The 1153433-nt window shown below is 43.4% G+C and overlaps 4 protein-coding genes and 1 pseudogene across 5 annotated transcripts; 2 read left to right on the forward strand and 3 right to left on the reverse strand.

The window, feature by feature from the left end:
- Positions 1-261280: 261280 nt before the first annotated feature.
- Positions 261281-815848, reverse strand: SPOCK1 (SPARC (osteonectin), cwcv and kazal like domains proteoglycan 1). The gene is made up of 11 exons (XM_022588868.2): positions 814624-815848; positions 813839-814024; positions 554421-554466; positions 434499-434613; positions 406099-406225; positions 355697-355811; positions 283286-283402; positions 279222-279443; positions 274748-274810; positions 265574-265711; positions 261281-265117 (listed from the first exon to the last, which is right to left on the reverse strand). The coding sequence occupies exons 2-11, from the start codon at positions 814022-814024 to the stop codon at positions 264927-264929; spliced, it is 1320 nt and encodes a 439-aa protein (XP_022444576.1). The 5' UTR covers positions 814624-815848; the 3' UTR covers positions 261281-264926.
- Positions 815849-927176: 111328 nt separating this feature from the next.
- KLHL3 (kelch like family member 3) lies at positions 927177-1038905 on the reverse strand. 2 transcript variants are annotated; one of them, XM_089909356.1, is made up of 16 exons: positions 1036597-1038905; positions 1024872-1024991; positions 1008895-1009001; positions 996812-996933; positions 987802-987964; positions 973829-973938; positions 961486-961602; positions 957636-957785; positions 944832-944949; positions 944210-944407; positions 942613-942714; positions 939307-939435; positions 935848-935988; positions 933595-933738; positions 931896-932006; positions 928628-931795 (listed from the first exon to the last, which is right to left on the reverse strand). In XM_089909356.1, exons 1-16 carry the CDS (start codon positions 1036650-1036652, stop codon positions 931488-931490), a joined length of 2196 nt encoding a protein of 731 aa, XP_089765482.1. In that variant the 5' UTR covers positions 1036653-1038905; the 3' UTR covers positions 928628-931487. The 2 variants fall into 2 exon arrangements, with proteins under 2 accessions (XP_089765483.1, XP_089765482.1); XM_089909357.1 differs by lacking the exons at positions 928628-931795; positions 931896-932006 and adding an exon at positions 927177-928618 and having other exon boundaries at positions 1024872-1031028; positions 1036597-1038899.
- A 17865-nt stretch (positions 1038906-1056770) lies between these two features.
- On the reverse strand, positions 1056771-1058496 carry HNRNPA0 (heterogeneous nuclear ribonucleoprotein A0). Its single transcript, XM_022588870.3, has one exon. The coding sequence runs from the start codon at positions 1058194-1058196 to the stop codon at positions 1057288-1057290; it is 909 nt and encodes a 302-aa protein (XP_022444578.1). The 5' UTR covers positions 1058197-1058496; the 3' UTR covers positions 1056771-1057287.
- Positions 1058497-1106009: 47513 nt separating this feature from the next.
- On the forward strand, positions 1106010-1108335 carry LOC111182352 (neuropeptide Y receptor type 6-like). Its single transcript, XM_022588660.3, is given in 2 exon segments — positions 1106010-1106572; positions 1106574-1108335. Coding segments are annotated over 2 exon segments (1119 nt in total). The 5' UTR covers positions 1106010-1106482; the 3' UTR covers positions 1107603-1108335.
- Positions 1108336-1131261: 22926 nt separating this feature from the next.
- LOC111182353 (sorting nexin-5 pseudogene) lies at positions 1131262-1132700 on the forward strand (annotated as a pseudogene).
- The last annotated feature ends 20733 nt before the right edge of the window (positions 1132701-1153433 follow it).

Genomic DNA, 1153433 nt, shown 5'->3' on the forward strand with positions numbered 1-1153433 from the left:
TTGGGATCTGAGAATCCAGACAGAAAGGCTGACTGAAGGTAGGGATGGATGAGGCAGGAGGATGGGAGAGGGCAAAGTTAATGGTCCCAGGGAGTACTCTGTTGAGATGGCTGTCTGTGAAATGACTTAGACAAGAGGGTGTGTGCATGTGTGGGTGGGGGAGAGGGACATAGAATAGATGCTAGGAAACTGACATGAAGCCAAAGGAGTAATGAACTGAGGAAATTGAGCAAGTCAGGTGATTAGAAGGCAAGATAAAGTCCCCAACTATTTACCCAAGAGGTCTCTTCTTCAAGCAGCTGTGGATCCAATGGCTTGTAAAGGCTCCTTAGTGGAAAGTGGAAACATACCCTTGTGTTATGCTGACTGGATTCTAACAGTGTGATACTTGTAGAAATGAAACCACGTCCAGAGGAGGAGAGCCATGGTAATCTCAGCATCACTCTCAATGTAAATACCTTCCTCTAAAAAATTTTAGGAGGGAAGAAAAATGCATGGTTGAGAATCTTAACAGCATAGGAAATATAGAGTTGAGAGGACCAACGTCACAGAAACCCTATGAACACCCTTATAAAACTTTCACATTCATCACTACAAAATAAATCCAACTCAGTCCAATTAAAAGAATATCAGCTTTGTTTCATACATTTAAAAATAACGTTAAAAAAATAAAAATAACGTTAGCTAGTACTATACAATTAATTTATGTGTCATGGAAAATTTTAATATTACCCTTCCTTGAGGCTTCAGAAGAATACCTGGAAATTCATTTTGCTTTGTCATAGACATATTTTTTGCTATTTGATTTTCAATCTAAATGTATAATTCCTTTTTGATGAGGTGACTCAGACTTTTTGACTCCCATCCCCCTGGTCTTATTGTGGTCCCAGGGACTGAGCCCTAAGTACAAGCACATCCATCAGTATCCTCCTAGAGATTCGTGCAACTCAGCTCTCCCTTCCAAACACATGTCAGAATGTAGCTGTGAGCCCTGGTTGACCTCCTTTAGCTTTTTCTACTCTCTCCCGAGTCTTCACCATAGAAAACCTCCATTCTACTTTGTTCTTTTCTATTCTCAAGCCCTGATTTCTGCTTTTTATGTTAACAGCTAATAGAAGTGACTCATATGCTGTCACTGAAGTTCTTATGGATGTATAAAAGCTGATGCAAGGGAAGCTCTGTACTCTAGTATTTTCAGCACAGGATATGCATGTGGTTTGGGAAGGATTACAACCTAGTGCTTCAGAATCAGAATCAAAAGTATTTTCATATTGTTCCCTGGCAAAAAGTTTCTTTCCAAATTCAGATTTAGGCGTATCCAGTGAACTCTCCCTCAGATAAAGCCATGAAGGTCATTTCTATCCAGTTGTCTTTCTGTGGAGCCTCACAAAGACCAAAAACAACCTCTTCATTAGAACTGTGTATGGCATGGTACTGTTAACACACCCAAAAGATGGAAAGAGCATTTCAGAAATGTCATTTAGTGCCAATTGAGGCAATGAGAATGGATGTTAGCCTGAATATTAACTAAAACTGTTTTGGTGACGACCAGCGTTGGCAAGAGTGTATTAAAACGGGCACTGATACACAGCCAGTGAGATCATAAGTTGGTATGTACCACCCTCCTGAAAAGAGACTTGGCGATATGTTCTAAGAGCTTTTAGTGTTAGATTTCATATCCACAGCAACTTCTAACTTAATTTTAGATTCTTATGTTTATCTCTTTTGGGGAGAGACAGCACTGGCATTGGCATGGCCTATAGAGAGTGATTTTTTTTTTTTTTAACCATAAAATTGGCCCTGTGAGTCTACTTCAGTCTGTGAGAGCTGGAATGATGTGAGTCTGTCCTAAGAGGCAGCTCTCCTTCGGAGAGTCCAGCAAAATCAGGCACCTGGACCTATGAGACTGAAGGCCAGCCCCTGGACTGTGGTTAATTGAACAGACTGAGTTCCCTGGGGAGACCTCTTGACAGCGATGCCATTGACAATTCTCTGCAACGCCTTGACCAGCTACTTCCTGGTCATGCAAACTGTGACAGAGAACATAGATATAATTTACTCTGAGAAGAAACTCAGAGGATGATGTGCCTCAGTGCTAGAATGGGAAGAAATGGTCCCAGAGAGCAAAACAGAAGTATGAGCAAAGGGGAAGGGCAGCAGTAGACATCAAATGCATTTTAATGTCATTGATAGTTTTGAGCCTTGAATGAATAACTTAGGTACAGGTGACAATAGAAGTGACTCAAGAATCCTAAGGCAGTCAACCTGTTGAAATAAGGACGATTTTAGAAAAACGAATTGTGACAGGTTTTGGAATCACTTCTTGTCCATTACTGAGGTTGGGGTTGTGAGGAACAAAAGAAGACAGCAGTAGATATTAGTGAAAAAGGAAGAAACTTCAAGGACACATGAGGTAGAGTCTCCTGGTTGTCAGGGGCTATAACCCTAGAACTGGATGCTGCTGAGGCAAGGATTCCTATCACTGGCAATTTTCAGGGAGGAAACCGATACACCGCCTTTCCTATCTAGTTTAGCCAGACAGGGGCCTGGATTTCATAACCCCTGAGGCATCTGAACCAAGTCTTAAAGGTTCAACTGTGATTATAGGGAAAGCTATTTGCTTTCCTGCCTCCTTCAGGTCATCTCTAGTCTTCAGCTCCCTATTTCTGTCCCAGATTATGTGGGAGCTGTTTGCATTTTACAGAAACAAGTTAAGGGAAGTTGATCGTTAGGTTCACAGTGAATTGCTTAAATCTCTCACAATATGCAGTCTTTCAGTGAGTGTATTTACAGAAACAACGATGAAGCCTACTTTCTCTAGATTACTTTTTAAGTGGAAAATAGAGATGCTAGTATTTTTTCAGAAAGCAAATAAATGGTTTTTGTCATTTCAGTGAGTATTAAAGTGTGTAGTATTTTGAGTTACTAATAAAAATGACAATTGGTGTATTACTTATTCAAAATCCAAAAGGATGGTGTGTGAAATAAACTATGAACACTATACCAAGCATTATCAAGATGTATAGAAATGCATATGCTTTCAAATCTACAAGTTATAAAGCAATCTTATCATCATAAACGTTATAGCAATGAAATAATGGCTCTAATTTAGCTAAACCTATTGAGTGAATATTGTAAAATTCCTAAATGGTATAGTTTGAAGAAAACAAGCTGACAGGAACCTTGATATATTGAATCTAAACCACATAATTTATCAGTTAAGATGATTTTAAATGCAGGAAATAGTAACTCAACTCCAGCTGGCTTTTAAAATAAGAGAAATGCTGCTCTTGCATAAAAGCAAGTCAAGAGGCAAGGCAGGATTTGGGGCTGATGGAGTTGGGGGTTCAGCCATATCATGGTGGAGCCATGGGGTTTTCATCTGTCTGGACTGCCATGCACAGCATCAACTTCATCCTAAAGCCCCAGAAAAATGTTTTCAACTCTACAGCTTGTTTTCTTGTTTGTAATACCACAGTTGTAACACTTTGCATTTTCTTGCTCAGGCAGGTCTTTCTGCTTCGAGATGAACTCGAAGAGAACTCCAGGCCTTTGATCTCCCAGGACGCAGGTCCAGATTGCAGCTCCCACAGCAGCCAATTCAACCTTGGCACCTCCAGTGCCTGCGTCCCCACCACTTTTGACCTGGGGTAAGGGTCATGGCCAGGTGGTGGTGAATTCTCGGTTGTCTTGGCCTCCAAGCAAGGAGCAGAGCAGCCTCTCAGCCTGTCAATCACGTAGTTCTCTTTTGGGTTAAAGGTAGGCTCTTGTATTGTAAATAGAACCAATAGGATGTGTGTACATATATGGAGGGAGAGAGATTAATTTTAACCAGTCTTCTCACGCAGCTGTGGAGGCTCCAAGTGGAAAATCTGCAGGGTAGACTGGCAGGCTGGAGACTCGGGAAGGAGCTGATACTGGATTTTGGAGCCTGAAGCAGTCCGGAGGCAGGATTTTCTCTTCCTCAGGGGACCTCCTTCTTTTTTCTCCTAAAGCCTTCGACTAATTGTATCAGACCCACCCACATTATCTTAGGTAAGCTGCTTTACTCAGTCTGCTGGTTTCAGTGTTAACCTCATCTAAAAATACCTTCAGAGCAACATTTAGACTAATGTTTGATCAGTATCTATGTATCATGGCCTAGGCAAGTTGACACACACAATTAACCATCACAGCTCCCATGCTGAAAAGTGGTCCAGCAGAGGCAAGGTGTTCCTGGGGGCCAGGCAGATAAAGGGGTAGAGCTGGTAGTCCACTGACCCCGCCTGAAACATCAGGATCACACCTGGCTACAGAGAGTAAAACCCCAGACTGGACAGCACTCCATGCCTCCAGCTGCTGTGTCTTATCTCTCCCATGACACCAAGAACACACTGAGCCTTGGAAGGAGCCCATGCAAGTGAGGATCCTTGGTGCCGAAATTTCATTATCTTCACGGTAAGTGTATTTCTGCCTTTGGCTAAGAGACAATTATGTTTTTGAATTCCCAAGCCAAACCATTATTAATAGTAAAGAAGGAATGGGTTAATAATCATAACACTTTCTATTTAGAAAAGAGAAAATGAAAACATTGTGCAATGGTCCCCAGTATTGGTGTATCCTGCTGCTCGACAGAACTGGTAGGAACCTTCTGCCCTGGGAATAGAATGAATCTTTGGCCAGCCAACTTGACGTTCCTTGATTCTACTACCTGGTATGGTACTTCTCTTGTTCCAGTTTCCTCCATGGCTACTCCTGACATGTGTGCTGGGGGATGATTTGTGCTCCTCTGGGGGATGCATAGTTTCTGCAGTCCACTTCCCAATATGACAAATTCCAAGGTCAAGGGGTTGCTTAGAAATTAGGTTTGTAGGCTATGGTCAGCCAGACTGGGGCTTTCTTTAGCCATATTGGTCCCTTCTAAACTCAGCAGTTTCCAGTCTATTTGGTTCTAGGAACATAGAAGACTAGGCCAAGCTGGAGGTGTCTGTGGTCTAACATAAGGCTCTGTGCTGTGTACTTATATCGATGAGGATGTTTTGGCTGCAAGTAACAACAAACAGTGAAGGTGGCTTAAATCTGTAAGGATATTTCTTGTTTACAAAAAACTACAAGAAATCTGGAGATAAGTGATTCCAGGGTTGATTCAGAGGACTAGCAATGTCAGGGCTCTGGGTCTACACCCTGCAATGAATGCTCTTGGCCTTTCGCTAAGAGTAACAGGGTGATTACTGAAGCTTTAAGTAACATATTCTTAAGTAATATTCCAGGCAGGCTGTAGGGCAGGGATAGCAAAGGGGACCTTCCTCTTACAATATTCTTTCTTTTATTATGAAGGAGAAGGCCCCCCAACAGATGTCCCCTTAGTCTCACTGGCCACATTGGGTCACATACCCCCATCCAGTGCAATCCCTGATGGAGGTGACTGGCATTACCTGGCCAGCTTAAACCGCTCACCCCGGGGGAGGTGAAAATGCCAGTCTTCCCTGAGGCCACTGCTGCCTACCTGCTGCCTACAGGATAAGGAAGATAAGGGGTGGCTGAGGGAAGGGCGTCTGCCACAGATCTGTAGAAAGAGAAACACCTGAAGACTGGAGAAGGTGGTGCCCAGAAAATGTCGAGTATTTGTGGAATCCTTTTGGAGACATACTAAGGAAGGTTGTAAGACCTGCATGAAGTTTCTTCTCCACTGGTTCAGGGGCCATAGCATGAGATACAGACAACAGAGAACAAAAACAACCCAGCACAACAGGGGAAGGGTAGAGCAAAGGAATGGAGAATCGAGGAGTGAAAATGGCAAAGGAAAGGGGAAATTGGAGAGCACAGAGAGGCAGAAAGGAGCCTTTTTTTTTTTTTTTTTTTAAAGATTTTCGTAGTGAAAAGGTTGTGAAGGTTTCCAGCATTTTCTTCTGGGAAAGAGAGGGTACATGGAAAAAGACTCATGCTGTGGACAAGGGTCAGTCCAGGTCTTAGGGGATCTGAACCTTATACAATTTGAAGGGTCTTCTTTAAGAAAAAGAAAAAATTCTAAGTATAAAATTAGCTAAAAAGTGAATATTTATTTAGAATGAGGAAAGAGATCTAAATAAACTACAAATTTAGAAAACATGACAAAACCTAGAAAATGACATTATTTTTATTAACTGGCTGACACACCTCTTGAATAATTTTTCCTTCCGTTTTTGCCTGTATGTACCTCTTCACACTGCTGATGATTTTGTAATATATTTCATAGCTAGCTTAGGAAGGTAATTCAGTCTTCTAGCATAGTTGGTTAAAAAAAGATTTTTTTTTATTATAGTTAGAATACGTAAAACATGTGACATCACACACAGATGTCCTCATTGCTTGTTGCACTGCTTCAGGCTGGTGCCCTACAAACGCAGGCATTCAGTTAAATTCTGTTTCTCACGATTCCGTGCAGAAAAGGGAAAAATGTGTACCGTGTAACTGTCATTGCATTCCTGACCGTTTCGACAAGGTGTCGATGAGAACCAAACTCTCCACTTAGAATTTTACACATCTAATGAAGCTTCCCTGACTTGGCTTCTGGCTCTGTATTTTAAACTTTGTTCCTCCTCCCTATTCACATACTTGCAGTGCCAGGCCCTTGAAGCATGTGTCTGGGCTGGCAGCCTCACCTTCGCTGTCATGGGACCAGGTGAGTGAGCAGAGCAGCAGTGTACCTGGATAGTATTCTTCCAGGTATGGGAGGTGGCTAGCAGTGACTACGCACCTCCCATAAACATATCCCACTAGACCCAAACTAAATGTGTTCAGAAGTCCACTTCCCCTGAGCCAGATCCCAAAGAAATTGTCACAGCTACTCCAGCACCATCCGACAAGAGGAAAGTGACAGAAGGAAAGTTGGCATGGGAAGGGATAGTAGTCTCAACCATCTATGGTTCAAATAGCTGATTTTTCAAATTTCACAGAAACATATGACAATGTGTAGAGATTACTAGATCCCTCCCAGGACCTAAATCATAAGCTTCCTTTGATTTGGGTAAAACTACCTCTGTCTGGAGGGAACAGAGGGTATTGATAGGAAGATGGGGGTCACTAATAAATAATTTCATCTTCTTAGTGTTTATTCCATGGCCCACCATGCAAGTCTTGCCACCAGATTCCTGACTCAAGTGCCCCTCTGTGACCAAGGCAAGATACCAGGCTGCTGACCTTTGTTGTCACCTCAGGATAAAATGTGTTCCTTCTTCACACATGTGGTAAACTCACCCTTCAAGGCTGCAATTCCAACTCCATGAAGTGTTTCCTGATGTCCAGAGCAAAGTTGATTTCTCTTCCCTTCCTTTAATTCATCACTGTACCCCTTCCAGCCTCTCCTAAAACACTTTTGGAAATCATTCACATAGACTTTGGGCTCCTTCACTTTCACAAGGTATTTGAAGGCATCACTACATCCCAGTGCTTAGTCTGGTACCCAGCATAGTAGAGGCAGCCCTGGAGATATGTTTTGAAAACAAGTTTGGAGAGTGCACTGATGTTAATATAAATAATAATATCTTCATCATTAATAACATCAATAATAATAGCAGATAGGAATTTTGAGCATTTACAATGTGGTAAGTGGTAATACCACTTCATATAGTTATTTTCCCATTTACACAATAGCCCTATAGAGTAGGTACACTTATCATTCCTACTTGATAGAGCTCAGAAAATTGAGGTAGTCACACAGCTGGTAAGAAGCCAGAATTCCAACCTAGGTTTGTATCACTCACCAAGCCCATAAATAACAAATTCACCTTCTGTTTGGATATCACAAGGCTGACCCCATAAAGATTATATGGTGCAGGATAGTCAAATCTATTCTCTTCTAGTCATAGCTGATGGAGATGATCAGGACACTTTTGTCATCGACTTTGGAAGTAATGTCTGCATCCATTTCCAGGAACTACTCTCATATCACTGGAGGAGGGATGAGAGCTGAAACCTACTTTTCTCCCTGCATCTACTCCATCCCCTCAGTTGAGAGGAGAGGTAGGCATTGCAGAGAGGGGAGGGCACTTGCTCAGGTTTACAAAAGGAACTTGTCTGGGTCAACGACCTCCACCTTCCATTCAGTGGTCTTTGATCTACAACATGACCACTAACCTCATATCTGGTAATCGATTCTTTGTCTTGGGATATGACTCCTTAAAAGAAATTCCCAGTGAGTTAGTATGATTTAGACAAGCTATCACAGCTGATTGAGGAGTTAGGTCTTTCTGTAGAGAGCTACATGCAGCATTTCTTCCAAGGGCCTTTTTACCCTACAATTCATCTAAATATGTTATACATATCCCTAGTAGATATAACTGTACAAACATATCAACTCTGAATTATAATTTGGCCTCTTGCTCTTTCCTTTTTCAATTTGATGGTGATTCATACTCAGCCAGTCACGTTAGATCTACCAGTGGCAGAAACTAATATATTATGAGTGTTGAAAACTGAACTTGGAAGACAGAATTTGCTTCCCAGAGTTCTCCAACCTAATTTACATCAGAAAAAATATCAAATCAATTTTGGCCAGAATGGAATGAAAAACACCTAACCTGAACTGATGTGTAATAAATGCCTCTCTGGAGCCTCAAGTTGTCTGTCACTAGAAATGAAAATGTGCGTGAGCAAACTCAAAAGTCAAGCCATGGTGGCAGCCTTCACTGCACCTGTGCCTTTAAGGCTGGCCTTCCTCCCAGTTCCCTGAGTGACTCCATAAGACCTCTTTGGGCACTGCTTGCTCACCACCCCACTGAACCCTGCTGCTACCCCCAAGATTCTAGTCTTTCCTTTTTCAGACTCAAGCAAGTCACCTTTTCTCTATCACTGAGTTCATATTTCACAGTTCTCTTACTCTTCTCATCTCAAGGCATTTTCCATTCCTCCATCACATCCTAAGAGGCCCATTGAGAGGGTACTTACAACCCAAGAAGTGAGGTTAGAAGCAGTCACACAGGCTAGATGAAAGACCACTGGGTAGAGAGTAGACACTTGAGTCCTTGACCTAGACCTACGATGAATTCCTTTGGTAATGCTAAGCAAGTCCCCTTGCTAGTCCCTTAAAATTATCAAGATAAGTGTTCTTTCAGAATCTCCTGCGTGCAAATAACATGTTAGCAAACAGAGAGTCAATCAGGTTTCAGAAATTCACACTCTATTTGAAGCCCACATGTTGCCTGTAGATCTGAGGAGCCCTCCAGCCTCAAATTTGCACATCCCACCTTTGAGCTCTAGACCTTTCTATTGCCAAATCCTAATGCCTCCATCCCTTCTTCTCTGAACGCTGATTCCTCCTGGTTCTTGTCAGCAGGTACTAATGTCTTACTTCTGCCTAATAACAAAGTTGCATTCAGTAGGGGCCTTTAGTTCACTTCAGTGCAGCCTGCATTTGAGGTCCTTAAAGGCCACAGTGTGACCCTGGCCAATGAGAAAGATATTCTGAGACTAGTTTGGTAACACAGCAGGTATCAACAAGTGTTGGGTGAGCTGAACTGAATTGCATGGTGTGTCTTTTAGTACCTTCCGAGTCAGTCTTTGGCTATTCCACCATCCTGCTGCAGATGGGAAGATAAGATATAGAACAAAAAGCAGACGATGCCTAGACATCACCTCAGGAAGGCAACAAGCCCCTCCCTCTGATCTATGGAATCCGCGGCAAGGGAAAGCATTATAACATGTATTCTGCACCTACCACTTTCCAGAAAGTGCTAAGTGCTTTCCAGTGCTGATCGTGCTCAGCTTTCTAATAGGACAGACCATCCTGTGGATTCCAGTGATACCACTGATTCGCAGGTGAAGGTGAGGCTTTGACCTCTTATGTAGCAGTGGAGACTCACAAAATCATCCGCTTCTCGCCCTCCTCCCTGTGCTGCTTTAGTTTGTTTATCCATCCGTCTATTGAAGGGCATCTTGCTTCCTGCTTTGTGCTTATGAATGAAGCTGCCGTAGATATTCATTTGCAGGCTTTTGTGTGGACGTGCAATTTTTTTTTTAAACATCTTTATTGGAGTATAATTGCGTTACATCGTTGTGTTAGTTTCCACTGTATAACAAAGTGAATCAACTATACGTATACATATATCTCCATATCCCCTCCCTCTTGCATCTCCCTCCCACCCTCCCTATCCCATCCCTCTGGGTGGTCACAAAGTATGGAGCTGATCTCCCTGAGCTATGCAGCTGCTTCCCACTAGCTATCTGTTTTGCATTTGGTAGTGTATATATGTCAGTGCCACTCTATCACTTCGTCCCAGCTTACCATTCCCCCTCCCTGTGTCCTCAAGTCCATTCTCTACATCTGTGTCTTTATTCCTGGCCTGTCCCTAGGTTCTTCAGAACCATTTTTTTTTTAATCCATATATGTGTGTTAGCGTACGGTATTCGTTTTTCTCTTTCTGACCTACTTCACTCTGTATGACAGACTCTTGGTCCATCCACCTCACTATAAATAACTCAATTACATTTCTTTTAATGGTTGAGTAATATTCCATTGTATATATGTGCCACATCTTTATCCATTCATCAGTCAATGGACACTTAGGTTGCTTCCATATCCTGGCAATTGTAAATAGAGCTGAAATGAACATTGTGGTACATGACTCTTTTTGAACTACAGTTTTCTCAGGGTATATGCCCAGTAGTGGGATTGCTGGGTCGTATGGTAGTTCTATTTTTAGTTTTTTAAGAAACCTCCATACTGTTCTCCATAGTGGCTGTACCAATTTACATTCCCACCAACAGTGCAAGAGGTTCCCTTTTCTCTGCACCCTCTCCAGCATTTATTGTTTGTAGATTTTTTGATGATGGCCCTTATGATCGGTGTGAGATGATACAAGATTGTAGTTTTGATTTGCATTACTCTAATGATTAGTGATGTTGAGCATCCTTTCATGTGTTTGCTGGCAATCTATATATCTTCTTTGGAGAAATATCTATTTAGGTCTTCTGCCCATTTTTGGATTGGGTTGTTTGTTTTTTTGATATTGAGCTATATGAGCTGCTTGTATATTTTGGAGATTAATCCTTTGTCAGTTGCTTCATTTGCAAATATTTTCTCCCATTCTGAGGGTTGTCTTTTCGTCTTGTTTATGGTTTCCTTTGCTGTGCAAAAGCTTTTAAGTTTCTTAGGTCCCACTTGCTTATTTTTACTTTTATTTCCGTTTTTCTAGGAGGTGAGTCAAAAAGGATCTTGCTGTGATTTATGTCATAGAGTGTTCTGCCTATGTTTTCCTCTGATAGTTTTATAGTGTCTGGCCTTACATTTAGGCCTCTAATCCATTTTGAGTTTATTTTTGTGTATGGTATTAAGGAGTGTTCTAATTTCATTCTTTTACATGCAGCTGTCCAGTTTTCCCAGCACCACTTATTGAAGAGGCTGTCTTTTCTCCATTTATATTCTTGCCTCCTTTATCAAAAATAAGGTGACCATATGTTCATGGGTTTATCTCTGGGCTTTCTATCCTGTTCCATTGATCTATATTTCTGTTTTAGTGCCAGTACCATACTGTCTTGATTACTGTAGCTTTGTAGTATAGTCCGAAGTCAGGGAGCCTGATTCCTCCAGCCCCATTTTTCTTTCTCAAGATTTCTTTGGCTATTCAGGGTCTTTTGTGTTTCCATACAAATTGTGAAATTTTTTGTTCTAGTTCTGTGAAAAATGCCATGATAGTTTGATAGGGATTGCATTGAAACTGTAGATTGGGTAGTATAGTCATTTTCACAATGTTGATTTTTCCAATCCAAGAACATGGTACATCGCTCCATCTGTTTGTATCATCATTAACATCTTTCATCAGTGTCTTATAGTTTTATGCATACAGGTCTTTTGTCTCCTTAGGTAGGTTTATTCCTAGGTATTTTGTTCTTTTTGTTGTAATGGTAAATGGGAGTGTTTCCTTAATTTCTCTTTCAGATTTTTCATCATTAGTGTACAGGAATGCAAGAGATTTCTGTGCATTAATTTTATATCCTACTACTTTACCAAATTTATTGATTAGCTCTGGTAGTTTTCTGGTACCATCTTTAGGATTCTTTATGTATAGTGTCACGTCATCTGCAAACAGTGACAGTTTTACTTCTTCTTTTCCGATTTGGATTCCTTTTATTTCTTTTACATCTCTGATGGTTGTGACTAAAACTTCCAGAGTTATGTTGAATAATAGTGGTGAGAGTGGGCAACCTTGTCTTATACCTGATCTTAGTGGAGATGGTTTCAGTTCTTCACCATTGAGAACGATGTTGGCTGTGGGTTTGTGATATATGGCCTTTATTATGTTGAGGTAAGTTCCCACTATGCCTACTTTCTAGAGGTTTTATATCATAAATTGGTGTTGAATTTTGTTGAAAGCTTTTTCTACATCTATTGAGATGATCATATTGTTTTTATCCTTCAGCTTGTTAATATGGTGTGTCACATTGATTGATTTGCGTATATTGAAGAATCCTTGCATTCCTGGGATAAACCCCACTTGACCATGGTGTATGATCCTTTTAATGTACTGTTGGATTCTGTTTGCTTGTATTTTGTTAAGGAGTTTTGCATCCATTTTCATCAGAGATATCAGTGTGTAGTTTTCTTTCTTTGTGACATCTTTGTCTGGTTTTGGTATCAGGGTGATGGTGGCCTCGTAAAATGAGTTTGGGGGTGTTCCTCCCTGTGCTGTATTTCGGAATAGTTTGAGAAGGATAGGTGTTAGCTCTTCGCTAAATGTTTGATTGAATTTGCCTGTGATGCCATCTGGTCCTGGGCTTTTGTTTGTTGGAAGATTTTTAATCACCGTTTCAATTTCAGTGCTTGTGACTGGTCTGTTTATATTTTCTGTTTCTTCCTGGTTCAGTCTTGGAAGGTCATGCTTTTCTTAGAATGTGTCCATTTCTTCCAGGTTGTCCATTTTATTGGCATATAGTTGCTTGTAGGAATCTCTCATGATCCTTTGTATTTCTGCAGTGTCAGTTGTTACTTCTTTTTCATTTCTAATTCTATTGATTTGAGTTTTCTCCCTTTTTTTCTTGATGAGTCTGGCTAATGGTTTCTCAATTTTGTTTATCTTCTCAAAGAACCAGCTTTTAGTTTCATTGATCTTTGCTATTGTTTCCTTCATCTCTTTTTCATTTATTTCTGATCTGATCTTTATGATTTCTTTCCTTCTTCTAACTTTGGGGGCTTTTTTGTTCTTCTTTCTCTATTGCTTTAGGTGTAAGGTTAAGTTGTTTATTTAAGATGTTTCTTGTTACTTGAGATAGGATTGTATTTCTATAAACTTCTCTCTTAGAACTGCTTTTGCTGCATCCCATAGTTTTTGGATCGTCGAGTTTTCATTGTCATTTGTTTCTAGGTCTTTTTTGATTTCCTCTTTGATTTCTTCAGTGATCTCTTGGTTATTTAGTAGTATATTGTTTAGCCTCCATGTGTTTGTATTTTTTACAGTTCTTTTCCTGTAATTGATATCTAGTATCATAGCATTGTGGTCAGAAGAGATACTTGATACGATTTCAATTTTCTTAAATTTACCAAGGCTTGATTTGTGACCCAAGGTATGATCTATCCTGGAGAATGGTCCATGAGCACTTGAGAAGAAAGTGTATTCTGTTGCTTTTGGATGGAATGTGCTATAAATATCTATTAAGTCCATTTTGTTTAATGTGTCATTTAAAGCTTGTGTTTTCGTACTTATTTTCATTATTGTTGATTTGTCCATTGGTGAAAGTGGGGTGTTAAAGTCCCTTACTATTATTGTGTTACTGTCAATTTCCCCTTTATGGCTGTTAGCATTTGTCTTATGTATTGAGGTGCTCCTATGTTGGGTGCATAAATATTTACAATTGTTATATCTTCTTGGATTGATGTAGTGTCCTTCTTTGTCTCTTGTAATAGTCTTCATTTTGAAGTCTATTTTGTCTGATATGAGAATTGCTACTCTAGCTTTCTTTTGATTTCCATTTGCATGGAATATCTTTTTCCATCCCCTCACTTTCAGTCTGTATGTGTCCCTAGGTCTGAAGTGGGTCTCTTGTAGACAGCATATATGGGTCTTCTTTTTATATCCATTCAGCCAGTCTATGTCTTTTGGTTGGAACATTTAATCCATTTGCTTTTAAGGTAATTTTCTATATGTATGTTCCTATTACCATTTTCTTAATTCTTTTGGGTTTGTTATTATAGGTCTTTTCCTTCTCTTGTGTTTCCTGCCTAGAGAAGTTCCTTTAGCATTTGTTGCAAAGCTGGTTGGTGGTGCTGAATTCTCTTAGCTTTTGCTTGTCTGTAAAGATTTTAATTTCTGCATCGTATCTGAATGAGATCCTTGCTGGGTTGAGTAATCTTGGTTGTAGATTTTTCCCTTTCATCACTTTAAACATGTCCTGCCAGTCCCTTCTGGCTTGCAGAGTTTCTGCTGAAAGATCAGCTGTTAACCTTATGGGGATTCCCTTGTATGTCATTTGTTGCTTTTCCCTTGCTGCTTGTAATATTTTTTCTTTGTATTTAATTTTTGATCATTTGATTAATATGTGTCTTAAGGTGTTTCTCCTTGGATTTATCCTGTATGGGACTCTCTGTGCTTCCTGGATTTAATTGACTATTTCCTTTCCCATATTAGGGAAGTTTTCAACTGTAATCTCTTCAAGTATTTTCTCAGTCCCTTTCTTTTTCTCTTCTTCTTCTGGGACCCTTATAATTTGAATGTTAGTGCCTTTAATGTTGTCCCAGAGGTCTCTGAAACTGTCCTCAATTCTTTTCATTCTTTTTTCTTTATTCTTGTCTGCAGTAGTTATTTCCAGTATTTTATCTTCCAGGTCACTTATCTGTTCTTCTGCCTCAGTTATTCTGCTGTTGATTCCTTCTCGAGAATTTTTAATTTCATTTATTGTGTTGTTCGTCATTGTTTGTTTGCTCTTTAGTTCTTCTAGTTCCTTGTTAAACATTTCTTGTATTTTCTCCATTCTATTTCCAAGATTTTGGATCACCTTTACTATCATTTCTCTGAATTCTTTTTCAGGTAGGCTGCCTATTTCCTCTTCATTTGTTTTGTCTTGTGGGTTTTTACCTTGCTCTTCCATCTGCTGTGTATTTCTCTGTCTTCTCATTTTGCTTAACTTACTGTGTTTGGGGTCTCTTTTTTGCAGGCTGCAGGTTTGTAGTTTCTGTTGTCTTTGATGTCTGCCCCCAGTGGTTATGTTTGTTTCAGTGGGTTCTGTAGGCTTCCTGGTGGAGGGGACTGGTGCCTGTGTTCTGGTGGATGAGGCTGGACCTTGTCTTTCTTATGGGCAGGACTGAATCCGCTGGTGTGTTTTGGGGTGTCTGTGAACTTATTATGATTTTAGGCAGCCTCTCTGCTAATGTTGTGTTCCTGTCTTACTAGTTGTTTGGCATGGGGTGTCTGGCACTGGAGCTTACTGGTCATTGAGTGGAGCTCGGTCTTAGCGTTGAGACAGAGATCTCTCGGGGAGCTCTCACCACGTGATATTACATGGGGCTGGGAGGTCTCTGGCGGTCAATGTCTTGAACTCGGTCGTTCCACCTCTGAGGCTCAGGCCTAACACCTGGCTGGAGCTCCAAGACCCTGTCAGCCACATGGCTCAGAAGAAAAGGGAGAAAAAAGAAAGAAAGAAAATAATAAAATAAAATAAAGTTATTAAAATTAAAAATTAAAAAATATATTTTTAAAATAAAAAATTTTAAAAGTACTAAAAAAAAAAGTAGAGAGCAACCAAACCAATAAACAAATCCACCAATAATAACAAGTGCTAAAAACTAAACTAAGATAAACATGTAAATCAGAAACTAGTCAGTCGCATATAGCAAATCCCAAATCTGCAGTTGCTTCCAAAGTCCACCGCCTCAATTTTGGGATGATTCATTGTCCCTTCAGGTATTCCACAGGTGCAGCGTACATCAAGTTGATTGTGGAGATTTAATCCACTACTTCTGAGGTACAGGGAGAAAATTCCCTTTCTCTTCTGTGTTCGCACAGCTCTTGGGTTCAGCTTTGGTTTTGGCCCCGCCTCTGCGTGTAGGTTGCCATGTGGCGTCTGTTGTTCACCCAGACAGGACGGGGTTAAAGGAGCGGCTGATTAGGGGGCGCTCGCTCACTCAGGCCAGGGGGAGGGAGGGGTATGGAATGCGGGGCGAGCCTGCGGTGGCAGAGGCCAGCGAGACGTTGCAACAGCCTGAGGCGTGCCATGCGTTCTCCCAGGGAAGTTGTCTCTGGATCATGGGACCCTGGCAGTGGTGGGCTGCACAGGCTCCCAGGAGGCGAGGTGTGGATAGTAACCTGTGCTTGCACATAGGCTTATTAGTAGCCACAGCAGCAGCATTAGCATTTCGTGCCTGTCTCTGGTGTCCACGCTAATAGCCATGGCTCGCACCCCTCTCCGAAGCTCGTTTAGGAGGTGCTCTGAATCTCCTCTCCTCGCACGCCCTGAAACAACGGTCTCTTGCCTCTTAGGCAGTTCCAGACTTTTGCCCAGACTCCCTCCCAGCTAGCTGTGGCGCACTAGCCCCCTTCAGTCTGTGTTCATGCAGCCAACACCAGTCCTCTCCCTGGGATCTGACCTCTGAAGCCCGAGCCTCAGCTCCCAGCCCCCACCTGCCCCAGTGGGTGAGCAGACAACCCTCTCAGGCTGGTGAGTGCTGTTCGGCACCAATCCTCTGTGTGGGAATCTCTCTGCTTTGCCCTCTGCACCCCTGTTGCTGCACTCTCCTCCGTGGCTCCGAAGCTTCCCCCCCACCACCCACCCCCCATCTCCACCAGTGAAGGGGCTTCCTAGTGTGTTGAAACATTTCCTCCTTCACAGCTCCCTCCCAGAGGTGCAGGTCCCATCCCTATTCTTTAGTCTCTGTTTTTTCTTTTTTCTTTTGCCCTACCCAAGTACGTGGCAAGTTTCTTGCCTTTTGGGAAGTCTGAGGTCTTCTGCCAGCATTCAGTACGTGTTCTGTAGGAGTTGTTCCACATGTAGATGTACTTTTGATGTATTTGTGGAGAGGAAGGTGATCTCCATGTCTTACCCCTCCGCCATCATGAAGGTCCTCCTCCTGTGGACATGCGTGTTGAACTCAGTTGAGTAAGTACCTAGGAACATGATGATTGCTGATTCTTATGTTTAGTTTTGTAAGAAGCTGCCAAAGTGCCTTCCCAAGTGGCTGTACCGTTTGTATTCCCACCAACACTGAATGCATTCCTGTTGCTCCTGACTAGCATTTGATGCTGTCAATTTTTTGGATTTTAGCCATTCTATTAGGTGTGTAGTGATACTTCATTATTGTTTTCATTTGCAATTCCCTTGTGACATATGGTGTTGAGCATCTTTTCTTATGCCTATTTTTTAAGTTGAAGTATAGTTGAGTTACAGTGTTGTGTTAGTTTCAGGTGTACAGTAATGTAATTCAGTTTTATATATATATATTTTTTCAGACTTTTTTCCATTATAGGTTATTACAAGATATTGAATATAGTTCCCTGGCTATACAGTAGGTCCTTGTTGTTTATCTACTTTATATACAGTAGCGTGTATCTGTTAATCCATACTCCTAATTTACCCCTCCCCCTGCTTCCCTTTGGTAACCATAAGTTTGTTTTCTGTGTCTGTGAGTCTGTTTTGTAAATAAGTTCATTTGTATCATATTTTTTAGATTCCACATATAAGTGATATCATAGATATTTTTAATCTGTCTCACTTACTTCACTTAGTATGATAAACTCTAGGTTCATCCACATTGCTGCAAATGGCATTATATCATTTTTTATGGCTGAGTAATATTCCATATATGTATATATGTGTGTGTGTGTGTGTGTGTACACACACACACACACACACACACCCCACATCTTCTTTATCCACTCATCTGTTGATGGACACTTACGTTATTTCCATGTCTTGGCTATTGTAAATAGTACTGCTATGAACATTGCGGTGCATGTATCTTTTTCAATTAGAGTTTTTGCCTTTTCTGGATACAAGCCCAGGAGTGGGATTGCTGGACCATATGGTAGCTCTATTTTTATTTTTTTAAGGAACCTCCGTACTGTTCTCCATAGTGGCTGCACCGATTTACATTCCCACCAATAGTGTAGGAGGGTTCCCTTTTCTCCACACCCTCTCCAGCATTTGTCATTTATAGAATTTTTGATGATGGCCATCCTGACTGGGGTGAGGTGATACCTCGTTGCAGTTTTGATTTGCATTTCCCTGATAATTAGCGATGTTGAGCATCATTTCATGTGCCTGTTGGCCACCTGTAAGTGAGAGGTGCCTATTTAAGTCTTCTGCCCATTTTTTTAATGGGGTTTTGTATATTTTGGAAATTAAGCCCTGGTCTGTTGCATCATTTGCAAGCATTTTCTCCCATTCCGTATGTTGTCTTTTTCTTTTGTTTATGGTTTCATTTGCTGTGCAAAAGCTTTTAAGTTTGATTAGATCCCATTTGTTTATTTTTACTTTTCTTTCTATTGCCTTGGGAGACTCACCTAAGAAAACATTGCTACGATTTATGTCAGAGAATGTTTTGCTTATGTTCTCTTCTAGGAGTTTTATGGTGTGATGTCTTATATTTAAGTCTTTAAGCCAGTTTGAGTTTATTTTTGTGTATGGTATGAGGGTGTGTTCTAACTTCATTGATTTACAAGAGGCTGTCCAGCTTTCCCAGCACCACTTGCTGAAGAGACTGTCGTTTTCCCATTTTATATTCTTGCCTCCTTTGTTGAAGACTAATTGACTTTAGGTATGTGGGTTTATTTCTGGGCTCTCTATTCTGTTCCATTTATGTGTTCTGTTCTGATTTATGTGTCCATTTTTCTGCCAATACCATGCTGTTTTGATTACTGTAGCTTTGCAGTATTGTCTGAAGTCTGAAAGGTTATGCCTCCAGCTTTGTTCTGTTTCCTCAGGATTGCTTTGGCAATTCTGGGTCTGTTTTGATTCCATATAAATTTTAGGATTATTTGTTCTAGTTCTGTGAAAAATATTGTATCTAGTTCTGTGAAAAATATCATGGGTTTCTTATGCCTATTTGCATCTTCTTTGGTAAGGTGTCTGTTCAGATATTTTGTTTGTTTTTCCATTGGATTATTTGTGTTCATAATGTTGAGTTTTAAGAGTTTTTTTGTATATTTTGGACTCAAGTCAGAAGTGTTTTGCTAAATATTTTCTGTCAGTCATTGGGTCCTCTATATGATTTTCTGTCAGTCATTGGGTCCTCTATATGATTATTGCATGATTCTAACTAAATAACATTATGGAGAAGTTCAAGCTACAGAGATGGAAAACAGATCAGTGGTTACCAGGAGTTGGAGGAAGGCAGATGGATGAATAGTTTATGCACAGGGCCTTTTTAGTGTGGTAAACTATTCTGTAGGATACTTGTGATGGTTAATTTTATGTATCAACTTGACTAGGCTATGGGGTGCCCAGATATTTGGCCAAATATTATTCTGTGTGTGTCTGTGAAGATGCTTTGGATGGGATGAACAATTGAGTTGGGTAGACTGAGTAAAGCAGATGCCTTCCCTTATATGGGTGGGCCTCTTCCAGTCAGTTGAAGGCCTGAGTATAACAAAAAGGCCAATCCTCCCTTGAGTAAGAGGGAATTTGCTCCTGTCTGACTGCCTTGAACTAGGACATCAGTTTTTTCCTGTCTTTAGACTGAAACTGAAACATCAGCTCTTGAGTCTTGAACCTGGAGGCCTTTGGACTCAGACTGGAGCAATACAATCAACTTTTCTGAGTCTCAGCCTTGCTGGCTGAAGATATTGGGATTTGTTGGCCTCCATAATTGCATGAGCCAACTTCTTATTTTAAGTATGTATGTATATATAAAATAACATTTTAATTAAGTAATATTTAATATTAATAATATAAATTAAAATATATTTTATTGGTTCTGTTGAACCTATACCTATATACTTACTGGTTCTGTTGAACCCTGAGTCATACAATACTATAATGGTGGGTACATGCTATCATGCATATAGAACTGTACAACACAAAGACTGAATCATGATATAAACTAGTTCATAGTATAAAGTATTTCATAATAATGTGTCAGTATGTGTTAATTACTTATAACAAATGCATCACATTCATCCAAGATGTTAATAGGGAAGCTATGTGTAAGGGAGAGGGCGGATATGGGAACTCTATACTATCTGCTCAATTTTTTATGAATCTATAACTGTTCTACAACGTAAAGCCCATTAATTAAAAGAAAGGAGAGTATGCAGATCTTGGTGGTATTTGAGGGAAGTAAGACTGACATGCAGTGGATTTATGGTTGCTGCTGTGAGATGCCAGAAGCAAACTGATAGTTAATTCAGAGAGTAAGAGTGTTTAAGTAGAGGTAGCCAGGTGCAGTGCAGTGCTTCCCAGGAATTTCCAGATGAATTGGTTGGTGATGGTGGAGCTGGTAGTGGAAGTTGTGAGTTTACTATTACATGTGGGTTTGGCATCTGAACCAATTTAAAGTAAAAGTTAAAGGATTAAGTGACTTAAATGGTATTGTGTAACCCCTCAGTCTATCTGAAAGTTTGAAAATGACAGGTAGGTACCCCATCACCAAAAAGAAAAGTAGATTAAGCACACTGAATTCAGATGGTGGTGCGAAATATTTCTTGACTTTCCCCGATTCACTTGCAGTATAAATAAAGTCTGCCTTGGAGGGCTGTCCAGGGAACTCCTTTCTCCCTGTGTTCTCCAGTCACCCTGCCCTTGAGTCTTTCTGTCTTTATATCCTGTTGAGCCAAGGCTCAGTTCTCTCCTCAGGACCTTCATCTTCATCCAGGAGGAGGGCTGCAAATGCTCCGTGGTCACTCTGAGCCTCCTCTTGGCCGTCTACGGTGGGTCTTTAGATGCTGCAGTGTGGATGCCTCTCGGGACTTGGGATACTTTCAGCAAAGCCTCAGTCTCTCTACACTGTCTTATCACAGATACCCTCTTCACTAGGGAGGAGAAGGGGAGAGAAGGAAGACATGAGGATGGAAGGAAACCCTGTCTTGCCGCGTTAGGTAATATTATTATTATCGTTATAATTGGTATTGCTGGCACCTAGAACTGTCTGCTGCTTGACTGCTTTTCTGTCTCTGCTCCAGACCCTGGATATCCCAACACTAAACCCTTTTTTTCCTTTGAAGTAGCATGAGTGAGCCTCTGGCCAGGATATCAGCTGTTCTCCAAACCCCCTGATCTTCACACTGTGGGGCAGGGGCTGCTTATGCTGCAGCAGATGAGAAAGAAGCACCATCCAGGTGCAGTTGTGTCCACAGGAGGCAAAAAAAATGGAGAGTTTGATACCCAACATGTCCGATCTCATCTTTTAATGAGAAATACATAAGGAAGAAGGCAGCTTTGACAGGCCCCTGCAGGGAAGGACCTGGCTGATGGCATGCGGTGTAATTATTAGGAGCATGCGCAGAACTGACTCGGCAGCTCTGACTGCTGCTGCATCTCTCATCTCCCCCTGCTCCTGCCGTTTCTGCTCCATTCCCAGGCTGAAGGTTAGCCCCCTTCATGAGCAGAGGTCTGGCCAAAAGGCTGGGGCCAGCCGGCCCTTCCAGCATCCCATTTAGACACACCAACCTTGCACATCAAAGGAGGATGAGCAATTTCACTTTCTGCCCTGAAGGCCAAAATAAACAGACGTTGTAATGCTAGCCCTTAGGGAGAGAGGGCAGAATCAGGAGCCTTTTAATCCAATTCCTCCATATCAACATTTCAGATCCAGAGGGTCGGACGCCTTTGTTCATAAAAGGTCACAAGAAGAGCATGTTGACTCCAGTAAGCAGTCTCCTGGGTCAGACCATTCCGGAAGGGTCTGTCTTTGGAGCCATACTACACAATGACAAGAAACACAGAAAGGGCAAAGAGTTCTCACAGCTCAAAATTCTTTGTCTAATTATCCAGTGCCCAGTGTGCTCCGCCAGAATGGGTTCTGAGCTCTGGTCCTGTTTCTGTCTCATACCTGGTAGGTGAGTCCACTCTCTGGGCCCTCAGTTTCCTCATTCTACAAAGTGTGAGGATGGACTGCACCAGAACAACCACCTACAACTCTGGGTCCACTTTGGAAGAACATGGCAAGCTTTTTTTTTTTTTTTAATTGGAGTATAGTTGATTTACAATGTTGTGCTGGTTTCAGGTGTACAGCAAAGTGAATCTGTTATACATATACATATACCCACTCTTTTTTAGATTCTTTTCCCATTTAGGGCCCCTCAGAATATTGAGTAGAGTTCCCTATGCTATACAGTTAGTCCTTGTTAGTTAATCTATTTTATATATAGTTGTGTATATATGTCAATCCCAGTCTTCCAATTTATTCTTACCCCCCCTCACCCCCTGGTAACCATAAGTTTATTTTCTACATCTGTAACTCTATTTCTGTTTTGTAGACAAGTTCATTTGTACCCCTTTTTTTTAGATCCCACGTATAAGTTATATCATATATTTGTCTTTCTCTCTCTGACTTACTTCACTCAGTATGACAATCTCTAGGTCCATCCATGTTGCTGAATATGGCATTATTTCGTTCTTTTTTATGGCTGAGTAATATTCCATTGTATATATGTACCTCATCTTCTTTATCCATTCCTCTCTTGATGGACATTTAGGTTGCTTCCATGTCCTGGCTATTGTAAATAGTGCTGCAATGAACATTGGGGTGCCTGTATCTTTTCTAATTATGGTTTTCTCCAGATATATGAGTGGGCTTTCTATTTTTGGCTTAATGAACGCAGATTCCTGGGTCCAATGCCAGGCTTGCTATGTAAAGATGTCTAGGGCTGTGGCCTAGATCCTTGCATATTTAATAAGCTTCCCTGGAGATGCTGAGGCAGCCAGCTGGGTACTCAGAAGAAAACATGCTTCGCAGCCACTGAACTAAATGATCCTTAAGGGCCCTTTCTCAGTTGATTATTTTTAAATATTTAACTATATTTTAATAACATAAAATATAGGCACTTTTCAGAAAAGTGGAGAAAATAGAATTTTTCAATGATAATCATTCTACCAGGCAGAGATCTCTATGTCATTATTTGTCCTTATACAGAGTTTTCTGGGTTTTTCACTTTTGTTGGTTTGCATAATTATAACCACACTACAGATACAAATCTGCATCTTGCTTTTTCTTTTAACATTACCTTATAAACATTTTCCCGTGTTTTATCTGTGTTTTGTAACTAACATTTTTAAAAGTAAATGACATAATCTGAGAGCATGGTCCCTGGCTTACTTTCTCACTCCCTTCTACTTGGAATTTTCAGCTCCATGAATTTGAATCACTTGCTCTGTTGCAGAACTCCTCCTCTGAGGGATATGAGAGCACTGGGTGGGCTGTCTACCCTCCTTCCCTGGCTTGGCAGAAACCTAACAACCCATGTTCTGCCCACAGAGCGCCCTACTTTGGCATTTGTGCCAGATGAGGACCAATTCACTGAGTCAGATGCTGCTAAGTGAAACCAGCATGGATGCCTCTCCATTGCTCTGTGACTCCTCTCCTGAGAATCCTGTATCATTGCTGCTGATGGAACAAATTAATGGAGAAACTGATGGATCTGACCCAGAAAACATCACCTGATCACTCCCAGTCAGTTTTCATTTGCTATGGTCTGTTTGAGCACTTAAGGGCTGCAGTGAACTTCAGTCTTAATTGGTGAAATCTCAGGTTTGGGAAGCTCATTCATCGACCCAATCATGAGCCCCCTCAGACTAAGAAACAAGCAGAAAACTCAGGGCTAGGCTCTGGGCAGAGAGGATGCTTAATATCTGCTGGCTCGGGGCATCACTATTCTCAGTAAGCTTCTCTTCATAGACGCCAGAAGCCAGAGAATCCAGCTACACCACACGTTATTCAAGCAGGAAGCTGAGACTTTTCCTGGGGAAGGGACCTATTTAGGGTCTCACAGTGAGTATGTGGCAGAGCCTGTAAGCAGGATTGGCTGCCTGCCCTTGACACCAGGCTGAGGTGCTGATACAAGGTGTCTGTGCCTGCTCCTCCTTCAGGATGTCCCAAGAGCTCAGGTTGGCTTTGTCACTCCACCATATTCCCCAACCAACTACTTTGCCTCGAGCCCATGTCAGTATAATGTCCTTATGGTCCTTGCCTTCCCTTCTCTTCCCTTCCCTTCTTTGCTTCTTCCCTCCCTCCCTCCCTTCCTCTTTTCCTTCCACAAAGTTTTTGTTTGTTTGTTTTTCTTTTTTTTTTTACGCGGGCCTCTCACTGTTGTGGCCTCTCCCGTTGCAGAGCACAGGCTCAGGACGCGCAGGCTCAGCAGCCATGGCTCACAGGCCCAGCCGCTCCGCGGCATGTGGGATCTTCCCGGACCGGGGCACGAACCCGTGTCCCCTGCATCAGCAGGCAGACTCCCAACCACTGCACCACCAGGGAAGCCCCACAAAGTTTTTTGAATATTAAGCAAATGTCAAGTACTGTACTGGAGACTCTGTAGGTTCACCAGCTGTTGGGAGTGACAGACTGGTTCACCTGTATGGCACTTTCACCCCCAGTGTGATACTGTGATGGGGCTGTGGAAGCATAGGGAAGGGCTCCGATCCCAGACTTTAGAGGGGAGGGGCTCCCTGGAGCAGGTGACCTCTAAGTCAAATCCTGAAGACTGACTGGGAATGAGCAGAGAGAAGTGTGAGGATGATCATTCACTCTTGGGGCTATGTGTAAGAAAGCACATGACCCACGTGAGGGAGTGCAAGTCATTCTGCATTTAGGGCCCACAGGGTTTGGAGTGATGGAACATGACCTTCTGTGCGAGTGGTGTGCCGTATGCCACTGGTGGAGCCTTGTAAGCAGTAGGTTTCCACTCCAACAGGGGAGAGCTATGGCTCTGTGTGCTTGGGGAAGCGGAAGGGTCTACCTGAGTCCTGAGAGGGAAGGAAGTCTCCTTTGGTTGAATAATACTGAAGGCTTCTGTAAAGTGCAGAGGTGACCAGGAAGAGGCTGTCGTATTCAGCAGTTCTCACTGGCTGACCTTGCCGCTCTTCCTGTGCTCAATTAGGTGGGCACCCAGCCAGACACTGAACTGATAGAACCTAGGAGTGATGGGCTTTGTGGGGAAGAAAGCTTTGCCTTGTCCTGTATCAGCTCTATCCTGAAAGCTGACAGCATCCTTAACTCTGGGCTCAGAGCATCTAGTTTGTTTAAAAGCCAGTGCCATGGGTTTTCTTTCTCATAGCATCTAATTTATTAAAACTCAAGCACCATGGACAAGTCTTTGTTTGTTTGTTTGTTTTATCATGACAAATGGTGGTCCAAGCCTTTTATAGGAGTAATCTTCTACTGGAGGAGTTTGGATTTAAGTCTTTATAAAATCCTCTTCACTTGAGGCATGGGCTAATTCTGGATGATCTCAGCTCTCACTGACCTCCAAAAATCAGATCGCTGGACATTATCTATTAGTTTTTGCTTTTAAATCTACATTTGTTACTAAACATCTCATAGAACCATTTCGCAGGCATGCAGTCCAGCTGGTGTCTGTTCTCAGGATAACTTGGGAACAGTTAAGAGACAGGCAGCCCAGAATAAACAGGAAGCAGAGAAGAGACCTGCAGTTACTAAGTGGCTCTTTCATGAATTTTATTTAATCTTCCCCACAAGTCTGGGAGATGGGTTTATTTATCCAATTTTCTGGTAGGGAAACTGACATTCAAAAGGGGCTAATGTAGCCTGAGGAGCTGGGGTGAGCAGAAAGCTAAGATGAACCCACTGAACCTTGCCCTTGTGTGAAATAATTCCTTTCCCTTGAATGTAGACAGAACCTGTGGATGTGATGGGTCAAAAGGACTGTGCGTATGTAACTAAGATTACTTATCAGCTGACTTTGAGTTAATCAGAGGGGAAACGTGCAGGGGGGCCTGACGAATCACGTGACCCTTTAAATCTGTGTGGAGAGGTCAGAGACAGAGAAAATCAGAGATTGGAAGAACGAGAGAGGCTAGACATGGAGGACACTCTCCATTGCTGGCTGTGAAGTTGGAGAAGGCCATGTGAGAAGGAACACAGGTAGCCTTAGGGGCTGACACATTCCCAGCTGACAGCCAACAATAGAATGGGGCCCATCCTACAACCTCAAGGAACTGAATTCTGCCAACAACCACTTGCGCTTGAAAGCCCTGAGCCCCAGAAAAGAACTCAACTCAGCTGACGCCTGGACTGCCACCCTGTGAAGCTTTGAGCAGAGAACCCAGCTCAGCTGTGTCTGGACTCCTGGCCTACAGAAGCCAGGAGATAATAAACAGCTGTTGTTTAAAACCACCTAGCTTGTGTTCATTGGTTGCACAGCCATAGAAAACTAACAGAGAAGGTGATGGACCAGAATTTAAAGTCAAGGCTGTTAGGACTAAGGCCGGGCTTGTCCCACTGCAGCAGCTACCTCCTCTGCCCTCTACTCCATCGTGGGGAGAAAGTGAGAAGGGCTTATTGGACAATTAAACTCTACAAGTGTTCACTGAGAGGCTTTAGGTGCATAGCCCTGGATTAGGCAGTGGGTTTATAAGATGATTAAGACTCAACGGCATCCCTCAAGGGGCTCACTGTGTAGCGTTAAAGGCAAACCAGAGGCAGATGGTGGAAGTGATGTGGGAGAGCCTATGGCAGACAAGCAGCAATGCACTGTGAGAGTTGGACTCAGAGAAGGCTCCAAAGGAAAGGACGCTTTGAGCTTGGACTTGAAGACTGTGTTGGAGGCCACAGCAGACAAAGTGGGAAGTGCATATGTGAAACATGTCAAAGCCAACTGCACACCGAGTGAAACAAAGCAGAAAGGTGAGGTTATCACGAGGGTTTCAGTCCACAAGCCAGGAAACTCAAGGCTGCAAGAGGCAATGAGTTCTGAATTGTTCACAGACTAAGGGATTTTCAAGGGGTAAATGCCAAAGTTCGTGCTTTTTCAGCTGATGGGTCACCTGGTGGTCTTCTTCCTTGTTTGCATCAGGTAGCTGAGTCGGGGGAGCAAGGAAGTCCAGAGATGGTGTGGACAGACTTGGCGTTTGGGGATTGGCTGGCTTCCTCTGCTGATCTCTGAGAAGAGCTGTAAATTCCTACAGCTTATGTTAGGTAAGGTTGAGTTTCATTTTCTTAATGTGCCTGCGTTGGTCTACCGCATTTTGTCCCTGACATAGTGACTCCATTTTAGTTTGGTTCTACAAAGGGTGACAAGATGGGCAAAAGCAGAGACAGGACACACAATCTATATGAATTCGAATAAGCGGTCCGTGGTGTCTGGACCGTCAGGTGCGTGCAGGGCAGGTGGGGGCTGCAGCTGGGAGTGTGGGTTAGACCAGAGAGGGGCCTTTCGTCCTGTGATACAGCGTTCTGGCCATTTCCTCTAGGCGGTTAGAATAGTTCCTCCGCCAGCCCTGCCTGCCCAGAGATCTCATAAAAATCAAAAGGCAATTTACTAGATGACATTCTAGGCTGCCTTAATATGCATTAAATATCAAAATCTATGACCTCAAATGGCTGCCATTTCTTTGGTCAACTCCTTTTCACTTAATTTAATCTGGGATTCATTCCACAAACATTTCCTGTGCAGCAACTCTTGCTGGACACTGTATGGGCCCCCGAGGGCACAGCAGGGAACCTCAGGAGGCCCTCCCCTCAGGGAGCTGCACTGACCAAGCCTGTGGGGGGGGTGAGGGAGGAGTGACAAGGATTAAGAAAGTGTGTCCAGAAGGAGAAGGGAATTTGACTCCTGGGAAGTGAGGGAAGGAAGAGGCCAGAAAGCATCAAAGGCTTCCTTTTTCAAGACACTCTGGAATTCTGTATTCTCCGAGAACCTGTTGCTTCTGAGGAATAGCTGTCAAGCTTTGGCTGGAAAGTTTATACAGGTTACCAGAACCAGTTCAGAGCTGGTGACTGCGTGCAGCCTCATTGGATGCTCAGGGCTGAATTACCGTGAATTCTTTGCCTTAATTGCATAATGGCTTCTTTTGTTTGTTAAAATTTGACATAATGATATCATAGGCAACAAAATATTTCAAGGGGCATTTTGGAAAGGATTATGTTTGTTTTTTTTTTTCCTACAGCAGATTTCTCTTTCCTAGTCTCAAGTTTAAAGTTTTTCAGTCTGTTGTAAAAGGAGTAAAAAATTGGGGTAGGTGGATATAATTGTTTTGTGTCCTGACTGTAGTGGTGGTGCTTTCATGAGTGTCTTAGCTCGGGCTGCCATAACAAAATACCATGGATTGGGCAGCTTAAACAACAGAAATTTACTTTCTCACAGTTCTGGAGGCTGGAAGTCTGAGATCAGGGTGCCAGTACGGTCAGGTTCTGGTGTGTGCTCTCTTCCTGGCTTGTAGATGGTCACCTTCCCACTGTGTGCTTGCATGTCAGAGGGAGAGAGAGGAAGAGAGACAGAGAGGCAGAGACATAGAGAGTGACAGATGGAGGCAGAGAGACAGACCAAGACAGAGAGACAGAGACAGAGACACACAGAGACACACAGAGAGAGACAGAAACACAGAGAGAGACACACAGAGAGAGACAGCTAGAGAGAAAGAGAGGGACTGAGACAGAGAGATGCAGAGAGACAGAGAGAGAGAGAGACAAGTAGAGCAAATAAAGAGAGACAAATAGAGACAGAGACAGAGAGATACAAAGAGAGAGAGACAGAGAGAGAGATGAAGAGAGAAAGACAGAAGGAAAAAGAGAGTGCTCTGCTCTCTCTTTCTTTTCTTATGAGGAGAATAATCTTATTGTGTCAGGTACTTCATTTAACCTTAATTATCTCCTTGTAGGCCTCATCTCCAAATACAGCCACATTGAGGGGTTAGGGCTTCAACATATGAATTTTGGGTGGACACAATTCAGTCCATAGCAGTCGCTGTATAAATCTGTCAAAACTCATCAATTTCTATGCTTTAATTAAGTACAGTTTATTGTAGATAAACTAAACCTCCATGAAGTTGTTTTAAAATGTATATATAGAAGAAGAAGCTGGAAACAACCGGAACGTGGCCTTTTAGATTTAATACAGACCGTAAATGTCAAGTTAGTCCTTGCTCTAGGATTGAATGACTAAGTCGCTTGCTATTCAGGAGAATTGGAGCAGGAGCCCCCCACTTCCCCAAACCGCCATCCCCTTGGCTTACACCTGCCCCTCTGTGACAGAGGACAGGACTGGGTGCTGCCTTTGGGCCCACTGAGCACAAGCTGGTTCCTCCTCTTCCTCAGGCAGCATTGGGCACTGGTAACCCCCTCACTTGGCTTGGGGGCTCTCAGAACCCAGATGAAAGACCAACCTGCCCCTGCTTTTGAGGAGCAGGTCCATTTTCCACCTATCTTTGAGCATAAGGTATTTCCAAAGGGCCCTGGAAGAGCTGTGCAGTGGATGAAGGGTCTCAACCAGTGCTGTCCCCACTACACCAGGACACCCACCAAGGCTGGTCCCTTCTAGAGGGCGTCATGCTCCAGCATCTTCTGCCCTTTCTGGGGATCCCCTCATGACACATGCTCTCTGTCTCAGGATCTGCAGACTCAGTGTTCAGATAATGTACTGGTGGATGGTAATGGCTTGCGTGACCCAGGGTTGCCTCTGAAGGTAACAGAAGCATTCTGGAGACAGCGTCTGAACCCCAAAGAGTCTTGATGCTTTTTTTCTACCCCTGTCTGAACTCTAGCCCATCTCCCCTACCATGTCAGGGGGATTCTTCTAAAACGCTAAATGGATCACACACTTGGCTGATTATAGTCCTTCATTATTCATTCCTTTATCCTTCCAGAAATTATATATCAAGTTTCTGTTGTTCTCAGCATTGGGCATACAGGAGTGAATAAGACATAGTTCCTACCCTCTAGAAAATCACTGTCTAGCAAAGGCAGATAGACTTGTGAATAGATAAATGTCACAAAGGGCTGTAGGTGCTTTGGAAGAACTGAATATGGGATTTAGCAGAACCCAAAGGAGGGAGATGTCATTTCTTCCTGGGAAGCAAGAGGGTGTCAAGTAAGGAAAGCTTCAAAGAAAGAGTGACCCCGAGCAAGGTTTTGAAATGAGCGAGTCAAGACATTTCTAAAGAGGAAACTGCATGGAGCAAAGGCATGAAGCAGTGTGTAGACATACTTATCCCCATTTTACATATAAACGTTGAGGCTCAGACAGGTTAAAAGTTTGCTTATAACTGTACTGTTCAAATTGCTAGAAAGAGCTTCTACCACACATTGTTATAGGGGCTGGGAATACAGCGGAAAACAAATTCAAATGCAAGTACAGGGCTCTCTCCACCACTTAACACTGCAACTCATCTTTTCAAGTTAACAATTCTATCAAGCATCCCTCCTATGCACAAGGCACATTGGGGAACCTGGAAATGAGCTCTGCAATGCTGCCCTCAGAATATAAATGTTATATAGGAAAGGACATGATATACAGGCATAAATAATTACGTGGTCCTTTCAACTTTGTAATTTTATCTTGAAAAAAAATCATTGTTTTGTTTTGCTTGTTTTATTTTCCTGATGCCAAAGTGCAAACATTACAACAAAACAAAAGTATTATTGACCTGGTACTTAGCACTTGACCAAGGTTTCAATTAATATGTTCTTATGAACAAAATAAAATGAGCTCTGACCCAAAGGCAATTGGGAACTGTTCTATTTGTACTCACGCTTAGGCCATGTAACATGAGTTGTCATTCTAAGAAAGGTCAGTCTTTGTAGTTAAGCTGTTGGGTCTGCCATGTAGACTCCTTGTCCTATCTCCTGGAGGGACCTCCGAATCCATAAATGAGAATCAATACTCAATCTACTTTAATGCCGAGAAGCTTTTCACATGGATGCTTGAGCATCTATTTCTGGCTGTCAGAGGGAAAAGCAATGATTAGATCCAGACAGATAATGTCACCATCCCCCACATGACACTTGGGTGTTAAGTGAAGGTGAATCATGTCACCTCAACTCAAGTCTTTACGTTCCCCTAGGCCCTCCTGGCCTGGGCCAGTGGCATCCAGGATTAATGATGTCCTGGACCATAGCACAAGAAACTTGAACATCACTTCTCTGTATGGGAGAGAGGGCAGGAGACTGGGAATGATTCTTGCTCACTGAAGCCCACCCAAAAGTGTAACCCCTGTCCGAATCCTCAAGTAACCAACAAGACTTCTGGAAGCCCTACCTGACCCTACAAGGGATTTAGGTCCCAAATTCCAAAAAGATCTGCATATAAAACATAGGGCATCAGGCTTCCCTGGTGGCGCAGTGGTTGAGGGTCTGCCTGCGGATGCAGGGGACACGGGTTCGTGCCCCGGTCCGGGAAGATCCCACATGCTGCGGAGCGGCTGGGCCTGTGAGCCATGGCCACTGAGCCTGCGCGTCCGGAGCCTGTGCTCCACAACGGGAGAGGCCACAACAGTGAGAGGCCCGCGTACAAAAAAAAAAAAAAAAAAAAATGGGGCATCAAGGGTAGATTCTGTTAGAGTTTTTTCAGGGCCAAGAGGTCCAGGAACACTGCCTGCTCATAATGTATTACTTTCCGTATGAATCCCCAAGAGAAGTAATGTACAGGACAAAGGTAAAAGACAGGCTCAGTTTAGTGTTAGCTGGGCCTTTGACCCTAAAGCCCAATATAAGAATGACAGTAAATTAGACTGGGCCACATTAGTTGTGCCCACTCTCTAACCCTGTGCCCGTGGCAGACATCACTCATCAATAATGGTACTCTACTATAGCTCCCACGCTTAGCCTCAGACTTCTTTTCAATAGAAAGTTTCAAGAAGCCATTCCTAATTCATAAAATTAGTACAAAGATTAAGCCCTTTTGCTTTTTTTTTTTTTTTTTCTAATTTGGACCAGAAGATGAGTGAAGCTGCTCTGTACTGTCCCTGTCTTGCTGCTTCCTACTAGGATCTCCTGCTGTTCTAAGCTTGGCTGTGTACCCACAGATTTCATGCTATTAAGAAGGACGTCACATTCTTGGATTTGGGTCACTAAAGCCCTGCCATGTATCTCCTCTCCTTCCTTAACTCCTACCAGCCAATGATAAGAGAGCGTTGTTTTCTATTGATCTTCCTCCATTTGTGTTTTTCCCTCATTCTGAGTTGAGTCACAGCCCTCTGCTTGGGTTGTAATTTTTTCGTCCTCTCCCTGCCAGCTCATATTCTCTAATGGTTTTCATAAAAATCATATCTTGGAAAGTTTAAACAAAGTCATTTAAACTTTCTCTTTCATTGTTAATAACACAGCGAGTCTTATGTGCCAAATGAGCTGGTACCTCTGACTCCAGTGTCTCTTATTTTGTAAGTGAAAATGCTGTCACCCGCTGTCTCGGGAGTATTTTATGTCCCACTGTCTCATGTTGTCTCTGAGGCTCTTCTTAAATAGTATTACTCTCAGTGAAGCCTGAAACCTTCCTGCCTCTTTTAGAAAACTTTCTCTGCTTGATCTTATCTTCCCTTGGCTTCCCAGGCTGGGCCTAAATCTCCCTCTAGTGCCCTTGCACGAAGGCAGGGGAAGATGCTACTGCATAGGCATAAGCGGCCTCAGTTACTCGTAAGCCCAAAGGCTCTTAAGAATGGATAATTTCTTATTTTCTTAATAATTTCTGCTTCCTATAGAGGATGGAATTCAAATCTGTGTTTCCCTCTAACTCCATTGATTTCACTCTCAGGGAGGTATTAATCTGATCGTTCAGATTCCAATAAGTGACAAGTCTTAAGGGCATAAACAAGCCCTAGTGGACAGACACATTCTCTGTGATTTCATCCCCCTTTTAGCTGGTGAATGTCTATTTTGCCTGATAATAATAAGATTCTCAAGACTTGGGTGCGGGAGCAGTGGTAGGTGGGGAATAGGCAGAATGTCCTCATGGCATCTTTTATCTAAAATTACTTCAGTTCAACTCAGTCCTCACAAGTGTCCAGAGACAAAAAGTATCCTCACTGTCCTTTATCAGGACTGTTAAAATTACTCTTCAGATGTCTCTAATTCTCCAGCCTTGTCTTCTTCTGATCCATCCTGCATCCTGAAGCCATCATGATTTTATGCAATGTGAATCTGATCATATCTCTGCTCTTGGAAGGAGGAAACACATTCAGAGCTCAGGAACAAGGACCAGAAAGTGATCTTGCTTAAGGAAGAGTGGCCCCTGCATGCCCACAAGTCATGGCTTATTAGAGAATTCAGGTTCTGATAAAGGGCCGCATATACCTTAGCCTCTCCAGGGAAGGCTATTATGGTGAGAAGAAAAATGAAAAGGAACTAGAAAACAATTTTTAAAAATTAAAAAATCTAAGGGTTTTGCAAAATAGGCAAACCCTTGTAGGATGCTACATTCTGATTTTTTTTTAGTAAGTGCGTAAGGGGTCTCCTCCCAAGCAGAGAATTCTGGGTCTACTTTATTTTTTTTAAAATTATTTATTTATTTATTTTGGCTGTGCTGGGTCTCCGTTTCTGCGCGAGGGCCCTCTCCAGTTGCGGTGAGTGGGGGCCACTCTTCATCACGGTGCGCGGGCCTCTCACTGTCGCGGCCTCCCTTGTCGCAGAGCACAGGCTCCAGACACGCAGGCTCAGTAGTTGTGGCTCACGGGCCTAGTTGCTCTGTGGCATGTGGGATCTTCCCAGACCAGGGCTCGAACCCGTGTCCCCTGCACTGGCAGGCAGACCCCCAACCACTGCGCCACCAGGGAAGCCCTTGGGTCTACTTTTATACAGGATTATGGGGCTGTAGGCCCCAGCAGTGCAGGCTGGCCTGTTCCCATTTCTGGGTGAAGCCAAAAGCACAGCTTGGCTTCCCTTTTTCCCCTTCTAGGACTCTGCGCCTGATTAAGAAGCAACTCAGATGTACCCAGGTGGGAAGGAGCCTCTGTTCCTTAGCAGTTCATTTGGAAGCAGTCGCAGCCAGCTGTCAGGACTGAGGCAGGAGAAGCCAATGCGGGGAGCTGAGGTCAGGTGTAGGGGAGTGTGGCCAGTGTCAGACTTGGGAGTGTGAAATGAGGCCAAGCTGGGGCAGGGAGGATGGAGGGGCTGGAGTCTGAGGCTGGGTCAGCTCTTCAGGAGACATCTAATCTGAGCAGTGTGTGAAAATTGGAATTTGGAGTCAGATTCAAGGGCAAACAGAGCTTGTTAGAACGGCAGGACCAGCCTTCAGATCAAATCCTTGGCCAGCTGAAAAAAAAAATCACTTCTGGGGATAAGAGACCAGAGAGGCCAAGCCTGTCTACAATCTCCCCACTGTTCTGAGAGTTTCTACCACCTCTGGTCTTAAAGGTACAGTCATCCAAAACAAGTATCTGCTACAGGTTGAGGTGCCAGCCCCCATTATGCAATCAAGACATCAGTGTTGTTTGGGGAACCCAGGGTTGTCCACATCTTAGCAGAGGAAGAAAACCTGTGATCATTACCTTGTTGTGTGGGGCTGACTATTCATTAGTTTGTGGTACAGGCATAAGCTGGACAGCCCAGCCCTTCTTTGGGTCATAGGCCTATATATTGGCAAGTGCCTTTTATTTCAAAACATTTTAACTTTTCTGTGATGAATTTTGAAATAGTTGTTCATCCTGAGGCATCGTAAAGCTAAAACGGAAAAAGCCACAAACATGGTAGCTTTGCTATGGACCAGTGCCACATGCCATCTCTTACCTTCCTCCTGTCCCCTGTAAGTACTTACTGAGCACCTCTCTGTGCCAGGATGCCCTTCCCCCAGTGGAGCACACACTCTAAACTTCTCAAAACACACTGGCAATCTCTGCTCAGTCTCCCACCTCTCCAAAGACCTAGAGTGCTGACTGATTTTTTCATACTCATTTTCTAAGTTAAGAGCAAAAGCCATAAAATGGCCTTATTCTTTTTTAAGTCAAAACAGTGGTCAAAAAGAAGATAAAGCATCTGTATAACTCAGGAATGCTGGATAAGCGTAATGTTTAGATTTTTCTTTTTCTCTCCATGATGTCTCTTTGCCTGGAGGAGAACTTTCAAACAATTCTCACATTAAATTATATGTAATTCAACAGGAAAAAGTGGTGGGCAGTCTAGCCTCCCACTGAGCGCTCTGACTCATAATTTTAATGGCCTTGATTTGCAATGCCCTGTACCTGACCTTGAACGTCGATAGAAGGGATGCTCTGATCAGTCAGTGTTTGCAGCCTAACCTTGGAACCATCAGATGATCATAGAGGAAATCCCCATTTCTGATGCTGGGACTGTCGAGGGTGTTGATTAAAGGAATACGTGTCTTCATTTTGTGCAGATATCCTCCCTGAAGTATCCGTTCCTAGCCCTGTGCCATCGCCTGCAAGGAGCATCATGAGGCTGAGGCCAGGTGCTACTCAACCCTGCTTGCCTCCCTGATCTCCACTGAGTCCTCACATGCATGCTGAGTGCAGCCTCATTCAGGCCAGCAATCATCCCCTCTGAGAACCACCTGCAGCCCCACACCAGTGGTTTTTTGCTGGGAGGCAGCTGGTACACTGGGAAGAGTAGTTTTTGGCAACAGAATCACTCAGAATGGAATCCTACTGCTGATATACTTGCTAGATGTGTGGCTTTAGACACAAGACCCTCATCGCTGATATACTTGCTAGATGTGTGGCTTTAGACACAAGACGCTGTGTTAGAAAGAAGAAATGAGACGACAAAAAGAACGCCCCTGTCGTAAAACGGAATTTGAAAACCGTGAATGTGCATAACGGTAGCTTTGAGGATAAAAAGAACGGGGCCCTACCCTGCGCAGCCTCTTTGCTTCCTTCTTTTCTCCACTAGCACTTCCTGAGCGCCTCTCAGTGCCCAAAGCTGAGCTAAATGCTAAGGGTGCAGCCATCACCAAGAAAAACATGACCTTTGCCCCAGAGCTGATACCTGGAGGCAAGCATCTCACAAATCATTCTGCCCCTCCCTTGTTTTGGTCTTCTGCAGCCAAAGAGAGAGCAAGAATCATTGTTCTTTTCTCTGTAATTAGTACAGTGTTCCCAGTAAGAGTTCAATAAAATGTTCCTCACTTAACTAACTAGCAAAACTCAACTTCCAGGCGGGATTTTTCAGAACAGCCTACGGTGGCAAGAGTGGCATATTGAAAATGACCTCTCACACTTTGAGCTCTAGGTCGAGACCGAAAAGGGAAAAAGAAGAAAAAGTATTTGCCCTTCTATAGTTGGCTGGGTGAGGCAGTGGGCCCCACAGAGTAATCCAGGCAAACTCATATAAACAGGTCACCCACCACCAGTGGGGAGGGACACAGACGCAAAGACAAATGTAGCTTTGCTGGGTCTTACTAACACCTTATGTTTACTTTGCCCATTTTACTACTAGGAGAAGCAACCACATAAGGGTGTTTGAGGAAAAAAAGTAAATACGCACATAAAATATATTTGTTACTCAGCGTGGCATAATGTAGGTGATTTTAACAGCAGGCAAAAATAAGCTCCTTCAGTAAATTAATTCGATTGTGGTGACAAAGCACCCTGAAGTCAGAGAGGCTGCCCCGGGCAAAGCCTCGGTTCCTTGGCAGCGGTGCTGAAACCCTACGTTATGTAATTAAAACAGGGGAAGCTTCTTTCTGGGAGAAGGAGCCAGGAAAACCAAATAAAATAGCAGCTTCTTAAAATGAATTTTCTTTTCCTTACTCTTCAAGAAAACACTGATCAAATGAGCAGAAGAAGTTAGTTTTGTTTCTAAAATAAGAAGGCTGATGTCTCTGACAGTGGAAGTTATGCCTCAGGCCCTATTCTGTTGAAAGGGAGCTCTTACATGTCCTCCTGTCACAGACCCCCAACCAAGGCCCTCCTCACCATAAAACCAGTGCAGCAAAACCACACCAGATTCACTGTGGTTCTGACTATCAGAAATGTGATGCTAAGGAAAATCCGGAAAACCAAATAGGAAGAACTTCAGATAGTTTCTAGCTACATTTGTTTTTCTTATTTATAAATCTCATCCATGTGGACATACACATCACACAGTTGATTTTAGTTTTGTTGAAAATGTTAGACAATCATTTGGTAAATGAGAGCTAAATAAACTGTGTGACTGGTGCACCCACTGTGGCCCAGGGCTGGGGGAGATTCCAGCAGAACCCTGCTTACGTTCCTCGGTAGCCTCTCCTCACCGGAAGCAGGCCTCCAATATCTGGCCCTTGCCAACCTCTCCAGCCTCATCCTCATTCTGCTCATTTTGAAATGATCTCGCTCAGCTGTTTCCTAGCCCCATGCTTTGTACCAGCCCTCCTCTCTGCTAGAATGTCTCCTCCCTTCTCCATCTCCTTCTCCCTGGTGCAACTGAGAAATCCCCACACATCCCTCAGACCTGGCTGCAGAGCTTCTCTTCTAGGAATCCTCCCATGACTGTCCTCCCCTTCCTGCCAGCCAGCCTGGCCCAACTTTACCCCCAGGGCCTTGCCCACACCTGGCATGGCTCTCTTTACAGGCATGATCTTAGCTTATCGGTTTCCTTGTAGTTGGTTTACCTGTCTATCACTACTCCTGAACGCAGCTTCTCAAGGGCAGGGGCTATGTTAACACTGGTTTCAATCTCCCACACTGCCGAAGTGCCTGGAACACCGTAATTGAGCCACTGGCGGTGGAAGGGAGGAAGGGAAAGGGAAAGGGATGGTGGACAGAATAAAACAGTTACCTGAGAAGGTCTGGGGCAGAGCATGAAGGAGGCACCAGTGCTGCTAGGGAGAGGCCAACACAGCCAAGGAATCAGAGGAAATTATGAAGCTTCACAGAGGAAATGGAGGGTCTACCTTGCTTACAGAGATGATAACTGGAATGAAAGAGGGAATCCTGGGCAAATAAAGGTAGATGGTCCCAGAGTCCCTTTCTTAGGTGTACAGAAGCCTTACATAAAAAGGCCCGGCTTTGTTTGTGTTTTAGTCAGGGACCTCCAGAGAAACAGAACCAGTAGGATGCATGTATACATAGAAAGAGATTTATAATCAGGAATCAGCTCATGTGTCCATGGAGGCTGACAAGTCCCAAGATCTGTAGGGAATGTCGGCAAGCTGGAGAGCCAGGAGAACCACTGGTGTCGTTCTGATCCAAAGATAGGCAGGTTTGAGACCAAGGAAGAGGTGAGTGTTCAAAATAATTTTATAATAACGTGCTTTTGAAAGAGAATGAACAGAAGAAAAGGCTTCTGCTAGTTTGAAGACTCCCACACATACCCAGGTCACAGGTTTGTCTCAGCAAGGTGATTTCTCATTAGCATACATACCTGATATCAGATTTGGGTGAATATTCTCACCCTATTGCCCCACTCCTTGCAACTTTATTATTTTTTTCATTTTTTTTGCAAATTATAGTCCATTATAGGTTATTACAAGATATTGGGTATAATTCCCTGTGCTATACAGTAAATCCTTTTTGCTTATCTGTGTTGTGTATAATAGTTGTATCTGTTAATCTCATACTCCTGATTTGTCCCTCTTCCCCCTCTCTCCCCTTTGGTAACCAAAAGTTTGTTTTCTATCTCTGTGAGGCTGTTTCTGTTTTGTATAGTTTGATTTGTATTATTTTCTAGATTCCACATTGAAGTGATATTATATAGCATTTGTCTTTCTCTGCCTGACTTTTTCCCTAAGCATTATATTCTCTAGGTCCATCCATGTTGCTGCAAAAGGCAATATTTCATTCTTTTTTATGTCTGAGTAATATTCCATTGTATCTATCTATCTATCTATCTATCTATATATATATATATATATATATATACCACATCTTAAGCCAGTCCTCTTTTGATGGGCAGTTGGGTTGCTACCATGTGTTGGCTATTATAGATAGGGATGCAGTGAACATTGGGGTGGATGTATCGTTTCAAATAAGAGTTTTCTTTTTTCTGAATATATACCCAGGAGTGAAATTGCTGGATCATATGGTAGTTCTATTTTTAGTTTTCTTAAGGAACCTACACACTGTTTTTCATAGTTGCTATACCAATTTACATTCCCACCAAGAGTGTATGAGAGTTCCCTTTTCTCCATATCCTCTCCATCATTTATTACTTGTAGACTTTGAAAAATTATTTATTTATTTATTTATTTTGGCTGTACCAGGTCTTAGTTGTGGCATGTGGGATCTTCGTTGCAACATGCAGGATCTTTAGTGTGGAGTGTGGGCTTCTTAGTTGTGGCATGCAGACTTCTTAGTTGTGGCATGCATGCGGATCTAGTTCCCTGATCGGGGGTTGAACCCAGGTTCCCTGCACTGGGAGCACTGAGTCTTACCCACTGGATCACCAGGGAAGTCCCACTTGTAGACTTTTTGATGATGGCCATTCTGACTGGTGTGAGGTGATACCTCATTGTGGTTTGATTTGCATTTCTCTAATAATTAATGATGTTGAGCATCATTTCATGTGCCTGTTAGCCATCTGTATGTCTTCTTTGGAAAAATGTCTATTTAGGTCTTCTGCCTATTTTTTGATTGGATTGTTCCTTTTTTTGATATTGAGTTGTATGAGCTGTTTGTATATTTTGGATATTAACGCCTTGTCAGTCCCATCATTTGCAAATATTTTCTACCATTCTGTAGGTTGTCTTTTTGTTTTGTTGATGGTTTCCTTTGCTGTGCAGAAGCTTTTAAGTTGGATTAGATCCCATTTGTTTATTTTTGCTTTTATTTCTTTTGCCTTGGGAGACTGATCTAATAAAATCTTGGTATGATTTATGTCAGAAAATATATTCCCTATGTTCTCTTCTAGGAGTTTTATGGTGTCATGTCTTACATTTAGGTCTTTAAACCATTTTGAGTTTATTTTTGTATATGGTATGTGGGAATGTTCTGATTTCATTGTTTTACATGTAACTTTCCAGCTTTCGCAACATCATGTGATGAAGAGGCTGTCTTTTCTCCATTGTATATTCTTGCCTCCTTTGCCAAAGATTAATTGACCATATGAGCATGGGTTTATTTCTGGGCTTTCTATTCTGTTTCATTGATTTTTGTGTCTAGTTTTGTGCCAATACCATGTTGTTGTGATTACTGTAGCTTTGTAGTTTAGTCTAAAGTCTGGAAGGGATATGCCTCCAGCTTTGTTCTTTTTTCTCACGATTGCTTTGGCAATTCTGGGTCTTTTTTGGTTCCATATAAATTTTAGGACTATTTCTCCGAGTTCTTTGAAAAATGTCCTGGGTATTTTGATAGGGATTGCATTAAATCTACAGATTGCTTTGGGTACTATAACCATTTTAACAATATTAATTCTTCCAATCCAAAAGCACAGAATATCTTTCCACTTCTTTGTATCATCTTCAGTTTCCTCCATCACTGTTTTATAGTTTTCAGAGTATAGGTCTTTCACCTCTTTGGTTAAGTTTATTCCTAGGTATTTTATTCTTTTTGATGTGATTTTAAACAGAATTGGTTTTTTACTTTCTCATTCTGATATTTCATTATTAGTGTGTAGAAATGCAACAGATTTCCTTATATTAATCTTGTACCCTGCTTCCTTGCTGAAATCATTTATTAGTTCTAAGAGTTTTTGTGTGGAGACTTTAGGGTTCTCTATATAGAGTAGCATGTCATGTGCAAAGAGTGACAGTTTTGCCTCTCCCCTTTCAACTTGGATACCTTTTATTTCTTTTTCTTCTCTGATTGCTGTGGCTAGGACTTCCAATACTGTGCTAAATAGAATCTGTGTGAGTAGGCATCCTTGTCTTGTTCCTGAATTTTGGAGGAATGCTTTTCAGCTTTTCACTGTTGAGTGTTATGATGGCTGTGGGTTTGTTGTAAATGGCCTTTGTTATGTTGAGATATGTTCCCTTTATACCCACTTTGATGAGAGTCTTTATCATGAATGGATATTGAATTTTGTCAAATGCTTCCTCTGTGCCTATTGAGATAATCACGTCTTCCCCTTTGTTAATGTGGTGTATCACATTGATTGATTTGCGTATGTGGAACCGTTCTTGTGACGCTGGAATGAATTCAGCTTGATCGTGGTGTATGATCCTTTTTATGTATTGTTGGATTTGGTTTGCTAATAGTTTGTTGAGGTTTTTGCATCTATATTCATCGAAGATATTGGCCTGTGATTTTATTTTTTTGTAGTGCCTTTGTCTAGTTTTGGTATCAGTGTAATGGGGGACGCATAGAATGAATTTGGGAATGTGCCCTCTTCTTCAATTTTTTGGAATAGTTGAGGAGGGCAGGTATAAGTTCTTCTTTATTTGTTTGGTAGAATTCCCCAGTGAAGCTTCTAGATTGCTTTTTATCTTGGAAATTGAATTATCTATTTTTGATTGATTCATCATTATAGTTTTAGTTCCTTATTACAGTGGTCTGCATTTATATTGATAATCTTTATTAATTCAGTTAGCATTTTTATTACCAGTTTTTTGAACTCAGAATCTGGTAGACTGGTGAGCTCTATTTCATTTTTTTTTTCCTTAGGGGATTTCTCTTAATCTTTTAATTGGAAGTAGTTCCTCTGCTTTTTCATTTTACTTAACTTTCTCTGTGTCTATAAATATAAGAGAAACAGTTATGTAGTGTGGTCTTGAAGAAGTGTTTTTATGTGGGAGCATCCCTGTGTAGACCGTATGTCTGATGTCTTTGGTGAGAAGGCTGGTTTTGCTATGAATGCCAGCCACATTTTTCCTCAGGATGTGTTGGCTGCTCTCACCTTGATATAGGTGTACTTAGTGTTGGAGGCTCTAAAGCCTGTGCAGGGTGTGAGGCGGGACTTCCTTTCTGCTCTGTGGCTGTTGCTGCCCTATCAGGAGCAGGATCTGCTCCCCAGTTGTTGGAGTGGGAGCCCTGGGGGTTGGGCTTGATTAGGTTCCACGCCTCTTGAGTGTATGCCCTGCCCTAAAGGAGGGGAGTGCTGAAGCAAGCCAGGCCTGTGCAGTCACAGAGCACCAGTAAACCACCTGTGTAGGCATCCATGGCTCCACTTAGATGCTGTCCAGGGTCATGTCTTTACCCCATTGCGGTCATCCCTGATCTAGTACAGGGCTGTGGTGTGGAGTGGGCAGGGCTGGAGCATCTGCTAGGCTGGGACTGGGGGTCGGGGTGTTGTGCCTGTAGGAACTGAGGTGGCCATGCTGCCGCCAGACATCTGGGCTTCCTCTGTGCCTCTCTCCTCCCAGGACCTGTCTGCCCCAGATCCAGCACCAAGTTGTGGCATGCAGTGGGCAGAGCCAGAACACTGGCTTGGCTGGGAGATGGACCAGGCATGTGAGATGAGGTATGTCTTATAGCACTGCCCAAGTAAGTTCTGACAATGGCCGCTGCAGCCCCACCGGGACCACACCCCAAGTCCCTGGGCTGTCTGTGCAAAACTAGACCAGAGTCTTTTCCCAGGGCTCAGCTGGCCCAGATCTTGTGCCAAGCTGGGGTGTGGAGTGAGCAGGGCTGTGGTGTGTGCCCTTTTCATATTGGGAAGTGCAGTGACGTGGCAGCCACAAGTGCAAGGCTCTCTCCACCCTGATTGTTGGCAAGCCAGCATGCATGCACTCCCCACAAGTAGAGACTAGGCTTCTCTAGCCCTTCTATCTGTCCTGGTGTAGTGGGGGACAGCACTAGTTGAGCAGGTGGGTACCTGGGACCTTTCATCCACTGCACAGCTCTTCCAGGGCCCTTTGGAGATACCCTATGCTCAAGGGTAGGTGGTAAAATGGATCTGTTTCTCAAAAGCAGGGAAAGGTCAGTCTTTTATTTGGGTCCTGAGAGCCCCCAAAGCCAAGTGAGGTGCAAGGGGTTACCAGTGCCCAGTACTGCCTGGGGAAGAGGAGGAACCAGCTTGTGCTCAGCCGGCACAAAGGCAGCATCAAGTCCTGTCCTCTGGGGCTCAGTCACAGAGGGCAGATGTAAGCCCAAGAGGATGTGGGGTTTCGGGAAGGGAGTGGTTCTCCCAGCAGCCAAGGGGGCTTGTCTCTTCCATGTAGGACCTCAGGCTGGGACACTCAGTCTGTGGCTCCACCTGCTCACTACCCAGGGTGAGAGTCTGCCTATGCAGACCTTCTCTTCCTTTCAGATCCCTCCAGGGGGCACAGATCCCAACCTTATGCCTTTATTCCATCCTTCCTGATTATGTGGAAATCTATCTTTCAGCTTTGGTTGTATAGGAGTTCTTCTGCCAGTTTCTAGTTTTCTGTGAGATTTGTTCCTCATGTAGGTGCACTTTTGATGCGTTTGTGGGGGTAGGTGAGCACCATCCTACTCTGCCAACTTGATCCAACCTCTCGGGCACTTTAAAAATTACCCATATTTTTCTTTAGGCAGCAGGATGATTTGTGGGACCCAGGGGGTGTTCCATCTCAGTGGGGCCTAATTGTCAGGTTGGGAGAGAGTCACTATTTAGGAGATCCTCTGGATAGCTGGACTAGAGGCCTAACAGGAACTAGGGAATAAACAGGACCCTCTGGGGTCTTGAACGGAGGGAGGAGTCTCCCCCCAAAATAGAGCCAGATTGGCTGGGTTCCAGGCTGATTTCTCCATGTATCAGTTTTATGATTTGGGGCAAATTCTGTAACTCAGTGCCACTGTTTCCTGGAGAGATGACATCTCTCTTAGAACTTCATGAAAATAAAAAAAAGAGGTACATAGCCCAGCAGAGCTGTGTGGTCCACAGAAGGCACCAAACATTTCTTCTTTCTCTCTTCTTTGGCATCCTTCCCATCTTGGAAGGGTTAATCCCATCAGAATATCCCAGTACTCAACTCTATGGCCATGGGATTTTTGCTTTACAAATGATTTTGGTCTAAGTACCAGGGAAGGAGAGATGGCATATTCCAAGGCTTTAGTCAAGAACAGATGATTTTGTGCAGTCCTTATTCCAAATGGAAAGACAGACACTGAACTGGAGTCAGGAGAATTGGGCTATCGCAGATTCTCTCACTTTCTCCATGGTTAGAAGGAAGCACGCCTATAGTCTCTTATAGCAGTAAGATAATATAATTTTAAGAATAGAGGAATGTAAAATAGTTAGAAATAAGGATAACTATAAGAAAAAGTTTTCATCATTATTATTCCATATACACGGTCACCATATGGGTTTATGGCCTTATTCTTATTTACACTGTCATCATGAAATATGAATATGGGAACCATAATTAGTATGGTTCTTATTTGATGAATATTATTCAAAAACAAGGCACAAAGTGAGCTCTATTATTTTTTCTAAGTACTCAGAGACCTATATAGGCCTTTTCCCTAACTGTGGGTGATGAAGTAGCAGAGGCCCAGGTGTATTAATTTCCCAGGTTCCCTTAGCTAATAGCAAGAACATTCTGTCTAGTACATTTAGTAAACAGTTTGTACTCTGATTTGAATTCTCAAATTTAAAGGTTGTTGAAGGGAGAAACTACCTGAAAATAGCTTTTTACAGTTTGTTCAGGTCACCATGATTGAGCTTTAGGTTATTGAAAATTGTCATTTCCTTCCCTGTTTCGGAATAATAATTGTCCATATGGACAACCATTGTTTGCTTGTTAAAGCAGGACAGCCAGCTGATAAGTCTTAGGAAGATTTTCAACCCCGCAGGTTGAAATTAAAAGCTTCTATGGCTAAAACAGAGTTAACCAGAAAATTCAGTTCAGAAAATACTACATTCACTGATATTCCTGGTGACTCAACATTTTGTTATATTTTGCATTAAAAAGGAAGATCAATCATGCCCTGCTTGATGAAATGCTGCCTGGTGTAATAGTGTGGGCGGAAACAAAGCCACTCAGCTTTGTTTTTGCTCTGCTGTGAATTAGTCTGGTGGTTTAGGGGAACTGTGTAACCTCTCTGAGGCTCAGAGTGCCGACCTGGAAAATTAAGGATCAAATTAGAGACAGTTTGAAACCCTGTAGTTCTTGGTACCTACCTTGTACCAAATCATCTACCAAGTACTACAGGTGAAGCCAGAGGCATCAAACAAGAGTTATCTTCAAGAGGTTCAAGTGTGATATTATTAATCCCCTCCCCCAAACTGTCAACCTATCTCCCAATCCCTATTGAACAAAGTTCTGAGAATAACATTGAAATATTTTTATCTCTGAGGATAAAGGAAAGGGACTGTCTTTGCACCCCGGATCTGTAGGTGAGAAATAAAGTCACTTGCACCATTGTACTTTCTAACATAGCAATTTCTGCTAAGCCAGCAGTTCAACAGAGGGATGGGAGGTTTTAAACAGACATGACCTCTCCCTTCTAGGGACCCCCCAGGGTCAGTGTCAGTGAGGACTGAATGAATTCTGGGACTCTGGGTCCTGAAAGCTGTGGCAGAGACTCACTAGCTGGTTACCAAGGCCATTTCCCTCTCCTGGGAACACAGCTGGATTAAGTATCCCAGCCTCCCTTGCAGGTAGGTGTGACTTTGCTCCTGAGCTCTGTCCTATGGAATATGGATAGAAGATACCTTTTCTAGTGTGATTCATGAAAACTTCTCACCTGATCCTCAAGTCTCTCTCTCTACCCATCTGTCAGCTGAGTACCCATGCCCAGGGCAACTTTGAAAGAAGTCACACATTGAAAGATGGAAACCTGTAGCCTGGGTTCCTGAATGAATGTCTCCACTACCGATTGGACTTTGCAAGAATAAGAAGTAAACTTTTGTGTTCACCTGCAGAAAATTTGGAGTTTATTTGTTACAGCAGCTAGCTGCATATAAAAATGCCTGCCTACGTACAAAAATGGTATTTGCATTATTGATTATTTCATGGCATACAGTCAGTTAAATGGCAGCTTTTAGGGTTTCACCTAATTAAGTCAATAAACCATCCACTATGGTCCTGAGGTCTTAATGAATGAATATTGAATAAATCATCAGATATATAAACAATGGATACATAAACATTGGATAAATAAATAAACAGCACTGTCAGGAGTGGGTAAGATGGCAAAAATATCTTTTTCCCTGTGTCTTCCTAGCTATAGCAGCTTAGAGCCACCGCTGATTTACTCTTGGAGAAGTGAGACGTAAATTGTGATGCAGCCACAGGACTCTCTGAGGCAGTTAACAAGAGACCCAGAAAGAGACTGACTAACCTACAGGTGCTGCCCAGCTCTGATAGGGATGAGGGAGAGAGACAGATATGCGGAAGTGCCATTAAATCAGAAGCCAGGGCAAATGCACTCCTGGAACTGGGAAAGCAAGAGAGGCTGTTTCCCCGTTTTCCATCCTGCAAGGGAAGCTGTGTACAATTATAATTTTCAAACATTTAAAAGCAATAACTCTCTTGTAATATAGAATGAATATGTGTCAAAGATTCTAAACTAAAGGAATGAGGGAGCTGGTATGATGGTAAAGCTGGTTCAAAGAGCATTTTGAAGAGCAAGGGTTATATGGTCTATCAGAAAAGGCATTCTGATATAAATTTGCTGAGTTAGACACAAAGCCGGAATATCCTACAGTCAAAACATAACCTCTAGGGTTATCTTTTTCACCTGACAGAAATCTACATGGTAAATTCATTGGGTCTAATCCCTTAATAGCAGAGCCAAATACAGGCATATTCCCCTAGATAGGTAATTAACCCCTACATAAGGCTGTGAAACAATTCTCCAAAATAACATTAAAGAGACATGTTGCCCCCTCTTTGCCTTAGGATAGGGAGGGTGGGAGGGAGGGAGACGCAAGAGGGAAGAGATATGGGAACATATGTATATGTATAACTGACTCACTTTGTTATAAAGCAGCAACTAACACACAATTGTAAAACAATTATACTCCAATAAAGATGTTAAAAAATAAATAAAACAGGGGTAATAATTCCTAACTCAAAAAAAAAGATTATTCCTAACAGCCCCCCTAATTTGATAATAAATAATATGCAAAAATTATTCCTGATCACAAAAAATGGCTGGTCTCATTATCTGTTAGCTTGATTATTTACAGAGGTGAAGCAAGAGGTATTAATTAACTATATAATCCTCCCTGAGCATATAGAATTGAGCAAATACTTAGACCAGAGAATTAACTTCTATCTGGAAATTTCATTAAGAAATCTCCTGAGGGGTGGGCTATTCAAAAGGCTTGATTATTTGCTCTTCTATTTTGAGGCTAGAAACTAGGCCCAGGAACCCCCACCAGACTTCATATCAATCAATACTGGTGAGTTCTTCTCTCTTCTAGATTCTCCAAATTTTATTAAGGTCACTGGCATGCCAGAAAGTGCCCGTCCACGCCTCCCGTGAGTCTGGGATCCTGTAAGCCCCAAACACGTCTCAGGACAGATGTCCTAAGTGGGCTTTGTAAACATGGGCACCACATGTTAAGTGTACCTTTTTAAAGGTGAGCTTGTCATGCTTGATTAAATGAGGTCAGTTTTCAACATGGAACTCCAGATACGGCCTTGGTTGCACAACTGATTTATCAAAGCACATCTTGGTAAAAAAGGAGACCAAATTCTCACTGAGCAGATGCAAACAACAATACTGATGTGTAAAATGAAGAAACTCAGTATTAGTTTTTGAGTTCTGAGGTATCAGTGAGAAACAGATACCATTACAAGTGTAATATTTCAGTTTGCCAAAGCCTCGTCTACTAAACTAGAAATAGATTAAAAGGAAAGAAAAAATATTTCCTCATATACCTGTCAAAACTAGAATATTAAAAAATGGTAACAATATTCAAAGTAAATAAGTATAATTATATTCCTCTCATCAGTTAATTCAGTCCTATGTAATTAAGTTTATTTCACTGGGTCTTGAGTCAGCAACTGCTTTCCTGAAATTGTCTGCTTCTTAACCAAAGAATTCTGGATATTCTGACCAGACCCCCAGATACAGCCTGACAGTTGTCTAAGTAATGTCAGCTTTACACTGTGGAGCTTGTACCCATGAGTCTAGTCCTTGAAACATCAGTAGTCATTGGTACCTGGTACAGTCCTTTCCTCAAGACTCTGAGTCTCTTCTTCTTTGTTGAAGATACAGATTCTAGCCTGTGGGCCTTCAGGAAAATATCAGAGGAAAGTGGAAGCCACCTGTAGATGAGACCATATGTTTGTGGTTCACTTTTTAGTGAATAATATCAGAATAGAGGACAAATAAATTCTCTGTTGGGATATAATATATGACTTTTTCCTGAGAAGTGAATGTCCCTCTTGGACAAGATCATGTTATAGACAATGAGAGTGCTGGAAAATCTCTAGCACCTGCCATTCCCCTCTGTAAAGTATACACCTCTGGAACATTATTATTAATAACATTTTACCTATATGTACAAAACTATTTGATTTGACAGATCAGTTTTCATCATTCAACTCTTACAACTGTGCTGAGCAGACTAAGAAATATGCAAAACAAACCTAATTATTTGAACCATCCCCCTTTTTATAAAACTAAAGAATATATCTTTATGAGTTCCCAGCGGAACTTTGGAACATCACAAAGATGTTTATGTGTAAAAAAAAAAAAGCTAATTTTTTATAAGTTATAGTCCGATTTGGGGGTGGCAAAATCAAGAATGATTAGAGGAAATTTGGGCACCTGATTAAGATAGAAATAATAGCTTGGTTACCCATTAATCAAAGTGGCAATACAGTATTTTAAATAAACAGAGAGGAAGGTGACACAGTTTCATGGAACCTGAGCGCCTTGAGAATCAAGGGCATAAAAAAGCACAAAGCACGGAAAACTGTTCCAATGAGAATTGTAATCGTTGCTATCCAGGCAGATGACAGAATGTAAAGAATAAGCTTTTATTCCCCTTTTAAGAGCAGACTAAATGCTCTAAGATCAATTTACCTTTTAACAGAGAAAAAGCAGATTCCAGCTGTTTGTTCATATCAGATTTGACAGAATTCTCTAGCTCCTCCCACTCCATTTATTAAACTTATCTTACGAATAAGCCCATCAACACTGAACACAGTTTTCCAAAATTTTAGCACACTTCTTTCCTTCTTGCAGAATCATTATTTTGCAGGTGCTATAAACCAAGGTAAATGAAATTTCATTTCTACAAACCCTCTACAATTTTCTGTATCCAAGTTTTGTCTTTAATTATTCTTTTCCACATTCAAGAACAGCCAGATACTATACTTTAGTTCAAATCTAACCTTTTTTTCCCTTGAGAGACACATTCCATTATCTTGCAAGTAGTTGAATTTCCTTGCCATTACTCCTAGTATAGTCTTAACCATTCATATTGGTTAAAACTTTTAACTGAAGTAACCAAATTCTATTTTAAAGAAAGAACTGCAAGGTAGGTAAGTAGCTGAGAATTACCCATCATACACAAGGACTTCAGCAGACCAAAAAGCTCACAGAACACATACTGTGACTCCCAACAGCTACCCACATGCCTTTATACCCTCCAAATGACAAAAAGGAACACATTCATTAATAAGACGCAAAGACATAGCTGTTCTATGACATATGAAAATAAGAAGCAAAAGTACATATATTTATTTATATAATAAGACTATACTCTGTAACCAAGATTTCTGTATTCTCTTTCACCTAGAAATTATCCAAGTATCTAAAAATTATTAATTAACTCAATTTAATATTAGCCTATGGTTTTAAAGTTAGCTAAGAGTGTTGGGAATTATGTTCAAACTGGCAAACTACAATCGTAATTGCTGTTGATATAAAAGGTTTGTCAGAATTATAATTCATTTTAGTTGTAATTTTTCACAATCCTAAATATTATGTAGGAGTAACTTTAGATTATCTGATCAGTAAATAGTCTGAAAAGTTTAGGAAGTTCATATTAACTAGTCTCTTCATGAAAACATAACAAAACCTTACTTTTTAAAAAATCTTGCATGATACCTCATAGTGATAAAACCAGAGAAAACATAGATAACTATGGTTAAGCTAAAATTTTTAAATCAATCTGATTTGACCAAGGATTCACCTTGATTACCTGATTTTTTCTTTTTTTTTCATTTTTATTTCATATTGGATTTTAGTCTAACAATATTATGTTAGTTTTAGGTGTACAGCAAAGTGATTCAGTTATACATATACACGTATCTATTCTTTTTCAAATTCTTTCCCCAGTTAGGTTATTACAGAATACTGAGCAGAATTCCCTGTGTTATACAGTAGGTCTTATGGGTTATCTATTTTAAATATAGCAGTGTGTACCTCTTAATCCCAAACTCCCAATTTATCACACAACCCCACCTTTCCCCTTTGGTAAGTTTGTTTTCTGTCTGTGAGTCTATTTCTGTTTTGTAAATAAGATCATTTATATCATTAATTTTTAGATTCCTCATATAAGCAATATCATATGATATTTATCTTTCTCTGTCTGACTTACTTCCCTTAGTATGATAATCTCCAGGTCCATCCATGTTACTGCAAATGGCATTGTTTCATTCTTTTTAATGGCTGAGTAATATTCCATTGTATATATGAACCACATCTTCTTTATCCATTCTTCTGTCGACGGACATTTAGCTTGCTTCCATGTCTTGGTTTTTGTAAACAGTGCTGCAATGAACATTGGAGCGCACATATCCTTTCAAACCATGGTTTCCTCCAGATATATGCCCTGGAGTGGGATTGCTGGATCACATGGTAGCTCTATTTTTAGTTTTATAAGTAGACTCCATACTGTTCTCCAAAGTAGCTGTACCAATTTACATTCCCACAAAGAGTGCAAGAGGGTTCTCTTTTCTCCACACCCTCTCCAGCATTTATTGTTTATAGACTTTTTGATGATGGCTATTCTGACTGGTGTGAGGTGATACCTCATTGTAAAATAGTTTTGATTTGCATTTCTGTAATATAGCAGTGTTGAGCGTCTTTTCATGGGCCACTTGGCCATCTGTGTGTCTTCTTTGGAGAAATGTCTGTTTAGGTCCTCTGCCCATTTCTTGTTTGGGTTTTTGTTTGTTTGTTTGTTTTTTGATATTGAGCTGTATGAGCTGTCTGTAGATATTGGAGATTAATCCCTTGTTGGTAGCATCATTTGCAAATATTTTCTCCCCTTCTGTGGTTTGTCTTTTTGTTTTGTTTATGGTTTCCTTTGCTGTGCCAAAGCTTTTGAGTTTAATTAGGTTCCATTTGTTTATTTTTGTTTTTATTTTCATTACTCCAGGGGACAGATTGAAAAAGATCTTGCTGTGATTTATGTCAAAGAGTGTTCTTCCTATGTTTTCCTCTAAGAGTTTCAGAGTATCCAGTCTTATATTTATGTCTTTAATCCATTTTGAGTTTATTTTTGTGTATGGTGTTCAAGAATATTTTAATTTCATTCTTTTACATGTAACTGTCCAGTTGTCCCAGCACCATTTTATTAAAGAGACTGTCTTTTCTCCATTGTATAGTCTTGCCTCATTTGTCATAGACTGGTTGACCATAGGTGTGTGGGTTTATCTCTGGGCTTTCTATCCTGTTCCATTGATCTATATTTCTGTTTTTGTGCCAGTACCATACTGTTTTGATGACTGTAGCTTTGTACTATAGTCTGAAGTCAGGGAGCCTGATTCCTCCAGCTCCGTTTCTCTTTCTTAAGATTGCCTTGGGGACTTCCCTGGTGCTGCAGTGGTTAAGAATCTGCCTGCCAATGCAGGGGACACGGGTTCAATCCCTGGTCCAGGAAGTTCCCACATGCCATGGAATAACTAAGCCCATGCACCACAACTACTGAGCCTGCTCTCTAGAGCCTGTGAGCCACAACTACTGAGCCCACATGCTGCAACTATGGAAGCCTGCGTGCCTTGAGCCTGTGCTCCTCAACAAGAGAAGCCACCGCAATGAGAAGCCCACGCAGTGCAACGAAGAGTAGCCCCAGCTCGTCACAACTAGAGAAAGCCTGCGCAGCAGCAAAGACCCAACACAGCCAAATAAATAAATAAATAAATCTTTAAAAAAAAAAAAAAAAAAGATTGCTTTGGCTATTCAGGGTCTTTTGTGTTTCCATACAAATTTAAAAGTTGTTTGTTCTAGTTCTGTGAAAAATGCCATTGGTAATTTATAGGGATTTCATTGAATCTGTAGATTGCCTTGGGTAGTATACGCATGTTGACAATATTGATTCTTCCCATCCAAGAATATGGTATACCTTTCCATCTATTTGCATCATCTTTGATTTCTTTCACCACTGTCTTACAGTTTTCAGAATACAGGTCTTTTGCCTCCTTAGGTAGGTTTAGTCCTAGGTATTTTGTTATTTTTGATGCGATAGTAAATGGGATTGTTTCTTTAATTTCTCTTTCTGATCTTTCATTGCTAGTGTTTAGAAATGCGACAGATTTCTGTGTATTAATTTTGCATTCTGCAACTTTACTGAATTCATTGATGAGCTCTAATAGTTTTCTGGTAGCATCTTTAGGATTTTCTATATATACTATCATGTCATCTGCAAACAGTGACAGTTTTACTACTTTTTTTTTCAATTTGGATTCCTTTTATTTCTTTTTCTTCTCTGATTGCCATGGCTAGGACTTCCAAAACTATGTGGAATAAAATTGCTGAGAGTGGACATCCTTGGCTTATTCCTGGTCTTAGAGGAAATGCTTTCAGCTTTTCACCATTGAGTATGATGTGTGCTGTAGTGTCATATATGGCCTTTATTATGTTGAGGTATGTTTCCTCTTTGCCCACTTTCTGGAGAGTTTTCATCATAAATGGGTGTTGAATTTTGTCAAAAGCTTTTTCTGTGTCTATTGAGATGATCATATGGGTTTTATTCTTCAGTTTGTTGATGTGGTGTATCACACTGATTGATTTGTGGATATTGAAAAATTCTTGCATCCCTGGGATAAATCCCATTCGATCATAGTGTATAATCCTTTTAATGTATTGTTAGATTCTGTTTGCTAGTATTTTGTTGAGGATTTTTACATCTATGTTCATCAGTGATACTGACCTGTAACTTTCTTTTTTGTGGTATCTTTGTCTGGTTTTGGTATCAGGGTGATGGTGGCCTCATAGGATGAGTTTGGGAGTGTTCCTTCCTCTGCAATTTTCTGAAATAGTTTCAGAAGGATAGATGTTAACTCTTCTCTAAATGTTTGATAGAATTCACCTGTGAAGCCATTTGGCCCTGGACTTTTGTTTGTTAGGAATTTTTAAATCACAGTGTCAGTTTCAGTACTTGTGATTGGTCTGTTCATATTTTCTATTTCTTCCTGGTTCAATCTTGGGAGATTGTACCTTTCTGAGAATTTGTCCATTTCTTCTAGGTTGTCCACTTTATTGGCATATAGTTGCTTGTAGTAGTCTCTTATGATTGTTTGTATTTCTGTGGTGTTCATTATAACTTATCCTTTTTCATTACTAATTTTATTGATTTGAGCCCTCTCACTTTTTTTCTTGATGAGTCTGGCTAAGGGTTTATCAATTTTTTCATCTTTTCAAAGAATCAGCTTTTAGTTTCATTGATCTTTTCAATTGTTTTCTTCATCTTTATTTCATTTATTTCTGCTCTGATCTTTGTGATTTCTTTCCTTCTACTAACTTCGGGTTTTGTTTGTTCTTCCTCTAATTGCTTTAGGTGTAAGGTTAGGTTGTTTATTTGAGATTTTTCTTGTTTCCTGAGGTAAGATTGTATTGCTATGAACTTCCCTCTTAGAACTGTTTTTTCCACATTCCATAGGTTTCGGATTGCCGTGCTTTCATTTTCATTTGTCTCTAGGTATTTTTTGATTTCCTCTTTGATTTCTTCAGTGATCCATTGGTTGTTTAGCAGCATATTGTTTAGCCTCTATGTGTTTTTGTTTTTTACAGGTTTTTTTCTTGTAGTTGAGTTCTAATTTCACAGCATTGTTGTTGGAAAAGACACTTGATATGATTTCAGTTTTCTTAGATTTACTGAGGCTTGCTTTGTGGCCCAGCATGTGATCAATCCTGGAGAATGTTCCATGTGCACTTGAAAAGAATGGGTATTCTGCTGCTTTTGTATGGAATGCTGTATAAATATCAATTAAGTCCATCTTGTTTAATGTGTCATTTATGGCCTGTATTTACTTATTGATTTTCTCTCTGGATGATCTGTCCATTGGGGTGTTAAAGTTCCCCACTGTTATTGTGTTACTGTCAATTTCTCCCTTTATGACTCTTAGTACTTGCCTTATATATTGAGGTGCTCCTATGTTGGGTGCATATATATTTACAACTGTTATACCTTCTTCTTGGATTGACCCCTTGATCATTATATACTGCCCCTCTTTATCTCTTGTAACAGTCTTTATTTTAAAGTCTATTTTGTTTAATGTGAGTGTTGCTACTCCAGCTTTCTTTTGATTTCCATTTGCATGGAATACCTTTTTTCATCCCCTTACTTTCAGTCTGTATGTGTCCCTAGATCTGAACTGGGTCTCTTGTAGACAGCATATATATGGGTTTTATTTTTGTATCTGTTCAGCCAGTCTGTGATTTTTTGTTGGATCATTTAATCCATTACATTTAAGGTAGTTATCAATATGTATGTTCTTACTGCCATTTTGTGAATTGCTTTGCATTTGTTTCTGTAGGTCTTTTTTCTTTCCTTCCTCTTTTGTTCTCTTCTCTTGTGATGTGATGACTAACTTTAGTGTTGTGTTTGGATTCCTTTTTCCTTTTTGTGTGTGTGTCTACTGTGGATTTTAGGTTTGCAGTTACCATGAGGTTTTGATCTAGCAGTCTATATATAAACAAGATTGTTTTAAGTTGCTGGTCTTTTAATTTCAAATGCATTTCCAATATCCTGCATTTGTACTCTCCTCTTCTCATGATTGCTGGTTTTGATATCATATTTGTGTGTGGATGATTTCCTACCTTTACCATATGTTTGCCTGTACTGGTGAGCTTTTCCATTCATAATTTTCTTGTTTCTAGTTGTGGCCTTTTCTTTCCTGCCTGGAGAAGTTCCTTTAGTGTTTGTTGCAAAGCTGATCTGGTGGTGCTGAATTCTCTTAGCTTTTGCTTGTCTGTAAATCTTTTGATTTCTCCATTGAATCTGAAAGAGAGCCTTGCTGGGTAGAGTATTCTTGGTTGTAGGTTCTCCCCTTTCTTCACTTTAAACATATCATGCCACTCCCTTCTGGCCTGCAGAATTTCTGCTGAGAAATCAGCTGATAACCTTATGGGACTTCCTTTGTATGTTATTTGTTGCTCTTTGCTTGTTGCTTTTAAATCTTTTCTTTGATTTAATTTTTGTCAATTTGATTACTATGTGTCTCGGCATGTTTCTCCTTGGGTTTATCCTGCCTGGGACTCTCTGCGCCTCCTGGACTTGGGTGACCATTTCATTTTCCATGTTAGGGATGTTTTCAGCTATTATCTCTTCAAATATTTTCTCAGGTTCTTTGTCTCCCTCTTCTCTTTCTGGGTCCTTTATAATGCAAATGTTGGTTTGTTTAATGTTGTCCCAAAGATGTCTTAGACCGTCTTCATTTCTTTTCATTCTTTTTTCTTTATTCTGTTCCACAGCAGTGATTTCCACCATTCTGTCTTATAGTTCACTTATCTGTTCTTCTTCCTCACTTATTTTGCTATTGATTCCTTCTAGTGAATTTTTTATTTCAGTTATTATATAGTTCATCTCTGTTTGTTTGTTCTTTAGTACTTCTAGGTCTTTGTTAAACATTTCTTTTATCTTCTGGATCTGTGCCTCCATTCTTTTTCTGAGATCTTGGATCATCTTTACTCTCGTTACTCTGAATTCTTTTATAGGTAGATTGCCTATCTCCACTTCACTTAGTTGTTCTTCTGGGGTTTTATCTTGTTCCTTCATCTGGGACATATTCCTCTGCCATCTCATTTTGTCTAACGTTCTGTGATTGCAGTTTCTGTTCCACAGCCTGCAGGGTTGTCATTCTTCTGCTGTCTGCCCCCTGGTGAATGAAGCTATTTAAGAGGCTTGCGCAGGTTTCCTGTGGGAGGGGCTGGTTCCTGCCCACTGGTGGGTGGAGCTGAATCTTGTACCTGTAGTGGGCAGGGCCATGTCACATGGTGTGTTTAGCAGGCAGCTGGGTGGTCAGGAAGACTTTAAGCAGCCTGTCTGCTGATGTGTGGGGCTGTGTTCCTTCCCTATTGGTTGTTTGGCTTGAGGTGTTCCAGCATTGGAGCCTACAGGCTGTTGGGTGGGGCCAAGACTTGGTGAGAAAATGGTGGCCTCCGGAAGGGCTCATGCCAATGAGTACTTGACAGAGCTGTTGCTGCCAGTGTCTTTGTCCCCATAGTGAGCCATAGCCATCCCCGCCCTCTGCAGGACACCCTCCAATACCAGCAGATAGGTCTGACCCAGACTCTTACGAGGTCACTGCTTTGTCCCCTGGGTTCTGGTGTGCGTGTGACCTTGTGTGGGCCCTCCAAGAGTGGAGTTTCTGCTTCCTGCAACCCTGTGGAATTCCTGAGATCAAACCCCGCTGACCTTCAGAGCCAGATTCTCTGGGGGCTCCTCCTCATGTTGCCACACCCCCATGCTGGGGAGCCTGACATGGAGCTCAGAACTTTCACTCCTGTGGGAGGACCTCTGTGGTATAATTATTTTTCAGTTTGTGGGTCGCCCACCCAGTGGGTATGGGATTTGATTTAACCGCAGTTGCACCCCTCCTACCGTCTCGTTGGGACTTCTTCTTTGACTTTGGATGTAGGACATCTTTTTTGTAGGTTCCAGTGTTGTTGTTGTTGTTGTTGTTGTTGTTGATTGTTGTTCAACAGTTAGCTGTGATTTTGCTGTTTTTGTAAGAAGAGGTGTGGTCATGTCCTTTTGCTCCACCGTCTTCAGATTTTTGATTCTTTATAAAGATGCCTCTTAGCTAGGATTTTCTGTAAGAAAGGATATTTGTAAGCCAGCCCATTTAAAATATTAGAAGTTCAGCTTTTTTATTTTTGGGGAATTCTGGCAATATTATTTGTGTAAGTGTTTAAAATTTCTATGAACCAATTAATTAACTGAATTTAACGGGCATTGTATTCTAATTTATTAATGCCCTTTGGGAGAAGGAAAATATTTCATGCCCTCATAATAAGAAGAATGAGGACTAAAACTGGTCAAGGACCAGAAGTAAAAAGAAAAACACAGAGTTATATTAGAGAGAGAGAGTGTATCAGGGAAGATGAAGTTTTATTACCATTTGGGATCTATCCCAGGAGCCAATATAGCATGCTAGGCTGAACGTGAGGTGCACCTCCCTGCACCACAGCTGAATTGGCCCTGATAGGTTAGTCCACTTGGCAATCTCACTGAAATCTCCCAAACTGACAATTATAATTATTACAATTTTCAAAAAGTTAAGAACATATAACTATAGAAGGAACATGTGTCAAAGATTTACTGACTTATCAGTAAGAGAACCAGTAAGATAGTAAAGCTAGTTAAAATTGCATTTTGAGGGACAGAGGTTATATAGTTTACCGCCCCCTCCCCCCAAAGCATTCTTAAATAATGATGGTTCTTACAATGTGGTAAGCTGAAAAATGATTCCTCAAAGATGTCAACTCTCTACTCCCCTGAACCTGTGAATGTTATCTTAATGGCAAAAAAGATTTTGAAGATGTGATTTAGGCTAAGGATCTTGAGATGGAGAGATCATCCAGTATTATCTGAATGGGCTCAGTTTAATCACACGAGTCTTTAAAAGTAGAAGAGGAAAGCAGAAGGGTGGGTCAGAATGATGCTATGTGAGAAGGACCTGCTACCGCTGGCTTTGAAGGTGGAGGAAGGGGGCCATGAGCCAGGAAACATGGCAGCTTCTACAAGCGGGGCATGGGCCTCAACTTCTAGTTAGCAAGAACACAGGGACCTCTGTCCTACACCTGAGAGGGACTGAGTTCTTCTAACGACTGGAATGAGCAGTAAAAGCATTCTCCTCCAGAGCCTCCAGAAAGGAACACAATCTGCCTACCACTTGATTTTAGTCACATGAGACCTGTGCTGAACTCCTGACCTCCAAATATGTAAAATAATAAGTTTGTGTTGTCTGAAGCCACTAAGTTTGTAATAATTTGCTATGGCAACGGTAGAAAACTAACACAGTGAGGCAGAGATAAAATTTGTTAATATCCTATGGGCCAATAAAATGATAAGCTTTGAGGTTATCTTTTCTACCGGGTAGATCCCTACATGGTACATTTAACTTCACAAGAATCTAATTTCATAGCTAATAGTAAACAGCCAAGTCAAACACGGGTACATTACTCTAGATAATTAAATAATCTTTGAGTAAATATGTTAAACAATACCCCAGTTGACATTGAAAGAACATGCCATTCACCTTTTTGCCTTATTTCCAAGTTTAATTAATTTTTTCTCAACAGGCGAGACAGGAAATATCATTTCAGTTTACAAGCAATAAGTTCCATGAGGGCATCACCTTATTTATATCAATTAATGTTGTCTTATCACAATGACACCTAGCAAGTTTGTTGAATGGATAAAGAAACCCCTGCAACCTCATCTCTAAATATTTCCTCCTATGAAATCTATGATTCAACCACACCAATTTCCTTCTTTTCTTTAAATATAAACAAGACATGTTCTCTCTCACCATGAGACTTGCATTTGCTTTTCCTTCTGTCTAGAATCCACACCCCCATTCAGCTTGGCTAACAAGCAGTCATACGTTAGATCTCAGCTTAGACGTGACATTCTCTGGGAAGTAGTGTCTGGTCACTTCATCTTCTCACATCTGACTCTTTCTGCTCTTATAGCTTCTGTAATTAATGCCACAACACTTAATACATTAAACTTGCCTTATACAGACCCCCGTTGGTGGTCTAATGCAGCAAACTGTAATAGTTTAAGCATCAACTCTAGAGTCAGACTGCCTGGATTCAAATCCTGGCCCTGCAGCTAACTAGCTGTATTATTTTAGGTAAGTTAACTGATCTTTTTGTGAATCAGTTTTCTCATCTAAAAATGGGGATAATATTAATATAATCACTACATAGAGTTGTGGTGGGGATTAAATGTTAAGGGCTTAGGAAAGGGCCTGGTATATGGCTAGAACGTGGGAAGCTGTTATTGTTTGGTAGGTTCCTTGAAATCAGAACCACCATCTTGTTCACCATTTGTCCTCAGTTTCTGATGCAGAATGCCTAACGTTAAGTGCTCAGTATCTTTTGGTGACTTGAGTAGACTTGTGACCCATCCTTTTCTCAGACCAGAATTGGAGATAAAAGAGCAACGTCTTGATAGTGAGATAAGCTACCCAGAGAGACTTAACCCTAAAGCCAGGAGAGACCTTCCCCCTGAAATATCTGGAAGTGAAAGTACTGGACCTAGTGCTCCCTGAAGGAGGCTGTTGACTTGAGCCTTCTGCAACATGGGCCTCATTACATCACAGGTGCAATTAGCCTAGTCCCAAAAGGACCATGGGTTCTCAGTAATGGCAAACCCTTCTCTCTCTCTCTCTCTCTCTCTCTCTCACACACACACACACACACACACACACACACACACACACACCATTCTTCCTGGACCAGGAAATTCTTCAGCAGCCTTGAGACCCATTACACTGACCCCAGGGATCAGCCTCTCAGTTTCCTAACAAGGTGAGTTTCCAAGCTTTTGCTCAGGATATCCCTTGGAGGAATATAAAAGAGATTGCTCTGGCTGAGAGAATGTAATGCCACTCTTTTCCTTGTTCGTTATTGGTGTTACTAGCTGAGCCATCACACTCTTTTTGATACACAAACTGAGAACTGTCCTCCTTCAGCCCTTCTTCCCAGGGGGATCTGGAAGCACCAGCCCAGTCAGGAACAGAGCCACCCACACAGTCTACAGCCTGCAACGACTTAATCAAACTCAGACTCCTGCAGGCATCCGCGTTCAGCCCCCACGGAGTGAAGAGAGGACATAAATTATGGGAAAGGCACAGTCATTTTGCAGAAATTAACACGAGCCAGCGTGGAATTTGTACATGGACAGAAACTATGAGATTTAGTATGAATTTTTAAAGGCCTGGTCTTATTACATGCTGAAATGGCTGTTTGGGCTGCATCTAAATGAGCTATGAGGAAGCCTCACTGATGATTGTCTACACCCTCCTGGTTTCCATCTGTTATTGAAGAAGGTTTTATAATCATTACCTTTGCGATTCTCATTTTCATGCTTTTATTTCCCCTAACACTAAGGAACTTGAAAACACTACACAAATACAAGGATTAAACAATGAAATAAAACTGAATGGCATCCCCCTGGATAATAATTATTATTTTGCCTTTGAGAAAGGTGAGTCAGAAGAAAGTTACATAAAATTTCTCATATAGCATGATAGCTACAGAGACCAGACTACTGGATTCCAGATTTCTAGAAACATTACCCCGTCGAATTCTCATTCTACGAGTTGGGTGTTGTTATTCCACCATTATACAGCTAAGGAAGCACTCTCTTGAATGAGATGAGACTGTATTCTGAGAGTAGATATTTAATGAAAAAACAGAATTTTGCATACTTGGATGACTGAGAAAATTTTAGCTGTAAATAAAGGCATTCAAAAAGCTTAGCAGTGGTGGCAAGGGGAATTCCGAATCCCATGCCCAGGCTGACTTTCTTCCCCTCATCTCTCTAGGACAGTGGTTTGTTGACGTTTGAAGGTTTATGTTCCCAGAAGGCAGCTTGCCTGGGCCCATGGCACTGCCAGAAATCCTAAGACCATGCTGAAAAGACACAAAGAAGTTCCCCCTTTGGCTCTAGACACCTCCTGGCTTGAATAAAAGATAGCATTTTAGCAACACTGTACTGCCATTTCAGAGAATAGGTTGGCATCAACCCTTTGAAAAATACCATCTTGAGTCCATGTTAGGAAAGAATGGGAAGTAGGATTGTTTTCAAACCTAATCCCCTTCTAGCACTTCCGTCCTCTGCAGCTCTCCCAGATAGGTGGGTTGAAGGGGAAACACTAATGCTGCAAAAGGGTCAAGGCCACCCCTTGATAAACAAGGAGAAGAATCTGACTTTCCAGAGGCCTCCTCCCAAGCTTTCGCCTATAGTTACGCATTGTTCCCTCTCTGCCCCCAGGAAGGCCTTGCTGGGCAGAGCCCCATCTGCTCCTCTTTTGCCATCTTTGCCGTCTCCCTCCCAACCTTCACTCCTGAAAAAGACCCACCCTGGCTCTGTCTCCAAAGAATCTTGAAGCAGCTTCCTGGTGAGTATTTGAGCTACTTTCTCCCTAACTGGTATTGGTTAATGTGTTCTACCTACCAGATGATATATTCCTGTTTTAACAAGGGCTTCTTGAGACAGCTGAGACAACATCTTTTTTTAAGAAAAATTATTTGCCTTTTGAAACTAAGTACATGTCTTACTTTGATTAAGAGAGAAGTTATGTAAAAGAAGAAAATCATTGAGGTTTTACACATTAGTTTTCCCCTCTGTAAATCAAATAATCCCAGTTCTAAAACAATTCCTTTTGAATAAGTCATTTTCCAGTTTTTATTCTTTGATGTGAATGATTCTTCTCTGTGAATTCCCCCAAAAGTCTCAATGTAACCAAAATACTTCCCAAAGGACCCTAAAATATATGTGATCTGATATATACTTCTCTTTTTAAATTTTTGTCTTTACCACATTTTTCTTGGCATTTATCACTTATAAAATCATGTAATTGCTACTATTTTATTTTTTAATTTTTATTTTTATTCACTTTTATTGAGGTATAACATTGACATATGTTTTATTAGTTTCAGTTGTACCACATTCGATACATGTATATACTGTGAAATGATCACTGCAATACAGTTAACATCCATCACCACACATAGTTACAGAATTTTTTTTCTTGTGATGAGAACTTTTAAGATTTACTCTTCTGGCAACTTTCAAATATGTAACATAGTAGTATTAAGTGTGGTTGCCATGATATACCTTACATCCCCATGATTTTTTCATTTTATAACTGAAAGTCTGTATCTTTTTCTTCCTTCACCCATTTGGCCCACTTCCACCCCCACCCCTGACAACCTCCAGCCTGTTCTCTGTACCTATGAAGGTTTTTTGGTTTGTTTGTTTTTTTTAGATTCCACATATAAGTGAGATCTTAACAGTATTTGTCTTTCTCTGACTTATTTCACTCTGCACGATGCCATCAAGGTCAATTCTTATTATCACAGATGGCCAAATTTCATTGTTATAATGGCTAAATAATATTCCATTGAATATATATACAGTTCGCCCTCTGTATCTGCAGTCTCCGCATTCTTGGATTCAATTAACCACGGATTGAAGATATTTGAGAAAAACTTCTGGAGAGTTCCTAAAAGCAAAACTCAAATTTTCTGCATGTCAATGACTATTTATATAGCATTTACATGACTATTTATATAGCATTTACATAGTGTTAAGTATTATAAGCAATCTAGAGTTGATTTAAAGTATACAGAGGATGTGCATAGGTTATATGCAAATACTATTCCATTTTATATAAGGGACTTGAGCATCTAAGGATTTTGATATATGGCACGGGGTCCTGGAACCAATCCCTCATGGATACTGAGGGATGACTGTTCAACATTTACTTTATCCATTCTTCCCTGCACAGACACTTAGGTTGTTTCCACATCTTGGCCATTGTAAATAACATTGTAAATAATGCTTCAGTGAACCTGGGGGGTGCATACATCTTTTTGAATTAGTGTTTTCATTTTCACCAATAAGTACCAAGAAGTGGAATTGCTGGATCATATGGTAGTTCTATTTTTAATTTTTTGAGGAATCTCCATATTGTTTTCCATAGTGGTTGCACCAATTTACATGCCCACCAACAAAGCACAAGCTTTCTTTTTCTCCACATCCTCATGTTACCTTTTGATAATAGCCATTCTTACAGGTGTGAGGTGATATCTCACTGTGGGTTTGATTTGCATTTCACTGGTAATTAATGACGTTGAGCATCTTTTCATGTACCTGTTGGCCATCTGTATGTCTTCTTTGGAAAAAAGTCTAGTCATCCCCTCTGCCCATTTCATAATTGAATTGTTCGTTTTTTTGATGTTGAGTTGTATGAGTTCCTTATTTATTTTGGATATTAACACCCTCATCAGATATGTGCTTTGCAGATATGTTTGCACATTTGGTAGGTTGCTTTTTCATTTTATTGATGGTTTCCTTTTTCTTGCAGAAGCTTTTTAGTTAGATATAGTCCCACTTGTTTATTTTTGCTTTTGTTACCTTTGCTTTTGGTGTCAAATTTTTAAAAAATCATCACCAAAACCAGTGTCAAGGAGCTTGCTGATTACGTTTTCTTCTAGGAATTTTATGATTTCAGGTTTTTCATTCAAGTTTTTAATCCATTTTGAGTTAATTTTTGTGTATGGTGTAATATGGTGGTCTAGTTTCATTCTTTTGCATGTGTGACTGTCCAGTTTTCCCAAAACCATTTGTTGAAGAGACTGTCCTTTTCCCATTGTGTATTCTTGGCTCCTTTTTTTGTAAATTAGTTGACCGTATATGCATAGGTTTATTTCTGGACTCTCTATTTTGTTTGATAGTGTTTTTATTACTGTAGCTTTGTTATATAGTTTGAAATCAGGGAGTGTGATGCTTCCAATTTTGTTCTTCTTTCTGAAGATTGCTTTGTCTATTGGGGTCTTTTGTGGTTCCATACAAATTTTAGGATTATTTGTTCTAGTTCTATGGAAAAATGCCATTGGTATTTTGATAGGGATTGTGTGGAATCTATAGATCGCTATAGGGTAGTATGGGCATTTTAATAATATTAATTTTTCCAATCTGTGAGTACAGAATATCTTTTTATTTACTTGTGTCTTCTTAAATTTCTTTCATTATTGTCTTATAATTTTCAGTGTAAAGGTCCTTCACCTCCTTAGTTAAATTTATTCCTAGGTATTTTATTCTTTTTGATGCAATTATAAATGGGATTGTTTTCTTATTTTTTCTTTCTGATAGTTCATTATTAGTGTATAGAAATACAACGATTTTCTGTATATTGATTTTGTATCCTGAAAATTTACTGAATTCATTTATTAGTTCTAACAGTTTTTTGGTGGAGTCTTTTCTATTTATAATATCATGTCATCTGCACATAGTGATGGTTTTACTTCTTATTTTCCATTGTGGATGCCTTTTGTTTCTTCTTGTCTAATTGCTCTTGATAGGACTTCCAGTCCTGTGTTGAATAAAAGTGGTGAGTATGGGCATCCTTGTCTTGCTCCTGATTTTCAAGAAAAAGCTTTCAGCTTTTCACTGCTGAGTGTGATGTTAGCTGTGGTCTTGTCCTATATGGCCTTTATTATGTTGAGGTGCATTCCCTCTATACTCACTTTATTGAGAGTTTTTACTGTAAATGATGTTCAGCTTTGTCACATATTTTTTCTGCATCTGTTGAACTGACCATACGATTTTTATCCTTCATTTTGTTCATATGCTGTATCACACGAATTGATTTGTGGATGTTGAACGTTTGCATCCCTGGGATAAATCCCACTTGATCATGGTGTCTGATACTGTTAGTGTATTATTGAATTTGGTTTGCTAATATTTTGTTGAGGATTTTTGCAACTATCTACATCAGGGATATTGGCCTATAATTTTTCTTTCTCGTGGTGTTGTTTTCTGGTTTTGGTATCAGGGTAATCCTGGCCTCATAGACTGAATTTGGAAGTGTTCTCTTCTCTTTTCATTTTTGGAAGAGTTTGAGAAGGATTGCTATTAATTCTTTTTTTGAATGTTTGGTAGAATTTACCAGTGAAATCATCTATTCCTGGACATTTGCTTTTTAGGAGGTTTTTGATTACTGATTAAATCTCCCTACTGGTGATTAGTCTGTTTAGATTTTCTGCTTCTTAGTGATTCTGTCTTAGAAGGCTGTATATTCCTAGGAATTTATCTGTTTCTTTTAGGTTGTCCATTGACACAGTATTCCAATTTAAAAGTGTTGTGGTAACCAGAGGGAAGATTGCCTGGGGGTTCTTGAACGAACTTCAGATAGGCAATGGCTAACAGTAACTTTCTCTAGCATTTTTTTGTTATTGTTGTTGTTGTTTTATTGAAGTATAGTTGATTTACAATGTTGTGTTAATTACAGCAAAGTGACTCAGTTATACATATATATGCATTCTTTTTCATATTCTTTTCCATTATGGTTTATCACAGGATATTGAATATAGTTCCCAGTGCTTTACAGTAGGACCTTGTTGTTTATCCCTTCTATATATACCAGTTTGCATCTGCTAGTCCCAAACTCCCAATCCATACCTCTTCCACCCTCCTCCCCCTTGGCAACCAGCAGTCTATTCTCTATGTCCGTGATTACGTTTGTGTTTCATAGATAGGTTCCCTTGTTCTCTGGCATTTGTTAATTGCGACGGCCCCTCCCCTTACCCCAGTGCCTGCCTGGCTCCTCTAGATAGGGCCAGGAGAAGGCAACAGGTCTCAAATGGCAGTGTATATCAAAGCCTGGCTCACCAGCAATGCCTGCTTCTGCCCAAGCAGGTAGGAAGGGTTCCAAGGAACCTCTCAGAAGCTCCGTATCTCCTAGCCTGTTATCCCAGGTGGTCACTGGCAGGTATAGACAGAGCATATCCACACATGAGTCTTGACTACAGAGGAAGGGGAATGATTAAGAATATTAGTAACTCTGGGAAAGAAAGAAGAAAAGTCAAACTATGAGCCATGAACTCTCAGGATTTTTATGACACAGAGCAGCAGAAAATGAAGACTTGAAAACACAGTGGCTGTTTATGGTGAAAAGAATCTGGGAACTTAACAAACAATGAAAAATCACATGACCAAGTGAGTGTTGCTCTTCAAAGTAGTCTTCTTGGCAGACTTGATACTTATTCTAAAAATGCTTCTTTGCTCAAAATGTTTGGCCAACTCCAGCTTCAAAATTACTTCCCAAGCTTGTGACACATTCTTTTGATATCTCCTTAATGATGCCAAGTCTTTGTCTTTTGAGGATGAATTTAAATTTTGTAAAACAGACAAAGGTCATTAAGAGCCTCATCGGGCTTCCCTGGTGGCGCAGTGGTTGAGAGTCCGCCTGCCGATGCAGGGGACACGGGTTCGTGCCCCGGTCCAGGAAGATCCCACGTGCCGCAGAGCGGCTGGGCCCGTGAGCCATGGCCACTGAGCCTGCGCGTCTGGAGCCTGTACTCTGCAACGGGAGAGGCCACAGCAGTGAGAGGCCCACATACCGCAAAAAAAATAAAAATAAAAAAAAAATAAGAGTCTCATCTGTTGGGTAAGTTGAATTATACCATCCCATCACTTCCGCTGATCCTCTGCAAAGTGATTGTGAGTTAATGAGGCTAAATTTCTTGCACAGTTTGTAAAATGACCCTAAGAACTATCTTAAAAGAAGAATAGAAGAGTTACTGAAAGGTCTGTTTGGAGCAACCAAAGCATCTTTGGAATAAGTATACAACCTTTCAGAGTTGTTACGTAGAAATGGGTAACGCTCACTAGGGTGCACAGGTCTGAGGAAGATTCCTTAAAAAAATACAGTGTGCGTCTATCAGAGCCACAATCAAAAACACATAATATTTTGCCTTATCTCCATTTCTGAAAACTTAAATAAGGGAAACAAACTCCTTAAACTTCCAGAACCCCCTCCTCTCTTTACCTCCTGCCATGTACACAAGACAGCAAGAGACTGAGAATGAGCATGAGATCATGTGGATATGAGAAAGCAAAACAGTGAATTTTGCCAGTGGCTTCTGCCGGTTTCCTTTTCCTCCAGTTGGAGCTGTTTCTTCTCTTGATAATTCACTAATTCACTGTAGAAAGGCTGAGTATTGGGTCTCTTGTCTCTGAGCTCTTTAGCCCAAATGTGTAAATTCTATCAGTGCACGCATTTAAATCGAAGGTGATTATAAACACAAAATATAATTTGTAGAACGCATACACACAGATCGAGTGTGTAAAAACAATTCACGTTTAGTATTCACAAAGGCCATGTTACTGAGTTTAGAAACCAGATGCCAAGAGAATAGAAGTGTTGAATACTATAACCCCACTGTTCTGAGCTGAGCAGAAGTAAATTTATTTGAATAGTTTGAGTAGATCTTTTAGACCCTATTCTGCCTGTCACTAGAGCACAGCCAGTCCTGTGAGACCTCGCTCACTGCTAGATTGCCCACTGACCAGAGGTTGAGTGTGGTACATTGGAATTTGGATCGATCGGAAACCTCCCCATCCGAGTGCCACCTTGCCAAAAGGAAGCAGCAGAAGTGCGTCGACGGTGAGAGGGTGCTCACCATGCTGAGGCTGAGGCAATGTGGTCTGATGGAAGACTGGAATCTTGGGTTCCCCTTCAGTCTTCCCTCATGTGACTGCCTGCAGTGTCTCACATCCACCATGGGGACGAGACTCAGAACAGGGGGCTTCGGAAAGAACCTAGATGGCTGGGCGTGTGTCCAGCTCCCCGGACAAAGTGTGCTGCCTGAAACCAGTAATGGTGTCCCTCAGTTCCCCTCCCTGTGACCGCAAGTCTGCAGCAGAGCCAGACCCCCTCCCCACTTCTCTCAAGGCTGCTCTGAGCTCATGGGCAGAGGGCCCAGCTGTCACTGAAGAGGGGAAGACCTGAGAAAGAAGGTGGAGCCGAGATCAAGCCCTGGACCCTCAGGGAATTGCATGACCTGCACAGCTCCCCCAGATCCCAAGGATGACCCAGGTGGGCCCTGGAAGTTCCCCCACTCCCATCCCTGCCCAGGACACTCATCTCTCCCAGCCCTTCTGACCTTCGAGGGAACTAAGAGTCTTAACCCTGAGCACAGCTGAGGCAGGATGATACAAATAGTGCGGCCAAGACCAGGAAGGCACAGGCACTCTCCTCTCCCTGCAAAAGGAACAGTGGTGATGATGATACAGAACGTGGGAGAGCAAATACCATGTGCCAGCCGTTTTACAGACTTCATTGTGGTAATATCCAAAGAAACTTTATAAAGAGGCAATGGGGAAACACAGCTTGGACTAGATGAGTCACCTTCCCCAGAGTCTTCATTATTTCTGCTTGCTTTTCTTTTGGGGCATGACCCAGATGCCTCCTCCTGTGGAAAAGCTTCCCTGCCCTTCCTCCCTCCCCCATAACAGGGTAAGCATCTTCCCCTGTGCCCCCATAGGTTCCTGGGTTTCTCTCTGTCAGACCACTCCTCCCCCCCCTCCGCCCCCTGCACTGGGATTGTCTGTTAAACGTACCTGTCTCCCTCTTTTAGGCTGTGAGTCGCAAGAGACTGGCTTGCGTGGGAAAAATATGGAGGTTTCTTAAAAAACTAAAAATAGAGTTACCGTATGATCTAGCAATCCCAGTCCTGGGCATATATCCAGAGAAAACTCTAATCCATGCACTCCAATGTTCATAACAGCACTATTTACAGTAGCCAAGACATGGAAGCAACCTCACTGCCCATTGACAGAGGACAGGATAAAGAAGATGTGGTATACAGTTGCAATGGAAATCACTCAGCCAAAAAAAAAAAAAAAAAAAAAAAAAAGAAATAATGCCATTTGCAACAAGATGGACGCAACTAGAGATTATCATACTAAGTGAAGTAAGCCAGACAAAGACAAATATATGATCTCACTTACACGTGGAATCTAAAAAAGTGAACAACTGAACTTATTTACAAAACAGAAACAGACTCACAGACATAAAAAACAAACTTATGGTTACCAAAGGGGAAAGGGGAGGGGGAGGGATGAATGAGGAGTTTGGAATTAACAGATACATACTACTATATATAAAGTAGATAATCAGCAATGTCCTATTGTATAGCACAGAGAATTATATTCAATATCTTGTAATATCCTATAATGGAAAAGAATCTGAAAAAAAAAAGAGACTGGCTTTATTTATCTCTGTTAAGTTCAACCCAGCCCAACAGAGGATGTACTCAGCAAATGGTTGTCACATACATGGATGGATGGATAAAAACACACACAATGCTTATAAAACACATATTGAATACCTTTTATGTGCCAGGCATTTTGTTAGTGCTAAGAGTTCAACAGTCACCAGACAGTCAGGGTTCTTGCCTTAAAGGAGCTTCTAGCTGCGTTTATGAGCCCCAACTCCCTTCCTTCTCCCCACCTGGGGAAACCCGCCTCAGAGTCTCTTTCTCAGTGTTTGGGATGTGCAGCCAGCCTCCCCTGTGTGTAGAGGACAGAGTAGGGGTCTGGGCCACATTCCCAGTCTCCCCTGGAGAAAGGATCATGTAAAATAGATGGCAGTGGTGGGAAAGAAGCATATGTTTCTGTCTTTTGCTTCGCTATCCAGAGGCTCCTACTGCCTGTGACAGTTGCTCTCAAGGCCACACTGCAGCTATTCACACTTCCAGGTGCCGCCTCTCCTGCTGACCTCCTCGGTCATGATCTAGATGCCAGAACTTTCCATCTCTCCACACTGAGTGCACATCACATAGTATCAAGTAAGACCGACCCCAGCAACGCTCACCTTTGTTCCCTGCCCTTGGGGAGAGGAAATGATAACAGCCTGCTTTTGAGCACGTGCTGTATCTCAGGCAATTACTTTTCTAAGCCCTCAACCCAACTGCAAGATAAGCATCGCAGATAAGCGAACGGAAGTTCTCAGAAGTTGTGCAGACTTACTCAAGACCACACAGGACTTGAACTCAGGTCTTGGTAGATCCATAGCAGGTGTTCATCCCACTACATCAGACTTTATGGAACAAAATGAAGGGCTCCAGTTTGGAAAACCAGTTGGGGCCATTTGCTGAAATGAAAGACCGAGATTCTTTGCAGTCTTACCGACGGCTGTGGTATTTCTCTGTGGAACTGTAGCCTTTCCTCTTACAACCTAAAGAAGAAACTAATATTTGCCCATGGAACAGAACTGCCAGGAAGGAGGCCAGGAGGGCTTACCAGGGTACTGTTAAATCGCCGGTGAGCCAGAGAGCTACGGCAAATGCTTCACTCATGAACAACTTTATAATCCAGCTGGGGGGCGCGGCACGCTGCCTGCCATGCAGATGAGATTCCAGGAAGATGGGCTGAGGTCAGGGAAAATTCGGACTTATTTCCAGAGGATATTGTAAGCTGACTTCTGGGGTGCTGTTGAGACCCCAGTGTGTGATGGCGGGTTTCAATCGTGGTAGCTAACGCGTGGCAGGCACTACCTCTGCGCCAGGCTGTGGGCTGGGCTAAGTTTTCAGCTATGATACTGGCAGTGCCCAGGGGTTGGTGAAGTGGCAGTCACACGAATAAAGGTCGCGCAGCGTGAGAAGTGCTAAAGTGGGGGTAGCTCCTTTTCGCGCCTCTGCAAGTGTGAATAACAGCTCCTCGCTGCCCTCCAGAGCTTACGGCTGCTGTGACCTGCATAAGACAAGGGCACAAATACCTGACAGCACGTAGCACTCCTCCATTCACTGAGCACCTGTAGACCAGTGAGAGGACAAGGCTAGTTAGACACAGCCCTTAATCGCAAGTTGCCTGTCTTTTCACCATCATTCCACACATTTTATAAAAGAGAAAAAATACTTCCAGAAGGCTTGTTAATTTGCCTGGGGTCATGGAGCTGGCGTGTGGCAGATGTAGGACTAGAACACTAGACTATCTGACCACAAAGCCTAGATCTATCTTTGCATGACACAACAGATGCTGAAATGACTCTGAAATGGCCCTCTAAGTGAATTTCACATTACCTGCCTCCATCTGTAAGCATTCTCAGGAGTGTGAAGAGATGTGCTGATACAAAGCCAGGGGCTTGTTCATGAGCCCAATCAGGCCAGTTAGCTCAGAGACCTAGAAGGAGCCAAGCTGTTGCAGAAACTCTTCCTGGGAGCCAGTTCATATCACAGAGGTGGGGACTGTAGGCGTCGCCTGAGCAGCCCACAGCAATTAGATACTCTCCACGGAAGACACAGAGAAGCACCACCCCGATCCCTTCAGGCAAGGACTTGCTGTCCAGCTGGGGGAGTGCAGGCAACAGATACCCCACGCTGTCAGCCCCAGCTGCAGGGGGCCATCACACCTGGGGCCACACCCTCTGGGGCAGCCGTGTTCAGTGGTGCAAGGCTCAACATGGGATGGGTGATGCTGGCTCCCAGGCTCCCCACCGGGTTGGCCAAGGCTTTGCGGAGCCTCCATCATGATTCTAGTTTTTCCTCTGCCCAACGCTGCTTTCTCCCATTCCTTTCGTGGGCTCATCCCTCATAAACATCTTGTACTCCACCATGTATCTCAGCACCTGCTCTGGGAGACTCCAGTCTGCAACAGTATTGAAGCCTGTAGGGGTATGTGTGTAAGGGGTGGGTGGGGGAGAGGGATACAGAGACACAGCACAGCCCTTGCTCGGAAGATGCTCATCATTGGGCGCGAGGGGAGAAATATGGGTAGCTCAGCTGAAACTCCCATCTGCAGATGAGCTCAGAGTAGAGTCCTCCTGCCTCTGCCCAAGAGCCAGCACAGTGAGGCCATCCTTGGTCCCAGGCTGCAGAGGGATAGTCACAGAGGGCTGGGGCCACATGAGGGTCCTTCTGTCCGCAGACACCAGCTTCGTCCCGACTGATCCACCAATTATTTCTCACAGCCTTCCCTTTGTATCCATGGACACCATTATGGTCCAATCCACCAGGCTCTTTTCTGGGCTATTCTGCCATCTCCATCTCTAGCCCCCTGCTTCTGATCATTCTCCACAGCCACAATAAACCCAAAATACAAGGCACAGCACTTCCTTCGCTACTTAAAGCTTTCCAATGGCTTCTTACTGCTTTTAGAATAAAATCTATACCGCTTAAATGGTCTGTGATATTCTCCATGGTCTGGCCCTGCCTATGTGTCTGACCTCAACTAATATTTTTTTGAGGGTCTGCCACATGCCAAGCACTGTGCTAGGTGCTGGAGATAACAGCAGCGAACAAAGCAAAGTTCCATCATAGTGGGGAGTGACAGGCAACAAGCAAACAAACAAACAAATGTGTCAGATAGTGCCAAGTGTCATGGAGGGAAAAAAAGAAAGTGCCTGGGGTGAGTGAGGGGGGCAGCAGGAGGGGAAGGAGACAGAGTGTCCATAATAAATTGACATTTTAGCAGAGACATAAAGGACTTTAAGAGAGGGAGCCATGTGGATATCCGGTATGTGTGGGTGGGGCAGGGCGGGGCAGGGCATGCACCAGCAGAGGAAGGAGCAAGCGCAAAGGCCCTGAGGTGGGTGCGTGCTCGGTGTGTTTCAGGGAAGCAGGGTGGCTACTGGAGCAGAGTGAGTGAGGAGGAATGGTAGCAGAAGAGTTCAGGAGCGTGTGGGGTCTTATGGGTGACCACACGAGCTTTAAATTACACGCTGAATGAGATGGGAGCTGTGAGAGGGTTTGAGCAGAGCAGTGCCTTATCTGACTTACCATTTAAAAGGGTGCGTCTGGCTGCTCGGGTAGGTGGGGAGTGAGAGGGGAAGCAGGAGACCAGGTAGGCATACTCCAGGTCAGGGTGCCCCCCCCCACCAGATTTCTGGTCATTTCCAGGTCAGGGTGGACTAGGGTGGCAGCAGCAGAGGTGGGAGGAGGCAGTCAGAAGCTACACGCACAGTGGAGTTGACTGGACTTGGCCGTAGTTGGCTACAGGGTGTGAGAGAAGATCAAGGATAACTTGGGACCTGTACAGTATAAGGATAGCTTTTCGTTTTACTGAGATGGGGAAAACAATGGAGGAGGGGCAGGGTTTGTAGGGGAACTAGGAGTTCCGCTTGGGCATGTCAAGTTCAGCATTTCATCTCTTACCACTCGCCCTGAACTCACTGCACTGTCACACTGGCCGTCGGTCAGCTTCTAGAAAATCAAGCTCCTTTAACCTCAGGGCCTTTGCACTTGCTGCTCCCTTGGCCGGCTGCTCCCTGACTCCGCTTAGGCAGCGGGGAGCAGCTGTCTGCTAGACAGGACTCTGACCTTCCCGCACCTTCTTCCTGCAGATCTCAATACGGCTGTCACTTCCTGCGCATGTGTTGAAAGAAGCTCCCGACCCCTCCCAGTCACATAAGTTGGTGTTTTGCTTTTTTTTTTTTTTTGGTAGCATTTATCACTACACACAGCTTTTCTATTCCTTTGTTTATCTGCTAGTCTGTTAGTTCCATGAGAGTCGGGACCGTGGCTCTCTTGCTCCTTAGCTCTTAGCCCAGTGCCTGGCACATTGTGGCTGCTCAATAAACATTTGTTAAATTAATTTAACAAAGAACAGGAACCATCGCCCTGTACTCCAGGGGCTCACAGCCCAGGAAAGGAGGAGATGTCCCTAAATATTAGTCAAATGTAAGAAAGAATCTGCCACAAAGCCCTTCCAAAAGCTCCTTCTCCAGGTGGCAGAGGGACATGCAGGGACCATAAATCAGAATTAATTGCAGCTGTCATGCAGAGGGTAGTTCCCCTTATAGACACCAGAGGAAAGAAACCCCACTGGGTTCAGCCATCAGTACCCGTCCATTGTGTGTTCTAGCCCCACATGCCCCTGCTTGACCCCTGCAACTGCAATCAAACTTCTTTGCTGACAAGACCTGTCCTCAAAAACCCTTGCCTTGAACACGGTTGGAAAGTAGCCCTCCTGCCAAGGACAAGGCCTAAAGGAAACACAGCTGCTAAAAATACTGAAACACTCTCTGTGCTTCATACCCCACCCACCCCCTTGGACCCTCCCCTCCCCAGCCCAGAAGGTTTCTAGGAGGCTGTCTGTGGGTGAGGCCCTGGGGAGCAACGTTTCCACATCACCAGCAGAGGGAGGCAGGTTGTGTCAGCTCAGAGCAGAGAGCAGGGGCCAGTGGTGGGGCAGGACAGCTGTGCTGGGGACTCCAGCAGGGATAGAGCCAGTCTGGCCGGTTTCCTGGCAACTCTTGGTGCTGGCTGTGTTTAGCAGCAGCTTTCAGAGCAAAGCTTGCTTGAGCCCATGGATTCCTCTGTTCTGGGGTATTTTTCTTGGCTTCCTGAGGCCTTAGTGTGGTCTCTCTTCCCCATGACTCTGGCTGGGGTCTGTACCAGGGTTAAGCTGTCTTCCCTGAAGGACAGGCCCACACTGCATCAACACTGTGTCTGGCACAAAGGGGGAATACTCAAATGGAAGAAATGCCCCCCTACCAGATTTCTGGGCACCCCAGTGTCAGCCGCAGGCACTTCTGGGGTTATAGGGGGCATGCCTACAAGTGTGGGAAGATTGGAAGGCCCTGGCTCTGGGTCATTTCCTCTCCTGGGTTTTTCACCCTCCTCCGAATCTTGTTGGAGGGCTCTCTCTGGGTCATCCTCTCTGGTTGTGCTGTGACGATGACACTGTTACCTGAATACCCACCTGGGTTCCTGTCCAGAGGCCCCAGACACGGTCACAGTCTTGTCCTCCACTGCCCCCCAGTGTCTGACTAGGCTCACTACACCCTGACTGCTGAGCCTTCCCTTAATTCCCTTAAACTTTAGACACTGCGTTCCTGCCATACACCTAACCCTCTCCCTAGGGCTGTAAGAGATGCAGTGCTTGCCCTAAAAAGAATAAAAACTCCCCAGGAGGTGAAGGCATACACACAAGGGGACACTGAAGCCAAATAAGGCAGCGTGTACTCTCAGAAAAGTGTGAGATTATTATTTACAGTAAGAAGTATATATTTGGCCTTTGTCCAGTGTTCCTGGCACAGAGCTCTAAAACCCTTGGCACTTATTAATTGATGAGAGTAGTAAAGGTGTCTTATGTTAGGTTAATGAGGTGACTTTTCGAATGCACCCAAGGTTGGGGCTGGTTTCCCGGAGAACCAATCGTGTGATTAAGAGAGTTGAAACTTTTCAGTCCCATCAGTCCTCCAGGGTGGCCCCATACCTCTGTCCTCCAGGGTGAGACGAGAGGCTGGAGGTTGAATTAATCACCAGTGACCAATGATTTAATCAATCATGGCTAAGTAATGAAACCTCCATAAAACCCGAAAGGACTGGTTTGGATACCTTCCAGGTTGGTGAACACGTGGAGGTTCAGGGAGAGAGGTGCACCTGGAGAGGGTATGGAAGCTCCTCACCCTTTCCCCATACATTTCCCTGTGCATCTCTTCCATATAGCTGTTCCTGAGTGTATCCTTTTATAATAAACTGCTGATCTAATAAGTAACATGTTTCTATGAGTTCTATGAACTGCTCTAGCAAATTATTTGAACTCAAGGAAGGGGTCCCTGGAACTTCCCATCTATAGCTTGTCAGTCAGAAGTGCAGGTCACACCTGGGCTTGTGACTGACATCTGAAGTTGGGGGGCAGCAGTCTAAGGCCGAGCCCTTAACCTATGTGATTTGATGCCATCTCTGGGTCGCTAGTGTCAGGATTGAGTTGAACTGCAGGACACTCAGTTGGAGTCTGAGAATTGCTTGATGGTATAGAGGAAACCACCCCTCTCCCCCAACACACATATAGGCACTGGGTTCCAGAACCCTTTCAGTTGGTGTCAGGAGTGGGATTTGCTAGATCGTCCCTGGCTCACAGAAACATGGTTTGGGAAGAAAGGATGAAACAGTGAGGAATGAAGAACCTTTGATTCTTGGGCCACATGGTCACCTGTGGCATGGAGCAGCAGCGGTGCTGCAGTCAGTTACTGAAGGTAAAAGTTACCAGTAGAATTTAGAGATGGGTCCAGATCCTGGGGCATGGAATCACTGGATATATAAGGAAACACAAAATGATAAGCATGCTCAAGATATAGCCGCTTGATTATTGTTATCTGTAATAGCTAAAACAAAAGTAGAAGAAAGTGCTGGGGTGGACCTTGATGCTAAACCAGGCTCAGATTTGGATCCATCTGAGCTTTGGCCACTAGCCTCCAAATTGCCTAGGCAGGGGCAACAGAAAGTACCTCCAAGACCTCTGGTTACCAAGAAAGTAGTCAGTGTAGGGGGAGGACAAAACCAAGAAACTCCCGAAACCAAGAAGTATAATGGTAAGGAACTGTCTCATTTTGTATCAGTACCATCAGCTTCCTGAGGAGCCCTTGCTGAAATGGACTATGACAGTAGCTAATTTAGGAGCCTTGTCTTTGGTTTTGAGTGCTGCAGAGTGGAAGGGCATGTTTGGGTTGACACAGAACCCACAGCTCACTATGGAACAATCACAGATGTCTGTACATGAGCTGGACCTATAGGAGGTTACTCCCAAAGGGAACTCTGTAAGGTCTATTTACCCTGAGAAAGGGGGACTGTCCATCTCCCCCTATGAATGCCAAGTGGAAACCCCAGAGGAAGAAGCTGATATGCTTTCCATGCAAGCCACGAGGGACTGATTTTAAGTTGACTGGTATATTCACCTGCCGAATATGCCTCTTACCCAGGTCAGGGTAAATGTTGTGGTTGAGGGGGACCCTTTCACATGGGCACCCCATTGTTGAAAAACCAAAGGATAGTTTGGGAAGCTTTATCTGCCACTGGAGAGGGGCACAGTGACCCTGGCTGAGTCTTCTAGCATAGGGAACATCTTGAAGGCCAGAGGAAAGGAGTTTTTCCCCTTCAAATCTCAGGAATCTCAAAACAGATGCAAGATGAATCTGACAGCTAAGCATGGCGTTGGTAAACTCAACAGGCTCCAGGAGTAATAAGCATAAAGGGAGCCCTTCAGAGATCCAGCCTGCCCCCGCCTCCTTGAAGTAGCTCATCCATGGAGGAGCAGAGGTACTAACACCCAAGAAGGCCTGAATGTGCCTGATCCATGTGAGGTGTCTTATCACCTGCTGGCTTAGTTAAACCTCACAGTGGTCTTGTGTGGGGGGCATGTAAAATTGTCCCCACTTCACAGACGGGCAAACTGAGGCTCAAAGAGGTCAAGTAGGAGGTCACACAGCTGGTAAGTGGCCAAGCAGGGCTTCAAACACCTCTGAGATTCCACAACTGGCTGCCCCTTAATAACAACAACAACTAACCCTGCGTGTGAATTCACGATCTGCGTGGTACTCTCATATGTTGTAAACTTAATCCTCATGTCAACCCCATGAAGCTGGAGGTGGTGTTTCCATTTTACAGGTAAGAAAATAAAATCCCGAAGAAATAACATACCCATGACTCATTGTGTAATGGGTGGCTGAGCTATGATTTAAAATTTAAGCAGTCCTTTATGACATCACAAGGTTCTGGTATGTATCCCTCTTGCCATTAAAATCTGGCGACTGAGAGTTTTCCTGGAAAAGTTGTTCTGCTGGCTCCCAGCCGAAGCTGGCTATCACCTGAGCCCCCTCCCCATCCGTAAACATCTGCCCTGTCACAGGCAGTCAAGAGCACGTGCCCTCCGAGGAAGTCGAGTGCCACACCCAGTCCCCACCCCCATCAGCAGGCCTGGCTGATTATTGTCAGTTTTGTCCCTGCTCCCCTGAGCATCTCCACTGCCAAGTCCTGTGACAGGGCACGGTTAGGAACAAATGTCCCTGAGATCTCTGCTAGGAGCCCTCAGCATGTCCTGTTGAAAATCACCCCTGCCATCTCCCTTGAGAACCCTTTTCCCCTGGAGCTGAACATTTACGGGCATTCCCTTCATTTTGACGGCTTGCCTTTGGGGGAGAAATAACTCAGCAGCAGGTCAGGCACACAGCCAGAGATGGGACGGCGATGATCTCCACTCCCTGAGCGTGGGCCCAGGATGACTGAGTAACAGAAACACAAGAGGCAGTGCAAAGCCAGCATTCAAGCAACTCAGGGTCAAAACCAGGGCTCATGCTTACTAGGATTTTACCTGCTAAGTACTGGATGTGCTCCACTCCAATATAAACATCATCACAACCCAGTGAGGGCAGAATTGTCATATTCCTGATTTACAGTGAGAAAAGGGAGACTTAGTAAGCTTAGGTAATTTGCTCAAGGGCTCATAAACTGGTCAGTTTGATTCCTTCCTCTCTGTTCATAATCACTTTGATACAGTACCTAAAGCAGTGGCTCTCAGAATCACCTGGAAGGCCCTATCCACAGAATTTTTGATTGAATAGGTCTGGGGTAGGCTTGAGAATTTGCATCTTTTAAATTGAAGTATAGCTGACTTACAGTGTTATGTTAGTTTCAGGTGTACAGCAAAGTGATTCAGTTGTACATATACATATATATGTGTGTATATCTATCTATATCTATCTATCTATGTATCTATATATCTGTTCTTTTCAGTTTCTTTTCCCTTGTAGGTTACAAAATATTGAGTAGAGTGCCCTGTGCTATACAGTAGATCCTTGTTGGTTATCTATTTTATATATAGTAGTGTGTACGTGTTAATCCCAAACTCCTAATTTATCCCTCCCCTGTCCCTTTCCCCTTTGGGAACCATAAATTTGTTTCCTATGTCTGTGGGTCTATTTCTGTTTTGTATATAAGTTCATTTGTATCATTTTTTTAGATTCCACATAAAAGTGATATCATACAGTATGTGTCTTTCTTTTACTTCACTTAGTATGATGCTCTCTTGGTCCATCCACGTTGCTGCAGATGGCATTATTTCATTGTTTTTTATGGCTGGGTAGTATTCCATTGTATAAATATACCACACCTTCTTTATCCATTCGTCAGTCGGTGGTCATTTCCATTTTTATCAAGTTCCCTGGTGACCTCGGAACTTTAAGAACCACTGCTCTGGAGGCTGGATGGATTAATGAAGAGTTTACTCAAAACCAACCCAAGTGCACGGCAAAAGGGATTTGTTTCCTTCAATATGTATCATCTGGTGATGCCAGAGGGCTTCTTGAGCTGTAACAGCAGCCGACCCTGAACTTAATCCTCACTCTCAGGGCTGGCTCCCGTGGAGAGGACAGGGAGATGGGCTCTGCACTGTTGAGCATTTAAGGAGCCCAAACAGGGACTCCAGCTGGCTAACCCATCAGACGAGGACAGCACCACAGTGGTGGCCTTAAGGGTCTCTGTCTGGCCAGTGGGTGCTGAGCCAAGGGAGACCTCACCAGCCCTGAGCATGACCAGGGCAGCCAAACTCTACTCCTCGTTTTATCCAGACCACAAAAGTCTGAGTCCCTGGGGGTTTGGTTTCAGTGTCTCAGGATCAAGAAGCAAAGCATGCTTGCTCTGCCTGCAGCTCTGAGGTCAGGCAGCCTTCTCCCCACCCCTGCCCACCAGGAGACAATGACAGTTGGCAGGAGGAAGAAAGGGAGGGGGAAAGAGGTAGCTAGGTTGGGGGCAGGTGCTGAACGTGGGAGCTCAGAAGACCTGACGCCTTCTTATCTGAGGCACTGCCTGGCCAAGGTCAAGTTGCAGGTGGTGGCAAGAGATTTAAATGCACAGTAAAAGATCAGTAACCATCCTGTTTACTGTGTGGCTGTTTCTCTGTGCTCTGCTTCAGGCCGGGCTGACCCTGGGCTCTTCATGTGGACAGACAGTCCAAATGCAGCTATACTGTGTGTGCAAGGAGTCATCCGGCTGGCAGACACACTTTCCTATGCCTCCACACTTTGGATCTTCCTTATGGGAGCAGTGCAAAATCAAGGAAGCAGGTAGGAGCTCTTTGTAGGAGCTCTGTCTAAAAGCCTGTGTTGAAAATTCATTGCTCTGCCGCAGCTACATGGTACTCTTCTGGGGTCACATGTCAGCAGAGGGATGGGGGACATTGGTGGGTCACATGGCAATATCCAATGGGAAGATAGAAACGGTTTTCAGAAAAAAGGTCTTAGTATATGGAACATGACCTTACAGGAAGCTGGCCACGTAGATTAGGAAGCAGAAGTCAGAGTTCCATTTGTTTTGTGTCTATTTAAGATTCCCCAAATTTTTAAAATCAAGGTAAATACAAAGCAAAACAAAACAAAAAAGAATGAAAATCAAAAGAAAAGGAGGAAAACTATTGGGTTGGCCAAGAATTTTGTTCGCGTTTTTCCATAAGATGTTACAGAAAAACCTGAACAAACTTTTTGCCCAACCCGATGTACGTGTACGTGTGTGTGTGTGTGTGTGTTTCTGTCTGTCTGTGGAGTTGCACCTCTAGCTGCTCAGATCGTGCACAGCATGTGATTACCCAGATGAAGAGAAACGCTTGTGAAGAAGGACAAAGACACAGTTTTAAATCTACAGAAAGCGAAAGAGAGGTCAGGGCCCTACAACAGGAGACATCAGCACCCACACCGAGTTCTCCCTGTCCGGCTTGGCGTGAGCCCAGGGGAAAAGCTAGAGTCTGGATTTCCTAGGCTGCCAAGAGATTGTGAAGGAGCAAAAAGATACTACCAGTTCACTGCCCTGATCGACTTCTTTGATTAATAGTTCTCAGTCTTAACTGAATATCAGAATTATCTGAGGAGCATTTAAAAATCTTAATGTCAGGCCACACCCCAGACCAGTTAAGTTAATGTTGCTGAGAACCTCGCATCAAAGATTTAAAAAACCTGAGTGATTCCATGGGCAGCCAAGGCTGATCATCCCTGCTCTGGAACACTCTTGTTGACTTTGAATTTCTTAGGTCATTGGCAGATTTTGATAATCTGCTTTAATCTGATTTATGCTCATCATGCATGCAGCCAGTTAAGACCTGGCTCCAAATTCTTCTCATTGCCTGTCTTTGATACTCTGTATCCTTATTTACTTGCATTGATTTAAAGATGAACATGAACTGGAGACAAGTAATTAATTCATACTTAAAAAATAAAGAGCGAACAAAATTGTGAAAGTATTTCCCAGCGCTCCCACATCCTATCTGACTTCTTGAGCCACAAATGCCTTTGCAAAATAAAACTTCAGTCCTAAAAAACCCAGCAAGCCAAATGTTTCTTTTCCCGTTTTCAGTCAGTTCCTTGATTTTCTCTCTAGCCAAAAAAAACCAAAAAAACAAAGCACCTTTTTGGAAGATCTGCTACCTCTTCAAGTAACTTTTTTTTGGTACATGTGATAATGTGGTAATTCTGAACTTTTTCTAAGAAAACTTATACGAGACAGACAGGTCTTAGATAATTTTCCCCACTTCACCACCATTCTCTTGTCCTGTTTTTTAAAAAGTTCTTTTAGCAGTGCCTCTTCCAATCAAAGGTCGGCCATTTATTTCAAGATCTATAAATAGCTTTGGTTTTCTTAAGATTCTTCTAGCATATTGTATTCCTCTGCTCTCTGCAGTGTTCAATTTCTTCCCAGTTTTTTTATACCTACACAGCCTGAAAAATATTTCCCTGTGGGGAAAGTTATGACAAGTGCCCTAAAACAAAAGCGACCATGCCAAATGCTCAGAGAATGCTTAATAATTAATGAATGAATGGGAAAATAGCAAAGTGTCTTTCTAGCCCAGGTATAGATTTCAGCACTGGGAATCACCACACATTCCTAGGGAAATATATATGTCACAGTTCTGGAGAAATACCTAGAGAAAACTGTGCTGTTAGAAACTTTGCCAGCGGCTACTACCATAAGCCATTAGATAGACTGACTGTCCAATCTCCGCTTTCATCTCTGCTCTGAATCTCTAATGCACCTTGGGGAAAACCTGCTTGGATTCAGAACAAAAGGAAAAGAACTGAGATCATTTGGTGACTTAGGGACTTCGTTTATTGCCACTTGAGATGATCAAATTACCTTTATTTTTATCTCAATCAATTCATCTAATTTCTGCGTTCATGTTTTTGTCTTGTTCCTATCTTTTAAACCATGCATCCTTCAGTATGACACACTTAGCCATGCTTCCAGGTTGTCAACCACCTAATCTTTAGGAGTAGCTAATGATTGAGCAAAACGTTTTGTTTCAGGATTTAAATCAAATATGTCTAAAAGATATGTTTCGTATGTCTAAAAGAAAATCGACCACCAGGAATCACGCTCAAATCTTTAGTGGACACAGCTTGTCTCCTCCCCAGTCCAGGGTTTGACGGTCCGTGGAAAAGACCCTAGATTTTGGGAAGACTTGTTTTTCGGTCTGTTCTCTGCTCTTTCCAAAGGTGCATTACTTTTTGAAAGAGGAGTAAAAGTGCATTGTTAGGAAATTTAGTTCTTGTTTTGGCTAATAGGGTGGGGTTGGTTATTTATCTGGTTGTATTAGTTGTTGACCTGCCCCATGATGACCAGTGTTAAGGAGACTAATCGGTTTGGAGAGAACACAGATAAAAACAGACGCGAGATTCACCAGCCCCCTCTCAGCCAGACTGTCCCAATACGCTGCTCTTTCACAAGCCCTGTATTTCCATACCAGAATTCCTTAATGGTGTTTCTCCACCAGTTTTCTGAATTCCCAATTCTGAGAACAGTGGATCAAGAAGTCAGGAAAAGGGGAAACAAGTATTAGAAATCTCCTCTGAGAATTAAAGCTTAACAAGTTGTAGAGACTTTACTGGTCGGAAGGAATCCACTGACTTCAAGTTGAAAGCGAGAGCAGAGAAGCTGACAAGGGGAGTGAAAGGTTGAGGGGGACATTTCTGGGAACCTAGTCGTTCACAATCTAATCCATTCCCCTTGTAGCTTTTGCCATGCTTGTAAGTGGGTGGCCATGCTTGTAAGTGGGTGACCCTGCACCTGTCTGCTGCTAATGGTGAGTCATTCTTGCAAATAAAATAAATATTAATAAGATTATGCACATAGTATACTTTCTACAAATCCTGTGAGTGATGTTCCAAGAAGTAATAAGTTTTGCAAACAAATGAGGTCCTTAAATTGGCAATTTTAACATGTGATTCTGTGTCGTGTCATTACTCTTCCTGGGAGATCTGAATGCTACATTATTGGAACGCTATCTTATAATGTTTGCTTGTGTTTATCCAGAATGTGAAGATTGCTATAAGCTACAGTTCTTCGTAGTGACATTAAACTTAAAATTTCTTATTCTTCTTATTTATTCTTGTATATCAAACAAATTTTCAGATTACCATAATATGGATTGAGTATAAAGAGTCTTAGGAGTGTTTTAAGAAAAACTTATGATTTCAGAAATTCCAGAGAATTCCCGAGAATTCTTCCTTGCCCTCAACTATATCTCCTAAATTTCTCTTAGAGTCTGGTGCCGTATCTATGCCCCTGACCTGAGCTGCCATCCCCTTTGGAGAGACCTCATAGAAACGCAAGTGTGTCCATTTCATCCCCTCACATAAGACATTTTAATGGCTGCCCACATTAAAAGGTACTCAATCTCTTTAGCAACCTGAGAAATGAAAATTGCAACCACAATTAGAGTACATACCTATTGTCATGGCACAAAATGAAAAGTCACAGCTCCATGAGGCAGCAACAGTATTTGTTTTTGCTCACCATTTTATTTATAAGTTTAGCACAGTGCCAGACATATGGCTCAGTGCCCCTCTGTAGATGGATGAACTGGTGGATAAATGAATGAGAATGGACACACCAGAGCTTCATGCTATATATCGCACACGGCATCACCCAGACACCTGGCCAGATAGAAGGTCCTTTGGGTATTGCCCCAAGTGGCTTTTTTCTGTGAGGCTGACAGTCAAGGTCCCTTCATTTATCCATAATGCTTTCTCCTATCACAGTGGAGAAATTGATTCTTTTGAGCCCAAGTTTTCCCATCTTGAACACAGGCCTGGTATTTCCTTCCTTCTGAAAATGTATCAAGCTGTATCAAATTATATAAAAATCCACTCAAACATAGCCTAACATCAGCGACGCCGTTTCCTCATGTTTTGCCGAATTATGGTGAGAAACAAATGAGGTAATGCACATAAAATTCCTCCATAAAGCACAAGGCATCATGCAGAATTAGTATCCAGCATGATTAAGTCAACTTGCTTCCAGTCACAACCCTGTCCACCGAGCTTACACCACAGGGCCTGGGCTTAGCCTTGAGCCCACCTGGAGAGATCCTCTGTCTATCTGGAAACCCCTTCTTTTCTGGCTCTCTCTAACCTGCTTTGGGTGCCTAATATTCCAGAACCTAACTTCATTAATCAAGGTCCTCATTCTCTCTGGACAAAAATGGATTGTAGAATGAAACCCACTTGGCTTTGGGGCTTAGAATTTCCTTGACCCTTGACCAGTTTCTTAACATTTCTGAACCTCAGTTTCTACATCTGTAAAATGGGAATGATAATCTCGCCTTAACAAGGATGTTTTTGAGAACTGAATAAAGCTGTGTGCTCAAAGTAGCATTCTTACTGTCTGGTTCACAGTGAGTGTAAGATATACATTAGTTCACCTCCTTTTCCCTCTGAGTGATCTCAACTAATTGAAAAGCTCATCTTCACTAATAGAAGAGGACAAAAATGCAGGGTTTGGTATGACAAAAGGTGGAAATATCAGGTTGGGTAAGGTAGCTTTCAGTTCCTTAATAAAGCAGAGGGTGAGAGATTTCATCACACAGAAGCCCTCCAGCCTCTCCTAGTGGTCACTGAACCGTCTGGGTGATGGGAGGACTGGAATACATAAGAGCTCACCTGCTGAGCAAAGACTTTTGTCTGAAAGTGTGTTTTAGAAGCATGATGGTTTTATAGATCTCAAAATCATGGCTAGCTGGAACTTGCCCATCCCAAGTTTGAGTGGGCCACTTCAACACATTCTGGGAACCATGCCAGCAACAACTGAATACCAGTTGGTCGCCCCCAAATCACTTACTCCCTAAACCTGGACTTTTAGTCTAAGGAATTATTATCTTAGACCAAGACTTGCAATAGGATGCCCTTGTCATTGGCTTGTAGTCATTTAAGACCACCCCTTGCTGCTCCCTCCTCTGTGCACCTATGCACTGTGTAGGCTGGGTCTGCACAAAGGACCCTCCCCAGTCTTGTACTCTGTCAGTCAATAGTGTAAACCTTTGCACATGGAAACTTATACCTCAGGATCAGGGAATGTTTCCCTTGGTTTTGAATCAAAATAATTCCTGCTGTATTTGAAGTATGTTTTTGTTGTTGTTGTTTTAAACAGAGAGGGAAGAGCTTTTCACTGTTACCAGCTCCCAGAACCATCTTTCCTCTGGCTTCTGATTTCTTGCTGCCCACTCACACTGAGGTTCCCAGCCTCAGCTCTGTGACAACCAGGGTGCTGGCTGTCGGCACCATGGATGTCGCGTCATCCCTGAAATGCTTTGGTTCTGTGTCCTTTCTCCGTTGCTTTCACACAGACAAGGATTTGGCGCACAATATGCAAGTTTGCCTATTTCCACTCTGACTCAATACATGCATTGAACCTGAAGGGACTCTAATCAGACACAAAAGGCTCTTAAATATGAGCACCTCATGTCAGGGATCCCCTAGCAGAGTCCCGACTTCAAGTATTCCATTCTATTTCCCAGTCAGGAGTTTTAAATTTCTCTTGTGAAGACAGTCACTTCGGTGAAGATTAAGAGCAGGAAAATGGTTGTGAAGTTGACCTGTCAGACATGTAAGTGATGAGGAGAGCCCATGTGTAGTAGTCAGGGCAGAATCAACCTAGGCAAGGAGAAAGTATGCATTTTAGCAAGAGCCTTTTTTCACTGTGGGAACCCACAGCAACAGGATGTGCATTTTTAATTGAGTGTGGTTTTACTGCCCTCCAGTGTCTCAGAGTGTTAAGGCCTTATTGAACCTACAAATGCCTTCTCACCACTGGCTATGGATTTTATAGTCACTGGAAAAATATTAGAACTCAGTGAAAAAACCATTAGAGATAGTCTAGTGAACATGATCAGCCTTTGTATAGGTGGAAAACTGGGGGCCAGAGAGGAAAGGCAGGCTCAACCTGCCAAAATAAGAGGCAGCATAGCAAGGATTAATCATCTCATTCATTCATTTGTTCATTCATGCATTCATTCACTTGTAGCACGTGTTCCTTTTCTTGTATAATATTGGAAAAAATAAATTGTATTCTTTGTTCCCTACATTATATCACTTTCTCTGAAGTCCCGGAGGACTCCAGAGCCAGAGTTCTTAATTCAAACTTTGTCCCTCCACTCCTTTATATACCTTAGGAGAGAGGAAAGCCTGGGTCCTTGTCACTCACAACTCTGTTCCAAGTACTTTACAGAGTTTGGCACATGTTAGGTGTTAGATCAGTATTCATTGAAGCAGTCAACCAACTAATGAATGGAAGGATAACTTGTTGCAATATAAATTGTGGTGTTTTTGTTGTCGTTCTCATTGCTATAAGTATGTAAGCATTTCATTGAAAGAGCAGAATTTAACAGGATACCAGCACAAAATAAAACTCTCTCCCAGTTACTGTACTTTTATACCTGCTTGGTGGGCTAGTTTTTGTTTTTTTTTTTTTCCCTTCACACATTGCTTAAATTTAGGTTGGGTCTTACGATGTTTGTGGTAACTTTCAGATATAAAAATGACCTCTGGTCACTTTTAAACACAGTGATTTAATTTTCCAATCACTTGAAGGTGGACTTCTCCACTGTTCTAGCACTAACCTTAGATGTGGGGAGAGGATCATGATGAGAGACCACTTATGCTCTCAAACTGACAAAGATAAAAGCGTGTTGTAGTGGGGCTTCCCTGGTGGCGCAGTGGTTGAGAGTCCGCCTGCCGATGCAGGGGACACGGGTTCGTGCCCCGGTCGGGGAAGATCCCACATGCGGCGGAGCGGCTGGGCCCGTGAGCCATGGCCGCTGAGCCTGCGCGTCCGGAGCCTGTGCTCCGCAACGGGAGAGGCCACAGCAGTGAGAGACCCGTGTAACGCCCCCCCCCCACACACACACAAAAAAAAGGCAAAGTGTCTGGGAACAGTGTCAAAAAAAGTATGCACAAATAAATTGTGATAGATTCACACTATGGAATGTTATACAGCAGTAGGGATGAACAATTTATAATTACTTGCAAGAACATTTTAAAATCTCTAAGCATAACACTGAGCAAAGAAGACAGACACAAAAGGGCATACATATATATATATTTTTTTAAATAAATTTATTTATTTATCTTTGGCTGTGTTGGGTCTTTGTTGCTGCACGTGGGCTTTCTCTAGTTGCGGTGAGCGGGGGCTACTCTTCATTGGGGTGTGTGGGCTTCTCATTGCGGTGGCTTCTCTTTGTTGAGGAGCACAGGCTTTAGGCGCATGGGCTTCAGTAGTTGTGGCATGAGGGCTCAGTAGTTGTGGCTCAACAGGCTCTAGAGCACAGGCTCAGTAGTTGTGGCACACGGGCTTCGTTGCTCTGTAGCATGTGGGATCTTCCCGGACGAGGGCTTGAACCCATGTCTTCTGCACTGGCAGGTGGATTCTTAACCACTGTGCCACCAGGGAAGTCCCCAAATGGCATATATTTTTGAGTCCATAAAAATCTTAAAGTATAAAAAAGAAACAAAATCAGCATAGATTTATAGTGAATGAAATCGGAACAGAGGTTAACTTCGGAGGGATAATAGTAATGGGAGTATGAGAGGTAAAATGTGGTTCAGTCTATAAAAAGGCTTCAATAAGCTATAATCATAATACTGTCTTGTGATATTTAAATATATGTGACTATACAGACCCTCTTATATATGTATGCATATTTATTAAAATATTTTAATATGTAAAACATATTAGAAAATTATAATGCATGCATATTAAAGTAAACAACAATAATATCCAATAGGCAGGACAGAGTTAACTGGAGATTAAATATTCTAAGGTCTTTGTATTGTCCAAGAAGTATAAAAAATAACCGATCTGTATAAAAAAAATACCAAGCTATGTTTTAATATTTAGAATGATAAATAAAAGACTAGTAAAAAAATATATGGCTAATAAGCAAATGGAGGAGAAAAATAAAATAAAAAGAATTATCCTAAAGAGAAACTAAGACAAAAGAGAAAAAAAAAAGATTGTAGAACAGATGGAATAAATAGACAACACAGAAAGATAGCAGATTTAAATCCAAGTATGTCAGCAATCATGTTAAATATGAATAAACTAAATATGTCAATTAAATGACAAAGATTGTCAGACTGGGTGAAAAATTTTTTTAAAACTATTTGTCACTTACATGAGACACACTTTAATATATGAGGATAAAGAAAGATTCAAAGTAAAAAGATGAAAAAAGAAAGACTGTAAGCAGTATTACTATGGTCTGAATGTTTGTGGCCCTCAAAATTGATAGGTTGAAATCCTAACTCCCAAAGGTGATGGTACAAGGAGGTGGGAGCCTTTGGGAGGTGATTAGGTCAGGAGGGTGGAGTCCTCATGAATGAGATTAGTGACCTTATAAATGAGGATCCAGAAAGATCCCTCACCCCTTCAACCATGTGAGGTCACAGTGACCTTGAGAAGTCTGTGACCTGGAAGAGAACCCTCGTTCAACCCTGCTGGCTCCCCAATCTCAGACTTTAGCCTCCAGAACTATAAGCAGTAAATTTCTGCTGTTTTTAAGCCATCCAGTCTGTGATATTTTGTTATAGAAGCCTGAATGCAGTAAGGCAAGTGTGCAGAAGAAAAGCTTGTATACCAATACTAATATCAGACAAATTAGATTTTAAGGCAAAAAGCACTGCTAAAGATCAAGAGATATAGTGATAAAAGTTTCAATTAACTAGGAAGGTTGTGATGGTTAATTTTTATGTGTCACCTTGACTAGGTACAGTACCCAGATATTTATTCAAACATTATTCTAGATGTTTCTGTAAAGGTAATTTTTAGATGAGAGTAACCATTAAATCAGTAGCTTTTGAGTAAAGCAGATTACCCCTCATAATGTGAGTGGGCCTTGTCCAATCAGTTGAAGGCCCTAATAGAAGACTGACCTCCCCAGAAGAACAGGGGATTTCTGCCAGTAGAGAACCTTTGGACTCTTCCCTGGGTCTCCAGCTGCTAGCCTACCCTGCAGATTTTGGACCTGCCAGCCTCTACAGTCATATATATGTATATATGTCAGAGACGATCAAATATATACGCATGTAAAACTGCTTACTGAGTTTGTACCTTGATCGAGCCCCCAAGATATCCTTTTACTACCTTGTAAGGTTGGTAGTTAGGATATTCCCATTTATAGGCACAAAAATAGTACTAAATGGTTACATAACTTGCTGAAGGACATACACCTACTAATTATTAGGACCAGATCAGAACCCACATCTTGCTGACACCGAACTCATTTTCTCTTCCCATTGATTCATCTCCTCTTTTCAATAATCTTACTAATTTAGTCTGGCCTGTTCCCCCATTTTGAAGAGGGAGATGATGACTTGATTTTCTAGCCTGATAGACCCATAGCACAGCACCCATGGAGCTCGCTGGGGGGCCCCTGTCTTTCCACACAGGCTGCCCTGCTGACTCCCTGCCTTTGCTCGCAGTTCTCTCTGCCAAGTGCACACGTAACGCTTTCAGGGCACTATCACTCTCCAAGTGACAGATCTTAATGCTCCTAATTGTCACCCATTATATCATCATTACTTTTTCTGTGGAATTAAAATCCTTTTCATGAAAGGGCAAAAAAAGTTCATCTGCCTTACAGCATATCCCAAACTTCTCTATTGGAATAGTTAGTTCTTTAAAATTTCCAGCTCCGGCTCCAGAGTGACTTTCATTATCTTTCCCCGTGGCAGTCTGTGGGAAGGATGTTGCAGTCACACAGTAACCTCTCCTGTCAGTGTCTTCCTTTTAAAATGAAAGCTGCTAAACAGTGAGTCCTAGAGGGTAGAGGCTATATCTTAGTACCCTCCATGTGCCTGGCGCCGTGCCTGACACGTATATCATAGGTGATCATTACATGCTTACCAAATAAGTTATTGGAACTTCATCATTCCTTTTTTCAAGCACATTTGAATCCTCTGCCTTCAAATCTGTGGGGTGGTCCTCAAGCTTGTTAGAACTAGAGCAAACAAATTTAAAAAGATATAGGTGGGAATTTTATGTCCCATTTTACAGGTGGTGAAACTGAGGCATGAGAAACTGAGATGCTGAAGCCAAGAGCTACACAGCAGAACCACAGCAGAGGCAAAGCCAGTCGGAGATGATCAAATACCTTTCCTCTCTGCATCCTTCTGCCTGGACCCCTCCCAGTCTCTTGGGTTGGTTCACTCTTCCTTTTCTTTTTTCTGTTGTTACCGTTGCAGAAGTTCCCCCTCTCTTAAACCAGTGTAGAAATTACTGGCAGCATAGGGGCAGTGAGGTATAAACCCTTCTTCGTCAACATCAGAGCAGGGGCCAAAGGCAAGCACTGTGAAATTCCTTCCCATCTAAGCTTCCAAGGCAGCATCTTTGACCCATGGGTCAAAAGAGAGTGGCTCACGTCACATTCTGTGGCCATTGTCTGCTGGCCTGTTAGTTTCCCCATGGAGTGGCTGGAGGCTCCTGGAGAGACAGTGAGGGGTCATCAGGGGGAGAGTTCAGACCCTGGAGTTACAGCCCAGCTCTGGGGCCTTGGCTATGCGCTCATTCAGTAAACACTGACTGACAGGCACCATGCTGCCACTGGGGGATGTTATGGTAACAAGATAAGCATGGTCCCTGCTTCATGGAGCCTTCAGGGTTACATCTAGAAGATAGGCATTTGACGCATGAATGAAAGCATGGCTAATATTTATGAGTGCTTACTATGTGCCAGACAGTGTGCAGTTTCATGCACTATTTGAAGAGGAGCCAGTAGGCAGCAGAGCTAAAGATTCAAACCACATCCATTTCTGTCTGGCTCTAAGGCCCAAACTGATGAAAAGAGAGGATATAGAAAATACTGAGTAAAATGTCTAGCACTTAGTGAGCATCGTGGTAGAATGGAATGAATCTGGATTTGAGTCGGAAGGTTAGGGCTTGTATCCTGCATCTGCCCCCTCTGTGATGATGGACCGCAGGGGTGAGGCCACATCAAGGGAGATGAAGCTCCCCGAGGCAGGACCAAGCAGGTTCACTACCTTGCCCTTAGCAGCTGGCACAGAGAAGGTGCTAGGGTTCAATTACATTGGCCTGACTTAAAATATCTTGGGATGCGACAACATGGATGAACCTTGAAAACATTGTGCTAAATAAAATAAAGCAGACACAAAAGGACAAATATTGTGTGACTCCACTTAGATGAGGTACTTAGAATAGTCACATACATAAAGAAAACAAAGTAGGATAGAGATTACTAGGGGGTGGGGAGGAGGTTTAGTCTTTAATGGTTACGGAGTTTCTGTTTGGGATGATTAAGAAACTCTGGGCGTAGATAGTGGTGATGGTTGCACCTTGTGAACGTACTTAACGCCAGTGAATTGTTCCCTTTAAAAATGGTTTAAAATGGTAAGTTTTCTGGTATGTATATTTACCACAATAAAAAGTAATATTTTTTAAATTAAAAAAGTAAATATCCTGGGAAACCAAGCAATGTCACAAGAGCTTAGAAAATAGTCAGAGGGGACAGACCTGCAAGGTACAAATGGAGGAATCATTTCTTGATGATATGCTGTGGCTGATTGCTTACTGATACTGATTCTCGGCACTAGTCATACCTTCCCGTGGACTCCTCTACCACCAGAATAGAAGCGATTATTTCTGTTTTGCACAGAAGAGGAGAGCTTAAGTGCTTTCCTGTCAGCTTCACACTGATAGAGTCTGGCCTTGAACTTAGGTCCTTGAACTCGGATTAAGCACCCCAGCAGGCTCCTCCTCGGGAAAGCAGCCTCAGTCCAAGCAGACCCTGATTGGGGTGGACTAACAGCTGTCATTTGAAGATGAGTTTTAATGAGATTCCAAGGTTTCCTGGACCTGGAGACTGAGTTTACTTTGGAAGCAGTCACAATTAAGGTAACAGGAAAGCTCTAACCAAATCCATATGCTCTCAGATCTTCTGCTAACGAGAACTCTATACAAATAATGGTGCACATGAAATGGGATTTCTTTTGACCTAAGGAGGAAGACTAGCTTTCCTCCAGGGGTCTAGTCCTCAGCTGTACCTTCTCCATCCCAGGGGAGTGGATGAGTGCGTGAGGCTAGGCAGTTGTCCTTCCTTCTAATGCAGCATCTGACCATTGCCCTAATATAGCGCTTCTCCAGAAGTGGCCATATGTCCTCGAGGGGCAAATTTTCCCCTGGTTGAGAACCACTGCCCTAAGGGAAGACCTCTATGGGGAGGGATTGATTCATTCAGGTCCTCAGCCCTCCTTGGTGTGCTAGTCTTTTGTCCTGCCCCTGCCTACTCAGTGCTGCAGAGCCTATAATTCAGGAATGGTGCATGCTGAATTAAAGAAGGGAGCAATTCCAATCCCGGACTCGCCCCACATCTCCCTGTTATTGTATGTGGTAGGCCCCGTGGGAGCTGTAAGACATTTGCAGTGTGTTATTCAGTGATGTAAATGAATGAAGAAATTAAATAGATGTTACAAGTGGTTGGTGAGGGCCCAGGCCCCAGATAGGCCACTAAAGGGAATCTTGTGGTCCCAGCTCTTGGATAACCTACCAGAAATGTCCCAGTGAAGGGACTTGGCAGGTGTGTCTCAGTGCAGCTGGCTACACACGTGATGGAATGCCTCATCCGTGGGAAACGACTTTGCAGACTCCCATACTGGGGATGCTCCAGCCTGTCCTTGGGGGTTGGTGTGTATGAGAGTCACCTCAACGCATCAGAAAGCCACCCTGCCCACCCCCCCACACAACCCCCCCAGCCCCATGAGGACAAAACAGTAGAGCTGTTAACAGCAGGTCACAGCAAAGTCACAGGCAGAGAGAGCAAGACAGTGTTTAGCCCATTATGAACTTTCAGTAACTGCTCGTCAGGACTTTTCTTCTGGATAATACAAAGGAGGCAGCAGGTTCTCTGCCAGATAAGAGAGGACCTACTCCCTGTTAGTCACAGTCTCATAAAACAAAGGTCAGCAATTTCTGAACAAATTCGATTTTAGAGTAACATTTTCTTTTTACTGGTTTTGTTCATTTTAGACTTTTAAAATGAATGATAAATGTAATATTTATTACAGAAAAAGTAACTATATACAAAGAAGTGCAATAGCACAGAAGATAATTCATAATAATCCTACTGCCAAAGAGAGCAAACAATTTTGACATTTTTATCATAATTTTGTCAAGGCTTTTTTTCTTCCATGATTTTTATTTATTTTATTATAAATTTATTTATTTATTTTTGGCTGCATCGGGTCTTCATTGCTGCGCACCGGCTTTCTCTAGTTGTGGCGAGCGGGGGCTACTCTTCATTGCGGTGCACGGGCTTCTCATGGCAGTGGCTTCTCTTGTTGCAGAGCATGGGCTGTAGGCATGCGGGCTTCAGTCATTGTGGTGCGTGGGCTTAGTTGCTCCGCGGCATGTGGGATCTTCCCGGACCAGGGCTCGAACCCGTACCCCCTGCATTGGCAGGTGGATTCTTAACCACTGCGCCACCGGGGAAGTCCTATTTTTATTTTTAGAAGTGATGTGTCGTATTACAGTCCCAGCAAAAAATAAGTGATGCTTGAAGAGAGTTTAGTAAAGTTACTGTTAATGAGGGAGTGGGCAGGGTGTAAGGAAACCACAAGAGATGGTGCAGCACCCACCCCGGCGTGTAGTGACAGGGAGGTGCCATCCCCACCCCCAGCCTAAAGAGGATGGGGGAGAAACAGTGATCACACCCAAGACAGAGAGTGAGCTGGCAGGCTGCATCGGGGGAGGACCCCTTGAGAAGAAGAGGGGTGATGGGGCATCACAGGAAGAGAGTAAATACCTTGTCCTCCAGCTTCTGCCTCCCTGCAGGGGCCCCAGAAACCAGTCAGCATGGTTGCAGAAGCACATGCCAGGGTGGGCAAGGGTAGAGGGCCAATCTGGAGGAGCAGACAGACATCCAGCCCGAACAGGAGCACGTTCCTGTGGTCTAATATTCAAACATTATGGATAAAGCTACCCCTCTCCACAAAGAGGTGACCATTGGTTTAAGTGTGGTCCAGATCCTTCAGACATTTTTCTAGGTAGTTAACTGTATACTATATGCCATCATAAAATGTGCAGTTTTGTTCTGTGTATATGTGGGGTGGGGGTTATAAATGGTATGATGCTGGTATTGTTAGACGACCTGCCTTTTCACTCAACAGTATATCCTGGACTCTTTCTGTGTCAGCTCGTGTAGAACTAACATGTTATTTTAACCTGCTGCAAGGTGTTCCCCAATGTGGTCCATGGGAAGACTGTTTCCCAATATCGTGCTTCTTGCTCTCGACTTTTGGGGCCATGGCAAGATTGCAGTTCCCTTCTCTATTAAACTCAGGTGTGCCAGTGCAGTTTCCTTCAGGGAAGGACATATAAACCAAAGTCCCATGTGTTATTTCCAGGGACAAGCTGTAAGAGCCAACAAAAGCTTCCCCATCTCTCTCTTTTCCTCTGCCACCAGGACTAGGAATGTATCAGACCAGTGATGTCCAATAAAAATGTAATACAAGCTGCTCTGTAATTTGAAATGTCCTAGAAGCCACATTTTAAACATTTTTTAATAGATAAAATTAATTTTGATTATATGTTATTTATCCTATATATTCAAACTATTATCATTTCACCATGCAATCGAGATTGAACATTATTGAGATACTTTACTTTTTTTTTATACAGAGCCTTTGAAATCCAGTGTGTATTTTACACTCAGTGCCGATCAGCCACATTGCCAGGGCTCAGTAGGCACTCGCAATAGCCTCAGTAGATAGCAGCTTCCATATGGGACAGCACAGTCCTACCTGGATTTCAGGATGACACAGAGCTGAGCTCACAGCCAAAGCATGATAGGCATACGGTGTGACTGAGAAATAAATCTCTTCTGCTGTTTTAAGGCATCAAGGTTTGGATGTTGTTTGTTCCTACAGCATCACCTGGTCTATCCAGACAGGCACATATCCTAACTCATGTAATCATTTTCCTATGGATGGACATATAAGTTGTTTCAGGTTTTTCACTGTCATAAAAATGTGTTAATAAACATCCTTATGTGCATTTCTGATGCTCATATGCAAGTTTTTCTCTGGAGTAATTACCCAAGAATAAAATTATATGAGCACATTTTAACACATATGTCTAAAAAGTTGTCCAGATGGACTTTACAAATTTTCACTTCCATCAGCAGTATCTGAAGGTAACTGTTTTTTCCATATCCTTACCAATAGTTGATATCATCAAATTTTTCATTTAATAGTTTTTTTTTTGTATTTACCTTTTGATATTATACTTGACAAAATAGGTAGCTGTTCTTTTTAACATCATAATTTTTTTTTTTTTTTTTTTTTTTTTTGCTGTACGCGGGCCTCTCACTGTTGTGGCCTCTCCTGTTGCGGAGCACAAGCTCCGGACGCGCAGGCTCAGCGGCCATGGCTCACGGGCCCAGCCGCTCCACGGCACGTGGGATCCTCCCGGACTGGGGCACGAACCTGCATCCCCTGCATCGGCAGGCGGACCCCCAACCACTGCGCCACCAGGGAAGCCCCGTCATAAATATTTTAATCTAATTAAAAACTTTTATAAACCTTGATTTTTAAGTGGCAGCATAAAAACATGGTACAGATATGCAAAGTTTATCTAGCCATTTCCTTAGTTTATTTGACATTTGGATTGTTTATAACTCAGGTTATACATAACATAATGAACATCTTTGTACATTCAACTTTTTCCACAGTTCAATTATTTTTCCTTAGGAAAAATTCTAAAAGTGTAAGTTTTGGGTCAAAGACCCATAAGCTTTGTTTTAGGTTTCTTGATATTTGCTAACAGGTTTTTTTTTTTTCTCCAAAATAATTGTATCAATTATACTCCTATAGGGAAATTTCAGATTTTTATATAAGATATATTGGGCATTGAGCATGTGCAGATGCCCTCAGATGCATTATTGCACTTAGTGCTCACGAGGGGGAGCAAAGGGGAAATGACCTGTCCAGGTTCACATGGTAGGTAAGGGGCAATGCTGACCCTTGAACCCAGCTTTGGACCACAAGTTTAGGCTTTTTGTTTGTTTTGTTTAACGCTTCAGCTGTCTCCTTTACACTGCTGTTGAAAAATAGCCTTCTACTCGATCTTTATTCCAGCCACCACTCGTCCCATTAATTAATTAATGTCTCCAAGTAGAGAGAAGTAGTATTAACAATGGCTTCTTTCTGTGGGAAAAACCTCCTCAGTGTTTGAAAAAGGGCATGTCAAGCTATAACTTCAAGATGCCAGGAGAGGGCACTGCTGGCCCATAATATGCTTTAGAAATAAACAGAAAAGCTCTCAAGAGGAGGCTGACAGTTTTTGTGATGGTTTCCCTAGGAGAGGGAGAGACCTTCTACTGAAGGAAATTAAGCTGTTGTTTGGCATACAGAGCTGTTTTCCAGTGAGACTCATCGGGGTTCTTTATTCAGGTGATTTAACCACACAAACAAACCACCTTGTTTCAAAATGAAACGGGAGTCACCATAAGGTGTTTTAAGTGGAAACCATCACAGATATTTCTTAGTATAGTTCTCACCATCGCAGACAACAGTGAAATGCAAATGGAGAAGCAGGGCTAAATGCAAAATTTCCTTTTAGCATGCAGTAGAGTTGAGTGTGTCAGAAAAGATCAGAAACCATCTCTGGACATTTTCCCATTTTGTTCTTTGGACAACTGTTGATGTTCTGTAAATGTTAGCTGAAAGCAGGGTTGTGCTCTCTGAGGATGTACAGAGCCATCTCTTTTCTGCTGCAATCTGAGTTCTATTCTTGCCTGGACCGTGGCCATAGTTTTCCTGATTGGTTTTCCTTCCCCCACTGCCACATCCTCAGCCCCACTCTTGTCCCACACTGTGGCCTTGAATGGACTCTCTAAGAAAGACTTGGATCCCATCACCTCTGTCCTGAAAACCCCGTAGTCATTCCCCACTACCTTTCAGATAAAAGTCTTTGCATGTCTTACCCTACTTTCAAAATCAAGCCCCCCCCCACTTTCCCAACCCCATTTTATGCCACTCTTCCTGCACCCCTCCTACTACTGTGTTCCAGCCACAGTGAACTTCTTGCCTTCCCCCCCAACATGCTTTGCCCTTTAACATCTCCATGCTTCACACCTCTATTCCCTCTGCCTGGGAAGTTCTGCACCATTTTTTTTCAACCTCTCAATTTCAAACTCATTCTTCAAAACCCAGCTAACAAGTCACTTCTTCCTGATGTTCTCTCCAAATCTCCAGACACAGTCACTTCTCTGTTGGCACTCTCATGGGTGATTGTAGGTCTACGTTGTACTGCTGTTTCTAATTTTGTTTGCCCATCAATACCTCTGTACAGAGAGCTCTTACAGGAAAGGGACCGTATTTCATACATCATTTCATCTAAGCTTAGCTAAGCTTATGCCTGGCATGTAATAGATCCTCAATCAACTATTATTATTTGCATTTGCATTTGGATAGAGAGGCTTCCCATAAACTTCAGTAATCTGGCAACATGCCATATATATATCATTATAAAATATTTTAGAGGTTCTAAACTGTCATTATTCATAATTTTATAATTTCATACTTGAGATGGAAATGTTTGTTTATACTTACTTTTATGTCTTTCTTCTGGATGAGTTTATTTGGAAAGAGGATACCTGAGACTAGAATTTGGACCAAGACCGGCATAAGTTTCTTGACAGAGATGTAATTTCAATGAAAGGAGAGTTTCTAGTGGGTAAGAAGGGAAACTCGCTCCAAGTATTTAACAGAAGAAAACAGAAAGATTAAAGTGGAGAGGGAAGCAAGGATCCTTGAGAGCTGGTTTGTCACACTCTAGGGAAGGGGAGATGGGAGATAACAAGAGTGAGTTAGGAAGGAGAGAGAAGGGTGAGTATGGGCATTTATTCCTCCTCCTACAGCTTCTATTTTTGCTCCCAGTGGCAGGAATTAACATTGGTAAAAGTCAATTGCCAAGTTTCTACCAACTCCCTGTATTCTTGCAGATGGTAATGAGTTCTGAAGGATCATTACATCTTGAAATGTAGAAGGTCACTAAAGGGAACATTATTCACTCAGAGATCTATGGAGCTTGTCACTTCACAATGTACACTATTTTAATGAGTCTTGAAACTCTTTGTACTGGTCCTATATGCACACAGAGAGTTATAACTAATAGCCTGTATAAGCACATGCCTGCACGTGCACGCACTTGCAGACACGGGGCTTCACACATCCACCGTCCCACATGGGGCATGACTCCATTTTCCTATTGATGGATAGAGTTCTTAGCTTGAGATGAACCATCTGTCTACCAAATGGCATTTCTACTGCTTCAATCACATCTCCAGTAATCACTTCCCCTAAATACATTAGTGGGAAATGATGTAAAAAATAATTAAATGTAACTGTCCATTCCATTAGAAATTGATGATATCTGTGTTTTATAAGTTAGAGACGTGTAGGAGAAAATGATTATTCTTACAACTCATTGCTACAGAAAGCTCTCTTCATTGTCGCATAAAATTTATCCTAGTAAGAGGAATATTTGAAAACTTGGTGGTTCAAAGGAAAGAAGTAAAGACTTTAAATCAAAGAGATACTTGGAAAAATAGAGGAGACAGAGCTACTAGGAGCTGATGATAATGGCAGGTAGAAAAAGGGGTTATGCCAGTGAAACTTGCTTTTCAGCTTAGGGAAATTAAATACAGTCTAGAATTGATTAGCATAGCCTCTATGACCCATGAAAATCAGGTAGACATTTTGGTTGTTAGAATGTTGGCTTCTGACTTAGCCAGACACAGTGTTTCTTGAATTTCCATTAACCCACCTATGAAAAAGCCCTTCTCATCCTAAAGGAAGTAGATAGAATCTTTGGTCATCACCGTCTACCTGGTTCAAAACACAACAAAGAAAAGGGGGCACTCCCTTTTAGTTGTTTGGATGTTGTTTTTGGGGCAGACGAAATATTGCTCCTTTATTTCTTCAGTGCACTATTCACACAAACACACACACACTTTTTTCAGCAAATTTTATACTATTCAGGGACATAAACTCTGAGAAAACAACTAAAGAAAATGTGTGTTAGGAGGGGAATGTGTATGGTGTGAACAACTCTCTCTTTGTATGTACAAGCATGTTTTCCTCGAGTGGTTTTTTTTGGGGGGGGCTTTGTTTTTAATTCTCAATCATAAGTAAAATTATTCAGATACACATGAAAGAGGTATTCTGGTAATAAGGCATATTTGGAGTCATAGCTTGTCACATTCTCCATTCATTCAAAATGTAAGAAGTCCAGGAAGGCAAATAGATGCTTTCTCAGACTAAATAAGGACAGTGCCTCATGGAAACAAGCAACTGGGCTGGCAGCTCGGCAGATCATTTTGCTCTTTGGTTATAAAATAAAGAAAGAAAAGTTGACTGGTGTTCAAAGGGACCAGAGATGGATAACACATATAGCACTATTTAGCTCTGGGTAAAGCTCACTTATTCAAGCACATGAGAGAAAAAAACACTATGGGGTTTATGAGAATAGTCTCTAGGATTGGTGAAAGGTATATTATTCTGAAGGTACAGAGGAATAGCAAACCTTTGAAGATAAATTACTATAGGAATCAGAAAAAAAGTTTAGAAAATTATTAGACTACCTTATAAGATGCCAGGAGATATGGCCTCTGTGAAACAGAAGCAGAAATCCTCGAGGTTGGGATAAGCTAAAATGAAAATACAACATAAACAAAATTAGGATTTCAGCTACGATAGAGAAAATAAAGATAGAAAGAGGTTTCAGGTAAACTAAAAATGCAGAATTAAATCTACATTGGAGACATAAATAATCAGAAATTGCAAAAAAATATCAATATACTTTAAAACATGTTTGATAATTAGAAGAATGGAACAAATATTAAAATGGGAGTGATAATATATAGAGAAAAAACAGACAGTAGACATCCCACTTAACAATGATAAAAATCTCTGAGGAAAAATCCAGAATAATTGGTATTGAATTGTTAATCAAGAACATAAGCAAAGAAAATACTGCAGTTTTTTTTTTTTTTTTAAAGAAGGTATTTTAATAGGAAGATCTCACAGGGTAGGGGGAGACAGAAGTTACCACATTCCCACATAGAATCAATGAAAATGACTATACCTAAATATAAACCTGAAATTAACTATTTTATTTATTGTATTTATAAATAAAAAGAACACAATTCTGCAAGCATCCTTTCAGATGACACACAAATGACCCACAAAGAAACATATGTCTGGCTGGCCCCAAATTTTCTTCTGTTTTTCTGATACTAAATAACAGAGGATAAGAGAACAAAAATTTTGAGGGGAAAACAGTGAGCTCCAGTAATCCATAAGTGAAAGCAATAGGAAAATACTCTAAGACACACTGATGTTAAGTAAGTGTACCACTCACAAAGCCATCCCATAAAAACAACCCCACAACTTGAAGATATAGCTTCAATTGGTAAAAAGAGTCTCATAACTCAAGAATTAGGACAACATGTATAAAAGCACTGTAATTTCTGCTGCATTTGAAGTTTCTGTTCTAAGGAAATAATTTTATATTCGACATTTTATTGTTCAGAGATATTAATTGAAGCATTATTTCTTTAAGCAAAAGTCGTAAACAAGCTAAATGTTTAACATCATAAAACTATCCAAATAATGGATCATTATTCATTCACTAAAAGTGATATTTAGGAAGAATTTTAAGGATGTGAGAAAATATTTATGACACAAAGTTTAATGAAGAAAACATGGTAGGAGTTTGTGTAGAATAACCTTTATGATGTAAAAAACACCAAAGAAGATAGATTAGATGAAAATATAATGAATGTCAACTGTGGATGCCCCTAAGGAGGGGGATTAGGATTGAGCTTTATACTTTTGTGCAGTTTCTAAATTTTCTAGGAAGACCTTGAAGGTCAGGATGGAGAAGGCAGAAAGAATTATAAAATTTTAGAACTCGAAAGGACTTTAGTGATTGCCTACTGTTGTAATTCCCAACCATGAGCCCATTTTAGAACTCCTCAAGCAAGTTGTAGGGCTTCAAGTAATGACAAACTGCCTTTATTACACATTGGTTGTGTGCTAGTCACTATAATTTCTTTAAATATAATCCCTCCAAGTTTAAAAAGTGTCATACATTTATTTATTCATCAAAATGTCAAGAAACTGTATCTCAGGTTTTCTAGCAACGGTCTAATAGCCTTTCTAATTCTCCACACTTTGCATGACCTGGAGTGTTCTCACAGGACTGATGGTTGGGACACTTAGCTTTCACTGGAGTAGATCGTACTCTACTCGGGAGATGAGAATATGTGGCATATTTTTGCAGAAGGAGACTTGTCGTGCAAACTGCTTGGAGTCTGACAGAGTTGGCTTTCACATATGACTCAGCAACTTAAAAGCTGGATGATTTTAGGTAAGTCAATTAACCTTTCTGACTCTCTGTATCCTCACACAAGTGTTCTGAGAATTTAATTAGATGAGGCATATGGAGCGCCAGGCACATTTCCCAGCATATAGATCCCGCTTATGCCTACTGGCTCTCTCTACCCTGTCACAGAATCTTCAGCAAACACATTGATGGTCCGTTCGACACGCTGACCTCTTAATCTGAAACGGGCAGCACTCTGTGCCCTGTTTTCAAACATAATGGGACCGGCTCCCTTTGCCCTGTAACCTGCTCCAAGCGCCCCTTTTTATTGCGCTTTCTAACTGGATACTGAACACTGCAGTCCCTCTCAGCAGGAGTTCTCAGTGGCGTCCTGCTCCCTGCAGATCTGCCTCTGATCCGACCTGTTTTCTTCGCCTCTCACAGTGGCAGCACTAGCCCCTGTGGAGACCTCAGCCAGGCTGGCTAAACCACAGGGAGCGGGCAGCTACCTCACATGCAGGACAGACATCTCTGTTCAGACCCCAAGGCAATGGCGAAGGAGGAAGGTTGAGTTTGAGCCGTAGCTGGCCCCAGACTACTGCTTCACCCCTGTCCTCCTCTCGTCTTCTCACTGACTGGCATAGACCACCCTGCCCTCCCTTCTGGAGCATTCTTACATCCCCTTGTAGCTCTCCAGGTGGTAGCCATCCTTAGTCCTCGTTCTGATCTCACCCTCTGAGGAATCTCGCTCTCCGTGGCCCAGCCCACCTCATTCCCTGCCTCCCGTCAACAGCTGTGGCACTAGTTTCCCCCCCTTACTCAGTTGTGTTTGAGAATTAGGACACTGGTGCCAGACAGAATAGATCTGAGTATTGGCTCTTATTAGCTGTGTGATCTAGAGAAAGTGACTGATCTTTTCTAAGGAAGAGTTTCCTCACTTGTAAAGTAGGGATACTAATAGTACACACCCCGTAGAAGTGCTAGGAAGATTAAATTAAAGAACAGAAAAGTGCCTTGCACATAGCTAAGCGTTTAGTAAACTTAAATCTTTTAAGTTGCTTACGTTTTTCAAAGTAAGCTCCTATGTGACAAGATTGATCATCTATCCATCCACTCATCCATCTATCCATTACTTGGGACCCAGAGGCAAACCAGACCCAATCTTCGCCCTCAGGAGCTGGCAGTCTCACTAGGGAGACAGAAATGTGAGCACACTGATTATGATGTGATATACCTGAAAGGCTTAGGACCTGCCAACTTCCCCATTGATGCCGCAGCTAAGACAGAGCATTCTCATTCGGCTGCAGTGTGCTCTCTGCCCATTGCTCCTGGCTGCTCACTGAAGCCTCTTGGTCCCAGAGAAAAAGCTGGAAGCTATGGCTACACTGAGGTCTGGAGGGACCTGTGCTCCATCCTGATTTCAAGGCCGCAGTAACCTCCTCTTTTACTGTGTGGGAAATGGAAAAACTTTTCACCATAGCCTGCTGGAGCTTCTAGGACCTTGACCAGGATTTTAATCCATCCAAACCAGTTCTTCCAAGCTGAGGGTCAGTGGGCCAACTCTGGACTTGATCCTAGAGTCAGACAGCAAAGCTTGGCAGTCACCTGATACCCTCTCAACATCTTCCACCCAGCAGATCTGTCTGAACCACCCCCAACAAGGAATAAATCCTATCTCTGGAAGATTTTCAGGGGAGTCAGTTCACGGATGCCCCTTCCAGTATGAGATTATTCATAAAGCCTCTGAATCATCATACAAAGGTGTGAGAGCACACAAATATAGAAATAGTGTTCAATTAGCCCAGAGGATTACAAAAGCCTGTGAGCCTGGCCTTGGTCAGGGCTGTGATTCCCACACGAGCCAGCTGGCCTCTCTCTGATGCCTGCAGACCTAATGCTGACTGGGCAACATGTGGTCTTCAGGGAGCAGGAGAGAGCATGGGCAGCTCTGCAGAGTCCCCATGACCCCAAATCAAAGGCTACATCCTGAATGACCTCTGTGCCTTTGCCCATAATGTTCTTTACAATTGGTGCCCTACCTGGCAAGATCCCTGCCATTCTAGAAAAACATAGCTTATGTGTCCTCCCTTCTGTGAGGTTTTCCCTAATGGACCGTCCACCACCTGATGCTTCTAGTTCTGCTCAACAGGCATTTATGAGGTTCTCTTTTTATTCCAATGTGCATGTGTCACTGCATTTGATGATGTGTGTGCATGTCTCTGTGAGACTTGAACTATCCAGAAGCAATGTCGTGTCCTGTCTATCCCGATGCTCAGCATGGAGTTGGAATTAGATGTGAATAGATAGGACCAAGTGACGAGAGAAGAGATCCTATTTCCAACCACACCAGTGGGGGAGGCACAGAGTAGCCATCAGCAAAGAGCTGAGAGGAATGGAGCCTCTGATAGTCTCCAGGTGAGAGGAGCTGAAATGGGCAGTTTCTGAGCTGAGATGGAAGAAAGCAACTCAGCCCCTTATTGGCTGTTTTCCCACAATGCTTAGCAACTCTTTTACCTCCTTGCTACCTGGCTTTGCTTTTTTCCTAATTATTTTACTACACTTTACTATTATTTAATCTCTCAAGCTTATGTACATCTACTGTATCTGTAGGTGAAAATACTATATAATGGTACACCATGGAGATACAGTAGATGTAAATAACCTTAAAAGCAAAGATAATAGTAAAATGCAGCAAAATAACTATAAAGTGATGTTTTGACTATATATTACTTTTGTTTTAACGTACTTTATTTAATCATAAATTTATATAACTTAATATTTAACATGGCTGTGTTTAACAACCAGCTTGGAAAATTCCTAAAAATGTCAACAATCAGCACCTGTGAGGGGGCGTGGGCCAGCTGCAGCCTCATTGTCAGGATAACTAACCCTGATCACTGCCAGGACCACCCCTCCAGGACTCCGCCCACCAACGGGAACGCTTGGTAGGAGAATCCACACTCCCAGAACTAGAGACTTGAGCCTCAAACTAGCTCAGATACACAGAAAAGCGAAGAAAGTCTGGGCGTCTGGAGAACTGCCACTCTGCCGTCAGAGAGATTGGAGACCGCAGAGGCTACAAACAGGTCTGTCCTTTCCTCCACTTGCTAGAGGTTGGGTTGCTGGAGGTCAGGGTGTTTCTGAAACAGAGATTTGTGTTTATTGGGGAGTGCCGTTGGGAACACCACCTGGGAGGGAGTGAAGGCCGCAGGACCGGGCAGAGAGAAGTTGAACTGTGATGCAGGTGCAGTGAGGGCCCCAGCTGATCCCCTGGGGAGCCCCAGCACTGGGTGGGCTCTTCAGGGCTGTTTTGCTCTGAGGCACAGGGCCAGGACTTTGCAGGCCGCGTCACCCCGGTCACGGGCTGTGGGCTGTCCCTGGAACAGAGGTAGTGTTGGACAGGCAGCTTCCTCTGCCAAGGGCAGTGCCTGAGGAGGCGCGTGGCTGTAAGCCACCCAGCAGGCAACACTCATGGCAGCCGGGGTGGGAAATGAATGCTTGGTCTTACAGGGAGGGGTCTGGCCTGCACGCCAACCCTCCCTTACACCGGAGTGGGCCCCAGAGCAGCATCAGCTGGGAACTTGTTAGAAATGCAAGTTTTTAAGGCCTCAGGGGATGGGGCCTAGCAATCTGTTTGAACAGGTTTCCCAGGTGATTCTGTTGCAGCCTGGTGTCTGACAGTAACTGTCTCACACCAGCAATTCTCAAACTCTGGTCTCAGAAACACCTGATTGTCTTAAAACTTACCTAGGACCCCAAAGAGCTTTTGTTTATGTGGGTAATATCTACCTATATTTACCACACTAGAAATTAAAACTAAGAGACTTTTAAAAAATAGTCTATTGGTTTGTTAAAATAACAATAAAAGCCTATAATTTTATGAAAAAAACTAGATTTTCAAGATTAGAAAAAAATTAGTAAGAAAAGTGGCATTGTTTTCCATTTTTGTGAAATTTTTCAATGTCTGGCTTAGTAGAAGGCGGCTGGATTCTCATATCTACTTTCATATTCAATCTGTCTTAACATCACATGTCATGTAGCTTCTGGAAAACTACTGTACACTTGAAAGAGAATGAGAAAGAAGCAAGGCTCCTAATGTCTTTGCATCATGATAAAAATAGTTTCAACACTGTAGCCCTTAAAAGGGTGTCAGGGACCCTCAGTTTGAGAACTGCTGCCCCTCGCTTCTCTCCTGGAGCAGGAGGTCAGGCCTCTAGGTCAGATGCTGGTAGGTTTCCGTGTGTGGAGTAGTTTGGGATTGTGCCTTGGACCTTGTGAATGTCACGTTGAGGAGACTCTGGGTTATGTTATATCCTAAGAGGAATGCTTTCTGTTTTCGTTTTTGTTCACCAGTAGACAATGCACTTGGTTGGGCTCAAAAGGCAAGCTCTGTCTCTGGGGCAGCAGCTCAGTGCATTCCTGCAGTCTGTCCTGTGTATGTGTGTGGTTCAGGGCTCAGCCGGAGACTTGGGCAGAATTTAGACATAGAATTTGGGGCTTTCTCCTTTCTGGGTACCCTGCTCACTTTTCAGCAGCTATGGTTGTCCCATACTCAGCTGTCTGGTTTCCACTGGAGTTTTCATGCCCGCCCCACCCCCGGCAAACACAGAATGCAGATTCCCACTGGCCATCAGGCCAAAAATCCCCTTAAAAGCCTCGACCGCATGATGCCGTTCCTTTGTTCTGAGTGTCATGTCCCTTCCAGAATCTCCCTGATTTTGTTCGCTCTCCAGTGCTTTTGGATCATTGCTTTTTGGTATTTTGTTAGGTCTAGTTGTTATTTGCAGGAAGGTAGCGTCATCAGGAGCTATCCAGTCACAGGGGAGAGGAAGGGACATGGGACATTGGAGGGGACATTCTCAAGCCTCCTCCTTCCCTCGTCCTCACTTCCCTCTGGGGTCCTACCAAGAAGGAATAATACTAATATAGTTTCCAGGACCCTGTGAGTAGAACTGCTGAGTTAACACTTGGCGCATGGGCATGATTCTCTTTTTAGCTGCTTCCCTTCCTGTGGCAAAGGGCCCGGCAGACACAGGTCCGCTCCCTCCAGCTCAGTCAGCCAATATCTGTTTTTCCCGGGATGGTCTTCTTTCTCCCACTAGGCGGTGGGCCCAGGACATCTGCCTCAGCTGAGGACCAGAATGGCTCAATGCTAAGGACCCTTTTCTTCTGCTACCACTTCTCTCTGGCAGCATTCCTCTTATTGATGGGTTTGTACTGGATCAGACTCTGGTCTGCAGTTCTTTAGGCCTGACTGGCTCAGCAAAAAGGTATTTACCAGGTTGCTAGAGTTCTCTGTTTTGGGGTTTGAGGCAGAACCCACAGCTAATAATATATTGTTTTGTTGTATTCGCTGTATTTTATTTTTGCCAGGCATTTTTCCCATATTTCTCTCTCTCTCTCTGAGACCTCAGAGGGAGGAAGATGGATTGGCAGGGCAGGGTTAAGGAGTCCCCAAAAGTGCTTCCTTCTTTCATGCTGCGTCCCAGAACCACGGGATCTGAAGGCAGAGTCCAGAGTCTGTAGACATGGGAGACCTTGATCTGGGACAGAAAGCACCCAGGACTCGAGGCTAACCCAAGTCACACATCTTTCAGGGCACCTACCAGGCTGGGGGCACAGTTACAGTGTGTGACATACTGGGCTGTAGGTGTCTTTCAGTCTTGTCTCCCCTGCTAGAATAGGAGCTCATCTCTTTTTCCTTTTACCCCTGGCAACCTCATGGCACTCATTATTCTATTTCTGTTCTCAGACTCAACATGCTCAGAAGTCAGACAGATTCGTTCTATTTCAGTTCCTTCCACAGAACGTGAAAGGGGCTGGCAGCGCCATTCAGCATGACCCCTACTCCAGCCCAGAGGACCTCCTCCCCATCCAGCCCTGCAGCACCTCTCTGACCTTCTCTACCTACCACAGACCCCACTGCCACCCTCAGCCCCCTCTTTCAGGGATGCTCACGGGCCTGCTTCACTGACAGTCCCTCCTCTTCTCTGTCTAAAGCTTTCTGTGTTCTCTGTACCAGTCAGGGTTCCAACAGGGAGCAATAACATATTACAAGCTGGATAATTTAGGAAGAATTTGATAAAGGGATGTTTTACAAAGGTACAGTCAGGGTATAAAGAAAAATCAAGGGATGGTACAGTCGTCTGGGACTGGAGACAGAGGCGAATGTTCCTGGCACCTGGAGAGGGGGCTCTGCAGTGAGGATGGGAACTGGCCTGTGGTAAAGGGACACAGGCAACCTGTGGGCCACCCACCAGAGACAGAGGCAAGGAAAGCTGCCCCAACATCCCTCTCCTCCTTTCTTCTGATCTCCTGCCTTGGCTTCCACCGCCACATATCAGTGCAGTGATTTTCCACTGCAGGTGACATCAACCAGAGGCCAGATGGTAAGAGAGCCTGTTGAGGCAATACTTAGAGGTCCAACCCCTGTGCACAGGGCAGAGTGGTGATGGGAGATGGGGGCTGGGTCTGGAGGAGCAAGGAGAAGACGGTCCAAGAATAGAGAGACTATTTTATCCCATTGAAGGTAGCACGGTATAATGGATGGACATTTTTGTTTTAATTTTACCTGCTATATGATCTTGAGCAAACCGCTTCATCTGTGTGCACCTCAGTTTTCACTTCTGCAAAATGATGATAGTACAGGGTTTTTATGAGGCTGTTGTGGGTATAAAGTCCATAGGCTGAGGCCTGTCACATAGGAAGCCTTAGTAAATGGCATATATCCTTACCAGGTCAGTCTTTTCTTGTGTGCCCTTAATCATGTCGATATTCCCTCTCGCTTTTGCAACTTCATTCTCTCCAAGGGATTCTTCCCTTTCGTCTGCAGATATGTCTGGCTAGCTCTTTTCCTCACTCAACTTTAGTTTGGTTTACAGAGATAAGTGCAGTGATGGGCATTCTCAGAGAGCTGGACACTTCTGGAGGGCCAGAAAGCTGGTCTGGTGCACAGCCTTGGGCCAGCAGCATGCCCTTCATTTGTGGCCAACCCAGGGGCCACGGCCGGCAAATTATCTTAACTATCTTGACTCAGACTGCAGGAATCCAGGTGAAGGATGATGTTTGTCAGCAAAGGCAGTACCAAAATTGGGCAGCCAATCCAATTAGGAATGGTCGTGTTGAGTTTTCTACAGAGAAGGAGCAAAAGACAAATCTGAAAAAGACTGCCTGTTTTGGGGTGTGATTAGTTATGAAGTGTGCATGTTTTTGGTTCATTGACCTCTTCCAGTTGTGTCCTGAGTGTAAACAATCCTCAGGCCCTAAGGGTCAGGAGAGGTTCCTTATTGGTGATGTGATAAAGTCACAGCTCTTAAGTAAAGTCTAACTACCATCAGGGTTAGCAGCAAGTAAATGATATAAACTATCGATACCCAGATGCCCTGTGCATTAGTTTTCTAGGGTTGCCATAGCAGAGCACTACATATTGGGTGCGTTAAGCAATAGAAATGTATTGTCTTGCAGTTGTTCTGGTGCTAGAAGTCTAAAGCCTGTGTGTCAGAGGGTTGGTTCTTTCTTGGGGCTGTGAGGGAAGGATCTGGTCCAGGCCTCTCTCCTTTGTTTGTAGCTGGCCATCTTCCCCCTGTGTCTCTACATTTTCTTCCCTCTATGTGTGTCTCTGAGTCCAAATTTCTCCTTTTTATGAGCACACCAGTTGTATTGGATTAGAGGTCAGCCTAATGACCTCATTTAACTTGATTATTTCTGTAAAGACCCTTTCTTCAAATAAGGTCACCTTCTCAGGTCCTAGGGTCTGGGCTTTCAACATGTGAATTTGTGGGGGGGGGTTCACAGTTCAACCCATAACACCCTCTAATGGCTCTTGAATCAATGGAGACTCATAAAAATCAATATATCTAGAAGATTCTCAAGTTGGTCACATCTCCATAGTTTATTTTCTGAACAACCGTTTTCTTGTGAAGGGAAACCTTCTTTCCCATCGTCCTTTGCAATTTTGGGGGGTAGTGCCTATGTATGCCAAATGGGTTAAAGAATTCACACACAGTGCAGGGAAGTTGACCACACTGGCCTCTTCCTTTTGCACCAATCAGGTCAGGTCCCTGGGTCTCCTCAAATGAACTAACTGGCAGAGAAGTCAGACTTTCAGCCTGAACCTGTTTACCTGAGTCTGCCTCTGTCACATCCTTGGGTAATACTGTATGAAAGCCATTATTTGTCTTGTCAACACAGACCAGGAGAAAAAAACATTAAAACCGAGCTCTACCAACCTTGTCTTTTCCGCATCTTGTCTTATACATCGTGTCCAGAATCCCAGGGAGTGCCTGGCACCCACCCTCAGGGCAACATGAGGAAAAGGCTTTCTCTCTCCAGGGCTTTAAATGTTCAGACTGATTCCTCCGGCTTCAGGCCGCTGAGTCCACAGATGTTCTGCTGCAGAAAGCTAATGTTTATCCAGGGTTCAGAGGTGGTGGAGAGACGGTGGGCTTTTGGTTCCCACATCCAGTCTCTGAAGAGAACTATGCCCTGGGAGCTGAGCAAAGCACAGGGGAGGGGGAGCTCTGCCCTCGGGGGCCTTAGAGTGACTCTGAGAGACTTAGGTAGACAGTGAGGAGATTCAGGCTGAGGGGAGCGGGCTGGAAACATATTGACCTGGGTTTGTGGCCCTGCCTGGACTGGACTGTTTGGGGATGCATCTCACAGGTTTGTCTTGAGACTGAATAACCCAGACTCTGGGGTTTATTGATGTTGGTCTCTTGTATGGTTTTCGTCTTAGGCCCTTAGGATCAGACTGGTGATGGAGGGAATCCCGAAGGGATGGAAACCATGCGCTGCTCATCATCTAGGGCAGGAGGTGATTGGGAAGGCAGGCTGCAGGTTGGCGTCAGGCAAAATTCCCCCCACCCCAGGGTCCATCTGAACCAACTCTGAGGCATGGAGGGGTCCTGATTGAGGGGTAGATAGAGGGGAGATGAGCTTAACCTGCCAAAAGGAAGCCATTCACTTGTGAGTAAAAGAAGCAGTGGGATGAGAATCCCCAAGGATGGGGCTTGCTGCCATGCCATTGAGTGCTATTCCTCTGTATTACGCATCTCTGTCATCGTTCTTGAAACTGCTAAAATTTCAAAGTTACACCTGGTCCATGCCCTACTATACAGGTAGTGAAGGGAAGGGCAGGTCCCCTGTCATGGGGAAGCAGACAAGACTGGGGCAGAGAGTCCTCTGAGGCCGTGTGGTAATAGAAGCTGGGGTAGGAGGCATGAAGGCTCTGTCAGACACGAGCCCTTGTGAGGGGGCCCCTGAGGAATCGGGGGACAGGTGGAAGAGGGCATTTCCTGACAGAAGAGCTGGTGGAATACGTGTCCCTGTGATTCAAGTTACACACATAAGCAATCAGTTGAAATTCAGCCCGATAAATCTTGTGGGACAGGTCAGCACAGATGTGAGGAGAAACCCCAAGTGGTGTAGACAGTGGCTCAGAGCCTGGGAGTTTGACTACATAGTTAGAGAGGCTCAGAGCTTGGCTTCAGACAGCTGGGTTTGAGGGCCATTGGCACCATTTGCTGGCCGTGTGATTGTGGGTAAGTTAATTTTGCTAAGCCTTGGTTTCCTCATGTAATATGGAGGTGATAATCGTACCTTGTGGGATTCCTATAGGATGCAGCGAGGTAGGTAATCCATGTAGAGTACTTAGCATCGTTCATTCGTTCATTCATAATTCAAGTGTATATTGATCACTTGCAATGTGCCAGGCCCTGTTCTAAGCACCGGTATACATCAGGGAATCAAAGCAGAGAAAAATCACGCTCCCCTCTGCACCGCCACTGAGTTTATATTCATGTGGCGTTGAGGGTGAGCCCACAAAAACAGCAATGTGATCTTTCTTATATGAGGGATCTATACATGAATGAACGAGTGAAATCAAGCTCATAGATACAGAGAACAGATTGGTAGTTGTCAGAGGCAGGGGCTGGGGGTAGGAGAAATGGGTGAACTTTTTTTTTTTTAAGTTTAAATAAATTGGATAAAAATCAATAAAATTTATAAACCAAGACAGTAAGCTGCCAGGTAAAATGTCTTTCTACCTTACAAATATACTTTTATAAGGAAAAAAAAGTGTCAATAATTGTCTATATACCTTAGGTTAGTGAATAATACACTGAAATATTGCTAACTGCTGTAATATTAGAAATTCAGTATGGTATTCAGTGATTCTCTTATTCTTAGTCATCAAAAAACAATACAATATGTAAGATGAAAGTAAATTGGAAAATTAGAAAGGGAGGGACGCTTATAATTCTGCTTAAATATTATTGGCTAGTTCATAACCAGGTACAGAGTGAGAAAGTGAAATGGTTGTGGTATGAGTTATACACAGTGGATACTTCTGTGGAAAACAAACAAAAGCAAAAGTCTCTTATGAGAGAAGCTAAGTGACTATGAATAAAAGGGTAAAGGAGAAAGAATTTTTACATCTTGGGCAAGTAATCAAGATTAAAAACTCCAATTCTGTAGTCATAGAGAAATAATTCAGTTATTCAGCAATCTAAAGGTATCACTTGTGATTAAACTACTGAATAGATACGTACCATTTCCTTACAGTTTTGAATATGTACCAAGGTGGAAAGATGGGGATACTTTAAGGTGTTTCAATGGTCTGTTCCAGCTGTGAACCATCATTAGACTCTAAAGATGTCGATTAGAATCAACTTTTCAGAAGCTGGTTGTCCAGTTAATCTATTTCCATGTCCTTTTTCTCAATATTTGTCTTCTCTTTTCCATTGTTAGCAAAAAGGAGAGACAAATGGCCTTGGGAGCAAAATTAGTTGATTTTGTGTAAAATGATAACCTGAATTTTAGGTATAGTTGGGGATTAAGAAAAGCCCTTAATTTAAATAAAGATTGGGTATCCCTTAAAGATTTCACTTATTCGTGTATTTTATTCCTGAACAAAGTACTTTCAATATGTCTGTGTATTTATACCTTGCAATAAGGTGCTGTCAAACAATGCCGTAAATACACTGAAAAAATACATTTTCTTTTCAATAAATATGTGAGTATGTAATGGATAAATGATTTTTTGATACTTTACACATTAAATTATTATTTCTACTGTTAAACAGTAAAGTATTTCCAATTTAAATCAACAAATTGTTACCTAATAATAGACTTCGGGTTTTGTTTTTTTCCTCAGAGATATTTATTTTGTATAATCCATGCCAGAGCTGCCTCATTTTCTTGCTCTATATCTAACTATGGATTGGTTAATACTATCTGAACAGGAATGAAAATGTTCTCCTGATTCGCTCCCTAATTTTCCAATTTACTGTGTAGGTAAAATCTCATTATATTTTAAAATATTTTTGTATTGATGATAAGGCTTTGCTAGTATTCCCATCAATAAAAGGTAACTTTGAAAATAATGGAAAAAAATAAAGATTTTTATTCCTCAGGTAGCATTTGAGAGAGAAATTAAAGGGTGAGTGAGGAAATGGGAAAGCAGAAGGGAGGTGAGGTAAAGGCATTCCAGTGGAACCATCAGCACAGGCAAACCTGGAGGTGACATAAGGTGCATATGAATTGGGATTTCAGTGTCCATTAGGCGTTTAAATCCTCAACATGCTTCCCTGTGAGCAGCCATGTCAAGGCAGCCCCCTGAGTTGGAGAGCATCTCACCAACTTTGTAGTTGAGATTTCCCATTTTCGATCCTAGGGATTGCTATAACTCACTGAGTGCACTTTCAGATGGCCTGCACCACGCAGACTGGCTGAACTGGAGCGGACGGGAGAATCTTGCCTCCTTTTCAAATTCCGGTAGCACTGTGGCAACCTTCCAGTTATTTTACAGGGTCGAATGAAAAGAGCAATTAGACAACGAGAAAATTATATAGGACTTCAGCCTGAGAGAGCATAGACATTAACAATTCATTATTGGAATGGAAAATGTGACAGAGGGATTTTGAGAGTGGTGATAACCTGGCTGAGACAGGGAGCCGGTAGAAGATTCTGGTAACACTGTAAAAAAACCATCTCCTAGTTCAACTGAACTAAAGGCTCTCGCTGCTTAGAAAAATGTGCAGCATTCTTTCCCTCTCATCGCAGGTCCCCTGCCATTCCGAGCAAGCAAGTGTGCATGTGATGTTTGCAGGGCTTATTTGCAGCGAATCTCCATTTGTTTCTAGTTTCATCAGTTCTCTGAGTGCTGTAAACCAGTCACCACCTCTGATCCCTGTGGGCTGTTTGCAGTGTGTGCTGTGCAGGAACACTTAATGGGATCCTAACGCCTGCCTGGATCGCAATGCAGCCTTGACAGAAGAGCCAGGCGTAGGATGTTAGCCATCGGCATCATTACGTTCTGGGGGCCAAACTTGAGTCTTATGACCTGTTCAGAAGTGATAATTATAGAAGAAGAATAGCTAACATTAATTATGGAATAATAACCACTAACCAGAGTACTTACTATGAATAAGGCAGTACCATTCTAAGCATACTGCCTGTGCTATGTTAATCTTCACAAGACCTCTTAGATAGGTATGATTATTTTTTAATTTTTAGTTGATTTTATTGCAGTATAGTTGATTTACAATGTTGTGTTAGTTTCGGGTGTATAGCAAAGTGATTCAGTGTACATGTATATATATATAGTCGTTTACATTTGCTAATCTCAAACTCCCAACCCATCCCTCCCCGCCGGCCCTGCCACCTTGGTACCACAAGTCTGTTCTCTATGTCTGAGAGTCTGTTTCTGTTCTGTAGATTGTTCATTTGTGTCATATTTTAGATTCCACATATAAGTGATATCATATGGCATTTATCTTTGACTTACTTCATTTAGTATGATAATCTCTAGGTCCATCCATGTTGCTGCAAATGGCACTATTTCATTATTTTTTATGGCTGAGTAGTATGCCATTGTATATATGTGCCACATCTTCTTATCCATTCATCTCTCAATGGACATTTAGGTTGCTTCCATGTCTTGTCTATTGTAAATAGTGCTGCAATGAACACTGGAGTGCATGTGCCTTTTTGAATTATGGTTTTGTCCGGATATATGCCCAGGAGCGGGATTGCTGGGTCATATCTGGTTCTATCTTTAGTTTTTTGAGGAACCTCCATACTGTTTTCCATAGTGGCTGCACCCTCTTACATTCCCACCGACAGTGTAGAAGTGTTCCCTTTTCTCCACACCCTCTCCAGCATTTGTTATCTGTAGACTTTTTAATGATGGCCATTCTGACCGGTGTGAGGTGGTACCTCATTGCAGTTTTTTTTTTCTTAACATCTTTATTGGAGTATAATTGCTTTACAATGGTGTGTTTGTGCTTTACAACAAAATGAATCAGTTATATATATACATATATTCCCATATCTCTTCCCTCTTGCGTCTCCCTCCCTCCCACCCCTCCAGGCGGTCACAAAGCACCGAGCTGATCTCCCTGTGCTATGCGGATACTTCCCACTAGCTATCTACCTTACGTTTGCATTTCTCTAATAATTAGCAATGTTGAGCATCTTTTCATGTGCCTATTGGCCATCCATCTGTCTTCTTTGGAGAAATATCTATTTAGTTCTTCTGCCCATTTTTTAATTTTTTCTTGCAAATTGAGTTAAGCATCAACAAGATAACACTCTTCTCTGTGAATTTGTGAAGCAGTGGTCACCATCTAAAGTCACTGGGCATCGAGAGGCCAAAGTGCAATGTCTCCAGCAGCCCCTGTTTCCTTGGATAGCTCCAGAGACCTGCACAGAGGGTATCATGGCACTTTGGCTTCGGTCTAATGGGGTAGCTCTTTCCTGTCTCTTCTCCAGGGGGAAGGGATGATTTCTATCAGACTGGGAGATGTTTCCCTATCTCTAAGCCAGAGAGCAGAAGGATGCTGGGCCCACGGGGGCAAGGCAGTCACACAAGGTGCAGACCCCACCCCCAGTATATTCCCCTTAGAGAACCACAGCTGCCTCCTTCTCAAGGATAGAGAGCCAGGACTAAGATGCACAATGTCCCTGTATACAAAGATCCAGTGTTGTTAAAATGTCAACACTCCCTGAATTCCAAATCAAAATCCCAACAGATATTTCATAGAAGCTGTCAAAATGACTATAAAGTTTATATGGAAGAGAAGCTGTTTAGAAAAAGAGAAATAAAGAACAATTGAAAGAGACCAGCAAGAGATTACTTGACTTAACATTTATCAAAATATACAACAAAGGCAGTAACTAAAATAGGAGAAATTAAATGAGTAGGTCATTGGAATAAAACAAAATACAGAAATGGTTCCATGTATATAGAGGAATTTAGATTGTGGGAAAGATGGAATTTCACATGGGTAGAAAGAGGATGAATTATTTCCTGTCAAATTGAGAGCTAGTTATCCCAGTATCATTGGTTCAGTCAAGCTAGACGTGCCCCAAATCACCACTCCCAGTGCCAGTGAGATGGGCTAAAGAGCTCTTTATTCAAAGCAATAATAATATTAGGTGAAAATGAATGAGAATATTTTGATAACCCTAGAGTAAGTTAGAGCTTCTACGTAGGATGCAAAATGCCAGAAGTTAAAAAAAAAAAAAACCACTTTTAACAGGTTGTGAAATAAATTTAAACTCTGTATACAAAAAGCATCATAAGGGAAGTTAAAAGAAATAAGCAACATTGTTTCAAGTTGCTGAATGTTTGAAATTTTTCATAATAAAATTTTGGGAAAACAGTAAGCAACAGACTAGGAGAAAATGTTTATGACACAAATTACAGGCAGGATTAATATTCAGAATATATAAAAGCACCAATAAATGCCAAAAGATGAAAAATTGACAAAGAATACATATAGGCAATTAAGAAATGCCAACAGATTATAAACATAAGAAAAGTAGTTCAAATTGACTAGTAATCAGGGAAATGAAAATTAAATCAACAATTACCTAACATTTCTTATCCGTTAGATTGGAAATAATTAAACATATTGATCATATTCTGTGTTGTTAAGGAAATAGACACTCTCATCCTCCTTGTTTGAACTGTTCATATCAAAGCCTTTGGGAGGGCAACCTGGCAGTATTAACATTTTAAATGTGCACACCCCTTAATCCAGAAATTCTGTATCTCGAAATTTATTCCAAAGAAAGACACATTTGCTTCAAGATTCATGTATAAACATTGGGGGAAATGCCCATTGTTAGAGGAATAAACTGTTGATACACATAAACTATAGTCACTAGGAAGAATGCGGTAAATACATATGTATTGACACAAAAATTTTTCCAAGGCATTTTTCTTTGTTAGTGAGAAAGGCCAGTCAGTAAACGATTCATAGGGCATGATTTGCATTATATAAAGGGAAAAGAAAAATACTTGTTTTTCATGGATCCATGAGTGGAAGAATGGCTATCACATTTCCCTCTCTCTCTCAAAGCTAACAATTCCCCCATCTCTCCCTAACCCCTTCACAAAAATAAAAGCACGCGTGCGCACACACACACATGCACATGCACACACCACTTACAACATTACATCCAAATTAGGTTCTAAGCTTCTTTCCCTACTCTGTGTTCTCATAGCACCCTGTACTTCCACTTCCCCCGTCTATATCATAATTGTTGATTCAAACTCTCTTTTTAACACTAGCTTCCAGAAGAGAGGGACAATGCATGAAATGCTGGTGTGTTACATATTTGGGATAATTATATGCTAGCCCTAAGGCCCAGCACTGTGCTTGGCACACAGCAGGAACTCAATATTTGTCAAATGATAAATAACTCCTTTGTAAAAAGGCAACATTGAAATACATCAATACATTAGTAATTAATAAATAAAATGACCAATAAATTCACATCCCCTCTATCAAATGACTGCTTAGAGGAGAATAAGAAATTTGCAGGTGAAGAGTGGGGGGCTGTTTCATAAGCACTCCCTCTTGCAAGGATACGTGCAGCATTGTTTTCTCTCGTTTGCAATGAGAAGAGGTCAGCTGCTTGTCCTCACTTTGTATGGATATGAGCCTAGACTTCACCTGGCATCCTCTCTGTGCATTTGGTATGTGAAATCTCAAAGGAGAAGTGATAAGACAGTGGATAGAAGAAGTTTTTTTGTTGTTTTTTGTTTTTTTACAGTTTATCAGGGGAATACTGGCACCTCAATTTTTATTAAAGATAAAGAAAGCAAGCAAGCAAAGATAACGTGGAATTTGGGTTCCAAAAACTGGATAAATGATGGAGGAAACATGGTTTTCCTGTAAATACAGATAATATATTATGACCAGAGAAACCCCATATCTCACGGGTGGAATAGATCTGAGAGGATATCCATTCCAGTGAAATTACATTTGGTATAACATAAAAATCTTCAGTAGATAAGTTATCACTACGTGTAAGTTTTCAGAGAGGGATAAAGCTGTATGTGGGTGTTGGGAGGAGGAATGCCATGTGGTAAGGACAGATGGAACTTGTAAGAAAACTGGGTAAAATGAACCCTCTTGTCTTTGTCTTAATCTTCAAGCCTGCTTCTGGTCACGTTTGAATGTATTTCTAGCAGGTAATGCATCTGTGGGCTTTGTGAAAGCCCTGTGAGAGAAATGAGATGAAATCACCAGGCAAATGTATAATATCATGCTCACTCCTTGAGCTGGAATTCCCTGTGCACCTGCCTGTCACATCAATCCGCGGGAATCTGTTAACTGCCTAGTTCTCCAGTCCAGGTGTAGCCGGGATGTAGTAGGCAATCCGAAGAAGTTTATTGAATTAATAATATTAGATGCTTTTTTTTTTTTAACATGGAAAGCGTGAGGTGGTTCTTTATTTGAAAATGATACATGGCTTTGGAAGATGGGAAAAAAGACAAAACGTTTTTTATCTCTGAAATATTCTTTAGGATTTGGTATATGATTTTTGCCCTATTTGGTAAATAACATTGGAGACCTAGGGGCTCAATAGAAAGTAAGTCTTAGGCTCATTATTACTCCACTCTTACAGGGTTATTGTCTATCAGTAGTTCCCCTTTGAGAGGGGATGGGTAGACCAGAAAGTAGGGAAGCAAAAAAGTGATTCCAAGTTTTTCTGTTGTGCACATTGTATTTTTCTCAATAAGCTTTCTTGAATTTTGTGGTTCTGCCCACAGCCCTATTCTCTAGGAATTCCCTCCATCCATAGCTAGCCTGTTGAAAGGGCAGGCCTGGGCAGTGAGCGGAGGCAGCCAGGCTGAGTGAGAGTCTGTGGTGGGTGAGAGACAGGAGAAAAAAAATCAAGATATTCAAACACACAGACTCCAAAGCTATGTATAATGACCTGCCAATGGGCAACTGGGAGATTGCCTCCGGGTGATGAATGCCCTAAAAGGGGCCCTAATTTAGGTGGATGTCTATTCCTTGCTATCAGTAATCTCTGACTAAGACGTTTTTGTTTGATGAAAGTAAGCCATCTTTTGAGTAATACTTGCTGGTGCGGGGTGTTTGTGTGTAGTGCCTGTATGTGTACACGCTCTCGCCTCCACCTCCAGCCTCTGAGAGCTCCGCTCATAGTCTATCCAGGCTTCTGCGTGTTCTCCACCAGTGAAGACACATACCCATTACCAGATGTTAACAATTTTAAATGGAAGAGTTGGTCTCTAGAAACTGAGCTCCCTAAGTATATGTTTAATAGGGTTTATTAATACACAAGATTTTAGGGATGTTCTATCTAAAACAAGGTCCCGTTGAATACAGGTCCCATTCTCACCTGTCTTTCTCTGGCCAGCAGCATTGTTGCCTTTGCCTTGCAGCATCTTTACACTATAAGGGACCTAAACTGTTACAACCCTTTGCTTTACAGATGAAGAAACTGAGGCCCAAAGAGTTCAAGTGACCTACTTACCCAGGGTCACAAAGTGATGTAGGACAAAGCTAGACTGGACGTCAGGTGTCCTGAAATGTCAAGCCCCATGACACTCCCCTTTCCTCGGGTAGTCTCCTTATCTTGCCAGTGCTCACTCCATCCCGGGCTGTGACAGGCCTCTCTTGGCTGGCTGGATCTAAACTTAGACATCCTTTCTTTCTTTTCCAGTGAAGTTTTTCCATATGGTTCTTTATATAATTGGTCCTCAGCTAGAAAAGAAAATGTATGCTGGTGTCAGGAGGTAAACCCTCTAACTGTTCCAAAGTTAGCTTTCTGCCCGCTACACTTTTCAGTTACAGAGCCAAGTAAATCTAGGACAAATGCTGCCATGAATCACTGATGGGGTCTGTAAAGAAGGATGTTTCCAGGCCCTCAGAGACCTAGCTTGAGAAATGCAAGTAGTTTTAGAAAAAGAGAAAGGCTGCCACTTTTCAAACCACTGCTTTGTCCACCTTCTGAGTCTCTGACCCGCCAGCACAGTATTAGCTCAAACAGACGTGATCCATTCAGCTTCACCCGGCTTGTCATCTCAAATCCCCAACCACATTTGAGGAGCAGCCCTGTTTGGAGGCAAAAGACTACAAAAGAACTAGAATAACAAGCCCAGGAGAAGCAAGAGAGTCAAGAGGGAGAGACCCTTGGCAATGGCCAGAAGCACTGGAGCTGGTGAGCAAAAAGTTAAACAGCATCAGGAAATCTCATTTCCCTGCCATGTTGCTGCCCAGAGCACAGGTATTTGCTACTGCTAGTGTAAGTAGGTGGAAAGCACCAAAAGGGAGGAAATGAAGGCATGCACACAGCTTGTAAATCCTTGGGATGAAGGAAGCAAGGCTTCAGAAACAGAAACTAATCAACCGTGAGAGAAATACAGGACCAGCCTTTAAGCATGTGCTTTGAGCCTGAGCTGGGCCCTTCTAAGGACCAAGCACTTCCTGAGGGGGAAAGGGGGAGGGTTGTCCCAAATCCTCCCAGCTCTGTTGCACACTGCTTGGTACAAATAGTAAGAAACACTTGGCATTTCCCCTAGTGCTATCCTGGGCACTCTTTCCAAGTATTAGGCATTCATTTAATCTTCTCCCAAAGTCTGTTATTATCCACATTTTCCAAATGAAGAAGCAAACTGCAAAGTGAATAATCTTCCCCAATTTACATATTTGTCATGGAGAAAAGCCAAGATTAAAACCAAAGTTTCTGTGACTCTAGCACCCACAGTCTAAATCATTAGGCTAATTATCTCTTGCAATGTGCTTGCCATACGAGAACTTGCTGACCCTCTTGCTAACCATGCTTAGATGCGGCCAGGGTCATTCAGAGGGCCCAGGATTTCTGATCAACTTAAAAGGAATCTACGCTGTTCTGGAATGCCCCATTTTCCCCCTCCTTCTCTCTCTCCTTTTCTCTTTCTCTTCTCATTCTTTTTTCGTTTCCTTCTACATCTCTATTGAAGCTCCCCTTGCCCCGAACGATATTGTTGAAGCCAATATTTGGTTCTGTGTGTCAAAAAGTTTTCTATTTGTGGCCGAAAGTCACACTCTTTCTTTTCCTTTTGTAATTTCCAACTCTTCGTTTATCAGAACTTACTTTCAAGAGTCTAACATTTGCAATAAAGTATAAGGGGTTGACAAGTCTCATAAAGGAGGTGCCAAGAGCTACCCATAAAGAAATATCACCCAGAGGCCAAGAACCACAGAAGAAATTAGATCAAAATGGAGATTAAGTCACCAAGGAAAGGAATCAGTCACAAAGAAAAATTGAAGGTGTCATCAAGGCCAGATGGGCGTGTGGGGAGAAGAGATGGCTAGTAGACTGAGTATATGAACCTCCTTAGTTGACTTTCATACCACCAGCTGGCAGTGGTCCTTCTCCCAAGGCTGCCTCCCTACAGCCCAGCCCAGGAAATGGCCAAGCTGTCTTCTCTCCACCCAGCTCTTGCCATCCTTCTTTAGCTGACCCAGAATCCTGATGCATGTCCTGACCAGCATGCGTCTCAAGGTAGCGCAGTACCTCCTATCCTGTAGCGTGACTGATTTATCCGGGTCCTGGACGAGGAGTCTTTCATGAACACCATCCCTCCCTCCCTCCACCTTCCTCACCACAAGAAAGTGTATGTGGGGATCACACCTAGAAAAGAACATTCCCAGAGATATTCTCAGAAATTGCAGCTTCTCACTGCTGAGATGAACAGAGAGGCTAAGGGAACTGCTATTCCAAGCCATGGAATTACAAAAACAGCCAACATCACTGAGGACCATCTCTCCCTGTTCCTGTGTTTCATTAGCTCAGCATCAACCGAACTTAACTAGAACAGACAAAGCCTCATTAAAATATCATGTTGGACGAGATGTAATTCTCAGAATAATGTTAACATCAAACAAGCAATTGGGAGACAGCATTGCTCTGGCCCTGCGAGGGAGTGGGTATTTTGCAAGGTAAGCACTCTTCTTGCCAGTGGGGTTTGGATGCTGGGTGGAGGGAAAATGATTATGGATGAAGAGGCTGTTGCTGTGAGGGTAGAAACTCTATGTTGACTACACCAAGCCCTATTCTCTGAATATTTGGCTTCTCAAAATGTAATTCTTTTCTAAACCCAAGTGCAGTAATGACATCTCTAAACTGACTATTCAGCAATTCTTCCTTACAAGTGAACCAACTGTCCACTTTTAAGAGAAGCTGTCAGATTAACTCTCGAGTTTGCTAGTCATCTTCCCCATAGAGAGGCTCAGTCAGGTGTGAGGCATTGTGGGAAATATCCCTAAGGCAAAGGAATTTCAGAGGTAGCTTGTTTGGTATAATATAAAGAACATTGCCTTGAGTTAGATCTCACTTTTAGCACTAGCTCAGTCACTGTACTGGGTTGAAGGGTGTGCCCCCCAAATTTATGTCTACCCAGAACCTCCAAATGTGACCTTAGTTTGAAATAGGGTTTTTTTTATTGTTTTGTATGGTTTTGTATACATATAATTAATTAAGTTAAGATGAGGTCATTCTGGATTAGGGTGGGCCACACTAATGACGGGTATCCTTATAAGAAGAGGAAAGGCACACAGAGACACACAGAGGGAAGACGACCGTGTGAAGACAGGGGCAGAGATTGGGATGGTAAAGCTACAAACCAAGGAGTGCCAAGGACTGCCAGAGCCACCAAAAGTAAGGAAGAAGCAAGAAGGGTTCAGAGTGAGTGTGGCCCTACTAACATCTTGTTTTAGGACTTCTAGTGTCCAGAGTTGTGAGAGAATAAATTTCTATAGTTTTAAGCCATCCAGTTTGTGGTAATTTGTTGTGGCACTTTTAGAAAATGAATGCAGTCATTAATTAGCTGAGTAAACGTGAACTAGTTATTTATTCTCTCTGAGCCTCGGTTTCTTTGTCTAGACCAGAGTTTAGATCTATGACTTTGGTAAGTTATTTAATCAATTTTCTCATCTTAAAATGAGGTACTATAACTTAGTATTTTGATAAAGAGAATTAGAGTTAACACGTGTAGGGCACTTAGTACATAATAAACATTAATAGGCGTCTCACTAAATATTTGTCACCTCTTTCTATATCCTGCCTTGGTCTGAAAAGAAACTGAGATGGCTTAACAAATTCTTGTGATAAAGCATGATGCACTTGCACAGAATTTAATGCTAAGCTTTCCAACATCCAATGCAAAAAGGGAATAATGGAATTTTATATAACTCACATAACCACGGGGCAAATTATCACAATTTTTAAAATTTAATTTTTATTTTATATTGGGGCACAGTTGATTCACAATGTTGTGTTAGTTTCAGGTGTACAGCAAAGTGGTTCAGTTATACATGTGTGTGTGTATATATATATATATATATATATATATATATACATCCATTCTTTTTCAGATTCTTTTCCCATATAGATCATCACAGAATATTGAATAGAGTTTCCTGTGCTATATGGTAGATTCTTGTTGATCATCTATTCTATATATAGTAGTGTGTATATGTTAATCCCAAACTCCTAATTTATCCCTCCCCCAACCTTTCCCCTTTGGTAACCATAAGTTTGTTTTCGAAGTCTGTGAGTTTCTTTCTGTTTTGTAAATAAGTTCATGGTATCATCCTTTTCGATGCCATGTATAAGTGACATCGTATGATATTTGTCTTTTTCTGTCTGATTTACTTCACTTAGTATGATAATCTCTAGATAATCTCTTAGTATGATAATCCATGTTGCTGCAAATGGCATTATTTCATTCTTTTTCATGGCTGAGTAATATTCCGTTGAGTGTGTGTGTGTGTGTACACACACACACACTACATCTTCTTTATCCATTCCTCTGTCATGGACTTTTAGGTTGCTTCTATGTCTTGGTTATTGTAAATAGAGCTGCAGTGAACATTGGTGTGCATGTATTTTTTCGGATTATGGTTTTCTCCGGATATATGCCCAGGAGTGGGATGGCTGGGTCATATAGAAGTTCCGTTTTTAGTTTTTTAAGGAACCTCCATAGTGTTTTCCATAGTGGTTGTACGAATTTACATTCACACCAACAGTGTAGGAGGGTTCCCTTTTCTCCACACCCTTTCCAGCATTTATTGTTTGTGGAATTTTTGATGATGGCCATTCTGACTGATGTGAAGTGATACTTGATTGTAGTTTTGACTTGCATTTCTTTAATAATTAGTGATGCTGAGCATCCTTTCATGTGCTTTTTGGCCATCCGAATGTCAAATTATCACAATTTTATCCTGGCAGTCTTAGGGGAGATACTGGTGGGCCAAACTGTACACTCCCATGGACGCAGAGTTTTCCTGTATATGTTTCCAGATTTGATTTAGCCTCACATGTTATTAAATTTCTACTCTGTGTAAGACTCACAGTAGCAGAAATAAGGAAGGACCCAATTTCTGTCCATAAAGAGCTTTTAGGCCAGTAGTGGGGTAGTGAGTGGAGGGCAGTCAGATACGTCTACAAGAAACTGATGTGAGGCATGATAGGATCCTGTCCTCATTCTTTGAAGGTTGAAAAGAGAGATAAATCAGTAACATTCTGAAACAGCACAAACCTATGTCTTATCTTACAGCCAGGGAACACGTTTCTTACCAAGTAGTGGTAAGGTCATTTCACCTCCTGTCCCCAGCCTAGTGCCCTTACAGGGCAGTTTGGAGGATAAAGGACTTCATTTTCCTGAAAAGCCTACTCTGAAGATTGCCATTTCCAAGAAAGTTAAAAGTCTAGAAACTGAAGCATAAAACAGCATGCTCAGTGCTGGGAATATACTGGTGAGAAAAACAGTCGAGATCCTTGCCCTGGTAAGGTTTTATTCTCACAGGGGAGACAGACATCAACTGATCATCACTAAATTGAAGGTGAAAATGTTTTGTACTAAGAGAATAGCTAATAGAGAGAATTTTTCTAGCTGGGGAGGTCAGGGAGGTTGTCCTGAAGAAGTGATGTCTGAGGTGAGATTTGAATTTATCTCGGTGAATAGGGGAGAAAGGAGCATTCCAGACAGCATGGGTAGCATGTGCAAAGGCCCTGAGATGAGCAGGGCTTGACTAGTAGAAAGGATAGAGTCGAACTCAGTACCAGTGCTCTGGAAGAGCCAAGGCAAGGCACAGAGGGCGGAGGAGCCTGCTGAGTGAGACGGCAGCAAGACCATGAAGGGCCTTGTCAGCCATGTTAAGTTTGGTCCTTATCCCAAGAGAAATGTGAAGCCACTTGCAAGCTGAGAAGTTTGCCGCACGGTGTGGTTCATGGATCAACAACACGGGCGTCACAGGGGGAGCAAGTTAGAAAAGCAGAGCTCAGGCCCAACCCACACCTACTGCTGAAACAGAATCTCTTCCCCACTTGATTGGCTTGCATATTAACGTTTGAGGAACACCAGCTTAGAACGTTTTCAGGTCGTGTAGGAATTGCACAGTGTGGAACATCTACCCGAAACATTTGTGTTATTTAGTATGTGTGCGTGCGTGTGTGTGTGTGTGTGTGTGTGTGTTAGGCAGGGATGATAATAAATCCCAACAAAGACACCTGGTTAATGGTAGCGTGTGTCCTGTTGTCCTGTGAACGCTTTCCTTGAGAGCGTTTTCTACTGTGTCAGAGCTCCTCTGTGCACTTGGGACAGTGCTGGGTATGTTTAGTATGCTCCATAATCATTGTGTGGCCCAAGGAAGCCTCTCTCCATGGTGGCACATCGCTCAGGCATCTTGGTGGGGCCGGCTGTCAGACACCTCTAATTGATCAGCCTTCTTTTTACCCTGCGTTTAGACATGGCCTGAGACTCTCTCCACACAGTTCACCTGTGCGTACCAGTTCATCTAAATTGCAAGATTAGATCAATTTCCCACCCTCAATTTCTTTGGGCAAGGCATGAGAATGAATTTCTGCAACAATCAACATTTCTGAAGCTTCAAATGTATTTGCCCAGGATCCTTTAGGCTTGCAAGCCTAATTTCTAGGAATACCTTTCCAGGAGGGGAGCAGAGTCGCAGCCCCTTGGAGCTTGGCCACGAGGGGCCGTGAGGGTCACACGGTAGGCTCCCCAGCCAGAAAAGGAGGAAGAGATACCAGCTCAGGGAGCCTGCTTCTCGCAAAGGCACCGACAGCTCAGGGAGGAACAGCAGAGACTTCTGCAAGAAAGCATTTGTCTTTTTGAACCATCAGAGCTGCCTCTGGGTCTGCAAAGAAGGATGACTGGAAGCTGTTCAGAAGGACAACTTAGGAGCTGGGCAGCTTCAGCTGCCACAAGCTTAGACAGAGGTGGATAGGTTGTCAAACACCAAAAATTAATCCTGAGTCTCTGACCCAAGCAAGATTCCCAGCAGCATGAGTGTCCAGCTTCATTCCCCCCCACCAAATTATTTATAAAAGAAGAAACTAATCTTTCTCTCCCCCCAACACATGCATAGAGGTGAATGATAAAACTGGATTTGCCACTGACTGTCCCAAATCCAGTATTTGGTCAGTGCTTTCAAGAACAAGCATTTTTCTGCACACTCAGATACAGGACTGTGATCAAATGAGATTGATTGTGTCTGAATAGATCAACTTTATTATTCTGGAGTTATGTGGACTTGGCCTAGATCAGCATTTAGTTTGTATCCACTTGGTAGATCCAAAAAGACCTCTGGACACTCCCATATTTGAGTTTCCTTTGAAGCCTAGTGGTAAGAGGGACAAGCAAGAAACTCAGGACACAGCTCCAGTCCTCAACATCATTAAGTGACGTTATATCCATGTGATATCAGCAGAGGCAAACACATGGCAGACTAATAAACAGAGTTAACATCGACTGACCAAACAGAAGGATTTGGGTAGTGAGGAAAAACCAGCGAGGCATAGTTAACGATGCAGTACATAACACTACAGTACAATGGGATATAGAGTAACAGTATAGCACGGCATTGCTAACCAAGGCTGCAGGCTCAAAGGAAGAGGGGGAGACATAAGCTGAATGCTAGGAGTTGAAATTTTAAAAGTTGAGCTGTTGAGCAGGTCATCCAGTGGCTTCCTTGAGCACGTTCAGAAATTCTGAGTTGACACAATACACCTTACATCTAGAACAGTCTTCCCTAGGAGACAGTCAAGGATGCCTCAGATTGGCAGATCTTGAAAGGATGATCATTGAAACAGGTAGACATTTTCAAGTTACTTCTCTGCAATGTTCAGAAAGGCTTACTCTGAAACACAAAATGTAAGCAGCTAATTCCAGCTTTCATATCTGAGTACTATAATTTCTATATTCCCCTGGGAGTTATTCCATCATAGTTTTATTTCATTACTGTGTTCAGTTCTATGCACGGCATGAAAAGCTAACTTTGAGCCACCAAATTCCATAATGCTGATTCAATATTTTTTTATACTTTAGCTAACTCCTCTGGGGAAAGTACTTTTGAGATGTATTCCCGTTTGAGAGAGCTATGATTGTGCTAATGTACACAAAGCACACTGCTGAGCAAAAGACATGGATCTGAGTGTGTTCATCGTGCATCCTTGGCATGAGTGTAAGGCTCTCTGTACAATGAGGAAAGTGTCTATTATTTATTAAAATGGTAACTTTATGTTTTCCAACTTTATCAAGAAATAATTGATGTGTAACATTCTGTAAGTTTAAGGTACACAACTCTGTTAATTTGCTACACCTACATGTTGCAAAATGATTACCACAGTAGGGTTAGTTAAAACCTACGTCACCTCACATAACCGCCACTTCGTTTTTGGATGAAGGGAGAGAGAAATGTGTATTTTTGGCAGGGTCCCGCATAACTGGGGAGGCTGGGTACTCTCTCGCATGATTTCACTTTCCCTTGAGAGGAAATCATACTCTGAGAAAGTCTCTCTTGGCCCTGAGCTATGCTGTCTTAGGGGAGGGGTGATGCAGAAAAAGTTTCCAATGTGTCCAAACTCCTTTTTTTTTTTTCCTTTTGTTGCTCCATTGGTGTGCTAGGACTTCTCCACTGGAAACCTTGACTCCCGCAAATGCTTTCTTGTCTGTGGGTGATTGCTTAAGCCAGTGTTTTCCGGGGTCTCCTGGACCACACCCGACAGGGGCTGGAGCTGGATCGTGAGCCACTGTAGGGTCCGCTACTGGGACCAGAGGTCTTGTCTGCCTATTACCTGATGCATGCGCGGGCGAGGCTGCTCTCGGGTCCCACGGCATATGGTGCTGGATACCAAAATTCTCACAATGACACTTTTGTCTATGGATGGATGCCAAATTGTTATTGTTGGGAGAGGGACATGACAGGGTATGCCGTATTCAGTCGAGTTGCTGATGTAAGCTGTCAGTTCATTTAAAAAGTTGGTCAAAGCAGTTGATTTCAAACAGAACATCTGCATGAGGTATGGAATTTAAATGAATTGTTTGAAATTCATTAATGCAGTGGTTTTAATGAGGAGTGAGAGGATATATAAAGGAGCCTTAATGTTATTTAGCTCACTTGCTTGAAATGGAGATCTAAAACCAGAGTGACATAGACTTTAAGCAGTAAATAAAAGTAATTACAACCCAAGAAATAACATTCTGCTCAATTCTGATCAGATACAATGGGAAAAAATGCATTTAGATCTGGGCTCCTCTTCTTAACAAACATAAATTTTCACGGAAAAGTGTCCAGGGTGGTGAAGTATTTAGAAACTGCATCATGTGAGGAACGAAAGAGGCTGCCTAGCCTAATTTTAATCCGGGGAGGAAGCCTTCAGAAAAAGTGTCTTTTTTTTTTTTTTTGGTGGTACGCAGGCCTCTCACTGCTGTAGCCTCTCCCGCCGCGGAGCACAGGTTCCGGGCCCACAGGCCCAGCCGCTCCGTGGCATGTGGGATCCTCCCAGACCGGGGCACGAACCCATGTCCCCTGCATCGGCAGGCGGACTCTCAACCACTGCGCCACCAGGGAAGCCCAGAAAAAGTGTCTTTGAATGACTGAAAAACTCCTGTGTGGAAGTAAATTCCTCTTGTGTTGTTCTAGGGGGGCAGAAGCCATAAAGAAGTAAAGCACAATGACAGAATTTCCAAGCTATCAGAACTGCCCAGTGACTGAATCGGGGTGGCAGCAGCAGAACAAGATGTGACATAGCAGCTGAAAGACCCATTTGGGACAAAAAAGAAAAAAGAGAGCTAGGTCAAAGGGTGAGGAACTGAGTTCTTTTTCCTGATTCAAATTCTCTATAAAAAAGGAACCAGAACAAGGAGAGGTTTTTTTAAAACAAACAAACAAAAATAAACTTTAAGAACAGTTTTAGATGTACCAAAGAATTAAGATAGTACAGAGAGCTCCCATATACCCCACACCCAATTTCCCCTATTATTGTAGTAGCTTACATTAGTATGGTACGTTTATTACAATTAGTAAACTAATATTGACACAATATTGTTAGCTTACTTAAGTCCATACTTTATTCAAATTTCCTTAGTTTTACCGAATGCCTTTTCAGGATCCCATCCAGGATGCCACATTTCACTTAGGTGTCATGTCTCCTTAGGCTCCTCTTGGCTGCAGAAGTTTCTCGTGCTTTCCTTGTTTTGGATGAGCTTACCAGTTTTGAGAAGTACTGGTCAAATATTTTGTAGGATGCCCCTCAAAGGGATTTGTCTGATGTTTTCTCATAATTAGACTAGGATTATGGGTTTGGCGGAGGAAAACCACTGAGATAAAGTACCATTTTTATCACCTCACGTCAAGGGTTCATATGATATGTAGTTTATCACTGTTGTTGTTGACCTCGATCACCTGACTGGGATAGTGTTTATCAGGTTTTCCCCTGTAAAGTCACTTTTCCCCACTTTTCCTTGCTGTCCTCTTTGGAAGGAAGTCACTGTGTGGATCCCACTCTTAATGAGTGGGATTTATGCTCTCTTCCCATCCCCTGAGAGTGGAGTATCTACATAATTCATGTGGAAGTCCTCTGCAAGGGAAATTTGTCTCTTCATCAATTATTTATTTATTCAATTATTTATTTATATCAGCAAGGACTCACAGATATTCATTTTATACTTTGGGTTATAATCCAATACTACTTTGTTTTGTTGCTCAAATTCTTCTGGCTTTGACCCCTGCGAGTTCTTTCAGTTGGCTCCTGTGCTCTTTCAACATAACTCATCAATGTAGGTTTTGTTTTGTTTTTGAGCACTTCCTTCCTTTTAGGCACTTGAAGAGGCTCCAGGCTCATCTTGTATATTTACTGCCCCAGTATTAGCATCAGCCATTTCTCCAGGGAATCCTGGCTCCTTTTAATGGAAGATGGTATTATAGACCAAGATCTGGGTGCTAGATGTGTTCATTGCTGCTGGGTTCTTCTTGCTTTTGCACCATCTCTGCTGACAAAACAAGGACACGTGTGTATATTAAACCACTTATATACATTTATCCATAAATATTTCCATATGTAGCTATCTGTAGGTATATTAATACTGAGTTCATACTGATGCCTTCAACTCTCATCTATTACCACATGGACTATTCCAGCCTTCTCCCCTTGCTTAACTGTGATCCCCACTTGAACAGTAAGAAACCTGGCTCCCACAGTCCACCATCCATTTACTTAATTGTTCAATTCCAGTGTCTGAATTGTTCATCTGAACCCCCATAGGAAACAATTTTTTCAGCTAGTGTACAGTGTTTATGTGTGGCTCCTTTTGCCTTTAGTCTTGCAGACTCCAAAGTTACATAGGTCAGCACCTTTCCTCTCACCCCTTTAATGAGGTAGTTTCATTTATTTTTGAATCAGTTAGATTCTCTTGTCACGGTCTGAATTCTTTCCTGGAATTCCTTGACCTCATTTGTTTGTTTTTGTTTTAAAATTTGCCTTCATTAAGATTCACTCTTCTGTAAAATTCTGCGGGTTTTGAAAATAATATCATGTACCTCCAATTAAAGAATCATACAAAATAGTTGCCCTATATTCCCTGTGCTTCCCCTATACAACCCTTTATTTCTCCCCTGAAAACCCAGGCAACCACTGATCTGTTTTCCATCTCTATAGTTTTGTCTTTTTCAGAATGTCATATAACCAGAATCATTCAGTTTGTAGCCTTTACAGGCTGGCTTCTTTCACTTAGTAATGTGCATTTAAGGTTCATCCATTCTTCCCGTGGCTTGAGAGCTCATCTTTTTTTACCAGTGAATAATATTCCATTGGGAACAAACCACAATTTGTTAATCCATTCATCTATTGAACAACATCTTGGTGGCTTCCAGTTTTTGTCAATTATGAATAAAGTTGCCATAAAACATTCACTTGCAGATTTTTCTGTGGACATAAGTTTTCAGTTAAGTTGCGTAAATACTTAGAAGTGTGATTCCTAGATTGTAAGGTAAGAATATGTTTCGTTTTATTAAAAAAACGCCAAACTGTCTTCCAAAGTGACAGTACTATTTTTCATTTCCACCAGCAATAAAAAAGAGTTCTTATTGTTTTGCTTCCTTGCCAACATTTGGTATTGTCAGGTTGATTTTCGTTTTGTTTTCTTGGCCATTTTAATAGGTATGTGGTAGTGTCTCATTGTTTTAATTTGAAATTCCTTAATGATAGATATTGTTGAAAATCATTTCGTATGGTTATTTTCCACCTGCTTATCTTCTCTGATGAGAGGTATGTTCAGATCTTTTGCCCATTTTTTTTTTTTTTTTTTTTTTTTTGCGGTACGCGGGCCTCTCACTGTTGTGGCCTCTCCCATTGCGGAGCACAGGCTCCGGACGTGCAGGCTCAGCGCCCATGGCTCACGGGCCTAGCCGCTCCGCGGCATGTGGGATCTTCCCGGACCAGGGCACGAACCCATGTCCCCTGCATCGGCAGGTGGACTCTCAACCACTGCGCCACCAGGGAAGCCCTGCCCAATTTTTAATTGGGTTGATTGTTTTCCTTTTGTTGAGCTTTGAAAGTATTTGCATTTTGGATATAAGTCCTTAATCAGATACATGTTTTGCAAATGTTTTCTCTCAGTCTGGGGCAGTCTTTTCATTCTTTTAATAGTGTTTTTCACAGACCAGAATGGTTTAATTTTAATAAAGCCCAATTTATCAATTTTTTTCATGAATCATATTTTTTGTGTTGCATCAAAAAAACCTCATCATCAAATCCAAGGCCACCTAGATTTTCCCTTATATTTTCTTCTAGAAGTTTTATAGTTTTGCATTTTACATTTAGATCTAGAATCCATTTTGGACATCCAATTGTCCAAAAATTTGTCCAAAAATAGTACATACAGTAGTATTTGCTAAAAAGACTATCTTTTCTCTATTCAGTAGCCTTTGATCCACTGATGTGTTAACTCTCTTTGTATGGATTTATTTCTGGGCTTTCTATTCTGTACCACTGATCAATGTGTCTTTTTCACCCCCACCAATACCATACTGTAGCTTTGTAGAAAGTCTTGACATCCTATCATGTCAGTCCTCCAACTTTGTTCTTCAGTGTTTTGTTATTTGCAGTCTTTTGCCTTTCCATATAAACATTAGAATAAGATTATCGATATCTATAAAATAGTTTGCCTGGATTTTGACTGGTATTGAATTGAATCTTTAGAAGAAGGCTTGGGAAGAATTGACATCTTAAAAATATTGAGTCTTCCTATTGATGAACACAGAATCTCTCTCCATTTATTTTGATCTTCTTTTATTTTTCTTATCTGTTTTATAGTTTTCTGCATACAGACCTTGTACATATTTTGTTAAATACATAACTAGGTATTTCATTTTTGTTCTACTGTAAATGGTGTTGTGTTTTTAAATTTTAAAATTCCAGTTGTTCATTGGAATTGAGAGATTACATTGGTGTATGAAAGAGAGGGGGATTTGGGAGAGGAAGAGAGAGAGGAAGGAGGAGAGGGAGAGGGAGAGAGAGAGACAGGGAGAATTGGCTCACAGGATTCTAGTGGGGCCGGCAAGTCCAAAATTTGTAGGTCAAGCTGGTAGGCTGGAAATTCAGGTAAGAGCTGATGTTGCAGTCTTAAGTCCAACATTTTCAGGGCAAGGAAGGCAGGCTGGAAACTCTGGGAGGTTTTCTGTGTTGCAGTCTTGGGGCTAAATTCCTCCTTCTGTGGGAAACCTTAGTCTTTATTCTTAAGGCCTTCACTTGATTCCATGAAGTCTCCCCATGTTATGGAGGGTAATCTGCTTTATTCAAAGTCTAATGATTTAAATGTTAATCGCATCTAAAAAAATCTTCATAGCAATATCTAGACTAGTGTTTGACCAAGCAACTGGTCATGATAGTCTAGCCAAGTTGACACATAAAATTAACAATCACATTAGTGTACCCTCTGATTCTATATAATTTCTGGAAGAGATTTGGTATTATTTTACTCTTAAATGGTTGATAGAATCTACCAATGAAATAATGTAGGCCTGGTGCTTTATTTTTGTAGCATTATTAATTATTGGCTGCATTTCAATATAGACCTTTTCAGATTGTCTGTTTCTCCATGAGTGAGTTTTAATAGTTTGTGTCTGTCAAAGCATCGGTCCATTTCATCTCAGTTCTCATATTTATGAGCATAGAGTTGTTCATAGTATTCTTTTATTATTCTTTTAATGTCCAAGAGAGCTGTAGTGATGACCCCTCTTTCATATCTGATATAGTAATTTCTGTTTCTCCTTTTTTTCCTTGGTTAGCCAAATAATCATTTTCCCTCACTCTGTACAATTTCATTGATTTCTGCTCTAGTTTTTATTTTCTCCTTCTTGCCTTAGGCTTGATTTATTATACTATCTCTGTTTTTTAAGTGGAATTTTTAGATTATTGATTTTACATCTTTCATCTTTCCATACATATATACGTGCATATATATATATATATATATATATATATATGCATTTTAGTACTATGTATTTCCCTCAAGTACTGCTTTGCTGCATCCCACAAATTTTTTTTTTTTTGTGGTACATGGGCCTCTCATTGCTGTGGCCTCTCCTGCTGCGGAGCACAGGCTCCGGACACACAGGCTCAGTGGCCATGGCTCATGGGCCCAGCCGCTCTGCAGCATGTGGGATCTTCCCAGACCGGGGCACGAACCCGTGTCCCCTGCATCGGCAGGCGGACTCTCAACCACTGTGTCACCAGGGAAGCCCCCATCCCACAAATTTTGATATTATATTTTCATTTTCGTTTAGTTTAAAATTTCTTTGAGGTGCCTTCTTTGGTATATTTGTTGTTTAGAATTGTTGTTTAATCTCCAAATATTTGGGGATTATCCAGCTGTCATTTTATTATTGATATGTAGTTTAATCTCACTGTGGTCTGAAAACACACTTCGTATGATTTTAGTTCTTTTAAATTTGTCAGGTTATGTTTTATGACCCAGAATGTGGTCTGTCTTGGTGAATGTTCCATATGAGCTTGATGAGAATATGTATTCTCCTGATATTGGATAAAGTATTCTATTAACGCTAATTAGGTCCAGTTGATTGATGATACTGCTTAGTTCAACTATCTTAGTGATTTTTGCTTGGTAGATCTGTCAACTACTGATAAAGGGTTATTGAATTTCCGACTATAATAGTAGATTTGTCTATTTCTCCTTGTAGTTCTATCAATTTTTGCCTCATGTATTTTGATGCTCTGTTCTCAGATGCATATACATTAAGGGTTATATCTTTTTGAAGAATTGAGCCCTTTATTATTATGTAATGACCCTCTTTAGCCCTGATAATGTCCCTTTCTCTGAAATACGCTTTGTCTGAAATTAATATAGCAACTCCAGATTCTTTTTCAAATTAGTATTAGTATGGTATATCTTTCTCCAATCCTTTATGTTTAATTTATCTGTCTTTATGTTTGAAGTGGGTTCTTCATAGACTACATGTAGTCTATGATGTTGGATTTTTATCTGATATTACAGTTTCTGTCTTTTAATTGACGTACTTAAACCATTTTACATTTAAAGTGATTATTGATCTAGTTGGATAATACTTACTATGGTTATAACTATTTCCTCTTCATTGTATTTCTTTATTTCTTCCTTTTCCCCCCTTTTCTGATTTTAATTGAGCACTTTATATGCTTACATTTTCTCTCATCTCTTACCATATCAGTTATATTTCTTTTGAAAAAATTTTAGTGGTTTCCCTATAGTTTGCAATATACATTTACAACTAGTCTAAGTCCACTTTCAAATAAAACTATACTGCTTCCCAGATGGTGCAAAAACTTTGTAACAGAGTATTCCTAATCCTTCCCTTCCATTTCTTATAAAAATGCTGTCATTCATTTTACTTATATATATAAGGTATAATCACATAATACGTCTTGAACAGTTATCTATGATACCAATTTAGAATAAGTAAAAAAAAAAAGGTTTTTAACCTACATCTATTCCTTCTCTGATGCTTTTCCTTCTTTATGCAGGTCCCTTTGTCTGAGCTATATCATTTTTCTTATCCCTGAAGAACTTCTTTTAACGTTTCTTGCAAGGCTGGTTTGCTGGCAATGAATTAGCTCTGTGTTTGTTTGTTTGTGAAAGTTTTATTTTCCTCACTTTTGAAGGTTTATTTCAATGGATACAGAATTCTCGGGTGGTGAAGTTTTCTTCCTTTCAACACTTTAAATATTTTACTCCACACACTTAACTTCTTAAATGGTTTGTTATGAGAAGTCTGTTATAATTTTTATTCTTTTTCCTCTAATGATAAGGTGTTTTTCCCCCTGGCTTCTTCCAACATTTTCTCTTTGTCTTTGGTTTTCTGAAATTTGAATATGATATGCCTTGGTGTAGAATTTTTATTTTTATTTTGCTTGGTGTCCTCTCAGCTTGCTGAATCTGTGGTTTGGTGTTATTGATTGAGAGTTCTCAGTAATTTTTATTTCTGTATTTATTCTGCTTCATTTGTTTTTTCCCAATTAAGTATAGGTTATATACCTTTTTAAGTTATCTTGTAGGTCTTGGGTATTATTTTCCGACTTATTTTCATTCCTTTTTTCTCTTTGTATTTCAGTGTGGGAAGTTACTAACGTACCTTTAGACTCACTGATTGTTTTTCTTCTGCTGTGTCTAAAACCGTTTATTAAAGGCATTCTATATCTGTTACAGTGTTATTTCAGCATTTCCTTTTAATTCTTAAAGTTTCCATCTCTACACTTACATTACCCATCTGCTCTTGCATGTTGTGTACTTTTTCCATTAGAGGATTTAACAGATTAATCATAAATGTTTTAAGTTCTCAGTCTAATAATTCCAAAATCTGTGTCATATTTGAGTCTCATTCTGATGCTTACTTTGTCTCTTTAGACTCTTTTTTTCTTGCCTTTTAGCATGACTTGTAATTTTTGTTGAAAGCTGGACATGATATATTGGGCAATAGAAACTGAGGTAAATTGGCCTTCAGTGTGAGGTTTTATATTAATCTATCTATGACTCAAGTTGTGTTTAATGTTTGATGTAGCTGTGGGTGCAAAGGCTTCAAATTCCTCTCTAGTGTCTTTGGTTTTCCCCACTGTTGTCTTTGGGTTTCCCTAAGTACTCCTTCTTAAATAGAGTCTGTGCCTTGCAACTCTTCTAGTTGCATTGCACTGTTATTGTACTGGAGCACTGGTGATGTGGTGGTAAGGCACAGGGAAGAGAAAATGTTCTATGATCCTACAATTAGGTCTCAGTTTTTTAGCGGGCCTTTCTCCCTGGGCTAACACCCTCACAAGTGTTTCTTAGCTTTACCTTCTATTTCTTTAGGTGAGACAGAAAGACTACAGGGGGCTGAGGTTGGGTAATTGCCCTTCTACCATCTGCCTTGGTAAGATAAGGTGCTGATAAATTCTTTTTCATTGGAGAGTAGGCCTTTGTTGTAGAGAATGCTCAGAGTACATTTCAAAGTGTTTACTTTTCCCCTCCTCCTGCCAGAACCATGAGGTGATTTTTTTTTTTTTTTGGCTCTTCATCATGAGAACCTGGTGGGTACCTGAATTTAAAAACCACAAAAGTTTAGCCCACTCAAGAAACAGCCCCCAGGGGTTTCTCACTGTCAAGTTACCCACATTCCACCTCCAGCAATTCATCAAAATTGCCATTTAAATATTCCTACCAGTTTATGACACCAAGGACTTTCACACTAGGGAAGCAGAATCCCCTGGGTTCCTAAAGAATCCCCTGGCCATGATTTTCTGTATTTTGGGATGGTGATTTGTCCTGCAACCTCAATTATCTGATAAGCCCAAGAAAAGTTGTTGATTTTCAGTTTGTTAAGCTTCTTTTGTTGTTATTGTTTTAAGTATGGGAGTGATGATTACCAAGCTTTTTTTTTTTTTTTTTCCCCAAGCTTTTTACATGATGTAACTGAAACCAGAAAACTTTGGGAGAATGAGGCAAGGAAATAAATTACAAGACAGGTGCAGATTTATAACTTTATATTTTTAGTCTCAAAAAAGATTTTCAGCTGTGTCCTACTTTTTCTCCCATCAAATGAAGGAGTCTGTGAGTGTACAGCAAAAGATGTTGATTTTCAGCCATAGAGATGGTGAGACATCCATTCAACCAATTTGAGGTAACTAAAACTCAGAGAAGGCAGATTTCTTAGGCTTTCATCTGATGTGGCATGGAGGGAGGGCATGAACTGCTCATGATATCTGTGTCATATTATGCCTGGGTGCTCTAGCAGATGGCCCAAAGCTGGAAAAATACTGTTCTCATTTGCTAGCATTTTTCTTTTTTTTTTCTTTTATTAAGGCAGAAATTTATTAACTCATTGTTAATGTTTGTATTATTTGCTTAATCATCCACTATATATAGACAGATCCTTTTTTGTCTGAACTATTTGTTAATTGCAGACTTCTTAATGCTTCTCTCTATATATCTCCTAAGAATAGGAATTCTCCTCAATAACTACAATATAATAATCACACTCAGAAAATTTAATATAGACTCAATATGATTATCTAATATCCAATTCATTTAAAATTTCCCAAATTCTTCCCAAGGGATTATTTATTGCAATGTTTTGATCCATTATTCAGTCAAAGATAATGACTTGATTTAATTGGCATGTATCTTAAGTTTTCTTTCATCTAGAATAGTTGCCCAAACTTTTTTTCAGGGGTTCTTTTATGACATTAACAATTATTAAGAATCCAGAATATTTTTCAGAGTGTCCCTATGTTTGTGTTTGTCTTATTGTTTTCTGATGACTTGATTCAGGTTGAACATCTCAGGCAGGGATTCTACATTGGTTATTTTGTGTTCTTTTAAGGAATCACTTCAGGGGACACAGGACATCAGGTTTTACCTCCATTGGTGACATTACATTTGATCACCTGTTTAAAGTGATCCACCAGAATTTTCTATTATGCTGGAACCTTTTCACATTTGTAATTAATAAGTAATTTGTGGGGAGGCATTTTGAGATGTTGTGAATCTTTGTTTCCCCAGAATTCTTTTCCTCAGTAGTTTAAACATCATCAATGTTTCCTTCCTGAACCAATTTTTAGTCCTTAGCTATAGAATAGTGGTAAATTTTCTGTCATTTCCCATATATATATATATATATATATATATACGTATATATATATATATATATATTTTTTTTTTTTTTTTTGGCGGTATGTGGGCCTCTCACTGTTATGGCCTCTCCCATTGTGGAACACAGGCTCCGGACGCGCAGGTTCAGCAGCCATGGCTCACGGGCCTAGCTGCTCCATGGCATGTGGGATCTTCCTGGACCAGGTCACGAACCCATGTCCCCTGCATCAGCAGACGGACTCTCAACCACTGCGCCACCAGGGAAGCCCTCCTCTATATTTATTACTTGGCATTCTTCTGTAAAATAGAGCTTCATACCTCCTCTCTATTTTTTAATACTAGTAAGAATGCATGTATATATGTATGTATGTGTGTATACATACTGGGCATTAAAGAAATTTGAAGCCCCTAGCACCTACAGCTATAGATAATATCAGCATGAGCTCCTGGGATCCTTTTTATTTAGTGTATCATAATACCTTCCTGTTATTTTTATTTTTATACTCAGTTATACCCTAATTTGTCCAGTGATTACCTCTTAAAACTGGCTGTGGAATCCTTTTGACACGTTCCCTTTAGTCTTTGAACAAGTTCTTATTTTCTGTTACAACTAGATATTCCACGTTTGCTTTATTCCTTCTATTTGGCAGACCTAGAGTCAATCATTTCTCAAAGAGCCCACATTACTTTTAGTGGGAAACAGTATTTAGAAATCAAAATCTGGGCACTAAGTGTGCTCATTGTTACTGGGGTGCCATTGCTCCTGTCCCCTTTTGGTTGACAAAGCTAGAACATATTTTTGAACTCCTATCCATACTAATATCTTTAATTCAATCCAGTATCACAGAATTCTTCATCTTTTTCCTGCATTTCATATTTGTATCTTCTCCCATTGTGAAAACCAATATTGTACAAATAGGCATAGTAATAACTCTGGTTCCCAGCATCAATATATTTACTCATTTGCTCAAATCTACAATACACAAAAATAAATAGTTTCAGAGTTGCTACATCAATACCACTACTGACAACAAATCTAAATAAATTTCAAGATTTCTTTGCTGTTCTTTTTGTCTTTAGAATAAATCTCAATGAAGGTATCTGGAGTAGTGTGTTCAAAACTTAACTTGAACAAATCCTATTTATCTTTTGTGTAATTTTGATGTCTGTTTGTTATAAAGAAAATATAAATTGCCTGTTCATATTAAATTTTATCCTTCTTCCCATCTTTGTCAATATATTTTGATTGTTTGAGTGTGTAAACCTAGAATCAAAGGAAAAACTAAAAAAAAAGATATGCTCAGAGATGTACTGATTCTTTCTCTTTCTCTGGCACCCTATTCCCACCCATCCCCTCTGGGTTATTAATTAGGTAGCTAATTTCATTAGTTTCTGGCTTATTTATCCTTCTAGTATTTCTTTTTGCAAAAATAGTAGACATTTTCTTATTCTCTGATTTTTTTACATAAAGAGTAAAATACTATATATAATCTTTTGCACATTGCTTCTTTCCCCTGAAAGACACATATCCTGAAGATCACTCCATATCAGTTCATAAATAGCCTCCTCGTTTATTTTTACGGATGTATAGTACCTCATTATGTGAATGTATAATAGTTTATTCAGCCAAACTTCTAAGGATAGGCATTTAGTTCGTTTCCAGTATTTTGCTACAATAAATAATGCCTCAGTGAATAATCTTGCTCATGTGCTGTTTGTTTCTTTTTGATATTATTGCAGATAAATCTTCAGGGTAAGTTCCTAGAAGTTGAAACAAAAGATTTTTCAGGGTTTTGTTTTTTGTTTTTTTTTTACTTGCCATGAACAATTAGACTCAATTTTGAAAGCAGATTTTATTATTTTTTTGTATTGTGGAGGTGTGGGGAAGCAGATAAGAATATTTTGGTCATGTAAAAGTACCAAAACTGAGACAATGAGGAATCAAACTCTTGAGTGTAATAATAATTTAAAAGTTAAACTTAACTGTTGCAGATCTCCATCAGGAGGCAGGCCTAAAATTGGAAGTAATGAGGAAACAAGATTTATTCTCACTCTGGACCTCAAAATAAACAAAAGAGCTGGGAACCAGCATGGTTGCCATACTGCCAACTCCATGGGTGCTGTGTTTGTGGAATAGATATTGAATAGTGTTCCCCAGGAGTTATGGCATGTGACAGCCCTGGGAACTTGGACTACAGAGAGGGATAGAGCTATTCAGATCATTGACATTGGGCACCAAAAAGAAGGGTGTCACTATGGACTGGAGAAATCAGGAGTATCTGGACAGCATCAACAACAAAAATCTGTTTTGGAGCAATTGGATGGATTCGACTCCATTCAACGCACATTTATTTGGCACACACTGTATACAAAGTTCTGCAGGAACTTGGAAAGCAAACTCTCCACGTGTACCTATTATATGCCATAGACTATACTGTTCATTATTTCAGTTATCATTAACAGGTTTGTAGTGAGGTAATATCAATATCCCCATTATATAGATGGGGAAGCTGAGGTTCTGGGTGGTTCAGGTATATGTCAGATCAACCTATTTCAAATTGCAGTTCAGCTCCTTACTAGCTGTGTGATCTTGGCTAATTCAGATAACCGGAGACTCAGTCTTCTCATCTGTAAAAAGGGGAGGATAATAGGAAAATTGGCAACACAATCTAGAGCAGCCTGGTGCCATCAGCATCTGTGTCACCTGGCAACGTTTTAGAAATGCCTACTCTCAGGTTCCACCTCAGAACCAGAGTCTCAGAGAGTGGGTTTAGCAGTCTGTGTTTTCACAAGCCCTCCAGGTGATTCTGATTTTTGGAGTTGGAAAACCAGTTGTGTAGAGGTTAAGAGCATGGATTCTGGATCCTGACTCCATGGGTTGGAATCCTGGCAAGACTGTACTTTTTAGCTGTGTGATACAAGTTACTTAATCTGAGTTCACTCCTTTGAAAGTGGATATAATGATAGTACCTACCTCGTTGAGATTGCTCCGAGGATTTAATGTACATAAAACAAAACAGTGCCTGGCACATAGGGAGTATTACAGTGAGTATTTTAAAGCTTTTTGTTAAACAGAATAGATAAAAATAAAGGTTGCTGGGGGGTTTTAGATAGTGTGTATAAATTGTGCTTGGCATATAGTAAGCCTCAACACATGTTAACAGTTATTATTGTTAGTAGTGATAATGCCGTAAAAACTTGCTGTAAAGCCCCAGAGCCAGTAAGGGAAAGCACTAGGACTGGAATGAACTCTGTCCATTTCTAATGTCTGTACCCTCCCTATACATTACACTGTACCCCACATGAACAGCCTCTGCTTTCAGGGGGAGATAAATATAAAAAGTCCACACTAAGCAGGTGGACATCGTGGCAGAGATCAACCTAGGAGCTGTGGACAGATGCATGCAGACAGAGCCGCAAGAAACAGAAACGCTGTTGGCCTCAGAGGGAGGAGGATATCGGTATTGGGGAAGTGGTGGAGGGAAGAAGTTGATGACCTGCTGGGTAAGAATTGAAAGGGACACATCATTTCAGCTGGAAACACTCAAAACATCATTATTTCGAAATTGCTGAGCAAATTCAATGGCTGGTATTCCTGTGCTAATGTGTTAATAATAATTCTGCAGTTAGGGACAAGCCTGAGCTTTTAGCATTCAAGGCCACTTAAATTTTAAAGAGTCATCTTATGGAAAGTTTTAATTAGCTCTGGATTGTAACTAACATTCTCTTTAAAACTGTGGTGGGCGTTTGATTAGGTCTGGTTTCCAGTGGATGGAAATTAAAGCTGCATTTTACTCATTGCTCTGCCTTTGGGGCCAAGGCAGTTCATCTTCTCTGTGGCTCAGCTTGAGCTCCACGTAGCAAGGCATTGTGCCCGCCAGAGGATTCAGGCCTGCGTGTCCCCTTGTCCTCTGTGCAAAAGGAGAAGGGTAGCAGGGCCACTCAAGGATGAAGGTTGGTCTGACCTCTGACTACAGCCCCTGCCTCTCCTCCCTCAGCTTATACTCCTCCTCCTAACGCCTAGATGTCCTGCCTGGTTTTCAGGACAGTCTCCTGGGTACAGATGCACATTCCAGCTTCATGCTGTGCCTTCACCTGCCTTCTAAAACTCCACTGAGATGTTCAGGCCCAGCTCTGTCCGCCCTTTTGTTGCAGCATGGTATGGTGGGACCAACATGAACAGGGTGCTAGTGGACCTACGTCTGTAAGCTGACTTTGCCATACATAAACTGTATACTTGAGGCTTTTTCATCTCTCACACTCAGTTTTCTCATCAGTAAAATGGAGATAAAATACCTTTACTGTGAGGATTGGAGATAATCCAATGGTTGGCCCATAGTAAATATTCAAGGAGCGATTATTTCTATCATCATCCCATCACTTCCAACCATTCTCACATTTAGTTCTCTTCTGCCTGTGTCCTTCTCGAATTACTTTATGGAGTCTTCCCTTCAAACCCTGAGGGCTGACTTCTTTGAAGTCCCTTTTACTGCTCCCCCGCCCTAGTTCCCCCGTGGTGATCACATTTTTGCGTTGACTGGAAGCCCCACAGCAAATGAGCACCCTTGTTACTGGTGGGAACGGGCGTCTTGCAAGTATCCGGGCTCATGATGGAGGAGTATAAACTGGCTCCAATGGTGTAGCACTTAACCAGAAAGAAAAATAACCAAGTTTAAGATCTGGAACTTTAAGAACCATGCTGAGCTTGGCAGTACAGGAAGCCCAGGTCTGAGGACTGATTGGTGCAGTTCCGGGACCTGCTCACAGGAAGTCCAGAGATTGAGAGGGGTAAAGTGAATCTCACCTACACCTATGACCGGGCAGCACGGAGCGGAGTCAAGCAGGGGAAATCAGCCAACAGGGAATGGCGTGTCTTCAGGCCGCTGCCCCAAAGGGGATCCCAGAGCTTCGCATAGCAGAGTAGAAGGGGGAAAACCAGAAAGGGACCAGAGAGTGTGCAATGACCATCCTTGAGTTTCTTCCAGGTGGTGGACCACTTCATACCTCATGACTATCTTCCTACCTCTTTCTGGCCATGTGCCTGTTTCAAATGTGACTGTGAGTTAGTTCCTTGGGACGTAGAGCTCTGATTTTTAGACCCTGAAGTTTGGGTTCCTGGCCTGCACCTCTCACCACATCAGAGAAGCTAAGTGGAAATATGCAGACAGTGGTGTCTTTGGAATTAATCAGATCCGAGTTTGAAGTCAGGCTGTAGAACCTACCAACCTCTTTATATTGGACAAGCCTCTTCATATCTTGGCAAAATAAGGCTTATCTTTCGGCTATGAGGTTTCTTTGCTAAGGCACACGTAGCCTGTCGCCCGCTCAATGAATGGTAGCTATTTGGTGCTTAATCCCATTGGTGGCTCTGATGACGTCTTGGCCTAGAAGATTCGGTGAGTTGTTCAGGGGATGACAAACTAACCCCAAGTGTCTAAGGCTCTTCTTTTCTTCAGCTAATGTAGTCCAACCATCTTTAGCTAATTCAATCATTTCTCATTCACCAGTGCATAAATTATCCTCATCATAGTCTTAACCATGCAGCTAATATGGTTTGGAGAGAGATTGATTAACAAATCCCTAATTGAAGCTCAATAAATGAGATAAATCTGAAAGTCTGTAAGATCAAGCAGCAGTCCGCAGATGACTACTGGCAATATTCAGTTATCCAATTCATCTAGCAATACTTCAACAAGTACTTATTGTGTGTCTACTTTATGCATGTCAAGCCTAGGACTATCTCCTTTGTCAAAGATGGATATTAAGGGAATGCCAACTCAGCCACGGTCAGTCTGAGTAGACTGTAATTAGGAAAGATGACCACTGTGGGGGTCAGAGCTAGGGCAGGAAGTTTAAGGCAAGTCAGGAGATGGAGACAAGCTGAGAAAGGGACCAGAAGGTGAGGCCAAGAGACCATAAGAAGGCAACTGAAAGGTCCAGAGGTAGTTGTCATCTACCGGAGGTGAGGAGCAGAGCAGAAATTGGTGGCGCGGGGATCCGGGAGTGGGCATGCTGAGACCAGGGTCTGTGCATGTGGTAGGTGGGTGAGGGCTGGGACTGGAAGGTGAAAGAGTTGAACACAGATTTCTTTTATACTCTGGCGGGGAAAGGTGTATTGGTGCATGCATGGGTGAGTTCACGTGACTTATAGGGACCAAAGAGACCACAGGTTTGTTAGAATCCATGTGAAACGCTACATGCTCAAGGCGAATATGAGCTGTTGGCTTTACAGTTGTGAGCCTATTGGTTCTTCCCCCGGAGAGCAGGTAACTGCACAGATAGGCGAGTATGTGTCTCTTTCCCTTGACTTTAATTGTGGTCTCAGCACTGAGCCCGTGTCGTCTAAACTTCCTTCACATTGTATTTTCTGAGTTGTGCCATCTCACACACCTGGCTCAGCTTTCCGAGGTCGGATTCCCAGGCACTGGGTTTGTGCCTTTTCCAGTCTTCACAAAAACACTGTGTAGGCTAGTAGAAGTCTTGACCCGGTGTCCACTTTATTGTTCAATTCAAATTGGGCTTATCACCCTTTTCCTGATAGAAGTGTTTGCCAGTCTTCACCCTCATCCTGGTACCTCTGTCCCCTCTGGGAGCTATGGCTAAAAACAGAGATGGAGTGAGAGACTCTGCATCTTCCTGGACACTTTTAAACAGATCCTTGATCACCCCGTCCACCTCCATGCAAACCTAGCTCAGGCAAGGAGTGTTTGAACTTACGTGCATTTTCTTCCCTCTTCTGTAATGAGCTGATGTTCTCCTGTTTCAGCCTTTGAGTGGATTTGCTCCACATGTTAGCTCACAGAGCCTATTTCATCTACCTAGGGTCTTTATTTCTCGGGTTCTTTGTCCTGCCTCAGAAGGATGTGTGCTGTTGAAAGAAAATAGTGTATTGTGTGATATGAAATTTCTCTCTGTCTGCAGTTCTGGAAACCAAGGTTCCAAAAAAGGTATCAGTTTAGGGAAGTGTCAACAAACATTCCATGCGCAAAAAAAACTGTTCTCTAGTGACGTGTCTCAGTATCACATTAGCCCCTGAATATGCCCTGAATTTCTTCTGATGTTTGACTTGGTTATAGTTAGTTGGAAACGTCGTTGCTCAGGGATTATATCCTCACTGAAACGCTGACTGTGCTCAGAGAGCTGTGGGACCCTAGGAAAAGGCTTAGAAGGCCTAGAGCTCTCTAACCCTTCATACTCTTTCTGAGCTTCTCTTTCTTTATGTAAAAGGAGAGATAACTTCACTTCTTGAGTCCCATTTTAGAAATGCAACCTGTAACAGAAAGCTTTTCTAATAGCAGATCAGTTTCCCACCTAATTGGGGGTGAAAGAGAGATCATTAATTTGCAGGGAAATCAGTGTCATCCTTATCTAGCTTCAGCTCTGAAGGTTACACAGGCTCGAAAGAACCTTGTTTACAGGAACACTCGTATGCTCCCATCGCAGATGTTAGACATCAGCCACGGTGCTTAATGCCACCTATGTAATATTCTGAAACGAGTGTGGGCTTACTCTTCTATGTCATCTGTCATGGGGAACTTGAGGAATAGAAAAACTTGCAGCAGGATGCTTTCCTTGGGTTCTAACTAGTGGCTGGGCATTTGGAATTCTCTGGCCTGCACCTTAACCCCTTTGCTTGGAGTTAGAGGGCCTTTCCTTGCACAGAGCATGTATTGACTTCTATTGTTAATTTTTTTTTTTTTTTTTTTGTGCGGTAACCGGGCCTCTCACTGCTGTGGCCTCTCCTGTTGCGGAGCACAGGCTCCGGACGCGCAGGCTCAGCGGCCATGGCTCACAGGCCCAGCCGCTCTGCGGCATGTGGGATCTTCCCGGACCGGGGCACGAACCCATGTCCCCTGCATAGGCAGGCGGACTCTCAACCACTGCGCCACCAGGGGAGCTCTATTGTTAATTATTTAAGTAGGCCCCATGACTCTCCCCTCTCAGTGGCTGGAAACCACTCCTACATTCCTGTTTCTCAGCTCCTCTACTTCTAATCTAAATTCTTCAAATGTATTTTTAGAACAAGTATGCTTAGAAGTACGTTTTTGACATTTTCAAATATTAGAATTGGAGCATATTCTTCTCTGTATCAAATGCACAATGGCAGAATGTACCCTTAATTTCAAGAAGACTCATTAAAAACTTCCATCTTGATACATAATTATCAGGAGTCAAAGTGGTCATGATTAGTCAAGCCTCACAATTAAAATCCTCTGTTTGATGGACTTTTGAAATAAAATGCCATTATTATCTAAAACCTCAATCACCTATGATAATAAGGTTCTCAATGACTTCTTTTGTTCTTCACAAAAAGATTAATAATGCTAGTTCATATATTTTTTTAAGTATCAACATGGGCAAGAGGCATAAACCATATGTAGCTAATCTCTTCCAAAGGGAACAAGAAACAGCTTGAGGCATATGTTTTATGGACAGCTAATATTGCCCTACAGCAATAGTTCATGCTAATTATCTTTCTTGAATTGATTATGTTTGCAATAAATTATTATCTTTATGATTATTGCTAGTTTCAGGAAAATGTTCAAGAAATAATTGGTGGTTAGTATAAATGACCTTGCACTGAGTTACTGTTCAGATAAATGTCACATTAAGTAGATAATTGTTGGGATCTGATTCTTACCCTTAACAGCTCCTTCTGGTCCAGCTGCTGCATTAGAAATCTTGAGCACCCAGGTGGAATTCTACAAGTATTAAGAATACATTTGAACCTCCTAGATAAGTCCTTAAGTTTATGTGGAATATTGTCCTGGACATTATCACGACTTTAACCTAGGTGGCCATTTGTGACTATAGTGATGACCTTTGCTTGTTCCGAGGTAGTGATCCATCATGAAAGCCAAGGATAGATTGAGTCTTCATTTATCAATACAACCCATGGCCTCAAATGCGATAGACTAAGGCAATATTTGATCATCTCCCTATACAAACTCTCCCAGTGTTCATAGTCTTCATGATCAACAAGTTCTTCCTTTATAATTGAAATTTATTTTTCATCATGTGTTATCCTTGGTTGCAAAGATAACTAGGAACTAGGTGCTCAAACTTCATTAATTTTTTTTTGAATTTTATTTATTTTTTTTTATACAGCAGGTTCTTATTAGGTATCCATTTTATACACATCAGTGTATATATGTCAATCCCAATCTCCCAGGTCATCCCACTACCACCCCACCCCACCCTGCCACTTTCCCCCCTTGTTGTCCATATGTTTGTTCCCTACATCTGTGTCTCTATTTCTGCCCTGCAAACCGGTTCATCTGTACCATTTTTCTAGGTTCCATATCTATGCATTAATATATTTGTTTTTATCTTCTGACTTACTTCACTCTGTATGACAGTCTCTAGATCCACCCACATCTCTACAAATGACCCAATTTCATTCCTTTTTATGGCTGAGTAATATTCCATTGTATATATGTACCACATCTTCTTTATCCATTCATCTGTCGATGGGCATTTAGGTTGCTTCCATGACCTGGCTATTGTAAATAGTGCTGCAGTGAACATTGGGGTGCATGTGACTTTTTGAATTATGGTTTTCTCTGGGTATATGCCCAGTAGTGGTATTGCTGGATCACATGATAATTCTATTTTTAGTTTTTTAAGGAACCTCCATACTGTTCTCCATAGTGGCTGTATCAATTTACATTCCCACCAACAGTGCAAGAGGGTTCCCTTTTCTCCGCACCCTCTCCAGCATTTGTTGATTGTAGATTTTCTGATGAAGCCCATTCTGACTGGTGTGAGGTGATACCTCATTGTAGTTTTGATTTGCATTTCTCTAATAATTAGTGACGTTGAGCAGCTTTTCATGTGCTTCTTCGCCATCTGTATGTCTTCTTTGGAGAAATGTCTATGTAGGTCTTCTGCCCATATTTTGATTGGGTTGTTAAACTTCATTAATAATTGGTAGGCCATTGAGAGAGTAACTATTTATAGAGAAGTATGATTCACGTAGCTAACAGCAAATATTGATTACCTACTGCATGCAGGTCCTTGCATGTTTTTGTTAGGGAAACAACTCAGGAAGTAATCAAGTACAAATGGGGTTCAAGCTAAATGTCTAGATTTACCTTCAGCAAAATGAGCTGAGGATCCTAATATTTCTAGGTCTTACTTTTTATCCCTAATATACCACCAGCACAACAATATTCAACAAATACGTGAGCCATTCTTCTTTTTTTTTTAAATTATTTTTATTTATTTATTTTTGGCTGTGTTGGGTCTTTGTTGCTGTGGGCGGGCTTTCTGTAGTTGCGGCGAGCAGGGGCCACTCTTCGTCGCGGTGCATGGGCTTCTCACTGCAGTGGCTTCTTTTGTTGCAGAGCACGGGCTCTAGGCATGCGGGCTTCAGTAGTTGTGGCACGTGGGCTCAGTAGTTGTGGCTGGTGGCTTCTGGAGAGCAGGCTCAGTAGTTGTGGCACACAGGCTTAGTTGCTCCACGGCATGTGGGATCTTCCCAGACCAGGGCTTGAACCCGTGTCCCCTGCATTGACAGGCAGACTCTCAACCACTGCGCCGCCAGGGAAGCCCCATGAGCCATTCTTATACTGGATCCTGCAGAGCATTGCTGTGGATAAGACATTCATTTCCCCTGAGCAGTCTTCTGAGGGATATGAAATAGGTAATGGCAAAAAATAAGGTCATGACAATACAGGGTTATGGTGTGATTAGGGTATGGGAGGTCCGTGGAACTGGAGGATCACAGAGAGGTGCACCTAGTCTAGCAGGGGAGACAGAAGATGTCTGGTAGAAGTGGCATCAAAGTCAAGTTCTAAACGATGAACAGGAGTTAAGAGAATTCGAGTTGAGCTGGGCGAGGACTGGGGCGGCACACAGAGAGTGAGTTCTGGCTTCTTGACAATGGGAACACATATATAAGTTCCGAAGGCCAGGAAGAGTGCGGCACACTTTGAGAACGATAATGGAAGTTAGTTCAGGATGGCTAGAACATAAAGTGCAGCTAGTAGCTGAGCCTGTAGGTAGAAGTTTGGCTTTTGCACTGAAGGTAAAGGAGAGCCATTACAGTGTTGGGAGGGGAGGGACATGCTCAGATAGGCAGGTTAGCAAACACACCGTGATAGCAGCCTGGACTACCATTGAAGGAGGGCAGGGGAGACCCATAAAGATGCTGGAAATATAATCTAGGACAAAGAATGGCCCCCTCCAAACACTCTTGCTTTTCCATGTTCCCTGCAAGTAAAAGCCCATTTGGGAACCAAGTTAACAGTTGAACGGTGTTTTTCAGTTATTCTGGGGCAGTACTATAATCTACTTCCTATGAGAAGAATGCTGTTTGCCATGGCTGAAAAATGCTCAATTGGTAGCTCTCTGGGAGAAACTACTCAATTTGCTAAAATTTAAATACCCACAGAGTAAAAACAAAAGAACCTAATAAGAAATGTCTCACTGAAATTGAACAGAAGCTAGAAAAGTCCCATTTCTTGTTTTGTTTTATCTTTTCAAAAGCTTGGCTCCACAGCAATTTACCCACGTTATCGTTCATCCTTTGTATCATTAGCATTTGGGAAAATGCCTGAAACTGTCACCATGAGACAGGAAACATGCAGAAACTAGAAATGTGGCTTGAAGAAATTAGAAAATAAAACTCTTAAGGAGGAGGGATGAACGTTTCATTAAATATAAAGATGATGCTAAAGAAAATCCTTCCTGACTTTGAGTTGCTGGCTACTGAAATGTCATCATGAATTCAGTCTTTTCTGCATGCTCTGTGGTACAAAACCAATTGTCCTGACGGTCCCTGTCCTCGGAACACAGAGACCACTGATGTGGGCAGACAAAGCAAGGGACAGTTTTGAGCCAAACATATATTAAAGCAGATACTAGTTTTTAAAAGAAAGGCATTGGTATTTATTCATTCATTTATTCATTCATGCCAGTACATATCATACATAAGGCAGGGGGCCCAATGGAGGTGAGCAGTTCCAGGAGAACTGGATGTGGGCCACGCCCGTGGTAGGCTTAGTTATAGTCGAGTAGAAGTGTTAAGTCATGGCCTTAAATGGCAAAAACAAAGTGGAAAGTAGTAAGTTAAGTGTCAATAGAAAGTGTGCTTTCAGTAAAAGTGGGTAAGGAAAACAGTGGGGGGTAGTGAGTAGAAGGAAGAGGGAAAATACAGCAATTAACATTTTCCTGAACCAGGAAATGGATATCATGTGGTACGGACTGTAATTACTCATCTTTTAACACAAGGGAACTAAGACTTAGAAAGAGTCTATAGTTTACTAGCTCTGGAATTTTGGCTCCTGTTAGCACTGGGGATCACCCTGGTACCTGTTGAACTTCACGGTACATCATTTTATTTCTAGTATACTCTGGAGTTGAGGTCTCAGGGTAATGAAGAGATTATGACTTTGGTTTCAAGATTTTGCAGACTTCACTAGGTCAAGGAACCATGAGAATTCCATGTATATTCTTCAAAGAGTAAGACAGAGGACAAAAAGTATGGAGCTGATGTGTTATAGGGTCTCTTCTGGTATGGTACCAGCATAGGGAGTTCAGATAATGAGAATCTCGGTATGCCAAGGAAGGCTTCTTAGAAGAGGTGAAGGCATAGCTGGACCTTTGAAAGTAGGACCTGGACAAAAAGGAGAACAAGGGAATCTTCCAGAAGGAAGAGAGCTGAGGAAATAAAACCAATCCTGCACCCACTGGAAGGGTAACATTGATGCCAGTTGAGATGACTGAGAAAAGACCTCTCTCTACTAGTGTCTGACTTGAGGTGAGGAGACCAAGAAATAATACCATGAAGGTTGTACACCAGGTATGATCTGGGCTTTTGGCGTTGGGAAGAGACATGATTTAGAGAGGCGGCCGGTGGTAGACAGGAAAAGCTGAGCAGCTCCCTTGGTCTCCACTTGCCCCTCTCCATTTTTGGATATGCACAGTGGACATTCTCCTAGTTTTGACAAATGCAGTTTTAAACCTTCCTCTCGTCTCACCTGGCTTCCAAGTAGAATGTATTTCTGTGCCCCTCTTACAGCCAACACTTCAGAGAAGGATGAGTTAGAAGGAAGAGGGTTGGGGATATTAGAGTGTACCACTGATTCTCTGGCTGTCATTGTCTCCGTCTACTTTTTTTTTTTTTCTGCGGTACGCGGGCCTCTCACTGTTGTGGCCTCTCCCGTTGCGGAGCACAGGCTCTGGACGCGCAGGCTCAGTGACCATGGCTCACAGGCCCAGCCGCTCCGCGGCATGTGGGATCTTCCCGGACCGGGGCACGAATCCGTGTCCCCTGCATCGGCAGGCGGACTCTCAACCACTGCGCCACCAGGGAAGCCCTCCATCTACTTTTTAGATTTATTTATCTGGTTTGTAGTTTTCCTCCCATCACTGGCTGAGCATACCAATAAATACATTCAGTGTTGGAGAGTTTCCTTTCTGTCTGAACATGGCATACTCTGGTAAGGGTTAGGGCAGTGGGAGAGAGGGCCAGTTGCTGAAGGTAGGACATAGGATTTGGAGACCTTGAATACAGTCTGGACATTGGGCTCAGTCATAGCTGAGACATAGGAACAAGTTTGTTTTTATGAGATCTGGGGTATGTCCTACACAAATCAGAGAAGTGTGGGCTGGAAGGAAGAGGGAAGAGTGGCATTTTCTTAATGGCACTCTACTTCTCCATTTGAAGTTTGGCTCTGTGATACATGGCTTGGATGTCATAGGCGGATGACCAAAAAATGCACTGAATTCTAAAGAGCTCAGCTCTGCCTGTAATGGTGGTAACTCTCTTGAGTCACTCTTGGAGTTCACAGGTGGAGTGAACTATGGAGGCTGAGGATCACTGACATAATTTAGAGGAATAGTATACATTCAAAAGGAGCATACATATAGCCTCAGGGAAGCAGTCTTCCTGGGTCACAGTTTGGTAGCACATTTCAAATTTGGGTCTTTTGACCCAGAAATTTTACACCTAAGTATTTACCCTATAGAATAATAAAAAAATTAGCTTATAGCTAATACCTACTGTACATTTACTATGTTCAAGGCCCTCTGCCAAGCAATTTTCCTGCTTTATCTATTTAATCTTCCCGACAATACTGTGAGACAGGGACCGTTAGGTACTATTATTTCTTCGTCTGGGGAAAGAAAAGGTCACCCAACTAGTAGGCAGTTAGAAAATAAAATAGTTGCTTCCTGTTAAGCATTGTTTTAATTATGAAAAACAACTGAGGCAGCTTAAAATTCTAATACAGGAATTTGTTAAATTATGTCTCAGTTATTCAATGGAATTCAGCCATCTTGACATTGAAAGTAATGGTGTAGAATATTTTTAACATACACAGATGTCTCTGCTGTATTAAGTGTGAGAAATAGGTTACAAAAGAGTATATACAATATCTCATTTTTGTCTAAAAAATGGCATCTGTATATTTTCCTGTGTATATACAGACATCTTTATAAGTCTCAAAATCTATACATCAAACTATTAATAGAATTTATATCGGGAGGGTGGGCTTGTGCCTGGCATTTACTTTGTTCTTTTTGTTGATTGCTTCTTATTTTTTTTCTACATTGAACACATTTTTACTTGTTTAAAATAAAAGGTTGCTCCCCACCCTGAAGTCTTTGAAAAACAGAGCAAAGTCAGTCCATAGTTGTTCATTTTTATCTCAAGTGGAAAATAAAAGATCCAAGGGCAGTGTGCTCAGTGGACAATAAAACAAAGCAGGCTGAAGAGAAGTAGGTTTCAGTTGAACTCTCTAAAGATTTTCTTGACTAGTAGTGAGTAAAAACTGAAGTAGTCAGCAGGGGTAGATTTAGAGCTACATGGCTTTATACAGAGCAAGAAGGAGGTTCTCTGAAGCTCAAGTGCTCAGTCATTTCCCCAAGTGCTCCAATCTAAAACAGAGATTCTAAACTTGGGTCTCAGTGGGTCCCTGGATAGAATCAGGGATGTCCATGAACTTGGGTAGAAGGAAACTGTATCTTAATCTTCTTAACTGTCCAGCTACACATTAGAATTTCCTTCCAAAACTACTGTGTGACACCTATGACTTTGTCACTAATAGAAAGCCCATGTATTTTCATGTCATGTTACAGAGTTTTCTTATTTTAGTTTTTGGCCCCACCCCACGGCATGTGGGATCTTAGCTCCCTGACCAGGGATCGAACCTGTGTCTCCTGCATTGGAAGGCAGAGTCTTAACTAGTGGACCATCGGGGAAGTCCCCAGATGTTTTTATGTTTATTATTACTTTGAAATTATCATAGATACTTCACAGATCTGTTCCTTAGTCTTATTATTTAATGCAGTAATAAAGAAGCATACACACTGCCGTATCTTTTTTTTTTTTTTTTTTTTTTTTTTAGCTAACCATGTTTCAATATCATGGTTTCCTTTTGGAATCCTGTGTCTCTTAGTCTTATGTGTATAAAAACATGCCCCTGAACAGGGGTCAGTAGACTTAACTGGAGTGCCAAAAGAGTCCATGGCACATGATAGGCTAAGTGCCTCTGATGCAAAATCTGTAGATCAGACAGCTCTGGCCATTCGGAAGACATCTCAGCTCCTCTAAGTTCCTCCATGAGGTGTCTTGCCTTGAGGTTGAAAGATGGGTCACAGAGCTTCTAGTTACAAGAGTGTGAGCACAGCAGCTGGCACGCAGTAGGCATTTTAATATAGGTGTGTACGCTTCTCTTTCTATTCCTTACCTGCCTCTTTGAGTGGCCAACAGCTATCCCTGTCTACAAGCCAGTTAAAAAATAAAAAGCAATTAACTATTTTTTAAATGGCCGTCTCTTTCGCTGTATTGAATGGGGCTTTATCCAGCTGACATCTGTATAAACAGATCATCCATTCAGGCGTCTGCTGAGCATACTTCAGGTACAAAGGCCCACAGTGCACTTCTTGGAGGCACAAACTGTTGGCCCTCTGTCCTCCAGGAGAGCATCGTCTGACAGAGGAGAAATGAGGTACATGCAAACCGTTTTCACAGGAGGTGGAAGGAGCAGCTGAGCTTGATTCTGGGGTGCGGTGGCACACTTATTTCTGGAACTCTGTGCTTGCCTACATTTTTCTTTATGGAAGTATGGTTTAGTTTTGTGTTGTTCTTGTGAAAAAGGGACACAAACAAAAAAATACTAACCACCTTTCTCACCTCCTATTTGAGTTTATTTTTCTATCCCTTTCACTGTTATGTCCCTACACTTGCCCCTGAGCAACACGTGATAGGCATCCGATTGTTATTTGCTGATGGATGAAGGTAGCATGCATCCTGGTTTACAAGACACCTTCACATCCATTGACTTAAACCAGTGTTTCTTAAAGTGCGATCTGAGAAACAGAGAGATTGTTAAAAGTAGATTCCTGAGGCTGACCCCAACCGTCTGTGTCAGAAACTCTGAGCTTAGGCTATAGAAACCTGAGCTATAAAGAAGTTCTCTCTCTTCCCGTTCTGGTCCACTTCTGTGGTGATTCTTATGCACATGAAAATCAGAGAACTACTATCTTACATGATCCTCCAAAAAATCCTATAAATTAGGTAGGGCCAGCACCATCAGCCCATACCAGAAATTAGGCAAATGAACAGAGGAGAAGTTAAGTAGTTTTACAGAAGACGATACATTTATAATGTGGCAGCTGGTTAAGGTATTATTCAGAGAGAAGGAGCTCGACAGGTAGAGGGAAGAGAATTTTACAGCCAGAACCTGTAAATCCAGTCCCGGAGAATGGAGTGTAAGGTGGACGTGGAAAGTCTGAAGCTCAGGCAGAAAGACTGCGCAGAAAAGTTCTTCCAGGCAAGGGGAAGTGGAGGCTTCAGCCAGGGCAAGAGTGCTGGGTACGAGAAGGAGAAAGTACAGCCGGTTCTCGTCATTCGCGCATTCCGTATTTGCAGTTTCACCTGCTAGCTGAGATGGATCTGTAACCTGCAAATCAATACGCAAGGTGCTTTCGCTGATAGTCACAGACTTGCACACAGTGGTGAAGAAATCCAGGTGCCCAGCGTGCATGTTCCCAGCTGAGGCGGAGCAAGGCAATTGCTGTTTTAGCTCTCAGGCTATAAATACATGTCCTTTTCGTGGTCTACTTAGTAGTGCCATGTTTTTTGCATTTCTGTGCTTTTTGCTGGTGGTTTCTCTGTTTAAAATAACCCCCAAGTGTAGCAGTGAGGCGCTGTCTAGGTTCCTAAGCACAAGAAGGCTGCGATGTGCCTTAGGGAAAAAATACGTGTCAGATAAACTTCATTCAGGCAATAATGATAGTGTGGGTGGGCATGAGTTCAATGTTAAAGAATCAACCGTGCATATCAAATAAGGTGTCTTAAAACAGAAACAAGCATAAACAAGGTTATGTATTGATCAGTTGATGAGAATGTTGTGATGAGAGGCTGGTGGGAAGCTAACCCTGGATTTCCCCAGGAGCTGTGGCTCAGTGTTCACTAATTCAGTGTTCCTGGTGACATCATAGAGCACATTTATCAGGAAGAATAAGACTCAGCTGTAATTAACTGTCAGGAAAAATGACTCAACTGTAATTCTTTTTTTTTTTAACATCTTTATTGGGGTATAATTGCTTTACAGTGGTGTGTTAGTTTCTGCTTTATAACAAAGTGAATCAGTTATACATATACATATGTTCCCATATCTCTTCCCTCTTGCGTCTCCCTCCCTCCCACCCTCCCTATCCCACCCCTCCAGGTGGTCACAAAGCACCGAGCTGATCTCCCTGTGCTATGCGGCTGCTTTCCACTAGCTATCTACCTTACGTTTGGTAGCGTATATATGTCCATGCCTGTAATTCTTGTAGCAATGGCACCTGGAAGTATCTACCATGCCCCAGTCCCTCTGTGTTTTAGTGTCAGGGCTAGGAACCCTTACAGCACTGCAGTGTGTTTGCTATGATCTATGTGCAAGGGTTGGGAAACTGAAGCTCAGAATTGTGAAGTTGATCTGATGTCACTCAGCAAAGAAATGCCAAATGCTAGTTTGCCATAGACATTGCAGTCATTACCAACAGGGCTTTACTTACTCTTGGGGTGAGTGGGCAAGAAAGAAGGGAGAGTTGTAAAAATAATCTCAAGATGTCAAGCCCAGGAACCAGGAAGGTGATGGTGCCACTAGGAAGAAGAGCAAGGTAAGATTTTAGTAGCAAAGCAAGACTTGATTTTAGCTCTCGATCTGGAAGTCACCCACAAAGATGCATTTATAGTCAGAAGAAAGAGAATTTGGGGAAAAAAAAGTTTGTATTTAAAGAAATAGAGGGAGAAAAGGGAAGCCAAGAAAGAGAACAGAAACCTTAACCAGATGTAGGGAAAGAATAGAAGACTACAGGGTAATGGAAGCAAAAATGGATTTTCCAAAGAAGTGGAGAAGAGATGGCCTACAGTGTGAGACACTCAGAAAGGTCGAGCAGGACGAAGAATGAGAAAAGGTCACTGCATTTGCCGATGGGCTGTCACTGGTGACCTTTGGGAGAGTGGCTTCTGTGACGGTGGGGATGGAAGACAGAGAAGGAAGGAGTGAGTAGGTCTGAGCCGTGGAGGCTGCAGGTATGGGTGGCTCTTCTCCCAGCTGCAGATCTCCAGAGGGGTGAGATGGGAGGGTAGCTTTAAGAGGAGACAGGAGCAGCCCTGGAGACAAGGAAATGGAGTCCAGGAAAAATGAAAAGGCCAGAGAAAATGTCATTTTGAAGACCCAGAAGGGGCTAAGAGGGAAGGAACACGCAGATTTGTCCTTTGGGAAGAGAAGGAGGTGTTTTTGCTCCTTGAGGCAGTGTAAGGTTTGCATCTGCTGGGGCCTGGAGAGACAGAGGAATCTGAAGTTTTCAAGCTAAGACCCAAACCAGGACTATGGTCATCCTAAAAGACGGAGATGAATGAACAGCAGGAAAGATGGAGACACCCACTAGGTTCACATTTTCAGTCTCAGAGAGGTGATATTGACATCATCAACTCTGATTGCAGAATATCTAGTCATTTTGGGAAATAGCCTTGTTGGAGACATAGACTGTTATTTCAGAGCAGTTAGAGTTGCTTGGCTACTTCTAAAAAGTTATGACCTAGAAATCTTGCTGAATCTGGATTTGCCATTAATAACAACTATTGAGGAGCTGGCATTTTCGGGCAGACACCTTGCTTAAGTTCTTCACAAATAAAAGAAGTCACTTAAAACTCTCAAGTAGGTTAAACGTTTTCCGTCTTCACTTGTCTGTTTTCCTTATTCATCAAGAAATCTGGCAAGCCTTTTATCTACAGATGTTGTAGAGGCGCACTTCAGCCAGGCTTATGTGAAATTGTCACAAAACCCCAAATTAATGAGACCTGACTACCTACCACCGCGCTCCAGCTGGACCTGAGTGCCCCTAATAGCCCTGCCCATGAGAGTAGGAAAGTGAGCTCGGCGGTGTTACTGCGTCTCGGTTAAGACTCTTCAATGATAAAATGCTTCCAGGTATAGAATGTTCCCAACAGCCTGTTCCCTGGGAAATGCTGTGTAGAAGCTGATGGGTAATAGCGGCTCGCTCAGCCGAGTCCAGCCTTGAGAATTGAGATATTAAAGTTTGATATGCGAGGGAAGCAGTTCTAACCCTGAGTCCAGCTCACAGCTCTTACTACCTCTGCCCCACCACCGGGCTCGGGAGGAAACTGCTCGCCATCTCACCTGATGCCCTTGTTCCGTAGCCTCCAGCTTGACCTCTTGGTATGGGGCAGCCCTCCAGCTGCATCCTTCCCCAAGGCTTCTGCAGTAGACCAGACCTGGGTTCAAGTCACCTATGTCCCTTACCAGTGGAGCATTTCTGAGTCTGAAAATGGAAGCATAGGGGTTGTCATACGATGCAAACAGTAAGAAGTGTGCAAATCTTTCTTTTTTCCTTCCTTCCCTTCCACCACCTCACACGCCCTTCCAGAAAGTATCCATTGCTAAGTCCTGTGGATACCCCTCACACCCTTCTCTCAGTTCATACTGACACATTCATAAATATCAGGGACTTCCCCCCCCTAAGTGTGTATGTGGGTTTCTGTGGTTTTTTGTAAAAATGGGATCATACGGTGCTCAGACTTACTCTTTCTGATGTCACAAATGTTTCTCTAGGTCAGTATTCCAAATAAACATATTCTTTGGAAGAGCCACGTGTTACCCTAAACAGCTTATTAATAATATAATCTGTGCATAATATATTGCTACTGTAATTGCCTCAACCAGCCTCCTATTGATGGAGAGTCAGGCTATTTATAGTTTTGTTTCTCTAGCATAAATATTATCATTATTATTTCATCATGGGCATAAAACTGGGCCTCCTGTAATATCACAGTTTAGATGGGAAAACCAGAATCCATAATTAAGTCTCCTATTCTGCATGATTCTTTCTTCCACTCTACCTTATCTGCCTTCAATTCTCCTGTCTCCCTGCTCTCCCCCTCCATCTCTTTCCACCTCTCCTCCCTCTATCAAACCCCACCATCTTTCTTCTCTCCATACAATTGCTTCTCACATCCCTGATAAACCTGGGAGCAAGGGGAGATTGAAGGTTTGTTTTATTTCTGCATTTTATTGGATCTGGCCTTCAGGGAGCCTGTAGTCATTTTTATGACAAAGCATTACATGTAAGAGGACTTTGCAGTCTCTAAGCAAATGAATGTAAATGAATTCCTAGGCTGTGCCCTACCTGCCCAGTGGGCACCCTGTTGGGTTCATTTTGTTCCATTAGTATCCTCAGGAAAATTAGAAATATGAGATTCTTTTAAGCAGAGGAGAGCTCTTATTTCACTCTGGAGAAGCCATGTTGGAAATTTTGGACACTTTTTGCTACGAGCTGCATTTTTAGATCTGCAGAATTAAATGCATAAACCGCTCCTGAAAGTTTAGTTTGTTCGCTTCTCCCCATATCCTCAGCCTCTGGCACATGTAGAGACTGGGCTTATTTTGAAGCCAGAGACCCAAAGCCTTGGCCCATCTTGATACAGTGGTGGTACCCACAGGTGGCTAGGCCAGTGCTGGCAGAGAGGGATGGGGCTGGTCCCTGGTAGGGGACAAATTCTGGCTTCTAGGGCAGGAAGAGACCAGTTCAGGCAAGCCCTCATGCTTCTGTTTGGCAAAGAGAAATTCCGTTTAGCCTAATCCACTATATTCAGTCCAACCTATAGTGTTTTAATCAATTGTAGTTTAAAAGCCTTGCCGAGGTATTGAGTCAAATTTACATTCTGTCATTATTCAGGAACTTTTCTCAATTGAGAGCTCTCCCTCCAGGTTTTACACACACACACACACACACACACACACAATTGATTCCAAGCTTCTTTTTTTTTTCCTTTTGGAAGTTCTTTTATATATATATATCTTTATTGGACTATAATTACTTTACAATGGTGTGTTAGTTTCTGTTGTATAACAAAGTGAATCAGCTATATGAATACATATATCCCCATATCTCCTCCCTCTTGTTGCTCCCTCCCACCCTCCCTCTCCCACCCCTCCCTCTCCCACCCCTCTAGGTGGTCACAAAGCACCGAGCTGATCTCCCTGTGCTATGCGGCTGCTTCCCACTAGCTATCTACCTTACATTGGGTAGTGTATATATGTCCATGCTACTCTCACTTCGTCCCAGCTTCCCCTTCCCCACCTGTGTCCTCAAATCCACTCTCTACATCTGCGTCTTAATTCCTGCCCTGCCCCTAGGTACGTCAGTACCGTTCTTTTAGATTCCATATATGTGCATTAGCACCTGATATTTGTCTTTCTCTTTCTGACTTACTTCACTCTGTATGACAGACTCTAGGTCCATCCGCCTCATCACAGGTAACTCATTTTCATTCCTTTTTATGGCTGAGTAATAGTCCATTGTATATATGTGCCACATCTTCTTTATCCATTCATCTGTCGATGGACACTTAGGTTACTCCCATGTCCTGGCTATTGTAAATAGTGCTGCAGTGAACATGACTCCTTCTGAATTATGGTTTTCTCAGGGTATATGCCCAGTAGTGGGATTGCTGGGTCATATGGTAGTTCTACTTTTAGTTTTTTAAGGAACCTGCATACTGTTCTCCATAGTGGCTGTATCAGTTTACATTCCCACCAACAGTGCAGGAGGGTTCCCTTTTCTCCACACCCTCTCCAGCATTTATTGTTTGTAGATTTTTGATGATGGCCGTTCTGACTGGTGTGAGGTGATACCTCATTGTGGTTTTGATTTGCATTTCTCTAATGATTAGTGATGTTGAGCATCTTTTCATGTGTTTGTTGGCAATCTGTATAAGACCTCACACCATTAGAAAGACCAGAAAGGAGGAGGAGGGGTCTACCTATGGGTGCCTCTCTGGGTCCTCCTGGAACTGGAGGTGTGGAAGTGTCCACCAGCCTTTGTTATGCTCTCTGGCTTGGTCTTGCCCTGCTGAGTGACCTTGGTGCTGCCTGCTACACTGGCCTATGTGTCCCTGTTACCTCCTTGCCCACTCCAGGCCCACAGGAATCTGCTGGGCCAGATCGGGCTTGCAGGTTAGGGACCAAGCTTTGCCACCTTCTTCCCTCACTCTGCCAACCTACTATCATTGCTGTTTTGTTCATTTCCCCACAGGGATTCCGCTCAGGAAATACCAGTTGAGAAGCAAGTACCAGACCCTATGTTCATAGTCACCCCCGAGGTACCGAGAACATTCTCTTGAGGTCACCCAGAGAGGAGAGGTCAGCCCAGAGATGTAGTTTGTCCTCCTTGTCAATTTTCCCCAAAGCCCCTCTCCTCTCTTTCCCAGTCTTTTTTTTTTTTTTTTGGTAATATTTATTTATTCATTCATTCATTCTGTGCCAGGTCTTAGTTGCGGCATGCGGGATCCTTTGTTGTAGGACGTGGGATCTTTAGTTGTGGCATGCATGCAGGATCAAGTTCCCCGACCAGGGATTGAACCCGGGCCTGCATTGGTAGCACCAAGTCTTACCCATTGGACCACCAGGGAAGTCCCCCCAGTCTTTCTTTTTAACCTCTGTCTTGGTGGCAAAAACCTCCAAATCATTTGTGTTTTATTTTCTACTTGGTACAGATTGGGAGAGTCTGGCCCTAGGAAGTATATCTCTTGTCATTTAGGAGATGAAGGATTTAACCTCTCTGGTTATCAGCTATGAGCTTGCTCTTCTATAATGGGGTATTTGGTTGGAGGAAGGGACTAGTGGATAACAGGATAGAGAAGGGAAGGCATCTTTCAGGTGACACTTTACGTCATCTTGTCCCAGCATTCCATAATCAACTATGTAACCATTTGCTTTGTGGCTGTGTTTCTGTGGTGGCGGTGATTGTACTGTTATATCCCCAACACTCTCCACTCTGTCACAGGTGCTCAGCTGACATTTGCTGAATGAATGAAGGAGCCATTCACACCAGTGCCCAAGATCAGAACATGCCTGCCCACAAAGGTGAGCTCTGTCAACCCAGGAGGGCTGACTGGCACACCTTCTAGCCCTCATCCATGCGCCAGAATTGGTGAGAGAAGCTGGGGAAACCTGGATGAGCAGTTGGGAGAAGAGGGGTGAGGATGTGGGGAAGGAGGTATGACCTCACGAAAGGAGGAGATGGAATACCTACTATCTATATAGCAGTCTCTTGATCTGAGATGCCAAGGGCTTCTGTCTGAGTATTAAGGACAAGATGCTTTGTCTGCCAGTGCAAGATCCCAGCTGTCATCAATGGCCATTTTCTTTTTTTTTTGTCTTGTTATCTCATTTTACTTATCTTTTAGAACTCTTCCAAATATTAGAGGAAAGAAATCAATTTTCACCTGTCACGTTCCACACTTCAATTATTAATGAATGTCAAATTTTATTTTAGCATCTTTTTTTTAACATCTTTATTGGGGTATAATTGCTTTACAGTGGTGTGTTAGTTTCTGCTTTATAACAAAGTGAATCAGTTATACATATACATATGTTCCCATATCTCTTCCCTCTTGCGTCTCCCTCCCTCCCACCCTCCCTGTCCCACCCCTCCAGGCGGTCACAAACCACCTAGCTGATCTCCGTGTGCTACGCGGCTGCTTCCCACTAGCTATCCACTTTACACTTGGTAGTGTATATATGTCCATGCCACTCTCTCACCTCATCACAGCCTACCCCTCCCCTTCCCCATAGCCTCAAGTCCATGCTCTAGTAGGTCTGTGTCTTTATTCCCGTCTTACCCCTAGGTTCTTCTGTGCCTTAACTTGGGTTGAACTCGTAAAGGAAGGGAAGAAAGGAATCGAAATCCCATCCACTTCACTCTTTGATTTGAAAGGGCTTTGTCTGTGTGCCTGGGTGTACGTGACTGAAATTCACAAGTGTGGTGCTCTCCCTTCATTCTTGTACCAGCATTTGTTATTCCTGATTTATGTGGGGGGCAGAATAATACAGTGTTTCAAAGGGTTTGGAATCCAAATTCTGCTACTTGTTAGCTCTGTGACCTGTTAGTAAACTCGCTAAGCCTCAGTTTCTTTATCAGCAAAGCAAGGGAACGTGCTTGCAATAAACATACAATAAATGTTAGCTTACCTATCGGGGAGAAAAAAACGCCCCTCCCACACTTACCTCTGTTGTCCAGTTAGTCTCACAAACATTATGCAAACTTAATTTCATTCATTCTTTTATAAACTCATTCATCTGACACATCTTTTTTTGAGCCACTGCAGTGTAGTTGCTGAGACCATAGACTTTGAAGGTCAACTATCTGGGCTTAAATTCTTGTTTAGATGTTTGCTGGCTGGGTCACCTTGAGCAGGTTACTTAACCTCTCTATTCCTCAAACTCCCATCTGCAAAGAGAGTGTCCCAGTGGTATTTATCTCATAGGTGATTATGAGGATTAAATTAATGGGTTAAAAAGGTGGAAAGTATCCAACAAATATTAACTGTTGTTATGATTATGAGCCAGGTACTGTGCTAGGGTGTGGAATATGGTGGTGAGTAAAAATACATCCCTGACCTAACAAAGCTTACCACCCAGCAGAGAGGATGGTCTACAAGTAATTATACAAATATAATTATCATTGTAGTGAGTGCTAAGAAGGCAGTGGAAAGGGAACAACAGTAGGCCAGTGGAGCAGGGACTTGAAATGGGTAGAGAAAGGCTTGAGGGAAGATCCCCCAGTGAAGTGACAGTCAAACCAGGTTGTGAGGATTAAGATGTGTTGACCAGGCCAAAGGCAGAATCTGAGCTAGAGGTACAAAGGCCCTCGTTGAGCAATGAATGGTGTTGTGGTGGGGAAGACAGAGGGTGACCAAGCAGGAGATGTATGCAGACTTTGGAGGCGAGGCAAGAATGTTAGTCTTGATTCAGAGAGCATCGGAAGACACCAAGGGTTTTAAAACAGGGGGGCGATATGGCCACTTTCTCACTGCCTTGTTCTATCTTTGGAGCTACAAGGTGAGATTAGCACACGGCCCTCTGGCCACTGGGTCATCCTGATGTTTTCCTTCTGCATATCTTCATTAGCTGATCCATCTCAGCAGTCTCAAAGCCAGGAACGCATGTGAGAAAACTCTAGGGGCTGGACATTCAGGGCCTCAACCATTCTGTCTGGCATTCCCCCGTACGAGGACATTCTCTGGAGGAAAATGATGACACATCCTTGTCCTTCTCGAATCCCACCCTCAGTGCCTCACACAGTGTGAGCTGTGATATGAAGTGGTCCATCCATGAAGGGTGGTGGTTCGGAGCCATCACCACGATGACGTCATCAGGAGCTCATCAGGCCATGGCCAGCTCACCTTTCACTCTGGTCTTTGTGGCTCCGGCAGGTGGGACTGGGGCAGAGGGCCTGCCCATGGGGTTTCTGCCCTGCAGCCCTGGCACAGCCTGCGTCAGATTTATTTCTGATTTTAGGAAACTGTGAGGTTCACAGGGGCAAGATGCTGTGACACAGCTTTTAGTTTTATTTCTGCATGTTGCTCTCAGCAGCCATTTGTTCCCTCCTCTTATACCTCTTTGCAAAGCTCCGGATTCCCTAAGAAGGACTGAAGCCATTTGAATTACGATACATTGTGTTCCCAGCCAAGGTGTGTTGTGCTGGTGAAACCTTCCCTTGATCAAAGGCTACAACTACTGTTGCGCATTTGGAACAGCATGGCGCTTTCTTTACTGTGCCTGAGGAGTGTATTTCAAGGAGAAAACATTGCATTCTCAGAGTAACAAATCATACCTGTCAGGTAGGCTGCCCATCTCTGGGAGCATTAAGCACAAGACCAAACTCTCTGCTCTCTTCCCTGAACCACAGCTGATTTCTCGAACACTGATTAAACGGCAAATGCAAAGTCTGTACAGACAAATATAGGTCATCTTCCCCTTTGATGGCTGAATTGCTAGCGTGCAGCTGGAGCCGCTACATGTCAGATCCCTGACAGGGTTTTGTTTTACATTCCAGACACAAGCAGGCTCCTGGAATCTTCTGCCACCCACATACGCTCCGTCTCTTAAGCTCCCCCTGCACAAACACGGCCCTCTGCTCCTTCTGCAATCCGAGGACTTGAACGAAATGAAATAACAGTACAATTCAATTCAGATTCAATTTAGGGAATATTTTGATTTTCTGGTTGAATAAGTCTAGAAAAGATACAGGTTTAGTCCTGAATCCAACTGGCTTATTGGATGTATGTATTTAAAAACAGCTTTGATTCGCTTCATAGCTCACTTTAAAATAAGCTGGGCTTCATCTGATTCTGGAAACGAGCGTGACCTCGCCTCACTTTCTGCCCAGTGTTCGGTTGGAGACCCCAAGGCCCCACACATGAAGCGACATGAAGCTCAGTTCTGAAAAATAAATCTTTCAGGGTCCTCGTCTGACTGTGCTTGGGATCCAAGGAGAGTTGAAAAGGCCCAAGAAGCCCATTTTAAGCAGAGCTGGCTTACAGCCAGTTTTAATAAAGCACCTTCACTTTGGGGCAGTGAATGTGAGACCGGCATCCATAGCACAAGAGAAGCCCACAGGGTAGCGACTGGACATTTCGCAGCTAATCTAAGCTCTTCCAGGAAATAGAGAATTGACTGTAGTGCAGTTCAAATCATAATGGGCTAAAGGCTTCTCTGTGATCTCCTATTGTGTGTCTCACTTTTTCTTGATCCCCTGTAGTCTGTAAGTTCATTATTCTTCTTGCTGTCCCCGGAAGTAAGCAGTGGGCCTGATGTCTAATAGGTGTTTGCCATGTGTGAGTTGAATTGAACCCAAATCTTATCTTGTAGAAGTTAGGATTAGGTTTGACTGCAAGGAACAGAGATCCCCTCAGTGGTGACTTAAACAAGATTGGGGTTGGTTTATCTGTTGGGTGAAAGGAGTTCAGAGGTAGGCAATCCAGGACTGACGTGGTGTCTCCACAGTGGCCAGAAGCCCTATATTCCCTCTGCTGTCTGTACTGAGTAGCCCTCCTCCTCCATCAGGGAAGGAAGGAAGAAGCCCGCCCATTCACTCTTTTTTTTTAAATTTTTTACTTACTCATTATGAAATATAACACACATGTAGAAAAAGGTAAAGAAAATATATACAACTCAATACATTATCATAAGACAGGCAAACATATAATCAATATCCAGGTCAAGAAATTGGGCTTCCCTGGTGGCGCAGTGGTTGAGAGTCCATCTGCCGATGCAGGGGACACGGGTTCGTGCCCCGGTCTGGGAAGATCCCACATGCCGCGGAGCGGCTGGGCCCGTGAGCCATGGCCGCTGAGCCTGCGCGTCCGTAGCCTGTGCTCCACAACGGGAGAGGCCACAACAGTGAGAGGCCCGCGTACTGCAAAAAAAAAGAAAAAGAAAAAAAAAGAAATAGAACATTGCCAGCATCCCCAAAGTTCCCTTTCAGGTTCCTGCCTAATCTCTCTCCTCACCACCACACACCCCCCGCCCCAAAAGAAAACCACCATCCTGACTTTGATAGTTGTTAGTTCATTACTTTTCTGTATAGTTTTATCAATTCAGTTTATCCCAGTTCACTATAGTTTCGTAATGTCTATTTTAAAGTTTTTTTAATAAATGGAATCATCTAGCATGTGCTGTTGTACAGCTGATTCCTTTTGCTCAACAGTATGTTTGTGAGATTCAGCCATATTGTTGTGTGGAGAATGTGTTTGTTTTCATTGTTGTGTACATTCTGGTGAGTAAACAGTGGTATCTCCTTGTGCTGCTAATTAGCATTTTCCTGATTACTAATGTTGTTAAGCGCTTTTTCATGTGGATTTTAGCTATTGAGATAACTTCTTTTGTGAATCACCTGCTCAAATCTTTCTTTTTTTTAAAATTTGCATTATCTATTTTATTTATTTGTAAGGACTCTTTGTGTATCCTGGATATAGTTTGTTATTTACTGTGTTCCAAATACTTTCTCTTACTCCATAGCTTGCCATTGCATCCCCATAGGAGTGTCTCTTTAGAAGTCCTTACTTTTAAGGCAGTCAGAATTATCATTCTTTTTTTTACAATGGTGAGTGTTTTTGGTGTCTGGCTAAGAAATCTTTCTGTACTTTGAGGTCACAAAGAAATTCTCCTGTTATTTTCTAGAAGCTTTATTATTTTGCCTTTCATACTTAGATCTACAGTTTAAATTGGGATTGCTTTTTATGTATGTGTGAGGTAAGGTTTAGGGTCCCCTCACCACTGGATATCCAGTGATTCCAGGATTAAAAAGCCCATCATTTCGCCTGCTGCTCTGCAATGTTACCCTTTACCTTAATCAAGTGTCTATATACACATGGGTCTCTTTTTGAGCTCTCTATTCTATTCCATCAAGTTATTTGTCTCTCCTAGATTCAATACCACATTGTAAAAATTACTGTGGTAATTTTATAATTGTAACTTTACAGCAGATCTTGATATCAAGTAGACCCTGTCTTTTCATTTTCTTCTTCAAGTTTCTTAGCTTTTCTTTTTTAAAATTTCTGTATACATTTCAGAATCAGTTTGTCAAGTTATACACACACACACACACACACACACACCTGTTGGGGTCTTGGAATTTCATTAAATTTATAGATGAAGTTGGGAGAGAACTGATTTCTGTACAATACTGAGTTTTCAAATCCAGGAACATGACACATCTCTTTTTCTAGTTAGGTCTTCTTTAATTTCTCTCAGTAATGTTTACAGTTTTTTATGTGAAGCTTTTACACATAAGTTATTCATAGATAGTTGATACTTTTAACATTACTGTAAATTGTTTCTTTTACAATTTCACTTTTTAACTAATACATAGAAATGTAATTAATGTTTATGTTCTGATCTTATAACCAACAGTTTTTCTAAACTCAATTATTATTCTAATTATTTCTCTGTGGGTTATTTTGGGTCTTTTACATATATAATTATGTCTATAAATTATCTTATGTAGTTTAGGTCTGTTCAAGTTTTCTATTTTTTCTTGGGTCTATTATTATTAACTTCTTTTGTTTTTATTTCATTCTGTCTGCTTGCTTTGTGTTTCATTTGCTCTTCTTTTTCTAGTTTTTTAAGATGGAAGTTTAGATCATCGATTTGAATCCTTTCTTTACTAATATAGCCTTTTAAACTAATAACATTCCTCTAAGCATTGCTTTAGCTGCATCCCAAGATTTTTGATGTTTGTATTTTTATTATCATTCAGTTCAATATTATCTAATTTCTCGTGTGATTTCTTTTTTGAACCAAAGGTTATTTATACTTATGTTGTTTAACTTCTAAATACTAGGGATTTTCTTGGTTACTTTATTGTTATTGTTTACTTCAAATATATTTTTTTGCACCTTGACACTCTCTTCTCCTGTCACATTTCAAGTATATGTGTGTTTCTGCCTTGATATCTAATAGGTCCATAGGGTTCTGTTAATTTCTTTTTCAATCTTTCTTCTTCATCTTGTATAATTTCAATTAATCTGTCTTCAAGTTCACTTACTCCTTGCTCTGTCATGTCCATTTGGCTATTAAGTCCATCCCATGAATTTCTTTTTAATTTTGGAAATTGAATATTTCAGTTCTAGAATTTCCATTTCTTTTTTATTATTTTCTCTGCTGAGGTGTTCCTTTATTGAAACATGTTTTGTTTTGCTTCATTGAGAATAGTTATTTAGTGCTTTAAAATCCTTTTATATTGGTTTCAACATTTAGCTCATCTTAGATTTGGACTCAATTGACTTTTGAGAATATGCTCCATTTTCTTGGTTCTTTGAAAGTCATGTACTTTCAGATTTATCCTGAACATTATGAATGTTAAGTTATGAGAATCTTGGAATCTATTATTTTTACCCAATTTTTGTTTCTTCTTTTGTTTTAGTGAGTAATTTTCTTGGCTGGGTTTGAATTGCAAATTCTGTTTTTGGAGGCAGCAGTTTTGGTCTTGATGCAGACTTTTTGTTTTTAGCTTAGGTGCTCTGAATCTGTTATGTGCCTGAGTCATTCAGGGGTTATACAGAGATAGGGGTAAACAGAGCTTAGAGATCCCCCATCTGGCTCTTTCCCTTTTGAGGGTCCTTCACTCTCTTTAGCACCTGTGAGTGCCAAGGCTCACTTTTCTGGTTCCCCAGGCCAGAAAAACTATAGGGTTTTTTGTTTGTTTGTTTGTTTCATGCAACCCTACCTGCTCTGTGTATGCAGCTTAGCCCCACGCTAAAAGCCTTGGAGGTGGGAGTTTATTTGTATAGCTCTCTGGCTCCCTTCTCCAAGCTAGCATGCACTCCTCACCAGTCAGTCTGCTTCTGTTCATTTTCCAGCACCTTCAGGCAGTTGGCTTTTCATTTACATCCAGAATTAGTAGTTGTTTTCTGCAGGAGAAGGGGAATGTCTTAGTCAGACATACCCAGAAGTGGAAGTCCTCTTTCAGAATTCCATCAGGACAGTGAGGAGAAGAGGAATCCAATGGCAGTGAGTCAGGCTCCAGACTGGCCTATTGCTCCATTTGATATAAATTCACCAGTAAATTTCCTTGCTTCTAACACAAGGATAAGGGCAATAGGCTCAGATCACTTCTCTTTCTATCCAAAATGCCCAGACACACTGGCCTTCTGAACAGGTGGCCTCAAAGTGACATGCCTACAATAACTATGTGGAAAGTTTTTGGCTTTCAGATATGTTTAGTAGGATGTGAGTTAAGTCTGGAAATCAGAATCTCTTGTTTCATGAGTAAGGCACTTCCCTGACTCTTGTCACCAGTATTTTCCAGTAAGGATAGTATATATGGTACTGTAGAACTCAAACACAGGAGAATTAATCAGGAAGGGCTGGAAGCTGGAGGAAGACAGGAAGGACCCACCATGAAATTCAAATAGGGAAATAGAAACATAAAAAGTACTAAACATAAAAATAAAGGAGTTTATTATTATTGGCTTACTGAACCATCTGGCAAGTAAAGTCAGGAGCAAGTTATGGGCAGACAAAGGGATGCTCAATAGGTCCATCTGGGACATGTGTTCCGGGGGTGGGGACAGGTAGGTATTGGGTGCCCACAATGTTCTGGGGCTGCCACAACTGCCTTATGGCCCCTCTTTGGCAGAGAAAGAAATTGAACCTCAGACAGCTTTTATCACCTGCCCAGTATTTCATGGCTAGGGAGTGGCAGATTCAGTCTGAATCATGGTCTGCTGGGGTCCAGAAGAGAGAGAACTTTGACCCATTCTCCAAATCAGAGGTTCTCAATCTTTACTGTAGTATAAGTAAGACAGATAGTGGATATTTGTCACCCATTAAAGAAAGCAAATTGAAAGGCAAATGAGCAAGACTGCCATTGCTAAAAAAATTAACCATGAATCTCAATTTATTTAAGAAAAGAAAAAAAAAGTCATTTGCACATTGCAGTATCTTGATCATTATTCATAACAAATTACTAGAGCCACCACTTTATAACTTATCCCCACACATTGCATCAGGGTGAAAGCACTCAAGGGCTAGAGAACATTAACCTGGAGAAAGGGAAATGGCCCACATTTGGATGCAGGGACTCAGCGAGAAAGAGGCTGAAGCAGACAGTTTCCTCCAGCCCCTTATAGCTGAGCAGCAAGAGGCAACCAACCAGAAGCCTGGTTTCTCCCATCCACTCCCAGGCCCTCTCCACCGCTTCGGCTCACTCCTGCCTGCAATCAGTCTAGACTCTTAGAGCTATTGACCGGCTGCCTCACAGTCATTGCCCAAATTCCATCTCCTGTAAAATCCATTTTCCCTGCCTCAGAGAGAGCCATTGGATTTCTCAATTATCAAATTGTACAGTCATGAGCTTACATACTTCTAAGAGGTAATACGGTGTAAAGTTTCTTTTCCGTGGAAATGTCATATTGGTTCCTCTGGGGAGTGAACGGAATATTTAAAATATTCTTTCAGTCTCAATAGCCCATTAAGAGGGATGCAAAGGTGAAATGTGACTTTGCTTAGGCTGGAATAGAAATGTGTGTTCTTTGAGAAGCTCTGAGGCAGTTTGCTCACTGATAGCATCACTGCCTAATTTTATTATCTGTCTCGCTTTCTACTTTTTGGATTAAAAAGTACCTAAGTGGGCAAATGAAATTTCTCTGCTGACACACACCTTTGATAAACATAATTTTTGGCATGTAGTTATATGCACATTTACAGTTAATTCAATCAGCGTTGCTTGTTTATTTTTTAAAATAATAAATACCGCTACCGTTTGTTGGATGTGTACTTTGTGCCAGGCAATACTTAGGCACTGTACAAGTGCTATATAATTTTATAAACTAATTTTTTGGCTATAAAAATAATATATAATTACATTCTCCTTATAAAAATTCAAATAATTTAAATAACACTGAAGTCCAGTTTGATCTCAGTCCCTATCCTCACCCAAGATTCTGCTGTCCTACCAAAAGGTAACAGCTTTTTCACCTTTTTGTGTCCTTCCAGAATTTTCTATGTACTTACATACATATGTTCCTGTAAAATAGATATAGGAGTGTGGTTTTGTGTGCATGTTTGTTTTGTAAATAGAATCATCACTGTGTTTCATGCTGCAATTTGCTTTTCACACTCAACAATATGTCTTGAATATTTCCCTGTGTTGCTAAGACAGTTCTGGCTCCCTTCTTTTAAACTCCTATTTCATTGTCCATAACAGCATAGCACCAAATTTCACTTAGTTATTCCCTACTAAAGCAGAATTAGGTTGTTTTCTTTTTTCCTCTTGCTATTACACACAAGGGTAAATTTCTATAATTGGGGTATTTAGCGTTTATTAGCTTCCTTGTTAGCAATAAGAGGGTGCCAATAGTCAGCCAAGCGTAGTGTGTAGCTCACACAGACAGATTTCAAAACCTCAGTTCCAGTACTAGAGTACAGACAGGATTATCTGCATTTTATTTTGAGAGTGGTAGGGGAAGGGAGGAAAAAAAGAAGCTAAAAATACAAATGATAACTATTGAGATATCACATCTGGGATCAGTTACATATTTTTCAGACATTAAAAAAGGACATCCAAACCATAGGAAACACATAGTTATTTTCAGTTTGGCTTTTTTGTGTTTTTAATTGGCAACCAGCAGAAATCTCCTAGACAGATGAGGAAAACAAACTCTTAATTAGGAAGCAGGTATTAGGTATGTGGAGAGCCTGTTTCTTTCCAGACACTCCATGTAAATGCTACTTCCTGTACTCCCCACAAGCTCTTGAAGGGAAGCAGAGTATGCCACCCCAAAATATGCCACTTTGATATGTGGATTGTTAGGAGCTGAAGGCAATCAGGACCCCAAAGACTCAGGAAAAACTTTTACCTCTCCCTTAACTACCTAAAAGAATTTAGACAGGGGTCCTACACCAGAAGAGAGCTATTGGCAGAGAGAACTTTTCTAATCTGAAAGACCTCTCTACGTGGAAGAGCAAACTTCTAATTACCAGTCATCTGCTCTTAACATCCTGTGAGTGACGCTCCTCCCCTTTGAAGCCCCAGGCCCCTTTCACATTCCTTAGTTCGGGATGGCATATAAATCTCAATCGCCCTACTTGCTCTTGGGGCTCAGCATATCTTTGGAGAGCCCATACATATAAAATTCAATTTGTTTTTCTCCTGTTAATCTGTCTTGTATCAATGTAATTGTTAGAGCAGTGAAAGAACCTAGAAGGGAAGAAGGGGAAATTTTTCCACCCCTGCACTCTGATTACGCTGCTGTGCTCATGGCTCCTGATGTCAAGTAGCTACACTTCAATCCTGCAACCTTCAGAAGAACAAAACACAAACGTTTGCATTTGTTTATCTTTCCAAAATTAGTAGTGTTGTTGAGGAGGTTTTATTATAAATCTGACTTATTCTTATATGAGATAGTCAAGCATATGGAGATGTTTAAAGAAGAAATTTTTTAAAATCTCCCCCAATGTCTCGATCCCAATATTAATTAACATTTTGGTAAACATCTTCCAGATAGTGCATTTTCTATCTTTTCTGAGAAATATAATTTTCTATAAATGTGATTCTAACACTCACGCATTTTTATAGCTAACTCTTTTTTTCAGTCAACAACATATTCTATAAATCTTTAACAATGCTAATAGATGTGATCACTCCTTGATATTGACTAAATCATAGTCAATCACGTGGTGGTGTGGTACATTTGACCCTTCATTCATTCCCTTGGTCCCTCATCCATTTATCCCCCAAATCTTTGTTTTGTGGCTTATTGTAAGTCAGGCATCATGCTAAGCACTGAGCATACAATGGTGGGCAATACAGGTACAGTCTGAGGGCCTTAGGAGTTTAGGCCTGGTAGGAAAAACAAATAAGCAATTGTTTATCATGTGATAAACCCTATGGGACTTGGTTTAGAAGGTGTGATTAAGAAAGGCTCCTTGGAGGAAGTAATAGCCATGCTGCAGAATCACAGAGGATGAGTGGGAGTTTGTAAGACAATGGAGGCGGGTGCGTGGTGGGGGTGGCAGGGGTGTTTAAGCAGGGGGAACAGCATTTGCAAAGACTTGGAAATGAGAGAGATCTGGCCCTTCTGTAGAAACCAGGCTGCTGCTTTGTCTTTATTATGGACTGTTGACACTGCCTAGCTGAGATCAGTGATCTCTAGGGCTGGTGGTGGTTGGCAATGGTGGTGGTTGGCAATTGTGGTGGCACCCACCCTGATGTTTCTTCATGGCTTTGGTACTTGGCTAGAAAGAGAAGGTATAAGTAGGAAGCAAGAGCACTTCCTCTGCCAGCTTCAGCAGGGAGAGGATAAGAAACCACAGAGAAGGGGCTTTCCCCAGACCCCCAAAGCTCTTCCTGGATAGAGTTCCAACAGGCTCCCAGCAGCCTGGGTCCTCGCAGGGTCAGAGTGAACCTGCTGAGGAGTGAGGGGCCCACTGAACATGGATCAGTGTCAGAATTGCTGGCTTTGAAAGACCAAGGGACAATTAGCAAGTTTCTGACCTCAAAGATGGGGATAAAGGAGCTAACACAGGCAGTCTGAAATTAAACAATAACTTATAATTTTTGCCGTTTGAAGGTAGTGTCATTTCCTCAAATGTGGCTTTGAATTGACATTTTTATACCCCCACCAAGGGAAATTCTGATAAATGTAAGTAAAGCCATGGTCCTCCTTGCTTTCCAAATTGTAATTCCCCGAGCTTTCTGGATAAAATATCCATTTTTTTCTCTGTGTTGAATAAAAGTGTTGAGTGCCTTGCAGGACACTAAGGTAAGTTAGGAACTGTCCAAGTATCAAAGGAAAAAATACATTTGATCACCTTTGGACCCCAATAGTCAGGTTGGAAGCACATCATCCCCAGACAGTGGGAAAGGATTTGCAAATGACTTAAATTCCTGTGAGTGACAATGCAGGTAGCTGCACACTCCAGGGAAATGTTTATTGACTACCTATTACACTGAGAAATAGAAAAGATAAATATTTGCACTTCCATTGAGATACATTTAAAATTCCCAAACAGCCGTCATATAATCTGCTAAGCAATTTACCCAATTGTTTTACTTTTTTTTTTTTACTGAACAGGTGATTATAATGATATTTATTCTAGTCTGTGTAGATTTGTTATTGGTGATTACTTGTAATTGTTATGCATCTGATACTGAGGTCTTTTTCTTTTGAGGGGGTGGTAACAAATTAATAGAAATCACATATAAGGTACAATGATAAATCTCTTCTGATTTTAAAAATCAGAATCAACTTGGTATCTCCACTGACAAAATGTACAAATCCACAATCTTCAAAATTGCTTGCGGTACAAAATTATTAATTAGGTAGCATAAACTCTGCTTTAGGACTTATGGAACTGGGCTTCCTGGCTCTTCAAATACACTGGCTATTAAAATGTTACCACACATACAATACAATTAGAATACAATAAAATGCCTATCACTAAACTGGATCAAACTGGTATTTTTCTTTGATGTTAAGTAGGAACCTCAAGATCTTAGAATGCCTTGAGGGGGTCACCATTCATTATTCCTTACTATATAGAAGATCTGTGGAAATAAAATGCATTAGAGAGCTCTCATTATCCAAATGCTGAATAGCAAGGGTTCACCATTCATTTTGCTCGTTTCCCATTTTCATATTCAGAGATTGCTTGTTCAGAAGACTAAATGGGATGAAATATTTTAGGAATACTCACCTGGCAAGTACATATATGATAGAAAGGATTAAGAGGAAATGGGAGTGGTAAAAGACCAGTAATGAGGTTACAGGATCAACCCATGCAAGAAGTGAAGAGGGTCTCGAGGAACAGGGCAGCAGAAGCAAGAGGAAAGAATAAAAGTTGGCCAGGAAAGAAGCCAAAGAGTAGGGAAAAGGAATCAAATATGTTCAAGTTTTAAGGCAGCAGGAATATGTGGGTTTAGGGGAAAATAGGCGTTTGGCTTATTACTTACAGAGACTGCAGTCATCCAAGGCACTCCATGCTCCTTTGGGTCATATTGGCATTCTGTATTTGTGAGAGCTTTTTTGGTAGGATTTAGTTAACGCAAGAACTTTCCCTTTGTATTATAATTGCCTTTTGCCATTCTCGTTCCCCAAACCATGAACTCTTTGATGGCAAGATCTTTATCTTTCATCTTTGTATTCCTAAAGCACCTAGCAACATACAGGGCACATAATAGATACTTAGTAAATGTTTGAAAAAGGAGGCATGTGGTGAAGAAATCAAAGGAAGTGAGGGACTAAGTGGAAACAGGGCAAATGTCATTTGATATTTGTCTTAAAATTTAATATCCCAAAGGAACAAATTCTAGAGCAACATCCTTAATTTACCACATGGTAAACTGAGGCCCAGGCAAAGGAAGCAAGTTGTCCAATCAAGGTCAGTCAAGCAGTTAGAGGCAGAGGTAAGGTCAGAAACTTGGTTTGCACTGCACACTGCTCACAGTACTCACACAGGTGAGTACTCCTGCCCCCTCAGAGAAAGTGGTGCCTGTTTTATTTTATTTTTTCTTTATTGAAGTATACAGTGTTGTGCTAATTTCTGCTGTACAGCAGAGTGACTCAGTTATACACTTATATGCACTTTTTTTAATATTCTTTTCCATTATGGTTTATTCCAGGAGATTGGCTATAGTTCCCTGTGCTATATAGTAGGATCTTGTTGTTTATCCATTCTAAATGGAATAGTTTGCATCTACTAACCCCAAACTCCCAGGCCATCCCTCTCCCTCCCCACCTTCCCCTTGACAACAACAGGTCTATTCTCTGTGTCCATGAGTCTGTTTCTGTTTTGTAGATAGGTTCATTTGTGCCATATTTTAGATTCTACGTATAAATGATATCTGTGGTGTTTGTCTTTCTCCTTCTGACTTCACTTAGTGTGATAATCTCTAGGTCCATCCATGTTGTTGCAAGTGGCATTATTTCTCTCTTTTTTATGGCTGAGTAGTATTCCATTGTATATATGTACCACATCTTCTTTATCCGTTCCCCTGTTGACGGACATTTAGGTCACTTCCATGTCTTGGCTGTTGTAAATAGTGCTGCAGTGGACAGTGAGGTGCATGTATCTTTTCGAATTAGAGTTTTCTCCAGATATGTGACTAGGAGTGGGATTGCTGGATCAAATGGCATTTCTACTTTTAGATTTTTGAGGACCCTCCATACTGTTTTCCGTAGTACCTGCACCAATTTACATTCCCACCAACAGTGTAAGAGGGTTCTCTTTTCTCCACACCCTCTCCAGCATCTATTGTTTGTAGAATTTTTGATAATGGCCATTCTGACTGGTGTGAGGTGATACCTCATTGTACTTTTGATTTGCATTTCTCTAATTATTAGCAATGTTGAGCATCTTTCCATGTGCCTATTGGCCATCTGTATGTCTTCTTTGGAGAAATGTCTGTTTAGATCTTCTGCCCATTTTTCAATTGGGTTGTTTGTTTTTTTCGTTGTTGAGTTGTAGGAGCTGTTTGTGCATTTTGGAGATTAAGCCCTGGTCAGTTACATTGTTTGCAAATGTTTTCTTTAATTCTGTAGGGTTTTGTTTGTTTGTTTGTTTGTTTTAATGATTTCCTTTGCTGTGCGAAAGCTTGTATGCTTGATTAGGTCCCATTTGTTTATTTTTGCTTTTATTTCTGTTGCATTGAGAGACTGACCTAAGAAAACATTAGTATGATTTGTGTCAGAAAATGTTTTGCCTGTGTTCTCTTCTAGGAGTTTTATGGTGTCATATCTTAACGTTTAAGTCTTCAAGCCATTTTGAGTTATTTTTGTGTATGGTCTGAGGGTGTGTTCTAACTTCATTGATTTACATGCAGCTGTCCAACTTTTCCAGCACCACTTGCTGAAGAGACAAGCAGTGCCTGTTTTAGTTCTCTCCAAGTGACCAAGGATTGGGACACAAAGAAGCACCTCCATGAAAAATATCTTTTAATAAGCAGAGATGACCCTGATGACCCTGACAGAGCTAGGTTCAAGCCCATAAGACTGACCACAAAATACAGAAGTATTTTCCAGAAAATTGAATTTTAAAAATTATTACCTGATTAATTTTTGCTGGGTAATACAATCGCATTATTTGAAACCTTAAAAGAATAAAGAGGTATAGATGTTGAGAAGTCTCTTTCCCTTGCCTGTCCCCCACCAGGCCAGTTACCACCCACCATATAGGTATGTACTTTTTTAGTTTCTTACGTATCTTCCACAGTTTCTGTACAGTTATATAAGCCAAATGTGAATAAATATTCTTCTTTACTTACTTTTTGGGTAAACAAAATGTAGCATATTACAGACACTCAACTGCACCTTGCTTTTTCTTTAACTTAAAATTGATCTTGGAGAATTCTCATACCAATACAAAAAGAACTACCTTTACTAAGCTATTACAAAGTAGTCTATAGAACGGATGTAACAATTTAATTAAATGCCCCCATGTTTGTGTATATTGGGGTTATTTCTAATCTCTGGATATTAGAAAAAATCCTTTAATGGCTAATATTGTATGTACACCAAGGGTTTGTGCATTTGTAATTTTGATATATTGTCAATTACCCTCCTAGTGGTTGTACCAGTTTACATTGAGTTGGCAGTTTGAGAGTACCCGAGTCTTAACAGCTTCTACATCCGAGTTTGTTATCAAACTTTAGGATGTTAGCCAACCTGATGGGTGAAAAATGCCATTTCAGGGTAGTTTAGTTTGCATTTGTCTTAGGAGTGAGGTTGCACATCTTTAAAATGCTAGAAAATGGAAATAGAAAAACCAAAACAGGATTTCCTCCACTTACCAAGATCAATAACCAGCACACAGTTGGCCCTAAAGAAGGAGACCACTGGCACCTCTGAGAGGCATTTGAAGCCAACTACCCCTCGGTGCCGGCACTTCACATGGATTATCTCATTCAGATTCACAAGCCCTTGAATAGTAGGCGCTGTATTCCCATTGTACAGATGGGGAAACTGGGGTTAACAGAGAGTAACCTTCCCAAGATCTGGCAAGTAACCGACCAGGGGCTTGAACTTCAGTCTGGAGTACTCCAGGACCCTGGACCAGCCACTCTCCTGCACTGTAGAGGATGCTGTCTTTCTGCAGAGGGTTTGAATGAGGTCATTTGTATGTCGTTCTACTCCCATTGGATTTATGCTCTTCTCCCTGGTCTAGCCATCTCCTTACCCTGCGCCTGGTTTGGAAGGATATATGTTTTCTTTAATGTAGCTGTGGTTCATTGCTTTTCCCTGTAGGATTTTGAGATGCAGCAGGTTTACTCTTGGGCAGTCTCTCCCTCTCTGCACTTTACCCTTTTCTGCTGCTGTCTTTATACAAGCCACTGTGTGTTTGTAGCAAATTATAAATATCGATCTGTTTTCTCTCACCTTTTATATAAACATGGGAGTTTGGGCATTGGGCTGTGTAATGAAGAAAAACGTTAAAAAAAAAGTAGTTGGGAAAATTTATTATTTTCTTGGTTATATATGAGGAATGAACTCAGCGTAATCATGTGAGAGCAAAATAAATTAAGACTGTCAACTTCTAAGCTAACCACAACTGGACTTTTCCAAAACTACCTGAGAAAGGCTAGCTCTCCCCAAGTAGAACTATTACTTGGAAAGGGGTAGGGAGTTTACAGTGGCACCCATCCTGTTAGAACTGGATTGTTAGCCCCACCAGCTGCAGCTGTCTATCTAGAAAGCTAGGAAATAACCAAGGTAAGGTGTGCTTGCCTCTCTCCTCTCCATATCTGTTTGCAAACTTTTCCAGGTTCCTTTGATCTAATTATTGCCTGTAGGCATATGCCCCCTCTCCTGGTAGTCAAATTAAGAATCCCTTCTGTAGGTATGCAGAGCAGCACTTCTAGAAAGCACTTCTGCCTTCTCAGTCTGGCCATCTCAGTTTTTCCTCCTATCCTAAAGCCTCAGCATGCCTGCTGAAGGAAGGTAGGCTTTATGGAAGCCAGGTCCCATTCCCATGAACCCTGCACCACCACCAACTGAGTGTGACAGTCTTGGGTCATAGATGTCCTGGAAACCAAGGACCAGATTAAGGCTGTTTCCAGGGGCAGGACAGGAATAAAGACTCAGATGTAGAGAATGGAATTGAGGACAACGGGAGGGGGAAGGGTAAGCTGGGACGAAGTGAGATAGTGGCATGGACTTATATATACTACCGAATGTAAAATAGTTAGCTAGTGGGAAGCAGCCGCATAGCACAGGGAGATCAGCTCAGTGCTTTGTGACCACCTAGAGGGGTGGGATAGGGAGGGTGGGAGGGAGGCACAAGAGGGAGGGGATATGGGGATATATGTATACATATAGCTGATTCACTTTGTTATAAAGCAGAAACTAACACACACCATTGTAAAGCAATTATACTCCAATAAAGATGTTAAAAAAATAAAATAAAAATTAAAAAAAGAAATGATTGAGAAACAGTGTAAAAAAAAAACAGGCTGTTTCCAATCAAAATTAAATCACTTGAAAATGGCTATGAAATGCACTTTTCAAGTGCCTGACAGGCACTTCAGTTGACTGACAAAGGGATCAAAGGGATCTAGAGAACTGCCAAGCCATGCATTGCCATGTACCTCATCCGTTTTTCAGGCTGTTGCTTTCTGTCCTGGGGAGTCAGGAAGAAGGGCTTAGCAGGAAGAGAGGGAAGAGGAACCAAGACACAAATACTACTATTTTTCTTTTCTCTGCCCCTGCTGTGAACAGCCTCCTTTTACTTTATTTTTTATTATTATTATTTTTTAACATCTTCATTGGAGTATAGCTGCTTTACAATGGTGTGTTAGTTTCTGCTTTATAACAAAGTGAATGAGTTATATATATACATATGTTCCCATATCTCTTCCCTCTTGTGTCTCCCTCCCTCCCACCCTCCCTATCCCACCCCTCTAGGTGGTCACAAACCACCTAGCTGATCTCCCTGTGCTATGTGGCTGCTTCCCACTAGCTATCTATTCTACATTTGGTGGTGTATATATGTCCATGCCACTCTCTCACTTTATCACAGCTTACCCTTCCCACTCCACATATCCTCAAGTTCATTGTCCAGTAGGTCTGTGTCTTTATTCCCATCTTACCCCTAGGTTCTTCATGACCTTTTTTTTTTTCTTAGATTGCATATATATGTGTTAGCATACGGTATTTGTTTTTCTTTTTCTGACTTACTTCACTCTGTATGACGGACTCTAAGTCCATCCATCTCACTACAAATAACTCAATTTCATTTCTTTTTATGGCTGAGTAATATTCCATTGTATATATGTGCCACATCTTCTTTATCCATTCATCTGTTGATGGACACTTAGGTTGCTTCCATGTCCTGGCTATTGTAAACAGAGCTGCAATGAACATTTTGGTACATGACTCTTCTTGAATTATGGTTTTCTCAGGGTATATGCCCAGTAGTGGGATTGCTGGGTCGTATGGTAGATCTAATTGTAGTATTTTAAGGAACCTCCATACTGTTCCCCATAGTGGGTGTATCAATTTACATTCCCACCAACAGTGCAAGAGTGTTCCCTTTTCTCCACACCATCTCCAGAAATTTATTGTTTCTAGATTTTTTGATGATGGCCATTCTGACTGGTGTGAGATGATATCTCATTGTAGTTTTGATTTGCATTTCTCTAATGATTAATGATGTTGAGCATTCTTTCATGTGTTTGTTGGCAATCTGTATATCTTCAGAGAAATGTCTATTTAGGTCTTCTGCCCATTTTTGGATTGGGTTGTTTGATTTTTTCTTATTGAGCTGCATGAGCTGCTTGTAAATTTTGGAGATTAATCCTTTGTCAGTTGCTTCATTTGTAAATATTTTCTCCCATTCTGAGAGTTGTCTTTTGGTCTTGTTTATGGTATCCTTTGCTGTGCAAAAGCGTTTAAGTTTCATTAGGTCCCATTTGTTTATTTTTGTTTTTATTTCCATTTCTCTAAGAGGTGGGTCAAAAAGGATCTTGCTGTGATTTATGTCATAGAGTGTTTGCCTATGTTTTCCTCTAAGAGTTTGATAGTGTCTGGCCTTACATTTAGGTCTTTAATCCATTTTGAGTTTATTTTTGTGTATGGTGTTATAGAGTGTTCTAATTTCATTCTTTTACATGTAGCTGTCCAGTTTTCCCAGCACCACTTATTGAAGAGGCTGTCTTTTCTCCACTATATATTCTTGCCTCCTTTATCAAAGATAAGGTGACCATATGTGCGTGGGTTTATCTCTGGGCTTTCTATCCTGTTCCATTGATCTATATTTCTGTTTTTGTGCCAGTACCATACTGTCTTGATTACTGTAGCTTTGTAGTATAGTCTGAAGTCAGGGAGCCTGATTCCTCCAGCTCCGTTTTTTGTTCTCAAGATTGCTTTGGTTATGCAGAGTCTTTTGTGTTTCCATACAAATTGTGAAATTTTTGTTCTAGTTCTGTGAAAAATGCCAGTGGTAGTTTAATAGGGATTGCACTGAATCTGTAGATTGTGGGTAGTACAGTCATTTTCAAAATGTTGATTCTTCCAATCCAAGAACATGGTATATCTCTCCATCTATTTGTATCATCTTTAATTTCTTTCATCAGTGTCTTATAATTTTCTGCATACAGGTCTTTTGTCTCCTTAGGTAGTTTTATTCCTAGATATTTTATTCTTTTTGTTGCAATGGTAAATGGGGTGCTTTCTTAATTTCACTTTCAGATTTTTCATCTTTAGTGTATAGGAATGCAAGAGATTTCTGTGCATTAATTTTGTATCCTGCTGCTTTACCAGATTCATTGATTAGCTCTAGTAGTTTTCTGGTAGCATCTTTAGGATTCTCTATGTATATTATCATGGCATCTGCAAAGAGTGACAGCATTACTTCTTCTTTTCCAATTTGGATTCCTTTTATTTCTTTTTCTTCTCTGATTGCTGTGGCTAAAACTTCCAAAACTATGTTGAATAAGAGTGGTGAGAGTGGGCAACCTTGTCTTGTTCCTGATCTTAGTGGAAATGCTTTCAGTTTTTCACCATTGAGGACGATAGTGGCTGTGGGTTTGTCATATATGGCCTTTATTATGTTGAGGAAAGTTCCCTCTATGCCTACTTTATGCAGGGTTTTTATCATTAATGCGTGTTGAATTTTGTCAAAAGCTTTCTCTGCATCTATTGAGATGATCATATGTTTTTTCTCTTTCAATTTGTGAATATGGTGTATCATGTTGATTGATTTGCGTATATTGAAGAATCCTTGGATTCCTGGAATAAACCCCAGTTGATCATGGTGTATGATCCTTTTAATGTGCTGTTGGATTCTGTTTGCTAGCATTTTGTTGAGGATTTTTGCATCTATGTTCATCAGTGACATTGGCCTGTAGTTTTCTTTCTTTGTGACATTTTTGTCTGCTTTTGGAATCAGGGTGATGGTGGCCTCATAGAATGAGTTTGGGAGTGTTCCTCCCTCTGTTATATTTTGAAAGAGTTTGAGAAGGATAGGTGTTAGCTCTTCTCTAAATGTTTGATAGAATTAGCCTGTGAAGCCATCTGGTCCTGGGCTTTTGTTTGTTGGAAAATTTTTAATCACAGTTTCAATTTCAGTGCTTGTGATTGGTCTGTTCATATTTTCTATTTCTTCCTGATTCAGTCTCGGCAGGTTGTGCATTTCTAAGAATGTGTCCATTTCTTCCAGATTGTCCATTTTATTGGCATAGAGTTGCTTGTAGTAATCTCTCATGATCCTTTGTATTTCTGCAGTGTGAGTTGTACTTCTCCTTTTTCATTTCTAATTCTATTGATTTGAACCTTCTCCCTTCTTTTCTTGATGAGTCTGGCTAATGGTTTGGCAATTTTGTTTATCTTCTCAAAGAACCAGCTTTTAGTTTTATTGATCTTTGCTACTGTTTCCTTCATTTCTTTTTCATTTATTTCTGATCTGATGTTTGTGATTTCTTTCCTTCTGCTAATTTTGGGGGTTTTTTGTTCTTTCTCTAATTGCTTTAGGTGCAAAGTTAGGTTGTTTATTTGCGATGTTTCCTGTTTCTTAAGGTAGGACTGTATTGCTCTAAGCTTCCCTCTTAGAACTGCTTTTGCTGCATCCCATAGGTTTTGGGTCTTCGCTTCTCCACTGTCATTTGTTTCTAGGTATTTTTTGATTTCCTCTTTGATTTCTTCACTGATCACTTGGTTATTAAGTAGTGTATTGTTTAGCCTCCATGTGTTTGTAATTTTTACAGATCTTTTCCTGTAATTGATATCTAGTCTCATAGCATTGTGGTCGGAAAAGATACTTGATACGATTTCAGTTTTCTTAAATTTAACATGCTTGATTTGTGACCAAAGATATGATCTATCCTGGAGAATGTTCCATGAGCACTTGAGAAAAATGTGTATTCTGTTGGTTTTGGATGGAATGTCCTATAAATATCAATTAAGCCATCTTGTTTATTGTATCATTTAAATCTTGTGTTTCCTTATTTATTTTCATTTTGGATGATCTGTCCATTGGTGAAAGTGGGATGTTAAAGTCCCCTACTATGATTGTGTTACTGTCGATTTCCCCTTTTATGGCTGTTAGTATTTGCCTTATGTACTGAGGTGCTCCTACGTTGGGTGCATAAATATTTACAATTGTTATACCTTCTTCTTGGATCTATCCCTTGATCATTATGTACTGTCCTTCTTTGTCTCTTGTAATAGTCTTTATTTTAAAGTCTATTTTGTCTGATATGAGAATTGCTGCTCCAGCTTTCTTTTGATTTCCATGTGTATGGAATATCTTTTTCCATCCCCTCACTTTCAGTCTGTATGTGTCTCTAGGTCTGAAGTGGGTCTCTTGTAGACAGCATATGTACGGGTCTTGTTTTTGTATCCATTCAGCCAGTTTGTGTCTTTTGATGGGAGCATTTAATCCATTTACATTTAAGGTAATTATTGATATGTATGTTCCTATTCCCATTTTCTTAATTGTTTTGTGTTTGTTATTGTAGGTCTTTTCTTTCTCTTGTGTTTCTTGCCTAGAGAAGTTCCTTTAGCATTTGTTGTAAAGCTGGTTTGGTGGTGCTGAACTCTGTCAGCTTTTGCTTGTCTGTAAAGGTTTTAATTTCTCCATCAAATCTGAAAGAGATCCTTGCTGGGTAGAGTAGTAATCTTGGTTGAAGGTTTTTCTCCTTCATCACTTTAAATATGCCCTGCCAGTCCCTTCTGGCTTACAGGGTTTCTGCTGAGAGATCAGCTGTTAACCTTATGGGGATTCCCTTGTGTGTTATTTGTATTTTTCCCTTGCTGCTTTTAATATGTTTTCTTTGTGTATTTAATTTTTGATAGTTTGATTAATATGTGTCTTGGTGTTTTTCTCCTTGTGTTTATCCTGTATGGGACTCTCTGTGCTTCCTGGACTTGATTAACTGTTTCTTTTCCCATATTAGGAAAGTTTTCAACTATAATCTCTTCAAATATTTTCTCAGTCCCTTTCTTTTTCTCTTCTTCTTCTGGGACCCCTATAATTTGAATGTTGGTGTATTTAATATTGTCCCAGTGGTCTCTGAGACTGTCTTCAGTTCTTTTCATTCTTTTTTCTTTATTCTGCTCTGCAGTAGTTATTTCTACTGTTTTATCTTCCAGGTCACTTATCCGTTCTTCTCCCTCAGTTATTCTGCTATTGATCCCTTCTATAGTATTTTTAATTTCATTTATTGTGTTGTTCATCGTTGCTTGTTTCCTCTTCAGTTCTTCTAGGTCCTTGTTAAATGTTTCTTGCATTTTGCCTATTCTATTTCCAAGATTTTGGATCATCTTTACTATCATTATTTTGAATTCGTTTTCAGGTAGACTGCCTATTTTCTCTTCATTTGTTAGGTCTGGTGGGTTTTTACCTTGCTCCTTCAACTGCTGTGTGTTTTTCTGTCTTCTCATTTTGCTTATCTTACTGTGTTTGGGGTCTCTTTTTTGTAGGCTGCAGGTTCGTAGTTCCTGTTGTTTTTGGTGTCTGTCCCCAGTGGCTAAGGTAGGTTCAGTGGGTTGTGTAGGATTCCTGGTAGAGGGGACTAGTGCCTGTGTTCCGGTGGATTAGGCTGGATCTTGTCTTTCTGGTGGGCAGGTCCACGTCTGGTGGTGTGCTTTGGGGTGTCTGTGGCCTTATTATGATTTTAGGCAGCCTCTCTGCTAATGGATGGGGCTGTGTTCCTGTCTTGCTAGTTGTTTGGCATAGGGTGTCTAGCATTGTAGCTTGTTGGTCATTGAGTAAAGCTGGCTGCTGGTGTTGAGATGGAGATCTCTGGGAGATTTTTGCCATTTGATATTACGTGAAGATGGGAGGTCTCTTGTGGACGAGTGTCGTGAACTTGGCTCTCCCACCTCAGAGGCACAGCACTGACTCCTGGCTGCAGCACCAAGAGCCTTTCATCCACACAGCTCAGAATAAAAGTGAGAAAAAATAGAAAGAAAGAAAGAGAGAGAGAGAATAAAATAAAGTTATCAAAATAAATAATTATTAAGAAAAAACTTTAAATAGTAAAAAAACACAAAACAAAAAAATGGATGGACAGAACCCTAGGACAAATGGTGAAAGCAAAGCTATACAGACAAAATCTCACACAGAAGCATACACACACACACTCCCAAAAAGAGGAAAAGGGGAAAAAATCATAAATCTTGCTCTCAAAGTCCACCTCCTCAATTTGGGATGATTTGCTGTCTATTCAGGTATTCCACAGATGCAGGGTACATCAAGTTGATCGTGGAGCTTTAATCCGCTGCTCCTGAGGCTGGGAGAAATTTCCCTTTCTCTTCTGTGTTCGCACAGCTCCCTGAGCACAGCTTTGGATTTGGACCCGCCTCTGCGTGTAGGTCGCCGGAGGGCATCTGTTCTTCGCTCAGACGGGACGGGGTTAAAGGAGCAGCTGACTCAGGGGCTCTGGCTCACTCAGGCCGGGGTGAGGGAGGGGTGCAGAGTGCGGGGTGAGCCTGCGGCAGCAGAGGCCAGCGTGACGTTGCACCAGCCTGAGGCACGCCGTGTGTTCTCCCGGGGAAGTTGTTCCTGGATCACGGGACCCTGGCAGTGGCGGGCTGCACAGTCTCCCTGGAGGGGAGGTGTGGAGAGTGACCTGTGCTCGCACACAGGCTTCTTGGCGATGCAGCAGCGGCCTTAGCGTCTCATGCCCGTCTCTGGGGTCCGCGCTGATAGCCGCAGCTCGCGCCCGTTTCTGGAGCTCCTTTAAGTGGTGCTCTGAATCCCCTCTCCTCACTCACCCCGACACAATGGTCTCTTGCCTCTTAGGCAGGTCCCGACATTTTCTTGGACTCCCTGCCGGCTAGCCGTGGCGCACTAGCCCTCTTCAGGCTGTGTTCACGCCGCCAACCCCAGTCCTCTCCCTGCGATCTAACCGAAGCCCGAGCCTCAGCTCCCAGCCCCGCCCGCCCCGGCAGGTGAGCACACAAGCCTCTCGGGCTGGTGAGTGCCGGTTGGCACCGATCCTCTGTGCGGGAATCTCTCCGCTTTGCCCTGCACACCCCTGTTGCTGTGCTCTCCTCCACAGCGCTGAAGCTTCCCCCGTCTGCCACCCGCAGTCTCCGCCCGTGAAGGGGCTTCTAGCGTGTGGAAACCTTTCCTCCTTCACAGCTCCGTCCCACTGGTGCAGGTCCCGTCCCTATTCTTTTGTCTCTGTTTATTCGTTTTTCTTTTGCCCTACCCAGGTACGTGGGGAGTTTCTTGCCTTTTGGGAAGTCTGTGGTCTTCTGCCAGTGTTCAGTAGGTGTTCTATAGGGGCAGTTCCACGTGTAGATGTATTTCTGATGTATCTGTGGGTCGGAAGGTGATATCCGCGTCTTACTCTTCTGCCATCTTCTCCTGGCACTAGGTGGCCATCCCTGGTTTCACATCAACATGATCTCAGGCACAAACCTCCTTGTTTTTCCATTTTGTCTTTAAGTTACTTGTTGAAACAACCAGCCAGCCATCTCCACGACTGTCACAGCTTCGGCCGCTGGAGCCCCTCCAGAGCCGGCAGCCTCAGTGAGGTCACCCTCCCCTTGGGTTCCGGGGCAGTTCCGTGACAGCGGAGGGAAGAGACCCCGAGCCGGGAGTTCCCTCCTTTTACATTAAATGGTGGTTCTCAACCTTGGATGCACATTGGAATTACCTGGAGAGTTTTAAAAAATACTGATGTCTGGATCCTATCCAGAGATCCCTAGACTATTTGGATAGTCTAGGTGCAACCTGGACACTGAGTTGTTTTAACACTCCCTGGAGGTTACACCCATGTTCATAATAGCACTATTCACAATAGCCAAAAGGTAGAAGCACCCCAAGTGTACATCAGCGGATGAATGGATAAACAAAATGTGGCATATCCATATAATGGAATATTAGCCACTCTGCATGCTACCACATGGATGAAACTTGAGGACATTTTGTTAAGTGAAATAAGTCATACATGAAAAGACAATTACTGTATGATTCTATTTATATGAGGTACCTAGAGTAGGTGTGGACTTTGGTCTCCCATCATGGACATCGGTAGTAGCCCATGACAGTCTCCAGATTAGCTCTGTGAGAAACTCCAGGGGCCTCTAGTTTCTTTCCGAAGATTATAGTCAGAATTTTAATTGTTGGGGCTTGGGTCTATGAATTTTTATAATCTCCCCAAGTGATTTCTGATATGCTGCAAGGATTGGAAATCACTGCATGTCATAAAATCCAAACTCGTTGATTTCACCTGAAGGTCTTGGGCAATCTGGCTCTAGCATGCTTTTCCACCCTTACTGCTTATCTTCGCTATGTCCCTCAGACAGAACTTTTATCCTCGTCGTAACACCCTGCGCTTTCATGATGCCCTGGTTCAGAATTTTCTTTCTGCCTGGTGCGATCTTCTGCTACTTCTTTGCCTATTACAATCCTCCTCAACCTTTGAGACTTGGACTGACTCTTACCCCTTCCACAGAACTTTTCTGGATTCCTTTCCCATCTTCATGCCTTCTCTCTCCTCTCCCTCACCACTGGTTACCATAGTTTTGAGCTTTAGGGTCCTTTCCATTGTACGTGAGTATTTTACTCTCAGCATTTCCAACATATGGTCTTATGCTTGAGACTGATTCTCTGGGAAGACAAGGTCCTAGCATGATGCTTGGCTCAGAATATGTGTTCAGTGTTTATCACATGAAATTTAATTTCACTTTCCAACCCTGACCTTACTTCTAAGCTCCAGATAAATATATCCAATGGTCCACATGATGTCTCAAGCTTTTCAATCAAAACACAGTCAAAACAAGGTTTTCATTTAGCTCTGCACATTTTCCCTCCCCTCCGTGTCCTGCTTCTCAACAGTGGCATCTCCAGCAACCTGATTGGTTGTTCAGCTCAAAATGTTGAACATCACCTTTTATACCTCTCCATTTCTCACCTCCTACATCCAGTCAGCCATCAGGATGTGACAATTCCATCTTCAAGATAGAACGTAACCTTTCTCTTTTCTCTCCATCTCTGCTGTCAACCACCAGACACCAGTTCTCTGTCTACACTGAAGAGCCAACTGGTCTCAAACATTACCCCTCACTCCGCACCTCTTCCAGTTGGTTCTCTTGGCTGCAGTCAGACTGGAGTGAGTAGCATGTCTGGCTATGTCACTCCATTGTTCAAGCCCTTTCATAGATGTCTGCTGATCCTGGCAGTCACAGGATTTCATAGAATCTACAAGGCTCTGTGTCTCCTGCCACTTACCCTGTTTTTACTTCCTGTTCTCCCAACACCAGTCCCCTCTCTTCTTTATTTTGGCCTTATGTCTTTCCTCCATCAGAAAATTTGTTCACAAGGTTATTTCTGCCTAGGATGCTATTACTGTGTCCCAAACCCTATGACTGGCCACCTACTACCCTTCTTTCCGACTTTACTCTAAATGTCACTGCCCCAGGGAGACCTATCCTCAGCCCAAGTGTAGTAGCTTACCTTCTCAGAGCACCCATGATTTTTCCATCTTAGTGTGTAACACAAGTGTGCTTATAAAAATTTTTGGATATTCACTTCATTGGGTTTCATCCCTGATTGTATGCCTGTATTCAAGCACCTACAAATTGTTCAATAAATATTTACTGCACGAATCAGCTCCATACAGTCTGCCTGACTACGTAGACCGTACTCATTTTCTGGGCGCCACTCCCAAAGGAGTAAAAATCATTAATATTTCTGCCACAGAATTGCTTCTTTCTTGAGCTGATCCAAGCTAATCATTGAAACGCAAAGTGGTGGCAGTCAGGGGTGGGTGCTGGCTTAGGAGGGAGAAATGCAGGAGTGGGTCCCTAATCACCATCATATGGAAACACTCAAGTCCTCCAGCCCATCCCCTCTGAGCTCCCATCACAGCTGGCAACACAATTCTGTAGCCTCTGGTCCCCTACCCACCAGACTCCCTACCTAGAGCTGCAGGGTGGGAGGGAGGAAGACCCCACCCCTTTCTCTCTCCCACTCTGGGTACATTATCATGAACAAAGAAGGGAGGGGAGGATTATTTTCTTGTGATGAATGCTGCATTTTAAACAATGTTCCCTAGGCATTTAAACAGTCACATTTATTCTACATGCAACAATAGTTTCATTATATATAGTGAAAATCCTTCTAAATGTTAATGTAACATGGCCCAAGAACCTCACATTTGGAATAAATAAACCAAGAAATGGCCTCACATTAGTGAAAACTTATTGAGCCCAGTTTTCTCTCTGCTGCAACACGTTTTAGGGAGAAAACAGTTTCTCATAGTTGTAAAGAATACAGCCTTTGAAGTCGGAAAGATGTGGGTTCAAATCCTAGGTTACTAACTGGGTGACTTTAAGAAAATTATTTACTATTACTGAGCCTACTTTAAAGGGTTTTTGAAAAGATCACATGAGAACATATATCAACTAATGAGTACAGAATGCTGTTAGTATGTTGTTTATAGTATATATTTATAATATATAGTATAGATAGTATATAGTCAGTACTCAGTAAATGGTAATTAGTAGTAGTTACTAATATACAAATTCTCTGTCTTCTAGCTCAGTAGTAAAGCTTACCTTGGGTCAAATGGAAAGTTGCCTAATACCCATAATTTATCCAATAAATATTTCTTAAGCCCCTACTATGCTCAGGCAGTGTGCTTGGTACTGGATAATATTTGAGTGAATAAAATGGGCATTTTTAAAAGATTGAAGTATAATTGATTTATAATGTGTTAGTTCCAGGTGTACAGGAAAGTGAGACAGTTACATATACATATATATCTATTTTTTTCAGATTATTTTCCCTTACAGTTTATTACAAAATATTGAGTATAGTTCCCTGGGTTATACATTAGATCCTTGTTGGCTATCTGTTTTATATATAGTGTGTGTATATGTTAATCCCAAACTCCTAATTTATCCTCCCCCATCCTTTCCCCTTTGATAATCTTAAGTTTGTTTACTATATCTGTGGGTCTATTTCTGTTTTGTATATAAGTTCATTTGTATCTTTTTTTTTTAAGATTCCATATATAGATGATTATCATATGATATTTGTCTTTCTCTGTCTGGCTTACTTCATGTAGTATGATAATCTCTAGGTCCCTCCATGTTGCTGCAAATGGCATTATTTCATTTTTTTTATGGCTGAGTAGTATTTTATTGTATAAATATACCACATCTTTGAGAACAGTATGGAGGTTCCTTAAACAAACTAAAAATAGAGCTACCATATGATCCTGCAATCCCACTCCTGGGCGTATATCCAGAGAAAATCATAATTTGCAAAGATCCACGCAGCCAGTATTCATTGTGGCACTATTCACAATAGCCAAGACATAAAAGCAACCTAAGTGTCCATCGGCAGAGAAATGGTCATGGTTTTGCCCTCATTGAGCTTAAAGTTCAATGAGAGACAGTAAAACAAATAAGCAAACCAATTAATATATAGCTATAAAATGTGCTGAGCTGCACAGGGGAATGAGCTGCATGGTCTGAGAGGAAATGAGGGAGAAGGGCTACATAGATAAGGAAATCAGAGGAGTGCCAAATGAGTAGCTGACTGGCTAGGTCCACAGGCTTATTCCTGTTCCCACCCCAACACAGAATCAAGAGAGACTTGGTCAAACACTTTGTTTATCCATCGTGATACTTTTCAAATTTCCTGATACATTTTACAAAGCTGCCCTAACTGATGCTCTTATCTGACCAAAACTGATGAGTGTGGAACAAACATCCAACCTACAGGCGAGCACATGAAAAAACAAAATCCTTAAATAAAATGCTAGCAAATTTAATCCAGCAGCATTTGAAAAGGGACAAACTCCAAAGGTAGACTGATACAAAGAAATCTGCTAATATCATTTATCCTATCAGTTGGTCAAAGGAGAAAGACTGTATCCTCATATCCCACAAGTAGAAAAATCCTTTCATTGTATTCAACATTCAGAATAAGGGTTTCCTTTACTAATCATTGCTGTGGTTGGTTTGTCTGAAATTCTAATGCTACCAAATATCATGAAAAAGAAAAAAAAAGCATGTGTGTATGTGTAGAGGGGGTGTAAACTGGCCATCTCTACCAGGTTAGTTTAGGTAACATCAGTATTCGTAAGACTTCAAACCAATATAAGCACCATTCCTGCCCAATCCGAGCAGTCTGTTCAGCCCAACAACTTCGACAGAAGCAACAGAAACAAACCCCCAAAGGCTGTGGCTGCTCACTAGTGACATGGTTTATGCCAGCATGTAACTGACAGCCTCCATTTTTGAAATTAATTACTTTTCTTCTGGAGTTAAATTTGCTGATGGTGCTTCTCACAAAAATATGGGTCTTTACATAGCAAATGCTCTAATTAAATAAGAATAAAGGCAGAAAACTTCCAGACCTAAATGAGATACATTTATTCTGTGCATGTGCTTGAATCTTTAATGATTCGAAATGTAACAGTCTCTTCCCTCCTGGGATAGCAATGATATCTTGCTCTTTCCTAAACTTGCATCCGGCTCCTTTCTAATGTTTATTTATGACTGTGGCAAAGAGGATAGGTGCATTCATTTTGTTCTTTCCCTGCCATCCCCTGCCCAGTCTCGCAACCCCCAGTGCAGTAGACTGAATTGTGTCTCCACAAAATTCATATGTCGAAGCACTAACCCCCAATGTGACTGTATTTGGTGATATGGCTTTTAGAAGATAATTAAGGTTAAATGAGGTCATGAGTGTGGGGTCCTAATCCAATAGAACTGGTAACCTGTAAGAAGAGGAAGAGCTTTCTCTCCCTCCCTCCCTCCCTCCCTCCCTCCCTCCCTCCCTCCCTCCCTCTCTCTCTCTCTCTCTCTCTCTCTCTCTCTCTCTCTCTCTCTCTTTCTCTCTCTCTCTCTCTCTCTCATCCCATATCTTCCTTATCCCATCTAAACACCCTGCATTAGGGACCACAGACATTATTGTTGTCTGAGAATCAATATCCCTTTTCTGCATTCCTCCTCCTCTCCTCTACTCTCTTCACATGAAGGTGCATGGAAGAAACAGTGAGGACACTATGTGTCAGATACTGGGCCAAGCACCACAGCCCAAGATTAGCCCCTTTAATCCTCATATCCGCTGCATCAGGAGAAACACAACAAAGGAGTCCCCATGCCATACCTCCTGAAGCCATTGCTCTTGGCACAGTTCTGTACCCACTTTGTGGTGCTCTTAAGAGCCAATAATCAGAGGAGCCACTGCTGGCCAAGAACGGGTATAATGCAGAGATGAAGTTGATTTCCAAATGGCCTGGCTACTGTCAACTTCTACTTTCCCACGCCTCCCTGGTCTCCCTTACACCAGACCTGGATCCATTAGACAAAGGGGACAGAGAAATCCCAGCACTCCATGCCCTCAGAGCTCCCTAAGGTTACTCTTTGCTGTATTGGAGGAGGGGGAAGCCAAAGAAAGAGAAGATATCAAATCAGAATCTTTGAGTTGCAAGCTAACTTGGGAAGGGGGTGGGGAGAAATTTAATAAAAGAAGAGTGCTATCCCACACAACCCAAGAGCAGAAAAGTGTCTGGGCCTTGGGAAGAGAACTAGAAGAACTAGGATCTAGAAACTGGACAGAATGCCTTCTGTCTCTTGTTCTTTGCCCTTCACTGCTTAACTGCTTCATTCTCTGCTCTTCCCATATGACAGTTGCTTTGTCCAGTCTGCAAGGTGGAATATGGTTGCCTCACAGAGTCAAGGTTATATATTCTTATCTCAGATGTCCAGAAACTTTTGGAATATCTTTTAGTTACATTTAACCCTAGGAGAGAGGACCTGATTGACCCAGCTTGGATGAGCATTCCACCCCTGTCCATGTTGCTGTGGCTCAGGTAGGCATGATCACAGAATAAGCTAGTAAGCAAGGCAATGGGCTAGGGATAAAGAGGCCTCCCCTGAACCCCTGCAAAAGTGTATACCACAGGAAAAGGAGAGGAAGGAGGACAGAGGTGGAACGCTGCTGGCCAGCTTTTGATGAGTTCCTGTGGGATATCTTACATGTATTCTAGACGCCCTGATGAATGCCTAGGGAATAAACCATGATCCTCTAAGGGCCTAGCTGGGGAGACCAGGAATACCTAGAAGAGACAATTCCTGAGCAATATGAACAGTGTTACTCAAGAGCTAAATTATAGGGCCCAGGTGCAGTCCTCAGAAGTTCAGAGGGTGATTAGGGTCTGTACTGGTGAGAAGGAAACTCATGTTTACCGTGACAAGCATCTGTTAGATGTGGTTACATGCTTTGCCTGATTCCAGCCTCTCAACAACCCTGTAAGATAAATGCTATCTGAGAAAACTTCCTAGAGGATGCAAGGAAAGGGCATTCTACTGGAGCTCATGGCATGAGCAAAGCCTTGACAGTAGGAAAGACCGTGGTTTGTACAGGGAAGTGGCAGGTGACCACTCTAACTGAAGCAGAAAAATGTTTTGGAAATGGTGGGATTTGTGAAAAAGAATCTCAATAAAGGCACAAACTAATGAAATTACCACCATTCATTCATTCAGTTTACTTCTTGATCCCTATGATGGTATGGCAGGCTCAGGAACTTGGCACTGGAGATGAAGAGACGAGTGAGGTGCAGCTCAAACTGAGAATTCTACAGTCTAGCAGACAGAGAAGTAAGTGATGGAAACAACAGGCACGCTCTTCACACATTTCAGAGATGGAAACATCACCTGTGGATTTTGGCTTCTCAGCCATGTTTTGCCATGGCAAAGAGGGAAAGCAGAGAATTAAATCCAGAACATCACTACTGCAGTTCCCCTATGTCTCTATCATTTTAAAGGACCCTGAAGGAGATTTTTAAAAAGAGATCTAATCATCAAATAGCCAAAACTTTGGGGATTTTTAGGGTGACCTGGTATCCAAAACAACAGGTTGAAGACATTAATCTGATGCATAATTTTCCAAAAAAGTTGATGCCATACCATTGGGCAGCAACTTTGCTGTGCTGTTCATATAGAATAAATCTCATTTTTAATAAAAATGTATCTTTAAGATATACACAACGATTACCCTAGAAATAGATTGGACTGTCTATTATATTGATATATACACAATCTCGGAAATTTGTCTCTAGTGCCTGGTTTACTATACACCAACAAAATTTAGAGCTCAATAAAAATACTTTATAGCATTCAGGCAGCAGTGTTCCTATTTCTTATGCGGATACACTGGAAATGTGGTCAGGGCTGTCATTCATCCCTGGCACTTAAATGTTTTCCACAAATAGTTGCTGCCTTAGGAAAGCATCACCAAATAAAATGTTTTTATTTGGTTCTTCAATGATACATCAATAGACATTAAATTAAAAACTTCCTTGTACTGAGGCGCTATACCTCCCTTCAGAATGTTTTCAAGGGGAGCTGGAGGGTCTCTAAGGACCCATCAAGGGGGATGCGGAGGCAGAGCTGGGGGGTTATTACCTCTTAAAAGGATGGCTTTGCTATTGGCCACTTCAGCTTTATTGGGAAGGAGGGAGCATATTTAGAATTTTATTAAGATGTACCCTCACCTGTCCAGAGGGGATCACCATATCCCTGTGCCTCGTGTCTCTGCAGCACAGGAGAGGGGACCTGCAGATCACATGTGTCCTTCTTTCCAGACACCAAAGTATGAAGGTTTCCCTTTCTTCAAGCAAACTCAGTCCATGGTAGTATTTTTACCCACTGGATGTGGCTGAAGAGGAGGATGATATGTAGACTTTGCCAAATGATTCATCTATAATCTGTTTAAATAAGGAGGTTTGATAGGACATTGAAAATAGACTTTTGCATTCATAAGTTACACCTGCCTGCCCAGTTGTATTACAGTCAGTTCCCCATCCACAGACCAACTGCAGATCAAAAAGTATTTGAAAAAACAATCCAGAAAGTTCCAAAAGACAAAACTTGAATTTGCTGTACGCAGGCAACTATTTACATAGCATTTCCATCATGTTAGGTGTTATAAGTAATCTAGAGACGATTTAAAGTTTCCAGGAGAAAATGTACAGGTTAATATACAAATACTATGCCGTTTTATATAAGGAACTTGAGCATCCGTGGATTTGGTATCCAAGATGGTTCTGAAACCAATCCCCTGAGGATACCAAAGAATGACTGTACTTGGAGTGGGTCACATAAATATAATAATAATAGTAGTATTACTACAAATAACAGTAGCACTCCCATAAAGCCCCCTTCCTTGCCTTAGTTTTCTCCGTAAAACTTATCATATTTACCATTTATTTTATTATTTATTATTTATCCTCCTTCACCAGAATATATATCCTATACAGGAAATGATTCTGTCTTTTTTTTTTTCTTCTTCCACTACCCCACACTTCAGTGCATGGAACAATTCTGGCTCAAAGCATGTTCTCATTAAATATTTTTTGACCAATTGAACTTTATTATCTTTTATTTAATATTAATCTTTATTAAGTTGATTATATTTTTATCTCATTTAATTAGTATAATACTATAAATAATACAATTTATTATTCCCATATCTTTAACTTAAAAGAATGAATGAATGCATTTTTCTTTTTTATTGAATTTTATTTTATTTATTATTGTATACAGCAGGTTCTTATTAGTTATCTATTTTATACATATTAGAGTATATATATCAATCCCAATATCCCAGTTCATCCCACCACCACCACCCCCTCCGGCTTTCCCCCCTTGGTGTCCATATGTTTGTTCTCTACCTCTGTGTCTCTATTTCTGCCTGGCAAACCAGTTCAACTGTACCATTTTTCTGGATTCCACATATATGCATTAATATAATATTTGTTTTTCTCTTTATGACTTACTTCAGTCTGATTTACTGTCACTCTGTATGACAGTCTCTAGGTCCATCCATGTCTCTACAAATGACCCAATTTCATTCCTTTTTATGGCTGAGTAATATTCCATTGTATATATGTACCACCTCTTCTTTATCCATTCATCTGTCGATGGGCATTTAGGTTGCTTCCATGACCTGGCTATTGTAAATAGTGCTGCAATGAACATTGGGGTGCATGTGTCTTTTTGAATTATGGTTTTCTGAGGGTATATGCCCAGTAGTGGGATTGCTGGGTCATATGGTAATTCTATTTTTAGTTTTTTAAGGAACCTCCATACTGTTCTCCATAGTGGTTGTATCAATTTACATTCCCACCAACAGTGCAAGAGGGTTCCCTTTTCTCCACACCCTCCCCAGCATTTGTTGTTTGTAGATTTTCTGATGACTCCCATTCTAACTGGTGTGAGGTGATACCTCATTGTAGTTTTGATTTGCATTTCTCTAATAATTAGTGATGTTGAGCAGCTTTTCATGTGCTTCTTGGCCATCTGTATGTCTCCTTTGGACCTTTTTTAGGTCTTCTGCCCATTTATGGATTGGGTTGTTTGTTTTTATAATATTGAGCTGTTTGAGCTGCAGAGCTGTTTATATATTTTGGAGATTAATCCTTAGTCCATTGATTTGTTTGCAAATATTTTCTCCTATTCTGAGGGTTGTCTTTTTGTCTTGTTTATAGTTTCCTTTTATGTACAAAAGCTTTTAAATTTCATTAGGTCCCATTTGTTTACTTTTGTTTTTATTTTGTTTATTTCCATTACTCTGGAAGGTGGGTCAAAAAAGATCTTGCTATGATTTATGTCAAAGAGTATTCTTCCTATGTTTTCCTCTAAAAGTTTTATAGTGTCCAGTCTTACATTTCGGTCTCTAATCCATTTTGAGTTTATTTTTGTGTATGGTGTTAGGGAGTGTTCTAATTTCATTCTTTTACATGTAGCTGTCCAGTTTTCCCAGCACCACTTATTGAAGAGACTGTCTTTTCTCCATTGTATATCCTTACCTCCTTTGTCATAGATTAGTGGACCAAAGGTGTGTGGGTTTACCTCTGCATTTTCTATCCTGTTCCATTGATTTATATTTCTGTTTTTGTGCCAGTACCATATTGTCTTGATAACTATAGCTTTCTAGTATAGTTTGAAGTCAGGGAGTCTGATTCCTCCAGCTCCATTTTTTTCCCCTCAAGATTGCTTTGGCTATTTGGCATCTTTTGTGTCTCTGTATAAATTTTAAGATTTTTTGTTTTAGTTCTGTAAAAAAAATACCATTGTTAGTTTGATACGAATTGCATTGAATCTGTAGATTGCTTTGGGTAGTATAGTCATTTTCACAATATTGATTCTTCCAACCCAAGAACATGGTATATCTCTCCATCTGTTTGTATCATCTTTAATTTCTTTCTTCAGTGTCTTATAGTTTTCTGCATACAGGTCTTTTGTCTCCCTAGGTAGGTTTATTCCTAGGTATTTTATTCTTTTTGTTGCAGTGGTAAATGGAAGTGTTTCCTTAATTTCTCTTTCAGATTTTTCATCATTAGTGTATAGGAATGCAAGAGATTTCTGTGCATTAATTTTATATCCTGCAACTTTACCAAATTCATTGTTTAGCTCTAGTAGTTTTCTGGTGGCATCTTTAGGATTCTCTATGTATAGTATCATGTAATCTGTAAACAGTGACAGTTTTACTTCTTCTTTTTCAATTTGGATTCCTTTTATTTCTTTTTCTTCTCTGATTGCCATGGCTAGCACTTCCAAAACTATGTTGAATAATAGTGGTGAGAGTGCACATCCTTGTCTTGTTCCTGATCTTAGAGGAAATGCTTTCAGTTTTTCACCATTGAGAATGATGTTTGCTGTGGGTATGTCATATATGGCCTTTATTATGTTGAGGTAGGTTCCCTCTATGCCCACTTTCTGGAGAGTTTTTATCATAAATGGGTTTTGAATTTTGTCAAAAGCTTTTTCAGCATCTATTGAGATGATCATATGATTTTTATTCTTCAATTTGTTAATATGGTGTATCACATTGATTGATTTGCATATATTGAAAAATCCTTGCATCCCTGGGATAAATCCCACTTGATCATGGTGTATGATCCTTTTAATGTGTTGTTGGATTCTGTTTGCTAGTATTTTGAGGATTTTTGCATCAGTGATATTGGTTTGTAATTTTCTTTTTTGGTAATATCTTTGTCTGGTTTTGGTATCAGGGTGATGGTGGCCTCATAGAATGAGTTTGGGAGTGTTCCTTCCTCTGCAATTTTTTGGAAGAGTTTGAGAAGAATGGGTGTGAGCTCTTCTCTAAATGTTTGATAGAATTCACCTGTGAAGCCATCTGGTCCTAGACTTTTGTTGGAAGATTTTTAATCACAGTTTCAATTTCATTACTTGTGATCAGTCTGTTCATGTTTTCTGTTTCTTCCTGGTTCAGTCTTGGAAGGTTATACCTTTCTAAGAGTTTGTCCATTTCTTCCAAGTTGTCCATTTTACTGGCATAGAGTTGCTTGTAGCAGTCTCTAGGATGCTTTGTGTTTCTGCAGTGTCCATTGTAACTTCTCCTTTTTCATTTCTAATTTTATTGATTTGAGTCCTCTCCCTCTTTTTCTTGATGAGTCTGGCTAAAGGTGTATCAATTTTATCTTCTCAAAGAACCAGATTCTGGTTTCATTGAGCTTTGCTATTATTTTCTTTGTTTCTCTTTCATTTATTTCTGCTCTGATCTTTATGATTTCTTTCCTTCTGCTAGCTTTGGGTTTTGTTTGTTCTTCTTTCTCTAGTTCCTTTAGGTGTAAGTTAGATTGCTTATTTGAGATGTTTCTTGAGGTAGGATTGCATTGCTGTAAACTTCCCTCTTAGAACTGCTTTTGTTGCATCCCATAGGTTTTGGATCATCCTGTTTTCATTGTCATTTATCTGTAGGTATTTTTTGATTTCCTCTTTGATTTCTTCAGTGACCTCTTGATTATTTAGTAATGTATTGTTTAGCCTCCATGTGTTTGTGTTTTTTACGGTTTTTTTCCCCACTGATTTATTTCTAATCTCATAGCATTGTGGTCAGAAAAGATGCTTGATATGATTTCAGTTTTCTTAAATTTACCGAGACTTGATTTGTGAGCACTTGAGAAGAGACTGTAATCTGCTGTTTTTGGATGGAATGTCTTGTAAATATCAGTTAAATCTCTCTGGTCTGTTGTGTCATTTAACGCTTGTGTTTCCTTATTAATTTTCTGTCTGGATGATCTGTCCATTGGTGTAAGTGAGGTATTAAAGTCTCCCACTATTATTGTGTTATTGTAGATTTCCTCTTTAATACCTATTAGCATTTGCCTTATGTATTGTGCTGCTCCTATGTTGGGTGCATATATATTTATAATTGTAAAATGTTCTTCTTGGATTGATCCCTTGATCATTATGTAGTGTCCTTCCTTGTACCATTCTTTATTTTAAAGTCTATTTTATCTGATAAGAGTATTGCTACTCCGGCTTTCTTTTGATTTCCATTTGCCTGAAATATTTTTTCCATCCTCTCACTTTCAGTCTCTGTCCCTAGGTCTGAAGTGGGTCTCTTGTAGACAGCATATATATGAGTCTTGTTTTTGTATTCATTCAGTGAGCCTTTGTCTTTTGGTTGGCGCATTTAATCCATCCACATTTAAGGTAATTATTGATATGTATGTTCCTAGTACCATTTTCTTTTTTTAAATTTATTTTTTATTTATTTTATTTTTGACTGCATTGCATCTTAATTGCTGCGCACGGATTTTCTCTAGTTGTGGCAAGTGGGGGCTACTCTTCGTTTCTGTGTGCGGGCTTCTCATTGCGATGGCTTCTCTTTCTGCGGAGCTCAGGCTCTAGGCATGCAGGCTTCAGTAGTTGTGGCATGTGGGCTCAGTCATTGTGGCTCTTGGGCTCTAGAGCACAGGCTTAGTAGTTGTGGCACATGGGCTTAGTTGCTCCGAGCATTTGGGATCTTCCCAGACCAGGGCTTGAACCTTTGTCCCTTGCATTGGCAAGTGGATTCTTAACCACTGCACCACCAGAGAAGCCCACTAGTACCATTTTATTAATTGTTTTGGGTTTGTTTTTGTAGGTCCTTTTCTTCTCTTGTGTTTCCCACTTAGAGAAGTTCCTTTAGCATTTGTTGTAAAGCTGGTTTGGTGGTGCTGAATTCTCTTAGCTTTTGCTTGTCTGTAAAGCTTTTGATTTCTCCGTTAAATGTGCATGAGAATCTTCCTGAGTAGAGTAAACTTGGTTGTAGCTTCTTCCAGTTTATCACTTTAAATATATCATGCCACTCCCTTCTGGCTTGTACAGTCTCTGCTGAGGAATCAGCTGTTAACCTTATGGAAGTTCCCTTGTATGTTATTTGTCATTTTTCCCTTGTGGCTTTTAATAATTTGTCTTTGTCTTTGACAATTTGATTACTGTGTGTCTTGACATGTTTCTCCTTGGGATTATTCTGCCTGGGACTCTCTGTGCTTTCTGGACTTGGGTGGCTATTTCCTTTCCATGTTTCCGAAAATAATCTCTTCAAATATTTTCTCAGATCCTTTCTCTCTCTTTTCTTCTTCTGGGACCCCAATAATGAGAATGTTGGTGCATTTAATGTTTTCCCAGAGCTCTCTTAGGCTGTCTTCATTTCTTTTCATTCTTTTTTCCTTATTCTGTTCTGCAGCAGTGATTTCCACCATTCTGTCTTCCAAGTAACTTATCCATTCTTCTACCTCAGTTATTCTGCTATTGATTCCTTCTAGTGTATTTTTCATTTCAGTTACTGTATTGTTTATATGTTTGTTCTTTAATTCTTCTAGGTGTTTGTTCTCTAATTCTTCTGGGTCTTTGTGAAACATTTCTTGCATCTTCTCAGTCTTTGCCTCCATTCTTTTTCTGAGGTCCTGGATCATCTTCACTATCCTTATTCTGAATTCTTTTTCTGGAAGGTCGCTTATCTTCACTTCATTAGTTGTTTTTCTGGGGTTTTATCTTGTTCCTTCGTCTGGTACAAAGTCCTTTGCTGTTTCATTTTGTCTACCTTTCTGTGAATGTGGTTTTCATTCCACAGGCTGCAGGACTGTAGTTCTTTTTGCTTCTACTGTCTGCCCTCTGGTGGATGAAGCTATCTGAGATGCTTGTGCAAGCTTCCTGATGGGCAGGACTGGTGGTGGGTAGAGCTGGCTGTTGCTCTGGTGGGCAGAGCTCAGTAAAACTTTAATCCTCTCGTCTGCTGATGGTGGGGCTGAGTTCCCTCCCTCTTGGGTGTTTGGCCTGAGATGACCCAGCTCTGCGCCTACAGGCTCTTTGGTGGAGCTAATGGCGTACTCTAGGAGGGCTCACGCCAAGGAGTACTTCCCAGAACTTCTGCTGCCACTGCCCTTGTGCCCGCGGTGAGGCTCAGCTGACCCCCTGCCTCTGCAGGAGACCCTCCAACCCTAGCAGGTAGGTCTGGTTCAGTCTGGAGTCACTGCTCCTTCCCTGGGTCCTGATGCACACACTACTTTGTGTGTGCCCTCCAAGAGTGGAGTGTCTGTTTCCCCCAGTCCTGTCGAAGTCCTGCAGTCAAATCCCGCTAGCCTTCAAAGGCTGATTCTCTAGGAATTCCTCCTCCCACTGCAGGAACCCCAGGTTGGGAAGCCTGATGTGGGGCTCAGAACCTTCAGTCCAGTGGGTGGACTTCTGTGGTATGAGTGTTCTCCAGTTTGTGGGTCACCAACCCAGCAGTTATGGGATTTACTTTTATTGTGATTGCGCCCCCCTACCGTCTCATTGCGGCTCCTCCTTTGTCTTTGGATGTGGGGTATCTTTTTGGTGAGTTCCTGTGTCTTCCTGTCGATGACTGTTCAGCAGTTAGTTGTGATGCCGGTGCTCTCGCCAGTGGGAATGAGCACACGTCCCTCTACTCTGCCATTACTGTCCACTTCCCTTGGTGGCACAGCCACCTCCTCATCCACGTTGGTGGCTGTTCACCTGGACGCTACTCCTGACTCTTACTCCTTCCCTCTCACTTCTCCCGAATGTATTTTTCATATAAAGTGTTAAAGTACCACTGGAGCCTAGATTATGGTCTTAAAATACCATTTCCCAGGAAAAGAAACAAGGTGTCCTAGAGGAGTGGCTGATTCCAGATCTGGGGTGGGAAGTGCACAGGATGAGGCTGGAACATCTTGCCAAACAGAGAACAAGGAAGCTGTCAAACACTACTTGACTTGTTTCAAAAGGTCTAAGAGGCCAACTTGAAGGGGCTCCCACTGGGCAAAGATGTGGAAATTTAAGAATAAAAAGAATAATTGCAATAGCATGAAAACCTGAAAGCCTTCAAATCCATTAGTTCATAATGGTAGTTTTTAAAAAGTCCTGATTGGTTACCTGAAAGTAGTAAATAGAAGAATCATGACTTCCTGTTTTGCCTCAGAGATCTAGAGAGCTGGCAGCACTGCTGTTCCCACACTTACAGCAGGAAAAACCTGGATAAATGCAAATGAGTGTCTTTTCTTGAACTTATAGTGAGCTGAGGCCACAGGGCGAATAACTAATCTGAGATCTGGTGTCAAAGACATAAAGCATCAGACCATTAAGGAGATGATTTTATTCAGACTACTGCAATAGGGCCGCACCCAGATTCAGAGATCAAGACCTCTCAGTGGTGGTTTTGCCTTAGACTTTTATAGGGAGCAGTAGACAGGTTACAGGTGGGGAATTTAGAGGTGGGATTGTTTTGCAGTCAGGGACAGTCTCAGCTGAAGTGGAAATGTTTATTTCTGTGTCTGGCTGGTTTCAGGGGGGACTAACAGTTCTAACTTTAGCTATTCCCTCAGGAGACAAAAAACGGGGAGTCAGCCTGAGGTGAAAGGGCTGGTTTTGTCAGCAGGTTCAGGCAAAAGGGGGAAAAGTCTGTGTTTGGGCCCCTGTCAGGTAAATATGGGAGTCACCTTGAGTGTTATACCAGTCATGACAAAGAGTAAACAGCAAGTCTTATCTGAGTCATATGGGGAAGGGTGGTTCTTTATGGTAAGCCGTTTCCTGGAACAAAGAATGGTAGGGGGATTTCTTACTGTCACTGTTTGATGGGAGCACAGGGTGAGGTAAAGTTCAACGTTGTCACTGGAGCGACAGGTGGCTAAGGGTGTCTAACAGTCTGCAGCTGCTTTCCAGGGACAGACTACCAGCTACCAGAGAAGTGCACAGGAGATCCAGGCAGAAACTTAAACAAATTCCTAAAGGCTGCTGGTGGGCTGTGTTCAAGAGTGTGAATCCCAGACACAGGGAGGTTTGCAAAGTCTTAAAGGTGCGTCTCTCAAGAACTGCACCAGGCGTTCAGCTCGGTGCTGGCTGGGGGAGGTGGATGGCAGCCCTGCTGAAACTCCACTGAGACCTATCTCCCCATGAAACAAATGCCTTAATCTTGCCGAGGAACAGGAGACTGGAGCCAATCCTTTGCAGCTGGATATGGGGAAAGGGAGAGAAAAAGCTCTACTCCAGGGAGAGGGGCAGGCATAGTGTAAAGCCCAGCACTAGGTCTGGAGGAGGGGCCAGATCCCTCGTGAGACCATGTCCCCAGCCTGAGGGGTACAGTGATCGCCCACGGCTGAGCCTCAGTCAGTCGAGGGTCAGAGGGTCAGAGGACATCTCCGTCCCTGCATCTCTCAGCACCACACTAATGAGTATCAAGGAAAAATAGCAATGGAATATGCACGCAAGAAGCGCAGGAGAGAGGTTTTCTCTGGGAAGCAGGGCAAAGGGAAGACTGGGAAGATGAAATACCAGGCAGGGAGCAGACTCTGAGAAACACACCCCAAAACAAGGTAGGACTACTTATGAATGAAATGGGTTTGTAGTTGGTTTTTCTTTAATCAGCATAAAATATTTCATCCTTTTTTGCCTTCTTTTCTACCTCATCATATATTAGCAATTGACTTTCTGGTTATTAATGCTTGCTTTCATGTTTTTGCATTCCTTTATTTTCAATCTTCCTATGTCACTTTATTTCAGATGTTCTCCTTGTCAAAGCACATCTCTGCTTTTGTTGATCCTTATTGGTATTTGTTGTGTTGATATTTTATAATGGCCTTTTTGATTCTCACCAGAGAGGTGTATCCTTTGAAGGTTTAGATGGGATCCTAACCTTGGTTAAATAACTTGTTTGGCATAATGATTGCAGAGCATTTGCTTTAACTTTTAGCTCTTTTTACATGGGCTCAACCCTTATGATAGCCACCTCTCTAGAAAGTAGGAGTGCACCTAAAAGTTCCTTAACTTGCTGTTCATGTTTGATGGGGGTTCCATCAAACCCCCTTTGTTTCCAAAGCATCCCAAAGCCATGTACTACTCCAAAGGCATACCTACGATGTGTACGTACGCTTACTCTCTGGTCTTTGGCTAGTTGACAAGCTCTTGTGAGCACGGTAAGTTTTGCCATCTGGGCTGGTTTTACCTCAGGTAGAGGACTGTACAGTATTCTAGGGGAAAGCTTGGATTAGTGGTAGCATATCCTGCTGGATATCCTCCAGTTTCACTTTTGAGGTCTGGTCCATCAGCAAATAACATTAGGCCGAGGTCCTCAATAGAAGCCTTTACTAAACCTAAGCAAGGTACAGAGAGTTTCCTAATGGAGGTGCAACAGTGTTGACGCTCCCCTTCTCGTAGGGGCAGGATTCAGGGTGTTGCAGTGGTGAGTGGTAAAGTGAGAGGGAGAGAGTAATAGAATTTCCTAAGAGGTTAATCAGTTGGCTGAAAAGTGCCGTGGGTTCTCAGTCAGCTGTAATGTCTGTATACTGCGTGTGGACCCATGAGGTCAAGCGGGGAGCCTAGAACTGGTTCCGGCAGAAACATCATTGTGATGTGGCAGCTGTTACCCTAAGACAAGGGGGATAAGTCTTTGCAGCTGGGTCAAGGATAAGGCTATATTAAGAGACGGGTTTTCGATGTTTGCCGTGGAGCTCAGTTAAAACCCCAAGAGCTTGTTTAGATGGCTCACACACAAATGGATGAAACAGCTTTTTGTGGTTAGGGATGCCTGGGGAAGAAGGTTGTTGAGGAGCCTCCTCCAGATTATATACAGCTGGTTCTTGTTGGAACTCTCAGAGCAGAGAGCTTCTTACCAAGGACTTGGTCAATTCATAAAAAGCGTTGCAATTTCAGAAAAATCTGGCACCCCGTGTTTGCAGTATCCAGTGAAACCTCAATTGTTGTTTGTTAGGGTCTAAGATATATTCGAACAGCCTTCGGTCCATTAGGAGAGAGTGATTTTCCCTTTTAAATAGGTCATGCCCTAACTAATAAACTGTTTGGAAGAATTTAAATTTTTTTTTGAACCTTTATGTCCCTTTTCTGCTAAGACTGAGAACGAGTATATGGCATCCTTTTCTTAGGCTTCTTTGTTCTCTGAATAAAATAGATCATTTACATATTGTATCAGAACTGAAAAACATGGGGGAATTTAGGTCTTTTAAGCCATGATTGAGGATCTGGGAAATGTAGGAGGGGGGCTTCAGTGAACCCCGGGGTCATGACTGTCCAGATAAACTATTGTGCTCCCCAGGTGAAAACAAAGAGAGGAATTGATAGTCCTGGTCTAGAGGTATCCTAAAAACAGACAGAGCAAAGACCCACTATGGTGAAGCAAGTGGCTCCAGGAAGAATTGATGACAGGATTGTATTTGGCCTAGGTGCTATAGGGAAGCAAGGGATAATAATTTTGCTTATGGCCCTGAGGTCTTAAACAAATGGATATTGTCATCCACTTAGTTTCCTTGCTGGCAGGATGGAAGTGTTACAAGGACTAATGTAGGGTATGAGAAGACCTTCGGATATAAGGCTTCCAAATGGATTTGATGCCTCTTCTTTGCTTCTGGTGTCAAGGAATATTGTGGAAGTTTAGATGATGGTGTGGTTGGATGTATCTGAACTTTTAGAGATTCTATTCCAATTTTTTTGCCTATGTATGTGAAATTTTTAGCCCGTAGAGTGTCAGGTACAATGTCAAGATCCCTGTTTGTAGTATGCACTAAATATAATGAAGGAAGCAAAGGTATCTCCAGAGCAGACACAACTTAATTATGAATAGATAAGTCCTCTAGAACCTCAAGAAATAGTCCTTCTGGTGTACATTTGATTTTACAATTCCATTGGCAAAGTAAGTGTCTCCTTATTAAATTTGAAAGGGTGATATCACAGAGCAGGAAGAAGTTTTTATCAGTTAAGGGCATGCTCATATGGAAATCTGTTGGCTTATTTGAAATACGTACCATCGTGTGATATGTTACTCTGAGGAAAAGGTTGAGCAAAAGTGGCAGGATTTAGTGCAGACACCCATATCTCCTTGAATATGAGTGGCAGGAATTGGTGAGAAAGACTTTGTATTTACAGTTAATTCGCCTTGAGTGTTTAAGGATATGTGTCCAGCGTTTAACAAAACCACTGCATAATATTGCTGCCACGGCATTTGTTTTGTGTGGCCAAGTGGCCTACAGGGGCCTTGAACTGACAGTAGCCCCTCCCTGGAGTGCATGCCTGAGATGAGAGCCTGAAGGGGCACAAGTCAAGGTAACTTCCTGATATGATTCCCCCACCTCCCAGGGCCTTGGCCTTATAACTCCATGGGTAAGAAGACTCCCTCAGTGATCCTAAACGAGGGATCTTCCTTTGTCTTGGTTTTCTTTCATAAGCTGGGGCAATCTTTCCTCCATGTTCTTCTGTGAACAATATCTACAAGTGTCCTTGTGAGTAGGTGGTTGGTTGGGTTGTGAGCCACCTAGGTGTTTGATCTGCAGGGCTAAGTTTACTTTGTTAAAGTCTTGTTTCATTTTTGTTCTAAAGCCCTATCAAAATATTCTGCTAGGTGTTACAGGTTAGCTCAAGTACCTATTTTCCATTCTGTTTTTGAATTAGATCTCCCATTTCATGTTTAACTCCATCATCAAAATGAGATAGGAGAGCTGCTGTTACATCAGCACCTTCTTTAACTCACAAGTGTTGTCAGGAGTTATTTTCTAGTCAACCCTGAAAATCTCCTATGGTTTCGTCTTGTTTGCATACCTGAATTATGGTTCAGTCAACTTTGGAGGGGGAAATGCTTCAGGTATGGCTTTTAGGAGATGAATTTCTTTTCTGGCACTATATTTTCTTTTTAAGTTTATTGTGGTTTATGGTGGAAAACGGGGCCTGTAGGTCCCTTTCCAGATAAATCCAATCAGCTTTTGCCACCCAGGATTTAGCATCTGAAGTTCCAGCCAACATGTGTACAAGTTGACATGTCAGGTAATCCTAGGTCATATGTACCCAAAGAATTTTAAATTCTTCTGTGAATATTTGTGATCTGGTTTGGATTTAAGGAAATCTTTAATTATAGCTCTTAATTCAGCTCAGGTCCAAAGCTTAAATTCTATAGTTGCTTGTACACCTGGTTCATGGGAGGGATGGATCCTTACAGGCATCTGGTATTTTGAGGTTTTAGGTAAGTGGTTGGGAAAAGGTAGGGAGTCTGGACAACGGGAGGAGGGAGGAGGAAGTGTGGAAGGAGAGAGGGCAGAAGGACAGAAGGAAGAGGGAGGGCTGGATGGAGAAAGGCGGCCAGGGGACAAAGAGGGCAGGATTTATTAGGGAACAAATTCTCCTTCGTTCTTGCAAGTTTGTCAAATTTTCCTTAGCTTTGGGCAAAGAGTCTTTTAGTGAAGTAATTGCTTATTCAGAATTTCATTTGGAGGCCTCTGCATACCAATCAAAAATTGATGCTCGATGGGATTGTGAAATCTTATTCCCTTTCTTTTCTAAGGCACCTCTCAAATGAGCAGTTTTGTTCAAATCGAATGTTCCCAAGAGACGCCACTGAAGGCCCAAATCATCCTTCGTGAGGCTATGCCACTTAGAAAGTTAGACACAAGAATTATGATATTAATCAGAGTACATATAAGAATCAGTAGTTTTTCTAGGTAGTAGAGAGGATTTAGACTTAGATGACCCCAGGAGAGCTGGAGATGGTTGGCAGGAATGTAATACTTATATTCCTTGTGTCTTGGGCACCAACCTGAGAGCTGGCCACCTCCTAATGCAGACCCAATAATCTGTGCCCCCGGCTGGTGGAAAACCAAAGAGAATGCTCTCTTTAGATCAAAGCCAACCTTTTAGGACACAATATAGAAGGGAAACCTTATCCGGTTCTGTTGGTGACCCACAGCAAAGTTTATTCAGTGGATGCCAATCTGGTGAGAACTGAAAACTCAAAGGTCTGTGATGCCAACTCAAATAACAGGCATTCTGCTCTATGAGTCTCCTTCATAGGACAAAAAACACTTTTAGACAACACAACACCAAACAGTAACACAAAAGAGATGTAAAAGAATGGTCTCATTCAACCAAGGAGGCCAACAAATATAAACCAATAACAAAGCCTATGTACCACGCAGAGAATAAATAGCTGAGCAACTCAACACAAAGAGAGAAGAGCTCAGACCTGGTGATGGGTCATAGACTAGACCAGCAGCAAGGCACGAGGGGACCCTATGGGTACCACACATGGTTGAAGGTAACTATGGAAATACAACCAAATGAGAATAAGCTAATGTTATTTATTCAGAGGTTGCTATAGAAGCAGACAGAGGAGTGAGAAAGCTTTATAGTGGAAAAAAGGGGAAGGCTTTTGTGCCCTGATTGGAGGCTGCTGGTGCAGAGAAGTTGTAGGCAGGCTAACTGGAAGTGGGACATCCTATGTGGTTGGTTAGGGGTACATATTTTGCTTTCTCTGGTTGGTTCTTAGTTGGAAACAGGGACAAAATTAGGGAAGCTATCAGTTGTTAATAAAGTCCTGGTCGTTTGGGGATGACTACGACAAAAGTTATTGTTTGGCTTCCCACAAGTCTGACTTACAGAAAGCAGTCTGCCTTCCTAGCGTACATACTGTAGATCACGGATTGGCTTCCTGGGCTGGTTGCTGCAGATCGCGGGCGAGAGTCGTAGTTATGTATAGTCTGCCGAGTACTGTCTGTATATTCAGTCTCCCACGTCAATCTGTTTATTCATGTATAGGTATTTATTCTGAGTTTCCTAGCAGATTTTAGAGTTTTACACGCGTGCTTGGTATTATCTTGCTTGACGCTCAGTGGTTTCTTTCACGAGGAGGACTCATCGGTGTCCGTCTGCAGTTTTGGGCTATTCTTCCTTATCTTATTGCCATCTCTCCATTATCAGTTCTCATCCTCTCCAGAATTTCCCTTAGAAACTTTTTGGTTTCTGGATTTGTCTTTCACATTTTTTAACTTACCTGTCCTCTTTTTTATCTTATCCCTTTGGCTTCATTCTGAAAGAATTCTTTAACTCAGTCTTCCAGCTCACTAATTCTTTCTATGTGTTTATTTGGCTTTTTAATCCATCTGTTGTTAATACTCCGGAACCCTATCAATTATATTTGTCACTTGAAAGAGTTAGTAAGCAATGTGTTTTGTTTTAAAGTTTCTGAGTACAGTAATTATCTTTTCTTAAAAAGTCCTGTTCTGAATGCAATATTCATTCTTTGTCTCCAGATATAAATTCTGCCATTGGTTGAGTTTGTTGCCTCTTTCAATTTGGGGTGATTTTCCTGTATTTCCTCCAGTATTGGATGATTTTTGGTTGTGTTTATCTCAGTGATTGACATTTCCTGTTAAATTATCTGTTTTCTCTGTGCTCTGGGGCCTTAGCAAGTGTACTGTTTTGAATGAATTGTGTATGGTTAGAATGGGTGAGTGTGGCTTGATGGCTGGGTGGAGTATTTGTCATTCTGTGTTTGAGCAGCTGGTTTCTCCTGGCACCAGAAATTCTGTCTAGCCTCTCTGATCCTGGCTCCCATCTATAGACAGATACCCCTCGTTGCTGCTGCCTGGTCTCTGAAGAAGACAGGAATGATGCACAAGGTTTTATCTGCCTGGAGTGCCTCAACTTAGCTAGCTCCCAGTTAATTGTTTCTGGGTCACCTTCAGGTTTTGAATTCCATCATGTCAATGCATGGACTTTTTAATGCTTGAATGCTCCTTCAATGAATCCCCCCCACCCCATTCTTTTATTTTTTTTAATTTTTATTGGGGTATAGTTGATTTACAATGTTGTGTTAGTTTCAGGTGTACAGTAAAGTGAATCTGTTATCCACTCTTTTTTAGGTTCTTTCCCCATGTAGGCCATTACAGAGTCTTGAGTAGAGTTCCCTGTGCTATACAGTAGGTCCTTATTAGTTATCTGTTTTATATATAGTAGTGTGTATATGTCAGTCCCAAACTTGCAATTTATCCCTACCCCCAGTTCTGTCATGTTCTGTTTTTTAAGCCCAGCCATACATTTTTTATTTTAACATATTTTCTGTAATTCAGTTTGGTGTAGGAAACAGAAGATCGCTACATGTGTTCACTTTGCAATCTCGAAACTGGAAACTTTTTAGTCTAGGGCTTGTTAAAGTATGGTCCAAGGATCCTGGGTGGGGGCGTCCCTGAGACCTTTTCCGGATTCCACAAAGCCCTTCCTTTTCCAGCTTTGTATTTGTGTGAAGCTGGATTCTCTTCACATAGTTCAACCGAAACAACATATTGCAATAGATTGAATGCTGAAGCAGCTATGAGAATTCAGCTGTCTTCTAAGTCAGATATTAAAGAGATTTGCATAAATGTGGAATAGTGCTACTCTTCTAATTAATTATTTTTTGTTTTAGATTATATATTTTTCTTTTTTTAATATTTATTTATTTGGTTGCACTGGGTCTTAGTTGTGGGAGGTGGGCTCCTTAGTTGCAGCAGGCAAGCTCCCCAATTGCAGCTCCAGGGCTCCTTAGTTGTGGCTTGCCAGCTCCGTAGTTGCAGCATGCAGGTTCCTTAGCCATGGCATGCGAACTCTTAGTTGCAGCATGCATGTGGGATCTAGTTCCCTGACCAGGGATACAACCCGGGCCCCCTGCATTGGGAGCATGGAGTCTTATCTACTGCGCCACCAGGGAAGTCCCAGAATATATGTTTTTCATAAAATATATTATTGATATCAACATGCAATAGGTTTCTTATTGTTATTTGATTAATGAAGAAACAGAAAACATTGATAGATATAATGACCCATATAAACAATACATCTTTGAGGTCCTTAATAATAAAAGGGTCTTGAGACCAAAACATTTGAGAACTGCTATATTAGTCCCATTTCACATGTGAGACTTCTTGCCCCAGGGTCTCACCTAGAGGACGATGGCACTAAGGGCCACACCCATGGAGTCTGACTGCAGAGCCGTGTACAGAACCACCATGCATACCGTTTTTCTGTATTGCAGCCATCTCTCTATTATCTGCAAGTGTTTATTTTTATTTAACTGATCATATCAGAGAAACTACAAGTGTTCTCTTGCCAAAGTAGGGCAGGTGTTTATGGTGTGTGTGCGCACACATTAGTCTATCCCCATTGTAAAGTGAATAGAAATTGTTTATTGCTGTGTTATTAATGCCTTCCTGTAGGGGACTTTGGAATTGGAACTTAATTGCACTAATATCGTATTTTCATCGATTCCATAGTCTTTCACATGCCCTCTTTTTTCCCCAGAAGCTTTCTTTCCCTATAAGCTATGTTGTTTTAATTAGATATCAAATACATACAAAGACTGTATCATAAACATAAAGTAAAAAATAGTTAAACTGGATGGTAGGTACACAAACATCAAAGAGTATCAGTCCCCTAAGTTTATTTTCTGATCTATGTCCCACCTTCTACCACCCTGAGGTAACTACTTTCCTGAATATAGTATTTATCATTTTCTTGCTTCTCTTCATAATTTTACCACGTATGGATGCATTCTTCACCAGAATATTTCCTGAAGTTTGACCCATATGAACCATACATAGAATACATTATATTAATTTTTCTGCAAATTTTTTTCCCACAATTAGAATTTTTTGGAAATTGACCTATGCTGATATATGAAGCTGTAAATTTTTCATTTTCCTGCTGTAGTTTTCTGGTGCCTAAATATATCATGATCTATTAATTCATTCTCCTACCAAAATGACATCTAGATTGTACACAAGATTTTTTCACTATTAAAAATTTTTTTCTGAGACTTCCCTGGCGGTCCATTGGTTAAGACTCCGTGCTTCCACTGCAGGGCGCACGGGTTCAACCCCTGGTCAGGAAACTAAGATCCCACTTGCCACGGAGTGTGGCCAAAAAAAAGTTTTTTCTATGAACATTTTAAAAACTTTTTGAGATTATTTTACATTCACATGCAATTGTAAGAAATCATACAAAGAGATCTCTATGGACGTCTTCCAGCTTCTCCCAATAGCAACATCTTGCATAACTATAGCACAATATCACAGCCAGGAAACTGACATTAATACAGTCCATTTACCTTATTCAGATTTGACTAGTTCTCATGAACTCACGTGTGTGTATGTGTGCGTGTGTGTTTAGTTCCACGAAATTTCATTACACAGTCAATATACAGAAAAGTTCCATTATAATACTCTTTTATGCTACTCTTTGATGGCCATAGCCACCTCCCTCTCTTTCTTCTTCCCTCACCCCTGGCAACCAATTTGTTCTCCATCCCCATAATTCTGTCATTGGAAACCTGCTATATGAATGGGAACTCACAATATGCAACCTTTAGAAATGGCTTTTTTTTTTTTCAGGCATCATATTTCCTTGAGATCCATCCACGTTGTTGCATGCACCAACAGTTTTTTCCTTTTTAACTGAGTAGTATTCCATGGCATAGATGTACCACAGTTTAACATTCACCTGTGAAGGACATTGGGGTTGTTTCCAGGGTGAGGCTAGTTCACAAAGCTGCTATGAACATTTGTGTATTGGATTTTGTGTGAACGTAGTTTTCATTTCTCTGCGATAAATGCCTAAGAGTGTGATAACTGGGTTGTATGGTAAGCACACGTTGAGTTTTGTAGGAAACTGCGAAACTGTTTTCCAAAGTGGCTGTGTCATTCTACATTCCTGTCTACTACCATTTTTATATGTCCATTTTGTGTACACACCTGAATACATCCTAGGTATACACCCAAGGATGGGTTTGTTTTCTTTTTTTTTTTTTAAAGAAGATGTTGGGGGTAGGAGTTTATTAATTAATTAATTTATTTTTTCTGTGTTGGGTCTTCATTTCTGTGCGAGGGCTTTCTCTAGTTGCGGCGAGCGGGGGCCACTCTTCACCACAGTGTGCGGGCCTCTCACTATCGCAGCCTTTCTTGTTGCGGAGCACAGGCTCTAGAGCGCAGGCTCAGTAGTTGCGGCTCACGGGCCTAGTTGCTCTGCAGCATGTGGGATCCTCCCAGACCAGGGCTCAAACCCCTGTCCCCTGCATTAGCAGGCAGATTCTCAACCACTGCGCCACCAGGGAAGCCCGAGGGGTTTGTTTTCTAAAGTGCGTGCACTAATGTATTCTTCAGTATAAACAAGCTCTGTTTACTCCTTGTCCTCAGTGACACTGGATGATGTCTAACATTTTCATTTCCTCTGTTTGCGGGAAGTATAGGCTATCTTGTGGGATTAATTCACACTTCCCTAAACATTTTTCTTATGTTTATTACCATTTAGTTTTCCTCTTCAACGATAATCCTGTCCTACTCCCTTATCCTTGTTTTTCTTGGGTTGCTTGTCCTCTGCCTAGTGATTCCAACAGCCAGGATACTAAAATTTTGTCAGATATAAACATAACAAATATCTCATGTTTGTGGTTTGGGTTTTCATGGCCTTTCTGAAACCTTTTTAGGAATAAAATTATTAATTTTAATACAGTCAAATATTTTTCTTTTATAGTTGATGTTCTTGTGTATGTTTTCCTATATTCTAAAAGTTTTATAGGCTTATCTCCTCTATTTAATCCACTTGGAATTTATTTTAAAGCATAGTGTGAGGTGGGAATCCGAATTCACTTTTGTCCATAAAAGTACCCGGTTGTTCCTGTATACTTTCCTGCATTCCATACTCCTTTCTCAATCACTTGCAATGTCAGTTTTGTCATATGTCAGTTTTGTCATATGTCCGTTTAAGTGTGGCTCTGCTTTAGGGCTCTCTGTTCTGTTATCAATCACTGTACTAATTACACAGTGCCCTCCATATAGTATTCCTATAATTGTATTCTAAATTTTGATATCTTGTTGAGTAAGTCTACCCTCCTGCCCCCAGCCTGGTTCTTTATTCCCAGGAGCGTTTGTCCATTCTTCCCCCTTTGCTCTTCCGTGTAAACATTTTGAAATGACTTGTCAAATTTCATCAAAGTTTGGAAGGATTGGAGTTAAATTGAAACCATGGAACAATCTAAGGAGAAATGCATCTTTATGGTTATAGTTTTTCAACCTCTACATGTGGAATCATTCCATGTATTAGATCCTCTATGAATGTCTTTCAACAGAGTTTTCTAATATACTCCAAAAAAGTCTTGCACGCCTTTTATTTACTTTTATATAAGAAACATATATTTGGTTGCTATTACAAATGATGTCTTTCTTTATTACATCTTTTAAGAAGTTGCTGGTATATAGAAATGCAATTAGGTTGCTAAACCATTCTCTTTTCACATTATCCCGAGAGCTTGTCCTTTTTCCCACTTGAGCTTTTTCTGTAGTTATCATTTTCTAATATACTGTATAATTTTCTTCCTCATTTTGTTTATTGTACATTTTCCTTCACCAGAATGTAAGCTACATTGGGGCAGGTAGTTTTTCTATTTTGTATACTACTTTTCCTCCAGTATCAAGAGTAGTATTCTGCTTATAGTAGGCATTCAATAAATATTTGTTAAATAAGTGGATAAGCTCTTATTAATTTTAATAATTTATTGTACATATTTTGGGGGGACACTGTGCAGTTCAATTATGTCATATGCAACTAATGACAATTTAATTTCTTCCTTTTGGCCCATGTCTTTTTTTGTTGTCTAGTTGCTCAGGTTACTTCCCTTCATATAACATTGGATACAGTTGATGACATTGGAGAGGGTGGTATTCTTTTCTTGCTACAGATTTTAAAAGTAAAACTTCTAGTATTTCTCTGTTACATATGATGTGTGTACACGTACATTTTTTATGAGGGGGAGATTTTCTTTATCAGCTTAATAAAATTTCTTTTTACTCCTAGTTTGCTAATTTAAAATATATATTAACAAAACTGGATATTAATTCATTGATGTTTTATTTGTATCTGTTGATAAAGTCCTATGGGTTTTCATCTCTAATTAATTAGTATGGTGAAATGGATGAACAATTTCTAGTATTAAACCAATCTTGGTCCTGCTTTGGTTACTTGAGGTAAATCTGAGTTTTAATACTTAATACTTGGTGTCATATTATTTTCTTACATTGCTTTATTTGGTTTGCTAGCATTTTTTAAAAATGAATTTTATGTCTACTTCTTGTGTAAAGTTGATCTTCAATTTTTTATTTCCTGTAATATCCTTCTCTAGGTTTGGTGTCAAGATTTTGCTAACTTGATAAAAAGGATTGGGAAGAAGTCTTCTTTCCTAGTCTTGAAAAAATTTGCCTAACATTATACTCTGTTTCTTCAGTGTTTCATAGAATGCTTGTATAAAATTATCTGAGCCTGGGTATTCTTAAAGGAAGTTGTTATTTTTAAAGTTAATTATTCAATTTTTAAAAATAGTTTTAAAGTTTTGAGTCAACTATTATAGTTTATGTTTTTTCCAAGTAGTGTTCCTTTTCATTTAGGTTGTAAAATTAGTTGGCATAAGGTTCATAATTATTTTTATTACTTATATAGGAGCTTTTAAATCTCTGCTCCATCAGTGGTTATGTCCCATTTTCATTCCTAATAGTATGTATTTGTAATTTTTCCTTCTTCCTTTGTTCTTACTAATTTGTCAAATTTATATATTTTAGAAGAATCACTATTAATTCATCTTTATTCAGTTTCACATTTTCTATTGTATCTTTTTTCTCTATTATTCCTAAATTCCAAACAAATGAATTTTTTTCTATTTACTTTTTAGTTATTGATTTCTAACTTTGAGCTCAGAATGAAGTCTGTCTGATAATTATTGCTTGAAATTTATTTTTGTTTTTTATGTTTAAATATTTTTAAATTGAAGTATAGTTGATTTACAGTGTTGTGCCAGTCTCTGCTATACAGCAAAGTGACTCAGTTATACACACACATATATATATATATATATATATATATATATATATATATATAATTCTTTTTTAATATTCTTTTCCATTATGGTTTATCCCAGGAGATTGGATATAGTTCCCTGCGCTATACAGTAGGACCTTGTTGTTTATCCATTCTAAATGAAATAGTTTGCATCTACCAACCCCAAATTCCCAGTTCATCCCTCTCCCTCTCTCCTTCCCCCTTGGCAACCACAAGTCTAATCTCTATGTCTGTGAGTCTGTTTCTGTTTTGCAGATAGGTTCATTTGTGCCCTATTTTAGATTCCACATATACGTGATATCATATGGTATTTGTCTTTCTCTTTCTGACTTACTTCACTTAATATGATAATCTCTAGTTATGTTGCTGCAAATGCATTATCTCTTTTTTATGGCTGCAAATGGCATTATTTGCTGCAAATGGCATTATTTCTTTTTTATGGCTGAGTAGTATTCCATTGTATATATGTACCACTTTATCCATTCATCTGTTAACCTAAACAAACATTTAAGTTGTTTCCCTATTTTGGCTATTGTGAATAGTGCTGCTGTGAACATAGGGGTGTGCATATCTTTTTGAATTAGAGTTTTGTCCTGGTATATGCCCAAGAGTGGGATTGCTGGGTCATATGGTAATTCTGTTTTTAGTTTTCTGAGGAACCTCCATACTCTTTTCCATAGTGGCTGTACCACCTTACATTCCTACCAACAATGTAGGAGGGTTCCCTTTTCTCCATACCCTCTCCAGTATATGTTATTTGTAGACTTTTTAATGATGGCCCATTCTGACCAGTGTGAAGTGGTACCTCATTGTAGTTTTTTTTTTTTTTTTTTTTTTGCTGTATGCGGGCCTCTCACTGTTGTGGCCTCTCCCGTTGCGGAGCACAGGTTCTGGATGTACAGGCCCAGTGGCCATAGCTCACAGGCCTAGCCCCTCCGCGGCATGTGGGATGTTCCTGGACCGGGGCACGAACCCGTGTCCCCTGCATCGGCAGGCGGACTCTCAACCACTGCGCCACCAGGGAAGCCCTCATCGTAGTTTTGATTTGCATTTCTCTAATAATTAGTGACATTGAGCATCTTTTCATGTGCCTGCTGGCCATCTATATGTCTTCTTTGGAGGAATGTCTATTAAGGTCTTATGCCCATTTTTCAATTTGGTTGTTTCTTTTTTTGTTGTTGAGTTGTATGAGCTGTTTGTATATTTTGGAGATTAAGCCCTTGTCGGTCTCATCATTTGCAAATATTTTCTCCCATTTCATAGGTTGTCTTTGCTTTTGTGTGTGTGTGTGTGTGTGGTTTCCTTTGCTGTGCAGAAGCTTATATGTTTGATTAGGTCCCATTTGTTTATTTTTGCTTCTATTTCTATTGCCTTGAGAGACTGACCTAAGAAAACATTGGTACGATTTATGTCAGAGAATGTTTTTCCTATGCTCTTTTCTAGGAGTTTTATGGTGTTGTGTCTTATGTTTAAGTCTTTAAGCCATTTTGAGTTTATTTTTGTGCGTGGTGTGAGGGTGTGCTCTAAGTTCATTGATTTACATGCAGCTGTCCAACTTACCCAGTACCATTTGCTGAAGACTTTTTCCCGTTTTATATTCTTGCCTCCTTTGTCAGAGATTAATTGACTGTAGGTGTGTGGGTTTATTCCTGGGCTCTCTATTCTGTTCCATTGATCCATATGTCTGTTTTTGTACCAATACCACAGTGTTTTGATTACTGTAGCTTTGTTTGTATTGTCTGAAGTCTGGGAGAGTTATGACTCCTGCTTTTTTTTTTTTTTTTTTCCCCTTCAGGATTGCTTTGGCAATTCTGGTTCTTTTATGGTTCCATATAAAGTTTTGGATTATTTGTTCTAATTCTGTGAAAAGTGTCATTGGTAATTTGATAGGGAGCACATTAAATGTGTAGGTTACTTTGGGTAGTATTGCCATTTTAACAATATTAATTCTTCCAATCCAAGAGCATGGGATATCTTTCCATTTCTTTGAATCCTCTTTAATTTCCTTTATTAATGTTTTATAGTTCTCAGCATATAAGTTTTTCACCTCCTTGGTCAGGTTTATTCCTAGGTTGTTTTTTTTTTGGTGTGATTTTAAAGGACTTTTTTTTTTTACATTCTCTTTCTGATATATCATTGTTAGTGTAAAGAAATGCAACCGATTTCTGAATTTTTAATCTTGTATCCTGCTACTTTGCTGAATTCATTTATTAGATCTAGTAGTTTTTGTGTGGAGTCCTTAGAGTTTTCTACATATAGTATCATGTCATCTGCATATAGTGACAATTTTACCTCTTCCCTTCCAATTTGGATACCTTTTATTTCTTTCTCTTGTCTGCTTGCTGTGGCTAGGACTTCAATACTATGTTGAATAGAAGTGGTGAGAGTGGGCATCATTGTCTTGTTCCAGGTTTTCTCGGGAAGGCTTCCAGCTTTTCATTGTTGAGTATTATATTGGCTGTGGGTTTTTGCATCTATTATATATTCATCAAAGATATTGGCCTGTAATTTTCATTTTTGGTGGTGTCTTTGTCTAGTTTTGGTATCAGAGTGCTGGTGGCTTCACTGAATGTCTTTGGGAGTGTTCCCTCTTCTTCAGTCTTTTGGAAGAGTTTGAGGAGAATCACTGTAAGTCATTCTTTGTATGTTTGGTAGAGTTCACCTGTGAAGACATCTGGTCCTGGACTTTGGTTTGTAGGAAAATTTTTTTTTAATTTACGGATTCTATTTCACTTCTATTGATCAGTCTGTTCAAATTATCTACTTCTTCTTGATTCAAATTTGGTGGACTGTGTGTTTCTAGAAAGTTGTCCATTTCTTCTAAGTTGTCAAATTTGTTGGCCTATAATTGTTCATAGTATTCTCTTATGCTTTTCTTGTATTTCTGCAGTATCAGTTGAGATCTCTCCTTCTCATTTCTTATTTTGTTTATTTGGGTTCTCTCTCTTTTCTTCTTGGTGAGCCTGACCAGAGGTTTGTCAATTTTGTTTACCTGTTCAAAGAACCAGCTCTCGGTTTTATTGATTTTTTTCTATTTTTTTAAATCTCTATTTTATTTATTTCCTCACTGATCTTTAGTATTTCCCTCCTTCTGCTGACTCTAGGTTTTGTTTGGTCTCCTTTTCCTAATTATTTTAGGTGGTAGGTTAGGTTGTTTATTTGAGATTGTTCTTGTTTTTTGAGGAAGGCCTGTATCACTATGAACTTCCCTCTAAGATCTGCTCTTGCTGAATCCCATAGATTTTGTATGGTTGTGTTTTCATTGTCAATTGTCTCAAGGTATTTTTTGATTTCCTCATTGAACCATTGCTTTTTTAGAGGTATGTTGTTTAGTCTCCTAGTCTCCGTGTAATCTTTTTTTTTTTTTTTTTTTTTTTCTCATTTCTCTTCCTCGGGTTGATTTCTAGTTTCATGCTGTTGTGGTCAGAGAAGATGCTTGAAATAATTTCTACACTCTTAAATTTGTTGATGTTAGTTTTGTGCCCTCATATGTGGTCAGTCCTAGAGAATGTTCCATATGCACTTGAAAAGAATGTATATTCTGGGTTTTCTTGGATATAATGTCCTGAAAATATCAATTAAGTCTAACTGTTCTGTTGTATCATTTAGGATCTCTGTTGCCTTACTGATTTTCTGTCTTGAAGATCTATCTGTCCATTGATGTGAGTGGGGTGTTAAAGTCTCCTACTATTATTGTACTCCCATCAATTTCTCCCTTTATGCCTGTTAGTATTTGTTTTATGTATTTGGGTGCTCCTATATTAGGTGCATATATGTTGACAAGCGTAAAATCCTCTTCTTGTATTGATCCTTTTGTCATTATGTAGTGTCCTTTTTTATCTTTCTTTATAGCCTTTGCTTTAAAGTCTATTTTGTCTGATGAGTATTGCAACTCCTGCTTTCTTGTCATTTCTGTTCTCATGAAATATCTTTTTCCATTCTCTCACTTTCAATCTATGTGTGCCCTTTGCCCTAAGGTGGGTTTCTTGTAGGCAGCATATTGTAGGCTCTTTTATTTTTATCCAGTCTGCCACTCTGTGTTTTTTTATTGGAGCATTCAGTCCATTGACATTTAAGGTAATTACTAATACATATGTATTTATTGCCATTTTAAACCTTGTTTTCTAGTTGATTCTTTGTTTCTTCTTTGTTCCTTTTTCTTTTTGTGGTTTGATGATTTCCTTTCATTTTATGCTTGTGTTCTCTTCTTTTTGGTTTCTGTGAATCAATTGTATGTTTTTGATTTGTGGTTGCCCTGTATGTTAACCCCTTCCTGGATCTGCTTGCTTTAGACTAAGAGTCATTTAGGCTCAAACACATTCTAAAAAAAAAAAAGAAGCTACATATTCTTACTCTCCTTCCCCATATCTATGATTTGATGTCCTTTTTTACATCTTCATATTTATCCTTTAGCTGTTCTTTATGTTGATCATTGCTTTCACAAATAGGTTTTTTGTTTACTTGTTTGTTTTGTTTTTTTTTCATCTGTATACTGGCTAATTTAAGTGATTTACTTTTGAAATGTGATTTCCTTTTTCCTGTATCTTCTTGCTTCTTTTCTATTTAGAGAAGGCATTTCAATATTTCTTTTAGGATAGGTTTAGTATTGCTGTATTCTTTTAGCTTCTGCTTGTCTAAGAAATTCTTTAATTCTCCTCCTATTCTAAAGATAATCTTGCTGGGTAGTGTATTCTAAGTTACAGATTTTTCCCTTTTAAAAATTTGAATTTATTTTGTCACCCCCTTCTGGCCTGTAGTGTTTGGGTTTTTTTCTTTTAATATTTATTTATTTTATTTATTTTCTTTTATTTATTTTTTTGGCTGCATCGGGTCTTAGTTGCTGCATGCAGGATCTTTCGTTACAGCATGGGCTCTTCATTGCAGCATGCAGGCTCTTCGTTGAGGTGCACAGGCTTCTCTCTAGTTGTGGCATGCAGGCTCCAGAGCACGTGGGCTCTGTAGTTTGTAGGATGCGGGCTCTCTCACTGAGGCGTGCAAGCTTGGTAGTTGTGGCACAAGGGCTTAGTTGCCCCCACGGCATGTGGGATCTTAGTTCCCCGACCAGGGATCGAACCCACGTCCCCTGCATTGGAAGGTGGATTCTTTACCACTGGACCACCAGAGAAGTCCCCTGGCCTGTAGTGTTTCTGTAGAGAAATCAGCTGAGAGCTTTATGGGGGTTCCCTTTTCATTAACTCTTTCTTTTTCTCTTGCTACCTTTAGAATCCTCTCTTTATCTTTAACTTTTGCCATTTTTATTATAATATGTCTTGGTGTAGGTCTGTTTGTGTTCATCTTGATTTGGACTCTCTGTGCTTCCTGTACCTGGATACCTGTTTCCTTCTTTAGGTTTGGGAAATTTTCAGCCATAATTTCTTCAAATACATTTTCAATCCCCTTTTCTCTTTCTTTTCCTTCTGGAATCCCTATTATGTATAGACTGGCATCCTTTATATTATCCCATAGGTCTCTTATATTGCTTTCATTTGGCTTTCTGTCTGCTGTTTTGATTGGGTAATTTCCATTATTCTATCTTTCAGATTACTTATTTTTTCTTCTGTATTATTCATTCTGCTATTCATTACCTTTAGCTCAGCTTTCATCTCAGCAAATGAATTTTCTAAGTTTTTTGGCTCTTCCTTATGGTTTCTAGTTCCTTTTTACAGTAATCTGCATTTCTGTTAATTGCCTTTCTTAATTCCTTCAGTATTTTCATTACCTCCATTTTGAAATTGGTGTCTGTTAGACTGAAGAGGTCTGTTTCATTGTTTCTTCAGGAGAATTCCCTTGGTCTTTTAACTGGGAGTGGTTCCTCTGCTTCTTCATTTTGCTTATATTTCTCTTACTCTGTGCGGGTAGGAGAGACACTTATCTACTGTAGTCTTGGAGGGCTGTTTATGTGTGGGAGCATCCGTGCATAGCTTGTGTGGTTTAATATTTTTTTGGCGTGAGGGCTGTTTTAGGTTTGCACACTTGCCATCTCTTTCCTCAGTGTGTGCTGGCAGTTATGCCCTTGATAGGGGGTATGCAGGTGCCCAGCCCACACATGCTCCCAGGAAGGCAGGGGCAGCAGTTGGCTCCCGGTTGAGGGACCCTCGGCTGCAGTGGCAGCTGGCTGTACTCACTTCCAATGAGGTGGGGGCAGCTGCTTGAAATTTATTTAGCTCTCCTTTATGGCCTGGCTTATGTATTTTTTTTTCGCACGCAGGATTTAGTTATATACCTGTCTATTAAACCAGCTGTTAATTATAGCACACGATTCTGTTATCGCCTAACCCTTTCTCCCCATGTTTGATTTATCAGAGAGGTGTGTTTTTTTAACTCTCATATTATTATGATGAATTTGTGAATTTTATCTTGTAGTTCATTGATTTTTTTTTCTTTTGCTTTTTTAGGGTTAGAAGTATGTCATGAGGTATATACAAACCTAGAATTTTAAATACACTTCTTGTGAGTTTCTTAATTTTGTTTACTGCTGTATACCTCGTGGCTAAAATAATGCTTAGCACATAGTAAACTATAAAAAATGTTTATTGAGTGGATAAATTGGTATTTTTATCTATCTATCTATCTATCTATCTATGATCCTGTAAAACTCAGTAAATTCTTTTTTGTAAAGTGCGTTTGGTCTGAAAGTAATGAAGTTTTTTTTATTATTTATTTTATTTTGGCTGCATTGGATCTTCGTCTCTGCATGTGGGCTTTCTCTAGTGGAGGTGAGAGGGGTCTACTCTTCATTGCAGTACATAAGCTTCTCATTGGGGTGGCTTCTCTTGTTGTGGAGCACGGGCTGTAGGCACATGGGCTTCAGGTGTTGTGGCACATGAACTCTAGAGCACAGGCTCAGTAGTTGTGGCGCATGGGCTTAGTGGCTCCGTGGCATGTGGGATCTTCCTGGACCAGGACTCAAACCCATGTCCCCTGCATTGGCAGGTGGATTCTTAACCACTGTGCCACCAGGGAAGCCCAGTAATGAAGTTCTTAGTAACAAAATTTTGGTTTGTATTTGCTTCATACAGTTTTTACTATCGTTCTCCTTTCAACTATTCTACATCCTTGTGTTTTAGCTGTTTCTTGTATACAGCAGGTGCCTGAGTCTTAATTTTTATCCAATCAGGCAGTCTATATTTTAACTGGAGAGTTTAGTCCATGTATACTGACTATAATTATTGATATGTTTGCATTCTTTTCTACTATTTTTTTTCATTTTTGTAAATACCCTTGTATTATATTTTTTATTTTCATTTCATTCTATACTTTCCCTTCTACTGATTTTGTTAGTATATATTCTATTACTGTTCTTATAGTGAATATACTGGACATTTTAAATTTATATTTAAATTTTTAAGTCTAAATTTAATAAAAATATATTATTTATCCTCAAGTAAAATAATGATCTTAGAGATAGCCTCATCCACCAGAGGGCAGACAGCAGGAGCAAAAAGAACTACAGTCCTGCAACCTGTGGAATGAAAACCACATTCACAGAAAGACAGACAAAATGAAAAGGCAGAGGACTGTATACCAGATGAAGGAACAAGGTGAAACCCCAGAAAAACAACTAAATGAAGTGGAGATAGGCAACCTTCTAGAAAAGAAATTCAGAATAAGGATAGTGAAGATGATCCAGGATCTCAGAAAAAGAATGGAGGCAAAGATCGAGAAGATGCAATAAATGTTTCACAAACACCTAGAAGAATTAAAGAACAAACAAACAAAGATGAACAATACAGTAATGAAATGAAAAATACACTACAAGGAATCAACAACTGAATAACTGAGGCAGAAGAACGGATAAGTGACCTGGAAGACAGAATGGTGGAATTCACTGCCACAGAACAGGGTAAAGAAAAAAGACTGAAAAGAAATGAACAGCCCAGGAGACTTCTGGGACAACATTAAACGCAACAACATTCACATTATTGGGGTCCCAGAAGGAGAAGAGAGAGAGAAAGGACCTGAGAAAATATTTGAAGAGATTATAGTCGAAAACTTCCCTAACACGGCAAAGGAAATAGCCACCTAAGTCCAGGAAGCACAGAGAGTCCCAGGCAGGAGAAACACGCCAAAACACATAGTAACCAAATTGGCAAAAATTAAAGACAAATTATTAAAAACAATAAGGGAAAAATGACAACATACAAGGGAACTCCCATAAGGTTAACAGCTGATTTCTCAGCAGAAACTCTACAAGCCACAAGGGAGTGGCATGATATATTTAAAATGGTGAAAGGGAAGAATCTACAACCAAGATTACTCTAGCCAGCAAGGATCTCATTCAGATTCGATGGAGAAATCAAAAGCGTTACAGACAAGCAAAAGCTAAGAGAATTCAGCACCACCAAACCAGCTGTACAACAAATGCTAAAGGAACTTCTCTAAGTGGGAAACACAAGAGAAGAAAAGGACCTACAAAAACAAACCCAAAACAATTAAGACAATGGTAATAGGAGCATGCATATCAATAATCACCTTAAATGTGAATGGATTAAATGCTCCAACCAGAAGACACAGGCTCACTGAATGGATACAAAAACAAGACCCATATATATGCTGTCTACAAGAAATGCACTTCAGACCTAGGGACACATACAGACTGAAAGTGAAGGGATGGAAAAAGATTTTCCATGCAAATGGAAATCCAAAGAAAGCTGGATTAGCAATACTCTTATCAGATAAAATAGACTTTAAAATAAAGAATGTTACAAGAGACAAGGAAGGACACTACATAATGATTAAGGGATCGATCCAAGTAGAAGATATAATAATTATAAATATATATGCACTCAATATAGGAGCACCTCAATACATAAGGTAACTGCTAACAGCTATAAAAGAGGAAATCTACAATAACACAATAATAGTGGGGGACTTTAACACCTCACTTACACCAATGGACAGATTATCCAGACAGAAATTAATAAGGAAACACAAGCTTTAAATGACACAATAGAACGGATAGATTTAATTGATATTTATAGGACATTTCATCGAAACACAGCAGATTACATTTTCTTCTCAAGTGCATACGAACATTCTCCAGGATAGATCACATCCTGAGTCACAAGTCAAGCCTCGGTAAATTTAAGAAAACTGAAATCATATCAAGCATCTTTTCCAACTGTAACGCTATGGGGTTAGAAATAAATCACAGGGGAAAACATGTAAAAAACACAAACACATGGAAGCCAAACAATACATTACTAAATAACCAAGATACTAAATAACCAAGAGATCACTGAAGAAATCAAAGAGGAAATTAAAAAATAACTAGAGAAAAATGACAATGAAAACAGGACGATTGAAAACCTATGGGATGTACCCAAAGCAGCTCCAAGAGGGAAGTTTACAGCAATACAATCCTACCTCAAGAAACAAGAAAAATCTCAAATAAGCAATCGAACCTTACACCTAAAGGAACTAGAGGAAGAAGAACAAACAAAACTCAAAGTGAGTAGAAGGAAAGAAATCATAAAGATCAGAGGAGAACAAATGAAATAGAAACAAAGAAAATAATAGCAAAGATCAATAAAACTAAAAGCTGGTTCTTTGAGAAGATAAACAAAATTGATAAACCTTTAGCCAGACTCATCAAGAAAAAGAGGGAGAGGACTCAAATCTAAAAATTAGAAATGAAAAGAAGTTACAATGGACACTAAATCATCATAAGAGACTACTACAAGCAACTCTATGCCAATAAAATAGACAACCTGGAAGAAATGAATGAATTCTTCAAAAGGTGTAGCCTCCCAAGACTGAACCAGGAAGAAACAGAAAATATGAACAGACCAATCACAAGAAATGAAATTGAAACTGTGATTAAAAATCTTCCAACAAATGTCCAGGACCAGATGGTTTCACAGGTGAATTCTATCAAACATTTAGAGAAGAGCTAACACCTATCCTTCTCAAACTCTTCCAAAATATAGCAGAGGAATGAACACTTCCAAACTCATTCTATGATGCCACCATCACCCTGATACCAAAACCAGACAAAGATGTCACAAAGAAAGAAAACTATAGGCCAATATCAGTGATGAACATAGATGCAAAAATCCTCAGTGAAATACTAGCAAACAGAATCCAACAACACATTAAAAGGATCATACACCATGATCAAGTGGGATTTATCCCAGGGATGCAAGGATTCTTCAATATACACAAATCAATCAATGTGATACAGCATATTAAGAAATTGAAGAATAAAAACCATATGATCATCTCAATAGATGCTGAAAAAGCTTTTGACAAAATCCAACACCCATTTATGATAAAAGCTCCAGAAACTGGGCATAGAGGGAACCTACCTCAACATAATAAAGGCCATATATGACAGACCCACAGCAAACATCATTCCCAATGGTGAAAAACTGAAAGCATTTCCTCTAAGATCAGGAACAAGACAAGGATGTGCACTCTCACCACTATTATTCAACATAGTTTTGGAAGTCCCTGCCATGGCAATCAGAGAGGAAAAAGAAATAAAAGGAATCCAAATTGGAAAAGAAGAAGTAAAACTGTCACTGTTTACAGATGACATGATACTATACATAGAGAATCCTAAAGATGCCACCAGAAAACTACTAGAGCTAATGAATGACTTTGGTAAGGTTGCAGGATATAAAATTAATACACAGAAATCTATATCTTTCATAATTCTAGAATACACTAACGATGAAGGATCAAAAGAGAAATTAAGGAAGCAGTCCCATTCACCACTGCAACTAAAAGAACAATAACCTAAGAATAGACCTACCTAAAGAGGTAAAAGACCTGTACTCAGAAAAGTTTAAGACACTGATGAAAGAAATCAAAGATGACACAGACAGATGGAGAGATATACCGTCTTCTTGGATTGGAAGAATTAAAATTGCGAAAATGACTATGATACCCAAAGCAATCTACATATTCAATGCAATCCCTATCAAATTACCAGTGGCATTTTTTACAGAACAAGAACAAAAAATCTTAAAATTTGTATGGAGACACAAAAGACCCCAAATAGCCAAAGCAATCTTGAGGGAAAAAAATGAAGCTGGAGGAATCAGACTCCCTGACTTCAGACTATGCTAGAAAGCCACAGTAATCAAGACAATATGGTACTGGCACAAAAACAGAAATATAGATCAATGGAACAGGATAGAAAGCCCAGAGATAAACCCATTCTCCTATAAAGGAGGCAAGAATATACAATGGAGAAAAGACAGCATCTTCAATAAGTGGTGCTGGGAAAACTGGACAGCTACATGTAAAAGAATGAAATTAGAACACTCCCTAACACCGTACACAAAAATAAACTCAAAATGGATTAGAGACCTAAATGTAAGACAGGGCACTATAAAACTCTTAGAGGAAAACATAGGAAGAACACTCTTTGACATAAATCATAGCAAGATCTTTTTTGATCCACCTCCTAGAGTAATGGAAATAAAACCAAAAATAAACAGATGGGACCTAATGAAACTTCAAAGCTTTTGCACAGCAAAGGAGACCATAAACAAGATGAAAAGACAACCCTCAAAATGGGAGAAAATATTTGCAAAGGAATCAATGGACGAAGGATTAATCTCCAAATATATAAATAGCTCATGCAGCTCAATATTAAACAAACAACCCAATCAACAAATGGGCAGAAGACCTGAAGAGACATTTCTCCAAAGAGCACATACAGATGGCCAAGAGGCATGTGAAAAGCCACTCGACATCACTATTATTAGAGAAATGCAAATCAAAACTACAATGAGGTATCACCTCACACCGGTTTGAATGGGCATCATCAGAAAATCTACAAACAACAAATGCTGGAGAGGGTATGGAGAAAAGGGAACCCTCTTGCACTCTTGGTGGGAATATAAATTGGTACAGCCACTATGGAGAACAGTATGGAGGTTCCTTAAAAAACTAAAAATAGAATTATATGATCCAGCAATCCCACTACTAGGCATATACTCAGAGAAAACCATAATTCAAAAAGACACATGCACCCCAATGTTCCTTGCAGCACTATTTACGATAGCCAGGTCATGGAAGCAACCTAAATGCCCACTGGCAGACAAATAGATTAAGAAGATGTGGTACATATATACAATGGAATATTACTCAGCCATAAAAAGGAATGAAATTGGGTCATTTGTAGAGATGTGGATGGACCTAGAGACTGTCATACAGAGAGAAGTAAGTCAGAAAGAGAAAAACAAATATTGTATATTAACACATATATGTGGAGCCAGAAAAATGGTACACATGAACCGGTTTGCAAGGCAGAAATAGAGACACCAATGTAGAGAACAAACGAATGGATACCAAGGGGGAAGTTGGGGGTGGGATGAATTGGGAGATTGGGATTGACATATATACACTAATATGTATAAAATAGATAACTGGTAACCTGCTGTATAAAAATAAATTAAAAATAAGGATCTTAGAATGTTTTAAATCTGATCATTCCAATTTTGTATGCTTTTTTATTCTTGGATACTACTTCTAAATTAACTTTTGTAGCCCTACAGACTAGAGGGTAATATTTTTGTTTTGCACAATTAATGTTGGCTTAAATTAATGTTGGTACACGTTTACCACTTTCTGTACTTCCACACTCTTTCTTCCATCTCAGACCTTCCTTCCAGGATAATTTTTCTTCTAAAATCACATATTTTAGAAGTCATTTCAGTGAAAGTCTATTGGTAATAAACTGTCACTTTTTGTTTGTCTAACAATATCTTTATTTTGCACTTGCTCTTGAAGGATAATTTTCCAGTTCCAGGTTAACAATGATGTTTCTCTTCGTGCTTTACAGATATGGTTCTAGTTTCTTTTGTCTGACACTTTTGCTCTTTATAATGCAAGTATCAGTCTAATTCAGTGGTTTTCGAAGGGTGGCTCCTACACCAGTAGCATTTGTATCACCTTAAAGCTTATTAGATATGCATTTTTTCAAACTATTCCAGACCTACTGAATCCACACCCTGTGGTTGGAACATAGGAATATGTATTTTAAAAAATCCTCCAGGTGATTTTGATGTATCCTGATGTTTGAGAGCCATTGATATAATGTTATTCCTTTGAAGGGGAAAGTAATCTTTTATTTCTGGCTGCTTTTAAGATTTTTTATTTGTCTTTGGTGCTCTATAGATTATGATGAGTATAAGAATTTCTAAAAATTTATCTTGGTTAAGATTTCTTGGGCTTCCTGAATCTTAAGGATTTGCGGCTTCAATTAATACCAGAAGACTGTAACCCATTACCTCTTTAAATATTTCTTTTACCCATTTCCCTCTACTGTATTCTTCTGGAACTTCATCAGACTTACATTGGACCCTCTTACTTCATAGTGCTTATTTTTAACTATTTACCCATATTTTATACGTCTTTGTTATCGTTATTATATTTGGGGTCATTTTGCCAATTATCCCCCAAAGATGATTTATATTTGCTTCTGCTTGGGGCACATTAAATTTGATTTACATCTTGGGGTTTTGGACCACATAAGAGATATGAATTCTACCCTCAAACCCATATGAATTCAGATTGTGTTACATATTCTCATGGGAATGTTTTCTTTCTTTCTCATTCTGCTCTAAAGTGAGCCAAGGCTAAGACTTGGATGCTCAGCTCCCTCCCTTAATTTCCTAATTTTTAAAAAACAAATTAATTCCCTGAGGTCATTGCCTTTTGAAGGTCTTGGCTTCCCTGGTGTTTCTGAGCTTAACCCCATCCTGCTGAGGCCTAGTCTTTGTCTTGTATCTCCTGTACCTATGAACTATTAAAACACAGCTAGAGACCGCCAAAAGGTAAACAAAAGCTAGCTCTAATATTAGGTTAAACCTGTGGATTTTTGCTTTTTTGTTTTTGTTTTTTCTTGCCAATTAAGGAATTAGTGTATTGATCAATAACTGATCAAGGATGGCTTGATGGCTGAGCTATCAGGAAGGTAAATGAATTTTATTCAGTATTTTGGGAAATACTGTGTCAGGAGTAATTTCTCTGAACACCTTGTCAGCCCTATTGCCAAAGTTGAGATCACTTGAATTTTATTCTAACCCCTCCTATCAGTATCCATACTCCTCATCGAGCATCCTGGAACTAGTGACCATGCTGGCCCTAGCACTCAGTGGATAGATTGGAGAATTCACTTGCTCATAGGCTAGGGAGATGGGGTGGTAGGCACGTTCAAATGCCTTGGGTGGCCTGTAGGTATTTTGTCCAAAAGAGCCCAAGCTTCACCCTAGCTTCCCCAAAGTGTCCTGACCCAAGATAACCTGACAGCCAACTTGAAGGAGGTGGCCTTTTGGGGTCATACCCGCTGAAAATTTTCCTTCTATCTCAGCTCAGCAGGGTCAGGCCCAAATATGTCAGGGAAGCACAAACAAGAAGGCCGCAGGTCAGAAGCCATAGAGTAGAGGCAACAGTACACTGAGTATCTTAGATCTAGACTGCAGTCCTGCAGATGTGGCCCCAGAGTGTGGACATTCCCTCTGCTCTGAGTGTCATAGATCCTAGGGTGGAAAAAAAGAACCCATCAACTAATACAGTACAAAATAGGAGCACAAAAAATATTTGTCGAATGGATGAATTTGCAGAGATGTCTCTGAGCCTTGGAATATTACCAGATGTTCTAGTCCATGATGGGCCCTGGTTTATTACCATTTCTTTGTTCTTTCAAGACGTTTGTATTGAGCAACATGTACTATACCTTGTTCTGTGCAAACCACATAAAAATAAACTTGATATTTGCTATATTCAGTTCAGAAAATGGTCCCTAAGCATACAGCAGCCAAAAGGCCCAGGGCTATGTTTTTGTGGAGCAATAGAGAATTGGCACCTTCTGATGGTTGAGGGGAACCATAACAGGTGGTTAGACCATCACCTGAAAGATGTCAGGGATGAGGCATGGGCTTCAGTCAAGCACAAAGATGGTAAGAAGTGAGAATATTCCAGAAACAAAGAAAACTACTGTAGGATACAGGTAAAGCATGTTGAGGGGAAGGATTAAGATGGTAAAGGAAGTCAGGGCCCATAGTGTTAGTACATTGAAGAGAAGTTGTGGAATTTATATATTATTTACGTAGCAAAAGGAAACTCTGGACTTCTGATCAAAAACGGCCCAGGATATTTTCATGTTAACAGAGGTGTTTGAACCCAGGCCATACACAGGCCAGACATTTTACATTGGGGTAGAACGGTTTCAGGGTGTCTCTAGAGTTGCCCTCCGAGTGACTGGTACAGTGGGTTTCAGGTGAGAAGGGACTGTCTGGTGTCAGGAATGGATGGCCAGCTGGCTGTGACATTAAGTAGTGTCATTACACTCTGTGATTCTGGAATGTGGCTTTATTTCTATCAGTTAATGTTAGGCAGCTCCTAAATCCTGGCTTGGTGCTCATGCAAAGTGCTAAGATCCTTTCTTGGAGAACTATTTGTTAAAGTATAAAACAACTCAGAATTCCTCTGCACGCACGAAATGTCAAGTGGCAGAATAAATAACCATACCCCTCATTGATCTCTATGGGCAGCATATGTTTGAGAGCTTGGCTTTTCTATAATGAAAATATGCCAACCTTGAATATACATTTGCACTATTGAGACATGTATACGCTATCAAATGCAAAATAGATAGCTAGTGGGAAGCAGCCACATAGCACAGGGAGATCAGCTCGGTGCTTTGTGACCACCTAGAGGGATGGGATAGGGAGGGTGGGAGGGAGACGCAAGAAGGAGGAGATAGGGGGATGTGTGTATACGTATACCTGATTCACTTTGTTATACGGCAGAAACTAACACACCATTGTAAAGCAATTATACTCCAATAAAGATGTTTAAAAAAAAACTTGTTTTAAAGAAATAGGGCAGTTTGTGGTGAATGAGGCACCCAGTGCAGTGAAGTTGAGATCGAACTTGGAGAAACCACAGGGAGGCTGAGATCAAGCCAGAGAGGGGAGGGCAGCGTGTGCTGAAAGTGAAAAGCAATACCAAGGAAAATTCATCTTTATCTGTGCCCATTTTTAAGAGAAAGCTATGCTACGTAATGTAGCTGGGTGTTTAAGAAATATGGGAGGCTTTGTGGTCCTCGAAGCTGTGGAAATCAGCAGAAGCTCTGCAGTCAGGGCTTGATGTGCAGAGATGGTGTTAACACAGGAAGCAAAGACCACAGGCTGCAGTGAGTGCAGAATCATAGGGGCTCAGAGACCGGCGCACCCAGCCTATTCATTTCACAGGCAAGAAAGCTGAGGCCTAGGAAGGGAAGGGACTTGCCTAAGGAATCACAGGGGGTCAGTGCAATTCTTAATTCACGATGGCCTATGCTCAGGGTAGCCTCTGCAGTCGACAGTGAACCCAGGCTGTGTCTGTCTGTCCTCTGCTCTAGCACAGACATCTGGAATTCTTTGAGGACAAGGTCTGATTGCCTCAGCAGACAGTGCAAGGTACATGGTAGGTGATAAATGTTGTGAATTGATGTATTGCCAGACCTTTTCCCAAGGTCCAGGGTATCTCTTTTGTGTGTGTGTGTGTGTATGTGTGTGGGGCTATCTTTTATTTCACTTACTATCTATATTTCATTTTTTTAAGTCAGCAAACAGCCCCACAGTGTAATTTAATAGTGAAGAACATGGGCTTTGGAGACAGCCCATCCTGGTTCAAATCCTCACTCTGCCATTTACTAGCTGTGTGACTTCAGACAAGTTGCTTAACCTCTCTGTAAAAGAGGAAGAGCAATCATACCTATGTACAGAACTGTTGTGAGACTTGTAGGAGATAATATAGATAAAAGTAAGCAGCCTACAGTCAGCCTTGGCATCTAGGGATGGTTGTTACATTATTTCCTTCTCATCCTGACTCACTCCCGTACCAGTTTTGCCATGACAAGTTAGAGGTGCAGAGGTTGAACTGCGTCCATTTGAGACACAACATTCTCTGGCTGCCTGTCACAGCATTGCTGCTCTTCCTGGCTCGCAATGACGGCTCCAGGCAGTGTTGTCCTCAGTGGGGGAAGAGTGGAGCCACTGAGTAGAATTGATGTTTTCAATGGTTTTTGAAAATGAGCGCAGATGACCAGGAGGTAATAAAGGTTGCCTAGGATCCCAGGTCCACAAGACACGGGAACAGTGTCATCTGGTCCCTATTTTAAGAACTGGCCACAATTTTGAGAAGAGCTAAGTTATAGATTTTAATGAGTTTCATTGTTTCTTTTGACAGAATATGATTAGTACTACCACTTTTAAAAATCAAGCTTAGATTTATATGAATAGAGTTCAAATTTGTGAAAAAAAAGTGGGAAGAAATTCTTCTGTATAATCACACAATCTCTAAGTCCTTAAAAAAGAAAAGGAAAAGAGTTAATAGTGAAACTAGAAATAGTAGGGCAGAATAGTAAAAAACATCAGGAATGTCAGGAAACGAGGATGGCTCTCCAACTTTGGAGAACATGTGTTATCAGCTTTGTTAACAACATGTGTTAACAGACCCCCCTCTTAAAGAGACTTGCAAATTATTATTTGGCACCAGGATGGCCATCGAATTTGTAACCTTTAAACTTGTGAGTAATAGAACTCATTGGGATGGTGCATTTGTCATTAAGAGTACTACAAAGAGCCCACGTGTTATAGGATTGCCTCTATATGAAATGTTCAGAAAAGGCAAGTCTATAAGAGGCAGAAAGTAATTTGGTGATTGCCTGGGGTTCAGGATGGGAAAAAGGAAGAACTATAGCTGGGCATGAAGTTGCTTTTTTTGTTTTTATAGTTAACTTTTTTATTTTTAAACATCTTTGTTGGAGTATAATTGCTTTAGAGTGTTGTATTATTTCTGCTGTATAACAAGGTGAATCAGCTATATGCATAGGTATATCCTCATATCCTCTCGCTCTTGTGTCTCCCTCCCACCCTCCCTCTCCCACCCCTCTAGGTAGTCGCAAAGCACTGAGCTGCTCTCCCTGTGTCATGCAGCTACTTCCCACTAGCTATCTATTTTACATTTGGTAGTGTATATATGTCCATATCGCTCTCTCACTTGGTCCCAGCTTACCCTTCCCCCTCCCTGTGTCCTCAAGTCCATTCTCTACGTCTGCGTCTTTATTACTGTCCTGCCCCTAGGTTCATCAGAACCATTTTTTTTTTCAGATTCCATATATATGTGTTAGCATACAGTATTTGTCTTTCTCTTTCTGACTTACTTCACTCTGTATGACAGACTCTATGTCCATCCACCTCATTACAAATAACTCAATTTCGTTTCTTTTTATGGCTGAGTGATATTCCATAGTATATATGTGCCACATCTTTTTTTTTTTTTTTGCGGTACGCAGGCCTCTCACTGTTGTGGCCTCTCCCGTTGCGGAGCACAGGCTCCGGATGCGCAGGCTCAGCGGCCATGGCTCACGGGCCCAGCTGCTCCGCAGCATGGGGGATCTTCCCGGACTGGGGCACGAACCCACGTCCCCTGCATCAGCAGGCGGACTCTCAACCACTGGGCCACCGGAGAAGCCCTGCCACATCTTCTTTATCCATTCATCTGTCGATGGACACTTAGGTTGCTTCCATGTCCTGGCTATCATAAATAGTGCTGCAATGAACATTGTGGTACATGACTCTTTTTGAATTATGGTTTTTTCAGGGTATATGCCCAGGGTATAGAGGGGTTGCTGGGTCATATGCTGGTTCTATTTTTAGTTTTTTAAGGAACCTCCATACTGTTCTCTATAGTGGCTGTATCAATTTACATTCCCACCAACAGTGCAAGAGTGTTCCCTTTTCTCCACACCCTCTCCAGCATTTATTGTTTGTAGATTTTTTGATGATGGCCATTCTGACCAGTGTGAGGAGATATATCATTGTAGATTCGATATGCATTTCCCTAATGATTAGTGATGTTGAGCATCTTTTCATGTGTTTCTTGGCAATCTGTGTATCTTCTTTGGAGAAATGTCTACATAGGTCTTCTGCCTATTTTTGGATTGGGTTGTTTGTTTTATTGATATTGAGCAGCATGAGCTGCTTGTATTTTTTTGGAGATTAATCCTTTGTCAGTTGCTTCATTTGCAAATATTTTCTCCCATTCTGAGGGTTGTCTTTTGGTCTTGTTTATGGTTTTCTTTGCTGTGCAAAAGCTTTTAAGTTTCATTAGGTCCTATTTGTTTTTGTTTTTATTTCCATTTCTCTAGGAGGTGGGTCAAAAAGGATCTTGCTGTGATTTATGTCATAGAGTGTTCTGCCTATGATTTCCTCTAAGAGTTTGATAGTGTCTGGCCTTACATTTAGGTCTTTAATCCATTTGGAGTTTACTTTTGTGTATGGTGTTAGAGAGTGTTCTAATTTCATTCTTTTACATGTAGCTGTCCAGTTTTCCCAGCACCACTTATTGAAGAGACAGTCTTTTCTCCACTGTATATTCTTGCCTCTTTTATCAGAGATTAGGTGACCATATGTACGTGGGTTTATCTCTGGGCTTTCTATCCTGTTCCATTGATCTATATTTCTGTTTTTGTGTGAGTACCATACTGTCTTGAATACTGTAGCTTTGTAGTATAGTCTGAAGTCAGGGAGCTTCTTTCCTCCAGCTTCGTTTTTCTTTCTCAAGATTTTTTTGGCTGTTTGGGGTCCTTTGTGTTTCCATACAAATTGTGCAATTTTTTGTTCTAGTTCTGTGAAAAATGCTATTTGTAGTTTCATAGGGATTGTATTGAATCTGTAGATTGTTTTGGATAGTATAGTCATTTTCACAGTGTTGATTCTTCCAATCCAAGAACATAGTGTATCTCTCCATCTGTTTGCATCATCTTTAATTTCTTTCATCAGTGTCTTGTAGTTTTCTGCATACAGGTCTTTTGTCTCCTTAAGTGGGTTTATTCCTAGGTATTTTATTCTTTTTGTTGCAGTGGTAAATGGGAGTATTTCCTTAATTTCTCTTTCAGATTTTTCATCATCATTAGTGTATAGGAATGCAAGACATTTCTGTGCATTAATTTTATATCCTGCTACTCTACCAAATTCATTGATTAGCTCTAGTAGTTTTCTGGTGGCATCTTTAGGATTCTCTAAATACAGAATCATATCATCTGCAAACAGTGACAGCTTTACTTCTTCTTTTCCTATTTGTATCCCTTTTTTTTCTTTTTCTTCTCTGTGTGCTGTGGCTAAAACTTCCAAAACTGTGTTGAATAGTAGTGGTGAGAGTGGGCAACCTTGTCTTGTTCCTGATCTTAGAGGAAGTTGTTTCAGTTTTTCACCATTGAGAATGATGTTGGCTGTGGGTTTGTGATATATGGCCTTTATTATGTTGATGTAGGTTCCCTCTATGCCTACTTTCTGGAGAGTTTTTATCACAAATGGGGGTTGAATTTTCTTGAAAGCTTTTTCTGCATCTACTGAAATGATCATATGGTTTTTATCCTTCAGTTTGTGAATACGGTGTATCACATTTATTGACTTGCATATATTGAAGAATCCTTGCATTCCTGGGATAAACCCCCCTTGATCATGGTGTATGATCCTTGTAATGTGCGGTTAGATTCTGTTTGCTAGTATTTTGTTGAGGATTTTTGCATCTATGTTCATCAGAGATATTGGTTGGCCTGTAGTTCTCTTTTTTTGTGACATCTTTGTCTGGTTTTGATATCAGGGTGATGGTGGCCTCATGGAATGAGTTTGGGAGTGTTCCTCCCTCTGCTATATTTTGGAAGAGTTTGAGAAGGATAGGTGTTAGCTCTTCTTTAAATGTTTGATAGAATTCACCTGTGAAGCCTTCTGGTCCTAGACTTTTGTTTGTTGGAAGATTTTTAATCACAGTTTCAATTTCAGTGCTTGTGATTGTTCTGTTTATTGTTTCTATTTCTTCCTGGTTCAGTCTTGGAAGGTCATGCTTTTCTAAGAATTTGTCCATTTCTTCCAGGTTGTCCATATTTTTGGCATAGAGTTGCTTATAGTAATCACTCATGATCCTTTGTATTACTGAAGTGTCAGTTGTTACTTCTCCTTTTTAATTTCTAATTCTGTTGATTTGAGTGTTCTTCCTTTTTGTCTTGATGAATGTGGCTAAAGGTTTATCAATTTTGTTTATCTTCTCAAAGAACCAGCTTTTAGTTTTATTGATCTTTGCTATTGTTTCATTCATTTCTTTTTCATTTATTTCTGATCTGATCTTTATGATTTCTTTCCTTCTGCTAACTTTGGTTTTTTTCTGTTCTTCTTTCTCTAATTGCTTTAGGTGTAAGGTTAGGTTTTTAGGTTGTTTCTTTGAGATTTTTCTTGCATCTTGAGGTAGGATTGTATTGGTATAAACTTCCCTCTTAGACCTGCTTTTGCCACATCCCATAGGTTTTGGGTCGTCATGTTTTCATTTTCATTTGTTTCCAGATATTTTTTGATTTCCTCTTTGATTTCTTCAGTGATCTCTTGGTTATTAAGTAGTGTATTGTTTAGCCTCCATGTGTTTGTATTTTTATGGGTTTTTTTCCTGTAATTTACATCTAGTCTCATAGCGTTGTGTTCGGAATAGATACTTGATACGATTTCAAGTTTCTTACGTTTACCAAGGCTTGATTTGTGACTCAAGGTATGATCTATCCTAGAGAATGTTCCATGAACACTTGAGAAGAACGTGTATTCTGTTGTTTTTGGATGGAATGTCCTATAAATAGCAGTTAAGTCCATCTTGTTTAATGTGTCATTTAAAGCTTGTGTTTCCTTATTTATTTTCATTTTGGATGATCTGTCCATTGGTGAAAGTAGGGTGCTTAAGTCCCCTACTATTACTGTGTTACTGTTGATTTCCCCTTTTATGTCTGTTAGCATTTGCCTTATGTATTGAGGTGCTCCTATCTTGGGTGCATAAATATTTACAATTGCTATATCTTCTTCTTGGATTGATTCCCTGATCATTATTTAGTGTCCTTCTTTGTCTCTTGTAATAGTCTTTATTTTAAAGTCTGTTTTCTCTGATATGAGAATTGCTACTCCAGCTTTCTTTTGATTTCCATTTGCATGGAATACCTTTTTCCCTCTCCTCACTTTCAGTCTGTATGTGTCCCTGGGTCTTAGTGGGTCTGTTGTAGACAGCATATATACGGGTCTTCTTTTTTTATCAATTCAGTGAGCCTGTGTCTTCTGTTTGGAGCATTTAATCCATTTACATTTAAGGTAGTTATCAATATGTATGTTCCTATTACCATTTTCTCAATTGTTTTCGGTTTGTTTTTGTAGGTCCGTTTCTTTTCTTGTGTTTCCTGCCTAGAGAATTTTCTTTAGCATTTTGTTGTGAAGCTGGTTTGGTGGTGCTGAATTCTCTTAACTTTTGCTTATCTCTAAAGCTTTTAATTTCTCCATCGAATCTGAATGAGATCCTTGCTGAGTGGAGTAATCTTGGTTGTAGGTTTTTCCCTTTCATCACTTTAAATATGTCCTGCCACTCCCTGCTGGATTGCGGAGTAACTGTATGGGGATTTCCTTGTATGTTATTTGTTGCTTTTCCCTTGCTGCTTTTAATATTTGTTCTTTGTATTTAATTTTTGATAGTTTGATTAATGTATCTCGGCATGTTTCTCTTTGGGTTTATCCTGTATGAGACTCTCTGTGCTTCCTGGACTTGATTGACTATTTCCTTTGCCATGTTAGGGAAGTTTTTGACTGTAATCTCTTCAAATATTTTCTCAGACCCTTTCTTTTTCTCTTTTTCCTCTGGGACCCCTATAATTTGAATGTTGGTGCATTTAATGTTGTCCCAGAGGTCTCTGAGACTGTCCTCAATTCTTTTCATTCTTTTTTCTTTATTCTGCTCCCTGACATTTATTTCCACCATTTTGTCTTCCAGGTCACTTATCCGTTCTTCTGCCTCAGTTTCTCTGTTATTGATTCCTTCTAGAGTATTTTTAATTTAACTTATTGTGTTGTTCATCACTGTTTGTTTGCTCTTTAGTTCTTCTAAATTCTCATTAAATGTTTCTTGTATTTTCTCCATTTTCTTTCTGAGATTTTGGGTAATCTTTACTATCATTACTCGGAATTCTTTTTCAGGTTGGTTGCCTATTTCATCTTCATTTATTTGGTCTTATAGGTTTCTACCTTGATCTTTCATCTGTAACAAATTTTTTGTCGATTCTTTTTTTTTTTTTTAATTGATGGTGCTGCTTTCCTTTCTCACTGGTTGTTTGGTCTGAGACATCCAGCACTGGAGTTTGAAGACAGTTAGATAGAGCTGGGTCTTGGTGCTGAGATGAGGACCTCTGGGAGGCCTCACTCCAATTGACATTCCCTGGGGTATGATGTTCTCTGTTAGTCCAGAGGTTTGGACTTGGAGCTCCCACCACAGGAGCTTGGGCCTGACTTCTGCCCTGGGAACAAAGATCCCGCAAGCTTCGTGGCACAGTAAAGAAATTAAAAAAAAAAAAAAAAAAGAAAAGGAAGAAAGAAAGAAAAGGAGCAGTACAATATCAAAGAATAAAAAACAAAATAAAATTAGAAAGATAAAAAATATATTAGGAAAAATAAAACTATATTTAAAACAACTGGTCGCTGGGGGTTCCTCCAGTCCCTTTAGGTGTCCATGGTCCCCCACTGGTGCCTGGTAGGTGCCGTAGTTGTGAGGAGATGTGAATTCTGTGTCCTCCTAGTATGCCATCTTGACTCTGTCTCTCTGAAGTTTCTTTATAATGTCATAAAATTAGATGTGATGTGGTTGACAACTCTATACATTTAATAAATGTCACAGTTAAAATTGATAGATTTTATACTAAGTAAATTATACCTCAGTAAAGCTGTTTAAAAAATCCAACCTTGTGTGAATTGATGGAAAAATCCAACCTGTGTGAAGGTATTGATCAAATGTCATCCTTTCTATGAGGTCTATTTAGAAAAAAATCTTTCCAGGTGAAATTAACTTGTCAGTCTTTTTTTGGTTCCCATTACTCTTTGCTTGTATTCAGTACTCATCCAATAGATAGTAAATGATAACGGTGTATTGGGCACTGAGGAATGAGAAAGAGCAAGATAGAACGGCATCTCTTGCTTTTTTCCCCCCTTTTTTACTGTGGTAAAATATATGTAAGTTACAATTTTAACCATTTTTAGGTGTTCAGTTCTTTGGGACTGAGTTCATTCATATTGTTGTGCAATCATCACCACTGTCTCAGGACGTTTTTCATCATCCCACACTGAAACTCTGTACCTGTTAAACACTAATTCCCCTTCCCCCATCCCCAGGCCCTGGTAACCTCTAGTCTTCTCTGTCTCTGTGAATTGGACTATTCTAGGTACCTCATATAAGTGGAATCACACAGTATTTGTCCTTTTGTGTTTGGTTTATTTCATTTAGTATAATATTTTCAAGGTCCATCTAAGTTGTAGCATGTATCAGAATTTGCACATTTTCTTTACCCATTCATCCACTGATGGACATTTGGATTGTTATCTTTTGGCTATTGTGAATAATGCTGCAGTGAAGATTGTTGTACAAGTAGTTGTTCAAGTTCTTGTTTTCAGTTCTTTGGGGTATATACCTAGGAGTGAAATTGCTGGATCACATGGTAATTCTGTGTTTAATTTTCTAAGGAACTGCCATTGTATCTTCCACAGTGGTTGCAACATTTTACAATCCCACCAGCAATACATGAGGATTTCCATTTCTCTACATCTTTCCTAACTCTTTAATAACTCTTGTTATTTTTTTTCTCTAAAGCACTGCATTTTTTTTGAATTTTATTTTATTTACTTTTTTATATAGCAGGTTCTTATTAGTTATCCATTTTATACATATTAGTATATATATGTCAATCCCAATCTCCCAATTCATCACACCACCACCACTACCACCCGCCGCTTTCCCCCCTTCGTGTCCATACATTTGTTCTCTACATTTGTGTCTCAATTTCTGCCCTGCAAACTGATTCATCTGTACCATATTCCTAGGTTCCACATATATGTGTTGATATATGATATTTGTTTTTCTCTTTCTGACTTACTTCACTCTGTATGACAGTCTCTAGATGCATCCACGTCTCTACAAATGACCTGATTTCATTCCTTCTTATGGCTGAGTAATATTCCATTGTATGTATGTACCACATTTTCTTAATCCATTTGTCTGCCAATGGGCATTTAGGTTGCTTCCATGACCTGGCTATTGTAAATAGTGCTGCAAGGAACATTGGGGTGCATGTGTCTTTTTTGAATTATGGTTTTCGCTGGGTACACGCCCAGTAGTGGAATCGCTGTGTCATGTGGTAATTCTATTTTTAGTTTTTTAAGGAACCTCCATACTGTTCTCCATAGTGACTGTATCAATTTACATTCCCACCAACAGTGCAAGAGTGTTCCCTTTTCTCCACACCCTCTCCAGCATTTCTTGTTCGTAGATTTTCTGATGATGCCCATTCTAACTAGTGTGAGGTGATACCTCACTGTAGTTTTGATTTGTATTTCTCTAATAATTAGTGATGTTGAGCAGCTTTTCATGTGCTTCTTGGCCATCTGTATGTGTTCTTTGGAGAAATGTCTATTTAGGTCTTCTGCCCATTTTTGGATTGGATTGTTTGTTTTTTTAATATTGAGCTGTGTGAGCTGTTTATATAGAGATTAATCATTTGTCCGCTGATTCGTTTGCAAATATTTTCTCCCATTTGAGGGTTGTCTTTTGGCCTTGTTTGTAGTTTCCTTTGCTTTGCAAAAGCCTTGAAGTTTCATTAGGTCCCATTTGTTTATTTTTGTGTTTATTTCCATTACTCTAGGAGGTGGATCAAAAAGGATCTTGCTGTGATTTATGTCAAAGAATGTTCTTCTTATGTTTTCCTCTAAGAGTTTTATAGTGCCCTGTCTTACATTTAGGTCTCTAATCCATTTTGAGTTTATTTTTGTGTATGGTGTTAGGGAGTGTTCTAATTTCATTCTTTTACACGTAGCTGTCCAGTTTTCCCAGCACCACTTATTGAAGATGCTGTCTTTTCTCCATTGTATATTCTTGCCTCCTTTATAGGAGAATGGGTTTATCTCTGGGCTTTCTATCCTGTTCCATTGACCTATATTTCTGTTTTTGTACCAGTACCGTATTGTCTTGATTACTGTAGCTTTGTAGTATAGTCTGAGGTCAGGGAGTCTCAGTCATCCAGCTCCGTTTTTTTCCCCTCAAAACTTCTTTGGCTATTCGGGGTCTTTTGTGTCTCCATACAAATTTTAAGATTTTTTGTTCTAGTTCTGTAAAAAATGCCATTTGTAATTTGATAGGGATTGCATTGAATCTGTAGATTGCTTTGGATAGTAGAGTCATTTTCACAATATTGATTCTTCCAATCCAAGAACATGGTATATCTCTCCATCTGTTTGTATCATCTTTAATTTCTTTCATAAGTGTCATAGTTTTCTGCATACAAGTCTGTTGTCTCTCTAGGTAGGTTTATTCCTAGGTATTTTACTCTTTTTGTTGCAGTGGTAAAGGGGAGTGTTTCCTTAATTTTTCTTTCATATTTTTCATCATTAGTGTATAGGAATGCAAGAGATTTCTGTGCATTAATTTTGTATCCTGCAACTTTCCCAAATTCATTGATTAGCTCTAGTAGTTTTCTTGTGGCATCTTTAGGGTTCTGTATGTATAGTATCATGTCATCTGCAAACAGTGACAGTTTTACCTCTTCTTTTCCAATTTTTATTCCTTTCATTTCTTTTTCTTCTCTGACTGCCATGGCTAGGACTTCCAAAACTATGTTGAATAATAGTGGCAAGAGTCGACATCCTTTTCTTCTTCCTGATCTTAAAGGAAATGCTTTCATTTTTTCACCATTGAGAATGATGTTTGCTGTGGGTTTGCCATATATGGCCTTTATTCTGTTGAGGTAGGTTCCCTTGATGGCCAATTTCTGTAGAGTTTTTATCATAAATGTGTGTTGAATTTTGTCAAAAGCTTTTTCTGCATCTATTAAGATGATCATATGCTTTTTATTCAATTTTTTAATATGCTGTATCACATTGCTTGATTTGCATATATTGAAGAATCCTTGCATCGTTGGGATAAATCCCACTTGATCGTGGTGTAAGATCCTTTTAATGTGTTGTTGGATTCTGTTTGCTAGTATTTTGTTAAGGATTTTTGCATCTATATTCATCAGTGATATTCGTCTGTAATTTTCTTTTTTTGTAGTATCTTTGTCTGGTTTTGGTATCAGGGTGATGGTGGCCTCATAGAATGAGTTTGGGAGTGTTCCTTCCTCTGCACGTTTTCAGAAGACTTTGACAAGGATGTGTGTTCGCTCTTGTCTAAATGTTTGATAGAATTCATCTGTGAAGCCACCTGGTCCTGGACTTTTGTTTGTTGGAAGATGTTTAATCACAGTTTCAATTTCATTTCTTGTGATTGGTCTGTTCGTATTTTCTATTTCTTCCTGGTTCAGTCTTGGAAGGTTATACCTTTCTAAGAATTTCTCCATTTCTTCCAGGTTGTCCATTTTATTGGCATAGAGTTGCTTGTAGTAGTCTCTTAGGATGCTTTGTATTTCTGCGGTGTCTCTTGTAACTTCTCCTTTTTCATTTCTAATTGTATTGATTTGAGTGCTCTCCCTGTTTCTCTTAATGAGTCTGGCTGATGGTTTATCACTTTTGTTTATCTTCTCAAAGAACCAGCTTTTAGTTTTATTGATCTTTGCTATTGTTTTCTTTGTTTCTATTTCATTTATTTCTGCTTTGATCTTTATGATTTCTTTCCTTCTGCTAACTTTGGGTTTTGTTTGTTCTTCTTTCTCTAGTTCCTTTAGGTGTAATGTTAGATTGTTTATTTGAGATGTTTCTTGTTTCTTGAGGTAGGCTTGTATTGCTATAAACTTCCCTCTTAGAACTGCTTTTGCTGCATACCATAGGTTTAGGATCATTGTGTTTTCATTGTCATTTGTCTCTAGGTATTTTTTGATTTCTTCAGTGATCTCTTGGTTATTTAGCAACGTATTGTTTAGCCTCCATGTGTTTTTGTTTTTTACATTTTTTTCCCTGTAATTGATTTCTAATCTCATAGCGTTGTGGTCAGAAAAGATGCTTGATATGATTTCAATTTTCTTAAATTTACTGAGGCTTGATTTTTGACCCAGGATGTGATCTATCCTGGAGAATGTTCCGTGCGCACTTGAGAAGAAAGTGTAATCTGCTGTTTTTGGATGGAATGTCCTATAAATATCAATTAAATGTATCTGGTCTATTGTGTCATTTAAAGCTTGTGTTTCCTTATTAATTTTCTGTTTGGATGATTTGTCCATTGGTGTAAGCGAGGTGTTAACGTCCCTCACTATTATTGTGTTACTGTCGATTTCCTCTTTTAAGCTGTTAGCACTTGCCTTATGTATTGAAGTGTTCCTATGTTGGGTGCATATGTATTTATAATTGTTATATCTTCTTCTTAGATTGATCCCTTGATCATTATGTAGTGTCCTTCCTTGTCTCTTGTAACAGTCTTTATTTTAAAGTTTATTTTATCTGATATGAGTATTGCTACTCCAGCTTTCTTTTGATTTCCATTTGCCTGGAATATCTTTTTCCATCCCCTCACTTTCAGTCTGTATGTGTCCCTAGGTCTGAAGTGCGTTTCTTGTAGACAGCATATATATGGGTCTTGTTTTTGTATCCATTCAGCGAGACTGTGTCTTTTGGTTGGAGCATTTAATCCATTCACGTTTAAGGTAATTATTGATATGTATGTTCCTATGACCATTTTCTTAATTGTTTTGGGTTTGTTATTGTAGGTCCTTTTCTTCTCTTGTGTTTCCCACTTAGAGAAGTTCCTTTAGCATTTGCTGTAGAGCTGGTTTGGTGGTGCTGAATACTCTTAGGTTTTTTTTGTCTGTAAAGCTTTTGATTTCTCCATCAAATCTGAATGAGATCCTTGCTGGCTAGAGTAATCTTGGTTGTAGGTTCTTCCCTTTCATCACTTTAAATATGTCATGCCACTCCCTTGTGGCTTGTAGAGTTTCTGCTGAGAAATCAACTGTTAACCTTATGGGAGTTCCCTTGTATGTTGTCATTTTTCCCTTGCTGCTTTCAATAATTTTTCTTTGTCTTTAATGTTTGCAAATTTGATTACTATGTGTCTCGCATATTTCTCCTTGGGTTTATCGTGTATGGGACTCTGTGCACTTCCTGGACCTGGGTGGCTATTTCCTTTCCCATGTTAGGGAAGTTTTCGACTGTAATCTCTTCCAATATTTTCCGGGTCCTTTCTCTCTCTCTTTTCCTTCTGGGACCCCTATAATGCGAATGTTGTTGTGTTTAATGTTGTCGCAGAGGTCTCTCAGCTGTCCTCATTTCTTTTCATTCTTTTTTCTTTATTCTGTTCCGCAGCATTGAATTCCACCATTCTGTCTTCCAGGTCACTTATCCGTTCTTCTGCCTCAGTTATTCTGCTATTGATTCCTTACAGTGTATTTTTCATTTAGTTATTGTCTTGTTCATCTCTGTTTGTTTGTTCTTTAATTCTTCTAGGTCTTTGTTAATCATTTCTTGCATTTTCTCGATCTTTGCCTCCATTCTTTTTCCGAGGTCCTGGATCATCTTCACTATGATTATTCTGAATTCTTTTTCTGGAAGGTTGCCTATCACCACTTCATTTAGTTGTTTTTATGGGGTTTTATCTTGTTCCTTCATCTTGTACATAGCCCTCTGCCTTTTCATCTTGTCTATCTTTCTGTGAATGTGGTTTCGTTCCACAGGCTGCACGATTATAGTTCTTCTTGCTTCTGCTGTCTGCCCTCTGCTATCATTTTTTGATAATAGCCATCCAAATGGTGTAACGTGCTATCTCATTGTGGTTTTGATTTGCACTGCTCTAATCATTAGTAATGTTGAGCCCCTTTTCATGGACTTAACGGTCATTTGTATATATTCTTTGGAAAATGTCTGTTCAAGTCCTTTGCTCCTTTTTAATTTGGGTTGTTTGTTCTTTTGTTGTTGACTTATAGGCCTTCTTTATTTATTCTGTATATTTATCTCTCATCAGATATATGATTGGATGTATTTTCTCTGATTCATTTTCTTGATAGTGTTCTTTGATGCATAAATCTTTAAGTTTTGGTGAAGTCCAATTTTTTTTTTTCTTGTGGCCTGTGCTTTTTGGTGTTATATCTAAGAAATCATTGCCAAATTCAGTGTCGTGAAGCTATCTTTCTATGTCTTTTGCTAAAAGTTTTGTAGTTTTAGCTCTTACATTTAGGCCTTTGATCTACTTTGAGTTAATTTTTGTATATGGTGTAAATAAAGGGCTTATTTTCATTATTTTGCATGTGGATATCCAGTTTTCCCAGCATCATTTGTTGAAAATACTGTCCTTTACTCATTCAGTGATATTGGCACCCTCATTGAAAGTCATTTGACTATATATGCAAGGATTTATTTCCAGTCTCTCTATTCTATTCCATTAGTCTAAATGTCTGTCTTTATGCCAGTACCTCATAATTTTTATTACCATAGCTTTGTAATAAGGTTTGAAATCAGGAAGTCTAAATTTTGCAGCTTTGTTCTTTTTAAAGACTGTTTTGGCTATCCAGGGCCTCTTGAGATTTCATATAAATTTGGGGTTGGATTTTTCTTTTCCTTCAATAAACATCAGTGGGATGCTGATAGGGAGTGTGTTGAATCTGTAGATCACTTTGGCTAATAGTGATAACTTAACAATATTAACTCTTCCAATCTGTGGACACCAGATGTCTTTCCATTTATTTATATCTTCATCAGTTTCTTTCAGCAAAGTTTTGTAGTTTCCAGTCCATAGTTATTACACCTACTCTTTTAAATTAATTCTTAAGTATTTTATTCTTTGTGCTGCTATTGTAAATTGAATTATTGTCTTAATTCTCTTTCAGATAGTTCACTTTTAGTGTATAGAAGCACAGCTGATTTTTGTGTGTTGATTTTGTATCTTACAATTTTGTTGAATTCATTTATTAGCTCTAAATTTTTTTGTCGGATCTTAGGGTTTTCTACATATAAGATTATGTCATCTGCAAACAGAGACAATTTTACTTTTTCCTTTCTTATTTGGATGCCTGTAGTTAATTTTTCTAATTGCCCTGGCTAGTACTTCCTATACCATGTTGAATAGGAGTGGTGAAAGCAGACATTCTCATCTTGTTCATGAACATAGAGGAAAAGTTTTTTAGTCTTTTACCTTGGAGTATGCTGTTACCTGTGGGATTTTCATATATGGACTTGATTATGTTCGGGTAGTTTCCTTCTATCTCTAGTTTATTGGGCTTTTTTCATGAAAAGGTATTGAATTTTGTCAAATGCTTTTTATGTATCAACTGAGATGGTTACTTGTTCTTTTTCCCTTCATTCTGTTAATGTGATGTATTACACTGATTGATTTTCATATGTTGAACCCCATCTTGCATTCAGGGGATAAATGGTTTGGTCCTGGTTTATAAACTTTTTAATATATTGCCAAACTTGGTTTGCTAATATTCTGTTGAGGATTTTTCCATGAATAATCATAAGGCATATTGGTCTGTAGTTTTATTTTCTTGTAGTTTATTTGTCGGGCTTTGGTATCAGTGTAATACTGGTCAAATAGAATGAGTTAGGAAGTGTTCCATCCTCTTAAATTTGTTGAGAAGAGTTTGACAAGAACTGGTGTTAATCCTTCCTTAAATGTTTGGTAGAATTCTCCAGTGCAGCCCTCTGGCTCAGAGACTTTCTTTGTTGGGAGATTTTTCATTACTGATTTAATCAAAATTTCTATTTCTTCATAATTCAACCTTGGTTGGTGGTGTCTTTGTAGGAATTTTGTTTATTTCATCTAAGTTATCCAAATTGTCATACAATTGTTCACAACATTCTCTTATAATCCTTTTTATTTCTTTTTTTTTAACATCTTTATTGGGGTATAATTGCTTTACAATGGTGTGTTAGTTTCTGCTTTATAACAAAGTGAGTCAGTTATACATATACATATGTTCCCATATCTCTTCCCTCTTGCATCTCCCTCCTTCCTACCCTCCCTATCCCACCCCTCTTGGTGGTCACAAAGGACTGAGCTGATCTCCCTGTGCTATGCGGCTGCTTCCCACTAGCTATCTAGTTTACGTTTGGTAGTGTATATATGTCCATGCCACTCTTTCACTTTGTCACAGCTTACCCTTCCCCCTCCCCGTATCCTCAAGTCCATGCTCTAGTAGGTCTGTGTCTTTATTCCCGTCTTACCCCTAGGTTCTTCATGACTTTTTTTTTTCTTAGATTCCATATATATGTGTTAGCATACAGTATTTGTTTTTCTCTTTCTGACTTACTTCACTCTATATGACAGACTCTAGGTCCATCCACATCACTACAAATAACTCAATTTTGTTTCTTTTTATTGCTGAGTAATATTCCATTGTATATATGTGCCACATCTTCTTTATCCATTCATCTGTTGATGGACACTTAGGTTGCTTCCATGTCCTGGCTATTGTAAATAGAGCTGCAATGAACATTTTGGTACATGAATCTTTTTGAATTATGGTTTTCTCAAGGTATATGACCAGTAGTGGGATTGCTGGGTCATATGGTAGTTCTATTTGTAGTTTTTTAAGGAACCTCCATACTGTTCTTCATAGTGGCTGTATCAGTCACATTCCCACCAACAGTGTAAGAGTGTTCCCTTTTCTCCACACCCTGTCCAGCATTTATTGTTTCTAAATTTTTTGATGATGGCCATTATGACCGGTGTGAGATGATATCTCATTGTAGTTTTGATTTGCATTTCTCTAATGATTAATGATGTTGAGCATTCTTTCATGTGTTTGTTGGCAATCTGTATATCTTCTTTGGAGAAATGTCTACTTAGGCCTTCTGCCCATTTTTGGATTGGGTGGGTTTTGTTTTTTTTATTGAGCTGCATGAGATGCTTGTAAATTTTGGAGATTAATCCTTTGTTAGTTGCTTCATTTGCAAATATTTTCTCCCATTCTCAGGGTTATCTTTTGGTCCTGTTTATGGTATCCTTTGCTGTGCAAAAGCTTTTAGGTTTCATTAGGTCCCATTTGTTTATTTTTGTTTTTATTTCCATTTCTGTAGGAGGTGGGTCAAAAAGGATCTTGCTGTGATTTATGTCATAGAGTGTTCTGCCTATGTTTTCCTCTAAGAGTTTGACAGTGTCTGGCCTTACATTTAGGTCTTTAATCCATTTTGAGTTTATTATTGTGTACGGTGTTAGGGAGTGTTCTAATTTCATACTTTTACATGTACCTGTCCAGTTTTCCCAGCACCACTTATTGAAGAGGCTAGCTTTTCTTCCCTATATATTCTTGCCTCCTTTATCAAAGATAAGGTGACCATATGTGTGTGGGTTTATCTCTGGGCTTTCTATCCTGTTCCATTGATCTATCTTTCTGTTTTTGTGCCAGTACCATACTGTCTTGATTACTGTAGCTTTGTGGTATAGTCTATAGTCAGGGAGCCTGATTCATCCAGCTCCATTTTTTGTTCTCAAAATTGCTTTGGCTATTCGGGGTCTTTTGTGTTTCCATACAAATTGTGCAATTTTTTGTTCTAGTTCTGTGAAAAATGCCAGTGGTAGTTTGATAGGGATTGCATTGAATATGTAGATTGCTTTGGGTAGTAGAGTCATTTTCACAATGTTGATTCTTCCAATCCAAGAACATGGTGTATCTCTCCATCTATTTGTATCATCTTTAATTTCTTTCATCAGTGCCTTATACTTTTCTGCATACAGGTCTTTTGTCTCCTTAGGTAGGTTTATTCCTAGGTATTTTATTCTTTTTGTTGCAGTGGTAAGTGGGAGTGTTTTCTTAATTTCACTTTCAGATTTTTCATCATTAGTGTATAAGAATGCCAGAGATTTCTGTGCATTAATTTTATATCCTGCAACTTTCCCAAATTCATTGTTTAGCTCTAGTAGTTTTCTGGTGGCATCTTTAGGATTCTCTATGTATAGTATCATGTCATCTGTAAACAGTGACAGTTTTACTTCTTCTTTTCCAATTTGGATTCCTTTTATTTCTTTTCCTTCTCTGATTGCCATGGCTAGGACTTCCAAAACTATGTTGAATAATAGTGGTGAGGGTCAACATCCTTGTCTTGTTCCTCATCTTAGAGGAAATGCTTTTAGTTTTTCACCATTGAGAATGATGTTTGCTGTGGGTTTGTCATATATGGCCTTTATTATGTTGAGGTAGTTTCCCTCTATGCCCACTTTCTGGAGAGTTTTTATCATAAATGGATTTAGAATTTTGTCAAAAGCTTTTTCAGCATCTATTGCGATGATCATATGATTTTTATTATTCAATTTGTTAATATGGTGTATCACATTGACTGATTTGGTATATTGAAAAATCCTTGCATCCCTGGGATAAATCCCACTTGATCATGGTGTATGATCCTTTTAATGTGTTGTTGGATTCTGTTTGCTAGTATTTTGTTGAGGATTTTTGAATCAGTGATATTGGTCTGTAATTTTCTTTTTTTGTAGTTTCTTTGTCTGGTTTTGGTATCAGGGTGATGGTGGCCTCATAGAATGAGTTTGGGAGTGTTCCATCCTCTGCAGTTTTTTGGAAGAGTTTGAGAAGAATGGGTGTGAGCTCTTCTCTAAATGTTTGATAGAATTCTCCTGTGAAGCCATCTGGTCCTAGACTTTTGTTTGTTGGAAGATTTTTAATCACAGCTTCAATTTCATTACTTGTGATCAGTCTGTTCATGTTTTCTGTTTCTTCCTGGTTCATTCTTGGAAGGTTACACCTTTTAAGAGTTTGTCCATTTCTTCCAGGTGCACCATTTTATTGGCATAAGGTTGCTTGTAGTAGTCTCTAGGATGCTTTGTGTTTCTGCAGTGTCCATTGTAACTTCTCCTTTTTCATTTCTAATTTTATTGATTTGAGTCCTCTCCCTCTTTTTCTTGATGAGTCTGGCTGAAGGTTTATCAATTTTGTTTATCATCTCAAAGAACCAGCTTTTAGTTTTATTGATCTTTGCTATCGTTTCCTTCATTTCTTTTTCATTTGTTTCTGATCTGATCTTTATGATTTCTTTCCTTCTGCTAACTTTGGGGTTTTTCTGTTCTTCTTTCTCTAATTGCTTTAGGTGCAAGTTTAGGTTGTTTGTTTGAGCTCTTTCCTGTTTCTTAAGATAGGATTGTATTGCTATAGACATCTCTCTTAGAACTGCTTTTGTTGCATCCCATAGGTTTTGGGTCATCGTGTCTCCATTGTTATTTGTTTCTAGGTGTTTTTTGATTTCCTCTTTGATTTCTTCAGTGATCACTTTGTTAAGTAGTGTATTGTTTAGCCTCCATGTGTTTGTATTTTTTACAGATCTTTTCCTGTAATTGATATCTAGTCTCATAGCATTATGGCTGGAAAAGTTACTTGATATGATTTCAGTTTTCTTAAATTTACCAAGGCTTGACTTGTGACCCAAGATATGATCTATCCTGGAGAATGATCCATGAGCACTTGCTAAAAATGTGTATTCTGTTGTTTTTGGATGGAATGTCCTATAAATATAAATTAAGTCCATCTTGTTTAATATATGATTTAAACCTTGTGTTTCCTTTTTTATTTTCATTTTGGATGATATGTTCATTGGTGAAAGTGGGGTGTTAAAGTCCCCTACTATGATTGTGTTACTGTTGATTTCCCCTTTTATGGCTGTTAGTATTTGCCTTATGTATTGAGGTGCTCCTATGTTGGGTGCATAAATATTTACAATTGTTATACCTTCTTCTTGGATCTATCCCTTGATCGTTATGTACTGTCCTTCTTTGTCTCTTGTAATAGTCTTTATTTTAAAGTCTATTTTGTCTGATATGAGAATTGCTGCTCCAGCTTTCTTTTGATTTCCATGTGTATGGAATATCTTTTTCCATTCCCTCACTTTCAGTCTGTATGTGTCACTAGGTCTGAAGTGGGTCTCTTGTAGACAGCATATATATGGGTCTTGTTTTTGTATCCATTCAGCCAGTTTGTGTCTTTTCTTGGGAGCATTTAATCCATTTACATTTAAGGTAATTATCGATATGTATGTTCCTATTTCCATTTTCTTTATTGTTTTGGGTTTGTTATTGTAGGTCTTTTCCTTCTCTTGTGTTTCTTGCCCAGGGAGGCTCCTTTAGCATTTGTTGTCAAGCTGGTTTGGTGGTGCTGAACTCTCTCAGCTTTTGCTTGTCTGTAAAGGTTTTAATTTCTCCATCAAATCTGAAAGAGATCCTTGCTGGGTAGAGTAATCCTGGTTGTATGTTTTCCTCCTTCATCACTTTAAATATGTCCTGCCACTCCCTTCTGGCTTGCAGAGTTTCTCCTGAAAGATCAGCTGTTAACCTTATGGGGATTCCCTTGTGTATTATTTGTTGTTTTTCCCTTGCTGCTTTTAATATGTTTTCTTCATATTTAATTTTTGATAGTTTGATTAATATGTGTCTTGGCATGTTTCTCCTTGGATTTATCCTGTATGGGACTCTCTGTGCTTCCTGGACTTGATTAACTGTTTCTTTTCCCATATTAGGGAAGTTTTCAACTATCATCTCTTCAATTATTTTCTCAGTCCCTTTCTTTTTCTCTTCTTCTTCTGGGATCCCTTTAATTGAAATGTTGTTGCGTTTAATGTTGTCCCAGAGGTCTCTGAGACTGTCCTCAGTTGTTTTCATTCTTTTTTCTTTATTCTGCTCTGCAGTAGTTATTTCCACTATTTTATCTTCCAGGTCACTTATCCGTTCTTCTGCCTCAGTTATTCTGCTATTGATCCCTTCTAGAGTATTTTTAATTTCATTTATTGTGTTGTTTATTGTTGCTTGTTTCCTCTTTAGTTCTTCTAGGTCCTTGTTAAATGTTTCTTGCATTTTCTCTATTCTATTTCCAAGATTTTCGATCATCTTTACTATCATTTTTTGGAATTCTTTTTCAGATAAGGTGCCGATTTCCTCTTCATTTGTTAGGTCTGGTGGGTTTTTACCTTACTCTTTCATCTGCTGTGTGTTTTTCTGTCTTCCCATTTTGCTTATCTTACTGTGTTTGGGGTCTCCTTTTCGCAGGCTGCTGGTTTGTAGTTCCCGTTGTTTTTGGTGTCTGTCCCTGGTGGCTAAAGTTGGTTCAGTGGGTTGTGTAGGCTTCCTGGTGGAGGGGACTAGTGCCTGTGTTCTGGTGGATGAGGCTGGATCTTGTCTTTGTGGTGGGCAGGTCCACGTCTGGTGGTGTGCTTTGGGGTGTCTGTGGCCTTATTATGATTTTAGGCCACCTCTCTGCTAATGGGTGGGGTTGTGTTCCTGCCTTGCTAGTTGTTTGGCATAGGGTGTCCAGCACTGTAGCTTGCTAGTTGTTGAGTGATTCTGGGTGTTGGTGTTGAGATGGAGATCTCTGGGAGATTTTCACCATTTGATATTACGTGGAGCTGGGAGGTCTCTTGTGGCCCAGTGTCCTGAAGTTGTTTCTCCCACCTCAGAGGCACAGCACTGACTCCTGGCTGGAGCACCATGAGCCTTTCATCCACATGGCTCACAATAAATGGGAAAAAAAGTAGAAAGAAAGAGGATAAAATGAAATAAAATGAAGTAAGATAAAATAAAGTTATTAAAATAAAAAATAATTATTAAGAAAAAAAATTTTTTTAAAGTAAAAAAAAATCGGACAGACAGAACCCTAGGACAAATGGTGAAAACAAAGCTATACAGACAAAATCTCACACAGAAGCATACACATACACTCTCACAAAAAGAAGACAAGGGGAAAAAATAATAAATCTTGCTCCCAAAATCCACCTCCTTAATTTGGGATGATTCGTTGTCTATTCAGGTGTTCCACAGATGCAGGGTACGTCAAGTTGATTGTGGAGATTTAATCTGCTGCTCCTGAGGCTGCTGGGAGAAATTTCCCTTTCTCTTCTTTGTTCGCACAGCTCCCGTGGTTTAGCTTTGGATTTGGCCCCGCCTCTGCATGTAGGTCACTTGAGGGCGTCTGTTCTTTGCTTAGACAGAACGGGGTTAAAGGAGCTGCTGATCTGCGGGCTCTGGCTCACTCAGGCCAGGGGCAGGGAGTGGTATGGATGCAGGGCGAGCCTGCGGTGGCAGAGGCTGGCGTGATGTTGCACCAGCCTGAGGCGCGCCGTGCGTTCTTCTGGGAAGTTGTCCCTGGATCACGGGACACTGGCAGTGGCGGGCTGCATAGGCTTCCGGAGGGGAGATGTGGATAGTGACCTGTGCTCGCACACAGGCTTCTTAGTGGCTGCAGCAGTAGCCTTAGTATCTCATGCCCGTCTCTGGGGTCCATGCTGTTAGCCACGGCTCACACCCGTCTATGGAGCTCCTTTACGCAGTGCTCTTAATCCCCTCTCCTCATGCACCAGGAAACAAAGAGGGGAGAAAAAGTCTCTTCCCTCTTCGGCAGGTCCAGACTTTTTCCCAGACTCCCTCCCAGCTAGCCGTGGCACACTAGCCCCCTTCAGGCTGTGTTAACACTGCCAACCCCAGTCCTTTCCTTATGATCCGACCGAAGCCCGAGTCTCAGCTCCCAGCTCCTACCTGCTCCGGCAGGTGAGCAGACAAGCCTCTCGGGCTGGTGAGTGCTGGTTGGCACCGATCCTCTGTGCGGGAATCTCTGCACTTTGCCCTCCGCACCCCTGTTGCTGCGCTCTCCTCCATGGCTCCAAAGCTTCCCCGCTCCACCACCCGCAGTCTCCGCCCACAAAGGGGCTTCCTAGTGTGTGGAAACCTTTCCTCCTTCACAGCTTCCTCCCACTGGTGCAGGTCCCGTCCCTATTCTTTTGTCTCTGTTTTTTCTTTTTCTTTTGCCCTACCCAGGTACATGGGGGAGTTTCTTGCCTTTTGGGAGGTCTTTGGTCTTCTGCCAGCGTTCAGTGGGTGTCCTATAGGAGCAGTTCCACGTGTAGATGTATTTCTGATGTATCTGTGGGGAGGAAGCTGATCTCTGCGTCTTACTCTTCCACCAACTTCTTCAACTCCCCTCCTTTTCATTTCTATAAAATGAGTAGTGGGCTTCCCTGGTGGCGCAGTGGTTGAGAATCTGCCTGCTAATGCAGGGGACATGGGTTCGAGCCCTGGTCTGGGAAGATCTCACATGCTGTGGAGCAACTAGGCCCATGAACCATAACCACTCAGCCTGCGCCTCTGGAGCCTGTGCTCTGCAACAAGAGAGGCCGCAAGAGTGAGAGGCCTGCGCACCGTGATGATGAATGGCCCCTGCTTGCCACAACTAGAGAAAGCCCTTGCACAGAAACGAAGACCCAACACAGCAAAAATAAATTAATTAATTAATAAACTCCTACCCCCAACATCTTCTTAAAAAAAAAAATGAGTAGTAATGTCCCCACTTCCATTTCTAACTTTAGTAATTGAGTCTCCTTTTTTTCTTAATCTAGCTAAACTTTGCTAGTCAATTTTGTTAATCTTTTTGAAAACCAACCTTGGTTTTGCTTATTTTTTCTTTTTTTCTATTCTATTATCTCTGCTCTAATCTTTATTTCCTTCCTTCTGCTACCTTTGGGTTTATTTTGTTCTTCTTTTTCTAGTTATTTAAGATGCAAAGTTAGATTTTTGATTTGAGATTTTTTAAATGTAAGCATTTAGAGTTATAAATTTCCCTCTTAGCACTGCTGTTGTTGCACCCTGTAAGTTTTGGTATGTTGTGTTTTCATTTGCATTTGTTTCAGGATACTTTATAATTTCCTTTGTGATTTCTTCTTTGACCCATTGGTCATTTAGGAGTGTGCTGTTTAATTTCCAACCATTTGTAAATTTTCTGGTTTTTCTTTTCTTATTGGCTTCCAGTTTCATTCCACTGTGATCAGAAAAGATACTGTATGCTTTTAATCTTTTTTAATTTATACATTGTAAAATATTAAAACAATGAGACAAGTTTTTGGCCTAACACATGGTCTATCCTGGAGAATGTTCAGGTCCACATGTAAGAGAAGTGTATTTTGCTGTTGTTGGACAGAGTGCTCTGTATATGTCTCTTAGGTCCTATTGGTTTATACTGTTAAGTCCTTTCTCTCCTTATTGATTTTCTGTATAATTCTATCAATTATTTTTATTTTTTGCAGTATGCGGACCTCTCACTGTTGTGGCCTCTCCCATTGCGGATCAAAGGCTCCAGATGCACAGGCTCAGTGGCCATGGATCACGAGCCCAGCCGCTCTGCAGCATGTGGGATCTTCCCAGACCGGGGCACGAACCCCTGTCCCCTGCATCGGCAGGCGGACTCTCAAGCACTGCACCACCAGGAATCCCTCTATCAGTTATTGAAAGTAAGCTATTGAAGTCTCTACTTATTATTGTAGGGCTATCTATTTCTCTTTTCAAGTCCATCAACATTTTTGTCACATATTTTGTAGGTGTAATTTTTGTTGCATATATGTCTTTAATTGTTACATCTCTTTGGTGAATTGACCCTTTTATCATTATATAATGCTATTCTTTGTCTCTTGTAAGAGTTTTTGACTTAAAGTCAATTTTGTCTGATACCTGTTTAGCCACCCTTTCTCTTTTGAATACTGTTTTCATGAAATACCTTTCCCATCCTTTCAATTTCAACTTATATTTGCCCTTTTATCTAATGTGAGTCTCTTGTAGACAACATATAGATGATGTTTTGGTTTTGCTTTTTAAATCCATTCTGCTAATCTATGCATTTTGGCTGAGAAATTTAATCCATTTACACTTAGTTAATTATTGATAGAGAAAGTCTTACCTTTGACATTTTGTTGTGTTCTGCATGTATTACAGCTTTTTTTTATGTCCCTTTTTTCTTCTGCTATTGCCTTCTTTGGGTTTAGTTTCTTGTTTTGTCATTTTCTCTTTTGAATATCTATAAATATTTTATTTTTGGTTACCATGGGGATTACATATAACATCCTAAAATTATAAAAATTATTTTAAATCGGTAACAACTGAAATTCACTTGCATACAAAACTCTACCCTTTTATAGCTTCTTACCTCTCCTTTATCTATTCTTGTCCCAAATTACATCCTTTTATATTGTGTACCCATTAACATAGATTTATAATGATTTTTATACATTTGTCTTTTAAATACTGTTGAAAATAAAAATGTTAAAAGCCAAAATTACAACAATACTTTTAAAAAATATTTGACCATGTATTTAGCTTTACCAGAGAATTTTATACCTTCATATGGTTTTGAGTTACCATCTAGCTTCCTTTCATTTTAACCTGAAGGACTCCATTTAACATTTCTTATAGGACAGGTCTAGTGGTAATGAATTCCTTCAGCTTTTGTTTATCTGACAGTGTCTTAATTTTTTTTGAAAGATATTTTAACTAGTTATAGAATTCTTTGTTGCTATGTTTCTTTCTTTTTTCTTGTTACTTTAAATAATTTCATTCCACTGTCTTCTGGCCTCCAAGGTTTCTTGGTGGTAAATTGGCTGGTAATCTTACTGAGAATCCCTTGTATGTGATGAATCACTTTTCTCTTGTTGCTTTCAAGATTCTCTCTCTTTCAGTAGTTTGATTATGATGTGTCTTGGTGTGTGTCTCTTTGGATTTACCCCACTTCCAGTCTATTGAGCTGCTTGGATGTGCAAATTCATGTCTTTCCTCAAATTTGGCACATTTTCAGCCATTATTTTTTCAAATAATCTCTCTACTCCTTCCTCTCTTATCCTTTTGGGATTTTTATAATGTATATACTGGTCTACTTCATGGCATTTCATAAGTTCCTTAAGCTCTGTTCACTTTTCTTCATTTTTTTTTCCTGCTTCTCAGACTTGATGATGTCATATGTCCTAATTTGATTTTTTTCACCAATTTTTTTTCATATGCCTGCTCAAATCTGCTGTCAAACCAGTGCACTGAAATTTTCTATTCAGTTCTACTTTTCAGCTCAAGAATTTCTATTTGTTTTTTTTATATATATAATTTCTATCTTTGTTTATATTCTCATTTTGTTCATGTATCATTTTCCTTGTTTCCATTAGTCTTTTGTTCATGTTTTCTTTTAGCATTTTGAGCATATTTATGACAGTTGTTTTAAATTCCATTGCCTTTGCTTCTTCAGGGATTATTTCTGCCACTCTATTTTCTTCCTTTGAATGGGCCATGTTTTCCTGATAGTTTGTGTACCTTGTGAAAAATAGGGCATTTGAAAAAAACATCCACCTTTCTCAGACTTTGCATACCAGTTCTGTACCAGGGAAGTCCTTCACTAATTAACTGGTCATATCTGAGGCTTGGGATCAGTCCAAGGTGAAGATGTAAGGTTTTCTCATGTGTCTTAGCTGAGCATGCATTTTGCCTGGGCCTGTGGGCAGCATTTTTTGATTCTCCTATGTACACAGTTGCTTTTAAATGTCCCAAAGGGTTTACTTCACTTTACCCATACTCTGCTGTCTCAGGTATCTGCAGGTCTCTAGTACCTTGCAGCTTTCATGAGCAGTGCTACCTGTTTCTCCCTGCCTGATCTTTGAGTTAGGCATCACAAACTCCTGTCCTTTAGGAAGCCCCAAGATAGGTTAGAATATTGCAGAAAAGGTCTTTTTTGTTCCCTCTGGTTCATGGGATAGAATTAGGAACTCTGCTGCCACCTCCTCTAGATCAAGACCATTATGCACTGGGGAAGCAGTGGTTCAGGGCAAGTAAAACACCATGGAATTTACTACCATTTTGAATATGGCTTTTTATTGCTTGGGTGTTCACTTGGTTGTTGTAGACTTTAACCACTTAATAGCGTTCCTATAAGGTTATCTTAGCCAGTTTTGGGTTATTTTTCATGTCTCTCTGGGGGAATGATGGCTTAGAGCTTCCTAGTTTGTCATTTTGCTTTATCTCTGGCTTTTGAAAGATTCATATTTGATGAGAGAATTGGACATGGCAGTTACCAAGCACTGGTTTGGAGTTACAGGATTCTAGAGAAAAGGGTAGGAGTGCTTGGTAATTCTCAGAGTAATTGAAAAGGGTTCCTAGAGGAATAATAATTGGAGCTGGTACTCCTCGGCTGTTTTGATAAAGGAACTATCAGGAACACAGGCAGAAGCTTGAGAAGGGTGGAGGTGCTTGGGAAAAAGATTAGAATTTGAGATGTGAGGAATGCAAGGAGACAAAGAGGTAGAAAGGGATCAATTACAAAGCAGTGTATTTGCCAAGCCAAGTAACTTAGATTTGGTCGTGACAGTGATGAGAAACCTTGAAAATTTAGTAGGGCAGTGACATGATCAGATTTGCCTTTGAGAATAAATTACTTTGGCAGAAGCAGCATGTAAGATGTATTGGAGCTGGGCAAGAATAAAGCAGGGTCACTGGTTAAAAAATTCCCAAGACAATTGAGAGAGAGGATGGTGGTCAGAACCATGACAGCAGTGGTGAGACAGAGAGGAAGAGATATTTAGAAAGAAGAATTGAAAGAATTCGGTGACTTATTACCATTTGGGAGTTGGAGAGAGAGGGGTAGATGGTGGTGCTATTCCTGAAGTCAAGGAGTGTATCAGGAGAAGTCTTGAAGAGGAAGCTAATGAATTATTTTGAAATCATACAAGACATGGTGTATTGCTTTCATGATAATAAGCAAAAGTGAAACATAGAGATGAGGCTGATCAGACCAAGTCCCAGTCCTTTCCTCAGAGGTCACCACTGCTACCAGCTTTGTGTGTGTCCTTTCAGACCTTGTTTTGTGTATTTCCATATTTACTCAGAGAAAGTGGATTGTATAGCCTTTTATATATCTAACTTACATATTTCATACTCTGTATCACTTGATTGTTTTCTTCATACAACTGACGTTTTAGAAGTTTTGGTAAGTCAGTGCATATGAAATTACTTCATTATTTTTGACTACTGCATAGTATTCCAGAGCGTAGAGTTGCCCGTTGTGCCCACTGATGGATACTTAGTTTTGTACCAAATTTCCTGTTCTAACAAGTGATGGTACAATGGATATACATTTTACATATATCTTTGTAAATTAGTGTGATTTTTTTCCTCTAGGAGTAATTACTGAGAAGTGAAATTATTCAGTCCTAGGGTATTTACTCTTACTTATATAGTTATTACCAAACTGCCCTCCAATGGCTGATTGGACTGTACAGTGTGTAAGAGTGTTCCTTATACTACACTCTCAACAACACTTGACATGATCATGATTTTTTTCTGAGTGAAACTGAGGGATCATTGCTTAATTTGTGTTTCTCTGATCATGAGTGAGGTTAGGCATGGTTTCTTTGCCATCTGTGTGTCTTCCATGGCTCGCTTGTTTTTATCTTTCCCCATTAGTCTGTTGAATTCTATTTTTCTTATGGATTTGTAGGAGTTTAAAAATTTTATATCCTAATCCTTCATCTGTTTTATGTCCTCATTATCTTCTTTAGTCTCTCGTTTATCTTTTAAATTTGTTCATGACATGCTATTAATTTTGATGGAGGAAAATTTATTAATCTATTCCTTTATGGCTCACATTTGCTAGGAATTGTTTTTAAAGAAGCCTTGCTGACTCCTGTTTTCATAGGCATATTCACTCTATATTTCATTCTATCATTTTGATGTTTTAAGGTTTAAAATTGAGGTGGTAATGGGAAATTTGAGTAGAATTATCTAAATGTCAGGTGACTTTTTCAGAATGGAATCAAAACCTGCACTTGAAACATAGACCGGGGCTTCTTCAAGTGGAGGAGTTGGTTGAAATCACTGATGTAGATAAGCTTGTCTAGAGAAAGCATGTAAAATTAAAGAGGAATGGGCCAGGGACACAGATCTGAGGAACACCTGTATGAACAGAACTGGGTGAACAAACGGAAATACAGGAGACCTAAAAGGAATAGCCAGAGAGGTAGGATGAAAATCAGTGAATGATGGATATGAGAAATCAGGAAAGGTGAGCTTTAAACAAGGCTGCAGTAGCTGTTGGTGTCAACTATGATATCCACCAACCCTTACTGTAACAGTTATTTGTCTTTTTCAAGGAGATAACTTTACAGAGCAGGACCCCCTAGGTCTTATTCACTTTTCTTGATATATTCCTAGCACTGAATATGGTGCCTGCCCATAGTGGCATTCATCCATCCATCATATATTAATCTATATAGCTACAAATCTTCTAATTAACCTTAAAGTCTTGTTGAATGAATAAATTTTGAAATCGTCCTCTTTCCTTGAATCAGTTTGTCAAAGCAAATCTGAAAACTGATCCAGAATTTTGAGAGGTGCTGGGACCTTTTTACTCACGCTGTATAACTAAGATTCCTTTGGTCCTGGCCTTTAACGGACAGAGGTGGCTTCCATGAAGACACAACTTGAGGAGACATGTGGGGTTTGACTGTAAATCTGATGATTTAAGAGGAATTTTGGGAGTGTCCACAAATGCCAGCTGCTCTTTAAGGTACCCTGTACCTACCCTGGAGGCTTCATATTGGCCACTGTTCTTCTGACCTTAGTTATTTTGTGGATTTATGAAGCATCTTTCCTTGAACTGTCAATCTGTAAATTGTCTGTAAGATGCAGTCCATTGGGTAAAGAATTAGAATTATTCATAAGATAGTTTCTACCTCGGTTGGTGGTGAAATTACTCACTCAGGGTATAATTAAGTCATAGATACCCTGGCTTTAATGTGGATAAAGGTGGAAAGGAAATAATTCCTGTTACAATTTGGGTGTTTTCTGATGTTTGACAAGCATCTGGTGTGTTCAGCCATAAACTGAGGACATCTCAGAGTCCCTGTAAAGGAGTTTTTTCTGTTTTTTGTTTTTCCCAAGAGAATTGGAGAATAACTGACTGGGGAGGGAAGGAAGAAGAAGAATTGAAAAAGCTTAAGGTTGCAAATAGGATGACAACAGTGAAACCTGATGGATAAGGACTAAGTAAGCAAGTTGTGGCTTGAGAGGGGAGAACGTGGCAGAAAGAGGGGTCGGGTGAGAAGGTTCTAGGCTGAGGGGGCACAGGGCATGGATGTGCCAGGGTGTGCTGAGAGGGGTCAGGACAGGCTGGAGCACCAGCAGGTTGGCCTCACAGAGGGCCCTGTGTTGGTGATCCCCTTGAACGGCCCATACTCTTCTCCAGAGGTCATGTGTGGACATGGCCTGGCGAGTGCATGTGCAAGCTAACAAAAGACACACACTCAGATGTTGCAGACAAATTAAAATTTACTGGGACAGACAGAAATGCACCTACTCAGGACTACAGTTAAGCATTTACTATTAACCAAAGAGTTGTGTTCACATTCCAGATAAGTCTATGTGGGAAAGCATTCAGAATTTACTAGGTTGTTCTACTTCACTATTTCATCTACAATAGGGACAACAAACTGACACTCAGGATTTGGAGGGCTCTCATTACAGTACTACACATTGAACAGAGACAAACATCAGTGACTTTGAGAAAAAGGTATAAAAAGACCAAAACCACCCACTGTATAAAGGGCTCTTGGATGTTACTGTACAGTGTGGTCAAGGTAAAAACTAAACGAAACTGTAGATGGCATCCCGTGAAGAGGAGAGGGGCAGACCTGGACAGACACGCTGTCATTCACTGCTGGGCATGGGAAAATGGGCATAAAGGAGGAGGACCTGATATAATATCTCGAATTCAGTGTGAAGGTATTCCCATGCCTAGAATGTTCACGGAAACAAAAAGACAGTAATATGTTAGACAACTAACCATTGTGGAAGAAAATTCTGGGGCTTAACTTAGATGCCAAGGAAATGGTATCAAATAAAAGAACCATTTATGGAATAAGAATATAACTATTTACTAAGGAGGTTCCAAAAATGAGCCAGTGAAGTTTCAACTCCATATCTGTCTCCAACAAGGGAATGATTATCACAGTACTATTTTTTTTTAATCAAGATTTTTATGTATACTCCATCACTAGCTAAAGGACTCCTGCCAAAAAAGAGGAAAGCAAAATTTCTTCTTCTAAGGATGAGGTAACTAAAATATCAAATCTTTACTACTTATGCAAAGTACCTTTAAAAAAATCTAATGCTGTCTTGCCAAAGCGAGGCATGAAAAGTGGCGTTAATGTTGCTCCATTGATTTGGGGTTCCAGTCTTAGGAGGGCTTTTTATTTAATATTTTAATGATTCAAAATACCTTCTCGGAATGTCTCTGAAAATGAGCATCTCATTACCTTCCTGGGAATTGACTAGTGAGCGCTCTTCTCCATCATTAAGTTAATGCTAAGGATCTTTAAGTGTCATCTTAATTTGACACTTGTCATAAGATAATTAGGCAAATTAAGATCAGTGTGGTTCACTCTGTTCCTAGAAGTTTCTCTAAGTGAAATCGATTTGTCGATTTTAATTTGTTCTCTTGTGCATTTTTCCAAGCTCAGAGGAGATAGTAACGATGGTTTTCTTTGATGGTCTAAACTGAGATTTTAAAACTACGTCTCGATTCTTTTATACATTCGATTGTAATTTAGCTGCAATTAAGCACCTGTTTTCTAAATTATCATCTCAGAGTTTTGTTCAAGTGAGAAAAAAACAACAAAAACTGAAACAGAGGTGAAGGAGTTGAGATCCCAATACAGAGCTTGCCTATGGTCACCCGATACCTAGGGTCCTGGCTGTGCTCATTCTATCAGGCCAAATGAGTTTGCCATATCAAGTAAGTTCATGTCCCATCTTAGCCAAGTCCAGGGGTAATGCCACTGGGTCTGGCCAATGCAGGGATTGGAAAATACTAGTTTGAGGTGGGCTGGTAAAGTATAAACAAATGGTCAGTTTGGAGCGGGGGGTGGTCAGCTGCCGCTGTAATCATGGTTTGGCTGGGTATATTTTTCGCCTGAGTTTTTGCGGTCTCCTTGTGGACTAGCTGGAGTGCAGGAAGGGAAGGAAAACAAATGTGGGCAAGAGATCCTTGCCGGCTGGCTGATGAGGGCGTCCTTGTGGGTGGAAACTGGGTGGGGCAGGAGCTTAAGGCCCTGTACTGAGCTAAATGGGGGCCACTTTGAAGACTACTCTTTGGTACTTGTACGGGGGCCAGCCTGATAGGGGGAGAAATCCTAAAGACTATAGAGATGATGACCCTACCAAATTTGGAGATAGACTCTAATCATGAGTTAACTTAGGGAAAAGAAACGCAATGGTAAAGGGCTTTCTTCATTAGTACCTTGACACTTGTGTCGGGGAGGGGATAAGGGCAGGACTAGCTCTTAAAAATCTAGCCCTAGCTTCCCATGTGCCGTCATGGAGTTCTTTCTAGGCCTCCATCTGAGACTCTTTACAAATGATGAGCGATCAAAAATCTGTAGAGCTTTTCTAGCCTCATCATGATGTGTGGCTAGAGAGCGGCAAAACTGAAACATTGAGTTAAGAATGCTGAATTTTCTTCTGCTAAGGAGCAGCGAGGGACTGTCTTCTCAGAGAGCAGAGGGTATGTGTACATGCCTTAGAAAAAGCCCTTGAGTAGGTAGGAAGGGAGGGGCCTGCCGCACACAGGACTGCTGCAAGCCCCAGGGGCGCTTGAGCTGAAATGAGAGAGATGGCTTGTGAAGCTGCCCGCGTGGGAGTCGCATGGCTTCTGCGAGGAAAGCAATTTAGGCAGACAGAGGCTTATCCAAATCAAAGAGGCTTCCAATAACTCTGCTGCCGCAGACAGAAGCAGCCTCCTCAGTCTGCAGGCTACAAGTGCCAACTGTTAGTGCAAAAAAGGACTTTGATACACATTTCCTATTCCAGAAATGATGATCCAGGTCTGATCAAGCTGACAAATGTGTAATTGTTTTTCAAATGAGTTTTTAATAGATACCCAAACCCTTTTTTTCTGAGAGGTGTGTATAGTCTCTTCTGTACGTACTTCCATGTTTATGTACGTACAGAGAGAAGCATCCAGACACCTTTTCTAATAAAGGAGATCAGTTCCCCAAAGGGACTCTTGACTGAATTAAGGCTGTTGTTTGTAGGAAGCCAGATCGAGTAATGTGAAAAACTGATTTGTAGTAATAGACACCAGGGGTGGTGGGGGGCAGTGGGAACAAGGTACAGTGCAGTGTGTTTTCCACAACATCTACAGGACACAAGAAAAGCACTTAGACACGGTAAGGCCGGGAACCATGCTGTACTAACCACCGGTGTCGGTGATCGCAAAGGGTCTTTGACGTTTGAGGGTAGGGGCTCCCTGCACTGTCAGAATCCCACATAAATCACATGCTTGTTGCAAAAAACTCACGGGAGGGAAGGAGGCTCTAATTCAGCCAGCCTTCCCCTGTCTAAAAAACAAAACACAACACCCTTTTTCCCACACGCCGTATGCAAAATCAGAATGCTCCGGGAACAAGGAGTTGTCTTCCGAACCTTAGGTTGGGTAGAGAGGGCAACAATGGAGAAGAGGCCATGTGCCGTGGAGTCTTAGATACAAATGCAGGAACAGGAAGTGACTTGCAGTGTTGTGCGAACCTCGTGTCCTCCTCCCCGTGGGAACTACCATATGTACCCAACCTCGTCCTCTTTCTCGTCGCCCTCGTCCTCATCGTCCTCCGTCACTGCCCGGGCGTGCCCCCGCAGCTTCCCCGCTTTGTCCTTTGGTCCCAGCTCCCATTCGTCCTCTAGGTCATCCAGCAGGACCACAGAGCCGCCACTGCCAAAATCCCCTGAAGTTTCCTGCTCCTCTTCTGAAACATTAAGAAGGAAGAAAAGATCTGAGCTTAGGTTCTGCTTATGCGTCACGACTTCCTTAACTGTAGGGCAAAATCATGCAATTTACCTTCTGAACGTGAGAGCATCCCTGTCTACCTGGCATGGACCACAAGCCTTATTCTGATATGAGCCCCAGAATTCTTGAGATGTTTCTACCTTTTTGGGAGGTCTATCTGAGTCACTCTTTGCCTGCAACCGTTTCTGACTGTCAAAAACTGTTGTCCAGTTCATTGGCCATAGTGAGCTCCTGGCACTCGGAAAACTAGCTATGCATTATCTCATGTGATTTCAGGGTTACTTTATCTCCATTGTAAACTCACTCGCTGTAGACCATAACGACCTCTACAAATTCTTCTGCCCAGATCCTCATACAGTGAGTACCTCTAAGTCACCAGAGGTCATTGGGGGCTGATGCAGCAGGCCTTACTCACCACAGCTCACAGCACCCTGTTTCCTGGAGCCAGCTAGCTCGTTGCCGTATTTATCCACACACCAGCACTGCCCTGTGCCACCGTGGCACTGTGTGGCTTTGTAATAGCCCTCCTCATTACACCGAGGTATGAGTGCTCCTGGGAGAACGAAAGGTCCAACTTGAATCAGAGAAGTGCACAGATACTCAGAGTTAATGCCCTCAAAAACAGACAAGAGGGCACACACATCAGACAGGGTATTTACTGCAAAGCCAGCAAGAAAGAAAGGCATGCTTGGTTATTACCTAATCAAAATTACAGGGCCCTAGGACTTGCTCAAGGTTAGATAGGATTCCTTCTTGGATGAGTTCTCTTTTTCCCTGTGGTTCTACTCTTATTAATAACTTTTTATTTCAGAAGTTTTTCCAGTTTTATTGAAATGTAATTGACATATAATCGACACACAGCACTGGATAAGTTTAAGGTGTATAGCACAATGATTTGACTTATATATTGTGAAATGATTACCACAGTAAATTTAGTTTACATCCATCATCTCATATAGAAAAAAAAAAAGTCTTTTTCCTTGGGAGAAGAACTCTCAGGATTTACTCTTAGCAACTTTCACATCTACCATACAGCAGTGTTAACTATAGATATCACGTTGTATGTTATATCCCAGTACTTATTTATCTTATAACTGGAAGTTTGTACCTTTGGACCACCTTCATCCAATTTTCCCACTGCCCATACTCTGCCTGTGTTTACCACCAGTCTCAAAGTTTGTTTTTAGATTATACATACAAGTGATCATACCGTATTTTCTTTCTCTGTCTGACTTACTTCACTTAGGATAATGCCCTCAAAGTCCATCCATGTCATCACAATTGGCAGGATTTCCTTCTTTCTTCTGGCTGAATGATGTTCTGTTCATATATATATATATAAACATATATGAACTTCTTTAGCCATTCATCCGTTGATGAACACTTAGGTTGTTTCCACATCTTGGCTAATGTAAATGATGCTGCCATGAATATGGGTGTGCAGATATCTCTTTGACATAGTATATTCATTTCCTTCAGATATATTCCCAGAAGCAGAATTTCTGGATCATATGGTAGTTCTATCTTTAATTTTTTGAGGAACCTCCATACTGTTTTCCATAGGGCTGCACCAATTTATAATCCCAGCAACAGTGCACAAGGGTTCTCCTTTTTCCACATCCTTGCCAACATTTGTTATCCCTTGTCTTTTTCATGATAGCCGTTCTAACAGGCAGGACCTGATATCTTATTGTGGTTTTGATTTGCACTTCCCTGATGATTAGTGAGGCTGAGCACCTTTTCATGTACCTGTTGACCATCTGAATATCTTCTTTGGAAAAAATGTCTATTCAGCTCCTTTGTCCATTTGTCAAATTGAATTATTTGTGGAATTTTTGGTTTGTTTTGTTTTTGCTATTGAGTTGTATGAGTTCTTTACATATATTGATATGAACCCCTATCTGATATATGGTTTGCAAATATTTCTTCTCATTCCATAGGTTGTCTTTTCGTTTTTTTGATTGTTTTGCTGCACAGAAGCTTTTAAGTTTGGTGTAGTCCCACATATTTTTGATCTTGTTGCTTGTGTTTTAGGTGTCATATGCAAAAACTCACTGCCAAGGCCCATGTCAAGAGCTTTTTTCCTATGTGTTTTTCTAGCAGTTTTATTGTTTCCAGTCTTACATTTAGGTCTTTGATCAATTTCAAGTTAATTTTTGTGAGTGGTGTAAGGTAGGGGTCTAGTTTCATTCTTTTACATGTGAATATCCAATTTTCCCAGCACCACTTATTGAAGAGACTGTCTTTTGAATATATTAGTTGATTGTATATGTATGGGTTTATTTCTGGGCTCTCAATTATGTTCTGTTACTCTATGTGTCTATTTTTATGCCAGTACAACCTTGTTTGTTGACTATAGCTTTATAATACAGCTGGAAATCAGGAAGTGTTCTTCTTTGTTCTTTCTTAGAGTTGCTTTGGCTATTTGGGGGTTTTGTGCTTTCATATAAATTTTAGGATTGTGTTTCTATTTCCGTAAAAATGCTACTGGGATCTTTATAGAAATTGCTTTGAATCTATACATGACTTTGGGTAATATAGACATTTTAACAATATTAATTCTTCTAATCCATGAATATGGGATTCCTTTCATCAATGTCTTAACAGTTTTCAGCATAGAGATCTTTCACCTCCTTGGTTAAATTGTATCTGCAAACAAAGAAACTTTTACATCTTCCTTTCCTTTAATGTGCTGCTAGAGAATTTTTGCATCTATATTCATCTGGGATATTGGCTTGTAGTTTTCTTTTCTTGTAGTGTTTTTTTCTGGCTTTAGTATCAAGGTAATGCTGGCTTCATAAAATGAGTTTGGGAGTGTTCTCTCCTCTGAAGTTTTTTGGGAAGAGCTGGAGAAGGATTGGTGTTAATTCTTCTTTAAATATTTGGTCAAATTCACCAGTGAAGCTGTCTGCTCTTGGTCTTTGCTTTCTTGGGAGATTTTTGATTATTGATTCAATCTCCTCACTAGTAACCGGTCTGTTCAGAGTTTCTATTCCTTCCTGATTCAATAACATTAATACTTGAGAGAATCATAGGATTTTTTTATCCTTTATGTGCTTTTAATGAGTGGCACAATTTTTAAAAATATATCTTTGCTTTCCTGGAATAGATACTACTTGGTCATGATATATTGGATTCAATTTTCTGATCCTTTTGCATCTATGTTACTAAGTGATAGAGGCATATAGTTTTGTTTCTTCAATTTCTGTATCAAAGCAACTAATTTGTAAAATGATTCAGGTATTTTTCTTTTTCTGTACTCCAGATGTTTTGTATCAAATGAGAATGATCTCTTCCATGGATTCACCCATAAAAATATTTTGGGCCTGGTGCCTATTTTAGGAGGTGACAGTAGTATTTTGATTTAAAATTAATGTTTTGTTTTTTTTTTAAGCCTGTTGGGTCTTCTTTTTCTTCGTGACCCATACTCAGAGTATCCTTTTCAACTCGGTTTTTGTAATTGCTGTAAGTTGGTTTATAGCAATGGTTTCCAAAGTGTGGGCCCAGGACCAGCAGCTGCATCATCAGTGGGAAGCAAACTGCTTAGAAAAGCAAATTCTTGACCCCACCTCAAACCTACTGAATTAAAGACTTTGAGAGTGGGGCCCAACAAACTATGCTTTAATAAACTCTCCAGGGGTTTCTGTAGTTCTCAAATTGTGAAGTTTGAGAACTACAGATTTATACTATTCATCTATATCTGAGGTTACAGCCCATTTTTAAATTCACGAGACTATTTGAGGCTTTCACATTGTCAAAGTTTTGTCTATTTGATTTCTTTTTGCTTTAGTCTTAACTGTGTTGTCCTTATAGCTTTTGGATTTGAAATTTTAGTTGTTTTTTTTTTTTTTTTCCAGAAATGCATTTGAAGCTATGAATGTTCCTCTAAGTTTCATTTTAGTTGCTTCTCTGTTTTTGGCACATAGTGCTTTCATTTTCATTCAGGTCTAAATGTTTTGTAGTTTTACTTTATTTCATCTTTGACTAATTATTTAAAAAATAAAAACCAGACATATAAGGTTGTGTAACCTCATTTTTTACTTCTGTTTGTATTGTGTTGTAGAGAATATCATCTATGATACTTTTTTGAGGTGTTTAGTTTTAGTTTTCTTTTGTGTAGTCCATGACAAATGTCATGTGTGTTTGAACAGACTGTCTATTCTATGCCTATGTACATATACAGGAATACATATATAAAAATGCTATAAAAATACATATATATAAAAATGCTAATGAATAGGAATACATATATAAAAATGCTAATGAATTATGTTGTTCACTTCTTCTTTTGTATACTTGAACTGTAAGTTTTCAAGAAGAGGTATATTATTAGAGTCTCTGATTAGGCTATAGATATGACAACTCCTCCTTGCAGTTCTGTTACTTTGTGTGTGTGTGTGTTCTTTTTTAAAAAATTTTATTTTATATTGGACTATGGTTGATTTACAATGTTGTGTAAGTTTCAGGTGTACAGCAGAGTGATTCAGTTATTCATATACACGTATCTATTTTTCAAATTCTCTTTCCATTTATGTTATTACAGAATATTGAGCAGTGTTCCCTGTGCTACACAGCAGACCCTTGTTGGTTATCTATTTTAAATGTAGTAGTGTGTACATGTCCATCCCAAACTCCCAGTTTATCCCTCCCCACCTCCACCTTTCCCCTTTGGTAATCATAAGTTTTTCTGTGTCTGTGAGTCTCCTTCTGTTTTGTAAATAAGTTCGTTTGTATCATTTTTTTTGGTTCTGCATATAAGTGATATATGGAAACAATGGAATGTTACTCAGCCATTGAAAAGCAACATGGATGGACCTGGAGATTATCATACTAAGTGAAGTCAGACAGAGAAAGACAAGTATCATATGATATTGCTTTCTATTGCAGAATCCAAAAAAAACCTATACAAATGAACTTATTTAGAAAGCAAACAGACTCACAGAATTAGAGAATGAACTTATGGTTACCAGGGGGAGTGGGGGAGGGATAGACTGGGAGTTTGGGATTGACATGATCATATGGTTTTTATTCTTCACTTTGTTAGCATGGTGTATCACACTGAATGATTTGTGGATATTGAAAAATCCTTGTGTCCCTGGGATAAACTCCACTTTACCATGGCATATGATCCTTTTAATGTATTGCTGGATTCAGTTTGCTAGTATTTTGTTGAGGATTTTTGCATCTATATTCATCAGTGATATTGGCCTGTAATTTTCCTTTTTGTGGTATCTTTGTCTGGTTTTGGTACCTGGGTGACAGTAGCCTCATAGAATGTGTTTGGGAGTGTTCCTTCCTCTGCAAGTTTTTGGAAGAGTTTGAGAAGGATGGGTGTTAGCTCTTCTTTAAATGTTTGATAGAATTCACCTGTGAAGCCATCTGGTCCTGGACTCGTTTGTTGGGAATTTTTTAATCACACTTTCAATTTCAGTGCTTGTGATTGGTCTGTTCATATTTTCTATTTCTTCCTGGTTCAGTCTTAGAGGCTTCCATTCTTTTTAAGATTTTGTCCATTTCTTCTAGGTTGTCCACTTTAGTGGCATATAATTGCTTGTAGTAGTCTTTTAAGGTCCTTTGTATTTCTGTGGTGTCAGTTGTAACTTTTCCATTTCTAATTTTTTTGATTTGCATCCTCTCCACTTTTTTCTTGATGAGTCAAAGGGTTTATCCATTTTGTTTATCTTCTCAAAGAACCAGCTTTTAGTTTTATTGATCTTTGCTGTTGTTTTCTTTGTTTCTGTTTCATTTATTTATGCTCTGATCTTTATGATTTCTTTCCTTACTACTAACTTTGGGTTTTGTTTGTTCTTCTTTCTCTAGTTGCTTCAGGCGTAAGGTCAGGTTGTTTATTTGGGACTTTTCTTGCTTCCTGCGGTAAGATTGTATTGCTATAAACTTCCCTCTTAGAACTGCTTTTGCATCATCCTGTTTTCATTGTCATTTGTCTCTAGGCATTTTTTGATTTCTTCAGTGATCCATTGGTTGTTTAGACTCCACATGTTTGTGCTTTTTTCCAGTGTTTATCTTATAGTTGATTTCTAATCTCACAGCACTGTGGTCAGAAAAGATGCTTGATATTGACTGCAATTTTCTTAACTTTACTAAGGCTTGCTTTGTGACCTAAGATGTGATCAATCCTGGAGAATGTTCCATGTGCACTTGAAAAGACTGTGTATTCTGCTGCTTTTGGATGGAATGCTGTATAAATATCATTTAAGGCCTGTGTTTCCTTATTGATTTTCTATCTAGATGATCTGTCCATTGATGAAAGTGGGGTGAAGTCCCCCACTGTTATTGTGTCACTGTCAATTTCTCCTTTTATGTCTGTTAGTATTTGCCTTATATATTGAGTGCTCTTATGTTGGTTACATCTATAGTTACAATTGTTATAATGTGACATTTTGTTTTAAAGTTATGGGTATACCAATTGATGACATGTAACATTTCAGCAAGATAATAATACCTCTTTCTCTTAAGAACTGAAAACAAAGTATTTGCTCTTGTCAGATTTTCTCAGTCTCTGTCTCATAATAAATGAGTTTCGCCCAGTCACATTTATGGTGATTACAGATATGTGTGTTTTTATATCTACCACTGTATTTTGTGTTTGCTGTCTTCCCCCTTTCCTGCTTTCTGTTGAAATGATCAAGTTTTCTTTATTCTATGGTTGTCTTCCATAGGTTTAAAAACTATATATTTTCTTTTATTCCTGAATAAACCAGACACATTTTTATCACATTTTTATCACTGACCCCCAACAGTCTGAAATTTTAATTCTACCTTGATATCAAAACATTTTTGTAGTTCATATTTGTTTAGATTTAGCAGCATGCCTTCTTTTCCATATTGTATCTCAATAATTCCTTCTGGTATTGTTTGTCTTCTGCATATTAAAACCTTTAGTAAGTCTACGGTTAGTAAGCTTACCGAATCTGTGGTTTGAGAATATGTCTGTCATCACACTTGGATGATCACTGAGATACATTTAACATCCTAGGTTCAAAGTGATTTCCTCTCAGCACCCTGAAGATAATATTTTCTCTTCTAACACTCAGCTGTAGGTAATATTTATGACAGTTTTTAGTTTTCATTTTTCTTAGGGGGCGTGTGTGTGTGTTTGATGATTGTGTGCTCGTCTACTATGGGACGATTCTCAGTGTAACATGAGTAGTAACATTAATCAGCCATGTGAAGATGGAGGTTTCTGCTTACCGCTGGCTTCTACTGCCTAATTTTATTTGTGATTTTTTGAGAGTGACTGTGTTTTTAAATTGACCTTTTATTTTATTTCATAGAAAAGATCTGGAAAGAAGAGTGGCATGGCAGACAGTAACCTCAGATCCAGCTGATTCTAGCAACTGCTCACCAAGCTATTCCAAGATGACCACGTTCTCAAAGATCACAGCTAGGAAGTTGCCCCCAGAAAAATCCCTCCTAAGTGACAGGTAAGTCTGCTGGTGCTGCAATTAGAAGTAGTGCCCATACTCTTAGTTGCTCAGCCAGTGCACAGCACCCCTGGTCTTCAGGGAACAGAAGGAAGGACAAAAAAAAAAAAAAAGCAGATGTTTTCTTTTGAGAGCAAGTAGAAAGGTGAGGAAATGCTGATCCTCCTCCTTGAGCTGCAGTTGGAAAACAAGAGCAGTTAATAGATGCCCCGCCCCAAAAAAATATATATCCTGGCTTGAGGCCCCAGGTTGGTAGGAAGCAGGTGCTGCTCTATATCTATAAGGTAATAGAATCACCGTTTTTTTCTAAGTAGGCAGTAATTATAACTGACTGTAATTTGTTATTGCTTGTCTCTGCTAGGAATCTGAATGCCCCTGAATACACATGTGTTATATTAGGAGATTTCCCCCTGCAAAAAATAATTTGTAAGCAGATAAATGGTATTTTTATGAGTCGGCTGGAATAATATCCCTATGTGGGGAGATGTGGTAAAGTGAGCTTTAAAACTAGGTGGGATTCACAGTAGGAAAAAGATAGGCCTTTCATTCCTATGAACTGGGGAAAATAAAAGATGAGACATTTTATCTGAGGCCACATACTTTAAAAATAATATCTCATTATCAATGAAGCAGTAAGAAGATATCCATGCATCCAAAAATAGCACTCTCTATTAGTTCTCTTAAGCACATCACTCAAACCCAAAATGACCTCGCACATGGAAGAATCAGATCATCGAGCACAAGTCCTTGCACTGGAGGAAAGCCCAATGGAAGAGGGATCCAGAAAGATGCTTTTATGTCTTCAACACTGGAGAAGAACCTACACTCAGGTCCAGATCACAACAACTTTGGAGTTCTTGGTGAGCTGAAAAGGGTGTTATCAGAAGTGGGAAGTCTAAGGCAAGCCAGTGAAATAAGTAATTTTCAAAAGTAGAAGGGGGCTTCCCTGGTGGCGCAGTGGTTGAGAGTCCACCTGCCATGCAGGGGACAAGGGTTCGTGCCCCGGTCCAGGAAGATCCCACATGCCGCGGAGCGGCTGGGCCCGTGGGCGATGGCCGTTGAACCTGTGCGTCCAGAGCCTGTGCCCTGCGATGGGAGAGGCCGCAACGGTGAGAGGCCCATGTACCACAAAATAAATAAATAAAAATTAAAAAAAAAAAAAAAAAAAGTAGAAGGAAGGAGATAAGATGCACTTTGAGTGGCACAAACATCAGATGAAGAGAAATGGCTAGAGTTCACAGACCAATCTGCAAAAAACTTGCCCGTTTCCTTCAAGAAAATAGATAAATGGCAGGCTGTTTAGGGGGTGAACCTGCTTCTGAATGTTTAACAAGAATAATTCGTGTTGTAGCTGTCAGCTCTCTTTTTAAAACGCAAGGGAAGCAGTGCAGGCTCTTTTTTGGGCAAACAAATGAGGTGTCTCTGATGTCTCAGCAATGGCCTGTTCTGCGTGCTGCAGAAAGGAGGGTATGGAGCTAAAGGGAACCTTCAACAGCCAGCATTTGTTACCTTGGCCACAGATTTGCATGTCAGGGAAAAAACACACTCGCACAACCCACTTGCTTCCACCTCAACATCTGGACAAAAGATAAGAGGAGAAACGTAGAGACAGGGTCCAGTGATCATGCACATGAAACAGAAATGTGTTTAAGCGCACTCGAGTCCTTGGACCCTGTCTGATAAATTCAGAAGGGACTCAGCTCATCATCCTCCTTGAATGGACAAGTTGATCTGCAGAATGTAGGAAATTCTATAATTTATAGATCTTATCATTTTAACTTGGAAGGAACCCTTGAGAGCTCCGTTTAATGGCCATACCTGAAAGAAGGAAAAGCCAAGATCAGGGAGGGGTTAGCTCGATTTCAGCCTGGTGACCTGCCCACTGGTCATGGGCTGACCTTTGACGTCTCCTCCTGCTGATGGAGCATGCCGCGTTTCTCAGCCAGCTAACTGAGCCTCAGAGTATGTCCTGTGGACTACCGCATAGTACCAGCTTCCTGGAAGAGCCCTGTCTCGGGTAATATGAGGCAGTTCTTTCACAAAACACTGGTCCCTAATTGAATAAGCATGGCTGTGCTCAATATTACAAGAGACACGGGTGGTTTAATTAGTTGTTTAAATGAGTGGCAAGAAATGGTACTTACCCAACAGGCTTTTCCCCTTGTTCAGCTTCTGAATCCTGTTCATTTCATTCTGGCAAGGGAGACCTAAAAATAATTTATGAAAGTCAGTTTCCAGATGGTAAGGGATATGATTGCTAATGACTGGTTTCACTTTTGACATGAAATGGAGACAATGACACACCTGGGAGTGGAATTACTTCATCTGCTGTTACTATGCAGCAAAACAAATTCAGGCCATTAGTGGCACTAATTTTAAAAAAACAACATTTTATACCACTAGGTACTTAAAATAGTATTCGGGGGCTACTTGCACTGTATAGGAATCTTTCTTCCCACCAACCAGTCAAGCAAATACCAAGTGTCTAGTCAGTGATTTCATTATTTACTTCCTTATATAAAGAAAAAAAGTCTCTTATCAGCCAAGACTTCTATGAGCTGAGAACCAGGATAAAAGGTTACTAGTGGGTACGTGTGTTGAATCCACAGACTGGGACAAATACTTAATCTACCTCAGGTCTTACTGCAGGATAGAAAGACGATTAGAATGGCTACTTCCGACCTCATGGCTCACTACCCCAGGAAAGTAAAACACAGGCCTCAAGGGACAACTATGAAGATACAGAAGAGATCTAGAGGGACAGAAGGGTGACACCTTAACTCTGGGCTTTGCCACCTCCTAGGCAAGTACTTTGGGCCTGTCTCTTTCTCCCTCTCAGCCTCCAAGTCTTCAGTGATAAAACATGTGTTATTACAAACGAGCTCAAAACTGTCCATTCTCAAGTGAAGGGCTGATACAGTGGGAGCCACAGGGCTAAAGTAGGGCATATGAAAGTGTGTGGTACCCTTTTGACTTCCACTCCATGCAAAAAGAAAGGCGACCTCACTAATCTTAATTTTACTATGACCGGCCTTTGCAGATGCTGTGGCTCTGCTATTTGCTCATGGTTCTCTAGCAAAGACCATGACATTTGGATTCTCAGAGCACTTACCCTACCTCTGTAAGTACAAGTGTGGAGTCTGCAGAAGGTACCTGAGTGCCTGTTTACATCTGTTACCCTTCGGATTTCACAATGCCACCTGGTCTTGCTTCTCATTTCTTGAGAGAAACTATCAAGTACATGTTTTTGACTTCTGGGTTTAAGATGATTTCGGAGTACAGGAGAAAGATACCACCTGAAACCAACAAAAAAGAGACCAAACTCCATCTTTCTTTGATGATTAAAAGTAGCATCTAGGGCTTCCCTGGTGGTGCAGTGGTTGAGAGTCCACCTGCCGATGCAGGGGACACGGGTTCGTGCCCCGGTCCGGGAGGATCCCACATGCTGCAGAGCGGCTGGGCCCGTGAGCCATGGCCGCTGAGCCTGCGCTCCGCAACGGGAGAGGCCACAACAGTGAGAGGCCCACGTACCGCAAAAAAAAAAAAAAAAAAAAAAAAAAAAGTAGCATCTACAGCAAATAATGAACATTCACTGAATTCTCAGAATGCACCAGCTAATGTTTTGGAACTTTCTCCTAATTAATTTAATCTTTACAGTCACCATATGAGGTAGGTACCAATGGAAATGCTCATCTCCCTATGAAGAAATACAGAGAAAAAAATCTTTAGGCATTTAGAAGACGGCTCCTGAAGGAGCAGCACAATCATAAACACTGCCAGTTTCCCAGGAAGAACGTTTCTAATTGTCAGGCCCCTTTCTCAAACGGTCTTTAAAAACTCTACTTATAAGTAGAAATGAATCAAGACTGAGACCTACTAAAAATGCTGCAAGAAAAAGAGAGGAACGAACAAGAACAAACTTCAGATGAAAAACTTGTGACAGAAAATGTATGCTGCTGAGAAGAAAATATTTACCAAAGATTCTAATGAAAAAAGACCGTCTACAGGTATTTTAATGCACAGATACAAAAGCTCAAGGATATAAATGACATAAAGAGGAAAACTAAGCCGTTAAAGAAAGGAAGGCTATATCTGAAGCAACAAAACTGATGTGAAACGTCCATGTGACTGATGAGAAGAGACTAAACACGTGGGACAAAACACGTGGGACAAAAAAATTTTAATTCTAGAGCTCGAGAGAGCATAACATGTCTCAGGAAAAAGTGATTGATGTAGCCTGAGCAAAACTAAAACATGTCCAAGGAAGTTCATAGCCGTGAAAGGTAAAGAATCGTTTTGACTTCCAGGCAAAATGGGTACATCACCCCCAAAAGGGAGAAAAATTCGTATGGGTTCACTCTTTCAGTAACTACATCCAGGGCTAGGAGAATAACATTAAAGTATCAAGAGAGCAAACTATGATTCCAGGAAGTTTATACTTAGCATCTTTGCTTCTGTATAAAGGAAATTTATATATTTTCAAACATTCAAAGACTAATTCCCATGAGAACTTCTGAAAAAACTTCTAAAACTTGGCAATAAAGAAAAGAATGATCTCAGTCAGCACGAAGAGTTTAAAAAGTGCTCTTTCAAAGCTTTATTGGGCCAAAGAGGTACCCAGATCCTTAATTGTAGAATATCTACAAATTAACCATAATAAAAATACAAACTATGAATACCTATGGCCTATAGCTAAAGGAGTACTTTGGAGGAAAACTTTACCCTCAAGTACGTACATTAAAAATATAGGAAATAATAAAGAAAGGTGAGGGTAAATAGAACTCCCAAAGTTGGTTCTGGGTCAGGAAGGGAGGTGGTAGGAACTTTATCAAAAAAATAAAGGAACTAACTTAAGAAAATGGGAGAAGTACACAAAATAAGAAACAAAGAACGACACCAAATTCTTCTGCTCAACTCCTCCTAGATGCCGTTCTTTTCCATAGGTGGGTCCTGGCTCCCTCCCACGGTTGCTGAAAGGGCAGCCTATCTGGAGACATCGCATGTGGCCAGGGGCTCAGCTGTGTCTCGTGGTTAAGGCAGTTACTTCCCTCTCGGGGCCCTGGCATTACCCCTCCAGGTGAAGTATTAGCAATGAGGCTTCGCTTCATTCAGCCTCAACCTGGAGCTAAAGCCACATGAATTTGTATGAACTCGAGCCCAAAGCTATCATGAAGCTTAATGCTGAACCACCACAAGCATTCCTATTGAAGTAAAAAGCATGGCTATTATGTAACGTCGATTTGGAAGAACTAGCTGATGTGATTAGAAAGAAATGAGGTACAAAAATTGAGAAGAGAAAACGCTATCACTATTTGCAGATAATATGAGTGCACACCTGAAAAATTCAAGGAAACCAACCAGAATAACCATCATAAATAAAGTGAGGATTTAGTATGGTGGCCGGGAACAAATTTAATAGTGAAGCAATCACCAGTGAGGAAATATAATGGGAAAAAATGGATTTCGTCTATACTGGCAACAACAATAAACACAAGGGAAGTATAACATCTGTGAAAACAAAACTTGTAGCTTGCTGGTTAACAGACAAACCCTGTTCTAGGATAAAAGGGTTCAATATTATATAGCTGTCAACTCTCTAGATTAATCTAATTTTGCCTAATTCTAAAAAAAATACCAGTAAGTTTTTTTTTAATTGAATGAACTGATTATAAGATTCTAAAATTCAAAGAGTTCAAACATATAGGACATATAACGATATTCTGAAAAAAGGTTAATGGTAGGAGAGAGTGGTCCGCTAAATAATAAAACATGTCAATTAGTAGGACAGAGCACCCAGGAATAGACAGATATACATAGAGCATATAGGAGTTTTATATATGATAGAGGAAGCATTTCAAACTAGTGGGAGAAAGATGGGTTAGTCAATTAATGACAAATGGGCAAGTGGACAACCATCTCAAGGGATCGGGACTGGGACCCTACTTGACTGCACACACACAAAAAACTAAAGTGATAAAAGATTTCCGTAAACAAACAAAGCCCCACAAAGGTACTAAAGAAAAGAAGAGAGTTGCTTTACTATCTCACAGTGGGAAATGCCTTTCTAAGCTTAAAGTAAGCCTTATGGCTTCTAAGAAGCCCCAAAATAAAAGATGGAGAAATCTAACTATCTTAAAATTTTAAATTTCACCCTAGCGAAAACGCACATAGTCCAGTTTGGGGAAAAAAACTATTTGCAATACCTATGATGAGACCAATTCTAATGTCTTAGTGTAGAGAGAGTTCCTACTGAAACCAAACAGAAACACCTAAGAACCTAATCTGAAGAAAATGTACAAAAAACAAAGACATGAAGGATCTTACACTGACTTTGGGAATTATGTAGCAAAGGTTTCTACGCCCATCTTACAGATGGAAAAGCTGAGGCACAACAGTTAAAAGATTTTCCTAAAAGGAGGAGTGGAATAACACACTCCTTAATTATGCTCCTGGGTTTTCCCTACCATGCTGAAAGTGGAGGTCAATGAGGAGAAAAAGAGCGTTTGCTTTATTCTCTAGCTGTGACTTTCTGCTTGCTGATCCTTGTCTCTCTCCCCAGGACATGATAGGGGGCCCGTCCCTGCACAGCATGGTGGCCCTACCTCCCTCCTGCCTTACCTCCAGGCTTCTGGAAGCAGTAGCACCACTCATTGTTAGAGAGCTTGCCATCCTTGAAGGAGTCACAGGAATTGAAGAGAGGCTTGATACAGGGCTCATACTTATCCAGGTAGATGGCGTTGATCTCTGAGTGGTCAAGCAGGAGGTCATAGTTCATGTCCAACTTGTTGAACATCCAGCCCAGGGAGTCCTTGCAGATGGGAAGGATGCTGGTGTCAAACCCTGTAGAGGGAAGGACATGTCTCAGCTGCCACCAAGCCCGCTCTCTCGTGTCCTGCTTGCTCCCCAGCTTTCTGCCCCCAGAGGAGCCCCAGGGCCCACCCTCTCCACCTCCTCCCCTGGTGCTTTACCCCTCCACGGGTACAGTCTCAGTAGCCTTCTACCAGAACATGTGGTGGTGGTTGGTTGGTTTTTAAATGAAACAGTCTAAAATGTGCTAAAACAGAAGTCAGCATTTCAGGAGAATATATTCTAAAGGGAATAAATCCCCAATCCTAATTTATCTGTGATGTAAATAGGGATTTTCATTTACCAGACTTGCTTAAAACAGGGGATGCCTGAAAAAGGAAGAGTACAAACATGGTGAGTAAGAGGACTAACGGATAATACTGCAAACTATGCTTTTATATTGAGGAAAAAAAACTACTTGAAAAACCAAAACAAAAGAACTATCGTAAAAGGATGGCAGTGAGATGAAACTATGTGGTACAATCCAGAAGCAGTGATTATATCCCAAAGGACTGTTCAATCCAAGCAGTCTGAACATTAATGGGAAAACAAGCCAGGGTACCTGCCTCTGTTCCCCATTTTTCTTTTCTGCAATCCCCTCAAGAGATACATGACATGGAATCATGTATGACTCAGAAAATTATTTCTTTTTATTTCCCGGGGTGCGGGGAGGAGGGTTGGTTTTCTTAGAGGATTATTTGTTTCTACAGTGGAAACTGTATGCGCTCGAATAATAACACTTGGCTTAACACTCGGGATACTGAGTGTACTGTAGACAAACCCCAGAGAAGGCATACCCCACATGTAAAACTCGTCTTTCTTTCGGAATCAAAGCACCAGGCAATGTTAAATTATTCCATAATCTGGATTTCTAGGACTGGTTTTCTTTTCCCCAGAAAACGATGAAGAATTCACTTTTGTGTTACTGAAGGCACTCTTCTCAGCATTTTATAATTATCTCACTGAATCCTTCTAACAGCCCTAAGAGATGATGCTTTGTCTTCCCTATGGATTACAGAAAAGAAGCTCAAGATTTAAGTTACTTGCTCAAGGTCATACAATTGTGGGGCTGGAATTCAAGCCCAGGTGGCCCAACCCTCAGTCTACATTCTCAGTCCCTCCTCTCCCAGGGCTGCCTCTGCTTCGCATGACACAGGAGCCTCCTACGCTGAGGACATCCAGTTGGCTTGGGCGCCAAGTTTAGGGATGAGCAATGCAAGGGCTGCCACAGTGACTGTCACGGAGGATCCTGATGGGATCGATTGACCCTCTAGGGTTGTAACCTACAGCCTGCTCATCAGGCTCTATGTGCCTCACCAGGAACCTCTGCTTAGTCAGCAGGATATAAGACAGAGCAAAGCGTGCCCACCCTTTAAAGTAGCATCTTTACAACAGGGTCTTGGCTGTCCAGAAGCCAGTACAGGCACACAGGAAGTGCTCAACAGAAGAACTTGTTGAGAGAAGTTTTCTAGCTACTGCAAAGTTTAACTTACCTGTTCCAACATACAAAAATCTTTCCATTTTTAAATTTATACCTTTTGATATCTTAAAGCACATCTTAGGAAAGATCCTGATTTTCAAGAAGAGAGACTATGGAACATCATCTGGCCTCCTCTTTGACTGAAGGTCATGACTGAACAATCTCTGTGATGATGATGTCCTCAGGGGCGACTGAATAAAGCAAGATAATTGACTCTGACACTAAATGGCTCCACACTTTTCTACAACTAAATGGCTCCACACTTTTCTACAGAATATTTTATGTAGTATGCATCAATGTTGTAGGATATTACCATTTTAATACACAGGAAAGAGAAATTTTAATACTGCTGACTGACCACTGAAAAGAAGTGCCAAATTTGGAAGGCTCTAGAAAAGGGGCACCTGCATCTGATATCCAGGGGAACAGAGCAGCCCTTCTGGTTGGCCCTGAGCTCATGGCACTTCTAGGGTTCCGTGGTTTTCCCCTTCAGAACTCCTGGACTGACAAAAATGTCTCTCCCTCCTGTGCCTCGTGGGCTAACCAAGTGTCATTCCTTTATATCCCTTGGCTCCAGTTGCTTCAGGACATCCAACCTAAAAACCTCTTCAGGGACTTGATTTGCCTGTGGCCAAGGGCAGGCCTTTTGCAGGCTCCCTGGGAGGCAGAAGGGGCCTCCCACGACTGGAGGCTGCGAGGAGCAGCTCTTTCACGTCAATCTGCTCTTCATTGAAAGGTCGTTCAGAAAGCCGAGGGCCTCAGTGGCTCCTGGAAGACCCCTGGGAAAAGCTTCTAGAGACTACCTGTGAATTAACTGTCCACAAACTCCCAAGGAAACCTTTGGCAGGGATGGAAAGAAAGACTCTTTCTTACATCCCCCTTCCCACAGATACTACAACCCCAGGACCCACTCTTTGGACACTTAGCATTTGCTTCCCAGAATCTACCTTTCCCTAAAGGTAAAAAAGTTCCAAACTGGTGAAAGAATTGTCCCCTAGGATCAACATTCTCTACTAGTATCTCTAGATGGCTATGAACAGCAAAGGATAAACCCGAAATTAAGATCATTCTAATTTGGCCTGAAGACCAGATGCTGGTTAAACTCTGGGTCCCACCAATTACCAGTATCACTTCTTACCTACTTAGTTCAACCCAGGAGCATTACGTTCAGAAATCCTGTCCACACAAGCGTGGCATCGGGGATGGGGTGAGATGCTCTCTGCTTGAAATAACGTGTGTTTTTATATTTTGACAAATCAATATAAAAATCTCTACACAGAAGAGGCTGTGGCAAAGCTCTGCGCGGCTCGACAACTGTATCGTTGACTAAGCCGTTCTGTGCCAATCGGCCACAGTGTGCAGGAGCTCTCCCCTAATGGCCTTTGCGTTAAAGGCACTGAGAGGCTCTGTCAAGGTACAAACAGGCAGACCTACTCTGAGTCTTCTCTCCAGCTTCTGGAGAGGCTCTGGGTATGGTCTCTGCCAGTTCAGTGATGGCGGAGGGAACACTTGTCTGGGAGTTTATCTATGGAAAACAAAATGCAATCTGATTAACGTCCATAGAGCTAAGTTATCAAAGATGTTTGCTACCGTGTTGCTTATAATAGCTGAACATTAGGAACAACTTCAAAGCTCCCAAATAAAGGTCTAATTACATAAATTATGTTGTATCTACACATAGAGATTCTAGATAGTGATTACAAGGCAGAATACCACTCAACTGCCTAGAGAGATAGTGTATTGCTGGGTGATAAAAGAAGGCCATAAGATAGTCTGTAAAGTGTGTGTGAGTGCATATACATACACACACAGACATAAATATTTTTTTCTACGTGGCAAGGGAACGTTTGAAGTATATGCCACGCCACGACGTGCTTAGTTATTAAAACGCTGTGTTTCTATACATTTTTTAATTGAAGTATGGTTGATGTACAATATTGTGTCAGTTTCAGGTGTACAGCGTAGTGATTCAGTATTTTTGCAGGCTATTACAAGACAATGGCTATAATTCCCTATGTTATATAGTATATTGTTGCTTATCTATTTTCTACACAGTAGTTTGTTATCTTGGTATCTTTCCTTAAATGCATTTTCCAAAAGGACTGTACTAAGCACGTGATAATTTTGCAAGCAGACTTTAAAAAACGTTAAGGTGTAGTGTTTTCTTGATTCTAAGGCATTTCCCTCTCCTCCGATATTTCTGAAACTGGGGCATACTTCAAGTCAGTGTCTACATTTAACTTAGTGTTTCTTTTAACAACAGCATCTTAGGGCGGTCAATCAACAACATCCAATAACTGAGGAGGGAATGTGGTGTTTAAAATGAGGTAAATTAGCGAGAGTAAAGCGGTCTTACTGCCTTGGGCTGTGTCGGAGCTGGTGGGCTTGACGACCCTGTTTGCATCCTCATGGAGGGCTCCAAACCAGTCTTTGAGCCGGGAAGCGAGGTTCCTCAACTCCTTGTCCGTGCAGGCTGGAGAAAAGAAGATGGAAGAAACAGTGAGTCCGTGGGCCTTCTCCTCGTTTGAACTCTCTGCTCTCAACATGTGATGCTCCTAACAGACCTCCCTCTCCAACCAGGATATGGCTCCTTATGCCACTGTGAAAATGCCACTGTGAAAATGCCCCAAAGATGCTGCTCTCACAGGTAAAGAGTATGACAAAGTGAGAGCCGAGACGCCCATGGCAAGCAGCGCCATGCACAACCGAACTTGGACTGCCTTGGCACTCTGAAAGCAAGCCGGGATGGCCTCGCCATCATGCACCAGCCTCCAAAGACCGTCACGGGTCCCTTTTGCTAACCCGATCAAACTTGCTATTGCAGTTGCCAGAGAAGATGTTTTCCACTGAACTCATGGCAAGAGATTAACATTTAGGAACAGCTAATGCTCTTCGGGAAAGGCTGCCTGGGACACCAAAAGATCCCAGTGAGAGCGACTCTCGATTTCGCTTTAGCCCACGTTTGGGTTTGTGGATGTGGCTTATGTTGCCGGCCTTTGAACAGACTGACTTGACTTTTCCCTATGGACAGATGGATGCCTTGTCCCTGGAAGAGTCCTTTCTATATGCAGCCCATCTTTAGCATTCCGGCTTATCTTTTACGGTATGACAGAGCAAGGCCAACGAATACTCCTGAGAACAAGAAGAAAATCCAGATGGGTGGATGGGTAGGTGGGTGCGGGCTATTTGACAGTCTCATAGAGAGCTAAGACTGGAGGAGAGAAATCCCCAAAGGAGGGACAATGGTGCAGAGGAGGGAGCTGACTTTCCCTAGCTGCCTGATTTTACCCTAATTCTGGGTGCTGAGAATTCTGACAAAGGGTCCAGGCAGTGGGCCGCTCCCAAGAGGCAGAAAAACCAGCAATGCATTTAGCGGTTGTTCGCATCCGGAGGGACAGGAATTAGAGACCTGAGGAGGTAAAGCCTCAGTAAATAGGAAGTGAACCCCACAACTGTCAGTTTTCCCAAATTCTAAAGCTGCAGGAGTCAGGCTGTGAAGCCAAGCAAGCCACATTACAATGCAGAGCCAGGTTCTGAACGTCTCATGGTGCTGACAAGATGTAGATTAAGGCTAGAACCTATCAGTGCGGAGAGACCCCAGTGGAAGGCACGGGGGTAGTGACGAATGAGCAGAGGGTCTCGCTCAAACCCCCATCCAGCCTTCACTAAGTGCAGCGTCTCACTCAACTGAGGCGACCAGCCCCCATCTGAGCTGCAAAGGGATGAAGCCCCTCCAGAAGACAATACTTTGCAGAGCCTCTCCTCATTTTTATAGTTCATGTCTGCTTGCAGGAAAGCCCATCTTTCCTGAGCCTGGGGCTTGGTCCTTGATGGAGAACACGAGCCAAACCTCCCAGCCCTCAGGCAGGAAAGGACTCTCTTGCCCTCCATCTGAGGGGAGGTGGTGAGCAGACCCAGACTGGGTCTGTGCAACCTCAGTGCACATGTATAGCTGCTTCCTTCCTTCCAGCCGGGAGCCAGAGGTAAACTCTGTAAAGCATGGAGTGTGTGGGCATTGTTTATACGCAGGTTGCTAATGACCTCAAGACAGTACCTGGCGTTCAACAAGCAGGACACGACTGTATCTTAAAACACCAGGCAGGCAACGGCACTGAGGTCTGTCGGGAGAGCTCTGGGGTCTCACTGCCTGCTGTGAATCCCAGCTTGACCGCTGGCTGGCTGGCTGGGTGACTCAAGTTTCGTCATCCGTAAACTCAGGGTATCATTATGTGACTATAAATGAGATGAGGTGTGTTAGAGGGCTTAGCAAAGCACATGGTATATAGTAATTACTCAGCATGTGCCAGCTATGAGTTTTATTACCTCTACGATTGTTTTTATACAACTTATCAGTAAGTTTGGAGCAAATAGAACAGCATTCAGAAAACCAGTAAGACAAAGATACCTAAACACAACTGGCTTTGGCCACACAGGAAACGGGTGAACACAGATACCTGTGCTATCCAACAGAGTTACCGTGAGCCATATGTGGCTATTTTCATTTAAATTAACTAAAATGAAATAAAAGTCAACATTTCGTTCCTCAGTTGCACCCACCCCGTTCCAAGTACTCAGCAGTCACACGCGGCTAGCGAATGACTGCATCTGGGAGAGCGCAGATACAGACTACTTCCATCACGGCGGCCGAACATTGTATGGCGAGCGCTGGATGAAGTTAGCTATCCCTTTGGGATTTCCAACTTTCGGAGGTCCATCATGATATCCTGACAGGCAAGCCTGTGCCTCCAGTCCTTCCCTCCAATCTGAACAGATTAGCCGAGGAAGGAGACCACAAACTCGCTCAAGCTGGGAACCCGCATCTCATGCTGAGCCATAGGAGGAGGAGGAACAGAGCGCCACACGGCTCTGCCAGGTACCAGGACTGGCCCCCGGGCGCAGGCCCCCACTAACGTGCTTATCGGCCCCAACTCAGACCCTCTGGGGACTAGAAGGCCCTCTTTTCTGAGTTTTCAGACAGTGCACAGCTCTAAACGGGAGAGGAGGTGGTCTGTTTTTCCGAGGAGAATGGGATATGGGCTGTATAGTCAATCTCACATTTGAAAAATGGAAAATTAATAGTATCTATTTCTTCCTGATTGCCATGCACACCATCTATTCTAAATGTTCTTTGAGCAGAGAAAATTGCCAAGTCAACTTGCAAAGGAAATGAATCCCCATCTCACACTGCAGGATAAATTAGTCAGTCATGTTTAACTAAACCCTGACAGATGTGCAGTTAATCTATATCTTTAGAAGACGGCTGAATTTCCCGCCGACTTCCCAAAGTACACAGGCTTTGGATGGCTGATGGAACCAGGGACTGGAGTCTCGAAGGAGCAAATCTGTCGCTCAGGGAGAAGTCCTCAAGCAGGACACCACTGGCCTGGGTAGAGAGAGATCAGAAAGCTGAATCGGAGATAGGAGGCACTCAATTACTGGGCCCTGTTCACTCACAGTGTCCTCAACCGAATGGTCCTTACAAGGAGAAAGTCAGGCACAGTCTGCCTGGAGCCAGATATATCCCAGAGGAAAAAAATAATCAAAGACGACAGCACACAGAGAGCTATTTGCTCAGATTTGGTATTCTAGCCACAACAGGCTGGCAATGGGAGAAAAGCGCTTGCCTTTTAAGATGCCTATCATAGCCCCTGATAAAGGTCGGAAAGGAGGACTAACGCTTTGAGAAAGAGGGGACCCGAAGGGTACCTCTCACACACTCGGTTCCTTCCTGGGGAAAAAGTAATTTCTGTGTGGAGGAAACCATAAGACCACGTCCACCTGCCATCTCACGCCCTGCCTGGAGGCGGGCAACTCCTGTGATTTCTAGAGGGGGTGTCTGATGGCCTCTCCACTCCTCCTGGTGAGAGAAACAAGGTCCTCAGGCAACCAGCATCAGATCATCAGAGGGAAAGATGCTTCTGTCTTGGGAAGGGATCTGGCTCAGTCACAGACGCCGGGGCGGGATCCCTGTCCCCTACTTTACCTTCCCAAGTGGTGGGCGCAGTCAGTGCCCTGCCCTCCTACTCTCCATTCTCTTCCCTCTCGCCCCCAGCCCTGGCTTCAGCTCAGTTTTAATTGCTATCATCCTCCCAGTCGTCTCTGCCCAGCATCCTCTTCCTCAGTCTTTCCATATCTGCCTTCCTGTTCCTACAGGTTACTCTCCATCTTCCTTCCATGATCTCAGTCTGCCGAGCATGGCTGGTGTGTTGGTGGCGTCTTGGAGATCCACTGACCCCAATTGCCACCTCCTCCCGTAGTCAGAGAATGGCCCTCAGAGCCTCAGGGCAAACACCTGGGCCTGGTGTCCTGGACTCCCGCGCAAAGTTGCCTGCTTCTTGCTAGCCCACTGCCAGCGCATGGTGCCACCATGACCTCCCACCATCAAGACAATGGTAACAGGCTCCTAATCGGTCTCCCCTCCGCCGAACAGCCGCCAAAGTGATCTTTCTAAAATGCAGATTTGATCAAGTCGCTTCCCCACTTAGCTACTCCAGAGGCTCCCAACTGCTCACCCAAACTCCTCAATGTGAGATCCATCTCTAGTCTCTCCTCCTCGGCCTCCAGGCTCTGCCCTTACTGTCCTTTCCACGCACCTGTTCCCCCTGGAGCACATCTCTTCTCTTTGTCTTGCTAATGCCTACTCTCCATCAGATCTCTGCTTTAAAGGTATTTTCTCTCTGATTCTCTAACCCGAGAACCAGGTGAGTTTTCCCTGTTATAATGCTTTCGAAGTCTTGCTCCTCAGATGGCACTCAGCACACCTGTAACTTCTGGCTCAGCGTCCATCTCCCCCTCTAGATCATAGCAACACAAAACATGCCCCGGCTCAGGCCTTGGGGCCCAGCACCTTATGCGCTCAGCTCCTGGCATAAAGAATGGGATCTCCCTGGTGGCCCAGTAGTTAAGAATCCGCCTCCCACTGCAGGGGACACGGGTTCGAGCCCTGGTCCTGGAAGATCCCATATGCCACGGAGCAACTAAGCCTGTGCACCACTGCTACTGAGCCTGAGCTCTAGAGCCTGTGAGCCGCAACTACTGAGCCCATGTGCCACAACTACTGAAGCCCGCACGCCACCACAATGAGAAGCCCACACACCGCAACGAGGAGTAGCCGCCGCTCGCCGAAACTAGAGTAAAGCCTGTGTGCAGCAACAAAGGCCCAACACAGGCAAAAATAAACAAACAAGTAAATAAGTAAAAAAGAATGCTCTCAACGCATACTTATTAACTGGGCATAACAGTGCTCTTGCTGCCTTTTGTAAACTTCAATCCGTCCATCTGCACAATGGCGTAATAAAGCTTAGCTCATAGCATCACTGCATGGAGTAAGATGAGACACTATCAATAAAACATAGCTCAGGGCTTCCCTGGTGGTGCAGTGGTTGAGAGTCCGCCTGCCGATGCAGGGGACACGGGTTCGTGCCCCGGTCCGGGAAGATCCCACAGGAAGATCCCACATGCTGCGGAGCAGCTGGGCCCGTGAGCCATGGCCGCTGAGCCTGTGCGTCCGGAGCCTGTGCTCCGCAATGGGAGAGGCCACAACAGTGAGAGGCCCGCGTACCGCAGAAACAAAACAAACAAACAAACAAACAAAACATAGCTCACAGTTACTGGCATACAGCAGGGACTTGATAAATTTATGTTCCCCTTCCCATTTCCCAATTGTCTGCATAATATGTTAGAATTTTATTCCTACGCTTTTTTAAAAAAAAAGCCTGAGGAGACGCCTGGGATATAAAGAATGACATCTCTCCTCTCCTTATTTTGTAGGTGGGTCAGTACAAGTCCAAGAGATTCAGGTTATAATTTATATCTGCCTTCCTCAAGGTGGAAAAAGCTCCATGATGGGAGGGCTTGGTCTGATTTCCCCACACCTGATATTCCCAGCACTTACCATAAGGATGGATACATAATTGTTGCTCAAAATATATGTATTGAAAGAAAACATGAACACAGTGGTTATAAAATCCCCAAGTCAAACAGCTATCAGGTGGCAGAGACAGGATTTGGATCTCGGCTATTATCTTGCTGGGCTGCCCCTGGGTCCTGGACCAGCTTTTTGGATTGATTGGGCTTGTGGGTAGCCAGTACTAACTGAGGCAATTAATATACTTGGTCCATGATGTTCTGGGTTGAAAAAAATCGAAACATCAGGCCCTCACAGGTAAAGGAAGCTCTGCCAGCAGAGGAAGCTAGCTGAGTATCAGAGGATGGAGGGAGCATGTAGGCTCCCACCTTCATTAGCTTTGGTGTGGATCTTTGCAAGGACTGCGTCCAGCCTGCTGCCTTCCTGTTACGCTCCCAGAAGCATGTATCACCTGTGCAGCCACTGGGGCTTTAGTAGAGAAAAGTACAGGGCCACTGCATTACTCCAAATGTGCAGGAAGACAGTTCCCTCCCCAAGGAAAGCACAGCACTCGGGCAGAGAAGGGCCCAGGTAAGGTGGTGCTCTCCCAGTGGGCTTTCCCTGTTTGGAAAATATGAACAGAATGCAATAAGCAAGTGTAAATAAGGCACATGCAGCCTCTGTGGAAGGTATAAAGCCCTGGAAAGAAAATGTAGAAATCACTTTTTCTACCCGGGCACTCTCTCCTCTCTCCACAAGGCCTGAAGCTTTAAGGGGTATTAGGCACAAGGCCTGAAGCTTTAAGGGGTATTTATTAGGCACGATGGGCTCTGAATGCAGACAGTGTTGAAACAAAGGCTGGAGTGCATCATGAGTGGCCCAGCTGACGGGAGGGAGAAGGATACACTGTGGCCAACATCATAGGGTAGAAAGCGGTGACAAGGTCACTGCAGCCCTGGTGGGGTCATGAGAGAGGAGGGGGGCACTCTGATCTATGAGTATTTGCCTATGGAGAAGTTAGCCCAGGTAAGCAGTGCTGGGGGGAGAGAGTGGATTGCTCCTTCACCGAACGAGCGTCAGTAGCCTGGCTCTGCCTGCCCCCATCACCCCTTCTTCCCTGCCTCCTCTGTCTTCCTTCAGACAAAGCCAAGGGTTAGTGAGGAAGTTTCAAAATAGGTAAAGCCTTTGGAAGGGGAGAGATAGGAGCTGGGAAACCTGTGCTCCTTTGAAAAGTGCTCCCAAGGGCGATGACTGGTGTTCCAAGCTGATCTCGGCTTATTGCTGACTTTGGGGGCTGAATGACATGCTGCAAAGCCCTCTTAGAGGATTAGAAAGGGGGAAGGTAAGGAGACAATCCGAGGTATAAAAATATGTCAGAGATGAGGTAAAAAATAGAAGCGGGGCCAGACCGTAGACATTCTGCATTTAGAGCTACAGTGTTAATATCTAACAGAGAGAGCAAGTGTGAGTGTGTCTGTGCGTTACAAATCCTGACGGAAGCCACATTTGAACACCCAATTGGGGATGTTTGAAAATGGCAAATCCGACACGCAAGCATTATAGGATATCTGTAAGCCTCTGCTAGGGAACCAATTACCGGTACACTCTGGAAACTCATGAAATCTTGCAACTAAAGAGCCAAACGAGAAAACCACCTGCCCGTCACATGGACCCTCCCTCCCCAACCGTAGCCTCACCAGTGCTTAGCTCAGGACTCGGGCAGAAGCTAATATGAAAACAATAAGAATGTAACTTAAACTTTAGTGCCTCTGAAGGTAATTAAAGAGTTGGGCCAGACTGGAGTTTTCTCTGAAGCAGGCCGGGAGGCCTCTCAGAAATGACGACCTGGTGCTGGTCCTTTCAAACTAATCTCCTTCAGCCCTTCTAGGTGCTGTTGTGCATAATTAGTTAATCAGAGCAGCAGTGGATCGATGCACTCAGAGTGTTTGCAATTAGCATCTTCTGTAAAAGGTCCAGCTGAGCCTCCTTCAGGGCCAAAATAGGTGCTGGGCAGAGCCTGGACTGGATCGACTCAAGGATGTCTTCCTGAACTGCCTTGCCTAGGGTCCAGCCTCTTCTTTCTACCCTGGCATCCTCATGCTGCTGGGAGGCTTCGGCTGCCTCTTCCCAAGAGGGACTGGGTCCCTCGTGCCGCTGAATATCTAGCACACAGCAAGTGCCCCAGTGCTGGTGGGGGGAGTGTGCAGGAATGCTCAGCAGGGGGTGCTACACTCCACGGGAGCTTGAAAGACAGGGAGGACAGCAAGGCTACAGCTCCCTTGGGAACGTGGGCGCTAATCGGCTGGAACTCAGAGAGGTAAGAGTTGGTTGATTCTGCTTAGCATGGTTTTTAAGGGCAATAACCAGCCATACTGCTTTAAAAGAATCCCAGGGAGGCAGGAGAGAGTATCTAGGCTCTGGAGAAACACAGAGCTGAGCTCTGAAGCCAGCTCTGCCATCCTAGCTGAGACTGGACAGGTGACTTTTCCAATCGTCAGTTTCCACATCTGCAGCATGGAGGTGATGACAGAACAAGCTCGCAGCATCATGGGAGGACTGGACTAGAACAGACTTAAGTGTTCAGCACTCGGTAACCACTGGCTCTGAGATTATTTGTGTTTGTGGATCCACCAAGTGGAAAAGTATGGGAATCCAGAGCATGCGTGTGGTATTTTTCACATGAAACAACCCCTGAAGCCAGCTAGTAGGATACGATACTCCCCTGCTGTTTCTCAGAGGTGAGGCAAAATTGCCAAGGTCCTACAGATGGTCAACAGTAAAACAGACATTCAAACCCAGTTCTCCTGATTTGACATTCACTTGATCTGCTCACACACCATGATGCCTGGTGCCTGCACCTCTACTCTGGCCCCATAAGCAAGGGAGACCCTCTTCCACAAGTTAAAGACCACGCACTTGACCACAGGGGTCAGAACCCCACTCCCTGCCCTGAATACAAACGGGTTTGGCATTGCATTAAGAGTTCAAGCTTCTACATACAGATGGCCAATAGGCACATGAAAAGATGCTCAACACCGCTAATTATTAGAGAAATGCACATCAAAACTACAACGAGGTACCACCTCACGCCGTTCAGAATGGCCGTCATTAAAAAGTCTACAAGTAACAAATGCTGGAGAGGGTGTGGAGAAAAAGGAACCCTCTTACACTGTTGGTGGGAATGTAAATTGGTGCAGCCACTACAGAGAACAGTATGGAGGTTCCTTAAAAAACTAAAAACAGAATTACCACATGATTCAGCAATTCCACTCCTGGGCATATACCCAGGCAAAACTATAGTTCGAAAAGATACACGCATCCCTATGTTCATAGCAGCACTATTTACAATAGCCAAGACATGGAAACAACCTAAATGTCCATCAGCAGGTGAATGGATAAAGAAAATGTATGTACACACACATATACATACACACACACACACAATGCAACATTACTCGGTCATCAGAAAGGATGAAATAATGCCATCTGCAGCAACATGGATGAACCTAGAGATTATCAATACTAAGTGAAGTCAGAAAGAAAGACAAATACCGTATGGTATCACTTATGTGTGGAATCTAAAATACAACACAAATCAACATATCTACAAAATGAAAAGAGACTCAGCAGATATAGAGAAAAGACTTGTGGCTGCCAACGGGGAGACGGGGGGGTATGGGAGGGAAGGACTGGGAGTTTGGGATTAGCAGAGGCAAACTATTATATATAGGATGGATAAACAATAAGGTCCTATTGTAGAGTACAGGGACCTATAGTCAATATGCTGTGATATTTTCCCTAATGGAAAAGAATATGAAAAAGAACATATATGTATAACTGAGTCACTTTGCTGTACAGAAGAAATTAACACAACACTGTAAATCAACTATACTTCAATAAATTTTTTTTAAAAATTAAAAGAAATAAAAAAAGAGTTCAAGCTTCTGGGTCTGACAGCCCTGGGTTTGAACACCAGCTCCCAGTGTACAAGTGGTTGGTTTTCACATAAGTCACTGCTCTTCTCCGAGAGTCAGGTTTTTCATCTGTAAAGTGGTGACATTAACAGTCTCAAACTCATGGGGTTGTGGTAGGGATTTACTGTGAAGATGAAGCTTTAAGAAACCAGCAGGCAGCCACCACCATCTTCTCCTCTGAGGAACGTCAAGGGCTGGTAGCACTTACCCTTGGGAGGCTGAGAGATATGCTCCCAGCCATAGCAGTTTTAGTGGCAGAAAACACAATCAGGACTTCCTGACGGGATTTTTAAGGCACATGCAAGGTGAATCCCCACTTCTAATTGGAGGTCGTCTAACAGAGATTTGAGCCAGGTTGTGCCTGCTCAAATTAAATTGCATTATTATATGTAATTCCCGTTTTTACTTTTCAGCGCCTAAAACATCAATATATATGCGTGTTCTCTTACCCTTAGAGAGTGCATCGTTTTGTGTAAGGACAGGCATGAGCAAAGGAATTAGGGCCCCATTATTCAGGAGCTCACTAATAAAATCCGTATTAAAAAGCAACCTTAGAAAGAGCTTAAGATACTGGCATTAAACTGGGAGGAAAATGAGTTAAACTAATTAATGGTACAAGCTACAAGAAAGGACAGATTATAGAAGATGGCAGAAGAGTAAGACGTGGAGATCACCTTCCTCCCCACAGATACACCAGAAATACATCTACACGTGGAACAACTACTACAGAACACCTACTGAAAGCTGGCAAAACCTCAGACCTCCCAAAAGGCAAGAAACTCCCCACATACCTGGGTAGGGCAAAAGAAAAAAGAATAAACAGAGACAAAAGAATAGGGACGGGACCTGCACCAGTGGGAGGGAGCTGTGAAGGAGGAAAGGTTTCCACACACTAGAAGCCCCTTCACGGGCAGAGTCTGCGGGTGGTGGAGGCGGGAAGCTTCAAAGCCGTGGAGGAGAGCGCAGCAACACGGGGGCGGAGGGCAGAGCAGAGAGATTTCCGCACAGAGGATCGGTGCCGACTGGCACTCACCAGCCTGAGAGGCTTGTGTGCTCACCCGCCGGGGCAGGCGGGGCTGGGAGCTGAGGCTCGGGCTTTGGTCTGAGCACAGGGAGAGGACTGGCGGCGTGAACACAGCCTGAAGGGGCTAGTGCACCACGGCTAGCCGGGAGGGAGTCCAGGGAAAAGTCTGGACCTGCCAAAGAGGCAAGAGACTTTTTCTTCCCTCTTTGTTTCCTGGTGCGCGAGGAGAGGGGATTAAGAGCGCTGCTTAAAGGAGCTCCAGAGACGGGCGCGAGCCGTGGCTATCAGAGCGGACCTAGAGACAGGCATGAGACGCTAAGGCTGCTGCTGCCGCCACCAAGAAGCCTGTGTGCGAGCACAGGTCACTTTGCACACCTCCCCTCCCGGGAGCCTGTGCAGCCCGCCACTGCCAGGGTACCATGATCCAGGGACAACTTCCCCCGGAGAACGCACAGGCGCGCCTCAGGCTGGTGCAACGTCACGTTGGCCTCTGCCGCCGCAGGCTCGCCCCACACTCTGTACCCCTCTCTCCCCCTAGCCTGAGTGAGCCAGAGCCCCCGAATCAGCGGCTCCTTTAACCCCGTCCTGTCTGAGCTAAGAACAAACGCCCTCCAGTGACCTCCATGCAGAGGCGGGGCCAAATCCAAAGCTGAGACGCAGGAGCTGTGCGAACAAAGAAAAGAAAGGGAAATCTCTCCCAGCAGCCTGAGGAGCAGCAGATTAAATCTCCAAAATCAACTTGATGTACCCTGCATCTGTGGAATACCTGAATAGAAAACAAATCATCCCAAATTGAGGGGGCGGACTTTGAGAGTAAGATTTATTATTTTTTCCCCTTTTCCTCTTTTTGCAAGTGTGTATGTGTATGCTTCTGTGTGAGATTTTGTCTGTATAGCTTTGCTTTCACCATTTGTCCTAGAGTTCTATCCGTCCGTTTTTTTTTTAATTTTTCTTAATAATTATTTTTTATTTTAATAACTATTTTATTTTATCTTACTTTATTTTATTTTACCCTCTTTCTTTCTTTCTACTTTTTCTCCCTTTTATTCTGAGCCATGTGGATGAAAGGCTCTTGGTGCTCCAGCCAGGAGTCAGTGCTGTGCCTCTGAGGTGGGAGAGCCAACTTCAGGACACTGGGCCACAAGAGACCTCCCAGCTTCACATAATATCAAAAGGCAAAAATCTCCCAGAGATCTCCATCTCAAAACCAGCCCCCGGCTTCACTCAACGACCAGCAAGCTACAGTGCTGGACACCCTATTTCAAACAACTAGCAAGACAGGAACACAACCCCACCCATTAGCAGAGAGGCTGCCTAAAATCATAATAAGTCCACAGACACCCCAAAACACACCACCAGACGTGAACCTGCCCACCAGAAAGAGAAGATCCAACCTCATCCACCAGAACACAGGCAGTAGTCTCCTCCACCAGGAAGCATACACAACCCACTGAACCAACTTGCCACTGGGGACAGACACCAAAAACAACGGGAAGTACGAACCTGCAGCCTGCAAAAAGGAGACCCCAAACACAGTAAGATAAGCAAAATGAGAAGACAGAAAAACACATAGCAGATGAAGGAGCAAGATAAAAACCCACCAGACCTAACAAATGAAGAGGAAATAGGCAGTCTACCTGAAAAAGAATTCAGAATAATGAGAGCAAAGATGATCCAAAATCATGGAAATAGAATAGAGAAAATGCAAGAAACGTTTAACAAGGACCTAGAAGAACTAAAGATGAAGCAAGCAATGATGAACAACACAATAAATGAAATTAAAAATACTCTAGATGGGATCAATAGCAGAATAACTGAGGCAGAAGAACGGATAAGGGACCTGGAAGATAAAATAGTGGAAATAACTGCTGCAGAGTAGAATAAAGAAAAAAGAATGAAAAGAATTGAGGACAGTTTCAGAGATCTCTGGGACAAAATTAAATGCACCAACATTTGAATTATAGGGGTCCCAGAAGAAGAAGAGAAAAAGAAGGGGACTGAGAAAATATTTGAAGAGATTATAGTTGAAAACTTCCCTAATATGGGAAAGGAAATAGTTAATCAAGTCCAGGAAGCACAGAGAGTCCCATACAGGATAAATCCAAGGAGAAACACGCCAAGACACATATTAATCAAACTATCAAAAATTAAATACAAAGAAAACATATTAAAAGCAGCAAGGGAAAAACAACAAATAACAGACAAGGGAATCCCCATAAGGTTAAGAGCTGATCTTTCAGCAGAAACTCTGCAAGCCAGAAGGGACTGGCAGGACATATTTAAAGTGATGAAACAGAAAAACCTACAACCAAGATTACTCTACCCAGCAAGGATCTCATTCAGATTTGATGGAGAAATTAAAACCTTTACAGACAAGCAAAAGCTGAGAGAGTTCAGCACCACCAAACCAGCTTGACAACAAATGCTAGAGGAACTTCTCTAGGCAAGAAATACAAGAGAAGGAAAAGACCTACAATAACGAACCCAAAACAATTAAGAAAATGGGAATAGGAACATACTTATCGATAATTACCTTAAATGTAAATGGATTAAATGATCCCACCAAAAGACACAGACTGGCTGAATGGATACAAAAACAAGACCCATATATATGCTGTCTACAAGAGACCCACTTCAGACCTAGAGACACATACAGACTGAAAGTAAGGGGATGGAAAAAGATATTCCATGCAAGTAGAAACCAAAAGAAAGCTGGAGTAGCAATTCTCATATCAGACAAAATTGACTTTAAAATAAAGACTATTACAAGAGACAAAGAAGGACACTACGTAATGATCAAGGGATTGATCCGAGAAGAAGATATAACAATTGTAAATATTTATGCACCCAACATAGGAGCACCTCAATACATAAGGCAAATACTAACAGCCATAAAAGGGGAAATCGACAGTAACACAATCATAGTAGGGGACTTTAACACCCCACTTTCACCAATGGACAGATCATCCAAAATGAAAATAAATAAAGAAACACAAGCTTTAAATGATACATTAAACAAGATGGACTTAATTGATATTTATAGGAAATTCCATCCAAAAACAACAGAATACACATTTTTCTCAAGTGTTCATGGAACATTCTCAGGATAGATCATATCTTGGGTCACAAATCAAGCCTTGATAAATTTAAGAAAATTGAAATTGTATCAAGTATCTTTTCTGACCACAACGCTATGAAACTAGATATCAATTACAGGAAAAGATCTGTAAAAAGTACAAACACATGGAGGCTAAATGATACACTATTTAATAACGAAGTGATCACTGAAGAAATCAAAGAGGAAATCAAAAAATACCTAGAAACAAATGACAATGGAGACACGATGACCCAAAACCTATGGGATGCAGCAAAAGCAGTTCTAAGAGGGAAGTTTATAGTAATACAATCCTACCTTAAGAACCAGGAAACATCTCAAATAAACAACCTAACCTTGCACCTAAAGCAATTAGAGAAAGAAGAACAAAAATACCCCAAAGGTAGCAGAAGGAAAGAAATCATGAATATCAGATCAGAAATAAATGAAAAAGAAATGAAGGAAATGATAGCAAAGATCAATAAAACTAAAAGCTGGTTCTCTGAGAAGATAAACAAAATTGATAAACCATTAGCCAGACTCATCAAGAAAAAAAGGGAGAAGACAAATCAATAGAATTAGAAATGAAAAAGGAGAAGTAACAACTGACACTGCAGAAATACAAAGGATCATGAGAGATTACTACAAGCAACTCTATGCCAATAAAATGGACAACCCAGAAGAAATGGACACATTCTTAGAAATGCACAACCTGCCAAGACTGAATCAGGAAGATATAGAAAATATGAACAGACCAATCACAAGCACTGAAATTGAAACTGTGATTAAAAATCTTCCAACAAACAAAAGCCCAGGACCAGATGGCTTCACAGGCGAATTCTATCAAACATTTAGAGAAGATCTAACACCTATCCTTCTCAAACTCTTCCAAAATATAGCAGAGGGAGGAACACTCTGAAACTCATTCTATGAGGCCACCATCACCCAGATACCAAAACCAGACAAGGCCAATATCACTGATGAACACAGATGCAAAAATCCTCAACAAAATACTAGCAAACAGAATCCAACAACACATTAAAAGGATCATACACCATGATCAAGTGGGGTTTATTCCAGCAATGCAAGGATTCTCCAATATATGCAAATCAATCAATGTGATACACCATATTAACAAATTGAAATAGAAAAACCATATGATCATCTCAATAGATGCAGAGAAAGCTTTCGACAAAATTCAACACCCATTTATGATAAAAACCCTGCAGAAAGTAGGCATAGAGGGAACTTTCCTCAACATAATAAAGGCCATATATGACAAACCCACAGCCAACATCGTCCTCAATGGTGAAAAACTGAAAGCATTTCCACTAAGATCAGGAACAAGACAAGGTTGCCCACTCTCACCACCCTTATTCAACATAGTTTTAGAAGTTTTAGCCACAGCAATCAGAGAAGAAAAGGAAATAAAAGGAATCCAAATCGGAAAAGAAGAAGTGAAGCTGTCACTGTTTGCAGATGACATGATACTATACATAGAGAATCCTAAAGATGCTACTAGAAAACTACTAGAGCTAATCAATGAATTTGGTAAAGTAGCAGGATACAAAATTAATGCACAGAAATCTCTGGCATTCCTATACACTAATAATGAAAAATCTGAAAGTCAAATTAAGAAAACGCCCCATTTACCATTGCAACAAAAAGAATAAAATATCTAGGAATAAACCTACCTAAGGAGACAAAAGACCTGTATGCAGAAAATTATAAGACACTGATGAAAGAAATTAAAGATGATACAAATAGATGGAGAGATATACCATGTTCTTGGATTGGAAGAATCAACACTGTGAAAATGACTTGACTACCCAAAGCAATCTACAGATTCAATGCAATCCCTATCAAACTGCCACTGGCATTTTTCACAGAACTAGAACAAAAAATTTCACAATTTGTATGGAAACACAAAAGACCCCAAATAGCCAAAGCAATCTTGAGAACAAAAAACAGAGCTGGAGGAATCAGGCTCCCTGACTTCAGGCTATACTACAAAGCTACAGTAATCAAGACAGTATGGTACTAGCACAGAAACAGAAATATAGATCAATGGAACAGGATAGAAAGCCTAGAGATAAACCCATGCACATATGGTCACCTTATCTTTGATAAAGGAGGCAGGAATGTACAGTGGAGAAAGGACAGCCTCTTCAATAATTGGTGCTGGGAAAACTGGACAGGTACATGTAAAAGTACGATATTAGAACAATCCCTAACACCATACACAAAAATAAGCTCAAAATGGATTAAAGACCTAAATATAAGGCCAGACACTATCAAACTCTTCGAGGAAAACATAGAACACTCTATGACATAAATCACAGCAAGATCCTTTTTGACCCGCCTCCTACAGAAATGGAAATAAGAACAAAAATAAACAAATGGGACCTAATGAAACTTCAAGGCTTTTGCACAGCAAAGGAAACCATAAACAAGACCAAAAGACAGCCCTCAGAATGGGAGAAAATATTTGCAAATGAAGCAACTGACAAAGGATTAATCTCCAAAATTTATAAGCAGCTCATGCAGCTCAATAAGAAAAAAACAAACAACCCAATCCAAAAATGGGCAGAAGACCTAAATAGACATTTCTCCCAAGAAGATATACAGATTGCCAACAAACACATGAAAGAATGCTCAACATCATTAATCATTAGAGGAATGCAAATCAAAACTACAATGAGATATCATCTCACACTAGTCAGAATGGCCATCATCAAAAAATCTAGAAATAATAAATGCTGGAGAGGGTGTGGAGAAAAGGGAACACTCTTGCACTGCTGGTGAGAATGTGAATTGGTACAGTCACTATGGAGAACAGTATGGAGGTTCCTTAAAAAACTACAAATAGAACTACCATATGACCCAGCAATTCCACTACTGGGCATATACCCTGAGAAAACCATAATTCAAAAAGAGTCATGTACCACAATGTTCATTGCAGCTCTATTTACAATAGCCAGGACATGGAAGCAACCTAAGTGTCCATCATCGGATGAATGGATAAAGAAGATGTGGCACATATATACAATGGAATATTACTCAGCCATAAAAAGAAATGAAATTGAGTTATTTGTAGTGAGGTGGATGGACCTAGAGTCTGTCATATAGAGTGAAGTAAGTCATAAAGAGAAAGACAAATACCGTATGCTAACACATATATATGGAATCTAAGAAAAAAAAATGTCATGAAGAACCTAGGGGTAAGACGGGAATAAAGACACAGACCTACTAGAGAATGGACTTGAGGATACAGGGAGCAGGAAGGGTAAGCTGTGACAAAGTGAGAGAGTGCCATGGACATATATACACTACCGAACGTAAAATAGATAGCTAGTGGGAAGCAGCCGCATAGCACAGAGAGATCAGCTCGGTGCTTTGTGACCACCTGGATGGGTGGGATAGGGAGGGTGGGAGGGAGGGAGACGCAAGAGGGAGGAGATATGGGAACATATATGTATAACTGATTCACTTTGTTATAAAGCAGAAACTAACACACCATTGTAAAGTAATTATACTCCAATAAAGATGTAAAAAAAAAAAAAAAGACAGATTTCCCTGTTAAACCCATTAAGACTATTCTTAGTAACCAGATTTGAGGAGCTTTTAATGGTTCTCCTGATTCTAATGATAATTCTTCATCTGGAAAAAGAAATACATTTAGAAGTTACACAATGTTTGTAAATGTGCATTATTGGAGTAGCACTTATTTTTTCCCCCTGAATAATCTAGAGCAGGGAGGTTAGCTCAATGAAATAAGCTTTTAAAGCTTCTGATAAGATCCACAGATTTTTCCACACTCTAGGGCAAAACAAAATGTTGAATATGCAAAATATTGGTTAAAAATGCCAACTCTGGCTTTGTGTTTCCCAGGCAGTGGGTAGGCATTTCCCTACATGGGAAATTTTGACTAGATGAGCAGTACTGCAGAAAACAGCAGTTTTACTGAAGGATTTCATAGCCAACCAGATTCCCTAGGTCCTCAACTAATAAAGACTAAGCTGGAAATAATGACATCAGTTCTCACCTAAAATCATCAGTGGCAGATGCTTCAGGACAAGGTGTGAGATGCAGCATCCACCTGGACTTCTGAGAGCAGTGGGAGTGGGCAGAGCCCTGGGAAAGGGGCAGGGATGGGGAGGGTCAGTCCCTGCCTGGGCCATCCCACCGCAGAGAGGCAGACTCAGGGTCTGCAAATCACTTTGTGTTTGTTAATGTATGAGCTCAAATGGCTGGTGACAGTCAGGGAAGACTTTCAAGAGGAGGCGGGACCTCAGCTGAGGCTCATGTGCGGGGAGGACTTTGAAAAGGAGAAGACATTCCAGGCAGGTCTTAGAAATAATGAGGAAGCCAGCTGAAATTAAGTGACTGATTTTTACAGCTGATTTATATTTAAATTAGCTCTGCTCGAATTAAACACAACAACTTTAGGGCTTCCCTGGTACCGCAGTGGTTAAGAGTCTGCCTGCCGATGCAGGGGACACGGGTTCGTGCCCCGGTCCGGGAAGATCCCACATGCCGCAGAGCGGCTGGGCCCGTGAGCCATGGCCGCTGAGCCTGCGCATCCGTAGCCTGTGCTCCGCAACGGGAGAGGCCACAACAGTGAGAGGCCCGCATACTGGAAAAAAAAAAAAAAAAAAAAAATATATATATATATATATATATATATAAATCAAAGATATAAATGTTTGTGTATATATAAAATCTGTGTATCTGCTCAAAGATATTCCATTATTTCACACATTATATAAATGCTTACGTGCATTCCAAGGACCATTTTCTGACCAGGTAACACTTACTATTCCAGGACTGACACTAGCCTGTATCTGCAGGAGGTTTTACTATCAGAAACATATTTTTAAGGTACATAAAAGAAGAATCTCCATTCCTAACTGGCAATTTGTGTCCAGTGTAATCTGTTCAAATTCAACATGCAAATCTGGGCATTTTTAAACATAATTTGAGTTTCCGTGTTTTTTAATACCTAAAGAACCAATACATGCGTGTATGTTTTTACCCTTAAACATGGCATAAGCTTTGTTATTTAATGGGACAGGAAGCCACAAAGGATTGGCAGAAGACCATGACTGCCAAGCTTGGGATGGAGATCTGATGCGAATGGCCTGGGATGTGTAAGGAACCTGAGATGGCCTCTTTAATTTGTGGGTGAGAGGGGGACGTCAGATTAGGTGGGGACCAGGAGAAGATTTAGCCCCAATACAGAAAACCACAAGTTCCTCTTAGTCCTTCCCCAGAACTCCTCCCCTTCCTGGTCTAGAGTGGATGGTGACATGGGTATATGGGCTGATTGGAAGATTGGTAGCACCATCCTCTTCCTGTGACAGAGGTCAAGCAGTACCTCCAGGGGTACTGGAGTTGGAGTCTAGGGTAAGAGGGTAGAGGTGGGAGCTGGAACTGAAAACTCCCAATTGGAACTGAGGCCAGGATAGAATGATCCTGGAGATGCCTGGAGCAGACGCCTCCTGGCATCTTCACTCTCATGCTTCTAGTGGACAAACTGATAGAGGACCAGGATAAATAAGGCAATGTCTAAGGAAGAGCTGCCTTCTGAAACCATAACGGGAGTCTTAAGCTATTCCAAATCTTGCCAGGTTCAGTGTCTGACTCACTATTCTTTTCACTCTTCAGGTTATGCAACTCACTCTAAATTTGTCTCCACCTTACCCTGGAAGACTTAGGGCACAAATGGGTATAGTGACTTGACATGATAAGAGGACGGTATCCAAGCCTCAAGGGACCTCCTCTGGACTCACAGAGGACCTTGTGACTGGCACAAAGATGAAATAGTAGCTATTATTATTTCTATTTTTAGAAACACTTCTATATTTGATCACAATTGCCTGTTTAGACATCTAGTATCTAACAAGGCAGCATGACACAGCTAGCAATTTCCCTGTTCCCCTCCTAAATATCATATATAATCAACAATGTAAACAGAAGAAATACCATAAATTCCATTTTCAGTAAAACTAGAAAAGAGATATAATCCTTAGCTTTGAACAATATTTCAGAAGCCACCCAGATGGAAGTATAATGTCCAGATAGGCCAGTAAAAAATTATCAAAAATATGTTTCTGATAAGTGAAGGACTCCTCCTGAAGTGATAGATCAGCATTTCCTGTTCAGCAAAATCTACGGGATCTGAAGAAAGGACAGGGCACAGATCAAGCAGAAGCTATACACGTAGAAAAAAGCCAATAAGAAAGCAAGAAAAGAGTGTAGTGGCCTAGAGGCAGCAGGTCCCAGAAAATGCTCACAGCGTTGTTCTTCCTGTTGGCAAGAGGCACTCCAAAGTGCAAGAGCAACAGAGACAGCTGATGAGAGAAACCCTCTTGGGGCTGATCTGTTTCATAGAAACAGAAACACAGAGGAGCCATTTTAGCAGGAAGCCATCTGTCACTGGTGACACTAAAGCAGAGTGCTTTGGGATTGTGAAGGCTACAAAAATATAAGGGTACCCCCCCTTTCATCCATAGGACTCCCTTTTGAATAGGTAGGCCATTAAAGTCTAACTTATTCCAATATTTTTTTTTTTTTTTTTTGCAGTACGCAGGCCTCTCACTGCTGTGGCCTCTCCCATTGCGGAACACAGGCTCCGGACGCGCAGGCTCATCGGCCATGGCTCATGGGCCCAGCCGCTCCATGGCATGTGGGATCTTGCTGGACAGGGGCACGAACCCGTGTCCCCTGCATCGGCAGGCGGACTCTCAACCACTGCGCCACCAGGGAAGCCCTCCAATATTTTTTAAAAGATGCTTTCATGTTGAGATTTTATATATACGTATGTAGTTTCCATATGTATGTATGAAAATTATGGAAAAGAGCAGCAAAACAAAACTTACCACAGAACACTCAGCAGAAAAACGGAAAAGGTGAAAATGTGTACAGAGTATGACACCATGAATTAAAACAATCACTTTTATGAAGAAAGACAATGAAACAGTATACAAGAACTCAGAGAAGAGATGAAGAGACCACAGAGGAGATGGCATGTGAACATTTAGGTCCCAGGAGAGAAGGAGAAAGAAAAACCCAAATCATCATAAAAATGAAGCCAAATTGGAAGAAGCACCAGGGAGGACACTGTGGGAAACTCACTAAGAGAGAAGGATGCCGGAAATGAGAGGAGTGAACAACATGGAAAGGAAATAAGGGATTACAAAGGATTAGAGAGCAAAAGACAGCTATAGAGAGGAGGCAAAGGACATACTACAGGTGCATAGCTGGAGCCTGTGAAGACACAAAAGAAAACAATGGAACGGGACATATGTTTAAAATGCAATTCATTAGACCATTCCTAAAATAAAAGAAGAACTGAATCTACATATTGAAAAGGCACAGCATTAGCCAGGGAAAATCAACCTAGAATAGTTGATACTAAGATCAACTTAGTATCAACCAAGTTGTCTTTTTAACCCAAAGGGGAAAAATAATCCCTAAACACAGATTTTTAATTTTATTATTATTTTTTTTTCTGTATGCGGGCCTCTCACTGCTGTGGCCTCTCCCATTGCGGAGCACAGGCTCTGGACGCGCAGGCTCAGCGGCCATGGCTCACGGGCCCAGCCGCTCCACGGCATGTGGGATCTTCCCAGACCGGGACACGAACCCGTGTCCCCTGCATCGGCAGGCGGACTCTCAACCACTGTGCCACCAGGGAAGCCCTAAACACAGATTTTTTAATCAACATGATCTGTGTGCTGTTCTCCATCCTGCCTTGTGACCTTGGGCAGGTCTAAATTCAATTTCAGCACTCCCTGAGTCAGACGTGCGGGGGATGCAGAGATGATTAGGACATGGCCCTTGCCTGGTGGTCAGTCTCCCCTCTCCTTATTTGTAAAAGGACAACGTTTTCCATTCACTGTATCTGTGGAATTTTAATGACAAAGACCTTTCTCCCAGAATGTTCTTTGCTGGAGAACCAAGGCTCAGTTCCAATATATGTTCATCTGTGGAATCCTCTCAATACCCACCCAGGAAGGTTCGACCGCCCCTTCATGGGGTGTCCCCAGAGCCCTACACTAAAAGAATTCCACTTTTATGTGCTATGTCACAACCTGTCATCCCTCCTGGACTCTGAGCCAACGCAGCAAGGATTCTGCAACAGTCACATCTGTGCTCACCCGCAGTTCCCAGCAGAGTGTCTGGTCAAAGGTAGGCATATATGCAGAAGGCACAACGGACATAATCTGAATATTCTGAGCTAAGTGAAAACACTGTTCCCATTACCATAAAAGTACCAGGAATAAACACGGTGAAGAGGTCAAATAAGAAAGTGCCGGTGTGTGCATCTGAGGATGAGGGAGGGAGTTATAACTACCACCAAGACAAATAACTTCCAGCCAGAAGATGACTGGACTTGGGTGGGGGAAGAGGCGGGAGAGATACATGGGTGCCTGAGTCTATGACGCTAACTATATACAAAGACACACACATTGTCTTAGTGAAGCCTCAGGAAGTCCTGGGAGGGTGATCCTATGACCTCCACTTCGCATTTGAGAATACCAAGGTCTAGACAGGTTGGGGCCTTGCCCATTCTCACCTCGTCTCCCTGCCACACACATGTAAAGGCCAAAGCTGGCATTTGAACCCAGGACCAAATGATTCTAGTCCGTGCTCTTTACCCCACCCACGCCGACTCGCTTATGGGAAGGAAGGGCTTATTCTTCTATCGCAGATGTCATACTGATTCCCCCTACCCAAGGAAAGAAATTACCAGAAAGCCTGGCAACTCTGAGCTCAGGGTTCCACAGGCTGAAGTCTGGCTCACGGGCTTACAGATTAGTGCTAACCCACCCTGCTAACACCTCAGCCGGCCTGGCAGCATCCAGGGGTCCCTGGGATCTCCTTGTCCTATTTATTTGCATATTGTGATGGAAGGATGCAAGAAGGACTCCACACACTTGGCTAGTTTCAGCACTGGCTTCTCATTCCTGCCTGGATAGTTACCACTAATTTAGTTTATCTGTGTCTCCGTGAGCTTATTTGGAAAACATGGAACACTGCTTACGGAAAATTAAGCTTCATTTTCTTTACGCATTCAGCCAATGGTGCAGGAAATGGTGATTTGGAGGTAACTGGCTTATGCATATGTAAACATGATACATTTAGCAAATTATGTAGACTTCACACTTCAGAGCACTGAAGAAAACAAAGGTACCTTCCAAGAAAGCTTTAGTGCAATAGAGCCATTCTGAAAGGAACAGAATTATTGGTTTGTAAGAATAGTTGAACTCAGATACAAATGGAAAATAATGATTTACACTGTGGAGCAGGGGGTGGGCATAAGCAGAATTTGAACAGGTCTAATTTGAAGTGGTGTTAAGGTGTCTCTAAGGACTTCAGAAGAATTATAGCCCATGGCGTGCTTTGAGATTGAATTCATGGTATGATGAGGTCGTGCATTTCAAACTCAGTTCCACTGTGACTCCTCACGTTTCACACAATCTCCCAGCATATGTTTTTCTCTTTGAACCTACAGAGAGAATTCTAGGTGTACCTTTAGGTCAAAAAGAATTGCAAGAGTTAAAGCATCCCTCAAACCGATTATCTTTTCTATTCTCCACTAAGACCTATTGCCTAAGTCCCTTCTAGTATCTCATCAGTAATTAATTGCACTGAAAATTTAACGTATCACTCCACACAGGGCAACCTTACAAGCCAGCACTGCGGATTTCAGAACTCCTAAACAGGGCAGGTTAGAGTGCCTGAACTTGAGGGTTTCCAACCTGCAGACCAAAGTGGAGGTGCTGCATGTGTCTTCAGGCACTGCCTCCAAGGGACCCACTAACTTGCAGGGCCCAAACAGCCCACCATTGACTGTAAGAGACAAAGTTACCAGGGCAGCTTGGCTGCGTTGCTTTCATCAATACTAACACCAGTAGTGATACTAATGTCCCAAGAGCTGCCATATATTAAATACCTACTATTGCCGAGAACCATAAGAGCACCTTGCCTTCATTTAATCCTGGTGATAACTCATCAAAATCGTTACTATTACTTCTCTCTTACTGATAGAAATAGGTTAGGGAGGTTAAGTGACTTCTTTTCTGGCTGCCACTGAGTGCTTAGGATATGACAGGTGCTATACACACAAACATGACCTCACTGAATCATCACCCCAACTCTCTACGAGGTGGGGAGTTTCATTAATATCCATTTCCCAAGCTGTGAACCAGAAGGAAGTTACATTACATGTCTCAAGTCAAGCTAACAAAGGGTAGAGCCAGCAATCACATTCAGGTCACAGCCACAGCCATGTCTGTCCCACTGTGTGCTGCATTCTTACCATTTGAAGAGTTCCCCATTGCCGGAAAAGGAGGAAGAGCGGGTGAAGGAGCATCTTGAGCTTGCGGAAGTCATGCTGGTCTCTGGTACCCCATGCTCCCCCTCCCATCCTCTCCCCCGACCCCTGACAACATGCTCCCAAACACACATACCCCATCCCCATTCCAAGTGATAGACTTGTAAATCTCTGCAAGAACCCTTTGAGGAAGGCACTATTATCATTACCATTTTATAGCTGTAGAGACTGAGGCTTGAAGAAGTTACATAAACGCCACAAAGCCAGTGACACGTTAGGCAGCAGGGTCAGGGTCTGCACCAAGGCTGTCTGACTCTGATCCTGTACCCTCAGCCAGGAGGCCACAAAAAAGTCAATCTAATCATTAGAGACATGGTATGGATGGCCCAAGAGTCAGTTCTAACTAGGGTTCTGGCTCAGGAGGAAGAACGCACACTGAAAATTATGACCCTTTAGCAGATTTTATATGAGACTTAAGCAAGCACAGATGGCTACAAAGATTTCGTTGTATTCTTACCAACAACTACAGTGGTTACAACACACACACAACCTAGAAACAAATGTCCAATAATAGGGATTAAGTTATGGTTCACAAATATGCTAGAAAACTGAGAAGCCATTAAAAAATATGACAAAGAAGGATATTATGACGTACAAAATGTTTACAATATATTAAGTGAAATAAAAGCAGAATACTAAGGTATTTATGGACTGATCCCACTATTGTAACACAAAATGGGTAGTGTAGTGAGTCATGTAGAGAGTCAGAGAGACAGACAGAGACAGTCAGAGATGGGAAAATATAAAATAAAAGACTAAAAATGGGTCTGTTATGTGGGAGGTTTCTCTATTGTGTTTCTGTCTTTTGCCTGTTGATGTTGTCTAATTGTTTACAATCAACAAATGTCCATTATTTTGTGATTTTTTTAAAGTTTTTTAGGCCTAAGATAAATACAGTCCATTGAGGCTCCAAAAAGATTGCTGGAGACCAGAGCACCACTTTCCAGAGTTTGGAGTGCATGGATGTTCCCAGAAAAGAGTGTCATGGAGAAATTCATTTGGCAAACATTCTATTTATCGTTGGTGATTTGCAGTGCAGGGTCTCATGTTAAGGAGCTGGAGGAATCAGGCTCCCTGACTTCAGACTGTACTACAAAGCTGCAGTAATCAAAACAATATGGTACTGGCGCAAAACAGAAATATAGATCAATGGAACAGGATAGAAAGCCCAGAGATAAACCCAAGCACCTATGGTCGCCTAATCTATGACAAAGGAGGCAAGAATATACAATGGAGAAAAGCCATTCTCCTCAATAAGTGGTGCTGGGAAAACTGGACAGCTACATGTAAAAGAATGAAATTAGGACACTCCCTAACACCATACACAAAAATAAACTCAAAATGGATTAAAGACCTAAATGTAAGTTTGGATACTATAAAGCTCTTAGAGGGAAATATAGGGAGGACACTCTTTGACATAAATCACAGCAAGATCTTTTTTGATCCACCTCCTAGAGTAATGAAAATTAAAACAAAAATAAACAAATGGGACCTAATGAAACTTAGAAGCTTTTGCACAGCAAAGGAAACCATAAACAAGACGAAAAGACAACCCACAGAGTGGGAGAAAATATTTGCCAACAAAGCAACTGACAAGGGATTAATCTCCAAAATATACAAGCAGCTCATGCAGCTCAATATCAAAAAAACAAACAACCCAATCAAAACATGGGTGGAAGATCTAAATAGCCATTTCTCCAAAGAAGACATACAGATGGCTAAAAAGCACATGAAAAGATGTTCAACATCACTTATCATTAGAGAAATGCTAATCAAAACTACAATGAGGTATCACCTCACACCGGCCAGAATGGACATCATCAAAAAATCTACAAATAGTAAATGCTGGAGAAGGTGTGGAGAGAAGGGAACTGTCCTACACTGTCCGTGGGAATGTAAATTGGTAAAGCTGCTATGGAGAACAGTATGTAAGTTCCTTAAAAAAACTAAAAATAGAGCTACCATATGATCCAGCAATCCCACTCCTGGGCATATATCCGGAGAAAACCATACTTCGAAAAGACACATGCACCCCAATGTTCATTGCAGCACTATTTATAATAGCCAGGGCATGGAAGCAACCTAAATGTCCATCAACAGAGGAATGGATCAAGAAGGTGTGGTACATATATACAATGGACCATTACTCAGCCATGAAAAAGAACAAAATAATGCCATTTGCAGCAACATGGATGGACCTAGAGATTGTCACACTGAGTTAAGTAAGTCAGACAGAGAAAGACAAATACCGCATGATATCGCTTACATGTGGAATCTAAAAAAAAGGGTACAAATGAACTTATCTACCAAGCAGAAATAGAATTACAGATGTAGATAACAAACTTATGGTTACCAGTGGGTGAGGGGAGGGGAGGAATAAATTAGGAGATGGGGATTGACATATACACACTACTATGTTTAAAATAGATAACCAACAAGGACCTACTGTGCAGCACAGGGAACTCTGCTCAATACTCTGTAATGACCTATATGGGAAAAGAATCTAAAAAAGAGTGGATACATGTATTTGTATAACTGATTCACTTTGCTGTACACCTGACACTAACACAACACTGTAAATCAACTACACTCCAATAAAATTTCTTTTTTAAATAAAGAGAGTTTATTTAAATTTAGCCTGGAAGTTCCTCAATTCTTCTGGCCACAGAACACTTCTTTTTGTGTGCAGGACACCATTACTATCTAGCAGCTCAGAGGAACACAGTTTGGAAAATGTTTGCCTACGATTGTTATTTACTCATCTCTACAACCTAGTCATGGTCCAGATATCAGCCTCCCCATCCCAGGCATCCCCTTTCTCTAACACCTGTGACACTAATGGACGTTTTCCTTTAAGTGTCCCCCATACTTTCAGAATTTAAGTGAAAAAAGAAGAAATATTCTAATTTCCTTAAGACATGGGACACCTGGACCTGTAGACATTATCTGAAGTCAAAATATTTTGGGATGCATGAAATGCTGTTTTTTTTTGTTTTGTTTTGTTTTAATGCTGCTGCTGTTAACACCAGTGTTATCACTGAGTATATACTTGTTTTGGAGGACTTGTTTGGAGCCGTATCAGCAAGCTTTCGTACCCTTCAGAGGAGATCGGCAGGTGGCTGAGACAGCAGTGGCCAGATCCGGGGGCACAGCGTGCAGCAGGGTGGGAGTGATGGCTCTGATCATAAGGCTTCCTTGTTGAACCAAGTTTTCCTTGGCCTCGTGGTGCCCAGTGGTGGTGTGGCCTAAGGACATTCCTCATACTCCATGCGTGTGGGTCTCAGGGCATCAGTATTTGGGGACTTATTGGAAATGTGGCCTCAGACATAATTTACCAGCTAGTGAAGCCTGCAGTGTCAAGATTATAAGTGCCCAAGATAGAGAGAGAGGAGAGAGATCCTCTTAGCTCCCTGAACTCTACTGGAAAGGTGACGTTCTGTGTCAATACGCCTAAGCCCATCACCCATAATGAAATATGTACATAGCTAAGACTCATTAATCCCATTTTCTATCTCAAGGGATATAAAAATCTTGAGAGGAACAAATTCCTGAGAGGGTCAGGATACATCCTCTTTTATTTAGCTTGTTTTCCTTTTTAAATCCTGTGTAATGATATGAAAACCCCCAATGACTGTGACAGAAACCACCCATTTCTCTGACTGACAGGAGTTATTCTGGAGGCGGCGAGGGTCTCTCCCAAGACAGCTTGGCAGAGGGAAGAGGCAAAGGCCAAATCGTTTGGAGGTGACTTCCCCAAGACAGATGGTTGTGATGCTGGGAAATTAGGCTGGGGCTGATTCAAAAAGTCTTTTGGGGTAAAAGTCAATTCTAAAAGACTCAATTTTCCACTTTCACCAAGGGGCGGCTTAAGTACCTGTGGAGAAGAGTTTATAGTGTGGTTATCACGTTCGTCTTGGGAAAGACATCAGTGTGCTTTTTTTTTTTTTTAACATCTTTATTGGAGTATAATTGTTTACAATGGTGTGTTAATTTCTGCTTTATAACAAAATGAATCAGCTATACGTATACATATGTCCCCATATCTCCTCCCTCTTGCGTCTCCCTCCCTCCCACCCTCCCTATCCCACCCCTCTAGGTGGTCACAAAGCACGGAGCTGATCTCCCTGTGCTATGCGGCTGCTTCCCCCTAGCTATCTGTTTTACGTTTGGTAGTGTATATATAAGTCCATGCCACTCTCTCACTCTGTCCCAGCTTACCCTTCTCCCTCCCTGTGTCCTCAAGTCCATTCTCTACGTCTGCATCTTCATCGCTGTCCTGCCCCTAGGTTCTTCAGAACCATTTTTAGAGCAGGGATTCAGGGGCTAGTATCGGTAACGCTCACATTCACGTCAGGGCCCCTTTCCCTCCGAGAGTCTCCCCTCCCAAACAGAAGGCTCAAGGAGCCCAAGGACCTGCTGGGAAGAACAGTCGGAGCCCGAAGAGATCCTGCTTCTGATGCCGTCACCCCCTTGCCGGGTCTCAATGGGGAGGGCAAAGGGGGTCTGCTTAGCTGTGTGCAGACATGTGAACGTAACAGACCACAGAGGGGCAGAGTCCCAGTTTATCCTCCCTCAGTCACACACCCACGAGTTGCCAGATTTATTCTGGGCCACGGGTGTGGTCCAGGCCTCTGGAGGCATAGGGGGAGAAGGAGACCCACAGTGGAACTGTTTCTTCATGCTACCAGGTCAGGACAGCATTTCAGAAGGGCCTGGCACTGGAGCACATGACGCTGAGCCTGCGAACACAAGCCTTGAAGGGAATCCCACCAGGTCGGGGGGTGTGGAGAGAAGGAGACAAAGCACGCACATCCTGGACTCAAGATTTGGAGTCTGAAGGATACTCTGAACGAAATGGCTAGAGTCCAGCAGGCCAAGGCTGCTGCTCAAAGGGAGGGAAGCTGGGGTGGGTGAGGGTATGGACTCAGGACACAGGTGCCCCTCTGCACCAACGCCACTCTGCTCTGCACAACCAGACCACTAACCAACACTTGTGTGTCTGTCCTGGGTCCTCTGCAGACATGAGCGTCACTAAGGAGCTGCTGTGCTCCTCCATGGGTTCTGAGACAGCACTCACGTGGACACCAGCAAAATGCTGTTTCCACCTCACACTCTGTCATAAAGAGGAAATGAAGGTCCCACAAAGCCTCAAGCATGAGCACAGCACGCGGCGGGTGTTGAAGACGTCAGGTATTTCCCAGATCACTCGCTCTCAGGCTCGCTCACTTAGGGCTCTTCACAAGCAAGGAGTCAAATAGCTGATACATTCTGAAGTTCAAATTCAAATGTATGTCTAAGATAAGCAGATTTAGAAATCAGTAGGAAACAGACTCATACCCAAAAGGCAGAACCCAGATTATAAAGCCTTGGAAAAATCATATAGGTCAGCTTAATACCCACTAGTGTCTACTGGCTGTAATAGGAAGGAGTTACCTAGTTCTCATGTAGTTCTGACCACAGGGGTCTGGTATGTTTTTCTAGACTTCTGGAAGGAAGCTAACTAACCAACCTTAGGGTTAAAAGTCAGGTCAAGGGGCTTCCCTGGTGGCGCAGTGGTTGAGAGTCCGCCTGCCGATGCAGGGGACACGGGTTCGTTTCCCTATCCGGGAAGATCCCACATGCCGCGGAGGGGCTGGGCCCGTGAGCCATGGCCGCTGAGCCTGCGCATCCGGAGCCTGTGCTCCACAGTGGGAGAGGCCACAGCAGTGGGAGGCCCGCGGACCACAAAAAAAAAAAAGTTAGGTCAAGGAAAGCTTGCTCAGGAACACAATGAAGCTGCCTAGGACCCAAACCATTTGTGATATTTTAAAAGGACAAAAGACCCAGAAGTACCATCCCAATAGAGCCCCATGTAGACAGTATTGTGAGACTACCCCTGGGGAGGGCCAAGGGGGAGATCAAGAATGAGGGGGCTTAGTTCTGGGTCCAAGATTTGAACCAACTGTATGTGCTCAAGCACATCTTGGGTGCTGGAGAGCTGGGGCTTCTCCTGCCGACTCTCGCAAGCCCATCAGGCCATAAATCATGCTGTGGCAGACACAGTGTCCCTCCCAGGTCCTCTTGGTTGGCATCACTGACTGGAGGAAGGAAGGACTGAGAAAAGAAGCCTCACAGCCAGAGGCTCTGCCTGAGCTGGCCTGTGATGGGCGCTCTTGAGTCTACCTGCTGTTCATGTGAAGGAAAGCTCGTCTCCACCAGGGTGAGGGTGACACAGAGTGAAAATGGCCAGAGGAGACTTCACTGTGGAGGCCGTCTCCCTGCCGGACCACAAGACCTTAGCGGCTCCAGGCAGCGTTATATTTCTGTCCCTCCCATGGCGCAACCTTGTTGCGGGAGGAGCTTAAGATACAGTTGCTACTGGTGACCCACTGAGGGAAGCCCAGGCTGCCATTGTTGTTTCTTTTCTGAGTCAAATTCCAAGGGAAACATTGAAAAAATCACAAAACTAGGATCAAATTTTCACATTAGGTTATTCCCAACACCTAGCTCTGTGTGTGTGTGTGTGTGTGTGTGTGTGTAAACAAATAATGTGTAAGGAGCTTCTTCACTCTAATAATTTTTTAAAAATGCATGATAAATATTGCAAGAATCTTTAGACAGAACCAAGAAACAGAATACATGACTGTGAAAACAGAATCTATTGACTGTGAAAACAGAATCTATTGACTATGAAAACAGTATCTATTCACTCTTTGTCTTAAGGAACACCATAACGGAATTACTCAACCAATGGCATCATCACATTTGTTACTTTGAAAGAAAAACAACAAAAAGTTAAGCCTCACCTCCCAATACACATCAATGTAAGTTTCATATGGATTAAAGGCTTAAGGTAAAAACAATTAACAGTACCAATTATTGCACAATAAATAAAGAAGGACTCTGCATATATCAAAGCAACAAAAGACTTTACAAAAGTGTTAATAAAGTGGAGGATAAAAATAAAAGGTTTCTGTTCATGAAAAGACTCACCATAGGCCCACACTATGGAAGAGAAACCTGTGGACAGCCAGCCTCAATCCTATCAAATTGGCATCAAAACAAGTTGAGCCTAAAACCTCTGCAAATTACAACTCAACTTAAAGGCCCCCAAAGCCTAGAAGGAAACCTCGAGCTTTCACTGGCCTGTGTCAGCTTCAACTTAAAGGTCTCCAGGGCCAATTTTACCCTCCAGGGGACATCTGGTAAAATCTGGAGACACTTTTGGTTGTCACAACTGCAAAAGTACTACTAGCATCTAGTGGGCAGAGGCCAGGGATGCTGTTAACATCCTAAAATGCACAGACGGCCCCACAACAAAGAATTAATCTGACCCAAAACATCAGTAGCAACAAGGTTAAGAAGCCCTGGCCCAGAAGAGAAAAGGGAAGTACCTTGTGGTTTTCATGACTGACAGCAATGACTGCTCAGATGATATACAGGAAGAAATGGATACAGGTCCAAACCTCAGGACAATCAGTAGAAAATGGAAAAATCACAGGGTGAATTCCTACTCTGAAGTGCGTAAACCTTTATCTTGCAGTTTGCTTCTGCCTTTATTTCCTCTCACTTTATCCACTCCTTAGTGTACTTTATAGGGATCATGAATAACCACAACCCTTAGAAGGGTATAATGATAGCCTATTAAATATGTAGATATAATATATGGATCTGTACATCCAGAAAGGGCAAATAATGAGACAAGTCACCACCATTCTTCTGTCAATTAAAAACTCTAAGGGAATACTCTGTCTTCTCTCCCCACTGGTAACCACTAGTTTGTTCTCTATGTCTGTGAGTCTGCTTCTTTTTAGATATATTCACTAGTTTGTTGTAGTTTTTAGATTCCACATATAAGTGATATCGTACAGTATTTGTCTTTGTCTAACTTATTTCACTTAGCATAATACCCTCCAAGACCATCCATGTTATTGCAAACGGCAAAATTTCATTCTTTTTTATGGCTGAGTAGTATTCCATTGTATATCTTCTTTATCCATTCATCAATTGATGGACACTTAGGTTGCTTCCATATCTTGGCAATTGTAAATAATGCTTGGGGTGCATTATTTACATTGGGGTGCATGTATCTTTTCGAATTAGTGTTTTGAGGTTTTTTTCGGATGTATACCCAGGAGTGGAATTGCTAGATCATATGGTAGTTCTATTTTTAGTTTTTTTGAGAAACCTCCACAATGTTTTCCACAGTGGCTGCACCAATTTATATTCCCACTAACAGTGTACAAGGGTTCCCTTTTATTAGAATCTTTTTTGAATGTATATTTCACCTTACTCATAATTATTCCCCTTCTTTTTTCAAAATGTATACCTGAGTCATTTTAAAAATGAAATATTAAAAGAACCAAGTTTTTATAAGTGATATTTAAAAGACAAGTTGGCAAGCACTCTGAAAAAAGGCAGGGTCAATATTCTTAATATATAAAGATTTCTTTCAAATCAATAGGAAAGCCATTAAGAATGTAATTGAAAAATCGACAAAGGGTTATGAACAAATGCTCTAGTGAAAGAAGAAATACAAATGGCCAATAAGCACACACAAAAAAAGCATTCTACTTCAATACTCATAAAAAATGTAAATGGAAATAACAGTGAAATACTAGAGTATACTTATAAAATTGGCAAACATTAAAAATATAATTGCTACTCCTACACTGCTGGGGTGGAATGTGAGTGTAAATGATCCAATCTTGCAAATCATTTTGATTATGGGTAATTTTTAAAAGAAATAACTGGTTTCTAATTATAAATACTATGTAGATGGTCCCCAACTTACAATGGTTCGACTTAACGACTTTTCAACTTTATGATGGTACGAAAGCAGTACACGTTCAGTAGAAACCATATGTCAACGTTTGAGTTTTGATCTTCTCCAGGGCAAGTTATCTGTGGTATGATACCCTCTCACGATACTGGGCAGCGGCAGCGAGGCGCAGCTCCCAGTTAGCCACGTGATTATGGGGGTAAACAACCCATAAACTTACAACCATTCTGCACCCTTACAACCACTGTGTTTCTCACTTTAAGTACAGTATTCAATAAATTACATAGGGGGCTTCCCTGGTGGCACAGTGGTTGAGAGTCCGCCTGCCAATGCAGGCGACACGGGTTCATGCCCCGGTCCGGGAAGATCCCACGTGCCACAGAGCGGCTAGGCCCGTGAGCCATGGCCGCTGAGCCTGTGCGTCCGGAGCCTGTGCTCCGCAGCGGGAGAGGCCACAACAGTGAGAGGCCCGCGTACCGCAAAAAAAAAATTCTGAAGTGCAAAGAGGGGTGATGGGCAAAGAAAAAGGCAAATATGTGGGTAAAAGTAAATAACTATTAACTGTATAAAACAATGATAACATCTTGGAAGTACAAAGAATGTAGAACTCAAACACATACCAACAATAGCAAATAAGTTGGAGTAGAAATACCCTAAGGTTCTTCCTAGTATTGCCTGGGAGGGGGGCAAAGATACTGATCAACATCATAAAGTTTGATGTCAAAATTTCTGGATTAATCACTAAACGAATAGAAACAGAGTGACTAGCTTCAAAACCAATGGACCAAATAAAAAAATAGAATTAGAAAAAAATAATCCAAAAGAAGACAAAGGGGAAAAAGAAAAAGAATCATGGAAAAGGCAAAATTAAAAGCAGAAAATATTAAAGAGAATTGAACTATTGTAAATATATGTGCTTTGAATGCTTTAGTTAAGATAAAGGTTGTAACACAAAGTGAAAAATAAAACCCAGCTGTCTGCTGTTAACAGACAACTAAGACCAAAAGACAAAGAATGGCTGAATGCAAAAGGACCAAAAAAGGTATCCTGGGCTCATACTAACTCAGAGAGCTTATGTAACTACAGCATTAGAATTGTTGGAATCCTGACATCAGAATTCTTAAATTATCAAAATTTAAAGCAGAAGGACTACTGAAAATTGAGTCAAAACACAATGATAAGAGTTTCACATCACTAGGAAAGCAGTCTTCCTAAACATGCCTGCAGCTAATATTACAAAAGGCAATCCAGGTGTACTGAACACTAAAGTATCAAAGAAAACACGGCGAAGCATTCAGAAGAAACTATAAGAGAATAAAAGCATTCAGAAGAAACTATAAGAGAATATATTTATTTACAACCTCAAGGTCGGGAAGGATTTTTTAGGATAAGACACAAAAGTGCAAACAACAGGAAAAGTTAAAAAAAATTGACAGTTTTAAATGAACAATTTCTATGTATTAAAAAACACCACAAAGAAAGTTAGAAGAAGCAGCCCACAACCTGGGAAGAGGATATTTGGAGCACATAAGTGAAAAAAGGTTAGTGTCCAGAAAAGAATAGAATAATAATACTCCTATAAGTAAGAAAAAGACACCTCAGTACAAAAATCAACAAAAAGCTTGAACAGGAAGTTAATAAGAAAACTAGAATGAACAATAAATATAAGAAAAGATATTCATACACGCCAAAGAAAACCACAAAACGACACCACTTCATACCCATCAGGTTGACAAATGTTTAAAACACACACACACACACAGAACCAGAACTTTCATATGCTGACAGTACAAATGTAAACAGAACAATCACTGTGGAACAAAATTTGGCATTTCTAATAAAGTTGAAAGCAAGCATTTGTTATACCTCAAAATTTCATTCCTAGGTATATACCCTGGGGAATGTTTGCACATGTATACCTGGAGACGTGTAAGAATGTTAATATTAGCATTGTTTATGATAGAAAAAGTGGAAAATGACATGTCCATCAAACGATAGACTATGTTACTGTTCACAATGTTGAATACTATATAACAGTGAATGTGACCGAAATCCAGCTATTTGCAACAACACAGATAAGTCTCAAGAACAGGGACTTCCCTGGTGGCGCAGTGGTTAAGAATCTGCCTGCCAAGGCAGGGGACACAGGTTCGAGCCCTGGTCTGGGAAGATCCCACATGCTTGGAGCAACTAAGCCCATGTGCCAGAACTACTGAGTCTGTGCTCGAGAGCCCAAGTGCCACAACTACTGAAGCCCAAGTGCCTAGAGCCTGTGCTCCACAACAAAGAGAAGCCACCGTGATGAGAAGCCTGTGCACCGCAATGAAGAGTAGCCCCCGCTCGCTGCAACTAGAGAAAGCCAGCGCGCAGCAACAAAGACCCAACGTAGCCAAAAATAAATAAATTAAAAAAAAAAATCTCAAGAACACAGCATTTCGTGAAAGTATATAGTATGATTCCGACTATGAAAACGTTCTGAAGCAAGCAAAACTAGTGAAACAAAATGTCATTAAGGGATGCAAATATGGGCCAAACTATAAAGAAACAATGTAGCAATAAACACAGAAGTCAGGATAATGGTTACCTTAAAGTGGGGAGGGAAGGGGATGTCATGGGTGACTTGAAAGTTAAGGGCAATGATTTATTGCTCACTGTTGCTGTCTTTGTATTGTTACCATTTATCCTTTTATGTGTTTCATAGATTAAAAATGATTATCTATTTTATATTAAATAAAAATAATTCTAAAATGAAAAATAGTAAGTATGCTAGTTTAAAATGTTTATTCATTAAGGGAGGTCTGGCCTAACCCTATTCACAACAATATGGTAACCATGAGAGAACATCCGTCTGTGAACTAGAAAATACCAAAATGGAACATGACATGGCCCCCTGCAGTGGCATCTTGAAAAGAAACTCCGGTAGCCATTGCTCAAGAGCCACTAGGGACAGATTTGGGGGCCGGACGTGATCGGCCAAGAGCTGCTGTACTTCTAAAGTCTGCAACAGACAATGTGTGCCCCGAAATAATCGACATGAAAAGTGTGACTCACATACCAGACAGTGCCTAGAAGAATAGTTTAGAAAATGAGAAGGTGTGCTACCGACAGAGAAAAGGCACAATGAGGAAGACATCCTGTCATCCGCAATGCAGTGCCCAGACATGTTCAATACCCTAATTATAACACAGGAGAAAAAAGGCTAATTCTTTGTCATCCTAAGGGATGTTCATCCCCTGTCTGTCCCTTCACCCTGTCTGCTCTCACAGAAATGAAGGAGAACAAGGCTGATTTGGCTATTTTAAAAGATGGCTCCCAAAATACACTGAGTATCGTAAGCAGGAAATGCTTCTATAGAACGATGCAAATACAGGTAGTAAAATTCACATAACCAGGGCTTCCCTGGTGGTGCAGTGGTTAAGAATCCGCCTGCCAATGAAGGGGACATGGGTTCAAGCCCTGGTCCGGGAAGATCCCAAATGCCACAGGGCAACTAAGCCCGTGCGCCACAACTACTGAGCCTGCGCTCTAGAGCCTGCAAGTCACAACTACTGAGCCCGCAAGCCTAGAGCCCGTGCTCCGCAACAAGAGAAGCCACCATAATGAGAAACCTGTGCACTGCAACGAAGAGTAGCCCCTGCTCATCGCAACTACAGAAAGCCCATGCACAGCAATGAAGACCCAACTCAGCCAGAAATAAATAAATAAAATAAATTAGAAAATAAAATAAAATTCACACAACCATAGCAGGCTACATGGTGAAATTGTATCTAATTAGCAAATGTCAATATACTACCCCTTGCTAACTCTAACACTTGCATCCTTGGCTATTTCAGGAAGTCTACAGAAGATTCCGTCAGACATGCGACCCAACAGCGTGTATTTCCTATTAAGTCTCTTTATATTAATAAGGTAGCTTCTCTCTGAAATTCAAGGGGCAGGAAACTCCTTAAATGACAGGAAAGCAAACTTTGGCTTTTGAGCAGCAAAATTCAACAGCATAGCCAGCGTTACTCTGATAAGACTAGCATAGAATGAGGGAAGGTGACGAGGGTGACAGGTGTAATTAAAATTATGTTCAGCTGCTGATCTGCCAGACAGATAAATTTCGTAAGCACTAAATTGCATCAGTTTACTGAAAAAAGTTACAAGTGACTGCTCGTTTTTGTTGAATACAACATTGATTTAAAGCTGGGATCCTGGAACTTCACTGTGATTAATGAAATCTCACCAGGTCTTTGGAATAAAAACAGCACCAACCTTTGACCCACAGAAATGTTTAAGGTATTAATGCAAATCATGTGAGAAAAATGCCCTGGTTATTGCTGTCCACTCCACTGTTACTCTACAATTTGGACACCTTAATCATGAAAGCTAATCTCCTCTTTTAGTATAAAGCAATTCCTAGGAAGGGGGCCACCTGGCATGTAAGAAAAGTAGGAGAACCAGAAAGCTAGGCAGGGAAAAGAAAAAGATTGAATAGCCAGTGACGTCATGATATGTCAGTCATCCCTACTATGCAGGTGATGTAAGACTAGAGGCAACAGAGGTGAGATAGCCTGGAAGCAGGATCTAACAAGCCCAACAGTAGTGGGAAAGAAACCTACACTTACAGTATTTGCTACATACTAATACCCCTGCTCACATCACTCCCTTTCAATTCATTCATTCAACAATTAATCAACAGATATTTCATGACCATCTATTATATTCTAGTGACTGTTCTATGTACACAATACACAGTCCCTGTCCTCAAATACAAGAAGAACAATCAGATGAAGAGGAAATTCCAAAACTGAATAAAAAGTGCTACAAAGGGTACCATGAGACAACTATTCTCCCATTTTACCGATAATAAAACTGAGGTTCAGAGAGGTTAGCCCTGGTCAGCAATAGAACCTAGGTTGCAATCCACATCTGTCTAGCTCCAAACCTGTGATATTCCCACTCTATCATGAGCTTCCTTCTAGGTGCAGGAGGGGAGGCAGAAGAAACTGTTGAAGGCAGCTGGGGAGATGGTACCCCTACTTGGGGCTACATGGCCAATGAAAACTGGGCTCAAGGAATCATCTATAAAAAATAGGTGAGGAAGCTGGCTTGAGAAATGGTAAAACAATTGCTAAACAGAAAATGTGCAGAGACACATATATGAAAGAGGTGCATTTCTACATGCCTGAGGTAATCTAGCTCCCATGCTGGACATCAAAGGGAGCAGGAATGGCCTGAGCACAGAACCACGTAAGAAGGAACATCCATACTCAGTGTGGTAGGGACCAGGACAGGAGCAACTCCACCAAGTGGAGGGAAGATGAGACTATTGTGATGGTCAACTCTATGTGTCAACTTGGCTAGGCCATGGCATGCAGATATCTGGTCAAATATTACACTAGATGCTTCTGTGAAGGTACTTTTCTAGATGAATTAACATGTAAATCAGTAGACTTTGAGTAAAGCAGATTACCCTCTGTAACGTGGGTGGGGCTCATCCAATTAGTTGAAGGCCTGACCAGAGCAAAGACTGACCTTCTCTGAAAAAGAAGAGGAATTCTGCCAGCAAACTGTCTTTGGACTTGAACCACTGTATCAACTCTTCCTGAGTGTCCAGCCTACCTGTCTACCTTGCAGATTTTGGCCTTGTCCACCTCTGCAATTGCATGAGCCAATTCCTTAAAATCCATCCATCCATCAATCTCTCCCTAGATATATGCACACACACACACACACACACACACACACACACACACACACACACACACACAATCCATCCTGTCTGTTTCTCTGGACAACCCTAATACAATCACATTAAATTATGGAACTAGGAAACCAGCTCCACGGCCCAGAGAATCTCACCACACCACGCCTGGTACAGGATAACTCTGCCTCCCAGGTGCTGGTCTGAGTAGCTGGGCCTATTACCCCCACAAAATTCATGGGAAGCAAAGAGAATCAGCAGACTGAAGGGCTCAGTGGACTTTTTCAAGGTGAATAATTTATTCATTCATTTGATAGATATTTATTGAATGCCTACTATGTGCCATGCTCTGTGTTAGGGGCTGGAGAATCTGGGCTCTGACTGGTACACAGTAGGCACTCAATAAAGACCTACTGAATAAGTAAAACCTTCACTCTAAAAAAATTAAACTTACTTTTTTTTTTTTTTTTTTGCGGTCCACGGGCCTCCCACTGCTGTGGCCTCTCCCACTGCAAAGCACAGGCTCCGGATGCGCAGGCTCAGCGGCCATGGATCACGGGCCCAGCCACTCTGCGGCATGTGGGATCTTCCCGGACCGGGGCACGAACCCATGTCCCCTGCATCGGCAGGCGGACTCCCAACCACTGCGGCGCCAGGGAAGCCCTAAACTTACTTATTTTTATGATTGTCACATTTTAAAAAGAACTCCAAACCCAGGTGACTAAATCCAGAACTCAGGTCAAGATACCACGAGGGCAAGGATCCAGTACAGGCTAGGGTGACAGTGGCAAGAATTCGTAATGAGAGGAGAAGTGTTCTGGGACCCTCCTTCACAATCTGGAGGTTTTCTCCTTGAGCACTTTTTATCTTTCAAACTTGATTCTATAATTACTGGAAATGTGTGTGTGTCAGAGAGACTATGCCTTTAGAGACAAATGGGCCCCAATTTACACAAATAATGTACTTATCAAAAGCTCTAAGGCCAGTCTTATATAAATTCAACGCTCATAAAAATGTTCTAGGTTAAAGGACCCCCCCAAGGTTGATTCTTTTGCAGAGCCAACCATCACTTCCTAGAGTGGTACTAATAGAACTTTCTGTGGCAACAGAAATGTTCTATAGGACTTCCCTGGTGGCACAGTGGTTAAGAATCCGCCTGCCAATGCAGGGGACATGGGTTCGAGCCCTGGTCCGGGAAGATCCCACATGCCACAGAGTAACTAAGCCCGGGCACCACAACTACCGAGCCAGTGAGCCACAACTACTGAAGCCTGTGCACCTAGAGCCCGTGCTCCGCAACAAGAGAAGCCACCGCAATGAGAAGCCTGTGCACCGCAACGAAGAGTAGCCCCCGCTCACCATGACTAGAGAAAGCCTGCACGCAGGAACGAAGAAACAATGTAGCCGAAAAAAAAAAAAGATAAATTAAAACAAAAAAACTTCTGTATCATAGTATCCAATATGGTAGCCACTTGTCAAGTGGATCGCTGGAAATGTGGCTAATGTGACCAAGCAATCAAACTTCTAGTACTGAATTTAAATTCATTTTAATAGCCATATGTGGATGGTAGCTATCATATTGGACAGCACAGCCCCAGACTATCAGGAGAAAGCTGTTACAGGGTATTTTAACAGATAATAGGGCTATCCAGGCATGGGGACACCTCTTCCATCAACCCTATTACTGCCAGACTGGCTCCTCAGTAGTCTGGCTGTGATCTCCCCTCCGGCCCTGGTACCCACCACTGCTCTGTGGCCCTCATTCTCTTCTGCACGTGAGCAGGCATGGAGCTAAACCTCAACGGAATCCTGTGGCTGCCCCCTACTGAAAAGCCTGCTGAGCAAGGAACTGATAAGGGTGACGGGAGGGACCACAGGGTCGATGACGGGAGAGTGATGTCTATGAAGCTCTATGGTCGGAATAAACGTATCACCCTAAACGCCTGTCTCCTTCCGATTGTAGGAAGTCAACTTTCCCATTTTCCCCAAAATGCGATGGCGGAAGGGGAGGGGATTTTTCTACCTCAGGGTACCCACACCCCCTTCGCTCCTCTCTTTAAGTCAGGATGACTCTGACACATCAGAGGGTCCAGTTGTCAAAGGAGACTTGTCCCCATTTCAGAGCTGTGAGTCTCCTCCGTGGGAGGCAAGCTGCCTTCCCAGGAACAGAGGTGACAGGCTGAGTGAGTGGCAATTACAGGGAGAGGACGCGTGTTCTCTGACCATGTGAAACAGAGTAGAAAAATAATCTCAGCCAGACTCTCACTGGGCAAAATGCTATGTCCCAGAGGAAATGTAATTCATACCACTACCACTTGCTGACTCTAAATGACGGCAAACGTGACCTAGCAGAGAATGTTCACACAGCCGGCGTGGCAGCACGGGGCTGGTGGTTTTCAGTGTGGTCACAAACATAGTCAGGGGCACCTTTGAGCAGCGGGAGGCCCTTGAGGTTTCTCCCAGCTTTCTGGGGACACCAAGAGATAATGTATGTGTCAGTGGGGATGTAATACCTGGGGGTGGGTTTCATATCCAATACCACTGCTTAAGGTAGCAAGTCTGCAGAAGGGTCACAGGGTAGGAAGGACAGTGAGGTACGTGCCTCACACCTACCCACCCACGCAAGGGCTCTCTAGAAATGAAACTGACCTCAGAGAGGTGAATGACAGAATCGATGCCCAAGGGAACACACGCAAAACCTCCTCCAGAGACTCAACTCTAGAATGAAAGACTCAGTGGTAATTCGTAACTGATTTAAAGACAGTGACACAGCCAGACAGGCGATGTGTCATTCAGCAAAAGAAATGGTCAGTGGAGAACCAAGAAGAGAATAAGAGTTTGAGAGGCAAGTATGGGCAGTGCCCACTGAAACTCTCCCTGAAGGATCCATGGTACATGGATGGTCATGTAAGACTAATCCTATAAGAAGAGCTAAGAATCCATCAAGGTATCTTAGCTGGAGTGTGGGTGGGGACGTTGGCTTCTTACCATCAACTAAATCCCGTTCCTCCCATTCCGTGCTCAATTCACAAGCACTGATTATAATCTGGCTCTCAGAGAGCTCTCCTAGAGGGAGAGAAGGGCTGACCTGGGGTGTGCGTATCCCAGTCCCCACGTACCTGACAATGGGCTGGACGTGATAAGCTATCTTGTTTGGGGTTTATACAATGGTCTCTTGGGAATTTGGTTAATGTGCTCTCATACCACTCTCAAAGAGAAAACGAAATCTAGTTTCAGATCTGTGAAACCAAGGTCCAAACAGATCCAGAACGTGGCCAGTGTGTTGAAGTAAAAGCCAACTTGCACGATCTTTGGTCATAACCAACCATAGGTTTCCTTAACGGTAAACGTATATGACTGTACCGTAATGATAATAGCTGTTATTTAGTATCTACTCTGCACCAGATACTTTAAATCATCACCTTGACTGATCCTTAAAACAGCACTGATGAAATAAGGTTTATTTCCCAACTTTATATGCTAGGAAACGGAGACCCAGAGAAGATGAGTCATGAGCCCGAGAGCTGGGATTAGGCTGTGGGTCTAGCTGACTCCAAAGCCCTTGCACACCTGACTCCAGCAGTGATTTTCAAGCTTACTTTGGCACAGAGGTCAGAGATCACGCTAAAGGGGCAAAAGGTGGAGACCAAGAAGAGACCACATTTATTAGCTTCCACAAAAAAACGCGCTAAAGGAAGTCTGGTTTTTTTTTCTCCAAGCTGAATTGACCTGTTTGGTGCTGAAATTTGCCTCTCAGAGGAAGCAGTTAAGAAGAGAAGGGGGGCTTCCCTGGTGGCGCAGTGGTTGAGAGTCCGCCTGCCGATGCAGGGGACACGGGTTCGTGCCCCGGTCCGGGAGGATCCCACATGCCGCGGAGCGGCTGGGCCCGTGAGCCATGGCCGCTGAGCCTGCGCGTCCGGAGCCTGTGCTCCGCAACGGGAGAGACCACAGCAGTGAAAGGCCCGCGTACCGCAAAAAAAAAAAAAAATGAAGAGAAGGGGCACACATCCTCTAAAATAAGGTGCGCTAAGAAACTTCTGCCTGTTCATGAAAACATGTGCACTTACTAGGGGTCAAACACATCCTCTTTAAGATGGACTTGTATTCTGAAGGGTTTCCTTTAGTGAATTAACACACTGTATAGTAAACACCTCTCCTTTAGATTAAAGCTCTGGAAAGCAGGAACTAAAAGCCTAAAGCACAGCCTAGGACACTTAAAAAAGCATATGGGGCAGAGCGGTGGGTGAGTGGAGAAGGAGGGGAAGTAATGTCCTGCCACTCCTGGGGAGAGCAACCGAGAGCTCTTGGCCCTATGGCCATCCACCTACCACATTATGATTCCACAAACATTGATGGTTAGACAAATGACCAGTTTAAAGATCTGATCCAAGATGATTCAGCACAGCTTAATGAACCATTAGTGACTATGCCTCAGCAATTCAGTGCAAGAACAAAGATGTTTAACACAGCCTCTAAATACAAAGGACACCAACAGCAGTTCACACAAGAAGAACTATAGATCACCAAATGAAAAAGAAAAAGGGTGCAACCTCGCTAGTGATCAAAGGAATACCAACTAAAGTAAGAACTGATTTTGGGGGTGTCTGGCAAATAGGCCACATTAAAAAAAAATTGTTTGTGTCTTTTAAAGCAATATTCAAGACTGGAAAGGATGTTAGCAAATGGCCAGTATGACAGACTATATGTTGGTACAGCATTTTGGGGTGGGTAAGTTGGGAGTATGGATCAAAAGACCTAAAATTATCTGTATCTTTGAATTTGTATTTTTATTATAACCATTTATCCTATCAAAGATGTGTATGAAAACATATGTATAAAGATGTTTATTCAGAATAGCACCAAAAAAACAAAGAACGAAAAAAAGGAGCCAACAGCTCAAACCAAGGGACTGGTTAGATACAGCATTTAACAATGCTACACGGCCATCAATAACCAACTCCTCAAGAAGTTGATTTGGGAGATGTTTGTAACATACTTCAAAGTGACAAAAGCAGGCTTCAAAGCACTACCTAGAAAATCATTTGCGTTTTGTTAACAAAAATCCACATTTTCTCTATTTTTATCTATATTTTCTCTTCTCTATGTTCAAGTGTATATAGACTTATAAGATAAAATTTTATAGTTTTATTTTGAAAATAGCATAAGTCTCACAAATCAAACCAGCGGTAACCTCTGACGCTTACGTGGGACCTCATCCTGTCTCCGTGCTCTCTGTTCATCCCCCACGGTAGCCCTGGTTTGGAAAGAGATGAAATGACTTGTCCATGCTTTCTACTAACTAAACCCCAGAGCTGGCCTCACACTCAACTCCCTCGCTTCAAGAGTACAATTCTCTTCATGACACTAGAGCTGGATTTACCCTTAACCGGTACCAATTTCCAAAATTCATCAGATCTCACAGTGAGCTTCTCAGAGTTCACATAACCCAACTGCATTTGAAAATGGCAAATGTAATTATGCCATGTGCCTAGACGTAAGTATTCCCCAATGGGAGAACCTAGCAGCTACCATATGTTTTAAATTCTAATTCTCCCCAAAGAATTTTTTTAAAATTATAACATGTTCCGTAATGAAGAGTTTTGTTTCGTAAGCGTTTTCCCCAGAATCATAAAAGCACATTCTTCCTTGTAAATTATACATGGCATAATTACAAAAAGATGGGCCATGCTTTGGGTCTCACTTCAAAGTGATTCCATTTTAAAGCGTTCCCTTTAATAAACACAAAACACAGCCTCCACTATGGAACTGTCCAGAATTAGTGAACTCTATTTTTAAAGGGTAGATACTAACCCTGGGATTAATATCAAGTCTTCAAAGCCTTGCTTTATTCTATAAAAATTCTTTTTATCATAATTATAAGATCAGGAATTAAGAGGGTTGTAAAAATGACAGTGGCAAGAACAATTAACAACTAGATAGCATACAGACCTAGCTTGTGGGTGAACTGTCAAAGAGGAGTTTAGACTGTATCAATATATACCATAATTTCTCCGGAGGAGAAATGATTTCTCTAGCTTTCTCTACATCTGTCCATCTCCGCACATACACTAAACATTTCTGGATGGCCTGATACATGGTAAGAGCTCGACAAATGTTTGCTGGCTCGCTGTGAACACCAATGAGAAAACCCCCCCCTCCCCTCACCCCCAGAAAAGTTTTATCCCAGATAGGCTAGGGTAGCTTCATGGGTTGAGAAGGGAAGAGAGTATTGCAAGGCTTGGGAACAAGATAAGTGAGAGTGAGAAACCAAGTTCAGGGGAAAGTGAGTTAATGAACTCGATTATACCAAAAGGGAGGGCCAGATGTTCCCCAAGGAGTGGTTTTAAGAGATTGGTCTGGAGGTGGGGTACGGCAGGGTGGGAAGGAGAAAAGCAGCAGCAGGACACCCTGTGAGCAGACACTGCAGTGAGGGAGGTGGGAGGGGATGCAGACCAAGGTGAAGTCAGTGGAAAAATGTGAAAAGATGTCAAATGAATAGAAGATGCGGACTAGCTAAACGTGGAGAAGATGGTACCGGTGAGAAAACCAAGGAAGGAGAGACCAGCACAATTCATGGAGAAGCCCAGCATTCCACTAAGGAGAAAGGAGAAGGGAGAAGAGTTTTCAGAAGGAAGAAGGCATGGAGGAGGGAGAGCCCAGGATTTAGCATCAGGACTGCTGCTGTGGGCCTGAGGACCAAACAGCAGGATTCGGAAGGGGTGAGTGGTGAGACAAGGAATGTGGTAAGTGTACTCTACACAATGAAAGAGGAAGATGGAGGGGCATCAGGAATGAAGGAATTCTCCTCCCGTTCCTGAGGAGGAGGGATGGGTGGGCACCCAAAGAATCAAAAAGCTCAGGGCTTCCCTGGTGGCGCAGTGGTTGAGAGTCCGCCTGCCGATGCAGGGGACATGGGTTCGTGCCCCGGTCCGGGAAGATCCCACATGCCGCAGAGCGGCTGGGCCCGTGAGCCATGGCCACTGAGCCTGCGCGTCCGGAGCCTGTGCTCCGCAACGGGAGAGGCCACAGCAGTGAGAGGCCCGCGTGCCGTAAAAAGAAAAAACGCTCAGCTCTCACAGCCTCAGGGCAGCAACCTCAGGAGGCAGTCCACCTGGTAAAGGGACAGGGCAGGTAGAGAGGCAGGGCTGCAGCTGGGCTGACAGAAAAGGAGAGGAAGTGCCTTCTCCTCACTGCTCCTCCTGCGGGTGAAATCCGTTCTTCCTTCATTCTGGGGACTCACCGTGCACGCTGTCCTAGAGCCCCTCAGATGCGTGAAGGTGCTCCCCACCAGCCGCTCAGCGGACGCTTCTCCCTGGGCCTCACTGGCACGTGCTAATCCCTCCAGCCTCGGGTCAGGTGCCACTCCCGATGGAGGCCTCCGCCCCTGAGCACACGCAGCAGGGCCAGCTCCGCCCTCCTCCCTGCCAGGCACCCGGCACCTGACCTTCGGCGCTTCCCTTACACAGTTCCCACCCTCCCAACCAGTGATGTGTTCGACGGTCCTATCATGACTGTCCTCTCTCACATGAAGCTCCACGACAGCAGAGAGAGCTGTTCTTCTTTGCTCACTGTTACACCCTAGCGCCTAGCACAGTGGCTGGCCCCGAGTGGGCACTCAGGAAGCCCTTGTCAGGTAAACAACAGGGGAGATGGCTGGACTCCGATTGTTTATGTGCTACACTCTCTCCCACACAGGGGAGCACCGTCTCAGGTACCTGTGGTTCCCCAGGGCCCGGCCCCCGGGAGGTCCTCCCTAAGTGCTCGTCTGCTGATCGACTGCCTGTCTGGCTGGGGAGGGTGGTAACCCCCACGCAGGGCCTCAGTTCCCTGTTTGGCATCAGAACAGCTGGAGACCCTGAGTCCTCGGACCCTGTGATGATAAGGGACCTGTGAGAACAGAGTTCTTCCCAGGCTCAGCACCTTCTCCTAAGGGCCGGGCCCCACCGCGGGTGCAGGGAGACCGGGGAGAGTGAGACAGCTCCTGCCCTCAAGGAACTCTGGGCCTCGGGGGGGAGACACATGGAAACAGGGTGAAGAGTACCGCGAGAGTGTGTACAGCACCAACGCTGAGGGGGGACCGCTTCTGCTTAGGGAGAACTTCGCAGGTGCCGACCTCGCTGGAAGCGCTTCACAAAGACGGCCTCGTGCAGTTCCGTGCAGTACCCCTAAGAGAGCCAAGAGATGAGGGTCTCCACGGTGGGCTGTTAAAGCCCCTACAGGCAGCTGTTATAACAACGGCGACAGCAGATGGCATGACTGAGCATTTACTAGGGTCCAGGCCCGTATGAAGTATTTTACAGGCAGCATCTCATGGTTTTGTCACACTCCCATGAGCTAAGCATGATCATCACATACATTTTACAGCGGAGAGAGGTTAAAAGATTTGTCCAGGCTCAAAGCTCGGATGTCACAGAACTGGGGATGAAATCCAGGTGGGTGGGACTCCAGAGTGAACTATTCATCTGTAGTTAAGGAAGCATGCAGCCCCTGGAGGAACCACACGGTGATGACAGATCGATAGTTGAGAAAGGGCACTGCAGACCTGGCATCCAGGGCAGGACTGGCACAGATGATGGGCATGGATGACGGGCAGCTGTCTTTTCCAGCTGACAAAGCTTAAGGACAATCAGGCAGCACAAAAAAGTTAAGAGCAGGTGTCCAGAGAGGTCCAGGTGCAGGCCTGCACAGCCTCCTCTGTGGGGATGGGAAAGGGCAGAGACGGCTGCAGGTGGCTGGCCACCGTGAGTCCTTCCATATATGGCCTCTTTCCCTACAAGTCAGATCATAAGCAGCTCCTCAGACCCTGGGCCTGGCGTACAGAAGACTGCACACTTTAGCACCTGAATTTAAATCAGGCCAATTTCGTGCTATTCCTGCAGGTGTCTGTGCTGCAGCTTCTTTTTTCTCTCCCTCTGCCTACTGGAGAGGGAGAAAATGAGCAGCCCAGCAGCACCACTGCGTCAAGACCAGAGTCGGCTGCCGGCAGGGCAGCTCCCCCGGCCAGCGTGCTGTTAGCCTGAATCAGAGAAGACCTGGGGAAGACATGAGATCTTCACACTACCCAGAAAGCCACTTGCAAGCAGAGAAAGGGCACAGGTGCAGATACCTCTGCAAGGTGGCTGCCTTTCCAGAAGGAACGGGCAGATGGGGGAAAGGATGGCAAAACTGGAGCAGGGCAAATGTAGCTAGGAGGGGAAGGGGGTGAAGAGCCATGACCAGAGAGAACGCTCACCTGGGCCCTCCGCTCTCGGGAGCCTCTAGCCACTGCCCTACACGGCTGGCCTGTCTTGTTTACCACGCCCTAGGGGTGGGGCATCCAGCACCTGTGACTAGATGGCAGGGAAGCGCCCTGGCCCTCCCTTGTCACATGAATGAATCTTAACCAAGCCTTGCTGGTGAAAGCAGCTCTTTTGCCCCTTTCCTGTTTGCCCATTTCTGTTCCCCTCTAACCTTAAAAGAACCTAATTATAGGAATGAGATCACTAGGCAGTTTCACCTAACTCCTGACTTATGCTCTCCTGAATGCACACCATGCCTTGCCTAACCTGTTGATTCTATTCCTAGATTAAAAGAAGTGAATATGAAGGATTAAGGAGTTAAAGAATGACTAGCTCTCTACCCCCATCGGCCCCCTTAGCAAACCTGCAGGAAGATCACGCGGGCAAGATGACACCTGAAGAAAGAGTCAGCCAGTCTGCATGCAATGGAGGCTGGTGCAGAATCCAACCTCCTGCCTCGATGAGTCACTGAGCTTCTTTCCCCTTTTTCCCTTTAGAAACTGTCATGGCGGAGCGGACTCTTCGGAGTTGGTCTCAGGACATGAGTCTATCTTCTCCCTAGACTGCCGGCTTTTCTGATTAAAGCAACCTCCCTCTACTGATACTTGCCTCTTGATTACTGGCTTTTGAGTGGCAAGCAGCCGAACCTGAAGTTTGTTAACGCTGGGACCATGCCTCACTCAAGCTGGGATGTTAGGGTGGGCCATGTGTCTGCGGGCACCTCAACCACAGTGCCTGGGTGACCACCCAATTCACCTTCCCTCTTTGGCTAAGCTCTACGAGGGTGGTAAGGACCATTCAGAACGGAAAGACCAATTGCTAGGGTGGGAGCAGGGCTGCACTTTCTCTCTGCTTGGATGCCCTGTATGTGTCAGATGCTGCTCTGTGCTGGGAATTAACCAGGGAACGAGACATGTGGAGCTTGCCCCAGGAAGCGCCCCCGCCAAGGATAAGGATGCAGAGCCTGGCAAGAAAGGAGGCCACCATGAGAATGCACCTGGGGGCAGGGCAGCGGGGGAGAGAAAGTTGGGCTTATGTAAGAAATCTTGTGCCCCGGCAGCAGCAAAGGGCCAAGCCGTACTGGGGAGCAGAGTCTGGGGAAGAGTCTATCCATTTTCCTGAAGGGAAGGGACCTATACCCACTGGGCCCTAGCTCTCATCTACATCACTTTATTTTCTATCAATTCGTGTCCACCAAGTAACCTGAGCAGGGGCTGATCAGATAGTCCCGGGTTTCTGTGCTTGCCACACCCTGACCAATGACTTTCGCCACACTCAGGAGTTCTGGAGCAAAGGAGTAAGGGGTAGTCAGTGACAGGAAATCCGAAGACTTCCTCCTCTCTGATGACCCCCCTCCCTCCTTCCCCCCAGGCTCCTTCTCTGTGCTCCCCCAGCCTCTCTGCCTCTCTTCCATCAGGACACAAATGACACAACTATTATGACTGATCTGTCTGTCTCCCTCCAACAGGAAGCTCTTTGACGGCCAGGGTGGTGTGCCCAGCTATCAGCACAGAGCTCAGAAGATGTATCCTTGTCAGTGAATGAATACTGCCACTCCTTCTTACCTCCCAAGCGGGCCGATTCGAGTCGCAGCTCAAAGAGCCCAGGCCACTCAGGAGCCAGGCAAGAATGGGGTGGGAGTGAGGCCCGCCCTTCAACCTTAGCAGCTTTTCCTGCTCCAGTCCCCAGGGAATCTGCTTCATAAACACTTACTTAGCAAGACATTTAAGACGCTATTGATTTCTCCCCTCAAAAGCAGAGGTGAGACAGTGATAGACACGGTGAGCAGCCAGCAACAATGAGTCCCCTCCACCCCTGTGCAGAAGTTATTTCCCTTTCAGATCACCAGCCTGGCAGCCTGGAGTGAGATGCAACATGCTAATGGAGGTGGCCACTAGAACCAGTAGCAATTAGAGGCTTAAGCTCCCTTTCCCGTGAGATGAGGGAAAATAAAGCTGACTGCAGACGGTGTACTTGCTTGCAAGGCATCTTTCTCTCCTATTAAGGAAGAAAGATAGGAGGCCTCACCTCTCCAGGAGCCAGGATCAATGTCAGGCCACCATGGACAACATTTTCAAACCCATACTAGGTGCTGGACACATAAATGTATGGCAATAGGTAGCAGGGACATGAAGGTCCCTGCATAAAAACAGAGCCCTTGTCCTTGAATAGAGCTAGATGATGCCCCCCTAAAATATCAGCTCCATGACAGCAAACCTTCCTCTCTATTCTCTGTTGTTGGGATCTGTTATGGACTGAATGTCTGTGTCCCTCCAAAATTCATATGTTGAAGCCCTAACCCTCAATGTGATGGTATTTGGAGGTGAGGCTTTGGGGGAGGTCATGAAGTTTAGATGAGGTCGTGAGGGTGGAGCCTCCATGATGGGATCAGTGCCCTTATAAGAAGAGGAGGAGACAAGAGCCCCATCTCTTTCCACCATCATGTGAAGATACAGAGAGAAGGTGGCAGTCTGTGGGCCAGGAAGAAGGCCCTCACCAAGAATAGAATCTACTGGTACCTGGATCATGGACTTCTACCCTCCAGACTACGAGAAACAAATGTCCATTGTTTAAGCCACCCTGTCGGTGGTACTTCGTTACAGCAATCCTGAGCTAAGGCAGGGTCCCAGAACTTAGCACGATGCCTGTCTCATATCAGGTGCTCCACAAACATTCTTTGAATTAATTTATGCATGAGTTAGGGTAATGGTAGCTGCTGCAACAGATCATTCCCAACATCTAAGTGGTTTAATATAAAAAATATATAATCATTCACTGTCCCCTCCAACTAAGACAAGGGAGTTAGTTGCAAGATCATCATGCACATAAACTCTTGGCCTCATTTACTGAGGTGGGCTCTGCCCCTTAAACTCACAGTCTCCTGATATGTAAACATGCATTGGAAATAATAAACACAGAAATGCAGTTTCAGAAACCCCAGTCAACTATACCTGGTATTTGAGGGCCAAGGCACAGCTGAGCAGGGAGAGGTAACCCAGAGGTGCTGGCCTCAGTCACGGGTGGAGCACTGCCAGTGGCTGCATTTACATATTTTAATGATCACATGAATGGGGGTTTGTGGAAGAGGAAACATCAGATTTGTCACAGAATAGAAAAATGCCTTTGGGAAATGAGGCATTAGGGACCAGCTGAGATGTATGCTCTTGCCTGAGGGTGGAGCCATCTCTCCAACTGGCCTGTTATTATAGGGAACGTTGCGCAGAAGCCCTCAGGAGTGGTTTAAAGAAAGAAAATGCACTGAATTTATTCTCTCTCTCTCTCTCCCCTTGACTTGGAGAGGGCGAGACAGTTGAAGCAGCTATTCTAAATCCACACTTCTGGACACCAAACTCTGGGACTCATGAGTGATTTCACCGGATGCCAGATTACTCTGTCTCAGGGGAAATCTGCACCTCTGGGGACCCCACGGAACCTCCCAGGATACAGGAAGCTTGTACCTGGCAGGGAAGCAGCAGGTAGATGACAACACCCAGAAGCAAGCCCGGGAAGAGGGGAAGATCACAACAGACATGATCTGCATCTTACCTTCTCCTCCCAAAGAAATTTTTAGAGCACCAAGGTTTCAAATGCCTGTGTGGTCTGAGAGTGAAGAAAGGGCAGGTGGAATCGGGGGGGGGGGGGGGGGGGATTCAGGAGGGAGAGACGGAAGAAGACAGAGAAGGGGAAAGGGAATATCTATTTGGTGGTGAAACAAAAGAATCGTGAGGAGCTTTGTGGTGGCTGTGATTTGCTTCTCTGTACTCTCTGGGTCTCCCTGACCCTTCATGGCAGCAGTATTTTTGTGACCCAGATTGACAGTGATACGAACCAAGGAAAGACCTTGCGGGTCAGGGCTGTTGGTAAACAAGCTACCACCATTACGTTGGCTTTCCAAGCAATTAGTAACCACATATGGCATTGCTTATTTTTATACTTCCCATTGAAATGTAATAAATGTATGAACTTTCACCGCCAGAAGGTATAAGTTCTACGACAGCAGAAACTGAAGCTGCAGGTACCTGTCTGTATTCCTGAATACAGTAGGAATCAAGAAGGGTTTTACGATTTTGATTTAACGCAAGGTGCTAACGACAGAGCATGAAAAGGTTGCTGTTCAATGGACCTTCCTATTAGCAATCATAACGTAGCTGATGACTGTGATGGTGATGACAGTGGTGGTAATGTGTGAGGTGATATACCAGGCCCCACTGCAAGAGCTTCACACTGATTATTCCATTTAAACCTCAAAACAACTCCATGAGGACGCATGCTTATCCGCATCGCCATTCCTCCAATGAAGACATGAATTCAAACTGGTTAAAGTATTTGCCAGAAGTCATCCAAAGTGGAGGTTCCTGGACTGAACACAGATCTGTCTGAATCTAGAAGCAGCATTTTTCACCACTCTGCTTTTCTGTCTGTCATGCCATGACTTTTACAGCAAGGACATTCTGCTCACACCAGGAGCTCTGGGAGGACAGCGGGAAACCCAAGACATGTGCAGACAAAAGAAACTGTGAGGGCTTCCCTGGTGGCGCAGTGGTTGAGAGTCTGCCTGCCGATGCAGGGGACACGGGTTCGTGCCCCGGTCCGGGAAGATCCCACATGCCTCGGAGCGGCTGGGCCCATGAGCCATGGCCGCTGAGCCTGTGCATCCGGAGCCTGTGCTCCGAAACGGGAGAGGCCACAACAGTGAGAGGCCCGCGTACCGCAAAAAAAAAAAAAAAAAAAAAGAAACTGTTAACCTTGATCCTGGAGGACCCCTCAGTGCCCAGGTCCACGCTGATGGTCTGATAGATGCTCGAATTTGTTAGTACTTCTCTGCAATGTCATCCCACCCTTCATGCTGCCTTGCAGAAGACTGGAGTTGGAAGATGCAAATTCAGATTATAAATCCTCATTTGCCATCCTTCTGACTCCCCCGCAAACCCAGGGCACCCTTGCACCAGGGCCCATAGGTTCAGCGGGCACGACTTGATAACCATAGACCAGAGAGAGGCATGGTCTTGGCATCAGGGCCCTGAGTAGGGTTTAGGCTATCTACCCTCTGCTGCTGGTAGCTACTACTGAGCCATGGCACTGGGCAGGCCCTGCAGGAGGAGAACAGAGCACTCAAAGGGAATGCTGGCTCCTGCCTTCCAGGCACGCAGGACAATGCTGCACATTCACAGGTGTACAGGTGTCTGGCTGGTCACCTGAACGACAGCCTCCTGCCCATGTCAGGATTCCTCAGGTTATGGTTGGATCAAATTCCCCCCAAAAGTAACCCATTCACTGTTCAGGTTTGAAAAGTAATAAACCCAGCTGCTGGCTTGGGTCTGCCAGGGAGTGCTTCTCCGGAGGTTAACATGGTGCTGTCATGCACAGCGAGCTTTCCGCTAGGGCTTCTGTTGTTCTTCGTGCCCTTGTCTCCCTGCCCCGGCTCTGTCCAGCAGCTGCCCAGTGCCTGCTGGCCACTGGTGCCAGCAGAGACTGGGCTCTGAGCCTGGAGCAAAAGGGCTGTCAGTACTGATTGGCTTCCTGCTGAAGTGGGCCTGCCCCACAATCCAAAGAGGCAGGAAAGACAGTGTTAAAAGCAGGCTAGCACTTCACGAGGGCTTGGACAACTGTTCTAATGCATCCTGATGAGCTCCATCTGCTGCCAATCTACACTGGGCATATGTCTCCTCGCCCCAGCACTGCATTTTGGCTGGAAAATTCATCACAAAGTATGTATCTGCCTTACAGAGAGGAGACAAGTGCTGGAGATGGTCTTCAAGCATATCTGGGAGCAAAGGAAGGCAGGTGGGGGAGAACATTCTGCAAAGATAGATCCACAAAATGCCTAAGGGATGGATACTTCCTGAAACATTCACCAACACCCAAACTGCCAGACAACACCAGAGCATAAAAGTGACCTACACAAGTCTTTACCTTGGCTGCAGCCTTAGCTGAAACCATTCCATGAACTGCTTTTCTTGCTTCTGTTTGGTGTGGCCACAGCTCTCATTCTCACTCGGTTCTGAGCTCCAGTTTACCTCACATCTCTAGTTTTTTATTAAGAACCATTATTTCACAAACCTCTTCACATCTCTTCATATTAATGATCCTCACTAGAAATCAGTTTTCTTTTGGGAACCGTGAGTGTTTATCACCTCGTGAAAGATGCTGAGACGCAAGAGCCCACTGAGATGACCATGCCTGACCATCTGCTGAACTCACACACTAGCCAAGGGAACTGTCCCCCATGCTTTCCTTCTCCCAGTCAGCAACTGGTAAACGAGGGCCTACTATGTGCTTGGCCAGCACTGCACTACCAGGACAAAGTACATGTTTCAGCCAAGAAGGCTGAGAACCAAACATATTTCCTTTTTAAAAAATATTTTATATTACAAAATATAAAAAGAATATTGTAATACTGAAGAAAAAAAGCAAAGTAGGAATGCTTATACCACCAGATTTCAAGACTTACTATAAAGCCGCAGCCTTATAACTAGACAGTATGGTAATGGTTAAAAAAAAAAAAGAAAGAAATAGACAAATTGATCAATGGCATAAAATAGAGGACTGAGATGTAGACCCACATAAACAGAGTCAACTGATTTTTGAAAAAGGAGCAAAAGCCAGTGGATTCCATTCAATGGAGAAAGGATAGTCTTCAATAAATGGTGCTGGAACAACTAGATGTCCAAATACAAAAGAATGAACCTAGACAGAGACCCTACACCTTACGCAAAAATTAACTCAAAATGAATGACAAGCTTAAATGTATATACATTGGAAAACTACAAAAATGCTAGAAGAAAATGCAGGATAAAATCTATGTATCCTTGGGTTTGGTGATGAATTTTTAGATATAACACCAAAAGCAGGATTCATGAAAACAAATAGATAAGTTGGACCTTATTAAAATAAAAAACTTCTGCCCTGTGAATGACACTATAAAGAGACATAACACACAAGCCACAGCCCAAGAGAAAAGATTTGTAAATGTATATGTGACAAAGGACTTGCATCCAAAATGGAATGCTCTTAAAACTGAACAACAGGAAAATAAACAACCCAATTAAAAAATACACAAAAGATCTGTACAGATAACTCACCAAATAAGATGGAAACCAACCATATGAAAAGATTCTCAACCTGAGTTGTCATTAGGGAAATGCTAATTAAAACAACAGTGGCATACCACCACACACCTAGGAGGGAAATGTGAGGGGGAAGAAACCAAAAAAACCACAAATACCAATTGCTGACAAGGATGTGAAGCAACAGATACTCTCACTATTGCTGTAGGAATAAAATGGTATAGCCACTTTGGAGGACAGTTTGGCAATTTTTTTTATAGCTAAACATCTTACCATATGATCCAGCAATAGCATTCCTAGGTGTTTACCCAACTGATTTGAAAACTTGTGGTAACGCAAGAAGCTGCAGTCAAATGTTTGTATCAGCTTTATTCATAATTGCACAAACTGGAAGCAACCAGGATGTCCTTTAAAAGGTGAATGTATGAACAAATTATGAAACATCCATACAGTGGAATACTAGTCATTGATAAAAAGGAATGAACTATCAAGCTACACAAAAACGTGGATGAATCTTAAATGAATTGCTAAGTGAAAAAAGTACAAAAAGCTACCTGCTGTATGGTTCCATTTATAGGACATTCTAGAAGAGGCAAAACTGTAGAGATAGTTTGCTATAGTTTGCATTCGCTCTGCCAGTGGTTCCCAGGGATCTGAGGTGGGTGAGGGGAGTGGTTGAAAAGTAAAGCACAGGGAATTTTCTAGAGCAGTGAAACTATTCTTTATGATAATCTAAGAGAGGCTATATGACTGTATGAATTTGTCAAAAGCCATAGAACATTACAGCGCAAAGAGTGAACCTTGATGTATGAAAATTAAAAAAAAAATCATTTAGGAGGTTGGGAGCTCCCAGGATGAAAAGCAGAATGTGACAAAACAGTCTAAGTGTATTACAGAGGTGCTGACCTGAGTAGCTTTGGAAATGAGTAGAGCCTATAAGACGAAAGGCCAAAGGATTATACATAAACGCTGTGCTCTAGTTGATAAAGTCATTTCCCACAGAGGTAGGGATCAGCAATTTGATACCACTGTATGTACATGCATACCATAATTGCAGAATTAAGTAAATGGATGGTGGACGCTGAGAGCCAAGTTTCTCACTGCTGGAGTGGGAGATTATAGACAAGCAATGGAGGAGGCTATAATGATCCATGTGGTGATGGGTCACAGTTGCAGACATTAGTATGAACTCATATTCAGCTTAACATAGATTCAGATGGATACACACAGAAGAATTTACAATATATACGTGTGTTAGTATGCACACATATATTTCCTTGTTCTGTTAGCTGAGAGGGCAGGCGAGTGACACTGCAGTGGTAGTGAGCACACCTAGTGCCCAGACACCCAGATCCTGGCCTCTAATGCTGCTCTCCAATAAAAGTAACCAGGGCTGCCTGGAGAAACGGCTGATTCTATGGCTGGGATAAGGGATCTGCAAGATGAGCCTGGAGCATCTTGTAGTGCCAGAAAGTAAAGAAGTACTCAAATGTAAGTAAATAAAATAAACCACAATGAGAGTATATCAAAGGGACACAGGAGCCACCAAAAAGAGCTCCCTATGTCCAAAGCTGGAACAATGTGAACAACAAAACTTTAGCACTGGATTAATCTAATAGTGTTAGATTATAACCTCAGGTCCCAAATAAATGTCTATGAACCATAAATTCATGTTTGATTGATCAAATGAATGAATACATAAATAAATAATTAAACAGGAAGAAGAAACAAATCTTTGGTGCAGAAGAATTGCAAATAATTCGTGTAGATGCTCCATTCTCAAGGAGATTGAGCATTAACTCTCCACTCCTTAAATGTGGATCGTGCATAGTTACCTTCACCCAAAGAGTACACTATGAAAAGAGGGAAAAAGAGTAACATTACAGTGGAGAAACCTGATATTAGGGGAAAATGGCTGTGGGGCATATGGGAACTCTCTGTACCTATGTTTGCAATATTTCTGTAAATCTAAAACTTTCCTAAAATAAAAAGTTTATGTAAAAAACAACAACAACACTGAATTAAAGGTATTGGGAAATAGAATTTTGTTGGATATCAATTGCTGAAAAAAAGAGGTACACAGTGCTCTAAGCATGAAGAATGGCCAAGGATTGACGAAGCCAAGGAAGCAAGGAAGGGGCCCTCTACAGGCGATGCATGAGGAGACCAGTCACAGAGGGACAAAGAGTGCCAAAGCCTTCACAAGCCCTGATTCACACTGGTGCCCCAGCAGAACTTCAAAATGCCACACCACGGGCATCTTAGTAAACAAGTACCTTATTTACTCCATTCTGGAAGTTTTATCCAGATCACTGAGACACAAAAAGAAGTGTGACATACTTACAGGCAGTGGAGTGAAGTACTTAGAAGCGGGGGCCTAGAAGTCAGACTGATCTGGGTTCAAATCCTAGCTCTGCCATTTGCTAGATGTGTGACCTTGAGCAGTTGGAATGAACAAAGGTCTATTTTCTCAGTTTTAAATGGAGATAACAGTACCTCCCATCACTGGGCTTTCAGGATGATTATATGGAAACATACACACGACACACAGTGTTTAGCAATAGTCAGTAATCCCCAAATGGCAGCTTTTCCTTAAAATTTACATTGGAGAGGAAGATAAAACGCCCATTATCTGTGGATGAGATAGTCTTCTATAGAAGATCCAAGATGATAAAATAAAAAACTATCAGAATCAAGATTTCCTGTTGGAAAGAAATAATCATTTTAACAAAAAATAAAAAACAGTTTTCATTCACAAAAAGCAATCACAAACATCAACTCTCTAGTCATAGGTGTAATGAGGAATACAGGAGCCCATATGAAAGGAAACTGCAGACATTTCCTGAGGAGACTGGGAAGAACTGTGCCATGTTTCCAGATGGAACAACTTAAGTGTAAAGTTATCAATTCGTCTCAAATTACTTTGTAAATCCAATCTAAATTTCATCTCCTGCAAGTTTTCAAAATGATTTTTAATATCATCTGGGAGAACACGCAAGAAGGGCCATGAAAAATGTGAGAAAGAGGACAGCTTTTTGTTAGACGAAAGATGAATTACAGAGTAAAAATCATTAAGAAAACTGGCTATTTAAGAAAGAAAAAAGAACCCTTATAGTTCCATTTCTCACAGTGTACCCCAGAATAAGTATTAGATTGATTAAAATAGTACTTTTTTCAACTAGTAGTCACAATGCATGAGTGGGTGATGAATGTAACTTTCTAAAATATGAAGTATAATGGCAGAGAATAGAAAATAGCACATATTATACAGAGTAAGAGTGAGCATTGCTTGGTGGAAGCTTTAAGTGCTGGCTCACAATATAAACTATTTCTTCCTGTTTTAATGCCATTGGCCTAATGCGTCAAATATGAAAAATTCAAGCCGTGAAAGAACAAAATGAAAACACAGGTGAAATTTTTATCTGGTCTCAGAGTAGGGGAGATTTCTAAACATACATCAAAGCCAGGAACTCCCACAGGAAAAAAAAAAAAAAAAAGATGGACGTAACTGGATAAAAACATCAAAATCTTAGTCTATCAGAACACACCATTAAAGGCAAGCAAAAAATTAGAAAAAAAAATTGTGAAATATACATGATGGGTTCATACCCTTAATACGTAAAAGAATTGCCTTATAAATTATTGAGAAAAATACTGTGAAAGGTAAAGAATAGAGTATATGAGGCAATTCATAAAGAAGAATTACAAATATTATATATATATATATATATGTGTGTGTGTGTGTGTGTATATCCACATATATATATGGAAAAAAATGTTAAACCTGCAGTGTAGTCAAAGAAGTAAAAAAAATCAAACTTTGACAGAGCCAAGTAATTGTCTCCCAGGATCCATTCTTCCTGCTTTTTTTTCATTGATAAGAACTCTGATTTTTAGCTGCCTTCCAGCTTAAAACTCTACATTCCCCAGCATCTAGGTAGACCATGTGACTAGACTCAAATTAAATTCAGACTAAGTTGACCACTGAGATGTAAAGTGAATTATATCCAAATTCACAAGGGTCTGCTTGAAAGAAAATAGTGTGCCCTTCTTTGCTCCTTCCCTTTTCCTGTTGACTGGACTACAGATGGAATGGCTGGAGCTCTAGCAGACATGCTGGACCATGAGGCTGCACCAAGGTCATCAGAGCAACAAAACAAAAAGGTTCTTGATGGACTTGAGATGTTCCATACCAGCCCTGGACTTCTTACCATTTGACTTATATGAAAATGAAATAAACACTCTTTTGCTTAAACCACTGTTATTTGAGCACCAGATTGTTGATTATGTACTGCTGAGCCAAATCCTAACTAATAAAAGTACCTTTTAAAAGACTCACACCATAGAAACATTCTTTAAAAATTATAGTATCCAAAGTTGATAAGTGTCTTCTGATAGGCATTCTCGTACATTGCTTATGATATACATTTTCCGGAAGAAATTCTGCCAGTATGTAACAAAAGACGTACAATATGCATGCCCTTTTACCCAGAAATTCTACTGCTAGGACTGTTTCCTATGAAAATAATTAAGACGTGCAAAATTAATATCCAATGATGTTCAAAGAAGCAGTGTTTATAATAACGAAAAATTAGCGAGAAGCTAAGTGCTCGATAGAGGACTAGCTATAAAAATTATAGTGCATTTATAAAATCAGACACCAGGCAGCCATTAAAAATCAAGTTTTAAAAGGATAATTGATGATATGGGAATATTATTAAGTAGTATTAAGCTAATAATAATGATTTTAAAGTAGTATGTGATTATACTCAGATTGGGAGACTATGGGTAATTTTAAAACTTTCTTCCTGTATTTTAAAATTTTTTTTAAATGTTCTGTAACAAACATGTAAAACTTCTATTTTTTAAAAAAATGCTACTTAAAAATTTGCATGTGTCTACTGCCTTTTACCACATACCTGTCTTTTCCAGTTGGGCAGTTCCTTCCACTCACCTTCACGTACACTGTGTTCTAGTCCAACATGCCTCACTCATTTGTAACAAGAAATATCCTTTCCGCTCCCTTATCAGAAGTCTTTGCAAGAGATTGCAGAACCCCTGATACACAAACATACTTTACTCACAGATCAGATGCTCCCACTCCAGACCAATCCAAGTCCTAGTTGGACTGGTGCCTAGTTCTGGGAACTACATGCTCTCCTGACACTGAGTGATGCTCCTGAGACCACCTCGGGTCTCCCCTGCCCTAGATACCAAGATACCATTGGCCCTGACTCCCTGGGGGCTCCTGGCGTCACACAAGCATGGCCCGTCTCTAGGCAAATGTTCTTTAAAAGGAAGGTGTTCTGTATCAGTTAGAAAATGTATTTAGCTTCAAATAACAGAAAGCTTGATGAACAATGGCATAAGCCCTTGGAGGTTCACCTTGTGACATAAGTTAGGAGAGAGGCAGGGAATCAGAGTCACAACTGCCCACTTTCTAAGCTCCTGCCCACTCATCCTTAATGGGAATCCTTGGGTTTGTCACCTTGTAGTCACAAAATGGTTGCCACAGCTCCACTCAAACCTCTGATTTTCATGAAAGCAGGAGCCTTCTCAGAAATCTCCAGAAGACTTTACTTGCATTCCGTTGACCAGGACTGATTCCCCAGGCCACACTGCCAGCTGGAAGAGAGACTGAGAGACTAAGAATTCTGGTTTTCCTTAAAGAAAACCAGAATTGAATGGGTACGGGATCGACAACTGACAGTACCTGCTAGTGCTGGCAAGACTGATTCTAGAATGCAAAGGTGTTTCAGAAGGCAGTGTGTTACCAAACTGCACAAACAGCAGACCAGGTTACTCGTGTGTGTGTGTGTGTGTGTGTGTGTGTGTTACATCTATTCACTGAGCATCCTTCAGAACCAGCAGCTTTCATAATTATCTCATTGAGTTTATTTCATTCTTATAATAATCTCTTAAGATAGGCCTTATTCTCTTTGTTTTTACAGATGTGGAAACGGACACTCAGAGAAGTAGCTTGCCCAAAGCCACACAGCCAGGGAGCTTTGGGGCTGGACTTCAATCACACAGCTGTCTAATCCCCCAGCCCCTGCGTCTGCTAGTTTACAACACTAGCCTCCTGGCAAGTTCCATCATATGTAACCTGGAGGGCAAATAAGGGGACTTATAAATGTGTTTGCATCAGAACTTGAAGATGCACACAAAGACCCATGGGAGGTCAGATGGGGAGCGCCCTTCTGTGGGCAACGGGTATGCTAGTGACCTTGACCGGGATCTCTCCCCTAACTGCTGCTCATGGACAAGGAGGCAACAAACCATGTACACAGGACCCCAAAGAGCCAAGTATTCAGGATGGTTATCACAGAAAAGACTCGGTAAAACAATGCAGACGTTTTAGACCCAAATCAGAAGTTTGAGAGGAAACTGAGGAGGAGATGTGTCTCCACGGTACATAGAAAGAATAATAACTCACAACAGACAGGAAGGAGAAAGGCACCAAACTGAACCTGGATATTTATTTATTTAAATACTGCTCTAATTAAATAGGTAACAGATATGGTACACATTTATATTTATACTTAGTTGTGTCCACTCATGCCACAGAACCCTATGCTAGGGATATAAAGACAAATAAATTAGACATAATCCTTGCTTTCAAGGTTATGACACTCTAGTGGATAGATGATATTTAAGTTAGATTAGTTTCCTTGTCTCAACCATGTGAGGTGAAGTCTAGCTCTTCTGACCACTGGGACTGCAACAGCAGGTCTAAATTCTAACAAAGCTCTTGGAAAATAATTTTTAAAAAAGCCTTTGGAGTCCCAGACTTATAAAATGGGATGGAAAATAGCTCAGCCCTATAGACAGTTGTTACCTTGGGACAGAAGTGAGCTCCCTGTGCAGATACTGAAATAACAAATTATTGATATGTTTGGTGTTGATTTCTTCTCATCTGCTTACAGGAGGGACAGCACAGGACCTGGGCACAGAATAGGTATTTAATAAATGCTGGCTGGCTGGATGGATGATGGATGGACAGATAAACAGACAGACGGATGCTGGGTGGATGAAGACACGTTGCTCACCACTACCTCCAGACTCAATCACTGCCCTCAGTTTTAGGAAAAAAACAAACCAAAACAAAACAGCTGTCAGAGTGTTGCCTTAAGCTTTACATTTTAATTTTTTTTTTTTTTTTTTTTTTTGTGGTACGCGGGCCTCACTGTTGTGGCCTCTCCCGTTGCGGAGCACAGGCTCCGGACGCGCAGGCTCAGCGGCCATGGCTCACGGGCCCAGCCGCTCCGCGGCATATGGGATCTTCCCGGACCGGGGCATGAACCCGTGTCCCCTGCATCGGCAGGCGGACTCTCAACCACTGCGCTACCAGCGAAGCCCAAAGGGGCTATTTAAAAAAAAAAAACAAAAACAAACTTGGTTTCAAGTAATGTTTTGAAAATCTTTTTTTTTTGGAGTATTACTTGGCCTTGTGCATTGGTACGTGATCACAATTCTGATCAAACCCCCTGTCAGCACTAATTTTCTGCTCTTTGACATTCATCTTCTAAATCTGCTTTCATAGCATGAGTGCCCCTTGCCTAGGTGATTGTAGAAGCTGGAGCTACACTCAACATCCCTTGCTAGGGTAGAACACAGAGGACTCACTGGGGTGTTAGCCACACTCCACCTCCAACACATGACATAATGGAAAGGGCCATTTAGAAGATTCAAGCTTGGACAAAGCATAACCAGGCCAAGGATGCCAAAATAAATGGATACTTCATAGGATGAGATGGGAGGAAAAAGGCCCATGCAAATGCCTTCTTGATATTCCCAGGCGGACATGTAACAGGACAGCTGCACTGGTTCCTTACACAGAGCCTTCTACATGGTGAAGTTTAGTCAAATATGAAGGACTTGCCCCCCAAACGACCTGCTATTGCATCACCGGGAAATCTGAAAGCAGCAATTTTTACATTCTATGGACCCATGACCATGCTCATCATCGCCTCGGCCCCAACGTCATGGTGCCTCCTCCACCTCTCGGAACTGCCCCTAAATTGTGCTGAAACTATTTCTTCTGTTAGCTCACTCTAGGTCTTGAAATAATGAGAAACACAAGCAGAACCTCCGCTGTATAAGGAGATCTACTGTCTCTCCCTGCAAAGCTCCTTCTTTTCAAGCAGGACAGAGGGGCCCCGGGACTAGAAGTGGAACACGAGATCTCGCCATCATGACACCACCATGATCTGGAAGCGTCTCTCAGATCTCTCTTCTCTTTTGGTCTCCACAGGCTGAAGAGAGCTGGCTCGCTGTTTTCGCTGTGGCTATGCTCCCGAGCGATCTGAATATCTATTACCATATATTCAAACAACTGCTTATTCTGAGCTTTATCTGGTGTCATTATACATTCCTCAAGTTCAATAGTCAAAGTGACATCCTGCACCCTTTACGTCTAAGTGCCATTTGAGTTTTTAAACAGAGAACCATGATCAAGATGGTGATGATTATGGTGGTGATGACACAGCTGTATTTTTTGAACTCTACATCTACAGTTGAAATTGAGCTCATTTACTTCTCACTGCACCTGCGAGGAAGGTGTTGCCCCTTCCTCTGCCAAGGCCCAGGTGCCCACTACAACCCTTGGCGCTAGGAAGGACGAGACCTACCGAGATTTTACTAAGCAGCTGGCTTGGTGACGGGGCAGCCACTTGCTCTCTTTCGATTACAATTTCCATTTATTTTGTATTGTGATGCTGTCTTTTCTTCTCACAGCAATTAGATAGAAGGGCAATGAAAGAACAGTCGACTTCAGGACAGATTACAAATGAATTTTTATCTTTAAGAAGCTAGGTTGGAAACTCGTGGCTATCAGGAAAGCGTACTACGCAGTGGTGAGCTCAGGCTCATGCCAGGGTTCTGATAAACTTCAGAGAGCAAGGCGCGTTACAGAAAGAAAGAGGAGAAAATGAGTGAGGACACCTTGGAAAAATCCCATCAGAGAGGGCTATGATATCAATGACGGAGCGCATTCTCTGAGCACTGAAAGCACAGGGAAATTTAGTTTAAAATGTGTGAATGTGTGTGTGTGTGTGTGTGTGCGTGTGCGTGTGTGTGTGTGTGTGTGTTTCTTTTTCCAAAGGAAGTCTTCCCTTTCAATGGATATTCAATTTAGGTTAAAAACACAGTATAACGTGAGCATAAGAGCACACGTTCTAGGAAAGACTTCAAATCCCTGCTCTTTCATTTATTAGCTGGGTGGCCTTAGGCAAGGTGCCGAAAAGCTCCAAATCTCAAGTTTTCTCACCAGCACTACAGATGACATTTTTTGGTTGTTAGAAGAATTAAACATATACACCAAGGGCTTAATACACGTATTTATTAAGCACCTTCTACAAATGATCTCTTGTCACAGTAAATCTTTTTTTTTTTTTTTGCCATTTTAAACATTATAATCTATGGTAAATCTATATAATGGACAATGCTTTAAAAATAATGAGGTAGAATCATTCAACATTTGACCAATAACTGTTGGAAATCCAGACAGAAAGCCCTCATATAACTTCCATTCTAGTTGGGCAAGTCAGACAATAAACAGAACAGGTAAACAAATTATCTAATATATTGGAAGGTGATAAATGGTATGGAGACAAATAAAGGAGGAAAGAGAGATGGGAAGTGCCGGGGAGGGTTTCCTGAGAAGGCCACGTATGTGCAGAGATTGAAGGGTGGCTGATGGAAGGAGCCATGTAGATGTCTGGAAAGACAGTCCGGGCTGAGACGGGATATGATGGCACATTTGAGAAACCCACTGGGACCTGATCAGGGCCTTGATCATGCTTGGCCTTGCAGGTCACTGAAAGGATTTTCTCTTTTCCTCTTAACAAGATGGGAAGTCAGTGGAGTGCCCTGAACAGGGAATTATACAGTCTGACATACAGTTTACAGAATGTTTAACTCCTATGTTCAAAAGAGAATGTAGGGGCCAGGAAATTAATTAGGAAGCTATCGAAATAAAAGATGAGGATGTCTTGGACCACCAGGGTGGTAACCGTGGAGGTGGTAAGAAGTGCTCATATTTGAAAATCTATTTGAAAGTAGACTCAAATGATGATTATAATGTGGCACATGAGAGGAAGAAGGGTTATTTTTGTTTGCTTTTACTTCAGCAGATTGAAATATGAAGCTGCCGTTAATTAAGATGGCAAATACTACAGGAAGAAGGAACAGATTTGGGGGGAGATCCGGAGTTTCATTTTGGACATGCTAAGTTTGACATGCCTATGGGCGTCCAAACAGAAATGTGGAGCAGTCATTACATATTTAAGTCTGGAGTACAAGGGAGCAGAGCTGGCAGGTTGGCTAGAAAGAGACCAAGGTGGGGGCAGGGGGCTTGGGCAGGAGCAGAGAGACAGACAGACAGATAGATGTGACCCTCCATGAAAACGTACGTATGACACACAAGAAAGGCAGGGTGCAAAATATCGTAGAATGTGATCTTGATTTTGGACGGGTACAGTTTTAAAAGTATATTAGTATATGTTTACAAAAAATAATTGGAAGCATATGCAACAGAAAGCTAATAGAACTGGGAATATGAGACACTTTTTCCATAATACTTGGATTTTATATAAGAATGGGTATTAATTTATAAATAAAAAATAAGGGCAGGAGAAGAGTGCCATCTGAGTGAATTATCAAAGCCATTAATTTCTAACACCAACCTCTATCTCCTTCTCTGGACTCCAGCTATGACGCTGGCCACCCTCTCCCTCAGTTTACCCTTCTCTCCCTTTTCACCTTTAGCTTTCTCCAATCAGTTGTTACCAAGGAAGCTTCAGAATGACCAGGAGAACCTGTGGTCTACTTTCCCAGGGCTGAACTCACAGAAGAAGAATCTGAGTTCAAAGCCAAAGTCGGCATTTACCTCCAGAGTCCTGACAAATACGTTTTTCTTCTTGGATGCAGTTGCTAATTTAACCCCCAATTGTTTTTTCTTTAAAGCTCATGACATTTCTATTAACAAGGCCCTAAAACTGAAATGTTCCTTTATATGTTTAATTTTTGACCATAATGTAGTACTGAATAATCAGTGAGCGAAGTTGAATGGGTATGGAAAAGGTTAATATAAACCGCTTTTAAATTGCAAGTTTGCAAGCCCCAGGCCTTCGCCCTGTTACACAACAGGCATTAAAGAAAAATGTTCTTTCTGTGGTTGCAAAGATAAACCTTCATTTTGCTGGGAGCCTCTGCAGCAGGACCCTTTTAGGATTTTTCCATTGAGACATCACAGCGAGGAAGAACTTTTCATCCCGTCTCTTTGGCACCACCTCCTGTTCCCGTTTAAACACATTTCCCCAGCTCGACTTGTGATAAGTAATGGAATTAGACAACCGTCTGTCAGCCCAGGACTTTTTCCCCCAGAATCTAGCCCTCAGGTTGAAATCACCATTGGAGAAAAGAAAATCATTGTAGACTATTTTTCTACTGTTCCCAAGAGCTCAGCTGGAGGGAAGTCGTTATTTGCTCTTTAGCATGCCCTGCGGGAAGGATCTGTGGAACTTCCTTCCCCACCTCCCAGCACAGTCAGGCCAGGAAGTTACAGCTTCATGGACACGGCTGGCTGTCTCCAGAACACCTGAGGCCGACTGGCTGGGCCCCCATCCCTCCTCCAAAAGCTAACCTGTGACAACAGAAGCAAAGAAGGAGCTGGCCTTAGAGACAGTGCTGTTCGCTCTACTCTCTCCTCCAAAGGCGGAGGAGGAGGGGGCGGGAGAGACTCTGCCGGATGCCTTCCAAACACTGCTACTTGTGGGAACACAGGGACACTCTCTGCCTGATGGTTCACACTTCAGGATCCAGGCAAGCGACGTCAGACCCCGGAGAAATAAATCTAACTCCCACCCAACTCAGCTACAGACCCTCGACCATCTTTAGGCGGAGGACCTGGCTGGCTGTGACCTAAGGGAGTACACACGGCGGACAAGGGCACTAGCCCAGGCGTCGAGAGGCCCAGGCTCTGACCCTGCCCCACACCTGCCCACTGTCTGACCTGAGGAGAGATGCCTTCTCTCCATAGACCTCCAGTTTTCTCTTGGGGTAAATGGGAACTGAACAATGGCTCCCTGGTGCCAAACTCCTTTCCTACAGATGTGATCGGAGGTGGTAAAGCATAAAGATGGAGCCACTCTAGGGGAGGTCGGAGGCCCGGCCCACTCGGCCTTCCCCTGGTCCCCGTGGGGAAACCCGAGGCGCCTTCGAGGAACACAAGGGTCCCCTCGTGCATGGTATGGAGGAAGACAGGGGAGATCTTTCCTGACCTGATACCCTACAACTACAGAGTTTTCACCTCAGCCATGAGGGAGCTCCGAGTCCCTCCTTCAGAGGGAACAAGGCTGCGGAGCCCAGGCCAAGGGGAGAGGTCTGTCTCTGTGAACGGGCAGAGGGGAGGGGAGTCAGGGTGGGGAGAGCAGCAGGTATGGGGCGGGCTAGTTTAAAAATGTATATTCAAGACCCTAACAGTCCTCTATTTTACCCCTAAAATTTCAACCACTGTAAAGAAATCAAGAAACAAGTGCTTCAGACATTCCTCATATTCTTTACTGAGGACTGAAGAAAAAGCAGCAGCAAAACCCAGAACCAAAGGGTTAACATTACATGTGAGAGGTGACTTCCTAACTGGGCTGGCTCTTGGGTACTGGAAAATACCAAGAGAAACTGGGGAGGGACCTTTCCTAGGAGACTCTTAGAAAAGGTACTGAAACCCAGGCTTAATGTGTAGACCTCAGTCTCCCTCTTTTTTTTTTTTTTAACTTTTTATTTTATATTGGAGTATAGCCAGTTAACAATGTAATAGTTTCAGGTGCAAAGCAAAGTGACTCAGCCATGTATCCATTCTCCCCCAGACTCAATCTCCTTCTTTTTAATTTTCCCCTTCCTTTGGACAATCATTAGGCTATACTCTTGAGGATGGTCTGGTATCCGAGAGATGAGAGAGAAAGCAATTCAGTAACTTGTCCAAGGTCATGAGTAACTGAGAGCTGTGAGAGGAAATACTCAGAGGTATTAAAGGATGACTCCACCCTCCACCATCTCCCCAGGGGCCACAACAAAGGAGAGATGCCAGAGAAAAACAAAGAGAACACACACAAAAAATCAACCATTTGTCTCTGACTTCCTAAAAATGATCTCAAAACCAAAGCTGAGACAAGAGACTTTTGATTTCCAAGAACCGAGTTTGCTGTAACTCAAATGGCCAAAGGCTGGAAGAAGCAGAGTGAGATCAGAAAGAGAGCTAGTTAGACCCTGGCCTCACACACCTTGGACACTCACATCCAGTACTGATCACAGTTGGGGCTACAAAAGGAAGGCGAACAGGCAGAGGCCGGTGAGTCCCTAGGAAACGTTCTGCTCACCACAGCTTTTGGGTCTACAAACTCAGCTCTGGGGCCTGGGCAGGAAGAGGCACTCCTGAAACTCCAGACAGCTGGAGGTCCCGCAGCAAAGAGGACCTGTGTCTTTCTACCAATATGAAGCCCATTTTGAGGTAAGTCTCACAAAGATGTCCTCTGCGTGCAAGAGAAATGGCTGCTGGGCAGATCCAAGGAGAGACGGCTTGAGAGAGCAAACTCACCGCAGTCTTTCTTGACACCAGAAGGTCACAGAAGTTATGTGTGGCCCTGAAGGGGGCCAAGGAGGGGCAGTGAGAGGATGTGTAAACTCAGAAGAGTAGGCTTAGAAGAAAGAGGACTCGGGGGACTTCCCTGGTGGCACAGTGGTTGGGAATCCGCCTGCCAATGTGGGGGACACGGGTTCGAGCCCTGGTCTGGGAGGATCCCACATGCCACGGAGCAACTAAGCCTATGCGCCACAACTACTGAGCCTGTGCTCTACAGCCCAAGAGCCACAACTACTGAGCCCGTGTGCCACAACTACTGAAGCCCGTGCGCCTAGAGCCGCAGCTAGAGAAAGTCCGCATGCAGCAACGAAGACCCAGTGCAGCCAAAAATAAATAAATTTAAAAAAACGATTTAAAAAAGAAAAAAAAGAAAGAGGACTCGGTATGAGTGAGCAGAGGTCACGGGCAGGATCTTAAACATCTCTCCTTGGCTGCACTCAGGAGGAAACATTGCTGGACAGCTAATTAAAAACTGCAAAGCCCCATAGAGGTAGATTCCAAAGAAAGAGACACACCAGGAGCCACCTGACACCAATATGGTAGCTCATAAGCCCTCATCCCACCCCTACTTCCTAGAATTTAGATATAATCCCGAATTGACAGAACTGACCTGGAAATGACTTCACTAATGTTTGTATTAACCAGAAGGAACCACGGTTCAAAATAGACGTAAGGTTGAAGGTAAAATGTCATCATCAACAACAGTAATGTCACATTTTTGACACACCTGCATTTGTGAGACTGTCAAATGTCATTTCTGTAATAGGCACAGACACAAGCCTGCTCTGGATACCGTTCAGAGCCACGGTGTGTCTCATGGATGGCGTCTGCCCGTAGACGCCACTCCCACCGCAGCTTCAGAGAGGGGCGGCTGCCAGGTAAGGAGGGGGTGTGGACTGGTGGGCACTCCTCCTCCGCCTTTCACCCAACAGCCAAGTGGCCAGATGAAAGCTGCCCTTCATTTCACCTCCAACCCCTCTTGTGCATCCATCCCCTCCTCACCCCAACTGCCACAACCTCAGTGCAGCGCTCACTGCCTGGCGCAAACTATCGCGAGAGCTGCGTGGAAAGAATCGTCTAATTAAAGGAAAAAGTCAGCCTTCCCTTGACTGATTCTGTCCAGGTAAAATGTTCCTCATTTAAAAGTTTCATTTCACATAATGACCCTGGGGATCTATCAGTGCCCTCACTGCCCGTAATATGCCCTTATCCTCCAGGGAAACACTGATCAAATCCGTATTAAATAGTGAAGCATCCTATCCTGAGAGAGGATTATACTCTCCTTCATTAGGACGTTGTTGGATATGTAATAAATTAACTACATTCAGTCTTATCACCAACAGGTAGTTCCTGCTTCCCCTCATGCTTATGTAAAATATTTGCTTTACGTCACAGCAGAAATTGGGTCTTTAACGAAAAAGGACAATCTCAGAGCCTCATGGAAAGAAGTGTACCAAGTTGGATGGATACTTCAAATAACAGATGCCTTGTTACAGGCTTCCAAGGTGATATTTCTTAGATAATTGCCAGATGATACCAGAGACAGAGTGTGGAGTTCCAGGACTCTGATGACTTCATAAAAGCAGACAGCTGACCCAAGAGCCAGTGGAACAAAAAATAATTAGACAGGACTGCAGGAACTAATGACGGAAACATAATTTTGATCACTGGTTTGAGAATATTGCTGGTATTCTTTTTCATTGTTCTCATTTCTGATAGGCATATAATGAAGCCCTTTTGCTTTCTTCCTGACCTATCTCTCACTACTAACTTAGCGGTCTGTGCTTTTACAAACATTCAGAAATGAAACCCTTTCAAGTGGTAATCTTGTTCTCACTAACCTCTCAGAATTCTGGAACGACACTTTTTTTCTGAGTCTTTTTACTTTCAATGCCAATGTGGTTACTCTCGCACAGGCTCGATAAGAATTTGTTCTAGTTTTCACCAGTAAGTAACTGAACAAATAGATGGTACAGCCCAGGCCATACCTGGAGAGTCATATTTGAGAGTGAATCTCATTTAATCAGATGTGACAAACCCACCATGAAGAAACAAGGGTTGTACTTTGTTTAAAGAACCATGAAGCCCTCCCAGAAAACTACAGGCAAAATGGTAGAAATGGCTTTCTTGGATTGGTTTCCTTGTCTCAGAACAGAAGACTAAATGAAAGCAGTAAAGAATATACTTGGAATAAGAGAGGCTATTGAGACTTCCTAAGAAGATTCTTAAGAAATCTCCAGGGCTTCCCTGGTGGCGCAGTGGTTGAGAGTCCGCCTGCCGATGCAGGGGACACGGGTTCATGCCCCGGTCCGGGAGGATCCCACATGCCGTGGAGCGGCTGGGCCCATGAGCCATGGCCGCTGAGCCTGCGCGTCCGGAGCCTGTGCTCCGCAACAGGAGAGGCCTCAACAGTGAGAGGCCTGCGTACCGCAAAAAAAGAAATCTCCAGACAGAAGTTAATTTTGTGGGCTTTGTAGTTGCTTACCACGGCACGGCTTTAGGTTTTCTGACCAAAGTACAAGGAGGCTTGTGTAGATTAGTTAACATTTCTTTTTTTAAAAAAATTAATTAATTAATTATTATTTTTTTGGCTGTGTTGGGTCTTTGTTGCTGTGCACAGGCTTTCTCTAGTTGTGGCGAGTGGGGGCTATTCTTCGTTGCGGTGCATGGGCTTCTCATTGCAGTGGCTTCTCTTGTTGCAGAGCACGGGCTCTAGGCGCACAGGCTTCAGTAGTTGTGGCTCGTGGGCTCTACAGTGCAGGCTCAGTAGTTGTGGTGCACGGGCTTAGTTGCACTGCAGCATGTGGGATCTTCCCGGACCAGGGCTCAACCCCGTGTCCCCTGCATTGGCAGGCAGATTCTTAATCACTGTGCCACCAGGGAAGTCCCTAGTTAACATTTCTTACTAGAGTTATATAGATGATCAGTCCAAAAGGCAATGAGATCAGCTTTTTGGTAACCAAGAGTAATCTATGGAGATTATTTGTGACCCCAGTGCTTTACAGTTTACAATGTCCTTCCACATCCTGGATTAAACCTCCCAAAGAGCCTTCTAACACAACATTCCAGCAATCACCATGAACAAATTTACACTTGAACATCTCCATCTATGTGCCTTGGTAAAGACAAAACAGCTTAGGAAGAGGTAAGTGGATAAACACTTACACCCTATTCATTCTCCTCCATCGCAAATACCTGCAGGCTTTAGAAGACAAGCGTGTGCACGCACGCACACACACTCACACACAGATGTCCAACATTTTCCATGGGACAGCCCCCTACAGCTGAGAAAGCCCAGCTCCACAGAAGGCCAACGCAAACTTCTATCTTGGGTCTCATTACGGAAGGCTTGTAGGGGGCTGAGACCAGTGGGCCGACATTACCTTCCCCATCATGAAAACATCCAGATAAGCCCGACCTTTGCCGCCCTGTCGGCCATGGAAGAGAAACCGCAGCGCCTGGGGAGTTCTTCTTCTTCCATCCACCCCCGGCTCTGTGTCGCATGCCAGGCAGAGGCAGAACATATTAGTAGAGAACTGCTTTTGCACAGGGATACTGTCCATCATCGTGACATCTCTGCACTCTATGTTTTGAAATCTGGCCTTTCAAAGGATTTAGAGATTAGAGTTCAAGGATGTCCAAGGCGCACCCCAGGGCAGGCCTGGTCTTAACGCTGAAACCCTGCCCTTCCTACACCATAGCCAATTTGACCTCTGGAAGAACCTAGTGCATATCTTGGTCTAACAGAATTATTTTCAAAGACTCTCAGCTCTTCTTTTTCTATTTAATGGCAGCTGAAGGCGGTTCAGTTTGGCGTCCCTAAATGACTAGGGTACTTGCCGAGCATAACGGTCTCCCCAGCCCGAGCTAGAATGCCTCTGTTAAGGGCTTAGGGCCAGGTTCCTGGCGTCTGGGGAGGGAGGGCCTTGGCCATGTCAGGCCGCCCTGACCACACAGCCCCCCTTCAGGGGGTGTCCTGCGACGCCCACTCACCATTCTTCTCTGCCTTGTGTTTTGGTGGCTTGGGCTCCGGGAGACATGGACAGGGCCCGTCGCAGAGGGTGGTGAGACTTTTGCCAGTAGAACAAGCATGGAACTCCAACTTGCACTGCAAAAGACAGACAGAACAAGCCTTAAGAATACTGTCATGTAGACCCCTCCCCAGCTTCCTTAGGAGACTGCCAGTGCCCTTCTAACCACAGTTAGGCTCACAGAAGCAAAGACAGAGAGAAGAGGAGTTCATTTCTGTTAAAGGTCTGAATTACAGGATGCTAACTAAGAAATGGCCTTCTATGTTTTCCCAAATGCACAGAATAACATCTAAAAACACTGCACAGGGAGGCTTAGTTTAGTAAGTGGTAAACTCAACCGTAATTGTTTATGCAAGTATCAGGATGAAACTTAACATCTGTGGAGTCCCAGAGGGTCCACAAAGACAAAAGGCTGAAGGCTGCTCCAACTCGTTCCCTTACCCCCACTAGCGAGGCTCTGCCAGTGTAGCCCTCCTGGTCACGCTCAGCTGCTCACCCGCTCACCCTCTTCCTGGGGAGGAAGGGTAACAATCTACTTAGTAAGATTGGATGGTGTGTGAGGCCCAGCCCTTTCCCCGGGAGCAAGCGAGGAGTGAATGCTTTGGCCTCAACCGTCCAAAACCCAAGCTTGACACAGTCTTTCCCCCCAGAGGATGCCTGTGGTTGTCTAAGTAGCCTGGGACTGGGGGGAAACGTCCACTGAATCCTAGGATTCAAAATTAGAAGCCCCAAAGCCATACAACGTCCTGTCAACCCCTTCATATTTTGGCCGCTGTCTCCAGTTCTTTACCCTTAAGTCTCAACTGATTCGGAACCCAAGCAGGAGAGAAGGAGGTTCTTTACAGATGCAAAAGACCACAACGATTAACAGCATTTTATTATTACTACATTATGGAATAAGAAATGGAGACTCAGAGGCTAAATAACTCGTGAAAGCTCAGGACATGCACAATCCAGGATTCCAAACCCCCTCCGACCGACTCCAGGGCCAAGCACTTAACCGTCCGCATCACTGTGTCTGTCTTGTGGAGGGACTGAGAGAATAGATGGCCTGCACTGGACTCCACGTGTGGCTAATTATGCGGCTGGGCTACTGGCCTGGGTCGGAGTTGTCTGAGAGTTCCCTCCCTCTTTGACCTGCAAAATTCTCTAGATCAAGGCCTGTGTGCAATCAATCAGGCTTCTGCAAAGGCCCACGGGCCCAGAACCACGCTGGTATCTGCTGAAGGTTCAAAGGAAGGGGAGACGGGCAGAAGGGACGGAGCACCCACGGTGCATGCAGCTCTTATCAGGTGCCACGCGGAATCTTTCAAAGGGAAGAAAAGGGGAGATATGGTCCTTGCCCTCGGAAAGCACAAATGCATACCTTTGAAAAGGCCTCCAGCATTTGCAAAGCAACACGTGAGTGCAGATGAATCCCGGCTCCTTGTGAGACGACGGGGTATTCAGTCCCCACACTGATTAAACCCCGAGCATAGGGAGAGCGGGCTTTCAACCTACACGTGCTGGAGTCACTCGTGTAATTCCTACCGTCGGCCACGCAGTCACCTGCGACCCTTGCAGAGAGGGCATGGCAGATGAGCCAACGGGGAGCTGGCTTCCTCTCGATGCAAAACTCCCTTTTGTGCACGCTGCTGGGTGTCTGGTGTGGCCCAGTGTGGAGGCAGGCGTGCTGGGGGTCGTATGAAAGGAAGCCACGGCCCAGATCGCAAACGTCGATTGACGGACGTAGTGAGGAAACAAAAAATGTGTGACCACGTGGATGTGACGATGAGGAGAGGAGGGATATATGTGTATGTAGGGATGCAGCACAAAAGAGACCCCAGGTATGGGCCATACCTGCAGATGGTCCAAACGGACAGAAGATGCACCAAGGAGAACGCTGGAAGGCGGCAGGTGGGTCCCCAGTGTAAGAAGCTTCTTTTCAACTAGCACAGCCTGTGTGCACGTGCCCAGGGCTAGAGGGGAGACTACTGCTACTGGGCTTAGCTCTCTGGAACAATCCTCAGGTTCAGGCTAGTGATTCTCATACTATTTTCTCAACAGAATCCCTAAAGCTAATTTAGAGGGGGAAATACACTTCGTTTTTTACATGTCAACTTATTGTATGAAGTCAAAATTAGTACAGAGACTTGCTCTAAAGCCTTACCATACTGTGACTGCAATTGCCTGCTTGTGTCTGTGATAGACAGTAACCCTCTCCCCAAACGTTCTCTGGCCTCCCCGGAAGAGGAATCTACACTTTGCTCAGGGCCGTGTGTCGTGAGATCTGATGTCCCCTCTGTGGTGACAGCAGTCTTGACCACATGACTCGCTCTGGCCAGCAGATGGTGAGTAGGAATGATCCAAGCCAGGTTTGTGTGACATTTGAAAACCCACTGCTTGGTTTTCCCCTCTTGCTTTTTCCCTCTGTTCTGGAAACGGCACGTGTCCCATAAGGGCCGCTCCTTCTGCCTGGGACGCAGACGGCAGAGGACACGGAACAGAGCTGAAGCGAACCCACAGCCAGCATGCAACATGAACAAGGAACTAATGCTTGCTGTCACAAGCCACTGATGTTTGGGGATCCCTTGCTACCACAGTATACTTTTTAGCAAAAGGTGACTTCCTACTAGACCCTAAAGTACTTAATGGCAGGGAAAAGTCTTAGTCGCGGTCTTATCCCTGGCATGATATGATACACATATAGCCCTGGCACACAGTAGGTGTGCAGTCAATAGATGCTGAATGATAAAGGCAGGAGGATGGGGGTCCCTGTTCGCTCTGCAGCTCTGAACCTCTGTTCCGGCCACCAGGAGCCACCAGTCTGCCTGCGCAAGGAGCGTAGGTGCCAGAGCTCAACATGTGAGATGCTTGTCGTGAACCATCCTTGACTCACAGCGCTCCCTGGTCCTGTCTCTGAGCTCCACATTTAACGCTCTGCCTTTCAGCCTCCCTGCTCACCCGAGTCTATCACTGGAGTCGGAATCCAGCCCATCTGCTTCCCAGGTACCCAGAACAACCGCCTCTTGGGTGGCCTCGCCTGGCCTAGGGACTCCTGCGCACTGTGATTCTAGTAACACAGCTTCCGTGGCTGGCCCCGGCACCCCTCTCCTGCACAGTCGCTGTCTCAGTCTGTGGCGGCAGCCAGGCCTCTTTCCTGACTCCAGGAAGGGGCCACCAGAGAAAACAATATTTAGCTGCAGTGGTGAAAATGCATGTTTCAAGGACACAGATCTGCCTTTTATCTTCCAGAACAATATGTGGCATTTAAATGAAGCTCAAAAGGCTATAATTTCATTTTTTTATAAAACTCAAAATGTGCTATTTAGAGATAAACACGTATGTGGTAAAAGCTACTTTAAAGAAGCCGGGGGCGGGGGGGGGCGTTGACAGACACCATCAAGATAGAGGTCACCTCCAGAGAGGAGGCAGGGGACGGCGTCATACAGGGGCCCACAGAGGCATGGTGAAAATTGGGAATGGTTTATTTCATAAGTTGGGTGTTAGATTCTGAGGCTTTTGTTTTGTTAGTAGCTTTGGCAACATATGAATAACACATATATGTTTACGTGTCAAGTACTTTACGATCAAACATAAAACACAGTTTATAGGCTTCTATCCAGGTAAGGACCAATTATCACCACATCTCCCGAGGAAGCTGGTTAGGAGGAGTGAGAGCACGTGTGTGGGGACGCCCCTGGGAAGGGTGGCGAACCCTGAATATCTCTGGGCAGAGGCATCTAAGGGCCTACAACCCAGGCATCTCACACATGTTCCCTTCCTACAGCTCTTCTCCAAGTCGCACCGGTGGAGTTACCTACCAGTCTCTTACCCCATCCCCTCTTCCCCAGGTCCTTGCTGGGCAAGAACAGATATAGAAGCCAAAAGGTGGTCACTGCACCAGCTTTATCCAGAGAGGACACAAAACCCTTACAGTACGGGGCACAAAACCCTCACAGTACAGGGCTTCCCATTAGACCGGGCTGTACAGCGTGCCTCGGACCTTCACACCTCCAACTGCCTCTCCCAACCTGCGGGGAATGGAGGCCTAGGAAAGCCCTGGTCCACTTACCACCAATCACAGGCAGAGACAACACACAGACCTGGGTGGACCTGGCAGGAGTGTGCCCGGGTCTGTGCACACAGAGATTTTGGAAACATAAGGCAGGTATGCTACCCCTTGAGTACAGACCCACCAAGAGAAAAAGAGGTGCCCACATTACCTGGCCAACGCAGGGATGCTGCTCCTGGCTGTGACTATGAACCTGATCTAAGAGATGCCGGGCTCCCACCCAACAGGACATAGGCAGCTTTCCTGGGAACGGGGCAGCGGGGAGCAGAGAGCAAGGGAGTGAAAGGGTCCTCCCAGGGAGATATGGGGAGGGAGAAATAAGTGTCCCCCAACACCACAGGAACATCACTAGCTCCCACCCTACCTCAGGACCAAATGACAAGCCTTCAGAACTCCCACACCTTCACCCTCACAGTGTTCTCAAAACAGGAGTTGAAAACTGGCAAAATTATGGATGGTGATTTCTTGGCATTTAGGACTTGCTCAGAAAGCATGTGTCTGCTTCCTCCACGTGTGCCCTGCAGGTCCTGAGGTTCCAGGTAGCTCGCACCCCACCCTGCCCTGCCCCACCTGGGCTTGTTGTCCTGCGTCAGAACAGGGTCTGCAGAGCTCCAAGTTAAACAGGGTGGCCTGTGAGCCTACCTCTTAAAGAGTCTGTAGCCTGGAGGTGGACTCTAAATACAAACTGAAAAATGACATTCTTGGGAAGTGACACCCATAACTCCTCATTTTAGGAAAAAAATTGGGGTTGGGGGATAGAGGAGGAACAAACAGGTACAAAGTATATGGGTTTGGAGTGGAGAGCCATTCAATCTACAAAGTTCACAAAGAGCCAAAGGCAGAGGTGCTCCCTGGAGCTTGCCCATCACAAGCAGAAAGAGTCACAGCTCAATAAATGTAGAGTTACCACTAGAAGGTCACCGTGGCCCATGGGGGAGAACCCTTCTAGCCCTGGCCAACACTGGAAGCTGGTCTAAAAAGAGATGAATCACTACTGTCCTGCCCACCTGCTCACCCTCTGGGAGGGAAAGATTTACACCTTGTGCTATGGGTTGAATTACATCCCTCATGTTGGGAGTCCTAACCCTCAGTATCTCAGAGTGTGGCTTATCTAGAAATAGGGTCTTGACAGAGATAATCACGTTAAAATAAAGTCATCAGAGAGGCCTCAAATCCAATATGACCGGCGTGCTTATAAGAAGGGGAAATTCGGACACAGAGACAGACACACACAGAGGGAAGATGATGTGAAGAGTCATGGGGGGAAGAGGACCATCCACGAGAAATGGCTGAGGCTGCCAGAAGCTGGAAGAAGCAAGAGACAGCTTCTCCCTGGCAGTCCCAGAAGGAACCAACCTTGCCCACACCTTCATTTCGGACTTACACCTCTGGGACCGTGAGATGATAAACCTCTCCTGTTTAAACCACCCAGCTCATGGTACTTTGTTACAGCAGCCCTAGCAAACTAATACACCTTCTGTTTTTAAAAAGAGAGCCTCTAAGGGATGGATCACCTTGTCTTAGGTTCATAAAGCACAGATCTTGTGCCAAGATGGCTCAATTCTCCTAAAAAGAAAGAAGATAACATGAAACGGCAGCCTCAGGATATGGGGCAGCTGGACATGAAGAACTTGGCCAACGTATAGGCTGAGACTCATGCCCGGAAGAGAGGAAATATGAAAAACTCAAGGCTTTATATTGATTTTATGATAAAGCAGTTAAATAAATAATTAGCCAGAACTATTGAAAGGAGGAGAGTTGAAGAAGTGGGAAATAAGTTAAGGACTTTACATACAGTACTGGAATCCATATTCATATAAACACAAATCTAAAAATAAATACAAGCCACTGAAGCTTCTAGACCCCTTGACCTCCTGGGACAGAAACGCCTTCCCCAATCATCACAGAAGCAGAGGAGACAGAAGAAGAGCCAGAGATTTCACAAATTGGCAGAAATATTCAAAATGTTGACCTACTTAAAAATAAACGGCCAGCAGATTTTCCAACCAATCTCCCCTTCCATTTCGCATAACATGCCAACACGTTGGAATGAGTGAATGTTTTCCCGCGAATGGCCAGTAAATCTCTCTCCTCTGTGATTTGTAAAGCAAAGCTAATAACCTCTCTCTGGGTCAGTGCTCACGCAGGTCTCCGCTGCTCACATTCTCCACCGCACCGCACTTTTCCTGTTGCCTCGCCCCCTTTGGGTATTATTTTTAACATTTTATTTAAATTGCTTTCTCCACTGTATTTCATCAACCTCTCGTCTATTTTTAAACCAGACTGTTGACAGTTCACAGTTGACAATTTTGTTCACAGTTGATGAATTCTGATTTGTTTTTATTCCCCAAAAATCATGTCAAGGAAGGTGGAGGCGGCGGGGGGCAGCTAATTTCCCGACTCTGCAGGCTTTCACAACTGGGCGCCAAGCTAGCGGTTGCTGACGGCACACGTTATCCCGGGGCTGAGGAACAGCTGTCCTGTCTACCCAGGGCTGGAGGGTCTCTGCGGTCATCTGGAGGGAGCAGCGAGGAGAAACAAGGGAAGGGGCTCTGGTCTCATTCAGAGCTTTACCAAACATGCATGCACGTGTGTGTTCCTTCTTGCATTCAACAAATATTTATGGGCCTATGGTAAGCCAGCGTCCATTCTAGGCTCTGAACCAATGGGACGAGGGGCCTGCTCTCATGAAGTGTATGGGGCAGGTGCTGATGAGGGCTGTGGAGGATACACCATGGACAGTAAGAGACAGAGAGTAATGGGGAGGGGCTGGTACATTATATGGGTGACCAGGAAATCTTCTGACCAGATGACGTCTGGGCAGGGAACAGAATAAAGTGAGCCATACGGCTATCGGGAGAAGGGGGTTCCAGGCAAAGGGAAGTGCAAAGGCCCTGAGGTGGAGGATGCTGACTGCACTTGAGAAATAGCCAGGAAGCCAGTGAAGCTGGAGAGGAGTGAGCAGGCAGGAGAGTGGAAGGGACCAGCTCAACTGGGCTGATGGTGGGCCTTCTCAAGAAGGCTTGTGTGTGTCGGGGCTCAGCCTTTAGATCTCATTCTGTCTCTGTCTCTCTCTCTCATACATGCACACACACTCCTTCTCACATTCTCTCTCTCACACACACTTTCCTTTTCTGAATTAAGAGTTCCAAAGAAGGCAGAACCTTAAACTTTAAAACCAAGTTGCTAAAAATGTGAAAGAAAAGCTCTTCTTTACAGAAGAATGCCAGCTAAATAAATTTAGAAGGAATACTGGAATTAGAAAACTATTATTTTGCTACCCCCACACACACAACGTAATAATTGAGTCAGGAAGGAATCATTTGATGTTTACTAAAAATATTGGGTGAAAGTCACTGGGGAATAGGACATTCACACAGTCTCCAAGTGTCACCCCATAGAATACCTAATTAAAAGAGGAAATGTACATTTTTCAATAAACATTTGGCAGTCACCTCTTAACAAAGGGACAAAGGGGCCGATTTAGTGCCACCAGCAGTGGGACCACCTGGCATGTCCCTCCTGATGTGCCTCAAAAGGAAGTAATAACAGTGCCTTTGAAGTTCCAGTGCCCAAAATCCTTAACTTGGATCTATTCATGACAAACCAAATCCAAAATTGAGGCTATTTTATAAGATGACTGCCTAAACGCTCAAAAAATAAAACAAACAAAAAACCCCTGAAGTGAGTAGGTCCTTGTTCTAGAAGAAATTAAACAGTTGAAACAAAAGCAATGAGCGAGACTTGATTGGTTCTTGAATAATAATAATTATTATACAAAGCTATAAAAGGCATTCTGGGAAAATGTTGTGATTGTAATACGGATTATATGCTAGGTGATGCTGAATTATTGCTCTCGTAGGTGTAATAATACCTACTAAGGGGCTCGTATAGGAAAATGCCTGTTAATTTTCTTAGGGGTGAGATGTCACGAAGTCTACAAATTATTTCTAAATGGTCCAGGGGGAAATTGCACATGTGTACAGAGAGAGGAAATGGGGCAAAATGTTAATAACTGTCAAACCTTGGCGATGGGTATACAGTATTCATCCCAACATTCTTTAAACTCTTCCATATGTTTCGTGATTATTAAACCAATCGCTAGGGGAAAGTAAATGTTGCTTTGCCCGGCGGTGCTAGAATTCTTCGCAGAAACCACTCCTATCTCCTCCCCTGAACTGCTCCCTCCCTCAGTACTGCGCTGAGTTTTTCTCCTTCGCCTGCGCACTAGGGGGCGAGCTCTGGGCGGGGGTTTGGGGGGGGCGGGGCAGAGAGGATCCTGCACCGCCGCCTACAGGACCTGCCTGGGATTGCAAAGAGCAAGGCTTCAACAGGGATTGGTGAGACCAAGGATGGATTGAGGTTTTCCTAAAGCACACATTCTCTTCACTGATGTACACAGGCACCAGTACAGTGAGAAGACTCGACACAAGCACCATGAATTGCAGCATCTGAGGTCTTGCAAAGACTCTCTTTCATGTTGCAGATGGGGAAACTGAGGCTGGAAGAAGTCATGCATCTCGTGGGAGGTCATTCTCTTACGTAGCTTTCCTCACCTGCTCCCGACCTGGCTCATCTTGTCAACGAGTTAGCAAACCCTTTTGAGCAAATGAGGATTCCTGTAAAGAATGTCCCAGGTCTGTTTTAAGGGGCAAGGCTGAATAAAGCTCCTTTAACTCGCATAACAAAGCCAGTGGAAGGTCCTGCACCGAAACGCCAAAGGGACAAGATACCCTGAGGGGGCCTGAGAAAAAGATGTCCTCTTCCCAAAGCCTGAGAAAAAGATACCCTCTCCCTAAAGGCAGCCAACTCCTACAGCCTTTGACTTGGGGAGCCCTCCAGGGGCTGCATCCCACCTCCCTGACCAGACCCTGGTGAGGCGAGTGCCCCCCGCAGGTGTCACCTGTGTCAGTCCCACGTCACACGCCCTCAGCCTCATCTCCACTACTCCCTGCCCCTGGTCCACGCTTTTTGGTCCCAGACATCACACCTCTGGGGCTTCACGGCCTCACCTCCACTGCTTCTCCCCTCTGAGTCATTCTCCTGGTGTCTGCTCTGCGTGGGATCCTCTTAAGGCCAGATACTATTTAAAAACGTCAAATTCCTTTGGGATTTTTCCTCTATCTGGGATTTGGGGAAGACAGAGCAGATGAGGAAGGAGTTGGAGGCCCTGCTTCCTGTCGGCTTCGTGGGAGATACCTGGGAGGAAGGACCGCCAGGTATGCACCAAAAGAGATGCGACCACACACAGCCTGGCCAAGCATGGCCCGGAAGCAGCAGGGAGCCCCAGACCCATAGGGGCCCTGGAGACAGGGACGGTTAAGGGCCCCTCCCTGCATCCCCTCATCTTCTTGAGGCCTTTGCTCAAATGTCACCCTCTCACTGAAGCCTTCTCTCAGTACCCTTTTAAAACGACAACCTGGCATTCTGATCCCCTAACATCGTTCTACTTTGCCTTTTTAAAATATGAGATCTATCATTTTGTAAATACACTGCTTAAATTACTCATTTGCTGCTTTCTGTTTGTCTTGCTAGAATGTGAGTTCCATGAGGACAGGGGTCTTTGATTTATTCATTGTTATGTCCAAAGCTCCTGGAACAGCACCTGGCACATAGTAGGTGCTCAATGAAAATAAGCTGCATAAAGGAATGAGGGAAGAAAAGCAAGGGTCTCTGTGTAGGGGTGACGGGCAGAGCAGCACCTCCACCCCAGCCTAGCGTCTGACTCCGAGTAAGAGCTCAGACCCTTGACAGGATCCAGGAAGGAGGCAAAACTCATAAAACGACTGAGGTCAGGTTTCCCCCCAGCCCTGTAGGAAAGGGGCTCCAAGTAGAAATGAAAACAGTTTAATAAAAAAAAGAAGAGGCATGCCACTCCCAACACCTAAGCATGAGAGCAGAGACTCAGACCTTCCCTCTTGCTTGCCGGGCTCCACGCCCCCTCCAGGCAGGCCTCCGTGGGCTCCTGCCTGAGTGCCCAGTGCTGTTCTCCTTGCTGCCCTGACCGCAGGCACCTCGGCTACCTGTCCATAGGGCTGCGTCCTGAAGGAAATGTGCCCCTGCGTCTCAGCCCCAGCACACAGCAAGTACTTACGACGGACCTGTTGATTTATGTGATGCACCTCACATAACACTGGGTGAGAGCTGGTGTTGGTTTTATAGACGAAAACACTGCAAGCTTGAGAAAGCAAACGATGGCCTCAAGGTCACAAAGCTGTTGATGGCAGCTTCACTTTGAATCCAGATCATTCCACCTCCCCCTAGTCCACTGCTGTGTGGTGCCTCACAGACTCCTCCACTGCCAGGGGTCTGGCCAAGCCTTGCCAGGTATCCCAGGAGGGCTGGATGAAGAGGGAGAGGTCAAGAGGAGGGGAATGATCCAGAGCTGGGGAGATGCAGGAAGGAGGCTGCCACGACGCTGAGCTCTAGTGGGGAAATGAACTGCCGGCCACACCTCCCGAGACCACGCCGAACGGAACCCTTGCTTGTCAGCTGCGCTACTGATAGTGACGTTATTCAAAGTCACTGTGAATTGTTGTAATTAGCTAAGAGAGCTCACAGAAGTCAAGCTGGTTAGCCAACAGAGCTGGACAAGATGACATGGCCACCTTTCCTCTGCGTTCCGGAAGCTGAAAGCACCCAGACTCACCTCCCCTGGAGGAGTAAGGGCCTGAAGCTATTCCAGGCTAACAGAGTAACTGTCGGAGCACACAGGGCCTCTCCCCAGCAAAGCGCTTTCAGAGGCTGGCAGTCCAGAGTGGCCCAGCCGGGGCCTCAAGCAAGCGATTAGGCCTCTGAACTTGACTCTCACCTGGCGGGAAGCTCCTTGAGAGTAAGAACTGGACGCTGCTTGTACTCGCACCCCCCAGGGCCGGACAGAGCCCGACACTTGGAAAGTGGGTGGAAAGGGCTTGCTGAAATAGTGAACTAGTCATCTTCCCAGGAACCCTAGGAGGTCAGGGACCACCATTCCCATCTTACAGATGAGGAGAAACACAGGTCAGGAAGGAGATGACACAAATCAGAATGAAAGGGGAGAGGAAGAAAAGACGACAGTGGAGAAGGCACGGCAGAAGGAGACGCGGGAAGCACACTGAGGAGAAATACAAGGAAGAGGATGGGGGCAATGCTGCAAGCGTAGGAGAAGCAGAAACATTCTGGGAGGTGCGAGGGGCGGGCGAGAGCAGGGGCCCGTTCAGGCGTCTCAGGCGGGCTCAGGCAGCTCCAGGAGAAAGGAAGAGGGCGTTCCGAGGTGCTGGCACCTGCTTAAAATAAAATGTTTCCACTGCTAGAAATGCCCTTGGGATGCCTGTCTCTCCCTCTGTCCCGGCTTCCTTGGAGGCCCTGCCTGTTCTCAGCCACCATTCCCACTCGAGGGGCCCTGACACCTCTGGGGCAGAGTCTCCCACACAGGACTCACAGGAGGCGGCAGGCAAGTCGAGTCGAGGTGGCACCTGATTTCTCCGAAACTCTCACCTCTGCAGCTGTGATGACAGAAGGCCACAGGCTTCTGCCCCCTGCCCCGCCTGCAGCTCTCAGGGTTAACCAGAAGGAAACCTGACACTCCGGGCTCTGACTGCTTACTAGAGGCAGAACCGAGAACCGTGTAACCTGTCCAAGCCTCCCCTCCCTATCACTAAACAAAAGGAATCCTCCTCCCGCAGCTGTCAGGAGAGTGCAAAGGACAGCTCAGGGATCCTCTGCGCGGGCAGCTCGGGCAGCTCTCCCGTTCCTCGGGTCCTCCCAGCGCTGCCTTCACCCCTCCCCGCCTCCAAGGGCTTCTCCACACCTGAGCGAGTTCTGTCAAATGCAAATATGTTTGTGATGCCCCACCCGTGCACACCCATTCCTTGTTCCCTGTCATCCTCAGATGGAAATAAAGATTTGAGCCTGGCAGGAAAGGGCCCCTCCTTCTCAACACCTTGCTCTGTCCGCAGCCCCCCACAGAGCCTGTAGCAGGTGTCCCCAAAGGCTCCCAGCCCCTGTGCCCGCCTCAACCCCAACGCCGGCCCGGCCCTCTACTGCCATGACTGCTTTCTTGCCGGTTTCTCTCATGAGCTCCATAAACTGGAGGTTTTCATGCACTTGTTTAGCCCCAGTGCCCAGCAGAGCATCTAAGAAATAGTAGGTGCTAAATTAACAGTGGATGGACAAACAGCTGCTTGGACAGATGAAGGGATGGGTGGTGGTCCCACCCACCTCACTGCCCGCTGAGCGATTCCACATGGCTCTGGGTCATCGTGTCCGGTCAGGCTGCCCAAACGATGTCATCTCTCACCGCACAACTCCAGGCCTTGATGCTCCTTGGCCCCGTGAATGACATCCGGGCTCTCAGAGTCTACCAGATGCAAAGCTTGGACAGTCCTCTCTACTACCCAGTGTGATTCTCCCTGCTTACTGGGGACTCAGACCGAAGACCCCCCAAATGCTGACATTTTCCCCACAGGCCCGGGTTAAACTCAAGCCCTTCTTTCTGAGGCCCGTCACCTCTGGTCCTGATGTTGCTTCTCCAGCAACAGTGCCCCATTCCTTCAACATCTGTTCTCCACCCCACTCCCCAGTCCTTGCGTCGCTCGGACGTTCCTCTCACCTGAACGCCTTCACCTTTGGCTTCCCAGCCTCCCCGCTCAGACTAGAGCTCCCCAAACACATCCGGGCCTCTCCTGCTCCAGCAGAAACCCTGCTCCAGGCACATTTCCAGCCTCCACGACCCAACCTCCAGGCCCCCGGCCTGCTCCTCTTCTTGCCTCTGTCTCCCTAATGAGTTCTCCCCGTTTATCATTTAGCTGCCGGACAGCAAGGCTTTTCTGTAATACACCTGAGCATCCTTCAGAGTAAAGCTACGAACACAAAGTATATTTGTATCCTCCCCAACGCTGGTAGAAAGGGATTATAAAGTCTTAATAATATATATAATGTTCACTGCAGTTAGTCACGGAACCCCAGGCATTGGGCTACAAGCTTTACCTACACTTCCTTCTTTCATTTTCACCCCAGCACCTACGAGGTAAGAACTATTAGAATAGCCATATAGGCTCAGAAATGTTGTTTGCCCAGGGAAAGCCAGCTCTAAGTTGCAGAGCCAGAATTCAAGCCCAGGCCATCTGACTCTAAAGACTGTGTTCTTAAGAGTTTAATTACATGGTCTCATGTCTAGGCGTTTACCAAGTTCAGTGCTGAGCTCACTACAGTCCATCTCGTCAGCCCACTCGTGGCGCCTGCAGGAACCACTCTCAGTCACACACCTGGGAGACACTCTCTGTGAACGGTACCAAGGCAGCACATCTTCAGGGTTACAATGTTCTGCATCTGAAAAGGCAAACAGGTGGTGTCCCTCCAAAGTATGTCTGCGGGGCTCTTGTCATGATCCCACTGGACCCTGGGCTCCAGGAGGGCAGGGATCTTCGACCTTATCTTCCCTGCTGCATCTCAGGCACCTAAAGGTGTGCCCAGTACATACTAGGAACCCTTATTTGTTCAATGAAGGAAGAAATGAATGACAACAGATAGCAAGCACCTCCTCCGCCTCCCACAAGCCCCGCCAGACCTTTATTACCAAAGAAGAAATGAGTTTCTCAGAAAAATGAGGGAAGAAAACCACAGACATCTGAAGTGGCTACAGCGGAGAGAGCACTTCGCAGTCAGCAAAAGACTGGGAGGACCATGTCACCCATGAGAAGGAAGGTCAGAGTGAGAAGTGTGTATCAGATCCACAGCCTCTGCCAAGCAGCCCAGCGAAGGCCTCTTCTGTGGCTTCAAACAAATTTTCTCCTGTTCTAAACTCCTGAGAATGCAGGCTTCGTAGGGACTTAATCGTTTGGGGCTCAGAAAACGGTGAAGTCACCTTTCTGCTCTGGTCCCCGCAGCAGGAGGACGTGTGGCCTCCTGCCCCAGAGCATCTCTGAGGGGCAGTCCCAGGGCGCCTGCTACACGTTGTCTTTATTTCTGTCATCACGAACACACTGTAGAGACAGGTTTCTGAAGCAATGACTTCTCATAGGGCCTCTTCATAAAAACCCCTCCCCTCACTTAGAAACAGAGACTTCACAGATGAGGGAGAAGAAATACAGACAGAGAAAGAGAAGCAGCAGATTTCTAGAGTGATAAAGCATCCAGGTCGCATCCCCAGCAGCCCCTGACATTTTTGTTTTTAATTTATTTATTTTGGCTGTGTTGGGTCTTTGTTGCTGCGTGAACTTTCTTCTAGTTGCGGCGAGCAGGGGCTACTATTCATTGCTGTGCGTGGGCTTCTCATTGCGGTGGCTTCTCTCGTTGCAGAGCACGGTCTCTAGGAGCATAGGCTTCAGTAGTTGTGGCACACGTGCTCAGTAGTTGTGGCTCGCGGGCTCTAGAGCGCAGGCTCAGTAGCTGCGGCTCACGGGCTTAGCTGCTCTGCGGCACGTGGGAGCTTCCCGGACCAGGGCTCGAACCCGTGTCCCCTGCATTGGCAGGCGGATTATTAACCACTGTGCCACCAGGGAAACCTGCCCCTGACGTTCTGAAGAATGAGAAAACAGATGCCAGCTAAGCATATCCACCAACTCCTTTCCCAAAGCTAACACTTGCCAAGGTCAAAAAAAGCCATTAACATCTCACAGTGGCCTCACATAAGATTACCATCACCAGCCATGCAGCCTCACTTTACGTCTCCTCTTTAGCCCAATTTCTTCCTCCCTCCCCCTTTGCTTGCTGGAGAAAATAAACCCCAAATGCCTTTCTGAATAAAACCTGCATATGTTCATAAGAGCCAACAAAATAAAGCTATAGATAAAGGTGACCAAAAATGCCAAAGCAGACTTTGACCAAGTGCAAAAGATTAAGGTGATATTTTAAAAATGAAACAGTAACTTAAACTCTGAATTACTGCCTGAGTTTACTGCTTAGAGATGAAAGGTCCTGCAGTGCTGAACTTTTTCGTTCCGTGTAACTCCAAGAGGATTTTCTTTGCTCAGTATCACCTCTGTGAGAAATACATTTAAGTAATAAAACAACCTTGCAAGAGTGCATTCTCTGAAACTGGTGAGGGCTGGACAAAGTCTGTCATTTTCCCTTTCTTTTGATTACACAGTTTTCCCCCAACAAGTCTCATCTCATTTCTCCAAAACCTGAGAAAAGGGGATCCAGTCAGACCAGGAGCCTCCATGAGGTGACCCTTGCCCCCATCCTGCCCTGTGAGGCAAGCACGAGCTGATGATTCCTACTGCTCATCCCATGGCCACAAATGTCTAAGTCCCATCAGTCATGGGGACCCCCTCTCCTTTTGTACTTTTTCTTGAGGCTGTAGATCCTGAGATGGCCATGACAACACAGGCAAACTTACAAGGGTAGGTGAGGTGTAGGCATCGGATACTGAAATGTAGGTACCTGCCTAATTCCTTGGGCTACACAAAGAGGGGCAGATCTGAAAGTAGAAGGTCAGCCCTGGGCACAAAGGGGAGCAGAGATATGCCTGGCACTTACAAAAGGCACAGTCTTGTGATGAGATGCCAGGACCCAACCAGGCAGGGGGGACGGTCATGTAGGTAGATCCAAGGGGTGAGCAACTGACACGGATCCAGGCAGGAGGGGCAGGAATAGGGACCCAGCTATAAGGAGGCGGGCTTGGAAGCAAGAAGCCATTGCAAGTCCTCGTGAAGATGGCAGGGTATGGGGAGTTTAGATGAGGATGCATGACAGTTATCCAGGTGCTGAGGGAACGGCGCGCGGGAGAAGCAGCTGGTACAGCTTTTGAGGGGCAATCAGCCTTAGATCCCCCCACCCCCGGCTGTGTGTCCTTGGGTACGGAATGGGGCCAAGAAGCGCCTGGAGTCTGGGCTGGGCCTCAAGTCTACAGAGGTCTGAGCAAAGCGGTGCAGCTTCAAAGATCTGGGAACTCATCACACACTCAGTCCTCAGCTCCAGCCTTCACACAAGCCTTTCCTTCCCCTGACTGCAAAGTTAGAAAGCTCACCCTAGTCTTCTCCCACCACTACCAAGTTTCTACTTGCATATTTTGATGTCAATACAGAACCTGTGTTAATCGGGCCAAAATTCATTAACGAAGGCCAACTGTGACCTCCAGGAAGCTAGCTGCTCTCCATCTAGTATAATTTGTGTGTCATACAGCCGAGGGATTTTTCAAACACTGTAACACCGAGCTCCAGGGGGGACCCCCGCGAAACAAATTGGGATAGCTCCCGTTGTAGTAGGCTCCCTCCCATTTCGAGGAATTCTGCACCGCCAAACAATAAGGAGCACTCCCGTTGTGGCACCGTCATCATGTCATTGTCACAGATAATTAAGCTCATCAATTATCTCCTTCCCTCTGCTGCGTTAAGATGATGCTACTTGTGAGGCTCACAGGAAGCCCATCTATCAGCCACTCAAACCCTCAGGAACTGCGCTGCTGACTTCTCAGAAGAGCTGGCTGGTTAAAGCAGAAGCTCTAGAATGAACCACTCTGGGTTCCAATCCTCTCTGGCTCTAGAGCTATGGGAAAATTAGTTAACCCTCTTGTGGCTTATTTTCCTAATACGTAAAATGGGGGTAATAATCATACATGCCTCAGTGGGCTGCCCTTCTCCATTCTTTCAACTAAAGTTTGTCGGGCACCTACTGTGTGCTTGGCAGTGTTCTAGGTGCCAGGGATACAGCAGGGAACAAAACAGGCATAGCTGCTGTCCTCTCAAAGCTTACATTCTAGAGTAGGAAGCCACATACTGGAAAAAAATTAATATGAAATGAAAGAATGTATATAAAATATAAAGTGCTAAGCCCAATGCCAGACACAGAGCGTGGGCCCACAAGCACACTGAAACACTGGCTACATTTGGGTACACATCTCCCCTGCCATGCCTGCCCACAGAGCCTCGTGGGGCTTGCATCTCTCCAGTGTGACAGGGGTGAACAATGATACAGTAAGAATCCTACCGCGGACAGGAGTGAGGCAGTGTCGTGGAGAGGAATGAATTTGGAGGCAGACAAACTCAGACTCAAATCCCAGCTCTCACTTCCTCAGCCCACAACCTTGAGCATGTCACTTAACCCGCCGAGGCTCAGTTTCTGCCTCTGTGAAGTGGGGGTGACAGTGGCACCTGCACTCCGGCCTTGTGAGAGGATCGGCCAGGGCTACGGTCAGGGCTCAGCCCAGTGCCTGGCACCGGGTCAGGGCTCACCCCCTCTGCCATCCCCGCCCCACCCCGTGTGGACGCGAGCAGCTGCGGCTGTTACGCTGCCCCCGTTCCACTGCTGAGAATGCGCCCAGGGTGCCTGAATCACTTCACTTTGTCATCCATAAGAATGCCATAAATTACATCCCTGCCAGATGGCTTTGCCCCCTTCTACTTGTAACAACAGCGCTGAGCACACAGGTGCGCCTCGAAGCTACAGAGGGGCCTGGGGACTGTGAAGCGGGGGCAGCCTGGAGCCTCAGCAGATGACTACCCTCCTCTCCCCGCCAGGCTGTGAGCTCCTGCAGGGCAGTGGCCTGAGCATCCCTCCTGGTGCCCAGATGTGGCAGGGGCACGGAAAATACCTGAGGGCTGAAAGCAGCTGGAGCAGAAGCAGTCCAGGGGGACAATGGAGAAGCCACTGTTAGAGGGGGACTTGCCACTCCAATTCCCCCACAGTAAGTCCTCTGTAAGAAGCACTAGTGCAAACGAACATTCTGCTCCAGACTCTGTAGGGCCACAGAGGAGAAAGTTGTATCGCGGGTCCCTAAACCTCAAGCAAGAGAAAATCTCTATTAGATTCTTCGGTCTCCTCCAGAAGCTCGTCTTCAGCTGCCACGGACCCAGTCTCTGCTTCAGCTCTCCAGGCCAGCCCCCAATCCACTGGTTCCTCGTATTCATATCCCGCTAAGGAAGCAAAGAGCCCATTTAGGGACCCACCATCTGCAGAAGGCAGGGGATTTAGACAAAGCCCATAACTGTCCACAGTCACACAAATATTCTGCATTTCTGATAATTCTAATCAGAACAAAGCAGTAAAACTGGTATTAAGAAAAATCAAATTTCCTTGTGTCTAGAAGACAATCAAATATGTGATTCTAACAGAAGGGACCTTCGGCAACCAAAGTGACAAACCACAAAAGGAGGTCACACATTGGAGGGTTCCCTAAGTAGCACCCCCGAGACCATCCAGAACTGCCCCCATGTGACCCTCAGCCCCGCCCCCTACACACCCACAGGGCAGGCGACCAAGGACAGCACCTGTGAAGCAGACCTAATGGTAGCTGTCAGAAAGAACCCAGAAGTTACTAAAAAGGAAAAAACAAGATTTAAATTTAGGGCCGTGACAAACCACAGCTCTGAGGCATTTGGGAGGCAAGAGCAGGAAAGTGACATTTCCCCAAGCAGAAGCTCAGCTCCAGCAAGACGATCCCACTCGCCATCTGTAACGGGTGTCAAACTGCTTCCCCTCCCGGCTTTCCCACCCCAGAAGGAGGGAGGGGGCTGCTGACAGACAGGGCAGGGAGAGGTGGTCTTAGAGAGAGAGGTCAGGGTCTGAGTGAACACTAAGAGCACCTTTGCTGTCTACACTGGGGAGGAAGAACCTTACCTGTCACATGGGAGCAAAGAAAGACAAAGCCAGGTGCACACCCATACAGAAGAAATGGCCCCCTTCACTGCTGCTCAACCATGACGAAAGTGAATGTCCAATGATGAGGACAATGGCAGAAACATGAAAACAGTAACTGCTGGAAGTAGAGCTTTGCACCCACGAGCTCATTTGAACCTCACCATAAACCTCCAAGGTAAGCAGGCTTGGTTCTTAAAATATCTGCCGATCTGATGAGTGAAAAGTTGCATCTCGCGATCGTTTCACCAACGTAAACCCCTCCCTTCCTGTTTCCACAGGGTAGTGCCATTCAGGGCTGGGGGCAAGGGCTCCACAGTCAGACAGCCCTCGCCCTAATCCCAGGTCAGCCACGCTCCAGTGAAGTCCGGTTCTCCCATCTGCAGGCAACGATGTACCTGCTTCAAAGGGTGCTCACTTTGAGGCAAATGAAATAAAAATGCTCACAGAACGTTTAGCACGGGAACTCCTCATCTGGACTTCTTCCCTTTTCCTCACCAAGAAGGCCTCTGCATCTTCCTGTCCCGCTCCCTAGGTCAACCTGCTTCCCAGCAGCTGACGACACGTGAGCCCCACTAAGGACCCAGAGACGATCCCCCTGGCCCCGACTCCTTCCTTCTGCTCCGCCATCCCTCCCCACAAGCCACACTCTGTCCCACCACAAGGTGTCTTGTTAGGGACAAAATAAGCCACCCCAAAGGTTCTAGGATGTCAAGGGCTCATCGTCCCTCAATCCACCCCCACCTAAGTGCAGAAACTGAGCAAGGACACTAACAGTGCCTCTGGCATCATTAGCTTTCTCTCAGAGATGAGGAAATTGAGACTCAGAGATCATGTGATCCGTCCGAGGTTACCAGGAGAATATGAAGTAAAGCGAGACTTGACTAATGTTTCCTGAGTCCTCATCAGATACTCTTATTATGTAACAAGTTGTCATTTCCCCAGCAGCTGGGGAAGTCCTTGCAGGTATTTGCTGAAATGAATTAAATCAAAACAATAAGGATACACCAGGAAAAGCTTCCTAAAGAGAATGATGAAGACAGCAGTGCACAGCCTGCTCTTCTTTCCCTCCCAACTGATTAACTGCAGCAGGACCAGAGGGCAGAAGGGTCACTGAGCGACCTCCTTTCTTAAGGTGACAGCCGCACCCACAGGCTGCATCTAAAAGGGCTGAGGGCTAGAGGTCTCCACCCCTCGGACCTCTGCTCTGCCCAAGAGGCCCAGGGTAGGTCAGGTGTGTCCTGGACGCATGAATTCAGACAAGTCACCTCAGCTCTTTGAGCTTCCACATCTTCCTCTGGAAGACAGGGATAGTACCACTGACCTTTTTGGGTTATGTACTAAGTGAGATAATACAGGTCAAGTTCTTGGCATGGTACAGCATTCAATAAACAGTAGCTACTTCATCTCCAACATCATCGTCGTCATCATCATTATTGATATTGTTATCCATGTCCTCAAGTTCATCTGAAAGAGCTACCTCCTCAAGATCTCTCGCCCTCAAAACCCCTGCATCCTTAGGTCTCGGTACGGCAGGGAGGGCTGGAGATTCTGCTTCTCTGTGAAGCAGTAGAGCCAGTATCGTCTCTCCCACTGAATGGTACAGGATGTGTGTCAGGGCGCGGGACCCAGGGAGCACTGTGACCGTGACATGCAGTAGAGGCTGGCGACAGAAGCACAGCATCCGTCAGATCTTTCAGGGGGCCCAGAGAGGGCTCCCCAGGCCACACGGGAGGAAGAACACGGAAGAGCCTCCCAAAGGAGGTCAGGAAATGGGCAGAAAAAGAGAAAAAAACATGTGAACCAGGGGAAATGCGCGGGTAGCTCTATTTAACTGGAGCCCCCCCACCCAGGATTTCTTCTGAGGCTGGTGACACTACGTGCTTCTCTAAGCTAACTGGTGTCCAGAAGCATCTACCACCCTCCCATGGAAAGCTCTCAGTTGGGAGTCAGGTGACTCAGGTTCTTGTTTCCACTCGGAATAATCTGACTTCTCGGGTCTCAGTTCCCACATCTGTAAACATTGTTGCAGGGCGGGAGTGGGGACCGGGGGGGGGGCTGGACTAGTTGGGTTCTAGGCTTTCCTCCAACTCAGATACACTGCGCCTTCATGAACCAACAGAACACCCTACCTCAAGAGTGATGTGGATTCCCCTCCAGGGAGGGGCTCCTTCTTCTACTCCTACAAACCTCCCAGGGCATGTGACTGAAGTCCCGAGCAGCATTAGGAATCTGAAGCCACATCCCTGCCTCCTGCATATTCATTAGGAAAGTTTAACTTCATAACCCCACTGGTTCTATCAGTGCGAGCTGGTTGCATGTTTTTCATTTCCTCAGCAATCTCTCATGGATTTGCAAGACGAGGAGTATCTGTCTCCCAAATGGCCTTGTTCCTACTTTGGGATACGAGTCGCCGGATCAGCTTCCTCCAAGGCATTTGTAAAGAAAGATAAAAATAATGGTGTCAGGATGTCAAACCTATCATCCTCTTAGAGCAAGTTTGCTAATCCTCCTGCCTCTCTTCTCATCCACCATCACCCCCACTCTTCTGGCTATCCTTAGCCTGTCACGCCAGTCACTTTTGCTTTGGTAGAGACTACATGTTGAGAGATACACAAAGAAGTGGCAAGGTCACGGTCCCTGTCCTCAGAGAGTTTCCAGACTGGCCGCCAGACTGGCCGCCATTACATGGTGGACCATGGCAAGTGACCTTGAGCACTGCAGGGTTTGAGAGATGGAAAACAGTAGTGGGGAGATGTCTTCGGGGTGACCTTGCAACTTGGTGCAAAGTTCTGAGGATTTGGAAAGAATGCGGCACGTGGGAGACCAGGAGCAAAGACACAGATTAGGAAAGAGGCTTCGAATTCAAATTGGATTCTGGTCCAAAGTAGGAGCAGGAAGCAGCTACTGCATTTGCTCGAGGAGAGGAGAAGCACAGTCCATGTGTCAGGAGAGGAGGCCAGGAAGAGCACTCGGAACGTGGCCAAGAGGATGCACTGGAGAACTGGGGAGGGACAGAAACAGGGAGGGAGCACAGCCATGCAGGCACAGGGAGGGGAGGAGAGGGTCTGTTCCTGACAGGGCCAAGGCACTGCCACCCCTCCCTGGCCTCCCATCCCTCCCCCTGTCCCATCATAGTCTTTGATACTCCCTCTGAATTAAAGTGGAAGAAGACAAAACCAAAAACCTTCAAAGCCACCCTATCTCAATAGCATCTTCTAATTCTCTGGTTAGCTGGGGAAAGCAAGTAGAGATGGCTTTCAGCTTCCAGACTCAAAACTGTACTGACAGCTCCTATCTCACACTGAATGCACTAACCCCAGAAGCCGACACGTTAATTCCCCAGATGTGGCCTCCCTCTTCTTTATCTGACACCTGCCACAACGTGACAGCTGAGGGCCTCAGTACCAGCGACCAGGGCAGTGGGACACCAACAAGGTCATCTTCACTTCCAGGACCTGGAGGACTGTGCGGCTCCCTCTCAGTGCCTCCTCAGGGACCTCGCCCAGCCAGACCTGCTTGTGACTTGAGTCACCCAGAAAAGCAGGGGCTGACTTTAGGAAGCCATGCAAAGTGGACGAGGCTTTACAAAGGAAGTATTCTCCCCGGAGCTTGCATGTCCGCTCAACCTCAAAGTTCATCAGATGTATCATGTCATACTGAGACAAAAACATCCAAATGTACACTAATTTTTAGTAACGAGATAAGCACAGAAATTGAGAGTAAGCTTTAAAAAACGTATGTTTCTAAACACGCTTTCTGAAGCCCTGAGTTAGAGGGCTTTGTACCTACAAAGGAGAGCTCCACGGTGTGAGCTGAAAGGAGGAAAAGGAGGGGAAAATACACCCCAGTGGTGAGACAGGAATGAGACAGAGGCCACCAGCTGGCTGGAGACTTCCACTCCCCAAATAATCAGCCGGGGTATAAGAACACACTCTGACACCTGGACACTGGACATTTTTTGCTCACTGACTTAGCTGGGAATCCGTGGAGAAATGGAATCAACGTGGAGATGGCCCATCGTTCAGAACAACAGAAATGGAAGCAATACTTTCTAGAACAAAACGTGCAACTCCCACTCGAGATGCTAGTTTGAAGGTTCTATCTCAATAAGCAAGGGTTGAGCTTGCCACAAGAACAAAACCATTTTTTGGCAAAACAGCAATTTGAAGTTCATCCCTTTGTCAACAAAATTGCTGTGTCATTTCCAAACTTCTCACAGAGAAGCAATCAGCCAACAAACACCTCCATGAGTCATGACACAGTGGAAGAAAGAGAAGAATCCCTGTTCTGTTCTCCACCCCACAGCGCCTCTCTCATGCTGGTCTGGAAGACAGCATTTCACCCCTGGGCTCTGCCTCTGGTCATATCCAGACCTTCCCGCTCTGCGCACGGCAGGCATCTGGCACACCGATATAGACAGCTTGGGAGCCCTTGAACTTCCATTTCACTGCTGTTCACAGAGTACAGATGGCATAAGTAAGCAGAAGCTAATATTGAAGATTGCCAACTCTTCGAGGGCAGGCACCATGTCCAGCCCATCTCCATCCTCCCAACGGCAGCCCAAGCACGGGGACCAGAACTCAGCAAGCCCTGTTGCCGACTGAAGTTAACGAAATAGCAGAATCAGTCCAGTTCGGTTGCCATGTAGTTTCGTCTTGAAAGTATGAAACAACTCTCAGATACTCCATAGTCCCCAAGCTGGGAGAGAAGAAGGGTCATCGCCCAAACAGAATAGGGAGATTTTGTGAAAGGAAAATCCATTTGTTCCCCCGGGCTTTTAAGTCAGGAGCCTTGACAAGATGCAACATGATTCTCCTGAGACTCAGGCACCTGTCGTCACGAAGCAGTTTCCTTTCTTATGGTCCTCGCTGGCTCAGTTTCAGATTCCAGCCGCCCTCCATCCCTCCCCCACCTCCTTATGTACTTATACAGCCGTGGAACTGAGCCAAGATCCAGGGGAAAAAGGCAACACAAGAACAATGAAAATTGGGTCGCAGGTTCCCTTTCCCCCGCCTGTGTTTAGGGGCCGAGAGGCACAGGGGAGCAGATGGGTACAAAGGGAGAGGCACGGTGAAGATGGCCAAATGGGATGCAAAGATATATCTCACAAATCTGCCTCTTTATGAGCGTGGGGACAGTGTCTTCAAACTTGGCAACGTCATCTCCTCCATCTTCCCAAGGACTATCTCTTCTCTACTCCATCCTTTCTTTCTACCAGAATTTACTAAGCATACTAGCTGTTAGGCACAGGAGTAGGTTGCCAGGGATATAAAGTAACAGCTCTAGCAAAACAGGGCCTGGACAAGATGAGAAGAGACTCCCAAGGGTGACACTAAACTGAAATGATAAAACCTCCGCCTCAGCTGAAGCTGAGAAACAACCCCTTCATAAAAAAGCATCAATACCAGGCAGCTAAATGCCCTGGGCTGTACTTGGAAAAGGCCTGTGCACATTTCCATTGAGAGACATGCCCACCGGCAGCCTTTACGTTTAGGCTTGGTTTCTGGGTAAGGACAAATAAAAATAACAGGTCTGGACAGCCACGTTTAATTTAACTGCTGGTCCTCCTTGGCTCCTGGGTTCTCTGAGCTTCCCTCCGCCTCAGAAGTCCAAGTTTGCTCACTGTTGGAGGATCGCAGGTTGGCCCTGCCCTCCCAGTGGAGAGGCAGGGGTCTTCAGTTGTTCCTGTCTGTCACCCCCAGGGCTTGGCGTGAAGTCTGGCACGACGGTACGTGTATGCCGATGGTGAAGTTCATTAACCCTTTTCCCCAGAATTGAAAGCTATTTGCATATGGGAGTTCATTTGTCCTTAGAGATTCTTTATTTCATTGGCTCACAAAACTATTCCATCCACCGAGACATAAAAAAGACTCCCCAAGGCACTCAATCACGTTGGTTCACATAGACGTGATAAACTCATGTTTCCGTTATTTTCCTGTCAAGTGCCTCAGGGGCCACACAGAGACCTTCATGACCCGCCCTGATCACCTCTCCTGCCTCATCCTCGTCCCTACCCACCTGCCTTTCGATACCTAAGTGTCTACTGAGTCATTTCTCTGTGCCAGACATTGTGCAAGCTGCTGGGTATAAAATAGCTGGCCAAAAATATATATAGTTCCTATTCCAAGGTGCTCCTAGTTTACTGGAGGAGAGAGAGGTTAATTAAATCATTTTTCAAATATAAAATTAGACAATATCTGTGGTGAAAGCCAAGAATAAAAGGTATGTGGTGCTGCTGACAGGCCCTGGCCAGCTCCAGGGCATCAGGGAAGGCATTCCTGAGGGAGTGACCTAGGAGCTGAGGCCTGCAGGATGAGTGGAGTTCGCTACAGGTGTGTGAAGCAGGAGGGGGCAACCAGGGCTCACTCCTACCTCCGTGCTTTTGCCCACGCTGCTCTCTGTGCCAGGCACCCTTCACGCTTCTCTGACGCAGCTCAGCCATCACCTCCTCAGGAGGCCCTCCACTCCTGATTGCCCAGGCGAGGTCAGATGCCCTCCTCTGTACATGCCTACCTTTATCAGGTCACTTAACATGACTGGTCCATCTCTCCTTCAGAACTGGGGATTCTATAATGGCAGGGACTTTGCCTAATACATTTTTACTTCTCTAGGGCCTAGAGAGGAACAAGCACCCAGATCATTCCTGCTGAATGGAGATGGATGGATGGATGGATGGATGGGTGATGCAAGGAAGGAAGGATGGATGGATGGATGGAAGGAAGGAACGAACGAAGGAAGGATGGATGAACGTAGCGTTGGTCACACCCATTCCCCTCTCCTGCCTCTTTTGGGCAGGGTGTGTGCACACATCAGTATCTGGGCAGTCACTAGCATCTCTGTATTCAGTGTCATGATTCTCTTTTCTCCCTGGACTCCCAGAAGGACAATCAGAAGAGCCTGCCATCCTCCTCACTGGGCAGAAGAACAGGATCTTCCCACAGCCGCCAAGAGACTTTGGACAAAAAGAAGCCCAAAGCTCCACCCAGCAGCTACTCTGGCACATTCTGAGAATCCTTTACTCCATTTGATCATTCACTCTCTCACTCACAAATATCCATCACGTGTTAGATACTATTCTGGAAACTCAGCAGGGAACATGACGGACACAGTCACTGCCTTCAGGGAGCAAAGTATTGCGTAGCAATTAAGAAAAGATGACATCAGATCCCAATAATCGGTCTGAAGAAAGCAGAGCAATGGACTAGAAAGTAACTGAGGCTGAGGTCGGCTCTGTTGTGTGGTATCAGGGGGAACCTTTCAACTGAGACTCAAAGGATGAGAAGGAGCCAGTCATGTAAAGTTCTGGGAGAAGAACATTCAGCAGAGAAAGGCCATACACACAGAATCCCTGATGTGGAACCAGCTCGGAATGCTGGAGGGAGAAAAGCACACTGGGGTGGCCAGATAGAGTGGTGGAGAGAGAGATGTGGTTAAGATATGGTAAGACAGAGGCCAGGTCATGAAGGACGTGGGGGAGCTGGGTAAGGGTTCAGATGTCATTCTTCAAGTGATGGGAAGCAAATGCGGTGTTTCAGCTGCTCACTGAGCTGTCCTGGGAGGAGTGCAGGTGGAAACTGAGGGAGCAGTGAGGGGGCCAGGAGTGGCCCAGGTGCAGGACAACGGTGGTTTGCATCGCTGTTGGGGGAGGAGCAATGGTGGCAAGAGGTCACATCAGGATACAGTTTGGAGGGAAAAAAGACAAGACTTTTTATCCATTCATCTGTTGATGGGCATTTGCATGCTTTCCATATCTTGGCTACTGTGAACCATGCTGCCACAAACACGGCAGTGCTTATATCCCATCCAATTCCTGTTTTCATTTCCTTTGGGTATATTCCCAGAAGTGGAATTGCTGGATGGTATGGTGGGTCTACGGGAAGGAAGGATATCCTGCCATGTGTGACAACATGGATGTACCCTGAGCATATTATGCTGTGACATAAGCCAGACAGAAAGACAAGTGTGGTATGATATCAGCTATACGTGGAATCTAAAAAAAATCAAACATGTGGGGGGGGGGAAAAACAGAGTAAAATGATGGTTACCAGGGGATGGAAGGTGGGGGGTAAGACTGATGATATTTAAGGGTACAAACTGTGACGAGTAGTAAAATAGCCATAGAGGTTTAACGCACAGCCTATTGGACATAGACAATAATATTGTACTCTATGTATGTAATGTGATAAATATCATTGACAACAACCATATTACAAAATATAAATGCATCAAAGTAATGCGATATACGCCTTAAATTTACACGTCACCGTCAAATTTGTCCAATTAAAAAAAGAGAGAGAGGGCTTCCCTGGTGGCGCAGTGGTTGAGAGTCCGCCTGCCGATGTAGGGGACACGTGAGCCATGGCCGCTGAGCCTGCGCGTCCAGAGCCTGTGCTCCACAAAGGGAGAGGCCACAACAGTGAGAGGCCCGCGTACTGCACAAAAAAAAAAAAAAAAAAAGAGAGAGAGAGACAAGGCTTGCTAATGGACTGGCTGGAGGGGATGACAGAAGATGAGGAGTCAAAGATGCCTCTGTGGTTTGGGGCCTGGCCACCGGGTAGGGGTAGAGTGTGGCCAAAGGGGGAGGTCCTGGGGGATGAGGACGATCAGAAGCCTGACGTGAGACACCGATCAGAGAGGAGTTCTAACCAGCCATTCAAAGCCGCCCTATCCATGCACCGTGCTCCTGCGATCCACTGCCATTAACCAGCTACGTTTAGAACTTCACACACTTCAAGTACTGACGAAAAAAAAACCGTGTGGTTTCGGCTAAATCTACACTCAGATCCACCCGTGACTTTAGGCTGTGCCATCTCAGGTAGGGAACAATCGTTCTGTGTCCCTTTACTTTATCTGTAAAAGTGAGGACAAACTGTTTCACCCCAGGGCTGGGAGGGCAGACTCCACCCAGGGCAGGGGAGGCCACTGTAGGCAGGCTGATCACCAGGTCCTGAGGGCCAGGCCCTGCCCACCGGCAAGAGCCTGGGTGGAGTTGGCTGTGGCTCTCCATTCTTCTCATTATTTATGATTCTCCCTCGGTTGATGGAAACTTTATGAAGGAAAAAAGCCCGAGCAATTCCAAAGCAATACGGTCATACCGTCTTGAGTGACTGAAAAAGCAGGTCAAGAAAAATGACAGCTCTAGGGATAAAAATGTGGATCTACAAAACATGCAATCAAGAAAATCTGTGAGCTGTGAAAACCAAGTAACCTCAGGAACCCTCCCTGGCTCCCCATAGGACCAGCTCCCAAGAGTACAGAGAAATCTGGGTGGGTGGGCAGGAGGGAGGGGGAGAGGAGTCACCCAGGAGGAGATTAGACTCAGGGAGCTGTCAGTGCCGTCAGCACCCAGGGTGTGCGACAGAAGCCCTTTGTTTATACGACACAGTAATGGGGTGGTATGGACAGGGCCCTCCCTGAGGGCGCCCTAGGCCTGCCCCATCCTCAGCCTCCAACTCTCTGCTGTGGCCCCTGAAATGGCTCAGTCACAAGCTCTGCTCCGCAGCTCATCTTCCATGGGTGGGCACTTCACTCTTCCCACGTGGAGTGGGAAATATATATGAATAATAAAGCAATATATATAATAAAATATATATAAATAATAAAGCAATGATCGCTGCCCAAGACAAAAAGCAAACAAGAAAACAGGTTTCCACAACAAGCACTTCTGAGCAAGGTACTTGGGATGGCGCCACACAGAAGCAGCGCCAGTGGGACCAGCTGTGGTCCACCGAGACCCAGCGTCCTCCACACCCCACCAACACCCAGCACCTGTTCAGGGTGCTGTGAAACTCCATCCTGGGCTGGGCCCAGGGTCACCAATAACCAGTTTGGGAAAGAAACAGTCTGCTGACGGGGAGGAATTAATGCAGACACAACCACGAAAGGAACATTTCAAATACTCAGGAAAAGGGGCTGCTCGTGATACTTGAAAACAAATCATCAGAGCAGCACAGTTGTATCTAAGAAATTGATGAGCCAGCCCAAGCCATTATCTGTAAGCATTTGCCAAGGCAGGATTAATAGCCCTTCAGGCTGCAGCCATACTACTTCTTGAGAGTTAAAGAAAAAACTCTTTAGAAATATGATTAAGATCCATTTTTCTTGCCAATTCTAACTGAATTCAACACCTCCTAGATGAGTCTGAATTGGGCAAGTTCTGTTGTACTGACTTTAGCAGTGTGGGAATTATGTCTGTCTGGACATGGCAAGTTGTCAGGGTGATGTTGTGGGAAAGCCTGGCTCCTCATTTAGTTGCTGAGGGACGACAGGAGTGTTAATAGCTTGAGTCTGACCTGCTTCATTATATGAATAAGGGGTTAAACACTAAGGCCCACCTCATAGGATGGGTGTGAGAATTCAGCAAGATCACAGCATGTTCACGCAGCACAGGGGGTGACACAGGACAGACACTCGATGTGGTATGGACACCGGTGTTTGTGTGATAAGCAGTGCACATGGGGGGCTGGGGTGTGACGCCCAGGGCAGGAGACATGAAGCTGGTCCCCGGAGAGGGGTTCTGGAGCAGATCCTGGCCTCTGGTCTTGTGAGCAGAGGGACTGCCTTTGCTTCATTCCTTAAAGTGGGGGGCTTTCTAGGCAGGGGCAGGCCTGAGCCCAGTTATTTACTCCCCTTGCACATCTGGAAGACTTGGCTAGGGTCACATTTCTGTCCGTCCCTTCCAGCAAAGGAATGGTGAGGCCAGCAATGAAAGCTGCTGGTCACTTAGACCTCCAGCAAGGCCCTGTCTCAGAGATACATAAACCCCAGCTCAGAAATCCCAGCAAAGCTACTCCAGCTCTAGAAAATGCAGGCAGCTCAGCCCACCCACGTCAGAGATCTGTACACATGCCGAGCAGAGGAGAAGGTCTCAGCAAGCGACGGATGGATGGATGGATGGATGAATGGATGAATGGATGGATGAATGGATGAATGGATGGATGGATGGATGGATGGATGGATGGATGGATGGATGGATGGATGGATGAATGGATGAATGGATGAATGGATGGATGGATGAATGGATGGATGGATGGATGGATGGATGGATGGATGGATGGATGGATGGATGAATGGATGGATGGATGGATGGATGGATGGATGGATGGATGGATGGATGGATGGATGGATGAATGGATGGATGGATGGATGGATGAGTAGTGGGGTGCGAATGAGGTGACATCAGGGCAAGTCAGGTAAAGGGGTGAGTGTGCAAAAAACATTCCCACCTGCCATACTGTGCAGGCCTTTGTCTACTTCCTACTGCCTCCTCACCATCTCCTTAAGACCACTCTGAACTCAGGCCCACCCTGATTTCACCAGTAGAAACTCAGCCACCCCTGAACCTGCTCAGCCGCACGCTCACTACAGGTGCACAGAATGAATGGAGATGGACCTCAGCACAACAGCTGGAGCATCTACCATGGTGGGTGCTGCTGCCACGGGACCAAGAGTGAGCGAGAGAGTCCTTGTGCTGGCCAGTGCCTGCTACAGAGTATGCCTTCAACAAAAGGTGCCTCTGTCATCATCCCCATCACCACCTCCACAGCTCAGAATATGAAGCAATCCCACCTACTTGGGAGAAAGAGGCAGAAAAGACCTCGGGGAGAAAATGGAAAGTATGATATAAAAGCTGGGCTGTGGGGACACAGGAAGGAGTGGCTTTCTAGAAGAGGTCCTTCAGATTTCCTTGGGGTGAGGGCAATTAATATATACAGATGGCTTTTCTATGTGCCAGAGACTGTTCTAGGAATGTAATACGTGACAACTAATGTAAACTTCGTAAAACCTCTGAGGTAGGCATCACCATCCTCACTTTGTAGACAAGGGAATTGGAGCACCAAGGGGCTTCATGACTCGTTCAAGGCCACAGAGCTACCAAGTCAAACTGGGATTTGAGCCTATGCCATCCAGCCCCACTGAACAAGCTCTTAACCCTGACAGTGATGTGTCAACCCTTCCCCTGTCCTCCCACGAGGCACCTCCCCCAGTGATACCTCTACCACACCCCTCACCTGTTGACTTGTGAACTATCTATGTTTACACGCCTGTCCTCTCCGGAACCAGGGGACAACCTGGGGACAGGACCAGGGTCTGGCATGGACCTGGTACACGGTGGGCATGTCTGATGACTCTCGAGGGGCCACCCTGGAAGAGGGTCCCAAAGCAGGCACCAGGAACGTTGCAGCCTTTTCCAACTCTGCAGACTTGGAGGCCTGAGATGGGAATCTGAGAATGAACTGAACACTTGCAGAGTCAGATGAAGCAGCCCCTCCCACCCATGTGGCGGGCAGAGGTGCCATCTCCCTTGCTCCCCTGTCACCTACAGGACTAATGGCCTTGTCACATCAGTCACAGGGACCACGTCAAGCATGTTGCTCTTCCCTTACCTGCACTGACCACAGATTCTGGTCTCCCAGGCGTTTATACACTGAGCAGTTTCTTCTGGCCACACAGTGACCCTGAACCATCCCTCTCACCCAAGTAGCCACGGGGACCAAAGGGTCCTCAGGTCCCACAGGGCCACTCCAGGAGACCTGCCCCCCACCATCCCAGTCATGCCCTGGGTGGCTCTTCTGGCCACTGCTCAGTGCCCCAAGACCTCTGCTTCTCAAAGAAGGGGTAGCAGGGCAATGCCAACAAATGAAAACTGGGCTCTGTACCCAAAGGGATGTAAAAATCCAGGACAGAGAATTCTCCAGAAGGAAGAATCCAAAGTGACTGGGTGTTCAGGCTAACCTGCATCTTTTTCATCTTTTGAGTTTTCACTAGAAAAATGTTTGAAAACTGTCAACTCTATCTTCTGACGTTGCTCATCCTAGATGAGGCTACAGATGGGATGTTTCTGAATGATGGAGGTTACCAGTGTCAAAAAAGAGAAACATGGAAACGAATGTGGGTATTTGGAAGAATGTGCTAATCTTGAGACACACTCCACAGATCTGATCAGCTTTTGAAAAACTGTGTAAACAGCTGTATTGAGGTATAGTTGGCCTTCGGTAAACTACACATAATTAAAGTGTACAACTTGGTCAATAAAAATATACACACACTTAAGAAACCATCACTATAACCAAAATAATTACCGTATCTATCATCCCCCAAAGTTTCTTCATGCCCGTCCTATCCTTCCCCCCCACCACAGGAAACCAGTGATCTGCTTTCTCACACTACAGATTAGCATGAATTTTCTGAAGGTTTATATCAATGTCATCAAATAGTATGCACTATTATTTATCTGGCTTTCATGCAGCATAATTATTTTAATGTTCCATCATGATGTTACATGCATTAGCAGTTCATTCCTTTTTATTTCTGGGGAGTATCCAATTGTACGGATAAACCACATTTGTTCATTCATTCACTTGATAGACACGTGGGTTGTTTGGAGTTTTTGGTTATTACAAATAAAGTTGCTATGAGCATTTATGAACAAGTATTCCTATGGACATATTCTTTCCTTTCCTTGGATAAAGATCCAGAAATAGAATGGCTAGATCACATGGTAGGTTCTTTTTTTTTTAAAGAAACTTCCAAACTGTTTTCCAAAAGCGGGTTGCCCATTTTACACTCCCACCAGCAGTGTATGAGAGTTCCAGTTTCTCCACATGATGGCCAACACTTCATATGACCAGTCTCTTTAACATTCAACATTCTCATGTAGTGGTATCTCACTGTGGTTGTAATTTGTATCTTCTCAATGATAAATAATGTTGATCTTTTTTATGTACTTATTTACCACCTGTATACCTTCTTTGGTGAAATGCCTGCTCAAATCTTTGCCCACTGTTATTGGGCTGTTTCTTCACTTATTGAATTTAGAGAGTTCTATATATATTCTGGACACAAGTCCTGTATTGCATACATGATTTTCAAATATGTTGCCCTTAGGCCGTGGCTTCATTTTTCATTCTCTTCACAGTGACCCTCAAAGGCAGAATTTTTTTTGAAGTATCATTTTTTTATTTTATGCTTCATGCTTTTGGTTTTTTATCTAAGAAATATTTGCCTAATCCAAGGTCACACAGATGTTTCTATGTTTTTCCTAGAAGTACACAATTTTAGGTTTTATATTTATATATATGAGGTATGTATTTTTTATACTTTTACAAATTTATCACTTTTGCTTCTCCTAAAACCATCCTGCAAATATAATTTCCTTTCTTCCACTCATGTTCATTTTCAGCATTCAACACTGGAGATAGTAAGATTAGCAGGAGGTACTTTCTCCCCTCAAAGACTGTACTTTTTTTTATTTAGGAAAAATTTTGAACATATGCCAAAGTAGAGAAATTAGTACAATGAATCTCCATAATGCCAACTAAACACTGTCGCTCGCCACCTGGTTCTATAAGAATGAAGTCAATAGCCACTGCAGTCACTGACTTTCAACACACCCTGAAAGGGGTTCAGGGTGGAGATCAGGAATGAGGCCCTCTGTGCTCTGGGAAACACTGGCAGAAAAGGCCTTTAGATAGTCAGATATTTTCAGGAGAAGATTTTATGAGCCCAATTTCTTGCATCTTCTCATAACTAGAAAAGCACTAAAATCATTAATGGACATCTGCTCCTTGTGACTAGCAGCAATCTTCTGCCAAAATGTGTGCTTGATTGCCTGTATCCTCCTTCACCAAACCCACATATATACTGACTTCCCTCACTTACCTCTTCAGAGCGGTTCCTCAGTGCTGAGAGGCTGTCTCCCAGGCTTATAGTTTTCATTTTGCCCCAAATAAAACTTTAACTCACAACTCCCACGTTTTGCATTTTTTTCAGTTGGCAATAACCTCCGTTCAATAATTTTCAAGATTTTGCCACATTTGCTTGACCTTACCTAAATTATCTTAAGTTATCTTAAAGCAAATCCTCTATGTTCTTCACAATGTATCTCTTAAAAAAAAACATGTTTTCCTTATTCAACTACAATGCTATCAACACATCTAACTTTCAGTCCATAATCAATTTCCTTTAAAGTCCCCAAAACATCTTTTTATTTTAAAGTTTTTGTTGGCTTTTTTCGCTTTGGGTTCAACCAGTGTTCAAAAAACATTTGGTAGCCATGTCTCCCACTCCACCTTTTTTCATGCAGAAACTGGATCCATTTTTTCCACACACCCCCAACATACGTCATATTCTGAATTTGTCTGTTTGCCTCTGCGTGGCCTCCTTTAACACATTCCTCAACCCCTGCACGTTCTGTTAACGGAAGTCAGCACTGTAGGCTTGACTAGATTTAGGTTTAATTATTTTTGGCAAAAATACTTCACATGCCTATGAAGCACACATATGACTGTGACACCAGAAGACACCACATGACACCAGAGGACAAACAATGCCAGCTGCTCACTGAAGTGATTCTATGATTCATCCAGTGACTCAGGTGGTAAAAGCACGAAGTTAATCATCAACCTTTGTCTAATGGTTTCACCCGTGCTTGACTGTTGCCCACATCAGCTATATCTTTAGGGGCTGAAAATGGCGATTTTCTAATTCTAGTGTTACTTCTGCATTTATTAGCTATACTCCTTCTGTAAATAATTTTCCCTTATTGAATAGAGCTTTAGGGTTACTCTGAAATATGATTTGTACAGAAACAGTATGGATTTAATTACTTTTTCACTGCAAAATTTAGAATAAGGAGCTGGAATCCTAGTTTTGTTCCCATAGTGAAGGAGTTTACATGTGTGTTTTCATCACTAAAATGTACTTTTAAAGATAATAAAAATAGATAAACCTTTAGCCAGACTCATCAAGAAAAAAAGAGGGCCCAAAATAAATAAAAGTAGACATAAAAGAGAAGTTACAACTGATACCACAGAAATACAATCATAAGGGCATACTATGAACAATTATATGCCAACAAATTGGCAAATGTAGGAGAAATGGATAAATTCCTAGAAACATACAATCTTCTAAGACTGAATCAAGAAGAAATAGAAGATCTACACAGAGCAACTACTAGTAAAGAAACTGAATAAGTAATCAAAAAATTTCTGACAAACAAAAGTCCAGGACCAGATTTACAGATTAATTCAACCAAACATTCAAAGAAGAGTTAATATCTATACTTCTCAAACTATTTCAAGTAACTAAAGAAGAAGGAACACTTCCAGACTCATTCTATGAGGTCAGCATTACCCTGGCATCAAAACCAGGCAAAGACATGACAAAAAGATTATAGACCAATATTCCCGATGAACGTACGAGCAAAAATCCTCAACAAAATATTAGCAAACTGAATTCAACAATACATTAAAAGGATCATATATCATGATTAAGTGGGATGTATTCCAGGCATGCAAGAATGGTTAAACATCCACAAATCAACCAATGTGATACACCACATTAATAAAATGAAGGATAAAAATCACATGATCAACTCAAAGGATGTAGAAAAAGCTTTTGACAAAATGTAACATCTATTCATGACAAAAACTCTCAAGTTGGTAGACAGTGAACATACTTCAACATAATAAAGGCCATTTATGACAAATCCACAGCTAACATTATACTCAACAGTGAAAAACTGAAAGCTTTTCCTCTAAGATTAGGAATAAGACAAGGATGCCTTGTCTCGCCACTGTTATTTAACATTGTTTTGATAGCCCCAGCCACAGCAATCAGACAAGAAAAAGAAATAAAAGGAATCCAGATTGGAGGGGAAGATATAAAACTGTCACTATGTGCAGATGACATGATACTATATATATGTATATCCTTAAAGTATATATATGATACTATATATATACTATATATGTATATATAGTATATACATATATATATATATATATCCCTAAAGACTACACCAAAAAACTATTAGAAATAATAAATGAATTCAGTAAAGTTGCAGGATACAAGATCAATATACAGAAATCTGTTGTATTTCTATACACTAATAATGAACTATCAGAAAAAGAAATCAAGAAAACAATCCCATTTACAATCACATCAAAAAGAATATAATACCTAGGAATAAATTTAACCAAGGAGGTGAAACCTGTACTTGGAAAACTATAAGACACTGATGAAAGAAATGGAAGACAACACAAGTAAAATGAAATATATTCCATGTTTATGGATTAGAAGAATTAATCATGTTAAAATGTCCATACTACTCAAAGCAATCTACAGACTTAATGCATCTCTATCAAAATACCAATGGCATTTTTCACAGAAACAGAAATAATCCTAAAATTTGTATGGAACCACAAAAGACCTCAAATAGCCAAAGCAATCTTGAGAAGGAAGAACAAAGCTGGCGGTATCACACTCTCTGTTTTCAAACAGTACTGCAAAGCTACAGTAATCAAAAACAGTATGGTAATGGCACAAAAATTGACACATAGATCAATGAAACAGAATAGGGAGCCCAGAAATAAACCCATGCACTTATGGTCAATTAATCTATGACAAAGGAGACAAGAATATACAATGGGGAAAAGACAGTCACTTTAATAAGTGGTGTTGAGAAAAGTAGCCAGCTACATGTAAAAGAATGAAACCAGATCATTTTCTCACACCATATAAAAAAATAAACTCAAAATGGACTAAGACCTGAAACCATAAAACTCCTAGAAGAAAACATAGGCAATATGCTCTTTGGCATTGGTTTTAGCAGGGTTTTCTTTTCTGTTTTGGATGTGTCTCCTCAGACGAGTGCAACAAAAGCAAAAATAAACAAAAAGGACCACATCAAACTAAAAAGCTTTTGCACATTGAAGGAAACCATCAACCAAGCAAAAAGGTAACCTATTGAACGGGAAAAGATATTTGTAGATGTTATGTCTGGTAAGGGGTTAATATCCAAAATATATAAAGAGATCATACAACTCAAGTAAAAAAAATCTGATTAAAAAGTGGCAGAGGGGGCTTCCCTGGTGGTGCAGTGTTTGAGAGTCCGCCTGCTGATGCAGGGGACACGGGTTCGTGCCCCGGTCTGGGAACTTCCCACATGCCGCGGAGCGGCTGGGCCCGTGAGCCATGGCCGCTGAGCCTGCGCGTCCCGAGCCTGTGCTCCGCAACGGGAGAGGCCACAACAGTGAGAGGCCCGCGTACCGCAAAAAAAAAAAAAGTGGCAGAGGACCTGAATAGGCATCTTTCCAAAGAAGACATACAAATGGCCAACAGGCACATGAAAAGATGCTCAACATCGCTAATTATCAGGGAAATGCAAATCAAAACCACAATGAGACAGCGCTCACACCTGTCAGAATGGCTACTTTCAAAAAGACAACAAATAACAAGGGTTGGTGAGAATGTGGAGAAAAGGGAACCCTGGTGCCCTGTTGGTGGGAATGTAAACTGGTGCAGCCACTATGGAAAGCAGTATGTAGGTATCTCAAAAAATTAAAAATAGAACTACCGTACAATCCAGCCGTTCCACTCCTGGATATTTATGCAAAGATAAATGAACCTGAGTGACCACTGATAGATGAACGGATGAAGAAGATCTCTCCCTCCCTCCCTCCCTCCCTCCCTCCCTCCCTCCCTCCCTCCCTCTCTCTCTCTCTCTCTCTCTCTCTCTCTCTCTCTCTCTCTCTCTCACACACACACACACACACACACACAGAGGAATAATATTACTCAGCCATAAAAAAGAATGATATCTTGTCGTTTGCAGCATCACGAGTGAAAGTGGAAGGTACTATGCTTAGTGAAACAAGTCAGAGAAAGACAAATATTTTATGTTTTCACTTATATGTGGAATCTAAAAAACAAAACAAATGAACAAATATAACAAAACAGAAACAAACTCACACGTACAGAGAACAAACTAGGGGTTGTCAGAGGGGAAGTGGGTAGACGGACGGGTGAAATAGATGAGAAGGATTATAAACTCCCAGTTATAAAATAAATAAACAAGTCATAGGGATGTTATGTACAGCACAGGGAATATAGTCAGTAATATTATAATAACTTCATATGGTACATAATCTATAAAAGTACTGAATTACCATGTAAAAAAATACCATGAGGAAATTAATTTCTTATGACTTCAGACAGGGTATTAAATTACCTTGGAAAACTCTACTAAATATACAACATTAATTGCTTTGAGCCTACCATGAAATAAAATCTAAATATTTGAAAAAATAATAAATTAATTAAATAAATAATTATTAAATAATTTAATTATTATTATATTTATTATTATAATCATTACATTATTTACTATTATATTTATTTTTAAATATAAATATATTAAATATTTATTAAATAAATAAATTAATTAACTAATTAAATGTGTTTTTAATGATTGTATTTCTCGCTTCTAGAAGTTTCAAAATGATCTGGTATGTTTTGCTGAAGTTTTGAATCACCTTTTTTATTTAAACATTTTGAACAACTGATTTTACATTCTGTACCTGAAAAATCCATCTCTCAAAGTTTTGGAGGGTCTAATTCTGCTACTTTTTATCTGTGCTGCCTCTTGCTCATGGTGGCTTATTTCCTTCTATGCTTTAAAGAATTATGAGTTATGTTTGGCACTTTGAGGGAATCCTGTAAAGCCTGAGTTGATGGTCCTGTCCTCCAGAGAGGACTTACACATGCTTCTTCCAGGAGCCCTTGAGCATCCCATAGCCAGGGCCACTTTAAGTCAATTTACAATTCAGGTTTCCAACACAAAGAGGGTAAACTGGAACCACACACTTGGGCTGCTATTCACAGAGTAAGCAACAGGACACCTTAACAGCAGTTACCTGTTCTGATTGGTTTACATCTGTGTCCTATATCAGTCATCAAAGGTTTTGTGTACCACCGTTGCCTTATCTGAATAAATGCAGGTTCTTTGTTAAAAAGTTTCGCAGGTCATCTTTTCCCTCTCTAACCAGAGCCCAGGCCGAAGTTGAGAAGTGTTATTGTCTCACTTTACTAACAGGCATATTTAATTTTTTAAAAACAATCGAGCCCACCCTTTAACTCGAGGTGAATGCTATTGTTTTAAAAACCAAGCCCACCCTTCAACTCAGGGCAAGCATGCTGAAAGTTATGGATTTATGTGTGGGATCTCAGCTGCAATTTCCCACCTTGTAAGCATTTAAGGCACTATCTCCAGTCTGCAGGCAGCAGTAACCCCAAAACCTCTTGGTTAGATCAGCTGCCCTTTACCTCCCCACCCACAGGGAAGCGGTCAGTATCCACTCTGGTTTTCCTTCTCCCTACCCCCCAACCAGGGATTTCTCTTACATCCGACAAGCTCATCTATTTTAAAGGATAGATTTAGGATCTCTAGCTCACCATATGGATGGATATACACACTTATCTACAGACAGTTCTAGTGTGCTACAATGAATGTTCCAGCAGAACTATGCACATGGTGCTGCTGTAGCTCAGAGGAAAGAAATGGCTTATCCTAGCACCAAGAGCTCAAGGATGCTTCACTGAGGAGATGGTGCTTAGGCAGAGCCTTGGAGTTGAAATCCCGGGAAGGCGTTTACGCCATTTCTGGCAGAGGTGGGTGTGGGTAAGGGAGGCTCAACCCATTCTATCCCGTTACGTGCATTAAAGTTCAACAGAAACGACTGATGAATCCTCTCTACTCCACCTCTATTTTGCTTGGTTTGGTGCCAGGGAACTGGGTCATGTGGTGGTGTGCTACTACTACGGGCCAGGTGGCTGCTCTGGAGAGCTCCCAGCAGGAAACAGTGGAAGGCATGAGAGATGTCGCAGATCTTGCTCAGAGCCACCTTTGGGGAGTCCCACCCCACTTATACCCAATAGCATCTTTTGGTCTCTCTACTAGGAGAGGAGAAAGTAAATAAACCCTTAAAAGGAGCTTCATCTGATCAATCTGGTCAGGGTCCCTGGGTTCCGGTTTCATCTGATCTCTTGCCTGGCCGACACTGCATAGCCTGCCTTTGGGGAGGTTTGCATCCCAAAGCAATCCCCAGTGCCTTTCAATAAGAACTTGGGGAAAACTGTTCTTTTGGACACAGGGTCTTCCCTGCTGCGGAAGGTCTGCTGTTCTGAGCACCTCACTGGACAGAACCCAGCATCGCAGGAAGGTGCCACCCTTGGCCAAAGGATGAAGCATTTCTATCTCATGCACTGTATATAAAGATGCAAAAATGTTTCAGTTGGGGCTTCCCTGGTGGCGCAGTGGTTGAGAGTATGCCTGCCGATGCAGGGGACACGGGTTCATGCCCCGGTCCGGGAAGATCCCACATGCCACGGAGCTGCTGGGCCCATGAGCCATGGCCGTTGAGTCTGCACGCCCGGAGCCTGTGCTCCGCAATGGGATAGGCCACAACAGTGAGAGGCCCACGTACCGCAAAAAAAAAAAAAAAAAAAGTTTCATTTGTTTTAGAATGGGAAAAAACCACAACTTGCTACGGTAAAAGGGAGAGCATCATTTAAGTCTTATCTCTCAATAGGCAGTTATGGTATCAATTCATGGTAAATTCTAACCCAGCTAAATATTCCCTCATTCTCTGACATAACATACAGTCCTAGCCCAAGGCATAGAAAGTGAGATCAGCTTCTACGAGCATTACCCATATCTAGCACTGAAATGTTCTCTTGGAAAAAATGTCATAAATAAGTCTGACTATACTCATTTGAGCAGTATGCCAACAGGGAATGTTTTGTTTGTTTGTTTGTTTAAGAAAAACAAAAGCAACATGAACCTGAACTTCATTAAAAGTTTTTGTAATGATTTAATTAGATTTATAGCACTGTGCCTATTCATTCTGGCCAGGGACCCCTCTCTCTTCTAAAGGATTTGTTGGCAGAGATCTCATGTGCTTTGCAATTTTTTCCTAATCCTTCGTTTCATCTCCTGATTAGGTGAGGATGAGCATTATCATGTTCAGGTAATTGCTTTATCAAATGGTTTAATTATGCATTCAACAGAACTGACAACAAGAAGGTTATTCTTCCTAACGTGCTTTTAACAAAAGCGCTAACTAATTACATGGCATTCTACTCAGGGCATTTGAGAAGAAGACATGAAAACCTATTCTTCAAATATTGGTTAAACACATGTTTGTGTATACAACATAGAAATAAGTGGTAAAATACTTAGTTGAATTGCTTCCTTCTGCTGTAACTTCATAACTAATCTGCATGTTGACACAGACCATGTAAATTCTGAGGATGCATTTCACCGTGGATGGTGTTTGAACATCTGTGCTTTCTGAAAATGTCACAATAACCATTTTACCTGAAAGTTTATCCTCGGGAGCCAAAAAAACTGTGTTATCTTGGCATGTTCCAAAAAGAAAGAAATGCTTAACAGAACTGAGGACAGATGTGTCTCATGATTAGAAGGAAGTATTACAACATTAGGCCAAATGGTTGAAAAGATTTCTGAATTAAAGTGGTGCTGAATCTACTTTATTTTGCATGAACTTCCTTTTCTCTTTAACTAGATCACTAACACGTCTGGTGTGGGCCTGTATTATATGCTCCTTTTTGCCTACCACTCCTAGAAACACAGTACACCTTAATACATTCTTACAGGCTCCAAAGCTAGTGGCATTCAGCTGAAGCCTTTAATGACACAAATACTTAATAATATTTGATATTTTAAAAGGTGATTATGCAGTACACTACTTTAAAATTTTTATTCAGTCCAGTAAATACTCTTTCCCTCTCCTTCTGGTAAAAAATACTACCCTTGATCATAGTGAAGGGTGGGGGTAAAGAGGGTCATGTTACCATAGTATTTGATTAAAGGATGGGCACATGATTCAAAAACAGCCAATTGGAATCCTTCCCTGGGATTGAAACACAGCTACTGACAAGTTCCTTTGCAGTTTCTAGGCTAGAAGCAAATGAATCAGGGGCTGTCAAAATCCATATTCCCCGCCAAGGGGAGAGAGCCTCTTGGCAGAATGAAGCCAAGCAGAGATGGGCAAAGATGAGAAAGAATTTCCACACTGAATTTCCCCTTCTTTCTCTGAGGTCTGCCCACCCCAGTATACTTTCTAGCCTTCTGTGCCAGTAAATCTTCATTTTCTGATGAAGCCAAGTTTGAGTTCTGTTTCTGTCACTTGAAATCAAAAGCATCCTGATGATACAGCTGGTATTTTATATTACTTTTCAGATGGCATTTCCCTCGTAGAAGTAAAGACTGTCACTCGAGAACCAGACAGACCAGGGTTCCAATATCTACTCTGCTGCTAAGAGCTGTGTTGACCTTGGACAAAGTTTTGCAGCTTCTGCTTTCTCCTCTTTGAGACTACTCATAGCCCCTACCTCAAAGGTTCACTGTGAGAATTAGATGGAACAATCGAGGAAGTAAAATAATACTGCGGCACTTAGTATGATATCACAGTACCTAATACATGTTCAACAATGGAGTACTATTTTTTTCATCTTATTGTCACTGTCATTATTTAAAATATTACTATGGTAGACACGGCTAGATTACTCCAATATTCACTCTATCCTTCTTAATAACAACACAACTCTCAAATTTTAGCTGGATACGAAGCTACCCAGAATAAGCCCACATTTCCCAGCCTCCCTTGCAGCTCTGCGTAGCCCTGTGACTAAGTTGTGGCCAGTAGGATGTGAGCAGAAATGGCACACGACTTCCAGACTGTGCCTCTTCCCTCGCCTCCTTCCTACTGGCTGGGGCACAGCAGCCATCTTGGACCAAGAGGCAGAAGCTCAACAGTTCCAACTGTCAGGATGACAGAGCAACAAGGTAAAGGATGCTGGTCACTGACAGTCTGGAGGCAGCATATCAGCCCCAGGCTGCTTATCTTTAGAATGTCTACGTGAGAGAGAAATAAAACTGTATCCCGTTCAAGCCTCTGTCCCGTTTGAATTTTTGCTAGAGCAGCCAGAACTAATACACAGTAAACATCTTAAATATTATTTATACTTGTTCCTTCCAAAAACCCTGTGAAAGAGAAAAGGGGATAACAACCAAACAAGGGCAAGTACTCTATTTAAACTGATAGTGGAGGGTCTTCGTACTATGAACACTAGCTTCTCATTATCCAGTGATGTTTGGCTACCGCAGACTGAAGAAAGGACAATGAAAATGAACAAGGCCTCAGGGGGCAAAGCAAAGTTGGGGCATCTGCCATGGGGAATTTGTCCCCTTACCTCCAACTGTTTAATGTATAAAACAAACTTGCTTAGAGTGGGTTAGACGCCACTGAGTACGTCTCCAACGTCATAGCACCTCTTGTGTTAGCTTTTTCTAAGCAACAGAAAATCAAAATAGTGAAGTCTAAGACCCGACTCCCGCCTCAGACCGTTGGTGTCCATGTGGTCTATGGGCACACGACCCGACCTTTTTCTCCCCTGCTACCACCTGAGAGCATGCAGGATGGGGGCGGGGTATTTACTACTTCTTGGCCCTCCACGGGGCTGCCCAGGTGGCAGTATCCAATGCCTTGCCTAATTGCTGCTACCCCTCTTGTTCCTGGGGCCATGACCATGGCCATCGGGCTCCAGTTTCCTGATGCACAAAATGTGCAAATGCAAGCCTTCCACCTCAGTGTCCAATCGTCTTCTCTTCTGCTTAGTCAGAAGTGAGGCCCTTGCCAATGAGCCATTTGCAAGTGAAGACAATTCTCACCCAGCAGGCTCTATGGAGGCAGGGCTATCTAAAAATGTCCCTGAGAACACCGACAGCCTCAACTCAGCCAGAAAGCAAAGACGAGGAGCCGCACATAAAAACCACCCACGCCTGTCATGGATGCAGGGCCATAAAAGTCTGGGGAGACTAAGAAGACATACCGAGCTCGACGCTGTCTTAAGAAGGCTTAACAAATCCATGCCCTGGATTGGCTCTGACCCTCAGAACAGCCTGTTTGCGGGAAATGCCGGCCAACAGAGTCTCCATTTGCCAAGAACTTCAAACATGACCTTTACTTGGTGGCAATTGTTCGAAACTATTAAGACGACTCTGAAAATAATATAATCCGCAGCAACAATGTGCTGAAAGAAATGCCAACACTGTAAGGCGAGCTCTCTCTCCCCCTCCCTCGCGTGTGCGCACTCAGAACAGAGGGGAGCCATCCTCCTTCACAGCGCTTCTTAACTCTGCATCTCTCTTCTGCCTCTAGACAGAAATGAGCCATTTGCTAATTGTTTAACAGCTGTTAATGAACTAAACGTCGTGGGAGGAGGGGCAGAGCAGACGGGTGTTTGCCGGCTTGTTTGTCCATTCCCAACAGCCGGGCTGATGCCAGCGAGCAAGGTGAGCAGGGCTCCCAGGGCCACTCCAAGGACCCTCCCCTCAGAGGTCAGGCCGCGCAGCTTCTGCCTGGACAAGAGCAGTCCCAGCCCTGACGTCTGAGCTCTGGTCAGGTGGGTGCAGGGGGAGAGATGTCAAGGAAGTCCTATTAAAAGAGGCCCAGCCAGGAGACACCCACCAGGGCCAGAACCTGGAGCAGCGGGGACCTCCACTCCTGTCACCTTCTGAGTTTCCAGGTCCCCAGCACCACTCCAGATCTGCTCACAGTTTTCCCAAACCGCTCTCCCCTCCAAAGGGAGAGAAAGCTGAGACTGCCCACCGGAAGCCTGGGCTGGCCAGATTCCATCAGCCACGGTGACGCTTCCCTTCTTACAGGCAAAATTAGAAATTGGCAGCCAGGCCCCCAGGAGCCTTCATCTTTCTACGCGGATAACAGCAGAGAAAGGAAAGGCACTCACAAACGACGGGGTCCCTCTGGTTTAGGCTGAGGCCACAAAGCTGCTGGCAAGAGCAACTGCAAGTCCCATTGGGATCCAGATGGTGAAGATGTCCCTCTGCTGAGCTCAAAGCTAAAATGACTCTCTGTATTTGAAATTGAGACAGTCACCAAGTCCAGCTATGACTTCCTGAATGCCACTTCAGATTGCTTCCTATCCATCTCTGCAACCACAATACGAGCCCCAGGCTTCCAGGCTTGCCCAACCACTCCCATCCTGCAGCCAGTGTAAGCCAGTGGAAAAAAATAAAAGTCCTTAATAAGACCCCCAGTGTTCTTAGGGTAAAGTGCAACCCCCTCATTTGGCCTTCAAAGCCCCGGAAAAGTGGCCCCTGACACTTTTCTAGCCTCATTTCTGTGTCTAGTTAACCCCCTGTCCCCAATCTCCATGAGACACTGCCACAGTGACACATTCACCGGTTCCTTCAAGAGGGTCTGTGCTTTGTTTCATCTCTTCGGCCCCCTCTTTCCTCTGATGAATGAACTTTCTATACTTTCCACCTCCATTCGTACTCCAGGCGACTCCTTCCAGCCTTAAGATCTCAATGAACCATCGCTTCCTCTAAGAAGACTAGTCACACCTCCAAACTGGCTGAGGAGGCCCTGTTCTGGGTCCTGTAGCACCCCGAACATCCCTTACCTGAACACCTATTTTAATGAAAGGACACTGCTTTGTAATCTGTCTACCTTCCTTGTAAGTTCCGTGAAAACTGGGGCTTCGTCTTCTGTCGTATCCCCAGGACTTAGCACAATGCGTGACACAGAGTAAGAAAGAATTCAATAAACACTTGCTGAATTTCTGGACTCCTTCAGTTTTCCTGGCCAGGAGAATGTGACATCAGGGCAAGTTAAACGATAAGGGTGATCCTTATCCTTCTACTAGTAGAAGGGTGATCCTTCTACTACTACCTAGAAGCCACGTCGAGGGGCAGGGTCTCTACCACATTCTCAAACCAGCTGCGGTGCTGGCCTCCACTTGCCTCTTCCCAGAGGGGAGTTTTCTGTTCCTTATCTTTTGTGAGTTATGCTTTGTAGAGTCTGAATATAGAGTCATTTACTGCCATGTAACATCTTATATCCCTTCATCTCAAGACGCTGTGCGTTCCTGCGGATTTTATCTTTGATCTGGGGGAGTCACAGAGCTCTGAGTGGTGTCCCTGGTGCCAGGACACTGGAAGAGTCCTGCTACAGAGACAGAGACTTCTAAATACATCCCCACCCCCATTCTAGGAGCTTCTGATTGTTCAGGGCCCAGAAGCAGAAAGCAAGCTTTGTTTGATGGAAGCCAAAGACAAACACTGGGCATCTAGGACAGAGCTGATACCCACGCTCCTTCCTCCCCCTGCTGCTGTCAGTGCTCCGCACAGGCTTCAGATCCACCTGTGAAAGGGTGAACACTTCCCCTGGAGGACGCTGATTATTTATTACAGATTTCCTTGATGATGATGGGACTGGGCTGCAATATATTTTTGCCAAAACTGATTTTTGTGAACGTGATTTATGACATCAAATCACTTCCAGTTGTACATGCATCCTGGTTTCACCTGTCCTTTGTTTCTTGACCCCAATGACCCAAAAAAGGCCATAACTCCAGGGAATGGGAAGTCACTTTTTCACTAACAGTTAACTCATTCACTCTATTAACTGCCCATCTACTGGTGGTCCTGTGACAGCTTTGTCTGAGACTAAAATGTGCCCTTGAACCTGAATAAAGAAGTGGCCATATGTTTAGGGGCAATAGCTAAATCACTCCAATACTGAACCCGACCAGTCTGAAATATCCCCCTTGGAAGGAAGTCTCATTGCACATCACGAGGGTTTAGAATTGGTCTTGGCTTCAGAGGTCTTGAGCAGTCAGCATATGCCTTCAGCATGAGTCATTTGATTCATTTCTTTAGGAAAAAGAGGATGCCAGCTTTCTAAAAGTGGGTAGAAAGCTAGGAGATTAATGTCAAAAACCAACACACACACCATCTTCCACTGCACTGCTGCCCCTCCACCAGCCTCTGCCCTTTGTTTTAACTGGAAGCAGGTGATCACAGATATCCGGGCAAGAGACTCTGAGTGTCAAATTCTGCCACTGCCCTTGACTCTTTGGGCCTCAGTCTACCCCACGTGGAGGATGGGGAGAAAGGCACTACAAGTTCCGATAAGAAGGCATTAGGTCTCTTTTTTTGCTCCAAGAAAAGACAGCTGACCAGGTCTGGGAAACTCAGGACTGAGGCAGGTACAGGAATTCACGGGCACTAGAGGAATAACAGGCTGGGGCAGACTTTGGGGCTCTGCCCAGCAGTACCTGGAAGCCATTCCTCTTTTGAAAAATCATTGCAAAGGAGCCTTCCAAATCCTGATCCTGCCTCTTAAACAAGCTAGTTACCACTACCTGTAAGCAGGCAACCTTCCCTAACCCAAAAGGCCAACTTTCCTGCTCAAACTGCAGGGGAGCCCTGACCAGCAAACATTTGCAGAGACGTTCCCTGGGCAGCTGACAGCATTTCAAGCCACATCTGACAGGTTACGACTGCTCCTTGTAGCTCGGGGGTCAGGGCGACCTGGCATTTGAAGCTCCTTCTGCTAACGAGAGACAGGCGAGCGGGCAGGCTGTTACTGGAGTTTGATGTGCAACGTGCCACTTGCCCAAACAGCCCTGATCACTCACTGACATTTCATGGCTCGTCTCTAATCGCAGGCTCCAGGATCAGACAGTTCACTCCAGAGCTGGAGGGAATAACTGAACAGCACAAACTGGATCTTCACAAAGACAGAATCATTGCAAAGAGCCTCTCTCTGCCAGGGCTCCAGGCTGGGTGTTTAGCTAAGCAACTTGGCCCAGGCTGGGGATGGCTTATTTCTCTCAATCACTAAGCTCTCTGCAACCCCTTCACTCAAATCCCGGAAGGGTTGCACAGACTGGAATCTCACCATTCCTTCTCAGCTGGAGTCCTCAGAGGCTCTTGTCTCTTATCCGTGATGCTGAGCACCCACTGTGTGTCCTGTGCCTGGTGAAGGTAGACAGGCATTGTTTCTACCTCTAGGACCACGCACACTCTTAAGTCTGCCACTTAAGGTGGACACGGGCAAGAAGGCACTTACAGTAGCAAATGTCCTGCAAGCCTGGCATTGCCTGACCACCTGCTTACTTTCCAAGCTTTGGCTGAATGTCTCCTCTTGGACTGTCCTCACATCTGCCCTCTCCTCCTCGTCTCCTGCGCCTCTCCCCTCACTGTCACAGCCACCAGTAGGGCAACCTCTTAGTTCTTCAAACTCATCATCCTGCCTTAGAGCCTCGGCCTATGCTATTTCCTCTATCTAGAACATTCTACCAATGCCCCCTCTCAGAGTTTAAAGGACACCTCCTCAGAAAGGCCTTCTCAGCAGGCAACCTTCTCTTACACAAAAAGCCAACTTTCCTGCTCAAACTGCAGGGGGGCCCTGACCAGCAAACATTTGCAGAGACATTCCCTGGGCAACTGGCAGCATCTCAAGCCACATCTGACAGGTTACGACTGCTCCTTGTAGCTCAGGCGTCAGGGGTAGCTGGCATTTGAAGCTGTAAAGCACTCTGTCTCTCTTTCAGAGCACCACAGGTATTTCCTTGGTACCAGTTACCAAAATTTGAAGTTACCTATTTATTTGTTTGGTCAGTTATTTCTGTCTGTCTCCCCTACCAGAGTGTAACCTCCAAGTGAGCAGGGATGGCGTCGGGCTGGTTCCCCACTGCCCTTCCATGCTCTGCACAGTGCCTAGAACAATGACAAGTGTCCAAGAGATAGTTGCTGGACAAACGAATGAAGGATCTGTCTAGAGTAGGTGATTACGGAGACAGACTCTGGGGGGCTTTGCTGTTGATGGTGAAGGGTCTCAGCTTAGTTGCGACTGCAAGAGGAGAGCTATCCATACATTTTAAGTGGGGGGGGGGATGTACAAACAGACTTTTAATGCAGAATGACCCTCACCGCTTATGTCATGTGGAAATGGATTTGGGGGGCTGGCGAAAGGCAGACGGGAGGTAAAGAGTCCCGTTAGGAGGTGTCTATAAAAACCAAAGTCCTCACTACTCAAAGTGTGGTCCGTGGACCAGCAGCACGGACGTCACCTGGGAACTTGTTAGAAATGCAGAATCTCAGGCGCCACATCAGACCTGCTCTGTCATAATCTGCATTTTAACAGAATCTCCAGGCAGTTGTTCACATACCTAGAAGCTGGGCTTTAGCTGAAAGACAATGATGGCCTGATCTGCCTTTGGGGAGTGGGGGACAGATCTGAGTCATCAAAGTTATTATAGATGCACTAGTCCAGACAGTGCAGGGCGTTAGAAGCAAGCCTGCGGTTCCTTCGGGGTCAGGGAGAGACGCGAAGCGGGGATGGTAGGCACACTCAGCGAAGCTGGGCTGAGCGACTGAGCCAGGACGTTCTGGCTGCGACCCTGGGCAGAGACGCTGTAATTCACACTGCAGGTCTGACGTTGGGGAGGTATGGCTTACTGACTCTGGCCGTGAAGAAGAGCCAGCTTTTTTATTTCCACTATATCATAAGTTTCCCCAGCACCTGGCACAGGGCCTGGTGCATAAGAAGGGCTCTAGTGATACCTGTTGAAAGAACAAAGGAACTACAAAGCAGTAATTATGATACTGATATCCTAAAGCAGCTTACACGGGTCTGGGTGCAAGTTAGATGAACCTTCTGGCTTCCCGTTTTGTTACATATATTCCCTTTGGTTAGAAAACTGTGAAAATCCGAGAGAATAAAAACCTACTTTCAGTGAGTAAAAGTACATGACTCAGGCTTTCGGTGAATAATAACACATAATTATTATTATTACTTGTAATAATCCTAGTAAGCTTCTGAGGACAGCAGGCAGTGAGGGACCCCCAGGCCTATGCAATCTCCACGGTGTAAAGGTCAGGACGGTGAGGGGATGCAGAGAACGGAAGCTATGTGTGCAGTGGGGGAGGGACAGAGGTGGGACCAGCGTAAAGGCCCAAGCCCAAGGACCACAAGGCAACGTGGCCACAAGTGACCAGGGAGTCACCAGTTATAGCTCTCATCAGCCCCCGACTCCCTTCTGCAAATGATCCCTACAGAGAAAACAAGAAGAGAGATAAAAGCGGTGCAGCTCTGGCTGGAGGGGATGGGAGGGTCAGAGACCCACTCCTCGCCCCCCACCCTGTCTCAGACACACACACACAACTCTCCATGCCTCGCACTAAGCGTGTGGGAGCGGGTGCTGATTTATATTTGTTGAATAAGAGAATAAGCAAACCCTTGTCGATTCTGTAGTTTCTTTTGTTCATTATCCCACCGAAATGTACCCATTCCCAAACATAAATGGACAACCTTAGCCCGAGGACACTGTCTGTAGTTCCAAGAACAAATGGTCACCTCCTTCCTCCACCCTAGTGAGCCCTGCTTCCCTGCCTGCAATTCCTTTTATTACAGCCCAGATGAAATGCTCCTCCTCTGTGAAACTTCTCCTCCTTGCTCCAGTAAGAATAAACAGACCCACTTTATGTCTAGTCCCTTTTTCTATGAAACCATTTTCTCTTCACTGGTTTGAGTTAAAATGACCTGTCACCATACTAGCAACCCTGCCCCCCCACATTAGACTGTAAGCCCTGAAGTCCCCAGAGAAAGGAACAGCAGCCTCTCTAGCCCCAGGTCCTGGTGTCGTGCTGGATACATTCTAGATACACAATAAATGCAGCTTAAATGTGTGCCGACATCATACACCTCCCTATCACCATGCTGTCTGTAAGGCAGGCATCCTGGGCTTCCCTCATGTCTTTGCTCCCCATCAGCTGAGCTTTGGAACAGCTTACTTCCTCACCTCCTCCAGGAAGCTGGCCTAGATTCACTTCAGGATCACACACCACTCTCAGAATCACACTTCCCCTAAGGCCTTGGTCACTCCAGTTACATAGGAGAGAATACTTTTATCTTGTCTCTTAGGCCAAAGAGTCTGTTCATGTGGCAGCTTCTCAAGGGCAAGCCCCGAAGTCCACCGAGATTCACAGGCCCCAGTTTTGGCCGAGAGCCTTGTCAGAACAAACAGACACAGAGTACTTTTTGATGACAAAAAAGAGAACAAAGAAGACCGACCTTGGACGTATAGGTGTGGCCGTCGGAGCCGCAGATCATGGCTGACTGTGCCGTGGGACAGGGCTTGCACTTGACCAGATTCGAAGGTCCAGCCCAGTGTCTGTGGGCTACATTCCCCTTCTTTTGCCTGAGGATGAAAAAAAGAGGGCATAAGGTAACTGAAGCTCCAGTCTCCATGGTCTTTCCTCCTAGCCAGGCACATCCTGAAGGCCCCTGGCCAGCACCCCGATTTGTTCCAACTTGCTGACAGTGGGCAGGAGGCAGTTCCAAAAGCCTAGGTTCAACCCACCAGACGGATGGAGGGAAGCAATGTGGCCATGAAAAATGTTGTAAACACATGGCTTATTGCCATGAAGAGACATTCACAACACACTAAAAAGACAATGAGAGAATGACTCCGTCAGCTTCCCCAGCGCCCCATCTGGGGTGTGGCAGATCACAGGTGCCCCCAAACAGCACCCAGAGCCTCAGACGCCTCCAGGGCCGACCAGCAGCCTCCGAGTGGGAGGGTGCAGAGACAACTCAGAGAACAGTCTAGATAGAAATGCATCTCCAAACACAACCAAATGACTTTATCACAGCTGTGGAAAACCATCTCTGGATACGTTTTAAAGCAATTTCAGTCCGGCTTTCAATTTGCCATTCGATAGCCCGGTTCTGAGGTGATGTCACTTTCAACTGCTAAAATCATCATAATTCTACTCTTTCATTCCAGCTCCAGTCTCCCCCTATCCTAACCTTTGTCATAATGATAAATGGTGCTATTAGGATGGCTTATGTCGACAGAAGGAACCCCATCACCATATCATAAACCACCGAAATAAAGGCCTGCAGTTACGGCCTCCCTTTCTCTCTTAGTTGAGGCTGCTTTCCCAGCAAACCACTGAGAGCCACTCTCCCAGCTGAGGGGCGAGTTCTGGGTGGAGGACAAGTGAGTGTGAGCTGCCCATCAATCAGGCGGGTACTGTGCCCTTGAAGTGCTTTGCTCTGGCAGTCCTGCAAGGTGTTTATTCGGGTGCCAGAGTCAGAAAACACAGGTTCAAAAGTCAGCTCTGCCTCTTACGGTGTGATTGCAGCAGGATATCTCACCCTGTAAATCTCAGTTTCCTTATCCGTAAAATGGGGCTGGGGGGGGGTGGCTGGGAATAGTATCTCCTTCAAGGGGATGGTATGAGGATTGAAATGAGCTGATGTATGTAAACGACTCAGTATAATGCCTGGAAGATAGGAAGCAATAAAACTGGTACCTGCTGTTATCATTATCATTTGGCCCAAAAGATGGAGGTGTAAGTACCGTTGCCATAGAAATATGACTTAATTTTAAAGCCCTAGGTCTGGAATGGTGCTGAACTCCCCAGAACTCATGGGCCCCAAGGAGGACATCTTTTCTGCCAGGTGTGGAATGGATCTCCAGCTCCTCAGGAATTGGGGTTTGGCATCTGACATAACCTACCCTCTTCCAAATGAAGGAAAGTGAGAAAGAAACGGCACCCACCAACTTGGTTCTTATCCTACCTCAAACCTGCCCCAGCGATGTGGGGGAGGCAGTAAGAGCAGGAAGGTCTGTTTGGGGAACTGCCTTGGAGGCTGACATCGAGAGGAGGACCACGTGCCCACAGCACAACACTTGGAGCCATCAGGGATCGCAGGCTGGACGGGTTGTAGGGCTGAGCCTGTCTGACCAATGAACTGGTAGAGGAAGTTCTACGAGGGCACTTGGAGATGGCCTGGTCCAGATGACTCATTTTCCTAACGTTAGCAACAAAAGCCAAGTTGGCAAAGAGCCTTGCCCACAGTGATGGAGACAACGGGAGGCTAGGTGCGTGGTAACATTCACACAGCTGCAGTGTGTCCAGGGATGACTCCTCCTCAATCCATCTCAGTCCCACCTAGATGAGTAGCCTGAACATTTGCTGGGGCACCTGCACGTTTGTCACTGGGGCTCCTCTCTCCAACATCTCCCCGCTTCCAGAGCAGCTACCCACCTTGTCCCTGCCTCTCTGTCTGGAATAAAAACATCTACTGTTTGCATTTCTAAATCACATGGACATGAGGTCTCCTGTTATCCTTAACCAAACACACTTTCTTCTTTCAAGGTGTGTCCTGGACTACTGAAAAGGGGATTGTAGGGGAGGGGATGCCATGCAGCGGACAAGCCGGCTGTTGGCACAGGGTTAATCTCAGAGGACGTGATTCCTTCAGAAGAACACCACACATTTATCATCATTCGCAGAGCAGACTGTCTGATGCCGATAATGAAAGAGCAAATACAGGCAGCACTTCTGGCGTCCGGCAGCCCTTCTCCTGGGTCAGTCCCCAGCGTGAGTTGCCACAACTGGAGCAATTCTTGTTTTGAGTTCTCAGAAAGCGGCAATGAAGTCCAAAGAGGGGGCAGCTTTGCTGGAGCAGGCATAACCGTGTGCAGTGATGCCCCAGAGGAAGGAAGCCTGAAGGAGCTCAGCCAAAGGCAGACAAGGGAGAAGTGAGCACTGAGCCACTGGCTTTGAGGAAAAGATAGAGAACTACCTATTAATCACCAGCGAGTGGTGGGTTATCCCCGTCTCTGGACCTGAACTTCACTATCAAGCGCGTTAAGGGCAGGCAAAGAGGTGAAGCTGGCCAGTGCTTCCTAGTGGGCCTGGTGCATCAAGGATGCTCAATATATCCTTATTGGGTAAGTGGGTGGTACCCTGCGTGCTGACCACTGCAGCGGTTACTAGCAGTTAATCACAGACTATCTGAGCCAGAAAATACCTCAAAATGAATCTAGTCTAAGAACTTTATTTTATAAATGAGGAATTGGACACACATAGCAGAAGTGAACTGCCCAGTGTCACAAAGAAATATGGCCAAGTTCCTCCATATATATCCGTCAGGTTGAAGTTTTCCTGAAAATGACTGCATTGCTCTAGGACCATTTTAATTCCCCTATTTTGGCATCTGTATTTTCACCATCAGGGCTCAGTTTTATAAATAAAATCCCCATGAAACACTGTCCTTGACTCTGCACCTGCAGTGGAGAAAGCTCTCTCTCATACCTGATGCCAGGTGGTCATGGATTATGCCCAGGAGGAATCACGTCTGACTTCTCCTGGGATGCCTTGGGGACTAGAGGTACAAAGGCCAAGCCATTCTGAGTTTTCCCAATTCTAATGAGACAAACATACCTATTATATCCAGGCAAACCCAGGTGTTCCTTACCCCACTAGGACCCTAGCGGAGACGGCACCCAAACCTATAGTCTCTGTCCAGAGGCCAAATTACACAAAATAATGTACAAGTATATGTGAGCCTAAGGAGGTATAACTTCCCTGGTTATTGTGTGTATATTTCAATCCCCACAATTCAGTGCAAACCATAAAAAAATAACCAACCCAGTCGAGGCAAGGGACTAAGCTTTCTGGCTCTAAGATATTTCACTTCTTGAGTCAATGAAGAGTGAAATCCGATGAAGGTGTCTTGATGGGATTGCTACTCCCAATGTCAGAGACATTCATCAACTGGGGCGACACAAGCAATTTAGTCCAGGAGGCAGGTCCTGCCAGCCTTCCCTTTGGCCACAGAGCCCTAACTCCATCCCAGCCTGGCTGGTACTGGGGGCAGCCACACCTCCTACCCTACACACAGCACGGCACAGAAAATCCCAACCGACAAGATGGAGAGAAGAAAGACAATCGGAAGATCACCGGCACTGCTTACTCTCTTTCGCTCAGTTGCTTATTCTTGATCTTTTTTTTTTAAGTTTATCAAAATTCCCAGCATGTATGTTTTTGAAGCAGAGTGATGACTCTTAGGTCTAAATCTGGTGATGCGACTCCCATGCTTTAATTCTCCATCTTCTCCCCACCTCCTAGGGCATCGTCTGAATGCCTAGTTTTGCTGTTAAACTGACTGAGCCTGTCTTCACTGGGTCACTGTCTGTCTGCTTCCCTCTCCAACCTCCCTGCCACACACACATCCATGTATACACACACATACCTATGCATGCACATACACACATACCCCATGTACACACCCCCCATGCGCACTCACACCTATGCACGTGCATACACACATACATCATGCACACACACACACCCCATGCACGCGCACTGTGCATGCATATACACACCCATGCACACACCCCCGTGCATACAATGTACACACACACACTGACCACCAATGTCAAATATTTTTTCTCCAGCCACCCTTTGCTACTTCCCAGAGGCCACCAAAGGGCTCTGTACCCCTGTGCCAACGTGTGAGTTTTTCCCAGATCTGAAACACCTTCATTCCTACCCACGTTTCTCCCCTCCAACCCTCTCTGCCTCATAAGGCCTCCTTCAAGGCTCAGTTCAAAAATCCCCTCCCCCAGGAAGTCTCCGGGGGCCCTTCCACAGGCAGGCAGGCTACACTCTCAGCCCAGCATGGTCCTGTGATCACTTCTGCTCAGGCTCCCCTACTAGTCTCCAAGCAAGCACCTTGATTTGACTGGACCGAATGTTAAGACGCTACTATGATTCAGACAGGACCTGGCATACACCCAAGCTAAAAGCCTTGGAGCCCATCCTGGACACCTCCCTTCCCTGCCCTCACCACTTCTCCCCATCACTCAGGTCCTACTGATTCTATCTCCAGCCAGCCATATCAGCCCCTTACATGTGCCATGCAAACTCAAATCTGTATTGACTTGGTAAACGCCTTCTACCTACAGAGCAAGTATCTGCCCCTTGTCTAAGCTGCAATTCGACTGCTTTCCATGAAGTTTCTCCTCCCCCTGGGAACCCTACCCCAAGCAGAATTAACCATGACATTATTTGTCCCAACACACACCTCGTTCAGACCCAACTGTGACTGTCACCACAGCACAAAGCAGTTCATTTTGTTTCTATCTTCCTCAATAGACTGTATATTCTTCAAGCGTAGTGACTGCGTCTTAACCATATTTGTGCTCCTGGTGCTTGGAAACATGGTTGACCCTTAACACATGGGTGTGCTCAGTGAATTTATTAATTTGGACTTTTAGAACTTTCTCCTTTTATTTCTGGAAATTATTAGCACTAACCAGAAGACAAAAATTGCATGTTGTTTAAAGAATTCGACCGACTAAGAAATCCTAATTCAGACTTGCAAAAAAACAATTAGCAAATATGTCTGAAGACAGCAGAAAAGTGGGTAGGGAGGACTCTCCTGTGCTTCTGAGGGCTGAGGGACCCCCATCCTCTTGAAGTGAGATTGTCTCCAAAGCTGGGGGAGGACCTCCGAGACAGAGCTTCCAAATTCCCAACTGAGAGTAATTTTCAAACTCGGGAACGAGAAATGAGAATTCTCAAGAACTCTCGAGAACTGCTGAAATAATAAGTTTTTCTGTCTTCTTCTCAATACTATATTTACGCGTTATTTTTAAAACAAATAGGAAATATTAAGTTTAGTAGTATTCATAAGGAAATGTAGCTTAAAGTGAAAAATTCAAATACTAGAAATTACCAGCAAACATGATTGGGTAGTATTCAAGTAATGTGTTATTTGCATCTTCCAGCAAGTTAACAGCACTGCACAGAATCACATGTTGATACTTGTTCTAAAACTACTTTTTGGAACACCACTCAGAGGATTTCTATAAGGTACACTATGCAAATACACTTATTAATATTCATTTTATTTACAAGAGCAACTCACCACTGGCAGCATGGTGGATGACAACCACATTCTTATAAGATGGCAATAGCTACAGGCAAGACAGACCAGATCATGACTGCTCTTTCCTGTCCTACTTCCTGGAAACGTCAACCTTAACCCTCAAGTCCACACGTCAGCATTTCCTGCTCTTGCTTCCCACTGGCCCCTGCCACTCTTCACTCAGAGATCCCTACCCTCACCAATCAAGACAAGTCCCAAACCCTGCCACTTCCCCAGCTGACGAGCAAGGGAATCTTTGATGACATGAGTTGTGACCCAGTATTTCACATGAGCATGGGCAGAGGTAGGGCCATAATCAGGGCCCACAGTAAAAGTGTCAGAACAAAGACTTCTAGAGAACTTTTTTCCAGCAATCAATAAAAATGCAGGTGTAAATTTCCTGATATCAATCCCACAGGATGAAATTCAACAAAGTGTATCAAAAATATTTGAATGATGCAGTGGGGGAAGGAGCTGCAGCTGTATAGAACTGCTGACAGTTTTTTCAAAATTTTTAAAAATTTTATCTATTTATTTTTGGCTGCTTTGGGTCTTTGTTGCAGTGCACGGGCTTCTCACTGCGGTGGCTTCTCTTGTTGTGGAGCACAGGCCCTAGGCACACAGGCTTCAGTAGTTGTGGCTTGTGGGCTCAGTAGCTGTGGCGCCCGGGCTTAGTTGCTCTGCGGCATGTGGGATCTTCCCGGACTAGGGCTTGAACCCGTGTCCCCTGCCTTGGCAGGTGGATTCTTAACCACTGCGCCACCAGGGAAGTCCTTTCTTCAGTTATTGAAGAAGACAAGGCCTCTTCATTTTATTTAATACACTGTGCATTCTAACGTGTTTGCATAACTTTTGACAGAACTGTCTTACTCTGTATATGAACAGCTGGCAAGAGAGAAAAGCAATTCCAGGCCACAAATAGTAGAGGCAGCATTCCAGTTCTTTCCTGTGACTGCTCCACTCCAGTCTAAATGCCCTGAACACATCTCCCTGACTCCTCGCCCACAACAACACCCTGGCAGTAGATGCTGCCATTACTCCATTTAATGGAAGGAGAAAACAGAGGCCTACATAACCAGTCACAGTCCCTTCTTCTCTGTCCTGTCTCTGCTCTCTCGTCAAATCTCTACGGCAGACTTGTCAGCTCAGAGGCCTGCAGAACCCACCGAGGAACCAACCCTTTCCTTTAATCACAGTGTCTGTTTGCTGGCAGCCAGCATTACTGCAGTTTACTTTCACGTTAACGTCAAACTGCCCATTGGAAACCGAGATTGAATTTGTTTGCAAAATCAGAACTAATTGCTTCTGAAACAAGGATGGAAGATACTCAGATAGTTGATATGGTGGCTACTTTGAACCAGAGACAAAATAATGAATGTTAATTGGAACAAAAACATGTTAACCACTGAAATAATCTGTCCTGTAAAATAACGCTATAATTCCTCCATTGTTAGGGTTATCTGAGTCATTATACTAAGTCATGAAATTACACAGGAGGAGCATAATGGCCTGTGTCATTTACAAAAGCTGTTTTGTGAGAGAGAAAGGCTCCCACATGAGACTTGCTCCATCCTGGTGCCCGTGGGCTCAGGAGTCTCCTTCTTTTTCCAAATGAAGAAGGTCCCAGACACAAGATCCCGTCCAAAGAGAGTCCAAGTTTCCTAATAAACAGATGTCTATTAGAGAACTGTGGAAAGAACGCCCAGCCTCTGTGGAGTAACTATTGTGCATCTCGGAGTGTTCTAAGGGCTACCGGGCACTCACATGGTATAAACACATGCTGCTTACAGAAGCTTGAAATTTTTAAGGGCAAATGTATAATAAGGATAATAGCAGCTAAACATTTACTGAGGACTTATGATTCTGCTGATACTACTGTTATTACGACCAGCAACAATAAGGACCATGTTCTGAGCTCTCGCAATGTTCCAGGCCCTTTACGTGAATTGTCACATTCACTCCTCCCGGCAGCTCCAAGAAGGAGGGGAGTGATAGTGCAACATGGGAAGAACATGGGAAGTGTTGGGAGTGAGTACAAGTCGAGGAGACTTCGTGAGCAAAGCAGACTTATGGAAGGACCCAGACTCACAAGGTGGGCCCTGGTCATCAGGGTGGAGCATCTACTGATGCACTGATTCAAGCCGGCATGTCACTCACAGGGAAGCCAGCACCCTTGTGTGTCTTCACTCCATCTGACTTGGCCCAGGTGAGGAGGCTGAGGGTTTGACATACGCCAGGTCGAGGCTCCAATCCATCAGAAGAGAGAAGCAGGTGCCAGAATTAGCAGAGAGCCATCAGCCCCCAGGCATGCTTCCAAACCACCAACAAGCCAGCTTTCTAAAGCACCTTCAAACCCATAGGAAAAGTACGTATTTTTTACGTTTTTAGAGCAGAACCAGGGCCACCAAACAGATATGTGCCTGGTATGGATGCAATTCCAAAAGCTGGAACGTCTCTCTGGGTGTATGTCAACGGCAACCTCTGGACTGCAGTTCATTTCAACTTGAGCCTCCATGACCTGCCTTTCACCTGAGCTGTGTAATGGCCCAGGCAGCTGAAAAGCCTCTAATCTTCATAGATGACAAGATTCAATAGCCAGAGGAGAGCTTCCAACAGCACTGTACGTGCATGTGTGAAAGAGCTGAAAACGTTTAAGAGGGAACACACCACAGGAAACACTCCCTTAGCCAGGAGGGACTGAGGGTGTGAGAAAGGGAACCTCCACTTTGTTATTCTATATGTCTAGTATTTGACTCTCTTACAGCCACATATTGCTGGTTTAATCTGTTCAAAATCTAAAGAAGGAATGCATTTTCAGAATTTTTTAAGAAATGCATGTTGTCAAGCCTACCCCTGTCTGCCAACACTCCACTTCTCCAGTAGTGTTTTAAAATGTCAAGGTGATGGAAACAGAAGAAAGATCTTCCAGGTGCAGGAGGGAGGGCTGAAAAAAGGGAGTTTATCTATGTAAAAGCCTCCTGACCAGTCCTCAAAGGCTTCAGTGAAGAACAAGGGGTCAGATCTATCTGAACTAAGTTTCTACATTACTGCATTTTGAGGGCCTGTTTAAGCAAAGCCATCAAAACTGAAGGTATAAGTATTCCAAAGGTGGTTAGGATCCGAGAGACAGTCTACTTTTTCAGTAAACATTTATTATATACCTACTATGTGCCAGAAATTGGGCAAAGAATTCAAAGATAATGCTAGATTTGTGTTAAACGTACTTCCTATAACACACATCACATGTAACAATTATTAATTAGCATAATGATATTTAATTACTCTGGATGGCTGAATTTATTTGGGGTAGGTGTTACTTTAACTGTTTTTATTCCTACATCCTGAAAAGGTAAAGATTCTCTGGGAATGCTAACTTATCCAAGAAAATTTCTACGTGCTATTAATTTCAGGACCCCCATCACCATTCGACATTTAAGAGCGTCAGAGGCAATTTGTGTGACCAGTGGGCAAAAGGCAAGAAGGAAAGGAACTTGCTGAATTACAGACCCAGATCTCCGGTGTTCCTCACATTTCTGGACATTACTTGAATCAAGGTTTCCTTGTACTTGAAACCAAATAGGTATGTCCAGGGATCCTAACTCAGCCCAGTTCTCACCTAAACTCACAGTGCCCTCAGCGCGCCCACATCAAATCATGAAGATTAGCAGGCTGACGCGATCATGCAAATTCCACTAAGTGGCCTGAGACTCTGTGTCTGCAGTCACCTTCCATTGAGGCAACGACAGGACACAGCCACTGGCACCGAGGAGCTCTATGAGGCAGCGAGGGTGCAGTTTTAACTCAAAGTTCAGCTTGTTAAAGAGCTCGGGCACTGGGGCCTGCAGGCAAAACCCACACGCGTACACATACACTTACAGGCCCCAGTGTAACTGCTTTGTTAATGAAAAGTGCCAAGCCAGCAGTGTAACAGCAGCTATTAGGGAAATGTAAGTGAACGGCTGGGCTTTCTTTATTCCCTTAGGATAATGGATAGCGGAGTACTGTTGTAAAATTCCTTTTCTTCCTAAAAGGGGGCAGGAGAGGAACTGTTCCAATTACCCACTGGCCTTTGGCGTTCCCATTTGATTTCTTGTTTACTGATTGTCTTTGTTTGCTGGTCCAAGAAAGCAAGGGCCCTTTCTAGCCCTGAGACCTTAGAGGAAATCTTTAGCAATGGATACGCTCATTAGAAAACAATCAAATGAAAGCCCAGGGCCAAGAATTTCCTTTGCCTCCCTCTCTGAGTGTCCATAATCCTGCCTCTTCTTGGGAGGGGCCAGAAGTACTGAGGGTTTTGCTACCACGACTTCCAGCTAAGTGTGTGTGAGCTCAGGTGTGCACAAGAGGGTGAGTGGAATTCTAACATGGGCTCTGCTGTTATCATCTCAGAAAATACGTGCTTGCGTTCCTGAGGGGCAGTTAATTATAATGGGACATGCGTATGAGAGAAAAAATAGCCACGTTTGTTTTCTAGTCACCAGCAGCAAAGCAACCCCATCCTAGGAGGGCTGCATATGATCCACTTTAGGAAGAACAAGTCGGCAAAATGAAGCAGAGGTGGGTAGATGGCATCGGGGATACCGCCTTTGCAGGACAGGCCCAGAGACAGGCTGGAAGCTGACAGAGACACGGATCCAAGGAGATCCAGCTGAACACCATGATCTGCAAACCATCCACGTGGCACCACTCACCACCACCAGTGCCGCAGAACACAGGCGTGGCCACATCTGCATCATAACTTTCTCCTGCTCTGAAAGTTTTCTTCACAGTCAAGGTCAGAGGAGAGAAGCTAGAGCCCTTGACAAGTTCCTTCTCGCCTCTGTGGCCTTCACTGGTAGGGAATTTTCTGGGTGGGCGGCCAAGAATGAAGCCTAGCTCCCTTGGTCTTGTGTTTTCTCCAACACTTACCTTCTCCGGCCAGGTTCCTCCCATCCTTTCCCAAGGGCCAGCTCCAAGGCTACTCCTCGCAGAAGATGTCTCAGACAGCCCCGCCCCTTCCCTGAAGCATGTCTGTCCTACTTTCCCAGTCCCTTGTTTGTGCCCTGCAGCTCTTTATCATTGGCTACTTTGGACTATGCTCATTCAGGTACCCAGCTGCTCCTATGCACAGACAAGATACTCAAGAATGTGTTGGCACAGGAAGCAGTAACCCTGTGCCCTAATGCTATTCCAGAGTAGAACCTGGACCAATGTCTAGAAGTTACCAAGAGAAAACCTTCTGAGTCAGCATAAGGGAGGTCTCTCAACACAGTGAGAGCTGTCCCAGGACAGAGGTTCCATCTCAGGAGGTTGGGGAGGAGGCTGCCAATACCGCAAGAGTTAATGCAGAGGTCATCTAGAGGAAGGGGATTCTACAGAAAGCACACTCTGGTGTGTGTAAGCATTCTTCTATGATGGACCATGAGGAGCTTGTTTCTATTTCTTTAACACTGTAGTCAAGGGCACTGAACATCCAAATGGAATTAGGGGGCCAATGAGGCCAAAATACCCACCAGAAGTGCTGTAATGTGAATACCTGCAGAGTGCCGAGACCTGGAGTTATACTCCAGACGGAACTAGGTATTACAAGTAAGTGGGATGAGCATGATCGGGGTGGGGGGTGGGATGTGCTCTGTGGCAGGGAACTCACTAGATGTGAGCTCACGTGAGCTGGCAAGGGTCATCACCCCACCTGATGGTTCCTTGAGCAACTGGAGGCTCAGATAGGAGACTACCTTTCACTGGACACCTACTATGTTCCAGCATTACTTTAAAGTCATCCTCTGATAAGAAAATGCAGATTCCATGTAGGAAAGTGTCTGGAAGGCAAAGTGGCCCTTACACAGAAGATGGGCTTCGGGCAGCCTTGCCCTGGTCCCCCATCTCTGCCACATAAAGGCTGTGCAGGATTGAGCAAGTCACACACCGTCTGAGCCAGAGTCCTTACATGCTCTTAAACTACTAGGGATACTAGTAAATACCACTGGTCCACACTGCCCCTTCCCTGCCTTCTACCCATGGCCCAGCCCCAACTACAGGGGGAAGTGGCTGCTGCTTTCTTGGAGTTTTAACTTTAGTTCATGGGACTTTTGACTTCCTAGCCTAGACTGTAGGCACCTGTGTCCCTAGTCCCCTCCACTAGGCTACCAGCTCCAATGAGGGGAGCTTTAGGATCGTCCTGTGAGCACATGTGTGCATGAACGTGCGTGAACGTGCGTGCGCGTGCACACACACACACACACACTCACACCCAGAGTCCTCCAGCTCCTCTCACATAGCACACAATCTGGTTTTAAGAAAAAGAATTCAAGAAAATTCGGTCCACATTTTCTTGTCGATTATATTATAAAAAACTCTTACCAGATCTTTAACAGTGGTCATTTTAAATCTTCTTCAATTCATGGACAATTGTTTTATTCTGATGCTTTCTTAAAAGCTTTTGCAATAAACTATAATCCAAAAGTAATAAAAAAAATTCAGTTCATCCTAAGCCACACTTTTATGTCACTCTCTGGCTTAAAGCCACATAAAACTTCCTTTCACACCTGGCCTGAGAGCCGACCCCGTCCGTGGCCTTCAAGACTGTACGGTTGGGCCCTGCCTCCCTCTCTGGCCTCATGCAGCCAGGTCCCCTCCATCACTGCCCTTCTGCAGCTCAGGCCTCTCTCCTCTAACTTCCTTTAGGACACCAAGGCCCTTTCCCTTCCCTGAACCAGGGCCTTTGCAAAGGCTGTTCCCCAGGTCCAAGAACACTTCTCCCTACTCTGTACCTTCTCCCCAGCTGGCACTGTTGGTGGGAATGTAAATTGATACCGCCACTATGGAGAACAGTACGGAGGTTCCTTAAAAAACTAAAACTAGAACTACCATACGACCCAGCAACCCCACTACTGGGCATATATCCTGAGAAAACCATAATTCAAGAAGAGTCATGTACCACAATGTTCACTGCAGCTCTATTTACAATAGCCAGGACATGGAAGCAACCTAAGTGTCCATCGACAGATGAATGGATAAAGAAGATGTGGCACATATATACAATGGAATATTACTCAGCCATAAAAAGAAACGAAATTGAGTTATTTGTAGTGAGGTGGATGGAACTAGAGTCTGTCACACAGAGTGAAGTAAGACAGAAAGAGAAAAACAAATACCATATGCTAACGCATATATATGGAATCTAAAAAAAAAAAAAGGTTCTGATGAACCTACTTGGAGAGCAGGAATAAAGAGGCAGACATAGGAGATGGACTTGAGGACATGGGGTGGGAGGGCGAAGTGAGAGTAGCAGCCACCGTATACACACTACCGAGTGTAAAATAGTCGGCTGGTGGGAAGCAGCTGCATAGCACAGGGAGATCAGCTCGGTGGTTGGCGATGACCTAGAGGGGTGGGATAGGAGGGAGGCTCAAGAGGGAGGGGATATGGGGACGTGTGTATCCATATGGCTGATTTGCTTTGTTGTGCAACAGAAACTAACACAGTATTGTGAAGCAATTATACTCCAATAAAGATTAAAAAAAAAAACAAAAAACCACTTCTCCCTACTCTGTACCTTCTCCCCAGCTGGCACCTTTCACCTTTCACCCCCTTCAACCAACCTAAAGTGACCCTCTCTTATGGCACCCTGCTCTTATCCTACTTAACGCATAGCACAATTTATATGATACTTTCTTTATACCCGTCTTTTCCAACAGACTTTAATCTCCACAAGGGTAGACTGTGTCCATTCATCACAGAATTCCAAACACACAGCAGTGTCTGGCAAGTGGAAAGCACCATAAATACTTGTTTAAGAAATGATCGCAGACTCCAACTTCGTGGAATCTGAATGAATGACATTTAACCCACCATCACCAGTGCATGGGAGCCCCTTTCTGAGAACCAGTCCTGCCAATGTGATGACAGGATGGACTCAAGCCCAAAAGCCCTTCATCACCATCACCTTCACAGATGGCCTCCCTGGTACCCGCCAAGAGAAGGACACTAGTTCCAGGCCGGAGGGGAGCCCCGACACTTTGCCCTCCACTTGGGAATCCTCATAGCCATGGAGGTTTGAGCCAGAGCCTCCTCTCTCATGTCAGGTAAATGGGAAGCAGGACACCCCAGCACCCCAGCTGCAGCAGGACCATGGAAAAGACAGTCTGGAAGAGGGGCCTTTCACTCTTCAGTAAGACAGCCACATTCATTTCAGTGTGTACCCATGAACAACATCACTTAAGAGTGCGCCTTGGAAAGGTACCAAGGTCCCCAGACTAATTAACTTTCATCTCTCCTGTCCCTCTGTTCATGGAAGGCCTTGCCGGCTGCCCATCCCCTCTGTGAGGAACATTAAAGACAGGATATTAGCTTGAGAACATTCTATTTAAAACAAAAGTACACCTAAAGATAGCCTCGGATGCCCATCTAAATCATTCCGAGTCCATTTTCTGGCCCCAGAACCCTCATGGTCAGTGCCCCAGATAGGCCCTACTCTGGCGCCTGATATCCATAAAGAATGTCTTTCACGGTTCATTGGTTGAATTAATCTGATGCAAAATGTCTAAACTGGAAACCTGTGAGTTGGGATCTTGATGAGTTTCGGCAGAGCAGCAAGCGAGCCACAGTAGATTTATTAATAACAAAGGTGAAGGAAAGAAGTTTAAGAAAATTAAAACAGAAGTAAGTGAAAGGGGAAAAATCAATCAGATCACTTCTGTAAAAGAAGATGATGTGTCCCGAGGCCACACCGGCCTTGCTCCCCTGGACACCAGGACACTGCTCTCCCTGGATCCTGGAAAGTGGCCCAGAACGTGCAGGCAACACACAACTTCGGTGAGTTGCAGGGGGTCTTGAGCTTGTCTGCTTCCTTATGTTTAAGGGCAAGTGTGCTAATACGACGATTCACACCTGTGCGCCACCCAGCAAGCCTTGAGCCCTGGTGGAAATCATGCCTCACAATGACCTCTCCAAAACCTGCACACACCCCTTAACCTCCTCTTTCTAATCCATTTCAATCTGATGCATAAAACATGCCACTCCGTGCATTCCTTAACATGCAGGGGCACCAGGAAGCACAGCAACTGCAACCCAGTGATCTGGGGCAGAACCACAGAGCAGGGTGGTACACTTAATGCTTTCTAACAGAGACGGGGAGGAAATGAGAGCGGCGTTCGATCAGTCCCTGGCCCTGTCAACAGCCACTCCCATCTCCACAGACGCTTGGCTCACTAGCCCTCCAGCAGCTTCGCATCTGGGCACAGGCACCTTCTGAGAATTCCGCCACAAAACATTCTCCATCTCCTCCAGATAGTACCTGGTTCAAAAAAAAAAAAGACAAGGATCCAGTGCTTTGGGGTCCATCAGAAACTGAACTGCCCCCTCTGGAAGGAGGCCCCGCTCCAGCAGCGCAGCCCAGGAGGCAGAGATGGCAGACTGACGGAGGACGCTGGAAAGGATGCTAGCAGGGCAGAGGCTCTGATCCTAGAGAGACTCACCCAGAAACTGCCCAGCCAGGCAGAAGGCCACGAGACAGACCAGGAGGCCTCGCCAGGTAACCCTGCCCTCATCCACACTTGTCTTCAGACGTAACACTGCTTTGGCACCGGAAGTGTGGTATTAAAAAAAAAAAAAGGGAAAAGGAAACCAAGGCAGGGCAAGATATGAGTCTGGGACATTTCACTGGCAGTCGTGATTTTAATATATTTTAAATGCATTTATAAAACTTGCCTAGTGAATTTGCCTTCCAATGTAAGATCTGCCTCTCACTCCTCTCCCCTGCTCCAGGGGACTACAAATTCCACACAATTATTCACATCTCCGTTATGAATTGTTTTCTACTCTCTGCTGCTTTGGTCCTCAAGCTCGTCTAATCAACACCCTCGGCTTCAGAGAGGAAAATAAAGGCAGAGAGTAGGTAACTGGCTTGCTTGAGCTGTGAAACCTTGCTCAGTGAAGGCCTCAGAAGCAGCTGGGTCCTCATGGGCAGAGGCATAGAGTCCTTCTGTTCTTTAAAAAAAAAAAATGGCTGCGGTTTAAAGTAATTAAATATCTCTATGTTTAAGTGACACGTGGTTTGAATGACTGCTTTTGGAAAAACCACAAAGGGAAAAAATGCATCCAGAATTATTGCTTTTGGCACAGAAAGGAAGAAATGGGGTTAATACCCGGGCCCTCACCGATCGCTCTGTAAGGGGCAAGAGTTAGGAGAGACGGTCCCAGGCCTATGTGTCACGGGCATCTAGGATCAGGAACAGATTGGCTGGTGGGCTGGTGCAGCACTGCAGGCAAAAGCAGCCAGTGAGAGCTCATACCCATAGCTCCGCAGCAGAGGAGGCTGTATGGCATCCCTCCATCCTGGTTCCAAACCTACCCCTTACGGCCCTGTGCAACCAAGGGAATTCCTTATGGAACCTCAATAGTCCCATCTGTACAATGGGGATCATAATACAGACCTACAGACTGCTGTGGGAAATCAGCAAGGATGCTTCTGCTAAGTGAGCCTAACATGGTAGGTGGTCAGTGAGTGGCAGCTCTGGAACCAACCACTCTCCCTATGTTTTCCTCAGTGCCCAGTGGTAGGTATTCGCAATACAACAGACCACAGTGGTGGTTTCTCTGTTTAGAAAGGTGACTGACTCAGAAGTTGGCCCAAACTGAAAACTCAGCTGCACTAATTCCACAAATAGCCTAGAAATAGCATCAAGCCCTCATTAGCACGTTACCCAGAGAAGATGGCAAACGAAGATCCCTCGAGGTTAGCACAGAATGCAAGGCAATTCAAAGGCCCCTTGGAGAAAGGGTATGAGCTATACAAATATAAAATCGTAGCAAGGGATGTGCGCATTATCACATTTTGCTTGGTAATTGGAAACAACACCTTGAATTGCGAAGCACCAGAAAGCCTAGGACTCACCCACCTTCCACGTGGCCATGTGTCTCCCAAACTGAGACAGGTGTATGTGTATAATCGACCTGTTCAAAGCCTCTGTAGCAGGAGGCAGTGCTTTGTTGTAAAACAAAACTGAGATGAAATAACCGTCATCCTTTCAAATATCCTCTGAGAGTTTCGTATTTGAGGCACATTCTGTGATGTAATTCTCTCTGACCTCAGACACTTTGATTCCTTTTTTCACGTTCACAAAAAAGACTGAGAGCTCTCCGACTGGTCTACTGCACTGCCAGCCTCGACTGGATCTGAATTCTTCACTGGTGCAGAGAATTCGTTGTTATTCCAGATAATTAGGAAGTAGAGATAAAGGGCCATTACGTTAGAAGGCCTGGCCCATTGGGAAGACCAGCTGTTGGCTCCTTATTTAAAAACAGATTAGTTCCCACTGCTCCCAGAAGGCTTCCAAGGGCACACTCAGACACCGAAAGTCCCATCCTGACGTCCTTTCCTCCCAGTCACAATGCACGTGCAGAATTTGAGAATGTAGGTTATCTGGAAGGCTTAAAACAAATGCTTCAATTTTCCATTCTCCAAATGAAAATCAATGGCAACAGAGAGGTAAAATCGATGTTCAGCGCTCTGTAGGGAGAAGCCCTCCCCATCTCTCGCCCACCCAGAACAATAAATCAGAACGAGCCATCCCACCGGCAGCGAATTCCTAAGAGCAGATCTCTCTGCAGGTAGTGTGAGCTTCTGTCCATTTTTTCCATGAATCACCCCCTAAGAGGGTATTTTCTTTAAGAAGAGCTAAGAGAATATTTTTAAAACTTAAGTCAGAAAGAGTAACACATTGCTGCATTAAAAACTCTTCTTCCCCAAACAAAGCCATTTGCCAATAGGACCTTTGGCATCTAAGAGCAGAGTCTGACTTAACTGTTACCCCAAGGTCCATTTTGTAATATCAAGCATTAAAGAATGCTCAGGCACCCCAATGACCTGCTCCCCGAGACAATGATCTGTTTTCTGTCACCATAGGTTAGCTTATACCCACTAAAATTTCATGTAAATGAAACTCATACAATATACATTTTTGTCTTCTTTCACTCAGCATAATTATTATAAGATTCGTCCATGTTACAGCATGTATCAATAGCTTATTCTTTTTTAACTGTTGAGTATTAATCCATTGCAATGAATATACCACAACTTGCTATCTGTTCACCTGTTGATGGACATTTGTGTTGTTTCCAGCCTCCAGTTATTACAAGTAAAGCTGCTATGAACATTTGTGCGTGAGTCTTTATATAGACATATGCTTTCATTACATATTCTAGAAACAAACCTTTTGTTGGGCATATGTTTTGCAAATATTTTCTCCCAGTGTGGCCTGTCCTTTTATTAGTCTAACAGTGTCTTTTGAAGATCAAAGTTTTTACTTTTGGTTTTTTTTTTTTTTTTTGGTATGCGGGCCTCTCACTATTGTGGCCTCTCCTGTTGCGGAGCACAGGCTCCGGACGCGCAGGCTCAGCGGCCATGGCTCGCGGGCCTAGCCGCTCTGCTGCATGTGGGATCTTCCCAGACCGGGGCACGAACCCGTGTCCCCTGCATCGGCAGGCGGACTTTCAACCACTGCGCCACCAGGGAAGCCTGTGCTGGAATATTTTAATTCCTGTTTTTAGATTACGTGACCATCGCCTATTTTCCTGTTTCTTTTTGCTTGTCTATGCTCTCAGTGTTTTCTGTAACGAGCATCAACTACTCTGATATCAACAATAAATTAGAATATTAAGAAAAAGTCATTTGAGAGAAGGCTTCGTGACTCCAGGCCGCCTTCACACGGCTCTTAAGTGTATAAGTGGCCCCCTTGGAGCACCTAAAAGACGAACAAGCTTCCAAGAATTTACCCTCTCCCAACCCTGCTCAATACTGCTCAACAGCAGGAAAAGATGAAACAGAGAACGTCCAAAGAGAATCCTCCAAAGGGACTGTGAGTTTAGTTGAAGCCTCTCAGTGAAACCAACTACAAACCCAAATGCCATTCTAATAAAGGGGAAGCGTTCCAGCAGGGGTTGGGGGGAGGTGCCCCACACGGTCCCCCAATGAAGTTGCTTGTCCAGCCGCCCTGACACTGTGTAGCCACAGACCCACGTGTCAAACCGCTTCTCCACTCACTCCACCTCCGAGGGTGAAGAAAGCTAATGAAATTCTCTCGCGGATGCGCTTACTGTCCTCCTGTCTCAGTCCGCTTGCAAAGACAGCCCAAATCTGTAGCCTCACAAGCAGCCCCAGGCCGACCCCGCTGCCTCTCCATGTGTGTGCACTCCTGACTGTCTGGCGGGCGGGATTTACCTCTTGAGCTGCTGCAGAGGCCAGACTGGCTGATGGGATTGCTTGCAGATGTTTCACAGAGAGAAACATTACTTCCCTGATGGATGAATAAATAGAATTGTCAACATGGCCTCCCTGGTCAGAGGCGACCCCTAAAGTATAATGAGGAAGGACAGATGTTTCATCTGGGAAGGGGTCCAGGACTCTAAGAAGAGGTGTGCACTGGGCTGGTACGGGCTGAGTAATTCGGCCTCCCAGAGGGAGGGAGGGGGAAGGCTAGACCCACAACTACAGCCACCACCATTGTAGAGCCTCTCGCTGGTGCAGGCCACCGCCCAAATCCTGATGACGGAGTGGGCATGCCCCTCAGTCAAAGCCTCCTCTTTGAGCTGTTTTTCCAGTGAATGAAGGGTACCTATCATCAGGAATGTCATCTTCTTCCAAGTCCTCACGTGCTGTGAATCACAAAGCGGGCAGCAGGCTTCCTCGGGAAGAAACTCCAAAGGGCAGAACAAGAAAGTGGGCAGGGCCCCTGGAGTGAGCTACTTTTTCTCAGGAGCATGCAAATTGAGGGTTTTCTGGCTGACCTTCCAGAATAAATCAGACAATAATATACCTCTTACCATAATTGTTCTAGTAATTGTAAGGCTGGTTGTCATTATGTGACATTGGACTACGTACCTTACACCCCTCCATCTTACTGGCCTCTCACAAAATGAAATACACACAAAATGTCCTAAGCAAAGGATTAGCAAAACTTAACCACTGGTAAACCCTCTCTGCAAGAATTACTAATGGATGTATCCCAGCAAATGGTAAAAAGGAAAGGGGTAAGTACTTTCATTAAACCCATTTTACAGCTAAGGAAGCCCAGATTCAGAAAGGTCAAGTAACTTGCCAAGGTCACATAGCTAGAAAGTAGCCAACCCGGAAATGAGCTTAGAATGCTGTCATTCCCAAATCTATGCTCTTAACCACTGTAATTCTGTGGCCACCAGGAGATGCAGGAGATGAGAATTACACTTCCAACACAAGCAAAAAAGTGGTGGTGCTTCCAACACAGAAACAAGGCATGCCCAGAGAAACACCACTGACACCTGGATATGCCCAAATACCAGTGAGGTTGCTGCCTCTGTCTCAAACAGATTTGAGCTTATAAATAAAAATCTCTTGTCTGGGACTTATAGAAAGGGCTGTATTCTAGGAGGAAACAGGCAATGGACTATCCGTGTTATACACACACACACACACACACACACACACACACAAAACCACATGGCTGAACAATACAGCACTTTTCCAAAGAGTATGTGGTATTTGCTGCAAAAGAGGCCACATCTTCCCTCCTTCAGAGAAGGAAGAAGTCATGTGTGGCAGGAGAATCTAGGAGTTTTTTCAGAGTATGCATGCCTTAAAAGTATTTTTGAATAACAACAACAACAAAAAAAGTTTTTCACATCCCACTCTGCAGTGAACTTGATTTTTCTTGAGGGTAGGAATAGGGTCTCTTGTTTACCTCTGTAGCCTCAGGGCCTAACACAGGCCTGGCACATAGTAGGTACTCAGTACCTTTTTGTTAAATGACAAGGAATGAATGGATAGAATGACGAGGCCAAAACATGGTACTGACAAAAAACATAAGCTTTGGAGCTCGACGGTCCTGGGTTTGAATCATGGCTGCCACTTACTAGATATACAAGCAAAATGACTGACTCCTCTCTCTGCCTCAGTTCTCTCATTTTTAGAATGAAGACAAAAATAAGTACCAATTTGGCAAAATGGATGAAGGAATTCAAGGATGCAGGTTCTGAGCACAATGCCTGGCATATGCTAGGTTTCAGGGGTGAGATCTATCTTTGCTTCCAGGGAGAACACTCCAGCCTGGGGGAAGAGCAAAGCACATTACAATACCTCGAATCTCATTTTTATGGAGACAAAGCTTGACTATGTTTAGGTGACCACAGAGACTAGGTCTGTTGCTGCAGTGCCAGGTTTGCAGGGGCAGAGTGGGCAGGGGCTCTGCTCCATGCTGTCAGGCTACTCCCCAGGTGCTGATTCTCTGCTGGACCACAATGTCAAGGATGGGAGCTCCCCACACACGTTCTGTGGAAACCATGGACATGACTGAGGTATATTAAAGTGTGTCCCAAGAGGGGCAGCCAAACGGGCAAGAACTGCTCAGACGTCAAGAACTAAGAGGTGGTTGGGACTTCCCTGGTGGCGCAGTGGTTAAGAATCTGCCTGCCAATGCAGGGGACGCGGATTCAAGCCCTGGTCCGGGAAGATCCCACATGCTGTGGAGCAGCTAAGCCCGTGCACCACAACTACTGCACTGCACGCTAGAACCCGCGAGCCACAACTACTGAGCCCACGTGCCACAACTACTGAAGCCCGCACGCCTAGAGCCTGTGCTCCACAACAAGAGAAGCCGCCACAATGAGAAGCCCGCGCACCACAATGAAGAGTAGCTCCCACCCGATGCAACTAGAGAAAAGCCCGCATGCAGCAACAAAGACCCAACAGAGCCAAAAATAAATAAATAAATAAATAAATTTGTTTTTAAAAAATAAAATAAAATAAAGAACTAAGAGGTGGGACAGCACCCATTCTGCATGGTCCCAGGATCAAACTGGAACCAAAGAGCAAGTTATAGGGAGGCAGATTTCAGTGGGAATTGAGTTCCAGAAAGGCTGCTTTCTTTGCCTAAGGTTATGGTGCAGTGCAGGTGAATAGCAGAGAAAGTCGCCAGATCTAAGTGTGTGTAACTCTAATGCCCATCGCAACACCTCTCCATCATACAGGTAGTAAAGGGAGAAGGGCGAAAATGACACTAAAATCTCCTTTCTCCCACCCCCACCCCACCCAACTCCATTCTTAAAGCAAGCCTAGAGTCCAGGACTCTCCAAAAAAGAAGCGTCAGCAAATCCAAAAGGAGCTTCGAGGAGGGGTGGGGAACCATGCAGCTAACAGGGTCTTGGTGCTCCGGCCGGGTGTCAGGCCTGTGCCTTTGAGGTGGGAGAGCCGAGTTCAGGACACTGGTCCACCAGAAACCTCCCAGCTCAGCATAATATCAAAAGGTAAAAGCTCTCCCAGAGATCTCCATCTCAATGCTAAGACCCAGCTCCACTCAACAACCAGCAAGCTACAGTACTGGACACCCTATGCCAAACAACTAGCAAGACAGGAACACAACCCCATGCATTAGCAGAGATGCTGCCTAAAATCATAACAAGGTCACACACACCCCAAAACACACCACCGTATGTGGTAGTGCCCACCAGAAACACAAGATCCAGCCTAATCCACCAGAACAGAGGCACAACTCCCCTCCACCAGGAAGCCTACACAACCCACTGAAACAAACTTAGCAACTGGGGGCAGACAACAAAAACAATGGGAACTACAAACCTGCAGCCTGTGAAAAGGAGACCCCAAACACAGTAAGTTAAGCAAAATGAGAAGACAGAGGAACACACAGCAGATGAAGGAGCAAGGCCAAACCCCACCAGAACAAACAACTGAAGAGGAAACAGGCAGTCTACCTGAAAAAGAATTCAGAATAATGATAGTAAAGATGATCCAAAATCTTGGAAATAGAATGGAGAAAATACAAGAAACGTTAAACAAGGACCTCAAAGAACTAAAGAGCAAACAAACAATGATGAACAACACAATAAATTACATTAAATATTCTCTAGAAGGAATCAATAGCAGAATAACTGAGGCAGAAGAACGGATAACTGACCTGGAAGACAAAATAGTGGAAAAAACTACTGCGGAGCAGAATAAAGAAAAAAGAATGAAAAGAATTGAGGACAGTCTTAGAGACCTCTGGGACAACATTAAATGCACCAACATTCAAATTGATAAGGGTCCCAAAAGAAAAAGAGAAAAAGAAAGGGACTAAGAAAACATCTGAAGAGATTATAGTTGAAAACTTCTCTAATATGGGAAAGGAAATAATCAATCAAGTCCAGGAAGCACAGAGAGTCCTGTAGAGGATAAATCCAAGGAGAAACACACCAAGACACATATTAATCAAACTATCAAAAATTAAATACAAAGAAAAAATATTAAAAGCAGCAAGGGAAAAGCAACAAATAATATACAAGCGAATCCACATAAGCTTAACAGCTGATCTTTCAGCAAAAACTCTGCGAGCCAGAAGGGAGTGGTAGAACATATTTAAAGTGATGAAAGGGAAGAACCTACAACCAACATTACTCTACCCAGCAAGGATCTCATTCAGTTTCGATGGAGAAATGAAAACCTTTATGGACAAGCAAAAGCTAAGAGAATTCAGCACCACCAAACAAGCTTTACAACAAATGCTAAAGGAACTTCTCTAGGCAGGAAACACAACAGAAGGAAAAGACCTAGAATAACAAACCCAAAACAATTAAGAAAATGGTAATAGGAACATACATATCGATAATTACCTTAAATATAACTGGATTAAATTCTCCAACCAAAAGACACAGACTGGCTGAATGGACACAGAAACAAGACCCATATTTATGCTGTGTACAAGAGACCCACTTCAGACCTAGGGACACATACAGACTAAAAGTGAGGGGAGGGAAAAAGATATCCCATGCAAATGAACATCAAAAGAAAGCTGGAGTAGCAATTCTCGTATCAGAGAAAATTGACTTTAAAATAAAGGCTATTACAAGAGACAAAGAAGGACACTACATAACGATCAAGGGTTCAGTCCATGAAGAAGATACAATTGTAAATCTTTATGCACCCAACATAGGAGCATCTCAATACATAAGGCAAATACTAGCAGCCATAAAGGGGAAATCGACAGTAACACAATCATAGTAGGAGACTTTAACACCCCACTTCCACCAATGGGCAGATTATCCAAAATGAAAATATATAATGAAACACAAGCTTTAAATGATACATTAAACAAGATGGACTTAATTGATATTTATAGGATATTCCATACCCAAACAACAGAATACACTTTCTTCTCAAGTGCTCATGGGACATTCTCCAGGATAGATCATATCTTGGGTCACAAATCAAGCCTTGGCAAATTTAAGAAAATTGAAAACGTATCAAGTATGTTTTCTGACCACAACGCTATGAGACTGGATATCAATTACAGGAAAAAGTCTGTGGAAAATACAAACACATGGAGGCTAAACAATACACTACTAAATAACCAGGAGAGCACTGAAGAAATCAAAGAGGAAATCAAAAAATACCTAGAAACAAATGACAATGAAAACACGACAACCCAAAACATATGGGATGCAGCAAAAGCAGTTCTAAGGGGGAAGTTTATACCAATACAATCCTACCTCAAAAAACAAGAAACATCTCAAATAAACAACCTAACCTTACACCTAAAGCAATTAGAGAAAGAAGAACAAAAAACCCCACAAAGTTAGCAGAAGGAAAGATATCATAAAGATCAGATCAGAAATAAATGAAAAAGAAATGAATGAAACAACAGCAAAGATCAATAAAAGTAAAAGCTGGTTCTTTGAGAAGATAAACAAAATTGATAAACCATTAGCCAGACTCACCAAGAAGAAAAGGGAGAAGACTCAAATCAACAGAATTAGAAATGAAAAAGGAGAATTAACAACTGACACTGCAGAAATACAAAGGATCATGAGAGATTCCTACAAGCAACTACATGCCAATAAAACGGACAACCTGGAAGAAATGGACACATTCTTAGGAAAGCACAACCTTCTGAGACTGAACCAGGAAGAAACAGAAAATATGAACAGACCAATCTCAAGCACTGAAATTGAGACTGTAATTAAAAATCTTCCAACACACAAAAACCCAGGACCAGATGGCTTCACAGGAGAATTCTATCAAACATTTAGAGAAGAGCTAACACCTACCCTTCTCAAACTTTTCCAAAAAATTGCAGAGGGAGGAACACTCCCAAACTCATTCTATGAGGCCACCATCACCCTGATACCAAAACCAGACAAAGATGTCACAAAGAAAGAAAACTACAGGTAAATATCACTGATGAACATAGGTGCAAAAATCCTCAACAAAACACTAGCAAACAGAAGCCAACAGCACATTAAACGGATCATACACCATGCTCGAGTGGGGTTTATCCGAGAAATTCAAGGATTCTTCAATATACGCAAATCAATCAATGTGATACACCATATTAACAAATTGAAGGATGAAAACCACATGATCATCTCAACAGATGCAGAAAAAGCTTTCAACAAAATTCAACACCCATTTATGATAAAAACCCTCCAGAAAGTAGGCAGAGAGGGAGCTTACCTCAACATAATAAAGGCCATATATGACAAGCCCAGAGCCAACATCATTCTCAAGGATGAAAAACTGAAACCATTTCCACTAAGATCAGGAACAAGACAAGGTTGCCCACTCTCACCCTATTATTCAACATAGTTTTGGAAGTTTTAGCCATAGCAATCAGAGAAGAAAAAGAAATAAAAGGAATCCAAATCGGAAAAGAAGAAGTAAAGCTGTCACTGTTTGCAGATGACATGATACTATACATAGAGAATCCTAAAGATGCTACCAGAAAACTACTAGAGTTAATCAATGAATTTGGTAGAGTAGCAGGATACAAAATTAATGCACAGAAATCTCTTGCATTCCTATACACTAAAGATGAAAAATCTGAAAGAGAAATTAAGGAAACACTCCCATTTACCACTGCAACAAAAGGAATAAAATACCTAGGAATAAACCTACCTCAGGAGACAAAAGACCTGTATGCAGAAAATTATAAGACACTGATGAAAGTAATTAAATATGATACAAACAGAATGAGAGATATACCATGTTCTTGGATTGGAAGAATCAACATTGTGAAAATGACTATGCTACCCAAAGCAATCTACAGATGCAATGCAATCCTTGTCAAACTACCAATGGCATTTTTCACAGAACTAGAACAAAAAATTGCACAATTTGTATGAGAACACAAAAGACCTCGAATAGCCAAAGCAATCTTGAGAAAGATAAACAGAGCTGGAGGAATCAGGCTCCCTGACTTCAGACTATACTACAAAGCTACAGTAATCAAGACAGTATGGTACTGGCACAAAAGGAGAACTATATATCAATGGAACAGGATAGAAAGCCCAGAGATAAACCCATGCATGTATGGTCGCCTTATTTTTGATAAAGGAGGCAAGAATATACAATGGAGAAAAAACAGCCTCTTCAATAAGTGGTGCTGGCGGAACTGGACAGCTGCATGTAAAAGAATGAAATTAGAACACTCCCTAACACCATACACGAAAATAAACTCAAAATGGATTAAAGACCTAAATATAAGGCCAGACACCATAGAACTCTTAGAGGAAAACATAGGCAGACATTCTATGACATAAATCACAGCAAGATCCTTTTTGACCCACCTCTTCAGAGTAATGGAAATAAAAACAAAAATAAACAAATGGGACCTAATGAAACATAAAAGCTTTCACACAGCAAAGGAAACCATAAACAAGAGGGAAAGACAACCCTCAGAATGGGAGAAAATATTTGCAAATGAAGTGACAGAGTATTAATCACCAAAATTTATAAGCAGCTCATGCAGCTCAATATCAAAAAAACAAACAGCCCAATCCAAAAATGGGCAGAAGACCTAAGTAGACATTTTTCCAAAGAAGATGTACAGATTGCCTGAAAACACATGAAAGGATGCTCAACATGACTAATCATTAGAGAAATGCAAATCAAAACTACAGTGAGGTATCACCTCACACCAGTCAGAATGGCCATCATCAAAAAATCTAAAAACAGGGCTTCCCTGGTGGCGCAGTGGTTGAGAGTCCACCTGCCGATGCAGGAGACACGGGTTCGTGCCCCAGTCCGGGAAGATCCCACATGCCGCGGAGCGGCTGGGCCCGTGAGCCATGGCTGCTGAGCCCGCGCGTCCAGAGCCTGACCTCCGCAATGGGAGAGGCCACAACAGTGAGAGGCCCGCGTACAAAAAAAAAAAAAAATCTACAAACAATAAATGCTGGAGAGGGTGTGAAGAAAAGGGAACCCTCTTGCACTGTTGGTGGGAATGTAAATTGATACCGCCACTATGGAGAACAGTATCGAGGTTCCTTAAAAAACTAAAAGTAGAACTACCATACGACCCAGCAATCCCACTACTGGGTATATACCCTGAGAAAACCATAATTCAAAAAGAGTCATGTAGCACAACGTTCACTGCAGCATTATTTACAATAGCCAGGACATGCAAGCAACCTAAATGTCCATCGACTAATGATTGCATAAAGAAGATGTGGCACATATATACAATGGAATATTACTCAGCCATAAGAAGAAATGAAATTGAGTTATTTGTAGTGAGGTGGATGGACCTAGAGTCTGTCATACAGAGTGAAGTAAGCCAGAAAGAGAAAACAAGTACCATATGCTAACACATATATATGGAATCAAAAAAAAAAAATGGTTCTGAAGAACCTAGGGGCAGGACAGGAATAAAGACACAGACGCAGAGAATAGACTTGAGGACACGGGGACGGGGAAGGGTAAGCTGGGATGAAGTGAGAGAGTGGCATGGACTTATATATACTACCAAATGTAAAATAGATAGCTAGTGGGAAGCAGCCCCATAGCACAGGGAGATCAGCTCGGGGCTTTGTGACCACCTAGAGGGGTGGGATAGGGAGGGTGGGAGGGAGACGAAAGAGGGAAGAGAGATGAGGATATATGTATATGTATAACTGATTCACTTTGTTATAAAGCAGAAACCAACACACCATTGTAAAGCAATTATACTCCAATAAAGATGTTAAAAAGAAAAAAGAAAAAAGCAAGCCTATTGGGGGGCTGTGTGTGTGTGTGTGTGTGTGTGTGTGTGTTCTTGCTTTACGTATTTCTGCAGGACTGAAGGCAGATGTAGCCTGAATTCAAAGGCTCCTTCTGTCATCTGTAAAATCCTAAGCCCACTGAATGCTGGGAATGGGTGGGGAGTAAGGGACAAAGGCTTTAACAACCCTGAAGAGGAGGGGAGAGACTCCCCCTGGGCTGGAGAAATAGAAAGACACACTCTCGGAAGGAACGGTGGCCTAGTGGTCTTGAGGCAGCAGAACCCCACACCAGTACTCTCGGCCTGGCAAAGACACCCACGCCCCACGGAGCATGGAAGCAGACAACCCCCAGCCCCGCCAACCTCAAGGAACCTCCAAGGATTATCGTAGGGAGGATGTCAGTGGCAACCAGAAGACTAAAGGTACAGCCCCTGTCTTCTTAGCTAGAAGCTTCCTGGATCCTGAGGTCACCCCAGGAGGAGGAAGGGCCACCATAATCACCAGGAAGGGATTTTCTGTTCATCTGCTCAGATGAGGACTCAGAGTCAAATAAAGTTGATTCAAAGGAAACTAAGATATTAACTCTCTTTGCAAATATGTGTTTGAGAACTGAGATTCATACCACAGCAAGAGTTCTTACACCACGTACCATATAAGACACAGATACAAACACCTGCTCCCCCTCTCTCCCTTGTCCCCCAGTCAGAGATCAGGTACCCCAGATCTGCTGGCTGGAGAGGACCTCACAGCCTGCGGCTTACCTGGGGAGCAGGTGCTTACGGCTGACACACAGGGCAGTCTGGTAGTCCTGGGTCACACACACCTTGTGAGGGCTGCATTTCACCTTTAGGCAGGGGTCTTTGGATGGGTCCAGAGCTGAGGCAAAAAGAACATGAAAAGAGGAGTTAGGACCTCCAGGGAAATCTAATTTCTATTTCTACTCAAATATACAAGAGGGAAATAAACAGACCACGTGTTTGCACCCTGCACTGTTTACTTAGGCTGGCGGGGATTGGAATGAAAACCCACACCGGGGGCGAATTCTGTGTCTATTCCACGCGGTTTTCTTCAACGTCACGAGAGTGATTCTTTTGTGCTTTGGGGAGTTTCCGTATCTTCATCTTGGCCAGGAATTACTTTTAAAAATCCTTTAGAACCTTGTGTGTTCAGAGGACCAAAAGCCACATTTCCCTCTTTGGTTATTTGTCTGCTATTGCTTTTTATGACTTTGTGCCCAATTTTACTTATTTCCTACAATAGAAAGTCCCAGAGGACGGAGTTTTTTGGCTTCAGCTGCATCAACACGGACTGTGAGCACAAAGAAGCCATTTTAAGTTTTGTGAAGAACTTCAGGATGAACAAGACAGTTTTGAGCCACACAAACTTATGACATAAACGGGTGGGGGGAAAGGCTGACACATAAATATTTATTGTGCAAAGGAGAATTAGATAAGGGTCATGATAGGCATATAAAATGATAACAGAGGTTGAGAGAAAAAGAGAGATCAATTTCTGGGGCAAGGATTAATGAGGCATTAATATGTGAATTGGATCTTAAGGGATGGGCAGGATTTTAGAAAGCAAAGCTAGAAAAGGCAATCTAGGGAGGGCGGCCAGCACACTCCAAGGTAGACAGGCGTGGCTGGGCAATCCTAAGATATTTAGTCTGACTAGAAAGTGGGCTTTGTGGGTGGAAATAATGAGGGCGGGGGTTGATTCGACCAAGTCACTGGAGAAGGGTCTCCAAAGCCAGCAGATCATACCCTGCAGCATTTCCTAGAACAGGCAGGGCAGCGGGCCCCTGGCTAAGCAACACTCCACAGGTTGAGGTGTACACGCTCATCAGGGCAGACAAGAGGCCACAGGAAATCCTCTGCCAAACAAAAACAACGGTGCCATCTCCCAGCTCTGCGTCCTAGAGCCGATCAGGTGGTCAATCTGTCATAACTGCTCTCCACAGCCAGGCGAGGTCATGCTCCCCACGCAAACGTTCAGTTAAACAAATCGGCGTCCCAAGCAGGGACAGCAAAACTGCTACAAGAAATGGGAGGACTCCCATCAAACCCTGGGCCCCTCAGCAACCATGATCCCCCTGCACTTAGAGGAAGTCAGGATTCCTGTCATACCGCCCAGGCCCAGAATCGCAATGCCATTTTCTTCCCACGGCTGCTGGGAATTCCTCAAGGGACCTGAACACACTACACCCGAAGGTATTTCTTTCTGGGGCTTGAACCGCTCAGGGCGGCTCCCTCCACTGAAGCAGCTTCAGCCTCCGCAAACAGAAACCAGGGTGTATTCTCAGGCCGGTCAGGTGAGCAACGAGACCCAGGCCATGGTCCCAGGGGAGTCACCTGGCAGAGCTTACTCCCCAGAGGACGTGCCCGGCTGCCTGGTGCTTAGCAGCAGGAGACGGGCTGCAAGAGAGAGAGGCTAAAGCCCCAGGGACAGGGTGCTCACTCCGAGCTCCTAAGCTAAGGGCTTCGCCTCTGGAAAGTGAGTAGCTGGGGGCCTGTGTCTGCCCTCAGAGCCCTCCGAGGCTGGGCCTTCCAGAAGCTTGCAGCAGGAACTTCCTGGTCCCAGGTGGAGCTCTCTTGCCTCCTGAGACGTCCTCACGAGAAGCCAGGAGGCTGGTGCGTCTCAGGCCAGTGGCCTTCTCCTTGTGCTTTGCCCTCCACCTTCGCCCCAGGGCAGCAGTCCAGCCAGCTGTGACTTGCTTTCCAGGACTCAAGCAGCACCGAGCTAACAATGAATGGCCATGAGATGGCTGCTGAGGAAGACCATGCTGGCCCTTCACTGCCCCTTCTCACACTTCTGGCCACCACAGGATGAAGACATCCCTGGCAGCCCGGGCCACAGGTACCAAGTGAGGCATTTCCTGACAGGTGTCAAGCGCTGTAGAACGCTTGGGATTTTCACTGGAGTGGATCTCAGAGATGGCAAACACCAGGCTGGCCTAGGGTCTCAAAATCTGCAGGACCATATGACAAGATTTGTTGCCAAATTTGAGCTTCTTCTTGCTTTTGCAGCCAACTTCACAGACATGCAATGTCCACACTGGGATCCAGATGGCCTCAAGGGGCAGTGCAATCTCAAGGAGAGTAAGTCAGCTGAGCACAGCAGGGAGGAGCCCAGTGATCAAGGTGAATTCTGCCTTCACTGCTTCCTGACCTTCTATACCTCAATTTTCTCTTCTGTGAAATGGGATAATAGCAGTCCCTACTATCACTTTTGGTTATCAAGAGGATGACATGAATTCATCATTGTAAGTGCTGAGAACAGACCTGAAACATGTGAAGCACCTCACAGGTGTTTGTTATTTGTTGTGTGCCTGGATTTTGTTCGCAGAGTGAACAGTAAGCCTCAAAAATAACCAGAACAATAGCTCACACGCATCCAGTGCTTTTGACATGCAGGCAGTGAACGAAGCCCTCTAACTGGATTACCGCACTTAATTCTCGCAAACACCCGAGGCAGCGGCTGCCATTCCTGTGCCCGTTGTACAAAGAAGATGAGAGGGGCGGACGGTATGTGACATCTGGTCGGTTGACTCCAGAACCCAAACTCCTCACCACGATACACCAGCGGCATGAAAATCACCTAGAGTCTCCTTTAAAAGGTGGATGTGGGGTCCCACCTTACACCAAGTATTGAGCCCAGATGTGCCATGCTCCTGAGAGGCCTTCAGGGCAGGCTGAGACTTAAGGAGTAAAAGTAAAGGGAAGCCAGGCGGTCTGGCTGGCTGGGCCACACAGGATGCCCCGATGCACCATACACGGCCCCAGTGCCCCCCGGAAGGTGGGGATGCCAACCCTGGGCAGTTGTGCCCTCTGCCCACCCCCTCTAAAGTGCAGCAACCCCCCAAAGGAGTCACCTGACCAGTGGCTGTCAATTTTTTTTCTGCAACCTTGCTACATCTGTCACCCTACCATTAGGCTAATACTATAGATCACCCTCCTCCAATTCTTAAGGCTAACGTTTCTTAAAAAAACAAAAAAAAAAACTCCAACCAGAAATACTAATAAATAAAAATCATCAGCTATTTAACTTCATACACATACTTACTTAACAATTTGCATATAGAAATCAAGTCTGCTAAAAATTAATTACCAGGGTCTGAATACTTCCAACATGCATGGGAATTATTTAGAGTAAATGAACTTCACAGCACAACAAAACAGTAACAAATCAAGCTGTCAGCGTTTACTTAATCACCAGGACGCATCTTGTTTTTGAAAAACAGCAGTACTGGAATTGAAAGGGGATGAGGATGGTAAAGGAGCGTGCCACTTCCATGTAAATGCTGCCTCTCAAATACACTTCTCCCAGCAGCCCCGAGGCTCGCGGTGACTGAAAGGCACCCACACCTGTACTGGGCAGGGCTGCGCGGCTCCACTTTCTAGAGGAAATGATAGAAGATCAGAATAATAAGTGGCATTTGAGAGGCCCTTTAATAAGGTGCAGGGAAATTGTGCAGGTGAGGAGGTAGGGAGAGAGGGCTGAGAGTTCATGATAACCTTTACCAGGGGTAGAAGCTTCCTCGTCAAGGTGCTAATGATTTCTGGAAACTGCGCTCCAAGCTCCTCTCTTCCCCAGCGCATGCTTGATGATAGGACGCATCACTCCCCACAAGATGCCAAAGCCCTGCGTCCCCTCTACCTCTTCTACCATAATACCTGCAGGACTCATGTGGACTCAAACAAGAGACTAGGGCTTCCCTGGTGGTGCAGTGGTTGAGAGTCCGCCTGCCGATGCAGGGGACACGGGTTCGTGTCCCGGTCCGGGGGGATCCCACATGCCGTGGAGCGGCTGGGCCCGTGAGCCATGGCCGCTGAGCCTGCGCTTCCGGAGCCTGTGCTCCGCAACGGGAGAGGCCGCAACAGTGAGAGGACGGCATACCGCAAAAAAAAAAAGAAGAGACTATGCCTAACACAGAGCAGATACCCACGGGAGGTTAATTTCATCTTTCCCGCCCACATACAAAAACCAATCAAGTGTCAACTAGCATAGGATACATGTCCAATTAATTTTTTCAATAATTTTTACAAAAACTTTTTTCAAAGGGAAAAAGAAAACAAGAATGAATTAATTTAAACAGAAATTTGTCAAGCTGAAAAACATCAAATTCAAAAGCCAGTTAATTACAATCTTCATGTAAGCTTTTTTTGAAAGTAATTTTATTTTTTAAACTCACTGCTTGGTCTCAATTAAGGCACTGATATTTTAATTATCGTAATTGTTTCTGAACTTGTTTTTCAGTATGAGTTAATTTTTAATTAGCTACGTTGATTTGAAAATTCTGAATCAAGACTTTTTGCTGTCTTTGGGCACATCCTACAAGCTCACTGTCAAACAGTCATAATACCTGGAACAGCAGAGCAGGGTACCACCTCAGAGATGCTAAGATGAGAGAATGTTCCATTTTGTGGGCTGACCGAAGGGTCCCTGAGAGTCACCTGGGCGTGTGACATATGCTTGGGTTTATCCCATTAATATTTGCAGAGCATCAGTTCTGTGCAGGCCCATTTTTTCAGGCTGGAGGCTGGCACTTCTAGAGTGAACGAGATGTCATTCCTGCCCTCCAGAAGCTCACAGCTCAACAGAGGAGACACGCAATATGAGGGTAAGTTCTGTATGTTATGGGAGATGGGGGAGGTACCTCATCCAGCCTTTCAGTGGGTTAGGTGAGACTTCCTGGACAGACTGCTATCTATGGAAAAGTGGGTTTAACCCAGGTAATAGGATGAGGAAGAACATTCTGGGTAAAAAGAAGCTCCCATTCTAGATGTAAGAGAAATTGTGGCAAGTCTGGGGAATGGCAACGTTTCATCAGGCCGGCAGCAGGCTGCAGCAGGGGTGGTGTGAGACACGACTACAGAGAGAGACTACAGAGAGTGGCAGCATGATCATGGGGGGCCTTGAAACCACAATGAGGACTCTGGGGAGGGGGGGCCGTGGCCACCAACTCCCACAGTGACGTCAAATATGGCACACCCTCCCATGCTGAAGTTGGTGGAGAGGGGGTAGGAAGAGAGAACGCTTTATACACATTTTACATGGAAACTGGTCCTTTGATAAGAACAGACAAACTCTACACCACTCGTACCCTCCAAATGAGAGGGGGTGTCGAGTGGAGGGCCCAGTAGTCAACTCTTCGTGCCCCCTTTCCTCCTTTGAGGAACCTCCATGACCCCTTTTCCTGGGGATATTAAGCTACCTGGTGAGACCAAGGAGCAAAGATTTAATCCAAAAACACCATGTGAACTTGTGGTCCACTCCTGTGACTTGTGGAAACTTCCTCTGACAAAAGGTCACTCAATTTTCAAAGAGTTGACAAATTAATGACTGCTTGTTGTCTCCTTCTTCCTTTTAACGTTGCTCTCTGCCCGAATCGTGCTCATGTGAGGTTCATCTGAAGAGCGAAAACGCTCCCAGTGATTCATTAGGAGCGGCTTAATGGAAGACTGACAAAGAAATTACTCCAAACTGCTAAAACCTTGTCAAGCTAAGATCCCAAACATTTATGACTGTTCGTCTGTCCCCATGGTAACCCGTGCATGCATCTTGCTTCCCCCCACCCCCTCCAGAGGGGCTTGTTTACTAGCTGATGACAGAGCCTCACAGAGCACAAACCAGAAGATTCCACCCAAAGGATTTTGCTGGAACCATAGAAGAATGGCAGCTTGGAAATCTTCCATCACTGATCTCAGCTTTCAAATCAGGGGGTTGGCCATGTTCTCTGAAGCCAAACAAAGGGGCCTATTGGCCATGCGTCTAAATAGGACAGATAGGTGAGTGATATAGAAGGCTGAATGTGTGTGTCCAAGGACTGGGAGATGGGAGTGGGTGGGGACATAGGACAGACAAGGACAAAGGGATAAAAAGATGCATCTGACCAAAAATACCCTCCTGGGAAGAGACCTTTTCTTCCCCCTTCAAACCAAGGGTCTGAAGACTCATTTCTTTCTGTTAAAACTAAAAGCATCCTCTCTCTTATATTTGTGTGTGTGTGTGTGTGTGTGTGCGCGCGCGTGTGTGTGTGTTTGCAAGGGGTGGTATAAACTATGAAGAGCCCTTTTGGAGGGCAGTTTTTCAACCATGTCCTTAAATGATAATAACCATTAAGCATAGGTAAATAGGTATTTATTATATCGTTCCCTCAACTTTTTTATATATATGAAAATTTTAATAATAAATGGAAAGAATGGAAAAAAGGAACATCCTATGACCTAGCAGGTGAATGTGTTAAGCAAAAACATGTATCTTAATGATCTACAATAAGGGGAAATTATAAACAACTTGAGGGTCCATCTATATCCATCTGCTCAGACTGCCACAAAATACCAGAGATTGAGTGGCTTGAATAACAGAAACCTATCTTCTCACAGTTCTGGAGGCTGGAAGGCTGAGATCAGGGTGCCAATATGGTCAGTTTCTGGTGAGTGCTCTCTTCCTGACTTGCAGACGACCACCTTCTGTGTCTTCACATGGGTTTCTCTAGGTATACTCAGAGTGACTAAGCTCTCTGACACCTCTTCTTATAATGATACCTATCCTACTGTATCAGGGTCCCACCCTTAAGACCTCATTTAACCTTAATTACTTCCTTAAAGGCTCCATCTCCAGAAACAGCCATAGTGAGGATTATGGCTTCAACACAAGCATTCATTCCATCACACCATCTACAGGGAAATGGTTACCTTAACTACAAGATGTCCATTTATGAGATACTGTCCACCTACTATAAAGGAAGAAGTAGGTTTATATGTATTAACATAGGTAGATGTTCATGGTGCATTAAGTGAAAAAGGAAGGTAAAGATGAGAAAACTGATTTGAAAAAGATAAGTAACTTTCTGACAATACACGGCTAATAAATGGCAAAGCCAGTACTCAAAACCAGGTCTGTCTACATCAAAGGAGATGTCCTTTCCCTTTCCTATCGTGCTTCCCTTGAAAAGAAGCACCAGCCCCAACCTCCACCCATTCACACAGAGGACATCCTCCTGAATGTCCCCTATCTCCTGGGGCCATCCCTGCAACAAGCTGTGAATCAATTCAGATGCCCTATGGCTGCGGGCCACCACCACTGCAGCCTGTCACTGAGTAGTCTAGAAACATTACCCACAAAAGGCAGAGTCTCCTGCTTCCTGGAGAATCTCTACAGCAGGGAGACAATGACAAGTCACAACCATCGCTGGAGGCAAGAGCAAGTGTCCAGCCTTGTGAGAGTATGGCACTTCTGCCTCTGAGATGTAAGAGTTAAGGATGCCCTATGCTGGGCTAGAAGTAATAGCAGCGGCAGGGAAGAGCTTTAATCCCCTGCTCATGTGCAAAGCGAGACATTATAAGCAACCACCGATAAGTCCCACATGGCTAATTTACACATCCTGATCATTAGAAACGAACGTGTTCAGAGGGGTCTACTAGGGCAGCCGTGACAGTAGGCGCCATAATATCACAGGCCACAAAATGTTATTAGCCTGGCCAGTCAATGCTCTCTCTCAAAGCTCTCATCCCACACCTTCTCCCGTTCCCCCAGCTGCTCTGGGATGGTGAAAGCAAGGACGCTCGCTCTGCGTTTTCACCAAGAAACTGATTTCCCTTCAAAAGTGGGATGGAGGAGAGGAAGAAAAAGGAGAGGAGAGGAGAAGAATTAAGTGGAGAAAAGGGAAGAAAAGAGCATTTTATTACATAAAGCGTCACCTCGTCAGGGGCCTGACAGAGACAGTAACATCCACCGACCTGTAAAATAATGTACTATTATTCTAATTCACCATTGAGGTAACTGATATACAGATCAGTTTAATATGAATTTACTAATAAGGAAATTGCCACAGGGATGTTAAGTAACTTGTCTGTGGTCACACAGCTGCTAAGTCTGGATTTCAATCTAGGTGAGTCTCACACCAGAGATGATACTTGGAGCCACTACACCACTCACAGAAACAGCTTATGATGGGGGTAAAAGTCAGGACTACAGTGCCAAGCAGTAGCATATGGAACCCCTCTGTCCACCTCCCCCAAGAATCATGTCACCCATAGGATCCCCAAGAGAACTTCTCACTGTGAAGAAAACATTGTACCAACTGAAGTCAAAGCCAACTGCTTGGATGTGTAAATAAACTTATATGATTTTTATAATGAATACAAAAGTCAACGTTTCTTTCCAAGGCAATGCTGATGTCCAGTGAACTTAACACTCTCTCTCTCTGACATAAGAAACAACATGGAACAAGTGAACCTCGTCGTTCCTTCTGTGAGTGGGTTTTGTGAAGCATCTATATGGTCCATGTCACTGGGGAAACGCAGGATGGCTGGTGGTGACATGGGACAGGACCAGGCAGCATGATCAATGGGACCTGAGAGTAGTCAAAACTCTCAGTAGAGGGACAAGACACCATGCACAGAGAAGTCTTAATGTTCTCATCCATCAAAATGGCCAGAATTTATTAAAATGTTGTAATAGTTGAAGCGCTTGGGTTCTATTTCATTGTAATTGACAGAAATTATTCATAAGACATTTATGAACAAAGGAGACTGAATTACTTAAGACCAGTTCCATAACCTAAGAAAATAAGAGGATACAAAAAGCACAATAAAAATCAAATATTTCCAGGAAAAAGGCATACTTAAAAGAGTGCTATAGCTCATAAAGTCTATCTTTTGTACCTGCTCCTCACTTCAATGCAATTAAAATTCCTGTAAAACACATAGCTTTCCTCAGAGAACTAACTCCTTTGGTGCTAGTGAGCATGATTCTGCCATTATTCTGCAGCCGTCGTAAGAATGTGGAGATTCAGAAACTCCACTAATTTCCAAAAAAAAAAAAATTAGTGCACCTAGAAGATTGCCCAAGGGTTTGGATCAGAGAGGTGTGGGTTTGAGAGGAGAGACACAGCTGGCTACTTCCTGCTGATGTGATCTTGACGGGTCACTCACCTCTTTAGGATTCAGTTGCAGACCAACAAATCTACCTCACTGGGGTGTCATGAGGATCTGACAAGATATCAAAGAAAGGTGCTGAGCACAGGGCCTGGAATATGGTGTATGTTTTCATCCTCGCCACCAGCTCTTCAGATAAAGAAAGGGGATGTACACCAAGGGCAAGTGACCCCAGGTATTTCAGAGACTCAAGATCCTGGAGCTATGATGCTGTTCAGCCTTTCCAATCCCAAATATTAGACTCATCTCCACAGGAAAAAACATTAAAATTTCTTTTTGAACATCAAGCTCAGGGCCCAGTTTACCCAGAACACTTCTGCTGATCAACCAGATCTTCACCACTGCTGAAGCCAGAGTATGACAACTAAGGCATTCATATATCTCTAGTAGGGCTGTGCTCCGCTTTATCTCATCTCAGAGATTGTAAGGTCTAGAAATGAAGAATAAAAACCTTTCCTTCCCCTAAATTATGTCCACCAAGAGTACAACCTACATGGTCATACTCTTTTTTTTTTTTCTCTCTCTTTTTCAAGAGAAGGTCTTTGGGCTTTGAAAAGTTTCTACTGGAGAGTCAAGGAGTTTGAGTCTTAAGGTATCCTAAGGGCCTACATTCAAGAGCCACTGGTAAAAGGCTAGAAAAAGAGGGAATAATTAAGGGAAGAGAATCTGGCAGACACTGTTGATCCCAGCAGCCAAGGGCTTGAGTCCAGGAAGGTTGGTAACATGTGGTAGGCTGGGGATAAATGGGCAGCAAGGTTCATCCAGGCAGGTTTGGTGGACAAAGATGGTGCTTTCCAATCCTCAGCCAGAGGATGTCCACCTACCTGGCCTGTTTCTGCCTTGCCGTAGAGAGGCTGGCAGGAACAGGTGTTAACTGAAACCAGAACAGTAAAGTCTCCAGGGAAAGCCTGCCTCAGCTTGGAGATCAAGATGCTCAAGTGACCTCTCAGGGCCTTGCGTAGTGTGGCATCATTCTGAGGGGCAGAACCTCGGTGCAGAGCTCTAGTTAAGTAACATGGTGTTCACTCACTGGACACCCCCCACAAGTCTAAAAATCAGTGGAAGGTGGGGAAACAGGCAGTCACACACCATATGTATCTATCACAGCCTGGTCTCCTTTCCCTGTTTTCCACAATCTAATCTAGTCCTTGCTTCTCAGACTGTGGTGGGCCAAGGAGGATGCACATTCACAGTGACTCTGCCTGCAACATCTATGTTACCAGATGGTAGATAATTTTAAACATTTTTTATTATTAAGTCAGTCACTGGTCTACTATGGAATAAGATGCAAAACTGGATCAAACAGGCTTCAAAAATGTATGGGCTCGGGCTTCCCTGGTGGCGCAGTGGTTGAGAGTCCGCCTGCCAATGCAGGGGACACGCGTTCGTGCCCCGGTCCGGGAAGATCCCACATGCCGCAGAGCGGCTGGGCCCGTGAGCCATGGCCGCTGAGCCTGCGCGTCCAGAGCCTGTGCTCCGCAGCGGGAGAGGCCACAACAGTGAGAGGCCCGCGTACCGCAAAAAAAAAAAAAAAAAAAAAATGTATGGGCTCACAGTGGATTCTGCCCCCTAAACCTCAGAGTAGGTATTTGCTCTCACTTGCCCTTAGGGGTGTTTTAGTAGAAAAGTTTAGTAGAAAAGTTTGAGAAGTGTTTAAAGGGTTTACCGAGTTTAAAGGGTCCTAGGATGAAGCAGAGAGCTCTCCAGGGTAGTGACATCTAAGATGAAAAATCAGTAGCAGTATAAGTACATACAAAGAACCTTCATAAGCAAATTGTTCATTCTTGCAAAGACCAGAAAGCAGCTCCAGGTAAAGCTGGTCTATCCCATGCCCCCTAGAACAGACCCCCTCCTCACCCAACGCCATCTGTCCCAGGGCTCTATCACAGTCCCACTGGTGAAAGGCCCCAAGGTTTTTTTAGAGAACTAAACCTGCAAAATCCAAAGCTTTTTTGAGAGCTTTCAAATGTGTCAAGCGTTGGGTGAGGTTTACAAACGAGCTACAAAGCATTTGCGGCTCTCCAGGTATAACTATGAAAATTAAAGCTGTTATTACTTTCATCCTTCCCACTGTTTTCAGAAACTCTTGGCTCCAGATTTCAAAAGGGGTAATCGGAGACTATTCATTTCTAAATCCTTTCTTTCTCCAATTAGGGCAGATTCATTTCTGCTTTCTTGGGATGGTTCCCAAGGTTATTAAATTCCAGTCCTTAACTGTTAACATTGAAGCAATCGTGACAGAGTTAGCGCTGATTGGAGCTGAGGTTTCTTGGAGCACCTTCTAAGCCGTTAGAAACCCCCTCAAGCTGAGAGGAGAATGCTTGCATCTCCCACCGTAGGTTTCAGTGAGTGCCGTATCATTTAAATCTTGTGTATTCTTGGTCCTCTGGTTTTTGTCTCCCACAACATTCAATCATTTCGAAATACAATTTTCCACATGCATCCAAATAAGCTGAGCAATTCACAGTTCCAACCTCGCTCACAACTGTCTCTCTTTCCTGCCTGTCTCTTCACAAATGTGCCACTCAAGGGCCAATTCCCCACCCCCGCTTGCATCACTAAGCTAAGGCTGGTAGTGCTAATATAAAATATAAATCAGGTCTAAACTGCACATGGAAGACAGATGCAATAATAAATTATGGGCAACTACCTATGAGGTTTCCTTAAGGCAAATGTGGATTAAACACAAGGAGTAAAATATTTCATTTTCATTCTTTAGCAATAAATACTGGGTCCCCAGCAGGTAAGACAGAGTAGGGAGACAATCATCTTTAGATACTATAATGGCTGCGAAGTTTTTTGGTTTTTTTTTTCCCCCACTAAAGGAGGGGAATTGATGTTCTTGTTTTTGTTAAAGTTATGGATTCTAAATTTTTAAAAATATTCTTTTAAGAAAGAGCTTCAGGACTCTCTCTTCCACAGTCTGGCCTCAAACTTCCTCTCCAAAATTTAGTTCCCATTCCCTGCCCATTCTCTCCTCTTCCTCCAATATTTACCCTGCCCTCAGTTACAGTAGACAACTCATAAGCCCTCAAACACCTGTTGTTCTTTCATGCCTCTGGAGTCCAGACTGCAACATCCGATACAAAGAGCCCTTCCATTCTTACAATTACCTTATAAGGCCAGTATTTTCTCCACCTGATGAGAAAAAAATATCAGAACTTGCCTAAGGTCATGCAACTAGTAAGTGGCAAAGCTGGGATGTGACTCTTAAGTCTGTCAAAAATCTAGTAGAAGCCTCAGGAGACCACAGACAATATCTTTCCTCCTCACTCCTGCTTGCCCCTCACCTCCACACAGTCTGGAATATCATGGGGATACTAACGGTTGTTGAATGAGCGCATGAATGGCCCCCAGCCCATGGACTTAATCACTCCTTTGTCTTACTCTGTGAGGCCAGGGCCAAGTCTGGCTCATCATTTCTGAACTCCAAGTCCCCTGACATTATGTCTGCTCCAAGGGATATATTCAGTTAAGGCTGAATAAACTGTCTGTGCCAGGAGTATCTTTCCATAAATCTTTTATTTCTAGGTCACAAAGATTCAGAGCTAGAGGTGTCCCTGGAGCATCTACCTCTAGACAAACATGATTGTATTTAGCACAGGAAAGACTTTAGCCCATCAATTCTGCAAACATTTATGAAACTCATTTTACATGCCAAGTACCGTCCTAAGCACTGGGCATTTGGAGATGGGCAAGACAAAAGAAGCCCTTGCTCTTAAGGAACTGACATTCTCAAAGAGGAATAACAAGAAAGAGAAGGAAGGAAGGAAGGGAAGAAGGGAAAAAGGAAGGGAGGGAGGGAGGGTACGTTAGATAGTACTGAAAGCTAAGCAGCTCATTTTGAAAGAGTGAGGCAAAAGAGAGCTCCTGAGTAGCTCCGATGGATTAAGGAGTCAGGGAACTTGGGTCCATCTTCATGACCACCAAGACATGGCAGGCCAGGGACTGTGCTTCAGTGCAGGGCTCTTGATTGGCTGTTGCTCATGTTGTTGAAGCTAAAGGTGAACAGACTGCAGAGAACCCAAATCTCAGGCTTCCTGGACACGTCTTCGCTCATACAAGCAAATCACCAATACGTGTGTTATGGATGATACGGTGAGGTCAAAGGAGCACGAACTATGGGCTCCAGAAAGATCCCGTTACACATACGAGTTCAGCTCCTTGGGTGCTGTGCGACCCTGGGCAAGTTATGCAGCCTCTCTGAGCTGTAAAGGGGAGGGGTAACATCCCCCTCACATGGTGCTTAGGAGGGCCGCAGGAGACAACTATCAAAAGCTTAACATTACTCTCAGCAAGTAATCAACACATGTTAGTTTCAACTCTTTCCCACAGGATTCCTCTTAAACATTCCTTACAGTGGCACCAGCCCAAACTGGACCCATTTTCCTCTCTAGATTTCTCTACTGGGTCATCTTTAAGCCAAGTGCAGCCTTGAAGTCATCGTGCCTCTATTCTCCACTTCCCAGGGGACCTCCGGAGAGCCACCTCCACTGTCATCCTGGTCTTGCTCTCTGCAGCAGCTCCCGCCTGTGACTGTCTCCCCAGCCCACACCCCTCATCCCCCCTCCCCACACCCCTCATCCCCCCTCCCCCCTCGCCACCCGCTGCGTCAGAAACCTGCTCGCTCCACTCAGCATCCATCACCAACCAGGCAGCCAACGTGGGGAAGGTCACTGGAAGGTTTCCCCCCGCCCCCGCTCCTCTCAGTGAGGTCAAGCTGGAAACGCATACGTGGCACTCCGGAAATACACGGAACAGAGTGAAACGAGAAGACAAATGATGAAAAGAAAGAGATTCCCTTTGTCCTGAACACTGCTTCCCTAAGCAAATGTGTAACAGAGATTTTCTGGCACCAGATCCCAGTGGCTGGGGCTAAATCAGCCATCAGGCCTTTTGTGATCCTGAAAAAGCTAATGAGAAGATGTGTTTCTCTGTAATCCAAACCGTATCCATTTCATGCCCAACTGTTTTTTAAAATGGGCAACAAATCTCTCTGGTGTGTTCCTTCCTCCGACAAACAAAAACTCTGTCTGTTCTCTTTGTGGGCCCTGTCCAACCAAAGGGCCACAGGCCCTGATGCCAATTCAAAGTCGCTGTCACAAAGGCAGCCCCACTGGGCCATCTCACTCCCTCCTAATGAGTTACCCTCACTGGAAGCCAAGCCCAAATCCCAGATTTTGAACTCAGACTGATGACGCAGCCCAGTGATTTTTAACTCATTTCAAAATTGCAAGCTGACAACATTTCAGACTGAATTCACTCCTGTGTCAGGCAATGGCATTAAACAAGATGGAGTATGACAAAGCTTCAACATATACAGGAGAAATTCCCAGAACCACAGAATAAGGGACCTCAGGAGTACCTTCAGGGGGAAGCAGAAGTGCCTTTGCGTCCTGAGAAGTGGGGAGGGACGGTGGTAGGATGACCACCAAGTCTTGCTGCAGAAACGAAGCGACACGTTGGACATGGTCTGATGTACCCCACTGGCATCCGCTACTGTACGTTTCCCATGTCAGAAGTACTGCCTCAACCCATCCCTTCCCCCACCAAGAGCTTCCATATTCATCTCTTAGGGGATAATTCCTTATGGGAACACCTCTCCTTAGCAACCTCTTCCCTATGCGTTCAAGAAGAAATCAATAGGAGAACACAGTTTACTCTAAAGGAGTTTGATATCTAATGATTCACCTACTGATTAAGCACAGACCCTCACTGAGTCCTACTATGTGCCAGCCATCATTCCAGGTGCTGAACAAGAGACAGCCTCTCCCCATGCTTGTGGCACTGCCAGGCCCCTGAGTGATGCCAGGTACCTGCCACATCTGATCTCACAGAATCCCCACAGCAACTCCATGAGACAGGTGGTACCATCGTGCTAGTTTTACAGCTAAGGTAACAGAGGACTTTGTAAAGAAAGGATGCAGAACTTGCTCAGGCATCTAGGGCCAGAAGAGACAGAGCAAGAAATCAGACAGAAGTGGATCCAGAGCCACCTTGCTCCAGAGGCTCCAGAGAGCAGGTCCACATCCCACCGGTGTGCTTTGACCAGCCCAGACAGTGCTTTTAAAGTTTGAATACGTTGTTAGCAGTAATGAATTAGAGGATAACGTAGAGAACTCCAGCACACATTTCTGGGTTACTTTTTAGTAGGAGAGCTGGCCACTTGGGCTTGCATTCCCACGTGGCTGCCTGCTCCACCGTATCTTCTGTGCCCCCTTTACACTCGCTTTCACCTCGGTCCCTTCCTTTCTCCTTCTCTCCTACAGGACTCGCCCGGCTGGTCCTGAAGCCACTAGTGTTTGCATCACCCATGGCTTCATAAGAACATGCCTCGGGCTTCCCTGGTGGCACAATTACTGAGCCTGCGCGTCTGGAGCCTGCGCTCCGCAACAGCAGAGGCCGCGATAGTGAGAGGCCCGCGCACCGCGATGAAGAGTGGCCCCCGCTCGCCGCGACCAGAGAAAGCCCTCGCACAGAAACGAAGACCCAACGCAGCCATAAATAAATAAATAAATAAGAACATGCCTTTTCTTTACAAAATGAACCGCAGCACGATGCAAGTTCTATACTTCCCTCTCTTAGCAAAGGTTCCCAAGACAATCAGGATGAAGTGTTCCTGAAGGGTTCGTCTTCTTTACTTGGAAAGCACGTCATCATTTGCCAAAACAACATGATAATTTTTTTTTTTTTTTTTTTTTAGCTTTAACAGACTAATTTTTCTTCCTTTGAATTTTCGCATCTGTGTAATTAATTTAGCAATCCTGCGTCCTGCAGACTTCTTCCCTCCTAACAGGCTTTACTCTGCTTTTTCTTCTTAGAGTCTTGACCGTGCTGAACAACACTCTTAGTGCTGTCAGGTCCCAGAGGTGACTCTCTGGCAGGGGAGCAACCAAGGGGCCTCATCCCCCCGATATTTTCCTTGAGGTGGGGCATTCACCATCGATGTATCCCCAAGTGGCAGACAAGGACATCTTCTACGTGGCTTCCCACCCTGTATAGGTTTCTGCTATTCGCGTGGCCTGCAATTAACATCCTCTCCACATCACAACCCACAGAAATCCCATTCCCGGGGCACTAATGTCTGGAATGATATGACCAAACAGAAATTCCTTTGGACGAAAGGTTATTAACCAGGGGTCTGTGGACAGGCTTCAGGGGGCCTAAAACCTGCACCCCAAATTTTATGGACATTTTTGTGATGCAAGGGACCCAGCGTGGATGTTTACCTTGAGTCCTTCAATCCCCCTCTTCCTAGCAGCATCCTGTTTTCCTTTACATAGAATCACCTCTCCCCATTGAGTACGGGCTAGGTGGGACAGTGGTTCAAATTGCCTCCTTCCCACTAAAAAGACAGGAGTGATGGGTGCCGTCTGATCCTTGCTCCCCCTGCCCTGGTTCATTCAATCCCAGTGACCTTCCTATGACTCGGCAAGGTGAAGGGGGTCCCCAGGGCAGAGGGGACATTGGGGATCATTAGTCTGTGGTTCCCACTGCCCGACCCTCTGGTGCTGCTTTAGTCCTCTCCAATTTCCAAACCAGGGTTTTCCCACCCGGCCTCTCGCAGCCTCTGTGAGTCTTAGATATTCTTCTCGAGATATCTGAGCCAGGCTGTGCTCCTACCATCCAGAGAACCCTTAAGCAATACAGATTCATGGTCTGTAGAGAACATCACAGGCCCTGTGGTTAGAAACCACAGTTTCAGGGTGTTGAGCAGTCCTTGTTAGTAGAAATGCAGACACATCTGGAAAGTTAATGCACTGAACCATCACTGCTGTGAAGGTGCAGAGTAATTGGGGTGAGCAGACCCTTCTCAACATTATAGCTCTCAGAAGCTGCTCCCTGGAGATGAAAAATACTGTGCGTATCATGGGAATGTGGGTGGTGAGATTTCCGCAGAACACTCCCATGAAGGTCAGCAGGGGAGGGGTTGCTGGCTGTGCCTTAGAAGGGCAGGAGTCCTTGGGGGCACTGTGACGAGGGAGGGTCCTTTAAGAGAGGATAGGCTGGGCTGTGAGAAGACCCCCAGGGCAAACCCCATTCTCCACGGGGTGGGCCTGTGATGACCGGGTCAGGGTACCGGTGACCCGTATACCCAGGATCTCGTTCAGAGAAGGTGAACCATCAACTTGTCAGGTGGTTTTTCAGGCTTCACAGGGGAGAGGTGGCTGCACCGACTCCCAGATTCACAGGCACGGTTCCAGTCATGTGCCTCTTAGTCCTAAGTCGAAAGTTTCAGGCCAGAATCAGGTCCAGCTGAAATAAGGTGTCCACCTTGACCCAGTCACCTACAGCCTGGGATGAGGGGTCTGTTATCAGAAAGCAAGCATGGCTACCAGAAGCCCACCCATGGGAATTTCTCTTCTTCTTTTTGGATGGAGACACAATATTCCTAGAGAATGGGTAATTCTGAGTTGGGAAGATACCTCAAAGGATATCAGCCTCAGGAAGCACTTGAGGCAAGAAAAGACGTGCCTTTTAAAATGGGCTCACCTCTGTCTTGAATAGTCTAAGCCACTGTAACACACTAGAGTTGACCCTTGACATCAAGAGTACGTTGTCTCACCAGTCACCACAGAGAGCTCATTAGGATCATAATCAACTCCCCGATGCTCGAGACAAAGTCCTTCAGGGTATCCCGTGTTCCTCGGGAACCTCTAAACTCTCTCCCCGGGTAAGGCTCGCCTCTGTTCCTGTCAACCTGAGCTCACATTTGTATCTCTTTGGGCTCCGATGGCAATCACTGCTTACGCTGTAAAACCATTACTGCTTTCACCTACACGTTTAGTGATGGTTTGAATTTCCACCAACTTTTATCTTGTGTCACCTACTAGATTGTGAGCTCCTGTCTTATCAACAGGTTTGAGTTGCCTCAGAGCAGCCAGTATCATACTTCCATTGACAAAGTGTTACCACCCAGTTTACAATAAACACATAACACATTGTTTATAATATCCTGGCACCACTGAAAATGTTTTGTCCAAATTGCTTCTGTATTCAAAAATCTCTAGGATGTTCCTACGTCTAAGATGTGAGCAAGATGGAAGATTTTAGAAACCTATCTTTTTCATCAAGTATTCAGTGCCACCACTATCCAATTTCCATGATGTAAGAATAAGATGCAGTAGCTGTCACAGTCTGGGTAAGATCTAAGACTTGTCATTCTCTGTTCTCGTCTTTGGTGATGTATTATACGTGGAATTACCTTGGTGTGAATCCAGAGCCCCGGCACAATATTTGGGCTAGTTTTATATTTCTACTTTTAAGCGGGTAAGAAAGTTGTTTTCTTCTTCTTTTCTTTTCCTCTATCCCCCGGGGGAAAAGAAACCTCTGATCAATACACTCTGCCTATTTGCTCTAGTCTCCTGAGAAAATCGTCTGTCTTCTTACAACACCATCTGAAATAAGCCTAGGGAAGAATTTGGGCTTCCGTCAGGGATTATTTACAGACGACCCCAGCTCAGCACCACCCCTACCCCCGCAAGAGACATTTGACAACGTCTGGAGACAGTGCACGTGTCACAGCTGGGGTTGGGGGGGTGGGGAGCTGGGGAGGATGCTACTGGCATTTAGTGGGTACAGGTCAGGGATGGTGCTAAACATTCTACAATCTATAGGGCAGCCCCTCACAACAAAGAATCATCTGGCCCCAGACGTCCATAGTTCTGAGATTGAGACAGCCTAGCTTAGACAGGCAAGGTGGGTTGGTAGGAGCTATTGTTGGAAACATCCTTTGGGTCTAGATTCATGTCTATGTGGAGGATGAGAAGTGAGCCTGGCAGGAAAAGGAGGCATGAAAAAGAGGGAGCAGGAAAGTGGGGTTTGTCCTTAAAAAGAACCTTCAGAGAACATCTCTGCCCAACATCAGCACTGGAAGGTCATTCATAAATTAATAAACCAAATTCCAGATGACACAATTAAGGAAGTGATGTCCAGAGAGGGGAGGCTAACTTGTCCGAGGTTCCTAAGCCAGCTGCCTGCAGAGCTGAAACTAGAACCTGGTCTCATACTCCCAGCCCACTGCTCCATCTACTCTGTCATGCTGATCCCCAGAAAAAGAGAAAAGGAAATATAGTTCCAAAACTACCGCTGGCCTTTAAATTCATTAAGAGAGATGGGAAGTAAGAAGAGACCTTTCTGACCCAGGAAGGAACCAGACATACAATATGAAGATTGAAAGGCCATGGATTTATTCAACACAAAATATGTATAGCACCTACTATATGCCAGGCTCTGGTTCAGGTGCTGGAAGCACACCAGTGAGTGAAGAGACAAAGCGCCTGCAGTCACGTGACGGACTTTCTGGTGATACGTGCGAGAGTGGCAGGCATGGCCGCCAGGGAAAGGCAGGAAGGCTAAGGCCAAAGATAAATAGAAGGTTAAGGTAAGTCTGGTACCTAATATCCCCTCCAGGGCTCAAAGACCTATCAAAAGGCAAACTCCCTAAGTACCTTTAAAAAGGATGTCATAGGCTGATGCAACATTTTGTTTCAAGCTCTAAAGCTTTCACAGGTCACTAACTATTCCATTACTTAGTACTTACCTAGCAATGCACTACTAGGTAATGCAATAGTAGTAGTAGTAATAATGGCCAGCATTTCCTGGACACGGATATACGTGCAGAGCACTGTGCTCTGCACTTTACATACACCATCCATCTCATTAAATCCTCCTAACAACCCTGTGATGGAGGTATCAGTGCCCTAACTGCTAGATGCAGAAACTGGGGTCAGTGATGTCAAATAACTAGTCCACGGTCACAGAGCTAAAGGAGCTCACACCCTGGTCTGTCTGCCTCCAAGACCTAATGATGAGGCTGGATGACATCACGACTTTCTAAGCTTTCAGCCTAAGACCTACAGTCAGCATGGCGGCCACTCTGCACCAGTGTGGGACTCTCAATTTTCCTGTCCCTCCTACATGGGCCAAACGGCATACCTGCAGTTTATCCATAAGGTCTTATACCAAACAAACAACCATCTTTGTTAAAATACATTGTATTTCTGTCTGTTCAATGTGGCTTCTCAGAAAATTTAAGTTGTCAGCAGACCACCTATGTCAAAGTCAGGTATTTCACACAGACCATAAAAAGGACACATCAGCATGAGGACCACCTTGTATGAAATGTAAATGCTCGCACGCTGTTAAACTCTGAAAAGCAGGGAGGTTAGATGAAGTATTCATTTGCACTTTTGAACACCATCAGGCAAGACAGATTGCTTGCTGCCCCATAAATTTTCATCACCAGATTAAATTTTGTTAATGGGACCAAGAACGTTCAAAATAACCCATTTTTCTATGTGAATATTGGATCTAAATCATTACTCCCCTACCAAATTAAGTTTTGTTTTTGTTTTTTTAATCCCTCTCAAGAATCTCCTCAAAGGGCTACATGCCCAGGCTCACACCTGCTGGGTCTCAAAGAGCAGGAGAGTCCAGGCAACACGGGAGTTAAGACCACAAGCTGACTGACTTCTGCCAGCTCTAGGAATGCCTCATGGATAAATGTGTGAGAACCTCATCCTGCCAACGTTTAGAGAACACCCGCTATGTATCAGAAAATACAGGTGCATTCACACAGGTTGTCTCATTTAAGCCTCCCCAGAAGTCTGGGAAATCAAGAGTTCTCCCATCTCACTGATCAGAAAAACAATGAGGCTCAGAGAGGTTCAGTCACTGCCCTGCGGCACACAGCCAGGACATGGCCAGGCCAAGAGCAAATCTATTGTTCTAAATCCAAGTTCTTGCTCTCCTTTCACAGGTGTTTCCATTACACCAGTCTCTTAAGTGGGGTCAGAATCTAGCTCATGATGGGTGCTCTGTAAAAGTTTGCTGAATAGAGGAAAACGCACTCATGGGTTTTAAGTAACTGAGAGTTACCTGTATTTACATTAAGACAGCTTTCACTTATTCCTGGATCAAAATAGCTGTCATAAAACATTACAAATGACAAAAAGCAAAAAAAAAAAAAAAAAAAAAATGGCAAGAGAGGATAGCCCATGCTGGCACACAGTAGGCATCCAACGGTGTTCCTTGGCCTGCTGAACTCATCGGCTAACAATTCCTACCAAGAGAAACTCACGCTGGAGTCTGAAGTGCCATTCACGTCTGAGAGGGCAGCATGACAACGACCGTACCTTTCTACTAAACATATGTTATCTGTGTGCCTCCAATTATAAAGGTTACTGTGACTTAAATTTCCAGTCAGAGAACCAGAGCAGCTGCTCAAGTGCACCATGCACGTCTTGTATATTAAATCACCAGGGACAGTCTGCCTCTCTGGCCAGAGAATGGCCTGAGCATCTGGGCTTTGAATTGTACGTTTTCCTCCTTCGCTTCCGCAGAACAGCCTTCTCGAGGAATTCAGTGATGACTGCACTGAAACCCTCAGCATTACAGAATGCGGCCCCGGCCTGCAACATCAACAGTTCTCAAGGTTCAAGATGGATTTTAAAAAGTAATAATTCTCCACCAATCTGTAAAAAGGTGGTCAGAATGGCCCTCAGACTGAACCCACAAGAAGTGTCTGATCCTGCAAGCTGATTTCTATGGAAACGTCGATACTTTGCTGTGCCCTTCCATTCATTTTGCTGCCTCGGTGAGGGCAGGATAATGAGGATTTGGAGAATAAGACTCACCTGGTCCATCCCTCCACTAATAGATAGGGGGATAGTAACAGTATACCCGAGCTAGCTTAGTTGCTATGTAGAAAAACCAATTATCCAGCGGTCCCTCTCCCCCGAAGGAGGACGAGCTCTCTGTGCATCAATGTTTCATGCCCTGTCATCTGTGCATTATTTAATAAAGCGATTGAGGGGACGAGGTTTTTTTTTTTTATTTTTCAACCTCCCCACCAGAGACCCAGGCCTACAGTACACGATGCTGGAACTCAGCTGGCAGTCAGAGAGATGTATTTGCAGATTTTTTTGAGACCAAGGGGCTGTTTCTAGCCTTAACTACACACTCCCAGTGTCTGACCCCAGGGACACCCAGGCGTCGTCTGTTCCCACTGCCTGAGGTGAACTAACTTCAGAATCCAATCAACAGTGATGCAATCGATCACCAGATCACCAGACACTTACTGAGTGCCACGCTGGGGGATACAAAGCTTATCAACCAGGATGCCTGCCCTCGTGGAACCTAGAGACTCCCTGTGGAAACAGGATGGAAATACACGGGCAGGCAAATGATGGAGGCTGCAAACCAGCTAAGCACATGACTAGCTTATCACGTGGGTGGTGCACAGGGCCCGGCAATGAATATGACGTGTAGATATCTGCCACCTTCTTTCCATCCAATGTTTCACTCCCTTCCTTCCAGCACGCGGGCTCCCGTTTGTGCGTAGCATTCATGGGAATGTGCTTTCCACTGATGCTTGCCTTTCACCCCTCAGTGAAGCAACCAGATCCTTCTTTTTCCTGAGGCCTGATACAGTGGACAAGCAGGCGGTCTGAGGCCAGCCCCAGACCTCTTTCAGACTCTTCAGAAAATCCGAAGATTACATTCATCACAGCCAAGGAGAGGGCACTTGGACTTGATGGCTTCCAATGTACGGCCTTCAGCAGGGCTCTCAGTTTCTGCCCTATGTTCAAGCCCACCCCCAACCCCAGCTGTTCTTTGAGCTCCTGTCATCCTTCCCACAAGTCACCTGTTTCTGAAGCTTTCTTCAGCCAAGAGACTTGGCTTCTGTTTCTTGCACCCAAGATGCTTCCTGATCAAGAACTGTTCGTTGAGCAAAAGTGGGAAGCTGCACTCCATCTCACCACCAGTCCGGATTAGCCAGCCATCAGACTCAGCATGTGCTTAGGGTACAAAAGTATGTTTTATGAGACTCTGGTATTTCAAAAACAACTCAGCACCATCGAGCTGTGGACTAGAATCAGGGTGAGTGTGAGAACCGTGTTGGTCTTTCTTGAATTTATTCTGTAGTTTCGCATGGTTTTCTTTTGGTTTTCACTTTGACTTGCCTATGGGGTCAGAGCTTAGGGATCTGAACAATCGTAGTCTGGCTCTGCTCGCTGAACACACATCTCTGCATTTATCACATCTCCTAAATCAGGGTACCGCCTCCTTCAGGGTAAAGACTGGATGTTTCTTGTCCTGAATATTTAGCTACTATATATTTAGTACTACCACCGTGTTAGGTAGTTACTATATTCTGTGTATACCTGTTAGCATTTAATCCTCGCAACAATGCCACAAAGTGCGCATTATTATTTCCATTTTGTAGTAAAGGGGAGAGATGCCCAGAGAAGGTAACTTGCCCGAATTTATACAGCTGGTAGAAGGCACAGCCAAGAGCTTTGGGTCTAACCTCACTACCAAATTACGTCACTTACCACTCGCAGGCACCTATGACGGTGCCTTTCACAGTCAAATCCAATGACCAAGTCCTGGAGGCTAAAAAAACGTTGAGCTATAACTAAGCCAGTCCCCAGTTTCTGCCTAAGCTTTTCCTCTAGAAAGAGGGACACCTTCTGCAACTTTGATGTGAGCAGTCTTGAAATGGCTTGTGCCAGCAGGGAACTATCCCACATTTAGCGGAAACCCTTGCTCTTCAAGTTTAAACATACTTTTCTCTCCTCTCCATGGGAAAGAGACAGGCTGACCTGACTCGGTGGTATAATTCGCTTTCATATGCTTGAAGACAATTACTAGGTCTCCCTGCAGGCTTCTTTTCCTGAGGCTACAATTCCTAATTATTTTTCATACATGCCCTAATTTCCAACTCCACAATCAAATCTGTTGCTCTCCTTTGAACCGTGTCCTAGCTGTCCTTTGTGGTTAGTGGTCCTGACACATGGCATCACGCCCTGGTGCCCGGTTTTGTCCATCTTCTTATGCCTGACTTAGGTATCTGTATCAGACGGGCAGAGGTAAAAAGGTTCATGCCCAAGATGGGTGATGGCCTCCACTCCAAAAGGGAGCATGTGCCTTGATCAGAGATTCTGTTCCAAAGCTGGTTCATCGGCAGGTCCAAGCATCCAGGCGTTGGTATTAGATAGGGAAGAAACACCATCCGGGCTTGGCATCAGGGAAGTCCTGGCCCTTGACCAGCCCCGGTGTCCTCTGATGAGTAACAGACACAGCCAGAAAAGAGGGGTCCAGCACATGTCCATGGAAAGGAGTGAAAGGAGAAGGGGTACAATGTGCCCCATGGAGAGGGCATCACCAAGGAATGATACCTTGCCAGGGACAGGGCCACCATCACCTTCTTACACATGCTATGTCTCAAACAACACAGGTTCCTCCACACGCCAACACAGACCCCCCCACACACACACACCCTTAGGCAGATCTAATTCCTACTCATTTTTTCAGATGTCTACAATTCAGGTGGTCCCTGCCCTCGAGGAGTTTACATAATTACATAACAAAAGGTGCGAGGTGTCCAAGAGAGAAAAAATGACAGACTACCATGGGAATGAGAGTCATGGAGAGAGAGAATTGTGACCTACAGCAGGCACAAAGAAGGCTTATAGAAAGGGAGCAACGGAATTGGGGACATTGGAGGTAGGCTCTGAAAAATGGGTAGTCCAAGACATGAAGAAATTGTGGGTAGGGAAAACAAGTGATCAGAGGCAACAATAAAAGCACTGGTAGATTGGCTTGGTGGGTGGGTGGGGACCGAGGCCTATGAGCAAAATCATGATATAAGTGGAACTGCACATGACTTACAATTAAATGCAACATCTTCACAAAGCGCAAATGTTTGATCTCTATAATTCCCATGTAAGCCGCTTGGAGCAGAGTAACGTTGCACCAGTGAAAAAGGACAGTAGGAGATTGATCACTGTGTGTTATGGTTTGGTCTATCCACTACAGGGAATTGCTGGATTGTTCTATTAAGTGTTACTGTCAGTCAATATAGTGTAGTGATTAAGAACTTAGGCTCCAGGTTCTAATCCCAGCTTTACCGTTCACTTGACCCTGGACCAGTTACTTAACTTTTCTTGACCTCAATTTCTTTATCTTTGAAGTGGAAAAATAATTACAGCTACTGCATAGAATTGTCAAGTAATAAGGCAGGCAATCCATATAAAGTGCTTCGCAGCGAACCAGGCATATGACAGTGTACCAAAAAGCTGCTAAACCACCCCCTGAAGCCCCAGCAATGTCCCTAAGACCATCCATTTGGATGAGCATGATTTAGATCTGTGTATTATAATAGATATACCTCAACACACACATATCTGTTTATGACAAGCAATAAGCAGTGACTCCTTTAGAAAAGACACATATTTGTTCAAAACGCACAATAAAATTAAAATGCATTTGCAATAAGAGTAAAGGCAGAAGGCTTGCGCTACCCACATCTATTTTTGACTACACTGATGCTAATTCTACTGCTATAAAAAGAGGGCTCTAGACCTGGGTAGCAACCCCAGGGGGCTGCCAACACCGTTAAATTTTTACCCAATCTTCCTAATGATTGAATTAACCTAAGGCAACAACCATCAAAATCAGTAACCCATCTTGCTTTATAAGCTCCTACAATGAAAAGTACACAGCAAATCCCACAACGTGTTTTACTTGTCTTCAAGGGAGAAAAAGCCCATTCCTTAATCACACAAATGGCCAGTTTGTCCTCAATTCTTTTACGCGTTTGCCATCAAGGTTATCTTGAATGGGCTCAGAGTGAGGGCTCTCTTCAGGCCTCCCAAAACTCCTGGAAGAAGCAGCCCTGCTCCCTCCTTGGCTGTGGACACAGTAACAAGTGGGCTGGTGACACGACTTAGCACATGCTAAGCTGGGCAGATCTGTGTATGTCTCCAGGGACATTTAGACTCTGGTAAAATGAACCTGAAATATTGTTACTGAAAGGCTCAGAATTCTGACAGGCTTCCCGTGATTACAAAAATCTCCCTCACCTCAATCTACCGTGTGTTTTCGTGTGTGTGTATATGTGTACATGTATACAGACACACACACTTTATTCAACAATAATTAAAACTGATAAGAACCCACCACCTGTTGAGTCCTCAGAAAGATCAGAGAAGGCAATAACCCTAAAGGCAATAATGATATTCTCGTCAATAAAAATCAGCCATAGGTGCAGGGCAGGCCGAAGACTAGTGTGGATAAAAAAGAAAAATGATGCTAGTAAACTGCATAGGGTTAATCAAGTACAATGACAGTTGATGCAATGCCAACAAAATCCTGAGGATTCCACGTCCCCTTTTATGACCTTCTCCTAAAGGGCATTCCTGGTGGTAGAGGAGGTGGTGGTGATGGTGATGGTGGCCAGGGGTGGGCAGAAGGGTGGTGACCGGGTCTGACAACATAAGAGCATAACCACAACTCCCTCTGCTTTCCTTTTTTGCAAGTTCTGATTATGTTCTCCTCTGCCAGAATATTTTAGCAGCACCCAACGTCTGGAATTGCAACTTATAGAAGGGAGTCAATCCCCAGAGACTAGAGGAATTAATTAACATAAGGCTGGACACAGTGTGCTCAGGGAACAGAGAATGGTCAGCCTGTAGAGCAGGGTCTGCCCCTCAATAATGGAATGTGGGGTGCACATTTCTCTTAGTATCTGCAGAAATTCCTCCCAGAGAAAATCCACCATGTGGAGCTAAAGACAACATTTGCTTTCTTTGAAATCAGGGCAACCTCAGCCAACGGGCAAAGCAGATGTCCCATGCACAGGTGTGTCAAGAGCCATTCCACATTATCGAAGGCATTTTCAAAGGGATCCGGGGTGGGAGGGAGTCCAGAGGCCCCTTCACTGGGAAAACAGCCCTGGGCGGCAGCTGGGTTAAGAAGCTCGGGGGCGGGCACCCAGTTTGGACAAGAGTGAGGATAAGAGAGAACCAGGGAGCAACACATGACAGGGAGAGGCAAGAATCAAGAGGGAGTGACAAAGGGGAAAGAAGAAAAACAGATAAGGAAAGAAAAGGCAAAAATACTTCAGGAAAAGAGGCTTAAGGAGGCTGAGAGGGGGGAAATGTAGGGGTTTGGGAAGGAGGGGCATGAAAATGGAGAGTTTGTAAGATAACCAAGTTTAAAACTCCCTCTCACAGTAATGCAAGGATTCTTCAATATACGCAAATCAATCAACATGATACACCATACTAACAAATTGAAGGAGAAAAAGCATATGATCATCTCAATAGTTGCAGAGAAAGCTTTCGACAAACTTCAACACATTTATGATAAAAACCCTGCAGAAAGTAGGCAGAGAGGGAACTTACCTCAACATAATAAAGGCCATATATGACAAACCCACAGCCAACATTGTCCTCAATGGTGAAAAACTGAAACCATTTCCACTAAGATCAGGAACAAGACAAGGTTGCCCACTCTCACCGCTGTCATTCAACATAGTTTTGGAAGTTTTAGCCACAGCAATCAGAGAAGAAAAAGAAATAAAAGGAATCCAAATCAGAAAAGAAGAAGTAAAGCTGTCACTGTTTGCAGATGGCATGATACTATACATAGAGAATCCTAAAGATGCTACCAGAAAACTACTAGAGCTAATTAATGAATTTGGTAAAGTAACAGGATACAAAATTAATGTACAGAAATCTCTTGCATTCCTATACACTAATGATGAAAACTCTGAAAGTGAAATTAAGAAAACACTCCCATTTACCACTGCAACAAAAAGAATAAAATACCTAGGAATAAACCTACCTCAGGAGACAAAAGACCTGCATGCAGAAAATTATAAGACACTGATGAAAGAAATTAAAGATGATACAAATAGATGGAGCGATATACCATGTTCTTGGACTGGAAGAATCAACATTGTGAAAATGACTCTACTACCCAAAGCCATCTACAGATTCAATGCAATCCCTATCAAACTACCAATGGCATTTTTCACAGAACTAGAACAAAAAATTTCACAATTTGTATGGAAACACAAAAGACCCTGAATAGCCAAAGCAATCTTGAGAAAGAAAAACGGAGCTGGAGGAATCAGGCTCCTGGTCTTCAGACTATACTGCAAAGCTACAGTAATCAAGACAGTATGGCACTGGCACAAAAACAGAACGATAGATCAATGGAACAGGACAGAAAGCCCAGAGATAAACCCATGCACATATGGTCACCTTATCTTTGATGAAGGAGGCAAGAATATACAATGGAGAAAAGACAGCCTCTTCAATAAGTGGTGCTGGGAAAACTGGACAGCTGCATGTAAAAGAATGAAATTAAAACACTCCCTAACACCATACACCAAAATAAGACCAGACACTATAAAACTCCTGGAGGAAACCATAGGCAGAACACTCTATGACGTAAATCACAGCAAGATCCTTTTTGACCCACCTTCTAGAGAAATGGAAATAAAAACAAAAATAAACAAATGGGACCTAATGAAACTTAAACGCTTTTGCACAGCAAAGGAAACCATAAACAAAACGAAAAGACAAGCCTCAGAATGGGAGAAAATATTTGCAAATGAAGCAACGGACAAAGGATTCATCTCCAAAATTTACAAGCAGCTCATGCAGCTCAATATCAAAAAAACAAACAACCCAATGCAAAAATGGGCAGAAGACCTAAACAGAAATTTCTCCAAAGAAGATATACAGATTGCCAACAAACCCATGAAAGAATGCTCACTACACATTCTCTAATAATCATTAGAGAAATGCAAATCAAAACTACAATGCGATATCATCTCACACCAGTCAGAATGACCATCATCAAAAAATCTACAAACAATAAATGCTGGAGAGGGTGTGGAGAAAAGGGAACCGTCATACACTGTTGGTGGGAATGTAAATTGATACCGCCACTATGGAGAACAGTATCGAGGTTCCTTAAAAAACTAAAAGTAGAACTACCATATGAAACAGCAATCCCACTACTGGGCATATACCCTGAGAAAACCATAATTCAAAAACAGTCATGTAGCACAATGTTCATTGCAGCTCTATTTATAATAGCCAGGACATGGAAGCAACCTAAGTGTCCATCGACAGATGAATGGATAAAGAAGATGTGGCACAGATATACAATGGAATATTACTCAGCCATAAAAAGGAAAGAAACTGAGTTATTTGTAGTGAGGTGGATGGACCTAGAGTCTGTCACACAGAGTGAAGTAAGTCAGAAAGAGAAAAACAAATACTGTATGCTAACACATATATATGGAATCTAAAAAAAAAAAGGTCATGAAGAACCTAGGGGCAAGACAGGAATAAAGACACAGGCTCTACTAGAAAATGGACTTGAGGACATGGGGAGGGGGAAGGGTAAGCTGGGACAAAGTGAGAGAGTGGCATGGACATATATACACTACCAAATGTAAAATAGATAGCTAGTGGGAAGCAGCCGCATAGCACAGGGAGATCAGCTCGGTGCTTTGTGACCAGCTAGAAGAGTGGGACAGGGAGGGTGGGAGGGAGGGAGACACAAGAGGGAAGAGATACGGGGATATATATATATATATATATATATATATATATGTATGTGTGTGTGTGTGTGTGTGTGTGTAACTGATTCACTTTGGTATAAAGCAGAAACTAACACACGACTGTAAAGCAATTATACTCCAATAAAAACGTTAAAAAAATTTTTAAATAAAATAAAATAAAACTCCTTTTCACACGAATGCACGTTGAAAAAAATTCTTTCACCAAAATGTTGTCAGACTCAAAGATAAGAGGAAGGGTAGCCGCACGCATTCACTTTGAAGAGTCTTTTTAAGACGTCTTTGGGGTCAGCCAGTGAGAGAAAGGAGTTTGCGGGGAGGTAGATCTCTGATGGAGCGTGGGACAGGGGTGGAGACAGGGAGTGGAGAGTTATATGCAAAGCCTCCCGGATGGGGGCTTAGAGAAACAAATCCTATGGCCTCTGGTCCTATGTGGAGCCAGTCCAGGTAAGAGAAGGTGTGGCCATTAGGCCAAGGAAAGGGAAGGATCTCCAGGGCCACAGGTTGGGAGGGAGATGCGCCTGCTCTGTGGCCACCTTCCAGAAATCACCTCCACACCCACAGAGGAGAGGAAGGGCAGCGGCTTTGGAGAGATGAATCCCTGGGGCCATTTCACACACACACACACACACCCGCGCCCCCCAGAACCGTCAGCCCATCTCACTGCCCAGTTCACAGCCAGGGCCACCTCATCAAAGACGCATCCTGACCGTCCAGCGCCTTCACACCAAACTGCCCAGAAATGGCCTCATCTGTCTGTTTGATTATTGACCACTGATTCCTCCGCTAGAACACAAGATCCATGAGAACAGGAATGTGTCTATCTGTTTACCTCTCAAACCCCTGTGGGGTTTAACACATGGTAAACACGTATTTGTGGAAGAAGCCAACGAATTTCTCCACTCGTCCAGCTGCTACTCACAGAAGTGTACTGCTGCGGGTACCACCTTGTTAGGGGCTGAAGAGGGGAACGGTCGTGCTGGGCCTGTTCGTGAAGTCTGTTAAGCACCAGGCATCTGACCGCAAGCCGTCCCTACAGCTTCCCAGAGGAAAGCATCCTAGGCACATCTCACGATAAAGAGACTGAAGCTCAGAGAGGCCAAGAAACTTGACTTTTTGCATACCTGGATAGCAGAGCAAGAAATCAAGTTCAGAAGCCCAAGGTCCTTCTCTACAGAGTTTGGGGGATGACAGAGTCTAGTGGCAGCCCAGCCATCTTGTCTTGCCCTGAGAGAGCCCAGCTGCAGCCACCCTCATCGTGGTCCCGCACCCTCAGGGTGGGAAGGGGGCAGAGATAAACAGCGTGATTTGTTCAGACCCAGCTTTGTGCTGGCCCAACACTGACAACACCTCTGCCTCCGGATTCCCAGCTCCAGTGGATGCAGGGATCAATTCTGGAATCACAGCAAGTGTCAGAGAAGCTTCTGGGGGCACACGAGTAGCATTTAGTGTTCCTTGGCTAGAGAGGGAAAGAAGCTGCCCTGGGCTTCTGTGAGGACACTGGGCCCCAGCTCTGCGGCTCCAGGCTTGACCTCTCCCGAGGGCCCACCTGTGACATTAACTGCCCATCTGACACCTCCACGTGTCTGCTCAGAGCCCACACTTCATGTCCAAAAACAACATTCCTTTTTTTTTAATTGAAGTACAGTTGATTTACAATGTTGTACCAGTCTCTGCTGTACGGCAAAGCGATTCAGTTACATACATACATACCTTCTTTTTTAATACGCTTTTCCATTATGGTTTGTCACAGGATACTAATATAGTTCCCCGTGCTATACATTAGGACCTTGTTGTTTATCCATTCTAAATGTAATAGTTTATATCTACCAACCCCAAACTCCCAGTCCATCCCTCTCGCTCCCCCACTCCCCTTTGGCAACCACAAGTCTGTTCCCTATGTCTGCGACTCTGCTTCTGTTTTGAAGATAGGCTCATTTGTGCCCTATTTTAGATTCCCCATCTAAGTGATATCATATGGTATTTGTCTTTCTCTTTCTGACTTATCTCACTTAGTGTGATAATCTCTAGTTGCATCCATGTTGCTGCAAATGGCATTATTTTGTTCTTTTTTATGGCTGAGTAATATTCCATTGTATATATGTACCACATCTTTATCCATTCATCTGTCGATGGACATTTAGGTTGTTTCCATGTTTTGGCTACTGTGAATAGTGTTGCTATGAACATAGGGGTACATGTATCCAAAAACAACATTCTTGATTCTGCAAAACGTGTTTGTCCAGTCTTTTCCATCTCAATGAGAGCACCGCTGACTCTGCCCTGAAGCCGGACACTCAGGAGGTCACCTCGATTCCTATGTCCGTCCATCCATCAGTCTCACTGGCCCTCCTCTTAAACATACCCTGCAAGTGGGCCTCTTCTCTCCATCCTCCTAGCCTCTCTGGACACCTGCAGAAGCCTCCTAACTGGACTCCCTCTCCTCCCCTAGGGCCCTGTGGTCTCCCTTCCATGCAGCATCCAGAGTCATCGTTCAGAAATGTGAATCCCATTAGCACTTGAATCCTGCTTGAAATCTGTCCCCGTGACTCAGAAAGCCTCTCCCATGGCCTATCACATCCTACACGATGTGGATCCTGCCCACCTCTCTGCCTTCCTCCCTGGCCCCCCTCACCCTCTGGTCCAGCCACAATGGCAGCTCACCTTCCTTCTGATGCTCTGCCAGGAAGCTAGTTCTAGCCTCAGAGCCTTCACTATGCCTGGAATGGTCCTCCCCAGGTCACCGCCTGGTGGCTCCTTTGGTCACTTACATTCTGTGTGTCTCCTAAGGACCCTCTTAGACCACCCCTCTGAAGAAGCCGCCTCTGTCATATCCCGACTTTTCTTTGCAGCATTTAGCAGTCTTTGATATTTTATTGTTTATCTCTCCCAGCAGAATGCATGCCCATGAGAGCAGTGATCTTTTCTGTTGTGTATCCCCGGATCTAGAAAAATGCCTAGAACATGGCAGGAGCTCAGTGTAAACTTAACAAGGGGCTAAAGGTCTCTCTGCATCACACCTGGCCCAGAAAAGGAGGTGCCCAGAAACATGAAGACATGTTTGGTAGAGGATGGCAGCTTTCGTTTCCACACCAGCTAATAAGTGACTGGTTATGGAGCATTTCTAAGGCCATTCGGGTTATTCAAACTCTGGTATTATTTTCCTCCAGTATGAAAAATAGGCTTTGATTACAAAAGTGGGACTGTGCAGAAAAGGCCAACTCCATCCTAAGTCTGCTAAGAACCACACTCATAATGGGTTAAAAAAAAATTAAAGGGACCAGTTTTCTATCTATACCCAGTGAAAAAGCAAGATATCTGTCCCCTTTTCCCCACCTGATCTAAAAATAAAGGCCCTGCTCTGAGTCCCTGAGAGAGAGTCTAAGTTCTGATTCTGTGTGAGGGAAGGCTCAGCCATTTGCTCACCCTCAATAGGGCATAATGTCACCAATTAGTTAACTGACCCATTTAAGTCGTCACACAGGGTGAATTATAGGCTCCCAGAGCTGGCAGACCTTCAGGGGTCCTCCTGTCTCCTCTCTGCTTTGCTGGGGTGTCTTGAAGCCCTAAGAAGTATTCCTGTCTTTAAGGGAGGGACACCTTCTCATGACACCTATTTTTCCAACCACTTTTACAGCCCAAAATTCCTCCAAGCAGCAGCCTAAGTCCCGCACAGCACTAATTCCAACAGACTGTCCGCCTTGCTCTTTCCCCAGCAGAGATGGACCAAAGTTCATTCCCAGGTTGGGTAGCAAGAGTGGGAGGAAGCAGAGCTGCTCCAAGCCCCAGCTCAGCCACTTGCCAGTGGTGACATGTGTGGCAGGGCCCTGACTTTATGGAGAAGGATGGACTTACAGCACTGGGTCTTTCTCACGCTTAGGGCTTTTGTGAGGAGTCAGCCTAAGTGAGGCCACCTCCCCCTTGGCCCATGCCTCCCTCCAATAAGGCCCCTCACTCGTGGACTGTGCCCTCACTAGACGCCAGACACCAGAGCTTGACAGGAACCATCTCCTTTCCTGCCCGGAATAACTCCACAAAGGGCCTGTCAGTGTCCTGAGTTTACGGTGAAGAAACTTAGACTCAGAAAGGTTACATCATCTGCCAAGGTCACACCATCAACAAGTGGCTGAGCTGGGGGCCACTGGAATCCTGCAGCGGCGACAGCCCCAGCTTTACCCCGCCCCCCCCCCCCCCACACACACAGCTGGCCCGGAACACCGGGCACCCGGGACCTGCCAGCACTTACTGAGATGAGCTTAACACATTTTGCAAAGCAAGCAAGGAAGATGCGACTGTAAGATGCTGCTGTTCACTTACATTCCCTTTTGCAATGATAATGCTTATAAGTCTCCCCTGAGCCACCTAAATAAAGGGGTGAGGTGGGAAAGGAAGAAGAATTTGAACCTCTGGAGCACCAGGCTCCTTACCTGAATTATCACATCTTATTCCTCCGTGACCCTGGGTTATACATTATGATCCTCATTTTATAGGGTAGAACGTCAAACTCAAAGAAATCTCCAGCTTCCTGAGCCTGAAGCCAGTGGGTTTTATTTCCCACAGACCCTGCTGTAAGATTCTCAGGGATTACAGTCACCACTCCCGGGGCTGTCTGATTCCCCGGCACCATGCTCTTGGCCACCTCCAGCTATGACCCCCACTCAGATGCTTGGCTGAAAGAAAACCAGGAGAGCTCGTGGCTCCAGAATACCCAGGTCAGAGCTGTGAGGAGGCCTCGCTTCCCCTCCTTCCCACACTCTGATGAGCACAGTCTCAAAACAGAAAGCCCCAGAGTTCAGGCACTGGGATGACAGAAACACACAGAAAGGCCATGAATGAGACGCTCACTCTCCTCGTCCTCAAAACAGAAAACTGAATGTGTTATCGAGTAGATGGCTTGCTTAGATTTGACTTGGAACAGAATCCAATGCTACCTACATGTGAGGTCTTGGACTGGGCACTGGGGGATGACGTGGGTCGTAAAGGTGACCTCGGGCTCATGAGTTCAAAGATCTCCCATCTTAGAGCGCGACCCTCACAAGCAACCCTAATTCAGGGCCGAAAACACAGAGGGGAAACACGGATGCCCCCTAGCAGAAAGGGAAAGGCTCAGGGGAGGACCAGTATGACGCTGGGCACTGAGAAGCAGATGCGATTTCCAGCAGGAATGAGGCACCCTGGGTAGAAGCAGCAGCAAGAGTGAACACAGGAAGAAAGGAAACTGAAGATGTGGAGTGGAATGTTCTAGTCTGGATGCGTGTGAGGGTGGTCCAGGCCGGAAGGAGACCAGAAGAACCATTAAGCCCTGCACTAGTCAGTTTGGACTTTCTTCCACAGTCAGTGCAAGCCCCACTGTCAGTTTCTGGGGGGAGAGTGACACCAAGGGATGTGCTTTAGGGTCCTTCACTCCATCAGCCATGGGGATTGCTGTGAACTAGAAGGACCCATCAACAGGGGACAGTGGTGACCGTGGTTCTACTGACAACACGGGGCTCTCTCAAATTCCAGCCTTAGAAATGAAACTTCTGAGCTGGATTGAGAGAATGAGAGAAACAGTCACAGGGGCCCCAAGGCTAGCTTCCCAATGCTCGAAGCTTCCAACTTGCCATCAGCTTTGTCCCTCTCTTTTGCTGCATTCGAATGAAGCATTAAACGGAGCTGGAAGTGTGGTCCCCACGGAAGCTAGAAACTTAGGAGCATTAGTTGACAAACAGGCTCACTGCTGTGTAAACTCCCAGGGCAAATGCAAAGTGTGAGCTAATCTTGCCATCATTACAAGTTCTCTGAGCTGAGGATAATGTATGGTAATCTAAATCTGGCCTGGCAAACGCCTGCCTGGGAAATCTGATTGGGATTTGTTAGCTGATTCCCTTCCATCCTCCAGGAGATTGCAGGACATGGCACACCAAGACCTAGTCACGAAGCTGACACGTCCCTAGTGCTCCAGTCCCCAAGGCACTCATCTGCTGGACCTCCACCGCTGGCTAAAAGGGACATGAGGATAACAATAATCTGAAAATAATTCTGCAGCAGTGGGTCCGTAGGAAGAAACCTACAGCTTCATCAGTGCATGGTTAAAGAGTTCAGAGTGCCCCTCTGTATACAGACCATATGTAAAGCTCAATTGTGCCCCTCTCCTCCTTTGCTTAACATCTTCTGGAAGATTCCATCAATTCTTTTTTTTTTTTTTGCGGTACGTGGGCCTCCCACTGTTGTGGCCTCTCCCGTTGCGGAGCACAGGCTCCGGACGCGCAGGCTCATCGGCCATGGCTCACGGGCCCAGCCGCTCCGCGGCATGTGGGATCTTCCCGGACCGGGGCACAAACCCGTGTCCCCTGCATCGGCAGGCGGACTCTCAACCACTGAGCCACCAGGGAAGCCCCAGATTCCATCAATTCTGAAACAAAGTGTAAAATGCACTGTCGGGCACATCTGTCCAGCCCTCGCCACCTGTGGCTCCCCACCACCTAAAACTCCAAACCCCTTAATAAACGAGCAGCCTGCAGCTCCCCTCACAAAACACACACATCTCCACACCCTGGCTTTGACAGTTCCCTCCACCTATGCTGCCCCTCTTCTCCTGGCTACATTTTACTTGTTTTTCAAAACACAACTCAGACATCTCCTTCTCTGGGAAGTTTCCTGAACAGTTTTCAGCTCTCAGTTATTCAGCCAGTACCTGTCAGCGTTTACTGTACGTATACGAAGTATTATTACAATCCCTGCTTTACACTGAGGGAGGTCAGAGAGGTTAACTTGCTGGAGGTCACAGAAACATAGTCTGGATTCACTCCCCACTCCAGTCTGGATTTGGGAGCCATGGTCTGAATGACTGTGCTGTTCACACTTAACCTCTGCACCAACATTTCTCTGTCTTAATCTGTCTTTTCCACCAGATGGTCAAGTCCCTGAAGGCAGAGATGGCCCAACCCATCTCTCTGGCCAGCACAGGGATACTGGCCTGCTGCAGGGGCTCAGTCAAGAGCCCCAGAGCCGGGACTTCCCTGGTGGCACAGTGGTTAAGAATCAGCCTGCCAAGTCAGGACATGGAAGCAACCTAAGTGTCCATCGACGGATGAATGGATAAAGAAGGTGTGGCACATATATACAATGGACTATAACTCAGCCATAAAAAGAAACGAAATTGAGTTATTTGTAGTGAGATGGATGGACCTAGAGTCTGTCATACAGAGTGAAGTAAGAAAGAGAAAAAAACAAATACCGTATGCTAATGCCTATATATGGAATCTAAAAAGAAAAAAAAAAGGTTCTGAAGAACCTAGGGGCAGGACAGGAATAAAAACACAGACGTAGAGAATGGACCTGAGGACACGGGGAGGGGGAAGGGGAAGCTGGGATGAAGTGAGAGAGTGGCATGGACTTATATATACATTACCAAATGTAAAACCGAATGCTAGTGGGAAGCAGCCCCATAGCACAGGGAGATCAGCTCAGTGCTTTGTGACCACCTAGAGGGGTGGGATAGGGAGGGTGGGAGGGAGATGCAAGAGGGAGGAGATATGGGGATATATGTATATGTATAGCTGATTCACTTTGTTATAAAGCAGAAACTAACACACCACTGTAAAGCAATTATACTCCAATAAAGATGTTATAAAAAAGAATCCGCCTGCCAATGCAGGGGACACGGGTTCAAGCCCTGGTCTGGGAAGATCCCACATGCCGCGGAGCAACTAAGCCCGTGCGCCACAACTACTGAGCCTGTGCTCTAGAGCCCGCGAGCCACAACTACTGAAGCCCGCAAGCCTAGAGCCCGTGCTCTGCAACGAGAAGCCACTGCAATGAGAAGCCTGTGCACCGCAACAAAGAGTAGCCCCCGCTCGTCACAACTAGAGAAAGCCCGCGCACAGCAACAAAGACCCAATGCAGCCAAAAATTAAAAAAAATAAATAAATTTATTTATTTAAAAAAGAAAAAAAAAGGGTCCCAGAGCCAGCAGTCCCACAGCGCCATCAGGCTAAGCTCCTCTACTCTGGATGCTCTCCTCTCTAGACCCACACACCCTGGACTCTGGCCAGCCAACTTCTAGGCCCACGTCGTCAATTTTCAGGGAGACTTGATGAAGAAACGTGAATGGTTTAGTAGAGAGACACTCCAGTTCAGAAACAACTCCTAGTGTACTTGTTAGGGACAAGGTACCAGCACTGGTGTTCTTGGCATGAAGGGGATAAGAACCCCCAGTCTTGACCAAGAAAGAACGTGTAACTCTGTGTGTAAACACATGACATTTCATTATGTATTGCATAAATATATCCCTTTCAAACACCCCTTACTCCCACAAATCTTTACACAGTGCTCACTACGTGGCAGAGACTATGCATAAAAAGATGAATAAGAGCCAGTACCACAGAGCCCCTGGTGAGACAGAGACCTGCCTGGGGATGCAAATGGAGGACCGGCCAATTCTGGAACGATGAAAGTTGGGAAAAGGTCAGGAAAAGGGACATGGAAGACATCCTGGCCTGCAAACCATTATTCATAGTTGTTAGTATCTGGGTCCATGTTCTAAACCCAGCTGCACAACCAAATATGGATTCCTGAATCTCACCTCCTAAAATCAAAACCTGGGTGGCAGGGCCCAAGATTCTGCACTTTTAAGTTCCCCAGGTGACTCTTGCACAGACTGTTTCGCACAGGTCTAGGGATGGGGTCCTGGAGCCACTGCTCCAGGATACAGGGATCCCGAGAACACTGAGGGGGCTGCAGGTGGTTCAGGGAAGGCTGAAGAGCCTCAGACTCTAAGCAAAAAGACTGGTGTTTACATTCACCCTCCAGCTCTTGCTAGTTGTGTAGACAAGGGCAAGTCACTCAGCCTCTCGGAACCCCTGTCCTCACCGGCAGGCTGGAAGGTACAAAGGTTCAGAGTCAGACTGCCTGGATGGAAATCCCAGCTCCACTGTTTCCCCGTGCGGTGACTTTGGGCAAGTCACTCGTGCCCTCTCTGGGATGGAGCTTTCCTTCCTTATAACACTGAGCTATGAATATTATCCACTCAGAGGAGATGATCCACATAATGCACTTAGCACAGCGGCTGATACCCGGCAATCGTGAACTGCTTATCTGCCATTATGATCACCATCCTCACCGTGGGATGGTGGTGTGACCTTAGGATTTAGCCCAGTGCCCACCAACAGAAGGAGGGTTCCCCAGGACAGGAACAAACTTTATCAGAGTTTTAAAGCATAGCTTTGATTTCTTTAATTACTAGGTAAAGTAGGCGTTCTCCAGTGAGCATTTGGGGTTGAGCTTTCTCCCAAGGATCCACAGCTGTTGAAGAGGCTAGCAGAATCAGCTCCTGAGTGGATGTGACTCAGACACCCAGAGCTAAAGGAAGCTGCTGAAGTAGGCAGCAGCCTGGCACAGGAGCAGTTCAGCCAGTCCCCTCGACTGACCCCAGCGCCCAGCCACACAAAGCCCTTCTCTTTCCCAGCCCCACACGAGTCACTCCTGACCCAGACATCCACCCCTTTCCTTGACCCAGAATGTCCCATCATCTCCTGGCATCTGCTACCCACCTCAACCCACACTCCTGTCATTTGGGGAAAAGGTTGAAGAACTCCCCAGGCTGGAGCTCCGCAGGGTTTCAAGTAAAATCAACACCCATGTCCATACACCGATGAAATCAAACAAGAGGTCTCCTGCCCTTCACGGCCCAGAGCAGAGAACATTAGGGCAGCCACTTAGCACCCAGTTCGAGGCATGAGCACGAGCATGGAAGGCCTATAGCACTAAGACAAGGGGCTTCTCCAAGAGAAACGAGAAGTAGGTGGACTGGCACCAGCCTCTCTCCGACCTCCTCGACCACCCTTCTGGCCTCCCTCCCCATCTCACCCTCAATGCCCCTTTCGGTTTCTAGAGGATTCCAAGCTCTGTCCTGCTCAGAGGCCTAGAGATTGCTGCTTCCTCTCAGAGCCCTGTCCCTTAGGATAATCTTATCCTCCAGGCCTCATCTTCGATGGCTCCATCTCAGAGAGGCCACCCCTGACGACCCCATCCCTTTTATTCTCTCACCGGAACCTGCACGTTCCCTCCAGAGAACTTCACCATGCTTGCGATTATTCCGCTTTGTGCTTATCTTGCCGACCATTGCATCTCCAGCACCCAGCGGAGCAGACAGCACAGACTGAGTGAATGAAAGGACCAACAAAGGGAGGGGGCAGGGGTGAAATCAAGGTCGGAGGAGGAGGAAACAGGCTCAGTTGGGAGAGGGAGGGAAGAGAAGAAATAGCGAGGCCAAAACAGAACAGAAGACAAAGTGCCTTTCTTGGGTCCTGGGTGGCCAGGGGTAGTTTTATTTCTTGTTCTTTGCTTGGAGGCACTACACAGGTTCCCACTCCATCTGTATCAAGTTGACTTGCTCCAGCGCTGAGGCCCCCTTCTCTGAAGCCACTACCATCACTGGCTGCCCCCCGACTGCCCAGCTGCCCTCTAGGAAGAAACCTATGGGTTCTGAGCCGGGGCAGGATCCTGAAATTTCTCAAGCAGGTGGCACCGGCTTCCAGCACTGAAGGAGACCTGGTGATTATTTTAATTTGTTGTGTTTCTCTTTTGAATTCAGGAAATAGATGCAGGCAAACTAGCTACAAGCTATACTTGCATGACTTCAATACCTGACAGTCTTGTGGCAATCTCCTTTTCAACCCAGGGCCCTCTAAGTCTTCATGAAATAAAGAAAGAAAGAAAATCTTCAGGGAGGAAGGAGGTGAACACAGTGGGGGCTGCTGTGTGATTAGGTGATGGACTACAGTGGTGCCAGGGTGCCCAGAGGAGGCCATCTCACTGAGGGGACAGAAAAGAGATGTGAGCCAGGATGGCATCTAAGGAGGATCCTGCAGGACCACAGAGCAATACCACACAGGGAAGATGCAAGCTGTGTGTCCGCTAGATAAGGCCCTTCAAGGTACAGCCTGGTAATTGAAAACAAAATGAATGTGGGATTGCTACAAGACAGGCAGTAACAAAATACAGTGCTCCATCTTGGTAAGTCACGAGAAGTGAAGTCTTCTTAAGGGGCTGAAGTGGGGATGGCAGCATGTGGAAGCCAATTCCCTCTGAGACCAAATTTATCTGCACCGCAGAGCAAAGGTGATGACCGGGCATCCAACGAGTCTCTGTCCTCGCGGGCATGATGCCTCCCTGAGTCGGGACCTGCGCGTGTGCCAGCTGGACAGGCTGAGCCACCCCCACCTTGAACCGAACACCTCTGGGCCCGTGGCCCCCTTCAGCTGCTTTCCTCTTGCTTACCTTTCACAGCCAACCTTCTCAAAGGAGTCTGTGGAGCGGTAACACGGATGGCCATAAGGAGGCCAGTAAACCAGGCCCTTCCCCGGGCTCCTCCTGGTGGAAAGAGCTACATAATAGCTATGGCTCTTGTTCCAGCTATCTGTTTGGATTGCACCTGTTGTCATCAATGTTGTCCTGGAAGGACTCAATTTCACTCCACGAAAACACCTGCAAAGCTCCGGACCAAGCTGGACAAGCTAGCTTCGGTAACTTTCTCCTAGCCCCAGAAGACATCAGGAAAGGGACAGAAGGAATGGGGGTTGGGAGGTTGCAACTGTTACTATAAACTTCACGGAGGCTCGCCAGCTGGGTCAGGCTTAAACGAGGGCACAACTGACACACGTGAAGCCACCAAGATTCCCAGTCTGTGAGCTAAGTGTTCCCCATATCCCTTGCATTATCTCAGAATCCTCAGGTGTCCAGCTTGGGGAGGGATGAGGCAGTGAGCCAGGTGTTCATCTGCATCTGGTCTAGTCCTGCTGTCTCCAGTGCCCTGGACCCCACCTGGCCTTCCTTCTGTATCATTTCACTCCACTCTTCCCAGGAGACCAACAACCTCCAGGTTCCTAACTCCAAAGGCCACATCTGCATCCTTAGCTGGGTTGGCTCTCAGCTCCTTTCGGTCCCCTGACCACACCTTCCTTCCCGAATGCGTCCCTCCCTGTGGTTCCCATGACACTCTGGCTATGCCGATCCCAGTCAACTTCCTGCCTTTCTGGCACCTCCTCTGTCACCTGTGAGCACTCCTCCTGCTTTTTATCCCTTCTATATTGTTGTTCCTTGGGGTTCTCTCCTAATTCTCTCTCTCACCCAGTCTGCTCTCCCTGAAAGAGCACAGCAACCATCTACCCTGCTCCATGGCTTCAAATACCTCCTTTGTGCTGATGGCTCCCAAATGTTTCTTCAGGCCCAACCTCACCACTGAGCTCCAAGCCCATCTGTCCAGTTACCTGCTGGTCTTCGTTCCAGGGACAATCCACAGGCAATATAACAGCGACCCAGGCCCTACACTTACCTCACCCTTTTTCTTCCCAAACCATCTCTTCTTTCCATGTTCCTGTCTAGTCACCCTGTAACTCTAGGAAGTTCATCACCTATAACTCCTTCTTTTCTCTGTCCCCCTACATCCAAACTCACCCTTCTCTCTACCCTCCAGTACCTGCCTTTCCTGTCCCCCTCCCCACCAACCCATCCTAGTTTCTCCTCTGATCTACAGCAACTACCTCCTTACTGAGATCTTGCTGGGTTCAAGCTTAATCTCCCTCTGACCCACCTTCCAAACTGTCATCCTTATCTATAACTCGTACATGCATTGAGCACCCACTGTGTTCTGGGCACTACAAAAAAAAAAAAAATACTTTCACTCTGGGCATGTTCCTGGTGGCTGTAAATTCTAGAAAAGACATAAATAGACCACTAAAGTTAAATATGTTAAAACAGGAGTTATGTGGAGTGCTGTGAGAGTGTGGAAAGGAGACTGAAAAAGCCAATCGTGTCACTTCCTATCAACAACCTTCAGGGACTCCCCTGTAGACGCCCTCAACAGAGCTGCCAGTGGTGGTGTCATGACACACAGGAGAGGGGGACCCATTATGAGGTATCCCAAGTAATTAGTTAGCCTATATTAGTGAAAACAATTAGGGCCCAAGAACGGGAGTTTTCAGACCACTATCTTTCTATACAGTAGAACAGATACAAGGCTCCCTGATAATAATAGCCCTGTTCCTTAGTTGCAATCTGAAGCAGAGGAAATACAATCCTATAAGGTGAGCAACATCCCAGACAAGTCCACAGGACATCCTGGGTCAGGCAGTCACTGTAGGAGAAGGGAAGGGAGCCGCTGGCCTTTCAGATACTCTCGCTATGGTGTCTAAGGGCCACATAACATGTCCAGCCCAGGCCCATCCATCTCACACCTGTCCCCAACTGGCTCCTTGTTCCAGCCATACCTGATCACTATATTCTGACTATACTCTGCTCCCAAGACTTTGGAACCTTTCTTAGATTGTTATGCCCTGCCTGAAATGCTGTTTCCACCATGTCTACCATCCTTCAGGTCACAGATTACAGCCCAGGAACAAATGACCAACTGCTTCCCTCCTCAGGGCCTCCAGAGCCCCATTTGTCCGTGGTCTTCCTCCCCCATCCTCCATGATATCCAGAACATGGTGGGGCAGGGCTGGAGCCTGATCCTGCCCTGTCTACCCAGGGCTTACTTTAGCCTCTGGCAATGCATACAGCCCCACATGTATTTCCTGGGCAAACTAAGAACTCATTGTGGGGTCCACCTGCTGCAGAGCCAGGAGAAGCAAGTCTGCACAGGGTGAGAAGGGAGCTTTGAAAGGGCTTCCTGTGTGTGTCCCCACTTTGCACCTAAGGACAGAATGTTCTAGGGTGTTTTTTAATCCTCTTCTCTCTTAGTTCCTCTGTTTTATCTTCCCACTTAGAAGCTGCAAAGGGCCAGGACCTGGCAGACGCAGAAGAAAGACTCCAACTCTTCCCGGCTATGTGACCTTGAGCAAGTTCTTTAACCTCTCTGAGCACTTCCGCTTCCGTAAATGAGAAACATTAAACATCCCACAAACGGGTTGGAAGAAGAAGAAGTTACCCTGTGCCTTATAAAGCACATAGTGAGCCCTTAGTTAATGTGACATGCCCTTCCCTCCATCCCTTTGTTCTGCAATCCTCACTATGCAAAGGGACTGAGTGGGGGGAATGAGTCTTGTAGGAGAGCCTGGCACATGTGAAAGCTCATCAGAAGAGTATAAACAGAGCTCCCCAGACCTGAAGACCAGGGCATCGGAGTCCAATGCGATCTATTATTCACCCACCACGAGCAGCCAGTGCCAGGTGAGAATAAAGAGAAGCCTACAGTTAGCCTAAGTTAGAGGGTTTCTCCCATTCCCCTAGCTTGGGCACAGCCAAATAAGGCCACGCGGGCTGGGACAGCTGGCTGTCAGGGCACTGAAGGGCTTAAGCAAGGAAGAAACACAATCTGACTTACACTTTGAAAACATGCCTCAGTATCCATCAACAGAAGAATGAACAAATAAACTGTGTACACAACAGACCGCCACCCAGAAGCTAAAGTGAATGAGCTAGAACTACATGAATCAACATGGATAAACCTCAAAGAAATGTTGAGATGAAAAAGCACAGTGTGATACTGTAACGTGAGGTTTAGAACACACAAAAACGTTAGTACACATGTTTACTTATGGATACCTATGTAGTAAAAACATACACATACAATGCAAAACATACAATGAGAAATTCAGTTACCTCTCGCGAGAAAAGAAGGGCATACTGAGGTCTTTACTAACAAATCTATGATTTTTTTTCTTTAAGTAAATGATCTGAAGCTGACACAGCTGTATTAAAGCTGGTAGGCAGACAGAGACATACATTTTTAAAAACTATGTTAGTTATAAAGAAGAAAGTGTCACTCTGATGGCTATGGGGCAAAGGGACTGGAGGGGGCAAGACAGGAAGCAGATGGACCAACCAGGAGGTTACTGCCACAGTTCAGACAAGAGATGATGGGGGTGGAGAGCAGTGGAAATAACGTAAAATGGGCAGACTCAGCGCACGTGTTGGCAGTGATCCAACAGGCTTTGGGTATTGATGGGATGTTTAGGGTAGCTGGAGGTTGATGGATGGCGGGGAGGCATCGTGATGTCCAGTTTCCTGGTTAAGCACATGGATGGTAGAAACACTGAAGTTGGCAGAAAGCAATGGAGGAGAAACATCTGGTCAACCCAGGGACAGATCCAGAACCAATGGCCCCCAGCACCACTTCCCAGCAAATGAAGTGAGACAGACATCTCCCCAGACTCATAATGGTCTGTCACCATAGAATATCATGAGAATTCTTTTATAAGCTATGCCTGGCACCTGGCTTTGATGAAATAACCCAATTAAGAAAGGGATGGGAAGGACAGAGCTGAAGCCCCCAGTAAAATAAAGCAGCCGGTGCTTCATTCTGCCCTCAAACCTCTGGGTACAACCAGCAGAGAAAACTGGGAGGTCTGGATGGTGTCCATGAATACTTGATAGCTCAATATAGCTTTGGGGGTGCCAAACACTATGAAATATGGACAGCGCCTGGCTGCCCCTGAGAAGTTACATTAGCGGTAATAACATAGTAGGCTATAGGTACAGGGTGCTGGTAATTTATTTCCCCTTTAAGGATATGTTAGAAAAGGCAGATTTAATAGTGTGGAAATGAGAATGGGTGAGAGATGACATTGCAATTGTGTAGATAACCCATCAGACTACCCCAGCCCCCAGACGGCCCTAGGTCTGCTCTCCTTTCTCATAGGCACCTCTGAGGCCCCCTGAAAAGCTTCCTCCTCCACCCCCACCCCACCCCCAAAGGCACACCCCATTCTGTTAGGCTGAATAGGAAAGTGCGTAATTGCTCATTTAATTCGCAAGCCGCCCAGGGTCTTGGTTTTTGTGTATCTGATACACCAATGTGCCTGCTTCAGACTGAACATTCCTAGAAGCAGGGCTAGTGCCGAGGCCAGCCACTCTGACCAGTAACACCCACAGATGAAAAAAGAGATGGCTGCAACAGCAACTTCTTTTCCCACATGTTTTAGCATCAATAACCCTTCTTTCATCAGCAAAGGGAGAGAAGTGGCATTGAAGACTTGGTCATTCATATTCGTTAAAAAAGGCATTAAGTATTGATTATACTGGGCACTGTGCCCAGCTCTCAGGGGGCTCTTGGTGCAGGGGACAGACAGACAAGTGAGTAGACAACAAAGAACTGTGGGAGAAGGGCGACAGCACAGGGAGACACAGGGTGTCTAGGGGAGTCCACTTCACAGCTGGGGAGGCTTCCCAACAGAAGCTGAGACATGAAGGACCAGAGAGCGTTATCCAAATGAAGGGAGTGGAAGAGTGTTTCAGGCAGAGGGAACAGCATGTGCAAGGCCCCAGGCATAAGAGAACACGTGGCCTGTCAGCAGAACTGCAGCGATTCAGTCTTATCGGAGCAGAGAGTGGCGGGTGGCACGTGCAGAGATGAGAGTGGCAGGGTGAGCAAAGGCACTGTCTTTGCTTTCCCCAGACTCAGCCCCAGGCCACCCTGTGCTGGGCAGAGAGAGACTTGTGGACGGCCCCGCCCTTCCTCCCCTCTCCCTCCTGGCTCCTGTCTTTCTTCCCACAGCCTCCCCTTCCCCCGGACCCTGCTCCCTACACTGGGCCCCACTTGATTTCCCTCCAGGAAGGTGGTTCTCACCCCTCTGCCATAGAGCCTCTGCTGACCACTATCCGCCCAGGCCCAGGGAAAAACCAGGACTCAGCAGAAAGTTTCCATCTGATCCCTCCACAAACACCACCTCTTGGGCCAGCAGTTACAGCCGCGTTTCCGGTCAGAGCCTTCTGTAAAGGATGCTGACACTGCGTACAGCAGCACAAGGGTCCCCAGTCCTGCCTGGTCAGGGTCAGCAAGTCTAACCATAATGAAAACAAAATGCTAAGAGCAGCCTGCCCCCACACGATCCGGACTCCCTCCACATCCAGCGTGTAATTAGGAAGACAGAACAGCCTGGCAGCAGTCCGTTATTAAATTCACCATGCAGCAAAGGGGTCATCCATCACTTCTTTTGTTTTCTTCTCGCTTTAACAATGTAAAATGACCCTCTTAAAAAACTGAAGTGAATAACCTGATCTGGCCTCTCCTTCACTGAAAGCATACCCACTGCCTGTGCACAGGTTTCCAATACCCGTCTCTGAGTTTTAACTATACGTCTTTCCAACCGTAATAATTCTCTGTCTACTCAGTGGTGTGGGTTCCACGGAAGGTGATCTTCACAGGTACCACCCTGTCAAAGCTGCCTGATACAGGCAATTAGCAATTCACCTGAATTTCACAGACACTTAAAACGGTAACTGTGCAGAGCTCTGGTTTTGTCTAACATCATTTAAAAAAAAAAAAAGATATCTTAACAAAGCACATGGGTGACTGTGAAATTAGCTGAGATCCAGCCCAAACATCACTATCACCCTCACAGGGCAGGAAGCAGAGAAGATGTGGGAGCTGGGGCAGTGGATGAAGGATGGGGCCCAGGCATGGTGGCCACCTTATTTGGCCACAGGCTATAGCAGGCCAGCCTTGAGACTGGACAGCTGCCAGTGGGTGTGGCATGACACGGGGGTGGCCCACATTTCCAGATGTGTCACCCAAACTATCCACTCCAAGGAAGGTGACTCAGCGCAGCCAGGTTCACCGCCCCCTAGAGTTGGAAATAAGACAGAGTTATGAGTACATACTGGTTGGAAGCAGCAGGGGTAACATCTCTCCAGAGATGGCTGGTGTAGGCTATTCCAAGCCAAGGATGCAGATATAGTACTCTGGGTGGCAGTGAATGTGCAGGATCATGTGTACCCCCCGTGATATTGTGATTTATAATAAGAAATAGGGTAGTTCTTACTCAACCCCATTCCTGGCACAGAGCTCCTAAAACCCTTGGATCTTCCTAAGTAATGAGAACAACAAAGGTGTCTTTGTTATATTAAGGAGGTGACTTTTGGAAAACACCCTGGTTGCCCAGGGAACCAACTTTCAGTTCCCATCCCTGGAACTCCAGGGAGGGGGCGGGGTGGGGCTGGGCAGGGCACAGACTGAGTTCAATCACACATGGTCAACGGCTTAATCACTCATGCCCATGTAATGAAGCTTCTCTAAAAACCCAAAAGGACGGGGATGTGGAGGGTTCCTGGGCTGGTGAACACAGGGATGTGCAGGGTGAGTGGCGCTCATGGAGAGGAGCCTGCAAGCTCCTCTGCCTCCCCCCACAGCTTGCGCTGTGCATCTCTTCCATCTTGCTGTTCCTGAGTTACAGCCTTTTATAACAAATCGGTAATCTAGTAAGCAAAAAGTTTCTGAGTTCTGTGGGTCACTCTAGCAAAGCAATTGAACCCAAGTTGGGGCCCATGGGAACCTCCAATCTATAGCTGGCTGATTAGAAGCCCAGGTGACAACACGGACCTTAGTTACCTTAAGGTAACTAAGATGCCCCATGCCTGGGAAGTGGAAACGGTTCCTGAAGGAAGAGAATTACTCTTTCAGGCCATCCAAGGGCCCCTGAGTCCATCAAATTAACAAAATTAACATTTACTGTGTGTCCAGCATAATACTAAGCGCTGTGAAGGATACTAAGAAATAGGAGTCTCAGAAACTCTCCTTTCCTCCCCATTATCTCATCAATCACGGCCTCAGTCCCTCCCACCTCCTCCCCACACTGAGTCCATCTCCCTGCAGGCAATCCCTCCTAGCCCAGCCTAAGGCTGGGAGAAACAATCTCCCACCTGCAGACCCCAAACCCCAGCCCTTCCTATCCAGCCAGTGGGCACTTTTCAGATCGCAAATCTGTCATCCAACCCTCCACATCCAGCTGAAAACCTTTCAGTGGGTTCCCACTGCTGCTAGGGTAGTGACAACACTCCTTAAGGTGCCCTGCATGGCCCTGTGGGGTCTGGCCCCAGCCAGATCTCTCTTCCTCATCTTCTGCCCCGACCCCTTGCTCTCTGCACCCTGGCCTTCCTTTAAACCCTCTTGCTTACCCCACTATCTGTGATGAGAGGGCATTTAAACATGCTGTTCCCTCTGGCTGCAATGCTTTTCCTCTCTGCTTTACTTATTCGGCTCCCTCAAGTCGCAGCTCCAATGCAACATCCACAGGGAAGCCTCCCCAGATCATTTCTAACTATGTCAAATCTTCCCTTTATAACCTGCTGGAGCTCTGTGTACCTAATTGGAACTTATCACTGTTTAAACACTACACTGACTTATGTGATCATTTGATGACTACTATGTGTCCTCCCTGAACTATAAGCTCCAGGAGAGCAAGAGCCATGCTTGATTTTGTCATCATTGTGTGGCCAGTACTCAACAGGGTGTCCCACATACACTATGAGTTTGGTGTATATTCACTGAGTTAAAGAATCTTGGCCCCCAGGGGCTTGCAAAAGCTGTCTAGCTCACGAGGTGACCCACAACTAGCTTTGTGAAAACTGACATCCAGCAATGAAAATAACACAGCCACCCAAAAAAGCTGGAGGACCTGGGTGATGAGTATGACTCAAGCTGCCCTGTGACCTAAAGAGAATGTTTCAGGCAAGATACCCATGAGAGGACGATCACCTCCATCTTGACAACACAGTCAGGATCTTGGGTGCTTTGGACCACTTTGGGAAGCTCACTGATTCTGCAAAGCCCTCCGAACTCACTTAGGCATGTGTCTCTCCAATCGCACAACCAAAACTTACTCTGGTCCCTGTACATGCTGGAGTTCCAAGGCCCACGGGCATCAACAGGAGAGACTCTTGAGCGAGATACTGATGTCAGCTTGATTTTGGTCCACTAAAAAAAAAAAATGTTGCTCAACAAACACAGAAAGACCACGATACCCTGGAGGATGAGGCATGAGGGTTCCTGCTTAGAAAGGAAGCAGAATCACTTTGAATCCCGGCTCTGCTATGCACGACAAGCCACACACAAGCCACTGTGCCACTCCAGGTCAGTTTTCTCATGCATAGAGTCAGGATAAGAATCACGGTACCTACTGTCCAAGGCCGTTCTGAGGATTAACTAAGATAATATATGCAGCATGCCTGGCACAAAGTAGATACTCAAATTCCAGATTCCACTATAAGAGAAAAATCCTGATACTACTTCTCTACAAAAATAGACAAGCTTAAAAATAAAATTTGGGAACACATTGTATTCTTTAAAAAAAATTTTTAAGATTCTTCTTTTCTGGTTATCACAGCAATGCATTTTCATTGAGAGGTAATACGCAGGAGATGAGGACCCATTAAATGGATTCAAGTCTAGCACCAGTTCCTCACAGCTGTTTGGCCTTGGGCAAGCTACGTAACTTCCCAGAGTTCAGTCTCTACATCCATGAAAATGGAGATGGCGGTATCCTCCAGTTTATAGCCTAGTTGCAGCAATTAAATGAGATAATCTATGTGAAGTTCTTGATATAACACCTGACCCATGGAGAGGACTCAGTAAACACTATTTCAATCACCATCATCATCACTATGGTTGAGGCTTTTTTAAGTCAGAAAGATACAAAATATGGGAAAGGTAAGATAATTTGAAATGCCACCATCCATAAATAAACATTTTAACATTTTAGTGTTCTTCTAATAATCACATCACTATTTTAATTTTACAAAATTTGGCTCATACAATATAAACTTTATTGTATTCTGATGTTTTCTGTCTCCTTATGTCCTAATTATTAAGAACATGACGTTAAAGTTTCTGTACTATTCCATCGTGTGGTAGGACCAAAATTAATCCATCATAAAGTTTAAACCAAATGTTGGTCTTATAAATAATGCTGCAATAAATGTCATTTATACATATGCATTTGTCCTCATTTCAAATTATTTCTTTCGGACATACTCTTAAAGGATGAATTACTGTTTAACAGAGTAATTTTTTTTTCTATTCTCAGTACTGTGTATGATTAATTGCTTTCCAGAATTCATATGGTGCCTAGCAGAATACTTAACCCACTGAAGGGCTGGACAAAGAGCTGTCAAAAGGAGAGAAAAGAATAAGCATTGTCTTTTTAAAAAATATAGTCTAACAACCGAAGAAAGACTGTATCTTTATTTTATATTTCTTTGAATGCCAATGAAGTTAAACATTTTTTCATGCTGTGTATATTTCTTCTATGAAACTTTATATTGATGTATTTGTCCATCTTGTAAAGTTTTAGCATTTTTATTAATTTGTAAGTGCTTTTTATATATTAAAGCTATCATCTCTTTGACTTACTTGTGGTAATATTTTTCTTAATTTGCTTTGTTTTTGACCCAGATCATATTTTAACTTTAGTGTAGTCAAAATTTCTGGTTTTACTTTTAAGGTCTAGGGTTCTTAGGTTAGATGCGAATTCAACCATGACTTCGTTTTTTATGTGTTCTCATTTTTTTATACATAACTCTTCTGAATAAATACTTAACAATATGACTAAATGTGTTTGAGTGATTTATATGTGAGAACTACCTATCTTAAAGTATTTTGCAAAATCTCCCAGCACCATCAGTAAAATAATCCTTTTTTTTTTTTTTTTTTTGCTGTACACGGGCCTCTCACTGTTGTGGCTTCTCCCGTTGTGGAGCACAGGCTCCAGACGCGCAGGCTCAGCGGCCACGGCTCACGGGCCCAGCCGCTCCGCAGCATGTGGGATCTTCCCGGACCGGGGCACGAACCCGTGTCCCCTGCATCGGCAGGCGGACTCTCAACCACTGCGCCACCAGGGAAGCCCTAAATAATCCTTTTTGTACTGTTGCTGTAATCATACACCAAAGACCTTCCGATGACTACGAGGGTTTATTTTTGACTTGGGAATTCCAGTCCACCGTTCTGTCCACTGATTTTTACATCATTCACACTGAACTCTTAAGGGGGAAAAAAAACTCATCTTCCTCAGAGCCTGAGTCGGTGGATCCTGTGAGATGATGACCCAGAGGACCTGAGTTGCTGCCGTCTTCCTTCAGACAACCGCCACCTGTCACAGAACCAGCCTGGGCATAGTATGAAGACCCCGTGCTGTGGAAAAATGTGTGTCAGCCTGACACATGTCTCTGCTTTGTTAATATCATTCAGGCTCAGCACCTCCCCTCACAGATTCTCTTCCAAGCCATGATTTGTTTTGTCCTGTGTATATTATCTCAAGTGCAGACTGGTCAGGAAAGAACCTGCTGGTTGCCTGAGTCAACACAGAGCCATCATCAAGAGAAAAGTCGATGATGTCAAGGATGGTTCTCAGCTATCTGTGGCCGCTACCTAACCCCCATCAGTCCTAAGTCCTTATTTTACTTGCTCCATCAGCCACTTTACCCAGTTGATCTCCCCCTCTCCCTTGAATACCTTCTCCACTTGGCTTCCAGGATGTCACACTCTCCTGGTTTTCCTCCCTGTCTCGAGAAGTTTCCTCTCAGCCTCTTCTAGTGTTTCCTCCTCATTTTCCCAATTTCTGAACACTGGGGACTGAGTCACGGGTCTTAGTCATCAGGCCTCTTTGTTTTTCTGCCTACGCTCACTCCCACGGTGATCTCATCCAATATCATGGTTCTTAAAGCCAAGGACAGGCTGATGATGCCCAGAACCTTTACATAGCCAACTTGGGTCCCTTCCTGACATTCAGACCAATATTTCCAACAATCAACAAGAGAAATTCTAACATGTCCCAAAGTGAATTCCTGACCTACCCGAGGCAAACCAGCTCCTCCCAGAGTCTTCTCCCATCCCAGTCCATCAGCACATCTACCAAAAGACAGTGAGAATTCAACTGCATCTTACTGCCCTCACTACCACCACCCTGGCCCAAGCCACCATCACCCCAGCCTATGTCAGAACAAGTCTCCTAAGTGGTCTCCCTGCCTTTGCCCTTTGACCCTCTTCAGAGTAAAGTCAGAGTCTTACTATATTTACACGGCCCATCACCTCTCTGTTCTCATTTCCCAATACTCACCCCTCTGTTCACTCTCCCCCAGATGCTCCCGCGATCCCTCAGACCAGCCAGGCTCACCTCCTCTACTGGGCCTTTGTACCCCCGCTCCTCCCTCACCACAGTGCTCCCTTCATCTGACTCTTCACTTCCTCTGGTCTTTGCTCACTGTCACCCTCTCAGTGAGGCCGTCCCCAGCCCCATCCAAAATGTCAGCCACCCCACCCCCCCAAAATAAAAAGTATCAGCTCTCCACTTCATATCTCCTTTCCCTGCTTTACTTTTTCTCCTTGGTACTTGTACTAACAGATTCTAGATTTTACCTACCTAGCTTGACTGCCGACTGTCTCCCTCACCAGAATCTAAGCTCCACGAAGGCAGGCATTTCTGTCTACTGCCATAGGTGTAGTAGCCTAGTATCAGAGCACCGCTTGGCACATAATAGGTGCTCAGTGAATGGATGGATGCATAGATGGACGGATTTATGAATCCCTCTTTTACAAACAAGGAAGTGGAGGCTTCGGGTAATTAGAAAGCCTCCCTGGGCTGGAACTTGAGCCCAGAACTGATTCTATAAGGAGGCCTCTGCTCATAACACTGTGAATGTGAATTGAGGGGTTGAGACGGTGACACCGTGAATAGAAACGGGATCTATTTAGCAAGTTCACTCTGCTTTGCAATGCAGTAGGCAAGTTTTCCACTGACAGCTTTAGCATGTCATTTTCTCAGGGAAAAAAAAAATTAAAAGGAACAATGTAGACACAGGGGAACTGTCCTCTTGAGTTGGCCCAGGAAGAAAAAAAGGCATCAGCAAGACAATGCCCAACACGAGTGAGAGAGAGGGTGAAGGACCTGATTGACAGAAAAGGAGAGGAATTAATTCATCAGAACAAAAAGAGACAAGAAGGCCTGGACCAACAGAGAAGCCTGATACACATGTAGGGGCTCCATGAATGGAATGGTGATTACCAAACAAAACAGTACTAATAAGATTACAGCTGATAATGAATCTGCTACACAACTCTGGAATGATGTTAGGATTTTAATAAGCATCCCCCAAAGAGCATTCAGTGAATTTCACAAATACCCATTCTCATCACTTAATTCTAAGGGGGGAGGAAGACCGCTCTACCCAGCTGCTTCTAAATTAACAATGCACTTCATTCCTGTCATGCCTCAGAAACAAAGCCACTGTAACATTTCAAGCTGTTTTGGGGAGAACTTTAATATTCTCCCTGCTAATATAAATAGAATCTTATTAAGTGGGTCCCAGAGATGTGACATTTGGGATGTAATCTAAGCCCTGGTGCCAATTCCAGTGTTAACCTTAGAAAATACGTCATGTAAACACTTCATTTGAACCAGTAAGGCAATATAAGCTTTCCCCCAGAAAAAGGAAAAGGAAAAGAAAATTCAGTACCCCAATGAAAAAGGCTGTTTAATCCCAATTTTGACAAAGACTACAGTGAATGGTACATTCTGTCTCTTTCTCTGCATCTTTTTCACAACATCCACTGTCCCTCAGTGCTAAAGAATCTGTATTATAAATATAGCCAGTTCCACTCCATAGAGGGGAAAATAAGAAGAGAAAACCCGTGTGACTTTTTGCAACAGAGCAGGCCACGCAACTCCCAACCCAGTCGAGGCCCAGATGTGGCACCCATGCCTCGGCCCCCTGCCCAGCAGCCTCCCAGGGTGAAGATGAATGCTCCATCGCACAGGGATGCCCAGGGCTTCAAGGCACAGTGTGCTGTCAACCCTGTGAGCAGAACCCGGCCCTGCGTCATTGGATACAATCATGTCCAAACAATCCCGATCCCATTCTCACGACTCAGTCTCTAATGACAGCCCAGCCTCCTGTAGCCACAGCAAGTCCTCAGGACTTCCAATCCCAAGGCAGGGAAAACAAGTAATAGAATAGTGTAAAGGAGAAAGTGAAATGATAAATAAAAGGAGGAGGAGGAGGAGGTTCTGTCGCCTGCTTGTTCATAATCTGGACGAAACGCTTGTCATGGGAACATACTGCTAGTATACATATACATATTTTAATGTCCTCCTTGTATTGGAAATAAAAGGGAAAACCGGAAGGCATCGTGCAACAGGACAAACCAGAGAAGCCAGACTAAAGCCCGGGACAAGCCGGTATGCAGCTCCCCTTGAGACCTGATTTATGCACCCTGATATAGACGTACACAGGAACATACACACACAAACGCATGTGACATATCAATTTCTCGGTGCTTCCAGCATGCATACATGCCTCCAGGAGCAATAATGAGCAACAGTGGTGCTGAACAGCACTTGGAGGCTTTATTTGAGCTCAAAACTTGTTTCCTCCATTTGTAAATGAGTTAGATGTTCACAGCCTGAGACATCTCCTTCATTCTGAGGCGCTCAGAGTTTGAAGAGGAAAATAACAGCAAAGCATTCTTTTCCTGGAATTGAAAATCAGGTCACAGTTAACTCAAAAATAACTTTGTTAAGGCTAAGGATGGGAATAGAGGAGTTCTATAAATAATCACTAACATCCATATTCATTGTGAGCCTTTGAAACTCACTGGACAAGTAGACATGTTACTTGAAGAGCGTCATCCATATTCACGTCCTGGATGCGCTCTAATCAACAAATCAAAGTGCTCGACTAATTAAATGCTGATTGCTTGTTGCACAAGGGTGAAAGTCAACCATATTAGCCGAGGTTGGAGTTATTCTAAGAAATGATGACAGTTAAGCTTTTTCAAGCCATTTTATGCCTAATGAGTACATTACCCTTAATGAAACTTCATTTAGGCTAATGATCACCTTGGTTTAACAAACAACTAACTGATAACTTTCTGTCTTTTAATGCCCTAAATTTGGTAACTGTCACTGTGGACATGGCTGATACACTTTGAACACTTTTCTGGGCTTGGCCACTGACAAGTCAAAGGATGGTGATCTGGTCTTCCCACCCCACAAAGCGACTGCTCAGCCTCACGATAGAGGGAGAGTGGTGCCTGACCTGACACCTTCGATGATGAGGCTCATGAGGGGTTCAGTATCACTATCCACTTGGGATGAGGCCGTTTCCCCAAATCAAGGCTAAAGCATGAGATGACTCCCTCTCAGTAAAAAGGGCAACGCAGGGATTCCAGGCCCGAGCATCTTCTCGTTACCTCCCTAGGGAAATCCCAAGAGCTGCTTCTAATTACTGATGTTCAGTGTATGATTTCCTTATCATTACTGCTATTTACCCCTTTTTCCTTAGGATGGCATTACCATGTTCACCTGAAGGGTAATGCGTGCTTTAGCTAAATGAGAAAATCATTCTGTCTCTCTAAGCCTTAAGAATTTTGTATACGATACTGCGTAAATCAATTTAAAGTATCTCACCAAGTCGTCAACAAAAATGATTTACTCTACCTGGCTTACAACATTTTGATTTGTAGCGTGCTTCCTAACGTTGCACGTGTAAACAAGAAACTATTTAGATGAGGAGTGATGTCACTCATGCATAACTGTCTCTCCTTCATAAATTAATCAGGCTGGTGAGAGGGACATCAGAGAAAATCCCTCTTAAGTAATGTGGATGAATGACATGCTGCCACTTCCAAAAGGAGGGGGAAAGTAGAATTCTTCCAAAAGATGGGATATTGTCAACATGAGGAATACCTCCGGCTAGTGGGTAAGAGCTTAGGCTCTAGATTCTGACAGATCTGGATTTCAATCCGTGCTATATATTTGTTTGGCAGCCTTGGGCTGGTTCAATAAATCGGCTCAAGCCTTGGTTTGCTCCTCTGTAAAATGGAAATCATTACCCCTAACTCTTGCTTTGTTATGAGGCATCAATTAATATCATGCCTACAAAGTCCTCAGCACTGGCTTGAGAAACACAGATGCTAATGTTATTTTTAATTTTATTCTTAATATTATTAAGAATGTCCAGCCAGCAGCACAACAGTTTTCAAAAGAGCAGAGGTTTTTGTAAACTTGATCAAACAAAACCTAGAGAGCTGCATGCATCCCCCCACTGTGTCTGGGAGAAATCACTGCCCTGCCAGATCTGGCTCAGCTCTGATGCAGAAGCAAGGCGGCAGGCTGACAAAAGGGAAACATATTGATTGGTTTCTAAGAGTCATCAATAAATAGCATCACCCCCCCACCCCACCTCACGGTCGAGGTAGAAATCTAAGAGTCAGCCTTCATTTCACCTCCTTTCTCTGATTCCCTTTGTTCAACACATCGCGCTGTCCCATACGTTCTGCCTTTAAATCACATCCCCAATTCCCCACTCCTCCCTTGCTCGTACTTCCGGCCCTTGACCCCGGGTGTCACCTATCTGCTCACCTGCAATATTGCAACTAGCCTTGCCCTAGCCCCCACTTCTCATCTCACGTCGCCTGCAGCCCCACCAAATCCAGTCTCCATCCAACTGCCAGGCTCATCAGCTTAAAACCCTTCCATGGCCGCCCATCACCTTTGAGGTCAGGTCCAGCTCTCAAACAGGCCTCTGCTGACCCTGCAATCTCACATCCCGCCACGGTCCCCTCCCCCGTGCACTCCGGGGGCACCACCTCCGCTCCCCGAATACATCGGCCCGCTCCCACCCCTGGGCCGTGCACAGGTGGCTTCCTCTGCATGACAGGCGACTCCCTCGCCCTTTGCTCAGCAGGCTCCCTCCTTGTCATCAGGATGCAGCTGAAACATTTCCTCCTGAGAAGTGAGAATCCCAGTGACTCCTAAGAAGATGATTTATTCCCTGTCACAGTCCCCCGTCTGTTTCTTTACAACAGTCTTCTCCAATTGAATGCCACTTTTGCTTGTTTACCTGTATCTCTCCACGAGACCGCAGGCTTTGCAAGAGCGACCGGGGCCCGCCTTTCATTTACTGTTGTGTTGCCTGCACTTAGCAAAGTATTTGGCAAACACTAGTAATTTGATAAAAAATGAGTGAGTCTGGTGTTGTCATAGGGTCAAGTAAGATTCAGACTTTATTCTGCATGGTTTCAGGGTAAAGAGAAAACTCACAAGCAGAAGTTACGAGGCAGCCGACACATCTAAGGGAAAGGAAGGCTTCCGTGTTGCAAAACACCTGCCTTCCCTCTGAGTAGTGAGGTTCCTGTCCCTTAGAGTATTCAAGCAGAGACTAGTCAACAGTTCACCGGAAAGGACTGATTGGACCATACAATCTGGCAGGTGGCTTTCACCTCCAAGACTCTAGGAGATGAAAAAGCTCAGGCCTTGGCAGCGATGAGTCCTCGCAGCAGGGTGGCGGAAAGTAGACGGCAGGACTATGCACTGGGATCCAGCAGTTCTACCAGCTTCGGCTGTGACTACAAGCGTCCCAGTGTCCTCAGATCCTGAAACGGCTTCCTGGCCTCAGTTTTAGAGAAATGCACAGTCAAGTCCAGCTACTGGTGAAGGCAAAACGACACCTCTCACTGCTCGGCAAACACAGACAGAGGTCAGTGTCTGTGGCAGGCTGGCCCAGGCTAGTCTCCGGAAAGAGCGACAGTTAAGTGAGAAGAAAAACAAACGACTAACAAAGCTTTACAGAGCGCTTACAGGTGCCTGGCAAGGTTCTAAGCGCTCTGCACGAGTTAACTCACCAGAGCCCTAGGAGAAAAGTACTATCACTGCCACTGCCACGACGGGATGAAGAGCTGACATGAAGATGCCAAGAGAGGGCAACACACAAGGCCCAAGGTCAAACATTCTGTAAGTGGGTAAAGCCGTGATGAGGACCTGGGCAGACAGACCAGAAAACACACTCATAACCCTAACACTATCCTGTAGCACAGAAACTCGAAAGGCAAGATTCACTATGTATCATCTTTTTCAATTGCTCTAGAAGAGCCATCAGTGGTGTTCAAAAACCCACTGAACACACTTGTTAAGGCTGACAGGCTAGAATGGATTCCAAGAAGCCAACTGGAACCCCTAAGTCAGAGCACACTGAAGGGTGGGTTCAAGGAAGGGGTTCCCAAGAATGCAAACACAGAGCCCTGGAGCGATTGAGAACTCCAGTCAAGTGCCTGCAGCTTATGTACCAAGGTGTTTGGGCCTCCCAGATGGCCTGCACTGAGCCCACCTGCACGCCCCCCACAAGGGCTTCTCCAAACACACGGAGACAGGTGTGAGTCCCTGCCAGCTGGAAAAGCCAGACAAGGGGAAATTCTTTTAGAGAGGCTCACAGAAGAAAGGGAGAAGCCCAGGCAACCACTCAGCTGAATTCCTGGCCCTTCTCTTTACCACTTGGGCATGTAAGACAAATGACTTGCCCTTCTGGGTCTCTGTTTCCTCTGTTTCCTCACCTGTGTTACCCAACTGCTTCTTAGGGCTGTTATGATACAAGTTAACAGACATATTTAGGAAATGTTAATATAGTCCTACAAACTGAAGTTGCTTTTAATCTGTTACAACCAGAGTAATTAATATAAACAGGAAAAACTGCATATAAATATCATAATAGCTGACATTTATTAAACATTAACTACGTGCCAGACAATGTCTTATGCAATCTACTTGGGTTGTTTTATTTAATTCTCAAATGCTCCATAAAGATAGGACAATTAACCCCATTTCACAAGTGAGGAAACTGAGAACCAGAAATTAAAGAACTTGCCAAAGGGACACAATGCCGAATAAGTATCAGAGCCCAGAGACGAACACAGCCATGTGACGGCAGAGGGCACACGCCAAACCAGAACCACACCAGCCTCTCTGGAATAGGAGAGTACAGCACACTTTCACTGAACACATTTTTTTTTTTTAACAAGTATAGTCCTTTGTCCTAAGTGACACAGATTTTCTCAGGTCCAGTTTCAACTCAGGTCGCTGGAGTCTCCTTTTGTCCAGGTTCTCCGGTATCCAGCCTGGGGTCTCTGAATGGCCTGTTGACAAGTCCTGTCCACTCCTATCAGAGGCCAGCACAGCTGTCCTTCCGTCTGGGTTGCTGACATCCCGCACTGACCACGAAGGGCACCTGCGGGCTCAGAGCAGGCCCACCAGCAGAGAGCCTTTCCTGTGGGGTCTATTGTAAGTTGGAACCAAAATATCAGGACAAGCATTCTCCTGATCTATTATTATGTGTAAGGGATGGTGAATAAGTGACTTATAGATGCACATATACTTCCTTCATGATCTTCTCAATCAAACTTTTTTTTCTTTTTTAACTATCAGGAAAGAGGTCTAGGCTTCAGTTACAGCAATTCACTGAAGACTGGCCCTGGGTTTGCATCACCTTTTCCTCCAGATTACAACAGGCCACCTAGGTTCCTACTCTCCCAGCGTGAGATGGTAAACGGGGCACCACCAGGGGCCGAATTAAAGGCAGGTGGCAGCAGGAGTGGGGCAATGGAGGAAGTGGCCACCCTGCATTATGACTGAGGGACAAAGGAACATTTCCTGAGCATAGGAGATATGCTGGGCCCTGTGCTGGATGCTTCCTAGGTTGTTTGAGGATTACATGAGATGAAGCATGGGAAGGGCTCAGCCCACACTCCACACACGCCGATAGTACTTTCTGTGGTTTACTATCATGATTATTCTTTTTAAACATCATCCCCTATGAATCCCAAATCCTACATGGCTTAAAATCAGAGCACATGGGCTTCCCTGGTGGCGCAGTGGTTGAGAGTCTGCCTGACGATGCGGGGGACACGGGTTCGTGCCCCGGTCCGGGAGGATCCCACATGCCGCGGAGCAGCTGGACCTGTGAGCCATGGCCGCTGAGCCTGCGCGTCCAGAGCCTGTGCTCCGCAACGGGAGAGGCCACAACAGTGAGAGGCCCGTGTACCGCAAAAAAAAGAAAAAAAAAAATCAGAGCACAGCTTATTCATTTAACTTAAAAAATGAATTCCATTCTTTAATAGCTCTGAAAAGCATGTGAAAAGGATGGAAATACAGAGTCCCCAGCCACAGTGATCCACATCCCATCCTCCCCCCACTACCCCCAGAAGAGCCTGGCCTCACCACACACTCTCCACCAAAATCCCTCATCCTCTCCCAATCGAATGTCTTTTTGTCTTTGGCCCTAATTATTTTGACTGGCTTAGCCTCTCTCCCAACCAGAGAGACTTTTTTTTTTTGCCCTATTTACAAGGAAGGAGGAGAGAAAAAATGGGGTTGGCAATTCCAGGATTCTCTTTGGTGGCTGACAGAGCAGGGAGCCCCATGGACACGCCCATATTAATAATTTTGTCCAATCCTGGTATCTATTATTAATAAGGACAACCATGTGAACTTGGGGATAGTGTCCCCATTTTTATAGATGAGGAGATGAAACCTTGAAGGGGTTAAGAAAACTGCCCAGGCCACACGCCCATACATGGGAGAGACTGAGGTTTTCACAACTCCATTCAGCCTCCCTAAAAGAGGCTGTGCCATCCAAACACCTTTTCTATATCTGAAATAAAACCACAAAGAACTCTATCCGTGGAGCAAAAAGAATGCAGATGTGAGAGAGCTGCCCGAGTGTGAAGCCCTGTCTCATCCCTTCCCGATGGTGTGAGCATCGATCCACGTTCCCTGACCCCTCTCACCTCCATTTCCTCATTCACGAACCTGGGATAATAATTCTTGTTTCATAGGGTTGCTGTGAGAATTCAAAGAGCACACTCAGTAAAGGTTATTTCCTCCCTTTCACCTGATGAGCCAGCTTAAAAAAAAAAAAAGATACATTCTATTTGTCGTCTCCTGAATGTGGCAGCAACGACGTTTTCTCCCTTTCACTATCAAATCCCACACCATGGTAAGAATTACTCACAAAGAGTGTTTACTATTTCCTATTTCCAAAATGTATTTTCCATTAGGTAATTCAAAGCTGTTAAGGCTCCCAATGCCCTAAAGAACCAGGCCACACTGGAGCCAGCACTGCATATGACCCTCCGGCTATAAGCAAATTAGCTCTAACCCTAAGTAGATATGGAGGGTACTTGATGTTGTTGCGATATGACTCAGACTGATAGAAACACTGTAAATATCCTTCCCAAAGTTGGAAGCAGGCAGCAAATGTGAAACCATTTTCATAATAATTTGTTGAGCCAAGAACCACAAGAGAGGTTCATGCGACAGATAAGAAGAAGCCAAACTTGATTAAATCAGACCAACCATGAAATGCTTGACTGTTCTGTACTTCCATTCTGGGCCCCTGGTCAGTCAAATCCGACACAAAACAAAACCCAACTTTCCAGCCAGAGAATGGCCAGGAAAGTTATGTTATGTTAGGAGGCGGAAAATTGACTCATATGGTCAATGAGCACATAGTTACTGGGATCAAGTTTAAAAAGATTCATATACCACCCTTCGTACCCAAATATAAAACCACAAGAAAAGCAGGGAAATATAAACTCTTCCGAAAACTAAATGTAATAAATCCATATTTTATGTTCTTGGGCATTAAGACTCAAGGACTTTTCGTGCTTTCAATGTTCCACTGTAGCCTTTTCGAGCCTGTGTCTTTGCCAGCACAACTACATTTGATATTGATTTTTTTGTTACAAAGCCAGGAACTGAAACAGCTTGGGACCAAATATATGATCCAGGATAGCTGATTTTCCTCCTTGTATTTCCAATTCTACAGAATTTCAGGGTGACATTTTCACCCTGTTATACACAGGACAATGAGGCAAAGTGAAGGGAGATGTCAGTTGTATAATAACAGTTAAGCGACTTTCTATTTCCCTTCTTTTTGTACACATACACACATGCTCACACATACACCCCCCACCACCACGCATCACATAACAGGCAAAAGAAAGTGGGCCAAGTTTTGTACGAATTCATCTCAAAGAAACACTGAAAATGGAATGATCAAAGAACAGAGAGCTCCCTTACTTTCTTGTTACTTCTCAGGCTAGGACTGAGTAAAGTACTTAACTTGGTAGGGGAGTCAAAGCAATATCACATCTTCGTCTGTGGAGAATTAAGACTGAACCATGTGCACTTGTGTCTGAAATGCTTGCCAATGATCAGTTTTGTTCAAGAGTCATGTCATTCTATTCCTTAGAACCTCTGAGCAACCCTGTTTATTAACTCAGGGTAGTACAGGAGAGAACACAGAATACAAGATACAATTATAACACAGGTTGAGCACCCAGTCCAGGTTGAGGGGTCATCTGGAGAGGGAAAGAAAGCCTTTACCCAGTAAGTCATCACTGCGAGTCCCAGAGCTTTCACATTCAATGTTAAGCCATCCATCAGGTAAGGTGTGCAGGAGTGGCTGGGGTGAGGGGAAGGTTTTCCCGGGGGTCCATGTTACAGCTTTCATATTCTAATTGTCTAACTGCATTCCTCCAGTCCTGTTTTGTGCCAGTTAAGGACCCAGAACTGCCAATAAGCCTGGCCTGCATGATGTGACGAGAGTTTGCAAGCTTACCTCATCCCGCTTAGCAGTCTGTCCACAAGACAGTGAGCTATGATTCCTGCCAATGAGCCAAAACAATATGCAAACACAGTCCCCCTCTGCTCAGTAGCTGGAACATCATTGCTGGGAGACGAGCTTGGGGTAACACTCAGCCCTATGCACACCTGATGCCCACAGAGCAAGAAGACCAAGAATGACAGCTCTGGAAGGAGCCTCCCAAGCCCCACTCTGGTGTTACTTCTTTAAAGATGAGGAAACTAAGGCTCAGGGAGGTAAGGGACTACAATCCTTCACTTCAGTCCCCATTACCCTGGGTCACGTTTTTAGCGTAATAGTTAAGAGCAAGATCTTCAATGTCAAACACAGCTCAGATTTCCACCTCAGCTACTCCTTAGCTGTGCGACCTTGAGCAAGTAAGTCCCTAAGCATCTGAGGTTCAGGTCCCACAACTATAAAATGAGGGGCCTAGTGGCACCTACTTCAATAGGGGTGTTGCTAAGAATCCACGATGATTTGCATAAAATGTTTAGTGCGATGCCTGGTGTGTAATAAGCAATGCAATACATTGTAGCTAACCTGATGATGACGGTGTAATTCCTTGGTATTCCTTCAAACCGCGGCAGGAATCTCTCCTCAACCTTGGCCTGAATTGTTTGCAGGCTGCCTGGTTAACAATCTCATCTTGGTCAGGTGAGGAGGACACCAGGTGGTTACCTGTTTAGTCCATGACTGACCTAAAAGCCCAGGGCCAGCGGCAAGGAGTCTTAGCCCTTTCAGGCTGAATTTCCAAAATTTCCTGAACTTGTGTTCTGTGCATTGGCAGATTTGCTTCCCCTGCCACGGAGCTCCTTTGCAGTAGACAAGGTCAGAGGCTCAGCGTCTTACACACGGATAACAGCTCCAGGCGGTGGCGGGACCAAAGATTCTGGGTTGTCTGCTGAAGGAGACATCCACAGCCCCAGGCTCTGCCTCTGACCTCCCAGACTCCAGCTGCTGGCTGCCTGGGAGAGGTCAAGGGAATGAGACCTGGTTTCAGTGCACTGCAGCAGCCTCTGCACCTCACTGAGGACCCTTTCAGGAAGGCAAGAGCCAGCTACTGCAGCAGCTAGAGATGACAAAAGGCCCAGGTCTGAGGCCCACAGTCATGGGTTTCATTCTGGATGAGGGGGAAAGAGCGGAGAGGCAAAGCAAAATCACCAGCATCATCGCCATCGTAGTGGTAACTAACATTTGCAGAGCACTTGCAACTGCGTGTGTTAATTGGCACTGTCCCCATTTCACTCATGAGGACACTGAGGCTTAGCAAGGATCAGTGACTAACCCAAGGTCACACAGCAAGTAAGCTGCAGAAACAGACTTCACACCCAGGGGGGGTCTCAGAGATTCTCCGCACAGCTATACCGACAAGAGTACTCCCAACGGCTGATACTCACAGACTCAGGAGCCAAGCTCCGTGCAGGGCCATCACATCATCTCCACCAAACCTCTAGCAATGAGTGCTATTTCCCACTGTACAGAAGAGGAAACTGAAGCTCAAAGTGGCTGCCGAGGCTGGCGTCCGACTCTAAACCCTGAGTCTCCAAAGCACCGGGAAAGGACTAGCTTAGGAATCAGGAAACCCGGTGCTGGTCCCCACTCTGCCACTCACTGACCGCACATCCTCAGCTAAGTCGGTCATCTGGATGGGCCCTTGGTGCCATCTGTGAAACAGGGTAGCAATCCCTGCTCCCTGGAGTTCTAGCAAGGCTCCAGGGAAGGGGGCAACACACACACCTGGGAGAGCAGATATCACTGTGATGGCAATGACCTTCCTCCTGACCCAGGTTGCTGCTTGATGCAGCAGGGTCCCAGACCAGACCAAAATACTGTCCTGGTGCTACCATTTTCATTCATTCTATTCCTAAAGCAAGAAGGGTAGCAACAGAATATGCCACCCAAAAAATGCCACAAATCTAATGTGCATCCAGTCATGTCTGCATTCAATTTATATCAGCACTAGGAAACTTTAGACCAAAGAAAACTGCTACCAAAAGTCTTTAAGGGTAAGGAGCTTTGTCACCACATACACACAGACCCCAATACTTGGCATAGCATGTAGCCCAGGATCTATCACACAACAGAAGCTCAAATATTTCTAAATTATACTGAATAGTTAACCAATTACTATTATTTGCTAAGAGCCAGGTGCTGTCTTATCTCAATTACAGTAAGTCCCCTACATACGAACGTTCAAGTTGCCAACTTTCAAAGATGCGAACATGCGTTCCATCAATGTCAGGCGTGAGGATAACTGCAGCTTGCCCTCCGTCTCCTATTGCTGACGATCCTTCAGCTCTACCACCTCCCACCTCCTCTCCCTCTTCCAGTCAGTAACTCTTCTTGCCTGTTCACTCGATGCCAGCCCCTGTATGCCAGCTGTTGTACTGTAGTACTGTACTTGTCAAGGGACTGTACTGTAAGATTAAAAATGTTTTTTTATTTCTTGCGTTTCTTGTGTTATTTGTGTGAAAAATATTATAAACCTATTACAGTACAGCACTGTATAGCCGATTGTGTTAGTTGCATACCTAGGCTAACTTTGTTGGACTTAGGAACAAATTGGACTTACGAACGCACTCTCAGAATGGAACTCATTCGTATGTAGGGGACTTACTATAATCTTCCCAACCTGTGAAAGAGATATTATTCTTATTCCTATTTTATAAATGAAAACACTGAAGCTGAGAGAGGAGAAATAAGTCGGCCACGGTCACAGAGCTGGTAAGTGGTGCAACCAGACCAACCCAGGCCTGTCTGATTCAAACCCAGAGCCCTTCTATGTAGCATGTACTGCCAGCTCAATCTATGTAGCATGTACTGCCAGTACAATCAGAACCATTCAGACACCAGAAAGTTATGTCACTTCTCGAGGACCAGTGTGCTCTCACAGGGGCAGTGATTTCATTTTTCATTCAGAAAGAAGGGATCAGGTTTATCTAGTTCACCATTATTTCCCTACAGCACACTTCTGGCACATGGCAATTACTCAACAACTACAAAATATTCAGTGACTGAATAAGCGCTTCTTGATAGCTGTGGTCTACGCCCTCAAGCCAATTAGGATCAATAATGAGACAAAGGCTTAATAAAACAAACAAAACCAATGCCTCACACACCAAGTGCCAGTTTCAGGACACACATGATCGGGGCTAATAACAGGGCTGGGGGGAGAGATTGGTGGGGCCTGAGGAGGCCTCCCGAGGAGGAATGTGCCCTTGAGCTCATTTTGAAGGAAGTTAATATCTGAATTAGAGATAATGGGAGGCAGAATTCACAGCGCATTAAATCATGATAATTTTGTTGTAGAAATATTCCATTCCTACGCAAATATATGTTTTAATTAGCAAGTTCTATCCCAATTTTTTTAAAAACCTCAATGTTTCCATTCCAAGGAAAAAATTAATATTTGCTCCTTAATTAGGTGCAGACCAAATGAATACCGTGTACTAAATAAACGTGCACAAGCACCATGACTCAGGCAAATGAAAGATAAACCCTTGCCCAGTGAGGGATAAACACGAGCCGGGGTTGATGGGTAGCAGGGTATGTAATTTCAGTGGGAGAAAACGTTTTGAACATTTATTACCTGCCAAGAACCAAGCTTTGCCTAGGCTTTCTCATCTAGGACCTGAGAGGAGGCTGGTTTTGCCCCTATAGGAAACAGGTATATTCCTTCTAAGAAATGTCAAAAATCCAGCTTCCACCTAGGCAAAGAGGTAAGCAGCCTCAACCCCTTAGAGAACTCACACTCCACCAAGGTATGGCCTTTGAGCCAGCAAAAGGAGAACCGCGCTCTGTAGGGCCCCTCAGATTAGACTCCCCTCATTCACCTAGAGAAGACACATCAACTAAGCTCCTGGGACAAGAGAGGAAGCTGGAGCGCCACCATATCTAATGTACAAAGGAAACCAGAGTAGCTATGATGATAGCACCTTCCTGGAATATAAATTTTAGTGGGTGGCAATTTTGCACATTTTCATACCACAGTAAACACAGACATTGAGGAATATAATTCAAAATGTGCATGAATTTTTAAAGATGAAACCTAAGATTTCAAAGGAATTTAAGGTCTGTGGAAGACTGCTTCAGGCCACACCCCAAACTTCTCAGCGGTCTGGCTCATGTTCCTCTACCTGGGTATTTGTGCTAGAAAGTTCCATAAGGCCCTGGGTTCGTCAAATGTTGTAGTTTCCAGGCAGATCTGGAAACCACAGAGTATCTTTGCGGTGACTGCTTGGTTCTGATCTGATGCATGAGGGTTCACTGTGGAGGGGAATCCCCAGACACTAGGCTAGCTACAAGTGCGTGGGAACATATAACTCCCTATTCTAGAGATAAAGTAGCTGAGATCTAAAGAGGTCAGTAACTGGACCAAGGTCAAAAAGTGGCAGAGCTGGGGGTCAATCCAGGTTCAAAATCAAAATACGAAAATACGGTCTCTCTCTTATAGGAGTAAATGATTCAGGTGGCACAGTGAAATGAAAAGGTGACTCCTCACAAAATGTTCCCTATCAAACGAGTGGTGATCACAGGGCGATCCAAGGCATGGCAGGGGGATGGGGCACTAAAGCAAACCCTAAAAGGCACAAAGGAATCAGACAGGTGAGAATGGGCGATGCATTTGGTAGGTGAAGACCGTCTTGGACAAAGATTGATCGCCATGCATGACTTTCATTCACCATAGCATAAGGAGTAGGGGAGCTGAAATCTCATATCCTGCATTCAAATCCTTACTCCATCACTTACTAGCCTATGCCTTGTAGACAACTTATTCTCTTTGTCCTTTTTTCTCAGTTCTCAAGTGGGGATCCTAATTGACACTACCACACAAGAATCTCCAGATAATCAGGTGAGATATTTGTACATGGCCAAGCATTAGCTATTATGGTTCATTCAGTCATTCAAACATTTATTAAATATTTGCTCCAGGAAAGCCACTGTAATAGTAAATAGTGGATAAAGAATTGTATAACATAACATTATTTCCATTAAGGATCATGCAACATATTAGTAAGATAAATAAGTATGAACTGAGAGCAGAGAGTAAAGGTGAGCAAATCCCCACTCAATTTTGCCTGGACGGGCCCAGGTTGGGGGTGGTTTGTGAAGCCATCAGTGGGGAAGGCTTAAGAGAGGTGACACTTGCCTATCTTTCAGATTAAATAGGAAATCACAAGGAAAGGAGTGGGGGAAAGGCACGAAGGAGAGAGGAAGGCATGGGCCGAGGCCAGAGCCTGGAGGATGCAGCTTGGTGGGGCTGTGTTGGGGGCGGGGCTGTGTTGGGGGCAGGGGTGCTGGAGGCCACAAGGGGCCAAGTTTTAAGCAGAGGCAAGATGTGCTCAGATGTGCATTTTTAAAATAGGCATCAGGCAGGAGTCTGGGGGCTTAAGGGCATCGAGAGGGAATCCAGAGGGTGGGAGGTGGGTTAGGAGGCGAGATTCTAAACGTGCCCTTCTGCAGAAGGGGCAGGAGAGTCGAGACTTGACGCTGCAAACAGAGAGAAGACAGGGGGGCCTGGGGAAACCATGCAGACTCAAGACAAACGGACAGAGAAAATAAAATTCAGTTGACTGAATCATTTCTTTCCAGTACTGGAGGCTCTTCTCAAACATGAATAAATAATATGCTTCCAATGACTACAAAGCAGCACTTTGCTTCCCTTTAAATCGCTCCCCAGAGCCAGTCCTAGGAGCCCTGAGTGACACCCAGCACACGGAGCTGAGCCCCCTCCTCTCCCTGCAGGGGCCACTTAACCAGGCAGCTCGAAGCAGAGGGCAGAGAGGGTAGAGTTCAGGAAAAGGGCCCACCTTGCCTATACCTCACCTGGTGACCTTGGACAAGACCCTCCCCACCCCAGCCTCAAGTTTAACGTCCCACCTGGAAAACAGGGCCCCTGTGACCCCTTGTAGCTCATACGCTCCCTGATTGTAAAGATGGGAATTTCCTTTCTAGGTTTGGCCATGACACCCCTGTACTTCTCTGAAGTCATCATACACACCCACAATATGGACCAATCCACTACGGTTTAGAAATGAAGACTGCCTGAGGGAATTCCCTGGTGGTCCAGTGGTTAGGACTCTGTGCTTTCACTGCTGAGGGCGCTGGTTCAATCCCTGGTTAGGGAACTAAGATCCCACATGCCGCGCGGCATGGCTAAAACATTTTTAAATTTTTGTAAAAAAAAGAAATGAACACTGCCTGGCAGTCAGCCATTGTTACCGGAGGAGGTACTGAGCACGCGCCTTACACAGCTCAATCACATTTGTATTGATCACCTACTATGCAAAGGTCTTAAAAATGCCTGACTCAACCCCCGTGCCATTCTCATGAGGTAAGGACTACAGCATTCTCCTTTTGCTCAAGAGGAGACGGCAGCTTAGAGAGGATAAGTAACTCATCCAAGGTAGCCTAGCTAGTAAGTGATGGAGTTGGGACAGAAATCAGTCCATATGGCTCCAACCACACTCCCATCCCCTACGCCGTACTATCTCACTTGCACAAGCCCACCTCTCTGACGTTTCTATACAGGTAGAGAACATCAGAAACAGGAGGGGCTTTGGCATTACCTGGCTCAGGGATGCCACCCCTCACCCTCTCCTTACCTGTGGCAGACATGGCTAATCAATCACAGAATTTTCCCCAACTGACTTATGACCACAGATCCATTTCCAACTGGTCAGAATTCAAGATGAAACCTGATCCTTTGTCTTCATCTTTGCCAGAGAAAACTGAATCCTGTTAGAGGGATGTGATGTGTTTAAGGTAACACAGCTGGTTCATGAGAGCTGGGACTAGCATCTTCATCTCTTGACTCCCAGTTTAGCAGGCTGAGGGGGAGACCTCCCTATGCAAAGGACAGAGCCTCTTCTAATGGAGTAGAGATAAACAGGAGAAGAGATACACCTAAGGTGGCCACAGCGTCAAGTTCCGGAAGGAGAGTGTCCCATGTCTAGCCCTAACATGTGGTTCTCAGATACTGTAAGTCCTCCAACTAACGGCCCACTACAGAACAGCATTTCTGCTTACTTCTGATTGAAACACACAGTTCATACAGCTGAGAGATTAAGTTGTTTTCAAGCTAATGAATATTTAAAATGGGAATCCCCATGAATTAAACAAAAGAACAATAATGCTACTTATTTAGCTCCTTCTGGAGAGACTAGATTTTCTTCAAGCTTTACAGGGAAAATTGACAAGTTAAGCGACTCAGCTACCTGCACCCAAAGGAGGAGCTATCTATCCCATTCCCAGGACATGGCAGAAGCAAGCTCCCAGAATCAAGTCCTTAGGAACCAGCCAGACTCCTCCCCCACCCCTGAGCCATACAGGACAGGTGGTCCCAGACATGCCCAGAAGGAGTTCTTCCTCATCAGATACCATGTCAGGAGAGGGGGTAGGGGAGCCCAGACAGCACCACCAAAAGTCAGGAACAGGTAACCAAGCTGCTGGGCACGTAGACAGAGGCAGGCACGGAAATAGGAAGGAAGATCATTAGCAAGTAAGAAAGCAGCGCCCAGGCTGCCTCCAAAGGGCAATCAGAAAACTCAGGGTTCCCTCCAAGGTACTCCTCTTTGCAATCTCTGGGTGTGGGGCGAGGAGGGTCTTAAGCAGGCACATCAGAAGAAACCTGTTTGATACAAAGCTTTCTTCCCTGGAAGCATACCTGGAACCTCTCCAGATAGATGACTCCTGACAACTTTGCACCTAGGAAATGCTCTCATCACCAGATCAACCTGTCCAGTAGCCTGTTTCCACAAATACACTGCGTTCTTTGTGTGAACAGGAATAATGATACTAAGATTATAAAAATCACTCATCCAAAATTATCTGCAGAGTGGTAAGCAAGCAGGGTTCTGACGGTGAAAGTCTCAAAGGTCCATTCATTAAATATTAACTCTTACTTGTGAGAGGGAGAGCTGGCTGGGGGTAGCAGAGAATGGAAAATGGAAGACTGTCCTCAAACTTGACAGGGCCTGCTCCAGGGACAGTCATGTGTCTGCAGGGTTAGAACAGGTCTAATGAGCCAGGAATTGGCATTTCTGCAAATAAGTTTCCTTCTAAAAAGGGAACTCATTATTCTCAGAATCACATTTCTGAATTCATGAAGGTAAAATTACAGCAATTAAGAATCATGCCTTTTCTTTGCCAAATGAATAGAAGCTCAAAATACTGCCAGACAAAATCCCAGGTCAAATTCCACGAGCACGCATACCATATTACCAGAAACGCACACAGATGTGGAGAAACACTAACTGGCACAGGGCCTCTACTTAACGTCCTGTATCTCATCACAATCAAAGGACTCATTCATCCCTCATCCATTCTTTCAGTCCACAAATGTCGGCCAAGCATGGGGCCCTGTGTTAAGTGCTTAGGAAGAGAGGTCTCAGTCCCAGCCTAGTTTACTGAAGATAAATTTTTCCAGGAGTGATGCGATGATTTTATAGGGTTCTAGTCCTGGCTTTTAGAGATGCTTTGCCTTCGAAAAGTGAGGAGGTCCTGTAGAAGCCACTTTTTAAAAAGGTGAACCTTTACAGAGCCACGGCCTGCAAGATTCTCTGGCTCTAGAGTCTGGGGTAAGAGACCCAGCTCTGTTTGCCTCAGCAGCAGATCCTGAAAGAGTCTGAATCTTGAAAGAGTCTGAATTCATGAAGGTAAAATTCATGAATTTTATCCCAGTAGAGGGCCCTCCTCTACTGGGGTCACCTGCATCTCCTGACCCTGGAGGCTGGTGTTTCTGGGCAGAGCATTGGGGGTGGGGCAGGAGGAAGAAGAGGGGAACAAAGAGCAGTGAAGAACAAAATCAAACAACTTCCAAGTCACATCCTACACATCCTGTGCTGACCATCCCTCATTCCCACCAAAGCACTATATTGGTAAGTGCTGTGGAAAAAGAAAATGCCCTTCCCATGTTTTTCTATAGGCACACAAGTGATTCTGTCACTTGAGTTGCCCTGCCTGGTGGCATGTACCTGGATGTGTGGTGAGTCCCTCTCCACAGGACCGGTCTGTCCATCTGTCGAATGGATCATCACCTTCTGGGCATTACCAGGTGCCCAGCACTATACTTTGTATGGATCTAGATCATTTAATTCTCAAGGAATCCTGTAAGGTTGGTCCTCTTTTTGACCCCGCTTTGAAGATGAACAAACTAAGCCTCAGAGGATATAAGGCATTTGGCCGAGGTCACACGGGGCTGACACCTAAATCTAGTCTCCTAACCACTGAACTCCACTGCGTCCTACTGTAACCACTGGACTACATGACAGTCTCCACTCTACTGTGAGGACACTGAACGCCAGGACTGAGTCAGATTCTTCTCTGCCTCCCCAGCAACTCTCAGAGGGACCAGCACACAGTGGGCACTTAGCAAATGGCCACCAAGGAGATGTGTGAGCGAGTAAGTGAGTGAGCCAATTGGTGAACGTTGCTGGTCTCCATGCTGAATCCTCGGCCATCTAAGACAGTTCCAGAGTAGAAACATGCAACGTTCAAATGAAATTCAGGTGAAAAAGTCCCTCAACTTTATTAAGATGTCTGACTTAATGTCCATGCTTTCAAAGTTTTTTGTAATAATTCTCTTTTAAAATGACCCACTTAAATTAACATCCCCCTACAGTAAAACAACAGCCACAGAAGCAGGGCCAACAGAAATACAACTGCTTAGACAAGTATGTGTCACTTTAAGAAAAACTGAGATACAAATCCCAAGTATCTATGTAGAAACCTATATAAGGAGAGGCATTTTATTATAAAAAGTATTCACCATAAGTTTCCTCCAAATAGCCCACTGCCTTGGAAATTCTGGTTTTAAATGTCTGACTTCAACACCTTCCAATAAACACATCTTTTGAGCTATGTCCATCCTAAGGAAAATGACCAATTAGTTATACTTATTAAGAAGAGTACAAGGCTTCATGTCATAAAAGTCCAAGCCAATATCAGAAACTTTTAGGGACATCTGTCTGTGACAAAGCTCCAGAAGATGTAACAACATTCCTAACCCCACCAAAACGAGAATTCTTACAAGGCAGTTATTATATGACACACTTAGGTCTTGTTGAAAGGAATCTGCCCCAACAAAGCAAATAAAAAATTCAAAGTCTTTTCACTTTCAGTCAATGACTAAGATGACAACAGATCCCAATTTTAGGAATTTAACTTCATTATTACGCCATGAGGGTCAGACGATCAGAACCATTCATTATGATAATTGCTTAGCCTGTAATTAGATTCATTTTCTTGACATGAATATTCATATTTTCCTGTAATTGTTGGTATAAAAGTAAGTGAGAATGTTGGCCTTCTCTTCTAAGGGAATTAGCTTTTGAAATATTTCTCGGGAGAAACAAGCTACCTAAAATGATGAATGAACACTTCCCTTCCTGGGAAAGCACACAACCAGTTATCTCTCCCAAGGCCTCTCAAGGAAAGCAGAATCCACACCTGCACAAGGCTTCAGGCACTGAGTTTGTGTCAGATGGGAAAGCCTTGGTCAGACTTAGTCTGAGAGGGTCTTCCTGGTCTCTGGCATCTTAAAAGACACACACCAATTATCTTGCTTTTATTACTATTCCCAACACACACGGGACAGCACGAAGCCTCAAGTTTTCTCATTTTGTTTAATGCAAGAGGAATCGATGGCTTTTATCACGCCACATATATAGGCCATCAGGAAGGAGGACAGAGAAGCTGCAGATTATCAAGGGACCTGGAAACATGCAAGGTGCCTGGGTAAGTCCACAGCATACTAAGAAGCTTTCCGAAGTGCCTCTGGTCCCCACCCTCATTCTGGGGTGGGTAAGGCCACCATTGGGGGAGGGGGGCTCTGTCATCAAACAGGTCAGTTTCAGGACCACAGCTTAGGTGGTAACAAAGGGTAATAATGCCAGTAGTTAGAGCAGTTAGTAGATTTGTGCGCTGGCTTTTTGATCATGCATCAACCGTCAAGGATGATGACAGGTTTAAATAAGACCATCTATCAAAGTATTCCCTTTACTGGTTGATCACAGACTCATAAGAAGAATGAGGACTTCACACACTGTTGGAAGGATCCCTTCACATACCTAACAAGTGGTGAGCCAACATTTGTTTGGCTGCTACTGAAAAAAAAAAAAAAAAGATGAAATTTTAGAAATAGACACATGTAAACTACTATTGAGCGCCTGCTATGCCCCAGGCACCCTTGTTGGCAGTAGGTCTAGAATGTGCATTCTCAAAGGGGCACCACTGCTCCTCGAGGGGTTTTTGAGGGATGAAGAAATTCTTACTCCTTTCATATACAAAGTACAGATATAGTACATAAACAGATGTATGGTATATGCGTGACAATAAAATTTCATGGAGGGGGGCAATTAGCAAAACAAAACAAAACAAAATCTGAAAAGTCTCCATAGGAGAGTGATAATGTGGGGAAAAAGTTGAAAAACACTGGTCTAGAGTAATGAACACACAGAAATTCTTCCCTTCGTGGAGCTAATACTCTATTGGTATCAGACAGACGATCAACAAGTAGAATGTGGTTTATTAAGAATAAGCGCTGTGGAGGAAAATGAAGCAGAGAAAGGAAGTAAAGGCTGGCCAGGGAGGGACAGAAAGGAGGGAAATAGGAGAAAACTACCATTTCTATGATGATTCATTAATTTTCCTCCCAATTGTGGCTGCTAATGTAACTTCCATGTGAGAAAAATTAAAATCTCCATGACAAACTAAAAGGGTAGTCCCTATAACTCAGCACAGCTCCGTTATATAATACATAATGTGCTATAATACAGAAAAACAGTAAGAAGTATTATGGTCAAATAAGAGATTTATACGTGGCAGGGGTAGTCTCAAGTACTGAAAAACAGCATGAAATTCCTAATGACACCATCTTAAACACCATCTTTGATGACATATTTTCAGCAGTTCATATGAGTCCTTTAATATTCTCTTTCCTCACAATTGAATACCCAGTTGACTACCTTAATTCCAATGTCCACCCATTTAAGACTAATGATTTGCTATTTGGGCCATGTTTAATGATTCCCAATGTTATCTTCACATTTATGAGACCCAAGCTTCAACACCATTATTCTCATTTTATCACACATGTTTATGAAATAATGAGGAAAAATGCACTGAAAGTTCAAAGAATTGCTGGAACACGTAAGGCTACACAAGCAGAGATGATGCTCTTGCCAATAACATGAACTCTTGGCTGTCAGGCTCTGCCAGAGCTCAGAATGTCTGTCTGCCAGGGCACACCTGAACAGTGACACAAAACTAGCAAACGTAAAGATGTACAGGGGCATCAATTCATAATGTACTAAAATGAAGTTTACGCAAAAGTTGAATCTGAAAATGTCAGGACCACCTTAGTGCATCCCCTATTAGATCATAAGAGAAGTTTCAAGAGTCACTTCGGGAAGTTTACTCCAGAGGTAGTTTTCTCCTAACTAATAATGCCACAAAGTTTCCAGTTTCCCATAACACTGGAACATCTTTACAGATGCTAGGCAAAGTTATTCTCCAGGGGAGCAGTTTATGATTTGAAAGGAAGAACAGCATAGTTCAGCGCTGTTTGTAAGCTAAGTTCAGCCCCCCTGTAGCTTTGCCACATCTTTTCTATGGGGAAATTAACAAGAAAAGCTCTCGGCTTAATATATTATTGGAACTTGGCTACAAGCTAATTGGGAAAGAGAGATCATGGGGAAATGCTGTTTACTGCTGATGTCTCCAATACAAATCTAGAAAATGGTAAGGCACTTAGTGGACAGAAGACTGCTTACCAGGTAGGCAGGATATATGGGTACATGTGACTTACTGTGCGTTTAGCCAAATTCTTCCTTGGAATAAGTGACATGCTTTCAAGGAGCAGATTGCAAAATCATGATCCATAAGGAGGAAACAGCCAAAGAGAAATCCTTAAAGAATGTAAGCTGGGAAGGGAAGCTGGTATAACTCAAAAGGCCAGTTTATACCCAGGTCCCAAAGCACCCACCTTCCTACAGATTTCAGGGACAGCTAGAAACTTGAAAAAGCATCAGAGATCACCCTGGAAGCAGCAAGCTGAGATTCAGAAACTGTCTCTGCTAAGCCTAATAAAGGAGTAAACTCACACACATGCCTTCATGACGATTTCTAAATCTCAGCCCACTCTTTTTTTTTTCCTCCCCTTAAATAAAATAAAATTGTTATTGCTGCCTGTTTAATAACAAGAGGAAAGTGCATGGAGAGACGTGCAGGCAGCATGAGGCCCACGTCCCTCTCGCAGGCTGGTCCAACCACCTGGGAAAACAATTAACCAGCCAGCCCCGCAGTTCGGCTCCTTATTTTAAGGGCCTCAATCACTGGAGACTGGGAGCTTGGGCCCAGTCCACTTTCATAGGCACTCGATTGCACGTGGTGCATTTCAAGTGTGAAACAGTTCAGCTGGTTTTCTTGCTTCTTGTTTGTGCTTCTAATAGTACTTATTTGTGGAGAGGAGATGAAGTACCATTCTCCCCCCCACAGCATGAAAGCCCTCAATACTCAGTGCTTTCACAGGGCTCTGTACTGAAACATGTCCACCACGCCAGCTCAAGGGCCCCCCAGGGAACCCAGGCAGTGCTGAGACTGGCCATGCCCAGAAGTACCGGTACCTGAACAGAGCAAGAGGAAGGCCAGGCTGCAGCTCCGGGAGCGCAGGCTTTGGACACAGCACAGACCTGTGCTTGGGTTCCCTCTCTGCCACCTTCTAGTGGGACGATCCTGAGCAAGTTAGTTACCTGCTATAAGCCTCACTCTGACTCATTATAAGTTGGGGATCGTAAAACTACCTCATAGAGGTATCGTGAAAATAAAATAACACGCACAATGCTTGGCACAGTGACTGGCACACTCCACGCTCAACAGCTGTTAGCTATCGTCATCAACATCACTATTAGGTACCAAGAGGTATGAAAGATCTCTCCATCGTCACTCAGCCCCTACCCAGGTGCCTCCTATAGTCACGTCCCTGCACAGAACCTTTCTTAAGCGGTTCAGACATCTGCACCCACACCCCAACACAAACTCTGACCTTCCACACATGTGCCTGCTAAGGCATGGAGCATGATGCCCCAGTGCACACACACTGCTAAAGCAGGGGTTTCCCCCTGCAAAGGAATCACCTGGAAAGCTTGTTAAAACACAGGTTTCTGGGCCCCATCCTCAAAGATGCCGATGCAGCATGTCTTAGGTGGGACTTAAGAACTGGCCTATCTGATGCGCTGGTCCAAGGATCACATTTTGAGAACCACTGCGCTAAAGGAAGGAGAAATAGGAGACAAGCTCAAGAACTGAGAAAGGGAAATGTGCAAACAGAAGTTACCTTCAAAAAGCTCAGAACCAGCTGGAGTCCAGCCCTTGACAAAACCAGGAGGGGACCCCACGTGAGCATCCAGAAAGGCTGCAGGCAGGCATCCTCCCTCTCGAGGCACCTCGCCACACTCCTGCAACTTGCACTGTGGGGCTGACCCAAGGCCACCGCGCTACAGGGACATCCAGACCACAGCTGGGCCCTGAAGAGAGGGGGTTTCTGGAAACAAGACCACCAGTGAGCTGTACATCATCCTGCTCCGTGATCGCCTCCTCCTCCGCGTACCTACAATGCCACAGCCTAATGCGTCTTCACAGGGAGACCGATGGGCACATTTCATGCTAATTTTTTCTGGAGTTAGGAAGCTTTTAGTTTCTTCATGTCAAGGAGAAAATGATGGCAGACATTTCCAGTAGAAATGCCACTGCATTCTTTATGATGTCATTCGGCTACTGCCAGAATTAAACTATTGACCAAATTACTCTGTTTGCCACAAAAATTGTGGCTTGATCTTCTTGCCCTGAGGGCTGAAGTGTCATGCTGCAGAGGTGTCTACATTTATTCTCAGTAAGTAATGCTGGGCCATGAAGTGCCCCGTACACAGGCAGGGGCCTTGATGCTAAGAAAGCGACAAGGATCCAGGGTCACTGTGACCCACCATGCTTCACCACATCCCTCAGGGTTATACCAAACCCTCTAGCACGGTGTGAGTCCAAAGGCTCAGACTCTCATCTACTCCCACAGCATTCATGTCTTCTCTTCCCATTCCCTGTGCTCTAGGCATCGTAGCAATGGCTCAGGACTCACCCATCTCTGCGCCTGTGCACAGACTGCCCTCTCCTCACTTCTCTGTGTGTTTAACTCCTACTCATCCTTCTGGTATTAGTGTATCACTACTATGTACCTCAGTAGTGCCTGTTATGGACTGAATTGTGTCCCCCACCAAAAAAAAAAAAAGAGTCCTAATCTCCAACATGACGGTATTTGGAGACTGGGCCTTTGGGAGATAATTAGGGTTAGATGAGGTCATGAGGCTAGGGCACCCATGGTGGGATTTGTGCCCTTATAAGAAAAGGAAAAGACACCAGAGCTCTGTATCTGCCAAGTGAGGACATGGCAAGAAGGCTGCCACCCACAAGCCAGGAAGCAAAGCAGCCAACATCCTCACCTTGGACTTCCAGCCTCTAGAACTATGAGAAATAAATGGCTATTATTTAAGCCACCCAGTCTACGGTATTTTGTTATAGCAGCCCAAACCAACTTGTACGTCCCCACCATAGCATTCCTGTTTCTGATAATTATTTGTATCCAGATTATAAACTGTGTGAATCCAAGGACACTTACTGGCCAGGGTATCTCCAGAACATAATAAAGCAAATATTTATCAATGAATGAACAAACCAACAAACGAATGAATGAATGGGTAACTCTGAGCACCTTCCCACCCCTTTCAGAGCCTCCCTTTATCCATCTGAAAAGTGAGCCATTTTGACTGAGGATTTCTAACGAAATTTGTGACCAAGGGGTACAGCAGAGGCTCCATAGCAGCTGCAATGCCTCAAGTTCAGAGCATACAGGGGATCAGAAGACCCTACCCCACGCTAATTGTGTACTATGTGAGCTGCCCAGACCTCAGCATTTAAGGCAGTGCAGAAGGACTCAGAAAGCCAGCAGCCCACAAAGGAAGGACCCTCAAACCCTGAGCATCCAAGAAAGTGCCTCAGGATCTACTGTAGTAGGCTCAAGGCTAGGCTAGCCTTAGGAATTCTTAATCAGTTGTACGTACTAGGCCCTAGGTGCAATTTTATTTGACAGAAAAATAGATTTTTCTGCTTAGCAGAAAACAATTAAATTTAAAAGTGGTAGTTGGGGGGAGGGATGAATTGGGAGACTGGGATTGACATATATACACTACTACATATAAAATAGATAACTAATAAGGACCTACTGTAGAACACAGGGAATTCTACTCAATACTCTGTAAGGACTTATATGGGAAAAGAATCTAAAAAAGAGGTGATATATGTAAAACTGATTCACTTTCCTGTATGGCAGAAACTAACACAACATTGTAAATCAACTCTATTCCAATAAAAATTAGAAGAAAAAAAAAAAGAACATGGTGGTTGTTTTCTAAAGCTTCAATCCCACCAGCTGGCATTACTCATGAAGAAGAACTTTCTAAGGATAGCAAGTTGAATTATTTGCCATATTATGACTTAAGCCAACCATTTCATAGGGTCTTGAAATCCTGATGACCCTCTGGCTCTGGCAGAATCAAAATAAAACAAGAATCTTTGAGAGCTTGGCATCTATCGCCCACCTCAGTGCCAGGCACTGACATTTGCAAAGGAGCCTGAGGTCCTTCCATTTTGGTTTAAAGAACAAGCCAACTCGCGCATCAGTGTCTGTAGGACGAGGGAACAGAGGCAATGACCTGAACCAGGGATTCTCTTGGAAGAAAGGCCTATGGCTTCAGAACAGACCCCTGGGCTTCGCAAACAGAGATCAGGCACGTTATCATAAGGCTTGGAGAAGCAAAGCAACAACAGCCGATACAGCCATTAATTATAGACTACAGACTACCTAAGCAGGTTTGTGACATACCAGCAAGTCTCTCAGACACTTCCATCCCCTGGATCTTTGCTGTCCTATTCCCTGGGGGCTTCCGTGGTTAATAGGGGCTGTTGCGAGGCTGATATACCTATGAACAGGAATGCAAAACTCTGAGACCTAGACATTTCCCCATCAATGTCCAACACAGAAAAAGTGTAAATTCCATTTCTTTAACAAAGCTGACAAGACCAAAAAGCAATGATGAGCAAACCAAGCCTGTTTTCTTCTCATGCCCCCCTCTCCACTTACCAGCAGAGAGGAATGTGAGGCTTCTCATTGCTGCCAGTTGACCTGAGAAGCCCTGAATGAGTCAAACAAGCTTGGGGACTTACAAATGGCACATCACTGGTGCAAGAGCAGGAAGGGCTCTGGCCAAACTCCAGGACGAGGAGGCTGCAGTGGCCCACCCTCCATAGAGGTGGCTCCCAGGCCATCAGAGTGAGACTCAGATTGCACACACCACGGAAGCAAGACCCCACCCAACACTACCCAACAGGATAGAAACACTAGTCATCTTCAGAACACTGCTTGCATGTTGCTCCACTGGAATTGCAGTACCAAAGTGCAAAGATTTAAAAAAATCACCTCTATGAATATTTTAAATATGTTTTGCTGAGGGGCAGAAAGCATCTACAAATATAATATCTTCAGTTTAATTACTATGTAGCAGCCCTTGCCCAGATAATGGATTTACCTCCAAGCAATGTCAGAATTTAGGAACAATCTAAATATACCTCTGCAATCACTCATCGGTCTTGATACATGAATTCGCTAGGACTGGGTGATGACTTCGGTCTCTTCAGCAACAAGATGAGCACATACACTGCAAAAAAAAGGCACTCGGAGCAGCCTGAGCTGCTCCAGGCCTTTTTAGTTCTGATTGTGGGTGGATTCTTTTTTTTTTTTTTTTTTTTTTTTCCTTTCCTGCAGTACACGGGCCTCTCGCTGTTGTGGCCTCTCCTGTTGCGGAGCACAGGCTCCGGAAGCACAGGCTCAGCGGCCATGGCTCACGGGCCCAGCCACTCCGTGGCATGTGGGATCTTCCCGGACCGGGGCACGAACCCGTGTCCCCTGCATCGGCAGGCGGACTCCCAACCACTGCGCCACCAGGGAAGCCCTGGGTGGATACTTAATGAGACTGGAGCCGCTCTTGCAGAAGCAACTGGTCCTCGCTAGACACACAAAGGGAATCGTCATCTGATCTTGTCTGGGACACGGCAGGAAACTTAAAGAACAGAATAAAACGAGATACTTATTTTGGCCTCTCCTTCTATGGCTAAGAACAGGAAGATGTAGGGAAGAACTGAGAAAGAAAATAATGAATTTCGATGTTACAGAGAGTATGAGTCAGGACACTTGAACACACGTGAAGGAAATTCAACATGAACTAGCTAAGCCAAGGAACACACTTCACTAGCTTTTGTAAACAGCCAGCTCAAAGGGTGGCTAGTCTTAGGGGTGACTGGTACCAGGGGCTGCTTCATCACTAGGTCAGGGAAGCATGGAAGCGCTCAGAGCCCTAGCATCATCAGGGGCACAGATTCTATGGGAAGATGATACTCTCATTTGAATCACAGGGTTACAGAGAAGGAAAGGCACATCTCCTAGAAAGGTAGACGAGACGGCTACTGGTCTGGGCAGACAAAACGACAGAGGTCCAGGACAGGGGGCTCAGAGAGGAGAGGAATTACACTGAGAGCAGCCTTGTCATTGCTATAGGGTGATGGGCAACAAAGATAGCCCTTTGCCTCTGAAAGAAAAGCAAACCAAGACTCCGTAGCACTCTGCTCCTTAGATGCAAGAGAGAAGCCCTTATAACAAAAGGGGCTCATCACATACAGGATTACATACTCCGGACCCTAAACTTTCCCCATCTTTCTTTATATACAGACATCCACTGACACCCCTTGAGTTACCACCTACTATCAGCTCAGAGCTGCTAAGGGCATGGAGGAAGGCTGGTTTTATCTTGTGAGCAGCTAGCTTCTGAAATGTTATGCAAGAGCCTTGTCTCAAATCAAGAGCATCCCTGAAGACACACTAGTTCAGTGGACAAACACCTTCACACCCAAGGACTTGGGGACTCTCCTTGGAAAGGAAAGGTCGCCTCGCCCACCCATGATGAAAGGAGCAGTAAGAGGAACCAGGGAGAGCAAAAGACCACAGGACCACCGCCTGATGCCTATTAAAAACAAACACACGTGGGCTTCCCTGGTGGCACAGTGGTTGAGAGTCCGCCTGACGATGCAGGGGACACGGGTTCGTGCCCCGGTCCGGGAGGATCCCACATGCCGCGGAGCAGCTGGGCCCGTGAGCCATGGCCGCTGAGCCTGCACGTCCGGAGCCTGTGCTCCGCAACGGGAGAGGCCACAACAGTGAGAGGCCCGTGTACCACACACACACAAAAAAAAACACACGCAAGTGATGTCTATTTTATTCTTTGGGCTTACTTGAAAATTCCAAATACAATGAATCTTTAGTACTTTTGTAAGAAGAAAAATAAAAGTTGCTTCATTTAGAAAAATATATTGAAGCATTAGATCAGAATAAAATGGATACATATTAATTTCTGTTAATCTATCAATTTAGGGATAGGAATTTTAGATGGCATACTGCTCATTCCTTTTCTATATACTTTTATCAAAATTTCATAGGACTATGAAATGTTTTCACAAGATATTAAATGCTTTTGAAATGCTTTCAAAAATATATTAAACCTGATTCCATCACATCATATATCTTTTTTCACTGAAATTTTTATTGAAATCATTGTAGATTCATAAACAACTGTAAGAAATAATCCAGAGAGATCCCACATACCTTTCTCTAGTCTCATCTTATGGTAACTTCTGGCAAGATTATGGTACAGAATCACAACTAGGATATTTGCATTGATACATTCCATCCATCTTACTCGGATTTCTCCCAATTTTACTTGCACTGTGTAAAGTTTACCTCTATATAATTTCATCCCATGTAGATTTCTGTATCCACCATCACAGTCAAAATACGAGACAGTCCCATCACCACAAGGATCCCAGGCATCACCATTTTATAACCACACCCTTTTCCTCTGACCTCTCTTAGTCATCCCTAACCACTGGCAATGACTACTTTTTCTTCCATTTCTAAAATTTTGGCATTTTGAAAATTTTATCTATAAATGGACTCACTGAAGGACCTCTGGCCTGATTCCAGGTTTTAGCTATTACAGGTAGAGCTGCCATAAACATTCATGTGCACACCTTAAACTTGCACTATATCAATTCTATCTCAATAAAGCTGGGGAGGGCAGCGAATAACAGGGAAAAAAAGTGGTAGGACTCATCTGGCCATTTGGAAACTGGTATATTTTTCTATATGTGAGCTGTATAATATATTTTTTCTACGCTTTTAAAGTCAGTGGTTACAAAATTCATTTGATTTGGATTATCTCCTATACACTCAGTCTTGGCCATTCATATAAAACAATCTTACGTTAAAAAATTAAGTGCAAGTTTTCATATGAACACAAGTTTCCATTTCTCTGGGATAAATGTCCAAGAGTGCATTGGATGGCACATGCATTTTAGAGCAACTATACCATTTTACATTCCTGTCAGCAACTGCGAGTAACTTTTGTCTCCACACCCCCTCCAGCATTTGGTGTTGCCACTATTTTTTTCATCTTAGCCATCCTGCTAGGTGTGTAGTGGTATCTCATGGTTATTTTCATTTGCATTTCCCTGATGGCTACTGATGCGGAAAACCACTTCATGTGGTTATGTGCCATCTGTGTACCCCCCTTGGTAAAAGGTCTCTTCATGACTTGCCCATTTTCTAATTGGCTTGCCAGCTTTTTGACTCTTGACTTTTGAGAGTTCTTTATACAGGGCCAGGGGCTAATCCTTTGTTGGATGTGTGTGCTGCAAGTATTTCCAGTATATAGCTTGTCTTTTCATCTTTCTAACAAGGTCTTTCACAGACTACAAGTTGTTGATATTTTGATGAAGTCCAATTTAACAAATTTGCCTTTTATGGATCATGATTTTGTTCTCCAATCTGAGAATTCTTTGTCTAGTCCTAGATCCCGAAGATTTTCTCTTATTTTTTTTCTCCTATAAAATTTGTATGGCTTTACATTTTACATTTAAGTCCATGATCCATTTTGAGTGAACTTTTGTGTTAGGCATGAGGTTTAGGATTTTTCCTCATGGATGACCATGGCTCTAGCATCATTTGTTGAAAAGGCTGTGTTTCCTCCACTGAAATCCTTTTGTGCCTTTGTCAAAAATCACTTGAGCATATTTGTCTGGTTATATTTCTGGGTTTTCTATTCCGTTCCACAAATCTATCCCTCTGGCAATACCACACTGACTAATTACTATAGCTATATAATTAGTAAGCTTTAATATAAAATAGAGGGATTCCTCCTATTCTTCTTTGTCAAGATCATTTTAGCTATTTGGGGCCTATACCTGTCCATATAAATTTTAGAATAAACTTATCTACATCTACAAAAATCCTTGCTGGAATTTTAATAGAAATTTCTTTAAACCTGTGTGCCAATCTGGGGCAAATGGATATCTTTACTCTGCTGAGGTCCCCAAGTCATGAACATGATATGCCTATTTGTTTAGGTATTCTTTGATTGCTTTCATCGGTATTTTGTAATATTCAGAACACAGATCCTATGCGTGATTTAAGCGTATATATAAAGATTTCATTTCTTTGGAGTCAACATAAATGGTATTGTGTTTTCAGTTTCAATATTCATTGTTACTATACAGAAACATGACTGACTTCTGTGCATTCGTCTTATATACTGTTATCTTTGTGAGCTTACCTATTGGTTCTAGGAGGCTTTTTTTGAAAAAGTATTCCTTGAGGTTTTCTACATAGAACCCCATGTCATCTACAAACAGGCACAGTTTTATTTCTTGCTTACCAATGTCTTTTCTTTTTCCTACCTTATTGCAAGGGCTAGAACTTCCAGTTCTATGATGAATAAGAGTGGTGAGAGCAGACTTCCTTGCCTCACTCCTCAAAGCAAGGGGTTCCCCAGTCCAAGCCACTGGTGTCTCTTGGTTGAGAAGGAGAGTCTTGGGCCATGAGGATAAAGAGGTGTCCCTGAGTGCTTGTTGTAGAGGGCATCCTCCAGCCATCCAGGGGTCTCTGGGTAGGGGAGGGGAGAACAAAGAAGCCTTCCCAAGCCAGGCCACATGTTGTGGAAGGGCCTCTTTTGCTGGTGGCCCCCCAGCCACTCTTGTATCCCTCAGTGAGAAACAAAAGTTTCAGGCACCAGCAGGGAAGGACACTTCCCGTGGCCACCATTGTCGGTGGAGCCAAGGTACTGGGTTCACTGAATGTTGAAGGTACTCTTATTGTATTGAGGGAGGGATGTGCCGACCTGGGCTACTTTCTGGTGCTAAGCTGTAGGTCAGGAAAGGCTGTAAGACACTCTGCCACTGTGCTGTTCCTCCAGTCCTGGGCCGCAAGCCAACACCTTCCTCTTACCACCTTTCAGATTCTCCTCTGGTTGCCTCTTAATGCTTTATCCAGGGTTTACTGTCACTCTTAGTAGGGAGGAGCAGGGATAAACACATCTATGCCGTTTCATCCAGACCCAGACGTTGCACCAAATACCTTCATATGTTTTTAAAAGTGAGAGGGAGTGAAGTCTTTCTTTCAGCAGAATTCCAAATAATATGTGTAGATACTGCTCCTTCCAGGAGGTGGGGCTTAACTCCTGCCCTCCCCGTTTGAGGGTGGGCCAGAAGTAGTGACTTGCTGCCAAAGAAGAGTGTGAAGAAAGGGGAAAATAGCTTTACAGAAGAGAGCACTGGAAAACACTGCTTTTACCAAGCGATGAAAGTCTGGAGTTAAGCTAACAGTCATGTACCAATGCCAGTGTCTTAGTTTTGACAAGTGTACCATGGTTATATGAGATGGTATCAACGGGTGAAACTGAGTGATGGGTATACACAAACTCTGTGTATCTTTGCAGATACAAGTCAGACTTACCTTTCTGTAAATCTAAAAGCATTCCAGCATAAAGTTCATTTTTACAAAGTTAAGTCAAATGATATAGAATCCTACTACTGAATACCAAACATATTTCCAACAAAATGTCCCATCACACAGTTGGACATCTTTTACTTTAAGGCAGACAAGACACCGACGTGAAAGGGCTTTGGCCCAAGTACTGCCGACCTGAAAGTGCTTCACTAAGCCCACATTGTTCCATCACAGAGACGGTGCTGCGATGGAAGCGACTAGAAAGAGTGAGCTATTTGCATCTGCCTCGGAGGCAGTGACCCGGAGATGAGATTTTTGGAGCTGTATCTTTGGCTAAGTGGGAGCTGAGGCCACGGGAACACCTGGGGTCGCTCAGTCTCCCCTGCATGAGTTTCTCTGTGTCAAGGGAGAAAGGATGTGGGATGCTGTAAGGAATCCTGAGTGCTGCTCCTAAAATACCCAGACAAGGGAGCCAGGGCCAAATGCTCTGCCCTGCTGGATGACACACGACAACCTTCAGCAGGACTGCGCCACCAACAGAAACACAGCAGACGTGTGGGTGTTTGTGTCTGGATTACCCAGCGGTCATCAGTAAATGCAACACGTTCAGTTTTCATTGTCTGCTGATGAGTCGTAAGTAGAATCTCAATAAAAATAACCGCTCCTGGGCTTCCCTGGTGGCGCAGTGGTTGAGAGTCCGCCTGCCGATGCGGGGGGCACGGGTTCGTGCCCCGGTCTGGGAGGATCTCACATGCCATGGAGCGGCTGGGCCCGTGAGCCACGGCCGCTGAGCCTGCGCATCCGGAGCCTGTGCTCCGCAGATGGAGAGGCCACAACGGTGAGAGGCCCACGTACCGCAAAAAAAAAAAAAAAAAAAAAAAAATAACCGCTTCTAAAATCCTGAAGCCTTACTTTAGCTTGCAAGCCTCAACCTGATCCTTGATGACACTGATGATGACTGGTGACAAGAGAAACGTGCCAGATGAAGTGGGGCTACATGTCAGAGAGGTGAGTATGGGCAGAAAGAGGCCTAGATTTGGGGACATGTGGACAGGCAAAATGTTTGTGGGCGTGCATACGTGTGTGAGGCTAAGAGATACACGTGTCTGTGCATAAAGATTGATGACAGGTGTGTGGGTACCACAGTAAAGCAGACAAGTGACAGTTGCTGAGTGTGTGTATGTATATGTAAGAGTAGCACGGATACATCTGCTGGGAGTGTGTCAAAGTGTGTGTGTGTGAGGCTAGAACGCACAAGGACCATGTGAGGCTCACACAGGAGGTTCTGTGCACCATCACAGGATGTGAACATCTGTGGGGCGGGGTGTGCATGAATACACAAGCCTGTGTTTAAGGCCTCTCCCTTGATTGAGGCCCTGGATAAATGAAATCTTACTAACATTTCACAAGTTCACTTAGACCCAGTTAGACCAGGCAGAGGGAGACCTGCCTCTGGCCCTCATCTGGAAGCCAGGCCTCCCCAGAACTCATGCTCCCCCTTCTGGGCCATGTCCTTGTTCCCTAGAATAAGAATTTCCTGCGAAAATAGGCCTGAGCCAACTTCCAGGGCCTTTTCTCCAAGGTGCACTGACACCTTGACAGGTGGCCTGAGCTACCAGTGAGGGCCCCTTAAGCCTAAGAGGGGTCCACAATGAGGAGGGGGCTTAAGATCAGAGTTTGGACGAGAAGGCTGGGTGCCTGCAAGCAGGCACGCAAGGCCCTTCACGGAGCAGGAGGACGCCGAGGGGGGGATGAGAAGGGGCTCTTTGTTCACATAGCCACATCCAGGTTATTATGAAGGTGCCTTTGTCAAGGTAGGAGGACAGAGCATATGTTGTCGCTTGAGAGTCTGTCGGTCTGCTTATACTATAACTTGGCTCTTTAGACGTCAGGTAATATGAGTCTCTGTTTAGACTCTTGTCACAGGTCCCCGCAGTCATTAGACCCAGCCTGTGCGCAGACTCGCATGTATGCAGGCTCCCCAGCTTCCCTGCGTCCTGCCAACCCCAGTCTCCAGCCCGCTGAGGGTGGGTCACTTCTGTCCCGGATGCTGGGCGGTGTGGTTTAATTAGAGTCAGCTCACACAGGGACACACAACTTGCAGTCCCTGGGAAGTGGTTCATTTAACACATCAATCCTAACCCATCATATGTACACACACACACCCCCTCATACATGCACATGCACACATGTAAACAGATGCACACACCCACCAGGAAAACATTCACTAAGCACAGAAATACGTCAGTCTGCAAACTCCTAGAACTGGACAAGATACCTGAATATAATTAAAAACTAGTTTCAGCAAACTGTACTTGGTGGCTGGTAAACCCATAGCACCCTCAGAGCCCCGAGCTGACACCACTCTGATCTAATTACTCTGGGGGTGACAAATAATGCAGGGACGAGAGGCACGTTATCGGAAACCACTTTAGCAGCACTCCTACTCACAGCCACGCTGCCCTCTGTACTGACTTCACCCAATTAGCTTGCGAGCAGACTGCCTTTTGTAAATCAGTGATGCCAATGAAATGAATTCTGCACCCAGAAGAGAAGGGCAAGCAACTGTCAATTGCATGGAAATCATTAATTGGCATGAGCCTTTTAGGTTAAGTGAATTATCATTATTTCCTCAGTCTGGTGGCACTGCGAGGAGATGAGGTCTAGTGGGCAGACTGCCAGCATTTCACCTTCCTCCTGGCATTTACTCATTGAGGGGAACAGAACAAAGTCTTCGTGAGCCTGTCAGAGGCAGAGACCTGAGGCTGCTGGGTTCCTGCCCTCACAGCCCCTTTCCTACATAAACGGAGTCCCAGCAAAGTACATCCTGCATTGGGGCCATAGGCAGAAAACATGCAAATCTTCAAACTGCTCACACTCCTAAAATGAAGTCTAATTAGTTTACTTAGGACCTCTGCTTGGACTGAGGCTGTGAGTAAATGATGCTCTATTGACATTTCACAAGAATGTTTAATTTTCACAAGTTTCCTAGGGAGCTAGGCTCGGCAAATACTCCCTTTTGTGAGCAAGCCATAAGGTGTTACACAAATGATTAGCCTTTATTTCTGAAGAGTACATGGAGAAAATAAAGAATATCTGCCCTATTCATAGAGTTAACACGTTAACAACTCCTAAAATTCAGACTGCAGAAAGGAAGAGTAGTCTGAAGTTCCTAAAGCAGCGGTTCCCAAACTTCAGTGTATGGAGATTAGCATCACCCGGAGGCCTTATTAAAACACAGATTGTTGGGCCTCGTCCCTGAGTTTCTGCTTCAGATCCGGGTGAGGGCTTGAGAATTTGCATTTCTAACAAGTTCCCAGGTGATGTAGATGCTGCTGGCCTGGAGATCCCACTTTGAGGCCACTGCTTAAGGAAATGGTCTTCTTACTTCCAATTACATATAACAACTCAATTTATTTAAAAAACAATTCATCGTGGAGGTTAGGCATATGTATGCCAGGTCAAATAGATCTAGGTTTAAAGTGTGATTCCATCCCTTACTGGCTGTGTGATCTTGGCCGAGTCATGCTCACCTTTTCAAAGTCAGTTTTCTCTTCCGTAAGTTAAAAGAAATTCCTCTTTTAAGGATTACGGAAGATTAAAATGGGCTAATACATGTAAAGCCAACCTACCACGTATTAAACTAATTAATTTAGTTAACTAATGATTGACTTTATTAGTTCTTATTAGTACCAATAAAATACTAATGCATTATTTTCCATACTTTGCCTCCCCAAAGAGACAAAGCTTACCTTCATTAAGTTTAAACTGGCACCCACATACATGAACATACTTGTAAGTAGCCCTAGAAACTACTGGTTCCCTTAGGTCAAATATGTTTCCTAAACTCTTGTTCACAGTACAAACTTGTTCAGAAAACCCTCCTTCACACAAAAAAGTAAGTTTTTAAACAAAGTAAGTAAAAACCTCACAACTATAAGGTATCAAAGAAAACTCAAGACCTATTTCATCCATGAATATCAATACAAAAAAATTAACACATGGTATCAAGAAGCACATTACATCATGACCAAGTGGGATTTATACAAGCAAAGATTGCTCAATACTATACTAGTCAATCCATCAAACTAGTTCATCATATTAATAGAACTCTAGTGTAAAATCATGTAACCATCCCCGAGACAGAGAATAAGGGATGAATTTGGGCAAAATTGAATTGGGGCAAAATTCAACAATCATTCTTAACAACAATGAATCAATCAATCAAACAGGAATAAAATGTACACTTCTTTGACATGATAAAATATATTTAACACAAACCCAAAGCTAGGATCATACTTAATGAGGCAACACTAGAATACGAGCCAGTAAGAATCAGGGCCAAGTACATATATACAATGGAATATTACTCAGCCATAAAAAAGGAATGAAATTGGGTCATCTGCAGAGAGGTGGATGGGCCTAGAGACTGTCATACAGAGTGAAGTAAGTCAGAAGGAGAAAAACAAGTATTGTATATTAACACATATATGTGGAATCTAGAAGAATGGTACAGGTGAACCTGTTTACAAGGCAGAAATAGAGACACAGACATAGAGAACAAACGTATGGACACCAAGGGGGGAAAGGGAGATTGGGATTGAGATTTATACACTACTACATATAAAATAGATAACTAATGAGAAACTGCTGTATAGCACAGGGAACTCTACTTAATGCTCTGTGGTGACCTAAATGGGATAGAAATCCAAAAAAGAGGGGATATATGTATACATATAGCTGATTCACTTCGCTGTACAGCAGAAACTAACACAACGTTGTAAAGAACTATACCTCAATAAAAATTTTTTTTAAATTAAAAAAAAAAGAGGAATCAGGGCCAAGACAGGACCAAGACAAGGGTGCTCACTATCACTGCTATTATTTCACATCATATGAGGGGAAACCTGGGACCTTAAGAAGTATAAGAATTGGAAAAGAGTAGATAAAACTAGGACTGTTTAAAGACAAGTTACATATACTCTTGGAAAGCCAAAAAAAAGACCAACTAAAAACCCTCAGACAATTCAAAAAGCTAGCAAGATACAAAAATTAACTTGAAGATACCCGTAATTTCCTTCCATACAAACCTCCACCAATTAGGACATCTGTCCAAGAAAAAATTCCTTTTATTGTAGCACACATGGAATAAACTATCAAGAAACTGACTAAATAATAAATGTACAAACCTATGAAAGAAAACTTTATAGCCCTTCTAAAGGACACAAAAGAAGACTTGCACGAATAAGAAGATACACACTTTTCCTGGACAGGAAGACAAACTTACGGAGATGTCCATTTTTTCTTGAGGGTAATTTATAAACCTAATGCTCTTCTAATGAAAACACTGTTTTCAGTTTGGGAATTACACAAGTTTACCTTTAAGCATGTTTTGAAAAATAAATATGTAAGACTATCAAGAAAAGAAAAAATATACAAGATTGAAAAAAGAGGAATAAATAAAGGCAGCCCTAACATATTATAAAGCCATAATGTTAAAACAGCATGGTACTGGTAGTGGAATATGACTATAAAGACAAACACATGGATCAGAATGCAAAGTCCAAAGTCAATCCAAATACAAACTGAGAACACAGTAAAGGTGGGCGTCTCATATCAGTGGGGAAAAATATATATATTCAACTAGTGATGTAAGGACAACTGAATAGCACCTGAAGGAAAAAGTGGCTTCTGTATCTTACAGCGTACACCAAAATAAATGCCAAATGTGTAAAAACATGGTGGGAGAAAAAATGAGAAAATTCCTTATTAACTTTGAAGTGGAAAAGGCCTTTTGAGTCTCACCTAAAAATCCAGATGTTACAAGAGTCAAGGTCAATAAATATGAACACATAAAAATGAAGCTTTGACCTCGGAACATACCATAAGTAAAATTGAAAGGCAAACATCACCACTGGGAATCTCGTATTTGCATTCAAATTAGAGGCAAAGGGCTAATCTCTCTGATATATGAAGATCTCCCAGAACTTAACAAGTAAAAAACCAAGGACCTACTAGAAAAATGGGCAAAGGACTTGAATAGACATATCTATTGGCAAGGCTGTTTGGAAACAGTGTCAAATACTTACCATTACTGGGGGGGAGAGCAATTTGATAACAGTCATCGAAATTATAAATGCATTTATCTTCTGATCCACTAATTTCTTTTCTGAGGATTCAGCATACTGAAGACCTTGCACTTGATGTGTGAAATGACACAGATACAGGGTTATTCATTCTAGCACTGCTTTTGATAGTAAAACACTAGAAACAACCTGAATGCCCACCAATAGGGGATTGATTAAATAAATTATGGTACACTTCTACATTGGACTACCACATAGTAGAGGAGAAGAAAAAAGACAACAATGGTGTCTGTGTACCTAACTAGAAAGATCTCCAAGATACATTCATACTTGTAAAAAAAAAAAAAATGCAGGTGCAGAACACTGCCTATAACATCCTTTTATGTTTTTCAAAAAAAAAGAAAGAAAAAGAATATACATGCACACACAAATTAATAAATGCTTAAATTTATCTCCAGAAGGATACACAAGAACCTAATAACAGTAGTTACCAGCTGAGAAAACTGGGCACAAAGAGACTTTTTCCTGTCTTCCTTCCTATTTATTTCTGAACCATCTGAATGTATCCCCTACTTAAAAATCTTAATTAAAGAACAAAGAAAATAAAAATGAATGTGATCATCCTTTGTAGGGTGACTTTTTTAGAAACTGTTATCCAAGTACACCCCAGGAGGTGCCTCATCCAACTTACAACTGAGCCTCTGATGTTCCCCTTGGCTCTCTCTTGAGCCCCTGCTCCCTTTTTCATCACAGCTAGCATCTAGGGAAGAACACACTGAGGTCTTAGGGTACCACATAATTGGGAGTTATTTTATATCTCTCAAAATTACGCTAAAACTCCACAAAATGTCAAAGGCAGGCTAGAGCCTGCCTTTTAAATGCAGCACTAGAGCCTTTCTGTTTCCTTGGGTTTTCAGTCTCATTTTCCTAGGATCAAAGATGTCATCAAGAAGGTGATTTTCCGAAATTGATAGAAAAATGGTTAGTATCTAATCGCGGACTGGCAGATCTGTATGTGGGTACCAACCAGAACAAACTGGTTTGGAGTCTCTGAGATAATGGAGGACTTATTCATGGAGAAAACTTCCTATCTTGCTATGTTACCAAGGACCCTAAACTAACCTGCATAAGAAATGCTTCTTTCCAAATCTACTATTACACTTTTTTACAGGAATTCTGCAGGAAAATGCCATAATTTAATGCACTGATGGCGCTGCTGATTCAATTTTCTGCTTGCATAAATACCTGCTAAACCCCTTATTATGAATGAACACGGCTGGCCTCAGGTATGAGACCTCCAGTTCTAATCACTGCAGCCACCAGAACTGATGATTCTCTAATGACTTGAAACAGATCAACTAGCTGGCCAGCCTCACCCACCACACTGTTCTGAGGACTTTGCATTCACAGCACTGACAAGGAGAGTCAGAATCTATGGGCGATGAACAGGGATTAAAGGATTATCTAACGAGATAAAAGCAATGAGAATGAAGCCATTTCTAATAAGGCGGCAACAGCACTCTTTGCAAACAGTGGCAGCAATCTCAGTAAATATTCGAGAGAAGGCAGCTTATGTTATTATTGATGAAAGATATAACTCTAATAAAAATGCAGTGCATATAAAAATGTCAGAGACGGTTTCATTTCATGTGTGATAAAGTAAGGCACATAAAAATAACATGTTGGCTATAAAGAAACTATATTGCATTCGATACAGGTACACAAACACACACAGCAGGGGATTTAAAGAGACTGCTAGTGGCACAGGGATCCACAGAAAATGACAGGGATCCACAGAAAATGAACCTCCACAGTTTAACATGTACAAAATTCAGATTGAAGCTGGGACTAGGACGCCATGCTGGGAAACACACTGTCCTTCAGGTAACTGAGCCTGAAGCTTCCACGACCGACTGGATTTACAAAATGAAGGACATTCGGAGAAAAGGCACAAAAGAGAGCTGGAAAAAAAAATTTTTTTGAAGGTATTTGAAAGGAATCAGCAAAACCAGGGCTGATTTCTAGGTGTCTTCCCAAAGCCATGGCACCAAAATGGAAAAATTGATTTCTGAGAGAAGAACTAAAAAATGGAGGTAGCATTCTTGAGCTGAAAAACAGTAGAACATCAAGTCTGTGGCTCTCAACTTCGGAGTGTCCTGTCAAAAGATGGAATCCCACCTGACCCTGGTCCTCAAGGTTTTATTCCACCCTCAAAGGAAGGTTCTCACACCCAGAGGAAAGGAACTGGGGCTGCCAGACCTGCATTTATGACGGCCAGTGACTCCACTGGACAAGGCTCTACATGACTGCTGGCTCCTGGCGGGCTTCTTGCCACCAGAAGCTCTGTGGTGCCAGCACCTGTCACCTTCACCTAGTGTCCTCCAGCATGGGAACTAAAGATCAAACCCCCTATAGAGTGGGGAAGCCAGATTATCAACAAAGACCTTTGATAAATTATTTTTTAAGCACTAATGTGACAACTTACCAATGTCCAGGACAAAGTTTACCTGCATCTATCAGGAGAAAATAACTCACAAAAATGGATAAAAAATTTAAAGGTCTGATTTTAAACTCTGAGTAACAGAAAATAATCCTCTAAGGATTTAAATAAAAAGATATTCACTCTCTCTTTCCAACCGCCACAAAGTTGAGGATATTAGTGAACACGACCACTTGTCCCAGCAGAACTAGAAAATAAACATCATTGGCATTATGCTACCAGGTGAGAGCTAACATAATTAATTGTAAACACATCATGTTTCATTAGGATTCTCCTTGATGCTAGTATTAAAAAAAAATCAATGATCTTTTCAACTTAATAGCCAATCTGAAAAGCAATTTTAGAAAAATAATTGGTTTCAGTAATGAAAAAAAAAATGGTCGAAAGCATCTTTCCATTACTTTCTGGAGCTTTTCAAGGCCATTCCCAGGACTCATATAACATTTATAAGAAATAATTATACTTCCAATGATTATTATACCAATTGTTGGTTCTAATCAATAGTTAAGGACATAAGCAGGAAAGGGAATTAATTACACATTCAATATTGCTCCTTAAAAATGAAAACAAAATTGAGGGCAACACAAGCCTCAAGAACTTGTGGGAGTGAAAAAAACACAAGTTCTGTAAAATATCACCCAGGCATGGAGGGCTCATGCGTTGCAAAGCCCACCAGCTGGTTATGAAATCGGAATTACAGTGACATCAGCAACATCAAAGGATCTGTGGTCACATGGCCCAATCATGTAATCTCTGAAGTGTGAACTCTCACAGCTTCATCTGTATTAAAAAACAAAAACAAAAACAAAAACTTCTAAGGAACTCTAACTGCTCTGAGATACTCTTCAAGAATGGAATCCATGATCAACTAAGTTTGGGAATCACCATCTATGACGCTGTCTTCAGAGAACCACAATGTGCATTAGTGTATTAAAGGCTCTGAGAAGTCTAGCGGTAAAACACCTAATTAACATCGTTTAAATCAGTGTCACCCCAATATACATACATATATAACTATTAATACCTATTAACAGTACAAGGAACTTCTTGTTCAAGTGATGTAGGTCTCCCCGTCCTACATCACTAAGTCAGTGGTGAGCTCTCAGCACCCCACGAGCACCCTACATCATTACAGACAACTCTAACTATCAAGAGGAAACAACACAGGGGACACACTTCAGGTTTTAAAGTGAATCTGATCAATACTTGAATTCTCACTAACCATTTAATCACTGTATAATCTTGGCAACCTTTTTAATTACTTCTGAGACCCGGCTCCATTATCCATCTAGTAGGGTAATAGTAACTATTCACAGTGATGCTGTAAATATCAAGAGACACTACATATAAAGTGACCAGTTTCCTAGCATCTATTACAACTGTCATTATGATGTAACATTTCCCTCATACTGAGCTCAAGTCGACCTGCAAGTTGACTAGCTCTACCTCTCAGAATCAGATAGAACATACCCTATCTCACTTCCATCCCCCATGGTGGCTTTTTCCTAAACACCTTCAGGTCTTCCAGCTCTTCCCCATGGCTTCCAGACCCTTCACTGTCACCTCCACATCTCACTGCTTCTCTTATCTGCGAGTTTGTTATCCACTTTTGTTGGACTCTCTAAATCTGATGGATGGCCCAGGCGTGATCCAGGTGAGGACAGTGTGATTTGAGGGGATCTTCACACCCGGAGTCTGCCATGAATGACCACACTCACTCACCACTCTGGATCTTATTCTGCCCCACACGTCCTGCCCTGAAATTGTCCAAGCAACCTTGCCCAACCTTTGGTCGAGGCAGATGGGGCAGTTGGAAGCAAGAAGTCAGGGAGAAGCAGCTAAAGGCCGGAGTGCATTTCTAGCAGCTGCTTTCAGCCACACGTCTGGAGCTCCTGCTTCATCAGTTCTCAGGTGGGTCCCTGAAACACCTAAATCAGCACCGTAGACCTATTCAATACTAACCTCTGTGGATGGAGTCCAGGATCTGTGTTTTAACAAGCCCTCTAGTGACTGAAGCTGGAGGACCACTACCCCACAGTTTGGAGGACATTTGAAGCTGGACTCGACTCAATGAAGAACCAGTAGAGCTATCTGAAGGATGAAGAGGCATTAACCAGATCAAAGAAGAGACCATGGAGGGAAGGGGGAACACGGCAGGCAAAGGCGGAGTATGGCCAAGACACGATGCAAGGCCAGGTGGCAAAGTGTGGAAAGGGTGGGGCAGGGCTCCATGAGGTGGAGGCGGTGCCTGCCCAGGAAAGACCTGGCATGGAGCAAGCTCAGCTCTCCCACTAAGGCCTGGAGGAGCCGCTGGAGGTCTCACAGTTCCTGTGCAAGCCAGTGGCAAGCCACCTGGGTTACACCCATGCCTGATTTAGGTGCCACCAGCCACCCAGAAATTCTGTTTCTGATTTGATTAGGACCCACACCACCCTACGGTGTAGAATTAATGCAACTGCATATTTTCTTTGCAATATCCCTTCTGCTTCTTTGTCCGTAACAATCCCGAGTGCAGAAAGCAAAGCAGATACACCTCTTCTGGACCCCAGCTACACAACCAGTCGTCATCATAGAAGTTCACAAGATACACACACATGCGTGCGGAATGTTTCTTTACCAGAAAAAAAGGGCTTGTATTATTAAGTCTTGTCTATTTTCCTACATATAACTTGCAGGCTAAAAGTTAGCTACCAAGCAAAGGTTTAACATACTAAAAATAAAATTCACTATTTTTTTGGTTTCATTCATAGGTGAGGAAATATAGGGAAGTATATGTTTGTCTAGCCTTTTTTTCCCCTTAAAAACCTGTTAACATCTTACTCTCTATACCCTACTACTCAGCCCCTAATCATACCAAGGCTTAAAGGGGTCTCTCATTACTTCATATGGATTTGCCTAATTCATTCATTCATTCAACATTTCCTGAGCACCCTTCCACGCTAGGGTCACAAGTATAAATGACATACCATCCTGTCCTTGGAACTCACAGTCTAGTAAAAAAGCCTGTTCCCACCACGAGCTGTGATGCCAAAGGCAGAAGCAGCACCTACTTCTATGGGCTCCCCCATAATTACTGATTGATCAATTTCTATCACAGAGCACAAGATACTTCGACAATTTTTAGACAACTAATGATAGACAACGGTGTGCTTGGTGGTCAAGAATGGGAGTTGTGGAGTTAGACCTGGGTTCAAAGCCTGGCCCTACTACTTACTTGCTATGTGGGTCTCTCTGAACCTGAGTTTCCTCATCTGAACAGAGAGATGAGAAGAGTTCCAGCCTTCTGGGGTCACTGTGCACATTCAAGGAGGTAACTCATAGAAAGGGCTTAGTACAGAAGCTGGCACAGAGGCAATACTCAAAATTACTAGGGTTAATTGATGTATAAGCTATTAACAATCCTCCCTTAGGCCTCAAGAAAAATTCATGGAGATTAGCTACAGTTTTCACAAACCACTGTTGCTTCATCAGAGAACTCTGGCCAGGCAGGCCACAACACATTTTGTATGTTCTTAAAAAAAAGGTGACTGTTCTTTAAATAGAAGTCAAAGATCACGATAAGATCCAGAGCCCAAAGCCTCAGTGTCACCATGTACAGATTCTCCACGAACCGTTTTGAAGATGTAACATGACCTATTTTCTCACCAAACAAAAAAACAGATAACTGGAAATATTACAGGAGGCAGGAGGGAGACAATTTCCCAGCAGCAATGCTGTTCTTTGTAGACATTCTTGGCTCCAGGGAATAACTTGTTTGAAATTTCATGTAAGAAAAACATTAACTAGGGTATCAAAAAAGCACATCTCCTTTGATGCAGAGGCTTCACTTCCAGGAACTTATCCTACAGAAATACTTATAGAAGCATGACACACTGACTTACAGCAAAATTCGTTGAACCATTTTTGGTAATAACTAAAAAACTGGAAATGACTCAAATCCAAATATGGGAACATGGTTAAATAAATAGCAGTACTTCACAAGTTACATATACAGGAGAATATTATGCATCCACTAAAAATAATGTATCAGTGGAGGAATTGATAAGGAGAGCTCTCCAAGATGTAGTACGTGAAAAAGAAAGTATGCAAAGAGAAATGAATATGCATACACACACTGCTGTAGTCACCTAGTCAACTTCTAGAAGGATGCCCAAGAACCTGTTCACGGTGTTGGTTATCTATGGCAAGAGGAATTACATAACAAAAGGGAACAAGGGAGTAAAAGAACTTTACTTTTCATTTTATACACTTCTGACATGAATGTTTTATACCACGTCCATGTTTGTTTCACTTTTTATAACTTTACAATTTCAAACTGTCAGTTCCAAGGTCAAAATGCATCTCCCAGTTATAATGAACACTGAGCTAAGAATAAGTTCAGAGGGAATTAAAACCAGATCTCCCTTGAAAAACTTGACAAACTCCATGATTAAGGCAAATAGTACTTTTAGTGCAGGAATTTTTGTTTCTTTGTTTTTGGAAACAAGTAAGTTGACAATCATCTACCTCTCCTTACTATACACAGCACAGCGTAGTGGAGATTAAATCCTCATTGTGGAGACACACCTGGATTTGAACCCTGACTCCAGATGACTCTAGACCAGGGGTCAAAACCTACTGCCCCGGGGGCTACACTCAGGACTAATCTGGCCTGCCACCAGTTTCTACATAGCCTGAGAGTTAAGAATAATTTTTACCTAGTTAAACAGTTGAAAATTAAAGCTAATGTTTGATGACACACAAAACTTCGATGAAATACAAATATCAGTGCCCATAAATAAAGTTTTATTGGAAGACAGCCACACCCATCATTCGCACGTCATCTGTGGCTGCCTTCACACTGCAAGGCAGGATTGCATCGTGGCGAAAGAAACCACACAGAGCCTAAAATACTCATTACCTGACCCTTTACAGAAAAAGTTTGCCAAATCCCTAATTCTACACAACGGACTCAAATGAGTCTCTTTCTTACCTGTAAAGTAGGTACAGTAATAGCACTAATGTCACAGGGTAGTTGTGAAGACTGAACATAATAATGTGTGAATAGTACTCAGCACTTACTGTTTTTTATATAGTTTTTCATATTTTAACAGTGAAATCAGGATTTTTTTTTTTTTTTGGCCACACCACGCAGCGTGCAGGATCTTAGTTCCCCGACCAGGGATCAAACCTGTGCACCCTTCAGTGGAAGTGCAGAGTCTTAACCACTGGACCACTGGGGAAGTCCCAGGATTTTTTTAAAAAACAATCAATGCTATGCCAGTTTGGTTCGTATTGGGTATTTTTTGTTTGCTTTTTTAGTGGTACTAACGTATCTTCAAACCGTGGTGTCTGAGATTAGATGAAAGCAAGCTGAACCTACCACATGTTGGTTGCCTGATACTTCTGACCATAATTGAGATGACCACTACCCTCACCATAATCCTACACAGGTTATGATCACCTGTCTCTTGCTGTGACTCCCCTCCTTGCTCAGAGCCAATCTCCCCAGGTCGTTTGCATGGTCCATGCACAGACCTAGCTCAGTTTCACAGCACAGCTCTCCTGTCTGCTGTATTTTCTGTTCTACAGACAACGAAACTGAGGCCCAGAGAAGTCATGTGACACGTCCCAGGTCCCAGCTAATGGAAAGGCAACATGGGAAAGCAAAGTCCCATCGTCTTTCCCTCTCACCAGTGGTTCTCACACTTGAGTATGCATCAGAATCACCCAGGGGGCTATGTTAAGGTGACACAGATTGCTAGGTCCCATTCCCAAAGTCTCCCATTCAGCAGGTGTGTGAGGTGAGGCTGGATGATTTTCATTCTAACAGGCTCTCCAGCGAAGGCATGCTGCTCGCCTGAGGGCCACACTTTGAGAACCGCCAAACACTACTGAGTCACGGGAGAGCAAAGTCCTCACCCCTCATCATCACCTCCACATCCTGCCCCCTGAACCAGGTCCTGTGCAACCTCACCCACACAAGAAGAAGGTTTTCTTGTCTATTTGTCTCTTTGTCTTTAAGAAAAAGATCTCTCGGGCTTCCCTGGTGGCACAGTGGTTGAGAGTCCGCCTGCCGATGCGGGGGACGGGGGTTCGTGCCCCGGTCCGGGAAGATCCCACATGCCGCCGAGCGGCTGGGCCCGTGAGCCATGGCCGCTGAGCCTGCGCGTCCGGAGCCTGTGCTCCGCAACGGGAGAGGCCGCAACAGTGAGAGGGCTGCGTACCGCAAAAAAAGAAATCTCCAGACGGAGATTAGTTACAAAGCCTGAGGAACTGAATAGACATTTTTCCAAAGAAAACATCTAAATACCCAACAGGTTCATGAAAAGATGCTCAACAACAGTAATCATCAGGGAAATGCAAATCAAAACCATAGTGAGATATTACTGCACACCTGTTAGAGTGGCTATTATCCAAAAAAAATAAAAAAAAGATCTCTCTTTTCCTCCCATTGTTGTCTTAGGGCTGATGGCAACACCAGGAGCCAGGGGTCAGCAGTCCAGTCCTGACTGGCCAGTAACTAGCTGGGTGGTTTGAGGCATTCTTTCCCCTCTGTGGCCTCCGTTTCCCCTCTGTGATGTGAGAAGTTCAAATGGGATGATTCCCAAGAACCCTCCCAGCAGAACAACAAGGTTGATGCGAGGATTCTGGCAGAGTACCCTCTTCTCCCTCAGCTCTCACTATGAATCCGCGCAGCTCCTAGAGGGGTCCTCGCTTAAGGAAAGGCCCGACGGATGAGACCTCACCATGCGGGCACCAGCAGAACGGCGCTCCTGATTGGCTTCTGGACGCCAGCAAGACGCCTGATCTCAGGTAGCACATAGCCTTGTAAATCACTAAAGGAGGAGATGGGGATCATCATCCCTCCTAAAGGAACTCTCAGTTTCCCCTCAGGCTGTGCTAAGGCACACAGAGGCTCCCACCCACCCTGCACCTCCTCCAGACCCTCTCTCTCTCCTAGCGATCACCTCCCTAAAAGCCCAATTACCATCTGTCTGTCTCCAGCGCTCTTTTAAAAAGCTCTCTTTTAAAAACCACCGATACGTGGTTTAACTTCTACTGTTTCCACTGGGCACCGAAATTACCTTCTGCTACCAGGGCTCATTAGGCCAGTGCCGGGCATCCCCTGGCCACATGGCCGATGTTCCTGTGGGGCTTAGCCGGGCACCGAGTTCACCAGAATCAGGATAGGACAGGACGCCATTCTGGAACAAGCGTCCTCAGTCTCAGCACTATTGACCTCTTGGGGTGGATAACTGGGTGGGGATCGGGGGCTGTCCTTTGCAGTGCAGGATGTTAGCAGCATCCCTGGCCTCAACCCACAGATGCCAGGAGCACCTGCCCCCCCCCACCCCCCGCAGTGTAAAAATCAAAACTGTCTACAGACACGGCCAAACGTTCTCTGGGGGGTATTGAAACTACTGTTGCAGACACATCAAAGGTATCGGGAACAGAACCCAGGCTACAGAGCCAGATGGGCTGGGGTTCAAATCCCCACTCAGCCACCAAACCACCTACGTGGACTTAGGCAAGGCGTCTTCTTTCTCTTACTATTTATTCAAAAAGAGAGGCTGACAATAAAAATTTTTAGATGACAGTATATGAAAAACTGCAAAGTAAAATTGCTCATGCCCCTTCCAGCCCGTTCCTCAGAGATAAATGGTTACAATTTGGTGTTAAGGTATTTTGTACGCAAATACAAGCACATTCACCAGTTATATACGTATATAAACACTTTGTTTCACATAAGTAAAATCATATTAGGTACAGTTTTGCTTTTTCACATTTATATCATGAATACGTTTCCAGATGACTACTTATGAATTTCCTGAACCCTTTTAAAACCTGAATATTCTACTCTCAAGATTTGAACCCAGTTTTCCAGGTGTAAATGGGAAGAACCTGTTTTCTTTATAGAGTTGTCAGTATTAATGGTTATATGCCTGTGCACACATATTTTTTAAAGAGGACTAGATAGCACTGGCATACAATAGGTGCTCAATAAACAGAAATTACTTTTTCCGACAAGTATTAACTCAGCACTTACTTTGTGCCCAGTCCTATACCAGGACCTGGAGATACAGAAGTACACAAGACATATAAGCCTTGTCCCGAAGAGATCACAGTTTACCAGGGATACAAACAGTAAATAATTCTGAAAATTTATTAAACTACAGCTGTGTAACAATGCAAAGCATAGGCTATTAGGAGAGTGTGATCTAATCTACTCTAGGGTCAACGACAGGAGGTTTCCTTGAGTAAGTGACATAAACTGAGACCTCAGGGATGTGTTGGACAGGGGGCCAGAAATATGCTAAGCAGAGGGCACAGAACGTGCAAAGGCCCTGGTGCAAACTATTTGCAAATTATTATAATATTATAGTATTAATATTAATACTTAAAGGAATAGTCAAATAGCCAAGAGATGAAATAACTAAAATTTGCTCTTAGTTACAATTCGCCTATCTCCCTCCATACTATCTGAAAAGTTATACCACCCAGATAACTTTCCATTTTGTACATTTAAAGAATCACACTTATATAGGAAAACACGGTTCTCTAAGAAAAATGGAAAACATACCAAGAAGAAAATATAAACCACAGAGTTATGAACATACCAACAGCTAAGAATATTCTACAGAAAAGCTCCTATAGCACGATTAACTAGACGACTGGCACTATCATTTCTTTTTGGGGAGGAGTGGGGTAGGATAAGTCTTGGTGATTTCCATAATGGTATATAAATGATGTCCTTGCAAAAAATGTCTATCTGTCAAATCCCCAAGGAGTCAAATACTGGTGTTCCAGCTCAGAACTCACTTCTGTGTGCAGTTCTGGAGGAGAACATCCCAGTCACCTCCCCCGCTGTGCCAGGTCAATTGTGAAACTCCCTGGAGTGCACCTCCCAGCATCTTGGCTTTGCCATGGGCACTCAGCTCCACTGATACTCAGCACATCAACTAGAGAGAAGGGATCTAACATGTCCTGAGCTCCTGCCATGGGCAGGCACCAAAGTGGAACCTTCATATACATTTTGCTCAATTAATCTCTGACTGCAACCAAATAAGGTAGCTTTAGCCTTCTCCAATTTACAGACTGAAGTCAGGGATGTTAAGCAACCTCCCCAAGGTCATAAAGTGGACTCACAGTTTAGATCTAGGATAGGATGACTCCGTCTTGGATCCATGCTGACGCTAAGCAGACCAATCTCACCTGGTTTCCCATCCAAGAACTCCCGGTCTGATCCCTGCTTACCTCCTGAGACCAGACCAAGTAGGCAGGGTTTCATGGCTATAATGACCTGTTGCTGGGGGCACAGCATGAATGCAAATATGCAAATGTTTCTACTCCAACTTTGCGTTCACTGATGTAATCCTTTTCCTTTGGGTCACCAAGCTCTCCCCTTCTAACCTGTTCCTGCTCTTGAATCACTGTGTCGGTCCCTGGTCTCTTGCACCTGAACTCCTTACATTTGATAAACGGGCCCTTCATAACTCGCCTGATTCCTCTGTTCATGTAAGGCTCATTGCCCTGATACCAAAACAAGACAAGGACAACACACAAAAAAGAAAAATCACAGGCCCAAATCATTAATGAACATAGATACAAAAATTCCTCAATAAAAAATGAGCAAATCGAATACAGCAACACATTAAAAGGATCGTACAACATGATCAAATGAGATTTATTCCCGGGATGCAAGGGTCGTTCAACCTGCAAATCAGTCAACATGATACACCACATTAACAAAATGAAGGATAAAAAAAAAATCACCTGATCATTTCAATTGATGCAGAAAAGCATGTGACAAGTTTCAACATTCATTTATGATAAAAATTCAGTAAAATGAGTATAGAAGGAATATACCTCAACATAATAAAGGCCATTATGACAAACCCACAGGTTAACCTCATATTCAACCAGAAGTGTCTTAACTGGGACGATGAATGTAAAATTTTTAGCAAAATGCCTGATGGCCAGCACGCAATAAACACCAGCTGTAAATATTATCATGACTGCTACTGTAATAACAGCTACTACTAAAGAAAGTCTGAGATAAGGGAAGGCCACCAATCATGGTGTGTTCTCCTCCCTTTAAAGTCTCCCTAACATTTGTTAAGTACTTTATATGTGCTAGGTCCTTTCTGTACTCTATTTCATTATATAAGCAGAAAAATCTATGAAGTGATTTTACTATAGTGTAGGAACCTGGAATTAGATAGGCCTGAGTTTAAATTCTAGGTCTGCCTTATTCTCGTTCTCTAATATATTTAGACAAGTGCTTTACTAGTCCCAAGCCTCCAAGTGTATGGCTTTTTCTATCATCACTCTACCAAAGCAGTTTGGTAAAAGTAAAGACTAGTTACACGATGAGTCTGCTTTCCGGATAAGCAACAGCACAGTGGGGACGCACCAGGCCCCTCTCTGGAGGACTTTTTGGGCTTCACTTTGGCTCAAGGCAACTCTGCTCGTTCAACGAAAAGGTGTAGAATGCAATTTAGTGAGTCTGTGTTCTCCATGGGACAGCATAAAGAAGGAGGTGGACCCCCTGAAGACAATAATTTTGACTTTCAATGTGCTAGCCCTTGATTTTCCCAAGCGTTTCCTAGGGAAAGCAAGGCTTGGGCATTATCATTTCTGACTGATACCCCACCTCCCTCCCCTGACCTGATGGTTCAGCTTGAATGGCATTAGAGGCAGGGATGGTCCCTCCCGTTTCTCCTCCAGAGCAGACCCACTCAGGGTTGACCGCTCAGTGTTGACACTAGGCACATACTTTCCCAACACACAATAATCCATCTTTTTGTTGTTGCTGTTGTTAGTTTCTGCGTTATCTTTATCTGAGAGTTGCAGGGTCTCTCCCTTGGTGTCTGAGGTAGCACAAGGTTCTAAATATCTCGAGAGTCATCATTTGATATGCTAACAAAACCACATTTAATCCTGCCTGCACTGCAGATTTCTCCAACAACATAAGCTCAGTGAGATGACAGGCGTTTGTCAAAGCATGCCTTTGGGGCTGTGGGAGGGGATCCAGGGATGTGGCGCTAGACTCTGAAACTGGACAACAGCCCAGGGCAGGTTCTAGGCTTTCCTGGAGGACAGAGACCAGCCTAATCTATTCCTCCAGGCCCTCCCTGGCTTCTCTGTGAAGAAGAAGCCTTCCCCAGACCCACTTTATTCACTCCTCCTTGCTCCATCATCTCAATGTAAGACAAAAACATTTCTTTCTCCACAGAGGACACCAATCTCTCTACGTGAGTCTCACACTGATAAATCACAGTGTGTTTGGAAATTTATGCCTGTATCTATGGCTCTGGCAAAATAAAACATAGCACCAGGGCCGTTTATTCCCCAGCCATTCTTGCCAAAGACAGCAGAATCTATTCAAATGCACTGTGCAGGAATGCAGGAACCGAAGCCTTCAACTGACTAGATATATTACTTTCCTTTACTAGGAACACCCAGTAAGCCACCCACTTTACTTTCTCAGTCCCTTGTCTTTGCAGTGAATGAGGCTTCAATCACCTCTGATCAACCCCACCTACTGATCAGGAATCCATACACAGCTGCACAGACATAGCTTTGGTAAACTGAATCCACCTCAGATGTACCAATCAGGCAAGTTGTTTGAGAAAACCCTAAAGGGGATAATTTCTATTATAAAATAAATGATCGCTTCTCAACAGACCTGCCTTATCTTAGAACTGCATCAACTCAAAGTCAGAAGCCATGTCAATGGTAAGTACCCCTGCCCCCATCCAGAGTTTGGTTCCCTCAACCGGGTGGTTGGCCAGTCTTAGGTGTGCACATCCCAGCAATGGTGACTTTACCCCCCCCTACCCCGAGGTGGCCCGTCCCATCCCCACACAGCTTGGGCTGTAAAACAGCCAAACTTGAACTCAGCCAAAGTCTGTCACTTTGCAACTCCCACCCACTGCTTCCAGGGCTGTCCTGTGGAGCCAGACAGAGTCCCTCAACTCCCTCTCCACAAGCAACCCAACAAGTATCCAAGTGCAGCTATTATACCAGAAGGAGTTCAAGATGCCATGCACTGTGCTGGCTTAATATGGTGACTGGCCCACATCTCTGTGTCTTATCACCCCACTCCTACTTTCAAAACTATACATAAAGCACTTGAAACCTTTCCTGGGTGAAGAAATCTACACCTTGCTGAGACGACAGAATGATGAATGTTCACCCCTAATCTGGGAGTGTAATTGTGTCATCACTAACTGGGACTTTCTCCTCCAGGCCCATCACTAACAGAAAGGACTGACCTCTCTAAAAGTGAAAATCATCATTATTAGCAGATGCCTGCCGACGCTTATATGGCCCACACCCCCAAACTGTATTTTTTCCTAAGGGAAAAATATATATCTTTATTTTTCAAATAATGTATCTTAGCGGTACTGCTGAGAAGAGACACGGCTGAAAATTAGGCATTCTGTGAGTTTCTACTGAGTGCTTCACAACACTTGTTTGAAAATATTCCAGAATAAAATTCCTGTGTCTATGTGCTGTGGCAATATGCCCAAATCCTTCTACCATGAAGACCCCTTTTCAACTGTCAAAAAACACCTGTAAACGGCACCCTCCCCTTCACCCTCCAAAGGTAGCTATCATGTTAGTAGTTCTGTTGATGGCTGAGAATTTCATAACAACTAAATCTAATAGGAATTTGCTAATACTTTTTTTTAAACTTTTTATTTTATATTGGAGTATAGTTGATACTCCAATGTTGTGTTAATTCAGGTGTACAACAAAGTGATCCAGACATGTATCTATTCTTTTTCAAATTCTTTTCCCACTTAGGTTGTTACGTAATATTGAGCAGAGTTGCCTGTGCTGTACAGTAGGTCTCTGCTGGTTATCCATTTTAAATACAGCAGTGTGTACATGTCCATCCCAAACTCCCTAACTATCCCTCCCCCGCTCCATCCTTCCGCCCTGGTAACCGTAAGTTCCATAAAGGTAACCATAAAGGTAATACCTCTAAATAAAATGTTAATTTTATTGAGCACATCAGCACCTGCCCACATTTGAGAAACAGGGGTGTAAATATACAAGTGTGTGCGAGGAAAGTGTTTCCCATCCTCGTAAAGCCTAAATCGCGTTATAAAGCTCCCATGTGACATCTTTGTGACCCCCTGCGGTTCCAGCGGTATGTAGGGCACAAGGCTCATGTTCATAATCATCCACTGTCTGTGGGTCTGAATTTACCTACAGGCTTGGCGTGCAGGAAGGTGACTCTGCGTTCAGGTATCATAGTTCTGGGTTGGATTCTGCATGTCTGACTGAGGACATTGGCTCTACCCAGCACTTGGCTGATGAAGGAGACCCATTTGCTTCCACTAATTAGCAGCACAGATGATCTGAACTCCCTGTTTCTGCCAGGAAGAGCCCAGAACTCTCTGTTCCCAATGCTAATCAGTTACCAGAAACAAAACAATCGGAGTATTCTCTGATGGAGACAGGCCATCCATTCTTCCGGATGTTGTCAATTTTATCCATGTATCAAGCCAGGCCTTTAGAAGACTGTGTACTCTTTATTAGCCCGGCTTATCATCGAATTACCTTATAGAACTGCACATTGGCACTATGCCATTGGCATACACCGAGAGATCCTGGAGGAAGCAATGGTAAAAACTTACTGTGGTATTTACTGTCAGACACTGTCAAGAAAGTGGTCCATGCCCACACAACTCCCTTTTTGAGAACTCACTGAAGGAAGGCATCTCTGGTCCCCATACCAGGAACACCTTGTATTTCTCATGAAAAGCTGCCTTTTTTCATCTCATGGGCACATAAGGCCGTGTGCTTCCTTCCTTCCTTTGGTTATTAGGAAGCCCCAGGGCCCACTCCAGAAGTGCACAGAAATGTACTGTGTGTGTGTTTTGAGTACTACCCTTGCTGCAGCTTTATTTAATTCACTCACATCTTTTCCTTAGATCCAAATACTGTCATCTATTTATTTATTACCTGATATTATAAATTCCTGAAAGTTATCTTTTCATGAATAAGACAGAAAAAACATATTTTTAAGAAAAGACAGAAATGTCAGGTTATCATCATTTGGTTACAAATCTGAGGACAGCTGAGTGACATTTCAAGTAAGTTTCTGCACGGAAACTGAGCATTTACAGACCTGAAGTGAATGTAGCAGGAGAACTCAAGTGCATTTATCTCCACATTTTGAAGTGAGAGGGAATGACAGGGGCTGGAGTAGAGGCCAGGGCTCGTGGGTGGCACAAACCCTGGGCCACTTCGGGGCTAGAATGCCGGCTCAGAAGGACCACCCTCCACCTAACTGGGGTCTTCTCCTCTTGGCATTCAGTGCATCTGACATTTCCCACCTTTCTGATCCCTTTCTACCAATATTTTTTGGCCAATGAAGAGCCGGAGCAGCACAGGGCCAACTGCTGTACACAGCATTCATCTCCTGCTGAGGGCTCCTCGGGGATGCCACTGCCCACAGCACTGCCCCAAGCTGCCCCACAGCGAGGAGACTCGGTGCCTCACACAATCACCGCAAGATCAAAGGGACTTGGCTCCGGCTCTCTGGGACATGGTTTGTGTTTCTAAATCCCCCTAGCACCTTATTTCGTGTGAGTTGTGTGAGTGCTTGAATGCATGTGAGAGGGCAGGGGTGTGTTTCCCTCTTCTCGAGATTAAAACAATCCATCTGCAAGTGGTGCGGGAGGCCTCAGAGAAACAGCAGTAATAACCCAGAGGTCGGCCCAGCATTCGGGCTCCCCTGCTCATGACACGTGGCTGCAGGCCTCCTGGCATCTAATCGTAGCCTGGCAACAATGACTCCATCGAGGCCGCGTGCCCCTGCTCTGCCAGACACTGCCTCTACCCTCGGGCCACCCTGCTGTTCCAGGTCAGAGGCACCTCAAGGACCCATCAGCCTCCAGAGCCTACACACCACAGGCAAGAGACGAGGTCTGACAACGAGATCCTCAGCTCTCCTCTAGGAGAATCCACAGACAGTCCAAGGACATATTTACCCTCTTCTCGTTTTTTTTTTTAAATAATGGATTTATTTGCTAATACTGATGAATAAGGAGTTTTTACCCACGTACAAAGACTTCTTCATTTCTCGATCCTCTGCAGCAAGCAGAAGTCCTGGCGATGCTGGGCCCCAGCATCCTCAGGACCACCCTCAGCAACAGCTGGGTCACGGTCACTCTCTGGAGGTGGAGTAGGTGCTGGCTTGTCCCAGACCCCACGCCCCACCCACAGTGTTCCTGCACCAGACCTACCTCACTGTCTGCAGCCCCCACTCTAGGGGTATTTCAACATCAGAAGGATCTGGAGAGATAACTGGCGACAGAGGGAAGCAGCCTACTGAAGTCATGACTTACATTTTCTTCCTCTCTCTTAATAAATGTATTTTTTTAAAGCATCCTATCAAACTTCACTTCTTTGGTAACCGAAGTCTCACCCATCAGGAAACGTTTCTTTCCATCAGATGCTGTCCCTCCAGCTCACCTCCCAGCACCTACCCATCCTTAGAAAGGCTCTGGGTCACTTTCTCCACCATCCTTCTCCTGACTCCCACCCAGGAAGGGCTGGCTGTCCCATCCCCCGAGCGCCCCCATCTGCAAGACTCTGTCTGGGAGCCCCAAGCACACACCCTGGATTATTGTATTTCACATGTCTCTCTGTCTCTCTCTCGGCTACACAGACTACAAGCGCCCCGAAGAAAGCTGCCGTCACATTCCTCACCATGTTCCTGCATGAAACCAACTCAGCACCTACTAAGTGATCAGTGAACGATTCACTGATCAATTAGCTCACACACCAAAAGGGAGATGCAGACACATCGAAACCCCTAAGAACTTCTCACACTGAGAACCCAGAACAAAACACCAACCCTCCTCCTTTTACCAAAGCCTTATTGCCTTTCTCATGTATGTGATAATAAGACTGGATCAGGCACCACATCCAGAGTTTTACAGACCCTTCATGTCACAGCTGTGAAAAACATCATAATTTCTATTTTACAGATAAGGAAATTGAGGCCCAGAGAAGTGAAGCATTTGCCTAGGTACACACAGTTATTAGAGGGAACAGCTGGAGCTGAACTCAATCTTTGAGACTGCAACGCCCAGGGTCCTCCCAATACATCACACTGCCTTTCATCATACACGGTTATCAGGGCAGGACAAACATTTGATAGGCCTCCAGCAATGAAGTGTTACATAACACACACTGAAGAACTTTAACAAAAGCAAACTCTGGACCTTAGGCAGAAGAGCTATGGGGCACAGGTGATACTGGCGAGTGTTTCTCCAGGCAGCCATCTCCCATTGGGAAAATGCTCTCATCCACTCTGTGGTCTCCAGTGAGGAAATTTACCCAGCATTACTGATCCATTTAAAAATTCAACTGACAGGGCTTCCCTGGTGGTGCAGTGGTTGAGAGTCCGCCTGCTGATGCAGGGGACACGGGTTCGTGCCCCGGTCCGGGAAGATCCCACATGCCGCGGAGCGGCTGGGCCCATGAGCCATGGCCGCTGAGCGTGCGAGTCCAGAGTCTGTGCTCCGCAACGGGAGAGGCCACAACAGTGAGAGGCCCGCGTACCGCAAAAAAAAAAAAAAAAAAAAATTCAACTGACAGTTTTTCCCCTATTGAAAATTTCCCCAAACCAAGGTTGTTTCATTAGGACTCAACAAATACTATGTAATTAATTCAGGGGCTGTTGTTCTAGCAGATGGAATAGGCGAAGGTCTGGGTTTGCTTCTTTTTTTTTTCTTCTCTTTTTATAAAACTAACACTACGTTTTATGAGTTTGGGGAAAGGTGATAAACATGTCTTTTAAATGGATCTGTTCGTGCTAAAAGAACCTCTTAAACACAGTAATAGAAAGCCACAAGCGCCCCATAATTGCACTGGAAATTTTACTAGCCTTCATGATTCCATCCAAAGGGTGGAACACAACCCAGAATGGCTTTGGCTCCTTGGAGCTGCCAGGCTACTGGCAGCTGCTAGAGGAGCCAGAGGAAGCCGGGAACTTAACACCCACAGCGGCCGGCTCCTATGAGGAGATGGAGCTTGCACAGGGGTCCCCAGCAAGGCTGAGCTGAGAAGAAACTGAGCTTTCCTGGGCACACGCCACATACCAACTCCCCGGCTCTCTGCAATCATGAGCTCGCACAGTCATCACAAATGTCCACCAGATGGATATCGTTAGCCTAGATAAGTCACATGCCTCAAGTGGATGTCCCACATTCACGGGGGAGCTGAGATTTGAACACGAGCCTTCTAAACCCTGGCTCTTTCCTCCACCTCTTGCAGTGCCCACAGGGCTCTGTGAGAAAACAAAGTACCTCCTACTCTGGTCCTTTTTGCTTTTTATTCTGAGCCTCCCTCCTCACCCCTGATGGTTAAAAGGCCCATTTAATTCCATTGGTTTTATTGAAGCGATATTCATACCTCATTGGTTAAACTGTAACCTTTGAAATAAGAGCATCAGACTTCAAATTTTTCATTTTTCCTTCCTTCGTGAGGAAAACATACACAGATTCTACATTGCCTGAAACCATGACAGCTTGGCTATCAGAAGGAAAGGACTTCAGGGGCCACCTGGCCCACCCGTTTTATCGCAGAGATGGGCAAGCAGAAGTCAAGAAAGGCCAGTGAACCCCAATAAAGATGTTAAAAAAAAAAAAAGAAAGGCCAGTGATTTGCCTGAAGTCGCACATTTTAAGAGTGGCAGAGTCCTGTCCCACCTCGGCCTCCCTTGGGGGACACCACACTCTCCAGGCCAAGGGACTGGATGGACGAATCAGTCAGCATGTGTTAGAAATGCTAAGAGAAAGCAGCTCCAACAGTAAAGCAAATGAGGTAACATAAATGTCCACCAACGGGGGAACCAGTGGATAAACTGGAGCATATTAGTACCACAGAACATCACAATATAAAGGAATTAACTGTATCGACAGCTAACCAATCGAAAACAATTTTCAGTGAAATAAACAGGTTAGAGGAGAAAACATTCATTTCTATATGTATAACAGTGTTTGTAGACATGCACGTATGACATAAAAGGACAAGAACATGGAAAGAAAAGCATGTTAACGACACGGTCACCTTTAAAGAAAAGAAAATGGGAAAGAGGACCAAGGAGGGGCCCCTGGGGGATTTCAGTCTTATATCTGATGTTTTATTTCCTTAAAATAAGCAGACAGGTAAAGGTGGCCAGAGATGAAAGATAAAACATTCAACTTGATCTAACTTCAAAGCAGATAGGCTGAGTTAAAGGAGGAGCAAACCAATATTTGAATTAGCAGTTTTCTGCTTCTTCTCTGGCAGAATTGACTTGGAAAATTTAAAGATCAACACTTGAAATTTTTAAAAATAGTAACTATTGTATCGTCATAATCAAGAAAGAGAAGGAGAGATGGCAGGAGGTGAGAGGCGGAGGTGTCTGGAGTGAGGTGTGAATGTCTGGGGCAGGAATCGGTTATTTTAAATAACAGGAGCTATTTCTGTTAAGGGGAGAGAATGGTCCTTAACTTATGTGCAAAGGCAAAGGCGAGAGGGAGGAACCAACCAGACCAAACATGAGGGAACCCGGAGAAAATGAAGATGCTTCCCACAAAGCAGGCCAGCTGTCTCTGAGAATCAGTAGCCCGAAGGATCAGATAGGATGAACAGATCTTTAAACACAGAAAATTTTTCAAGGCCCGACGAATGCAACTCAGAGGCTCCTTCTGGGGCGAGGTTAAATTCCACATCAAGAGGAAAGCTATGGGGATTTAAGATTTCTATAAAGCCTATCATGTAAAATTTCAGATTAATCTAGAGGGAAAGAAATCGCCTTCTAAAGAAAAATTTTAGAAATAAGCAACCTTGGCTCTGCCAGGAGCTCTTTAAAACTTGGACAAAACATGTTGCTGTGATAGTCCACGGGGCCCTGGCTCCAGAAACACGGCTGGAACACAGGAAGAACTCTCTCCTTTCGAGTTTTAGAATTTTCGCCTGAAAACAGTTCAGGGCTTTGGTGAGGATTTGAGCTTATCAGGATCTTGGTATAATAGATTGGAGGTCAAAGGGCAAGGTTTTTCTTCTTTTATTCTACTCAAGTGAACAGCATGAGTGAAAGGGGACCCTGACTTCCAGAGCTTTATTTTTATCTGGAGATCAATTTCTACAAGTTCATATTCTGCTCTGAAGATCACCAGCATCATCTGAGATTTAGTCACAGCCAGGCCGCTCTGGAGGAAAAATGATTAATATTCACTCCAGAAGGAAAAACGTTATCCTTTAAACCAACACCTCCACACTTTACCTAAAACATTCATTTATTCCACATTAAAGGAACCCACTCGTCTCAGAAAAAGTTCCATGATAAAATCCCCTTCAGCCATTTTTCCCAAAATGGTTTGTCCCATCAAGTGGAACTTCTTACCCAAATACACCAGTAGGTTCTTTCCTGAGCGGACCATGGCTGCAGTATGGAACCTAGATTAATTTGCATTCCATCACTGCAGGACATTTTCAGGTAATCAGAGTTTTATATTAAAGTGATGCAATGGTTTTATACACAAATTACCTTCTCAACCCCGCAATACAACAACAACAATAAAAACCTTTCACTTGGCAAAAGCATTATGAATAAGCTCCAATTTTCTTTTTCAAAAAGGACTGGTCTAGGGCTTCCCTGGTGGCGCAGTGGTTGAGAGTCCGCCTGCCGATGTAGGGGATGCGGGTTCGTGCCCCGGTCCGGGAGGATCCCACATGCCGCGGAGCAGCTAGGCCCGTGAGCCATGGCCGCTGAGCCTGCGCGGCCGGAGCCTGTGCTCCGCAATGGGAGAGACCGCAACAGTGAGAAGCCCGTGTACCGGCTAGAATTCACTTTGCTCCTTGTTCATCCGTTCCCTCAGTGAATCCCCAAAGCAACACCTTTTATTTTTGTACCACAGTATTGTGGTTCAACCAATTCTCTCTTTCCCCTCCAGGCCCTTCCTCATCAGCCACCGGACTCCAAGGAAAAAGAGGATCTGTGAGACTGCACCCTCAGCGTCACACCAAAGGGAATGGTGATCAGCTAAGGCTGGGGGTGCCCTGATCCACAGTCAACAGACACAGACTGAGTGAGGCCAATCGGTAGCAAAAACTGTCATCCCAACTAAAACTGCCCTGTGTCACTAGGGTAAAGAGTTGACATCATATGAGTTTCCCAGGTCAATACTTTTCGCTTCCCCACCCTGTCACCCCCAGTACAGACACACACTCCGTGCTAGTGTAAGAACTTGGACAGATGACTAATGATTTATAATCCCGAGGGGCCCAAGAAAGACCTTCTTTAGTGTAGTCCCTACTATCTAGCATAGGGGGTTTAGACATCAGCATTCGGTACCTGTTGAATGAATGAATGAATGAGCATTAAGAGCCTGAACCTTTTCAGCCCCAATAATGAGGATGTGGAGGTGCAACGGCAATGACTCACCTAGCATAAGACAGGCCACCTCTAATTTAGCCCGGGAGCTCCAGAGCATTACAACTGTGAGCGCTCCCATGAGGGAATACAAGAAGAAAGAAAGAAAACCTGCGTGGGAAGGGAGAGAAGCAACACGGAAAGGCAGCTAGACAGGAAGAGGAGGGAGCAAAAAAGATCAATTGCTGGCTAAAACAACACTTAACAGAGCGCTTGCTATCTGCCAGACACATTATCTCATTTAATCCTCTAGGTGCTCTTATTGTTACCATGTCCAGATGGGAAGGCTTAGAATCAGAGAGGTTAAGCAACTTGCCTAGAATCACACAGCTAATAACTGGCAGAGTCAAGTTCCAAATTTAGAGGATCTGACTACAAACCCCGGGACCCCATACTGCACTCACCAAAGTGTATCCCACAGAAGATACCACTTTTGCTGGGGACATGACAGGTATGGTGTGAAAAAAATAACAGCAAAAGCACGTGGTCAAATGCACATTTAGCACATGGTAAGTTAAATGGGCTTCTTTACTAAAAGACTTCTTAGAGCTTTTAAATTGCTAACAAACACTGTGAATCTCCACGAGATGAACAGAGCATATGTGTGTCCCAAACTTGTTTGCGCAGGGACTGTTTTCTGGGGGAAGCATCTTGCTGGACCAGATGCCACTTTCAGAAGCATAAAACTCGTGTCTGCTCAACACCCACTCTGTGCTCCAGGTTTGCTAGGGGCCAGCGTAGGGAAGGTGCCAAAGGCAAAAGCGGCAGAGGCCACCCAAAACTCTGGAATCACTCCAGAGCCCTCCAGGCTCGGCCAGCCTCCTGCAGAGGGCCACTCTGAGGGCCCCAGTCCTCCTGCCTATATAAGCCAGGAAGCCGTCTGCATCTGCCAGTTGCCCTCTTGAACTATACAGCTTGTCCAACTCCCGCCAGGGCATCTATCTTTGTGGACTTCACAAAGGAAATTTCTCACCTGAGTTAATAATTGTTGCCTTCAATTCTGAACTCCCTTCTGTCCCTCCTGTGAGGAGATTTGGCATTAAGTCATCACAATCAAAAAGGATAGACTACTTTATCCAAATCTCAGAAAGAATTCTTAGAAAAGCCTCAAGGTGACAGCTATTATACTCCACTGACAGAAGCATTAATGATCCTCTTAAAGATAACACGTTAAAGACGTTTTCAGCCTTGTGGAAGGACACCTCCAGTGAGGCGCTTTTCTTCTAACTACCTTGGAGTCATTACATGATAAGTGCTTGCTCTATGAAGCCCTATTGTTCAAAGTTCAGTAACTATCCTTCAGCAGAAAGAGCAATTACAGGGAAGTAACTATTTCTTGAATACTATGTGTGTCCTTACTATTCACACCAGTACTTGAGACAGTCAGGAGCTACAGGGCATTTCAGAGGTCAAGCTACAGAGCTGAATGGTTAAGTCTGACCATCTGTGACCAAAGCCCAGGGATGCAAGGCAATGAATGATGCAATGGAGAAGTTACCTAAGAGTCCGGTAGGAGGGGCAGCATTTAGCAGGGGTGTCTTGGGTTCCGAATCACTGCTGTTGAGCCACCAAACTAGGTCCTCTAAAGTATTGCCTTCAACCTGGCACTCCTCTGCTCAAAAACTTTCTATGGGTCCCCACTGCCAAGAAAACAAAGTTTAAACTTCATAGATTGGTATGAAATGCCCTTCACAGCCTGCCTCAAATCCACCTATCTGGCTGCTCTCTACCAGAATCCCCCGTGCACGGCCTTCCTTCCCCTTTTCTCCCCCTGCATTTCAAGCCCATTCCACACCCACCTCTATCATGAAGCCACTTCCACCTCCATCTCAGAACATGCTTGTCATCTGGCCCTCTAAAATGCTTTCCAGCAAGTTCCATTTCTATAAACTGAAAGTCATCCCCAACCACAAAACTGCCTGAACCACGTCGGATTCTTTTTTAGCTCAGGAGGGGAAACGACTTCCCTCTGCAGCTGACAATCTCCACTGGAGCTCGGCAGTCCTCCTATTTGCTGGAAGATGAAATGCCCGATCTCTTCCATGCCTGTGGTTTATATTGCGCCAGGCTGTGTCAGCGCTGATATAGTAACCTCCCATTTTTATTGAGCGGCACCCAGTGTAATTGATGACATCTGCTGGAGCCGATATTTTAAGTGAAGGCTATTCTCAGCCCTGCCTGCTCTCCCCCCAGCTCGGGATATAAATAGCCAACAGCAGCTACACCTGAGGTACAAAGTGGGGCTTCTCAGCTAAGGTCCTCGATTATACCCCAGAAAGTCATGAGGTTTTCTGCAAGGATTTATCTCAGCAGATCGAGTTTTCAAGCCTGCAGAGCTCAGAAAAGAGGGAGCAGGGGCAGGACGCTGCTGGATATGGTTGCTAACATTCCTTGGAGAGAAAAATCCTTGTTTGGACTTTGTGGTTAGACAGATTTAAATAGCATGTTCAAAGGAAGCTATCATTTATATCATATATGTAGATATATCATTTACATATATGAAGTGACAAATGATGCCCACCTTCGGGTATAACCTTTCCCAATGCGAATTAGTAAAACTCAAAATGTTCCTTGGTAAAGTTTTAGTATTTGTTGGCAGGCCCTGGGGAAGAGTAAATCTGGCATTTATTTAGGCAACATTTGATCCTTACAGGACTAGAACCTAAATCTTTTTCTGGACTGGAAAGCGTCAGTTCGTGGTCACGATCACCTGCGGTAGCTCCGTAAGAAAGATCCTGGTAGGGGTGTTTGCAGAAGGGCTCATTTACCAGGTACACACAGGGAACATGTTGCTCTACATCTGAGTGTTCTTCCAACATGAAGGTGTAGCCTTTTGAGAAATTTTTAGAAATTTTGATCATTTTTGATGGAAAATTTCTGAATTACAAATACTTTCATATGTTTTACTGTGATGATTCAGTCACTGTTAAAGTTGTTAGTTCTCCAAAGAAGACATCAAGATGGCAAACAGGAACATGAAAAGATCCTCGTCATTGCTGATTATTAGAGAAATGCAACTTAAAACTACAATGAGGTATCACCTCACACCAGTCAGAATGGCCGTCATCAAAAAGTCTACAAATAACAAATGCTGGAGAGGGTGTGGAGAAAAGGAAACCCTCCTACACTGTTGGTGGGAAGGTAAATTGGTGCACTATGAACAGTACGGAGGTTCCTTAAACAACTAAAAATAGAACTAACATATGGTCCAGCAATCGCACTCCTGGGCATATAATCCAGAAAACACGAAACTAATTCAAAAAGATACATGCACCCCAACGTTCATAGCAGCACTATTTACAATAGCCAAGACATGGAAGCAAGCTAAGTGTCCATCAATGGATGAACGGATAAAGAAGATGTGGTATATATACACAATGGAATACTACTCAGCCATAAAAAAGAATGAAACAGTGCCATTTGCAGCAACATGGATGGACCTAGAGATTATCATACTGAGTGAAATAAGTCAGACAGAGAAAGACAAATATTATATGATACCACTTATATGTGGAATCTAAAAAATAATACAAATGAACTTATTTACAAAACAGAAACAGACTCGTGGACATAGAAAACAAACATGGTTACCAAAGGGGAAAGGGTGAGGAAGGGATAAATTAGTAGGAGTATGGGATTCACAGATGCACGCCACTGTATATAAAATAGATAAACAACAAGGATTTACTGTATAGCACAGGGAACTATATTCAATATCTTGTAATAACCTATAATGGAAAAGAACTGGAAAAAATATTTATACCTATGTATAACTTCATCACTTTGCTGTACACCTGAAACTAACACAATATTGTAAATCAACTATATTTCAATTAAAAATTTTTTAAAATTTTTTTAAAGTTGCTGAAGTGTGAGGCCCTTGGAGCCCACTGGCATAGGTATAGCCCAGACGGGGCCTCCAAAAGAAAGCCTCCCCTAGCACCTGCCCACAACACACACATGCATGCCCACTAAGTCTCCCACCTATAGTCTCACCTGCACACACCTGCATCATAGCCATTAACACATCTTCCACCGCAATTGTTCACTGAGCTATTTCCCCATTCCCCACTCTGAGCTCCTCCTGGATGGGCACCACAGGTTTTCTGTTTTATCCCCAGGACCTGGCTTGTTCCAGAGTGCTAGGTCAATAAATGTTTGAGAATGAATGAATGCATGCACGTATGAATGAACAAAGTGTTGCACTACTTGAGGGCATACGCTAAATGTCTATGCGAAAATTTTAATGCCAATTTTGCTTACAAGAAAACCAGAGTCCGGTTGGAGTGACCCATTAAAGTGACAAAGGAGAGAGCGGAAAGGGGCGCCTTCTATCGTGTTACACGTCAATGCTTTCCTTGACTTCTTTGTGTCAAGTTGACCATCGTGACCACATCAAATACTCAATCTACAGAACTGAAGCTGATTCTCAGAAGCGTGAACCTTTGAGACTCGGTGGGTAACATTTTCCCTCTGAGTTGCAGCATTAATTGCATATACGTACTTGAAGTACAATCTGCCACCATTTCAGCAGCAGGGTCTGTGCCAACAGCAGCCCCACATGGAACAATAGAAACAGGGATGTGATTCACAGCAGGTCCTCGCTGTGTCTTAAATAGCTCACAGGAGGACAGAGATTTACAATGGCCTTCAGGAGCCTGGCTTTGTGCTTGCTGGTGTGAGTGGAAAGAGCCCTCTGAGGACCAAGCTAAAACCCAAGCGGTCAGTGAGCTGCCCCTGAAACAAGCTTCTATTTAGAAACATGATGAGGTTATTTAACAAACGAAATATCAGCGCCCCTGAAAGCCTCCCGGGATTAGCCTATTTCTAGACAAGAAAGTTTCATTTTTGTGGCTCATGTGAATTGGACAGCGTCTCCAGGCACAGTGTGTTCCATGAATGAAATCACTGGAGTCAGCCCAACAATCCACCAGGTTAGTCTGATAAGCATTTTACTATTTTGTTTCTTTATGTGTTTGTTCTCTAACAAAACCAACCAATGATTATAGTGGTCAATTCAATAAAAACATTTTTTAATCTCTTAGACAATCTCAGACAAATAACCAATTTGATAAAAATAGTTTCTATCACCCCAGTCAATTCAGTCCACAAAAGTCAGTAAAATAAGACAGCTAGCTGGCCTTTAAGAGAAGAGTAAATCAGCATTCAAGGAAGGAAAAATGAGATAGCATTTCCCATGGAATATACAGCAAGAAAAAGTGCATCCTTTACCTTGGTCAAAAGGCTTGTTGGGATTCCAGTTTCTGAAATAATCATCCTATATGAGGAAAAAAAAACAGAAAACAAAGGTCAGATTTCAAGAAGCTTCTCACATAAATGCATAAAAAGCTGCCTTTCCTCCCACCTCCCAAAACACAAAGGAAAACACTAAGGGCTTAGAAATCTTTCCAAGGCATTCACGTGCAATCAAAAATATCAATTGACTTTTTAAATTCTTGTCTTTCGAACTGTATGGATTATACACTAGGAAGAGTTAATACATTTCAGCCTAATATGGAAACAGCACTGCTCTTCCTGGTTTGACAGATAAACGGAGACACCTTCTAAGTGCAAGACTTATTTGCTATCAATTATACCGCTAGTGGTGATGCCTAGCTGTTCTCACTTGGGATTAAGCCTCTGTGTTTGTAACCACTGATAATTCAACTGTCAACATTTCTCCTACACGAAGACATGTAATTCTGGCCCACAATTCCAGTTTTCTAACTCCCCAAACCTAAAAACAGAGGGCCATTCAAATGTGAGAATTAACCACAGGCATATATTCAGCTTAATACCATGTGTCCCAGGTGTGTAAAGATAAAAACACAAAGGCTGGCCAATCTGGTTCGTTCATAACCATGTCCTTCTTGCATGAAGCTTGCCTCGATTTATGCTCCGAGGCTAGACACTTCATTACTTTGAAAGTGCAAGGGTCCAGGTCCCTCACTTCTCTATCGCCACATTAACCTCTTCCCCACTGCTAATAACCCTTCCCTTCCAAACCTCCACTGCCCACTCTTTCTCCTCCCTGTAAGTGCTCACCCACCCCACTGCGGCCGAGCACACCCACTCTTGTCAGCTCAGCTCAACTGTCTGCAACATGCAGAGGCCTCACCCGTGGAAAACACCTCCACAACCATTTTTAGGGCATGTGCCCCCATGCAGTTAATTTCCTCCTGCATATACTCAAATGATCTGCTGGATGTGTTTTCGGCTGGTACCCTGCAGGCTGCAGTTCCAGAAAGCTGTCCAAAATGAGGCCTCGACGCCTCTTCTAGAGAAGTTCATTTAGATCAAAGTGCACAATTAGTTTCAACTATGGTCCATGCCATGCCCTCTCCTGCGCCGTTTATCTCCGACACCATCTCCTGTGAATTTTATCGGCCTCTGTGTCATTCAATTACCTGGCTTTATTAGATCCTGGTTGCATTCACCTAAGCCCTTAAATAGATTTTAGGAAACTGGATTTAGAGTAAAATCAGAACATTGCTCCTTGGGCAGTGATTCCATTTTTCCAGAGCATGAATAAACATGAACGGGTTCCTCCGGATCCTGGGGATTCAGCATTAAATCATTTTTAACTCTGAGGAATTGGCCCACTTTGCTCTGGCTTTAAATTTATGGCATAACTGGTCTTCTCACCCATCTGGTTAGGAAGTCTCTGAGGTCTACACCATGAAATATCACTGAGAAAGTTTAAAAGAATCCCTCTGCCACATCTCTCTCCATTTATTATTTTAAATATAATCCTAGTCTCTTGAATTATGTGGCAGCCAGAGTTAATGATTCTAAGTTAAGAGCCGGATGATGGGTGGGAAATTTACCACTTGATTTCTCAGCTTTGATGGCCAATATACTCAGCACTAAATACAAGCAAGTGACTCAGACATTCTGCTGTTCACAAGGGCAAGAGAAGAGATAACCCAGGAGGACCTCACCCTCACCACTGGAGAAAAAACAACAAAACCTCTGTCCTTCCAGCTGTGGTTCATCAGTGCCCTCTGCACATCCAGAGGATGGCACCACCCAACCGCAATCTAAAATCATGGGAACTATTTTCTACTTGAACATGCTGTTCTAATACATGGAAGTCCTTGGAAGCTTAAGATGTGTGTCTAACAAGGAAGGACTGGAGCCAAAGACAAGTTCCTTTGCTTTAATTTCACATGTCACATTCTCTTTGATATCCAAGTGAGGTTTGAGCCGGTCTCAAGAACTGAATATTCCCTAGTGATTTCAACATACGTTATAACTTGGATGGAATGTGAAGCATTCTTCTGGACCTTGCCACATTTCCAGGCTAACTATAACTGCCATTTTTACATATTTCTTGAGGAAAATCATGGTTTTAAATATAAAACCTCTAAAAGTGGCTATCTGCATGAGAATATTTAAAAACTCATTGCACATGTAATAATTCTGCCTAACTGCTGCCCACATGTGAAGGTACACCTGAGTCAAAGCTCATTGTGCAAAATGAGTCCTTCAAACAGCCTCTAGCCCAGCAAGGCCAAGTGGGGAAGGAAAATGATTTCCCTGCATCTGATTGCTTTTGACCTGCCTTAGGAAAGCGGGTGCCAAAGCAGAACCTAATGAGCTAGCAGCCCAGACAACCTTGGGTGTGACCGCTGTGGCTACAGCTGAGAAAGAGGAACCAGAGCCCACTTGGGGGATGGCCACTGAGCACGGGCCATTTAGCGGTCACTGCGGCAGCGAGGTCCAAATATGAGCGGCCGGAGTTCACGGATCAGCCTTCCACACTGGACCAGCCAGGTCTGCAGACATGGGCAGTCCAAGCAGCTGGGCCTGTGCCAATCAATCCACTCTGCCTCTGGGGCAACGTCTGGTAAGGACCATAGTTGATACCATCCAAACTCGCGCGGAAAAAGCCAAAGCTAGAAGAACGCCCTTCTAGAGCTTCACCTCACCCCTGAGTCCCACTTAACAGTCAGTGCTCAAGGGACAAAGGACGACTGGCTGGTCATTTCTCCAGCGCTTAACATCCACGGGCACCAGCCCAGATCTTCCTTTATCTTATTTTCTATCTAAAATTTTTAAATATAGCATATATTTTAGGCTATCCTAAAACAGACCCAGGACTTGCTGTGCCGTTGACGCTTCTCCCTCCTTTCTCACAGTGGCAAATCCCACCGTGGGAAGCAGTGTGCCAGCCCCACACCACCCAGGTGCTGCCCGGTACCTAAGTGCATTATGCTGCGTGGACCCCAGAGCCTGGTCCAGAGGCCAGAAAAGCACAGGACTTGAAAAGCCCTCACCTCTGATCTTCCTTCTGGCCCAATAAAGATGTGGCCTGTTAAAATTCAGACTATGGTGGAAGGCATGGTGGACATACTAGATCACACTCGCCAGGCGAGGTGTATCTGTCTGTGTTGGCCTCTTAACGGGTAATTTTATCTCTACTGATGAAGCTTTTAAAAATGACTTGCAAGGACCTCAGCAACAGTTAATTCTTAAAACATACACCTAAATAGAAGTTCGCAGACCTAGATACAGTTATTTATTAAATTCACTAACTCCTATTAGTGCATTCTACAGGCTGAAGGGTGAAGGGTGGCAGTGTTACCATGCATGTATATTTTATTGGCTACACTGCACAGGATAATTATATCAGGCCTCTGCTGGACAGGGGAGAGAACAGTCTTCCTCTAAATTCTCACCATACGAGGAAGGGCGTATTCCATTTCATGATACCACTTCGAAAGTGAAAATCACCTAACTCTTTAGGGACTGTTAAAACCCGGAAGAACCTATAAATTTAAAAAGACTCTCAAATTTGAGCATACTGAGTTATGTCCAAAATCATGAAACATTCCAGGTGAGCATACAGTCATAGTAAAAACACATCAAAAGTCATTATACCTAAATGTCCATCAACAGAGGAATGGATAAAGAAGAGGTAGTACATATATATACAATGGAATATTACTCAGCCATAAAAAGGAATGAAATTGGGTCATTTGTACAGACGTGGATAGAGAGTGTCATACAGAGTGAAGTAAGTCAGAAAGAGAAAAGCAAATATTGTATAATAACACATATATGTGGAATCTAGAAAAATGGTATAGATGATCTTATTTGCAAAGCAGAAATAGAGACACAGACGTAGAGAACAAATGTATGGATATCAAGGGGGAAAGGGGTGGGGTGGGAGGAATTGGGAGACTGGGATTGACACATATACATTATTGATACTATGTATAAAATAGACAACTGATGGGAACATACTGTATAGCATAGGGAGCTCTACTTAATGCACTGTGGTAACCTAAATGGGAGGAAGTCCAAAAGGGAGGGGATGTCTGTATGTGTATGGCTGATCTGCTTTGTTGTGCAGTGGAGGCTAACACAACCTTGTAAAGCAACCATACTTCAAAAAAATTATAAAAAAAAAAAGCATACAGGTGACAGTAAGAAAGCAACAAATGATAACGTCTAGAATGACGAAGAAGGGAGTGGTGCTGGTGGTGGAGGGAGAGTCGTGGGAGTGATCATGGCCCCAATTATTTTTTTAAACCCTCCACCGCTGATCAAAAGAGGTAAAACCATATTCATTTCACTAAATAAATATCCCACTCAACACAATACTGGATCCTGTGAAATTACTGGCACCCAGTGGCTGGTGCAAAGGAATTTAACTCTGGTTTTTCAACTACTTTAGAGATACCCTGCTTTGATATACATTCATGGGAAGCGAAATCTTTTTAAAATATATACATATATAACACATATTAAATAGTATATATATATAAAAGATATTAATAAGGATATATTTATCAGGACATGTTAATAAAATACGTATATATACATACATAACAAAGGACATTCTGATCTATAATGCATCTTCCAAGAAAACTTTTAAGCCTCCCTACCATGAAATGATGCAAAAATATTCCTGCCATAATTTTAGTGATTAAGTCTCCTCATCATGGATGTCATAACGAATTGGAAAGTCTCTGGGTTTAGCCCATTTTGATTGGGAACCTGAATTTCTCTTCCCCTGTCCCACAGCCCCCACATGGCCGATGCAATTTAGCTCAACTATTCCCCAGGGGGTTGCCTTTCCAGAGATGCTGATTTCAGCTCCAAAGAATGTCAAAGCAACTCTGAGGAAGAGATGAAGTGGCACAATCAAATGGAAACCACTTTTGAGATCCAACTGCTTTACTCCCACTTACGAAGATGATGATGTAATTTATATAGACCTTACAGCTTTAGCAACTACAGATCAAAGACACTTCGCTCTCATGGAACAGATCATTTCTCCTTCACACATATTTTAGCTAAGTTGTTTGAACACTGAAGTATCATCTGAAGATTACCTGAGGTAATAAAAATTACCAGCCTAGAAAATAAATGGAAGCCTCATTTGTCTCGACCAGGAGTGAGCAGTGGAGACATGTACAGAAGGAAGTAAGGTGAATTGAGGGCAGGCAGCCTCTTGGGGTCATCTGAAGACCCCCTGCAGGTAAATACGAAATAGGAGAAGCATTGCCCTGCAGGGCCAGGTGGACTAAAGCCAGGTTTATAGATCCTAGATGGAGGTTAATCCCACTTTATCAAACCCCAAACATTTACAAAGAGATTAGTTAAGGAGCTATAGGCAAACTGCTCTCCAAAGGACTCAGTGCAAACTAGTTATTTTCCACACTAACTGACTGGGGAGAACAGGAAGGAGGGGTGGCTGGCAGGTGGGAAAAGCATCTCTGAAATGATAATAGAAGTCATTGGAAATGTGAGATTTCCAGATGACATTATGTAAGTGCATCAGCTGAATAATGTGAAATTTTCCTGTCATTTCAATTTGTGTGCAGTGGAAACCCCTACTAATCACGCTGTTGAGAAATACAAAACATTCCATCTATTGGGAAGGAACTAGCTTCCCAGACACCACCTTACCTCTGAGCTATTTCCAGTCACATCTCTGGGCAAGCAATGTGCTATCGGTCTCCTCTCCATCAGGCCTGTCCTGCCCACCCCTGGTGAAGAGCCCCAGTGACAATCCTTCTGAATGAAGCGATCGACCAACCAGCCCAGCTTGGACAGTGACTTGAGGTCCCCCGCCCACCCCCCATCACTCCACAGACCCCACTCATGCGAACTCTGTACACCAGGGACTGGAAGCTGGGCCATTAATACATCTTCCATTGGCACATAGCACACACACACACCTGGGCCCAGGCTACTTCTGAACAGGGATGGGTCTTACTCACCTGCACATTCCCCCAGGGCAACACTCAACAGTGCACAGTTAAGTCCTGGCCGAACTGTATATAATTTAAGTGAGCTGTTCCAGCTTTAACATCTCCGTATCCCTGTGAAATGCCCATAACTGTTCCTGGTGTGCACGTAAGGACAGGTGGGTGTAGGTTTATACAGACACTCTAAATCACTTTCTTCCTGAATAGAGTGATTCTTTGATAAATTGGTCTGACATTTGGTATAAAGTCCTGCAGGCCTCAGACAAAATGATTTAGAAAATAACAATGTCAGTTGCTCTGCTCTTTCAATAAATAACCCACCAGTAAAACACAGATAATAACTGACAATCATACTTGTACTGTAACTAATGAGAAAAGATAAAGCAGTAAATGGACTGTTTCTATGCATTTGATAAATTGCACCCCCTGGATAAACCCATGAAAAATAAATGTGTGTGCTCCTGTTTCACTGAACTCAAACAAATATTTACCACTGAGATTTAGGATTTAGAGTGAAATTTACATTTTACTTGGCAACTATTTTGATGCTATGTCTACACACAGTAGAAAAATCAAAAACCTACCTCAACTTCCTGAGTACGAAAGCATTATAAATGAGAAAAAAATAAAAGAATCACATCAAACGATAGGAAGGAATGTAAACATTTTCGATAATTGCATCAAAATTTCAAATTATCATAACATTAGAAAGGTCACAGGCAGACATTTTCCCGACCATCACTCCCTTGAAAAGGTCCCCTTGTTCACTAAGTTCATGAAAAGAACATTAGGTTCTCAGTAGATTAAGTGAAGCGCAGGGAAATCAGAGGGTCCTCTGGTGATCTGTGTCATTACTGTAGGACAAATAGCAAAATCATGATTAAACCCAAATACGCAGGCATGATTATTATCTTTGAGAATTTCAAATGATTAATTTCCTATGACACTGGTCCAAAGGGTGAAATTCAATAAAAGTCCCGATATGACATCAGACAGCAAGAATAAAAGACCTTCTACATTTCTGCAAAGAAATTCTTTTGCCTTGCAGCTCCAAAATAGCTTGAAGGGGTCTAAAACCTGAGAAAGACGTGGATTTATGGTCTTGGGATGTGAAATGAATAGGACTGTCATGGCCGCTCGGGTGATTAAAGGATTATAACTGCCACAAAGTCCCCTTCCTCAGGACTGTCTGCCTGTCCATTTCTGTCCATCCAAGCTGGGGTCAGGGGGAGTGACGGCTGATTTGGGCTTTTCTCAAAGAGAAAAGCTGAGTCTGAGGTCCATTCCAGAAAGTGTGCCCTATATCTGGCTGCTTCTTCTGGGAATACAAATGGACCTACGATGCTGCATTTGTACTCTGACCAAGACAAAGGGCGTCTCCCCAGACGCAAAGCCACCCACACCCTTGACCTCGTTAGCAAAATGATCAAAATACCTGAGCTAGCCAGGAGCAGGCTTCTGAATGTCAGATGGGAGTGAAGCAGGCAGGGGCTATGGTGTCAAAGACAGAGGAGACACTATGAACAGGACAGGCTCTGAAGCAGATACAGGTTCAAATCCTGCCTTGAACACTCACCAGCCAGCTGGCCTTGCACAAACCCCTTAGCTTCTGAGATGCAGTCCCTTGATCCACAAAGCAAGACCACTGCACCTGCCTTGGAGGCTGGGTCACCATGATTCACAACAATGTGGCAAAGTGACTGGCATATTACCAGGCACAAAGAAGGACTCAATAAATAAAAATGTACACTTTTGTGTCCATGTCCAGAGGTTTATAATATTGAGATGTCTCAAAAACATTGAGAGAAACAGGCTTTATAGAAACAATGACATGCTTAAAATTTCAGTAATGTGACACTTGTGCATTTGAATCTCACCAAATAGGCCCAAATGAAGGGAGATCAATTGTACTTGGGAACAATAATTATGAAATATTTCAAACGCATGCAATTTTATTAGTCTTATGAATGAAGAGTGACTTAGAAAAAATGCAATGAAATATGAAAGCATGAGTTGCAAGCACATCGCTGTTTAAAGGTCAGGCACCCATTCTCTAAGATTCAGTGACCCTGTCTATTAAAAAAAGATATTACTTACACCATACAGCTGTTCTGTATAACCAGTGAGGTGTTTTGAACCATTGTTAGCAATTACACATCATACAGTTCTAAGTCAATTTAAGTTTCAATTTTGACTCACTATATCCCGTTAAGTGGACTGGACCTGCTCTGAACAGGTAAAATTTCTGCATAATCATTAACTGACACGTAGAAAACAGAGGAAGGAACCGTGAAAAGGTCCACCTCATTGACACACCAAGTAAGACCCTTGCCGTCCTGGAGCATGTAAACCTTTACTTTACAGAAAATACAAACTGTACTTGCCTAAGGCCCAGCCCTGTCCGAGTATCACGAACTCCAAATTCATTAGGTCCCTCTATCTTTCTGAGAATGCCACTCTTACCACCCCCGAGGCTGGCAGGCCTCCATCAACATCCAGATGCTGCCTTTTGGAGTATACAACACTGGCTATGAACTATCACCACACCCCTTCCTCCCCACCCACCCTGCACGGGAGGTGCCAACCGCAGGCACTGGAAAGCAGTGGTTCTCATCCTTGACTGACCACTGGGGTCACGGAGGACCTTTCTAGACACTGATGCCTGGCACCACCTAGGAGATGCTGATTCGGTGGTCTGCGCCATGGCCTCCACAATGGGACATTTAAAGTTCCTCAGAGGATTCTGATGAGTAGCCCCCATTGGCTAAAGGAAGCCACACACTGATTCAATCACAGTGACTGAAAGGTGACCAGGGGACGATCAGGTCCACCACAAACAGCAAACCCGGTGCGGCCCATCAGAGGCCTCCCTTCCCCCAGCTTCCAGAGCTTTCCAGAGTTAAATTCACCTTCCACTGTCAGGTCTGGCCTCAACACCTCTGGGGCTCAGTACACGGTACCTCTGGGCGCTCTGCTGGCCAGGCCAGGATCCAGGCTGGACTGGTCCCTCTTCCCTCCCTCTTCCCTCCCTCTGCCATTCAGGCATCAACCAGGCCGCCTCCCTCCCTGGATCTGTCACACCTCCCACTCTCTGCAACCACAGCCTCTCCCTCAGTCGGGCCCCCCAGCTGCCCCTCGGGTCACCACCATGTGCCCAGCCAGCCTCCACTCCCTGTACCCTGCTCAGGCTGTTCTCCATGCTGCTCCCACGGGGACCCTCTGAAGGGACGCCTGCCCTCATCAGCCCCCAGTATCAAATACTCGAGTTGCTCCCCACAGCTCCCAGGCAAAGGCCAAGCCCGGGAGCAGCTTACAGGGCCCTGCAAGGCACAGTCCCTGCTGAATCCTCCAGTCCCCCTGCAGCCACACCCCAGCCCACACGCTTTGCTCCAGCCCCACAAGAACCACTTCTTGGTTCTGCAACAGCCATACTTACTTCGAGCTCTGAAATTCTGCACATGCTGCTCCTTTTGTGCCTGAAATACCCTTCCTCGCCCTTCTCTGATGAACATTTGCTGCTCTATCAAATCCCAGTTTAGACTAGACGACGCTCCTTGTGCGCAAACCTCCCCGTCCCCAATCCCTGCACATCAGAGACGTCTCAGCCGTGTGGTCTACACAGAGCACTGACGCAACCGCTCTGCAGTGGCCGACCACTCTCCTGCCACTTAACCACACAGCCAGCAGTCCCCACGGCCAGGGGCGGGACATCTTCACCTCCACACCTCCAGAGCCCAGCACATGCCTATCTTGCAACAGGTACTCAATGAGCACCTCCTATGAAGACAGAACCATTCAACCTCTGTTGCTTCTTTTACACCAGAGTCTTGGGCTGCAACTCCCCAATTAATTCCCCGTTGACTCAGAACTTCAGGCTCCGTGACCTGGAGGTTTCCAAGGAAAGTGAAATGGGCAACTCCCTTTGTGTAACTTAAACTGGGGCAGTAACGGGAACCTGGCACCAGCAGGGATGACGGCAGAAGACCTTGGAGGGATCGACCAAGGAGGACAGGTGGACCCCTGCCCGACAGCCTCGCCCCACATCTGCTAACACGCCGAGTCACCGCAAGGAACACACAGATTTCATGACTTGGCTCACCACGGCTGGCAGAAATCGGATGCAAGATTCAGGACCTGCATCAAGGTGAAGTTGAAATGAAAAAGTTGAAATCCAGTCCAAAATATCCAAGTGATACTGATAGCAACGTTAACCTTCATCATATAGGAATAACAGCAGCTACCATTTTCTGAGTGTTCCCCACGCGCCAGGCGCCGTCCAAGCCAGCTGTGTTCTAGCTCACTGAACTCATATGATAACCGTGTGAGGCAGGCACAATCAGCACCCCGATGACATGGCTGGGAAAGCAAGCTTCGAGAGATCGCATTTCTATATAAGGTCACACAGCTAGCGAGAAGCAGGAGGATTTGAACTCAGTTTTGCCCGACTCGAAGATCATGCTCTAACCGCTCCACACCGCGTTAATGGCACCATGTGAAGGGAGGACCAGTGAGGTATGTGAAGACTGGAGACCCTGGGAGACAACACGGGGCTCGTTCCCTATTGGAGATGGAACACGATGGTTGCAGGAGATGCCAAGGGACGGAGATGAGCACAGAGGCCTGAGGCCTCCCAAGAGGCTCCCTCTACCACTGCATTGACCCTTAGTACATCTGAGCCTGAGCTTCCCCGTCTGTGAAAGGGGAGATTCAAACACCTGCCTCACGGTTCTTTGTGAGCTTGGACAGCAGGTCCATCTGTCCTGTGCCTGGCCCCAAGAAAGCAGTCAGGACATCGGATGTCCTGACCACCCCGTACCCCAGATGGTTCCCTGGGCTTCAGAATCGTGGCCAGCAGTACTGATGACAGCAGCCTCAGGAACAAGCCCCCCTGAGGAGCACTTTGTGGGCTCTGGACCAAGCACTGCCACCACACCTGTCTGCCACCACACTCTCTGGGGCCCACTTCAAAGTGGAGCATTCAATGCCGACATCAAGCCACTGCACAGAGGACGTGGTGGCTTCGGCACCACCCATCTCTCTGAGAAGCCATGACCACAGACTGCGTGAAATTTTCATTAGCTGCACAGCAAGGCCTGCTGCGGTTCCTCCCAGCCCTACCATTCAGCCTCTTCTCTTGGAAGGAACATTTGGGAAAGTTAGCAATAAAAACTCCCTCACTGTGCCCCTAAAAGCATCCTAGCAGCCTCCCTGCCTGCCCTCCTCTGCATCCTGAGGCTCTGGCCCTTGGACCATGTACACAGCCGATGCTCCTTACCAAAGCCCCAGAAATAAATCTGGTCAAGGTCTTTTGTCCACTTCAAAGCAATGATGTCACCATCAGAATCTGAGAGGGTTCATTTGAAATCTGCAACTTCTGAACTTCTTTCCCCCGTGGTAAGAGGTCACCAGAGTAGACAAGCCTGCCAAATAGACCCACACTCCCAAGCCACAATTTCCCTCTGTGATCACTGGCAAAGCTTCCACAGAGAAGGCGGAGTGTGCCCTGTCTGAGGTACAGCCACTGCTATAACTAGGGCTTGCCATGAGGGTAGAACGATCCTCTCACACTGACTGAAAACCCTCCATAGGACCCACACTCCCAAAGTCTGCTGGGTCCAACCAATCCTGGACCATGCAGATGGGCTAATTTTCCTCTCACTCAACAAGCACTCTATTATGCAACTCTATGATGGGTGTAACCCAGTCTCTCACGCCCAGCACTGCCAAATAGATGATGTCTGGTAGACTCAGGAGACTTAGAGAAACAATCCCAAAGTACTTCAGCCAGGCTCCACACTTGGGAACTTGCTCACCTGGCCACTCAGACAGGCAGATGATGTACTTACGTCGTATGACAAGACGGAGAGTCCAGAGAAGCTGTAAGAGAACTGTCCTCATACCAAGATCAGTGTGCATGAGTCCCTGACTAATGGGGATCTGTGTACTCTGTGAACATCTAGCTGTCCTGTTGCCCTCCAGGGCTGTTTCCATAATCTGTCCATGTTCAGTGAGGGCCTGCGGCACCCACAGAGACAGAGCAAGGTCGAAGCTGCAAGGAAGTTGGGGGCGGAGGCTCGAGGACCTCCGTGCCTGAAGAGATATCCACGCCTAATCTCCAGGCACTAAGGAGCCACTTGGAGGTGGGCAGACTTGAAGGTGGATCCCATCACACCAGTACTTTCCAAAGGAGCCCAACTGAAAGCAAGGACACCAATGAAGAAGTTCATTCTACGTGAGCACAATTATCACCTACAGCATTTGCTGCACATCTGCCTTTGTGCCAGAAAACAGACACGAAGAACACCCAGCCCTTACCCTCAGAAGCCCACAGTCTGGCCAGGGGAAAGGGAACCAGAAATGTCAGCAGATGAAGGCATAATACTACCAGGCAATGTGCTCATTATGAAAAGAAAATAGCTACAGAACACAGAGGAAGAAGCCACCAACAATTCCAGGGAACCAGGACTGACTCTACTGAAGCACTGGGACTTACGCTGGGTCTGGACGGACAAGGAGTTTTCCAGGCAGGGAACGTGGAGTAGGTGGGACAAGGAGCCAGCAGTTGCAATGAGCAGGACTCTTTGCTGCAGCAGCCCTCAGCTCAGGCAACAGGAGAGGAAGCCTGAGCCCAGGTGCAGCCACAGAGACAGGACAATGGGAGACATCTGCCGGCTCTGCCCAGGGTCTCCAACCCACCACGGCCACACCACTAGGTCTGCCATCTGCTCTGCAACCAGAAATCCTGTAGCTGCTGTGGCCGGTCACTGGCATCACTGTGATCCGTCCACTCCAGCTGGAAGGCTGAGCAATGACACTATGTCTAGAGAAGACGCACTGACCCATGGCATGCCACCCCAGGGACAAGAGCCAGCTCACATCCTGGCCCTTCCAAGCAGCAAGCGTCCCCATGCCACCTGTTACGAACATGTGTAAGTCATATGGGCCACAACTGCAACCAACTAGTCTCTGTGCCTGTCGCTCTCTCTGTCCTGCAGAGACACACTGCCAGCTTGCTCCACCTTCCTTTATTAAATAAACATCTCTCCCTTTGGAGGTGAGATCCCTGAGAACAAAGGCCATGCCACGTGACCATGCTCTGGGAACCAAGACCCTGGAGGTGCCCCCTCCCCACCCGCAGTCAGTGATAACAATTAAGGGCCTCTTGCTCTCACCGAGCCTTTGAATGGTTCCACTCTTGTTTGCAGGGGACAGTGGTAGGGAACCAGGGTTCCCTTTTACCCATCTTTTAAAGTCAAAACGCTCCAGGGCAAAATTATCAGGTTACACCATTTATATGGTAACAAAACACACATCAATAAGGACATATTTATTTCTTGTGGAAGAGTACTCAGCCAGCAGAAGCCATGTAATATTTTTATTTTTATGCTTTCTTTTAATTTATTATTTGGAAAATAAGAGGAATGTTAATAACAATGCAGGCCCCTTCCAGCCCTAAAATTCAATGATTCTAAATATGTCAGATAATAAATCAAATACGCCTGACAGCTCTGTGTAAATAAAGTGGAAGCAATTTTCAGACTAGCAAGGACTACCATGTACTGGAAGAATCCAAGGAAGACCAAAGCAAGAAGCTGCTTTGTCTTTGAGTTTTACTTCTGCTTCCAAATTTTAAGAGCCCAGCAAGAACACAAACAGTAGTTATGCCCTAGATCTTTAAAATCCCTTTCCTATTAAATAACTTATGAGCGTTAAAGAAAGAGTCCAGTTGGGTTTTTTCACATGATGCTACTCAGAGAGAACTTTTGAAAAAAATTTCCAAGATCTAATTCTTTAGCTAAATTACCTTCTTGTGAAAGGTGGAGACTCCTAGAAAGTCACATACAAAAACATGGGAAGAAAGAAACCAAGAAGCAATAAAAAGGACCAACGATGCAATGTAACTATCTCTTCCACTCGATAACCACACCCTCCCCATGCCCAGAGCCCACCCCTCAGAGGCCTGGGAAGAAAGAAGGGGCAGCCACGACCACCAACAAGCATGAAGCAGCGCTGGGTCCCGCTCATTAAAATCGATCTTCTCATTTAGCCAGTTGCATGGTCACATTTTCTAGGTATCTCAACTGTCCTTAAAGAGTGCCCATGATTCACCATAAGAAGAAAGAAACACAAAAAAAGAACTAGAGAAAAGTCAAAATGGTAACAATTGTTATCAATGGCTGGAGGAATATAAGAGTTTTCTTCCTGCTTCTACTTTATTATTTTTCAATTAAAAAATAACCTGTACCACATCTTCTTTATCCATTCATCTGATGATGGACACACATATATACAATGGAATATTACTCAGCCATAAAAAGAAACAAAATTGAGCTATTTGTAATGAGGTGGATAGACCTAGAGTCTGTCATACAGAGTGAAGTAAGTCAGGCAGAGAGAGGCAAATACCGTATGCTAACACATATATATGGAATTTAAGAAAAAAAATGTCATGAAGAACCTAGGGGTAAGACAGGAATAAAGACACAGACCTACTAGAGAATGGACTTGAGGATATGGGGATGGGGAAGGGTAAGCTGTGACAAAGCGAGAGAGAGGCATGGACATATATACACTACCAAACATAAAATAGATAGCTAGTGGGAAGCAGCCGTATAGCACAGGGAGATCAGCTGGGTGCTTTGTGACCACCTAGAGGGGTGGGATAGGGAGGGTGGGAGGGAGGGAGACGCAAGAGGGAAGAGATATGGGAACATATGTATATGTATAACTGATTCACTTTGTTATAAAGCAGAAACTAACACACCATTGTAAAGCAATTATACTCCAATAAAGATGTAAAAAATAAATAACCTGTATTACTTCATGTGTTTGTATGTTGTCTCCTCATTCATCCATTTACCCATTCTTCATTCATTCATTCATTCAAAGTTCTATGGGATAGGGAAAATGAAGACAGCATTACCCTAACATCACGGTTGGGGCAACTCTAGCCAGAGAGGTAAAATCATTTCTAAATGAATTCACACAGCACTATAAGATCTACGTGCACCAAAAGATTAGACTGAGAGCTGTACTCACAGCCCAGACATGGGGAATAAGAAGGAAGAACCGCTTGGGCCATGACCTAGAACAATGACTAGGAACCTTTCCAGGCAGCTGAATGGAATCACAAGCCCTTCTAATTACCCTGTCTCTGGGCTGGCACATAGGGTAAGCATTCATTTATTCCTTTTGTCCTGGCACCCTATTAAGGAACGAAAGATCTGGAATAAGCAGGGTGTGACCTTCAGCTCACTCACCAGCACACAGCCCATGGCCCCTGCCAAAAACAGGTAGGAGAAGGACCCAGAGCTCACAGTAGAAATCATACATTTACCCACAAGGCGGTGACAGCTCCTGCAACAAACCCAAACTGTGGCTCAATTTAATAAGGCATCCGATGCTCAGATGCCTCATCTGATTTACCAGCAGGATACGTAAATCACAGCTAGAATAGGAGGTACCTTGTCAGGGCTGCCTGCTGGAATTATGTGGGAAAAACACTGCATGGGTTATTTTGGTGTTGCCCATCAAAGCCTCATATGTCTGTTTCACACACCTCTCTTTTAACAAAACTCGGCTCTTAACCCAGCTTGGAGCTGAAATCAATAGTTCTGCTTCTGGATCTGAAACATGAACAAACATAAAAGTCTATGGCAGTTTCTTAACTGGTAACTCCTCTTGATGTCCACTGTCACTGCCTAAGTGATTCTGGGTAAACATTCCAACCTTTTCGAGCTTCAGTTTCTTCATCTGTAAAATGAAGGCTATGGTGCCCACTCTACTAGGATTACTGGGAGGATTACTTGGGACATAGATGCAAAATGCCCAGCATGTAGTATGCACCAAATATCCAAACATGGTCACTGCTAACTATCTATCTATCTATCTATTTATTTATTTATGGCTGTGTTGGGTCTTCGTTGCAGCGTGCAGGCTTTCTCTAGTTGCGGCGAGCGGGGGCCACTCTTCGTTGCGGTGTACGGTCTTCTCATTGCTGTGGCTTCTCTTGCTGAGCACGGACTCTAGGCACGCGGGCTTCAGTAGTTGTGGCTCGCAGGCTCTAGAGCGCAGGCTCAGTAGTTATGGTACACGGGCTTATTAGTTGCTCCGTGGCATGTGGCATCTTCCCGGACCAGGGCTCGAACCCATGTCCCCTGCAGTAGCAGGCAGATTCTTAACCACTGCGCCACCAGGGAAGACGGGTCACTGCTTTTTTTAACTGACCTCAGTACATCCGCTGCTGTAAGCTGATAAAAGAATTTAAATAAATAAATAACACTAGTTTCCTCTGGATTAGTATATTTGTGATACTGCCATCCTGACCCTACAGAAATTTTTAAGAAATCAAATCTGGGTAATGGCTACTTTGGAAAAGCAGCAGCCACTGCTCTGTGCAAAGGTGTAAATAAAATGCCACTTAAGTAATCACATTACTCATAGCTTAATGCATGTGATCCAGAGCTACAAGCAAGCATGTCTGTGATGGATTTCTCATCTGTGGCTGCCACTGCAGCCCATCCAAGGGTCTGCAGGCATCCTGACTGGGAACGTCTACATTAGCTCCTGATGGGACCCACACTCCCGCTATCAATGGGAACACACTCAGCAGGAAGGAGGCGATGCCTTCATAATAAGGTCATAATACAAACAGAAACGTTTGCTTGGGGAAGGCATGCTGGGTTCTAGGTCGGCCATTAAGTGTCCCTTCCTCAGTTCTCAGGGGCTCCCAAAGCAGTCTGGGATCCCTACCTGAATCTTCCCAGCCCCTGCCAGGTAGGGATGGAGCCTCCTCAGATGCCGTGATACGGCCTACTTTTGACTCAGCACTGCTGAGTACCAGACTAAACACCAAAGGAGACAACCGGCAATGCTGGACTAAATCTACCTTCTTTCTGAGAAGGGGCTCTGAAATCTCAGCATTTTCCATTTAACCAGAGCTTCCCTCAAGGGTGCCAAGCACTAACTGGGGATATTTGGTCCTTAGACCATTTACACTCTGGATAAATGCAGAACGTCTAGAAAAGCCAATTCAGAATCCAACCACAAGCATGCTCTAAAGATGTGGGTGGGAGGAGCTTCAAGATGGCGGAAGAGTAAGACGCGGAGATCACCTTCCTCCCCACAAATACATCAGAAATACATGCACACGTGGAACAACTCCTACAGAACACCTACTGACGCTGGCAGAAGACCTCAGACCTCCCAAAACGCAAGAAACTCCCCACGTACCTGGGTAGGGCAAAAGAAAAAACAGAGACAAAAGAATAGGGACGGGACCTGCACCAGTGGGAGGGAGCCGTGAAGGAGGAAAGGTTTCCACACACTAGAAGCCCCTTCGCAGGCGGAGGCTGCGGGTGATGGGGAAGCTTCGAAGCCACGGAGGAGAGCACAGCAACAGGGGTGCAGAGGGCAAAGCGGAGAGATTTCCGCACAGAGGATCGGTGCCGACCAGCACTCACCAGCCCGAGAGGCTTGTCTGCTCGCCCGCCGGGGCGGGCGGGGCTGCGAGCTGAGGCTCGGGCTTTGGTGGGAGCGCGGGGAGAGCACTGGGGTTGGCGGCGTGAACACAGCCTGCAGGGGTTAGTGCACCACAGCTAGCCAGGAGGGAGTCCGGGAAAAGGTCTGGAGCTGCCGAAGAGGCAAGAGACTTTTTCTTCCCTCTTTGTTTCCTGGTGCGCGAGGAGAGGGGATTAAGAGCACTGCTTAAAGGAGCTCCAGAGACGGGCATGAGCCGCGGCTATCAGCGCAGACCCCAGATATGGGCATGAGACGCTAAGGCCGCTGCTGCCGCCACCAAGAAGCCTGTGCGCGAGCACAGATAACTGTTCACACCTCCCCTCCCAGGAGCCTGTGCAGCCCGCCACTGCCAGGGTCCCGTGATCCAGGGACAACTTCCCCGGGAGAACGCACGGCGTGCTTCAGGCTGGTGCAACGTCACGCCGGCCAAAGCCGCTGCAGGCTCGCCCCACACTGTACCCCTCCCTCCCCTCCGGCCTGAGTGAGCCAGAGCCCCCAGATCAGCGGCTCTTTTAACCTCATCCTGTCTGTGCGAAGAACAGACGCCCTTCCGCAACCTACACACAGAGGCGGGGCCAAATCCAAAGCTGAACCCTGGGAGCTGTGCAAACAAAGAGAAAGGGAAATTTCACCCAGCAGCATCCGGACCAGTGGATTAAATGCCCACAATCAACTTGATGTACCCTGAATAGTTGGAATACCTGAATAGATAACGAATCATCCCAAATTGAGGAGGTGGACTTTGGGAGCAATGATATATATATATATATTTTCCCTTTTCTCTTTTTGTGAGTGTATATGTGTATGCTTCTGTGTGTGATTTTGTCTGTACAGCTTTGCTTTTACCATTTGTCCTAGGTTCTGTCTGTCCATGTATTTTTTTGTTGTTGTTTGCTTTTTTAGTATAGTTTTTAGCATTTAGCATAGTTTATAGCACTTGTTATCATTGGTTGATTTATTTTTTTGTTTGGTTGCTCTCTTCTTTCTTTCTTTTACTTTTTTAATTTAATTTTTTTTTATTTTTAATAATTATTTTTTATTTTAATAACTTCTATTTTATTTTATTTTATTGTTCTTTCTATTTTTCTCCCTTTTATTCTGAGCTGTGTGGATGACAGGGTCTTGGTTCTCCGGCCGGACATCAGGGCTGTGCCTCTGAGGTGAGAGAGCTGACTTCAGGACACTGGTCCACCAGAGACCTCCGAGCTCCATGTAATATTGAATGGCAAAAAACTCCCAGAGATCTCCATCTCAACGCCAAGACCCAGTTCAACACAATGACCAGCAAGCTAGCATGCTGGACACCCTATGCCAAACAACTAGCAAGACAGGAACACAACCCCACCCATTCCCAGAGAGGCTGCCTAAAATCATAAGGCCACAGACACCCCAAAACACACCACCAGACGCAGACCTGCCCACCAGAAAGACAAGATCCAACCTCATCCACCAGAACACAGGCACTAGTCCCCTCCACTAGAAAGCCTACACAACCCACTGAACCAACCTTAGCCACTGGGGGCAGACAACAAAAACAAGGGGAACTATGTACCTGCAGCCTGCAAAACGGAGACCCCAAACACAGTAAGTTAAGCAAAATGAGAAGACAGAGAAACACACAGCAGATGAAGGAGCAAGGTGAAAACCCAAAAGACCAAACAAACGAAGAGGAAATAGGCAGTCTACCCGAAAAAGAATTCAGAATAATGATAGTAAAGATGACCCAAAATGTTGGAAATAGAATGGAGAAAATACAAGAAACATTTAACAAGAACCTAGAAGAACTAAAGAACAAACAAACAATGATGAACAACACAATAAATGAAATTAAAATTTCTCTAGAAGGAATCAACAGCAGAATAACTGAGGCAGAAGAATAAATAAGTGACCTGGAAGATAAAATAGTGGAAATAATGACTGCAAAGCAGAATAAAGAAAAAAGAATGAAAAGAATTGAGGACACTCTCAGAGACCTCTGGGACAACATTAAACGCACCAACACTCGAATTAGACAGGTCCCAGAAGAAGAAGACAAAAAGAAAGGGACTGAGAAAATATTTCAAGAGATTATAGTTGAAAACTTCCCTAATATGGGAAATGAAATAGTTAATCAAGTCCAGGAAGCACACAGAGTCCCACACAGGATAAATCCAAAGAGAAACATGCCAAGACACATATTAATCAAACTATCAAAAATTAAATACAAGGAAAAAATATTAAAAGCACAAAGGGGAAAAAAACCAAATAACATACAAAGGAATCCCCATAAGGTTAACAGCTGATCTTTCAGCAGAAACTCTGCAAGCCAGAAGGGAGTGGCAGGACATATTTATTTAAAGTGATGAACCGGAAAAACCTACAACCAAGATTACTCTACCCAGCAAGGATCTCATTCAGATTTGATGGAGAAATTAAACCCTTTACAGACAAGCAAAAGCTAAGAGAAATCAGCACCACCACACCAGCTATAGAACAAAGGCTAAAGGAACTTCTCCAGACAGGAAACACAAGAGAAGGAAAAGACCTACAATAACAAACCCAAAACAATTAGGAAAATGGTAATAGGAACATACATATCGATAATTACCTTAAATGTAAATGGATTAAATGCTCCAACCAAAAGACACAGCCTGGCTGAATGGATACACAAACAAGACCCATATATATGCTGTCTACAAGAGACCCACTTCAGACATAGGGACATATACAGACTGTAAGTGAGAGGATTGGAAAAGATATTCCATGCAAATTGAAATCAAAAGAAAGCTGGAATAGCAATTCACATATCAGACAAAACAGACTTTAAAACAAAGACCATTACAAGAGACAAAGAAGGACACTACATAATGATCAAGGGATCAATCCAAGAAGAAGATATAACAATTGTAAATATTTCTGCACCCAACATAGGAGCACCTCAAAACATAAGGCAAATGCTAACAGCCATAAACGGGGAAATCGGCAGTAACACAATCAAAGTAGGGAACTTTAACACTCCACTTTCACCAGTGGACAGGTCATCCAAAATGAAAATAAATAATGAAACACAAGCTTTAAATGACATATTAAACAAGATGGACTTAATTGATATTTATAGGACATTCCATTCAAAAACAACAGAATACACTTTCTTCTCAAGTGCTCATGGAACATTCTCCAGGATAGAACATATCTTGGGTCACAAATCAAGATTTGGTAAATTTAAGAAAACTGAAATCGTATCAAGTAGCTTTTCCAACCACAACACTATGAGACTAGATATCAATTACAGAAAAAATCTGTAAAAACTAGAGACACATGGAGGCTAAACCATACACAACTTAACGAATAGACCACTGAAGAAGTCAAAGAGGAAATCAAAAAATACCTAGAAACAAATGAGTGAAAACACAACCACCCGAAACCCATGGGATGCAGCAAAAGCAGTTCTAAGAGGGAAGTTTATAGCAATACAATCCTACCTTAAGAAACATGAAACATCTCAAATAAACAACCTAACCTTACACCTAAAGCAATTAGAGAAAGAAGAACAAAAAACCCCCGAAGTTAGGAGAAGGAAAGAAATCATGAAGATCAGATCAGAAAGAAATGAAAAAGAAATGAAGGAAACGATAGCAAAGATCAATAAAACTAAAACCTGGTTCTTTGAGAAGATAAACAAAATTGATAACCCATTAGCCAGATTCATCAAGAAAAAAAGGGAGAAGACTCAAATCAACAGAATTAGAAATGAAAAAGAAGAAGTAACAACTGACACTGCAGAAATACAAAGGATCACGAGAGATTACTACAAGCAACTGTATGCCAAGAAAATGGACAAACTGGAAGAAATGGACAAATTCTTAGAAAAGCACAGCTGTCCGAGACTGAACCAGGAAGAAATAGAAAATATGAACAGACCAATCACAAGCACTGAAATCGAAACGGTGATTTAAAATCCTCCAAGAAACAAAAGCCCAGGACCCGGTGGCTTCACAGGCAAATTCTATCAAACATTTAGAGAAGAGGTAACACCTACCCTTCTCAAACTCTTCCAAAATATAGCAGAGGGAGGAACACTCCCAAACTCATTCTACGAGGCCACTGTCACCTTGATACCAAAACCAGACAAGGATGTAACAAAGAAAGAAAACTACAGGCCAATATCACTGATGAACATAGATGCAAAAATCCTCAACAGAAGACTAGCAAACAGAATCCAACAGCACATTAAAAGGATCATACACCATGATCAAGTGGGGTTTTTCCCAGGAAAGCAAGGATTCTTCAATATACGCAAATCAATCAATGTAATACACCATATTAACAAACAGACGGAGGAAAACTATATGATCATCTCAAGATGCAGAGAAAGCTTTTGACAAAATTCAACACCCATGTGTGATAAAAACTCTCCATAAAGTAGGCAGAGAGGGAACTTACCTCTACGTAATAAAGGCCATATAGGACAAGCCCACAGCCAACATCGTCCTCAATGGAGAAAAACTGAAACCATTTCCACTAAGATCAGGAACAAGACAAGGTTGCCCACTCTCACCACTATTACTCAACATAGTTTTGGAAATTTTTGCAACAGCAATCAGAGAAGAAAAAGAAATAAAAGGAATGCAAATCGGAAAAGAAGTAAAGCTGTCACTGTTTGCAGATGGCATGATACTATACAGAGAGAATCCTAAAGGTGCTACCGGAAAACTACTAGAGCTAATCAATGAATTTGGCAGGATACAAAATTAATGCAGGGAAATCTCCTGCATTCCTGTACACTAATGATGGAAAACCCGAAAGTGAAATTAAGGAAACACTCCCATTTACCACTGAAACACAAAGAACAAAATACCTAGGAATGAACCTACCTAAGGAGACAAAAGACCTATATGCAGAAAACTATAAGACACTGATGAAAGAAATCAAAGATGATACAAACAGATGGAGAGATATTATACCATGTTCTTGGATTGGAAAAATCAACATTGTAAAAATGACTATACTACCCAAAGGATCTACAGATTCAATGCAATCCCTATCAAACTACCAATGGTATTTTTCACAGAACTAGAACAAAAAAATTCACAGTTTGTTTGGAAACACAAAAGAACTTGAATAGTCAAAGCAATCTTGAGAAAGAAAAATGGAGCTGGAGGAATCAGGCTCCATGACTTCAGACTATACTACAAAGCTACAGCAATCAAGACAGTATGGCACTAGCACAAAAACAGAAATATAGATAAATGGAACAGGATAGAAAACCCAGTGATAAACCCATGCACATATGGTCACCTTATTTTTGATAAAGCATGCAAGAATATACAATGAAGAAAAGACAGCCTCTTCAATAACTGGTGCTGGAAAAACTGGACAGCTTACATGTAAAAGAATGAAATTAGCACACTCCCTAACACCATACACAAAAATAAACTCAAAATGGATTGAAGACCTAAATGTAAGGCCAGACACTATCAAACTCTTAGAGGAAAACATAGGAAGAACACTCTATGACATAAATCACAGCAAGATCCTTTTTGACCCACCTCCTAGAGAAAGGGAAATAAAAACAAAAATAAACAAAGGGGACCTATTGAAACTTAAAAGCTTTTGCACAGCAAAGGAAACCATAAACAAGACGAAAAGACAACCCTCAGAATGGGAGAAAATATTTGCAAATGAAGCAACTGACAAAGGATTAATCTCTAAAATTTATAAGCAGTTCATGCAACTCAGTATCAAAAAAAAAACAACCAAATCCAAAACTATGCAGAAGACCTAAATAGACATTTCTCCAAAGAAGATATACAGATTGCCAACAAACACATGAAAGAATGCTCAACATCATTAATCATTAAAGAAATGAAAATCAAAACTACAATGTGTAGGGCCTTCCCTGGTGGCACAGTGGTTGAAAGTCCACCTGCCAATGCAGGGGACACGGGTTTGTGCCCCGGTCCAGGAAGTCCTCACAGGCCACGGAGTGGCTGGGCCCATGGGCCATGGCACTGAGCCTGTGCGTCTGGAGCCTGAGCTCTGCAGTGGGAGAGGCCACGGCAGTGAGAGGCCCGTGTACCGCAAAAAAAAAACAAAACAAACAAACAAACAAAAAAAACCAACTACAATGAGGTATCACCTCACACCGGTCAGAATGACCATCATCAAAATATCTACAAACAATAAATGCTGGAGAGGGTGTGGAGAAAAGGGAACCCACTTGCACTGTTGGTGAAATGTAAATTGATACAGCCACTATGGAGAACAGTATGGAGGTTCCTTAGAAAGCTAAAAGTAGAACTACCATACGACCCAGCAATCCGACTATTGGGCATATACCCTGAGAAAGCCATAATTCAAAACGAGTCATGTACCACAATGTTCACTGCAGCTCTATTTACAATAGCAGGACATGGAGGCAACCTAAGTGTCCGTTGACAGATGAATGGATAAAGAAGATGTGCCACATATATACAATGGAATATTGCTCAGCCATAAAAAGAAACGAAATTGAGTTATTTGTAGTGAGGTGGATGGTCCTAGAGTCTGTCATACAGAGTGAAGTAAATCAGAAAGAGAAAAACAAATACCATGTGCTAACACATATATATGGAATCTAAAAAAAAAAAAAAAAGGTTCTGACGAACCTAGGGGCAGAAGTGGAATAAAGACGCAAACATAGAGAATGGACTTGAGGACACAGGGAGGGGGAAGGGTAAGCTGGGACAAAGTGAGAGAGTGGTATGGACATATATACACTACCACATGTAAAACCGATAGCTAGTGGGAAGCAGCCCCATAGCACAGGGAGATCAGCTCGGTGCTTTGTGACCACCTAGAGGGGTGGGATAGGGAAGGTGGGAGGGAGGGAGGGAGATGCAAGAGGGAAGAGATATGGGGATATATGTATATGTATAGCTGATTCACTTTGTTATAAAGTAGAAACTAACACACCACTGTAAAGCAATTATACTCCAATAAAGATGTTGAAAAAATAAATTAATTAAAAAAAGAAAGATGTGGGTGTCTGTTGGGGCACGGGCTGGAATACCCACAGGAAAGAACGTCATGGTCACTTCTTAATATGAAATCCAGGCTTACCAAGGCACCTGCTGCCTTTGCTCACACAGAGCTCCCTACACATGGGCAGCTTTGATTGCAACAAGGCAATCAGAGACTTTGCCCTTCCTGCCTCTACCTCCCAGCAGGATGCCCTCATGGTCTTCTCCTCTACTCTTTCTCATCAAAACTTGTAAAGAGAACTGGGGCAACTCCACTCACATCCAGTAAGGAATCCAATCCCAAGGTGACAAAATCCTGCCAGAGTTTCTGCCAGTAGAAAGGTGAGAAATATTTGGGGAGAGGGCCTTTGCTAGCCCCTGAATTTAAAACACACTCATCAGCCTGTGTCCTTGTAAAGATGGAAGGTAAGGAGGATTAAGAACTAGTGTAGGAGACTTCAGACAATACTACAGAGCTACAGTAATCAAAACAGTGCGGCACAAAAACAGACATATGGATCAATGGAACAGAATAGAGAGCCCAGAAATAAACCCACGCACCTACAGTCAATCTTTGACAAAGGAGGCAAGAATGTACAATGGAGAAAAGACAGTCTCTTCAGCAAGTGGTGTTGGGAAAGCTGACAGCCACATGTATATCAATGAAGTTAGAACACACTCTCCCACCATACACATAAATAAATTCAAAATGGCTTAAAGACTTAAATATAAGACATGACACCATAAAACTGCTAGAAGAGAACACAGGCAAAACATCTCTGATATAAATCACACCAATGTTTTCTTAGGTCAGTCACCCAAGGCAATAGAAATAAAAGCAAAAATAAACAAATGGGACCTAATCAATGTTATAAGCTTTTGCACAGCATAGGAAACCATAAACAAAGTGAAAAGACAACCTACAGACTGGAAGAAAATATTTGCAAATGATGAGACCAACAAGGGCTTAATTTCCAATATATACAAACAGCTCACACAACTCAATAACAAATAAATGATAATAATAACCCAATCGAAAAATGGGCAAAAGACCTAAGTATACATTTTTCCAAAGAATACATACAGATGGCCAATAGGTGCATGAAAAGATGCTCAACATCACTAATTATTAGAGGAATGCAAGTCAAAACTACAATGAGGTATCACCTCACACCAGAATGACCATGATTAAAAAGTCTACAAATAACAAATGCTGGAGAGGGTGTGGAGAAAAGGGAACCCTCATACACTGTTGGTGGGAATGTAAATTGGTGCAGCCACTATGGAAAACAGTATGGAATTCCCTCAAAAAAACTAAAAATAGAGTTGCCATATGATCCAACAATCTCCCTCCTGGGCATATATCCAGAGAAAACTCTTAATTCAAAAAGATACATGCACCCCAATATTCACAGAAGGACTATTTACAATAGCCAGGACATGGAAGCAACCTAAGGGTCCATCGACAGATGAATGGATAAAGAAGATGTGGTATCTATACACAATGGAATACTACTCAGCCATAAATAAGAATGAAATAATGCCATTTGCACCAACATGGATGGACCTAGAGATTATCATACTAAGCGAAGTAAGTCAGACAGAGAAAGATAAATATCATATGATATCACTTATATGGGAAATCTAAAATGTGACACAAATGAACTTATTTATGAAACAGAAACAGACTCACGGATTATGAAAACAAACGGTTACCAAAAGGGAAAGGCACTGGGGGGAGGGATCAATTAGGAGTTTTGGATTAGCATATACAAACTATTATACAGAAAACAGATAAACAACGAGGGCCCACTGTATAGCACAGGAAACTATATTCAATATCCAGTAATAAACCATAATGGAAAAGAATATGTATACATACGGATAACTGAATCACTTCGCTCTACACCAGAAACTAACAAAACACTGTAAATCAACTATACTCTAATTTAAAAAAAAAAAAAAAAAAAAAACTAGTGGAGTCGGGGAAAGGGAATGAAAAGAGTCTGCAAATGGTTTTGAAGGGAAAAGATACAGCAACCAGAAAAATGAACACGGGCAATGTGAGAATATTTTCTACTACAGACCCAAAATGGAGCCAGTGGGCAGTACAGCAAGGACCCAGGTCCTAGGGAGGTGCTGGGGCCTTGTCATTTTCTAAAGGAAGATCAAGAAATAGCTACTCAAGCCTGTATTCAGCCTACAGTGGGAAGTAACAAGTGGCCACTGAACACCTACTGCCAGCCAAGCACGGTGCTCTGCCCTGCACTTTACGTTATCCCCCATAATCATCACAATGACTTTGCAAGGAGGGAGGCAGCCTCTATATTTTACAGTAGAGAAAACTATGGCTCAGGGAGATTACGTAACTTGAGCAGGGGGTCAGCTCCAGCTCTGTCCAACAGCAGAGCCCTGGGCTCTTTCCACATACCATGACAGCCCAGTGCCGCCAGTTGGTTGAGCACCCCACCAAGTTCTAGACCATCAGCTCCCGGAGGATGGACTCCACTGGACCCGACTCAGACCTGATCAACCTGCGAAAACTCAGAACAGCTACTAGTTTAATCAGAGCTGGTATGAAATTATGATTCTCTTGGAAACTCGTAATTTAATCCTTTTGAAGGCAAAGTCCCACCTTTGACAAAGGCCAGGGAAGCTGAGCCTCTAGGGCTAAGATATGGGTGAAGCGAGAGTATATTTTGAAAAGGAGGGGAGAGAAATCCCAAGAGGCACCTGGAGGGATGGGGGAGGAACAATCTATTACACCAGATGTCTGTGTGGCTGCTGGGCTGGAGTCGGGGCTGGAGGACAGAGGGTGAAGCAGGATCCTTGCCCATAAGATGTACGGCATCCAGCAGGTTCCAGGAGCAGCCAGTTCCCATCCTAAGCGAGAGCAGCTTGCTAAGCGCACCAGCCTGCAGCCTGATCCGTGAATCACCCCAGACTGACATGCCTCTTCTCCTGGCCAACAGCCAGGCGGGCCACGGGCGGCTCCCATGCGCTCGTGTACAGGAGCACACACACCTTAACAGACCTGGGGCCCAACTAACTAAAAATTAGACACAAATTGGATTTGGGTCATTGCTTGCCTTCCTGCTGGTCCCTGCATTCTGCCACACAACCTTGGGGCCTGAATGACAGAACTGGAGAAAATATTGAATAAATTATGGACACACATTCAACCACAGCTACCCAGACCTCTTGTGCTTATTAACAATGCCTCTCTACCACGTTATTCTTAAATCTTCCACAACTAAAATCTACCTGAGAACGTAAATCTTCCTCACCATAACGTGAACAAGTCCCATAATAACAGCTCATTACTGAGCCATGTTGGGTTATATTTCTCCAAGAAAATAAATAACCAGTTTAAAGATTGTCAGAAAAATGTTCCACTGGTACTCAGGTTAAACATGATTATTTATTAGAAATTATCAAAAGCTACTCACACCTGTGGTAACTATAAGCACACAGGGTCCTCAGTGAGTTTTATACTGAAAGGTGGGAAAGAGACGTAAAACACACAACCGCTACAGATTTTCGCTTTGAACAGATCTTCATTTCTTTGGCCTTTGGGGCTGATCTTGGTGATGGGAGCCTCTTGCACCAAATGCTCAGACAGAGAGAACCCTGGGGAAAGATTCGTAAGAGGTGGAAGAGGGGAAAATACCATATGGAGAGCCGTTACTCTGTGCCAGGCAGAGCTCAACCCCCCAAATTAGGAGTCAGAAAACTTTTTCCTATGAAGGGCCAGAGAGCACATATTTTTGGCTTTGTGGGTCACAGACAGACTCTACCACTCCCTCTTCTCCCTGCCCCCTTTAAAAATGTATCAAGCACTCTATACACACTTTATTATATACAAAACAGGCAATCCACAAGGACCTACTGTGTAGCACAGGGAACTCTACTCAAAATCCTGTGATGACCTAGATGGGAAAAGAACCTGACAAAGAATGGATATGTGTATAACGGAATCACTTTGCCTAACACAGCACTGTAAATCAACTATACTCCAATATAAAATAAAAATCAAATTAAAAAAATTGTACCAATCACTGTAAACTAGTGACCTCAGCTGGACTTGGTTTTCGGGCTGAATCTATCCATCCCTGCTCTAAACAGACTACTTGTCTCAACTCTTTCCACTACCCTCTGTGGTAGATGTTGTTTGTGTTCCCATTTTAAAGGCGAAGGGAACGAGGTGCTGAGATGTTAGGAAGCCTGCTTGGGTTCACACACTTGGCTTAAATGTCAAAGTACAAAGCCAGGCAGGATCCAAGCCTAGGCCCACTGGTTCTCAAAGGTCATACTCTTCCCACTGCACCTCATGGGCTCAAAAACACTCTGAATTTGGCAACTCTCTTTTCAGCAAAGAGTGAATTTATATTATGAATAAGAAGGGATGACAAAAGAACTAATATTTGTTGAACATCTAGTGTGTATTGAGCCCTGGCCATGGACTTTACACATGAGAGTGCCCAGGGCCAGTGTGGATAGTTGTATAAGTCACTCACTGTATGGGAATGCCCGGTCAGCAGTGGTTATTAGTGGGGAGAGAGAAGCGGGGGGGTGGGGGGGAAACACAGGGGTAGGGGAAGAGTTACTATGGGATAATATGAAATCACATGTGAAAATTTTGAAAATTGTAAAGCACTATAGAATTTAAAGACTCTGTCATTCAATTAAAAAAAAAAAAAAAAGACTGCCAGGTCAGGAAAGGAGTGGGGGCTGAAATGCCACGTGCACTGCATGTGTCAGTCACACCCTGGAGCAAGGCTGTACCCACCCAGAGGGAGCACCTACTTCCACTTCGAAGGCACCATGGTGGCTGCAGCAGTCCCACCAGTGTATCTCCCAGAGGGTAGGATGCAAGAGGGACAGCCTCACCAAAATCCAGGGGAACCTGCAGCCTGGGACAGCGAAGGGAGACAGAATAGAGTCCAAGCGAGCAGACTTGCAGAACACGAGGAGGATAGGAGAAGCCAGAGACAGGAACCATGGCACCAAGCCTCAGTCGCTAAGGAAAACCAAGCTCACCCCACCCTCTTAGGATAGAGTTCTGCAGTCAGGAGAAAGACAGGCCAGTTTCACATACCATGTGACTTAATGGACTTCATTACTCCCAAAGGTGATAACAGTGGAAAATAGGTATTTTAAAGGAAGATTTACACAAATTCTATTCAGTTCAACAGACACTTATTGACTCTCTTAGTGATCATGACCTAAGAGTTTATTAAAGGAAGCCAGGAGCAGCTGCAGAATTTCCCTAACATCATGAAGTTTACATGGTGTGTAGGTGTCATCCTTAACAAAAATGGACTCTTAATCACAAAGCAGAACGGGTGAGACCCAGTGTGACCACTGGGTTCCTGCGGGCTCCTCTGCTGCAGTTCTGACCGTTGCAACCCAGGCCATTATAATCCCTCCCCATCACTCACACAGTACAGGGACCGGGGACCTACAAGCGCCCTGCACAGCTGTCGTGGCATAAACCGTTTCCACCCAGAGTGCCCTGGCAGAAGACAGCCCACGCACAGCCCTGAGATGGCCCAGGTGTACCTGCCTCATACTCTACCTCCTGGGCTCAGATGCCCTGGTCTTAACTTGCAGGAGGCAAGCTGAGCCAAAGGCTGCAGGAGGTCCCGAAACACAGAGGCCTGCCCCTGCCTCAGCACATGGTGACACGTCCCAGGAGGGACAGCACTGGGAAAGAGTCCTTAAGGACCCACGAGGCTTCCTTTCTCCCACACCCTACCCAAATGGGAAAAAAAAAAAAAAAAACCCACTCATAATTGTCTTCTTGAGACCTCAGCAGGCAAAAACTTAAATTGCTGGGAATCAGTTAACCAGTGGAGGAAACTACATTTTGTTTCCTTTATCATCTCCAACTCCAAGGACAAGATTTTTCTCAGATGCCCCTAAAAGTTTTTGCAATTGTCTCCAGACAGACACTAGTGAGGAGAGAGAGTAATTTACTTTCTGCAATTACTAAGCTCCAAACTCCCTAAACAGCCAATCTTTATGCCGCCAGTGTAGCTGTGTCTGTGGACGGCTGGTTCAGGCGAGGGCAATCATTCCCTGAGCCCTCCCCTACTGCTCAATGTTCAAAAGGCAATGAGAAAATTACCCCGAAAACAGCTGTTTATGCTTTAGGTGGTACCTATGTGGAGAGAGAAGTGACGGGCCGGTGGAAGTCACAAGCCATAAAATTGAGAAAATATTATTTTCAGGTTAAATGTGAAGGGAATTCCCTCTGCAAGAGGTAATCAATAGTCAAGCAGAAGCACTTCAGGCAAGACCCTCTGGTGACGGAGAGAAGGAAAGGGGCACGAGTCACCTCCGAGTGACAAGTCACTGAGCTACGACAGCTGCAGAGGGACTGAACTTCACCACTGTTACCATCCCCAGAGCTATGAAGGTGCTTCACCCAGCAAAAGGGAGCCAGGCCCAGCCCCCAGCTTCTGGACGATTTTCTCCTTCCAAGCACACAACCCTACAACATAGAGATAGCATCTAAATCAACTGTGGTAAACTGTGCTGCTCCAGGCACAGCTCTGCGGCATTCTGAAAGAACAGGTAATAGCAGCTATTACTCCCTCCCAGCCATAACCCAAGAATCTAAGAGATTTGGGAACCCTTGGACATACGCAACCCTGACTTTGTCCCAATCTTGACAATAAGCTGCCCACAACAGAGAAGGCCCAGCACAGCATCCTGAATCCTACTCAGTGCTTTGCTTATGAAGGACCTATCTCCCCAGCCAGGGCCAATTCTCACCCTCATGGCTGTGAGAATTTGGTCCAGTGGGCTGGAAAGTAATGGTCCTTAACCAATGAATACAGAGAGCATCTAGAAGCAGCCAGAGGTTCTAATCACTGGCCTCTCTTAGGTTCCTGAGACAAGGCAGTCATTTGCTGCCAAGCTTGGACATCAGGTTACATTTAAAAGGGAAATCTGGACGCATAATGATTTTAAACATACATAATTCTAGACCAGGTTGTTGCTAAGCACTGAAGTCTACCTTATTTTACTCAAAACTTCCAGGTCCTCCGGACTGCACGCGGGGAACAAGATGCAATGCCTTCTGGAATGAGGAGAAATAAAATCACTTCAAAAGGCACTAAGGAGGGCTTCCCTGGTGGCGCAGTGTTTGAGAGTCCACCTGCCGATGCAGGGGACACGGGTTCGTGCCCTAGTCCGGGAAGATCCCGCATGCCACAGAGCAGCTGGGCCGGTGAGCCATGGCCGCTGAGCCTACGCATCCGGAGCCTGTGCTCTGCAACGGGAGAGGCCACAACAGTGAAAAAAAAAAAAAAATGGCACTAAGGAGACAGTCAGCTTCATTGATTTATTTCTGAGATGGAAAACTGGGGAAGGAGAAGCTACCAATTTTTCATCGGTACTGAGCTATGCTTGACTTGTGGTTTGATTGGCTTGACTCAAACTGCAAAGAGCAAGGATGCATCTTCACCAGGAGGGCAGCACAGCAGAGCACTGAGCTCTGGAAGTCCAACAGAGCCCACTCTGAACCTCGGCTCCAACATTTATTGACGGTGTGACCTTGGAAAGGTACTGAACCTCGCTTTTCCAATCTATAAAACAAGGTTATTAATAGGGCCAACTTCATAGAGTTTACAAAGTCCACATGAGGTAATCCATGTAAAGGACTGATGAATGCTCATGAAGAGTAGCCATTAGAAGTAGTATTGCTGTTTAATATATGATTCTCATTTATGTTCATTTTAACCCTCGATGATTCTTCTTTTCAAAGCTAGCCCATCATATTAGGATTCTAGGGGGAAAAGTTTAAAAGGAAGGTTTGCTTGCCCTCTTGCTTTTCTTTGAAAAACAGCATTCTCTGGCTCCATGGTCTGAAAACAGATCCAAAAAGACAGTGACTTACTTAGTCTTTTAAAAAGGAGGGAAAAAAAACCCTAACATGCAAGTCAGAGGCAAAGGTGAGGGAAAGTGGTTCTGTTTTACAATCAAGAAAAAGAATTCAGGAGGAAAGACCCACATGTCTCTGTGTTGGTTGAAGCCAGAATAAACCCACAGAGAGCTGTACATTCTGCTGAACAAGAGCAGGCAACCACATTTTCCTAGATGCTTCTTTAAAATTTGTAAGGGAAATGGTATGCAAAGACAAAAACTCATAAAGCAATCTTTCTCATCAAAAAACACCAAAAGGAGGGTGAAAAAAAACAAGCCACAGAGTGAGAGAAGATATTGGCATCATTTAAAACCAACAAATGGCTTGCATCCAGAATATATAAAGAGCTTATACAAATCAATTAAAAAGAAGACAGACAACCCAGTTAAAAGTAAAGGGCAAGAGATGTGAATAGGCACTTTACATCATAGGATACCCCTAGGCCAAAATATACCATAAGGGCTGAAACAGGGAACTCTGACCACACCAAGTATAAGATAAGATGTAGCGCAACCGGGACTCTCCTGCCCCACTGGCTGGAGTGGAGCCCTACAGTGGTACAGCCACTTCAGAAAACCACTGGACAGTGTGAACGGAAGATATTCCTATCGGCCCTGTGACCCAGCAACCCCACCCCTGGGAATATATCCAACAGAATTGAGTACAGGTATAGAAAAAGATGGATACAAGAATGTTGATAAGCAGCAGTGCTCAAAGCAATCTGCACTTGAAACAACTCAAAAACCCATCAGTAGCAACATGGATAAACTGGGGTCTGTTCACACAACCGAATACTAGACAGCAATGAAAACCGGCGAACTATACTATACATTCCAGCCTGAGTGAGACCACGTGCATATATATATAATACGGAGTAAAAACGGGCCAGACACCAACAAACTGTAGGATGTCATTTACATGACATTCAGAAAAGGGCAAAACTAGCATTCACTGCAAAGTTAGACTAATGGTAACCTCTGGGAAGAAGGGAGCAGAAGTAAGGCAGAAAGGAAATAAGATTAGGGGAGGATAAGTGAGACTTTCGGGGTGCTGCTCATGTCCTGTTTCTTGATCTAGGGGCTGGTCGCACGGGTCTGCGTACTTGGTAATAGGTCTATTCTATTTGTGCACCTTATATGCATATTACACTCCAATACAAAAGTTTAAGAAATGAGTGAAACAGATACAGTATATTCTGTTGTATTTATGTGATCTGGCTGGGTCATTGCTTAGTTGGAAATAAAGAGATGCAGTTGACCCTTGAACAACACCGGTTTGAACTGTGCAGGTCCGTTTATATGTGGATTTTTTTTTCAATAAATACATACATTACGGTACTACATGGTCAAGGGTTGGTTGAATCCATGCATGAGGAACTGTGGATACAGAGAAACCACATCTACAGACTATGAATTATATGTGGATTTTCGACTGCATAGAGGGTCGACGCTCCAACTCCCACAGTGTTCAAGGGTCAAGTGTACTCTGAATGAGAAACAGCCATTTCCAGGGAAACATTCACATGGAAGAATGTGTTCTTCTGACACCCGGGGCACTGGTGGATGGGTACACCCCACAGTCACTGCAAGGGAGGGGCACTGTCCTAGTCTCAACCCTGACAGAAAGGCACATGGGAAGCCAGAAAGGTACACAGAAAACCTAATAATGGCACAAGTAACAACAAATGTATTAATCACTTATTAAAGTCCTGGTATTGTTTTAAACACTTAAAATGTATTAACTCATGTAATCCTCCTAAGTCCCCATTTCATTTTTCAAACAAGCTAACTAAGCACAGAGTAGTTAAGTGGCCAACCCAAAGTCACACAGCTAGCAAGAGCCAGAGTGTGCATCCAGGCCAGGTGTTCTTGCTCCAGAACCCCACACACTTAGCCACACGCTGTGCCATCTCCCTAAACTACCTGACAATCTGAGGAAGGACAGGAAATCCAACCCCTTGCCTCGGCAGAGGCATTCATGCCATTGATGGGGAGAGTGAAGACAGAGGCCAGGAGGAGAAGAGCCACCATTCACAGAGCGCCTATGTGCCAAGCAATGGGCTAAATACCCTCTTCATGCCAAATCTGGTTTAATTTTCACAACAGCCCTATGAAGTAGCCAGTAGTATTATCCCTATGTGGGAGATGACGAACATGGGCTGAGAAAATTGAACTAACTTCACACAGCCAGTGACGGGCACAGGCAGGATCTGAACCCAAAACTCCCCCACCTAAAAGGTCAGTAGTCTCCCAGATCCTACAAGCCAGAATAAGGTCCTGGCATCATGGTGTTTCCACGGCAACTCCAGGAGGCCACCCCATTGAAATGGCATATGGGAGGGGAAGCTCATGCCTGCATAGTTGCTTCACAGACCCAGGCCAGAGCCAAACCCAGCTGGTAAGAATGGAGCTGGGAGAGGGGTGAATGAAGGCATAAGGATTCCCACACAGACAAAAGCTGGAGTGAGATCTGAAGATGCCCCACCCAGCATGGTGGAGGAGACAACTGTTTCATCTGGCCCACAGGGTCCCCCTTTTCCTCTAAGACAACCCTTTACTTTTGGTTGAGGCCTAGCTGACCACACTCCCCAACCACACAGAGAACCACATGACTCAGGCATGGCCAATGTGAGTTCTCCCTCCTTGCCACACCACAGGGATTCACCCAGGAAGGGGTACGTGATCCCACAGGTTACTAAGAGTCTTCCTAGAATTTGCATATGGATGTGGGAAAGACAGCGTTCTCCATTAGGAAGAGTTATCTTGGAACTGCCAGAGAACATCTTTCTAGTCACTGGGAAGAGCGTGTCTAAGAATAAAGCCAATGTGCCAAAGCTGGTGCAGCAGAGAGATGAGGAGAGAGTGAGAGCAATCCCTGGATGCAGCCCTGCCTGAAGTCCACAGCTGGACTTTCAAATTATGTGGACCATCAACCTGGCTCTCTACTTAAGCTCGTCTAAATCAGGTTTCATTTGCTTGCAACCCTAAAGGTCCTAACATAGCGGAGGTCTCTGAATAAGGTATGATGTAGAGTATGGACATTTTTTCGAAACAAGAGGTGGCAAACTGGATGGGATGAAGCCAAGCTGAGTTACCTCCAAGGAGGTTTTCAAATTGGAACCACCCTAGGCTGAACCCCCAAAATCCTTACTCAGCTTCCAAGAAAGGAAGGCAGCATGGTGTCATGAGGGAACTCTATGCTGTCCCCACTCACTGGTAGTTTACAAAAAAGAAAAAGTGAAAGGGAGGCAGACCAAAATGCTGGGGCAGCTACCAGGGACGCAGATGTGATCTGAAACAGCTGAGTCACCCATCATCTTCCAGCGCAAACAGATGTCAGAACTAAGCTCTTCTGTGGCAGAACTAAATGCACAGCCAGGCTTGTCTCCAACAAATGAATCTCTCTGGTGCAATCAATCGACCCACCTTTAATGAGAATTTTTTTGCGATTTTAATTCCATACAAGATTCAGCCAGTGAGAACGATCAAAATGGTATTTTACTACCTGCAGATACACACTTTACCTTTTAAATTCATATCTTCAGATAGAAAGGGGGTTAGCAGTAAGAGGAAATTAAATCCATAAATCCACTGATTTATCACTGCACAAACACACAACAGGCACCATGACAGTAAACTCTTTGCAGGCAGTATTTCCCCCAGAGTCACCACTGCAAACACAGTGGAAAATCCTGATTTGGAATGAGAAAGAATTCCATTTTAATCTTTTTTATCTTCTTGGTCTAGTAATGCCCTGTGGCCACTGCCCATCTGGCATGTTCCTAGAAGAAAACTGTGGCCACTATTGTGTAATTCAACTTGATGATTGGTTTGTGGATTTTTTTTCAATGTATACTATAGGCCATTGGGTATTGGTTTTTTTCTTTTTTTAAATAACTCTAATAAACCAATACTGAGTACCATTTATTTCAGGAATATTTTGAAAGTACCAATAAGAAACAGGTAGCTTTTATGAGAACACATGAAATGCTATCTGCAGGGAGTTAACAGAGCCTGACGAATTAGTCTAATCTCAAGTGGACCAGGAGGAAGGGAACTGATTCATCAAATCAATTTGCAATTAGTAATAATATTGTTCAGTGCTGTAGCTCGCACCATCAGAGCATATTAGGATGTGCAACACGCCTCAATTAATTCTGACAGTGCCCGTTAGAGCCCCAAATCGCACACTTTACCCTGCACTGGAATCACAGAGGACACGATGAAGAGGCAGATCCCTGGGCCTTACCCTCAGAAATTCTGATTCAGGAAATCTGTCACAGGGCTTAGAAATCCCATCCCACTTCCTCTCCCAAGTGACTGTTATCGTGGAGGTGCAGGGACAGTATTCTGAAATGCCACTACAAAGAAAGGTATTATTGCTCTCACCACACACACGGACCAGAGCTCAGAATGACCAGAGGTGTTCCACTTGCTCTAGAGCGGCGCTGTCCAGTAGAACTTCCGGTGATGACGGAAAGGTTCTGTAGTCAGCATGGCCCGTACAGGAGCCACATGTGGGTAATGAGCATTTGAAATATAAGTAGTAGGACTGAGGAACTGAAGGCTTCATTTCATTTCATTTCAATTAATTTTAACTTAAATGGTCCCATGTGTCTATTGGCTTAGTTATTGAACGATGTAGCTCTCGATAAAACAGCAGCATTTAAGAAAAAAGATGGAAGTTAACTGTATTAGAACATATTCCTTTCTATCTTCAGCAAATTGTCAGCTATTTCTTTAACATATGCAAAATGGCATGATCTGAGTACCTGCTATTCTCAAAACCTCTTATCAGGTAAGTTTTACAAATGAAGAAACTGAGGCTCAAAGAAGCTAAATGAAGTCACACAGCTGGATATAGCAGAGACAAGATGTGAACCCAAGTCGTGCAATTCCAGCACCATGATGCTTCCATTACAACATGCTGCCTCCACATATATGAGCTCAACCTAAAACACAAAAGGAAGAGTAATGGAACTGTCACCTCCCTTATCCTAAACTCCTGAAAATTTTCATTGTTTTTCCACCTATCAATTGGTATTCCTATGCAGGGTTCTATGAATAAACAAACACAGCATTACACTGAGAAAGGAAATGATTCCAGGGCCAACCACACACTGCAAGATTTGGCCCTCATTGATCCCCTTCCTCTCCAGTTCTCCCCTATGCTCCAGCCACATTGCTGCAGGAACATAGCAGGCACTCTCCTGCCTCAGGACCTTTGCACTAGCTGTTTGCTCACCTGAAATGTTCTGTCTTCAGATATCCACATGGCTTACTCTCTCTTTCCTGAGAACTCTGTTCGACTGTCCCTTAAAAATGAGTCCTTCCTTCACTATTATTATCTTTTAAATTCCTCTTTCCACTCCCACTCCCGTTGGGATATAAGCTGCAATGGGGATAGTAATTCTGTCTTGTTCACTAATGTATCCCACCACCTGGCCTACAGGAGGCACTCAGTAAACACTCTGGATAAATATATAAATTTACAACAGAAATTTTCTTGCATGGCTGCAATATAGGTATTATTCTTTTGTTCTTCACACAATTCTATACTTCCCCAATATTCCACAATAAACATCTATGTCCCTTGCGGTCATAAATCGATAAATAATTCAATCAATAAATATTCTTCACATAATCCTACTCAGTTGTCATTGTGTTGCCCTAATGCCACCCCCTCCATGAAGTCTTATCTCATACCTACCCCTACTCTCCACCCTTCCTCCTCTGAGCTCCACTAACAGCAGCACAGAGCTACTAGCCCCTGGAGACAGAGATGGTCACGTCTGTATTTCATCATAACTGCTGGATCCAAGGAGCTTAACCACAGAGGCCAGCCAACAAATCATACTCGAAAATCAAAATTCATTTAAAAAATATAACTCCATCATTTCTGACAATTTTACAATTGCATCAGAGGCTAAGAATTAAAAGGCTCCATACTTGCTGAAATAGCTACACAATGTTCTCCCACTAAAGGTCAACTCTAAACACTCTATAATGCTAGCATTAGGAAGCTGGGGGTACACTCAACTTCACTAACCAAGCATGCTTAGATGACGCCTGTTTTACTGGAAAAAGAAAAAAGCATTGTTGGATGTGGTCTCTGATTAATATCAATCAAGTATCAGTGGAGTTGCATCATATGTAAAACAATAAAGGCACATGGTGTATCCCTTCATTTTACAAAAGGCTTTTCCTCATGCATTACCTTATTGAGTCTTATCAACAAATCAGTAAGGTGGGTTTTATTTGTATTCCTGTTAAGAAGTTGAGGAAACTAAAGCACAGAAAAGCAATATGACTTCTCACATGTCCCAAGTCATGTAGGTAGACAGTCATGTAGGTGGAGCTGAGTTAAAGGACATAATCTCTAGTTATGAGAGTTATGAGCAAAGTAGCAAGGAAGGATGTCCAGACAATAGAGAAGACGTGATGGGCAGCTACAAAGTGTGGCATGGCTGACTGAATACGAACTAAAGCAGCATCCAGACTGTGAAATTGTGCTCCGGGCTCTGCCTATGAACATTAGTGTTTGACAAGTGCAGCCCAGTGAATCGGTAGATGGAAAGGATTTCCCACTGGCCTGACACTAATGCAGGCCAGGTAAGTAAATAGCACTCATCTGTGACAAGTACAGATAAATCCCAGTTTAGGGCTCTCCTCTGGAAGGGCTAGTGGAGGTGTCCTGACACTCCACTAGGACAATTCATCATCCCAGGGAAACAGGTTAAAAGTTGCACTCAACACCACGTAGAATCTCAACACAAGCTCATACAGCAGGGACTGGGGACCTGGGATTTGATAAGGCACACAGACAGAAGAGCACAGACCTGCACAGCAGGTTTCCCGAGTCCTCCAGCAAAACAATGAGTGGCACAGCTAACCCCAATAAACTGTAATACATTTGCTTACAGAAATTTAGTTTGAGTGAACCTCAAGAAATGACAGAAGAGACTACATATATACATAATTTGTGTACATTATTCGTATGATACATATATACACCTGTATACATACATATGTGTGTGGGTACATATACACGTACACATATATACATACACGTGTGTGTGCATATGTGTCAGAGGTTATCTTACCAACAACTAGGGAGGTCAGTGGTACCTTCAATTGAGGTGCAAAAGGGTAACTTCTGTGCACACTTAATTTTAATAGAAACAATAATTACATGAAATAGAAAAAGTACAGCTATAAACTATAAGGGTTGACAATGGACACATTTTCATCAGACAAGACCATAGTTCCAAAAATCTCATCAGGAAAGGAAATGCAACTATACAAACGTGATTAAGAGACCATACTAATGTGGTCCAGAGGAGGGCCTCTGGAGTCAGAGAGACCCAGCCCCGACCTCAGCTGTCCCAACCACTGGCTATGAAACTTTGGGCAAGTCACTTCAGTCTCAGCCCTCCAACAGGGATAGCTGTGTGAGGATGACATGAATTACTGCGTCTAAAGCACGTCTTAACACAGAGCCATGTGTGCAGTGAGGACTTATAGAGTGTCACTGCCTTCCCCTCTCACTGTGGTGGGCTGACCATACCCAACCCCGAGTACAGGGTGTCCTTTTGGACACCAGAATGGGGTCTTCCCAGAGGTCCTGTGGGAACTGTACACATGGCATGATTTAATTTCCATTTATTTGGGATTTGGTTGATATTGATTTCTAATTCAATTCCACTGTGGTCAGAGAACTCTAAGATTTCAATCCTTTGAAATTTGAGTCTTATTTTATGACACAGGATGGTCTTCCTCAGCATATTTCCACATGCCCCTGAAAAGTTAAGTATACCCTTCCGTTAGGTGAAGTGTTCTATAAAAATCTATTAGGCCAAGAGGGCAGGTAGTGTTTGTCAGATCTTCTGTATTCTGATTTTTTGGTCTGGTTGTTCTGCCAATTACTGAGAAAGCAGTGTTAAGATTTCCAGCTACAATGAAGAATCTATTTCTCTCTTCAGCTGTATGTTTCTGTTCAAGTATGCTGAAGCTATGTTATTAGGCACATACACATTCATGATTGCCAGGTCTTCTAGGTGAACTGACCCTTTTATTATTAAGGAATGTTCCTCTTTATCTCAGATAATACTCCTGGTCTCGAGGGGTACTTTTTCTGATGTTAATATCGTCACTCCAGTTTTCTTATGCTTATTTTTTTCATGGTATGCCTTTCTCCATGCTTTTACTTTCAACCTATCCAAACTTCTATATTTAAAGTGGGCCTCTTGTAAACAGAATTGAGTTGTGTTTCCTTTCTATCCAGTCTGACAATGTCTACCTCTTAAATTAATGTTTATTTACATTTAATGTAATAATGGATACAGTTGGACTCAGATCTCACATTTCCCCCTCCCCCATTCTCTTCCTATGAACTATTGTTGATGTTCATACATATGAATATATGCACATATATTTTATACACATCATCTACATACATCATAAACCAAATACAGTGGTATATTTTGTTTTTAATAGTTATATGTCTTAAATAGAGATTTTAAATAAAGAGAAGAAAAATATATAAACAGTCCTATATATATATATATATATATATATATATATATATATATATATATATATAAAATTCATTCATTCCTGTCGATCCGTATTGTCATCCAGTGTCACTTTCCCTCAGCTTTAATAACTTCCTTCAGCATATTCTGCAGTGCAGTTATGCTGGTAACAAATTTTCTGCTTTTACTTCTCTGAAAATATTGCACTTTCATTTTTGATGGATATTTTTGCTGGATACAGATTCAAGAAGTGACAGATTTTTTTAGTGTTCTTTTACTATTTTAAATGTTTCATTTTCATCTGTCTTCCATTCCTTCTAATAAAGAGTCAGTTTTTTAGTATCATTATCACTGTATATAATGTGTCTTTTTCCTCACTGTGGCTGCTTTCAAGGTTTCTCTTTCTTTGGTTTTTAACACTCTGACTGTAATGTACCTAAAAGGCAGCTTTCTTTGTATTTGTCCTGCTTTGGGTTTGTTGAGCTTGCTCTATCTTTAAGTTGACTTTTTCTCCAATTTTAGGAAATGCTAGGCCTTTATTTCTTCAAATATTTTTTCTGCCTCATTTTCTCTTCCTTTCTCCTTCCAAGATTCCAATTACATGCATATTCGACTTTATATTGTTCCACTGTTCCCTGATGCTCTGTTAATTTTTTTTCTAGCTTTTTTTTTCTTCTGTTTTTCAAATTGGATAACGTTTTATTGATCTAACTCCAGCTTCAGCGGCTCTTTCTTCTGCCATTTCCAATCTGCTCTTAACCCCATCTAATAAACTATTTCAGATACTATACTTTTCAATGTTAGAATTTTCATTTTTTAAATAGTTTTCATTTCTCTACTTAGATTCCTCATTTGTTTATTCATTAAGACTCTTTCCTTTAAGTCTTTTTTTTTTTTTAACCTCTTTATTGGAGTATAATTGCTTTACAATGGTGTGTTAGTTTCTGCTTTATAACAAAGTGAATCAGTTAACAACCTAAGTGTCCTTTAAGTCTTTGAACATATTTATAATGGTCGCTTTAAAGTGTTTCTCTCTTAATTCCAATATCTGGATCATCTTAGTCAGCTTTAATTGCTTTGTCTCTTAGCCATAGCTTATACATTCCTGTTTCCTCTAGTAACTTTTACTGTATAGCGGATATTGTGTAGGATACATTGCAGAGGGTATAAAATCTTTTATCTCTTTTAAAAATATTTAGTTTTATGTTCTGGCAAGCAGTTAATTTGGCTAGACTCAAACTGCAAATTCAGTATCCCCTGCAGTGGGTAGCAGCTAAAACTTCTCAGTTTCTTCAGCCTTTAAGCTGTTACTTTTTGTTGGGAACCTTGAAGTCTCCCCCATTCACATGAGCTCAGGCATCAGCCAATGATTCGGGCAAAGTTTACAAGGATGTCCATGATCCTCCTTCTCTAGCTCCCTCCTTTCTGAAATATCTCCCCTCACTTTCCAGCTGTTCTGGCAGCTCTGAACTCTGCCCTCCAACTATTCAACTCAGTAGCATCACAGCTCTCTGCTTGACCTCTAACTACCCATGCTGCAGTAACTGGAGTGTACCCTCAAGCAAAAAGCCACAGAAAAATCTTACCAAGTCCAGCCCTCCTTCATGGACTTTTTAGAATCAGAGTGTAAAGGCAAAGACAAAAATCAAATTAGATTTTAAATTGCTCTGAACAAATAACTTGTGGGAGGGCATACATATCGTAGGAGACTCCTTTCCTTTACAAAAGGAGTTAACCTTGGGGTTCCTTTAAATCTGTTTTAGATCCCACTGAAAGTCTATTTACATTATAAGTTTTCTAAAAAGCATACATTCACACACACACATTACAAATAATTTCAGGGGGTTGGTACACACTTGAAAGTGCCCATGAATGTTCACATTCATTAGAAGTTCATAACTCAAGGTTAAGAAGCTCAACAGTGCATCTCTCCTTTCCCACCCTGTCACTCCATCCTGGTGCATAAAGATGGGAGTTGTAAGGCTAGGGGAGTTGCAGTCACTTTCAGCACCCTATTTTCAGAGCCTTGAACAGGTACAGGGCTTGTACAAGGTAGGTGCTCCCTAAACACAGATGGTTGAAAATACTGTTGATAAATCAGCAAACAGAAACTTCAAACAAGGAGAGCATAAACAAACAAACAAATAAACAGTGAAACGTTAAATAGCCTTTATCTACTGAAAACACGAAAGACAGCATTGCTGATAATAAAAAGTGACTGAAATATTTTCATCCATGAGCAATTCGATTTTGATGTTCTAAGGCCTGAATGCACACCTAACACTGAAAGCAGAAAAAGAACAATGTCCTGTTTATCTCTGCCCCTCACACAGGCCCTTGCACACAGCAGGTTTGCCAATAAACCCCTGTTAACAGCCATACACAAACCCCATTCCAGCACATCTCCTCCCAGGCCTCCCAACACTCTGGCCTCCACAGCCTTCCAGGGTTCTCAAAGGGAAGGCATGTGATTTGTCAAGTTTAACAGTTTCAAGTGTGACCAATGAAATATAAGTGTAGCTGTGCAGGGCTGCAGGCAGAAACTGCAGAATGTATGGAACAGTCAGGAATAGGATTTTTATAGTGGCAGGAATATGAATGTCCCCCAGAAGGCACTGTGGTGGGGTCTGTGCCACTGGGAACCAGCAGGGCTGACAAGGGAGCAGCTCCCATCCTGATGGGTGAGTGGGCAGGTCGTCCCGGTCCAAAGAGGAGCAAAATCCATATGCTTCTCTGAGCCAGTGATCCACCTGCTGCACAAATACCACCAGGATAGCCTCTCCCAGAGAAGAGGGGAGAGAGCTGATCAGACACTACCATGACTGGCTGTGTGCCCTCGACGAGCAACTTTACCTTTCTGTGCCTCAGCTTCCTCATCTGCCAGTGGGGGTTATGATGTTATAGCCCTCATACGGTTGTTGGAGAGGGCAGGGTATTGGTTTCCTAGGGCTGCTGTAACAGGGCATCACCAACTGAGGGGCGGGAAACAACAGAAACAATAGAAATCCAAAATCAAGGTGCTGGCAGCGCCACACTGCCCCTGAAACCTGCAGGGGGGGATCCCTCCTTGCCTCTCCTGGTGGCTGCCAGCAGTAGCTGGCATTCTTCAGCTTACAGGGACGGCACTTCAACCTCTGCCTCTGTTGTCACACAGCTTCTGCCTCAGGTGTGTCTTTGTGTCTCTCTTCTTATAAGGTCACCAGTCAGACTGGACTAGGGTCCACTCTAATGACCTCACCTTAACTTGATCACATCTGCAAAGGCACTTTTCTACATCAGGTCATACTCGCCGATACCAGGGGTTGGGACTTCAGCAGAGCTTTCTGGAGGCCACGATTCAACAGGAAAATTCAACGAGATCGGGTTGGAGGAGCTGTTAGCACAGGTCCTGGCCACAGGAAGTACTCAGTGAAGGTCAGCAGCTCCAGTGACTGCCAGGCTTGCTGTGAAAGTAATAAGCCTCAGGACCCTCCTGGCACATACTCCTTCCAAGACCTTGAGATCAGCCTAGCAATGTGCTCACATAGATACGTGTTTGCATAAAATGTACCAAAGTAAGATCTTTTAACCACCGTTAAGACCCGTCTCCTTCCATGTCACAGCACACTCTGTCACACCCCAGCTGGTTCCAGCTAGCACCGGAATCCAGCCAAGAGGAATCAGGTGGACATACATGCAGGGAAAATTCAGTGGGATGGATTATGTAGTTTGTGGGCACCTCTATGTAGAGGCAAAATTACCACCAGCCGTCAAGGTATGGGAATGGTTTTTAGGAATGATCCCGTTCACCCACTGTCATGGTGACACATAAGAACAGGGTTGGAAGTCACACCAAGATAGGAACACATCCTCCAGGGCCCAGCACTGGAAGTATGTGGGTGGAGAAAAGCCAAGGTCCGAAACTTACAGAGACAGAATCCAGGCCATGGAACAATCTTCCAGTAAGAAATCAGACGCGTACAACGGCGCTTGTTAAGGCCTATTCGAAATGGAAGCTCTCTCCCAACAGGAGGATCCCAGGTAATGGAGCACACACGACTGCAAATGTTCAAGCTTAATTCCTTTCTTTCTTGGTGGGGGTCAGATGACATCAGATTAATTAGAATCCCTGTGCTTCAGGGGTACAACATTATGAACAGTGGGCAGAAGAGGTCTATGGGAGATGTTGTGTGCTTTGTGCATCCAGTCATCAAAAATAAAAAACAAGGGGCTTCCCTGGTGGCGCAGTGGTTGAGAGTCCGCCTGCCGATGCAGGGGACACGGGTTTGTGCCCCGGTCCGGGAAGATCCCACATGCTGCGGAGCGGCTGGGCCCGTGAGCCATGGCCGCTGAGCCTGTGCGTCCGGAGCCTGTGCTCTGCAGCGGGAGAGGCCACAACAGTGAGAGGCCCGTGTACCACACACACACAAAAAAATTAAATTAAATTAAATTAAATTAAAAACAAATTTCACCAGCCATGCTGGAGGAAAGACTGAATTCTTTCTAATCTCTCTGTAGCAAATATTACAAAATTAATGTCATATGAACAGCAGCAAAAAACATACAGGGAAAGTATACTGTAGAGGTGTGTCAGGCAGTTAACTTACAATGTAAATCTGTTATTTTCTGGGCTGAGTCATCTAGGCTTTCTGGAATTTGTAAATTTGTGATGATTTATTTTCTCAACCTAAACAACAAATAATTTTACTCCTAAATTTGTGTGTGCGTGTGTGTGTGTGTGTGTGTGTATGTGTGTGTGTATCTGTGTTCTTTTTCATAAAGAGGGTCCCCTATATAAACTTCAGACCCCACAAAACCTGGATTCACCCAGGCTCACACTACTGTGGATCTCTGAGGTTACTCTCGCTAGAAAATCAAGTGGTCTCAGAACACACTGTGCACACACAGATCCTCCAACAGGACAACTCAGGGGTCAAGACAGACCCCATCCTTATCTAACTCTATCCCTTGGTGGATGTTTATCCAACCTCTTTGAGACTAGATTTTTTGCAATAAAATGGGGATACTTTATATGGCAGCTTACATATTCAGCCCCATATATGGGTCTGAATATGTAAGCTGCCATATAAAGTATCCCCATTTTATTGCAATATATATACATATATATTGCTTTTTCAAGTACTGCGCTAGGAGCTAGAGATAAAATCATGAGCAAAAACGGACATAAAGGCATGGTCCTTGTTGTCATGAGGCATAGAGACTGGAGGGGAAGTAGGCCTTTGTTAACGCCCATCCACTTAACCCCTGCCTCTGAAATCTTTTCCTAACAACCCAAAACATGCATACACACAAGCCATATTACTACAGATTTAATATGCATCTATTTTTCTCCAAGACCTACTTTTGCTCCCAGGCAGGGAGAACAAGCACAGCTCACGGGACGGCTGAGCCCCTTGGGCAGCCCATGCTCTGCCACACGACCCTGAGTTGATCCTACTCTGTGGTGTGTTTACTCTGCTGTGGCCTCTTTTTCACCACGGAGTTTGTGTTCTGGTCAACAACTTTTACTCATTGTGGCTTACACCCATAACAGCTGACAAAAGATAGGTAGCAAAGGAAGAATCTGGCATGTGGTGATAAAAATGCAAAATTTACAGATGAAAACTATAGGACACAGGGAGCAAAGAGAAGCACACCCTTCGGGATTGGTGACCACCTTGAGGACTCGGCGAGGCATCATAAAAGCCACTGCAGCTGGGTGGACCAGCCCACAACTGTCAGGAACGGGCAGGGGAGTGAGAGCAGATGGACGTCTGGCACGACCTCAGGGAGTCTGAGCTGAAGGGTGACCGCAGGTGTCTGAAGCCTAGAACGCAGCGCTACAGGGGCTCATGTACGGCGACCTTGCCGAGTGCTGATTCAGTGAGCACTTTCTTCTCCAGGAACACATCCTGCACTGAACAAGGTCTGCGTTTATATAGTGACAGAATGAGATCAGCGTTAAGAAGAAATGGAATGCTGGTCTGTGAGCCATGAAGATTAAAATGATAATATCCATAAACTACTGAGCACAGTGCCTGGCAGTTAGTAAATGCTCAACAAACAGCAGCTGTTAGCAATTCTTATTATGCCCCCTGCTCAACTTCGCTACAGGGCAGGGTAACGGCCTATAGTTGTTTGTACTCCCAACTGGACTGCTGCCAGTGCAGGGCATACAGTAGCACTAAGAAGATAGCACCTGATTAATTCCACCAAGTTTTTTCAGACACACAAAAACAGCCTTTAGACTAAGCCGCCCAGTTCCCATACATGCCAGGCTCAGAACAATTCCTTGCTCTTCCTCTGCTCTGTATCAGAGGCAGAGGCATTTCTGACTCCTTTGACCACTGGCTGCAGCAAGGCTGTCCAGCGACAGGTGGGATGAACGGCAGGGGACGGGAGAAGCCAGGGTGTCTCCCCCCACCTTCCCCTGACTCCAGGGGCATCTCAGCAGTCACTGCGTCTCCACCATGACCCAGCTCCTTGCGGTCCCAGCTCAGGCAGGGCCGCCCTCACCCTGGTCCTGGCTCCTGACCTCTGGTACCACCACCTCCTCCCATACGCCCCCCAGCCCAGGAGTGGAACAACTTCCTGCTCTTCTCAGCCTTTCCAACTCCCATGTAACCAACTCTCTGTATTCAGTTTTCCGCACTGAGAACACCCAATAGTTTCTGCTTTCCTAACTGGACCCTGACCGATGCACCATCTTCAAAGAACTTTTACACAACCATTCAATGGAGCACTTAGCAACAACGATACATACTTCAACGTACAGACATATAAAGATGACTGCGGGCTATGGTTAAGAGAAGAAGAAGATGTGAAACAGTATTGTACTTAGGGAAAGACAGACAGTGAGAGGCAAGTTCATTTAGGCACTGAAAAAAATGCACTTTAAAAAAACCAAAAAACTAAGTATATATGAAATTTTGACTATCTCCAGGTGGTGAGATGATGATTTTCTTTTTAACTTCCTTGTGCTTCTCTGGAGTTTCATTCTTTTGTAATAAGCAGGAATTACTTTTCTATCAGAACACCAAAAAAAACAAAAAAAAAGGGAATTCTACTTTGGGGGAAAATATCACCTAAAAGGAGACTGATCTTCAGGAAGAAGTGAAGGGTCACATATCCCATTGCCATCTGTCTCCTGGGCCTAACTTAAGACTCCTAATGGAGATGGCGTTCCAACCTTGCTCCTGGCAGGAGGAGGGGGGAAGCAGGGAGCCCACAGGAAGATGGTATGGGCCATGGGAAAGGGTGGCAGAGAGTCACCAGAATTCCCGCTCAGTAACGGGTACCATGTACCCCCTCTGTGGGCCCCTCCCCATCACCCCAGACTGGTCTTGAGGACACTGTCTTCACCAGCCACTTCTCCACCGGCTCCCTCCAGGTCCCTCCTACAAACCAAATCAAACAGCTCCTCCTCCGGAAGCCTTCCCCGCCCTTCTCAGCCAATGCTATTACTTTTCCCAAGCGTGCCAGCTCCCTTTCTTCTCGGCACAAGCAGAAGGCACAACATAAATGTTTGCTAAATACATTGATCCTCTTCTGTGGGTTGAGCATGTTATGGCATGATTCCCACTGACTATAACTTATGTGTTCATAAGAAGCTCAAACCTGAGTCCAAGTCCTAGTTCTGCCATTTCAAATCTGTGTGCCCTCTAGTAGATCATTCTTCGTCACTGAGCTGTGACTTCAAACAGTTATCACATAGGATTATCACGAAGTTTAAAATAAGAGAACTCAGGGGCTTCCCTGGCGCCGCAGTGGTTAGAAGTCCGCCTGCCAATGCAGGGGACACGGGTTCATGTCCCGGTCCAGGAAGATCCCACATGCCGCAGAGCGGCTGGGCCCGTGAGCCGTGGCCGCTGAGCCTGCGCGTCCGGAGCCTGTGCTCCGCAACGGGAGAGGCCACAACAATGAGAGGCCCGCGTACCACAAACAAAAAAAAAAGAGAGAGAGAACTCAGGGGAAGTATCTGGTATTAAAGCTGCCACGTAGCAGGGACTCAGACATTGGGCTCCCCCATCATTCACAGGTCCAGGCTTCACGAACAGGGCTGACATCACTGCAGGCATTCTGTAAACAGTTGTCCAATGTCCCTTTGTACACACAGTCGTCATTCATCTTGTCATCAAGGAACCCTCACATAAAAATGCCTGCCTCTTTGCACAATAATCCCACAAAAGCCTAGAAAGGGTATACACTTTGGATACAAGGCCCTTTTGTTCAAATTCAGATTGTGCCACTCACTAGCTGTGTGCCTCAAAACAAGTGACTGAACCTCTCTGAGCCACTTCTGTACAAGGGGGATGATACTAACTTCCTGAAAAGAATTCTCATAAAGATTAAAGAAGAAAATGTATACCAAGTGCATCACATAGCTCCTGGCATGGGAGGGCTCTACAAATATTAGCCTGAATCCCTCCCATTTAAATGGATGACACCAAGTCTTTTTGCAACTCATGAAGAAAAGCAAGCTAACCTTGCTGCAGTTATAAACACCACAGCATAATGGCACCCAGGTGGAACACGCTAGTGTCATCTTCATTTAAGAATTTTATCTTGTCAACTGATTTATTAACCATAAGAAGCAATTCCTCAGGGGAGATTACAGTTGAAATAACTGTTTTGAAGAAAACCGGGTGGATCAACGCGCCGGAATCATTAATCATCAAAACAGTAACATACATTTGATGAGAAGGCCTCCATGGGGCTTTCTTTCTGTGATGAAAGGAGAATTTGCACAAAAATCTACGCTATAGCCCTGTCATCAAACAATTCATCAGCATTTCTCCCGGCCCTGCCCTGCTTCACTCCACAGGAGTGGGACTCTGTGCCTGGGAATGACAGTTCCAGGGGAGGATGGGCCTCCATCATTAACCACTGCAAAGCAGCAAGATTCTAATGCGTTTATTAATGAATTAATAACAGAGCAAACATTACTTGCTATTTTCTACTGAGTACTGTCCATGAAATACTGCAAAAGCAACCCAGGAAATGAGAAGCTGTGACACTGAACACGAGAACAAGCTGCTTCTCCCAGACGCAGGTAAGACACGGCATTAAAATCAATTTGGTGCTTATTAGAAGGTAACAGGATTACTGTGTTCCCAAACACAGGCACTCCTTGAGAGAGGACAGGCCTCACGGAACCCTCCGCTCATTCAAGAACAAACCTCCTACAGGCTGCTTTAGAAATCTCTGTTGTTTTCATCTTAAAAAGCACATGTTTCAAAGCAGGTATTAAACTCTCAGGCCATAAGGCAGAGCCTCCGGTGTTGGTTTAACAAACACAGCAAACCCAAAGGGATAAATTCAAAGTCATTCCTTTTTCCCATTTGCTGCAGAATATCATGGCTTTACTGTAATCAGAGGTAAAACCCTGACTTCAGAAAATGATGGCTGACCATTTTCTTTCGTCTTTTAAAATTTTTATTTATTTATGGCTGGGCTGGGTCTTCATTGCTGTGCGCGGGCTTCCTCCAGTTGCGGTACGCGGGCTTCTCATTGTGGTGGCCTCTCTTGTTGCGGAGCACGGGCTCTAGGCGCACAGGCTTCAGTAGTTGTGGCACGCAGGCTCAGTAGTTGTGGCTCAGGGCTCTAGAGCACAGGCTCAGTAGTTGTGGCGCACGGGCTTAGTTGCTCCGCGGCACGTGGGATATTCCCGGACCGGGGCTCAAACCTGTGTCCCTTGCATTGGCAGGCGGATTCTTAACCACTGCGCCACCAGGGAAGCCAATTTTCTATGTACTTACTAGGTATCAGCCACTGTCTTAGATTTTTTTGGGGTGGGGTTGGCAGTGGGGACAGAAGATTGGCCAAAGTGATGTCTATTCCTGAGCTCCATGCTATTGGTTGTCTTTCAATCCTGTCTATATATCAAAAGCACCTGGAAAGTATTAAAAAATACTAATGTCTTAGATTCCTCAGAGACATTCCCATTTGATAATTCCAACAAGCCTGTATAACAGATAAGGTTACTCCCATTCTGCTGAATCTCTCAGTTTCTTCATCTGTAAGCAGAAGTCATTTGTCCAACATACTTTTAAATAAGTTCCAAGTGTCAGCTCCCTTCCTCTTTTCTCAAGTCCAATCTTTATACACACACTTTTATTGCTTTTTCCTCCTCTTATTTGAGAACTATCGCATGTATACTAAAAATAACCAACATGTAGAAATAAGAAAAAACAATCATCACCTGCAAAGTGAACTCCAGGAAGGGCCACTGTGCACGTCTGATGCCGCCTTGTCAGTTTTTTCTACATATTATTTTACATTACAAGAAAATAGGATAATTCTGTACCCACTCTTTTGTAACCTGCTTTTTACACTTAATCGAGCATGAACTTTTCCCCATATCATTAAATATTCTACAGCATCATCTGAGTGGCTGTCTAGGATCGCAGTGTATGTGTGTGCCCTCATTTTCTTAGCCCGTCTGAATTAACCAGGTGTTACTGTCTGACAAAAGTCAGTGTTCCATTTCTATACCCGAACCAGAAGAAGCACATACTCAGGTATTTGAAAGGTGTGGAGACCCTTTCATTGCTTGGCATGTCACTGCATTAACATGCCATTTCTTTAGGGTACTTCTTTTTCAAAGGGATCCGAGACACATCTCATGGCAAAAACTGCCTGGAAACCCCCTAGGATGTGGCTCCATATTCAGAACTCAGCTCCCTTAAATTGTCAGCAGGAAGACAGCACTGAAAGGGCTCCCAATGCCAGGCTCAGGACAGCCTCCTTTCGGAGAGGTGTGAAGTGGTGAGAAAAGCAACACTGCAGGTTCCAGAGACCGGGTTCAGGCCCAGGTGATCTCAGAGGGTCACAGATCCAGGCAGTTTCATCCCTGCGGCTCTCAGATGAAAGCAGCATCCCTCAACCAATGAATCTCTCTCCTCCAGGAGGGTTTGAGAATAAAGCAGAAGTTGCCGAACCCCTCGGGAAAACCAGGCTGTAAACATTCAAGGCCCTTTATCACTACACCAGCATGATTTGTTGTTGCTATTCTTTTTCTTAATCCAAATTCAGAAATCAAGTTATAAAATAGGCTATGCCAAGAAGCACCAGCACAGTAGCCCGCAGCCACCAGGAGCCTAGGATGGTTCAGGTCGGAAACCCAGGCTCTTCGAGAAGCAGCCAGCCCCGTGGTCCAGCAGCCAGGGGACGGTGCACAGGAAGCATCACAGAGGCCCACTGGGGCTCAAGCCTTGAGCATCTGAGAACAAATGCTTTCTTGGCTCCAAACCTTCTTCACTCCCCATCCCACTCTCTCCCATCCCCATCTGGTAAATATTCCACCAACAGGAGGTTCCTCTGTGGTAGAAGGATTTCAAATACCCTTGGAAGTGAAACGCCCACTTATGACTGGAAATGAATAATAACTGGAGCTGCACAGACAACGGTGGCTCCTGGGCCAGGCCTGTTTGTCCATCACCAGGTGGACATAAATCCCAATCCTGAGGACCCTGCGTGACTGCTCTCCTCTACCTCATCCTGGATTAGAGCAAGCCTGGACCAGCAGAGGAACGTGGTTCAACTACATGGGGTCGCAGAGGGTGGGGCTTAGGTATACTGAACCCAAACGCGTCTGACCACCTGTTCCCTGAAGCACCTAAAAACCCCAAAGTTAGATTCTCTGCTAAGCACCCAGTGGGAATGTGTGAGTTTTAATAAGTATAAAGCATTATGCTTTTGCGAAATTGAAGGGGTAACGCATCAACTAGTCCCCACTAAACTAGTTCACTCAGAGCATCGTAGGATACTCCCACCATCTGGCTGGCAGCAGGGATGAGGTATGGCCACACCCAAGGGGCAAGCTTTCACAGGAGGACGAGGTGGAAGAGAGAAAGGGCAGAGCCCAGCGTGGCATCTAGCTGTTGAAGGTGCTTCGCCTGCTGCAAGTGGTGGTTCCAGAATAACTGGAGAGCAGGCTGGGTACCTGGGTCACCCAAACAATGGAGGGTCGGAGGGTCACCAACTACCTCAGAAGGAGAATCCCAGCTCCAGCCTCCCTTCCATCCCCTCAAAAGGAACCGGACCCCATTCCTCTAAACTCCCAGAATACACTGCCACATTGCACACCTACTGATGCGCTGGGAAAGAAGAGTTCAAATCTATCCAAGCTACGATTCACCCCTTGGCCAGGAGCCCACCCTGCCCCATGGGCTGTCCCCACAGTTCTCTCAGAGCTCCTTGGACCAAGGGGCTGTGTTCAGGCAGGACAGGAAAAAGGACGGTTCTCCTAACTTGAGTACATTTACTGCAGGACTCAGGTGCTCCGCATCTTGAGGGAAATGAAGACCAACCCCGTGGCAAGTGCTCCTTGTGGAAGAGAGGAGCAGCAGAACTGACAGAAGCTCCTCACTGGGAAATGTGAAGCTGGCTGTTTGTCCTTCCAGATGGGTCCTGCCCCCGTCCCCTGCCCCACCTGTAGACACCCAGCCTCTCTCTCAGTAGGAGCTCCTGGTCCCTGCATCTTCTCAATTTGGTCTGGGCTCAGGCTTGGAGCCCTACCCCTCAGGCTTCCCTGCCCTTGTGTTTGATCCTTTTGATCCTAAGCTTGCCATCAGGAGGCCTGGAAGGACCTCTCTGCTCCTGACAAGCGGGACCCACCTCATTCCCCCCCGGGCTTATTTCATTGAGCGAGGCACACAGTCCCATCACTGCTCACTGGTGACTAAAGGACACAGAAACATCATTCCCTCATACAATGTCGGGAAAATCCTAACTTCCCTGGTAACGGTTCAAAGAGCTCCAAAATCCAGCGTCACCAACACTCTCACTTTTGCACCATAGTAACCCTGCCAACTCCTCCCGGCTTGATTAAAAACTGACATATGGTACACCAGAAGGAAGACAGGACCTGCCATAGGACGAAGCTGTGCTCAAATCCCAGCTCTGCCCCTCATAACTTTTCTGAGCCTCACTTTCCTCACCTATACATCAAAGATAATCAAAGCTGCTTTGGGGATTTTAAAAAATTAAATACCGCACAAAAGGTATGGAGATAACACCCCATCCTCTATGAAAGACAGTTGGGACTAATATTTGTCATGTGTCCATTGTTTCTGCCCAGGTGGAATCCTTGGCTATTGATTTATATCCTGGCTTTATTTAAAAAGACATACAAATCCTATCACGGTTAAAGTTTTTAGAGTGCGTGGACCGCCTCTTCCCTCTTCACTCCCCGAACCCTACCTCCTCCTGAGCTCAGCACCGAGCAGATGCTCCACAAACGAGGTTCCCAGGAGAACCCCAGTCAGTCTCACGTGTTGAATTGGCCTGAGCGAGGCCAGCAGCACTGAAAGCTGTCTGTCCATCAACATGCACCGGCTCGGTCTCAACACCAGCAAAAATGAGTTGTCCTCGGGAACATTGGGGAAAGTTGCTGTGAGGCACCACATCCAATTACGTGAGAAATCGTGCAGCTTCTCTAAAATCAGAACCCTCCTCTGTCTGCTTACCCCTGCCAATTCTGTCAGGCCGCACCACTCTGAGAGGAGCAAAGAATCTCACAAGCTGGAGCTGGAACCATGCCCATGAACAGTTGCGTCGTCTCAGCTAAAAATCCATCTCTCTCCACTAGGAAGCCTTCCCAGATCCACCCAGACAGAATTCGATGCTGCTCCTCAGGGGCCCCGCCCAATTCAGTTTCCACAGGACTGTAATTCCCTCTGCAACCCATATGTCACCCCCCACAAAGCCGTGAGCTGTGATGTGTCTTCAGCTCTACACCAAGTAAGGTTTCCGGTACACAGCAGACATTCAACGAACTTTTATTGAATGATCTTAGCCTGTGAAGCTGATACTGCTTTTCCCCTGCATTTTGTACACAAGAAAACTGAAGCTGAGAGGGGCTTAGCACTTCACCTGGGATCCCTCTGCTCCACACAGGAGGGAAAGATGTCCTGCACGCCAGGACACCTGCCACCAGGGCACACTGGGCGGCCCCCTGCGGCCCTGAAGACTTGAGGCTCTCAGAACACACCTATGATATCGGTTTATCCTGTTTCATAATTACTTGCTTCCTCCTTCTAGACGGTATACTCCCTAGTACCCGGCATCAGTCTATCTCCTCTCACGGCATCCAGCCCTATCGGGGTGGCTAGGCTGGGCTCCCATAAAACCTGCTGCCAGAAGGCAATGGCTTACCAGTCCCTCAGCACCTGTCAGACTTTACGGGGCCTTCAAATCCCAGGGGGAGCTGGTTAAAACACAGATTTTTGATTCACTAGGGCTGGGGTGGAGCCCGAGAGTCGGTCTGTATTTCTAATAAGCCCCGGGTGATATGAAGGCGGCTGGAAAGCAGGGCACACTCTGAAAGGTGAGGGTAGCATCACTGGAGGCTCAGCTAGCTTGAGCTAATCCTCTTCTTTTCAAAAAAACAACTTGTTGGGGCTTCCCTGGTGGCGCAGTGGTTGAGAGTCCGCCTGCCGATGAGGGGGACACGGGTTCGTGCCCCGGTCCGGGAGGATCCAACATGCCGCAGAGCGGCTGGGCCCGTGAGCCATGGCCGCTGAGCCTGTGCATCCGGAGCCTGTGCTCCGCAACAGGAGAGGCCACAACAGTGAGAGGCCCGCGTACCGAAAAAAAAAACAAACAAACAAACTTGTTTTTCATTCCCAGGCACTTGGAGCTGTCCCTTCTCTCAGCTCTGTCATGAGAACACCCTCCTGATGCTTGCTATTGCGATTCCAAAAAATCAGAGCGTGAAGCTTCAGTCCTGAAAGGCCGGGAGTCCCCGGGCTTACTCCCCTCTCTGCAGGTTCCACGCCCATGGCCAGGACCCAGGGCTCACACAGCTTATTCCTAACAAGCCAGCCACGGCCACAGGGGCGTGAGCAGGTGCTTCTGCTTTCGAATCCCCAGAATTCAGAACTGTAGACGCGGAGCCTCACTGTAACAACTTTTTTTCCCCTGCAGGTTTCATCTCTAGCCTCTCTGCCCTCTGCATATTTCATTCATGCCCAGGACTGCGTCTTAAATTGCAGGAAACCGGAACTCTGCAGATCAATTAGCCTAACTCACAATGTGTCCTTTTTCTCATTTCGCAATTGGAATGACATGGTTTCTGTGTTGGGCATGTGCCTGCTGTGTCCCACTAGAGAGCAAATCCACCTGCCTTCGGAGGAGATGCATGAAAGAGCCACAGCCCTCACACTGCCTTGTCGCAGAAGACGGGGGACACTTCTGAGGATTATGCTTTTCTCCTCATTGATAAGAGGTTTGAATGGTCACTGGGTCCGGCAGAACAGGCAGCCCACCTGTCTTCCGAGGGCTCTGGGTACAACCCACCTGCTCCCTCCCTGTGCTGCATGGATGAGGCAGAGGGGCAGCTCCTCAGGCAGAGTCAATGATGATGTCCTACAGGCAGTCCCCAGTCACCAATCTACAGCCCTTGTCTCCTTCCTCGGCTTCCACTACAGCTAGGTAAATTAAAAGGCTTTGTGAAAAATGTTAAAATCAAAACAGAAAGGGCCTCTATTGCTGGCCCCTCCAGTGAAACTGCTGGAATCCCTTACCTTCTCACTCCTCCCATCTCACAGCCATAGAATGAGGGCAGAGAGAACTCATGGTCTCCGACCTTCAGAGGCTCCAGGAATTCGTCCCTGACCTATACTGCTGCTGCTTTGGTGCAGTTCAGGATACTAGGGAGAACATAGCCTTCAGCTTATCAGGAATGCATGAGTTCCAAAAACGGATGGAGGGTGGTTTTATGAAAGTCAGGTGAGAATGTGTAAAAAATTAGAAGTTTACTGGTATGACTGAACCAACAGCAGATTCAAACTGTCTTTATCTGAAGAGCATCTTCGAAACATCCTGCTTCAGGAAGTGAAGGTTCGGCTCAGCAGGTACTATTCTTCATCGTGTCTGGCAAACCAACCGGACAAGTCAGCAGGCTACAGAAAAGTCTGACACCCAGAGAAATAAAACATTACTGCAAAGGCTTCCTCCTTCCACCAGTGTGATGCATTTATGACAAAAGAAGGAATTCACCAACCATGATCCGCAAGTGAAACCAAATTACAATAGGCATATTTTCTCTTCTTTTACTCCATCAGATGAAGCCAGCTTCCAAGATCTGAACAGCTATAATTTCCTACCCCACCTCCCCAGCAATTTACATTTTTCCTTCTCTTGGGAGACACTTTATTTTTGAGAGCTGTACCCAGTTCTGTTTTGATAGCTCACCAAAACCTAGGGTAACAAGTACTTTTAATTTATTAGAAAAGTCTCATTAATTTTTCAAGCCACACAACACACACAGGTACAAACATATTTGCCAGACATTTGCAGCCAGTGAAGGTTAATAGTCACTTAATGTAACTGCAGACGTTACAAGCAATCGTCCTGTCCCACTGCATTGTCGAAGACCACATAATTATGTAATCTATTCCTCCCTTTTTCTATCATTACATTCCACTGGGGCAATTCGGAAGAGCTGTCCCCCTGCCCTGATGCCTCCCCAGTAAAGGGCTGCATGGTGCCTGATGCATAGATACTGGGTTTGAGGGAGGATGATTTCTGCAGCTATCCACAAACCTAACTCATTTAAATTGCTAGCTGTCAACCTGAGAAGAAAGAAACAGCTGTCTTTAAATTATTAAAATAAAAAAAAGTTTGGCTCTGTTGTCTCAAATGCAAGCGGAGTTCCTATTTCCATACAGCAAGAGTGAACGACCACCTACTCATCATGAGGGGCTTTGTCTTCTCAGCTCTCTTCCCCAGGACCACTCTCAAGTGCCTTGAGAAGAGGTGCCTCTCCCCATAACTAGATTTCTGCTGAGTGATGAACCAGATAACTGTTTACATGGCCAAGTGGATCTGAAGTGCGAAAAGAAATAGATTCAGGATGTCACTAAGAAAACCACCCTCTGGAGAGACCTTCAAGATGGCAGAGGAGTAAGACATGGAGATCACCTTCCTCCCCCAAAATACATCAGAAATACATCTACATGTGGAACAGCTCCTACAAAACACCTACTGAACGCTGGCAGAAGACCTCAGGCTTCCCAAAAGGCAAGGAACTCCCCATGTAACTCGCCGTGTGGCTGACAGGGTCTAGGTGCTCCGGCCAGGTGTCAGGCCTGTGCCTCTGAGGTGGGAGAGCCAAGTTCAGGACACTGGTCCACCAGAGACCTCCCAGTTCCACATAATATCAAATAGCAAAAGCTCTCCCAGAGATGTCCATCTCAACACTAAGACACAGCTCCATTCAAAGACCAGCAACCTACACTGCTGGACACCCTATGCCAAACGACTACCAAGATAGGAACACAACCCCACCCATTAGCAGAGAGGATGCCGAAAATCATAATAAGGTCACAGACACGCCAAAACACACCACCAGACACAGTCCTGTCCACCAGAAAGACAAGATCCAGCCTCATCCACCAGAACAAAGGCACCAGTCCTCTCCACCAGGAAGCCTACACAACCCACTGAACCAATCTAAGCCACTGGGGGCAGAGACCAAAAACAATGGGAACTACAAACCTGCAGCCTGCGAAAAGGAGACCTCAAACACAGTAAGTTAAGCAAAAGGAGAAGACAGAGAAACACACAGCAGATGAAGGAGGAAGGTAAAAACCCACCAGACCTAACAAATGGAGAGGAAATAGGCAGTCTACCTGAAAAAGAATTCAGAGCAATGACAGTAAAGGTGATCCAAAATCTTGGAAATAAAATGGAGAAAATACAAGAAATGTTTAACAAGAACCTAGAAAAACTAAAAAGCAAACAAACAATGACAAACAATGATAAATGAAATTAAAAATTCTCTACAAGGATCAATAGCAGAATAACTGAGGCAGAAGAACGGATAAGTGAGCTAGAAGATAAAATAGTGGAAATAACTACTGCAGAGCAGAGTAGAGAAAAAAGAATGAAAAGAATTGAGGACAGACTCAAAGACCTCTGGGACAACATTAAACACACCAACATTTGAATTATAGGGGCCCAAGAAGAATAAAAGAAAAAGAAAGGGACTGAGAAAATATTTGAAGAGATTATAGTTGTAAACTTCCCTAACATGGGAAACGAAATAGTTAATCAAGTCCAGGAAGCACAGAGAGTCCCTTACAGGATAAGTCCAAGGAGAAACATGCCAAGACACGTACTAATCAAACCATCAAAAATTAAATACAAAGAAAAAATATTAAAAGCAATAAGGGAAAAACAACAAATATCATACAAGGGAATCCCCATAAGGTTAACAGCTGATCTTTCAGCAGAAACTCTAGAAGCCAGAAGGGAGTGGCAGGATACATTTAAAGTGATGAAAGGGAAAAACCTACAACCAAGATTACTCTACACAGCAAAGATCTCATTCAGATTTGATGGAGAAATTAAAACCTTTACAGACAAGCAAAAGCTGAGAGAATTCAATACCACCAAACCAGCTTTACAACAAATGCTAAAGGAACTTGTCTAGGCAGGAAACACAAGAAAAGGAAAAGACCTACCAAAACTATCACAAAACAATTAAGACAATGGTAATACGAACATACATATCAATAACTAACTTAAATGTAAATGGATTAAATGCTCCAACCAAAAGATATAGACTGGCTGAATGGATACAAAAACAAGATTCATATACATGCTATCTACAAGAGACTCACTTCAGACCTAGGGACACATAGAGACTGAAAGTGAGGGGATGGAAAAAGATATTCCATGCAAATGGAAATCAAAAGAAAGCTGGAGTAGCAATGCTCATATGAGACAAAATAGACTTTAAAATAAAGAGTACTACAAGAGACAAAGAAGAACACTACATAATGATCAAGGGATCAATCCAAGAAGAAGATATAACAATTGTAAATATTTATGCACCCAACATAGGAGGACCACAATACATAAGGCAAATGCTAACAGCCATAAAAGGGGAAATCGACAGTAACACAATCATAGTAGGGGACTTTAACACCCCACTTTCACCAATGGACAGATCATCCAAAGTGAAAATAAATAAGGAAACACAAACTTTAAATGACACATTAAACAAGATGGACTTAATTGATATTTATAGGACATTCCCTCCAAAAACAACAGAACACAGTTTCTTCTCAAGTGCTCATGGAACATTCTCCAGGATAGATCATATCTTGGGTCACAAGACAAGCCTTGGTAAATTTAAGAAAACTGAAATCGTATCAAGTAGCTTTTCCAACCACAACGTTCTGAGACTAGATATCAATTACAGGAAAATATCTATAAAAAACACAGACACATGGACGTTAAACAATACACTATTTAATGACCAAGAGATCACTGAAGAAATCAAAGAGGAAATCAAAAATTACCTAGAAAAAATTGACAGTGAAAACACGATGGCCCAAAACCTATGGGATGCAGCAAAAGCAGTTCTAACAGGGAATTTTATAGCAATACAATCCTACCTTAAGAAACAAGAAACATCTCAAACAACCTAACCTTATACCTAAAGCAATTAGAGAAAGAAGAACAAAACTCCCCAAAGTTAGCAGAAGGAAAGAAATCATAAAGATCACATCAGAAATAAATGAAAAGGAAATGAGGGAAACAATAGCAAAGAGTAATAAAACTAGAGGCTGGTTCTTTGAGAAGATAAAGAAAATTGATAACCCATTAGCCAGACTCATCAAGAAAAAAAGGGAGAAGACTCAAATCAATAGAATTAGAAATGAAAAAGAAGAAGTAACAACTGACACTGCAGAAATACAAAGGATCATAACAGATTACTACAAGCAACCCTATGCCAATAAAATGGACAACCTGGAAGAAATGGACAAAACCTCTATAAAGCACAACTCTCCGAGACTGAACCAGGAAGAAACAGAAAATATAAACAGACCAATCACAAGCACTGAAATTGAGACTGTGATTAAAAATCTTACAACAAACAAAAGCCCAGGACCAGATGGCTTCACAGGCATATTCTATCAAACATTTAGACAACAGCTAACAACTATCTTTCTCAAACTCTTCCAAAATATAGCAGAGGGAGGAACACTCCCAAACTCATCTACAAGGCCACCATCACCCTGATACCAAAACCAGACAAAGATGTCACAAAGAAAGAAGACTACAGGCCAATATCACTGCCGAACAAAGATGCAAAAATCCTCAACAAAATACGAGCAAACAGAATCCGACAGCACATTAAAAAGATCATACACCATGATCAAGTGGGGTTTATCCCAGGAATGCAAGGAATCTTCAATATATGCAAAACAATCAATGTGATAAACAATATTAACAAACTGAAGGAGAAAAACCATATGATCATTTCAATAGATGCAGAAAAAGAGACCTAATGAAACTTAAAAACTTTTGCACAGCAAAGGAAAACATAAACAAGACAAAAAGGACAACCCTTAGAATGGGAGAAAATATTTGCAAACAAATCAACTGACAAAGGATTAATTAATTAATTAATTAATCTCCAAATGTGACAAGCAGCTCATGCAGCTCAATATCAAAAAAACAACCCAATCCAAAAATGGGCAGAAGATCTAAATAGACATTTCTCCAAAGAAGATATACAGATTGTCAACAACCACATGAAAGGATGCTCAACATCACTAATCATTAGAGCAATGCAAATCAAAACTACAATGAGGTATCACCTCACACCAGTCAGAATGGCCATCATTAAAAAAATCTACAAACAATAAATGCTGGAGAGGGTGTGGAGATGGAACCCTCTTGCACTGTTGGTGGGAATGTAAATTGATACAGCCACTATGGAGAACAGTATGGAGGTTCCTTAAAAAACTAAAATTAGAACTACCATACGACCCAGCAATCCCACTACTGGGCATATACCCTGAGAAAACCATAATTCAAAAAGAGTCATGTACCACAATGTTCATTGCAGCTCTGTTTACAGTAGCCAGGACATGGAAGCAACCTAAGTGCCCACTGACAGATGAATGGATAAAGAAGATGTGGCACATATATACAATGATGGAATATTACTCAGCCATAAAAAAACAAAATTGAATTATTTGTTTTGAGGTGGGTGGACCTAGAGTCTGTCATACAGAGTGTAGTAAGTCAGAAAGAGAAAAACAAATACCGTATGCTAACACATATATATATACGGAATCTAAAAAAACAACGGTTCTGTAGAACCTAAGGGCAGGATAGGAATAAAGACACAGACATAGAGAATGGACTTGAGGACGTGGGGAGGGGGAAGGGTATGCTGGGACGAAGTGAGAGAGTGGCATGGACATGTATACACTACCAAATGTAAAACAGCTAATGGGAAACAGCCGCATAGCACAGGGAGATCAGCTCGGTGCTTTGTGACCACCTAGAGGGGTGGGATAGGGAAGGTGGTAGAGATACGCCAGAGGAAGGCGATATGGGGATATATGTATATATATAGCTGATTCACTTTGTTATAAAGCAGAAACTAACACGCCATTGTAAAGCAATATACTCCAATAAAGATGTTTAAAAAATGGATTTTAAGAAAATTATGGAAAGCATCCATATAAATAAAACAGCAACCCATGAACCACTGGATACCTAAAAATAACAGTAATACAAAATAAATAAAATTGAGTCCCTTTAAAAAAAAAAAAAAAGGAAGCCTCTGGCTTCCCTGGTGGCGCAGTGGTTAAGAATCTGCCTGCCAATGTAAGGGACATGGGTTCGATACCTGGTCCAGGAAGATCCCACATGCCACGGAGCAACTAAGCCTGTGCACCACAACTACTGAGTCTGTACTCTAGAGCCTGCGAGCCACAATTACTGAAGCCCACCTGCCTAGAGCCTGTGTTCCACAACAAAAGAAGCCACCGCAATGAGAAGCCCGTGCACCGTAAGGAAGAGTAGTCCCCCACTCACCAGAACCAGAGAAAGCCTGCACTCAGCAATGAAGACCCAACTCAGCCAAAAATAAATAGATAAAATAAAATAATTAAAAAAAAAAAAGAAGAAGAGAGAAAACCACCCTCTGACGAAAAGGGAAATCAAAGATGAAACAAGTATTGCCTATCTGTGAATATTCCCTCCATTATACACAAGGTACACAGGGGGAAAGCTGGGACTGTGAAAACCAGAGCATGTATGGGAAAGCACAGAGAAGGCCCATTTTGGACATTTCACCTAGTCAAGATAAAATTTCTTCCTAACTCCAAGACATGCCACTGAAGGCAGAGACACTCAGTGATGTGGATCTGCTGACCGATTCACCTGCTTCTCTGCAGGAAATAAAACTTCATTCGTTTACAGACTTGCTCAGTCACTGAGGAGGGTTCGTGAACACCATTTTACCTAGGGCAAACAAGTCACATTTCTGTCCCTAAAATTTGCCCACGGATGCAGTTGTAAGCGAAGAAATGTAATCAGTCACTTTCTCCACCTCAGCAGTTCCAGTTTGTTGAATCTCTGCCTCAGAGAAAAGAGGAGATGCACCCAAATTCCAAGGCTGTACATCATGAAGGCTATGAAGCCTGTTTGAGACATCATGAGAACTACCCAGCTGAATTTTAAGCTGCTTCTCCCCAGAGAACTGAGGACTCATGGATTTCCAGATAAACTACATTTGGAGGAAAATCTGTGAGTAAAAATCCAGAGAGAGTTCAATGATTCAGCTCTCCTTTGGTCTTTAATTGATTTGTAAGCAACACTCTGTGCCTAGTGTTGGATGAAATACCTGTTAATTTAAAGCCATTTATTACCACTTTCTTTCAGCCAGCACATTTTTCCAATATGTTTATTGCTCATTATAAGTAACAGATTGACATCCCTTGAAGAGAAAGTCTTTTTAATACTTGTAAAATGGTTTCTTGGAAGGCAGCAATTATAAAACTAGCTATGACACCACTTGAGTAATGCTGCATTACAATTTTAGGAAATCCCATAAAACAATACTTTGTGTTCAAGTGACATCAGCAAAGATGGCAAAACAGAAAGCCCCAGACTTCATTCCCCTGCAGAAAATCCAAGTGAAGAACAACATATGGTTCAAAAACCCTTTATAAGAACTCCATAAATCAATCAGAAAGTCGTCATAGCCTAGGCAAGCTCAAAGCCAAATGCATTAAAGGAGGTAATAAAAATCATTTCTTTGCAACCATGTCAGCCCCTCCCTCAACTTGGCAATGCTCATGATTGGGAGGAAAAGCCCTACTTGTAGCTTTTCCCTTGGAAGGGAGAGAGAACAGTGGAACGTACATCGGTGCGCTGGCTTTTTGGGGGGTTGCCCAAGAGAGTGGTTTCTGTCTTGCCCAACTCAGAGCACTGATGAGGAACATCATTCCTTGGATGCCTGGGGGCAGCAGAGAACAAAAAGAGTTCAGCAGCTTATGGCAACACCAGAGAACTTGTAATACTGCAGAAAGAAATGGACACAGCTCGCTGCAACTGGGAGAAAGTGCCCAGCTGTGGCTCCTCCCTTGGGAGAAGAAAAGAACACTGAAACGTGCATCAAACATGCTAGCTTTTTGGAGAGCTGCCCAAGGGATGGGTTTCTGTCTCACATGACTCAGAGCACTGACAGAAATGGCATACTTTGGGTACCTGGGAGCCACAGAGAACAAAACAGAGCTCAGTGGCTTGTGGCAGTGCCAGAGAACTTGCAGTGCCACAGACAGACACCAGAGGGATCAAGAGACAAGAAACTCCTGAAAAAGAAACTGGTAAACCTCTCTAACTGGGAAATCACATGCACGAGCCCAGCGATTGCACAAGCCCAGAGATTACACTTCCCCAGAAAATATTTGAGAGGCTCCCCAAATCTCTAGCCTGGCTGATTGATGAAGTTCTTTCCCTGAATGAGGCAAATCTGTAAAGACTGAAAGAAATGACTATTTTTTCAAATGCACACATCCCAACACAAAGTTACAAGTCTCATGAAGAAAAAAAGAAACATGGCGCAATCAAAGGAACAAAATAAACCTCCAGAAACCAACCCTCAAAAAACAGAGATATATGAATTACCTAACAAGAAATTCGATACAACCATCATAAAGATGCTCAACAAGCTCAGGAAAATTATTCATGAACAAAATAAGAATATCAACAAAGAGACAGAGAATTTAAGAAAAACCAAGTCAAAATTCTGCAGCTGAAGGACAAAATAAATGAATTGAAAAAGTCACTAAAAGAGTTCAATAACAGACCTGATCAAGCAGAGGAAAGATCTGAGAACTTAAAGAGAAGTCATTTGAAATTATCCAGTTAGAGGAACAAATTAAAACAAAAAAAAATTTTTTTGAAAAAGAGCGAAGAAAGCCTGAAGAAGTTATGGGACACCAAGAAGAAGATTAATATACACATTATAGGATTCCCAAAATAAAAGAGAAAAAGCAGAAAGCTTATTTGAAGAAACAATGCCTGAAAACTTCCCAAAAGGGGAAGAAAATGAACATGCACATGCAAGAAGTCCAACAGATCCCAGAAAGACATATCCAGAGGAATCCACAATGAGACACATAATAAAATTGTCAAAAGTCAAAGAAGTAAGTTTGAAAACATCAAGAGAAAAGTGGCTCATGGTGTAAAGAGGAGCTGCTGAGACAATATCAGTGGATTTCTCAGTAGAAACCTTGCAGGCCAGAAGGCAGTTGGATGACATATTTCAGAAACTGAAAGAATAAAACTGCCAATACTGTACCAACCAATAATGTAACAAGCAAAACTGTCCTTCAGAAACAAAGGAGAAATAAAGACTTTGAGACAAACAAAAGCTAAGGGAGCTTATCACCACTAGACCTGTGTTACAAAAAATGATAAAGGGAGTCCTTTGAGTTAAAATGAAAGGATGCTACAGAGCAACAAGAAAGCAAATCAAAGTATAAAGCTCACCAGCAAGAGTAAATATATACACAAATACAGAATACTATAATACTGTAATGATGGTGCATAAATCATCTTTAGTTCTGGTATAGGAGTTAGAAGACAATAGAACAAAAATAACTAAAAATTAATTAGTGGATGCACAATATAAAAAGATATAATTTGTAACATCAATAATACAAAGTGCATGGCGGGAGAAGTAAAAGAACAGAGTTTCTGTACGTAATGGAAGTTATCAGCTCAAAATAGATTGTTATAATTATGTTTTATTTAAGTCTCATGATAATCACAAAGAGATTATCTGAGAAGGGAATCAAAGCATATCACTACCAGAAAAGAAAAGAAAAGAGGATACAGCGGGAGAGGAAAATAGGGATGAAAAGGCTACAAGAAAGAAATAAAACATTTTTAAAAAACAATTTTTTTAAATGACAATATTAAGCCCTCCCCTCTGAGTAATTACTCCCCGATCAACAGACAGTCTCTAAATGGATTTTTTTTTTAATCCAACAACATGCTGTCTAAAAGAGACTCACTCAAGATTTAAGGACACACATAGGCTGAAGGCGAAAGGACGGAAAAAGATATTCTATGCAAATAGCAACCAAAAGAGAGCAGGGATGATCATAATTATATCACACAAAATAGACATTAAGATAAAAGCTGTCACAAGGGACAAAGGGACATTATATGATGATTAAAAAGGTCAATTCACCAGGAAGATATAACAGTTACAAATATACAGTCGACCCTTGAACAACACGGATTTGAACCACGTGAGTCCACTTACACAGGGATTTTTTTTCAATAAACATACAGCAGGCCCTCCTTGTTTGCATCCATGGATTCAACCAACCCAATACGGAAATTTCTGTCCGCAGCTGGTTGAATCTACAGATGTGAAACCTGTGAATACGAAGGGCAGACTGTATTCATTGTGCTATGCCATCTTATATAAGGGACTTGAGCATCCATCAATTTTGGAATAAGCAGGAGCTCTTGGATACTGAGGGATGATTTTATATGCATCCAACATCAGAGCAATCAAATATATGAAGCAAACATTGATAGAATTGAAGGAAAAAGTAGCAACATGGTAATAGGAAGAGATCTCAATACTCCACTTTAAATAATGGATAAGTCATCCAGAATGAATATCAATAAGGAAGTGAAAGAACTGAACAACACTACAGACCAAATGAACATAACAGATCTATACAGAACATCCTACCCAACAAGAACAGAATACACATTCTTCTCAAGAGTACATGAAATATTCTCAAGGATAGATCACATGTTATGGCATAAAACAAGTCAACAAATTTAAGAAGTCTGAAATCATATCAAGTGTCTTTTTTGATCACAACGGAGTTAAACGAGAAGTCAAGAGTAGAAAGAAAATGGAAAAAAATTTAATATGTGAAAACTAAACAACACAAACAATGGGTCAAAGAAATCAAAAGGGAAATCAGAAGACACCTTGAGATCCAAAAATACATACCAAAACTTATGGGATATGGCAAAAGTAATACTAAGAGCAAAGTTTACAGCAGCAAATGCCTGTATTTAAAAAGAAGAAAGAGCTCAAATAAACAACTGAACATTATACCACAGGGAACTAGGAAAAAAACTAAGCTCAAAGTTAGCAGAAGGAAGGAAATAAGCATTAGAGCAGAAATAAACAAAACAGAGAAGAGGAAAACAATTGAAAAAAAATCAATGAAACTAAGAGTTGGTTTTCTGAAAAGATACACAACATTGACGAGCCTTTAGCTAGACTTAAAAAAAAGACTCAGTTACTAAAATCAGAAATAAAAATGGGGGAACATTACCACTAATTTTATAGAAACAAAAAGGATTATAAGGGAGTGCTGTGATCAGTTATCAGCCAACGAGTTGGATAACTTAGATGAAGTAGAAAAATTCTTAGAAACACACAACCTACCAAGATTGAGTCATGAAGAAACAGAAAATCTGAACAGACCTATAATGAATAGGAAGATTGAATCAGTAATCAAAAACCTACCCAAAAAGAAAACCTCAGAACCAGATGGTTTCACTAGAGAGTGCTAAACATTTAAAGAAGAATTAACACCAATCCTTCTTAAACTCTTCCAAAATATTGAACAGGAACACTTCCAAACTTATTTAATGAGGCCAGCATTATCCTGATACCAATATCACACAAAGACAATACAAGAAAGTGAAACTATAGGCCAATATTCCTGATGAATATAGATGCAATAATCCTAAACAAAATACTAGCAACCTGAATTTAACAGCACATTAAAAGGACCATACACCAAGCGAGATTTATCCCTCAGATGCAAGAATGGTTCAACAAATGAAAACCAATCAATGTGACTGACAGAACGAAGGATAAAAATCACATGACCATCTCTAGTGAGGTGAACCTTAAGGACATTACGCTAAGTGAGATAAGCTAGTCACACGAAAGTATGCTTGGAAATAGAGGTGACAAACTGATAACAGAATGCTGAGGGGGAGAGGGAGAAGGTGGGGACAACTGAGACAAGAGATGGTTAGGATACTTTAGCCTTGTGAGTAGTAAGAGAATCTTTAAAAAGAAAAATGGTAATGACTTAATTGTGTAATTTAAAACGAAAGTAAAATTTCTTGATTACAAACACTATTTACCGATCAGTTGTAGTATTATCTCTCAATATATGTCGTTGATACATAAAAACACCTAAGCCCTCTCTTGCATGACATCCCTTTTCAAGACAGGGAAATTTCACCTTTATGTCAGTGACAATCCACACTGTTTCTGGCCACTGAGTTCACTGTCCTTGTTCCTTGAGACCAGGACAAAGTATCCCATCCACCCTTTATCAAGGGAGCCAGACCTCATGTACAGACACTTCTTCTCAGCACCCCTGTCTTTGTTCAGACTAACAGCACATATGCAGTTCCCAAGAACTAACAGCCCAGCTTTATGGAATATTTGTCCAAACAGAACTCGAAGGCAATAACTTGTGATTATATTATTCAACAATTATTTATCAAGTACCCACTTTGTGCCAGACACTTCACTGCTCTCAGTGCTGGATACACAGCACTGAGAACAAATCAAAAGACACTGCCTTCTTGGAACTCACCTTTGTGAGTGGTGTGGAGATGGGCACACCAATTCACACATGTTGTGTAACAATGTCACAGAGAGTTAAGAGCTATGGAGAAAACAAGGAGGGGTAAGTAATCTACAGAGGGACTTCCCTGGTAGCACAGTGATTAAGAATCCGCCTGCCAGTGCAGGGGACACACATTCGTGCCCTGGTCTGGGAAGATCCCACATGCCACAGAGCAACAAAGCCCATGTACCACGACTACTGAGCCTGCGCTCTAGAGCCCTCGAGCCACAACTACTGAGCCCACGTGCCACAACTACTGAAGCCCACGCACCACAACTACTGAATCCCATGCATCTAGAGCCCGTGCTCCGCAACAACAGAAGCCACCATGATGAGAAGCCCGCACACTTCAGTGAAGAGTAGCCCCCGCTCACCACAACTAGAGAAAGCCCGTGCGCAGCAACAAAGACCCAAACGCAGCCACAAATAATTAAAAAAATAAAAATTTTAAAAATAATAATAATAACATATAGAGTGATGAGTGGTGCTAGTCTACATGGGATAGTTAGGTACCACCTCTCTGAGAAAGTCATGCCAGAGCCAAGGCCTGAAATAAACAGTGAGCCAGCCATGCAAACAATTGTGAGTAAAGCACTGCAGAGAGAGGGAACAGCAAGTGCTAAGGCCCTGGGGCCTTTTATTTTGATTGGTATCAACAAGTTGACCTCTAAAAGGGCTGCACCAGCTCACACTCACCAGCAGTATCCGGGAGTGCCTCTTTCCCTACACTTTCACGAGCAACTCATTTAACTTTTTTTTTTTTTAATTTTCTATAGAAAACAATGACCACTGTGTTTTCTTCAAGAGCTTCGGCTAGATGGACTCAAAGGAACGGATGACGGGAGCAGAGGACAGGAAAGGAAGGCAGCTTCCATCTGGTGCTTCCCATACCATGCACTTTGCTCCTTACTTTACAGGTGTTTCAATTCATCCTCACATCAACCATTCAAGAGAGAAGCATAGGTACCTTCTTTTGCATGCAAAAGAGCTGAGGCCTAGAGACTTTGGGAAATCAGCCCAAGGGCACTCAACTCTTAGGACAAAACTGGAATTGACCTCCAGTAAGCCTGACTCCAGAGCCTGGACTCTTTCTGTGACACTGGGCTTCCCAGCCAGAGGTACAGAAGCGCCCTAGGCAATGCTATACAAGGGACATGGGGACCTACTCAAAGCTCCCCGCCTGAGTGGAGCTCATTGCCCTGGGTAATTTCTTGCATATGCATTTAATTTTCCTTTCACTGGATTTTTTCAACAGTTGAAGCCAGTATTTCCCAATGCACCAGGAATTTATCTACAGCTGAAGTAAGTTACTGTCAGGAAGATGTGGATATGAATAATTAAGCCCCTATTAAACATGCACACATCTTGTAATAAATCTCAAATTAGATAGAATGTGCCAAGATCTTGTTAAACCTGCCAACACATATTCTTAAATAAGGTGGGAATATAATTTGGAGCTTATCAGGAGATTCAACCTTTTGCAAAAGATGCTCTTTGACTGCTCAGAATTTTAATCCAGACATTACCTAAATTCGCATTGTCTATCATTCCATTGTGTTTATGCCCATTGTAAGAATCAACCAAGTAATCTGTCTTGGGACATCCTCAAACAGAGGGCATCTCAATACATATTACATTAAACCTCATTATTTGGGATGAGACGCTATCTCAAAGAGCCTCACTCTAAATACACTTCACCTAAATTCTGTTTTTGTTTTTGTTTTGTGTTACGCGGGCCTCTCACTGCTGTGGCCTCTCCCGTTTCGGAGCACAGGCTCCGGACGCACAGGCTCAGCGGCCATGGCTCACGGGCCCAGCCGCTCTGCGGCATGTGGGATCCTCCCGGACCGGGGCACGAACCCATGTCCCCTGCATCGGCAGGTGGACTCTCAACCACTGCGCCACCAGGGAAGCCCACTTCACCTAAATTCTGAAAAGTAATCATTTGCGTTCATCACTGACCTAAATAGAACCTTTCTAAGAGCCCAAGCATTGTGCTTTCTGTTGCAGGAGGCGTGGAGCACCATGGCTAAGGGCAGAAAATCTTGAGTCGTACTGAGTCCCTGCCTCAGCTCCACCACTTCCCAACAGTAAAATGAGGACAGCGTGGTTTTAAAGAATCCATGAGTAAATCACCTAATGCGCTGCCCGCCCTATAGAAAGTGCTTAGTAAGTGTCAGCTGCAATTATTATGGTTTGGTGCACCCCAATAATGCAGACTGATATTAGTCAAAACATGTAACTATCAGATTTTAATAACTTTATTTTTCTGATATAAAAATAATAGTTTATTTTCATAGTCTTAACCTACAAGAATAATTTTAAAAATAAGTCTTAAATATAACATAATGAAGTCTTAAATATCCCTATGACACTGGCAAAAGCTAACACAACTACATTCATTTTGCCCTCAGGAAAATTAAGATACTAGTGGTTGAGAAACTTGGTGCTTTGTGACCGCCTGGAGGGGTGGGATAGGGAAGGTGGGAGGGTGGGAGACGCAAGAGGTAAGAGATATGGAAACATATGTATATGTATAACTGATTCACTTTGTTATGAAGCAGAAACTAACGCATCATTGTATTGCAATTATACTGCAATAAAGATGTAAAAAAAAAAAGAAACTGGTTCTTAACATCCCAGAGGAAAGGAAGGGGACACAGAGGAAGATGCCCAGCCTTCCACCACTCTCTGTATGGTGCCTCGGGGCTTCCTAACCCCATAGGCCAGTACATTCTTTAAATATAACCCTTAATTTTACATTCAAGCTGTGTAACCTTGCGCAAAGCAAATAACCGGTCTGTGCCTCAAAGTCCCCATCTGTAAAGTGGGGAATAATAAGAATACACCATTGCCAGAGTTGCTGTGAAGAAAATGAACTAGTATATCAGCGTAGATAAGTCCTGCCACCCACACGTGGTGTTGGCCAGCTTGATGAACTGCAGGGAAGATACATCCCCCTGCCTTTTCTGGAGTGAGTCTTCATAACTCGGGAAATAATCCAGATTCCCAAGCTAAAGAAACAGGAGGAAAATGTCTTGGCAAGAAAAAAAGAACGTGAATGTACGATTCCAGTAGCAACCCCTCAGATCCTGAAAGATCACACCTTGGATTTAACTGTCCACTATCCATGCCCACCTGTGATACCATTTCAGGTGAAAACAGCAGCAGCTCATCGTAGCCTTTTGTGCTTCCTGACATCCAACTGATCGCTGAACTACTCTTTCCTGGTAACTGGGGAACCAATCATGAGACATGATTGGACGGATCAGTGAATATGTGCCAGGAACCCTCTTGAAGGACAAACTTGTGATTTTACAGAATCTGTGAATACTACCCAGCTGGATGGCAAATGTGCTGGAGTCCCTAGGTCAGGGACCTCGATCCCTAGGCCATGTCCCCATCAGGGCCCTGTCTCCAACCACCCCCCCCATCCTCCTCTGCACTCTAGAGAGAGGGAGAGCAGCATGAGGACGGGGCCCGGGAACAGTGACCGTTGGCCAAGGCCATCCAAAGGATGACTTACCTCCTCCCCAAAGAAATAAATATCTTGTTAAAATGACAAAAGAGAGCTTCCCTGGTGGCGCAGTGATTAAGAAACAGCCTGCCAAGGCAGGGGACACGGGTTCGAGCTCTGATCTGGGAAGATTCCACATGCCGTGAAGCAACTAAGCCCGTGAGCCACAACTACTGAGCCTGCACTCTAGAGCCCACGAGCCACAACTACTGAGCCCACATGCCACAACTACTGAATCCCGTGTGCCTAGAGCCCGTGCTCCACAACAAGAGAAGCCACCGCAATAAGGAGCCCGCACAACACAACGAAGAGTAGCCCCCGCTCGCCACAACTAGAGAAAGCCCGTGCGCAGCAACGAAGACCCAATGCAGCCAAAACTTTAAAAAAAATTTTTTTTAATGACAAAAGAAAGTTTCCAGAAAAGAAAAAATAATCCACATGGTTTGCAGGGAAGAGAACAGATCAGATACTAAGACCTGAACCTAGTTCCCGAGCAGACAGGCCACAAGGGAGTCCTGGCAGAGAAAGCATTTAACACAGTACCAAGCACACAGTGCTCACTTTATAAACATTGACTCTCCTCAGTGCAGAAGACAGCTACAACAACAGCCAGCATGCCGCAGGCCAAGGCGTGATGCTAAGTGCTTTCATGCCTTGTTTATTCACTCCTCAGAACAGCGCTGAAGAGCAGGTGCTATTATCATTTACACATTCCAGCCGAGATAACTAAAGCTTAGAGAGGCCAGGAGACTTGCTGGATCACATAATTAGTTCATGGCAGAGTTACAGCACCAAGCCAAGCCTTCTGCAACACTCCCTCTAAACTGTATCGTCTCCATAGACCACGTGATTTTTGAACAATAGTTTTGCTATGTCAAAGTCTTTGGGGACTTGGAAATGATATATGAAGTCATAAATGGCCCCTCTCAACTGGCAGGCTTCCCCCATGCCAGACTCTGGAAGCTGTGGTGGTTAATTTTGTGTGTCAACTTGACTGGGCCATGGAATACCCAGACATTTGACCCAACATTATTCTGGGTGTGTCTGTGAGGGTGTTTCGGGATGAAAGGAACCTTTGAATCAGTAGACTGAGTAAAGCAGATTGCCCTCCCTAACATGGGTGGTCTCCATCTAATCAACTGAAGATCTGAATAGAACAAAAGGCTGAGTTCTCTAAGACGAAATTCCTTCTGCCTAATTGAGCTGGGCCTCTGGGCTCTTCTTGCCTTAGTACCTAAATGGAAAAACTGATTCTCCCCGGAGCTCAAGCCTGCCAGCTTTTGGACTGGAACTTACCTACACCATCTGCTCTCCTGGGTCTCCAGCTTACCGACTGCAGATCTTGGGACTTCTCAGCCTCCATAACTACATAAGCCAATTTCTGTTTTATTTATTCTTATATTTATATTTACTCCCCTGGTCCTCAAACTAGGCTCGGTGGGAATTCATCTGTCATCAGCCTAGTCAGATCAGCTATTACTGCATGTTGCATGGATTTATCTGTCTCCATACTGTTGGTCCTCTTTCTCTGGAGAATCCTGGATAATAACAGATGCCAAGTATCACCTAAGGCTCCACTTTGTTAACAGTGGAGCCTTCTTATGGGCTGTTTACACATTAAGCATCCAACAGCCCAGTTTTAAAATTGAACCTTAAGTAAATGTCCAACCGGAAGAAATGCTGTTTTGAAAATAAAATGGGAAGTGATTTGAAGAGGGAGCTCCAGGGGGAGAGGAAGGGGGATACAAGAGAGTCGTGCTCCTGTGGCCCTACTCAGTACCTTTCCACGTTACTGTTGTTTCATCAGCTCCTCTAACACAGCACATCCCTTTGAGCGCAAACACTACCCCACAGAGCAGGCTTGAGCAGCATATCACCCACAGGTCTCCTCATCTTACTGAGTCTACCGAAGGGTCTGGAAGAGCCTGAACAAGTCATGGCTGGGTCAGAACCTCTTCTGCAGTTCCTGTCTCTCTTCCAGGTACGAGACAGACTCCCCTGGCCCTCCAGCTAGGCTCAGTGGGGATTCATCTGTCATGGGGCTGGAGTCAGATCAGCCATTATTGCATATTGCACAGAAAACAGACCTGGGACCCCACCTCTGCCCTGCTAGGCCTCCCGCCAGGGCTCTGCTTCTGAAAATTAGCTCCTTCATCATGACAAGCTGCCCAAAGCTCAGAAGTTAAGAGCTGACCTATGGGCCCAATTCACAACACTTATGGTCCTGCCACTTCCCTGCCTTCTATCTCTGCTCAGTACCTCTGGCTGGCTGAATCAGAGGTCCCCAGACATTGTGGCCATGGAAATTTTAACTGCAATTCCCAACTGTGGGCAACTTTTAGGGTGAGGGCTATGTATCTACAATGCTCCTAACATTTCCCAGCTCCTTCCACCAAATTCAACCAAAATGCAAACTGACACTACCTCCATAGTTATATTGGGATAAAGCCAGCTGAACTCACTTTTTAAATACATCAGCACTTATTTTAAAGCCACCTATCTCTCACATCTCAAGACATGAACCTGCTCTAAATCTATCACCAGATGCATTTTGAAAAATCACATAGAGAGCTAGAAGCAGAAATTTAAAAATGGATGTAAATGCAGGGTTGGTACTTGGTTATGCAGTCTGTTTTAAGTTCTCGATGGTAAAAATATTCATCCACGCAACGCTTCAATGAACACAGGTTGAGGACTGACTACGTGCCAGGCACAGGCCATGGAGACACAGAGATGGACAGGGGAGGTATGCAAGGGTCCCCATCCACTCATGGACCCTGCCAAACCCCCTCCATTTGCCAAGAAAGGGTTCTGGGAATCTCGGCAGAGACCTGCCCGGCCCAATATTCACCCTGATAATTTTAGAGCTTTTATCTAAGGGAGTCGCGTGACAAGCAGAACGCAGCCATACGTAATTGTCATTCTGTTTATGGAGCACCTGAGTCGGGCACTGTGATAAGTATGCACTATGCACATTATACCCTTTAATCCACCTGACATCTCTGCAAGGTAGGTATGAGCACTACTAGCTTACAGCTGAGGGCCAGAGAGGTTAAATGACTTGCCCAAAGTCATGGAGCCAGCAAACGGTGGTGGAGCTAGGATTCAAACTCCTTCCCTGTCTGCTGGTAAAGCTCTGGTCTTCCCGGGCAACCGCTATGACTCCCAAGGGGTTCAAAATAGGCCTGCTTCTCACTCAGCCATACGATCACCTTCACACCACTTCGCCCCTGAGGCTGAGGGACCGTTGACTCCTCTGAGAACAGCTATGTGAGTGGCGGGGCCCCAGACGTGTTGCTTCCCCTTCCTTGAGTCAGCCTTGTCATCTATCAAATAAGCAAGTGGAATAAGGGGATCCAAAGGATGTCTTCCTGCCTCAGGGTCTTCTGGATCCCTGTAATTGGAGGACCTGCCAAGGTGTGGCCAAGAGGTTCTAGCCCATTCCCAGGGCACGCAGTCCCACAGCCAGGCCTTGACAGGCAGCCACCCAGAGATGAGCCGGCTCCAGAAAAACTGCCCAGCCACATCCCTGTCACACATAAAGCCAAGGCTGCCTTTCGTGCTCCTCCCCTAGTTCACTGCACTTGCCGACGGAGTGCTGTGTAGTTTATATTAGAATTTTAGCAAACTCAGATCACATCTCTCCCCTGCATTAAAGGTAATATTCCCCAGTCGGTGGTGACAGAAACCCCTGGGCACGGTCTGCAAGCCCCAGGGGCTCACTCTGGCCCCTGGCCTCACCTGGGCCCACAGCCCCGGCTCCTCCTCCAATCTCACCAGGTGCTCTTGCCCTTCTGTGTTTGCAACACTCTTCCCCTCTCTTTCCACGGCACGTCCCCCCTGTCCTTTAGGCCTGGGCTTACAGGTCCCCTCCTGTGAGAGGCCATCCCACTGGGTATTCGCTATCTCAGCCCACCTGGTTCCTCACAGCAGATACCACAATCAGTCATTTTTCTACTGAGACTCCCCCACTGAGGACTCTGCTTCACCTGCCATCTGCACCCAGCAGAGTGCCCAGCACAATACCTGCCTCAGTAAAGACGAGCTGAACGTCAGAAAGAACGACATTGCTTATCTTGGTCAACCCTGTCCGCTTGCTGTAGCAAACGGCCGGCCAATCTCAAGGGTCCTCCTCAGCAGCTGCAGGCTGCCTGGAGGAAGGGGGTGATGGTGCCGAGATCCGTGCAGCAAAGCAAGCTCCCTGCTCTGTAGGAGCAAAGTCACGCACGCGACAGTGTTTCCAGACTATAAACTGCCATGCAAATATGAGGCGGTTCTTTTAGATATACATAAGTGGTGTGAAAATATATCTACGACAAACACTTAAATCGCAGTCCAAGGCAGAATATGCAAAGCGAGCATCACAAACGAGGGTGAGAGTGTGCAAGAGGGAGCAGGTGAGGTTTCCCAGGGAAAAAGAACTCAGCCAGGCCCTAAAAGAGGCACAGCCCGGGACACATCAACAGGTGGAAGAGCTGAAGTGTGGCCCCTACCCAGTGCAGGAGTGATCACCGGAGGCGTTGGTTAAGAGCACAGATCCCGGGCCTCACCCCCGACTCACTGGCTTCAGCTCTGGGCATCCGTACGCTTCAGCGCATCCCTAAGTGATTCTGATGCTGATTAAAGAAAAGTAATCACCCAGCTGAACGGCAGCCCACCATGCAAAAGGGCCTGATGGTACCCAGCGGTGTTGGTAGGACAGTAACTTGGAAAAATCTAGCATAAAGGGAATTAAAAGTTGGAAATACATGTTAGGGCTAATAATGAGGGGCTTTGAATGTCAGGTTCAAGAGCTAGGTCTGGATTCTAGAGGGAAAGGACTTGGGGGCAAAGTAATGACATGGTAACTGCAATATTCTGGAAAGAGGGGAAAACAGCTCAGGAAGGATGATGGGGGAGAGAGCTGGATGAGAACAGAGGAGATGGTCAGGGAGTCACAGAAGGCTCCAGCAGACACTGGGTCGGCAGAGCCCTCCCCTGTGTCCCAGGGCCCCATGAAGGATTTCACGAGGGTGGCTACCACTGGCCACCACCAAACACAGACATCAAGTCTCCTTCACAGGCATCTTCTCTGGCCTTCCTGATAAGTCCAGGCCTGAGGATGCTCTGACAGAGGAAACACACAGGATCTCAAGGCACAAGTGAGAAAATCTTATTTGCAGGCCAAGAGAGTAAGAGATTCTTCAGAATTCAAGTGCTCAAGCACTGGTATTTGGCAGAGATGGGCGGTATGCCAGGAGCCCAAGTTCCTGGAGACAAATAGTAACAGTAATCCAGTCAAAGCCAAGAACCTGCTTTTTGGGGGAGAGCCGGCACGTGCCTGTTGCATCTATAAATGAGCAGAGTTTCGTGAACACTAAATGTAAGAGTGTTATTTTCTAAACAGATGCATCTGTTTGTTGGGAGGTGAATCTCAATGGCCTCTACTATTTAATAAAGAAAGAAAGAAAGAAAGAGAGAGAGAGAGAGAGGGAGGGAGGAAGGAAGGAAGGAAAGAAGGAAGGAAAGAAGGAAGGAAGAAAGGAAGAAAGGAAGGAAGGAAGGAAGGAAGGAAGGAAGGAAGGAAGAAAGAAAGAAAGAAAAATCAGAAGAGGGTGCATATAGAAACATCACATCCAAAGCATCACTATTAAAGTGAAGCACAGTGGGTAGTCTCTATCCCAACTGGGGAATTTAAAAGAGGCCCCATTAGAGCCCAGCAGAGCTTCGTTTCGAGTCTCTGTCAAGGGAGCCATCTCTTCTTCCCTCCCTCCCTCCCTCCCTCCATCCCACGTCTACATGGCTCTCATACTGTATTGCTACTGACTATCTTTACAAGAGTACACGGATTCTGTGAGATAGACTTGCCTCAAAACAATGTAGTTACATAACTTGGACTCCGAAGGATGAAGTGTATGAACATGCAAACAACTTACTTTTGTGCTGAGATAAACAGAACAGGTGACTTTTTAAAAGCTTCCCTCTTTGGAATGCATGAACAAGGTTCCAGCCAAAAGAACTGACATTTGTTTCCATTTCTCTGAAAGCAGACAGGTTGTAAACATTCCAGCAAGATTTGGGGGGAGTCCTTTAAGGTCCACATAAGAAAGGAAATGGTTTGAGAAACGTCTCTCCAGTTCACTGAGGGCAAAGAGAGAGCAAAAATATTTCGATTCCAGGCAAATCTTCCAGAAAGAATTCTGTCATGAAATCAGGTCCCTGTGCTTCCTGCCCTGTCGCCCCACATTCTCTCCAAAGAAGACAATGCTTTTCTGGCCCTTCTGGCTTCAAAGATAACCTTCATGGTGAGAATCAATAGCTGTAACGCAGTCTTTGGTTCAGAATGAAGCAATTGCCCTGGCCCAAAGATGAGGTTCCCTGTCGAAGCCAAGGGGATGCTGACACAGACACCTCATTTTTTTCTCACAATCATGTCAACATTTGCCTTGGCACTTAGGCAAGAATCCAGCCCAATCCTGAAGAAAGACACCTGTGCTGTCCTGCCTTTCTCTAAAGAGAGAGATGCCCACACCATTCAGATTGCACTGCCCATTAAACCAAACACTGGCATATACGCGGCTGGCACGCCAGTGCTGCCTCCGAGGCCCTTCCTCAGTGATGCAGATGCCATAATCATGCTCCAGGAAAGAAGCCAGATGCAAAAGACTGCATGTGTATGAGTCCATTCATGTGGCATGTTCCTAAAAGGTGCATTTATAGAGACAGAGAGACGGGGGTGAAAGCGGGAACTCGGGGGACTTGGGAGGATGCTGGAAAGGTTCTCAAACTGGATTGTGGTGGTGGGCTGCACACTAAAAGTTTACTAAAATTCATTGAACTGTACACTTAAATGGGTTAAAGTTATGATATTAAATAATACTTCAATAAAACCATTAAAAAGTGCATTCGTTGAGTAGTTAAAGATATGGAAAGTGTGATAAGTAAAAAAAAACAACAACAACAAAACAGAACACCAGCTATCAAATCACATGTTAATTTGCTAAAACTACATATTGGCACACACAAGGGCATAAGAGAAATAAGAGAAAGAAATATACTAATTCAAAAGATACATGCACCCCAATGTTCACAGCAGTGTTATTTACAATAGCCAAGATACGGAAGCAACCCAAGTGTCCATCAGCAGATGAATGGATAAAGAAAATGTGATACACACACACACACACACACACACACACAATGGAATATTACTCAGCCATAAAGAGTGAATTTCTGCCATTCACTTGCAACAGTGTGGATGGACCTAGAGAGTATTATGCATAGTGAAAGAACAGACAAATGTATGTGAACTCTGTCAAACACACAAAGTGTGTTATCGCTTATATGTGGTATCTAGAAAAATAAACAAATCTACACAACGAAATAGAAACAGACTCATGATATAGAAAACCAGTGGATACCAATGAAGAGAGGGAAGGAGAGAGGGGCAAGACAGGGGTATTGGATTAAAAGGTACAAACTACTACGTATAAAACAGATAAGAGCAAGGATATACTGTACAGCACAGGGAACTATAACCATGATATTTTAATAACTTTAAAGGGAGCATAATCTATAAAAATATTGAATCACTATGCTATATACCTGAAACTAATAATGTAAATCAACTGTATTTCAGTTAAAAAGATAAACCAAAACATTTAAAGTGGTTATTTTATATACAATTATAGATATATTATTAGATTTTAATTTTCTTCTTTACAATTTCTGTATGTTCCAAATTTTGATCATGAACATGTTCTACTCTCATAATTAAGAAATGAATTTATTCAATAATGCATATATGAAGTCATCAGCCCAGTGTACATAACTGGAAGGGTTAACAGCAATATTTGAGAAGATACCACTTTGGGCCCCAACACCTGAGTACATTCTTAATTCCCTAGCTGTTGCTGAAATTCAGGGGCTTGAAAGAGTTAAGGCCTCTCTCTTCGAGTCAAGCACATCCCTCTCTCCTCAGTGGGTCTACAGTGTGTGTTCCCAGAAGGGGGTCAGCACAGGGAAAGCAAACAGCAATTAAGCCATGGACTGCACACGCATTCAGCAGCTCCCTGTTAATACACTGGAACACATTTCAATGTGTTCAATTCAATTAAATGTGGACGAGAGTAGCTGGAATGACATTAGCAAGCGTGAGCCCTGAGGTGCCCATCCCTAACCCACAACACAGCCTATCTGTACAAAGGCTTTTTTTCCCCCATGAGAAGGGCTCTTTATTTTCTTGGAATACACAGGCTTACTGTAACAGAAGATTTACTGGCCCCAACTAATGAGTTCCTATCCTTCAGGATTAATATCACACACTGGATCTCTAGGTACTTTGCTGATACAGAATTTTCTAAAACAGTAAACACTTTGGACCATGCTAACACAGGAGTTTCTCCATCAGGGCTGTTAAGCTTGAGGACAAGGGTCACCCGAGGCCATTCCTGCCATTTGCTCGTTTGGAAAAGTGTCCTCAACTGAGGCAAACACCATGTTTCCTTGACCTGGCCCAGTAGGGAATCTTGGTAGAATCCTCAGCCCGTCAGCAGTTCTCCAAAAACTGCCCCCCGCTTATCACATGGACAGGCCCTGCAGCCTGGTTTGTACCACAGAACCCACATCCCCTCTCAGACCACAGCTGCCGGGGCTGTGGGCAAAACCCTGGCCCAATTATCCTCTCTCCTGACATTAGAACCAAGATTTGCAACACTATTCTCTCCACTGGTCCTTTGAAACATGGATCTATAAATTCCAGAGCAGCCATGTCCCACCACTGCACCTGGTGAAGCAGGTAAAGCCAGGCTCAGGAGACAGCGTGGTAATGCGGAGAACATAGCTGTGAGAAGGTGAGTGTGGCCTTCTCAGTCTCCAATAGTTTGCTAGGTCCTCGTGACAGTCCCTGTGAGGTCAGCTCACAGGTTGGACAAACTATTCCTTTATTCCTTGTTTTGGCTTAAACTAGCCTTAGTTTTTGTGACTTGCATCCAAAGGAGCCTTCAGTAAAGAATGTACAAAATACAGTCCACTCTGAGAACAGGAAATACTTCCCTTGGCTCTCTGCCAGGACTCATTAACAAAGGGAGAGGCAGAAAAATGAATGTTCTCCTCCCCAGGACTGAAGGCAAGCTTCCTCAGAAAAGGGCTCCCAGGTCAGGTGTCCACGCTGGAAGCCCAGTGGAGCCTCCAGAGTGATCGATTCACTCAATGGATCAGAATGAGACTCCCCAAGGGCAAGGACTAGGGACAGCGCCTGCCTCGCTCACCGTCGGAACTCATGCACCTAGAACAGCATCAGCAGCGTAGAAGGGGCTCAACCAGTACCCTCTGAATTAACCAACAGATGCCTAAACACTTAGTGAGCATCTACTTTGTGCAAAAATCCATTCCAGGTAGAGGATCCAGAAGTTCCATATCCCAAGATAGGGTCTTTCCAGGAAGCAGGAAACAGCCCCATCTGGGGGAAATAACAAGCATGTTTGCAGAGCTACAGATTGCAACTACAAGAGAGAAAGCCTTGAGTATCAAGCTACAGAAGTCATCTTCAAGTTGACTCACATGCAGGTCAGATCACACACACCACAGCTAAAATATCTATGGAACAGAAGTCATTTCCACTGCAGTTCCTTAAATCACGCTTCCTACTTTGCTTCGTCACTCTACCTTCTAGATATGCCTACTTACCAGGAAGATTTGGAGGCATCTTCTCTTTCTGTATCATGTACCATGAAGCTCCTAAGTGTACCGAGACCTATATGGTCTCAGACTCGCCAGCACCCTCCACCTCTGGATGCTCTGACCACAGGCACCTAGCAGCTCACGTGACAGGAGAGGAGAGGCCCCATCAGCTTCAGCAACCATCCAGCTCAAGGCAGAGAACAAGCATCAGTTCACCCGAAGACCAGTGGTTCAACTCCCTCCGTTCTACAACAGCACACTGACACACACCTGTACACTAACATACACACACAGAGAACTCAGTCGATAACTGCATGGAATCCTGGCCCTCCTAAATGAAGACACTTTCCAGTTTTTGTCCAGCAAGAAGCATGAATAAATATCCAATTATCTTTTCAGTAAGTATGTCTAGAGGAGGGGGTGAGTGATACGATAGAAAGAGTACTGGCCACTAGACCAGAATAAGTTTTCACTGTAGCCTCTCGGCTAATTAACCCAGGTAACTATGTGACTTTCCAAGGCATTTCATCGCCCAGAGTCTGTTTCTCCATCTGTAAAGTGGGGCTAATAATACTCCTTTACAGTGCTATTTCAAAGATTAAGTCAGAGAATGCACATCAGAGAGTCTAGCAGTGCCTGTCACGTGGCAGGGACTCAACAAATGGCATCTGTGACCATAAGTACTGATTTTACCTAGTGTGAACTATCATGTCAGTTTAAGCAGTGGCCAGGGTACAACCACATACCTGCCTGTGGAATATAGTCACAAGCGCACACAGAACCCAGAAATGGCCAGTGACTGGGGATCAAAGAGAGCTCACAGAACAGCAAGTGCAGTGAGTGGTTTTTCACATCATGGCCACCAGCATCTACCTCCCCTTCTCTGGGTTCCTTTGGAGAACAAGCTCTCCCCTCATATAGTTCTTGGCTTTGGGTCACCCCAGCTAAGGACAGAGCATGGGACCCAAACCTAAGCGCCTCAATGCACTGAATTTTTCTGGTCATCTGGATGGGCACATGATACAGTCAGAGCCAATGAAAGGCAATGAGATGTTTGCCGGGATGGCTGGAAGGCATTTGCTATGACACGTGAGTGTGCGAGGCTAGGAGCCTGGAGCCACTGCTGCCAGCTCACCCCCGTGAGGACACCACACACCTGAGAACAGATGCAACGCACAGAAGAGAACAGAGCTCGGAGACAGAAGGTGGGAAACCAGGCCCTGGGGACACCTACGAGCCTGCATCAAGCTAAATCGCCAAGTCACAGCTACCTGCTGAATTCTTGGTTTTGTCTTAATGGGTTTTTTCCCCCCAATCAACTGTAAGTCAGAATTGTGTCTCCCGACACTGGGAGAGTCCCGACTGATACACAGAGTGAAAGGATGTGGGGCTGGTTAGAGGTGAGGGAGCAAGCAGAGAGGCCCAGATTCACTGTGGACTGTGGAGAGGCTGCCAGACCTGACCCAGCAAACCCAAAACCCTGGGAGGCATGCTCCTAACCTGAGGACACCACCCTCTAGCCCACAAACCCGAGGCCAGCCGTGGGGTCCAGCCCAGGTTTGATGTGTAGGTGCCCCTGCACAGAACAGCACTTGGCTTCCTCTCCATCCCATCCTTTGGGTGGGAGGCACCGGGACATTTCCCAGGGCCATGATCCCTGCAGCACAGCTTGGGAGCGTCTCATAAATTCTACTTTACTGACTGCTTTAAGGAAAAAAAACCAAACACGTGGTTAAAATGCACTCAGGAGAAGGTGGACCGTTAAGGGACTTAGGATCTCTAGCTGTCATCCCTAGAGGACAGCTTGATCCTGGATTGTGACAAGGAACTCCAAACACCTGGGGTGAAGCGCCCTACCCCACGGCACAGGTGCAGTGCATCGTCATGCTGACCTCAAGGCTGTTTGAACTCTTGTCGGCCCCTTCTGGCCCCAGCCAGCTCCCCACAAGCTGGTCTTTACCAAGAGGCCATGTGGGAGAGCGGTTAGTGCCACATTCTGGAGCTTCAGCACTGCTGGCACTGGATTCCTGACCCTGCTACGTCACTTTACCTCTCCGAGCCCCAGGTTCTGCATCTGTAAAACAAGGCTACTAATCCTACCCTCTCGCAAGGTTGTTGCGAGGATGAAATGAGGAGTGACTTACAGGCTGAGTGGGGAGCAGGTCTTAACTTAGTTCTATCAAGAGACAACGGAGGGCTTCCCTGGTGGCACAGTGGTTGAGAGTCCACCTGCCGATGCAGGGGACGCGGGTTCGTGCCCCGGTCCAGGAAGATCCCACATGCCGCGGAGCGGCTGGGCCCGTGAGCCATGGCCGCTGGGCCTGCGCGTCCGGAGCCTGTGCTCCGCAACGGGAGAGGCCACAACAGTGAGAGGCCCGCATACCCACCCCCCAAAAAAAAAAAAAAAAAAAAGACAGCGGAGGTCAGAGTAGATAAGTGACTTGCCACGGTCCTGGAGGTAAGGATTTCAGGATTTTGGACTTGCATCTCAGTCTGACATCAGAGCCCCGACCCTCTGCATCCTTCTCCATGTCTGCAAGGCTGTTTCTCTGGCATCCCATAACTCTGACAGTCAGTGCACATACATGTGATGCTCCCCTGACTGGCTCTACACATGCACTTTTTGTGGCATCCAGCCTGCAGTCTCTCAAGGGGGGACAGCTTCAAACATTACTGTTCTGCACACACTTGGAAGCAACTTTATGTTCTAGGAAGCAAGGTCTCAGAGATGAGAAGCAAGTTCTAATTCCTAATGTGTGTGCTTGCTCGGGGTGCCTGCAGGCATATTATAAATGTAGCTGTATTTTAAGGTCTGCTCAGAATAAAGAAAACCTGTTCCCGGAGCCTTTACTCTTCCTAAATGTCAAGGTGCCCCAGTAATCAAACAGGTTTATTGACATACAAAGGAAATTAGGATGCTGCCAGGGCAGATGCCTGAGGCCTGAAGGATGCAACTGTTCTGTCTCAGGCTTGAAAAAAATCGTGGCCAAAAAAAAAAAAAAAAAAAAGTGTCAACTCTGAATTTTGAGGCTGTGCCTACTAGCACAGAGGACATTTACATAAACCATAAGAGTTCCCCAGAACTACCAAATTTTTAACATACCTTCTTGTGTTCATTTCTTCCAAGAATTTTCACTGAGACCCTACATGTCAGGCACTACAGGAGACCCTCAGGTTATAACCCCAAATGTGCCAGGTATGGCCCTTGCCCTCCCATAGGGAGCAGAGCCAACACCTCCCAGGGCCCTGCATTCCCTGCCAGTGGCTCAAACAGGTTTGCAAAAACTGCGTGTTCGCAGTGATGTGGCGAACAGCTAATCCCAAGAGAAAATCCTTTCATGCAGCAACATTTCAAAAAACTTGTTCCTTCTAATAAGGTGTCAAGGGAAGAAAACAAAAAGCTTTGTGGCCAAATTAGTTAAGAAGGACTGGTTTGTTTGTCCGTTTATTTATTTATTTATGGCTGTATTGGGTCTTTGTTGCTGCATGCAGGCTTTCTCTAGTTGCAGTGAGCGGGGGCTACTCTTTGTTGCGGTGCACTGGCTTCTCATTGCAGTGGCTTCTCTCATTGTGGAGCACGGGCTCTAGGCACACAGGCTTCAGTAGGTGTGGCACAAAGGCTCAGGAGTTGTGGCACACGGGCTCAGTAGTTGTGGCACACAGGCTCAGTAGTTGTGGCACGTGGGCTCTAGAGCACAGGCTCAGTAGCTGTGGTGCACGGGCTTAGTTGCCCCACGGCTTGTGGGATCCTCCCGGACCAGGGCTCGAACCCGTGTCCCCTGCACTGGCAGGCGGATTCTTAACCACTGCGCCACCAGGGAAGTCCTAGAAGGACTGGTTTTAAAGCCGGCACACCAGTTTCTTTACTGAAGGATGTCTCCCATCCTTTACCTCGGGAATGTGCTTGGTCACGTGCCAACAGGGCACCAGGGCTGCAGCGTGTGGGCACACAGGGCCCGCCCAACCCTACGAGGCCAGCAAAGGTTTGCAAAAACGTATGTGATCAGGCAAACTCTTATCCATGGGGTGTTTTGATAGACGAGCATTCCACAGAAAGCACTTTGTACAAACACTGCCATCAAGGAGGTGGCTGAAGTAGACCCACTGTGGCAAGAAAACTGCACCACCTGGTCCCTGCTCACCTGTCTATGCCATCTCCTCGATACGCCAAGATTCACTCCTATGTTCCTCTCAGAACAAGAATTTCTTTCCATGGGAGAAAATTAAATTGAATAAAGCCATCTGAAAGGCATTTTATTCCTTAAGTTACTAAGAAGTATCTTATCTTGGGTACTTCTGTCAGCTCACCTCACAAAATTCATCACCGTGAGTAAGTGACAATACAAATAAATACATTTAGCGGTCCAGCCAATCTCTATGGTGTCCGCTGAAGGTGGAAATTGTTGTTATCTCAAGAGGCATCTTTGTGACCTCCTTCCTGCCCATTCAGGACCAAAAAGAGTGGCTTTCCAGTGAAGAGTGCCCAGCGAAAGTGGTGAACAAGAGTGCTGTAGAGCAACAGAAACTGTACGTCCTGCAAGAGAATGAGGATCTTCATGGATTATTTAAAATAAAATAAGTTCGGGCTACAGTTTCAGACCAGAAGAGCAGAGCAGGTTGAAATGGAAGATGCTCGGCTATTCACAGTCCATGGCCCGTGACTGACGAAGGAGTCCAAGAACCTTGCCCCTTGGCAACACTGGGCAGTGGAAGTTTCTTTTACCAACTCTGGTCTCCAAAGTCTGTGCCCTTTTAGCTCCTCCTGGCTTTTCTGTTCCACTCCTTGAGCTGACCTGACCCGCCCGGGAGTGCAATATCTATATCCTCCTCTCCCAGCACCATCTCATCTCATCTCAGGAAATACGCTCAGCTTCATTCACACCAGAATGTAATGACTAATACCAGATAAACGATGTGTCCTAGATTCAGTATTAAAGCAAAAGAACCGCAACTGCCCAAGCAGTGTTTTGGACATCAGAGAGCTGGTGGGTAAGTTTCTTTGAGCAGAAGCACCGTTGATCAAGTCTAAGTACATTGCGAAACTTATCCGCTCCCATAGGTGTCAGAGAAAGATGCTGGAGGAGCACCAGTCACCGGGGGCGGAGGGCAGAGGGGGGCAGGGCTTGACACACCTGGTCCAGGTCAAGCCTCCATGTCCACGCTGAGGCAGAGACCAGCTGTATCTGCAGAGCTTTGGGAGAGGAAGAGGAGTCGAGGGGGAAGAGCAGGGCAGATTGAGATGAGAAACCCCACAGCATCTCCTTCCCCTGCCTGCTCAGGACCCTCTAGTCCAGGCTCACCCACAGCACAAGAGATGCAAAGGCCACCATCTTTCTCTGCACAAGAGCCACACACAGTGGAGTTGTAAGTGCCCTGGAGATGTCCAAGTTCAACACTCCCATCCAACAGGGGAAGAAACGGGGACCAAAGGGAAGGGGCTTCCCAGGTTCACTCAGAGGACTGGCAGAAGAGCCTTACAAAAAGCACCTTGTTGCTTCCAACCCCGTCAGCGGCATCTACTCAAACTCCCCATCACAGCCACCCGGGAGGCTCCGGGCTCTCAGCCCTGTTGTGTGAAATCCCACCTGCAACAGGAGGCATATGCACACAGATCCTCTTTAGGGTCTCCTCTGCTTTTAGACAGCAAGGTGTCAATCCCTTCTGCAATACCAAGGACTCATCCTGTGACAGGTCCCTGAGCATCAGGCTGCTAACAAGACCCTCTGTCCCAGTAGGAGAAGACCAGAAGGCTCGGCTATCCATGCTATGGAGGTGCCCTCCCTGGCTAGCTGATTCTCACTGAAGGTGTTAAGTCCAGGTGTTCATCTCTGGACGCAACAGGTACCCAGTGGAGAATTCAGCTCTAGCTCCCAGAGCAGGCTTAGCAACGTTCACTTAACCAGACTGTGGTCCACATGGATGCCCAGCCATTCTCTGCCTCACAATGAATCTGGTCTGCAACCCTCTTGGAATATGTGTTTGCAGTACAGAAAGATATTTCACACAATAAATAGCCCTCTCTTGCAACTGAAAAAGCTAATGGAATTTAATTACTTGAGAGAGAAATGAAGTTACACTTTCCTCACTCCCTCCTCCAAGTGTTCCAGGCACCAGCAGTGTGAAGCCAACATGTGAACCTGGGAAAGTGCACGGGTGGCCTCCGAGAGAATGGCCAGATGTCCCCATCCAAGTGTGCCGAGTCATTAATGCCAGTCCATCCTTCACGAATGACTCTCCTCTATGACTATTTCAGAATCAAAACAAGGGTCATAAAGCCAGCATGTTTATTCTACTACCAGTCAGAAGTCATTTCACATTTGCATTAATAACCTCCTGTAAAGACAGCTGACATAGCTTAGCTTTTAGTGACCCCGTGACACGTGCTGTCACTGAAATGGTCTGGATGTTCACAGCATGCTTCAGAGCAGTGGTGCTTAAGCAGGAGCAATTTTGCCCCTGGGGGCACTGGCAATGTCCGGAGACAGTTTTGATTGTCACAAATGGGAAGTGGGAGGGGCTCCTGACATTTACTGGGGAGAGGCCAGGGATGCTGCTGAACATCCTAACTGCACAGGACAGCCTCCCACAACAAGGAATTTTCCAGCCCCAAAAGTCAACCATGCTGAGGTTAAGAAACCCTGATGCAGAGCAACACGTTTCAAACCACACTGGGCATAAGGTCTACATGAAGACTTTACATGCAGGTTTCTGGATCCCACCCCCAAGAGACTCTCTTTCAGGTCGTCTAGGGTGGGAATGTGCTCTTAAATAAAACAACAGAAACCGCTCCCCTTTCCCCAAGGGGTTTGTTTTCACTGATGCCTCAAAAGCACGGGCTTGCAATTCCAGGAGTTGCCACCAGGGAGCAGTGCTCTCAGCTTGGGCAACAAACACTTCACCCAAAGTTCTTGGGGAGAATCTCATAGAACCACATATGCTCTGTTTCATACCACAGTTAAGGAGCAATATGGACTAAATACAGAAACTGAATAAACCCACATAATACAGTGCAACACCAAGGGCAAAAGGAATGCAAACGTCAAACGCTGGAGGCAAATATTCTCCTCTGCCTAAATTAACTTAAACCGAATCTTTCAGAGTCAAGCAACTTCAGAAATGGAAGGACTGAAGTCATCCAGTCCTACAGCCTCATTTGAACAGACAAGGACATGCTGGTTTCTACAGCCTGTGACCTTGCCAGGCTGTGCCCACCGAGAGTCCCAGCCGTCAGCGCTTCAGGGAAGACCACAGAGTCCCGCCTCTGAGGGGCTCTTCCCATTTATGGGCTGAACCTGCATGCCTTAAAAACATATCCCCAGCTGCCTGAACCTCTTGCACAAAATACCCCCACAGAGGTGGGCCTTACCTGGATCCCACAGCCCAGTGTTAGCCAAACTTGCCTTATCCTAAGACTCGCCTGGGACTTGGTGAAAATGTAGGACCTCCCTCTGGAGAACCCCTTGCAGCAGGTCCGGAGCAGGGCTGAGAATACCTTTGAGCAAACGCTAAGGCTAGAGGACGCTCCACCTCCGGCTTCATTCCCAAGTTTCCCACAATGTGGTCCCTATGAGAATCACCTGGGCACCATGTCAGATGGATTGGACCCTCTGGGGGCTGGGCCCAGGACTATTTTAACAAACTCCTGGGTGATCCTTTTGCACAATAAGGTTGAGGAAGGACCCCTACATTCTCTATGGAAACCACTTAGAGCATGATGCCCTCCCTTGTCTGATGGGAGTATCATCTCGAGCAAGGGGCTGGGGGAAGCTGGGGAGACACAAATGTATCAGATTGTTGCACGCACTCCACCCACACTGGGGGCAACACCTTGCTTGTTAGCATTCATCTCTGCCTCATCTGGTCCTCACACACCTGTGCAAAAGAGATTCTCACCACCATTTCATTATGAAGAACAGACTTAAGTAGCTGCCCAAGACCACAGGGCTAGTGAGTGGCAGAGCCAGGATTCAAACTCAGGTCTGTTGCACCCAAAGCCCCGTTCTTCATTTGACAGGTGAGAGGCAATTTCACTAAGGCCTTGACTTTCCCTTTCCCTGCATTCAATTCCTTTCAGCTTCCTCTCCCAGGGCACAACAGAAGAGACACCGCCCCCCTCCACGCCCCACCCCACCCCCGCAAAGAATGCAAAGCCCAGGAAGGCTGGGAGCTCACATTTCCCTGCCATCTCCTCCTCCTCCTCCGGTCCTCAGATTCGGCTACCAGTCCCATGGGAGCCTGAACCACAAATCGAGCAGGAACCCGTTCCCTCCCCACTCAGCCTCTTCTTTGCCCTGTCCTGTCTCCTGCATGGCTGATTCACATGCAGAGAATGCATCTGCCTCAACTCTGCATTGTTTGACCCACTACCTGCTTCCAGCTGCAACTCCCAAGTCAAAAGGCGGGAAGTCAGAACAGGGAGGAGAGAAGGACTGAGATAATCAGCCCTTGATTAACATTGAGCTGTGAAAGCACCACCTTTTCCAAAGCTGCAGGGAGGGCTGATGGGAGGAATGCAAATGAGACGGCATTAGGAAAAATGCTGCCTGATCTGGAAAGCGCCACACAAAGAGGAGTTATCATTCACATTAAAGAGAAACAAAGAGGGAAACACAGCTTTTTCCAGCCAATTCTCTGAGAATCACCTTCTTCAACCGAAGAAGGGCAAGTTCTTCAGAAAAGTGGGTCACAGCTCCAGATGAGGACCCCACACAGCACCCAGTACCAGGTTCTGTTGCTAAGCGCCATTAAGGAAAACCAACATGTGTGAGACACGGCCTTGGCTTCAAGAAGCTCATGATCTAAGGAACAGCGGAGGAGAGAAATACCCCAACCCTCAGGGCACATGTCTACAGGAGGTGAGAGTCAGAAGAGGTTACCCAGACCTTCCACTTCTGGCCCCTAGGCCTGTCTCCCAGGCATCCACTTACCTCCCCGTACTGTCTTACCTCGGTCCGAGCCCATCATCTGTTGCCTGGACAGTGCTCCAACCTCCCCTGCACCAATCCATCTCCCACATCGCAGAGACAGTCATCTTTCTACAATCCATCATGTTTCGAAATCCAACCCCACTTAAACAGCTCAATGGCTCCTTGTAACTTTCTGGGGAAAGTTTAAACTTCTTGTCTGAAGCCCTCTAAAAAGTTCACTGCCTCTCTTCTCCCAGCCTCCTATTGTGCTCTGAGCTCCTCCAGCAGGCTGGAATCTCTTCCCTCAGAATTGAAGCCCAGTGGCTTACCTGGGACCTAGTATGTCACACACCCACTCAATCTCTGCCTGGATCATGCTTCTGTATCCTTAGATTTCTTCCTTCTGAAGCCTTCCCCGAGCCCGTCCCATTCTAGCAGAGGCCTTACTTGCTCTGCCCTGTCAGTCTGCCCTACAGGTAAGCAATTCACACCTGAGTGTTTTCACATCCTATTATAATTACTCATTTAATGTGATAGCCTCTTCTTTAAGGAATAGGCATCACCTGTAGATCTTGTTAACTGGATTCAGTAGGTCTGGGGTGGGGCCCATGATGCTGCACATCTAACCAGCTCCCAGGTGATGTTGATGCTGCTGGGCTGTGGACCACGGATGGTCCACGATGGACCAGGCGGGGCCAGGCTCGTCTTGTTCACCGTATATCCCTAGCACCAGGTCCTAACCTAGCACGTGTTGACACTCAGTAAACTGTGACAGAATGAATAAACGAGGAAGGTGGAGGGGATGGAGACATACACTCGGCAGTTTGGGGTTCAGATAATAGTTTCATTAGAGCCACAGGGGGCAGTGATGCTGACAATGTCCACAAAATTAATACTGTCCTTTACAGATCAGACCTTCCTGAGGAATACGCAAGTATCCATTTATAAAGTTCATTTTCCACCTGAATCCAATTCCCAGAGCAAGTATAAACCCAAAACAGAACATCTGAACTTGGTGATTTTGTGCCTTTTACCAAAGCTAAACAAATTGCTACTTGCTGCAATCTCAGACAGAGGGCCGCAGTGCCTGTGCCTAACTGTGAATTATTAATGCGAAAGATTTGCATGTGCTTTTTATGATTATGGCTGACTTTGATGTCTTTGCGCCCTGCTTAGGGCTTCCACACACACAACTATAATTTCTTTGCAAAAAAAAAAACAAAAACAATTTGCATAGACCTAGTATAGAAAATGTATTGAAGTTGTTTCAATATAAAACGAAATTGCAACAATTATATTGTGCCTCCTTCCGAGGGTAATCTGAAAGGATGAAGCACTGGGGCTTGTTTAAATCACTATCAAGAGAAAAGGAGAAAAGTAGCACAACATCTCTTTGGCAGCCAGGCTCTTAATTCTGCAGACCAATGATTTCAGTATCACTGAACGGGAAAAATGGAGGTAAGCACCTGCAACAACTTCAATAACCGGCAGCAGATCAATACAGCTAGAAAGCTGCCCTCCTCGCCCTAAGCCTTCCAAAGAACTCAGCCCGACTTGCACGGTTCCTTACAAAGATCACATTGTAGAACCCAACACACTGGTTCAGCTCGTACACAGTGAAGAAGGAGCTGGTGAAAAGGGAAATTTTAGGTAACTCTCCCAAGTCAAAATCGATATTTCTCTGAAGAATAGAAAGGCAGGCATGCTGCTGAGTGCTTATTTACATACATGTGGCTCTCAATATATGCCTGCTCCATGGCAGAAAGAAGAAATCAATAATTTCTCACAGAAAACCTGAAGTACAGAGGGATAGGATGGAACTAAAAGGGGTTTGGGGTTTGTATCTCTTTTTAATTCCAATTCTGCACATCCTCGGGCTAATATCTATAATTGCCCAAGACCTGCAATAGTTGAGGGCATCTATTTAAATAGTCGATATTATTGAGTGCCTAACTTCAAGCTGGCCCGGTTCTCTGTGCTGAGAATTCAGGTTTCTGGCTTGATCAAGTGGAGGAGCCATTTGCCAAGACCGGGAATACAAGAGGAAGGGTAATCTGGAAGCACGGATGGCATAGAGGAGTATATTAGCTTCCTAGGGCTGCCGTAACAAATCACCTCAAACTAGGTGGCTTAAACAACAGAAACATACTGCCTCGCAGTTCTGGAGGCTAAATGTCCAAGTCAAGGTGTTGGCAGGGTTGGTTCCTTCCCAGGGCTCTGAGGGACAATCTGTTCTAGGTCTCTCTCCTAGATTCCTATGGTTTGCTGGCCATCGTTGGCATTCCTTGACCTGTAGATCCACCACCCCCACTTTCACCTTCATCTTCACATGGCATTCTCCCTGTGTATTCTCCCATAATCTTCCCTCTGTGCACATCTGTCTCGGTGTCCAAATTTACTCTTTTCATAATAAGGACATCAGTTATATTGGATTAAGGGCTAATGAGCTCATTTTAACTTGATTTTAACCTCTGCCAAGACCCTGTTTCCACACACGGGCCCATTCTGAGGTCCCAAGGGTTAGAACTTCAATGCATCTTTTTTGAGGGACAAAATTCACCGTCTAACACGGAAGCGAGGGAAGATGGTAAGCCGGGTTCTCAGCCTGGTGAGGGTGAGCTATCTGTGCATGCGTGGGTCCTCAGACCAGGAGAAAAATTTGAACGAGAGACAGAGTTGAGAGACATATGTTCATGTATCGGGTCAAACGGAAACAGATGTTTGAAGGTCAGGTTCTCGGTGAGGATGGTGTGGCTAAAGCTGTGACATGAATGAGATTGCCCCGAGAGGAGTTACAGTGCTTCGGAGAGAAGGGGCACCAAGCAGGGAACCCTCAGCACATCGGCACTTCAGAGGTAGACGAGGGAGGAGGGGCTGCTGTGGAGGTGTGGGAAGACCCAGGAGGGTGACATCGCTGAGGCCCAGGGAAAAGAAGGTCTGAAGGGAAGGGTCACTGCTTCCATTAAGGAATCCCAGTTGTCTATGACGGTATGACGAGCTTCCCCAACCTTGGCAGCTTAACACAACCATCACCTGTTATCTCTCAGTTCCGTGGGCAGGAGTCTAAGCAGGGCTTGGAGCAACGCTCTTGCACCACGTGGCACTAACTGGGGTCACTGGGTGGTATTCACCTGGGGGATGAACTGGTCTGGAGGGTCCGATATTGATCCCTCTCATGTCTGGCACCTGGGGGTGGGAGATGGGCAGGGGAAATGGCTGGGCTCAGCTGCACGTGTCCTGCAGAGCGCCCACCCATGGCCTCGGCAGCCTGTGGTCTCAGGGCCGGGCTCTATCTGGTTTGTGCCTCTTTATCCTTCTGGTCCCAGCGGAATCAATCTTCAGGTGCAAAATGAAACCGTGGGATTTCTTGTACAAAAAGGAAAAAGTGTCATTCAAAGTAAGAAAAATAATGTACACTTAAAAACTTGTTAAGAGGATAGATCTCATGTTAAGGGTTTTTACCACAATGAAAAGAAAAGGATTAAATGAGATAACCAGGTAAAGACCAGGTACAGGGTCTGGCACACATTAATCATCCATTATACGGTTGCCATGATGTAACCAGTTCTAGAAGGCTTATTATGAAAAGCAATATACACGTCCATTTCCCTCTCTCCAGAGGCATTTTGGTAGCTATTTTTATAATCCAGCATTATCTTTTGGAGGGCTGGGCTGGGCATGAAGGGATTTAGGGAATAAGCCTGTTCAAATTCAAAAATGATAAAGCTTTAAAAATGGTTAAGACTTAAAAAAGAAAAAACAAAAAAGCTTAAGGAAAATCTGCACATTTCCAGTTAACTAGAAGATGGTACACCCTCCCTGAAAAGAAAAGAAAAAAAAACTTAAGGAAAATCTGCACATTTCCAGTTAACTAGAAGATGGTACACTCTCCCTGAAAAGAAAAGAAAAAAAAAACTTAAGGAAAATCTGCACATTTCCAGTTAACTAGAAGACGGTACACTCTCCCTGAAAAGAAAAGAAAAAAAACTTAAGGAAAATCTGCACATTTCCAGTTAACTAGAAGACGGTACACTCTCCCTGAAAAGAAAAGAAAAAAAAACTTAAGGAAAATCTGCACATTTCCAGTTAACTAGAAGACGGTACACTCTCCCTGAAAAGAAAAGCTCTCACAATGAGAACAGCATTGCTGCTGAGTGAATCGGAGGCATGCAAGTTAATTTATTCAGGCATGACTATTATTGACGGCATCCAAGTTACTTAAACATGTTGGTTTAAAATGTGATTGAGACAATGCAGTTACATGTTTCATACTTAAATATATTTGATGCCATTTTATGTTGTCAAATATCAAATTTTTTAAAAAAATCAAAAGTGAAAAAATGTAAACCTTGGTATTAAAGTTCTCATGAAAGTACCACTACACTAAAAGCATTAAATCTGATCCGTTTTCATGGCATTTGGTTGGGATGTGAGTTTCTATCTTACCAATAGGCATGCTTCCCATAAGTGCCATATGAAGGACATATTTCATTCTAGGTCAAGACAGCTGATCCCATCAGGACCCAGCAGAGTGCAGATGGTCATAATTTCCAACTAGGACTGAGCAGCAGGTTCAACAAGTGGCCACACCTGTTCCAGAAAACAGGAATGAAAACAGCCCTGATCCATCAAATATCACTGCACTTGAGGTGAGTGAGCCCAGATGGAGAAGAATCTGGATGAAGACAAGAGCATCAAAGAAACAGAAATGCTGGGGTGGAAACAGGATGGCCAGGAAAGGTAGAACATCGAGGATGCAATGCCCCCTCCCAGCAGAGCAGGGGGCTGTAGAAAGAGCTCGGCCAGATGGCTGACGCTGTCGCTCACCGCCACGGCTGCAACAAGGCGCTCAGCTCCCAGCCTCCCCACCGATCACATAGAAACACAACACAGCTTCTCACCAGGAGGTCGTGACAACAGGCTGATTGGTGGAAAGCACCCTCTATGCAAGATACTCTCATTGTCATGGGCCAGTGGTCTTCCTCAATCCACTTGTTGTCCACCTCCTCCCGACAGGAGAACACAAGCTGGGCCAGAATCCAGCTTGAGAATTATCCATCTTCCCTGAGAGGAAGAAACCCCAGCATCACGCCCTCCGGGCCCTCCCAGTTCTGTGTCACCACCAGCCACCCTCTGTGCAAAAAGGCCCGACGTTCGGCGGTATGAACGCACAGCCATGACATGGGACGACTACATCAGAGGACAGTAATTTCACATACATTGCTGTAATCATATGGAAATAAAATGTCTCCCCAACATGTCAAGTGTCACCACCCTTTACAGCAGCACCTTTTAAAACACTTAAAGGACACGTAATTTTGTCATGTAGATCAGAATATCTACAAAACCCCGATATAAGTAGGGCCCGTCTAAACCAAAATTATATGACAGCAATAGGGAACTACCAGTCATAACTTAGCATCTAATCAGCCTTGCTCTAGAAGGCATAGCAGAGATGCTGCATGAGAAGCTTCCTTATTTGAGGCTCTGGAAGACCTGAAGGCCAATCACCAGCAAGGCCATGTGGAGAGACATGACGGGCTCAGGTTCTGGAATCAGAACAACGTTGGAACCCTCTCTGCAATTTATTGGCTGTGTGTCCTGAAGTAAGTCTCTCAACTCCTCTGTGCCGCCTCTCTTCCTCATGAGTTAAAATCCAGCCTTGCCAGATTGTTGAGAAGGTTTGAGAAAAGGTAGGCCCCAATGAACAGCAGCTACTATTATTGTTATTGTGCTAGTAAATATTTTAATAGATTTTTTTTCTTCAAGGCAGAGAACTAAATTTCATCTAAAAAGACATCTCTGTTAATCACACATTAAATATTTAATGAGCCCCTAATATAGTCAAATACTGTGGAGGAGAAAAACAAACAAGATGCACGATGTCTCACCTCAAGGTAGTTATAATGTCATGACAGCTGAAGATGCTCCATTCTTGGTCACATGATTTGTAAAGAATTTTCTGTATTTTTCATGAAGTCGTGAACAATCTTTTTATGTATGTAACTGTGGCATCCACTAAAGGGAAACCCCTGGAAGGACCAGACCACATCTGTCACAGAGCTGGGAGAGTGCCCAGCACAGCCCTCATAGAAGGAGCTCAGCAAGGAGAAATGGGGATGGGGGTGAGGGTGGGGAGACACTCAAGTCAGAAACTCCCTGAAAAAAAAAAAAAAAAACCAGCCACACCACTTACTGACAGACACTGACAGGCTGTAGTCAAGGAGAACTCGGCACTTCCTGTAAAGGCTAGTGAAGCAACTTCTCTAGTTCAAAATAAAGACGGGGAAGGTAGAATGCGTGATTTTTCACGCGTGGGTTGGAGGACGTGGGCTTGGTAGTGACCTACCTCCACGTTCTCTTCTCTCTTCACACATACACACGTTATTTTCTGTATTTGCAAAAAATGTACAAAGTCCTCCTGAAGGCCGTTTTCTGGCATTTACACAGCACCCAGCTTTGTAGCTCTGGATTTATCCAGGACCACCACCGTTCTGGTCAACTCAGAGCAGACAGACTGACAGAGGACAAATACGCAGAGCTTCAGGGAACACTCTCCTGAAAGTGACACAGGATGAGAAGTGGACCCATTGGCTTCTTCCCAATAAACCAGAAGGCAACCTGATCACAAAGCCTTCTGCTGGGCCCACACGGGCCACCGACCACCTCAGCGGTGGGGTTATCTCTGCACATCGGAAACAAACGTCTCTGATCAGGTAACACCGGGCTCTGGATCAGATAGGGCAGCCCCTTAAACAGATACAGATTATTCAGTCCGTCAGAACTCTGTAACACTGCCAGATCCCTCCTGGGCACCACATTATGATCCCACCAGCAGGCACGGTAGCCACGTATGAATCACATGTCCCTAAAACATAGCACACTCGGCGAGCACAAGTTCGTGACCTAAAACCCCTTCCTGGACAGGAGGCCCAGCAGAGGCAAGCAGAGACGGCCCCTGCTCGGCTCTCTGTCCCACGTCTTGCTCCCCGGCAGGCCCATCTCCTTCCAGGCTTTAATTCCTGGACCACATCCTCACTCCACAGATACCTGCCGGCCTCTCCAGCACCACAAGGCAAAGCTGAACACCATCTCTTCCCTCCAAGAGGCACAGCCAGCTGGACTTCTCAATGTGTGTGTTAAAGGTGCCCTTGGGGTCCTTTTGTGAGTATCCCCCCAAGTCACTCACAGTCCTTAAAAAGCCCCAGGGAGGCTGCCCGCAGGAAGCTCCTGCAGCCCTTTTCTCTGCACGACCAGCACCCTCCCTCACATCCAGATCTTCAGGCGCTCCGGCATCAGGTCTCCCTGAATCCACACCCTGCCCCCGCCTCCCAACGCCATCCCCAAACTCGTCCCAAATGGGCCTCCAGCCCACCGCCGGAGGAAACCCAACGGCCCGGAGCCTTCCCGCTTTGCCATCCTGAGCACAAATCCCTGACCCTGGCCTCCGCCCACCCAGGCTCCTGCACTCCTCCACGTACACCCTTCACTCCAGCCACGCAGCCCCCGCCCCCGTCCCATCCTCTCCACACTCCCCAAGGGCTGCCTGGAAGCCGACCTCCATTCAGCCCTCACCGCGTGCCCTGCTTCTCCCCACCACCCGCAGCTCGGAGCTCGTTGAAGGTACGGCTTAGTCCTCATCACCTCTGCATACACCTCTCGAGGTGCCGAGAGTTTTACACACCACAAGGTTTTGATCGATACTTGCTGAACATACTACCTAATCCATCGATACAGCATAATGTCTAGAATGAGGGCCCTGGCAGCAGCGCAGATATCCGGTACTTGCCTTCTGACAGCTTTATTTTGTGTCTCCACCTCTAGAAGGTATCCTGCCTGAGGAGACAGGCCTCTCGGTCTGCCTGGTCCCCCCCACCCTGCACCAGGGGAGGAGCCGGCCCCCAGGAGGCACTTAGGGAATGTTTTACTAATTCAGTGATCTACTCTCAAGTCCCGGCTCTGCCGGTTATATTAGCTGTGTCACCTTGGGTCAGGGACTCGCTCTAAGCCTCAGTTCCCATCTCGGTAAAACAGGAGAACGGTGCAGCATCCTCTCCAAGAGCTGTCATGAGGCCCCAGTGAAGTGATGCAGGTCCAGGGCTTGGGGTGGGGCTGGACACCAGAAACGTCTGCAGTGACACTGTCACAGTGTTCCCGCCACACCTCTTTCATTCCGGTTTGCTTTAAAGGTCTGAGCAGTTCAATGCAGCTCGAAGCACTCTGGGCTGTGCCCCCAGCACACTCCACCCTCCTCTCTGCTCCCCTGGGCCCAGCTCACGCCCATCCCCCAGGTGGGGTCCTGCACGCCTCGCTCAGAGAGAGTCTAGAACACGGCAGGCCATGCGGATCAGAGCCGGGCTCTGGGAACTCGCCCCCCTGGAACTCGGCCTGGGGGGCAGCAAGCTCCCCTGAGAAGGAAGCAGTCTGGTGGAACGGCTCCATTCTCCCCCCATCCTCCCATGGGAAGGGAGCTGTGCACTGCTTCTGCTATGGAACCACAACTGAGGTGCCGGGCCTAGTGAGCCCCGAGCTCACCCTCAGAGAAGAGGCTCCTCTGAGCCAAAGCACCCCAAGCTCTGGCCCTCCTCCCACCTGCTCAACCTTGTTGCTGCAGTTGGATGAGGCTAGGCGTCCCGTTTCCATCTCACTAACGGTAACTCAGGCCTGATTTGCCCTTTCAAGGCCACCCCCCACCAAGTCCACATATCAACTAAGGTACACTGCCAGGCGAGGTCCATTCATAATTTAAAACTTCACTGCATAATGCATAAGATATCTTATTATAAATTATTCACCTCAAATTGCCATCTGGACGTTTAGGGAACTTGGGGGGACATTTGAAAGGGAAGCAGGCATTTGCCCAGCATCGTCTCAGTAAGCAAAGAGTACTCGACTTGGTTGTTGTTGCTGCCATTTTATTTGCTAGGAACCCGAGCAGATGGACCCCACTCCCCTCCACCTAAAGCCACTGGAGAGCTGTGTGCTGCCCATCCTGAGGGCGGCCACTCGCCCAGTCCCTCTCCCTCCCCAAGTCCCTCCCTTGCTCCACCTTCACGACAGCTACAGGCACATGTATCACAGGAGCCTGTCTCGTCTCCCAAGAACATAAAGAGAACCATCACCTACTGCTGACCTGGTAATTATCAGAGACTTCTCCTCTCTTGCCCTCAAGTTGATAAAAAGAACTGATTTTCACTCACCCACAGCTCAGTATTTGCAATAGAAGCTCCCCTAAAAAGGGGATAAGAGCTTGCAATGGAACCCAGTGAGGGTACCATTCATCGAGTTTGCCATTCGACACTAGCGCATCCTTCTCTTAGGCCACTGTGCCAAATCCACCCATTTGAGTAATCATAACTGAATGTCTACTACTATGATGCAGGTACTGTACTATTTGCTAAGTCATGAACAGAATACGTTCCCTGTTAGGAAGTTCACAGACCAGAGGCTAAGATGCTTATGCAAACACAGCACTACAAAACAAATGAGATCTGAGGTCCACTTTGTTCTAGGCACAATCTGAGGCGATGAGAACTGTATGTAATACATTTATATTCAAGGTCAGTGGGGATGCAAAAGATTCTGTGATCAGCTCTGCTCGCATGGGGAAAGGGTGAAAGAAGGCTGCACAAAGAAAGAGATGCCTGAGCTGGGTCCTGAGGGATGGCTAGGAGTTTGCCAGGCAGACAAGGAGAGAGAGCATTCTGGGAAGAAGGCCCGACATACGCAAAGGCTGCAGTCAGGTAACTGCAGCACACAGACGGAACTGCAGGTGGGCTTGCATACATGAACACTTTAAGGGTGAGATGCAGCCTTGAGGGTGCTGCTGTCGGGGGGAGTTGCGGGGGGGAGGCGAGATATATGCTCTTCAAGAGGTCAGTGTGTTTCCACTTCATCTGTGACTAATGATTCTCACAGAATCTTTGTGAAGGTGGAAAGAAACAGAATTTTTCTCATTCTTTCGTAACAGAATAACTGGAACCCATGCAGCCCCCTCTTCTCACCCTCTGTTAATAACCCACCCTTCACCAGAGTAAAATATTATAACTCTAAGGTACCATTCCATTTAAACCTTATGGATCTTCCTGGCAACTAAGAGATCATTGCCAAACTCACCCCATCCTGAGATACAAATGTGAACGAAAGAATGGAAGCTTTGCCTTCCAACAAGGACTTCTGGAGCCCTGTTTCTTCCCTGAAGACTATACCAGTTACTGAAAATCTGATGGGTTTTCTAGGCAGCAAGCAACAGGTGACCCAATTAGGCCTGCTTAGTAGGGAGGGAAATGGTGAAGGGGCTTTGTGGCTGCATGCTGTGTGTCCCTGCAAGACATCACCAGACAAGGACAGAATAAGCCCAGTCGCTTTCCCCCCAGTAAAACATCTCATTATCCTCCTTCATACCTGCCAACTGCGCCCAGCACAAGGCGCTGTGTCCAGGTGAGGTTCGGCCAACACCATTGCCCCCTCGACAGAAAGGGACACAGTACTGACCCAGGGCATGGCTCTTTGGCCCTTCATCTGTCAGCGCATTTGGGTCTGTTCACTTTCATGCAACGATGTCAATAGACAGTGGAATAGACAGACAGACGAAGACCTGCTCTCTCCCCCAACAATATCTCCCCAGACAGCCATAACTTTCCACCAACCAGGATAAGAAATTGAATCCATCCAACAGTTCTTCATCTGTTTCCTCCAAAACTTGAGTGCTCCAGGTGGTAGTGTATTTAAGGGAAATTCTCTATTGGTTTTTGATAAACTGTTTATATCACAGTTTGATATTCTTTGGCTAAACCCTTTCTGAGACTCTGTTCAAATAGATTAAACGCTCAAAACTTTGAAGGGTTTTTCTATGCCTCCTGGACAAAATTTCAAGACTTCCATGATCAAATCAAGAACCTAGATACCCTGAACTCCAATATAATAGGCACTTTCGGATGGCACTGAAGGTATGAACGCATCACAAAGCCTGCAGTATGGGAGAACAGAGGACAGCTTCTTAAGGTATCATTTCTAGGATGAAGGCTAAAAATTGTCTATCACAGCCAGTTAGCCTCAAAGGAAGCCTAAATAAATCAAGCCCACTGGGGAGCCAGTGGAATATAAGGCCTATATCAGGAGCAATCTTCTGAGCATCGTGTCCATATGAGGCAAGAATTCTCCCTCTAACTAGGGCACAGGACCCTCTTAGGAATGAAACTTTGGATTATGTTATAGTATGTTACTGTATCTTAGAAAGCAACCTAAGGATTGAACTGGAAATCTGCATTTGGACGATACTCTCATTTGACTACAAAATATTTTTCTGAGTTTTCATCATCAGGACAGCAGCAACCCCCAGAAAGGTAAGCAAGGCATGGTCATGCCATTCTCATGCACAGCTCCATCTCTGATTCAAAACCAAAATACAGGTGATCCAGAGCATATAAGATCAATGAAGAGTTACTACACAGAAAGCACTTTGAACCCTGAATGAAAATTAGCTACTATATCAATAGAAATAATAACTTCCATTTCCTGAGTACCTACCATACACCAGGACAGGTGCTCTCTAATTTGATCTAAGAGCAAACCCTACAGGGTAGTGATAACTCCCACACTGTACAGATGAAGGTGAGGAAACGCAAATTTTGTTAGTTTCTGCCTTGTTTGCAGGCCTTTGTTAATGAAAAGTCATTTTTATTTATTTTTTTTTATAAAACACTGCATTCCATACTAAGAAGCAAATGCAGCCAGCATTTTTACATCATTGCCCAACTTGGATAAAGACAAAAAGCCAGGAGGAAACACCTAGACTGATACATTTCCTGAAGTGGATTTTTCCCCTCTGTGATGGACTTACTGTAGCACTGAGCTTTCCTCACATCACTTACACATCCATGTGGCTGTCCTGTCCACTGCTGGGAGGTGGCTATGACCCAGAGACTCACCCTGCCACAACTTCTGAGATCCTCGTGGTGACAAATGCACTACTGACTAAGTACCCACCAGGCCCTCCCTGGCCAATTTCATCCCCTGAATGTCTAAGGAACAAAGAGGGCCAACTTCCATTTCAATAACTCGGAGAGGATTTAAGAAAAATAGCAATTGGTTCCACCACTCCCTCAGCAGATGCATCACTCCAGGGCCCAGCTCAGCTGGCAAACACAAATGTGCAAGATTCAATCTGCAATCAGTTTGTCACAACAGCCATCTCTCACTCCGCCGTTCCTAAGGGGAAATAGTGTAAAAACAAACACACATGCAAGACTCAAGACAAAAGGCAGAAGGCAGCGGCATGTGGCTGCTCAGAACTCTGGAAGAGCACTGGGTCTGAGCTCTGACCTTGCAATAATGTCGTGTGTCCCTTCGCCTTTTACAAGGCATGCAGCCTTTTCCACAGTAAACCCATGGTCCTCAGGACCACATGGGTCTGGGGCATCTCCAAAGTCACCAGGAAGCAGAGGGGAACCAGGATTTCTCCACAGTGCTGCGGAATCTTCACAACACAAGAGCCTCTCCAAATACTACCCATCCTCACATGTGCTCTTGAGTCTATGGAGGGCATTCTCTTTGGAACATTGCCTCCTGTCTCAGTAGTAAGTTCAGCATCTCCAAATAAGTCTGCCTGCTTTTATCTCTGCAGTGCCTCACTTGATTTCTAAAGTGCCCCATGCTGGGAAGGTAGTCTTGATAATAACATAGTATAGCAATTTGGGGGGGGGAGGTGGGTTCCACCACTAATGGTAACTACTAATTTCCTTTCCTTCCATCCCATTCAGGTGCACATTTCTCAGAAGGCTCTCTATCATTCCAAAGAGAGCTGTTTATCTGGATTCCTCAAGCTTCCTTCCAAGAGATAACTAGGATTAACTTCCTGTGGAAAGCCTTTCTGCACCACTCCGATTTCAATGATAGGTCCCTTCTATACATATTCCTACAGATCCTTTATTTCCCCACATTAAAGCATTATCATATGGTGTTAGTTATGGGCTGAATGTCTGTGTTCCCCACAATTCATATGTTGAAACCCTAACCCCTCAGTGATGGTGTGTAGGGGGTGGGGCCAGTTTAGAGGAAGTTGTGAGGGTGGGGCCCCATGATGAGATTAGTGCCCTTATAAGCAGAGGAAGAGACATCAGAGCTTCTTCACTCTTCCAAGTTAGGACACAAGTCAGAAGGCAGCCATCTGTAAGCCAGGAAGAGAGTCCTCATCAGAACCCAACCATTCTGGCACCCTTATCTCAGACTTCTAGCCTCCAGAACAGTGAGAAATAAATGTCTGTTGTTTAACCCACCTGGTCTATGGTATTATGTTACAGCAGCCCAAGCTAACAAGACAATGTTACAATGATTAATTCTCTCTCTCTACTCCCTATTTTACACCACGATCTCTGTAAAGGGAGTGATAAGGTCTATGTGTGCGCTCCACTGCATCCCTGGCACCTAGTACAGGGTTTGGGATGTTAAGAGACACTAAAGAAATATCCGTTAGATGGATGGATGGGTGCATGCAGGGGTGGGTGGGTGCGTGGGTGGGTGAGTGGATTTATGTGTACGAGCATAGATGAAAATTATGGTTTTGAAGAACATACAATGCTGGAGGAAATGGCTATGACATAATAAGTAAAATGCAGGAAACAAAATTATATAAACAATGTGATTTCAATTATGTGAACATTTACACATGATTAGGGATCTGGAAGGAAATAAGCTAAAAATGCTAATAGTGGTTGTCTCTGGGTGGTAAGATTAGGATTGATTGTTGCCCTTCTCTCCATTTCCCATGTTTCCATAAATTGCATGTATTACATTTGTTATCCAAAATAAGATTACATTTTTAAAAAGGAAATTACTAAGAGAAAAAACACCAAATGCCTCCGCATTTTAGGAGATTTTCTCCTCTAAAATCAGAGACCCTTGGGGTGGGGAAGCCCAGACACTGGTAGATTCGTGTGCCCAGAGGTCAGGTGCCCACACCTCTCCAGGTCTCCCGGAAGCATGAAGGATCCTCACACGCAGCCTTCGTCTTTTCACAGAGGACTTCCCTGTTAAGCGTTCTTTCAGCTTCAGCCGTTCAGAGATGGAGGTGAAGGAAGGGCCACCTCTGAGAACAGACCAAAAACTGTAAGGAATCATCAGACCAGCAGAAAAAGATGGGGAAGGAAGCTGACCCAAATCTCGAGAACCGTGAAGACCAAGACTAAAGGAATCACAAATCTGTTCACCAAGCAATTGAAGAGATCCTCCCAAAGCTCTAAGGAACAGAGGAAGGTCATTGCTCTAAAGGTGATTTTTTATGGAGTAGGAGGGGCTGAAGTTATAGGTAACAATAATAATTTTGACAAGTACAGCTACCATCTGTACAGAGCTTAACACAAAGGTCGGCAAACTCCGACAGTAAAGAGCCAGGTAGAAAATATATTCGGCTCTGAGGGCCATAGAGTCTCTGTGACAACTACTCAACTCCACTGTTGTTGTGCAAAGCAGCCACAGATAACACATAAAAGGATGAGCATCGCTGTGTTCAAATAACACTCTATACACAAAAACAGGCAGCAGACCAGATTTGGCCCGAGGGCTATAGTTTGCCAACCTCTGACTTCACAAGGCAGGCATTATCAAACCTCTAATTTCATTCCCACAACCCTAGGATGGGGAAAACAAACTCAGAAATAAGTCGCTTGCCCGAGCTACGTCACCAGAAAGTGGCAGGGTGTGACTCAACTCCACGTCAGTTTGACTCCAAAGAGCTCACTCTTTACCAGGAGGTCCTCGTGCCAGCATCATGCTCAGGGTGGGGACCCAGGGGCGAGCAAGACCCAGACCTTGCCTTCTGAGGTTCAGAATTTAAGATGGGCATCTGCCCCACAAGTACCTACCTGGCACCCGCTCGCCAATACAAGTATGTCCCAACAGAAGAAAACAGGCGTCAGGAACACTAACACCCACAGCCCAGACACACACTGAGTGTGCCAATTCCTCTGCAAAAGGGTTTCACGCTCTCCACAAAGGATATTGCCAGGAAGTGAGCTCACTTGGGGCTTTTAAACACTGGTTTATACGTCTGTAAGTCATGAGGGCAGAAGCCAAGAAACAAAAAGATAGAGCATGAGGAATCCTTACCAGAAATTCACTGTACCAGGTCACAGTTTCACTTCATGGTTAACAGCGCAGTACCTGAGGTCAGGTAGACCTGGATGGGAAACCCAGCTCTGCGTGACCTTGAGCAAATGAGCCAAGCCTCAGCCATCTCCCCTGTTAAGCCGAGGTTAGGAATCCTTACTGTCTTGGGGATGTTAGGACACAAGATGGGGGCCAGGGACTGTGTTTATCTTGTCCATCATCATATCCACAACACCAGGATCAACAGGAAGTACAAAATAAAGGGAAGTAAGAGAAATTAAAATGGAGACTTTCTGAAATAAATTAAGTCAGCAGGAAAATAGGACTAGCACGGGAAGCAAGGCACAGCTGCCTTGTAGGGCCGGGTACCAGCCTGGAGATACACAAATATGCCCTCTGAGTGAGCCCAGGAGTTCTCTCTCTCTCCCGGAGGCAGGTGTGGATGGCAGTTAAAGCAAGCAGTGAGGGTACAGCATGGCTTTTGCTTACCCATCTCAACACAGCCTGAGGTTCCACGGCCCTGGCCCTGCCTCCAACCCCTGCCGCTGGTTTATTTCCCTAAGCTGCCCGCCTCCTGTTTCCCACTCTAGAATAAACTCTGACCTTATTAACCTCCAGCAAGCAGGGGAGTGAACACCCAGCCTGACCCTCCCCCCACGCCCCTTCCACAAGCCTTTCTGGGAAGCTGCCAAATTGGAAGATTTGCAAGCATTTTTCCCTAATGCTGAACCACCTGTGGCTGTTTCATCAACCCAAAGCCAGAGACAAGGGAATGGGCAAGAAAAGTGACATTTTCTGCATCTGCAGCATGCCAGGGACCATGGGGCTAAATACACAAATTCTGTGATGGTTTCTGTATGGCAACCCTGAGAGTGTTTTCACCCACATGTTTAAGAGGGGGCTGTAGCACAGAGGGGTTATGTCATCAGCCCAAGGTCACACAGCTTGTAGGTGGCAAATCTAGGTCCATCTAAGCCCAAAGGCTCTGCAGCTCACCTTCACTCAATGCCCATCTTGCCCTACTTCCCCCGTGTCCACTGTACACCAGCCACAGTGGTCTCCTTTCTGTTCTAAGAATCTGCTGCTCCCCTTCCCTGGAATGTTCTTCCCCCTTCTCTTTACCTGGTTAATACCTGTTCAACCTGTGGCTCTCAGCTCAGCTATCACTTGCTCAGGAAAGTCTTCCTGGCCACCACCCCTGACAAAAGTCCAGCTTAACCCTCCACCCTCACCACTCTCTCCTCCACTGGGGCCCTGGGTCTTTCCTTCATAGCATTCATAATCCAATGGCAAGGTGGATGAATATTTTCTTGTGGTTTGCCTACCAAACAAGACAGTGGATTCCAGGAATGGAGTAACTATGCCTGACTTCTACGCTACTAAACCCAAGCACTTCCCATGGTGCTTGGCACATAGCAGGTGGTCAACTGAATCTGATGAATGAACAAACGAACTACCATCTATACATATTCCCAGGACAGGAGGCCCAAACATCATCTTCCTTGAATTTAGCACAAGCATTAATCACACGTGCACACATCCACACAATCTACCACCCATGTTAAGTTCTTGAAAAGCAAGATTACAAATCACCCACCAGTCTTTTCAAATTATAGCATAGTCCCAACCTGCAGTTTCCATACTGAACCCTGTACGTGTCATTTCTAGGTGCTACTGCCACTTCAGTTTATCTGCCATTGCTACTCAAATGACCTGAAAGAAGAATTCACACAATGCCAGAGAAAAGTGGAGTCATTTTTCATAAACTGTAGCAATATCTTTTTGTATCCACCTCCTACAGTAACTGAAATAAAAACAAAAATAAACAGTGGGTGAGGGTTCGATCCCTGGTCAGGGAGCTAGGATCCCACATGCCTCGCAGCCAAAAAACCCAAAGACATAAAACAGAAGCGATATTGTGACAAATTCAATAAAGACTTTAGAAATGGTCCACATCAAAAATAATCTAAAAAAAAAAAAAAAGCTTTTTCACAGCAAAGGAAACAATAAGCAAAAGACAACCTACAGATGGGGAGAAAATATTTGCAAATAATGTGAATGACAAGGGATTAATTTCCAAAGTATACAAACAGCTCATACAGCTCAATATCCAAAAAACAAACAACCCAATCAAAAAACGGGCAGAAGACCTTCTTCTCCAAAGAAGACATACAGATGGCCAAAAGGTACATGAAAAGATGCTCAACATCGCTAATTATTAGAGAAATGCAAATCAAAACTACAATGAGGTACTACCTCACACTGGTCAGAATGGCCATCATCAAAAAGTCTACAAGCAATAAACACTGGAAAGGGTGTGGAGAAATAGGAACCCTCCTACACTGTTGGTGGGAAGGTAAATTGGTGCAGCCACTATGGATAACAGAATGGAGGTTCTTTAAAAAACTGAAAATAGAACTACCATATATGATCCTGCAATCTCACTCCTGGGCATATATGTGGAGAAAATCATAATTCAAAAAGATACATGCACCCTAATGTTCACTGCAGCACTATTTACAATAGCCAAGACATGGAAAAAACCTAAATGTCCATCGACAGATGAACGGATAAAGAAGATGTGGTACATATATACAATGGAATACTACTCAGCCATAAAAAAGAGTGAAATAATGCCATTTGCAGCAACATAGATGGACCTAGAGATTATCATACTAAGTGAAGTAAGTCAGACAGAGAAAGACAAATATCATATGATATTGCTTATATGTGGAATCTAAAAGAAAAAAAAGACACAAATGAACTTATTTCAAAAACAGAAAGAGACTCACAGACATAGAAAACAAACTTATGGTTACCAAAGGGAAAAGGGGGGTGGGGGAGGGATAAACTAGGAGTTTGGGATTAACGGATACACACTACTGTACATATAAAATAGATGAACAACAAGGACCTACTGTATAGCACGGGGAACCATACTCAATATTTTATAATAACCTATAAGGGAAAAGAATCTGAAAAAGACTGTATATATAATGTATAACTGAATTGCCATGCTGTACACCTGAAACTTACATGATATTGTAAATCAACCATACTTCAATTAAAAAATTTTTTGAAAAAGAAAGAAAAGTGGACTTATTTTTATAAAGCACTTGGGTGAGGAATGGATACACAAAAGGCTACAGAACATGAAGAGCTTTTACACAAAGGTCCCCCAGCCCTGATGATACCTGGCAAAGAGACAATGGAGCAAATTCACTCACTCACTCAACTAACACCTACAATGATGAGGATAAAAAGGGAAGGATCTTGACCCCCCTCCCTTCCCCCTGCTCCTGGGGCCTATATTGTTGGAACTGTGCCCAACACTTTACACTTAGGACCAGACAGGACTTAAGAGCCAAGGTTGGAGTTGGGCAAAAAGCATGACTCCATGACTTACCACTGTCTGCGTGGCCCTAAGTCTCCTCGTCTGCAAAATGAGGCTAACACTAGTGCCTCCTTCCAAGAGGTGCTGTCAGGACCAGGTGACTTAGATGCAGGCAAACTGCTTCTTAGTGCTCCCTGCGTGACGACTGTCACCCCATCATCTGTGGTCCCTGAAGGAATGTAGCTCCCCCCAGGGAGCAATCGTGAGACGTTCCACTTAGCATCCAAGCGCTCAGCACAGGTCATGCTTTTGATGAGGACACTCACACAAGCTCATAGGCTGCATCTGCAGAACACCCAGCTCTCCGCAGCTGCCCCCTGCTCAGCCTCCCCTCTCCTTCCGGTTGCAGTGCTCAGCCCAGGGGTCTCCGCTAAGAACCTCCTGAGCGCAGTGCTGTGGCTGGTGAGCAGAAGAAGAGCCTCAGTCTTTTCCTTCATCAGCATGGGAGTCTCTGGCCAACATAAATGAATCTTGGGTTCTTCCCAGCCCTCCACACGGGCCTTGGACTCAAAGGTTCACAACTCAAGGGGGAGTTCCCACCTCAACCTTACTAATTAAGTCAGGTGTGGGAGGAATTCTAGAGTCTACTCTGGCAGTGACAGAAGTGAGTAGCCTCTCTCCCCTGCAAACAAATTTTCCCTCTTTGAGTAAAGGACCCTGAGATAGCCCCTTAAAAGTAACACCAATATTGGGGCAAACCTCCTTTATGAGTGTCTTCAACATTTTAGTAAGCTAAACTCTCCCTTTGAAAGAGCTAATTGTGGAACAATTGGCCACCTAATGCCTTCATAAATCAGACATCTGAGTCTTAGAATAATTTCCCCATAATTCATGTTAATCATTCCACTCTCGTAACATGAATCATCTGTTTAAAGGAAACCTTTACCAAGACAGGCAAGAGCCACTGGATCTTGCTTCAAAAATCTCTCCAGAGCTCACAAGATTTTCTATTATTGACAGAAAAGTTACTGCATTTTTAACAGGCACTTTAAATATTACTCATGCAATCAAAGCTGTTTTCCTAAGTCAACTTACACAGTTTTCAAACCTGTATTACGGTTGACCTTATTAAATATTCTGTAGTGCCACTTACACATCATGGCACACAAAAGTACAGTCCCAAAACTTTGGGCAGCAATGGGATAAAGGGACTCCTCATATATCGTCCAAGGGGAGCATCAAAGGCTCTGAGCAGGGCATGGACTCCCACGAGATGCCGTGGGAGGCAGAGACAGGGGACGGGTTCCCAGGAGAACTCTTTGCGCAGAAGTTCCGTGGGTAGGCAAGCAGACAAACATCTGCTTTACTCTCCTTTCATCAAGAATTTCACTGAATTCTCTCCAAGAACACTCTCCAAGCGCTCCAAGGACAAGACAGTATTTTTCAATCTTATTAAGGTCCAGAATGTCAAGGGGGTAACAGGACAATGTGATGTTTTCAAAATGGAAAACTTGGAACAACCTCTCATCAAAATCTATAAACCAGATAGTAATACCACAAGCAGCTGCCATTTACTGATCACTCACTACCAAGCATTGCGCTAAATGACGCAGAGATTAAGATCTCCCTTAATCCTCACGATATCCCTATGAGACAGGCATTATCATCTTCATTTTTCAGACAAGAAAAGACAGCCAGAGATATTAGCAACTAGCCCATGGCCACCACACCAGAGAGTGGCAGAGCCAGGCTGGAAGCACAGGGCTGTTCAACCCCAACACCCAGGCACTAAATCCTTACTCCAGACCAGCCTAGAAGGTCAAAGCTAGAGTCCCACCCCACTCCCACCTCCACCATATGGGACTATGTTCAGGTGAAGAGTCATTGCCATTAACCACCAGTCAACTATCAGTATCTGTCAAAATAGTTCAGCTCCTTTGAACGGGCAGGCCCTTGAGTAAGGCTGAGACCTCCATGATTGAGCAGGAGTTTAATTAGAAACAGTTGGGGCAGGGAACCCATCTCCAGCTTCCAGTGAAATCAGAAAGGAACCAGAGGAGAAGGAGCATGGCTCTAAGTAAAGGTGAGAGAAAGGGAGATAGATGCTCCAGCTAAGTGTGAACCAGTTGGCAGCAAAATAAAACCAAATCAGACCAAGTGAATGAAGAGAACAGCAAACAACCATGGCTGCAATTGTTAAGGAAGAGGGAAAAGGAGGGGGGAGGGGAGAGGGAGGGGGGAGGGGGGAGGGGGGAGGGGGGAGGGGGGAGGGGGGAGGGGGGAGGGGGGAGGGGGGAGGGGGGAGGGGGAGGGGGAGGGGGGAGGGGGGAGGGAGGGGGAGGGGGAGGGAGGGGGAGGGGAGAGGGAGGGGGAGGGGGGAGGGAGGGGGAGGGGAGGGGGAGGGGGAGGGGAGGGGGAGGGGGAGGGGGAGGGGGAGGGGGAGGGGGAGGGGGAGGGGGAGGGGAGGGGGAGGGGGAGGGGAGGGGGAGGGGGAGGGGAGGGGGAGGGGGAGGGGAGGGGGAGGGGGAGGGGAGGGGGAGGGGGAGGGGAGGGGGAGGGGGAGGGGAGGGGGAGGGGGAGGGAGGGGGAGGGGGAGGGGAGGGGGAGGGGGAGGGGAGGGGGAGGGAGGGGGAGGGGGAGGGAGGGGGAGGGGAGGGGGAGGGGGAGGGAGGGGGAGGGGGAGGGAGGGGGAGGGGGAGGGGAGGGGGAGGGGAGGGGGAGGGGGAGGGGAGGGGAGAGGGAGGGGAGAGGGAGGGGAGGGGAGAGGGAGGGGAGGGGAGAGGGAGGGGAGGGGAGGGGAGAGGGAGGGGAGGGGGAGAGGGAGGGGGAGGGGAGGGGAGGGGAGGGGAGGGGAGAGGGAGGGGAGGGGAGGGGAGAGGGAGGGGAGGGGAGGGGAGAGGGAGGGGAGGGGAGGGGAGAGGGAGGGGAGGGGAGAGGGAGGGGAGGGGAGGGGAGAGGGAGGGGAGAGGGAGGGGAGGGGAGGGGAGGGGAGGGGAGGGGAGGGGAGAGGGAGGGGAGGGGAGGGGAGGGGAGAGGGAGGGGAGGGGAGGGGAGGGGAGGGGAGAGGGAGGGGAGGGGAGGGGAGAGGGAGGGGAGGGGAGGGGAGGGGAGGGGAGAGGGAGGGGAGGGGAGGGGAGGGGAGGGGAGAGGGAGGGGAGGGGAGGGGAGGGGAGGGGAGGGGAGGGGAGGGGAGGGGAGGGGAGGGGAGGGGAGGGGAGAGGGAGGGGAGAGGGAGGGGAGGGGAGGGGAGGGGAGGGGAGAGGGAGGGGAGGGGAGGGGAGAGGGAGGGGAGAGGGAGGGGAGGGGAGAGGGAGGGGGGGAGGGGAGGGGGAGGGGGGGGGGAGGGGAGGGGGAGAGGGAGGGGAGAGAGTACAAGCTGTGACAACTGAGTCAAATAGCAGTGATTCTGTGCTCTGAGTGGTGGTGTTTCCTTTGTTCGCCTATTCAATATGTTTTGGAGTAGATGAAATAAAACTACTTGGATTACATTGACTTCACATCAACCTGGATACAGGGGAGGGAGTTTGCCTGTACTTCCTAGAGTTTGTCCCGCTCTAGGCTTCCCTGACCGAGGGTCCCCTCCTTGGTTCCCCAAAGTGAACCACTGACAATCACTAGTCAGCAACAACTGGTGAAAAATGTATGATGCAGAGGAGAAGCCTGGCCTCTCCTGGATCCCCCTTAAGCCTCCAACATCCCTGAACCATCACACCCAATGCTGTGGTCAACAGTCAGCAGGAAGCAGCACTTGAGCACTGTGCAGGAAAGAAAATAAAGCTGAATTTTAAAGAAATCAAGTCTCTGGGCATTTCTAGAGCAGCTCCAAACAGATCGTGGCCCCGGATGAAACACGTGAGAGACACTTTTGCTGAAGAAGTTTACAGCTTAATGGAAAAAAATATCAGTAACTCCACTAGAGACGTGCCTAAGAACATTAAATAAGATCACGGGCATACAGTGAGCAGAATGTCAGAAGCGCCAACACGTGGGACCTATTATTACCATTACTACCCCCATGTTAAGCTCCTCTTGCTCCCCAGTTTTATCTGCTCACAGTCCTTCACGCCGTCCCACATAAACCACACATCCCAACAAAGTTTTTCAGCACAAAAAGTTTGGAAATCTCTCTATACATCTTCTCCTCTCTTTCATACTGTTTGAACCAAAACCTGTTAGGCACCAACTACCTGTCAGGAACTCTGCTGAACTGTTGGGATGTTAACATAAAGCAGAAAAAGCATTTGATGAAATTCAACATCCACCCATGATAAGAACTCTCACCAAACTGGGTATAAAGGGAACACACCTCAGCATAATAAAAAGCCATTTACAACAAACCCACAGCCAACATAATACTCAACAGGGAAAAGCTGAAAGCCTTCCTGCTAAGTTCAGAAATAAGACAAAGATGCCCACTCTCACCACTTCTATTCAACATAGTATTAGAAGTCCTAGCCACAATAATCAGACATGAAAAAGAACTAAAAGGTATCCAAAACTGGAAGGGAAGTGGTAAAACTGTCACTCTTTTCAGATGACATGATACTCTATATAAATAATCCAAAAGACTCCACATAAATCTATTAGAATTAATAAATGAATTCAGCAAAGTAGCAGGATACAAGGTTTATATACAGAAATCTGTTGCATTTCTTTACAGTAACAATGAAATATAAAAAAAAAATGAGAGGGCTTCCCTGGTGGCGTAGTGGTTGAGAGTCCGCCTGCCGATGCAGGGGACATGGGTTCATGCCCCAGTCCGGGAAGATCCCACATGCTGCGGAGCAGCTGGGCCCGTGAGCCGTGGCCACGGAGGCTGCGCGTCCAGAACCTATGCTCCGCAACGGGAGAGGCCACAACAGTGAGAGGCCCACGTACCGCAAAAAATAAATAAATAAATAATTTTTAAAAATGAGAGAAAGTGAAACAAAAAATTCCATTTAAAATCGTATCAAAAGAAAAAGAAAAACCTAGTAATAAACTTAATCAAGGAGGTAAAAGACCTATACACTGACAACTATAAAACACTGATAAAGGAAAATGAAGATGATTCAAAGAAATGGAAAGATATATACCATGCTCTGAGATTGGAATACTTAATATTGTTAAAATGACCATACTACCCAAAGTAATCTACAGATTTAATGCGACCCCTATCAAAATACCGATGACATTTTTCACGGAACTAAAACGAATAATACTCAAATGTACATGGAAACTCAAAAGACCCTGAATTGCCAAAGCAATCTTGAGGAAAAAATGAACAAACAAAGCTAGACGCATCACCCTTCCAGACTTCAGACAATACTGCAAAGTTACAGTAATCAAAATCGTGTGGTGTTGGCACAAAAATAGACATATAGATCAATGGAACAGAACAGAGAGCCCAGAAATAAACCCACACACCTACAGTCAATCTATGACAAAGAAGGCAAGAATATGTAATGGAGAAAAGACAGTCTCTTCAACAAGTGGTGCTGGGAAAGCTGGACAGCAGCATGTAAATCAATGAAGTTAGATCACTCCCTCCCACCACACACAAAAATAAACTCAAAATGGTTTAAATACCTAAATATAAGACATGACACCATAAAACTTCTAGAAGAGAACACAGGATCAAAACATTCTCAGACATCAATCACAGCAACATTTCCTTAGATCAGTCTCTCAAGGCAAAACAAATAAAAGCAGAAGTAAACAAATAGGACTTAATCAAACTGAAAGGCTTCTGCACAGCAAGGGGAATCATCAGTAAAACAAACAGACAACCTACAAAAAGGGAGAAAATATTTGCAAGCCATGCAACCAACAAAGGGTTAACGTCCAACATATGTAAACAGCTCATACAACTGAATACCAAAATAACAAACAACCCAATCAGAAAATGAGCAGAAGACCTAAATAAACATTTCTCCAAAGAAGACATACAAATGAACAACAGGCACACAAAAAGATTCTCAACATCGCTAATTACTAGAGAAATGCAAATCAAAATCACAAAGAGGTATCACCTCACACCGGTCAGAATGGCTACCATCAAAATGTCTACAAGTAATAGACACTGGAGAAGGTGTGGAGAAAAAGGAACCCTCCTACACTGTTGGTGGGAATGTAAATTGGTACAGTCACTATGAAAAACAGAATGGAGGTTACTTAAAAGCTAAAAATAGGGCTTCCCTGGTGGCGCAATGGTTGAGAGTCCGCCTGCCAATGCAGAGGACACAGGTTCGTGCCCCGGTCTGGGAAGATCCCACATGCTGCGGAGCAACTAGGCCCGTGAGCCACAACTACTGAGCCTGCGCGTCTGGAGCCTGTGCTCCGCAACAAGAGAGGCCGCGATAGTGAGAGGTCCGTGCACCGCGATGAAGAGTGGCCCCCGCTTGCCACAACTAGAGAAAGCCCTCGCACAGAAACGAAGACCCAACACAGCAAAAATTAATTAATTAATTAATAAACTCCTACCCCCAACATCTTCTTTTAGAAAAAAAAAAAAGTGTGGTTAGCTAATGATGGGCTTTTGAACCAGAAGACGATGTTGAGCGAGGGCTGGGAGAACTGTTTTCAGACACGCACATACTAACGAACCAGAAGAGGATTCCAGTTTACCTAGTGACGTGTGAAAATAATCTAGACAAGCCAAGAAAATGGGGGCCAGGGGTTATACTTTAAGGTAAAATTACAACAGTGCAAAGTGCCACAAAGGAGAGCATGGGCCCCTGAGAGTGAACAATGGGCACCTGGGACCCAGTCTGGGGGTCAGGGAAGCTTCCCCCCAAGAAAGGAGATCTGAAGAGCGGGACTCCCCAGAAGGAGAGGGACAGGATGCCCCAGGCAGGAGGAACAGCACGTGCAAAGGCCCCACGCCACCCACACGAAGCCAGCCTGGCGGGAGGCAGGGCTGCGGGGGCACACAGAGCACTCTGCAACCACCCCAGGGCGTCCACGCACCATGAGAAACACAGGACACACCCAGGTTTGGGAGCCCTGCCTAGGCTACTCTTCCTCCCAGGAAGTTTTCTAGGCCAACCTCCTCTGGGGCTGCTGCCCTAGGCGGGCGCTGCCCTCTCCCACCCCCAGGCCCTCAGTCCCTGATGCTTCTGCTTCTCCTGCACACAGGACAGCTTGTTCCCTGGGAGGGCACGCTCTGCTCCCTTATTAATCTTGCTGTATCTTATTAAAATGGCCTGGTGCCCGCCTGGTGTTCTTCTGCACAGAGCAGCGGGGTTCACGCGGCAAGTGGCAGCTGGGCGAGCTGCATTTCATTTCTTTTGTGTTGGAGGAATGACCTAGATGCTGCTCTGTACAACAGACTCACAGACTCACACTTGCAGGCTTTAACCCCTTCCTTCCCATCAGCCCGGTGCCCAGGTGGGAGCAGAGGTCTGGGCACCCACAGGAAGGTGTCAGCTGAGCTGGGACAGGACAATGTGAGACCACTCAGGACCGTTCCAGATGACCAGGGCAATGCCCCCTGCCAGGTGGGTGTCTCTGGGGAGGCCAGATGCAGCAGGGGAAACTTTTCTGGAGACCTTTTTTCATGGAGAGCGGTGCCCACGACATGAGTGAAGGGAGGCGAGGGCCTCGTGGTTCCCTCCATCTGTCTCTTTTCTTAGCTGGCTTCCATCCCAGGCTGTCGTACTCATTGATTCATTCATTCATTCATCCCAGTCATTCATTCCCTCTGCTGGTATCTCCTCGGTGGCTACTCTGCACAGGCTCTATGAGGGACCCAGAGGTAAACGACAGAACCATGAGAAATCCTCCCAAGGAGAATACAAATAGCAAAACGCCCACCGGCACCATCCCCAGGCACTTCCCAGAGGGGAAGAGGAGCCAGGGAGGTCACACGGCAGGTCATTACCCAGACTGACCAGGCAACTCGGGTAAGCTCCTCCAAGTGGTAAAAGCAACCAGGACCACTGACTTAGTCAGCTCGGGCTGCTGTAACAGATTACCGCAGACTAGGTGGCTTGAAGAATGGAAACTTCTATCTCACAGTCCTGGAGGCTACAAGTCCAAGATCAAGCTTCCCCGGTGAGGACTCTCTTCTTGACTTGTATCAATAGATGGCTGCCTTCTCACTGTGTCCTCACAGGGCAGAGAGAGAAGCGGCAAGCTCTCTGGTGTCCCTTCTTAAAAGGACAGTCATCCCACCATGAGGGCCTGGCTTGGTAGAATTAGCATGGGGACTAACTAGGATCCCATGGAGTCACCAACTTAGACCAGCCCCGAGCCCATGGAAACGCCCTGAGACTTGCTTGGTCTTGTGATCGACACGGGTCTGGTGCCTCGGGCGGGCGGCGGGTGGAATTTGTCTCCCGGGCCCAAGCCTGCCTCTCCGCTCCGGACACCCAGAACCAACAGATTCCACACCCCCTCCCGACCCCTCCTCCCTCCTTCTGCCAAACCAGAGAGTGACTTGGAATTGAACTTTTTCCCTCCAGGTGTATGAAAGGAAATGGAACACATAAGAGATGTGATTAAATGCTGACTGAGCTGGTCATCGTGCCGGGATCTGACAGTCGCATGCCGACCAAGTCTGGCAATTTTCCTCCTCTTAATCACGTCCTTGCCGGATTTAAAATGCACTGAACATCAATGAGAACAAATGCTAATAAGGCTTTAACAGGCATTGGAGGTCAAGAGGTGAGGAATGAGCCTTGCATATTCTGACTGAAAGAGGGTCAAAGAGGAAATAACCGGGATACTAAACAGAAATCTTTTGTTCAAGAGGAACGGCTTCCCTGAAAGGCAGCTGCTCCAATCAGTGATACTCACTCATTAAAGAATGTGCCGCTCGGCGTCCCGCAGCAACAGAAACACCCAGATTTGTGACTTGTACCTTTCCTGGCATTTAGCTAACGCGCGGTAAAGTCACCAGCAAATTTACACCAGGCCTCAACGAAAGATAAGGTCCTTTCTTGACACAGGCGGTCATTAGAGTTTTAGCTGTGGTGAAATTTCTCCGGGAAAACACTGTGGCCTTGCAAACGTCATAGCAAATGCCTCCTGCAGGAAAGCACTGACAAAATTAATGCGTGTGTCAAGTGTGTGGGGCTGCGTATTTCTCTCCCTCTGCGGGGTCGCAGGAAAGCCTTGCTCGTGGATGGACTTCACATCCACAGAAGAATCACAGAACATCTACCAGGCTGGGAGGAAGGGACAGCCCAAGACCAGGCCTGTCTGGTTTGCTCTGACTGCTGTGGGCATTGCTCTGACTGCTGGTCATCGTACCTGGCCACAACCCTGCACTTCACTCTGGTTCCAGAACCCAGCGCAGACGTGGCCTGAGGATTCTCAGCCATTTTCTGGACTTCCTATGCCTTCAGACTCCCAGACATCCTGAAACACCCAGTCTGTGGCTGCCTTGGATTTCCTGATTAAGACAGACCTGCTCTGAGTGCTAATGATGCAGAGTAAAGAGTGCAGTGACTCCCCAATCAGACAGACCTGGATTCCAGGCCCCGCTGCCTCACTTGCTGGATATGAAACTTTGAGCACAGTCTTATCCTCAACCCTGCTTTACTCCTGTGCAAACTAGGGAGGCCTGTACTATGGAAAGCACTGAGCACACAGGGCTAGGCGTGTGATGAGCACTTCATAAAGGGTAGCTCTTATAACTGGTTTCATAGAAATGGGTTTTTCACTCCAATACAACAGTCAAAGTAGCTGGGTAAATAAGGAAGCCTCAGGGGGCTCGACAAAGCACTTTGCAGTGAGAGGCCATCCCTTTAGGTAACAGGGTTCACCATGGATTATACAAACAACCTTCCATTAAAAACACAAATGGGAAGCCGAGGGGAGCAGGATTCTCTATATCACTAGAGCACCCCCCAATCATATATTATCTCTTTGAAGGAAGGAGAGGAGTTCACCTCGAACCATAATCCAGATGTCTCCAAATTCTCTCCTCTTAGCTTAGATTTCCACCCTTGATGACAAGATGACGACCATGGTGACTGTGACAGCCTCTAAGGTTCCCTGAATGCTTACTACATGCCAAGTTCCAAACTAAACACTTTCATCTATTTGCCCATTTAATCCTCACAAGAACTCATGAAGGAAGGGCTCTGACTATCAGTCCAGGTCAGCGCTGTCCAACAGAACTATAATGTGAACACAAACATGAGCCATGTATGTCACTTAACTTTTCTAGCAGCCACATTAAAAAGTAAAAAGAAACAGGTGGAATTAAGTTGAGTGTTTTATTTAACCTAACATATCCAAAATATTATTTCAACATGTCATCAGTATTTTTAAATATTAATGATATGTTTTACCTTTTTTTAATACTAAGGCTTCGCAATCTGGTGCATCAGATATAGAGAACAAACTTATGGTTACCAAGTGGGTAAGGGGGGAATTGGGAGATTGGGATTAACATACATACACTACTATGTATAAGATAGATAACTAATGAGAACCTACTGTACAGCACAGGGAACTCTACTCAATGATCTGTGGTGAACTAAATGGGAAGGAAATCTAAAAAAGAGGGGATATACACATATGTATAACTGATTCACTTTGCTGTACAGCAGAAACTGACACAACATTGTAAAGCAACTATACTCCAAAAAAAAAAAAAAAAATCTGGTGCATATTCTACGCTCACAGCATATCTCGATTCAAATGCTCAGTAGACACAGGTGGCTGGTGGTCACCATGGTGGACCATGCGGGTCTAGACAATGAGGAAACTACATGAAGAAACTTGGCCAGGGTCCCACATGGACCCAAGCAGTGCATCCAGAGCCAAGCTCTTAGCTCAGATGCTCTCCTGCCTCCTGTTTGCTGAATCCATTAAACCCCACATTCTGCAGCCCACCACGTGTACCGAGAAATAGGGGCTTCATCCTTCATTCCAAGCACTGGATGCAGATCCCTTCCTGCGTGCTGAGGTTTGAAAATGCACGGAGGGAGACACCTGCGATTTCACTTGGAAAGATCCTGACAAGGCACCATCTCTAAAACCTGCTAAAAATGACCCCAGGGTGAGAAACAGATAAGAAGGGGAGACACGCATTTTTTAGCAGCACCCAACTGACGTCAGACGGTAGTTTCACAACGGTCCCAAAAATGTCCAAATCTGTGTCCGAACTTCCTAGAGAGGGAGGCGAGAGTGAGTGTTAGAGACTAGTTACGATTGGGTAAGGGTCCCAAAGTAAAATACCGGAAAACGACAACGCTCAGCCCAGAAAAATACGGAGTCAACAAAGAAGTAACACACACTTAACCGGGAACAGGTAAGTGCATATTTCCCTGGAGATAGAGCGGAAGGGATAAGCTGCAGGTGAAGAAGGCCCTTCCCCGGCCTCCATCTCACCTCAGAATCTTGAGCTGCCCCCTCACAGACATGGAGATCATTCAGCCCAGAAACCCTCGGCAGTTGTAATGTGTGATGTAATGGCATCATGGTAATTACTTGCTGCCTACTGTGCTGTGAGGAAAGCTGCACTCAAGGACCAACATGGCTTGAAAGGCCTCCATGAGACCGGCAAGCCCAGCAGAGTTTCCAGCCCAGAGACAGCTGCTGGGAACACCCAGAGCTTAAAGACAAAGAGGGTGAAAACCCCCGAGAGTGAACTGCTTTGTCTGGAACTAAGCACAAAACTGACCCAAGGTCCCCGTCAGGCAAGGGTGGGTTTCACCTCCTGCCCCCCCAGCACCCCATCAGCATCCCCGTAGAACGGTCCAGGACAGAAACATCTGCCCAGGGCCTACAGCACAGGAGTGACGGGCCAAGCCTGAGGCCCACCACCAAGCCTCTGCCCTGCCAGGCCATGTGAGGGTGGCCAAGGCCTCAACCCCCGACAGATGAGAGTCCTGAACGACCCCAGCTGGGTGGTGGGTGACGTGTCCTCCCTGATGCACACTGGCTTCATTACCACAGGGATGTATGCCAATGCTGAGCTCAGGGTAACATCTCTCCATCCCATCCCAAACCTGGACCTCTGTCCGTCTGGGAGGGGCCCCCAACTCCTGCACAGGCAGCCGTTACCAGCAGGAGCTCAGCATCACACACACCCAGCTTGCCTCTTACTCACACAGTGACCTTGGTTGAGTTACTTAACTTCTCTGAGCTTCCATTTCTTCTTCTTTAATAGAGAGAATCATTTATTCATTTAACAAATATTTATTGAGGCTGGCCCTTCCTAGTTTCTGGGGGATACAAGGGTGAAGAAAAGAAAAAAGCAAAGCCTCCCACCTGGAACTTAATCCTAGTTGGAGAAGGAGGTACCCAGTGGGCAGATCAACATGTATCCACAAATATAACCCCAGGGCCTCTCTCACAGGGCTGTTGTGAAGATTCCATGAAACAGCACATCTAACACAGACTGCACGCACTAAATAAATGTAAGCTATTGTTATTATGAATAGTAATAACAGTTATAGCTAATCCTTTCAGCTACACCTGGGCCTGGCTCCAAAAATCCAATTTGGCTGGAAGCCAGAGTGGGATAAAAGCCGGACAGGCGGGGCTCCCTTCTCCCCATCCTAACATCTTTCTGGATTCGCACCACAAGGACATCCTGCCACAAGGATGGAGCCCCAGACAGCCTTCATTTAGCAAGCGCAACACTCCCATCAAGCCCTGGTTCACAGCAAAAGGTGAGTCTGGGATAGGGCTCTGGGGGATATATTTCCACTACCCAGGGAAGGGCCAGCTTTCTGCCAGGCTCCACGAGGAGCCATGTACCTGCCTCCAAGGAGCTCACACACCAGCAGGGAGAAGAGCCTCAGAGCTACTCCAAGGCTCTGTGGCATATGGCATCTTCATGAGGCTGGAAGGATAGTAAGGGCTGCGATCCTGCCAGTGGTGTGAATTCATGGCTTTGCAGTGGCACCCCAGGGAGCACTAGGACCCTACGAGTTGGAAATGAGGATGCCGGCAAGGATGGCAGAAGCACTTAGCATACCACTTACTAGGCACTCGCTAAGTGTCAACGCTGCTTTGCATTTATTGCCTTAACATTTTCAATGACCCTATGATGGCAGTACTTTTTTCAACCTCCAGTTTGTAAATAAGGAAACTGAGATTAAGTGATTTGTCCAAGGATGCACAGCAAGGGAAACCAGGCAGGTGGTCTAACTCCAGAGGCCAGATCCTGACACAATGAGCGAAACCTCCCCACCTGAGGTCACCCCAGGGGAAAGGGAAGGCAAAGAGGCCGAGCCACCAACCCGCAGCAGTCACATTCAATCTAGCTCCTAGGTACAAATTCCATGTGGAATTTCACTCGGGAAAAAAGAAAGCTCCATTGCTAATTTGTAAAACATCATTCGAATAAATGATGACCAGTACCGAAGGATGGCTTATACGCCCAGTGTTTAAAACTGTCAAGAAGCCAAATGCCCATCAACAGGAGAAGAGCTGAATCGTGGTAATAAATTCATACAATGGACTACAACACAGCAATGATGTAGAAGTACTTTGCTTGTAGAAGTACAAGCAATGTTGTACTTCTAGATACAACATGGCAATCTCACAGACATGATGAATGAAAGAAGACACACAGAAGAATACACACTGGATGAATTCATTCTATATCAAGTTCAAAAACAGACAAAACTAATCAATGGTGATAAAGGTCAGAATGGTGGTTACCCTTGGTAAGGGAGCATTGGCTGGGAAGGGCGTGAGCCTTTGCAGGTGTTGCAAATGATCTTATGTCTTAATCTAGACTGGGCTTCAGAGCAATATTAGAGATAAACATTTATTGAGCTGTACACTTAAGATCTGTGTACTTTTCTGTATTATACCTCAATAAAAATATAAAATAAAAGTCCAAGAAAATCTCGATAAGTTATTTAATCCAGGATCCTGCCTTTAGGGAAGAATGGACCCAGACTCCTTTAAGAAAGAAGGCAACTGACTATCTTGGTTGTTAAGGTAAAAATAAAGATTTTTTTTAAACCCCAAAACAGAAATCCAGCCGCAACAATCAAACACTCAGCAGTGGAATTAGCCAGGGGAAGCCTCACGCTCCAGGTCTGCACAGGTCACACGTGACCTCCAGCGACCCCCCAGCCTGCCCCGCTGGGGAGATGAACAGTTTGATTCTGGAAAGATGTGTCTGCAGAGAACAAAGCCCACGCCCACCACTTCAAAGGGGCTTAGAAGAATATTCCCTTCCTCTGCACCCAGGAGCATCAGGCCTTTTCAGAAGGCACTGCAAGAAACTCAAAAGCACTCTTAAAAGCTAGGGGCCCACCCAGTCACAGCCCCTGAAAGCAACCCAGGGCCCCAGGCACTCCTGGTCCCAGGAAGAGAGCAGCACAGATACAGCCTGGCCTCCCCTGGCAGCCAGCAAAGCCCCTCTCCCTCCTGCTCCGCCCCCCCCACCCCCACCCCCCGCCGCTTACTCAACACACAAAGCCGGCTTGCGGAGAATCACAGGCCAGGGTGCTGGCCTTTGCTGCCGTCATTGTGAATGGTTTTGATGCAAGAGGCTAAGGAGTAATGAGGGTCGCTGAGTCTGATCACGATCACACTCTGATTTGAATTATGGTTCAGCAATTACAAGGTCCTCAGCCAGTAGAGGCCCTTGGGATTAGCAGGGAGGGAAGGGGGCTTCTCAAAAGGAAATTTGACCCACCAAACAAACAGGTTTCCCTTCCAAGCTCCTTGGGGAAGAGTCTTTTTCGCAGAAACCCCCTTCTGGCGCTGGGTAAGCCTCACGGGAAAAGTAAGTCGTGGACTCATGTTATTTTCATGCCCTTGTTTTCCTTTCCTATCAGTTTCTTCTTTCTTAGATGCTGCTGTATACTGGATCTCTGTCCCCACCCTTTCTGGTGTACCTCTCTATATGTGCCTAGAAAAAAGACTAGGTCGACAACAAAATGTTAACAGCTGTGAAGCAGGGTAACAGACTCAAGGGTGACTTGTGCCCTCCTCTTTGTACGTAACTGCACATAAAAGGGCACATTATTAAGAGCTGTATTGGTGTCTTTTTGCTCGCCCCTTTGTTTTTGCTGCAGTATTCTCACCAATATGGCACCTCACTTCCCTGACCCATGAAGAGGAGTCCAGCTTGAACTTCTAAAGATCTGGGTTCTCCCTGCTCCACAGAAGAGTAAATGCTATTATTTGTGGGTTTCAGAATGAGGGGGGAGGAACTGAGAGGCAGAGGACAAGGCCTCCTCCAATTTCTGTGTTTTCCATTTCTTGCCCCAATGAGGAAAATTACCTGTATGAGCATCTCCACATGGCCAGTGGAGATGCTGGTCTGGGCTCAAGCACTGAATCAGGGCACGGCCTCACACAGGTGGCTGTCTTGGGCAGCGATGAGCAAATGGAGGCCTCCAAGGGTGGGTTGGGGGAGCTTGACTCCTCTGGGCCACAGGGCCCTGGTCGGGGAGGCACCTGTGCGAGCCAGGCCCTCAGGGCCAGCCTCCCTCCCTTCTCAGCCTCCCAAGTCTCTCTCAAGGGAAGGAGCCTTGAGAAATTCCTGACACCAGGCCTCTCGTCTATCTCAGCAGGTTGTGCCTCAAGTTGATTCAACTTTAGGAAAAAAATTTAATGTGTGATGTCTTGCTCTCCGAGCATCAAAAAACAATTTGGTCCTGTTACTTTTTTTTTTTTTTTTTTTTTAAATTCTCTACAAGGAACATGTATTACTCGTGGAATAATCAAGTACACTTTTGCAACAAGGCAAGACATCAGCAATTAAATAAGCTGACAGATCAACCGTGGGAGCGGGGGCTACTTCTTATGCTTCCGCATGGTCACCGACTGTAGCAGAACTCAGGATTCTCTTCAGAATGTGTTCAGAAGAAACCCCTTGATGTTCTCTAACCTGGACAGATTCCAAAGGCAACAAATTAACCAGATCAATCCTGAAAGGCAGTCCTTGTCCCAAAGAGAAATTAGCCCGGGTCTGAAAGAAATCATGCAAGACTAAATAAATGAGAAAACCAGGAGGCAGAGCTAGAAGAAATGCAGCACCATCACCTCCTCCCTGCCGTTTCTTAGCTTCGTCCTGCGTGGGAATTGTGGCCTGAGGGACACCAATCCCAGGAGAGACCTAGGCAGATGCTTGGGCTATGGGGCTGGAGGAGGAAGGGGAGAGACCAGGGACGGGGAGGGGAGAACAAGGCAGCATTGGGAGTACAGGAGGGACAGGCACAGCCACGCCAGCTCCGTAAGATGTAGATGGGCCGGCTGATGATCAAAGCCAGGCTTGAAGGTTGAGCTAAACAGCAGCAATTTGTCTCAGACGTGGATGGCTTCCGTATCTGAGCTGGAAACACAAATGAACCCAAAGGCCCTTCACGCAGATGAGGTCGGACACCCCAGTGAGCCGGAGAGGAGACTAAGATGCTGCCCACAGTTCCGCGCAGATGGCCCCTTACTGAGCAAAGTGGCCAGACGGGTTCCAGGACCCAGGTCAGCATGTCTGTGGCACGCAGCTCCAGGGCCTTGGCAGGCCACACTGGGCTCAGTGCCTGAGGCAAAGGCTCTCCTCCACAGAACAGACAGCAACGGTGAGCTCGAGAAGGAACGCAGTTCCCTCTTGGGGAGCTGGAATATGAGTCCTCTCCGGCCCAGCAGGGTGGAGAGAAGAGAGAGGCAGTAGAGGGGCAGAAAGGCAGCCTGGTACACTCTGAGGCACCCACAGAGGCCGCTGCTGTATCCTGAGCCACCTCCCAGCTCTCAGCAGGCTTGGCTGTTGGAGGGGTTTGGCTTTTGCACAACTATTTCCTGAGCCTCTCCCCTCCCCCCCAAGACAGGCGCTACACCCCGCGCTCCTGCAGCGCCCTGAGCAAGCCTGAAAGAACCCAGCACCGGCTCCCTGCACCATCTAACGTAGAGGCCTACCTCCAGGGGGTGCTACACAAGGCATTGCATGGTGGTCGGTGGACAGGGAACACCTGCCAACCCTCCCCCACCCCGGGGACTGATGGTGTCAGGATCCTGTTTTGAAGCCACTAGCATGAAAACTCATTCTGCCTTTCCAGCACAACAAAGACAGACTAACCATCTGAAGAGTTTCATCATAATGAATCTATTTTAATCTCCTTCAAACACAAGAGAGATCAAACACACACAGATTTATCTTTACTGCAAAAGGAAAAAAAAAAAAATCCTGGGTAATATGCGAATGTGTTTCTGTGCTATCCTGTGGCTTTACCTAACAAAAAAGGAGGGTTTCGTGTTCAAAAACATACTGCTAAATGACAAGGTCTCTTAAGACTTTTGCTGCTTCCCAAGCAAGCTGTAAACACTGTTGAACGGCATCCATTGCCCACTGGAGGGTACTGGTGCTACTTAAAAATCACATAAGACAAGCTCATGATTTTAAACTTTTTACTCACTGCTTTGGCTTAATAGCTATAAATCATACATCAAGTCAGCGTCTGACCGGAACGTGAAATCTTCCTTCCATAAGCCAAGACACATCTGGCAGTACCATCATGCAAGTCGCCAGCCAGGGCTTGACCGTCTGAGGCTGTGGAATGAGTATGGTTGAAAACTATCTTCTCTTCGTGGATGCATCTAGAGACTGTCATACAGAGTGAAGTAAGTCAGAAGGAGAAAAACAAATATCATATATTAACGCATATATGTGGAATCTAGAAAAATGGTACAGATGAACCGGTTTGCAAGGCAGAAATAGAGACACAGATGTAGAGAACAAACATATGGACACCAAGAGGGGAAAGCGGGGGGGGGGGGATAAATTGGGAGATTGTGATTGACATGTATACACTAATATGTATAAAATAGATAATAAGAACCTGCTGTATAAAAATAAATTAATTTTTAAAGAAAACTATCTTCTCTTTCCAGAGTCCAAATAAACTCATCTCTCAGGTACTTCAGACCTTAGTGGTGGATCACTTCACGAGCCCCAATGGTGAGAGGACTAAAACCAGTTCCCCTGCACAGACTGAATCATCAGACTAAATACTGCCGCTTTAACACTTAGTAAGAATTAGAATGTCGGGGAAGAGCTCTCCAGGCATTCATCATTCCCCTCTTTTTCCTCTAAGATATTCATATAACAACCCCCTAAGACCCACACCAAATAAACTCACCAGACCGACAGCTTGACAGAGCAAGCGTCGCATGTGTGAATCACGCTCCGTCTGCAGTGTAAGAGAGCCACCTTCTACCAGCAGGACTCACTAAGGGCAGAGAAGTGGGATTGAGAGGGTGGGGCACTGGGGGAGGGGAAAATATGCAGAGAGGTAATATGACATATTAGACAACAATCAAAGCCAAAAATGGATGGAACTCAATGGAAGATGCATTCATGTAATTACTTTATTGGTGTAGTCATCTGAGTGCATTTCCCTAAGCAGGTAATGAAACGGTCTGTGTGTATCTAATATGTGAGCGTGACCTTCCAAAAGAAGCTGAGGCTTAGGAAGAGAGACCCCAGGGAAGAGAGTAGGTAGAACTGCCCAGTGGTAGAAAGTAGCTTATATATGTTCACCTCAAAATGGAAGCATATAATACATGACTAGGTCTCAGAAGTTTGATTAGCTGCTGGGCCAGGACTGGTTAAACTTGTGAAACAGGTAAAGATTGTCCCCTTGTCTTTCTTTCCCTCTTCCACAGTCTCCACATAGACTACCCACCAGGCCTGCCCCTCCAAGACAGCAACTCGGGCTCCAGAAATACAGTGAAGAGCATGGCCTTTGGAGTCAGAAAGACCCTGGGCTCAAATCCCAGCACTGCCACTTACTGTGAGTCCTTGAGTCAGTCACTTAAGCCTCCAAGCCTTCTCCTCCCATCTGTAAAATGGGGATATAAGAACTTCTCAAGGAGCTGCTGTGAAGCTCAAGTTATATAAAAACATGCAGAAATTTTAAAAAAACCTCAGCACACTGCCTGGCCCACAGAGGACTCCACAAACGGCAGCCCCAACTGTCTGTCTCCCACCCTCCCAGCCCTCGATTTCCACAGCTGACCTGATGACTTTTTTTCCTGTCAATACCAGCAGCTGAGTTTTTCGTTTGTTTTTTTTTTTTTGCAGTACGCGGGCCTCTCACTGTTGTGGCCTCTCCCGTTGCGGACGCGCAGGCTCAGCGGCCATGGCTCACGGGCCCAGCCGCTCTGCGGCATGTGGGATCTTCCCGGACCGGGGCGCGAACCCGTGTCCCCTGCATCGGCAGGCGGACTCTCAACCACTGCGCCACCAGGGAAGCCCTAGCAGCTGAGTTTTACCTACTCCTCTTCCCCGAGAGGGGAAGGGAGGGGAGGGTAGGAGCAGCCTCTGACATCTCCCTCATCACACGCCTCACGCCCAAGGATGCAAGCTGCCTTCGCAAGGCCAGCCAGCCAGTCAGGGTGACTTGACTCCTTCCCTCCGGCCAGGGAGGGAACACAGGCCAGGACCCAAGACGGCAGCGCACAGGCTCAGGGCAGATGGAAGCATCCCGAAGTCAGGTCAGCCCTGACTCAGATAGAGATGACTTAACAAGACTGGGGGCATCTGAAGCCCCTGAGGCCAGACCCCAGGCATCACCCTGCCCTTTCTCTGTGCCAGGCATGAGGGCTGGGGCCGAGGCTGTCAGCACAGCAGGGACATATGGCCTGGCGAGCTCACATGGGGTCACAAGGGGCAGAGAGGTGCCTTCTCTTTCGGGCTGGGAGCGTCTCAGGGGTCTCTCAGAAATAACCACAGATGGTCACTTAGAGAGGAGGGCAGAGCTCACCAGTGGGGCTCTGCCCACCACAGCGGTCTGCTAGTCGGGCTCTGCCCCACCTTGAGCCCAAACCCTGCCCAGCGGCTGAAGCAGACTAACTTGGGTTTGAGTCCAAGCTCCAGCACTCGCCAGCTGCGTGGCCCTGGGCAACTAACTCAGCGTCTCCCAGCAGGATGGTAATTGGGCCTGTATTTGTTTCTTGTGGCTGCCATCACAGACTACCACAGAGGTGGTGGCTTAAATTTTTTTTTCACCTTTTTAGAGGCCAGAAATCAAAAACCCAAGGTGTTGACAGGGCCACGCTCCCTCCACAGGCTTTCACGGACAGCCCTTCCTTTCCTCCTCCACCTTCTGGTCTGTCTTCATATGACTGTCCTCTCTGCATCTCTGGGTATCAAATCCCCTCATTCTTTCTTTCATAAGGACACCAGTCACCGGATTTAGGGCCCACGTTAAATCTAGGATGATCTCATCTCAAGATCCTTAAATTAATGACATCTGCAAAGACCCTATCTCCAAATAAGGTCACATCCACTGGTACTAGAGGTTAGGACTTGGACATATCCTTTGGGGAGACATGAGTCAACCCTATAGCGCCTATCACACAGGGTGGCTCAGATTAAAAGAGATAACGTCTGTAACATATTTTGCATGAGATCAGGCACAAGGTAAACAATAAACATTATAAGTGGGACTTCCCTGGTGGCGCAATGGTTAAGAATCCGCCTGCCAATGCAGGGGACATGGGATCTATCCCTGGTCCAGAAAGATCCCACATGCCGTGGAGCAACTAAGCCCGCAAGCCACAACTACTGAAGCCCGTGCACTCTAGGGTCCAAAAGCTGCAACTACTGAAGCCCACATGCCTAAAGCCCGAGTTCCGCAACAAAAGAAGCCACCGCAATGAGAAGCCCACACACCGCAATGAAGAACGGCCCCCGCTCGCCGCAACTAGAGAAAAGCCCGTGCGCAGCAACAAAGACCCAACTCAGACAAAAGCAAAAAAACAAACAAAAACAAATTATAAGTTACTATTATCACAGTCATCATCATTATCTCCCTCTCCAGGAAGCCTTCCTGATGCATCATTCCAAAAAGAATCCGAGACAATTCAGACTCCCCCTCTAGATGACAACCTCCTTAAGATCAGGGACCGTGCTTGTTGACATTTTCCCAAGCACCCGTAAGACTGTAGGGGAACATGGTCTCAACAGCAAGATCACGGACTCTCAGGTCAGACAGACCCATGTCTGGAACTTGGCTCTGCCAACTTCTAATGATATGACCTTAGACATGTGTATCAATGTCTGCTATCAGTCACTACCATCTGAGGAACAGGAATATTACAACCCTTCAGGAATGTTATGAGCGCCTCAGATAACACATAGTCCAGAGTGACACAAACAGTATGTGCTCTGTAACTAGAGTCATGATGCACTGTTCGTGCTCAGCAACTGTCCGGTTCAATAAATATCTGATCACAAAATAAGTGGATGCCACCAGCCACTCCTCCAATCAAGGCACCAGATCACACTAAGCCAATCTACATCCTTGCATAGACCTCACAGGCAGGGCCGGCACTGAGCCCACTACCTCACCTCCTCCACAGCCCTAGGAATGAACCCCGCCCCACACACCCAGACTGATAAACCACTTCCTTCATCCGTCCTTCAGGCTCTGCCAGGTAGGTACCTACCACATACCAAGCACCTCTTGGATGATTTTGAGCAGGGATCAGCAAACTTTTTCTGGAAAGGGTCAGAGAGTAAATATTTTAGGCTTTCTGAGCTGTACGGATTCTCCCTGCAACTACTCAATTCTGTGTCATGGCATGAAAGCTGCCATAGACAATGTGCACACAAATGAGCAAGGCTAGGCTCCAGAACAATTTTATTTACAAAAACAAGTGTTGGGCCATGGGTTGTGACCGCTGCTTTTGAGGATATATAAACGAGTAAGACTCAGCATCCACACGGAGAGGAAAGGACAAGCGGAGGACGGAATCCAGGTGTCTCATCCCCACGTCAGGCTATTGAACTATGTCCTACCTTGTCCACCCAGGATCGATGAAAAGTACACTTCAATGCAGACTCACAGATATAGAGAACAAAGTGGTTGTTACCAGTAGGGGGAGGGCCAATATAGAGGTGGGTAGGGGCGGGTACAAACTACTGGGTATAAGATGGGCTCAAGGGGGCTTCCCTGGTGGCACAGTGGTTGAGAGTCCGCCTGCCGATGCAGTGGACATGGGTTCGTGCCCCAGTGCGGGAAGGTCCCACATGCCGCGGAGCAGCTGGGCCCGTGAGCCATGGCCACTGAGCCTGTGCGTCCAGAGCCTGTGCTCCGCAACGGGAGAGGCCACAATAGTGAGAGGCCCACGTACCACAAAAAAAAAAAAAAAAAAAAAAAAGATGGGCTCAAGGATGTATTGTACAACACGGGGAATAGGGCCAATATTTTGTAATAACTGTAAATGGAAAGTAACCTTTAAAATATTGTATAGTAATTAAAAGTTTTACTTTAAAATTGTTAAATTTTAAAAAGTTAAGTACACTTAAACCAGGGAGAAAAATAGTAACAGCTAAACCAAAACTATTTGTCAATGGCACAGAGGAAATATTTGTAATATAAAATCCAACCAACAAATCAGAAGAGTCTGTTCATACAGACATTCAACAGGTATTTAGTGAGTTCCTACTGTGTGCCAAGCCTCTGCTAGACAGTAGAGGTATAACAACAAGGAAAGCAGACCCAGCTCCTCAGGGGGCCCACAACCCAGTGGATGAGAGCTTCGTCTTGTGGGTGAAAGCACTGAGCTAAACGCTACTGGAAGGCACACAAATTATACAAACCCATAGAATACAAAGAAACCCACTGAACACTGACATCCTTTCCAAATGTTGAGCTAAGTTCTTCCTGTGTTCTCTGATGTGATCTCTGGGGGGCAGGGACATGGAGAGAGTTGCCGTTCAATTCACAAGATACTGTAGAGAAAAGGCAAGGTCACAAAATTGCATGCTTCAAAAACTATTTTTCCTGATATGCAGCCTGGTGCCCAGAGTTTGTAGGCCTATGCTAACCCATGCCATCTCCTGCCCTTGAAGTCCACACGGTGTGATGGGTTTAAGGCTCCAACCTCAAGGGCTCCCCGCCCAGGTCTGCTCGATGACACGAGGGCTGCTCTGACCTGCCAGCTCCACACGGATGTGGACCCAGTTTCCATCTCGGTGGGGCACTGACACATATCCCACTGAATTTGCAGCTTTCAGCTCCTCTGCCAGGGCTGCAGAGTCTGCTCTGCAAAGCCCTCTGACTGCTCGACAACCTCTTCAAAACAGGCAAAATTAATTTTAGACAAACATTTAAGAGGAAAAGAAAATCTATCTGGAGGACTTGCCAACACTCACAGCTGTGACACTGACAAGAAAAGGGCTGCAGAGCAGAGAATTCGCCTCACACCATTCACTTGTCATCATACACCGTACTTTGCACAGATTGGCATAATTTAGGGAGGCGAGAAAATAGGCCAACTACAGCAAAATTCCACAGGCTCGTCCCAAAGACCAATCAAGACAGGATGTAAGAGGTACTGATAAAGCACACCGCCAAACACTTCCTGAGAGATGATTTTTATCACAGGCTTGCAAATGATAACCCAAGTAGAACTTGTACTTCCAGGTATATCAGCCCTCTTTAAAATAGTATAGAAGCACCGCCAATTTCTCACGTGCTCAGAGTCACACTGGACTAGGAGAAGGGTCACGGGCTTTCTATGCTTCCCAGAATACTCTGCCCAGGTCCTGTCTGCCCCTCAGAAGCCTACAGCCTCTCCTCTGTTAGGCGATGCCTGCCTCTGTGGACCCCAAACGTTTCCATCCCTGTGCTCTAATACTACTTTGAATTGTTTTAAGTTCTGACCGCCCAGGGAAATGCTGGACCACACCCTTCATCAGGATTCAAGGGGTCACTGCCAAGGTGAAACAGAAGCAGGAGGGACCCCTGGCTTTGAAGACTTAACCTGCTTGGTCCCAACACTTGACAAGCAATCCCAAAGCTGGTGCTGGTGGTGAGAGCCACCGTTTACGACTACGGCTAAGGAATGCATTTGACTCAAGCTTCTCAGGGCTGGAGTGTGGAAGAAAAGCTGCATCACCTTGGTTGAGCACAACATCATGGGCTCCACACAGCTTAGCTGGGCTGTCCCGATTGCCACGAGCACATGAACTGCCATCAGGGTTCAGATGGGGCATGTAGGTTTCAGGCATGCTTGATGGCCTTTTGTGGGGGAAGCCCTAGGCTATAAGTGGTACCAACAAATTCTGGGATTTGTGAGAATGTTAACGGGCCCTCTCAACACGCAGGGATACCACCACCCCTGCCCTACTCCACCCTCTAGGGTCCTGCCCACCCAGATCCACGCATATGAGTCCAGGGCACCTGTACATCCCCTTGGCTTCACACAGCATTCTGCATTCTTTCTTGCTCTCATATAAAACCCCACGTCTTTGTCCTGCGTTCCCTAAAGTTAGAGGAGACCCTTCCTCCTCTTCTCTGTACAAGGAACTCTGCAACCTGGGGGTACTTAGGGATTTTCTATTTAATAAAAAGGGCAAAGTAGAAGACAAGCTGGCAGACAGAAATCCCCTGTGGACTGAAACAAGGTCACGGAGAAGTCACCGTGAGGAAATGATGCTTGCTGGAAGCTGTATGTATCTCTAAGCAAATAAAGGACATTTGTTCCCGTGGCTGCTAACACAATGACCCCTGGAACCAAAAGAGCCTCCCAGCCTAACTCTTATATATTTTTAATGAAAAATTGCAAATTAGATTAGCTTAATTTGACCACATCTGCCTTTTTTAAACCAAGGAAATTACCATTTTAATAGGAAGACCAGCTATTTGTCTAAGGAAAAAAGTCCTTGTGAGGTCTGCTTTGCCTGTTCTGTTTCCATTTTTAAAAAGAAAAGAGAACATGGGCATCAGAGGGCAGAGGGCAGTTGGTCAGCCTTGAAAAACACACAGTAGTTCTCCTGGTGAGCACCACAAAGGGCCAGCACCCGACAAATCCTGCTTCCAGGGATGTTCTCAGCCGCCAGAGGCAGCAAGGGCTTCTTGTGTGTTCATGCTGACGGTCTTGATTTCCTTTGGCAAAGCTGTACTGAGCCCCTTCTGCGTGCCAGGCATGGTGCTGAGTGCTGGGGATTCAGCAAAGATCAGGGCACTTTCCAGAGAAGAAATGCAGGAGAGAAGCCAGAGGTCAACTGCCTGAACAGAAGCCTGGAGTTAGAAAGGAAGGAGCAGGTGGGAGAGGGGGTTCGAGCACTCCAGGCAGAAGGAACAGGGTTGGTGGGAACACTGGGGGAAGGGCCGGCAGCAACCACAATGTGAAGGGCAGCCAGCGTGCGAAGGCTTCACGCTGAGGGCATGCGGACCATCACTGGTTTTCTTTTCAGAAGATCCACTGGTTGCTGTGCGGGAGGTGAGCAACCGTGAGAGAGTTTAAGCAAAGCGAAGATGCAGCAATGATGCTGCTGCCCTGCGTCTGAACGGGGTTCCCTTTCCTCCCAGCCCCACCTAACCTCAAACCCAGGCACGGTCCTCCCAGATCGTTTCCACCGATCTCTCCCTGCTTCTCTCTGCGGCTAATCCCCCCTCCTCTGCCTGTCCCAGATCTCCATCCCTCAGGTGTCCCTCCCTGGAATTTGCACCCTCGATTAGTTCCCCTTTCTCAGGCATCCTCCATCACCCCCAACCGTCTCCTCCTGACCGCCCCCCAACTCCGCGATGTACAGGAGCCCCTGGCACTGCCACCTACAGCGGTCCTGGCTGGCTTGCCAAACGCCCTCAGCACAGGCTGTGAAGTGGACACGCGAGTCCTGTCCTTCTCAGTCATTCCACCCGGGCGGCAATGCGACCTGCCCTCTGCTCCCACAGTTTGCCTGAAAGGCGCTCTGCTCAGCACCCGCAATGACCTCTGCGTTGCCAAATTCTGTCACTCTTCTCAGTTTTCTTCCTCCTAATGGCCTTCCCCACTCCAGACCACAGACCAGCCCTCCCTCTTGAAACTCTCCTCCATCAGTCTGAACGGAACAACTGAATGGAAAACACGGATTCTACCCGTGTTTTCCATCTACCTTTCAGATCACCCCTTCACTGGCTCTACTTCCTCTTCCTACTGCCCAATGCAAACTGGCTTCCAGGCTCCACGGCCCTTTACATTTCCCTGTTCTCAGCCAGACCCTGTAGGAGCACAGCTTCACCACTGCTTCCACTCACCATCCACAGACATCCACCTCCATCTTGACCTCAGCAACTTCAAAAACCCCAACTCCAAGACCTCCCTGGCGCCCCAGTGGTTAAGACTTCGCCTTCCAATGCAAGGGCTGTGGGTTTGATCCCTGGCTGGGGAGCTAAGATCCCACAGGCCTCGGGGCCAAAAAACCCAAAACATAAAACAGAAGCAATGGTGTGACAAATTCAATAAAGACTGTAAAAATGGTCCACATCACAAACATCTTTAGAAAACAAAACAGGGCTTCCCTGGTGGCGCAGTGGTTGGGAGTCTGCCTGCCGACGCAGGGCACACGGGTTCGTGCCCCGGTCCGGGAGGATTCCACGTGCCGCGGAGCGGCTGGGCCCATGAGCCATGGCCGCTGAGGCTGCGCGTCCAGAGCCTTTGCTCCCCGGCGGGAGAGGCCACAGCAGTGAGAGGCCCGCGTACCGCAAAAAACAAAAAAACAAAACAAAAACAAAACGAAACAAAAAAAACCCAAACCCCAGCACACAAAATGCCTTTCGTCAAGTTTTCCTACTTCTGTCAAGAATACTAGCCCTATGACTAGAACACTCAGTTCTTTCCTGAACTTTCCTCTTTTTCTCTATAAACTGTTACCAAGTCTTAGCAAATCTCCCTCAACAGCTACCAGGATGATTCCTGGAGTTACAGCAAAGGCTGCAGGCTCTGGAGACAGACTGCACCGGGTCACATCCTGGTACTGCCACTAAAGAGCTGTGAGACCTTAGGTAGACCAGCTGCCTCATTGCTATGCCTCAGTTTCCTGGTCTGTTAAAGGAGGGTAATGTAAGTACTGAGTTCATAGGATTGTTCTGAGGGTTCCAGGTGATAACACAAAGCATGTGGCACGGCATGTGGTAGCACACAGGAAGAATTCAACTAATGAAAGCCGCAGTTACTAACTCAGTTGTCCTGGTCCATCCCTTCCTTTCCATTTCCTCCTACCTCTAGGCCCATACTCGGATTATTCCAATACATACTGACTTGTCTCCCTTTCTCCAGCCTCTTTTCACCTAAATACATGCCAAATACCTCTTTCAGATTTACCTTCTGAGGTCGCGCTGTTATCGTCTCATCCCCAGTTACCGACAAGATAAAGTTCAACCTCCTCCCAGCACGCCATGCTCTCCACACGCTGTTCCTGGCACACAGGCAGACCCAGCCCCCAGAAACCCCATGCTCCCTCCACACCTTTGCCAAAAACAACCTGTGTTTAAAACCTCACTCACCTACAGGCGCATGACAGAATCCCGTGCAGCAACTAAGACGGGTAATGAGGATGGAGGCTGCAGTACATCAGCTGCACTAAAGACCCCAATTCCTCTCTGCTCCCTACATCCACACCCTTGATCACACAATCTTGTAGTGGTTTCCCTCACACTCTGCCCCTTGACGCAGCCATGTGACTTGTTAGCAGACATGACACAAGCAGAGGCTTGACACAGCACTTGAGCATTTCAGTTTCTGCTCTTGTGCCTTGGCCATGACCATGAGAACATGCTTGACCTAGCTGCTGGGAGGTGAGACACGTGGAGTTGTCCCAGCCAAGGCCATCTGAGATCAGCGGACAGCCAGAGGACCCACAGCAAGCAACACCGGCCAAGATGAGCCTAGCCCAGCTAACGGCAGGCATCAATGCTCATTGATGCAATAATGCTCTGTGGTTGTTTGACAGGCAACAGATAACTGATACATGTATTAACCAGCATGGAGAAAAGATCATAGCACGTTACAGAGGGAAAGTGACTGACAGCAAAGCAATAACGGAGAGCACAGTGGCAGCTGAGAGAGTGAGTGTGTGCCTGTGCTTACATTCACAGGAAGTGACACAATTGCAATATTTATTTACTTAACTGTCTCTCAGCCTAGACGACTATGTCCTGGAGGAACCACATTCACTATGTTTACCATTATAGACTGAAGTGCCTAACTCCAGGCCAGGAAAACTAGTATACTCTGAATAAATATTGTTAAATGAATAAGTGAGTGAATTTCCATGTATGTGCATGCATTCAAAGGTCCAGAGGTTTTTACACCAAATGATCGAACGTGGTTATCTCCAACTGCTTACACAATTGGTGGTATGTGTTTTAGGTGTGTTTTCTGGTTTTTAGTAAAAAGTATTCTCTATTCTTCTACAATTAACATGATGATTTCTATAAAAAAGGACTAAGAGTTCAAATAAAATCCTTCAAGGATTCAGGGTAGAGGCCGCCTCAGTCAGCTGACCGACCCCCCAGGTGACGCCCTCCTTCTCCCAACTCTGTTTCTGCTGTCATCCATTCTCACGTTTTTAATTTGCTTTTTTATTGGCAAAGATCTTGTTTCCATGGGTATATAGCAAAACTCTTAATAATAACAGTTTATACTTTAACCTGTTTAAACACTACAGTCCCAGAGCAGTTATCAATCAATTTTATTTAAATTAACACATGAGCATACTGGATTCTCACAACAATGCTGAGAGGCAGAAGGTTCTAGAATTACTGACCCTACCGTACTTATGAAGAAACCGAGGCCCAGTGGATTGTCTATGATCACGAAGGACAGAATTAGAACTCATCACAAGACGAGAACTGGACCTCAAATCCTGACTCACTCCCCACTGTTGGTTCAGCACCCTCACCGTCTTCACCCACCACAAAGCTCGTGACCACGAGAACAACCTCCCTTAGGAGATCGGGTATGTATCGCATCCATCCTGGCACCCCCTCACCTGGCCCACTGCCTCACATACAAAAGGTGCTCAATATATGTTCCCTGCACTGAACCAGGCAGCTGAGCCCAGGGAACTGAGGAGGTCAGCTCTCCTCGTCTCCTCCTCTAGAGAAGGGTGTTAGCAAGTCAGGTGGATTCAAGATGGTCTCTAGAGCAGAGGGAGACTGTAGGGCTCACTGGGTCTGGGAGCCCTTAACTTGAGGCCCATGGATGGGCTTTGAGAGGTCCACCAAGCCATGGTGTTGTGTGATAAGTACTTTTTGGATGTGTGCGTGTTTTTCAGGGAGAGGGCAAAGCATTCATCTGACGGTCAAGGGGAGTCACCAACCCCGCAAAGCTGAGGCCCAGCCAGATGCAATGACTTCTGCCCAATGGCAGCTGTGGTTGGTGGGCAGAGCTGGGGCCAGAACCCAGGCCTCCTCACTTCTATCATGGGGTATTCTCTTTCCTACGAACTGCTCTCCATGTGGCATATTTATGCCAATGTCATGGTCCCCGAATGCTGCATTTCTACAGCTTAGAAGGATGGTCAGACAGGTTTATGGCTTTATTGGATTCTGTTTTCAGCAGACCGCAATTTTTTGTAATGGTAAAATATTTCTGACGTGATCTGGATCCATTCCCTTCATTCATCAGCCATCCATGGAAATGTCAAGCATGCCAAAGTAATTTTCTTTAAAATGATTTATCAGCCATATGAACACAAGTCAGCCCATCTGATCTCTGAAATTCAAACCACATTTCTCTTCAGAAGAGAATGAATGTGCAGTCTTGACAAAGAGGATGCATTTTCATCAGTCTGGGATAAGCAGGCCTCTGTCAGGAAGCAAAGTGGTAAACAGGAGGGCACTCCATCCAGGGCTGCCATCTCCCCACATCCCACAACACCATGTCTGGCACCCAATGCCTGGTGACTCCTTCCCAGGGCTGACATTTAACAATGACAACCATCACCCATCTACGGCCAAACTGCAGGCAGCTGCAACACCATGTGCACTGGAAAACAGGAGAAGGCAGGGCTATGACGCGCTGAGGTGGCTGACGAAGCAGAAATAACGTTCCTACGATGCAGCTTGACAGAGACACAAGCTCAGCCCCAGCAAAGCCTCGGGGCTAAATTCTCGGGAGGTGAGGAGGTAAGCCTAGGGGGCTAGTCCAAAGGCATGTTGCTAGCCTGGTAGGATTCTATCCTGGGGGTGCACTTGTACCCTGAGAAAAGCCTGGAGAGGGATGTCAACCAGAGGCCAACCACTTAGTTTGCTTCCAAAAGGATCCCACACCCCACACCACCACGTGACGGCTATGATTTCCTGTTAGTGGTGCCCATTCAGAGCTCTGAAAGTGTCCCCAATACAAGTTACATTTCTTTGCAGCCCGTAGTACTCCTCAATTTTTTGCAGCTTTGTCAAGGACTACCTCGGATGAGACTTTTGGGTTCCACTATCCAGAAAGAGACGGAGATTTCAAACCTCAGGACCCAAATGCCCAAATGGATTTGGGGTTCCCCACTGCAATTCAGCCAGTTCTATTCCTTAAACTCCCTCAGATTAAAGTGTTCCCTCTTTTTGAGTTATGGTTTTCTCAGGGTATATGCCCAGTAGTGGGATTGCTGGGTCGTATGGTAGTTCTATTTGTAGTTTTTAAAGGAACCTCCATACTGTTCTCCATAGTGGCTGTATCAATTTACATCCCCACCAACAGTGTAGGAGGGTTCCCTTTTCTCCACACCCTCTCCAGCATTTATTCTTTCTAGATTTTTTGATGATGGCCATTCTGACCGGTGTGAGATGATACCTCATTGTAGTTTTGATTTGCATTTCTCTAATGATTAATGATGTCGAGCATCCTTTCATGTGTTTGTTGGCAATCTGTATATCTTCTATACAATGGAATATGACTCAGCCATAAAAAGAAACGAAACTGAGTTATTTGTGGTGAGGTGGATGGACCTAGACTCTGTCATACAGAGTGAAGTAAGTCAGAAAGAGAAAAACAAATACCATATGCTAACACATATATATGGAATCTAAGAAAAAAAAAAAAAGGTCATGAAGAACCTAGGGTTAAGAAGGGAGTAAAGACACAGACCTACTAGAGAATGGACGTGAGGATATGGGGAGGGGGAAGGGTAAGCTGTGACAAAGTGAGAGAGAGGCATGGACATATATACACTACCAAACATAAAATAGATAGCTAGTGGGAAGCAGCCCCATAGCACAGAGAGATCAGCTCGGTGGTTTGTGACCACGTAGAGGGGTGGGATAGGGAGGGTGGGAGGGAGGGAGACGCAAGAGGGAAGAGATATGGGAACATATGTATATGTATAACTGATTCACTTTGTTATAAAGCAGAAACTAACACACCATTGTAAAGCAATTATACTCCAATAAAGATGTTTAAAAAAAAAAGTGTTCCCTCCACCAACCAACCTCCAACATGACCCCAGTATTTATTCTTGAGAAGTAACAGAGAGAATACTTGGAATAGGCATGAAGTTACCATAAACAAATCCAACTTATACTGTGTTTTTCTAAGTATGGCACATACATCACCGAGGATTTTAAGAAGTATCCAAATTTTTTTATTTGTATAATTTGTTATGTGCATTAAACCTGTGGTTTCACATGTATTATCACTTAAGACTAAATTGGAGGGAAAGGAGAATTGCTTTAAAGAAAAATATATTTTTAAATAAATTCAAGTATTTGGAGATGGGGCAGAAATCAGGACAGTTGTACCCACAAGTCTGGGAGACACAGCACTGGACGTGAGATGGGAGATCCACACCCGCTGCACCTGCAGCCGCCTATGAGCACACACAACAGCTCAGGTGTGATGAGGAAGGGCAACCAACATTCTCTGAGCACCTACTCTGCTTCAGAAGCCTTTCATGTGTCATCTCATTTATCATTCATAATGATCCTGCAAGGATCAAGTCTCCTCACTGGATACTCAGAGGAGAAACACAGAGAGGTTAGGCAGTCATCCAAAGTAACACACTTATTAATCCCAAGAGTATGAAGTGGGTCACCTGGCCTGGAAATGTGGCTGGACCAATGCACTGCCACACAAGAGAGGGCACGTCAGCAGTGAGTTACCCCCTTCCACCCGGCAGAGTAAGTAAGTATTATATAACATTAAGAATGGGCTCTGCTGGGGCTTCCCTGGTGGCACAGTGGTTGAGGGTCCGCCTGCCGATGCAGGGGACACGGGTTTGTGCCCCGGTCCAGGAAGATCCCACATGCCGTGGAGCGGCTGGGCCCGTGAGCCATGGCCGCTGAGCCTGTGCGTCCGGAACCTGTGCTCCACAACGAGAGAGGCCACAACAGCGAGAGGCCCACATACCACAAAAGAAAAATAAAAATAAAAAATAAAGAATGTGCTCTGCAAAGAGCCTTCCACTTTTATACTTTGAGTTTTCAAACCATGTTCACATCCATCAACATCCCCTTACCTAAGTATTACTTTCATTTAACGGAAAGAGAAAACAGGCCCAGAGATGGTGAGCAGGTTGCCCAAGGTGACCCAGTAAAGTGAGCAACAGAGGCAGGAGCAGAAATGAGGTTTCACCTCGAGCTTCCTCACCCCTATCTTTCTAACTAGATCATGAGCTCCTAAGGATGGGGATCAAGCCATTCTTGCCGCCTCAAGCTGCCCTCCTTTCACACAGTCAGCCCTGAAGGAAGTGAGGTTTACTCACTCATCACAATGCCTCCTTCTTGTCCTTTGCCAACCCAGAGTCAAATGGTGGATCTTGCCTGTCTGTCCAGTGTGAAGTTATAGCGACTGAACAAGTGGGCTCTCGAGAGAGACTTCCGAGTCCAGGTACCCATTCTTGACCTCCGGCAAGTCACTCACCCTCTCTGAGATTCAGTTCCTCCTCCATCAAGTAGAAATAACATCAATGCCTACCCACAACTGTAAGGGGTCCAGCTGAGAAAATCGGCAGGAATCGTTCTTCAGGACTCATCCCAGACATCAATCACCTCCTCCACAAAGCAGTTTTAGACACACACACTCTCCTGCCCACAGAGGCTAGTACCACACCAGGCATACAGTGAAGGCTCAATATTTAGCAAGTGAATGTTTAATGAGAATTTCCAAAAGAGAAGAGAATCCTCAGAGCCTAAAAGAAGGAAGAGGAACTACTGCAAGGGTAGTGGGAGGGTCGATCTTTGGGAGCCCAGGGAGCCTGCCCAGGAGACCCTCTCCCCACCAGCTCACACGGGGCAGGGGGCTGCCTCTCTCACCCACACGTGGGCCCGTTCTGCTACCTGATGACACTTTCAGTGAGACCTGCCTGCGGTTTCCGGGTATGTGCAAACCTACACGAGGCAGTCTCGTTAGCTGATGGGTCGTGACAAGGTGGCACCATGACTAACTCGTGCCTTTGAAATAACTGGTGCTTGGAGACCAAGTGTTCGGTCCAAGATAAAGTGGCACGAGGCAGGTCCCTGTCACCCCAGGAGACAGGCCAGAGAAACCTGAACTGCCATCCATCCCTAGCTCCCCCAGGAAAAGCAGAACATAGCGTGACTGTATCTGGCATTAAGCAATGTCTCTGGCCTTGGATCATTAACTTATATGGCTCACAAAAGTACAGTAACAAATCTGAAATATTTGCTTAGTTTATCTTTGTGCCCCTATCCCTTCTAGCAGTTTCTGATAGGATATGCAGAACACATCATTCTCTCAGGACGACAGAAACAAATCTTTGGGGAAATTATGAGAGTAAATAGAGCTGGAGTCACCTGGAGACCACAGCTAAACAAATACCCAACAAATCTAACTGATTCTCTAATTTGGAAATCTGGCAGATTAACAGGGTTTTACGGCGATTTTATGGATATTATTTCCACAATTTCTTGCTGGTTAAGTGATCGATAAAATCTAATACTATAGCACCTGTTTATTCTTGAAAATGAACAAGCAGCATGAAAAACACCTAATGATGGATTCCAAATGCACCAACCTGCGGTAACCTGGAGACCACAGCAGGAAAGAGAGACCAACCTGGTGGGTACATCGTGCACCAAACCATGTGGCTCTCCCAACAAACTGACACTGCAGGCAGCTGGGAAAACCTAAGACAGCCAGAGGTTTTAGCCAAATGAATGGGTGGGGGAGGGCCATCTGTGTACCAATGACACCATCCCAAAGGGTACACCTTGGAAGGCAGGGAGAGGATGCATGTCACCTGGGAGATGTGCACTTATCATCAACATTTCAGTAAGTTTCTTATTTTTCCTAAAAGTTCTATTTTTCTGAGACACAGCAGCCCACGAAGAATGCTGAAAGTGATGCCCAAAAGTGTTTGAAATATACCAGGGGTGGAGATGTCAAGGAAAGACTGCATAACATAACCATGATAACTAAGAGTTATTGAGAGTCGGGCATTGTGTGCGGCAAGCAAGAGCTCTTTTAATTCTAGCAAACCTACCAGGGAGTATCCAGAGTCCAGGTTCTTCACTGCTGGGCTATAGTGCCTCTTTAAGTATGAAAAGAAAAGAAAAGAAAAAAGGGAAAGGGAAAGGAAAGAAGAAAAGAAAGGAAAGAAAGAAAGAAAGAAAGAAAGAAAAGAAAGAAAAGAAAGAAAAGGAAAGAAAGAAAGAAAGAAAGAAAGAAAGAAAGAAAGAAAGAAAGAAAGAAAGAAAGAAAGAAAGAAAGAAAGAAAGAAAGAAAGAAAGAAAGAAAGAAAAGAAAAGAAAGGAAGGAAGGAAGGAAGGAAGGAAGGAAGGAAGGAAGGAAGGAAGGAAGGAAGGAAGGAAGGAAGGAAGGAAGGAAGGAAGGAAGGAAGGAAGGAAGGAAGGAAGGAAGGAAGGAAGGAAGGAGGAAAGAAAGAAAGAAAGAAAGAAAGAAAGAAAGAAAGAAAGAAAGAAAGAAAGAAAGGAAACTTGTGATTTTGTCTACAGCATTGAAAAATGATTCCGTGCAGAAGCCCACCACCATAGCAGCTCCCAACCGGCTGAGGTCCGGGGTGAAGACCAGACCATTTGCACTGGAAAGGGAAGACCCCACCAGCAACAGAGGAAAGCTTTGTGTAGAGATTAACAGTCGACTTTTCCAAACCGTATTTTTCAAATTAATATGTTATTTTAAAAATTATTTTTAATAAAGAATAAAGAGATCACAATACTTGCTAACTCTGGGGGAGTTTAACTTCTTTTCTGACTCACTATCTCTGAGGTCAAAATCCCCCAAAATGAACAGAATTACTTTTCGATCTCTCAAAATTGTCTGTCCTGAAGCAAGTCTTATCCACTGAACTACAAATAAGCTGGCTCCTCTGCAAAGGCCTGATTTCCACACATGGACTTTATGATGACCGTGGTCTTCTCACCTCTCTGTTGGCAGCTGTGGCCATGGACCCGGCAACCTCTAGCCAGCTCAGGCGGTCGCCAGGCTGCAGGGTGGAAGAGCACAGTGTTCCACATGCAGCCTGTCCCCACAGGCAGAGGCTGTACCTAGGAGCCTACTGTAACCCCAGCCAGCCCGCAGGTCCCCATGACATGTGCAAATGACTCACGGAAAGATCCTCATTACTACCGGAGCTTCCACTGAGAAAAGGCTCAGGCCAGCTCTGTGTGAGAAGATTCACAAACGGACAAGGAGACCACCGAGGTCTGCAGGGAACCTACGTGGAGTCTTGACCCCCGCCTGTGCCCAGGAGATGCCTTGTCCTGCCTTGTCCACCCTATCCGGCCACAACAGCCAATCTCCAAGAAACACTGCATTTCCTAGAAAGGAGGACCTTTGACTTACAACCTATTATTCCTACTTGGAGGGATCAAGAGGAAGAGCTTTTACCATAACTGGTCTCTAGGGTTTCACAGATAGCGTGTGGGGTGAGCACCATAGTGGCCAGGGCCCCTTAGCACAGCGCTCACAGCTTCAGAGGGCCCTTGAGAAGACTTAAGCTCTGCTCCCAGCCGAGGAGCTGGGCGCTGTGTGGGTAAACACACAAGCACAGATAGTCCCAAGAAAAGCTGGCAAAGAGGGAGGAAAAGAGTGGATCAAAGAGAAGAAAGAAAGTCCAGCCCCAGATAAATCAGGGGTGCTCCCGCTGCCCAGAGGGAGATCCTTCCACAGCTGCTTACAGACCTAACCAGCAGAGCATCTGCAGGAAACGCCTTCCCAGCCCATCCCCTGGTGTCCTGCCTTTCCTAGAAAGAGTCAGTGGATGGGGCAGGGCAGAGGGAAGAGAGAATCTGTCTCCCAGAAGAGGCCACAGAGCACCCTTGCGCCACACCCGACACAGAGCCAGGGGCCATCCCGGGTGGTTCTAGTAGACCTGGTCATCAGGGGAGGTACATACCAAGTCCTACTCATGGAAACACTACAGCTGGAGAAAAAGCAGTAGTGCTAAGGGAGTTTATACATTTTCATTATTCTAAGATGGTTAAGAAATAATCTAATGCAAGGGGCAGGGGAAAGTTGGCAAAATGATAGCTAATAAAAACAAGATGTATCCAGTGCTAGCCACATGCTGGCTCTACCTACGTCACCTTATTTAGTCCTCAGAATGACCCAGTGCAGCAGGTACTGTTAACATTCTTTTCTTAAAGTTGGGAAACAGAGGTTTCGAGATTATATGACTTGCTCAAGGCCGCATAACAAAGGCTTATATCCATCTGAGATCTTAAGATTTGAGCCTTAGGTTTCTCTGGGAAGAAAGGGGCACTTTGAGAAAGCACATTTACTAGTGTTATCTCAGAAGCATGTCTATCTCCTGCCAGAGGAGCTCCAAGGAGCCCCATCTGTTCACGAAGATTTCACCTTGAGGCTAGCACCGAAAAGCCAGGGAAGACAGGTTACGAGTGCCACGTCGTCGTGTCTGGGAGAAAATAGACCCATTTATTTCAGTTCCCCTGAGTCAGAAGGGGTGTGCATTTGTTTCAGGAGAAACTGTTAGGTTTCTCTTGGAAAAGCTTTTAGGAAAACGTACGACCACTGCAAATATTCCAGTTCTTGTGAGACGAATCTGCTTGTGGGCATTAAAACAAAACAGACTTGCACATCTCCCCCAAAATGAATTTAAATTATGGAAGAAAGCACTTCACAGGTTTCAATTTAGTCAGCATTTTTAAATGCCACTTTTTATTGACAACCATCTGGGGTGGGGATGAGGTGTGTTTTATGCCACTTGGCCAAGGTGATGATTGACCCATATTATTTCATATTTGACTAATTAATTTTCTATCAGTAAGTAGGAATGGAGGTGAAAAGCCACACAACTATATTAGACACCGCAGTGTGAATGCTGGGCTCCCAAAGCAACCCCAGGGGTCAGAACTCAGCTTGTCTCCAAGAGAGAGGATAGGAAACCACACTGAATAAGGCAGCACATGGGAATCATGTTGTATTTCACTGAGCGGAAGGAAAAAGTGTCTGACCCCAAGAGGAATTGCTAATGGAAATCTGAAAAAATAAGAAAAAGTGTATTTTTAATAGTATCGATCCAGATTTAGGAAACAATTCGGAACGTTACATTGCAGGTCGAGAGGCCCAAATAATTTTACCTGGAGGTTCTCCTTTAAAGTGGGAAATACGGTCAGTGTGGACAGAGACCTCATCAAAACTATTGATCCACAGCAATAAAGAGCTGAGATGGCCTCGGAGAGGGTCTAAAGCCACAGGCTCATTTCATAGATGCTGATACTGAAGCCCAGAAAAGTGTGCTAATGGTGACACAGCTGGATAAACTCAGAACTGGAGCCACCTACCTGTGTCCCTTCCCCTCTCCTTCCCCTTTCCCCCTTTGCTCTGTTTGACAAGGATGCCGCCTCCTTCATCTTCAGTTACAGAGGAAAAGATACAGGAGTGAGAAGACCACATAGGAAACAAGACCCAGGGAAAGCCCTGGAGTCCCGGCCTTCTCGTCTCAGGCTCCACTGCACCCATGCTGCCACTTCCTCTGGTGAGCTCACCTTCCAGGCGGCATCCACTGAGATGGAAAAACAACTCCCCCTTTCCACCATTCTTAGTTTCAAGCACCTTGGAGCTCTCAGAAAACACTCCATGACTTCAGCAACATCCAAAAACAGTGCCAGGCATTGTTCTAGATGCTTAGGATAAAATGATGAACAAAACAAAGAGCCTTGTCATTGTGGAATTCACATCCTAACAGAGAGAGGAGGCAAACACTAAGTGCGTTAGAGAAAGCATCTAGTGTGCTTAAAGGGAATAAATACTATAGAAAAATGAAAATGTAGAGCCAGGTATGTGGTGAAAAAATACAGAAGGTGGGCAGGGGTGGGATGCAATACTAAATAACATGGTGAAGGGAGATCTCATTGATAAGGTGAGATCTGAGCCAAGACCTGTAGGAAGTGAGGGAATTAACCAAGCAGGTATCTAGGAGAAGAGCTCCCAGGGAGACTGAGCAAAGCCCCTGAGGTCTGGCACATTCAGGGAACCGCAAGGAGGCCAGTAAGGCTGGAACAGAATGAGAGAGGGAGAGAGAAGACCAGCTCAGAGAGGCAGCAGGAGGCCTGTAGGACATGATGGGCCTGTAGGATAGTGGGCACGGTTGGCCCTTCCTCTGAGAGAAATGGGGAACCATAGCAAGAGGAGTAACATGGTCTGACATGTTTTCAAAGGACCAGTCTGACTCCTGTGCTGAGCACAGCCTGCGGAGCACTGACGATGCAAAGGAAGAGGAAGCAGGCAGAACTGCGGGCAGGCATCTGCACTAATCCAGAAGCAAGATGTTAGCTCAAGCCAGGACAGGTGCAGCAAGAGCTGATGGGCAGTCAACCACTGGGCATTTATACCCACACTCACTCTGGTTGTAGAGTTGCAAACTCAAATGCCAAGTAGGGCCAAACTGATGAATTAAATAAAGTAGATCAGGTGCAAACGGAGGTGCGCTGACAGAGAAGGTGCGCGTGCCCCATCGGAAGGGGCAGCCACTGTCCGCCAGCCAACTGTCTCCTTAATGTGACCACGAGCCCCTGTGGCCGTGTCTGAGGGTTTCCCAAGAGAAATAGGAAATCCAGATATGTGGGGTTTTGGATGATATCTTCTAATTTTTTAATGTTAACAACTGATTCAAAAAACTTTTTTTTTTTTAACATACCGTCCAAACAAAACACATCTGAGAGCTGGACTCAACCCACGGGTTTGTCACCTCCGATGTACTGATGCAACCAGTGTAAGTAATCATTGAAACACTGGCCAACTAACATCTGGAGACTTACACTGCATCCACACTCTCCACAAAGCTACATTTCCAGGTGCTATGGTTTTTATCTTCATGAATACCCCATCAGTCACGTTGAACCTGACTGTAAATGCAAGAAGCACTGACAACAGGAACAAGAAGGCCGAAGTTCTTTGAGGTAATGCTCTTAATAAATATTTGATAATTAGGAAAATAAAGACATCACAACCTCATAAAAGATGCCGGGAGCCTCTGTCACCTGTGGTGCTGGGAAACATCATCAGAAACCTCACCTAAGACAAGTTTGTTACAAAGCGGTGGATGCGGAGCTCAGAAGTTATCCTGAACGGAAAGAAGCTAATGTCTAAATGTCTAAATCCATCACTGTTAAGGTCAAAAATGCAAAGTCAACCTGCAATGATTCTGCAAGCATCCAAGGGAAGGAAGAGGGAAATCCCCTCATCAATTCATATAATTACTGACAACTCACAGAATGAGCTTATTTTAGTCCCATAAATCAGCTGAGCTGTAAGTTACTATGTCTCTGAAAGGGGAGAGAAGCTTGAGGTGTGCACTGTGGGAGAAGGGCCAGAGGCGGGAGGCAGAAGGCAAAGACGGCAACTGTTTCTCCCATGTCCTGCCCTCCAGGCAGCAACGAGGATCTTCCCAACGGCAGCGTAGGGGCAAGTGTCACACTCCCACCCCAGTCCCGTCCCTCTCACCGGGAACAAGCCAAGGAGCTGCCCTGATCCCCGCTGGGCCAAAGGAGATTCCTCCTGTTCCCACAATCTGGGGCTCTCCGAGGCTCCAGATTTCCTCCCAGCAACCAAGGGAGAAGGACCACAGGGACAAGCCTGCTGACAAGGCTAACACTGCAGAGACAAAGGACAGAGACGAGTCTGGCTAATTCCCTTCCCAGTTTAGCCAAATACAGTAAAATTCCTAATTTGAGAGGACACGTATTTACTCATGGCTAGAAAAGGAAGCAAGGAACCCGCAGCTGTGCTGTGGATCAACCGTGAAGCCTCACCACGCCTCTGGGAACACAGACCAGGCGAGCAGAGTCACCCACAGGCTTCCTGCAAGGGCCAAGCCCCACCAATCTGGCCCCGCCAACTGAGAGGAGAGAGAAAACAGAAGCTTATATATGGCCGGGCGGTAGCCTGACTCCATCACCCCTCAGTTCAGTGCCCCAGGCAAGCCGCTGCCCTCCAGGGTCCTGCCCCACTCCTGCTGAGACGACAGCCACAGTTCCAGGAGGCAAAATGAGAAGATGCAGTCTCCCCACTGGAGGGGCCCAGTATCCTACGGAGGAGACTCTCCACAGACAGGAACCTGTAGCCCAGGGCCAGGCGTCCTCACCAACACAGCCTCTTACCAGGGCAGTCACGCTCAGGAACATATAGAAGTGGCGTCGGCCCTGGTGCCCCACGCCTGTGCCAGCCTGCGTGGGTGCTGAGGACGTCTGCAGGGAGGTATTAATTCTGGGGCTGAGGAGCATGCCAGACTCCAACAGTAGCAGCCAAGCCAGGCAGGAGTGGACACCTGCCCACCATCCCGAAGGCTGCCGACATGGCTGGGGGTCCCAGCAGATCACCACTTTCCTGACAGCTCTGCCGTGTCAGTGCCTGCCGGCTGAGCACACAGTCCATCTTGAACACCGGGAGCCAAGGGACTGCTGCCACAAGCAGGAAGCCCATCTGGATTCAAGGCCTCTGCCCTTCTCCTTAGAAGGCTTCCAACAGGACAACTCTTCAGAATTAGAGGAAAACACCAAAAGGGCACAGAATACCTGCCGGGCACTGTGATAAGGGCAGAGCTCGCATTTTCCACTGATGTCTCCAAGGGAGGACCCGCGAAGAGGTTTAGTTAGCTGCTAAGAACACAGGCTCTGACTTCATATCCCAGCTCTTCTACTTTCTAGCTGAGTGACTTTGGGCCAATGACTGAACTATGCCTCAGTGTTCACACCTGTAAAATGGAAATAATTATAGTACTTGCCACGTCGGGTTGTTAAGAGGATTAAGTCAATTATTCAAGTAAGTGCTTCAATAGCCTAAGTATGAATGTTAGCTACCACTAGCTCCTGCTGTTATATCAATTTTACATTGAGGAAACAGAAGCTCATGGGAAAAAAGTAATTTGCCTAAGGCCAAAAAGCTAGTAAGTGGCAGAGCTGGGTCTTGAACTGAGGTCTCACCCTTAACCACTGTGAAACACTAACGGCATCCCGGGATGCTGCTGAAACATGGTTGAAATAAACTCAGGGAGAACTAACAGCTTAATTATAGCAGTGAAATATGTACTGGTATAGGACAAAATTTCATGGTCTGGAAAAAGAGATATAAGATCTTTACTTCAACTCCACGGCTGTCACTTTAAACCAGCTCTCTTCCAAGGAGAATGGGCCATTTCAGAGCAATTGATCTTTTTTTCTCTGGGGAAAAGTGACAACACTGTGCTTTTCTACTTTAAACTACATTTCACAACTGGGGAGAAACTTAGGAAGAGACAGTAGCCAGAGAAAGGGCAGCAGTGACAGGCTTAACCCAAAGGGCAGGATGTTATAGTAAAGATTACACCTGCCTGGGACCCAAGCCCCTGGGGTTCTCGCAGGCATTTCTCAGGTGGTGCAGCTGACAAGGGGAAGTGGTGATTACTTTAGAGAACAATGCAGTGATCCCATTAGGTAGTGACCCAGGGATACCTAAATCCTGTCCAAGCCCACCTTGCCCTCCTCTTCAAGGTCCCTGGGGAAAAAATATGACCAAAAAAGCACAAACTGCTTTCTTGTGTCCAAACCCCAACATAAAATACCAGTGACCCAGGTTAGACCACATAGAGAATTTATATCACCTGGGCTACGAAAAGCCACGTTCTCTCCCTAACCTGAAACTGGATCTCAAGTCCTTCTGCTCTGCAAGAAAACAACCCATTGTACACCTACCAGTATCAGAGAAAAGGGAGACAGAGATTACGAAAACATCTGAAACACAGATCACTCGCCAGCTTAAAACCCATAAGCAGCGGCCCCCATGCATCAAATGACATCCAAAGTCCCGCTACCAAGACACAGGCTCTGCAGAGTCTGTGCTGCTCGCCCCTTCTCCCACGTCTCCCTCTTCCTTTATTCCAACCACACAGGCCTCCTTGCTATCCCCCCACACCAGGCCCAGCTCCCGCCAGCTTGGAGCCTTCACAAATGCCGTTTCATCTCCCTGGAAGGTTATTTCACTTCATCCTGATTTATTTCCTTCCTGGCACTGACCACTTTCTGAAAACATATGATTTGTTTTCTGGCTTATTGTCTATTTGCCCTCCTAGACTGTAAGTCCCACAAGGACTACAACCTGTCTGTGTCATTCACTGCAGTGTCTGTAGCACTCAGAAGATATTACAGAAGGCAGAGTGGCTAGTCTCCCCCAGCTCCACCATGACGACAGGGGCTGGCTACCAGATGCAAGAGAGTGGGGTGAGGAGACAACACAGACAGACAGGGACACATGGATAGATATCTGGGCTTCTCATATGGCTCAACCGTATCCTAAGTCCACTGATGTCCAAGAAGAGGGAAGAGAGACCACGCCCCTTTGCTGGGACCGTCATCACCCTGTAAGCTCCACCTCTGGAAACCAATACCTCCTAAGTGTTCTTGACCTTGAGACACATCATTCCTCACCCTCCTCCTCAAGGATAAAGAGTTTATAGTTGACTCCAATCTACCCTTAGAAAAAAGAAAGAAAAGGAAGAGGGGAAAAGCCTGGAGCTCCCAGCTGTGGCCAGCACATAAGGAAGAGACTCTCCGGACCCCACTTACTTTATTTTTTAGACTGCATGACTTTTTTTTTTTTAACATCTTTATTGGAGTATAATTGCTTTACAATGGTGTGTTAGTTTCTGCTTCATAACAAAGTGAATCAGCTATACATATACATATGTTCCCATATCTCTTCCCTCTTGCGTCTCCCTCCCACCCTCCCTATCCCACCCCTCTAGGTGGTCACAAAGCACTGAGCTGATCTCCCTGTGCTACGTGAGACTGCATGACTTTTAAGGTCACTTGCAGCTCGTACACTCTCTGATTTTGTGTCGTGGTAAAGGACACCAGGTGAATCCACCAAGGACGGATTCCCCTGGAAAGTGGAACAAGATGTCAAGGAAAGAACGTGAATCCTGGCATGAAACAGACTGTGGGACATACCATCTCTACTACCCACTAGCTGTGTGGCCTTGGCCATGCTTCTTAGACCCTCTGAGCCTCAGAGTCCTCAACTGCAAAATGGGAGGATAAGTCCACCCTCCTCTCTGGGTGGGGGTGGGTAGGTGCAGGGGGGTGGGTGGATAGGGCCCAGCACTGTGCCTGACACACAACTTATGGTCCATGAAGGTCAGTCCCATCTCCTTCCCAACCCCTTCTCCAAATATGTACCTTAGAATACAGCCCATCAGACTCCTGAGCAGGAACTTCCAAGTCTGAGGGGACCCAGGCCAACTCCATACCCCCAAAGTGTCATGACAACCCACCCCAACACCATCCAGGAAATGCCGGACATGGTCCCCCACCTCCCCATCCTTCAAGAGGATTTCCCTTTCTTCATTCAAAGCCTGGAAGGAGACAGTACTGTTGAAACACCGAGAGGGTGCGTTCAAGTTCTATTTGTCATCCCCTTCACAGGAGGTATGTGCTTCAGAGCCTGAGGAGAAGGGCTGAACAAAAGCATGGGTTCAGGGAAATCTAGATCCACGAGCAATGTACAGGGGGCGAGGCTGCACTGAATACACTGGCTTGAGGCTCCTAAACCTGCATGGGATTGAACTAAAAGCCAGAGGACATTGGGGGAAGCAGTCTGGCCAAGTGATTCAGAGCACCGCTAGCCTCAGATCCCAAATCTGCCATGTCCTCGCTGTGTGTGCCTCTGTTTTCCTTTCTGCAAAATGGCACAATAGTGCCCACCCCATATGGTCATTGAAAGGGTTGAGGTGATGCACGTACAACACTCAGCACACAATAAATAACTACGTGGACAAGAGGCGTATAGCAGCTACTCATGGAAGACTAGCTGTCGTGTTAGCAGTCATTGGGTTGGTAACACTAGTTTTGTTTTGCTTTCCGAGGTTCTTCTGTCTCTCTGTCAGTCTGAAAGGATACACATGCAAGTCCCACATTCACTCAATGATTCAACATCTATGAAGTTCTAGGCTCATTAGGAAGTGCTGAGCAAAAGAGATGTCTGGCCCTTGGGGAGCTTATGGGTGAACGGAAATGAAGTTTAGCTCAGTTCAACATTTACCAGGCACCTTGTATGTTTCAGGCCAGGGCCAAGAAAGGGGGTTGGGGAAGAGACGCCAAGCTGAATCAGATCCGGATGGTCTTGCAGTGGACCCTGGTGAGCTGCCTTCTCTCACCCTGTAACCTTCACTGTCCCCCTGGGTGCCATCACACCTGAAATCATCACGCCAACACATTACTACCTTTTCAAGTCTTCCCATTTTATACCCTTATTATCATGCTCCTGAGATACGGCATTCACAGGCACTTAATCAAGGGGCTGGACTGGTTCATTACTACATCTTCCAGCTGACATATTTCCCCTTATCTGGGAACTCCACCGCCACGCCTGTTAGTGTTTAAAAAGACCTTTCCGGGGCTTCCCTGGTGGCGCAGTGGTTGAGAGTCCGCCTGCCGATGCAGGGGACACGGGTTTGTGCCCCAGTCCGGGAGGATCCCACATGCCGCGGAGCGGCTGGGCCCGTGAGCCATGGCCGCTGAGCCTGCGCGTCCAGAGACTGTGCTCCGCAACGGGAGAGGCCACGACAGTGAGAGGCCCGCGTACCGCAAAAAAAAAAAAAAAAAAAGACCTTTCCGAGGTGTCATTCGCTTGTTTCTGACGATGATTAACTTTAATAACTGATCGAGATGTTAGCGGGAACCAGCCTTTGGAAATTGGTGACCATGGAGGTTTATCGTGACAACAGGGCCTTTTTAAGATGGTATGAGCAGGCCGGCTGCGGGAGGTGGGGAAAAGGCTGCTTTTTTAATTTTTTTAAATTTTTTTCTTTTTGCGGTACGTGGGCCTCTCACTGTTGTGGCCTCTCCCGTTGCGGAGCACAGGCTCCGGACGCGCAGGCTCAGCGGCCATGGCTCACGGGCCCAGCCGCTCCGCGGCATGTGGGATCTTCCCAGACCGGGGCACGAACCCGTGTCCCCTGCATCGGCAGGCGGACTCCCAACAACTGCGCCACCAGGGAAGCCCTTTAATTAATTTTTATTGGAGTATAGTTGATTTACAGTGTTGTGTTAGTTTCTGCTGTACAGCAAAGTGAATCAGTTATACATATACATATATCCACCTTTTTAGATCCTATTCCCATATAGGTCCTTACAGAGTATTGAGTAGAGTCCCCTGTGCTATACAGTCGGTTCTTATTAGTTATCTATTTTATACATAGTAGTTTGTATGTGTCGATCCCAGTCTCCCAATTTATCCCTCCCCTCTACCTTTCCCCCTTGGTAACCATAAGTTTGTTTCTACATCTGTGACTCTATTTCTGTTCTGTAAATAGGTTCCGTGCACCCCAATGTTCATTGCAGCACTATTTACATGCAGGACATGGAAACAACCTAAATTTCCATCAGCAGAGGAATGGATAAAGAAGATGTAGCACATATATACAATGGAATATTACTCAGCCATAAAAAAGAACAAAATAATGCCGTTTGCAGTAACATGGGTGTACCTAGAGATTATCATGCTGAGTGAAGTTAGACAGAGAAAGACAAATATCATATGATATCACTTATATTTGGAATCTAAAAAAATGGTACAAATGAACCTATTTACAAAAGGCTGCTTTGATCACTGCCTCGGTGGCTGTGGGGTCATGGCCATCAGGCTCTGTTATTAGTTTCATTACCCCAGACAAGTTCAGTTTTGTGCCCGTTGGATAATGGGCCACAAAAACATCACTGCTTTTTAATGGAGCCAACAAGTATTAGAGACTGAGTCCCACTTAGTCTAGAGCACATCACAAAGAGACGGCAAGCAGAATGGGCACTGCCTCTGCAGTCCATGGCCCTGAGCATGAGTTCGCGTTAGGAGGGGTGTGTGCCAGGCCCACACTCTGAGGGGCAAAGAGACACCCCAGGCACAAAGGAAGGTGCTCTTCTCCCCTCAGAGGCCAGGATGGAGAGGAAGCAGCCGGAGGAGGGAGGGAGAAGGGGTGCACATGGCAGCAGAGGCAGAAATGCCGCCTGAGAAGGACACCATACTCCCAGATGAGCACATCAAGTTCAGGGACCACAGGAAAGGATGTTTCCTACCATCGTGCTTTGAATAGAAGCCAGAGTCAAGTCACATATTCCCTTGCTCCTGGTACCAGTGGCAGCACGGATTCCAGCAGGAAGGTCCCTACCCGGCCCCTTCTTATAGACCGGGCACAGTGCTGGGGGCTACTGAGTATTCAGGGGAGAACAGGACAGCAAGGTCCCTGCCCTCAAAGTCCAGCTGTTACCGAACACAAGTTTGAGTGCCCGATGCACAGTGAGCCCAAACAAACCAAAGCGTCGGGGTCTGGAGCAGAGAAAGGTTTACTGCAGGGTCATGCAATGAGAACAGGTGACTCGTGCCTCAAAAACCCTGATCTCCCCAAAGGATTTCAGCAAAGCATTTTTAAAGGCCAGGTGAGGGATGGGCGTCCCAGGGTCTGTGATCAGCTCGTGCACAATTCTCTGATTGGTTGATGGTGAGATAACAGGGTGGTTAATTTAACATTATCAATCCTCAGGTGCCAGTAGGTCTGCAGGATGTGTGCTCATGGGCATCAAGTAGTTAATTTCTTCCGTTTGGTGGGGGTCTTAGTATCTGTAGAACAACTGAGGAAATGTGCATCAGACACGGTTATCTAGGTACTTCAGGGAGGAGCTACAGTAGAGGATATGGGGGAGGAGTCTGTCCTGAGAAGGCCTTATAGGGCCCTGCTGGGGACACGCACCAGCACAGCACAATAGGGCGCTGTGCGAGAAGCTGGGAGACCTAATTAACCCAGATCAGGATTTAGCCAAGGTTTCCCAGACCAAGGAGCCTCTAAGCCGGGGCCTGAAGGAAGGGTCGTGAGCATCCACAGAAACAGGGCAGAGCAGGGAGACGAGCATGTTCCTGGGGCAGAAGCCAAGGTTGAGCGCACTGATAGGGCTGGAGCAAGCCTGTGAGAAGGGGAAAGTGACAGTGATGGAGGTGGAAAGAGAGGTGAGGCCCAGTCACCCAGGGCCTTGCCTGGCTCGATAAGAATCTGGGCTCTCTTCTGAATGCAACAAGGAGCCCTGAAGGATTTGAAGAACGATAAAGGCAATTAGACTGGCATTTTAAGACATCCTTCTGGCTAACTAATATGAAGTTCTGGAATGCACAGCAAGGAGGCCCAGACTTCTACCCCTCTACCGCTTGCCAGCTGTGCGGTTTTGGATGACTTGCCTCCCCTCATGAGCCTCACTTTACCATCTGTAAAATGGGGCTAAGCACAACCAGGCCCTGATGCCCTCACCAGGGCATATGAGGCTCCAGGCACCAAATGAGAGCAGCATGAACTGCAACGGGTCAAACCAATGCAACCGGTGATGACAGTCCCCAGAACACCCAAGTCTCACTTCATCCCACGGCTCTAGCCGTCTCCAGGAAAAAAACCTATTTACACCTAAAAACAGAAACAAGTGTTGAATGGGAGTTGCCATTGCTCTCTCCAGCCCTTGTGTCCACAAGGAAGAGGAGGTTTGAGTGGCTAATGCAGCCACCGAGGAGAAAGAGGAATGTGGGACAAGAGGCACTCGAGGGCTCAGTGAAGCAGAGTCCTTGGACTCCAGGTCACCCCCAAGATGAACCATCCACCCCAACAGCCAAGTGTTGAGGGAAATACCCAAATGTCATGAAGATGGAGTGTGTAAGCCCAATGCAACAGTGCCCTCCTATACTCCTTCTCTCACCAGACAGTCATTTTCCAGGACCACCGAGTCTCCCTCAGCTCGGATGAAATGGTGCATTCATCAGAGCACAGATGCGCACCCTGAAGGCCCGTTCTGCCTCAGGACCTCACTGACAAGTGGCTGGTGTGGAGCTGATGCTGCCAGCTGCAGTGCCTTGCTCCAATCTGAACATCTGGCAGCCCTGTTGAAGAAGCTGGGCCAGAGCGAGACACTAGCTGGACTTCCACTCTACAGCTGACGAGCCTGAAGAAGGGGACCCGTGGGAGACAGCTAGGTGTGGGGAGATATTCCCCAAACAAAATACGCCACCCTGACATGAAGCAGTTAGAGAGCAACAGTATGGCTGCCCATTTTACTTTAAGGAGGAACACAGGGGAAGCACAAGGTCTCCTCCTGGAAAGCATCATTCCCAGACCAACAGGAAGAAACAGCACTGACACTAAGACCCCCGCCCAGGCACAGAAAGAGGATAGACTCCCCCCCGCCCCTCCCGACTTCCCCACATCAGAGGAAGCCTGGGAACATCCGTGGACTCTCCACTGGGGCCTGTGATCCAAGGCAGGGAGTGTGTGTTGCCTTTTCACAGGCTTCAAGCACGAGAGGTAGAGATGTCACCCCAGAGAAGAGTGTGACAAGGACACCAAGACACACGTGCAAGAATGGTCTCTGCCATCCCGTGAGGGGAGACAAGTGCAGGAGACCTAAATTTCAACAAAAACGTTGGAAAATAAAAGAGTCCAAGCACACTCTGATTAGATCTCTGTGTTCTAGCATAGAAAGCTGGCCAAAATCTAACGTTAAGTGGGGGGCAAAAAAAAAAAAAGGTACTTTTGAACACAATGTGTATTAGTCAGACCCTATTTTTATAAAATCTTAAGAGTTCACTTTTTGGGGTGCTGTACCAAGAACTTATAGGCATCATCTCATTTAATCCTTTATGGGACAGGTATCTACTAGTAATTCATTTTATAATTGAGAACATGAGTTGAAAACTCTTAGTTTGCTGAATACAGAACTGCTTCCCACAGATCAGTGCAAGCAATTTTATTCTATCTTCTTCCCCCAGGATTATTCTTCATTCAAAAAGTACATATACACTGTATGTATACACTTCATTCAAAGTGTACATACACTGATTCTCTTTTGCTTGTAGAAAAAACACCCACACACACAAGCAAAAAAACAAACACATATACACCATAATCCATGATTTTACTAACTTCCCTTATTTCAAAAGTGACTTTGGGGACTTCCCTGGTGGTGCAGTGGTTGAGAATCCGCCTGCCAATACAGGGGACATGAGCTTGAGCCCTGGTCCGGGAAGATCCCACATGCAGCAGAGCAACTAAGCCCGTGCGCCACAACTACTGAGCCTGTGCTCTAGAGCCCACGAGCCACAACTACTGAGCCCACATGCCTAGAGCACATGCTCCGCAACAAGAGAAGCCAACGCAATGAGAAGCCCATGCGCCACAATGAAGAGTAGCCACTGCTCACCACAATTAGAGAATGCCCATGTGCAGCAACAAAGATGAAACATAGTCAAAAATAAATAAATAAATTTATTTTTTTAAAGTGACTTTGCTATTAAACGTTTTAAATAAGTCAATGGGTGAGTGGTTAGATGGTTGGAATTTCTATTCACACATCTGGGTAGCCCCAGCTGATCTTTTCCCACCTTCCTGAAGGTTCCTCTTTGCCACACCTACTCACTCCTAGCTCCTGGAATGAGCTTTAACCCCCCTGGGCATAAATCATAGCCCTCCAGCCAAGATCTGAGCTACATTCTTGACTTCTCTGAAACCACAACCTTTGGAGGGAGCTGTGCCACACCCAGATTTCACAGTCTTATATGGAAATCTGCTGCCTCTAGACAAACTTCAGTCCCAAATACCTGAATAAACCTTTACCCCTCACAATCCTGAAATACCGAACAACTCAAACAGAGCCCCTACCTGTTCCCATAAACAACCAGTTCGTCAATCACCAGGGTCCAACACGTGTGTGATGTCAACAGGCTGTATTTACTCATCTCTGCACCCATTTGGTTTTTACAGAGATCATGCCCTGTCCACCCACCTGTTATCCCTAAATCCTGCCTCCGATTCTCCTGAGAGCAAAATTTGAGCACTCTGCAGGTCAAATAGCCTGTTTCCAACTAATGGTTCAAGAAAAGATCATCTGTAAACAAAGTATGAGAAATGATTCCAAATGGAAAGAAAACACAGAAAATGCTCTGTCCAACTCATAACAGTATGAACAAATTTAATATACGAAAGTTCATTCTAAGGGGAAAGGCAGGTCTGACTTCCTCCCTACCCCCACTCTGTCCTTCACAGTACCTGCAATCTCAGGCCCTTCCCCGTCCAGCAAGCCCCCCAGCCGGGTGAGAGGGGCGAGCAGGCCAGTGTCCCTGGGCAGTAAAAGACAGTGACTGGGCTTCCCTGGTGGCGCGGTGGTTGCGAGTCCGCCTGCCGATGCAGGGGACATGGGTTCGTGCCACGGTCCGGGAGGATCCCACATGCTGCGGAGCGGCTGGGCCCGTGAGCCACGGCCGCTGAGCCTGCACGTTCGGAGCCTGTGCTCCGCAATGGGAGAGGCCATGGCAGTGAGAGGCCCGCGTACCACAAAAAAAAAAAAAGACAGTGACCAAACATGCCTGTCCTTTGTCCCTAACCACCTTTCTCATTCCTCTTCTGCTGAGCCATCTGCAGGAAAATGTCAACATGTGCTGCAGGGAGAAAATGCATTTGCTAATTTATATGCCGGGTAAATTCACTTATTCAGTAGAATAATAAAAATGTGACTGCTCACCACCCTTCCCTTCGAGGGTAAAGACATCTTTATTAATGATTTTAAAACCTGAAGAAACAGGAATGCTTGCTCTGTTTACATTTCCCTATATTAAACTCAAGACATTCTCTTGCTGGTGGCAAAACATCGAAAATACCCTTCTGGTCATGATTTATTGCTAGAGAAATTTTATTAAATTGGGATGTGACTATGTGTCTAGCTATCAATTACATCACTGGAAAAAGAAAGCAACAGAAATTTACATTTTCAGTAACTCCTGCAATAAGCGCTCTGTGTTCCTGGGAGATGTTAGAAAATATTTTCAAAGACCTCATATTTTAACCCCTAAGGTGCAGAGCTTCAAATGCTGCATATTCTGGTGCTAAAAGGAGACACAGGTGACCCCCAGTATCCTCCCCACCAAAGCCTTACTAACTGGAGGACATTACATCTCGTGCCCCGTGTGCTACAGCTTTGCTGGTCAACGATTGCTTGACCACAGACCTCCCTGATTCTGAATTTGGCCTGAACCCACAAATTAGCATTCAATTCGGGGCAGAGAAGCATTCAGATTTAGGAACTAGCACAATTATAAGTAAACCAGAAAATATACGCTGACATTTTTAAGTCCTAATTTGAGGACATGAGCCATTTGGGGGGTCAAATTTCAAGTAGATAAGGAAAAAAGGCATTTCAGGATAAATAGGTATTTATGACTAATTCCTGGATTAGAGAAAAAGGCAAGACAGATAAACAAGGTCCCAAATGTTTTAAGATTCCTACCATAAAAGGCAGTCCTTTCCTACTACAAGCACACAGATACTTCTGAGTTGAATCAGTGCTACTGGTAAGCCCCTGGGCTGACTTTTGAAATACAATTCGCGAGACAAGAAGAAATCATCCAACCTGTGCGTTTGTGCAGCTGTTGAAGGCTCCTGACAGAGGGAAAAATTGTGATCTCTACAGGTCCAGGGTGGAGTGACTTACACCACAGGTAGGGGGAAAGGTCCTCTAGGATGGGATCAAGGTGACAGCTAGATCTTGCCTTCTCCCTCCACTATAAAGAATAGTGGAAACCACCTGGATCCCCCTCATGGGGTAAATAGGCAGTCATTCCTGGGTCCAGACAAGCCATTCATTACATCCCAGAAGCTCTAGCCCAAGGATCATCAAGCCATAAAGCCACAAATGGGAAATCTCTAACTAGTCAGTTACCCAAATGAATCAAAATTTTAATTTATTTTCATTTCATTCATTAAGGAAATTCATTTTCTGAGCCCAAATTCTGGCAGCAAGCCCACCTTGCTTCTGGAAAAAAACAAACAACAAAACAAAAACAAACAAAGACACTGAACCACCATACTTGCTTCCCTGATAATTCAACTGAATGAAAATTCATTACCCAGCACACTTGACTGTTACCTTGGCAACCCTGAAAAATCACATATTCCTAAATATTCTAAAATCTCAGGTCATCTCGTTAACTCACAGAAATCTTAGCAGATAAAGACCATAAACCCACAGATCCCAGAAGCTCATGAACCTCAAGCACAAGAAACATGAAGAAGATTATCTGAACTCACATCTTAATCAATTGCTCAAAACAAGTGGTAAAGAGAAAATTGTTAGAATGGCCGGGGGTGGTGGTGGTGGGGGGGAAGGATATGTCACACACAGAGAAACAAGGGCAAAGGAAACCAACAAATTTCTTGATTGAAACAATGCAAACAGAAGGCAAAGGAGCAGTATCTTTAAAGATACTGAAAGAAGAAACTGTCAACCTAGAATCCTATACCCAGCAAAAATGGCTTTTGAAAATGAAGTTGTAATCAAGACTTTTTCCAACAAACAAAAGATGAGAGAATTCCTCACCAGCAGACGGGAACTATTACAATAAATGTTACACACTTCAGGCAGAAGGAAAACTACGGTAGATGGAAATATGGATCTACACAAAGATATAAAGAGCTCTGGAAAAGGAAACTACATGGGTTATCAGAATCAGCACTGTCATATATATATTAACTGCTTTTTTTTTACAGTAATTATGTTATTGAACATATGGTTTTGTTTTTGATTTTTTTTTGCAGTACGCGGGCCTCTCACTGTTGCGGCCCCTCCCGCTGAGGAGCACAGGCTCCGGACGCGCAGGCTCAGCGGCCATGTCTCACGGGCCCAGCCGCTCCGCGGCATGCGGGATCCTCCCAGACCGGGGCATGAACCCGTGTCCCCTGCATCGGCAGGCGGACTCTCAACCACTGCGCCACCAGGGAAGCCCTGAACATATGTTTTAACCTTTTAACTCCTGCCTGTACAGTATGGCTTTCTTTGACATTGCCTTGGGTTAAGCAGAAGAGCAGTAGTAACTTCATATCATCTTGATCAAAGATAACATGTCAGGACTTGAGAAAATGTACTACTCTCTCTAAAGAGCTATAAAATTGGGGGAAATTAAATAAAACATACAGTGACAGAAGGAGCCATTAACACACTGAAAAAAATCAGAAGGCTATCAATGACAACATGAATGAGAAACTGCGAAACACTTTTTGAAAATGATTGCACCATTTCACACTCTCGGCAGCAAGCTATGAGCGTTCCAGGTGTTACACACCCTCGCCAGCACTCTGGTATTGTCAGCCTTTTGAATGTTACCAAGTACAGTGGATGTGAAACAGTATATTATTATGGCTTTAATTTGCATTTCCCTGATGACTAATGGTGTCATACAGAGGAACAGGGGGAAAGGAAAAGAAAAAACTTCTTGATGGAAACAATGCAAAGGAACAACATCTTTAAAGTACTGAATATCTTCGTCAATGAATACCTTTGCATGTGCTCACTGGCCATCTGTACATGTCCTTTGGTGAAGTTTTTATTCAAACCTTTTGCCCATTTCCTGACATGAGTTTTTAACGGTGACAAGGTCCCATCCATTTTTTTTCTTTTATGATAAGTGTTTTTTGTATCCTACCTAAAAAATCTTTGCCTACCTCAAGGTAATGAAGACTTTCTCCTATGTTCCTTCTAAAAGCTTTACAGTTTTACATTTTACTTTAATGTTTAATTGTGCAATCCATTTAAAGTTTATTTATGAGGTATGTTCATTTTTTTCCATATAGCTATCTGGTTGTTCCAGCACCGTTTGTTGAAAAGTCTGCCCTTCTTCCAGTGAATTACCTTGGCACTTTTGTTTTTAAAAAACCAACTGACCATATATGTAGAGGCCTGTCTCTGGACTTTCTACTCTGTTCCACTGATCTATAAGTATGACTCAGCAATTCCACTATTAGGTATTTACCCCCCCAAATTAAAAGGTATGTCCACAACAGCTTTGTACGTAAATGTTCATGGCAACCTTATTCATAATAGTCCCAAGCTAGAAATAACCCAAATGCCCACCGACAGGTGAATGGATAAACAAATCATGATATATCCATGCAATGGAATAGCAGTTAGCAATTAAATATAATGTATCACTGATACACACAATAACATAAAGAAATCTTAAAAATATTATGCTAACAGAAAGAAGCCAGACACAAAAGACTAAACACTGTATGATTTCATTTACAGGGCAAACTTATCTACAGTGACAGAAAGTAGATCAGGTCTCCTGGGGCTAGGGGACTGATTACAAAGGGGCCAGAGGAAACTTACAGTAATGGAAGTGTTCTAAATCTAAATTGTGGTGGTATTTACATGGGTGTGTACATTTGTTAAAACTGAAACTGAACACTTAAAATGGGTGCATTGTATTGCAGGCAAATTTTTCCTCAATAAAATTGATTTTCAAAAAGCAGTCTTCACTGTTATCAGTATGGGCTTTCTATTCTAAAAGTTTACCCAAGAGTCTGTCTATATTCATAAGTATCAAAGATCACATTTATAAAGATTCTGGGCTACCCCTCATTTCTAGCAACTATTTTTAGAATGCTTTCACGAGGCTAATATTTTGAACTCACACTTAAGATTGGACTTAGCACACTGGATGGCCTTACCTAGTGGAGAAACATTTATTACTAATGCACTTATTGATCTGCCCTGGTGGTTTATTTTCAAGAGTTCCATAATGCCATTGGTATGGCAAAAGACTATGATGCTAGAGACACAGCAGAAATATTCAACACAAATACATCCCACTGCATAACATCTTCTGCTCACATGTGTATCTTCCGGTCTGTGTCACCATGCAAACATCCTTCCCAACCTGCCCTGCAAAAGAGAATGACCTGGAATTTTGCTACCAAATTCACTTCCCAAAAAAAGAAATATGGTTTGCATTTTCTGAAGCAAACAGCATCCATAATGATGTTGATGAATCACAAATACAACTCAGCTCTGCAGAGTACAGGTTTGCCCAGGCTGCCATGTTCACACCCCAGTTCCTAAAGGCTGATGACACATCCTTTGTTTTTTTAAGACTTTGTTATGACCCTATGACTGCATGAGTTAGGAAATTGCCTTGGGTGATTCTGATTTATTTCCCACAGCTGTTTGCTCAGAGTGTCATAGCTTTGTAGCACAGCCTGAAGAACATGTTTTTTAAGAGTCATATCGTTTTATAAATTTATTTATTTTATTTTTGACTGCGTTGGGTCTTCATTGCTGCAGGCGGGCTTCCTCTAGTTGTGGCAAGCTGGAGCTACTCTTCGTTGTGGTGCGTGGGCTTCTCATTGCGGTGCCTTCTCTCGTTGTGGAGCACGGGCTCTAGACACACGGGCTTCAGTAGTTGTGGCACATGGGGTCTAGAGCACAGGCTCAGTAGTTGTGGTGCACGGGCTTAGTTGCTCTGCGGCATGTGGGATCTTCCCAGACCAGAGCTCCAACCCAAGTTACCTGCTTTGGCAGGCAGATTCTTAACCACTGCACCACCAGGGAAGCCCCTGATGATACATCTTGTACCTCTAGTTTAGCCAAACATGTATTGAAGGTACTCAAGCTGGGAAGTGCTTACCCCAAGCAGTGTCCAGCATTTTATTAGAGAGGACAGAAAACCACTAAATAACATGGTGCATCTTCTCTGGAGCATCAAATTTACATGGAAATTTAGAACAGAGAAGCTTTTTGTTTTTTTTTTTTTTGCGGTACGCAGGCCTCTCACTGTTGTGGCCTCTTCCATTGCAGAGCACAGGCTCCGGACGCGCGGGCTCAGTGGCCATGGCTCACGGGCCCAGCCGCTCCACGGCATGTGGGATCTTCCCAGACCGGGGCACGAACCCGTGTGCCCTGCATCGGCAGGCGGACTCTCAACCACTGCGCCACCAGGGAAGCCCTGAGAAGATGTTTTTATGGTACAACCGTCATGCAGTATTACAGAATAAAAAGCAATACTCACATAATTGGTTAAGATTTTTTAAAAGACACTTCCAAGACATTTCCTACGTTCAATAGGTGCTTCAGGTTCAGTTCCAAAATCCCCAAATCTTTTTAGGGCATACGTTCCCTCTTCTATATTGTCCAGAAAAAAAACAAACAAAACGGCTGCCAGAAGAACCAGAGTGTGATCAAAGCAATTAAACTAATAAAGATCTGAAAACCCAGGTCCTGGCACATTCCTAGTCTCCCACCAACTCAGTCTAACCCAGTGCCCGTGCAGGGGCAGGTGCCAGGCCCAACAGCCAGGACACCAACTCTGGCTTGGCCACAAACCTACATTACCATCTTGGGAGAACTACCAGGGTTCCTGCATCCATAAAATAGAGATGCCAGTAGTACCTAGTTTATAAAGCATTGTGCAGTTCAACTGCCTGGCCTACAGTGAGTGATCAACCAATGTTAGCTGCCTTATCGTCACTGCTGTTTTATTATGGTTTTTAATTTCTATATACCACAGCACAACTTTTTTATATCAGCTGCAATCCATTCAGTAATAGATGACTGACTCTTCACTCTCAAATGCAGAGGGAATTCTGGACACCCAATCTGGAAGCGCAGTCTTTCAGGAACTCTTGCTCAGACATAGTATGCTCCCTGGAAAGCAGCTGACATCCGCAAAAGAAATAAGGACTCTTCCTGGCTGAGCTTCAAAAGGTGACCTGAAGCGAGCTTTGGTCAATCCTAAATCCTAAATCAATCCTTCTGAACAAACATAAGACCAATTTATAACTCAGAATGCCCACTTACTTATTCATATGCAACAGGAATATCTATGATCAAGAGCCAGCCATTCACCAAAGAGGCCCCTTCATGCTGAATGGGGCTTCCCAGGAGACCAAAAGCACCCAGCAGAAGTCTGCCTTATAAGTACAGAATGAGAGCCAAGGTAATGGCATACTTTCAAAGGATATTTCTAACAATGGCAGCCTGATGAGTTATTCTCCTACATTTCAAGGATGCTTCTACTTAAAGAATGTGGAGCGTCTCCCCTAGCAAAACACTGGAGAACTCTCATTACATGAAATATGAGTTTCCTCAAACCTCATCAACATAGGAGCCTTTCCCCAGGGCCTGTCCCAACGAGACGTAAGACCTCTGGCTTCCAGAAGTCTTGTCCAGTTATTCCTAGGAATCTCTGGGAGAAAAACACACAAGCTCACACACAATACTTCCCTGTCTGGCTCCCCTCTACTGCAACGTTCTACCCAAGCAGCACCTCAAGAGCATTGATTATCTCCACGAAGGATACAGTCTCCAAGGGCTTCCAAGACCACCAACCCAGAGGTGGTACTACACTACAGCTGTGTGTGGCAGACAGTGCCAGCTTCTCAGAGAAGCTTTCCCAGCCCACACCCCACCCTCACTGCCTCAGTTTTCTCATTACATATTACATATAATATACATTATATTGTGCTTTGAATACAATATAATGCATGTAAATAGATCACATATAATGTAATGGAAATAATTACATGGAAGAAAAATACATATAAACCCATTATATTGTACTTATCCTCTGTGGCACTGATCACAATCGTAATTAAATACTTATTTGGGTAATCTTTAAACAGCTGTCTCCTCTGCTAGAATCTAAGCCCCATGAACGGAGGAATGTGTTCAACTTATTCTGTGCTATGTCCCCGGTGCCCAGCACCTCCACACAGGGTAGACACTCAGTAAGTCTAATTTGGCTTAGTCGATTCAGCGCCCCCATGTCATAGATGAAAAAATACGAGGCCCAGAGAAGGGAAGGGGCTTTTCCAAAATCTTGCTATCTTTGTCAGAGCCATAGTTTGAACCCCGGACTCTGCAATCCTTAGCCCATACTGACACCTAAGTCGCTCTAGCACCAAGAGATCGATCCACCCATAATCCAAAGGAGAGAATAAAACCTAAACTACAGAGACCAAAGATCTGTATTCCAATCCTAGATTTGCCACTTAAACCTTACAAGGCTGTGGCAGGAATTAAATGAGGTGATGTGTATACTGTGATCGGCATAGGTTCAAGCTCATATAACCTCTCTAGAGACCAGCTGTTCCTGGAACAACTTGTGAAGTGTGTTCTTCAATTCCCACACATCGTCTTGATCAGGCCAGAAGAGCCAAGTCCTTAGGAAGGCAGAAAAGCATCTCCAAACGAGCAGTCACTGTTCCCCCACCAGGCAGCCAGCAAACAGTGTTGGATGAAGATGATAAACACAGGATACCGATCTTACCACACAGATGTGTGTTCAACAGCGGGCACACAGAGCCACGTGGCAGGTGATCCATCTTAAAAAGATGGCATTGCCAGCTAACTGATTTCTGCCAGCCATGTATTTAGGAGGAATTTAAATTGTGATTCAAATGTACTCATAGCATTATCATTGAATATACCAAAGGCTCGATTTCCACATGGACAAACAAGACCATCCATCACCCCAGGTCATACTTAGTCAACACCCAGACAGCCTCAGCCTCTTGCAGGAGAATCAGTGTCCTGGAAGCTTTTTCACCACTGGCATATTAAAATGATGTTTCAGCCAATTCTATAATCATCTAGTTTTTTCTCATGTTTCAGGCCCTGTGCTAGGCCTTGGGGATTCAGCCATGATGAGATATAGCCTCTGCTCCAGGAAGCTCACAGTCCTGTGAACTATATTTACACAGTACTTTACAATCTACTAAGTGATTGCACTTAACCCTTTATCCATCTTTCCTTGTATTTTTATTATTATTGTTATGGCTTCCCTGGTCTGAGAACAATTTGACGTCAAATTTGTTTCTGATTAAAATCAGGCAGGAGAGCTTAATTACCCTCATTTTTGGCTAAAGAAATCTAAGTAGGGAAGAAAAAAATCGATAGATTCCTCTAAAAATGTACAGTGTGGCAGACTGTTGAGTGGCTGTCCAAAAGCCATTGCAAACCCCCTTTTCCTTTGCTACCTCTCACAATAGAGGTTGAATAGTCAGACACTTGCCCGCCTCCTTTTCACTGAGGGGTCACCTAGTTCCAGCCACTGCAACATTTGTAGGAATCTGTTCTGAGGCTTCTAGGAAAGCTTTTGGTCTGATTTTAAGAACAAACAGTCCCAGCTAGGTTGGCCCTAATCCTCATCACTGTGTTCACAACACAGGGATGTGATGCTTGGAGCTGTAAGAGCCAACTTGCCAACAAGAGGCAACAAGTCAGAAGGGAAAAACCCAGAGAATCAGAGTCATTCTTGTTGCTATTGTTGAGCTGCTGAGACAATGACAGCAGCTCTATCCCTGCACACTATTTATGAAGTAAGAAAAACCAAGCCCTGATTGTAAACCACTGTAGCAGAGGATTTCTGTTAACCCGCAGCCATACAGTCCTGGAATACATAGTTCAGGGCACGACTGAGCACATGCCTTCGAACTAGACACACTTGGGTTTAAGTACCACCTCAGTCACTTACAACCTACATGAGTCTGGACAGTTACTTAATTCCTCAGAGTTCAGTTTCCACCTTCTATAAATGAAAATACTACAACTGCTGGCGAGAATGTAAAAGGGTGCAGCCACTATGGAAAACAGTATGGCGGTTCCTCAAAAAATTAAACATAAGATAACCATGAGATCCCACAGTTCCACTTCTGGGTATATATTTAAAAAAAAAAAACTGAAAGCAGGAACTCAAAGAGATATTTGTACACCCATGCTCACAGCAGCATTATCACAATAGCCTTGTGCAACCCAAGTGTCCATCAACAGATGAATGGACCAACAAAATGTAGTATACATACCAGGGAGTATTATTCAGCCTTAAAAAGGAAGGACATTTTGACGCATGCTACAATATAGATGAACCTCAAAGTTCTTTATGCTAAGTGAAATAAGCCAGTCACAAAAGGACAAATACTATGTGATCCTATTCATATGAGGTACTTAGAGTAACCAAACTCATGAGACACAAAGTGGAACGGTGGTTGTCAGGAACTAGACGTGGGGAGAGGAATGGTGTCTCCATTTTGCCAGATGGTAGAAGTTCTGGAGCTGGGTGCTGGTGATGGGTCCTCTTAGTGTGGTTCTACTCAATGTCACTAAGCAGCACACCTAAAAATGGCTACCATGGTAATTTTACGTTATATTGATTTTACCACAATTTTTAAATTAATAATAATAAAAAATAACTTTAGAAAATAAAATGCAGAAGCCATCTTAATGAATTCATAGTTTGTCAGACCACACCACCGGCTGACCACCATCCTGGGTGAAGTCCAGCAATGCTTGCCTCCTTATGGATTTGTCCCAGACCAAAGGATCTAAAAGGTATTTCATTCATGCAGCAAATAAAGACAACTACTTGCCTCTCTAGGACACCAGACATGGAGTCAAATGGTTTCCTGCCCTGAGGAAGTCAAAAAGATATCCACAAATAGCCACCCGTAAGGGAGAATACACCTGTCTCCCAGAGAGGTAGAAACGATGCAGTTTTCAGAGGTCGGAGCCAATGCTCATGGCTTTGGAGTTCGAGGAAAGTTCCAAAGAAGAGATGGCACTGGAGCTAGACTTGGGAGATTAAGAGCGTTTATTGCTGAAACAGAAGACGTTTTAAAGATGTTTCCTGCTAGCAATAATGGCAATGTGAGCAGACGTAGGAGAGCATTCGTCTGTTTGGAGGTAATCGTGCATTAGGATGAACAGGAAAGATAAGAGCCAGACAAAGCCCCAAGCACCAGGAAGGTAGTCATAGCTTTATTTCAATAGAGGACGCCTGAGACAAAGATGTGTGTTTGTACCCCCAGCACTTTAGACTATTCTAAGCACAACTCGAGTCCTCAAAAACTGTCAACTCATTCAGTGGACTGCAGCATCTGAAGAGATGCTCCAAATGACTAGCATTGGTTATGAGAGTGGGCAGGCCCCACTCAGCTGCCAACACACCTCCTACAGTGGTACCTGGGCTACTTCCACAAAGAATGAGGAGCCACTACAATCACCTCCAAAGACCTCGGTTACTAATGGACACCACGGGCCAGTCCAAGCCCCCCAAAAGCCTTTAACATGCATGTTCCCAGATGGGGTCAACCTCACCAGACAGAGCAGGGCTTCCTTTCTAAATGGAGACTGGCCCACCTTCCTCCCAGCTCAACACCAAATCTGGGCATCTGGCTCCTTGAGAGCACTGGCCCTTGTCCTTCTCTATATTGAAGGCAAGTAAAATACTGCAAATAACTGAGAGAAAAAAGAAGAAAAATGGATAAGGAGATCCAATGCCAAAAAAAAATTCAAGTGAGTCCAATTTTAAGAAATTATTTCAAAGTTCTAATTGCTATAAGTGATGAAACAATTCATGACAGAAATTGCAATTACCAAAGAAATGATCTGTTCTGCAACGGCAATTTTAGTGACATTTATAACACACAAGAAATCATGAAGCTTAATTTTTTGAATTTACTGGGGCTACAGATGCCGTGTTGAAATCTAATTAAATAGATCCACAGAAACCGGCCAGCTGAAGAAATAGCAAACTTGCTGAACCGTGCGCTGGTTTTTAAAAGCAGTTCGTGAACAGCCTCCAAATAGGCAGTCAGTAATGATCTATCTTTCTGGCTCGACTGCCATTTCAAAAAAAAAAAAGAGACATTTCTCTATTGATCTTCAGTCCTTCACAATAGAATTTACTTCAACTTCGAAAACACATCCCTCATTCTAATGATTTTCGATAGATGACCAGGATAAGTGGAAACTCCCCCACTACTTACCTTTCAGGTCTTACATCCAAACTATCTCAGGTCTCAAGGAAAAAGGTTCAAATCATTAAGTGGTTGAAAAAAAGATTTCCTTCTTCAAATTCTTAAGAATGGTAACAGTCAAACATTAAGAGCCTCAAGAAGTTCTGTAATTCCTGAAATCTCAATGAATTGCTTGTTTAGGTACTAAGTAATCCATGAGGACAAGATTCTGATTAGGAAACTAGTAAATGCTCAAAGAAAAAACATAGAAAACACATAAAGGTACAAAAAAGAAAATTAAAATCGCCAACAATCCCACCAACCACCATATTTAACCACAATTAACATTTTGGTCTCTTTCCTTCCAATGTTATTTTCTAAGCATACATATTTTTCATCACAATGTAAACATGTTATCAATATATTTATAGTCTTATATACCACTGTATCATTAAACATTATTTCAAGCACATTTAACATAATTTTTTAAACAATCCCCTATTTCTGCATTTATCGTTTGTTCCCAAGTTTTAAGCTTTTATCAGTAAACTGATTCACATCCACTTACATAAACCTGTATCTGCAGCTCTGATTCATTCCTAGCAGGGATTCTCAGAAACAAACTCCTGGGACAATGTTCATTAACTTTTTAAGGTTCCTAATAAGAAGAGCCTAATTGCTTTAACTAAAAGTTATATCAATCTACATTTCTACCAACAGAGTAATGAATAGCCCAAATTGAGAACTATTTTTTTTTCTTTCCAACAGCATTATTAAACTTTCAGTGAATGCCTTGCCAATTTTTTCCTGTACGCTTCTCTTTGTTTTACAAATCTTGATATACTATTTTGTCCTGTTTTCAATTAATATTACAATTAACACTGGGACCTTAAAGGTTCTTTGAAAACATGATTCTCTTAGTGAGTACTTTTTGACCATCATATAAAATGTATTTCTTTAAGTAAGGGGAGGGATTTTTAACAGGTTGAAAATTTTTTTCATGTTTATTAGCTATATGTATCTCCTTTTCTGTGAACTGCCTGGTTATAGCCCTTGCCAATTTTCCTACTAGGGTTTTAGGGTTGTTCTTATTTATTTATACATTAACCAAATTAATCCTTTATCGGGTATGTTTTTCCAAGATTTTTTTTACTGGAATTTTGTTTTCTTGGGGAAGTTTTTCGACTTCTAGAAATGTCAATTTTATGTAAAGTAATAATTTTCCTCCTTTGAAATTTTCATTCTGTTAACTCCAATATCAGCATCAAATACAATTTTTCTTTGTTTTTGTTTTCTATGATGGTATTTTTTTTCCCCATTTAACTCTTCAATCCAACCAAAATTTATTTTGGTATATTGTGTGAGGAAAGGCTATAATCATATTTTTCCAAGTAGTTAATTTAGGATGTATTAAACAATTCCTCCTTTCCCTTCATCATGCACTAAACCCTCTCTCACATTAGGCTCCATTTCTAGACTATTCTGTTCCATTCAACAGTATGTTCCTGCACTAATAATCACATGGTCTTAATTAGCATAGTTTGAGTACATTTTATATCTGGAAATGCAAATCTCCTCTGATTATACATCATTTTCAAAACTTTCTTAGCAATTCCAGCTGGCTGATTCTTCAAGAATTTGAGAATAATCTGACACATTCCAAAAAAAGAAAGAAAGAAACCCTCAGCTGAGATGTTGATTGGACTGGGGTGAAACGATACATTATTTGGAAAGAACTGACATCTTTATCATACTGGGAGAAACTGGCATCCCTCATCCCCATTTATTCAAGTCTTCTTTTTTGTCAGTCAATAGGTTTTTGTGATTTTCTTCATACGGATTCTGCAACATTTCTTGTTATGTTATTCCTGTGTGTCTTACTTATTTTTACTCATAAATAAACTACACCAAGCAAGGATGGTCTGAAATAATAGGCCTAAATTTCAACACCACATCATGAAGGATATGCTTGTCTCTCCAGGCCCTGACAGAGAGTCTCACCTTTTCAGAAATGAACGAATGGACGAACAGCGAATGGATGACAAATGGGTCCAAAGCCCTGGTGCTGAAGAACTGGGTTGGCTAGACCGCACAGCAGACTCATGACGGTTCTATCATGATCAATATCCCCCTTCATATTTTCACAAAAAAAGAAATCATCTTAAAATATTCACAGAACTACCTCTGGTAGCTCTGTCCATCATGTTACACTCTCCCCAAGATTCCTGATCTTCAACTCTATCCCAAGGGGTGGGCACAAGCAAGCCAAGGTCTTTCTAGGAAACTTCAGTTTTGAAAGGAAGGACACTGGCCTTTGGAACTGAGGGTGGTATCAGTCCTGATGAATATTATAAAAAGGTGGTTTGAAATAAAAGGGATAATTTTATTGAGATACCATCCACATGCCATATAACTCATCCACTTGAAGTGTATGATTTTATGGTTTGTAGTACACAGAATTGTACAACCATCACCCCAAAAAGAAACCCTGTAGGCATTTTAAACTATTTTTTTTAATTGTGGTAAAGTACACACATAATAGTTATCATGTTAACTATTTTTAACTGTCCAGTTCAGTAGTGTTACATACTTCCACACTGCTCTGCAACCAATCTCTGGAACCACTTCACCCGGCAAAACAGAAATTCATTCAACAACTCCCTATTTCCCCCTCCCTCCCAGCCCCTGGCAACCACTATTCTATTTTCTGTTGCTATGAGTTTGCCTACGCTAGATACCTCATGTAAGTGGAATCATACAGTATTTGTCATTTTGTGACTGGCTTACATCACTTAGCAAAATGTCTTTGAGGTTTATCCATATTGTTGCACGTGTCAGGATTTCCTTCCTTTTTAAGGCTGAATAAATTATAAGCTTTTTTAAAGGGAAGAGAAGGGAGGGAGGGAGAAGCAAGGAGAGATATAGGGATCAAGGGCAGAGACCAGGAGTTGGGAGGCTCCTGCACTGGTCATGACAGGAGATGATAGTGGTCTGTCCTACAGCGGAGATGGGGAGATGGACAGTATAGGTGAATTCAGATATATTTTGGATTAATGAAATATACTTCAAGATAGGAATGACAGGACTTGCTGATGGATGTGATGTGGGACTAAGGGAGAGGAATACTCCAAAATAATACCTTGAGTACCTGAGAGAGGGAAGACTGCAGGGGACAGATAAAGGAGGGAAGGGAAATACAGAGCCAAGCAGCCCCCAGGAGCCACACCTAAACAAGCCCAAGAAGAAGTACAAGTGCCTCGTCTCAGTGAAATCAAGGCTGCCCTGGGAGGGAGTGTCTATAGTTGACTTCCCTAAAATGTGTTGGCCAATTTACCACCACTATTTGCTTTATAAGAAAACTTTATTCATCAGATTTCCTTTCCAGGTGTTTACACATGAGTGTGTATGCACACACTCATACAAACATGCATACACAGAAGCCACAAAGCTCACCTGAATATGTGTCTGAATTCTCACCAAAAGATTAAAAAAGGAAGATAAAGAGTCTTCTCTTAGCCAAAAGGAGTTGAAGGGCAAGCTGCCGCCTTACAGAAGGAGTAGTAAAAAGTAGACCGGACAATCACACTCAATCATAGGAAAAAGAATCATTCCTTAGGTTTCCCAAGTCAAGGCTGGCTATCAAAGCCATCACAAGAGTGAATAAGGTATACAGATAATTTAGTCTTTCAGTCAATGCCCAACACAGGACTTAAAAGCGTTCAATGCAATGGTTAAGAGTGTGCACTTTGGGGCTTCCCTGGTGGCGCAGTGGTTGAGAGTCCACCTGCCGAGGCAGGGGACACGGGTTCGTGCCCCGGTCCAGGAAGATCCCACGTGCCGCGGAGCAGCTGGTCCCGTGAGCTATGGCCACTGAGCCTGCACGTCCGGAGCCTGTGCTCCGCAACGGGAGAGGCCACAACAGTGAGAGGCGCGTGTACCGAAAAAGAGTGTGCACTTTGGAATTTGACACTGGCTCTACCACCAAATAGCTCTGTGGTCACGGGCAAATCCTATCATTTATCTGATTTTCAGTTTCCTTATTTATAAAATCAAGATAATCAAGCTTACCTTTAAGGACTGGTGGGAGAGTTAACATGAAACAGAGGGGAGGAGGAAGAGTATGAGTGAGTGAGTGAATAAATGAGAGAGAGAGAGAGAGTGTGTGTGTGAGTGTGAGAGTGTGTGTGTGAGAGTGTGTATGTGTGTGTATGTGTGTGTGTGCATTACAGGGTGGTCAAGTACACTGGGTGGTTTCAGCGCTAGACAGGGAGTCAAAAGACCTAGTTTCTCCTCTAGCTCTGTACTAACTAGCCATGTGACAACAAACAAGTTACTTCCTTCTCTTGCCTTGGGCTTCCTCACTCATTAAAGTCTCACTGACCTGATAAACAGACTTACAAACTAGCATCAGGGAAAGCTAAGAACCAACCCATAATCACTTCAATCCCAAAAGGCTGAGGAATTCATCCTTTTGGGTTCCTCCTGAGTTATGGGGTAAGGGCCTAAAGTAAGAAGGGTTAATTAAAATTCCGATCAAGAAGCAATTGGGGCCGCTAGATGCCCTCCGCCACTCTGCAGAGCTCAGTACTGCACTTTCTCTACCAAGGCAAAACACATGAGGTTTATCACAGGAGACGGGCTATTATTACAGGGTTTCTTCACTGAGGGACCCTAGCACAGGTTGAAGGCTACGATAACTCACATAGAATACAGGGTTAAGCAAACAAAGAAGGATGCTGAGATATTCTCACACATACACACACCCCAGCCCTCTCCTCTCCACTGGCCACCAGTAACCATGACAGTCTGACCTTCACACTCCAGGGAAGAGATGGTAACAGTCTTCTCTGGAGAGTCTGAGCAGCCCAAGAGAAAAGACCAGAAGATATCAGCACTGATTCTTTGGTTACACTGGTTTATAACATTATATAAATTTCATGTGTACAATGTGACATTTCAACTTCTGGATACGCGTGCTCACATACGTATGCATCACCACCACCCAACAGGTACTAAGGAAAACAGTACGAAGACTGCTCAAAAATAGGAATAGAACTATCGCATGACCCAGCTATTCCAATTCTGGGTCTTTATCTAAAGAACGCGAAGACACTAACTCAACAAGATACATGCATCCCTTTGTACATTGCAGCATTATTTACAATAGTCAAGATATGGAAAAAACCTCAGTGCCCACTGATGGAGGAAGGGATAAAGAAGATGTGGTCTATATAAAGACAATGGAATACTACTCAGCCAACACTGATTCAGACATCCCAGCCAGATCACCCTACGGGGAGACTCAGACATCCCACCCAGATCACCCTACAGGGAGACTCAGTATCAACAAGCCCCACCCACACACCAGAGCCTCCAAACAGCTTCACAGTCCCTCTTACAGACAAACCAACAACTGAATATTATCAGACACTGGAGGAAAACCATGAACATGAGAGAGAGAGATCAAAATAGAGCGGAAAGTAAAGTGAGAAGCTTGGAAGAAAAAAGACTCTACAGGGAGGGAAAAAAGCAAAAATAATTACGATTAACATCCTCAGAAGGAAAAAAAAGACACTGTAACCATAAAACATGAACAGCATTGTACAATAAAAGACCATCTGGAAAAAAATTTTTTAATGTCTTGGGAAGGGGAAGACCTTCAAGATGGTGGAGGAGTAAGACGTGGAGCTCACCTTCCTCCCCACAAATACATCAGAAATACATCTAAATGTGGAGCAACTCATACAGAACACTTACTGAATGCTGGCAGAAGAACTCACACTTCCCAAAAGGGTTGTGGTGCTCCGGCTGGGTGTCAGGCCTGTGCCTCTGAGGTGGAAGAGCCAAGTTCAGGACACTGGTCCACCAGAGACCCCCCAGTTCCAAGTAATGGCAAAAGCTCTCCCAGAGATGTCCATCTCAATGCTAAGACCCAGCTCCATTCAAAATCCAGCAAGCTACAGTGCTGAACAACTATGCCAAACAACTAGCAAGACAGGAACACAACCCCACCCATTAGCAGAGAGGAGGCCTAAAATCATAAAAAGGTCACAAACACCCAAAAACACACCACCGGACGTGGTACTGCCCACCAGAAAGACAAGATCCAGCCTCATCCACCAGAACACAGACACTAGTCCCCTCAACCAGGAAGCCTACACAACACACTGAACCAACCTTAGCCACTGGGGGCAGACACCAAACACAACGGGAACTACGAACCAGCAGCCTGTGAAAAGGAGACCCCAAACACAGTAAGTTAAGCAAAAGGAGAAACACACAGCAGATGAAGGAGCAAGGTAAAAACCCACCAGACCAAACAAATGAAGAGGAAATAGGCAGTCTACCTGAAAAAGAATTCACAGTAATGATAGTAAAGATAATCCAAAAACTTGGAAATTGAATGGAGAAAATACAAGAAACATTTAACCAGGACCTGGAAGAATTAAGAGCAAACAATGATAAACACCACAATACATGAAATTGAAAATACTCTAAAAGGAATCAACAGCAGAATAACTGATGCAAAAGAATGAATAAGTGACCAGGAAGATAAAATGGGGAAATAACTACCACAGAGCAGAATAAAGACAACAGAATGAAAAGAATTGAGGACAGTCTCAAACACCCCTGGGACAACATTAAACGCACCAGCATTTGAATTATACGGGTCCCAGAGAAGAAGAGAAAAAGAAAGGGACTGGGAAAATACTTCAAGAGATTATAGTTGAAAACTCCCTAACATGGGAGAGGAAAAAGTCAATCAACTCCAGGAAGTGCAGAGAGTCCCATACAGGATAAATCCAAGGAGAAACAAGCCAAGACACATATTAATCAAACTATCAAAAATTAAATACAAAGAAAAAATATTAAAAGCAGCAAGGGAAAAGCAACAAATAACATACAAGGGGAATCCCCATAAGGTTAACAGCTGATCTTTCAGCAGAAACTCTGCAAGCCAGAAGGGAGTGGCAGGACACATTTAAAGTATGAAAGGGAAAAACCTACAACCAAAATTAATATACCCAGCAAGAATCTCACTGAGATTCGATGGAGAAATTAAAACCTTACAGACAACAAAAGCTAAGAGAATTCAGCACCACCACAGCAGCTTTACAACAATGGCTAAAGGAACTTGTCTAGGCAGGAAACACAAGAGAAGGAAAAGACCTACAAAAACAAACCCAAAACAATTAAGAAAATGGTAATAGGAACATACATATCGATAATTACCTTAAATGTAAAGGGATTAAATGCTCCAACCAAAAGACACAGACTGGCTGAATGGATAAAAGAACAAGACCCATCTATATGCTGTCTACAACAGACCCACTTCAGACCTAGGGACACATACAGACTGAAAGTGAGGGGAGGGAAAAAGATATTCCATGCAAATGGAAATCAAAAGAAAGCTGGAGTAGCAATTCTCATATCAGACAAAATAGACTTTAAAATAAAGACTATTACAAGAGACAAAGAAGGACACTACATAACAATCAAGGGAGCAACCAGAAAGAAGATATAAGAATTGTAAATATTTATGCACCCATCATAGGAGGACCTCAAAACATAAGGCAAATGCTAACAGCCATAAAAGGGGAAATTGACAGTAAGACCATAATAGTAGGGGACTTTATAACACCCCACTTTCACCAATGGACAGATCATCCAAAATGAAAATAAATAAGGAAACCAAGCTTTAAATGACACATTAAACAAGATGGACTTAACTGATATTTATAGGACATTCCATCCAAAACAACAGAATACAATTTCTTCTCAATTGCTCATGGAGCATTCTCTAGGATAGATCACATCTTGGGTCACAAATCAAGGCTTTGTAAATTTAAGAAAACTGACATCATATCAAATGTCTTTTCTGAGCGATATGCTATGAGAATAGATATCAATTAGAGGAAAAATATCTGTAAAAAATACAAACACATGGAGGCTAAACAACACAGGACTTAATAACCAAGAGATCACTGAAGAAATCAAAAAATACCTAGAAACAGATGACAATGTAAACATGATGACCCAAAACCTATGGGATGCAGTAAAAGCAGTTGTAAGGGGGAAGTTTATAGCAATACAAACCTACCTCAAGAAACAAGAAACATCACAAATAAAAAACCTAACCTTACATCTAAAGCAATTAGAGAAAGAAGAACAAAAAAAACCAAAAGTTAGCAGAAGGAAAGATATTGCAAAGATCGATCAGAAATAAATGAAAATGAAATGAAGGAAACAATAGCAAAGACCAATAAATCTGAAACCTGGTTCTCTGAGAAGATAAACAAAACTGATAAACCATTAGCCAGACTCATCAAGAAAAAAAGGGAGAACACACAAATCAATACACTTAGAAATGAAAAAGGAGAAGTAACAACTGACACTGCAGAAATACAAAGCATCATGAGAGAGTACTATGAGTAACTATATACCAATAAAATGGACAACCTGGAAAAATGGACAAATTCTTAGAAAAGCACAACCTTCCGAGACTGAAGCAGGAAGAAATAGAAAATATAAACAGACCAATCACAAGCACTGAAATTGAAACTGTGATTACAAACCTTCCAACAAACAAAAGCCTAGGACCCAATGGCTTCAAAGGCAAATTCTATCAAACATTTAAAGAAGAGCTAACACCTATCCTTCTCAAACTCTGCCAAAATATAGCAGAGGGAGGAACACTCCCAAACTTATTCTTCGAGGCCAGCATCACCCTGATACCAAAACCAGACAAAGATGTCACATAAAAAGAAAACTACAGGCCAATATTACTGATGAACATAGATGCAAAAATCCTCAACAAAATACTACCAAACAGAATCCAACAGCACATTACAAGGATCATACACCATGCTCAAGTGGGTTTATCCCAGGAATGCAAAGATTCTTCAATATATGCAAAACAATCAATGTGATACACCATATTAACAAACTGAAGGAGAAAAACCATATGATCATCTCAATAGATAAGGAGGAAACTTTAGACAAAATTCAACACCCACTTATGAAAAAAACCCTCCAGAAAACAGGCATAGAGGGGACTTACCTCAACATAATAAAGGCCATATATGACAAACCCACAGCCAACATCATTCTCAATGGTGAAAAACTGAAACCATTTCCTCTGAGATCAGAAACAAGACAAGGTTGTCCACTCTCACCAGTATTATTCAATTATTCAGTTTTGGAAGTTATATCCACGGCAATCAGAGAAGAAAAAGAAATAAAGGAAATCCTTTATTTTTCTGTCTTTTCTCCATTGTATATTCCTGCCTCCTTTATCAAAAATAAGGTGACCATATGTGCATGGGTTTATCTCGGGGCTTTCTATCCTGTTCCATTGATCTATATTTCTGTTATTATGCCAGCACCATACTGTCTTGATTACTGTAGCCTTGTAGTATAGGCTGAAGTCAGGGAGCCTGATTTCTCCAGCTCCATTTTTCTTCTCAAGATTGCTTTGGCTATTTGGGGTCTTTTGTGTTTCCCTACAAATTGTGAAATTTTTTGTTCTAGTTCTGTGAAAAATGCCAGTGGCAGTTTGATAGGGATTGCATTGAATCTATAGATTGCTTTGGATAGTATAGTCATTTTCACAATGTTGATTCTTCCAATCCAAAAACATGGTATATTTCTCCTTCTGTTTATATCACCTTTAATTTCTTTCATCAGTGTCTTAATGTTTTCTGCATACAGGTCTTTTGTCTCCTTAGGTAGGTTTATTCCTACGTATTTTATTCTTTTTGTTGCAGTGGTAAATGGGAGTGTTTCCTTAATTTCTCTTTCAGATTTTTCATCATTACAGGAATACAAGAGATTTCTATGCATTAATTTTGTATCCTGCTGCTTTACCAAATTCATATGTAGTAAGGTGGATGGACCTAGAGTCAGTCATACAGAGTGAAGTAAGTCAGAAAGTGAAAAATAAATACCGTATGCTAACACATATGTATGGAATCTAAAAAATAAAAATGGTTCTGAAGAACCTAGAGGCAGAACAGGAATAAAGACGCAAATATAGAGAATGGACTTGAGGACATGGGGAGGTGGAAGGGTAAGCTGGGATCAAGTGAGAGAGTGGCATGGACATATACATACTGCCAAATGTAAAACAGATAGCTAGTGGGAGGCAGCCGCATAGCAAAGGGAGATCAGCTCCGTGCTCTGTGACCACCTAGAGGGGTGGGATAGGGAGGGTGGGAGGGGGACGAAAGAGGGAGGAGATATGGGGATATATCTATAGCTGATTCACTTTGTTATAAAGCAGAAACTAACACACCATTGTAAAGCAATTATACTCCAATAAAGATTTTTTTAAAAAAAAGGTCTTGGGAAGTTAAATTTATGTACATGTGTGTATTCAAACTAGTACAAATGGTTACCTGGGGAGGCAGCATTGGAAATGGGATGGATGGTGGATGGGATAAAAATGAAACTCTCCATTTAGACCTTTTTGAACAATGTGAATGTGTTATCCATTTTTTTCTTTAATGGTGTCTAAACACCATGTGACATCTCATAACATGCCATTTAGGTACATGATGGCTTTCACAGATTTTTCAGGGCCATTTGGTAACCCAGTCATAACCTAGAACATTATTTCCAGAGCAAAATGCATCCAAAGCCACATAATGATTCACTTATAAACAAACAAACAAAATTTATAGATGTAAGTTGGAAAAGCTGACATGAAATAAGAAGGAAGGAAGGAAAGAAGGGAGGGAAGGAGGAAGGAAGAAGGGAGGGAGGAAGGACGGATATAGGTCAGCCTGGGCTGCCATAATAATCTACAATAGCCTGGGTGGCTCAAACAACAGGAATTAATTTTCTCACAGTTCTAGAAGCCAAAGGTCCAAGATCAGGGTGCCAGCATGGGTGAGCACTGGTCAGATTCTCTTTCTGGCTTGAAGATGGCTGTCTTCTCACTGTGTACTCATGTGGCAGAGAGAGAAGGAAACCTCTGAAATGCTATCGAACCCCCCCTTTTACTTTAATTAGCTTCTAAGAGCCCTGTCTCCAAACATAGTCACATTGGGGGTTAGGGCTTCAACACCTGGATTTTGGGGAGACACTATTCATTTCATGCAGATGGAATAGAGTTTACATGGCCCAAGAATGTAACTCTAGGGCAGAGTATTTACGCCTACCTTGGAAGGACATTCATCAAAGAGCAAAACCCATACAAAACAGAAACAGACTCGTAGATCTCAAAATCAAACTTATGGTTATCCAAGGGGAAATGTGGGGGGAAGTGACAAATTAGGAAATTGGGAATAGCATATATACACTACTATATATAAAATAAGTAACTAATAAGGACCTACTCTGTATCACTGGGAACTCTACTCAATTTTCCATAATAACCTATATGGGAAAAGAATCTGAAAAAGAATGGATATATATACCTATATAGATATAGATATATATAACTGATAAACTTTGATGTACACCTGAAACACACAACATTGTAAGTCAACTATACTCCAATAAAATTTTTTTTTAAAAAAAGACCAAAACCAAGATCAACAGGAATGAACAAGTAACTGGGAGGCTCACCTGTGGAATCTTCTGATTGTGTCAGGGGTTAACCTCTACCACTTGCTGTTCATCACCTGCCTTACACACTCTCTCCAACCTCCCTGAGCACTATTATTAGTGGGCCTATCTGCACCCTTCCTTATGAGCAATCATCTTACAGAACTCAGAATTCAATTTTGATTCTAAACCTCATTATGCTGCAGTGCTGATATGAATGGAAATGGCATAGTGCTTTGGTTCCCTGAAAGTTACTTTTTTTTTTTTTTTACATTTTTATTGGAGTATAATTTCTTTACAATCTTGTGTTACTTTCTGCTGTATAACAAAGTGAATCAGTTATACATATACATATGTTCCCATATCCCCTCCCTCTTTCGTCTCCCTCCCACCCTCCCTACCCCACCCCTCTAGGCGGTCACAAAGCACAGAGCTGATCTCCCCGTGCAATGTGGCGGCTTCCCACTAGCTATCTATTTTACATTTGGTAGTGTATATATGTCAATGCCACACTCTCACTTTGTCCCAGCTTACATTTCCCCCTCCCCGGGTCCTCAAGTCCATTCTCTAGGTCTGCATCCTGTCCTGCCCCTAGGTTCTTCAGAACGATTTTTTTTTCTAGATTCCATAAATACGTGTTAGCATACGGTGTTTATTTGTCTCTTTCTGACTTACTTCACTCTGTGTGACAGTCTCTAGGTCCACCTACCTCACTACACATAACTCAATTTCGTTTTTTTTTATGGACGAGTAATATTCCATTGTATATGTCCCACATCTTCTTGATCCATTCATCTGTCAGTGGACACTTAGATTGCTTCCATGTCCTGGCTACTGTAAATAGTGCTGCAATGAACATTGTGCTACATGTCTCTCTTTGAGTTATGGCTTTTTATGGGTATATGCCCAGTAGTCATATGGTAGTTCTATTTTTAGTTTTTAAGAAACCTCCACACTGTTCTCCATAGTGGCTGTATCAATTTACATTCTCACCAACAGTGCACGAGGGTTCCCTTTTCTCCACACCCTCTCCAGCATTTACTGTTTGTAGATTTTTTGATGATGGCCATTCTGACTGGTGTAAGGTGATACCTCATTGTAGTTTTGATTTGCATTTCTCTAATGATTAGTGATGTTGAGCATCCTTTCATGTGTTTGTTGGCAATCTGTATATCTTCTTTGGAGAAATGTCTATTTGGGTTTTCTGCCCATTTTTAGATTGGGTTGTTTGGTTTTTTTGATATTGAGCTGCATGAGCAGCTTATATATTTTGGAGATTAATACATTGTCAGTTGCTTCATTTGCAAATATTTTCTCCCATTCTGAGGGTTGTCTTTTTGTCTTGTTTATGGTTTCCTTTGCTGTGCAAAAGCTTTTAAGTTTCATTAGGTCCAATTTGTTCATTTTTGTTTTTATTTCCATTTCTCTAGGAGGAGAGTCAAAAAGGATCTTGCTGTGATTGATGAAACAGAGTGTTCTGCCTATGTTTTCCTCTAAGAGTTTTATAGTGTCTAGCCTTACATTTAGGTCTTTAATCCATTTTGAGTTTATTTTTGTGTATGATGTTAGGGAGTGTTCTAATTTCAGTCTTTTACATGTAGCTGTCCAGTTTTCCCAGTACCACTTATTGAAGAAGCTGTCTTTTCTCCATTGTATATTCTTGTCTCCTTTATCAAAGATAAGGTGACCATATGTGTGTGGGTTCATGTCTAGGCTTTCTATCTTGTTCAACTGATCTATATTTCTGTTATTGTGCCAGTACCATACTGTCTTGATTACTGTAGCTTTGTAGTATAGGCTGAAGTCAGGGAGGCTGATTTCTCCAGCTCTGTTTTTCTTCTCAAGATTGCTTTGGCTATTCGGGGTCTTTTGTGTTTCCATACAAATTGTGAAATTTGTTGCTCTAGTTCTGTAAAAAATGCCAGTGGCAGTTTGATAGGGATTGCATTGAATCTGTAGATTGCTTTGGGTAGTATAGTCATTTTCACAATGTTGATTCTTCCAATCCAAGAACATGGTATATCTCTCCATCTGTTTATATCATCTTTAATTTCTTTCATCAGTGTCTTATAGTCTTCTGCATACAGGTCTTTCGTCTCCTTAGGTAGGTTTATTCCTACGTATTTTATTCTTTTTGTTGCAGTGGTAAATGGGAGTGTTTCCTTAATTTCTCTTTCAGAGTTTTCATCATTAGTGTATAGGAATGCAAGAGATTTCTGTGCGTTAATTTTGTATCTTGCTGCTTTACCAAATTGATTGATTATCTCTAGTAGTTTTCTGGTAGCATCTTTAGGGTTCTCTATGTATAGTATCATGTCCTCTGCAAAACAGTGACAGCTTTAATTCTTCTTTTCCGACTTGGATTCCCTTTATTTCTTTTTCTCCTCTGATTGCTGTGGGTATAACTTCCAAAACTATGTTGAATAATAGCAGTGAGAGCGGGCAACCTTGTCTTGTTCCTGAACTTAGTGGAAATGGTTTCAGTTTTTCATCATCAAGAGCGATGTTGGCTGTGGGTTTGTCATATATGGCCTTTATTATGTTGAGGAAAGTTCCCTCTATGTCTACTTTCTGCAGGGTTTTTATCATAAATGGGTGTTGAATTTTGTTGAAAGCTTTTTCTGCATCTATTGAGATGATCATGTGGTTTTTCTCCTTCAATATGTTAATATGGTGTATTACATTGATTGATTTGAATATACTGAAGAATCCTGGCATTCCTGGGATAAACCCCACTTAAGTATGGTGTATGATCGTTGTAATGTGCTGTTGGATTCTGTTTGGTAGTATTTTGTTGAGGATTTTTGCATCTATGTTTATCAGTGATATCGGCCTGTAATTTTCTTTTTTTGTGACATCTTTGTCTGGTTTTCGTATCAGGGTGATGGTGGCCTTGTTGAATGAGTTTGGGAGTGCTCCTCCCTCTGCTATATTTTGGCAGCATTTGAGAAGGATAGATGTTAGCTCTTCTCTAAATGTTTGAAAGAATTTGCCTGTGAAGCCATCTTGTCCTGGGCTTTTGTTTGTTGGAAGATTTTCAATCACAGTTACAATTTCAGTGCTTCTGATTGGTCTGTTTATATTTTCTATTTCTTCTTGGTTTAGTCTCAGAAGGTTGTGCTTTTCTAAGAATTTGTCCATTTCTTCTAGGTTGTCCATTTTATTGGCATATAGTTGCTTGTAGTAATCTCTCATGAGATCCTTTGTACTTCTTCAGTGTCAGTTGTTACTTCTCCTTTTTCATTTCTAATTGTATTGACTTGAGTCTTCTCCCTTCTTTTCTTTATGAGTCTGGCTAATGGCTTATCAATTTTATTTATTTTCTCAAAGAACCAGGTTTTAGATTTATTGATCTTTGCTATCATTTCCTTCATTTCTTTTTCATTTATTTCTGAACGACCTTTATGATTTCTTTCCTCCTGCTAACTTTGGGAGTTTTGTTGTTGTTGTTGTTTTTCTTCTTTCTCTAATTGCTTTAGGTGTAAGGTTAGGTTGTTTGAGATTTTTGTTTCTTGAGGTAGGATTGTTTGCTAGGAACTTCTCTCTTAGAATTGCCTTTGCAGCATCCCATAGGTTTTCACTGTCATTTATTTCTAGGTATTTTTGATTTCCTTTTTGATTTGTTCTGTGATCTCTTGGTTATTTAATAGCATATTGTTTAGCCTCCATGTGTTTGTATTTTTTACAGTTTTTTTTCCTGTAATTGATATCTAGTCTCATAGTGTTGTGATCGGAAAAACTACTTCATACAATTTCAATTATCTTAAATTTACCAAGGCTTGATTTGTGACCCAAGATATGATCTATCCTGGAGAATGTTCCATGAGCACTTGAGAAGAAAGCGTATTCTGTTGTTTTCAGATGGAATGTCCTGTAAATAGCAATTAAGTCCACCTTGTTTAATGTGTCATTTAAAGCTTGTGTTTCCTTATTTAATTTCATTTTGGATAATCTGTCCATTGGTGAGAGTGGGGTATTAAAGTTCCCTACTATAATTGTGTTACTGTCAATTTCCCCTTTTATGGTTGTTAGCATTTGCCTTATGTACTGAGGTGCTCCTATGTTGGGTGCATAAATATTTACAATTCTTATATCTTCTTGGATTGATCCCTTGATCATTATGTAGTGTCCTTCTTTGTCTCTTGTAATAGCCTTTATTTTAAAGTCTATTTTGTCTGATATGAGAATTGCTACTCCAGCTTTCTTTTGATTTCCATTTGCATGGAATATGTTTTTCCCTCCCCTCACTTTCAGTCTATATGTTTCCCTAGGTCTGAAGTGGGTCTCTTGTAGACAGCATATATACAGGTCTTGTTTTTGTATCCATTCAGCCAGTCTATGTCTTTTGGTAGGAGCATTTAATCCCTTTACATTTAAGGTAATTATCGATACGTACATTCCTACCACCATTTTCTTAATTGTTTTGGGTTTGTTTTTGTAGGTCTTTTCCTTCTCTTGTGTTTCCTGCCTAGACAAGTTCCTTTAGCCTTTATTGTAAAGCTGCTGTGGTGGTGCTGAATTCTCTTAGCTTTTGCCTGTCTGTAAAGGTTTTCATTTCTCTGTCGAATCTGAATGAGATCCTTGCTGGGTAATCTTACTTGTAGGTTTTTCCCTTTCATCACCTTAAATGTGTCCTGCCACTCCCTTCTGGCTTGCAGAGTTTCTGCTGAAAGGTCAGCTGTTAACCTTATGTGGATTCCCTTGTATGTTATTTGTTGCTTTTCCCTTGCTGCTTTTAATATTTTTTCTTTGTATTTTATTTTTGATAGTTTGATTAGTATGTGTGATTGGCCTGTTTCTCCTTGGATTTATCCTGTATGGGACTCTCTGTGCTTCCTGGACTTGACTATTTCCTTTCCCATGTTAGGGAAGTTTTCAACTATAATCTCTTCAAATATTTTCTCAGTCCCTTTCATTTTCTCTTCTTCTTCTGGGACCCACATAATTCGAATGCCAGTGCATTTAATGTTGTCCCAGAGGTGTCTGAGACTGTTCTCAATTCTTTTCATTCTGTTTTCTTTATTATGCTCTGCGGTAGTTATTTCCCCTGTTTTATCTTCCAGGTCACTTATCCATCCTTCTGCCTCAGTTATTATGCTATTGATTTCTTCTAGAGAATTTTTAATTTCATTTATTGTGTTGTTCATCATTGTTTGCTCTTTAGTTCTTCTAGGTCCTGGTTAAACGTTTCTTGTATATTCTCTGTTCTATTTCCAAGATTTTGGATCATCTTTACTATCATTACTCTGAATTCTTTTTCAGGTAGACTGCCTCTTTCCTCTTCATTTGCTTGGTCTGGTGGGTTTTTACTTTGCTCCTTCATCTGCTGCATATTTCTCTGTCTTCTCATTTTGTTTAACCTACAGTGTTTGGGATCTCCTTTTCGCAGGCTGCAGGTTGTTCAGTGGCTTGTGTAGGCTTCCTGGCGGAGGGGACTGGTGCCTGTGTTCTGGTGGGTGAGGCTGGATCTTGTCCTTCTGGTGGGTAGGACCACATCTGGTGGTATATTTTGGGGTGTCTGTGAACTTAGCATGATTTTAGGCAGCCTCTCTGCTAATGGGTGGGGTTGTGTTCCTGTCTATCTAGTTATTTGGCATGGGGTGTCCAGCGCTCTAGTCTGCTGGCCATTGTCTGGAGCTAGGTCATAGTGTTGAGACAGAGAACTCTGGGAGAGCTCTTGCCAATGGATATTACATGGGGCTGGGAGGTCTCTGGTGGTCCAATGTCCTGCACTCAGCTCTCCCACCTCAGAGGCTCAGGCCTGACACAAGACTGGAGCACCAAGATAATATCAGCCACACAGTTCAGAAGGAAAGGGAGAAAAAAAAAGAAAGAAAGAAAAATAAAATAAAGTTATTAAAATAAAAAATTTAAAATATATTATTAAAATTAAAATGTAATAAAAAGAAGAGAGCAACCAAACCAATAAACAAATCCACCAATGATAACAAGCACTAAAATCTATACTAAAATAAACATAAAAATCATAAACTAGTCAGTCACATACAGGAAACCCCAAGTCTACAGTTGCTCCCAAAGTCCACTGTCTCAATTTTGGGATGAATCATTGTCTGTTCAGGTATTCCACAGATGCAGAGTTGATTGTGGGCATTTAATCCACTGGTCCGGATGCTGCTGGCAGAAATTTCCCTTTCTCTTCTTTGTTCGCACAGCTCCTGGGGTTCAGCTTTGGATTTGGCCCCGCCTCTGCGTGTAGGTCACCCTCTGTGTCTGTCCTTTGCCCTGACAGGACGGGGTTAAAGCACCTGCTGATTAGGGGGCGCTGGCTCACTCAAGCCGGGGGGAGGGAGGGGTCCACAATGCGGAGCGAGCTTGCAGCCGCAGAGGTTGGCATGACGTTGCAACAGCCTGAGGCGCACTGTGTGTTCTCCTGGGGAAGTTGTCCCTGGATCACAGGACCCTGGCAGTGGCGGGCTGCACAGGCTCCCAGGAGGAGAGGTGTGGATAGTGACCTGTGCTTGCACACAGGCTTTTTGGTGGCTGCTGCAGCAGCAGCCTTAGCATTACATGCCCATCTCTAGAGTCCTCGCTGATAGCCGTGGCTCACGCCCGTCTCTGGAGCTCATTTAGGCAGTGCTCTGAATCTTCTCTCCTCGCGCACCCCAGAACAATGGTCTCTTGACTCTTGGGCAGCTCCAGACTTTTTCCTGGAATCCCTCCCCGCTAGCTATGGCACACTAGCCCCCTTCAGGCTGTATTCACGCAGCTAACCCCAGTCCCCTCCCTGGGATCTGACCTCCGAAGCCCAAGCCTCAGCTCCCAGCACCCACCCGCCCGCCCCGGCGGGTGAGCAAACGAGTCTCTCAGGCTGGTGAGTGCTGGTCAGCACTGATCCTCTGTGTGGGAATCTCTCCGCTGTGCCCTCCGCACCCCTGTTGCTGTGCTCTCCTCCATGGCTCTGAAGCTTCCCCCCCACCCACCCACAGTCTCCACCAGTGAAGGGGCTTCCTAGTGTGTGGAAACCTTTCCTCCTTTACAGCTCCCTCCCAGAGGAACAGGTCCCGTCCCTATTCTTTTGTCTCTGTTTTTTCTTTTTCATTTTGTCCTACCCAGGTACGTGGGGAGTTTCTTGCCTTTTGGGAAGTCTGAGGTCTTCTGCCAGCGTTCAGTAGGTGTTCTGTAGGGGTTGTTCCACATGTAGATGTATTTCTGATGTATTTGTGGGGAGGAAGGTGATCTCCACGTCTTACTCCTCTGCCATTTTGAAGGTCCTCCTCCTACATTTTATTTCTCATACCTAAATTTTATTCAAGCTTTATTCTTATAATCTGCCAGTTTTATGTTTTTCCCAGAAGCCTACTGCCCCAAAAGCAAATTCAGGAAAAAAAGAAGCCTGTCTAATATGAAAAAGATAGATAAGTGTCTTATGAAAATGATGTCTGTTGACCCAGATCCTGCTGAGTGAGCAAGTGAATCCTTGGGTGCAAATGAGGCACTTATGACTGCTACTGAAGCCTTGGGAGGCTTCATTTATTACATGCCTGTCAGAGGGCACTAATAGTTCTTTAATAACCTGAAGAACAAGGGAGTGTTCTAACATGACAGCTGACCCTTGTTCACTTGGCAGGGAGTGGCTGAGCATTCATCACCACTATTCCTGTGATTCTGGATAGAAATAAGTGAGGCAAAATCAAACGTTCAACATCAGAGCACCTGAGAAGAAGCCTACCCAATGTCTACTGGAAGACCGCTGAGGTTTCTCCAAACTCTTTATCATCTTCTTTTCCCATTTTCTCAGGCAACAGGATCAGCCTTAGAAGCATTTGCCCCTGAGATATGTGAAGTGTCAGCCCAGAAAAATTGGGGGCACAAGGCAGGGGGTTGCCTCAGCTTTCACCCCTGTCTCCCACCAGACCTAGCGAAGGAAATGACCTCCTGTCTCCTGCCTTTCTTTTCTCAGTTGCAAAATAAAGGGACTGAACCAAGCTTCTTTCAGCTCCCCAAGTCTGCAATTCCAACATTTATCAAATCACACTACTTAGGAAGATAAATCCAATCAGAAGTCTTGGCCGTCTGCCAGGCCTAAACCTCTTCTCACAACAGGCTAGTGAGCAAAGGCGTGTTTGCAGGACTCCCTGTATATAGGAAGGGTATGGGAAAGTGGCTAATGGTGCAGCTTTTTAATTACCTCAGAGGCTCTGACCCCAGGTTCCAGTCACACAGGGCTGGCAGCTGTGTCTTATGCCACACGGATAGTAATACCCATCCACTGTGCCCAGGCCGTTGACTCCCCAACAGTTCATTAGCAAGAGAGCACAGAACCACCCTGGTGACAGATGGAAGTCCATAAGCAATAGGCCTCAAATAGAGGAAATGTTTCTAAGTATTAAGACACTGGCTCTCAATAAGACATTCAGGACAGGTCCCTGGGGATGAGCAGTTACCCATTCACAACCAGGCAGGGGCAGAGCTGCTGGCAGAACCAGAAAGCATGCTCGCTGCAGGAATGAGGGGCCCCTAGAACCGCCCCTAAAGGCCCAGGGTGTTCAGTCACATCACAATTTCCAGAGTCTCAGCAAGAGCCTCGTTCCACTTCTAAAGAAGCAGAAGAACAAAGCTTCATTGGTGATGGGCCTGCAGTGCTCACTTACTGGTGATGGTCCTGCAGAAAGTGGCCCACTTCTCCTGGGCTTCCACCTACTCCCCAGGCGTCAGCTACTCCAGCTGCAGAGGAAGGCCTCTGCATAAGTTACTTTAACTCTTCCAGTTCACTCAACCAGTTACCTCTTCAACAACCTTGCTAGCCCTGCAGGGTCTTCCAGGACGATCATAGTTGAGGGCCAAAAAAAAAAAAAAAATAGATTCAGGCCAAGGAGACTCTGAGTGGACAAGATGCCAGCCCACAACAAATGAGGGAAGATGTAGAGAATAAGGGGAAGGTCAGAGAGCTGAGTTCAAATCACTAATTCACCATTATTTGTCAAGGGGTCTTGGGCAAGTTGCAAACTTCCTTCAGCAGAGTTTCTCCACCAGCAAATGATCATTGTATTACCTAACTCACAGGGTTGTGACAAGAGATAAATACCAGAACACAGGGACAACACTCAAGTACATTCCCTTGCACACACTAAGCGCTCCATAAATGTCACACTGCGGTGTGTGGCCACGCTCATGCAACCTGAGGACCACCCCACCACCACCATCACCAGACACTTCAGAGCCCAGCGAGACAATGTCAACACCAAGACTGTAGGTGAAAGCTAATCCATCAGGTACACTCAAGGAAGAAAAAATAAAGAGGCACTTGCGAACAAGAAGGAAAAAAAACAGAATTAATTATAGTAGGTCCTCTGTGCCTTGTGCCCAACAGAAAATGAGTTGGTTGCCAGGCTTCTTTTCTGGCCACAATTCATGATGCAATTACATCACTGTCATTCTTTTCCATGTTCCATTTTAAACAGCCTCCTGGTCCAGGTCACCATTACATGACCTAGTCAGTGAGGAAGGAGGTCAGTGGTCCCCGTCTCTGACTTGTATGTGCAATGGTTAAGTTCCTGGAACTTGACATCTGTGCAAGTTGCTGAGGTCACCTGAAGAAGGAGGGTTTTCTGGACTCTGGTGCCTCCATCTCTACTGCAGCCACCCTTCCCATGGGGTGGAAAAGAACATGGTCTTTGAAAAAAGTCAGGTCTACCATGTTGGCTAGACAGCTAACCTTGGGCTTGTTACTTAAACTCTGAGCCCATAAATCATGACTAATACCCACTTGAAGGCTGTTGCAGGTTTCAAGAGTGAGGTACATGAAGTGCCCAGCGTGGTGCCTCAATCATACTAGATCTTCAATTAATGATTACAGATTTCCTCCTCCCTCTCCAGCTAGTCCTTCTCAGTGTCCTTTGTAGACTCATCTTTTTTTAACTTCCCCTTAAACACTGCCATCCCCATGGCTTAGTCTTGACTTCCTCTTCAATACATGACATCAGAAGTACATCTTTTGGGTAAAGGGAGGGCAACCCGTGGAGGGCTTCAAACATGGTGCAAAGTCACTTCTCATAGCTCTCAGACTCAGCGCACACTCACTTCAAGCTAATAGATATATTGTGCTCTGAACTGGATGGTGTTTGGATAACCGGAATTAAATACAGTTTTATAAATACCAAGAGGGTGCATCAAGGAATAGAAGGAGCCCACAATACAAACTGGAACCCTGGCCTAGTTCTGGCTCTGCCATGACCACTCCCCTAGTTAAAACCCCAAATTCCTCCTCGATAAAACAAGGAGGTTGAAATGAAAACCCTCCGAGATCCCTCCCAACACTAAAATTCTATGTTCTACGTTAAATCATGTACACGCAGGCTCCACAATATCCCTTTGGACCTAAACATCACATCAACAAGCAGTGCCAGGCATTTATTAGCAGTAAAAATTCAAAAGATGCAGGAAAAAGGCTACATTTTCTCTCTGGGGGCAATGGAAGTACCCAAAGACTTTTTTCTTCATGAACCTTGTATACATTTGTTAACAGCAGAGTCACTTCAATTAAACCAACCCCAGTGATACAATTAATCAACACAGCTAGAGAAAATAACACAGCATTTGGACCTCCGGAGAGTCATTGGGCCAGGAAGAAACAGATCATAGGTGGTACCCAGTGACGAAGAGTAGAAACCATCACAGGAGGGCCCCAGAGGGGAAGGCAGTCTTCCCTTTGGTCTCTGTAGGAGGCCACAGGTGGGCAATCCCAAAATAAGTCCAACCTGGATTCTGAGGTATTGCCACAGGGAAAAGGTATATAAGATGCAAAGTTAGAGAAGATTGGAAATGTGCCAGCACCATGGAAAAGACAAAAGAAAGGCACAGATAAACATGGCTTAGAGACTGAAAAAAGGAAAAAAGATTGTTTTTGTTTAACCAGGGTAAAAAAAAAAAAGTCAATAAAATTTACCGTTTTAACCATTTTTAAGCATACAGTACAGTGATGCTACATACATACACATTTTGGTGCAACAGATCTGCAGAACTCTCTCATCTTGCAAAACTGAAACTCTGTACCCATTAAACAACAACTCCCCATTCCTCCCTCCCTCCTCAGTTCCTGACACCACCATTCAACTTTCTGTCTGTATGATTTTGACTACACTAGGGACTTCACGTAAGTGGATCACCTAGCACTTGTCTTTTTTGTGAGTGGCTTATTTCACTTAGCATAACATCCTCAAGGTTCATCCAGGTTGTAGCACATGTCAGTATTTCCTTCTTTATTAAGGCTGTATACTATTCCATTGTGTATATACCACATTTTGTTTATCCAATCATCTATCAATGGACACGTGGGTACCTTTCACCTCTTAGCCACTATGAATAATCCCTGATTACATCCTGGCAGTATGAATGTGGCAATCTACTTGTAAATAGATTTTCATAAATCAAAATGCCTGTTTTTTGTCTTTTGTTTTTTCTTTTGGCCACACCGCGGGGCTTGCAAGATCTCAGTTCCCCAGCCAGGGATCGAACCTGGGCCCTCAGCAGTGACAATGTGAGTCTTAATCACTGGACTGCCAGGGAATTCCCTCAAAATGCCCGTTTTGACCCAGAAAGTCAGCCTAATTTTTTTTTTTTTTTTTTTTACTGATTCCTAACATAAACTATCACTCCTTCTTGCCTAAGGTGGGAAAGAGCTGATAAAGACCTTCAGCAGCAAAGAGAAGACTGCCTGCCCTGGAAGAACGTCATGGTGCTTCCTAAAATGTGCCATCATGGCCCAGCATCAGGGCCCTAAACCAGTGGTTCCCTATTTGGTGTTTTTGTTTGTTTGTTTGTATAAGGAGATGTGGATGAAAAATATTATCTGCCATATCAGTAAACAAAGGATGTTGCAGCCATCAAGCCATCAAATTACAGCTGCCCCAGTAGTGAGTGCTGTATGGCTCAAAGGAGACTCAGGATGAGAAAACACAGAATACTGGCCCCAGAGAGCTGAGGTGCGTATCAAAGGAATGATTTCAGTGAGCCCAGACTCTTGCATCTTCCCATACATAGAAAAGCACTGGGGGCGGGGCAGGGGGGGACCTTCAGGATGGCAGATGAGTAAGACGTGGAGATCACCTTCCTCCCCACAGATATATCAAAAACACATCTACATGTGGAACAACTCCTACAGGACACCTACTGAACGCTGGCAGAAGACCTCAGACCTCACAAAAGGCAGTCACGTACCTGGGTAGGGCAAAAGAAAAAAAGAAAAAATAGAGACAAAAGAACAGGGACGGGACCTGCACCTCTGGGAGGGAGCTGTGAAGGAGGAAAAGTTTCCACACACTAGGAAGCCCCTTCACTGGTGGAGACAGGGGGTGGGTGGGGGAGAAGCTTCAGAGCCATGGAGGAGAGCGCAGCAACGAGAGTGCAGAGGGCAAAGCGGAGAGATTCCCGCACAGAGGACAGGTGCTGACCAGCACTCACCAGCCTGAGAGTCTTGTATGCTCACCCGCCGGGGTGGGCAGGGGCTGGGAGCTGAGGCTCGGGCTTCGGAGGACAGATCCCAGGGAGAGGACTGGGGTTGGCTACATGAACACAGCCTCAAGGGGGCTAGTGTGCCACTGCTAGCCGGGAGGGAGTCCAGAAAAAAGTCTGGAACTGCCTAAGAGTCAAGAGACCATTGTGTCGGGGTGAGCGAGGAGAGGGCATTGCTTCCCTGCCTGCCCACAGAAGGCAGAGCACCACCTAAATGAGCTCCAGAGATGGGCACAAGCCACAGCTATCAGCTCAGACCCCAGAGATGGGCATGAAACACTAACACTGTTGCTGCAGTCAACAAAAATCCTGTGTGCAAGCACAGGTCACTATCCAGACACCCCCAGGAGCCTGTGCAGCCCGCCACTGCCAGGGTCCCGTGATCCAGGGACAACTTCAATGGGAGAACACATGGCGACCCTCAGGCTGGTGCAACGTCATGCAGGCCTCTGCCGCCACAGGCTCGCCCTGCATTCCAATTACAACTACCGTACGCCACCCTCACCGCAGCATGAGTGAGCCAGAGCCCCCTAATCGGCTACTGCTTTAACCCCCTCCTGTCTGGGTGGGAACAGATGCCTGCCGGCAACCTACACGCAGAGGCGGGGCCAAAACCAAAGCTGCACCCCAGGAGCTGTGCGAACAAAGAAGAAAAAGGGAAATTTCTCTCACCAGCCTCAGGAGCAGCAGATTAAATCCCATGATCCCATGATGTACCCTGCATCTGTGGAATACCTGAATAGACAATGAATCATCCCAAATTGAGGTGGTGGACTTTGGGAGCAACTGTAGACGTGGGGTTTGTTGTCAGCAACTGATTTGTTTCTGATTTTTAAGTTTATCTTAGTATAGTTTTTAGCACTTGTTATCACTGGTGGATTTGTTTATTGGTTTGGTTGCTCTCCCCTTTTTTATTACTATTATATATATATATATATATTTTTTTTTTTTTTTTTGCGGTACGTGGGCCTCTCACTGTTGTGGCCTCTCCCATTGTGGAGCACAGGCTCCGGACGCGCAGGCCCAGCGGCCATAGCTCACGGGCCCAGCCACTCCACGGCATGTGGGATCTTCCCGGACCGGGGCACGAACCCGTGTCCACTGCATCGGCAGGCGGACTCTCAACCACTGCGCCACCAGGGAGGCCCTCTATTATATTTTTAATAACTATTTTATTCGTTGTTTTTTTTTTCTTTACTTTTTCTCCCTTTTCTTCTGAGCTGTGTAGCGGACAGGGTCTTGGCACTCCAGCCTGGCGTCACACCTGCGCCTCTAAAGTGGGAGAGGCGAGTTCAGGACACTGGACTACTAGAGACCTCCCGGTCCCACATAATATCAATTGGCAAGAGTTCTCCCACAGATCTCTGTCTCAACAGTAAGACCCAGCTCCACCCAACGACCAGCAGACTCCAGCACTGGACGCCCCATGCCAAACAACTAGAAAGACAGGAACACAACCCCACCCATTAGCAGAGAGGCTGCCTAAAATCACACTAAGTTCACAGACATCCCAAAACACACTACCAGACTCACTCCTGGCCACCAGAAAGACAAGATCCAGCCCCACACACTAGAACACAGGCACCAGTCCCCTCCACCAGGAAGCGTACACAAGCCACTGAACAACCTGCAGCCTGCGAAAAGGAAACTTCAAACAGAGTAAGTTAAACGAAATGAGAAGACAGAGAAATATGCAGCAGATGAAGTAGAAAAGTAAAAACCCACCAGACCAAACAAATGAAGAGGAAAGAGGCAGTCTACCTGAAAAAGAATTCAGAGTAATGATAGTAAAGACGATCCAAAATCTTGGAAATAGAACAGAGAAAATACAAGAAACATTTAACCAGGATCTAGAAGAACTAAAGAGCAAACAATGATGAACAACACAATAAATGAAATTAAAAATACTCTAGAAGGAATCAATAGCAGAATAACTGACACAAAAGAACAGATAAGTGACCAGGAAGATAAAACAGGGAAATAACTACCACAGAGCAGAATAAAGGCAACAGAATGAAAAGAATTGAGGACAGTCTCAGACGCCCCTGGGACAACATTAAATGGACCAGCATTTGAATTATACAGGTCCCAGAAGAAGAGAAAAAGAAAGGGACTGAGAAAATATTTGAAGAGATTATAGTTGAAAATTTCCCTAACATGGGAAAGGAAATAATCAAGTTCAGGAAGCACAGAGAGTCCCATACAGGATAAATCCAAGGAGAAACAAGCCAAGACACATATTAATCAAACTATCAAAAATTAAATACAAAGAAAAAATATTAAAAGCAGCAAGGGAAAAGCAACAAATAACATACAAGGGAATCCCCATAAGGTTAACAGCTGACCTTTCAGCAGAAACTCTGCAAGCCAGAAGGGAGTGGCAGGACACATTTAAAGTATGAAAGGAAAAAACCTACAACCAAGATTAATATACCCAGCCAGAATTTCACTGAGATTCGATGGAGAAATTAAAACCTTACAGACAAACAAAAGCTAAGAGAATTCAGCACCACCAAACCAGCTTTACAACAATGGCTAAAGGAACTTGTCTAGGCAGGAAACACAAGAGAAGGAAAAGATCTACAAAAACAAGCCCAAAACAATTAAGAAAATGGCAGTAGGAATGTACGTATTAATAATTACCTTAAATGTAAAGAGATTAAATGCTCCTACCAAAAGACATAGACTGGCTGAATGGATATGAAAACAAGACCCGCGTATATGCTGTCTACAGGAGACCCACTTGAGACCTAGGGACACATACAGACTGAAAGTGAGGGGATGGAAAAAGATATTCCATGCAAATGGAAATCAAAAGAAAGATGGAGTAGCAATTCTCATATCAGACAAAATAGACTTTAAAATAAAGACAATTACAAGAGACAAAGAAGGGCACTACATAACGATCAAGGGAGCAACCAAGAAGAATATATAACAATTGTAAATATTCATGCACCCAACATAGGAGCACCTCAAAACATAAGGCAAATGCCAACAGCCAAAAAAGGGGAAATCGACAGTAACACAATCACAGTAGGGGACTTTAACACCCCACTTTCACCAATGGACAGAACATCCAAAATGAAAATAAATAAGGAAACACAAGCTTTAAATGATACATTAAAGAAGATGGACTTAACTGATATTTATAGGACATTCCATTCAAAAACAACAGAACACACTTTCTTCTCAAGTGCTCATGGAAGGTTCTCCAGGATACATCATATCTTGGGTCACAAATCAAGCCGTGGTAAATTTAAGAAAATTGAAATTATACCAAGTATCTTTTCCAACCACAACACTATGAGACTAGATAACAATTACAGGAAAAAACTGTAAAAAAAATACAAACACATGGAGGCTACACAATATGCTACTAAATAACCAAGAGATCACTCAATAAATCAAAGAGGAAAACAAAAATCAGTTAGAAACAAATGACAATGAAAACATGACAATCCAAAACCTGTGGGATGCTGCAAAAGTAGTTCTAAGAGGGAAGTTCATAGCAAACAATCCTACCTCAAGAAACCAGAAAAATCTCAAATAAACAACCTAACCTTACACTTAAAGCAACTGGAGAAAGGAAAAAAAAAGTTAGCAGACGGAAAGAAATCATAAAGATCAGATCAGAAATAAAGGAAAAGAAATAAAGGAAACAATAGCAAAGATCAATAAATCTAAAACCTGGTTCATTGAGAAGACAAACAAAATTGACAAACCATTAGACTCATCAAGAAAAAAGGGAGGAGACTCAGATAAACAGAATTAGAAATGAAAAAGGAGAAGTAACAACTAACAATGCAGAAATGCAAAGGATCATGAGAGATTACTACAGCAACTAAATGCCAATAAAATGGACAACCTGAGAGAAATGGACAAATTCGTAGAAAAGCACAACCTTTTGAGACTGAAGCAGGAGGAAATAGAAAATAGAGACAGACCAATCACAAGCACTGAAATTGAAACTGTGATTAAAAATCTTCCAACAAACAAAAGCCTAGGACCCAATGGCTTCACAGGCAAATTCTATCAAACATTTAGAGAATAACTAACACCTATCCATCTCAAACTCTACCAAAATATAGCAGAGGGAGGAACACTCCCAAACTCATTCTACGAGGCCACCATCACCCTGATACCAAAACCAGACAAAGATGTCACAAAAAAAGAAACCACAGGCCAATATCACTGATGAACATAGATGCAAAAATCCTCAACAAAATACTAGCAAACAGAATCCGACAGGACATTAAAAGGATCATACACCATGATCAAGTGGGGTTTATCCCAGGAATGCAAGGATTCTTCAATATACGCAAATCAATCAATGTGATACACGATATTAACAAATTGAAGGATAAAAACCACATGATCATCTAAATAGATGCAGAAAAAGCTTTCAATAAAATTGAGCACCCATTTATGATAAAAACCCTCCAGAAAGTAGGCATAGAGTGAGCCTACCTCAACATAATAAAGGTCATATATGACAAACCCACAGCCAACATCGTTCTCAATGGTGAAAAACTGAAACCATTTCCTCTGAGATCAGGAACAAGACAAGGTTGCCCACTCTCACCACTATTATTCAACATAGTTTTGGAAGTTTTAGCCACAGCAATCAGAGAAGAAAAAGAAATAAAAGGAATAAAATCAGAAAAGAAGAAGTAAAACTGTCATTGTTTGCAGATACTATACATAGAGGATCCTAAAGATGCTACCAGAAAACCACTAGAGCTAATCAATGAATTTGGTAAAGTAGCAGGATACGAAATTAATGCACAGAAATCTCTTGCATTCATATACACTAATGATGAAAACTCTGAAACAGAAATTAAGGAAACACTCCCATTTACCACTGCAACAAAAGGAATAAAATACCTAGGAATAAACCTACCTAAGGAGACAAAAGACCTGTACGCAGAAAACTGTAAGACACTGATGAAAGACAGTAAAGATGATACAAACAGATGGCGAGATATACCATGTTCTTGGATTGGAAGAATCAACATTGTGAAAATGACTATACTACCCAAAGCAATCTATATATTCACTGCAATCCCTATCACACTACCAATGGCATTTTTTACAGAACTAGAATAAAAAATTTCACAATTTGTATGGAAACACAAAAGACCCCGAATAGCCAAAGCAATCTTAAGAAAAACGGAGCTGGCGGAATCAGGCTCCCAGACTTCAGACTATACTACAAAGCTACAGTAATCAAGACAGTATGGTACTGGCACAAAAACAGAAATACAGATCAATGGAACAGGATACATAGCCCAGAGATAAATCCACACACAGCTGATCACCATATCTTTGATAAAGGAGGCAGAAATATACAATGGAGTAAAGACAGCCTCTTCAATAAGTGGTGCTGGGAAAACTGGATAGCTACATATAAACGAATGACATTAGAACACTCCCTAACACCATACACAAATAAACTCAAAATGGATTAAAGTCCTAAATGTAAGGACAGACACTGTAAAACTCTTACAAGAAACCATAGGCAGAACACTCTATGATATAAATCACAGCAAGGTCCATTTTGACCCACCTCCTAGAGTAATGGAAACAAAAAAAGAAATAAACAGTTGGGACCTAATGAAACTTAAAAGCTTTTGCACAGCAAAGGAAACTATAGACAAGATGAAAAGACAACCCTCAGAATGGGAGAAAATACTTGCAAATAAAGCAACTGACAAAGGATTAATTCCCAAAATATACAAGCAGCTCATGCAGCTCAATATCCAAAAAACAAACAACCCAATCCAAAAATGGGCAGAACACCTAAATAGACATTTCTCCAAAGAAGATATACAGATTGCCAACAAACACATGAAAGGATGCTCAACATCACTAATCATTAGAGAAATGCAAATCAAAACTACAATGAGGTATCACCTCACACCGGTCAGAATGGCCATCATCAAAAAATCTACAAACAGGGCTTCCCTGGTGGCACAGTGGTTGCGAGTCCGCCTGCCGATGCTGGGGACACGGGTTCGTGCCCCAGTCCAGGAGGATCCCACATGCCACAGAGCGGCTAGGCCCGTGAGCCATGGCCACTGAGCCTGCGTGCCCAGAGCCTGTGCTCCACAACGGGAGAGGCCACAACAGTGAGAGGCCCGTGTACAGCAAAAAAAAAAAAAAAAAAAAAAAATCTACAAACAATAAATGCTGGAGAGGGTGTGGAGAAAAGGGAACCCTCTTGCACTGTTGGTGGGAATGTAAATTGATACAGCCACTATGGAGAACAATATGGAGGTTCCTTAAAGAAAAAAAATAGAACTACCATATGACCCAGCAATCCCACTACTGGGCATATACCCTGAGAAAACCACAATTCAAACAGAGTTATGTACCACAATGTTCATTGCAGCTCTATTTACAATAGCCAGGACGTGGAAGCAACCTAAATGTCCATTGAGAAATGAATGGATAAAGAAGATGTTGCACATATATACAATGGAATATTACTCAGCCATAAAAAGAAACGAAATTGAGTTATGTGTAGTGAGGTAGATTGACCTACAGTCTGTCATACAGAGTGAAGTAAGTCAGAAAGAGAAAAACAAATACTGTATGCTAACACATATACATGGAATCTTAAAAAAAAATAAAAATGGTTCTGAAGAACCTAGGGGCAGGACAGGAATAAAGACACAGACATAGAGAATGGACATGAGGACACGGGGAGAGGGAAGGGTACGCTTGGACGAAGTGAGAGAGTAGCACTGACATATATACACTGCCAAATGTAAAATCCGTAGCTAGTGGGAAGCAGCTACATTGCATACGGAGATCAGCTCGGTGCTCTGTGACCACCTAGAGGGGTGGGATAGGGAGGGTGGGAGGGAGATGCAAGAGGGAGGGGATATGGGGATATATGTATACATATAGCTGATTCATTTTGTTATACAGCAGAAGCTAACACAAAGATGTGAAGCAATTATACTCCAATAAAGATGTTAAAAAATAAAATAAATAAATGCACCCCAATGTTCAAAAAAAACAAAAAGAAAAGAGAAGCAGTAAATTCCTTAACTTGAGATATTTAGTTTTCCTTCATTAACAGTAATCTTTTGATGTTCCAACTACCTGGTCTTTGTTACAGAAACTCTTATATATCCTGGCTCCCTCCCTTACCTCTTCAGGGCAGTCTCTCAGAGTTGGCTGAGATGCTGTGTCCCAGGCTTAAGTCCTCCGTTTTGTCTGCTGAATAAAATGTAACTCTCAGGTTTTAGGGTGTGTATTTGTTTCAGTCAACAGAGACGCATTTAAACATTAAAAAAAAAAAAAAGCTTTTAAAAAAGTACACAGTGACAAAAAGCTACTAGTAATTCAGAGATGTTTAAAATTAATTGGTGTTGTATTACCTCAATGGCATCCTCTAATATATATAAATAATATAAGCAAAGTTTGGCAGGATAAGGGGTCACAGACTTGAAACCACCCCACCGATGATACACACCACCATCACGACAGCCACCACCCCAGCCAGGGATCTGAGGTCCAGGGGTGGGAAATGTCTCCCTGCACCACCCTTATCCACCAGGTCTGACATCTTTCACCCATACCTGTAAGAGAAATGACCAGCGTTCCATCTAGGCCTGCAAAAAATTCCTAAATAAACTTAACCCACCTCTGTAAGGCCAGCCAGAAACATTAATAACTCTGAGTTATATGACATAATCTGGCTCTTTTCAAAAGCCAAGGGCCTAATGCCTGGTTTTCCTTAATATTCACCTTCAGTCTCACATCAAGTAGGGTTTAAGCACTAGTACTGAAAAAACAAATACAAGCTCACTGGCATCACAATCAGAACCACACCTGACCTCACGTTTGCACTAATGGAGAGGCACTCACTCAGAGCGAGGCACCGTCCAAACGTCATTTGATTTGAAACCTGGCAGTTTCTTCAGGTCCCCTGGGATGAGGAAACTTGGATAGATGAATTCCACTGTGAAGTGCAGCCTGTGATCCCCGAACCCCTGCAGAGGCCACCTGAGCCCCTCCACACCTGGGTCAGTGCCGCTGGGAGTCTGCACACCCCTTCCCACCAGGCACAGCCACCATACAGAACCCAAATACAGCTAAGTTATGTGCGAGTGAAAAAAATCAGACATGTTTTTACATTTTCCTAGTGAGATATCCTTGAACTTTAAGTTTTCAAACAGCAGTACACTGAAGGACCTATTTTTCCCATCAGTCAATGTGAACCGCTAATTTAGAATTAATTCAATGATGGATTTCAGATTCCAGAACAATCAGGTTCTCTGTTGTTCTGACATTCATAGATTTAGCAGACACTTTGTACAAACACACCCAGCATTTGGCAGCAGCTCTGCTTTCCACCCCCTCCCAGTGTTCCTGCTTCAGCTCTAGGCAGGGTCCCTCTTTGGGAAAGCTGTGGCCTTAGGAGGAAGGTTTGATGTGCAGCAGCAATTTGGCCTGAGAGTTGATATCCCCTGAGTTTTCAGTTGGGCACCAAGGGAGGTGAGACAGCCATTTCTACTCAAGTGCTGATTTCTTCTCCACAAGCTCCCAATGATCTCCCTCCCTCGGGCCCTGCTCCCAGGCAGTGGAGCAGCCAAAAAGCCAGGAAAAATCCTCGTCTGGGCCTCCAACATGTCTGGAGGACCAGTTGTCCTGATGCCCCCTCCAGCCTGCTGGCTGGTCACAATCCACAAACTGGAAGATGATTTCTCTTCAACTGACCCAAGGGCCAAACACTTCTGTCCAGTGAGACAAAAAAAGAGCCATGTCCTCCAGCAGACCACCGGCCTCCTGGGCCACTGTGTCAGAGGTGATGCCACCTGACCACAATTTTCACCCCAGAACATACTCAGACTCTCCTCTCTCTAGGCCCTGCATCCATCTTCCAGTTGATTCCCTCAGAAAATAGTTTTAACAATAGTTCTGCCACAACTTTTTTAAAAATCTTGAGCAGCCTATGTGTGTTTTCATGACCAGGAAAGGAGGACAGCATCACGAGGAGAGACGGATCCTGCCAACTGGGAGCTGTGAGGTTTTAGACACTCTTGCCTCTCTAAATCTCAGTTTTATCTGTAAAATATGGTAAGGATAGCCATATCAAAAAATTAGAAAGAAAGATAGACAAAATGAAAAGGTAGAGGACTTTGTACCAGATGAAGGAACAAGATAAAACCCCAGAAAAATAACTAAATGAATGGAGACAGGCAACCTTCCAGGAAGAGATTTCAGAAAAATGATAGTGAAGATGATCCAGGGCCTCGGAAAAAGTATGGAGGCAAAGATCAAGAAGATGCAAGAAATGTTTAACAAAGACCTAGAAGAATTAAAGAACAAACACTTAGAGGATTTAAAGAACAAACAAACAGAGATGAACAATACAATAACTGAAATGAAAAATACACTAGAAGGAATCAATAACAGAAAAACTGAGGCAGAAGAACGGATAAGTGACTGGAAGACAGAACGGTGGAATTCACTGCCATGGAACAGAGTAAAGAAAAAAGAATGAAAAGAAATGAAGACAGCCTAAGAGATCTCTGGGACATTAAACGCAGCAACATTTGCATTAAAGGGGTCCCAGAAGGAGAAGATAGAAAGGACCCAAGAAAATATCTGAAGAGATTATACACGATAACTTCCCTAACATGGGAAAGTAAATACCCATCCAAGTTCAGGAAGTGCAGAGAGTCCCATGCAGGATAAACCCAAGGAGAAACACACCCAGACACACAGTAATCAAACTGACAAAAATTAAAGACAAACAAAAATTATTAAAAGCACCAAGGGAAAAATGACAAATAACATACAAGGGAACTTGCATAAGGTTAACAGCTGATGTCTCAGCAGAAACTCTACAACCCAGAAGGGAGTGGCACAATATACTTAAAGTGATGAAAGGGAAGAACCTACAACCAAATTACTCTACAGGAAGGATCTCATTCAGATTCAACAGAGAAATCAAAAGCTTTACAGACAAGCAAAAGCTAAGAGAATTCAGCACCACAAAACCAGCTGTACAACAAAATGCTAAAGGAACTTCTCTAAGTGCAACACAGAAGAGAAGAAAAGGACTTACAAAAACAAACCCAAACAATTAAGAAAATGGTCATAGGAACATACATATTGATAATTACCTTAAACGTGAATGGATTAAGTGCTCCCACCAAAAGACACAGGCTCGCTGCATGGATACAAAAACAAGACCCATACATAAGCTGTCTAGAAGAGACCCACTTCAGACTTAGGGACACTTACAAACTGAAACTGAGGAGAGGGAAAAAGATATTCCACGCAAATGGAAATCAAAAGAAAGCTGGAGTAGCAATTCTCATATCAGATAAAATAGACTTTAAAATAAAGAATGTTACAAGAAACAAGAAAGGATACTACATAATGATCCAGGGATCAATCCAAGAAGAAGATATAACAATTATAAATACATATGCACCCAACACAGGAGCACCTCAATACACAAGGCAAATGCTAACAACTATAAAAGAAGAAACGACAGTAACATGGTATTAGTAGGGGACTTTAACACCTCACTTACACCAATGGACAGATCATCCAGACAGAAAGTTAATAGGGAAACACAAGCTTTAAATAACACAATAGACCAGATAGATTTAATTCATATTTATAAGACTTTCCATCCAAAAACAGCAGAATACACTTTCTTCTCAAGTACACATGGAACATTCTCCAGGACAGATCACATCTTGGGTCACAAATCAAGCCTCAGTAAATTTAAGAAAACTGAGATCATATCAAGCATCTTTTCCAACCACAACACTATGAGATTAGAAATAAATTATAAGGGGAAAAATGTAAAAAAACACAAACACATGGAGGCTAAACAATATGTTACTAAATAACCAAGAGATCACTGAAGAAATCAAAGAGGAAATTAAAAACTACCTAGAGACAAATGACAATGAAAACACAAGAATATAAAACCTATGGGAGGCAGCAAAAGCAGTTCTAAGAGGGAAGTTTATAGCAATACAAGCCTACCTCAAGAAACAAGAAAAAACTCAAATCATCTAACCTTACACCTAAAGGAACTAGCAAAAGAAGAATAAACAAAACCCAAAGTTAGCAGAAGGAAAGAAATCATAAAGATCAGTGCAGAAATAAGTGAAATAGAAACAAAGAAAACAATAGCAAAGATCAATAAAACAAAAAGCTGGTTCTTTGAGAAGATAAGCCAAATTGATAAACCTCTAGCCAGACTCCTCAAGAAAAAGAGGCAGAGGACTCAAATCAATAAAATTTGAAATGAAAAAGGAGCAGTTACAACGGACACCACAGAAATACAAAGCATAATAAGAGACTAGTACAAGCAACTCCATGCCAATAAAATGGACAACCTGGAAGAAATGGATAAATTCTTAGAAAGGTATAACCTTCCAAGACTGAACCACAAAGAAATAGAAAATATTAACAGACCAATCACAAGTAATGAAATTGAAACTGTGATTAAAAATCTTCCAACAAACAACAGTCCAGGACCAGATGGCTTCACAGATGAGTTCTATCAAACATTTACAGAAAAGCTAACACCCATACTTCTCAAACTCTTTCAAAATATTGCAGAGGAAGGAACACTCCCAAACTCATTCTACGAGGCCACCATCACCCTGATACCAAAACCAGACAAAGATACTACAAAAAAAGAAAATTACAGACCAATATCACTGATGAATATAGATGCAAAAATCCTCAACAAAATACTAGCAAACAGAATCCAGCAACACATTAAAAAGAATCATACACCATGATCAAGTCGGATTTATCCCAGAGATGCAAGGATTCTTCAATATATGCAAATCAATCAATGTGATATACCATATTAACAAACTGAAGAAAAAAAACTGTATGATCATCTCAATAGACGCAGAAAAAGCTTTTGACAAAATTGAACACCCATTTATGTTAAAAACTCTCCAGAAAGTGGGCATTGAGGGAAACTACCTCAACATAATAAAGGCCATATATGACAAACCCACAGCCAACATTGTCTTCAATGGTGAAAAACTGAAACCATTTCCACTAAGATCAGGAACAAGACAAGGTTGCCCAGTCTCACCACTATTATTCAACATAGATTTGGAAGTTTTAGCCACAGCAATCAGAGAAGAAAAAGAAATAAGAGGAATCCAAATCGGAAAACAAGAAGTAAAACTGTCACTGTTTGCCGATGACATGATACTATGGATAGATAATCCTAAAGATGCCATCAGAAAACTACTAGAGCTAATCAATAACTTTGGTAAAGTTGCAGGATACAAAATTAATGCACAGAAAACTCTTGCATTCCTATACACCAACAACAAAAGATCAGAAAGAGAAATTATGGAAACAATCCCATTCACCATTGCAACAAAAAGAATAAAATACCTAGGAATAAAGTTGCCTAAGGAGGTAAAAGACCTGTACTCAGAGAACTACAAGACACTGATGAAAGAAATCAAAGATGACACAAACAGATGGAGAGATATACCATGTTATTGGATTGGAAGAATCAATATTGTGAAAATGACTATACTACCCAAAGCAATCTACAGATTCAATGCAATCCCTATCAAATTACCAATGGCAGTTTTTACAGAACTAGAACAAAAAAACTTAAAATTTGTATGGAGACACAAGGGACCCCAAATAGCCAAAACACTCTTGAGGGAAAAACATGGAGCTGGAGGAATCAGACTCCCTGACTTCAGACTACACTACAAAGGTACAGTAGTCAAGACAATATGATACTGGCACAAAGAAAGAAATATAGATCAATGGAACAGGGTAGCAAGCCTGGAGATAAACCCATGCACCTATGGTCAACTAATCTATGACAAAGGAGGCAAGGATATACAATGGAAAAAAGACAGTGTCTTCAGTAAGTGGTGCTGGGAAAACTGGACAGCTACATGTAAAAGAATGAAATTAGAACACTCCCTAACACCATACACAAAAATAAACTCAGAATGGATTAAAGACCTAAATGTAAGGTCAGACACTATAAAACTCTTAGAGGAAAACATAGGAAGAACACTCTTTGACATAAATCACAGCAAGATCTTTTTTGACCCACCTCCTGGAGTAATGGAAATAAAAACAAAAATAAACAAATGGGACCTAATGAACCTTAAAAGCTTTTGCACGGCAAAGGAAACTATAAACAAGATGAAAAGACATCCCTCAGAATGGGAGAAAATATTTGCAAACGAATCAACAAAGGATTAATCTCCAAAATATATAAACAGCTCATGCACCTCAATATTAAAAAAGCAAACAGCCCAATCCAAAAATGGGCAAAGGACCTAAATAGACATTTCTCCAAAGAAGACATACAGATGGCCAAGAAGCACATGAAAAGCTGCTCAACATCACTAATTATTAGAGAAATGCAAATCAAAACTACAATGAGGTATCACCTCACACCAGTTAGAATGGGAGTCATCGGAAAATCTACAAACAACAAATGCTGGAGAGGGTGTGGAGAAAAGGGAACACTCTTGCACTGTTGGTGGGAATGTAAATTGATATAGTCACTATGGAGAACAGTATGCAGGTTCCTTAAAAAACTAAAAATAGAATTACCATATGACCCAGCAATACCACTACTGGGCATATACCCTGAGAAAACCATAACTCAAAAAGACACATGTACCACAATGTTCACTGCAGCACTATTTACAATAGCCAGGACATGGAAGCAACCTAGGTGCCCATCGACAGATGAATGGATAAAGATGTGGCGCATATATACAATGGAATATTACTCAGCAATAAAAAGCAACGAAATTGGGTCGTTTGTGGAGACGCGGATGGACCTAGAGACTGTCATACAGAGTGAAGTAAGTCAGAAAGAGGAAAACAAATATCGTATATTAACACATATATGTGCAATCTAGAAAAATGGTACAGATGAACCGGTTTGCAAGGCAGAAATAGAGACACAGATGTAGAGAACAAATGTATGGACACCAAGGGGGGAAAGCACGGGTGGGGTGGGGGTGGTGGTGGTGGTGGTGGTGGTGGTGGGATGAACTGGGAGATTGGGATTGACATATATACAGTAATATGTATCTAACAGATAACTAATAAGAACCTGCTGTATAAAAAATAATTTTCTTAAAAAGGCATCAAGGGGGAAAAAATTTAAATAAGGTAGCATTCATAAATGCTTTCCAGAAGAGTGTGTCTGACACAGATATGGTAGATATCCAGAAGAAAAGGTTAGTATCTTCTTTCCTCAACACAAGGATGCCCAGAGAATCTTCAGGCAATACATGTGAGAGTGTGAGATACTGGCGTGGAGAAAGGGCAAAAAAGATGGGGAACCCTCTAAAAGCTCTTCAGCTTTCATAGTTTTCATTCAAATTTCAACTGAGACAAATGTCAGAGAACTTCTGGGTCCCCACCCATTCTGAGGAATTAATCACATCTGATAATGAGCTTATCACCAACGACTGGGATAGAATGGGTTCTGTTCCACTCAGCGATGCCTGTGATTCTTGTCCTCAGCCACAGTTCCAGCCCTGCGGCATCCCGCACCAGTGCACGCAATCCTGCTCTGTCCCCTTACTGGACATTCCCAGGCAGGCGGGCAGGTGCCCAGGAAGAGCGTGGGGTGGGCGCGCCTTTCAGTACCTCTGGTTCTATCACGGCCGACTTCATGGGAGAGCACCTGTGCATTCACAGAAAGCCCATGCTTTGAGCCCAGTCTTGAGCTCCATCTTCACAGCATTTACCTTTTCTCCCAAACCTACTCTCCTGCTCCTGATAATGGCACCACTCTCTTCCCCAGAACATGGGCTGAAAATCATAGACACTCTGTAGCCACAAGCCCTGCCACCCCCACCAGCACCATCCCCCTGCAACAATGAAAGCTGCCAGGTACTGTCAGTTCTGGTCCAGCCTTGCATCCACATCTTCCTCTCCATCCCCATTATGGTTGCTCTACTGCTCTCTCTTTCACCTGGATTATTAAAGTACCCTCCCAACTCCTCTCCTCTCCTCCAGGCTCTTCTCTCACTCAACCACCCTGCCTGCCCATGCCAGATGGACCTCACCCAGGCGAGAGTAGCCACAGCATCTCCTGCCCAGTGCCTCGCTCTCTCCCAGTGCAGCAGTTCTGTGGTTCTGAAGCTACTGGAAACCCCATCCCTGGCCCAGACTAGCAACAGACCCACCCTAACCAGAACTCTGCAACATTTTAGGAAAGCCACAGGCTAGGGGCAAGGTCCCCTCTCCCTCCTTGATCCTTATTCTACAAGAGAACAGCACCCTCTTTCTGATCTACATACCATCCTTACTATACTGTACGCACCCTGTGGTCAGAACCCATGCTTGAACCACTCCATCTCTGCTTACGCCAAGCACTCCAGCACAATGCAGAATTTTTTAAAAGTGACTTCTCATAATACACATTTTCAGTGTTGCCCCAAGCTCACGTTTCAGCCTCAGCAGGGGTGAACTCAATGCTATCACGGTACTTTTTACACGGTACTCAATTTTGCAGGACATCTGTCATCTCCTTTTCTTCTTCCTTTTTCTCGTGACATTAAACACAGGGGAATTACATTAAGCATCAACAGACTGTTGAAATGTACCTCAAAGTAATATGAAAGATCTTTACTAATCCAGCTAATGTGCTTTCCTTCCAACACCCACTGAAATCTAGTTCTCATCTGAATACTTCACAAGCATCATCTTGGAAAACCTCTTTCCTTTGATCTACGTAGAAATAAAAAATGTATTTAGCTCATTCAGGCTGTGTTTGGCCCTGCACGTACACTTTATGCCTCCATTTGAAATCTTAATCCTATTGCAGCACATTAATTCTGGTTTATGTGAAATGCTGCCGGCAGAATCCATTGATTTGCTTCATCCGTTGATATGAGTTTCCTTCAGTGAGTCCTATAACTTTTTAGCTAAGTAAATATGTATGTATGTTTTCTAACTCTACAGATTAGGATAATTTCAGACATGATAATAATTGCTTAGTTTAGATCACTGGTTAATAGAGAAGCTTGCAGATGTGGTTTGTAAAACAAACCAAGATCTAATGATCTACATTTGCAGTAATCTCACCACACTATGCTGTGTTTTTCCTATCACTACAATGGAATCCTGATTAGACAACCTTTTGCCAAGGAAGTTTATTTTTGTAGCATTTCTGCTGTTTTATTGTTACACAGAGTAAAAAAAAATGAAGAAAAATAGAGTGCTTTGCCTAGTTATTATGAAGCAGTCATTTTGAAAGGGTGGGGCTTATGGAGCCCCATGTGATTTAGTTATCTATTCTTCCATTTGAGTTGGCTACAGCCTACTGCCACTTAAGAACATAATAAAAGTGGATCTGAGTCAAGGTTTAAACACAATAGTTTTGGAAGAACTCCCCCTTTTTACTTTGGGTGTGTCTAGGAGACATCATAATAATTGAGATTGTAATGTTAAATGCTCCAACTGACACTCATATAATAATTCTTATTGGGAAAAAATTCCCAGGACACAGTTCTGACAGTGGTATTTGTATTGTTATGACTAGCTTTTCAGTTGCAAACATATAGCTTCACTCTTTGCTTATACGGCATCCTTAGTACATGGACATTTACCTTATGTCTGTTTTTTCTACTGCACTGTTGGCTATATGAGGGACCAGCTACAAAAATTACATATAATTGAATATCACTTTTGATCCTGGTGTTGGTATCAACGTAGCACAGCTATGTAGGTGAAAAAGAAAGCCTTCCCTTGTTTCCTGAGAATCTTCTAGGGCACTAGTAGCCTATGAATCGAGGACACCTTCAAGCCTATGAATCTGACTTCTAGGAAAAGAGAAGTTGGAGGTTATTTAATTTTTTTAAATCCCTTTCCACCATACAGTGTTCTTCACCTTCATTCAAACCAAAGACGAATATTAGACAGCTTGTGTTTTCCTCAAATGTCACAACTAGTTGGTTTGTTTAGGAAAGGAAGACATGCTCCTGAAATAAAACTCAAAACCAAAGCCCATTTGGTGCTGCCAGAAAATGACTATGACTGGGGAACTCACTGTCAATGCAAACAGCACTAGAAGCACATCCCAAACCCCCTGATTCCACTAAAAAGCAGTGCAGGGAATTCAAAATGAGAAGCCGCTTCACATACACCTCTCATTAAAAATAATTGTCAATTCCCTGTGTGCTCTCAGTGATCCTCTGGGGGAGGTACAAGAAAGGAAAAATGAAAACATAAGCTGTGTCTACCAGAAACAGTCCAGAAGTGAGAAACTCTCCCAATATCTAGGACGAAGAGAACTTAAAACCAAAAAATCAATGTACTCAAAGAAAAAAACCATTAGTTTGGCTCAAACCAGTGAAATAATTATCCTCAATTCCCCACTTCTTTCAGTATGGCAAAACCCAGCCATGGGACTCTAAAGCCCTAAGTGCAAGGAGCAAAAGGTTTGATTCCATCTGAGGCTGTTCTCACTCAAGAAGAGTTAGTTTCCTTTGAAGCCTACCAGCACCATGGACAGTTCAGAGTAGCGTTACTGAGAAATAAATATTAACCACTGCACCACAGATATCCACATCATGACCGTGACGCAATTAGGAAGTAGACTGACAAGGGATAATGATGTCCCTGTGTGCTTTATTTTGCCCTGTTTTGTTGGAAGAGGACATGGAGGAAGGGAGTGAAAAAATAAATGATGAAAAATCAAGGTCTTAGAATTCTAACGTGACCCCTGGGTTTCACTTCTCCAAGCTAAATTTAGCTCTTTGCACACGGATTAATGCAAACATATACCATGTTCCCTAATGGTAAACATTATGGTTCATAAGGATGTCACAAGCTGTAATAGAAGACAGATATTATTTGGGATCAGGAAAAGAAAATGTAGGAGAAACAAAATCTCTGAGTCCATCCACTGTATTCAAGGATAGAGTAGGTGAGAAAAGTGAAGGATAAAATAGGATATTTGTCCCTTTTAGGGTGGTCCAGTGCGTACAACTTGAGGCTGGCTTATATGACAAGCAAAACCTGGGCCTGGATGGGTGTTCACGAGAATTCAACAAGAGATAGGAACACCATCAATGGAATCACCAAGGTGAATTCAACTACAAGGACCCTCTAAAATACCTAGGAGAGTGGAAAACACATTCAGAGGGTCACTGAGCTGCTTCTTAGATGTGGGTTAATAACAATCACATGAAGGAACATGTAAAATCTCTTTCACGGGCTTCCCTGGTGGCGCAGTGGTTGAGAGTCCACCTGCCGATGCAGGGGACAGGGTTTCGTGCCCCGGTCCGGGAGGATCCCACATGCCGCGGAGCGGCTGGGCCCGTGAGCCATGGCTGCTGAGCCTGCGCGTCCGGAGCCTGTGCTCCGCAATGGGAGGGGCCACAACAGTGAGAGGCCCGTGTACCGCAAAAAATAAATAAATAAATAAAATAAAATCTCTTTCACATGGCCAGTAGACCCTGAAGCAAATGTCACATGCCTGTAAATCCACAGAACACCTCACAATCCTGTGATATGGGAGAGGTACACAAAGAGTTCTAACTTGTTGGGATAATGAGGTGAGTCCCCTAGAAAAATTCAAAATGATTTCTCCCAGCAATGTTTGAGAAGGGTTCACAGTGATTAGTACTCTCATTTAAGAGTGGATGTTGATTCCTCCATGGAAGAATTAATAAACATGAAAGTTACATGATTTGCATGATGAGAATGTTGTTTTCCCTTAATTTTGTTTTGGCAAAGTACAACGAAGGCCCTTGAACAATTCATCACAATTGCTGAATTACACCAATAAATGACAGCTCTTCTACAATCCCAGGCCAAGAATGCTGTCAAATCATATATATGCAAAGAGGCTGGTTTTTTCCCTTCAGACACCAGCTTATTGAAAAGCTGTCACACAGCTTTTGAAGATAAAGCATAAATCTATTTCTTTTTTTAACCCAGATAAAATAATATACTAGAAAACAATCTCTTCTTTCCAAATTAAATGTATCACCAAACCAGACCTCCACTGTCTTAAAGAGCTTCTCCAGATTCATACTCAGTTCTTAAACCTTTGATGAGTTCATTCAGCTAGAAACTGTGGAGAAATGAAGCCAAGTTTTGAGGCATTAACAACAGATTTTGTGTCTTACGCCAGAGAACACACCCATCTTTCATCATGATGACACTGCTTCGCTGTCATCTTCCAGAGCATATTTCCTCAAAGGATTTGGATCTTATTATAAGGACAATACAGAAGTTATTTTCTCCACCTGAGAGGGATGTGAGGCCAGAATAGGTTAAGGGACTTGCCCGGAGTCCCACGGTAACTCATCAAGAAGGAAGGATCCTTCCTTACAGATGGTTTTGTTTCCAGGGCAGCCCTATAGACACCAGCCTGCCTGAATCAAACAAAGGTAGCTGCTCTCAGAATACTGAGCATGTCTCCTAGGAGACAGGGCCATGTTGGCCTAAAAGGGTATATGAGATGAAGGGCTGCTTTGTGGTTCCTAAATGAAGACAATGCTACAGAGACAGTGGTCAAAGTCACAACCCTGAGATGGCCTGGAACAGTAGAAACCACTCTCAAGTTTGTGGGGTGACGTGGTCCACAACAACAGGTTGCTCCTTGGCTCTAGTACCTGCAGCCCCAGAAATCAGAGATACTCAGAGGATCTGCTCTTAAAATGGGATCATTCCTTCCTGGCAGCCACCAACTTTCTTCGTGGCTTAGAATTCAGAGACCAATTTATGTTCCCAGTCTAATTTAATACGCCATACTGGTCACATGAGGGGCCACAGGATGGGCCGGAGAAACCTCTGTAGCTGTCCGGAGTCCTTACCTGCACTGATCTCTGGCACTCAGTCAGTTGCTTCTTCTAATCCTCAGACACTGGTGATTCCTGCCCAAGTCAGTGTTCATATAGTTCTCATTTTAAGAGGAGTGAAAACTATGATTTTATGGTACCCCGAAACTAACATCACCAATAACTCAGGCATCACAATTTATGTAGCTGCTTACACATCTTTCACTATTTACTAATATGATGATTTCTTCTCCCCTTTCCATACATCGAGAGGCAATGTGCCCCTCATGCCTTCACTCTGAAGGGAATATTAAATGCTAAAGAATCTAAATATTAAATGCTAAAGAATCTCAGTAACCCCTGATCCCCGATGGTATCTTCATACCCAACTACCCAAAGGTGTTCTGACCCACCAGCTTAAGACTTTTGATATATTTATTCAATCGACCAACACTTACTGAACAGAATTGTCCTGGCATAATTATCACCACTGGGAATGTATACAAAAAGAGACTATTCTTGTCCTCAAGGAGAAAACAATTAATGATGGGGCAAGAACCCATCGCCAGTAAAATGATGATCTATAGGAACTACAACAGAAGTCTGTCATGGATGTGATGGTGGACCCAAACAATAACTGGCCACCTAAATTCAATGGAAAATCTGTATAAATTTTATTTCATCTATGAGACTATAATCATTATGCCAAATGTTCTACTTCCACATAGGATAGCCTCACATCTACAGAAGAAATTCATTGTTAACCCACTACCAACTACTACACATCTGGTAGTGGGTATACTAACCTTTGTTTCAAGAGACTATTCAATAAATCTGAAATAAAGTCTGCAAGCTGTTGAGTTACTAGTGTCTTCTCCTACTCATTCCACCTAATGGTCTAGGGCTTTTCAGTTTAGCTTGATATCTAGGAGAGAGAAAATTGAAATTTGAGAGCAACTCATCCCATGGGGAAATCACTAGGTAAGATGAGGCTTCACTATCAAGGAGGAGTTTCACATATGGCTGGTTCTGAGCAGAAACCCACACATAAGCAGATACCTGCAGAGGTCCTTATGAATTTTTCAGAGGAAGATCAAAGAGAAAATAGACATGAATGGGTTGGAGCAGAATGGTATGAAGTAGAAGCAGTGCTGGCATGGATTGGAATTTAGATAAAGTCTATCCATGCAGGGTGAGCTTGAGCAGAATACAATGTTCCGAGGCTGAAGGAGACAAATGGGTCATATCAGTGTGGGACAGTGGGAGGAGAGTATGAGCGGTTCCCAACTATTCCAACCTAATGCCACTCACAGAGATTGTTAAAACCATACCAAGAATCAAGAAGCTAATCAAATCTCATACCCCGGATTGACTACAGTTTCTAGACAGGTCTACTACACTCAGCCACACAGGCAGGACAACGCGTGTGAAAGATGTCCCAGGGGTTATGCAGCGAGACAGCCCTATATCAAGGAAATAAACCAATAAGGATGTGTTGATGTTTGATTCAGTAATTCAACTAGCCATGTTTGAGTACCTACTATGTGCTAAAAAGTGTGAAAGGCACTGGGGATGCAAAGCTTACAACGCACTTACCAGGTCCCTTATATTTCAACAAAAATGTGCTGGTTTTTCTAATTATCTCAAAGAAGAAACAAAAAGAGAAATCTGTTCCTCGAACGAGATAAATCTCCTTCAGTTCAAACCAAAGTGGGAGCTGCGTGTGGAGGATAAACCAAAGGACTCAAAATGAGAAAATCCACAGAAGTGACTCACTCCTGTTCAGTGGTTACTGAAAATAAAACAGTGGCAGTCAGTTCACTGCCAGGACATACAAGCAGGTACGTAGAGAAATGTTGAGGTGTCTTCTTAAAAAAGACTCTTTCTTTGAGGACTAAGCACCATCATTCCAGTGACGACTCATTCTGGATTAGGCTGAATTCTCCTTGATAAAGCAGAGAAGCACATTTCAAAGGGAAGAGAACACGGGTGAGCTGAACCTGGCAAAGGACTTATATAAATAAACACACTTTTCTGTAAGGTTCAAGACACAGACACTGAGCCAGCAAAATGTTCCTGAAGCAGCTACAAGCATTGGTCGTCATTGCCAAAAATGGCTCCAAGATCAGGTTATCCCGACCACACTGGGAGAGTCTCAGAAAGAAACCAAGAGTTAACTCTGTTTTCTAAATTTCATACAGTGAATACTTATTACTTTTATAATAAGAAAAACAATGTAAAAAAAAAAACAGAAAAGTACCAAATATTGCCTGGAGCAACATCTTTGGCCCCTAGCTGCCTTAACTTTTCAAAATAAGCCATTCTTCACGAAAAAGTCAGTGAGTCTTGGCCTTCAGTCAAGTTTTTATAGTAAGAACTTGTGTGCTATGAAATTTGCGAAACATTTCTGTGATGCAATTATCTTATTTTCCTCCACCTAAATTTCTCCTGGGGTAAGAGTTTCATTTCTTGTTTTTTTTTTAGCTTTTACCAATAAAGACAGGAAAACATCTAATATTCTTGAGTATATCTTATCGTACCTTTGAGAAAACACATGCGATCCGCGAGAAATACTTGACCACCAACAAAAGCATACCTATCAGCCCCCAAGTAACATAAAATACTTATTTCTAACACTTAGAAACATTTATGCCAAAATGAACATTAGGGAAAAGCTGATTTGGATGGTTTTACTATCTTCTTAGCCCATATGCATAGACCACCAACTTGGTTGTGCTATTTGAAATGACGTTTACGAACAGAGAAACAGAATACACACAAGGAGGGAAGAGTGTGTGTTCCTCACATTCTGGCCACACCATGCCACTCCTCACTGAAGCCACACACACAACTAGGCGTGGGTAAGCAGCTCCGTGAACAGGCAGCCCAGGTTAAACGCCCTGTATCAAGTGAGCGTGTTGGAGACTGCATGGTGGACAGGAAGGGTGAACAAGATGCGTGGGTGCGGGATGTATGTGTCATGTGGTCCCCTAAGAACAAGGCTCATTACTGAACTCAAGGGCAGGGGAAGCCCCCTGAGGTCTGAGACAAGAACATTTATCAAATCATTGCCAGAAGCGACAAGACGGTCCCTGTGACCAGGCTCAACCAACTCTACAATTGACCTTCCTCCCCAGACTTCTTAAAAAGGGCACCTTCAACTCCAAGCCTTCAGGGGATTTTTCCATCAGTGAAGAGCTGGTTCCAAGAGTAAGATGTCCTTGCACTCTACAAGGGATGGAAATTAATTCAAGGCTATGGTGAGATAAAACATCTTTCCTCACAGCTGGAGTTCTGGAGAGAGATTTCAGCAAGGGACTCCTTTTGGAAACTATCTATAAAGCTGACCAGGACTGCCTAGAAATTTAAACAATGCTGCTCTCTCTTTCTGAACTGTTTCATGTGGAAGAGACTCCCAGCGTGACCTGAAGGAGGGGCATGTGGTTTCCAGGGAGCTCACAAGATGTTTACCATCCCTGAGGTTTTTACCATCATCGTCATCAATAAGGCACCTGCTTCCTTCAGGAGCTGATGGTATATTGGGGGAGACACAAAGAAAAAGTAACTACCTCATGAGGTTTACAACTGTAAGCACTTGAGTTGTTCAGAGGTACATGAAAGATCTTCATCAACTAAAGCAATCAGGAGAAGCTTCCTGGAGGGGCAGGTCTGAACTAGAAATTCAAGGTGCACCTGGGGTGTTAGGACAATAGAAAGGTGTGTTAGGAGAGAGGCTTGGCCTGCACAAAGTCATGAGGCCAGAAAGTACAAGTGGTATTTAGAGACCGCAAGTAATAAATTAGTCTGGGGTGTGGGCAAATCTGTGTAGGAGAAGAGTGAGAAGGATGGGGCAGTAAATAGGACGAAACTGTAAAGGGCCTTAAAGGCCCGGCGAAGAGTGTGGATTTAATTCATCAACAGTGGGCTGGTTGTGAAAGCACCCAAGCAGGTACGTTTAAACACCATATGGAAGATTAATACGGAGCAGCCCACAACATGGTCTGGGGTGGGGAAAGCCTGTGCTGGAGGATAGGGAAAGGCTCCAGAGGTCCGATACCTGGCTCCTGCATCTGCAGGGCCGAGGAGGTTACCGACCATTATCCTTCTGAACCTTCCTGCCCTGAAACGGAGCAGGACCCTATGGGGCCTTCCCAGGAAGGACCCCCGCCCCCAGTGTCCTCCACCTGCCTTTTGACTAGAACAACTTTAGCCGAAGAATAAATTTAATCAGAGAAGTGATAAAATGCAGAAGCAAAGGAAAACAGTCAAGACCAAATAATAATAGTTTAGCTATTAAACAAAGTCAAGGACCTTTGTTCCTCCTCAAGGGCTATAGATAATAGTCTGAGCCATATCCTTTGAGCTAATTTTTAGATACTGAAACTCCCAGCAGGTGGAAGACATTAACCACATGATGACCAGACTGTATCCGTGCCATAAGCTGCCACAATTCCGACAACAGGCCTCAAAGAAATGGGAACAAACGAACTCTGGAACTGAAGACTAACTGTACTTAAAACAATCACAATGACGCTGGTCAGACCACTGCATGACCAATTTCAAGATGACTGTCAGAGCTGTCTGTGCTGTTCTGCATGTAGCCCCCTCCCCCCCACCAATACACCCCCGAGACTCCCCTCTAAAAGCTCTTGCCCGCTGATCAGCGGTGGGCAGTTGGCCTGTGGACACGAGTCTGCCCTCCCCCCCCCCCCGATTGCTGGCCTCCGGAATAAAGCGAACTTGCCCTTCGACCAACACCTGCCTCTCGAGTACTGCCTTTTGAGCATCAAGCAGCCAGACCTGAGTTTCGGTAGCAGTCCCATCAGCTTAACCATCTTCCTGGCAGGGGAGCAAGCCCCTAGGAGGTGAGGCCCCCAGGCAGAATCTTCTAGGTCAAGGCACAAGGCAAGGACCGGTCAGTTTAGGGGACACAGAAGAGCCTAGGATCCTCCCCTTGTGCCCCAACCCCACAGGAGACAAGGCCAGTTTGTCCAGTCAGCCAACAGACTTAGGCCAGGCTCCAGGCACATCCTGCACACAGAGGGAGGACCATGGTGACCGTCCCCAGTAGACAGGCAGGTGATGCAGGGTCGCAAAGCCTCTCCAAGGCAAGTTCACTCTGTGGGATTCTACCTGTTACTCTTGAACTTGAAGGGTAGAGAAGGTGATCTCTAATTTCAAGCAAACTCTGATCTAAATCCTTATACTGTCTACAAGGCCCTGCATGGTCTACAGAACCCTGCCTACCTATTCTGCCACACTGCTGCTCACTGAACTTACTCCAGACGTACCACTTTCTGTTCCTCAAACAGGCAATTTCATTCCCACCTCTGGGCCTCCGCGCTTGCTGTTCCCTCCACCTAGAATGCGTTTCCCCAGATTTAACCCAGCCGCCTCCACCCGATTTTCATTTCTTGAGACCTTCCTGACCACTCTCACTTAAGTTTTGTGTCCACAGAAGTAGTCCACACCAGCACACCTATCTCATCACCCTGTGATGGCTTCTGAATTGCACTCAGCTCTATCAGAAATCCTAACTTACCTAAATGGCTGGTGTGTTGTCTATGTTCCTATTAGAATCTGAAACCTAGACGAGCGGGGACTTTTTCACTCATGCCCAATTCTGCCTCCCCAGTGTCTATAAAAGTCCCTGGCCCATATTAGTACTCAATAAATATTTGTCAAATAAGTGAAATAATTAATTAATCAATCCATGTCTTGGGAGATGCATGACCCTTCACCTCCCTGAAGGGCCATGGATGAAAACCTGGTTAAGAGAATGTGCTGCTCAGGCAGATGTTAAAGAGACTAGAGCTCTAGAGTTTCTTTTAAACCATCTGCATCCAAAATGTCGGCAGCTGGGTAATATATGTGTTCACATCAAATGGGGGGAAAGTAATGGCAACGTGCTGAACACACGGTCAGTGAAAAAAAAAAAAGAAACTTCCAGAAATGTCTTCATTAACGAAGCGGCTTGTGGGGCAGCCCCTTGAAATGCTGTCATTGTCAGTAATAAAACTCCTCTAACTGTGGACTTAAGGGCAGGGAGAGGGGTAAGAAGGGTGGCATTCCACCACGATTGAAAGGAGAGAGTCTGGAAGACTTAGGCCCTGAGTCCCGGCATGGTCCCGGGCCCACACCTTGTTCTGCTCCTGTGTCTCGGCTCTAATGAGGCTTCATGAAAAGCAGAGCTGCCTTTTAAGAAAATTTCATCCTAACCTGGAAACAGCAAAATGCAGCCAAGTCTCAACTACTGGACTAACGAGGTGGAGAAACAATAAATGAAACCTTCAGATAATTCAGAAATACCTTCCAGCAAAACCCTCTATGATCGAATAATAAAAACTTCTGTCATTTCTGTAGCGTGGGATCACTCACAAAGCACTTTCACATCCCACCATCTCTTGTGATTCTCAAACTCCCCGCGAGGCCATTGTTAGCATCATCGGCATTTTACAGATGAAGACACTGAGGCTCAGCCAGACAGGAGACGTACCTGAGTCCTAGACAGGAGGCAGAACAAGGGGCAAGACCCTGTGCCTGCTGACGGATTAACTCCCCACCTGGACCACACTCCTCCCTGATGGGGGGCGTGAGAGCACCTGAGACGGTCCCGCAGGGCCCCGATCTCGGTCCCCTGGGCCAGCACCGGGAACCTCGCACCTGGACCGCCCCTGAGTCCTCACAGACACATTCATTTTCTCCTATCTCCCACTGCTGGGATTTGCTGTTTCGTAACTTCCTCCAATTTTTTTCTAGAGCGCTCATTTCTCCTCAACAACCACAACACGGAGAGGCCCAGAGGCACAGCCATGTCCACCGTGCCTGCTGTTCCCCTGGCAGCAGCCAGAGACCCGCACCTCCAGGCTGTCAGGTCGTTGGGGACGCTGTGACTAGATGCAGAAAAGGCTCCAGCTCACACACTTAGGTGACAAAAACCTCCTTGGATCTGACGGACTCCTGTGGGCCACAGCCCTGGCAAGTGCAGGATGCACTGCTCAGAGGGCAGATTTGCGGTCAGACTGCCTGGCTCGGAGCCCCGGCTGGGCCACCTCCCAGCTATACGACCCAGGGCAAGTTATTTAGCTGGTGCCTCAGTTTCCTCTGAAAAATGAGGCTTATAACAGTACAGATGTCAGGGGCCTACTGTGAGTATTAAGGGAGAAAACACCTGCAAAAGCACTTAGTGTCTAGCACTGTCAAGCAGGGGCTTAAGAAATGTTAGCTGTTGCCATCAATTGCTCTCATTCAGATACAATGTTCTTGAAAGGTTAAGAGAAGCTACAAAGCATGAGAGCTGGGAAGAAACATGTACACATGTTAGGATGCAGCGTGCTTAGTAATACTGCAGAAAGAAGAACAAAGCAGACTGGAAGCCAAATACAAAACCAAAAACTCACTGGATGAGACAGAGAAAGCTTCCCTGAGAACATCAAGCTCATTCCAGCTTCAAGGTCTTTGCACTTGCTTGGCAAGGTCTATGCCCCCACCCTCCCATGGCTGGCTCCCTTGTCCCCTTCTCAGAGGGGCTTCACCGACCACCCATCTGAAGGGACCTCCCCACTACCCTCCATCACATCACCCTCTTGCACTATCTTCACAGTATTTGTCACTCTCTGAAATGATCTTAACATGTTCACTTGCTTAGTGCCCAATTCCTCCACCAGAGTATTAGCTGTATGAAGCCAGGAACTTTGAGTGTTTTGCTCACTATTGCTTCACCAGGGCCCATAAGAATGCCTAACACATAGCAGAGGCACCAAAAAATTTGGCTGAACCAATAACTGGACACTGAACTGAGCCATGAAGAATGAGTGGGAACTTCTCAGGTTGAGAAAGGATGTGCCCGGGAGGGAACCGTGAGGACAAATGTATATCTGACTTGAAGTGCTGCCCACAGTAAAAGTCCCAGAGGACTGTCTAATGTCAAATTAGATGACCTACCATGACATGGGCTCCACAGTGTGATAAAACTCTCTTTAAGCTCTGAACCTTCACTCAGTCTTTCTAGAGCCTAGCATTCATACAGTTCAGCCAGGCAACTCTAACCCCCTATCCCAATAACCCCCATCACAGCAGGGGGCAGGGGCACACCAGCACCCAGTGGGCATCTGCCATGTGAGAAGGAAAAACCTGGGTCTTCATCCACCTCCTTGAGGAAAGGAGCATGTAAGTGCATGTGACAACCTCATGCCAGGGGCCTCCTCCAGCAAACTGCCAAGATCTCAAGGGACTCACGGTCCACTCAGAGACTGTGTCCCCAGCCACAGCCTTCATGGGGAAAATTCACTTGTAATGAAGTGTTGACATCAAAATACTTCAAGTGTTTGAAAATTAAGAATTATATTAGGAGAGAACTATATTTTATCTAATAATACATAGCTAAAATTATGTTCACAATCAAATATTCATGGCAATACTTAACATTTATTAAGCCCCTGCTTAAAAGTTTTGTTGATTCACATCAGAGAACTCTGAATTTATAATATAAAAATATATGCAAATGAAATCATTCATTCAGCAAACGTTTATTAGGTGCCTCGTCTGTGCCAGGCACTGAGATATAGCTAAAAGAGTCACAGATCATTTCCTCATGATGCTCCCAGTCTGTGTGTGATATAAAGAAGGAGTGATCATTTCTACTTGAGTAGGTTAAAAAAAATTTTTTAATTAAAGAATAGATCAAACAATAATAATGATAATATCAGCAACTAACATTTATTGAGCAATTAACTACCTCCCACACACTGTCCTAACACACTTCACTCATTTAATCCTCACAACACACATATGAGGTCGAATTATTATTACTTGCATTTTATATATGAGGAAACTGAGACACAGAGAAGTTAGCTCACTTGCTCAAGGTCACAGAGCTAGTCAAAGACTGCAGGAATGGACTGTGCTTGACCTGGGACAAAGTAAAAGAAGTCACCAAGCAGTGTAATAGTGTTTCTCAACTTCGGCACTACTGGCACTTGGGGCCAGTTATTCTTTGTTGTGCGGCTGGCCTGTGAATTGTAGGAAATTTCGCAGTATCCCTGGCCTCCAGATGCCAGCAGCAACCTCCTCCCCGCCAACTCCTGTTATGACAAACAAAAATGTCATCAGACATTCCCCAATGTCCCCTGGAGGGGAAAACCAACTCCAGCTGAGAACCACTGGGATAAAGGAAGGGCATGCCCACGGCGCCCTGGCAGGCAGTGGCATGGCAGGTCTGGGGAACTACGTACACGCAGCGTGATGTGGCTGGGAGCTGGGGCAATTCAGGGAATGGCAAAGAATGAGGTTAAAGGGGTGAGCAGGAACTAAATCATAGAGACGTGTCACAGCCCACAGTAAGAATCTGGACTTTACCTAGAGGACAGTGGAGAGCCACTGAGGCGCTTTAAGCAGGGACACGACAAGATCAGATGTGGGTTTCAGAAATATGGAGCTGGAAGCCACCTGGCTTAAAGATGGTGCAGCAAGCGGGGGCGGGGGCGGGTGGCGGGGGGGGCAGGTGGTACTAATTTGAGAGACTCGCAGGAAGCCAGGGAAGAAAAATTTATTTGAGAGCACTGGAGATACAATGGCCAGGCGTGGGGATGGAGGACCCAGGGATAACACCAGCCCACAGGCCTGGGTGACTGCATGGATGGCAATGCCACTCACAGTGACAAGAAGCAGGAGGAAGATGAGCTCAGTTTTGCACATGCTGAGTTCGAACTGCCGTGGCAGAGAGGCCATGCATGTGGTGATGTCCCTAGGCAACTGGATGAGCAGTGTTGTGAACCTCCAACCTGGGCTGGAGATATCTATTTAGAGCGTGAGCAGGTATGTGGTTGTAAAAACTTCGCTAGTGAATGAAATGATCCAGGAGAGATTAATAAAGTGAGAAGAGGCCTGAGGATAAAACCCCAGGTAATCATTAATATTTAAAGGCTTAGAGGAAGAACTGGACCCAGACAAAAAGCCAGAGCCAGAGATATCAGGGAGGTCACATCAGAAAACCATGAGAGAACAGTGCTGCAGAAGCTAAAGGAAAAGAGGGTGATACCAGGTGATCCTAGAATCCAGGGTCATGGCTGAATGGGAAGAAGCAACTGTTAAGCACCTAGGCCATTCATTCTGGTTATATTCATAAAATATATTTCCTTCCATGAGGAAAATATAAGTTACCAATATAAAAACACATTTCTCCAAATGTAGATACTTGAACAGAATACCAAATCAAACACTCCTTTGATTCACTTGTGATCTCACTCAGATTAGAAAACAACTCCAGTGTCAAAAGGCTGCCAAAATCATGACAGCTGAACACTGTAGGCCAAGCAGAGCCTTGGAATATAAAATCCAAGTTCCATCCAAACTCCCTCGCATAACAACATTAAGACCAACGTACAAGCATATACTCTTGACAAATTGTAAACTGATCTTTTCATGAGAGCCCAAACTTGATCACTGTTTATCTAGAAAAGCTCTGTTGAACTGTCAGAGGGTTTTACCATCAGACATACAGGTATGCTTGCAGAATATAAGGTCTTCTCTGAAGCAACATTTCAAAGAGTTACACATTCAATATACTTTTTTACCCAACACTTATTTGCAATCTATACATGCCTGGTTATTTGTCCATCACTCGAAGTGAATCTATTTGAGTGAGCAATTACGATGCAACGCCGCAGTACTCAAGAAGCGCACAGAAATCAATTCTGAGGCGGGAGATATACAAGCACACCACAGGGCAGAAAAACGGACAACAACGGAGCCTTGGTCTTCCAAAATTTCCCTGAAAGAACGTATATTCCAGAATCCCAGGCTCAGAATCATTCTGCATACAAAATTCATTTCCAACACAAAGCCTTGGAATTGCATAACCTCACTCCATAGTGATCTTACACCACATTAGCCTTTCCCCCAAAACATCTTCTGTTCCGTTGCATTTTAGGTCTACAGATAAATGAGATAAAATGGGACATAAGCTTAAAGGGCTTTATTACTGGTTTAAATATTCACAATGCCACAGTCTGCCGCAGACAGATCCGAGTCATGTGGTTAAATGTGCAAACAGTTACTCAATTTAATTTCATCTTGCAGAAGTTGAAAAACAAGCTGTAATCATGGTGGATGCTGTGCATTTTATTCCAAAAGCCACACTATCTTTTATTTTCCTGATTGGATTTTATTCTTGGACACAGGAGGAGTGGGCTTCCACACTAAGCATGCTAACTCACAGGGCATTACGAGGCCGGGCCTAAATCGGGCGACAGCTGGATCGCTCCTGGATGGGCTTGCTGCAGCTCCTTAAAGAGACAGGGTCCAAGCTGAGCCACTGCCCAAATCCTCATCCCGAATGGTGGCACACCCCACTGCACTAAGTCCTGGAAGTCCACAGAGTCAGGAGCCCTGGTCTTTAGGTGAGGAAGGAGCCCCAAAGCACTTCAGGTTCTATCCTGCCTTTAGCACAGGCTCCAGGATCACGCTCCCTGTGCTCTGCCAAGACCCTTGGACAAGTTACTCCACTTCTCTTTGCCTCATTTTTCTCATCTGTAAATTGGAGATTATAATAGAACCTACATCAGAGAGCTCATGTGAGGAACAGATAAGAGTGCACATATTAAGTGTTTAGCACAAGACCTGGCCTAGATTAAGTTCCCATTATCATCATTACTATTATCTAGTAACCTCACAGAGAAAAATCTGTGTATTCATGATCTGACTCTATAACAAATTACTCCAAAACTCAGCGGATTCAATCCACGAGCATTTATTATCTCAGTTTCTGTGCATCAGGAATCTCAGCACAGTTTAGCTCAATGCCTCTGCCTCAAGGATCCTCACAGGCTGCAATCAAGTTATGGGCCAGGGTCTCATCTGAAGGCTCAGCTGAGGGAGAACCGCTTCAAAGTTCACACACGGGGTTGTTGGCAGGATCCAGTTCCTCCCAGGCTACTGGGCTGAGGGTCTTAGCTGGCTGGCGACCAGAAGCCTCCCTCAGTTCCTTGCCACATGGCCTAGGCCTCTCATTGTGCAGCTCAAAACACGGCAGCTGGCTTCCATCAGAGCAAGCAAACAGAGCACAAAAGGGCACACAAGATGGAAGCTACATTCTGTCTGTAACCTAATTTCACCAGTGACACCCTATACTCTTGCCATATTCTGTTTGTCAGAAGTGAGTCACTAGGTTCATTCAAGGGGAAAAGCTCACACAAGGGCATGAACACCGGGAGGTGGGGATCGTTGAGGGACACCTTAGAGCCCTGCCAGTTATAACGTGAAAAGCCAAACTCCTCGCAATGAGCATCCAACTCCTTCTTTCCATCCTTCAACAAATATTTGAGTACCTACTTTGTACCAAGCTCTGCACAAAGGCCCTGAGAATATACTGAAGAACAGAGACATGCCTTTGTTCTCAGGAAGCTGATAATCTAGCAGGAGACATTAAAGAAATAAGACATATTACTATGGAATTTAAGTTGTGACAAGCGCCATGAAGAAAAAAATACATCACGTAATATCGCAGGAAGAATGTGAGCCGCTCCGATTCATGTAAGGCTTCCCAGAGGAAGAGAGCCAGGCTGAGACCAAAAGGGTGGGCAAGAGTCAACCTGGTAAAGGGCAGGGCCAGGAAAGAGGTCCAGACACAACAGAACGACAACAGGAAGGCTGTGAGGTCAGCACACCCTGCACATGGCGGGCTCACCGACAGAGGGGTGGAGGCAGGACAGGGCCCAGCAGCATTAAAGTTTCTAACCGGCCACTGTTCTCAACTAAATTAAATTCACGAAGTACAATTCAGATAGTTCGGCCCCTCCAGGATTTGGGTTTTATCCACCAATAAACTACCGCAGAGACAATTAATAAACCTACTTTGGTCTCAATTTTCCAGACCTTCAAACCTCCAATGTCTTGTATTTTAATAATGTGTCCATGAAGACAGGCTTCCATAAAGGACACACTACCTCTAACCACAAGCAGATCTCATTCCGATGAATTATCGCTAACCAAAAGCGCTCACTTAGAACCATGACGACTCCTTCTCATTCCGTTTCATTAAGTGCAATCCATTTTTCCATAATGAGGCTAACTGACTCCCGGAGTTAAAGAGAACACGGGAATCAAGGGAGACCGAAACGCTCAAAATAAAGCTGCTTTCTGTTGGTTCTCAAGGTTAGAGAACAGACCCAAAACAGATGCAGCCCAGTGGGAGTTAAAAGAACTTTCCTTCAAGGCACTCAAATTCTTCCCAATGCCCTCTCTTGCTTGCCAGCAAGCTGCGGGTTCAGGTGTCAAACAGCCACACAAGGACACATCTCAATGTATCTGAAACCCAATACATTTGTACAGGAAAAGAAATTTGTAGCTCCTCACTATATTCTTGTTAACCTGGGCTGAGATACTTAACGATAAATGGCCTACATTGTAATCCTATTGACAAAGGTCCATCTTTCCTACTGAGGCTGTGAAAACCCCTAGTACACTGTCAGTAGTCAATCCACACATAATTATGCAATTAAGGTGACACGTTTCTTATGCTCAAAAATTGAGTGTCGACGGTAAGCCAGCTCTTGGAACAGCACGCCTGTAGCCACACTTCCCTCACACCTAACACCAGGATGGAATTCCCAAGGTAAAACTCACAGTCAGAACAAAGCAGACCAGATCAAAGTTGCATGCTTTTCTGGGGCAAGAAGGTGTAGTGGGATAAAACTGGGGAAGAAAGGCTGCCCATAAAAAACAAACAAACAAACAAAAAACAGGTTGTCTAGTCACCTGCATCATGACAGCTTCAGCCATGATACGGTGGAGAAAGGGAGTCAAGAATGATGGACCAGGAGAAAACTACTTAATGAGAGAGTTCAGTAAGCTTTTAGAGCAGCTTTGGGAAACAGCGGAAGACTGGAGGCCCCTAAATTTAGAGTTTGTTGGCTGGCAAAACAAGCCTCTGGCTAGAAGTTGAAAGAACTGGATTCCAACCTCAACTAACTAACTTTTTGGCCATTAGCAAACATCTTCAACCAAGCAATTAGCAAGTAATTATTGAGTAGATGCTATGTGGTCAGTACTGAGCAGGCTTCGCGGTTGACACCAGGGGAGTTAAGGCTCCATCGCTGCCCTCAAGGAACTTCACTTTTTAACTCAGGATGAAAACCATATATGCAATAGAACCTCAACCTTCCGGAACCTGCCAGGATTGACTCTTTGTTACTCAGTCTTCCATGAGTTGAGAGTTAAAGCTTTAAGTATAAGAGCTTTTAACATTTAAGTGCTTTTAATATGGAAATCTTTCAGAAATACACTATCTCAGCATTTCCAAAGTGTTTAAACACACACACACACACACACACATTCTGCTGTATATTAATTATTGCCTAAAAAAGTTGGGTCATCTCACAGTCAATAAGTTTTAGAAACAATGGGTTGAAAATTAAATAGGATTCTTTACTATAAGACTTCTCAGAGCCTTTTAAAAAATAAATGTGTATTGTGAGCATCTAAAAGGAGACATGACATATTTCTCCAGGGAATCATTTTTCTCATGGGATTAAGGTTTTGTACCATGTACTTTGGAAAGACTGTGCTGTACACTTCCCTTTCACCTTAAATAAACACTCCTGATAGCTCAGAATTGTCTTACCACGGGCCTGAGTCATTGCGACGGGCTGGTGAGGAGAATGAACTGCTGTACAGAAAGTGCCTTCCTGCCACTGGCCACCCTGAGCAAGGAGCTGGGTCCTGGTGGCAGCGCTGGACACCCCCTAGTCAGGCTGCACGACTGACTGTGCTGCGGGGGTGGGCTTTCTGGGCAGCACAACCTTCATACTCTGATCTGGAACCCAGAGGCGGGCTATGACAACCTTTCAGGACCTAGAATACCCCACCCCCCATATGAAACTCCAGTGCAAGGTATCGCCTGCCCTCAAAGTCCCAGCTCCTTTAGGAAGATTCCAGACCACATTGCCCTTTTCCTGCTCCACTCAGAGCACAGACGGCCTGCAAGATGTTCTTGGCACTTACCCGGGCATTGCCTTATGACACTTCCTATGTTTCCTTTTATGACTGCTGTCCTCTTGGACAGTTTCTTTGTGGAAGGATTTGTAGGCACATCCTCAACTAAACAATGCATTCCACAAGGACAGAGACTTTGTCTCTCCCTGCAGCACAGCGAACATAGGCTTTCAATTTTTCGTGATTGACCAAGAAAAGTTGAAAGAAAAATGCAAGGTGTTGTTATGAAAAGAAGTCTGCCAGCCCAGCACTGGCCCTCCTAAGAGCTGTGCTATTTGTCTTATCCTTGGGTACAGTGTGGGAGGCCAGCCCCCCTGCTGTGATGCAGTTAGCAGTAAGAAGGCCAAATCCAAACAGAGGTGGAGGAGGCCACAGGCACATCTGGAAAAGGCTTCCGAAGTGGTGGCTGCCGAGCATGGTGCCTCCAAGACCCCAGCAGGGCCTGACGGGGGTTAGCCGTCTCCAAACCCAGTCTGGTGGCTCATGCTGCCCTAGAGCCATGCCCTCTGCAGTGCCTGGAGACCACCTTGGTACAGACTCTCCAGAGGCAGAAAGGAATTCACCAACAAAGAACAGCAACAGATCCTGGCTTCCCTCTCTCCACTACCCAAAGGGAGGGTCCAACTGGAGGTGCCGCCCAAAGGTCTGGGGGAACTTCTCGGGCCCCAGTGGGAGGTGGTGTGACATGATAGGAGCATGGGTGTCTGGAGACAGGCCACCTAGGTCTGAATCATGGCTCTCTTGTGACTTACCAGTGTCCTTGGGCAATTCAGTTAATGTTCTGAGCTTCAGTCTCCTCATATGTAAATTGGGGTGAAAACAGTTCCTTTTTTATAAAGTTGTGAGAATATATGACAATTGCACAGAGTGCTCAGCCCACACTGGGCACACAGTAAATGCTCATTGAACACTGGCCCTTCTTACTAATCACCACTTCCCCTAACCATGGTCTGCTTGATGCAAGACTCAGCTCTGATCAACTCTCCAGCCCAAGCTGAGGTCCCCACGGCCACAGGGGGTGATCCAGGCCTGATGTGTTCAGATGACATATGCTTAAGAAATGAAAATTATATTTTGCATAATTAGATTGTCAAATTTTGCTGCCCTCCCCACCAGATGCTAATACTCCCCAAAGGCAAAGTACCTGTGTACTTTCTTGCTTTGACATTTAATAGCTGTGAGGGCTTGGGCAGCTTCCTCATCTGTAAAAACACAGATGATAACAGCACCTACTTTGTTCTGCTGCTGCAAAGGTTAAATGGAAATACGCATCAAGTGGTCATCACATAGGAAATTCGCAATCGAGGGGAGTTGCTATTACTATTCGTGTGGCTACATTTTCCAGAATCAAGAGAAAGATCCACCACCATGGCTTTTGCTGCCATAGCATGGTTAACAAAGATGGTTGGAAACTGCAGGGCCTTGGTGGCTGTTCTGAGTTCATGTGAAAACCCAGAAGCAGTCCCATTGCCACCAAGCATAATGATGGCTCCTGGGGACCAGCAGTCAGTAGATCAGACCCAGCGCAAATGCAGCCAAGCAGGAGGGGAGAGTCACAGCAGTGAGAAAAGGAGCACCTCCTCAGAGCGGGAGGGGCCTTGGCCCTCTCTCCACCTCTCAGCGGGGAAATGAGAGGCTGAGAACAAGGTCATCAGGGAACTCTGCAGCCTGGCAATCAGCACTGATGTCCACGGGCCCTGAGGGCATGGAAAATAATGCGGCAGAGCGATTTAGCCCAGGTAGATTGGGCAGGAGGAGAGAAGCAAGCAGTTGACAAGGTGAGCAGAGAGAGGGGTGATGAAAATGCCCAAGTTGCAAGCTGCGGTCCTGGTGGCGGGCACTCTCTCCACCAAGGAATTCATCTGGAGAGCAGCTCGCCGGGGACTCGCTGCCATGAGTTCATGCAAGGACACACCATCAGGCAGACCTGGGTCAAGCACTGCCAGCAGACCACGTGCACACTCACACTGGACCTTAGGCATGGAGACACTTCAGGAATGGTTTGGTCTGGGGCTGCAATTCTCCAGAGGCAGAGTTCCTGGTCAGACAGGAGCTATCCCTGTCACTATCTTCCCTTCGACACCCCTAGCCCCCTTGTCCAGGTAGAAGGGCGATCTGCCAGGAAAAAAGGGTGAGCAAACCTTGGAACGTAGGTGATATAATGCAGGAAAAGAAATACAAATATCTGAAGTACATGAAAAATGCTCAACGCAAATGAACACGTCACTGAGATTTCAAGTTTCACCTATCAGGACAAAAATGCAAAGGCTATAACCCAGTCTGGGAGGAAACAGGCACTCACGTACATCGCTGGTGAGAGTGTTAATTGGGGCAACCCATGGGAGAGGAGAATAATTTGGCAAGACCTATTAACATTATTAATGCATACACCCTTTGACCAAGCAAATCTACTTCCGAAATTTAACCTACAGATACAGCTGCACATGAGTGAAACGCCGTTTCCATAAATCATTCATTGCAGCATTGTTTTTTAACAGCAAAATACAGGAATGAATCCAATTTCCACCAACAGGAAACTAAGTAACTAAAGTACATATATCCAGACAATGGAATACTATGTAACTTTAAAAAAATAATTAGAACCCAAGAGAAAAATGGGCAAAATTTATAAACAATCCACAAGAAAAGACACGCAAAATATATTAAAAGATGCTCTACTTCATTTGTTACAAGAGGAATGGAAATGAAAACTACATTGTGATACCATTTCTTAGCTATCATATTTGCAAAAATTCAAAAGCTTTATCACATATTCTGTCTGTGAGGTTGTGGGGAAACCAGTTCTGTCATACATCTCTGGTAGGAGTGCAAAATGATTCAACCCCATGGAGGGGGATTTAGCAACACCTAACAAAACTGCATATGCTTCTACTCTGACCTAGCAATCCCACTTCTAGGAATTTACCCCCAAGATGGAACTTCACAAACACAAAACAACAGATGCACATAGTTATTCACTTGCCTTCATGAATTTGCCAGAAAACAATGAAAAAACCTATATGCCCTTCCATAGAAGACTGGCTGAATAAACTACTATAAACCCACGTGGTGGAAAAACTCTGCAGCCATACTCAAAAATGAGAAAGATTTCAATCAACTGCTATGGGACTCTTTCCAGGATATATTGTTAAGTGAAAAAAGCAAGGCGCAAAAGTACATATGATATATATCCATATACCCACACGCACTAAAAAAAGAGGAAATAAAAACATACACATGTGTGTACTTATAGAAAGAAACAGAGAAATAAAAACTATAAGCTAATAAAAACAGTTACCTATAGTAGGTGGGTGTAACAGACAGCAATGCACAGCTACAGGGAGTAAGATTTCTAAATAATCCTTTTTATATAGTTTTGATTTTGAACATGTAGATATTTCACATTTTCAATAACAAAAATTTTTAATGACAAGAAATCAAACTCTAAAGTTGAATACAAACAGTAATAAACGAACCCAAACATCTGTTAAAGTGGTAACAAAATCACTTAGGAAGAAGAATTTATTCAAGCAATTTTGGACACACACTACTCTGACTACAAGCCCTTAGTGGGACACATTTTAAGGGCAAAAAGAACTGCAAACAAATCTTGAACTTTACTTAGCAGGTTTGCTGTGAGTAGCAGCATTAATGCTGTAGTTCCTAGACTCCTGTGTACAAAGGAGAATAAAAAACATGAGTAACTGTATTGATATTAGGAATCAGGGCTCTCAGTGCAGGAAAAACAAATTTATGGCATCTAGCAGTGTGGTGTTCAATTTACACTGAAAGTATTGGTATGAGCACACAACTTACACAATCCCTACCTTCACGCACTTACAGAGCCTAAAAGTAATGACAAGTTCCAGTACTGACAAGCACACCCAGTACCCAGATCTTGGTTTCTAAATATCGGTTCTCATTAGAAAGAACCAGCCTCTGAATAAATGTCTGATTCCAGGACTGCAGAGGGAAAGACATGAGATAATCCTACAACATCTTACTATGCCCGAAAGCAAGAGAGTGCCCAAAAGGACACAAAAGGAAGCTTGAATGGGTTCCCACAGTCAAACCTGGGACAATGTGAGCATCAGGAGGAATAATGACAACACACTGAATGGTAACATATTCAATTTTTTTTAAAATCCATGTGTCCAGTGTTACTAAAAAGTAATACTTCTTTGCTAAAAATTAAAAAAAATACAAGCTACAAAATATAGAAAGAATATAATTGGAAAATCGTCACTTTGCAATCCCCAATGTAGTAACTGATACAGGCAAGGACCATCAATGCATGCTAAAACCACTGGGTAAAAGATTTTTAAGAACAGAATATTCACACGGTCTCAAAATTCCACCCCACAGATTGTTTATTAAATACAAAGGGCATAGAATACCTTTACAATGAGGGACCTGGCAGACACCACCTTGACCAAATGATCAAACTGAGCATCCCCAATAGCGAAACAGATTGGTATTAGGTATCTTATGCGATATAGTGCTAAGTACATAACATCACCCGTGTGGTCTTCCTGCCCAAATGTCTAATCTGAATCTAATTGAGAAGAAGCAATCAGATAAATACAGATTGTGAAACATTCACAAGAACAACTTTAAATATTTCAATGTCCTGAAAGACTCCCTGCCCCCAAAAAATGTGGAGGTATTCCTCTTTTCTAGACAAAATGTGACACGACAACTAAATTCAATAGTCAATTTTGACTAGTTCCTAGAATGGGGGAAAAAAAAGTTCTAACAGTATTTTTAGAAAGAAGGAGAAATTTTAATGTAGACCAGATAACATTATTGTATTAAAGGTAAGTTTCTTGGCTCTGATAATTTTATTATTTAAAATGTGGGTTTCTTAGAAAACGTCTCAGATAATGTGTCTTAAAAATAAAGAACAAGGAAGTTCCCTATGTTCTAATATTTTTAAAAGTCTCTCCAGACTATTCTACATTAAAAAGGCAAGACACATAACAGTGTATAAAGAATCCTACCTTGGTTTTAAAAGTGGGGTAGGGGGTACAATACACAGTTTTATTTGCTTGTATGTGCACATGAAATTTCTAGATGAATATACAAGAAATGAATAACAGTGGTTACCTGTGGCAAAGAGGAGCAGGGAATAGAACAAGGGAGACAAGAGATAGAGGTGCGAGCAAGTATACCCACCGTGTACTTTTTAAAATATTTGGAACCATGAGTAGGTATTATCTACTCAAAAAAATACCAGTGAACATTGTTTTTTAGAAAAGGAACAAAAAGACCTAGAAAGTGGAAGGACTAGGTCAGTGGAAGAACTTAGGGACCTTTAAGGAGAGGTGTCACTATGTCCTTGGTTTTGGAAAACATGGTCTTCCCAGTCTGAGTAGGGGAAAGCAGGTGTGCAGGGCAACAAAATGCATCCAGAGTCTTAGATGTTTGCATATTCTTGTTCCCTGGCAATTCAGCAATTCTTTTCCTAAAAACTTATCATAAGAAAATAATTATAAAGATGAACAAAGATTTAATCACCAAAAAATATTCATCACAACATTATCATAATAGGGACAACCTGAAAAAGCCCAAATGTTAAAAAAAAAAAAAAAAAAAGCCTTGGGCTTCCCTGGTGGTGCAGTGGTTGAGAGTCCGCCTGCCGGTGCAGGGGACATGGGTTCGTGCCCCGGTCCGGGAGGATCCCACATGCCGTGGAGTGGCTGGGCCCGTGAGCCATGGCCGCTGAGCCTGCGCGTCTGGACCCTGTGCTCCGCAACAGGAGAGGCCACAACAGTGAGAGGCCCGCATACCGCAAAAAAATAAAAGTAAAAAAAAAGCCTTATTTAAATAAATTATAGAGTATCTACCCAAAGCAATACTAGGAAGACGTGATCAAAGTATATGCCATGACATAGAAAGATGTTTATGTAGCATTTTAAAGTGTAAAGAGCATATGCATTACATCATTTCATTTAAAATTATATACATGTAGGTAGGTATAATAAATGCATAAACCAATATAGCTATCTTAGGGTGATGGGATTACAGATACTTTTTCTTCCTTCTATTTTTTAATTTTCTCAAAAAAGTGACATTTTAATAACTATAATTTTTAAGAAGTGAATTTATTTTTGTAAATAGGACTGGAAAAGCCTTGTGCGGAAAGCTTCTGCAGAGGTATATCCAGACACCTTTCCCACTAACTTCAAGGTCAGGAAGAGACCTGCACATCACTCAGAGTTTGGGGACTGCCAACTCATGTCTCTTAGCACCTGTAATGTTTCTCAGTATAACTTGCGGAAGGGGAAAAGGGAGGGGAACCAACACACTGGCTAGGATATCAAAACAAACCTGTCAGCCTGCCAACAACCTCTAAGAGCAGCTCTGCCACAAGAGTAGGTCAACGTCCACTGGACCATGACAACGGTTTCCCGCTAACCCCGCCCCCCCAGGGGATGATCACACTGGAGGGGGGAAACATGGCCTCATTTCAACCATGGGCCCCTTGCTAAGCTCGGCATGTCAGCTCAGACAGCACCTGAAGCTAAGGACTCCTGTAATAAGCTGACAGAAGCAGCTCCCACACATCAGCATAGCCTCGTGGCTCTGGAAACAGGGACGCTTGGCTTCATGTAATGAAGCTGAAAAAGCCCCAGTTTCCATCAACTTGCTGGCTGCCGAGCCGGTTAATAGAATGAGGCTTATTTCCACCAGCAGCACACCATGCTTGAGAATGGAAGTTCGAAGTTCAACCCAGATTTGAACCTCCCCTTCTTTTCTTTAGCTGTTCTGTCTGGCAAGTGTCTTACCCGTCCTGAGCCTCAGGCTCCTCGGGGATCTTCAGGAGAGCTATGAAGATGAAACAAACTATGTGCAAAGCACGTGGTAGAGAAGTTTAGTTTATGCGTGGGCATGCACGTGCACAGAAAGAGAATGGATAAACAGAAAGCAAAATGGTGACAGAGCTAAATTAGAAAAGCACCTGTTAGATACTAAATCTCAGTAAATATAAATTATTCCTATCGCTAGAACAAAGATTAGTGAGCTAGAGTCATCCACCAACAGACCAGAAACCAAACATGAGGGCTTGAGACACAATCCCCTGTGGCTATAGTCAAAGTCTCCAGGACATAAGACTGGCACTGGTATCTCAAAAAGGGAAGAAGTTACTGGATTAAAAAAAAAAATCACATCCAAGTCCCACATATATCAGGAACATAAGATCTGAAATAACCACTGGTTTTACTTTAAATGGAACATAAACTAAATGACCCAATAAAAAGTGACATGGACATATATACACTACCAAATGTAAAACAGATAGCTAGTGGGAAGCAGCCGCATAGCACAGGGAGATCAGCTCGGTGCTTTGTGACCACATAGAGGGGTGGGATAGGGAGGGTGGGAGGGAGACACAAGACGGAGGAGATATGGGGATATATGTATATGTATAGCTGATTCACTTTGTTATAAAGCAGAAACTAACACACCATTGTAAAGTAATTATACTCCAATAAAGATGTTATTTAAAAAAAAAGAAATTAAACTCTCTCTCATGTCCCTAGTTAATTTGAACAGAAAAAAAAACAATTGCAGGGCTTCCCTGGTGGCGCAGTGGTTGAGAGTCCGCCTGCCGATGCAGGGGACACGGGTTCGTGCCCCGGTCCGGGAGGATCCCACATGCCGCGGAGCGGCTGGGCCCGTGAGCCATGGCCGCTGAGCCTGCGCGTCCGGAGCCTGTGCTCCTCAACGGGAGAGGCCACAACAGTGAGAGGCCTGCGTACAACCAAAAAAAAAAAAAAAAAAAATTGCATTCAGCAAAGCTTCCCATGTTGACCAACATAAGCTAGGTTGCAAGTCTAGAGGTTGTTTAAATTAGTAAGTAAATATATTAGTAGGACTTCCTATTCATCAATGAACTACTATTTTGCCAAGCAGAGAATTAGGCCCCTTAAATAAGGAGTGTGTTGAGTGACTGGGATTTCTGATGCCCTCCAAAAATATGATTAATACCAAAGCTGAGCGCTAAATTCCTACATATTCCTTTTACAAAAAAAAAAAGAAAAGTGTCAAGCAACAGGCATCCAGATGTTGAGGAATGCTTCTTACCTACAGGGCTTCCGAAAACGGGGCAGAACTGATCCCACCATTACCCCACTCTGGCCCTCACCTTCTCCCCAGTCTGTATGAGAAGAGGACCAGAGTGGGGAGAAGGTGGTCACTGGAACATGCAGTGTTGACCAGGTTCCCCCAGTGAGGTGTATTTCCCCTTTCAAGTGCAATTTAAGAGAGTATTACAGAACAGCTTAAAAACTGGGGGCACCTGCAAGGGGAGAAGATTTGTTTCCCCAGTTGGAAATCTTCTCAAACAATGGACTTGCTCATCTGTCCCATGACTAATTGAACAGGAAAGAGAATTCAAGAGGACTGGCCAAACAGAGAACAGGCAGCATTGGGGGAGCATCTGTCCAGATTATTTAGTAGAACAAGGAGATGAGAGCTTAGAGAACAAAAGAACATAGAAGGCAGCTCAAGTGAAGCCATTTTATGTGCATCTCTGCATGGGGACCAGGTGAGAGGACCTTATTAGCATAAGGCTATGGGACAGACATCTGGGAGAGGGTGCTCTAAGGATGTTGTTAATGCCACTGGCCAAACAGGTGATTTCCCCTCCTTCCAGGTACATGGCAGGATCACCCTTAACTGCCCCACTGATGTGGAATCTGGCCACATGACTTGCTTTATTCAAAAGAATGCCTCATTTAAGACAAAGCACTGAGCTTCTAGTGCAAGGCCCTGCAGCACACACTTCCTCCTGCCATGGTGATTGTGAACCCACAGAGATGCAGTCTTCATCAGCCTGCTGTCCTGTGGACAAGACAGATCAGAGTCCTACCAACCCATGAGAGATGGGTGCACCAGGGAGAAATAAGCCCTTGTTTTAAGCCATAAATATCATTTTTGGAGTTCTTTGTTACCATGGCATAACCTAGCCTATCCTGACTGATAAAAAAGCAAAATGAAGGAAAAGGCTGATGTGAAGTCAAACAACCCCACCAAGGAATTAGGTAGTAGGCAGGTCCCCTGCCTGACTCTCCAGAGAACCCACCTTGATGCCAATCCTGGGAGGAAAAGGATTAAACAATAAATTATATATTCACCACCACACCAGCTCCTCGAGCCACAAGTCTAGACCACGCAGGCGAAGTGAAAGAGAAAACTCCAAATCTGTTCACGAGATGCAAGTTTTAAACTCAACTGGCCTTAGTTTTAAAGCTAAAAATGATGGAAAACTATGGAACGTGCCCAAGATGTTATTAAGGGAAAGTGGTGATTAAAAATAAACAAAATTGTCTCATGTTTATTTCCTAAATTGAAGCTCCTCAATAAGCTGGTTGCCCATACATGTTTGGCAAACAGGGACATGTGTTTATGACTGATCTCAGAAAACTGCAGCTGTTCACCGTTTCCTTAAAACACACACACACACACACACACACATTACTGAAATAATCCTAAAAAGACAATCAATATTGCCGCAAGACAATCAGCTCTAGTTGGCCCTACCAGCCATAGTGTACTAATCCTATTATGTGGCCTTCCTGCTTCTTTTAGAGACAGAGTTGTTTTCCTTTGCACAAAGAAGTTACACCCCACAGGGAGAGAGAAACGATTAGGATATCATGAAATAATGTGTCCAAGAGAAGCGGGCTTAGAGCCCAACCATGCTATTGAGAAGGGTGTGCACTGAACAGCCGGAGTGTGGACATGAGGTGTTACAGGGAGGAGACCCATTAACATGTAAAGGTTCTCTGACTTTCTACTCTATGTCTTCAGCCAAGAGAGACAAAGTCACACTACGTAACAAGCTATTGGAAGAAAAGGAAGGGAGAGAAGAGGAAGGGTTTATGGGGCTGTCATGTAAAAGACTCCTGAGTAACATAGGGACCAAAAGAACACAGAGAACAGAGGTTTTGAGAATGTAGTTGTGGGTTATGAATTGGATCTTCCCTAACATACTTTGAAAGACAGAAAGAAAAACTGGAATTCTTTCTGAAATCCTTTGGACTGTGCATCTGTGAGCAGAATTTTAAACAAAGCCTTGACTGTGTGGGGCCCTGGGATCTATTTGGGTGACAGATCCTGCTACAGAAACTTCTCTGCTCACAACATCCTTCCCCTTGCCCTCTTTATCCGATCCTCCCCAAAAGGCACGGCACAATTCAGAACATCCTTCTCCCCACAAGCCTCCCTGACCTCTCTTATGGGATTGGATGATCCTTGCTGGGGTTCCCAGAGCATCCTGCGCTCCCCTGCGTTCACTCACATCGCCTGTGTTATGACTGTTTATTTTTCTGTTTATCCAAGTAGAGCATCAGCTCCTTAGGGCCAAGATTTAGTATTGAATTTCCACATTTGTGAGCCTGGCACCATGTCTAGCACACACATATTCAATAATTAAGATGATCTAGTCTCCCTCAAGCTCAAAAATTTACTTCAAAATAATGAGAGGAAAATGATTCTTAACACAAGCTGAGTTTCTTGCCTGTGCACCAGCATCTCTGCTACCTCTGCAGAGCCTCAGCTACTCTGCGTGTCAGTCTTGTACGCTATGAAAACATCTCACATGAATACTCTGTGGAGCGGGGAGGAGAGTGGAGAGTGTGTGCGATTTAAAAATTATGACCGACGAAAAGCATCTAAAAAGTGACTGCAGATTGGTTTGTGTGTCAAGGTCCCACTTTAGATAACTAGTAACAGAGTGGCCAAGCCTGCCACAGGTCTGTATAAAAGCCACAACAGAAGGGGTCCTCCAGAGTTGTGGAAAGGGGAGCAGAGGTGGGCAACACGGGTTTTCTTCTCTTTGCTCCTTGTCCCCAAAAGTACGCCCAAGAACTCAATGAGCCTTTTGACGTTAACTCAAGGCTAGAAAGGAGAATGATCCACACAACTTACGTTGGAGGCAAGTTAATCTTCAAAGTGGAAAGGGTCTTTCAGACCAGACCAAAAAGAAGATCTTTCTCCACACTCCTACCGATGCCTAAAACATCCAACCTTCCCCAGGGGTGAGACCAGGCAGGGTAGAGATAGCAACTCATGGGGGATGTAAAGGACAGAAATTGATGGGCCTTGAGGAGGATGCAGAATAAAGGAGAAAAAGCAGAGCACTTTTTAATGGGGAAAGGGGACACGATGGAAATGCCCAATGGTACAGGGCACATGCATGGTACACCGTCATCCTGACCTAAGGCTTCACATCCATGAAAAGAAGCCAGGGAAACATGCAAATAGGCGAAACAAACTACTCTCCTCATCTCCGCTACCTTATGGACTCAGCGCAGACTGGCGGGCTACGCAAGCCAGAAGTAAAGGCTTGATCAGCTAGCCTCTGGGAGGCTGAGTGGGCCTGATCACTTTCTTATGGGTTCTGCTCCCTTTCCCATCCCAAAGTGCTACAATTACACAGGGAAAGAGAAAAGGCCTCCCAGTACATCCTCAAACATGTAACGAACATCTGGCAGCCTCAGAGAGACCAGAATTCAAGAGCCAAGGCCCTGCAAAGTGAGAGAGTGGCATGGACATATATACACTACCGAATGTAAAACAGACAGCTAGTGGGAAGCAGCCGCATAGCACAGGGAGATCAGCTCGGTGCTTTGGGACCACCTAGAGGGGTGGGATAGGGAGGGTGGGAGGGAGGGAGACGCAAGAGGGAGGGGATATGGGGATATATGTATGCATATAGCTGATTCACTTTGTTTTACAGCAGAAACTGACACACCATTGTAAAGCAATTATACTCCAATAAAGATGCTAAAAAAAAATTTTTTTTTAAAAAAGAGCCAAGGTCCATGGAATACAGAAGCTCACAAGCCAGCTGTGCCTCCAACAGGCAAAACAAGAACCCAGGGGGAGGAATACGCTCTCTAGTACGAAGCTGTGTGGTGCGGGCTGTCACTGCTACAGAATTCAGAGGAGCAGGTCGTTAAAATCTGCTGTGCAGCCTATGAGAAAGAAGTGAGCTGTGAACAAGGATTATCTTGTTGGAAGTAACGGCTACTACCCAAGATGTGTGGCAAAACGAGATTCAAGGGAGAGTCACCAGCCCAGCCATCTGGAGACCGTCAGTTCTTTGGCGGAACGGAAATATTTTTATGCTGCATTTTCCTGCTCCTCAGGGAAACAAAATCAAACAGTGTCTCTGACTCACAGTGCAGGCAATTTACCCTGATTCACAGGTAAATGCACAACATCTCACACAAAAACTCCCTGTGGCCATTTATCTTGGCAAAAAATAATTAAAATCGTATGGTTTTTTAATATACCTGATTGGCTGTGATGATGCATCAGATTTCCTCAAGATGTAAAAAATAATGTATGTGTTTGATTCATTCTTCCTTCTCTTGGCACTGGCAAAGTCAAGTATCTAGAACCTGAGGTGCTCATGTCCTAGAATGTAAGCTCCACTGGGGCAGAGAATTTTTTCTCTGTCCCAAGGCTTCAGACAGTCCCTGTCACACTGATTCCTTAAATGACCCCCGCATATGCCCCTCACCCTCCACCTCATCCACCTGGACTACACCTCACATTAAAAAATCATCCTCATAAAAGAAACAACCATATCTCTAAGGCCAGCATTTCGCAACCTTGGTACTGTTGACACTGCAGGGTAGGGGGGCGTGCAGGGAGTCATGTGCATGGTAGGACATTTAGCAACATTCCTGGCCTCTACTCACTAGATGCCAGTAGCACCGTCCCCCCTTGCACCCCACCCCCAGTTGTGGCAATCAAAAATATCCCCAGGGGCTTCCCTGGTGGCGCAGTGGTTGAGAGTCCACCTGTCGATGCAGGGGACATGGGTTCGTGCCCCGATCCGGGAGGATCCCACAGGCCGCAGAGCAGCTAGGCCCGTGAGCCATGGCCGCTGAGCCTGTGCGTCCGGAGCCTGTGCTCCGCAATGGGAGAGGCCACAACAGTGAGAGGCTCGCGTACCGCAAAAAAAAAAAAAAAAAAAAAAAGGTCCCCAGACATTGCCAAACGTCCCCTGGGGGCAAACTCTTCCCTAGTTGGGAATCACTGCTCTAGGCCTGCAGACAGCTCCCAAAGAGCTGACAGATGCAGAGAACTCATGTTTCCCATCTCCTGCACGATGCTGAGACAGCAGCCAGGGGAAACCCTTCTCCCTGCCTCTTCTGAGGTGAGTGCACCGGAAGGCCTGAGGTAGGAGGAAATACTGGCTAATGAAAGTCAGGCAGATGTCTTGAACACAAATGAAGACTGAGATGGGGACCCCAGCTTTGTCTGTATTCAACAGGAGAAACCATTTTACCATCAGGCTGGGAATGAAGTGGGTTTCTAATGGTCTCCTCTCACCCTTGTCCAACACAAGGGTATAAAAACCTCTACAGTTGTAGCAGTAGCAGGGGATCTGTCGGTAGCAATTTCACTTAGAATCAATTTCACTTAGAATCAGACTTGGAGCATCTGCTCCTGCCCCTAATTATGAACAAGGCTGGGATTTGTTAATATCTCCACAAGTTTAATGTCTCCACAACAAACTCAGGAGGAATCAGAGAAACATTCCTCCGACTTGGGACTCTTGCAGGCATCATCTCACCTGTATTAACTCAGTACCTGCACATATCTTGGCATGTCAAGCTTCTATCACATTCTCCTTCTTTACCAAAAAAATCACTAATAGCCAATGCTGGCAAGGGTGCAATAAAACGTACCTTCCATAATTCTGGGAGTAGAATCAATTCAACATGGTAACATACACCAATGGCCTTTAAAATGCAATGCCAGTACACCATGTATCTCTACTTCTGGGAATATATGGTAAGGAAATCTAACTGTTGAAAGGTTCATATGCCCAAATGTTCATCATATAATTATTTACATTAAGGAGAAATGGAAGCAACCAATTGTTTACTGTCAGATATTTTAGTCTGGTATATTGCAGTATGTACAGTCAATGGACTAATATATACCATTAAAATGTCATTTACAAACAACAGTATCATGCTATACTAAAATGTTTATGCTGTGTCATTAAATGAAAAAGAGACAGAGAAAGAAAAGAAACCAAATCATATTAACAGCATGATATCAACCATGAACATTAAAACTCTGACATTAAGACTTTGGGAAGCAAATAGACCTCCCCCACACACACACACAAATTTTAACAGTGACTGCATATGGGAAGGAAGTAGATTATTTCTCTTTTTCTGTATCATCTAAATCCTCTTTCCAAATTAGCTCTGTCTTTCAACTAGGAAAAGAACAATTTAAAGTCAAAAGAACAAAACTCACAATAGAGCATAAATATATCCCTTCCATATTCCCTTTAACCTAGTTTTCCCCCCAAGGTTACAAAATAACATTGTGTAAGTTTAAGGTACACAAGTGATTATTTGATTCACGTATGTACTGTGAAATGATTACCAACCATAATAAAATTAGTTAACACATCCATCACCTCATATAATTACCACTTTGATGTAGTTGTTATGGTGAGAACATTTAAGATCTACTCTCCTAACAAGTTTCAAGTATACAATACAGTATTTTTACCTATAGTCACCATGCTACACATTAGATTCCCAGAACTTACTTGCCTTATAACTGGAAATTTGTACCCTCTGACCAACATCTCCTTATTTCCTCCACCCCCTGGCAAATACCACTCTACTCTCTGTTTCTATGAGTTTGGTTTTTCTAGACTCCACATAAATGATACCATACAGCAATTTTCTTTCTCTGACTTTTACGTCATTTAGCATAACACCCTCAAGGTTCATCCATATTCTCACAAATTGCAGAATTTCCTTCTTTTTCATGGTTGAATAATATTCCATCGTGCACATATCCCATATTTTCTTTATTCATTCATGTATCTAGGGGCACTAAAGTTGTTTCTGTGTCTTGGCTGTTGCAAATAATGCTACAATGAACGTAGAAGTGCAGATATCTCTTCAAGACAGTAATTTCCTGTGTTTTCACGTAGGAGTTTTATGGTATCGGGTCTTTTATTTTGGGGGGGGTTATAGTTGCTTTACAATGTTGGGTTAGTTTCTGATGTACAACAAAGTGAATCAGCTATGTATATACACATATCCCCTCCCTCTTGGACCTCCCTCCCTCCCTCCCACCTACCCCCATCCCAACCATCTAGGTCACCACAGAGCACCGAGTTGAGCTCCCTGCACTATACATCAGGTTCCCACTAGCTATCTGTTTTACACATGGTAGTGTATATTTGTCAATCCCAATCTCCCAATTCATCTCACCCCCTCTCCCCCCACCGCCACGTCCACATGTGCATTCTTTACATCTGCATCTCTATTCCTGCCCTGCAGATAGGTTCATCTGTACCATTTTTCTAGATTCCACATACATGCATTAAAATACAATATTTGTTTTTCTCTTTCTGACTTACTTCATTCTGTATGACAGACTCTAGGTCCATCCACCTCTCTACAGGGAAGAAGCTCCTTGACATTGATCTTGGCAGGAATTTTTTGGATATGACACCAAAAACACAAGCAACAAAACAAGTGGGACTACATCAAACTAAAAAGCTTCTGCACAGCAAAAGAAACCATCAACAAAATGGAAAGGCAACCCATGAAATGGGAGAAAATACTTGCAAACCTTGTACTGGATAAGGGGTTAATATTCAAAATATATAAGAAACTCATACAACTCAATGACAAAACAAAACCTGATTAAAAAATAGGCTGAGGGGCTTCCCTGGTGGCACAGTGGTTGGGAGTCCGCCTGCCGATGCAGGGGACACGGGTTCGTGCCCTGGTCCGGGAAGATCCCACATGCCCCAGAGCGGCTAGGCCCGTGAGCCATGGCCGCTAAGCCTGCGCGTCCGGAGGCTGTGCTCCGCAACAGGATAGGCCACCACAGTGAGAGGCCCACGTACCGCAAAAAAAATAAAAATAAAAAAATAGGCTGAGGAACTGAATAGACATTTTTCCAAAGAAAACATCTAAATACCCAACAGGTTCATGAAAAGACGCTCAACAACAGTAATCATCAGGGAAACGCAAATCAAAACCATAGTGAGATATTACTGCACACCTGTTAGAGTGGCTATTATCAAAAAAAGCAAAAAGAAAAAAAACAAGAAATAGCAAGTGTTGGCGAGGATGTGGAAAAAAGGGAACCCTTGCTCATTGTTAGTGGGAATGTACACTGATTCTGCCACTATGGAAAACAGTGTGAATGGTTCCTCAAAAAATTCAAAATAAAACTACCATATGATCTAGCACTCTCACTTCTGGGTATACAGCCAAAGGAAATGAAAACAGGAGTTAAAAAAGATATCTGCATTCCTATGTTTCTTACAGCATTATTCACAATAGCCAAGATATGGAAACAACCTAAGTGTCCATCAACAGATGAATGGATAAAGAAGATGCGGTGTATATATGCAATGGAATATATTCAACCATGAAAAATAAGGGAATCCTTCAATTCGTGACAACATAGGTGGAACTTGAGGGCATTATACTGAGATGTCAGAAAGAGAAAGACAAATACCATAAAATGTCACTTACATGTAGAATCTAAGAAAACTAAACTCACAGAAACAGAGAGTAGAATGGTGGTTACTAGGAGCTGGGGGGTGGGGGAATTTGGGAGATGTCATCAAAGGGTACAAACTTGCAACTAAAAGATGAATAAGTTCTGGGGATCTAATGCACAGCATAGTGATATAACCAACTGTATTATATAGTTTGAAGTTGCTAAGAGCCTAGATCTTAAATGTTCTCACCACAAAAAAAATAATGATAAGTATGTGACATGATAGAGGTGTTAGCTAAAGCTACAGTAGTCATCATATTGCAATATATACATGTATCAAATCAACACTTTGGACATCTTAAACTTACATAATGTTACATGTCAACTGTATCTCAATTTTTAAAAAGTGCACATAAACAGGAAAAAAAGACAGTAATTTCATGTCCTTCAGATATATTATCAAAAGTGGGATTGCTGGATCATGTGGTAGTTCAACTTTTAATTTTTTTGAGGAACCTTCATGTTCTCCATAGTGGCTGCACCAATTTACAATTCCACCAACACTGCACAAGGGCTCCCTTTTCTCCACATCCTCACCAACACTTGTTATCGCTCGGTGTTTTGATGGTAGCCATTCTAACAGGTGTGAGGTGAAAGCACATTGTGGCTTTGATTTACATTTCCCTGATAATTAGTGAGACTGAGCATCTTTTCATGTACCTGTTGGCCATTTGTGTATCTTCTTTGGAAAAATGTCTGTTCATTTTTCAACTGAATTTTTTTTTTTTGGCTATTGAGTTATATGAGTTCCTTATATATTTTGGATATTAACCCCTTATCAGATAGATTGTCTACAAATATTTTCTCCCATTCTGTAGGCTGCTTTTTCATTTTGTTGATCGTTTCTTTTGCTACAGAATCGTTTTAGTTTGATGTAGTCCCATTTGTTGACTTTCACTTTTGTCGCTTATGCTTTTGGTGTCATATTCTAAAACTCACTGCCAAGACCAATGTCAAGGAGTTTTCCCCCCTATGTTTTCTTCCAGGAGTTTTACAGTTTCAGGTCTTATGTTTAAGTCCTCAATCCATTCCTAGTTAATTTTTGTGAGTGGTATAAGATAGGGGTCCAATTTCATTTTTTTGCATGCAAATACCCAGTTTTCCCAACACCATTCATGGAAGAGACTATTTTTTCCCAACTGAGCTACCCTAGTTTATTTTTGTCCTTAGCACTTGCAACCAACTGTTGTATCTTAATCTGTGTATTGTTTTTCTCTCTCGACTAGAACATAGGCTCCACAAGGGTAGGCAAGTACCTGATACGTAATAGATGAAATGGATTATGAATTAGATTGTGAAATTTGTTTTTAAAGTCTACAATCAGTAAAACAAAAATGTTGCTCCCAGTGAACTTTCATACACTAATGGAGGGAGAGTAACTGGCAGAACCATTTTTGGAAAACTATTTAACCACATCTCTGAACACTGAACATTCACCTACCTTATGAGCAATGGATTCCACAGCTAGGTATGCACCCGAAAAAATGTACACGTAGATGCACCAGAAGACATGCCCAAGAAACTGCTATTCCATAACAGCCAAAACCCAGAAACTACCAAAGTGTCCCTCCACAAAAGAATAGGTAAATTAAGTTGTGGAGTATTTACACAGCACTGAGAATGAACAAACTACAGCCACACATAACAATGTATCACAAACTTAATGCTGAGCAAAAGAATCCAGCCACACACACAAAAACACATCCTTATAATGCCATCTATAAAAGTATAAAAACAGGAAAATAATCTGTAGTGTTGTAACTCAGGAGAGCTCTTCCCTGGGAGGGGAACAGGCAGTGAGTATGGGGCTCACAAGACAGACTTCTCAGATGCTGGTAACATTCTGTCCCCTGACTGGGCAGCTGGATGTATGGTGTGTTCACTGCGTGAGAGCACATCAGGCGGCACATGCATGACTGGTACCCTCACCCTGCACATCTTCCACTCCAGCGAAACATACTCCCTACCTGTGCAGGGCTGCTGAGGACCCGGACTCTTCTGCGATTCCCTCTCCACTCGCTACAGGCCTTGACCTGGAGCCAGGACAAGGCTCAACACATCACGTTTCAGCATTTATACACATCAAGTCCTGTCTCACCCAAATGCTCCACCTCGACTGTATTGACCGACACCCTTTTGTTGCCAGCGTCTGGGTCCTAAACTCAGGCAAAATAGCAGGGGCCGCTCATGTATGTCACTAAGAGTTGAATTAAGCTCATGTGGCTTGACCACCAGACAGATTCAGAGATGAAGGCTTATGTGACTTTCTCCCAGAAACATAGCCCAGGTCCCAAGGCCTCTGGACATCCAGCTTGCCGGGACTGCTCTCGTCCCTTTGTAGACCATGCCTTTCCCTTTGCAGAGGAACCCTCAATAGACACCAAGCACCTCTGTTTCTTCTCTTGGTCTTGGACAAGAGGGCTGTAGACTCCAGAGGACAGGGAGGATGTTTTGCTCCCTGCTACATCTTACTTGCCCAGCACAGTGCCTGGTACATAGTAGTCTGGCCAATGAGTATCTGTGATATGAACATATGAATACATGAACAAACAAACAAAACTACTGAATCTGTGCACCAGGCTCTGGTTACTAGAAAGGTGAGGATCTAGGTTCAGGATGACCGTGGAAACAAAGAAATATTTTTTAAAACACATGCAAAGGTCTTTCTGAGGTAGGAGGAACTTTTCAACCACCAACTTAATCTTATAAAAAATATAATAAATCACACAATTTATCTAACACCAGGAAAGACAGCATTATTTTACCTTTACCAGGGATAGCATTTTCACTCTTTCACTCATTTCATCTCATTCAAGATAGCTGGTCAAAGGTTACAGACCAGGTGCAGAGTCACAGCAAGGCCGGCCAGCTCAGATGGGAAGCAATGCCTTGGCCTGACGGAAGTACTGGACACACCAACCCCACCAAAGTCACAGAGGAATCAGCATGTCCCATGAGCACAGAAAGACCTGGAAACGTCCCAATTATCCCTTAACAATGGGGCTATTGAAACACTCCAAATAACCACACAAGTCTGTTCAATACACTTAACTACTTTCTTCCTCTTGGCAATAGTTTTGTCAATTGTAGGTACCATTAATTAGAGGAAATTCAGCAACATAGAGTAAAGCAAAGTTTGAGAGTTTGTTCAGTGGGCAACAAGGAATGCTGCCATGTCCTGTTGATCCTCATAAATTTTCTAAACTTTGACAAGTCTTTGCTTTTATCGTTCCCTGATCTTTCCAAAATGATCTGGCCAACCAAGCATGAAGATTTACTATACCAAGAAGAGAGCTGCAGGTAGTACCACTGTCCAGCCCATATCCCTCAGACCTTCTCTGTGTTTCCAACTGATAGTACAGTCTTCCCTCTATATCCATGGATACAGAGCCCATGCATATGGAGGGCCACCCGTACTATGCCATTTTATATAAGGAACTTGAGCATCTGTGGGGTTAGGTATCCACAGGGGGGCCTGGAACCAATCCCACGCTGATACCAAGGGACGACTGTGATCTGCATCTCTGTGCCCACCTCCTGTGAGAGTAAACACTGTTTACTACATCCACCATCCTCAATACCCACTTCTCCATAAACCAAAGCCAATGTCAGAGTCAATGGAGTCAATGTCCTTCAGTTCATCTGTGCACAAAACATTATCAATCCTGCTAGAGAAGATGCAAAGTCAGACCAGAGTCGGCTGTGATCAGGCCCCTTTGGAGACAGGAAATTTGCTGAGATGACCACCTGGGAGTTTGCCATGGAGAAGGTCCCACATCAATTCCACCAAGCTCATGTGCATAAGCAGCCCTGATGCCCTAGAAGCAGTGACAAGTCAAAAGTCATTCTACTCCAGGAACATTTCATGACAATGGCTGCTGCCGAGACCTGTGCACATACACACACTGGAAAGCAAGCCCTTTCTTTCTATTGATGTCAGTGGTAGCCCTGTTGACATAAGGGGGAAATACAGCACTCGTAGTTTACTCCACATCTTCAAATGCTCATTTTGTCTAAACTTGTATTATTCATTGGCGCTAACGGTGTTGGCTATTAGGGATGAATAATCATTCTCCAGGGTTTTTCTGAAAATACAGTCTGAGAACCACCTGCATCAGAATCACCTGGATTGCTTATTTAAAATGCAGGTTCCTGGGTGCCACCCTTGACCTATTCAAGACTGCTCTGGACTAGGGGGCTGAGATCTGCATTTTAAACAAGCCCCACCAGTGATTTTTTTTTCAATATTATAAAGGTGAAAGCCTGAGAACTGCTGCTCTAGCACCTTTCTCTGGGCATCTTCCCTTTTGTTTTGGCCATGAAGGGTCATCAGCAACTTGGCCTGGCCTTTCTTAGAACTGAGTTAAAGTGATTCCATTTACATGGTGGAAAAGGAAGGGCAGAGCTAAAATACAAAGTGGAGTCATTTGCTCTCTGCCTGTTTGTTTTCTCCACGCTTCATCTCTGCAAAGACTGCCTGGAACACCTGCAATAAGTTCTACTTCCCTGCTCCAATCATAGGCGCCAATGGACTTGGCATAAATTCCTGCTCACACACCACATAATTATGCTGGGGAATGTTGATGGTGTCTTCTGTAGTGTGACATGTCACAGATCACACAGGAAGAGTTTGCAAATTATTACAAATAATTATATAATATGTCCTTCCTTCCTTCCTTCCCCACTGCACCAAAGAAAACTTTGTCCTAAAGGATCAAGGGAGAGGGTCTCCTGAGGGACGTATTTGCATAGAACCCTAAGAAGGGAACCCAGTGAAGTTAATTTGGACATCAGTGTTATCCTTCCAGGAGAGTCCCCAGTAATTCACATCACTAGTCTGTGAATGCACCTTACCTCCTCCCTCAAAATAAATCAACGTCCTGACGTCTGTCACAAGGACACTGGAAGGACCCAGACCCAGGGGCTATGATGCCACATACTGTCCAGCCCTCCAACTGCATGCATGTCTAAACTCTGAGCCTTGTGTGTGGAAATCTTGGTTTCCATCTTTAGCTTCCAAGCCTGGCATCCAGCTGGTTCTCAGAAATGGGAGTGGACAGAGCGGGGTGGGGATGAGGGCAAGGAGCAGTCCATATATACTAGTCTCGTTTCTGAAACAGAAACTTCACAAATCACTCTGTCCAAGAAATTCTATGGTACCCTGATTTCTAAAGAGTAGTGGGAACTGTAGGAGCTCTAAGGCCCAGGACACTTGACCACAGAGGGAAGGAGAAACTCATGGGCCCCAGACACCAGAGGAGCAGGAAGTCTTTTTTAAAGGGGGAGGCAGGGCGAGGGCTATTTACACGACAGAGATGTCTGTGCCAGGACCTACAACCAGAAAATTTAAAATACGAACCACAGAGAACCGCAGACAGCCTTCCAGCCAGCAAGGAATAAAGACAGGCTCAAGGAAAATGGAACCAATTTCCCCAACATTTCTCCAAGACATGAGACAGAAAGCAACATGTATAGCTGTGCGTCAGCAACTCACCCATGCTCCCAGGGCCCAAGGTAAGAGAAGTGACCCTCAGAAATTGTTATCAGAATCACAGGTACGCCAGTCACTGAAAGATCACGAAAACCCCACAAAGCAGGTGTGATCACTCCAGTTTTGTTTGTTTGTTTGTTTTGATTACTCCAGTTTTACAGATGAGGAAAGTGGTGCTGTAGCCAAGACCCAAGCTTATTCATGACAAGACTGGACGGTGAGCACAGGTTAAGAGGGGCCTCTTCACCAGGAAGAGCTTTGCACAGGTTCAGGGACTGTACCTGAATTGTGAAGGGGGTGAGCTTCTCTATCAGGCTCACCCTGCCTCTCAACAGCACGGCCCATCTGTTGGTAACCATAATCAGTCAATTGCTAACAGAATGAAAGACACGTGTCAAAAGCCAGCATGACTTACTGGGGCCAGCCCTCTACAAGGAACAGGTCCTCCTCAGTCTGGAGGTGTGCAAAATCCTGGTACGGAATAGTTCACTCCTTCGTTCATTCATTCACTCAGATTCAATCAAACATTCACTGAGCAGATTTCTGGGCTGGGCTCAGTGGTAAAGGTCTGGGGACAATGAGCTCTGTACATCAGAGCTATAACTAAAAGGAGTTATGAAGTTGTAAGGTCTGTTTTTCAATGTGTGTGTAACCTAGAATTTCCTCCTACCAAACACTATAATCGCACATGTGCCAGTAATTCTTCAGGCTTTCCTTTCCCAGGGATTCATCGAGAGATGTGCTTAAGTAATCATTCAAATCAGTAAAATGCTAACAGACCACCTACTGTGTGCAAGGCATGATAAGACTCAGGCTCTTACTTCAGGAAGAAGACAACTATTAAAGAAGCTAAAATATAAATACATACACCCATAAGTTGAGGAATAATGCATGAAAGTGTAATAAGAGTTGTTAATATTAATAAAAATAATAGCCCCCACTTAATACTTAACACTTAATTGAGTATTAAGCCAGGCACTGCTAACAGCTTCACTTATATTAGCCAGTTTACTCTCCATGCCAACCCAGGGAGGCTGATCAACACAGTGGACTCCTGTAATGTTTGCCCACAAGGCATCCATTTCCCCTTAAGAAACTACCCTTTAACCTTCCTTTAACCATGTAATCCAATGCAGTTCCCAGCACCATTCTATGCCCAGGTCCCAGGCCCCGCCCCAGGACTAGGCATGTACCCAGACCCAGCCAATTAGCATATATTCTACCAACTTGGCCACAGTGATTTACTGGAGAATGGGTGAATATAGGTAAATCTGACAAGTCTCAATTCTGGGATTTTTGTGGCAATATGGAGACATAAAAACTACAGTATGTTATAAACGTGTAGTTGCCATGAGTCACCACATGGAACTAATCAGCCTGAGAACACAACCAACATGGGGAAATAAAGCCCAAAGATGGGGGTGGGGAGATGGGGAAGTGGCAAGAAAATGATAAACATACACACACAAATCCGGTGGTGCAACCCGAGCCCATGGATCCAGCCTTATCTAGATGCATAGTTTATCAGTGGAATTTTCAGTTACACAAGTGAGTAAGTTTTCTTTTCCATTTAAGCCAGCTTGGACTAGATTTCAGTCACTTACAGTTTGGAGTCCTCACCAATATAAAGTGGTCGTCCCCCACTTACTAAATGAGAAGTCAGGGATTCAGAGAGGACAAACAGCCTGAAACTAAATTAACTGTCTAAGGTTTTTTTTTCGGGGGTTGGGAGGGCACAATGATTGTGTGCACTGAGACCAGAAACCTGCAAAAGAGTCAGCCTGTCAATTGCTCAGGGCCTATTTTTCCCCTTCATCCACCAGTTCCAAGGTGGAGACACATGAGTCGCCCGGCTCTGGTCCCTTTTCTGCATTGTGAGTTTATTTCTTGTTTACCTCTACCCAGAGGGAGTAGTCCTCTAGGGTCCCGGCTCCATCCAGGGGTCTATTAAACTCTTCCTTCTGGACACTGTCTTCTTTCTTAGTAGTGCACAAAAATGGTACACCCTACAATCGACGGCATCTTATATTGGAGGAAACATGACCAAAAACAAATACGTGTAACCTTGCGCAAATTATTCAATGTCTTACAGGAAATTTCTTCCATTTGTAATGATCTCACCTGGGGAGATGAGACCAAGCATGAGCTTGGGTCTGAGGAATTTCCTAAGGAATATAAAGTCACCTCCCCAGGGCTTCCCTGGTGGCGCAGTGGTTGAGAGTCCGCCTGCCGATGCAGGGGACACGGGTTCGTGCCCCAGTCCGGGAAGATCCCACATACCGCGGAGCGGCTGGGCCGGTGAGCCATGGCTGCTGAGCCTGCACATCCGGAGCCTGTGCTCCGCAACGGGAGAGGCCACAACAGTGAGAGGCCCGCGTACCGTGCAAAAAAAAAAAAAAAAAAAAAAGTCACCTCCCCAGAGGAAAGGTAAAATGAGCCATCCTGAAGGTGTTCATGTTTAGATATTGAGTGTGTTTGGTTTGAAATATACAATGAGTAAACGAGTAAGAAATGATTTATTATAAAATATTTAACTACTAACATTACTGTGTCTCCCCAAGCGAGATCAAATAGTTGAGCTAATGTTTATGTCCCACTCTTCCAGGGGAGGGGTACAGGTCTGATGATCCATTTGGGACCAGTTCTTGCTTTTGACAATAATCTCATCAGTATACAGGAGAGTACTTATCCTCCTAGCAATCCAGCTCTGCTGAAGCACTGTGGAGGCAGGGTTGGGAGGCCCAGGAGACACAGGGGAACTCAGCCTGGGAGGGTCAACTGGGGCAAAAGCTCTGCCATCCTTGCCAGGCAAAAACTAGGTTCTGTCTACAAGGGCAAACTGAAGGTTAGGACAGAAAATACAAGAATGGTCTTAGGGCTATCAACTTTTAAACTGTCCCTTTATAATGATTCCTGTGAAATAATTATTTCTATCAGTGGTCGTCTAGTACAGGGGATTTAAGATAGTGGGTTCATTAAAGAAAGTCAGGATGACAAACTCATTTAATTCTCCTTGAACCTGTTTAATCAAAATGATTTTCTGCTACTCTCTATTACAAGCCAAGTTTCTGTGGTGACAGATTAATGACTGATCCACTAAGCCACATCACCTCTCTTGTCACCAACCCCACCGACTAAGCCAGCCACCATTCTGTCAACAAGCCTCACTTGCCCTTGAAACTCATTATAGCTGAGACGTTAAGATCAAATGAGCAGATCAGATGCTCACTGCCACCCCAGTTCTGCTACAGAGACCACCAAATCCCACAGCGTGTGCACAAGAAGGAAAAAGCACGTGGGCTGGTCCTGCGATCTCATTAGAATTACAAACTCAGGTCACTCCGGAGTAAGATAAATGCCAGCCAAGGCAACACTTGAGTCTTCGGGCCTGCTAAAGGTAATTATCCCGGAGTTAAATGTCAGGGCTAGTTTCATGAGTGCAAAAGAAAGAAAATGTCATGTTTGGTGTAAGCAACAATATTATTTTAATCAAATCAGAAGCTCATTATTAGCAGAAGATAAGGCCTGATGTGACCCCGACAATAAGCTGTGTCCAGCGCCTGGCTTCCCACTCCACTCTGTCTCAACCTAAGGCTCTTCACTGATTTCCCTCAGACATAAAGCAGCAAAGACTTGCAGTGTGATACCAGTGGAGGCTCACAGCCAAAACCCACTCCGCTCTTGGTGGGCTGCAGTGCAACAATCTCGCAAGAGTCTAGAGTCAGACTGCCTGGGTCCAGTCCAGCTGCTCCACAGCCTAGCTCTGTGGGCAAGAGACTTCACCTCCCAGTAAATAAGAACAACAGTACTTCTCTCCCAGAATCGTTATGAATATTAAATGAGATACTATATGTAAAGTACCTTAAACAATGCCTGGCACACTAAGTGCTGGATAAATGTTAGGTATCATCTATTTCTGCAATGTTTTCTTTTTTTTTTAATTTCAACCAGCACATATTACCTTTATAAGAAAAAAACTTTAAAAAAATAACAATAAGAAAGAAATATTGACAGCGTAAGTTAAAGGATTTCATCCAGTAGACAAGTGGTTACCTGAGAGAAGAGATCACATTTATTTAACTTGCTCACCCTTTTGGCCACTGCCTAGCACATGGTAGACAGTCAAATATTTGCTGGAATGAATGGACGTACAAATGAATGTAGGAATTAACAGAGGAAATTTCCTTATAGTAATGGTTATGCAAAGCCAAATGAGATTCAGAAAAAAGTCAGGAAAATGGTTGTGGCATCCTGACCCCTCAACCTCAAACCACAGAGGATTTTAACTCTGCACGCCAGTTGGAGCAGCTGGAGGTGGGAAATTACTGTACAACTTAAAACAAACACCTGCCTTCTTTATCTTCTCCTTCTTAATACTATATCTGTGCAAAAGTTTGGGTATCCATCTGGCCAAAACATCCCAACTGCTAGTCTTTATAAAAGAATAATGACCAAACTAACAGGCCACCAGTACACTTAGGAGCAAGCACCTGTATGTTGTTATATTCCTCCTGGCTCCATTGCTCCAGGCAACAAGCCACAGAGTAGTTGTGAAAGTCTGACTTCTAGAAAGAAGGCGACAGATTATTTGTGTATCTAGAACAACAGGACCTCTTCAAAGCATTAAGTAGGGGCTATCAGGTCATCTCTGGCACACTCAACAGGCAGGGGAACACGGAGCACACGGCCCGCCACCATTTCCATTTCAAATTTAGCCAATAACCACCGCCAATGGGTATCATCAACTCTCTAAAAGGAGCCCTTAGTTTTCAGTTTCACAAGTTCAAAAATCCCTTCTAAATATCTCTCCCCCAAATGCAAAAAAAGTGACAAGTCAGGGGAAAGGCAAGAAGTTTTCTTTCACGGTGACTTTCAAAACCAAGCATCGTAACAACCTCAGGGCTTGGTCTTTCAAAGTTATCAGTGGTTTCCACAAAACTCAAAAACAACAGCAGAGAAGCTGAGCTTTGCTAACCTCAAGTAAGGCCTGGCTCAGTGAAAAATGACCAGGCTGGCTGAGCAATGACACCATTAGCTGGGGCTTTACACTGTCCACTGAACTACTGGCTCCTGTAGGAAGCAAATTTTAGTCCTTGGTCCCAGGGGACCGAGGCTCTGTGTTCATTTCAAGTAAAAGGCCCAACTGAAGACACTTAGACTTGGCCTAAAAGAGCATCTAGTTTGCATTTCACAACACTTTAAAGAGGCTAATGGCATTAAATTATGTCTGACCCACAGCTAGCAACAGAAGACTCCAGGAAGCATATAAAATGGTTGATGATTGAAGATATTTGTGATTTTGAAGCATTATGGATGTTTTTAAAATAGTATGCTGGATTAAGTTATCATTTTAAAAGAATATATGCTGCTAAAAATATTAGTTTAACACCTAAAATTGCTCCAGAAACAAAAAAGCAGTGCATTTGAACATAGAGGCTTTTCTCTTTCTGTTAAGCTTTGGACATTTTTACAAGGCGGAACTTCCTAATCATTCTAAGAATTACCTAGAATGTTCATTTAAAATATGGATTCCCAGCACTTATCCCAGAACTATAGAATCAGAATTTCTGAGGAGGAAGGGGTGAGTGTGGGTGCTACAATTTAACAAGCACCCCAGGTGAGAGCTTCATGATCAGCCGGGTTTGTATCAATAAAAACACTGATCCAAGAATTTAAAATGTCACCATTTGCAAGGAAGATGAGAAGTGAAGAAAAGCCCAATCTTTCAAAATTTAAATCTGAATGGGAAACAAGAATAATTCCATATTTATGATGCACCAAGACTAGAAAACCTTGAACAGACACAAAAGCAGAGTAAACCTTTCCATACCCAAAGACCAACAAGCACAGCCGCTTTCCATCTGACCCAGCTGCCACGCAAACCAAGGCGTGTGCAAAGGGGCCCTTGTCCTCCACACCTGGCCCAATTCTCCAGCTCCAGCCGAGTTAAGCATCCGCCCTGTTCCTCAACTCTATCTAAAATGTAATGGCAAAAGAAAGAAAAAAGCAAGATAGTTCCTATCCTATATGAGTCTGGGAATGGAAGCTTCCTTGGGGCATCTTTTGGGCATCTTGGCCATCTTTTTCAGCTGCAGGCAAAGGCAGTCAGTGCAGGGCTCCTTGGAGCGGAACCAAAAGGGGATCGAAGATGGTTAACAGACTAGATCAGGGACAGGAGGACGTGTGGCAGGGATCTCATGGTGCAGGGTGGTGGGGGGAGCAATAAGCCCTCAAATAACTTGTTCAATGAAAGTGTTTAATAGCCTCTTTCAAGGAAAAGACCATCAACTAGAGGGAGAGGGAAGAGGAACAGAGAGAAGAGAGATAAGTAAGCCCCCGCTCAAGGCCTAGGCTCCTGTGGAATGGGACCTGGAGAGGTGCTCTTTAGAAAGTCCTAGAAGACACCTGGATTCACTGGATTCCTCAGGCCCTCCCTCTGCAAGGACTGGGCATGCCGGGCATGGGGCTAAGAGGAATCCAGTGTAGGAGGTGACTTGCACACATCTCCCACCTCAGGGAGCCCTGTGCCAAGAACAGGGGCTCGGTGGTATGGGTCTCTCCCAAAGGCAGGAGTTCCCGATGTTAAGTATCATCAAAGTTTTTCCTAGTCCCCTAGAAGCGAGAAGCCCCAGCCACCTGGGGCGGCCTTTGAAAGAGCTGGCAGCAGCTCCCACAGCACAGAGGGAATGCCATCTGCTGGAAAGACTGTGTCAGGTACCTCTCGTCCAGCATCCTCTGGGGCGTACCTGGGGAGCCGCAGTCAGCCTGAGGCAGAAACAGGCAGCAGATTGCCTCTGGGTGCCCAGGAATAACTTTCTCCCCTCCTACAGCTCCCTCAGAGGAGCAATCCTCTGCCACCCAGGCTCCCCCTCATGGCGGTGGACCAACTCCACGAGGTGCCTCCTCCTTTTCTCTTCCCCTAAAGACGCCAAGGGTCAAAACCACCATGCTCCCACCCAACATTTCATCAGGCCTGTGGCCATGACTCTCCGAACCTCCTGGGACACCTGCCTCCCTACTCAGTGAGCTGGGCTCACCCCAAACCTAACCTCTGCAGCAGGCATTCTTCTGGAACACCCTAGAGATGGTCTAAATAGCCTCTGCCCAGGGAGGTCTTCCAGGGGGCTTGGCAAAGTCAACCATCAGCGTTAGGAGATCTCAGAAGCTTAAGGAGCCTCTCCCTCCGCAGCTGCTCGCTATTTACACCATGTTTAGTACAGTCACCTCCCCCAGTCCGACAAATACACACACCTGGGCCACAGGTAACAGGCGGAGAGCATCAAGCCTTCGAAGTTCTCTTTAAAGTTCCTCTCAGGCAAGATGAAGCCCAGGAACCCCGAACCGACAAGCTGCCGGCGAAGTCTGCCCCAGTGCCCTCCCCACCTACTTCAGAGGCCCCCTCTGAGAGGCTCCCCCGCCCCCCGCAGGGCCCGGCGGCGGCTGTACTCACGTCTCGAAAGCGGTTCCAGTACTTGTCCCGGTCGTACTGGGAGACTGTGCTCAGCCACTGGTCATTGTCCAGGAAATTGCCGTTGTTGGGGCCCGCGCCTCCTGCGAGCGCGTCCAGGTGCCGGCTCTCGACCTGGAGGAAGCACCACGCCGCGGCGGCCGCCGCGAGCACCACGATCGCTGGCATCTGCGGGGCAGGGGCAAGCGGGGGCGGTGAGCGGGAGGCCAGGGCGGTGACGAGCCCCGCACCGGGCGCCCAGGACTGAGCGCCTCCGCCACCGGCCCCCGCTGTCGGCGTGGGGGGATCTCCCAGCAGGGACAGGGTCAGCCCTCGCACACCGGGGGCGGATCTACAGACCTAGGGACCCCGCTCATGAATGGGGGGCTCAGTTACAAATGAAGAGGCTGCGTCACAAATTAGGGGCCGCTATCAAACTACAGAGGACCTTGTCATCTATTCTCCGGGTACCCCACTGGCCGCCACTCTCGGATAGGGGCTTCAGTAACCCTCCCCAAAAAACGGAGAGCCCTCGATCCGCAAGCGGCACTCCCAGAGACGGTGCACAGAGCCCCGGGGTAGGGAGACAGGGAAGAGGGCTCCGAGCAGCAGTCCGGGCTCCGGTTGAATGGGGTGGGGTGGGGGGGTCTCCCCTCGCCCGCCCTGCCGCCTCGGGGAAAGAGGGGCGCGCGGAGATAGCCCCAGGCCCTGACCCGCCAGCCCCCAGGTGGCCGCGGGGAGGTCCCAAGTACGCCAAGTTGGGGCGCGGGGTTCTGTGGGACACGTACCTTGGGGCCCGGCCCGGGTCCCCGCGTCCGAGTTGCTCAAGCTCCTGTGGCGCGGTCGCCGAGAAAGCTGATCGGCGGGCTCGCTCCCCTGCGCTCCTGCTACCCGCCGCCCAGAGTCCTGACGCTTTGTGAGCCCGCAGCGCTCTGGCTCCGCTCGCTCGCAGGCTCGCTCGGGCGCGGCGTCCGCGGGCGGAGGAGCCCGAGCGCACGAGCCGAGGCCTCTGGCGACCCCTGGCGGCTGCGCGCTGCTGTGGGGCGCGCCTGAAAGCCCCGCCGCCCCTGGTCCAGCTGCCAGGGATCTGGTTAGCCACATCTCAATGCAGGGATGAAATAAGCTTTCAGGCCCAAGCTGGTGAGAGACAGCTGAGGAGACTGAGGATCAAGGCCAAGAAGCGGGCCAACGTTTGAGGCATTCTCAAAAGCAAGGTCGTAGGGCCACTTAAGTCAGAATCACCTTGTTGGGGGGAGGGGAGGGCTTCTTAAAAATGGGAATTCCTGGCCCACGCCCCAGACTTGCTGAATCAGCATTCCTTAGGAGAGCCTCCCCGAGGTGAGTGAATTTCTGCACTGCCCATCCCAGGTCATGCACCCACCCGCATTTCTGTACGTCCATGCCCTATACCATGCCACCTGCTGTCAGTCTCTTAAAGACAGTCCTTCTGGCCTCCACTTCTATCATTTCCACAGCTTTGTGTCACCACATTGACCCTGTGGTCATCCCTTGGTGTTCTTATACAGAGAAGCCCGTATCTACTTCTGTCCCCTCCCCCTTGGGAACTAGCCCCAGCACCAGCCTATTGGGTTTTCCTAGAGGGGAGGGAGGGGACGGAGAAGAACCAGGCCAGGCTTCAGGGACAGGACACAGAGGCAGGAGACCCAACCCCCATCGGCTTTCCAGATCCTCGGACAAGTCTGATCAAAAGGGCTGGAAGGCATTCGTGCAGCCCCTGCCTGGGTGCAGGGGACACCTACCTGCTGCCTTTCTCCTGTACAATCTCAACCCATTCCGCAGACAGCTGGGTGCTCTTTTAGCACAGGGCTGATGTAGTCACCCATCTCCCCTCAGCACACTCTTAAATCTCTTCACGTTGCTTTCTGATAAAGACTAAACTCAAGACTAGGGCTCCAGGCCCTGCACAGCTGGCTCTGCCCACCTCTCCAGCTGCCTCTCATGCCACCCCCTCCTCCTTCCTTGACTTCCTGGACAGGCTGACCTTGGTATGGGCCTCCGTGGAGATGGGTTCCATCCATCACTGGGTGTTGACCTCTGCCTGGGCCATTGACCACACCCACCCCCAACACTGGCCTCACTGATTTCACCCCTTGGCTTAGTCACCCTGGCTTCTCCAGGCAGACTTGCTGAACCTGTGGCTGAGGCCAGGATGCTGGTGACTTTCTCCTTGAGAACACAATGCTTCTCAGCGGTAAGCTTACTGCGCTTGAAATCATTCACTCCATGTCTGTGTCCCTGGCTGCCTGGAGCTCTGTGAGGGCAGGGGTCAAGTTTGGCTTGTTCACCACTGTCCCCCGTGCCCAGAGCCAAACTCATGACATGAAGCAACTGCTCAGAAAATACTTGATGAATGAATGAATGGTACCCAACCATAGTCTGGAACCACACGCTTCTCAGCCCACATGCCCCAGCGTGTGCGATACGGTCAGCTGTCAGTTGTACTGCAGATAACTTGGTTGCACGTACTTTAATGTGTAGAAGTTGGATTATGAGTTTTTTCCTAAAGAGTAGCGGATGCTTATCCCAGCATTACTCTCACTGATTCACATCCTAGACGCTTTCTTAAAAGGGAGAAAAGGAGTGGAGTCACAACTATTATATTGGGGACTGCACGTCATCCACAGTTTATTTTATCATGGGAATGTTTTAGGGATTTCAATATCATATCCTGGGGGTATCAGAGCAGGAGAGAGGTTTAGAAGTGATGGAGAGTACATTTCTTACTTTCCCATAGAAACCCAAGTAAGCAGCTACTGCCCCATTTCTCTGCCCAGTTTGATGGCAAAACTCCTCCAGAGAGTCATCCCCAGGTGTCGTTTCTGCCTTCTCCGCTCCAATTTATTTTTCCACCCACTCTGTCTTTCAGCCTCACTAACTAACAGACATGACTTGTCACCATCAGCAACTTCCTCCGCGTGGGCAGCCCTCGGTCCCCCACACCCCGCCTTAACCTCTGAGAGGTTCCTTCAGGCTCTCGTGGCACCCATCCCTCCCGGCTTTCCTACTTCCCGCTGGGCGCTCCCACGTATATACCAGAAGTTCCCAGGGCTCAAGCCAAAGCTCTCTGCCCTTTCTGTCTAAACCCTTTCCCTGGGTGTTCCCATCCTGTCCTGTGCTGAGATGGTCCAGTTGCATTTCTAGCCCAGAAGTATCTGATAACTTCCAGCTGTATGTCCAACTTCATACTCAACATCTCCTCTGGGTGCCCCATGGGTATGTCAAACTTTACCAGGTCAAATCAGAAGTCTAGATTTCCCTCCATGAACCTGTGCTCTGAGTCCTCCCTATAACATTCTCCCCACCCATGTGGCTGCTAAAGTCAGAAACCTACAAATCATCTTCAGTCCTTCCATATCCCAGTCCCCTCACTGCCCATCTATCACCAAGCCGATCCCCTCCACTTCCAGACTCCCCTCCAGTCCATCCTCATCCTCCACATCCACGGGCACCACCAGGTCCACTTGGCTGTCACCTCCCACCTGGAAGAGTGTCTTCTTGGCTCGTTTCATTGACTCTTTTCTTTCCCTTCCAACCCATATCCACTCAGGGTCAGAGCAATCTTTAACACAGAAATTACTCCTTTGCATAAAACTGCTCAGTGGCTCACCATGACACTGAAACAAATCTCCAAACTCCTTCCCGTGATCAATAAAGCCCTGCACCATCTGGCCCCTTCCCTCGTGCCGTGATTCCCTGGATTCTAGCCACACTCCTGCTCATGGCTTTGCACACACACCAAGCATGTTCTCACCTTGGGTCCCCTGCACTGACTGCACCCTCTGCCTGAACGGTCCTCTCACTGCTCTTCAAAGCTCAGCTCCTTGGGCATCAGATCTCAGCTCAAATGACACCACCTCATTGAAGCCTTCCCTGACCACCCATCTAAAATAGGCCCTCCCCATCCCAACCACATCACTACTCTCCATCCTTGCATTTGGTTGTTCCCTTAAGAGTATTTTGTCCCTTTGATTCTCTCTCTTCCAATTCAAATATTAATTCCAGGAAGACAAAAATAATGTCTTTTTCACTCCTGTATCCCCAGGCTTAACTCACAGCCTGACATCCAGTGGCCATTCAATAAATATCCAATAATTGAATTAATGATTTTTTTTTCTTTGCATGTGTTGGGTCTTTGTTGCTGCGCATGGGCTTCTCATTGCGGTGGCTTCTCTTGTTGCGGAGCACGTGCTGTAGGCACGCAAGCTTCAGTAGTTGCAGCACACAAGCTCAGTAGTTTTGGCTCACACGCTGTAGATCGAAGGCTCAATAGGTGTGGTGCATGGGCTTAGCTGCTCCGCAGCATGTGGGATCTTCCCAGACCAGGGATCGAACCCACATCCCCTGCATTGGCAGGCAGATTCTCAACCATTGCACCACCAGGGGATTCCCTGCATGAATGACTGAAGCAAACTGCATAAACCTCAATTTACCCTAACGTTTGAAAAGTGTCTGGAGATGTTTCCTTTGGTTGCCCTTAAACCCCTTGCTCTGCAGATCCAAGTTCTGCTTTTCTGGCAGGCCATCCCCAGTTTAATCAGAGGGCATCTGCTCTTGGCCAAGCTCCAACTTCACAACTGGAATCTTCCCTGTAACCACCTACTGGGGTGGGAAGGGCAGCCAGAGCAGCCCAGGCAGGTGTAGGGGTGCTGGATATGGCCTGAGCCGAGAAAGGACGTAACCTTGGAGCAGGGGCAAGGAGCTAGGAGCTGGAGACCTGCCATCCGATCAGACAGCACCTGAGGGGAGGAATGTCAGATTTATTTGGCTTCGGGAAGGACCGGGACCAAAATCAATACTGAGCCTTGGGGCTGTATTTCTGCTTGTCATTGGCTTACACACAACTATAATAACTCCTTGTTTTAACATAGTTCTTATTTCCAAAGAGCCCCACATGTTTTATTTTCAGTTTAATGGATCCTCAGACATGTGCTGTTGGTATTCTGAAGCAGACATAACCATCACCATTTTATGCTGGGGACAGGGGCGCCCAGAAAGGTTAGATGAATTGCTGAAGGTCGCAGAAAGAGAGAAAGATGGATCTCGCAGTGGAAACTTCTAGGTTTAGCCCCCACTTCATGACACTATGCTGGCTAGAATGAGAAGCACCCGTTGGACTCCATCTGATAAAAGAGGTGCCTATGATACGTACATTGTCATCAATCCAGATTTATTTTTAGCTGCAAACTCATATACCTACCTGCTACATGGCATCTCCATTTGGCAGCTGTCTCACTGGCATTTTGAACTCATTGTGTCCAAAACTGAATGCTTACGCTGCATCCTCCAGCCAAACCTGCTCCCCTTCCCACAACCCCGCCTCGGAAAAGCGACCACTACTAGCCCGAACGCTAGCGTCATTCTGACCTCCTTCTCAGCTACCCCCTTTAATGAATCACCCATCTGTCAAGTCTAGCTTTGCAGTATTTCCAGTTCCACCCACTCCTCTCCATTGCTGTACTTCTAGAGTCCACTTTCCCACCACGTCTCACCGCCACTCCACAGGGCCCCTTACAAGGGTCTCTGCCTCTCAGTTGGCCAGGTGTAATTCATTCTCCATACAGGCGCCAGAGTGGTCCTATCTCAGTATAAATGTGATCCCTTCTCTCTCTTCACTGACTTCCCTGTGCTCTCAAGGTGAAGATCAGGCACCCCACTGTAACTACCCATGCACCTGCTAAGCCTGGATGCTGCCAGCCCCCTCCATCCCACACGTCCCTCGCCCTCCCCTTCTGATCACCTGCACCCTGCCCCCTCCACCTGAGGGCCTTTTTGTGGGGGGCTTGCTACAGCCTGGATGCTCTCCTCCCTGCCTGCCTTTTCCTAGCCAGGATCCACTCACCCTTCAGGTCACAGCTTCACTCCAAGTCGTCAGGAAAGGCTCCCCTGACCCCAACAACCTCATGGCACTCATCACAGCTGTATAATGTCCATCTCCCACCAGACACTCAGGGCACAAGGGCAGGGTCCAGCTGTGCATCTGTCTTATTTGCTGCTGAACCCATAGTGCTTAAAAAAGCATCTGGTACATGACAGGTACACAATAAATATTGTGTGAATCAATGAATGCTCACGGCTTAGTGAATTTAGTTCCTTTTCTTCTTGGAAGCAAAGAAGCTCCCAGGTTTATGTTGATATCTTAACCCCCAAACACTCCGTTGATGGAAGGTGGTGACAGTGGGGAATGACTTGAGCTCTCCACTCACAGGCTGTTCTGCTGATTTGAGGGTGATGCTGGAAACTCTCCTGGCCCCAAGAAGAGAACAATGAAACAGATGCATTTCTTGACACCACCGAAAACAGCTCACCCAGCAGGGCCTGTAACTTTTATGAACATGTCAACTTCACCTATTGATTATATGTATTCAGCAGAGCCAGGCTCACTCCATCTCCCCGCATCCCCCATCGCCATCGCCATCCCCCACATACACACATACCTTCTTGCTTTCTTCCCCCCATGCAGAGCCATGGCAGGTGGGCAACTTAGCTTGGGTGGAATTGATTTTAAGCAAATGAATACCTCACAAATAAATGAAAATAACTGGCAGAAAAGCCTAATGGCCAAGTAACTACCCAGGGACAGAGCAGAGGGGGTTGAAGTCCTGACCACAGAGAGAAAATCATGAGGGTGACAATACCAGTAACATTTGCTGATGTGCAAGGAGCACTTATGATGTATCAGATACCGCAGTCCTGTGTGTTATCTAATGTAATCCTCACGACAACCCCCTAGGAAGCAGGCACCAAGATAAGCCCCATTTCACAGATGGAAACACTGAGTCCCAGAGTTATATTATTGCCCATTCAGTATCCCTTGGTGAAGAAATGGAAGAGCCAGGATTTAAACTGGCTGCTACCTGATGTCAAAAGTCCCACTATGACCCACCACAGCCCTCACCTCACAGCTGCCATCTCCTTCACTGCATCCTGTTTCCTTCACCTCCCACGATAAATTTCACACCACTGGAAAGGTACCTTTTGATGCACATGTGCTGTTACTAGTTCATTTATACACAGTATATGTTGTCGTCATGAAGTTTAGTGTCTGTTCCCATGGAATGTAGGGTCCAGTCGGCAAGATTTAAACGGAAAATCATACTAATTATTTACGATTGTGATCGTATATGCTTCAAAAGGCACCGGCAACTGTGGCTCATTGAATATGGTACCAAAATACTTAATATGACACAGGGTCATATTAAGTGTAAAATAGTATTTGGCTGGTGGGGGCCACACGTTTCGTCCTCACCCAGGAATACGGAGGCGCTCTCTACCTCTAATAGTGATGGCTGCTTACAAGATGCCTGGTGAAACAAGGTGAGGTGGTGTCTTGACCCACCTCTATGGTCCTCCAGGCAGAGTCTAATGAGGTGGCCAGGGATCATGGGAAAGAGACTTCCAGGGACTGATGCATTTGTGAAAAGTCTCTGGGGGTGGGAATGGAGGGCCTGGGTTACTCTGGGGAAGGCAACCTCAGAGTCTTCATTTACTCATTCAACAATCAGCTGTGGAGAAGGCCCTTCATGCCAGGCTAGATGATGTTGGGGACACAACAGCCCCTGCCCTCATGGAGCTCCCTCTAGCAGGGAGAGCCTCAGCAGCTGTTTGCAGCACTGGAAGCAAATGTGCCTGGTCCCACTGGAAAGAGCTCTTCTTTGTTTGATTCCTCTGTGCTCCTGCAGGTTCCCCAAAAGCTAGGACATCCTTCTGCCTGGAACCGTCTCCCAATTCTCCAACAATTAAAACGATCCTTGGAGTCAGCTGCATCCCATTTCAGAGAAGTTAGCACAGCACACATCTTAGAATCAATAGAATAGTGTAATGCCTTACCTCAGCGGGGTATCAAGAAGATTAAAGTATTTCATATTTTTGATGTGCTTAGAACAGTTCCTTACACATAATAAATGCCACGTAAGTGCTTGTTTGTTAAATTAAAAGTTCCTCACCCAACCCTGTGAAACAAATGCCACAGTCCTCCCACTTTGTGGTTAAGGACTCTGAGGTCGGGAGAGGTTGAATGACTTGCTCAAGATTATGAGGGATCTGAACCCAGGCATTCTGGCTCCTGAGTCCATGTCTACATCTCGATGTGGGGCTGCCTCACCCTCTTCCCCGTACACTATGTTCTGTGACGGAAAATATGAAGATAGCCGCTCTCTGTTGACTAAAGAACACACCCTCGGAGACTTGAAGACAATTTTCTTTTCCTCTCCCAGAAAAGCTATCCAAGCTCCTTTTCCTTTTCCCACTCTCATTTTTATGTTCGTTTCAAGAAGAGAATTGCACCCCTGGGGTTGGCATCAGCCTCCACACGATACTACAAAGATTCAAAATAGACCAGCACGGGCCTCCTTCCCTCTCAGGGTCAACGCCATGTCTCTGCCTTTAGAAGGGCTGCCGTTTTGGGATGATGTAGGTTCACACCTCTGGGAGATGGAGGCTGGGGAATGCCGGGCCCATGGAGAGTTTGTGCCTCCAGAGAGCAAGGCTTACGAAAGAGGCCCCGACCCAGCAATGATCCCAAGACTGAGAACAAAACGGGGTTCCTCGTGAAAGCAGCTCTCCAGCTGGGATGGAAACAAGAGAGCAAACTTGGAGCTGGAGAAGCCACACAGAGCCAGGTGAGCCTTGGAAACACAACACAATGAGCCCGACTGGTTTGCCCAGCCCCCAGAAATGCCCAAGCATTAACAGTCTTATTGAATGGCACATGAACTAACTCAAAAGGATTTCTAAAACCACCCAGCAAACTAGCTTGAACCAAAAAGAAACCTGTAAATATTTCCTACCACAACTTCCAAAATGGAATACAGATGGGTCACCAAGTCCTATACACTCAACTGAACCAGCTTAAACCCCCAAGAATGAAGAACTCTAAGAAGGCATCATATAAAGGCAAGACAGTCTCGGAGGCCTGGACAGCTCGATAAGAAGACCCAAATCTTCATCACTGTGCTACCTGCCTGGAGTAGAGGCTCTGGGGACCTTGGTTCAAACATCAGCTCAGCCTCTTACTAGCTATGGACTCTCAGACTAGTCAATTAACCCCTCTAGACCAATTTGCTTGCTTGTAAAATGGGGATAATAATGTGGTGCCTTCTTTACAGGGCTATGGGGAGGATTAAGAGGTATGTAAAACTCCCAGTGCCTAGTGTCTGCACACGAGAAGCACTATAAATATGATGCAGGAGTGTCACTGCCATTCCCATAAGATGCTTAACAACTTACCCAGCAATGTCTTATTAAAGTTTCACATATGAGGCTCACATAAGCAGGTCAGTCACCCCTTTAAAAACTGAGAAACTTAAACTCAGGGAAGAAATTTTAATCACTTACACACTCCTCTCCACTAGCTGTTTCTTAAAGTCAAAGTGTTAGCAAGAATTTGCCTGACTACACACATATTCGTATATAATTTACAGATGCCTACAACTATGAAAGACATACTCAGGCAATTTGCAAGTTAAATCTGTATCATCTCATTCAAGGCATGAAGTGAAAAGGGAGCTATCAAGTCAGGGAGGACTATAGACAAGGCAGGGGGGTCCCCAGTTCTCCCCAGATCTGCAGTGGGAGAACACTAAATTCAGGAAGTTAACATCTGCCCAACAAAGGAATATTATGCACGTCATTAAAATGATGGCTATAAAATCTGTGAAGCGATATGGAGAAAGAGTGGGAAAAGTCAAGTTACAGAATTGGATGTACAGAATGATTTCAGCAGGAAGGAGGGAAGAGTGAAAGAAAACACGCCGGGACTGGCAGTGACTATGTTAGGGGTGAACTGTGCATAATGTCCTTTTCCTTCTTCCAAAGATATCTCAGCATGGAAGTGTAACATAAACAGTATAACCTTTGTGAAGAACATATACTCTGGAGTTAGAGAGACTGGGATTTGGATCTCAGCTCCATCACCTAATGCCTGTGTGATTTCCATAACTTTTTCACTCTCTGGGAGCTTCAGTTTCCTTATCTGTAAGATGGGGGTAATGGGGCTTCCCTGGTGGCGCAGCGGTTAAGAATCTGCCTGCCAATGCAGGGGACACGGGTTCAAGCCCTGGTCCGGGGAGATCTCACCTGCTGCGGAGCAACTAAGCCTGTGTGCCACACTACTGAGCCTGCACTCTAGAGCCCGCGAGCCACAACTACTGAAGCCTGCGTGCCTAGAGCCCGTGCTCCGCAACAAGAGAAGACATCGCGGTGAGAAGCCTGCGCACAGCAACGAAGACCAAACACAGCCATAAATAAATAAATAAATAAATGTATATATTATAAAAAAAAAGATGGGGGGTAATGATAGCACATACCCATCATGATTTTGAGATGATAATACCATATATATATATAATATATACAGTGTTTGCACCACACCTGACATGTATTAAGTTCTCGATTACTATTAAATGAGTAGGCATAAGAAGTGGAGCCTCTTTCCTCCTTGTCAGTGGGGATTGGCCAATAGTGGCTGCTATTCTGTCAGTTCTTCTCAGTCCTCACTTCTGATGAAGGTGGTAGAGAGAATTAGGTTGGGAGTTGTGAGGCCCAATTCATGCCATATTTTCCTGGCTGTCCCTAGGGCTCCATTTCTCCTCTCTAAAATGAGGGGAGAGGGCCACAGCGCCTCTACCCCAGCGTTCCTCTTTGAGGAAATGTGAGGCGCCCTTGACATTAACAATTGAAAGCTCCATATACTTTGAATCAATTAAAAGAGTCAAACAAATCAGTGAGGGAAAGAATACACATCAATGGGAAAACAGGCAAAGGCCTTGAGCAGGCAATTCACCAAGAAACACAATGTCAAACTATATACCAGTCAACTGCCTCATAACCAAAAAAGTACATTAAAATAATGTCACCTATCAAATTTGTACATTTTTAAAACTCATTATTCTCTAGTTGGCAGATATGGGGAAAAGTCACCCTCCTATACCGTTTGTGGGCTCATAAACTGGCACAATCCTGCTGGAGGCCAAGTTCATGATATTTACATTAAAAGCCATAAAATATTTGTGACCTTGGACTTCACAACTTCGCCCATAACAATTTAACCTAATAAGATAATTAAGAATGTTTACAAAGATTTATCAACAATATTATTCTTCTCCGCATTATTTATAATAGTGAAAACTTGGAAACAATCTTAATGTCTAGAAACAGGACTAGTTAAATAAAGTACATTTATATAATAGAACATTATGTGACCATTAAAAGTCATGTTTTGGGGGAATATCTAACAGCCTGGAACATATGACGTTATTGAATAAAAATAACCAATCAGTATTACCTGAGGGTGGTTCTCTAGAATCAGAGCCTGAGACAAGGATTCTTGAGAAAGTGATTTGTTGAGAGCATGCTGTGGGGAGAAGGGAGTAAAGGGAATGAGAGATGGCAGGGGAAGAGAGCCAGGCATGGGTGTGGTCCCTCAGGAGCTCTGGAACAGACTTGTACCCCCTTGTTGGTGCCCCTTGTGAAGCTGGTCTTTTGCGTCCCCACAGCATTGGCTGCTAACCACAGGCAGCAGGGTGGTGATGAGGGTGTGTAACTTCCCCAGATACCTCTGCCAAGGGCACATCTCCTGAGAAGGGGCACCACTCCTGTCCATTTGCTCTTCATGTGAAGATCACCCCATCCACCCAGGGTGTCTTCAGGATTCTGACAGGTTACACTCTCTGGGAAGTCAAGTGGGGAGAAGTATTTAGTTGCTGCTGCACGTGACGTTGAAGTCATGGCTCACCCTTGTCCTTTCCTTCCCCTTGGCGAGCACTTCTGCTAGCCTAGGTGACCTGCCTGGTGGAGCAACCCAGGTCCTTATCCCTGAGGAGTCCGAGCCCCTGATGACCATGCTCTTACCAGGCTATGGCTGCTGTACGTAACCATTTACAGTTACAGTGGACCATGAAAGTACCAAGGGGCAACAGAGGATCATGTGATGTAAAACATTTCTTCTCACCACTGTCACAGAGCAGCAATCCTACCTCCTCATGATGATGAGGACCAATCACTCCTTTCTGTGTTTGCTGGTCTTCTGGTGTGAGGCCAGAAATCCAAAGTGACGAGGCAACAGCCATAGCTTTAGTGGAACACCTACTATGTACCTTGGTGGAAGCATCTCCCTTCTGAGACCCAGGATCTCTAGATGGACAGACTGAAGTTGCAAACAGGAAGCACAAATTCTCTGGGTGGGTCAGAGAGAGAGATGAAGAGCAGGGATGCTCCTTTTTACACCCCTTGATTCTCAGACCTGTGTCATCTGTCTACTGGGGACATAGTACCATATAATGGCCATTGGTTTAAGATGTATACTCAGCCTGAAGGATGTTGCCCCAACCTTGCAGGGTGTCATCTCTAAACTGATACCTCGGCAACATCTTTAAGAGGCCATTCCAATCCTCAGCCAGGCCAGCAGCTTCCAGATGGTGCAATATATCAAAGGATCAGTGGATCCCATGGTTATGTGCTCACTGCCATACCTCCTTTGCCATAAAATGGGTCCCTGGTCCAAGGCAATGTTGTATGGTATCCCGTGTCAGTACATTAACAATGATTTGATTCTTACATTTGTTGGTGGTGCTGGCTGAGACACTGCAGGCAGAAAAGGTAAACCTGAACTCAGAATGTGTCAGTCCCAGTCAGAATGAAATGTTGCCCACCCCAAGCTGGAAGAGGTCTGATATGTAAAGGATTCAGCCATGATTTCTGGTTTTCGCAGGTCAAACATTCAGCTATGACAGTAGCTAAATCAACCTTAGGGAAAGAAAACCCATGTTGTTGAGACTATGAATAGCCTTCATCTTCGCCACCAAGGCCACTCCATACAACAGCCCATTGTGCAAGTAACATAAATATATGTACATGTGTGGGTTAGTGCTCATACATATATTTCCTAGTCCTGTCTACTGAGAGGGTTAGAACAATCACACCTCAGTAGCAATGAGCAGACCTAATGCCAGGTCTTGGTTTCTAAACACTATTCTTGGGACCTCCCTGGCGGTCCAGTGGTTAAGACTCCTCGCTTCCACTGCAGGGGGCAAGGGTTTGATCCCTGGTCGGGGGAACTAAGATCGCCGCATGCCCCATGCAGTGTGGCCAAAAATAAAAAAAAATAAAATAAACGCTATTCTCCAATAAAAGAAACTAGGGCTCCTTATGAAGTGGTCGATAGTAGGGCTACTGCAGGGAAAATAAAAGATGAGCTTGGAACGTGTTGTAGTGCGAGAAAGTAAGAAAGTGCTCGAAAAGATGTGGGCTTGTCCAAAGAACAGAGTACAACCTGAAGGGGCTTTTAATGGCCAAAGCTGGGAAATTTGGGGAAAAAAAAAACGACAGTGCTCAATTTAACCCATAGAATAAAATAAATATCTATGAGTCCATACTGATATGAGTGAACGAAGAAAGGAAAAACCTGGAGAGGGAGGGAGGGGAAGAGGGAGGGAGGGAGGGAGAAGGACAGCTTTCTTGCAGTAGATTCTAATTAATAAAGGCAGAATAAAGAGGGAAGTAGAAAATCATCATTACTCAAACACTACAGTAATAATTTTTGTAGACAATATCTACCAGTTTGTGGTAAAATTAGTGGGTGAAAGTTTGAAGAGAAATAGGATGTGAGTAGTTTCAAAGTATCTTCCTCTAGATATTAAGTAAAAAAGGAAGATAGTAACTTTACAGCGGAGAAACCTAGGGGAAACCACCTTAACCAAGCGATGAAAGTCAGCATCACCAGTAACAAGACATTTTGACATTATGAACCTCTTGATTTGGTGCACGAGAAGGACATAACTAAGTTCTTTGGTATTCTTGCCCCCAAAAGGCATACATATCCTCATTCCAAACAGGAAAAAACAAACCAAATTGAGGGATATTCCATATGATAATGACCGGTACTTTTCAGAAATGTCAAGATCATGAAAAAAAATCTTTTTAACTGAAGAATTGTCAAGACTAAAGATAAACAATAAATAAATGTGAGATTCTGGAACACAAAAAGGACATTGGTGGAAAACTGGTAAAATTCAAATAAAGTGTATAGTTTGGTTGAGTATTGTACCAATGTTCCTTTCCTGGTTTTGTGCTATGGTTATATGTGCTGTTAACATTAGGGTGAACTGGGTAAAGGACATAAGGGCACTTTCTATACTCATTTCACAGCAATCCTTTATGTCTCAAATTAATTCAAAATGAAAATGTTAAAAAAAATAAACATCCAAAAATAAAATAAAATACACTTCACATTTTATAAACCAAGGAAAAAGGAAAAGAAAGTGTAGGCCCAGGTAATGCAAATTCTTTTTAGTGTTATCGAAGCCCAAGTAAAACAAACAACTCAGGTAGAAAAAATAAAAATTATGTTTACTCCCTAACCAAACAGAAACTCTACTTAGAGTCTCCACATGCTGTGTTCTTCCATTAGCATGGATCATTGGAAACTGACTACCTTTAGAAATGATGCCCAGTTTCTCTCTCTAGGTACAACACAAGATAAATTCCCAGGGCAGTGGCCTATGTTATTGAATCCAGCAGTAATTAAGTTAATGTATCCTACCTTGTGTGTAGAGGTGTAATTCAGGTGGTACAAATCCTTTATTGAACTCAAATTCAATAGTCATGTACAAATCCCCTATTTGTGCTATGTACAAAGGTTGTAGGAAAATTATAAAAGGTGATACATTATCATTATACTCCTATGACAGTTGGGTGTTGTCATTGACACAAGCCATTCATGGGGCACCCTTTCATTTGCACAGAGGAAAATGTTCAGTTGAGTAAACATCAGCACACAATCCATGGAGCAGAGGCCTGCAGCTTTTGCCAGCCCAGTATTTTTTTCTCTTTCTTCTGCTAAATTTACCCTGATTTACCTTTGAGGAACCACCTCCTCCCTTCTTGTAGCCCATATAATTCAGGAGGGCAGGTGTCACACCCTAGTTCCAGACATGGGCCCAGGACCCCAGCCTGGCCAACAAGGCTCCCTTCTAGAGCTTTTGTTGGAACTGTTAGGAAAGAGAAGGACTCCTCCTTTCCAGGTGGTACTAAGATGATAGGGGGTAGACCCAGAGTCAGGGGTGCCCATCTTGCTGGTATCTTAGAAGAGATGCTGAATGAGGCCAACGGGGGGAAAGCAGAGCTAAGAGAGATGGTGACCAACCAGGTACATTTGTCATGTTTCTTTTCTTTCTTTCTTTCTCCCTTTCTCTTTCTTCCTTTCTTTCCTTATTTTTTTCTTTCTGTAAGCCAGCTTTAGTTTGGTTTCTAATACTTACAGAGTAATTAAAAAGAAAGATGTCCAAGCCAAAAAAATATTATTTATTTGAAACCTCAGCACCCAGATCTATCTCTGAATTCACTCACTCTGTTATATTATACCATTATAAGCAATCCTATCTTTCTAATTCTTTTAATTATCCACTCCTTCACTTTCCTGGTCTTCCCTCTCACCTCACACCTCAACAACACTTATGAATCTCACTTCACCCCAGAACAATCAAGCATCCCACCTGCCCATTTCCCCAAGGGTCACACATTTGAAATCTCTGTAACTCAGACTTCGAATTTTCTCTCTCCCCAGAGCAATCAAGCATCTCGCCTGCCCATTTCCCCAAGGGTCACACATTTGAAATCTCTGTAACTCAGACTGAATTTTCTCTAAGCTCTAAAATCAATAGTAAAAAGGAGAGAGACAGAGAGAGAGGAAGGAAGGGAGTGAAGGGAGGGAGGGAGGGAGGGAGGGAGGAAGGAAGGAAGGAAGGAAGGAAGGAAGGAAGGAAGGAAGGAAAGAAGGAAGGAAGGAAGGAAGGGAGATGGGGAAAAGAGTAAGACTTGCATGGTCATCCTGGGGTTAAACGTGGAAGTTTATTCTAACAGGAGAGGCAGCCAGACTGGAAGTTGCCACGGCCTGTGTTTTCATGGCAGTCACTAACCAGTTCAGAAGTCTTGGACAAGACACCTAAAGGCATAGGCTCCAGGTCTTAGGCCATGAAAGGAAGGGTTACACTAGATGGGAGAGGGCGCTTTTTCCACCAATATGCTTTTCATCAAGTCAGATCATCCTCCAGATGGGAAGTTGCAGGGAGGAAAATAATCTTCTAGTGTACCAAGAAACTAGACAAACTTTTACTCCCTGAGTCCCGATGTTCTTATTCAGCCTTAGCATTTTACCCACCTTCCCCCATTAGCCAGCCTCCAAAAGGGCAGAGACCATCTTCTCGCAAGCAAAGAATAGCAACATTGGTAGCAAACACTTTCTGCATACCTACTACGCGCCAGGCACTACACTAGACACACTTCTAACTGTATCTCCAATCCTCGCAGCATCCCTTTGAGATAAGTCATTTTAGTCTCCTTTTTTAAACAGGAAAACTGAAGTTCAAAGAGGTTAAATAACTTGACTGAGATCCCACAGCGAGGAAATGTCAGCACCATTGGTCAAATCCGGGTCCGTCTCGCCACAGAGCCTCTCCCTTTCCTCTACATGTCGCTCTATATCAGCTTCCAGTCTAAGCAGAAGAGCCACAGGCGGGATGGTGTGTGTTAAGCTGGTGTCTTTGGAGGTGGGCTGGGAGAGCTGGGTCTGCCAAATGGAGAGAGGACCCGACAACCACCTCCACACTTTCACCCAGCGCTTTAGATTAGCAACGATGAAGAAAAGGTGCAACTTTCCAACGCGTACCAAGGGGCAAATCACAACACTATAATGAAGAAAAAAAATCTGGAACCATCACCTGGGAAATGGCTAAGCCAAGTGCCATAGATCACGAGGACAGAGACCCTGTAGCCCTAAAAAATGATATTTGCTATTGTGTACATGAAACAAGATCAAGGGAAAAGAAAAAGAAAAGCAGGAACCAAAAGAATAAAAGCATCAGTTAAATAAAATAACTTTTTTTGATCATATAGTATGTGCGGATATAGTGACTGGCACATTACTTGGATTATCTCACCGAATCCTCAACTGTAACGCTATGAAGTAGGTATTATTATTCCTCCCCACTTTTCAGATGAGGAAACTGAGGCTCAGGTTAAGTACAGTGCCCAAAGTAATTAAACTGGAACTCATTTTAGAAGCTAGGGAAACTTTACTCCAGAGCCTTCTCTTTTAAGTGTTTATCACTGCTATATGATAACACAGATATAAACACGTATTCAAGAACAATGGATAGGAATGCCCACGTATGCCCAGCACTTTTAGTGTTCTGAGATACAGAATTAACAAAACAGAGAAGGTTGCAGATCTCATGGAGCTGAGATTCTGGGGGAGGCAGAAGACAGACAAATGTGAGGATGGAGTCATGGACTCTGAAGAAATTGTAGAGTGAGTAGGAGGATGGGGACTGATGGGGAGGGTGCTAGATTAAAGGTTTGAATAGGGTCATCCAGAAAGGCCTTTTTGAGAAGGTGACATTGGAGCAGAGAAAGAAAAGGAGGGACCAAGCCATGCAGCTGGAGTCGGGGTCAGTGGGGAAGGGGAGGGTGCTCCATGGGAAAGAAACATTAAGTGTGAAGGCGCTGAGGAAGGATTTACGCATGCACCCAAAGAACAAGAACAAGAGCAAGAAGCAAGAATGTCAGTGTGGCTACAGGAAGAAGGGGTGATGGGAGGTGAGCTCAGAAGGAGGCCAAGATCCTGAAGGACTTCTCGGGCCATTGTAAGGCCTTTGAATTTTATGAAACAGGAACCACTTCAGGAGAGTTATGAGCAAGGAGTGACATGATCTGATTAGGTGGGCCTAAACGGGGCACAGTGTAAGACTGAATTTCAAACTCAAAATATCTAAAGGCTGTGAGGTCTTTTAAGGGCACCTCATCCATCTATAAATGGGCAAACTGGTCCCAAAGGCGACTGACCTAAGGTCAAATCACAACGTGTGTGAAAGGGCCGATTCCTTTAACGACCTGTACAACTTTGGGCAAAGGAAAGGAATTGGCAAAGGAAAAGGAATCTCAATGTTTGAAATCAAAAGAAATAAGGGACTTAGGACCCCTCAGGCATAAGGTCACTGGGGGCCCCCGAATCTCAGTGTTCTTATGTGTAAAATGGGAATAATGGTTACCTCACAGAGTTTCTTTTAAGAAGATGAGACACATACACTCATCTAGGTGTGGTTATAGATTACTGACTACACTGCACTGTGGTCACCCAACTGAGAAAGCTCAGCAGGTTCCCAGTTGTCTATAGAATAGAAGCTAAATGACTGTCATCCAGATTGCATCCTAAATCTCAGCACTTATGTAACCCACCCCTTCCTTGCCTATTCCCTTGCAAGTTGTATCAACCCCTAGGTCTCTCTACCACATGTCCCTGTTTCATTTTCTTGATAGCACAAATCCCTGGTTTTCTTATTTATTCCCCTGTCCTACTCACTGCTATATCCCAAGTACTTGAAACCATATTTGTTACACAGTGCTGTCCTCTACAGGTGTTGACTGAATTGGCTTGAAATTAAAGACCTTGGACAAGACCCTCTTGAGAATGAAATGATTCCTAAAGGACATTGTGACATCCCCTTTCCTACCTGGAATGGCTTGAAGACTGTCTTGCCAGTGGACAGAGGGTTGGAGCAGGACACCTCTTCAGGCCCTTTCTACTTTTTAGAATTGTTTTGCCTCCCCCTATGTCTCTTTGCCCCTGGAAAGTCTGTCATTTGTGAGAAGAGACAATGAGCCAGCAGCATCTTCTACTTCCCTGTGAAGTAGAAGACGCATGTGAAACCCATGCAGAATTGTACAATCTGGTCACGCAGTTGAAACTCAACTCTTGGAAGAGAAGGAGGAAGAGAGCTTTTTATACTCAGGAGCTAAGACTAAAATATGTAAAGAAAAATAACAAAGCTGGCGGTAAGTATTGGCAGCTTCCCTGACAGCAAAATTCAAAATAAATCAGGCAATTCTTCAAACTAGAGATAGACTTCAGGAAATTAGGGTTTGTGTTCAAGTGGGCACATTACAATTTCATAAAAATTGTCTTAGCTCTTTCTCTGATGTGGACTTGGGACGATAATGATGTGTTTAATGTTCCTGATTATGTTGCTGGGCAAATCGGGGACCATGGAATAATTGGAGAAGCAGAGACTGAAAGGTATTTGGAAAGAAATAAACCAGAGGCCATCCTCTAAGACTTGTGTCTTCAGCTCACAGCTTGGGCCAGACCTTCACACCATCCCCCCACCTCACTCCTACTTCTACTTTGGCTCCTTTAAGTCAAATTCAACCGAAAGGGACAGAAGATCCTAAGTCCATTCTTAACAGGGATTGTTCTGTTTTCAAATAGACGGTGTCAAAGGGGAAAAAAAACCCTGCTGTGTGACAAACCTCATAATGGGTAAAAGCAGCAGGGAAGCCCTTTCTCTGTGAGCAAAGGGTCACTGTGCCTTCCAAACCAAGATTATTCCAAGTCAAAAAAAAAAAAAAAAGATGTTTAACAAGAGAATTTACGATTCATCTCCTAGCAAGGAGACTCCATTAGTTTAGGCCCAAAAATGCCTTGCCTTAAAAATACCCAACATAAAGAAAATCGGGTCCTATGGATTGAAAATAAGCCCGAAGTCAACCCTCTCTCATTTCACACAAAAGGAAACAGAGGCTTCAAGACATTGAACACCATGCCCAAGGGGACTTTCCAGAGTCCAGACAAGATCTCAGTTCTCTTTACTCCCAAGTAGGGTAAGCAACCATCCTGGTTTGCCTAGAACTGTACTTATTTTAATATTGCAATTCCCTCATCTGACTTCCAGTTTCTGGTTGGCATGTAAGGAGTTTGGAGTCTTCACTCCTATCCTAACAACAAGTGAAAAGCTGAACAAGCTGAAAAATCAACAACTTTTCTTAGATCCGTCAGAGAAGAGAGGTCACAGGGCAAACCACTGCCCCCCAAATTGGGGAAACACACAAGCAGTTACAGAAAATTATAACTTACTAGAGGAGAAACCCACAAGCAGAAACCAGTACTAGGATAGGAAAACCTGAAATATAACTGATAAATTACTGAAGGTTCATCGTGGACAAGTCTGAGAGTTAAAAATACTGGCAGGGCCCAGTCACAGGGAGGTCCTGACATTTGTGAGATTTCCCTCCAGGTAAGTCACAGTGAGGATAGAAGAGAAATTCCCTCATGCTTCAAGCAGGAGGAGGGGGAAGTAGCCATTTTGAAATACACCAGAGCATTGTTCTCTTTGGGACAAGGCCTACCCACAAGAGAAACTATTTTACTGGGGTTTTATCAGAGCCCAACTGACCTGCGGGAGGGAAACACCCAATTCCAACCTGCTCTAGCCTTCCACATGGAAGAGGGGAAATAACCATCCTGTCTCACACAAGGGGGAAAAAATTCCAAGAAAAATTGGGACATTCACAGTTCAGGGACACATGTTAACTAAAAGATTGGGACCTAATCCTATGACCATAGAATACTTCTCTTCCCTTATACCTCACCACCATACCACTGAAGGCCTATTTATCACAGTTCCTTTTACCCAGTACATCATGTCTGGCTATCAAGAAAAAATTGCAAGGCATACTAAAATGCAAATAAAACACAGTTTTAAGAGGTTGAACAAGCACTAGAACCAAAGTCAGATATGGCAGGAATGCTGAAATTATCAGGCCAAGGATTTTTTTAAACTATGATGTATATGCTAAGGACTCTACTGGAAAAAGTAAACAACATACAGGAACAGATGGATAATATAAACAGAAAGGTGGTAATTCCAAGAATCCAAAAGAAATGTTAGAGATCAAAAACACTGTAACAAAAATAGAGAATTTCTTTTATGGGTTACTAGTAGACTGGATAAGGCTTAGGAAAGAATCTTTGAGCTTGAGGATATGTCAATAGAAACTTCTAAAACTGAAAAAGTCAAAAGAATAAAAGACTGAAAAAAATGGAACAGAATATCCAAGAGCTGTAGGACAGCTACAAAAGGTATAGCAGACATGTAATGGGTAATACCAAAAGGAAAAGAAACAGAGAAATGAAGAGAAGTCATATATCAAGCAATATAGATTGGTAAGTTGCCTCAAATTAATGTCAGATGCCAAACCACAAATCCAGGAAACTCAGAGACAACCAAGCAGAATAAATGCCAAAAAAAACTACACCTAAGTATATCATATTCAAACTGAAAAAAAAATCTTGAAAGAATCCAGAGGAAAAATCACCTTAACTATAGAGGAACAAGGATAAGAATTAAATGTGACTTCTCCTCAAAAACCGTTCAAACAAGAAGAGAATGGAGTGAAATATTTAGTGTTGAGAGGGGAAAAAAAACACCAACCTAGAATTCTGTATCCTACAAAATTATCCTTCAAAAGTAAAGGTAAAAGACTTTCTCAAATAAACAAAAATTGAGAGCATTTATTACTATTAGATCTGCCTTGCAGAAAATGTTAAAAAGAAATTCTTGAAAGTGAAGGAAAATGATACAGGCCAAAAATTCTTAACTACATGAAGAAAGGAAGAGTATTGGAGAAAGAATACAAAATTGTAAACTTCAAAACTTCTATTTTTCTTATGCGTTATTGATCCAACAGATAGCAGCTAGGATGAGTTCTGCTTGTGCCTTACTCAGAAATGGGGGCGAAGTGTCTCTGTAATGATCACAGAGGTTAATGGGGAAATATGTCTAAAAGTTATAGTTGAGGAGAAATCTTCTGAAATGGGTCTCCTACGTAAAGCAAGACATACCTATTAACAATGCCCATAAATCAAATATTTGAAAGTGGATTTCTTAAATCACAGGTCAAAATGAATTTTGTCCTTAGGCTGTAAGCCAGCCTCTCAGAAGACAGCATCTAAAATAAGTCCTTTCACCTCCACACACAAGGATTTATGGATTATTCTGGCATACACATCACTGAACTATTGGGGGGGGAGGTAAACTTGCCTTCTAAAATACATATTTTAAGACTTTTAGAGAAATCACATTTTATCTATTAAGAAACTTACTCCACTCCCCTGAGGGCCCGCAGACCTTAAGGGCTGTGCAGGTTGTAATTGTCATGTGGGGAAGTGGAGAAAGGGGACTGGAGGAAGAGAAGAATGGGCACAAGGACTCCTTGCCGGGAAAAGACTGGTATAAGGAGTGAGGGTCACTTCTCCTCTCCCAGGTTTGTTCCACACACCTGCTTTCCTTTGAAGCTAATGCACCTTGCTGGGCCACAGGGTTGGGGGCCTTTTAGACTGAAGTGATGAAGGGGCCCAAATGTCACTAAAATGAGAGGTTGGCCCTTTCCTAAAGAACATTCCCTGATTCTTTGTTTCATTCCAGGAGGCATGCTGAGTGTTCCCAGAACCCCTAAAATGAGGTAATTCCACAGATAAGAGCAGCTTCTCGAACGTCAAGGTGCATTCAAATTACCTGGGAGCTTATAAAATGCAGGTTCTGATTCAGTGGGTCAGGGTGGGGTCTGAGAGTCTGCAGTCCTAACAAGCTCCCAGGTGTTGGCAATGCTGCTGGTCTGAGGAGTAACAAGGACTTAACGGTCTCATCCCATGGACTCGAAATTCATCCTTCACAGACAAACTGGATCCCACACAATTTTCCATAGTTGGAGCCTTATTCCTTGAGATTTAGAAACTTCATCTCATGGTTTAGATACCTTCCATACACTGACAATTCCCCAAATCATACCTCCAGTCTAGATGTCTCCCCTCAGTTCCAGATTTGTAAATACCACTGCCTATTATCTCCATATAAATGTCCAATAGACAGTTCAGACTTACGTGTCAAAAACTAAACTCCGGATCTACCGCCACCAAAAAATATTAAAACAGCTAATCAAACAAACAAAAAGCTTCTTCACCACCAGCCTTCCTTAGCCCAGAGGAAAACGATCCTGTCCTTTCAACTCTTCACATGAAGAACTTGAAGTCATCCTGACTCCTTATTCTCTCACACCCACATCCCATCTGTCAACAAATCTTTTTGGCTGTTCACCATTTCTCCTGGTACCACTATGGCCTAAACCATTATCATCTCCTGCCTGGGTTGCTGCAGTAGCCATCTAACCAGTCTCCCTGCTTCTGCCCATGCCCCCTGTAGTGGGTTGAATGTCCCTCCCATCCCCCAAAAGATATGTCTGTGTCCCAATCCCCAGAACCTGGGAATGTGACCTTATGTGACAAAGGGGTCTTTGAAGATATAATTGAGTTAAGGTCTCTAGATGAGATCATGCTGGATTATCTAGGTATGCCCTAAATCCAAAGACAAATGTCCTTGTAAGAGTAATACAGAGGAAGATTTGAGAGACAGAGAAGAGAAGGCCATGTGAAGACAGAGGCAGAGACTGGAATCATGCAACCAGAAGCCAAGGAAGACCTGGACCCACCAGAAGCCAGAAGAGGCAAAGAACAGATACTGCCCTGGAACCCTAGGGAAGTGCAGCCGGCCAACACCTTGATTTCAGACCTCCAGCCTGCAGAACTGTGAGAAAATACGTTCCTGTTGTTTTAAGGCACCAAATGTGTAGTAATTTGTTGTAGCAGACACAGGAAACTAATATATTCCCCTATAGTCTGATCTCAACGAGCAGCCAGAGGATCCATTTAAATCACAAATCAGATCTGATCACTCCTGTGCTCATGAGGGGAGTTCTACAGTGGCTTCCCATGTCCCTCATGATCTTCTGGATCCCCAGAGGCTCTGCTCCCCACCTCTCCCACCTCATTACTCCTCTGACACCCTCCCCTCTGCTCTCCCTCCTGCCCCTCCACTCCAGCCGCAAGGACCTCCTCTCTCTACGTTGAATGCACCAGGGACACTCCCACAACAGGGCCCTCTGCAGAGATCTGGATGGCCATTCCTTCCCTTCCTTCTACACTTTGATTCAATTTCACTTTCTCAATGAGGCCTACCTGACCATTGTTTTTAAGATTGTAAGCCCCAGCTCCCAAATACCCTTACCCTGCTCAGCTTTTTCTTTTTCTATAGCGCTTGTCACCTCCTAACATATAATTTCTATATTTATCATGTTTACTATTTATTACCTGTCTCCTCCAAAAAACTATAAGCTCCAGGGTGGCAGCAATTTTTACGCCTTTGTTCACTGATATATCATAAGTGCCTTAAATAGTGCTTGACCATAGTAGCTTCTGAAAAGAGAAAGAAAGAGAGGAAGGAAGGAAGAGAGGAAGGAAGGAAGAAGGAAGGAAAGAAGGAAGGAAGGAAGGAAGGAAGGAATGAGGGAGGGAGGGAGGGGAGAAAAAGAAAGAAGGAAAAGAAAATAAAGGAAAGAAAGAAAAAGAAAGGGGAAGAAAGGAAAAGAAAAGAAAAGGAAGAGAAAGAAGGAAAGAAAGAGGGAGGGAGGAAGGGAAGAAAGAAAAACTTTCCTAATATCATAGTAGAGCTGATATTCAAACCCAAGGCTGCCTGGCTCTAAGGCCTTTATTTTTAATCCATGCCACCACCCTAGATTCTTGTTACAATACTACCCTTGAAGTACCTGCCTTTGGACATCCTTGTAGGTTAAACCTCCTAAGAAGAAGCTCTCTTGGAACTCCCATTATAAACACACATGGAGAGAATCCAGGGCAGATTTAGCTTAGCCACAGCAGGAACTAAGGAGCAGAGTGAGATGTGGACCCTCTGCACAAGGAGAGGGGGCAGTGCAGGGAAGAGCAGAGGTGAGACATGTTTGAAATATGTAGAATATAAACCCAGAAGTAATATAAGTAATGCCACAAGGCAATAAGTCAGACACTTCTAAAACGGGAAAGGGATCAAGGGCCACCTGAGTCCAAACACCCACCAATGTTTAAATCGCCTCTACATCAATCCCACCAAGAAGGTAACTCTTCAATTAATACCTTAAACTTAACTTTTCTTCCTTTTATTGTATAAAAATAAGTGTCCACCATCAAATCCTCCAAATTAGACCTTCTTTCATAGACCAGAAGTCAGCACATGTTTTTTTTTGGAAAGGACCAGATAGTAAATAGACTTTGTGGACCATATGTTCTCTTTGGGAACTATTCAACTCTGCTATTGGAGCACAAAAGCAGCCACAGACAATACATAAAGGAATGGGTATAGCTGTTTCAAATAAAGCTTTATTTACAAAGGCAGCCAGCAGACCTTAAGTTTGTCAATCACTGCATTAGACCACCCAGAATAAGTCAAGTCTGTCTTTCACAGGTCAGTCCTACAGATACTGTAAGATAAATTTAATAACCTCTCTATTCTCTGGATCAAAAAAGTCCAATTTCTTCCTTTCTCGCTGGTATGGTCTCCAGCTGCTCCATTGGAACCCTCCTCTAACACCCATTTGTCTGTGTAGTTCTCAGTGGGGGTCCTACACTGAATAGGATGCCCCAGCGGGACCAGGCTGCACTACAGAGGGCCCATCAGCTCCTTCACTCCAGCCATCATGCCTCTAATAACATGGCCACAGGTCACGTGCTTCCCCGCATCCCACATCCCACTGTTGATTCAGAACGCACTCACCATCAGCTAAAACCCCGAATTATATCCACTCGGGCCAAGTCCCTCCCCTGGCCATGTTTGTGCCCTTGGTATTTTAGGCCTGACCTTTGCCCCCTTAGCTTTTACCTCATCAGATTTCAGGCTTTGGCTCCACCCAGTCAAGATCTCTCTGACTCCTACATCTGTCACTGAGTATACTGATCACCCTCCCATCTATGCCATCTACAAATTGATGAGCAGACCCTCTCTATCTTCACCCAAGTCCTTGATAAGAAATCTCTAGGAGGACATGGCCACTTGCCCCTACATTCTCTGGCACTCCTACTCTCCCATGCAGCCCCTTCTGTGGTTCAGAATGACACCCAGAGTCATGATTCCCCTGGCTGCTTTTTCTCTCCTTCAGATCCTGCATCACAGGGGGTGTAAACACCAGGCAGAATAGGATAGAACTGTACGCAACGCGTCCCCATGTCAGTGGCCCTCGGAGGGTGGGGGAAGGGAGGGAGAAGAGCCCCTGCTGGGATACAGCCATCACACTCCAGCACATTTAAAATCCAAAGATGTGCCTGTGCCTACTTTTTAGGGAGTCAACACGACTGCAGTAATTTCCCATGATTCTCTCTGATGTGATATTGGATGGAGAAAATCAGCTATCAGTGTTTTATCTCTCACTACCACTAAGGCATTGAAAATGGAAACTTTTGTCCAGTTTCTAGGCCGGCTGGGCTTTTTAAAGATCAGGTAAATGTGGTTTTTTTCTTCTTTTTGAAGTATTTTTAAGAGAAAAAAAATAATTGTTTTTCATTAGGTGCTAAGTTATTTTTACTCACCGCACTTCTGACACCAAGTTTGGTGTTTTTTCCCTCACACCAACCAATTCTCCAACTCTCCAGACACCAGCTGGGTTGCCCTACAATTCAGTTCAATTGACACTAACCACCTGGAATTAGCATCACATCCCACAGGGCTCAGTCCCACAAGACTGCCCCCACTTCAGATGCCAGGTGCAAGTTTCAGACCATCCGTACTGCTGACCAACTGGCTGTAAACTGGGGATTCCCATGACCCTTTCCTCACGTTCAAGAATTCACTAGAACAACTCACAGGACTCAGGAAAATGCTTAACTTACTATTTGTGGTTTGTTATAAAGGATACAATTCAGGAACAGCCAAATGGACGAGATACGTAGGGCAAGGGATGGGGAAAGGGCACAGAGCTTCCACGCCCTCTCCAGGCGTACCACTCTCCAGCACTGCAGTGTATTCACCAACCCAGAAGCTCTCTGAACATTGTTGTTCAGGAGTTTTTATGAAGGTTTATTAAGTAAGCAGAATTAAGTCATTGGCCATTAGTTACTTAAGTCAACCTCCAGCCACTCTTCCTGCTCAGGGGCTGACCGGAAAGTTCCAGCCCTTGAATCGCTGGTTCTTCTGGCTACCAGCCCCATCCTGAAGTCCACCAACTAGCTAGTCACCTCAGTAGCATAAACTTAAGTATGGTTGACAGGGGCTCGTTATAAATAACAAAAGACACTCCTATCACTCAGGAAAATCCAAGGGTTTTAAGAGCTCTGTGATGGAACCAGGCACAAAGACAGTTATATTGTTTATTTTATCACAAGTACACATCATTGACATCCATTTTTAAAATTTTAAACATCACATCTACTTGGGTCCCAAGTGAAAAGCAACTCAGAAGAAACGTTGGTCTCTCCCTTGTCAGTATCAATCTAGAATCATCTAGTGTTTCATGCTGCAACAGGGAATCACACTTGCAAAATCAGAGAGAGCAGAAATACAAAATTCTTTATTGTAGCCCTAAGGAGTGAGGCTGGAAATTCATCAGACCTGAGTCGAGACTCATGGTGGTTTTTTCTTCTATTTGAATAGAGACAGGCTTAGAGTATGTATGTGTGAGTATGTGTGCTTCCAGCCAGTTACCCAAATAGAATTTGGTATTCCTGAGTTTTATATTTATCTGTTTAAGGATGCTCAGACATAAATGGATCTTTAATTACAGGGTCTAAATATAACCCCACCTCCTTGCACACAACCCCACCTTTCACCGGATACATTCATTCGCTCCTACTAACATTAGCTCTTTCTGAGCTTTCAGAGAAAAGCCTAGGGTGACTCAGGGAAGGAGCTTCTTATGTGCAAAGGAAAGACCCCTCCTCAACAAGGAAGCCCTCCCTCTCTTCTGTGAGTCTTCCCCTTTCTAGGAGAAGGGAGGGTGAGAGGAGCCAGCAGCTGCCCAATTGCAGCCTGACCTGTCCATCTGTTGTTTGTGAATATCAGCGGTTTTTTTCAGGCTGAGAAGCTTTGCCTTAGTTGGAGGTTGTTACTAAGTGCAAAAAGGCTCCATTCCACAGCCCTGCATGGGAAGTGTTGAGACCCAGGCTGGAAGTCGATGTCTCTGGGCAAAGTAGGACCACCCTGATCCCTGTCCCCAGGAAAATCTCTCAGCCACTGGCTTCCCAAAACCTGCTGGGTGCGCTGGAGCTTACTCTCTGCAGCATTGACATCCACCAGCTACTCTGATTCCCTGTCTGAATGTAGAGTTGATTCTGGGTTGGTGGGGAGGCAGTAAAGGCAGAGGAATTGTGGGGCGGGAGCTGTGTCTTAGGCAGAAGAACCTGGCTGTGTGTGTCCATTAGATTTGCCTCACCGAGCCTCTTCCTGGAAAGAGCCCAAGGCCTCCCCTCCTCCCACCTGCACTCCCTGAGCACACAGCCACACCCAGCTCCCCACCACACACTTCTACATGCTTTGAACCCTTCTTTGGCAACCCTGGGTTCTTCTTCTTCCTTTTCTTCTCCGGATGAGCTCAGATACCCCAAGGGAGTGAGGTGAGGCCAGATTCCAATGTATTTCTTTGCGCTCCAAACCTGAGACTTGTTCATTCCCTGGAACTGAGAGCTCTAATAGCCTGCATGCCACTGCAACCACTCCACACTGCAGCCCAGGCAATGTGCGTTTCAAAAGTAAGAGAGAGTACATTGCGGAGGAAATGTTTTATGCAAATTAACCAAGCTTAACATTTTGATAAGGGCGTTTTTTTTTTCAAAAAATCAAGGAATCCAGTACTCCACTGCAAGTTTAACACAAAAGAAAATTTCAAAAGCCTGAATTTTTTAAGTAGGTGACAGCAAGAGACATTAACCACCCGTAAGATGGAACAGAAGGCAAAGTGCATGACTCTATTAGCTCAAAACAATATTTATGTGAGCTTATGGATTAAGGTGTTTCAATAATTTAAACAATTCTCTCCCTTCTTTTGAGTGGGCTCATCGCTAAGCCAAAACATATTTGCAGTGGGATCAATGCTACATTTGCACATGAGCTTGAAACCTGCTCTCAAACACAGAAGGAGGAGGAGAACTAAGATTCCTCCAGCGTGAACTGGGCCATTTGGAAGGTGGGCCAAGCCCTGTGCTAGGCACTTCGCATGTGTTAGCCCCTTGCAACAAGCATGCTCTGAATTCCCTCAGAGAAAATGACAAAGGGCCCAGGAAAAGCCACAAGCCGATCATTCTGGGTAAAGACACTTCCCTTTGGAAAGAAAATGGCTGAAAAGAATTCATGTCTTTCTCACCTGCTCCCTGGACACCTGCACAAGTTAGTGCTTCAAAGCTGAAAAAGGTGGGTTGAAGACAAAATTTTTAGAAGCCTACTAAGACTGCCACTCATCCCAAATTCAGGCTTCCCAGAAGCCCCGAGCCCACGTCCTCACGACTCCCAGCTAAACAGTTTAGAGGAAGAGGCAGGCTTCAGCATCAGCAAACGTTCTGAGTCTCTTCACCTACTAAGATGTGATTCCCAACAGAGGTTCCCAAACCTGGGGTCTTAAAATTATTACAGAGGGATCCAGCATCCACATGCACGCCAAATTTGTCTGTAGACAGAATGCATGCTTCACACTTAGGTGCACTGTTTCTCAAATGTGTGTCACTGCTGTGGTGATTAATACAATGCAGATTCATATTTCAAAGTATCTGAATGTGTAGGCTTCGGTCATTATATTGGGTTGGTCAAAAAGTTCGTTCAGGTTTTTCCATAACATCTTACGGAAAAACCTGAACGAACTTTTTGGCCAGCCCAATATATTCTCCATCAACAGACTCTAAAAGTATAATCACTATCCCGTGGGGGTCCACAGTGTTTTTCACCTTAAAAAGACTTCCCAAATGCAATAAACTTGGAAACTGGTGACCTCAAAATGGGTGGAACAGCTGTCACCAAACTCACATGCATTACTATGTAGGAAGAAAATCACAGGCCTGTGCTACAGCCTCAGTGACTCTTGTTTAGAAAGAAATCTTAAGAAGCTTGATTACCTATTTTTCCAGAGATAAAATTTATGAATTAGTAATGTGGGAAAACATAAAGGACACTCAAAACAATTGATCTGACTATAGAACTTTAAAAAATTCCTGTGAGTCAAAAATTCTCTATAAAAATTTAAATCACCAACTGGGAAAATAAATATAAGCAAAAGGTTTAATAACCTTAACATTTTTATATATATATATATATATATATATATATATACACACACACACACACACACACACACACATACGTCTTAATGTATAAGACAGCAGAGAACCCCAAAGTAATAAAGGACATGAATAAAATGCATAGAAGTACAAATGACCAATAAACACTTTTTAAAATTCAAACTCACCAGAAATCAAACGTGTACAAAATTAAACAATTAGATATCGCTTCTTACCTATCAACCTGGTCAGAGATACTTTAAAGTAATACCTAATAATGTCAAGAACCTAATGAGAAAGATATTTACATACTTTTAGTTGCAATATAAACTGGTACTGTGTTCTAGAAAGAAATTTGGCCATGTGTAACAAGACCTTCTTTAAAAAATAGCTTCATCAAGGTATAAGCAACATACAATAAACTACACATATTTGAAGTGTACTATTGATAAAATCTGGCATACATGTATGCCTGTGAAATCATCACCACAATCAAGATAGCAAACATATGCATCACCCACCAGAAGTTTCCTTGTGTCCCTTTGTAAACCCTCCTTACCACTTCTTCCTGCCCCCCCATTCCCAGTCAACCATTGAAATGCTTTCTGTCTATGCTAGATTAGTTTTTACTTTTTAGAATTTTATGTAAATGGAATCATATAGAATGTGCTCTTTTTTTGGTTGGCTTCTTTTACTCAGCATAGTAATTTTAAGATTCATCCACGAGAAAAGGGAATCCTCCTACTCTACTGGTGGGAATGTAAATTGGAGCAGCCACTGTGGAGAACAGCATGGAGATTCCTTAATAAACTAACAATAGACTTACCATATGATCCAGCAGTCCCAGACCTGGGCATATATTTGGAAAAGATGAAAACGCTAACTCAAAAAAGATACATGTACCCCAATGTTCATAACACCACTATTTACAATAGCCAAGACATGGAAGCAACCTAAATGCCCATCGACAGATGAATGGATAATGAAGATGTGGTATATATATATATATATATATATATATATATATAATGGAATATTACTCAGCCACAAAAAAGAATGAAATAATGCTATTTGCAGCAATATGGATGGACCTAGAGATTACCATACTTAGTGAAGTAAGTCAGACAGAGAAAGACAAATATCATATGATATCACATCTAAAAAAATGATCCACATGAACTTATTTACAAAACAGAAGGAGACTCACAGACATAGAAAACAAATTTATGGTTACAAAAGGAGATATTGGGGGAAGGATAAATTGGGAATTTGGGATTAACAGATACATATTGCTATATATGAAATAGATAAACAACAAGGACCTACTGTATAGCACAAGGCGCTATATTCGATATCTTGTAATAGCCTATAATGGAAAAGACTCTGAAAAAGAATATATATATATACACACATACATGTATAACAGAATCACTTTGCTGTACACCTGAAACATTGTAAATCAACTATACTTCAATTAAAAAAAGATTCATCCATGTTGTTGCAGGTAGAAATAGTTTCTTTCTTTTTATTGCTAAGTAGTATTCCATTGTATGGATATTTCACAATTTGTTTATCTATTTTCCAATTGAAGGGATTTGCGATATTTCCAAATTTGGGCTACTGTAAATAAAGCTGCTATTGACATTCATATACAAGTCTTTGTATGGACATATATTTCCTTTTTTCTTGAGTAAAAACCTAGGAGTGGAATGGCTGGGTCATATGGTGGGTGCATATTTAAATTTTTAAGAAACTGACAACCTATTTTCTAAACAGGTTGTACAATTTTATTTTATTTTTTTTGAATTTTATTTTTTATACAGCAGGTGCTTATTAGTTATCTATTTTATACATATTAGTGTATACATGTCAATCCCAATCTCCCAGTTCATCCCAGCACCACCACCACCCCAACCCTGCTTTCCTCCTTTGGTGTCCATACGTTTGTTCTCTACATCTGTGTCTCTATTTCTGCCTTGCAAACCGGTTCATCTGTACCATTTTTCTAGATTCCACATATATGCGTTAATATGTGATATTTTGTTTTTCTCTTTCTGACTTACTTCACTCTGTATGACAGTCTCTAGGTCCATCCATATCTCTACAAATGACCCAATTTCATTCCTTTTTATGGCTGAGTAATATTCCATTGTATATATGCACCACATGTTTAAAGAGGTTATACAATTTTACATTCTCACAAGCAACATAGAGTTCCAGTTCCTCCATCACCAACAACTGGTATTGTCCGTGAAAGACATGTGGCCATATGTATCAAGAACTTTAAAACAACAACTCTACAATCTGATCTAGTAATCTCACAAGACCCGCAGGCTTGTTGGGAGTTTGCCCACAGTGTAAACAGAATCAGTGGATTTCAGAGCTGATGGGACACCGCTGCCTAGTAGGTCTTTTGGAGCTCAAGTCTCACGTGGCTGGTTGGGATAGGAATACACCTTCTCAACAGAGGGCTTCCAGACATTTCTACCCACCGGGTCACATTCCAGGGGAACACACACACACACACACACACACACACACACACCTGAGGAAGACTGTGAGGTGATAAAGCCCCAAGAGATAGGTCTGCATCCGTGGGCCAGAAAGACTGGGAGGCTCCCCAGCAATGAGCTTTTGCTGCCAAGACACAGCTCTGAAGTGCAGATTTTTGCTTAGAGAGAAAGCATTTCACAAAGGACTCACTGATACTAAGAAAAAGGAATAAAGTTATCAGTTGAGTCCCCAAACTCTTGAATTGAGTTTCCTTGAATTCAACATTCAGAGTGCTACTTTCACTATGAAAAAAAAATCCCCTGACCTCTCCAGCCTGCAGATGGAGATGAAGGCACATTGACCTCAAAAACTCAGATTCCCTACTCTTACCCCACACACTTACAAAAGCCCTTCAGTTCTTGGAGATCCTCCATCACCAAACAGTCCCCGAGAAGTGTCCCGTATAGGCTCATAGGCCCATCTATCACCTGCAGCCACTGTGCGGGACCCGTCACATCCCTCCTCTGCCTATCTATGTCCTCCCCATGAGCTGCAACAAAAGACAGCCTTACCCTTGTTGCTTCTGACGGCGCCCATCAGAACTCACCGATCGAGGCTTCCCTGGTGGTGCAGTGGTTAAGAATCCACCTGCCAATGCAGGGGACACGGGTTCGAGCCCTGGTCCAGGAAGATCCCACATGCCGTGGAGCAACTAAGCCCGTGCGCCACAACTACTGAGCCTGCGCTTGAGAGCCCGCAAGCCACAACTACTGAGCCCACGTGCCACAACTACTGAAGCCTGAGCACCTAGAGCCTGTGCTCCGCAACAAGAGAAGCCACCACAATGAGAAGCCCATGCACCACAATGAACAGTAGCCCCCTCTCACTGCAACTAGAGAAAGCCAGAGTGCAGCAAATGAAGACCCAACACAGCCAAAAATAAATTTTAAAAAAAAGTTATTAAAAAAAACCTCACAGATCCATGCCAACATCCATGCCAGATGTGCTCTCTCCTGACACCCCCAGAGCCTACAGAGCCACCCGCCTTCCATAACCATGTGGGAGAATACCCCCTCCCTGACCATGAGTCTCTGTATCCTGTGGGCACCAGAGCATCCTCCAGCACTGCCATGGCTTATGGGGTCCTTTGTGAAAACAGCAACTTCAGCTTCCAACCCTAAGCCCTCTTGCCATCAAATTTAGGGACTGGGCTGAGACCAGACCCCAGAGCATCCTCTCCACCACACTTGTCCTCTCCTTACTCTGCTCCAGGTGCTCTGGCCGCTAGAAGTCAGCTCTCATCCTTTAGGCAAAATCCAAAAAGATGCATAAATTGTAACTCCTGCAAATAAAGAACTAAAGGGGTCCAAGACCTATATTTCCTGCTAGATATTTTCAGTCATATGGCCCATCTCTCCTCAGGTTCAGTATGGGTAAACTGAACCCTTCCTGCAAGCATAACCTCTTCCCTACCACTACCCCCTTTCTGTGTCTGTTAACAAAATTTTCATTCTCCCCAGAGGGAACCAGACTCTCAGAGTTCTCTTGACTCCCGTCTCTCAACTCCACCCCCAGTCACCAAGTCCTAATGTGTCTTTCCTGCTTGCTTCTCTCTTCCTCCAGCCCCAGCTCTGCCAACCTCATGCCCAGACAATGAGACAGTCCCTCACTGGTTTCCAGCCTTCCTCTCTCTCTCTCCCTCTGGTCCATAGCTGGACCACAGCTCAGTGAGAGCAAAGCTGCTAAAGCACCTCTCTGGTCACAGCCCATTCCACATGCCCACTGCAATGCTGGGGTAGACAGTCACCCATGAACAGAGAAGAGTCATGCTCTATTACCCCATGAGCATCAGCAGTAGTGTCCATTTACTGTACACCTGAGCCAGGCACTTTGAATACTTTATTTTACCAATCTTCACACAACTCTGTAAGATAGGAGGTATTGCTCCATTTTACAGATAAGAAAAATGAGGTTCATACACTTAAATTACTTTTCCTCCAAAATAGAGGTTCTAAACCTATTTGAGGTCTCAAAAACCTGTGAGAATCTAACAAAAGCTATGGACCCCCTCGCCCAGAAAAATATATGTGCTTAAGAATTATATTAGAACTATATTACATATGTATATGTATAATATACTATATATTATATATAATGCATATATGCATGCAATGCAAAGTCCTGCATACTGTTTCAAGGGATTAGCAGATACCATGAAGGAATCCACATGCCTCCTATTGGTGTATCCCAGGTGAAGAATCCCAACTTAACAATGTCTTTCACCCTCCCCAGAAGCAGGCATGTAGAATTTTAAGCTAATGGTCTTGAATGGTTAGGTTTTTTTTCAATCTTTATTTTTTAGCACATTCTACTCCCCTGGAATGAGGCTAAGGCACCCAGCTCATAACTCTAAGGAAAGACAAGAGGGTAAGCCATTACACCCCAATTCCCCTCGAAAAGCCAATTCCTAAATGTGTTTCCCTAAATGTGTGAGAGGCATTTCCCCTGGGCAGCCAGTGTGGCTTTGGAAGAGATGAGCAGAACAGAGGTGTAACTGAATGGAAGGTAACCCACAGGGTTAAGAAACCAAGCACTTTCCTTCAAGAAGATCAGAATTTAATCTGATTGGTGTCAGAAATACTTCCTTATGGCACCAAGATTTAAACTCATGACACCAAAAAAACAGTGAATGTCCAGCTTTATAATCGCTAAAATGCCCTTGCCAGCCCCAGGTTAATAGGCTGTCATTCCGAACACAGGTTTAGCCAGAAACAAACCACAGCAATGACAAAACAAAACCTCTTCCTCTCCTTCTCACTCTCCTCTCCATCCATCCAAAATTTATTAGTCACCTATTGGATGCTTGTGGATTCAGAAATGTCCCTGCTTTCAAAGAGCTCACAGCCTACAGTGAGAGACAGATGATTAAATGGATAATTATAGTGTCGTCTGAGTGTGGATAAACGTACATCACGAGGGACAGGTTAAATTAATCATGAAAGAGCCATACACTAGAGTCCTATGTAGCCATTAAAAAGAATGATGCAGGGGCTTCCCTGGTCGTGCAGTGGTTACGAATCCGCCTGCCAATGCAGGAGACACGGGCTCGAACCCTGGTCCAGGAAGACCCCACATGCCGCAGAGCAACTAAGCCCATGCGCCACAACTACTGAGCCTGCACTCTCAACTAGAGAAAGCCCGCACGCAGCAACGAAGACCCAACGCAGCCAAAAATAAATAAATAAATAAATTTATTAAAAAATAAAAAGAATGATGAAGCACCATATTTATTGATAGGGAAAGATCTCAGTATATTAAGTGGAGGAGAAAAAGCAGATTGCAAAACAGTATTTACAGTATTTTGCTCTCTGTAAAATTATATTTTACACACACACCAATATTGAAAGGATGTTCACCAAACTACCAGTTAGCTCTGGGTGGTATGTTTTCAAGTGATTTTTACTTTATCCTTCATGCTTTTCCGTTATATTTATACAATGTAAATTTTTCAAAAGGAAACCTCTTTTATGGTAAAAATGAGAGGCACTCACAGCAGAAAATTCAACGTGCTAAATTCAGTAATGGAGATACTCCCACACACAGACACACACGCACCCGTACACACCCAACTCACTTGGAGTGCAAGATTCTCTGCACCTGTACACACCCAACTCACTTGGAGTGCAAGATTCTCTAAGGATATGTGAAGGGTGAATGACTGTGTCTAGAGTTTTCTTCCATTTTTCGTTAGCTAGCTAGCTATATGGACCAGAGTTTTCAAAGCTAAAGATTTTGAACTGGGAGATTGGGACTGACATATATAACTAATAAGAACCTGCTGTATAAAAAAATTAAATTAATTTTTTTTAAAAAAAGCTAAAGATTTTGGAAAATAAGAAATGATACCAAATGGCCTGCAGCATTCACTACCGACAATGGCAACAAGTTCCCCATTCTGCAAAAGTGAGCTTCCCTTGACTAACTGAGCAGCTTTCATTTGATTCTACAAGAGTAACAAACCCCGCCTCCACCATTCTGGCCAGCCCCTCATGCACTCCAGCCCTCTGGAGTATGTCTACAAAGCACCCAGCAAATCCACTCAGCCCAGATCCTCTGCCTCGGATCCGCCTTTCCTGCTCTCACACCCAAGCAAGGTTGGGGGTTTAGGGTCATTGATTCACTTAACAAACACATACTGAGCCTCCGCTGTGTGCTCGGCTTCTGTCAGGAACTGAGGTGTAGAGATGAACAAGACAGGTATTGTCTCCATCCTCGTGGTCAGGACCTGGTGGGAGAGGGGGCTGAAACAAAGGTGACTCTGGAGTCAAACTCCCTGTGTTTAAGTCCTGGGATCCCACTGACCAGCTGGGTCACGTGGGGATGTGGCTTAACCTTTCTGGGCTTCAGCTTCCCTGTCCGTTAAAGGGGTGTAATAAACCTCATTGAGTTGCGAGGGGATTAAATGAGGTGAAACGCTTGGCACAGAGCCTGACATGAAGCAGCCCCAGGTGAAGGTTAATTACCATGGTCACAAGCGCTTGCACGCTTAGTGAGCTGTGTAAATGAAGAGAACGCAGAGAACAGAGCTGAGGAGCTAGGAGCCGGGTCGCTGCCCACCTTTCCAGAGAAAAGTGGTTCAATAGGAAAAAGGGAAAATGTCATCAGATGTGGCACCATCACTCTCTTTCATTAAAATCGTTTCCATTGAGGATGCACAGCATTGCTGCAATTTCCAGACCACACAGTTCAACTTGGGCAATACTGAAAGGAAGGAGACGGCAGAATGTTAATATCTCTCATTCTGGGAAAATATATAGTAGGAGCCCCACCATGCCGACCTTTTCCACACAGAATATTTTGATTAACTGGCCATCCTGTTCCTCCCCTGCAGGTCTAAAAGGCTATCAGCAGAGAGCAGGTGACTGGTCAGTCAATCACATTTTTAGTTCGCTGAAAAGGTTAAGAGACTGCAATAAAGCACAGTGTCTGGAGGGGGAGAGGAAGCACATCTGTAGTCGTGAAAGGGGGATGTAAGAAGGTGGAGCTTCCCCACCTTGGCTCCTGGTCCTGAGCCAGGCTGAGCCCTTCTGCTGGCCAGTTAACTCCAAGCACCAACATCTGCCCTGAATACTTCAAGATAATTACCACCACATGTTACCAACAGGAAGCTGGTACCCACGGGCACTTGAGATAATTGTTTCCACACTGGCATATCTCTGCCTACCGTGAAAGGTCACTGCAGCCGATATATTCCCACCACCCCCATCCCTCTCGTTCAATGAAAAAAGCTGTCCCTTGTCACTGCAGTTCTGTCAGTTCTTTGGTGCTGGGCTCAGAGTACCCATACAAAGGCTTCTCAGAGGGAAGCATGCTCCAGGAGTTTGCAATGATTACTTCCTGCGACCTCTGACATCACAACTGTGGCAAACCCCTCATACAGGCAGTAGCTGAGAAACATAGCCTGGTTTGGTGTGTCTGGGACCTGATATGCTCAGAAGAAAAAATACAATTGCATTAGATGATTGTGACCAAGACTCTCAGGACCCCCAACGAAGTTCAGGGAAGCGTCTTCAGGAGACCAAGCAAAAGTAGAAATCTCAGTGCCCTGGCCAACCCTGCACACGAGCTCCAGCCACACAACTGAGCCATAGTCTCCTTGCTCTAGAACTACAACCGTTCTCCTGTTCTCTTCTCCCTGACCTCACCCCTGCTGGCACATCCATCTCCAGGTCTCCCTTTAGCCAGCGCTGCCCGCCAAGGCTTCCCTGAAGCTGCTGGAAGAGGTCAGGTCCTCCCACAGCCCTCAGTCTCACCAGCCTTGTTTCACCCCAACCTACCCCCTTCCCCACCAAAGGAGAGCCCAGTGGAGCAGGGATCCCAACGGCCTTGCTCATCCCCTCTACCTCCCGTGTCCCGAACAACACTCAATAAATCTTTACTCAGTAAACTTTGAACACACAGAGGGCATTGCTATTTGCTAGCTGATGCTCTGCTGCTTTGCGCTCCAAGTAACATGAAATTCAGGAGAATATTAGTCCCCAGGGAGGCACAATCAACAAAATTCTTGATTCCAGAGCAAACGGGAGCAAGAAGACCTTAACTGTGAAGTGAGTCACCAGTCGGAGGCCCCAGCACAAGTTTCCCAGCAGGCAGCTGCATCCTTCCCGGGGAAACATTCCGACTGCATGGAAAGCTGACTGCACCCACAGGTCAAGGCACCAGACACAGCAGGGAGAAACTCAGAACGGCCCCAGGCAGCCATGGTGTATTTGTTATTCTGTGTGCCCAGCCCACAGAGGCCCCCTGCACCTGGGGCGGGATCCGGAGCTCGCCTTGTGCTGACATTCCCTTCCCGGCCCAGCCGGGCAATAGCTGCACCAAGTCACGGCGGGAGGGAAGATTTAGTACCTCCCCCCCAACCCCACCCCACTCCATCAGACCCTCACAAGCCCTCACCCCCAGAGCTCTGGCCACACTGGCTTCTCCCCACCTCTAGGAAGTGCCCACCCCTGGCTCAGGGCCTCCTGGCTTGGCTGGTGCCTCTGCATCCTTCACAGCTCCCTCAGCCACAAAGATGGGCAAAGCCCCGGAGGACACCACAATCCTCTCCTGCGCTCACTTTCTCCTGTTGTCATTTTACATCCAGGGTGTGCTTACTTGATTAATGCCGTTTTCCCTCACTAGACCGTCAACATCCTGAGGGCAGGGGCAAGCCTAGGTCTGCTTCCACGCGCCATTTTGTCCCCTGTGCCTGGCACTTGGGTGGCGCACAACAGAAGTCTGCAGAGTGAGGAAATGATCGGCTGACCTAGGTGTGCCTTACCTAAACTGAGTCGTAAGGAAATGATACCACGTGCTCAATAAACAACGGTTTGAGCAACAGAGTGCTCTCACCTCACAATACACGTCAGCATGTTATTTTTAAAACTCTGAGGGGTCCTGCAAGAAAGAAACTCAGTCAACTTTAATCCAATGTTTCCCAATTTACCTGAGTGTGAAATCCTTTTCTCATTCCTCTCAATATCCTAGAGAGAATAGCGTGCCATAGAATACCAGTTTGGGAAACACTATCCTGGGTAACGTTTCTGTTTTTAAATATCCTATTTAAACAAACTGGGGAACCTGCAATTTTTCAAGAATGCTCTGAGCCGTAACAGTGGGGTGTGAAGGATCTTCTGTTCCCAGGCTCTGACTCCTACCTGCCCCATCCCTGCCCTTCCGTCCATGGTCTGTGCCGGGTTCGAAAAAAAACATGCTGATAGATGTAGACAGAATGCCCCAGGCTCACTTCCCTTGGGTTTAAATCAGGACTAAGAACCAGGCTGGAACCTGCACAGACCTGGAACACTGTCCTTTTCAAGTTCACGATTCCTTTATATCACATGCTGGCCACACAAAATAAGAACAGCAATTGGCATTTACACTTTTCAAATCACATTACTGATGTTGTCCTTTTTGTCTCACAAGAAACCCAGTAGGTAATTCAGATATAATTTTCCTTATTTGAAAGAATAGAGGCACTGAGACCCATGCAGTGTGAGTGACTTGCTCAAAGTCACTCAGCCCCTGCAGTTACAGAGCATGAACTAAAGGACAGATCCTATGCCTCTCTGGCCGAGGCTCTTCCCTCTACAAGACGAGGTCACTCTTTCAAACTAAGACTCTTCCAGAAGAGACAGCTTCTGGCCCAAACAGGTCTGCTAGCAGAGAGAATTCCCTTACACAAGGAGACAACCCCAGCTCACCATGGGCCGGGAGAGCCCAACACATCAACGGCAGAGGCTGCAAACAGGTAACCTCTGAGCTGAATCTAGTGGGTTTTGTTCAGTCTAAATAGTGGTGTTGTTTCTTAGCTGCCTGCATTCTAAAATCAACTCCGGAGGCCTGGCCACCTGGGGACTGCATTCCTGTGGCCAGCATCAGTGGCACAGTACTCTCTGTCATTCTGGACAGGCACGACCCCTCCAGCTCATCCCAGGGCCCCCAGCCTGTATCACTCATTTATTTACCCTCTGGGCATTGTGGGCACTGAAGTTTGACCTCCTGCTTTGTAGATGATGGTCCTGTTCCCAAGACCACAAGACTCAGAGGTGGGGGCAGAATGGAGGGACACGGGGACAGCGAAAGAAAGAGGGAGAAAGCACCGAGAAGGACATCTTCTGAGGTCTGGAAGAACAACCTCTGCCAAAACTAAAAGCAAGTTTCTGCAACAAAGAAAAAGCAGACATAAATTCCCTTCACCCAGCAGCCAAACGTTTTCATATTTGTGCCTAGACTTTCCTGGGTGATTTTAATTCACATGTGAGCTTTCCCTATAGAAAGTAAAAAGGAAGACAGAGGGTACAGAATGTGAAAAATACTCAAAGTGCCATCATTTAAATGTAATTGAATCCATTACAAAACACTGTGTCCAGCGAAGCCATTGCCTTGAGAGGTGTTTTGTCAGCTCTGTGTACCACTCAAAACCCATCGAAAGCTATGAAAAGCACCTGCTGTCTCAGTGAACTCCAGATTCGTTTGCTCTGGGGTTGGATTCTAATGTGGCCCCTTTGCAGCAGGAGCAGAGCTGGGAGCGACAGCTGAGGAACTTCTCAGGCATGTGACAGGCGAACTTATCACATTACATTTCAAAGCCACACACTATATTAAAGAGAAGCAATTCCATCCCGGGCAGCAGCCTCTCAGTCCCAACTTTATCAGGTCTGGCTGGCACCGGGAGGAGAATACTGATGCAGAAATCGCCAATCACACTTTTGCAAGTCCTTCAGAGTTCAATAGTTCAAGTTGGCTCTTGAGTATTGAGTAAATTCACCTCACTCCGGCTGTGGAGTTGGTCGGCTGGGCATTGCACGGGTATGGGAAATAATTTCTCCCCAAAGCGAACTCTCAAGTCAGCCTGCCTTCCAGGTTCAGGTTCACCGTTGTCTCCTCCCGGGAGCCCTCCACCATCTCTTCAACCTTCCCCACTCTCACTCTCCTCCCAACTGCTGGAGTCTTTGGTCTTTTTAACACTTGGTCTGCTTCCTTGAATTATTAATTATCTTTTCTACATGTGGATCTTTGTGACTGGCAGCTAAACAGGCTGGCCCCTCAAGGCAGAATAGGGCCTCCTACTTCTCTTTGTAAAAACCTGGATAGATGCCGGAATGGCCACTCTTATGCAGAAGGCATTCTGGACATGAGATTTAGGGGCTCCAAGGGTGGCAAATAAACAGCAGAAGCCCAGGCCTGGAGGACCATGTGGCTGGGAGGATGGGCATCTCAGTGGCCAAGGGCCAGGGCTTTCCCAACCCTTTGGCTGCCCAAGACCTGGCACCCTGGCACTCCCCAGAGGAGAGGCAGGACCCAGGAATGACCGAGGCTGAGTTTCTACCACCTGGTAGGATGAGGACTCAGATTTACAGAAATGAAACATGTTACACATCTGAGTTTGTGACCAGAGAGTCCCACTGGCCTCAAATCTAATTGAGCGAATGACAGAGACACGAGAAATGAAGTGTAGGTTTTCATCCTCAATGCAGTGGAGGGAGGGATTGAGAACGTGTGGGAGGAAGTTGCAGCACAGGCTCTAGGAGCAGAGCATAGGGCATGAGTGTGCCCCAAGTCTGGGACCAGCGGAATAGGTTCGCTTATGGAACCACAGTGCCTATTTGTATGTAATTTCTCTACTGGTCTCAGTAGGTACCCAGAACCCTATTTTCTGTCCCCCGGGACAAACCTTAAAGGCCACCTGGAGGCCCCCAAGGAAGTAGGGCACCTTCTGAGCACAGAGTTCTGATCTCAGGGAAGACACCGGGGTGCAAAACCGTGCCATGTCACACTGCAAGTGGCTGTCCCGCCACAAAAGCTGCAGTTTCCCCAAACCCCCTTCACCAGCAAGAAGCATGCCTGGCACATGGTTGAATGAAGAATGAATGGATGTCCACAGATAACAAATGCGGGAGATGGTGTGGAGAGAAGGAAACCCTCATACACTTTCAGTGGGAATGTAAATTGGTGCAGCCACTATGGAAAACAATATGGAGGTTCCTTTAAAAACTAAAAATAAAGCTATCATATGATCCAGCAATTCCACTCCTGGGCTTATATTCGGAAAAACCAAAAACACTAGTTGGAAAAGATACATGTACCCCAATGTTCACAGCAGCACTATTTACAATAGCCAAGACATGGAAGCAACCTGGGTGACCATCAACAGTTGAATGGATAAAGAAGAAAGGAAGCAGCTGCATAGCACAGGGAGATCAACTCAGTGCTTTGTGACCACCTGGGGGGGACGATAGGGAGGGTGGGAGGGAGACGCAGTGGGAGGAGATATGGGGATATATGTATATGTATAGCTGATTCACTTTGTTATAAAGCAGAAACTAACACACCATTGTAAAGCAATTATACCCCAATAAAGATGTTAAAAAAAAAAAAAGAATGCCATAAAGAGACATAAGTTAGCCAATGTATTCAAGGGGTAATTTTTAGATTTTTCACATAATCAGCAATTCTGTGTGCTTCCCAATTTGGATGTATTTTGACCTGTTAACTGAACTGAAAATATGTTTATATCTATACACTATAAGTAGTCTCAGATACATGTTTTGTGTTTATTCCATTAAGAAAATATGTTCAAAAATCTAGCACATATACTCTTACCACTTGGAGAGAATAAAAATTTGCCTAAGTATTCTTTTCTGTATGATCAAAAATTGCTAGATGATTATAATAATAAGAATTATAAAAATAATAATTTCCACAATTTATTAAACACTACCTGTATTCCCAACACCATGCTAAGTATTTTACCTAATTTATGTATTACCTAATAAATAATTTTGGTTTAATTATCAAAAAAAAAAAGAAGAGTGGTGTGTGTATATATATATATATATATACACACACACACACACACAATGGAATACTACTCAGCCATAAAAAAGAGTGAAGTTCTGTCATTTGCAGCAACATGGATGAACTTGGAGGGTATTATGCTAAGTAAAATAAGTCAGACAAAGACAAATACTGTATGATATCACGTATGTGGAATCTAAAAAATAAAACAAACAAATGAACATAAAATAGAAACAGACTCAGACATAGAAAACAAACTAGTGGTTACCAGCGGGGAGAGGGAAGCGGAGGGGGGCAAGATAGGGGTAGAGGATTAAAAGGTACAAATTACTATGTATACAATAAATAAGCTACAAGTATAGATTGTACAGCACAGGGAATATTGCCAATATTTTATAATAACTATAGATGAAACATAACCTTGAAAAATTATGAATCACACTATTGTACATATGAAACATATAATATTGTAAATCAACTATACCTCAATAAACATATGTATATAATTTCCCCATAACATGCAAATAAATAGGAAAATTCACAAAGAACAACAATAAAAAACAATGAATGAATGAGTCAATCCATCAGTGAGGCCTACCTGTTCCTCTCATCCATTGAAGAAGTATTCAATCTGCACCCGTTGCCACTTGCCACACACCCTGCAACTGCTCTGCCACAAGACATACAGCAGGATCCAGGGAGACATGGACAGACACAGCCCCCGCCCTTCATGAGGTTTGCCCTCTAGATGGGGGAGAAGACCACCCAAAACTGACAAATGAACCATTTCAGGTAGGGATCCGGGCAAATAAAGAGAAGTAAAGCAAGAAAGAATTTTAAAATGTTGGAAGAGCAAGCGTCTAGATGGTCACCTGCAGGAAGGGTGACATTTGAGCAGAGGCTTTGTGAAGATCCAGGATGAGTGTTCCAAGCAGGGGCAAGAGCAGACACAAAAGGCCTAAGGCTGGAGTGAGTCCAGCAGGAAGAGAGGGAAGGCCAGTCGCGGAAGCAGGAGCGTGGGAGGAGGGGCTGCACCGCGGCCCGGTTTATCATGCACACCTGCTCCGGGAACAGAACCACCTGCTACTCATCTTTCTACCGGCAGTGCCAGCCCCGGAGGGAAATGTGAGGGCAAGGCTCCTACTCCCGCCCTGAGCCTCCAGCACCACTAAGACCCCACAAATCCTGTTCAGAGAGAAGACCTACAGAGCACCCATCCTTCAACGAGATAAAATGGAGTACTTTCCGACCCAGAACTTTCTGAACATCCCCTTTGGGCCCAACATTTATGTTTGACACCAGCTCAAAGGAAATTTTGTCTCAAAGCGTCAGTTACCTCTGTTCTGCTATTTCTACATCTGGGGAAACAGTGCCTCGGTTTAAAGAAGATTCCAGAGGCTTCTCTCTCCCCTATTCGGATCACTGAAGGGACGCTGAGCTCCCCAGATGGAAACATCAAGGGTGGACAGATGGTCCTTGATCAGCCCTATGACTGGGCCAAGCAGGGGCAGTTTGCACCTACGCTAGAGACCACGGACCTGCCCCAGAAGGAGCAAATAAGAGAAAAGGCCAGGGCAGAGGCCATCAGTGCGGCCCTGGGGTTCTCCCCCATCTCCCAGCCCCTCCGCTCCTTCCCCAGCTGCTGACCACCTCTCACGTGGAGCATCACCACAGTGGCAGCCTCACCTCCCACGTCACACTGCCCAGACCGAAGGCCCAGCCGTGACCTTGCTGCTCTCTGTTTACAACCTTTCAGAGGTTGCCACTGCCCTAGGGATAGAGCCCAAGCACCTTTCACAGTCCATCCAGCCTCCCTCCCACCACCCAGTCCTACACTCAGCCCAGCTCAGCCAGCATTTCCCACAAACCTGGGACTGTGCTCACGGCAAGAAGTAGGTTTTGCGGGAGACCCAGTGCACATACCCACACAGGCTCGTGAGACACAGGTTTCAAGAAACACTGGTCCTTACCATATACAAGCCCTGATGTTTTTGATTCCAGATCATTCTATTTGCTTTTGAAGCTGGTCATGACACACTAAATTGACCTCATGACCCACTAACAAGTCATGAACCACAGTTTGTAAAACAATATACAAAACTGATTTTGTAGTCGATTTGAGTCATCTCTCCCTCTTGTCCCTCTGAGATTTCATACACACAGCTCTTTCTGGTGGAATTCCCTTTCTCTTCCCTATTCGCCCTTTCTTTTGCTAATTCAGTTGTTTCCAGTCTCGGGCTGCCCATTAGATTCACATAGGATGCCTTAAAAATATGCCAATGCTTGGCCCCCAGTCCCCCAGATTCTGATGTAATTGGTCACGGTGGGGCCCTGACCCCCAGATGATTCTCACTCTTAGCCAGGGGTTGAAAAGCCCTGGACTCACTCCTGCTCAGTCTTCAAGTTCATCTGAAACAGCCCCTCCAGATGGACAGACACACACACACACACACATGCACACACATGTCTAGGTGACCCTCTCATGAGCTTCTAAAACTCCCTGGCCCAGTCTCTGTAGCACCCACCACGTGCTACTGTACTTGGTATTCTGTCTGTCTCCCTTTAGGTGGTGAGTGGTTTGAGGGCAGGGACTGTGTCACATGTCATCCCCGTAAACCCATGGTGCTCAGCACACAAAAAGTGCTCAGGAAATATTTGCTACATAAACCTGTGAGGAAGGTCGTATTATGATCCCATTTTACAGATAAGGAAACTGATGTTCAGAATGTTAAATAAATTAGCCAGTATTGTACAGCTAGAAGTGGTAGAGGTGGGATGAGAACTCAGATCTGCCCAGTTCCAAGGTCAGAGCCTGCTAACCAGCACAGAGCTCCCTGTCGTGGTCTGATAGATAAGAGTCACACTAAGTCCACAGGCCCAACTCCCAGCTGTTGTTGGTCCATAAGGATGAAGATCCAAAGAAAGCCATTAGGTCACATAGCAGGGCTGTTTCCCACTGGCCCTTTTCCGGCCCTGGGTTCACAAAGCATCCCCCAGGGACTTGGTCCCCAGTCCTCTTATATTTCCACTCTGCCCTCTCACCAAGGATGCCCCAACCCAGACCCCATACTGGTAATGCCAGCTGGACACTTGCAAATGGACATTCTCAGATAATGACTTATCCCAAACTCATGTTCTCCCTCCTCTCACCCAGTCTCACTTCCTCCTCTCTCTCTTAATGCTTCCAATTAACTAAGTTCAAAATATCCTAACCCCAACATGGCTGACAGCCCCCTCCTCCCAGCCCCCCACACCATACCATCCTGCCAGGCACCCGGCCTCCTCTCTTGCCACTTCCCACACTCCACTTCTTAACTCCACCATTCCAGTGGCCCACAGCCAACCTGCTCCCAGTTCATCCCCACCTTCCCCTGGACTGCAGAAGTGGTCTCCATACATCTTTCTGCTTCCAGGTTCTCCCCACCTATTGACCCCCCACAAATAGGATACCTGACAAATCTTCCAAATCCCAATTCTGGCCAGATCTCTTCTTCATTCAAAATCCTCCAGTGAGCCCATACTAGCCTATACTGGTAGATAAAACCCCAGTGTCAAAGTCCACTGCTGTGACCTGGTAGTACGGGACCTTTCCAGCCACATATCACCATGGCTCTGCCACAGGTGCCTGTGCCACTAACTAACAGGTCTGCCAGGTATGTCATTTCTCAGATATGCCTTCTACTCCCACCCCGTCTAGGCACCAGTATCACCCAATTGCAGGAGAAGGGCTCAAGGGGAAATAATACCTCAGGAGGACCAGGCCAATAAACCAGATGATTCAGACGTTAACCCCCTGCTCTCCATGTTAGGCCCATGACATCGGGTCATAGCTTGAGTTCATTCATAAGCTAAAAGTAGGGTCATGGGGTCATGGAATCTTGGTCATGTTAACTGTGAAAAAAAGAAGGTGGTGATCATAATGGTTTCTAGTGGGGCCATGGGGAAGGTGGCTGTGAGTAAGGTAGCACAAAATTATGGGAGTAGGAGGGCTGGCAGCCTGGAAATTGCACCAGGTCACGGGGCCTCTGTGGGCAATAGGGGAAGGGGATATTGGCCCCTGGTATGCCCTCAAGTGAGTTACATTTTCATAAGGGGAGGAGGTTCTGCCAGGGTATCTGTCTGTTCTCGAGTAGATAAGACTCAGAAGTCTTCAGGGAAATATTATTCAGAAACGTCTTCCCCTTGGCAGAGGTTTCTTTCCTTCCAGAGACTGGGAAGGTTGAGATCATGCCTCTTCCATCCCATCACACAAGGGGAATCAATCCCAACGTGTCCCATCCCAGAGGGTCCCCAAGTCAACCCCTTCCTACCCTGCACCCTGTCCCTGGCTCAGGCCTGATGCTCCCTTGCCTGGGTTAAGTTGATTGGAGTCCCTACTTTGGCATTCCAAATGCCTAATTGGGAATAATTACAACTCAGTTATACTTCAATCATTACATACCAACACCACAGCTGCTTTTAAGTTTTATTTTTCATTAAAGCAATGTTTTCAAGAGCCTGTTTTAAAGGAAGGAAAAAAACTACTGAATAATCATTTGTAATTTAAAAGTAAACAATAACAAATTATGTTCACGTTTGTGAAACAAAATGCTCTATCCAATCCAGTTAGTTATTAACCTAAAAATCTCCTTGAGTCACCTGGAGCTTCACATGCACTAGGCTCAGAGACTCTGAATCTAAGATCCTAGAGTTAGTTTCCGGTAACCATAGACCCAAAGATACTTTGGGTCCATAGACCCAAACACTACGGTTTTTCCAAGAAAGGATGACTATTTGAAAGCAGGAGTCACCTACAGAAAAAATAATTCCTTACACTGATAGAACACTTTATATATATATTTTTTTCAGATGTATTAGTGCATAGCTCCAAGCCTCATTTTCTCTGGTGGTTCTTAACCTTTTAAAGATAAAGCTATGAAAACTCGTCTCCAGAAAAAGGCACATATACCAAATACACCTAAGATTTTGCATCCAATCTTAAGAGGCTCACAAGTTCAATAAAGCCATCCATGAATTCCTTAAGACTTATGATTTGCAAGCTTCTCAATGTTCATTTGTTTGTTTCTAGTAAATGGCTAAAGCATAGAGGTACTTGTAAGTTATTGGGTTGGCCAAAAATTTCATTCGGGTTTTTCATACAGGCACTATGAAATTTTTAGGCATAATTATTTACAATTCATTCTACAAACAATGGCTAAGCGCCTACTATGTTTCAGGCACTGAGCTCCTTGCCACAAGAGCGCTAGGCTGTGGTGATGAATCAGATAGGGTCCCTTAAGGAACTCACAGCTCAGTGGGAGAGGCAAGGGTAGGACACATGTTATAGTGAGAAGGAAGGGGGAGGAAGCACTGGAAGAATGCTGGTCCCTGTGATGCTGCCACGCTTGGCCTTGCTGCCATAACAAAGCTGCAGCTGGGGTGGGAGGGCAGGGAAATGCCTCAGCACAGACATGCAACAATGGCACTAATGCCAAAACCTGAATCCCATGCTAGGAATGTTGACCCCTTGCAGGCAAGCCCTTGAGCCTGACCCAGTGGCCAGAGAATGTGACCAGTTCATCCATGTACCGAGTATTCTCTACGGACCTTAGAGTCCAGAAGAGACCTACAGGTCACAGAAGAGAATTTAGAAACTACCACATAAGGGGTTTGAAAAATAAAACACGATCAAAGTATACAATTGACCCTTGAACAATGCAGGGTCAGGAGCACCAACCCTCCACACAATGTAAAATCCAGGTAAAATGTATAGTCCACCCTCTTTACACACAGTGCCCCGTTTACAGGGTGCCTCCGCATCTGCGGTTCTGCATCTGCAGATTCACCCGACCATGGATCACATAGTACCCTAGTATTTACTATCAAAAAAAAAAATCTGTGTAAGGGACCCTGCACAGTTCAGACCCTTGCTGTTCAAGGGCTGATTGTATAAGAAGGAATTAACCCTGCCCAGGACAGAAAAAGGAAGGTTTCCCAGTGGAGGAGCTACCCAGGCTGAGTGCTGAAGGATGAAAAGAGCTCCCATCAGTGTGGTTGATAGAATCCTACAGACACACTGGAAGGGAAGGCAGTTGGTGAGAAGCACAGTGCCAACCTCATTTTTTGAAAACTCTTGTATCTACCAACAGCCCTTATTGTCCATGTCTGTGACTTTTGTACCTTAGATACTGTTATCGCTAGACTCTCCTTACACCCCAAAGCTGGACTTTCCTAACTAAAGGACAAACGCTTCAAACTATTACTGGGTGGCCTTGCTCCCTAACAACAGTCCAGTTTTGTTAGCTTTACTACATTTGTGTGTAGTTCCTTATTTTTACAAATACTTTGATATTAGCTTATGGGAGAAAAAAACAAAGGCCTATAACTAGAGGGAAAAAAGCACATAAACTCTGTACAATTTAGAAAAAGAGGAGAACTATTTTGTGAGCCCAGAGTAGTACATCTTTAGTCCCAATAGTACTCAATGGGCTTAAGCCAATCCACTACGTATTCAATTTTGAAAAAGAACAAAAACATGAACATGTAAGACTTGCAGTTAAATATGACCAACTGACAACAAGCACTTATGTCTTCTCCCTCTGAAAAACTCATTAAAATCATAGCAAAGTAATTTTTTAAGTATAACTACCAAGGGAAAGGAGAATGAGAAAGAAGATAGCAGGGAATAAATATTTTCCACAGATTTTGGGAAGACAGAAAGTGGATGCAGGGTTGGTAAACCACACAGCTAGGTGAAAAAAACCACCACCAATGTGCCCACAAAATAGAGATATCTGTGATATACAAAGTAATCCCTTCTTCCCTCATCCACCCCAACACAGACCTCAGAAAGACTGAGAACTTAAGGTTCTAGGTGCCGTCAAAGGCAGTGGGTGAGGAGCGTGAGACACAAAGCTGAAAGAAGGAGGACTCGTGGAAAGTGAACACAGAATTATTTTGCCTCCACAGCCCCAAACAACCAGGTGACTAGCCCCACCGACCCTATTCCCAAAGGTTTATTCTCTGCAGAAATCCATTCCATCCAGACAGGCTCTGGACTCAAGAACATCAGGCATATTAGAGATATAACATAGGTTAACTTAAAGTCTGCAGTCTTAATTCCTCCTCTCTATTCCCAGAAATCTGGAAACAGGCCATTCTCCTCCCAGGCTGGAGACTAGAGGATTCATATTCAGAGAAAAGATAGCCAGATTCCTACATATCACTGCAGTGAAGTATACTACTTGACCAATCACACACACACACACACACACACACACACACACACACACACAGAGCAAACAGCTTTTTAGGACTCTATTGTGAAACATTAACAGCCAACCAAAGATCATCTAACATCTGAGGAATTCTTCTGATACGAAAGATAGATCAAAACAAACAAAAAAGTAAAAACAGGTAAACTGAGGTAATCAAGAGAAATAATTGTCAAAATCTTAATTAAAAATGGATACTGCATCCAAGAAAAAACTAGGATTCTCTTTGTTAAGTGTACCGAATTGAAAAAAAGAAATCTAAAATTAAAAATAAAATAGCAGAAATAAAAAATTCAATGGAAGGCCTGGTAAACAAAGATAAAGAATTTACCTCAAAAGTAGAGTTTTCGGGCTTCCCTAGTGGCGCAGTGGTTGAGAGCCCGCCTGCCGATGCGGGGGACGCGTGTTTGTGCCCCAATCCGGGAAGATACCACATGCCACAGAGCAGCTGGGCTCGTGCGCTATGGCCGCTGAGCCTGCGCGTCCGGAGCCTGCGCGTCCGGAGAGCCTGCGCGTCCGGAGCCTGTGCTCCGCAATGGGAGAGGCCACAACAGTGAGAGGCCCGCGTACCGCAAAAACAAAAACAACAACAACAAAAAAAGTAGAGTTTTCACCTACTTTCCTTTTTTCTAGAAAGAGAGACCAAACAAAGGTACAGAATTGAACCTGGGGTGCAGAACATAATGGAGCAACACTTTCAAATGAGTTTTTAACCTGAGATTTCATAACCAGCTTAACTACCATTCATGTGAGAGTAAATAAATTCATTTTCAGACTTGAAATAACTCGAAACTTAAGCAGGGGTTCTGAAGCAGGAAAGCTGTAGTACCTCTGGGTGACACTGCCACAGACCTAAAATCAGTCCAATTTAGAAGCAGGACAATGGAAGCTCCCAGGAAGGAGGACTCTAGGAGGAAAACAACATCACAGAATTGACAGAATATCTATGTGTGTGCTGAGAAAAAATTTTTGATAGGAGTGTGGAGGTTGCTGACAAAAAAGAAATAAAGGTTACGTAAAAAGAAAACTCTTCAAGTAAAAGTGGGGGTGGGTGGAGACGTTAACTCTAGAAAAAATAAATAAATAAAAAGTCCTCAAAAATAACAGAAAACAACTATAGTACTGAACTTGGCTTGTCCATAAATTAAGCATAATCATGTAACCACTGACTTCAAATTCAAGCAAAATACACTACCTAATCATACTGGAATGGGGAAGCGGCAATGTGGTAAGGAGTGGAAGGTGAGTAGAGGATTGTGTGTAAGCATTCTAGACCCACTCAAATTAGAATTCAATAATGTCCAAAGTGGATAAATTAAGAAATGGCAAAATAAATAAGCTACAGGACATATTGTACAACACAGGGACTACAGCCAACATTTTATAATGACTATAAATGGAATACAAGCTTTAAAAGTTGTGAATCACGATGTTGTACATCTGTAACATATAACATTGTACATCAGCTCTATCTCAGTAAATAAATAAACAGAAAGAAATGGCAGTATTAGCATATTATCTATAAATACAGAGTTACGTTCCCAAAGAAATATTAAAGATGTGGAAAGCAGTCGACTCTGGGGGACAGAGAACTGAAAAGGGACAAGGTAAGGAGAGGGGGGACATTTGACTGCTACTTTCCATTGTAAGTATTTAATGACTGTGCATATATTACCCTCATAAAAGTAAATTTTATTTTTTAAAATAACACACATGAAACATGACCATACCATTTAAGAGTATGTTTAAATGGTAAGAGGCTTTAAGGATTTTGTTACATTTTCAGTTCTCTGAGAACAGACACACTCTTATAACACATGTCTATCGTTCAACATCCATCATTCAACATCCACCTAATCACGTCTGACTTTCACCTGTACGTTCAGGCACATGTTATGGACAAAAGCAGGGGTATGACTGCTAACATTTTCCTACCACTCAGCAGCTAAAGGCTCCCCAGGGCTCTGCAGCTCTGAGTCCAGGCTTGGACCCATAGTTTCATGGTTGGCCCAGCCTGTCTGGCTCACATGCTAATGACTTCGTTCATTGTTCCCTATGATAACAACAGCTGAGCCATGATTTTCAACAGCTGGAGCCCTGAGCAGCCTGCCAGGACTGGCCAATACTCCTGCCTGTTAAGGCATCTACCTGCCCCTCAGTAAGAGCCAGGAAGCTGCTCGTGCCAACTTGCTCCCCTGGCTCAAAACCGAGTACCAAGTCCTCTCCCAATACCTCCTCAGTAGGAAGATGATGAAAGTATCTTTTTGCAAAGGTAATAATCCCATAATTGTGACGACTAATAATCTCCCTATTGTGAATGTCACATCTTCCCAAGAAGTCAGCAGACGTTAGGTCCCTACAATCTGTGAAGCTCCCTGGGGCTGGGGTCCTGAATAGTCACTGCATCTGGACCCTCCTTCCCAGAGGTGCCAGAAGCTCTCCTTCTGTCCCGATGTGAAAGCCAGTCTGTGTGATACAAGCCTGCTGTTGACTATCAAGTGGGCCAGGCTTGACTTGGACAGTCTCAGCCCAAATCCAATCACATCCCAATCAGGCTTAAGTGAGATTAATAACCTCTCACAACGGACTCTTAAGTATTTCATCAACAGACATCCTGCTAAGGAAACAGTTCTGCCAGCCTCCAATCTGGCCAAACAATTTCTGCCCTCCTCCTTCCCCACCCTGGCTCCCAGCCCATCAGACCACCCAACCCTGCAGGAACAGAGGAAAACACCAAGGGCACTGTCAGGACTCAAAGAAGATGGGAGAAGTCAAAGCAGAACTACTACTGAGTCAGAAATATCAGAAATGAGCGAGCCTCTTTGCCCCACTCTAATGGCCCCTATAGGGTAGACACAGGAAGGTTCTAGAAGCAGTGTGGCCATCGTTGTTTCTGAGATGGGCCAGACCTAGACCATCTGCACTGTGGCTTAATGCTTTCTAGCTCTGCCCACATTGGCTGCCGTGCTAGACTAAAAGTCATTCATTTCCTCAAAAGATATTTGTTAAGCACCTACTATGTTCCAGGCACTGAGCTGCAAACTAGAATTTACTGGAGAATAAGATAGACAAGGTGCTTGCCCTCGGGAGTTTAGAGTCTAGGCAGACAGACTAAGTCAATAATCTCAACATGTAGACATGGACCAACAAATTTTAATAAGGGCTGTGAAGTGAGAGTGGGGGGTGGATGGTGGAGTGAAGAGAGGGAACCTAATTTAGATTAGGGGTCAGACAAGACCTCCGTAGGGCCAACTGAAGGATGAGTGAGAATTAGCTGGATATGGAGAAAAAGAGCATCCCAGTCAGAGGAACAGTCTGTGCTGTGTCCCTGGGGCAGGACTATGACAGGTGGTTAGTACAGCTGACACAGAGCCAGCAAAGGGGACAGCAAAGCAAGAAGAGGCCACAGAAGTCCACGGAGGCTTGATTATGGCACACTGGGTAGGCACAATGGGAAGTTACTTACTTCAGCAGGACAGCCCTTACTGTGGTTTTGGCAAGATGTCTGGGCATAAACTTTATAGCACCGTCCCTACTTTTCCCGTTTGGAAAACACTTTACCAGAATAAAGTAAATTCATTCATTCATTCATCCAGCAAGTATATACCAAGGTAATAAGACTGACTCTCCCACACCATGGGTGAAATCAGTGTCATATGGTCAGTGGAAGAGCCTGTCCTAAAGAAATTCTAGGTGCTTCACTGCCTGGGCCCATGGAGGCCACAGCAGGAAACACAGGCTCCTGATCTCAAGGGGCTGGGGAGAAAAGGCAGGTCAGCCTGTGGTTCCCCAAACAAGAAAGGCCTTTTTAGACACCTGCTCTAATGGGGTTCTTTTTCCCGTTGCGGAGCACAGGCTCTGGACGCGCAGGCTTAGCGGCCATGGCTCACAGGCCCAGCCGCTCCGCGGCATGTGGGATCTTCCCGGATCGGGGCACGAACCCGTGTCCCCTGCATCGGCAGGCGGACTCTCAACCACTGCGCCACCAGGGAAGCCCTAATGGGGTTCTTTTAACTTAGGACTTCAGAAGGAAATAAAACAAGTTGAAAGGAACTAAACTTCACTTAGGAATGAGAATTCTGAAAATGTACCAAGCAATACTGTCACGTGGACACACACGTTCCAATCTCATTCTAAGGCATTCTCAGCTAAAGGGTGGTCCCGATAGTCAGTGCTATAAGAGTTAAGAGGGGGAGGGATAGGTCTCTGCTTCTTCAGATGGAAAAGCAGGAAAATCCCCCATCTAGCTTACCTCATCCCCATTAACTCACACTCTGCACATGGGCTATTCAAAGAAGCACTTTATAGAGAATCATAGCTGAACACTTCAAAAAGCTTCAACACTGAAGATGCTTTTTGATGGGGCCTAGAAGGTAATAGCTTTATTCCCAAGAGTTTGCACTGGCATCAACAGCCTATACAGAGCTTTTAAGGTGACCCAATCCTTGGGAACAGCTTTTCAAAAAAAAAATTGGAAATGGGCCCCTACCTTATCCATTGAGGCATGAATACTGTGCCTATCACCCAAACTGCCAGCTATGAAAGGAGAGAACATGAGATGACTGTCACAGTGAAAGCTGCAATTACCGACAGCTCCAGCTCACCTTTGAGCTTCCCCATCTCCGCTGCTGATTTCAATCAGGTGTTTTTTCCAAACCTACTGAAACTCAAGCGCTGGGCTGCGTTCCTGTGGGTTGCCAGAGCTCTCTTTCCTAAGCCCCCTAGGAAAGCCAGAGGCCTCAAATTCTTGTCCTATCTCACTCCTCTTGTCTCGGGACATTGAGTGGGGAGTCCCAAGCCTTGCCAAAGGCACCTTTGGAAAGTCGGGTCCAGGAGCCTCTCTGCAGAGCAAAGGGTTAGAGCAGGTAAAGGAGTATGAACAAGGTGTCTTTGGCTGAAAGGGAAGCAAGAGCTATAATGGGGCTGTGATTGCAGAGTTCTCAAAAGCTTAAAAACGTAAATACCAGCACACAAAGCAACCCATGATACAAACTCAAATCGTTCTCTCCTCTCACTTCCCACTGGCTTTGCCTGAAGTCAGGGACTTGCCACCCATCTTCTGGACTATCGTAGCAGTCTCCCTGCCTCCAACCTGGCCTCTCCAATCCAGCTCCCCCATAGTCACTTCTATCAGAGTGACTTTCCCCAGACTCGGTTGTGACTCTGTCACTCCCACACTGAACATTTCAACAACCATCCACTGCCTATTAGAAAAAGTCCAACCAATCTCCCTAGAGTAATGTATATGGCCTTTCGTGATCCATCTCCTGTGACATTCACTGTCTCGTATTCCCCTCACTCTTCTCTTTCTCTTTCCCCAAAATGCACATCCTTCCCCCTCAACAGAAATGCACCACCAGAGACAACTCCTGGGTGTGCCGTAGGGTTTGCATGCCTGTGCCTTTGCGTATGCTCTTGTCTCTGCCTGGGATGCTTTCTCTCTCTGCCTTATCTGTTCATAAACACTCAGTTAAATGTTACCTCCCTCTGAAGCCTTCTCTGTTCTTCTCTGATAACTGGTCTGCTCCTCTATTGTCTAGTACGACCTGTAACACCAAATGGCAAGTGTTGATTTACAGGTTTGTCTACCTCACCAGACTGAGTTCCTTAGAACATAGATTAAAAGTTCATCCTTCTCCAGTCCCTTACCCAGCACCTAGAATGAAAGGATCTTTTTATTGTCCATAATTAGATAGAATCATTCCCATTTTACAGTTGAAAAAAGTGAGGCCTAAAGAGGTGAGTCACAATGCCTATTGGCAATAGACTTGGCTCTAGAAATCAATTTATCCAACTCTTAATCCAGAGGATTTTCCACCAGGGCTCCCTTCCCACATGGGGCTGGGCCTGCCCATCTCTGCCGAAGGTGACATCTTCAACCTTAAGTCCCATTCAGCCAGAGTCACTTGATACAGAAGTCTCTGGGGTCTGGTGTCAAGATCAAAACACAGGGCCCCTCCCGGGCACTGCCATGTTACCTCACTGCCTTTTTCACCCACCTCCAGGGAGCTCACTAGACCCCCAGAAGCAGATTAGCGTCAGAGACCTAAACTCACTCAAGCTCCTAAAAGTCCATAGAAGGCCTCACGTAAAGCACTGTTTGCCAAAGAGTAGAAGAGTGGCCTAGTTGAGAGGCCTTGGACAGAGGGTCAAGGCCAAGACGCAGCACAGGGGCTGAGAACACCCATATTCTCCACATCATCTTAACCTCCCAGAGTCGTAAGTACAGAGAAGACCATCAGGAGGGAGCCTTTAATTACGTGCCAGTGTCCCAATTAAGCAGCATTGCCTCCCCAATTAGCAGTCCCTTCCACTGGAAATCATTAGGCTTAATTCCATTTCCCAAGAAACACCTTAATCAAGCAAGCTCTGTCCTAACTCCTCAGTCAGCCAGACTCCTGCTGACGTCAGCCTGGCCCTGTCTGGCCTAGACGATGATGCTAAATGGGGCTCTGGGTCAATTTCGCAATTAAATACATCCCTTGAATTACACTGTTATCTAATGTTTAGCCAGACCAAGGGAGTATATTTCTTAAATTACTTACTAAAGGTAAGAGCATGTTCAAAGAAGGCCCCTCCCTACAGAAGGAGATAAATTTGTAAGCATATTCCAAAAAAAGCATCTCTGTTATAAAAAATAAATCTCAAATACCACAGGGCGAGAGCTACAAAGCACAGCCTGTTTACATGATGTAAGACAGGAAAACTACAGGCACTTTCACTGTCAAAGCCAGAGGTGCCCTATTTCTCCCCCTTTTATTTTCCTTCACTATTCCTCCAAATTATTGAGAAAGAATCTTAGGAGAGAAGAGACCTTTCCAGGTGCAGACGCCCATAGAACTTTTCAAATTCTCTGTGTCTGAATACAAAACATTTTAGTCAAAAGGTGAGGGAGAGGGACCAGAGAAAGAAGAGGATTTGGAGTTGTCCCCAGCCTGGATGACTATCAATGGAATTGCAGCCTATTACATGTCAGCACTAAAGCCAACTTCTGACCACCAGATTTACAATTTAGAGATACTCCTTTTTGGTTGTGTCCAACTTGCTTGTTCCAAAATCACAGAGCCCCATTCGCAGGCTGACAGAGGGTGCATCGCCAACCAAGGGGCTCACTTCCCCTGTTACACCAGCCTGAAATCCTTTACACTGCAGTGTTGCTAAAGCACCTTTCCTCCGAACTCTCAGCATGGCATCCTCCTCACACTCCACTGCTTTATTTTCTTCTCCCTCTTGCTTCATTACCAGCAGACTTAAGCCTCCTGGAAAGGGGAAAGGAAGGGAGGAAAAGTACAAGATGAACTTGGTTCAATCACAGTTTAGAGTCCCTGGAAACTTATCCACGAAAACCCTACAAATACATCTTAATTTTCACTCTGAAATAGACTATGTAGTTCAAATCGAATTCTGTTTCCTTCAACTTTTTTTTTATATCCATGTTAATCACATTGCCATGAAATTGAAGAGAGAGAAGTGCCCCTCTCCTTGATGCTAAATTTAATATGGAGATGATTAGAAGTGCATTTGCCATTGTTGCCTGGAGAGCTTCACTCATTAGCCCTCCAGAAATTAGATCAACACCTAACCATTCCTGCTGCTCCCCAAGTCCTCACCACAGTGCCAGCCTCTGCAGTTATAACCCTCTATTGATCTTTTTCCCAAATTATTTATTTTTTAAACTTCATAACCAGCTTACCTTAATTGATTACTATTCAACATTTAGGAACAAACTTCCAAACCCCAGGGAACTCTGATCCTGTCCCCTAATAGGTGGGGAAAATATATATATGTGTGTATGTGTGTGTGTGTATGTGTATATATTTGCTTGTGTGTATGTGTATGTATGTAAAACTTGTCTGAAGTCAATTGTTTTCTGTTGACTTTGACCATTTCTTCCTTCTCTTCCCCAAAGACAAAAGTATTTAGATCTGATAAAGCATCTGGCCTGTTAGATAAGCTTTCCTTTCTCCCTTATAGAAATCCTGATTGAAAATGCCTCTGCTCTGATAGTGGGATAGAGAGTTCCCAGGTGCAAGCCACAATTTGTCACTGGGTTCAGCTGCAAAGCTTTCTGGTTGGGGGAAATGGGACTCTTTAAATTTTCCTTAACAAGTCTCAAGTCAGCCCTGAGAATTCAGATGACATGTGCCCTGTGCCTTGCGACCCATGCCGCCCAGGCCTCGAGGGGGGCTTACTCGAGGCAGTAAGCCAGGTCAAAGCCTTGTGATGATAGTACAGGTGGTCATGATACTAAACTGTTACTAATAATAGTTAACAGTTGAGTCCTAACTATGTTCCAGAAACAATTAAAAAGGGCTCTCCCTGTATTATCTCACTTATATGGTAGGTATTACTATTACCCACATTTTGCAGAAGAGAAAGCTGAAGTTTAGTAAAGTCAAGTAGTTTTCTCAAGAACATGCAGCTAGGAAGTGACTGTGCTCAGAATTCAAACCCAGTCTGTTCTATTGCCAAGTTGTCTGAAACTTCAGAATTGACAAGAGAGGAAATTAATACTGAGCTGGGGTTAACATCTACTATGTTAGATACTAAACCTCAATTCCTGCCCTGTTTACATGACTGTAAATTATAATAGATCTCACCCTGGAGTCCGGTTCAGACTTCAGGTGAATCACTTTCTCTCTGAGTGTTAGTATTCTCATCTATGCAATGAGAATATTGGACTAAGTGATCTCATGGGAAACTTCAAGCTCTTGGTCTAGGATTCTAGGTGGATGTGATATAGACAGTGCTATGGACAGACATTGAAAGTTGGAGATGATCTAATCTAGGTATGTCAAATGCACAGCATACAAGCTACCTCTTCCCTCTGCTGTGCCCATGGCAGATATCACTAATGGATCACAATCCTCCTTCTGGCTGAGCCCAGTTGTAGCTTCAGGATCCTTTTCAATTCTATGCTGAGGAAGCAAGTGAGTGAGACAACAGCATATTGGATAAATCTATTTGCTTTCCAAATTTACAAATGAGGAAACTGAGACCCAGAGCAACTATGGAATTCAATAAACATATATTGGGCAATTAATACATGCCAGGTCTTGTGTTAGATCCTGAAGATAAGAAGATCAATGTGACACAGTCTTGTGCTCTAATGACTTTCAGTTTGGTGAGACATGTAGACTGTAATTACAACACTGATGAGTCTTATTTGGCCACATGGGAAACCACCTAACCTAGACTAACAGATTCATGGAAGGCCTCCTACAGGAAATAGCACTTAAGCTGAGACTTGAAGGGAAACAGGAGTTTATCAGATGAAGAAGGGGTAAGAAAGCCACTCTAAAAAGAGGGAGGAATCCAACAGTGCGAGAGAGCTCAGACTACTCAAGGAGTTAGAAGTTGCTAAGGATGGCTGGACCCTTGGAGCATAAAATCCGGTAAGTTAGGGAATGGTGAGCAGAGAGGAGGCCAGCAGCAGCCAGCCCATGAAGGGCCATGCACGCCATGACACCAAGGCCTTCCTCTAAAGACATGGCTGCACTCCTCCCTCTGAGAGGTAGGGTCTTTGTCTGTCCTCCTTGAATCTTGGCAGGTTTGTAACTCCTTCAACCAATACAGTACTATGGAAATGATGGCATATGACTTATGAGGCTGAATCATGAAACACCACATAGCTTCAACCTTCTTCACTGGAACTCTCACTCTTGGACCATGAACCGCTGTGTAAGAAGACCGACTACCCTAAGACCACCATGCTGGAGGGGCCACATGTGGGTGCTCCAGCTGACAGTCCCATCTAAGCCCAGCCTTTTGGTCCTCCCCACTAAAGTGCCATATATGTAAGTGGAGCCATCTTGGATTTAGACTAGCCCATTACCAGCTGAATATGACCAAATGACCTCTGTTGATGCCCCATGGAACAGAAGAATTGCCCAGCTGAACCCTGCCTGAATTCCTGACCCACAATTTATGAGATATAATAAAATGACTATTGTCTTAAGCTACTAAGTTTTGGAGTAGTATTTTTATGCAGCGATAAGTATCCAGAACAGCAAAGGAGTGATGAAGGTTTTTAGAAAGGAGAGTAACATGATTAGATTTGTTACAGCAGGAGCTATGTGGGGAATGGTTTGGGGAGGAGGGAGAATGGAGCAGAACAATTCTTTGGGCTACTGCAGCTGTACAGGTAGGTGATGACCAAGAGACTGGCAGTGAGGTGAAGAGAAATGCTGAGCTGACTTGAGGTACATATAGAAGGTAGAGTCAACAGAACGCAGTGACTGATGGGAGAGAGGAGAGTCAAGAAAGATTCCTAGTATTCTGGCTTGGGTGACTGGGTGGATGGCAGTACCATTGCTGCGATGGGGAAGTTTGGAGGAGAAGCACGTATGGGCATCATGGGGAGAGAAGTGAGTCCATCTTAGATGTGTGAGGTAAGATAATGCAGGATGGGGTGGGTAGCAGCTGGAGAACTCAGGAGATCCACCTGGACTGGAAACCCAGATTTGAGAGTCATGCACCAAGGGATGGTGATGAAAGCCCTGAGGGGGTGGAAGGACCAGGGATCTCACTGTGAGGAATGAAAAGAGGAAAACTGGGCACAGAATCACAGGGAGTAGCAGAGCTGAGACGCAGCGGGAACAGAGCACAGCCTGGCCACCTAAAGCTACTCTTCCTGGCTGAGCCCCAAAAGTTTCTTACCACCTCCCTTCTCCTGTCTCCTGTCCCCTAGGAACTTTGAGGCTTTGAACATGACAAACACTGAGGCTGAGGAAATGTGGGACTAGGCTCTCTTCCCCTGGTGCTCATCAGAAATGCATATGCCACCCCATACCAACTTCTTTAATATTTTAAACGCTCTGCTTTGTCCTCCTCTCTCCATTCCCTCCAGCCTGATTGTTTTCTTTTAAATGCTCCTCATTTCTCTACCATTTCATTTTCTTTCATCTGCATCCTGCTATTAAGGTTGTTTTCCCCACAGCTATTTTGACACCAAAGCAGCTTAATCTATTCTCCTAATTAGCTTGTGATACATACACAGAGCCCAACATACTCTGCACAATGGCATCTCCTACACAATGGGGCTTTCTACAAAAACTACAAAAACTAGCCTACAAAAACTCATTTTAGCCTCATGACAATCCTGAGTATTTTTCTCATCTTAAAGAGGCTTAGGGCTTCCCTGGTGGCGCAGTGGTTGAGAATCCGCCTGCCAATGCAGGGGACACGGGTTCGAGTTCTGGGCCGGGAAGATCCCACATGCCGCGGAGCAACTAAGCCCGTGTGCCACAACTACTGAGCCTTCACTCTAGAGCCCACGTGCCACCACTACTGAGCCCACGTGCCACAACTACTGAAGCCCGCGCGCGCCTAGAGCCTGTGCTCCGCAACAAGAGAAGCCACTGCAGTGAGAAGCCCGCGCACCGCAACAAAGACCCAACGCAGCCAAAAATAAATTAATTAATTAATTTTTTAAAAAGAGGCTTAGAGGCAACTCCCTGAAAGCTGGACAAAGTCATAGCTTTCTCAATATTCCCAGGGTTCCCCTCCAGCCTTGGCCAGGACTCTAAGGATCACCCCAGGAGGCAGATGTTATCGAAGGATAATACACGTAGAGGGATTTGCACCAGGGCTCAGATATGTTAGGTCCCCCATGAGCGGTTCTTCTCTAACTTCAAATGCCACAACTCTTTCCACAATGCTTCACACTGTGCTGAAAACCAAGGGGCCTCACAGCACTGCCCATGATGTAATCCAGGGGTGTCGCAACACTGTCCCTTAACATAATCCAGAGATGTCACAACATTGCCCATGATATAACCAGAAACTGCAGCACTACTTCTTCTGAAAATACTGGGTTCCTGAATCCCAAGAACAGTCTCCGTGGGGTGAGCCCCCCCGCCAGCTGCCTATGAAAAGAACCACCAACCCCCAAAAGGAAGAATCTTTTTATCATCTGAACTGCAAACAATGTCTATAAACCCTCTGAAAAACCTACAATCACTTGCGGTCTGCATTTCTTTTTCTCAAGCTCACACCCTCCCGTCTAGCCCCCTAATTCTCTGCAGGAGAATTACAGAAACTCACCATCACACTTCAATACACACCTCCTGCTCTTTCCCTAAGGGAACTTGGGCTATTCCAAACTCTCTCCCCAGTCTATCTCAGGTTCCCTTCAATAAAGTTTATGGAGCCTGGACTCCCAAAATAATTATAGAAAACACATTTCCTAGACAAGAATATATTTACTCTAAGAAGCATTACCTTCTTAATCTGCCTTGCCCTTTGCACTCCTAATGACTTCCCTAATTGAGTTTTGACAATACTATATATTAAATCATAACTAATACAGTTAGGGCAGTGTCCAGGCCTCTACTGTCCTCTGCCCTTGTCCTATCAAAGCTGTTGGGTAAATACACACCTGCAGCTTCTGGAACATCCCAAACCTCATTTCTGAAAGCAGAAAAGTACAGAGGGATGTGTTCTTGCCCTCAGAGGTAAAATATTTGTTGCAGGTGGCTGATCTGGAGAATACACAATATGGCCAAGAACATGGGTTTTAGACTCCATCAGACTGGAATTAAAATTTACTAGCTTACCCACTTACCAGCCCCATGGCCCTAGGCAAGTTATGAATTTTTTCAGCACCTGTTTTTTTAATCCATAAAATGAAGATGACAACAGTACCTATCTCACAGGGTTATAAGAGAGAACATTATAAAGCTCCCAGCACTGAGCAAGGCATAAGGGAAGCACTCAATAAACAACAGTTATTATTTATACATTATATTGGGGACGTCTTTTATAAACTTTGTGATTTGGTGCAGGGGCTGTTCTTGGGATGAGAGAACCAGGTGCCTTCCTAAGTAGTGCTGGGTAGCATCCATAATTCAGCTATGATCTCAGGAACCATCTTCACTGCCTGGTAATAGGTTTTGGTGCCACCAAACTTCAGGCACCCCTACACCTTCAGATTGCTTAAAGCTGTCAGTGGCCTTCACACAGACTCTTCGTCCACTCTGAGCTGCAAAATTGCCATTTTGGGGGGTTATTTCAGGGTTGATTGGATGAAAGTGGGCATCAGCAACCCTCTAGTCCAAAACCCAAACCCCACACATGGGGAAATTAAATCATTCAATTCAATAAACACCCAATCTACCTCCTATCCCAGCTCATTTCTTCTTACTAAGTCACTCCCACTCACCCTCTGTAATGGCAGTACATTAGCTGGGTCAGCAAATATTTAATGAGTACCTACTATGTGTCAGGAAGCATGCTAGGCAATGGGAGTAACAACAATGAACAAAATGGGCAAAAATATCTCTGACTTCATGGAACTTATATTCTTAGGGAATACAGACAATAAACAACTAAATGAGTGAGTGGTATAGAGAAAAATGAAGCACGTTCAGGTGAGAAGGCAGCAGGAAAGGAGTCCATCAGTTTCTGTAGAGTAGTTGTAGGACTTTCTCCCAAAGGCTTTGATCAGAGGCCTGCAGAAAGTGAGGAAATGATATCTGGGAAGAGCATTCTGGAAGAGGAGCCCACAAATACAAGGGCCCCAAGCTGGAGCAGAGTGAGTCTGATATGTTGGAAGACCAGCAGGAGATCAGAGTTCATGCAGTGGAGTTATCAAGAGCAAAAGAAGGAGAAGAGGTCAGAGAGAGAGTGAAAGGTCAGATCAGGCAGAACTTGTGAACCAAGATGGCAGCTTGGTCTTTAACTCTGGAAAGATAGGCAGTCAGTCTGAACTGTGAGTAGAAGAGAGACATAAGCTCACTTAAGCTTTTAAAGGATCACTCTGGGTGGTGTACTGAGAGCGGACTGCATGGGTAGCAAGGTAGGAGCAGAGAGGTCAGTTAGGAGGTTCCTACATTATTCTAGGAGAGAGTGGGCCAGAAATGCCACTGAAGGTGGTGAGAGGAGAGCTCACACCCCACTTATTATAGGAAGCCTCATTCTCTCCCCTTCTGTGCTGCTTGCACCGTCATACCACTTTCACCCTGTATTTTAATTGTCTCTTTCCCTCCACTGACTCTGAGCTCCTAGAGGTAAGAACCCTATTTTATGCATTTCTATAATCTCAGCAACTAACCCAGTGCCTAGCACAGAATACACAGTCCTAATAAAATGAACAAACTTTCATGCCAGGTACTGTAGGGATGAACACCAGTGGTCTATGGCCTTAGAGAATGTAGCAATGAATGTTTATGATATCAAGAGTGATCCTGAAGGTCCCTGGTTTGTTGTTTCGCTGAAGCACAAATTCAGATTACTTGCCTGAAGATTGGTATACAAGAAAAAGACACTTGTCTAGTGACTGGGCCCCACGACTACCCAGAATACAAACTCTATCCAATTTGTTTTTCTCTTTTTCCTCAGTGGCATTTGGCAGAGGGATTCAGATATTTCAGGATCCACAAAGATCTCCCTCCTGAAAGTCAAGAGTCTATTGTAGATGCAGTATCTACCTTCATCAGGCTCATATTCTATTGGGGAGACACAGACTATAATAAAATATAAGTGCTATAATAAGGTGGAAATATGGAAGAGAAATAAGGAGGATATTTAACATATGAAAATCAATTACTGTTATATACCATATCAATAGAATTCAAAAAAATGATTATCTCAATAGATGAAGAAAAAGCCCTTGGCAAAATCCAATACCCTTTCATGATTAAAAAAAAAAAAAAAAAAAAAACCTCAACAAACCAGGAACAGAAGGGAATCTCCTCAGCATGATAAAGTGTATCTAGAAGAAACATACAGTTAACATCATATTAATAGTACCAAAAGTAGATGCTTTCCTCCTAAGATAAGGAACAACAGAAGTATGTACACTCTGCCACTTTTATTTAACATTTTACCAGATGTTCTGGCCTGGGCAAAAAAATGAAATAAATAAATGACATCCATATTGGAAAGGATGAAATAAAATAATCTCTATTCACAGATGACATAATCTTGTATGTACAAAATCCTAAGAAGTCCACTAAAAAATTATTGGAATGGAGCTTCCCAGGTGGCACAGTGATTGAGAGTCTGCCTGCCGATGCAGGGGCCACTGGTTCGTGCCCTGGTCTGGGAAGATCCCACATGCTGCGGAGCAGCTGGGCCCGTGAGCCATGGCCGCTGAGCGTGCGCGTCCGGAGCCTGTGCTCCGCAACGGGAGAGGCCACAACAGTGAGAGGCCTACGTACCACAAAAAAATATATATATACATTGGAATGAATAAATGAGTGCAGCAAGTTTTCAGAATATAAGACTAATTTAAAATTTTATTGTATTTCTATACACTAGCAATAAACAATCTGAAAATTAAATTAAGAACACAGTTCAATTTACAACAGCATCATAAAGAGTAAAACAGTTTGAATAAGTTTAACAAAACTTACTACACATCTACAGTAATCAAGACCCTGTAGTACTGGCATAAAGACAGACATGTGCCATCAATGGATTAGAACTGAGAATTTGAAAATAAATCCATAATTCATGGTCAGTTGATTTTTCAACAAGGATCTAAGATCATTCAATGGGGCAAAGAATAGTATTGTCAACAAATTGTGCTGGGACAACTGGATAAGCCAATGCATAAGAATGAAGTTGTAGTTTTACCTAGCAACATATAAAAAAAATTAACTCAAAATGGATCAAAGACCTAAATGTAAGAGCCAACACTATAAAACTCTTAGAGGAAAACATAGCAGGAAATCTTCATTACCTTGGATTAGGCAATGGATTTTCTTAGATATGACACCAAAAGCCCAAGGAATAAAAGAAAAAGTAGATAAATTGGACTTCATCAAAATTAAAAACTTTTTGCTTCAAAGGACACTATCAAGAAAGTGAAAGACAGACCACAGAATAGTATGAAATATTTCCAAACCATGCCTGACAATGGAGCCGTGTCTAAAATCTAAAAAACACATTCATTAATAAAAACAGATAACAACTTTCAAATGGTAAAAAAAATCTGAATAGACATTTCCCCAAGGAAGATATACAAATGGCCAGTAAGCACATTTAAAAGATGCTCAACATCACTAGTATCAGGGAAATGGAAACTGAAACCAGAATGGGATATTACTTCAAACCCAGTAGAATGGATATAAACAAAAAGTCAGAAAAAACAAGTGCTGGTGAGGATGTGGAGAAATTGGAACTCTCACACACTGCTGGTAGGAATGTAAAATGGCACGGCCACTTTGGAAAACAAACTAGAAGTTCCTCAAAAAGTTATACATGGAGTTACTCAGCAATTCTAGTACTAGCTGTATACCTAAGAGAACTGAAAACACGTGTCCATACAAAAACTTGTACATGAATGTTTATAGCAGCATTATTTATACTAGCCAAAAGGTGGAAACAACCCAAAAGTCCACCAATTGATAAAGAGATAAGCAAAATGTGGTATATCTATACAACGGAATATTATTCAGCCATAAAAAAGAATGAAATATGGATACAAGCTACAACATGGATTAACCTTGAAGACATTATGCTAAGTTAAAGAAGTTACTCACAAAAGACCACATATTATATAATATTATTTATAAGAAATGTCAGAACAGACAAATATATAGAGACAGAAAGTAGATGAGTGGTTGCTTAAGATTGGACAGTTTCTTAGTTCAGGCTACTATAACAAAGTACCATAGACTAGATGGCTTATAAATTGACATTTATTTCTCATAGTTCTAGAGGATGGAAGTCTGAGATCAGGGTGCCAGCAAGACTGGGGTCTAAGGACCCTCTTCTGGGTTACAGACTGTTGATTTCTTGTTTTATCCTCATACGGCTGAAAAACAGAGAGTTAGCTCTCTGGTCTCTTATCATAATGGCACTAATCCCATTCATGAGGCTCTCCATCCTCATGACCTCCTCACCTCCTAAAGGCCCCACCTCTAAATACCATCACATTGAGAATTAGATTTGAACATACGAATTTTAGAGGAAAACAAAAATTCAGACCATACCTGTTGGAATGGTGGGTTGAGAGATCACAGCTAAAGGACATGTACTTTACTTCTGGGGTGATTAAAAGTTCTAAAATTGATTCAGTGATGGTTTCACAATTTTGTGGATATACTAAGAAACCATTGAATTCTATACTTTAGTGAATTAAATGGTATGTGAACTATATCTCTATAAAGCTATTTCAAAAACAAAGACACAAGGGGGGTAGAAAAAATATATATAACATGCTTAATCAGAGTTCCAAAAGTAGGAGAAAAGAAAATATGTAAGAGAAAACAATCCACAATCAACTCTAGATTTTTTTCCTTTTTCAATCTCATCAAGCGTCACATCCTCCCTCCCCACTCAAAACCAGAAACAATTAACTTTCTGCCACAAATTTTGGCTGTCAGGCTCCTAAGCATAAAATATTTTCTTTCCTAGAACAACAGAGGACCTAGTAGTCCAGTTTCAGCACTGTAGCTTCTAAATGAATATATAAATTTTTTCTATAAGTTCAGTCGTGCCCTATGATGATACAGTTAAATGCATTTTTTAAGTATATTGTATTAACATTTTTAAAATTTAAGTATACTTGATTTACAATGTTATGTTAGTTTCAGGTGTACAGCAAAGTGATTCATTTATATATATACATATAAATACATATATATTCATTTATATATATATTCTTTTGCAGATTCTTTTCCATTATAGGTTATTACAAGATATTGAATATAGCTCCCTGTGCTATACAGTACATCCTTGTTGTTTATCTATTTTATATATAGTAGTGTGTATCTGTTAATCCCAAACTCCTAATTTAACCCTCCCCCAAAACACATTTTGATTAAAAAGAATGACAAATCTTTTACATTCCATATATAAATGATATCATATAGTATTTGTCTTTGTCTCATTTATTTCACTATGCATAACATTCTCTAGGTCCATCCACATTCCTGAAAATTGCAAAATTTCAACATTTTTTATTTGTAGGAAGCTAAAAAATAAAACAAACCAATTTATACAGCAAAAAAGATCCCTGACTTCAGACTATACTACAAAGCTACAGTAATCAAAATGGTATAATACTGGCACAAAAACAGACACATAGATCAACGCATCAGGATAGAAAGCCCATAAATAAACCCATGCACTTACAGTCAATTAACATACAACAGAGGAGGCAAGAATATACAATGCAGAAAAGGCAGTCTCTTCAATAACTGAAGCTGGGAAAACTGGACAGACACATGTAAAGGAATGAAATTAGAACATTCTCTAACACCACATACAAAAATAAACTGAAAATGGATTAAAGACCTGAATGTAGGACTGGATACTATAAAATTCTTAGAGGAAAACATAAGCAGAATACCATTTTACATAAATCACAGCAGTAGTTTTTCCGGATCCACATCCTAGAGTAAAGTAATGGAAATAAAAGCATAGCACTGACATATACACACTACCAAATATAAAATAGATAGCTAGTGGGAAGCAGTTGCATAGCACAGGGAGATCAGCTCAGTGCTTTGTGACCACTTAGAGGGGTGGGATAGGGAGGGTGGGAGGGAGACACAAGAGGGAGGGGATATGGGGATATATGTGTATGTATAGCTGATTCACTTTGTTATAAAGCAGAAACTAACACACCATTGTAAAGCAGTTATACCCCAATAAAGATGTTAAAATATATATATTAAATATATATCTATATATAAATTTTAAATGTTTTAAATTTAAAAATGGGACCTAATTAAATTTAAAAGCTTTTATTTTTTAATTATTAAGTATACGTTGTATGACATACATGAGGACTGACTGAATTCAGATTAAGAAGGAAATGTGACATTAGACAGAGGGTAGGGGTTTTTTTTATTTTATTATTTTTTTATACAGCAGGCTCTTATTAGTTATCTCTTTTATACATATTAGTGTACATATGTCAATTCCAATCTCCCAATTCATCCCACCACCACCAACACCACCACCACCCCCAGCTTTCCCCCCTTGGTGTCCATATGTTTGTTCTCTACATCTGTGTCTCTATTTCTTCCCTGCAAAATGCTTCATCTGTACCATTTTTCTAGATTCCACATATATGTGTTAATATACAATATTTGTTTTCCTCTTTCTGACTTACTTCACTCTGTATGACAGTCTCTAGGTCCACCCATATCTCTACAAATGACCCAATTTCGTTCCTTTTTATGGCTGAGTAATATTCCCTTGTATATATGTACCACATCTTCTTTATCCATTCGTCTGACGATGGGCATTTAGGTTGCTTCCATGACCTGGCTATTGCAAATAGTGCTGCAATGAACATTGTGGTGCATGTGTTTGTTGAATTATGGTTTTCTCTGGGTATATGCCCAGTAGTGGGATTGCTGGATCATATGGTAATTCTATTTTTAGTTTTATAAGGAACCTCCATACTGTTCTCCATAGTGGCTGTATTAATTTACATTCCCACCAACAGTGCAAAAGGGTTTCCTTTTCTTCACACCCTCTTCAGCATTTGTTGTTTGTAGATTTTCTGATGACTCCCATTCTAACTGGTGTGAGGTGATACCTCATTGTAGTTTTCATTTGCATTTCTCTAATAATTAGTGATGTTGAGAAGCTTTTCATGTGCTTTTTGGCCATCTGTAATGTCTTCTCTGGAGTAATATCTATTTAGGTCTTCTGCCCATTTTTGGATTGGGTTGTTTGTTTTTTAATATTGAGCTGCATGAGCTGTTTATATATTTTGGAGATTAATCCTTTGTCTGTTCATTCATTGGCAAATATTTTCTCCCATTCTGAGGGTTGTCTTTTCATCTTGTTTATACTCTCCTTTGCTGTGCAACAGCTTTTAAGTTTCATTAAGTCCCATTTGTTTTTGTTTTTATTCCCATTACTCCAGGAGGTGGGTCAAAAAAGATCTTGCCATGATTAATGTCAAAGAGTGATCTTCCTATGTTTTCATATAAGAGTTTTATACTGTTCTGTCTTACATTTAGGTCTCTAATTCACTTGGAGTTTATTTTTTTGTGTATGGTGTTATGGAGTGTTCTAATTTCATTTTTTACATGTAGCTGTCCAGTTCTCCTAGCACCACTTATTGAAGAGACTGTCTTTTCTCCATTGTATATCCTTGCCTCCTTTGTCCTAGATTAGTTGACCATAGGTGTGTGGGTTTGTCTCTGGGCTTTCTATCCTGTTCCATTGATCTATATTTCTGTTTTTGTGCCAGTACCGTATTGTCTTGATTACCGTACCTTTGTAGTATAGTCCGAAGTCAGGGAGTCTGATTCCTCCAGCTCAATTTTTTTCCCTCAAGATTGTTTTGGCTATTCGGGGTCTTTTGTGTCTCAATACAAATTTTAAAATTTTTAAATTTGTTTGTTCTTCTGTAAAACATGCCATTGGTAATAATGACAGGGATTGCATTGAATCTGTAGATTGCTTTGGGTAGTATAGTCACTTTCACAATATTGATTCTTCCAATCCAAGAACATGGTATATCTCTCCATCTGTTTGTGTCATCTTTGATTTCTTTCAATAGTGTCTTATAGTTTTCTGCATACAGGTCTTTTGTCTCCCTAGGTAGGTTTATTCCTAGGTATTTTATTCTTTTTGTTGCAATAGTAAATGGGAGTGTTTCCTTAATTTATCTTTCAGATTTTTCATCATTAGTGTATAGGAATGCAAGAGATTTCTGTGCATTAATTTTGTATCCTGCAACTTGACCAAACTCATTGATGAGCTCTAGTAGTTTTCTGGTGGCATCTTTAGGATTCTTCCTGTATAGTATCATGTCATCTGCAAACAGTGACACTTTTACTTCTTCTTTTCCAATTTGTATTCCTTTTATTTCTTTTTCTTCTCTGATTGCCATGGCTAGGACTTCCAAAACTATGTTGAATAACAGTGGCGAGAGTGGACATCCTTGTCTTTTCCTGATCTTAGAGGAAATGCTTTCAGTTTTTCACCATTGAGAATGATGTTTGCTGTGGGTTTGTCATATATGGTCTTTATTATGTTGAGGTATGTTCCCTCTATGCCCACTTTCTGGAGAGGGTTTATCATAAATGGCTGTTGAATTTTGTCAAAAGCTTTTTCTGCATCTATTGCGATGATCATATAGTTTTTATTCTTCAATTTGTTAATATGGTGTATCACACTGATTGATTTGCGTATACTGCAGAATGCTTGCATCCCTGGAATAAATCCCACTTGATTGTGGTGTATGATCCTTTTAATGTGTTGTTGGATTCTGTTTGCTAGATTTTGTTGAGGATTTGCATCTATATTCATCAGTGATATTGGTCTGTAATTTTCTATTTTTGTAGTATATTTGTCTGGTTTTGGTATCAGGGTGATGGTGGCCTCACAGAATGAGTTTGGGAGTGTTCCTTCCTCTGCAATTTTTTGGAAGAGTTTGAGAAGGATGGTGTTAGCTCTTCTCTAAATGTTTGATAGAATTCACCTGTGAAGCCATCTGGTCCTGGACTTTTGTTTGTTGGGAGATTTTTAATCACAGTTCAGTTTCATTACTTGTGACTGGTCTGTTCATATTTTCTATTTCTCCTGGTTCAGTCTTGGAAGGTTATACCTTTCTAAGAATTTGTCTGTTTCTTCCAGGTTGTCCATTTTGTTGGCATAGAGTTGCTTGTAGTAGTCTCTTAGGATGCTTTGTATTTCTGTAGTGTCTGTTGTAACTTCTCCTTTTTCATTTGTAATTTTATTGATTTGAGTCCTCTCCCTCTTTTCCTTGATGAGTTCGGCTAATGGTTTATCAATTTTGTTTATCTTCTCAAAGACCCAGCTTTTAGTTTTATTGATCTTTGCTATTGTTTTCTTTGTTTCTATTTCATTTATTTCTGCTCTGATCTTTATGATTTCTTTCCTTCTGCTAACTTTGGGTTTTGTTTGTTCTTCTTTCTCTAGTTCCTTTCAGTGTAAGGTTAGATTGTTTATTTGAGATTTTTCTTGTTTCTTGAGGTAGGCTTGTATTGCTATAAACTTCCCTCTTAGAACTGCTTTTGCTGCATCCCATAGGTTTTGGATTGTCGTGTTTTCATTGTCATTTGTTTCTAGGTATTTTTTGATTTCTTCAGTAGTCTCTTGATTATTTAGTAATGTATTGTTTAGCCTCCATGTGTTTGTGTTTTCTACGGTTTTTTCCCTGTACTTCATTTCTAATCTCATAGCATTGTGGTCAGAAAAGATGCTTGATATGATTTCAATTTTCTTAAATTTACTGAGGCTTGATTTGTGACCCAAGATGTGATCTATCCTGGAGAATGTTCCATGTGCACATGAGAAGAAAGTGTAATCTGCTGTTTTTGGATGGAATGTCCTATAAATATCAGTTAAATCTATCTGGTTTATTGTGTCATTTAATGCTTGTGTTTCCTTATTTATTTTCTGTCTGGATGATCTGTCCATTGGTGTTAAGTGAGGTGTTAAAGTCCCCCACAATTATTTTGCTACTGTCGATTTGCTCTTTTATAGCTCTTAACATTTGTCTTATGTATTGAGGTGCTCCTATGTTGCATGCATATATATTTATAATTGTTATATCTTCTTCTTGGATTGATCCCTTGATCATTATATACTGTCCTTCCTTGTCTCTTGTAACATTCTTTATTTTAAAGTCTATTTTAGGGCTTCCCTGGTGGTGCAGTGGTTGAGAGTCTGCCTGCCGATGCAGGGGACATGTATTCGTGCCCCGGTCCGGGAATATCCCACATGCTGCAGAGCAGCTAGGCCCGTGAGCCATGGTCGCTGAGCCTGCGCATCCGGAGCCTGTGCTCCGCAATGGGAGAGGCCACAATAGTGAGAGGCCCACGTACCACAAAAAAGTAAATAAATAAATAAATAAAAATAAGAATAAAAACTAAAGTCTATTTTATCTGATAGGAGTATTGCTACTCCAGCTGTCTTTTAATTTCCATTTGCATGGAATATCTTTTTCTCTCCCCTTACTTTCAGTCTATATGTGTCCCTAGGTCTGAAGTGGGTCTCTTGTAGACAGCATATATATGGGTCTTGTTTTTGTATCCATTCAGCGAGCCTATGTCTTTCTGTTGGAGCATTTAACCCTTTCACGTTTAAGGCAATTATCGATATGCACGTTCCTACTACCATTTTCTTAATTGTTTTGGGTTTGTTTTTGTAGGTCCTTTTCTTCTCTTGTGTTTCTCAGTTAGAGAAGTTCCTTTAGCATTTGTTGTAGAGCTGGTTTGGTGGTGCTGAATTCTCTTAGCTTTTGATTTCTCCATCAAATCTGAATGAGATCCTTGCCAGGTAGAGTAATCTTGGTTGTAGGTTCTTCCCCTTCATCACTTAAATATATCGTGCCACTCTCTTCTGGATTGTAGAGTTTCTGCTGAGAAATCAGCTGTTAACCTTATGGGAGCTCCCTTGTATGTCATTTCTTGTTTTTCCCTTGTCGCTTTCAATAATTTTTCTTTGCCTTTAATTTTTGTCAATTTGATTACTGTGTGTTTCTTCTTGGGTTTATCCTGCCTGGGACTCTCTGCACTTCCTGGACTTGGGTGGCTATTTCCTTTCCCATGTTAGGGAAATTTTCGACTATAATCTCTTCAATTATTTTCTCATGTCCTTTCTCTCTCTCTTCTCCTGTGGGACCCCTATAATGTGAATGTTGGTGCATTTAATATTGTCCCAAAAGTCTCTTAGGCTGTCTTCTTTTCTTTTCATTCTTTTTTCTTTATTCATTCTGAAGCTGTGAATTCCACCATTCTGTCTTCCAGGTCACTTATCTGTTCTTCTGCCCCAGTTATTCTGCTGTTGATTCTTTCCAGTGTATTTTTCATTTCAGTTATTGTATTGGTCATCTCTGTTTGTTTGTTCTTTAAATCTTCTAGGTGTTTGTTCTTTAATTCTTCTAGGTCTTTGTTAAACATTTCTTGCATCTTCTTGATCTTTGCCTCCTTTCTTTTTCCGAGGTCCTGGATCATCTCCACTATCATTATTCTGAATTCTGTTTTTGGAAGGTTGACTATCTCCACTTCATTTTGTTGTTTTTCTGGGGTTTTATCTTGTTACTTCATCTGGTACATAGTCCTCTGCCTTTTCATTTTGTCTGTCTTTCTGTGAATGTGGTTTTCATTCCACAGGCTACAGGATTGTAGTTCTTCTTGTTTCTGCTGTCTGCCCTCTGATGGATGAGGCTATCTAAGATTCTTGTGCAAGCTTCCTGATGGGAGGGACTGGTGGTGGTAAACTTAAAACCTTTTGCACAGCAAGGGAAACCATAAACAAAATGAAAAGACAGGGCTTCCCTGGTGGCACAGTAGTTGAGAGTCCTCCTGTCAATGCAGGGGACACTGGTTCGTGACCCGGTCCGGGAGGATTCCACATGCCGCAGAGTGGCTGGGCCCATGGGCCATGGCCACTGAGCCTGTGAGTCCAGAGCCTATGCTCCACAACAGAAGAGGCCACAGCAGTGAGAGGCCCGCGTACCGCAAAAACAAACAAACAAACAAACAAAAAAAACCGAAAAGACAACCTATGGAATGGAGAAAATATCTGCAAACAATGAAACCAACAAGGGATTCATTCCCAAAATATACAAACAGCTCATACAGGTCAATAATAATAAAAAACAACAACAACAACCTAATCAAAAACTGGGCAGAAGATCTAAGTAGACATTCATCCAAAGAAGACATACAGATGGCAAACGGGCAAATGGAAAATGTTCAACATCACTAAATAATACAGAAATTGCACATCAAAACCACATAGGTCAGAATGGTCATCATTAAAAGGTCTACAAATAATAAATGCTGGAGAGGGTGTGGAGAAAAGGGAACACTCCTACACTATTGATGGGAATGTAAATTGGTGCAGCCATTGTGGAGAACAGTATGGAGGTTCCTTAAACAACTAAAAACAGAGTTACCATATGATCCAGCAATCCCACTCCTGGGCATATATCCAGAAAAGACAAAAACTCTAATTCAAACAGATACATACGCCCCAATGTTCATAGCAGCATGATTTACAATAGCCAAGACATGAAAGGAGACTCGGTGACCACTGACAGAAGAATGGATAAAGAAGATGTGGTATATATACAATGGAATATTACTCAGTGATAAAAAAGAATGAAATAATGCCATTTGCAGCGACATGGATGGCGATTACCATACTAAGTGAGGTAAGTCAGACAGAGAAATACAAATATCACGTGATATCACTTACATATGGAATCTAAAAAAATGATACAAATGAACTTATTTACAAAACAGAAATAGACTCACATCCAAAGAAAATAACCTTATGGTTATCAAAGGAGAAAGGCAGGGGAGGGATAAATTGGGAATTTGGGATTAACGGATATACATTAATATATACAAAATAAACAATGAGGACCTACTGTATAGCACAGGGAACTATATTCAACATCTTGTAATAACCTATAATGGAAATTTTTCTAAAAAATAATCTCTCTCTTCATATATATATATATATATATATATATATATACACACACATATACGTACACATATATGTAACCGAATCACTTTGCTATACAGCTGAAACATTGTAAATGAACTATACTTCAAAAAGAAAAAAACAAAAACGAAACAGACTCACAGATATAGAAAACAAACTAGTGGTTACCAGTGAGGAGAAGGAAGTAGGGAGGGGCAAGATAGGGGTGTAGGATTAAGAGGTACAAACTATGTATAAAATACATAAGCAACAAGGTTATGTGGTATAGCACAGGGAATTACAGCCATTATCTTGTAACTTTTAATGAAGCATAATCTGTAAAAATACTGAATCACTATGCTGTACACCTGAAATCACTATGCTGTACACCTGAAATGAATATATTATAAATCAACCAAATGTCAGTAAAAATTTAAAGAATGATGAATCTGGGGAGATATATGTGCACGTGTGGTGCTGTCCATGGTTCTGACCCTGCCTGCTAAAGTGCCTTTTTTTCTTCTAATCTGGGACAATGTGATCATTGAGCAACCTCTTCCAAGAATTCTTTTAAAATATGAGGGAAAAGGCAGTGGTGAGAGACAAAGAAAGGGAGAAAAAGGGGGAGAGGGAGAAAGAGAAAGGAAAAAAGCAAAGACAGTTGCAAATGTAGAGACCACTGAAAGATAAATAGCCAAGTGAAAAAGAAGAATATTTTTGTTTTATTTTTCAAACAATTGTAGTTACCAAGAAGGCATGACTAATCATAACTGAACAATGAATAACAAAATTACTGAAGGAAAGTAGTAAATTTATCAAGAGTACCAAGTGATGCTAAGATTTGATGGCGTTGACACCAGTAAATAAGTTCTTGGGGCTGGATGAGAACAGCAGGTAGGTAGCGATGATATGATTGAGTTGTGTTGTACCAAAGTTTTTACAGGTTTTCTTTACTTTTATTTTATATCTTCATAGCTTCTTTCCATCACGTCTCCAACAGCTAAATTGTTTTTCTCTTTGAGAGGTTAAGAGGCAGTGCCCTCCCTGTCCCCCCTCTCCCATACCCATACCTCTCTGAGACCAGCACTGACAGCATGCACCACATAGAGCTTACTCAGCCACTCAGCCACTGGAAGGCGACAAATGGCCAGTTCTTTCAGCAGATAACAATTCTTCATAGCCCGTTTTCAAAACATTTGAACTCTATAATGTATGCTCACTCTGCTACAAGGAATCACAGAAAATTGATGTGCTCCTCAATATCATAAAGCAGAATTATTGTTCGTTCGTTTACATGTCATCTGGGCTTCAGGGCGTATGAGGAGAAACTGCAAAATTGAGGGCAGTATTCAAGGGGCTTGGAGTATGAGATGGCCTGAGAACTGCTCAGAGCCTGGCAAGGACTTCTCTGCAAAGTAATCATGGGCACCAGCACAGAGGGATCACAGCTAGAAATCAAGGTCAGCTAGAGTGTTCCGCATGGGAGATAATTCTATTCAGTCCATTTTGGTGGCTGTTTTTATTCTCAGTGTCATTTTTCAGTATTCCAGAATGTCAGAGATAGAAAGGGCTTAAATATACTCCACGTTTTCCAATGTTCTCATTTACAAGCAAACAACAATAAAACCTTGAAACCCCGAGAGGTTGGGTGACTTCTAAGGTCACAGAATTAGTGAGATAATCAAGGCTGGAATCCACGGCCCTGATCCCAATGCAGTGCCTTCTTTATAACATTATGGTCACTCGGGCTCTACCGCTCACTGTCTATGAGTCTGAGTAAGCTAATGACCTCCTCTGGGCCCTAGTTTTCTCATCTGTTGAATGGAGACATAATTAACCCCTCTCTCTCTTTGGGTTCATGTGAGGATAAAATGAGATCATTCATGTAAAATGCATAGCACAGTGTCTGGTACATAGTAAATATTCAACAAATGAGAACTCTCATTATTACTAATGTTATTATTAAAATTTCCACCTTACATGTGAAGAAACTAAGTATTAGAGCCTCGAGAAGATTGACAAGAGAAAAAGATTTCAAAATAATTGATTTTGAACTCTAAACCCTAACTTGTTATGGACCCTTGAGATGACTACTCTCAGGGATATGTTTTTTGGGACAAACATGTTTTGAAGCCAGCAAGATTGTACCTTGCATACCCCCAGTGCCCACAAGGGCTGGGCTGAGAGCTCTAATATCCAGAAAGAAAACTAAACTCAAACTGCCCTTCACTTTCAGTTTCCTCGTCCTCAAAACCCAGGCTGGGAATAAAGCCATCAGCAGACTGAAATTCTATATCTGACCTGCCTGTAAATTTCATTGCTCAAAATCCCAATTTTTGTTAATCCTCTAACCTGCTTAATGAAGCACAATAAATGTTTGAGGATTAATGAACATGTTAATAAGAAAAAAAGAGATGAATTTACCAAGGATGACTGGAAGATAAAAGAATGAAAGCTGATAGAGGAAAAATATTAAAGGATGTGATTACCTATACATGAGAAAGATGCAGTTACCATTGTTGTTTTCAAAAAAAAACAAAAAAACTCATCACATGCATCAGATTAAATTGCTCCTTTTTCCTGAAAATAAAATAGAGACTTGTCTCCTCTGTAATGGAATTCAACCCTCGGCTCTTATGAATCAGGACCAGATTGTAACATTCTTGTCCAATAAGTGTGGAATTATTTCCAGCCAATTCAGAAGCTGTTCACTTTCAGTTATTTAGATCATTAACAAAATTAAAATATAGGGAAGAAGAACCAGCTTTCACACAAATCAGGGGAGAGGGAAGAGAAAAGGGGAGAAAACCTGCAGGTGGGAATCAGTTAGACTAGCTCACAGCCTTTGCATACTCTTAAGACTCATTCAAAGGACCAGATCCAACTCCAACTCATACTCCCACTCATCACTCATTCCCTAAGACCTCATATTCCTCTCGCAGAAAAAGTCACTTTAGGGCAGGCAAGAGACAACATAGACTAAGAGGGAAGGATGGTGCCTGCCACTTGCCAGAGATTTTGTATATTTTGAAGCTCTTTAGTGTACATGATTCTGTTCAAGCTTTGTACCAGCCCTACAGATGAAGAAGCTGCATTCCCAAGAAGTTCTGTGACTTACCCAAGTTTGTGGGGTTTTTTCCATAATATTAATAGGGGAAGGATTCAAATTCAAGCTTTGTGGTCCCAGTACTAAAGCTCTTCATTACACACACACACACACACACACACACACACACACACAAATTATATTGGAAATACCCCCAGAAAATTCCCTGTCACTTGAATTCAGTAAGAGAAATCTAGCAGAAAGAAATTAAGTTTGCTGAGCACCTGCTGCAAGCCAAGCACTATGCTGGGCCTGTTCCATGCACCACACTCTCACAACAGAGGCTCTGCAATGGAGATACTATTTTATGGGGAGATGGCCCCATTTTACAAATGAGGAAACTGGGTCACAGAAAAGCAAAATGACTTGCATGGGCTTCAGTTTCCTCATCTGTGAAATTGTAGGATGGAACTTGAGGATCTATAAGGTCTTTTCCATCTCTAAGATCTGTGAGTCCAAGACAAGTAAAGAAGCCACCTTCCCCAGGCAGTGGAAGGAACACCTGGGCCTCATCTTCCACGCTCATTGCCTCTCTCCCTGGTGTGCAGGGGCCAACCCCCATTGCCTGAAGCCCTCCTAGGCCAGAGGGGGAGAGGGCTCCTCTGAGAAGTAAGAAGCCCCGTGGAAATTTCTTTTGTCCCTCTCCAGGTGAAAGATCTCCATGATGCTCAGCACGCAGCCCGGACCCACAAGCCCACGGATTCCCATGGAAATGCGGCTCCCAGCTGGGCAGCCCCATATGCTGAGTGGGAGGCCCACATACACACAACCGAAACAAACTTCCTGAGAGCCCCATGGAGACACCCACTTTCTGTGCGTCTCCCCACAGCCCACTTGTCTCGGCCCTCCACTCCTCACAGCAAGAGTCACAGCCCCAGAAATCAAGCCACACCGCAGAGGGCATTTATGGAAGTGTCTGGCCCAACCAAGGTTAACTTCCCTTTCCTGATATTAATAAGACCAGCAGCTGCCGCCATCTGTGCTCTCTTACCTCGTCCCACCCATGGCCCCCAGTGCTTTGTCTTGCACAGCCCGCCCCAGTCAGTCCTTTCCATGACTCTGTGCTGGGGGCAATGCTTGTTATCACTGTTTTATGGGTTTGAAAACTGAGGCTCAGAGGTTAACTGGTTAAAGTCACACCACTAGGAAATAAAGGACTTGGGAGTTGCATCTAGGTTTTTCTGACCTGACAGCCTATACTCTTAGCGGCTGGCAGCGGGCCCGGTGCTCACCAAGCACCTGCTGGAAAGCGGGGGTGTCCATATGGTAGAAGGACAGGAGCCCTACAAGGGAAGAGTGCCTGGGCTTTGGGAGGAAACACACAGGGCTGCAAACAGGCTGCAAGCAAAGCAGTGCTCAAAACATGAGGGAGACCCTGTACACAACCCTGGGGAGACGAGCCATGCCCTCGCCAAAGACTGGAGGCGAATAGGGACATAGGGTGGGTGGGACCTGGTGTTTATGTTTAGAGGAGCTTCTTTTTTCCTGAGTGTCCATTCACTGCACAGTCAAAATTTACAAATTTCAAAGCATACAAGGGAATCATCTCCAGAGAAGGTCTTAAGAGGGAAAAGGGGTGGGGTAAGCCAAGTGTAGAGAAAGGGAGGGTGAAGGTGGGATAAGCATTACAGGATAAGGGAACAGCATATGCAAAGCCCTGAAGTCTGAGGCACTGGAGGAAGGCCAGTGTGGAAGACTGTGATGAGGTGAGTCAGAAGGGACGGGCCTGGAGAGTCCCGCAGGACCTGATCATACCAAGTTCTGAAGGCTATGCTCAGAGTGTTCTGTCACTTTGCAAGCACCATGGGAAGTTAGTAAGCTGGCAAGAGACAAGGGCAGTTTCTCGTTTTGGAAAAGCCACGCTGGCTGTTGTGCAGAGGATGGATGGGGGCTCGGGGGAGCTGGAAGCAGGGAGATGAGTTATGAGGCTAATGCTTCCATCCAGGTGAAAGCGAAAGGGTAGCAGATTACTGTGGTGAGACATGCAGTGAGTCAGGTGACATTTTTGGCAGGGACTGGGATGGGGGTAACAAATAAGACTGGAAAGTGCTGGAGCCACATACCTTCCCATCTCCACCTCGCAGAAGCTCCAGGCATCAGGAGATGGGGGTCTCAGCCCCTCCGACACTACTCCCTCACATGTGCAGGAAGCTAAGCATAGTCTGGGTACCTGCTCCCCCAGCTTTCAGTCTCATGTGGGACCCTTCCCACTGAGAGCTAAGTGGCAGTCCCCAACCAGGGCTCCCTGGAGCAGCGGGAAGGGGTCGCACTCCTGAGAGGAAAACAGATAAAAAGCAGATGAGAGGACAAGAAGTTGCCAATATGCCTCACAAAACAGAGAAGCTTCAGATATCAAGAGGCAGGGAGACCCAACCCAAACCCAGCCCAGCTCCAAATAAATGCTTTCTAATTGAAGAAAAATCCTGATACGATTACAAATATATACCCAGTCATTTCTAAATGCCATCCTTTATATCATCTCAACTTTTCTAGGGAGGATCAATAGACACATTTGCCCTTATCAAACTCTTGATTCCAGAAAGAGGAGCAGAGACGATGACTCCATCCAGGGAGGCTCCATGCCTGGCAGAGACCACGGTGAGGTCCCAGGTCACTCCCCACTTTCAGACCAGCCAGACCCCTACACAGCCGTCCCCACTAACAGTTCACAGAACAGTTCCCTTTTCTTTTTTTTGGGGGGGGGTGTTGTCTTATTGGATTGTTTTTATTTATTTTATTTTATTTTTTTAACATCTTTATTGTAGTATAATTGCTTTACAATATTGTGTTGGTTTCTACTGTATAACAAAGTGAATCAGCTATACGTATACATATACCCCCATATCTCCTCCCTCTTGCATCTCCTTCCCACCTTCCCTATCCCAGCCCTCCAGGTGGACACAAAGCACCGAGCGAACAGCTCCCTTTTCAATATCACCCCACACCCACCCCAGGGCTGGTGGTTCCATCATAACCCTACTAATGAGAATAATAGCTACAATTTATGGAGCATCTATTGGGAGCCAGACCCACATTTCAGATTGTGTTATCGCAGTTATACAGACAAAGGATCTGAGGCTCAGAAAGGTTAAGCAACTAGTAAGTGATGTAACTAGGACTCAAACCCCAGGTCTGTCTGACTTCTGAGCCACACTTAACCGCTTTGCTATATCTCCCACTGGGCGCCCTGGGCCACCCCTCCAGGTACTTTTGCATAAATCACCTGGGGCCCGAGAGTGGAGAAAGGGCTGGCAGTGTCCTCTTCTGTAATGAGAATGAGAATGATGGTCCTCACTCTGTCCTCTGCCAGACAGTCAGCCCCCTGTTGCCTGCTGGGCTGAAACAAGGAGAGACAACCTCAGAGCTGAAAGCCAAGGGCCTGGGCGCTGGGTAGTCAGAGGACATTGGATTGCAGCTCCCAGAAAGGATGGCCCTGGAACTCCAAATCCAGAGCTGATGGCAGACACTATTATCCCCCAGGGCCTTTGGCGGGGAGGTCTAACCGGACATTGTCCTACTGCCCTCAGATTCCTCCCAGGTACAGAGAGGCAGTGGAGTGTGGTGGTTAAGAGCAGGGCCCTGGAGTCAGACCACTGGGATTCTAATCTTGGGAACCTTGAGAAAATGACTTTCCCTTTTTGAGGTCACAGTTTCCCCATCTGCAAAATGGGAATGACAGTAATAGCCCTCACTGGGTGGGGGTTGCTGTGAGTGCTGGGTGGGACAATGTAGGTGAGGCCTGGCACATGGCAGGTTGTGTTAGCCGTCATCCCACCTTCCATCCCCGGAAAGGGCTCATGCATCCGGCGAGAATGACACTGATCATGTTAGCTCTGCCAAGAAGCCCTTCTGGCTGTGGGTGTGCACACATCCATGTGTGGGAGAGCAGGGCGAAGCACCAGCCCTCCATCTGGCCAGCACGACCAGGAGCCCATTGGAGCCTCACCAGAGCCCTCTGAAACCACCCTTTCTATGCAACTGATGTGGAAAATGGAGGCTCAGAGAGGCAAAGTGATTTACCCAGAGCTACACAGCCAGGGAGCGGTGCTCCAGGAAGAAGTGAACCCTGATCCAGCGCATGGTCCATCATTTCACATCATCGTTTGTTCTTCCTGTGTAAAGCATGCCAATGAGTATCTTACCATTCGTTTATGGAGAACACAGTCTGGGCCAGACACTGTGCTATGCTCTGCCCTCAAAGATGAACAACCAGTGTAAATGGATGACTGCAATTTATGGCGTGGGTGTCTGCACAAGGTCCCTTAGAGACACACAGGAGGTGGCAATCAACCCTGCTGGGGAGAGGAAGATAGAAAGCAAAGGCTGCCATGAGGAGAGACACCACAGCCAGGAAGACAAGCAAGGCTGGGGAGGACAATCCAGACCCAGGCATTAGAGAACTACTTCAAAGGTCTGAGCCTGGTGCAGTCACCTACACCTTGTGCTCCTGTCTCCCTGTGTCTGTGTGCTGCCCTGGTCCACTCTCCTAGAATTCCCCCTGGTTAATCCCCAGAAGCTGCTCCTTAGATCACCTAATACTCTCCCAACCAGTAGGCATGATATCCCACAAAGTGCTGCTCTCCGGGAGGCCACTGTGGTCCAGCCATTGCTCAGCTCTCGACAGTGGCAGGAGAAGCCACCAAGGTTCAGACAGCCTTGGTCTCAGGTCCACTCGATACCCTCGCCTTGCTCCTCCCTCTAGGGCTGCTTCTGGGCCAGGAGCTGGGGACCAAAGTGCCACCTGAGCTGGCGTGGCCAGGTTGAGTCACATCTTTCATTCCCGAGGGGTCTTCTCCCACTCCCAGCTCCAGGGTCCTCCCCAGGCCTCACTGCGCCAGCTCATCTAGCTGCTTTATTATTAGCAACAACAACTACTACTAATTTTTAATGTTTACTACATTCCAGGCCAAGAAAAACAACTTTTTTAGTTAAAATGAATATTCTGTCCAGGATCTGCAATTCATGGTTAACACATGCTACCCAAGAAAGACAGTTGAGTCTATCTCCTTCAGAACTTTCCTTGAGAGGAAATTTAACTTTTTATAGGCTAATCATATTTTCCTTTGGAGTGATAACCTACCTAAACGGCTCTACTCCAGAAAGTATGGATATTTCAAGATTATTTCAGGGACCAAATGCCTAAGTGGTAACAAGATCCTTTCTCCCCCCTCCAAATGTGGGCCTGTGAGAATAAAATGATAGACAGGCCTGTTATTCTCCAGCAATCTGTAAAGACAGCAGCAATATACCTCAAAGTATCCCCAGAGATAAAAGAGTAAGATTAAATAATTTGAAGATAATTTCTTCCATGAAAAGAATAATGTTGCCATCAAAATGAAAACCCTTGTAATAAAACCAAATTATGCTGAGACCTCGGGAGTACTCTGCCGCTCTCCCGCCATTCCAAGAGGGCACTTCTGCAAAAACGGTGCTGGAATTGTCAGCACAGGGCTTACACAGGAGGCGGAGGCTGGGGGGTTGCAAATGCCCACCCTACCCAGTCCCGCAGGATAACATGGGGACCAGGTCCAATATCAAGTGCTAAGTGAGTAAGCACACAACAGGAGAAGAGAGAAAGCCTGGCCAACACCAAGGAGTCAAAACCAAGCTGTGTCAGACCTGGAGGAAATCAGAACCAGCCACTCTTCTGTCCTCTCCAGTTGGGTCCGGTCCGGTGGGTTGAAGCTTTCCCATTTGGTTTGGGGTCTGTAAATGGAGTGGGCCCAGAGGCAAATCTGTGTATGACTGGAACCCAGTGGGCTGAGAGCGGAGAAAGGCAGCAGATGGGACTTGCAGAGGTGCCTGTAGAATCGAATTCTGCTGGAATCAGGGATTCGAGCAAATCATGTGCAAGTCTCCTCCAAAGGCTAGAGTGGGAGAAGCTGGGCAGAGAATGTATTTAAGCGCATACATAAGGACAATTCCCTTTCTGTCTTAGCACAGCACACCAAAAAGGCTGGCGATACCTTTCCTTCTAATTAAGGGTGTGTTTGAGACAGTTTGACTTAAAACACAGGGACATAGACTCGTCACTTTAAAAGCACCGAGGGGTAACTCCTCCTCCTCCAAAGCATCTATTGGCGCCCACAGGCCAGGTCCTCAGTGAAATAGTTACATTCATATTAAGACAATAGAGGCAGAGAAAACAACAGGAGTGTTCAGTGTGGGTCTTCAACTGAAAGTCTCAAACACAGACTGCCTGGCCCTCAGGATATGGTTTGTGATGGGGCAGTTTCTTACTGGGCAGCGAGTAGTACCAGGGATTTACTTATTTCATGGTGTTTAATGACTCACCTGAGCCTCAAAGGGGAGCCAACTGGTCTTCACAACTAGCTGAGCAGAGAGCAGAGAGGAAAGATGCAGAGCATGGCCTGAAGTTTCAGTATGGCCTGGTACCAACAGGACCTGCCTCCAAGGAAAGGCTCTCTCCTCCTGTGGCCTCTGCCTGCCTTCCTACCCTAAATGCACCTTTCCAGCGTGGCAGGCTTCCACGTGTACCTGTCCTTCTCTCTCTTCTGAATGCAACTGCCTAGAGCAGGGCTGCATCACCCTGATGTGCCCAGAGTCCTGCGCAGGGCTTAGCACACAACGGGTGCTCCACTGAGGGCTTGGGACTGGATAAACAATGACCAAGTCACTAGGTCTAAGGCCTGAAGCCTGTGAGGTTAACTGAAAGAGGCACTTTGCTATTCCTACCCCCTCCATTCCCATTCCTCCCCTACCCCATTGAGTTTCCTCCTACCTCTCTCAAATTCTGCTCCCCCAGAAGGACCTGAAGCCATCACTTACCTAGCTCTTAGCTGTTTTCTCTGCCCTGGGACTCCTGCATTTTAAGCTGTGTCCCTGGGATGAAAGGCATTGTCCCTATTTGAACAATGTCAAGCTTAACAGAGAAGGGAACGAGGGAGGCTGGAAGGAGGGAAGGAGAGAGGAAAGCAGGAAGAGAGAAAGGGGGAGAGAAAGAGATTGAAAAGTGTTTGACTTAGTTCAAGCAAAAGAAGCTGGAAGGCAAGAGGAAAGGCAGAGGGCGTCTATATGCCACCAAACCCAGAGGACCATGCCCCCTAAAAGAGAGTCCAGGGAAAGTGTTAGTTAAGGCCTTGATGCCAGAGAGATCTGGATTTGAATCCTAACTCTGCCCTTTCCTAGCTGTGCAATTTGGGACAAATTACTTGACGATCCTGAGCCATCTCATCATCAGTAGAAGGGGGATGCTAACACTAGGCTCTCAGGACTGCTGGAGTAAATGAGCTGATGTAGATAAGTCATTCAGGGGAGTGCCTGGCACACAAAAGAAATTCAAGGGCCAGTAGCTGTTAAACAATTTGTATTTCTAAATCAAAGAGGGGCCTCTGGTGTGCAAGGAAGGTATTTTCTTAAGTTATAGGACAGAACTGGCTTTTAAAATCTTTGAGATTCTCTTCACACAAAAGGAAAAAGCTTCTAGGACCTCTCAAAGATATAATAAGGAATAAGGCTGGAAAAGAGCTTTTAGGAAAAAAATGCTTTGGGGAGGTCACAGACAACCCGGTAAGCCTCCGCATAACATTGTTTATGGTAACTTTAAAAAATTCTTCCACTGTGAGAAACATTGCAAATTTTATACTATCTCAGGGGGTGGGGGGAAGGGGGAGAAGAGTCATGTCTTGTTTCACTTTTTTATATAGCCAATTTCATGCATTTTTGACAACTGTAGCATATCTCTAAGATATGATTCTCTTCCCCTGCTCCCATACATGGAATATAAAAACGATATATTAGGGTTGCCCCAGGCAAAAGAACACAAGGACAAGTACTCAAAACTGAGAAGACAAATCAGGTTCATCACTGGTGCCAACTCTCATTGATTAGCAAGAGGCTGCCTGGTGCCTTGTCTTGCAGGGGTCAGTGAGAAGGTGTCATAATTGATTAGTGATGTCTGCCTTGGACGCAGAATAGGGTACCTAGGACTCTAGTGATATGTTTTTGACATCACTAGATTCTGTGCTAATTCTCCAGCTACTTAGGAAGATGAATAATAAGGACCAGATTCTGCTCAACAGTTGCTAAAGCAGGCAGGGGAGTGCCCCAAGGAGAGGCACTACTCAGGAGGAGGATGGACCAATGCTTAGTGCTTGGTGAAAATGTACCACTTTTCAGAAGGAAGTGGAAGAACCAAACTTAGTCAATTGGGTCATGATGAGAGGCATCTGTGATGGTTAATTTTATGTTAACTTGACCAGATTAAGGGATGCCCAGATAGCTGGTAAAACATTATTTCTGGGTGAATCTGTGAGGGTGTCTCTGGAAGAGATTAGCAGTTGAATTGGTAGACTTGGTAAAGAAGATCGCCCTCACCAATGTGGTTGGGTGTCATCCAATCCACTGAGGGCCTGAATAGAAAAGGTGAGGGAAGGGAAATTTGCTCTCTGCTTGAGCTGAGACATCCATCTTCTCTTGCCCTTGCACTTTGGTGCTCCTGGTTCTCAGACTTTGGGACTCAGACTGGGACTTAACACCATTGCCCACCCACCCACCCACCCCCAGTTTTCAGGCCTTCAGACTGCGACTGAATTACACCAGCAGTTTTCCTGCTTCTCCACCTTGCGGATGGCAAATGGTGGGACTTCTCAGCCTCCATATCAACAGAAGCCAATTTCTATGATAAATTTCCATATATATATGTTGGATTTATTTGGCTCTGTTTCTCTGGAGAATCTTAATACAACATCTTAACAAATAGCTGTTTGATCACATTAGTCAACAGAAAATTTGGGGGGAAAAAAAGAGCAAATGAAGCAACGGGTTGTGCTCAAGAGCATAAAGAACCCTTAGCTGATGAATTTCCTGAATCTTTCCAAAATTGTGGAAAAATTAAAACCAAATGGGGATGAAGAAAAATGAAGATAGACTCCTGTCAGCCTCCTCCAAAACTGATGAGGACTTTGGTTTAGTTTCTACATATTTGGGGTTTTTTCCCCCTGGATATACTATAGTTATTGATTTCCAACTTAATTCCACTATGATCAGAGAATGTACTCTGTATGATTTCAGTACTTTTATTTTGAATTTTATTTTATTTTTTTATACAACAGGTTCTTATTAGTCATCAATTTTATACACATCAGTGTATACATGTCAATCCCAATCGCCCAATTCATCACACCACCACCCCCACTCCCCCGCCGCTTTCCCCCCTTGGTGTCCATACATTTGCTCTCTACATCTGTGTCTCAATTTCTGCCCTGCAAGCTGGTTCATCTGTACCATTTTTCTACGTTCCACATATATGAGTTAATATACGATATTTGTTTTTTTCTTTCTGACTGACTTCACTCTGTATGACAGTCTCTAGATCCATCCACATCTCTACAAATTAACCAATTTCGTTCCTTTTTATGGCTGAGTAATATTCCATTGTATATACATACCACAACTTCTTTATCCATTCATCTGTCGATGGGCATTTAGGTTGCATCCCTGACCTGGCTATTGTAAATAGTGCTGCAATGAACATTGTGGTACATGTGTCGTTTTGAATTATGGTTTTCTCTGGGTATATGCCCAGTAGTGGGATTGCTGGCTCATATGGTAATTCTATTTTTAGTTTTTTAAGGAACCTCCATACTGTTCTCCATAGTGGCTGTATCAATTTCCCACCAATGGTGCAAGAGTGTTCCCTTTTCTCCACACCCTCTTCAGCATTTGTTGTTTGTAGATTTTCTGATGACTCCCATTCTAACTGGTGTGAGGTGATACCTCATTGTAGTTTTCATTTGCATTTCTCTAATAATTAGTGACGTTGAGCAGCTTTTCATGTGCTTCTTGGCCATCTGTATGTCTTCTTTGGAGAAATGTCTATTTAGGTCTTCTGCCCATTTTTGGATTCGGTTGTTTGTTTTTTTAATATTGAGCTGCATGAGCTGTTTATATATTTTGGAGATTAATCCTTTGTCCGTTGAATCGTTTGCAAATATTTTCTCCCATTCTGAGGGTTGTCTTTTCGTCTTATGGTTTCCTTTGCTGTGCAAAAGCTTTTAAGTTTCATTAGGTCCCATTTGTTTATTTTTGTTTTTATTTCCATTACTCTAGGAGGTGGATCAAAAAAGATCTTGCTGTGATTTATGTCAAAGAGTGTTCTTCCTATGTTTTCCTCTCAGAGTTTTATAGTGTCCAGTCTTACATTTAGGTCTCGAATCCATTTTGAGTTTATTTTTGTCTATGGTGTTAGGGAGTATTCTAATTTCATTCTTTTACGTGTAGCTGTTGAGTTTTCCCAGCACCACTTATTGAAGAGACTGTCTTTTCTCCATTGTATATCCTTGTCTCCTTTGTCATAGATTAGTTGACCATAGGTGCGTGGGTTTATCTCTGGGCTTTCTATCTTGTTCCACTGATCTATGTTTCTGTTTTTGTGCCAGTACCATATTGTCTTGATTACTGTAGCTTTGTAGTATAGTCTGAAGTCAGGCAGTCTGATTCCTTTTGCTCCGTTTTTTTCCCTCAAGACTGCTTTGGCTATTTGGGGTCTTTTGTGTCTCCATACAAATTTTAATTTGAGTCCTCACCCTCTTTTCTTCATGAGTCTGGCTAATGGTTCATCAATTTTGTTTATCTTCTCAAAGAACCAGCTTTTAGTTTTATTGATCTTTGCTACTGTTTTCTTTGTTTCTATTTCATTTATTTCTGCTCTGATCTTTATGATCTCTTTCCTTCTGCTAACTTTTGGGTTTTGTTTGTTCTTCTTTCTCTAGTTCCTTTCAGTGTAAGGTTAGATTCTTTATTTGAGATTTTTATTGTTTCTTGAGGTAGGCTTGTATAGCTATAAACTTCCCTCTTAGAACTGCTTTTGCTGCACCCCATAGGTTTTGGATCGTCGTGTTTTCAATGTCATTTGTCTCTAGGTATTTTTTTATTTCCTCTTTGATTTCTTCAGTGATCTCTTGGTTGTTTAGTAACGTATTGTTTAGCCTCCATGTGTTTGTGTTTTTTACATTTTTTTCCCTGTAATTCATTTCTAATCTCATAACGTTGTGGTCAGAAAAGATGCTTGATATGATTCTAATTTTCTTAAATTTACTGAGGCTTGATTTGTGACCCAAGATGTGATCTATCCTGGAGAATGTTCCGTGCACACTTGAGAAGAAAGTGTAGTCTGCTGTTTGGGGATGCAATGTCCTATAAATATCAATTAAATCTATCTGGTCTATTGTGTCATTTAAAGCTTCCGTTTCCTAATTTATTTTCTGTCTGGATGATCTGTCCATTGGTGTTAAGTGAGGTGTTAAAGTCCCTCACTATTATTGTGTTACTGTCGATTTCCTCTTTTAGAGCTGTTAGCAGTTGCCTTATGCATTGAGGTGCTCCTATGTTGGGTGCATATATAATTGTTATATTTTCTCGGATTGATCCCTTGATCATTATGTAGTGTCCTTCCTGTCTCTTGTAACATTCTTTTTTTTAAGTCTATTTTATCTGATATGAGTATTGCTACTGCAGCTTTCTTTTGATTTCCATTTGCATGGAATATCTTTTTCCATCCCCTCACTTTCAGTCTGAATGTGTCCCTAGGTCTGAAGTGGGTCTCTTGTAGACAGCATATATATGGGTCTTGTTTTTGGATCCATTCAGCAAGCCTGTGTCTTTTGGTTGGAGCATTTAATCCATTCACGTTTAAGGTAATTATTGATATGCATGTTCCTATGACCATTTTCTTAATTGTTTTGGGTTTGTTTTTGTAGGCCTTTTTCTTCTCTTGTATTTCCCACTTAGAGAAGTTCCTTTGGCATTTGTTGTAGAGCTGGTTTGGTGGTGCTGAATTCTCCTAGCTTTTGCTTGTCTGTAAAGCTTTTGATTTCTCCATCAAATCTGAATGAGATCCTTGCCGGGTAGAGTAATCTTGGTTGTAGGTTCTTCCCTTTCATCACTTTAAGTATATCATGCCACTCCCTCTGGCTTGTAGAGTTTCTGCTGAGAAATCAGCTGTTAACCTTATGGGGGTTCCCTTGTATGTTATTTGTCTTTTTTCCCTTGCTGCTTTCAATAATTTTTCTTTGTCTTTAATTTTTGCCAATTTGATTACTATGTGTCTCGGTGTGTTTCTCCTTGGGTTTATCCTGTATGGGACTCTCTGTGCTTCCTGGACTTAGGTGGCTATTTCCTTTCCCATGTTAGGGAAGTTTTTGACTATAATCTCTTCAAATATTTTCTCAGGTCCTTTCTCTCTCTCTTCTCCTTCTGGGACCCCTATAATGTGAATGTTGTTGTGTTTAATGTTGTCCCAGAGGTCTCTTAGGCTGTCTTCATTTCTTTTCATTCTTTTTTCTTTATTCTGTTCCACAGCAGGTCACTTCCAGGTCACTCATTGTTCTTCTGCTTCAGTTATTCTGCTATTGATTCCTTCTAGTGTAGTTTTCATTTCAGTTATTGTATTGTTCATCTCTGTTTCTTTGTTCTCTAATTCTTCTAGGTCTTTGTTAAACATTTCTTGCATCTTCTCGATCTCTGCCTCCATTCTTTTTCTGAGATCCTAGATCATTTTCACTATCATATTCTGAATTCTTTTTCTGGAAGGTTGCCTATCTCCACTTCATTTAGCTGTTTTTCTGCTGTTTTATCTTGTTCCTTCATCGGCTACATAGCCCTCTGCCTTTTCATCTTATCTATCTGTCTGTGAATGTGGTTTTTGTTCTACAGGCTGCAGGATTGTGGTCTGATTTCAGTACTTTAAATGTACTGAGACTTGTTTTATGGTCTGCACGTGGTTGGCCTTGGTGTACAGATATGCTGTGGTAAATAGCAAAAGCCATTTACCCAGCAATGGCCCAGGAAAAGGTGGCGTCTACTTTTTCCATTCTCTGAGTCAGGGTTGGCCATGGAACATCAGAAAATGTGAGAGAAGAGTTTGCCACTTGGGAGACTTCCGGGAAGATGGCGGAAGAGTAAGACGCGGAGATCACCTTCCTCCCCACAGATACACCAGAAATACATCTACACGTGGAACAACTCCTACAGAACACCTACTGAACGCTGGCAGAAGACCTCAGACCTCCCAAAAGGCAAGAAACCCCCCACGTACCTGGTTAGGGCAAAAGAAAAAAATAAACAGAGACAAAAGGATAGGGACGGGTCCTGCACCAGCGGGAGGGAGCTGTGAAGGAGGAAGAGTGTCCACACACTAGGAAGCCCCTTCACGGGCGGAGACTGCGGGTGGCGGAGTGGGGGAGCTTCGGAACCGCGGAGGAGAGCACAGCAACGGGTGCGGAGGGCAAAGCAGAGAGATTCCAGCGCAGAGGACCGGCACTCACCAGACCGAGAGGCTTGTCTGCTCCCCGGCCGGGGCGGGCGGGGCTGGGAGCTGAGGCTCCGGCTTCATTCGGAGCGCCTGGAGAGGACTGGGGTTGGCGGCGTGAACACAGCCTGCAGGGCGTTAGTGCACCGCAGCTAGCCGGGAGGGAGTCCGGGGAAAAGTCTGGACCTGCCGAAGAGGCAAGAGACTTCTTCTTCCCTCTTTATTTCCTGGTGCGCGAGGAGAGGGGATTAAGAACGCTGCTTAAAGGAGCTCCAGAGACGGGCGCGAGCCGCGGCTAAAAGTGCGGACCCCAGAGACAGACATGAGACGCTAAGGCCGCTGCTGCCGCCACCAAGAAGCCTGTGTACGAACACAGGTCACTATCCACACCCCCCTTCCGGGGAGCCTGTGCAGCCCGCCACTGCCAGGGTCCCGGGATCCAGGGACAACTTCCCCGGGAGAACGCACGGCGCACCTCAGGCTGGCGCAACGTCACGCCGGCCTCTGCCGCCGCAGGCCCGCCCCGCACTCCGTGCCCCTCCTCCCCCCGCCCCACCCCGGGCTGAGTGAGCCAGAGCCTCCGAATCAGCGGCTCCTTTAACCCCGTCCTGTCTGAGCAAAGAACAGATGCCCTCCGGCGACCTACACGCACAGTCGGGGCCAAATCCAAAGCTGAGCCCCTGGGAGCTGTGAGAACAAAGAAGAGAAAGGGAAATCTCTCCCAGCAGCCTCAGAAGCAGCGGATTAAAGCTCCACAATCAACTTGATGAACCCTGCATCTGTGGAATACATGAATAGACAACAAATCATCCCAAATTAAGGAGTCGTGTGGATGAAAGGCTCTTGGTCCTGCAGCCAGGAGTTAGTGCTGTGCCTCTGAGGTGGGAGAGCCAAGTTCAAGACACTGGTCCACAAGAGGCCTCCCAGCTGCACATAATATCAAACAGCAAAAATCTCCCAGAGATCTCCATCTCAACACCAGCACCCAGCTTCACTCAACGACCAGCAAGCTACAGTGCTGGACATCCTACGCCAAACAACTAGCAAGACAGGAACACAACCCCACCCATTAGAAGAGAGGCTGCCCAAAATCATAATAAGTCTACAGACACCCCAAAACACACCACCAGACGTGGACCTGCCCACCAGAAAGACAAGATCCAGCCTCATCCACCAGAACACAGGCACTAGTACCCTCCACCAGGAAGCCTACACAACCCACTGAATCAACCTTAGCCACTGAGGACAGACACTAAAAACAACAGGAACTACGAACCTTCAGCCTGCAAAAAGGAAACCCCAAACACAGTAAGATAAGCAAAATGAGAAGACAGAAAAACACACAGCAGATGAAGGAGCAAGATAAAAACCCACCAGACCTAACAAATGAAGAGGAAATAGGCAGTCTACCTGAAAAAGAATTCAGAATAATGATAGTAAAGATGATCCAAAATCTTGGAAATAGAATAGACAAAATGCAAGAAACATTTAACAAGGACCTAGAAGAACTAAAGATGAAACAAACAATGATGAACAACACAATAAATGAAATGAAAAATACTCTAGATGGGATCAATAACAGAATAACTGAGGCAGAAGAACGGATAAGTGACCTGGAAGATAAAATAGTGGAAATAACTACTGCAGAGCAGAATAAAGAAAAAAGAATGAAAAGAACTGAGGACAGTCTCAGAAACCTCTGGGACAACATTAAATGCACCAACATTCGAATTATAGGGGTTCCAGAAGAAGAAGAGGAAAAGAAAGGGACTGAGAAAATATTTCAAGAGATTATAGTTGAAAACTTCCCTAATATGGGAAAGGAAATAGTTAATCAAGTCCAGGAAGCACAGAGAGTCCCATACAGGATAGATCCAAGGAGAAATACGCCAAGACACATATTAATCGAACTGTCAAAAATTAAATACAAAGAAAGCATATTAAAAGCATCAAGGGAAAAACAACAAATAACACACAAGGGAATCCCCATAAGGTTAACAGCTGATCTTTCAGCAGAAACTCTGCAAGCCAGAAGGGAGTGGCAGGACATATTGAAAGTGATGAAGGAGAAAAACCTGCAACCAAGATTACTCTACCCAGCAAGGATCTCATTCAGATTTGATGGAGAAATTAAAACCTTTACAGACAAGCAAAAGCTGAGAGAGTTCAGCACCACCAAACCAGCTCTACAACAACTGCTAAAGGAACTTCTCTAGGCAAGAAACACAGAAGAAGGAAAAGACCTACAATAACGAACCCAAAACAATTAAGAAAATGGGAATGGGAACATACATATCGATAATTACCTTAAATGTAAATGGACTAAATGCTCCCACCAAAAGACACAGATTGGCTGAATGGATACAAAAACAAGACGCATATATTTGCTGTCTACAAGAGACCCACTTCAGACCTAGAGACACATACAGACTGAAAGTAAGGGGATGGACAAAGGTATTTCATGCAAATGGAAACCAAAAGAAAGCTGGAGTAGCAATTCTCATATCAGACAAAATAGACTTTAAAATAAAGACTATTACAAGAGACAAAGAAGGACACATAATGATCAAGGGATCAAGGGATCGATCCAAGAAGAAGATATAACAATTGTAAATATTTATGCACCCAACATAGGAGCACCTCAATACATAAGGCAAATACTAACAGCCATAAAAGGGGAAATCGACAGTAACACATTCATAGTAGGGGACTTTAACACCCCACTTTCACCAATGGACAGATCATCCAAAATGAAAATAAATAAGGAAACACAAGCTTTAAATGATACATTAAACAAGACGGACTTAATTGATATTTATAGGACATTCCATCCAAAAACAACAGAATACACATTTTTCTCAAGTTCTCATGGAACATTCTCCAGGATAGATCATATCTTGGGTCACAAATCAAGCCTTGGTAAATTTAAGAAAATTGAAATTGTATCAAGTATCTTTTCCGACCACAACGCTATAAGACTAGATATCAATTACAGGAAGAGATCCGTAAAAAATACAAACACATGGAGGCTAAACAATACACTACTTAATAACGAAGTGATCACTGAAGAAATCAAAGAGGAAATCAAAAAATATCTAGAAACAAATGACAATGGAGACACGACGACTCAAAATCTATGGGATACAGCAAAAGCAGTTCTAAGAGGGAAGTTTATAGCAATACAATCCTACCTTAAGAAACAGGAAACATCTCGAATAAACAACCTAACCTTGCACCTAAAGCAATTAGAGAAAGAAGAACAAAAAAACCCCAAAGGTAGCAGAAGGAAAGAAATCATAAAAATCAGATCAGAAAAAAATGAAAAAGAAATGAAGGAAACGATAGCAAAGATCAATAAAACTAAAAGCTGGTTCTTTGAAAGGATAAACAAAATTGATAAACCATTAGCCAGACTCATCAAGAAAAAAAGGGAGAAGACTGAAATCAATAGAATTAGAAACGAAAAAGGAGAAGTAACAACTGACACTGCAGAAATACAAAAGATCATGAGAGATTACTACAAGCAACTCTATGCCAATAAAATGGACAACCTGGAAAAATGGACAAATTCTTAGAAAGGCACAACCTGCCAAGACTGAATCAGGAAGAAATAGAAAATATGAACAGACCAATCACAAGCACTGAAATTGAAACTGTGATTAAAAATCTTCCAACAAACAAAAGCCCAGGACCAGATGGCTTCACAGGCGAATTCTATCAAACATTTAGAGAAGAGCTAACACCTATCCTTCTCAAACTCTTCCAAAATATAGCAGAGGGAGGAACCCTCCCAAACTTATTCTTCGAGGCCACCATCACCCTGATACCAAAACCAGACAAGGATGTCACAAAGAAAGAAAACTATAGGCCAATATCACTGATGAACATAGATGCAAAAATCCTCAACAAAATACTAGCAAACAGAATCCAACAGCACATTAAACGGATCATACAACATGATCAAGTGGGGTTTATTCCAGGAATGCAAGGATTCTTCAATATACGCAAATCAATCAACGTGATACACCATATTAACAAATTGAAGGAGAAAAACCATATGATCATCTCAATAGATGCAGAGAAAGCTTTTGACAAAATTCAACACCCATTTATGATAAAAACCCTGCAGAAAGTAGGCATAGAGGGAACTTTCCTCAACATAATAAAGGCCATATATGACAAACCCACAGCCAACATCGTCCTCAATGGTGAAAAACTGAAAGCATTTCCACTAAGATCAGGAAGAAGACAAGGTTGCCCACTCTCACCGCTCTTATTCAACATAGTTTTGGAAGTTTTAGCCACAGCAATCAGAGAAGAAAAGGAAATAAAAGGAATCCAAATCAGAAAAGAAGAAGTAAAGCTGTCACTCTTGGCAGATGACATGATACTATACATAGAGAATCCTAAAGATGCTACCAGAAAACTACTAGAGCTAATCAATGAATTTGGTAAAGTAGCAGGATACAAAATTAATGCACAGAAATCTCTGGCATTCCTATACACTAAGGATGAAAATTCTGAAAGTGAAATCAAGAAAACACTCCCATTTACCATTGCAACAAAAAGAATAAAATATCTAGGAATAAACCTACCTAAGGAGACAAAACACCTGTATGCAGAAAATTATAAGACACTGATGAAAGAAATTAAAGATGATACAAATAGATGGAGAGATATACCATGTTCTTGGATTGGAAGAATCAACATTGTGAAAATGACTCTACTACCCAAAGCAATCTACAGACTCAATGCAATCCCTATCAAACTACCACTGGCATTTTTCAAAGAAACAGAACAAAAAATTTCACAATTTTTATGGAAACACAAAAGACCCCGAATAGCCAAAGCAATCTTGAGAACGAAAAACGGAGCTGGAGGAATCAGGCTTCCTGACTTCAGACTATACTACAAAGCTACAGTAATCAAGACGGTATGGTACTGGCACAAAAACAGAAATATAGATCAATGGAACAGGATAGAAAGCCCAGAGATAAACCCACGCACATATGGTCACCGTATCTTTGATAAAGGAGGCAGGAATGTACAGTGGAGAAAGGACAGCCTCTTCAATAAGTGGTGCTTGGAAAACTGGACAGCTACATGTAAAAGTATGAGATTAGATCACTCCCTAACACCATACACAAAAATAAGCTCAAAATGGATTAAAGACCTAAATGTAAGTCCAGAAACTATCAAACTCTTAGAGGAAAACATAGGCAGGACACTCTATGACATAAATCACAGCAAGGTCCTTTTTGACCCACCTCCTAGAGAAATGGAAATAAAAACAAAAATAAACAAATGGGACCTAATGAAACTTAAAAGCTTTTGCACAGCAAAGGAAACCATAAACAAGACCAAAAGACAACCCTCAGAATGGGAGAAAATATTTGCAAATGAAGAAACTGACAAAGGATTAATCTCCAAAATTTATAAGCAGCTCATGCAGCTTAATAACAAAAAACAAACAACCGAATCCAAAAATGGGCAGAAGACCTAAATAGACATTTCTCCAAGGAAGATATACAGACTGCCAACAAACACATGAAAGAATGCTCAACATCACGAATCATTAGAGAAATGCAAATCAAAACTACAATGAGATTATCATCTCACACCAGTCAGAATGGCCATCTTCAAAAAATCTAGAAACAATAAATGCTGGAGAGGGTGTGGAGAAAAGGGAACCCTCTTACACTGTTGGTGGGAATGTAAATTGATACAGCCACTGTGGAGAACAGTATGGAGGTTCCTTAAAAAACTACAAATGGAACTACCATATGAGCCAGCAATCCCACTACTGGGCATATACCCTGAGAAAACCATAATTCAAAAAGAGTCATGTACCAAAATGTTCAATGCAGCTCTATTTACAATAGCCCAGAGATGGAAACAACCTAAGTGTCCATCATCGGATGAATGGATAAAGAAGATGTGGCACATACATACAATGGAATATTACTCAGCCACAAAAAGAAACGAAATTGAGCTATTTGTAATGAGGTGGATAGACCTAGAGTCTGTCATACAGAGTGAAGTAAGTCAGAAAGAGAGAGACAAATACCGTATGCTAACACATATATATGGAATTTAAGAAAAAAAATGTCATGAAAAACCTATGGGTGAAACAGTAATAAAGACACAGACTTACTAGAGAATGGACTTGAGGCTATGGGGAGGGGGAAGCATAAACTGTGACAAAGCGAGAGAGAGGCATGGACATATATACACTACCAAACGTAAGGTAGATAGCTAGTGGGAAGCAGCCGCATAGCACAGGGAGATCAGCTCGGCGCTTTGTGACCGCCTGGAGAGGTGGGATAGGAGGGTGGGAGGGAGGGAGACGTCAGCGGGAAGAGATATAGGAACATATGTATATGTATAGCTGATTCATTTTGTTGTGAAGCTGAAACTAACATACCACTGTAAAGCAATTATACTCCAATAAAGATGTAAAAAAAAAAAAAGAATTTGCCACTTGGGGCTTGGACCTCTTGCTGTGCCTGAAGAGATCACCATGTGAACAAGCCTGAAGTAGCCCCATCCCAACAACCTGCCAACCACCAGATATTTGAGTGCAGCCATCCTAGATCCTCGAGCCACTGGCTGACCTGTCACTGACCCCAGGCACAGGAGCAATCCCAGCAGAGACCAGACAGTCTGCATCAGACCAGAAGAACAGGCTGACCAATCCATAGAATAGTGAGAAATTATAAATAGCAGTTATTCTCAGCCACTTAGTTTTGAAGTGTTTGTTATGCAGCAGAAACTGACACAAGTGTATATATGCATGTTACATAACACACAGTACACACATACATATATACATACATAGAAGCACACACGCCCCAAGTATCCCTTTTCTCTCCTTTTTTCTACTTTATAAAGGCGCTGGTATACATTGTGGTTGTTAAGTGGATATTTAGGCTTCAGATTATATGCTATCAAGGCAGAACTGTCACTGAACTAGAAAAGGAATAATATCACTTAGAGAGGCAGTGACTGATGAAATTTGCTTTCCCTTTGGGGAAACAGGGTAAGGACATTGCAATTTTTGGAGAGGATAGTTGCGTTAAGTTAGAAAAGAGCAAGTTGTTATTGCTGTGGCTGTTTAGACAGGTGGGAAGAAGGGTATGTATGGATATTGAGTAGCAGATGGAAGGAATGTGGCAGATCATGAGGACTGAAAGCTCAATAGGCCTTCTTGTCCCCTCCTACATTGCAGAGGCTGGAAAGCAAAAAAACGACATTTCCCACACAGGGGACTATATTCAATATCATGTGATAAACCATAATGGAAAAGAATATAAAAAAGAATGTGTGTATGTGTGCGTGTGTGTGTGTGTGTATAACTGAATCACTTTGCTGTACAGCAGAAATTAACACAAAATTGTAATCAACTGTACTTCAATAAAAAATTTTAAAAATAAAAAATAAACTACATTCCCCAGACTCACTTTACAACTAATGTTTCTAGATATGATTTAGGTTCTGCTAATGAGATGCACTAAAGCAAAACAGGGGTTGGGATCTAAGGGAATGGGGAGAGAGGTGGGCACCCATGTTCCTGGTGTGGGTGTGGCCGAGGTGGGAGGCATCCAGCCAGGAGCTGCGACAGCCGTCTCTGATTCTGCAGTTCCCCCACCTGGGGCAGAGGCAGCTGGGCTCTGGCAGCCTAGCTGTGCAGCACAGCTCTGAGAGCCACAGCAGCCTCGAGCCTCTTTCTTTACCTCTCCCAACAATTCCATAAACCATTAAATATCCTGCTACATGTCGCTCTCTCTACAACTGAACCCTGACTAGACAAGGACCAATTCTCCACTGGCACGAGAATCCAACCCCTCACATTCTTAGATGCCATTCTGGGTAAAAGAAAAGGGGACCAGACAAATGTAAGAGGCTAAGAACTACCTAAAAAGGGACTGTTAAAAATTTTGAGTAAGACTAAATTTACCAGATTGGACTAAAAATTGAAGGGTTTTTCCCTCCTGCTAGCCAGAAAGTGGGTGACTTGTGAGGAAAATCAGAGCACTATTAGAGAAACCAAGACTGCATTTTCTCTGTTCATATGACTGTCTTTCCATTATACCCATCATGTGCGTATTATCTCATTTAGTCCCTCCAATAACCCTCTGAGTTCAGGACTATTATTGCTCCCACTTCAAAGATGAAGTAACAAACTCAGAGAGATAGTTCCCAAGGTCACGCAGCCTATAAGCAGTAGGGCCAGGAATATAACCTAGACAGCATATCCCTGGAGCCCCACTCTTCACTGCTATGCTCTTCTGGCCCCAGTTTCCCCTCCCTGCCTGCTTGGCCTCCACTCAGGTCCCCAGTGCCCTCTGCTTCCCTCACCTTTCAAAATGTACTTAGGTATTCACACTCAGAGAGGAACAACTGTTGAGCTATTAACTTTGACAGGCAGGGGCGTTATCACTTTAACAGCATCAAGATCCTCTGAGCTTGAAGGATAAAACTTCAGAGTAAAGTAAGCAGAGTGAGATGTGTGTGGGTTCTGGAAAACCACCCCACAGTCACCTAGTCTCTCCAAGCACTCATACTGTCTCCCAGCTAATCTCTCCATGCCTGCACACCTCCTCCCAATCTCCCCCGTAGGGAGAAGAATCTACCAAAGGCAACCGAGCTGCACCTACTGATACCTACCCACCACTAGCCAGGATGCATCCAAGAGGCAGCAACTTGGGGCCTCAGCAGCAGCAGGCCTGACAGCGGGCATATGTGGCGTACATGTCAAGGATAATGCCCTTGATCCTCCATCAGCCTCCAGGAAGCAGCTTCCTGGGGAAGCCTAGGGGAAAACAGCAGTCAAATTGCATCTTCGTCAGCCCTGACTTCAATTTATTGAAATCCATAACTCTCTCCATGTCTTCAAGGGAATGTGTTTAGGTGTGGGAGCATCTGATAGGAAACTGAAATACTGATGAAGATAAGCCTATAATTTTTGATAAATAACATGCCTTCCGATACTAGATTTTAGTACTTTGATTCTGTCAAAGTATGAGCAAAAATTTGCACCCAAGAAAAAGGATTAACAATGAGGAAATTCTGTTCATGCCATTCCTTTTTTCCTGTAACTTGGAGAAAACTGCTCTTCCTGAACATCAGCCATGGCATGGCATCTTTAAGTAGTTGGAAAGGGAACTGCTTACTTCAGTTTGACAAACATTTTTTAGCACCTTATTTATGCCCTGTACTGGGTGCTAAGGACACATTCAGACCTGGTCCCTGCCTTCAAACCAATTAATTTTTCAGGAGAAACAAAGCTGTGAATGAGTGAGTGCAAAATAGCATGGAATCATAGCAAAGAACATGGCCTTCAGACTCAGATAGATGTGACGTCACAATCCTGTGCAAATTTCCACTAGTTATGGAGACCCTGTGCAAGTGGTTTAACCTCTTTGAGTTTCAGTTCACTCAACTGAAAAGGGGGGAAAATGATGCCCACCTCTCATGGTTGTCATGAAGGTCACCCACGAAAGCAAAACTCTGTGCCGCTTCCACCCTTAAAGCCTCCTATGGTGGACGTACTGGTGCATAACCCAGCTCCCTGGAGGCACGCATTCCCCCAGCCTCCTATAGTGTCATGTGCCAATGGCTCACAGCCGAGCCCCTCACCAGAAATCGCTGTCTGCCCAGGAGAGCTGCCTCACCCAAGGTTATATGACCTGCAGGGGTGGGAGGTGAGAGTATACATATAAAATGACCTTTTTCAATGAGTTATAATTCACACTCTCTAAAAACTTGCCCTTTTAAAGTTTAGTTCAGTAGCATTTAATATATTCACAAAATTGTATAACCATCATCACTAATTCCAGAACATTCCATCTCCTCAAAAATACTCCAGATAACTTCATGCCCATTAGCAGTCACTCCCTGTTCCCCTCTCCCCCTGCCTCGTGCAACCACCAATCTAGTTTTTGTCTCTATGGAATTGCCTATTTTGGACATTTCATACAAATGAAACCATACAATATATGGTCTTTTATGTCTGGCTTCTTTCACTTAGCATAATGTTTTCAAGGTTCACGCATGTTGTAGCATGTATCACTGCTTCATTCCTTTCTATGTTTATCCATTCATCAGGTAATGGACATTTAGCGTTCCACTTTTTGACTATTAGGAATAAAGCTGCTATGAACATTTGTGTACAAGTTTTTGTGTAGACATATGTTTTCAGTTCTCTTGGATGTATACCAGGTAGTGGAATTGCTGGGTCATATGTTTAACTTCCTGAGGAACTGCCAGACTATTTTGCAAAGAGGCTACACCATTTTACATTCCCACCAGCAATGTATGAGTATTCCAATTTCTCCACATCCTGGCCAATACTTGTTATTGTCTTTTTTATAATAGTCACGCTAGTGGGTGTGAAGTGGTGTCTCACTGTGGGTTTTTTTTTTTTTTTTTTTTTGCGGTACGTGGGCCTCTCACTGTTGTGGCCTCTCCCATTGCGGAGCACAGGCTCCGGACGCGCAGGCTCAGCGGCCATGGTTCACGGGCCCAGCCGCTCCGTGGCATGTGGGATCTTCCCGGACCGGGGCACGAACCCGTGTCCCCTGCATCGGCAGGCGGACTCTCAACCACTGCGCCACCAGGGAAGTTTTGATTTGCGTTTTCCTGATGGCTAATGATGTTGAACATCCTTTCATGTGCTTATTGGCCATTTGTATATCTTTTTGAAGAACTGTCTATTCAAATTCTTTGCCCATTTTTTAATTGGGTTATCTTTCCATTGTTGAGTTGTAAGAATTCTTTATATATTCTGGATGCTAAGTCCTTATCTGATATATAATTTGCAAATATGTTCTCCCATTCTGTGGGTTGTCTCTTCACTTTCTTGATGGTATCATTTGAAGGATAAAAGTTTTAAATTTTGATGAAGTCCAATTTGCCTTCTTTTTTTCTTTCAATGACTGATTTTTGCAAAGATTCAAAAAGTAGTCCCCTTGTGTCAACTCAGGACAGTACTGAAAGGCTATCCCAGCTCCAGAGTTCCCCAGGTGATGGACTGAGGCCTCTGCTGCAACTGCATTATAGTTCAACTCTCCCTCTACCTCTTCCTGCTTCCCTCTCTCCTTCACGGAGGTTATAGCTAAGAGCACTCGCCAAAAACATTCTGCATGAATATCTCAGCATCTAGGAGTATGTTTTGGGGATAATACTTCCGATGTTTTTCCACTGACCTCAAGAAAGACAATTACCTCCTCCCCATGGTTTCAAGTCCTTTGTGACATGGCTCCTACCCACCTCTCCAGCCCCATTCTTGTGTGTTCCCCTTACCCGCTGTGATCCAGCCATACTGAACTACTTATGCTTTCTCAGAAAGGCCATCTCTGTAGCCTCTGGGCCTCTACACTTGCTATTCCTTCTTCCTCCCTCCCCCACACCTCCATCTATCCTTTCACCTGGCTATCATCCATCATCCATTCAAAGTAGAACCTTAGCTGCCCATCACTTCCACCAGGACGATTTCCCTGACCCTTCTGTGTACATCCACAGGCCCCTTTACTCACCCCACCCTTATGCGTACCACACTGATTCTAATGCCTTCTTTATTACTTTGTCTGCATGACCAACATGAACCCCACAAGGGCAGGGACCCTCTCATTTACCCCCTGGTGTAGAGCCTAACATCCAAGAAGAGCTCAGTAGACATGCCTTGAATGAATAATTACGTATTGAATACACACAAAGTACAGAAGCAGCCCAGAGAATGCAGTGAGTAACTAGGGACTGTCTCACGAAGGGACAGGGAAGCTCCTGCACAGGGTTCAGAGGGCACAGGAGCCCCCAGGCCAATAGTGGGAGGGCTGCAGTGAAGCCACTCCAGAGTCTGCAGCCCACTGGGCATCCCTGTATTGTGTAGTCAGCACCACAGCAGACCCCAGTTCTCTTGCTCATCCCACAGTCTCTACCCGGGCCTCCTGAATTCCCCCAGGGTAAGCCCTCCTGCATTCACAGGATCCCGGTGCCTAGCATTTTCACAAGTCCACACAAAAAAATTCTACTAGAAGCTGCTAGAAATCAAACCACCCTTTCTGAGGCATGCATAAAACCTCCTCTGGCTGCCTGGAGAGGGTTTTATGGGTTGCCTTATCAGGGCACTGCAGAAGTTACAGGCACCAGGACAGACCATTCTTTAGTTAATCATTCAATAAGAGGCTGGGGTACATTAAAATGACAGATCTGTGCCTGAGAAATACATTTGGAATGCTCTCTGTAGCCTCAGCCTTTCCCCCCAATATCCCCTCCTCCCAGGTCCAGGCTGCAGCTTGAAGGTGAAGATGAGGCCCAGAACCAGAGGAAGGCCCTCAAGGGGACCATTAACTCCCAAGAGTGCAGGCTCCCTCCAGACTGGGGTGCAATGCCTTGTCTGTCCTTGACCTCAGAGGCCCTGCGGCTGGGCCTGGTTTTATTACCAGGGTCCCCCTGCTAGCAATTGGTGGGCATGGGTTTAAACCCACACTGTCCAGCTCAGAGCCTTAGCTCTTAACCACTATGCTACATTGTCAAACTCTACTTTGCGACTAGATCATCCAGTTCTTCCATGCCCCTCTCCATGCTGCCACACAACCTCCTCACAGGTTCAGGGAAGGCCCAGGCCTCTCCAGCTCAGACAGGACCCCTCCCACTCCATGGCCAGGGCTGAAGCAGCAGCCTCACTTGGCAAGAACAGCCCTAGGACAGCCCCTTGGCAGCCAGACCGTGCACATCATTTTCTTGACCTCCTTTAACTTAGCACAGCTCAGACACCACTCGATGGGCCACCATTAAATGTGAGGATGTCCTGGAGTACAGGATGACAAGGGAGTTGGGGAAATGCCTCCAAAAAGCCAACACCAAATCTCACCCACCTCCACCTCCCAGTTTGCGGCTCAGAAAGACTTATGGTGCTGCACACATGGGTCATTCTTGCAATAAAGGTCATAGATCTTGCAGCTGACAGGCCTCCTCAATCAGAGAGCTTCAGGAGAGCATCCACGGCGGTTAAAGGAGCTGTCCCCAAAGCCTCAGCGACAGGCTCCTAAAGGTCTCCATTGTTTAGATAATGTCTCATTCATCCTGCAAGAGGGACATCCGCTCTTGATGCCAACACAGCAAGGAAGATGGCTGAGTGAGGCTGGAGAGGAAGACTTCCCCACCCAGCCCTGTCCCAGAGCCCCAACTCTGTACCTCCTCAGCAGATGCCAAGCACACAGGGAGCATCATTATCCCTAACTGACAAGGGGCCCTGCATATGGTCAGTATCCAGCCAAACTAATTGCAGGGACAGATGCTAGACTATGGACCAAAATGATGTGTACTTTGGATCCAAGAAGGCTGACCCCTGGAGAGGGAGCCACATGGCACTTGGAGTCAGGAGGCTAATAGGAGCCTTGACTGGGGCCAACATTGCTAATTGCCCACCCAATGTCCTTTCTCCCCTTCTTTTTCCCAGGCAGAACTCTGAGTTTGTTTGGAGCAGCAATGTGCTCAGTTAAAAGCATTCACCTCCTCTGACTCTCTTGCAGCTGGTGGCACCGCAAGGAATTCTGTTAGGAGTTTCTGGAAAGGTTTTACTTTCCTATTACAGGTAGTGCTCCTTCTGCCTCCCCCTCCCTTCTTTTTCATGCCTTTTGCGGATGTGAAAACAGCTGTGAAGCCTCTACCTTGCAACATGCTAAGGATGGAAGAGCAGAAAGACAGAAGGACCTAGGATCCCAATGACACCATGGAACTGCTTGTGCCAGCTCTGGAATGCCTACCTGTAGACTTGTGGTTATCTGGGTAAAAAAACCCACTCTTTGGTTAAAGCCACTATTGTCATTTTGCTGTCACACGGAGCCAAACACAATCTTGGTGATAAAGTCCAAGCTCTTACTGACTGGGAATTTGAGTGAGTTGCTTCACCTGTTTCTAGCCTCAGTTTCCCCATCTGTATAAAGGGAACAATAAGAGTAATAATTGCTACCACTAATAAACCACCCACTATGTGCAGGCACCATGCAGTGTTTCAAATGCCCCACCCACTGCATTGAGAAAGTGACCATCGTATATAATAGGTAGAGACACGCTGCACAAAATAATACCTGCCTTGGCTGCCTCACTGAGCTTTTTTGAGAATCAAATGAGACCACGTTTGAAATTCCTTAGCAATAAAGAGTTATACAAGTGCCTACTAAATCCCACATTCTCTGCAGTCGATGGGATCAAATCCAGGGAGATGCTCTACTCCTGGAACAGGAAGTAAACTCATGAGACAAGCCCCCATCACCACCCAGAGGAAAGGAGAAAACAAAAGGGATTGAAACACAGTTGTGTCAAATAGAAAGAAGCCACATGGCTGCCGGGTGAAAGCAGGCCCCAAGTGCATTGCTTCCCTTAGTGACCTCCTTCAGAAATTAAGCCCTGGGTGAATCCCCAGCCCAGACAAGACCCTGGGCAGAGAGCTTGCCTCCTTTCTCATGTCTGTCTTCCCTCTGCTCATATGCCTGGTGCGGTGACCATATGCAGTCAGGATGTTCTCTGCGCTGTCACTGCAGAGATTAGGTTTCTCATTCCAGAGGTTGTTCTGCTGGGCCCAGCCTCCCCGGGGCCTTGAGTGGCTGCCTTCTACGTTTTAGGGTCTTCTCATGCAGTCTTCTGCATAAGCTCACAAAATTGAGGGCACTGTTGCTGAGAGGCAAAGAGACTGGCTCAAAACCACAAGACCACCTGACTGAGGTCACATTTGAACCCGCATCTCCGGACTCGGAAGCTTCTGATCTGAAGCTCTAGGCTGACCTGTCTCCTGCCACTTAAAGAAATAACACTGGCTCTGTCTGGCTTGCTCTAGGTCTCTGCCTATGTATTTCTATATGAGTGGCACCTTGTCTGCTACAGGTGCATCTCTGTGTGTGTGTGTGTGTGTGTGTGTCTTGCTCATTGTGTTTCTGTCTCCCTCTGATTCTGTCTCTGCATGTCTCAGTCTCTCTCTTGGTCTCTGTCTCTCTTGCTTTGTGTGCATCTCACACCCTTTCCCCAGGTCTCTGTGAGCTTGTCCCTCTCTCTCTGGGTGCGTTTCTCTGTCCTCCCCACACCCACCCCCCACTAGCACATCATACAGTATCTGCTGTTTTCCAACTGTGTCCCTCATGGAACTCCAACCTCCAGGTCCACAGGGACCATCTACATCGTTGGCAGTTGCGTTTCAAGTACCCACCACAATGTGCAGCGTAGATGCCGAATGTATTTCCGTTGAATGAATAACTGTTCGTTGAACATACTGTGAAGGGAGAATAAAAGATCCCCAACACTGGAAAGATGGAGGGAGGGTCTCTCAGAGGCAGCTGGGAACTGAGAATAGGAAGGGAAGGAAAACAAAGGGAAGGAAAGAGGTCTAAAGCCAACTTTTCCAGTCCTTACAAAACTCACAGTTAGAGGACTCATCAAACCATCTTGATCATGCGTGATTACTGGCAGGGCCCAGTGGCCTAAGAGCTTAAAAGCATGTGGGGCATAGTCGTCCAAAACTACTTCCACGGAAGATGTGGGTTCAGAACATAGCTCCCCACTGTCACTGGGCCTCCTGAACCTCATCTCCTCCCCGATCAGGTGGGGGCAAGAACAAGACCCTGCAAGTAGAGTAAATGCTCCCACGGATACAAGAGCCCTGTTTACAGATGAGGAACAGAGCTCCAGAGAGGGGGAGGGGTTCCCCGCAGGCCACACAGCTGTGAACAAGGCCTCCTCCCACCTGAGGCTGGGGGAGGACTCAGACACCTGAGGAGGAGTTGGGCCCTCCATCCACCTGGGAGTTTGGAGCAGCCCTCGAAGCTGGAGTGACCACAGGACAGGAGTCTCAGAAAGACCAGGCCCACTGCAACAGGACCACCTCTCCTCTGTCCACCCCAGAAAGGGTGGTGGCTCTCAAGCTTGCGGTCACTCCCTTTCCTCAGCCCCAGCACAACCTCAGGTTCAGGCAGGCAGACACAGGCCCTGGAGCCTCCGCTGGCCTCCTGGGGTACCCGGCTCTGCCGCAGGTGCCCTGGCCTGTCTGCAGCTCCAAGCCCCAGTCCCCAATTCTGCAAACACAGGCGCTGGAGTGGACGATGTCGAGGGTCCCAGCCAGGTGCCCCACCCCCTGGGCCCTGATAGAGAGCATTACAGGGAAAGCCACCTGGGCAGAAAGGAATGGCCAGTGTGGGACGCAGACTGCTCATAGAAAACCTCATGAGGCAGGCAGAACAACAGATTTCGTATCAAAATAGACTAGCTAGGTAGGGTCGAAAGACCCTATTTGTAAACTGTAGAAGGATAAGTTGGTAGAAAAACCACCAAACAGGATTTCACTCTGGAACTTCTGGGTAAGGTAAGGGGAAACCAGGCCAAAGGGTCAAGGGGAGGGAAAGGTGTGTGTGCTCGGACAAGCACTCCTTTGCTCATCTGTCCCTCCCCAGGGCCCTCTCAGCGGGAGTGACAAGGGCCCAAGTGGGTGGGCCCACGGCAGGGTGGCGGCGGAGCAGGTTGCTGGCCTGGCGCTGGGCTCTGCCTCACTGCCTGCCCTGGAGGACCAGACACTGGCAACCTCTTCACTCTAGAATGTGCCCACGAGGTACAGCCCCTCTGGGATCGGGCGTGCCACAGTTCAACAATCAGCCTCGGCAGAAGGATGGGGACTGCATCGTTTCTCAAGGTTATGTATGACGTTGAGCCAGTTAATTAGGCCCTGCGATCCTGCGAATTGGGCACCATCTGCCTCTATGAGGTGTTGTGGGCATTAAAGCACAGGGCCTGGTGCACGGTAAATGCACAATAAACGCTAGCCAGTGTGATGATGGAAACAAGTGCATCCTAAGCCCTCTTCTCAGGCTGATTCTCAAACTCAGTCATGAGCCAAAAGAGCTAGTAGTTTCCATCCGGGTCTGCTCCGCTGCTCACTTATAACACACCCTCAGACAAACGGATTCACCTCTCTGGGCCTCCTCTGTCTCAGTACGGATGCAATGAATGGTGGTTACTGCTACTATCACCACGGTAACAAATGTGATTATTTGCCAATAGTGTAAGATTGGGACATTGTTGGTCCAACTGGCCTGAAAACTTGGGCTTCAGTATTCTTCTTGAGCGAAGTTTGCACTTCCCAGCGACCCTTAGGGCCTCCCTCTCCTTGGTGCTTCTCAGCATGCCCTGCTCCCGTCATCACCGCCTCACTGCTGGAGTGAGGAGGCTAAGGACACAGACTCTGGAGCGCAACCAATACCCTGCAGCACTGCTACCACAGGCAAGTTGCTTAACCCCTGTGCATCTCGTATCTTCATCTGTAAAACAAAGATAATAATAGTAACTCAGAAGACCATGATAAGGGTTAAATGTATTGATATAAGTAAAGCACTTAGAAGAGTGCTGGCACATAGTAAACACTCAATAAATGTTAGCTATTATTATTATTTCATATGTGTTGATATTTTAGAAGTCAGCATATTTAATAGTTGTATATATTTAATAAATGTAACTAATATTTGCATTTTTAATGGTTCAAACATAACAACATATCTATAAAAATCTCTAGGTATTGTAACAAACATTTAAAAATCAATGTTTATTTACAGCCAAATCTCTACCTCCTCCTCCCGTGTCGGTACCATCTCACCCACCTCACGGTGATCACCAGGCAGTTGTCCACACAACCGAACACCCACTGGAGAGACTGGCCTCTCTGGGCCTCACTGAAGATCTTTGTGAGTCTGGCACTGTGTCAGATAATAGAGACCAAAGGAACCCAGACTCTGTCCAGCAGATCTTGAAGAGAAAATCTTTTGAATCTGAAGATATGCAGGAGTTAAGTCTGCCCTTTTCATGTCTGAGACCGAGTAAAGAGACTGGACTACAGAAATGAAATACTGAGAAAGGTTCTCACAGTTCAGCTTTTATTAAAGTTAAAGGAACATAAAGTATGGGAACCTAGAACACAATTCCTGTTAAAAGAATACATGTGAGGAACTGTGTCTTCAGCTAGCGCCGTAACTGATGGAGCATGTGACAAGTCTTCTTTTACAAACTCTGCTCCCTACCGCCCAAGCAGAGACCACCAGATCAAGGACCCAACCTATGCAGTGTGGTGTACAGGGTGTCAGGGATCAATTCTGCCTGCCTACGGACAACCACATGGACATGGCACCCACACAGACATACAAATTCAGTGTCTTGAATCTTCTTTCAAAGAAAGTATTTTACACATCACATACGAATTAAACAAGAAGTCCAACAAGGGTCCTTATTGCCACTAAAAAGGGGGGAAAATAATTTGAAATCTCATAACCAAAGGCAAGAACACCGCACTAGGGCACTTTGTTGCTCCAAATGCCACTGTCCCATGCATTACTGCCTTGGCAGATGCTGTAGCTACAAGTCACTGAGCCCCATGATGGAGGATGCACAGGGGCTCTGAGGTTGTGATTAGCCACTACAGAAGAGGCCTCAGGCACTCCCAAACGTCAGAAGTGCTGCCGGCTCTCCTGCTTGGTCAGTAGATACACAGCACAGTTGAGTATGAGGGGCTTAGGACTCTAAATAGTGCAAACACTTAAAAAAAAAACAAAAACAAAAACAAAAAAAACACATTCCAACCTCCTCGCTTCTCCAGGCAAACAGAGAACCTCCAGCTAACTGGATTATGAATTTGCTCAACTTCCCAATTTGATCTGTCAAGGTGCAAATGGGGAGCAAGCGTGGAGGCAATTCAAATGGCACCTGTCCCAATAATAATAAAAATAAAGATTTCTTAAAATGAGACTAATTGGCAGATAAATACACAAAACAGAGCCTGGAGTGTAGACACAGCTCAAGAAACAAGTAAGCTGTAAGTGTAGTATGAACATCTGCAAAGCACATGCTGATCACATTCTTAGTGGGGATCATGAGGAATGAGCCCTCTTTTAAAGTTCATCGACAAGATGCTTCCAGAAGGGACATCATCCAGCAGCAAAAGCCTTAAGCCTGAAGCTCCGAAGAATAAGGAGACAGAAAAGAATGAAGGCTAGTCAGCTCGATCTAGGAAAACTCCCGGGACTATGCGCTGAAGGGCAGGACTCTCCCTGGGCTTCTCCATGCCACAGCATGCCAGGCTCTGTGCCAGGCCGTGAGAGATGCCAGGAGATGGGCCAACCAGAGTCCCCCCTGCCTCACCCTGCCAAAAACAGACTCCAAGAAAAGCAGATCGGCAACATAGATGTGTAAGTGCTGAGTCAGGCTTAATGTTAGTCCCTAAACAATTCAGTAAACACCAGTGATTGTGTTTTTTCAGCAATCTCCCTTGAATGTGGTGTAAGAAAGAAGCTTCCAAGTCAACCTGGAGCTACTGAAGTTTGGGGAGGGTGAGAAACAAAGGGAAGATAGCTACAGGCATGAACGATGTTTGAGAGTGAATGATGCATAGAACATAACATTTCATTATCATGGACAATAAAAAGCAATTCAAATATCGTGAAAAATTACTTTATAAAAATATCTACATTAAAATTTTAGCCTGAAAGCTGTAGCTTCAGTTTTATAAAAAGGCAATCTTTGAAAGGATCTGGCTCAGGAATATACAAACATTATACAACAGATATCAAAGTAAGACAGCTCAAAAAGCATCTTAGGGGATATTGCAACTGGTCTGTCATGAAATAGAATTAAGTATTCTTATTGCATAGCAGAAAATGAGGTCACTTTCATTTGCATAATACTGCAACTTATTAGATGGAGAGATGCCATTGGGTACTTATGAGAAAGAACTTTGGAATTCAGAGTCTGACTTCTCTGTTGTCCAAATCAGAATCCAAATGGTGTCTAAGCTGCTTCTAACCTTGGGCTGCAATTCCATTTCATCGCTGTGATCAGACTTCAGATATCCCACAGGCAAAGCTGCATTCACAAGCAGGTGTGGCCACCAGAAGAGGGGATGCAGGGGGGTTCACCTACCACATGACCAGCACAGACGTGAAAATAAGTCTGTTGTGCCCACTGTGGAGAGAGAATTGTACCTGGTGATAAAGGGACAGCAGGTTTTGGATGGCATCTGTGGGCAGCTAGAGCAGATTGGCTATTTGGTGATGACGTACCAGTGTTCTAGTCCCCGTGAGAAAGGACACATGAGGATAAAACGAACATGGCCTCAGCAGCACTACCAGCAGGGGCAGTGCTTCCTGGGAAAGCGGACGTGAGGTGGGGTCAATAGCAAAAATCCAAAAGCAGGAAACACAGCTGGCTAGCTCTCAGGGAGGGGATCCTTTCTGGGAAGATGACACACAAACAGCCTCCCCCCACATAAGCATGATAAGCCTGGAAGTTCAGCTTCCAGGTGTTGGGGGGGAACTTCACCTTTCGTCTGAAATCAGGAGCTGTGTGATGGCACACATCAGACCCCAACCTCATCCCCCACCCCACCCCCCCCACACACACCCTGAAACAAAGTCCCAAACCTTCCTCGGAGAGGGAGGAAGAACATTTGGAACAGAAAGCGCATTCCATCAGCTTCCGATCCAGAGGCAGGCAGAGCTTTGAGACCACAGTCACCTCCATGCCAGGTAAGAGCAGAACAAACCAGCTAACAGCATGTCTTGATCCCTTTGGAGCTGTTCTTCCAGGTCCACCAAAGCTGGATATTTCAGCCTCTGCCCAAGGTTACTAAAAATTCTGGGTACCTTGGTATTCTCCAAATGTCTCACTGAAATAACATCTGCTCAACATCAGAAGATGTTTCCCCTTCAGGGGAGTTGAGTGGTTCACGCACAATAAATATACAGTAAATACACAAAGTGTCCAACTCGCTGGGGAAAGTCCTGGGTTTATAACTTCAGGGTGAAGTGGGGAGAATGACAGTCTCCTATAAAACCGGCTTGGAAGTTGCCCAGTTGTATGAGAAGTCCACCATCAGAGTTCATAAAGCCCCTTGGCTCCCTAAAGGTGGACCTTGACATCAGGAAGGGTCAATTCCAGCCCCCAAGTTGTGAGACTCTTCTCCAGACACAAGACTTCCCCTCCTTATGCTGGAAATTCCAATATAAGCAACTTGCTAGTTCAGGGACAGTACAGCTTTAAGGTTCTTTCTTTTTTTTTTTTTAAATGCAAACGACTCCCTGAGCCCTCAAATACCCTCCTCCGGATGCCTGAAGGTCTGTCATTAATCATTTTTACCTGTGAATTAGCAAAGCTTTCTTCAAGCTCCTCTCTCAAAATGCAAGTACTCCTGAGAGAGATCACACATTCAGGGCCCACCACCATGTCCTCCCCCACGGGGGAAGCTAGGAGGGGGAAGTTCTGAGGATTGGCGAGAGGGTACAGGCCTGGAATGGGGGAAGAGCACAAGGAAAGGAAGACAAGGATGTGAGACAGACTGGACCGACTGCCGAGGGCCAGGCCCACGGTGCCAAGTATACACCCCTTTGAATTCATCCATGTCCATGTAAATCACATGTGACCCCATCCAGCGCAGGGACAAACCTATCTTTGGGTTTGGAGGTATGGTGATCTTTTACTTAGCCTCCAAACCAGAACACTTTTGAGAGTAAAACGGGATGCTCTGAAAAATTAAACCTGGATAATAAGTATAAACAGGGACTGTCCTATCCCAGGAAAACCCAGAAGTAGGATCCTCTCTGGGACCACTATGGACAAGGACTGAAGCCTTAACACTTTGTTTTCTTATGTTTTTGTTTTTCATGTATTTTTTTCCTCCAGTGTGTTACTCAGTGCTTCTCTGAAGAGCTAGTTTTCCCAGCTGAAGAGACACGAAATCTCCCAAACCTGGAATCCTTGACCTCAAAGACCAGTAGCCCAGAGACTGGGCAGTTCTGATAAGAAGTTCCAGGAGAAGAGCCCAAGGAAGAGCACCCAGCTGAGGGGCTAGAGAACCTGTGGTCCTAGTTCTAGCACACAGAGGACATGGGGCAGCTTCGAGAACACCCCACTCTTCTGCAGACAATGCCAGTAGTCTAGGCCGGTACATGGGCCTGGTCATTTCTGGACATTCCTGGTATGTCCAACTGCACTTCCAGTAGACAACAGCTCTAGTAGTCTCAAGGTCCCCATGGGGCAAATCCATAAGAGAGGTTTCTGTGATTTGATTTTTAGCATAGAGGAAGGATCAGTAGTATAGAAATGGAGCAGACCATCACCACCCCCCAATTTAGTGAATCACCACGTTCTGTGCACACACACACACACACAGGTCCCAGGTTCTCTGATGTCCCTGTAGAAACACACAAAAGAACGTTCAAAGGTGCAGCTGGAGCTATCAGGAACCCACTGCTCAGGGCAGAGGACGAAACACCTTGCGGGAGCAGGAGGTGGGTCACTGTCGTCCCACCCTGACGACACTGCCAAGTTGGAGGAGGGCGGTCCCCGCTCCTCTGCAGACTCCGGCAGCGAGTGGCACCCAGCCAGCGTGGTCCCACTGTGCCAAGTCACAGGCAGCACCCCTCCCTTCCTCCACCTCCTGGCAGCGGGAGTTGGGGTCACAAGGGCTTGTGAATCACAGCAACACCTAAGATGAAAGGGGGAGAAGGTTACCATCTTAGCTTCTCCGAACTTATTCAGAGTCACAAGGAGTTCATGACCCACAACATCCCAAGCCATAACCAAGGGAAATGGGCACGATTTGTACCCAAATACTGAAGGGCCTGTGGACTCAGGCTGCCAGCAGCTGGCTGTTTCCCGCTCTAACAGCCCAGTCTCCACAAGATGTTTAAACACAGAGCACAGTCCCTCAACACCACAGGTGAGTGATCTCACCCCACATCATCACACCGACTCACATCGTATCGTAGTGACTCCCCTTCCCAACCCCAGCACTCGCTGTAATGACACTCGGCACCTGCACTGGAAACCTCACAGCTCTAGATCTGTATCACTTTAAGAGAAGCGATGAGTGATACATGTCTCCTTTTAGAAGACACTGACATGAAGTAGAAAGAACAATAGGCTGACTTCATGGTAGCAAGAACAACTGAATTCCCATCCTAGCTCTGCCACCAGTCAAACTGCATTGTGGCTTCAGGCAAGTCCATGTACCTCTTCAGGCTCCATTCCCATATATTCAATGTTTTCTAACTGAAAGACCCCTCCAATGCTAAATTCTATACTTGGATAAACATTCTAGACATGTCTGTATGTGTTACTGTTTTGGCCAGGCTGAACCATACTCAACAGCTAACTTATGAGCCTAAAATCTTGCTTGTAAGGGGTTACAGTTATGCAGCAGATACTATAGGCTGATTCATCCAACATCCCCTCTACTTGCTGTCCTCTGCTATCGAGACCAGCAAGTTATGAGCTCAGCTTCCTAGACTACCTTGCAGCTGGAGGTGCTATGTGACCCAATCCTGGCCCGTGAGACTGTAACTACAAGTGTGCCAGTGCTGCAACTTTGGTTTTCTTCCTCGTGCTGCCTGGAAGAAGCTCACGCAGGGTGCAAGGGGCAGCCGCAGCAGCTATTCATAAAGCTGGCAGAACAGAAAACACAAGAGAGACCTGATTCTTCGATGACACTCTTGAGGCACCAGGCCAGCCCTGGACTCCTTTCTGCCTGGGACAAATACATACATACAAAAAAAGATACTTCCTTATCTAAGCAAGTATCTGTCAGTTTTTCTGGTACCTGCAGCTGAACCAAATTCTAACTTATAGTTAAGGTGTAGCTAGGAGCCTTATTTTAACATATTACCACCACTATCAAATCTTCTGGTTGAAGATGAGATTGAGAGAACATTGCTAAAAGAAAGCCCAGGACACCCCAATGGTGACATTCTGCTAAGACATGCATTTCATGTTAATTCCTGGATAAAGCCACAGACGTAAAAGATTAGAAGTGGGGAGAACCCAAGTCCTCAGACCCAGATGTGCTGCCTGACCTGGAGAACATCTTGCCTGCACCTGAGGCTCCTCTTTCTCAAGGGAGCATGTCTTTAAAAAGCAGGCTCCTGTATTGGTTCTTATATAAACTTTCTCTTCTGATTCTAAAACTAAAATATTCTCATTATGGAAATTTTGGAAAACACAGAAGAACACCAAGAAAAAGAACTTTAATCCCTACATACAAAGAGAGTCACCGTTAGCTTTTCTGGAATATTTTCTGGCTTACTAATAATAACCACAATCATTGACTGAGTGGTTTCTACCTGCCAGGCAGGCACCGTGCTAAGTGCCTTCCACGTATTATCACGTTTCATTCTCACAACAGCCCTAAGAGGCTTGATATGATTTTATTCTCATTTTACAAATGAGAAAACAGAGGTTCGGTCAGACTGACTACCTTGCCCAGAGTTCCAGGGCTAGTGGCAGAGCTGGGACTCAAATTCAGATGTGACTCCAGTATCCATTTCTGTAAGCAGGAGCTACTCTAACCCCCATGACCCAGGACTGCTCGACTGAGCTCACGCGGTACATACATTTTGCATCATCCTTTTCTCAACCAGTCTGTCACAAACATCTTCTCATATTAAAAACACGTCCACTGTATAAATATTCCACAACTTATTTAGCTATTTCCCTCATGTCAGACATTAAGTAATTCTCAGTTTTTTGCTCCAGTAAATAACTTTGTCCATAAATCTTTGCATTTTAGGCCATATCCATAGATTCTAAGAAAAGAGATTCACTCAGTCAATGGATTTGAACACAAATCGCACCTCTGCTCATCTCCTTCCCACCTACTTATGGGGTGGGCAAACAGTAAAGAAATGGACATGAAATATTCAGCACTTACACAAAATTCTAACTACTCACACCTGCACCTTCCCCTCTCATTAAGGCTCACGTGGAGGCAAGGTGGGATCGCTCACTGGCCTCACTGCCTCATACAGGAAAATGCCCTGTACTTCCCACTTCAGCTTTGGAGAGAAAATGACAGTGCTGGTTTTTAATAATTAACCATGAGAACAGAATCACTCTAGGACCAAAATGCCTCTAAAATCTTTTCTATTTAATTGAGAAAACTCCTAAACGAGAAAAAAATTTTTAAATAAGTTCATTAATTGAAGCCTTGGGCAGACAGAATGCGATACAAACCCCTTTGAGCCTGCATGGCATAATCTTCCTTTGCACTGAAATCCAAACAAGATGGAAAACGGGATAAGAGTACCATTGGAGTTATGACGGAGATTATACATGATAATGGTCATAAATACCTAGGATGATGCCTGGCCCATTGTCCATGCTCAATAAGTAAACGTTAGCTCTAATTCTTCCAGTTTCTGGAGAACCAAATACAAGGAGCTGAGTTCTTGGGTTGGCCAAAGAGTTCCTTTAGTTTCTAAGTATAAATAAAAGACACATTTTTCATTTTTACCAAGAACTTTATTGAACAACGTATTCACCGTTTTGTTCCACTACCTTCTGACATTTTTCCGGCAACTTCATAATTCCACCTTCCCAAAACCTTGTATCTTTTGAGCAAAGAACTGCTCCAGGTGCCTTTTACAGTCTTCCAGGGAGTTGAATTTTTTTCCATTAAAAGAATTTTGTAAAGACCTAAATAAATGGAAATCTGAAGGTGCAACGTCTGGTGAATATAGCGGATGAATCAGAATCTCCCAGCCAAGCTGTAACAGTTTTTGCCTGGTCACCAAAGAAACATGCGGTCTTGCGTTATCCTGATGGAAGATTATGCATTTTCTGTTGACTAATTCCGGACGCTTTTCATCGAGTGCTGCTTTCAGTTGGTCTAATTGGGAGCAGTACTTGTTAGAATTAATTGTTTGGTTTTCCAGAAAGCGCTCATAATAGAGGACTCCCTTCCAATCCCACCATATGCACAACATCACCTTCTTTGGATGAAGACCGGCCTGTGGTGTGGTTGGTGGTATTCATTTCGCTTGCCCCACGAGCTCTTCCATTCCACATTATTGTAAGTATCCACTTTTCATCACCCATCACTATTTGTTTTAAAAACAGAATGTTTTCGTTATGTTTAAGTAGAGAATCGCACACGGAAATACAGTCAAGAAGGGGTTTTTTTTCCGCTTAATTTATGTGGAACCCAAACATCAAAGCGATTTACATAACCAAGCTGGTGCAAATGATTTTCAGCGCTTGATTTGGGTATTTTGAGTATGTCAGCTATCTCCCACGTGGTATAACATTGCTTGTTCTCAGTTAATGTCTCGATTTGATTGCTATCAGCTTCAACTTGTCTATCCGGCCATGGAGCATTGTCCAGTGAGAAATCTCCAGCACGAAACTTCGCAAACCACTTTTGACACATTCGATGAGTCACAGCACCTTCTCCATACACTGCACACATCTTTTTTTGCATTTCAGTTGTGTTTTTACCTTTCTTTAAATAATAAAGCATAACATGCCAAAAATGTTGCTTTTTTTCTTCCATCAATATTGTAAAATGGCTACACAAAAATTCCCCAGTTTTGATAAGTTTTTTTAAAACTACACACTGATATGACAGCTGTCACAATACAATCTAACAAAATTGTTTCAAATGATATTAAAGACAACTAACTGCTACTAGAGCCATCTTATGGAAGAGACGAACAAACTTTTTGGCCAAACCAATACCTCATAGATACCTATGTTTGCTTGTCTCCCTATAGACCCTCAACCTCAGCCCCACTGACTCTGATCCTGTCCCCCACACCTCATCAAAACCATCACACACCCCACCAGGAATAAGTCTCTATAGCCGCCTCATTCCTCCTTCTTCCCTCCAGCCTCTTGCTTAGAACGCTTTTTCCCCCAACCCTGAGCTAGAGTAGCACAAAAGGCATGGGCTTGGGACTCAGACCTGGGTTTCAATTCTGACCCTGACATTTTTTTAGCCACGTGGTCTTGGGCAGATTACTTAAACATTCCAAACCTCCGTTTCATCATCTATAAAATGGAATGGAGTCTCATTCAACCAGAGGGTTGCTGAAAAGATAAGAGTGTGTGTATACACTGTACCTAACAGACTGCTTTGTGGCCCAGGGAGTGGGCAGCTGGCAAAGGGCAGCTACCTCTATGACTGTGACCCACCCTCAAAGTTTAATCAGGCTCCACCTCTTCCAGGAAGTGTTCCCTGACATGTCATGTCCTAAAGCCTGTGCAGTACATTTCATTTAGAACTTACATGTACATCATCTTGTATTTCCTATTTTTGTAGGTAGGTCTTATCTTTCCAATTTAATTTCTGGAAAGCAAGAACTGTATCTTATTCCACCTAGGGGCCCAGCACAAAACAAATCAGGAAGGGCAATGAAATTCTAAAACCTCTTATGACAATTCGGATCAGTCGGAAGTGGCTCCCTGGAACACTGTGTCAAGAAGAATTCTATGGCTACATTCAGCTTCGCTGGGGAAACGAGTGCTAATTATGGGTATCTGCCGTGGGCGCAGAATGAAGGAGTGGTGACATGTGACAATCATCTGCCATGCCTGAAGGAGGCACTCAGCCCCAAGTTAAGCAAGCTAACCTAGCCCCCACCTGCCCCACCCCACCTGGGCCCCAGGATGGGGGTGGAGCACACTGACCTGCGTAGCTCCGCCCTGTGCTCATGTTGCTTGGCAGCAGCGTCCACTTGTCAGCGACAGGATTGTAGTACTCCACCGAAGCCAGGTTACAGGATCCATCATCCCCTCCAACCACATACAGGAGCCCATTCACTGCACAGACCCCTGGGGATCAAACAGAGGCCAGAGAAGGCATGACAGCAGGAGCAGCAAGGGGATGGACCAGAGACAAGTCTGGATGGCCCTGGAGGCTCTCTTCCTCCCCTTCCTGCTAGAATAACAGACAATTGGCTCCTGGGGTTTAAGTTTGCTCAACGGAGGAACACACAACAGCCACTGGGATCTGAGGATCCCCCTTCCTAACAAGGTCATGTCTCTGACGAGGGAGCTTTCACGACGACATAGCCCCACAGATGTTCCCTGCCCTTGACCCTAAGAATAGGCAGAGCACTGTAGGTACAGACCCCATTCTACTGCAGCACTGCCCACTGGTGCATGCAGGCCTCCCACGCCCAGTCTGAGCTACGTGTGGAAGGAGACAACTCAGGGGATTTCACGTACACTACTTCTACTCTGCTTGTTAGCTGTTCCCTGATAAACCATTTTATCCACACTGTGGGGCACTAATGGTTGTGTCTGTGATCCCTTTACACAACTGGGGTCTGAATCCACATACAGTTCCCAGGGAAAAGGCTTCCTACCCACTCTGATCTCAGAGTGAGCTGGTTTGGAGGCACGGTCTCATGTAGCAGGGACTCAAGAGTAGGAAAATGTAAGTACTGCTCATCAAGATTTAAAAGGCCGTAGTCCAATATACTGTGTATTTTTTCAAAATTAGACTCAGGGATTAACGATGCTCAAAAAGTAGAAATTATCAGTGTTGGTGAACATACTCTCAAATACTGGTGAGTATAAAATGCATCACCTTCCTGGGTGGTGTCAAAAGTACATACACTCCCTCTGATTCAAAAGTTTCACTTCTGGCCTTTTATTCTAAAGAAATAATTTTAAATGTGTGCATTAATTAGCTATAAAGACTATTTATAATAACCAAAGCATTACTTAGAGAAAAAATGGAAATGACCTAAAAGTCCAATAGTAGCTCGGTTATTTAAATTATGTTATAGCCATTTAGAATAATATTATGTAAATATGTTTAGTGTTATAATAAGATATTCATAAAAGATTGTAAAGTGGATTAAAAAGGCAGGTTATAAACCAGTATTACAGTATGATTCCATTTTTGTTATAAAAAATAGAAATATCTATATGTGAATGTGTGTATACACATGCATTTACATCTAAACCTACTTCTTGAATTAGCTGCTTGAAGGTTCTGTAATTCCTCACTCGTGTGGCTCAAGGCCAAATGCCAGGTTATACCACAGCAGGCTTAGACAATGAGCAAATTAATAAACTCCCCTCTTTTTCTTGTTTACGTTTTCAACAAGTCAGCTGCAAATGGGTTTAGCAAGCAGGTAATTTGAGTATAAAGGAAATAAGTCTGCCTGAAAGTCACCTGCTTGTATTTCCAGCCTGGGAAATTGGGCTAAGCCAACACTATGATAGAGTAAGAAGGCATAAAGCAAGATATACCAACATAGGACACAACCCATAGGGCAAAGTTCTAAAAGGAAATGGTTTAATAGGGATGTCAGGCTCCAGGCATAAAAAACCTAAACACTCTAAGGAAAACCACTCCTACAGGAAGGAAAAGGGGGAGGGAAGGGAAGGGAAGGAGAGACAGAAAATACAAAGAAGGGAATAAGGAAAGTGGTCCTATTGGAGAATGGATCATGAATCCTTTCATGGATACCCTTGAAAGGAAGGAAATTGGTTTCTGGTGGGAGGTGAGAGGTTCCCATAGCCAGACACTGGCAAAGAAAAGATAGAACCAAGTATGATTGTCTGACACTGTCCACACAGCCCTATGCTTAGCTACCCAACAAAGCCACTGGGCTGGGGGCACAGATGGCAACCAGAGGCTCTTCTGGGTCTGTGTCCATCTATGTGCAGTGAAAGTCATCATCCTCCACTGGGAGGGAAGGAACCCTCTGCATCTAAGAGGGCGCCCTGTGAGGCGCCTCGTGGCTAGCTTTGTGGGTTCCAAGCTCTCCCCTGCCCAGCAAATGGACACTCCCTATTCAGGGTACAAGCTCAGCCCCAGGCCCTGGGAGCCTCTCCCCTCTGGCACTCTTTTAGAGCTAGTGTTTGCAGGGAGAAAACACCCACAACCTCCCCCGGAAGGAGAGAAGGAGGGAGCAGTCATATTACCTGCATTGCGCCGGCACATGTTCATGTCTGCCACCTGCTTCCAGGTGTTTGTTCCAGGATCGTAAACCTCGACACTCTTCCTCACCAAGGGCCCATCGTGCCCACCTGTGGCATACAGCTGCCCGCTGAGGACCCCAACGCCTGAAAGGCAGAGCACAGAGTTCCAGTCTCAGGCTGGCTGCAGCGACCAGAAACCAGGAGGCCTAGAGTCCAGCCTTGGGCAGCCATCACCGGCAGGGTGACAGGGGGAGTGCTGTTTTGTCTCCCTGGAACTCAGGGTCCTCGTCTATAAAACAAATATAATGACACCTACCTGCCTCATAAAATCAACTTGAAAACCGCCAAATATAAAGCAAATATAACCTCATTTCTATTCAGACACATAAAAATAAATATTATATATATAATATATATAGGTGTGTGTTTGTGTGTGCGTGCAGTAAAAAGAGTTGAAATGGAAACTACACAGCAGGTGTGCTGAGATCATTATTGCTGAGGCCTCCCTGCTTGTCTTGAAGCAGAAGCTGTTCTTTCTGCCCCCGTGCTCTCCTCCTTAGATGGCAGAGGGGCACTGAATCACTCACGATGGTGGTAAGCCTGAGCTGAGGGCCAGGACTGCATCATTTACAGGTTTTACCATAACCTTTTAACATCTAGAGGATGTCAAGGAAATAAAATCCAGAAAGCCCGAGGGCCTAAAAAGAGCAGCTGATGTGGTGGCCGGGACACCTGGGTTCTGGACCTGTGTCTCTAACCTGCCCGCCAGGCGGTGCTTCCCTTTCGGGGCCTCAGTATTCCAACTGCATAGTGAGGGAGCTGGACTAGATCGGTAGTTCCATTGGACCACAGACTACTCCACTGCGTGGACAGCTCAATTAGCTGGGGAATTTTTGAAAACACAGATTCCACAACCTCACTCCCAGAGACACTGGTCAGGAATCAGAAAAGGTACCTCAGGTGATTGGAATGTGCAGCCAGGTTTCAGACCCAAGGACTAGATTTCCAGAATATAAACTTCCTATGGACAAGAACCATGTTTGTCTTATCATGACTGTTTCCCTGTGCGTGACGGTACGTAGTAGGTTCTCAACAAATACTGTCTGAATGACAAGATGTGTAAAATCCCACCAGCAATTATGCAGGTGTGCAAATGGCTCCTCGCAGTTGCCCTAAACTAACAGCAGATGGTGGTGGTGTATCGACAGTGGCTATCTTACGGACCTGAGTTAAATAAAATTCAGTGTGTTCCCAAGCTGCCTCACCTTCCTCACCTCCATGTGCAGGAGGAACTAGCACATGCTGGGACCCAGAAATGGCCTCTTTTCCTCACAGCCATCTGCTAGCACTGCCCACACCCTGCTGAGGAAGCAAGCAGCCTTCCAGGCATTCAGGGGCACCAGTGCCCTTCTGCAGCCTCCTCTGCCAATGTTCACACAGAGCTTTCCTGGACCTAGAGCCACGGGAGTCCCTGCTGCCAGGGTCTCTGGGTCTTTAGCCACCAAAGAACACCTACCAGGACGAGTATGTGGGTTCCCAACCCCATATGTGAGGCTTCTCCAAATCTTAGGGATGTGAAGCACTAAAGAAAGGCTGCCCTGGGAGCCTGAGGCCAGAGCACTGACAGTGACCTGAGGAAAGAACCCACCTCCGGGAGAGATACCACCCCTTAAATCAAGGTCACTGTGCCTCGTGAGAGGCATGAGCAGCCCCAGTGATCTCCACTCAGCAATAACCCCTGGGCAGCCTGACAGAGACAGAGCAGCAAGGCCTCCAAAGGCAGCTCCGTCCACAAGATGAGCCTGAACTTTCTAAGGTGGGTCTGTGCTCGTGGCTCTGTCCGGAGCTGGCCCTCCACACTTTCTGCTTGAGGCACTCCTAGAAACAGCCACAGACCTCAGTGTGCTGCTCCACTCCCGCTGAGCTGTCCCTGCCTCCTTGGGCTTTGAACACTTTCTTGCACACCTCAAGTCACACACAGGATTTCCAGGAAATACAAAGAAGACTCTACCAGTACTGTAAACCAAAACTACTAAAAGAGCCCTATGATGGCAGGAGAACCAGAGGATCTGTGAATTGAACTGGGCCCTAGGTAACACCTATTGCAACCCACTCATTTCACATCTGAGGAATCAGAGGCCAAGACCACAGGGACATTCGAGCAGACCCAGAACCAAGATCCAGCCCTCCTGACTTCCATGCATTTGCTGCACGTTCAGGAAGGGCCAACCTGCTGGGATCAGCAGAGACAAGCTCCCTAAAAATAGCCTTCCAAACACAAATGTTTCTTAAATGGAATCATAGAGCATTTTCTTTTCTAACCAGTGAGCATACAGTGGTTCTTGGAAAATATTAAAATAGCATAATTTTTAAGGAATACTAAGGAAGTGGTCATGTGTTTGGTTGTATAAAATGAGATCACAACTCAATCTTCAAAAATACAAAAAGAAAGATAAAGTAATAACATGGTGGGGAAAAGCTCCCAGTTGTGGCTTCCCTTCCCAGAAGTCACATGGCCTTCCTGCCAGCCAGGTTGGTCATCAGTCACCACTCCCACAGGAACCGGGGGCAGAGAGCCAATGCCCGGCCTCCAGCGCCTCCATCTGCCCTCCCAGACCCTTTCCTCTGGGCCCCTAGATGATGGGGCAGGCAAAGCAGGGAAGAAGGGGCTGTTGCTCCACTTCCTGGAAAATCCCAAACGACCACACAGCTCCTGGCCTTCCCACAGGAGGCGGAAGTGGGCCCCATGTGGGGATTTATTCTCCTCCCATGCGGGGGAGGGGGCTGAAGTGAAGAAAAGTTGGGGGGAGACATAAGTTTATCCCCAGATATTAACACGAATAGCTTGGCTTTCAGCCCCCAAGACAGAGACAGGCAAGTTTAGCTTTTCCAAGGAAGACTGGGACAGCCATGCTTGTCACACTACTTCATGAGAATGAGACTCTGATAATCTGGGGTCCAAAAAATCTAACTTTAAAATGCAACAAACCTGAGTAGGAATCCCAACTTTGCCAGTGACTAATGATACGACCTTGGGCTAATTACTCAGCCCCTGGTTGACATACTTTCTAAATCTGTTAAGTGGAGTTATGTCGTGTCTACCTTGCAGGGCTGTGAAGAGGATTAAATAAAATGAGGCATAGAAAGTGCTTATTAGGACAGCACCTGGCACATAGCAAGCTTCACTTTTCAAGAGATGCAGACACCTCCAAAGAAATGGAAGAGATGACGATGAAGGGAATATGGTCTCATCTATTCTCTACCAAAGGGACCCCCCCCCCGAGAAGGGTTAACTCCTAAGTGCTTCTGTCAGTTGCAAAGATGCAAGTGGGATTATATACACTGAATGGAGAGAAGAGGGAGGGAAAATAAGGTAGAATGTTAAGCTCTTGGCCTCCAGACCCACCTGTGAGATCAGACACAGCTTGCCCCCTGACCTCGCCCCCCCCACACACACCATACCTGCGCCGCTGCGACGAGTGCTCATGTCTGCCACGTATGTCCACTCATTGGTCGCTGGGTTGTACTGCTCCACGGTGCTCAGGCACTGGCGGGAAGCCCCATCATAACCCCCAACGGCATATAGCTTCCCTGGAACAGACAAAGTGGCTGAGGGTGGTGCTTCAGACTCGCACAGAACTGGAGTGTGGCGGAAACTCCACTTGTAACCCACCGGGGCACCCTCACCTCCATCAGGGTTCAGGACCCCCTCCCCCAGGAAGACCACGACTCCCTCCCCAACCAGGGTAAGCATGCTTCACGACTCTGTCTCCTACTTCCTCTTAAGCCCTGAGTTCCTCCTCAAAGCAGTACTGACTGAACCTCTTTCTCAAAAAGCACACCCCAAACAGCCAGTGCAAAGCGATGGCCTGCTGTCACTGGGGCTCAACATATTCTTCCTAGTGAACTCATTAGATCTTCTCCAGAACAAGGCACCAGAGAGATGGAAAGCTTGAGGGCCCCAGGTGCAGCCAGACAGGCAGACTTTCTGGGTAAAGGCTCACAACAGCAGACAGAACAAATAAGGAAAAATATTCTCCAACAAGAACCCAAACATTGTCTCCTCCATGTTTTGTACTCTGTCCACAACCCAGGCAGGCAGAACGTGTGAATGGAGTGCTCTGTGTGCACTGTGGGATGGGTTGGCTGGAACTTATCTGCAGACCCCCTTGCAATCTCTGAGCCATGCACAAGACCCCTGAAGCACCATCACCTATTTTAAAAATAAAATACCATAAACGGCTATCAAAGAGCAACAGTTTGTTCTGAGGATGGCGGTGAGGTCGGGCAAGGGGGAAGGAAATTGGTATTTGAATGATCTCAGAGAGAGATTCAAACATTTGGGTTTAACATGTAGTCTTAGAATACAGTGGGAAGGTCTCGTGTGTGTGTGGGGTGTATGTGTGTGTTGGGTGTGGGTGTCCTACCTCACCTGGGGTCTCAGTCCTATGGGGGGACGCTGGAATTATAATAAGGATCTTAAACACTAGCTACAGACTAAATAAACACCACCAGATGCAAATCTACTTAACAGGGTTACTCAATCAAAAGATTTTTATGGTCACTATGTGCTTTCTTAATGGAGAGGTACCAAGAGTACAACCAGTATGTGAAAAATCTACAATCATTTTAAGTTAGAAAGAGATTCTCAGGCTCAGAACTATGTTGTACCATCAGGACGTTTGCTGCATCAGATGTAAAATTATTTCTTCTTCTATCATTGAGCCTGGGTTTGTGTTCTGCCCCCACAGCCCTCTCAACCAGCCCTTCTAGAAGAAAGGGACACCTCCTCCTGACTCTGCCCTTGCCTAAGCTGGAGGGCAAAATCCTGACTCAGAGCTCCCCCAGGACCCAGGCTACTCTCATGGTGTGTGCTGGCTCAGAGGTAACCACCTGCCCAGCCAGCTGTCCATCACTAGGGAGGAGACAGGCCTGGGGCGGGGAGGAGAAGAGAAGCTCCTGAGGGCAACCCCAGTCTCTGTAACACACGACCTCCGCTCTGCGGGGAGCTTCTGCCTCATCTCCCAGCCTCACTGTCCCTCTTCCCACGTAGAGACTCTTCAAGGCAGCCAGTAGCAGATGACCCTGATTTTCTTCCTTTTTTCCCCAGTGTTATTTAGGCTATGTAGCCACGGTAAGGAGACGATGAGAGGGAGGCAGGTTCTGTGCAGACAGCGTGCGGAGCTGTATCTTCAGGGCCACGAGGAAGGAGCGTCCACTTAAGATCCTCCCTGGACATTCTCACCAAAGCTGTCCATTAGACTCTGCTGCCCCAGGGTGACTCTCAGCCGAAAGAGCTTCAGATTCAGGTTGGACAAGATCAATAAATCCCCAGTCTGTCCTCCGGGTCAACAGGGCATGCTACCACACAGCACTTCTGCCACACAGAACATGCTCGCAGAAGGCTCTGTCAAGGGGAGTATTTCAAATGAGTACCAGGAAGGTATCTCCTCTAACCCCCATCAACCATTCCAACTCTGCCGTCAGCTGAAAAAATACCCACTCAATGTTTCTCCTTTCAAGCATACGCTATTTTTAACCCCAACTCTATTGTTTGATATTCCTGGCTAAGGAAAAAGGGGGGAAATGGGAAGGTGGCTAGACAAAGCACTTGCATTTGGCAGACAAATCAACTTCTGTTCCAATGGGAGGATGAGATTGCAAGAAACAATTTTATCTCAGTAGGAGGACAAAAATCCTTGCACTCACTAAGATGACTCATTCAGTATGTTAGAACAATATACTTTTAAATTAAAATTTAAACCACATAATACTGGTATGGACCAAGAAATGCAGCGAGAGAAAAGAATCCTTATATTAATGTCTAACTCACCGCACATTACACTCTCCCCGAAGCATGTGTATGTGTTGTGTGTGCACGTGACATAGAAAATGCCTGTGTACATGTGTGAATGCACAGATTTCCAGCTAAATTCCCACTTCAGGACAGGCTAATGAATCAGTGTTGTCCTGCAAAGTACAGCATTTTAGTCCAAATAATACTCTATGCTTTAATACGTTGAATTCATACATATTTCTAAAATGTCTCTCTATTAGCATTTGCTAATGGTCTGAGTTGGGAGTTAGAAGACCTGGGTTCAAGGAGTGGCTGTGCTATTTACTAGCACGGGGCACATTGATTACCCCTCTGGGACCAGTTTCCCCTTCTGGAGAACGGAGAAAAGCTAAGTCCTGCCCATCTCCTTCAGGAGAGTTTTAGGAACAAAATGAGAAATTGGAGATGAAAACCATTTAAAAACTACAGTGCACTGTCTAAACAGGCCCCAGACCTCACCATTCGCTCCTGTCTCACCGCACACACCTTTCCTGACTAGAGCAGGACCCACCAACCTGCCTTGTAGTGACTAATCAGGACTGGGGAAAGGTGCCCACCTCACTCGGGGCTCTGTTAATGCTTAACATGTGAACATGAGGACAAAATTAAACAAACAATTGACTCTCACCCCCTCCACATTATACTCCTGGGTTATATCTTGACTCCGGATTCTCCAACTCGTAATAGAGACAAGTGGCCAAAGCAACAGGCCAGCATCTCCCCTCTAGGCTCCTCCCACGCCCCCCAACCCAGCTCACCCACTTTCTAGCCTTGGGCCCGTAGCTTCACCTTTCTGAGTCTCAATTCTTCTCATCCGCTCATCAGGATACTAGTACCAGACTCAGCAGTAACGGGAGGAATAGAGTCAGGACGCCAGGAGAAGGCCCAGGGGCCAGGGCAGGAACAGGCCACCACCCACTGCCGCTCCTTACCCTCTACGACACCCACGCCCACACTGCTCCGCCGTGTGTTCATTGGGGCCACGAAGAACCACTCGTTGGTCTTGTAGCTATAGGCTTCCACTGACGCCAGGCCTGGGAGACAAGAGACTCATGAGGTTTCTATGGTGCCAGGCCTCACCCTGCTGTGCGAACAGTGAGGATGGGGGAACAGTGCAGACCCGGGGGCTGGAAACCTGGGTGTATGACTCAGCACTATCTCTGCCTCACTGGGCAGCCCGTGGCACCTCCCTAAACACATCTGCACTGTGTCTGCCTGAGGGGACCACTAAGACCTGACCTAGAGGGTGGGCTGTGAGAGGCCCAGGGGTATAACGTAAACCATAAAACCGACAGAATGGAATAAATACCTGAGGTTGCCTCGCTGAACACCTATTCGATCCCTCTTTTCCCTTGTCTTCCTCTATTTTAGAGGCTGGAAATCTGAAAACTTGCCTTTCCAGAATCCCTTGGAGCTGTGGGTGACCAAGTCAATGCAATCTAAGCAGGATCTCTGAAACAGCCTTTGCTTTTCTGATAAGCCCCCACCCCCCTTCCTGCTTCTTGCTACCTAGAACACAAATGTGTTGGCTGGATATAACAGCCACCTTGTGACCATGAGGATAAGTCCAAAAGACTCTTCAGGAACTTGGCCCCAGTATCCTTGAGCAACTGGACGAAGGTGGCAACTGCCAACCTCTGAATTTCTTGTTTCATGAACAAAGCAAAAGCTCTCATTTGTTTAACCCACAGTTTAATCAGGTTTTCTACTAGCAGCCAAAAGCAATGCCTAAAAGAAACAATGCCCCACTATCCTTTGTTCTCTTTATTCCCAGTTCCCACTCACTAGAAGCAGCCTCTGGAGGGGCTACAGATCTTGGAATTAATGAAACAGGCAAAGAGAAGGCTGAAAAAGGTTACCAATTGGTGAAGACACAAATGAAATTTCAGGGAGGTAAAATATATTGTTTTTCCTGTCACTGGGGGCCAAAAGATATCACTTTAGTTTAACAGAGTTGCTGTCAACAGAGACATCCACCTGGAGATAATCTCTCCAAGTCCATGTCCACTAGTAGTTTCTGATTCTCACTTTGGAGCTAGATGAAAGCCAGGAGCAAGGGGACGCTTCTGCAGTGGCACAACCTTGCACAGCTTTGGTGGGGCAGTAGAAAGGGCAATGGGCAAAGACTGTGTGACCTGAGCCAGGTCTCTTCCCATAGCTGAACCATAGCTCCCTCATCTGTTCAGAGGAGGGTTCAGACCACAGTTCTAAGACACCCTCCAGCTGAGCTTGCTCTAAGGCTCAACTCCGGAATAAATGGGTTAACAGACACTGGAAAGGAGAAAAGGGCCTCTTCTGAGGGTGGGGTCCTTCCTAGAGCCCTAGAAATGACAGCACGTGGGCAGTTACATATTCTATGTGTAGGAAGGTGTGCCTCTGACACGCAAGCTGGGAGAGGAGGAAGGATGGGTATGTTCTTGGGGCAGTAGCTACAGAGGGACCAGCAGTTGGCCCAAGAAATGGCTGACCAAGCCAGGGTTGCATGGAAGGTGTGTCCTAGGCTGGATGGGGACTGAGTCCGGGACCTACCAGTACTGCCATCAAAGCCCCCGACGGCGTAGAGCAGGTCATTGAGCACAGCTGCTCCCAGCGTGCTCCGGCGCTCCTGCATACTGGCGATGGAGGTCCACTGGTCCTTCACCCCGTCATACACGTCCACTGTCCGCACACGCAGTGAACCATTGAACCCGCCCACGGCGTACACGTGGCCAGCCATGAACACCACACCTGAGGCACAGGAAACCAAGGCATCAAGGTCATCTCAGACGGCTGATGACTCACGTTAATGAGTGACAATGGGGGAACGAGGCAGGCATGTAAATAATTCACCATAGAAGGTGATCTCCAACTTTAGATATTTGGAAGTCACTATGGGACTCACTGGATTTCTTCTCACATTTGCATTTCTAGTTTTGTTTGATTCAAGCAAGTACTTGGATTAGCCTGAAGTTCCTAAGCACATGAGAACTGACCCCAGAAGGTGCAGCTAGGAACTGTGCAGGTGGGGAAGGGAAAGGAAGGGAGTGTGGAATGCACAGATGTTTTTGGAAACAAGGAGCAGGACTGTGGCACCCAGTAGAGACCTGCGGTGGTGGCAGGGGTGGGGCGGAGTGGAAAGGCAGCCTGCACACCGGGAGGCAGTGCGGCTCACCTGCTCTGCATCTCCTGGAGGGGAGCTCAGCAATCTGATCCCACCGGTCCTCCTCAAAATCATAGCACTCCACACTGCGGATGGCCTTGGGTGCCTGGCCGCCAACCACGATCATGACCTCCAGAAAGACAAGTGGACATTAGCTGGGTCTCCCCAACATCCAGATTCATGGGTCATCAATCCCTGTTACGTCCACATGCTCACTGCCCAGGGTCCGTGGATGATCTGAGATGCCAGTTTACAGAGCTACATACGTGAAGGTGCTGCCCCTAATCACCAACAGGTCTGAACATTCAAGAAAAGCCTAAAGAGCATCTTCCCACAGAAACACAACCATAAAGTCTACACTTCCCAAGTGCCCCTGCTCAGGGCTGTGTTGGGGGTATAGCCACTTGGGGCATCTTTTGCAATCTGAGTGTCCTTAAGCATTGGGGGCAAGGGGACTAAATTTTAAATCAAAATAAAATATTACCATATATATATCAAAATATGCATATATTTTGGAATAGAGTACAGAATTTGGATGCTAAGATAAAATTTATTCAAAAATATTTCTGAATGCATAGATTATAGGGAACACTTATTCACTGCAGTATGGGAAAAAAATTTGTAAAACACCGCTTTGTGGTGGTCACCACAAAAATGCATGTAACTGATGATGTTCTGAAAAAACAGTGCTATAGTATTATTTCCACAGGTAAGGTAGTAGCTACCACTGCCAGTCATCTTGTGAAGTATATTGTCATTTGTTTGTCACCACAACTCTGCAAGGTAGATATTATCGTCCACATTGACAGGTCAGGAAAGTAAAGCTCAGAGAACATAGGTAAATTGCCCAAGGTCACACAGCTAAGAGCAGCAGAAGAGAGACTTGAGAGCCAAGTGCACCTAACACAGGAGTGAGTGCAGCCCCACCTCTCTCCTGCTCCAGAGACAGGGTCTATGCCAGGACAGCTCACTACACCGTGTTTTTCAAACTGCAGGTCACATTTCATTGGTGGGTCACTAGATGAATTTAACGGGTTTCAACCAGCATACTTTTTAATAGAACAGCACAGAAAATATAGTAAGGATGTTATTTCATGAAATATTTGTTCTGGTTATACACACATGTATGTATCTCCTAGAGAGCAATTTAAACATATTTCTTAGCGTAGGATGTAGTATTTTAAAAAACAATGAAAGCCACTGTTCTGCCTGCAGCAACAGAACTTCAGCAGTTTACTGTGGTATCCCCATTGCTGTGACTTTTGTCATGTGTTATTAATAAATAAAAATTAAAGCACCAAAGTTAACAATAGTTTACATATGTCGGTAAGTCTACAGATTCATGGCTGTCCCCACAATGACTTCACTCTCACTCACTCATTCCAAGTTGCCTTAAGTGGAGAGAACGGGATAAAGTCACAGGCAGACAATCAACATAAGTCACAGGATCTTCTCATTATCTGTGGCTTGTCTTATTTACCACAATGGTTCTCAAACTTCAATGTGCATCAGAATCTCCTTGAGGGCTTGCTGAGACACAAATTGCTGGGCCCTACCCCACAGAGTTTCTGAGTCAGTAGGTCTGAAGTGGGACTGAAAATATGCATTTCTAACAAGTTCCCAGTTGATGCTGATGCTGCATTTCCAAGAGTCATACTTTGACAACCCCTGTTTTAACCCACAAACATAGAGATTTCCTGATGATGTGCCATCAACCATTTCTGCCGTTATAATTATCATAGTGATCTTTGCTTCCCTGCAAAGCATTTTTGGGGAGAAAAGTGATGATCAAAATCTGTGAGTGCAGCTGAACATTATCCACCATATAGGGAGACAGGTATAGGGCTGACAATCATTGCTCAAGATCAATTATTTATGACCCAAGATTCTAGATTCAGGCTCACCTACTGCCCATGTGGGTGGTCACTAGTCATCAGAGTTAGTCTATAGCACTTCTGTGACCGAATGTAAGTGACCAATGTTCAAAAACTCAGAATTCCGTTCTGACTTCTGGAACATGCCAAAGGAACCCAGGACACATAGTCCAGACTTAGAGCCGTTGGTGCCTCCATAAATAAATGTTCTGCATTTGACTTTCCTCTGCTCAGAAGGTCCACTGCCCTGTGTCAAGAGCAGCCCTTTTCAGAGAGATGCAGAATTCAACATTCCTTCCCATCTGTAATTCTTTGCTTAGATAGGCATCCATGAACAGTTCAAGGGGGATGTTAATGAACACAGCCTCTTGGCAAACTTCAGACAATGCCCAACTTATTCCTCCAGGGCTGAATGACCCGCATTCATAAACATACCTAGAACTTGTACTGTCTTTCTGGTTTTGAGTTGGTAAAGTTGAAATGAAGTCAAAACATTACAAGGATTTTCTTTGAAATCTGATTTTGTGGCTAACTGGGAATAAAACTAATTTTTAGTTTTCTTTCTGCAGTGACATCAAGTACCCAACACCCTCTCCTTGAAACACTCTTCCCCCATCTGATCCCCCCCCCCAACACCTGCTTATCTTTCAGGTCTCAGTTTACACGTCACTTCCTCCAAGAGGACCTCTCTGACCTCCAAAGCTGAGTTACAGGTCCTTTTCTGAGAGCACATATGCCCTGGGTTCTCCCATTAAAAGTGCCCCACACTGTGCTGTAACTGTCCAGTAACCTTGTCTCCCTTCTAGACAGTGAGCCCTGCCAGCGCAGAAAAATGTACCTGCCTCAATCACCAAGATAACCTTAGGGCCCTAGGGTACCAGGTAAAAGTGATGACTCAAATATTTATTTGGAATAAAGAATAAATGAATAGTAAAGACCACATGCAAAGAGTTAAATGAAAAAATACACAGTTACAGGGCTTCCCTGGTGACACAGTGGTTAAAAATCTGCCTGCCAACGCAGGGGACTCGGGTTCAAGCCCTGGTCCAGGAAGATCACACATGCCGTGAAGCAACTAAGCCCGTGCGCCACAACCACTGAGCCTGTGCTCTAGAGCCCATGAGCCACAACTACTGAACTCACGTGCCACAACTACTGAAGCCCGCGTGCCTAGAGCCCGTGCTCCGCAACAAGAGTAGCCACCGCAATGAGAAGCCTGCACACCTCAACGAAGAGTGGCCCCCACTCGCTGCAACTAGAGAAAGCCCGCATGCAGCAACAAAGACCCAACACAGCCAAAAATAAATAAATAATTTTTTTAATTAAAAAAAATACAGTTAAATAAAAAAAAAAAAACCACAAGCTAGAATGTCTCTTTCTTGGGTTAAAACATGTTAGACACCAGATTACAATTCTGGGGACAGAATTTGAGGAAAACAAACAAAGAGAGAAAGAGAGCTTTTCCCATCTTTTGACTCAACCACCAGAAGGCTGTTTATTCTTTGCATAAGCTATCAAGACCTCTTCTATAAACAAAAAAGGCAAAGCTTCAGGGGACTTAACCATGTCCCAGAAACCATCTTCCACCAGGGTAGGGAAGTACATTCATACTGGAGAAAATCCAGCACTCATCTCTGAGAATTTTCATAATAACACAGAAGCGATATTATAGAAATGCAAAAAATTTAATGTTAAAGTAACACCTGCATAGAAAGACAAAAAAGATACAGAACAAGGTTTTCAAAATAAACTTGCCTTTGAGCTTATAAAACCACTGGTGAGAGACGACTTCTAAAATTCCAAACTTGTACAATAATCTAGGAAGAGCAATTATGAGGTTTCGTGGGGGTAGGACCATTGGTTTCTGAAAATGTGGAGGTAGCTCAAGGCAGAGGGAGGAGTAGGTATACTTTCTCCTTCTCTCGTAGACATGAGAAGTCCAATTTCTATGGCAGGTCTTACAAAAAGCCATCATACAAGGAGCAATACGGTCATCAATGTGTAATTGTACAGCATAAAAAGAATACATTTCCTATCTTGACTACTAACAGATGGTTGTTTCCATAGATACCTGATTTTAGCAACCAATTAGACAAAAACGAATATTCCCCAAAGTCTACATGTATTACACCTCTGAAACTGTAAACCTCCAGCTACTCAAGTCTCTTCTTGTCAGGGCAAGAAGAGACTTGAACCGTTCTTTCTTGCAAGCCCACATTTGACATTTCCAGAAAAACTCAGGCCCAAAGACTTCAATAGGCATATTTCTTTCTTCCCCTGACACCCCTAAGTCCCACTTTACTAAAGATGTGTAATGTCTTTAATAGAAATTACTGAGTCAAATCAGCTTATTAAATGATCACTATGTTTAACATTTATCCTTCAAGGTAACTCTGAGTAAGAACTACCAGTGATCATATGGGAATCATAAAATACTAAAGAACTAGTTCCAGGCTAACAATTATGCTAGACCAAACATAACCTCATCACACTCAAGGACAGCAATGTACTTGGGAGCCCTGCAGGGCACCCAGGGTCCTGACCCCAAGTCTCAGTCATCACTGTGTTAAAGGCTGCAGACCTCTTGGTGAGTGGAGAGTTCTGGGTGACACAACACTGGTGAGCCAGACTCGACTGTGCGGGACATGGCTACTGGACCACTCCCAAGGAAAACACCCTCATTTTAGAAAGTCAAATGGCCATTTACTTTAGGGACATTAGTGAGACCATGTAAAGACTACCTGAATCCTTGGGAAGGAAATTTCACTCCCAGCATAACAAGACGGTTTTTTTAAAAAAACATTTAACACTGTTTCTTTCACTTGGATGAGTCTGAACTCCACCAGTGTGACTGTGTCAGTGCAGGCATGTTGGTCCCTCCTCACAACATGACAACTGCTCTGTGTCTGAGAGCCATCAGGTAGCAGAGACTAGCCAGGGGAAGGGCACGAAGTGAACAGCGCAGAGCTTCCCAGCCCATTTGTGCATCAGGACCCCAACCCTAAGTCATTAGACTCTGCACTCAGGGGAGTGGAATGACCCAGGCTCTGTACACCTTGTTCATCAGGCAAGAGTAGAGTGTGTGTCCAAACTCTCTTCCATGACCGGTGAGCTGGGCAGAAGGCAGGCCCAGCCAGTCGGTCCCTCGGGCCAGGGCAGGAAGCAAGAGTCTCTCTTACCCTGGTGCGTGGGGCCGCAGGGCTAACACCAAAAATTCATCCAAAGGAGCATGTCGAGGTCGAGGCAGAAGACTTGTCCCAGCAGGTTCTGAGCAACAGGTGCTCCAGGCAAGGACTGACAGCCAAGGTGCACGGACCACGAGGGGTGAAGAAGCAGCAGCGCGGGAGCAAGACCCAGGGAGGAGAGCGGGAGTGGGAAACGGACTTTGGAGTCAGACACATCTGCGCTCAAATACCAGCCCCGTCACTAACTAGCTGTGTGAACCTGGGCAGGCACTTAACCTTGCCAAGCTCGCTTCCATCACCTAAAATATCAGGATAATAAGATGTTTCTCCCATGGGTGTCAGGAGGCTTAAATGATATAAAGCATTTAGCACAGCGTTCGGTAAACAGCACATACTAAATGTTAACTTCTATTATTAGATCAACACCAGCATCATTGCTACCGTTTAAAGCAGCTGCTAAAACAGATTCCCAACAAACGGTAGAAAAGGACGCTTATGATCTGTGAACGGGAAAGTGAGCGCCAGTAATTCCAGGGATAATGACGGGGGGTTTTCAGGACCCCAGGGTGTTTCCCAGGGTCTTGCCTGGGTCCATTTAAAGGACCGAGATGAGGGAGGAGCAGTGTCCATCCGTGGGCCCGGCCCAGGTGAGAAGTCATCCTACCCACCCTGCCAACAGCCTTGTTTCCAACACTGTCTTCTGAAGGCAGGACAGACCAACTCAGGAGGAAGCCACCCACTTCCAGCCCAAATGGCTTTTTGGTGTCATTGTAAAGAGTTGAATAAAGATGTCAACTGCACTGAAATGACAGTGAAAAGTGCCAGATTCAGTACATCTCCAAAGGGTTTATTTGCATCTTCCTGGAACCTCATTTCTCTGCTGCCATCTGCAGCACAAGGTAACGCAGGAGTATCGTTGAGCGGCTGGGAGTCAGCCCCTGGTTGTCCATGGCAACCCAGCCTCAGGGAAAGTGCTGGGTGGTGAACTTGTGGGAGCCCAGATGATGCTATTAGCTGTTCTGGCTTGAATATGTCAGTATGATCAATGCATATATGGCACAAGAAAAAAACACCCTTCTTAGCCTCTGCAGCTATCTCAAGGCAGAGTCTTGTTTCTTTCAGGGAGGAGGTTTGGCTGGCAAACAGATTCTCTGCTGAGAATTGCTGAGAACAATGTGCAAATCTCTCTCCACCCCTTTGTTTCTCAAAGTCAGCTCTGTCAGAAAGCCAACTTGGACTGAATTCATGAAAGCACAAGCCAGCTGGCCCTTGGAATTCCTGTGGCCACTCCTCCAAGTAGCCCCATTGTCTCTCAACTTCTCTTCTTCCTCCTTTTATTTGGCCACTTGTATATTTCTACCTTACTTTCTCAGAGGGACTTCTTAAAAGTCCTCAGAGGGTAGGAATCAGGTTTCTTTCTACCCAGTACTCAAAGAATGTACTCAAAGTACACAAAAGCTAAAATGCTTTTGTGAAATGTGGAGGCAAGGTCTGAAGTCAGTCACCCTGGACTTAAATCTCAGCTTAGCTATTTACTAGCTGTGCTTCCAGATACATCGCAAATTCTTTGATATTCCTCCACTCAAGACATGGAACTTAATCACCACCCCCTCCCTTGAGTGTGGGGTAGACTTGCTGACTCACACCCAGGAAATAAAATACAGCAGATGTGATGGGACATCACTTTGAGAGAAGGTTATTTAAAGACTACAGCTTCTGTCATGGGCGTGCTCTCTCATTCTTTTGCTGTAGAATCACTCACTCTGGGGAAGCCAGCTGCCGTGTCATGAGGACACCCGAGGAGCTTATGGAGAGGCCTGTGGGGTGGGGAACTGATACCTACAAGCAAGCACAAGAGTAAGCTTAGAATCAGATCCTCCCCAAACAAGCCTGGGGGTGATTGCAGTCCCAACCAGCAGCTCGACTACAACCCCACGAGAGGCCCTGGGCCAGGATGACCCAGCTAAGCCTCTCCAGGATCCCTGCCCACAGAAACTAAGATAACAAACGTTTGCTGTGTTAAGCCACCAAGGTTAGGGTAATCTGAAATGCAGAAACTAATACACAGCGAGTAGGTGACATAACCCGAGATCCAACTTCCCCATGTGTAAAAGGGGGATAACGACAATTTTGAAAATCTTATTAGATAATAAATGTAAGTCACTCAGCTCAGCGCTTAGCACGTGCTCAGCAATTAGACCTGCTACTATCATCTTTGTGGGGTTAGTATCATGTCATGGTCAAAAGCAAAGACTTTGAGTTGGCCAGACCTATAAAGAACTCTTACAACTCAATAATTAGAAAATAATTTTTTAAATGGGGAAAGATTTGAACAAAGACTTCACCAGAGAAGACAAATAAATGGCAAATAAGCACATGAAAAGATGCTCAACATCATTAATCATTAGAGAAATGCACATTAAAACCACAATGAGATACGACCACATACCTACTAGAATGGCCAAATTGTTTTTAAATAGATAATACAAGGAGTGGTGAGACAGTTGAGTAACAAGAACTCTCATACATTGCTGATGGGAAAGCACAATGGCACAGTCATCTTGAAAGACAGTTTAGCAATTTCTTAAAAAGTTAAACTTACAGTTACCATTCAGCCCAACAATCGTACTCCCAAGAGAATTTAAAGTATTTACCCAAGAGAAATTAAAATACTCGTCCACACAAAAATCTGTAAGTGAATGTTCAAAGCAGCTTTATTTGTAATAGCCAAAAACTGAACACCCAAATGTCCATCAGCCAGTAAATGGATAAACAAATTACAGTCCATCCATACAATGGAATATTCCTTAGCAATATAAAGGAATTAACTCTTAATACGTGCAACAACATGGATGAATCTCAAAAACATGATGCAAAGAGAAATAAGGCAAGATCAAAAGGCTACATATGGCATAATTACGATACATTTATGACATTCTAGAAAAGAGAAGACTGTAAGGACAGAAATCAGATCAGTAGCTGTCAGGAGCTGGGGCTGGGAGAAGGCGCTTGACTACAAAGCAGCACAAGGGAAGTTTTTGGAGTGATTAAAATATTCTATATTTTGATGAGGATGGTGGGTATATGACTGCGTGCATTTGTCAAAATTCATCAAACTGCATCCCTTTTTAAAAAGAGCAAATTTTACTGTGAATAAATTATTGTACCTCAATAAATAGGAATTTTTAAAAATATGGGATGTTGATAATGAGGAAAGCTACACATGTGTGGGGGCAGAAGGTATATGGGGAATCTCTGTACCTTCCCCTCAATTTTTAAAAAAGTATTTATTGGGGCTTCCCTGGTGGCGCAGTGGTTGAGAGTCCACCTGCCGACGCAGGGGACACAGGTTCGTGCCCCGGTCCGGGAAGATCTCACATGCCGCGGAGTGGCTAGGCCCGTGAGCCATGGCCGCTGAGCCTGCGCGTCCGGAGCCTGTGCTCCACAACGGGAGAGGCTACAACAGTGAGAGGCCCGTGTACCAGAAAAAAAAAAAAAAAATGCATTTGGCTGTGCCACATCTTAGTTGCAGCCCACAGGATCTTTGTTGCTGCATGCAGGATCTTCATTGTGGCACAGGAGATCTTTAGTTGCAGCATGCAGGATCTTAGTCCCTGACCAGGGATTGAACCCAGGCCCCCTGCACTGGGAGCATAGAGTCTTAACCACTGGATCACCAGGGAAGTCCCCCCCTCAATTTTGCTATGAATCTAAAACTGCTCTAAAAATATAAAGCACTAACTTAAAAAAGAAGAAGTAAATGTATTAGAAATGCATCTCAATGAGATGAATGAGATATTATAGAGCTTTAATTAAAGAATATTTTGATGTGAAAGAAAAAAAAGAAAGATGAAGAGAAGGAAGGAAGGGAGGGAGGGAGGGAGGGAGGAAGGAAAAATAGGGAGAGGGAAGCGAAAAGAAAGAAAAGAGAAAAGAAAAGGAAGAGAAAGAAAAGAATCTTTTTTTATCTGCCACCAAAACGTGAAAACCTGTCCCTGAAGGCAGTTTGGTACAAGACTTTGGAGTGGAACAGACCTTGTTCAAACCCCAGCTCTGCACTTACTAGCTGTATTACTGGGCAAGTTACTTAACCTCTCTGATTAAACTCTGTAAAGTAGGGATATGACTAGCACTGACCTATTATTATCATGATTTAATGAGATAAGGCACAGTCCATAATCCTCAAAGTGACAGCTCCCCCCAGCACACCCCACTCCTCAAACCCAAAGTGGAGATCTTGTTAACTCAAGTGCCCACACAATGGTGAAAGGAGTAGAGGTTGAGAAGCAGCATGGACAATATAACCTTAAATCATTTAAGGACTAAAGCTGGGGGAACAATGAGGCAAAGAGCAGCAACGCCTTTTTTTAAATTCCTTCAACAGATTCAAAGGAAGTCACGGTGCCAGTCGCCTGCAGAAGGCCACGTGCTCAGAAACCTAAACATTTTCATTTGGAAAATAAATGGTTCCTAAGGAGTAGAGGCGACAGGGGGACAACTTTGGCCTCCTGAAACAGGGGGTGGACTCTTCTCAATTATAGAATCAATATCTGGGAAGGGACACAAGGTATGTTGCAGAGGTGGGGAGCGGGGGGGGGGGGGCGGGGGGAGGGTTGTCTCAAGCATGCTTAGTCCAGGCTCAGATACAAACTTGGCTTTGATTTTCAAAACTGTCTTTTCATGGGTGTATGCTGTAAAAGCCAGACATGGAGCCTAGAAAAGGAGAGGCCACTGGGTAGGGTCACCACACAAAGAAAATGGGCCAGCTCTGCACCATTTCCTTAGTTCCAGAATACACTCCCCAGGAAAAGACGTCATTAACCTGATATTAGATAGGATGAGAACCTCAGTTTTCAAAGAGAAAAGTCACAGACAAGCAATAAGGCCAGCTGAAAACCCGGGATATAAAAAAACCGCCTGCACACAAAACAACAGTGCACCTTAGAATCAATATTCTCCAGACACAAAGCTGGTAGAAATTTAGATCATAATGAGGGTGATATTCAAGTCCATGGGAGAGAGAGATTATTTAATAAGATAACTTTGAGGCAACAGCCTCATGATCTGCAATACAAATAAACCTGAATTCCTACCCTCACTCTTTACACCAAAACAAATTCTAAGTGCATCAAAGATTCAAACGTAAAACAGAAATCATAAAAGTACTTGAAGAAAACACAGAGTATTTTTTTTTTAAATCTCAGAGCAGGGAAAACATTTCTAAGCAAAACCTAAGCTATAAAGCAGAAGATAGATTAATTTGACTACTTATTATTTTTCGGGATTCAAAATGTTACAAACAAGTTTAGAGACAAACTACAAACTAAGAAAAAAATATGTAAAACACATACAAGGGCCTAAACTCTTTAAAAAGAGCATGTAAAAACCATTAATTAAAAAAATACAGTCTAACAGAAAAATGGGCAGAGGACATGAACAGGGAATTTCCACACCCCCCAAATATACAAATGCCAATAATCCTTTGAAACCAAGATTAATCTTACTCACAATTAAAGAAATGCAAACCAAAACAAGATGCCATCTTCTAAAGGATATTTGACACATATATGTTTAGATATTTTAAAAAATGGAAATTATTGCAAGGCCCATCAATAGATGACAGTTACATAAATAATAGCACATAAATATAATTAAATGCCATGCACCTATTACAATTTAAATACTGTTTTTACCCATAGTGATAACATTGAATGCAGTCTGTAACATCTGGTTGAGTAGGAGAAAAAGATTTCAATCTGTGTAGCAAGAGTCCATTTATCTAAAAGTGTACAGTTTGACCTATTTGTGAATAAGTGCACAGAGATACGTCTGGAAGAAAATTCATCAAAATGATAGCAGTGACTGTCCCTGGGTGGAAGGATTTCAGGTGATTTTTACTTTATTTTGAAATCCTTTTAATAATCTACAATGAGCATACATTTCTATAATCAAAGAAAGCTAAGTTATTTTCATTTTGAAAAATATGAAGAAGTTTTGATGCAATGTTCCAACAAAACAAAACGCATCAACATGCAATAAGGCAAATGGTCCCAAGGCTGAGACCCATGCCCTGTGGCTGTCCCTCCTAGCTGGCACTGTGCAACAGGAGGCAGACAGGTAGGTAAAAATCAGGTTTACAAAGGTGGAGCAGGTACAGGATGGTAAGGGTTCAAGAACAGGTTTGCAGCGGGAGAAAGACTCAATTCAAAACCTGATTCCAGGGGGTTTCCCTGGTAGCACAGCGGGTAAGAATCCGCCTGCCAATGTAGGGGACAGGGGTTCGAGCCCTGGTCTGGGAAGATCCCACATGCCGCGGAGCAACTAAGCCCATGCATCACAACTACTGAGCCCACGTGCCACAACTACTGAAGCACAAGCACCTAGAGCCCATGCTCTGCAACCAGAGAAGCCACCACAATGAGAAGCTCATGCACCACAACAAAGAGTAGCCCCCGCTCACCGCAACTAGAGAAAGCCCACGCGCAGCAATGAAGACACAACGCAGCCAAAAATAAATAAATAAATGTATTAAAACAAAACCAAAAAAAACCTGGTTCCACCACATTAGCTGTGTTGACTTTGGGCAAGTCAGTTAATCTCTCTGACCCTCAGTTTCCTCCTTCCTGAACTAGGATAACTGCCTCTACTTTCTATGCGATATCTTCAGCTCACTGCTTGGCACACAGTAAGTACTCAATAAATGTCAGCTGCTTATACTATCTGGGACATTTGTAACCTTTGTTCACATTGCAACCACTATGTTCTCCATGATCTGGGGTCACAGAGCAGAGTGGAGAGAAGCAAACCTCAGAAAATCCAAATATCTGGTCTTGGACAACATGCTTCTCTAGCCCCATGAAACCCTTCCTGGAAGCAGCAGGCGAGGAGTAAGGCAGCCAACCGCAAAGAGGAAGAGAAGGACAAGGCAAGGAATCCCTGGGTGCTGCCTACTTGTAGTGGATGAGCCAACACGACTCATTCCTCTCCTCTACCCTTCCTCCTGGGTTGGCTGGGACCTCCCCCTAGACTTCATGTTAGGATCCTGGAAAGACGACTCGAATGCCAAGGTAGAAAGGCCTTGAGAGACCATCTAGTGCAGCATCCTTCACTCTACATGTGAGGAACCTGAGGACCACGGAGGGGTGGGGACTTGCAGGGAACCAGAGAGCCAGTACCCAGCACAGACCTTCCATCATGGTGTCCCCTCCTACGCTCATCCTTCCCTCCCCCTGCCTGCCCCCTCACATGCTCTCATCTCCCCCATATCTTTCCCCCACTTCCTTACCTGTAGGACTCCTTAAGGGCCCCTTTCTCCTCTGGCAGCCCTAATTGTCCTTTATGGCTCTGTGGTGAGGGGAGAAACCAGACTAGGACTGTTCTGACTCAAAGAATGGCCTAGAAAGAGGACTGCTGTGGCCAACACTACGTCAAGACCCACCCAGCTACTCCTCTGCTTCCAAAAGAAACAGAGCCCATACCATGGTGTAAAACAGGAAGGGAAGAAGAAAGAGACCTGAGTTATTCACAATCCTTCCTGGTGACAGTGAAGGTTACCTTGAAACCCTTAGGAAAGGAAGACCCCGGAAGAGAGAGGTACCAGCAGATTCACGAGGAACCAGCAGACTCCATCTCCTAGGTGGTAAATACAACCGAGATGCAGGGCAGCCATGTGTGAGGAGAGACTTGGAGACAGGAGTACAAGGCCATTTTCCCAGATCACAGTTCCAACTCTTGGCAGTGACTGGGCTGGGGCTTACCTTGGGCAGGCTAACTGGAGTCCTGGGCTTCGTCCTTGGGTTTTTAATCAAGAGCCTCTGATCCAGAGGGAGAAGATGATATTTCATGGCCTCGATGAGGAAGTCCTTACAGGTGTTGTTATTCTTTATCAAAGCTTCTTCTTCAACTGTCTAGAGGTAATAACCCATAGGTGATCCTGGTGCAGAACTCGGCCCCATTTCCCAAGCCATCTCCCTGGGCTGAGTCATTCCTGTACTCTCACACTCATTCGTTCCCATACCGCACCATCTCAGACCCTAAGACAAAGGTCCACAGAGTTACAGCTTAGTGCCCACCTCCTGCATCTCAAGAGAACAATGGAGTAGGTGATTAAGCTCTGGCATCAAGCAGACAGGGATACAAATCCCAGCTCTACCATTTAACTCCTCTGATCCTCAGTTTCCTCATCTGTAAGATGGGCATATTAAAGTCCCCCACAACCTCACAGGTTGTGTTTGTTTGTTTGTTTATAGGCTTAACAAGATTATGCAAAACAAAGACAACTGATTGTCCCTAAAGCTTCTTTCCACATGCCTTCTGGTTGGAATGTATTATAATGTTTAAGGCAAATGGCCAGATATTTGAGAGAAGGAGAGGGAGGGAAAGAGGAAAACAGTGGGATGCATCGGCCAACCTTTGGAGGCACTGGGTATAATAAGGTGATATTCAAGAAGAAGAATTCATATTCATTATCTTACAGTGCAAGCCTCAGGGAGAAGTGTCCAGTGAGGCACTCTCCAACAGAGCAGTGGTATCAGAGCAGAAAGAGTGTCCTGCACAAAAGTCCCACCAACTGACCTCCACTTGGACTGCATCTAAGCTGGGGCTGTGGCTTCCTCATGCCTTATTCTGGAGCCAAGGACTTAAGCAGGTGCTCAGCAAGTGTGGGCCTAAATATTTCACAAGCAAAGCTAAGGATGAACCACGCTGGTACTCTGACTCTCAAATCTCCACCCTTGGGCACAGGTCAGATTGCTACGTGGCATATCTGTAAGGGGTAGTGTGGTCTTCAGAGGCTACTCCATGTCTTCTTTGCTGGAGTGTTTGGGAGCTGTTGGCAAGGTCAGTTCCATTCAGCAGCTAACAGTGATTGAATGTCTCCTGGTTGGGCAGCTCAGTGCTGGACCCGGGGGAGAAAATGATGCACAAGACAAGGGTTCTGACCCAGAGGCCCTCAGGTCCAGTCAGAGAATGAGAAGGGCCTCCCCACCTCAATTATCTCAGCCCTCAAGCTGTCATGCACAGGCCTGGCTGAGCCGCTCCTGGGTCCCCCACCTGTAACTAGGAATGGGAATGCGGCCAGGGCCATCACCTGCTGGGTAGTGTTGGAGTTGGCAGGAAAAGAAGGATCAGTGAGGGCGCCTGTGTTATCTCTGGACACCTCCTTCCCCACAGACTATCCCCAGGGACACTCCGTTTTCTTGGAAGTTTTTTTTTCCCTCCTACTGAGGGATTGAGGCAGGTAGGGACAAATCATAAACGTTTGGGGTCGGTTAAAAATGAAAAAGGGTGGGAGAGGATCTCTTTAAAAGCTTGGGAAGAAGGAAAAATGCATGAGTAGCTACTGCTCCCAAAGAACTCATTCGGCTTGAATGAAAAGCTCCCTGAGAGAGTTAGTACTTCATGGGTACAGAGTTTCAATTTGGGATGATGAAAAAGTTTTAGAAATGGGTATGGTGATGGTTGTACAGCACAGTGAATGCAATTAATGCCACTGAACTGTACACTTAAAATGGTTACCATGATGAAGTTTATATTGTACATATTTTATCACAAGGACAAATTTTTAAATAAGATATGGCATGTTATACATTTGGCACAATATTTGTAAATATTTAATAAAAGCCTAATAAAGGTTAGCTATTAAAAGAAAACAGCAACAACAACAACAAAACAACTCCCCCAGAAGTCAGTGTTGGTACAGGTCTGCCCAGAGCTTTCCTTTCTCTCAGCCTCCTCCTCTACCATCAGCCATCCCCAGTGGTTAGACTAGTTTGACATTTCAAGGTCAAATGAGTGTTTTGCGGGGGGCGGGGGGGGGGTTGGTTTTTCTTTAACATTTTTATTGGAGAAAATGAGTGTTAATGAAACATCTCCTTCCAGAGGTGTTCTGAAAAAAAAAAAAAAGTCCCACACAACAGTTCTCATGCACATTGTCTCTGAGCTCCTCCTTCTCCAGATCTAAACCTGACCTTGCCCTAATAACCCAGGAACTATTTCCTAAAGTCTTCATTAAATTTCCATTGTGGGTACCTGACGGAGGTTGTGCGTAGGGGTATCTAAAGCCCCTTTAGCTTTCTCCGGAACCCAAGTCCACAAACCGCCCTTCCTCCTTGTGAAAGTGAGACTGTGCTGGAGGCCAGGTGTCCGCCTTCACCGGTGGTTAGGCCCCACTCAGGATAGTGGGAGGTTTGGCTCTGACACGGGGAGCTCAGGTGGGTTCAGTGCCTCTGCTGAGGGGGCCTCTCCTACACGAAGGATGTGCGGCCACCAGGTGGCAGTGGTGCCATCCAAAGTGTAAAACGCAGGGCATGTATGAAGGCCTGAGAATATACGCCCCGGCCCCTGAGAAGAGGGCTAAGGTTCAGAGATTCAGAGACCATTCCACTGACTCCTGAGGCCTGTGATCAACAGCACCACAAGATGAAGACTTTATAAGTGCTGGTAAGGATACTCTCTCCCGCTACTACCAACGGTAGCAGTGGTCGTGAAGACCATAGAGATATCACTGAACACAGGGTTGTAGGCTTTACATGGTTTATCTCATTCTATCCCCAAATGACCCTATAAGGGCAGGGGCTATTTTCACCAGATGAGAAGACAGAGGCTTAGCAAGGCTGAGGATTCGCCCAGTGTCTTACAGTCAAGAAGTGACAGAGCTCAGCTGCTGGGCTGCTGAACCTACTCTTATCCCGGCTTCACATCTGCCATTCCTCCCAGGGACTTCTTGAGGACGGCTGAGGGCTGGCCTACTGCCTTGGCACTTGTTATTTGTCTATTTAAGTTTTATCCTCTGCCTGCCTGGAAAACATCTAATGCCACTGACACTACAAAGTTAAGTCATGTAAAATATACAAACAGAAGAGAAAGTATTAAAGGTGGGGCCTGCTTAGGGAAGGTGGGTGGTCTAGAGCCAGACAGACTTGGATTTGAATCCTAACCCTGCCACTTACTAGCTGGTGACTCCAGATAAATCCCAACCTCCATAAGCCTCACAGCCCACATTTGTAAAAAGGGGATTTTAACCTCTGCTCACAGGGTTGTTACAAGGATTAAATGAGAAAATATGTGGCGCCATGTTTTAGAGGAAGCAGATGCAGTATGTATTCCAGGCACTTGAGAAGAGCTGGTTTTTACAGTCCTGAATTGGGCCCCAAGTTGCCTAACACGAAGGCAAAAAGGGAACATAGAAACATGATGGAAATGACCCTTCTTGCTTCAGTTCTGTACAACAAAAACAGCTAATAACTTCTGTTGAACATGTGTCATCCCCAGCTCCATGCTAACACCTGAACCGCATCCTTACAGCTCCTTTGGTCCTCACAACAACCCTGCTGGGCTCTAGTATAATTTTCTCTTCTAGAGAAAAAGAAACTGAGGCTTAAAGCTAAGAAGTAGAAGAGGAGGAACTAAACCTTAGTGTCTCATTCCCAAACCTATGCTCTTAAACCTTACACTACCATGCCTCACACTGAACCCAGTGGGTTGGTGCCCTCACTCCACAGAAAGGACCCAGGAAACTCACCACTCCATACAACCGGGGTTGCCCACTGCTACTCCTAGGAGGCTTGGGTGAGCAGGGAAGTGCTTGGCTCTTCACATAGCACTCACCTGGACAAGGTAATCCCTCGGTAAGAGAGGGAGACGGACGTGTTCCATCAGCTTTGCCATGTGCTCTAAACGGGTTTCTTTCTCGTAATTGATCCATGAAATCACAGCTTCAAATACCTGTAAGGAAAATCAACATAGGTAACTTTTGCAAAGAGGCATTAACTTTAAACAGCTTTCAAACAACTTCCTCAACCTGAAAAAAGAAAGAAAAGTTACAAGTCATCCACAAAGGTGTTTAGGCTAATGTAAACACCTTTAAATTTAATACTTAAAATAAAACAAAAACACAAAGTCTCTACTATCTGACGTCAGAGAGTGCTCTCTCTCTCACACACACACACAGGTACGCTAAGAAAAACCTGCTACCCCAAACACAGAATCATCAAGGTTCATCGCAAAATAAAAATAAATTCCAATAGTTACCTCAGGGTAGAAATACAGAGCAGTAACTGAACCAAATTTTACGAAGACTGTCCAAGAGGACCAGAAGCCCTGGGGGCAATATCATCATCCCCATCACACACCCCCGTCTCTTCATCTATCTCCCATGTTCATTTAATGCAGAACAAAAACAATAAAGATATCCTCTGCAAAAGCTGGCTGTAATGGTGAATGTGACACTGAATGACAGAAAATGGCAAAAATTTCTCCTTGGGTCAACCCTCTCCTTTGAGGAGAGATTTCATTTCTATACAAATCAAAATGGGGCTTCGAAGCAAAAAGGGGAATCTATGGTTTGGATGTTTGCCTTACTCAAGGTTAAGTTCAAATTCAAACTCTGCACCACCATATACACAGAGACAGGTAAACTTCAATGTTGGTAAGACAGCGGGGAAACCACCACTGTTAATGGAAACTTAACTAACGCGGCTTAAGAAGGGAAGGAAGAATTTGGCAATATCAATCAAAAATTCAAATGTGCATATCTTTGACCTAGAAATATCACTTCTAGAGCTCTAGTCAACAAAAACATTCACAAAAGTGGTGCAAGAATATGTGTTCCAAGATGTTTGCTGCAGCGTTTTTGTAACAGGATAAAAAAGGAAACAATCCAAAATCCACTAGTGGAGAAATTATTAAACTAGTATCGATACCATGGGATATTTTCAGCTCTTAAAAAACAATAATAACAATAACAAGTAGTAATAAGACAAAACACTTTCTTGCGCCAGAAAGCAAGAAAGTGCTCAAAGATTAAGGGGGACACAACGAACAGACACAGAGCGAGCTAGATGGCGCTTTTTCATTGCCGACGTCTGGGACAATTCAAACATCAAAAAGAATAATGAAGAAATCAGTTCTGCGCTGACTGGGAAGGGGCCAAAGGAAATTTCTTCTGGTAATGGATATGTTCTTTATCTTGATAGGGCAGGAGCTATGTAAGCATAGGCATCTGTCAAAAGGAATTTAATTTTACACTTAATATCTATACATTTCACTGTGTGTAAATCGTACCTCAATTTAAAATACTTTTAGTTAAAAGAAGAGGATAGTAATGAATCGTAACCCAAAGAATAAAAAAAGAGTCCATGAGTCCGTAAGGACACTTTAAAAAGTGTGGGAAGGGCTGCTCTTCCCAGCAAAATGTCTTCTAATAAGGTAAAAGGGATGACAGAATAAGAAAAACATTGTTTTGCAACCACCAATGTAATAACTGATTCAGCAAAGATCGTCCATAGATGCTGAAATCATTGGGTGAAAAGTTGTTGGGAAAAAAGATATTCATGGTTCTCAAAGTGTCACCTGACAGATTACTTATTCACTACATGGGGAGAGTGGGGGTGCTTCAAACGGGTATATCTGACAAATACCACCTTTAACAAGTGGTCAGGGCTTCCCTGGTGGCGCAGTGGTTGAGAGTCCGCTTGCCGATGCAGGCGACACGGGTTCGTGCCCCGGTCCGGGAAGATCCCACATGCCGTGGAGCAACTGGGCCTGTGAGCCATGGCCGCTGAGCCTGCGTGTCCGGAGCCTGTGCTCCACAACGGGAGAGGCCACAACAGTGAGAGGCCTGCGTACCGCACAAAAAACAAAAAAACAAAAAAACAAAAAAACAAAAAAACAAGTGGTCAAAGTCAGCACCACTAATAAATAGGACAAATTTATATTATTGTGTTAGCCAAAAAGTGCCTTCGGTTTTTAAGTAAAAATAAAAGACACATTTTTCATTTTCACCAATAACTTTATTGAACAACATATTCACCGTTTTGTTTCACTACCTTCCGACATTTTTTAGGCAACTTCATAATTGCATCTTCCCAAAACTTTGTATCTTTTTGAGCAAAGAACTGTCCCAGATGCCTTTCACAGTCTTCCAGGAAATTGAATTTTTTTCCATTAACAGAATTTTGTAAAGACCTAAATAAATGGAAATCCAAAGGCGCACTGTCTGGTGAATACGGCTGATGAATCAGAACTTGCCAGACAAGCTGTAACAGTTTCTGCCTTGTCATCAAAGAAACATGTGGTCTTGCGTTATCCTGATGGAAGATTATGCATTTTCTGTTGACTGATTCTGGAGGCTTTTCGTTGAATGCTGCTTTCAGTTGGTCTAATTGGGAGCAGTACTTGTGAGAATTGTTTGGTTTTCCGGAAGGAGCTCATAATAGAGGACTCCCTTCCAATCCCACCATATACACAACATCACCTTCTTTGGATGAAGACCGGCCTTTGGTGTGGTTGGTGGTGGTTCATTTCGCTTGCCCCACGATCATTTCCATTCCACATTATTGTACAGTATCCACTTTTCATTGCCCATCACAATTTGCTTTAAAAACAGAACGTTTTCATTACATTGGAGTGGAGAATCACACGCAGAAATGTGGTCAAGAAGGTTTTTTTCACTTAATTTATGTGGAACCCAAACATCAAAGCGATGAACACAACCAAGCTCATGCAAATGATTTTCAACACTTGATTTGGGTATTTGAATAAGTCAGCTCTCTCCCATGTAATACAACGTTGATTGTTCTCAATTAATGTCTCAATTTGATCGCTATCAACTTCAACTGGTCTACCCCACCGTGGAGCATCATCCAGCGAGAAATCTCCAGCACAAAACTTCACAAACCACTTTTGACATGTTCGATCAGTCATAGCACCTTCTCCATACACTGCACAAACTTTTTTTTTGCGTTTCAGTTGGTTTTTACCTTTCTTGAAATAAGAAAGCATAATATGCCGAAAATGTTGCTTTTCTCCTTCCATCTTCAATATTAAAATGGCTACACAAAAATTCACCAATTTTGATGTCTTCTTTTTTTAATGCATGCAAATATGACAGCTGTCACAATACAATCTAACAAAATTGTTTCAAATGAAGTTAAAGACAACTAAGTGGGACTTCCCTGGTGGTCCAGTGGTAAAGAATCCGCCTTCCAATGCAGGGAATGCGGGTTCGATCCCTGGTCAGGGAACCAAGATTCCACATGCTGCAGGGCAACTAAGCCTGCGTGTCACAACTACCGAGTTTGTGCGCCTCAACTGGAGAGCCTGCGTGCCACAAACTACAGAGCCCACATGTTCTGGAGCCCGAACGCTACAACTACAGAGCCCACGCACCTTGGAGCCCGCGTGCCACAACTAAAGAGGGAGAAAAAACCCCACATGCCACAACTAGAGAGAAGCCCACGCGCCACAGCAAAGAGCCCACATGCTGCAATGAAAGATCCCGCATACCTCAACAAACATGCCATATGCCACAACCAAGACCCGATGCAGCCAAAAATAAATTTTAAAAATAAATAAATAATAAATCTTAAGAAAAACAAAAAACTAAGTGCTACTAGAGCCATCTTATGGAAAAAACCGAACGAACCTTTTGGCCAACCCAATACATTCCTGAATGTCATTTAATGAGAGGGAAACAGCATCCCCTAGGTAGTATTCTTTCTAAAATGTTTAACCTGAATCTTATAGTGAGGAAACAATGAGACAACTCCATGTGTGGGACACTCTACAACACAGGTGTCCTGGATTCTTCGAAACTGTTAGCATTATGAAAACCACTTAAAAAAAAAAAGGCAGGGAGATAGTTCTAGATTAAGGGGATTTAGAGACATGAGAACTAAATGGGAGGCATGATCCTTGTTTGAATCATGGATTAAAAAGAAACAACCGTGAAAGACTTTTTCTGAGACTGTTAGGAAATTTGAATGCTGACTAGATATTTCTTTGGTATGATAATGGTTTATGGCTAGAAAAGGGAATTTCCTTGTTCTTAGGAGGTGCAAGCTAAAATACTTAGGGGTAAAGTATCATGATGTCTGCAATTTACTGTCAAATGGTTCAGCAAAATAAAAGATTAAATAGATAGAAAGAGAAAGTAAGTGAAGCACAACGTTAACAAATGGTGAATCTAGGTAAAGAGTATATGAATGTTCATTCTTTCCAACTTTAGTATAGGTTTGGAATTTTTCAAAATAAAAAGTGGAAGGGAGAAGAAAAGGACACAACCAAACTGGTGTAAATGATTTTCAGTGCTTGATTTGGATATTTTGAGCTATGTCAGCTATCTCCCGCGTGGTATAATGTTGATTGTTCTCAATTAATTTCTCAATTTGATCTCAATCCTACAACAAAATTTACAATTTCAAAATTCAAAGTTGAAAGCTATATCTCCCAGGGTGCGTAAAAAACCTCCAATTTTTCTTACCCTAACTATATTTTTGTGTGTATTGATATGTTAATAATGCTTTGGCCCTATTTCCTAAACATATACTTAAGTCAGGCTAAGCATACTCAGATTGAACAAGGTATCAGGAAGGAATCCGTCAGAAAGGGAAGGGAAGGGAAGAGAGATGAGTGGAATGGAACAGAAGGGAAGGAGCAGTATGTATGTATAGTTTGCTACCATTTCTATATAAAATAACCTATATGTGTACAAACATAGACACACACACACACCATGGAAATTCTCCTTGTCTAGTTCATTTTTTTAAAATTATTAACTGTCACAGAGCTATGTGTCTCACCCTTATCACATTATTTTGTAAACAGTTGTGTGTTTCTTCAAGTAGCCCTTAAGATCCCTGAAACAGGGACCTTGTCTTACTTGCTGGCGCATAACACATACTCAAATATGTTTTAATGAATGAATGGACAAATGAGTTCAGAATAAGCATGTAAGCAGGCTGGAACAGACAGCAGGACTGGGGAAGCAGAGGCTGGTATCTTGGTGGGGAGGGCAGAGCCAGGCCACAGACCAAAGGATGCTGGAGACTCCTTGCTTTTGCTGCGTTAGGAGGTGAGCAGCCATGGTTCTGTTCTGCCCTGCACTGTGGTTACCCACACTTCCTTCCACTTCCCTTTACTGGACTGTAACTCTTGCAGGGTGAGAAGTATACCAGCTCTGTCTCTGCACTTCCTGCCGCTGAGCACAATGCCAGGTGACTGGTTGAGAAAGCTTTCATGAAGAATGAACTGCAAGGCCTTGAGTAGGTAGGATTTACTGATCACGCCCTTCCCTGTCAACCAGCTTAGTCTTTGTTATAAAAGCTGCAAAGCAGGCTGAGTCTAATGACGTTGATATTTAACCTTATCTTTATTTTTGGCTTGACTTGTCTAACTGGTTCCACTCAGTTGCACTGTTTACCTACTCAGCTGTGAAAGCCACAGCACTCGGCAGCAACGGTGACCTTCTCAGCAGCTAGAGAAGGCCGCATATTTTTTTCATTTAGACATCATGCTTGGAAAATAAGCAAATAAACTTCCAAGTAGCCTATGTGCCTAAAATCACTCCCAACGGCCCCTGCCATCAAAGGACTGGCCAAGGCAAAGGGGCAACAGGTAGCAGCAGCAGCAGCTCATGTCCATGCTGTGTCAGGCCCTGAGCCACACTCCCCAGAGACACTGTAACCATGGACTCTCCTGACGGGCACTGAGTAGACACTCCTGCCCCTTATTGACTGACTCATCCAAGTCCAGAGGCAGAAAGCAGCAGGGCTGGGCCCACACAAGCCCATCTCCAGGGCTCAGGCTCTTACCCGTTATTCTCAGCAGCTACCCAGCTGGCAAACCTCAGCCAACAGGCCACATGCACCTGTTTTTGTAAATAAAATTTCCCTGGAACACAGCCACACTCACTCATGACAAACCATCTATGGCTGCTTTCACACTTCAACAGCAGAGCTGAACTGAGGCTCTGTGGCCCACAAAAGCCTAAAATATTTACTGTCTGGCCCTTTAAAGGAAAACTGTGTCAACCCCTGGTCTGTAAAATCTAAGCAGAGACCCTGTGGCCTCAATCATGAGACAGGGTGATGTCTACTCGGATGAAAATACTTTTCATGGGCCCCACGATGAAATAATTGGCTGCCCACACGGCACGCTTAGGGTTTCACTTTTAGACAAAGAAATAGCATCATTTCCTCACTGCTTCATGTTCCAGAACCAATTTCTTGAGTGCTACGAGGTTGCTATGTGGAAAGGAGATGGAGGAAATTGGATTTCATCGTCCTCGGCTCACACCTCCAACATAAGCACAAGCCTTGGCCAGAAAATACCAGATGAACCCGATCCTTCTACCCCACCCCCTAAGTCACTGAGACAGCCAAGCCAGATGTTCCTGCACACTGAGTAAAGGGGGGAGCCCTTCACTGGCAAGGGGAAAGGTCCAACAGCTCACGGGATCCCAACCAGGGATTCAACCCGGGCCATGGCAGTGAAAGGCCAGAGTCCTAACCACTAGGCCACCAGGGAACTCCCAACAAGCTCTTGAATAGTAATGAGTAAGGGTCTCCCCATCGGGGTGGGGGTTCATTAATAAAGACCAGGGGCCTGGGTGGCAGACACAGCCAGCTTCAAATCACAGAGCTGTCTATTGTCAATAAGCCTTAGTCTCCTCCTCTCCAAATGGCCTTGAGAGCCGTTGTAAGCATTAGAAATGATATGCAAAACAGTATGCTGCTTAAAAGAAGTCAGGCACAAAAGCATGCACACACCAGGATTCCATTTATACAGAGTTCAAAAACTGGCAAAACTGATCTACTGAGAAGTCAGAACAGTAGCTTGGCTTCTCGGGATGGGGGGCAGTGACTGGGAGGAAGGCCTGGAGCTCTGTTCCTTGATCTGGATGCTGGCTTTGTGGGTGTTGCACTTTGTAAAAAGTTGAACTGTGCACTTTGCATTTGCTCATGTCTCTGAGCTTACTCCAAGCTCACTTACTCTGAGCTTTTTCTCAGCGATGTGTGAAATAGTCACAGTGAGCAGCCAAGATAGATTTTTGGTCCTAGCGTGGTGGTACTCCCGCCATAGGCACTTACTGAACTGCGCTCTCCAAAGGAGAGCAGTAAGAAGGGTAACACTGACTCGGGGGCCCAGGCCACATCATTGTCTGCAGGCTAAGGATTTGGCAACTCGAATGCTGACCTCAGAGTGTGGCAGGGCTGCCAACAGCTCGGCCTAAGCACAGGATGTACTTCTTTGGGCGCTGGATGATACCTCAGCAGCAAGCACTGAAGCCCAGCCTACTGGCTGAGGAGCTCCTGCCCACACCCCAGACCGACCACCGGTGCTGGCGGGAGAGGCTAGGAATTCAGACAGGAGAGCCTGCAACACTAATGATCCCAGGAGACAAGGTCCAAGCCCTTCCAGGAGATAAAATATCAGAATCTGTCCCCTGATGAGAGTTTTAGGAGATAAAAGTACATAAAAATGTGATCATGCAGAGAGAAACTAACCTGTTCTTCTCATAACACATACTTGGCACTAATTTAATTTTTTGAAGAAACTCAACCAATTTCTTCCTGACCTGTATCTAACATGTGGCCATTTCCCCGTTAGTTCTTACTCTGAGAAGCCTCAATAGTGTTTCATAAGAAGGCATGGAATTCTTGAGAAGTAGAAAGATATTTACCAGCTAGGAAAGCAAAGATTCCGAAAAGTCCAATAACCAGCAACTCGGGGGCAAAACTGCAGTAGAACGCAGGAGTCATATCTCTTCTCCCTGCAGTGTGTTTGTCCTGGAAGGTTGCTTATCCTGCCCCTGGGTCAATGAGGCTGCCCATGGTGACAGCTGAACTTCGTGTCTCAAAGGGTATGCAAAAAACAGGCTTTCTGCTCACAGGGTTAGCTCTAACCCTGCGACACCTCCCATAGGAAAGAATCAGGTGCCTGAGAGGGGCTTGCTTCTCTGTGTTTTCCCTCTCACTGGGCAGGGGTAAGCAGGGGAGAGGGGAGGAAAGTCCTAACCAAAGAACTAGTGATTTTGTGATTCCTACCACATCCGCTTGTCCTCTCTCAAATAACAGGAATTTTAAAACAAAAACCACACGGAGGAAAAACAGGAGAGAAAATGGCAAAGATCCATGCCTCCCTCCGACCTCTAGTTCCCACATTTCTCCTTATTCTCTGGAAAAATATTAAAATTATCCCCATAATATCTGCTGGCTCAGGGCAGAGCCCAGCCCCAGTCTGCCTCTTCACTCCCTCGGGGAACGTCTGCTGAGCACCTCCTAGTGCCTCCCAGGGCTCCGTGTCAGGACTGTGCGTGACACAGAGATGGCTAAGGTACCCTCACAGCCCTCAAGGAGCTTGAGCGTAGTGAAGGGGATGAGTCGTGGGCAAAAGCAAGTGCTCTTGGAGGAAGAACAGCACCTGAGCCCTCAGAGAGGCCCAGATGGTGCTGGGGGTGCTGGCGACCCAGAGACAGCTACCACCCCCAGCTCCTGCCTGGCACAGAGCCGCAGGTCACGCCAACCACCCAGACCAATATGGGACCCGGGAAGAGCTTCCCCTTGAGAAAGGCCCCAGTCAATGGTTACATGTATCACCTCATTTCATCCTCAGAAGAGCTCTATAAGATAGATACTACACTATCATTACCCGCCTTCACAGATGAGAAAACTGAGACTTAGGTTCTTTTATTCATTCCTTCAACAAATATTTTTTGGTATCTACCATGGACCTGACACCACTCTAGAAGCAACCATAAGATAGTCAAAATTCCTGACTATACATGGTGTATACATTCTGGTAGGCGATGAATAACTGGCCCAAGATCACTCAGCTTGTTAAAGTAGTGGAGCCAGCATTGAATTCAGTTATTCTGGCTGTAGAACCTATACTTTCAAACTTCCAACAAGCAAGCTGCCTGGGCCCAGCCACAGAAACTTGAAGTCATCATTAACAGTGAGATACCACATTTCCTCTATTTTAAGATGCATAGTTTTAAGATGCATCTGAAACCTGGCTGCATTTTATAATATACATTGAAAGAAACCTGTGGGCTGCTGGTAGAGAAGTAAGTCATAATATAACTGATACTGTGGTTCAAGTGTAAATTTCGCTGAACACAGGTCGTTTGACTGCCGACGCAATTGAATTTTCTGCAAATGTTAACATTAAATCAGTTGGATTTTAACTTAAATGAAGATCCCTGATACTACTTCAAATACACTCAAAAATTTTCACTATATTGCAAGAAAAAGCTATTATGCATGCAAGCGATTATGCCTATCACACGCAATGTAATTAAAGGGAGTAGAAATCACCAAACCTCTTGGAACAGATCACAGAATTTTCAAAGCCTTAAGGGCTAGCGTTCAAATGACAAACACCTAATTGTCAAAAGCTTCCAGCTATTTAACTTCCAGCAATATGTGAGCAATTAAGGGGAAAAAAAACATATGGGTTTTGCCAAAGAGAAAATGCAGGCCAAACCCTACTATTCATTAATAAGACTCAAAATTACATAGCTAACCTTAAACATACCAAAGGGTTCAAGATCATGAGTAATATACTTTCTGAAAAGCATCACATAACTCTGAAGTTACACATAACTTCTGAGAACCAAATATGATACACAACATCAATAATGTGAAAAATACCTACACTCCAAACTGATTCTACAGAAAGAGGAACCCATATGTAAGCATATGAATAAATGAAAGTCACTATAAACAAGTTTTAAGAGTGTACATCTATTGTCATGTTTTTTTGTTTCTGGAAAGATGCAATTAACACCATGTTTTGTTTCACCATTACCAATGGCAAATCAATACAATTACCATTATCACTGGTACCTCCAAAGAGAGAACTGTGATCATTACAATGATAGCTGCCATTTATTGAGCACCTATCAAACACCGTATTCGATTTTTTTTCACCCATTATCTCTAATCCTCGTGACAACTCTATAAGGGAGGCACTCTTAGTATTTCAGTTTTACATGTAAGTAAATTATGGTTCAAAGAAACCAGTGACTTCTCAAGGTCATACGGTCAGTAAGCTGAGTGTGGAACCAGTCCTGCCCAAGTCCAAAACCCAAGTGGTTTCCAGGGCACTATACTGCTCCTCCCTACTAACAACCCACCTCCACCCCTGTCCTGGCATAGCACGCATAGATAAGCCCTCACCTAAAACTTACTATGATCTCAGAGGGTGGGCCAGGATGAATTTAAGATCGAAGGGTCTCCCTCTCAATCCAACACCCTAAGTTGATTCAAATCCTGCTACTTATGTGCCTGCTTCCATTTTCTCAAACTACACTTGAGGACATGATCAAGCAGACCCTAAACTGGCCAACAGCCCAACATTCACAGAGCCAAATGACTGGTTCATTCCATCAAATTGTGCCAATTTGGTAGCACAGTCCAGAGAAGAAAGTACACAAGCTTAGCAAGAAGCGAGGAAAGCCTCTCCATTTCTGAGGCTGGGGCAGGAAGGGGCCTGTGGCCTGGCCAGAAGCATTCTTTCCCCTGGAGGTGCTGTTTCACATCAGCTAATGGAAGCAGAGACCTCCCTAAGCCTACGGAAGAGTCCAGCTTGTGCCAGTCACCTTCTGGGGATCCCCCTGAAGTCTCAGGACAGCCCATAGTTCCAACTGACAACTGCTTTTCTTCTTGATCAGACTTTTGCAGGACAACAGGCAGGGGCTTGTGAATTTCACACCCATTCTCTGGACATGTACCTTTGGATGCAGTCTCATCTCCAACATAAAATCCTTCTCAAGGGCTTTTCCTTGAATATTCCCTCAGGAAAGGGCCTCAAGCTTGGATGCTGAGATTGGACTAGGACAATTCAAGAAACATTTACTGAGTATCTCTGAGGCTGCAGAGGTGAGTAAGGTGTGGTCCCCACCATCAGGGAACTCACAAGTGAGTGGAGGAGGTAAGACCAGCTCAGAACTAACTACAATATAAAGCAGAACAAGGTTAAGTGTTATCCCAGAGGAAAAAGGGATTAATTCCAGATGCACAGTCAATAATCAATTCAGCTAACACTGACTAGGCACCCACTAGGCAGCAGGTACTATACTAGGCATTTTATATACCTTATCCCATTCAATCCCCACAACCAACCTGTGGAACATGTTCTATTACTACCCACACTTTACAAAATGAGGAAGTAGATGGAGAAGCAAAATATCTTGCCCAAGGTCACATAGCTGATTTGTAAATACTAGAGATGAGATTTGGACCCCAGTGGCCAACATGGAAGCGTATGTTATTTCCAGTACAGTAGACTGAATCTCCTGGAGTAAAGAAATTCTTCCTGGTAGAAGAAAAATCTGAACTGTTTGGGAATTCAACCAGGTGAAGAGGGAAGTAGAGAATATTCCTAGCATAGGGTCAGAGATGAGGAAGGCTGGGAAGTAGGATAGATCAGCAGTCACAGATCAGCTACAGCAGGGGCAGAAGTCAAGCTTCTAGCACAGAGGAAGAGGTGTGTGGTCAGTGAGTCAGGGGACTGGGGTCAGGAGACCTGGGTTCTAGTCCTGGCTTGGCCACCGAAAAACTGTGTGTGACCTTCAGCAGTTTCTATCCCCTCTCTGGGGCTCGGTTTCCTCATCAGTAAAAATTCCAATTCCCTATCGGAGTAGATGTTCCCCAAAGGTATGCTCTGGCTTAAATGCTCAGTGATACTCACAAGAGGCTGTGTGGGACTGTGGTTAAGACCAGGTGACATGCAAACCAGCTGAGTGACCTTGAACAAGCTAATTAAATCCTCTGAGTCTGTTTCCTCATCTGTAATGTGAGGACAACAGCGATGCCTGCTTCACAGGGCTGAGGTGAAGGCTGAGTGAACTGAAGAACATCAAGCACTTAGCACAGGGCTTGGCAAACTATAAACGCTTAAGAAAGGGAGGCAAAAAAAAAAAAAAAGGGAGGCAGCTTTGTCGCTATCAACATCATCATCACCATCACTCCTTCTTTAAAGGGTCCATAAAGTGAATGTAGCAGTCGTGGGCCAGAAAGCCTTTTTTTAAAAAAAAAAAAAAAGGACAAAAAAATAAGATCTTTTTTTTTATTTGAAAAAGAGAAAAGGTCTCATTGAACCACAAGTCCTTCCCATGACCACCTCACGAGAGGGGCTCCTGTTTCAAAGAAGGGCCATGTCATACCTTCTCTTCTGAAGAAACGGTCAGCTTGTCACTGGATATCAAGCTGCACACCTGGTCCAGACTTAGGCTAAGAAATTCTTCCCCCAGCATCACCTCTGGAAAGTGCTGCTCTGTTCCAAAAAAAGCAGAAGTTCAGAAAACAAAGTTATAACACACTCCTGCCCTTCCATGAACCAAGGCCATGACAATCTGTGGGATTCAGAGCAGAGTCCTGGGAGCTCTGGGGGAGGCAGGAGGCAGAGAGAAAGGCAGACATCCTGGCTGGAGGGAAACCAGCCTCTTAATTCAGCAGCAAAGGCATCCCCCTGTGTGACCCTCTGTCCTGAACATCATCACAGAGGAAAATGGGGCAGAGAGATGCGCGGTTATATTTTTTCCATGCTCCATGAGATTAATAATGGTGTTGCAGAGAAGCCTCACAGGGGCCTGCCTACTTAATTGAGCTCATTTCCCCTCAAGGCACAGGCTGGCAGAGTTGCAGACGGTGCCCCCTGCAGCTCAGCCAAACAAAAGTGGGTCAGAACTGCTGTGTGGCTCAAAGTCTCCGGGGGTTCTGGTAGGAAGTCAACATTAGAAGGCTGGCAGAAGGGTTCATCCCATCTTGCCCAAGTCAAGCCTGCTATAGTGAGAATCTGGTTCACAAGAAGGCTCAACTAAGCTTTTGTCCAGGTGTGGCACCAACACAGCTGGCACCACCACCACTGGGAACAGTCCACAGCAGCTGAGCCTATAGAGGCTATAAGATGGAGGGGAGTTCGGGGACAACTCGAACAAGATAAAACCCACAGGCCCGAGGACCACACAAGGGAAATGCCAAGGACAATTCCTACCCTGACATTCGCCCAGGCCGCCATCCTGCTATTACAGAGGCATTTGCCAGTGAAAGAGCGTGCACTTCAGAAAGAAGGACCTAGATTCAAGTCCCGGCTTTGTCATTTATGAGTTGTGTCTTTGAGCCAATGGCATCACTTCCCTGGGTCTCATTATCCCCATCTGTACAATGGAGGTAAAAACCACGTCTCACTCCCTCCCATGCTCTGATGAGAGAGGAATTGAGAACGTGTTTTGCAAGCTCCTTCAAAGTGAACCAGCCCAAGGGCTGACAATTCCTGGTGTAGCAGACTCTGGAGGTCACAGCGTCCTTTGTCATTTGCCCCACACCTTGCTCCCTCCTCGGTTCTCACAACCCTGCACCATCGCCCCAGGAGCATCTGTGCTCCTTGCCCTCCAGGCCTCTCCCCTTCCTTCTGTGGTGGCCCCGCTCTGCCCTGAGAGCTTCTTGGATAATTCCAGAAGCTCCCCACCCCCCACTTGGCCTGGCTGGCTCCTGGAGTGAGATTCTGAGTCCCTCCATGCCTGGGAGGCTGCTGAAACATCAACTCTACTGCAGCTGCACAATGAAAAGGAAAATCAGAGCATGCTAATCACACTCATCAACTTCTTAAAAACCAAACAAATGAAGAACTTAAGGTTTAAATACTTTTCTTGCAAAAATCATTTTTAACTTTTTATGTTGTAAGAATTTCAGATCCAAAGAATTCCCATATGCCTTTCATCCAGATTCCCTAAATGTTAATACTTTACTCTCAATGACTGAGTTATAAATAATCTTTTCCATCTTTCACTGGACAAAGAGGGCTCCCCACTTTCTCCCCACCAGCCTAAGGATATAACTGAAGCCACTATTAAAGCTCACCCGTCCTGAGGCTCAGGGATGCTTGTACAAGACAAGACAAATTTAAAAGTCAGATCTTTTACAAACGGAAGCAGCTGTCAAAACGTAAGAAGCTAGCCTTACTTCTCTATATGTCAACAGAAAAAAGCCTTTAGTTAAAGGATAGATTTTAAGTATGACATTCAAAACACCTCCCTAACTATGGGAATATTTAAGACTAGATAGTTATTTTTAAAGTGTCCATTCCTAAAGATTTTTAAATAAAAGCAAGTAAACAATTTTTTTTGGACAATGGGAATTCATTCTTGGCCTGGAGGCTTGGAAAGTAACAGGATTCTCCCTATACACTCTTTCTAGCCCAAGAAGACTTTGGACCAGAGTCTCCCAATGTGTTGGCAACACCCAAGAAACAGCAGAGAGAAAACTGACAAAGTATAGGACAGGGAGGCTCTGTGGACCAGCCTCGGCTGAGCTCAGCAGGTGAGTCAGGAAAACCAGTGCCTACATCCCTGTGGCCCAGAGCCATACCTGGTCTTCCCACCTTTATCTTTGGTTGACTGAAAAACCTAACATTTGGAGGAGTGAAAAGAACAGGAGGAGGTGAGAAAGTAAAATTCTGAGCTGTAAGGAATTCTTCCTCAGAGCTCAGAAAGCCAAAAGTAGATGAGCTTGGGTTTTGAAAAGGAGGAAAATAGAAGTGCAGTGATGTGTACCCTAGGTGACTTGGTGAACAAACCAGAAGTCCTCAAAGATAAACCAAGGCAGGAAGTAGTCAGCCCCCCACACCTCCCCATCTCTCACACTCTGGGGCATTGCAGGATGTGAATCTGGGTCCCTTCTCTCTGAAGTCAGCTGCTTATTTGCCCATCATGAACCTCCCACTGAAAACCTTCAGAAATCCTCCCAGGAAGGAGCATCTGGTGGGGAGGAGGCAACAAGGGAGGTATTGGGCAGGAGCTTCTCACCCAGGGCTGGCACCCCGAGATCCAGGAGATTTGCGAGGCATGAACAGGGGGACACAAAGAAGGGGCCCAGACAAAAACTCCTTCCCTTCCCCCTTTGGTCTGAGGACACAGGGCCCAGAGTCTGGGGACCAGAGGCCCCTTTCTGTTAGCAACACTCAAGACACAACAGGGCAGAAAAAACAGGAACAGGATACTCTGGCTAACTCAGTTTCCTGGGAGACAGGAGCTCCCCAGAAGACTCTGTACTCAAGTCAGCGCTCTTCCCAGCCTCTTCCTGGAAAGAACCCACTATGCTACCAGAAGATACCACCCTGAGAATCAGCTTCTACCTTTAACACTTGTTTGTTTGTTTGGAGATTTTTTTTAATTTGTTTTGCTTTGCTGTGAATGTATTAAGGGAGAATGTAGTGACAAACTGTGGCTAACAATCAGAAGACCTGGGTTCAAGTCCCAGCTCCACCTCTTACAGTCACTTCTTTCCAGGCTTTGGCTTCATGAATCATAAAATGGGATGGTAATGCCTGACCTCAGTCTCCAGGTTGTTTTGAAGTTCAAAAATGATACTATGTATTAGCCCATTTTGAGATCTATAAGAAACTCTTTAGAAATGAAGGAGGAATATTATGCGCCCATGTTCCTGAGTCACGAAGTCCAGTTCTGTGGGCAGGACTGCTCTCCAACAGAGAAGCGTTTCCGCAGCATCAGAGTCATCCTTTGAGACTGCAGGTCCTGCAGGCAAGGCTGTGGACCTCAAAGGTCTTAAGAGACCTACTTTATTCCACTGAGTTCCACAAACTTTCTAGTGATATAAGTTACTCAATTTCTTCAGATGAGAATACTGAAGCCTTCAGTATTCTCATCTATTAAATAGAGAGAATAATAGCACCTATCTCATAGAGGTGTTATGGGCATTAGATAAGCAAATATATGTAACTCACATTTCCTGAGACCATTGTAAGTGCTCAATAACTGTTCATACATGATGTGCCAAATACAGTGTTTCTTCAAAAAATGAAGAAAGCAGAGCCGATGCCTACAAGGAGGCCACTGGCTTACAAAAGGGTAAAACAAGGCACCAGCAACTTCAACCCAAAGTCCACAGGGCCATGACTGGGAGAGGCACTCCAAGTTAAATAAAAGCAGGCAAATTCAGAGCATGACTAGAGAACAGCAATAGCTCAGTCTAGCTAGAGGGTAGGCTGTGTCTTCATTCATCTAACTAATATGTATAGAGCATCCTGTGCCAGGCTCCCAGAGATGCAGGAGAGACAGGCAAGGCTCAATCTTGGGGGACGGGTGAAATATGCAGGGGCGTAGTATCTTTCAACCATGGGCTAGCCCCTTGAAGGGGGACTCTCCAAAATAAACTCTAACTTTTCTTGTCTTTTTGCTTTTTTTTCCTTTAGGGAGGAGTGTAAACAGGAAAAAAAAACAGTCAATTAATTAACCATTCTGACTGAGAGTCCCAATTAACCAGGCTTCACTATAAGTAGCAAACACTGTTTAGGATCCAAGTTTTGGAATGGAAATAGTGAGTTGTTTAAGTTATTAGGTATTTAATTTTTCTCTTCATTTGACTAAGTTTTTGCTTATGGAATATAAAGGGAAAACATGATTTAAGAGATTATAATAATAACAAAAAATCATAACATTAAGAGAAAATGCAGAATACAAATTTATAGATACTGTTTGGTCACAAATATGTAAGTCTAGAATTTCAGGATTAAAAGATAGCTCTTTATTTCCCCTCTGTACTCAAATAAAAAGTATCATTATAAATATTTTAAAAATCCAAGTTTTGGAAACACTGCTTTGGGAAAGATCTCCAGGGTTCTCCCTACTTGCTGCAAATAATAATAAAGCCTTCCTTCTCCAAAAAAAAAAAAAAAAAAAAAAAATCCAAGTTTTGATTAATGAAACATTAATGGATCTGTACCTGTCCATTTGGATGAGAAATTTTGGAGAAGGGGAGGGGCACCAGACAACTGCAAATCCTTTCCCTGGCAAGCAACACACGCATATCTTCCCAATGTTGAAAGGATGAGGAAATTGGGTGGCACATTCCTAGGAAAGGGGGCATATTTGGGTCTTTTCAAGGAAGCAGGCCTGGAGAAAGTTAATGGCTCTTCCTAAAAACAGCTGACACTGTACTAGGTATTTTATATATATTATGTCACTTATATCTTCCAAAAGCCCAGCTGAAGTGAATATCAATATCTCCATTTTACAGATGGAGAAATGGAGGCTTGGAAAGCCTAAGTTATGAGCTTAGTATCATACGGCAGTAAAGTGGTAGAGCCAGGTTTTGAAATTAAGGCTATCTGAATATAATAACAAACATTCTGATAAGTATTATAGTCCTCAAGATAATAAAAACTTGTCCTGAGCAGGCCATTTTGGTAAAATTCAATATAGACATCAGAGCACCCTAAGAATCCCTCTTAGGGATACTGCAGAGAGAGAAAGAAACAGGAACCTAAAGATATTTCTTTAAAAAAAAATCTTAGAGTAGTAGTGTTCTAAACATTTTGGCATCAGGCCTGGATTCAAATCTCAGACCCAGCCCTTGGATTGAAATCTTTCTCTAATCCACCTGTCTTCCAGGCTAGATGCCGTGATATTCTTCTGTGTTCCCAAAGCCACCCAAATAGGAAGTTAAAATGTTCATACTGCTAGTCAACCTGTCTTACCACCTGAGGTCTTCCTCTCATACTGGGACTATGAGTCCCATGAGGGCAGGGTCTGTCTCATTTGAATCTGTCTGTGTGAAGGTGAATCCTCAGTGTCCAGGACAATGTCTGCAGATACTGAGCTCTGCAATTACTGTGCTCCCTTGTCCATTCTTCAGGACTGCCTAGGGCTCAGGCAACCTCTCAATCAAGTCCCAAGTCCATTTCTCCCTCTTGATGGGATGAAATAAACCTAAGCCTTTGATCAGGTTCAACTAAACTACAAGCCCAGACAATAACCCATCTATGACTTCTTTGACCTGCAGGGACGAAATGAACCCAGTTATTCCAGGGCCAGTGGCCCCAGCATAAAAGGTATGAGTCCCTTCGAATGGAACCACTGATCATGCTCCCAGGAATGAATGGCTGACACAGGTGGACACACAAACAGAATCAAAACATTTTAGCAGGGTAAAAAAAGAAAACAGCTGATTTAAATTTCTCTCTCCATTATCCTATTTTGGGAGGGCAGAGGTAAGCTTTCTTGAATCAATATTTGGCTTTCAAGGCCCACAGTTTCCTTGCTCCAGGGAGAAGGCTCAGCTCCCACAGAGAAGTAACACAGATCTACCTTGACCTCTTCCCACAAGGGGTCACGACCACCAGCCCTCAGACTCTAAATTTCACTGACTCCACTCTCCCAGGGATGGTGGGATACAAGCTCTCTTTCCACGTCGACCTAATTCCAGAAGTATATATGTTGTACCTCCCCTTTCTCTCTATCACACACACACAGAGCAAAGGGCTATATCAAACCTACCCAGTTATCAGTGCTACTGATTCAACAACAACAAAGTTCCCTGTTCTCCAGAGTATGGAAGGAACAGGGAAGTTTCCTAAAATCCCAACAAGGAGAACAACTAACAACAAAAAATACCTGCATCTGCACTAATACTTCACTTGCCACCTTCAAGGTAGAAGCAGAGGTAGAAGTGAGGCAACCGCCATGGACAGAGAGGCTGAACTGGCCTGGGAAGATGTGAAAATAAACAGTGGGCTCAGAGCACAGGGCCTGGAGACAGCCTCATCATGAATCTTGGCATTGCCACTCACAAACTATGTGATCTGGAGCAAGTTACTAAACTTCTCTGGGGCTTCCATTTCTTCATCTATAAGTTGGGAAAGTAATAACTACTTCTGATAGTTATGTGGCCTCTTATAGTTATGAAGTGTGTAGCACCATGCCTGGCACCTTGCAAGTGTTCAGAAATGGTAGAAACTCCCACCATGATCATCACCATCATTATTACTTTATGATGCCAAGTTGGAGGCAGCAATTTCACAAGATGACCCTCAGTGAGTCAGAGGTTCGTGTGTTTTAAAATGCTTTGTCAAAGTTTTTTGCTGCCCTTAGTTTAATTACTTCATTCCACGGTCTCAAATGACTCCATCAATCGAAAAAACAGGCCATTTCTCTCCACAAACACGTGAAATTCGATGGCTTTTCCATCCCATGGCTGGAGGGTTTCAGCTCAGCTTTGGCAGACTGATGTGAACAAAATGTCCAAAGAATTTTAATTGCCATTTTATTAACAGGGTCCCATTAATATCCCTCCCAACCAGCTCTGCTGATGGTCCAGTGCATGGCCATCCAATTACCAAATAACAAAGTCCCCATAAACCTGGGCCCAAGCCTCTGAAGTTAAATATTAAGCAGTCCCTGGAAACAATAACAGTGAGATATAAGAAGTCGCAGGATACAATATTAATACACAGAAATCTCCTGCATTCTTATACACTAACAACAAAAGATCAGAAAGACAAATTAAGGAAACAATCCCATTTACCATTGCAACAAAAAGACCAAAATATCTAGGAATAAACCTACCTAGGGAGACAAAAAGTTTTCTTATGCAGAAAACTATAAGATACTGATGAAAGAAATCAAAGATGACACAAACAGATGGCGAGATATGCCATGTTCTTGGATTGGAAGAATCAATACTGTGAAAATGACTACACCACCCAAAGCAATTTACAGATTCAAATGCAATCCCTATCAAATTACCAATGGCATTTTTCATAGAACTAGAACAAAAAATTTTACAATTTGTATGGAAACACAGAAGACTCCGAATAGCCAAAGCAATCTTGAGAAAGGAAAACAGAGCTGGAAGAATCAGGCTCCCTGACTTCAGACTATACTACAAAACTACAGTAATCAAGACAATATGGTACTGGCACAAAAATAAAAATACAGATCAATGGAACAGGATAGAAAGTCCAGAGATAAACCCACACACATATGGTCGCCTAATTTATGACAAAGGAGGCCAGAATATACAATGGAGCAAAGACAGCCTCTTCAATAAGTGGTGCTGGGAAAACTGAACAGCTACATGTAAAAGAATGAAATTAGAACACTCCCTAACACCACACACAAAAATACACTCAAAATGGATTAAAGACCTAAATGGAAGGCCAGACACTATAAAACTCTTAGAGGAAAACACAGGCAGAACACTCTATGACATAAATTGCAGCAAGATCTTTTTTGACCCACCTCCTAGACTAATGAGAATAAAAACAAACAAATGGGAGCTAATTAAACTTAAAAGCTTTTGCACAGCAAAGGAAATCATAAACAAGATGAAAAGACAACCTTCAGAATGGGAGAAAACATTTGTAAATGAAGCAAGTGACAAAGGATTAATCTCCAAAAATATACAAACAGCTTATGCAGTTCAATATCAAAAAAACAAGCAACCCAATCAAAAAATGGGCATAAGATCGAGACAGACATTTCTCCAAAGAAGACATACAGATGGCCAAGAGGCACATGAAAAGATGCTCAACATCACTAATTATTAGAGAAATGCAAATCAAAACTATAATGAGGGGCTTCCCTGAGGGCGCAGTGGTTGAGAGTCCCCCTGCCGATGCAGGGGACATGGGTTTGTGCCCCGGTCTGGGAGGATCCCACATGCCGGAGAGCGGCTGGGCCCATGAGCCATGGCTGCTGAGCCTGCGCGTCTGGAGCCTGTGCTCCACAACGGGAGAGGCCACAACAGTGAGAGACCCACGTACCGCAAAAAAAAAAAAAAAAAAAAAAAAAGCTACAATGAGATATCACCTCACACTGGTCAGAATGGCCATCATCACAAAATCTACAAACAATAAATGCTGGAGAGGGTGTGGAGAAAAAGGAACCTTCTTTCACTGTTGGTGGGAATGTAAATTGATACAACCATTGTGGCAAACAGTATGGAGCTTCCTTAAAAAGCTAAAAATAGAATTACCATACGACCCAGCAATCCCACAACTGGGCATATACCCAGAGAAAACCATAATTCAAAAAGACACATGCACCCCAGTGTACATTGCAGTACTATTTATAATAGCCAGGACATGGAAACAACCTAAATGTCCATCGATAGATGTGGTACATATATATACAATGGAATATCACACAGCCATAAAAAGGAACGAAATTGGGTCATTTGTAGAGACGTGGAGGGACCTAGAGACTGTCATACAGAGTGAAGTCAGTCAGAAAGAGAAAAACAAATATCGTATATTAATGCATACTTGGAATCTGAAAAAATTGGTATAGATAATCTTATTTACAAAGCAGAAATAGAGACACAGATGTAGAGAACAAACATATGGATACCAAGGGGGAGGGGGTGGGAGGAATTGGGAGATTGGAATTGACATATATACACTATTGATACTATGTATAAAATAGATAACCAATGAGAACCTGCTGTATAGCACAGGGACCTCTACTCAATGCTCTGTGGTGACCTAAGTGGGAAGGAAGTCCAAAAAAGAGGGGATATGTGTATACATATAGCTGATTCACTTTGCTGTACAGTAGAAACTAACACAACATTGTAAAGCAACTATACTCCCATAAAAAATTTTTTAAAAAGAAAAAGAAACAGGCTGTGCAAAACACTAGGGTCCTTTTCCCAGTTACCTAGGAGAACTATGATACCATCAGCTGGGGGCAAGGGTCTGAGCAGTCAGCTTCTAACTATGGGACTCACCCTCCCCCAGCCCAGAATAACATATATCACAGCAAAAATCTGGGGGCATAACCCTGAAGGGGAAACTGGACCCAGAGGAAGCAGAAGGGACTGCCACAGCAGGAAGAAAAAGGCCCATTCCAAACAGGAAATCAAATAGGGTGGAAAGAGGTCGTGCTCCAGCCCGGCAGAGGCATGCTGTGTCCACCTTCGCCAGGGGTATGAAGACTTATCAGAAGGCCATCGTCGACCTTAAAAGTAGTTCCTCTTTTAGACAGCAATTTGGCAGTATCTTTTTTTAATGCTCACTCTCTTTCAGCTACTTTATGCTGCTAAGATGGTACCCTACAGGTACAAGCTCACTATTACTTACAAAGCAGCAAGTTTACTCCAAAATATTACATAAAGTAATTCTTGCTAAAGCATTTTATGTAAAAGAAAAAAACTGGTAACATTAATGTTCATCAAGAGAGGACTACTTAAATAAATTGTAGTTCATTACAGTTCATCCCTATGATGCAGTAGACAAAGAGTAAGATGTAGCCGTACACAAGGGTCTGCCAAGAACTCCAAGATATTGTACTAAGTAAAAAAAAAATTTTTTTTTAGTATAATGAGTACAGAAGGCTTCTATTTGTGTAAGTTAAAAAGTGTAATATATACATATTTTGTAGGGATACCCAAGAGAGTGCCCTGCTCCCTTAAGAGGGCCTGGGAGAAGATCAGCTGAGCATTTTATACCTTGTGTCCTGTTTGAAACTTTTATCACGGGTACAAGTTGCTTTTATTGAATACATTCTCTAAAGTTTTAAAATAATGGTATAGAAATATGTCTGCTGACACGGAAAGTTGTTCAGAATATACTGCTAAGATTTTTTTAGGCTGGAAAACATACACGTGGAATGAAAAAGACTGGGAAAGCTATATACCAGGGCGCTGCCCGTGACTCCCACTGGGTAGGATTGTGGTGCTTTTCCTGCTCTTTCTGCCTGTCGGCTGCTTCTGTAATAATCACAGGTGGCTTTGTATTAAGATAGCAATAACAATAGCAATAATAACAAAAAGAAAGCTCATCTTAGAGAAGGAAGAGGAACAGAATTGAGGCACAGCTTGGGGCTATGGACAGGCTAAGGCAGAGGCCAGCTGGCCAGAGACTAGGGAAGAGGGGGAGGCAGGACATACCCAGCTGTGTATCTGCATACAGAGAAACCACAATCAGAAGTTCTGGAAATGGTCCTCCTCCCCCAAAGTGCAAGCAGTCTGCAGCAGGGGCAGTGGTGGTGACCCGAGGAGTCCCATCTCTCCACCAGGTCCCAGCTCTGAGGCTCTCTTACTACAGATGGCGTGAATGGCAGGGAGGCTCCAGAGCACGGCCCTGGGTGGCACCTACTTCTGCAGGGGGCTCACCTCCCGGTCCCCCTGACCCCGAAACCATCCTGGAAACAAGGCAGGATGAACTACCCCCATCAGAGAGAGAAGAAAACAGGCCTAGGGCCACTCAGCTCCAAAGTGTTGGCTGGTGTGACCCCTGGTTCTGATCTGGAAGGTCTCCTCGTAGTCTGTGGGCTAAAATACCTCCTAACTCGAGGCATTGGGCCAGGGAAGCCTCTGACCGCAGGGGCTGATGCTGCCCCTTGTGTGTGACTCTGGCCGGTACCCACACCCCCACAGTTAAAATGGGACGAGGTGGCTGCTCTGTCTCAGCAGGCAGCAATGGCAGAGCCGCCAGGTTCCATCTCAAGTCAATCGGTGCAAGATCAAAGACACAAAGCAGGCCCACAGCAGCGGGTGGGTGCAAGGGAGTGAGCACAGATAATCATTTTGTATTTCCTTCTCCAAGCACTGCACCGTGTGAAGTCTTACCTTCACACTGCTTCTTCTGTCTTCTCATCACGGTCTCATCAACCTCTGCGTTACCACACTACCTTAAAAATACGATTTTTATTTTCCCTGCTGTGCACAGCTGACGGCTGCAAAGAAAACTATCCAGGAGCTGGTCCCAGGCTCCACAGAAGGCCTGAACGACAGGCAGAAGGCTCTCAGCCCTAAGTCACGCTGACCGAGACAGGGAAAGGAGGAGGACTCATGCGTGCAGTGAGGGGGCTGCCTCCACGTGCTCCTGGGAGGCAGCCTCCCAAGGGGGAGGAGAAGATATCCACGTCTCACTTCTCCACCCCAAGATGACTAAACACCCCACATCTAGCAGAGACAGCTGGCCGTCTGTCAACACTACTTGGTTGTTGGGATTTGGTAATTGCATGGCACAGACTTCAAGGCTCACAATTCCGATGGAAGATGCCAGCTCTAGCCACCAACACTCCACAGTTACTGATTCACGGAGCCACCCTACGTCCAAACTGGGCCTGGAAGCCACAGAATGTAGCAGTTAAAAACATGGCTCTGGAGTAAACACTGTCTGGGTTTGAATCCTGTCTGTCTCTTCCAAATGACCTCAACAAATTACTTCACCCCTCTGTGCCTTAGTTTCCTCAGCTGTTGTATGCATTAAGTGCACATAAAATGCTTAGCCCAGGATGTGACCCAAAGTAGAGCTCAGTAAATGCTAGCTAAAAGTAATTCACCAGGACACTGCCTACACACACCCACAATGCTGCAGAACCCAATCACCACGCCCAGATCAGGACCTAGGAGCACCAAGACCACGATATGTTCCCAACTGCATCCTCCCCACTCTCCCACAGGTGAGTCTCACCATCAGACAGTGAAAAGGGCAAAGGGAGAAAACACAGATTTTGAAAGTAGGGGAGAGCCAAGCCAGAAGAACCTGGGAGCCTTTGTTAAAGGTGGGGTTCAGTACACGGCCCAAACCTCAGACGACCTTGTAAGCCAACTACAAAAGGATGTGATACCTGCTGTGTGCATGCAAGCACGTGCACTCTATAGAAGGAGAGGGCTGGGGAGGGGAGACCAGGAAGAGAGACAGAGACCTTCTGGTGTCTAAGCACTGTCCCTTTGCCGCTGCACCAGCAGATGTCCACAAGCTGACCTGGGCCTTGGCCAAGCTCTCAGCTCCTGCTGAAGCAAAGTCTGAACACATCCCTCAAGAAAGTGGCTGGACTAGAGAGGGCCGGACTAGCTACGGCTCCCTGAGAACAGAAAGGAAGTGGGATACAATGCTGGGAAAGGCAGACACAGGAGGGACAGCAGAGAAGCAGGAGAGTCAAGGATTAGGGCCAGGAAGAGTCAGAGGAATTCAGAATTGGGGTGACTGGGGAACGTCCTTCACAAAAATCATCATCACTGACATCATCCTAACAACTGGTCCCATTTGTGTCCTCAGAAACAGACCTCAGGAAGAAATGAGAGTCTGTGTAGGCTCCTGGGCTCTGGGGCTTGATGAGAGCAAAAAAGGATGCTGAAAAACAGAAGAAATGCTTGTTGACTTGTGGATCAAGGGGCTAACACAGCACAGGGAGCTGGCAGGTGGGCAGCCAGCAGGTCCTCAGTTAACTTCCAGACATTAGCTGGACATGAGACACAGAACAGACAGCAGCTATGCTGGCGTTTGTTTGGGCAGGGGGAAGAATGAGAGGCTTTACTGCAAGAGAAGGACGTGGCCATGACTGAATCTATTGATTCATATGACCAGATCTGTTTCCTAGGTCACTCATGACCTTCGTCCTCAAGTTGAAATAAATACCAATGAAGACTTCTTTCCAGCTAAACATGGTGGGCTGAACATTCATGTTCATCACTACTCCCTCTGAAAACCCCATTAAAATAGCAAGATGACAAGCTCTAGCCGGGAGAATGTCTCCAAGAAAAATAAAATGGACTCAACAGATTATCTGATATACTGAGAAGACTGTTCAGTGTATCTGTCTTACAAGAGTTAGCAGTTGTAGCAGTCACTGTGTAAAAGAAAAAGCATTTTATTAACTGCCTTACTGAACAAAAAGTTTTCTGATAAAAAACTAATTATAACTTATCTCAGCTGTAGAAATGATGTTAGAAGAATAAAGAGAGGGGAACAGTGTATGTATATTGAGGGGGACGTCTATGAAAGCACAATTATTCTCCTGTGAGAAGTCAACAGATAACATCTAAAGCTAGTAAGTCCAAAAATAGTGGTACAAACGTTTTATTTAGGTAAATAGAGGTAAATATCAGACAAAGCAGCTTTTAGCTAAATCAGCACATGTATTTTAATTCTTTTAGAATTGCAAGTGAGTGGTTCTAGAGAGCAAGACTTCATGTGGAAAAGCAGAGCAGGAGACTCTTATCATTATAAGCCTTGCAATAGTACTTGACTTTTCCAAATCACGGTCATAGAACACATTGGTCAAAATAGAAATTTTCCTAAATGACAAAGATTTATTTCAAGACCTAGGCCAAATTACTCTTCCCCCACGAAGTCTTCTCAGATCTCCTTCCTCTTCTCTCGTGAAAATCACTGTCTGCACCATTCACCCGACAATTAATCACATTCCACTTGGCAATGAGCTGAACGCTTCTATTGTTAATTATCTTTCCACCTGTGTCTTGTCTCCCTGACTAAATTATAACTTGTTCATAGCAGAGCGCACTTCTCATCATCTTTGAGGAGTACACCACAGACCAGGTTATTAAATCCACAAGTTCAGAGAGGTACAGCCACCCCGCTCCCCATTACCTGCGTAAGCGTTGGCCTGCTGCAGGAGGTCGGTACAGGTGTGCACGTCTGCAAACGCGCGGATACCCAGGCAATTGGTGGGATGCAACTGAGATTGCAGGAAGTCACAGCAGTTCTGGCGAACATCCATGAGCTGCAGCAAGCTGGCTGCTGGGAGCAGCACCTGGAAGAGAAGGTGACATTCTGACTTACAGGATCCCACCGCCAGGGTCTCATCTCCCCAAAGCAGTGTTCTAATCAAACCACACCCAAGCTCAAGGTCTTTGCACGGCTCTCCACTGCCTGCCCAAGTAAGTCCAAACTTCTCGGCCTGGACTTTGAGGCAAGCCCAGCCTTAGTCCCCACTACTCTCCACTTCATGGACCCTAAGCACCAACAGATTCTCTGTCTCCCTACAGACCAGCAGTGCCTCCCAGTGGCTAATGTGTATATGAATTCCCCTTGGGATCTTATTAACATGCAGATTCTGACTCAGTAGGTTTAGGGTGGGGCCCAAGAGCCTCCATTTTGAGTGAGTACCCAGGCTATGCTTGCAGCTGCTGGTCCATGAACCACACTTTGAGTAACAAGACCCTTATAGGCTGAGTGTTTGTGTCCCCCGCAAAAGTTTATACATTGAAGCCCTAACCCCAAATTTGGGCGGTATTTGGAGATAGGTTAAAGGAGGTCAGAAGGGTGGGGCCCTAATCCATCAGGGCTGGTGCCCTTATAAGAAGAGAAATAGATACCAGAGTTCTCTCTCTCTCTCTCTCTCTCTCTACCACACAAGGACACAAGGAGAAGGTGGCCTTCTGCAAGCTAGTAAGAAAGCCCTCACCAGAAACTCAATCAGCTGGAACCTTGATCTTGTACTTCTAACTTCTAACACTGTGAGAAAATTAGTTTCTGTTGTATAAGCCATCCACTCTGTGGTATTTTATTACAGCAGCCCAAGCTAAGACAAACTGGTCCTCCTACCTGGAGATTCACCTGGAGAATTTTTAAAATACTGATGCCTGGGTCTCACCCCCAAAGATTCAACGTAATAGGAATGGGGTGTAGCCTGGACAGTGAGATATTGCTAAAGTTCCCCAGGTGCTTTTAATATATAGCCAAGTTTAGAACCACTGCCCTACAGCCTTTAGCTACTGTCTTCACTCAAAGATCTTTATTGACTTGTTCACAAGCTCATTCACCATTTAATTACTGAGCACCTGTGGGCCCGCCTTTGTGATTCAGTGGTAGGTAAGCAAGAGAAATCGAACCCCTGATCTTACAGAGTTTATCATTTACTGGAACAAGAGCATCATCCCCAAATCCACTGGGACTCAAACAGACACACTCTACTCTCCCATCCAACAGATAAATAATAAAGAACATTTCTGAGTACATTCTCAGCAAAAGGAGAGCTAAGTTTCCTTTTAAAAGGTCATGAGACACATGAGTATTTATACTGTATCCTGGAAGACAGAAATAGTTCCTGCTCAGGTGTGTGTGCATGTGTTTTTCCTAAAAGCCAGGGAAGACTAGCTTGAACAGGCCAGATGGGTGCTCAGACTGTCAACCCTGGTCAAGCTCCCTAGGACTTTGCCACAGCTGCCAAAGCCTGCCCTCGGATCAAAAACCATGATCGTTGTCAGAGTCCTTCTTGACACCAGCTCTGCTACCCCTCCCTCCCGACCCTGTGGGAGGGGTAGATGTTCTGAGAGTGACTTAACAAAAAGAAATTCAGAAAAAAAAAAATCAGAGCAGAACAGTTTGGCTTGAGACTGCATCGCTCAGGGACCCCCAGCATCCATTTCACCCCAAAACAACCCCCGTGTCCTGGGCCTTTGCTCTCAGCTGCCCCCCTGACTCTCAGGGAGAGTGTCTGGGCCAGCCAGACTCCAGGTATTCCCATCCACACGGGCTTGCCCGGGAAGACAAGGGCTGCAGATGCATTTGATTTCTTGACTCAGGGCACTACAAAAGTTTTTTTTGTTTTGTTTTGTTTTTTTTGAGTGATTTAAATTCTGGAGGCTGACGGTCTCCCAAAACAGCTCTGAGCCTCATCTCTAGCCCTCCTCACCTCCATGGGCTAAGGCCAAAATCTCTGCCCCACTGCCCATTCTTGGGCCTTGTCCCACCACTAGGGTAACCAGCCATCCAGGTTTGCCCCAGACTGAAGAGTTTCCCAGGACACAGGGCTTTCAGTGCAAAAACTGGGGCAGTTAGCCACCCTTCCTCATTCCTGCCCACACACAGATGCCACCAAGAGCCTCCACTAACAGTGGTCCTGCTCCCAAGCTTAAAATCCTGCTCTCAAAGGGAAGCTCTTCCTACCTGCAGGCTTAAACCTCTCCCTCACGATAGCCAAATTCTAGAAAACATCTCCTCTCTCCTTCCTCTGCCCTCTCTCTTCCACTACCCTATATCCCCAGCAATACAACAGTAAATTACCATCCTGTCCTTGGTATTTTCTGAACCACTGATTCATTCCAGAGAAGGAAAAAGATAAGATCACCCGTTCTGGAGACTTTGAGACCGTAAGTGAACATAGCCAGGCTCCAAATCTGACCACCTGAGCTCCATCCCCACTAGACAGCCACGTCCCCACGGAGCAGCCATAAACTGGGAAACTCAATTAACCTGTGAGCTTGCTCAGCCTAGCCAAACAGATTCCAGGACCAGATTAGTCTCTCCCTGAGAGTTAAGTGGAGAACCATTAACCATTCTTGCTGAATACATACCAGGAATGGAAAGTCGTGTTCCAAACCCCCAAATGACCTCCATGACACCCGCCCTGACCAGCACCAGCTATAAACCCTAGAGTTAGGGCCATAGGTTAACCAGCCATCCTGGTTTGCTCAAACTTTGCCAGTTTTAGCACTCAAAGTCCTGTGTCCCAGGAGAGCCCTCAATCCTGGGCAAACTGGGCTGGTTGTTCACCCCAGAGACCAGAAACTTGCATCCAGTTACACTAAGAAACCCTGGTGGAGAGGAGTAATCCAATGCTGTCCAGCATACACCCTACTTCGGGCGTGGCAAGATCCCAAGGGTCAGGTGTGATTAGAGGCCGAAATGGACAGCAGCCCTTTAGGTCCGCAGAGGAGGAATTTCTGAGACTCCAATCCGCCCCCAGATTGCATACCCGCCAAGCCAAGATGCGATCACGCCAGGGACACACGCCTCCTCCGCCTCCCTGTCCTCTTCTCCCCCACAACGACAGCCACAGTTTGGGGCTTAATTTTTCAAGCTCATGACAACCATCCAAAGAAATGAAATAATAAATACTTTCTGAACACATTCCTTAGATTATACTTTCAGTTTTTAGAACCTCCCTGGATAGAGCTACCCACACAGCTTTCAACTTTCCTACTGTTCACAAAACCCACTTCACAGACAAAAATGATCAGGCTTTCCACCTCTCCACACACCCTCCTCCCATCCTCTTTGGGTCCACTTCTGCCCGAAAGCATTCCCAAGGTGACTTCCCAAAATGAGCGGGGCTGGTGGTTTCTCTAATTGCCCCTTCCCTCCTTTCTCTTTGATCTTATGCTGCGATCCACTTGCTTCATACAGGAAGGCATGAAGAAAAGCAAAGGGATTCAGAATGCTGAGGAGGGTTTAGAGGCTGGAGGATGTATCACTGCTCAAATGCTGAGTCTCAGGGATAAACAGGGGCCTGGTCCAGTAGGGCTCTGGGGGCTGCACACAAGGTGGGTCAACACAAATCCCCAGAGGCTGCAAAAGAAAAGAGAGAGAAAAACGTCCAGGAGGTGGTCTTTGCTTCCCTCTCCCACAACAAGGGCTAAAAGAGGATTTCCTCTTCTCTTATCTTGCCTGCAACTCGACTCCCTCAAGCGGCAGCAGTAACAAGATTAGGAACAAGAGGCCAAACTCAGGTCCTCAGCTTGGAAGCAAGACTGTCCTGGTGGAATCACTAGGGCCGTTCTGCTTGCCCCCTGGAAGGAGGTTGAGACCTGAGAAGGAGCAGTTGGCTGGAATCGCCGCAGGAAGAGAAGACGACCCTGGGTTAAAAGCTTTCAGCTTGCCTCTCGCCGTCTCAGCATTTTGGTTCTGGGAAAAAAGGCCCTGGAATGACCCTCAGCAGAGAGTTTACAGGTTCCCCTCCAGCTTGCAAATGGCTTCCCTCCATTTTTCACATGCAGGCGCTGTTTTGTTTCTTTTCCTCTCCCTCGGATAACATGAAAACACAGCAGAGGATATCCCGTCACAGAGTTTAGTTTCCTTTAACAAAAACAAAAGGAAATGCCCTGCCTCAGAATGCACCTACTCCTGGAATTTCAGAGAGGCAGGGCCATGCACAAAGGGAGGGTACCAGCCAGAGGGCCAGGTGGCAAGGCTGCCCAGGGCCTCTGCCCACACCACACAGCAGGGGGTCTGCCTCTGCCAGCACCAGGCATGAGGCCTGGCACAGAAATAGTGCTAAATAAAAATCTACTGAGAGAAAGAAGACAGGGAGAGAGAGGTGTACAGATAGATGAACAGGAGAGCTAGCAAAACAGTACTGTGATTAAATGTGTCACTTAGAATATTTTTTAAATTTTTTTATTGAAGTATAGTGTCACTTAGAATATTGACTTCTCCACTTACCAGCCATGTGACTAAAGGCAAATTACTTAACCTCTCTGTACCTCTGACTCCTCAACAGTAAAATGAAAATAATAGTACTGCCTTAAAGGCTTGTTGTTGGGCTCAAATGAGAAAATACATTTAAAGCAGCTAACCCAGTGTTTGGTGCATAGGAATTCGTCAGTTAAACTGGTTTTTATTATTACTAATTATTACGAGCTGAAGTCAAGATTCTGATCATTCATTTAACAAGAAACTCGAGTTGACCACATCAACAGGGCACAGTGAGCTGGAGAGAGCTGGATTCAAACCCCAACTCCACCCCTTACTACCTGTGTGACCGTGGGTACTACCCACTTAACCCCTTGGAGCATCAGTTCCTTCAACTGTAAGAGAAGAATCATAGTACAACCTTCTAGTGATGGTTACGATAATTAAATGAAATAATGCATGTGAAATAATCAACACATGTTTGTCTTACAATGAGTATCAATAAGTAACAGTTACGACTTGTTACCTCCACCATAGAAGGGCAGCTCAGACTCTCCAAGGTATGTGTGGCTGGGAAGAGATTTAGGGCATCATCTCCCGGTCACTTAACCAAGCCCCAAGTCTCTGACCCTTGTTTCCCCAGGTGCCTCCATGCTCACCGCCTCAGTGCACCAAATCCTCAACACACACTGTCCTCACAGCTTGTGAGCAACTCTCAGCAGGTACATCACAGCATAAGAAGCAACCACATTTTGATCTAAACTTTCTCTTCTCAACTTTTTTTGTTTTGTTCTCCCCCAAGGTCACCCCTGACCAAACCATAGTTTAAAGTGAGGTATAAAAAGGAAAATAGTTGATATATCTGACTGATTCCAAACAATGCAGTTTGCTGAAGGTTCCACATTGTGCTTCTCAGGGGAGCCCCTGAACATGCAGCCCCCTCCCTACTCCCACATACAAATGAATGCAACAGGCCCCTCCAGGGGCTCACACGCCAGCAGGGACACAGACAGGTGGAAGAGGAGGCAGGCCTGACCTCCCAGACCTTCCTTCAAGACCCAGCACACACAACACTTCCTCAGTGAGGCCTGCCCTGACCATCCTCATCAAGGGGGTGATGACCATTGCCTGCTTCCTGGGGACCTCCACCCTGGCCCCTACCACACTGGAGGGCATGCATTTGCCTGGCCACCTGTCTCCACCTTCAGACTATGTGCTCCTTGATGAAAAAGCTTCCGTGTTCACAGTGCTCTCTGTGCCCATACTGTCTGTTGGCACAGGGTGGCACTCCTCTAAGTGCTTTACCTATAGTAATTCATTTAACCTTCATGCCAACCCTATGAGGTTAAGTACGATTATTATGCCCATAATACAGACAAGAATACTGAGGCACAGAGAGGTTAAGGACCTTCTTGGGGTCACACAGCTAGAAAATGGTGGAGTCAAGGTTTGAAGGCAGACAGTCTAACTCATGACCACCCAACAGAATGGGTACTATTATGAGTCCTGTTTTACAGATGAGAAAACTGATCCTTGAGGCAGCATGTCAGGGAGGGTATCAGAGAAGCTCTAGTAGAAAGGAAGCAGAACAAACCAGAGGCTGGCAGAGTAAGAGTCTTCTCTGATCAGAGGTCACTGAGTCCCATGCCCTCACTTTACAGTCAGAAGACTGACCCCCTGCAGTGGGAAAAGGCAAGAATAAGAGTACTGTGTGAATGAACATCAAAGCTGAGGCCTGGACCCAGGTCTCCATTCAGACTTGATTCCTGCCTCATCTTTAGTTCTGCATGCCCTCTGAAGCTGCACGTCTTCACGCTGGCTCCCTCCCCACGACCCCTACAAAGTAGTTTTTAAAAGTAATGGCGACGCCATTTTCTCCAGAATCCTCCGATTACCCTATCTGTTGCTACCTGCCTTAAGGTAACTGGTGTTGTAGAGACCACCGCTGGGTTAGACCAAAGTTGCAAAGATAAATACCCAGCCAGGCAAAAAGGATCCAGAATGGAACATCTTCTAACTACCTAAGCTTTTTAAACACTTTGTACTTCACAGGGAAAAAAAGTTTATTAAATAAACACATGTAGAAAGGGGAGAAAAAAGCTGATTCCAATTATACAATTCTACAATCTCCCCTAAACAGTGTTTTAAGTTTGTTTGTTTTTGTTTTGTTTTAGTGACCTAAAACAACAAACAAATTTATTTTCTTACATCTGGAAGTCAGAAGTCCCAAATGGGTTTCACCAGGCTAAAATCAAGGTGTCAGCAGAGGTGAGCTCCTTCTGGAGGTTCTGAGGGAGAATACGTTTCCTTGCCCTTCAGGCTTCTAGAGGCACCCACATTCCTTGGCTCATGGCCTCCCTATCTTCAAGGCCAGAAACATCAAACTGAATCCTTGCCAGGTCACATCGCTCTAGTTCTCTCATTCCACCTCCCTCTTCGATTTAAATACCCCTAGCTATTACACTGAGCCCACCTGGATAATCCAAGCTAATCTCCCATCACATGTTCAGCTGATTAGCAACATTAATTCCATCTGCAATATTAATTCCTCTGACATTCACCCTAACACATTCACAAAATTCCAGGGGTTAGGACACGAACATCTCTGGGGGCTACTATTCTGCCTACCACACTGTATGATTAATGAGTTACTGATATACCCTAATGCAAGATTTTTAAAAATTATTTATACCCCTGCATATTTTTAGGTTGACATCTAGCATTATTCATTAGAGTTGAAAGGATGTAATTTCTGGCATTTTGTGAATCTCAATATTTATATCAGTCTCAAAAGTACCTAAATGAATTTAAATGTCATGGTGATTTGAAATCACTATCACCCATTAAAAAAAATTTTTGCCATACATGCCCTATACATATTTTATACTAAATTACTTTGCACTTACTGTTACTGCCCAAAAGTCATTCAGCTGTTTAAATTCCGCTGCTAGACCTAGTATGTAACCATGACCTCGCCCACTCTACTCTGGATGGGAAAGACCAGAAATAATGGAATGGCTATGCATTTTATTGTGTATAAAATAAACCTCAATTTTAAAAGGGCAGGGGAGGATTATACCAGATCACTGTAGAAACTATGCCACCCAAAAGTCTGTCTAGGGTCCAGAGACAAAAGCAGTCTGTACCTTGGGGCAGGCTCTGCAGGCCCAAATGCAGGGTGCCTCAGACCATCAGTCTGCCTGTGCCCTGACACCCCCAGCAGAGTACCGTTCACCACACCAAGCTAACTTCCACTCATCCTGCAGTCCTCAGCTCAAATCTTATCTCCTGAAAGAGCCCTTCCTAGATTCCCTCCTTCATCCAAATTGTTCCTTTCCTTCAAAGGACTTACCACAATTTGTGCATAAACATTACTTGTGTGCTTATTTGATGAGTGTCCATCTTCACCCCTAGACCACAAATTCCATGAAAGCAGACAATGGAATGACCTCTGCTCACTGGTACAAACACAGTGCCCAATAAAGTGTCTGGCATGTAAGAGGCACTCACATCTGGGCCAAATGGAATCAATACACGATTATCAATTCGGCCTCCCAAATACCTCAATCCTAGAAAAGGGGATGGTGTTCTGGATAAGGGAAATAGGTATTTTGGTCACCAGAGAGGTATCGGCCTATTCACCTAAATAAGGTGAAATTTTGCTTTAAAAAAAAAAAGAAGGAAGAAAAAACCTCCATATCCCACACAATTTCCATTACTTTAATTAAACAGTAAAATCCTTAATGACAAGAAATAGTGTATCCTGCGTCTGTGTTTGGCCTGGTGACTCATAGGGTTCCAGCGTGGGCCACACCCTCAACCATCTTCCCTTCTGAAGCATGACGCTGATGTCTCACGTCCCCACAGTAAAGATCCACACCTTTGGGTGAAGCAGTGTCTTCACTGGCTCCTATTTCAAGGCTCCAGATGGCTTGGGATGAGGGCAGGGCGGCGAAAGGAGGAAAAGGCACAGACAACATGTCTCAGAGCAACATGCCCCTACTGACACTCAAGCCTGGTGCTTGGCACCTCCACAGGCTCAGAGGCATTTCGCTGACGAACAGTGAGAGAAGAAAAACTTTTAACAGCCTAACAAGCCAATACTCAAAATCCCTGAGATGAGATAATGACTGAGGAGAAGAGGGGTCACCCAGGCTTCTAATTCTTCCTTTACCAACACTTTAAACCAGCATGAGTTAAAGACTTTCTGCTCTGGAGCCCAAGCTCATTCAGAGGGATTTTGGCCTAGTGGTTAAGAACGTGGGTCCCATGGTCAGGCAGGCAGGAGTTTGACGGTCGTTCACCCTGGCCATGTGACCCAGGGCAAGTCACCTACTCTCTCTGGAGCTTCAGTTTCCTCTCCAGTTACCAACTGAGTTGTTGTGAGGGTTAAATGAAATGATGATGTAAAACAGTGGGCCCTGAATATACAATACACTGAGCTATTAGTTGGAGCCGAGTTTACCTGGACGTTCTCTTCAGTCACCTCAATCTCGGCCGTATAGATGTAGTCAATCAGCTTACTCAGGGTCTGCCCATCCACATCCTTGATTTCTATCTTCTTGGCTTTACTCTCAGACATGTCACCTACAGTTCAAAACAAAAACAAAATGGACATGAACTTGGTGCCTAGGGTGTGCTTAACTTTCACATGGCCTCCTGCCCTGTCTTGGCAACATAAAAGCACTGTCTGTGCTCCCGGAGGCAGCAGAAGGGCTCAGGCACAGAGGAAGATAGACCAGCTGACATCAAGGTCACAACAACTCTGGGTCTGTGATCATCCACAAACTCAATTTCAAGCATTCCCCACTCTACCTGTTGCCCATTTCCACTCTGAAGGCAAATCTATACGTGATAAAGCATTCAACCAAGTTACTACAAACTTGTACACGGGGGCCAGGGAAAGTGAATGAGATATGCACCTGTCCTCAAGAAGGAGCACCTGTTCTAGTAGGGCATATATATAAAAATACATGAGATGATAAGAGCTTAATAGAGGTATATGCAAAGTACCAGTAGAACAACAATTTCTTAAAAAAACAATTATTGAGTGCTAACTCTGGCCAAGCACTGTGCTAAGCACTTTAAACTGTTGCCTATTTTAATCAACAACCTATGAGTGTTATTAATATCATCCCCATATTACAGATGAAGAAACTGAGGCACAGGAGTGTAGGTAATTCATTTTGCCTACAGTCATACATCTAGGAAGGGGCCAGGCTGGGATTGAAAGCAGGGAGTCTGACTCTAGAGCCCCACACTTGTAATCACTATGGTGTATTGAATCCCAAGAATGCAGACGATAGAGCAACAAATCCTGTCTGGGGAATCCAGGAAGGCATCCTAATAGGAGGTCACATTTGAGCTGGGTATTCCACATGCAGCAGAGGTGAGGAAGGACGAGCTGGATGCAGGAATCATCAGTGCAAAGACAGAAAAGTGCCAAAAGTATAAATGTGGGGAACAGTGAGAGGGCAGCACGGCTGGTACATGGGGTGACAGTGAGAGGAAGGAGGCTGGAGAGGCAGATAGGGGCCAGGACTTGCAGAGCCCAGCAAACCATGCAAATGAGTTTGCACTTTATCCTAAGAGTAGCACCACTGAAAGGTTTTAAACGAGGGAATGACATCAACAGATGGGTGTCTTTGAATGAAATTTTGGATGTACTGGTGGAAGCTGGATCAGAGGCAGGGAGAACAGATGGGAGGCCCTGACAATAATCCAAAAAAGAGAAGACAGAGGCCTGTGAACTAGGGCAGCAGTGGCACCACATGTGCAGTCACGAGGCCCCTGACTTCAGCCTGCCCTCTCTATACAGTGCACAGTTCTGTCTAGAGCCAGGCTCCTTCAACAAGGGCTGCTGATTTCAGAAGGAAAAGACAGGCAAGACATGTGTCTTTGTAGACTGAAATGAAGGGCAACATGACTACTAGAAACAGGGATTCAGAAGTCCTTCTGTGAGTGTGAAAACTGAGCCTGGGCGGTTGTTTTCTCTCTGTGGAATCTGTGCACTGGAGCCAAGAAAATAAAGTACAATACAGCATGTGGGCTGCAGACGCCCACCTCCAAGCTGCATGGACTGCACATGATTCCTCCACCAATCCCCAGTTCCCACCCTGACACAGTTCTAGATATGAATGACTCTGAACAGGGAGGAAAGGTGGGGGCGGGGGACCTATTCCAGACGTTGCTGGCTCCCACTGCTGCCAGATCAGGTAGCCCAGAGACCTCCAGTTGGTCCTCTCTTCTCTCTGACTGTAGTAGAAGCCAGTGAAAAGTCTTCAGCACAAAGAGACCTGAGACAGGACGAAGAGGCAAAGAGGAAACAGGAAAAGACGGTGGGTTTCTCCTCTACCTATAAAACAGGCTCTCACAATCTCTTTCTTGAATTTACTCTAAGGCAAACAAGAACATACACGCGGGTTTCCCTGGTGGCGCAGTGGTTGAGAGTCCGCCTGCCGATGCAGGGGACACGGGTTTGTACCCCGGTCCGGGAAGATCCCACATGCCGTGGAGCGGCTAGGCCCGTGAGCCATGGCCACTGAGCCTGCGCGTCCGGAGGCTGTGCTCCGCAACGGGAGAGGCCACAACAGTGAGAGGCCCGCGTACCACAAAAAAGAAGAAAAAAAAAAAAAAAAAAAAAAGAACATACACGCAAGGAAATCAGAAGTTAAATTCATCTCTCCAAACAGCTACTAAGACATTCACAAATAAAGGTCCAGTTGGTAATTATATTGCAAAAGATCATCAAAGATAGCCAATTATTAGTTTAAGAACTTGGACCTTAAAGGGACTTCCCTGGTGACGCAGTGGTTAAGAATCCGCCTGCCAACGCAGAGGACGCGGGCTCAAGCCCTGATCCGGGAAGATGTCCCAAGCCGCGGGGCAACTAAGCCCGTGCACCTCAGCTACTGAGCCTGCGCTCTAGAGCCCGTGCTCCTCTACAAGAGAAGTCACTGCAATGAAAAGCCCGCACATGGCAACCAAGAGTAGCCCCCGCCCACCGCAACTAGAGAAAGCCCACGCACAGCAACGTAGACCCAACACCCAAAAAATAAATAAATATATAAATAAATAATAAAAAAAAAACTTGGACCTTAGAAAAACGAGCAACCAGCAACCTGACTGCAAGAACCAAGAGACTCAGAAGGCCCTTAGTGAGTGTGAAATCAGAGCCTGGCCTGATTGCTTTCTCTCTATGGAATTAGAGCTTGGGAGTCTGCTTAGGGTTTTGTAACTTGGGGGTAAACAAATGGAAACTCCTGAAATTGCATGAAAACATTTGTATATGTGGGCAAAAGTCTGATTTTCTGAGGGGATGAACAAATCATTTTCATCAGTCTCAAATGTCCAAAAAACATTAAGACACAGTTTTCTAGATGGTGGGACTTTAGGAGATTTTTTTTCTTGCTTCTTTATGTGAATCAAAAGTTTCTAATTTCTACATTAAGTACTTAAAACTCCAACAAGGAAGGAAAAAATGAAAAAAATAAAAAGAAAACCTAGGGCCTCAAAGACATGTATTTTCTGAGAAATTTACCTTATAGGAAATAGGAGACCTATATAAATCATAAGCACTCATAAAATGCAATTTAATATCTCTATGAAGCAGTAGAAATCACTGCACCAAACTAAGACATCAGTTTAAACAAATCCTGAAAGTGGCAGTAATAATAGTTGCTACTACATGCAGGCCCTCAGGGTTTACACACATTATTTCATTTAGTCCTTGCAATGACCCCAGGAGGTACTAGATATTACTTCCATTTTACAAATTATAGAACTGGCATATCAAGAGGCACTTGCACACAGCTAGTAAGAGGCAGGGCTGGGATCTGAACCGTGGCCTAACTCTAGACCTCATGTCATTTCTAATAAATCCCTCCATAATTTAAACCTGGCCCTAACTAATGGCTTTGATAAAAGTATTCCCAAACAAAGCCTATGTCCAAATTCTGAGCCAACTTATACTTATTACCCAGTAAGCAAGAAAGAAGAGAGATGGGATCTTGTCCTCAACACCTAACAAAGTGCATGACATATAACAAGCACTGAAAAAATATTTGTTGGTACAGGGAAAGAAAGAAAGAAGAGAGGCTTTCTTTTGACATCTCATAAATCCACAGACTCTGATAATTCTAAAGAGGGAGAAATCATCAAAGGCTTGGTCATTCTTACTACTTCACTCACCTCCACTACTTTGACAAATATTTCTAGAGAACAGAACATAAGCCCAATAAGTCCTTCTCTATTCAAGGTCAACCCAAGAGACCTGTTCTGCTGGTTTTTCTCAAGAGGCCCAGCCCAGCCACTTCAGACTCTGAACTTTCAGAAAAGAGGAAATGCAGATGGCCAACAGACACATGAAAAGATGTTCAACATCACTATTCATCAGTGAAATGCAAATCAAAACCACAATGAGGTATCATCTCACACCTGTCAGGATGGCTATCATCAAAAAGAACACAAATAACAAATGCTGGTGAGAATGCGGAGAAAAGGGAAGCCTCCTACCACTGTTGGTGGGAATGTAAATTGGTGCAGCCACTGTGGAAAACAGTATGGAGGTTTCTCAAAAAACTAAAAATAGAACTACCATATGACCCAGGAATTCCATTCCTTGGTATACATCAAAAAAAAAAAAAAAAAAACCCAAAACACTAATTTGAAAAGATACGTGCATCTCAATGTTCACAGCAACATTATTTACAATTGCCAAGATATGGAAGCAACCAAAGCGTCAATCAACAGATGAGTAGATAAAGAAGATGTGGTTTATATACACAATGGAATACTACTCAGCCATTAAAAAGAATGAAATTTTGCCATTTGCAGCAACATGGATGGACTTGGAGGGTATTATAATAAGCAAAATAAGTCAGACAAAGACAAATTCTGTTTGACATCACTTATATGTGAAATCTAAAACATACAACAAATTAGTGAATACAACAAAAAAGAAGCAGACTCACAGATATAGAGAACAAACTAGTGGTTACTACTGCGGAGAAGGAAGTGGGGAGGGGCAATATAGGGTAGGAGATGAAGAGGTACAAACTATTAGGTATAAAATAAGCTACAAGGATATATTGTACAACACAGGGAATACAGTCAATATTTTATTTATTTATGTATTTATTTATTTATTTTGGCTGCATTGGGTCTTTGTTGCTGCGCGTGGGCTTTCTCTAGTTGCAACAAGCAGGGGCTACTTTCGGTGTGGTGTGCGGGCTTCTCATTGCAGTGGCTTCTCTTGTTGCAGAGCACGGGCTCTGGGCACGTGGGCTTCAGTAGTTGTAGCATGCGGGCCCTAGAGCACAGGCTCAGTGGTTGTGGCGCACGGGCTTAGTTGCTCCGTAACATGTGGGATCTTCCCGGACCAGGGCTCGAACCCATGTCCCCTGCACTGGCAGGTGTATGCTTAACCACTGCGCCACCAGGGAAGCCCAGTCAATATTTTATAATAACTATAAATGGAGTATAAACTTTAAAGATTGTGAATCACTATATTGTACACCTGTAACTTATATAATATTGTACAGCAACTATACTTGAATTAAAGAAAGAAAAAAAAAGAAAATGTCTGTTTGTTGCACATCTTTTGTCCTCTGTTAACAACATATCCTGTTCTTCCAGATAGATCATGATCTACTCAAGGGCAGATATTTGTTCATTCATTCACTCAACAAACATGTATCAAACAGTCCCCATGGGCAAGGCCCAGAGGACACAGTGGTGAACAAGTCATGTTCCCTGCCCTCATGGAGCTCAGTCTAGTAGAAAGAGGGATAAGTAAACCAACAATTACAAAGTATGTTAAATGCTAGAAAAGGAGGTTCAGCTTAAAAGGTTCTTAAGCAGGGAAGCCTATACCCTGAACTGTATGCAAAATGATGAGCACACAGGAGCACACATTTACTATTTTTTGTGGAAAGAATCCATTGTTTTCATCAGACTGATTCATAATGGTTAAGAACCACTGATCTAACATGAGATCTGGAGGAGTCATGGTTGTTCAGAAGAGCAGTGAGTATGAGGGAAGAATATTCCAGGCAGATAGAATAGTGTATATAAAGGTTCGGAGGTAAGAAAGAACATGACCTATTCTGGGACCATAAGAAGTTGAGTCTGGCAGAAGCACAGCATGAAAAGGGAGGAAGGGGGAGAGGAGCTGGAGATATAAGCAGGGTCTGGACCACTTGAGGGTCTTGTGGGCCATGCTGAGAAGTTTAGACTGCATTCTAAGGGCAATGGGGAGCCCTTGACAGACTTTAAGCAAGTAAGGGATACATCATATTTTTTATTTTGGAAAGATCACTAAAGCTACAGCATAGAAAATGGGTTGGGGGTGAGGGAACAAAATAGGAGGCAGGTTGACCAATTAGAAGGCTGCTGCAGTAAATTAGATGATGGCAGCCTGGACTAAGGGTCTGTGTCTTGAACTTCTTTAAATCCTCAGGCTCTACTTTAAGACCTTGCACCTAGAAGTCTCCAAGAACCATAAAGAGCCCAGGAAAGCAAGTCATGGTTCTCGACATAGCAAGCACACCACATGCGCAACAGAGCTCTTTTTAGGTGGAAGACTGCCCAAGGGGGAACAGGAGGGAGGAGGTACATCTTGAGGAGCCAGGAGGGAAAACCTTTCACCATCACAGAAGACTTAGGAAGGCTATGAAATCACTGGCTCATCCTCTAGATCACTGATATAAACCCAACCCTATTATTCAGCCAAAGAAGTCTCAAGAGTGAGAAAGGAATGGTAGAGTGGCTGCGAAGTCTTTCTGAAGGACCAGACATAGACCACCAACCACCCCTACAAAGCTGTATGGCAAAGGGAAGAAAAAGTGCATTCAGGAAGCCTTGTGTTATGGAACTCTTCCTCACTCCTCAGCTGAATCCTTACTGTTTTAATTTAATTTCATGATCTGGGTAAAAAGAAAACAGAAGGTCCTTATCCTTTGCACAGTGATCCTGCATGGGTGTTAAGATGGTTATTAAACTCTCTTACCACTAACCTAAATCTGTCTAAGTCCTAATATCTGGGTTGCCAACTCATTTGCCTAAAGCTGAGACCTATGTCACATGTTAACATCACATGAGAAAAAGAAATACCCTGTCATGTCCCTGAATCCCAGCTAAACTTCCTGCAGGTGAGCAGCCTATGCCATTTAACTGCAAAAGGCTGACCTCTGTCTCCTGTAAAGTAAGGACATTCCCGGCCCTGCCTTTAAGCCAAGGCTATGTGAGAGTCAAAGGAGATAATGAGAGTCTGAGAACTGTGGCAGCAGGATTCAACAGAGCGGCAATGATGGATATCACCCCAGCACTCAACCTCCCTGGAATCTCATCCTTCCTCCACTTGGAAAGGTCTTTCTGCTCAGCCAGAGGCACATGGAGCACCAAGTCAGGAAGGAAATGCCTTCCTGATATGAAACAGAGATGTTTCATATCAACCCTAACCACCATCAGGGCGGCTGGTATCAGAGCCACCCCACACATCCACATGAGCTCTGTAAACTATGATGTGCTCTACACATAATAAGAGTAAACTTTATTAAGTACGTATTCTGTATTGGGTGCCTTATTTCCCTTACCTGTATCTGTTCCCTGGTTATTGTTATTATTGTTTTATTGTTGTTATTCCAGTCTCATAAATAAGCAAACAGGATCATAGAGGTTACGTGAATTCCCTACAAACCGATCAGGTGCTGGAGTCAGGTCACGATGGCTCCAAAGCCCTTTCCAAGACACCACACCATCTCCCAATGCAAGGTGGCATTACCACCCCTGTGTTTAATCCTTAGCAAAGAGGCCTCTGCATCAATAACTCCAAACCTCCTCTATGAACATTCATAAAACATTTCTTACCAGTGATCCTCTCCAATGATGATCTAAGTTTCAAGGCTGAGCTACTCCAAGTCCAGACAAGTCTACCGCAGATCATCTTGGTCAAATCAGTTGCACCTTAATGGGTGCTGGTGGGTGTCTGAATAGTGGTCTCTTTTCCTAGACACTACAGAGGCCTATGTTGAACTACATCCAAATCAATTCCTGAAAAACTCACCATTTCCTTAGAGGCAAAACCCTCAGAAACCAGACCCTATCTACTCCGGCTAATCTCTCAAGGCCCTCTTTATACAAAGAAAGGATTCTACTCCCTAGTGCTCCCTCCCTCCCTGCCCCACTGCCTTGGATTAAGTCTTGCTAAACTGCATGTTATGCAAAGATCTTCAAAAACATCAATACATCATACAAACACTCAGAACACAGACATAGGCCAGGGCCTGGCAGAGTCAGGCATAAAGAAAGGGTGAAACAATGGTTCTATGGGATGAGTGCATGCCTGGAGGTAAGAGGGCCAGGCCCTAATTTTTCTGCTTGAGGCTAGTTGGTGCTTACATTCCAAGCCCCTTGCCTCTTACCTCCAGCACATTCCTGACTCTCCCCCCTATTTCTGTTCACCATATGTTCGAAGACACCAGTTGAATATCAGCCTACATCTAATAAAAACTGGACAGTAACTTTTCTTTAAAAAAACAAAGCCGGGGCTTGCCTGGTAGTCCAGTGGGTAAGACTCTGCACTCCCAATGCAAGGGGCCCGGGTTCAATCCCTAGTCGGGGAACTAGATGTGGCATGCATGCCACAACTAAGAGTTCACATGCTGCAGCTAAGAGTCCGCATGCTGCAACTAAGAAGTTCCCATGTCACAACTAAAAGTCTGCATGCCACAACTAAAAGATCCATATGCCACAACGAAGATCCCACGTGCCACAACGAAGACCCAGTGGAGCCTAAATAAATAGAAAAATAAAAACAAATAAAAAAAACAAAGCCAATTTAATCAGCCACTGCGTGTAGCACAACAGAGCCAGAAGATGGGACAGCTCACTTCCAGGGCTTCTTTTGGGATGGAGTTCAAATGTCTTTTAGCCATGGTGATGAGCCTAAGGCACTTAGTCCACATATTCTTTAGAACTTGGTTCTTTTAACACCAAAAAATGGGATTGTTTTCAAAGTTTTGGATGACATGAAGGGATCCATATGGAGTACAAACACTATAGTACACAGAACACATAGAAAAGGGCATGACAGAAAGAGGGAAAAAAAACTGACTGGGCTATTTTGGGGAACTTATCTTCCCCTGGGATGGAGGTGCTTGATGGGGGGATGGGACCAAGGGGAATTTTAAGTATTCCATACTCACAGAGAGAAGGAGGACAAGACCAGCCCTTCTGGCCTCTCCAGTCACACTACGCTGAAGGAGTGGAGAGCAACTCAGGTGACTGCCCATCCCAGACCTTCTCACAGGTTGGCTGCCTTTGGACACTCTTCTGTGGGCACTCAGACCTCAGTTCCACACTTATTACAAGTTATTCTGGGAAGGATATGGTCAAGGAGTGGAGCTGGTATTTGGAACCATCACAGGACATTTGGGCAATATGAACTCAGAGGACAAAAAAATAAAAACACTTTAAGCCTCAGTAAAAGATCTTAATCCTACACTCAAGTCAGAAGAAAGTCACATGCATTTCCTTTTCTTTGGGGCCTTAGACATGCTGATAGAAATGGGCTCAACAAGAGTCAGCTGGGCCTTTTCATCACTAATTTTACGCATTTTGAAGCTGAACCTGATAATTAGAACAAAATTTTGCCATGTTACTTTTTTTTTTGTATCTGTTTACCAAGGTTTAAGCAAAACCAACGGGCCTCAGAAAATACATGAATCTGATGTACTGCCGATGGAAGCATAAGCTGGTACAACTGTTCTAAGTGTTGTGGAACTGAGGCACGTGTCTCACAAGAATTCAAAATGTGCACACACTTTAACCAAGTATTTTTTATTCTAGGGATCTAAGGAAATAATCAGGAATGTAAGTAAAGACTAAGTTGCAAGGATGCCCATTTTAGCATTATTTACAATAGCAAAATATTAGAAAGAACTATAATTTCCAACCAATAAGGAAATGGATTTTCAATTCGGATACATATGATGGAATCTTATGAGGCCATTAAAATAATGATGTAGATGTGATTTCATTGCCATGAAAATATATTGACAATATAGCGCTAAGTTCAATTAAGCAAATTTTCATTGAGCACCTACTGTACGTAAGACCACGCTAGGCAGCAGGGACATAGCAGTGAATTTAAAAGGTACAGTTTTTACCCTCATAAAGTTTATGACTGACCAGGCAAATCAGACAGTGAGGAAGTAATGAGATACGTAGTAATAGTAAAGAGAACCATAAGCTATCACAAGAGTAAATGTATTACATGTATTTTTTTTGCTTGCTCACATTTTCTAATTTTTATTCTGCAATGAACATATGTGAATAGTGTTTGGATGAGTAGATGGATAGGTAGGTGGGTGGGTGGATGGATGCACAGACAGACAGATGATGGATGAATGGAGGGATGGATGGATGGAAGGAAGGATGGAAGAATGGATGGTAACCAGATTCAGTGGAAAGCTTGGGGTAGGCAACATATTAGACTGCTTTCTTCTCTTGATTCCTCTTCCCTTCAATTACTAGAATCCAAGACCTGATCCAGAAGCACCTTTTCTCTCCCTTTTTAAAATCACCTTGTTTTGCTAGGCACTTCCACTACCCCCAGAGGCAAGTTCATGAGCAAAAAGTGGAGCCAACAGTACAATTTATTGTAATTCCAAATAGACTCCTCTCTCAACACTGGACTTTCCAAACCACACAAACAGAGAAGAATGACTGGCAGAACTATTTACTGAAGTTGCAGCTAAATAACTATTGTAGACAAGATAAATTATTTTAAAAGAAAGAGACGGATGAAGGACAAGGACAAAAAAAGAAATAAAAACCTTACTACTAGAGTTTGAGGCTACTCCAAAGAGAATGTGGCTCAAAATTTCCAGGTAGTGAAATTAGCTGGTTTTCCAGGCTGCACTGTGGAATTCCTGGCCCAAGGCTCAAAGTGAGGTAAGTGTGGCTTGGTCCACTTAGCAAAAGCACTGCTCCAAGTTGAGGCCAGGTCCTTCACATGACGAGCCAAGGGGGACATACATGTGAGGAATTCTCCAAACGCCAAGTGCTAAGTACTCCCCGCCCCACCAAGAACCACTCCTGCCCAGCACAGGCTTTGTACTATATTAGGAAAAGGGCAAGAGCCTATTCAGCAAAGATGTGCCTGCACTCACCCATCCTTAGCAACACCACATTCATTCATTTAACCTTCACTTATTCAGTCTCCTAAACATCAGGCCCTGGGGTGGGCGCTAAGGATTCAACAGTGACAAGACATAAGACATAATCCGCAAGCACCCAAAGCTCACAATCAAGGGTAGGAGACATTTTGTTCATTAAAACAATATTTTAGTCCTATTATGTACCAGGTACTCAGGGTACAGAAACAAACAAATCTAACAAGATCCCTGTCTTCATGGAACTGATACTCCAGTAAGGAGACACAGGTAAAAAATATATAAACAACCAACCAATATGATTTTCAGACAGTGATAAATGTTATGAAAAAAATAGAGTCAGGTTATGGAATAGAAAGAGACCTAGTGGGGAACTACGGCTCAGGTGGTCAGAGAGGAGGCAACATTTGATACAGGGTGAGAAGCAGCAGGTACATGAGACCCCAGAGCATGACCACCTCAAACCCCAGGAAACAGATGAGCATTTAGAGTGATAGTGACCACACTCAGAGGAAGCACAGGGTACAGATAAGTGTGTGGAAGAGACACCTGACCTCATCCAGCTGGCTTTCAGTCAGCAGTGATGGATACAGCACTGCCTGCACCTGGCTCAGGGGAGGTGCTGTGAGGTACTGCAGACAAGAAGCTCAGCCCGTGCGTTTCAGGGAATTCAGTCTTAGAAATAATACACGTGCAATAGTTGGACAAGGCTATTTGGCATGTTCAGGAAACAGGGACTCCCTGGAAAGTTGGCAAAGGTACTGAAACTGAATGCAGATGGTGAATATACCTCTGTCTTACTCTCCCCACCCCAAGCCCCACCATCACTTCTGCCAACTCTACCGCATTCCTATGAAGGTTAGAGGAGACTCAAGGTCCCTGCCTGGAAAGAACAGCTAAGGAATAACAAGACGTGGGCCAGCTAGGCCAGCCAGCCCTGGGCCAGGCATCCAGAAGCCAAGTTCCACTCATTCACCATGTGACCTCAGGCAAGTCCCTTCCTTTCTCTCAGCCTCAAGGTCCCCCATCTGCAAAATGACAGCTCAGAAGCCTGGGGATGAAGCCAAGAGTCTACATGCCTAACCAGCTCCCTGGCATGATTATGATGCATGACAAAGTCTGAGAATTCATAGACTATATGATGCTACAGAGTTAACTGCAATAGGGGCTGCATGCTTGACTCGCCTGGCTGAGGGCCTGTCACAGTGCTTTGCATCTCCACGGTGCAAAGCAAAGAATCTGGCACACAGGAGCTCCGCAGGGTGGGCGTCACAGCCTTCTTTCCTCCCCCCTCTCACGCCACCACCCTCAATATTCTCCCAGTGGGGCTGCAGCCCCACAACCATGGGTTATTGTTTGCCCCTCACCATACCTGTGAACATCGCACAGAAGTAGGGGCTGCAGGCTGCCAGGACCACACGGTGGGCTTCTATCTCAACATCTTCTGCCACAATTACCACGTCACACAATAGCTGTTTGCTGCAAGACACCAGTGGAAGAAAGGATGGGTCACAGCACCAACTCCCACCCCCAGCCACACAAGGGTATTTTTTCTCCCCCACCCTCCACATTCCATACTATCACCACGGTTGTCATACAGACCTACCATATCTTAAGTTAGGCAGGGAGATGGACTCATCAACTTTTCCAAGTCCCTAATAAGCCCCACATTCAGGCTTTCCTAAGGCACTCAACTCTGTAGAGATCTAACTACTGTGTAGCTGCAAATTCAGGGCTCCTTCATTTGTCTTCACATCTCTGCTCCGCAACTCTACAGGCTATGACTGAGAAAGGGGGACAGCAGTTCAAGGAGCAGTGGGAAAAGCTTTGGGCTGTTAGCTGAGTAACTGAATGAATGCCAAGGAGCATGAGCATGCCACTGAGGTGTGCCACCAGCTAGAACAGGTATTAACTCTTCCCCAAGGAGTCCACTGCCTGTGAAACACTGGTAAGAGGCCAGCCAGATCTGGAGGACTCAGGTATGTTTCTTCCCACTCAGGTTTAACACTAACATCAAAAAGACTCCGCTGGTACACACAGTGCTCCCTAAAGACCCTGGGCAAACTCCAATTACTGCAATTATTAAGAAAACTGTAACTACATTTTTACTTGTTTGTCACCCCCATACACTATGAACTTTAAAAAGGACTTGTTCACTGTTATATCCTAGACACCCAGTTGCATGCATAGCACACAGTAGGCCCTAAACTTTTACTAAATAAATTAATAAAGGAATGAAATTTTAAATAGGATCAATCTACACTCAGAAACAGAATGAATATTTGACTACTTTGAAGACTGAAAGGGTACCACAAGCCCTATCAATCCAAGAATTTTTCCTCTACCAGCCTTTCAAGTTCTTATCCTGGCTATTATCAATACAATAGTCAACATTTCTTGAGTTACATGTGCCAGGCACTGTTCTAAGCACTTTTTTTAATACATATTATTTCATTTAACCCTCTCTACAACTCTATGAAGTATGACTACTGTTATGCCCCATATTACTAAAAAAGGAAACTGAGGCCCAGAGAAGTTAAGTAACTTTCCCAAGGTCATACAGAAAGGGAGCAGTGGATTCAGGATTTGAATATAAGCAGCTGAACCCAAGAACCCATGCTCTTAACTTCTATAGTATCCTGGTCACCACTAGTCCTTGCTTTAGATTAAAGCACTAGAAGTGGGAGGGAAGACAGGGAGGATAAACACATTTCAACTGTGATCCACTGGTAGTGGTTACTTAGCGCACTATACTGGATTGAGAAGTCTGAGGTCATGACTGGGTTCCACGTGACAGGGATGAGATAAATATAATGAGTATGTCATGGTTAATAGATGGAAGAGAAGCTACATATTTGCTCTCCCTGGTATAGCATATTAAACCCTTGCCAACTATTCAGACATTAGTCCAGGTTCACTTTTCAGAGAAATAGAGTCATACAGCCTGGGAAGGCTAGAACCACAAATGCCCTTAGAGATCACCCTATGTATGAAGCTCAGAGAGGTGGCCCAAAGCCACAGAAGCCTTAGTCTTGAACCTAGTTCTGACTCCAGGTACAGTACCATAATGCCTCACGATTGGTTGACACTTAGAATGGGAAAAAACAGTAGCTAGGTTATCTCCAGTGGGGAACGGTGACCAGGAAAGGTTCAGCATATAGAATAAGGTACCAGTGAGGGGGCTTCTGGGAAGGGTGAGACCCCTGAGCACCAAGAGGCAAAACCTGGGGGTGGGACCTCATCCTGCAGTGAACAGCACACCTTACACACGAACTTTATCAGAATAAACCAGCTCAACTGGGAACAGAACTGGCTCTGCCCCAACAGGCTACAAGAACATGGACAAATTGACCCCATCAGTTTTCTCATCTTTCTTAGCTGCCTTGGGACATATACTGTGGGGACCAAATGAGATTGCAGATGCTACTTGAGAATAGGCTTGTTTAAATATGATTAAAATATATTGTAAAAATGTATTCCCAACAGTATAGACTCCGCTTGGACATTTTCATTTCTATTAAAGATTCTGGGGAGAAAACAGAGTTATCACTGCTATTTAAAAGTACAAGTAATTTTTTTTGGTAACCAGTATTTTAATAAGGAAAGTGTTGACACAGATGGGTCAGAAATGCTGAGCAAATTTTCAGTGCCAGGTGATGGGCAAGCAAATGTCAAAGTAGGATATCTTACACAAACCCAGAAGAGCTGATAATTCTTGAACAAATGGGAAAGAGACCAGAAGGAATGAGGAGTAAAGATGGAGAATCCAGTCAAACAAATAAATGAGAGCAGCTCTGACAGGTGGGAAGTGTATCTCAAGGCCAGAGAAACTCTAACCTGGGAGAGTGACCAAGAAAAACTTGCCACAAAGTCAGGGTAGGCTTTCCCAGGTGGTGGGAAAGCCTGTCTACACACTGGAGACATCTCAGTCTCCACTATGCAGGGAAAAGGGAAGAGGCAGCTCTACAAGCACTGCATGGCTCACAAGCACTTCTAATTCCAATTACCAGAGATCCTGTGAGATCCTTTTTTCTGAAGTATCAGACACTACTCCAAAGGACAGTCTTGAGGAGAGAAAAGTAGGGCTATACACACTGTGATTTGTAGGAAATAGAGTAGAGCTGTGAGGAAGGAGCTCAGGCCCTGGAATCAAACTGACCAGGGTTCATGTCCCCTGAGTATCATAGAACTGATATGTGTTGTAAACAAGATAATGAATAGCGCTAATAGTAAACATTCAGTAAATATGTATTTCTTTTCTTCCTTTTTTCCACAAAATACTTCAGTCAAGACTAGAGTAAGTTTTGGACATGGTAAATTTGAGCTGCCTTTTGGACATCTAAGTGGGGCTGTGAAGTAGGCAAGTGGATACTAGGGTCTGGAGTTCAGAGGTGGGAAATGGTTAAGAAGTTGGGGGAAAGGGGAAGAACCAACAAAAGAGATGAGAAACCAGCCAGTGGGATAGGAGGAAAACCAAAAGAGTGTGATGTCCAAGAAGCCAAGTAAAGACAGGGATACAAAAAGGAAGGAATGATCAATTGTACCAAATACTGCTGATAAGTAAGATAACATTAGGGTGGCTAGCCAGGGCAATTAGGCAAGGAAATGAAATAAAGGGCATCCAAATTGGAAAGAAAGAAATAAAACTATCTCTATTCACAAATGACATGATCTTGTACATATAAAATCCCAAGGAATCCACTAAAAAACTACTAAAATAAATAAATGAGTATAAGGAGGTTGCAGAATACAAGATCAATATACAAAAATCAACTGTGTTTCTGTACACTTGCGGTGAACAATCCAAAAATGATATTTTTAAAATCCCATTTACAATAGCATCAAAAAGAATAAAATACTTTAGGAATAAATTTAACAAAAAAATTCAAAACCTATACCCTAAAACTATAAAACACAGTTGAAGTAAATTAAAGACTTAAATAAGTGGAAAGATCTCCAGTGTTCATGAATTGGAAGATTAATACTGTTAAGATGGCAATTCTCCCCCAAAATGTTCTACAGATGCAATACAATTTCTATCAAACTCCCAGTTGGCTTCTTTGCAGAAAGTGACAAGCTGAGCCTAAAATTCAAATGTAAATGCAAGGGACCTAGAATGGCCAAAACAATCTTGAAAAAGAACAGAGTTGAAGAACTCAGGTTTCCCAATTTCAAAACTCTACAAAGCTAAAGACAGTGTAGTAATAGCACAAGGATAGATACATAGGTCAACAGAATAGAATTGAGAGTTTAAAATAAACCCTCACATTCACAGTTAACTGATTTCTGAAAAGGATGCTAAGACCATTCAACCGGGAGAGAATAATCTTTTCAACAAATGCTGCTAGGATAACTGGATATCCACATGCAGAAGAATGAAGTTGGACCCTTACCTCACACCATACACAAAAATTAACTCAAAATGGATCAAAGACCTAAATGTAAGAGTTAAAACTATAAAACTCTTAGAAGAGACATTGGGGTAAATCTTCATGACTTTGGATTAGGCAGTGGTTTGTTAGGACACCAAAAGCACAAACAAAAAAAAAGATACATTAGACATCAAAGTTTACAACTTTTGTGCTTTAGGACATCAGGAAAATGAGAAGAAAACCTACATAATGAAAGAAAACCTTTGTAAATCATATGTCTGATAAGAAGCTTGTATCTAGAATACATAAAAACTTTACAACTCAATAATAAGTAGACATATAACCCAATTTAAAATAGGCAAAGTATCTTAATAGACATTCTCCAAATAAGATACAGAAATGGCCAGTGATCACATGAAAAGGTGCTCAACATCATTAGTCATCAGAGAAACGTAAATCAAAACCACAATGAGATAACTTCTCACACATACTAGGATGGTTATAATCAAAAACACAGAAAATAACAAGTGTTGATGAGAATATGGAGAAATTGGGAGCTTCATACACTGCTGATAGAAATGTAAAGTGGTACAGCTGCTGTGGAAAACAGTCTGACGGTTCCTCAAAAGGTTAAACACAGAGTTGTTATTTGACCCAGGAATCCCACTCCCAAGAGAAATAAAACATACATCCACACAAAAACTTGTACCTGAATGTTCACAGCAGCATTATTCATAATAGCCAAATGGCCTCAAATCTGTATATCCATACAATGAAATATTATTCAGCAATAAAAAGGAATGAAATACTGAGACATGCTACAGCATGAATGAACCTTGAAAACATTATGCTAAGTAAAAACTGTTAGTCACAAAAGACACATTATATGATTCCAAAATAGGTAAATCATAAAGACGGAAAGTAGACTAGTGGCTGTCTAGTACTGGGAGGTGAGTGAATAGGGATAACAGGGGGATTACTGCTAAAGTATACAGGGTGATGAAAATATTCTAAAATTGATTGATGGTTGCCCAGTTCTGTGAATATAATAAAAGCCATTAAATTGTACACTTTAAATGGGTGAATTGTATGGTATATGAATTATATCTTGATGAAGCTGTTACCAAAAAAAGAAAAACAGCATATACATCTGCAAAAAATGAAAATTCTAAATCGAAAAGATATATGCACCCCAATGTTCATAGCAGCAGTATTCACACTAGCCAAGACGTGGAAGCAACCCAAGTGTCCAGATGACTGGCTTAAGAAGATGTGATACACACACACACACACACACACACACACACAAGATGGAATACTGCCCAGCAATAAAAAAGAATGAAAAATCTCCATTTGCAGCAACATGGATGGACCTAGAGAATACTATGCTTAGTGAAATAAGTCAGACAGAGAAAGACAAATACTATATCGCTTACATATGAAATCTAAAAAATAATACAAATGGATGTATATACAAAACAGAAACAGACTCACAGACATAGAAAACAAATTTATGGTTACCAAAGGGGAGGGGGAGGGGGAAATTAGGAGTATGGTATTAAAAGATATAAACTACTATACATAAAAGAGATAAGCAACAAACATTTACTGTACAGCACAGGAAATTATACTCAATATCCTGTAATAACCTATAATGGAATATAATCTGAAAAAAAAATGAATCAGTATGCTGTACACTTGAAGCTAACACAATATTGTAAATCAACTATGCTTCAATTTTAAAAAGTTATACTAAAAGCAAGAAGGAATAAAAATTTTAAAGGCTAAAAAAATGATACACTTCAAAAGAAAAGAAAAACAAAAAGCAGTGTGCTAAAATGGCTCGTTACTAGTAATAAAGCCATACTGGAAAACAATCTAAAAAAAAAGATGAAGCAGAGAACTTTTTGCAATGGAGAAATGAGAGATTCAAATTGTAAAGATAAGATAGAAGATTGTTGCTCCTTTTCAGGCCTGATGAGGGGTTGCTATTCCAACAAGGACCACGTGCCCACTTGCTGGTTGGCTGGTAAGTCAGGAGACAAAGAGCCATTAGGGCTCTGCTGCCCAGAAGCAGCTGTTGGTCTGACCAGAGCAGAGCGAGGAAGTGCAAAAGGAGGAGGAAAGCTGGCTGGTTACCATGTCAGCAGCCCATTTTCTACAATGCAAGTATAAAGAACAGGAAACACGTGAATTGTGTGATTCATAAATTGCAAAGAATATATGTGCTTGAACTAAAATAGCTTAAAATTGAGGGAGGGGAATGTGAAAATAATGCAAGAAATAACCCTAGGTCCCTGGAATATCAGGTAACATTTCATTAGCCTGACCCCTGAATGGCAAGGTGCTTCACCCTGGTCTTCATCAAAACAAAGTATGCCTCTCGCCGGTTCCCATTAAACTCACCCAAATCAATAAAGTGTCTATTCAGGCCCCCTTTCTCTCCCTGCCTCCCCCATTCCATGCTACTTTTTTAAGTTAGCCATTTAAATACCTTAGAATTTGATATAGTCTTTGAACACCACTAGAATACAAGCAAGATTGAGGGCAAGACTTTGTCTCACCTACTGCCATATGCCTGAAGCAAAAAATTGCCATCAGGGGACTTCCCTGGTGGTCCAGTGGTAAAGAATCTGCCTTGCTATGCAGGGGACACAGGGTCGATCCCTGGTCGGGGAACTAGGATCCCACATGCCGCAGGGCAACTAGGCCTGCGTGTCAGAACTACTGAGCTCACGCGCCTCAACTAGAGCCAACGTTCCACAAACTACAGAGCCCAGGCATCCTGGAGCCTGCGTGCCAAAACTAGAGAAGAGAAAACCTGCACACCACAACTAGAGAGAAGCCCACGCACCACAACCGCAACAAAAGATCCCGCGTGCCGCAACTAAGATCCAACGCAGCCAAAAATAAATTAAATAAATAAATAAAGACATCTTTTTAAAAAAATCGCCATCATAATAACAGCTAACACAGAATGTTCACTATGTTGCAAGGACTCATAAAATATCTAAGGAATAAGCTATTGCTATTTTTATTATGCAACAGGCTGTTTAAATTAGCAATTCTACTTCTAGGAATTAATTCTATAGAAATAATTGTAAATATGCACAAGTACTTAACAACAGTAATATATGTGCTGTCACTGTTCTAAGCACTTAACTTATTAATCCTCTTAACAAGCCAGCAAGACTGGAACTATTATTAGCCCCATTTTATGGTTGACAAAAGTGAGGTTGGGGATATTAAGGAACTTGCCCAGGTTCACAGCTAGTCAGCACTGGAGCCAAGATTTGAAACCAGGCTGCCTGGCTCCAGAGTCTATGCTTGTGACCACTGTGCTATCCTGCTCCACACATAACCACTGCAGGTATTATTTATTTGAGGGATTGGAAAACCTAGACACCCAACAACAGGGAAGTGTTTTTAAAAAAAACAAAAATAGAATATCATTCATCCACTTAAAATGAAGTTGTAGAACAGTAACACAAAAAATTTGTTCAACATAATGTTAAGAATAAAAATCTGGTTGAACACATACACTACTGTATATAAGACAGATAAACAAGGACCTACTGTATAGCACAGGGCACTCTACCTAATATTCTGTGATAACCTATATGAGAAAAGAATCTAAAAAGAATGAATATATGTATATGTATAACTGAATCACTTCGCTGTACACATGAAACTAACACAACATTGTAAATCAACTGTACTCCAATAAAATTAAAATATTTTTTAAATAAATAAAATAAAAGTCACCCATAGGAAAAAAAATCTGGTTGAGACGTATATATTAAAGAAAAAAAAGATCTCCTAAGGGTTAACAATGGTTAGCACTGTGACTTTTTGCTCACCTGTATTTTCTAAATGTTCTATAATATATTCTTTTTACAAAAAATTTACAAAATTTACAAATTTTTAAAGAAAAATTTAAAGGTTTTAATTTAAAAACGAAAGGGAAATCCATGCCTAAACCTGAACTAAAATTTTCCCAACCAAAACATAAACAGATTGTGGTCCATTTGAAAAAATCAAAATCAATTTGAAAAAATCAAAAGGCAGAACAAGACTGTGATGGTTAATATTATATGTCAACTTAACCAGGGTAAGTGATGCCCAGATAGCTGATAAAATATTATTTGTGGGTGCGTCTGCAAAGGTTTCCCTAGAAGAGATTAGCCTTTGAACTGGTAGACTGAGAAAAGAAGATCTCTTTCACCAATTTAGGTGGGCATCATCCAATCCACAGAGGGCTTGAATAGAACAAAAAGGTGGAGGAAGGATGAATTCTCTCTTTCTCTTCTTGAGCTATACTGGCCATCTTCTCCTGCCCTCAGACATCGAGGCTCTTGGTTCTTGGGCCTTTGGACCGCAAGACATACTCCACTGGCTCTTGTTTCTCAGGCCTTCAGATTTGGACTGAATTATACCACTGGCTCTCCTGGTTCTCCAGCTTGTAGACAGCGGATTGTGGCAATTCTCGTCCTCCACAATCATGTGAGTTAAACTCCTATAATAAATCTCCTCTTACATATCTGTGTCTATATATCTGGTTTTCCAGAGAAACAGAAGCAATACATATATATAAATAATATAATAATAATAGATATATAAATAGATATATTATTGGTTCTGTTTCTCTGAAAAACCCTGACTCATACAAAGATGATTCACTTAAATTTCAGCAAAGGACCAGTGTTTTCCAAAATAAGTTTCACAGAACACTCGGTCTATCCATAACAACAACAACTAAAGAGGATTCAAAACCATGTGGGAAACCCTGTTAGACAAGTTTATTGTATGACTTCTCAGAGATTTTAATATGCCTATATATATTATGAATCTCAGGGGGTGGGTATAGCAGTTTTATATAACATTTTTCAAACTCATTTTGTTACAGATCTCTTTTTCCCCACAGAGCATCTTGAGGAAATGTTCCTCAGAACAGCCTTGGCAAACGCTGACTTATACAAAAGAGAAGCAGCAGGACTGTTGGAGGAGGTTAAATCCAAGTTGATGCTTTTGAGGAAAGATGCAAAATGTGGTAACTTGCAAAAGAAGGAACAGACATAACAGGATTTTTTTAGGTATTTAAGAAAAAGAAAAAATGCTAATAATATAAAGTGAGGGTTCGGGGAATTCTGTGTGCATGTCTATTTCCTGAGCTCTACCTTTAAGCAGTTACTACAGTTGGCTAAAGCAGGCAGTCTTTTTCACCCAGTTTTATTGAGCTATAATTGACATATAACATTGTGTAAGTTTAAAGCGTATAATGTGATGATTTGATATATATTGTGAAATAATTACCACAATAAGGTAATACATCTATCATCTCACATAGTTACCATTTATTTTTTGTGGTGAGAACATTTAAGATGTACTCTCTTAGCAACTTTCAAGTATGCAATACAGTACTGCTAACTATAGTCACCACATCGTACATTAGATCCCCAGAACTTATTCCTCTTAAAACTGGAGGTTTGTACCCTCTGACCAACATCTCCCATTTCCCACAACCCCCAGTCCCTGACAACCACTAACCTATTCTCTTTCTGTGAGTTCGGCTTTTTTAGATTTCACATATAAATGAGATCATACAGTCTTTGTCTTTCTCTGTCTGACTTACTTCACTGAATACAATGCCCTCGAGGTTCATCCATGTTGTTGCAAATGACAGGATTTCCTCTTTTTTGTGGCTGAATAATATTCCAGTATGTATATATACCACATCTTCTTTATCCATTCATCCACTGACCAACAGTTAGGTTGTGTTCATGTCTTGGCTACTGTGAATAATGCTGCAATGAACATGGGAGTGCAAATATCTCTTCGAGATGGTGATTTCATTTCCTTCAGATATATGCCCAGACGTGTGACTGCTACATTGTATAGCAGATCAAATTTTTAAATTCGTTTATTTAATTTTTGGCTGCATTGTATCTTCACTGCTGCATGCAGGTTTTCTCTAGTTGCTGAGAGCGGGGGCTACTCTTTGTTGTGGTGTGCAGGCTTCTCAATATGGTGGCTTCTCTTGTTGCAGAGCATGGGCTCTAGGCGCACGGGCTTCAGTAGTTTTGGCACACGGGCTTCAGTAGTTGTGGCTCACAGGCTCTAGAGCGCAGGCTCAGTAGTTGTGGTACACGGGCTCAGTTGCTCCGCGGCATGTGGGATCTTCCCAGACCAGGGCTCGAACCCATGTCCCCTGCGGTAGCAGGCAGATTCTTAACCACTGCGCCACCAGGGAAGCCCACAGATCAATTTTTAATTTTTTGAGGAATCTCCATATTGTTTTCCATAGTGGCTGTACCAATTTACATTCCTACCAATAGCGCACAAGTGTTCCCTTTTCTCCACAGCCTCACAAGCGCTTGTTATCTCTTGTGTGTTTTTTTGTTTTGTTTTGTTTTATTTTGTTTTGTTTTGCAGTACGTGGGCCTCTCACTGTTGTGGCCTCTCCTGTTGCAGAGCACAGGCTCCGGACGCGCAGGCTCAGCGGCCATGGCTCATGGGCCTAGCCGCTCTGCGGCATGTGGGATCTTCCTGGACCGGGGCACGAACCCACGTCCCCTGCATCGGCAGGCAGACTCTCAACCACTGCGCCACCAGGGAAGCCCTCTTGTGTGTTTTTTATTTGTCTGTTTTTGTTTGTTTGTTTGATAATAGCCATTCTAACAGGTGTGAGGTGATACCTCATTGTGATTTTGATTTGAATTTCCCTGATGATTAGTGATGTTGATCCCCTTTCCATGCACCTGTTGGCCATTTGGGTATCTTCTTTGCAAAAATGTTTATTGAGGTTCTTTGCCCATTTTTAATCATTTTTTTCTACTGAGTTCTAAGCATTCCTTATATGTTTTGGATATTAACCCTTCATAAGATTTATGGTTTGCCAGTATTTTCTCCCTTTCATAGGTTGCCTTTTCATTTTGTTGATGATTTCCTTTACTGTGAAGGAGCTTTTCAGTTTGATGAAGTCCCACTTATTTTTTTCCCCTGTTTTCTTCCAGGAGTTTTATGGTTTCAGGTCTTAACATTTAGGTCTTTAATCCATTTTGAGTTAATTTTTGTGAGTGGTGTAAGACAGGAGTCCAAAGTCATTCTTTCACATGTGGATGTCCAGTTATCCTAACACCATTTGATGAAAGACTGTCCTTTCCCCATTAAGTATTCTTGGCTCCTCTGTCAAAGAGTAGTTGACCATATACATGTGGGTTTATTTCTGGGCTCTCAATTCTGTTCCACTGGTCTACATGTCTATACCATACTGTTCTGATTACCATAGTTTTGTCATATACAGTTGAGCCTTGAACAACATGGGGGTTAGGGGAGCAAACTCCTCCTTCCCCATGCAGTTGAAAATCCACATATAACTTTTCCATATCCACACTTCCACATCCAGGATTCAACCAACCACAGATAGTGTAGTACAGTAGCAGTTAATGAAAAAAATCCAAGTAAGTAGACCCTTGCAGTTCAAACCCATGCTGTTCAAGGGCCAACTGTAGTTTGAAATCAGAGAGTGTGATGTCTCCAAACTTTGCTCTTCTTTTACAAGATTGCTTTGGCTGTTTAGGTTCTTTTGTGGTTCCATACAGATTTTAGGATTGTTTCTTCTATTTCTGTGAAAAATGCCATTGGAATTTTTATAGGGATTGCACTGAATCTACAGATGGCTTTGGGGAGTATGGACATTTTAACAATATTAATTCTCTCAATCCATGAGTATGGGATATCTTTCCATTTATCTGTGTCTCTTTTTCAATGTCTTTCATCAATGTCTTATGGTTTTCAGTGTACAGATCTTTCACCTTCTTGGTTAAATTTATTCCTAATATTTTATTGCTTTGACACTATTGTAAATGAGATTGCTTTATTTCTTTTTCAGATAGTTTGTTATTGTATAGAAATGAAACTGACTTTTGTATGTTGATTTTGTATCCTGCAACTTTACCAAATTTGTTTTTAAGTTCTAACAGCTTTTTGGTGGAGTCTTTTAGGGTTTTTTATATATAGGATCATGTTATCTGCAAACAGAGATGATTTTACTTCTTCTTTTCTAATTTGGATGCCTTTTATTTCTTTTTCTTGCCTAACTGCTCTGGCGAGAACTTCCAGTACTATGTTCAAAAAGAATGGTGAAAGTGGGCACCCTTGTCTTTTTCCTGACCTCAGAGAAAAAGCTTTCAAACTTTCAACATTATGATGTTAGCTGTGGGTTTGTCATACAGGGCTTTTAACATGTTGAGGTATGATCCTTCTATACCCAATTTGTTGGGAGTCTTTTATTATGAAAGGATGTTGAATTTTGTCAAACAGCTTTTCTGCATCTATTGAAAGGATCTTATGATTTTTATCCTTCATTCTATGAATGTGGTGTATCACATTTATTGATTTCATTATCTTGAACCACCCCTGAATCCCAGAGATAAATCTCACTTGATCATGGTATATGATCCTTTTATCAGATCGTATTTTACCAAATCATACATATACCGTTTGCTAGTATTTTGTTGAGAATTTTTGCATCAATATTTATCAGGGATATTGGCCTACAGTTCTCTTTTCTTGTAGTGTCCTTAGCTGGCTTTGGTATCAGGGTAATGCTGGTAATGAGTTTGGGATTATTCCCTCCTCCTCAAGTTTTGGTAAGAGTATGAGAAGGACTAGTGTTAATTATTCTTTGAAAGTTTGGTAGAATTCACCAGTGAAACCATCTGGTCATGCTTTTCTTTGTGAGAGATTTTTGATTACCAATCCAATCTCCTTAATCATTACTGGTTTGTTCAGATTTTCTACTTCTTGATCCAGTCTTCATAGTTTATATGTTTCAAGGAATTTATCCATTTCTTCTAGGTTATCCAATTTGTTGGTATATAATTCTTCATAGTGGCCTCTTGTAATGATTAGTCTTTCTGTGATAACAGTTGTAACGTCTCCTTTTTCATTTATAATTGTGAGTCCTCTCTCTTTTTATCTTGGTTAGTTTAGCTAAAGATTTGTCAATTTTGTTTATCTTTTCAAAGAAACAGCTCTTAGTTTCATTGGTTTTTTTCTATTGTCTGTCTAGTCTCTATTTCATTTTATCTAATCTTTATTACTTCTTTCCTTCTGCTAAATTTGAGCTTAGATTGAACTTCTTTTTCTAATTCCTCGAGGTGTAAAGTTAGGTTGTTTATTTGGAGACCTGAAGTCTTAAATCAGACAAAGGACACAAGCCATACTCAAGGGAACTAAATGAGGAACTTCAACAGTGTCTAGGGAACACAACACAAATTCTTTAGTGACAAAAGAGAATTAGGATTGAATGTTAGCACTGCCCACTGCCTAAAACAACTATGGATGGAGCTTCTAGGAAATCTGGCAGGAAGCCTAATAAAAATTGATCAGTAAGGCTTCCCTGGTTGCACAATGGTTAAGAATCTGCCTGCCAATGCAGAGGACACGGGTTCGAGCCCTGGTCCGGGAAGATCCCACATGCCGCACAGGAACTATGCTCGTGTGCCACAACTACTGAGCCTGTGCTCTAGAGCCTGTCCTCCGCAACAAGAGAAGCCACCGCAAGGAGAAGCCCATGCACCACAACGAAGAGCAGCCCCCGCTTGCCACAACTAGAGAAAGCCTGTGCACAGCAACGAAGACCCAATGCAGCCAAAAATAAAATTAATTAATTAAAAATTTTTTGATCAGTAGGGCATAAGACAAATTTAATTTAACTTGGTTTTTAATGCCAAAGACTAGGCCTTGCAGAAAGGAGAAATGAGTAAATGAATATAGAATTTTTGTTTACAAGTAGTTTAAGCCTCTACCCAAAACACACATCTTCAGCTATATGTGCTTTTGCTCATGCCATTTTCTCTGGCTGGAAGACTTCCCCCTAACCTTACCACTTTTCATTTCTCTAACTCTTACTTGTTCTTCAGAATTTAGCTCAAGCACCTTCCCTTTTAGGAAGTGTCCTCCAAAGTTGCGGTTTGACATGCTTGCTTTCACGACACCCTTTAAGAAACTAACAATTATTGCATACCTACCACCTGGCAGGCACCTGATGCAGTTTTCCTTCATAACACCTAGTTGCACTGTAGAAAGACCATTTTCATTGACTTATTATTATTTTTTACCTTGTACCCCCACCCACGCATCCCAGAGCCTAGCCAGTATGTCTGGGCATCTTTGGTGGATAACTCAAAGCTCCTATGAAGTACAAGGTGCTAGAGACTAAAATGATTCAGAAGTTGCCCCTGCCCTCAGGGAGCGCATGAACTACAAAGAGGGTATAAACAGTTACAACTCACAATAGGATGAAATATGTGGTAAATAATGGCATGGGCACAACAGAAACATGAAAAGATGCTCAACATCACTAATTATTAGAGAAATGCAAATCAAAACTACAATGAGGCATCACCTCACACCAGTCAAAATGGCCATCATCAAATAATCTACAAATAATAAATGCTGGAGAGGGTGTGGAGAAAAGGGAACCCTCCTACACTGTTGGTGGGAATGTAAACTGGTGCAGCCACTATGGAGAACAGTATGAAATTTCCTTAAAAAAATAAAAATAGAGCTACCATATGATCCAGCAATCCCACTCCTGGGCATATATATGGAAAAGATGAAAACTCTAATTCAAAAAGATACATGCACCCCAATGTTCATTGCAGCACTATTTACAATAGCCAAGATATGGAAGCAACCTAAATGTCCATTGACAGATGAAGGGATAAAGAAGATATGGTATATATATACCATATATATATGATATAGATATAGATACATATATACACCATCGTTTTTTACATATATATATATATAACGGAATACTACTCAACCATAAAAAAGAATGAAATAATGCCATTTGCAGCAACATGGATGGACCTAGAGATTATCATACTAAGTGAAGTAAGTCAGACAGAGAAAGATAAATATCACATGATATCACTTATATGTGGACTCTAAACTAATGATCCACATGAACTTATTTACAAAAGAGAAATAGACTCACAGACATAGAAAACAAACTTATGTTTACCAAAGGGCAAAGGGTGGGGGAGAGACAAATTAGGAGTTTGGGATTAACAGATACATACTACTATATATAAAATAGATAAACAAGATTTACTGTACAGCACATGGAACTATATTCAATATCTTGTAATAATCTATAATGGAAAAGAATCTGAAAAAGAATATATATATATAACTGAATCACTTTGCTGTACACCTGAAACTATCACAACATTGTAAATCAATAATTTATTGTATTTCAATAAAAAAGATAACAAATAACGCCATGGGCAAAGGAAGCTTCTGAGCTCTCTGATAAAGAAGAGATTGTATGCACAGCCTTCGTACAGAAAAACATGTTCAGTGCCCTGAACCTGTCTTGCAAAAAAGCTCAGCAAACATGCACATTGGTCTTACAAATAGCCTGCACACCCCTCACTGTTTAGCTCAGTGAGGATGAGTGCTTCTGCATTTCATTTCTTTCTTTATAGAGTTAAACTGCATTTTAGAAGCTAGGTATTCTTCCATTCACGTGGTTGTCTTGACAAAGACAAAAGTTCAGGCCAAAGCATGAGAAAGGGAGGCCCAAAGAAAGCCTGGCATCCACAATCTTTAATCTGCAATTGTGTGTAGGTCTTGCAATCATTCTATTACTGGCCTTCATGCAGCTGGTTCAGTTGGAAATCAAGTTTATGAACAGAACTGCTGTAACCATAATGGACTTTTTTCCCCAGTGATTAAGCACTGAAACAATAGGTGTTAAATAAATACAAAGGAAAGAGAGAAATTTGAGGAAGCCATTCTGTCTCTATCAGAGTTTGAAAGGGAAAGCCAAGTGACAAGTGTGGGTGAGGAAGAGTCAGACTTCACTAGTTGGTGGTGCTCTGACCTCTGTTCTCAGTCCCTGATGACGCTCACCCAGCAAGTTCCTTCCAAAAGGGCACGAGCAAAATAGGAAAAGTACCTCCGCAGTTCATTCATAACCTTGAACGCCTTCCCCATGTGGGCAGGGTTGACAGTAATCGTCCTCTGGTTCTTTTCGTCATCCCCAGCCTGTATTGGGGGCTGGGAGCTCAGCTTGATGCTGTGAACAGGAAGGGAGTGGGAAGGGAAAGAGAGGATCACATGTTGGTAAACTCGTTCATCCAACTGCCACAAACCCATGCATTTGCCCACCCACCAGGGGCATCTCTGTCAGCCTGTTCTCTTCACCACAGACCCAGCAGGGAAGGAAATCACTGGGTCAGGAATTTCTTCAGGATCTTCCAGTGCAAAATGCACCCCTCAGAAAATGTACCCCTCAGATCCGAGCTCAGCTTCTTCCATCAAGCACAGGTGTAACTTTGTGGGAGGTCCTTATCCTCCATCTCTCCATCCCTAAAAGGGTAGGGGGTGAGGAGAGATTAAGCACTATACCACTCACTTCACAGGGATGTTGGTTCATTCAACGAACATTTAAAGGAGTTTACTATGTGCCAAGCACTGTATTTAAATTCAAGAGAAACACAACAATAAGGAAATCACAGACCTTGCTTTCACAAAGCTTAGAGTTCAGTGACAGAGAAAGCCAGGAAAACATTTCTCAGAAGCACAAAGGATAGGCAACTATCCCAGTGCTGGCAGGTTAAGGAAAAACTTACTAGAAGCTGAGGAAAAACAGAAGTCTTAAGGAAGAGCAGAAATTAGCCAGGTAAAAAGGACGATGGGAAACAGCAGAGGAAACAATATGAACAAAGACCCAGAGAAAAGGAGTCAAGTATGTTCAAAGCACTGGAAGTTCAGTAAAACTAAAGAAGAGTATCAAGAGAAAAGCCTAGAAGACTGAGCAGTCTTTTAAGTGTCATAAACAAAGCTAAGGAGTTTGGATTTCATTCTAAAACAATGAGAAGCCATCAGAGTTTTAAGCAAAGAAGTGGAGCAGGAAGTGGGTAAACACATTTGTGCTTTAGAAAGATCACATTGGCTACAGCGTGGAGAACAGTGGCACAAGAGTGAAAGCTTTGGTGAAACCATAATCCCATAGAAAGACAAGGGATTGTAACTGTTATATAAAGACTAGCTATGTGGCCTAAATGAGCAGGTGGTGACTAGCAAGAGCCACCCATAATCTCAAAGCCCTCTATACCAAAGACAAAACACTCATTCCTATGGGATGCCAGCTAGATGCCCAATCACTCCTGAGCAACAAGTCTCAACTTGATGGTGGGTGGGAAAGAAGAATCCAAAAAATGAGCAAGGAAAGGACCTTCTCCCCAAACTGGTAAAACTATTCAGCTCCAAGTCAAGTCCAGGACATTGGAGTTAGGTCTCTTTGGACCAGGTTAAGCTCTGCTTTGCTAGTAGAAAAACAGAATCTTCTCCACTTGTGTAGATTTGGGGACCCACAGTTCACTCCAACTCTAAGACACTGAGAGTAGCTTCCTTTGCCTTCCCCTAGTGGGCCTCCGTTGATGCTACCACCTAGTCTTGCAAACTGGCTCAAGATAGGCGTTGCTATGGTTAAGAAAAAGTTCCGGAGACCTGAGAGTCTCTCTCAATTTCACACTGGGATTGGTAACCACTAGAACATTCCAATATAACCAGCATGCCAGACCCACAGCTTGTCTGACCAGGACAGATGCCTCTTCTGGCTTCCTTCCCACTTTCACTTCAGCATGAAAATGTAAGCTACAGACCTCTGAACTTGGGGACTGCCTGCATTCAGGGTGCTGAGCACAGTATGACAAATATCAAGACAGATGATTAGAATCATGTGTTTAAAAGGTGAAGAAAATCTCAAAACAGAGAATGTTATCAAGGAAGGGGAGAACCCAGTAAAGATAAAAAAACTTCATATTAAAAATCCCACAAGTTGGGCTTCCCTGGTGGCGCAGTGGTTGAGAGTCCACCTGCCGATGCGGGGGACACGGGTTCGTGCCCCGGTCCGGGAAGATCCCGCATGCCGTGGAGCGGCTGGGCCCGTGAGCCATGGCTGCTGGGCCTGCGCGTCCGGAGCCTGTGCTCCGCAACGGGAGAGGCCACAACAGTGAGAGGCCCGCGTACCGCAAAAAAAAAAAAAAAAAAAAATCCCACAAGTATAATTTCTTTTGTAGTTAGTGTCCTTCCCTACTCCATGCCAGACAGATATAAATTTCTATTTTATACCAAAGGTTTAACATTTTTGCTTTTGATATTTAAGCCCTTACTTTATCTGATGTTGATTTTTATGTCACTATATTAAATGGATCTAATTTTTTCCTTTAAGTTCCATTTATTGAATACTTCTTTTTCCCACTCACCTGTTATGCCACCTTTAGTCATATATCACAGAATGTTGAACATAAAGTGTGCTAATGAATATTCCTGTCGTCTTCCTGCTTTTAAAAAAGATGTTTGTGGTGTTTCCTCACTGTGTGTTAATTTTAGGATTTCTGCAGATGGCCTTTATCAAATTAAGAAAACTCCCTTGTGTTTTATTTTTTAATCATAAAGTTAAACTGAATTTTATCAAATGTTTTTGTGAATCTAATGAGATGATCATACGCATTTTTCCCTTTAATCTTTCAATGTCGTATATGACATATATTTTCTAATACTACACTATACTTGCATTCCTGGAGTAAACTTAGAAACTGTAAAACACTGCACAAATATTCATTACAAATGTTGTCTTCAAACTGTAGAGAGACTTAAAAGACAGGAAGAGAAAATATAATCTAGTACTGATCAGGAACAACTGAAGGTTTCTGACAGAGAACTAATAAGATTAGAGCTCATAAAAGCCCAGGGGACAGAAATTATTAGTTCTATTTTACATATATGGAAGAGATGTAGACCAAACAGAGCCATTTTGGAAGCACTGACAACAACCTCCACTGTGACTAGTAACTGGGAAGCTTGCTCTCCCTTGTTGTGTTGGACTTTGCACTTTCCAGACTTCCAGAATGGTCCAGTGAGTTAAGTTTTGCCTCCTCTATGAAGCCCTTTGAATACTTCAGTCCTAAGTGATCTCTGCCTTCCCTAAACCACTGTAGTATTTCTGGCCTGTAACTCAGTTGGCACATAGGACACTGACCTGTGTTTGAGTACCTTTTCATAGCACATATTTAGCCATCCAGCCCCCTCATGCTAGATTCGACATTCCTCGTGAGCAAGGACTGTGTGTCCAAGGACTCTCATACGGCCTAGCCTTCCCAGCATAGGGCCATGCCCACAGCAGGTCTTCATTACATCGTTCTCATCAATGAACTCTGATCTGAAGACCTCTCACTGTCCCCACAGTGGTAGAGAGCACAGCAGAAAGGGATGGTCTGCCCCAACCACTGCCCCCAACCCAACAATTTAAAAAAATGAAAGTAGAGCTGGTCTTCAGAGTTAAACTACAAATCAATACACACAAACTATTAATTATAGAAGTTATACATAAAAATACATAAACTCTAAACATCAGGCCCTCTTCATGGCACGCCACCTCCCACAGCCTTTTCTCCCACCCTCCCCTCTCCTCTAAAGTCCAGAGCCATATATCCAGTGTCTGAATCGACTCCCCTACTTAGATATTCACAGTAACTTATACTCAACTTATGCTCCCCACCCTCCCTCAAGCCTACTCTTCTATCTATATTCTCGATCCCAGAGGTATAACCAACTACCCACTCACCTATCCAAGAAACTGGGATATCATCCTTGATATCTTCTTCCCTCCCTCTCTCTCTCTCACTTCACATATAACCACAAGTCCCATCGGTCCTAGGTCCTTTACTATCTCTCCACCCCATTCCCTTCTCACGGTCACTGCTACCACGACTTCAGTCCAGGCCATCAAGATCTCTCACCTGGGCTACTACAGTAACTTCCTCACAGACTCCAGAATGATCTTTACAGAATGTCATTGTGCGCATGGCACATTCTATGTGAAACCTCTCACTGGTTCTTCACTGCATCCAGAATAAGCCTCAGAGACCCATCCTGGCCCTCCATAATCTCATCGTTGTCCTGAAGACTTCTTGTTACTGAGGTACTAAAATACTCACAATTGCCTTAATAAACCAGGCTCTTTTGCCCTATCCCCACCCACTGTCCCCTATGTCTAGCTCATTCCCACCAGCACTTCAGACTTCTTGCTGAAGGCCTTCTCTATCATCCTCCACTACCCTGGACTAACTTCCCCTCTTCTGTGTTCCCGCAGTACTCTGTACTTCCCTCTGTATTATACTGTAGTGACCTCTTACTTCTCTGTCTCCTCTTACTTCTTCTCTCCCCCACAGAGTGTGTGCTGGTAAATGTGTAACAGCTGGTTACAAAGAAGGGAGCCCTGATTTGTAACATTTGCCAATTTCCTTGGTGTAAGTACCTCCACCATGGCAGATTTCAAGCCACCAATGGGACCTCACTGAACACATGGAGTTGGGAAGAGATGTGCATTATACCACCATATAGTACTTCCACTACACAAGTATAATAGACATAATCTAAAGGGCATAGATATTAGCAAAATAATTAGAAAGTGATGAGTCTGTACTACACTTGTTTTTAATATAATTTATTAGTAAGTTACATAATTTAATTTTTAATAAGGGCTGTATTTAATAACTGACTCACAAAATTCTTAAAAATTTAACAAGCAGCTCCGGCAAGTGGGTGAGTGCTGGCTCTTGCACACCACTGCCCACCCTAGATTTTGAGCTCCATGAGAACCAGGATGGTGCCTTATTTCCCTCTATAGTCTTAGCCTCTGGCACATGACAAGTGCTCAATAAATGATTACTGAGTAACTGAATGGATGGATAAGTAAATGAGGTATAACAGTCAATTATTCCATCTTTCCTCACGTCCCCTCATTAAAATAATTATAGCTTTATCGCTCTCAACTTCCCCCACCCTCCTCCCCATAGGAGGTACTGGGGGGAGGGGAGGGGCATTCTTAGCCAGTCTAGTCCCCTGCATTGGTGATACAGTATCAGGAGGATGTGGAGGAGGGTGGAGAAGAGAAAGCCAGACTCAACTAGAGTAGAAGGAAGAAAGCAAGAAGGGTTGCCGCTTACTGTGTCAGTTCTCAGGCTCTTTCCATCACTAAGGAAAATCCAGGCAATAAATGGAAAGGAAAGGACAGTAGAAGCCATGTCAGCAAAGCAGGAGACATAAAAACCTCTGAGCATCCAATTGTGCAGAAGTGTTTGGGGGATGTGCCAAACGAGGAGCTCCAGAGCATCCAGGGTGTGAGAGAATGGGGAGGAGAGGAAATGGGAGTCTAAGAAACGCTGCTGAGGGTTAAAGACAGCATCCCCACTACAAGTCTTCAAGAGATGCAAATAAAGTTCAGGCAGCGTGGGCCACACACACAGAGCCCAAGCACTTTATGGTCAGGCTATAGATGAGACAGAATAAAGAGAGTCAAAGTCACCTAAAGAGGGCAGCACAACTCTAAGTCAGAGTTAAGACTGCCGAATGCATTAAAATCCCTCAACAAAAATGTCCTTTAGAAAGGGAAATTGAAAAAAAAGAATCAGACTGAGAAAGCCCTTGGTCCAGCTCATCCAACACTATCTATGAAAGACATGATTTAATCATCAGACAATCATTTGGTTCAGCCTCAGGTCAGATCCCTGTTGTGGAACTTGAAACCTATAAACACTCAAATGCCCTAACTCAGTCCCCAGCTCGCAATGGAGCCTCTTGATGAAGTTGGCCTCCCTCATGGTTCTCCTTCAGGAAGCAAGAAAGTGGTAGCAGGCTCTCAGGAACATTGTGCCAGTAATACTGTTCATCACAAATTAATAAAGTGACACTCTGACTGCTGTACCTCAGTCATGATGAGTTCATCAGCATGACTCCACTTCTCCAAGTCTGGGCAGCAAAGGAAACTGACAAGAGAGGATTTCAGAACCTACCAGGCTCTGGGCAAACTGCAGATCTAGCTTATTTCTCAATCCTAAAGTTCAAGGCCAAAATGACCAAATTTAGATTTCTGCATCTGGATGAATGAAGGACCTGGCACTTGAAGATACCCAGGCTGCAGGATTCAGGGTGTGATGGTGCAGTCCTGTCATCAAGAAACACCCCCTACACACAGGCTGCTACAGAGCTCCATATTCTCCTGCACTTTCACAGTGCCACCTCAGTTCACAGCATCAGCTGATTCCCTGCAACGGGACACATGGACACAGAGAAGATACGTATCAGTAAGCTGCAGCTCCTGGGTAACAGTAACAGTTAACATTTACTGAAGGCTTACTTTACCTCTACCATCTCATTTTCTCTTCAGAACAACCCTATGAGGTATTATCTCCCGAGGCACTGAGATAAAACTTGTCCAAAAGTCCCACAGAACTACTAAGTAGAGAACTGACACTCAAACCCAGGTCTGACTCCAGGGCCTATGCTCTTAATAGCAATGTCCACTGACTTGGGATAATGTCCACAGCCCATCGGCCAATGGGAGCTCAATCCTTATGATCTACTCTCTGAGGTTCTTCATGGTATGGCCAAACCAGGCTAAATGAAAAAGACTGAATCTCCTAGGACCTGTGACATAGCACTGTTTCACTCCACTGATTGTGGGGAACTGCATTACGTACGGGAGTTGATATTATTAATTATACGGAACTTAGAATTTCCACACAAGCCCGTCATGATGCATCAAAGCTGGCCAGCAGCTGCTGCCATTCTTATAATGTGCTCCTTCATAAACAAGCTCAAGAACAGGTATGTTACTAATCACATTCCTAAGAGTCCAATTCACAGATAGCTTCCTTCAAAACCAAGGGGGAAATCTCTTAAGCGGGCTGCATAAAAAATGTAAAACGTAAGAGAAACGCTTGAGTTCGGACAGATAGAATGAGACAAGGAGAGAGAAAGGCTAAAAGAAAACACAGCCTCATTATGTGGCATTTTTGGAAGCTAAGCTTCTATTTGGTTTGACTAGGAGAGCAGAGCTCTTCCATGTGTGTGGTTTTGATAGAGGCTACAACAGACTTTCACAAGTTAAAAAGAAAAGTCCAGGAAAGTTGGGCCGAGAGTCTGAAAATCCTTTTAAATTATAAAAAGTTACAGATTTCTAACTTGACAACCATTGAACTTATTTGATAGGGAAAAAAATATCTAAGAACAAAACATGTTCAAGTTATTTTTTACATAGTGCATTAATGCTTTTTTAAGTCTAACCTAGTTTTAGGGTTTATCCAGAATTTGAAAAAAATTAGGTCATTCTACAATGGCAAATTTCATCAAATAAAACACTTGCTTTAGAAAACTTACCCCAAAATATTCTTGTCTGGATGTGTCTTAACAATCTAAAACGTAGCAAGAAGCAGAAGCCTAAAAACCCAAATCTGGGTGTGGGGAAATCAAGAGGTTTCTTTCAACTGACTTTGTTTTCTTGCAGTTGAAAACCTTGCTTCACCAAAAGGTATTTCCAAAATGGAAAATTTGGTTTCATTTATCATGGTTGAAATGCACATATGCTTCAGGAAGCAGTGATGCCGAAAAATTTCTACAGAAGTTTCCACCCATGCCTTCTAGGGGTGGGAGAGGGCTGAGAGGAAAAGAGAAAGGCTAGGACACTGAACATTTGCTCTTCCCTAGGTCTTGCCAGTGTTACACCTGGCACTGCAAAACTCAGCATTTGGAGAGCATTGGCTGTGTATGTCATGTTCTTTCAAAAAATATGCTCTATCTGTTCCTGATCAAGAATGGAAAGATAAGTTCTTGGAGTTCCAGGAGCAGGCTCTCCTCCATAAGGATGAGCCATTCTCCCTCTGAGGACTGCTCACACAAGTTCACAGCACACTGCTGGGCGCACAATGCCCCTCACAATCTCGGGCATCCCGATGCTTCTGATGAAGAAAACCACCACAATTTTAAGAAAAATGGACAACCAACTTCCCCTTTTTGTGATGTTTCTTCCAAAAGTTGTGGTTCTCTGCAATTCTTGTGGATATGCCAGAGACTTTGCCTGTAAATTTTTGTAACTGGGGTAAAATATATGTAACTTGAAATTTACCATTTTAACCATCTTTAAGAGTGTAATTCAGAGGCTTTATGTACATTTATGTTCTTGTGCAACCATGCATTTCCAGAACTTTTTCATTTCCCCAAGTTGAAACTCCATGCCTATTAAGCAATAACTCCCCATTTTTCTCTCTCCCCAGCCCCTGGCAACCACCATTCTACTTTCTGCCTCTATGAATTTGACCATTCTAGGTACCTCATATAAGTTGGGAATTTATTGTAATCCATCCAAAAGGCTGATTTCCAGAACTTACGTCCCAGTAGCCAGAGCTACTGTCATTTTCAATGTCTATCTGCTCTATACACACACACACACACAATTTATCACTGTAGTGGCTGAGAGCTGGAGACCCTTTTCCTATGCAAAACAGAAGACAAAGTCATCTTCCTCTGACTGATCAAGGCACAATGATTCTTCACAGAGGGAGATGGGAAACTTGGCATCAGAAGGTCCTGTAGAGAGCTAGAGTGCTTAGGGGATACTGCAAAGGTGAGTGTAAATTCAGTTTCTTCTTAAGATTTTGGCCTGAACAAAGGAGTATCCAGTTCATGGTTCCAAACCACTAAAGCATCCAGATGCCTCAGGGTGTCTATAAAAAGGAGGACAAAGGTAGGTGCTGGTGAATCCTACAAGAGGAAGTGCCACGCCCTTGTGTGGTATCTTACTGTGAGGAGACAAGTTTAGGTGGATGGGAGATGATGACCTGATAAGATCTCTCTAATTTTCTCATGGGAACGGTCCCACAAAATCTTCTTTGGATTATGAATATAGGAAGGCCCTAAAATAAGCCCTGGGTACTATCCAAGCACAAACCATGGAGTACAACAGGGCAATAGATGAACACCAACAATAACAGCAACTACCATTTACTGAGTACTCACGCTGTGCCTGAAAAACTTACTAAATTGCCTCCTTTGATCTTCACAACAACTCTATGAGATATGGAAACTGTCCCTCTACACTGAAAAGAAAAATTAATGCTGAAAAAATGTGACACACTCAAGGTCATACAGTTTATGAAATAGATTTACTGCAAGCTCTGTGTTACCCCAAAGCCCATGATTTTCGTACCCTTATGACAAAGAAAGAAAATTGTTCATTAGAAATCTCTAGGCTGAACATTTTTAATGCTTAAAAACAGCCCCAATTAAGCTTCAGCGGGTTCAGTGTGGAAGAACCAGACTCAGGATCCCTCCAGTCCCCAGAGGTCTGACATGTGATCCTGAGGCCAGTCACTCAGCTTCTCTGGCCCTGAGTTTCCCAGGGAACTTGTGAAACAAGGCTACTTCCCCCTCTTCTGCCCCCACCTCAAAGCATTCCATGGGGTCAATTACCCGTGCTGAGATAATAAGGCTGATATCCAAGGATGAACCTATTGGCCAAAGGTTTCAATCACCTCTCTCATGAGCTTCCTTTTTAGTTATCAGAGCTTCCCACAAAAGTTATCAGCTAATCAGCAAATAATTATCTAACGCCTACTATGTGTGCAGCCACACAGTACTTAATGTGGAGTATTCAGAGATATAGGCAGCATCCTTGCCCTTGAGGACCTATCTCCCAGTTTGGGGACTTATAGGAAACAAAAGCACAGAAACATCTTGTGGGTGGGCCTATTATTCAGTACCCAACTATGGAATTGGAATTAGGAAGAACATCTGCCAGAACCAGAAAAGCTTAGGTTTCCAAGACAAAGTGGAATTTTAAAACAGCCTTGATAGATGAATAACTTTTGGAAAAGTAGAAGCAAAAGGCATTCCAGGCAAAAACAAACTCTGGAAGCTAAGGATCTGAGACTGGATGGAGTACTGTACAGGATGGGTGATCACAAAAGAGACCCACAGATCTCTTGGTAGCGGTATATGGGTGAGCACTGGGAATGGAGACTGGAGCCAGATTTCACAAGACTTGAATGCCTGGCAGGGTAAGCTGGTCTTGGAGTGGGAACAAAAGGTAGTGAGCTTGGTGACCTGGTGAACACTGGAAGCTGCAAGGTTTAGATTTCTCTGCCTTTGATAGGAAAAACTAAAAGAACATGTGTGAAAACTAGGTGTTGTAATGCCAAAGACATCAGCCATCCCAGTTGAGAGGCACCAGAGTGTTGAAGAACAAGAGAGCTCCTGGGGGCAAGGACTCATTACATTTCTGAACACAAAACTGAGAACACAATAAGTACCCCAAAATGCTTGGGAAGCAGTACTTTGATCTGCTGCTGCTAGTTTGAAATGGACCTTTCAGCCCCAATATGTAAGCAAATCAAGAATCTCTAAACCTCCATTCACATCACTGCTGCCCTCTGTTGGCTACCAGACCAATAAGAGAAGGTGGGGACACTGCGCACCTCTGTCCCAAGGAAGCAGGCTTTCAGATGCTCTGTCGGCCAGTGGCCACACAGAGTCCAACACTAAGGTCCTGTTGCAAAGGGCACTCAAGGAGAGGCTGTACCAGCACCACACTCAGTCTAAAATGTCCCAATCTCTTCCTGGGAGTCACATCAAGAAACACAATCCCTGGGGGCCTCTTCAGACAAGAGGACACCAAACAATCATGCCAGTTCTAATGGGGTCTAGAGATGTTTAATGACATCATTCTGCCCCATGAGATGGGGCAAGATTTGGGACAATCCATGCAAAAGAAAGTGTACTGAGGTGCTCTCCAGTGTTGACTTAGTGGAACCTGTTATCATTTAACCAGCTGGTTACCATCTGAATCAAACTGGCAACTCAGAGCAGCAGCCCTCCCTCCTCGGCTGTCCACTGCCATGGCCTCACCACTCTTGCAGTCTTCTCACCTCAAGGAAAATGGCAAGCCTTGTTCTCTACCAGCCGCAGACCCACAGAATGAAGAGGGGACGTTTTAGCACACAGAGGAATGACCCGCCCCTGCACCACACTGAGCACCTTCACGATGAAAGAATCAGATCCTCAGATAACAGCTTAAAATTTATTAAAATGCATGTGCCTGCCAGGAAACAATCCCTCGCTAGTTAGAGCCAGCTCAACACAAATACTTAAATTCCCATCTGTTAACTTCTATTTCATAAAGAAACCCCTGACAGAAGGAGCAAGAGTTTCTCTAAAGAATATAACTTCCAGTATAATTTGTAAACTTTTCAATGCAAATGGAAGTCAGTTCAGAGCAAGTGTCACCTGAATGGATTTCTCTCCTTCTCACTTGAACTTGTGTGTGTATACAGGTACACACACACACACACTGTAAGGAAAGACATCAGCTTGGCATGCGTGTTGACAACTTGAGCACTTCAGAGTGAAAATGCAAGCACTCTATGTCAGGCCAGACCTGCTATGATACCAAAAACCCCCCACCCAAGAAAAACCACCCCGGGAAGGCAGCCAGGAAAGGGAAACGCCTCCTTGAAACAGCCTGATTCAGCCCATGCTGAAACTATTCCCGAACACCAGCCAGGAAGTCCCTTCTTTCAGGGTGCTCCGCTGCCCAGCAAACCCAGACCCGCCTCTGTGGAAGCCAGATCTCTGGGGAAAGGGGCTTTCCTGCTCTGACTCTGCTGCCCGCTGGGATCCATCAGTGACCAGGTCTTCCAACCCTGTCTAACCAATGCCAACGCAAAGCTGGTGGCTGCACCGCGAGCGCACACACACACACACACACACACACACACGTACACACTCAGGCGCGCGCACGCCCGCGCGTGCGTGCACGCACACACTTATACATAACATACCTTTCACCGTCCATTGTGTGAGGCCCAGCCAGGGTGGCAGCCGCTGAGCTGTGCATGCACTGGAGGATCCTAGCCCTGTTCTCGTTTCTCCCAGCCAACCAGCGGGAGATCTGATCAGCAACAGTGATTCAGCATGGCTGCAAATGAAGCCTCCTCCCCTCTTGATCCTCCTTCCTCTGACTTACTCGCGGCAGCTTCTACCGCAGAAGCAGCAGCAGCAGAAAATGTCTTACCCAGAGCTCCCTGCAGCCCTTTCAGCTGCTAAAAGCAGCAACCCACTTGCTCCCCCTCCCCCACAGGCTTGCTGCTCCTCCGTCTCCTAGGAACAGCGCAGCGCCAGCAACCCAAGTACAGTGCCACCTTTCCAGCCGCTTCCACATCTGCCCAGGCATCCCCAGCCCAGGCGACTAGCCCACCCCAGTGCCTCCTGCCTCCTCTGCCTAGACTGGAAAGACTCAGGCAGTTCCTCACTAGCCCAAGAAATACGGGCCCCCACCTCCTCCCCTGCCCCCATAGACTACGACTTCGTCAGCCTGGTCAGATTGCTGGAATGAGGAGGCCCCTCTGTGGCTTACAGTGGACTTTATCCACCTGGGGAAATTGACTTGTAGGTCACATCTCATTTTCCAATTCCTCCTCCCAAAATCTACAGCAGCTCTGAGAGTCTGATGGATGGAGAGAAGTTAGGGCAAAAGAGCCTGATAGAACTGAGAAGAACGCAGAGAGAAATTAGAAAAAGGGAACTGAAACAAATACTATTTTACTACAAGAGGCTAAACTCCAGTAAAACCACCACAATGGTACCACGTACATTTATTTCCCCAGGCCATACCAAAAGACCACAAGTTCTATAGCACAGCCCTAAAATACCTTCTTAAAGTCTGTCGTGTTGAAATTTAACTTAAGCTGTGGCTCCAACCAGTAAGTCTCCCACTGAATCCCTATCTGCAGCCAAAGATCTCTCGCACCCTGTAATCTCTAGTTGCTGAGCCTCAATTTTGGCCCACCTAATGCAAACACATAATCCTGGGGCACGCTGGAGGCCAGTCTGTACCTCATAGCCACAGTCAAGGGACACAGAGGAAATGGGGGCAATCAGCCACTGGTGTTTGGTTAGCCACAAAAATGGGTTAAGAAGTTTCCTTGATGCCTCAGAAAAATCATACATGAGCATCTATATTCTGGGAATTCTCTGGGTCACATCTGTGCTTTTCAGGACCCGTACTGCCACTAGCTGGTTGAGCGACTTTCAGTAAGTCTTTTCTCCACTCTGGATCTCAGCCCCTCATCCATAACATAGGGTCAGACTCTAGAGTCCCTTTTGGCTCTAAAATCACATGATGCTAAAAATGTCTTAAATGTTCCATTTTTCTCATTAGAGTAATCTGTAAGATTGTTTAAGAAGAAAGTTTTACTGGACTCCAATGTTTTGAGAGGGCTTCAGGGAGGATAACGTGATGTATGTGAAAGTATGTGGGATGCTTAGTAAACCTATTATAGTTATAATTTTGACCTGATAAATGTCTTCACTGCCAGAAAGCCCTGAAACCAGGGAGGGAGGCTGGACACTGAGGTAACAGAAACTAAGAGTAACTTAAACTTTATACAGCCTCTGGAACTCAAAGTGGCTAATGTGTTACTCTTAAAAATAACCCCCTGCCCTTGACACCGCAATGTCCTCTTAGATGAGGCCATTAGGCCACTACCCAAACTCATTCTTTCTCAAGTGAGAAGAGGCTCGGGTGATTTTATTTACAACCTACAGCCCTGTATCACAACTTCTTCCTTTCGCAACAATACCCCTCCTATCTTTCTCCCTCTGCCCCTGCCTCTTCTAATCAGCTTTGTGGCGCTGCTCCAGATATTTCCTCTTGAGGTGAATCACAGGGACCAGAAGCTGAACATCACAAATAAGGAAACTGAATCCCAGAATCCGTGCCAGAGTGCAGACATCCACCAGGAAGACGAGTGGGTGATTCATAAAAGGGACATGAGAATGAGTCTCTCACAACTTCATACCCTCTTTCACAACTTCACCATATAGGAAAGGACGGGGGGAGACTCCCCTGGTGTCCAGTGGTAAAGAATCCGCCTTCCAATGCAGGGGATGCAGGTTCAATCCCTAGCCAGGGAACTAAGATCCCACATGCTGCAGGGCAACTAAGCCCACATGCCACAACTACTGAGCTTGCGCGCCTCAACGAGAGAGCCCACGTGCCCTGGAGCCTGCGCGCCACAGCTGGAGAGAGAAAACCCTCACACCACAACTAGAGAGAAGCCTGTGTGCACCACAACTAGAGAGACAACCAAGCAGACCACGGGCTATAAGGAAAAAAGATCCCACATGCCTCAATAAAGACCCCATGTGCGGCAACTAAGACCCGACGCAGCCAATAAATAAATAAATAAATAAAACAAATAAATATTTTTTAAATAAATAAATAATCCTGTTTATTAAAAAAAAAAAAAAAAAGGGAGAACTGTCACATCTAACAAACCAGAGAGAAAATTTTTAAAGATCAGAAAATACTGAAAGGCTGAGCCTATTCAGGTTTTAACATACAACTATTGAGAGCCAGTATAAAATTTTTACACAATTTCCTTTGCAACCTACTTTTGCCAAGCTAAACAACATCACTACAACGTATGTGTTGAAACCATAGTGCTACCACCTGCTCACTTTATTCCCCATTCTATCCATGAGAAGTAAGCTGAACAGAGACTACCTAGAGAAGGACATTGAGAAAAGAAAGGCAAAACCAGGGTCAGAGCTGAACCAAGAATCAAAGCCTCCAGACTCCTGGCACAAAGTTGCCACCTAAATCTTCTCTACTATCAGAGCTACACTTTACACTTTCTACATTATTATCCAAGTGTTCTCTGGGCCACAGCCTGAACCTGCTTGCTCTAGGCTAACTTTCCTAACTGGACTTCAGATTAAGGAGAGTCACTATTGGATTCTTGCAGTAGAGGAAAGTCAGAGGAACCAAAGTAATCTCTACCTGGAGGAAGAGGTCCCATCGTTGAATTCCCAGATGTAATGTCTCACCTCCTTGCTAGCCCTCCTCCCCATACCCAAAGCTTCTCCCACAGCTTACCAATAGTACCCACCTCTCCATCCCAGAGCAATTTACCCAGCCATGTACACCAACTTTGTTCAGCATCCTCCAGCTCTATGTGGCTGAGGAAGAAGCCATGTGAGGAGAAAAAACTTTTAAGTGGGTTTGGTCTAGAGAGTTCTCTTCTCCACACCCCATCTCTCTACAAGGAGCCTGTACAGCACAGCTTATCTGGAGGTAGCAAGGCCCATCATTCTTCCAAGTGTCTTTTTCTTCTTTTCTTGCTTTTATCCTGCTTCTCCAGAGCCTCAGTTCCTCACATGTGCAGGCACCATAACACATACAGTAGCCCCACACCTGCATCAGAACCATCTGCCCAGCGGGTTAAAATTGTAGGCATCAAAGGATCAAAAGATGCAAGGAAACTTTTCAGGGTTATGGAAGTGTTCCATATCTTGACTGTGATGATACTTACACAATTGTATACAACTACTACATTTTATCAAACTAGACACTTAAGTGGGTGAATTTTATTTTACGCAAATTATACCTCAATAAATCTGGGAGAAAGAAAATACTACAGTACCAGGCTCTACCACACACCTACAGAATTGGGGCCCAAGGAGCAGGAATTTTAGTGAACTTCATAGGTGACTCTAATACACAGCTAAATGGAAAGACCACAAAGAAAAGAGCTCAGACCAATAGAATCAGACAGACCAGGGTCTGAATATACTTACCAGAAACATGACCCTTAGCAATGTACTTTACAAGTCTCAATTTCCTCATCTGTAAAAAGAAGATAATAATAGTACCTACCTCACAGTGTTGTTAGGTTTCAAGACTATAAAGCACTTAGCAGAGAGCCTGGCCTGTAATAGGCACTGAGTAACCATTAGCAGCTATTATTTGCATTGCCTATGCCAATGCTACCAAACTATAGCTCTGTGAGTCCTTAGTTTTGAGGTCAAGAAGAAAGTCAACCAGGGTAACTTGTGCCAGGAAGCCCAGCCCTGGGCCTCTCCTAGAGCCATTCAGTGGTCACTATTACCAACAGCTCACCAAGAGCCAGGCAAGACCAAAGCTAAATCAAGACCCACCCACACCTGTATCACCAAAACTTTCCCTCAGATTCTGGACCACTTGATGAGAGTAGACTCCCCCTGTAGCTGCTTAGCACGCCCCCAGCACAGGAAGCCAGGCAGAAAATGAAAAGGAATTTGAGGTCCAAAAAAGTCAAAAGGTAAAGAGAACAGCATATTATCCAGAGAGATGCTTGGCTTCCCTCAGGACTCCTCCTGTGAAGTAGAAGAACCCATGCCCTGAACATATTCAAGACAATAATTACCCGTGGCATCTGTGTTGAACTTTAAAGCTCACAAAGTTCTTCATGTCCCTCATCTCCTTGGACTTAAGATAACATCCCCCGAATAGTAATAACAGCTCCCATCCCTTAACATTTTACTCTGGGCCGGACTCTGTACTCAAGACTTTACATATACCCCTCTCATTTAATCCTCACAACAACCCTGTGAGAAGGGACTATTATCCCTATTTTAAATGTGAGGTGTACAGAAATGAAACAGATTTTTGTATATTGACTTTTTATCCTAAAACTTCACCGAATTTTATTAGTTGTGACAATTTTTTGATAGAGTCTTTAGGGTTTTCTATATAAAATATCATGTCATCTGCAAATAATGATAGTTTTAATTCTTCCTTTCCAATTTGGATGCTTTTTACTTTTTTCTTGCCTAATTGCTTTGGCTAAGACTTCCAATACTATGTTGAATAAAAGTGGTGAGAGTGGGCATCCTTGTCTCGTTCCTGATCTTAGAGGAAAAACTTCCAGCTTTTCACCTTTGAATATGAAAATATATGGCCTTTATTATATTGAGGTACGTTCTCTCTATACCCACTCTGTTAAAACTTATTATCATAAATGGATACTGAATTTTGTCAAATGCTTTTTCTGCTTCTATTGAAATGATCATATGATTTTTATCCTTCATGTTGTTAATGTGGTGTTCCACAATGATTGATTTGAAGATGTTGAACCATCCTTGCAATCCTGGAATAAATCCCACTTGATTATGGTGCATGATCCTTTAAATATATTGCTGCATTCAATGTGTTATTATTTTGTTGAGAATTTTTACATCTATGTTCATCAGGAATATTGGCCTATAATATTTTTCTTGTGGTGTCCTTGTCTGGTTTTGGTAAGAGGTTAACGCTGGCCTCCTAAAATGAGTTTAGTAGAGTTCCCTCCTCTGTTAGAATTAATAAATTCAGTAAAGTTGCAGGATACAAAATCGGTACACAAAACTCTATTGCATTTCTATACACTAATAACGAAGTATCAGAAAGAGAAATATGGAAAAATACCACATTTACAGTTGCATCCAAAAAAACCCAAAATACCTAGGAATGAATTTAACCAAGGAGGTGAAAGACCTGTATATTGAAAACTACAAGACATTAATGAAAAAAATTGGAGAAGACACAAATGAATGGAAAGATATTCCATGCTCGTAGACTGGAAGAATCAATATTGTTAAAATGTTCATACTACCCAAAGTAATCCACAGATTTTATGCACTCTCTATCAAAATTTCAATGGCATTTTTTACAGAAATAGAACAAATTATCCTAATATTTGAAATAGAACAAATTATCCTAAAATTTGTATGGAACTGCAAAAAATCCCCAAATATCCAAAGCTATCTTGAGAAGGAAGAACAAAGCCAAGCCATCACACTCCTTGATTTCAAACTATATTACAAAGCTATACTAATTAAAACAGTATGGGGCTTCCCTGGTGGCGCAGTGGTTGAGAGTCCACCTGCCGACACAGGGGACACGGGTTCGTGCCCCAGTCTGGGAAGATCCCACATGCCACGGAGTGGCTGGGCCCGTGAGCCATGGCCACTGAGCCTGCGCATCCAGAGCCTGTGCTCCGCAATGGGAGAGGCCATAACAGTGAGAGGCCCGCGTACTGAAAAAAAAAAAGATAGGCAGAACATATGAATAGATGTTTTTCCAAAGAAAACATACAGATGACCAACAGGCACATGAAAAGATGCTCAACATCATGGAAATCATGCATCATCGTGAAAATGCAAATCAAAGCCACAATGAGATACCACCTCACACCGATCAGAAAAGCTATATCAAAAAGATAAGAATGGTACTGATGAACCTAGTTGCAGGGCAGGAATAAAGAGGTAGACATAGAAAATGGACTTGAGGACATGGGGTAGGAAGGCGAAGGGTGAAGTGAGAGTAGCATTGACATATATACACTACCGAGTGTAAAACAGTTGGCTGGTGGGAAGCAGCAGCATAGCACAGGAAGATCGGCTCAGTGCTTTGCGATGACCTAGAGGGGTGGGATAGGGAGGGTGGGAGGGAGGCTCAACAGGGCGGGGATATGGGGACATGTGTATGCATATGGCTGATTTGCTTTGTTGTGCAACATCAACTAATACAGTATTGTGAAGCAATTATATAATAAAGATCTATTAAAAATTTTTTTTAAAAAGATAAGAAGCAAGTGTTGGTGAGGAGATGGAAAAAAGGGAACACTTGTACACTGATGGTGGGAATTTAAACTGGTGCAGCCAATATGGAAAACAGTATGGAGGTTTATCAAAAAATTAAAAATGGAACTACCACATGCTCCAGTAATTCCACTTCTGGGTATATATCTGAAGAAAATGAGGGATTTCCCTGGTGGCGCAGTGGTTAAGAATCCGCCTGCCAATGCAGGGGACACGGGTTCGAACCCTGGTCTGGGAAGATCCCACATGCCGCAGAGCAACTAAGTCCGTGCGCCACAACTACTGAGACTGCGCTCTAGACCCCACGAGCCACAACTACTGAGCCCACGTGTCACAACCACTGAAGCCCGCGCGCCTAGAGACCGTGCTCCACAACAAGAGAAGCCACCGCATGAGAAGCGCACACACCTCAATGAAGAGTAGCCCCTGCTCGCCGCAACCAGAGAAAGCAACGAAGACCCAGCGCAACCAAAAATAAATAAAATTGATTCTTTAAAAAAAAAACAAAACGAAAACACTAACTCAAAAAGATGTATGTACCCCCATGATCATTGCAGCATTATTTACAATAGCCCAGATATGGAAACAACTTAAGTGTCCATCTATGGATGAATGGATAGATGATACACACACACACACACACACACACACATATACACACCCAGAGCGATATTATATAACCATAAAGAACATTAAAATGCTGCCATTTGTGACAACATGGATGGACATCAAGGGCATTATGCTAAGTGTAATAAGTTAGAGAAAGACAAATACTGTATGATCTCTCATATGTGGAATCTAGAAAATTTTTTTAATTAAAAAAAAATCTCACAGATACAGAAAAGAGATTGGGGGCTTCCCTGGTAGTGCAGTGGTTGAGAGTCCGCCTGCCGCTGCAGGGGACACGGGTTTGTGCCCCGGTCCGGGAAGATCCCACATGCCGCGGAGTGGCTGGGCCCGTGAGCCACGGCCACTGAGCCTGAGCGTCCGGAGCCTGTGCTCCGCAACGGGAGAGGTCACAACAGTGAGAGGCCCGCGTACTGCAAAAAAAAAAAAAAAGAGATAGAGGCAGGGGGTTGGGGGAGGGAGAAATGGCTGAAGGGGGTCAAAAGGTAAAAAGAAAAATGTTTTTCTTTTCAAAAGTAATGCAGTAAATATAAGCTCGACTGGAACATAAATAAACAAATAAATGTGAGGAAACTGAGGTTCTGAGACTTATAAGGACTTGACCACAGCCCTATAGGTTTGAGCCCAGGTCTCCCTGACCTCAGAGACCATTACTAACTACTGTGCTTGGCAGGCACTACCCCTATCTTACTACCTTCATTTTAGAGAAAAGCCAGCTGAGGCTGAGAGAGAGAAAGCAACTGGCTCAAGATCACTCAGTGAGTTGGTGGCCAAGTGGGGCGTGGGACGAAATCCTCAGATGCCTGGCCTGATGCCCTCTCCACCTCATCTGAAGATGGGGAACAACAGCATTTGAACCCCTAAAGATATTAACACAAGCTGGCATCCAAGGCTCCCAACACCTACTATTACAAAGTCCTTAACCCTGGATTCCTCTGGTCCCTTAGCTTACCAAGCAGGCCTAGCCAAAGATTGCTCTTGAGGAAAGCTGGAGGCACATCACTGGACCCCGGGTGAGTCAAAGAAAAGCCAGACCAACTATAGCAGCAAGCAGGGTGCTTCACACAGGCCAGCACATTGCAAACACTTGTCTTTCCGGGTCTCCCTAAGAATTCCATCCTCTCGCTAATCTTCAACCTGCAACTGGTGCCCTCTGCTGGTAAATATGTGCATATCTTTATGAGAAAAGCAAAACCTAATGACTACATCAAAGGCTTAGGCAAGGTTCAAAAATCTGCTTCCTTCAAGAATGAGTATTAATTCCTACTTACAACTTTTTCATAGGTACTTGCAACTTTAAATTGACTGCATCGGTCCTCTATCTGCTGCCCCTGTCTCATCTCTCTAGTCCTTTCCATTCTGGTTACAAAGAAAGCTGAGCTGTTTTTTACAGAAGAGGTAAAATACAGATGAGACATAGCCCCAAAGTCAAGAATACAGGGATGCGTATGTGGGTGAGGTCAGGTCTGCCCATCTAGCAGGTACAGAGAACTGAGGCAGGCACATGGTTAAAGTAATGTAAAACCCATGAGAAAGTATGCTCAGACATTCTGGTCACTCTCTGCCTTCATATGACTGCACGCTTATAATTCAGTCTCCCTGAATATCTTACTCTGTCTATGTGATGGGTTGTACCAGGAAGCTGCCACATAAATTCTACAAGAATAGAACGCCAGAGAGCTTACAAACTGATTGGGGAAACTGCACATGGACACATATAAATAATGGTAGAAAACAAGAGACTCAAAGAGAAATGAAGAAAAGGTACTATGGGAACTCAGTGGAGTAAGAGACAGCTTCCAGTTTGAGGAAGGAGGGAGTAGGACACAAGGAGTAGATATAAAGTTGTGAATTTAGTAAATAATTCCATGGGGCTTTAAAAAGAGTATTCGTAAGTGTAAATAGTTTCAACTGGATAAGTTCAATTTCTCATGATTTCACTTAAAATTTTTAAAAATAATTTTAAAGGGTTAATTGTTTAATCTCACTACTTTAATACACTGACATACTATATTACACTAAATACATATTATTATTGCATATTTTATTATAATTTTTATTGTGGTAGAATATACATAAAATTTACCATGTCAACCTTTTTTTTTTTTGGCCAACAAGATTATTCATTTTTTGCAGGTATTTTTTTAATTAATTTTTATTGGAGTATAGTTGCTTACACCAACATTTTTAAGGGCACAATTCAGTGGCATTAAGTACAATCGCAATGTTATGCAACCATTACCACTATCCATCTCCAGAACTTCATCATCCCCAAAGAAACTCTGTACCCAGTGAACAGTAACTTTCCATTCCCTCCTTCCCCAAGCCCCAGGTAACCTCTATTTTACTGTCTCTATGAATTTGCCTGTTCTAGATCCCTCAGATAAGTGCAGTCATACTTGTCCTTTTGTGTCTGGCTTATTTCACTTAGCATAATGTTTTCAAGGTTCATCCATGTTGTAGCATGTATCAGAATTTCATTCCTTTTTATGGCCGAATAATATTTCACTGTATGTAGATACCACATTTTGTTTATCCATTCACCTGTTGATGGCCAATGGATTTTTAATATCCCACATTTTCACAGAGCACAATTTAGTAAACATTTCCCTAATGTTTGACATTTACATCAGTTTCCAATCTCTTGCTATAGATGTTATAATGACCATTTTTGTGCAATGACTTTTTCTTTCACTGAATTGTTTTCTTAGGTTAAATTCCTAGTATTGGAGGGCTAGAGAAAAGATATGGATACTTTAGTGGTTCCTACCAAATAAATCCATATTTACCCTCCTCACTCATCATCTTTTCCAGCCTGATGGAGAAGTTACTGTCTGCAATTTCAGTTATAAAAGTACAAAACTGTGATTAAACTCAACTGAAGACAAGCAAACAAACAGTTCCACCAAATGACAATAAAAGCTTTCAAGCTCATGAATATATGGATCCAGAGATTTGAAGGGAACTGGTTGTGACTCTGAAGTCAGCAATAAATAGAAATTCAGAAGAGCTATGTCAAATGGGCATTTTTGCCACAATCTCCCTTCTGTGACCCACGTTTCATATTCTCCATACCAAAATCTTACTTCATGATGAGAACAGAATAACTTCCTTCCAAGGGGAGTAATACAAAGCAGTTAAATCAGACCATCTTGTTACACATTTCATTGCAGTGTATACAGGCAAAGTGTGATCCTTCTAACATACTGACATACCTACACCTGTTGTCAGATGCTGTTGCTTCTAGTAGCTGTACTTCCTGCCTCCCTAAGGAATTATTTATGGTGCCTATGTCAACAACTGCCTTCACTAAGATTACTTTAAAGAACTTTACAAGGCAGTCCTTTTTATAAACTTGCTTACAAAGGATTTACATGGTGGCAGTGAGTCTGCACATGCTCAAAACTGCTAGAAGCTGCAATAATGAAAAGACCTAGAGCTTTTGGAAAAACAAAAGGAATTAACAAAGCAGAAAGTGCTCAAAAGAGCTCTCCACTAGACACAGAGCTGACTGACCTATGTGATAGGTTTTCCAAAACTGCAACTTCTACCCGCAACCTGATGTTTTCCACTTAACTTGGTTACACACACACACACACACACCAAAAAAAAAAAAAAAAGTTAGCTGTTTCAGGGGTTCCCAAGTACAACACCAGGTTCAGAGATGAACTAAAAAGAACTCACAGAACTCAGTACTGCTAAGTCTTACACTCACAGATAAAGTTTACTAGACACACAGTGAAGATACACAGTAGGATCATTTGGAGAAAAGACACAGTCTGGAGGAACCCAAGTGCAGGCCTCTTTATGGTCTCTCTGACCATGAGGGGTCACACAGAATACACTTGTGTGTCATGTTTCTGCCCAAGGACTAAGTCCTCCCAAGTTTTATAGGTACCCGCTGCCTAGCACCTATCAAAACTCTAGAGTCCCAGAAGGAAGGCGGTATTTAGCATAAATCATACTGCTTGCACAGTCTAGACACTGTGAACCACCTTCATCAGTTAGGGAACAGTGGGAACACTCCCTAAATCCAAGTGCCCAGGCAAGGGCCAATCTTGCAAGTAGTTCCTTCTAAAGACAGCACATCACAATTAAAGCTTCATTTCAGCCAAAAAGAATAATCTCTCAAAAAAGCAGATGCCTATAATAGAATTAAAGAGACTGTGGGTCTTTTTACACCTTAATCCAAATTGTTCTGATTGCTTTTCTCATAAACCCTCATCGAAACCAACCATAACAACTAAAGGAATAGAAATTTTGTTCTAAGAAAATCAGAGAGAATCTTTTAAAATTCAAGGCAGATCATGATCCTCCTCTGCTCAAAACCGTGAAATGGTTCACCAATCATGCGGTAAAAGCCAAAATCCTTACAACAGTTTACAAAGCCCTTTCTTTTGTGATCAGCTACTCCTTTGCTTCTCTTCCCTCAACTCCAGCCACCCTGACCAACTTGCTCTTCCTCACAAAGTCCAGGCACAATCCTGCCTCAGGGTTTTTGCTCTTCCTAAGCCTCTCCCTGGAATGCTGTTCCCCTAAATATCTACACTGCTCACTCCCACATTTCCTTCAAGTCTCTGTTCAAATACCACTTTCTCAGAGAGAACTACCCATACCACCCCATTTTAAATTGCACTACCTTCACAAACATCCTGCCCTGCAGCACTCCCAGCTCCTTAGCCTAATTTTTCTAGACCACACATCATTTTCTAAATGCCATATAATTTATTATGCTTCATTATCTGTCTCCCCCACCACCACCACTAAAATATAAGCTCTACTGAGAGCAAGGATTTTTGTCTCTTGTTCACTGCTGCATTTCCAGCTGAATCACGAAGGAGAGAAGTCATACATTTAACCTGACATAGTAGGAGACAGGGAAACACTGAATTTCAAACAATGTGGGAAAACTCATGACCGGTGGGGAGAGTAACTTAGTGCAAATAGCTAGATCTTCAAGTTTGGTGGTGCCTGGGAGATCAAGTCACTAGAAAACGTGGAAGGGATTAAATTTTTTTTCACTGAAAGGATGATAACAGATGGCACATTCAAACAGGGTTATTAAAGAGTTTTAATAAAAGGAACTATTTACAAGGATGTGGGCACAGTTAAGGAAAACCAACAAGGTTTGGTGAACCATCTTGGGGCTAGACAAAGGGAGCCTGAAGTAGCAATAGGAGTGGTTACCAGAAGCCAGAAAAGACCCAGAGCTGTAAGGGAGGGCCACTGGAGCAGACCTGTAGCCCCCGATAACCTGTTTGCTGAGTATGTGTACTTGGGAGACAGGGGGAACAAATATCTTGACCTCACCTTTCTGTCACTCTCCAGACCTGTTGGTTTCTCCCACTGTCCAAACTCAACATGAAGCCAAAGAAGAGAGTATACAGTTCCTTAAGAATCAACCTTCCAAGAACACAAAGCGAGAAATAGAAAGGTATGGAGTGAATCAGGAAGGGCAAAAAGAGAATATCCAGCAGAGATAACCATTTTGTAAAGCTATCTGCAAAACACACAATGCTTCAATGTGTTTACCAGCATCCTCAACTTGCTACGTTCAAACCTTCCTTCTAAATCTCCTCTTCCCATTTTCGGTGACATCACCATCCTCCTACTCACACAGTAATTCTGATTCAACTACTCCCTCTTCCTTATCCCCCCCCCATATCTGATCATTTGCCAATTATACTTTCACAACTTCCCTCAAATTCCCTTTCACTCTATTGCCAGTACTACTTCTTTGTTCATGCTCTCATTTTCTTACCTGGTTAACATCAGCTGTCTTAAAGGCCTTACCACCTGAAACATCACTCAAATGCCATCTATTATACCCAGTGTTATTGATTAATCTTTCTAAATTACAGTTCTACTACCACTATTGTTTCTCAAAAACCTTTAGGGACTTCCACCGACCGCCAGATAGACTACTCAAAGACCTCAGTAATATGGTCCCAACTTTTTCCAATTTATTTCCCACAACTCTCCTTTACCCTTAATACAGATTAGCCGCTTGTATTTGGAAGCTTCAATTGTAAAGGAAGTTTTGTGCAGACTATGGCCATTGGAATCAGACTTGGATTCAACTCCCAGCTCAATCATTTCACCAGCTGGGTGGCCTTGGGAAAGTTTCTTAACCTTTCTGAGATGAGCTTCAGCTACCTTACCTGTGAAGCAGGTTACTGAATGGATCCAGTGAGAACATTTGCAAATGTACTCAGTACAATGTTTAGCACAGAGTAGGCATGCCCATATCTCTGCCTATTTGTTCCTCTACCTGAAATTACCTCTTTCTCCCCTCACCTTCTCTATGTGGCCAGTTTTTAAGTGAAATACCGCATCTTCCTCAATGCTTTTCTTGATCTTTCTTCCTACCTGGAAGTCACTCTCAACACATTATTTATATCTTTCTTATAATAACAAATAAACACACATAGCTAACACGGTTCATATCTCTCCTACTAGAGCTGAAGCAGCAGAGGTATAGAGGGTTCCCACATCCAAGCTCACCCAGCAAATCAAGAGAAAGGCCTAGGTTAAAAACCAAACCTCAGATACTGAGTGCTCTACAGATTACATACACATGTCACTACTTTTTTTAAGAGAGTTATTCATTCACCTCGTTAACTGTGCAAATACCTTGTGGTTGAGGTGGGGGTGAAAAAAAGTACACCTTCTGCCTGTCACATCCCTTATCAGAAGTATAATATTAAAATTACTATATACCAGAGATGACAGTATGCCCTTTACGTGTATTCTTTCACTGAATTCCTTCAACAACTCTGTGAGACAGGTATTAATAGTAGTCTCTCCTTTTTAAAGACAAGGAAACTGAGATTCAGGCCAATTAGCTCAAGATCATGGAACAAGGTGACCGGGTCAAGAAAAGAACCTGTTCTACCTGATACCAAAATGTATGTCCTTAAGGACTATGAAATACTAAATCAGATGCCTACTGAGGCAAATTACATTTGCAACATAAGCATCAAAGAAAAAAATATACCTTTCATATGGTATCCAAATAACAAGTAACCAATAAAGGAGTGAGACAATTTTCATCAGAGGATATATACTAAATGACAATGGGACTAACTCCAATTTGTTTGTATGGTGTGAACAATCTGAGATGATGCCACGATGCTGAAAAAGATGCAAGATTTCAAAAGAAATAGAATTCCCAACAGAATGCAAGTTACATGAAGACAGGAACCCTGTTAGTCTTACAGCTGTCTATCTCCAGATCCTAGATGTGTTTTGCACAAAGAAGGTAATCAATACCTAATGAAATTGACAGTAAACACTGGGAAATAAGCATACTGTCCAAATGGTACAAGTTCACATCAGATAATTTTAGAGCAGGAGACCATGACACAAACCCATCACAGGTAGAATTTTTATTTTTATTTTTTAAGCAAACCTTACAAAGTGGTAAAAGAACTTATGGTAAAAGTGGTAAAAGAACTTACACTCCTTATGGAAATATTCATTAATATATAGTGATCATCACTTGCCATTTAAGATCTCAACTGATTTGTGTTTCTATCACTGAATATGTCCCATCTCCCTTAAGCTGATTCTATTAATGCTTAGCAAAAATCGTGAGTCATAAAATAATGCAAAATAAAAATGGACGACGTGCTTCTAAAGTCTTCGTGGTCCAGCAATCTAAGAAAAAACTGTTAAGGAGCCCAATACATCGTGCTCTGTGTTTTGGCATAAGTTGTGGAACACCCTTTGCCAACTTCATCTACCTAGTCCTAATGTCAAGACTAGTCCAAAGGTTAACAATTTTCTTGACCCACAAAAAGTCATCACTACTGCTCATACCTATCTCTGACTAAAATGTTCACACTCTATCATGATTATTTAAATTCCCCCTACTCAAACAAAACCTATGGGTACCTTGTGAGCATGGGCTGATCCTCCTTGGTACATTGCAAATTGCAACACAAGTCCTGCAAAAGTAGTTTTAAATTATAATCAGAGGAAATATGGAAACATGTTAATCAATAAATTATAGTGCATCTCTACTATAGAATACCAGTTATATGAGACAGAGCTATATGTACAGATATGGGTGTCTTTGAAGTTAATATATATATATGTATGTATATATAAAATGACTCAATTCTTGTTCCTAAAAAAAGATAAATGTACCTCCCTGCAAATAAAAAGAACTAGAAGTAGACAAACTGTTAACATAGGTTATCTACAGGTACTGGGAGAAAACAGGAAAGAACAATACAATGGTCTTCATAGGCAATTAACTGTTTTATCATGTATAATATAGCTTTGAAGTTTTTCAGTAAAGTCTTTTAGTTGAATATACCCTAAGTCTTTAACAATGCTGCCAATGAGCATGTATCCTCCCTGAATATACACGAGAACTAAAAAATACATGATACCAGAGAACTGCTGCATTCTCATTATCTAGCGCATTTAACTCTAAGGTAGCCATCTCATCAACTAAGTGTATATGTGATGAGCAAGAACATGATGTGCAACAAGAACAATCACTGCATTATTTGTAACAGCAAGAGAAGGAAGAAGCCTCATGTCCATTAACAGCTATGCTATGGAACATTATACAGGCATTAAAAAGGATGAGGAAGGTCTATCTGCCCTGATATAATGTCAATGATATACATACAAACTGCAAAACTATATAATCCTACTTTTAAAAACTAATGTGTTTGCTTTTGTTTTTTTGCGATACGCGGGCCTCTCACTGTTGTGGCCTCTTCCGTTGCGGAGCACAGGCTCCGGACGCGCAGGCTCAGCAGCCATGGCTCACAGGCCCAGCCGCTCCAAGAAATGTGGAATCTTCCCGGACCCGGGCACTAACCCGTGTCCCCTGCATCGGCAGGCGGACTCTCAACCACTGCACCACCAGGGAATGGCCATCATCAAAAAATCTGGAAACAATAAATGCTGGAGAGGGTGTGGAGAAAACGGAACACTCTTGCACTGCTGGTGGGAATGTGAATTGGTATAGCCACTATGGAGAACAGTATGGAGGTTCCTTAAAAAACTACAAATAGAAGTACCATATGACCCAGCAATCCCACTACTGAGCATATACCCTGAAAAAACCATAATTCAAAGAGTCATGTACCAAAACGTTCATTGCAGCTCTATTTACAATAGCCCGGAAATGGAAACAACCTAAGTGTCCATTATCGTATGAATGGATAAAGAAGATGTGGCACATAAATACAATGGAATATTACTCAGCCATAAAAAGAAACGAAATTGAGCTATTTGTAATGAGGTGGATAGACCTAGAGTCTGTCATACAGAGTGAAGTTAAGTCAGAAAGAGAAAGACAAATACCGTATGCTAACACATATATATGGAATTTTAGAAAAAAAAGTCATGAAGAACCTAGGAGTAAGATAGGAATAAATACACAGACCTACTAGAGAATGGACTTGAGGATATGGGGAGGGGGAAGGGTAAGCTGTGACAAAGCAAGAGAGAGGCATGGACATATATACACTACCAAACATAAGGTAGATAGCTAGTGGGAAGCAGCCGCATAGCACAGGGAGATCAGCTCGGTGCTTTGTGACCGCCTGGAGGGGTGAGAAAGGGAGGGTGGGAGGGAGATGCAAGATGTAAGAAATATGGGGACATATGTATAACTGATTCACTTTGTTATAAAGCAGAAACTAACACACCATTGTAAAGCAATTATACTCCAATAAAGATGTATTAAAAAAAAACTAATGTAGGTACATACAAAAAAGATCTAGCTGAACATATGCCTATTAACAAGGATTATCCTTCAGAAGAGAGTTTGCTCATATTGGCAGGGTTTTTACTCATTCTTTGTTTAGTTTGGTTTACAAGCAGTTAAGTATTTAATTCTAATTTTTGAAAATACACCAGCCTCAAGAAGATTCAGTAACATCTGTTTCTTCTATTTCCTAGTAATACTGGTATTTTCTGTGACTTCAAGTACAATCCAAATATGCAGTATTATACTTTTTAAAATAACACAGAAGGGACTTTTTATTGGAAAAAAATTTACAATTTATGTTCACTTTTAATAGAAAGCATTAGACAAAGGCACAGCAATGTAATCTGCAATAAGACACTAAGGAAAAGGCATTGTCTTACACTGGTTTAGAGGCAATCTTTGTTGCCCTGCTTCAGGAAAAAAATAAAGCCTTCTAAAACAGGGAAAAGAAATAATTTTTCCCAGTGACCAAAATCTTAACACTGACTCAGTAAGTTGGTTAAAATGGAAGAAAGAGACTTACCTTTTCTAAGTGCAAATACTGTCTTTTGGGGAATAATCCTTACATTACCCAGATGCAATTTTGCTTAAATCAATTCAACATCCAAATGCCCACTTTCAATCAGCAAAGAGATAAGTTTAAAATGCAAATTCTCGAATTTGAGAAAATTAAGCACACTTAAAAGATATATAAGCCTACAAATCAAATAACTGACACTGCCATTTCTGGTCTTGAGGGAAATAATCATAAATAGCAAATTCTTAAGTATCCTCAATCCTTTAACCTTGCTTAAAAACAAAAGTTCATTGTGAAGGTTTAAATATGAAATCTGTGTTCTAAATCACTGTTATAGGAGGAAACAATCAGTATATCATCCTGTTTTGTTATCACTATGAACGTTAACCATTTGCAAGCTTTTTAATATCTGAAATTACTATCAATCTTTTAAACCACTTCCAACTAATGACTACCATTGACTTTATACTAAAAACACTGTAAATGCAAAGTTCTTCACGATAGGGAGAGAAAAAAAAGGTTCATTTTTATTTTTCTAATCTTTCAAATTAAATTCAAGCATAGCACAAAAATTATATTCAATACTGATTAGGTTCTGTGCCACCTCCTCCCATGAAGTCTTAATTAAATTTGAAGTAGTAATGGTCAGACAGTTCTTACAGGTGAAAGAAATCAAAACATAAGACTAAATAAGTCCCACATGCCAAAAATGCTTGCATAAAATTGACAAGAGGAATTCTGGGAAGACTAAATACCACTACTTTTACCTTCACTAAATACCAATCCAGAGTATAAATTTGTAAAGGTATATACATGACAATGAAATGGTAATATACCATGAACAGAACGCTGTCATTTTTCTAATTAAGAGAAAATCCTTTAACATAATTTTTTTACAAGTCACTACGTTGGAAATACAAAATGACAGTAACCTTATTACACTATGAAAACCCTCCAAGAGGTGGACTATTCCAATTGAACCAGAAGAAACAGATCTTCCCCTTAAAACTGAGTAAAATACAAGCAGAGTAATAATTATGATAAAAAATTTACACATATCATTTTCTATATCTTAGAGGACCCCCCAAAAAAGCTGAACCAAATCACCACATAAAGAAAGGCAGTATGATGCATTTTACTGAGTAAAAAACAGAAATTTAAGCAAATTGTAAAACCATGTGAGTGCAAAATTTGACTACGTTGCTTATTTATTCAATAGGCAAAAATATCTACCCCATTTGTTGTAGAGGTACTTAAGTATTTGTACCAAGTATCAGCTACCCTTTGTCAAAGTGACTACTAAGCAGCCTAGCAATCTTGACCGTACTTCCTGTCTCCTGAAAGCAGAACCCTAGCAATTAGAAAAAAAAAAACTTTTGGCAAGAATTAAATCCTAATATACAGCAACAAGAATTAAGAGGAAAAGGGTCAATATATTTTTTTACTTTAAAGCCCAGTAATCTCCCTTCAGAAAGCTTAATACAGCTAGCTTTGGGCTTTCAACCACAAAACTCCAGTCAAATATTTTACCATAACATTAAATCAAAATGTAGGTACTGGATTAATAGGTACTCTGAACCCACCCACCAGGTTATACATACTCTCACTCAATCATGTAAAGGATTGAATTCTTTATTTGTGATATCCATAAACGTTGCTATTCTGTATGTCTATCCAGGAAGGCAATTTTCTCTGGTATCACTGTTCTGTTTTGCTTTTTATAAACAACAACTTGAATTCTATTGCATGAAAGGGCTACAAATACACATTTGTTAACCAAGCAGAAAACACAGATATTTTGCTTTACAACTTGCACCTAAGATACCAGTACACGAAGCTGGTTCATTAGTCGCCATAGCAATATGGGGCCACTGCCCAAGCTATGCATAGCAGTTTACATTTTCAAATCTCATGTAGAAAGGGCAATTGTGATATTGACTGTTAACTACATTCCTGTAAATCCCATCTTAGTTACAAGTAAATGTATAACCAAAGTCTGCACAGATTTTTGATGGCAAAACTTCTAAATCTGACGCAACTGTCCTAAACAAGTTTTTAAACGAATTGTTTTGCAGATATACTGCCATTCTGCCAGTAGATGGTGCCACAAAGGTTGGGGGAAGGATTTCCATAAGGACAACAGTTCAGCTAGAGGGGAAAAAGAAAAACGTCTAAACCTGCTCTGAAAATACAAAAACGCTTTTAGTTTGAGGATAAAATATAACCCTTATTTGTAACCATTCATTACAGACAAACCAGTAAGAGGGATGAAACTAGTCCATCTGAAATTTTTTTAAACAGTTCATATGAATGAAAACACATGCTTAATACAAACTATTTCTTTAGAACTACACGGTACATACTTTGAGGTAAATTCTCATAGAAAGAAGTGACCATGTCAAGATGATAAGCAAATTACTTAGTACAAGAGATGGATGCAAAGAAACTAAAGATTTTAAAAAGCCACATCCACCACTTCAAAAGTTTTACCTGTAAGGGATAAAATTCAACACATCACTACCAGGGCAACAGCAAGAAGAAAAAAAAAACCCACAGGACCTTTTAAAAGTTTCTCGAAGTACACATCAAGAATTAAGAATTAACAAGAAAATTTTTCAACTAACATCCCTTAAAACGGTACGGAATGGATCCTAAAAAAAATGTTAGACATGTACGGTCAAACACAATGATTTATTAAAAATAAAACGTAAAAATGATTTTTGTACATATGCTTCCAAATTTCGGGCATGGGATCCAAGGAGATTTCATAGAAAACGCTGTAGCCAGATATCAAGTCCTTACAACAAAGTAAACTAACCCGCCCAACCCCCGCCCAGGTTTTGCTACAGAATCAGCAAGTTCACTCCCTCCCCCCAAAAAAAACACAAATTAAAACAAGACATCTTGCTAGTATAAAAACGACCAAGGTCCAAGTAATAATAAAAAAATAGAGTCCATCAATGACTGTAACACAAAAATGTGTATGTGGGGCCAAGTCCATCTTCAGAGGGAGACAAGGGAGGTGGCAGGCAAACAGGGCAACACCCCCAAGGGTGAACAGCCTAAGAAGTGGCTTCCCCAAGGGCAAAACGGGGAAGGCGGTGGGAGGGGAAAGGACTTAGGAGTCGACCCTAGTTGGGCGGTTGAAAACAGCTACCCCTATAGCCACTCCCAGGCATTAAAAAAATTTTAGAAGGAGCTGCCTCCATACCCACCCCCACCGCCATAGCCACCTCTGTAAGGTCCACTGTTACTGCGACCTCCCCAGCTGCTGCCTCCTCCACCGCCGCCGCCACCGCTCTTCATGGGCCCATAGGACGACTGGTGCTGGCTGTAGCTACCGAAGCCGCCGAAGCCGTTACCGTAGTCGCTTCCACCGTAGGACGAACCGCCTCCGCCGCCTCCGTAGGCGTTGTAGCCACCGCCGCCGCCGTAACCACCGTAGCTGTTGTAGCCGCCGCCGCCCTTAGACAGGCCGTTCTGGTCACGACCACCGCCCCGACCCCGACCGCCCCGGCCACCCCGGGAGGAGCGGGAGCCGCCTCCGCCCCCACCGGAGTGGATATCCTCCTTGGGGACAGCCTTCTTCACCTCCACGCGATGGCCCTGGATCGGATGGAACTTGACCACCGCGGCCTTGTCTGCCGCGTCGTGATTCTGAAAATACACGAAGCCGAAACCACGCTTCTTGCCAGACTGCTTGTCGGCAATAATCTCGGCCTTTTCCACGGTGCCAAACTGCGAGAAGTGCTCTATCAGGTCGCCCTCGGCCACGTCTCCCTTAAGGCCCCCGACAAAGAGCTTCTTCACCTTGGCGTGGGCACCGGGCCGCGCCGAATCCTCCCGGGACACCGCCCGCTTCAGCTCCACCGTGTTGCCGTCCACGGCATGGGGCGAGGCGGCCATGGCGGCATCGGCCTCCTCCACATTGGAGTAGGTCACGAAGCCAAAGCAACGGGAGCGCTTGGTCTGGGGGTTCACCACCACCACGCAGTCCGTCAGGGTCCCAAAGGCCTCAAAGTGGCCGCGCAGGCCCGACTCACTCGTCTGCACGTTGAGGCCGCCGATGAACAGCTTACACAGCTGGGAATTCTCCATCTCCACGGCCCGGGCCTTCCCCCCGCCCTGCGAGCTCCGAGGTTTCGCCGTCGCCGTTATCGTTAGCTAAGGCTTCTTCACAGCTTGGGCCCAGCCGTCGCTGGAGCCGCCCCCGCCGGTCACCGACGGGGAAGGGAAGAAGGGAAGGGAAGGGAAAGAGGAAGAGAGGAAGGGGAAGGGAAGGGGAAAGGTGCCGGCTAGAGGGCGAGCCGAGGAGAGTTGAAGGCAAGCGAGGACGCCGCTACCGCCACCTCCGCTCCCTTATCTGGGCACCACACAAAGAGGCCGCTGAACGCGCGCGCACCCTCGCCGAGGCGTGCGTCACCGCGGACGTACGACAGCCCAGGGCTGCCCGCCAATCCCCGCCTCGCTCTCATTAGTCCCGCCTACCGCGCTGCCGCGCCGCTCTAGGTCACGGACTCCCCGCCCTCCGCGGTCTATTCAAGCCCTCGGCCTACGCTGCTCCCACCACCGCCTCTACCGCCCCGTTTTCAACCCCAGGATCCTCAGTTCGCCCTGACTAGGGACTCTCCCTGCACTTAGCGAACCTTTGCGATTCATTTGCCCCCAGCCCCGCGGCTGTTCCCGGTGATTTTCCCCCTCCCCTAGCCGTGTCCCCTCGCCAAACTCCGCAGTGGCGTTCGCGCCAGCCCCTTGAGAGACGTGTCAGCTCAGCCAATCACGGCGATCCGCTCGCACCCACTTCCGTTTGCGGCAGCTGCTGGACGGGCGCGCTCCCCGGTGCGCGCTGGCCCCGGCGCCCCTAGCGTGCAGAGCTCGCTTGCCACCCCCACGCCTCCTCCCGCGCTGGGCTGGCCGCGGGGTGGGAAATGGGGGAGGGGTCGAACAGGGGACGCGCTGGGGGACGTTCCCAACGGATGCGGCCTGGGGCGGCACGCGCGGGCTTTTTGAAAACTTGACTGTTGGGGTTGGGGGTCCGGATTTATTTGCCGTGTTTCGGTCGGGCCGCTACACCTGGCGTCCTCGCCCCTCCCGTCCGCACAAAGATGGAGGGAAGAGGCCTAGTCGGGGAAGGCAGTTATTAACCGTTTATAGTGGGCCAGAGCGGCGATTAGACTAAAACGCCGGCACGTGGCCCTGCGCAAAAGAGAGCCCGAGGCCATGTGAAGGACAGCAGCGCGCCTCCAGACTTGCCGACCAAGGCGTGGCGCGAAACCCCCGCCACCCCTAGGCCGTCCGTGAAGCCCTCCCGCGACACTCCTCTCGGTCTCCCTTCGCGCATTCAGACAGAGGACATTTTCATATTACCCCAGTGTACACATATTTTTTTCTTTTTTTTTTTTCTCGCGGTACGCGGACCTTTCACTGTTGCGGCCCCTCCCGCTGCGGAGCACAGGCTCCGGACGCGCAGTCTCAGCGGCCATGGCTCACGGGCCCAGCCGCTCCACGGCATGTGGGATCTTCCCGGACCGGGGCACGAACCCGTGTCCCCCGCATCGGCAGGCGGACTCTCAACCACTGCGCCACCAAAGAAGCCCGGTACACATATTTTTATATGTTTACGTTATCTGTGCGAGCTTCCTTCCCAACTAAAACGTTAGGTTTTGGGGTGGTTTTTTTTTGCGGTACGCGGGTCTCTCACTGTTGTGGCCTCTCCCGTTGCGGAGCACAGGCTCCAGACGCGCAGGCTCCGGCCGTGGCTCACGGGCCCAGCCGCTCCGCGGCATGTGGGATCTTCCCAGACCGGGGCACGAATCCGTGGCCCCCGCATCGGCAGGCGGACTCGCAACCACTGCGCCACCAGGGAAGCCCAGACGTTAGGTTTTTAAAGGAGTTTCCAATAGGACTGGGAGCCGAGAGAGTTAAACACATGAACACTGTATGTTAAGTATTACGCACCCCTGAGAACTGCCTTACGGACCCAGATGGGAATGCAAGAAAGTTACAGTGGCTTCCATTTATTGAACCTTTTGTGTGCCAAGCAAGATACAAGGAGTGCGACACGGTGTAAGACATGTGACCGAAAGCCCAAAAACCATGTGGTAAATTAGAAGAGGAATTCCTCACTGTATCCTGGAATGGAATGTATTCAGAAATGATTAAAGAGGTAGAAGTTGCACTGAATCGCAGAGTCAAAGGCTAGATAAGATTTCTATAGGGAGTTTATCTGAACAAAATCTGGAGGAAATTTATAAGCTCCCAGGGACAATGAGTAGACCAGTTTGACTGGATCAGGAGGTTTTTGACATTAAAAAGTAAAATAAGGGTCTTGGTATTATGGAATGTTTTGAAATTTAGATTAAGGAGTATGAATATTATTTCAGAGGCATACAGATAGGCTTCCAAGTTTGGGGACAATCTATAGTCTGGCTCTAACACCTACTAACCATGTGACCATCAAGTTGTGTGACTTCAGACAGGTCACCTAACCTTTTTAAAATTAAATTATTATAAGTTTTATTATCTGAAAATCAGAACATAAAACATCTACCCACTGTGATAAAAATTAAATGAGATTCTGCATGTAAACGCAGAGCACAGTGCCTGGCACATAGTAAGTGCTCAATTTATCCAATAAATACTGTACCGAGTGCTGGGAACAGGGCAGTAAACAATAGACAAAAATCTCTGCCCTCATGGAACTTATATTCTTGTGGGGAGAAGCAGACAATAAATAAGAATGGTATACAGCATGTTTGATAGTGATAAGTGCCATTGAAAAAATTAAAAGAGAAGGACAATAGGAAACTACTACCTTGTCATTACAAAACACAATTCAGGTAAGTCAGGATTTGCTAACCAATTGATAAAGAATGAGGAAAATAAAAGCATTCCAGTGTTTGAAATCTGGAAGCCAAAAACTGCAGCATAATAGTGTAAGGCCAACTGGCCCGAGGCAGGGGAACACAATCAGATTCACAGGTTGCATCAGACCGAAACTCTCCGGACCACCCAGTTCCAAAAACTGACCTGGAGACTTTCCGGACCACCCAGTTCCAGGAACTGACCTGGGGACTTTGAACCCAGCCCAGCCTTCCCGCCTTTCGAGGGGCGGGACCAACGGTCCCCCAGGATACCCGAAAAGACCACCAAATAAGGAATACCCTGCGCCCTCCCAGATTCACCACACCCCTTTCCCTTCTTCCCCTATAAAATCTTGCCCAACCCTCGCCCGGGTGCGACTTCTCTGGCCCGTTTCTCTCGGACCAGTGAACCTCGCCCGGGAGCGCTCCCTAATAAAGCTCTCTTGAAGCTTTCCTCTGTTTCGCGGTGCCGTTTGTTAAGATCCGACCTTACAAATAGAACTAGAAAAATCTAACAAAAGAAACTATTTTGGAGGAAGTGGGGGAGATGATGAACATAGTTGTTAATGTTTAAGGTGATACTGGGATATTCATGTGGCACTGTTTTCTGGGATGCCCAAGACTATAGGTCAGATGAGAGATTAGACCTGAAGGAATTCAGAGTCATCCAAATAAATGTAAAATAGTAAAAGGTGAATTTCTGAAAGAGAATAAGACCATAACTTATTTTTCCATCTAAACTGTAAATTCTAAAGTAACAGTTTTTTCCTACATTGTTTTGAAATAATCCTCCATACCACCTTATTGAGGACCCATTATTGGTTTAATTTCTATTGACTAGGAAAGCTTCAAAGAAATGTATGTCTAGTATAAGCCTTACATATAGAAGGAGGATAGGGATGGTGGGAGACAACACAAGCATGTTTGAGAGACATTTAGAAAACCAGGATAAATGCAAGATAATTGGGATGTTAGATTCTTTTCAGAGATTACATTGGTAAAGGTAGGGACAGTGAATAAGCAGTGTTATATAAACACTTAAATGATGCTGTCGCTTTCCTACCCCTCAGATCATTCAGGAGAAAAACATTTTTTTTTCTACTTTACCTTTTAGATCATTGCCTGAGTATGGTTCTTGGCTTTACCTTGCTTACAGGTATGTCAGCCTTCCAAAACAAAAAAGTTTAAAAATATAACTGAAATTTAGACCACCTTTGTTTTCCATCCCTCCTACAAATGTGATTACAAAAACCTAACTGAATATGGTGTTTAAACAACTCATAGAAATGCACAATAAAAAGGGCATATTTGGGCTTCCCTGGTAGCACAGTGGTTGAGAGTCCGCCTGCCGATGCAGGGGACACGGGTTCGTGCCCTGGTCCGGGAAGATCCCACATGCCGCGGAGCGGCTGGGCCCGTGAGCCATGGCCGCTGAGCCTGCGCGTCCGGAGCCTGTTGCTCCACAACGGGAGAGGCCACAACAGTGAGAGGCCCGCGTACCGCAAAAAAAAAAAAAAAAAAAAAAAAGGCATATTTTACTGTACCTAAATATACCCAGAAAAAGAAAAAGAGAACTAGAGAAAAGGAAAAAGAATGAGCTGAAGAAGAGGGGGGAAACTATGGCCAGCTATATTTTCAGAAAGCAGCAACTCTGCTTTTTTTTTTTTTAAGTCAACTTTTTATTATATCCAAGAGTTTCTTTTTGCAGTTAAGAGTTCTGTTGTGGCCTGAACTGTGTCCCCACCCTCCCCTCTATATTCATATTTTGAAGCCCTAGCCCCCAGTACTTCTGAGTGTAACTATAATTGAAGATAAGGTATTTAAAGAGGTGATTAATTTAAAATGAGGCTCTTAGGATGGAGCCCTAATCCATATGGTTAGTGTCCTTATTAGAAAAGGAAGAGACACCAGGGGCATATGTGCACAGAGCAATGACCATGTGAAGAGGCAGCGAGAGGGTGGTCATCTGCAAGCCAGGGAGAAAGATCTCAGAAGAATTCAACCCTGCTGGCACCTTGATCTTGGACCTCCAGCCTCCAAAAGTTGGAGAAAAAATTTCTGTTGTTTAAACCACATATTCTTTGGTATTTTGTTATGGCAGCCCTAGCAAACCAATACATGTTCCATTTTTATTTACTCAAGGTACTTTCCAAAAGGGCAGTCTGCCATTTGTGATGAGGTACAGTCTTTCTAATGGACTCTTTAGCAACTCACATCAACAGCCTTAAAATCTGACCCATTCTTCTGAACCAGTAATGATGCTTCTGGAAATTTATCCTAAGGAAATAATTGAGGATCTGTGTAAGAGTTCAGCTACAACATCTCAATACTGTTTAAACTAGAAAAAAAAAAGGAAACTATCTAAATGCCTCCAAATAGCTAACTAATTAAACAAATAAGGAAATAATTAAGTAAATAGTTCAGGTAAGAATATTATGAAGCAGTTAAATTGATACTATATAGGAAAAAAAGTGACTGGTACTTGGGTATGAATCTTACACCATTATGATGATGTGTGAAAGGTCACATTACTTATTTTACCAAATCAAATTAAGTCTAACTTTAAACCACATACTTGACAGAATGGCAATAATGTCAACATGTCATTATTGGGGCTCCTCTCATTTTTTTCCACTCAAAGGCACTTGCCTCTCTCCCCGTCCCCTCTTGGGCAATCTAAGAGCAATACCCTTGATAAAATGCTTTTTGTTTAAAAAAAAGAAAGGTGGGGGGGACAATGAGGACTGAACTTAAAAGACTCTCCTAAGGCAAAAACATACACAGACATATTCAATCTGTGTATATATTAACTGTATCTTGTTCCAGTGCCTATATATTTTCTTGCCTCAGGTGCAAAATCTAGGCTTTTAGAAGGAATTTGTATTTGTTTCCTCCACATGGGAGGGGATGTCAAAGGAGGAGGGCTTGGAAAAAGACAGTTTCCCAAGTCTAGGACAAATGACCACACAAAAGGTACAAACTTCCAATTATAAGTCCTGGGGATATCATGTACAGCACGGTGACTATAGTTAACAGCACTATATTGTATATTTGAAAGTTGCTAAGAGAGTAGATCTGAAAAGTTCTTATCTCAAGAAAAAACTAACTATATGTAGTGAAGGATGTTAACTAAACTTATTGTGGTGATCATTTTTGCAGTATATACATATTGCAAATCATTAAGATGTACAGCTAAAACTAATACAATATTTTCTATCAATTATACCTCAGTTTTTAACATTAATTTTGAAACAAAAGACATGACCAGAAGCTTCTGGGTTTTTGTCCATGGGAGGAAACAGTGGCCCAGCCAGTGTACAGCCCATCATTCTACTTTACCCTCCCCCGCTACACACACACACACACACACACACACAGAGAGAGAGAGAGAGAGAGAGAGAGATAACAGTGCAGGCTGAACACTATCTTGAAAGCAAGGGATATCACCTTAGTCTTGGGACCAGATCCACATCTGTAGCCCCAAATCAACCTGGAATTCTTACATGTAAAACTCCAAAAATAATGGATATTTAATTGCCAACCACTTGGGTGGGAGGTTGGGGAAGATTACCAGAATTAAAGGATGTTATGGACTGAGTGTGTCCCCCCAAATTCATATGTTGAGGCCTAATCCCCAATGTGCTGGTATTTGGAGGTAGGGACTTTGGGAGGTAAGTCATGAGAGTGGAGCCCTCATGAATGGGATTAGTGCCCTTATAAAGAGAACCAAAGAGCTTTCTAGCTCTCCTTCCATCATGTGGGGACACAGCAAGAAGACAGCCACTTATGAACTGGGAAGCAGGCCCTCACCAGATACTCAATCTGCCAGCACCTTGATCTTAGATTTCCCAGCCTCCAGAAATATGAGAAATAAATTTTGGTTGTTTATAAGTCACCAAGTCTATGGTATTTTTGTTATCTCAGCCCAAACAGACTAAAACAGAGGACTTAACAAATTGACATTTCTCAGGCTACCTCTTCCCTAAAAAACACACACCTAAGTACAAACATATCCACAGACTCACACACAGAATATGAGCCTTCTAAATTAAAAGTATTTAGAACATTCTATTTTCATTTATTCATCATTCATAGGCTAAATGCTGTGAATAAAAGTCCCTGGCCTCCAGGAGCTCAACAGTCTTGGAAAAGAGGGAAAATCAACAACAGTAATACGTTGAGAAGACAGACAGATGTTGTAAATATAGTGTGTTGAGATAGAAATGGGCAGAAACCCAAAGTTCAGTAAATTCTTCTAATAGAAGGTAACTTCAGAAGTAGGTTTAAGAGTTAGTTAGGCCTACAAGAAGGTAATGGCGTTTCAAGTACAGGAAACAGTGTGTGTACACGCTGTGTTTGGAGTCACACAGTAGATGATCAAGGGTATGACGCTGTACGGTATATTGGCTTGTTGCTGCTGTAACAAATTACCACAAACTCAGTGCCTTAAAAAACACAAATTTATTATCCTGTAGTAAGGAAATCAAACAGACATCTCACTAGGCTAAAATCAAGGTGCTGGCAGGGCTGTGTTCCTTTCTGCAAGCTCTAGGAGTGAGAAGGCAGCAGTCTGCAAACCAGAAAGAGAGTTTTCACAAGAAACCAATCCTGACGGCACCTTGATCTTGGACTTCTAGCCTCCAGAATTGTGAGAAAATAAAATTCTGTTGTTGAAGCCACCCAGTATGTGGTACTCTGTGATGGCAGTCCTAGCAAACTACTACACCCACCTAGAAAAGAAGTGCTCTCAACGTCCATTATTCAGGGAGTCAGACCTCACTCATCTGTTCATGCAAAGCTTCCTGTACACATCTTGCCTAGATAAGATTACACCAGGGCTTCCCTGGTGGCGCAGTGGTTGAGAGTCCGCCTGCTGATGCAGGAGACACGGGTTTGTGCCCCGGTCCGAGAAGATCCCACATGCCGCGGAGCGGCTGGGCCTGTGAGCCATGGCCGCTGAGCCTGCGCGTCCGGAGCCTGTGCTCCGCAACGGGAGAGGCCACAACAGTGAGAGGCCCACGTACCGTGGAAAAAAAAAAAAAAAGATTACACCAGATTTAGTGTTCTACCTATGAATTCCATAACAAGGTCACAAAATTACATTCCTTAAAAATTACATAAATTATTCATCTTTTGGTTTTGAATTTTACGACTTTCAATTATATTTCTCTTAAAGTTTAATGGTACGCGGGCCTGTCACTGTTGTGGCCTCTCCCATAGCGGAGCACAGGCTCCAGACGCGCAGGCTCAGCGGCCATGACTCACGGGCCTAGCCGCTCCGCGGCATGTGGGATCTTCCCGGACCGGGGCACGAACCCGTATCCCCTGCATCGGCAGGCAGACTCTCAACCACTGCGCCACCAGGAAAGCCCAAAGTTTATTTTTTTAGTGCACTGTTTTACTTAGTCCAGTAAGAACTTCAATTTTTTTAATATTTATTTTCTTCAGCAAATTTTATACAGAATATTTTCCTCTCCAGGAGACATGTATCGGATCCATGTGAAAATGAAGTTTTTTAATCTTACCTGTTAAGTCCATTTCAACTTCTAGTTTTAGCCTATAGTATAGTTCAAAATGTGTATAACAGCTTAATAAAGCTTCTTTTCCTCACACAGAAAAGGGAAATAATGTGCACTGATTGAGATCAAATTTCCATCAACCTAAAGAGTGGCAAATCAGGGTAAGATTTAATTTGTGAAGTATTCTATACTCAAACCTGTGAATAAAGTAATATTCATACTACCATATACATTTTGAGTCATCAGGAATCTGGTCCTTCCTAATTTCTAAATATACACTGAACAGTGCAAAGAACAGGTTAGTCTACTCAGTAATAAGCTGTAAGAGTGGTATTTAGTTGTAGTTGTTCAGTGAGTTCAGATTATGTACAGAGCCCTTCTGGATCATTCGGGATCTAAACATTTTTAGTCAAATGATATTTATTATCATAATTTCAGCACATTAATATGAGAAAGGAAATTACACGCTTTTTTTTCAAATAAAACTAGGAAAACAGTGGAAAAAAATAAAAATAATTAGCCAAGATTTATACAAGCAACAACAGTATACTAATGACTAGCAGCTATGAAATCAAGAATCAAATGCTTCCTGAGGAACCTATTCCATATGATAATCACTGACTGAGACCTCTCAATGTATTTAGCAGTGATTTGTTTGTTTGGGATTGACTATTTGTACAGCATAATTTACCTAAAATCTGTTTTACTTTGCTGCCCAGGATTCTAAATATGGTCAATTTTCCAGCTTCTGAAATAACATATAAAGCACTTTTCATTCATAGGAATCAAATAAAGCGATTTCTTTCAAGGATTAAAAGTGCATATAATTCAGTTCAAATTCTAATAATTTGTTAATTCCCATCATTGGTTTTGAGGAGTTTATGTTTCACCAAGCTCTGATATGATTATCTACTGCATACAGCCAAAATATACAGTAATACAATTTCTAAGTTTCATCACAAGGTTTTGATCATGGTTTTGTAAAAACACTGATCTGATCTTACTGGCACATTCAAAAGTTCTACCAAAAATAGTAAGTCCCATTATATCTAAGCATGTAATGTCAGTAAGGCTCCTTTATTACCTTGTATTTCTATTTTAAAAGAATCTTCTTACTCTACATTCTAGAATCACAAGAAGAATAGAGCATGAAGAGACCTTTTATTGGTCATCCAGTCCAAAACTTTCATGTGCACATGTGGCCCAGAGAGTTAAAATGACACGCCCAGGGCCACACAGACAGGTAGCGGCAGAGTCACAACTTCTAATCTGCAGTCAACTGGCTTTTTCACACATGGCTAAGCCTATGACAGTCTTCCTCGTATAGTTTCTGTATCGGCTTCCTTATTTGGAAAATAAAAACATCATTAAAGAAGGAGTTGGGTTGTCATTCTATCCTTCTAGCCATCATTTATCTGAAGTCTACTGAAGTAGACTCAATTCAGAGCTCAATTTCTCCTGGCTCAAATTAAGATTAAAAGAAATACGAGGTTTGGGTATTTGAATGACAACTTGTACCTGGAAGATAAAGCTGTAAGAAAACTGGAATTAAACCAGTATTCACCCCATACCTGCTCCCAGCCCCAAGTCAGCTGCAGGAGCACTGGGAAAGCGAAGAGAACATCTGAGTCTACCAAATGTTGAGCTGGCTTGTTCCTTCCTTCCCACCACTTCAGCTTTTGGGTTAGAAAAAATAATACAAAACCAAGCTTGTTGAGGTATATTGAGTCCATCTGGCATTAATTTCTGGAGGCACATATCAAACTGAAATATCTCAGCTGTTTCACAGAAAAGGTACAATTAGACTTATGCCCAATTTTTCTGGGGAAAAAAGTCTTTTCATGTGTAAGTAATTTCCCCCAGATCTTGCGAGCTATAAATGTGTATGTTGAGTATGAAAGTTACTTCACAGTCTAGGCGAAGGAAACATCATACTCTTTTTCTATTATCAAATCTCATCTTAAGCCACCACTCCTCAAGTTGATAGAAATTTAACCTCAGTCACTACTAGGGTCAAGTCCCACCCCTAGGATAAAGACTTCAGGTTGTACACAGTCCAGAATACCCCTGATCTTTGGTCCAGATTGGTCCCTCCTGATAAGACTACAGGGTCCCTTGCAGGAAAGTGACTCTGCTGTTTCCTGAAACTTGCCGCCCAGCTCAAGCCGGGACTCCTTTTTACCAAGGCTAGGAACCCCAACACCAAAGGTTCAGCTTCCCACTGTACCACAAAGCCATTCCACACTGAGGACAGGCTGCATCCCCAGGGGATTATAAAAGAGCAGCTCAGAGGAACTGGATGCTGGTCGCTGATACTCATGGAGCCCTCCCTCCCCGAAAAAATCGCTCTTTGAGGTCTCCATAGTAGACTCTCCCTCTTAGGCTCTTGCCTCTCTCTCCTCTCCTCTGGGAGCACCTGGCATATGCCCTTCGATGAGTTTAGGTTTTCTTTTTTTAAATTTTCTTCTCTTTATTCCAGCAAATGAAAAATAAAAATAGATGAAATCATAATATCACTAAGTCTGAGAATAAACATCAAGACTTGACTGTTTTCTTTCCTTTAAGGCAGAACTAGAGGATGAGATTTTTTTTTAACTTTTCATTTTATATTGGCGTACAGTTGATTAACAATATTCTGCTAGTCTCAGGTGTACAGCAAAGTGATTCAGCCATACACATACATACATCCATTCTTTTTCAAATTCCGCTCCCGTCTAGGTTGCCATGTAATATTGAGCAGAGCTCCTTGTGCTACACAGTATGTCCCTGCAGGCTTTAAAAAACAAAAGGCAATTGTAATTCTGCATCGGTCCAGTTGAACAAAAGCTCAAACAAAGAAAGTAGAAAAGTATTCTTGAAGTAGGGCAGGAAAACAGAATAAAAAGCAAATTAATATTTCAATAAATTATCTTACCGTATGTGTCTATTGTAAGGTGTCCTTTTTGCTAAATTATTTGAAAGCGGGTATGATATGACAGAGGCTACATTCTCCATCCCTATTCATGTTTCTGAGGAGTGCCTCCTGCAGGCACAAGTTTAGGGCAATTTGTGATTGAATTCTCAGCTCAAGAAGCATCGTGTGCAGTGTAAGGTCGGATCTTAACAAACGGCACCGCGAAACAGAGGAAAGCTTCAAGTGAGCTTTATTAGGGAGCGCTCCCGGGCGAGGTTCACTGCTCCGAGAGAAACGGGCCAGAGAAGTCGCACCCGGGCGAGGGTTGGGCAAGATTTTATAGGGGAAGAAGGGAAAGGGGTGTGGTGAATCTGGGAGGGCGCAGGGTATTCCTTATTTGGTGGTCTTTTCGGGTATCCTGGGGGACCGTTGGTCCCGCCCCTCGAAAGGCGGGAAGGCTGGGCTGGGTTCAAAGTCCCCAGGTCAGTTCCTGGAACTGGGTGGTCCGGAATGTCTCCAGGGCAGTTTCTGGAACTGGGTGGTCTGGGAGAATTTCGGTCTGATGCAACCTGTGAATCTGATTGTGTTCCCCTGCCTCGGGCCAGTTGGCCTTACATGCAGTTTTTAGACAAATGATTATCTGTACCAGTTGGGGAGCATCTTCTTTGACATTATGCTCTTGGTTGTCAGTTTTAGGGTCATAGAAGTGAATATATCCCCTATGTCAGTGAATGGTACCACCGTCCAGCTGAGGTTGTTAGAGGTCTTTTCCTTTGACAGCTGCCCCACGACCAATTTCACACTTTCCAGATGTGCAGAACTAATTGTAATTCTCATAAAAGTCATGTTCTCTGAGCTCCAGGCCTTTGCATATGTGACTCCCTCTGCCTAAAATAATGTTTCACAGCCTTTTACATAATTTGTTGCAAACAAAAAGGATAATATTTATACGACACACAGAGATAAACTAGAAGGAATGTGGAATTATCTATATGGGCCTTGTTGGAAGAAAATTCAACAGAGAAAATATTTAATAAGATATCAAAACATTTTAACGAGAAACTTTAGTTTCCTCATTTAAACATAACTTTATTCTTTTCATGTTAAAATAATTCCGAACTTACAAAAGAGTTTCAATGATAACACTATAAATAACTTTTTTCCCCTTGAGAGTAAATTACCAACACGGATACCCCAGTGCCCATGCTACCCAGATGCCCCCTTCACTTCAGTCAAGCTCCAACACCTTGTGCCAGACTTGCCGCTGTCACCACTATCCTGTGCAGACAACCTCCTCACCTCTCTCAAGCTCCCAACAACCACACAAGCTGCTACCACCCTCCTCCTCATAAGCACCCTCCTCACTTCACTCGGACTCTGATACACCATGCCAGGCAGCCAACAGCCCACCACACTCCAATGCAGATGCCTACCTTGCCAACCTTACCTAATGGTTTTTTAATTGGATTATTTAGGAAGGATGAAAAGAAGGTAGGAAAACCATAAGGTAGAAAAACAGGGAAGGGGACAGGAGGGGAGGGGAGGGGAGAAAACTGGTTTTATAATTGAAATGGCCAGGTGTAATTCCTGATCATTTATTTAATGATAATCTCTCCAATTTTTGACAATCGCCATCCACAAGAAACTTTATTCATGGGTAGGTAGATGAAAATATAAAACAGTTTTTATAACCATTCTAAAATGAACCACAACTGAAATTATACTTTAAAAAATCTAGTACTTCTTCATTTCCCTTCACTGGCAAATGAAAGCATTCCAGGCAGAGGGAACAACTAGTGTAAAGATCCCAAGGAAGAAAGAAGTCGGGTGGGCTGGAGATTATTGACAGAGCAGGAGAGTGATAGGGGAGATTTCTTGTGCAAATGCAAAAGGATTTCAAATTCAATCAAACTTTTATCAAGGCTTTTAAAGTAATGAAGAAGCTCTTATTTGCAGTCTATACTATAAACAATAGAATAGTTACCTTGTAGTTACCCTCAGATCCCACCAAAAGTATATCCCAAGTGTAGAGACAAAAGTATCTCATTTATATATAAACACAATAATTAAGGGCCACCATCCCAAGCTGTGCCCACCAGGATCCTCTGCTGTGCCCCTCTGCTTCATATTCCAGACCAGCTATACACTATACTCATTGGACTCTTGGATCACTATGTGTTCCATTGACTCCATTGTCTCTTGTCCTTAACAGGCAGCAGCTGGCTCCTAAACAGATGTCCAACTGGTAGATGACATCCTTGGGCTGCACTCAGTACCTTGCATTGTGACAGCAAATGCCAGATATCCTTAAAAATATTTGCTAGTTGCAGGGATGATGGGTCTTATGGTCAAATACTGCTCCATCATAAATGCCCTCTAAGGAGTTCAGCACAGGGATGCTCTTGACACTGTTCCCAGGTTGTACCTGAGTATATCAAAGACTGAGGGGATTAAAATCTACTGCATGCCTATAATCCATCCTATCACTCTCCTGCTCTGTTAGTAATCTCCAGCCCACTGGACTTCTTTCTGATTGGATATTTCTGGCTCTTTTTTCTTCCCTTCTGTGCCTAGATAAGTCTTATTCTGATTCAGAACTCAGTTTAGAAGTTCAAAATCATTCATTCATTCAATTAACAAATATTTAGAAAGAGAAATGAAGAAAACAATCCTATTTTTAATTGCATAAAAAGAATAAAATACCTAGGAATAAATATAACCAAGGAGGTAAAAGACCTGTACACTGAAAACTATAAGCTATTGATGAAAGAAATTGAAGACACAAATAAATGGAAATATATTCTGTGCTCATGGATTGGAAGAATTGATATTGTTAAAACGTCTACACTCCCCAAAGCAATCTACATATTCAATGAAATCCCTATCAAAATTCCAATGGCATTTTTCACAGAAATAGAATACATAATCCTAAAATTTCAATGAAACCACAAAAGGTCCTGAATAACCAAAGCAATCTGGAGAAAGAAGAACAAAGCTGGAGGCATCACAATTCATGGTTTCAAACTATATTACAAAGCTATAGTAATCAAAAAGGTAAGGTGGTGGCATAAAAACAGACACACAGATGAATGGAGCAGAATAGAGTTCAGAAATAAACCCATGCATATATGGTTAGTTGACTTACAATAAAGGAGCCAAGAATATAGAATGAAGAAAGTACAGTCTCTTCAATAAATGGTACTGGGAAAACTGGGTAGCCATATGTGAAAGAATGAAACTGGACCACTATCTAACGTCATACACAAAAATCAACTCAAAATGGATTAAAGACTTGAAAATAAGACCTGAAACTATAAAAAGAAAGCACATGGAGTAAGCTCCTTGACATCAGTCTTGGTAATAATTTTTTGGATTTGACACCAGAAAGCAAAAGTAAATAAGTGGAACTATATCAAACTAAAAAGCTTCTGCACAGCAAAGAAAACCATCAACAAAATGAAGAGGCAACCTACAGTATGGGAGAAAATATTTGCAAAATCATATATATGATAAGGGGTTAAGGTCTGAAATATATAAAGAATTTATACAACTCAACAGAAATAAACCAAACTATTCAATTTTTAAAAGGGCATAGGATCTGAGTAGACAATTTTCCATAGAAGACACACAAATAGCCAACAGGTACATTAAAAGATGCTCAACATCACTAATCATCAGGGAACTGCAAATCAAAACCACAATGAGCTATCATCTCATACCTGTTAGAATGGCTGTTATCACAAAGAAAAGAAATAAGTGTTGGCAAGTAGGTACAGAAAAAGGAACTCTTGTGCACTGTTGGTAGGAATGTAAATTGGTGCAACCAATACAGAAAACAGTATGGCAATTCCTTAAAAAATTAAAAATAGAACTACCATATGATCCAGCAATTCCACTTCTGCAAGAAACAAAATCACTATCTCAGAAAGATATGTGCACTCCCGCTTTGTGACCACCTAGAGGGGTGGGATAGGGAGGGTGGAAGGGAGGCCCAAGAGGAAGGGGATATGGGGATATATGGATACATATAGCTGATTCACTTTGTTATACAGCAGAAACTAACAGAACATTATAAAGCAATTATACTCCAATAAAGATGTTAAAAAAAAAAGGAAAGAAAGATATGTGTACTCCCATATTCACTGCAGCATTATTCACAATAGCCAAGACATGGAAACAACTAAGTGTCAGTAAATAGATGAATGGATAAAAAAAATGTGATATATATATACACACAGTGGAATATTTTTTAGCCATAAAAAAGAATTACATTGTGTCATTTGAGACAACACAGATGGACCTTGAGGGAATATATGCTACGTGAAACAAGTCAGAGAAAAACAAATACTGTATGATCTCATCTATATATGGAATTTAACAGAAAAAAACAAACTTATAGATACAAAGAAGAGATTAGTGGTTGCCAGAAGCAGGGGGTAGGGGCTTCCCTGGTGGCACAGTGGTTAAGAATCTGCCTGCCAATGCAGAGGACATGGGTTCGAGCCCTGGTCTGGGAAGATCCCACATGCCACGGAGGAACTAAGTCCGTGGGCCACAACTACTGAGCCCACGTGCCACAACTACTGAAGCCCACGCGCCACAACTACTGAAGCCCACGCGCCTAGAGACCGTGCTCCACAACAAGAGAAGACACTGCAATGAGAAGCCTGCACACTGCAACGAAGAGTAGCCCCCGCTCACTAAAGAAAGCCCACACGCAGCAACAAAGACCCAATGCAGCCAAAAATAAATTAATTAATTAATTTGTTTTAAAGAAAAGAGAAAAAAGAAGCAGGGGGTAGGGGGAGAGTGGAATAGGTAAAAGTGGTCAAAAGGTACAAGCTTCCAGTTATAAGATAAATAGGTGCTGGGGGTATAAAGTATAGCATGGTGACTACAGTTAACAATACTGTATTGTATATTTGAAAGTTATAAGAGAGTAGATCTTAAAAGTTCTCATCACAAGAAAAAAAGTTGTAACTATGGGTGGTGATGGATATTAACTAAACTTACTGTGGTAATCATTTCACAATATATAAATATATATCGTACACCTAAAACTAATATAATGTTTTATGTCAATTATATCTCAATAAAAAATTTTTTAAAAAAGAAGACATTTTAAAAGTGTCTACCAGGCACCCTGTTAAATTCTGGGAATGCAGCCCTGAACAAGATAGACAAAGCCCTGATTGCAAGGATTTTACAGCTGGTAAAGCAGGTGTTGGGAGAGCAGACAGACAATAAATAAACACACACACAAAAATTAGAAACGACAGGTGCTGAAACACAAATGACAAGAAGAAGCCAGTCATGTGAAGAACAAGGGAAGAACCTTCCAGACAGAGGAAACAGCTAGTGTAAAGGTCCCAAGGAAGAAAGAAGGCCAGTGGGCTGGATATTACTGACAGAAGAGTGGTAGGAAATGTGGATAGAGATCTAGCAAGGGCTAGATCATGCAGGGTCTTAAGTCAGGCAAACAAGTTTAGATTTTAAGAGCAATAGAAACCACTGAAGGATTTTAAACAAGGAAGGTACATGATGTGATGTCTTAAAATGTAAAAGATGACTGGTGGCTATATGAATTATGAACTGTAGAATAGAAGCAGGGAAACTAGTAGGAGTCTACTATAGTAATCCAAGGAAGAGACAACGATGTCTGGGACTAGGCTAGTCTGGGACTAGACTAGGAGACAGAAAAAGAAAGAGTTGAATTGAAATATACTATGACAACAGAGTCAAAAGAAACTTGCTGATGGACTTGATATAGGGTATAAGAGAATAAGAGTCATCAAGAATGGCTCATAGGGGCTTCCCTGGTGGCGCAGTGGTTAAGAATCCACCTGCCAATGCAGGGGACACGGGTTGGAGCCCTGGTCCGGGAAGATCCCACATGCCGCGGAGCAACTAAGCCCGTGCACCACAACTACTGAGCCTGCACTCCAGAGCCTGCGAGCCACAACTACTGAAGCCCGTGCGCCTAGAGCCCATGCTCCACAACAAGAGAAGCCACCTCAATGAGAAGCCCGCGCGCTGCAATGAAGGGTAGCCCCCGCTCACCGCAGCTAGAGAAAGCCCGCGCACAGCAACAAAGACCCAACACAGCCAAAAATAAATAAATATAATAAATTAATTTTTTAAAAAAAGAATGGCTCATAGGCTTCTGGCTTGAGCAAGCAGGTGGACAGAATCCCACCTACTGAAATTTGGAAGAATGGGAGAGGATGCAGGTCTGTGAATGAAATCATGAGTTCTGTTTTGGACACGTTATCTGAAATTCCTATTAGACATCTAAGAAGAGTTGTTAAGTAAGCAAATGGATATAGGGCTCTGGAGATGAGGGAAGGGTCAGGGCTAAAGATGAAGCAATCTGCACATAGTATTTAAAGACATGAGACAAGATGACACAGCAAGAGTGTGTAGACAGAGAAGATATCTCAAGACACAGACCTAGGGTACCCCAACATTTAGAAGGTTAGCGGAAGTAAAGGAGAATAAAGAGGAAGAAGAAGAGGTAAACACACAAATGCGTACAAGAAAGAGCAGCAAGTGAGATAGGAGAAAAAACCCAGGATAGTATAATCTTGGAAGCCAAAACAAGAAAGTGTTTCAAGAATAAGGTCTGCTATAACAGAACACCATAGACTGGGTGGCTTAAATAACAGAAATTTATTTCTCACAGTTCTGGAGGCTGGAAGTCCGAGATCAGAGTGCCAGCATGGTTGACTTCTGGTTAGAGCACTCTGGTATAGTCTTTAACTGTTTCCTCACATGGCTGAATGAGAGAGCGAAAGAGAAGAGAGACAGACAGACAGAGACAGAGACAGCATGTACTCTGATCTCTTCAACCCCTTACAAGGGCACCAATCACATCATGGGGTCTCCAACCTCATGACCTATATAACCCTAACTATCTCCCAAAGGCCCTACTTCTAAATACCATCACATTGGGAATTAGGGTTTCCACATACGAATTTGGGGGAGGACACAAACATTCAGTCTATACAAGATTGCTATAATCTAAAAGATAGACAATAACGAGTATTGGTGAAGATGTAGAAAAATTGGAATCTTCATGCATTGCTGATGGAAATGTAAAATAAAATGGTACAACCACTGTGGAAAAGTCTGGTGGTTCTTTAAAAGGTTAAACGTACAGTTACCATATGACCCAGAAACCCCACTCCTAGGTATAAATCCAAGAGAAATGAAAACATATGTCCACATGAAAACTTGAACACAAATTGTTCAGAGCAGCAGTATTCATAAGAACCCCAAAATGAAAGCAATCTATCTACCAACTGATTCTTACAAATGAATATTATTTGGCAATAAAAAAGAATGAAGTAGTACTTATACATGGTACAACATGGATGAACTTTGAAAACATTTTGCTAAGTGAAAGAAGTCAGACACAAGGCCACATATTATATGATTCCATTTATATGACATGTTCAGAATAAGCAAGTCTACAGAAACAGTAGATTAATGGCTGCCTATGGCTGGAACAGGGAAGGAGGGGGAAATAAGGAGTGAATGCTAATGGGTACAGGGTTTCATTCAGAGGAGACAAAAATGTTCTAACATTAGAGTGGGTGATGGTTGCACAACCCTGTGAATATACTACAAACATTGAGCTGTACAATTTAAATAGGTGAATAGCATGGTATGTAAATTAGGGAAAGGTCACCTAAAGCAAATACTGCTGAGAGATCAGTTAAGATTCGAATAGAGACCACTCTATCGGTTAGCATCAAAGTCATGTGTAACCTTGACAAATGTTTAGTGGAGTGATGGAGACAGAAGGCAAATAGGGTGGACTGAGAGGGAATAAGTGAGGAAGTAGAGTCAAAGAAGTTTTGCTGTTAAGGGTTGCAGAGAAACAGGGTAATGAAACAGAGGGATATGGAATAAAGGGAGGGTTTGTTTTCATAAGATGTTTCATAAGATGGGAGATAATACAGCATGTTTGTTGATGAGAATGAATCGATGTGGAGGCAGAACTTGACAGTGAAAGAGAGAAAATGTTTGCTGTTGAATCAAAGTCCTTGAAAAAGGGATGATTAAAAAGCACAAATGAAAAGGCTGGCATGCCTTCACTTCAACAGGGAGAAGGCAGAGAGCCGAGGCATACATGTCAGTAGACTGTAGATAGTGTTAGGAAATCGAGAGAGGTGCTGCTATTTTCTACATGAGGCCTGAAGCAAGGTGACCAACTTAGGGTAAGGATGTAAAAGTGTATTGATTATATTGCTGTATAACAAAATTACTCCCCCAAACTTAGCAGCTCATGAGGTCATGTTTTCTCCAGTTTCCTAGATTTGATCTTTGCCTAGAAGCCAATTCTTAACCTTAGAATCATTGCTTTTTGGAGATGCTAGAAACAATTTTAAGACCAGTAAGTCCTGGCTTCTTTGTGTTTAACCAGCTTTTCTTTAGCATCTCTCTTAACATTTCACTATAAGCAGCAAGAAGAAACCAGGAAATATCTTCAACAGTCTGCCTGGAAATTTCCTTAGCTAAATCAACAAGTTCTTTATGTACATTTGCTACCTTCCACATTAACACAGGTGACAGTGTTGCTAAACTTTCTGCCTCTACATATATGTGATCCCCTTTCCTTCAGTTTCCACTAATATTTTCCTCACTTCACCCATAGTCTCCTGAAAGGCCATAATGCATCTCCTAACAAACTATTTAAGCCACTTAAACTTTTCTCTAACATTCTCTTCAAAGTCTGTTTGGCTTCTGCCTACTGCTTAGTTCCTAAACTACTCCCATATTTTTAGGTTTTTGTTATAGAGGAATTCTACTTCCAAGTGCCAAGTCTGTATTAGCTCCCTATGACAAATTACCCAAACTCCACAGCTTAAAATGACAAATATTTATTATCTCACAGTTTCTTTGAGTCAGGAATTTGTGAGGTACTGAGCTGGGTGATTTTGGTTCAGGGTCTCACGAGAGGTTGTCATCAAGATGTCAGCCAGGACTGGAGGATCTGCTTCCAGGAGGGCTCACTCACATAGCTTTTGGCAGCTGGCCTCAGTTCCTTGCCATGTGGCCCTCTCCATAGAGATGCTTTGACATGGCGGTTGGCTTCCCCTGGAGTGAGCAATTCGAGAGACAGGGAGAGCAACGGAAGCCACATGCTTTTTATGACCTAGTCTCAGAAGTCATATATAGTCACTTTATTTTCAGCTTCACTGGGGTATAACTGACAAATAAAATTGTAATATAAAGTGTGCAATGTGCTGTTTTGATATGCGTACATATACCCAGTCACTTCTGCCATATTAGTTTGTTTGAAATGAGTCACTAGGTCTAGCCCATACTCAAGGGGAGGGGAATGAAGCTCCATGACTTGAAAAGAAGATAACCAAAGAATTTGTGGACATATGTTAAACTACCTAAAGGAGGAATGGAGAAAGCGTGCAAAGAGAGAAGGTGAGAAATACCTGTTTCTGAGAGTAAGAAAATGAATATAAGATTACTGGAAAATTGAATAGATTTCCAGAAAATTTTGAGTTCCCATTTAAGATCTGTGATAATGAATTTAAATAACTAGTCAGGGGACTTCCCTGGTGGTCCAGTGGTTAAGACTCCGAGCTTCCACTTCAGGAGGCACGGATTCGATCCCTGGTCAGGGAATTCCCACATGCCGTGCAGTGCGGCCAAATAAATAGTCAGCCCCCTGAATTCATTGGCTGGGTTAGGTGTCTCTTTCACATGCTCCTCCACCATCCTATGCTTACCTGTATTATATCTTTTATCAGGAAGATCTGCAGTGTCTGTTTACTTATCTGTTTCCCCCAACTAAATGATTAATCTTTCAAGGTCAAGGACTGTGAAATAGTCCTCACATGATAGGTATGCAATGACTATTGGTAATATAATTTAATCTGTTCCAAACGCTTGCCTTTAGGCAAGAATAGAGGAAAAGGATGAAAAAGGAAGCTACAACATAACCTCGAAGAGAAGGGTGAAAATAATAGGGTAATGAGCACTTGAAGGGTCATAACATAACCTGGAAAGAGAGGAACAACATTTAATTTGCCAAAGAAACTAGTTTATTACCACCTTACCTCCAGTTCTTTAGGTTTGCCACTAGCCCAAATTCAAGCTAGCTCTACACTCCTCCCAATCTGAGCTTCCAGACCCAATTCTAATCAAAACATGGGGTGGAGGCTTATATTAGTTTTCTATTCTTGCCGTAACAAATTACCTCAAATCTAGTGGTTTAAAATAACACAACTTATTATCTTACTGTCCTGTATGTCAGAAGTCTGATGACACTGGGCTAAAATTAAAAGTGTTAGCAGGGCTGCATTCCCTTCTGGAGGCTCAAGAGGAGAAACTGTTTCCTTTGTTCACATTCCTTGGCTCATGCTCCCCATCCCCCTCCATCTTCAAAGCCAGCATCAGTGAGTCTATTTGCTTTCACACTTCAAATTTTTCTTGCTCCTTCTTTCATTGTCCTATCTATCTATCTATCTCGTTCTCTCTCTCCCTCTGGCTCTCTGACTACAACCAGCAAAGGGGCTCACATGATTAGACTGTACCCACTCAGATAAGACAAAACAGTCTCCCTATCTCAAGGTCCTTAACCTTATCACATCTATAAAGTACTTTTTGCCTTGTAAGGTAACACATTTGTAGCTTTGGGGATCAGGATGTGGACACCTGTGAAGGGTCGTTATCCTGCCTACCACAGGGTTACAGACACAGAAGAGAAGAAGAAGCACAGGGAGGAGTAAAGGAGGCCATGCATTTGTACGGGTCATAAAGCCAACACTGATTTAATTAAGAGAAGCGCTGAAGGAAAATTTTAACTTTGATTACTCAGTCTACTTAGCACCACATATGAGGTTGAAAATGCCAGATGCTGAAGCAGCGCAAGGAAGGTAAGAAAAAGGTAGGTAGAGAAGCCATAAAATACCACAGGCAGACAAATCTCCATGCCCTCAAACAATTGCTGTGATTTGGTGGTTTCAATATTTGGAATCACAAACACACACAACCATTTATTGCTTCTCTTCAGTATATTATATTACAATTCTCAGTATAATATATATGTTATATATTTTTTTAGTATATTATATATTATATATGTTTTCAGTATAATATAATACATATTCAGTATATATTTCAAAATAGTTGAAATTCCTTATTTTCCCTCCAAATGCAATGTTCCATTCACATACCACCAGATGGCAGAGAAGAGCAAAGAATAAATTCTAAAATACCAAAGAGACAAACCCAAAACACAAAACAAAAAACCATTTTCTTATACTTGAAGAAGCCCAGCCCTCTGGTTAGGTGGCAAACCCAAACCTCTTAGAATAGAAAAACACCTTATTTTTTTTTAACTTTTTAATTATTTCAAACATACACAAAAGTGGAAGGAGTAGTGTAATAAATCCCCATGAATCCATAAATTAGCTTCAAGAATTATCAACACATGGCCAATCTCATCTCATCTATATCATTCTCTTGTCCTCTCTCAATTTTTCTTATACAGTAGGTCCTTGTTGGTTATTTATTTTAATATAGCAGTGTGTACATGTCAATCCCAAACTCCCTAACTATCCCTCCCCTCCAGGGAGTCTGTGAGTCTGTTTCTGTTTTGTAAATAAGTTCATTTGTATAATTTTTGTTAGATTCTGCATATAAGCAATATCATACAATATTTCTCTTTCTCTGTCTGACTTACTTCACTCAATATGATAATCTCTAGGTCCATCCATGTTGCTGCAAATGGCATTATTTCATTCTTTTTAATGGCTGAGTAATATTCCATTGTATATATGCACCACAACTTCTTTATCCATTCCTCTGTCAATGGACATTTAGGTTGCTTCCATGTCTTGGCTACTGTAAACAGTGCTGCAATGAACACTGGGGTGCACGTATCCTTTTGGACCATGTTTTTTCTCTGGATGTAGGCCAGAGTGGGATTGCAGGATCATATAGCAGCTCTGTGTTTAGTTTTTTAAGGAACACGCATACTGTTCTCCACTGTGGCTGTACCAATTTACATTCCCACCAACCGTGCAGGAGGGTTCCCTTCTCTCCACACCCTCTCCAGCATTTATTGCTTGTAGGTTTTTTGATGATGGCCATTTTGAATGGTGTGAAGTGATATCTCATTGTAGTTTTGATTTGCATTTCTCTGATAATTAGTGATGTTGAACAGCTTTTCATGTGCTTGTTGGCCATCTGGATGTCTTCTTTGGAGAAATGTCTATTTAGGTCTTCTGCCCATTTTTTGATTGGGTTGTTTGTTTTGATGATATTAAGCTGTATGAGCTGTTTGTAAATTTTGGAGACTAATCCCTTGTTGGTCACATCATTTGCAAATATTTTCTCCCATTCTGTGGGCTGTCTTTTCATTTTGTTTATGGTTTCTTCTGCTGGAAAAGCACCTTATTTTTAAAGGCTTGAAGAGACATGAATTTCACAATTTTCCTCTAATTGATATTTGGACAACCTGTTAAAAATGTGTATCAAGACAATATAGCCAAGATGACCTCAGACTAGTAGGCAAGTTCTAAGTTCAGAAAAAACTAAGAATCACAGTAGCTTAAAAAGAACCTACCCAAACCAAAAATATTTCAAAAAACCAAAACCCACTGTCTTGGCCCTGACCTCCTTGAGGAAACTTAATGGTTGCCTCCTGATCAATCCCATGTGGCTGACCCTCAAATTCAACTTGTCCTACACTGAACTCACCCTCTTCCATACTCTCTCTTCCTCCTAGTCCCTGTTTCAGTTAAGAATACTATCATCCATCTGGTTGCCAAAGCCAGAAATCCTCAGGTCATCCTTGTTACTTCCATAACCCTCACACTGTAAAGAATGAATATTTTATTATCCCTTTTTCTTCATCTACTGGTTTGGAAATAATGCACTGCTTTTATTTTTTTTAGCAGTTATCCCAGAAATTACTGCATGCATACTTAACTTATCAAAACTAAAATTAATGAATCTCTTTATCCTATGCTTAGGTGATATGAGTATCATTTAAAATGCATTACCCCCCTCCTGGATGACATTACTGTTGTTACTGTTGTATATTTTAATTTTTTAACCCTACTGGGACATTATTATTACTGTTTTCTATAATTAGTGTTTGTTAGATTTACCCCTATGTTTGCTACCTTCTTTCTTTCTTCTTCTTCCCTTCTTCATCTCAGACCTTCCCTTGGCATCACTTTCCTTCTCTCTGAAGGGCACCTTTTGCAATTTTCTATAGTGAGCATCTGCTACAGATGAACTCTCTTACCTTTTGTTTGTCTGCAAAAATGTCTTTCCTTTGCACTCTTTATTGAAAGATATTTTTGTCTAGTATAAGTTCTAGATTGGCAGATATTTTGTCAGCCCTTTAAAGATAATCATTCCATGGATAAAGAAGATGTGATACACATACGCATGCAGAAACACACACACAAAATGGTATACTACTCAGCCATAAAAAAAAAGGTAAAACTTACCATTTGCAACAACATAGATGGACCTTGAGGGTTTATGCTAATTGAAAGTCAGATGGAGAAAACAAATACCGTATGATTTCACTCATATACAGAATATAAAACACACACACACACACAAAATAAATGAACAAACCAAACCAAACAAAAATAAACATGTAGATACAGAGAACAGAACAGTGGTTAACAGGGGACAAGAAGAGGGGTGGGGAGAGGGCAAAATGGGTAAAGGGAATCAACTGTTTGGTGACAGATGAAAACTAGATTTTTGGTGGTGAGCACATTATAGGGTATACAGAAGTAGAAATATAATGCTGTACACATGAAACATATAACGTTATAAATCAATGCTACCTCAATAAAAAATAAATTTAAAAAATAGATAAATAAAATAAAGATGCCATTCCACTATCACCTGGTTTCCACTGTTGCAGTTAAGAAGCCAACTGTTAATCCAACTGTTGCTCCTTTGAAAATGATCTACTATTTTCCTCTGGTGCTGCTAATACTGTTTGCCTATTGTTTGCTGTAATTTCTATGATGTGTCTTGGGTGGATTTCTTTTTATTTATCCTACTTGAGATTGTAGAGCTTCTTCAATTCATTCCAAAATACTTTCAGTCCTTACATCTTCAAATATTGCCTCTGCCTCATTCTTTCTCTCCTTTCCTTATAAAACCCCAACTAAATGAATGATAAACCCTCTTACTCTATCCACAACACATCTTAATTTCTCTTCCACATTTTTGGTCTTTTTGTCTCTCTTCAAAGCATTGATAATATCTTCTGATGTATCCTCTAGTTCATTAATTCTCTCTTTGGCTTTGCTCAATCTTCTGTCAGACCCTTCAAATGAGTTTTTATTGGATGATTTATTCATCATTTCTGGAAGCTCTATTTGGTTCTTTTTCAAATATTTTCTTCTCCTTTTATAAATTTTCTATTCCCTGCAGACAGTTTAGGCTTGTATTTTATCTCTTTTAACATTGTAAACATACTTGTATTAGTCATAGAAGGCTAAGTTATGTGACAGTAATAAGTGGTTCCAAAATCACAATGGCTTACGACCACAACCATGTATTTTTTGCTTTCTCCCTATGTTCAGTGTAGGTCAGCTGCAGTATTGACCCACATCTTCTCTGCTGTGGGACCAAGACTGACAGATAAGCCATTATCTGAAATATTAATGCTTGTCATGGAAGAGGTGAAAGAGATTATGGCCAAGCACATGCTGACTCTTAAATCTTCTGCTAGAAAGTGACACATGTCACTTCTGCTCACATTTCAAGTACAATCCTCTTGTAAGGAAGGGCACCAAATCTCATGAGTAATAAAAAGTCTATCACAGCACACCTTATCATTAAATATTCATTTCCCACCATCTGTCACATACTAATAAACTTATCTCCTCCCCAAGGGAGAAAACCCTAAAATTCCACACAGTCACTACTTTGAGCCTAAAGTGCAAGATCTCTGAGTGATATGTGTTCATTGCTATATAAGGTCTAGATGAGGTTCATTTGAATTAATAATACACATTATCTGTTCCACCCCACCCCGATATATATACAATAGTGGAACAGGGTCAGGATAATTGCAATAAATACTTCCACTTGGAAAGAAGAAAGATAAAAGAAACAATTCTAAAATCCCACTGGGCAGACAATTATAAGGGGTCCTACTCTGAGGCGGGGGCGGGGGGGGTGGGGTGGGGTGGATATTTCTTGAATAGGTCCTGATTTCCATAATCCATTGTTCCACTCCCTAATCCACTGTTCACATGGCCCTTGGTTCTGCCCTTTGGCAGAACATCCTATTCAGTTATTCTTAGTCACTGTGAAGAGGGCATTGGAAAATATGCCCTCCTTGGGGACTTAGCATCTTTCTTTGCATGTTTCCTTCCTATAGAACATTGGGGCAAACAGTAGCAGACTCTTTTAATCCAGTCTGGTGGTATTTTTGATGTACAATTCTTTCTCAAAAATATGTTTGATTTTTATTTATTTTATTTTAATCAGTTCCCTATACTAATTGCCACACCCACAGTTCTTTTTAAGACAATCCCCCCTCATTAGAATCCATTCAGATACTTGAGCTTATCAAGCTTCTGTTGGGATAGACACACCTCTAGTCTCTTTTCCTTGATCATTCTGTCAAACTAAAAAGAACTTAATAAACATCACTTTGATCCACTCATACTTTTCTTTTTTAGTTGCGCGGCACGTGGGATCTTCATTGAGGCATGCAAGATGCGGGATCTTTAGTTGAAGCGTGTGGGATCTAGCTCCCTGACCAGGGATCGAACCCGGGGCCCCTGCATTGGGAGCGCAGAGGCTTATCCACTGGACCACTAGGGAAGTCCCCATTCATAGGTTTTAACAATGAGTGTATGTTCACATCCTTGACGTGATCCTTGCTTTAGAGGCTAAGCATTTTTTTTTTTTTTTTTTTGCGGTACGTGGGCCTCTCACTGCTGTGGCCTCTCCCGTTGCGGAGCACAGGCTCCGGACGCGCAGGCTCAGCGGCCATGGCTCACGGGCCCAGCCGCTCCGCAGCATGTGGGATCTTCCCGGACCGGGGCACGAACCCGTGTCCCCTGCATCGGCAGGCGGGCTCTCAACCACTGCGCCACCACGAAAGCCCGAGGCTAAGCATTTTTAATCAAACTTTATCATTCAAAGGTCTTAGTTTTATCTTTTACTAGATGGAAATGAGAAATGGAATCACTTATATCTTCCAAACCTGCAAGTTCTGAACTTCTATGCTCTCTTAATTTCCTCTCAAATTAAGGAATTAAATTCTTTTTTGACTTGCAAATCAGCCAATTCTTTTTCAAGCCCATCTCCTTCCTGTCATAGCTTATCAAATGCAACCAATATTAACTAACTCACACTACAAACATTCTATTTTTCCCAAAAATCTTCCCATAAAGAAAACTATAGGCCCAGATGACTTCACCATCAGTGCCTATAAATATTCAAGGGAGAAACAAGTCTAATAACATCCAAATTCTTTTAGACACTTTAAAAAAAGTGTTTTTTTCCAATTTATTTTATGAAGCTAACGTAACTCTGATACTCTAACATAACTCCACTAAGAACAGTAAGAAAAAGGAGAACTTACAGGTAAGCTCACTGAAGAACATAAATGCAAACTTCCTAAACAAAATATTACACAGAAAACTGCAATGTATAAAGAGGATAAGGCATCATGATTAATTTGTGTTTACAGAAATTATACAAAGTCGATTAAGCAATAAAATATCAATCTTATTAACCAAACAACAGAATAGAGGAGAAACTATGATTATCTTAATAATGACAGAAAATGTATTTGATAAAAGTTAGCACCTAGTCAAGATTTTTAAAAAATAAATCTTAGTGTACTGAGAAAAGAATTTTCGTATCCTGAAAGCAGCATTTACAAAAAACTTACAATAAACAACACACTTAATGGTGAAATGTTCAAAGTTTTGCCTTTAAAGGATGCCTGTTGAAACCACTTTTTATTCAACACTGTACTGAAGAGCCAGTCCAGTAAAGCAAGTATATGAAATTTTAAAGCTGGGCTTGGAAAGAGAGAAACAAAACTATCATTATTTGTAGATGATAGGATCACAAATGTGGAAAATTTAAGACTATCTAAAGACAAATTATTAAGACATTTTAGTAAGATGACTGAATATAAAATGAATTTGCAAAATCCATTTTATTCCTATATATCAGCAACAATTTAAAAAATGAACAAAATTTTAAATACCAACTACGCTAGCATAACATATATGAAATATCTACAAATAAATCTTTAAAGATATGCCAACCTCTATATGGAAATTATAAACTTTATTGAGAGAATTTACAGACCTGAATACATAGAAAGATATACCACATCTATGGAATTTGGAAGACTCAACACTGGAAACATTTCAGCTCTTCCAAAATGAAGTACAGATTCAATGCAATCCCTATAAAAGTCACTAGCAGTTTCTTCGTAGGATTTAAAAGCTGATGCTAAAATTTATAAGGAAACACAGAGGATCCAAAATAGCCATGATGGACCTAGAGTCTGTCATACAGAGTGAAGTTAGAAAGAGAAAAACAAATATTGTATGCTAACACATACATATGGAATCTAAGAAAGAAAAAAAAAAAGGTCATGAAGAACCTAGGGGCAAGACGGGAATAAAGACACAGACCTACTAGAGAATGGACTTGAGGATATGGGGAGGGGGAAGGGTAAGCTGTGACAAAGTGAGAGAGTGGCATGGACATATATACACTACCAAACGTAAATCAGATAGTTAGTGGGAAGCAGCCACATAGCACAGGGAGATCAGCTGGGTGCTTTGTGCCCACCTAGAGGGGTGGGATAGGGAGGGTGGGAGGGAGGGAGACGCAAGAGGGAAGAGAAAAGGGAACATATGTATATGTATAACTCATTCACTTTGTTATAAACCAGAAACTAACACAGCATTGTAAAGCAATTATACTCCAATAATGATGTTTAAAAAAAAAAAAGATGTGATTAATGAGAATACTGAAATTGAAATATAATTTTTCAGATTCTTAAAAAATAAATAAATAAAAATAAATAAAATAGTCATGATGCTTTTGAAAAGCAAAACAAGCTGGAAGGACTTATTCTATGATATCAAGTCTAATAAAATACAGTAATTAATATAGTGTTATACTGACATGAGTGGTTAAAAAGACAAACAGAACAAAATAGCCAAAAATAGACCTATACCTATTTGTCCCTTGATAAATGACAGAGATGGCACTGTAAAGTACTAGGGGGAAATACTGCCTTTTCAATAAATGGCTCTGGAACAATCAAGTATCTATGAGAACAAAATTAAACTGTACTTCTACTTTAAACCATCAAAGATCAGTTCCAAGTAGATTATAAACCTAAATGTGAAAGTCAAACTGAAAAGCTTTTAAAAGATTATATAGGAGAGTATCTTCATGACCTCAAGATAGGGAAGAATTTCTTAAATAAGATGCAAAAAACACTGAAGATTTATAAATTCAACTCCATTAATCTTTGTTGAACTCTGGGGTGAGAAAGAAGATAATAAACTGGATCAGAAAATGATAGCAAAGTAAAAGGTTAGAGGGGTACACCCAAATTGACTGAAATTCCACAAAGTTGGAAAAGACGTCATTTAAAATGGCAATGGGGAACTAGAAATAAACAAATAGAGAGATAAATCAATAAAGCTGATTCTTATTATATGTTGTACTTATGGTCTATAAAGTTGCCATGAATGCTAAGTTAGTGAATACTAAAACATTGTTCCTAGGGGAAATATGGGGTTAGGTTTCTGTGAGCCTCTAGTCACGTTTTCATCAACTGATCAACACATAACCTTGTTTTGAATGTTTCTGTTTAAAAGATACTTTATTTAATATACTCATGGCAACAGCCATATAACTCATGTTTGAACAAAGCTCATCTAACACATACGTTTTCTCTGTAAGGCCCATCATAGCCTTCTTGCACTTAAGGACAGTAGATAGCACTTCAGCACTACACTTGGGGGACCATTTTAAACAGTGAAATCACTATCAAAAAGCATAAAAGTGTGAAAAATATGGCACTAAATAAACTAAAAAAAGGACATCTGTTTACAGTATGAAAGCTAAAACAAGAAGGGAGAACAGCTGCCTTATTCAAACTCAATGTGCTCCTTGTATGATGCAAACTTTCACCACTCTGCACATGTCTACAAATGACCTTGAAAGCACTGTGAGTATTGATTTGGGGGTTACGAATAAATTTTAGTGAGTAGGTGAATTTGTAAATATGTAATCCTTGACTGAGGATCAACTGAATATATATATTCTCTGAGAACCACCATGTGAAGCTCTGAATTAAATGGGCAAGAGGGTGCAGGAGGGGCACACTGCCTGGAGGGGCTTATATTTTGAGAATACCTAAGGATGATAGAGATGAAAGAAATATTTGGAATTAACAGACCCCAAAATTTCAAATGAAACTCTAATAAAAAGTTCTTTGGGAGGTTTTTATTATGCTTTGACATATCTGTCTGCCACAGCATCACAGGACACTGATTAGGCCTGGATATATGGATATATTCAACATGTTCAAATATCACTGTATCCCAGACTGTTACTTCCTTGGGATAATCTCTAAAAATGAATGTGGGCTAATATTTAGCCACAAATAAAGTTGCTGTTTATAATTTGGTGTTGTTTGTAATGGGGGGGACCATCAATAGGAAACTTGTTAAATTATGGTCTACCCATAAAATGGATTATTACTGTTAAAAGGGTATTATCAGGAGTATGTCCTGATTTGTATTACCAATTCCCACCCTTACCTCTACTCTCCCCCTCCAAACCTGATCAACCATCATCAAAGAGAGATAGGAGGGCTTCCCTGGTGGCGCAGTGGTTGACAGTCTGCCTACCGATGCAGGGGATACGGGTTCGTGCCCCGGTCCGGGAAGATCCCACATGCCGCGGAGCGGCTAGGCCCATGAGCCATGACCGCTGAGCCTGCGCGTCCGGAGCCTGTGCTCCGTAACGGGAGAGGCCACAACCGTGAGAGGCCTTCATACCACAAAAAAAAAAAAAAAGAGATAGGAGAAGGTGGGATTCTATAACAAGATAGGTATAAAAGTAGGCATTGTCAAAAAAATAAAAATAAAGGATTATTTTAGCTGCCATTCAACAATCAAGCTACCCACCAGCTCACAGAGTTCTTCCTATAGAGTGAAGAAGATACCGTGTCCCCCATTAAAACTTCTTAAAATTGGAGTTGGGAAGGACTTGATGGATTGTGGGGAAGGAGAGAGATATGAGATAAAGTTGAAGAGGTAGACAGGAACTACCTCATATAAGACTTTGTCAGGAATAGTAAAGAATTTGGATTTTCTTACAATAGCAATTAAACACTGATGAAAGGCTTTAGGTAAAGAAGTGACATGACCTAATTTATATTTTATCAAAATTCACTCTGATACATTGTGGAGAAAGGATTGGAGGAAGTAAAAGAAAATGTTGAGCAACAAGTAATTATACTATTGCTTTAGTCTTGGTGAGAAATGATGATGGCTTGGATAGGATGAACACAATAGTAATGAAGAGAAGAGGATGGATTTAAGACACATTTTGGAGAAAATAATCCTCTAAAATGCTAAAATTGATTGCACTACAGTGGTGATATTAAGATTATTTTCCCCCTCAAGTTATTTCCCAAGTTTTTAAAAATAATGTTCTTACATTTAAAATAAAAAACACATGGGCTTCCCTGGTGGCGCAGTGGTTGAGAATCTGCCTGCCAATGCAGGGGACATGGGCTCGAGCCCTGGTCTGGGAAGGTCCCACGTGCCGCGGAACAACTAGGCCCGTGAGCCACACTACTGAGCCTGCACATCCGAGCTTGTGCTCCGCAACAAGAGAGGCCGCGACTGAGAGGCCCACGCACCGCGATGAAGAGTGGCCCCCACTCGCCGCAACTAGAGAAAGCCCTCGCACAGAAACGAAGACCCAACACAGCCAAAAATAAATAAATTAATTAATTAAATTTTAAAAAAATAAATAAATTAAATTAAATACATTTACTCTAAAATAATTAAACCTTGAAATAAACAAATAAAGTAAGATACATCTAAACAGACTCATGCCTAATACTTGCAGGGTCCAGGGCAAGATTATAAATGGAAGCTCATACCATATCTCTAAAAATTCAAAAGTTATAAAACAATCTATTAAATAAAATGTTTAACCTACTTAACTTGATAAGATTAAAAATGTGTAAATCAATAATTTTTATATAACTCAAAGTTGACAAAATATCAAAGACAATTGAATTTAAGTATTATTGCACATGTCTGGATATAATGATGAGCTGGCAATGTACGAATGAATTAATAAAGACATATTTAATTCATAAATTGTAATATATTCCATAAATTTATTTTTCTTACTTTAATATAATCAAAATCACTAGTTATGTTGTTATAAACAAGATTTTCTCATAATCTGTGTCATATTGCCAATAAGGATCCACAGGATTAAAAATAAAATGCGGTTTAGAATCATCGACAGGAAGACACTGAAACTCACCAAAAAAGATACCCCACATCCAAAGACAAAGGAGAAGCCACAATGAGACGGAAGGAGGGGCGCAATCACAATAAAATCAAATCCCATAACTGATGGGTGGGTGACTCACAAACTGGAGAACACTTATACCACAGAAGTATACCCACTGGAGTGAAGGTTCTGAGCCCCACGTCAGGCTTCCCAACCTGGGGGTCTAGCAATGGGAGGAAGAATTCCTAGAGAATCAGACTTTGAAGGCTAGTGGAATTTGATTACAGGACTGGGGGAAACAGGGACTCTACTCTTGGAGGGCACACACAAAGTAGTGTGCACAATGGGACCCAGGGTAAGGAGCAGTGACCCCATAGGAGACTGAACTAGACCTACCTGCTAGTGTTGGAGGGTCTCCTGCAGAGGCGGGAGCGGGGGGCTGTGTCTCACATGAGGACAAGGACACTGGCAGCAGAAGTTCTAGGAAGTACTCCTTGGTGTGAGCCCTCCCAGAGTCCGCCATTAGCCCCACCAAAGAGCTTGGGTAGGCTCCAGTGTTGGGTCGCCTCAGACCAAACAACCAACAGGGAGGGAACCTAGTCCCACCCATCAGGAGACAAGCGGATTAAAGTGTTACTGAGCTCTGCCCATCAGAGTAACAGCCAGCTCTACCCACCACCAGTCCCTCCCATCAGGAAACTTGGACAAGCCTCTTAGATAGCCTAATCCTCCAGAGGGCAGACAGCAGAAGCGAAAAGAACTACAATCCTTCAGCCTGTGAAACAAAAACCACATTCACAGAAAGACAGACAAGACGAAAAGGCAGAGGGCTATGTACCAGATGAAGGAACAAGATAAAACCCCAGAAAAACAACTAAATGAAGCGGAGATAGGCAACCTTCCAGAAAAATAATTCAGAATAATGATAGTGAAGATGATCCAGGACCTCGGAAAAAGAATGGAGGCAAAAATCGAGAAGATGCAAGAAATGTTTAACAAAGACCTAGAAGAATTAAAGAACAAACAGAGATGAACGATACAATAACTGAAATGAGAAATACACTAGAAGGAATCAAAAACAGAATAACTGAGGCAGAAGAACAGACAAGTGACCTGGAAGACAGAATGGTGGAATTCACTGCTGTGGAACAGAATAAAGAAAAAAGAATGAAAAGAAATGAAGACAGCCTAAGAGACCTCTGGGACAACATTAAACGCAGCAACATTCACATTATAGGGGTCCCAGAAGGAGAAGAGAGAGAGAAAGGACCCGAGAAAATATTTGAAGAGATTATAATCAAAGACTTCCCTAACATGGGAAAGGAAATAGCCACCCAAGTCCAGGAAGCACAGAGAGTCCCATACAGGATAAACCCAAGGAGAAACACGCCAAGAAACATAGTAATCAAACTGGCAAAAATTAAAGACAAAGAGAAATTATTGAAAGCAGCAAGGGAAAAATGACAAATAACATACAAGGGAACTCCCATAAGGTTAACAACTGATTTCTCAGCAGAAACTCTACAAGCCAGAAGGGAGTGACATGACATACTTAAAGTGAAAGGGAAGAACCTACAACCAAGATTACTCTACCCGGCAAGGATCTCATTCAGATTCGACGGAGAAATCAAAAGCTTTACAGACAAGCAAAAGCTAAGAGAATTCAGCACCACCAAACCAGCTGTACAACAAATGCTACAGGAACTTCTGTAAGTGGGAAACACAGAGAAGAAAAGGACCTACAAAAACAAACCCAAAGCAATTAAGAAAATGGTCATAGGAACATACATATTGATAATTACCTTAAATGTGAACGGATTAAATGCTCCAACCAAAACACACAGGCTCGCTGAATGGATCCAAAAACAAGGCCCATATATATGCTGTCTACAAGAGAGCCACTTCAGACCTAGGGACACATATAGGCTGAAAGTGATGGGATAGAAAAAGATATTCCATGCAAATGGAAGTCAAAAGAAAGCTGAAGTAGCAATTCTCATATCAGACAAAATAGACTTTAAAATAAAGACTATTAGGGCTTCCCTGGTGGTGCAGTGGTTGAGAGTCCGTCTGCCGATGCAGGGGACACGGGTTCGTGCCCCAGTCCGGGAAGATCCCACATGCCACAGAGCGGCTGGGCCCGTGAGCCATTGCCGCTGAGCCTGCGCGTCCGGAGCCTGTGCTCCGCAACGGGAGAGGCCACAACAGTGAGAGGCCCACACACCATAAAATAAATAAATAAATAAAAAATAAAGACTATTACAAGAGACAAAGAAGGACACTACATAATGATCAACAGATCAATCCAAGCAGAAGATATAACAATTGTAAATCTTTATGCATCCAACATAGGAGCACCTCAATACATAAGGCAAATGCTAACAACCATAAAAGGGGAAATCGACAGTAATACAATAATAGTAGGGGACTTTAACACCTGACTTACACCAATGGACAGATCATCGAAACAGATAATTAATAAGGAAACACAAGCTTTAAATGACACAATAAAGCAGATAGATTTAATTGATATTTATAGGACATTCCAACCAAAAACAGCAGATTACACTTTCTTCTCAAGTGCACATGGAACATTCTCCAGGATAGATCATATCTTGGGTCACAAATCAAGCCTCAGTAAATTTAAGAAAATTGAAATCATATCAAGCATCTTTTCTGAACACAACGCTATGAGATTAGAAATCAATTACAGGGAAAAAAACGTAAAAAACACAAACACATGGAGGCTAAAAAATACATTACTAAATAACCAAGAGATCACTGAAGAAATCAAAGAGGAAATCAAAAAATACCTAGAGACAAATGACAATGAAAACATGACGATCCAAAACCTATGGGATGCAGCAAAAGCAGTTCTAACAGGGAAGTTTATAGCAATACAAGCCTACCTCAAGAAACAAGAAAAATCTCAAATACACAAACTAACCTTACACCTAAAGGAACTAGAGAAAGAAGAACAAACAAAACCCAAAGTTAGCAGAAGGAAAGAAATCATAAAGATCAGAGCAAAAATAAATGAAATAGAAAGAAAGAAAACAAGAGCAAACATCAATAAAACTAAAAGCTGGTTCTTTGAGAAGATAAACAAAATTGATAAACCATTAGCCAAACTCATCAAGAGAGAGAGGGAGAGGACTCAAATCAATACAATTAGAAATGAAAAAGGAGAAGTTACAACAGACACTGCAGAAATACAAAGCAACCTAAGAGACTACTACAAGCAACTCTATGCCAATAAAATGGACAACCTGGAAGAAACAGACAAATTCTTAGATAGGTATAACCTTCCAAGACTGAACCAGGAGAAAAAGAAAATATGAACAGACTAATCACAAGTAATGAAACTGAAACTGTGATTAAAAATCTTCCAACAAACAAAAGTCCAGGTCCAGATGGCTTCAAAGGTAAACTCTATCAAACATTTAGAAAAGAGCTAACACTCATCCTTCTCAAACTCTTCCAAAAAATTGCAGAGGAAGGAACATTCCCAAACTCATTCTATGAGGCCACCATCACCCTGACACCAAAACCAGACAAAGTTACTACAAAAAACGAAAATTACAGACCAATATCACTGGTGAATATAGATGCAGAAATCCTCAACAAAATACTAGCAAACAGAATCAAACAACACATTAAAGGATCATACACCATGATCAAGTGGGATTTATCCCAGGGATGCAAGCATTCTTCAATATACGCAAATCAATCAATGTGATACACCATATTAACAAATTGAAGAATAAAAACCATATTATCATGTCAATAAATGCAGAAAAAGCTTTTGACAAAATCCAACACCCATTTATGATAAACCCTCTCCAGAAAGTGGGCATTGAGGGAACATACCTCAACATAATAAAGCCCATATACGACAAACCCACAGCAAACATCATTCTCTATGGTGAAAAACTGAAAGCATTTCCTCTAAGATCAGGAACAAGAAAAGGATGTCCACTCTCACCACTATTATTCAACATAGTTTGGAAGTCCTAGCCATGGCAAGCAGAGAAGAAAAAGAAATAAAAGGAATAAAAATTGTAAAAGAAGAAGTAAAACTGTCACTGTTTGCAGATGACATGATACTATACATAGAGAATCCTAAAGATGTCACCAGAAAACTACTATGAGTTTGGTCAAGTTGCAGGACACAAAATTAATGCACAGAAATCTCTTGCATTCCTATACACTAATGATGAAAAATCTGAAAGAGAAATTAAGGAAACACTCCCATTTACCATTGCAACAAAAAGAATAAAATACCTAGGAAGAAACCTACCTAGGGAGACAAAAGACCTGTATGCAGAAAACTATAAGACACTGATGAAAAAAATTAAAGATAATACAAATAGATGGAGAGTATACCATGTTCTTGGATTGGAAGAATCAATATTGTGAAAATGACGATACTACCCAAAGCAATCTACAGATTCAATGCAATCCCTATCAAATTACCAATGGCATTTTTTACAGAACTAGAACAAAAAATCTTAAAATGTGTATGGAGACACAAAAGACCCCGAATAGCCAAAACAGTCATGAGGGAAAAAAACGGAGCTGGAGGAATCATACGCCCTGACTTCAGGCTATACTACAAAGCTACAGTAATCAAGACAATATGGTACTGGCACAAAAACAGAAATATAGATCAACAGAACAGGATAGAAAGCCTGGAGATAAATCCACGCACCTATGGTCAACTAATCTATGACAAAGGAGGCAAGGATATACAATGGAGAAAAGACAGCCTCTTCAATAAGTGGTGCTGGGAAAACTGGACAGCGACATGTAAAAGAATGAAATTAGAACACTCCCTAACACCATACAGAAAAATAAACTCAAAATGGATTAGAGACCTAAATGTAAGACCGGACACTATACAACCCTTATATGAAAATATAGGAAGAACACTCTTTGACATAAATTGCAGCAAGATCTTTTTTAATCCACCTCCTAGAGTAATGGAAATAAAAACAAAAATAAACAAATGGGACCTAATGAAACTTACCTTTGCAAAGCAAAGGAAACTACAAACAAGACGAAAAAACAACCCTCAGAATGGGAGAAAATATTTGCAAACGAATCAATGGACAAAGGATTAATCTCCAAAATATATAAACAGCTCATGCAGCTCAATATTAAAAAAACAAACAACCCAATCCAAAAATGGACAGAAGACCTAAATAGACATTTCTCCAAAGAAGACATACAGATGGCCAAGAAGCACATGAAAAGCTGCTCAACATCACTAGTTATTAGAGAAATGCAAATCAAAACCACAATGAGGTATCACCTCACACCAGTTAGAATGGGCATCATCAGAAAATCTACAAACAACAAATGCTGGAGAGGGTGTGGAGAAAAGGGAACCCTCTTGCACTGTTGGTGGGAATGTGAATTGGTACAGCCACTATGGAGAAGAGTAGGGAGGTTCCTTAAAAAACTAAAAATAGAATTACCATATGACCCAGCCATCCCACTACTGGACATATACCCAGAGAAAACCATAATTCAAAATGACACATGCACCTCAATGTTCATTGCAGCACAATTTACAATAGCCAGGTCATGGAAGCAATCTAAATGCCCATCAACAGACAAATGGATAAAGAAGACGTGGTACATATATACAATGGAATATTACTCAGCCATAAAAAGGAACGAAATTGGGTCATTTGTTGAGATGTGGATGAATCTACAGACTGGCATACAGAGTGAAGTAAGTCAGAAAGAGAAAAACAAATATCGTATATTAACGCATATATGTGGAACCTAGAAAAATGCTACAGATGAACCTGCTTGCAGGGCAGAAATAGAGACACAGATGTAGAGAACAAACGTATGGACACCAAGGGGGGAAAGCGGCGGGGGGTGGGGGGGTGGGGGGGATGGGGGGGTGCGATGAATTGAGAGATTGGGATTGACATATATATACTAATATGTATAAAATAAAATGGATAACTAATAAGAACCTGCTGTATAAAAATATTTAAATAAATAAAGCACTTGGAGGGGGAAAATGTGGTTTATTCAAAATGTATAAAATTTGAAGATACTGTCATAAAAAATATATACTAAATGTGAAAAATCAAAAATTAAAATTATTTTCACATTTGTTTTCAAATATTATCTTTTTTCCAAACTGCTCAAAATTATCTATAAAATTAAAAAGCAGTATACAAATTGTAATTAACAAATACCAAATTTTAAGTAAGATTATTATAATAAATGGAAACTCATGTAATTTTTTAAAAAACTAATTAAATCCTATTATATATATTTTAAAAACTAGAACTACTCTCAATTCTAGGATTCAAGGCTCATCCATTGTCACTGTCAACAACTGGCATCACATATATTATGCTTGGACTTTCATGTACAACATTTCAGAGTAATATGAATTGCTTATTATTATAAAATATTCCTCAGCTGCCATGGACCACTGTTACAAATATCACCTTAATTTGTGAGTAGAACCACAAATTGGAATACAATGAAAAACAAGAAAATGGATAGTAGTACTGGAAAACAGTAATTCATTACACAAGAATCTATTTCATTTATGCTAAGTTAATTAGTCTTTCCTCTCACCTAAGAACTTCTGTCACTCAAGGCATCCCCATACTACAAAGCAGTATCCATAACATCAACAGCCCATAACCTTCATGATATTTGGACATAATCACCTTTATTTTTTGAGGGCATGGGGCAAGTGATGGAGAGAAGTGTACCTTGGGCCTGAACAGTCTTAGTCTTTTAAATGTTTAGAATTACAAGTTGTGCTCTGCCAGTGCTGAGTGCTGGAACCAAGATGACACTTTTTTTTAAAAAAAAGGATATTTATTTATGCTGTGTTGGGTCTTCGTTTCTGTGCGAGGGCTTTCTCTAGTTGTGGCAAGCGGGGGCCACTCTTCATCGCGGTGCGCGGGCCTCTCATTATCACGGCCTCTCTTGTTGCGGAGCACAGGCTCCAGATGCACAGGCTGAGCCAGACGCGCAGGCTCAGTAGTTGTGGCTCACGGGCCTAGTTGCTCCGCGGCATGTGGGATCCTCCCAGACCAGGGCTCGAACCCATGTCCCCTGCATTAGCAGGCAGATTCTCAACCACTACGCCACCAGGGAAGCCCCATTTTTTTTTTTTAACATGTGGGTCCTCTAAGTACAAGACCCAGGGCAGGTTGTCCTCTGCCCTAAGTCTTAAGGTAGTACTCTAAAGCTTTAGTAAGTAAATAGGTCCTCTAGGATCTACTGAAATCTAAGGAAAAAACAATCAATTCAAGCAGGTTAATCCTAACAGCTTTTCTTTTTAAAAATGCTTATAATGAGACAGCTCTTAACAAAGACAGAGGTAAAGACAACTTCAGCAGGGTGAGAAAAAAAAAAACAGAAAGCCTTTCTTTACCAAGCTTTTAGTATAATCAATTATAACACAGATGACTGAGACTTTGAGTTTAGACACTACTTACATTTTTCAAGATGCTCCTCAATCTTGACTTTCTCTACTATGTAAAAGTATGGGCTCAGAGAATCACCTAATGGTTTAGTTTACACTTATCAAGGCACAGCAGATTAAAGACAATAAAATGTGTTTTATAACCAAATATAAAGCTTATAATATAATGAGAGAGAAAGTAACAAAGCGGCAAGAGCTTCAGAAAGATGGGAGAAATAATCAGCGGCTTAAGTTCTTTCTTTGGATACTTTGCTTGTTGTCCAAGGCTGTTAGCCTAAAAACTACCTTTTGCAATTAAAACAGTGAATTTTAACTGAGGCAAACAAAACTCAAATGCTTGCTAAACTTTATCACCAATAAAGACAGCAAAGGATTATATCAAACATCCCCTTAAAAATTTAAAAACAACTGCTTTCACCATTTCCCAATATCTCATGCTCACTCTAGGCTTTCTTTGGGAAGGGATGCAAAACAGAAAACAATTAACTTTGCTCTTAACATGGATTATATACTTCTACTAAGGCAAACTCTAAAACACAACAGTAACTGCCACTTACTGAATATCTACTATGTGCTACCATTTACCTTCAAAATAATCCTGCCAGACAGATGGCAATACTCACCTTACGGAAAAGAAATCAAAAGCTCACAGAGAAGCTCAAGGTGACCCAGGTTAGGTAACATGGGACAATCTGGGTTCAAAGCCAGCTCTGTCTCACTCAAGCTGCCTCTCAAAATCTTCACCAACATCACAGACAACTAAGATGATTTCTTAGTATGCAATACTAAGTTATCAGTATGCTAATACCTCACTGCTAGTTATTGCCACTGTTCTATGTACAGAAAATATATTTGTTTTTTAATAAGCCCTCCAAAGTTTGCTACTCTATATTTCAAGTACAAACAGATAAATAAGTAGTGGGGATACCAGTAAAAGATGACTGAGGGAAGACGAGGTATGGGCCCTGAACTACTCTGACTCTCCAAGTTTCCACAGAGGAGGAGATTGGCTTCCACTCCTGTAGCGCACATCCCAACCCCCTGCCACATACTCCACCAGGCCAGTGACCTGGCAGGGTTCTATAAAACACAGATACATAATTTCAGTGTTGTTGACTGCCTGGTAATTTTGAGTTTTTAATTAGTTAGTCTGGTGTATTGGGTAGAGAAATAGAACTGATTTGCATGGCTTAGTTCTAAAATTTGGGCTCCATCAATGAATCCTTGAGTTAGGAAATATTTCAAAATGTTGCTAGTCTATCCACTAGGCTATGTCAGAAAGATCTTCAGCCACACTTGATATTCCATAGCCCTGCTTCTCAAAGTCTTTGAACACACTCACTATAAGGAAATACGTCTTATATTTCATTGAAATCTCACTTTTCAGTCTTTTGTAACAGTGAGGAACAGCCCCCTCTTGTAATAATCTTTCAAATATAGAAGAGGGATTTTCAGTCCCCACTTTTATTTAAGAAGCTTAGTTGTTGTCAGTTTCAAAGTGCTTGATGAAAATCTTATTTAATAATACACAACTTTCCTGGGGAACTTAGGTTAACTTTAATTTTAAAAGCATTTTTATTAGTCTCATAAATTATAACAAAATCAGGAATAAAACCCATCTCTTAACTGACAGTAAATTCTCTAAGAACAACCACTAATGCTTATGAATAATTTTCCAGGAATATTTAAATTAAATGTATGATTTTGGCAAAGCTATTTTTTTAAGTACAAAACATATGTATACATGCCATAAAATGCCACAGATTTTCACATGCACTCTTATTATCATCTCTATAAGATGACTGAAAGTAACATTTTGAACACATCTTGTAAATAGTTCCATCTAACATCACCGCTGCTGTGACTCCTGACTCCTCCCTCTGGCTCTTCAGTGGCCTTCAGATCCTAATGGATTCCTGAGCTTGATCTTCTGTGCAATGATTTCAACTCTGGAAGCAGCTTCTGAAGCTATAGATTGTTTAGTGGATAAATAAGCCAAAAAGGGAGAGGGGCGTGTTATGGCTTGGACAGGTGGCTGACATGTCATCTTTTGACATAAAAATAAACTTAGAAAAATAATCATGGAAATGATGAAAGAAAACATGTAGAAGATGAAAAGAATAGCAACAGAGCCAGAAATTTCCAACAGGTAAGAAACTGGGAAACAAAGCTCTAAAATGCTAAATAAAAATCTTGCAAGTATGTTTTTCAAATATTCTTTTCATGTTAAAATAATCCTGTTTTTAGGGCTTCCCTGGTGGCACAGTGGTTGAGAGTCCGCCTGCCGATGCAGGGGACACGGGTTTGTGCCCCGGTCCGGGAGGATCCCGCATGCCGCGGAGCGGCTGGGCCCGTGAGCCATGGCCGCTGGGCCTGCGCGTCCGGAGCTTGTGCTCCGCGGCGGGAGAGGCCGCGACGGTGAGAGGCCCGCGTACCACACACACACACAAAAAATCCAGTTTTTAAATATGTGAAGATCATTACAAATTAGAACTGCTGTAGAACTGTTGTATGTTCAGGCCTAATTATACCAGATGTCTTTTGCTTATGTAACCTGAAAAACAACCCCACAGCTTTAAAATGCACCATTGTAAAGAAATTATCAAAACAAATCACCAAATGCTAGTATTGGCAAAATGGAGTTTTCATTACTTTTTGTTTACCTGTTTGTAAATAAACTTAAAAACCTGGTATACTTATATTCATTGGCAGAGTTTAGCTCTCCTTTCTCGATACATTTAATGTGTTGTTATTTTAAGAATTAAAAGCCTCAACATTCCCAATAATGAAAAGTTCAGTCATTAACCTCCACGGAAAATTAAAGATTCAAACAATCTGTATTGGCTTGATTTTAAAAGTAACTGTTAGGATCTGGAAAATGAAATGTGTACATTTTCTACTGACATTTTATATGGACTCAGGCAACTGTCAAATTCAAGGAAAAACAGATAAACCATCTCCAGCAGAGAAAATCAAAGTACATGTAATAAAACTCTAATGTTACCCCCAAATCTTAAAAGCACACATTTCTCCAATAGATAAATGTAAAATGTAAAATCTGATTTGGGGGGAATGGGTGAATAGTTGAGTAGGATAAGGAGTTTGCACAGTATAGAATAACCAGGCCAATTACACTTTTATAAGGCTGTGAAAGAGTAAGCATTTGTTTCTTGATGCTTCTTATGGTTACTTAACATAGTAGTTTGTTCTTAGGGAAAACTATAAGATGTGTCTTTACAGAGATTCAAGTTCTACTTGTTTTCATGGAACACAAATGATTAATTTGATTGATTCTATGAAATGACCCAAATAAACTAGAAATATTACTTTGTGTATGGTTTAGAAAGTAGAAGTCCTATTCCTGGCTTTGCTATTAACTATGCAACCATGAGCAAGTCACTGGGTCTTAGTTGCCATGTTTGTAAAGTCAGAATTAAAGTAGAGTACAGGACTGCTGTTGCGATCAAATAAGAGAACCCACTTTGTCAGTACTTAAATTCGTTTTCAAAAATTGTAATTGAAGTAGAGTTGATTTACAATATTGTGTTAGTTTCAGCTGTACAGCAAAGTGAAATCTTGTCATATATACATTTTTTTCAGATTCTTTTCCATTATAGGTTATTACAAGATATTGAATAGAGTTCCCTGTGCTATACAGTAAATCCTTGTTGCTTACCTATTTTATGTATAGTAGTTTATATTATACTCCTATACTAGTTAATTTGTTAATTCTACACTCCTAATTTATCTGTCCCCCTCTCCCTTTCCCTTTGTTAACCCTAAGTTTGTTTTCTACGTCTGTGAGTCTGTTTCTGTTTTGTATATAGATTCATTTGTATTATTTTTTAGATTTCACATGTAAGTGATATCATATAACATTTATCTTTCTCTGACTTGCTACACTTCGTATGATATTCTCTAGGTCCATCCATGTTGCTGCAAATGACACTATTTCATGCTTTCTTATGGCTGAGTAATATTCCATTGTATATATATATAGATATACCGCATCTTCTTAAACCAATCGTCTGTTGATGGGCACTTGGCTTGTTTCCATTCCTTGGCTACCGTTAATAGTGCTGCTATGAACACTGGGGTGCATGTGTCTTTTCAAATAGAGTTTTCATCTTTTCTGGATATATGCCCAGGAATGGGATTACTGGATAATATGGTAGCTCTATTGTTCGTTTTTTAAGGAACCTCCATACTGTTTTCCATAGTGGCTGTATCAATTTACATTCCCACCAACAGTGCAAGAGGGTTTCCTTTTCTCCACACCCTCTCCTGCATTTATCATTTGTAGATATTTTGATGATGGCCATTCTGACCAGTGTGAGGTGATACCTCATTGTGGTTTTGATTTGCATTTCTCTAATAATTAGTGATGTTGAGCATCTTTTCATAGCACTTAAATTCTTGAGTGAATAAATAAATGGGGTAGTACTTTAGACAAATTAAGCTCTAAACAAGTGTGAGATGTTATTTGCACCAACAAAGCCATAGAATCTATATTCCTAGAGGCTTAAGGAAAAGGAGAGAGAGTTCTTGCAGTGTGATCCTGCACTATTTTGGGACCCTCACATACATACTTGGAGGGTGGGGATGCAAAACTTCACTTTGCCCAAGGCCACAGGCTCTTTGAAATTACATAAGGAAAATTTTTAATATAAAAGAAAATGTTCTGCTCACCTGCTTTTAAAATTAAGAACAACAAATACAGAAGTTTCTTCAAGAAATATAAAACAGGAGGTAGCAGAAAATAGTGGAAAGAGCATGGAACTCTCCAAGAAGCAGGAGACTAAGGCTCTGGTCCCTGTTCTGCCAGTAATTAACTGCAAAGCCACAACATCTGTCAAATAGGAGGGGTATAGAGTTTCTTCCAGGTCAAAACACCATAGCATCAAATGAAATATAAGAGATAATCTGAAATATTCTTTAGTTTTTCTGTTATGGATAATTAAGGGAAAGGAGGAAACAGAGAACAAGACAGATAGGCAGAAAGGGAGGAAGACAATGAGAGGTAAGGAGAAAACACACATAGACCAAGGAGCAGACACACAAACTCTACCCCCAACACCTCCCCCCAACCCAAAAAAAGAATTGTAAGAATAGAGACAGAAAGAAAGACACACACACAAAAAAAGACATTCAGATACAGAAATAAATATGCATATGCAGACTTTGGCAAAGTAAAGCTTTTATTTTATTCATCTTGAAACTTTTAAACACAAAACTACCAAAAAATGTGTAATGTAATGCTGTACTTTTGCATTAAAAGGTATAAACAGAGCCAGTTCAAGGCATGTGCCTCATGAGCATATCTAGATACAATCGAGTTGAAAGACTGAAAACTACCTACCTCTGCCATATGCTACTCATATTTTGGGGCAAAATATCACTTGGTAATTTGAGATCTCACATCTTTGGGGGTCATTTGCAACCAAACAAGCCAAAGATGAACTTTCCTAAAATAGAAATGTATCCCAAGAATTTTTTTATGAATCAAGGCTTAGCATTACTTTGCTTCCAGATAGGCAAGATTTAAATATTTTAACTTAATAGTTACCAATTATGGAAAGTGTAAATCCCACACTGCCATTCAAAGTCCATATTGGGGATTTACTTGTTAATCTTCTCTGAATTGTAAAGAGGGCACTGGATAAGGTAACTCCAGCACTCCCCTTTGATTCCCTCCCAGATGAGGCCCATCTGACCTTCTGAGCTTCAAGCCTCCGTAGGAATTTATAGACTGGGGAACTAATTTGTACTTTGCTACTAATCATTATAGAAGAGAGTAGAGGGGTTTCTACTAAGTTTTAGACCTGCTGTTGCAGGGGGGTGAGTGATACTCATTCACTCGGCCCAGACAGCCCAGATCAACAAGAATGGGCAACACAAGCATTTCCGATGTTTATTCCCATCTCTATTACCAAACTGCTAGGAAATGTGCAAAGCTGTATGAATTTCTAAATCTGTAAACAGAAAACTGTTACTCAGACCTAATTTTGCAAGGTTCACATGAAGCTTTTCTTTATTGTAGACAGTAAGAGCTGGGAAGCACAAGATTTTGCTGGTTTTGTAAAATAGGCCATTTTAAAAATTTCATCTGACAGATAAAGAAATTGAGGCCTAGAGAAGGGGAATGATTTGCCCAAGGTCAAAAAGCTAGTTAGGGCTTCCCTGGTGGCACAGTGGTTAAGAATCTGCCTGTCAAGGCAGGGGACACGGGTTCGAGCCCTGGTCCGGGAAGATCCCACATGCCTCGGAGCAACTAAGCCCTTGCGCCACCACTACTGAGCCTGAGTGCCACAACTACTGAATCCCACACGCCTAGAGCCCGTGCTCCGCAACGAGAGAAGCCACCACAATGAGAAGCCCGCACACCGCAACAAAGAGTAGCCCCCCACTCGCCACAACTAGAGAAAGCCCGCGTGCAGCAACGAAGACCCAACGCAGCCAAAACTAAATAAAATAAGTAAATTTTTTTTAAAAAAGCTAGTTAGCAGCAGGACATGTCTCCTGACAGGAAGTATAGTGCTCATGCTAGCATACCCATATGTATCTGTACATCTGTACACTGCCTATTTCCTTTTCATCCCTTTTCTCCTCCAAGTAAAGCTTGTTTGGTGGTAAGTAAACAATTTTCTATTTCTCATTTATAGTTCTAGTCCACTGACTGTCATAAAGGGCTTAAATCTATCTTGACATTTCCCTTCAGCCAATATCTCTGAACTCTAATTTTGTTGAACCCCTGAATCATCCAAGCCCTAAACTGCATCTCAAATACCTCTGTTTACAAATTTTGCTATGTCTACTCATCACCACAGCACATATGAACCATAGATCAGTTCCTTGTGTCCTTCTTTATCTTTTATCAATGCCATTTATGTTGTTTTCTTCAAATTCCTAAACAATAAATCAAGATAAGGGGTATTTTTTTCCTGTGCTCTCTTTCAACATGTCCTCTTTGGGCCAGAAATGTCACCACCTGGAATGGCAGGGCATTCACCATGTCTGCTGTGCATCCTGGTACGAATAACTCCACTGAATTTGACCACCCTAAGCCATGCTGAGCCATAGGATCAAGGACCCCCTTTCCTCTAGAAGTCAGAAAAAGAAGAGACCCAAAGGAAAAGAAAACTGAGGGAATGCTTTCCAAATAAAGTTAATTCTGAGTAATAGCTCACTAGGCACTAGCTACCTTTGCTTGATCTCTAGAATCTGAGCAATGTACCCAGAAACTGTGCCAAGTCTGGCTTCAACCCCAGAGAATGGAAGAAAGAAAAAGAGGGGAAGCCATATGCTGTTCTACAGCGGGCATGATCTGGGAGTCTAGCTCCCAGACTTAAGGCTATAGACTAGCTCTGGGGAGTGGAACTGACAAATTTTATTCAGCACACATATACTGAATACATACTATATACTCTACATTGGGCGTGAGCAACAAATTCAGTTGCGTGATCTCATTTAGTCCTCACAACAATGCAGAAAGACATTGTTTATCCCCGTTTTACAGCTTTAAAAAACTGAGCCATAAGGGTAATTAACTTATGTCAAAGTCATACAGACACCAAACAGTAATGCTCCAAGTGGAGCCCAACTCCAAATATAGTTACTCTGGCCTCCACAGCACACATATACAAAAAAGACAGAAGGTTATAGGGATGGAAAGATACCTTTGAGCTACCTTATATAGTTAACAGAACACTGTGGCATTCCCTTTCTCATTATCTCTAAAGATTATACTGTTGGGACAAATAAAACACCCTGAGATGAAAGGAAGGCAAGGATACAGAGACTCTCTGGATATCTCTCTATGTACTCTCAGGGACATTGTTCCACCTATAGAATTGTCCAGGTTGTTAAGAACTTGCATTAATTTTCTAGGTTCTGTTTAATTTTGGGGGATCTCAAGAGCTTACTCAAGTCATTCATGTATTTCCATCAAGCAGACAAAGAGGAAGACTAAACCCTACTAATCATTCATTGGAAGACTCAGAGCAAAGTTCCTTCCAAGAACTGATGGCCAAAATATCCAGCCATAATACAAATAAGCTTAGAAAAGCTCTTCTTAAACCCTGACATGATGGAATTTTTCCTAAACCATCCAGCATCTAATAAAGCCAGCATAAAGAGCAACAACTCTGCACTTTGCTACTTTGAGTCCTGTAGACCCCACTTCCCTAGGCTTGCTCCTATTACTCATAGTCTATACTGTGATCTTAATCATGGACTTTTCTGGAAACCTCTCTCTCATTATTATCATCTTTAAGAAGCAGAGAGAAGCTCAGAATGTCACCAACATACTGTACGCCTATCTCTTCCTCTCTGACATCTTGGTACGTGTCATGTACATCCCTTTTACTATCATCTACACTCTGATGGATCACTGGATATTTGGGGATATCATGTGCAAACGCACCTCCTATGTGCATAGTGTCTCCATCTCTGTGTCCATATTCTCACTTGTGTTAACTGCTGTTGAAAGATATCAGCTGATTGTGAACCCTCGGGGCTGGAAACGCAGTGTAGCTCACGCCTACTGGGGTATCACATTGATTTGGCTATTTTCCCTTCTGTTGTCTATTCCCTTCTTCCTGTCCTACCACCTCACCCATGAGCCCTTCCAAAACCTCTCTCTTCCCACCGACCTCTACACCCAGCAGGTGGCCTGTGTAGAGAACTGGCCCTCCAAAATGAACTGGCTCCTCTTTACCACCTCCCTGTTTATGCTGCAATATTGTGTCCCTCTGAGCTTCACCCTCATCTGCTACCTGAAGACTGTTATCTGCCTCGGCAGGAGTAATGGGAAAGTAGACAAGAAGAGGAAGAGTGAGAGCTGGGTCAGGGAGAACAAGAGGATCAACGCGATGTTGATTTCTACTGTCATAACCTTTGGGGTCTGCTGGCTTCCCTTGAACATCTTCAAGGTCATCTTTGACTGGTATCATGAGGTCCTGATGAGCTGCCACCATGACCTGGTATTTGTATTTTGCCACTTGATTGCTATGGTTTCTACATGTATACATCCTCTGTTTTATGGCTTTCTCAACAAAAATTTCCAGAAGGACCTGGTATTGCTTATTCACCACTGCTGGTGCTTTGCACCTCGGGAAAGATACCAAAATACTGCCATCTCAAGTATGCACACAGATGAATCCAAGGGATCATTAAGATTAGCTCATACATCAGGAAGTATATAAAGGGCTTCCCTGGTGGCGCAGTGGTTGACAGTCCGCCTGCCGATGCAGGGGATACGGGTTCGCGCCCCGCTCCCGGAAGATCCCACATGCCGCGGAGCGGCTGGGCCTGTGAGCCATGGCCACTGAGCCTGCGCGTCCGGAGCCTGTGCTCTGCAACGGGAGAGGCCACAACAGTGAGAGACCCGCGTACCGCAAAAAAAAAAAAAAAAGAAAAAGAGAGAAGTATATAAAAACTGGTAACACTTAGTGCTAAAGCCCTTCTTATGTGAGAGATGGAAAGGTAATGGCTGGGGATAAGGCAAGATGCAAAAGAAGCCAGGACTAAAAAAATTTTTTAAAAAGCAACTTTATGCTAACCAGTTTTGCTTTAGGCCAGACCTATCTGTCTCATATATCCACCCAATACAAACACACACACACACACACACACACACACACGTGTGCGTGCACATCACCCTTTTCTCTTAGAAGAATAATAACTCACACACCTAGCTGTCATCATTTGTGGCAAAGAATGACAGTGAGAAAGCAAGAGAGGCAAGGAACATTGATGGCTGGGGAACAAAATTCCCAGATATTGTTATTCAATGGAATATCCACAAGAGTTATTACTAATGACATGCCCACTAAAAACAATGCTATATATATCTCCTTAGTGCTGAAGCAATTCCACTTTCTGATATGGAAATTGTAACTTTCAACCATGTAACTATTCAACTAATTAGCAATGTCAGAAAGACCCCTATTATAATTTACTAATTAGCTAACTGAGTTTGGATTGGAAGTTGAAGGAATGGTTTTAAGTTAACATTTAAACTAAGTATTGTAATTATAATTAATTCACATGCCTGAGTCAGATTCTCTGGTTTATGACAACAGTACATTTTCTTCACTAACGACGCTATTAGTGCCACTAGAACTGGTCACAAACTCTTTAGCACTCCAATTATGCTCAAATCACATAAACTAACTTATTAATGGCCAATGTAGATAGAGCTTTCACTACAAAATGACTTTTTATCTCTAATTCTTTATGTATATTAAGTAGGGGTTATTATGACTCTATCATTGGGTCTGATGAACTTCATTAGTAACACTTATAGTTAGCTCCAGATTTTTTAAAACCTCTTGCATATCTTATGACTTAAACATTTTAAAAATATCCCTCATCCCTACAGAGTCACTTAAATAGAGAATCAGCTAGATTGTCTTCAAAAAGAATACTAAGCTACTGTTCAAATTAGCTCAATGACTTTTACTAAATGATGACCGCTTTATCTCTTCCTCAGATACGTCTTCCTATTAAACCGGGGCTGCAGCTTATTTGTATGTTAAAAATGTAATCATATTTTCTTCTTTCTTTTGAATAAAGGGTAATGTTTCTCTGAATACCTGTGATTTTTCAATTGTGTGTTTAGTTTTTTCTCCACATTAATCTCCATATTTTCCCCTCCTGAAAAATCTTTTCTCTCTCTCTCTCCCCTTCCCCCCCTCTGTCTCTGTTTCTCCCTCCTCTCTCCTTCCCTCCATCTAGCTTTTCCTTCTCTTCAGGACTTCTATTCTCTCTGATATATCATTTTGGGGAAAATGAACAAAAAAAGCACTGCAGCATACCCAACAGAAATATAACGTAACAGTATCACAGTATTAGCTGCAAATAAAAGCTCTTATCTAAAAACCAGCTTCAAATGGTGTCAGTTTAGAATCCTAAAGGTACAGCTGCATCCCCTTAGCCCAGAAAACAGCTCTCCCTAGATATTTCTATCTCTTCTGACAGACAGTGGTTAATATATACTATAATTAAGATCCAATGTGCTATTTTACTTACTTGGTAAAGATATAATGATTCCAGTTTCCATTACTAAACAGATTTAGACCAAGCCACTGAAAGCAGGAAACGGCTTTCATCAAACTCTGATACCACCCTCTACCCTCACTGAAACACAAACACCTGGGCTCCTCTAACCCTGGCACCCCACCCCGAGCATTCACAAGAGATCTCCAATCTGTTCCTAAATATTATAGTGCTCTTTCTGGCTCCATGATAAGAACTATTTCCTTCTCCAATAAAACTGTTCTGTCTTTTCTTCTGAACTTTTCTTGAGCTTTAATGAAATAAAAGTCACTAATGACATAACTATCAATTATAGTCTTTTGCATTGCCATTTGCAGCAACATGGATGGACCTGGAGATTATCATACTAAGTGAAGTAAGTCAGAAAGAGAAAGACAAATATCATATGATATCACTTACATGCAGGATCTTAAAAAAAATGATACAAATGAACTTATTTACAAAACAGAAACACTCACAGGCTTAGAGAACGAAGTTATGATTACTAGGGGAAATGGGGGGGAGGGATAAATTGGGAGTTTGGGATTGACATGTACACACTACTATATTTAAAATAGATAGCCAACAAGGGCCTACTGTATAGCACAGGGAACTTGGCATAATATTCTGTAATAACCTAAGCAGGAGAAGAATTTGAAAAAGAATGGATACTTGTTTGGGTATAACTGAATCACTTTGCTATACGCCTGTAACTAACACATCATTGTTAATCAACTATACTCCAATATGAAATATTTTTTTAATTAAAAAAAAATAGTAGTCTTTCTTGGGTTTATTTTTTCCTCAAAAAAGTAGTGAATTAACTGTAGTTTTAATGCATGCTTTCACCTGTAAGGGATTTTCATTCTGACAGATGGGAGAGCACAGGTCTATAAGTAGCTACTTAGGAAGGTATAATGAGAATATAAACCAAGTGTCATGCGGACCCAATGGAAGTAAAATGCATTTTTGAGAGTAAACAAGGAAAGATTTCAGGAAAGTCTACCATACTGTTTCTGCAGCATTTGTGGATGGTGCACACCAATTGGTCTACTGTTGAACCACTTGGTGAATGAAATAAGGCCTCATTTTCTCACTTGCCTCTCCCCCAGTTGCCAGGTGGGCCTGTATTCTCCCTGCTAGGGATCTATCTGAGACTGGAACTTGACGATGTTTGCCTGATAGCCATGCAAACACAGTTCCCTCTAGCCACTGCTCCAAATATCTGTTCCTCTGTCTCCTGACCTCAAATCATTTTGGATTGAGAGTAATTTCTCTTATCTTTAAAAGTTTCCAGAAAAGACGACTATTAGTGGGATGTACGTGTCTGTCTACTGAACCAGAGCTGAATGAGAAAATGCTAATACATCCTGCAATGAGTTCCCTAAGTTTTCTCTCTGACCGTTTCTAAAGATCCCCCAGATAATTTCTAACAGAGAACCAACAACGTAAATGATCCAACATAACAAATACCCAAATGTGGTTTAAATACATATGGTGCATATTTTTCTACAATGGAAATGTAATATCCTGAAAAAGGTATAAATAACTTGACAGAGCAATGAGCATGACGCTTCATTTTTTTGTGTGTGTGAATATTTTCTCCCATTCTGTAGGTTGCCTTTTCATTTTGTTGCTTTTAGTCTTTCTTTTTTAAAAAATTGTCATTACTTGAATTGGGAAATTGGAATTGACATATATACACTATTGATACTATGTATAAAACAGATAACTAATGAGAACCTACCTATAGCACAGAGAACTCAATGCTTTTTTGGTGACCTAAATAGGAAGAAAATGCCATCCCAAAAAAGGGGGGATATATGTACACATACAGCTGATTCACTTTACTGTACAGTAGAAACCAACACAACATTGTAAAGCAACTATACGCCAATAAAAAATTTTTTAAAAAGCAACAATAAAACCCACTTTAGCTTCAAAATAATAAATAAACAGTCATTACTTTATTTATTTATTTTTAATTTTTGGCCGCACCACAGGGCACATGGGATCTCAGGGATTGAACCCACACCCCCTGCATTGGAAGGCGGAGTCTTAACCACTGGACCACCAGGGAAGTCCCTTATTTTATTTTTTTAACTTAACTTTTATTTTATATTGGAGTATAGCTGATTTACAGAGGCTTCAATTTAAAGAAACTGTTCCTCACTCTGTGCTATGGAGGAAGAGTATATAATTCGTCAGCCCAGTAAAAAGGTCAACCTCTCTTCCTGTAAACTTTGTTTTTTGTAGAATAATAAATCAAGATAAATATATTAAGTTCTCACTATGTCTTTAGCAGTGTATTAGGTACAGAATAAGTATGACACAGCTTTAAGAGTTTACAGTCTAGCTGAGGCTTTAAAGAGTTTACAATATACCAGAGGCGTAATTCAATGTCTTGGTTTTGAAGGCTTTCCTTCTGGCTAGGTTGAAAGCTGCCAAAAGGAAAGTTAAGAGTAAATGATGGCAGAGTTGGTATCAAAGGAGGACTCACTTTTTCTTTATACCCATAAGTGAGAATATACTGGGGAAGAAAAGAGGAAGTATTCTAGAAGAGGGGTCAAGGAGGAGTATTTAACATTGATAAGCCCAGGAATTCCTAAAATCCTCCCTGAAGTCACCTATGCAATAAATGTGCTCATGCAATAAACTGGAGAAATGAGACGATGAGTGTTTCCAGTGCGCATTAAGGAAGGCAAGGCAGGTCTGTTTCCCCTGTTACTGTGTCCAAATCAAACTCCTTGTTGATGCTGGGATAGTATTTGCCCTGCGGAAGAAGTGAAAGGATGTGTGATGCCAGTGACAGGAACACATCCATCTTCCATCTGGTCACCGACTGTTTCCTGTGATCCTCTATTTTAGGTAGAGAAATCTGTTCTTCTCAACTAGACTGTGAACTTTCAGACACGTTAACCTACATCTTTTATTCCTTCTATACCAGCCCCACACTACCCACTCAGAGTATTTAAGATAGGACTAGGCAAGGAAAAGCATTTAATACAGATTTTAAAAGTTATTTCTTAAAATACAAGCTAGGCAGTCATTACTCACAAATTATTGAATGCCTGAATGTTCTCAAACCTATGTTTTATTAATTATCCAATGAGAATATAAAGACATAAGCCTAATTACACAGATTATAGTAATGTCAATAAACTACCAAAACCCAAGTGCTTTGGGGCTCAGCTTAAACGTTTCTCAAAAATCTTCTCTAATCTCCCAGGGCTGTTACGATCCCCCTGCTCTCGTAGTACCCCGTGTATAGATAACTACCATGCATAACAATGAAGGCCTGTTTACATCCACAAGACATGAACTCCTTGAAGGCAGAGACTGGGTCTTATTCACTGCAGCGCTTCCAGTTCCAAGCATAGCATCTGGCACAAAGTAGGAGTTCAATCGATATTTGCAAACTGTAGATGTAGAATAAATCTAGCGATAACAAATCTTTGCTTGGAAGTGGTGTGTGGATCTGAATAGTAAGTGGGGCCTGTACTCCCTGAACTCAGTACTTAAAGAAACAGAATGTCAAACTTCTATCTGAAATATAAGAGCCAAGGCTCAGGAAATCTGCATGAGCCGGAGAACAAATAGGAACACCTTGGTTCTAGGGGAACCTCAAGGGTAAGGTGGATTTTTATGGCTCACATGTTATTTGCAGATACAAGTTGTGCCAGTAAAAGTCAGCTAACTGGGCAGGTCCTGAGAGTGGAAGAAAATGCCCTACTAACTTCCAATTAATGAAGTTGGCAAAGTTCTTCGAGCAAACAGATTTTAGAAATGAAAGGCCAGTCTTCCAGGGCAACCAGCCTCTAGGAGAGTGGGACTCATTATGACTCTACTAGAAGAAAAACCGGACTCTCTATAAAAGGCCGAGGCAGGGCAGAACTTTGTCTTTTTCAGTGAGCCAACTTCTTCTCCACCCAAAAGCAACAGTTACTGTGTTACTGATTTGGAGGCAGTCTTCCTCATCCCGGGATCCCAGAAGATGCCCTCTGCTTTTTTACAGCAGTAGGAGTCCCTGACTTCCAGATACTGTCACCAGACAATCGTATCCTGAGGATTCAAGTTTTACACCTTTCTATTCCCTGCAAAGTTTCTCAATTTAAAAACAAAGACAAATATTTTAATGTGTATATGTGTGTGCGTGTTTATCCCTGGCTGATAGGACTTTTGGGTGACCTATCTTTACTTCTTTCTTCCTTGTTCCATCTTGCCTTCTAACCTCCCTTCCTCTCTCTTTCTTTCAAATAAAGTTATTTATTTATTTATTTAGGCTGCATTGGGTCTTCGTTGCTGCGCACGGGCTTTCTCTAGTTATAGCAAGTGGGGGCTACTCTTCATTGCGGTGCGGTGCACGGGCTTCTCATTGTGGTGGCTTCTCTTGTTGTGGCTCGTGGGCTCTAGGCACGTGGGCTCAGTAGTTGTGGTGCATGGATTTAGTTGCTCCGCGGCATGTGGGATCTTCCCGGACCAGGGCTGGAACCCGTGTCCCCTGTATTGGTAGGCAGATTCTTAACCGCTGTGCCACCAGGGTAAGTCCCCCCTCTCTTTCTTTTGGCCTATTTGCTTATCTGTATTTTCTACTATTCTGCTAGGAACATACATTATTTGTATAATTTTTTCAAATGGGTGAGAAAATTTAAAAACTTTTTTTTTTGTTATAAATTTATTTATTTTTGGCTGCATTGGGTCTTCATTGCTGTGCGCGGGCTTTCTCTAGTTGTAGCGGGCCAGGGCTACTCTTCGTTGCGGTGCGCAGGCTTCTCATTGCGGTGGCTTCTCTTGTTGCAGAGCATGGGCTCTAGGTATATGGGCTTCAGTAGTTGCGTTACAAGGGCTCAGCAGTTGTGGCTCATGGGCTCTAGGGCACAGGCTCAGTAGTTGCAGTGCACGGGCTTAACTGCTCCATGGTATGTGGGATCTTCCCAGGTCAGGGCTCGAACCTGTGTCCCCTGCATTGGCAAGTGGATTCTTAACCACTGAGCCATCAGGGAAGCCTTGGGTCCCTATTCTTGAGGAATGCACTGTAAGCCAGACAATTACAACATGGTTAAGAGTTTAGAAAGAGGCAGAGTGGGACTATGCCTTTTCATCAGAATCTAATTCCCCAGCTCCCCCAAGAAACTGAGAGGGAGAGAGGGTACATGATCACTGACAAAAAGACTAAACAGACTGGAAATTTTGCAAAGCTATAGCTGAAGCCTGGCATCCCTGACTGGCACTGACCAGCAGCTCTGTCTCCTATACCATTGGGCCCTGCCAGTGTTCAGATGAAAATTTTCCAGGGGAATGGGTGTCCGAATGGTGCCCATGCACCTTACTACACAGAATAAGCATGCTCTCAGCATATCAAACTGATGAGGAACTTCAGCAGTAGCATCACAGGCTCCTAAAGAGAGACAGGTACAAGCTAATCATGCCTGCCATAACCATGGAACATTCCATGAAAGTTTTCAGGCAAAGCCCCTCCATACTCATATGTCTTCTAAAAAATACTCTCTCTCTCTCTCTCTGATTCCAGGGAATCGAGAAAGAAATTACAAAACCAGGATTTCAGCTGCTTCTGGAAGAGCCAGGAGCTCTCAGAAACAGATGTTAAATCTAATTTTGGAGCCTAATAAAAATGTTGGATATCTAGCTTGTTAAAATGAGTCTGGGATATGGCTCATAAGTCAATGATTCAGTGGAACCTAAACCTACAGTATTGTGTAGAGGGGCTTCAATTCCTCCACAGAGCAACTGGTGGGAAACAGCTTACAGATCTCAGATGTTCACTCATCCTCCTGAGAGGCCACAAGGAGCAGCTACTTGCTCATTCATTTAGACCTACAATAAAATTGTCTCTGATGTTGGTGGGACATGGACTGTCAAATAATGCCCCTGGAAGCCAGGAGTCCTGAGACTCTCATCCCAGCTCCTCCAAGGACTTATTTTACAGCCCTAAGCATGTCAGTTACCCCTCTGTGCCTCAGTTCTGCCATGCATGGAAAGGGACTCCTGCTGCCTTCCTTTCTGGAAGAGATACAGAGATGACACTGGAATATTCACCCCCATGCTTCAGAAGTTAAGTGGTGATATTGCTCCCAGGTCGGGAGGGATGGAAAGGAAAGTGGAAATACATTATCAAAGTATAGTGGACGAAGCTCAAGTTTTGAGCCATCCAGCCCTGCGTTTGAATCCTGACCCTACCACTTACCAGCTGTGTGAAATGAGGCAAGCTTCTTTAATATCTCTGACCCTAGAGTTTAATAAGACAGAGAATAATTCCTGTCTTATAGGACTGCTGTGAGGATTCAAGATAATGTATGCATGGTGCCTGGCACAAGTAGGGACTGAAAATAGTAGAAATATTAAAATTTCTGACACCTACGTAAGCCCGGAGGAAGTCACACTTCTATAAATTTACCTGAGTCAGAACCAGCCCACAGATCAGAGAGTTGGGTTAAAAATCTATGGAGGAAAAAAAAAAAATCTATGGAGGAATCTAACTTCCTAAAGATGGTAGGAGAAAAAAAGCAGACAATTTCACACTGCTCTCAGCATCCTTCCTCAACCCTCATCATATAGAAGGAAACTTTCCACCTTCACTCAGCCATGGCCTTGGTATCACTCTGACAAGAAATCTCTTGTCACCCCATGGGACCTGGCTTCATAACCTGACTACAGAATACCACAGGGAAGGGAGACGCAGGATGTTGCAGGAAGGGCTTGCAATTTTAAACATGTGGTTTGGGAAGGCTTCACCGAGGTGACATTTGAGAAAAGACCTGAAAGAAGTAAGGAAGTAAGACATGCAGACAGCTGAGGGAAGAGAGTCTAGGGAGAGGGTAGATCAAGTTGCAAGGGCCCTAAGGCAGGAGTATGTCTGGTGGATTCAAGGAACAGCAGGAAGACTGAAGCAGAGTGAGTGAGGGGAGAATAATAAGAGGATGGGGTCTGGGAAGGGAGGGCCTTCACATGTGGTCTCTGAAGTGATAGTCCTCCCTTAGGCCTCAGTTCTCTCTTCTGAAAAGTAGACATAATGGTAATACTCAAGAATAGCATACTTGAAAGGGTAAAGTAAAAAGACAACATAGTGAACAATCTAATGGACTAGGAATCAGAATACTTAGGTTTTAGGCCTATATGTACTCTAGTTGGCTATGTGGCCTTGGGCAAGTCACTTCTCTAAGCCTGTTTTCTTATCTGTAAAATGGAATGATCTTGGTTAACAGAGAATTTTTTAATCTGAAAAGTTATATTGTGCATAAAGTATTTTTCAACAAATGGCTGGAACAACTGGATATTCGTATGCAAAAAAAAAGAACTGTTATTCAATACCTCATTCCATATAAAAAGTCAAATTCATCACAGACCTAAATTTAAAACTTAAAGTTATAGGGCTTCCCTGGTGGCGCAGTGATTGAGAGTGCACCTGCCGATGCAGGGGACACGGGTTTGTGCCCCGGTCCAGGAAGATCCCACATGCCGCAGAGCGGCTGGGCCCGTGAGCCGTGGCCGCTGAGCCTGCGCGTCCGGAGCCTGTGCTCCACAACGGGAGAGGCCACAACAGTGAGAGGCCCGCATACCGCAAAAAAAAAAAAAAAAAAAAAAAAACCAAGTTATAAAACTTATAGAAGAAAACATAGGGGAAAAAAATAAGAACTTGGGTTAGACACAGATTTCTTAGCTACAACACCAAAAACATGTTCCTTTAAAGAACAAATTGATAAGCTAGACTTCATCAAAATTTAACACTTCTGTTCTTGAAAGACACTGGTAAGAGAATGAAAAGACAAGCCAAACCGGGAGAAAATATTTGCAAAGCACATATCTGATATAAGACTTTCTGTCCAAAATATATAAAGAACTCTCAAAATTCAATAACAAGAGAACAAACAACCCAATTTTTTTAAATGGGCAAAAAAACTGAAGAGACATTTCACCAAAGAAGATATATAGATGGCAAATAAGCACATGAAAAGATGCTAATGCTCATTAGTCATTAGGGAAATTGAAATGAAAACCACATGATACTAACACTACATATCTGTCAGAATGGCTAAAATTGAAAAGAGTGACACACACAAAGAGATGGCAGGGATACAGAGGAATTGAACCCCTCATAAGCTGTTGGTGGGATCTAAAATGGTACAACCACTTAGAAGTTAAACAGACAACTACCATTTGATGCAGCCATTCCACTCCTAGATGTTCACCTAATAGAAATAAAAGCATACGCCCATGCAAAGATTTATATGTGAATGTTCATAGCAGTTTTACGTGTAATAGCCAAAAATCAGAAACAATCCAATGTCCATCAACAGATGAATGAACAAACACGGTATATTTATATAATGGATACTATGTGGCAATAAAGAAGAACGAACAATTGATACAGGCTACGATATGGATGGATCTCAAAATAATTACAATGAGTGAAAGAAGTTACACCCTCCCCCCAAAAGAGTACATACTGCATGCCATTTATATAAAATTCTAGAGAATGCAAAGTAAACTACACTGACAGAGAACAAATCAGTGGTTGTTTGAAGATAGAGGGTAAAAGGGAGGTTCTACATGTAGAGACATGAGAAAACTTTGGGGGGTGATGGATATATTAATTATCTTGAATGTGGTAATGCCTTCATGGGCATGGAGCATGTCAAAACGTATCAAATTGCACACTTTAAATATGTGCAGTTTATTGTATGTTAATATACCTCAATAAAGCTGTAAAAAATTTTTAAAGAACGCAAAGTATTCATTCCATTTTTTGTCAGCAAACATTTATTAAGCATCTACTTTGTGGCAAGAACCATGCCAGGCACAAGAGAGGCAGAGACAAATGAAACCAGGTTCTCAAGGTACTTACAGCCTCCAGGAAGGAAGCTTTAAAGCAATTTCATGAACCTACTGCACTGTCACCATCCTGTGCAGAAGGGGAGAAAACAAGGGCAACCTCTGACAGTGCTAGGAACCAAAAGGTAAAGCATGGATCAGAATTAACTCTCTTCCCTCTCTCCTCCTTGAATCCTCAACTCCCAAATTGGGAACATTCTTCTATACTCCCTCATCTCAAAACTTTAGAACACCAGGGTTGGAACTGCTTATAGGGAGGAATGAAGCTCAGAGAAGGAAAGTGACTTGTTATCTCCCACAAAGCTTGTCAGTGGCAGAACTAAACTGAGCAGGTTGACCACTGACTTCTGTTTTATTTTTGGATAAATTGCATTATGACAATATTTATTCTCTACCTGAGCTGACTTTAGTGTTTAATGATTGAGGATTCTCAAATTCACCCAGAAACTTCACATGAAATGGAGCTGGATGAGCTGCTTTATTCTTCTATAGTGAGCCTTCAAAGCAATTCTGTGAACACCAGGGCCAGAGTCACCGGAAATTCAGCTGACCATGAATTTAAGTGTCAAAGCTTCCAGATCACTTTTCTTCTGCTCAGTCACCACTCACAGCCTTCTCAGGGGAAGGACTCTGCAGCTAGGCCAAGAGGTGGATGTGGGAAAACTTGTGCACATAGCATAATACCAACAGGGATGATGAACAGATTGTACAGATCTCTCAGTTTATCCCTTCTTCCTCCTTCTCCTTCTGAAACATACGTCTACAACTCTTTCACCCTACACCCTAAGGGTGAATCCAAACTTCTTCTAAGTCCCAATAAAGAAAAAAAGAATAAGAAGAGGGGGGACCTTCAAGAGGGCAGAGGAGTAAGACGTGGAGATCACCTTCCTCTCCACAAATATATCAAAAATACATCTACTACACGTGGAACAACTCCTACAGAACACCTACTGAATGCTGGCAGAAGACCTCAGACTTCCCCAAAGGCAAGAAAATCCCCACGGACCTGAAGGGCAAAAGAAAAAACAGAGACAAAAGAATAGGGATGGGACCTGCACCTCTGGGAGGGAGCTGTGAAGGAGAAAAGGTTTCCACACACTAGGAAGCCCCTTTGCGGGCAGAGACGGGGGGATGGCGAGGGGGTGGGAAGCTTTGGAGCCACGGAGAAGAGCACAGCAACAGGGGTGCAGAGGGCAAAGCGGAGAGATTCCCGCACAGAGGATCAGTGCCGACCAGCCCGAGAGGCTTGTCTGCTCACCCGCCAGGACGGGTGGGGGCTGGGAGCTGAGGCTCGGGCATCGGAGGTCGGATCCCAGGGAGAGGACTGGGGTTGGCGGCGTGAACACAGCCTGAAGGGGCTAGTGCACCACGGCTAGCCGGGAGGGAGTCAGGGAAAAATTCTGGAACTGCCTAAGAGGCAAAAGACCATTGTTTAGGGGTGCGGAAGGAGAGGGGATTCAGAGCACTGCCTGAACAAGCTTCAGAAACGGGCACGAGCTGCAGCTATCAGCGCGGACCCCAGAGACGGGCATGAAATGCTAATGCTGCTGCTATAGCCACCAAGAAGCCTGTGTGTAACCACAGGTCACTTCCACACCTCTCCTCCTGGGAGCCTGTGCAGTCCGCCACTGCCAGGGTCCCGTGATCCAGGGACAGCTTCCCCAGGAGAACACACGGCGCACCTCCGGCTGGTGCAACGTCACCCCGGCCTCTGCCACCACAGGCTCGCCCCGCATTCCATACCCCTCCCTCCCCCTGGCCTGAGTGAGCCACAGCCCCCTAATCAGCCGCTCCTTTAACCCCGTCCTGTCTGGGTGAACAACAGAAGCCAGAGGGCAACCTATACACAGAGGCGGGGCCAAATCCAAAGCTGAACCCCGAGAGCTGTGCGAACGAAGAAGAGAAAGGGAAATTTCTCTGTGCAGCCTTCGGAGCAGCGGATTAAATCTCCACAATCAACTTGATGTACCCTGCATCTGTGGAATACCTGAATAGACAACAAATCATCTCAAAATTGAGGTGGTGAACTTTGGGAGCAACTGTAGACTTGGGGTTTGCTGTATGCAACTGACTAGTTTCTGATTTATATGTTTATCTTAGTTTAGTTTCTGGCACTTGTTATCATTAGTGGATGATAATGTTGGATGAGTGGATTAGTGTTTCTTGATTTGGTTGCTCTATTCTTATTTCTTTATAATTTCTTTATATTCTAATTTATTTATAATTTTTACAATTCTATAATTCTTTATAATTTTCTTTAAAATAAAAATATAATTATTTTATTTTATTTTCTTTCTTTCCTTTTTTTTCTCCCTTTTCTCCCTTTTCTTCTGAGCCATGTGGCTGACAGGGTCTTGCTGCCCCAGCTGGGTATCAGGCCTGACCCTCGGAGGTGGGAGAGCCAAGTTCAGGACACTGGATCACCAGAGACCCCCCCGCCCGACGTAAACTCAATCGGTGAGAGCCCTCCCAGAGATCTCCGTCTCAACACTAAGACCCAGCTCCACTCGATGACAAGCAAACTACCGTGCTGGACCCTCCCATGCCAAACAACTAGCAAGACAGGAGTACAACCCCACCCATTAGCAGAGAGGCTGCCTAAAATCATGATAAGTTCACAAACACCCCAAAACACACCACTGGACTCAGTCCTGCCCACCAGAAAGACACAATCCAGTCTCATCCACCAGAACACAGGCACCAGTCCCCTCCACCAGGAAGCCTACATAACCCACTGAAACAACCATAGCCACTGGGGGCAGACACCAAAAACAATGGGAACTACGAACCTGCAGCCTGTGAAAAGGAGACCCCAAACACAGTAAGTTCAGCAAAATGAGAAGACAGAGAAATACACAGTAGATGAAGGAGAAAGGTAAAAACCCACCACACCAAACAAATGAAGAAGAAATAGGCAGTCTACCTGAAAAAGAATTCAGAGTAATGATAGTAAAGATGATACAAAATCTTGGAAATAGAATGGAGAAAATACAAGAAACATTTAACAAGGACCTAGAAGAACTAAAGAGCAAACAAACAATGATGAACAACACAATAAATGAATTTTAAAATTCTCGAGAAGGAATCAATAGCAGAATAACTGAGGCAGAAGAACAGATAAGTGACCTGGAAGATAAAAAATGGAAGATAAAAACGGGGAAATAACTGCCGCAGAGCAGAATAAAGAAAAAAGAATGAAAAGAATTGAGGACAGTCTCAGAGACCTCTGGGTCTCTCCAACATTCGAATGTCTCACCAACATTCGAATTATAGGGGTCCCAGAGGAAGAGAAAAAGAAAGGGACTGAGAAAATATTTGAAGAGATTATAGTTGAAAACTTCCCTAATATGGGAAAGAAAATAGTCAATCAAGTCCAGGAAGCACAGAGACTCCCATACAGGATAAATCCAAGAAGAAACAAGCCAAGACACATATTAATCCAGCTATCAAAAATTAAATACAAAGAAAAACTATTACAAGCAGCAAGGGAAAAACAACAAATAACATACAAGGGAATCCCCATAAGGTTAACAGCTGATCTTTCAGCAGAAACTCTGCAAGCCAGAAGGGAGTGTCAGGACATATTTAAAGTGATGAAAGGGAAAAACCTACAAACAAGATTACTCTACCCAGCAAGGATCTCATTCAGATTCAACAGAGAAATTAAAACCTTTACAGACAAGCAGAAACTAAGAGAATTCAGCACCACCAAACCAGGTTTACAACAAATGCTAAAGGAACTTCTCTAGGCAGGAAACACAAGAGAAAGAAAAGACCTACAATAACAAACCTAAAACAATTAAGAAAATGGTAATAGGAACATACATATCGATAACTACCTTAAATGCAAATGGATTAAATGCTCCAACCAAAAGACACAGACTGGCGGAATGGATACAAAAGCCAGACCTGTATATATGCTGTCTACAAGAGACCCACTTCAGACTTAGAGACACATGCAGACTGAAAGTGAGGGGATGGAAAAAGATATTCCATGAAAATGGAAATCAACAGAAAGCTGAAGTAGCAATTCTCATATCAGACAAAATAGACTTTAAAATAAAGACTATTACAAGAGACAAAGAAGGACACTACATAATGATCAACAGATCAATCCAAAAAGATGTAACAATTGTAAATCTTTATGCACCCAACATAGGAGCACTTCAATACATAAGGCAAATGCTAACAGCCATAAAAGGGAAAATCGACAGTAGTACGATAATAGTAGGGGACTTTAACATCCCACTTTCACCAATGGACAGATCATCCAAAATGACAATAAATAAGGAAACACAAGCTTTAAATGACACATTAAACAGGATGGACTTAATTGATATTTATAGGACATTCCATCCAAAAACAACAGAATACACTTTCTTCTCAAGTGCTCATGGAAGATTCTCCAGGATAGATCATATCTTGGGTCACAAATCAAGCTTTGGTGAATTTAAGAAAACTGAAATTGTATCAAGTATCTTTTTGAACCACAATGCTATGAGACTAGATATCAATTACAGTAAAAAAAAAACTGTAAAAAATATAAACACATGGAGGCTAAACAATACACTACTAAATAACCAAGACATCACTGAAGAAATCAAAGAGGAAATCATAAAATACCTAGAAACAAATGACAATGAAAATGCAACGGCCAAAACCTATGGAATGCAGCAAAAGCAGTTCTAAGAGGGAAGTTTATAGCACTACAATACTACCTCAAGAAACAAGAAAAATCTCAAATAAACAACCTAGCCTTACACCTAATGCATTAGAGAAAGAAGAACAGAAGAAAACCCAAAGTTAGCAGAAGGAAAGAAATCATAAAGATCAGATCAGAAATAAATGAAAAAGAAATGAAGGAAACGAAAGCAAGGATCAATAAAGCTAAAAGCTGGTTCTTGGAGAAGATAAACAAAACTGATAAACCACTAGCCAGGCTCATCCAGAAAAAACGGGAGAAGACTCAAATCAACAGAATTAGAAATGAAAAAGAAGTAACGACTGACACTGCAGAGATATAAATAATCATGAGAGATTACTACAAGCAACTGTATGCCAATAAAATGGACAACCTGGAAGAAATGGACAAATTCTTAGAAAAGCACAACCTTTCAAGACTGAACCAGGAAGAAATAGAAAATATAAACAGAGCAATCACAAGCACTGAAATTGAGACTGTGATTAAAAATCTTCCAACAAACAAAAGCCCAGGACCAGATGGATTCACAGGCAAATACTATCAAACATTTAGAGAAGAGCTAACACCTACCCTTCTCAAACTCTTCCAAAATATAGCAGAGGGAGAAACACTCCCAAACTCATTCTATGAGGCCACGATCATCCTGATACCAAAACCAGACAAAGATGTCACAAAAAAAGAAAACTACAGGCCAATATCACTGATGAACATAGATGCAAAAATCCTCAACAAAATGCTATCAAACAGAATCCAGCAACACATTAAAGGATCATACACCATGATTAAGTGGGGTTTAGCCCAGGAATGCAAGGATTCTTCCATATATGCAAATCAATCAATGGATACACCATATTAACAAACTGAAGGATAAAAACCACATGATAATCTCAATAGATGCAGAAAAAGCTTTCGACAAAACTCAACACCCTTTATGATAAAAACCCTCCAGAAAGCAGGTATAGAAGGAACTTACCTCAACATAATAAAGGCCATATATGACAAACCCACAGCCAACGTCATTCTCAATGGTGAAAAACTGAAACATTTCCACTAAGATCAGGAACAAGAAAAGGTTGCTCACTCTCAATGCTATTATTCAACACAGTTGTGGAAGTTTTAGCCACAGCAATCAGAGAAGAAAAAGAAATAAAAGGAATCCAAATCAGAAAAGAAGAAGTAAAGCTGTCACTGTTTGTAGATGACATGATACTATACAGAGAGAATCCTAAAGATGCTACCAGAAAACTACTAGAGCTAATCAATGAATTTGGTAAAGTAGAAGGATACACAATTAATGCACAGAAATCTCTTGCATTCCTATACACTAATGATGAAAAATCTGAAAGTGAAATTAAGAAAATACTCCCATTTACCATTGCAACAAAAAGAATAAAATATCTAGGAATAAACCTACCTAAGGAGACAAAAGACCTGTAAGCAGAAAAATATAAGACACTGATGAAAGAAATTGAAGATGATACAAATAGATGGAGAGATATACCATGTTCTTGGATTGGAAGAAACAACACTGTGAAAATGACTCTGATACCCAAAGCAATCTACAAATTCAATGAAATCCCTATCAAACTACCACTGGCATTTTTCACAGAAATAGAACAAAGCATTTCACAATTTGTATGGAAACACAAAAGACCCCGAATAGGCAAAGCAATCATGAGAAAGAAAAACGGAGCTGGAGGAATCAGGCTCCCTGACTTCAGACAATACTACAAAGCTACAGTAATCAAGACAGTATGGTACTGGCACAAAAACAGAAATATAGATCAATAGAACAGGATAGAAAGCACAGAGATAAGCCCATGCACATATGGTCACCTTATCTTTGATAAAGGAGGCAATAATATACAATGGAGAAAAGACAGCCTCTTTAATAAGTGGTGTTGGGAAAACTGGACAGCTACATGTGAAAGAATTAAATTAGAACACTCCCTAACATCATACATAAAAATAAACTCAAAATGGATTAAAGACCTAAATTTAAGTCCAGACACTATAAAATTCTTAGAGGAAAACATAGGCCGAACACTCTATGACATAAATCACAGCAAGATCCTTTCTGACCCACCTCCTAGAGAAATGGAAATAAAAACAAAAATAAATAAATGGGACCTAATGAAACTTAAAGCTTTTGAACAGCAAAGTAAACCATAAACAAGACTAAAAGACAACCCTCAGAATGGAAGAAAATATGTGCAAATGAATCAGTGGACAAAGGATTAATCTCCAAAATATAAAAACAGCTCATGAAGTTCAATATCAAAAATACAAACAACCCAATCCAAAATGGGCAGAAGACCTAAATAGACATTTCTCCAAAGAAGACATACAGATGGCCAAGAGACACATCAAAAGATGCTCATCATCACTAATTATTAGAGAAATGCAAGTCAAAACTACAATGAGGTATTACCTCACACCAGTCAGAATGACCATCATCAAAAAATCTACAAACAATAAATGCTGGAGACGGTGTGGAGAAAAGGGAACCCTCTTGTATTGTTGGTGGGAATGTAAATACAGCCACTATGGAGAACAGTATGGAAGTTCCTTAAAAAACAAAAAATAGAACTACCATATGACCCAGGAATCCCATTACTGAGCATATATCCTGAGAAAACCATAATTCAAAAAGAGTCATGTACCGCAATGTTCATTGCAGCCCTATTTACAATAGCCAGGACATGGAAGCAACCTAAGTGTCCATCGACAGATGAATGGATAAAGAAGATGTGGCACATATATACAATGGAATATTACTCAGCCGTAAAAAGAAACGAAATTGAGTTATGTGTAGTGAGGTGGATGGACCTAGAGTCTGTCATACAGAGTGAAGTAAGTCAGAAAGAGAAAAACAAATACCTTATGCTAACGCATATTTATGGAATTAAAAAAAAATAGTTCTGAAGAACCTAGGGGCAGGACAAGATAAAGACGCAGACGTAGAGAATGGCCTTGCGGACACGGGGAGGGGGAAGGGTATGCTGGGACGAAGTGAGAGAGTGGCACTGACATATATACACAACCCAAAGTAAAATAGATAGCTAGTGGAAAGCAGCCGCATAGCACAGGGAGATCAGCTTGGTGCTTTGTGACCACCTAGACGGGTGGGATAGGGAGGGTGGGAGGGAGAGGGAGGGGATATGGGGATATATGTATACATATAGCTGATTCACTTTGTTATACAGCAGCAACGAACACAGCAATATAAAGCAACTTTACTCTAATAAAGATGCTAAAAAAAAAAAAAGAATAGAGAGAGAAATGTGCAGGATGAATATATTTGTCAGGACAGGCTTGTATATGCTACGGTAACAAACAACACCAAATCTCTCAGGTCAGGGCCTGAGACTGGGGACGACTTCTGCTCCACATAATCACTCATGGACCCAAGATATTAAGGTTCCACCATCTTGTAGTTATACTATCTGAAATACATGACCTTTTCAGTTACTCAGGCAAGGAGAGGGAAAGATGATGAGTCTCATACCAGCAATTAAATGCTCTGGCCTAAAAGTGATATCCACATCACTTCCACTCAAAGCCCATTGGTCAGAACTATTCATATGTCCCTACCTAAATGCAAGGGATGAAGAAATATAATTCTCCAGTGTGCCCAGCAGAAGAAAACCAGATATGGGTGGACACCATAAGTCTCTATCACAATGGAGCCAAGGTTATTGGTATCTTGATTCAAACGGGTCAGCCAATAGCCTTTACAAAGGATCTTGAAGGGCTTTACAATACCTCCTGATTATCATTCTTCATTTTCTAAATGAAAATGATTATCATTTTATCATTATCTATCATTCTACCAACTTTCATTTTCTGAAATTCTGGGGATGACCAGTTTGTCAGTTGACCCTTAAGCTTTGACTCTTCTCACGAATATCTACTTGCTCCAGGTGACCTCACTTCGGTGCTCACAGAAGCACTTATTAATTTACAAAAAACATTCCCTTATAGCTTCTTCTCAGTACAATAAAAAGGCTTCTTTCCATCCTAAGTTATTTCTTTTTGTCCTGATTCTTACCTTCTTGACACAGTACCCATCTCAAACACATACTCCTAAAAATGGTTAAGAAAAAGATAACTGAGGAACTTCCCTGGTGGCGCAGTGGCTAAGAATCCGCCTGCTAATGCAGGGGACATGGGTTCAAGCCCTGGTCCGGGAAGATCCCACATGCTGCGGAGCAACAAAGTCCGTTCGCCACAACTACTGAGCCCGTGCACCACAACTACTGAAGCCCTCATGCCTAGAGCCCATGCTCTGCAACAAGAGAAGCCACTGCAATGAGAAGCCTGCACACCACAACTAGAGAAAGCACGTGCGCAGCAACAAAGACCCAACGCAGCCAAAAATTAATTAATTAATTATTTTAAAAAAGATAACTGAAAATAAAATTCAATATCCTTGAGTCTGGGATATTGAAAGCCCAGAACAAGATGATTAGCCACTATTTGTGCTTAAATGATCTTGTATTTTTAAAAAGGAAAGCTAAACTCACCCCTTGATCTTCCCAAGGTGGCCCTTCCATTCCAATTAAAATAGACATTTATTTTGTCCACAACATATGGTCACTGCAGTCTCTGGGCCTTTGCCCCATGGTGCTCTTCTTCTGTTCTGAAAAGCAACCAGTTTTTTATTATAATTAGTTTTTATTGTTTCTTTTAAATTTTTATTGGAGTATAGTTGCTTTACAGTGTTGTATTAGTTTCTACTGTACAGCAAAGTGAATCAGCTATATATCCCCTCTTTTTTGGATTTCCTTCCCATTTAGGTCACCACAGAGCACTGAGTAGAGTTCCCTGAGCTATACAGTAGGTTCTCATTGGTTATCTATTTTATACATAGTATCAATAGTGTATATATGTCAATCACAATCTCCCAATTCATCCCACCCCCCCTTCCCTCTCTTGGTGTCCATATGTTTTTTCTCTACATCTGTGTCTCTATTTCTGTTTTGCAAATAAGATCATCTATACCATTTTTCTAGATTCCACATATATGCATTAATATACAATATTTGTTTTTCGCTTTCTGACTTACTTCACTCTATATGACAGTCTCTAGGTCCATCCACGTCTCTACAAATGACCCAATTTCATTCCTTTTTATGGCTGAGTAATATTCCACTGTATATGTGTACCACATGAAAAGCAACTAGTTTTGATCCATAATTTCCTTCAAGGTCTAGTCCAAGGTTCACCTCCCCTAAAAAGCCTTTTCTCAGCAGACCTGACTCACATTGTGCCTCCAGTCCTTGGGCCCCCTCAGTGCCTGTACACAAAGTCATCTATTCCTGCTGCCCACCCCTTCTCTATTTCTACACATAGTACTCTGCTTCCAGGCTGCCAGCCTGTCCCTAACAAAACTGTGAGCACCTCACCAGCAGATTCAGGCCTTTTTATCTCTTGACTCTCCCTGAGTGTCTAGCATGGGGCCAGATCTACTTGCTAAGTAAAGCAAAGATAACCTAGAGAATTTCTATCAGCTAGAGAAGATTCAACCTTTAGAAATTACCCAAATTTCTCAAATCCTAATATATAACAGAATTGAGAATCCCTTTGTCCTATTAACCTTGCCAGAGCAAGGAAATTAAAAATTGGTATACAAGAAGGAAAAAGAAAATAGTTATTATTTACCTTCTCATGTGTTCACATTCAGCATCTGTTTTCTTACAAAGTTCCAAACAGCATCACTGTTTACAATTACTAAGAGCTGCATTCATCAAGTAGATACACAATATTTTACTGATCATTTCTGTGGCTAGATGTTTAGATCGCTTTAAAGTATTATATGATATGATATTACATTACATTATATAAGAAATGACATTGTGATCAAATGACACTGTGATAAAACTTTGCCTGTGTTTTGGATTATTTCCTTAGGATAGGTTCCTAAAAGTGCATCTGTCAGGTCAAAAGTTACGAACATTTTTATTATGCCTGAGGTATACTATAAACCCATGACAAATTCTTAAATACCTTTTGGCTCTAGGATATTATAATTCTACTGCTAAGAAATGGAAGCCCCCAATGGTAAACATTTTTTAAGGCAGGCAGAATAGTAAAAGTCAAGAAAGCAAGACTCTGAAATCAGATTGCCGGAATTCAAATCCCAGTTCTATCACTTGCTATCTATATAGACATAAACAAGTTACTGAATCCTTCTGAGACTATGTACATAAAGAACAGGGTCTGGCATGTAGTAAGGGCTCAATAAATGTTAATCATTATCATTGCTTTTAGATTACCAAAAAGAAGATGAATCTATAATTCAAAAAGCCAAGCATTATCCTCAAATATTACAGAGGAAATAAACATAAAACAAATGACAAAACAATACTCCTGTACCTAGAACATAAGTAAGCAGGTTCATTTACTGTGAATACTATTTACACTACTGTGGTTATTAATTTCATATAAATAAAAATAATTACCATTTTACTGAGTGCCTGTTCTCTTTTAAAAACTTTACATACACTGTCTCATTTAATTTAATCACCACAACAACCCTGTATGGTGGTAGTATTAATAACAATAACAATGATAGCTAATAATTTCCAACTGCTGATTATGTGCCATACATGGCTGTAGATAATAATTTATTAAACATTATAAAACCTATGAAGTAGGGCTTTTCATTTTACTATTATCCTCATTTTACAGACAATATAATTGACATACACAGAGATTAAAGAACTTGTCCAAGGTTACATAGCTAATAAGGTAGACATTATTCTATTCACTTTATAGTTAAGAAAACTGAGACTTAGGGACTTCCCTGGTGGTACAGTGGCTAAGACTCTGCACTCCCAATGCAGGGGGCCTGGGTTCAGTCCCTGGTCAGGGAAATAGATCCCATATGCTGCAACTAAGAGTTTGCATGCTGCAACTAAAGATACTGCAGGCCACAACTAAAGATACTGCATTCGACAACTAAAGATCCCCCATGCCACAACTAAAAGATCTCACATGCCACAATGAAGATCCCGCATGCTGCAACTAAAGACCCCACATGCCACAAGGAAGATCCCACACACGGCAACAAAGGTCCCGAGTGCTGCAACTAAAACCCAGCATAGTCAAATAAATTTTTTTTTTAATGAAAAGAAAAGAAAACAGAGATGTAAAGAAAATTGTCTATAAAGGTAAGTAACTGGGGCAGGCTTTGAACCAGTATCTGTTAAGACTCTCAATCCACATTCTTTTGTTCTACCACTCTGCCAAATTTATGTGGATTTTCTGTGTACAGAGAATGCCCTATATAGATAACAAATGTTTAAGGCTGGCTTCCCTCTTTCTTGCCTTCTTTTCCCATAAGCCATGGGATACTGAGGACAGTCTCATTTTAACATGTGCCTCTGAGAAGAATATAATCGGGAAGGCAAGCCCAACATGAAAGCCCATATACTGAAATGTGTCCTTTAAAATGATTCTTTCTCCCGAGGCATTATGTGTTGTAGTCCTTTGAGAATGCGTACCTGAGAGTTTCTAAGGCTTACCTTTCAGATACTTGGGGATTCCTAAACAGGTGCTTACGGCAACTCTTCTTCAAAAGGTTTTTCAAATGGTTGCTACAGAAAGGTCTCCTATTTCTCTCTGCCTCAGAAAGTCCTCAAAATTCTCACCACTTGGAGAAACAAAAGCTGCTTCAAGCCTCCCAAAACACCTGGAAAATACTCACATTTATAAAGCGACTGAACCCACAGGAAGAAACTGGGATTGAAGTCTTAACTCTTGAATAAACTGATTGCTTCATTTTGGACAAACTATTTCCCTTCTCTGCGCCTCAGTTTCCTCTTCTACAAGATGAGGCACTGGATTAGATGGTTTTCCAGGTTCACTAGAGCTCTGATTCAAGGATGAAAATTAAAGTGAGTTTGGAGTCTATAGCGGTGCAATCCCAGGGGGGAACAGTTGTATGAAAGTCCAAAGCCCAGATTTGCAACCATTAACAGAAACAGATTTGCAACCATTAACTGAAACCCACCAGGGCTGGTTTAACTTCAACAGGGAAGGAAAGTGCCCTGGGATTCTGATTTAAGAATGAAAGTCCTATGCTTCCCTGGTGGCGCAGTGGTTGAGAGTCCACCTGCCGATTCAGGGGACACGGGTTCGTGCCCCGGTCCGGGAAGATCCCACATGCTGCCGAGCGGCTGGGCCCGTGAGCCATGGCCGCTGAGCCTGCACGTCCGGAGCCTGTGCTCCGCAACGGGAGAGACCACAACAGTGAGAGGCTCGCATACCGCAAAAAAAAAAAGAATGCAAGTCCTGCTTTCTTGAGACGCGCCTCGCTGGGAGAGTGTCAGGGGCACCGCGTCCCCGTGGCAGCCTGCAGTCGGCTTCAGTGTGGCTCGGAGCCAGGCCAGGCAGCCACGCTCGAGGCCCGCGTCGCCATGGCCACAGTTCCCAAGTTGCTGCAGCAGCAGGAGGAGGAACACAGCAAGCTGAGATCTGTATCGGTGGACCTGAATGTTGATCCCTTGCTTCAGACTGACATACCTTATGCACTCAGTGAGAGAGATAAAGTCAAATTTACAGTACACACCAAGACCACGCTGCCCACGTTTCAGAGCCCAGAGTTTTCTGTTACAAGGCAACATGAAGATTTTGTGTGGCTACATGACACTCTTATTGAAACTACAGACTACGCTGGGCTTATTATTCTGCCCGCACCTGCAAAGCCTGACTTCAATGGCCCTTGAGAGAAGATGCAGAAACTGGGAGAGGGTGAAGGGTTTATGACCAAAGAAGAATTTGCCAAGATGAAGCAAGAGCTGGAAGCTGAGTATCTCGTGGTCTTCAAGAAGACTGTCTTCCCGTGATGTCTCTCTTCAGTGGCTCTCCTCTCACCCTGTTCTCAGTAATGATTGCAACTTTCACATTTTCCTGGAATATGATCAAGATCTAAGTGTTAGGCAGAAAAACACCAAAGAGATGTTTGGTGGCTTTTTCAAAAGTGTGGTGAAAGCACTGATGAAGTCCTTTTTTCAAGAGTTATGGAGGTAGATGACTTCTTTGAACAAGAGAAGCATTTCCTCAGTAACTATTATGATAGGATCAAGGGTTCCTTTGCAAAGGCTGACAGAATGACCAGCGCTAATAAAAATGTAGCAGACGGTTACATCCACACTGCAGCCTGCTTGCATAGCCTGGCTTTAGAAGAGCCCACGGTCATCAAAAAGTACCTACTGAAGGTGGCTGAGCTATCTGAAAAACTTAGGAAAGTAGAGAGTCGAGTCTCCTCAGATGAAGACTTAAAGCTGACAGAGCTCCTCCGATACTACATGCTCAACATAGAGGCTGCTAAGGATCTCTTATACAGACGCACTGAAGCCCTCATTGACTATGAGAATTCAAACAAGGCGCTGGATAAGGCCTGGTTAAAAAGCAAAGACGTCAAGCTGGCTAAGGCATACCAGCAGGAATACCGCCAGAATTTGAACAGCTTTCTGAATCTGCAAAAGAAGAGCTAATCAATTTCAAACAAAAGAGAGTGGCATTTAGGAAGAATCTGATTGAAACGTCTGAATTGGAAATAAAGCATGCCAGGAACAACATCTCCTTCCTGCAGAGCTGCATCGACTTGTTCAAGAACAACTACAAAGGATATGAATGTAAAGAAAGCCAGCATCATTTGCACTCAGATCATTACCACAGAAGATTACCTTTGACTTTAATTTAAAATTATGTGAATAAATATTTTGATTTCTAAAGATCTTAACACTTACCCATGTTGGTTTAAAAATATTTCTATTGCATGCTACTTGGACACAACTAATCTTTATGCATTTAATACCTCAGAGTGGGTAGAATTTAAGTACTGGGTTCTCCTCTAATTTGTCTTTCATAATTAAGAAAGGGTGCGGGAATCTCCTGCCTTCTGGAGTCTGTGTAAGGAGTGGCCTGGCACATGCTGCCTCACTGTTCCATGTACCCATGCCCCTACAAACCGGTTACTTTAGGGCAGGTGCCGATTATAACAGATAAGTCAGCCGCTTGTTACAGGTAAGAGACATTCTATCTCTTCATTAGGTAATTTTCCCTTTCTTACTCTCCTGGTTCTTTAATCACCTTGAGTTGTTTGTACTATAACAAGAGCAAGAAAAATCTCATATCTTTATATACACCCTTTGCAGCCCCATTTTTGTAGTAGGGGAGAGAAGCATCTTAAGGGTATAAGAACAAGTAACAAGGCCTAATTTAGAAGGTGGCCAGATCTACATTAAGAAAGATGTGACCCCCTCCCTAATGGGGGGGGGTGGTATGTGTGTGTTTGGACTTTTTATAAAGTGTACAATAAAATAATAATCCATGCTCTTAAAAAAAAAAGAATGCAAGCCCTGGGAATTCCCCGATGGTCCAGTGGTTAGGACTCTGCGCTTCCACTACAGGAGGCACAGGTTCTGTCCCTGGTCACCTGTAAGCTGCACGGCACTGCCAAAAAAAAAAACAGAATGTGAGTCCTTTGAGAAATTATTTAACATGGACTTGAAGGATTTGGTGGAGGAATGTAGGCAGTGGAAAAGGAATAACTCTTCTTCAACTTTGCAGAAAAGAGCAAAGCAGCATCAAATCCCTTTCATATGTTTTTCCCTGTGCTAAAGACAGGAGCAAAGATAGGCTCCTGCTGCCACCTTGTGGCACATTGGACAGCTTAGAAGGAAGTGTTTACTCAATCTGGGTGCCCCCAAGTCTAAAATACCCTCAAGAAACCACATCTTCTTTCTCCCTTAACAATTACACAGAGCTTGATTACTCACAAAACACTTCCAACCCTATGATCTCGTTTCATTCTCTCAGCAACTATGTTGAGTGGCAGGAAGGAGTTAATAACACCATTTTACCAACAGACTATGTGATTTACCTACCGTCACAGTAGTTGGCAGTCAGGACTTGAACACACATCCTGACTCTAAATGAGGCAGTTCATTCACTACTCTGTAGGAGTGGGGATGAAACAGGTTTAGGTATGCTCTAGGCCTAGGAATTTGAGAGAGGGAAGCTTGGGAAAAGGAAAACTCAATTTCTTGTGCAGACACAACTGGCCACAGGCTACAGTCAGGCTGCATGTCTATAGAAAAAGACATTCAAATAAGCCTGGATTCCTGCCTTCCTTCCTGGTTTGCACATTCTTGGTTAACATCTCTAGCCACTCCAGCTGGCCTCCCTCCCTCTGCTCCCCAACCCCAGCCTATAAATCAGGGCTCAAGACTTATAGTTAAATGCTGAACACCAAACAGATCCCAGGCACGGGAGCCACAACATCCAGAAATCAGCAAGAACTACTGGGAGCACTGCTGTGTCCCTGGGTTAGAGCTCATAAGATTTGTGGCTCAACCAAAATCTTCTTATAAGTTTTCATGGGAAGCCCAATTGGCTTGTCTCATAATGATGTCATGCTCACTGAAACACAAGGGGCAATGCTGGGGTTACATGATTTACCAACTGGCATACAGGAATGGCCTAAAATTAATCTGAGTGTCCAATTACTCCAAGGCAACCATAACTTCTTTGATATGGAATTACAAAGCCCAGTGCCTAAACCTTCCACCACCACAGGCATTCCTTCTGGTCCATTCATTCATTCATTCCCTAAGTGAGTAGAGCACATTCACCAAATGAGTAGGGCACTGTTATAATCCCTTTGATTGAGATTTTGTTGCCTAGTGGTGAACAGAGGGAAATAAGGAAAGAACATAATTACAAATGCATGTGAGATATATATATTAAGTACTCGGGGGTTAGGAGGGAAAAATAAGATTCTTTCTGGTTTGGGTGTCAGGGGATTGGGGGCAATAAATGGATAAAGAATTATTTCACAGATATAGAACACAAAACACTCTGCAGTCTGGCCTTTACAAACCTTCTCTGCCTTCTCTCCAGCTACTACTTTGTTCTTACCCTACCATATTCTGAACATAAATTTTCATCAGTAATTTAAGGATTAAGAGTTTAGCCTTTGGAATCAGATAGATCTTGGTTCTAATCCCAGCTCTGACACATTATACAACCTTGGGCAAGGCTGGAATTTTCCCAAGCCTCAGTTTCCTGATCTGCAAAGTGGAGATTACAGTAATACTCATTTTAAAAGGTTTTTGTAAGAGTCAACTGATGTCACGTATGCAAAGCACCTAGCTTTGTGCTAGATGCACAGTAAAAACATAGTAAATAGCAATCAATATTGTTAGTTATCTCTGTGCCTTTGATCTTTTCTTTGCCTGAGATTCTCTTCATATTCTCAGACTGTTTTACCCCAATTTCTCTTTTAGAGCCATCACAAAAGTCTATTTTCTTCAGTGCCAGGTCCTGCTAGCTGTCCCTCACTGAGTTCAGAACCTTTGTTCATTCCTACATGACTGTGTTTATGTGACGTCAACTTGTATTTCTTTATGTCTGTCTTAAGTCTGTGAGGCTTCAGAGGGCAGCAACTGAGTCTTATTCATTATGCACTAGCACCTAAGCACAATACATGACTCATGGTACCACGAGAGAAATTACTGTTGAATAAATAAGATTATATTTGAACTGGATCTTAAATAAGTAGGATTTATTTTTTTTTTTTAGTATTTATTTATTTGCACCAGGTCTTAGTTGCAGCAGGCGGGCTCCTTAGTTGCGGCTTGCAGGCTCCTTGCAGCTTGCGGGCTCCTTAGTTGCGGCATATGGACTCCTTAGTCGTGGCACGCAAACTCTTGGTTGCAGAATGCATGTGGGATCTAGTTCCCTGACCAGGGATTGAACCTGGGCCCCCTGCATTGGGAGCTCAGAGTCTTAACCACTGTACCACCAGGGAAGTCCCCAATAAGTAGAATTTAAAGCATACTTCCGAATGGCCTTTTAAATGTGAATATTAACCTATTAATGTTGTACACTAAACCACTGGAACCCACTATACTGAATATCAAACATTAGCCTTAAGATGGGCTGACAGCATCATCCACCACAGTATAGACAGCAGAAGCAAGAAGAATTAAAATCCTGAAGGCTGTGGAACAAAAACCACAATCACAGAGAGTCAAACAAAATGAAACGGCAAAGGATTGTGTCCCAGATGAAGGAACAAGATAAAAACCCCTGAAAAACAACTAATTGAAGTGGAGATAGGCAATCTTCAGAAAAAGAATTCAGAATAATGACAGCGAAGATGATCCAGGATCTCAGAGAAATAATGGAGGCAGGTGTCGGGAAGCTGCAAGAAATATTCAACAAAGACCTAGAAGAACTAAAGAACAAACAAAAAGAGATGAATAATACAATAACTGAAATGAAAACTACACTAGAAGGAATCAATAGCAGAATAACTGAGGCAGAAGAAAGGATAAGTGACGTGGAAGACAGAATGGTGGAAATCACTGCCACGGAATAGAATTAAGAAAAAAGAATGGGGCTTCCCTGGTGGCGCAGTGGTTGAGAGTCCGCCTGCCGATGCAGGGGACACGGGTTCGTGCCCCGGTCCGGGAAGATCCCACATGCTGCAGAGCAGCTGGGCTCGTGATCCATGGCCGCTGAGCCTGCGCATCTGGAACCTGTGCTCCGCAACGGGAGAGGCCACAACAGTGAGAGGCCCGCGTACCGCAAAAAAAAGAAAGAAAAGTTAATGAAAAGGAATGAAGACAGCCTAAGAGACCTCTGGGACAACATTAAACACACCAACATTTGAAGTATAGGGGTCTCAGAAGGAGAAGAGAGAGAGAAAGGACCTGAGAAAATATTTGAAGAGATAATGGCTGAAAACTTCCCTAAAATGGGAAAGGAAACAGTCACTCAAGTCCAGGAAGTGCAAAGAGTCCCAGGCAGGATAAACCCAAGGAGGAACGCACCAAGACACATAGTAATCAAATTGACAAAAATTAAAGACAAAGAAAAATTATTAAAAGCAACAAAGGAAAAATGACAAACAATATACAAGGGAACTCCCATAAGGTTATCAGCTGATTTCTCAGCAGAAACTCTGCAGGCCAGAAGGAAGTGGCATGATATATTTAAAGTGATGAAAGGGAAGAACCTAGAACCAAGAATATTCTACCCAGCAAGGCTCTCATTCAAATTTGCTGGAGAAATCAAAAGCTTGACAGAAAAGCAAAAGCTAAGAGAATTTAGCACCACCAGACCAGCTTTGCAACAAATGCTGAAGGGACTCCCCTATGTGGGGAAGAGACCAGCAACTTAAAACAACCTTGTACACATATAGACTGCTATATCAAAACCTCATGTGAACAGCAAGCCCAAAAACTACAATAGATACACACACAAAAAAGAAAAAGCAAGCCAACCTCAACACTAAAGATGGTCATCAAACCACAAGAGAAGACAACAAAAGAGGAAGAGAAGAAAAAGATCTACAAAAACAAACCCCAAACAATTAAGAAAATGGCAATAGGAACATTCATATCAATAATTACCTTAAAAGTAAATGTATTAAATGCTCCAACCAAAAGACACAGACGGGCTGAATGGATACAAAAACAAGACCTGTATATATGCTGCCTACAAGAGACCCAGTTCTGGGCTTCCCTGGTGGCGCAGTGGTTGAGAGTCCGCCTGCTGATGCAGGGGACACGGGTTCGCGCCCCGGTCCAGGAAGATCCCACATGCAGCGGAGCAGCTAGGCCCGTGAGCCATGGCCGCTGAGCCTGCGCATCCGGAGCCTGTGCTCCGCAACGGGAGAGGCCACAGCAGTGAGAGGCCCACGTACTGCAAAAAAAAGAGAGACCCAGTTCCGACCTAGGGACACATACAGACTGGAAGTGAGGGGATGGAAGAAGGTATTCTGTGCAAATGGAAATCAAAAGAAAGCTGGAATAGCAATACTCATATCAGACAAAATAGACTTTAAAATAAAGACTGTTATACAAAGAAGGAAACTACATAATGATCAAGGGATCAATCCAAGAAGAAGATATAACAATTGTAAATATCTATGTACCCAACGTAGGAGCACCTCAATATATAAGGCAAATACTAACAGCCATAAAGGGAGAAATCAACAGTAATATAATAATAGTGGCGACTTTAACACCTCACTTTCATGAATGGACAGATCATCCAGATAGAAAATCAATAAGGAAACACAGGCCTGAAATGACACAACACATTAAAGCAGATGGACTTAATTGATATTTATAGAGTATTTCATCCAAAAGCAGAATACACATTCTTCTCAAATGCACATGGAATATTCTCTAGGACTGACCACATGCTGGGCCACAAAGTGTGCCTCTATATATTTAAGAAAATTGAAATCATATTAAGAATCTTTTCCAACCACAACACTATAAGATTAGAAATAAACTACAAAAAAAACAGTAAAAAACACAAACACATGGAGGCTAAACAATATGCTACTAAACAACCAATGGATTACTTAAGAAATCAAAGAGGGAATCAAAAAATACCTAGAGACAGGGACTTCCCTGGTGGCACGGTGGATAAGACTCCACACTCCCCATGCAGGGGGCCTGGGTTTGATCCCTGGTCAGGGAACTAGATCCCACATGCATGCTACAACTAAGAATTCACATGTCACAAATAAGGAGCCTACGTGCTGCAACTAAGAAGCCAGTGAGACACAACTAAGGAGCCAGCAAGCCGTAACTAAGGAGCCAGCCTGCCGCAACTAAGACCTGGTGCAAATAAATAAATAAATATTTTTTAAAAAACCTAGAGACAAATGAAAATGAAAGCCCAACACCAAAACCTATGGGATGCAGCAAAAGCAGTTCTAACAGGAAATTTTATAACAATAGTCTTACCTCAGAAAACAAGAAAAATCTCAAACAACCTAAACTTACACCTAAAGCGACTAGAGAAAGAAGAACAAACAAAACCTAAAGTTAGCAGAAGGAAAGAACTCATAAAGATCAGAGCAGAAATAAATGAAATAGAGACAAAGAAAACAAGAGCAAAGATCAATGAAACTAAAAGCTGGTTCTTTGAAAAGATAAACAAAATTGATAAACTTATAGCCAGACTCATCAAGAAAAAAAGGGAGAAGACTCGAATCAATAAAATTAGAAATGAAAAAGGAGAAGTGACAACTGACACCACAGAAATACAAAGGATCATAAGAGACTACTACAAACAACTATATGCCAATAAAATGGGCAATCTGGAAGAAATGGACAAATCCTTAGAAAGGTACAATCTCCCAAGACTGAACCAGGAAGAAATAGAAAATATGAACAGACCAATCACAAGCACTGAAATTGAAACTATGATTAAAAATCAGGACATGATGGCTTCACAGGCGAATTCTATCAAACATTTAGAGAAGAGCTAACACCTATCCTTCTGAAACTGTTCCAAAAAATGGCAGAGGAAGGAAAGCTTTCAAACTCATTCTATGAGGCCACCATCACCCTGATACCCAAACCAGACAAAGATACCACAAAAAAAAGAAAATTATAGGCCAATATCACCGATGAACATAGACACAAAAATCCTCAACAAAATACTGGCAATCTGAACCCAACAATACATTAAAAGGATCATACACCATGGTCAAGTGGGATTTATCCCAGGGATACAAGGATTTTTCAGTATCCGCAAATCAATCAGTGTGATACACCACATCAACAAACTGAAGAATAAAAACCATATGATCATCTCAACAGATGCAGAAAAAGCTTATGACAAAATTCAGCACCCATTTATGATAAAAACTCTCCAGAAAGTGGGCATAGAGGGAACATACCTCAACATAATAAAGGCCATATATGACAGACCTACAGTTAACATCATACTCAACAGTGACAAGCTGAAAGCATTTCCTTTAGAACCAGGAACAAGACAAGGATGTCCACCCTCACCCCTTTTATTCAACGTAGTTTTGGAAGTCCTAGCTATGACAATCAGAGAAGAAAAAGAAATAAAAGGAATACAAATTGGAAAAGAAGTTAAACTGTCACTGTTTGCAGATGACATGATGCTATACATAGAAAATCCTAAAGATGCTACTAGAAAACTACTAGAGTTCATCAATGAATTTGATAAAGTTGCAGGTTACAAAATTAATTCAAAGAAATCTCTTTCACTCCTATACACTAACAATGAAAGGGCAGAAAGAGAAATTAAGGAAACAATCCCGTTCACCATTGCAACAAAAAGAATAAAATACCTAGGAATAAATTTACCTGAGGAGACAAAAGACCTGTACCTGAAAACTGTAAGATGCTGATGAAAGAAATCAAAGATGACACAAACAGATGGAGAGATATACCATGTTCTTGGATGGGAAGAATCGGTATTGTGAAAATGACTATAATACCCAAAGCAATCTACAGATTCAATGCAATCCCTATCAAATTACCAATGGCATTTTTCACAGAACCAGAATTAGAAATCTTCAAATTTGTATGGAGACACAAAATAGCCAAAAGCAATCTTGAGAAAGAAAAACAGAGCTGGAGGAATCAGGCGCCCTGACTTCAGACTATACTGCAAAGCTATATTCATCAAAACAGTATGGTACTGGCACAAAAACAGAAATATAGATCAATGGAACAGGATAGAAAGCCCAGAAATAAACCCATGCACCTACAGTCAATTAATCTACAACAAAAGAGGCCAGACTATACAATGGTGGAAAGACAGTCTTCAACAAATGGTGCTAGGAAAACTGGACAGCTACATGTAAAAAAATGAAATTAGAACATTCTTTAACACCATACACAAAAATAATTAGGATTAAAGACCTAAGTGTGAGACCAGACACTATAAAACTCTTAGAGGAAAACACAGGCAGAACACTCTCTGACATAAACTGCAGCAATATTTTTTTCAATCCGTCTCCCAAAGTAATGGAAATAAAGAGAAAAATAAACAAATGGGACCTAATTAAACTCAAAAGCTTTTGCACAGCAAAGGAAACCATAAACAAAACGAAAAGACAAGCCACAGATTGGGAGAAAATATTTGCAAATGATGTGACCGACAAGAGATTAGTCTCCAAAATTTACAAACAGCTCATGCAGCTTAATATCAAAACAAACAACCCAATCAAAAAATAAGCAGAAGACCTAAATAGACATTTCTCCAAAGAAGACATACAGATGGCCAGCAGGCACATGAAAAGATGTTCAACATTGCTAGTTATCAGAGAAATGCAAATCAAAACTACAATGAGATACCACCTCACAATAGTCAAAATGGCCATCATCAAAAAATCCACAAACGATAAAATGCTGGACAGGGTGTGGACAGATGGGAACCCTCCTACACTGTTGGTGGGAATGTAAATTGGTGCAGCCACTATGGAGAACAGTAGGGAGGTTCCTTAAAAAACTAAAAATAGAGCTACCATATGATCCTGCAATCCCACTCCTGGGCATATATCTAGAGAAAAACATGGTCCAAAAGTATACATGCACCCCAATGTTCATTGTAGCACTGTTTACAGTAGCCAAGACATGGAAGCAACCTAAATGTCCATCAACAGAGGAATGGATTAAGAAGATGTGGTACATATATACAATGGAATATTACTCTGCCATTAAAAAGAATGAAATAGGGCTTCCCTGGTGGCACAGTCGTTGAGAATCTGCCTGCTAATGCAGGGGACACGGGTTCGAGCCCTGGTCTGGGAGGATCCCACATGCTGCGGAGCAACTAGGCCCGTGAGCTACAACTACAGAGCCTGTGTGTCTGGAGTCTGTGCTCCGCAACAAGAGAGGCCGCGATAGTGAGAGGCCCGCGCACCGCGTTGAAGAGTGGCCCCTGCTTACCACAACTAGAGAAAGCCCTCACACAGAAATGAAGAACCAACACAGCAAAAGTAAATAAATTAACTAATAAGCTCCTACCCCCAACATCTTCTTTAAAAAAAAAAAAGAATGAAATAATGCCATTTGCAGCAACACAATGGACCTAAAGATAGTCATACTCAGTGAAATAAGTCAGAGAAAGAGAAATATCCTATGATATCACTTATAAGCAGAATCTAAAAAGAAATGATACAAATGAACTTAGTTACAAAACAGAAACAGACTCACAGACTTAGAGAACAAACTTATGGTTACCAGGGGGGAAGGGTGGAGAGAAGGGATAGTTAGGGAGTTTGGGATTGACATGTACACACTACTATCTTTAAAATGTATAACCAACAAGGACCTGTACAGCACAGGCAACTCTGCTCAATATTATGTAACAACTTAAATGGGAAAAGAATTTGAAAAAGAATAGAAACATGTATAACTGAATCACTCAGCTGTACACCTGAAACTATCACAACATTGTTAATCAACTATACTCCAATAAAAAATAGAAAGTTAAAAAAGAAAAAAAAATTTAATAAAATAAAATAAAAAGATGGGCTGACAGGACCAAAGTGGGTCAAAATTTCATTAGGGAAGGCTGGGATGGCTGCACAGATGAATAGATGGAGTCTGGAGCCCAGGTGGATGCTTAGGAAACAGGTGCAGGCCTTCCTTGGGTAACCAGGGGCACCTTGGGAGTCTTCAGTGGAGGAGGGGAAGGATTCCCTTTAAGAGTGGATAGGAGATTCAACAATAGAAGGAAAACAAAAGACAAGTAACTTTTTCCAGGATGACCCTAAAAGGAAGACAACACATTATGTTATACAGAAGATCACCATATAGTCTAAAAGGCTTAGTCTAAATTATAGCTTTCTGCCTGCTCATCATGAAACCATCACTTTATCTGCAGAGAAGCAATCTTGTCTTTCATTACAACAGAATCAGAGGTCTCCAGGTCCTCTTAAGGCGCTTGGCAATTTTTCAGCCATCAGTTTTTCAAATATGTTTCTGGTGTCCCTGCCCTTCTCTAATTCCAATTATATGTATGTTAGACCACTTGATATTGTCTCACAGTTCACTAATGTTTTTTGTTTGTTTTTTTTTTCAGGCTTTTTTCTCTGTGCTTTATTTTGGATAGTTTCTATTGTTATGTCTTCAAGTATCTAACCTTTTCTTCTACTGTGTCGAATCTGCTATTAATCCCATGCAATGTAATTTTCATCTCAAATACTGTATTTTTCATCTCTACACTTGTGTCTTTTTTTATATCTTCCATTTCCTCTCCTTGTTATACTCATATTTTCCTCTACTTCTTGAACAAGTGAAGCATATTCATAGTAGCTCTTTTAATATCTTGCCTACTAATTCTATGATCTCTCATTTCAGGATTCTGTTTCTATTAATTAAATTTTATATTTTGACTGTATGATCGTGTTTCTTTGCACATCCAGTAATTTTTCACTGGATGCCAGACATTATGTCATTTCCCTTCCTTTACAGATCACAGTCCTGTGATGCCTGTTGTCCAATGTCTGAAAACTATTCTTTTCTGTATCTGGTTGGGTTTTTTAGTTGTTTAGAGTGAGAGGGTAAATTCTCTTCTTGATACTCATCATTGCTGGAAATGGAAGGCCTTGCAAGCTCCAAGAAATTAATGTATCTAGGCATTAAGCATCAGTGATTCCTAACATCACAAAAAGAGAGATAACTAGACATTATGTGCTTCCTAATGATACAATGTCATCTATAGTTTTGCAAAAAGGTATGTAACAAACCTGAATGTGATCAAACCTCTAGATCCAACTACCAATTTACAGGAAATACAGAATACAAAGGAACATCTTAAACTACACAAACTACAGGGATACAATCAACAAAATAAAAATTGCAGGAAGCTCTATAGGACAAACAGTTTTTTCAACAATTTAAATTACAAGAAAATTTAAAAGGTGAGGCAAAGCTGTAGATTAAAAGAGACTTAAAAGATACATCAATCTACTGTAATGTGTAGACCTTACTTGGATCCTGATTCAAGCAAACTGTAAGAAAAAATTATAACACTTTTGAGACAACTGGAAATGTGAACTCAGACTAGATAATTGATGGTGTTAAGGAGTTATTATTAATTTTGGTTCACCTAAATTATTAAATATAGATTATGGTATTATGATTATGCTTTTAAAATGACTCATCTTTTAGAGAAACATTCTGGTATATTTACAGATGAAATAATGTTCAGTATTTGCTTCAAATTAATATGGTAGAGGGCAGGTGAGTGGAAGTACAGATGAAATAACATTGATCATGAATAGGTAACTGAAGAAGCTGAGTAATATATGTGTTTAAAATTTTCTATTACAAAAGAATTACAATTGTTTTAAGGATCATAAAATTGAGACATGAGTTCTAAATCTGGCTCTGACGTCATTCTGCTCTGCACCTATGGACCAACCACTTCTCTCTAGGCTTTAGCTTTCTCTATAAAATATGAAATGTAAAGCCCATTCCAATATACTTTCCATTATATCCACTTATGAGTTATGTGACACAGGAAAGTTACTTAATCTTTTTAAGCCTGTTTCCTTATCTGTAAAGAGTGATGAAAACAGTAGCTGGTTTTCATGACTACTGTGTGAGTTAAATTGGGTACTATATGTTAAAGCCCTCATCATAGTGCTTGGCACAAAGTAAGCACTCAATAAATATTATCTATCATTATTATTACCATCTCTTGCTACATTAAGAAATACTATAGATGAAAGGACTCTATAGTTTATTACTCCCTTATCCCTTCCTTCTCCATATCGCCTTTCTTTAGGACAAAGGTAGGAAAATGTGAAACTTCCCCTCTAAAATCTTTGCAACAATGTGCCCACCAGCACAAGCCAGGAGAGAAAGAGCTTGGCTCTCCTCAGAGGCATTGCTCTGGGTCTGGAAAAACAGAGGCGTCACTTTCATCATTTTCAGAATATAGTATGCAGCTGTTCTTCTGGTATGCCACACATCCTGAGGTTGCTCCCAAGGGCTAAAAACAGAGCTCAGGCGATTAGCCCAGGGCAGCCAAGATCATTCTTTTTCAAGGTGGCCCCATTTCAAATATAATGAGCACTTTGTATGTACCCCCTTTTTAACCAAGAGTTGGTCTTCCCCACCAGACTGTGAGCTCCTTGAGGGCAGGACTGTGTCTAGTTTATCTTTATAGCTTATGCTCCTAACATAACACCTGGGACAGAGCAAGTACTCAACAAATATTTGCTGAATAAAAGAATTAACTGTTTATTCTTTTGTTTTATTTAGTGTGGGACAGGAATGGGAAAGAAACATTGATAGGCACACAAAGAACCAATTGTTGGAAGAATCTTTCTAACAGTATTTGTCAGGGTGTACAAACTTGTTCACAACTTCTAATTCATTTCTTCTCCCTATTTCCCACTACTTTCCACTATGCATCTTTTATAACTTCCCTTCACTCCCATAAACTACCAAATACACCCTGAATATTCTTCCTCCTGAGCCCATTTTCATACTATTCCCTCCATCTGTTAATATTTCTCTCTCTCCATCTCTCTCTCTCACTCTCATCTTAACATATGCATCCTTCAAGACTTGGCTCCAGTATCTCCCCTTCCAAGAAGCCTTTCTAAACCACTACAACTTAAAGGGATATCTTCTTGATTTCCTATAACACTTTAGATTTAGCTTCAGGCACTCATAATATTACATCATATGCTGTGGTTAGTTGTAAAGGTTTCAAAACTTTTACAAGATTGAGGGAAAGAGTCATCTTTGAATTTCTTAGGCATCCAGCGTAGTGCTTTGTACACACCAGGCATCTGATGAGCATTTAGTGCATTTACTGGCTAAACTTTGCAGAGGAAGTAATATAATCATTCGACCCAATTTAAAGTATAAAACAAGTGAGGGCTTCCCTGGTGGTGCAGTGGTTGAGAGTCCGCCTGCCGATGCAGGGGACACGGGTTCGTGTCCCAGTCCGGGAAGATTCCACATACCGCGGCGCGGCTGGGCCCATGAGCCATGGCTGCTGAGCCTGCGCGTCCGGAGTCTGTGCTCCGCAATGGGAGAGGCCACAACAGTGAAAGGCCCGCGTACCGCAAAAAAAAAAAAAAAAAAAAAGTGAGCCTTTAAAAGGGTGTTTTGTCTATAAGATATTTTTCCTTAAAAAGTTAACACATTGTTTTGGAAGTTTTGGTACCCTATTATTACCTGTTCTATTAGGCAATATCCTCTACTTTTAGAAATCAAAGGGAAAAGCGTCACACGGCATATATTTTTTTTAATCAAGTGAATTTAAAAGAAAAATTCATATCATTAAAAAATAATAATTTCACATTTTCTTCAAACCCCAGGATGACAGCCTGGAGTATCAAAAACCCAAGATTGAGAATCATTAGACAACTGTATAAGCTTGGCTAGGCCCTTGGTTTTCCCAACTATCATCCCCAAACTACTTCTCAGCAAAGTTACAGGGCACAAAGGAAAGAAAAGCATGGAGAAACTGTAAAATACTAAATAATCGTAGGCTATTATGCTTCTCAAAGGTAAGGGTTAGGATAGAAACAAATCTCATTTCTTAAAATTAAGGGTGAGCTGAGGCTTCCTTGTTACTTGGATAGTTGCTTTATTATCTCTTCTAGAAGACACACTCTACCACTGCCATCATATATTTACCACCTTGTTGCCTTTCCTTTTTTTTTTCACTCCTTCTAGATTAAAGATTTATATAACCAATTACATTCCCCACCACCACTATCCTCAGCAAACAACTTCATTGTGGCCTTATCGGTGCTGTTTCTTAAACTTATCATATTTTATTGCAGGAGCATACTTAGATTATTTAGTCTAACTTTTCCATTTTCCACATGAGGAATCCAAAGTCTAGAAACAGTATATGACTTGTTCAAGGTAGTGTCAAAATCCATAATAGAAACTCATTTTCTTAATTCCCAGTTCTCAACATTACACCCAACAAATGTCTGGGCACACAGATGGCCATTAATAAATATTTTCTTGAACTGAAATGAATTATTGCTTTCTCTTTGTTTGACGAAACTACCTGGCCACCCTGTAGAATGTGGAAGGAAGAGGTGAAAGTGGTGTTCTGAATACTATGGCTTAAAAGGCAACTTAGTATAGACTGGAGTAGGCTGCCCAAGTTCTGATTTAGGCTCCACCACGGCCCATCTGTATGATCTTGGGAAAATTGCTTTACATTTCTTAGCCTCAGCTTCCTCATTTGCAAAATGAAGGTAATCACAGAAACTACCTCAAAGGGTTGTTTATTCATTCAATGACATTTGTTGAACACCTGCTCTGTAACAGATACTCTGTTAGATGGTGGAGATACAATGCACAAGAAAAAAAAGAATCTACCCTTAGGAGCTAATATTCTACTAGGATTACAGGATATAATGTACATAAAATGCCTAGTAGAGAGCCTGGTACCTAATAAATATTCAACAAATGTTAGTTGTTGTTATCATTATTAAAAACTGTACTATGTATGCACATTTAAAAAGCAAATCAGCAAATAAATCTTACAAAGAGACAGCTCCAAGCAAGACTTTAATGCATGAAACAGCTCACACAGTAGCGTTTCACAAGGACAGATATCATCACCATGGAAACATTTCTCTGAGTTCCTTAAGAGTACTTGCTGGATACTGTGGAAGGTTCAGGCACGGTCTGTGAAAACACCTTGTAAAGAGCATCACTTAGGGAGTGGAGAAAATCCTAATTTTGTCCAAAAAAGATAACTTTTTCTATAGAATCATTTAATAAACTTAATGTATAAAATTTTAAATTAAGAAACATAAATTAAGGGATAATTACTTGTATTATAGTGGAAGTTGTCAAAGATATCTTTTTAATAGCCAGCTTCCCTAGCATATTCAAAACATGTTACTGTTCAAAATTCTACATGATTAACAAGAACATGAAAAGATGGGCAACATCTTCAGTCATTAGAGAAATGCAAATCAAAACCACAATGAGATACCACTTCACACCCAGTAGGGTGGCAATACTTTTTTTTTTTTTTTTTTTGCGGTACGCAGGCCTCTCACTGTTGTGGCCTCTCCTGTTGCGGAGCACAGGCTCCGGACGCACAGGCTCAGCGGCCATGGCTCACGGGCCCAGCCGCTCCGCGGCACGTGGGATCCTCCTGGACCGGGGCACGAACCCACGTCCCCTGCATCGGCAGGTGGACTCTCAACCACTGCGCCACCAGGGAAGCCCGGCAATACTTTTAAAAATGGAAAATAACAAGGGTCGTTGAGGATGCAGAGAAATTGGAACCCTCATACATTGCTGACGGGGATATATAATAAAACAGTTGTCTCTGTGGAAAACAATTTGGTGGTTCCTCTCAAAAAGCTAAACAGAGAATTACCATATGATGTTGCAATTTTGCTCCATGATACATACCCAAAAGAATAAAACACAGGTACTTAAACAAGTAGATGTTCATGCATGTTCATAGTAACACTATTCACAATAGCCAAAAGGTAGAAACAGCCCAGATGTCCATCAACAAACACATGGACAAACTGTGGTACATACATACAATGGAGTATTATTCAGCCATAAAAAAGAATGGATTACAGATATATGCTACAATATGGATAGATATTATGCTAAGTGAAAGAAGTTAGATACAAAAGGTCACATATTGTATGATTACATTTATATGAAACATCCAGAACAGATAAATCCATAGACACAGAATGCAGATGTGTGGATGCCAGGGGTAATGGGGAGGGAAGAGTAGGGAGAAACTGTTTAATAGATAAGGCGTTCTACTTGGAGTGATGGAAACGTTTTGGAACTAGATAGAGGTGTGGTTATACAACACTGTGAATATACTAAATGCCACTGAATTGTTCATTTTTAATATTTATTTGGTTGGTTGGTTGCACCAGGTCTTAGTTGCGGCAGGCTGGCTCCTTAGTTGCAGCTCATCAGCTTCTTAGTTGTGGCACATGGGCTCCTTAGTTGCAGCAGGCAGGCTCCTTTTTTTTAGTTGCAGCTCGTGGGCTCCTTAGTTGCAGCTTGCTGGCTCCTTAGTTGTGGCACACAGCTCCTTATTTCTGGCATGCAAACTCTTAGTTGCAGCATGCATGTGGGATCTAGTTCCCCAACCAGGGATCGAACTCAGGCCCCCTACACTGGGAGCACGGAGTCTTAACCACTGCACCACCAGGGAAGTTCCCTGAATTCTTTATTTTAAAATGGTTAGTTTTATAACAAACATTCTAAAAAAGAAAAAAAAGTTAGTTTTATGTTACATGAAATTCATCTCAGTGAGTTTTTAAGATGTTATCCACGTGGCCTATAAACACAAAAATGTGACCAAAAAAAAATTACAAGTGATGGCTTAGCCATCTCAAAAACCCATGTAAACAGGGCCTATACCTATTCACAATGAAGGAAGAACAGAGAGCTCTTACTAAAATCCTAGTTCCTTCCTGTTAAAGGATAATTATTTAAGGTAAAATTATGACTGTCATATAAATATAAAACAAACACATGTCAAGGTTTTATTTAACTAATTAATTAAAGACAGAATCAGAAGATGTTAAAAACTGGTTCTAGAGGTAGCCAGAAATGCTGAAATTAATTTGTTAACAGATGCAAAACTAGCCTCTTGGAAGAGGTGGTCAATTTCACTTCCACAAAACAAAACTGGTTTGCTTTTTTATAAACAAGAATAATTTGCATTACCCTCAGTTTTCTACAACTTTATAGAGTTTAAAACAGTTCAGAGACACTGAAAGGTACAGATCACTACAGAAACAGATAACCTGGAAGAACATACTAGTCAATGCCTAGCATTCTAAAGGATTCTCAGTAATTTTTTTTTCAAATTCACAATTTTTCCTGACATTCTTCTGGCATTCAAGGTAATTCACTACATTGGCAAATGGCTTCTCTTCTTTGACTTGAGGTCCTTGTCTGTTTTAAAAAAGTTTTTTAAGGAGTAGTTGGCTTGGATGACCTGAAGCTTGCCTTGATCTTTGACAGCCTGGTAAGAACCAACTTCCAGGGGCCAGATGCTCAGTCACAGATTCCTACAGCTAACAGAGCCTTTTAGGCCATCAGCACTCATCATTACATCACATAAATTACTTCCCTTCTGATGGGACATGCCATCCCTTGATGAGGGAGACCGTATTTCTAATGAATCATTCCAAAACAACTTGCCTTCTTGCACTGCTACTGGAAATAGGATTATACTGAATTCCCCCAGCTTCTGTCATGACCAAGAAGCATCATTTAATTTTTAAGCAACTGACTGAAACTAGAGAGAGAAGTAGTCTGGAGCTATGAAAAAAAACAAGAGAAAGTAGTTGGCCTACATGAGATGCTCAGAAAATACTGGCTGAGTGGAATGGCTTTGGAAATTTTTATACCATGTACGTGGAGTTGTGATCAATTGCACTTAGTTTACTGTACTGTAGTAATGCTGTATTACTTACTTATGGATTACTTACTCAGTGACACTAAGGACTGCACTTAGGATACACTTAGTGTAAATGTAGCATGACATTGTTTCTTCCTTTTGTTAGCTCTTCCATAGCACTCTCCAGCTGCTCAGTACTGGGCACACAGTAGGTCCTCAATCAAAGCTTGCTGCTAAATCATAATTTAGGACAGAGTGGAAGTCTATACTTATCACAGAAATTTTCAGCTTACTCATGATAACAAGAAGTTTCTCTATTTATTGGACCTACATTCTTTATATTTTAGGTGTATTGATCAATCCAGCACAATCAAAAGCACTTCTACCAACAGCATGTAAAACAGAAGTCTTAAGCTTCAAAGAAAAAATGTGCGGTTCCACATACCTCTCCACAAAGATCTACAACCCTGCATAGATCCACCACCAAAGTCAATGCTGATATTATATGACACTTCTGAAATCAGTAAAATTATAATCCTGACCCAAGCAACTGTGAGCTATCTCCTGTCTTCTGGATTGAGAGGGAGGGCAGCTTGAATTTCCTTGAAATGCCAATACCAAAATTCTTTACATTCCAGCTAAAAACGCTTTGCTCACCATGAGACTTTGTCTTCTGCCCTGCCTTTTATCTCCTGGTTTCCATTCAGATTTGATGTATAACTATTAGTGGTTAACTCATGGTCACATATTTTTTGGTCTTCTGTTGCAAGGCTGTGCACTCCCCAAGTGTCATTAATACAAAGTTGGGGCTGCACCAAATACAGTGGAATAGATAGACCCTTCCCCAGTCCTTCCAGTTGATACCCTAGCCTCTGCCGACAGCTGTCGTTACAGTTTATGCCCCTCCTTGACAGACAACAGGGATCTACGTCAAACAAACCCAGCCCTGAGGGGGGCTCTTCCTGTGAGGACAACAGGAGAAGAAAAGCACACAGACAACGTGGAGGCTGTGAGTACCTTTGAAACCAAGGCTGCTGTCTGGGTTTTCTCATATCATAGTGATCCTACAGATGAGGAAAATCAAATATTTCTAATTCCTTGGGCTCAGGACAGAGAATACAATCCAGATGCTTTTAATTTATAGGAAGTCAGTACAGTGACTTCCCACCTCTACTCACAGGACCAAATATATTCACTCACTCACTCACTCACTCACACAGTCATCAATATACACTTACCTAATGTCTATTATTAAAGCACTAAGAAAAATGCAAGAGGGGGTTCGAAGATATATTGGAATTCAGCATTTCCTGGCTCCAAACATCTGGAGCTGCTAAAGTCCCTGCACTTCCCAGCACTCCTCTTGGTCAGATGTACCTTCTGAGTGCCAAGGTGCAGGTGTAGCATACTAGAGAAAGAGCAGCCCTTCCATTGTTTCAATGTTACCTGGTCCTTGACTCTACATCGGGGAAGCCAGACAGAATTTGAAGAAAGGTCTGCAAAAATACTGCTGGTGACTTTAAGACTGGAAATGACAACTTGCTGGGAAAGATGAAGAGAGGTTGTACTGATATAGCCAGAAGGAAAGGAAGAAGGTTGTGTAGAGGAAACAAACAAACAAAAAAAGAGTAATGAAAGGAGGACAGTGAATAGTTGGTCTCTACCAGGGATGCCACCTTTTATAGCTCAGCTCAAAAGGTCCAGAGTCAACACCTACCTGTAAAGGCTCCCTGGAGGCAGCTTAACTAAAATGTCTATAATGTACATTATGCTAAATGCAGGGAAATGGGTAGATACACAATGAGCATTACTGAATACCTATTTCATCTCTCCTTCCAGCCCACAGATTTAGTCAAAAACCTAAGGAAACCCAAGGAATTTGTTTTTGTGTACTGGGTCTGTGGTTGATTTTTTTCTCTCACTTCTCTGCCATATTTTCCAAGTTTTCTAAAATGAAAATGCATTTTTACAGAAACATTTAAATAAATTATTTTATAAAAATAGAACAAACCTCCAGACTTGGAGAGAGGGCCCTGGGTCAGACTGCACATTGCTTAGTGGACCAAGACATTCCAGAGCTCCCAGGGCTCTTAACACCAATTGTTGTCAACATCTGAATCTGTTGGGTTCTCTAAGTCCAGCAGTTAAGAAGAGGATAATAACATCTGCCTTCCTTAAAGACTTGTTCTGAAGGTCACAAGATAAATGTGTGAAAGCGTTTTGTGAGTATCAAGTACTGAATCAGTGTGACACAGTATTATTCCAGCTAAAGGCAACTTTCTATAAAATGAAAAGAGGGTAGGGATAAATATAAAGAAGGTAGTGATTTATATGAATTCCCCCTCCATCTGAGTTCAAACGAAATCCACAGAATAATTCTGACTGGCAAAGGCTCTCTGCTCAGGACATCCAAAGCAACAACAGAAACAGAAATTCAGCAATAAGAATATTTCTTTACTCCATGTCAGGTGACTTGGATGATTGTGAAGTCTTCAAGTCCTAGAAATGAATACCTGAGAGGTCTTACCACTTTTCTAACTCCGGTGGACTCTGACCACTTGGGGGAAACACTGAAACCCAACTGACATGGAAGAGACCTAGCAAAATTATATTTAAATCTAGAAGAGATCGAGAGATTTCCCCTGAGATTGGCCCTGAGTTTGTTTCGAGTTCTCACCTGCATGTATTTAGCTCTCTCCCACAGGAGCTGGAGGGACTAATTAATTGAGTCTGACAAGAAGCAACAAGTACAGGGCTACAGACTTTTACTAACACTAGTCCATGGCCAAATATGTTTCTCATTCTGGCTCCGATTTGCGGTGTGCATTAGAATAGATGATGTCAACACCAGACGAGAAGACAAGTTATCTCAATACTCAACCCCTGGCAGGAGAATTTGTGCCCTGATTTATTTTTAGTGCTTTTCTACCTTAGTAATCCAGTCAGCTGAAGAAAAGCTAGCAACCAGACTGTTCTCTGAGCTCACCACCCTTATTTATCCCTTAGCAACTAGCAAGACATTCAGTCACCTGGGGGAGAATCTACTAGGAGTCTGGGGTCCCATCATTTGCAAATTTTTAGAGGCCACAGAGGATTATTATCCTAACCAAAGTGGAAATGTGGGCTTCACTATTTCATTGGTAGCAACTTTTTACTCAAAAGAGAAAGACAAAGAAAGAGAGGTTCCTAACAAAAACAGGTATGTACAGTCTATCGTTTTTATCAGCAGGGTGCAAGATGGGGT

The sequence above is a fragment of the Delphinapterus leucas genome, chromosome 3 (assembly GCF_059928025.1).
Source record: "Delphinapterus leucas isolate spDelLeu-1000000601 "Yukka" chromosome 3, BTC_Dleu_Yukka2, whole genome shotgun sequence".
Taxonomy (NCBI): domain Eukaryota; kingdom Metazoa; phylum Chordata; class Mammalia; order Artiodactyla; family Monodontidae; genus Delphinapterus; species Delphinapterus leucas.

What these genes read in the sequence shown, in the direction of transcription:
- SPOCK1 (XM_022588868.2), bottom strand. Translation starts at nt 814,024, where the DNA reads ATGCCAGCGATCGTGGTGCTCGCGGCGGCCGCCGCGGCGTGGTGCTTC. An exon ending in GCCACACCTATACGTCCAAG is followed by an intron (nt 355,812 to 406,098) that starts GTCGGTCTTCTT and finishes TGTCTTTTGCAG; the next exon opens with TGCAAGTTGGAGTTCCATGC. An exon ending in CTGCTTCCAGAAGCCTGGAG is followed by an intron (nt 274,811 to 279,221) that starts GTAAGGCAGGAG and finishes AATTATTTTTAG; the next exon opens with GTCTCCCTTGCCAGAATGAA.
- KLHL3 (XM_089909356.1), bottom strand. Translation starts at nt 1,036,652, where the DNA reads ATGCACAGCTCAGCGGCTGCCACCCTGGCTGGGCCTCACACAATGGAC. An exon ending in TGACTGAAGAGAACGTCCAG is followed by an intron (nt 987,965 to 996,811) that starts GTAAACTCGGCT and finishes CTTCTCTTCCAG; the next exon opens with GTGCTGCTCCCAGCAGCCAG. An exon ending in CACTCGTCGCAGCGGCGCAG is followed by an intron (nt 935,989 to 939,306) that starts GTATGGTGTGTG and finishes TCTGCCTTTCAG; the next exon opens with GCGTTGGGGTCCTCAGCGGG.
- HNRNPA0 (XM_022588870.3), bottom strand. Translation starts at nt 1,058,196, where the DNA reads ATGGAGAATTCCCAGCTGTGTAAGCTGTTCATCGGCGGCCTCAACGTG.